General features: G+C 38.8%; 7 protein-coding genes and 1 long non-coding RNA gene across 44 annotated transcripts; 2 read left to right on the top strand and 6 right to left on the bottom strand.

The window, feature by feature from the left end:
• Positions 1-97,381: 97,381 nt before the first annotated feature.
• On the bottom strand, positions 97,382-100,010 carry RASSF10 (Ras association domain family member 10; the record flags this gene model as incomplete). The annotated part of the gene is made up of 1 exon (XM_082761769.1): positions 97,382-100,010. One exon carries the CDS (start codon positions 100,008-100,010, stop codon positions 98,667-98,669), a length of 1,344 nt encoding a protein of 447 aa, XP_082617895.1. The 3' UTR covers positions 97,382-98,666.
• Positions 100,011-146,171: 46,161 nt separating this feature from the next.
• TEAD1 (TEA domain transcription factor 1) lies at positions 146,172-306,680 on the bottom strand. 7 transcript variants are annotated; one of them, XM_082761491.1, is made up of 15 exons: positions 306,379-306,680; positions 305,626-305,760; positions 250,782-251,035; positions 194,366-194,430; positions 191,523-191,585; positions 191,372-191,434; positions 183,536-183,547; positions 182,216-182,350; positions 181,978-182,024; positions 181,036-181,097; positions 178,912-179,036; positions 166,789-166,962; positions 154,575-154,715; positions 153,011-153,163; positions 146,172-151,964 (listed from the first exon to the last, which is right to left on the bottom strand). In XM_082761491.1, exons 3-15 carry the CDS (start codon positions 250,927-250,929, stop codon positions 151,851-151,853), a joined length of 1,302 nt encoding a protein of 433 aa, XP_082617617.1. In that variant the 5' UTR covers positions 250,930-251,035; positions 305,626-305,760; positions 306,379-306,680; the 3' UTR covers positions 146,172-151,850. The 7 variants fall into 7 exon arrangements, with proteins under 7 accessions (XP_082617617.1, XP_082617618.1, XP_082617620.1 ...); XM_082761492.1 differs by lacking the exon at positions 183,536-183,547; XM_082761494.1 differs by lacking the exon at positions 191,372-191,434.
• A 30,054-nt stretch (positions 306,681-336,734) lies between these two features.
• On the bottom strand, positions 336,735-406,228 carry PARVA (parvin alpha). Its single transcript, XM_082761708.1, has 13 exons — positions 405,190-406,228; positions 363,906-363,995; positions 363,736-363,806; positions 362,999-363,101; positions 360,609-360,749; positions 358,521-358,636; positions 350,945-351,003; positions 349,879-349,898; positions 348,435-348,496; positions 347,654-347,722; positions 345,751-345,852; positions 344,906-344,978; positions 336,735-341,759 (listed from the first exon to the last, which is right to left on the bottom strand). Exons 1-13 carry the CDS (start codon positions 405,323-405,325, stop codon positions 341,683-341,685), a joined length of 1,119 nt encoding a protein of 372 aa, XP_082617834.1. The 5' UTR covers positions 405,326-406,228; the 3' UTR covers positions 336,735-341,682.
• A 4,288-nt stretch (positions 406,229-410,516) lies between these two features.
• On the bottom strand, positions 410,517-572,586 carry MICAL2 (microtubule associated monooxygenase, calponin and LIM domain containing 2). Of its 22 annotated transcripts, XM_082760776.1 has the most exons (39): positions 572,478-572,586; positions 571,601-571,918; positions 544,560-544,733; positions 533,736-533,817; positions 512,236-512,592; positions 493,094-493,301; positions 492,310-492,426; positions 490,984-491,085; positions 489,181-489,336; positions 488,195-488,295; positions 486,305-486,562; positions 485,374-485,489; positions 484,013-484,139; positions 483,704-483,794; positions 483,465-483,612; positions 481,096-481,295; positions 480,590-480,702; positions 476,369-476,440; positions 475,643-475,792; positions 474,369-474,473; positions 472,690-472,908; positions 472,334-472,435; positions 471,031-471,162; positions 464,439-464,546; positions 463,922-464,002; positions 462,302-462,488; positions 461,093-461,181; positions 460,751-460,850; positions 443,891-444,077; positions 441,266-441,438; positions 439,210-439,284; positions 434,297-434,394; positions 430,734-432,099; positions 425,125-425,219; positions 422,608-422,700; positions 420,639-420,732; positions 415,791-415,893; positions 414,829-414,902; positions 410,517-413,798 (listed from the first exon to the last, which is right to left on the bottom strand). In XM_082760776.1, the coding sequence occupies exons 5-39, from the start codon at positions 512,497-512,499 to the stop codon at positions 413,614-413,616; spliced, it is 5,889 nt and encodes a 1,962-aa protein (XP_082616902.1). In that variant the 5' UTR covers positions 512,500-512,592; positions 533,736-533,817; positions 544,560-544,733; positions 571,601-571,918; positions 572,478-572,586; the 3' UTR covers positions 410,517-413,613. The 22 variants fall into 22 exon arrangements, 21 of the variants coding, with proteins under 21 accessions (XP_082616902.1, XP_082616890.1, XP_082616892.1 ...); XM_082760764.1 differs by lacking the exons at positions 544,560-544,733; positions 571,601-571,918; positions 572,478-572,586 and adding an exon at positions 535,072-535,221 and having other exon boundaries at positions 430,734-431,519; positions 431,814-432,099; XM_082760766.1 differs by lacking the exons at positions 544,560-544,733; positions 571,601-571,918; positions 572,478-572,586 and adding an exon at positions 535,072-535,221 and having other exon boundaries at positions 430,734-431,519; positions 431,868-432,099.
• DKK3 (dickkopf WNT signaling pathway inhibitor 3) lies at positions 572,088-600,646 on the top strand. Its single transcript, XM_082760791.1, has 7 exons — positions 572,088-572,379; positions 574,478-574,615; positions 575,111-575,194; positions 594,490-594,582; positions 596,269-596,413; positions 598,846-599,002; positions 600,288-600,646. The coding sequence occupies exons 1-7, from the start codon at positions 572,155-572,157 to the stop codon at positions 600,529-600,531; spliced, it is 1,086 nt and encodes a 361-aa protein (XP_082616917.1). The 5' UTR covers positions 572,088-572,154; the 3' UTR covers positions 600,532-600,646.
• Positions 600,647-600,797: 151 nt separating this feature from the next.
• Positions 600,798-655,184, bottom strand: USP47 (ubiquitin specific peptidase 47). 4 transcript variants are annotated; one of them, XM_082760787.1, is made up of 29 exons: positions 655,053-655,184; positions 642,547-642,606; positions 639,313-639,516; positions 638,339-638,452; positions 637,076-637,214; positions 634,704-634,800; positions 633,816-633,961; positions 632,913-632,992; positions 631,945-632,094; positions 627,870-627,965; positions 627,622-627,774; positions 626,759-626,926; positions 624,403-624,534; positions 623,179-623,255; positions 622,844-622,899; positions 620,283-620,395; positions 619,224-619,328; positions 618,005-618,212; positions 617,466-617,581; positions 616,343-616,462; positions 614,176-614,953; positions 612,347-612,522; positions 612,090-612,170; positions 610,921-611,036; positions 609,741-609,859; positions 607,859-607,989; positions 606,019-606,066; positions 605,809-605,939; positions 600,798-604,810 (listed from the first exon to the last, which is right to left on the bottom strand). In XM_082760787.1, exons 1-29 carry the CDS (start codon positions 655,089-655,091, stop codon positions 604,636-604,638), a joined length of 4,128 nt encoding a protein of 1,375 aa, XP_082616913.1. In that variant the 5' UTR covers positions 655,092-655,184; the 3' UTR covers positions 600,798-604,635. The 4 variants fall into 4 exon arrangements, with proteins under 4 accessions (XP_082616913.1, XP_082616914.1, XP_082616915.1 ...); XM_082760788.1 differs by lacking the exon at positions 655,053-655,184 and adding an exon at positions 654,363-654,480; XM_082760789.1 differs by lacking the exon at positions 655,053-655,184 and adding an exon at positions 642,970-642,989.
• Positions 655,185-656,009: 825 nt separating this feature from the next.
• Positions 656,010-1,001,500, top strand: GALNT18 (polypeptide N-acetylgalactosaminyltransferase 18). Of its 7 annotated transcripts, none has more exons than XM_082760495.1 (13): positions 656,010-656,033; positions 672,169-672,206; positions 748,221-748,486; positions 853,762-853,954; positions 863,641-863,807; positions 892,177-892,360; positions 893,559-893,756; positions 897,028-897,142; positions 911,372-911,557; positions 915,272-915,409; positions 920,268-920,363; positions 946,622-946,786; positions 965,015-965,602. In XM_082760495.1, exons 3-13 carry the CDS (start codon positions 748,252-748,254, stop codon positions 965,159-965,161), a joined length of 1,824 nt encoding a protein of 607 aa, XP_082616621.1. In that variant the 5' UTR covers positions 656,010-656,033; positions 672,169-672,206; positions 748,221-748,251; the 3' UTR covers positions 965,162-965,602. The 7 variants fall into 7 exon arrangements, with proteins under 7 accessions (XP_082616621.1, XP_082616617.1, XP_082616619.1 ...); XM_082760491.1 differs by lacking the exons at positions 656,010-656,033; positions 672,169-672,206; positions 965,015-965,602 and adding exons at positions 747,801-748,080; positions 955,528-955,600; positions 1,001,234-1,001,500; XM_082760493.1 differs by lacking the exons at positions 656,010-656,033; positions 672,169-672,206 and adding exons at positions 747,801-748,080; positions 946,912-946,961 and having other exon boundaries at positions 965,015-965,092.
• Positions 951,970-961,480, bottom strand: LOC309878221. Its single transcript, XR_014317511.1, has 3 exons — positions 958,012-961,480; positions 955,667-955,831; positions 951,970-954,256 (listed from the first exon to the last, which is right to left on the bottom strand). It is a non-coding gene; the product is annotated as an uncharacterized lncRNA (long non-coding RNA).
• Positions 1,001,501-1,136,947: the final 135,447 nt, after the last annotated feature.

Below are 1,136,947 nucleotides of genomic sequence, written 5' to 3'. Positions count from 1 at the left end.
AGAGCCAGCAGGCTGAGGGTGGGCAAGTGATGGGGAGGGGACATTGCCAGGACAGCTGACCTAAACCGACCAAAGGGATATTCCATAACACCTGATGTCACACTCAGCAATAAAAAGGGGGCTCTTGTGGGCTAGGGGGCTGTTCCTCCTGAACAACCACTACGCGTTTTGAGGCCCTGCTTCCCAGGACGTGGCCACACATTGCTCGTTGATGGGAAGTAGAGAATAATTTTTTTTTCCCTCACTCTGTGCTTCCATGCGGACTTATTGTTTCTTTTGTTTCTTTTTCTCCCCATTCCCTTTCCCTTTAATTAAAGCTTTCTCATCTCAAACCTTGAGTTCTCTGTGTTGTATTTTCTCCTCCTTCCTCTTTGAGGGGAGTGAGAGAGCAGTTGTGGTGGAGTTCAGCTGCCCACCTGAGTAAAATCACCACACAGTGAAGCACTGACTGGAATTGCAGAAGTTGACCCTGTTAAGTAGTGGAGCAAACCTCTGTTAGGGAAAAAGAGTGACACTTTATTGTCAAATATACAGAGTTATTTCAACAAAACATGCAGCAAAGGCAGTAGAATCATCCTAACTGAGGAGGGGAAGACTTCCCCTTTCCTTTCTTTTGGGAGCTTTTGTTTTAGTTGCAGATATTAAAATTGCTGAATCACCAAATCAATAGAGGCACAAGCTGCTTCTGTGGTCATCATATCAAAGCATGAAACAATTAGTTGTTTCAATAGGAAAGCTGTAGGAGAAGGGAATATATTGATGGGTGAAATGGACCAAAAAGGAAGTATCATATGGTAATCTATCCATTTAAAAGTTAGGCAATGACACAACAATGACACAACATTCTTTACTTCAAAGTATATTTGAATGTCAATGGAGTTCAGTGTTCATAGTATCACAGTGGGATGTGTGGGGACACTAGTTAGATTCAAATATGGTGTATGAAAAGTGACATTTGTATAGTTATATAACGTATCTAAACAATTCTGAGCAGAAACATTGTCCAAGTACACATATGAAGAATTACTAAAAAATGGAATAACAAAACTCATCATAACAGATTAAATTAAACTTCAAATTTTTAACCTACCTAAGTAGCAGATATCTGAACATGTAGTTGTCTCCCAAAACTGTTTCTCATGACCTAAGAATTTATAGAAGTTACACAGAGATCTGAATAGATCTTAGATATGAATAAGCGATAAAAGTATATATTTAGGAAATATAAAATAAAGCATTAATGCTTATCTTTCTGCAAATAAAGTAATAGCAAAAATAGAATTGCAGCTTACTTTTGTTGCACAATGATATGATTGTTTCTCTTGTGTTTAGAAAGATCCTTTTCTATCCATAAATACTTGATGAGTGACAGGTCAGAATCCAGAGAAGTTATTGCAGCACAGTTCAGTGTCCTGCAACATCCATCGAACCGGTCTATGCTGAATCTGGCTATTTTGTTGTTGCTGTGCTGAGATACTCTGTAATCTCATGCATATGCTGAATCGAACAGGAGGGGGCAGAACTGCATCAGTGTAGTCACTTGCATGTAACTTACAGGCATCTATATTGTGTGGTTAATGAAAATAAGTGTAAAACTGATGTCTGCAAAAGATTTGGTGATAATAATAGTTTAACGTTCACCTAAAATCAATTACTCAAATATTCAGAAACTACTGGGCCTGTTCAGCCTGGAAAAGAGGAGGCTGAGGGGGGACCTCATTGTGGTCTACAACTTCCTCGCAAGGCTGCATGGAGAGGCAGGTGACCTATTCTCTGTAAACATCAGTGATAGGACCCACGGGAATGGTGTCAAGCTGAGGCAGGGGAAATTTAGGCTGAACATCAGGAAGAAGTTCTTCACCGAAGGGGTGGTCACACACTGGAACAGGCTCCCCAGGGACGTAGTCACTGCACCAAGCCTGTCTGGATTTAAAAAGTGATTGGACTGTGCCCTTAGTCACATGGTCTAAACTTTTGGGCAGACCTGTGTGGTGACAGGAGGTGGACTTGATGATCCTTATGGGTCCCTTCCAACTCGGGATATTCTATGATTCTATGATTCTGTGATTCTACTCATGTATTTTCTGCATGGATCTTGCATTGCTGCTATGCAATTAATGAACACTTTGGAAGGAAATGCTTTCTGAGTTTTAATAACACAGGTAGAGGAACTCAAGCATTTAACTAGATTATTCAGTGTATGCTTGAAACACAGTTGTCATTTTCACTGCTGAAGTTAACTTTGTGTCTAGTTTATTTATTTATTAATTACTTCTAAAGGTGGCCTGCTTCTCTTCAGTTTCTAAGGCATTTAGTTTAGTAGTTGTTTTTTGGTTTGGTTTGGTTTTGCCTTCTCAGGTTTAAAATAAAATGTTTTAAACTGAAGCACATATTTTTATCAATTTAGTAAAATATTAGCTCTGTTAGCTATAAAACAAATTAAAATCACTATTTGTCTTGACAACTTTATTGGAATGGAATGCCACAGTTTTTATTTCCTGCATGGATTCTGATTTAAAGGCCATTCATTGAGAGTGATTTCATTCAGTCATTGTATTTTGGGTAAACTGGGCTGTTGTGGTGAGGTTTTTTTCAGAGCAAAAGCTGAGCTTCTTCCCAAAGAGTTTGCAGCTGGAGTAAAGAGAAGGACCAACAATCACAGAGCAGGCCTGGGGGGTAGGGGAATGTGTGGGTGAAGGACAAACAGAGGAGACTGAGATTCACTGTTTGCTTTGATACTTTATTATTGTTTCTTTCTTTATTATTGTAGGCTCTTCTTAGCAATGGGGTCTAATGTTTTCATTGATATTGTTGATATTTGATTTTTTTTTCCCAGTAATTTAATTGAAACATATAATCAAAGAATATTTATGCTCCAGTAAAAAATATTCATGTTAACGGTAAGTAGCTTCTGATGTAATAAACCTTATTTTATAAAAAATCTGCAACTATTGTTTTTAAGTCTTTTGGAAACTTTAAAAAAATGGTAGGAGTGTGGTTAGGTAAGATCTTGAGGTCTGCAGAGTAACATAGTTGGCTTAATTTATCATCAAACTGAAATAACTGAAACTGTCATCTTATTCAGTCTGGAGGTGGGGTAGGCAGAAGGATTCTAGAGATATTTAAACAACTAACATTAAAAGCAAAATGACCTTTTGGAGACTAATAATATTCTGCTGTGTTGCAGAAGTGATATTTTAGGCAATATATGTAGTCAATACTGACCTCTGTCTACACTAAGAGAATTATTTATTTTTTGTTTGAAATTGTATGTCAGGAATGCGATCTTTGATGTGGAACTTGCTTTGCAGGTCGTATAAGGTCTGTCTGAACCTAACAGCTGCCTCTTCAACAAGTTGGAAGAAAGTTTGTTTAATCAGAATTTCTGTTCTAAAAACCTTGTCGGTGCAGATCCTTGTGTCTCACATTTTTGAACCAGTTTATGTCAAATATATGGGCAATATTGACTGCTTTGCTGTTTTACTAGACAAAATTTACTAAGTTAGAATGATATGACTGCCATAATTCCTTCCAGTTATTATGTTTTTCAATAGAAATAAAAATATTGCTAACATTGTGACTTATATCCTTCTAATAGCAAATTACTTTTTAGGGACTCTGTGTTAATCTCTGCTCTTGAGATTCATACAATAAGGATGGCTGACAAAGTCCAAGAACTAAGGGTATTTTTTTCTGAAATTAAAAAAATAATAATGGATGAATTGGTTAAATGCAAGCCTAGATTACAAAGAATGAAAGAAAAGAACCTTCACAAATTGTGGCACAGAATTCAAAACTGATTCAGTTGTACAGTGTTTTGATATGAGTCCCATTACAATACATATGAATCTGTGAGATGCGAACCCAGCCCCTATATGATGTGAAACAAATAAGATCCTTAATATACTGCAGGCACAGAACCAAATTTTCCTGTAGAACTGTGCAACAGGATCCAGCTGATCACTTCAACAGTGTTATTATGTGGGAAGACAAATCTTGAAAACTGTGTAAACTGATGGAATTTGTTTTCCTGCAAGTGCAAGCCAAACATTTTGAAAGGGCATATTCTTTTGGTCCGCAAGATATGTCATTTGTGACTCAAACCTGAGAATTCTTATGCAAACGTTGATTTTTACTTCACATCACATTAGCAAAAGCATCCAGCTAAAGTTTAAAAACACTTCTAATATCAACTCTGTTCTTTGGCAAATTGACCTGTCAAAACTTCCAGCTTCCTATTTTACAATGGGGAGTTGCATTCTGAAGGCCAAAATAGCACTGTACTAAAACCTGTATGCATGGATCCAAATAAATATAGCATCTTGAGCTAATTTATAGTTTTAAATGCTAATAAACACAAGGTTTATTCATCAGTGTAAACTTGCTGCATAATTCAGATGAACAGATAAAGCTGTGGCTGTAATTCTCTGAAAACAATTTTGAGAATTGAATCTGATACATTTTCAAAATCCTTTTCTTGTACAGACTTAATACAGTAATTGTTTATTTGTTGTGTATTCACTGCAAAGGTCTTCAAAGGTTTAGATACAAAGTGTACTATTAAAGCTTTTGGAGTAAAAAAACTTGCTAATACTAATGCTAACAAAAGCCAAAAGCTTATGCATATGGTTTAGTCACATTCATTCAATGCTCTTGATACTAGTATAATATTGGTTCCTTTTTCAGTAATGTGTGGTTGCATGGAAGAAAGTAAAACATACCATAACTGGCAATTATGAAGGTTTGCATTTTCCCCTTCAATTAAAATAGTTTATTTTGCAAGTCATTTATATAGTGAAAGAGTACATACTTAGATTTACAAAAATGGTGGTTTCCTATCAGGAATTCTGTATTGAATAATTACAGAATAACGATTTCTGCTCAGTTTTCTCTGCTTCCAGAATCTTAGTCTGCTTACTTATTAGGTGCCAGAAGTTTCTTAAGTGACTATACAGTTATTACTCAATATTTTCTTATGATAGATGTGATTGATATTATCAGAATGATAGTAAGAAGGTGAGTTGAGCAAATCTTTAACAAGCTGGAGGAATTGGATGGCTCCTTAAGAACTGGGGATTTTTTTAGAGGAATAAGATCATTCTTGCCCTCACTGGACTTCATGTAGCCTCAGAATGATGAAAGTACCTTTTCCATTACTAGCTTTCTTACCTATCTTCTTAATCTTAGAAATTCTGTGACAGTAAAAAGTACTCATTATCTCAGACAAGATGGTCGTTATTCCTACCCTGTTTCAGCAAAAGCAGATTTTCTTTCTTCAGAGAAAATTACAAGTCATGCTCTTTACTGTTTAGCTTTCCTCCTCCAGCCTGACTGTAATGTTAGTTGCATAGTAAATAAAGATATCCCTATGTATTTTTTTTTCTTTTTGGTTTCTGACTTATAGTTCAAAATGTTTTAATATAAACTGTAAATGAATGAATAATGTTTGAAGCCATGAATAATTATGGTTGATTTATTCAACTTACTTTTGCCTCTAATCTGGCATACTTTTATTACCTGTATGGAATTTCAAACCATATGAATTGCCTCGAGCATTTCCTCTCATGTTCTCTTTCTCTGTCAGATAGATTGCCATATAACCTAATGAACTTTATAGCAATTAGCTTGCTGAGACCCTGTTTCTTTTACAATTCCCAAGATTTGTACTACAATGACTTCTATAATTCATTGGTCTCTCCACCAGAGCAAAAACTTCATTACTAGCAACAATTGATGGCCCAGCCAATTTTCAGTAACTTCTTCAAATTAACTTATCCTGGAAATGCTTCTTAAATAAATTGAAATTGCAGGGTTTATTCGTGAATACAGCAATTTCACTTTGTACTGCATTAAACCAAATACAAGCTATACTAACAGTGGATTTTTCTTGAATTTATATCACCGATTTCTCAAGTGTTGATTTAAAGACATGATAGAATATGGGTTAGTCCTTAGTCATAGGAAAATGTCAATTATTCTTGTGAAAGTTGCAAATATTTCTATAATAGGACTCTCTGTACATGCATGTTGAAAACTAGTAATGTCCCTGCTAATAAAATTGCATCTCCCTGTTCTAGAGCTTCTTGCATTTTCAAGAAAGATCAGTAATTTGTCTACATATTTCTGCTATTTCTATAAGCAATAATTTGTTCCCTTGAGGGTATAAAACATATTAGTTTTATTCTGTATCTAGACAAAGAATATAAATCTACTATACCTAAAGAAGTTTTATCTAAGTGCTTTTTTTCTGGCTGGCAAGCTGGCTTTTACTTGAGTTAAACATTTGAAGCTGTGCAATCCATGTAATTTCATACTTTACTTCAAGTCTTATGTATCTTCTTTCTTTTTGACATAACATGGGAATTAATTTTCATCTTACTTGTGCAATACACATACTATTCAGATGCCAAACTCATGTTTTCATAAGTGTCCCTTTGAATGCATTGAATTCAGCAGTTTTTACAAGTTTCATTGAGGTTTATTTATAGTTCCATCAGAAGAATATCATTTTCTCTGTAAAACTACATCATAGTGTTCATTATATTTATCCTCTTGGATTCTTTGTTGGTAGACTCCAACCCTCAGTAGAACATGGCAAGCAGATGTGTTCTTGGGCTGTATAGGGTACTGCTGACTTCTTGTAGTCACCACTCAGTCTTGCCTTATAAAAGGCAAGGTGCAAGATGCCCTGTTCAGCTTCTTACTTTCTAAGGGTTTAAATGAACTGGAAAATCCTTAGGTTCTTGGAATATCATCTTCAGTTATCCTTTGTGCATGACTATCTGTAATTTTTGCTCCTGAAGTATCTTCTCACACAATTTTTACTCAGCCACACCTTCTGTCAGTTTAAGAATATGTTTATTCTTTAAATAGTGGTAAGTGGAATTTTCATTTTTGCTTCCCAATTTGGCATCGCTTTCAGCTTGTGACAGAATTCCTGGTGTCCATTTTTGAGTGGTAAGTTGCTTAGAGATTTGTTGTTTTACAGAAGTCTCCATTTCATGTATGTTCATGAACAAATACAATGTTTTTGTAGAGAAATACTGTGATATTGGATACTATGATTTTTGGTTTTTGAAATAAAGGCAAACAATTACGTCCAACTGGCAATTCTTTACCAGCTGACAAAATAAAATAAAATAAAATAAAATACAATACAATAAAATAAAATAAAATACAATACAATAAAATAAAATAAAATAAAATAAAATAAAATAAAATAAAATAAAATAAAATAAAATAAAATAAAATGTGTGTGTACTCTCCTCTGTTTGGTAGTACTTTCACATTTCTGGGCAAGTCCATCAGATTCTGCTGTACCATAGTTTATGAATAGGATGAGCTGTCAATCTAAAATGGACCAATTCTGTTAAGATGCACTCTCTACAATTGGTGGAATAAAAGGTGAAGTTCATGTTGGTCAATTCTACTTTGACATTCTTTCTTCTGCTGTTGCTTCAGCATCATAGGGATATTGCATGGAACGAGAGAATAAAATAGCTAATGACAAAGTGAACTTTGTGTGAGATAAATGAAAGTTAATATGAAGAATGTTGCCTTAAGTGAGATATTCCTGTGTTAGGGAAAAGGATTGGCAACTTGAATAATCCTGTTGTTTATTCACTGAAGGAGTAACTTTTAAAACTTTTAAAACTTTTTGGTTTTAGTCTGGTTATTTCTGTGATTAGTATTTATGCTATCTGTTTACTAGCAGTATGTCTTATTTTGGCCTCTGTCCACCTGAATACTGGCTAGTTATTTTGGCTTTCAAAGGTGCATCAATGCTAAAATCTATCTGCAATTGGTGCTATAACATTGTATATTAATCTGTCTTGTGCTGAATCATTTTTTCTGTCTTCATTTCCTTTTGGTCTTCTCATTTCTGTACTTTTAAATTACAGTGATTAACTTTTTCAATTTCCTTTCTTTGTGATTGAAACTACCCATTGGTGTCTGTGTGTGCATGTATTTGTATATGTACACGCTGCATTTAGTGGGGAAAAAAATTATAGTATTAGAAACTGTGAATCATACAGTTAATATTTACTCTAAAATCTGAGTATACTATTGAAGGCACTGAAGAGTAGAAAAGCTGGAACTCAGTTATATATACTATACAATATATAACCCATTTATCCTATAAATAGGAAATATGTTTTATCAATTAAATTTTTTTGATAAAGAAAAGTAATTTCATTAATTTTATGAATAATTTTTTGTCTGGGTAGCCTAACATTATTATTCCAACTGATGCCTATTTTTAAGAAAGCCAAATATGAGCATTTTATGACTTTCCTGTTGTATGGATGCAGGGTTCCAAACCACTGAAGATGTTTCCATGTCTCCAATTTTACGTATTCACACATGGATTGAAAATGGATAGCCTGATGTGCTTTTTGATATTTTTTATTAAACGAAAAAGAAAAAGAAAAAAAGATAAAAAGATTATTCTTATTTCCATAGTAACTTTTATATATGATCTTGAAATACTTTTTTTCTGCCTGTGACAGTCAGAATAACATGAATTATTTTTAACCATTCGGGATTGGCCAAGTCTTTTATTCTGAGGTTTAGAGGGAAACCTTTGTTTACTTTTAATAGTTTCTGAATGTGACTTATGTGAAACTTTGTCATGCTGAAGTATCTGTTTGCATTTACAATTTTTAAAGATTTCATATATATAAATATTTAATATATATATTATATATAAAAATATTTTATCTATTTATATATTGAATAAAAGCTTATGCTTTGCATTTGTGAAAGCAGAAGTTTTCTAGTCGGCTTATATATGTGACTACCATCAGATGTATTCTTTTTAAAGGCAGAAAATTTGCCAAGTCTAGAACTATATATTTCATCCTGTGATACCACTACCACATATATATTGATTACTGCCACAAAACAAACAAACAAACAAACAAACAAGTCAGATCTTCACTATTGGAACACACGTTTGAGATTAATTATAGTTACTGAAAAAATATTGACTTGAAATTGTTTTAAAGAATTTCTCTAGAAATGTATTATTCCAGATATTTTTACTGAAAGTTAAAAATAAGAATTGTAATAAATCATCTGGGCTTTGCCACCATAATGATTTAAAGATCAAAGCCGAATTTCCTTAAGTGGTATATTCTTTATTGCAGCGCTGGATGCACGGGGGATCCTTCTGCCTATCATGCATGTTTGAAGTGACAAACTATCTCGTATTTATATAGCGAAACAATGAATATTCAATTAGCACCTATACATATTCATTATCCAACCCCGCCTACCCTCGCTTCGTATGCTAATCAGGTTATCAGTCCTTGCGCTTGCGCAAAGCCTTCCAAGAATTGTGGGCCAGGGTCTCCAGGATGTGGGCAGTGGTCTTTGGGAGGAAGGCCGCAGGTCTTCCTCGTAATGCACTTTCTTAATCAGTTGTTTTCCAGGCTGTAAAAATGCTGAGTTGTCTTTCGGTTTAACTGGGGGTCGGCGGATAACAGGATGTCTCAGTTAACAAGACATAACAGACAGTTGACTCAAGTTATCTCAAGTCTTAGCCTGACTGAGTGTTAACGGATAAAGGGGTGTTTTCAAATGACAAAATGCTTAAACGTAACAGAAGGTCTACAGATAACAAGATGTTGTTTACTTTGTCCTTGCTAACTTTTAATCACAAGTTCTATTCTATCCTAAAGTAAGTTTATACAATATCAAACCACAAGCTTTATTCTATCCTAAAGTGAGTTTATACTATATCATTCCCCCCTTTTCTGGAAAATCTAGTAAATTCTTTTACTTAATACGAAAATTTTCTTCCCAGTCTTTATGATATGTACCCCTCAATACCTTACCATGCACATTTGTCAAGGAGGTTAACATGGACATTCGTTGTAACAATTTCCAATTCCAAACAAGTAACACAAAAGACAATATTAAACTTATACCAACTAATATCAATAAAACAATAATTGGGTGACTCAATGTGTTCAAAATTCCAGTTACAGTTGGCGACCATCCAAAAAGTGTATCCCACCAGTTGTGACTTGTGTCTCGTTTTACCCTTTGCAAAACTCTGCTTATTTCCTTTGTATCATGATGGACAGTAATTAGAGTCTTCTCTCCACTTTCCTGAATGCCTTTTAAAATTTTAATCAGGTCTTGGTGTTTAACTAGTTGCTTCACTAGTGTGAGGTTCATCCCAATAGGTGTAGGTAGTAACTTATGATACATTGTGTTGTTAGACTTGATCAGCTGGTGGGATACCACTGGTGCCAAATATAGAAAATCACACCCGACGATTCTAACAAAGTTACAAACACAAAAATTAGAATGATTTCTGTTATCGAGAGTTATATTCTCCTTGTCTATTTCTACAAAATCACAAGCAGTTCTTAAATACACGCACCCTTGACCAACATATACAAGCACAGTCTTTTGACTAGTATTTGGATGAATTTCAATAATTATATTTGTATATAATTATATATATTTTTATATTTTTTAATATATTTTGAAATACATTTTACCACATTCTCAGGTTATATGTGCATGCAAGCCTGAAATTATAAAGCACATCTTGACTTGTGCTTCAGTTCCAAATATACTTTACAATCATGGGGCCCTTTTTCCTTTTTCTGTTTCTGAGCACTAGGACTTTCTAGGTACCAGGCATGGCTCAGCTGCAGCACATCATTATGGAAATTTAAGGCTTAGAACGATCTTTATAAATGATTTGTTATGTACATTTATATAGTTTACAGTTCTGTTTCCTATTTTATTTTTAAGAGGTAACTCCCTCGTGAGCATCCCAGAAATGGCATGTGTCCTGTGGCTTCCTCATACTTTCAAGGAACACTTTTTTTTTTTCAGACAATTATATCCTTAATTTAATGGCTAGTGATAATAAACTATTTTGAAACCTGTTTCACAATGGGTAGAAAAACATTTTGTTTTTCAAGTGCTAGGCTATCTGCTGTGCCAAGAAATTGTCTGGCAAACAACTAATTATGTCCACAGATAGAGTCTGACAAAAAAATGTGCTTCAAGCCACAAGTCAGAGGCTTAACCATTGTTTGTGTCAAGTTACTTCATGGCTTGTGATTTTGGTTAGTTGGGTGGGAATGTGGCTGTGAAGCAGTCTTCTTTGTTTGAGATACAGGCACCCGCTTTAGACAGCTTATAGAGCTGTATGTAAAATGGCCTCTTTGCTTTCACTTAACAGGATGTCGTTCACCTTTCTGCTCTGCTGAGCACCATTGCATGACTTCACAGCCCAGGAATTAAACTCAACGCACAAAGCAGCTTTACCAGTAATTGTCTGCAGATTAAATTAAATGCCTGTTCTCATGCAGTGTTTCTGAATTGTACCAGACCCACTTCTCAGTTTACACACTTGTTTCTGTCATTAAGAGGCAGCTACTGAAAAATACTGCAGTCCTTGGGAGTCTGTCTCTCTCGCGGATTGGATGAAATGGGATTTGGGATTTTGTGTGTTCAATATGATGTTAATTCTATTGTGTTTCATAATGAAACAAATAGCTTAGTCCTCTAGTAGAACATCAGTGTATTTTATTGATGTAGCTACTGTCAATTGCTCTGCTTTACGATGTAACTTTTAAATTCCTATTGTCACAACATTTGGCAGTGTGAAATTTTGGTTTCATTTTTGTGTAGTTTGGAGGGATGGGTATAATTCCGGTAGTCTTTTTTAATTGGCATAAAATAATCTTGACTATTTTAAGTAAGTCATGCCTTTTTCTTTTAAATTTTGTGCATTGGATTTTCATATGTGGAGAGTATAAAGCTGTTAATTTTATGAAGAAAACTTTTAAATATAATGATATTAAAGAGCCAGACAGTTTCTGTTGAGGTGGATTGGTGTGTGCATTTCCTTTATTTTCATTTTCTCATGATTGTTTACTGTACCACTGGATTGCATAACTTTTCCAGAAAATCTTGATGTGCTGCAGCCTGCTTTTTGCTTGAAAAGTATATCTCATCACTGACTGTCCAGCTGGTGTAGCTTATGAATAAGAGTTTGGGGCTTGTCATATTTTTTTTTAAATTTCACAACCTCAAATTTCTCATTAACAGTATGCCCCATGGTTGCTAAACTTTTCCCACCAATCTTTCAATGATCTTGAAGACCAGCTTATTATCATGTTACTCAACATGATCTTTGCATAATTCCTATAATCAGGTTAGATGTGAAAGTCATCTCAAAACTTGAGTTTGGTGCAGTATTCTGTACAGAAGCAAAGAGAATATGGAATTATCTTCACATTTCTTAATGCAGGGAAGTCAGGTTAAAATCTGACATGAATTCATTCAGCCTCAGACAGATTTTACAAATATCCCTGAATTGCGATGGTTTTATTTATGAAAAACACTAAAGATCACTCCTTTTTGAAGAACAGTGTAGTTTTCAATGACAAGGCAGCCTTTAGAGTTGTTTGTTTGTTTGTTTTAACAATAAGGTTTTAATTCCTCCAACTTCTAACATGTTCTTATGAAACAGTTAAATCCATGGGACAACATTGAGTCATTTTAATAGTTGGTCAAGAATTAAGGTACTTTTCTGAATTGCATGCTGCTTCCTGGTCAGAAAAGGAGATAGAATAAACTTTTGAAAATGATACACAGGTTAATCCTTTCTATTAATCCTTTCAAGTTTTATACAAAGGGATTAATTTTTTGTTGTTTTATAGAGTATGAAACTGTTTGCTGAAGGAAGAAGATTACAATTTTTTTTCTTTTAAAATTAGTTGAAAAGATGTCATACATATTGTGTCAGGCACCTTGTGTATTAGCATTAGAAAGAAGATTTATAGTAAATGAAGTACGTTATTTATTACTTCACAGTTATCTTCAGACATCTTGCCTTTATTTTAACTGATACTTCTGGAAGCGACTGGTGAATAGGTGGGAACGTAGTATACTCTCTGAGGTCTTCTGTACTTAAATATTTTGGCAGAAGGACTTCCTTTCATTCCAAAATGGAAAGTTTTTACAAAATGGTTCTAAAGTCAGATTGAACAAAGTACCAAGAACTAAGTACCAAGATCTATTGGATGATTATCAACATACATTGAAGTTCTGGCTAAGTCAGAATTTTAGGAGAATTTTGCATCACAGCACTGGAGGTCTTCATCAGTGTAATGATGGATATTTTTTTTGTCAGCAACATGGGAAGGAGTTCAAGAAAGGAAAGATAAATATGAAGACCATATTTCTACCAATCCTGAGACATCAAAGTGTTTCCTTAGGAAACATCTGTGTGTATGGTGCAGATTCAGCTGTATAGCCTCCTTCCAGCTCTTCATTTGTATTCTCATTTTGGCTTTGCCTAAGGTTCTCATTAGGAAGCTGAAAGTACCAGGAAAATGAGAACCCACTGCAAAATGTTCATACCTTAAATGCCATGCTATCAGGACAGTATGTACATGATCATACATGTTATTCCATGCTAGACTTCACTTCATTGCCTTTTAATTTTTTTGTTTGTTTGTTTATTTAGCAATTGCTAATATGGTAGACATAATTCTTCCTACTCAGTCTCAGTCTGATTCAGACTTTCTTCATTGTTCACATGACCATAACTCTCACCCAGGCCCTTATCATTTCATGTCTTGACAACTCCAGTCATTTTCATTCTAGTCGCAACAAATACTGCCTTGCAACATTTAAATATTCTTAAATATTTTTCTTCTTGTTATTTTGATGTTTCATTGTTTGCTTTCTTGTACTGTGGGATTATTTGCTTTAACTTTCTAGACCACGCCTTACCATCTTTTATATGTTTGAACTGGTGACTGTATGGCATCTGTAATGCCTGTCTTTAATGCCCTTTTAAGTGTTTCCAACAAGTATTTTTAAATTTCCCTCTATCCTATTTAATGTGTAGTATTAACTAAAATTCTTCAGCACTATCTCATTGTCCTTTCATTCCTTCCTAATTGGATCTCTAAATTCTACTGTAAATATATATTAAATAGTCAAACTACATCTGACTGTATAATAACAGTACAAACCTATCATAATACTTTACAAAGCATGTGGGAATTCTTGGCTACCACCAAATGAAGCTCTGGCACTAATTCAACCAATACTAAAGTAAATACGATTGTTGTTAAAAGTACAACTTGTTCATTACAATATTACTTTTATTAAAGCTTACCGGGACAGTGTTGTCCTTACCAGGACAGGTGTGTTTTCTTTGTTTTCTTGACAGTAAGTTGATGGTAAGAATCTATTGGAAATTCTTTTATTATTATTATTATTATTATTTTTATTTTTGTGGTTAGAATAACAAGGAAGTTTTTTTTTTTCAGATGCGTCTGCATGGCTACAGTCTTTCTCCTTAGGCATGCCAGTATGGCATCAGCATCTACTTGCTACTTGGGTACCTCATGCTAACATTAGATTCCTGAGATCCTCAAAACTGTTGCTTAGCAACACCTTAAAAAAAGCAGACACCCCAAAACTCTAACCATTATGTTTGCTTTTTTTTTTTTTTTTTTTTTTTTATACATACATATATATATATATATATATGATGTTAGCTAAAAAGTTTTGTATGCACAATAAGTTTCTGAGCACTATACTGACATGCAGCTTGGCAGCTAAGCCCTGTATGGGTTTTAACATATTGCACATCCATCTCCCTCCCTCCTGGTCGATTTTTCTCTACCAGCACAAAGGATAGAGACTTGTGGGGCTGACATGCCTACATGCACTCCTTGCTCTGCTCGGGTTTTGCTTTGTGTTTTGTTTCTGTGAGGAAAAGTTTGGCTTGGCTTAGGCTCCTGGTGCCAAGAGAGTGGATTTTCATTTCAGATGCAAGGCATGGAGCTAGATATGAAGTATCAAGTTATCCTCTGCTATATTTTTTTGAATGACTGGTGTAGGTAGCTACTTTTCTCTATTTCCTGTCCTTAGTGATCTCTTCGTAAGATGTTTCATCTTCATAAGATGGTCCTGGATGCCTGTCTCAGAATGTCAATTTCCATTATGTTACAGAACCTTAATACCTTAAAATTAGGTTTTGCAATGCTGAATGGAGAAATAGCAAAGCCCTTTTGTGGATTCTGGCATAAACCTCTTCTGAAAAATGAGTGTTAGGGTCATATTTACAAAGATCTAGAGGTGCCTGGTAATGAAGATAGCCAACTAATGGTGTTCCCAAAGAAGTATAAGCAGCCTATATTGTTTGTCTGTAATTTGCTAATTTCATAATTTTCTATGTCTCTCCCCCCAGTTTCTGCCTGCCTGTGAAATCCCATTGTTTTGTAAGAGGCAAAATATCTGGGTGATGAGCAAGTGGAAGGGAAACTTATATACAGTTATCTACTTAACGGATCACAGTGGCTTTGAACTACTTCATTACATGCTCATTAGTTCATGTTACAGTTGATACCAACCTAATCCTATTAGTATTTAGCATGTTGTACAGCTATGGGAGTGATAATATGGAAAGCTTTTGTAAGGAAGTACTCATAGCCTTAGATTGCTGCTTAGATAGCCTTCTTACTTCTTATAAGCTGGGAGAAGGAAATTGCTTGCATACTCTTAGGGATAACAAGGGAGGTTACATTTTTACAGAAAACAATGATATTTTGTCAAAAATGACTGTACCAATTGCTACCACAAAATAACAGTTTATAAAACTACTGCAAATAAATTACCCAGGCAGGGTAATGACAACTTCGTAAGTACTTATTTCTATTTCTAATCAATGATAGCATGATCCAAGAAACTACTGCCCTGATGCAGGAAATCTTAGCTTTCACCTTTGATATAATTTTGAAGACCCAATTGTATTCAAATTATCTTTAGAAATTTAGCCAAGATTTCTGTTTCTGAGAAACATTCCTTAAAATATATTCAGGATTGAAAACTACCTTCGTAGACAGTACGATAAATGCAAGAGGGAGCTCTTATGAAATTGACCTTTATTGAGCTTGATCACCACAAAATAAAAATCCAATTAAGGTATTGAAAAGATAAAGAAGACCATCTGCGAGGGAATTTGCAACAGATCTAATTGTAAGCTAATTTTTTAGATAAAGAGGGTATTGTACTTTGCAAGAGATAAAATAAAGAAGTTAGAAATAATTTTAAGTTATGGTATAAGATATTAAGACTATTTGCCATGAATATGAGCAAATTGAATGAAAGTAAAGAACCAGTGCTTCTTGGTCAGTTAAGCATGAGGTTATATGCACATTCTTTTTTTCATGAGAGGATGATACTGCATTCCACTGGAAATGCTTGGGGCAGTGTTGTGAGAAACACATTTCTTACCCTGAGACATCTTACCTGATTTCTAAACTTCAGCAGTGGCCATATGCACTAAACTTTAGTTTGTTCCACAGGAGATGGTAGGGGGCATGAGATAATGAGTTCCAGGTGATGGAGGAGAGGCAGCTTTTTGTACTGCTTAACTGAAGACTGTTTGGCACAAAGAATGATTAACTGCTACTTGGTTGATTTTTGTACTAACATGGGAATATAACGTTTGTTTTCTTCATCTTTTACAGGTAACTTTTCAGGTTCTTGTTAACAAATACCTTAAAAAAAAAAAAAAAAGAGAGAGAGAGAAAAAGAGAGAAAAAAAAAGATTGTGCATGATTAAATTCATTGAGAATGAATTAGGAAGCAAAGTTTTTGGGGTGACTAAAAGTGATTCACAAAGCTTTGTTAAGGTTAGTAAAGTAATAAAATACTGCTCTAGCTATAGAAATGATGTTGCTGATTTAAAAACAAAACAAAACAAAAAACTGAGACATTTGCTTAAAGCTTAGCCTAGAATAGATGAAGGTAATGCAATCACTTTATCAACTGCTGAACTTTGACTGTGCAGGTTGATAAGTTATGTAAATAAGAGTTAGATCTATAAATTAAAAACTTCCAAAATTGTCCTATTAGTAAAGGTAGGAGACTTTCTCATTACAGTACCTACCAAAGAATCAGTGATCTTCTGCAGTGTAGACTTAAATTTAGGAATAGAGAGAAATTTAATACTCAGCAATTGTGTTTCAAAGTCAAAACACTATATAAATACTTTTTAATCTGCTAAATAAGGTGGAATAGTCTACACAGAAACCTTTGATACTGTATATCTCACATGAGCACTTGTAGTCAGCATGATTGGGACCAGTAACTCTCCTGAAATGTTATTTAGATCTTGTCTGTCTGGAGGTGATCAGGAGCATTAAACATATTAGGACAATGTGCTTGGTTGAGGAATTTTAAATCCCACCTCTTTCTTGCATTATATCCCTCTCCTTTCATTAAGCTTTCTTAAAGATCTTTAACTGCTTAGCTCACATAAATACTGTGTATTTCTGTAGCTAAGACCTCACTATATATATTTTCTAATTAAGATAAAAAGACTTAAAGAATGAGTAGAAGGACCCTGTTATGGGATATATGAAGATGAAATATATTCTAAAAGGAACTTATATATGATAATATACACTGGGATGTATGTTTAATCTCTATGTAAAATCCATATCATTCTGATCACATTATTTTTTAATAATTTTAAGCCTACATATATCTTTAGTACTTCTGTAGTGGTAATATTATTTCAAAGATGGCTCTAAATACGGCCCAGACTTTATAATTGACTTCTTTATTTTCTAAGCTTTTCAGATATAGTTGAACATGTTTTCTATGACAGTCAAACTTACAAGTGCCACTTCTCATGGCAGGACTCATAGTTAATCCAATATTTGTTCATCAAGTGGAAAAAAAAAAATGGTATTACTGTAATCTGCTTAATTACTTTATTGTATCCATCTGCTCTCTTTTTTTTTTTTCTTCTTCTTCTTTTTTTTTTTTTTTCTTTTTAAAATACAGGTGCATCCAGCCCACAGCTACTTTTGACCCTACCAGCTATTTTTCATGTTTTATATTGAGAGAGGTATGTTGCATGAATAACAACTGAAGCCTGATTTCATTAGGGAGAGTATATCTGTTTGTTGTTTTTTTTTTTTTTCAAGTTTCTCTTACCTTCTAGATACCATGGGAGTAATTGTATGACAAAGTATTGTAGAATGTCTGTACCTAAGTTAGTGAAATCAAGAAGCAGTGCAGGAGAGTCATTCATTCAAATAAAGCATGTAGAACATGTCTCTGAAGCTTTTGCTGCCCAAATGTTTTGCTTGAAGCTGTTTTTATGTATCTCAGTTGTGACCTTTGTAAGGAAATAATGAATGATAGTCTGGTAAATGCCAAATGCCAACCATATTTACTACCTTTTGCAGTACTGCTTAAGTAAATTAAGTCAGTTAGAGCCCTAAAAGAGCACTTAATCCAGAGGTAGTTGTGTACAGAAATTGCACCATCTTTCATAGCAATCTTGGTTTGTGTTTGGCTGATCTATGAGCCACATTAGTCAAACTGAATCCAGAAGAGTTATGGCGGGTTATGTTGATGTCACTAAGTCCGAGTCTGGACCTAAAGAACATATATGCATGTATTTTCGTTCTTTGTGCATGATGTATTGAATACATGATCTATTGAATAGCCAAGCAAATCCTTTTCTTTATAATTAGTTGTCTTAGACACAAGAAATGAGATATATTTTTCAGTCTGGACACAAGTACTTAGTTGTTGAAGAGAAAAATGGAGGGGATTTACTCATTACTAGTACTATAAAGAGAAAAATGGGAAATATATGGATCACATTTCTGCACTGATAGAAACTGCCATAGGACCTGGTTTGTCTTGTTAAAGAAACCTCTGAATTTTATGTTGATCTCAAAGGTGCAAGTTCCATATTTGATGTCAGTAAGTCTACTGGCATTTTACAAGGAAAGATGATCCCTACCAATTTCAGATAATGCGCTTAAATCTATGTTTCTAAAGAAAGCCTTGTTTTTTAATAGTAGTAATCCTTTAATTGACTGGGTGTGGAAACACCACAGGGCCTCTTCTGTGTTCCCTGGCAAGAGGCTTTTTGCGTATAATCTGTTGCAGATGTTCTAAAAAAACACCTCAGTGATATATGTAAAGTTCATCGTGTTTTTAATCTTTTTCTTTGAAAATTTGTAAAGCCATAATGTTCAATACATTTACTGACACAAATAATGGTACAATGATACTTTGTGAAATGAGTAGAGTAAGTATTAGAAGAAATCAAAAAACTTAAACAGAAGCTAGCATAAAGTGGTATCTGTTTGGAGAAACAGTGCTTTAGAACTGTACGTAAATAAAATATAAATTTGAAAAGGGGTATAGTAGATAATGATATAGGCTTCTTTATTTTTATTTACATTCACCACCTAAGAAAAAGTTTAGCTAAAGAGTATAGCTGCAGTGTTTTTGTCTTTACGACAATAATATCCCATCCTTTCACTGGGCTCTGAAATAGTTTCAGGTGTCCTGCAAGCAAATGTGACATATTAGTAAAATGAAAACATTTACTAACAATGTTATAATGTTGTAATATTTTTCAGCACCTTAGAATTAAAATAGTGTAGGCATAACCAGCAACATTTTTTTGACACACATGAGGTTGAACCAACAGAATAGTAATGTTTTCTTAGCTATCAGGAGTTGGAAACTTCATATTCACTTAGGAAATCTTACTCAGTATCTGCCAAGTGTGTGGTCAGTACATAAAAATGAACTAAACTTTATGTTGAGAATAAAGTACACCAAATACTTTAGAACTTTTTTGCAATATAAGATATGTAAACATAGTGAAAATATTCTTTCTTCATACTCCTGCAATATTAAAGCTCATTTTACTTGACAATTGCTTACTTCAATTGGCATAGCAGGTTTGTTGTAGGATAGACTAGAGCTAATTTTAAAAGTGAAAGTGAGTACTTTAAACATAGAAAAGATTATTGGTAAAATAAAGCAATCTTTTAAAATGACAAGCTACCATTGTAGTTTTGACTGTAGTTACTTTCGTAACTAAATTCCTGTATTGAATTATAAAAAAAAAAAAAAAAAAAAAAAAAAAAAAAAAAAAGTAAAAATATTGGTTTCTCTTTCTTTCTGTTGGTCTTTTCAAATAAATTTGACATAAATAAGATACCGTAATTTCTGTAAATGTAAAGCAAGAAAAAGTAGATATGTTCAAAAGCCTCAAACTTTTGAAGCTGCTTACTTCTCTCCCTATTCACTCACTTAGGTCCTTTTTCTTCCTAGCCTCAAAATTTTATGTAGTCATTTAATTTTTTTCTTTGTTTGTCCCATTTTGAAGACTATTTGTTCATTTCCAAAGCAAGGAACAAATCAGAAAATATAGATTAAAATCAAACTTACTGTAGATTGATGGCTGAGTTAAAGTCATTAATACCATAGAATAACTTCTAAAAACTGAAATCTTTAACATAATTAGTAACTTCTTCATAGTTACCTGTTGTGGTATTCAAAGATCTTTTTGTCAAATACTATATACATGTCAAATACTATATATAGAGAGAGATTTTATGGAATTAGAGATTAATTCGCTGTTTAACATTCCCTGTTTCAATGCACTTCTGCCAAGACATTTTAAGAGAGGAGAGAATACAATTTCATTTTCAGTTTTTTATACTATACTGTTGTCAGTAGGTAAGGCTTTTATACAGTAATGAATGCGTGAAAGATGTCTCTGTTTCAGAAGGCATTGTTTCTATATGAATATACTGGATTTAGAGGTCTGATTTTGGAAAAAGGTAAATTCTAATTATGTCAAAAAACTAGCAGGAAAATCCCTGTGTGATTCTTTACACACAGTAATTCATTTAATTTCAAACAACTTTATTTACTAACTATCACTGAAGTTGGTGTTAGCAAAGATTAACAGCTTGGAACGTGATGGAAGAAAAGATAAAATACAATTTATTGCAGTATACCAATATTCAGTGTTATAGTAAGCATGCAAAATACATTGAGGGCTGTCCAGAATAGCACTCTGCTTCCAGAACTGTGGGAATAGAAATGTTGTTTTTGCAGAGTTACATTGTTTAGAAGGAGGGAATGTGGTACTGAGATATGCTTACAGTGATAAGAAAGTTTAGCAGGTGACCTTGTAAAATGCAGACAACCAGACTCCTTAGGACAATTAGGTGAAAATCATGGTGCCAAGTCAAGTCAGATAAGTGAAGAAACATTACCACTTCAAACAGGAAAAATGGCAAAAGGAAATTGAACTTTGACAGCCCAGCTACTGAAGGCCATGCATTGTTTGTGAAGCATCAGATAGATTGTGAACCTGGATTACCCACTCAGTGGGGAAACAGGGGAGGGTCCTGCCATCAAAAGGTATATAAACTGTGTTTTGGAACTAGTAGGTGCGCTCTCCTGCTTGTGGGGCGCCTGCCATTGCAATCGTGAATAAATTACTACTTCACTGAGATCCTTGCCTGAGCCTAAGTTATTGGCTACAGAGTGTTTCTCACAAAAACTAAAAACTTTGACGCACAGTATTTTGAATCCTGCTTACAGCTATAGTAATGACTTTCTAATTCCTCTGGAAATGATTAAAGATACCAGTAAACAAATTTTTCATGAAACAAAATGGCTTATTACAGTTTTATTAAAGCTAGCACTGCAAGTTCCCTGATGATATCCAATAACGTAACTTGCAATGTCTAGGAGTTCCATGCTATATTCTTTCCTGTTGCATTTTTGAGAAGCTGGGTCACCTTGGAACATGAATGATGTAGAATTTAAGCAGAAGACTGGGATTATTATCTTTTTTTTTTTGCTGCTCAGTGAACATAAAATCTGTGGATGTCCTTATTCTGCTTCCTGATCAGTAGAATGGTAATAATAGCATTCTGGAATTATTTTTACAGTTGAAGTTTTTAAGAAGCTTTAAAGATTAAGCACAAAGAATTATTCATTGGATTGAAAACTAATCTGTGAGTAAAAAAGAGGAGTAAGACATGCCTGAGGGAGAACATGTTTGTGTCAGGGGTACACATGATACAAACTGCTCTGTATGTACAGAGGTGGGGCATTGTTCCTGATGGTATTATAGAGAATATCCAGGACTTAATGACAGTTACAAGTGCTTGCCTTCCCTTATGGAGCAAAGACAACCGGAAATGTTCTAAAATTGTCAGCCACCATTTATTTTAGAGCTGAGAAAATACTAGAAATATTTCTGAATGCTTAAATTACCTTGTTCTGTTAGGTAGGATACTAGTTTTCTAGACTATTGTTCTATACTCTGCTTTGTTAGGGTAATAAAACTCAAAATACTTATTTCTGTTTATGGAGGAAGAGACAGTAATCTCCTGCACATACAAACAAATATACAAATAATTACATCTGCCTGTATGCTTCTGTAATTTAAGTTGAAGACAATCTGAAATACAGATACACATAGAAATTAATAAAGTCAAAGTTATTTTCTACCAAAAGTTATAAAGAAAAATATAATTCTATGTGCATCAAGAGCAGCCATTCCCTTTATATGCTGCCTTAGTGTAACAATTTCAGAAGTCTAGGCAAATGGGGACCTTCTAGTTTTGATTTCTCATTCCTACCAACTGTTGTTTGTTTTTTCTTTTAATACCATATAAATCAACATTTTAATGAAATTGTTAAGGTAAATCTGTCTTATATAAGCATAGCTGATGTAATAGAGATGCATATCTTATGCATGCATTTTCAGATTAATCATAAATTTATTTTCTGAAAGTTGTAATTCTACATGTTGAAGCATGAACTTTTGAGTGCCAGAAAAATGAATTTTTGAACTGTGCTGCTGTTTGTAGCTGTTAGAGAAGTGAAGTTGCAATGTAGACAAATGCTTGTTTATGAAGGTAATACATACTGCTTTGAAGAAATGCCTGTATGCATTTCAAATTGTGAGATATTTCTGTGATTGGCACTGTGGATCTACTTATAAATACTTAGTTCCTTTGGTCATGTTTTTTTTTTTTTTTTATTAAGCATTGAAAACTGTAAGAACTAGCTATACAAATAGTAAAACTAATTTTCTTTTACCAGATGTTTGACTTTGCTCTGTGTAATTTTAAAACAGAACAATGTGGTAGCATAGATTCACTTCACAAGATACACCAGATGTGCAGCAGAGTCTAGTTTAGATATTGTAATGACATTTCTTAGTCTCAGGAAAAGAGAATGCATATGCTTAACACAAGAAGGCTGTATCTTATCTCACCTTTCTAAACAAAGCATTATTTGTCCTCTTCCCATTTTTTTGCTTTAGTTTTGATTTTTCTCATTAATGATTCAAATTCCACTTTGACATTTGGTCAGTCAGAAAAGAATCTCCTTTTATATTTTTCATAGAAGTTTTTCTTCACCTCTAGTTTAGTGAAGCCTTGCTTCTCTAGAGTCTCAGTAACTGCCCTTACTCCCATCAGCACTGTATATCTTCCCTCTTCTTTTTACCACCTCCATGCTCTCAGTATGTCATGGTTGTGGTTTTTTGTTGTTGTTTTTGTTTTGTTTTGTTTTGTTTTGTTTTTGTGTTTTTGTTTGTTTGTTTGTTTGTTTTGTTGGTTTTTTGTTTGTTTGTTTGTTTTTCTGTTGCTCAGCCCCTTCTGCTGACTTGGTCTAATGCTTTCAGTGTTATCTCTTGTGTCTGTGACTTCTTGACTTACTGCTCTGCTAGGCCTTCAGCTCTAGGTTTCTTCCCAGCTTCCTATCCAGGTAAGGCTTCACATAAATACACAGCTTCTGTGCCAACCTGTGTGTTCCTTTATCATCTATTTGCCACATTTCACGCCTACCTTTGGCTTGAGTCACAAAACTACATTATTTTTCTCACAGTGTAGATAGGCATGGTCAAGGATTATCATCTTCCTTTCTGTCTGTGGTTTTGTTCTGCTCCCCAACAAACAGCTCACAGAGATCAGTCAGGTATGGAAGCAGATAACTGAGTGAAAAAAATCAGTTTTCTGCTTCCATACCTGACTAATCTCTCTCCTGCCTGGCCTCTCCTGTTCCCTTCGTTCCATCTTAACTCTTCATCTGTCTCTATTTCCATGTCTTCCTATCATTAGGCACATATTCTTGCTACTAGTTACTTGTCCATTGCCAACCAGTCTCCCTTATTTCTCACAGTTCTAAATATTTTCTGACCAAATACAACTGCCCTTTTTCTTTCCTCCTTTTGTTGATCATGTTGACTTGATTTACTGGGTTGAAGGATCAGACATTTGGAACCAATTTGAAATACCATTTTTGGTTAGCACATTGTTCATGCAACATGAGTATGACCTGGATTGTGTTCTCTTTCAGTCAGTGGTAAATTATCTGCTGCTATGAATAGGAGCAATTGTATACTTTGTATCACCTGGGTGCATGTACTTACTTTATCAGGCACTGCTCAGCTGTGAGACTTCCTTTGTGTTAAACATAGACAAACAAGCGAGACTTGGTTTGCAGTCCTAGATCTTGAGAAACACACATCTGCACAGATGTTTTATAACTTTTAACTGTTCTATTATTTATCTTCTGTAAATGTTTTCCAAGATATGAACCCATCACCTTACAGATATTAATAGATTACATAATAGGTATTGCTGTGCATCCTTGACATTCTGAAAAGGCATGTATAACCAGTAAAACTGCTATGTGTTGCTCAAAATGTTAAGGCAAAATGTATAATTCTGACTGTAAGTTTACATTTACTTTGAAATACATCAGAAGTGGCAGCAAGTGAAGCTGTTCTGCGAACACCTACAAAAACCCTCGATTTGATCCTGTGCTCTCAGGTTATAATTATCATTATGCATGCCATGGAATAAAAGCAGCAGATAGCTGATATGTTGTTGTTTATTTGCATGCATATACCTCTTGCAGTGCTTTTGTGACTCATGACCTTGTGGTAGGGTAAGTTTCCATTGGACCATTCAATTCCTTTTTGTAAAAAGTTGTTCATCCAGATTTTGTTTTAGAAAATTGACTTTTTTAAAGGTCCTGTATCAATGTGGCATGTTGATTTCAGATAACAATTTTCAAGTGGAAGTACCTTATCTGCCAGCTCTGCAAACTTGTTCTGGTTACTTGCAGTCAAGGTTGTGCAAGCTTCAATTGCCCAGCTACATCAGACAGAACGCAGGTACCAGTTGCAGAAATTGCTTCACATTGCTTGCAGGGTTTGGATACTAATGAACAGTTCTGCTAATGATACATGAGACAAAGGAGCCATGTAAATGGGTAAGATTAACTGCATGCACTGCAGAAGTTTATGATAGAAAAATACAACTTTTATAGAAACACTTCTCTGACAACATTTCCATTTCTGTCTTGTTAGTTTTATTAAGAACAACAAATTTTCCATTTTAAATTATGCCATACAGAGAATGAACAGGAGTAGGAAGAACCCTATGAAGGGAAAGGACAGGGGAAAGGCAGAGCAGGGATACAGGTACTCCCTAGCAGATGGGGTTTTGTACACATGATGTGAGTCAATACCAACGGGGGCCTTAATTCTCTTGAATCCCTCCACTGCTTGTAATTCCATGCCTGAAGTGTGTGGGCAGCAGCATGTTAAGAAAACATTTCCTTTTGAAGAAGAGAAGAGAAAAATCTACTGTGTTTTACTCAGAGCCACATTAAAAGAAGGAGAGCTTGTTTCCTCATGACATTACTGGTCGCTAGGAGCATTATGCTTGGGATATGCTAAATCATTTGTTTTCTGTGTGTCATGGCTCCAGAGCATGGGAAATAATATTAAGACTGGTATTACAGTCTTAACATATGAGGTAGGTTTCTGATTACTACCTGAAGTGGCCCAATTTCTACTAGCCTAAAGCATCAATTAATGGTCTGAAAATACTTAGGAAAAACAGGATCACAGCTTATTTTTCTCACAGGTTTGTAATACATGTAGCTTTGTTGCTGGCATTTCATTAGATCAATGTATTTTGGGAGAAGCTTTCGTGCCTTATGTAGGCTGTGTCATATGGGATCCCAGCTACTCTGATTTTAGAAAATGCATCAAAGTCTTGCATGTCAAAAGACTCTGTATATAGTTGTAAACGGTATAACAGACACATCTATCTTGTTTACTTGTGCTCAGAAATTCAATATAACATTTCCCAAAATATTTCTGTACTGTTGGAGAAGTATAATGCCCACTTGAAACATTAATGATGTTTTCAAATATGCCTACTGTTTACATCACAACCAGTTAGAGAAGTATCCCTGTATGTCAGCCATACTTTTCTCCAAACAGGATAATCTGTTTTGTACCTGGTATTCTTATTAACACTGCAGGCAGCAAACCTTGCAGATGGGGCAGAGAACAGGAATAGGACTGATGTTCTGATCCTTACTCTGATGGTGTTTTATGTGTTGGGAATTGGCACAAAGGGCGTGGACATGAGTCCGTGGAACAATTGCTCGATCTGAGCTTGCTTTAAGCAACCAGGAGTAGGCCTTAGCAAATCCCATGGCCTGCTGTAGCTGAGCAAACCAAGCTACCAGAATAACTATGAGAAGCTCCCATGACAATGATTCCCACATCGCCCAATTGAGGAATTCAGAAAAATATTGTTACCAGCAGCTGGCTTCAAGGACAAGATCTACGTGACTGCTAATCACAAGCGGGTTGTTTTTTTGACTGCTAATCACAAGGGGGGTTGTTTTCTTGCAGGTGGGGTTGTTTTCTTCTAGTTGTTTGTATGAGTGCTTTTGACCAATAATCTTGTGTGAAACACTGTCCGCCCCTGTTAAGTTAACTATAAAAGTTAGGCCATTCGGGCAATAAAATGGAGCATGATCTGACACTGCTGGTGTCTGTCGTGTTTTCAGCCGTGCGTCCTCTAACATTTATGCAACCTCGGGAAAATGACTTAAGCTGTTTGGCCTACTGGCTTCTTATATTGTGAAATCAGAACCACTTTCTACTGTTTTCTCATTTTTTGGTGGGAAAAAAAAGCTATGTGTCTTTATTTAGAACATGCTGTGATGAAGAGCTACCAATGATCTGAAATTATTAATGCTCTTGTAGAAAAATTCAACTGCATCTTTCAAACTTTAAAATAAAATGAGCCCTGATTATGATAAGGGAAGAAATAAGGGAATCTTGATGATATTTTTTTTTTCTCTCTAGTTTCTATCATAATTAACAACACTTATGGTGATCATCAGCCTGCATTAATGGTCAGTATCACTGAGCTTTATAAACTGGCAGAGAGGGGGGGAAAAAAACAAAACAAAACAAAACACCACAAACACCAAAGTCCAATAACCTTTTTAACAGTCCTTCTCAAATAGTAATGCTTTCCTACAGAAATTTGCAGAGAGCAGAGAATTACTTTAGACTAGTTAGTATTTACACTGCATTACAAGCCTTTGAGTTTTTTCACCTAGATGATATCTCCTCGTAGCTCATTAAGCTCTGGAACCAAAATGAAACATGCCAAAGGAGTGTCTATAAAGAACACACACTTCTTGCTGTGGTGGTATGGTGCACTTACTGCTGTGCAGTTATCTTGATTGATAACAAATTTGGCAGCAAGAAGAAAACATTTTTGTGGAGATAATGGAGTGTCGTGTTTTTTTTTTTTTTTTTTTATTTAGCATGAACTCATGTCACCTTTCTTTTTGTAGATTATTGTCTGTTGATGAATTTTAAAGAAGCCCTTAAGGATTTGGCACAGAATAAAAGCATTGTGCTAGTTTCTCAAGTCAAAATATCCCTTAACCTTACTGCACACCCAACCCTGGTTTGCGTTGCTTGTTTTTCCTCTCAGCTGGACTGAAGAAAGAACTTGCATAAAGAAGAGTGAACTTGATATCATTAGTATCATTCTGTCAGTCACTTTTTTCTGACATTCTGATTTAATATATAACTCTCTCCACAGTGTGAGAAACGCTCCGTAGCCAATAACTTAGGCTCAGGCAAGGATCTCAGTGAAGTAGTAATTTATTCGCAATTGCAATGGCAGGCGCCCCACAAGCAGGAGAGCGCATCTACTAGTTCCAAAACACAGTTTATATACTTTTTGATGACAGGACCCTCCCCTGTTTCCCCACTGAGTGGGTAATCCAGGTTCACAATCTATCTGATGCTTCACAAACAATGCATGGCCTTCAGTAGCTGGGCTGTCAAAGTTCAATTTCCTTTTGCCATTTTTCCTGTTTGAAGTGGTAATGTTTCTTCACTTATCTGACTTGACTTAACACCGTGATTTTCACCTAATTGTCCTAAGGAGTCTGGTTGTCTGCATTTTACAAGGTCACCTGCTTAAGCTTTCTTATCACTAAGCATATCTCAGTACCACATTCCTACCCTCTAAACAATGTAACTCTGCAAAAATAACATTTCTATTCCTACAATTTCCCCCTTTTCTTTTTTTTTTTTATAAACTGTTGATTTTTGCAAAACCTTTCTCTAAGGTGTAATTTGGTAGATTTCTTCTTCTTCTTCACTTTCTTTGCTTTTCATCTCCTCATTATCACTTTATCTGAATAAGGTGGTGGCTCCATGGTCATTTGTTTCAGTTGTGCTGATTCAGTTAACCACTGTACTAGTCCTCTTACACAGGGGATAATGCAGCAACCAATGGCTGTCAAAACTCCTACAGCTACGATCAAGGATGTAAATATGCCTACTTTTTCTGCCAATTCATTGGCAAGGGTGGTAAGCCCTTGCAATGCTCTAGTTACTGAGCCATCTGGGACAGTATTGTTGGGTATAAGAGTGCAACCATGGTTGCTCAGTATCACACACACATACACACACCTCCTTCCTCTGCAAGCATCATATCTAATGATGTTCTGTTTTCCCAAGCCATTTTGCTGGTGGTATCTAGTTGTTCAGCGATTCCTCTCATAGCATCCCTGGTATATTTGATGAATCTCTGCTGATTATAATAGATATAATTAATCCAATCCACATTTTTATTGATTGTTACCCACAAGAACAGTGACTCAAACCCTGCAGCAATTTGATTTCTGGCTTTATGTTCATCCGGAACTCCTCTAGGTACCCCAATAGAATCTACGTATACTCTATCATCAAATGATATTCCTAAGCCTCTTTTACTTCTTCTGGGTATTTGTGATGTTTGTCTTTCATATGCCAGGGTGAAGGGTATAGCTAATTGAACAAGTGCACAAGTGCCTCCCCAATTAGATGGTAGGGTGGACCGTAAGATCTTCCCTCCACCGTACCACCAGAGATCTGCCTTGGGGATCTCAAGTCTTGAGCAGTTTCCCATCAAGTCCTTGGTAACACAAGGCAAATTCTCCCAGACACTGGGTAGCACTCACACCCTGCCATGAGAGGCAAGCTGTATGGTTACCTATAGCTGTGGAGAATACAGGGGGAGCTCTGATATTGCTATCATGTAAGGAAGGGAATAGCAAAGAGAGAGACTTACAGGCCTCACTTCCCCAGGCAGTCTTTTCTTGGTACAATGCAATCATACATCGCATCCCTTGGGAGTCTTCGGTCCACCTCCATGGGAAGGGCACTATCTGGGCAATCGGTCATCCCAAGGCACAAGCATAGCAGTAGCTACGGTTGAGACTCTGGACGGTATATTTGACCCATTCTATCCAGGCATTCACATCCCCATATCCTGTTTGAATCTCAAATGTTTGAACTTCCACATTTCAGAGGGCCTCCTGTTTACTCTCTTGTTTTCTCCTTGAGTTTCTCCCTTTCTCTGATGGCAATAGAGGATTGTTTCCATACAGCTATTCTCAATCTGGCTGTTGGGTCTCTCCCAGTTATTTGTTCTCTCTGCTCAATTGTCGTTGGGCATTTAAATCTCCACAAGCTAACACCTCACAAGCATCAAACATGATGGATTGTGGTACATAACCCTCTGTCAGTCACTCATATTTTGATGGGGTATCCCGTTTTTGCTATTATCTGGTCATGCCTTTTCCAAATTGCCAATTAACCGAGGCCTTCTCTGAGGCCTAGAATCACTAAAAACAAAATTAGTAATTGATTTTTCCCTGTCATTATTTTTAAACCTTAGGTTTCCAAATAATTATCAATACAGAGAATAAGATGTACACTACTACTATAACAACCCCCTCCCCTTGGGAGCACTGCAATTCGCTATAGGTCTGTCCTTTCTCTCAATCACAAGTCACACTCGTTAGTTACCTGTGAAAATAAAAGGTTAGTTTACAATTGTAAGCTTTTATCCTGCTCAGAGTCCACTATGAGATTTTTCTCTTTGATTTCAACTTCCAACAAGTCTTTTGTAGGAACAGCTTCCCAGGTACTAGCGTCGACGGATGCCTTCACTCGAGTATAGTGAGTCCAAACTTTTTCCGCAGTTCTTATGGCTTTTTCAGTGGTCAGTAATTGTCCTTCCCATTCAGGCCAGAGTTGACCCTTTCCAGGTCTGAATCAGGACCCGGTTTCCTGGGTGATGGTGGTGAATGGGGAATTCCAAAGGTGGGGTTTGAGCCAACAACCCACAGGTCCTGAGAGATGACGAAGAAGAGGACAACCCCAGAATACAGTTCTTAAGAAAACTCTCTTGTTTTGAATTGTAGTATCTCATCCCTTCTGCCCAAATAGGGCAATAAGAACAGCATCTCATATGGTGAAATTCCTATATCCTTTCTTAGTGCTGTTTGAACCTGTAGGAGTAAGCATTTTACCCAAAGAAGTTGGGTTTCTAACACTAATTTAGTTAATTGCTTCTTTAATGTCTGGTTCATTTGCTCCACCTTCCCAAAAGAGGAGGGGTGCCAGGGGCTGTGAAAATCCCACTCAATCTCTAAGGCCTGCTTTAACCCTTGCAGTAAAGCTTTATACCCACCCAGTCATGTGGTCAATTAGGACAAACAAGTAACTCAGTAAAGTTTACCTGTATACTTTGGAAAGGTCAAAGCCCTGGCTCCTGTCCCCCTCTAGATGGGTTACAGAAGACCTTTTAATTTACCTTTTGACATATGGCACATCCTCTGCATATGTGCTTCGCTACAGTGTATATTCCTACACAGACATACTTTCTTAGCACAACATCACACATTGCTTGCACCTCCCAATGACTCTTTTGATGTAAAACAGTTAATATTTGCCTCATTATCACTTTATTCAGCATTTCTCTCCCATCAGGGAGTATCGATTTTCCTTCAGACTTCATGGCTCGTGATTCCTTAAAAAAGAAATCTTTCTTTTAAAACTTTTTAGTTCTTTCTTAATTTTCAACAATTCCCTGAATCCTCTCTGCGTTTATTCTTTGTTTTCCTTTAGACATTAGATGCCTTAAATACCTGACTTCTCTTTCTACATATTGTAATTTATTTTTCAATACTCCCAAGCCCTGCTTTCCCAGAAAGTTGAATAGCTTGTTAGTAGCTTTCTTCACAACTCTTTTCTCCTGTCCTGACAATAGAAAACGATCCACATATTTGTTAACATTAATACCTCCTTGGGAGGTTGTAATCGCTCCAAAATCTTTTTTAGAACTTACCCAAATAGATAGGTGGCCCTGTATACCCCTGAGGTAAAATTGTCCACCTATATTGTTGCTTCTGCTCCCATTTCAGGGTCTTTCCAGTCAGTGGTGAATATATGTTTGCTCTCAGGGCCTGAGAGCACTCCATTAATAACACTGTTATTCCAGTCTAACAATTTACTAGTTGAATGCCCAATTTAATCATCAAATCCCTTCCCAACAAGTTAGTCCCTGCCTTGGGTACATACAATAATTAGCCAGTGACCATTTTATCCCGTAGTCTCAGTTTTGTATCCCCCAAAAGTGTCACTGTTATCCCGGCCCCTTCTACCCCCATCACTTTTTAGGGTTTCATTAGTTAATTTAATCCCTGATACTTTACAAATCACTAATGACCTAGCTGCCCCAATGTATTGGGTTTGATGGCAACGTTCGCATGGGTGGAGGGGGGGGTGGGGAAGAGAAGATTCTTCTTCACGAGGAGAATTCAGAAGCCTCCCTGTGGCAGATAAGGGACAATTTCATCAGCCCCAAAGGGGCCCACCACTGCCCAGAGCCAAGCCATGAGCAACACAGTCGGTGCCTCTGTGAGAACACATCCACAAAGACAAACAAACAAAGAAACAAACAAAAACCTGCTGCTCAACAGCAGCTGGGAGAGCAAGGAGTGAGAAACCTCCCCACAGACACACTTAAAACATCTTATCAAAGCCTGTCCCTGCTAGGATGCAGGCTACAACACAGGCAGCCTTCTTTGCCTGCCATTCCTTCATCTCTCTTCCTCTCCTTTCCATCCTGGCCCTGACTCCAGCTTAAGATTTTCTTCCTCCAACCCTCTGCCTCACTACCTGCTGCACTGTCAATACCATTAGTTTTGCTCTCTGCTTTTCCTTCTCATCTCCCCTCCGGACACACACCTCCAAGACCTCCCGCAGGAGGGTCCCTCAGTGACTGTTCACTACATCCCCCCACCTTCTGGAGCATTTTCTGTGTATCTTGCCAGGCTTTAATCACACAGTGACCTTTCAAGAGCCCTTGGGATACCGGGTCCTCAGGACTCATCCCCGAGGACTTTCTCATTCTGACCCCAAGTCTCTCATATGATTTCTGTGATGCACACTATTATTATTCCAGCCAGGATTGGCAAGTGGGTATTTTTGCTCTGCCGGTATTACCCCTGGTCCTGGAGGATTAGCTCTTTCCCATTCTTGTATAGCAGCTCTCCTCCTGATAATTGCCATTTCTTTCCTTGTAAACAACATACTTATAGACATAATTCCCTTCCCCAAGAGTATAAGTCAGGTCGTAGGAACTGGTCTAATTGTTCAGCTAGGCTGTTGGGGTCCTTGAATAAAGACTTCCTCTCCTTCTTAAAAGTCCTAACCTCTCTGCTGGTAAGGAGGGAGTAGTTCACCTAAGAGGATACACAGTTAGTGTTAGTACTGTTAGTATCAGGGAAGGCAAAATTCTCAATATATCTTCTACCTTGTTCTAATTCTTGCCAGAGCCTAGAGTACGATCCTTCTTTAGGGACAGTGTTAATTACAATCCCTGTCTCCCTTCCTGGAGTGACTGCTGCTGCCATGGGTACAGTATTAGGATTATAGGGAGCATAATTTGGCTCCTTCTCCAAAAAAGGAATCTTATTGTTTACACATAAATTTAAAGCCTGAAATTTCATCAGACCCGTATTTTGGCCAAAATACTGCTGTTTCCTTAATTGGTTCTTTTGTACAGACTGATACACAATATTTGACCCCCTTTTTTATTATTATTATTTTTCTTTTACAATCCCTCTAATTTTGGGATTACGTTTTCAATTTCTTATCATTCTTCAGGAAGAACTATTGGTAGGCACTCCCCCAGGGATATCTCCCTGTCCCCTGGAACTCATATTTCCCATTTTTTGTAGCCCTCGTCAGTATGTTGCTACAGAAATTTCCCTTCTGCAGTGTACCACACACTAATGTTCCGATTCTGGAAAATGGGGGTGTACTGCCAGGCACTTCCCTGTGCAAGGGTTACCGCACACCTATGAGTTTACCAGATTCCCTGGTGTACTTCCAAGCACTTCCCCGTGCAAGGATTACCATACACCAGATTTCCCTGGTGTACTACCCAGCACTTTCCCGTGCAAGGGTTACTTTACACCAGATTTCCCGAGACTCTTCACACCCGACCCCCAAGGCAATACTTAATATTTCTTACCTTGGTCTGTGCACAGAGTTACCGGATCGATTCTTAAAAACCCGGAGTGCCTACCTTCTTCCTTTCCCCACTACTTCACAGATCCTGCCTCTTTAACCAGTCTCGGGCCCTCTGTCAGCTTTCCGCAGAACCGCCACCGTCGATGCACAGGACCGCTGAAATCAGTGGGGCATGCCTTTCTGCTGCTGCGGCGGTGGGGCTCCCCAGTAGGTGACTGGATCTCGGACGAGCCCCCAGATTGTGAGAAACACTCCGTAGCCAATAACTTAGGCTCAGGCAAGGATCTCAGTGAAGTAGTAATTTATTCGCAATTGCAATGGCAGGCGCCCCACAAGCAGGAGAGCGCATCTACTAGTTCCAAAACACAGTTTATATACTTTTTGATGACAGGACCCTCCCCTGTTTCCCCACTGAGTGGGTAATCCAGGTTCACAATCTATCTGATGCTTCACAAACAATGCATGGCCTTCAGTAGCTGGGCTGTCAAAGTTCAATTTCCTTTTGCCATTTTTCCTGTTTGAAGTGGTAATGTTTCTTCACTTATCTGACTTGACTTAACACCGTGATTTTCACCTAATTGTCCTAAGGAGTCTGGTTGTCTGCATTTTACAAGGTCACCTGCTTAAGCTTTCTTATCACTGTAAGCATATCTCAGTACCACATTCCTACCCTCTAAACAATGTAACTCTGCAAAAACAACATTTCTATTTCTACAACAGGTAACTAATATTTTGTAGTAATTGCTATAAGTTACATGTGGCTTAAATGGTTATCCAGCATTATAGTATGCCATGCTGACTGATTTTCAGAAGTAATTGCTTTGTCCTAGTGGAATTAGACATAACTAGGATGAGTAGGATGCAGGTTTGATGTAGCCGCTATTTTCAGTCAAGCAGTGCTCTAGCTTTCTTGTAAATGTGACAATGTTCTGCCTCTTCTCCATGTAACATGTTTAATAAGTACATAATCTGTATCAAGAGCATATAGTTATTTGAAATCAATATTTAATTTATATTATTAAATTTTAAGCGTTTTTTTAATCTGTTTTAACTCCTCATACAGCAAAGGCTTGCCCTTCAATATATAATCCTGCAAGTACCTAAGGCCTGCCTAATTTGCTTTTCCAGAGCCGGTAACTTTACACTAATTACACTTCATTTTTGTCAGAAAAACCTAGTGTAAGAGGTATTCACTAGCCATTTAACAACCATATGAACTGTAGTTTTGGCAGTGGTATCAATACATTTTCATGTTTTTAGCATATATTAAATCCTTGATAGCTAGCTGCCTTTGATACTTCTGTCATAGGGTATTACGTGATAGAGAGGGGTAAGAACAACTAGAGCAAGGGGGATGAGTGGAATTGCTGCTTTGGGCAGATACCTCTCACTGTATGTTCTAGCACTATTACCAAAGACTTAGGGTTTTTATTGCAGACAATCCAGTAACCAAACAGCCCAGTAACACTACTTCTACTTATTCAAGCATCTTCCTTTCAAATTTTCTTTTCAATTTCCTTTAAATTTCTACTTTTCAAGCGTCCTACTCCATATCCCTCTGAGCTCTTACAATGCCCTGGCTCAAGGAGAACCCCATCCCCTCTTCCCCTCCCAAACTCACACAGCTGAAGCTGCTAATTACAGCTGATTATCAATACAAAGCAGGTGGGAAGCCACAGGAACTTCAGTCTCGTGTCTTTTCTATGCAGTGGCTGATCTCTGGTGTTACAGATCTCTAGTGATATTTATTGGATTTCACAGAGCTCTTATGTTTTAGGTGAGGCCTGATGTTTTCTGCTTTTTTTATTTATTTAGTTGGTAAAGAATGCAGATAGAAAAGGCTTGAAATGGTAGGATTTTTACTTTTCCTAAATATGAGTTGATAACTAGATACTTTTGGTATCTTAAATACATATATTCAACTTTTCAGGGTTGTTTAACATTCGAAGTTCTTTCTGCCTGCCCGTGAAAAGATATGAAGGTATCGTAGGGGAGCTGAGGAGGAATTCTAGAGCTACCAGTAATGCTTGTCTATCTCACTTCACTATATTAAAATAGCCTTCTTACTGCTATAGATTATGTAGCTTATGTACAAGCACAGACATGCTGTTGTTAACTGTTAATGAATCAATAAGGCTCTTCAGATCCATCTATACTAGATATTGTTATATATGGAGCAGTAATTCGTGTCAAGAAAATGGTTGATATTAATAAGGAAGGGGGAGATTTGGGAATGTGGCCATGGGGGTTGGAAAGCCCCGTGGTTGAGATAACATTAGACTCTTAACGACGAGGCCATCAGGAATACAGAAGAGTTTAGAGGGAACAAAGAAAGGTGATTCAGGAGACTCCATGCAGTCTCCAGTTTCTCGTTCTCCAGATGGTTTCTTGTTCTACAGCCGTTAAGGCACGGATGTTTCTGGGTGTTTGCTGCTGTTGTTAAATGCGAAGTTGTCTGACCAATGAAAAGTTGTTTTGAAAAGAACTGCTGTGGAGAGAAGGGTAGAAGAGGGGAGCCTGCCCTCAAGATAAAAAAGGAAGGCAACACGATGTGATGAAGTTATGAAAGAAGCAGGAAAAAGGAGTGAAGAGGAACAGGCTGGCAGAACGGAGACCAGGACGGGAACAGGCACTATGATTGCCTTATGAAGATAAGTTCAGCCAAACTCAGGAAACTGCTTGGAGACGCTCGTGCTGAAAGTCACTGGAAGCAGGCGCGCTGGAGCTCAAGCTGAGAGAAGCGGACCTATGCAGACAACTGCCTCTTGCTGGTATGCAGTTGCGCATTATGGGGGATCATACGTCCTTAAGAACAAAGACTGTCCTGGTAACCTTACAGCTTATTCTTATTAGCAATCGGACAGTTTATGATCCTGAAATATTGGACTAAACTGAGGTCAAGGTGTGGGACTCTGCAACTAAAAACGACAAGGTTGCAGTGGGATTGCTTAGCACCTGGCGAGCAATCTCTGAGGCCTTAAAGAGCCATGTGGAGCCACAATCACAAATGTGTGGCTTGCCAGATAGTGAGGGAGCTGCGGGCTCCTTTACTGATCTGACTGCTATGCTGTCGGCCCTTCTGCTGCTACAGCCATCGAAGGCTTTTGCTGTTATGCCCCCTGTTGACCTGAACGTGCCTTTTGACCCAGGCCTCATTGGCCTTGAGAAGGAGATGGATATGCTTTTCTTCGATCTGGGAAGAACGGGATACATAAGGCCTGAAGACCGAGTTGCCTGACAACTTAAAGCGAGACATTGTTCAAAAGGAATGGAAAATGGAGACTGTTAAGTCATGGAACTTAAAGGATTGTTTGTTACCTTTTCTGATTGTATGTATAGGCACACTCGGCTTTAGTATGTAAAGCAATGTTCTATATATTTAGAATGTTTGATGTTCATGTGTGCATGTTGGTGGAGCATAGACTCCCTGCACACCCAGTACTGTTTACTTGCCTTTTATACCTTTTAGAAATATCTGTTTTATAAATATTACAAAACTCAGATTGAGTTGAGACCTCATTTATAACAATACTCTTAAGAATTATTACTCATGCTGTGTTAAAATCTGTAATGGACTGGAAAAACAAATAGTTCATGGAACTTAATTCATAGCATGGAAACCTAGTAGCTGATGTCTAACAGCTGTGACTGTTCAGGTGGATTTCCCAATAATTTCTGGGCTCTAATGACTTCAAAACAAGCTTTAAAAGCTGCTGTGCAGGAAATAGTAGTGCTAAAAAGCACTATGTGTTAATATGTGTTAACCAGTCCTGAGCTTGCTTCAGAGTTCTGCAGGATTTCATTAATGTGTAAATGAAGTATTAATCTCTGGAGAAGTTACCTGCTTAGGTTGTTACACCTCTTCAGTTTCCTACATGTGCTAGGGTTCTTGATGTTTCTATTTGCAGTGGTTGCTAGAATCTGGGGACCTCTTTGTGTTGGTGTTGCAGCTTTGTTTTGTAACCAATAGCCCTACTGCTAGATTTTGGAAGTAGCACGGCTTTCTGAAGGGCTGACCTCTCCTTGTAGTACATCCATATAAAACTCTCTACTCATTTTTTCACACCCTTTGGATTTAGAGACCTACTTACAACTTGGAAGGTGTGAATTGCATGCTTGCTTAATCTTGTTCAAATATAATGCAGGCATTATGATGGTGGGAAAACTGCACTGATAGGCTTGTGACTCAAGTCTAGGTTTTGTGATTTATAACTGGTATCTGTATTACTTCTTGAGCTATGTTTACGTCCTGAGGTTTGTTTCAAGCATGATAAAATTTACCATTGGTCAAGTCTTGTATCAAACCTTATTGGAAGAATTCTGGGAGGAAAATCTCTCACAAAGGAGAAGTTTACTGAAATACCAATACTATACTAATTCTCTTAGAACGTGACAATTATTGCTTTGACATCACATAGATTTTGAGTATGTTCGCAAAGGATTAACATCCCTTCCTCCTTCTCCCTTCTTGTAGGGGAGGAGCAAACAAAATTACCATTAGCTATTGAGGAGCCAGAATAAAGTGGAATTCTGCCCTTCATCTTGCAGCAGTGGCTGGTAGCAGGGAGTGGGGGGGGAAAAAAAGGTAATGGTGCTGGGTTGGGCTGGCTGCTACTTCCCAGGAAAGCAGAGTTGTGAATTCAACAGGACGCTCTAATACTACCTTTATGCAGTCCTCCCATATCACTTGAAACTGGAGAGGTCTGGAACGTATTTCAAATGGGGTTTAAAAACAAAACAAGACCTGAAAACCATTTTACTTGAAAAACTTTCTGTAATGAATTGTGTTGTGTTGTTAACCCTGTTATTATTTTGTTTGAAGGGGCGATAAAGCCATAAGACTTCCCCTGTATGCACTTCTTATTGAACAGGATTTAATGTGAAATTCAGTTTGTTTTACCCTTTGATAGTCTGAGTGACTTTTTTTTTTTTTTTTTTTTAAAAAAAAAAAAAAACTCTTACAGAGGCACCACCATCTTTGATGCTTTGTTGGGAAGCCAAATCCCTCCAGGTGGCTTAGACAGATGCTAGCACCTTGACTACGCCCTAGTTTGTATACTGTTTTAATAGTTACTAATTACCTATTCAATGTCATTACCATGTTTCTGTTTTGGCACAAAATTACAGAGCAAGTTACAACAGTCACACAGATAACTAGGTATTCTGCCAACAGCGGAATATAAGAATTGTTAGGGTGCTTGCAAGGTATGTTGAGAAGCTAGTATGTGTACTTAGCTCTTAGAATTTATGTTTGTTTACGACTTTCTGCAGTCTTTCTGACTTTGTTAGTTGACTGGTACTGACAGCCTGTAGAGCTACTACTTGTTAAATGCTAGAGAGCTGTTTCGGAGAAACAGCATATTTCTTACAGTTTGAGATCAGTCAGCAGACCAAATTAAATCTCCTTGGACATTCTTTAGAAATATGTGGGGTGTTGTTGTTGTTTGTTTGTTTTTGAAGTTGTAGTGCTAATACTATTATTCCAATATAAACTTACTAAGGCAAAAACCCCGCAATGACTTATTGTTAAAAGCTTCCATGTAGTAATTTAAGTCTCCCTTTACTGTAAAGGAAATATTCTGTATCAAGAAAGAATACTATTTCTTTTCTCATTCTTGCTGACTTGCTCTGTAAATGATACCTATTTCATAGCAGGAGTTTTAAACCCTGTTAATTCCCTTACTTATATCCTTTTTCTGGAAAGTGTTTCCTAGTGAATGTCCTGTAGAGGGAGATGGCTTCAGCAGGGCTAATTATTTTGGACAGAGTACTGTGTTAATGCAGATGTAGTTTTAGCGCTATCTTCTTTGACACTGCTTTGTAGGTAGGTATATACTGTGCTGCACAGGACAACCACGTATGAAATGCATTTGAAGTTGAATAGGATTTTCTGCTCTTTGTAACTGTATGTCTACAGTGGGAAGATTTCCTGGCATAACTAAGATGATTAGTGGTGTGATTTGTTCTGGGAGCACTGCTGTGCTGATAACAGAGTGGTATATATTTATAATACGTGATAGTGGAAACACCAAGAGCATTTTGGCTGGCTCAGTTAAACAGGGGAAAAAATTATAGTGAGGAATCAACCAACCCCCCTCTAGTAAGATCTTATCTATAGTGGAATACTTAATTTTTACATTTAAATTGCTGTTTAGTTTTCAGAGTTCACTTCCACATGAAAGGCACAATTAATAATTACCAAAGCTATTGTCTGGACTGTCTTTGCAGAAATCCCTGTGCTCGAATTTATCACATCACAGCCAACTCACATTTTGAAATGTAGTTTTTTGTGTCCATGTAATCTATTGACTCTTTAACTCCAACATTCTTTTTGGTTTACAAATAATTCCTGGGAGAATAAGAGAAGTGCTCAGTGAATGGATTAAAGAATTGAGCACATCACCTACAGAAGACAGTGTAGGTTCTGGATCACAGGACATGAACAGAGGTCTTTTCCTTTACAGCTGTCAGTGTTGATGAATGGGTTTCAGTCAATTCTGAGGCTGGAGGAAACTTTCCCATATGAAGACTTCTGTTATCCATTGTGTTGTTCATTTTTATAAAGTTGTTGCTCCTTATTTTTCTTTAGTGCTTTGTCTGAATTTTCAATAGTTAAAAGCTTGCAAAAAATGGGATGGACATTTTGCATTACTGTTGCTGTCAGTATCTGAAGGTATGTTTACACTGCAGTCTTTCAATTTGAGATAGAGCCAGTCAGAAGTTTGTGGTTTTTTTTGTTTTGGTGGTGAGTGTGCATTAAAAGTCTGTTAGCTATTCTCACAAATGCATTGCTTTTCATTTTCCCCTATCAGTTTTGGACCTGTTTAATGAAGCTACCTTGACAGCTGTAGCAGTGCAATAATTACCTTTGCAAGCAAGTGCAGGCCATGCAGCTCTGGGAGGGGGTGAGTGGAGAACTTCAGTTGAATATCGTATTGCAAAATGTGTGGGAGACACAAGGGTGACTTAAACTGGCTTCTCTACCAGGAAGGAGACGTGGAGCTGCACCTTTCAGAATTAATTGCCAGGGTAGTTTAATCCTGTGCCTTAATCATCACGTTGCAGCCACTTGTTTAAATTATTGTATCATCAGTTGTGATCCTGTGTTTATCACTGGTACTTCTGGAAATGCAGCTCTTCCTTTTTTTTTTTTTTTTTTTTTGTACAGGAGGAAAAAAAATCAAAGCTCCTTCATGGTTCTTTCACAGTGAATTGTGGGGCAAATTTGTCTCCTTGTGAATTTGTTGGGGAAATTATATGGGAGGTTAAGTAACAACAATGTTTAGCCTTAAGCTTACAGTCCTTTTAAATATGAAAGGAAGATTTTTATTTTAATTTTCTCAGTGAGAAAGAGCAGCAGTCAAATAGGAGGAGCCTAGTGTAACTCTGTAGTGAAAGGCTGTCCTCAGAGTGTCGATGCTTCCAGGAACGTGGGGGATTCTGCTCTACTGGGCTTATTTTCAGATGGTGTCTTCTGATTTATGGACTGATATTCAGTATAGTGCTGAATCAGAATTGCTAAAGTATTCTGAAATGGAAATATGTGAAATCCTACTTGCAGACAAAATAAGAGTACTGACAGTTCAGAAAAATAAAGTTCTCTTTTTTTCTGACTTCTCTTAGAATAAAATTGTCTGCTTGAATTTTAACATGAAATCTTTTATATTTTTATAGTTCAAGCAGTGTCAATTTCTTAACTAAGTTAAAGCCATGCAGACTTTGTTAGAATGTTCCATGGCTTTAGTGGAAGTAGGAAGCGAGAAAATACTTGAATCTGGTATGTTTGTTTTCCAGTTAAAGAAGCTGGCAAATGATGTTACAGATCTTTTGGAAGAATTGTGGTTTTACAGACAATGAAAGCGGGACTTAGAGCAATACAATATCTAGATAATATTGCTGAGAATATAATTATGATTGGTATTCTGTTGCATAACTGATAGGTAATATGAAAACCTCAAATAAATTATAATTGTAGGATGGTACAACAAATAGCCCTGAAGTTTGACATTTGCAAGATCAAAAAAGCTATCTGAGTTATAAGGCTTTCTGGTGATGTAAATATATGTGCATAGGTAATGGTCTTTAAAGAATAATCACAAGTGACTTCATACTAAGGCATCTGGGATTTCTTTATTAAATAAAATCTGCTGGCTTTGTTTTACATCTATATTGAAGGAAAGTATTTTGGTTTAAAATGTTCGTTTCCAATAATATTGATTTATAAGCTATTATTTGCAGTCTTTTCCTTGTACATTTGGTTTTTATTTTGATAGTTGGAAGTTAGTTCTCTCAAGTGAAACAATTCTCATTTAAAGTTGTTATACCTAGTAAGTACTTCTTAAGCAGAAAGTTGATATGCTTTCTGATATTTGTTTAAACAACATAATAGCTTCTAGGACTTCTTTTTTTTTTTTTTTTTTTTTTAAGAAGGCACATGACAACTCAGAAGGCCACAGTGCAGGCAACCAGTATTTGAGTTTCCAAGGCTAGATAATAGCTCTGAGGGAACTGTGGTCTTGTGTATTGTTAGTGGCTGTTGGTCAAAAAATGACTATTTGTGCCTGCAAAGCTTCTGAAATACTCTGATAGAAGCATTATTATCTTTAATCTATTTGCTACCCTAGATTTTAAGCGTAGTTTTTAGATAATAAAATTAATCTGCCTTTTAGTTCATGGTGGAAGATGCGAGTGGCATACAAATATGAACTAGGTGTATTATTGATTAAAAAAAAAAAAATGAATGCAGAAACATCTATACTGAATCTTGGTATTGAAAGCAGATCATTTAATCCTTGAACATGGACTGGCTAATTTGAGAGAGTTTCTGCTGAGAAATTTTATGCTGTCTGGTGGAGAAGGACCTGGGAGTATTGGTTGATAGTTGGATGAATATGAGCCAGCAGTGTGCTCAGATAGCCAAGAAGGCCAACAGCATCCTAGCTTGTATAAGAAGCAGTGTGGCCAGCAGGGCTAGGGAGGTGATTGTCCCCCTGTACTCGGCTCTGGTGAGGCCGCACCTCGAGTATGTGGAGGTGCTTGAGCGAGTCTAGAGAAGAGCGACAAAGCTGGTGAGGGGTCTGGAGAACAAGCCTTATGAGGAGCAGCTGAGGGAGCTGGGGTTGTTCTTCCTGGAGAAGAGGAGGCTCAGGGGTGACCTTATCGCACCCCACAGGTACCTTAAAGGAGGCTGTAGCAAGGTGGAGGTTGGTCTATTCTCCCACGTGCCTGGTGACAGGATGAAGGGGAATGGGCTAAAGTTGCACCAGGGGAGGTTTAGATTAGATATTAGGAAGAACTTCTTTACAGAAAGGGTTGTGAGGCATTGGAATGGTCTTCCCAGGGAAGTGGTGGAGTTGCCATCCCTGGAGGCCTTTAAAAGACTAAGATGTAGAGCTTAGTGATATGGTTTAGTGGAGGGCTGGTTAGTGTTAGGTCAGAGGTTGGACTCGATGATCTTGAGGTCTCTTCCAATGTAGAAATCCTGTGATTCTGTAGGTGAATCATTAAAGATTGCAATCTCTCTTTCATTAGCTACTGCTAATGCATTATTTTCTTGAATGTGAAGCATACTAGGGTGTGACTCTATTATAGACAGTAGATTTTAGTATAAGGATACAAATACCAGAAATTTCTTATCTTGTGAACTTATTTTGTCCAAGCAAACTCTATCTGCTAGCATATTGAAGTGTCTCCAGGTAGTGTTTTTGTGAAACAATTAGTGACATGTCTGCTTCCTTACCTTTTGTTATTCACTTCATATTGTAAAATAGATATGTGTCCAAGATATGAAAAACTGGGCCAAACTGCCAAAGGTGTGATAGCATGCTGAGGTAGGCAGATAAAATACTGTTCTCCAACGAAGCAAAGGAAGATGAACTAACAATGAAACTTCAGTTTTTGGCCAACCTGGAAAAATGCACAAGGTTATAAATAGAAGAAAATGCTTAGAAATTGTTCTTATGGATATTGTTTATTTATTTTTAAGGGAGCGTTATATCATTTACATGGTGATGTAAGTGCTGCTACTCCTTTGTAGAAGCCTCTCCTAATACAGTTAAGAGAGTTGGACATCCCACTGTATGCTTTAAGGTTTTTAACTAGAATAGTTTTTGAAAGAAGGTAGTGACTACAGGAAGCAGAGTCCTGCTCCTGATCTTGGTTTGATTCTTTTGTTGGTCATATTTTGTCCAGCTGGCTTGTAGCTATTGAGCACACAAAAGCTGTTAACAGCAGTAGTGATCAAGTAACAATGCAGTTGCTCTGCAACTGTTTGTCAGTTGCACAACTTGCTGACACCTCTGCTACCCTATAGGTAGTATTTTTTCAAAAGGGCTTGAGAAAAGTATGGTGTGTTCTGTATTGAACAAGAAATTGGCTTCCATTGGATGTTGTTGAGACCTCTGTTACTCAGGAGGGACTTGAGTGTGACTGAAGAGAACCACAGTATCTTTTTCTTTCTTACTTCACCTGGGGACTTTAATGCTGCTTTTTTGATTCAATTACTTGTACCAATTAGAAGCCAGAGATGGGAGAAGTCATAATCTCCATTAAAACACTGGGCAATGCTGAGGGACATCCTAGCAGGCAATGATCTTTACAGTCTTCTTGAGATCGGTATTTATTTTGTGTTAGTTAGACTTGTTTCCTTCTAATAATTCTTGGTTTGCATATATACAGACCTCAGTTTACAGCAGCTCTGATGCGATGTGTCCCCCTTAATGACTGTAAGCAAACACCTACTTGTTGCAAAGCATGCAACCACAATGTAGGCTGCTATGTCGTAGGGAAAACTTACAGCTGATGATGTGTGTTTTAGTATGGGAGGGGTTAGTTCATGACAGGAATACCTTTTTAAATTAAAGGAATAAATAAAGGTAACAGATAGGTCGTAACAGCTGGCCAAGAGCACTCAAAGACTTACAAGCTCTTAGAGCAATTAATCCAGATCAAGAGAGGATTAACTTTTGAAGTTTAAAATATCCTCCCTGCCTGAGGAGGGACCAGTTTAAAGTGCTTATGAATGGGGTAGATAAATGATTTGTAAGAGTGGCAGTTAATTTATGGATATGAAATCTGCTTTTTTGACATTGCAATCTTGACTTTTAGATCTTGATCTTTTGTAGAAGATCAGTAGCCTTGATCAGTATGGAGTGAAAAATATCATAGATCATCTTAGATTAATACAAACCCTAAGAAATATAAATTACTTGGCTTGCTATATCTGTTACCAGGGCCAGGAGTTCTAGGAAACCTGATTAGCAAAAATTGGAAAACTCTTTAAGTAGAACAACAGTAAATCTGGAAAAAATTGATTGCTTTTTTATGGTTTTATTTTATCTTGAAAAATCTTTTTTTTTTTTTTTTTTAAGGAACTTTTTGGGGAGGGGTTATGTCAAAAGTTGCTCTTCTGCTCATTATAGAGTAAATCTTGTAAGTTTGCCAGTAAGTGTATTAGTAAACTTAATACCAATTTCTGATTTTCTTTTTCTTGGAAATAAAACTACAATAAGTTTTTTTTTTTTTCTTTTGTCAAAAAGCTCACTGAGATAATCATTGCATGTTATTACATCAACGAGTGTAAATGACAGGTTAAATGCAGAAGGCCATAGTTTTCAGTTGACTAGTTTCAGTTGAAAATTACATAGATTTTCACACTTGGAGCAGAAAGTTTTCCCTGATGTTCCCTGTTATGGCTTTGTATTTTGATAGGAATATACTGTTCAGTCTTTGCCAGTATTTGTAAAAGGGTCTTCAACTCTTCTATGATTGCTTTCTGTCTTAAAACAATGAAATGCCTCCTACTGTCTCCATTCTCTTTACTATCTTCTAACAAAAGCAGAAAGTGAAACTACTAAGAAACAGCAGTCTCATAAGCATATGGAACCGAATCATGACAGCTTCTCCAACTAGACGAAGTTTTCCAATTTTATATTCCCATGCAAACGCCAGGTGTGTTGGTTTTTTTTTGTTTTTTTTGACACAAACTTATCCTTGTGTAGAAACTTCTTTCAAGCACCTTGAAGAAACTATGTTTGCTTATGACTGACACCAAGAGCTTCTAATGCCAGTAGAAAGTTAAGAAAAGGTAGTGTGTGTACTCTATTATTATGACTTCACGATCTTGGTGTAGAACTGAAGATGACCTTAATACTGGGGGCACGATGGCAAGTTTCTAGAATGACTGCTGCTCACCCTGTGTAACATAAAGTACTGTAGCAGTCATGAAAATGTTTTAAACATCTATTCACCAGACAGCCACAGATGTATCATTACATTAGGCACATTGTACCTTAGTACATTGGAAGGGGAATGGGTTAGGCATTTAACTTTAGGTAATGCGGGAAGAAGTGGAAGATAGGAATAGAGAAGGAGGTGTGGTCATCACAACCACATTGAGTGAAGAGTTCTATGTCATCAAACTATGTTCTTAACAAATCGGGTAACAAGAACACCAACAAAATGAGACATTAACTTTGAAGCTTTTTTTGTCAAGATGAAGAGGAAGGTGGAGAAGAAAAGATTCATCTTGCACAAAAGGACAGAGGGTAATAGGTTCAAAAAAATCCTTGTAAATGGAACTAGATAGCCAAGAGCTTAGGCTAAAAAATCTTGGAGAAAAAAGAGTTTTATTCTAAAGTATGATCTGTTATTACTGTTTTCACTTTTTTTGTAGGTTGTCATTTGGAGTTTAAAATTTTGTCATGACTTAGTTTTCTTGTTTGAGCATCTCTTTCAAGTGTGATTTTTGGGTAAAGCTTATAAGTTTTTATTACTATTGCTTGAGTCTAGACTTATCTTTAGATATATGCTATGACATGCTTTAGAATCTGGTCTGTTTGTTCTTCAAAATATTCCTGCTCAGAGTATGCCAAGGCTATTGGGGTCAGGACCCAGCTGTCTGTGCTTGTGAAGCAGAATGGGAAAGGAGGAGCTGATGCACGCTTCATGTCTTATGCTGACTTGTAATGCAGGTAGGTTGCACATCCAGATCAACAATTAGGCTGTACTCCTGGAAAGTGTTAACAAAACCAATGTAGTTGCACTGAATTGTTGCCTCTGGGTATGTATGCTAATGTGTGCAGTCAAGCAGACACAAGAGCAAACTGTAATGAAGTCAGGAATTTGACACATCTGGGAGGGTAGGGATCTGAGATTCTTCAGAGCTGGTATTCCTCTGCTCAGCCAGAGAAGTTAGGATGAGGGCTGAGCTTTGATCAGGTCTGCTGCTCAGTGTATTTGTGGAGTTAGACTCACCATTCTGTATTTCATTGTAGGTTTAGGACTAGGGAAGCAAGGTCTTTTGAGCAGGACTTCCATCAAAGCCCTGCTCCTCCTAGAAAACAAGGGTGGGAGCTTGGCTTCGGACAGGGCTGAAGGTCAACATGTGTCCAGAGCTTCAAATGGAGACACGTGGTATGCTCCCCTCTAGGATAATGGGTGAGGTCTTTCAGAGCTGGAATCACATTGGAGTCCTGCCCAGCCTGGAGAGCTGATGGTGCAATGTGGAATGTAAGGGCTATTATTGTTGGGAATCGTGCCATAGGAAAAATCTCCCTGTACATTTATTTGTAAGTGGATGCTCTTATGTAAGAGCAGGAGCACACAGTTCATGCTTGTGGCAAGATCCAAATTCACACTCAAAATGAGAAACACTAATAACTGTCTAAAGTATTTTTGTTTGAGATAAGATGAATTAAAAGCTTCGTGCAACTCCAGGACTCTTTTGTCAACTGTTCATGTGTTGATTGATATCACCTTCTGAAATTCTGCACTGATTTTTTCATGTTATTTATTTTGGAAAAAGAGTAAAATGCTCTTCTCTTGCTGGTTTAAATACAGAAGAACAACTTGGCTATTTGTAGTAATCAAAATGACTGACTTAAAGTGGAATAGCAATTCATTCAGCACAAGCTAAAACCAGGTAACTTAAAAAAAAAAATAAATAAAAAAAGAATGCCAATTCATGATTTTTTTAAAGAAATCTCTGCAAAACTTGGCCTGTTTCTCGGATTAGCCCCTGGCTGATTTAATTTGTCTGGCACATGCTCAATTCTGACACTAGCCGATCATATTACTTGAAAGAAAAAAAAAATGGGAGAAGTGTATCTTCTGCACTTTGTTTTTTATATGCATACCACTTCTGTGTCATAGAACAACATGCTGACAGAAGGTACTTGGTCACCTCCTATACCTTTTGATTATCCTTTGATCTGAAATTTATTTTGCTCTTCTTGGCAGCTGAACTCTTTTAATCCATTGATAAAGCCTACTTAATGAGCACTTACAAAGACACTGACAACACCAGAAGATGATTCTGTTGGTGAAATCATGACATGATGCCTGTGAACCCACAAGAAGACTTCAGTCTAAGGCTTCATGCAAAGTGCCTCTTTTTGAGGAATATGTTAGCTTTATTCTTGCTTTGCCTCATTCAGCATGATGCTTCCTTGTATTTGTTTCAGTGTATCAACAGAGGACACTTCCAATAGCCTTAACACATAGAAAAGGAAATTTCCAGCACAGCAAGCAGATTATAATTTCCTCATAATGTTTAAGATAGCTGCTTTCTTATTTGATTCTTCCTAATTGTTTACAAATACAGGTTTGCTGTAATGGTAGCTGATAGTTTGCCCTGTGAACTGTAGGTAGCTAGAGAATGGCCTTTCATTGTTTGTCTCCCTTCCCATTTCCCTCCTGGGATAAAACTTTTTGGGTAGGGGGTGTCATGTCACTCATTAAATTCCTTTCATAATGACAGCATGAGTAATAAGAACCCATTACAGTAAGATTATGAATGCATGGCCCTTGGTGGGGGAGTTACAAGTTTTAGGTATCTGTAGGGGACTTCCTAGCTGTAGCATTTTAGCAAGATCAGGCTTTTTGCACTAATCTGTGCATGACCATCTCTGGGCACCTCATACTGTCCCTAAGATTATCTCAGAGGGTCACACAGTACAGTCTCACCTGCCATCAGCTGGCTGGCAAGTCCCTTCATCTAATTATGAAGGCATATTTTGTCAGCAGATAGGCAGTGTCTTCTGACAGCTTTGGGAGCTTTCCAGTCTTTGAGGCCTGCTGTGCCACAGTGTAGGGCAATTACCGTGTTTAGCATTCTCTTTGCCTGGACACTTTGCCCTTTGGAGGGGCCTATCTTCATTAGAAACAGTTTAGGTAATTGGATTAGGTAGGTAGAGCTAAATTATGTGATACCATAAGAGATTATCTTCTCTTAAATGATTTGCCCTCAAACAAAATATTGAAGCTATACCATGAGAGCTGTTAGATTCTCTTCAGGGCAAGATGTTTATTTTAAAGCAAGAAATGCAAATTAATGGAGAAAAAGATTGTGAAGGGAATTCTGGAACTCTTCCAGAATCTGACCATGACAAAACATTGAGTGTTACTGTGTAGATTTTTGTTCAGAATACCTCTGCTGCCCTTTAAGCTAAAGTGGTAAGAAAGTAACTTTTTTACTTTTTTTTTTTTTTATTGCTCCTGTGACTGTTCACTTGTGAAATAGGAGCAAAGTATTTTATAAAGTTTGCTCTACGTGATTCAGGAGTCTAGAATTTAAGTAAATCAAGTACTTAGATATATGTGGTTCTTGTGACTTCCCAACACATCACTCCCATAAAAAAGTATCTCTTCATTTTCACATCTGCTTAGGAATTAGTTCAGATTTTTTCAAATGATCCATACTAAAAATGCTTTTTTTTTTTTTTTAAATACTGAATGATGGGTTTGTGTAACTGCCTCTTCTTTTGACTTGGCACAGGAGAGCCTGAATGTAAAATACAGGTTAGAGAACTGCTAGTTAAACTGAAATATTGAGAAGCATGTGAAGGCATGACAATGTTGCACAGTTAGCAATCATTCTTTTTTTTTTTTTTTTTTTTGGCTTGTTGCCTCTGGAGACGTACTTTTTTCATTTAAAAAAATAAAAAATAAAGGGGGTGGGGGGTGTGAAGCAAGCGTTTTAGAGCTTATGCTTCACTCTACCAAAGTAAAAACAAATATGGTTTTATATGAAAAAAGTCCATAAAAAAAAAAAGTACTCCCCAAACACAAAACGATGTTCCTCGTGAGATGTTGCCTGCCTTTCTAAGGGACATGTAAACTGCCAGACGTGCCATCTGTCATGCAGCCATTTTGGTGTTTGGCACTGCCAGGGGTATTTGTATGGCTTGGAGAGGGTGCAGAAAGGGGTGAATGAATGCTAGTGTGGAATATTAATTGCTTGGAACTTGTTTTGCTTTCTCTTGGGAGAAGAAAGTGGCTTTTGTATGTGTTAGGGAACAAGGTAACACGTACTTCATATTAGTAAGCTCTTGATTGAAGAGGGTGGATTTTGTGGGGTTTCTGCTTCCTTTTTTGGAAGGCTGTGGGCTTCCATGTGAGCTGATGTGTGATGAATATGACAAGGGAAAAAAAAAACACACACAATAAACACAATTCAAAGGTACACTTTAAGAATTCTTAAAGTGATTAATATCAATTAGTTTGACTATCAAAAAGAATCTGAAACCTAACTTTTATCTGAGGAATAAAAAAAAAAACACTTAAGTGCTATTTAAAAAAGGGAATATATCAGGAAAGCATTTAATAGTTTCATTCACTTCCCCCACCCCCTTAATTTAATCTTGATTTAATCCCACAAAACAATAGTCTAGAGGAAGAGGAAACTTTTTCCTTCTTCCCTGTCCTATGGAGCTTCCACCAACCTTCCTACTATTATTCTTTCTGACCAATTTCTGTTGGGAGCCTTCTTTTCAACATCTCTTCAATTTTCTGTTCATGTGAAGCTCTGCTTCATACTGCTGGTAGTGTGACACTGAATTTTGCCTCCCTGAATTTAGGTTGCAAAATTAAATTTTGTCTATATTAATGTTACTCAGTTCCAGGTGCAGCAGAACACACCTCAACTCATCTTTGGTGTTGTTATTCCTTAGTGCCTGTGAAGCTGATGTTCTCATTTAAAAGCCATTGTAGAGAAGGCTCCCCAGTGAGCTAACATTCAGGTCACAGGTAAAAAATTACCAGCTGTCATGGTTTCAAATGAAGCCAACCATACAGCAGTCTTACATCTTTGTATCTTCTCATTAAGATATGTTATAAGCAAAGCAATCAATGTAAAAATTCTATATAATCTAAAAATGTTTTTCCTTCATGATCATATGGTTGTGGAGTTTTTAAATTGTTTTAATGTTCTGTAAATAATAATCTGTCATGGTTGACATTCAAGATGGAAATATGTTGAGATGATCTGAACTAGATTATTAGCTAAATGTTACTGTGAGCATTTTTATACTTTGACACTGAAGTTATAATCTTGGGCTCTACCAATAAGTCTGGTCAGATGACTAAGCCAATTCATTTTCTTTAGTGTCTTCAGACTTAAAAATAGAGTAACTTTTCTACTGATATATTCTGATCAGAAAAGATTACAGCTGTAAAGAAAAACTTCTTAAATTCAGATTGGAAAAATCTTCTTCTGAAGAGAATACTAGGATAAATTTAACAGCTGTAGATTTACAGAATACTTAGGAGTAAGACAATGAAAATTTAGTCTTCCTGTTATATTTTCTTCTAACAATTCTGTATAGGTAAGCTAAGGAGCTCCTAAATGTGTTTTGTGCCGCCCCCCCCAACACACACACACATAGTAGTGATAAATATGACATGCTAGCAGGAAAACTGCAATGTGTGCACTGAAGATAGGCCTAGGACTATTCCACATCAGTCTGCAAGATTAAAATGTTTGTAGTGTAGCAGTTTACAGTTTTTATTGGAGTCTATCCAGATATTTGTATGCAGACAATTATTGCTCAATGACAAATTGTGATGATACAATCTAGTATGTTGGGAAACTTCCAATCTAGTATGGTCATGTGCCAAGGATAATACCTTTTGGGAATAATATGAGACATGATGCGTTCTGACCTCAAAAGATAAATGGACAGCAACAGCAATTTTCTATGATTTTGGAAACTTGACAGTTTCTGTACTCTATCAGAGAATATTAGCATTTTCACTAGTTTGTAATACTAAATGCTGGCACCATCCTTCGGTGCATGTAAAACACTCGTCTTGGGACAAAGTGCTGTGGTATAGATGCACATTTGGGCTGTGTCAATTAGCACTTTCTCCATGAGCAGTTTAGATAGCATCATGAAATTTGCTTTGTGAATGTTGTCTGCAATATTGGGGTCTAGCCACATGAAAGACTACTGTGAAACCTAGGGACTGAATTGTTTCACTATATTCATCACCTGTGTATGCTGGAACTGGTTTCTTTTCAGAGCTGGGACTATTTTTTATCCTTCATGTTCAGGAACTACCATATGTACACAGATTGTACTCAGCTGAAAACTGAGTAAATCCTGATTTGTCCAATATTTCCTGGAGTATTCTAACATACCCTTGTGGTGATACTCAGAGGTGTACTATGTCTGAGTAGTTCCTTTGGTAACTAACAACAACCTTCATTAGTTACAGGTATTGTTTTCTCTTGTTTATGCAGGGACTAGTGTGCTCTGGTAGCTAACAGCATCCATTTTTATATCTGCTCTGCACCCATTTTATCTTGTTATTCTGTGATGTTTTCTACTCTAAATACTATTTCAGAGTTTGTTAGTGGGCTCTCACTTCTCAGTCTCATTCATCTCACAGCTCTCTGTTTATAACCATGTATAAGCTATTCAAACTTTTCAGAGACAGTAACCTATTCCTACAGTAAGTGCAGCATGTCTGGTAACACAGCAAGGTTATTTTGCAAGGCTTTGCCTATACCTTTGGGCAAACCACAATATTATATAGTTCTTATGCTGAAGTATGTATGTATAATTTTCTGCTTTACAAAGTCAGCTTACTTGGTTGACATATATTTGACAAAAAATGTGTGAAGGAATGCAAATCTGATTCCAAGACTGGTGCAGCTATGGAAACCTTTTAAATTCAGTGGATGCTAGGTTAGGTCTCTTCATTTGAGTCCTTCCTGCTGCTGAGGTTTTTCAGGTAAGGCTGAGGCTCTACCGCACATGCTGTTGGCAATGAGAACTTGAAATTTCTGCATCCTGTACCTTTGAACCAGGCACTGAAAATCACATACTATGCAAGATCAGAGTTTCTGCATCAGCTGATTAATAACTTTTCAATGAGCTAGCCTTAGAGGTGGTAGTAGATTTCCTATAGTTTTTCTCTGGCTGCCTTTGTATGGGAACCTGGAATAAAATAAGCTTGAAAGAGATGTGAAACTCATCTAGGGTATACAAAAAAGTATATTTGTTGTACTTAACACTTGTGTTCTATTGCCTTTTGGATAATATAGGTAAACATTTCAATGTTGCAAAACACTAATTTTTAAGCTAATTAGGAGAGGAGGGATCTAAGTCTTGAAACTGAAAATCGTAAGTGGGAATTGTCTTCTTGAATAACTGGATATGTCATATGTGGAATTTCCCTGTAAACTTCATTAGGGAGCCCTATGATCATCTAGCTCACTTATACTCTTTGAAAATATGTTGTTTGTTTTTATTTGTGTGTGTTTGTTTTTTTTGGTAGTAAAACAACTGCAGGAACAATGATTAGTTTGTGTGTTTTGTGAAGAGATGCTTACCATTTATTGCATTTCATGTTTATGTCGGAATGCTACTGACATTATGAAATAAATATAAAACGCCTTAGCGTACCATGACAGCCAGAGACTTACTACTGAAAGCTCTTTGATTAGAAGAAATCTTTCTTCTTGAAGAAGAGTGATGGGGGGGGGGGGGAAGTGTTAGTGGAATGCAGTTCTTTGTCAACATTTTAGTTATGCAGCTTAGTGGTTTTAGTCATAGTAGTTAAGTCTTGCTTTGTGCATAGCTTTTGTTTACTTCCATTACGTTACTTTGCAGTCATTATATACTGACCACTGGGCAAGGTCACACTAATATAGTAAGTAATGTTAGTACTATTTAAAAATAGTATGGTTTGTGGGTTATGTTTTGCTTTTTTTATTTCTGACACAGTGAAGGAAAAATTTTTAAGGTATATTGTCTAGCAGTTGGCAGGCATATGATAAAAAGTGTTGTCAAATCCTTTGATGCTGATGTTAATGCATTCTTAAGTTATCCATTGCCTTTCTTAAAATGACCCATCTGGAGGCAGAGCCACCCCAAAAGTAATGCTTGCTGCCCAACACTTGCCATCTGGGTAACAATTTGTTTTGCTCAATGTTGTTCTCAATTCTCTTTCCTCTTCCTGTTCCTGCCAGAAGAGCAGCTGGTCCCAGTCCCTTGTTCTCATGGAGGCTTGCTCCAGCCGCAGAGAAGCCTTGACATGATCCTGTTTGTGTTGGTTGCTCAGTACTTGATGTGAAGTGGGTTACTAACCTTTCTGATTCCTTTGAGGCAGCGATTACTTCACAGCTGACATGGTGTAAATAGCATAGCTGAGAGCTGTAGAAACTTTATGAGCAAGCAGGAAAACGGTGCTTTACAATCGGCACAGAACGACAGAGTGTGGGAGCAGTTCTTTTACCTTTTATTCTCTTCAGTGCTAGCAGAGGAGCTCTGCTGTTGGGATGAGAAGCCTTGTGCCTTTTACTCCAGAGCATGCATTCAATCAAGCAGTCAGTGAAAATGTAGCATGCAACCTCCTTGGTCTGTAGATGGTATCATACAATATTGGCACCAGTAAGGACGTCTACACGTGGTATTTCATAGCCTTTGTTGCAGGATATTTCAATAAGGTGGATAGTCATTGTTTTGGGCTGACAGTTTTAATGTGCGTTTCTGTTATGGCATGAATGACCAGCTACAATTTCCTGTCATTACCTGTAGCTTCTATTGGACTTAGGTAATTTTTTTTAATTAGCCAGCTTTTTGTTAGGAAACAAACTTGTATGCCTCCATCTGTACTTAAGGTGTAAAAAAAAAAAAAAAAAAAAACCAACAACAACAACAACAAACTTTAAACTTGGTTATTTTTCAATAGTATATCTCATTTTTCTTGGCAGTCACATTCATCCTCTTTTTTCAGATCACTCTTGTCTTTAGGCAAATATCTTTGCTGCTTCAACATAGCTATTTATCAAGAGTGTGCTCTTTTAGTAGGTATTAGCATTTCTTGCTGTAGAAGTTGGCAACATTATTAAAACTTCCCTCAATTACTTGCTCTTATGAAAAAGTGTTGCTCTAATTTTCTTCCTACTTTGAGGTTTTTGGTGATTCATTTCTCTTTGGAAGAATTGTTTGGTTTGATCTCATACTTAAATTGCTCTGCATTTCTCATAAGATGTCAGTATGCTGAAAGCTTGCTGGTTCCAGCAATATGCCAATGTTAATTTTGCATTTGAACTGGTTGCTGTGTGCAAGCCAAACATTAACAGGGGTGGTTGCAAATGTCACAATCTTTTTGCAAAGAATGTTGACTTTTTTTTAATGGTGTTGTTTATGGATACAGTAATAGGAAACTTATTTGTGCACACAATGGAGGCTACACCTGTGATACAATACAAGGCCTTATGACTCCATAGAGGCCTTTCAGAAAGGCTTCCAGCTCCTTGCAGGCCTTGAAGAAGTTGCTTACCTGTGAAAGCTTTGCCAGTAGAAACTTGTTTGAAGGAAAGCAGATCCAGATGGCTCTTGTGTAAGTGTGGGGAGACCTTGTCTGAAAGGTTGTTAAAGGGAAAGAAAATTAGAAGAGGGAAAGTAAATGTTTTAGCTTCTCCTCAGTTCTGGGATTGTTCATACATATGAGAGTTGTCTGTGAGAAATTGAATACTGATGCAATTTCACACTTGTGACTAAATGAATTTAATTAAAATTATTTATTGCTCTTTCTCCCTGCTCCCACACTTACTCAGTATCTGTATGTGGCTGTTAAAGGGTCATTAGTGTAGAAAAGAAAGCAAGCATTTTACACCCCTGACTACTGAGAAAGCTGAACTTAATAATAATAATAAAAACATACCAGGTTTCTGATGTGTCCCTAGACACCTGAAATGTGTAAGTGAACACTGCTGTGTGACTACAGCTACAGCTATCTGTTGGCTACAGTCCTCACTATCAGTTTATTTAGGTCATAGTTTTTCTGAAGGAACTCCTTATCACTAAATCTTTCTGACATGCAAATGCATTCTGAACGTCAGTGTGTTCAGAAGAGTTATGAAAAAAACCCTGCTCCCAATTTCTTTGCATGAAAATCAATATCAAAAGGAATTTCAGGGAGGAAAAAAAGCCTAATCTCAGCCTGCATATGCAACACTTTAAATTGACTTCAGACAGGCAAATGCAGAGGCACTATCCTATTCCTGCATTATTTTTTCTTTTCTGTTAATTTATTTAAAATGCTTTTCCAGATTTAATACATCATATCTGAAATAGGCACTGACTTTTTAGTCAGTTAAAAATTGCTTTAGTTCAATACTTATCCTGGAAGGGAAAGTGTTTTTTTTTATTATTTTTTTTTATTTTTGAATGTGAAGATCTTTTTTTCCAAACTTTCAGAAGTTGTCACAGAGCTCTTAGAACCAGGACAGAACCTCTTCCTCATGTTGGGGCTTTGACTTTTTCCCAAAATGTCATGGGAAGTTTTTAATCCACTCTTCCAGTATGTGTGTTGTATGGTTTTTTGTTTTTGGATGAGGTTGATTCACCATCTTTTACCATGGAAGTCACAAATAGGCTAGTTAGTTTTGTAAAACAAAACTATTTTTCCGTACTATTTTCTCAAATAGTAAATTATATCTGTGTAGACATTCATATTATCCTTCCTGGTGTTTGTCAGTGTATGAGAAAAAGAGCTCCATAAATTGATAATTGACAAAGTTGTACCCCATCCTTTATTTTGGAAAGTGGATAAAGAATTACATGATTTTTCTTGTAAAACTTGGCAGTTCTGTGACTTAAGTGCTGTCTTGGAGCAGCTCACACTACTTTAAGAAGTGGGAACTTGAAAGTAGATTTTGCAGTGACAAAAGTGATTTTCATCAACATAAGCAAACAAACATTTGATAATAAGATAATTAACATGATGGTCAAATGTAATTCTGTCACCACAAATGCTAATCTTGTCTATCATTTGTACTCGGATATGTTAATTTTTATAAAAATACTGAAATCTTTTTAAAACCCTGAATGACTCTGATTTAGGTTATTTAATTTCTGAAAGCAAGATGTAACGTGTTATTTAATATCCTTTTTCATGACAACACCAACCATAATAGTTTGGAAGTAATCAAAATTGTGTTGCTCACATCATACTCTTCTTCTTTTTCATACTTTTCTGGGTTTCGCTATTCTGTCTTTGTTTAGTATTCCTACTTGGTAAGGTGTTTTTTCCTAAACTGAATGCTGTAATACAATCTGAAATATCTTCTATATTTGAATTGGGGGGGTTGAAGCCTACATTTGCCATGTGCCTTGCAGTGACAGTGGTCATTTCACTGTTCTCATCAAATATCAGAATGATTTTCCTTGCATGGTCTTGAATGAAGAAGCTATAGAGTTGCAGGTTCGCATAGCTATTCATTTACTACTAGCATTATTTCTCTATAGCTTTATTTTGATACTGTGTTCCAAATAAGGGAAAAAAATAATGCAAGTTAAGAAATCAACTGAATGAAACTTAGGTCAGTTTTTAAAACAAAACATGTTTTGGACAGGCTGGAAAGTAAAAGTATGTGCATGGTGCTTTTTTTGCCGTTTTGTTTTACTGTGGTGTTTTGTGCTCTGGCTCTTTGTCGTTCACCATAAACTCTGGATTTAAGCATTAGTTATGTTTATCCTTTAATCCTACTGTCTGGGTTTGTTTATGTAAGATATAGCCTATAGCGAGGGTGGGTGGTCATGTTATAAACAAAGCTGACCCTCGGCTGGTGCAAGAATATCCAAGAACAGATTGCTTTACATACACAAGCTAAACTTATTCTCAATTCATTATGTGAAAGTTAGGTTCCCTGTTCCCCATACTGTTGAGCAGATACAACTTGCAGTAATTTCTATCTGTTTTGCTCTTTGTTTTCTAATGTACGAACAGCAGAACGATGAGGAAGGACAGCTAAGTATTACGTTAAGATAGGAACTCATGACCACGTTTCATTGTTCAGTTAACTAAAACACTTATTATAGAGTGCATTTACTACTGGTTGTGTACAAACCTGGCCCAGTAAGGTTCTTGTTGGTCCCTGATAACCTTTACTTTACAGAAAATAATTAATAGATACCAGAAACAGACAGCCTGGGTAAACAAATGTGAAAACCATAATGTCAAGAGTGCTCCCACCTTTCTTTGCACATGAAGCCAATTTTTAAGAGTACAGATTATATTAGAGGTTTAATTATTTGTTTTCCTTAATTGTTGATATTACAGCTTCCATTAAGAAAATGCCCTGCTAGGGTGCTGCAGTTTGAGGCTGGGTTTCTTATGTTTTATGGCTTTCTTTCCTTTATTTGATGAATGTGTTGGAACAGACTGGAAATAACCAGATAAACTAGTTGTCTGGACAGTGAAGTAATAGCTGTGGAAATAACAGATGCTTTCACTCACTGTACATTTTATATTTCTGTACTCAGAGGGAAAGTGTAGAAAAAATGTGGTGGGCTTGTTCTGATATGCTGCTGGGAACTAGAGATTAAATTTAGCCTGGTTTAAAAGACCCACATAAGTCCTCTTGGTCACTAAAATCCAGCTTAAATCCTGTTTTAATGTCTTAAGTAGGATTTAAATGATGCTTAGTTTAGGCCTTTAGACAGGGGAAAGAATGACCCTAGAGATTACTTAAAACATAATATTTTGCAATTTCATGAAGGCATATGTAATAAAATTTCAGGGCGTCTGATGGCCTCTATCCTTTCAGTGAAATCCTAACTCAAGTATTCTATGAAGAAATACCGTTTCCACTCTGTTCACAAAAACAAACAAACAAACTAGCCTAAGATCTTAAATAGAGGATAATGTCAGTATTCTGACTGTTCCCTGCACATGTATTTGATTTTAAAATAAGTTCTAATTTAAAAATAAAACTTTGTAGTTTTTTATTCCACTGCTGATTGTGAAACACCCATGTAAGTGAAAGGCAAAATAAATTCGAAAATGCTGGAGCAGAAACGCTGAAATCAAGGCTGTATGAAGTAACTCAGGTAAAATAGTTCTGCATCCCCACCACCCCCAGCAGCTCATTTGCTCTGGTGTCTCCATTATTGCCTGCATGTTCAAATGTAGTAGGTAGTTAAATATCTGAATGGAAAAGTCGATTTCCAGTTATTTCATCTTTAGCAATAATGCAAAGAGCCTAAAAATTGTAGTCACAACTCTTAATCTGACAGCAAAAAATTTAATGGAGTTCTGCAGCTGTTCTGGGCTGTGGTATTTATTCTTCAAATGGGGAGACATGAGCTTATTCTGAAAATGTTTTTATTAAAATCATGTTTTCTGACTGCAGCAGGTTTATGGGGTGATAAGGGTGTGTGGTCCTGTGGTTAGAACAGGAGAGTACAAGTACTCCAAGAACACTGAGTATGCACCAGTGCTGCCATCAGCTCTGTGTGATCTTGGGCAAACCACTAAACCTCTGGAGCTTATTTTACCTATTCAAGCTGGCTAAAATGCTGATTTCAGAATGGGCTGAGAAACATAATTAGACATTTGATTTGCCTGAGATTCTTGGAGGAGAGATCCACATGCATAATTATTCACCTACACTGAAAAGCTTTACTAAGTGCTGCTATGAAGTGAAAGATACTGTATTCTCTTGCTGTGTCAATAGAAGGTGCTTTTGACTTTTCAAAGGCTGGAGTAGTGTTTAATTTACAGATCGAAAAAAGAAGTCACAGCTCTACATTGTAGTGTTGTTATTATTATAAGCTATATAGATGATGATGCTGAGTATTTTTTGTCATCTCACAGCTCGTTTTTTACAAAGCAAGTCTAAATCTAATTCATTGTTGTCACAAACTAAGGTGTGGTATGAGTGACAAATTTTGCAGATTTTTCTTTTATGCTTTAGGCAAAATATTTGTACTACTTATGTGTGATAACTTTCTACCATTTTGCTTATCATGTTGGGAGTGCTAACAAATAAATCAGAACATATGTTTGTCAGAAGCATGGACTGACAGGGGGGAAAAAAAAACATGCGGGAAATGTTCTTCTAAGGCTTTGTGCTCAGATTTGAATTGCAAGATTCTCTTTCTGCACCTGAAAACATTGCCAAGACGATGAGTCAAGCTTGAGGCCTCATTTAAGGGAGGGTAGTTCTACATGATGCAACAAGCCTACTAGGAAATGGAGGGGGTTTGGGTCTCCAAAAAAAATAAAAATCTAAGTAGGCGGTCTTTTTTCCCCTCCATGTATTATTCTGATAAAGGATAAAAATACACTTAACCAAATAGTCACTTAAATATTTAGATTAGGGCAGAAGAGGAGAGTGAAGTCATTCTATTAGTGTAGTGGATAAAATGTATTTGATCTGTGCTAGATAGAAATGATTTGTGCATGGAAGAAGTGTTGCTGGTGCAGTGCAGATTTTTTTTAAAGTGCAATACATATTCTCTATTTCTGCTTCAGTTTACTTAATTAACAAGAAGTTGCTGATTCCTTATAAAATTGTGCTCCAAAGCATTTGTTTCAAATTCATAGGAACTAGCTTCTGTATGGGCTTACAACTTGTAATAGTTGTTTGTTCTATGTGTAGCAAATGAAAGCAACTTGGATGTAGATGGATTGTACTACATTACTTCCGTGATAACAGGAAGCTACAGCTTCAATTAGTGGTCAAGCCACTATAGGAGCCATAGTACATGATTGTAAGAAAACAAGATACTCCACTGCTTTGCCTTGAGGAGCTTAAAACTGTAAGATGAACTGACAAAGTGTGGGCAAGATTACAGGGTGCTGTAGGCAGCATGTTGATTAAAAGTAGGGATATGTGAATGAGAATAAAAGTGTTTTCTGTTTTTGCTTTATCATTTCGGGGCAGTCATTCTGTTGACACTCAGGAGTTGCAGAAGAGGACAAGAGGAGGATGAGAGTGGGGATGCCTCAAAAAGCAAATACTGAAAGAGGTAAGTGTTTCATAAGCTCTTCTTGCCTGACATAGATAACAGGGATAGTTATTTATAGTTATTCTTTAGGGGAAAAAACTTGTTTAAAAATGTTGCTAAGGCTTCTGGTGGATACAAATGATGGTCAATGTGTTTTTTTTTTTTTTTTTCTTCTAAAAAATAAAATACAAATGGGGATGGTTAAGTTGATGTATCCTTTGTAGCAGAAGTAAAGTAATCCACTCCATCCAAGGCTCTTAGTTTCATCTGACCCACTGTGATTTCCTTTGAGCAATGAATTTTGGGAAAGATTGTTTAGAATACAGCATAAAAAATAAAATGTGACCTTTGAAAGAAAAAGGAGACTGTTTGAGTGAACAAAATGCAGAGGGGAGATGCAATCAACCTCCACACTTATGCAGAAGTTTTGAAGAAATAAAAAATTATTAATTACTTGGTGTTTATTAGGTCTAAGGGGCTAAAACAGTAGGAGGGGAGCTCTTGGTTAACCTTCATTACAAAGCTTTTCCTAATGCCAGGAGTAGTAAGGTACTGGAATAAATGCTGGGTTGTGAAGCTTCTACGGGAGATCTTCAGGAACCTGTTAGATATTCATTATTCATGTGAGAGTTGACTGCGCCTGAAAGGAAAGCTGGGTGCAGCACAATCAAAATGCTCAAGTCTCTTTCAATCCCGTTTTCTGTGATTCTGTATGTCATTCATCTGTGTGCAAAAAAGAAATTCTTTTGAGCTGTATTATCCATTGTGCATGTTTAGCCCAGTGACTTGTGATTTTTAGTGGAATTTAAAAAAAAAAAAAAGAACTATGTTGCCAGAAGACACTAATATTTTGATGTTTCCATTCTGCAATATCGTCTGAGAATCTTTTGAGGAGTGGATTAACTACACACTTTGAACAGCCTGTAAATGTATTGACTTTGCATCTTACAAGCTGGATGTATTTAATACAAGGCTGAGTTGTGAGGTCACTGTGTACAGGTTCATTAATAAGTTCTATTGAATGTGAGAACTTACTAAGGGGCTCTTTCATGGCTCAAGTCTACTGATGATCACAGTTTTGCTAGTGTGTGATGTTTGTTTGGGAGAGGATGGAATTGAATGAAAATTAAGTCTAAAGTAGAGATTCTTGTTAATACAGTGAAATATATTCCAGATAACTAAATATTACTGCACTTTGAGGAGGGGATATTTTTGTATCTAATTCTATGGAAATGGAAAGGAAAGTCTTTGTCATCTCAAATCTATATTTCTATGTTTTTGAGCAAGTATAGTCAAATAGCTTTAAGTTGTTATTTTGTGCCTTCTGGATCATGTAGATCACCCTGGAAAATGTCAAAGAGCTGCTTTCTATAGGAAGCTTTCAAGATCTCTTTTAGACTAGAGTTTGATTTTCTTGGTTGACTTTATTGATTAGAGCTCTGTAGAGTAAGAATAGAAGAAAGGTCCAGATGTGAAGAACTAATTAAATGATAGCTGAACTATATCTCTAGAGCTCTGTATTGGGCCAATGAAAGGCTAAGAAATTGTTCAACAACAAGTGGAAAATTTTTCTCTAGTTGTGTGTCATGCTTTTAGGTGGAGTTGCATGAACCAGTTTGTCATTGGATCTCCACTGTACTCTCCCAACCTTCTATATAATCCATGGTATGATTAGAGTATTTTACAGCTATTGTTTTAACTGCTTGTCTCATAACAATTACCTGCAAGCTTGCTGATGCATATCAAGCTTTTTCCTTTTTTAAAAAAAGGATATGACCTAAAGAAAGCAGACCTTTGGAATGCTTCCATACAGGTTACACAAGGTAATATTTTGTTGTGTTATGTCATGTCTGTTCAAATTGTTAGGAAGTTTAGGATTACACCATTTCCTAGGGTTTATATAATTAATTAGAAGCTCAGGTTGAGCTATAAAAATTAAATACTTGTATTGGTATGGTCAGCTTTAATTTTGCTAACTGAAACCATAGTGGACTGTTAGATAAGGCCAGAAACTCCTGCCTCTAGCAGAAGTAGAAATGCAAGTAGCATACAGTCCTTAAAGAAATAAAACTTAATTGCTTGAATCATGCTTAAGTTATAGTTGCAGAATATCTTTAGATGACTGGACTATTTTCCTTGTCAATTATGCTGTCGGCTTTGAAGATTTATGGGGTGTTTTTGGTCCCTTTTATGTGTTAGATGTTATAAATGTAAATGGATATTAAAAACATCAAATTTCATCTTTTCTGTCATCAGGTTTTGCAACTTTATTCACTCCGTGCCTATTCAGATCTACTAAAGTTGCCTTTTGATCCAAGCTGTCATTATCTGTGTCCACTGGGTGTTAAAGATAAACAAAATTTGCAGATTGAACCCTGATACAGGAAGAAATATTTAGCCCAAGACTTTCCTGTTGCTGCCCAAAAATTAGTAGATAAAAGCACCTCCTAATGTTTTTGTGGTTTCTCCCCTTCATGCTCATATTCCTTTAATTCTGGGACTAGTATGAATTTGGTAGTGTGTTGATCAGTGCATTGGCAGTGCTTGCGTGTTCTTGCTTGCAGTGTGTCGCGTTAAGGGATGTAGCTGATTAACCGTTACAGGCCTGGTCAGATTCAGAGTACTGAACCAGTCGGACATTCACCAAAAATGCGTTAACCGTCTGGGGGTCTGGTTGGATTCAGAACACTGAACAATCACGGTTAACCACCCTCACCCTAGTTGTACTTAATGAGAGCTATCACAATGCAATAAAGTATGGTTTATTACAGCAACAGATAATCAGGTTCTTTTGGATTGCCAGTGATAGGGACTGTCTGCAAAAGCAAGCTAGTATGCATGAAATACACAGGTGTTACAGGTGTTACAGATGTTACAGGTGTTATAGATGTCACAGGTACACAGCCTAGAAATAAACACCTTAAAAGGATCAAGGACTCTATAGAGATTTATAAGCAAGTATTCAGATCTCACCCAAAGGCGTCCCAATGGGAGGGGGGAAGAGAGGCTCAGCCCGTCGACTGATCCCAGGAGTCAGGAGGTCCTAAGGATGTTGTATTTCCTCGGGATGGTATCTCCCCTGACGGTGGTATCTTCCCTAACATCCCCTCTTAGGCCAATTTATATTATTTTCTATCTTTTAGATGGAGCTTGAGTGGCTCTAGTCAAGCATATCTTAGTTATGATTGGTGTAAAGTTTTCCCGTCTCAGTTTAAAGTAATAGGCTGCGAGAAATTCAGGGCTCATGCTCAGTGAGGGGTGGTCGCACCTTGGAGGCGGGTAGCTTTTGGGATGGAGGTGTGTTTTGGTATTATAATGATATTATAATGAGCAAAAAGTACACTAGGGTACAGCATTTGTCAAAACATGACAGGTCTTTGGCTCAGGGTGGCAAAAAGAGGCAGCTTTGTGCACAAGAACAATTGAGGCCCCACCTGATTACAGAGCCTAGCCGTGGTGTCTCCACTCCACTCTACGCTCCATGCTGTTCCTTAGAGCTAGCACACCAAGTTTCCCCAGCGCAATAGCATCTAAGGTTTGGAGCCTAGGAAACGCTCAGGTAATGCAGTTGTGCCCTATCCTGAAAGCCTCTTCAATGCTGTACCTTTTCCTTAAAAATGTGAATGTTAGTTTTATTTTCCTAGTTACTGCAGGCATTTACACCACACAGTGGTACCTGCAGTCTCAGGCACATACCTAAATGGCAATGGTAGGAGGAACCCTCACAGCTGTGATTTCCCTTTGCTGCCTATGAGCCATTAGTGGCCTCTTAATAGAAAGGCAGGTTTTTGTGGGGTCAAAAACCTAGGCTTAGGACTCTTGTTGCATATGATCAGATTTAATATGTTCTCCCATTAGACTACAGGCTGCTGTAGAGCTGTGTGGGCGGAGCAGGACCATGGGATCCTGAGATCATACCCAGGATGGTGCAGCAGTAGCTGCAATTTCCAGTATGGAAGGCCAAAGAAAAGCTAAGCAGAAGAAAATTGATGAAAAAACTTCTCATAGCTGATTGAGGCAAAGGGTGCAAACCACAGGAGCCTTCTGTCATTTCCCTGGGTGGTTCATTCCTGATGGGGGGAGGGACGGGGGACAACAAAAGTTAACAGATGTGGTTTTTGAGTAAGTTTTCTTTTTTTCCCACTTGGCTGGCAAAAACTTCTGAATAAGGAAATATAACTTCCAAAGTAAGTGTTCTACTGATTGATTATTGATTTTACTTATTAATACAGAATCAGAGCAGAATGGTCATGGATTTTAGAGATGACCTGTCCAAACAAAGTCTTAGACATGTGAATAAGCATATGCAGAGAAGCTGGATGAAAGAAATATCTTTGAGCAAGTCAGAGGCAGCAAAAATCAAAGCTAGACTACTGAAATAATAGTTTACAACCTCAGGGAGCTGATCTTACACTGAGAGAGGATCGCGTGCTACTAGTGAATGTTGTATGAGGAACAGCCTTTATGAGAGGTGGGGCTTCGCAGAGCTCTGTACCAAAATCTCTGCCTCTGAAACTTCTATGCCCTTATCTCAGCTTTGGGCTTTCTTTCAACTTGCTTATAGTCTTGACAGTAACAGTGTAACTTGGATGTTGTATGTAACATCTCCATGCTTTCAATTTTTGGGGTGTTAGAATAACACACTTCTCCAATAAAACATGGCTAGTTTTGGAAGCTGTTTTGGAAGATTCACCGCCAGTGTCCAAAGTTCTTTATAATTACTATTTTTTTCAGTGTTAAAAGCTAGCTTGAAATTCCAAGCAGATATAATTCAAATATGATATTAAATCATATTAGAGTATCTGTTCTGGGGCACAACATACATGTAGTACAGTTTTAACAACTACCCAGGTAATATACCAGAAAGTCAACACTGCAGAAGGAGTGCTGATTTTCAACAATAGTACTGGACTTGGCTGAATAGTTTTTTGGGTATTTTAAAAACAAACTGGAAGAGAAATTATTAACAATTAGAATAACAATACCTCATAACAGCAGAGATTTTCAAGTACCAGAAAGTTAGTTAACTATCAATTTTGCTTCATTAAGTGAATCTTGATCAATTCATTAACTAAATTAAGCATCATTAAGTGCATTTTGCAGTATCTCTCAGAAATGCTCTAATTGCTCCTGTTTTAAATACAAGCAAAATGAGGCAGAGAACTCAGGAACTCAGGTGGTTTGCTAATGGCCAAGTACAACACTTACCCTCTGATCATAATTGAGGGCTAGGTTCTCAGGGCTTCTGTTCTAATATTAAAACCATTAGCCTCAGTTTGATACATATATATATATATATATATTTTTTTTAAGTAAATATAAAACAACTTCATTCCTCCCTTGCAAAATTTTCAATTTGACTGCGCAAGCTACCCTAACTGTCTGAATCTTTTTAAATACGTTTTAGAATGGGGTTTGACATCTGATAGAAATTATAAATGAGAAATTTTTTATTCTTCAGACCAAGTCATGGTTTTGCCATTTGTAAGCTCTATGGTATAGGTATACATTTTACAACTGTTTCTCAGGGTAGAAAAGCAACTTTTTTTTTCCTCTTCCCCCTTGTCAGGAACATTTCTGTAAATCGTGAATTGCAAAAGGTCAAAACACATCACAGTAACTTACACAATTTATTTAAAGATTTTTTTTTTCCCAAATCCCAGTGGCTCAGCACAGAATTCACCTCTAGTGTAGCTGACTTACACAACTGGTAGTATAAAATAGCTGAGAAAAAACATCCTAAACTTGATGTTCTCCCCACATCCTTTTCTGTTTCTCAACTCTCTGAAAAACAGCAGGACTGAACTTGTGCAAACAGGCTGCTGTCCTTCTGAGTATGACTGCGATGTGCAAGGAAGAGGGTGAATAAGGTACTTCTCTAGCTCTTGTCTAAGTGCATCAGACCCACTGGTATGCGCTTCTCCCAGTCCCTAAGCATTTCCAAAACAGGGACTGTTTCAAGCCAAGTGTTAGCATTTCCTTTTAGTACATGGCTTTCTCTGTCTTCCAGCACAAAGAAATGTGCCTCTTGCTGAGACTGTATTTAAAAGCAGAATTCAACCCGTAAATGAAGACTGATCATGTCTCTTATCTAGTGACCATTGTTTTTCTCAGGCGGAGGAACCAACCTATTGAAGCAAAATAGTTTAATCCCAAATTATTCAAAAGTGTATAGGAATCTGGTTCTTACTATTGTCTAATTATGTTTTAGAGGACAGCACAATTGCAAGCAATTGAGTGCTAGCTCATGCTAGCTTGTCTTTGGGCTTTTCTTCCTGATGCCAGTGAGTTTCATTGCTGCTATTTACTTAGTTTGGTATGCTGCAGTGAGTGTATAGAACAGCTACATGATGCAGCCAACAAATTATTATGCATGCAAATATTTAACGTGTTATCATGTTTAAGAAATAATCTAGAATATGATTGTGATGCAGGGCAAGTGGACAAATAAGAGGGTCAGAGCTTACTTAACTTTTCAACTAATCTAAGGCTGTGGTGTTCTTCCTGTTCAGATAGTATATATCCGGGGTTTACCTTTTGAGGCAGAGAAAGATAGTAGTTGATTAACAGTTTAAGGAAATATGTTCTAAGTAATTTACTGCACATCTGATAATATAATGCACTGTACAAGTTCTGCTCTTCTACACTACACAGGCAGGTTCAACCCTGCGTTCCTTCATATCCTGAAATGATCAAGAGAATACAAGATACAGCTTCCTCTCTAGTGTGTTACAATTTGGTTGCAGTTTTCTTGACACACAAGGATGCCTTCTCTGAGCATTCTGGCACATGTATATTCCACTGCATGCTGGCAGAGTGTATGCTGAATGCTTCTTAACTGGTGACTTCTGGAGTAGCCCATGTGAAGGGGTGGTGGTGCTCCACCCTTCCTCTTATCCTCGTGACCAGTTGAATCTTCCCATGTTACCTGAAGCTGAAGTTGTTCTTGCACCAATTGTTTACATGTAAATAATGCATATACTTTGTTAATTAATGAAGTTGGTATGGGGGGAGGGGAATAAAACTCTTGTTTTCTTCTGAGTGGGAAGGTATTCAATTTTTCTTGGAGCCCTGGGGTATTTTATTTGATAGTCTGTGATGACATCTCCAGACTTCAAACATTGCCCTTCTTGCCAGGATGTTTTATTTCAACATTGGTAAAGGTCTATAAAGGTAAAGTACAAGTGGAAAAGTATATCACTTTGAAAAGTAGATAACTGAAAGAAAATGAAATATTGGCAGGCTTTTCAGGAAGATTGCTGAATTGGTGGAAGACTGGAATTGCTGAGGCCCATGCTGCAAAGTGGCCGTAAGAATTCCATATTTATTATTCCATAAGAATCTCATCTTTTCTTACTCTGATATGTTGATCTCCTTTCTGCTTGGGTCTTTAGGCTGTCTGGTATGGTAGTTCCTAAACAAGGCTTGAATATGAAAGCTTGTATTTCATATTTCATAAGCTTGTGGGATGGGGAGGAAACTGAAAAATCAACCTAGAAGCTCTCAAATGATGAATCAAAAGCTACACTTCACAGAGCCACCTCAAGAGCTGGTAGCATCTGTACCTTAAGGTGCAACTCATGGCAGGGTGACTGGTGTCACAGTAGGAGGAGACTGGGTGCCCCGGTGCCTCCCCCAAGTTACAGTGTCTGGGTGATGGTTGTGGTCCCCACAGCCTTCTACTGCATTTGGATCCCAGCAGGCATTCATATTGTATTAAGCCACATCTTGAGATTTTCATCTTTTATTTCTGCGCTCAATCAATATGACTAAATCAAGGGACTCGGATTCTAGGTTTAAGTATTTGTGTGGAGCTATGTAGCCTCAGGTCCTATTAGAGATGCTTCTTGTTCCATCACCTTTTTGTCAGCCCTCATTTTCAGTGAAGGTAAGGCTGAGCTGAAGGAATAGAGAAAAGAAATGTAAATGACTAGTATTCTTCTGTATGATGATACTCCAGGTGTAATGCTTGTGTATTGACAAGATGGCTTTGAAACTAGCTAAAATGCCTTTAGCAGACCTCAGCTTCTCTGGCTTTATAGCCAAAACTGAATGCAATACTAAAGATTTGAGATTGCTTCCTCACACCCAGTAACAACCATTTTAATTAATATTGTAGCAACAAAAATCTAAGATGTGTGCAAGTTTCCTATTTCAAAGGAGCAAGAGATTTCCAGATGCAACTGGCAAGGATTTATACTTCATTAAGAATTCCAGAATAATACTCTGTGCTCTAGGAAGCATAATGTACTCCTAGAAAGGTAATGCAAGCTTCAGCAACAGAGCAAGCCACAAGTACTGAAATTTATCAGAGGTGTCAAAGTTCAATGGGGAAAGAGGGAAATCAAACTGTGCTTATTCAGCCACACTGCTGCTTTGTATAGCAATCCAAAGTAGCCTAACAAACTGCAGATTAATAATTAACTGTATTTGTTTGCTATGATTCCACAGTGTCTGAATCTTGAACTTCAAAGACCATTGGAAGTCAAGCACTCTGTTAGCTGAAATCATAACATTTCCATCTTTTCTTTTTCCGTGATGGGTGGGGGATCCCTCTTATACTCAAGTCATTTACACCATACAGTCTTATGCTTTAAATGGAAGCCATGAAAAATGTTTTTTGCAATTCAAGGAGAGGGTGCTTTGCCTCCAAGAGAACAACCGATTCCTTAACCCTGTTACCAGAAACATCTTAGCATCTAGACATCTAAATGTTAATTTTAAGTTGTTGTCTCTTCCTAGCATCTTTTCCTTGAGTCAGTGATGTCAAATAAGAGTTACATTACTGAACAAATAAGCTGGTAGAACACTACAGAGAAAACTTGGCAGAGATCCTGATTTTTAACTATTTATTTCCCTTTCCATTTTAGAGTTAAGCAGATCATTTTCCTTTTGACTAAAGCCTTATGCATGTTTTTACAGTGTAATTTTCCTTTTATAAAAAGGGAACAAATTTTTGGTATGATTCTGGCATATGCTATTAAAGCTAGGTTTGCAGGACCAAACTGAATCTAAGCTTTTATTTTAAATAGCTGTCTGAAAGTTCAGATTATGAAATATATGAATGTAGTATCATTTAAGTGTCCCAGAAACACTTGGAGATGTCTCCAGAGCTGATTTGGATGTCCTCAAGTCTGACTGGATGACTTTACTGTATTGGAGGCCTCGTCAGTTTGGCTGGATTGACTTCGAAGGCTGTGAAGATCATCCTTAAAAGGGAAATAAGCATAAAATATACTTGAACTCTAAGGATTAATTACTTTAACAGATCAAATTGCAGATGGTGGTTGAATCTTCAAAAGTAATGGAGGAAAAAATGATGTTTGAGTACTTAGACAAAGAGCAAAGCCTGTATTTTTCTCATGAATGGCCACAGATACTTTTATAGATCATGTATTACTGCTGAGCTGTATTTCTCAAAGATTTGAGAGTAATGTTGGAGGATGCTGCTTACAGAAACTGTAACTGATCTAGTTAGCACTACAGGTTTTGTGGATAGGAGTTTCTTCAGTGTCTTAATTTCTAAGGAGCTGCCAGCAGTAAAGCTGGGATAATAAATGATGACTGTTCAAAGTTGCTTTAAGTATTTATTAAAAAGAAAGAGTAATTAAGCTGGAGAGGAATTACCAAGTACAGAGGGCTGTTCCCTTAAAAACGGGCATTAGGCATTGGAATAGGCTGCCCAGGGAAGTGGTTGAGTCACTATCCCTGGAGGTCTTTAAAAGATGTTAAGATGTAGAGCTTAGTGATATGGTTTAGTGGAGGACTTGTTAGTATTAGGTCAGAGGTAGGACTAGGTGATCTTGGAGGTCTTTTCCAACCTAGATGATTCTGTGATTCTGTAAAACGTGCTGGAGGCAGAAGTGTGTGACACTTTAAAACCTCTTTCAGAAGAAAAGGAAGGCTTTGCAGCTGGTTACACAGTGGGACATTGCTATGTGCTCTCCATTTAAGCATTAGCTCCCCACTTACAAAATAATGTCATAAGGCCTCTGCCCCTCTGAATGTGGAGGTTTCATTATCTTATTACATGACTTTTAAGGAAATGGAAGACAGAAGAATGTGTGAAAGCCACCTTGGAACGTCTCTAATGATCTTTTGTAGCTTCACAATTTTTCAAGGACAGGCAAACAAAGGTGTCCCCTCCTGACATTGTGCCTGTGCTGTGCTAGAATGTCTGCCACCCCTGGGGAGAGAGAGAGATCTGGAGGCCTCAGGAGCCAGGAGGAAGGTGGAGAGGTGAAGCACCTGAAATGTCAGGCTGGGAAAAGTGATTGCCACCTCTCCACAAAGAGCTGTGCATGCATGTGCACCTGTGAGTGTTGGACACTACCGGGTGCAAACTTGGCTTTGGCATCACTAAATCTATCTCAGTTGATTTAAATATTGTCTACATATCTTAAAAGTGTATTTTAGACCTTAGTATTTAAACTATTTTGCATATTTATTATATTTTGTTTTACTTTTTCTTACTATCTTAGTGTTTTTAATTTTTTTAATGAAGCCAGAGATGTTTTGGTGTGTACACAAAACACCTTGCAGATACTAGCACTTTGTACCTGGAGTTTTGATCCAGTAGATAAGAGCAAGAAAGTGAAAATGCTTGTCTTGTTGTCTAAACTGGATGAAGTACAAAAGGGTAGGGAAGACTGGAGGGGTGTTATCAAGACGATATTTTAATCGTCTAATACTAGATCAATATCTATTGTGAAACTCAGTCTAGGACTGTTGCTTATGCCTGACAGTACAAATGTGATGTAGTATCAAAGCATCTTTTATCAGCAAAAATTGGCATAGTCATGGCAACCCAGGCAGGCCTTAGCAAACACATGCACCTGCATTTCTTGTTTCTCTTTTATAGAAAGGTGCAGCATTAGATAGGTGTGTTCATTGAACTAGGAGTGTCAGATAGAGGCTATGCATCTTAAAAGCAATCTCTTCAAGTAGGCTGTTAGTTCATCACCACCATGGTATTCATGTTAGAATGATAAAAGCTAACCAATCCTTACTCCTACATTCTGCCTTCAGAGTGTTTTGTCTTGCAGCTTCTCAAAGTTAGTGGAAGTACATGCATGTGAGGGGGAGGAGTTAGTAAAGGAAACCTATTTTTGGTTTCTTCTGGTTCTTCAGTTGGGTTTCAGGCAATTGCTGTCCTGTCAAGAGGTAAATTGGGATCTGCTCCTTCTTGGGGCAGCTGCAGTCAGTGCAGCCTCGGGTGCTGGGCAAAGGATGGAAAACAGTGCTAGGTACTTCCCTGTCCTGCTGCTTCCAGTAACAATATGGGAGAAAGTATCTGATGCTGGTAGACTCTGCTATGGCTTTGAGCTGAAAGGAGCTGAGAAGAATCATAAGAAGGATCATAACTTGCAGAGTGGTGATGGTTAGAAGTAGCCACCAGAGGTCCTGTGGCCCAACCCCTTGCTCAAGCAGGGCCACCTACAGCAGGTTTCCCAGGGCCTTGTCCAAATGACTTTTAGATATTTCCAAGGAGGGAGACCCCACAACCTCTCTGGGCAACCCATGCCAGTACTCTGTCACCCATGCAATAAAGTGCTTCCTGACGTTCAAAGGGAACCTCCTGTTTTTCACTCTCTGCCCATTGCCTCTTGCCCTGTCACTGGGGACCACCGAAAAGAGCCTGACTATCATCTTTGCTCCCTCCCTCAGGTATTTATATACATTGATAAGATTCCCCACTGCCCTGAGCCACCCTTTCTCCAGGCTCAATAGTCCCAGCTGTCTCAGCTGTTCTTCACAAGTGATGCTCCACTCCCTTAACTCTCATGGCACTTCATTGGGCTGTCTCTAGTAGCTCTGTGTCTCTCTTGTACTGGGAAACCCAGAACTGGACCCAGTATTTCAGGTGTGGCCTCACCACTGCTGAGTGTTACTTTACTGACCTTTGGGCAGGAATGCATTTGATGTTCACCTGTGAACAGGACCTGAGATACCGAGGAGTGTCTTTGAATAGTATATCCATGTGATGTTATGTACCATACATATTATGTATCATATCCATGTGACTGATGTACCATGATATATTCTGAAATGCGAATAGTAGTGTTAGGCTACAAGCCACATGAACACGTAGAGGAATAAATTGGAAACAAATCCCCTGTCTTCCAGCTGGCTGTGTTATTGACGCCATCTTTCTTCTGGATGAAGTGCTACAGCAGATGATGCTGCATCTGTGGCTGCTTCTCCACAGGCAAGAGTTGACCAGAGGTGGGGTGGGAGGTGGGGGTTACCTTCACAGCTTAGTATGAGTTGGAGGTTAGTGCTGGACAGAAGGCAGGCTGCAAATAGATACAGTGTGTGGGGGAGGGGGATCTAGAGTTTTCACTGCAAAATTCTGCTCTTATGAAGCTCAGCTCATTTCCTGAGCTTTTGCTTCAGCGGTAGGGCTCTAAGCCCTTGCTACCTGGAGATGTATTTAGGAATACACTTACTTTCATACTGCTCTTTGCAGTATTGCCACGAAAACTCTATGGAGTATGAAAAACCTGTACAAGGTCTGAGTTATCTTCATTCTGATGTGTCAGTCAAAATGCCTGGTTTTAACATTAATATATTGAGTTTTAAACATTCTCTTCCATAGTCTACATCACAAAAGGATATGTATAAATAGTACCTACTGATTTATTTTATTATTGCTTTATTTATTTTTTACTGTATATGACTTCTAATATTTGTGGCAGAGTTGCTTTTTGTTTTCATCCCTTCCTACCGACAAGTTAGGCAGGTTGTTGCCAGTCATCCTTTCTAATAACTAAGAAAATCTCTGTGCTAATTCATTATTGATCTGCATGCAGAGATTTTGCAACAGCTTCTCTTCTGTTCTTGATTCCCAGAGTTATACAATGTGAAACAAACCTGCTAGTTAGCTGTGGATGTCAAGCAGAAATATTCTGCTACAGAAACACTGATTAGAGTCTGAAGTATGGTGGTTGTTGGTTTTATTGTTTAGCTTGAACTATTGTTTGCTGGTGGATGACACATTATGACCTTCCTTATGTAGAATCAACAAGTACTTCATGCTACTGTGTATTAAATCTTCATTGGTCTGCAACAAATGTGCTATTCATTCTCATCAGTTATTCACAGACAGCTTGACAGTGGAGGGTTTTCACTCACGTTTGTATGTCCATCCCATGTATAAATGGTTAAACAATGGTGCACCAACTGCAGTAAACAGTGTGGTAAACTCGTAGCTTCAGAGCCACATACGAATATATAATTTTTAGCAAAATACTGAACTTCAAATGTTCATTGTGTTAATGAACACTTGGTCTGTTAGTGAAGTTGGTGTGAAGATAACACATAGCTCCTAGTTTCTCTTACTTATACTAAAGAAGATTTTTTTAATGTGTAAAAATAACTGTTATTATGAAGGATGAATAAATTAACGTTTTTAGTGTCTGAAATTCAGTTTCCTGTTTCACATTGAACTTTTGGTGAATCTCTCTTTTAGTGTCATTTAATGCTCTATTAAGCAATATTAAAATATCAGAATCATCTAAATACAAATCATTCATCAGGAACATTCCCTGTCCATTAATAGTTTGCTAAAATCAGGCATTTTCAGGCTTATTTTTTTTGCCAGCTGTATATGATTTTTTTCAGCTCCTTGATTATGCTTACTGTCGCTTGTACTCATGTGAAACCTAAAAGGATGCTGCATTTAGCAAAACATGTAGAAAATTTCCAGAAAATTAGCAATGAAAAATCTTTCATATCTTCTAGTTCTTGAGGTGATTACATGTTTCTTTGTTCTTGCTTATTGCCTTTTTCCGTGTTCTTTCACCTTCATAAGGTTTATTTCATACTGAACCACTAAGATTAAAATATCAAAATGAGCCACTACTTTTGGTTTTATTATTGTTTCTAAGGAGCAGATCGTTAAACAAATGAAGGCTTTATTAATCTTCTTTACAGTTGTTGACCCCTAAAGGATATTAGTTTATATAGGAAATACTTGTTCTCTGAGTATTTGAGTTAAGTGCTTGGGAACAGTCTATGAAAATGTCTCACAGCAATCAAAATGACTCATGACCTAATTACATGATTTCCTATTTCATTTCACATAGTTGTGACCTTCATGACATCTCCAACTGTGACATTTCCATCACTATTTCCATTTAAACCTAGCCAATAATTTGGGACGTTTATTGTAATGGAATAGCTAAAGCAGATGTTATCTGCATGATTCTTGCCGTCATCAGATCCATTAGTATCATGCTGCTGGTATGGCTAAAGCCACTTAGTGTAAAGTGGATGTTTTACAATAATTAGGGCAGCAGAAGAACAATATGCATATTGTGGTCTTATAAAGACCCCTTTCATTGGACAGTTAAGCTGTACACTTTGCTATGCCGGAAGGGTTAAAAGTAGCTGGTTTCTCCCTGAAGACCAAATAATTTCTTAGCAAGAAATTTCATATAGATCTGTGTCAGTGTGAAAGTGCTTCTTGTCTAGTTTTTCAAGCACGGTGTTTTTATCAGACTTCACAAAATCAAAGAACTAATGGTTCAGAATGTGCATTCATATTTTACATATAAAAGGCTTTTTCTTTATTTTGCATACTTTCTATTATTCCTTCCTTTTGTTTTATCCAATTTCTTGTACTACAGTTACAGCCATTTGTCTCCTGCTTCTTTCCAGAATCTGAAGCAATTCAAAGCCAAAATGTTATCTATCACCTTTTTTAGTGTCTATGTATTGCACAGCATTTAGATTGGAAAAGACCTCTAAGATGCAACCTTTAACCCAGTCCACCATTAAACCCTCTCACTAAGCTCTACGTCTACACATTTTTAGAGACCTCCAAGAATGATGACTCAACTACTTCCCTGGGCAGCCTGTTCCCCTATTTCACAACTCTTTCCATGAAGAAATTTTTCCAAATATCTAACCTAAACTTCCCTAGGTGCAATTTAAAGCTATTTCCTCATCTTAACAGTTGGTGCTTGGGAGAAGAGTTAGATCCCCACCTCACTATAGCCTCCCTTAAGGTAATTGTAGGGTGTGATAAGGTCTCACCAAGCCTTCTTTTATCCAGGCTTTAAAAAAACAAAACAAAAAAAAACACCTCAGTTCCCTCAGCTGCTCCTCATGAGACTTGTTCTCTAGACACCAGCTTCATTTCCCTTCCTTGGACGTGTTCTAGCATCTGGGTGTCCCTCTTGTATTGAGGAGCCCGAAACTGAATCACAGAATCACAGAATTTCTAGGTTGGAAGAGACCTCAAGACCATCGAGTCCAACCTCTGACCTAACGCTAGCAGTCCCCACTAAACCATATCCCTAAGCTCTACATCTAAACATCTTTTAAAGACTTCCAGGGATGGTGACTCCACCACTTCTCTGGACAGCCTGTTCCAGTGTCTAACAACCCTTTCAGTAAAGTTCTTCCTAACATCTAACCTAAAATTCCCCTGGAGCAACTTAAGCCCATTCCCCCTCATCCTGTCACCAGGCACGTGGGAGAACAAGCCAACCCCCACCTCGCTACAGCCTCCCTTGAGGTACCTATACAGAGTGATAAGGTCGCCCCTGAGCCTCCTCTTCTCCAGGCTGAACAAGCCCAGCTCCCTCAGCCGCTCCTCATAGGACTTGTTCTCCAGGCCCCTCACCAGCTTTGTCGCCCTTCTCTGGACCCGCTCAAGCACCTCGATGTCTTTTCTTGTAGCGAGGAGCCCAAAACTGAACACAGTATTCGAGTGTCTCGTTAGAGTTGAGTACAGAGGGATGACCACTTTCCTAGTACTGCTAGCCACACTATTCCTGATACAAGCCAGGATGCTGCTTGCCTTCGTGGCCACCTGAGCCCACTGCTGGCTCATATTGAGCCACCTAGGGATCAACATCCTCAGGTCCCTTTCTGCCAGGCAGCTTTACAGCAACTCTTCCCTCAGCCTATAGCACTGCACGGGGGGTGGTTGTGTCCCAAGCACAGGGCCCAGCACTTGGCCTTGTTGAACCTTGTACAGGTGGCCTCAGCACATCAGTCCAGCCTACCCAGATCCTATTCAGAGCCCTCCTACCCTGAGCAGATCAACACTCACACCTACCTTGTGTCATCTGCAAAATTACTGAGGGTGCACTTAATCCCCTTGTCCAAGTCATTGATAAAGAAATGGAAGATATCAGTACAAAAATAATTTTATACTTTTGGCTGGATGCTCTAACATTAAAATGTGTTTCCATTGAAGGGTGTAGGGTTGCATTTTTTCTCCTGGTGCCCTCAACGCTTCATGGGGAGAGACTACATCACTGAATGAATTAATCTTGCAAGATTTTGGAAGTCTTACGCTGAAATTTGGGGATGCTCTTAGAGAATGTTTCTCTTGAGTTCTGGTGAGCTGCCTTCATTGTTTCTTTTTGACAGCTGACAACATGCCTTAGGAGTGTGTGTGTGTGTATTCTATTCTCTGAGAGTGTACCCCTGTGTAATACGTTCTTTCTCAAACTTTGAAACTTTCTTTTCCCTCTCCCTACCTTGATGTGTCAGAGACTTGTTTTACAGCTTTTCTCTCAAATCACACAGTTTGATTTTTTTATTTTTTTTTGCTATTGTACTACACTGTCAGTTTACTTGCAATGTGCTTTGTGGGTTGGTTTGTTTGTTTGTTTTTATAGAGGAAAGTATATTACTCTAGTGAAGTTCATTTTCTGTTTGCTGGGATGTCTTTCCGTTAGTACAGAGTGTTTTAATTGGGAGAACATTGACTTTGTACCTGTTAATCCTGCAAATGTAAACACCTGAAGACAGTTTTTTGTGTGTGTTTTGTTTAATTTGTTTTTTACTTGGCATTGGAATGATTTGGTGGGAAGACGTTCATTTCCTGTGTGAGCAGGGATTTATTCATTACAGAGAAGAAATTGTTGTTGTCATTCTTCTATAAGCATAGAAAGACTGACTAATTCGGGGAAATCTATGGATTCAGGAAGGAATCTGTGACACTGTCTGCTGGTCTTACATTACCTCAGCAGACTCTCTCCCTTCTTCTTCATTCTGCTCTCCCTATTAACAGCTCCCTGATCATTTGAGAAACTACAGTGACTGCACCCCATTAACTTCTTGTATCCTCTATTTTTTACAAGGTTTCTTTTCCCTGAAGGCATCTTAAATAGGTGAGAAATATGATTATAAGCAAGACGTCATTTGAGAGTGGTTGGACATGAACTGACTTAATATACTGCACTTCAGTGTCAGAGGTTGTGTCAATGATTTCTGAGGCATTACAAATAAGCATCTGCACGGTAACGTTGTAAATGAACATAAATACATCCTTCAGGGTCAGAGAAGAGCAATGCTTTGGTCTTGTCCCTTCAGGACATTCTGCACCTTTCTTTTCCCCTAACATTTTGGTTACATGGTTATATCTTGCAAGGCTTGCAGAGACCAGGAGGTGTGCAACACAGTATGATCTCTGCATAGAAACAGCCGCCTACCTCTACGTGGATATGAGTTCTCTCCTTCTGAAAGGGAACTGGGTGCTTAGGGGTGTTTTGAAACATTTGCTTTGTATTTTGAAGCCTGTGCATACAACTTGCTGTGTATTGGAAGAGCAGGTATATTAAGTCTGGACATGTAATATGTAAAAGGCTTTGTAGTTAATGCTCAATGATATAATTAATCAAAGCAGTTTGAAAGCAAGATAAAATTCAAACACTATGACAAACCAGTGATTTCTAGATGAGAATTATCTCACTCTCGTAGTTTCATAAGCTTTGAAAGGGAGCTGAGGGTTTTTTAAAAGAAATTTACATCTGTTAACATTTATAAACCTTTTCCAGGAGTAAGATTTTCAAATGAGCTTGTAGTGCTCAGTTTTTGAATGCTAAATACTGGAAGTTGATCTTCATTATACTGCTCCTTTGTTACACAGATTGTTCTAGGAATTGAATGTCAACTTACTGTCCTGTGCAAGACATTTCTCTGTCTCTGTACCAGTATTATTGTAGTAACTGAAAGGCTGGTTGTCTGTTTTAAATACTTTCCACTGCTCCTCTATTCAGAATCATCTTGTTCTTCTGCCATGTCAGATGGTAAGATTACAGTACCTGGCCATTAACGAATGAAAGTTATTCAGACAAGTTGTGGACAGTCACCAAACAGAGGAACAATAAAATGTCTGTTCCTGCGGTGGGAGCAAAGGAATCAATCCTCTTTCTTTTGTTAACTTGTGGAATACACTAAGCTATTGCAATTCAAAATTTTTTCTTCTTTGTCACTAATCTTTTAAGTGTAGCAAGAAAGGAGCTTGATAGAAAGTTTATATACTGACCCTGCATTTTAGGAGGGACTAACAAATCTTTTCAGCTTGTTCATGTATTTGTTTGTGAGCATTAACAATAAATAAATATATAAATCATATTAAAAACACTTAAACACTTCTAACTTCTAGAATACAAATATTTGAAAGGAAGGGTACTGAAGCTACTGTAAGAAATTAGTTAAACGGAGAATGGGATTTACCTTGCGTTATTCAAAATGTGATTTTTGGGGGTCTTTTTATATTGAAAACAATATCTTTTTTTTTTTCCATTGGGTTAAGTGGGATCATATTAGTTCCAATGAATGTTAGATAAGTTATACCATCAGCAAAATAAAAATTCAGTAAGTGAAATATATTTCTAAAGTATTTGGAAGCTTTAAAAACTTCAATTTTTAATGTCCCAAAATAACATATATTGTATTAATACTATTAAGCTGAGCTAAAAAATAAGCAATGAATCCATTAGCAGTACTTCACCAGAATTTTTTCCAAACAGAACTAATTGGAGAAACGGAACATCATATATTCCAAACAAAAGCTTTTCTGTTTTAAGTAGAACACTTTCTTCTGAGCAGTTTGTGAGCTTCTTCATTGTAGTCATATTGCTTGAATAGGTTGTCGAATGTAGCACTGAATTTACGCTAATTAACCATCTTAATCTTATATTCAGCAAAGCTTATTGACAGAGAATAATTAACCTGTGCAATTCAGTGCCCTTGGAGATGCTCCCAGCAACCTTAACGTAACCCGAGATGCTTTTCTTTTCCCCCTACAGGAGCTATATAAGCCTTAATGCAATTAACTGTGGGCTCAGGGCCCTCTGAGAAGCTCCAAGACTCCCCCTTTAATGTGTGGGCATACCTCTGCATGGAGCCAGGATGTGGTTCAGAGGGTCACAGGAGGTGCTCGGGGCTCGTGTCTCTCTTCAGGCTGTTAGTCTTACAAATGTTTTCTGTATTTGTCCTCTGTCAGCTTAGTTTTTAATGTGTTTCATCTTCACCGCAATGAGTTAATGAAGTGCTATTTCCTCTCAGCCATGGGGAACTGAGGCACAGAGAAAGAGCCACTGAAGTGAGAAGGGAGTTACAGAGTCCTGAAGGAAGCTCCCTGCATAGTGCATGGGGCCAGCTGGGGCTCAGTGCAAGAAGCAGCCAGGCAACTGCTCAGTCAGGGTGCGCACCCCTCCAGAAAGCCATTAAGAAGCGCTGTGCGAGGGGTGTGTGTAAAACCACACCTCAGGGTGTGTGAGTGGGAAGCGAGTAGTCCCAGCTTTGAAGTCTCATCCAGAAAGCAGGTTACCCAGGTTTAGGTTCCTCCTTTGCCTAAGGGGATCCAAACCCACTTCTCCCACCTCCTTCTGCAGCTCCTTTATCTTTGTGCTATGGGGCCACTCTTGGGTGGCACTGATCCCCACCCTTCGTGCTGAAGCTGTGCTCACGCAAGATCATCATAAAAGCATCCTGACCTTTCCCTTATCCCATTCCTTCAGTGAGTACCAGAAGCTGCCTTGTGAACCCACTCCTTGCTGCAGGCTGACCATGTGTAACGAAGACAACGGTTAAAATTGGCCTGAGCGAGGGCTACCAGCCTGTGGCTAAGAGCTTCCATGAGGGAATGTACTGTCACATCTAGGCAGATACATGTTGGAAAAAAGCTGATCACTAGCAGCACAATACCGAGGGGGGTCTTTGAAACATCTTCTTGCACTGGAAAGGATGTGAAACAAATGGAACTTATTGTTTCTTCTCTGAGATCTCATAAGATTAAACACTTCTTGGTAAGCATTCATGACTTTTGACTGTTGCCATATTTATGCATATATGGATATGGCTTTGATTACTGTGTTTCTTATTTTTCAAGTGGAACCCTACAATCTAAGGCTAATTAATGCCAGTATGAGAAAGAAACAGCATCTAGGACTTTGTTGTTCTGATCACAAAGTCAATGCATTCGTAATACATATTTCTTTGGATTGGACACCAGATGAAAATTGATGCCAGTATGGTTTGCTAAACCATACATAATGTTACAGCTGTTCTGGCTGATATTACGCATTTACTAGCTTTTTATCTGGAGATGTAATTTCTATACAAACTAATTTATCTGAACTTTCCCCTGTCCTGACAATTTTCATATTGCAGCTTTTTAATGAGTAAATGGAAAAGTAGTTTGGACATCTAATCTTAATGATACCCTAACTAAGTTCTATTTTTGTTCATATTGAAAGTATTAAATATACAAAAGCAATGCATAATTAGGAAAAGGGCTTTTCTTTCTTTGCAACCATCCTCTTGAAATCAGAAGTTAACAGTTAATTACAGAATACTCCGATTTGTATTGGCAAGAGCCCCATATTTTTCATACAAGTTGCATCTAATTAACACTGGGCATATGAACATGTATCCCAGCCTTTTCCCTGAGGTTGTAGGGGTGCAGAGTATTGCAATAAATTGCTTAATAAAAGTTGTCAGACCTTGAGCTTTTCTCGTAGTTACTTTTCTCACACTTCTAGGAACTATGGTTTAAAGCTCAGTGGTATTTTGCATAGCCCTATGAGCACAGCCTATATTCATGACGAAAGCTTGTAGGTGTACAGCACAGATGCAAATGTTCAAGATGAAAATACATTTTGATCATAAGATCAAATGTATCTGGTGTAGAGCAACTAAAATAGTTAGTATGTAAGTTTACTGTTGTGCACATCTCAGCTAATGGTCAAAAACTGTTTCAGATGCTCAGGGAGGGGAAAGGCAGGGTTTGTTTTTATAGAAAACAGTGGAGGAAAAGAGAGGCTTTTCTTTTCTCAGAACTGAGCTTGTTGATACTCTCATGTGGGGAAAAAGGATGTAAAAACATCTTGAAATTAATTGCTAAATTGGATTAGGCTGGAATACTCTGAAAAGATGTAAACCTGTGCAACCAGCTTGCGCATCCAGCTGTTTTTTTCAGCTCTGCTTTTCATACGTTGCAAAATAGCATGCCCCAAAGATACCAGTTCAAGCTCTATTAGATCATAGAATCATAGAATATTCTGAGTTGGAAGGAACCCATAAGGATCATCAAGTCCAAATCCTGGCACCACACAGGTCTGCTCAAAAGTTTAGACCATGGGACTAAGGGCACAGACCAATCTCTTCTAAATTCAGACAGGCTTGGTGCAGTGACTACTTCACTGGGGAGCCTGTTCCAGTGTGCGACCACCCTCTCAGTGAAGAACCTCTTCCTGATGTCCAGCCTAAACTTCCCCTGCCTCAGCTTGACACCATTCCTGTGGGTCCTATCACTGGTGTTTACAGAGAGTATGTCACCTGCCTCTCCATTCAGCCTTGCGAGGAAGTTGTAGACTGCGATGAGGTCCCCCCTTAGCCTTCTCTTTTCCAGGCTGAAAGATGAAGGAAGGAAGCTAGTTGCAGACTCCAGAATATATCTCACCACCGGTCACTTTATTTTATATAACAGAAATATCTAATTATAACCAACTGTGCACAATCAAACCGAATTAGAATTAGAGCTTGCTCTTGTGGACCGCAAGTTCTACCTTATATATATGTATGTATCCAAGTGATTGACTTAGAGTAGAGCTAGTGACTTTGCTATTAAGTTCTTTTTGTTTATTTGTTTTTGAGGTGAATCTTCATTATTGTTTTCAGTGTCACCTTGGTATCATATGTTACAGTAATCCATTGTTCATCATATGAAAGAATCACAATTTTGCAGTACTAGAGGGGGAATTTTTTTTGCTAATACCGTAATTTGAACATCTGGAATCATTAGAATATTCAATAAGAATCTTAAGTTTTGCTTTTCCCAAGGTGGTGCATTTGGGAAATATTTGTCTTGCTCACCCAGACCTGTCATCCTCATGGTTTCCTGTGGTTTCCTTCTTTCTTTCATAGCCCTTGTAGGAATGAAGTTTTGAGACTAAGTTGCAGACAGGCCTGCTTTGGGTGGGGTAGCTCAGTTCAGTGCCTGGCAAGTTGTTCAGTTCTGCAGTGTTGTGCTGGGTTTAAAAGCAACAGAGTGTGGAACTAAAACGCACCTAGAAAAACAATTATCATAACTCCCTTATATTAGAAATCTTCTAGGGAGCGTCCCAATTTGGAAGAACAAATGCTGGTCCCAGTTGTTGCTTATGGTGCTTGCACTGTGCTGTTCAAAGGTGTTGCATTCCTGAAGAAGCCTGATGTTTCACCCAAAGGAGTTCCCCCTCCTACTGCTCGCCTGCCCAGGAGCTAGTGGCTGGCCCCCTTCCCTTCTTCCACGGGGTCACTGGTGCCCAGCACAGGCTGAGCATGAGGTGTGATGTCTTGTGCCAAGGCTGGTGCCTTGTTCTGAGGTTTGAAAAAGCAGGGGGCAAAGAGAGAAACGGTATAAGCAGCACGGAGGGAGAAAGCAGATGAATACAGTTGTGTGGGTAAGTTGCAGCCACGTGAAGGCAGCAGATGTTATCACTGCTGGCATGGGTACTGGGTGAGCAGATTGACTTGTTAAGTATAGATTTTATCTCATAGTAATTCTCATGACACGTAAAACACAACTCAGTTGCCTGCCTAACAGTGGGTGATTTATACAGATTTTGTTTGCCTAACAAGAGCCCTTGCCAAGACACTGCATATGCAAGAAAGAAAAAAAAAAAAAAAAAAAAAAAAAAGCATTCAACTTATACCTAGAATGATTACTCGCAAAATCTGCAAATGGAAAATATAAGTATTGCTTCAATGACCTAGAATGTCATAGAAATATGGTAGCTGAAGCGTCTTCTGATAGATGTCTTTGGAAATGATTTTTCTTTAACAGGTGATCTGTGCCTTTTTTAATTTCAAGGTTTAATTCCTTCCTTTAAAGACACTTCTATTGGAAATTTAATACGTAGCTAGCCATCTTATTCTGTTAAAATTCAGGGGATTTCAAACAAGCTTTGAAGTAAGATGTGTTGTAAACTGCTTAAGGAAATGTAGTAGTTGACACAATGGAAACTTTTGTTCTCAACTGAGAGGCAAAACAAACTTTACAGAACTATACTGCTAATACTTACCCAGCTCTTCTTTTCAGCTTGCTCTCTCTGCCAACAGGTTCATGAGATCTGTTCTTAAAACTGCACTATTCAGGATTTTCCTGGACTAGGTGGTGCATGTGTGCTCTTTTAGGAAGATACGTTCCCATGGATGTGACATGAATGTTTGGTGCCTCATGGCTCCAGTGTCTGACACCAAAGAGCACCTTATAAAGCAGTGGACAGAGCGCTTCAGTTGCATCACTCTGCACAGCTGCACAAAAAGCCACGCTCAGAAGCAGAACAAGTAATTTCTGTGCAGCTTCTCTTTGTCTTATTTTGGCTTGTCTCCTGAAATAAGATGAGCAGGGTAACTGTCACTGTCATTTCATCACATTCCTGTGACGAAATGGTTGGCCCGTTCTGCTGCTCTGTGCTGGGAGGGGAGGAGACAGAGTCCTTGGGCAAGCTGTGCTGGGCACTAGTTGCCAGCTGCTCTCTGTTGGAAAAGACACAACTGTTCTCAAGCACTGGAACAATTAGCTGATTAGTTGCCTAATAAGGAATGAATATTTTGAAGCACATTAACACTGCTGCTGCAAGTCCTATTCTGTAGTGTTCCTTCTGTGTTTCTTTCCCTGAATGCAGGCTCGAAGTTCCATAGAAAAAGAGCAACAAATGCCACAGCTACTGGCTTTGTCTGCTTTGCCACAGGTCTTGTTTTTTATTCAAACCCATTTCTTGCCTCACTGGTTTTCTTTGGAGTAATAGGGCTTCAGCTTGCTTTCCAGAAAAAGGTTATTTCTCCACTCAGCTTCCATTCACTCAGCCAGAGGGAAAGAAATGCTGTCTGGATCCAGGCATGTCTGCAGTATAGTTTCGCCTTAATTGTTTGCTGTTTACAAAGGCTAGTCTGGACACTCCCTGAATGTTTGTTTCCAGGCTATAAATGTTTGCAGTTCATGCTGAAGATGAGTATGTATGAATTTTCTGTATATACAAATTTGACTAGACTTATATATAGGAACGTGGGGTGATATGGTCTTGCCTCCTTTAACTTACATAAAATTTTGGCTGTTTTTTTTTTTTTTTTTTTTTTTTTTTTTTTTTTTTTTCTGTGAAACACTTACTGGGCTAAGAAGATTTTTTTATGTTTGTAGCAATCGGTTTTGGCTAGAAGTCTATACAACAATAATGACTGAGATCCTTCTCTTGCCCTTTGCCAAATGATAGAAAAAAATGGAGGTTTATATCAATGCCTTACTATATGCAAATTTAAGTGGATTCTCTCTCTCCTCCCCCCATTGCTTTATCAGTATAAGATTATTATTGAGTCTTTCTGTAAACATTTGTTTTCATGTGATTTTACTCCATAACCATCTTGAAACTATCAGTGTAACACTACCTAAGGATCTGTGTATGCCTCTCTCCTTCTCCCTTTTATGCAGTGTAAGAAAGTCAGGACAAGAATGATGGTAGAGGAAAAAACGGCATACTACATGGCATGATTATCCAAAGTCAGATTACCTTTCAAGTTCGTTCTTTGCATGGATGAGCTTTTTCTCACAGTCATGAAAACCAAATCCCTTGAAGTTGTTGGAGTTAAGGGTTCTATCTCTTTGGCTGGGTAGGTTTATAGCATGAAATAATAAATACACAATAATTATTCACTCCTTTAGCCACTATTTGAAGTATGAACCTCAGATATGAGTTTGGTCTAGCTTGTATTGCAGTTACTGGTGGATTATTTTTATTCTGTGAGATCATACTTGGTTGGTGTATGCTGGTAGGAAAAGACTGGATGAGACAGCTGAACAGCAGCCTGTATGAGCCTATCGAATCGGGAGGTTGGACCCACCAACAGGGGTCTGTTAGTTAGCCTTAGGAGCGTGTCCTGAGATCTGTGGGTGACCTCACCTGCTGGAGACGGATGGATCTGCGTACACTGCCAGAACGATTCTCCTACCAGCACTGGCTTTCTGGAGCACCCTGATGGCAGGCCAAGCACTTGCAAACCTGAATGCACGATTGAAGTGCAGAGCTTTTTTCCTGATCAAAAGCATTGCTAGGTTTCCAGAGTTTTTACACACTGAACTGGGAATTAAGCATTCAATCGCAGTGTTGTTTCTTCCAGCTACCTTCAGATATGTCTTACATTCTTAACATCCTGGTGGAGTATTAGAGCTAAGCTGATGTCTTTACTAGTGGCAGCTCTCAACCTGGATTTCCTTCTGTGAAAGAAAATAGGGTGTGAGAGCACTTGTTAGAAAGAGGTCAAGGAGCTGGGCCGTTTTGTTGTTTGTTTGTTTGCTTGTTTTTCCTTTCTGCAAGTTTAATATCATCAGCTGAGCATCAGCAAAGGCAGGAAGTTGGATTTGTGAAAACCTAGGCTTTCACAACAAATCTTCATGATTTTTTCACTCAGTCAGTTCTGGCAATGAGATGGATATGCTCAGCAAGGAGAATACTGCTATGTTACGAATGTGAGCATTTAAAAAAAAAAACATAGTTCACTGGGACAGCGCTGGCTTAATTCACTTCCTAGCCATGTGTTACTGTGACCTAGAAAACCTGGGCTTAGGGAAGATTCGGAATATTTTTGTTTGTCCTCAGTCCATACTTCAGTAAGACCTAGACCCAATTCTTTAGAATATCAAGAAAGCTGCCAGTGGTACCTTCAGACAGGTTTAACTATATGAAACTGGAAAAACTCTCTATGCAAAAATTTTCTCCTCATCTAGAACAACATGCTTCCCTCCTTATTGACTTACAGCTTTAAGTATCAAAGGCATAGTATTTGAATTACATATTAGGATTACAATTTTCAAAAAGTTTGAGTGATTTTGGACTGTTTTCGTATGAGATTTTCAAAAGCAACAAGCTTTTGGAGGACAAGTCTCACTGGAGGTTGACCACACTTAAACCTGTACCTTTTCTGAAAGTGAGACTTGGGTTCCCAAATGGAGAGGTTGTTTTTGGTGTCTGATCCATACCTTCTCTCCCCTCAGCAAATCTTGCAAAGAAAGGCCCTGGGGGCATACTTTGGGGTGGAGATGATGTTTGATTTGAAGTCAGTGACTGTCAGTCCTGCCAGACTGGTTGGCTTGTGCTAATCCTTTTTAAGAAATAGGGCCAAGCTTAGGCATGATACTCAAAATGGCGTGATGTTTTCTTAGCATCAGGAAAGATGTTTGAATGCAGTCACTTGGGGACTACTGTTCTATTATTTTTTTTTGAAATGAGTAATTGCTTCAGAGTGGGGGGTATAAAGAGTAATGCTCTTTGTTGAAAAGAAAATTGGACAAGGGTGTGCCCAAGTAACGAATGAGCAACAGACTTCTCAAATAATATTGGAGAATGTCTTGTTGTGTACTTATATTTGTTTATGGATAGACAGCACTCAGATCTGAATGTATGACACTCATGGATGTCATGGAAATTTCTACTTTGTGCTGGAATTTGACCTTTATTACTCCTAGTGAAACATGTAATAGATTGTTCAGCTGCATTTCATACCCTTGAGGATTTAAAAAAAATTAAAATGGGGGGGGCAAAAATACACTTTTGATCAATGTTAATGTACTAAAACATCTTTATTTTTGAATGCTGAATGCAGCTGGAATCATTTCACTTCTGCACTTGCACATGTTTAGGTTTGATTTTTCCAGTGAAGATAATAATGGATTATTTAATTAAGAGTCATTTAAGCTAAGGACTGATTACACACTGCTTACAAACATTCCACACTGAAATTAATTTTTCTCCTTAGTACTTTGAATTTGTACTTGTCCTTCATTGACATACTTTTTATCTGCTAATGTCTAAATTATTTTCATACTTGAAATATGGGACCAGGAAGAAAAAAAGAACCGTAGTCACCTTGCATTTAATTGAGTAGCTTATGAAAATGAGTTCTGAATTTCTACAAACACTACAGTAATGGAAATAATTTGCCAGGAATTGTGAGATGTTTTTGAAGCTTCTTTCTTCGGTTTGAAGTGTATGTCAACTGTAAAGAATTTCTTCACTTTTTCTAGAGAAGTACTGGTTAACTTTAAAATGAGATAAAACATCATGAGATCTCATATTTTCATGACTGAGCAGGATTTTAGTTATTTTGTTCAATAATTTGACTACATCATGAATAACTGGCATAGTTAAATCAGTGATAATGATCAGTTAACGTTCATATATGTTTATCGTATTTTCACTTTAAATAAAATTGCAAGACTCATCTGTTTTAGCCAGTATCTCTGCCTTAAGAAACAATGAAAAACACAAAGCAATAGGAAAAGCTCATATGCATGCCATATTCTAAATATAAAGCCATATAAAGTGTTGAAAGCAAGTTCTACTTGCACCATTTTCTCATGACTTCCATTATTTGCATTTTTCCATCTAGTAAATAACTGTTAAAGGCTTGTTCTTATTAAGGTTCATAATTCAGTATCTAAAATACTCACAAATTTAAACACTGAGTTTGGTACTTTACAGTCTTGTCTTAGATGTTGCTCTGTTCATTAGATACTTGAATAAAAATTTGTCAGATTAATTACATACTGTGTATCATGACTACCTTCCCACATACAAGGTTTTAGTGAGGGACCAAACTGGAACTTGGAGAGTACTAATCACTGTGGGTTCCTAGACAACAGAACTAGCCATAACATTCATTGATGTTATGTAATAACTAGGACTTTCATCTAGACAGATCAAAAGATATATGATAAAATGCTTGGAGTTGCTCCTTTTGCACCTAGTGCAAGATACAACCTTCATACAAAATATTTGTGTAACAAAGCCTGTTGTGGCAATACAGATCTCCATAGCAGTGTCCTTCGGTCACTTAAAAATACTGTGCTTACATTTTTTTTTTTTTTTTTTTTTTTTTTTTTTAAGTGAAGTTGAGAACCTCAGACGTGAGCTCAGTACAAATGTTTGGCCTGGCAATAGTTTGAAGGAAATAATTGTGTCTTAGGTCCTATAGCCATCAATACTTATTCTGATATTCCTCTTCAGCTGAATTTGCCATGAATGGGTGATGGAAAGGGAGAAACTTTTCACGTTGGCAGACACAACCCAAACAGAACAGCAATAGGAGGAGAGTTCATCAGAGAACAAGTCAGGCAGGCTTCTGAGTGATACCCACTCATGTTTGTCAGTGCTGCTCTTCGTGAAGTGTTTTGCTTTTGCTGGTTTGGTAATTTGAAATATGGCAGTCTTGTGTGAACTTTACCAAGTAGTTCTTTTCTCCACTGTATATCATGTGAAAAAGAATTTCATGGTTCATTATGAGGTATGTTTTAGTGCATTGATTTGGCCATTCTGGAGAACAGTATGAATATCCCAATGATCAGATATCCCGATAGGTATCTCAGATGTAAGGCCAAAATTCAGTTTCTGTTTCCATGGAGCTACTGAAAATTTGTTGGTGTCACTTGAAGTAACAGCAAAGCTTGGACCTTCATGATCAACAGATCTGAGAGTATTCTGACTTTGCTCAGGTACATGGTAGTGTGCAACAAGAATACATGACAGTAGCACATAGATAGAAAAGCAGGTGTTAGAGCTGAGGCCCTGAGTGAATTACAAACACATTTTTTTATTAAGAGTACAAAACTACAGGTTTGCTAAGTATATTTTGCTAACAAAGTTGAAGAGCTGGAAAATTTGTCCATGGATAGATCTTTGCAGTATGTGTGATTCTCTTTGTTGCAGAAAGAAGTACAGATATTCAGAAGATGGAAAATGAAACACATTTATAATACATAGCAGCTATTTATGCCACTAACATTCAGATGAATCAAGAATCTTCCCCAAACCATAAATTCTTGGAGTACAAAATAGTAGGCTTGAGACTTTTTATGAAACATGGTTATGAAATGCAGTAGTCTAGTACAATGCTTTCCTAATACTCTTTGACCTCCCCTATTTCTTCAGTAGCTTGAGTAAGTCTCCACGTTACCTGGAATACATCTCCTGTGGCAGTAAGGGGTGGAGATGAATTTATAAATTGCCTTTTGTCTGTACCACATTACAGGCTGGAAGTGTGGGTTTAGCATAGAGGAAAGTGGATTGGGATTTCAGAGAGTTGGCATCAGTTCCTGTCTCTGCTACTAACTTACCACGCACCCAAGTCAAGTCACAGCAGCTCCTATGCCATCATCTTAAGGGACATCTGGCTGCACTGTGATCTCTTCAAAACAGGGACTGCTTTGTCCTGTGTCTTTTAAAAACAGCTAGTATAAAAGGATTCTATCTCATGTGGTCCTATTGCTATACAAATGCCAGTAAGAATGATGTTATTTAGCTCTAGCTGAAAATGTTACCAAAGTTAATCCCTGGGTTAAATGGGTTTGTCTTCAGGGTCTCAAACTTCTCTCCTTTCATAAAGAGGTTCCTATATCCCGGTCCAAGCAGTGGAGCTTGTGACCTTTCACGTAAGCTGGTTGTCTGGTTACTTGTCTTTGAACTAGGAAAAATACCTCTTCTTCAGTTTTATAAATAAAAGAAATCCAAAAACACTGGTGTGAAAGAAGTTCAACTGGAATGACTGTGACTTAGCAGCTATGAGCCTTGAGTTAAAAGTGTGCGGCAGATGAATTCTGGTATCTTTCACCATTGGTACTTGGAAAGAGGAAACCCAATTGCTAAAGACTAGAGGAAAAGAAAAAGGCCTGGAAATTTTGTAGGGAGGAATGTTGGAGGAAGGGGAGCAGTGAGAGAGAAGTGAAATACGTGTTCTGTAAAGGTAAACTATTCCTTTAGGCATGCTGTAGCCATAGGAGTTGGTAATTATGGAGGTGGTTATGAAGGTGAAATTAAGAAAGGAGTGTAAGTACAGGTCCAATTAATATTGTCAAAACATGGTAATTGTGTTCATTAACTGGAATAATTGAACTCCATGTGACTCACTTCTGTGACATTTGATGAGACTTTAAGCAACTGAAATGTAAATCTGTTTGTAAAACTGTTGTGTTAAGGGGTGTAGCCAATTAACCATTATGGGCCCGGTCAGATTCAGAGCACTGAACTACCACAGTCACGGATTCACCAATAATATATAACCAGCCTTACTCTAGTCACGTTTAATGAGAACTATCACAACTAGGAACAATAACATCAAGTGCAATTTATTACAGCAACAGGTACTCAGGTTCTTTGGATTGCCAGCAATAGTGACTGTCTGCAAAAGCAAGCTAACATGTATGAAATACACAGGTGACACAGATGCTTAGCCTGGAAATTAACCCAGGAGTCCCAGGAGTCAGGAGGTCCTCAGGATGTTGTATTTCCTCGGGATGGTATCTCCCCTAATGGTGGTATCTTCCCTAACATCCCCTCTCTCTTAGGCCAATTTATATTATTTTCTAACTTTTAGGTAGAGCTTGAGTGACTCTAGTCAAGCACATCTTAGTTATGATTGGTAAAAAGTTCTCCTGTCTCCATTTAAAGTAATAGGCTCTGAGAAATTCAGAGCGCATGCTCAGTGAGGGGTGGTCGCACCTTGGAGGTGGGTAGTTTTTGGGATGGAGGTGTGTTTTGGTATTATAATGATATTATAATAAGCAAAAGTACATTAGGGTATAGCATATATCAAAACATGACAGGTCCTTGGCTCAGAGTAGCAAAAAGTGCAGCTTATTGGTCTCAGTGTGCACAAGAACAATCGAGTCCCCACCTGGTACAGAGCCTAGCCATGGTGTCTCCACTCCACTCTATGCTCTGTACTGGTCCTTAGAGCTAGCACGCCAGGTTCCCTCAGCATGATAGCATCTAAGGTTGGAAGCCTAGGGAACACTCAGGTAATGCAGCTACATCCTACCCTGAAAGCCTCTTCAATGTTGTATATTTTCTTTAAAATGTGAATGTTAGTTTTATTTTCCTAGTTACTTCAGGCAATTGCACCACAAAAACATACTTAGAAATACCATTGCATGTGCTTTGCAAGCCAGTTTATGTAAGCTGGAATAATAAGTTTTGATCTGCTTTTACCTTAAACTTGAATATTAAATTAAACTCAATACCCTGTTTACTTTGCATCACTGCTTTTGGAAAAACAAGGAGGTAAACACTTAAAGCAACATGGCAGCTGCATCCAGATGATAAACAGTGTATCAGGCTTGATATTCTAGGGAAAGAGTGCATTAAGGAGAAACCTTGATGATATAAACGTATCATCTAGGGAAACACTCTTTCCTCCAGGTTTACAAAGTATGAGTTAAAAGTGAAAGAAAAAAGCAGCTTGAGAATAACATTTCCTCCTTAAATATTCAACACACTATGCTACTGCAAACTCTGCAGCCACAGGACTTTATAGCTGAGTTAACAGAACCTCAGGAAATTCACAAGATTTTCCTGGTTACCTGGCTACAGTACTGCTAAGCCATGAAGATACTGTGACATTGGTTCCCATTCTTCCCAGGTTGTTGTTTGTTTGCTGTAGTGAAGCAGTTTGAAGCACGCATGTGTGGCGGTTACTGCAGACTCTGAGTTTTATCTTCTTGCTACAATGCAGAAGTTAATTCCTGCTGCCTGCTACTTTCCTATTGTCCAGGCTTCTTGCTGGTTTTTGTCCTTTCTTATTCATTCCCTTCAGCTGCTTGCTCAGCTCCATTCTCTCATGGCATGGTTTCATTCTCCACTCTCTTGTTCCCTTCCATTCCCAATTCATTTAGACTGTGCAGAGGCAGGAAAGTATTTCCTTCCATACCAGAAAAGAAAGAAGGAAGGTATATGCTATTTACTGCCCTGACTGGTTTGTAAATCCCTCTGAGACAGAATGCCATCTTCTTACCTAAGCCTATTCCTGACAGGTAGAGAGCAGGGGATATTGTTTTTAAAAATCCACACCCTGAAGTCAGTAAATATGTAAAAATGAACTCAAAATGATTGGATGATCAGGTTATTCTATTTCACATCGGAACAAGGACCAGTGTTTTCAACAGGTAATTAATGTCTCTCTGTCTCTCCATTTCCAAAGTCACTTTTTGTCTGTTTTTAAGAAATATCTCTCAATCAGAGATTCAGTGAAAAGTGGGGAAAGCAAAACAAAACAACAGGAAAAACAACAACAACAACAAAAAAAAACAAAACAAAAAAAACCACCTCTGATTTATTAGGCTACTCTGATTATTAAATGCATAAACTAATAGCCTGATTACATTAAAAAAAAAAAAAACACACACACACACAAAAAAAAACACTGTAAGAGATTAAAAGAAGGGGGATTACATTAAATTGAAGAATTGAAGCAGGGATTAAATATTTTTTTCCTAAAGGCTTTTAACACATTTTCCAAAGACCTGCTTATGAGCATAATTTGACTGATGAAAAGTATTTCTTTTAGAGATAATAGACTAAATAATCATGTAATTAAGCCATGTTAAGTATGGTGCTAGTAAGCCGATGATAGCATGTTACAGATATGTAAGAGCTCCTTCTATGAGTCACAGGTGATTTTTTTTTTTTTTTCTGTCCTTCAGTAAACTCTATAAAATTCCAAGACTGACTTAGCAGAGATGTGTTCTGTGGTCACACTGCAGTGGTTTCACTGAGCTGTTAAATGGGAAAGATGATTTAAAACCATTTTAACAGGGAAGAACACACACTTCAGTGTTTGGGAAGCCGAAGCACAAAAGAGAGAAATTTGTTTGACGTTTTCATTACAACAGTACCTAAAAGGCCACAATTGGATGAAGCCTCCTTCTGCCAGATGGCATGCAATTACATGGTAAATATCTTCATCGAATGCTTGTGCTCCAAGGGAAAGAAGATACCACTTGTTCTTCAAGTTACTCTTAGAGCTGGGAATAGAAACTGTCTCCTTATCTCAGTGCTCTGCAGTAGCCTTCCCCCCGGACGTGGTTTGAGATGTGCCCCCTCCTCCTGTGAGAACTGCTTTCCTCTCAAATTAGGAGGTATTGGAAGGTAATTTGGAGACACGTTTAAAAAATAATACTTTTTTAAATGGCAACAAGCAACAGTGGCAAAAAACAACTGGTGAGAGCATGTCCTTAAACTGTATGACATGTCATTACATAAAGAGCTGTAAAAAACATCTGAGATTGCCAAGTGCTGCACAAAACAATGAATTTTTGCCGTGATATGGAAAAAACTTTTTCTTCATGTTTCTTACCAAGCAGGATCCTAATGCTAATCTGTAGACTCGCACCAATTTGGCTGAGACTATACATGAAATTCAGAGTAAATAATGAGTAGAGGAGTAGTAGGTTCACAGGAAGGAGGAAAAATGTTATTGGGAGGGAAATTATATTTTTGGGGGACCAGCAGTGGGTTCATGGATCATTTTCAAAACAGTGAGGAGGGGGACTTCAAAAAAACTTTCCAAATAAGAAAAGCTTAAAACATAAACAAATGGACAGGTAGGCAATGCATAAAGCCTGCAGAATTTATATTTTAAGAGCATGCTCTAATGTCTTGATTAATACTGTATGCTAAAAAATGGGCAGCAAACTCAGTGGTGTTATTCAATGTGTGAAGGGGTGTGAGAATCTGCCCTGCATGAAAGGCTCTGCTCTGATGCTTTTACACAAGTATTTCATTATGCAAGTAATATTTTAAAAAAATACTATTTGACAATTGTGCTTGAAGATATTTGGCTAATTTGCATACGGAGTCCAATTTTGCTTTGAGCTTATTAAATTTTCCCTTTTTGTTAAGCTTCCAAGTTCATTTAGCAATGTGAATTTGTATAAAAGAAGTAACATCTGTGTAGACACCCTGCACTTTGCCATGCTCATTTCTTTGAACTTTGTATGCCAGCTCAGGAGCAATAATATCAAGTGACTTCAAAGGACATCTGCTTCCAACAATCCGCAATGGCTTGTATTTCAACTTGGTAAGCAGCAGAGCTCACCAGACCTGTTATTTCATTTGATGGCCTGTGCTGCTCTTTTCATGTATTGAACTCCAGACCAACTCAGTGCAAACGAAAGCCCAAACTAGTGTAGAATTCACTGGGGTTGAGGGAAAGAAAGTTCGGTGTGCATGTCTGTCAAGACTTAGACACAGAGCATATTTTTAAAGTAAACCTGGAAGATATGTTTCACACAAGCAGTCAGTAATAAAGCTTGATGACATTTCCTTCTGTCATGCCCACTTACTTGCTTCCCTCCTTCTTTCATATCTTGTCTGAAACTAAGACTCTTGGAAAAGGATCTGTCACTGTAAGTCAACCGAACTCCAATTTGTCTGGCTGTGTACTGCATAAATGAATGGCAATAATTAGCAGGTCATTCATTTTGCATTTCAGTAGTGTTCATTACAGTAAATATATCCCCCACCACCGCACACAATCATTTAAGGCATCAAATGATATCCCTACAAAGTGGTTATTCAAATTGGCAGATCTCTCTCATGTGCTAAAGGCTAGAAATACATCAAATTTGACATAGAGTCTTCATATTGCTTGCCAGTGGATTTCTGAAACAATATCAAGGATAAAAGGTGGACTAGTTGGCTCACTTCAGGTTTAGTATAGGTGAGCTTCAGCTCCTGCCATAGTCTTCCACTGGAAGTTTTCTCTTCACGCTCTGAGTGGGGAGATATATGCAATCAGAACCAAGCTTTTGCCAACATGTAAATTAGCATAGGATGATGCATATTGCCAATTGAAAGAGTCAATTTCACCTTTCCAGGTGCCTTCTATTTCTCATTTTTTATTATTATACCTTGTCACTGGTTCAAGCTGTTGTGTGACTGTACATTGAGCTGCATCAGAGGTCTCACCTGAGTTAAAGCCTATCAGCTTTTTTTCTGATCTGGTTCACCAGCTGGTCCCACAAACTCTTGTGTAGGAGGAAACGAAAGTGCCATGAGCAGACAGAAAAACATGGCCAAGGGAAGCAAACAGAAAGGACTTGGGTTGCAGTGCTTGATTATACTTGTTTAAAGGGTGCGTGAAACTTAAGGCTTGATTCTGCTCTGATTGTGTCTTCCAAAAAAATCCTCCCTTTGATTTCTGTAGGTACTGCATCTGAGAAAGGCCTCCTGCCCTTAGTCCTTGACTCTTGCTTTGGGGTATCAAATAAATAGCACAATGCAGTGCTATATGCTGACCTACATTAAATAGTTCATAATGCTGTTAGTCTTTTTTATTCCATTCAGAAAATGGTCGTCTGGGGAATGGTACATAGAATAAAAAACAGGTGTTGGTCCCAGAGCTTTCACCTCTCTCTCAGCAGTTCCAGGAGGTAGATTTATTTCTGTCATGGTGTTGGTCAAGTTTTTTCTCCTGTTCTCTCTCTCTTCCATTCTCTCATAGCAGAAAAAGAGATAAAATCCAGCCCTTCTACCTGCAATTCAGAATCAGCTCTCTTAACCCTTGGCTAAGAGCCAGGCTAAACCCTGGGGCCAAATTCCCTGTCAAAGCCAAGCGTTCTGTGACTTGTCTCTATTCGTTAAGGATGGGAAGGAAGACTTACCTGGTCCAATGCAAACAGTGATTTCCTCTTCTATACTGTTTTAATAATGGCTGGAGAGAGAGGAATTTGTGAAGATGTTTGAATTCAATCTGGGTGCAAGGACAAAACCCGATCCCATTGCACTTGTATTGTAACTCTGTTCAAGTATCAAGTAAATATACCCAACTCCAAGTGCACAGCATAGGAGCACATTTGAATGCGTGCTTGTAAGAAATCTCCACAGCCCACATCAGATCCTTCAGCATACAGTGCCAGCTGCAGTGTTCTACAGTCCTGCCCTCACAGGGCAGAGGCCAGCAGATCAGCAGGGTTGCGAGCCACCCCATCATCTCTGGGGTGCTGAGCGGCCGAGAGCAAGCGCTACAAGGCACCCTACCAGCATGTCCCTCAGCAAGCTAGAACAAAAGTGACTTTTGTCCTGGTTAAGGCTTTTCCTAGCTAAGGATGAGTAGGCAGACTTCGCTTTGCAATTTTGAATTTCCTGGCTTCCTTCACCTTGTGTTTCACAAAATACCTGATGCCTATACCAATAGCATAATGACGTATGGCCTGTTGCAGCTTATTTCTATAATGTTCTTGCTTTTTATTTGCTTGGTGTGGCTAATAGGATAACTTACGTAAAACAATTTCAGGTTTATTGCCTACATCAGTCACTGCAGAAGCTATCAACAGATACTTGCATCACCCACCCATTACAGCCATGCTGGTTAAAATAATGCAGTGTGACAGTGTGACTCCCCACCCCCACAACTTATTCTTCAGCTTTACTGCCATGTTTTTTGCAGAGTAAGGTGAAATTCCTAATGCACATGTGCCAACAGTTATAAACGCTACTACACTGCACCTGCAATGTTTAGATGTGAGCAGTGCATGCTCTGGTGCTTGGACCTAAGGGAGCACTAAGTGCCATCAGGAAGCGAGGGGACTGCACTGTCATGAAACGTCCTGGGGAAGTCTGGCTTGCTTTGTCCTTCTTCTCACTCCAGAGAACGATAAATGACACCACAAGATAACAGGAAGCAAAATCCCAGACCTGATATATTATTTTTATTTGCACTAAATTGGGAACAGCCATTTAGTCTTATTAAGAATTTTATTAGGTCTAAAAATAGGTTCTTAAATATTTTTCAAATTTGGCTAAAATATGCAAAACAATTATATAATCAGTGTTTAAAATAAATCACCGTTTTTTATAACTGAAGCCCATTCAGTGGAATAACACTTTTCAAGAACGATAGCACATGGGGAGTTTTACAGCCTCAGCAGATCCCCAGACAATATTTCTCCTATGGCTTTCCAGCTTCCTGGCCACAGCCTGTTCCTCACTGTCCTGCAGAATCCTACCAGTGAGCACACCGCTGGGGAGTGGGACCCAGGCTTCGGGAGAGGCAGCTGCAAGGTTTTTGTACAAAGTAAATAATTGGTCTGTTGATGTATCCCTTTTCATACTTTCTTATCATTAAATGAAAATTTTCATAAATAGCCTTACATAAATAATAATCTCAGAAGTTCTAACAAGTTCACACCGTCAGCCAGGACTGACTAAACGTTCTCTGGTCTCTCACTGCTTAAACCATCTTTGTAATTATTCAGAAATACAACAATCCTAATCTCTCTTATTGTAAGAGCAGATCATGTACTTTCCGTAAGAGTTAAGCTGCAGAAGAAGATTTGGCAGTTAAGTGAAATGCATGTTACAGCTGATGCCCTTTTTTTTTTATTAGAATAACTGAAAAGATTAAGCTTCAGTGCAGCTAGGGCTTGACTCATGCTTTTATCATTGTAATCTCTTGGCCTGATACAAACTATATTATTAAAAATGGTAGCTCAAGCTGATTCTGTACTTTGTTTACCTACAGCCAAACTCAGCCAAGTATCAGCTAGCCTCGTGAAAAAAACTTAGTCGAAGGCTGTGTACGTACAGGCTCTGCTAATTGCTTTCACAGACTGTCAAAGGAACGCTGATACTAATAGATTTCTTAGTACGCCTTTAAACAAAGCACTCATATCTATGCATAGGGAAAAGCGCTCCGCAGAGCTGGTTCAGACGGCACGTTCATCTCCATTTTGCCTTAGTTTGCCCTTTTGGGAGAAATGATTGATCACCCCTTTTCGTTGCCAGAAGGAACTGTAGCGCGTTCCCTGGTGCTCGGCGTTGGCACCTCAGCAGCAGGGACACCTCTCTCCCCCGCTGGCTCGCAGACGATCAGCAGCTTTCGGATGCCGGGGGCCCGCTGCGCGGGGCCGGGCGTGGTTCGGGGCCGCCCCAGAGACGGGGGCTTGGCCGCGGCCGGGCCGGGCAGCCGCGCACCCGACGGGCGGCGGCCGCCCTGCATCCCCGGCCCGGCGGCGGGCGCTAGACGAGGGACTCGCAGACGGGCAGCGAGTCCGAGTCCTGGCTGTGCATGGAGCTCAGCCCTGTGTCCGAGTCCTCGTCGTTGTCGGCGCCGTCCTTGTGCAGCGCCCGCGCCTGCTCCAGCCAGCCGCCCGTCGCCGCCCGCCGCCCTCCGGCCGCCCCGCGCGGCTCCGCCGCCGCCTCCGCCACGTCCAGGGTGCCCAGCGTCTCCAGCAGGCGCTGCAGCTCCCGCTCCCTGTCCTCCCACGCCCGCTGCGTGTAGTCCAGGTCGGTCTTGACGGCCTCCAGGTCCGTGCTGAGCTTGAGGCCGATGTAGAGGCTGGTGCTTAGCTGCGTCCTGACCCGCTCGTGCTCCAGCTGCAGCTCGCCCTCGCCGCCACCGCTCAGCTCGGTGGTGTCGCAGTCCGTCTCGGCCAGGCCGGGCCCTGCGGCCAGCTCCAGCCCCTCCCGCCGCCGCTTCATCCAGCGCTCGTTGAGCTCCTGCTGGATCTCGGCGGCCAGGTGCTCGAGCAGCTCCTCCTGCTGCGCCCGCTGCTCCTGCAGCTGCAGCACCGCCTCGCACTTCCTGGCGTAGTCCTCCTCGGGGCGGCCGGCGGCGGGCGGCGCCTCCCGGCTCGGCTCGGGCTCGGGCTCGGGCTCCCCGCCGCCGGCGCCCACCAGGTAGGTGTCCTGCACGTAGTTGACGCCGTGCCGCTTCATGCGGTCCAGGTGGATCTTGGCCTCGTACTTGTCGATCTCCCGGTCCAGCTCGCGCAGCCGCTGGATCTGCTGGCGGATGGTGTGGTCCTGCGAGAGCACCAGGTGCACCAGCGTCTCCATCCTCTCCGCCGCCGAGGCTTCCCGGGCCAACGGCTGCTGCCGCTTCTTGTTGATCTTGGCCAGCTTGCGGAAGGCTTTCCGCACTGCCCGCCGCTGCCGCTCCTGCGTGAGCGCCAGGCTGCCGCGGGCCGCCCCCAAGCCGTGGCCGGGGCGCTCCTTGCTGAGCACCACCCGCGCCTCGGCGCTGCGCGGCCCCGCGTTGGGCAGCGAGGCCTCGCTGCGCACCAGCACGAAGCGCACGTTCTCCTGCTCGTCCCCCCACGCCACCCAGAGCCGCAGGATCTTCGTCTTGTTGGGCAGGATCCGCTCGAAGCCTCGCCACTTCTCCACGATGCAGTATGAGTGCGGCGGCCCCGACAGCATTCCGCCGCCGGGCTCGGGCGGCGCCGGTCGCTGCCGCCGGTGGTGGCTGTCCTCCAGCAGCACCCGCACCACGTCCGAGCAGGTGGTCCGCCGGGAGAGCCCGGAGATCAGCTTCTCCTCCTGGCAGATCCACACCGAGATCTTCCGCTCCTCGGGCTCCATCGGGAGCGGCCGCGAGCGGCCGGCCGGGGCCGCGGGCTCAGCGGGGCCGGCCGGGCTGCCGCTCGACGCGGGCGCTCCGGGAAGCTGCGGCGCCGGCCGGCCTCGGCATGGCCGGGCCACCTCTCTCGCCGCCCGCCCGGCTCCGGCGCTGTCCTCCTGCCTCCCCGCCGAGCCCTCTGCCGGCCGCTCCACCCCTTCCTGCCCCGCGCCGCGTGCCGCCGGGAGGGACCGGCGCGGAGCGAAGCGGAGTCCGGCGCGGAGCCCGCCTGGCCGCCGCCGCCCGCGCTCTGGCGGGGCCCAGCGCCGCCGCCGCCGGGTTTTCCTCTGTCCCCACGTGGGCGCCCCCCGCGGCTCCCGCCCCGGCGGCGGCCGCCGGCCCGCGGGCAGCACCGCCCCGTCGCTCCGCGCCGCGATCCGCCGGCTGGGAGCTGGGAGGCGCGGCGCCGCCGCCCGCTCCACTCCGCTCCCCCCTGCCCTGCCTCTTGCAAACGAGCGGCGTCGAGGGATCTTCCAAAGTGCCGAGGGACAGAGCGAGTCCCGCAGCTTCAAAGCTAAAGGCAGAACCGGCGAGGAATTTCCAGTTTTAGTGAATCGGCCGCCTGTAATTAGGAAAGTCGGGTTTGCGAAGCGCTTCGCAGATGAAATATGCGAAGGACGGGAATGTCTGAGGGTTATTAAAATACTAGCCGAGCCAGATTTTAATGGGAGTTTTCTGCGTACTTTGATGGGAACAGGATCGGTCTCCGAGTGTGGATTAACATGAGGAGATGTACAAAGTGGGAATAAAAGGCAGGGCTGTGGCACGGGTTTTCGTGTTGTGATGCAGCACGGGGATTCGCGGACCTGTGCTTCTTTTCTGTGTGGCCAGAAAGTATTATAACGAGTAAAGGGGGAAAACTCTCTTACTTGGAGGTTGATCCATACCTTTTTGGGAGGTTTTCACAGCCAATAAAATCGGTGTCGCATGGGGATGATTCTCGCATGGGGATGATTCTCGTGTGGATGCAGCCTGTGCTCGGGTCAGTGGAACAGGACAGGGCGGTGGCATTCCAACCTAACTGCTGCAATTCAGCAGCTTGAAATAGTGAGTTAACAACCCTGCAGCCTGACGCCCTGCTTTCTCCTCTAGTGCACTATTCAACATGGGCGGCTGCTGTGCTCCCGTACTTGCCTGGAAGACACAGTCCTGGGGAAGAGCCTGCCCTCTGCTCTGGCTGCTTAACGCAGCTATTTACAGTGATGGTTTTTGCCATGCAGACTCCTACCCAGTGAGGAAGTGGGCTGAGAGACCACCGGATTCCTGCATTCCTGGAGCTGAAGATCACAAGGATCATGTACCAGCTGCTGACATTCCTTTCCTGTATTATTCCAGGTTAAACAATTCCATGGCCACTGCATGTTGCAATGAGGGCATGCAAGATAGGAGTGTCAGAACCAGGCTGAATTTTGCTTCCTGACCATGGTCACCTCACAGTAATGTTACATTTTCCTGTCTGATGGTAAAGTACATGTACGTCGCTGCTGATTTCAGGAGCTAGTCGTTTTGCTTTCGCAATGTGTCAGAGGTGCTAGACACTTCCTTTGTGTAGAAGGAAGTGTTTGCTGCTGGACGGTTATTCCTAAGGTGTGCAGTCTTTTTGTTCTGTGCACGGATTGTGCTGAAAAGCATAATTCATTCCAGGTTGACAGAGAGGGTCATAACCACTTTGGGACAAAACCAGGAGCTCACACTGCCCCAAGATGGTAGGGTGTTGAACAGGAAGGGGGTGTCTGATGGGACCATATGACAGCCTCTGAAAGGCTCGAGATGAAAAAGCTCCCAGGAGCATAGGAAAAGAAAAGCCTTGCTGCTCTCATCAGGCTGGCAGAAACTTACTTGTAAGGACAGACCATTCCTTGTTGTGTGCTGCAGTCAGGTTCCACAAGAGAAAGGGTTAACTAGGCAGTGAGAAATTGTCTGATCCCTTTACCGGTGATTCCTTGCCTTTCCCATTTCATTTTGATCTCATTTTACATGTATTTCCTATGGGAATGTCTGTACCTACTTAGTTCTGGCACAGGACAATACAGGAAGAGCAGGGTGTGATGTGAAGAAATACCGTATTCTTCGCACAGGTCAAGCTGCTCCAACTTGTCTGACTGCCTGTATCTATCCAGCATCCAAGCCTGGCTTTGTATGATGGAATTGGAAGGTGATTGCTCCATCTTCCCCTGACCACATCTCTGTGTACAGAAAACTGTCTCTGCCTTCCTGGTAGAGCTCCCAAGGCAGCACTGCCAGAGACAGAATAAAGGTGCTGGCAATTTGATTGGAGGCAGTGAGATTAAGGAGGCAAACACTTGACTTCGGTAGGATAAGCCTATCAGATGAGTATTTATATAATCCGTGGTTAAAAGGTTGGCATCAGAAATTTGCATTGTTAGATCTCAAGTTTAACCCTTAGGAATTTTGTTTTAGTCTGTCTGCAGACTCAGGAAAATACCACCAAAGCTTCAAAAGTTTTGAGACCTTAAGCACTTAAGCACCTATCTGAAGCAAGGTTTGGGCCCTGCTGGGCTGAATCCCAAAAGGCAACTGAGCACAGGCAGCCCTTTGCCTCCAGGGATCTCAAAGGATCCTACAGAGGAAGGTAGCATTGTTACCTCATTTTTGCAGATAAGAATGCTGTGGTATAGAGGAGTCAAGTGCCTCACCTAAGGATATATAGCAAGGCAGTAGCAATGTCATGAAGCACATGGGGTTTCTTTAGTCTGGTGACATTAGTCACTAAACTAGACTGTCTAGTGCTCTGCCTCCTTCCTCTCCTCCTCTCCTTCTTTTAATTATTCTATGAGAAAGGCGGATGAGGAAGTTCCGCATTAGTTCCACAACTACAGACTGATAACATGGAAGTGCAAGCTCAGCAGACAATATATTCTGCATCGCAAAGGCAGTGGAGTACAGGCTTCTTCAAACGTCTCCCACCTGGCAAAGTCAAACCGCTCCTGCAGTTGACAGTGTGTGCAAGCCTTGAGAGCGTAGGGTATGAAGAGGTGATGTCATCCCAACATCAAACGGCAGGGAAGGACAGATGTTCAAACACCCCCCCCCCAAACAGAAGAATGATAAAAAATATGTAGATCTCCTATAATTTCTGAAACAAACATATCACAGAGTTTAAACCGTAAAAGGTAATAAACATGATCTCCTGTAACCCAGAGGCTTTGTGTACTGCTGTATCAATGCACAGCTGTCAGCAGCCTCTGCATCTGAAGCACAACCTCCTGTGACAGAATGCTGTCCAGAACATTGCTGCATGGCATGCATTTTTTTTTATTTGTTTTATTTATTACAAAAATTTAAAGTTGATTATACCCTTAGCAGCCACCTGACCTCACAAAAGGAGACTTCTGAGCTTAACTTTTCAGGCCGTATTGAAAAGTCTAAGCTCAGGCTTATTATTACCTGCTGCAGAAGAATTACAAGGCAGAGTGATGGGAAATAAGCTATATTCTGGTATTTCACATGGAGTTCTTTCTCTTCCTTCCTTTTCTTTGAGGTGTGCAACTACATTACCGAGTCTTTTGTGATAAGAACAGCATTTCCCATTATAGGGTCGGATAGTGAGGAGTCCAATCATTTATTTTCTGGTTTTTGTTGTTTGTTTGCTTTGGGGGACGTCTTTTGAAGTTGAGCTGACAGAAAGAAATTGCAGCCCTGATATTTTCAATAAGTAAAATGATTCTCTTCAATAGCTGGAACCTATAATAAATAGATAAAAATGCATTTCCTGCTTCCTTATTTTATATAGCAAGAAAGAGGGGGGAGTCTTAGAAATCTGTATTTGAGACACAGAATTCACTTCTTTCAAAAGTGTTTAGATGGAGGAAAGTGTACAGATTCGGATTCAGGGTATTTTTATTTTTTTTATTCCACATTGAAGCTGCTTTTACTTTTTAGATCATTCTCAGGACAATTTACTCGTTTTTCCTGAGGTTACAGTTCAAAAGAACACAATCTAAGTGAAATGAGTAAAGGCAGGCTGCAACTGGTAATCTGTTGAGCCATCGCTGTCTGGTGAAGTTACTCTTTGTTGTGATCCTGAGCAGCAATACTGCTTTCCCGGCTCCCCTTTGTATGTTCCTCTTAATCTTATTTTGCGAGGTTTACCTGTTGGTTCCTTATACTTGTTGCTTTCTAACATTTTTGTCTCAACCAATAAGGGCATGCTTTGCCTGTTAATAAAATATATTACAGCTTTCCTACTTTGTCAGATATGTGAATAGTGGAAGGGGCTACCTGCACTTACAGGCCACTCTCTCAGAGATGCTTTTTTCTTTTGTACCTCATTTTCCCTGAAAGTATAAAGCTGGATAACCAAATTGTATTGTGAATAACCAAATCATCCCTAGTAAGCATGCATGCAATGAAGTGCTCAAACAACTACCTCTATTAGTAGGAATATTCAAACTTTAGTCAAAACAGTGTGTAGACTTAGACTTTCTTCTGAGAGAAAGCTGTTCATTTTGTATCTGAACAACTTTAGACAGGACAGAAAGCTTGTTTATTTTGGGTTTTCTCTTGAAGCCACTGAAGGAACTGGCACTTGAGAAAGATAACTTTGAAGAGTAATGAATTCCTCATCTGTTTCTGTATGCTATGAACTCTCAACACACTTTTTAACACACTTCTTTCAGTTTCTTGCATCTGATATGTACTTTCTTGTTTCAGAATACCCTGTATGCAACCAGTACAGTTTACAAACACAACATGCAATAACTCTTTGCTTCACAACACTAATAATACATGCTTGTGTGATCCATTTGGGAAGACTGTAGTGTGGTCTGTTTGAATAATAGCTCTGATGCTGGATTATACTGCTTTGACTACTTTATCCAACTTTGGGTTTTGTTTGTTTTAATGCTCACACACACAAACTACAAAAAGGTATGTCAGGAGGAACTGTCTTCCAGTGAAATCAGTGGGGGCTGCATGGGTAAATTCCTCTGCAGTGCTTTGAAAATGCAGGTATGTGTATAGACTACCATTAAAGAAAATTATGATGATGTATATTTATATTACAGTACAGCCTGGAAGTCTTGATGTGCTAGATGTAATGTAAATGCATGGGAAGAGACCATCCCTACCTTGAAGGCTTAACCAATGTCACATGGCAGGTTAGGGAGACAGCAAAGATCAGAACCAAGAAAATATTTTCAGCTTCTAATCGTTTAACCAAATATTTAAAAACCTGCTTTTGTTTGTTTGTGCCTATAACTCTTAGAATGGAAAGGAATCCCTCTCCTTTTACACCTTATGTTTCAGATTTTCTTTTCTTGCTAAATGCTATTTAGCATTAAAAAAAAAAAAAAGAAAAGAAATAATTGAACAGAGCAGATTTTTTTTTTCCTTCTAGTGTTCATAATAAATATATGAAATTTTGATTCTAAGTAATCCAGTTGCACTAGTATGCTTTGAGGGAAAATATGAAAAAGACCTGACTCAAATAATGGTTACACTTTTCTTCTCCAAAAAGAATATTAAATGTATTTGAGGATGGGTTAGTACTGCTATAACTTAGTCTTAGCTTGATTACTTGGTCTTCGTTGGTCAAAAAATGAATCAGATATTAGGTATAGTGGCATTCTTTTCCTTGGCAGCCATTCTCAGTGCAAATATGACAATTTCAATTATTTAGCACTTGTAGTGTCTTTGCTTTTACATTAAATGATTCTTGCAACCCTTGAGAAAATATCTCAGGATCTCACAGAAACTTTTTTTTTCAGTTTTGGCCATTAAGCTCAAAGCAGATGCACTAGGTCATATATTATCTTACTGAGCTTTATCAAGAAGACTTTTAACTACTTCAGGACCAAAATAATCCTGATGAGTATGTTTTAGCTGCTAACTTGTGAATATCCTTTCAAATATACCTTCTCTTCTTTCCGAATAAGCAAGCACTGTAGCCTCAGTAATGCAGATGACATAGTTCCCTTTATGGGCACAAGATAACTCTTTTGCAGGCCGGGTTTATATGCACAGAAGGGACCTGAGCTTTCTCGCCGTAACGGGGCAATGGTAATGAAAAGTTCTGTTGTTTTTTTTTCTGTGCAGAACAGGCAGAGAAGCTGTGATTAATTCTCATTAATCCCTCTGCTGGGATTAATGACAAAACTGTGAGAAGTTTTGCTGGGAGCTGGCCCTAGGGTGTTGATAGCTGGAAATGGTTAGGTGTGAAGTGAACATCTCTCTTTATGCTGGCAATGTGAGTAATACGGTTCCATCACATAACTGCTGTGAAGAAAGAGACCCAGATCAACCTTGGCATTGCATTTTGGTAAACATATCTGGATCGCGTGTGCTCGCAGGTATACTGTACGCACTACAGTTCTGTAAAGCAGTTCTTCCAGGTACAAAGAAAGGATTTGAATTTAATTATATATCTTTTGAGATGGAGAACAGTTAGTGACGTATGTTCCTGTCTGTGACTATGCAGTGCGTAGTCTCATTCTACCATCCTACAAGTGCATTCACTCCAAAATCTGTAAGAACCAAGAGTTTTGTGTACAGAGGCATTGTCTGTCTATTGTATTAGGAAATCTCTTAAGTTTAGATGAAGTGATGTTCTTTTCCCCAGCAAAATACATTGCAGGGAGCTTGTTAAAAGTGTCAGAAACCACCCTAAAGTGAGAAATGGTAAAATCAGGACGTATTATTGCAGTAAGATGTTTTGGTAGATTAGTATGAAGACACAGGGATGCTTAGTGTTGGAATAAATGGAACTTTCAGTGTTTCCAGCATTACCATAAATTATCTGATTTCCTCTAAGTGTACTTAGCAGGCAGTCTATCTTTCTGTCCTGTTTGTAGGGTCAGAGGTTAATTTCAGCTGTAACAGTATAGGCCTATGTTTGGGTTGTAAGGGTTTAAGTATGTAGCTATGAAACGTTATGTAAGAAGTATAATTTCCTTCTCAAGTATAATGAAATCCTTACTAAACTAAGAATGAGAGATTATTACATTCGCCAGCCTCATTCTGTTTAGTTGTGATCTCTCTAACCCTTTGCATTTCTGCATTTTCATATTTCCAAAACCTTACTTCTGAACTTTTGTCTTATTACAACAATACATTTGACTCTTTGACACATTGTTAAACATTTTTTTCTGTATTCCTGGTAGATTATTATAATACTAACCTATCACAGAATCACAGAATTTCTAGGTTGGAAGAGACCTCAAGACCATCGAGTCCAACCTCTGACCTAATGCTAACAGTCCCCACTAAACCATATCCCTAAGCTCTACATCTAAACGTCTTTTAAAGACTTCCAGGGATGGTGACTCCACCACTTCCCTGGGCAGCCTGTTCCAATGTCTCACAACCCTTTCGGTAAAGAAGTTCTTCCTAACATCCAACCTAAAACTCCCCTGGAGCAACTTAAGCCCATTCCCCCTCGTCCTGTCACCAGGCATGTGGGAGAATAGACCAATCCCCACCTCGCTACAGCCTCCTTTAAGGTATCTGTAAAGAGCAATAAGGTCACCCCTGAGCCTCCTTTTCTCCAGGCTGAACAAGCCCAGCTCCCTCAGCCGCTCCTCGTAGGACTTGTTCTCCAGGCCCCTCACCAGCTTCGTCGCCCTTCTCTGGACCCGCTCAAGCACCTCCATGTCCTTCTTGTAGTGAGGGGCCCAAAACTGAACACAGTACTCGAGGTGCGGCCTCACCAGAGCCGAGTACAGGGGGACGATCACCTCCCTAGCCCTGCTGGCCACACTGCTTCTTATACAAGCCAGGATGCTGTTGGCCTTCTTGGCCACCTGAGCACACTGCTGGCTCATATTCAGCTGACTATCCACCATCACTCCCAGGTCCTTCTCTGCCTGGCAGTTCTCCAACCATTCCTCTCCCAGCCTGTAGCTCTGCTTAGGGTTATTGCGCCCCAGGTGCAGGACCCGGCACTTGGCCTTGTTGAACTTCATGCAGTTGACCTCAGCCCATCGGTGCAGCCTATCCAGATCTTCCTGCAGAGCCTTCCTACCCTTGAGCAGATCGACACACGCGCATAGCTTGTTGTCATCTGCAAACTTACTGAGGGTGCCCTCAATGCCCTCGTCCAGATCATCGATGAAGATATTAAAGAGGACCGGCCCCAGCACCGAGCCCTGGGGAACGCCAGTAGTGACTGGCCTCCAACTGGACTTGACTCCATTCACCACGACTCTTTGGGCCCGGCTATCCAGCCAGTTTCTAACCCAGCGAAGCGTGCGCCAGTCCAAGCCAAGAGCAGCCAGTTTCTTGAGGAGAATGCTGTGGGAAACTGTGTCAAAAGCCTTGCTGAAGTCAAGGTAGACCACATCCACAGCCTTTCCCTCATCCACCCAGCGCGTCACTTTGTCATAGAAGGAGATCAGGTTCATCAAGCAGGACCTGCCTTTCATAAACCCATGCTGACTGGGCCTTATCGCCTGCTTGCCCTGCAAGTGCTGCATGGTGACTGTCAAGAGGATCTGCTCCATGAGCTTCCCTGGCACTGAGGTCAAACTGACAGGCCTGTAGTTTCCCGGGTCTGCCCTCCGGCCCTTCTTGTAGATGGGCGTCACGTTTGCTAGCCACCAGTCAACTGGGACCTCCCCTGATAGCCAGGACTGCTGATAAATGATGGACAGTGGCTTGGCCAGCTCCTCTGCCAGTTCTCTCAGTACCCTTGGGTGGATCCCATCTGGCCCCATCGACTTGTGCACATCCAAGTGCCGTAGCAGGTCACCAACCAGTTCTTCGTGGATAGTGAGGGCCACATCCTGCTCCCCATCCCCTTCCACCAGCTGAGGGTACTGGGTATCCAGAGAACAACCGGTATTGCCGCTAAAGACTGAGGCAAAGAAGGCATTAAGCACCTCCGCCTTTTCCTCATCTCTTGTAACTAAGTTTTCCCCCGCATCCAGTAAAGGGTGGAGATTCTCCTTAGTCCTCCTTTTTGTGTTGATGTATTTATAGAAAGGTTTTTTTGTTATCTTTAACGGCAGTAGCCAGATTGAGCTCCAGATGAGCTTTGGCCTTCCTAATTTTGTCCCTGCACAGCCTCGCAACATCCTTATAGTCCTCCCTAGTGGCCTGCCCACTTTTCCAAAGATTATAAACCCTCTTTTTTCTCCTAAGATCAAGCCACAATTCTCTGTTGAGCCAGGCTGGTCTTCTTCCCCACCTAGCTTGAGCCAAGCCTTTGTGAGAAGTTCAAGTAAGTAAGTTAAATTCATAGATGAATAAATAAGGAGGTTTTACAAATCATTTCAACAAAAAATAATGCAGAAAGACTTAAAGAGAATACGAAGCCGAATATAGTCTACATATATTTGCATGGACCCTGACCCCGTTCTGACATTAACAGTGGCAACTGGATGAGGTTCAGAGGCCAGAGGTTACCTGAGAAAGCAAGATGATTTCAGTGATGCTGTTCTTTCCCTTGAGCAGATATTGCCTGGATGGCTTCCATGGACAGAAAATAAAATGAGATGCAACCTTACTTAAGCTAATGGAGAAAACTGAGTGATATATGCGATGTGAGAAAGGGAGCTGGGCTAAATTAATGTGAAAAAAACCCTGGAGTTGGGTGCGTGTAGCAGGGAGATAGGGTGATCTGTGATGTGTGGCTTTTCTGAGAGCCCCAGAAACATGGTGGGATCTGAAGAAATGCTTGGTCCCATCAGGATGGCCCAGCACAGGCCTGAAAAAAAAAAAAAAAAAAAAAAAAAAAAGGTGTAGGAGACACCTGGATTGTCTAGCACTCATTGTATTCCTATAAAAAAAATGTTTTGCTTTATCCTTTTCTCCACCTTGGTGAGATATCATGATCCCTAACTAAGCCATAAGCATTAAATAGAAATGAAAGCAATGGAGAGACAACAGAGAAAGCAATGTGAGGAAAATAAGAAAAGAAAAATTGAGAGGAACATCAAGAAAATCTGTAGGATCTGGCAGCTTCTGGAGTTTTGTTTTAAAGGAAGTGACAGAAACATTAATAAAAACAAGAATTGGCACAGCACAGTCAAATATAGTGTATGATCCTGGCAGAAATAGGGACTGTAGCTAGCACCTGCTGGTGTAGTAGCAACCGGGATTTTGGAAGGCCTAAATCCTCACAAACCTTTGCAGGCATTACACACAACAAATGAAAAGACTGATTATTAGTGTGCTCGCACCTCTGTATAATGATGTGCCTTTCACACAAAAGAATTTTCAGGTTAGTTTACAAATTGACAACTATATAAAAAGTGAGATTGTATCTGCTTCATTTACTTGTCACTCAGGAAAAAATTATACTCCATCCATCATCAGCTCCTTGTGCTTCAGTGGGCTGCTGCATTGCAATTCTCTTGTTGCTGAAAAGAGCCTCCAGTTTTATTCTTTACTTTATAAGCAATCCTCAGGGAGTCTCATGGGGCTTCTGGGCTGGGTGTAAATTCTACTGGCAGCTGACAACTCTGGATGCCTTGCATGCACTTCTTCTGTGTGCTTGTAAAGTCAGTTGTCAAAAGCTGACTATTCAGTGGGGAAAAAAAAAAAAAAAGCAGTTCGAGGAGGCCTTTCTTCCAACTGAAAAGGCTGCTGTTGTAATGGAGCATATATACTTTACATCTAGCGAGGTCTTCAGACCTATGTATCAGTAATTAGTTCATATGATGATAAAGTTTTATGTATATATATGCTGAAAATAAGCTAATATGTTGCTTCTACTAGGGATATTCATCATAAACCAGATTTTTGGTAGCTTAAAGTCAGTTAAGGCCTCAAAGCTATGCTGACTTGCATCAGCCTTGAATTTAGTCCAGACACTTTTCTGGTTTCCAGACACCCTACAGTTCCTTGTTGTTCTTCCTCTGACTCCTACATACTTTGTTTTAGTAAGGAAACAAAACTTGATTTCATTTATGATGATAAAATGGGCTTTTAACTCTAAAACTTTGTTGGCAACTTGTTTTTAAGCAGAGGACAGTGTATAAACTGATACCATTTGAGCTGAAGAACTTCTTATCTACAGAATTTAAACCCACATTTGTTATGACAAATCATCTATTCTTTTCAGCCTTCTACTCCTCCACTTCATCTCTACCTTGCTTGTAGCAGCATCAGTGATTCTTTCTGATGGTTTTCCTTAACATAGACATGAGGAAGGAAGGAGAGCCTTTGAGGATGTAGTTACGGGACTATTCTCCACTCTGAATCTCTCCAGAGTTTTATCACTGGACACCCTGAGGTCTGTTTTTCTGAAGGAACTTGCCAGTATTCAATGTACTCATCGTAGACAGCCTCAGCCTCACCAAGTAGCTTACTGGTCCATGCTTGGGGTACCCATTCTCCTATCAGCCTTCTTGGCAATGCATGGTCTAGCTCCACAGAACCACTCTTACTCTGGACTTTGAAAGGTGCTGTATAAAAATAACAAAGCAAATGAAACAATTTTTGAAGGTTGGGGGCCTTCAAATTTTTGAAGGTTCTTTAAAAAAAGAGAGAGAGAGAAACAGAGAAAAGAGAACAGGAAGGGAAGCCTCACAAATTTGGCAGAAACTCTAACACTAGTAGCGTGGAAGCAGTGTCAGAGGTGAAATAAAGGACCTCATTGAAAGTCCCTGGAGAATTACCTTCTGAATGAGTGATGGCTTGATCCAGAGAGATCTTGGGTTGCTGCCACAACCTTCAGGGGGATCCGGAGACGCTCAGAGCTATATGGCACAGTCCTTCAATCTTCCTAGCCTAGAAGTTCAGCCCTCATTTTCCCCTTATTAGAGTACATGCTTACTCATATTGCAGCCCCAGCTAGTGGTAGCCTTTTGGCTAAAAGTTGAAAGGACGCCAAAATCCTGGATCAAAATGTTTGACAGTGAGGTTCTTAGAATACACCAGGCTACATCCTGAGAAGCAGAGCCTACCTGCAGCTTGGTGCCCTGGTATAACACACCCTTTGGTGTGGTAGAAATGTCTGGATATCCACAGAGCTCTCCCTGACTTTAATGATAGGTGGAAGTAGTCCAGGATTTGGCTTTTATATAAGCGTATTTATATGAAAAATTTTGAACTAAGGTTTGGAATAAAACTCGAATGCAGAATTGGTTGAGTAATTTCCCCAAACTTTCTGTTACAGATAGCTTTCTTTATTCTTAGGACTACCTGTGGTTTCCAGATAGTGTATTGGAGGCCTCCAAGTGGAGGTCCAGAAAGGTCACAGCTGAGGCAGGGGGCTGGCAGGCTGCTGACTGCATAGGCGCATAGAGAGGGATACCTGGCAGGACTGTGACTAGCTAAGGGTATGGTGGGGGAAGAGAGCAATTAAAGTTTTGTTTTACAGAGGGAGAAAAATGATACAGAAACAGACCAGGGAAGTTTGAAAATGTACTGTCTCTGTACTGTAAGTCTCACTTGCATCTCTGAAAGCCAGTCTTTAAGTGGGGGCCTTGCCTGAGCTGGGAGTGTTAAGCTGGCAGCCCCAGCCTGGGGCACAGAGGGTCACAGAATCACAGAATTGTAGGGTGTCCTGGTTTCAGTTAGAACAGAATTAATTTTCTTCCTAGTAGCTGGTGGAATGCTGTGTTTTGGCTTAGGATGAGAAGAGTGCTGATAACACCCCGATGTTTTAATTGTTGCAGAGCAGTGCTTATACCAAGCCAAGGACATCTCAGCCTTTCGCTCTGTCCTGCCAAGAGGCAGGCTGGGGGTGCAGTAAGAGCTGGGAGGGGACAGACCCAGGACAGGTGACCCAAACTAGCCAAAGGGGTATTCCATACCATCTGACGTCATGCTAAACAATACATAGGGGTGGCTAGCCAGGGGGAGGGGGCCGGACTGCTCGGGGTTAGGCTGGGCATCGGTCAGCGGGTGGTGAGCAATTGCATTGTGCATCACTTGTTTGTACATATTATTATTACTTTCCTATTATCACCATTGTATCATTATTATTATTATTATTATTTTGTTATTATTATTTTCCTGTCTTATTAAACTGTCTTTATCTCAACTCACGGGCTTCACTTTCCATTTCTCTCCCCCGTCCCAGAGAGGGAGGGGGGAGGGTGAGCGAACGGCTGCGTGGTGTTTAGCTGCCGGCCGGGTTAAACCACGACAGTCTTTTTGGCGCCCAACGTGGGGCTCGAAAGGTTGAGATAACGGCAGATCTGACCAGAGTGTGTTAAACTAAAATTGGTGTAAGTATTAGACCTGCTTAATAGTCACTTGTCATAATGCTGATTGCTTTAATCTCAACTCTGCTGCGCCTGTTTTCCAAATTGAGTATTATAGTACATTATTTTCCGTATTTGCTCTCTGTCATGTTGTTTATCCTCTCCGGGCCCTGGTTTCAGATCATTATGGTACTGAGTGTTGTAGCAATGGCTTATGAGACGATGAGATATCTGGTCATGACTCTAACTTGGTATTTGTACTCAGTAACATCATCGACTCTGTATTTTGGAAACTGTATCTTGGAAACTATTAGCAATTATACCTATTGTTTTTTTCCATTAGGGAGTCAATCTGTGGAGGGGAAAGGGGAAGATATTTTTTCTTACTTGATTACTCTCCCTTTCTCCTTCACCACCCCTGTATCCTCCTGGATCACTATGCCTTCCTCCTTCACCACCCTCTTACCCTCCGAGCTTGCTACAATAGCTCTCCAAGATATTGAATATCCTTGGGATACTCAGACCAGCATAGTCTTGTTGTTCTGCCTCCTGAATGCACTTCAGGTTCTGCTTAAAATTAAACAACTACTTAGGAAGCTCATCTGGAGATCTGCCCGGAGGCAGTATAGTTGTGGGTGGCAGGGAGTATGGGAGGATATGGGCAGGCATCTAGAGCAGTTGGCACCCCCAGTGTTTTGGAAATTCACCCCTGAATAACTGCAAAATCCTCAAAAACTGGCAGAATGCTTGAGAAAAAGGTGTCATGATTCTGGCAGTTCCAAAGTAACACAAATCATTGTAACATGCTGGGGCCTGGCTCATGCCTATCAAGCTGCCATTGATACTGCTATCAACTTAGTGACAGACCCTGCGGCCACTCCAAGCCCTGTGACAGATCCAATGGCCACTGTGACCCCTACGGTGGACTCTGCAGCCGCTCCAGTCCCAGCTCCTGCAGCCGCTCCAGTCCCAGCTCCTGCAGCCGCTCCAGTTCCAGCTCCTGCAGCCGCTCCAGTTCCAGCTCCTGCTGCTACTCCAGTCCCAGCTCCTGCAACTGCTCCAACTCCAGTTCCTGCAGCCACTCCAGCTCCGGTTCCTGCAGCTGCTCCAGCTCCTGCAGCCACTCTAGCTCCTGTGGCTGGGTCAGAGAAACGAGCTGTAGCAGTGCAAGTTGACCCTGCAGAGGGTATTCCAACCTCTGTGGCAGACCCTGTAACAAGGTCAGAGAAACGAGCAGTAGCAGTGCAAGCTGCCCCTGTAGAGAAGGTGAAAAAATGGTATAGAGATTCAGGTTGAGATAGGGGTTGGAAGGGACCTCAAGAGATCATTGGGTCCAACCCCCTGCCAAAGCAGGTTCCGTAGAGCAGGCTGACAAGGTAGGTGTCCAGACAGACCTTGAATACCTCCAGAGAAGGAGACTCCACAACCTCCCTGGGCAGCCTGTTCCAGTGCTCTGTCACCCTCACCATGAAGAAGTTCTTTTGCATGTTGGTACAGAACTTCCTGTGATCCATTTTCTGGCTATTGCCCCTTGTCCTGTCCCCACAAACCACTGAAAAGAAGTTGGTCAAATCCCTCTGTCTACCTCACTTCAGGTATTTATAAACATTGATAAGATCTCCTCTCAGTCTTCTTTTCTCCAGGCTGAACAGACACAGGTCTCTCAGCCATTCACAGAATCACAGAATCACAGAATTTCTAGGTTGGAAGAGACCTCAAGACCATCGAGTCCAACCTCTGACCTAACGCTAACAGTCCCCACTAAACCATATCCCTAAGCTCTACATCTAAACGTCTTTTAAAGACTTCCAGGGATGGTGACTCCACCACTTCCCTGGGCAGTCTGTTCCAATGTCTCACAACCCTTTCGGTAAAGAAGTTCTTCCTAACATCCAACCTAAAACTCCCCTGGAGCAACTTAAGCCCATTCCCCCTCGTCCTGTCACCAGGCATGTGGGAGAATAGACCAATCCCCACCTCGCTACAGCCTCCTTTAAGGTATCTGTAAAGAGCAATAAGGTCACCCCTGAGCCTCCTTTTCTCCAGGCTGAACAAGCCCAGCTCCCTCAGCCGCTCCTCGTAGGACTTGTTCTCCAGGCCCCTCACCAGCTTCGTCGCCCTTCTCTGGACCCGCTCAAGCACCTCCATGTCCTTCTTGTAGTGAGGGGCCCAAAACTGAACACAGTACTCGAGGTGCGGCCTCACCAGAGCCGAGTACAGGGGGACAATCACCTCCCTAGCCCTGCTGGCCACACTGCTTCTTATACAAGTCAGGATGCTGTTGGCCTTCTTGGCCACCTGAGCACACTGCTGGCTCATATTCAACCGACTATCCACCAATACTCCCAGGTCCTTCTCTGCCTGGCAGCTTTCTCATCACACACCTCCCAGCCTGTAGCTCTGCTTGGGGTTGTTGTCCCCAGGTGCAGGACCCGACACTTGGCCTTGTTGAACTTCATACAGTTGGCCTCTGCCCATCGGTGCAGCCTATCCAGATCTTCCTGCAGAGCCTTCCTACCCTTGAGCAGATTGACGTACGCAGCTAACTTAGTGTCATCTACAGACTTACTGAGGGTGCACTCGATCCCCTCATCTAAATCATTGATAAAGATATTAAAGAGAACTGGGCTTAGGACTGAGCCCTGGGGGACTCCACTAGTGACCGGCCTCAAACTGGATTTAACTCCATTCACCACAACTCTTTGGGCCTGACTACCCGGCTGGATTCTAACCCAATGAAGCATACGCCAGTCCAAGCCAAGAACAGCCAGTTTCTCGAGGAGAATGCTGTGGGAAATGGTGTCGAAAGCCTTACCGAAGTCAAGGTAGACCACATCCACAGCCTTTCCCTCATCCACCAAGCACATCACTTTGTCACGCCTCCCAGCTTTGTGTCATCGGCGTACTTGCTGAGGGTGGACACTATTCCCTCATCAAGGTTGTCGGTGAAGATGTTGAACAGGACCAGATACAGCACCGACCCCTGGGGAACACCACTAGTCACAGGCCTCCAGCCAGACTCTGCTCCTCCAATCACCACCATCTGAGCTTGGCCAGTCAGCCAGTTATCAACCTTACTGTCCACTCATCTATCCCACACTTTCTCAACTTTGCTAGCAGGATGTCATGGAAGACAGTATTGAAAGCCTTGCTGAAGTCAAGGTAGATGACATCCGCTGCTCTCCCCCCATCTACCCAACTGGTGATGCCATCACAGAAGGCAACGAGGTTGGTCAAGCACGATTTCCCCTTGGTGAATCCATGCTGACTACTCCTCATAACCTTATTCTCTTCCAATTGCTTGGAGATGGCATCCAGAACAAGCTGTTCCAACACCTTTCCAGGGACAGAGGTGAGACTGACTGGCCTGTAGTTTTCCAAGATCCTCTTTCTTGCCCTTCTTGAAGACTGGAGTCAGCTTTGTGCCCTGAAGCCGGGAGCCTACTGGTCCCCCCACTGCACCTCTGCTAGCTGTGACAAGCTGCTGAGGACCAGCAGATGATGAGGCAGTAACTCCTGCAACTATTCCTTTGGGATTTGTTACCATTTGGTGGCCTATTTCCATGATACTGTAGCATCTTCCATAGCTGATGCACTGCAGTTGTCCAGCAGGCAGCCAGGTGTGGCTGGCTGTGTTTGAACCCTGAGTTTGTTTGATAAGCAGAGGGTGACATGAGCAGGATGTTTAATGGAACTGACTTGAATTATCAGTAGCATTACTTGGCTTCTGCCTCTCTTTTCCTTTCCAATCAGTACAGTAGAAAATTCTTTTGAAGGGAGATTGTTTTGCAAAATGCTGAGTTCAGTGATCCAGAGCCTCTGGCATTCAGTAAGAGACTTGCAAGCTTTTAACCTATCTTTTAATCTATCTCCTGTGTTCCTATATTAAAGGAAATGTTTTCAAAGTGATTTGAGCAAGTTACTTGTGTGAAACCTGTTAACAAATAATAGGATATATGCGTATAACAGTTATTTTTCTTTCAAAGTTTGCCTTGGGAGCAGAAAAGGTTTCTCCTTGCTAAAGATATATATATATATTTCTTTAAAAAGGGAAAAGAAAGAATGAAGAAGAAAAGAAAGGCTCTTGTATGTGCCTCCTTTAAGGTACCTATAGAGTGCAATAAGGTCGTCCCTGAGCCTCCTTTTCTCCAGGCTGAACAAGCCCAGCTCCCTCAGCTGCTCCTTGTAAGGCTTGTTCTCCAGGCCCCTCACCAGCTTTGTTGCCCTTCTCTGGACTCGCTCGAGCACCTCCATGTCCTTCTTGAATATCTACTGAAAATGGACAAAATTCCAGCTATTACAAATCGTAAAACAAACTGCTACTTTTTAAAAAGATTCTAGCAGTGATATTTTGGCTCAGGGATGGCTTACCAGCTCTCCTTCCTTTCCCTTCCTCATCCAAACAGGTGTTGAAAACTATAGTGGATAGAGTATATATCTTGTTCCTGCCACATTGGCTAGTAATAGTGGGTTTTCAAGCACACCAGAATAGGCCTTTTTTCTTTCTTTCTTTCTTTTTAGATTTCTATTTTTGTCATCAACTCAGTGCCGTCTGCCGTTGGTATGAATACCCATCATGTGTGCCTTGTTTTCAAATGTATCTCAGGTGTGAGGATAGCATGGTGCTTGTGTACACTTTAAAAACAATATACTCACATCCCTCTGCTTTTAAAGTAGAGGAAGTAAATGGAAGAAATGTGTGTCATGCTTGGAGCAAGAATGGAATACCTTCTTTTGTGATGACTCTGCTGCTTTGCTCTCCAAAGTCTCAAGTCAGTGTCTGTTGAGTTGATATTTGTTGTAAACCAAATAATTCCAGGCTGGTATCTGAAACCCTGGTCTTCTGTGCTCATTTGGTGTGTTTTTAGGGATGAAGTGCCTGAGAACTTTCCAGGTAGTCCTAGCTTTGAGATAAGACTTTACTCATACTCAGTACTTACCAGAACCTCATTTGCTCTGTGCAGGACCACAGTCAATCTTAAATTTGCAGGACCACAGTCAATCTTAAAGCACTTCAAAGTTTGATTCCCTTTTAGTTTCCTTAAGCTAGTGGAAACCTATCTTGAGATACAACAGCAGGGAGCAATTGTAATCAAGTGCTTGCTATTTAGCCTTACTTTTCTGTTCTGAGAAACTCCCTCTGCTTCCCTTATCTGCCTGTACTTAGCAGCATGCTCTGCTTTGGGCTTGTCTCACAATACAGCAGGGGGAACTGAAGTCAGAAATCTGGCTGTAACACGAGCAATGTGATGGGCCTTAGAAGAGTTGCATGTGGAAGAGCCAGGCAGTAAACAGTTTGCTATCTGCTCAGCCACGCTGTGACCCCGTTTCCGTGATTTTGGTAAGAGAAAAGTGAAGAGCCCACAAAGGAAAAAAAAAAAAAAAAGGGTGGGTGAGGAGGAGAAAAAGAGATTGCTAATAGCATTGCTACTTCTTGGGAGTTCAAACTACAGTCTTTTGCTGAGCAGTGTGTATGCACTGTTGTTTAACAAGCTGCCCTCCCTGCAGACGCGCTTTCCTCCGCTGCTCCCCCTCGCGTCGCGCCCCTCCCGCCCGGTCTCTGCCGCCCCCTGGTGGCGCGCGATGCCGACCGCTACGGAGGGCCATTGGCGCGGGCGCCGCGCCGCGCTCTCCTCAGGGTTCGTCCCGGGTGTTCCCGCAGGCAACGAGGCGCAGGTGGCTTTCTTGGCACCCCGCAGGCATGCACGGCAAGCACGGGCTGTTCCGCAACCAGCGGAATAAAACGCTTCCTGACGTGACGTTCTTCCCCCCGCGAACTTTTCCGTTTGCCCGAGTCTGCTTGGGACGCTGGGTCCTGGGCTCGGTTTTCAGCGCCAGAGGAAAGCACAAAGCCAGCTGCCGGGCTTGGGATTGGCGGCCCCGCCGTGTGCCGCGGGGTGGCGGCCGAGCTCGGGGAGCCGGTTAGCAGGCTCCTCATTCCGGCGTCCCCGGAGCCACCGCAGCAGCGTGCCAGGGTCCAGACCCTCCGGAGAGCACTGCGGTAGAGGGAGGCTCCGCTCTGTCTTCAGGGGGTCTCTGCTGGAAAGCACAACCCGCAGCATCTCCCCTCTGCAGGTGGTAGTTCAGTAAGCTAACGCTTAACGATTAACTGAGAAGGCGCAGTCTGCAGTCCGTTTTGATCTGAACTCAAACAGGTAAATGTTGAGAACTGCGTTTCAAGAAGTAACATTAAAAGTGCACTAGAAATAATTAGTGAAAACCTCCCGAGCAGAAGAGCAGTAAGATTGTCTTGCATCCATGTCATGAATACTCCCCAGGTGAAATTCACATATGCAGCATCCAGACACCACTGAAATCTCATTTAAAATGATCATTGAAGACTTAAATAAGACTTGAATAGCACCTTGCCTCCAAGCCTATGCTCCAGAAAAGGGAGAACTTCTTCAACAAGACATAGATAATTTATTTCAGTAGGAATTATAACTAGCTTTTGCTGGTAATAATAGTGTTCTTACAACATTTTGAATCCCATTATAGAGCAAAAGTCTTGTCACGCAAGATAAACTACTAGGTCCATGCAGCATTAGGTGTGATATTTTAATCACAGAAAGATCAAAGCAGGTGCTGCAATACATGAGCCCAGCCCTGCCAGATCTCAGCACTGAGGTCTTCCCACACACAGCAAATCAGCCACAGGTTCTCACAGCACCACAACACACCACACGCTGGCAGTAGATAGACTTGCATAAATTTTACTGGTAATGAAATGAAATTAAATGGAATGTAAAAAGAGGAAAACTAATTAAGTGTGGTAAATATGATTGCAAGGAAGAATTCATTTGTGAAAGTACTAAGAAGTGAATCTAATTCATTTCTCATTCGCAATAATTTACCTTGTGTTTTGCTACGAAGATAAGTTCAGTTGCAGGCTGATGGTAAACTGATTCTCATTTGGCAAGGTGTCACTTTTATATCAAAGTAGTCTCTTGAAAGTAGTGAATTATGTATTTAAAATTAAGGATGTAAACAAATATTTTGACATGAAACTTTTTTTTTTTTTTTTTTTTTTTTTAGTTTTCCGTTCAGGATCCATGGGCATTTTCTGTGTGTTGAAACTGAATTCTACACTTCATATAGTTCTTGATAGTGAAAGGAAGTTATTTTACTCTCCTAATCAAATCTATAACTCCTGAAAGTGATTTGTTAGTTTTCCTGTATTAGCCATCAAATCCCTTCTTGCCGGGAGCTGGTCATCTTGCAGTTGACATTCATGTTTTTGCAAAGAATGAGTGCCTAAAAAGGTATTATTTTGGGGTGGGCCCAGGATCCAGAAAGTTTCTTTCACAGTAAAATTTGGACTTGAAGGCTGTTAGTGCAGAAACCACTATCTGTTTGGTTTTCTCCTCTCCACAGCCATCCTTAAACGTTGATCACAATAGCTTATTAATGCCAGAAATGGACTCTGGCTATTGTAGCAATCAGCAGCTCTAGCACCAGAATGTGAAGGAACACTATTATTCATACTTCATAGCCTCTTTGACATCTAGCATGGGGGCAGTTGTTATTGTATAGCTCCAAGTCCAGTGTCTTTAGGGAGTCTTCTATAATGGCATTCAAAAGAACTTTTAAGATTATTTTTCCCTGATACAGTATTTCTGTGTTAAGAGTTGGTATAGAAAAATGCTATTAGGATGCCTCTTAGAAGTTTTTAATGGAGAAGAATTAGAAAAATTTTTCTTCTGCAAGAGCAGGTGAGGTTTTCCACCATTCCTTGCTCTTCTTCAAATCAAATGCAACTTTCTAAATTTAGAAGATTTAGAGTCTTAGCTCAAAAAATGACATGTATCCAGACCAGCAATGAGTTATCAACTGACTTCCTGTCTGCAGTCAAAGACTTGTACTCTAGTATCTCTCCTGAATAGTCCCAAATACTTAATTTTTTCTTTCACATTCATTATCTGTGATTTAGGTTACTTCCTTCACGCACATAGACTTCCATCTACCTCCAAATCCATCTGAATTTCTGGCAGCATATAACACTTGCCAGTGGACTCACTCAAAATTTATTCCCTGTATTTCATATGTTGTTGTGGAGAAACACAGAGAACTGAGCAAGTTTTGTGGTGACTATTTACGTGTAGTACTCCGCATGGTTAGGGAGTGCTTTATCCTTTAACTAGCCCATTAGCCCATACTTTTTTTTTTTTTTTTTTTTACTTTTCACCCTAGCGACAGCATCAGACCTGGTACTTCTATTAATTTTATTTAGTTTTTCTAAATGAAACATGCACTAGCAGTCCCTGTAGTGCTCCATTAGACTCTCTCACCTCCTCTAACACTTTGCTGGTGATCATTATCCTTCGTTTATGTAACTTCTGCCAATTTTCCATCTAGTGACTACTTACGTCTGAAGCAGTTTGAGCTGAAACATGGGAAGGAGGTGCTGTAGGAAATGCCATAATAAAATCCTCAAAACACAAACCTATCATCCTCCTTGCATCCACTAATTTTGCAATCCTATTAGAAGTGAAGCTTGTACAACAAGATTTCTTCACAGTACATGTTGTTTATTGCTCAGAGCTGCAGTCTTTGCTAGATGATTTGTAAATTTTGGCTCTAGGTTTTTGTTGATATTTTACAAGTGTCTGAAGTAATTGCAATGACTACTGGTGCTATACTTGCTTTATTCCTGTTGCACGTACTGCAGTGCTGGTAATTTCTTTAGTGAATATTCCAATGAGATTCAGAGTGGAGCAGTGTTATTCAGGACTGATGGAGTTTTTAGGAACAGACATTAACATGATGTCAGAATTTCATCCCCTGATGCATGAGTGTTAATTTCCCGTGTATTTTACAGTGTGGTTGACCTGAGGGAGATTTATATTTGTGGCAGAACTCCCATGCTGTTGTGCTCATGGTCTTAGCAGCAGTTCTGATTCACTGGTTTTGTTGGATGTTTTTTCGTGACTATTTCACAAATGGTCAGATATAAGCAAAACAAGCTTAACAGTCAGACACTCATACAACAAAAGTCCCTGCTGTTAATTCATGATCCCCCCACTCAGTGAGCTTCCATTATTTAATAGTATTTGGGCTCATGTACTGCTTTTCATTTCAAAATGTTTTATAAACATTAACTAATTCATTTCCATTACTGGTAAGCAATCTATTTTTTCCCCATTTCTAACCCCTTCTCACAGCCCCATTTGCATGTCCAGACCTATCAGTAGACCCTTCATTAGAACTGGGGTGACTAAGCGGTCAAAATATTTTCATCAAAGGTTTACAGAACTGCTCTGCCAAAAACGCCACCCACCCTTTTCTCAGCATTCAAGGAAAAAAAGGTTACAAGACTGAGCATAAATTGCATTGTCTCTGTGTCAGTAGAGAAAAGTGTAATAAGCACAGCCATGAAGGGCAGGTTCTCTCCCTTTCATGACAAAGCAGCAGAGATTTCAGCATGAGTTTTGAAAGTTGCAGCTGCCATTAAGAATATGTGCATTTTAAAATATTGAAAGATGCATCGGTCAAGAAGGTACATGGAGGTATCTTGTAAAAGGCCAGTCTTTTTCTGATAGGTTGATTATTTTGGTTGATTTGTTAGATTGATTATTTTGGTTGGTTTGGGTGTTCGTTTTGGAAAGACTGATATTTTGAATATATTCCATCTTCACAGCAAATACTCCTATATCAAATACACATGCGCCATCTCCTCAGCTGCATGCATTAGGTAGTACAAAAGCAGAACTTCCCCTTTCAAAGCAGTCGCATTTTTGGTTTCAATTCAGATAGCAGCAAATGGCAGGATCATCAGCAGCAGGAGGAGAAGTAACCAAGGGCACAGACTTCAGGTACCAGCCTGGTGTCTCTGGTCTCAGGGCAGTGCCTGTACATGGGTCCTCATTCCATATAAATAGCGTACTAGGTAAGAGCAGCAGCAGACAGAATGTAGCAGGGTGTTAAGAGCTGTACAGTGCTACACAGTGCACGTCTATGTCTTCTTACTATGCACCATGTATTTGATCATGCTGAGTAAATTATACAGAGGAAAGTAGAATGAGCTTAAGCTTTATGTTACCTTAAAAGTCTTAATGCAGTGAAATGGTAACTTGAGAACGAAATTCTGCCTTCATGCAGGCAACTATAATTCCTTGCAAGTGAATGGCTCTGGTTCCCTTAAGGAAGCTGCAATTTCCTCACATCTGAATTGATAGCACTACACATCAACATAGATTTTCCTTTACTGCATTTAGTTTTTGTAGTTGTTATTCATTTGTTTTGTTTTTAAGTAGATAGTTGCCATTGCCACATCAAACTTCTCCTTTCTTCCAAAAAGCTATTGTTTTTTTTCATAAAAAAAGCTAGCTATCCTAGAAGAAAAATATTTCATACGCATTTGCTCTGACATTTTACCTTACCAGAGCTGTTTCCTGCCCTCTCTGCTCTTTGTAAGATGACATCATCAGCATTATGTCATAGCGAGAGATGCATGTGATCCAGCTGCTTCCCTGCACTGTGGGCAGGAGAGGGGTGCATTGTGAGCAATGTAAATCATGTGGGCATCACAGGTTAGGGAAGAGGATGGGAGCACAGTTGCTGTAAGATGTGACAGAAATATTCACTACCTGCAGAATTTCAGAATATTTGTGTTTTTTTTTTCCCACCAAACCAAAAGATCTAACTTTTTAATTATGCCAACATTTACTTTAAATAAAACATTTCTTAATCAGTTCTGCCTAAAAACCCTTCTAATATCCCAATTTTCAAGCTCCATAATGCAGCAATATTTTTGCATGTCCCTTCCTGTATGTTAGGAAGCATTTGGGACTTTGAAGAATGAGCAGCCAGCTGCCATAGATAATTCAGTGTCAAGACCGGAATAAATAGGATTGCCTCCCCTCTCACTCATTCAGCAGTGACAATATGCTAAGTATTTGTTCGACAGCAGGGTGATTTTGTGTCATTTAAACGTTCAGGATGGCAGTGACCAGAGTTTAACTAGTTCCCATGTGCTCAGCATTCCCCTAACATACAGAGCAGGGCTGAGGCCAAGAGCTGAGTAGAAAGGATGGGGAAATTTCAGTCGTTCCCTTGCAGTTTCTCACGCATAGGTGTGAAAATCAATGAGGGAGGTGATCTTTTTATCCTTTCATTCAAAACTATCCTGCCAGCAAAAGATGCCAAAGAGGCTGTGTGGATTTCAGCATCCTAAGGACCCTTCAGAAGTGACTTGGGTAGTGAGAGCAGCAGAAGTGGGCAGTTACCAAGCCTGCTCTGGATTTTTGAACCCCTTCTTGTAGTTCCCTTCATAGTATGGATGGGGGCCCTTGAGTGAGGAGGCATCCTTGCCCGTCACACAAGCAGCTTCTGCTGTCCCTCCAGCTTCCTTGCAGCCACTCAGCTTCTGACCAGCTTGCCCTTTCCACCAGCATTTGCAGCTGAGCTCATAGACCTTGCAGATTCTCTGAGCATATCACCAGTTTTCACCCTTCTCTTGAGATACATACAGATCTTATGGTAGTCTTCAATGCTGTCACAGTTCAAGTGAGAAATCAGACTAGTGAGATCAATCCAGTTGGGCAGACTGGAATAACTTAAGTAGGACATCAGCTAGCTGGAAAAATTAACGAGGCTGAAGGAGGGATTAAAGGGATAGTGAATAGTTATTTTTTTGTCGAGAGGTATCACTTCTAATCTCTGTTATTTTGAAATGAAATTTTCTTCCTTAGGAGGTGAATATTGGAAGAAGTTAGTGTTTTTGAGTTTGATTTGTTTTTGAGCAAAAATTTAATAGTTCCAACTGAAAATTTAGAGACTCATTTTGTGTGCATCTGAAAAATGTATTAGGAAAGGAGAATTCAAAACCAGCCAAAAGTGTGAAAAAACTGTGTTCATACATCAGGCCAGAAGGCATCATTTTCTGTAGATTTCAGCTTCCCACTTTAAGCTGATCTTCAAGGTCCACTCTTTTGTGGACCTTTGTGATCTTTTGTGTCCTCTGTAGTTCACTCATTTGAACTAGAGCATCTTTTAGAAAATGCAAACAAATTTGAATTTAAATATTTTAATGAGGCAAAATCCATTTTAAATCTTGGTATGCATTTCCAAACAGTTGCACTTTCTTTTGAAAAATGTGAATATTGTAGGTTTTTGGTTCCAATTGCTGTATCTCTTTCTATTTCTGGTTATCTTCTCCTGAGAGGCATTTTTTTCTCAATTCCTCTAATCCTTCTCACAGCTCTCCACTGTCTTTTCTTCAATATGCTGACTGAGCTGTGTTCACTTCTCAGGACTGGACCTGAGTACCATAGAGTTGCTGTAGTAGTAGCAAATGTAGTAATTATGTACTTCTAGGCAAGGTTCCTCCACCAACATGCATTGCATTCGTTCTTTTGTTCCATTGTGATAGCTTGTATTCAACTAATAGCCTGTCACACTGCAAGTTACCTTCAATTTCACTGCTTGTTAGAATGAAATCTTTTGTATTGGACTCAATCAGTAAAGACTTGGGTGGTGCAACCATGTTCTAACACTTAGTATTAACTCAGATTTAACCCTGAGCCCAAATTTTCTCTGTAATACCTCAGACGTGCTGCCTGCAAAGGAGTTAGAAGCTCTGGGTGCAGTGCCTCTGTGGTACCAGGCAGGCAAATTGCTCATGACCATGTCACCTGTGCAGTGCTGTTCAGATGAGCCCAAAGCCCCAGACAGGCATCATCTGATGTCTGATTTTGGTCTATTCTCCCATGTGCCTGGTGACAAGAGGAGGGGGAATGGGCTAAAATTGCATCAGTGGTATTTTAGGTTAGATATTAGGAAGAACTTCTTTATCGAGAGGGTTGTTAGGCATTGGAATGGGCTTCCCAGGGAAGTGGTTGAGTCACCATCCCTGGAGGTCTTTAAAAGACGTTTAGATATAGTGATATGGTTTAGTGGAGGACTTCCTAGTGTTAGGTCAGAGGTTGGACTTGATGATCTTGAGGTCTCTTACAACCTAGACAGTTCTGTGATTCTGTGACCACAGGAAGACCAGTCTGTCAGTGCACTTTATCCTTGTATACATGTATGTGTGTATGCAGTGGCCACTTTGCCAGATGCCTGGCAAGCCAAGAAACAGAGTATTCAGAGAAGCAGATGGATGCTATGAAAATGAAAGGAAAATAAGTCCTGTTTGATGTTTCAGGTCAGATTTAGGATGTCACATTGTAGTACAAAAATGCAATATTATACAAGATATCTGGCAAACCATACCATGGACCATCCAGTCCTTTTAAACTGATCATCCAGTGTGTAGGAATATGCTTGTCATGCTCACTGCTTTCCGCTATCAACTCTTATTGTTAACACCTCAGAAAATAATAGCACTACATCACACGCATGAAGCAAGAACTCCTTCTGACATGTTTTTTACTATTAAATCTAGGAACAGCACAATGACTAGTTAATGCATTCTTTCAACGCCCCCACTTGACAAAGAGGAATAATTTCCATTTTAGAAACAAAGACACTGATGTTAATAGGCTACAGCATGTAACTCAGATTTGGTTCCAATTGCTGTATCTCTTTCTATTTCTGGTTATCTTCTCCTGATGGCACCCATTGAAAATATGCAACATCTCAGGGTTAGAAAACAGGAATGTCCTTTTAACGCTTCTCTTTATGTTCTCCCCAGTCAATTTGCAGAAGGGCCAAGGTACTTTACTGTGAGGCTCAAATCTAAGGAGTTAATTGCACCTAAGCAGACATATGAAATTAATGTGCTGAAGTGTGTTGTTGGAAAGATCTGAGTGGATAGTAATGGAGCGGAGCTGCACAGGGCTGAGTATAGTGTTGCACAGAGCTTTGATAGTACTTTGTTAGGCTTTCTGTTCCCAACGTGATTGACTCCTGCGTGTATAAGCAGTGGAAAGACAGACAGACCTCAAGCATTTGGAGAGTTTAGTAAAGTAAATTCTTAGCTTTTTTGCTTTTTTAGCATTAGGAGTATCTGTACATGGGTATTGGGAGCTTTTCATGACTTCTTTACTCCTCTGCAGTTTTTGCGTCAGTACATTTTGGTCAGCTCAGAGAACTTCCTGTCAGCACAGGAAAAACAGTAGAAAACTTTTCTCAAAAACAAACAAACAAACAAACAAATAAGAACATTAAAATACCATCTTGGGATGGTGCCTCCATCAAGTTCTGAAGTGTCCAAGGGGTTCAGTTGAATTCTCTTCCCCTATACGTCCAAGGTTTTCACAGCCTCCTCTGTATCAGAAATATTGCTGGAGGTGGGAGTGGAGAACTGTCCATTCTAGCACTTTGACTGAAGAACATCCAAAGAGTTTTCAGAGGATGACAGCTAATAAGCCAAACTTTGAACCTAAATGCAAACATTTACCACACAGCTCCTGCTGAGAACAGACAGTGGAATTTGGCATTGCTGCCTTGGGCTCTCCAGGATTTCAGCAGATGTAGTGCATTGATTTAATGTTTAAAAGGGAACCCTGCTGTGGCTTCCACAGCTTGTTTCATCGCTTTAGAAATCAGGCAGTAACATTCAAACAATACAAGCAATTTTGTGTTATAAACAACATCCAATGTTTAGGGAATTGGGATTAAAATAAAAAGTCTTCAAGACTTCTGGCATTCCCCTGCCCTCCATCTGGAGATCACTTTCTTTTTCCAGACTCTTCCCATTTTTGTCTATTTCTGAAATTTCTGCATTTTTCTTGTGTCTTTAAAATATCTACAATTAGCACTTTTTTAACTGCGCATTTACCTTGATGGAGCTTGTGTTGTTTGCCTCAAATGATTCAGAGCTACAAAAAAGGCTAACTTCACATATGTGACAGTACGTACAGTGTTTGTGCATTGAGCGTTCTACAATGCTCACTGCATTGTACAATACTCATATTCACTAAAACACAGAGCCCAGAAGAAGAACATTTTTGAGTTTCCAACTCAGCTGTTTTGTTTGTTTGTTTCCTATAATTTTATCTCTCTTCAGGTTTTCCATCTTTGAAGGTGTGTTTTTTTGCCATATCTACTACATCTGCTATTTTCTGTCTTTTTTTTTTTTTTTTCATTGTTCTTTAGAGATTAACTTGTTTGTACGCCAGTAGATCTTACACCTTGAAGCCTAGGAAGACCTAGAAAAGAGTTGAGCAGTTTGACACCCATCTACATTTTCTGGAGTTACTAGTGATTTGGGAGTCTAAAAATGACATTCCTCAAAGAACATTGCTGGGATATTTACTCTCTGAAAAAGTAGGACTGTGGAAGGAGACTCATTGTCTCCTGATTGTCAAAGAATTGGAATATGTGAGAATTTGGTTGTTGTTGCTGTTTTATTTGTTCACATGCTTGTTAATTTTTACGCCTTTAGTGGAGGGGTGATTGTTGGGGCTTAACCTGGCAGGCAGCTAAGCACCACAAAGCCATTCACTCCCTCCCATTGCCTCGTGGTGGAAAGGGGAAGACAATCAGAAACAAAAGGTAGAACTCAAGGGTTGCAATAAAGACAGTTTAATTGGACTGAAAAGAAGGAAAAATAATAATAATTCTGATAAAAGAACATACAAAACAAGTGATGCACAATGCAATTGCCCACCACCCACTGACTGATGCCCAGCCAGTCCCTGAGCAGCATCGCCTCCCCACCCCAGTTTACCATTCAGCACAGTGCCATATGGTTTGGGACATCCCTCTGGCCAGCTGGGGTCAGCTGTCCTGGCTCTGTCCCCTCCTGGCTCCTTGTGCACCCCCAGCCTTCTCATGGGCAGGGCAGCACCAGAAGCTGAAACGGCCTTGGCTCTGTGCAAGCTCTGCTCTGCAGCAGCTGAAACACCGGTGTATTATCAGAGTTATTCTCATCCTGAATCCAAAACACAGCACCATTGCAGCTGCTAGGAAGAAAATTAACTCTATCCCAGCCAAAACCAGGACAGTGATTTTTAAAATGTGAGGCATTGTGACTGCAATATTGGGCACAGTGGGGGTCATGAAAAATGCCAGATGGAACAAAATTATTCTGATTTTTGATCCACAAAGAGCCTAACTGTCAGTCATGCTGAGCATCCAGCAGCTCCCATTGAAATCCGTGGCCGCAGGCCAATTCTGCTAGAACTGCTTAGTTTAGTTCACTGGATTGACATTACTGCTAAAGCTGCCTTGCACCACAGATGAGCTTTAAGAAGATAGAAAGAGATGATAGCTTCAGTGAGACAAGGAGATGCAAAGAAGCCCTGGGGAAAGACAAGAGACTGATGCCCTACTGTTCCTTCCTTTTTCTTTTAAAGCTCTTTTACATTTTTCATTCTACTGCTGAATCTCCTTTATGTTTATCATTGCTCTACTGTCACCTCTATTTTGATCTAGTAGGACCTGGCAGGAAATATAAATGATTCAGAAATATAAATTTGTGTTCCAGGTAGCAGTCTGAACTCCTACTTGCTGAAATATTCAGCTGCTTTGTAGAATATTTTTACGTCACATTATGAGGGGAAAATCCTTGTAATCACTCTTGGTGATTATACACCGGAAGGCATGGCTACAGGCAGCTGAGCACTTCCTTAAAACAAATACAGGATTCACTCATGAAGGTTTATTCAAAAGGTTGTTTAGCCTTCTGTTTTGCTGTAGGGGATTTTTCAGCCAGCAGTTCAGTTCTATTCTGGAGCACATCAAAGCTCCAAATCAAAACACACCTGAAATTGAAATAGCAAACTTCAGACCCAAATGTAAGTTTATTTGGATGCTTCTACCCATGTCTGATTTAGTTCACTCTTGAAAACAGTTAAGCTGTGATACAGAGTGTCCTGGTTTCAGTTAGAACAGAGTTAAACCACAACACAGAGCCAAAGTCCAAATCTAATAGTTTTATCTGAATCTATCTCAGTATTAAAATAGCAAAATAATTACTGATGTTTTTAGGTAAAGAAAGTATTTGTACTCTTTTGAAGGTGTATACCATTCTATCTGCATGAAGATAAACGTTTTGCACAACAGAAAGATCCTTTCAAAAGGTTCATGAGAAATACTGGATGCATAAACTTCAAAGAATGAGACTGGGACTGTAAAAAGGAAGGAAACAAGGATGATAAAAAAGGACCTGAGAACATTGGTCACTGCTTCTCCTGGATGTAATTTTTCTTCTATTTCATGGATACTCTCCAACACATTGACTGTTTCAGCTTCCTCTTTAACAGAAATGTAATCATACATGTACACTCACCTGCGAACAGGGAGGGCCATAAGCCCATGATACTTTTTTAGCACATCAGGAACAGAATACTTTCTTTGAAAGCTGATCTTTTAACATAAACTGGTTTAAACTCTGCCATTTGCATGATAAAACCCTTAGCTGAGATCATACCTTAATCCCATGAAAATCCCACAAAAGCATCAAAGTGGTGGGTTACTTTTTCGTAGTATTAGGTTGTGCCTTTCCATATTTACATTGCATACAACCATGCTGTTGAAGCTTTTGGCTATACCTTTCAGTCTGGACCATAGTGCATGTAGGTTTATGACATAATAGTCTCCTATTTTGTGTAGAATGATGATTGCAGGGATAAAATCAAAATAGTAGCAGAAGGAAAGTGGGAAGGGAGTGCTAGGAGCATTGCAGGTATTTTCCCATGTGCTGTTTATCCATTGATGGGAGAGGCCTGGACAGTTGGTAGTGGCTGCGCACAGTTGTTACTGTCAAATATAGGCAGTATAGCTGCTTAAACCACCCAGTGTGTCAGCCCCATTTATGCACAGCATTTGGAGCTCCAAGTAGCTTGATGGCTGCTTCGCATGCTGTCCACAAATGTCAGTTACACACCTCCTGCCGCACAGCAGAGAGCATGGCAGCACACTCTTTAAGAGTTACAAGTGCTCCAGTGCATGTTTTCTGTGTGCTAGAGAAGAGGCAGTCATGGCAGGAGAAGGCTGGCCACCAAAGCTAGCAGATGGGCTTGTCCTTGGAGCAAATCAAGCAATGAAGCCAGGTGGCTGGGAACCCCCAGCTGGCCTCCTGTAGCTAGGGATGGCCAGTCTGAGGAAGCCAAACTTGAAGGTTTATCCCTACGTTTTTGGAGGCTCATATGCAGCTCTGTGAGAGAGAGGAAAAAAAAAAAGAGGGGGGGGGGGGGGGCGGGGGAGGGGGAGAAGGGGGAATTGGCATGATAGGCTAGTATTTTGCCAAACTGTACACTTTTCAATGTCACGTAACATGATGAACAGTTTGTACAGATGGTCAGGCCTCCTTCCAGTTGTCCTTTGAGGGTGGACTACAGGAGAATGGGATATTCTGGCAAGCAGTTGCAAAGTAAGAAGCCTATGTTGGAATCTCCCAAATGTTCATTTGCAGTTTTTAACTGACAGAAGTGGCTAGACTACTTTGAGTTTGCTTGTACCAATTTGCATCTTGGTGGCCAAATTCATCTTGGACTCTAAGCCAATGGTTACCCCAGGGCAACTGTTTGCCTCATACTTTTGTCAGCTTTCCTCTGTTTTTGGTGTGCTTGGAAAACGTAGTCTGTGCAAATTATTGTTGCAGTGTTTTTAATGAGCTTTTCCTCCAGTGAGAGGCATTGAAAAGGTGTTTTCACTTAGTTTTAATGTGTGTGTCTACTGCTGAAATGCATGTTGGAGGAAATCTGAGTGAGAGACTGAGGTGTGTCTGCTTAAGCCAAGTTACATTACTGATTACTGGCAGCGGATAGGAGACAACATGCATTCAGGACTAGTCTTCGTATTTCAGCAAGTTTGTATCTTGTTTTTCTAAAGCACACAAGCAATTTATGGTACCAGGTAATTGTTGCTTTTGTGGAAGATATGATGTAGCTTTTTCAGTAGGTGGACTCTGCTTTGAACAATTGGAACAATTACTCTTTTTTCTTCCCTTTTATTTTTTTCCTTGTTTCTAAGCTAGCTGAAGGTTTCTATATATAATAACTATTCATCCCTCCAGCCTCCAGGAGTGGCTGTTAAAATAGCCAGATACAAATCCTGAAGAGAATAAAGAAAGTAGAAAAAAACAAGTTCTCTGTATTGTATTCATATAGCAGCCCTGAACTTTGCAAGCATTGTGAACTCTTCATGCCGTCAAAGAAATGTGCTATATTTTCTTTTAAAAGCCATTGGCAATGTAGCTGTACTAGTTGCATAGACATACTGTATTTTGACCATGGCTCTGTGCTGCTGCTTGCTCTGGCTCTCAACACTGAGTCTAGAGCACTGGAGAGGCACTCGCCAACAAGCTGGCTGCTGTCCAGTGGAGAAAGGGGGGTTGCTGGTGTCTGCCTGCATGAGGTTGTTTGTTTCTGCAATTGTGCACCCTAGTCAGTGCTGACACTTCCCCCAGTTTTATGATTCAGCTCAGTGTTTAGTATTGGCCTAAGAGCCAGACCTGGAGGACTGCATGTGATGTAGAGACCTTATGATTATAAATATTAAAGGGGATGTTTTCCATTCTCTTGAGTACAGCAGATTGGAAACACCAAAAAGCAAAGCAAAATTCCTTGAAATCATTCTTTTAAAAATTCCTATCATATGATTTTTGGATGCATGGCATAGTTTCTGGCTGGTTGAAGTTGACAATACCGCATTCATCTGTTTTCAGTTCAGCCTTGTTAAAGTCAGTCTGCTTTGGCACTGCCTGCCTCTCTGAGCTCCCTCGTGTGCCGATGCAGCGCAGATGTAGCAGCAAAATGTTACTTCATGGTGCTTTTTGCTCACTGGCTTGGCAAATCGCTTGCACTAACCCAATTGCATATTGGCGATGGGTTGTGTTCAATGCAGACGATGCATCTGGATGTGGTGGCTTTTGGGGAGAAAAGCCCTGGTACAGGGAGATGCCTCCTACCTGTTGACCTGGCTGATGAAGCATGAGCACACTGCTGGAGATTTTGTTAGCTCTCTCTTGCAGCGCTGTGATTTGTACCGGGTACCAGGCAGATGGGAACAGAGAAAGGTGGTCAGTGGGTACAGTGTCTTGCGTAATAAAGATAGCGAGCACTCAGAAGCAGGTCTTTGAGCCATCCAGGGTGGAGAGGTAGAGGAGCTACTGATTCACCATCAGATTCACAGTTGTCAGCCCTGAAGGATACACTGTGATAATCTAATCTGATCTCCTATGTGGTATAAATTGTGGAATTTCCCTGGCTTCTTTTCTGCTCCGCACTCGCCCTGCTGTCCTGATTTCAGCTAGGATAGAGTTAATTTTTCTCCTAGTAGCTAGGGTGTTATGTTTTGGGTTAGGATGAGAAGAGTGCTGATAACACGCTGATGTTTTAATTGTTGCAGAGCAGTGCTTACACCAAGCCAAGGACGTTTCAGCTTCTTGCTCTGTCCTGCCAGCGGGCGGGCTGGGGGTGCAGCAGGCACTGGGAGGGGACAGACCCAGGACAGCTGACCCAAACTGGCCAAAGGGGTATTCCATACATCTGGGATCATGCTGAACAACAGATAGGGGTGGCTGGCCGGGGTGGGGGGCCAGCTGCTTGGGGTTAGGCTGGGCATCAGTCAGTGGGTGGTGAGCAATTGCATTGTGCATCACTTGTTTCATACACATTATTATTAGTAGTACTATTATCAGCATTATTGTTATTGTTATTATTATTATTATTGTTGTTGTTGTTATTATTTTCCTGTCTTAATAAACTGTCTTTATCTCAACTGACAGGCTTCACTTTCCCGCTTCTCTCCCCCAATCCCAGAGAGGGAGGGGGGAGGGTGAGCGAACGGCTGTGTGGTGCTTAGCTGCCGGCTTGTTAAACCACAACACCTGCGCACCAGTGCGATCCCACCGCAGGCCAAAAGCTTTGAGCTGGCAGCCCCAGCGCAGCGCCGGGCCCCGCCGGCGGCCACCAGCCCTCGGACGCGCCGCGTAGGGAGAGCGCCCCGGAGAGTAGCCCCGAGGCCGGGGCCGCTGGGTGTCGCTGCGGGGCTGCGGAAAGCCGGGCCGAGGTGCTCCGCTCCGCCTCTGCCGCCGCGCTGGGGCCGTGCCGGGCAGGACTTGGCCCGCCGGAGGCGAGGGGTGGGAAACGCTGCAGGGCGTTTGCATGGTCCGGGTGTTGGGGCCAGCTTCTGCGCTCGGTTATTCCGGGAAATTCATAAGTTACGTCCTTGTAACCAGCTTTTGATGTCATCTTCCTTCCAGAGGCGTTTTAAATCAAAAGATGGACTGCTTTTCAGTCTGGATCACTGTGGTCATTTTGCATCATCCCTGTGATATTGGAAAACACGAGACAAGTTAATACCCCTCTCCCTCCCCCTGACAAGAAGGGGGAGCACAGGTTTCCCAGACTGATTCCACTCATTCCCAGGTTTATCCAGCTGTGAGTAGCAGTCAAACAAAGGTTTGTCTAAAGACTGGGCATGAGGAACCCCTTTACCGTGAAGGTGGTCAAACACAGGAACAAGCATCCTAGGTTGATGCCCCAGGCCTGCTACTGTTTAGGAGGCACTTGGATAATGCCCTCATTAATGTGCTTGAACTTACATTTAGCCCTGAGGTGGTCAGGCAGTTGGACTTAGTGATCTTTGAAGGGCCCTTCCAACTGAACTCTTCTATTCTGTCCTGTCCTGTCCTGTCCTGTCCTATCCTATCCTATCCTATCCTAAAAAAGATGTACAGTGTTCCCATGTTCTGGGTGATGAAAATCAGGCTGCAGAGGGAGCTAGTCTCAAGGTAAAACTCTTCTGCTGTATGCCCTTTTCCCGTCAGTTGATGTGATCTGATCAGGCTCTCAATGCCACAGAGACAGGACTACTGCAAATTCAGTTTTCCCAAATGCACATTGTGTTGTTCCCCACTTCTACAATTTTCCAGGCCAAATTTGAGGGCTGAAGCTGTGTTTCTAGGATTTCGTCACAACAGAGCATGTGAAACTGGTTTTGAGTGATGAGGCAGTCAGCCAGAGATATGGTCTGAGCTCTGTAAATGTGTGCATCAACACCACAGTACAGGTCCAGTGGGTCTGATGCAGCCTGGATGTATCAGACAGTTGCTGCATAGATGGTTGGTGCTTGCAGAGTAAATATGATGCAGTCAGAACTAATCAGACTTACTGCACATGTGTTCTTATTTCTGCATGGAAATACAGAAACCCATGGAAACTCACCACAGTGACAAATTACTTTGAGGATTCTGGAGCCAGCATAGTTCAGCCCTCTGGTGATCTCTGTGCAATCTGAATGCAGCAGAGATTTGTAACTGTAAAGCTAGTTGTACTCAAAGCAGTCTCAGCACTTACAGCTGTCATTTTTCCTCTTGCTCCCACACAGCTTGTCAGTAGCAACTCATGTTAGCCCCTTAACTTATGCTATGGCTACTCCATGGCCCCAGTTTGAAGCAACACATTTCCTTCAGTAGCTCTTAGAAAACAAAAGGAGCATAAAACAAAGAAAACTGCTCTCAGCTGGGCAGTCTCAAGCTGCTTACTTGTGGGACATGGCAGCACCTGCCAACACCATGTCTTAGCCTGGCTCTACAATCTCACAGTCTGGCCAAGCAGAAATCTGGAGAAGACAGAACGTGTATCAACTTCCATCCCATTGCAGGAGAGGGCACTTAATTATCATCTGGCTTTGATTGCTTGGCCCCCTGTGTGCCTGTAAACAAAGTGCTTTAAATCTATGTAGATTTGGATTCTTCTTCACCATGGAAACAAGTGAGCAAAGATCGATAATGACAGAAATAAGGAATAAGATTTTGACCCCAGAGTCATGGATGAGAGTTGAGGGATGCTGTTACTGGCCCATGAGTTTTCTGTCGTCTCATGGCTCTATGCAGGTGAATGTAGCTACAAAACATACCAGGATCTCAAAATCTTCCTCCATGTTTTTCCAGCGTGAGCAAGCTGATAGAACTCCTTTCCATTTGTTTCTGTCCCATTGCCAGGAAGCCATCATTTTGCATTGCCAATTTTCACTTCCATTTAAATATTTGCTTACTGGAGTTGAAGAAATAATCTATTGGTCACTATAATAATCCAGTTATCTGTTTGTATTGTTAATAGAGAGAAACTATTGGAAACAAAGGTTCTAATGAAAAAGTAAACGTGTTTAGAAGTAGTTTGTTTCAGGCCATGGTACTGTAAAATTGTATAGAAACCCAAAGGAGAAGGGGCAAAGGAGCTGAAGAGGGAGTTCACTCAGCCATGTGTTTAAACTAGCTGTATTTCTCAGCGTACCCAGGCTTCAGCTGGTGGCTAGGGTTTTGGAAACAGAAAGCCCACACATTGCAGCGAGAAGCATTCGCAGCACTAGGAATCTGCAGTGCCTGAAAGTGTGGACGAGTGCTGCTGGCACTCACGCTGTCCCCCGCTGAAGGGGGAAACGATGTGCTGGATCTGCACCACACTGGAGCGAAACAAAGCCTTTCAGCATCTGTGGCAGGAAAGTCACCAATTGCCATATGTCACTCTGCTGCGCATATGTTAAATGGGCCAACCAATTGCTTTTGCACATTCCCTGTGACTTGTTGTTCCACACAATGAGTGCCCTGTTGTCACCAGTGCTAATGCTATGCAATCTGCTTTGCCGTAGTGCAGCAGGCAGCTCTCCTCTTCGTAGTGCAGCATATTTTGCCACATACACGTGGCCCTGGTATTGCCGGATGCTTTGCAATCTGTTGCTCTGCCGAGTGCAAGCCCTTCAGTCACGGCTGCTGCAGCCTGTTGGGCCACAAAGGAGCAGGCGGGCTGCGGGCAGGGACGCGCTCTGCTCAGCTGCTGTCTTGGAGCACGCGGCCCCTGTCCTGTGGCCTGGGCTACTCAGCTGGAAGCAATAACAGGACTGACTGGCACTGGTGAGAAGCTTCACGGCTCTATTGTCTATAATTAACTATTCCCATTCCTGAGTGATTTTTACTTGTGTTTATTTCATGAATAACAACTGTGAGTCAGGCTGACGTGCACAAATGGAAGAAACTAGATTCTTTTTTACATTATGTGAAGAACTTCTCATACAAACAGCTGCTATAAGCAAGGTAGGGTACTGGCCCAGTACTTTGCTAAGAAACTGAGCTCACTGCAAGAGTTTATTCAGAAACTTTTCATATACCACCTTTTCATTCAAGTCTTGGGGACACATAAGGCTTGAGCACTTTCAACCTTACTGAAACAAACTTTTAATGGCGCAGCATTGCTGAGGACTGTATGCCAAGCTTCTGCTCAGAGTAGCCCCAGGAAAATAAAAACATGCTTCTGAAGTATTCCAATACCATAAAGGTCACCTCCAGGCTACATTTAATGATGCTAGAAAACATGTGTTGATGAGTGAAGATGTGACAAAGTATTGAAAAGCTTGCGCATGCAGTGCCTGCTGAGTCAGATGTCCCACCAAACCCACTAACATCAATTTGGATATTGTACACCACAGAATAAGGTGCGTATATGAAGAAATTAAATTAGGGCTGGGAGGGCAGTTTTAATTCAGGCATGCCCTAAGAGTAGGTGCTTGATTCTTAGCCTGCGATTTCTTACTGTATCTTTTCTCAATGCAGAACAGTTGGCCCTCCTGCCTGTAGTGTCTTTTGACATACAACTTGTATAAAGCTGGAAAACAGCCCTGATTTAGCAATATAATTTTATAACACTCACACATCTGTTTCTACTGAGGGCTTTGGAGCCCAGTAAAAATTGATAAGATGGAAAAGAAAAAAGAGAGAAAAAGAAGAGAACTGCCTCTAGAAATATGACTAATGCCCAGACCTGTCTGTACTTGTTAAAATGTGCTACAATGAAAATGTTAACAGCTTGGCCAAACATCAGAAAATCACTACTTCGTCTGATGCTATTAGCTGAGTTATTCAGTAAAGGCAGGGCTGAAGAAATAGTGATGCCTCCTTGGGCCTCAGGGTGGAGCAGCAGCGATCTTGCAGCCCTGACTAAGAGACTCTAATGAGAGTCTGGCCCCTTACGCAAGCTGTTCCATGCTGCTGCCATGCTGCCCTTGGTGGTGCTACCACTGGACCCAGAAAGCTTTCTGTATCTAAGCAAGCATTTGTTGGGAAGATGTGTAGCCCAAGGGGCCCTTCCCGGATGACACTTCAGAGAGACAAAAATACCATTTTATGTTTTGATTGTAAGACTGGGTTCAGGCATACCTGAAACAGACAGAGTGAGCTTCCAGGCACTCATGAATGAGCAGCATGCCTGGTCATCTCCTTTAAAGGTCCCACTTTGCCCTGGATGGGATTTTTGAACAGAGAGAAGGACAAATCCTGCTGTCAGCTACTGCAGTATAACTTGGACAGTTATACGGCAGCATTATTCTACAGCATTGACACCAACAGCAGGATCTGTTTCTTTGGTGTTGATTGTTGCCTGTTTAAAGACACACCTTTGGCAGGTGAAGGAATTGGCCTTTGGATTTGAGCCTTGCACTCCTCCTGAAATGCTGTGTGCTGCCTTCAGGTTACAGGCCCAGTCATGTCTCCCTTCCAGTGAGGCACGACTCTCTCCTGCGTGGCTCAGAGACAGGCAGACTCCGCGCTGTGTTTGCGCTAAATACTGTTTATTCAACTGTCATATCCTGGGTGAAAAGTGACGCAGAAGAGGGAGTCTGTGATAATTCCAGGGGTGTTTTATTCTGCAGCTTTGCATCTCCTGGAAATGTTTCTAGGAACAAAGGACAGTGCTTTAAACAGCACTTGCCGTAGGCTTGTGTTTCATTATGTTCTTCATGCAAGGACATATTGAAATTCAATTCAAAGAGAGAAGGAAAACCATTTTGCAGTTGCCTGAGATCAGATTATTCAGTAAGCACAAACACCTTTTGAGTAATAACTTTTCCATGGAGAGTCAGATGATTTCTATATGCTTAGTAGTCTCAGTTTCCCTTGAACTGTATAATTCAGTTGAGATGCCCCACTCAGCTTTTAAAGCATCTGATGCCAATGTACCACAGCACAGTTGTATTCCTGTCTTTGGAAGGGAATGGGAAAGTCAGTGTATTACATTTGCTTGTACATTAGTAGTTCCCTAAAAATACATAGATTAAGGTGATTCATATGAGCTATTCTGTGATATCAAACTGTGTTTCTAAACCAAACCATAGTGAGAAAAGGGAGGAGGAAGAACAAGTATTTATTTGTAGTAGCTCTTCAGGTGGATCAAATCTTTCCAACTTTGGTGTCTAATTTATGTTGATGGATAAATGTCTACATTATCTATTCAGACAGTGTGCTAGAGAAGACTGTGATAAAAGATAAAATCAAATATCTCACCAAACCAGCTCACCCTGTGCTGAGGGTCCCACTCAGTCTTGAGTTAATTAGGCAGGAAGGGTTTGGCCCATCTCCATAGGAGTTTCAGAAGCAGTTATTATTCATAGTTATTTACAAAGAATACTGTTGCTGGTCTTTCTGAACACAGGTCCAGAAAATAAAAGGGAGACAGCCTTCAAAATCTATAGCAAATCAAAGGAAGGTCAGTGGCTGGCAGGAATATGGGAGGGGAGAAGATAGGTGAGAAGTTAGCATTAAAAAACAAGTGACCCATTCTGCCTGCAAGTCACCAACACCTTTAAATTGGTAGTTATTTTCTTTAGTGCTAATTAGGAGGGGCTACAGTGGAAGTGTATATGCTGTCAATTTAGATTCAGTAAGTCAAGGAGGTAGACTGTGCCTTTTAGGTATTCTTTTAGGATAAACTCTTCCTAATAGGCACAATGTATTATCTAGCAACCCATCCTTCACTTGAGATGGTGGAAAATTTCCTGCATCCCAGCTGGGATCACAAGTGCACCCAGAAAGATGAAGAACAGAGACCTATTGCTTTTGAGGATATCCCAGCACTGAGTGCACACATAAACAGAGCACACTGGACAGATGCATCATGATTTGTTTGTATTACCTATATGTCCTATATATCTTTATGTTTCTTATTTATCTTTATATATATTTATTAATTCAAAGACCATTTAAACTGATTCCCTTTATTTAAACATCCTCTAGATTCTATCTGCTTGTTTATGCCTCCAGGAAAATCGATCTGGGTAGGGTACTGAGCACAACTATAATAAGGGAGAAAGAAATAAAATAGACAGTGAAATATGATGTGCTCTCTCCAGAAGGGAAAGTAGAAGCCTCAAGCCAAAGTCCAAAGGTCACGTACCGTGGTAATGGGCTTATCTAAACGGATTATACCTAGTACTTGCAGGTAAATAGATTGGGACATGCTGCAGTCATTTCATGACTGCAGGAAAGCCTGGTGAGACTCATGGTCACCCCACACTCTGCATTAGGCTGTAGCAACTGGCACCAGAATATAGATCTAGCTATTGTCTTAGGGCTGTATTTTTCTTTTGTGCATCTCCAAAGATTTGATCTGCTTTAGGTCTGAGCTGCAAATTTGGAACGTGTGAGCCTCCTTGGCTTCTGGTTGAGGGACTTTGTCAGATGTTCAGATCACAAAATTATCCTTCATATAAGGACAAAGGCCAACTTCTTTATCACATGGAGGTTTAAATCCAGTTATTGCAGGGATTGATACTCTTGAAATAAAGTGGAGTAAGAATGTGTTTCTTCTGGAAACATTTTGGGTTGTATTTTGGTCAGAATTTCAATTTGTTGTTGTTGTTCATTTTCTGGCAAAGAAGTTTCTGCTGTTTTTCCTCCTACCGTGGCCTCTCTATGTCTGTAGGCATTTCCTATACAATGTGGGACTGAACTGTGGGGCTATGCACACTCAGCACTGAGGCTGTTTCCTAGTGTTCAGTCTTCAGCTGATTTGCTAACAGCTGAACAGAGTCTTCTTGCTTAACCTTTCAACAGGAAGCTTAAATATACAGATTTTGCCTTGTTCTGGTTGTTAGAGAAACTGACACTCCCCTCTTCCCTCCTCTCAGCCCCATTACAAGGGGTAATTATGTGCTTGTCATTTGGGGACCACGAGGTTAACAATCCATCCACACCACACAAATTTCTAAATTATGTTGCACAGGTATCAATGCCGATAGATCTCCTTTATAATCATGACTGCTTCTTATGCATCACCACTTGTCTGTCCTGTCAACAGGCAGCCAAAAACAAGCATCAGAGGACATGTTTGTCAATCCATGAGCGTGTCTGTAGGGCTGAGTCTCCCCACTTCCCAGGTCCCACACCCACTACTCACACCACAATGCCTGCTATCACCACACACTCTCCTGGTAAGGAAGAGCTGGTTGCTCAAGCTGACAGACAGCTTCACAGGTCTGTATTGCATAGCTCTTATCTTCAGGGCCTTTATCTCCTTGCTCTCCTGACCTCCCATCTACCTCCCTCACAGTGAAGCTGTGGGGAGCCCTGATCTTGAACTCTCCACTCCTTCCCATATCTGTCTTGTCTGTAAATCTATCTACTGCTGCATCCACAGTTTTCCCATGTGTTTCACAGGCACACCCAAGAAAACAGTAACTTCTGGCATTGGCAGTGGTCACTCCCAGCTTTCTAGCCACCTCTGCAACTGTTTTTTTTCAGTATTTCAGGGACTGTTTGATGGTTCTGTCCCCTTACACCCTTCAGCAGCTCCCTACCAGTTTATTGGCTGTGTTAATGAGCATCATGTATGCTTTCCTCGGGCTGATTCTCTGGGTTCATTTCTCTTTCTTTGATACTTTTCCAGCTGCCTCCAGTTGAGTGCTGACTTTTGTCTGTGTCTTTTTACATGTCTGACCAAAGGTAATGGAAAAAGACTCTACACCTATCTTCTGCTTCATCATCTTCATCTTCAAATGATTGCTAATCCCCATGCCTTCTTTTCCGTTAGTATTCAAGTATCTTCAGACTAACTTTCTTCACCGTGCCTGTACCTATCCCCAGGTGCAGCAGTCTGTAGGCATCAAGAATTCTCTTCCCCCCTTTTCCAAAGCTCAGAAATCAGAGCTTTCCCACCTTTGCCTGCCCTGTTTGTCTCCTGTCTGTTACTCTCAAGTCCTTAGACTTGCTCTCTTGGAGTGGTCATTATCTTTACACCACTTCCAGCATTGATATTCTTAATGGGAAGACATTTGTTTTGCATGGAAAAAATGATAAGCCAATACCATAGTTGTGTATGTGTGCTCTGCAAGTCCTGCCTCACCCAGCATGAAGAGGAATTGGTGATCCTGTTTTCGTGATCTCTTGTGGCCTTTCAGAGAATGGGGCAGTTGGAGAAAAAATCTGTAAAAATGAAGTCTCTTGGATCTCAAGCCCCTCCCTTCACATGTTTGTTTGCTGAGCACATGTCATCCTGTCCTTTGGCCAACTGGGAGACGAGGTGACAGTAGGCATGGAAGTTGACCTGTCATCCTGTGCTGCAACAGGTAGCTCCCCTCCTGAAGGCTTGGAGCGTGCTTGTCACTGCGCCCTGGCTACCTGCCCCCCTGCACTTATCCAGAGCCTGTTGCGAGAGTCTCGGGGCAGCTCCTGGGTGTTGCTCACCACCACCTCCTGGGTGTTGCTCACCACCACCTCCCAAAAAGCAGAAGATTGTTGGCAGAGATAGGGGAACAGCAGCTCTGCTGCCATGAGTGTTGTGGCTGCCACCTTATTGCTGGAAACTGGGGGGGTGAACGGCACTGCCGAGTTTCCACCCATCGTGGTGTAATGATGATAACGCTTATATTAAAACCTGTTAGAAATATCATATAGTGATAGTAAAACTACTATAAACATTTAACAATTGTCATCATATTCTCTGTGCTGTGGAATACATGTAGTGTGCAACATGTTGATTCTTGTATGTCATTGCCTGAATTTTCCATACGTGAGTTCAATTTAAAAGTAATGGAAAGGCCAAACATGATGGAGGCACAGGTATCCCCACCCCACAGTTGATGTAGAGTTGCATCAGAAAAGATGTGTTCTCATAGTGTAATGAAAGGAATGGCTACAAGTCTGAATAATGTTCTTGCACATTTTGCAAAGTGTAATATTTGATCTGAAGTTCAACATCACAGGTGAGACAATAAGAAAAGACAAGTACCTTAGAAAAAAAAATCTCTTATAATGTGATCTTAGCAGAAAGGAATTTTTAAAAGTCTGGAAAATTTTTTCTTTGGCCTCTGCCAATAAAAAAAATAAAAAAGAGAGAGAGAGAAGGATCTTAAGGATCTTTTTATATGCCTAATAAACTTAGACTTGGGGCAGGAAAATAAACAGTTTGTAGTTTGTCAACATACTGGCAAAGTCAGCTGCACATACAACTCAGCACTCCATTCAAACAGCAAGTCTCTGAAATCTGCTGCCATAGTCTGCCTTTGCTGGCGGTCTGGCGGTCCGGAAAGCAAAGCATTAAGGTACATGGCAAGGTATGCACAAGTAGTAGACTAATCTGCTCTTTGAACTGTGTGAGAAGAATGACAAGGGACATTTATCATGGCTCCTGCACCATTTGCTCTGATGGTCCCAGCCACTATCTTAACTTGCACATTGACTTTACCAGAGGTAGAGAAGGGGAAAAGCTGTAATGCCAAAGGCTCCAAAACTACTACCTGTGTGTGGATATCTGTAATAGTTGACCAAGACATTTGGAAGCAGACCTCTGAAAACTCTCTTTGTTTGACTTTCTGCTCCAATTTAACAACATCGAGGCTGCTTTTTTATGCTCGTACCTCTCAGACAGGGTGAGGGGCACAGAAAGCAACATTTTCTTAAATTCATCAACCTAAACAAATAATGTTCTCTGTGCATCATGTGCACATGCATGTGCGTGTGCATACCTCCCAGCCCACTCCATCTCCTCCCAAGCATGCATTTGCGGAAGGAAGGTGATTTGAAAGATCACCACAGCTGGATGAATCGAGATCAGTTACTTGTGCTCAAGTGTCTTTGCTCAGCTGATTGTTTCGGATAATGTTCTGGATATTGCTCTCTCACTGTTTTCCAACTGAAACCAAACTGACAACTCTTCATCTATCAGGGAGGCTATACGGTGCTTTGCTGATGAGATTTTTGGGCTTTCTGTTATGGCCCAGTGAGGCATGCAGCACCTCCAGTATAAAGAGAGGCCTTCAATAGCCCTTCCTTTCCCATTAAGCTTAAAGAGAATCCTTGAAGTGTCCCAATTATGTCCCAATAATGGGAAGTACAAATAAGAAGCAATACAGGAGCAAAAAAATCAATTCTATTCACTGACCTAGAAAGTGAATGTTTGTTGTAGCCTTTTTCTTAGTTTTAGATCTCCCCCTTTCTTCTGATGGAACTTTTATTGTTGTTGGCCTTGAAAGTATCTTTTTCGTCCTCTCATAGTATTTTCTCCCTTGCCTCCTTTGCTCAGATTTTAATTTTCTTTGGAAAGTAATATTCTGTTCATTTTTCTTCACTTGCACTCTATGTTTCTAGTTTTCATTTTCAATCTTCTCATAGTACATTCTCTATCTGCTCCCTCCTGCCCTTCCCACCTTCACCAAGTCTTGAGTGTCTCCAGCACAGCTCTAGCTCTCACAAAACAGCAGCAATCATAATAACAGCTTATAACCATTAACCAATTGAGTGTCACCTCTCTACAAGGTAGGTAATCATTTATGAACACTGCTAAGCTGCTACTGTTTGGTGCGACAGATTGTTCAGCTGTTTCTGCTATAAGTATCCCAGACAACAATAGTAAGGCTGTGAAAGCTCAGGGTTGGGATAAATAGCTACAGCAGTATGTGGGATCTATAGACATCCGCTAACACACTGCTGAGCTCTGAACTGTCCTCTTACTTCTGTTTTTATGAGCATTAAATGCGTTCAGTATTTGTACTGACAAATAGGCTGCATCTTTAAAAAAAATAAATCCACAGAAAAAAAGTCCATAGACCACCTATAGCTCTTCATGCCACACTTTGTAAAACAGCATGGAGTAATTGGTCTGCCTTCTTCATCCTGTGACCGTGATGCAGTAATAATGTAAACCAGACTGTGCTTAGGTAGGCAGAGGCTGTTGTGTCTGCTGAAGACAGCTGGTTAATGCACGAATGGTGTGATGTTACACTGGGACTGCCAACCTGAAGAAAAATGCATGGCATTTTTCCCAAAGACAGAAGGTTTATGGTTTTTAACCTAAATTAATAAAGATGCAGAACCTTAATTAAGAAACAGGTTGCTTCTGAAACGGCTAACCCACTTCAAAGTGCTGAAGCCATATACTTAATGAGGAACAAAGAGAAAACAGGGCCAAAATGTCTGTGTTGTTCTCAGCCCATTCACCTCACACATGGAAGGGTGCTCTGGTGGCATTTTAAAAATGGTAGTGGAACATCTGCCACCCAAAAGGAGAATTGGAGTGTGTGGGAGGGGACATGTCATTTATTCAAAAGCCACTGCTCTCCTTTTGAAGCAGAAGATGAGCCAGATATACGTTTGTTCTTTTTTCTCTGCCAAGTCCTGGTCATGTTCCCATTGACTCCAATTGATGCAGGATATCCCCTTTGCTCTCTTTTTTTCCTTTCCTTTTTTTTTTTCCTAGGTGGGTGGTTTCACTTCATAAATGCAGCAGGCAAGTTAAGCCTATTTCATCCTCTCATGATACGAGGTAACAGCTGCTAGCTGCAGGGGGAAGTGGTTGTAATAAGAAAAATAAGAAATTAGTCTCTTGAGAAGTGGAACAGCATTTTTAGGACCTCAACTCTCACAAAGCTCAAGTGTCCTTCTGGAAGAAACACCTCAACCCGAGTTAACTACTGTGTTCCTCAGTAAGCTCTAGTTGTCACGTTAGTGATGTATTTGATGCTTTTCATTATGTATGATTTTAAATAGCTCATTCCTGCTTCTAGCATAAAGGGGGATGGGTGGCTTTTCCCATTTAGACAGTATGGTTTAAATGATGCTTAAAAAAAAAAACAACACACCACCATTTCTTTAGGAAGACATACAAGATAGAGGTTTTGTTGATGTAATGCTAGAACACATACAGATTCATTGCTGAACACAGCTTCCAGATGTGCCAGCCACGGGTGCCATCTCTACAAGTTTTTGTGAATCCTGCTAGATGTCATTGGCAGTTTTAGGTAAACACATAGGTATTTCTGCAAATCTGGCCTTGTACTACTTTGGCAAATGCTTTTGAAAGTTGCACCCAACATTAAAAAGAGATCGATGTAGGAGATTAATCTAAATGCACAAAACACTTTCATTTTCTTTATTTTCAATCGATACTGTATGAATACAAAGTTTCTAGAAAGCTACAAAAATTCTACCACTTTATCAAGAAGGCATCAAAATGTGTCACTTTGCAAAGACATGAAAACACCTGCAGTAACCGACACAAAAATAGCATTTTTAGAGTGATGAAATAATTGCACTTAACTGTCATGGATATTAAAGTTATCACACATATGTACCGCGAAAGCTAGAATACATTTTTTTTTTTTTACAAAGCACTTTATAAAAAAATTCTCTGCACACAAAACCTATAATTTTCATATTACTATCATACTAAAGATAAATTCACTTTAAAGCCAACACTTAAAACATTTGAAACAAAAAAGGTACCAGTACCTACACACAGACAATAACAAATACAAGAATACTGTACTGCCAAGAGGTTTGACTGAAACTCCTTTTGAAAGCTTCTGCAAATATGTTAAGAAAACATTGGAGAACATTCACTTTTTTCAAAGAGCCTTCCCTCCCTGTCTAACCTAGAGGTACTTTATCATCAAAAGGCAAGTTCTACATCAAAAGTTACCAGCAGCAGTACAATATTAAAGTAACCACTGACCATATATGAATATGCTTAAGTCACAAACCCATTTTATACACATTACACAAATAAACATAAAGTGAGAATTCCATTAAGTCATTTACAAATGTGAACAAATGCACATGGCAAAACAAGACAAAACAAAACAAAACCCCAACCTGTTTTACATAAAATGTACTGAAGAATTAAAGGCTATTCAGGTTTTCAATGTTATAAAATTCTTTTGTCTTTCTTTTTCAGGCACATATTGTATTTTTTTGTCTGCAGTCATGAGCCTGAACCAAAGAGGCCCATAAAACAAAACAAAAACATATATTCTGTAAGGAGGTAACAGGGATCTGTCTCCTTTTTGTCAACTGAGTGCATTTAAGATTTAATTTACACACTAAAACTAATTACATGATCTCAGCAAGAATGACCCAAAAAGTTAAAGATGAAGATCTCCAACATGTTTCTTGTACTTTACATTATCCAGCCTTTTTTTTTTTTTTTTTTTTTTAAGGGGGCTAAGCATCTTGTTATAAGATAGGGAAATGAGATCATCCTGAGAAAGTACAAAACTGGACTCTATTGTCACATCTGCTGTTTAACTGGGTATCTGAATCAGTACGGGTCAAGTAAAGAGTAGACAAAACATTTATCAGTATCAGTATATCCAGGAAAACTGTAAGGGGAACTACTTCAGAAGCTAGTATGCCCTAGGAGTTGCAGTGGAAAAATAAATAGGTATGGATGAGTATGTCAAATGTTGTATCTGCCTTGAACTGGCCAGTTACTTACATTCAACAGTAATGTACACCCTTCATTATTTAAAATAGCCTATGTTGTGGAGGTTTTAACAGAAGAAGCTACTGCCAAACTTAGTGAGCTGTAGCTGCAGTAGAAAGAGAAAGCGAGAAACAGGCATTATATCTGCAATTCCTTCAAAATAGTGGTGCAGTACCTACATAAAATAATTTTGGAATTCAAGTAAGTACAACTACATTTGTTTGTAGCAATTTTCAACAGCCCCAAATGGTACCATTATGCTTGTTTTAATGAGACAGGGGTGTACTTTACCACAAATATGCACTAGTACAGATGAAATGTTTGGTAAAAACTGAAAATATATGCTTTACTTGTGGGGCGAAATTGACTTTGCCCTATCTCAGTCTCAGTGAATTCAACAGGATTACTTGTCTTACAGAGGTAAGTGAGATTTAGACCTTGAAGGAATAAGAAAAATAATATTTTAGAGACAGGGAAATTGAATTATCACAATATTTACCACACAGTGTCACAATATTTCTATATATAAAAAGTTAATCTTAGTTTTCATCAAATACTTTAAAAATCAAGTTAAAATTGTATTCACAACTATATAATCCCTCTGACAGCTTTTGGTTTTGCTGATATTTGTTCTAACATGTTTTTTTTTCTTAAAATCTTGCTCCTCTTCCCATTGATTTTAGTTGTAGTGTATACAGTATGGCCCCCGTTCACAGAAGGTAACAAATACAAACATATATTTTTAGGAGGAGCTACATTTTTCCTAGCATGACATCATGTGGGACAAAAACGAAACAAAACAACCTTGTGTTTTGAACAGTGCCGGCCAGAGTTTCTCTAACAGCACCTTCATCCACAATGCCCACACTTAATTCAGTGTTTAAAAACACACAATTGCATTTACCCTAGCTATTGTCTGTTTTCCATTTTCATCTCATTTTATGCATCTGACCTTCAGTATGCACAATTTTGTAAACAAAATCTTCTGTCTTAAAAAATCTTCACAGATAATGAAGTATTATTAGAGGAGAACAATAGTCTTATTTGTCCACTGTCTGAAATTCTGCAGTGTATGGATCTCATTATGCAGATAGATACATGACTGGATGAAGAGAATATAAATGTGAATCATTTTTATATCATAGGCAAATCAGTTGCTGGTTTGCTATGCTGTCAGAAATGGTAAACAGTACGTTATTCTCCAGCAGGTTGATCATTAGCAAAATTACATTGCTATAAATGGTGCTCTTTTGTGAATGGAGGCCTGTAGTTTCAACTTATTCCAATAAACCAAAGGCATTACGGTGATAACTAAATATTTTTGGTCTTTCTACAAATTGTCATTATTATGGCAGCACTTTTCTAAGCTGGAATTTCAAACCAAAGGCACTTTCATGCTAGAGTGCAGAAGAGTCACAATTAATTATTTGGTCATGAAATTTAGAAAGGCAGCATTATTAGTACAATTCACTTTTCATGGAGAACTATGAATCTGTAACCTTTCCTTTTGGTATAGACACTTAACTGCGTAGCAATGGGATTGACTTGTATTGAAGGTTCATTTAGACCAAGCAGTCAAAGAGCTTTTCTGTGGGAAAAAATATAGATATTTAAAAAAATGGAACCAATTGATAAAACAATATATGAAATTTGTGTTAAGAGGCTAAAGGTACTTCTACTATAATGCTAAGGCACTGCATATTGTAATGCTTTGGCAGCTCTCAATTAAAAGGTTCCTACAAAAAATAACAGTAACAAGATAAGTACTTCCAGCTTACAAAAGAGCTCACAGTTTACAGGCAGCCTGTTGGACTACACACCCCACACTGAACAGTTGAAGGATTAAGGCTTTTAAGAATTAACATATACAGGGTATGGATCATTTACAGAAGTGTAAAGAAAAGACAATGGAAATAGTTTCCCTAATATTACATAAGTGAACACCAATAAACATTGTGATTTTTATACCCTATAGTTATGACATATGTAGTGTGCCAGATTCTGTTAAAAAAACTGTACCTGGTTTTGCAAATTGACTTACACACTTTATACGCCTCAAAGAGTTTGCTTGTTATTAAAAAAAAATCACCAAAACCACAATTCAAACCCTAAACAAAAGACAAACTTCAGAACAAAATAAAACAAAAAAGTAGTTTTTGACTTGTAACACCAAGTGCTTAGAATAAAGGGCTACCGTTAGGCTGTTACAATGCAGTGCTTTTCCTGATGTGATTGTTAGTGTAAAAATGAGTGTTAAAAGAGACCTTACCATGGACATATTTCTCTGTTCAGTTCACAGACTATAAACTGAAAGATCATCAGCCCTAATACCCACAAGCAGATAACAACTAGACATCACAACAATCATCCACCTACTAGCGTTAGATCAGCAGCCAGATAAGGACTTTAATCAGTCTCTCTTCCCCTCATAGATGTTTGTCTTCCTCTAATGTGAGTCCTCAGCAGTGTTAAATGTGAATATGGTCTGCCGCAGGTGTACGGCAACCTGCTACCATGTCTAGGCTATATTCTAGTCTAGACAATTCAATCATGGGCAATTCTAACAGAGGGCACTAAACAAATGTAAAATAACCCAAAATTAAGTGTTTTTTTGAAGACTAGAGCACTGTTGCCTGGGAATAAATTCTAGAGTTAAATTGTGCATGGGCACATATCAGTAAATGGCAGTGAGGAGGAAGCTGTTAAATGTTAACTTCTTTGATTCAGAGCTGCAAAGTACCTTCCCAAGAACACCCTTTGCTGATACTTCATGACTGATCTTTAAGGTTGGCCAGGCGGTCCTGAGCCTTTCTGACAAATGTTTTTCATGAGAAGCCACTGTTGAACCAGCACCTGCTGAAACAACTGCTGCCTGGGCAACTGAAGGGCAGTGCTGGGTGTGCAGCAGAAGAAAAGAAACTGAACAACACTCTGGCTTAGCCAGAAAGAATGAGAATACTTATCTCACATGTGCGTACCTTGGATAATCACTCACATCCACATCTATGTTTTGAATCTTTACAGTATTAAAATATCTCCAGCTGCACTTCACTTCCTGGAGTCTTCCCTGATATATCAGAAGGATGAACACTACCACATCCAGATGCAAAAGGACATTAAACCCCATGTGGTATGTACATGTTTGCTTCATATAAGGTCTTTGCCAGTAGGAACTGGAGAGAGAACTGGGGAGAGGTGTATGAGCATCATGATAAAGAGGAAAAGGAGAAAAAAAATCTCCACTTTCCAATCTTCTTTGCCTGATGTTGGTTGTGACTTTCTAGCATCTCATAGATATTAAAGCTGTTGATCCTTTCTGATGTGTATGCATTCTTCTCTTACTTTAGTGTTTTGCTTTCAGGTTATGAATTACTCAATGCTGTTGCCATGTCCGTTGTTTCCATTCATCTGTTTTTTCAGAATTGCAAGATTTCCAATCAACTTATTAGAAAACATACCTGTCCATATAAAATATAACTGCACACACAAGACTACATATAATGCAAGTCTAAATCTTCAGTATTTACCTACTTATTGCAAAATGAGCCATCTTTTTCATTAAATAATCAAATTTTCTTATTAGTACAATACAACTTTATACTCTTAAAATACACTAGATATGTTAGGGATAAGGGATGATGTTTTCTTTCTCTGTGATACCTGTTTGAAAGTTTAATGGATTAGAAGATTAGTTTTAGTATTGAGAAAAAAATACAAAATTTGCCTAATTTTAGGACCTGTCTGTTTATTATCAGGCATTTCTTAAGGCTATGTTTTTTCATTTGGTTTCAAACAGAAAAATGTTTCATTTTAAAAAATAATTTAGTGAATTACATTTGTCCATATCTTCCACCCTAATTAGTTACAAAGATAATTCTATAAAGATTATTAACTTTGTGTACTCATTTACAGTTATAGCTAAAGATTCATTTCAATTTCACTTGAATTGTAAAACAAGTATTTTGTGTTGGAAAAAAGAATCTTACAAATGCTGTCATTTTTTCCCCATGGCAAATGCTCTGTCATACATTTTTCTATCAGAATTAAAAATAGGCCTCCACAGACAGAGGCATTAGGTTCTTAAATACAGTCTTCCCAAAGAACTGTGGTTTAGAAATTTGAAGAACACTTAAGTTTTAGAAATAATTTTTTACAACTGTACCAGAATTTCACAGCTACAATTATATATGAACACATTAAAAATGACTTCACTAAAACAGGATTTAGAAAAATGTGGGTGAAAGTTGGGCCAGAGGCACTGCCACTTAGTGTTGAGGTTTACAGTCTGTGTTTTGATAAAGAAGTGAAATGAAGTGTATATATAAATAACTGCTCAGTCCTTTACAAGCCTGTAGATATGATGCTGTGCTCCATGTTCACTGTTTGACACTTCAAATACACAAGCCATGCAGAGTAGGGTTTCTTGTGTATCCCTGTTTGTTACGACCTATGAGGGGAAGGAAAAGGTAGACAATATATTAAAAACTTGAAAACATCAGAGCCAAACAAAGGAATGACTGGTTTAATTTAGGCAATGTTTAGATGTTGCTGTTTGAAATGTCCTCTCTCTCTCTTTCTCTCTCTCCCTCCCTCCCTCTCTCTATTTCTCTGGCAATTTAAATTGACCTCCATGACTAAGCTCACACAGTGTGCTCTGGGGCAGAGCTGTGGGGCAGTTGCTCCTAAAACAGGGGCACTGAGATTCATCCCACCCAGGGTGCCACCCATGAGCCATCAGCTCAGCATTCCTCAACCTACACTAACTTCAGTAAAGGGAAATCAGTGCATCTTTGTCCCCCTGTGTTTGTCTGCCAAAAGGCAGCTGAGCTGAGTGCACCCCTCACTCATCTCCTCCACACTGCATGACCCTGAGCTCACTGCCCTACCTCTTGACTGCTTGTCATGCCATCAACCTTCAGTCCTGCCCAATTCCTACGGTGGCAGCAGCATCACATGGCTCTAAGTGCTTGGCCAGGTGACACTGCAATGCCACAGTGCAATAAGAAGGTAGCTGGATGACAGTGGCTTCGACGCTACTACGCAGACCATTCCTCATGCTTTAGGTCACCTGTTGGGTGCATCCTCACCATTACTTAATGCTTTCCTGGTCCAAGAACTAATTAATTAACACACTGACATTTGCAGTATTGTAACTGGCACGTCAGTAAGAACACATTAGATGAATGGGATGGTTCAAAGTTACTGCCTCAGGCTCTTTACAAACACCAAATAGACTTGCATTAAAAATAAGAGAAGTAAGCTGAATATCTGCGAAGTAACAGAGACGTTTGTTCATGTTCTCAGTCAGCTTTTTCTTCTCATCCTTGGCTTCCATAGTGCATGATTCCAAGACTATTAGTCTGAAGTCAATGGGATGATTTGTTTAGTAAGCACAATGACTAAGGGATTTGGAAACTGGTTCTAAATATTGCACGCTAAGCAAGCCATATAAAGCTGAGAGTATTTTAGACATGAAAAAGAGTGAGTCCATACCAATAAAATTGTAAAATTTTCCAACACGCTGTTCATCATGTATTTCTCTGGTAAATGCTTCAGCTTGTGTATGAAGTTGATCATATATTCACACATTGGAGAGCGATTTATTCTGTACACAAATCGGCCATTCTCAAACCTTGCATATTCAGTCTTAAAAAAAAATAAATATTTAGAACAAGATACTTTAAAAAGACTAAAAGCATTAATGCTGTATCTATTTTTTTCTTTGTGTAGACAGAAGAAAGAGAAAGTGGGTCTCAGCCACACAAACACCCATATTCCTCCTACCTGCTAACTCCCTGCCTGAGCTATACCGTGCCTTGCTAAAAATTCAAAGGCCATTCACTATTAAAAGTTTTACCACAACTTATTCTCTAACCTGTGAATTAAAAACTGAAAAGATAAAGATTACACAAAGTAATCTTTACACAAAGTAAAGTCCAAATCCATTAAAAATGGATTAAGCAGAAAACTTGCGATAAGCTTGATAAGATTTGACAGTACTTTTGGGACAATCAGCTGCAAAGGGAAGAACAGAAATAAATTTATATATTTGTGTATAAATATATATATGAACATAGCTAAATATTATTGCATGATTTAATATGTAATTTATTAATACAAGAATACAGGCAGAAGAAAACAGACTGATTTATATTGCAGGGGTTCACAAGGGGTTGCAGGAAGGTGCCTGTGATACTTGGACTCCAGCTGTCTAGATACCAGCTGCTCAGATGATCTCCTCAGTGGCTTTGGGGATTTCTTAGCTTTTCCTAAGCTTGGTGTAATAGGAATGATGGAAAACCTTTTATGGTCACTCTGCACTGGAACCATATTTAGTATAAGGAGGACATGAACAGTGACCAAGATATCTACTAAATGCTCAACCTGCAGCTGTAGGCTAAACTGTGCATATAAAAACTATTTTACATGTAACAGATGTGAGTGTGGGGCTTAGAACGCAGAAGACAAGTTAAAAAGCTACAGTATTGTTGTATAGTAAACCAAATACCTACCTGGCCAGTCCATATGTTTTTTCTGCTTAGAAAATAAAAGGTAAACAATAAAGGCCCTTGCATGTTAAAAAACATAGCATACCATCCATGTCTTAACATGAAATTGTTTAACATTAAATGTTTAAAAAAAAAAAAAAGATGACAAAAGGTAGCTTGTCACTGTAGCATGGTTCCAAGGCTACATGGCTGGCCAAGCATTTGGTAATGGGAGCAAAAGCAGTTTTGCTTTAGTACTTTTCTGCTGGGATGGAGGAGGCTGCACTGATGTCAGCTGCAGGTTCCCCACTGAAAGTTGCCACAGGCAGGATGGAGGAGGGGCTCTGAAGCAGTGGTTAACCTAGGATTTTATTTACTGTAGCATCATCGGCCACACAATGATATAAAATAAAAACCTCAAACACTGCTGGGAAGGAAAATACTCTTTCAGGAAGGATTAGAGGAGGGAAGGAAAAGACAGGTAAGGGTAAAGTAAAGACAGGAGAGAGGAAAGCTTAAGTGAAATCAGAAGGAACAGAAGAATCAGCCCAGCCCAGCCCAACACCCACCTCTACTTTTTCTACTACTTGCTTTCCGAAAGAGCAGACTTTGGTGGAACACGTGATTGTCATGTTTTCTGAGCTCTCATACTGACTGGTGACTCCATAAAATGCTCCTGTATCATCTTGAATGTTGCAGTTTAAGTCAGCCTGTTGGGAAAAGCAACAGATGTTGAATATTTTATTTTTCATTTGACAATATCATAGTATAACCTGCAATTACCTCACCATTTTTGATTTCAGAAATCAGGGAGTGAGAAGGATTTGATAGTGACAACAGTAGAAGCGGAAAACCTCAAAGAAAGTACTTGCATAATTGGTGATGTAAAAACCTTAGGAAGGCTACAGTTTCTTCAAACTTTAAACACAAAAGAGAACCCAGTATTTCTCTCAGCTACAGGTGGCCTTGTTGTCTGGCAGAAAGATGAAGTCCTTTTTCCTTTTTTAAAACAATGAAATCATCGCTACAAAGGAAGATGGCTGTGCAACACAGGAATTGAGCTCTAACAAACTCTGTCAGGCCATATGGCCCTGATTCAGCAAACCATTTAACTTCACTGAGCTGTATGACGCAGTTCACAGGCTTCACGTTATCAGGCTTACTGAGCCGTGTCTACTGGACCAATAAAATATTACTGAAGTATATGATTTCTTTCAGTATTTCTCCACAGTCTGAATAATGACCCAGCTGCCTTTGATATCTAGCACCAGAGACCGAGAGTTGTAGGATCAAGTGAGAAACAGCACTACCTTTAATTATTTATATCCAAAATCCAAGTCTTGTGCGCAGCATGATTAATTTGGTTACAAAGAACAGCACAGGTCACATGCTGAATCCTGCCTCCCCAGGCCTCCAGTAGCACTAAAGTCTTTCTGCCACTGTGCTCTTTGTCATCATGAAACCATTTTCACAAGCCCTCAACTTAAAAGAACACTAATATGGATGTAGGCAGAGGCTAGAGATATCTGCAGCTGGATTTGTTGATTCAGGCATTAGCTCTGCTGACATCTTTGGTGCCCAAGGAGAGAGTGGGCAGGGATTTCTTTTTATGTGGAAATAGCCAATCAGCTACTGCAGTGTAACATCTAGGAATCATCTGAGTTTTTAACCTACTCTGAGATGAGCATTTTAACAGGGAAATACACTTTCACAGCTGTTTCACTTGCAGTTCTAGCTTAACTTGTTTTTATTGCTAACATAGAAGTGTAACACAGAAGTGTTGACAAATGCCTTCTTGTCTACATGGAGACTTTATAAAAATGCAGTTTACAGATATGTTTATTTGCTAGTTATTGTGGAACAATTGTAATCCTGCCTTCACTATAGTGTAGGTCATTTGTAACTGCTATTTAATGTTTAACTGGGCAATAAGTCATTAATTCTACTTAGTGTCTACAATCCATATTTGTGGTACAACTTTCTGAGGCAATATGCTGATAATAGCAATACTGAGCTAGTTTGTGGTATGGAGAAGACATAGGTCTAATACTACTTCAGGCTGGCTTTGGTAAATTAATCAGTGGAAAAATCTCAAGAGGTTTACACACAGTAACGCAAAAAGTCTTATAGTCACGTATTTTGCATAACAGAAAGAAATCCTATTGCTATTACACCTTGCTTCTTGCACGTTTTGCATGATGTCAGCAGTTAATGTTTAACATACAGCTAAAGCAGTGTGTTCACAGTGATTTGTAAGAAATTGTTCTGAGCTAATATTAAATAAGTAATTTGCCATCACAGCTGGTTTTCAATTACATCTAAATATGAAAAACTGTAGCAGCCATCAGCCATGTCTCAGCTGCTCCACTGGAATTTCTAAAAAATAGTTATTTCTGATAAAACAATTATACCGTTTTGAATGATAACTTTTTTTTTCCTTTCAGATACAGAGAAGATATTTAATAAATTGTAAGTAAAATGCTCCTTGTGATTTCATGTTGTTGAAAGGGGTCAACTGCATAGACCTTGTATCTCAAGCTGCAATAACAACTGCTTATAGATATTAAAAAATAACTTTTTTTTTCTCGTTTTGAAGCCCACTGAAAATATATACTTGACATTTAACCTGGAAAAGTATCACATGTGGCCATCTGGCACCCTGTTGCTCACTCCCACAGTGCTTTCAACTCTTGCTGAAATCACCAGGAATCCTGTGTACACAAAAAATACAGGCTGGGGCCCTGATGTTTGAATGAGGAACACTTGAAATTATCATTCAACTGTTATGATTTACTCTTATGCAGTCACAATGCTGTTGCTATAAAGTACCCATGATTGCAAAATAGAAATGAATTACCTGTATTTGCTCTTTGATTTTATTATTATTATTATTATTATTATTATTATTATTATTATTATTATTATTATTATTATTGAGTAGCATGCAATAGAGGTGTTTCAAGGAAAGGAAGAGTTCTCCTTTTAAACAAGAGTTTTAATGTTCAACTAACTACAACATGCTGAGTGCTGAACCTCTAAGACTCCTCCAGAAAGTATGAAAATATGAAATATGAAAATCCTAAGAATTTGCAACAGTAACACTTTTGAATGAAGGCTACAGCAAAGCTTCTTTTAATAATGGAAGAATTTTCTCCAGTCTCACATACTAAAGGATCTTGTCCCTTAACCTGGGTTAAAATCTTTTCACTAGAAGATGAGTACATGAACACTAAGGAAGGACCACACATCATTGTGAAGAGAGGAATGTCACCTCAAGGAAGTAGTCTTGATCTAGAATTTGATTTTTATTTTTTTTTTCATGCTGACTACATTTATAAAAGAAGGAAAGATGATCACTTTGGTAAAATACAAAGCTTTGGTTAAATGATAAGAAATGATGGTGAAGGAGTTGTCAAGTATATTGGTATGGCTTACATAGCAAGGAGTTCATTTAAATGCACACAATATGCAAAAAGATCTCTCTCAAACTGAATAAAGCAAGTCACATTTTAAATTTGGGGGATTTTTTTTTTCCCAAAAGGTAATGATGATACCAAAAAAATAAGTTATTGGAAAAATTGTAATCTGATGTGGCTATGAGGGTTGCAGATGAAATTTTGAGCAGAAGAACAGTGATGTGTTGTTACCTCTGAATTCAGTTTAAGCAGGATCCTTACTACAATATTGACTCCAGTTTTTGTAGTCCATATTTTAGAAAAGATGTTGGAAAATTGGAAAGGGTTCAGAAAAGAGTTACAAGAATGATTTCAGGTCTGGAAAACATCCTTTGTAGTGAATGACTAATGAAACTCCATATACTTAGTTTTTCCAAGGGAAGTTTTTCCACGACTTTGTCATAGTCTACAAGTTGCTACATGGGAAAGAGTCTTTTGATAGATTAAATCTTGAAGGAAAGGACATTAAAAGACAAAAAGCTAACGCTACACAAAAGATAAATGAGAAACAAAGCAGACGTTGATATCCCTGATGGCAATGAAATGCTGGAATAATTCTGAATATGGTGAAGTCACCATTACTTAGGGTCTTTTGTAACCAACCTATTTAGGTTGTAAGTAACAGGGATGCTCACGTAGGCTTATTGCCTGGATGAAAAAATTACTTAGCGAGGCTCACTACCTATATTACAGGAGAGGTAAGACTAAATAAATATAATAATTCCAAAATCGACATCTAAGACTTCATTTTATTAACCTCAGTTAACCTTCATAATGATACCAGTGAAAAATTTGACAAGTAAAGCTTCTGGAGCACTGTGCAAGCAGCCTCTAGCGAGACTCAGCTTTGTCTCTGTTTCCTTGGTGTGCTCAGTCTGTCTCTATCTAGCTGTTCACCTGGATTTTAGACTTCGACTGCAAGACTTCCTGGACTGTAAACCATCTTTCCCTTCTGTACAGCTTCTGCCGCAGCTATGCTGTTGATCCGTGATTCCAGGAATTAGGTTTGGTGAACACTACCGTAGCTAAATGAATACCCTTTAGAATGGAAACATGATTACATATAGTGAACAAGAGTCATTTTGAATCATTTTTCAAAGAGTCATTTTCAATACTCATTAAAAGATTCGCATTTGAAGATCAATGTAATTTAGCACAAAAGGAAAACCCAACAACTTAACAAATTTTGTGGGGTTTTGTTGGGGGGTTCATTTTCAAACATAAAACTAATCTTGATTCACTTTGAAAAGCTGAACTATGCATTAGCTGAATGCATTTGGAGGGGAGAGAAAGACCCTCAGCTTTCTCGCACCCTTTCTACATGATTGTATAAGAACATGATTAATTCATGACTACAACATAGCTTGTCAAAGGGTAGCACTGAAAATATTACATATTAAGAGTACCAAGTGTTTCACATGCTGCATGGCAAAGCCCCTGCCAGTGTGCCAGAGCAAGGACTAAAACAGAGCTGTCTGCAACCAAAATAAAGAGGAAAAATATTTAAAAACAAACAAACAACAAAACCTTCCATATTCACTTCCCAAGCACGCTCAGGCTCTGTGTTAAAGGCAGGGGGCATAGGGTAGAGCGTTTGTGTAATAATAACAGCTTTGGCTAACAAACAAGCAACTCTAGCAAAAACTACTGAGAAGAATCTGAATTCTTTCTGCTGAGTAGAAGGAAAACAGCACCTATTTGAAACCGTGGGATCTGGGGAGGGCCAAAACAATTTATGTTGGCATTCAGTAGTTAACATTAAGCACATAAGGCCAATGGCATACAGGTTTTAACAACTGCTGACTGCAAGGAGGTGTGTTACTCATGACTGCATCATGCCTCCCCTCCTCCTCTCCAAAGAGTGATCAAAGAGCAGAGGTTCCAAATTGTGAAGCAATTTTTTCCAACAGGAGCATCTGGGTTGCTGGCACGTTACACTGCAGCTCAGGAATTGTGTCCAGGTCTGCCACATGGTTGGGCTTGTGATGGACAGGCCAAGCTGCTCTGGCTTCCCAGCTGCTCAGTACCTTCCACTCATTATCCAGGCTGAAGCACTAATGCCCTCGCATCAATTGGTAAAGGGGTCCTCCACGAGCATCACATGAACGCCCTGTGCTGAGAGGGTTGTGATGCAGGAAAGAAAATGGATGGCTGCTTTCTTCCACATCTAATTTGTTTTGCATACATTTGCATGTTGGCCATAGCCCCATTCACATTACAGCTCCCATTTGCGAGCTGCAGATCGTTTGCCAGTCAAAGCTGGTGAGTGTGCATGTGTGTGTCTGTGTGTGTGTGGAGGGAAATCCAAGAGTCGGGATTGTGCAATAGAACTTGCATGTAAGAACAGAAAGAAAACAAAAAGGCAGTAGCCACAATTGTGTGTGTGTAAATGAAGGGCACAAAGAATCTCTGCACCTTTTAAGACTGCTGGAGGCACATGGAGATAAATTCGGGGTGGGGAGGAGGAGACCACAGGCGCAAGCCATTTCTGAACACTGATTACATGGGTAAATTGTTTGTTCTAGTGTATCACAAAGAGAAGGAGCATTATTTTTCATGCTACAGCTGTTTTGAATAAGAATAGGAATAAACTTAACCATCCTCCTCATGTTACTTACCACTAATTATGGCATATATTTACATCTATAAAACAGTGAAATTTTGGGGGACATAATTTAATGCCCCTTTATTGTGTAGATTCCTTTATTTCCAACCCACATTTGAAATTCAAAAATGTTTAGGACTTCAAAGCATCTTTAAAAGCTTTCCCTAATTATAATATGCATTACTTTCTAAAACTCCTAGTTTGCATTGCTGATTCCTGCAAATAGAGGCATTCATTTTAAACATCAATTAATATCATCCATGCATCTTCTCAGATGAGTTTTGGCCTTTATTTTAGAGTTGCACTGGGTTGCACTAAGCATTCCTCAGTTTGGAGACTAGTTCAAGCTCCTGCAAACACACACACAAAAAAAAAAGCCAGCAGCTCAGATCAGTGGAAAGCCTGAAAGCCCAATATTAATTTGTATCAACTGCCTTTTTTTTTTTTTTCCCCTACCATTTCACTAGTTAGAAAACATCCTTCCTCCTTTTAGATGTATTTGCTGCCCATGTCTCTTTCTGTAGCTACAGAAGTCAGAGTTCAGGTGTGGCACAGAGCATGTGTCAGTGTCAAGATACACAAAATCCACAGCCACACTATGGAAAGGTGTGTCCACACCAGCACTAAGGATGCCAACAGAGGCATGGAGCCTGCTGTGTGGGTACTGAAGCTGACAGAGAAGTCAAGCAGAAACAGAATCTTGCCTCAGAACTTGCAATCAGAGCACAAAGCAAAACATGAGAGAAAAATAATTAGCTAAAACAGAAGATGAATTTAGTCTAGGCTGTATCAGACAGCTACTCATTGCTGAATTAATGTTAAAAGTGCTCTTAGTAGCAAAAAGTAGTTGCCAAGCTACGATAGACAGGGGTAAGTTACGAGGAGTCCTAGAAGTCCTAGAGCAATTCCCTTGCTGGAGTTGACGGAGATGTGTGCCCTAATAACAGCTGAGTCAAATGTCTTTATTGGAGATGTGTACCACAACTTTCATGCAAGAGAAAACAGAGAGCTGGGGGGTAGAGAGCTGGGCAGTTGGCATCTGGGGCCAAGAAGGCAAGGCCAGCAATAATGTTTTATTTTGGGATAAGGCTGGAGGTGTGATCCAGCATTGACTTTTTTACTCTTTCAAGAGTGTAAGTATAATAGTGCTAGATAATTTATGGATAGTAGCAGATAAGCATTAGAAACAGAATAAGCATTAGAAACAGCACTAGAAAGTGGTATGAGTGGAAGGTTAACCATTGAAAGAAACCAACAGAGGCAATGTGTTGATTTAGCTTTTAGATAGGCTGATGAGAAAGTCAAAGACCAGAAAACTTTGAGGGCTTTTCACAAGCCACACAAAACAGTTCAGGCACAAACTAACCAACAGGTACGTTGACCTCACTCAGATTAAGATCAGATGGCACAAATCACACCTATTTGTTTTACATAGATTGGGATTATTTTGTTAGTGACAATGTTAATGAAGCAGGATTGTGCATTCAACCTGCACCCAGACAAAGGTTTCATCTCCAGATACTCTGAAACCTTGTCTGAATTCCTTGTCAGTGTTCTAGGAGATAACTTCTACATTTATTTAAGAGCACTTATTTTGATTTTAGTTTTATACCTCTGTAATCTCCAGTTTCATATCATCGTGTCACATAAATTTCCTGTGCCATATTGTAGCTATGTTGTTGCTTGTTTAATCATTGTACTGAGTGCATAAAATGGTAAGTAAAAGCCCGTCTCTCAGGTGACGTCCTTCCCTGCACTGGTTCCTAGTGACTGCCTGGGATAAACAGAAGACGATTTACTGCACTCAAGGTACAAGACAAGGACCTGAAAATTGCTTAGCAGGGCTGTGTGGTTGGTTATGGGATAGTGTAAATAGAGAAGACTCTTCCTTTTATACCTTCTGCACAGGTAGGTAGGAGGAGGTCCCAAGTGTGGGATGAAGCATACCCACTTCCAGCACCCGGCTGTATCTCACAGGAGATACAACTGGAATGAATCATTAAACCTTTGCAAAGCTGAAGAGCTTTGCTCTGTATTCAATACCTGTAATACTTTGCAAAGTCAACTCCACAGTTGCCAAATGTCTTCTTGCAAGATCTCAGACCTTTCACTTTGTAAAAGGTGTGAACCTTTTTACCTTTATCACAAGGAGAACTGAAAGGCACATGTGCTGCTGAGAAGCCTTGAGTAGAATTACATGGGAAAGAGCAAGAAGAATATTCTTTCCAGTTACCAGAGCTAAACTACTTTCTGCCTTGGTCATCCTCAGTGCGAGTGTTCCTTTCTGGTCTTTCTGTTTCCCAGCCTTCTTTTGCACACTAGATTTCATGACAAAACAGAATATCCTTTTTGCCATCTCCAAGGACATGCCAACTTCTCTTTAAATCTGTTTACAGGCTCACCATCCCTTCTGGCATCAAACCCTCACCTTTGCTTTTACATTTCCATATGCAGCAACATCTGACTGCTTCCTGCTGTAACCTTCAACTCCTTTTACTCAGTCCCTGGTTTTCTTTGCTGAGTCCCCTTGCAGTGCTTTCCCACTGTAGTGGGTTTACGTGGCAAGGTTTTGGTAGCAGGGGGCCATAGGGGTGGTTTCTGTGAGAAAGATCTAGAAGCTGCCCCATGTTTGGGAAGGGCCCCATTGTTTTCCAGAGCTGAGCCAATAAGCGATGTTGTTTTGCGCCTCTGTGAGAGCATATTTAAGACAGAAAAAAACGCTGTGCCACACAGCAGCTGGGAGAGTGAAGGGAGTGAGGAACGGCACCAAGGTCAGTGTAGAAGGAGGGGGAGAGGTGCTCCAGGCGCCGGAGCAGAAGTCCCCTGCGGCCTGTGGTGAGGACCATGGTGAAGCAGGATGTCCCCCTGCAGCCCATGGAGTACCGCGGTGGAGCAGGGTTCCACGCTGCAGCCCGTGGAGGAGACCACGGTGGAGCAGGTGGCCCTGCACCGACGGAGGCTGCCGCCTGTGGAAGACCCCTGCCGGAGCAGATTCCGGGCCGGACCTGTAGCCCGTGGAGAGGAGGCCACGCAGGAGCAGGTGACCTGGCAGGAGCTGCTGCCCGTGGGGGAGCCAGGTTGGAGCAGTTTTCTCCTGAGGGATGGACCCCGTGGTATGGACCCATATCTGGAGCAGTTCTGGAAGAGCTGCTGCCTGTGGGAAGCCCACGCTGGATCAGTTCATCAAGGACTGCATCCCGTGGGTGGGACCCCACAGCACAGGGGATGAGAGTGACTGAGAAGGAGCGGCAGAGAAGAAGTGCTGTAGACTGACCATAACCCCCAGTCCCCCGTTCCCCTGCGCCACTCGGGGGGAGGAGGTGGAAGAGAGTGGATGGGGGGGGAGGTGCTTTTGGTTTCTTTCCTTTGTTTCTCACTTCTCTAGCTTGTTAGTAATGAGCAATAAATCTTACTATCTTCTTATGCTGCGTCTGTTTTGCCTGTTACAATAATTATTGCGTGATTTTCTTGTCCTTATCTCATCCCTTGAGCCCTTTTCACGTATTTTCTCCCCATTCCTCTTTGAGGAGGGGGAGTGAGAGAGCAGCTGTGGTGGAGCTCGGCTGCCCACTCAAGCGGAACCATGACACCCACCTGTACTTATTTACCCAACACAAATTCCTATTCCTCTTTTACTCACATTACAATCAAATTCCACCAAAACCTGGAGTGTCACTGGACACTGATTGCTAGGGTGCACTCAGTAGCTTACAGTGCTGAGCAAACTACCAATGGTTAAATGGTAATAAAGGGAGGAGACAATAAACATGATGGAAAGGAAGACACAGTTAAATACAGGGTGAGGGAGGATATTGTGAAGAAGTAAAGCAATGAACAGAACCTGGGAGAAGTTGAATGTTCATAGTAAGAGGAGGTAGTGTATGGTACAGAGGGAGTGGATACTGCTTCAGAAGTGGATACTGAATTTAAAAGAAAGGACAAACTCTGTAAGTTTAACCTGTTTTCTCATTAATAAACTGGAAGTTACTAAAAGGATCAAAAAGACTGCCAACAACCTTTGCCAGCTTTACACTGGTAATAGACTGTTTTAGAACAGTTTCTCAAGGCTTCCCAGAAAAATGGCAAGTGTCCTTTTTTTTTTTTTTTTCTTGAATAAATGTCCCATTGGGATGAAAGAAATTAAGAGAAGGACAGTGAGCTGACAGTTTGGGATCTAATTCTCATGACTAATTAGAGAGCCATTTTCTATTTTTCCTATATATATATATATATTTCTAGCTGTGTGGGCAACTGGTGTGAAGTCTATTTCTAGAGAAGCATTCATCATGACTCTTGCTGCTCCCAAACACTGCCTCTGTCACGCTCCCTCTGCTTGTGCATGCTCAAAGAGAAAGAAAATCCACTAGCCTATTTTAAGGCCATGGCTTAGGAAGGCATTCCTACCACATTTCTAATGTGTATGTCAGAAGGATGTTAGCACTGTATGTTTTTTAATCTCTAAGTTAACACAACACAAAATTGTATTAAAAGACCATTAAGTTGGAAGGCACGGTGAGATTAGGAAATGTTAGATTGAAGTTGTCTGCACATCCTGACTGCTGAACTGTATCATGATGTAGTCTTTAGCTACACAACTGCACACTCGCCCACTGAGCAACTATGCACTATTTCGCTTTATTTGCATCATTCAGTGTAGCCCAGTCTCTGTTTCCTGCACACTACTCAAAAATCTGTGCTGAACACAGAATTATTAATTTGATAAAGGTTTTCTTCATGGCGTTATCTTTTTTCTTAAGAAATGTCAGTGAGCTTCATTTTTCAATGACCACCTGAAGTGAAGGGATGGCATCATCCCCAGATTACAGCTGGGGAACTGAGGCAAGAGGGTTAAAGAGGTGCACTGCTTGTAGGATATCAAGTAAAGAAGGCTAGTACTTAAATAAAGTCATAAGCACATCACAGACATTAATGATCCAAAGAAGCTCTCTGCTGGCTTTGGACACATCTCTTTGGGCATTCAGCACAGCTGAAAATCAGTTTCCACACGGCAAAGAAGCAGAACATAAAATACATCAGTGAATGCAACACAGATCTCTGCTGTTTCTGTATCTAATGTAGTCTACAGCTTGTCATTCTCTGTGAGCTGAGAACAGGCAGGCAAGGTGAGGTTCATTTTGCCAGTGGGTTTCACAAGTACTTATTATGCAAAGTGTATTGGTGAGGGTCCTTGGTTCAAGCCCAAGAATTTCAAGGAAAGGTACTATGTGGTTATAGACACTTACCTCCAAGCTCTGTTTCTCTGCAGCCAGATTTCTTGTGCCCTTATGCTTGTCCAATTCCCAGCTCTTGCATACTTGTCTCTGTGCCTTCAGTCCTACATTCTCCCAGAGGCTTCTTATCCCAAATGCTCCCTCTTCCTACTCCCTACCTCTTTTTGACCCTATGTTCTCACCTGCCTTGGCTTCTGGTTTCTGTTGTGCTTGTTTCTAGTTCTCCACTGTGTGCTGTTTCTGGTCTCTTTGTTCAGCCAGCCCTCAAGCACTCATTCTACAGCTCCCATTCCCAATTTTAAGCCCCATGAATTTCTCAGTAGATTTCTTTCACAGTCCAGCACAGCTCCTGCTCAGTGGTTTATCTCTTCTGCATCCAGATTTGAGAAAAGAGAAACTCATTCTCAGTTCCCATATCTGGTGCCACAGAAACTTGGCAAGATGTGAAGTCTGGGATATGTACAAGTTGGACCACACAGATAAACTTTCACTGAAAACGATAAACACCAGGAAACCTAATCATAACCAGTGCTTCCAGATCAACCTTTTCTGGTTTCAGCATCAACCTCTCCACTCTGTAATTAGTCCCTACATATTACCCCTCTCACTGAGGCTTTAAAAGTTAAATTTAAAATATTTAGCTGATAACTGCCAGTATGAAAAAGAGTATATCACAAAAAGGTCCCTAGCAAATCCATGAGTAGAAAAAGTTTCAGTGGAAACATAAGGTCCAGCTTGGAGATTTGACAATCCTCTTGGATGAACCTGTAACATCACCACCGTGTGGTTTTGCAAGTGCAACAAAGGAGATCTGATGTATAGATGAAAATCATCAGAACTGCATCACATATTGTCCAACATCTCAGCCTTCCATTCAATTTTTTTTCTGCTCCTGGTTGCAACTCATATGAATAGATAATAACTTTTGGAGCAGAGTCCCATGGCTCACTAACAAATAGGCAAGGGGAAAACAGATGTGCTCCAGCAACCAAAAAAAAATTGCTAAAAAAAATCGTGGAACCCTCCCAAGCATGTGATCCTACTGCACATTTGGTTCAATTCCTACTTGGTCCTGTTTGTGAAAGTGTGGGCTGATCTCAGGTCTGATACTTGTATTATTTGCATTTGGCAAGAGTTCAACATTTGAAACACTAAAAAGCAGTCTTGCTTCCGCTGCTTCTCTGGTTGGTCTTGGACCACTAGATGGCAGCTCCCCATTTACAAACAAGGGCTCTCTTTACCTGTTTGTTCCTGCCCAGCAGCTGTGTCAAGCACAGTTGAGGCACGCATCTGCCCTTGCATGTTTTCTGCAACACAGATGTCTTGTGGAGCTGCCAACCAGAGTGGCTTTGGGCCAGTGACCTACCAGGATATACAGCTTTGCACTTTTAAATGACAACAGAAGAAATTTTCATGAGCACCCCTACGGGTGCTACATACTAAACCCAGACCTTATTGATAAGAGAGGTTCTCCATGTTACATCTTACTCACCCAGAATTTTACAAGGAAGAAAGCATTTTGGGGCCCCTTCCCAAACAATTCCTTTAGACCGCCTTTCTTTTCAGGAAATTTGTCATAAATCTGACGAATGTCCACCGATTCAAGCAATGGATCACTGTAAGAATGGTTGGCGTGTCCAATGTGTACGAAGAGGTGTTTATTGTACTGCAAGAAAGAAACAGGAAAATCAGTGCTGTACAAAGAGAACAGAGGTTTATTAAGCCACGGGTCTGCGTGTGTTCCTGCAGAAGGTAGCATGCTTTGATGGATTAAATGACTTGCACATTACCTCTGAGATTATGATTTTCTGCAATATGATTTCCACGAACAACTGTAGTGACTGTGGAATAGCCCCTTGTGAGCAAGGGTCAACATCAAAAAACTTGTGTCTCTACTGCAAACCACAGAACATAGATAACTTCAAGGGAGTAATTTACAATGAGAGACCCAGCGGCAGCAAGGCGATAAAGTGCCCTTTCGCAGAGTGTAGTAAGATGGATATGCTTTAGAGGAAGCCTGTTTCTGCCTCTTCAAGCCATGCCTTTTAATTTCCCGTATCCTGAGCCTAGATTTCTGGTAGTGCCACATATCCTGCACCTATACCTTACCTGTTTGTCTACTAAAAAAAACCAACAAACCTCTATCTATAGCATATGCTAACAGCACTTAACAAAAAAGGGAAGGGAGTTTCTTTTAACCCAAGAATGACAGTAATGAGAAGGCCAGTCAGTCTGTGTTGCTGTTACTATAGAAGTGGACGTTCCTGTATGCCCTCCAGTATTTTCACCCATGTAATATTAAAGAGCCAACCTTTACTTCCCTCAGGAGTGAGCTCCACTGACAACTATCTGTGCCAAAATGCATTCCGCTTCCATTTCCCTATTTCTTAGCTTCATCCCACTGCACCTCATTATAATCACAGGAATCACCTCAGCACCTTTTCCTGTTTGGGGGCAAATCCTTGGCCTAGTGGAGTCCAACACGGTTGTAGGGGCTGCCATTTCCCCAAGATGAGAGCACCTTTTAGCACCTAAAATGCAAATGGGAGATGAACCACGAAGCCCCTCCACATGTCAACCAGCAGCTCCCAGCATCACACAAGCAGATTGAAAAAGCTCGAGAAAGCCATGACTAAACATTGGAGCTTTTACCCATGCAGATCACAAAACATTTTGCTAACTCAATTAAAGGAAAACTGATATGCAGTCAATGAACACTAGAAAACCCTGTCATATTGAACAGATGCTATATATAAGGGACAACTCCCAACTGGTAAGCACAAATAAAATATTTAAAACCCCAAAGCAGACCTCATTTAAGCTATTTTGTTTATAATATACCTGCTGAATGAACAAATTGAAATGACAAATCTAAATTAATTGGACATCCACTTAGGGTCTTCCTTTGGTGTAAGCAGAGTCTTCCCTAGCAGATGTCCAAAACTCTGGGGACAACAAATAGACTAGTAAGATTTCTGTACTTAGGAAATTAAATTGAAATCTATTTAAAAATAATCTAGCACAGTGAAAGAATCAGGGAACACTCGACCCTGTTTGTAGCCAATGATGAGATACGGTCTGTGCTTTTTACATGGTTGTATTTATTTTTTCATTTTGTGGAAGGAAAAAAGAAAGTATAACACTGTGTAAAGGTGTTTGCAAAAGCAAGCCTCAAGTTCAATTCATCACATATGTGAACACCAGTTGCACGGACTTTCCTCTTTCAAAATAATGTCATCCAAGCTTCTTCTGTGCACAAGCAGAAAACTAAGCCTGTACTTAGGGCATGTTGAGCCTAAAAGGGACAGAACTAGTCCAAAGAAGCTTCTACCATGAGAAGGAAAGTGTGTATGGCAGAGAAATAAATATATGGGCAGGACTGAATATGCCCATGAATGCGGGAACAAGTCTAGCTTGTGAACCGATCATTTATACAGGGATACTGGAAATCATTGACCTGGTTGCTAACCACGAATGATTATGATAACAGTGACTGTGGTCAGATTTAGCATTTTAGCTTACGCAGTAGTGGCAAAAATGGATTTAGGAGACATTTTAACTTGGGAAAAAAAAAAAAAGCAAACATATGAAAAGTATCATGGCTACAACTTTTTTTTTTTTTTTTTTTGACACCATTGTCACATATTTAGCTTGCAGTACTGTGACTAAATGATGAAAAGTCATGCTGGACGCTTCTTATGTTTCTTGCTGCCTACTGACAAACTTAGATCTCAGTAAAATGCATTGGTATCCCATATACCTGGGAGCTGCCACGAAACCACAAAACAGACTCCAGGAACCTGCTCGTGTTGTTCGTCTAGGCTAGCCAAGAGCAAAATGCAGGCAAACAGGGCATGCCCTGAGTCACATGACATGGTCATTGATGGAAGCCTTGGTGTGGTCAGGTGAACATCTCTCAGCTTCCCAAGGAGAATGATGAGAATTCTCCTGGTGGGGGTAAGCAATTCAGCCTTCCCTCATAAAAATTAAACCAAAACATTTTCCTTCCCCTGCAAACCTTTAATGTGCCTCAGAGTGCTCCCTCTGGGGATGTGAGATGCTCCAGACCATCTCTGCTCTCCCTTGTTCAGAGCAAGGGCTGAAAAAACATCCCCACAACAAACTACCAGGTTATTACTTATTTTGAGATTGTTTTCTCTCAGTCTTCTCTGCTGGAGTTGCTCCAGCTTGTACAAATAAAGCCGTTTTTATTGGAACAGAACTGAGATCTCAGGTTCTCCTGTGCCCAGGCAAGTGTCCTCCCCCGGAAGGTGTCTCTCTCTCTCTCTCAGGCCCGAATGTCGCTGCAGAGTGAATCAGGAAGGGCAAGCAGCATTGGCAAGTATAAATTCCCAAGGTAATTCACATGTTGTACCTTATGCCGTACACCAGGAAAATGTATGATTTTCTCGGTATCCAAACTCCAGTAAAAGCAATCACGTTTATAGGAACACAGAGCATATCAAGAAGTCTTTATGCTGTTTTAATATAAAAGCAGCATAAAAAAAATCAGCTGTAAAGCTACCACAGTTGTCTGCTGAGCTTACCAAAGTACCAGATGCTGCTGCAGCAAAATTTCTGAACAGGTACAGTAGGACAGGGGGTATGACATCACCTGACAACATTCTTAGGATGGAAATGTTTATTTTGATATCGCTATGTGTGATTATTTTCTCCTTACGTTGCTACAATTCCTATACTAAGTACAATCATTACTAACCTAATTAGATATAGCACATCTCTACAAACTAATAAATGATAATATATTAAGAGCAGGGTAAAAGGGTACTGAAATGATCCTTATAGTTCTCATACAAACTCATTTCATGACAGATATTTATGTGAAAACAGAAGCAAATAAGCTAAGCTGTATGCCTATATTTTTGAGCCCATTTGTGTTTGAAAATCTTAAAAACTCATTATTGTCAGAATTCACTGTTGTTTTAGACTGTGTATTGCCATCACTGAAGTATATTAGGTGCTGAGGAATTTACTCATGCCATAGCATTTTAAGGATTTCTGTTGGGCATTGGGGCAATAATGTGCTTTAGCCGCTGTAAACCACCATAGGTCAAATCCTGTATTTTCTGAAGATAAAAACTACATTAAAATGTACAAAGAACATTTCCAGCTACTTTGTCTTCAGTGTCTGCATTACACAACATGCCCTGGAGATGGCCGCCTCTTACTGAGCTCCCTTCCTTAAAAAATTCTAACTATCCAAAGAATGCAGTAAAGCCATGAAATATGACTGTTTTCAAATAATACCACAAAAAAAGTCCACTTAGGAATTTAAAAGAACCAAGACAAATTGCCAATGGCAGGGGATGCATGCATTTAAGCTGGAGCAGAACAAAGACAAATCACCTACATTTGTTTTATTAGCCCGTGTATATTTCTGTAACAGCTCCTCGCAAATTTTGCACTTATATTCTAAGGCAACAGCCATTCTGGTCTGTGAAATGAAGATTTGCAAATTGCTACAGCTATCTCCTCTGCTGCATCCTGCGCTTCCCTACCCACATGGAGCTAATGCCAAACCCGTAGAGGAACAAGTTTTATTAAACTGTGACTGAGGTGCAGACAGCAGTGAAGACAACTCTTCCATGCCCTGGCACAGGTGAGCTGGGCACGCAGAGGTGCTGGGACGCTCACTCCCTTGCTGCTCCTGTCTCTTGGGGCTATGAGGCCCTACAAAACCACCGTGAGCAGCATACATAGGGCAAGTTGCTCCCCGAGCCCCGCTGAGGCTGGGTGCCAGGGATGAGGAGCAGGGTGGAAGGCAGGTGGCCTAAGGTGGACCAAGTCCCTCAGTGAGGACTCCTGCTGGGCTGACCCATTCATGAGCACAGGACGCCTGCTGCACCCAGGGGCACAGCATTACTTACCCACAACGCACAGGCGCGTTCCTGGGACTCATACCTGCAGCAGCTGGCTGCTGTGACCACCCCTGTGCTCACCCTGTTGCAGCATGCGCTCGTGGGGTGGTCGAGTGGGATGGGGACATGGCTGCCATGCCCACCCCACGTGGCCTAACAGCACCTTGCTCACTGGGCTATGCTGCAGCTCAGCCCAGATACCCAGGGGAGGGCAGATGGGCAGCTTGAGCTGAGAGAAAATGACACTGCTCAAGTGCCAGGCCCTGGGCAGTGGTTCTGGTCCATTTCTGTAAAAGCATGCTGCTGCCTGTGAAGCAACTGTACTTTTGGAGGAAGAAGGAACCAGGTGGGACAGACTGATTAAAAAACAGTCACCGGTACATCAGCAGTCTATGTGCTACTGTATAACTTATACCCTACCCAGACACAGCACTGCTGTCTGTCTGAATCGTGTAAACTTCCTGCTGATGGAAGAAAATCACAGTTGTTCTGCCAACAATTTTTCTTATTTCTACCAGAACACTAGTAACTGACTATTTCATTGCCATTGCTGTTGTCCTCCACTGAAGCAGACTGGGACTTACATTTATAATACTCTACTACTGTACCTGAAATCCTTACCAATTCTGTTGTAAAGGTTTCAACATTTCCATGAGAAATGTCAGTTGACCACCCTGTGCTTGTATGTGAAGATACAACTGCACAGTCTCCCTAGTTTTTCAGAGACATCCACCCATTCAGTCGCCTGTCTAGATCTGCTCTGGGATAGATTTAGGAATGTGCTGTGAAAGATCTTGGACAATTTTATAGTTGCAGAAAAGGGGAGGTAGGAGCTGAGTGAGGCAGAAAGCTGCAGAAGAGGCAGGGCACTCCCCAGCCCTAACAGATTAATGTTGTCCAGCAGTTCCCAGCCACTGCCACTGGAGTCCCAGTGTGGAACTGGGACTTGCTGGTTGGGCAAGGTGCTCGTGTTTTCGTCAGCTTTCCTGCAGCAGTAGAGATGCATCCTTCAGTTCTGGCCTGCTTGATTTGAGACCCCATGGTCCCAATTGCAGAAGTGCTGAGTGCTCAGATGGGAAAATTATGCCTGAATATAGGAAGCTCTCAATAACGCTATTGGAAAAATCAGGCTCATGACAAAGCAAAGTGGACCCTCAAAATCAGTGGCCCATTCATTCTTTTGCACCTGAACTTCTTGGTTTGTCAGATGTAAGCAATAGTACGCCTTCGTCTAAAAATTACTGCACTAATACAGCTGTGAAACGCAAATGGGGGAAATTATTAATTCTGTTTGGAGGAGTTCAGACAGTGCTCAGCAAGCAGGGCACAGGGCCACACATTTCAACAGAAGAAAACAAACCGCTGAATAGATGCATATCAAAGAAGGGCCATTACATCTGCACTGAATGAAGGAGGAAAAAACCAACATGGGAACATGTAATTAAATTCTGCACTGCAGAGCAGCCGCATGAGGACACTTCCCAACTTCTTTTCAATTTTGGGGAACTGCTAGGGAAGGAGCAGGGAGCAGGGTGGACACCAATGCAGCCAGGTGCAATGCCAGGGCAAGTGCAAGGGTGGAGGTGAGGGGCTCAGCGTGCAGGCAGGGCAGCCTGTGGGAATGCTGTGCCCTCCTGCAGGGCACATTCGTGCAACCTTAAAGTTCCCTGGACCAGCCCAGGGCCCAGGCAGCCTCGTGCAGTTAATGTCTCAGCTCCTTTCACCTCCCAGGCTTGGGGCAAGTGTGGTGGGCAGGGCTGGGGAGTGGCCATGGCGTGGGGCCCGGCAGAGAGTGCTCACAGCACAGCTGCCACTGCTCCTCTGCGCTTCTTCCTAACCAGCAATTTTTATTTTGCTGGGAAGTTTTCAGCAGCAGCAGTGGTGGATTTTGAGAAAGGAAGTGAATACAGTCAGGCTCCCACACTCCTTCCACACATCCTCAGTGCTTAATGCGAGCAGACTTCAGTCCCTCCGCCCACTGCATGCATTTTCAACCTAGCACCCTCCCTTGGAGCACTGGGGTTGGTGAGCTGGCCTGGGCCACCCAGCACTTCTCCGTGAGGTCCTCTGGGAATGGCACCAGCGGAGAGCGCTGCTGCAATGCTGCAGTTTCGAGTCTGGAGTCTCTGTCAGTACTGGACCCCCCTAAAGTGGTTTACTGGCACTTCTAAACATACACACCTAAGGATGAACGCTTTCCAGGGTTTGACATTCACTACCCAGGGACACTGTGCAGTTCCCCAGCACTGCAAAAGAAATGACCCTTGCATTTTTTTAAAATTCTTTTCAGATTTTAGATTTAAATGACCTACAATCTTGAATCTGCCACTCCAAGTCATTCATGCAAGTGTGGCTTTGCTTCCTCTTCCTTTGCAGCACAAAGATGCTAACCAAGGCTTCCTTATGGCTGAAAAGCTGAATTGCTCATGGGGAATAAAGAAGGGATAAACAATGCTTTTAACAATTGATACTGTTAAAAAATGGAGGATTTCTTTTGAAAAGATAGTTTTTGAAAATATCACTTTTGAAAAGATCACTTTTCGTCACTTAGGTGGTTTGATTAACTTTGGTGAATTTTACTGCATTTGGCTAATAATGGCAGGCTGTTTTTATGGCCCTTTCACAATTGCTTTCACTTTCTGGTTCTCAGGCACAATTCTCTCTGGACTCACAAAGCCATTTTACAACAACAATAAAACCTGAATTAAAACATAAAGAATATTTTATTTCTTTACCACTTTTCAAAACACATTTTGAAATTTGGACTTAACACAATGTGAAAGCATGGTTAGGTAGGTTAATACTGAAAAGGCCCATCAGCTGTGTTCTTTACAGGACTAAGATGTTTAAGATATAAAGCTGTCTGAAATGCTTGTACTCAAATGCAGCAGTAAGAGTGTGAAACCTCTAAGAGGGAGAGAGAAAAAGGGCTTTTTTTTGTTGTTGGGTGGTGGCAAGGTTGTGTTTGTTTGTTTGTTTGTTTTTTTCCTGATGGAAAAGCAGGATTTAAGGCATTTAGAAGAAATTGGAGTTATTATCTTTTCAGTGTTAGTCTTTGAACGTTGTAGCTACTTGTGTAACAGGTAATTGCCTAGATCCCTTCTAATCTGCTTGCATGCTCAGTTTGTATTTGTTGGGGAACATGGGAATATTTCTTTTAAGCATTTGTCCTGAAATTTCACAGTACTAATGCAGTAAAAATGGGAAGCCCCTATTAAATAAAGCCTGCCTTGAAAGTAACAGATTGGTATATAAATTTGTTAATTGATTGAAAATATAGTTATATAGGATTGGCAATAATGAAAGGTAACTAAAAGGAAGGAACACTGGTGCTTGGATGTAGAAGGGCAGCTTCTAAGCACCATTTAAGAACTGTGATTGAGCACTAAATGCCACAAATGGAAAATACAGCTTGACATTTGTAAATTGAATTGATTTTCATGTAAGAGGAGCAGTAATTTTACCCATCCTTTACTGCAGAATCAGTATTCCAAGATTTTGCAACTGTGCCATCTTATGTCTTTCCAGATCCACTGCCATGCAGAGTTACAGTGAGGGGTGCTTATTATTTCCTTTCTGTATTTTTTTCTTTTGTAAATGGAGCAATTTTGTGGCTAGGCAAGGGAAAGAAGTCAACAGCCCTCAAAAAGTGAGAGGACTCTACAGAACACATTTCTGACCCACCAGAATGCCCACTCTAAATTAACATAACTGCCTGACATTGAGGGGCTTTTTGTACTTTTAAACACCAATTGCCATTGGAAGAACCCCAGAAATGTTTAATGTCCCACTCCTACAATGAATTCTCTGTCGGTGGACCTTTATGTCCATGCACAGCCCCATTGAATTTGCAGGGAGTCAGCACGTGCAGACAGACCTCAATTTCTAATCGCTGTACAGGAATCTAAGCTGCAAGGGGCCTCCCAGGGTCATTGAGTCCTGGCCCTAGGTACCATGTCAAAAGTAACCTCTTTCAATGAACTTCCAGGTTACATTTTAAAGTGGAATCGGTCTTTTTGCCCTCACTACTATCAGGCTTTCTGGCCTGACTGTGGGTTAGAGAAAGGAGGAATTGTCTTTTTCTTAATAAAATGTTGGAAATGCATTTGATCAAAATAATACTTTGTGTCACTTCCTGTTTAAAGTCAGAAGTGTAATGAACATATGTCCATCTTTCTTCAGAAGACAAATGAGAATGCTTTTTTCATGTTCATGTCAGCAAAGGCACAAAGGTGTACAGGAGATGCAGTGACCACAGCATGTATAAACAGCTTCGTACACACATTGTGTGAAACATGCTTCTTGCTTGGCTTGCTGATTTTATTATTTAAAAAGTAATGGAAAAAATCCATTCTACGCTGTGCAAAACTTCCATGCAATAAAATGTTTCACTGACACAAAGATGTGTAGAACTACAATCAGAATTCGTATTTTCTGCAACAGTGCTAAACAAGCCTGGGGCTGGCTCTCATAGCTGCGGAAGGCTTTTGGTGGCTGCTGGAAAAGTCCCTGGCTGAGGAAGGGGCAGGCTGAAGGGAGGCAGGGCCACCTGGGGCAGTCCTGCAGACAGGAGCAGAGGTGCTCCTGCGCCTCTGCCCAGTGCCTCTCCCGCCAGCACCATTCTATGTTTGCCTGGGAACCATTTGTGTTGCCTTGTTGTGTTTTTCCTATGTCCTTGTTTAGAACCATATCTAAATAATCAAACTTATTCAACTGGAACTAAACAATTAAGCTGAAGAGTGCAGCATGGGGTAACCAGAAGCCAGGGAATATGTCTGCAGTGTCGCAGCATGGTCAGTGGGAAGGTGGCACTGCAGGGACGTCTCTCCTTCCTGGCCCTGGGTGCCCCCGTCCCCACCCTGCGCCTCCCCTTCCCCAGGCAGTGACAGTGATGCACTGCCCAAGGGGAGTTCAGTCCTCAGCTCCCCCTGGTGCCTACAGCGCAGGGATAGAAAACGACCTACATGGGGCTTCATACATGATGGGAAATTGACTCTTCTTTGTGCCTTATTTTTGCAGTGTTACAGCATTTAAGACTCTGAGTTTTTAAAAAATGAGTGTGTGTAGTTTCACCCTTCTGCTTCTTTAGTAAACCTCCCACATTTACAAAATGGGTTTTGCAGCAGTTATGTTTGCAAGCTGAGACAAGTGCCGGTGGACCTCCCTGCACCCTCAGGAATTCCAAATAGTATTAGTTTACTCCAAAAATGGCTTTACAGCATTTATGGGGGCATGCTGGGTTTTCTTTTCTGGCCCCCACACCTCCTTTGCCATGCATGTGGAAGTGCTGCCTTCCCCGCAGTCTGCACCTGCCTGAGAAACGAGAACCTCAACATGTCCCTAGTTGCCAGTCCCATGCACTGCGCACAAGCACCAGCTCAGTGGCACCTCCTGTTTCCCAACAGCATCATCCTCTCACTGCTGGTCAGTCCTGTTGCCAATCTACCTGGGCCATTCAGTTGTTTTCATGTCACAGACACCCGCAGAGCCACTGGTCATCATACATTATCTGGTGGGAGAGTACTTGTTTTGAGGGAGATCCTTCTCAGAGGTAAGATGTAAACGTTAATTGTTCACTGAATTCCTTCATTCGCTCTCTTTTGTTATGAAGACACAAAGAGGACCTACACTATGTAAGCCCATACATTTTGTAAACAGCATTACATTACAAAAACCTACAGAAAAAGGATTGTTAGGTGGCATACTTAGGCCCTGGCAAAACCTTCAGTCAAAATACAGTGAACTGCTTTTCCATTCACATGCAGTGCAGTAACAGGGAGTATTGCATGGCTACATCCTACCTTACCAATACACTGGAGGCACACATGTAGTGTCCTGGCATGTGGCAATGTGGGTATGGCAGCATCCATAAATCAGTGGGCATGTTACATGGGCCACTGAGGCATGGGCTCTGAAAACCGCATTTCAATAAGGCTGCCCGTTGAGAAAACCTGGATGTTATGTTCACAAGAAGCACAAACCACTGTCTGGATGAAACTGGGGCTCAGGTGGAGAAGGTGTTCCAGCTGTGGCTTAGCCTGGAGGACACTAAGCTGAAACTAACAGGACAGAGGGAGGTGGGTGGTGCAGGTCCTGCTTGAACTTCTGCCAAGGCCACCCACAATGCTGTGGCCACGGGTGATGCCACAGGGCTTTGCAGTCAGGGAGTGTGGGGAAGTCTGGCCAATGACACAGTAGGAAGAAGGGATGTGCATAATGTACATGAGAAACACTCGGTGCGGTAAATTTGCACGCTAGAAGAAACAACTGTGATGAGAATAGAGGCCGTGTGGGTGCAGGTCCCTTCACCTCTGGGAAGGCACTTGACCCAGGGGTGACTGCAGCAGCAGTCTGCTTGGAGCGGCCCACAGGAGTCAGGGCTGCTGGGGGAGTGTGTGCATGGGGGCCCCAGGAGCTGCCTGGTGGCAGCAGAGACTCAGGGAAACCATGCAGCACTGAACCTCTGGGCAGGAACTGAGGAAATGGTACCTTCTGCCAAACACCTCCTTCCTCAAAGTTAATTGAACCTGGCAAAATGGGACATTCAGCAACCCAGCACACCACCACATATTTAGTATATGAATAGTGGAGATATGGTGTATTTTTGTTGGGTTGTTTCTCTGCCAGGAGCATTCCCCTGTTGCAAGGTTTCTGGGCTATGTCTCTGGTCTCCATTATGCAGGGTAAACAGTTGCTGGATAACACCTCTGGCCAGAGCCCATAAATGCTATGGTTTCCAGTACTTAATTATAAAGAGCAAGCGATAGCTTCTCTCTGCTCCAAGCTACTGTATTTTACCAGAAATCTGAACAAGAATGGCCTGTCTATATCACCCATTCATGCCATTATTTGCTTTTCAGAAATTATCTCAATAAAAATCCAGGTTCGAGCTGAAAGAAGCTCTTCTTATTTTTTTTTGTGACACTGTAGAAACAGTGCTAGGCTACTCTCAAATGTCTATGGTAAACATATCATGATTAATATCAAGGTTCAAGGCTAGCTAGAGTAGAAAAAAAAATTACAGCCAACTTCACAAACTGCCCTTGCAGGTACAGTATGAAGACTGAAAAACAAATCAAAACCAAAACCTTCCTCAAAAAAGCACGAAAGAAAACAAAAAATAAAAACAAACAACCAAACAAAAAGAAAACAAAATAAAGCAAAAAACAAACAACCAAACTAAACTAAACTTAAACACCAAAACATTGGATTGGGCCTTAAGACACAAGATCAAGACTCAATGACTGGACATTTAGACGGGTAACCTTAAAAAAAAAAAAAAGTGATACAGATGAATGGTATATGCTTGGAAGGCTTGAACCAAAAAGGACTGTCCTAAAGATACCCAGAGGATAACCCTAAGGTCAGGTTTTTAAAAGGCCATGTATATTTTCTATGCAAGCCCTTAATTTTGTTTGTTAGGAAACAGATTAAGTTGTAACTTATAGTTTAGTTATTGAATTATTACCAAAAACATGATGTAATTTGGTACAACTGCTGAAGTAGATTAACAATAAGGCATAGTGAACCATGTCTGCTTTCAGAGAGGCCTCTTCCTTCAGCAAATGGAGTAAGAGTGAGAAAGGAAAACGTGGTATCACAGTGAAAGGAATATTACACCAAACAATGATGAACACAGAAATACCAGGTGTATTCCATCAGGCTTAGCCCTAGAAAACATAATGGGAAGCAAGTGAGGAAAGCTGAAGCTGAGTGGACGCAAGAGGAACACTTACTGATTCAGGATCCCTCTGCTGTTCAAGGAAGGCTGAAAACTCCACCAGCCTGAGCTTGGTCGTACCAATCGATCGGCCTTGCCATGCAGGGACCGAGGGAGCTGGAGCTGACGTAGGCTCAAATCCTAAAGCAAAGAAACCATTTTCATGAAGAAGTTGGTTGTTCCTCAGTTTAAAATGTCTGAATTAAATATTATCAGGAATCACCCATGTAGCCCATTGGTCATTCATATTAATTTTAACAAGAATTCAGAGACTTAAAATAAGAAAAACAAAAAGCAATGTGTAGAAAACAAGGTCCCAACAGAGTAAGCTAATGTTTGTTTAATTAAAAGATCTGCTGCTTTGTTTGCTTGGGCTTGTAACTAACCATAGAACTTTTGTTTAAATTATATACTAGATTGCAGAGATTTCTAGAAACTTCACACGGACTTACAGCTGACCCTTCCTTGGAAACAGGCAGCAAGACTCAGAGGAGATATTACTGCCTTGGGAGTCAGGAGAACGGGCTTCCATTTCTGGCTCCTAATGTGTCACATTACAAGTAAATCACCTCTTTTTTTTTACCTGTTTCTCCTGCCACTCTCAAATCCTCTCTCTGCTATTTAGAGTACAAGCTTCCCAGTGCAGGGACTGTCTCTTACTATGTATTTGCACATTGGGTTCTTGACTTCTTTGGGAGCTTTTAGGCATCATTATATTACAGATAATAATACATAATTACTGTAGAGAGCTGAATCATACTCTAAAAAGAAAAAGAAAATTTTAAATTGATAATAAAGAGGGAATGACATGATCTAGAGAGAGAAGGGATGTTGGCCACCATTTCTAATTCACTTCAAGAGAATAAATAAATGCTATCTCTTGCTTCTCATTGTGGAAAGTTAAATGAGAAGGAAACAAAACAGTAAAGAAAAAAGAGAAAGGCTGTGTCTGAAAGGCAGAAACTGATCTTGGGAGAGACACAGGCACAAGAAAGGTTAGAAAACCAAGATGAACCTTAACTGGTTTGAGAAGCAGGGAGAGGTCACAGATAGCGGATATGCTCATATCTCACAGCAGGAGTTTGGGAGCTGGCTCCAAACCTCATATTTAGGCAATGAAGATTTGAGGCTTGTGTGAAACAGGGAATTACAAAAGTGACTGGTTAGACGTGAACAGGAATTCTGATGAACAAAAAACTATGTATGATTTCTGGCTGATTTTGAAAGACTAACAATCCTATTTTGAAAGAAAACATAGAATAAAAGAAGATGATTCTGAATGTGTGACTTAGAGAACAATTTAATAAATAAGGAATATCAAAAGAAAGGAAATAATCAAGGATGCAGAAAGATAGTTATAACTATTGTACGGTATTATATAGCAGGAAGTTAAAAAATAAACAAAAAGTATGAAAGTGTCAGAAAACTGCAGGTCAGAGTCAGAAGTATGTGTAGTTTTGGCATGGGAGATGTAAAGTTAATGGTCATTTACAAAGAAATAATACACTTTCCTGAAATTATGCATGAAACAAACATGGGAAAAGGAGTATGGAAGTAGCCGTAGAAAGGGCTTGATTGGTTTGAGCAAAGGAAGTCACAACAAACATTAAGCACTTATCAAAGCGGTACCAGGCAGATCTGAACCTTTTTGTGGAGGGGTGGGGGGGTGGGAGGGTGGGTGTAAACAGTTATCAACAACCAGATGCATAGATGTGTCTTGTACTTAAGGTTAAACATAAATGGTTCTGGACTACTTTTTAGCCTCAATTTAAAATAATGAAAGCTTATTCTTGTTACAGATGGAAGTGAGATTTAGCTATTAAAATATAAACAAGCATCCTACTATTCTTGCTTTACCGTAGCATTTTCCTACAATATGAAATGCTGACTAGAGATCATATATCACTTATGTACAAGTGCTTCCCATCTAAAATGTAAACACAAAATATCCCAGACCCACTGATTTTCCCTCATACATAGCCAGGTACTAGGACATTGGTATTTGTTTGGGACTCGTCTTTGGCTTGGCTACTGGGGCCATAGATATGGAGTAGTGGCTCTGTCCATGTCAGGAATGGATACATCACATCCAGGACACAACTCGCATATTTTAAAAGGTGACTATAAATGAATGAATTACCTGAAATGGGAGCTGTGACTGATGGCTGTATAGGATAGGCCTGCTGAACGAATGGCTTTACACTGGAATAAATAGTTACACAAAAATCATACACCATGCCATCTACAGTAAATTCCATTACAGTCACATACACAGTTAATGAGCTCTACCCACAAACGTATCTCTTCCTTACATAGAATATTTAACGAACAATAAATAGTCAATAGCAAGAGACGGGGCATGAGAATTACACCCAACATGTTGAAGTGAGAAACTTGTCCACACTCGGTCATACAGTGGGAAACCTAACCTGCAGGCTGCAATTATTGCAGCAGACACGGATGGAGACTGCTTTACCTCCCAATAAATCCAGAGGACACTGAAGTACTGGGGCACAAAGACTCCTTCCCACGGACCTCAAGGAAATAAGGTGGGGACAACTTGAAAAACAAGGCTAGGAGTTGTTGCTTCAGAGACTGCTTCAGGGCTAAAAATGTGACACGATGATCGCCCGAAGGCTTCCCCTGTAAAGTGCTGTTGCTACCAAGGGGCAGTGACCCCATTGACCATTAACAGGTCGTCATCCGCCCTGCAGGAAAGTAAGTCCCCCTTCTCTCCAGTACTGCTTAGATATTTAAATGAGGGTGGAGGTATCTGTGCTGGAAACCTATTCACAGGCAAAACCTTATTAGTTGCTTCCCTGGCATCATCATTGCATGTGAAGAGAGAAAAAGGAGTGTGAGCATTAGGGATTTAGCCTCAGTTGTGAGGACTGCGATCCCCTACAACTTTTCAAATGTGAGTTCACATCACTGTAAGGCTCTTCCTTTCCCTGCAACTACTTTTCCCTTCTTTTTAGAAAAAAATCATAAATTATTGCCTCATTAATATCCTCTGGCAGCAAAGTGCACAAGCCAGCCCCATGTTGCATACAGAAAAAAATATTTTAATTTCGAGACTTACTCTTGCGAGGATCCAGGCTGCCCCGTTTGAATCATGCCCGGCCAAAACTGGAAGAGGAAAAACAAACAAACAGACTCACAATTGTTTTCTCTGTTGAAAGATTTTTGCTGTTTCTGAACAAGCATGATTCCTTTTGCAAAGGCAAGTGAAAGCATTAATCTATTCATTCAACCTTAGTTTTCTACTGAATAGTGTTAGAGAATATAGGGATTTTTTTGGGACTCAGCTAACAACTTACCCCAGGTGCCCCAGGAAATGTAGGACGGGGAATTCCTGGCAGGCCCAGCTTGTTGTGAATAGCAGTAGCTGAGACTATCTGAGCTGATGACATTGCTGCCATGTGCTGGAGTGCTTTGTCCTTTGCTGTCTGATCCTTTAATATGACAATTACATGGAGTCTTAAAACATTTGGCACAACAAACGATGTTAAATAACTGCAGCTACAAGCACACAACTAAAAACTTAAAAAGCCACACGGAAAATGCAAAAATAACAAACCATGCAGGAAAAAAAAATACAGCACAGAGGCTAACACTCAAACTACCTCAAGGCAAAACCTCCTCTCAGACATGCATGGTAGACCTGAATTCTCACAGTCTGCTCTGCCAACGTGCAGGAGGCTCTGGGAGAGCAAACTGCTGCCCACTTATTTTTTTGGGCAAATTCTGCTGATTTTAAATCACACTGGAGTAAACACAGTCTGCTGCTAAGGCTCTGCCTGCAGGACAGGGATCACTGAGATTTGAGCTCTATCATTTAGATCTAAGAGAAGTTTGCCTTTAGTATTACGTGGTAAAATGAGAACACAGAACTGCAACTGACTGTAAACAATGACAGACTTATCTTAATGCTTACAGGTTTAGACACATTTCAGAGTCTGTTTTACAACAAATATTTTAAGCATTAGATCACAAAAATTCAAATTATGTTTTAAATTTCGAATTGTGGTGCTTCACTAATATAAAGTGTTCCCAAAGAAAAACAGCCATAAAATTTCTGCTGTTTTCAAGCATATAGGAACAAGTTTAGGAAAAGATGGGTTGTTATTGATTACTTGTAATAGAGCTGCGCTCGGAGTCCTAGTCACTACCAATCATGTATGATCACAGAATAGAAAAGGAAAGCCTCTTAATGCAACAGGGTTAATTAAGTGGGTATTTTAGGTCAGGTAAAATAAGTAAACAACGGACTGTTACTATCTGGTAAAGTGCAGTTCCTCTTCTGGAAGTACTGGATTAATACGTGCTAATATTTAGGTACGTGACTTAGAATGAAGGAACACAAGCAATATTAAGCAAGGATTTTTTGGTTGTCTTGTTTTATTTTACAAGCAAAGTAGCAAGCATGCTGGCAAAAGATGCATGCTCTTATATACAGTATATGACTTTGAACATATGCTCCCTCTAAAGCTTATATGTAGTAGTACTATAGGTGAGCAGTTTTTCCTTTGAATAGCTCCTTTAGAAACAGCACAGGCTGAAAGTACAAGAAAAGCTAGCCAAAAATTCTGCCAAGCACAGCTAAGGTACGTAATACTTGGTGTAGTTAAAATACTTACCATGCTTGTTACCTGGATACAACAACAAACAGTTTATTAAAATGCTTGTGTAGAAAAGCAAATTTTTAGCAAAATAAGAACAAAATAGTAAAACACAAAGGAAGAGCAGCTTGCTCAACATTAAATACTAGGTTTAAACAAATGCATTATTTTTACCTAGGGACTGATTCATTAAAAGGAAAAAATAAAAAATCTACAAAACTCTGGGCGTAAATGATACCACCTCCCCGTGTGAAAATTGCAGACAGTGAGTGCGGGGGATCACTGCTGTGCTTGTTTCCCCGAGCTGGGACACAGGGGCCTCCATGGGCTTCAGCCTGGCGCCCGCTCACCCAGGAGAGCAGCAGGTGGAGCAGGGGAGCAGCTGCTGCCAGCAGTGTGCCCTCTGCACGTCACAAGGGGAGAGCCTCAAGCGCGATCTGCTTACAGCAGTAGTAAGATTGGCGGGCCCATGGGAGCTTCCTGCACAGCAGGGCAGGATGCTGCTTTCTGCCCTGTCTAAACCTCGGGAGCACCACGCTTCAGCTGATGATACATCTACGGAGCAACTTCTGTCCCGTTGCTATGTGTGATCAAAACATGGCGGCTTCGCCAACCTGTAGCCTCCCCTTCTATCACCGTCTCACTTGGTAAGGGCTGCATGTCAGCTCTGACCCTGCCTGCTGCTGGCACCCACCCCTGCCTGCCCCAGGATGGGAGGGTGTGCAGCAGAGGTTTGGCACAGGATGCTTTACCGACTGTCTTCAGATGCCTGCAGACCACGGGGCAATTTTTAGGTAGGCGTTAAGAGGTGGCAATGCCCTGAGATCCATGCAGCACTCCAAGGAAGCCAACCTCGCTACCATCCTGCATGGGCAGAAGGACCCTCTGTCATGAACACATGAGAAAGGGATGATAAAGGGCTTAAGGGATGTCGTTAAGCACTAACTGGCACAGACTATGGAGATACTAGCTCCATCAGGCCTTTCTGTATCTTTTCCCCTGTATTTTGTCATGTGAACTCCACACTTTCTTTTCACAGGAGCTGCAATGCTTAAACTGTCCTGTGAAGCTCTTATCCTCTAACTGCAGTAAGTCTGATGTGCCTTGACTTCAGAAACAGTGACACTGATTTGGGGAGGGAGGAAATATCTGCTGTTTTGTGATGTGAGAAGGGATGTTTCTCTCTTGGCAATTGCTGCTTTTCATCTAAGAATATTCTGCATTTTGTGATGGCCACTCATTCAGTCTTTTGATTACATTTTAGGAGGATGGAGAAAAATCAAAAATAGATAGGTGACTGCTTAGCAACACACCCCTTGCAGGAGGGCTAGTCTTCAGGAGTCTCACAGACTATTATAGAACTTCCCAGTGGTGACAAATCTGCCAGCTCTGCTGAACATCAAGATACTCAGTCAACATACATCAAAGGGAAGTTTCACCTTTCGTAGGCTTAGGAACCTATGCATAGTCAGAAGACCATTTTTCTAAAAGTAGTTTTAACTTACACTAAAATGTGGAAGAAATCAGTTCAAAATCAAATGCAAATGCTTAAAAGGTACTGACTTCTACTAGCACAAAGCACTTTCAGCTCCAGGAATGTTTTGTAGAGCTGGAAGGTGGTGGCCTGTGCTTGTATAATAAGGCAGACTTCACAGGCTTCAGAAAGAAATGGGAAAACCACATTTTGAAGCTGTTTATTTGAACTGAAATATCAGCTTGTCTGTGACTTAAAAAAACAAATATACCGGGCTTTTTTTTATGCTCTAGTGGAGAGTGCAAGTAACCAGCAGGGAATGACTTTCCACCTATCACTGCAATGTGCCGCTTCTGGAATGAAACTTGGTAACTGATTAATAACACACAATGGTATTACATCACAGTTTAGGCGGCAAGAGAAGTAATATATCCAATTAAAACGGCAGGGGTAATTTAAACAGGCAGATTACAGTAATTACCCAGGTTGGAATTTGGCCAGGACAAATGGGTTAACACCCCTACTCTAGACAGGAACGTTGTGGGATTTTCAATGACCGCAAATAGTTAAGACTTTGATTTCCTATCTTGTCCGAGACAGAAAGGATTTGGTTTTGCTCGCTTGTGCTGCTGTGTGAAGCTGGAATTAATCTTTTCTGGTCAGTGAGTTTTATTCTGCTGTACGTAAAATAAGGTTGGTCCCATGTGCTGCAGAGTACCATGATGATGTTTGGCAGGGGCTGTGACGGGACAATATCTCCCATTGAATTATTAAATCTTGCTGGGGCTTAAGGTATTCCTTGGATAGGTCCCATCTGGCCCTGCCCTGGCTTGACCCTACTTAATTTATGAGCTCTGATGGGATTGCTGCTGCCCAGGAATGACGCTGTAGTAAGTAACAGGCTGCACTCTTCAACTGCTGTCTTCCTCTCTCCTTATAAAAGTCTTCTGTGCTGTGGTACGTAACTGGTGATGTTACTGAGACGGATTTACAGTGCAATCAATGAAAATCTGGAGTAGTTTCACTAAATCCCTAAAAGTCATCACTGTAATGGAGATCAGGATCTGCCTCTTGTTTTAGCCAACTGCTTCTGGCTACAGTTGCAAACGCTTTGTTTTTGCAAGGGGTAAGCGCTAAGAACCTAATGGAAGAAGACTATATAACTTTTAATGAATCAGGCCCTTGAGTTTTACTTTTCACCCATTAGTTTTGGAATGTAAAATACATAGTTAAATTAGGTAGAAATAATACTCCAGTATCATCCAATTATAATTCTTAATATCCATAACAGCCCCATGTGAAACAAGAGTTCTACATGACAAGCACAAAGGGATTTATGCTTGACTTTCCTTTAATCCAACATAAACAGTAGAATAATTCAATCAATCAGTTCAAACTAGTTCCGCAGCAAAAAATAAAAACTGTTAGCCTAGAAGGATAAATAGGGCTTTGAATACCATGTTGTCTATGGCTTTGGAAAAAAAATTAAGACAGTCTGAGGAAAATTATGCACAACAGAACACAATTCAAGCAGGCCTAAAACCTGTATGAATATTTAAAATAAAAAACTTTTGTAAGGAGAAAAATATGACATAAGAGAAGAAAAAACAATTGGCTCACAAAATTGATATTACAGTAACACTAACATAAAATAGTTTCCTAGTAAGCAATTTTGCAGATGTTATTTCTGCTCAGATCTTGTATTGATTCAAATAACCTTTGCAATAATTAGCTGTAGCTCAAAAAAAAAATAAACAAATCATGAAAATATACAATTGTTCTGGACAAAAGATAGAGAGCACTTCAGTGTTTCTAGCCCTGATCTCCAATTTGCTTATTATTAGAGAAGACAGGAGTAAATACAAAAGCTGGCTATTTCAGCCAGGCAATAGCTAATGCCAAGAAGAGAATGCGCATTCAAAGCTGTCCCAACTTGCTGCCTAATGAGTAGCAATTAATCCATCTTATTGTATTTCAAAATGCTGAAGACTCCATTCACATCAAAGGGAATTTTTCAAGGCTTTTATCATTGTTCATTTAAAAAGTATAGAGCTATCTTTAGCATTTTATAATTGACAACAATATTTTCTTTTTATCCCTCAATGTGGAATGTAGAATAATGGATTTTAAAACAGGTAATATGTGTGAACTGCAGGCATTTTAATGTTTCTTTTTGTCTCTGTCTAATTAATCTTGCACTATGAAAAAAAATATCTGAAATGAAAGTCTAAGATAGTTGTATATCCTGCTGTGAAGACCTTTACTCTTTGTTTAGGCACAACTTCCAATACATCTTTTCTCCTGAAGGTAATTTTGGCACCCTGTCAGTGCAGAGGTGGGAAATGCTGCAACCTAACACTACAGACTGGTGTATTTGACATGGAAAAACATTAGAAAGTAAAAATTCTGCCTTGCCTTCTCCAGTCTCCACATGAGAGGAAATGTCATGAAGAGGAGTTGCCTTTCAGGTCTGTCTCTTAAGACTGCTTTATCCCAGCCTCTCTTTCCTTTTTCATGAAGTGAAATTTCTCTAACCTCAGGAAGATTTTAATAACCTCAGAAAATCAAGATAAAATCTTTAAAGCAGGAGTGTTTTGCTGTTGTAAAAGAAATTAAAATGTACAACATCCCTGGAAGGGCTGATGAGACATTCTCAATTGGTGGTCCTGAAATGCAACAACAGCATTTACTTGTAAAACTTCTCTTTCTTGCAGGCTAAGGATCTATCCACCTGGAGCACCTCTAGGCACTTGTCCTCAAAGAAAAGGGACTTCAATGGACCAAGCAAACTTGATAACATACAGGCAAGTTTTCAACTGTTAGTTAAGCTTCAGTCATATTCTACCCAATGACATGGATAGATAAATTCAATGCCATGAAGATAGCTCTGAAATCTTTCCACCCATTTGGATTTTTGCAGAATATAACCACAAGAAAATTTGCCAAGTCTTCTCCTTTCCATGAGCAGGGTTCAGATCAATGCAGGAAAGAAAGATTTCTTGGCCTAAACTAAACCCAGCAGGTATTTGGAAAAAAAGACTTAACTAGTTATATCCTTCGTCAAAGTAAAAGACCAGGGACTGTGGTCAATGAGATGGATTGGCTGTATCCAGAAAGATCAATAAGAAATGGTATTACAAGGAAAACTGCTAGCAAATGACATCAGCTGGGGAACAAGGGACTCTGAGCCATGCCCCTGCAAACCTCAAATCCCTGATCATAATTATTTCAGCAAAAGCAGCACCAGCACCCAGGGAACCTTCTCTGCAGTAACCTTCCCTGTGTACATGTGGGAGGTGTACAGAGGTGGGAGGTCTGGTGGCAAGAGAAAGAAACACAGAAGATAGAGATGTCCTCAGCTCAGAGCTGACTGAACTCATAGTTACTGGCATGAAGAATCTCTAGATTTTGTCCACAGGGTGCTTTCCCCTCATGCTGTAGGTGGGAAATCTGACAATCTGACATCAAGTGCATATGTTATTTTCAGTAGTAGTTGTTTTCCTGGAAGCCACCAATCAAGGGTTTTACAGAGTAATTGTAAGAGATAGCTCACTGCTAAAATGGTGAGAGTGGCCCAGGTCAGAAGCAGTTGTTCCCCTTGGCTATCTTCTTCCTGGTTTTCCCTTTGCTAGGAAATGCTGGCAGCACTACTCCAGGAGGATGAGAGCCCATCACCTTCCAGGGGGAGGGGTTGATGGGGCAGTCTGGGCTGCTGTCAAAGTGGTCCCCGATGAAACAGTGAGAATATGCAGATGCCAACATGTATTCACCTTGACTTCATTTCACATCAGTGATGTCCTTCTCAGGCAGTTTTCAAAGGACTTCGGAAAATATGGATAGTTCAATACAGGAATAATGAGAAAACTATAGGCAGTGGTGCTATATAAAATGTTTGGAGTAATGAGGTTCCTTCTCAAGTCCAAAACTAGCAGCTTCTCCCAATTACAGTGAGTACTTGCGGCTCCTAGGAAGAAAAAAGTGAGGGCTATCTTCCTGATAAGGTAGCTCCTTTACAGCACCTTCTTGCATGTAAGTTTCAGTTCTTCCATTTAGGGAAAAAATGGAGGAGGCTGCAACTTCTCTGGAAGTGTCCCATGCAAGAGGGTAGATGCCATGCCATGGCACCTCATTCATTGAGACCAAGAACAGCAAGAAAAAGAGTAAGGAGATGGGGAGAACCTGTCTCCCTTGCCATTTCTGGGCACTTCTCAGGCCAAGGATCCTAGAGGAGTTGCATGGGCTGTGTTGGGACTCCTGGGGCAGCTAAATTGCGGGGGCAGGATGACTACCTGGAGGCAGCAGGGACAGGATGAACTGCCTAAGACCCACTGGACAGAAGGATGGGCTGAAGGACATGGCAGTGTTTGCCACTGGTGATTCCTGAAGAGCGGCAAGTTCAGGGGCTGGCAAACCTCTCACTAGCATGCTCTCCGTACCCACGGAGCAGCTGTTGAAGCAAACACCTTCTGTAGAGTAGCAGGGACGTGGATATGGGAGACTCTTGATGAATCAATACATTTTTTGCATCAAATCGGCGGCTTCCCTATTCTCTGCTCAGCTTTGGGAGCACTGCAACCCACTGAGGGGTGGGAAGTGGCAGCAGCATTGGAATGTCTTATGAAATACCTTGTTGCCCTAACATATCTTTCCTTCTTCAGGCAACTCCTCAAAATGAAAAATCCCTCTGGATCGTTATTTACTCCAAATGCCATCTAGGCTAGATGTCTCAAATATAACCTAACAAGAGGTTAGCTAGCTGCTTTCTCCTTTGGAAAGCTTCAGTAAAAGTCGGATAGCAGGTGCAGCAATTAAGAATTTTGTTTATTTATTTTTTGCTTTAAAAATGTCTTCATATTTTATTTTTGGCATTGAGAAAAGGAAATATTTTAAACGAGCAAATCCAAAAATTTTGTTAGGCTTCTAAGCCTGCATTTTGGTATCTAGGTGGGTTTCCTGATTTTTGTAGCCGTGAGTGCTCAACAGTCCTATAAAACGCCCTGAGAGCTGCTGGTGCTGAGCACGTCTGAAAGTAAGGCAGCTTACTCACGTACTTAATTTTAGGCATCAAGGATTGACAATTTAAGCTTAAAATGCTACATATCTCTGTAGTATTGCACCCTTGGTTAAAAAGCAGTATGTTTAGGTTGTCTTAGTTGTTCTTTACAAACCCCAACTGCTCAGCCAGTGCAGCTAAAAAGCCAGCCACCAACAGCCATACAAGCTTGCCAGCATGCTGCCCACTGCGGACAAAAAACCCAGTGCTTCTGTCAAGAAGGCCTATTACACAGCCAGGCTGTTATTTATACACTGCAGTTTCAGGATTGTGGTAAGCATCTGCAGTGCTCACCACTTAGCATTGTGAAATTACTTTCTGAAACATTTTTCCTTTTCAGCTAGAACAAAAACATGATTTGTTCTCATCTGAGGAAAAAAAATCAAAAAAAGAAAAAAGGAGGGAAGTAAAAGATTTACAAGTTCCTTTGCTTTTTAATAAAAAGAAAAAAAAATCTACAGCAAAAATTGCAAAACACCCTCTTCCACTTTTAAGTAGTATGAAAACAAAATGAGTCCCAGGGTCTCCACTGGAAAACTTGAAAAAACAAGCAATCCAAGAAATCCCCATTAAACATTTCCAAGAGTTTCTTTATAGTCTTAGAATATACTTCATGGAAACCAGGAAAAATGGGGACGTGTACATTTCATTATGTCAGATTAAGTAAACACACTTAGTTGTCCCTGAACAGGGCTCTGACTGAGGCTCTCCAAGGATTAGATGCCAATATTTTACTTTAAAAAAAAAATTAAAAGAAAATCAGAGAATCTTGTAAATAGTATGTAACTTCAGGTAATACTAGATTGTACTCCAGTAACACCTTGTAGCTAGAGCAATCGGGATAAGCTGTGCTCTCTGGTACAGTGTATTTAAGTATTCTTGATAGTATTTCAAAAGCAGAGAAAAAACATTTGGGAATGGAAAAAAATTACCCCAATTATCTCTCAGGAAAAAAAAAAAAAAAAAAAAGAAAAAAGGAAAAAGCATCTACACAACTGCTTAAAAACCATGTGTATTTAAATACACCCCTAGCACTCAACTGTTAAAAAACAAAACCAAAAAATAAACTAACAGGTTAAAAATCAGGTTTAGGTGCTGAGGTGTTACAAAGAGTAGCTCACTTTGCATCTGGACAGTGTTAAAACAATGTTTTTAATGTGAATGCTAGTGCAGAAATTGGAGATTAAACACAAAGAGACACAGACAGCTACCACATGCAGGAAAACGAGGTTACAGGCACGGCAGCACCAGGCGCTCGTCCATCACCGCGGGGAGGAGGAAGGGACAGGCATAGCAACCACAAGCCCAAAAGCAGAAAAGCGCATACCTTCAGCTTGGAATGAAAATCACGAGATTTCCTTCTGGCAAGAACCTGAATGTGACTAGACACCTGCAGGGTAGGGGAAGGGAGGAAACAAAGGAAAAGCCTGTAACCATGGAGATGAAAAGCCCCCTACAACTGGGCAAGCCAAACGTACCTTAATGGCGGCTTGAATTTCTCGAACTTTCTTTCTTGCTAAGACCTGTATGTGACTAGACACCTACATTGTTCAGGTTTATAGGGAAAAAAAAAGAAAAAAGAAAAAAGAAAAAACAAAAAGCAAATCAAATTTAAAATATCTATTTTTGTCTTTAAAAAAAAAAAAAAAAAAAAAAAAAAAAAAAAAAAAAAAAAGCTTTTCTGAGGGGATTCAGTTATTTGCATCTTTGCATCTTCAGTAAGCTTAAAGATACCACATTCCCAGCCAGATACCAAGCTCTTAGTACCGAGGCTTAACAGTACAGGTCATCACTGCAGTGATTTCATTAAGGGAAAAAAAAAGTGGAACCCACCAGGTTGTGCACTCAGCTACAAGAGAGAAGACACAGTTTGCAGCTGGCTGCAGCCCACATGCTTTGGGACTGACCCCATCCACAGCCCGGTCCTGCATTCTGGTGCAGGGAGCCCACAGGGTTTCCCCCCATCTGCCAGGGCTGCAGACACCCACCCTGACCTCCTGACACTAGGCTGGAGACATTAGGGCAGTGAGAAGTCTCATCCGTTAGTTAAGCTGGTGCTCTGCAGTTCCAACAAGGAGCCTCAGGCTGTGTTTTGGCCCCACTGCTGTGCCCCAAGTTCTGGACCAAATGGTAAAATATTGACACAATACAGGTCCCAGAATCTGTTCTGCCTTTCTCTGCAATCTCAGCATCAAGTCCACCTGCAAAACACTCACGTAAGCAGAGACCAGTAACTTGGCACCAGTTCAAGCAATGTCCAGGTTTGGCCCACTGTCATTACGCTTTGCGTTTTGATAAGAAATGTGTACAAAGTCAGTCCTGCACAAGATGTTATGGGCCAGAAGTTATTGCCTGTGCAGTGAAGGGTCTGGGCCCTGACTGACATTACTGTTTACTCAGGCACGTGCTGAAATCCATGATATTGATGCTGAGGGTTTAATGATGCTGTCCAGCATTGCTCAATACTGCTCAGCATCCTGCAGACCTGTGTGAAGGTTTAAAAACTGCTAAAGAGAAATCTTTTATTCTTATTTGTCCCAGGGCATACCATACCAGGTGGTGTGCAATTTTCCTAAGTTACAATTCCTGTCTGGGAAAGAACACAAGCAAAAGAAAAGGAGAAACAAAGCTTCATTTCCTCCCTCTGTAAGTCTATTCCATGACAATAGCACACAAACACACACAAAAAAAAAAAGCCTGTATTTTTAGTAGAGAAGCAAATAATAATACATAAATGAGCATGGCTCCTGAAGGACACTTTCAGGGACTTCTTCAGGAAACAGCTCAGGAACCACTCTGCAGTAATTCAGTGTTATACTATTACTTAATAAGCAATTTTGTAGTCAAACACGTAGACCAAGTTTTGACACGTGTTCGCTTGTTTTGCTTTCAGTGGGATATTAGTGGTGTTAAAGGTTATACAGGAAGCACAATCATAACATTTAATTGCTCAGTTGAAACTCAGATATAATGACAACTGAACTTTTCTAGACAATTGTCAAAAGTGATTTATGAAAAATTACAGAGGGACATATAAGTATGGAGGCAGAACATCACTATATGTAAGCCATCACAACCCTCTTGGCTTCACTGTGGCTCTACCAGCATATACTGGCCAAACATCTAGCCCACATAGTATGTGTTTCTACTTCTGATGCAATTTTAAGATCTCCAGTGTAGCCCCCGACCAGCAGAGTTCACATGGGCTTAACAGGGTAGAACTTGCAACTTTTGTCTTTTGTTTCAGATTTCTTTGCCAATCTTTTGTTTATTCCCTCTCCACGCACTACAGTTTCTCTCTTTTCTCATGGCTTTCTTCATCCCTCGTACATGTTTTCTTCCCAATTTACAAAGGACACCACCCAGGGCAAAATATCACCCAGCTCAAAATGCTTTGAATACGAGCGTTGGCAGCAGGCCATCCTTATGTGTGCTGACTCAGCGTCACCTTTCTCTGCATTACAAAACACGTGTAGCATGCAAGCATATGAGTCTCTGCCTTCCCCTTCATCACTCACATGGAGGTGGAGGAGGGGAATCTCGCACTTCACATTAGAGAAAGCAAGGGGACTCTGCAATTTGCGAAGCATTTTGAAACAGCGCAAGGGTTTAGTAACCACCACCAGAGCATGTGCCTTCTGTAAGGCTGCTGATCACCATGGATATTATAAATTAAAGGATTTAGTCATATAAGTTAATGGTTATGTGATAATCATCTGAAGAAGACTTAAGACTGGTTAGAGGTTTATTCTGAATTGTTGAATGAAATCTTACCATGGTCACAGACCAGGAGCCTGAAGGCTCTTAGGGTATTTTTTTTTTAATTATTATTTCATCCTTTAGCAAGTACTGTCCATGAGCTGAGAGTATGATTAGGATCAGTCCTCCTACTTTTTATTCATTTGCCTTTCATATCCAAGAATCATAAATGTTAAAATATGGGTGAATTGGCTGAACATTTAGAAGCTCCATTATTCACCACCTCACAATAATGATTCCATTGTGTAATTGTCCATATAGAGAAATAAGGCACAATGCTTTATGCTTCTACTTTTACTTTTGATTTTTTTTCCCCAAATACAGGGGATAATATCTTCATGTACACATAGACTAATAAAAAATGCACCTCCAACTGTCAAGGAAATGATGCACAACACAGAAATTTGGAGTTTTAAATATATGTCTTAAAAGCATATATTAAATCAGAACAGTGAAGTCAACACATCATCTCATCAGAGCTGAAGCACAGACAGCCACTGCAGCCAAAATGCCATGTTTTGTCATTCACTGACATGCATACTTCCCCACCGGGTTATTTTACCTGCTTCCTGGTTCGTGTCTTCCCTGTTCTAAGTTTGATGTATCTGGCTATCAATTCATTCCTACCTGAAACAAAGAAAAATGCATGGTAAGAGACAAGCAGCACCACACCATCAAAATATTGGTATTGAAGTCCTGCAGCTGTTCACAGGCAGAGAGGCAACACCTTGGCCAGTGTCCAGGCTGGTCTCAGGCTGGAGACACTCCCATCCTGGGGGCTGACAAGATGTTTGGGCTCCCCTAGTTTAGCTTCTGACTACACCAGGTGTATGATTCTTCAATCATACATTATGCTACTTAATACAAACTAACATTTTCTTTACAAGTAATTTCCTTCCTCTATACTGCTGACATGGAAGATAACAGTTTTATGTGGTGCCCTGTTTATTTTCACTGCATATTATGTTACTTCTCCATATGTTGTAATAACTTAAATATACTTGTTCAACAAGTCCTAAGTTATGAAGCTATTTATGAAGCATTCAGCACAGGGGAGAAGCATCAAAAATGAGAAAACTGATTTAGCAGCAAGCTGAAAATGGGAAGGCTAAGAAAATAACTTGTTACCCACCAAGTTATTTTGAAGTGGATGAGTACATAGCTGGGGACTGCAGAAAGACACTAGACCAGCCAGAGGCTCAAACTCGAAAGGGTCTGATGTTGTGAGGGACTAACATGAAGTTTTAATGAAGCATGCCTGCTTCTGAATGGTATATTGTTGACTGGAAGACTGAACACAATTTGTTTAACTAGACCGTCATTTTCCTTTTTTCTTCCATTTCATTTTGTCTCCCTCTCTGAACTTTATTTTACACCCTTCGTATAACGTCCAATGGCTCTTGTCTCTTCTACATATTCTTTGTAAAATGTGTACTAGAATAAGAAAGATCAATGTGTCTCAGATCTGAGCTGTGTTTCCTCCAAGTCCCTTTTTGTTTGCCTGGATCGTGTGTCAGGCTTCTCACAATGTGCCATGGTAATGGTGGTGTGAGGCTGTTCAGCAGGCCTCTTCAGGACAAAATTCAAGAGGTACATTTTGCACGAGCACACTAATAAACAACCAACATTTCTGCACACAAATGAGGGTTTTCTGCATGCAAAAGGAGCAGCTAGTTGCCTAGCTTCACAAAAAGACCTTGTCTTCTGCCTGGACAACAGTCCTGCAGTGTGTGGTGCCAAGAAGGTACCTGTCCCCACATGGAGTCATGGGCTTCATGTTCATGAGGTGAAACTCACGTAATACTCAGCTTCTGTATCTCAGTATTCTCAAACTTTCATTATCATCATCATCCAAATAGTTCACTTCAAACAAGGAAGAACAAATCTGTAGAGAATTGAAACACTGCTTTACCCTTTACAACAAATCCCTGCAAAAGCGGGAACAGCAGCACTTCTAGGACCAACAACTGAGTACAGACAACTGATAACAACTACACTTATTTCATGGAGGTATTAGGATGAGACCGATTTTGACTCCTGCTGCTTCTGAGGCCTAATGTCCACTGTGAGTGAATTTTCATACATATGGCTATCCCCCTGCGTTCCTGTGCAATAACAGCAGCTACCCCATAGTGGCACGACTGCATTTTCACTTGCAGGTGAGCACATGAACAAATGAAACTGCTTTACCCTTCATCAGTATTAAATGGGAAAGTAGAACTTTCCCATTTAATGGGAAAGTGTCAGACAGTTCGGAAAATGGAACTGAGGGAGACATTGAGAGCCTGAGAACTCAGCACAAGACAGAAGAGGAAACAACAAGCCATGATGACACATAATACTAAACAAGCTTTGGGCAAGAGTTTTACAAAATCTTTTGGCAGAGGCTTGGTATTTTTCATGACTCTATACTGTCCCTTAAGGTCATCCTTATCAGCAGCTGGTGACTTTGAAAGGCCAGTGACTCTAAAAGGTGATGTAAAGAATGTGTTGGCATCTCCATCCCCCAGTCTGCACTGACCATGTTTGGGATACAGTCACAGCACAGGTCACTCCAGCCATCCCTACCCGTTAAGGCAGGCCTGTGCAGCCCTCAGCTGCAGCCAAGGCAGGAAGAGTTAAACCTTCTCATGGCTTCACAGTGTTCTTCCAAGTCAAGAGAGCTAAAAAATCTGTTTTTAAAAGAAGGCTCAGAATCTCAGGAAGCCACTTAACAGGAAAACAGTTTTATAAAAAACACCAAGCACTGAAAGTCTAGACTGTATTATTCAAAATATCAGTCAAGTGCTGTCTCCAGTTGAGCCCCCAGTCCATCCATGAAGTGCTCTCACTTGAATTGAGAGGGGTTTTTACCAGCCACTCTCCAGCCTGGCAGGGGTATGACTAACAAGATTATGGTTTTGCAAAATGATGTCTTCCCTTAAGGTGAGGTCTAGCTGGAGCTCAGCTCAAGAAGAGTCAACATGGCATGGAATAATGTGTCAAGGAGGAGGAGCTCTACAAGAAACCATGCAAAGTGACCAAGGCAACAGCTTTGTTTTCCTTACAGCCATGTTTGCAACACAGAAAAGAAATATGCACCCAGCATAGCCAGAGCAGAAGATATTCAGGCCTCACAAGGCTCAATAAATATCTTCTGCCTAGCCAGAATGATCTGAAAAGACAAAATACCTGTTCTGGACCACCAAAAAGCCATAAACACAAACATAAGACACTAATATAAGCACTGCCTGAGATATACAAGGTAGAGATGTCCCCTGCTAAAAGCTTACAGCCTTTATCTTATCTACCAAACACTGATGCTCTTCTTTACCAGCTGGGACAGATACTAACAGGAAAGATCTTATCTCCAGACCTACCAAGACATAGAGAGGATTTTAGAGAAAGGAATCATGGAATCACAGAATTGTAGGGGTTGGAAGGAACCTCGAGAGATCATCAGGTCCAACCCCCTGCCAAAGCCGGTTCCGTAGAGCAGGTTGCCCAGGTAGGCGTCCAGACAAGCCTTGATTATCTCCAGAGAAGGAGACCCCACAACCTCCCTGGACAGCCTGTCCCAGTGCTCCGTCACCCTTACCATGAAGAAGTTCTTTTGCACGTTGGTGCAGGAACTTCCTGTGATCCTGTGATTTTGTGGCCATTGCCCCTTGGTCTGTCCCCACAAACCACTTAAAAGAGGTTGGCCAAATCCCTCTGTCTCCCACACCTCAGGTATTTATACACATTGATGAGATCTCCTCTCAGTCTTCTTTTCTCCAGGCTGAACAGACCCAGGTCTCTCAGCCGTTCCTCACAGGGAAGATGCTCCTGGCCCCATATTATCTTTGTGGCAATCCACAGGACTCTTTCCAGTAGATCCCTGTCTTTTTTATACTGGGGAGCCCAGAACTGGACACAGAAAGGAAGGCTGAATAATCCTAAAAACACTCTCCTTTTCTTGGCAATGAGAATTGTCTGAAACAAAAGAGGTACAAGGAACTTCTTTAATTGGCCTCTAGAAACATTAGGGTGAAAAATGCCCATTAAAAAACAGATCTGCGTTTTTCTAGGAAGAGCTCAGCTGTGGAAATACTTTCCATACACACCCTTCCTTTCTCTCCCTGTCACAGATATATCTGGGAAATTGCCTGGTAGAAGAGGAGAGGTCAGGCTTATGAACTGTAAATGTTCAGCTCCTTCTTCTTGTCATCTGCTATGACAGTTTCCTACTTTGAATGTTTTGGTTCAGGTATGAAAGAGAGGTGTGGGAAAGGTGCCCAGTCAGATGAAATATCTTCACAGCAGAGCAATCTTTTCCAAAGATCTTGAAAGGATCAGGAGAGGACCACAACTAGTATTTTATATGGGCTTCTCTTAGTTTGTTTTTTCTTTTAAATTCAGGCTTTATCTGTCATACCCTTCTGTACCACAAGTGCAATTGCAAAACACGTTTTTTCTCTGTGCATTGATGGTAGGGAGATCCATTTTAAACAACAGAACATCTTTTTCAGTCACGGCAAAAAGCAAAACAGGGTTTAGCTGCCGAACAGTGCCAGGCTTTGTCCACAAGGCAATGTGGTGCGAATCCCACCTGGGCCCCTCGGGGAAATGGCTGGGCCCACTGGGCTCCCTTTATCTGCCCCAGTGTGTGCCCATCACTCTGAAGGAGGGAGAGGACCGTGATCCCAGACACCTCACAGGCAGCAAGGAGGACTGACATTTCTGCTCTTCTAGTCCTAAATATGGAGAAGCAGCTGCAGAGTGGGGTGGCTGCCGCCCACCCCCCCGGGAGGCAGTTGTTGCTCTAACAGAGGGTCCTTGTGTGGGGAAACCTCCCCCACTAACGCTATTTCCAACAACACTTTAAAGAAGCTCACCATCAGCCCCCACAAAAAAGTCTGCAAGGCTCCTAAGTGCCCCCTTCAGTGCACCGCTAGGCCACCACAGGCAGCTCTGCTGGGACCTGTGTGAGCTGTGGATGTGGCCCCAGCCACGCCAGGACCTCTCCTCTGGGTGCAGGCCCCAGCCAGCAGCTGGACAGACAGGCAGGGGCATCATGGCCCTGCAGGGACAGCAGCTTGTGTGGCAGGCGGATGGCTTTATTTAGAACATTAATAATACAAATTAAACCACTGCCCCCCTCGCCCCAGACTCCCAGTAATAAGCACCATCCAAATGTGATAAAAATAGACAAGGACAGAAAATTAACTTGGTTAGTAAATTGAAAGTGAACAGCTAATTTTAAACAGTTTCCATACTCAACAAAAAAATCTAGTAATGACTAAGCAGAAAAGCCTATTTTTTTCAAATATAGGTGAATTTCTCCAAATTCTGTGAGACTGTGGCTTGAAATGGGTATATTTATTATGCTTCGCACAAAGCCTGGATACAGACCTGTATGCCGAATTTCTTATAAAACATCTTGTAAAACTTCTCCCAGGTCATCTTTGTGATGTTATTTTCACCACGGCAAAGCTTGGCAGCTTTGGTAAACTCCATCTCCAGTCGCCTCTGCCTGAAGCTGGCCACCAAGTGCTGCCCACATTCCTGGATGCCCAACCTGAGAGCTGGTGGAAGTTTGGCTCCTTTAGGAGCCCACTGGCGAGTTTGCCATGCTTGGGGCAAGTGGCTGGGCAGCCCATGTGCACACCACGAGTGGCACCAAGTCCCTCTTGTCTCAGCTGTTCAGCACAGGCTGGACGGACATCCTAGCTAGTCACAGGGTCTGTGTATGGGTGCCATCAGTGGGACGTGGGCTGATTTGGAGTTTTTCCTGCATTGGGAGGCGGCTGCAGGGCCCCCAGTGTGGCCAAGCTGCTCTGCTGCCATCCTTGGCCCTGGTGCCTTCCTGCTCCACTTTGCCAGCAGAATAGCCACCTTGGGAGAGCTCGCCCAAAATTTGCCAGTGCCGCTTTCTGAAGATGCTTGAAAGCTAAATAGGCTAACAAAAAGCCTCTTGTAGATTAAAGAGCTCTGTAAGTCAACAACTGGCTAAGCAGTTTAAACCCCTAAGTAAGGCATCCTCTATTTAAACGTTATAGGCAAATCTAATTTAAGCTTTTAAAAATATTATGGGCAGGTGTTTAAGTCGCCCGCACCCTGGGTTTCACCAGGGCTTCGGAGGGGGCTGGGTGGTGCTTCCCAGGCGGGCAGCATTTTGTTCAGACAAGTTTTCTGCACAAGGCCACGTGACACAGGCCAAATAAACAGCATCTGGGGATTTTCAATTACAGACCTTCACCCAGCATGCCTGCACTGTAATCTCTACCAGATGAGGCTCAGGCCTCACTATTTTCAATAATTCACACACTGTGTACACATAACATGACAATAAGGGCATTCATGCAACCGCCTGATTCGCACATCAAAGCTCCCAAATGGCCAGCTGTAAGCATGCTTACTGCTGAATAATTCATTCTTTTCACAGGCTTGAAAAAACGCTCAGCGGGAGTTGGCAAGCTTGTGTTCTTTCCTGTGTGGTATGCTAAACTCAAATTTTGAAAGAGGTACAGCCCCACTAAAAAGAGTCAGAGATTCAACTATTTAAATGTGCATTTGCGAGTTTTTGGATGGTTCCTTAAAAAAAAAAAAAAAAAAAAAAAAAAAAAAAAAAAAAAAAAAGCCATCAGCTAAATGAGCTACATTTCCAAGTGGGTTGAGGAGATAAGATGAAATAGCCTGCATGTTTTCTGGGGCAGGTGTTTAATAAAAATAAAATGATTACAATGTTTTCCTGATGCTAGCATTTGTTTTACACATATTATTCCTTTATTCCTTGCCAAGTATCTTAGATATAGCAGATGCATAAATAATCAACAAGTTTGGTGAACTTGAAATTTCCACTTACTTAGCATAAATTTTCTACTAAACGACAAAGGGGGGTTTTAGTTAAGATTAATACGGATGAAAAAGGCAAACAGAAACACCAGAGCTAATTTTCTGTAACTCCTGTTTAGTGTCCTTACAGCTCTGGGTTGAATACTCATTTCTAGATGACATTTCAACAACTCATGTTTGCAGCTGTGTCTCTGAACATTTTAACTTGCAACCTGTGAGCATTCCAGATTTTGAAAATACTTCAGCTTTACACAACAGACACAACATTTATTTAAGGGGAAAAAAAAAAAAAAAAAAAAAAAAAAAGGAGAAGAAAAGGAGAAGAAAAAAGAAGGGTCTGCTTCATAATATCAAGTTTTCTTTACTGTCAATCAATGCCAGAACCAGCAGGATCAACTAGTCGTGACCTCTCCTTATAGCAAACACATGCTGCTTACCAGCTGTGAACTGTGTTTTTTACACCCTTTTCTCTATCATTCAGAATGGCTTCCTCCTAATCACAATAATCCCAAAAGTGCTAAAACATATCAATCGTCCTCTAAGCCCTGCCTACAAAAGGCCAGCCATCCTGCCTTTATGGGCTCATCCCACAGCAGCTGATACTTCATTCAACTACAAATCCAATTTAGCAGTTACAAGAGGTTTAGCATCACTGGAAAAATATTGGTGTTGATCCTGCACTCTTAAGTCAGCAAATATTCCTTTGCCATATTGTTTAGCTTTTTCTGCCATATTTACACTTCTGCTGGATTTCCCTGAGTGACTTCAACAACAGTATTTAACCTCTGAACTGGTAATATTTACAGTTAATCAAACAGCAATCTTTAAAATATGTTTACCACAATTACAGAAACATAAGCCTATTTGCATTCCAACTGTTATATTTCTAAAAAAAAAAAAAAAAAAAAAAAAAAAAAAGCAACAACCAACAACCCTAAAAACAAACACAGTCATTTCATTCAAAACCATAAAGCACATTTATGTACTAGTTATGCAGGACGTTATTTATTATAGCCCTTTGGGCAAGTTCACAGCAATTCTTTCACTTATGTATTTTTAATTGCCAAATGAGCCAACGCAAACCATTCCTTGATCCCTCTCTGCCTTTTTTTTTTTTTTTTTTTTTTTTTTTTTTTCTTTCTCTTTAAGCAGCAGTGTAAGTATATGCAATGCCTCAAAGTAAAGATGAGACACCTTTTTAGGGAATTTACCATTCACTAGCCCAAATCTGCAAATCTGTGGGACCTCTCAGTTTAGACAGCCTTCGGTAATGGGAATGTAAGGCAGGAGTCAGCTCCTCTGGCCCTGTGGGAGAGAATGGGAGCTGTATCTCTTGGTTTGCAGCACAAACCTTTGGCCCCAGACCCGCATCAAACACTGGCTTCTGCCTCTCTGCATGGGCACTTGCTGGAGAGCTGACGACACAGGCAGGTCCCCACAGTCCCCCAGTGCTGCAGGAGTAGGGCTGGGGCCAATGAAAACTGACCAAGTGCCTGTTACCTGCTTGAGCTCATTGCTTAACTCCTGCACTGAGACCTTCCCACTTGAAGGCTCTGGCTCTCCATTTGGATAGGGACCACAAAGGAAAGCAGTCATCTCCAGATTGGACTGGGATGAGACAAAGACCTTAGGTTCCAAAAAGAGGTTACAAGGGCTGCCCGAGTGGTGGGTGTGCATGGAGACACACATGCACCAGATTACAATAAGCTACTTAAGTAGTATTATACACAAATTAACTGCTTGCAAAGTGTACTGTAACCAGGTTGCCCAAGAGGATGGGGAAAAGAAAAGATCCAAGAAGAAAATAACCAAAATAATCCTTTTGGATGCTAATAAGCTAACAATTACAATGACTCATTGAAGTTACATCATAATGATACTCCCAAAGAAAAGAACTTTTTGTGTATTGTAATAAAAACAACAACAACAAAAGGATCCCAGACTGAAGCAATACCACAACTTAAATTACACAGCAAAAGGGAAATGACCTAATGGTAGCATGGAATGATACTCTTATCATGTTGAGTCCTAACCTTTTGGTTTTATCTCAGCCTCAGTTTTAAACAAAACAATAAAAGTGAGCCATATACACATCTGCTTCAAAACTCTTCCCTGACACTAATGCAATGCATTGGATTCTGTTTGGCAGGTCTTCACACTGGGAAATATTCCATAAAAACTATGTTTATTAATTTTCTTCTTCTGAGTTTTTCAAACCACAGGCAAACCATATTTCAAAGAGAAAGAAGAGTGATCCAGAGATCTCTCTGAATATTCATTAATTAATATATTGTCAGTGTCGGTTGTCACAAAAGAAGGTTTTATAATTTACTCTAAGCCTTGTTTAATTAAAATGCTACAAAAATATATGGAAATATTTTGCTACTTTATAATTATATTATTTTCTACTTGCTGTAAACAGTATTTAACTGCAATCAAAAATGCATTTCAAAACAAACAGCAATTTTAGGCTGTTTCTTTACCAAGAAATCCCCACATGAAAAAAATCTCCAAACTTGACCTTTGCCATCTATCTGGATCAGCTACAGATGTTTAGTAGATTACATAAAAACCTAGATGTCCTTAATCTGACATTCTTTTTTTTTTTTTTTTCCCTTGCTATGATAGGAACTCTCAATAACCTATCTGTGAAGACCCTGTACCTTGTTTTCCAAGGTAGCCACAGTTTTTCAGTGACATAAGTTCAGAAACAAGAAGATTTTTGCCCAGCACTACTGACAAAAAGTCTGATTTGGACAGGAATCCTTCAAACACACAGACAATGAGCTGGCTGACCTGTCATGCATGATGGATGAGTTAAGGGGATTAAAACCACTATTTGCATTAGAATAGATAAAAATTAGCAAAATAGAATTTCTCAGTAGGTGGTTTCATTTCTGTTTGTTCTCATAGGCAAAATTAAGTTCATTTTTAAAGGAATTATGACTGTTTAAGTAATGCTCATTTGCAGAAGAAAAATTCTGGATGACAGTTTGCTTTCTATTGTTTATTTTTTAAGGAAACAGTTTTAACTACGACTACAACAGTATTTTTTTCCCCTCATGTTTAATATTAAAGCATTGCATAACTACAATGTTCAAACCTCTTTAAACTGTACGTGTATTTTGATGCTTACATGTGTCTAACTTGGATATATTGGTAGTCTTTTGAATTCAGAGAGGAATGATCCAAAAGACCACAAAATTACTTTAAATTGTATATTGATATTGTTGTGGTTCTGAGTATGAGCTTGCAACTCAAGAACTGTACAAAGCAGCTGCTTTAAATACAGCATGTTTCTTTTTACTAAACTCATATTGCACACAATGATGGTACTTAAAAGACGGAAAAATGGCTGCACAAAACAACATAATGAAAGACTCACCTTAAAGAATAGCATTATATAACATTATATTGTTTATACAATGCAACTTCGAAAGAAATCTGTATGAACAACCATACAAGATGGAAAATACATATAGAAACTCTGAAAATATCCACGGACTGTCTCCCCTCACTCCTGATAAAGCAATTGAGATTTATCTGTCAAACAAGGATGCAGACCTGTAACATGAATGGAGGTCCCCCTCTTTTTACGGCACATGCATAAAATCTGTGGAAAGCAAGCAGCCTCTGGAAAATCCAGTACATTTTTAAAAAACATCTCCATGTACTGCCAAATATGTCTTTGAACTCGTCTCCTGTTGTAATGACAGACTACAGTTGCACCGTGGATATATTCCTCTATGCTCCAGCAGAGCATTAGGAGAGAGCAAAGCAAAGGCATTAAGCAGGTAAATTTCTCCTACCGATGACATTACAAATGGGAAAAGCTGTGACATGATTTCTCAACTCAGCATTTACTCTAATGAGATTTTAAGAGAGCAGGTCACTTCCTCGCTCAGCAATTGGGATTCTGGCCAAATCCAGAGGTTGTCTAAAATAGGTCAATGCCGAGGATGGCTCCCGGGGTGGGGGTGTTCATCTGCAGGGGAGGGAGGACCATGCGAGCTGCCTTCATTTGCAGCTCCACAGACTCTGTGCTGGCATTTCCTACAGCTCTTCACAAAAACTGTTTATTTAGCTTATGAATTATTTGGTGTCTGTCCTATGCAGTTAAGATGCTTTATTTTCACAGCAGGTGCAAAAAGGTATTTAAATTTGCATTATATCCAGGGTATTTGCACTCAATTTGTGTTAGATGACAGTTTCTGACAGCAGATGGGCCAAGTGGAGAAACGTTTGACCAGCATATGGAAGAGCCTGGGATACATTCAACACTAACCTTGGTTTCCAAGTTATTTCACAAGCAAAAAGTAACATTTTGTGGAGATTTTATAGCTAACAATGTAGCCCTAGCTACAGAACAAAAAGTATTTTGCTCCAATTGTGAACCTACAGGAGAGACCCATAACATACTTGAGCTAGAGCATAACTCTTGCAAACCTGGCCTCAAAACATGCTTAAAATTGGGAATACTTACACTCTTTTTAGCCTGAAGAAAGAACAGTTGGATCTGTCCATGCTTCCAGGTATGATATGAACCTATCTCATCAGCTGCCCATTCCTGCCTCCCTCCTGGGCCTGCCTGTGCCACTGACTTTTGAGCTAGTGTGACAGGGAAGTTCAATATCCCCGCGCTCCTGAAGGATCCGTGTGACATCAGCCCAAGGAGATAAAGAAACCTTAATGCCATCATGAACCCAGGTATGAGACTACAACAAGCTGTTACAAAAGACACCACTGCCTCTTTTGAAGCACAGCCATGACAGACCGCAATGAAGAGATAAGTATTCAACTGATACAATAACAATTCATTTTGTTTAAATTTCAAAGTGTTGCTTATAGCCTGCTCATTCATCAGCATGAAAAATGCCTGCTTGGCTTCTCTTGTCCCCCTTCCTCCAGGCTCTGCCACCTCCAGCAAGTTGAGCAGCCCACAGCCTGCTCCAAGCAGTGTAACCACTGCGCTGCCGATTTCATTATCACTGAAAACACCCATTGGTGCCTTTCAAAATCTGCATGGAATATCCTGGAGAGTCAGAAGGAAGTTTTGTATAGTGTATCTGCCAAGTGCATTACAGTCATAACATTTGTAATTTTCTTTTCAAATTATTATACTTAAAGTGGCTACTTCAGATGATAGGGGGGCTTTATTAAAAAAATTTAAGGAGTATAACATGCCAGAGAACTAGAAGAAAATTACAATTATTTATAATCTTTTCACCACTTATTTATTTCTGTAGTAAATCACAATTTTCTTTCACTCCCCAACTCATGCCTTTACATAGCATTTATCCAAAAAGCATGCATTTGGAAACCTTCTCTTTGTTTGTTTTGGATAAATAAGCAACCGACTGTGACATGGCTTCAGTGTAGTTCTTAATCCTGCTTTCTTTTAGGCATGATGTGTTAGGAGCCACTGCTTCAGCCAGGTTGCTTTGTGGCCAAGTGCCACTGATGTGGGGCTGGGAGATGAGACCCAGCTTCTAGCAGCAGCTCTGCCACGTTACTTTGTTGAGCCCCTTATCTCTCTTCACAGTTTTCCCCCTTTTACAGAGGTTAGGTCTCTAAAAAAGGTAGTAGAAAAGCTGCATGAAAGCTGAATCCCCCTTTCTACCTGATGTGCCTCCCCAACAGCACAACTACCATTACCCTCCAGTCCCACCAGCAACAAAGGACATTTCAGGAGGGGCAGCAACACGTTACTCCTCAGCTTCAACTCGCCTTGCTGGCAGTGGTGGGTCCAGGGCCACCACTGGGTCATGGCAGGGCAGTCCCCAAAGCTAAGATCACTAGACACACAATGGATGCCCTAGTGGAAGCTGTGAGCATGGCAAACTCATGCAGCAGAGAAGTAAAGCTCAAATACACAGAGAGAGAGAGATGGAATTGTATTCAACATTGTTAATGCCAGTTGCAGATTTCTACTCCACCAAGCTCTCAGTTTTCTCGTGTGACTTTACCATCTGTCTGTGTAGCCTAACCTGATATGGTAACGTGTCGTCTCCAGCACATAACAGGATTTCACTTCTCCTTTGAATAATGGCTCTATATGTACTTTTCTGTCCCCTCTTTCCATATAATCCCTCTCGCTCAAAATCAGATATTTACTCAAGACAGTAAGGAGAAGTAATACTAATCCTTCCCTTTCCTCAGTTCTTTCCAGGATAGCCATGCATCCCATATTGGTTCGGCTCTAAAGATCACGACCCTCCCAGCCAGCCCACAGTGTATGGGCCTACCTAATGAACTCACGGGCTATCATGCACCATGGTAAGGTTATTTTGCAGGCACTGCCAACTAATAGGCAAAGCCCTGAACAAGACTCCTGCATCTTACTTCTGACTTGGCCAGGGGCCAGATGGATGCACCCTGACACGTGGAGAACTGTGCTGTTGAGTCAAGGAGTGGTTGTGTACTTCACTGGTGAGCAGCAAAGACCAATAAATGAAACAAGTTTGTAAAAGTGTTATAGCTGGTTTCATCCTGCTGACACTCATACTAATTCAGACGAATCCTCTTGGTAAAAGGGTACTTCAGATCACTGGCTATGCAATCAGCATCCTCTTCCTAATCCACGTGTTTCTGCCTTGCAAGCACACAAATAACTATCCTGTCCTGTGCTAAAACACAGGCAACACAGAGAGTGCAATACCTAAATTTCTGTCAAGTTCACTTGGCACCAGATCTCTCACTTTTACGAATTTCCAAACACTCTGCTATATTTCAATCTTTTTCAGTACATGTATTGGTCTGGAAAGCTTTTTCACCAAGGCAATTGGCAAGTCCATTCTCAGCCCAGAAATTGCACCAGTATCAACATTTTAGCACACTAGGTTTTTGCAATTCAAAGCCATAAAGAAATGGTCATTGCATTGGCCAAAGAAGGTCCACCTGACACTGGGCAAAGCTATGATAATATATGCATGAAGAGATTAAAGTAGTACTGCAGAGACTTATCAGGAGCGCTTGCATAGTAACGTCCTTTCATCTTTTGTTAAACACATATGAATATATCAGTACTCACCCCTCCAGACACTAAATTGAACCACAGGCTGATTTTCCATAAGCCCAAGAAGTAAAAATACACTGAGTTACCTCTGAGGCTCACAAACATTTATATGAAGCTATAAAAAAGCTGAGATTTAAAATAACAGATTAATTTAAAAGAAAATGAAAGGTTGTTTCTGGTATGGCCAACGCAGTTACATGTTTTCTGTCGGGGTGAATTTATAGCTACATTATGGCTGTCAAGGAGGGTAGTGAGCCACAAGGATTTCCAGATGCCATGTGTGAAGTTTCTCATTTCCCCAACTATACTAAAGTACATTATCACCCAAATGCAAACAAGCTTTAAAAAGTATCTATCATTAAAACTTGTGTGGCTGCCTTGCCTGGACTTAAAAAGATTTTTTATTTTTTTTTCCCTTCTTTTTAAGCCATATGAGAGACCATACTGCAGCACTCCCCAGGGGCCTAATGCTGATCTTACTGATGTCAGCAGTAATACCTCAAGCTGCGTCCCTGCAGCATGCTGCACCGTGTCAGTCAGAAAACCTGCCTCTGTCAAGCAGTGATGTCTCACTTTTAGAAAGTTAGTCAAAGTTGGGGGGGAAGAATTGCTGCCACAGCTCTAACGGTAAAAACAGAGATCTGAAAGGAACACATGAACCTGCTTTTCCTTTTATCTTCCGTTTCTCCTGTAGCTGTAAATGCAACTTGCTGCACCAGAAGATGGCTGTGAGGGACCTTTCCCACTGTACCAGCATCCACAAACAGCAGAACCAGCTTCTTGCACAGGGACTGACCTAACACCCAGCAGTACATTTGAAAAATGCAAGCCCACGACAAAAGGCACACAAATGCAAAGCCCACCTCACAGATACCTTCTGCAAAGCTGAAGCAGGAGGATCTCTCTTCTGGCTGCTTGGGATTGCTGTGCTCTCAGGCATGAGGCCCTGAGGTGCGCATGGGTGCAGAAAAACACCTTGCAATTAATTAATGACCTATCCAGGTCTTACTAGGACAGTAGGAGAATTAAAGCTAGAAAACCTCATGCAAGGGAGTGAATTTTTGTTCTGAAGTTAATTTGTTGTTAAAAAAGGAAACAGAATTTATGCAAAGATCAAACAAAATGGTGATGAAATAAAGAGGGATAAAACCATCATAAAGCTCATGCTGAGTAGTCCCCACTGATTTGTATTCATTTACAGTGAAAGCCATGCTCTCAGAGCAGGTGTTTTGTTAAGTGATGTTAACCTGAACGTTTTGCTGAAGATGAAAACTGAATGGGAGATACGGAGTCCAAAGCAGAACCGTCCCCTTTATCCCGTATCTGGAAGAACATCAGCAGCAGGATGTTGGGTGGGAGCAAGGAGAACAGGTTTGCTCAAAATCCAGAACCAACCAGAGTATCTGTTAAGGAATTGGGCGTGACAGTATCTCTCACTCTAGCTAGAGAACTTTTTCCCCAGTTTTATAAAGTAAAACCGCAGGAAGGCCAGATGCACAGCAGTACCACTTCTGAGTTATACTTAGCAAAATCAAAATGAAGGCTGAGCAAAAGCCCTGCGTCAACCACAGCAATGGCAACAGAAATGACTGTATGGCAGTTCTAACATAAAAACTTTTGTCCACTGTCTCAAGAAATGGTTTCTGTGTCTTTATGTCTTCCTTATGGTCCTTCCAAAGGGGGTATATACAACATATGCCTCAGATATTAAAAGGACAGTCTTAGAAACATTCTAGCAAGTCCCAGAAACTGTTTTCTTAATCACATCAGATCAAGTTGGCTTGCAGTTATGCTATAGCAGTTTCTGAAAAAAGCATAAATCTGAGCAATAAAATGGTCCCTCGGAAATTGTCATGCTGTATATTCATACTTCAGAAGAGAGGAATTGAATTGCTGGTACAGCAACAGCTGCAAATAGCTGCAGACTCAAAATGCAGTGCATGCAGTCTTGAAGAAACAGAAAATAGCCAATGCAAATATTTCCAGAAATTTAGGACAAGTCAATATGGACAAACACCTGTAGAAATCTATACAGGGCAAATCATTGCCTTGCTGCAGTATCATGACTGAAACTGAACCGCCTGAGTATTCAACCTCTTCTAGCTAAAGAAACTCATCCAGAGTGCCTGCAGCACCTGTCAGTGCTTGATACTCCAGTCTCATTAAACACCTCAGTTAATACATGGAAAACAAAAGTGACATCACAGTGCTTTGAAAACAATCACTCTGGCTTCTCCTTCATCTTTTCGTTTCCATTGGATTAAAGACATCAACTAAAATGTAAGCCAATTTAGAAAAGTTTTTAAAATTCAGTAAACCAGATCTTTCCATCCCGGTGTTTATTTCCTGTTGCTAACAGCTCCCATTATAGCAGGCATTTATTTGCAACTTTTCCCATTCTTACCTGGACAAAGGGCTCTCTTTCATTCCCCAGATTATAATACAAAAAAAATGTTAAGATGGCAGATATAAGTATGAATATGAGCTAAACAGCATTAGCAGCTCTCAAAATTTAATTCGCAAACACATACACCAGAATTATTGGCTTATTCTCCAAGCACTGGAAATACTTTGACATGTGTCTGAGAAAGTGGATCTCCACAGAAAACAGGTACCAGTCTGCCTTCTTTCTGTGCCTTCCCTAAAGGCTCCTGCCTGCCTAGGGAGAGGTGTGAATGTTGGGGTGTTAGCACAAGAGAGAAAGCACTGACACACCCACAGCCACCAGGCAGGCACCTGGCAGAGTACATACAGACACAGGAACTGTGCTGTGGCAGGATCCAGGTCTCTTGAAAATGCCTTTGCTTGGTCTCCACCTTTGCCAAAGAGCTGTGGAATGCTATCCTCCATCCACAGTCCACCCTGTCAATGTTCTCTCTTAATTTAAGAGTTATCCTTGCATTGCTGTCAATGTACTTCTGTGAGCAGCAAGCAGGACCAACGAGAGCTGGCTTCGTAAGGCTCTGGGTACCAGCAACGAGAGCTTTTGCAAGGATCCTGGTTTCTCCTGAGGGCTATGTTCAGCCTTTCTCCAGCAAGATGTTCCTAGGGTTTCTTTCCCATCTAACTACGTCTCTTTTCCAGGAACTTAAAACAACATGTGCTAAAGAACATCACTTCACTCCAGTTTGATTAACACCAAGAAAGGATTGGCAGACGTTAGTGTGGAGAACTGAGACAGAGAGACATATACTTGTGGACCACTCTGGAGCTGTTGACAAAAGAGAAATTCAAGAAGAGTCCTGTTTCAATGTAGTATTCAAATCTGAATTTGAAACCGAGCTGCTTATGACATTTGATTGCAAACTGTGGGTGAAGAAAACTCATCTCTGCTAGGTTTGCCATCTAGATCCTCTATCCTTTTAGTAAGAAGCTGTAAAGATGACAAGAAAAGAACAACAGAGACCAAACGGGATCAAGAACTTTACCTCTTCTAAAAGATGTTCTCCTCTAAACTCAGTTTTACGTGCTTGAGCACAGAAGGTAGCAGAAACCTGGCCTTATGATTTTTTTTTATTTTTTTTTAAAGATCTTAATGTTTGATACCTTAGTGGACAAAAATAACAAATTCAGTCCCAGTTCCTTCATCTGCTCTGTTATATAGCTTATGGTTCACATACTTCACATACCCTCTTACTAAAATTGGATTAAAATGTTTTAAGATTGGATAGAAAGAACTAATATTTTAATATGCCAAAATGTTTATGGGTGAAAAGATTGAGACAGTAAAACTGTTGAACTTGAAGTAAATGTTTATCTGGCTTTAGGAATGAATAAATTCTATTAACTAATGTACATTAACTATTATAAAGCACTCTAATTTGAGAAGCTTAAAACCAGTTCAAATTACATAAATTAGGCATGCTTAATATCCATGCTTAAGGTCAGTCTTGTTCCTTGGAATTTGAAAGGTTACATTCAAGTTGTCGTCAGTGGCATCTTAAGGTGTGTCAATCAAGAGCTTGATTTTAAATACTTTTTTCTTTTAAATTTTGTCATGAAAAACATTTTTTATAATCCTCTTTTTTTCTCATATAAATGTGTATGTGTGTTTTGTTTGTTTGTTTTTCCTGAAATGTGGGAAGCAAAACCATCTAGCATTCAATACTGGGATCAGCAAAAATCATTGGCCTGAAAGTTCAGGCTGCTTTCTACAGCACAAATGCCAATACATCCAATAAGGGATTACATGAAATTTGACCTAACCAGTAGGCACGGTTCTTTATCCAGAAATAATATCCTTTTGCACAAAACCAGTATTTTGAAGGATCATATCTTAAAGTGACATGGAATATAAGACCTCTTGTATTCCCAGGAAGATTACACTAAACCGAGTGATGTTACACACTTATATCCAGTAAGACAAATGCACCGAGTGATGTAGAAACAGACCTCAAGCATTAGCACCCAATACTTTTTTCAGTGACAAAGAAACTCTACCACTTCATCTAGGAAAAAACTCACACAAAAATAGTTTAGCCTGTGGGAAGAACAAAGAAATGAACACATTTCACTGGAAATAGACACATTTCCAGAAGACCTTCTTCAAGATTTTACTTTTTTTTTTTTTATCACCCCCCCCAAAAAAAAAACAAGAACAAAACAAAACCAAACAAACAAACAAACAAACAAACAAAAAACAGCATGCTGAAGGCATCTGGAAGCGCAGTAAATTACAAGTAGATTGGAAAGATTGATTTGTGAAGAAGTTACAATGAAGAGAAGACACTGCAATCAGCATGTACATGGTATAAAGACCAAGTCTCCCAGCAACCTCTGAATGTCCTCAATTCCCACTGACAAACTGAAGCCAGTGGGAGTTCAGGACATTCAACAATTGATAAAAATTAAACCAGGGCAACTGTATTTATTGTTTGGTCTTGGCAGTACCTTCTACAGCTAGATATTGAAGGAATGTATGATCGATGCTGTGATTAGAAAGACTTAAGCAAAAAGGATAGGGCAGCAAAAAGGGGCATAACAAGTAAATAAAGTGATCAAAGCTGATGATAGCTGGCTTTCTCCATTAATACAGCAATCTCTGTATTGTGAACAGAGACTATTCCCAAAGCAGTTCAACCTACCTGTTATCGACATAATCATTTCCGACAAATCATGGAACAAGTACTTCTCGCTTGCTTCAGAAAGCTGTAATCTAGAGAACTGTGGGCATTGCATGTGGAGAGGTTTGTGGGCCAGCCCTGGCCACACATCACACTTATGGGGGGAATGCGTGGCAGGACGCCTCCACTGCTGGTGGAATGGAAGGGGCTCATAAACAGGTGAGCAGGGCAGGGGGCCAGGGGCTGCACTGTGGCTGCTGGAAAAGGGTCTGAAGTCACAGCATGAAGGAAGACGTGAATTGCATAAAAATAAAAGTTAAGCAGAAGGAGATTTTCTTTATTTTAACTGAACATGTGAAAATACACATGGTGAGATGATCTTAATAAAGAAAAGTTTAGATATTAGGCAAGAAGATACCTTCCAGACTTAAAACAAGCTCCAAGGAATGCCCCCATGTTGAGACACTAAAAATTATATTGGGCAATGTACTGGAAAATACACCGAGATGAATAACCTTCCACCGGTTCTTTCTTTTTTCAAGTTGATGTAATTTACATTTTCTTCCTGTATGACCCAAAAATCTGTACCTACAGCACAGCCTCTGATGACAGGCACACTATACACCTCGGAACAGGCCAGTAACACAAATATCCCTCAAACTGCCCCAACTCAAAAACTCAAAAGTACCAGTTACAGTTCTCTAAAACTGCAAGTCCAATAGCCACACCCACAAGCCCCTCCTTGCTTATCTTTCTGTTTTTCTAAAACAGAACAGAATAAGAAAAAGTAAGAGTTGATAAATCACTGGATGATTCCTTTTCCAGAAAGACTGCAGCAAGCCAGTATTGTATTGACTGAGCATTTCTTGTTTCTCTCTTTTTCTAACAAATTACACTTATTATTAATCCCTAAACTCTGCATTTCTTATGCACACAGAATATGCCATATTCTTCTTTTCTCTGTAGAAAAGAATGAAATAAAATAAGGGCCTACTGTAAATGCAGGGAGCTGCCACGCCTTTAACTTCCTTCTAACGCTTAACACCAGACTTAAAACTGTATCATAGAAACACAGAGAAGCTGAAACAGCACTAGCAGCCCTTCCTTCCATCTACTTTGCTTTACACATTAAACCACGATTCAAACAGAGTCCATTAAGGCATCTAAATGTGACTTACCACATGTGTTAATTGGGTGCTGGGGGAAGGGGGGAGGAGGAGAAAGAAGAAAATACAACCCTCAAATGTGGACATTTATGTATTCCCATTATTCAGACCCTTTTGATGCCACAATCTCCCACTTCTATAGTTTATAAATGTTTGATTTAAAATATAGCCATTTTATCATTTGTACCACATTTACCTCATCTTACCACTGTTCTGACTGGATGAGAAGCTAATGTAGCCTACGCTGTCTGGTCAATTATTGCATGGACACCAGGGACCAATTAATGCCATCCATAAAAGCCTGAATCATTCTGTCAATTAACTAGAACTAACTATGTCATCAGATATATTACTGGTGAGCAAGTCTATTTGGTTGCAATATGTCTTGAAGGAGAGCAGTATCAAATGAATCACAATTGACTTGGACAACTGCTAGCATAATTTCAGAAGATGAAAAGACAAATGTGGTAGTTATTAGTGGTCCCCTGAGGGATTACGGCCAAGCAATTGTGATGTGCTAAGACTGTACTAGCAGGTGCCCACAGCACAAATCAGGCAGAGGGTTAAATCAATATTTTCAATTTCTTAGGATCAATCCAGTGTTTGAACAAGATGGAAACTTGTTAGCAATTGGCAGAATGTGTAAATGAAAAGTCAAACTTCTTATTATTTGTTAAAAAGGAATCAGTGCTCTGCATCATGCCCTTGGCACAAGGTAATGCTTTCATGATCCAGTTGCTTGGGCATTCACTAAAAATCTAGCAGTTCTTACATTTTAATAGAGTGCAAAAGGTTACTCCAATACACACCAAACATTCAAGATCTTTAAAAATTATTGAAGTGTCAATAGGAAAGTTTTTGAGCTGTGACAACAGCATAGTTATTAATGATTAGTGCAAGAAGCAGAAAAGCCTTGATAGCTTTAGGAAAGTGTCTCACCAGGAATGCAGCTTGACATCTTTGGTACGACTTCACATTAATTCTGTTTCATATGGAAGAACCTTAGGATTATTAAGTGGTTCTTCACCAATTAAACATGAAAGAAAGAAGCGACCTTACAGATCGATTTCATTTAGCACTGCTGGGTTTAAAGATGCCTACAGCAAGACTTCAGAGTTGGCATCAAGTTCTTTAGTTTTAACACAAAGGTATCAAATGCACCTTTAAGTCTTATTATTGTTTTACAAAAGGAAGTCTCCAGCTACTCTGACAATCAGATGAGGTCTGGATAATACATTCAAATTTGAGTTAGGGAGACATACCCTTAAAATGACACCTTAGATGAAGTACAGTCAAAACTCAGATTCAGAAGAAGAAAACTGGCAAATAACATTACATTATCTGGAGAAAAAACAGATGACAAGGAAAGCTCTTTCCAGGATGCACACACTACTCTTAAAATCCATTATTGGAAATGGATCAAAAACATGAACCTTCGTTTATCATGTTATAAAACTGAAACCATTTTTGTTAGGATAACAAAAAGAACCCCCTAACGGTTAATTTAAAGATAAGAAATTTAACAAAAAAAACAGTTTTGAAACACATATGCTTAGGAAAAGTACCTATGCTGCCAACACATGAATACGTTTCTCTGTATGTTTGGCTAGTATAGGAATTCTTTATATTGTCTTCAGTATTTTGGACTTTAACTTAAAGGCACAGACAAAGGAGGAGGTAGTTGAGCTCCTCTTTCACAGGTATCAGGAACAGAAATATTGTTTTTGATGTTCTTTGTTGGCTGTTCTTTAACTGTGAAGATAATGATAATTATGATACTGGAAAAATGGTTCATCTGACCGGAGTGCTTTAATCCAAAGGATCTCAGAGCACTCTCAGCACCAGAGCAAGGAAATGATCTCTCTCACTCAGCATATGGCCCGCTCGTGAATCCAGTGTTGCAGAAATTTACTAGCACCACCTCTATGGCTGCTGTTTTTAAATTACAGTTGCAGCCTTCAGTGACACAGGCCGAATTAATAAAGAGCACTTGAACTTCACGAAGCAGAAAAATCTTTAAAGCTTTACATTAGATACTGCAGATGAAGTAGAGGATACTTCTTCCTCAGCCTTTCCATGGGAAAAAAGTATGCTGAATCAAATGAAATAAAAAAATTCAGCAAAATAGATTTCCCTATTTCAGTGTTGGCTCAGCTAATCTATTATCAGTGTCTAACCCACTGCAGCTTTGTCTGATTTGTGTAATACATTTTTCACGACCTTTTTCTCTGTATGCATTTAACACAATACAGGGGGTGCTCCACATTGCAGAGCATTGGGTCCAAAGTACACAGATATGCTATCAGTGTAAGACAAGTATGATAAACCTACGGGAACGTAAAACATGGCAGTATTTCCTACTAAATTGCCCCCTATTAATTACAAAAAAAATAAGAGAAAGAACTCATTATAGTAATGATATAGTTATTCTTTGAAGAATAATGCAGGGAAGATAAGCCCTGTAATCCAAGACATCCCGCCAATAGATTTTTGCTTGCCTAACCCCTCTATCTATGCACCATGTATCATTAACAACGTGTGTTTTTGGCTCCCTGTACACACCCCCAGGTGAAAGCCATTAGCTGGCTTCATGGAGGATGCAGCCAGCGTACATGTACTTCCTTGTGCTGGGCTGGGAGAGCTCGAAGAACCTACACCTTTAAGGAGCACAGCAAATGAGCACAATCATTTAAAACCAAGGTTCAGCAAATAGAAGACAATAAAGTATGGAGTAACTTGAAACCAGCCCACGCACTACTGAAGAGAAATCTCCAGCTTGTCTCACTCTCAGACACACCCTTGCAGCTCTTCTGGAAAGCTGTGCCCTGCTCACAAGACAAGGAGCTAATTGATTCAATCATCTTCTGTGCGCGCAACTATAAAATAAAGCGCATAAAGAACAGTGCGGACATAAAGCTCAGCTGACTGCATTAAAAGACTTGGCTGTCTAACAGTGTGCTGAGCACAGAACAAGCACCGCAATTGTTCCAGCCAGACGCCATGGGACCAAGAATGCATAATTTCACTACTAGTGTGTCCAACAGTCGGATACATTGGCGGTAGAATAGCAAACCAGACTTGAGTTCAGCTATCGTTAACACGTTCCTCTGCCATCCCCGGCACTACCAAGGCAGCACAGATGGGCCACTCCGTCCCCCTCCACCCGCTTACGCACCTGCAGAGGCCTCCTGCCACTGCGCAGAGCAGCATGTCCTCAGCCTGCAGAGCGGCCTGTTGGTTCTGTCCACAAAGTGAATGCTGTCACTTCCTCCGAGCAGGGGATTACACAGCCAGCAGAGAAAACAAAGTAAATCTTTTCCGACTGAACTGGTAGACTACCCAGTGCCTCAGTCTGACTTGGCTTACTTTACAGCACAATTTATTGCAGAGACTTTCTGGTTCTGACATAGTGAGGCTCACTGGGCCGGGGGGAATGCTGCCATGGCACCTATGTGACAGCTCCAGACACTGCGAGGGGAGGGTCGTCTGTGATACAAACAGCAGAGTACCTCTGCGCACACTGCCCAAGACGAGGGAAGCAAGGGCTGTGCCGGTTCAATTCTTCTGAATTGTATGCTTAGAAGTAAAATGGGATGAGATGCATATCAAAATGAGCAAGAAACATGCTATCTTTGTATTCATACAGCTGTCTTTCTGCTAAGTAAAATTATCAGAATCTATTCTGCAAACTCTGAACTCAAAGGATGCTCTTGGATCTCAAACGTAACAAAGCTAGCTACTAATTAAGTATGACTTATATTAAGCTGAATATTGAAGCAGTCTAAAAACACAAGGCTTAAGGTATTTCCAAAATGTTTTTTTTTTTTTTTTCCAGAAATAACAGGAAAAATACTTGGAATATGTGTTTGTACTCTATGCAGAAGCGTGCTGAAAAATTGTAAGATTTAAGAAAAAAACATATGGCAGGAAAATAATTCTAAGCAAGTTTCCATGCCGTCACTGAGTTTCTGACATCAGTTCTTGTGGTCTAGGCACAGAGTAATTTCACCAAACAGGGTGGCAAGTCCCACTGCTGTAAAACTGGTCCATACCTGAGGTGAATCAGCTCAAACATTATTTATCAGATTGCACAGATTTAGACACATTAACTGATAACCCCAATGCATGCAAGTTTTCTATCAGGTACAGAGGAGCTACAATTGTGGTCAAGCTAGAAATTAATTTCTAAGTCTTGGCTAGATAAATTGAGCAAATCAGAAAGATAAAAGACTAGTGAGCCCATGAGACTTATGCCCTCCACTTTCTGACAAAATCAACAAGAAGCCAGATATCTCCACAGACTCCAAGACACGATTTCACCTCATGGCCTCAGTTCTCATTGCTGTACAAAGGAGTGACTTCTGAAGTTGCCAGAAACTGCCATGAGTGGAGTGTGGCACTCAAGCATGACTCAATTCAGAAAATTCTTCCTGGAATAAAGATAGGATTACCTTTGTCTAAGGATTACATTACTCGAGGAAATATTTGCATGTTTCATCTGTTTTCACATTGGTTTAAATCCACAGAATTCAAAGGACTTAGTGACAATTTGCTCACAAGAAACAAGGGACCTGTATTTTTCCTTTTCTTACCTCCTTGCTCAAGTCCTAAGCCTGATGAACGATACAACCCATATGGTTGGCTGTACAGTTGAGACATTAATTTGATCTGGTATTACTACGCAGATCCTTAGCTTGTCTTTAGTGTTCACTAATCTCCAACATGCCTGAGGTCTGACTCTCCACCCATCCCCAATTTTATGACTCTGTAACTTTGTGATGACTCAGAATGCCCATAACAGACTTCTCTTTCCTTTTCAATCAGTTTTACAGACTGACTTCTTTTTAGCTCCTCCGATATCAACATGATCCATCTTGACCTTACTACATCATCCCAGTAGGGTGTTTATAATATAATGAGTCTACAGGACAGAAAAGGCAGGCAGCAGGATTCCTCTCCAAGGCAGGAGCACAGCACATGTACCAGACCTCACCCACGCCTCACGAGGGGATGATGCCAGCACCCCTCACCCCTCAGGGGAGCTGAGAGTGCAACTCCCCTAATCATCAACACCCAAAAGAACATTTGCAAAGAAAATGAGTCTGTTACTACACAACCTGTTAATTCTCATTTATTATTATTGGGGTTTCTATCTCACCAACATTACATTTAAGCCACATTAAAAAAAAAATACTCAAATAAAAAGATTTAAATCTTTTCTTTCCAGAATGTGCTTTGAAAAGCAGACATTCTTTCTTCCACTGGAATTTCTCTCCCAGAGTGCTGTTAAGTAGATAACAGGATGTTATCACAATCTGTTAATGCTTTGCTTGGATGTGATGCTATTAGCCAAAATGACGGGCCATAATAATTTTGACTGATCATCACTCCAGAAAGGACACCAAAACCAGAAAAATCATTTTAGCTAAGTAACAATATGGAAATAATTGAAATCACTTTGTGATGAATTTTATGTCACCTGTTTACTATGATAGGCATAAAAACATACCTGATTATTTACAATCAAACTCTAGTACGCAAGGCTAAAGTAGAACCTAGTACATCCTAAACTCTGCTTAACTTTTGTTTTCTTTTGAAAAGGAGAGTAGGAATAAAGAAATCTGTAGTTTTTAATCCAGTTAAGAAATTACTCACCCTCTTGCACAGCTGATCCTGAACCCTGCATATTTTTGTTCAAGCAGATATACTGAACACATTTGGTACACTTAATGCAGGTTAATACTTATTTTATTCACAAGGCAGTGTCAGATGTAAAAACGTGTTGCAAATTATTCCACGATGCTGATGATGAAGTTGAATTGCTGCATCATGGTGATGATGTTCTGTGTGACAGATGTGTATAGCTTGCCTAATTTAGGCTTAGCATAATAAACAGTACATTTTTGTGTTAGATTGGAGTAAATCAGTGAAATCCATTCTAAATCTTACTAAAGCAACAACATTGTCTCCCTAAATTTACATTCCAGGTTAAATACATATATATACATATATACATATACATATATATATATATATATATATAAAAATATATCTGTAATTACAGGTGCAAAATTGTTTGCTGAAGAACAGCTTTTCAAATGTAATTATAAAATCTAAATGTACTTAGCTAATCAGATCAATTGCAAGTCACTAGCAAAACACATTCTGATTTTCAAGGCAGGTGAAATTTTGCCACCTCTCAGCTGATGCAAGATCCAAAGTCAGGTGAAAAGCAAGATAAACCAGACAAATATAATTTCCAAGCACTGCATTACAGCAATCTTTTGTTATGTTTGCAGAGATGTTCCCTGCAGATCCTTGATTTACTAAGCTTTTATCTTACTATGCCTCTGCAGAGTGGCAACCACCCTTTTGAGGCAGCAACAACCCCTTTTAGACAGGTCCCACAGTCCTCTCTTGACCCAGGAGTGCAGCAGGCCAGGTCTCAAAAGCTCCTTCATGAATTTATGGGAGCAAAACTGAATTTCTGCATATACAAACATAGGTGAAATCTCTAAATATTCTTATTATAATCTCAAAATATTCTAGGAGCTCCTAACAGCTCCTGCTCCAGATCATAATCCCTGAGTTTACTCTAACAGACCTGGAGCAGAGACTGAAGTAAAGTCTCTCCTCAGACACTTGCTCCAGCAAACATGATTTTGCCGCTGTTTTTCTTCCACCACTGAGTTTTGGAGATTGCAGTGACAGTGTAGCACTGCACAATTTCCTCTGAATAAGCAGCCCGTCGCAACTGGAAGGTGGCCAGCCCATTGTGACTCTGGATCACCAAACCCCTCAAGGCTTCCTCTTTTTTCTGTAAGATCTCCACATTCTGTGTTCTGCCACGGTGAAGTCTTTTAGATGGAGAACACCTCCTCCTCATGACTGTGGTTACTGTAATGAAACAGAAAGCTTAGAGCACTGCCTGATGATCAGATTTGCAGTGCTCTAGCAAGGTAACGTAACTGGACTGTGTGGTATAAAGCACTTCTCACAGGCCTCTGGCAATTCTGCCTTGATTACACATACTGCCATTCATGCGAATAGATATGAATTTCAGAAAGGCAAAACTGAGCCTCAAACAAATGCTTTGCAAATCTTAAGATCAATACTACAGTCTGTCTACTGTAAAAAGAAAACAAAAATTGGCATATACAATAACTGCCCATTTATTTTATGGTTGCGTTTCCTTTTCCTGTAAACATCTTCCTGAAAGCTCCTGATGACAAAGCAGTTGCAAAATGAACTGCTCTCATACCATAATATTTATGCAATATATAATCACAGCACACTCTGAGGTTGACACAAAGGCACTTCTAAAAGGAATCAGTATCACATTATAATTACATAGCTATAATATTATTTATTAGTCACAATATTTGCAGGTCTCAATTCCATGGTACTTGCTGTTTGAAAACAGTTCCTCAAAGAGCTTGCTTAGCATAGACAATCAGAGACAACAGGTAGATGTAATGGGCAGGTGAAAGGCACAGCAGAGAGGTAAGAATAGCCTGACAGCTGTGCCAGATAAAGTAACCAGTATTTTCCTCTTTTAAAATAAATTTTGGCACACATAGGTGCAAGCAAATCAAAGCAATTCAAATGCTGCCAGAGCCCTGTTGACATCTAAACAGTGTGCTGCTTCTCTATGAAAAAACAAATTTCCTCTAAAACACTCCACAAACTCTAGGGACAGGGAACGTGCCCCAGCATCACCCTCTCTAATATCTAGCAAACATAGGATGTCTGGGCTAGGAGGAAAGCACCAGGAGGCACAAGGATCCCAACATACAGCTGGAAGATCAGGAGTGAAATAACAAGGAGACCACAGGCCATACAAGAAAAAAAACTGAAGATCAATACGGCCCCAGATGGCCAGCCAGGCCAGGCCAAAGCCACCCCAGAGCCACCAAGGACAAATGTGGGGACAACTCAAGAGAGTTCTCTCAGAATCAAGCAACTTGCAGCTCAAAGTTCTGAGCCAGCAGCAGTGCCTCTGGATGTAACATGGGATTTTTCTCCTGTTTCCTTTCCGACCTTATGTAAGCATATAGCTTCCCCTTTATCTTTCAAGAATTTCATAGCTGAACTAGATCTTGTATGAAGAATTATTTTTTATTTATTTATTTATTTATTTTTCCCCATTTTGACCCTCTGACCTGAAGTTTAAATTACTGCAGAAGAAACAGTGAGCTGCTGCTCCTTACTCACCTTCATTGTGCAACTTGATTTTAAAGACTTTAACCCTATCCACCTTGAGTCACCTCTTCTGGTCTACTGAGTCACTGCATGTGCTGAAGCTGTTTGTAGGGAAGTTCTTTGGTCCTCATTACCCTCTTTGAACCTTTTCCAGGCCTCCTTTTTGAGAGGCACAACAGAAGTATGTGAGTATGGGTATGCAAGGCTGCTTTGACTTACAGGCAGAGCCACCTCCCTCAACCTGGCAGCACCAAGGAAAAGCCAGGCTTCTTGAAAATAATCCAGAAGCTACTTCTGCAGTGCTCGCACAATGTCTCACTTCTATCACCTAATGCAGTTTAGGCTAAATATCAAATAATCACCTGTCACTTTTATTTCCTCACATTTTTTGCTTACTTGCAAGTGTCGGAACATTAGCATGGACTGTATTATTTCTGTTTTTGAAACGTGTAATCCTCTCACAGTATCTTGATATTTTATGGACTTCCAGACATCCATAGACCACATGCTGAGAACACTGCTGCTCAGTGCTTAACAAACAGCCCAATGGGAGTTATGGGGACAAACAAGTTTGACTCAAACTGCCCTCTACAGAACAACTAAGTGCTCAGGAATTCTCTGTATATATTCAAAACCACTTAGACATAATCTGATGTGCATTTCCCATGCAATAAATTCACACATGTACACTTGAGTGTGGTTCACTGTTTAGGACCTGAGGCCTGACAAAGATTAATGTTTACTTGTGAGGAGGCATCTTACCATGGAGGTAAGCCCTAGAACCACGGGGAGTAGAACCTCTAAGTACAGCAGGAAGAATATAGCCAAAACCCATGCGAAAGACATCGTGCCTGTATTTTTAGGGCAAATACTACCAAACGCCAACTGCTTTTTTCTCATGATAGAGTACAATTTTTATGACTCACTGAAAGCTTGGAACAGCCGTAAGAAATGGTCAGTATAGTCAATTTAAGCAAGGCCAGAGTGATCAGATCGTGGGATCAGCAATTGTACTGAAAAAGAATGCTAACAAACCAGAGTGATAAAGTTCATGAGATGCCCATAATGGAAGGCTTGAGGCTGTTGTTGCAAAGGATCACCTATGAAGACCAATTCATTGGCCAGATCACAAAGCCCATGTTCCTACAGCTTTACTCATTTACTCCTTTTATTGCTTCCAACCAGCCCTGCCTAACTTCATAGATCACATGCTGGATAAATTCTGATTGAAAGAATATGCTATACCAGCTGAAAAAAAAGTCACATTTGCTTGAATTTATTACTAACTGACATCACAATTCCAGCAATTCATATATTTCCACACTGGTCAGCAAGCTATGACCTACAGGGAAAATGTTATGCTGACCTTACTACAATAGCAGTGCTAAAAACTGAAAGACAGAGTTATCGGTACTTTAGCAATGGTGTTTAGATGGATTCAACAAAAAGATAAAGAACTCATTAGGCTCCACAAAAAGGTTGTAAAACTAGTATGATACTCAAAGGTAAATGTTGGGAGTTGTGGAAAAGAATACAACTGACTCCATATATAGTGGAAAAATACATGGAATAACAACAGCTTGGAAGAAAGACTGCAAAGACTAAATATGATACTTAAAATCTACATTATATAAAGATTATAATTATTTACTTTATATGGTTTAGACTTGTCAGTAGATCTAAGGAAGCCATATAAAAAAAAAAAAGTTTATACTGAGAGAAAGTCTAATGAAAGAAAACAAACCAAGCAAAATCCAAACTCTGCAATGAAGTAATATGGTAACATTTTAGCATTTGGTATCAAGTAGTCCCTTGAAAACATACCTACTCTTATTCTGGCTCAGTAAGAAGATCACCTAGTTTAATACCCTGTTTCTGTCAGGTATGAGTTTTAGATGTTCCAAAAAAGGTTCAAAACCATGACAGAATAACTTGCCCCAGCTTATTCCCAGTCTGCAACCTAAAGAATGTAAATTAATATTCCCTATTAAATGTTTATTTCCACTAACATAGTTGCAAGCTCTTCCTATCCACAGAAATATCTAATCTTCCTTTATATCTCACATGCTGCTTTCACTCTACAGAGAAAGAACCTGCATTTCTCAGATTACTCAAAATATTTCTGTGTATATACAACGTTTTCATTAATCACCCAGGTATTTCATTGTGTAGTTCCATTTTGCACACACTGATCCAGTTTTACTAACAAAGTAGCTATCCCAAATGACAATTAATTAAATGCCACCATAAGCGTTGCCTTTGGAGACTGGGGGACAGCATCAACCTCCTGAGCTCTTGGATGTACGCTGAGGAAGGAAACATGGCCTAGTTGCTCCTGGGGAGTAAACCCCTGAGGAGCAGCAAGCAGGAGCACCCTGCCCACACCCTGGCAGTGCTGCCCATCCCCATCAGCACAGCTGGCCCCAACACCTGTGGCAGGGCTGACCACCCTACTCTCCTTTCAGGAAGGTCTAATGTGTGTTTAATTATACATGTGCCCAGAGAGCGCTCAGCATTGAGGTTCTCCCTTTCTTACATTGTTATATTTGTAATACTTAATGTTCCATAATTGATTATATGTAATCTGTACCAGTTGTGGCTACAATATACTGCAGATAGAGTTTGGATGGAGGGGCAGTAAAATTGGAAATGCTCAGGTCACCAGTGCAATTCAGTGAATACTTTTGGCAAGACAAAATCAAGAAATAGTGCACTGAAGACTAACCTTTCAGGAACAAGATAGGTTTACTCTGAGCATTAATTCTGAAAGGAACAGGGTTGTGGTTTCAGTTTGGTCTTCAATAGTCTTGATAATAAAAGCACTACAGATAGTACCCCATAATCAGTGATTTCTGATCAGGAGAGTCCAATAAGCAATTTTCCAGCGCATACTGGAACTAATCTACTGCTGTAATCTGAAAAAAATAAAAAAAACAGTGCTCCAATATACATGTATCAACATAAAACACAGGCAAAACAATTTAAATATCTTGGCTGTCTAGCCATTTGAGGATCTGGCCACATCTCCCATTAAAATTGGCAGCCACATACTCCAGTTCTGTGCTTTGGAGTACTCACATTTGGAGTTTTCTTAGGACGTACAAAACATCATCTTTTATTGTTGCTTAGCAGTGGTGACTCCCTCACTTTCCAGCACTGAAATACTTCTACTTTTCTAGACCAACTGAATGCAAATTAGCTTTTTTATCTGTTTTGTTGGAAAAACTGTTGTGAAAAACAATCTGAATTATAATCAGTTCATCAGGAAAGTTCAATTTTACACCCCCTCTTTAAAATTAGGGTATGTGGTTATGATTAATTGCTGAATCACACATGTGCCCTTTTCTACAATAACTGCTAACTGAAGTCAAAAGCAGTACTGCCATATATTTTAATGGGTTAGGATCACACCACAAGACACAAAATAAAGACACTTCTTGCTTCAAAACGCTTAGTATCAAAACAAGAAAAACACAAGAGACACACTGGGAAACCCAGAGGGATGAATGACTAGGAATTTAATTTCTCATTTATTGCTAATATTATTGTTGACTTGCTTGTTAATGTAATGTAGCACTTACATTAAGGGATCTGTGTCAGAGTGACCCACTAATGATGATTTCTGTCTGCTGCCAGGATAGGCGGACATAGAAGAGACTATTTCGGTGGTGTTCAGGGGCTATTTCCCTGTCATTTAGGGGATTTAAAGCTCTTAAACCATTGCAAGCTTGTTTATTTTTTAATAATTAGAGCTGGCTGAATTGTAACTCAAGATAGGGGCCTCTGCTATCTATAGTGCAATCACAGTACAAGGGAGAAAGCAGGAGCTACGGTGCTGGTTTTGCTCCCCTTCTCACCAGGTGGGGAGGGTGGAAGAACCCGTAATTTCTCCTGTGCAATGCTGCTACCAGCACAGCTACATCCCCTGCAGGTGAAACAAAGGACAGGATCTCCTAAACCACAGCTCCCCCCTTACAAACACTATCTTTTTTGTGCCGCGCTGACGTATCATCTTAGTTTCCAGGTTAGCCCAGCCAGCCCTGTGAGGCCCTGTGAGGGGAGCAAAGGGAGAAACCTCAACCTTGCCTAACTAAACCAGATCCAAAATTGGATCTAGTTAAGCCATAACTATCCAGCCAAAAAAAAAGCCCTACAGCTAATGCACCTGGTCTAAAGAAGAAGCATAAGGCAGTGGCAAATGCCCTCTTTGTGCCAGAAAAACATACATTCCCCACAGAACGCTACCAGCACAGGTGTATTAGCAAATCTCTCCTCACGCATGCAGGCCTTTGAGTAGCAGGGATACACCTCCAGCCTAAGCTTCTCAAAATGCCTTCTACTGAATTTGTTCTTTATTTGGGGTCACTGATCAGGATTGCATAATGAAAAGCACAAGGGGAATGCATACTTAGAAACTTCAATTTGTAAGACAAGATTTAAAGCAGCTCCTTGTAATGGCAGGCATGGACAGAGACTACTCATGGAAGAGACTGTTTCGTTCTGTTTTGTCAGGTTGTTTTCCAAAATGGTACACTTACTAATCCACCTAGGAGACTAGTATCACTCACCAATGAAATCTGTAACCCTTTACTATAGTGCACAGTCATGGACGCAATTGTCCAAGCAGAATAGGCTGATTCATATAGGCAAAACACAACTAAAAATATTTGAGTGTCAAGTAAACAACTGCTGCTTTGAATTATGGGTGACATTTATATCCATACAAGAGGGTGTAAAATTCCTCTGTTCTTAAGGCATAGCAGTGGGAAACCAAGCCTGTGGCTCACACTGCAGTGGCAATCACATCCCACCACTATGACTATAAGAACCAACACCAGCAATAAAAAACTATTCTTCACATCTGTGCGCTCACTTGTTTTAAATCAGGATCATACAGAAGCCCTCACGTATCTACAGCAAACACTGGAAGGTGAACTGGACAACAGAGATTTCCCAGGCCCTTGCAAAGCTGATGCAAACCAACAGTGTTTTCTGCCATCCCCTCTTTAACTGTGCTAGGGTGCTTTATCCCCCAAATCCACGACTATTTAGACTGCAGGCCCTTTGGGCCAGGGACCACCTACTGTTTGCTTCTTTCGACAGTCTCCAGAACAAGGCTTCCATTTTTGCTGGTTCTCCCTAGGCTAGACCATAATAAATATGATTATTTTAACAATAACACACATTAATAGTTGATAATGCATTGCTTGAATTTTCCTTTGAAATGTAATCTGTGCTCTCCTCCCTCTCAGCAGCTTAATTGCTGGCTGAACTTTTCTCAGTTAACCGAAAGTGCCACAGGTAAGATTTCTTCCATTATCAGCACTTTTAATCTTTGAATAACATAAAGCAAATACATCTTTCACTGTGATTGCAAATGAGCCCAACTGTTGGGTTTTCTGTTTTGTTGTTGTTGTTTTTTGTTTTTGATTTTTTTTCTTCCTTCTTTCTTTTGCTGAACTTTTAAGTTATTTTCAAACAGCAACCTGTTCTGGCAGCTGTAGCACAGACTTGACAAAGCTGACTGTGGCTACCTAGCCCTGATTGTCAGCTTTCCCCCTCACTTGGATGAGTAAATCCCCATTTCGATGATGGCTCTCAGGACCTGCTGTGCCCAACAAACTCATTTTATTTGTGGGCTGGGGAGCAACATGGGCCTGTATGTACCCCATTTAAAGAGCAGACAGACTTAATAGGCATCTTCACGTTCCCAGGGCTGTGGGAGGCCACGCCATGATCAGCTCCCGGCAGTGGGTCCGTGCCAGTGCAGATGAGGAGCATGCAGGGGCACTGAGGGGGGGCTGGGGAGCGGCTGCCTTGTGCAGAGCAATTACCTTTCCAGCCATCCGGCCACTGGCCAGAGAAATCTGCCTAAATGCTACATACTTCGCTGGCAGGCAGAGGAAAGGAGAGTCACCCAATGCCATGCTGGCCCTAGAAATAACTGTGGTGCCATGGCTGCCTGCTGGCAGTGCAGCCCCCACGCACTGCGGAAGCACAGCGGTGCTTGGGACTGGCTCCGGCCTGCCCCTGCTTCCCGTAGCGACCACACGTGCACTGCACGAGGTTCTGCCATGCCCCCCACGCAATAAAGAGTACAGAGGGTCTGCTCAAGGAGAAAAAAAAAAAAAAAAAAAAAGCTCGTTGGTTTAGTTTTAAAGAACATTTTTCCTCGCCTGACAAATTCCTCTTAGCTTACTCTAAATCAAATACAATTATTTATGGGTGGTGTGTATGACAGAGGGACCGGGGGCCCCATCACAGACCAAAACCCCACTGTGCTAAATACTGTACAAAGACACAGCAAAGAGATGATCCTTTCCCCAAAGAGCTTACATCTAAGCATAAAATGGAAAAATCTCATTATTGACAGATTAAAGACATCTGTCGGAGTAACCATTCCTATTGTGTCTTGTGCAGAAAACTAGTACAGAGGCCCTTATAATTAGCTAAGGATAGCTAATCCAATGCAAAAATGTGCAGTTAAAATTAAGGACTCACCTTCATGGCAACATTATATTAAAAATCGTGACTGATTATGGGTACACAGAAACATTTTAAACAGAACATCAGACAGGCAACTCAAAGGTATGATGCCAATGGATGGGTTTCTTTTGTGAACTTCATAAAAACATACAACATTTACATCCTTAGAATTGGCATTTTTAAATAACATCTGTGGATTTTCTTCTTCCAGCCCTGTTTACTGAAATATTTTTAGTACTGCTACAAAAATAAATGAATCACTCGCTAAGGGTTAGATTTTTTTTTTTTTTTTTTTTTGTGTTCGGTATTTATTTTTTGCTTCTTATTGCTGCCTCACATATATTTGTGAAATTAAGATTTTCCTCAGATTAGTTCTTCTTTTGCTTGATCATCTATAATTCAGTTATCAAATGCTGGCTAAACACTGCTAAACTTCCTGAGTCACAGAGCTTTTATAATTACAAGAAGCTAGAACAAAAAAGGTTGAGTATTTGTTCTGCATGTACAAATTGCTTCCACACAGAGCCTTCAACAGCCTAAGGATAATTTCACACCACGCTTGTCCAGTCTTCTCAGCTGCCATCTGAGATGGAGAAGCCTTTTGATATTCAATACAGTACTTGACAGTGTCGGCACTTAGATGATATCTAAGTATATGTCAAGAAATACAACTAGAAGGAGCTTGAGGAAAAAGGATCTTACATCCTCATGTGGTGTAAATGGGCATGCACACACTCATGCATGCCAGTGAAAATCACACTGATTTATACAATGTGAGCATCTGGCTCTTTTCCATGGGTAAGAACTTTGCGCCCAAGGGCAAGAAACAGCCCATGACATTATTTTACGTGGGCATGTGATTTTCCTTGCATTACTACTATGTAACTCCCACGTGGCTGCTCCCACACTCTGGAAGAAAAGATTCTGATTTCAGCTTCTAATAGAATTATTCAGACCAAAATTACTTGGTCATAAAATGCTCAGACTCCTAGATCAGGCCCAAAGAAGAGTTACTGCTGTACCATCAATGTCTAATATGAGTATTAGCACCTCTGAATTTTCACACATTTATTTCAACTGGTATTGATGTTTGCCAGTCAATCAGCAGGATATAAACATAGTGTTTAGAGATAATCCTGCAGCCCTTGTATTAAAAAAAAAAAAAAAAAAAGCCAACCATCCAAAATTCAGTTCCAATACTACATTAAGCCCTTCATTACAGACTTGTCAAAGGTGTCTGAAACCAAGCATCACAGCAACAAGCAAAATCCTTCGTTACTGAAATGCAAGACATACACGTTTTTAGTAGTTTAATAAAAAGAAGGCAAGCATTCCAACGGGTTTGCTGATCAATGGGATGAAATGAGTGTGCTCAATATGAAAAGAAAGAGCTCAGAGTTGCTTGAAAACATATGGCAGAACACAAATGGGGGAGTTCCACTTCTCTAAAAATTAAGATCTATTAAAAGTTTGAAACGACAGCTATGGGTACCTAAAGAAATCTATTTATGGCATATGTACAGCTTGTGAAACATACAAAGATGAACAAGAAATTGTTCCAGATTTCACATAGTTAATGTATTATAGCAGAAAATGCCTATTTTTGATGTTTTTAATTGACACATACTGATATACATTATGTCACTTCAACAAATGGCAGCTTTGTCTGTACTTAATAACTACAAGGCGTGGGTAAGAAACAGCTAAAGCATAAAACCCTAAGGACAAGGCTTCATTGTGAGCATTAAATAATTGTTACAATGCAAAATTAGTCAGAGTAATATCTCTGTTTTACTTCAAACAATGTGAGGTCTGATCCAAAGCTGAATTTATTGTCAATTCCAGTTGCAATGGCATTTCACACTGTATTTTTTGCTAATAATTCAAGGGATAAAATCCATTTTATTCTTCAACCAACCAATTTCATTTATTAAACCCAATTTCTGATAATAATTAGATTTATACTCCAAAGTATTTGCCCTAGTTTTATTTGGAAGTGCTTCTGAAGTGTATCTAATTGTGTTTCTTCTCATGACAAAATGTTTTTACCACAAAAAATGGACAATGGCGGGGAAAAGCACTGGGGCTTCTGTGTTCCCCCCAAACTGTCAAGCAAATATTATTAAGAATTTTGAAATTAATAACTCAGAGGAAAATAATGTTCTTTTAACTATCGATATTACACATCGCAAGGTCTTACAGCTGGTAGCATACTTTCCAATAACACTCATTTAAATTCAGTCAGCTTCCATATTTATCAAAAGAAACCTGACACATGAATTCTCCTTGGTAGAGGAGCTATGGAAATGGTCCATAAAAATTGCTGCTTTAAACTGAATGCTAACATTAAGAAATGTGTTACATACCTATCTAAATATTATTTATATTGAGTAGAAACCTCTCTTTCAAATCCAAGAGCAGAACCTTGCTGTGCGAAATTAAAAAATGAATGGATAAATAAATACACTGCAGTAGATCCAGTTGATAGGGTGAGCAGAGGTATTTTCCTCCTACTTCTGCCATGGCTATATAACAACAACAAAAAGCAAGCAAACAAACCAAGAACAGACCTGCAAACAAACCAAAAAACTCCTGTTGGGGTCTGTCACGTGTGGCCCACCCAAGCCTATACTTTCCATCCTGCAGAGCAGGCCTTTTTCCTCGAGAAGAGGAAATGTCTTTTTCCTGGAGTGTATGCAGATCCAAACTGATGACAGCTGAAATATATGTCATTGTAATGGGTTCTGTCATAACTGGGCAAAACATAGCAATGTTAGAAAGCATTTATCAAAGATATGACAGGGCTTTCAAATTATGCTGCCTTTCAACCCACTGCTTAATAAAAATCTGCAAAGTGATAGAACACTTTACCTCGTCAACATCACTAGCAGCAATAGACTTATTTTCTTTGGGAGCAGTTATTCAGAAATATCTTCACTGAACTTCAGTGTCATAATTACAGGAACTGTGGTTGAGGGATTAAAAAAAAAACAACCTGTGTGACAAAATAATTATATAAACCTATTATCTTTAAGCAAACGTTTCAGCTCTCACTTGCTTTCCTTTATCAAGATCAGCAAAAATTCCCTTATTCCTGCCAGCCCTCCTGCAGCTCACCTGAAAGAGGTCTCGCCTGAGCATGGGCTGCAGCACTGAGTCCTCACGCCTCCACTGCGCTACTGGCATTTGAAAAAAATGATTCAGCTGAACAGCCTTGGATGGCAAGCTCTCCTGAGCTTTCTGCTCTACGTAGTATTTCTTACATACTACATTAATACAAATAACAGTAAAAAACCTATTACTATGAGCTTTAATAAGCCCAAGATGGGGACTACACCTTATACTGGAAATCAAGTGGAGCATTGGCATTGTAAGCAGGAGCAGCTGGAGCAGTTCATGTCCCATTGAAGGTACTGATGAGCTTCCACCAACCTCAGCTACAAGAACAAGCCCCCATCCTCCATCACCCTTCAAGCACAAACCAGATCATCACTCAGTTTTTACACATACAGAAGAAACCCCCTATAAAGTCTGCGGACTTCAATGAAACCAGGATGTCACCAAGCATTTAATTTTGATATATTGCAGTTCAGCAAAGTATGCAAGAACATGCCTAGTGTTAGCTGCTCAGAAGTTTTCTGGCTGGCTTTTGGGATGTGGAGTGTCCTCAGTTACAACCTCTTACATGACTTCTAAAGCTCCAGTTACTGCAATGGAACAGCAGCTCACTGTGAGCATTTCTGAGAGAAAGCACCCCATTCTTGCCTGGTTTTGGATTTCAGGGTCTAAACTCAAGCAGTCAGCACTGAATATTGTGCCTTTTGGATCTGAATCTGGCTGTTATCACAAATACTTGCTGTGATGTAAGGTGTTGAGAAACGCAGTGCATGAGAAATCTGCTTATAGTGTAGCATTAATACATGAAGGACTCTGCTGCTTACAAATACATTTCATTACCCACTGAACTTTGTAGGTAGTGGACATCTTTCCCACTGCCTGCTTAGTACCTACCTAGAGTTAAGAACCTCAACACCAAATTCCCATTGCTTAACCTGCAAATGTTTTATATTTCTCTGACATTTAACTGTGTTTTCTACATACAGCACAGAAAATAAATGAAAATTCAAATTCCCCTCTGTTTCTGAAATTTCCTCCTCCAGCTTGTCAGGGCTTTATTTTGACATTTTGACACTGATTCTTTTCAATTTGTTCCTATGATCCACACCTGAGAAAGCAGCTGTTCCTGTCTAGCCTGCCCTGACTGTTTCTGTTCAACCCCTGCCAGCTCCTCACTGGACAGAAGTGAGATGCAGCCTGCCGGTTGCTGCAGGACATTCAGCAGGCACTGTGTCACCTCACTGTGGTTGCTGCAGGTGCCAATACACTCAGCCACCCAGCGTGGACATCCCCCTGTGGACAGTGGTGACCTCCCTGCTACCACAGGTACCTTGGGAGCTAAACAGGACAGCATTGTTTTGAAAGGGCAAAATCTTCCATCTGAACAGTCCTACGAAAAACCCTCAAAAAATCCCAACAACAACCCAGAAGACTGTGAAGCTACCCATACCATGAAGAACTGAACTCAGGTATGTAAATGGATACCAATTTTGCAAGTTTTAACTGGACTAGTCCTAAATGATATACAGTCTTGCTCTGTTTCTGCACAACGGCTTAAATTTCACTCGAAGTGAGGCACCAGTGCGGGAAATCCAGACACAAAAACTGCATCTCTCCTAGGCTTTCATTCCTCCCCTGAGGCACAAGTCCCTCCTGTCCCTGGCTCACCATGTTCACAGAGCTGGGAATTTGCTTTTTGTCTCACTATACCACTGCATTGCAGCCTCCGCCAGAGTCTTTGGTGTCTTAGATCATGAATGAAGAGGGCAATGCTGTAAAATAAACTCACTGGTCACATGCCTCTTCCTTGCCGATTTCTCCCAGATCTCCTAATAAGACCCATTATGTTAAAACACACACAAAGTGGTCAGACGCATACATGCACACACTCCTATTTATCAGACACAGCAGCTTTGTATTTAACGTAGCGTATCAAAGCCCTGAACAGAATTTTTAACTTACATAGTAAGCAGTTGTTTCTTTGGCAAGAAATTAATTTGAGCCTATTTACAAGTTAGCGATCTTGTATGTGTTCTCCAGGGGTATTCAGACTAAACCATGCATGGGCACAGGTGTTCGACCCCAGCTGCCTGCAGGAACCTCTAGCAGAGCAGCAGCTACACAGACAACAGGACCATGGGGTAAATTGTGTAGAGCAGGCTGGTTTTCTCATGCATGCATCACCCTCATACACACAACCCTTATTTGGAGGGAATGCCAGAAAAAATAAACTGTGGCCTCAGTTCAGCCTTCCACGACCACACAGTTCTGCTTGCAAGTGGGCTTCTACTTAGATTCAATAAGTGAAATTAAGGAACCACCCTGCCAAGTTTCAGTACAAAGTGAAATCCTACCTTGCAATGTCCCAAAATGGGACAGAAAGAATATATGCAAAAAATATATCCTTGTCAGCACACTCCCAACTGCAAAGGCTGAGAGCCAGATTTTTCATGATGTAATTTCCCAGAGGAGCTGGTTTTCAGGCCAGAATCTCACCTCATCTGTGCTGAAGAAACTCCAGTGGAGCTGCACTGGTGAATCTGGCCTTTTATGTGTAACCTGCTATCACCTACTATAACATTTTTGTCTATTTTGTTCTGTATTTTAGCATCACTCTTCTTAACAACCTGCAAGACAATTTTCTTCAAAGAAAGCTCTTATTAGGCTTTATATCTATGACCTTAGGTTATCTTTCACAGTTTAATCTACACAAGCTTAGAAATCTAGTTTTGCCTCTGGTTGACAGCCCATCGATTCATTCGATTGTCCAGTACAACTTCCAATTCTCACAAGCAATTTGACAATTGTGGAGTATTTTCACACTGCATGTTATAGTCTAGTGCTGTAAAAATAACGAGACCTGGAATTACATACTGTATTGCAAATCTACTCATTTAACCATGAATTTTCAGATAATTTGGGTGTTTCAATAACGGGCATACTATAGGGCAGCCTGTCATGTTACTGTTAACACTAAAATGTCACATGCCCGTCTCCAGGCTTGCACACATGTTGACTCCCATCAGCTTGCTCTGGTTCCTTCCTTAATTTACAGGATACGTATTATAAATACATTATTTTTAATGGATGGTTTCCAAAATAGCAGAGCCCTCCAACTTCTGAAGAGCACTCTGGAGGCATTTACTAAGGTTGGTAATTCATTAGTAGGGGATATATGAATCTTCCTTGATGGGAAAGACAGAAGAAACATTGCCTGCTAGAGGCACAGCGCTGGACTCTGCTCCCAGTGAGTTGTGTTGCGAGCAGGCACGGAGAGGGGTGTCCTGCATTTCATGTAAAGCTGCCCATGGCCACCCTCAGCGGCTTGTGACAAGCAGACTGGCCACACCATGGTATTGTGCATGTCTGCTGCTAAAAAAACAACTTTCCAAGAGCAAAGGTGGCAGCAGGGGGCAGCGACTCTGGGAATGGCTGGGGCATTACTCATGGTGCTGGGACCAGGAGCTGGGGAGGAGTCATTGCCTCAGCTGCTGGGACAGCTGACCATGGCAAGACTGAGGCTTCCTGAGGCAATGATGCTTGCAGGTAGTGGCTTCACAGATTAAATAAACCATATTAGATCAGAAATCGCATGATTTATCTAATGTAACGGGTTTATGAAACACGTGATTATACAAAATCAAAATAAATCACAGATAAAAAATTAAAAAGGCTTTAAAAATTAAAAAGCACCTGCCTGGTGCTAGCAGACTGGAGTATGGTCTGGTCTCACGCAGCAACTGCTGGCCGCTTCACATCACCAGACAACTTCTCTCTCTTTCGTTCTCCTACCGGCTAAATCTGCACAGCCCCTGGCAGGTGGGAGCACAGATAGGCTATAGGCTGTCCCTGCATAGCTCAGAGCCTGCTCTAGAAATGTGAAATGTTTGCATGGCCCAAGTTTGGCAAACTGTAACAGTATCTCAAATCCTTTTATTGCTCTTAAATAGATATTAGTTTTACTGCTTACTGCTTTGCTTCTGCAGTTGATACACAGATTGTAGCCACTGAACTTTGAAGCCTTACAACATGCTATAGCATGGGGTTAACCTGCAGTATCTTCTTAAATTACATGGATGGTTTAATTCAAAGAAAAATGATCAGGTACAGAAAAGCCAGCCTGAAAACAGATTGTAAACACTGCTTTGCTTTTATCAAGTTCAAGTCACTTCCAATTCTGATCCAATATTTTTATGGATTTAATGAATCTGTCAGGTTGATACCATGTAATGGGATAAGTGAGCAGTCAGCTTTGTTGTTCAGGCTTTGTTTTCATGTTTCCAAATAAAAACAAGCAATTAATGGGAAACATTAAAATGTAAGAAGACAATGACTTTTAAACATATGGGAGCTTTCATCTGAGCAAGAATTTTCCCTGGAAAAGATTTAGGTGAGCTCACAACTTTCAATCAAAGATCTCTCTTTCTTTAAAAAAAAAAAAAAAAAAAAAAAAAAGTTGAGGTTGGTTAAGGTTATCACTTAGCAGGTGAATTTTCACAACTTTAGAGACTGGCTTTACTGGAATGAATTATTGATGTCTTACTTTCATAACTGAGTGACTTGCAAAAAACACCTTACAGTACATTTCACTGCTGTAAGCTTTTCAGACTTAATGCAGCTCTGGGAAAGCAAGGTGAATTCTTTCTCTGAATTGCATGTCAACAAAAACAAGACTGTAAAGGATACAGTCACTTTGGAAATGGATTGCTCTTAAAAATGTTATTTTCTGTACCTGAACCTCATTCCTAGCTTATGTGGCCTTATAACTCATTTCCTGTTTTCAGAAAGTTTTCCTTTTCCTTGCTAATTGACAGAAGCTGAACATCAATTTCAGTGGAGATCTGCCAGTTAATACAAGCTGAGGATGTGTCCCATATTTTCAAAAAGGGAGGTCCTTTCCACTGTTTTGACATCTGCCAAGCTCTACTTTAAGCTAATTAAATAATATTGAGTTCTGGCAGGCATTTTCAGGCCATTACAGTTTTCCATTTCTGGACCCTAGAGACAACTAGCAGGTCCAGCTTCAGGAGAGCTGAGCCATAGATGCAAAGGTGCTGACAACACTAAACGCCTTTTTAAAATTTGAAAAATACCCTAACATTTTGGACACTCTCTGTGGTTTCCACTCAAAGCGAGTTTGTATAAGACCTGTGAACATAACCAAACAGTCTGACACATTTGGAGTTACTTGGGGATTGCCTTCAAGTATTGTTTTAGCTGTGTCAGTCACTAAGCCAAAGAGCCCAGGAAACAAACTTGTGTGATGCCCTGCGAGGGACTGAAGGGTGCAGACAGCTTGCTCCTGATAAACAGTGCAGCTATTGATCACGTTGAATTGTTCCCCTCTTCAGCAAGCCTCACACTGCCAGTCTTTCCCACCCTTTGCTCCAGGCCTCCATAAGTTGCTCGCCCTGCTGCCTCCTCTGGCCCCAAGCCCCCAGTTCTCCCACAGCACCCCATGGCAATGCCTGCAGGGTACCACTGGCTGCCTGGGCACACCAGAATGAGCAGCAGTGCCTGCCCACTGGGAAAAAGAAAGCATTTTATTTACTTTAGAGAGAAATGTAACAAACGTTGAATATCTGAAAGATACCTAAAAGAACAGTTATTCCATGTAACCATGGATTTCCTATCATTTTTACAATTTTCTCTCCATCTCTGCTATTCATATGATAAACCCACTTAAAACAGACTGTAAACAGCCAGAGCAGAGATTGTCTCATCTTGTATGCACAAGACCTACTACAATGGAGCCTTTATCCTGCCTGCAGACTTTCAGCACTGCTATAATTCAAATACTACTAATAATGATAGTGAACGTGGAATAGTGTGAACGAGACATTAACGTGAACAAAGAATAACCCTCTCTCAAGCAGATGCTCTATAGGAATAATGGAGAACACCAGCAACACTGGCAGGGTTTGCACACATCCTGCTTTTTTATCCCCAGAGAACCCCAAACACCTTTGTAAATGTTTCTAATACATGATACCAAAAATGAAGCCTTTCGATGAAGATGCAGCAGCCCACACGCTATTTTGGGCTACAAGGGAGAGCAAGGTTTGCCAGCTGAAACTGCCCCTGCAAAATGGAAGGCAGCACAGTGCTTACCGGCATGGCTGGCTGACAAACTGGCTCTTGTTCTGCCTCAGATGAAATGGGAACTACCCTGGGCTAAATCAGCCTCTCATCCATGACACTGCCCCATTACAAGCAAACAACCAAAAAAAACACAAACAAGCATGAATGAGCAAAACGTCCATCAAACAAGAAAATGGTGGTACTTTTCATGAGATTTCTCATGCCAGGAGCATGGTTTCAGGCCAGACACCAATGTCAGGCCAGAGCACCAGAGAGACTTCACCGTTAGTTCAGTGACATACTCACACCTTCAAGTAAGCCTCTATAGAGGTGTGTGCGTATGTGGACTCCTCTCTGCGTGAACTTTGAACATGATTTTGTATCCCATCCCATACTGACAGTTGTGTTAATACATATTTGTGCCTACTGTTACTATCTCAATATAAAGGTCTGTGCCTGTGAGGCTCACAGGTTTGAGCATGCGATGGACAAGGGAACAGCACAGGGAGCAGTCTGCAGTACAGTAAAGAAGGCACAGAAGTAAAGCTGCATTTCAAAACGCGTGGTGTTTCTGGCAAGTCACATGCTTTAAAACCGGACTTAAATCATTGCAACCTTCAACTTCTGTTTCCACAGAACTTTTAGAATGTTTTTGCTTTCACACACAGAGCCCTGTTCAGCATCTTGCTGCCATGGTGTTTTTCTATCTTGACAATCCACTTCCGTAGCAGGCATACAGCCAACTCAAATGAGACTCAACGCAGTGAAAAGCCCTTCAGGTAAACAGTGTGATAAGCTAAACTGCAAAAACGAGACAATGTTTTTGGACTATGAGGCAGTTGCTATGGAGACGGTTGCTAATTAACTGCATTCAGCCAAGAGAACAAAGGGTTTAAGGGCAGACAGGACTCTGTATCTTAGAGCGAGCAATGCATAACGTCTTATGCAATCTGCACATCTATCATATCTGGAATACCTGAGCCTTTGCTTAGGTTGCAAAATACCTCAAGAAATGACAACAGGGTGGTTTATTCACTTATATTTGGACTAATTTTTAGGTATTTAATGACCTACCAGTATTTAAAAACCAAACAAGATTCATACTTAGGAGTCACACATATCACTAATCACTGCATCAAGCCAGGATTATATTAAACATTGAAATGATTTATGATCATTCAGAGTTACGGCTTTCACAGCTAAAAAAAATGCCATTGAAAAATCACTTTTAAGAAAATATAATGTACCTAATCTATTATTCTCTCTTACTTCTTAAAAATTATTACTTCCAATGCTCAGAAAGCTCAGAAAAATTAATTCTTCGATTCCTTCCTAAAGTAAGGCCTCAGACCTTAATAATGTATTTACATTAGAATCAGCTATTCCGATAAGGTATTGGTCTACATTATTTTAAAAGGGTTATATTTCTGGATAGCTATGTATTATGACTCTTTATTATTTCTATAATTCATTGTAGGCCTCCAGTACTCTGTGGGAAAAAAAATAAAATTATCACAAGTGACATAAAACCCTGACCAGCATCGCTCCAGCCTACAGAGTTGCTGTGTGCCTCTGAGTAAAGTGCCCAGGTGCACAGCAGCCCCAAGCGAACCCAAGGTTCTCGCAGGCATGCTAGGCCTCTCCCTGCCTCGATGCAGGGGAACACAGACACCACCAGCACACTCAGCCCCCACACGAGGTTGAGCCCATCACCTTTGCTGCCTCCCATGAGGTGACACTTGGGTGGAGGAGGCAGCAAGGCAACCCTCTGCCCTGCGGTGGATCCAGGAAGCAGGTGCCCCAAGGAACTGGGGTTTAATGCAGTCCTGACTGATGCATTGATGCCTGACACTCGTGACTTCCAAGTACAGATTTGGTTGTTTTTTTTTCAATACCAACAGACTGTTGGGAAGGGGCAGCCCAGCAGCTGCGGGTCACAGTACAACTGCGATAGCTGCGCAGGCTGTGCTTAGGCTGACCAGGCACCTCCATACAGTGTATATAGACATACCCTAACTCATTTTTCAGAGGCTTCAAATGTTGAACTCTTTTCCTAAGTGAAAGCTGAGAAAACCAATAAAGAGCCAGTTGCTTATTAGAAAGTCCCTTCCATTAAAGTTGAAAAGCCAATGGATAAAATACATCTGTGCTAACACAAGATTTCTTAAGATCTGGCTATATAAGGCAACATTTTTCCTTTTTAAGTTATTAAAGATGTAATTTATATAAAATCAAAAGAGAGATTTTTAAAAAATGATTTAGATACTGTTAGGATTTAAAGGGTCACAATCAATTTTGAAGTTAAGTCCCTACTACGGGGAATGGGATGAGTTCACACCTCATATGAGGCTATTACTTAAGTAAAGCTTGCTGCACACTGAACTAGCAATGTATTAATTTGCTACATGAAGGCCTAAGGTTTTGGGCTTTTTTTGACATTAAATTATGGGGCATCTGCAAACAGATCCTAAATCAGAATTGCACATGGATTTTCCACACCAGCCAATTCAGCTTGCCCCTAGACATCCCTTCCAGCATTAATCACTCAACCACGCTGCTGTACTTCATATTTCTTTTACAGAAACAGAGGTCTGCAAGATTCTTAAACTCTTGCCTAGAAAACAGAAATTATTACTTATGTGGCTAACTAAGTTTTAAACATAAGGGTCCCAATTCTGCCTTCAGTTACACTGCCTTAAATCTTTAACAACTCCATTAGATTTATAACAGTGTAACTGAGGAGGAAATTGAGCCCAAGATATTTTCTAAATCTGTAATTAAATAGCAGAATTTTAGCTTGGCACAGAGTAAAAACCTCTTAGATTATGTCTCTGGATAAACTACATACTTTTTTATTCCTTGAATAATGATGTTATGAACAAATTAAATCATCTTATTTTCACCAGCTTCTATATCATTCTGTGGATAGGACACATTCCACATTATCTCATGGAGCATCAACATAGAGCTAAATACTGCCTCACGCTCCCCTTCACTTTCTCACTCTTCTCCATATAGATGTGAGACCTTTCATAGATATCTGTTATTTGTATGTCGTATATAGCACCACAAGGATCTTTTTGTGTTTGGTTTCAAGGAGCTACTATATTAAACAAATGCCTAATAATAATAAAATGGCACTTAGCCAACTCCCTTATTAGAGGTGCAAGGCATCCTGTGGTCAAATTATGCAGAGATTGTACTTTTAAGAAGATGCAGCCTGCTCTCCTAGTGCACAGGATGTGGTGCAGGAAACATGGTTTTGCCACAGTTGTCCTAAGCCCCCCAAGGATCACTGGATAAACTGTGAAAGAGGCCCCTTCAGCATTAAACCATAGATGGCACTGGTGGGGAGAGGGCTCAGTTCCCAGCTCTGCTATAAAGCTCTTGATGACGTTGGACAAGTTATTTAATCTCTCTATACTTCTTTTCTTTACTGGGGTAGAGGCAGCTTGTAAAACTTCCTGTCTCATAATTTTAATATAAGTGGTCTTTTCATTGCATTTTTACCTCACTTTTATCTTTGCTCAGTATTGCCAGTTCTAATGCATCTTTCCTGCTGTTTCCTCGTTTGCTAACCTCGCACACCAGAGCCCCATGCCAGCACTGCACGTTCCAGGCCCGCAGAGGCCAGCAGGAACTCAGCACAGCTGCTACCAAACAGGGGCTGCAACAGATCTACCATCTTTGGGGCAACCAGGCCAAGCCAAAGGGTTTTCTGAGCTGTCCCATCTGCTAATGACACTCCTCTGGCAACCCTGTCACATAGTCCCTGTACTCTTTTGTCACTGCCACGCAAGATGGAAAATTCTGCACGTGGCTCCTCAGTACGCTTTCCCTTAAGGTAACTCTCCTCAGCACTTTCACAGCCTCTGGTGGTTAGACCTCCTCTAGCTAAAATTACATCATACTCTCTAAACATATAACATACAATAAAAGCTTACATACCTCACTTATCTAAACATACACCAACATACATACCTATTTAATAACTACTATGAGTGTGAATTACGGTATTTCTTTGCAGACAGCTCACCCAGTGGGATGCATACAGTAACCAAAGCACAGAAGGAAGGGTGCCAGCCAAGCAGTAGACAGTTTGTTGTGTGTATATCCCCTTGTTGAGGTCTTTTAAATCCATTTTAATTTGCTGAAAGAGGAATAAACTATATATACACACACACTTATTCACACATGTGTGTGCATGTACGTATATACCTATCAGTAAGCATTTCTTTTGTAAGTAATTGTGCTAGAAGATTTGACAACAATCTGACTAAGAACTAAACAATTGAAAATGCAATTCCTGTTTTATGAATTAAAATTTAAAGTCACCAGATCACATGAAGGCATCTGTTAATATAATTCAAAGACTACTTTTCCTACAGATAATTATTTTATTACTTATCTACAGTTGTCAACAATATCCACAAATAACAGTAAGCCTGCTGTCCCCAACCAAATGGAACTGGAACCACTCAGGTTAACATTTCATTTTTCTTGATACCTAAGATGATACAGTTACCTGTTAGTTTAGGGGTAAAACTCTGATGCTGAATACAAGTGGCTGAAGTTGCTTTTTTCATCTGTGCTCCCTACCCACTGGCATTGCTAATATGACATAAAACACAAATTAAGCTACAATTTCTATTTAAACAATGCTTTCTTTTTTCATGCTAACCAAACACCTCTTAACATTAAGGTAGAAGCAAGCAAAAGTGAAGCAACTTCAGGCAAATAAGTTTAAAATGCAAATGCAGTATAATCTAGATCACTTACTTCCACACAGATTGCTGGAATATGCTTCCTAACACCCTGCTTCCTAATACCCACAGGCATATATTCTGTGCTGCTCTCCCCAAAACTGCCAGGCATCAAGCTCGCAACCTTTGCCTGCAAACAAACCAACGTTAGGCCCAAGCTAATTCCATTTTTGCCCACTTGAGCCCAATCTTATTTCTTCTGAGGAAGACGACCAAACAAAGAATTGGCTTGATATTCTGATCTGTTTTGATGGTTTATACACAGGATAACCTCAAGCAAGCTTAGTGCCCCCTTACAAATGTAGGCCAAATTTTGTGCTAACAAAACTCTGTGGCAAGTTCCTAAATTCTATCAGATTGTATGGGTGCAAGACAGCCTGATCTCTGGATTTCTCTCTCATTTTTGAATGAGCTAGAAAGAATACCTCAATAAAAGCATAAAATCTGCCAATATCCAGGAAAATCCTCAAGAGGCTTGACCTAGTTGGAGATAGCTGTTGTAGGAAGGCTGTAATTAAGCAGTTGCAATAGCACTGACTTTTCACACTAGCAAATGTACATGTTGACCGCAGTTTCTATTAACAGTGCTTATTTGAGGTAACATTGTTCTGGTATTTGACTGACATCCCCAGCAACAAACATGGTGCTCAAGGATCCCTCAGTATTTCGATTTCCTCGTGCATCTGGGATGCACTGTTGTCCCTTGTACAATGGGTTCAAGAAGCCATGATACTTCCCTACATTTAAAAGAGTATTCATGACATGGTATTAGCACATTTATGTTCATCTCTCTCCATCTTCCCCTAATTTGTATTATTTTTGCTTTCAGAAACATGTCCTTAATCATGCAATGTAAAAATTCTAGTCTGCCTAGAACAAAAACAAAAAAGCTTAAGAGAAAGCTTTTTCTTTTAGCTAAATCATTACTTCCACTGAAAGTCTGTAAACTGTTAATCCATTAGTGTCCAGTTCTTTAAACTATATGGTCAGACTGAAATCATCTGGAAGCCCAGATGCTGAGGTGTTTCTCTCTGATGTTCCAGGCCAAGTGTCCCACATTAAACTGTAGGATAGGAAAATATTCATATAATGGTATGAACTTCTCAAGGGCATCACAAAAAAATCCTGCGTGCATCTGTGAGGAAATCCCTGTAAGACACAGTTACAATACATATTAATTTTGAATAGCATGGCCCTCTGGGAATTGTGTAAGACTCATGTCATAACCACTGCATTTACTCTCCAACAGTTAGCCTGAGCTCACTCTAGGTGAGGTGTGAGGCAGGATATCAGCCCATTTCTCTGGGAAACTGCACATCTCCAGAAAGCCAAAAATGCTGTAAGTAGTTCTTTGTGCTGCCACTGTCCCTTGTTCCCTGTCCTGTTATTTGTAACCACACCCACATTGTGCAAATCTACTAGGGGAGAAGAGGAATGTTGGGATGAAGTTTCCCTCTCAACATGGTTTGGATGCCTGGCTTTCACCACTCATCTCACTGGCCCCAGATCTGCCTGGCTTGAACAGCTGGCCAGGAGTCTCCAGTTCCAGCAGCTCTTGGATGCTGATGTGAGCCACCATGGTGGTGCTGCTGTGGTGGTTGTGCTGGGGTCAGTTTTTGACCAGTTTTTCTCTGCTTCCTGGCCAAATAAGTTGCACTCTGCATTGTCCAAGTCTCTCCATAAAATAACAATTTATACATTTTCCTCTCCTGTTTCCATAATGATGCCCAGGATAGTGATGCCTAACATAAATATAACTCCCCTTCCACACACCCTCAAGCACGTCACTGGGGATATGGATCAGTGGGATCCTGCTAGGATTGTAAGAGATAATTCAGCTGGTATTTGAAGCTGGTAAGAGCGGAGACACTTCTACAGTAATCTCATACTGGTCTCATGAAAAAGAGCGCAAACCTGACAGACCATCACAACTCCTAAGTGAGAGTGGGTCTTATTTGTCTATGTCAAGTTGTCTCTACGTTGCCTGAACCGAAAGATGTTCACCCTGACATGCTTTAAAGAGGGATCATCGTTCTGCAAGGGAACAGATTGAGTAAATAAGTACATTTTCTTTTATGCTACCTATAACTCTTAAACTCTCAAGTACAGCACAACCAACTAACATACTACAACAGCCTGATCAAGCCTGTTTTAACTAACTCCTAGTGGAAGAGAAGCCTGTTCCTTAGGGCTTAAAAACTGTGCCTCCGCAATTACAGTATCACAAGTTCATCTTGTGAAATCAGAGTTGGAAGAAAAATGAACTAGTATAAATCACACTAGACAATCTCCTAAACATATCCTGGATGTTCTAGGGAGGTTGCATCACTTCTGCGCTCTCATTCTAATATGCATAATTTCTAAACAAGGGATTTACTAAAGAAACAATGTCATAAAGGAAAAACATCCTCTTATTCAATTTAGTACAGATATTTGAGTAGGAATAGCCATTAAATAACTGTTAAGTAGTTAAATACCTGATCTGTACCTACCCTTGTAGATTCCACTTAGTTCCAGGCAAGAACTAATGCTGCTACGAACTCCTCTAAACAAGGGTAACTAACTGTTTACCTGATGTTGTTTCCCATGAGCAGGATATGAACAACTTTCTACAAGTCCTTCTTTATAAAGATGACTAAAGACAAGATACTTGTTACAGAGGACAAAAGTGCTAAAAAGCACTTCCAAAGGATATTCTGCTCTTTTTAGTACAAAATTTTTCAGCAAAACTTGTTAGTATTACTTACCCTTTCCTTTGGAATATATTATTCTCCTGACCCAACATAGCCAAAGGGAGTACTTATTACATTGCCGTGCTATGGCTAACCTCGAACATCACTCACACTTTCAGACACTGTGCTTTCCACAGACTGCTCTCTTCTGCCTGCTCCCCAGGTAGGAGTTGATACCCTTATCACGCGCAGCTCTTACAATCCCACTTAAATTTTCTCTTGAGGACAGCAACTTATGGCAGAGGGGAGGGAGAAAAAACAAAAACAAATGAAACAAACCCCACCTCCATCTTGTGAAGACTAACACTTTATCCCAAATTGTTGACAATTTACTCTTGAAAGCCCACATGGAAAGATTAAACCCTGATCTCACACATTCCAGAAATGCTGGACAACAAGTAAGCCCCATACTCTTCATTTCTAATGACAGCAGAGCCTAACGCTCAGCTCACAAAAGCAGGCGGCCTTCTTGCAAGCACTGCATCGTGATGTTACAAGGATGTTACAGGATTTCAAAAATGTTGATAGGCAAAAATGTTGATTGATTGTTCATAAGCTGAGCAATTTAAGTAGTAACTTATCAAAAAAACTCTGTATCTTTGAGCCTTCATTTTCTTTACCTTTAACTGACTGCCAAGCGCTCTGCACACGCTTGCAACCACCTTCATGCATGCATTGTGCCCTGACGTAATGCAGTGTGCAATCACAGGACTGCAAGAACGTTTCTAGACAGACTTGTTTACAATCTAAGAAACCCAAACAGTAACTTTCATAATACAAGTCTAATCTCCAGTGCATTTTGTGTATGTTGCTGTGAGACACAAAAAAAAAAAAAAAAAAAAAAAAAAAAAAAAAAAAAAAGAGAAGAAAAAAAAGAACATATCTTTGTAAAATGATTGCAATAACAGATGAATAAACATGCAACCTGATACTTCACATCTGGTATTTCATCACTCCAAATACCTTATTCACATTCAAATATATTTAATACTGTGGAAACTTTATAAGGTACTGATGCCTTTATGGAGGCAGTAACTTACATGGAACTTTTAAAATTAAAAACAATGGTAAAAATAAGTTACAGCAATTTACTGTATCCTGCATAAAGCTAGTTAGCTCACAATTTCCTAACAGAAATCCAGAAAGACACCTAGAGATAGCAGTTACCTACAGAATCACATAAGCCTAGAGAAAGGTGCTTTGGAAATGAAGACTCTTACTACTCACTGTACAAAAATCCTATCATCTGAACAGAAATTTCTATGGAAGTATCATTTTTCCTTTACTATCATTATAACTCAGGCCAAGAGGTTTTATGCATGACCTAATAAATGTATACAACAGTTCTGAAAGGCTGCTACGCACCTTCTCACATTAAATCGTAGTTAGTCCTCTTTGTAAAGCAACCAAAAACGTCCTTCGTAAGTACTCATTAATGCACTCTTTTGTAGTTTTGATGTACAGATGAATACCTCCAAAGTAAATCACGATGACTAATTTCATTTGCAATTTAAGAGCTGATCACATGTTGCAGAAATTAAGATCAAATTATTTTTAAGTCTTACAGGCAAAAGCCACCTTTGCTACCTTAAGGCTGCGTTAGCAATGCTGGTGGTAACACATCTATAAGCATTATTACACTTGCAGAAATTTATGTTGCTGTGGTATTGTCCCTGGAGCTGCACTAAAGCTGCATCTCAGTGTAGCTAAATTTCAAAAAAAGACAAAAACATACACACAGGGCCAAATCCATTCCCGTGGTAACTCCAGTGACTTCAGTGTTACACCAGGAATAAAAGTAGGGCTGCATTTCACAGCAGCTTTCATTCTTCTAATCTTTTCCAAAACACTCTCCCAGGAGCAAAGACAAGCACAGGCAGATATCCTGCCAATAAGTGAGTTCACAGGAATTGCTAAGAGTAACTAAACTGTCAGCAGTGAAAGACCAACAATCTGAACAAAGTACAAATGCAGGACAGCCAATGCCCTCTAATGGGCTAGTGTTTACTATGTACTGGAGATGCAGGGGCACAGAAATTCATTTGAATTAATCTCTTAAAGGGAAATAAATGATAGGGTGTCCCACCTCAAGCTAGTGGCTGATATTTGCTATTTATCAATTCATCTCTTGATGCTGTACAGATGAAAGAAATTCTTACCAATACACCAATACCTTGGAAGACAAAGAAAAATGGGTCTAGCTGAGTCTTCCATGGGCTTTGCTCAACTACTTCCACAGAGGGAGAGCTTCAAGTTATGGATGTGTTCCTTTACCCTGCCACTCTGCTCAAAGATTTGATATTTACTCCTCCCTCACCTTCCCCCCTTCCACACTCCCCATTTGCTAGTCAATACCGTAGAAGTTAGTAGCAAAGCCAAAACTGTAAGATCATCTTGAGTGCACAAGCATATGCACACAGCAGGGGGAAGAGGAATGACATTCAGCACTTTCCTGCAGAAACCTTATCACTTGTCCCTTGGCCTTAGTGCGCACTCCCTTTCTCTCAAGAATTTCCAAACCAGGGTTCTTGGAATTTGCCCCCTCTGAACCAAAACAAGTGTCTTTGCTTCTTACCCAGTCATTTCCTATAAACTCAAAAACAAGAGTTTTATTAAGTTTTTATTTTGTTTTCTGTGGCCTTCTTCAAGGAGCCATAATCCAGGACTGCTGGCAGGCTGAAATGCTCACAGCCTCACACAGGTCATGACTGTCCTTACGACCAAGGATGCCCCAGGGCCACAAAGCACCATGGCATCCCCCTCCTTCCTCCCCAGCCATAGGGCCCCAAAACACCCCTCTGTGGGAGCAGGATTTAAAGAAAGTCTTCAGGTTCTCGCCCCATCTGGTGCCGTAAATTACTTTTTAGGGAGGCAAGGGGAGAGGGAAACACCCTCCCCTCCCCTTCCCAGTCCAAGATCACAGCTGTAGTGGAACAGCTGAAGCGATCTGGGCTGCCAGGAGAGGTCATGGCAGTCCCTCGGTGCTGCCGGGGTGGCTGTGCCAGCATCGGTCATGCTGCGACAGCCCTGGCAGCATGGCAGGCAGGGGCCCCGCAGTCCCTCTGTGCCCAGTGCACAGCCCCCTTCAGAAAGCTCACTTTCAATGGCCATTTCAGACCACCGCAGAGAACAGTGAAGAAACTCCGGCTTCTGGTTACATGGAAGTTGCGAAGCTCTCATTAAATCAAAGGCAGACTTAGAATGCTTCGTCAAGCAAAATCTCTGCTCATCTCCAAAGAAAAAAACTACAATTGCTTAACTTAATCCACACAGAGTGATCATTATATTTGCCACCACAAAGATCGTATTTGTTCTAGTGCCTATATCTAAAGGTAATTTCAGTCAGAAAATGAAACGGTGCTCTCCTGACCTTTTGTCATACATGGTTCACGAATTACAATATCCCCAACACTATGGAAGCTTAGAGATATTGCAATGTCTCTCTTGTAAGTGAAATAAACTTGGTACGCCACTAAAAGGCATTAAATTATTTTCATTATGCCACACAGAATCTAAAACACTTACACTGTTTTGATTTCAAAATCCTTGGAGAACAATTATGCTCTCAGGGCCATAAGACTCTATGATGAAGGCCTCAGAAACATGGCATGGTTTCAATAAATCCTCAAACACTACAAGGCAGTTACTCAGCTTAAAGAATGAAAACATGAGTTCATCCACTGCAAAGTCAGGATGTAAATTCTACTAATATAGTATCCTGCACTTCCTAACACATTTTTTCTTCCCAATCAGGATAACACTTTAAGTCAAGTTTTCAGCATAATGCACATACATCCTTTTTCTGGTTGAAAGGTTTTTTTAGGATGAACATTAATACATATGACATGCATATATGCTTATGGTATCATTAGCTAGCAGTAATAATCAGCAACTAGATACGCAAATGTGTATGAATGTATACGAATGTTTTCTATGTACATATAATTTAAAAAAAGGTAACATTCAGTATCAAAGCACCATTAAATTAAATCAGCGATTGTCAAAATGAGTGGATAAATATGTTAATTTCTTTAATTTATACTATATCACAAAGAACGCTTTTAAACAGTATAAATCAGATTTCAGGGGTGATTGCTGTGGATTCTGATTTCAAAAAAATGCAGCCACCCTTATTTTGGTTGATGAGGCTATTCCAGCCTAAGTAGAACTTTTAAGCATAAATACACAATACACTTGTTTGGATAGACATGCTCATGTCCTCCTAGAAAGAGCACAACCTTCCAATTAAGCAAATCATCTCCCCCTTTCCAAAGGGTAATAACAACAACAAGATGCAATCAAAACAGGCAGAAAATAGCAAGAAAAAGGGGAAAAGAGAAATTATGTTCCCCTGTATGGGGTGGGGAGGGGTAGAAAAAGAGAGTGAGATAAAAAGAGAGCAAGCAAACACCCGGGCAGGAAACCGGGGCCCAGCAACTTTCTGCCAAGGGCTGCTGAGATGCTTCACCACAGGTCGGTTTTTCCAGACACCACACTTCATGTGGCCGCTGGGGTCACCTGGCAGCTGGCAGCTGGGGGGCCTCCCAAAACGCCAGCAGCAGCAGTGTCCGTTTCCATGACCTCGGGGGGGGGGGGGAGGGGGGCCGCGGGGGCACAGCTGGTGGCAGCTGCAGCACCATCTGCTCGGGGCTGTGCTCTGGCCTGGCCACCCCCTCCTCTGCCTGGGGACAGCCCCAGCAGGTAGGGCGGCAGGGCTGCCTTCCCCTGCCTCCCCCAAAGGCATGGCCACTGCTGCCTGCCCACGGCCGCCCACAGATCGACGAGTGGGAGTAACAGCTCCGTAGGCCGCAAAGCAAAGTTTGCAAAATGGAAACAAAAAAAGCAACCATGCCTTGGGAGCAAGAGAGCTTGGATGAGTGGGACGGATGCAACAGAGGCCCGGACAGTGTGAGCAGATGTCAGCATCCCTCGATGGAGCATGTATTTATGGAATGCTGTCAGCACGTCATCTGATTTATAGCAGTCTGCACTGAGAAAACGAAAAAAAAAAAAAAAAAAAAAAAACCGAAAAAAAAAAAAAAAAGCAAAGAAAAAGAAAGGCACAAAAGCACCCCCTAACTTGCATCTTTTGTTGAGAGGATTTTTGAACACAAGAACTTTAGAGCTTCCCAATTCAATATTGTATGTTCTGCCATGCGGTCCTGCCACTGCATTTCCCGTTTCTCTTTCTGCACCATGTATTGCAAAAATAAGGAAAATGCTTACGTATTTTCTATGCTCAAGGAGCGACACATTTAAAAGCTTCTTTTAAACATTCCCCTTTAGGCAAATTATAGCATTCAGTAAGGACACAATTATGCATCAATATTGCTTCCAACTGCCAGCAGTGAAAAGACCGGTTGAGACCATCCTGAGCAACACATCAGCCCAGCAGAGCTCCCTGAACTTCACAGATTTATTCGAGATTTACTCCATAATTACTAAAATCAGAGCCAGAAATTGTGTAGAAAAACAAGCTGTCCTTTACAGCTCGCACTGGGACAATTATTTCCAAAGGCTAAATGTGCACCACTTACCATACATTTTGCCTTCATCTGATAAGATGATTTTCCTCCTCCCACATGGTGGATAGATAGCTAGAGCCTCCTGAAAGCTCTGTTCAATATCAGGGCTCCAGACACCTTCTGCATCATTGTCAATAGGTTTATCTGCAGAATCGCTCATTCTTTCAATATCTTCGGCAGGGCTCTCGCTGCCGCTCCAGCTGCTGGACTCAATGGTGATGGCTGGGGTCTCCAAGCTTAAGCTTGGAGTCGTAAAGGAAATAAACCTACAAAACAAACAAACAAGCCCACAGGGCATTAAGGACATGGAGCTTCAGGCACACATTTCTGGTTACTTCTGACTCTAAGTTAACAGCAGCTGAGCAGTAATGGGAACAACGCGAGCATTGGAAGCACCCAGGAAAAGTAAAATATTAACAATAACAGTTCTAACCTAAATCAGTAGAGGCAGAATGATAAGGTTGTCAGAAGAGGAACTCTACCACACATTTTCTACATCCAATTACATGAAGGCACATAGCATCAGGTTATATTTCACAGATTGACAAAATAGGTCTTAATACTGGGGAAAACTCTAAAACACATAACGTATTTAATCTGGCGTAAGACTGGCATCTGTAAAATAACAAACCAGACCCTCGACCAGGGGTAAATCAGTTTCCTTTCCACTGGCTGGAAAGGAAGTACCACCGTTTACATCACAGTGACCACCTAAAATAACTTAAACCTAAAACCCAAAATAAAAACTATCGTTCACATTCATCTGGATGTTGGATGTCATGGAGTAAATTGAATTACACTAGCAACAACATAGCTCAATGTGATTAACTGGGAAAGGTTCTACTTTTCAGATCTTACCCAAATATATAATACAATCAGAATCTGAGCTACGTACAAATGGAAATTGATCAAATGGTAATATAAAGTTGATAAAACGATAATACCAGAGAAAGGAATTACATGAAGAGATATATATTTTACCTGTTTTAAAAGGTCCCTGTCACAGAACCATAGCAGAACAAAAATTATAATCTTCAAGTCACTGAATCTATTTAATAAGAAATAATTTAATATAGCTGCACCTGCTCACACCACCAGAGCTACAGATCCATCAGTGTTCCTTTTATATTTTTGAGAGAAATACAACTCTGCTATAAAGATTTGCTCCAGGCAAAAAAGCTGCTATACCAGACCAAATTAATCTCTGGTGTAATTCTTTGTGAAGTCAGTGAAATAACACCAGGAACAGATTTGGCTCAACATGTCTAGGCATAATGCAGTTTTATTTTGAAAAAAAAAAAAAAAAAAAAAGAAGTTTGGTGACTCTAACTGATCTAAATGGATAGGAGTGTTCAAACATGCATGCATGTGCTGCACACGCTCTTAAAAATCCAGTTAGCTGCCTGAACACGGAAAAAAAAAAAAAAAAGTATGTATTAAACACTTAATCAGGGGAGATGAGAGCAGGTCCCTTCTATGTGCAGAAGAAGGGGATGTCCCCACCAGTCCCTCTCCAGCTTAACGCCAACACCTTTCAGCAGACTCTCAGTACATCCTAAACAGGTGAGAAGTGGCACACTGGCAAACAGCTGATGGAAACGAAGGGGACGTAAGTAAGTTGGAGGCTACAGCAGCTCTGGAAAAGCACCTTTTTGAGCTGGAGAACTCCCTGAAAGGAAAAGTATTTACAGCTCTCCTCACCTGAGCTAACCAATGAGACGATCACTAGATCCCAAACCTGACAGTCCAGTCCATCAGAGGCTAGGGAGCCTTGAAAAAAAAAACTGAGCTGAAATGGGGAATCTGGGAGTGGTCTTGCAGTCTCACTAACCAAAGTTACTGGTCTGACACCTAAAGTATGAGGTATTTCCACTACTCTGGGCTTTACAAGGCACTTTGATAGATCAGCACACATGAAATGGACTCTCAAGAACTTTAGTTTCCCTACTTGAATGTCTTTTTCTACAGAGAGGCATCTCTTAACTTAGCATTGGTTTTAGCATTTCAGCACAGCTTAAGTTAGTGCCTACCCACCGGAAATCTCAAGGCTAACAGCATCTCGAATGCCTTTTAATAACTGATAATGAGGCAGGGGATGGATTCCCAGGGAAATACACACAAATGAGGAGCAGGAGCAAAGTCTGCCCAAATACACCACTTATTGTCTGAGAAATGCAAAATGTGCCAAATTTTTTGAAGCCTCATCACAGAGAGGGATATGTAAACATTTGTAAAATAGTGAACACAATCCTTCAAAATTTTCAGAAGGCTGAAGGCTTGATTCAGCTCTCAAGACTAGAATCTTACACTCAAGGTTTAGTGGAACAAACACAGCAATATTGGGAAAGAACTGACAAAAATGATCATTTGCATTTAAGCCTTCAAATAGAGGTGGAATTTTAGGTAAATGAGGTAATTAAACCGTGACTGGGATAATTAGCAGGGTTTCAGTTTTACTGCCACAGTGCACAGAAAAATGGCTACAGGAGATTTTACTGGCCTCACGTGATCAAGACCACAGTTCAGCATTTCACCAAAAGACAGCACAGAGCAGGACTGTTTACTAGGTCAGTTCTTCAAATGTGACTTGGGAAGGAAATCCTTCCCCTCCTCGATCACAGGGACCACATCCTGCAACACACAGCACAGCCACCGGCATCTTTCCCTGCAGCCCAACCACACTCTGCTTACAAAAATCTGCCACAGTCATAGCCTCAAGTCTTATTATCGTCCTATAAACCAGTCCTTGTTATTGCATTATGCTGAAATAATAACTGAAATGCACACAAGGAAAACAGAGAGGCTCTAAAGTAATTAATGTTACTTGATATTCATGTTAGATCTTGCATTGTGTTTACAAGTGAATTTTCACTAATGTGCTATCTCCCTTCCCATTCCTTTTTACCTGTTTGGCTATAATCTTGAGGCATTAGTAGCTACCATAGAAGCCTCTAAAATATAAGACAAGCAAGTGTTTCTTCTAGAATCTGTATGATGGGGTATGGAGCAACCTCCTGGAAAAAAACCCTCTCATGTACTAAAGGTTGTTATTAGTGATTTCCATTTTGGTGAACGCTGACACTGCAGATCAAGCTAGAAGACCAAGGAGCGAGGAAACCTTGTACTGCAACCACTAAATGGCTCCCTATTATTTCACAAAAATAATGAGCTACTCTCTTAATCAGTTCCAGCCCAGCTCTATGTATCAAAAGGCAATTCTACCTCGTCTTTAACTTGAATTCTAAGGATCCAACTATGATTAAAAAATTCAGACCTATTATGTTTGAGTTGAACATGATTATCAAAAAATAATACAACTTGTCAATAGATGAGCTTTGTTGCACATTTCTAATGAGCAATAAACCTCATGTGAGAAATATGGTCTTCCAGTCCATTTCTGTAAAAAAAAAAAAAAAAAAAAAAAAAAAGCCTTCCATTTATTAATAAACTCGAAATGTCCTAATACAAACTTTTAGTGGAGGAAGCGTTAATTTCCTGGAGGCAATTAACAAAAACAACCAAAAAGGATCCATTTGCACGTGAAGTTAGAGAGCACATCAAGTTGAAAAGTTCTATATTTGCTTTTTATCATGTTAATTTTTACAGAACCGATTTCATGCTTGTATTTTATGCTAACAAATTAAAATACCTCCATGCTTCCCAGAAAAACAACCAAATAAACCTTACCAGATTTTGGCTATCCTTTTTGTACCTTCTAAAATTGCTTAAAACATACTGCTGCAGTTTTGGAGTTCCCTCTTTAGAGTTTTCCTTTTAATACCAGTCTCTCTGACATATACTTCAAGACAGTTTCCCTTGTGCCTAAGGTCCTTTAGTTACCACTCTGAACGGTGAACTCTTGCAGCTGATTTCTATTCCCTCTATTTAAGCCAATTCTAAGTATGACTGGCTTTCTCTGTAGTTTTTGCAGGACATGTAGGCTGTGCATAATGGAGGTATGTTCCCCTCTCAAACAACATGATATTTTCCATTTAGCAATGGAGAAACTAGCAAGGACAATATTAGATTTAAAAAATATGTTTTATAGAAAATACCCATTTATTACAGCTTCATGAGGTGCAAGAAATTACTCATCTTCATGATGTTCACTTGTTTGAAAAGTTACTTTAAAAACTCAGAAGAACAAGGAAAGCAGATCAAACCAATGAATTTAAGCAAAGCCAAATGGCAGTCTGGAACATCTTATCAAGGGAACAGTTTATTTGGTTGCATAAAGCATTCTCTTATGCCTTCACTACATGAGCAATACAAACCTGGACTTGCCCAAGAAAGTTGCTGCTCCCAGACCAACAGCTGAGATCAATAGCTCTTCACGGGAGTGTAGGACAAGTGCAGATTTAAGGCCTTGATATGTTTCATATCCTTCAGTACTTCTACAATGAACTAACATGCAAACATTGTTTTCCAAGAGTCATGTAAGCTGAATCTTTCTTTTTAATGTCCTGCAAAAGCTCAATCATTTTATCTGCTTGTTCCTTAAACTTACTTTCTTGAATTTCAGTGTACAGGTGCTGAAGGGTGCCTGCACTGAGGTATCACTTGCATACATGCATAGCCACTGGAAGAGGTTTAATATTCTGCAGGTACTGGTGCAGGAATATAAGACTGAAAACATGCCTTGGCTCTGAGAGGTGCCGGGGCGGGAGGGGGAGGAATTACATCTCCCTGGTTTTCTAAATTCTGTCTACATGAAAGAGATCAAGTGCAGATATTTTTTAGATATCCTGCAGTGGCATCTGCAAGAACTTCCAGCTATGAATTTCTAAGCTAAGAATTTCTGGCTATGAATTGCTACAGAAGGTTACCAGATAATTTTCACAACTAGCCCAGTATTTCTAAACCAGCTCTTTCATAAAGATCTTAATTATTGATGTAAAAATGTCAAGAGTTGAAGTGATTAATTACACTTTTAAGAATATATTTTTAGATTGTGAACAACTTCATCTTAGCTTTGGTTCTATAAAAACAATGGGATCAGGAATCCAACAAGCTTTTTATAAACACCAAGATGATAATGAGCAGATGAGTAAAAACCAACTAATTCTAAATTTGCAGATGGCAAATTTTCTCTCAAAGCTTGAAAAGTTGCAGGCCCATGGGATTTGCCTTGTGCTTTGTGCTGCAGTGCAAATCCACAGCTGGAGTGCTAAGACTTCAGGAAAGTACTGCTGGAGATAATCCAGAGGAAGAAAGTTATCAGATCTAGAAAACATGACCTACCAGGAAAGGAATTGGGTTTGTTTAAATTTGGAGAAGACCGATGTGAGAAGATAACCACTTTCAAATAAGGAAAAGGTAACAGCAAAGTAGAGACAAAGCTCTGACATTTCTGCCAGGGAAAGGACAAGAAGCAAAGACTAAGTTGCAGTAAGAAAAACCTACGTTAGGTGTTTGGAAGACCGTTCTGACTTCACAATCAGCCACACAGCAGAAGTGATCAGTGTAGGACACTGGGAAAGTGTAGGGGAGGACAGGGGTTGTTGAGAACAGGCGACATGAACAGTTCTCGGGAGTTATGCAGCTCTGCTTAACCCTGTCTGAGGAAGATGAACACACTATATGATCCCATGAGACTCAGCAGCCAAAAGAGAACATAAACTGCCCCAACAGAGGGAAAGTTGGAGCAGTGGGAGCGTATCCTTGCTCAGGCAGGGGAAAACCCAGGTGAGACTCAAGAGACTCCCCAGACATGCTGGCAACAAGCCAGCTCAGTCAGCAGCAGAGCAGAAACCCAGGGGAAAGCAGGCTTCTTACTGCTGGTGCCCACGGAGCTATGTGCTGCTCTACTCTGCACAGTTCCCTCACCCAGCTGCTGGGCAGTTTGCTATGTGAACATCACTTGTGAAAGCCTCCCGTGAAGCAGTTCATCAAGACAGGCAAGACAGGGAGAAGGCAAAGCACCAGGCAGAGAAGAGGGCTCCTCCTGTGGTTTCTCTGCATGGGGGCTGTAGGAGGCAAGGCTGCTCCAACCCTCCCTTCATATGACATCTGTCAAAACGCCTGACTCTCCACATCACACCCAGGTTTCTGAAGTTCTTCTGCATCAACTACAATAAATCCAGAATGGGTATAAAGTGTGGATTTCATTAAGATTTGTTTTGCTAGTCCAAAGTCAGCTAACTCACAGCAACAGTATGAACAGTGCTGCTATCACTGCCAGTGCCAAATTCTTCAGCAGGTCTCCATGGCAGGCCAATTTCTTACTGAAGGAGGAACTCAGCAGGGGAAGAATCACAGCATCTCCACGGCATACAGAGAACCACCTCTGACTCTCTAACAAAGCACACCTGAAAAAAAATCCTAGGTAGGAGCCGTCTCCCAATCTAAGGAAGCATATGGCATTTCAAGGTATTAAAAGTGAAGCTTTTGTTAAACTTTATTTTTTCCAACTAAAAACAAGCTGAAATTTCTACCTTGCCAGTAAAAATATATTTGCAGTATTTATGCAAGTCAAGAAATACGATCAACATTTTTTGGAATAAAAAAGATTAATTTTTTTATTCAAAACAAATGCATACTCTGGATTTTGTACGTGTGATATTTAAGCATGCATGGATTTTTCTGACTCTTTGAGGTGCAAATGGCATTACTTTCAAGAAAACACAAATATATTTAAGCAATTTTATATTTAATTTACCTTTACGAAGAAAAAACAGTATGAAGGATAAAAATATAAATCATTTACAGAGCATCCAGTGGTAAAATCATTAGCTTAAAATGTCTTTATTGTATTTTTGTTACAAGGTCTACTTATCATCAATTATTCCCTCTAAGAAGAGAGAGCACCAGGAGAGAAAAGAAGCCCATTTCTAGGACAAAGTATTCCTTTAAAACTCAGCCAGACTAATTCAGCCATTCATTTCTGCCACTGAAATGAAATAAAGAGTTTTAATCTGTCTGCATGAACACTTAAGAAAAAAAATAAAAATCTGATGCTGTGCTTTGTCTGGCCATCAAATAGTTGCAAGCAATGATGCTTCCATACATTTCCTATCTCAAGACTTAATCCTACTAGAGACCAGAACTAGTTTAAGTTACCATTTCTCACTTGGCATTCAACCTGTTTACTAACTGCAAGCTACCAGCTTCAGGTTTGTCTTTGGGACCTGTGGAGGACTAACACATTCAGTTCATCTACAGCTACAAAGCACCTGGGAAAAGCAGCACGACTATTTTTTCTGAAGCGATTGTATTAGTCAGTTAGTGAAATCAGGTGTTACTTTCCTCCCCTCCACTACAGCACTCAGTTACACATAAAAGCAGTGGGAAAACAGACAGTGCCATGCCAGTGCGCAAAATAACAAAACCATGCAACTTAACATCAATAAAGTGATAGTTTCCTTTAGTCTGCAGCCAGCTCATCTGAGAAGATTTACACATGTAGCTTCATGAACTGTGAGGAAACTGTGCTGCTGAACAAAGCATTACTTAGATCTGCAAGAGTAGATACAGACATACAGACATAAACATGAAATTCGGATTATATGAACTACTTCTGAAAAGAAACAATGCACTCTCCTTGAATTGCTCATTTTTCACTTACAGAAACAGATTACTCAGCAAAGAGTGGGCTGATGTTAATACATGGGAATTCTTCCCTTTGCATACAGCTTTCATCTCTCTGCACTCTTTATGCAACTGAAAAGAGTATTTCTTACCACTCTGAAGGCCTTTTTTTTTTTTTTTTCCCCAAACGATGCTCTTGTTAATGTATAATTATTGCTGTAAGGATGCTGAATCATTGACTCCAGCCCAATTTTCTTTTCCATTATTTTTAATTTCATAGAAATTACTAAAACGATTCACCTTCTATGTGGGGAAACAGCCAGATTCTGACTGTGACTTCAACACACTCACTTGGTTTGTGCTAGCTCACCAGGACCCCTCCTGCAGACAGCTACAGCTTAAAACGGCCCGCAACATCTAGCCAGTGCCCAGCAATCCAACACACACAGTGCTTTGTAAGGGGCTACACATGGCTCATGGTCCATGATGGGCACTGATTACCAAGTTATCACTGAGTAGGTGAATCTTAACATATCAGTTGTGAATCCCTCTCTCATTACGATCACAGCTGTTCAAGAAACAATTCCTTCCCTATGTGATACTGAAGCAGTCACATTCATCCTAGGTGCTAGTGCTCATTTACACCCAGCTGTTTTCAATTATAAGAGTGTTCCTGGGATTTATCCCAGCTCAAATACTGCATTATGGTAGTAACCAACAAAGATTATTCTAAATATGACTTGGCACTCATAGGAATGAAGAACAGCAAGCACCATGTCTGACTTGCTTTCGTTAATTGCCAACATGAAGCAAAGAAAAGGATAAAATATTTACCAGCTCTTAGAAGGAGAAATCATCCTTTCTGCAACTGCAGGAGGCAACTGTGACACACGCCAGCTGCTGCACTCTGCAGCAGGCACAGATTGGGCACCTACCATCACTGGACAGGGATGGCTTGTGAATGGCAGCGGCAACATCTATTGCCAGCCGAACACCATGGCATGCCTACCCCAGCTGTATCGCAGCTCAGGATTTTCTATGGTAAAAGCTGTAAGACTGTGAAATGGGGATTATTAATATGTCACCCATTTGCCAATTATCCAGCTTTCAGAAGAATGCTCTGTGACTGAGGGGAGTCTGCCTGCACCTGGCAGGTGGGCTCCAGTCCGAGGGCCGTCCAGGTGAAAGGGCTTGGGCTGGCCCAAGGACAACTATTCACCACGGAAAACACCAGGCCCCAAACTGCCCTGTAGCAGCTCTGTAAGGAACACTCCCCAGCCCTGAGACCTGTACATAGAGGCCACAGTACAGTCCCTCAGGGCAAGGGCAAAGCCACTGCTTTACTTGGGGTGTGTTTACAGAGCGTATGTTTGGCAGTTCACTATAATTCATCACACTGTCAGTGCATGTAAACAGAAAAAAAGAAAATTAGCATATGTATCTACCAGGACAATAGGTTTTAATATATACAAGGCTAGAAAAAAGGACACAAAAGTAGATGTAATTCTTGCATAAACCTAACAACAGCCTACTCCTCGAATGCCTCGGCTCAGACACCCCAAGGAGGCTCAGGCAGGGATTCAGTCTTCACAGGGGCTCTGTGCCTTCCAAGTGACTCTACAACTTATGAATTACAGTAGAAAAGCCCAAAGAAAACAGACACTGGTCCTCCTTCAGTGTTAAGTGGTGTTCATCTCTCCCTATCCTTCCATACACATAACCTTGGCATCTGGACCTGGATACAGACAAAAATGCCCTGCATACCTTTGGAGCTAGCCATTTTGTACACTTAATGGTGTTTTTGCCACTGCTCCAATCCCATCTACCTGGGAGGAGGCGAATGATGTAAACACAGTCAATGGCTTTCATATGTGCAAACAATCTTTTCTTTGCAGTTTGTTGTAACTGACTTCCCACAGCATCCTTGGGCATGACCAGTTATTTTTTACCCCAAAAGCCAAACTGGATCTATTAATAACACATAACAAGTATTATAAATATTAGACTTAGGTAAATCCTTGATCTCTGGTGTGTTTCTACCTTCCTGCTGGGACCACATATGATCCATTGCTCACACGTATGACAGACCTGGCACTGAGTTGTTCTGTCTAGACCTAGCCCCGAAACCATTCGTTCCCCCCAATTCCCCAAGCCTCCCCAGTTTTATTGGTGTTCCCATGTCACACAGACATGTGCAAAATGAGCTCCAATCATTCATGTTCACAGCTCTCTTATTTTACTCCAAACATATGAGTAACTGGTTTCCTGCTCCAATATCAGATTTTTCTTTTTTTTGATTAATTTGTTTTCAGGATGAAAGGTGTGTTTTGTTTTTTTTTGTTTTGTTTTTTCCACAATGGCTGCAAAAACATGAATGTTCACTCTAACAGCTCTGAGTGAGGTGGGAAAAGGGACAGAAAGCCACCTGCCTGAACAACTTTATGTATGTTCAGTCAGGAAGGGGAAAGCCAAAGCTATTTGAAGGGTGGTCCAATGTCTGACTGGTTCATATGTAACCTAAAACTTTCATCTACATAAAAAATATTTTATATAATGATTTAAGTATTCTGTTAAAAAGTTACAAAAAAGGCACAGTAAAGTAAAAGGTTCATTCATTTACTCAGGTGCGTTTGTTTAAACAAGAAATAGCCACAAGATTAACCCTTTTTCTATACAAAGCTGAAGAAGGACCCTTCTTTTATGAAGCAGGAGAAAGGCAAGTTTTGCGACTTAGGCCTGCAACATCTCATTGGCCAAATACACCTCTGGAATCCCACAGCTGGCACCTTTCATCCCTCAAGTCTACTTATTCTCTGCTTTGCAGATGTTATACAAACACTCCTTTATGTAAGTGCAAACACACGCTTTCTCAAACATACATTGAAAGACCTAACTTTTAGCGAAAATTCATTTTACAAATTAAGAAACTGTCAAACATTATCTGTAAGCTGCAGACTCATTAAAGTAGCTACCTGTATCTGGTCTTTAGAAAACAGGACACTATAGATACCTCATGCTCACCTGAATGTGCCGATATGGTACATGGTAGAACCAAGAGAAAATAGTTTTATTCTGCTTTGGTGTTACTACTTGAATGCAGCCCTGGGCTCTGATCCTGCCAACACAGAGCCATTTTGTACATATGAATAATCACTCCAAGTTTAATGAAGCTCTTTGCGTCTCCATTAGCAATTGTTTTGGCTGGAATAAGACACTGCCTATCAGCCCTGGAGGAGCCTGGAAGGAGAGGAGAGATAACACTGGGAGGCTCACTTTGGGAAAGGCTGTGGTTTTCTGGTGATAGAACACAGAATCACAAGACATTTAAAAAAAAAAAAAAAAAAAAAGTGAAATCACAGCACCACAGCCTTCAGCAGAGCTAGGATTTAATCCTAGTTTCCTAGCCTTGTTCTAACCAACTCTGAACAAGAAATTTCACAAACCAGCATGTAAGATAGGACTTGGGGTCCTATCTGGGATGCTGGCTAGTCCCAACTTGCCTAGTGGCTTGTCTTCATCACAAGCCAATACTGCAAATCCCACCTTGTGCTTTTGTGTACAGAATAAAATCAAAGTAATAATTTTGTTTGCAAGTGCAGGAGCTGTCAAATAAAAGTATTTTAACTGTTTTTGTTTTCCAACTGCTAGCAGTAGTGTTATGAGCAAATTACCTGCCACATTGAATTTTAATTCTGAGTTGTTTAACTATGTGGTACAAAGGAAGCCTCCCATGTAAGGAAATGAGCAATTCTACATTCCAACTACTTTTTTCCATTTCACACTTGCCTTCAACACCTAGCCTTCACCAGGCAGCAAATGCATTGGAATCAGCTTCACTTCATCAGCATGACTGCCTCCTATGGGTAATGACAGATCTATAGCTTTCATTTTGTCCATTATGGAAAATTTATTTCTGATATTTCAAATCCTCCTGAGAAGTAAGGATGCTTTTATGTGGCAGGACTTGCACCTTCTACAAAGGAGCAGAAAACACTCCCCTGCTGAGATACTGAAACAATCCCAAACTGTGGCAATCTTTAATTGCTAAACATAAGTAAGACCTACAATGACCAGCAATAGCATTTTCAAAATCCAATATAATAGTTATGTAGTTATTCTGCACTTCTCTTACAGTTATCACCTGTTGAGGAAGCAATTTCTATCTTAAGCTCTGACTTATATTTTCAGTCTATTTCAACTCCTTGTTCACTGTAGCTTAATCCTACTTCAGGAGGTGTCAATTTTCCACAAAAATAACTTTGCTGGCAACCATTACAATTGTGATTTCACTGGATGATGGCAGAGTTAAAGGCAAGATGGTGCAGTCCAGGCAGCAGAAAACAAAACATACATATAAAGACATAAACAAAAAGTACAAGCCTGCGAACTAATGCTTATAATTCTACTGGACTTGAAAAATCTTGAATTTAACAGAAATACCAATTTTACATCACACTGGCATTTCTCCCACAGCGCCCCCTCCACTCACTGCTCAGTTTCATGGGCTATCATCACCAGCCTCTTTTTCTGCCTGGCGAATGCCTTGCATGTCCAAAACCTCACTCATTAGTTTTGTCAGTAGACCCAAGTGCCTCTCACAAGCTGTCCTGACAAAAGCATGTGTGCCTTTTGAAGAGGCAGAGCCATGACTCCAGGGTTTCCCTTGGTTGGCTGAGTGTGGAGTTGCAGGCCTGTCTCATGTCAAACCTTAGCAGACCTCTGCCATTTTTCCCAACCTGAGTCACGCTTCGGCCACGTTGCAGCTGGTGCTGCTCTTGAAAAGGGAGCACCGAACTCATATGAACCAGCACAGAAACCTGTGCTGTCGATTTGCACTGCTGTCTGCTTGTCCATGACTGGGCCTGGCATGCTACCACATGTAGAAGACAGGGATAAGAAATAAACACGTGGGATTTTCAGAGGAGACTGTCCAAAGCAATGTGAGAAACACATGGCACATTAGAGAAAAAGAAAACACACGGATGTGTGTTGCCCTGTACTGCTCTTCCATCAGGACCACCATCAGTCCTCCTCCATTTGGTGGGAGGGACACGAAAGGGGAGCATACCCTTGCAAAGCTTGTTCTAGTTCTCTGTGTGGGTTATCATTCCAACAGTTGGTCATGTTTTCTCCTTTTTCCAGTGCCAGAGCTGCTGTTGTGCCCTCAGATGCCTGCATGCTGCAGGCCCAAGGGCTGCCCTGTCACTCACTCATGACAGCCATGTGCCTGTTCAGGCTCCTTCAGCCAAAGCATGCCTCGGCACCTGCTCCTATGTGCAGAGGCAGCAACAAGCTGAGGTGTTCTCTGAGCACATCTAATCTGGAGGCCTAGTGCTGTCACCAGGGTGATGTAAACTGCCTACTGTAGCTGATTTCAGTGTATGTTTTCTTGATAAGACTGATCAGGTTCAAGAAGACCTGAAGCAGTTGCATTGACCATACATTGCCTGTGCTGCTCATGGAATGGCACCAGCACTACAGCATCCAGTTCAGTCTTCTGACCAGCATGGGCAGAAATACCTTGCCAGGAGCAATGTTGAGTATTGGAGCTGCAAGGTCTCTGAAGGCGACAGAACAAAGTTTCTCAATGTTTTTGATATAGTTTTATCATTCTAATTGGGGTCTTCAGGAGATAGTTTTGCAGCAAATGTGAAAATATATTAAATTCTATAGGTTATCCAGAGAAAGAAGAAACACAATATAATTCCCATAATGTTTTCAATGACAAAGAAGTATCTCTGCACACCATGGTCAAGAATACCTGCTAAAACTAGCTGATTGTTTCACGGTCTGGTATAAATAGCATGCTTCTAACTCTTGCATTTTTTAGTTTCTAAAGGTTAGATAATATCAAAATGTTTATGAAGAGCAGTTAATGTTCATTGCATGCAGTTACCATTTATCGCATGCACTCAATTCTGTATGGAAAAGTTTTGTCAAGCTGAGAAAAATACAAATAGACTCAATTATTCATACTTTTAAATTACAGTAAATTACATTTGCTCTTTAAAATTACCTCTGTTTCTCATAATGTTGTCTAAACACAAAAGTTCCATTAACTCAATAGATGCTTTTGTCATTGGGAAAACCAAACACCTTCAGTATGGCTTCTCCAGTATGTTTCAAATTAGAGGCGGTTTTGTGTTGATAGCCGAGACTTTAAGCTTCACTATTCAATTCTCCACCACAAAACACCATTAAACTCCTTTTTTTTTTTTTTTCTCTCTCCTTTTTGGAAATTCAAGATCACAGGCTTTCCATTTCCAGTCCTTGATGGGTAGACCTATTTAAACCAGAACAATTTCTGGCCTTACACAGTAAGCAAATGTCAAAATGGCAAGTCTCAGAGATGTGGCTGTCAATCCTGAACTGTCTAGTGGTATTTCAAGTGAATCTAAGTATTAGTCTTCTTGATTCTTCTCCTACTTAAGACACTGACTAGCTGCATGATTATTTAAGCCTTTCTGTGCTTTACCATAGCCATTTGCAATATCCCTTGAGATGAGAAGCTCGATCAGGCTGTGATACACTGCCTTCAAAACCAAGCAGGCCTTTTTCTACTTACTGACAGTAAAATCCTTGGAAATCATAGGCAAATGTATTTCATTTGAGTATTTTTATTATTAAATGAGTATGAAGAAGAGGGAAAGAGTGACCCAGGTAAAAAAGAATGACCCAGAAAGGGAATGAGCCAGGAAATGACCCAGAAAAAAAGAAAGTATTTTGGCTTTCTTCAGACAAGTAGTTGGTTTCATCAGATTAAATTTTCATTTTATTTTATTTGAAAGTATAACAAAAAAAGAATTGCTGATGAACATTACAATAGAAGTAAGTTTGGCTCTTAGTGGAGAAACATTATGACTTAGAGCCAAGGACATTTATTTTTCCCATTTGAATTACTTTTTGAACAGCACTTCCTGGCTCAATGTCACTGCACCACAGATAGATATGATAGTAGATAAATGTGAGATTTTAGACCAACACGAATGTTGCTTTTATGATGAGTACATTTGTTGTCAGAGCTCAAAGGTGGTTTTATTTCTGATATGCACAGAAGATGTATAAAATACTGTTTTACTAATACATTTTTCTTTTTTAAAATAGAACACAATTTATATTTTTGGGCACTGTAGCTGCAATTTGATAGTTGGATTTACTAACCATGTGGATTTACGGTAAGAAACTCTTCCATTTTCTTTCCCTCTCTAACTCACCTTTCTGCCACCTTGATTTATTTCTGTTCCACAGCTGTGCCCACCAAATGATTCTTACTCTCACTCTGCACTTTTCCACCTCTTCTTGCAGCAGCTGACGCAAACTAAAACAATTTTTCTGGGAATGTGAAATTAATGAATTCTGTGAATTCTCACAGCAAGAATTCAATGTCCAGAATGAAAAGGAACAATTTACTAAGTGGAAAAAAAACAAACAAACAAACAAACAAAAAAAAAATCTGAAGGATAGAAATTAAAATTTAGAAAAGTTAAGAAATTCTTAGTTTCTGTTCTACCATTAGTAGTCAAGACAGCACACCAGTAAACTCTCCATGTAGATGTTCTCTCACAGATTCTACCAAGTTTACCCACCTCATGTATTTACAGCACTAGCCACCATGGGTAATAATTGCTTGAGTTACATAAATATAGTAGTCATGAACCCCAAATATCCTGCTTTCAAAATTGGCATTGCTGCTTCTAAAACTGACAACACAAAACCTAAGCACAAATATTATCTAAAATGTGAACCAATCCAAACAAATAATCAAAACCAGATCAAAACAAAACAGAGAACAAGCAAACAGTGAAGACCGATGACATCAAATTAGTAGGTAAAACATGAAGAAAAACCTGCAGGAGCCTGCTGTAGCTCCAGCCCCTGTGTGAGCACTCCGCAGCAGCATAGTCACCCTGGCACCCTACAGGCTTGTTCAGCCCCATGCCTGTCCAGCAGGGAGCTTCCCCTGCAGAACATTACACGGGGATTCAAAAAGGCAGAGCCCAGGGAGAAACTGTAGCCCCGTGTTTACAAGTTAATTACTGAAAAGTTACTTAACCCCAGGCCATATACTGATGTAATGAGCTTGGGCATCCTTAAGTCTCTCAGAGAGGGAGCTAAAGGCAAACTGCCTGGCTTGCCTTTACTTCTGAGCAGCCTTGTCCCAGTGGTCTTCTGTGTGTATACGCTAGACAACACCCCTCCGAGGCAAGCTCTGATGGACCAGTAGAACGAGCAAATGCCAATTACAGGGACTCTCTGGAAGTGCAAGCCAGCTGCCAGTCACACAGAGATTTCCAGCGATAACAATTATACTTAAAAGCGTCACTACATGTTTGAATGCATTTACACATTCTCCTATTACTCTCTATTTATTATTAATGGCAACTCAACTAACATCAAGGCCCCAGCGTGTTCAGCACTGTAGGTGTACAGAGGGACAGAAAGCTCTTGCTCCGAGGAGTTTATGGTCTAGTTATAAATGACAGCAGATGGAGGGCAAATATTATGAACTGTTCTGCTTTTCATCAGGAAATGTAACTCAAACAGGTAACAATTTTTAACCATATAGAAACAATTGAACATAAATCAAGTATCACAGGTTAGGCTGCAGGAACATCCTTGTCAATCTTGTATGCCGTGGTGACAGTGGCCACTTCCAAGACAGACAACCAGGCCCCGAATGGTTTAGAGCCATATAGATAGTTTCCTGTACAGAGATTTTGCAGGAAGCAAATGTGAAATTTAATTTAGCTTTCTCAAATCAGTCACAGTCATGTTTATATGCAAATGTGTATTTGAATTCACGTTGATTCACCAAAGGACTTTACACGTAAGCCCAGCACAAGCACCCAATAGCATTTGGCACTTCCTCGCAAATTTAGATGTCATTCAAAGGCCACCATAAATAAACTGCCTATATAGCCCAATATTAATCTAGCTGGGAGTTGAAAGTCACAGATGACTGTTACAGATACAGATAAAAGGACTTTGAAGCCCAAAGTGATAAAGTTTGCCCACCTGAAGACCATACCAGCCATTTGCCATGAAGCTGTGGCCTTATCTGTTTTTCCTCACGCTGAAATGCTGCACCCACCCCTGCCATGGTGGCACAGCTAGCAGACCTGTCTGAGAGGCACCAGCTGCAGACTGTCATTTGAGGACTCCCTCAAGAGCCATCAGGTAGGAAAGCACTGGGAGCTGGGCTAGAGATAACCACAGTACAAAGGCAGCAGCTCCTGTGGAAAGCCCAAAGGTTAGGGCCATAGCCTACTGCCATGCAGAGAGGCCTTTGTGACTGCAGCTTCAGAGTGAGCCCAAGTGAGCAAGGACCATGAGTGCCTTCAAGCTACAACTGTCCCCATGTATCTCCTGGACTGCAACTGAACCTTGCTTCCCAGGTGGCAAGCACACCTCTTATCTCACTGAGATGACTGGATTCAGCCCTCTGGGAGGCCAGAGCTCAGTACCGAAAACCAGAGAGTTACACGCTGTGCTTTAGATACAAGAGATTAATGTCACACTGAGTCTTCATCTGCTGTATTTCCTACTGATTTACAAGAAGACTTGGACCTCGTCTCTGCAGACCATCCTGCAGGACTAGAGGCTTGCTGAGCCCCTCCCGAGGCCCTGGGAGAAACAGAGCCACGTGCTCAGCTTTGTTTCCAACCACAACTGATGGACGAGTGCAGGAGGTGCCAAGTGCCACATGATCCACTGCAGCCAACTGGTATCACAGGAGACTTGGCACCCCTCCAGGACAAGAACTACATTTGTTGATGTGAGGTATCACAGGCACCACTTCCAGGATTTTATAGAAAATGGGTACGTAAAGTTCTCATTGCCACACGTGTGTGTTGCTGCTTTAGAAAGATGGAAGAACCTAGCAAAATCCTGATTATTAGCCACTGATGTCCATGTGGTAGAAGGGTTGTTTATTGCACCACACTTTGGGAATAACTGCATCTGCTGAGAGTCCTGGGCTTAAGATTTATTCTGTTCCCTCTAGAAATTCACAAACAACTCACAGAACAAGAGTAAAGGTCTTTATGGCTCCCTAATTTCCAAGGCCTGCCCAGGCCACCTTCACCCACTTTTCAGTCAAGACACCTAAGGCTACTCTGACCCTTCCTTATGCAACAAGAGCACTGTATGTCACAAGTTGCCAGGAGATATCTTTTTTTCCTGGAGAATTATAGCCACAACTCACGTACGCTGGCAACAGATACTGCAAGGACAGAACTCTTTCTGGCTCTAACACTCTCAAATATGTGAAAGTTCAGACAGGAAGATCTGCAGAGCACTCCAGAAGGCCCTGTCTGCCTCATCCTGCTTCTGGCACTGCAGATGCAGGCAGGGGGGAGCCCAGTGTCCATGCACACTGATGCACTCCACCCTCCTGTGCTCAACCTACCCAGTGTACGGATGGCCAGTGTTCGTATGCAGGCCCCCGGTCTTGAAGCCCTGACAGGGAAGAGAGCTATTGTTCCAGAGTAACAGGATAAATAGGGAATGGCTTTCACAGCACAAAAGGGTCAGAAAACCATTTTGCTATCAAAAAAAAAAACAACAAACAAACAAAAACAAAACAAACAAACAAAAAAAAAAACTAACTTATGGCAGAGTTGAGCAATTAATCCTACAGGATTCAATCTAGTTGAAAATACCCTCTGTGCCTGAAAGAGGTTCTCCAACCTTCTTTACTCCTCAGCCACAAAAAAATTGTAACTCAGGGGAAAACGCTCTGTACTTCTTTGAGGAAGGCTTCCCCTTCCTCAAAAGCAAAGTCCTTGCCAGGAGGACTGTTGTCCCAGCCAGATTTGTGAGAAGGATTTTCAGGGACTGAAGAAACTTTGATTGTCTCAGTGCCTAAATAAGGCATGATCTTCCCTCAAAGAAAACACTATGGATTAGATAAAGAATAAACTCAAGGATACAGATGAATTTCAAGACTACACACCTTCCTAGGTGTCATGCAGAGACATAAGTTTAAACAGCATAACAACTGGAATCACAGCTCCATCCTCCCAGGTAACATCAGGATTAAACAACTGATGCAGAAGCAGAACTAAGAATGTCTTGAGGATTTACTACAGTAAATTTACAGTAATTAAAAAAAAAAATCCTCAAGCCATCCTTGAATCTTTTCCTGCTTTCTTCAAATGACTTTGGACATTTAAACAGGTCAAGGGAGATGGCAGTGTGTGTATGGGCACTGGTGACACCAAAGTTGGCCACAGAGCAAATAAGCACGAGAACCAGAGGGTGAAATCTCAAAGACAAGAAGGGTATTTTTCAGCTCCTACACTGCATTTGCTAACGGGACTTTCTAGGAGGCTCCTGCCTCTGCCACAACACACAAACCAGCTCAAGGCAGCCCAGCTCATCACCAGGACTGATCCAGATGCAGTGCATTACTTCACTTTAGCAACTATGAGCTAAGAGGGATTTCACACCAAAGCCATACAGCAGAGCTGCATACTGGGACCATGTGATGCAGAATAAGGAAGCCACAAGCGGCTTATTGTTGCCCTGCACCCTCCACTACACTTCGTAGGAACTGGCAGAAAATCTTCCCCTCAGGCCTTCTTAGGTTTGTCAGTGTACTCCAAATAGGGGAAGGGCACCTTGGCTTGCAGTATCACATGCCTGGCCTACTCTCTCTTCTCATTCAGGTAACAAAGCCTGCAAATTGGTGGTAACTCAGGGCTAACTGGGCATAAACTCTGTAACAGAACAATTTGGACATCGGATGTCTATTACAAGGCATGGTGGGACAGGAAGAGTCAATCCTGAATAGTTCTTACCAGTTTCAGTGTGAATTCAACAGATTATACAACACTTGAAAAGCAGCCTAAGACACGTAATACCTCATACATAGCCTTCATATCAGACATACCACAGCTCTGCTTAGCCCAAGAAATGGCTATCAAGGCACACAGTGTTGGCAACACAAAGATTTTGCTTAATGTGAACTGATTTCACAGAAATATTAAGTAACAAAAGAAAAACAAATACATACACACATTCATACACAAAGGCACAGCTGGAAAATATGTTAAGTTTAATTCCACAAAGTGAAGATGTCAGATCTTGTCAGTGACCTCATACTCACTGCAGAGCACAAATATTTAATTTCTACATCTTATTCCAACAAAGTTACTCTGATTTTCAGGGAGTTTGGCTTTTACAATTGGACGAATGTGATTATGAATGATTTGCATGAGGGACTTTCCCAGGCGTGCTTTATAAGCTCACTAAGACTTCTGAAATTGTATCAGTCTTCTCTGCCTCAAAGTAAAATGTTAAGATTTCTTTCCCAGGGACTCGGAACTGTGTGCGCAATAGTTAGTTAGTAAGTGAAAACCTTTTCTATTAAAAAAAAAAATAAAAATCCAAAATCTGAGCATTTGTAACCCTATATGTTCTCCTGTCTCATCTTTCTAGTGTCTTTCTCTCACAATTTTAAGGTTGTAAGTCCTGCAAACAACCATTCTTAGGGCAAAAATTAGGAAATGTTCTTTCCAGGCATTTAGTACTGAATCTTTATCTGTGTCTATGAGCCCACTGAGAGTTTCACATAAATTCCAATTGCTTTTCCACTCTACTCTTTTTTCCATTCTTGAAGACGGCTGTTACATAAAGGACTGTAGGATTCTATTTTATATTTACTTTTTCTGCTACATAAATTATCCGTTCCTATCTGGTACTCTTTTCCCTTTCAATGATTTCTTTCCTGGGAGGGGGGAGGAAAGAAAAAGCAAGCTTTTAATATGCAAGTAAATACACAAATGACTGCAGTAAATGTCCAGTAACTACACACCGAGAGATGGGAATCAGAAGTAAAAAGAACAGTATGCAGATAATAAAACCTGTCTCGTTAGATGCATCAGGAGGCTGCTGTGACCTCAGACCTGTGGCCACAGAAGCCAACATCAGTTAAAACCTGGAGAAAACACTGTAGATCCTATTTGAGATTTGCAGCAAGTTCCCCACATTAGAAACTCTGCTATTATTTTCATTCTTGATTGATGTTTTAATGTTTAACTTAATTTTGTTTTTTGCTTTTTTCAAAAATGAACGCTAACTAATGGTTTCATTACAATCTTGAGGATGCCTTTGTTTCATGTGCAAAGCAAACATTCAATGAAGGGTGTGATTAAAGCACAACAAGTAAATGTTTTACAGAGATAGCTTAGAAGCTCCAGCACAACAAAACTAGTAGTTATTTAAATGCTGCAAATCTAACCTGCATGCATAGATGCCCATCTTGACCTCCCCCCATCTCCATTTTTCTTTTTTTTGTTTTACTCTTTTGGTTGTAATTTTATTCAAACCCACAAATAAGTATTTTGTGAGCAAAGCAATGTTTTCAGTGCCAAAGCAGGTTCTCGTGCCCAGTTTCTCAACAGGATGTTGCTTGTAGTGAGCAGGCTAAACATGGCTCACTCTAACTGCCTTCAGCAAGCATGGCAGAGTGCAAAATCAAGGTGAGGGGAAAAAAAAAAAAAAATCAGTACCTTAGGCTCTCAGCAGTCACTGAAACAGCAGAGCATACATTTACCTCAAGTGTTTACCCAGTAATTCACCAGAAAGTAAATGGAAGTTAAAGAGTAGGTTTAACCTAACGTTTAGACTTCTGCCTAATACGATACTCAGACAGCAAACTACTAGAGAAAGGGAAGATTTCTAATCCACTTTGTAGAGGACTATACACACACCAGCCAAGGTGCAAAGCAATGGAGCCGAAACAGAGAGACAAGCTCAATCCGCACTCCTCTCTGGCCATTTTGGTCTGTGCCAAAGCAGGGGGGCATGCTGCCAGCGCCGCACATCACGCAGCACAGGGTGCACCCCTTGAGCCCAGCCCACTGCCCCAGAGAGGGCCCCGGGGATGTCAGGGCTCTGTGCGGGGAATGCTCCCTGCTATGCTAGTGGCAGTGGCTGAGCTCAGGGCCAGGTACCAGCCCCCAGCTGAGCCATCTGTGTGGGGAGGATACGCCCATTGTATGAGGTGCGAGTCAGGCATGATCTTTCTCTGTAGGAAAACTACCCTTGAGATAAAAGGGTGGTTTTCTGCTGAACACTGCAAGTAGTTACTGGGAGCGAAACCTTACAAAGCTATTTACAGAGCTTTCAAATCTAGGGGGTTTCCCTGTCTCCCCAAAAAAGTTTAGGGAAACTCTTCCCCATTCCTATCTGTAAGTGATAGTTTACGGAGAGGACAGCAAACACAAGATTTCCAATAAATCAGCCTATCAACTGATCCAGAGTCCATTATTAACTGTTTTTCATTACAAGTATGGCTTCACTAATTTTTGCAATGCATAATAGGCTATTTCTGGAAGCTTTAAAAATGTACCATGCTTCTGCATTTCAATGCTTCACAGTATAGTTATTTCAGTTTATTAAAAAACAGAAGAGGAATCTGCTTAACTGCAACAGACTTTCATGTCACAAAAGGACTAAGCCAGTGCAAAAGCAGCCAAGCAGGAACCATATTTAAGTCCAGCATGAAGAAAACCTTTCTAACCTCTTATACCAATTAGGATAATCTGTGTCTTTTGATGTTAAAATCCCCAAGAATCATATGGAAATCATAAAAAGCACAGTATTTAAAACAGATTCAGAATGCAGATAAAATCTTTTTTCCTTCATAATATTTCCACCAGAGCTGGGGGCACCATCAGCTAGCAAATCCTTTGTACAGCTTGTATCACTTGTACTGCAGTGTTTGCTTTTGGCTGGCGGAGATGGAGGCAGACGTCTCTAAAAGTTGCCACTCGTAAAACAACAGAGCACCTGGGAGGGGAAGCAGGGACATAGGCTCAAGCTGCACCTGGCGGGCACCAGGGCGTGCGGTGAGGCCAGCCCCAGCCCCTGTACATGAGCTGCTCCCAGCCAGGGGAAAGGAGACCAAACAAGTACTCGACGTGATCCACTGGTCAGCCTCTGGCATCAAAGCCCTGGGATGCTTTGGTGGACCTTGTACAGACTTCCCTATAACTGCATCCTTTATGAACATAAAAACCCCATAAACAGAAGCTACAGACATTAAAATAACATGCTTGAGTCTGTGTAGTGACTCGTCTAAGTGAAAAGCACTTGCGCCTTGCATTTCTTTTTTATATTGGACTATTTCCAAAGCTTCCAAATTTTGAAGTTTTCTGCCTCCAAGGAAAATCAGGGCAAAAATTCTGTTTGCCTTGACCATGGCAAAAGACTGCAGGCAAAAAAAGACCATGGGCAAGAAAGTGAGGGATATTGTGCTGGATGCATAATGGCAAAGCTGAAGGGACAGTTTATTTTCCTTTAATAAAATCCCAATCAACTATATTCTTCTATGAAATCTGACACAGCAATGAACCTCTGCCAGAAAAAAAAGAGACAGACAGAGAAGGAAATTTTACAGTGTTCTTCCAGACCATAACATGGTATTTTGTGTAATGGGAGACATTAAACACACCTTCTTGGGCAATACAAAGCATCAATATAGCCTCCCTATGGAACTAGTTACACACTCCTATTACATATGTGTAAGATGCTGTACAACACGGTTCCTTAGAGGCAAGGGGCTGAAGAGGTGAAATGATGCCAGGGGGTAGGAGCAGGGGGTAAGGGGAGTCAAAGACACAACCCAAGAACCTTACATTTACATTTGAATAAATTGAAAAGTAAGCAAAACTGTTCGTGTTTATACAAGCAACTTGACTGTACTCTAACAGAGGACATGGGTATGAAACTATGTCCTTATAAAGTAACACTCATCTTTTACTTATCTAACAGAGAGAAACACAGGAGGGGGTCAGAGGCTGCTGAAAGAAAAACTATCCAAGTGTTAAGGCCAGAGAAATGGAAAACAAAGTTTAACAAAGATACAAGTATTTGCAGGTAAAGCCCAAAGAACATTTAAATGATACTTATTTTCTATAAAAATAAACACTTAGTATTGTTGTTAATGGTATGTACACCTCTGTAAGAACCTGATATTTAAATTGTCAGTTTGACAGCTGATAAAACCGATGTTAAATAAAGATTGGCATCACAGACCTAATACAGTTATACAAAGAAAACTGGCAGTACTGTTACACATGAATGTGAAATCAGTCTTTCCAACTAATTAGCCTGTTTTTCAGTTATGGCTTATGAAATTCTCATACGGATTTTGACTTTCCTTTTATGTTTTACAGTAATACTACAACTATAATTAATATATTAATTACAACTTCCATAAGTTCACACTGCCTGAATTGCTTGCTATTCCTAGCATTTGTATGAAACAAGCTGTGCAGTTCCTGAAACAAATATTATTCCTTATTAGTTTTGCAGCTGAATAATATTCAGCCTGTAACAGAATCCTCTTAGGACTGAAAAGTACTCTTGTGCACACAGATACATGCACAAAAACAACAACTAAAAGCTAAAAGCAAACTCACCCAGAACTTCTGGGTCAGCTTTTGACATCACCCATAGGAATGAAATCAGACACCAACCAATCAGGCACCATGAGACTGGCAGCACAAAATAAACAAAAGCTGGGCCCATGGCTCACAATGAGGGAGGGAAGTGGAAGAGACTATTGTTCCAAAAGCTTTTAAATGATGATGCTTTATTTATTTCTTTTGACAATGCCTGAACTGAATCTCTAAAAAGGGAAAGGACCCTCCCCCCACAGGATCTGTAAAAACAGAGTTGGGGGTTTCTCTTCTCCATTGCTATTTGTTCTCTCTAACAATGTTTTGCAAGCCCTCTAAAGCGAACAGCACTATCCCAGCACGGCATGTGGGAAGGCAGCATTCTTCCCAGCATCGCCAGAGAGGCTCAGTACCGGCACTCGGTGCCAGATTTTCTGAAAAGCGGGGCAGTCTGGGTGCTCAGCTCTTTTCTGAGTCTGACCCCTATTTAGGTGCCTCCCAGGAAGCTGAGGTCTTTAGAAATCTGGCACCCAGCATAGGTACTGGATGCTTCAGTAAGGGGGAGTCAAGAGCCGTGAAAAAGAAACCACGTATGTGTCTGTTCTCTCCAGAAGAAAAGCATCAGCTCTTTCAGTCCCCTTGCACTGTGCACAGCTGAACCTGCACAAGCCGAAACGCTTGCGTGAGACCGCACTTACTGACACAAGCAGGCCGAGGAGGACAATACCTCGTGCAGCGTCATTGCTGCAGCGAACGTACAGCCGATGATTCACTTCTTGGACACTCTAGCCTGTCACCGAACTCAAAAGATTTAGGATTAGGCCCAGAGTTCACTAAAAGCACACATGGTGTGTTTTTTCAAAGTTCAGCTCAGCTGAACAAAGCTCGCTGAATGACTTCAATCCTCTCAGTGCTTCCCCAAGGAAAAAGAAAGGCAGCATATGTCTGCAGTTCAGAGCAGACTTGCTGCCCCTTTCCCATTCCTAACTGTGCTGACAGATACAAGTGTATAGGGACAAGTAAATGCATTCCAGAAGTAGCAGATATGCACAGGTCCTAGAGTTGTACAGGTAAAGAATATCACTCATTCTCACGTCTTTAATAAAATAGACTTTTTTCTACTCTTGCCAGAAAAATTAGTCCTAAGGCGCAGTGCACACAAATAATTACATCTTGTGGAACAGTGAATTACAACAAATGCCACAGAATTCAAGCAGCTCCAAGTCTGAGCCATATTTTCAAATGTTTTACAGATGTTTATGGTTTGCTGCAAAACTTTTGTCAAGTTACCCACACAACACAGCATTTACTGAATGATTTTGGCACATGGTAATTCATTTTTTTTGTGCAGGTGTTGCATTCCAGAAATAGTTTGTCTTCTTATAGAAGATTGCTGCAATTCTCCTTAAAAAAAAGGATCATGAAAAAAAACAGATCCTCTCATCTGGGAGAGAAAAAAATGTACCCCCTAAACTCAGTTCATTTGCCTTTTCCTTGTTTTCAGGTACAAGAAAAGTCTCTCACGGGTAAATATATATATATATATATATATATATATATATATATATATATATATATATATAATATATTTTATTATAATATATATTATAATAAAAATATATATTATTATAATATATATCTTTATTATAATATATTATAATAAAAACATATATATATATTTTATTATTTTTTTTCAAAATATTTTGCAGGTGTGAGGTATTCCTGCAAAACGCACAAACTGGGAAGCATGGTCCTTCAAAGCACAAAGGCCCATGCTGTCTCTGACAAAGATACTGGGGTAGCAAGTCCCAGTGAGTGTTTCAGTACTTAATTTTACTTAATGGAAGTTCATGATTGGTGGGACAGCTAAAACCTAACCTTTGATTGCAGTAGAAAGCCTCAGAAGGAAACTTTGTCCAGCTGCTCCTAGGCAGAGCTGCAGCAGGACCCTTGCAGGCACACAGGCAGAGCTGGCAAAGGCAGCATCCGTGTCCCTGCATGCATCCATCATCGTCCCCCTCAGGCTCAGCACAAAGGCACTGCTTTCACCCGCAATGCTCCCTTTTGTCGCGAGCTTTTATTCCACACTGCGTGGGGCAGGAAGCAAATCACAAAACAGGGGATGTGCAGCACTTCGGACCATTCCCTGACTGGTAACTTTCATGGAGGCAAAGCAGAATGAAACATTTGGGATTTAATAACTACCACGTTCAAGCATATGGAAAATAAACATTAAATTTAAAATTTTCCAGGAGCAGATATGAATCCAGGTATAATATCTTTTTGTAGATATGGAAAAATACAAACAGCTATCTTTGACTTCCTAGACATGCAAGCCACTAACTTTTCCTTCAGGGTAGGAAAGCAAAGATGAAAATGCCAAAGGACTGTTAACCTTTACAGACACATTTTAACAGATACCTCGACTGAACTCAGATAAATCAGAATAAAATGTAATCAGCCTCCCATTCCCCAGCTACAATTACCAGAGGAAAAAAAAAGTTACAATTAGGAAAGAAACAGTAAGAAATTCACACATATTAAACTGAGCAAGCTCCCATCTCTGCTGTTCAAGTTTGTTGGTGATACTAAACACTGCATTTTCCAAGTGCCTCATTACAGACTTGCTGTCTTAATAGTCCTTTTATGAGTAATCAGTGGAAAAGAACATTTAAATAATGTTTTGAAGTGTGTGTTATCTAGACTTGGCTGTTGTTTTCTAATTCAGGGCAAAATGAACACATTTACAATTTACATGCTTGAACTGAAATCCTTCAATCGCCCTTCTTATTCCGTGAATGGAGATGCTACCGTCTATGTGGTAGCTATGACCCACTCACTATGTGCCCCAATGTAGTGGCTAAGAATATATAACCCTTCAGTCTTTCATTCAGCAACTCCACCTACATCTCCCTGGGGCTACCTTAAGAATACAGACCACAAGGATTTGAATGAACAAAACATAAAATAAAACTGACTGTCACAGTCAGCAATCTGTTGCCAAAACTGATGTGAAAGTTACATAGGTGCAAAGGTGAATACAACAGGAAAACTAATTTTTAAATGACAGATGAGGGGTGTTCCAGCATGAATATAGAAGCTTCTATTAAAAAGAAGTTTAAATACAAATCGTTAAAATACAAACTCTTCTGTTAAGTCTGCCTTCATCTCAACCTAATATTTAAAGAAAAATGTTTATGTGATTTTACCTTACTTGCAAGCTGCATGTGTGTCACCATTTAATCTGTTACTTTTTCTGAGAAAGCTAAACCATTGAAAGGATAGCTGTCACTGCCTACGCATTTAAAACAACTTGTCAATTCCTTACTATTTTTTCCTGTCAGTATTTTTTTTCTGTAGATATGGCAAGAGTTTATTTTCAGCTAGTTCAATTATAATTAGTTCATCGAGTTAAGAAAACAGGAATTCAGAAAGCAGGAAGGATTGTTTTCTTCTTTTCCTTAAGGAATAAAAACTGAGATGTGCAATAGCAGACTTAAGTACTTCAAAAAAAAAAACCTTGAAGGACATGGTGTCCAGAAACAATCATTACTACACAAAAGATACTAGTTTTGTAAAACTGTTCTTTTTTTGTGTCTGTTTTTGTAAAACTGATCTTTTAAAACAGATTAGTTTTAAAAGCACAACATGCTCCAGTATTTTTTCCCTTGTATGCCAGAACATCAAACATAGTTAAACTGCTTTAGGAGTTTAAAGCAGTTCTGAAATGTTGCTATTGTACATTGCAATTCAATTCAAAGTATATAATTTTGCTATGCATGAGTCACAAGATTTAAAAACCTACTATTTTTGTTAAGAAATGTGATTTGTTATTTTCTAGCATAATAAGAATATACAAATGTAGAATATGAATAAATGTGTGGCAAATCGTATACGAGTGTTTAGAGAAACCCAATTTTGTACAACAAACAGATCTGGTTAGCACATTATATTGACCAATAAAATCGAGCTTTTGTTTAGGAAAGTAACTGGAAAGCAAAAATGCAAAACAAGATTACACTTAATTATTTAAATCATAGAGTTCTGCTTGTTGATTTAAATTGTGATTAAAATCAGGGATTTAAATAAATCCACTCTGGATTGCATAAACATCATCTTAATAAAAGGGAGCAGTAGCTTCATCACCCAAGAAGTCATTCAGGAAAAGAATTGTGATAGAGCATAACAACGGGATGCAGGAGTTCATTAATGGATAGCCCTCCACTACCTAAAATCTCCAGTTTCTTTCATGTAGAGAGAGAAGATAAAAGTATGAGTGGGAGAAAGTCATTACAGGGGTGTGCATGCAAAAAAATACATACAGATACTATGACATATGGTGTAAAATAATTGTGTAATTTTTCACAAAAAGCAGGATTGTACTCCTCAAACCTAAACACAGTAAATTACTCATACATTCCAATTAGCCTTATATATAGTCATTTAGTGACAAATTAAATAACTATAATAGTCCATGCTCTTTCTTTTTTTTGCCATTAGCAGGAACTTACAGCATATTCCCCATTTATCTGATACTGGCATTAACTAATGTGTTATTTAAATGGAAATTGATTCTAAATTTTATATGGAAATGGATTTAACTCTGTACTCAGATACTCACACCTAAACCCCGTTCCAGCCTCCACTAAATCCTGGAATCTGTATTTCTTCCTAGATAGCAAGGAGATGAACAGAACAAACAAAACAGTACAAATTACTGTTGAAGGAGATTGCTCAAACCTCACTAGAAATCCACTGCATTGCCAACAAGGCCATCAAAATACCAGAATAGTGAGAATGAGCCATAAACTAAGGTATCTGACAACACAGCCTACAGTGTATTTACTCCAAAGGTGCTTTAATACCTTGTATGATGACATCCTCTCAAATAATATTATTTATTTTACAGCAGAGGTCCGATTACAAATAAAATAAAAACAGGTAAGCCTTTTTTCTTTCTGTTTCACAGCTTTATTGTGAAGGACACAAACTATTCTGGTTGAGCCCGCTTCTAATAGAAACTACTTTTCTTTTCTGATTTTACAAGAAAGCGTTTTACAATCCAGAGAGGATGAGTCATCAGAAAATCCTTGTCTAGTTGCCAAAAACCTGCCCCTCTTCATTATGAACATAAAGATAAAAGCTCTTACAGTACATTAGCTGGCATACGCCTACACAGATAGTACAAATAAATTAATTGTGTCTAGCCTCAAACATCCAAAGAGGTGTAGTAGGAGCTCAGTCCATCTTGTTTCATTAACAAATTAAACTGTAATAGAGCATCAACAGTTCTCTTATGTACATAAGCTTGACTGTTAAACAGCAAGGTTTAGTAGGTATCACTCTCTTACAAACATATTTTGTAGTTCTTCTAGTATTTACATTACTTTGCATATACCACATAAATTCCAACAAAAATAGTATATGCTGGGAAAAAATAATGAATATTGGAGTAAGTCCATTTGCTGTCCTACAAAACTATTCAGAAATGTCATAGGTCCTTGGAACCCAAGACTGGGGTAGTGATGTTTAGTAAAAAGGGAATTTTTGGTATGACAGTATTTCACAAGGAAAAGTTACAAATTATTTTGCATCTGACGAGAAAGGAAAGTATATTTGGAAGTGTGATCAGACTATGCAAATGGGTATGTTCAGGTTCATTTGAAAACTACAATATTTGCAAACATCAGGGCTCTTTTGTAAAAATATATATATGTGTATTTTACAACTCAGCTGATGAGAACGCAGATCAAAAGGAAAGTCACTGCATAAAGAACAGTACATGGATCAGGGGCCAAAATTACTGGAAATAATCAACATTTACCATCAAACTCATGCTACAGACGAAACTGTTTTCCTTCTGGAATGCTCACAATCTTTAGCATGAGAAAGTTATACACAACTAACTTGAAAAACAAGTTTAACTCAGTCACAAGCTAAGATTACACCCTCAAACACACCTTTCTAAGATTTCTTATGAGAGGTTTGTTTGTGCAATCCAGTTAAGGCAATTTGTTAAAATTGCTCTGTGATTTTCTTTATCCTTTAACTGCATAATTTAAGTAACCTGCATTTTATAAGGTTAAAGATTATTTTTTTTTTTTTAATTACATAGTTCTGTCTGTTCTTACCTCCCAAGAAATGAAAACAGTTGTGGAGAAAGAAAACAGAAAAAGAGAATGGAAGAGAGCTACTGAGCTCAACCTATCACAGAAAGCAACTTCTTAATTAATGAGAACAAATAGCAAGCTGACATAAAGTATGCCTGTTCAGAATCTGCAGAGACTCTGCATTACTGCTGCTTTACCTTTCTGACCTCTAACCACAGGGCTAGGAGAAGCCAGAACAAAAAACAGTGCCCTAGCTCCTCCAAAAGCTCAGTACCACCAAAAGTCAGCAGTTCCCACCTGCTCAAAGCCTCAGCAGTCCCTCCACAGAGCATTCTACCCTTCACATTTCAGGCAAACATGAGGTCAGGCTGCCAGTAAGACCCCTTCCCAGGTGCCGCAGGGCATTACAATGGCTGGGATGTTCTGGCTAGCTTTCAGCCAGGGCTTCCTTCCAGCTTCATCCCTCCTCAAGTTTCATCTTGTATCTCAAACTGGAGACAGGATTTTTCTTCCCTTTGTGACTCAGGAAGGCATACTGCTGCTATCAGATGCTAGGAACTGTTGTGTGGTATTGCGGAGGTGGACACAGTCTCAGTGGCTCCCAGCCAAGCTCCAAACCATGCTTCCAAGGCCACTGTTTTTCCCTAGGAGCAGAGCAGCGTGACCACAGGATATGGATGTGCACCTTACAGCAGCGTGGAGCTCACTACTCCCACTGCACACCTATTTTTTTTTTCCCAAGAAACGTATTTGGACAGGCACACAGGCCAGGGCCAACATACTGGCACAGACTTCTGACTTCACCTTATTAACCAGTCCAAGGGAGATTTGGCAGCATTGGCTACAGGCAGCAGTGGCAGCTCCCCCCTGACAGGGAGGTGACAGGGCACGGTACGCAGCCCCTGCTCCGCAGCCAGATGCACAGAAGCCTTGCTGAGTCCCCTCTGTGGTGCTGGAGCCTGGCCAGGCTTGCAGCCTTCAAGCACGAGGTCGCTATGGGTCCCGTTTTATTTTTCTTCACTTTACAAAACAGTGGCTCATTATTGCAGAATGATGCCAGTGCTTAATTAGCGCTATGGGTTAATCACTCCGCCTGAAGAGTTTCTCTCTCTTTCATGACTAAAGGAAACCAGCCCAGCTTCCCGTTATGCAGCTACCAGCATCGGCTCCAATAAAGCACCGTCTTCGGTGGAAGTCAACCACAGCCATCACACAGATACATAATGGCTGATGTGTAACTGTAGATATCCTTTCTTTTATGGGGTTAATACTTGCCCTTGGGGATAATTGTGCAGGACTTCAGATGAGAGATTTCCATACAAGGCAATAAGAGTCACCTGGCTAAAACCACACATAACTCAAGCTAGTTTACCCCTTTGCATTATTTAAATGTCTTCCTTTAATGTGAATGCATCAATTTAAAGGTACAGTGCAGCCAGTGCTCCAGGCAGGCAGCTCTTCTCTTGCAACCAAATGTGTCTCCTCAAAACTTAAATTTGCATGCATTTCTAAACTGCATCTATCTGTAGGTATCCTGTTGGAAAGCCAAGGTATAAATCTGTATTTCCCGTTGCTGTCAGCAAAACTGCAGTGCCAGATTTACTGCACCCCTTTTACTGGCACCAGCCCGGCAGCAGACGTGTGGCAGGCAGGGGATGTTGCCCTCTCTCTGAACCAGATGTGTGTACTGAAATCCAACATACTGGCATTTTGAACCACTGGCAATTCTCCCAACACCCGATGAGCACCTGGCCATCTTGCAAAGATGGCCCAGAGACAGAGGAGAAACAACTGGCCACTCCGCCTCCCCATCCCCAGAGCACAGACGCTGGTTCCTGCCCTCCTTACAAGAACTTCTGCTAGATCAAAGGCTTACCCAGGTACACACAGCTAGACAGAGACCGAGTCACATTACTCAGGTCTTTTCCAAACACCTATAGCTTGGCCTTCCATTTTAAGAGAACAATACAATTTTTCCAGGTTCCTTTCAGTCCCTTCTAGTGTACCAGAAAGAATACCAGCAAGGTTCAAGTTATAGCAATTAATACGTTTAACTACATTTAACTACACACTATTAGGGAGAGAGCCTTTTTTAAAACAACTTTGGTTTTAAACATTTAAAAAATGCAAACAGTAATAAGAGTGAGGTATAAATAGTTTCATTTGATCATATGTGCCGTTTTCCAGCTCCATGTGTGAACTTGTTTCTTGGTTAAGAAGAATTTTTGTAGGTAGGAAAAAGTAATTCCACCATCCATTCAGTCCCTGACTATCTTTTTTAGTAAAGCACATAGGTTTACAGAGCACAGTCAGGTTACCTAGAAGTGAATGTCTCATAATCTGTAATTTTGTTGCCCATTACACACCATCCGGTGACATAGTTGAAGATAATCTGATTTTTGTCTTTTATCTTTTGTTTTTTATAAACATCATATAGCCATATCATATGGTGCATGCAATATGATAAATTACTTATTTAAATAGGTAATTTAAATAGGGTGCTTATTTACTTATTTAAATAGGGTGCTTCTGTGTAGTTTACAAATCCATGGTCACTCTCAGTTAACTTGAAAACAGTTTTAGGCAGGGTGTTTTGTTTGTTAGTTCGTAGTTGAGGTTTCTATCTATTTACGGTTACACCTAAAATAGTACAAGTAAGTGGCTAACATCTAACCTATCCAACTTTTAAAAACTTGTTCTTGGAATTCAAAGCTTGGCACCTAAATTAGAACAAATATGACAATAATGCACTTTCATGTCCCAAAAGCAATGACATCTTTTTGCTCTATCTTTACAAGAAAGGACCTGACATAATTTAGTTATAGGCTATGTGTTCAACGTGATGCAGGATTTCTCAAGTATTTCAAGCGGATTCTGGGAGCCTACCCATAAAGAGCTCCTTGCAAGATAGTGGTCCATCAATATATCTGCAGGTTTGCTGCAGATTTGCTTTTGTCACTTTATTTTCAGTCTCCAAAAGTAATCAAAACAGTTAGTGGGTTGCCAAAAGTTGCAACCTCACAAAATAAATTAAAAAAAAAAAAAAGAAAAAAAGAAAAAAAAAAAAAATAATCCATCATGCTGGGCAAAAGAAAGCTCTTACACAATTAACCTGGGGAACGGAAATAGGCCATTTACTGTTGCTCAAGTTCTTTGCCAAACTGTTTCAGTGGCCCTAATGTCCTCCAAGGCCAAAGAATAATTTCACCCCCTTCTGATGCACAAGACACACCCAAAAAATTTTCAAGAGGGGTGGAAAGTAGTAAAAGAAGATGTCTGTGATTTGCAGTCAGGTTATTCTGGGAAGATTACATATTTCTAAGAGACTATAATATACACGTATATCTGTACTTCTGATATAATCACATGATCACATGTTCAAATCTGGATAGCTATTTTTCCATGCAGATTTTTATTGCTTTCTTTTCCTTTAATAATTAACCACTTTCAGGATATATATATATATATATATATATATATCTCATATGTATTAAACTTACGAGAAGACTTATCACCTAACTCTTCAAGATCATTTCATAACAGTTCCATTTTTCTTGTATGCCAGCCTTAAAACAGTCTCATAGATTGCTGTGTACTTTTGCACTGGCAGGTTTCATTCCCACCAGAGCGTCTAGACAAGCTAAAGCACATCCCTACAGTAATTTCATTTATTGATACACCTGCATCACTCAGCAGAAGTTTCAATTATCTCAGGCCTTTTTTGGTGAGGGGAGGCAGTAGTACTCTGAACAAAGACAACTTCCCATGAAGCTTCCAGGTGCTGAATGCCAGACCATGCACCACAGTGAGGCATGGTACATTTCCCAAACCTGATGAGTGCAGGGATGGTGCATGAGCCCAGGGGCAAGGTCACAGGTGTCCCTGCTGCTGCTGCTCTCTCACATGCACTTGTGGAGCCCTAAAGGCAACAGACCTCATCCCCAAAGTGAAGAAGGTTTGTCTCGTTTCCTCTGACCTCTACATGTGATTGTCCTACTCTTCTTCATTTCTGACCAGGCTGTCCATCTCCCTGTGTCTATCAGGTACGCTCTGCTACTAGAAGGGATTTGAATAAAGCACTTGATTATCTGGCAAGCATTTTCTTCAATGAAGACATACTATGAACCAGGCAATCATACTTTCAACTGTGCTGCCTGCCAGAAAAGCACACAAACTTCCAATAGCAAAGTAGTGAGGTCATTTTGGTCAACTGCCAAAATCAGCACATTTCCTCTTTTGGTTCTGGATGCTGCACCTACACATTCCACGATGTCTGACAAGTTGTGAGAGAGATGCAGTCTCTCAGAAGAGGAAAAAAATTAAACCAATGAAGGTTATTTAAAATAAAGGGGGGGGGGGGGAACATGTGAAGGATGGGAAACAAGAAAAAAAATGAAGCATCATGATGTCCAATGACCTCTTCCTGAAGATCTATTTAACTGGAGTCCAGTGTAACATTTCTTAAAAAGCATCAACACTTTCTCTTGATATTGCAGAAACATGAAACCTTGACAAATTTAAAAGACCCACGTGAAGGTTGCAGCTTTTTGTGAGAAGGCTGCACTCAAATCGAGCAGATCAAGTTTGAACTCTGGTCTTCCACAAGTCCCTAGAGTGCTTGAGCAATGCTCTTAAACCTCCCTTGCTTAAGACTCTATCTTCTGTCTGTCTTGTCTATTTAAAAAGTAAGTTTTCCTGAGCTAGGAATATGTCTTTATATCAGAGAAGAGTCTGGAACAGTGGATTTTGGATACTCATTTGTGCCTCTTAATGCTAATGTGGCACAAACAGAAATGACAGTAGTAGTAGTAGTAATAATAATAATAATAGTAATCATCTCCTAGTCTTTATTTTCAAGTTAACATCTGCCAAAAGCGTTAGGAAAAGTTTCTCATTGTGGCAACAACTATATTTATGTGTGCAATTTACAAGCAACTCATCTGAATGATTTTAATTTTTTATTAAGATTATTTTCTCATTTTCTATTGAGAAGCCTTCTTAGATACTGACTCACATTCAGCCTTGGAGGGAAAAGTGCCAAGCATTTCTTTTCTTATGTCTCCAGTAGTAATTTGACTCCTGCATTAAACTCAACAAAGCCAAAACTGAAGAGGAACAAACTTAATTTAATTATTAAACGCATTTCAAACTTCACTGTGATTTAAAAAAAATAAATCATGTGGGATAGTGGAAATGTACCAGGGAAATCTAAAAAACAAAACAAAACAAAAAAAACCACTAATCTTTCCACACCCCTTCTTTCCTTCTGCCCTTCTCAAAAGGAGGGTAGGTAAGCTCAAATTTATTGAGACAGTGAGCTAGTTTCACTTCAGGTTTGCTACAGGAAAGCTAACAGGGCATCATGCCAAGCCTCCCACTTTTGAAATAAATATGACTTCCTTCAGGGCAGTTTTATGAGTGGCACAGCACAAGTCTCATATACTATGACAATTCAACTGCAGATTTTACTCCACAGCAGCTGCCACTGCTTCATTATAAACCACAGTTCACCCTGAAGCTCTCTTAAGAAAGTAAGAAATACACTGTATGTATCTGACATCTGCTGTAGTGGTGCAGGCCTCTGACTCTCACCTTCTGCACAATACAGAGCTAAACCTGGTTCTACAGAAAGGGTTTAGCCCTTAAATTTGCCTGTTCTTTTCCTGATGACACGCCCCTTGTCCATTTGACAATCAGAGTTGAAGAGCCAGCTTACTTTCCTTGGGAGGGTCAGATTGGCAGATAAACTATAGTGAGGAAAGGAAACATGTTCATTAAGTATGAAAACTTTCTCATAAGCTCTTACAGGAAGAGGATGTAGCTAACAATAAAAGAGAATACTGCATTTCTCTGCCAAACGTTATCATACAAGATTATGCACTCCCAAAACTTACATTTATACCAGTTAAATATTGGCAATGCTACATCTACAGGAGGTATATTCTGAAATACCCCTCCTCTATTCCCCATGTTGTGTCAGCTCTGAAGGTTTCTTTCTGAGGTTAGCTTAGCTAGATGTGTCACCACCTCACTTGACTCAGGATATTCCAAGTGTGCTGGGACTTACAAGGTGAAGCACTTCACCACTGTCTGACAAGTCTTATGACTGATCCACCAGGGAACATCTCCAAGAGCCACTCAGGCAAGGCTGTAAAACTTCTTGCAAGCAAGCTTGATTCACCAGATCCTCATGCATAATATTGACAGCCTGGCCTCCTGTCAGGCACAAACACAGTTTGCTGTGGAGTTGGAAGACTAATTACTTAAGGTTTCTCCTTCCTCCTCTGAGCTTGTTCCCTTCACTTCTTCAGTTCTGCAAAGCTGGTACAGTAAAGCCAACAAGCTGATAAAGTATGGTGTGGGCCATTCTGGCCAACTTCCCCGGTTTTCTGTACCTTTCCAGGGAGCAATCAGAAGGAGCTTTTTGATAGCCTGCCCCTGGTCCAAACATTCCCAGAAATGCAACAGCCAACAGAGACTGATTGAACTTCCCCACTTGGTACTCCTGCAGACACGTCTGCCAAACTGCTGGCTAGGCAGCACAGGAGATTCTTCCTCTACACAGGCTGCTGGAAGACATTCATATGCAGCCCTCGGTTTACATTCACCATCTAATCAATGGAGCAAATGCTCAGGTACTTAATTTTATAAATGCACAAGGGGCAAGAATTGCTGCAGGCAGGTCGTTCTCAAAAAGGGATCCAGGGGGCTCTGTTAAAGTGCTTTATTCTCATGGATGGGGACGTACTGCACACAATGAAAGTCTATTAAAAGTTCATCATAAAACATGCTCAGAGATTCTTTGTCCTAAATTATGTACGTTTGTTTTGCTTGTTTGGTGACTGTTAATTTAGTGGGAAACCATCTAAATCACTGTTATCACACATCTAAGTAAGGATTTCTTAACTGTTATTTAAATTAGAAAAAGGAAAAAGACAAGTCCACAGAAGAATATTTCACAAAGCTGTGATCATTCTGTGAACCTTAAATACTGACTTGGTATTTCTTCTGGTCCTGGGATACACCAGTTTCAGCATGTTGCTTCAAAGGACAAACAGCTTTTCTGCAAGGACTGAGACCTATGCATCAGTTTCACTGATTAAAAATGGTTCTTTACATACATTTTCATAATAAAAGCACTTTATAACTATTACCCAATTATTGCTCACAGCATTAAGTAACAAGGTATTATTATTCCAATTTTACAGAAGGGAACAAATCCTGAAATGTGAAATACTTTGTGTTTACGTAGGCTTTCTCATATTAATTAATTATGAGACTTAATTACACTCAATCTCACCACTCTAAGCCAATTACAGAAAATTGTGTAAACCAAAGTAGGGAAATCTCTATCTCAGAGACAATCATTTATACTGACAGTCCTTTCCACATAGGTATATAAAGAGGATTTCACAAACATTAACTTACACATACAATGCAATGGGATGGATTTTTCTCTGATTTTTCCCCAACTGCTCCAACATTACTAAATCTAAGAAAGGAGTAAATCTCCCAGTTTCTCCTCTCAACTCTGCCCTATAAACCAAATGACAACCTCTGCCCCTTGATTTGTACCTTAATCAGATGATTACCTTTCTTCCAAGAAGCAGTAAAACAAAACAAAAAAACAGGCATGTTAAAAACACCAAATTAGAAGAGCTCTAATCCAATGATTTAAAATATGGGTTGGTAAGAATTAGCATATACATACATACTGCAAAATATTTTTAATGTTTTTATTTGGAATTTACAGTAATTTTATGAACTTCAGTCCACAAGGGGAAGAGTAAACCATCTTTAAAAGTCTTTATTCCACAGAAGCATTTATGAACAATTCCACATCTTATGTTGAAATGTTAATTCATGATTTCCCACAGCATATACCCGCAGAGAATCACAACACATTTCAGGGCCTTCAACAGTAATAGCATTCCATGGGGAACTGTTCTTCTTTTTCCAAATCATGGTTCTTACAAGAACGGATTAAGCCAAAGCAAACTAGGTTTTTTATATTGACACCAATTCATCCTCTCATAAAATGTGCTCTTTTGAAATCAAGGGAGAAACAAGAAAAATTATCATCTTTGGAATTTTGTCTAAAAACATCTATGAGTTCAAGTAAACCTACTTGATTAAAATTGGACAGAGTGAACTTACAAACATTAATCTGAATCTTCCTTCGTTATATTAACCAGGTTGCCAGTAAGTGGAGGCTGCTCTAAAAGACTCTTTGTGAATAAAGGTATACATGAACGTAGAAGAGATTCCATTCATTTATAATTTTGACTTCTTCAGTGCCAAGATTTCCACCCAGTCTTTACAGCTGTGACATTCTGTGTTCAATCTGTCCTATTCCAGAAGAATATTTAGTCTGTGCTCCTTGCAGTTATGCCTTGTTTGAATCACACCATAAGAACTGTGCTATGAGAGTTTCACATACCTGAGTCTACCACACAGCTTATTTTAAACTCTCTCCAGTTGTTTAGGTCAGTTATGTTGCACTGCAGCAGAATTAAGCAACAATAGGATCTAACAGGCTGCATGCAGAAGACCACATCGTAAGAAGGGGAAAAATAAACAATATTTTGGCTGTTTCTTCCAATTTTTCTAAATATTCTACATAGAGCAGGAAATACCTCACCAAGCAAAAAAGATTGAAGGTATTGTGAGATCAGATACCTTTTAAATATACATTCTTCCTTATCCAGAGAAGCTTTGCCATCTTCTTTGACAGGTAATAAATAATACTTCTGTCAGGCCATGATAGGGTAGCTACAGAACACTAGAGGCAGAGATGCCTAGGCATTCAGCAGAGCAACTTAGTCTGATCCATGCCTCAATTTTCATACCTAATGACAGCTTTTCCCCAACCAAAGAAAACTTCTACTTTCTCCTATTCAGACAAAGGAGATGCCACCCACTTATCAGGCAGCGTGTAGATGGCCAAGATCTCCCCCTGGAAGCCTTCACAGGCACACAGCTCTCTCCTCTGTATATTCAGAGAACTAGAAACTTTCTTTGGTGAGACCGGCTTAACAAGCACTAAAAATCTAGAGACAAATTCAGTATCCAGCCCTCCTCATTTGGACCCCTTCCTCCAAGCTTCATAGCAGACACTTCCCTTGAACATGCAAATAATAAATAGCAAGCATGAACCTACATCTATTATAGTATTGTTAAACCAAATATCAACACAAATTTGGTGTTAACGACAGAGTCACGTGTCTTCTATTCTTTTAATACTAACCCCCTGAGCTTAATCATTACATTTAGTGTCTAGAGCAGCAACACTTCCTACACAGCACCCATCATCAGTTCAGCAATTAACTGCATACCATTGACCTTCATAGAACACCTTGGAAATTTTATTACTACAACTCAATGGCATTTCATATAAAACTCTGCTCCATAATCACGTTGTACTATTAAAAAAAGAACACGTGCTTACAAAAGGGATAGTTTAGCCAACTGAACTATTTATAATTTGCAAGAATAAAAAACATTTCATAGGGTTTACAACATGCACAAAAAAAACTTTGCAGCTTTAATACAAGACAAATGTTACTAAGATTCACATTTTAGACAAATGTGGAATGGAAAATATTCCCTGAAGACATAATGGCAGGGTTATGCAGTATGCTATTTAAAAGCTATTCACCAACAACATCCTTTCCCTTTTAGCCAGAACCCTATGGTAGAAATTCAACTAAAAAAAAAGTCAATTAATTGAAATTGTGATTGTACAACTGAGGAATTGGATGTGTAAGATGAAGCAGCTGCAGGATAAGACTAGGCACTTCCATTTACTATTTAGTAGCAGAAGAGAGGGCTAGCAGTCACAGCTTAGGCCTTCTGCCTTAGAGTTACCTCTCTACGTGTCTGCTACTTTGAGAGGAGTTATGTCCAGCCTTATTCTCTTCACCCCTTTTCAATACTCAGCATGTTTCTCCTACATTCAAGAGTCTCCCCGCTGCTTTCCAAGTCAAAAGGTGTACAAAATAAATACTTATTGTATGACTATTCTAATTTCAAATTGGCATGCTAATGTAAGTCACGGCACAAAGACTCTCTCCCCAGATTCAAGGGCTGCAACCAGGATGAAATAACTTGTCACACCCAGGATTTCAGTGCTAGCTTCCAAGTTCCCAGACTCCAGTGACCCAGCAACCCCACAGCCACAAGCCTCTGCACTAACGCATCTATTTGCACCACCCGCAGACCCCAGAGCAGGAAAGGGGCTAGTGCAGCAGGTGGCACAGGCATTTAGGAGGTGTATATGTGTGCACCGAAGGGCTCTAGTTCTGGTATTTTCTACTGTCCTTATGCACTTCTCAGTTCTCTTCCAAATTTCTTTCTGGAGCCATTATTAGGCAGCAGGTTGGCAACATGCACACAGGCACTGTGAGGTCAATCATCCATTCTCTAAAGTCAAAAACCAGTGAATGTCTAAAGATAACTGTAGAGTAAACTGGAGGCCACCACCAAGTACCCTAGCAAGTCAAATGAGTAACATTTTACATGGATTTTAAAATCACATCTTCCAAACACCTTACTCAATTTTCCATAAGCAACGAAAGCTTTCTATCATGCCAAACTCCACATTTCAGGCAATACATTTAATTTTGCCAAAGGTAAATTAAATTGGATTTATTGTGTCAGTCCTGTTTCAAACCTTCTTTGGTTAAAGACTTGTAACCTTTACTGTCAATGATAGATTATCTAATAAATTAAATTCATCAACACTGCTTTGCTTTCAAAAATTACCAACACATTGAATGAATGATGTCTGAGGCAATTCATAGCTATGCAATAGTAAGTTTTCTTGTTTGTGTTGTTGTTTAATGAAGTTAACTAAAAAATTCAGTTAGTATCAATTTATTATTGCCTTTTTTAATTAAAAAAAAAAGTAGTTTCTTCCATTTCTGCAATACAGCAGAAGAAATCTGAAGTGAAACCAGCTTCAATGAAAAAAGGTGTCTTGCAACTGATTTCAGTTTGTTCCCTAATCACAAATTTACCAAGAGCATGAGCTAGGAAAGAAATACATAAAGTGATCCTACATTAAAAGCATGCCCAGTTTAAAATCTCCTTTGCTGCAGAAGCCTGGGTTACAAATCAGATTGGAGAATACACGCATTACTGACATTACTGAAAAGTTGTGGGTAAGGCTATGATTTGGAGGTAACAGCCCTGCTATTTGAAACCAGATTCAAAATTTCCACGGATTTTGCTGAGACCTTGGCTTGGGTATTCTTTGAGGCCTGGTCACAGAATATAAATATATGTATAGCAAGCCATTCCAGGCAGCTATGTATCTTGATGTAAAACGAAGCTACAAAGCAAATGCAAAGAGGACAGACAAGCCTCCCATCTCACAGCCAGGAAGGTTTTTATTGCCATCTATTCAGCACTTTCACTTCTGCCAGAGCTCCCCTCTGCCCACACAGCCCCTCCAGCTGTCCAAAGCGTCTCCTCCAACAGTACTGCTGAGCACGCAGAGCATGGATTAAACAGTATTAGACATTCTTCCTGTCATTTTGTTTTCAATAATTTAGAAAATGATTTTTCTTGTTGGATTTTTCTTGTGGATTTTTTTTTTAATGTGGTGGGGGAGATGTTAAAGAAAAAATAAAAATCTCAAAGATCGGAATATATCAGAAGCCCAGCAATGTTTAACCCTGTCTATGGTAACTCTCTAACCATGAATATGTACACAAGCACGTGCACATGCATGCACACACACATTAATATTAAAGTCAAGTCTTTTGGAGGAGGCTCACAAAAAAAAAATGAAAGAAAAAGAAAATCATGTTCAACAGGAAGAGTCTGTTTAATGCAGGATTTAAGCAAGGCTCTTTCATTTGCATAGATAACTTACAGCAAGAACAATTCATTAAATTATCCCATGAAAATGGTGCTATATTTTTTCTAAAGCAACACATTCCTTGCAGATCTCAGTGCCTTTCTCATGCTGTTAATAAGATAATCAGTTACATAAGGCTTAGAAATCCATTTAAATTGATTTTAATTAATGAATCAATCACTAGCCACTGATGACTTGGTCTACGGACAGCAAGCAATTCTGCTTGCCTCCAGGCCTCTAATTCCAAACCAAAGTCCACATTAGAACAACAGGACATCTCTCTGATCAATAGTAACAGAAAGATATTCAGTTCATACACGTTTTGAGTATATGAACTTGATAAAAATGTATCTCTATATCTTATGCATCACAGTACCCATGTTCAGGACTGCTCAACTAGGAAAAAAAAATTAAAACATTTACATCTCTTTACAAGTGAAATAAATGAAAGCAAGCATGACTCTAGCCTACTGAACTTTTAGATGCTTATTCCACTTGACTTTTTTTTGTTCTTAAACAATCAGTTAACATTAATAGAAAATTGCACTTTGCACAATCACAAGTACAAGCAATGTTTTTTATACGTGCTTTGATCCTGTGAAAATTCACTGCTACTCTGCTACAAGCTACAATACACTGCTACAAGCTACACTGCTTCCAAAAGCAACATGCAGAAGCGGCATGAAGAATGTATTTGTTATTTCAGTAAGTTAATTATTGTAATTATTGTTATTACAGGAAGTTAATTGCAATGCAGTAAGTTAAATCTACCATAGGTGGTGTGACGCTGAGCACTGCAATCCCTAAAGCAGCAGCATCTGGCTCCCCACAGCAGAGAAGACACACCTAAGTGAGACTTCTGTGTACATAAACAGCTGGTGCTCTACCACAGCATCTGTGAATAAAGCACCACTTACACTAGCTAGGAGGAAGGAAGAAAAGATGCATGCCTCCCTGGGAGCTTCCTTCCTGAAGGCAAGTGTTGAACCCTCCTTTCAAAGGCCACTCCTTTTTCTTTGAGTGCAACCAAAGGAAGAGAGAGCCAAGTCAGCTTGCCTCCAAAACAGTCTAGCTGTTGATATAGCTACCCTACACTAAGCCCAAGCCACTCTACTCACATAATGCTCTGCAGTGAGCTAGCTTGATGTCACAGATCTCCCACTTGCCTGGGACATGACTCTGTACTGAGTTCCCTCGCCTGATAAAGGCTTGTCTCCATAAACAGACCACCAGGTACTTGGAGTGGTTTAATATCAAAAACTTTCATCTCCACCAACTTCGTGTACCAGAGGAGTTGGTGCTGTGAGAACTGTAGTTTTGGACCAGTTATCCTATTTACACTTTTTTTTTTTTTTAAATGTTACTTGCACATTGATGGCTCAATAACATCCCATTAAATATCCTCAGAGAAATCCTGATTAACCACACTTAATCAACTAAGCAGTTTGCTTTGATGCTTGTTGCAGCACAGAAGGTCTGGCAACCCAGATCCCTTATGTCAAAACAAGTCCTGTGGCCTGTCCTGGACTTGTGATGGACACTTGTGTCTCTGATGGACACTATGAGCCACTGGGGTCATATGTGCCAGTACTGAGGGGAAAAATGAGCGGTTGGAATTGCCCACTGAAAAAGTACCCATGAACAGCAGACATAAACTTGCCAAAGCAGGGAAGGGTCTCTCCCTCTCCCTTGAGGGCAACTTCACCCCAAACTGAAAACAGTCCCTCTAAGGCTTCAGTGTCATTGTCAGAGCAAGGGATTGACCCTCTCCAGATCTCCCCCATGAGCATGGAGTTGTATAGACAAAGGAAGGTGGTGGGAAGTCTCTTATGGCTATGGGTCTCCTCCTTTTTCCCCCAACCCAATCCTCCTCAGTACTGCCTAAAACACAACTCAAGAAGCACTACAGTGGCCATCAGCACAGGATCTCCAGGATCAGACATTTGGCTCCATCCCTCTGTAAGTGGCCATTAGTTACACTGAGGTCAATCTACCAACTTGCACCAGCTAAGAAAAACTCCAACTGGTAGCTTGCTTTATAAAATCAATTTCACGCATTATCTAATATAAAAAGTGTTGCCTGATGTGCAAAAAACACTGTGCCCATTTAAATGAAGAGCTCTGTATTTGTTTTTAATCAATATACTACTTATACAATTTAAGCAACATTGTCAAAACTTGCTTTCTAACGCATCATCTAACTAGTTCATTGCTCTCAATACTTGTGTTCCCAGTTTGTGAACAGACAATCTTTTGGAGGAACAATGAAAAGAATAGTTAAAGAAGATAAGTTTGACTTTTAGGTACTGCTAGTTAATTAGAGAGTTAAATTTACCAAATAGTAAGTACAAGATACCAAACTATATTTCACAATGTTTAAGAAAAACATAAAGGACTGAATACTTTCCAGATGTAACGCATTAAGATCAACCAAACCTGAATCTGGCCTAGTTAGAACAAGAAGGTAAATAGTACATCCTCTTGAGCAGATGTCGTAGAGCACAGGCACTCCACATTTAAAGAAACAGATTCTGCAGCCAACAATGCTTCACCGACATAGAGACAATCAATGTGTCCTTGATTACGAGGAGGCAAACAGTTTTCACTACAAAAAAGGAGACTGAAAAACAAATCATGTGTTTTTATTTTACAAGTTCCAAGTTTGGGTTGGTTTTTTTTCAAGCCTTTTGGAGCGCTGAAACAGAATAAAAATAGTTTGTTTCACAAGCATAAAACAAAGTAGCTGCTAAATAAACATTTAAAATTTACTCCTATGTGTTCAGTTTTCATTGTCAGTGCTATTCATGAGTTGGATTATATCACTAAGATAACGTCACTTTTTCTGGTAAACTGGTTAGATGGGTATTGTCAAAAAATTGTGTGACAGAGTGTTCCCTCTATTTCATATTCTGAATATCACTGCTGGAAACTGTATTGCAGCGCAGAATGTAGTATATGGCAATATATCCTGACATTCAAATCAAGACCACAAATTATAAACAGTTTCAGCAAATTGACTTGAGTGCCTTTGTTCCTCAGACATACATCTTCCTATTGCTTACAAAAGCAGCATATACTAACCACTAACACTGCTATAGCCAGTACTGGGAAAGGAAGTTATTGAAGCCTGGATTTCCTGCTTTCAGTTGTAGCCAAGAACTGTGAGGCTTGTAGTGGTTTCAGGAACTGACTCATCTAATGATTCATGGAGAAGATAGTGGTTTTAATATGTTTCTGATCATGAGACTCAAACTTCAAAAATGTTGATGCTTAATTTTTATTTTAAAACTTAAAAGTACATAAATCAAGCAAACAAATATTGTCATGAGACACACTGGCTAAAATAAATGCATTTTACTATGCACTTAAAAAAAAAAAAAAAAAAAGATGTTAAAATTCCTGGAAATTCATTTCAAGAGAATGTTGACAATGAATTCAACCCACCAACAAAACAATAAGTACTCCTGTTACAATCCTGATACATCTAAATTTTAAGTGGGAGACAGGTGAAATATCAATTGCATTTTTAGTTATATCTTTTGGTACATACGTATCTACTGCTATGTACTCATCAAGGAATCCTACAGCTGCTATTGTTAATGCACCTGGTTTCTTTAACTATGTTAAAAAAAAAAAAAAGTATCATTAGAAGATCAGCTGCTAAGAATACATTTGGATGTTTGAAACAAGAAAGTTTTGTTTCAGTGTGACTGGAGCTGCAGGGGTCAAGCTTAATGCAATGCCTAAGACACTGGATCTTAAGCAGTCAAACACCAGTGTTATTTTCTCATTCCGAATTCACAACTAGCCATTTTTACACATCTAGTTTTTCCAGAAGGAAGCATGTCCTCCAGTGCATCAAAACACTTTTTGCCCACAACACAAATCTCATCAGTGTGCTGTAACTTCAACTGCCAAGCTCTTGTGCCTAAAAACATGGCTTGAGATGGAAGCTTAATTCTGCTAAACTAACGTATGGAAAAGTACTGGTTTACTTTTTAATTTTTGAACTGCAATGTGCAGCTACTCACATGATATGTGCAGTTTGCATGCCGGGGGGAGGGGGGGTGAAACATTAGCACTTCTATATTTCACCATGTGCACAACTAGTAAAAAAAAAAAAAAAAAAAGAAAGGAAAAAAAAGAAAAGAAAGAAGTAAAGAAAGAAAACAAAATGCATGTTGCTTGGAAAAAATAAAAAAAAAATAAAAAAGAAGCAAAAAAGCAGTTAAAACAGTTGACAAGAAAAGGCCAAAGTGCGCTCAGTGGCTGGCAGTCATTTTATGGCTATAGTCCTACAGCAGATTTACTTAGATGACGTCAGTGGCTCCAATCCAGCTTTTCTTTGGTAGCATTTACCACTTGCCTCTTGAAGCCTCCACTATGCTACAGAGCAGCAGACCATAATCAAAATTCCCTTTGTGAAATAGAGTTTACCTCAGGGCACAGAGGCATTGCTAGCTGAATTGCAGGCTCTTCACCCTGTACTGCATGCCCAGAAATAAATAACCTACAATACTGTACTTTCCTTAATACAGAAGGACCATTAAAAGCAGCTTGCTACCTAAAAAAGGGTTCTTTAATTTGTTTCCTAAATCTCAGAGGCCAGAATATTAGTTGATTTTCCAAGCAACCAAAAACTATGATAATTCTATTACACTTTGGACTTCTTTGTATTCTTTGTATTGTTTTTGGAGATTTTAGAAGATCAAGGTTTTTATGGGTCATTGTTTCACCAGCAAAAAATATTACAAACATTAAAATCTAAATTGAATTGCTATAGGAAGCTGCTTATTTTAAATTTGTTTTTATAAATATGCCCCTTCAACTGCTTATCTACAAGTGCTCAGTAAGCATACAGTAAATATGCCAAGAAGCAAAGAAAGTACTATGCATAAATAACAGTACATGTAAAGAAAAAAAAAAGCACATTATTTGGAGCTACGGATTTCCAGTCAAAAAATGACAGGAACCAATGAAAGGCTAGGAAATCAGCAAAAAACTTCACAGGCTCTGGAGTTTAACAAATATATATATATATATATAAATATATAGAAAACCATATGAAAGATGCACTTTACTTTCAAACAGGTATAGATTTGTTATGTTTTAATGGCCCCATCAGTCCAAAGATCTCCATACTCAGTAAGTATAGGTGATAACTAGATAATCTAGTGGGCTGAAAATTGCCTCTTAAGGTTAAAACATTTAGGAATAACTTACATGGAAGATGTGCAAATGCCTCACAGAAAACTGTAAGTCTCAGTACCTCTCCTTTCCCTGCCTCTTTGCTTTCTCCCTCACCACCACCACCCAAACACATTGAAGTGAAAAATCACAGGTCTAATCTGAAATAAGCCAAAGGACAAAAAATGCTATTATCAGCCAACTGCCCCTGTGTATAAGACACACTGTGGACCTGAACTCTAAACCTGAATTTAAGACAGATTTAAAATGAGAGGTGATCCCCAAACCAACTCTGAGTAGACAAATGCTAGCACATCCTGTTCCTGCAGAGAAACTACAAACCTGTTAGCAGCCTGAGATGCCAAGCCACAGGCAGAAAAGCTTTCTTGTTTTCTGCAGGTGAACATGGTGGTCGGGCAGGGACATAACCTCTTGCTTCATCACCCATCGGGTTAGCCTCTGGGTGCTGTGCCAGTTCCTGGCAGCTTCAGTGCAATTCACCTGTAGCTGGATGGACTTCAGTATGGCATTAACAAACAGCCACGTTTCCGGACTGTCAAATTACTTGCTTCCAAAAGGATGGGAGAAAAATTTTCTTCTCTTTGACCTCCTTTCATTACTAAAAAGTGGTGTCAGCAAACAGAGTCAGAAGATGACTGTAAACTTCTTTGAGAGACAGTCTGGCCCTCTTATTGGTCACCAAAGACCCTGGACATGAAAGTCATTATACAAGCACAAGTGGCTTTTTCTTTCTAATAGCCAGGGTGAGAAAGCAGCCTGGAGACTGGTATAGCCAAAGAGATGTGACAGCAAGACCATGTCCATGAGCAACAGCAGGATGAGGAGCTGGCAAGATGGCTAGCAAAAGGAGGAGAACAAAGCTACCACAACCTGAAAGAAGGCAAGCCTAATCTAGGGATGTACAAAAGCATACTAACTAATATAACTAACTGCATACCCAAGGAAAGAGGAAAGTCCAGGCAACCAAAGACGTATGTGGTGCCCTGTAAGGAACAGCAAGATGGAGCCTGCAGAGCAGACAAAGAAGAATGTGCAGCAAGGTCAGAGAGCAACGCAGACAGACCCAACATCGCTGTGGCATTGAACAGAAGACTGTATTTATGTTTTGAGATTTTTGTTGTAACAAAATAATTATGGCCAAAGGGAGGGGAGAAGAGGAAAGAAAAAAAAAAAAAAAAAAAAGAGGAGCGCCCATTCAGTCTTTGAGTTTTAGAAAAGGCTTTCAGTTGATTGCAGAATAAATAGAAAAAAAAATTAGCTGGCAACAGATACAGGTATACAATTCTTCTTAAAGGCTAATTTGTTGAAAGAATAAAGTAAAATTTTGGATGTGGAAAATGAAACTGTTTACAGAGTTTTGCCTTTTATCTTAAACTGTAAAGCAGCTCTAGGACAAGAAGTGCATATTCATATTTAATCTACCACCATGCATAAGATTTCCTTTGTCATTAATAAATGTTTGTCTCCAAACACTATATATTTTAATTGAGATACACATAACAGAGGCTTTAATCCATTAAACCTTTATGAATTTGCCTTTTCTTCCAAAGCCTGTTCTGACATTTTCTCCCCTCAAAACCAAAATGTCATTCCTGAATTAAAATCTCCCAACAGAAAGACAACCATGTAAAAAAAAAAAAACAAAAAACATGCCAGCTAATTGCAGAAATAAGCACTATTGTTCAGAGTACCATGTAGTGAATGAAAGGAAAGAGATTCCACCAAGGGAATAACTGTGATGTCTATAATGTAAAGGAATAATTTGGCACCAAAAATACCCAAGGCCATACTGGTTGGTGATTCAAACACAAAGCATATCAAAATGCTACTGATAAGCTAAATTAACAGATAGCTTATCTGAAGCATATACTAGCCATATGGTGCCACAACTTCTGTTGCCTGTTGCTGGCATAACAATAGGCTACTGCAGTCTTAGACTGGAAGCACTATTTGACAAACTGTCAACAGCATTTTTTTTTTTTTTTTTTTTTTTTGCAGAGCTCTAGGGCAATGGCGCACTCGTCTATTTGCATTTTTTTTAAACAGGTGAACAAAGAGTAAACCAGATGTCAACTTTAGAAATCAAGCTGTCTGGTTTGGGAGATTTAACAGAAGCAGGCATACTACTACAGCTCAAATCTAGACAATGAGCTTTTCTAAAACGCTCTGGCCTAGGGGAGTGGCTATTTAAAACACTTGGCTTCTTTTATTTCAGTACTATGGAAGTGAATTCTGCTCTTAAGTGCCAGCTCAAATGAAGTCATTTTGTTTCACTGGGGCTTTCTTTGCATTTTAGAAATGTAGCGTGTACTGTAGTAAAAGAAAAAACAAGTATGAAAAAAAATCTGATTCTTTTTCAGCTAGAAGCTGGGTAACACAGGAAAGAAAAAAATAACTAACAATTTGAGAATACACCAAAAAAAACGTGAAAGGATAATTCAAGTGGAAGTTATTTTCCCTTCATTTAAAAATAGAAATAAAAACAACTTTCAAAAGCTTTAGAAAGAATGTGTATTCACATCCCCCTCAAGCTCCATGAAGACAAGGTGTGAATACTGACAGATAAGGAAGATTTACAGCAGAGCTTTAATACCTTACAGAAACACAATTAACCAATACCAAAGGAATCATGAGAATTTTCTTCTTGTTTTATTTTAGAAAAAATGAAATCTTGGTTACTTACATAGTATTTGTGGAAAAGTCTTTTCATAACAATCCAGTAATCTACTCAATTAATCTTCTCAAAATTTGACAAAATACAAACTTCTGTCAATGGCTATATAGTAGATCTTTCTATGATACTCAATTTTGCAAATGTGTTTTTAGTTGTGTTCTGTAGGAGTGTGAAAGACATAATGAGAAAAAATAGATAGTTCTAATAATCTGTTCTGCTTTGATAGGCAGTTATGGGAACATATTTATTTTCTGACTTATACCCAGCTAAGTATGTAGCATTTTTAGATTATCTTTTCAAATTGTTCTTGAACGTTCTCAGTTAAAAAAAAAAAAAAAAAAAAATCCTTTCATGTTAAGTTGAGATTGCACTTGAACTCCTTCCAAAAGCCAGAGCTGTACTGAATTATGATAATTAGAAAGCTGTGCGCATAAAAGGCAGCACAGTCGATGCATTTAAAAAAGTTCATGCCAGAGAATATAAGTTCAATATGTTCTCACATAATTAACATTTCCCATCATTAGCAGCAGTTTTTCAGTTTATGTATCTGTAAAAACAACAGCACTCGTCATTGTTTTAGATTCCCAGTCAATAGCATTTTAATAGTTTTACACATAATCCTAAACTTGCCTTCCTTTCCCCCTCCCAGCACACTGTGATTTCACATTCTACCTTCTGACCTGCTAGCAAGTAAACTTGCATTTTGTGCTCATATGCTTCTGCTGCCATGCAGGCTGATTCAAAAGTTCGGCGTAGAACTAAAACAAGCTAGAAATCTAAGAAGGCCATTTGGAAAGGTACAACAGGATGCAGAGGGAGTAATCATGCTGTTCGAGTAAACAATTACTAGAAGACAAAGAACAAAAAGTTGCAGGTGATACCTTCTACTGGACAGGCGCCAAATTAAAATGGGCTTCCTCTGAGGAACCCAGACACAAGCTGGAGACTGGGAAATGGGACTGCAGCCCTGCACCAACCAGGCGAGCATCTACAAACCCTTTACACACTCTGCAGTTTTTCATCGTGTTCTTGATGCTTGTACAAAAATTCATCTAACAAATAAGGGCATGTAGCACATAACGGGTTGCTTTCTGAGACATTCACAGACTTCCTGTGCAAAATGCCTCAAACTAGTTGTTCAGAACCAGATTTTGACACTGGCTTGTTACCTCCTTTCTCTCCCCTCCACTCTCTCATTCCCTGTGTTTTAAAATTAATATAATTCATTTGGAACTTTACTAACCAGATTCAGCATAGAAGTTGCTGAATCCACATTAGCGGAGAGAGGGATTTTGACTGTACCAGCAATACGACAAAACTCACAAGAGCATCAGGATTTCACACACAAAATAAAAATAATAATAAAAAAAAGATGTTTGGGCTATTAAATTAGAGAAGTCCTAGTTGAATTTTATGCGACAAATCTAAGCAGATTTGGAGTTGGTGCTTCAAAGGATTTAAGTCTGCAACTTTTCACTAGCTTACGTTTTGGAAATGACTGATCTTTAAAACCAAACAAAATTATTCCAGGAAATACTATTCCATCCTTGTTCCACTTGCAAAAATCAAAAGTTTTGTGCAAGAACAGAGAGCAAGATATGGTCATAAAGTGGGAATTTATTGCAGAGATTTTTCTTCTAAAAATGTGTCTTCAGGGTGGCAGCTTAGAGCCGGTTGGCTCTATAATAAATAATGCCATTAATCCGTTCATATATCACAGGATACAATTTAAATTATACCGTGTTTGTATAAACTGCCACAAAACCTCTAACAGCAGTTTCTTTCAGAGAGATGATTTACCTCTTGTATGTTTTAAGATTTTGTTGAGAGCCAATTTTATTTTATTTTTTATTAGTAAATGACTAGTTTAGGAATATAAAGCATTCCTACCTGAGGCAAGCACTAATGGCAAGGTGATTCACAGTGACAAAATGGTAATTAAATCTCAAATCCCAGAAATAAGTAGCTACTATTTCTCTCATGGCTAAAGCAGGTCACTCTGATGAGGGATGAAGATTTCAAAATCGTATTGAAGGCAGCAATCTGCACACTCATTACAGCCAACTTCATACAGAAAGACTCTATGAAGTCAATGGAATTAACCTGAACCTACAACGCATTTAGAAAAAAGAAGTCAGCAGTCAGAATAAGAGCCCAAAAGTGGAATGAGTGATCAACTTTTAACAGAAATTTGCCTGCAAGTTTTAGATAGATCATAAGCAAAGCAGAAAAAAAGTCCCCTTACAAAAAAAAATTTGAAAAAGCATGCATATCAAATATAATATTCTTTATAATCAAAGATGCAGAATAGTACCCACGTACTTCTTTGGACACGAAATGTCGTACTAAACATATACACAAAGCATATGCTGTAAATACCTTTGTATTCAATCCAGCAATGTTTATTCATATGAGTCATCCCAGTCACTTTAAACTGAGTAAGGATTGGATCTAGCAAATCTTTTCTTCTTCAGTGAAATCACTTCAGAAAGACAAGGTGAAGTTTTAAACCATCAGTATATGGGAAGATAAAATAAATATCAATTTCAAGAAAAAAAAAATAGATTAAAAATAGTGATATGCACTTGTGCATATGCAGTCAGAAACCATGCATTCAAAATGCAATGTTTGAAGATAATCTCACAGAAAAACATCCAGAACTGTACACAAGATCTTCAGTTTTGGAAAGAAGATTAGGCACTTTCCAATAAAGTCAGATTACTTCTATGAAAATTCTTCAAACAGTGTAACCATCATACTATATGGATTGCAAACTGACAGCTATGTCATGATACACAACGTTTTCACCTTTCACTTTTTATAAAGTAAAATGTGCCAGAATTTCTCTGTAGTTCAAGAAGTCTTTATCACACTAGTGTCTGTACTGTATCTTTAAAGTTTGCTTACAATATTATCTACAAGGTTAGTTTAAAAAGAAAGAAGGAAGAATTCTTTATTCCTCTGCATGTGACTTCACTGAGCTTAACTTTTTCAGGCATGGACAAACAAAGCCTAAAAACCACTTCAGCAATATACAAAACCACTACACCATCCAGCAACAACAACAACAACACGATAGTTACAAATTACACTAAACATGTTACACACATGCTCACAGGTCTCCACACATAACAATACACTATCATTTCTCAGCTGGAAACTCACAGCGGGTCTAGTTCCTAATTAAGTTTCTGTTGTTCTTTTTTATCTGTTTAATTAAACTCCTTTAAGCAGAGTCTGTCTTTACTAAGACTCGTGTCAAATCAAAATTTTTCCTCTGCTTCACTGCTCGCGTACATCCCTCGCACAGCACTAAGAAACTGTACAGAATATAAAACCGTAATTCAAATCTCAAGAGCTATTGCTACACTCTCCTGGGTGCAGAAGCTAATGATATTTACTTCACCAAAGCAGCCTATGTAAAATTGATGCTCAAAATACACCTAACACATGTTTAGCAATGAAGTATTTTCCAAAGGTATTTTTAGATTACTACAAAGAAAAACAGAAATAAGTCATTCACATCCCAATTTTCTGCTGGGTCAACTGATAAAATCCTGCTTTTCTTTGCAGTAGATTTATGCTATGGGTACAGAAAACACATCATGACCCAAGTAAAAAAATCAGTGTAGCGTGAAAAAAAATGTTTTAGCACCAATATAAAAAATAAATACATCTCAAAGAAGTTTGCTTTTAATCAAAAATATTTCTATAAGTTGATTTTAAAAAATCACGAGTTTAAAATGTGACCCACTTATAAAACCATCAGTTTCATGATTTAAGAACATTCACTGGATTTATCCCTGCCTTTCTTTTCCCAAATAAAGTATGTGCACACATATATATATAGATACACTCACACACAAACATGCAAGCTCCCCTCTACCCCCCAAGAAGTAATTTAATACACAGGTCTATGTCATTTTTGATAGCACCATCTTACCATCTACAATCTAATATCCCTGTAATGGTATTCCCCAACTATTTATAGAGACAGAATACATCATACATTACAGACACACATTCCCACTCTAGGGTCATATGAAGAATCCTACATAATTTTAAATTAAGTCCTAATGTAATTATAATCACTTTTGTTTTCATATTCAATTGCAGGTAGCACTTTGTTATTTATATGAATTTTCCCATAAGAGGCGTTCCCACAGAGATTTCCATATTAGATGTGCTGCATAATAACTGAACATTCGGCTAGAGAAAACAGGATTTTAATCGTATGGCTCCCAACTTTGCCATTATCTAGTTTAGATATCTCTGGAAAACCGCTATCTAGCAATACTGTGTTTCCAAACTTTATCAGCATTGAGGGAAAGCAAACAGGCTTCTGTTAGACAGGAATACAGCTGCATAGCTACTTTTTTTTCCCTGAGGCTCTGCCAATTCGGCTTACGTTTCTTACATATATAACATTTTACGTCAGAAAATGCCAGTACAACCTGACATTTCTTGGCCTTTCTTTCCCAGATAGTGTTCAACAACGAACAGTTAAAAAATATTGGGAGCCATTTACGTTAAGGAAACGCAGACAGAACTGCTCCCTAACTTTCCAGCACTTCTGGAGGTCACTTTTCATATCTCCGTATCAAAGGCAGGCACTCGTTTCGAATAAGTTAACAACTCTCCCGAGAAGCACGGGTGGCTGACATTTCATTGTTTCATAAATATTTTTATACTGTAACACCGTTCAACCTAAAACAGATTTCGAGAGGAGAAAAATCCTGACTAGGATTATGCCTAACTGAGGCAGAAACACAAACTTTTCTACTTGGTGAGAACAGAGGTTTTCTCTCTCTCTTGTTTCATCTCTTTTCGTCGTTTTTTCTCAGCTGTTTGGAGGGGACTGTTTTGTTTAATTTTTGCTACAAAAGCTGCCCTGTCTAACTTTTCCCTCCCCCTTGGAAGTGTACTTCCTTTGAAACCGCTCCTTCTGCGAACAAAGGCTGCCACGGGCCCTCTGCATCAGCACTGTGAACATCTGTAGATTAGATCTCTGTAAAACGCTACGGAAAAAGAAAAAGAAAAAAAAAAATAAAAATACAGTTCCTACCGGATGGAAGTTTTCCACGGACAATCTCCTCGGTGGTGGTGTAACTGCGACTTTGTCTTTTTTGGATACAATGTTTCTGCTGACTCCCGAAAATTTTCCACTTGAATGTGCAATTAACCAGCAGCAGCGGCAGCTCTGGAGAAGGAGAAGAAGCAGCGAAAAAGGACATTCCTTCCTTCATCTTTCAGCGGGAAACCCGAGGGGGGAGGCAAGCGGGGCCCGAGGCAGCGCCAGGCGCGGGGCACAGGCAGGCCGGGCCGCTCGGCAGCGCGCACCGCCGGGGGACGGCCCCGCGGGGCTGCGAGCGGCTCCGGCGAGCCCGGGGCTGCTCCCGACTTCGCGCTTCCCCGTGGCAAAAATGCGAAAAACGTCAAGGCTCGGCGCGTGTGCGCGCGGGTGTGTGTGTGCGGGCGGGCGTGAGGAGTGCGCGTGTGAGTGTGTGCGCGCCGGTGTGTGCGCGCCCGGCCGCGGCGCCGTGACTCAGGCAACTAAGTGCGAACGGCGGCGGCCAGAGGCAGCGGAGCGGCGCGGGGCGGGCAGCGGCCGCCTGTTGCGGCTCCGGCCGCGGCCCCGCAGCGGCAGCAACTCCGCCGAGCAACTTCTCCCCCCGCCTCGGCCCCTCGCCGGCCGGCCCCAGCACCTGCGGGGGCGCCGGCCCCTCGGGCCGACCCCTGCCGGGACCGGCCCCCGGCCCCCGGCCCCCCGCCCCGCCGCACAAGGCGCCGCCGTGCGCGCCCGGCGGCCGCCTCTTACCTCCGCGCCGCGGCCCCCACTCCGCGCACCGCCGGCGCGCCGCGCTCCGACGGCAAACTTCGCCCGCCGCCCCCGGGCCGCCTCGGCTATCGGCGGCCCCGCGCCTATTTTTAATCGGCCGCCCAACTATTTATACCGCGCCGCGAGCTCGCCGCGGGCCGGCGGACGGAGCCCTCGGAGGATGAGTTGCTGCCCGGCCGGCGGCGGGGCGGGCCGGGCTCCCGGCCGGGCTGCGCGGCGCCAGCGATGCCAGGAATGCGCGGAATGAGGGGAGGAATGAAATGAACGCGGGAGCGGGGCGGCCGCGGGGCGGAGCGCGGCCCGCCGCCCCCTGCGGCCGCGGGCGGGCGGGCGGGGCGGCGGGCGGGGCCTCCGCGCCGCGCTGACCTCATAGGGGAGCCCGCGGCGGGAGGGGGCCCGCGGCAGCGGCCGGTCTGGAGAGCGCAGGCCTGCCCGGGGGGTGCGCGGCCCCTGCGGGGGAGGCTCCTACGCGCAGCTACGGCCTCGCGCGGCCAAACCCCTGTCGAGCCCTGGCATGGCAGGCCTGTGCCAGGCGGCCACCTGCAGCACCCCCGGGCCCACCAGAGCCCCGAGCAGGGGGAGCACAGGAGAGCTTTGTCCGCATCACAGCCCAAATCGATGTGGACACAGCGTGGCCCAGGAGCCCAAAGGGCTTGACCTTTCTCACAAAACTGGCTCCAGCTTCGGGTTTCATGCTGCAAGTTTTGCACTGCTCAAGTTGTGAGCCTAAGTGCTGTTAGCTTACTTTACCCTTCTTGCATCTGACAAACCATTCCCCAGAAATGCTCCTGAGCATTATTACAGGGCACATCTCCCTCAGCTAACAATTTCTTACCTTATGGAAATAATCACAGTGCAGGCACAGCTGTTGTGCTTGTGAAAACTTGTATTTGCATAAGCAAAAAGGATAACTGGACACCTCGGTGCCTGTTTGTCAAATAAATTGCCTATTTTGATGTGGAAACATACATTTCTATCCACCTTTGAAAGTCTGACCAGCAGGACTCCCACTTTTGGAGATGTCAGGAAAATCACATTACAACCTCAGAAGCACCCTATGTTGGTGTTGTCTGATAACATCATACATCATGTGTAACCTCACGACACACTCAGATGGGGGCTGGCAGAATTCACAATAAGTACCCTGTATATTGTTTGTGTGTGACATTACAAAAAGATGTCAAGTTTCTCTTCGAAAATACTTGAAACATGCCCTTCTTCGTGCTTTCCCAGTACGGATCTTGTAGGGTAGCCATGCTGATAACAGTTGCTATTCTAGCCCATGACTGACTCTTGAAAACACGTTGCTTAAAGCTGACGTTGCAGTTCACATAGAGGCTGCAATTTTTTTTTGTTGTTTGTTTGTTTTTTTTTGTTTGTTTGGTTGGTTGGTTGGTTGATTGGTTGTTTTTTTTGTCATTGTTTGTTTGTTTGTTTGTTTGTTTTTTTCATCTTTGTGGACCAGGCACTGAGTGTGTGTGATGGGCATCACACTAATGCTATCTAATCTGTTCAAACTCAACCCTACAGAAACAGTGTGAAACAATTAATAATACCAAATTGAGTAAAAATTTGAGAAAGCATTGGCCAAAGGATTGGAAAAATGGGAGAAGGAATATATTTTAGGATATTTTTCCCTCCACCATTCCACACTGGCTGAAAAACTTTCTTTTTGAAAGCAGGTTACAAGGAACCCCCCCACTCACACACACAAATTTGTTTTTTTCTTCCCCTTCTCCTCTTCAAACTGCTCCAATACTACTGTCTAGTAAGTGTCTAAGTGCCTGCATAACTTGTGAAATTCAACCACTGCGCAGATGTCTATACTAATGACATAATCGTTTTGAGTGCACACAAAGTTTACCAACTCTTTTCCAATACTAGAGCAGAAAAACAGGGAAAAACATTGCCTCCTGAGCCGTATACCATTGATTTTTAACTATGTCAGTAGACTTAAACTAGAGATTAAACTAATTCTACTATGTTCATTGTATGTACAGAAATGTGGAACCCCTTTATGTGAATGGGGCATTTTTTTTTTCCATGAGGCTTGTAGAGAAAGTGCCAAGAATACTGACTCTAACTTTTATGCCTGTGCAGGGCCCAAAAAGTATCATAGCTCTGTGCACAGGGAGGAAGAATGGCAACTTTTTGGACAATAAATAAACAGTTTGAAAACTTCTTACCTCTAATAGCTTTCACAAATGACAGATGAAAAAATTGTGGGATTATGCTCACCTAATGGAAAAGAATAATTACATTTACCCGCTGCCTGCACATTTTGTTAACTGCAAGCAGCAGGGAAAGCTCACAAAATTCTGATTATGTCTCAGACTCAAATTCTGTACACTGATATTCTTCACAGTCAGGGAGGTGCTCAGGGAAGACTAGGGATCTTCCATTAACACAATGTTCATCCACCATCCAGTTTTCAACTCAAGGCAGAAATCCTGTCCTGACAGCATTTTGCTCACAGTAACTAAAGTGATTAAACTACAAAAACTGAGGCCAAGATGGACAGCAAAGTAATATGGTGACTAAATCATGACATTTGTTGAGCCTGGCCTGTAGGCCAGTGAGCCCCAGGGGAAAAAAAAAAAAAAAAAAAAAAAAAAAAAAAAAAAAACACCTTCTGAAAACTGAGAAAGGGAAACTGACAAGTATTGATCTTTCTTGCAAGAGGCTCATAGGCTCATATATCCTATGGGCTGTGATGTGATACATTATCACATCAGACCGACAAACTTAAAAAAATACATACCTGGAATCACAGTGAATTTCCAACAGAAAGAAATTGTGTACTGGGGAGATGGAGTTCTGCGTATTTTGACAGGTGAGGACTGTGGGAAGACAGCATCAGTATCGTCCAGCCCCTGCCTTTGTGCAAGCATAGGCTTCTTTGGAGGCTCTGTGGATGAAGGAGGAAGGGACACTGGAGGCACATTCACACATAGTGAGCTTGCTCTGATGAGCTGCCTGCTTGGTGTTTATTGATGAATGGCTTTATCAGACACACAGGTGCGCTGAGAATTAGAAAAGCTGAAGTAAGCGAAGGGACATGGGGACAAGTCTGGACAGGGGCTTTTCCTAGGGACAAATGCTTATCTCAGCTAGAAAGGAGAATTACAAGTGTGGAATAGGGGAGCATAGAGTAAGACAGAGAAAGCATGAGATTCAAGAGGACACCAATCAAAGAGAGGCTGAATAAAGAGAAGAGACACAGAAAAGATGAGAGAAGGGAGTGGGAAAGAAACATTTGTTATTACTGAAGGAAGGCAGGAAGGATAAAAAGAAAGTAAAAATAAAAAGAATAAAATGGAGGAAGGGAAACCTGCAGAAATAAAGGAATAAATAGGACAGAAAGAACAGCTGAGGGGAAAGCCCTTGGAGAACAGGGGTGACTGTAGTTAGGAGACAAAAAATAAGTATCAGAAATAGGAGATGGCAGTGAGGAAATGGGAGTAGTTTAACAATGAATGGAATAAGGTAAGGAAGGGTAGAATATGCAATTAGAGAACAAAGGTCTGTAATACTACCAAGTTTTGCACTTGTCAGTGAAATACTTGAGAGTGAGCCCTATTGAGAGTTGGGAGGAGACAAGTGTGAACATACATGTACTTAGAGATAAGATGGATGCTGTATTGCGGCATACATATAGGAACTGCTTTTACCTTCATTAATGAGACCACCGATAGTGGAGCCGAACGGAAGAGTTGTAGTTTGCTTCCTCCTTGCCATTAGGTGTGCTGGGTTCAGGACATATAACTTACATTTCTCATCCCAGCCACCCAGATGATGCTTTTAAGTCTCCAAGAGATGAAATAGTATCCAAAGTTACAGGGTTAACAGAATAATTTACTTATTCCTGGAGTAATTAACTGGCAGGTGAAAACAAGATGGACTTTGCAAACATTAGATCCAGAGCCTCTTTTGGACTCGGAATGAATGTCAAATTTCGACAATGCTTGGATACAGCATTTTGGTTACGAGCACTGAAATTATTTTAAAACTTTGTATTTGGATTGCAGTTCAGGTTAGGAAAACTGCTAATCTCAGGAAATGCTTAAAAGCAGCACATAGATTTGGGTTAATCTATAGTGTGCAAGGAATTAAATACCCAAATCAGTGCATTGTTGAACATGCCAACAAAAATGCTATGGGTGAGCTGTAATGTAATGAAAAATAGCTCTCCATATTATAAATCTAGCTGCTGAGCTTTGTAAAGCAGCAGACAGTGCAAAGAATGAAAACAAATAACAGTTTAATAATGAATTACAATAATTGAGTCAAGAGGAAGCCAGGACATTGACTACCGTTTCAGAGCCCAACTGAGTTAAAATAGTACAGAGAGTGGAAATATGTAATTTCAGACAATTCTGGTTGCTTATTTCTAAAGGTGATCTGAGAGCTTTTTAAAATTGCATGACCAGAGTCCAGGGTTGTCTATTTCTTTCACTGATGAAATCACTAACATCAAAATGGTGTGGCTCTTGTCCTGCTTTAGAGCAAACAATATAAGCACAGCAGCCTATTCCTTCTACTGATAGCAATAATTCTTAGCACCACTGATTGAAACAAATTACTGTGAGTACCAGTTGGGTGGCTGGGCTTTTAAAAAATAATTTGCACTACAAATTTTGTAGTGTTACAGGTATTTCCTGGTGGGGAAAAAAAAGGAGAAAAATCCTATTCAAATTCCCATGGAATCTCTTTCTTGATTCATCAAAATTTCAGGTTTCTGAGCACTTCTTAGCCTACTTAATATGTAAATGGCCTATTTTATTCCTTCTCTTCACCTTGCCCCTGGTTTCTAATGGTATTTAGATGCCTAAAGATAGGCATAGGTGGTTTTTATCCTTCACTGTAACTAAGTGTCTAATTCCCTTTGATTTCAATGTTTTTAGGTAGGTAAATAGTCTGGGAAATCTCAATACTTATCCAGACAACCTAAATAATACTAGTAATAGTAATAACATAATAATAATAATAATAATAATAATAATAATAATAATAATAATAATAATAATAATGGTAATAACAATAAGAATAAAAGGCACCTTAATATTTATCCTAACCACCTAAGTGCTTTTATAGGTTTCCTTTGGATGGTGCTCAAAATCTACATCTAAGGAATATTTCAAAATACTTAAAAGCACCACCTGCCGTGAGATCTGTTGCACAAGGCTATTCACAAACATTCATTCATCTCACCAAAATGACTCCACAGGTGATTTCTACAGGGAGAGGAGGGAGCCAGACTTCTTTCATTCAAAAATGAATGATTTCTAGGTAGGACTTCTGCTGTCACCAAGATAGACACACAAACACCATTCATGACATCAGTTTGTCCCAGCACACCCCGTAGCAGCCCAACCAGACCTTCCCTACCTGTGTGTGGCTTGGAAGCTCCTTTCACAGACAGGCCTTGCCCTTGTCCCCTGTGATGTTACTGCTTCCAAATTATCTCGTGGCCATCTTGTCATCAATTCAAAGGGTCACAGAATCACAGAATCACAGAATTTCTAGGTTGGAAGAGACCTCAAGATCATCGAGTCCAACCTCTGACCTAACGCTAGCAGTCCCCACTGAACCATATCCCTAAGCTCTACATCTAAACGTCTTTTGAAGACTTCCAGGGATGGTGACTCCACTACTTCCCCGGGCAGCCTGTTCCAACGCCTCACAACCCTTTCAGTAAAGAAGTTCTTCCTAACATCTAACCTAAAACTCCCCTGGCTCAACTTAAGCCCATTCCCCCTCGTCCTGTCACCAGGCACGTGGGAGAACAGACCAACCCCCACCTCACTACAGCCTCCTTTAATGTACTTATAAAGAGCGATAAGGTCGCCCCTGAGCCTCCTTTTCTCCAGGCTGAACAAGCCCAGCTCCCTCAGCCACTCCTCGTAGGACTTGTTCTCCAGGCCCCTCACCAGCTTCGTCGCCCTTCTCTGCACCCGCTCAAGCACCTCGATGTCCTTCTTGTAGTGAGGGGCCCAAAACTGAACACAGTACTCGAGGTGCGGCCTCACCAGAGCCGAGTACAGGGGGACAATCACCTCCCTAGCCCTGCTGGTCACACTGTTTCTGATGCAAGCCAGGATGCTGTTGGCCTTCTTGGCCACCTGAGCACACTGCTGGCTCATATTCAGCTGACTATCCACCATCACTCCCAGGTCCTTCTCTGCCTGGCAGCTCTCCAACCATTCCTCTCCCAGCCTGTAGCTCTGCTTGGGGTTATTGCGCCCCAGGTGCAGGACCCGGCACTTGGCCTTGTTGAACTTCATGCAGTTGACCTCAGCCCATCGGTGCAGCCTATCCAGGTCCTCCTGCAGAGCCTTCCTACCCTCAAGCAGATCAACACACCACAGCTCTAGCTCCCATAGGCCTGGCCTGGACATCTGTCCACACTATTTGCATGGAAAGAAGCATGTCGTGTGATGGTATAGTTATTAGTTAACCTGACATTTCCTATTATACTCATTTGAGTATAAGGTAATGCATTTCTTCTTGCAACTTATGCTTGAAGGCCAAGCTCACATGGCTTTTCAGTGAAAATTTTACAGAGTAATTCGTAGTTGGTTGGGTAATGAAAAAAAAAATTACCTAAAGCTGCTGGGATATCATAAATTGTGCATGGGTACATAGTTGGATGAGAACTACTGAATGATGTTTCTGGAATGATCATTACAGAATTTGTAGTAGTAAATATCACCATGTAAATCCCGACCTTTTTTCATCCTTCCCGGGGGAACTACAAATACTTTTTATCTAGCCTGTATTTAGGAAGACAGTTTTGGAAACAGGAGAAGGAAAAGTCATCTGGAGATGAAGAGCCGCTGAGGCTAGTGAGTGCTCTAGTCTGGTCAGAATAGCAACCCCATTGTTAATTTTAACAAAGGACAGTCTTTTCTCTCACTGCTTTTTCTCTACCGTGTTTCAGCAATGGCAAACAGTAACTGAACTGACTGTTAGTTATTTGAAATTAAAACAACTGTTTAACACTCTTAAAATTCAGAGTTCTGCAGCTTTGCAAGGTCCATCAGATGGACTGGCTGCTGTGAAGCTTAATCCTGATTGCAAATGCTCTCTTTGTTCTGGGTTTTCTGCTCATATGCCCATGACGCATTATGCCCCACAGAGAGCCAGTCAGGAAGCATTGCCAGTGTCTGAAGTGCTCTGTGGAAATGACAGACCACCTCACACAGCTGTGCTGCAAGACAAGAAATGCCTTCCAAAGGTGGGGAAAAAGAAATGCACTAGTTTCATTTCATAACTGCACAGACTTAATAAATAGACAGTGACAATGGCAAGTCAGCCTAGTCAGTGAATGCACAGCTCAGGGCTGTGTGCTGTACAACACGCAGGACACACACTCTGCCCACGGTGTATGTGACTGGTAAGGAGGACACGCAAGTAAATCTGAAATGCAGGTCCTCTAAATGGCCACTAAATAATTGTGTAGAAGCATGTCAAACAATGAGATGATGTAATAGACAAATGCTTATCATCAATGTAGAGAATCCTAACCTCATTTCACATGTGATTTCATCTTAGGTGACTTCACAAATACAATTACTCTACCACCTGCACAGCTTTGTATGTTTTATGTGCCTCTTTTACCCCCCAAATCCTGAAGAAATTAGCTAATTTGTTATTCTTCTTGATCAGTCCCAGATGGATAGTGTCTGTCAGCATTTCCTGATTTAGATAACACTTATCATGTTCAAGTCACTTTATAAACACAAAGCAGTTGATCTTCACACCACCCCTGTGTCCTAAGCATTAGTACTTCCTTTTTACTGACTGGAAATTGTTACAGGAAGTCAAAGCAATACTCACAGTAGCTAAAGTAACACTAGAACTCAGTACCATTCATTATTTTAACTACTCCTTACATCTCTAGCACATCACACTTTCCTGATGCAAACACATCTACCACGCTACCCTTCACTATTTCTTTTTTTCTGTCCCAATGCATGAGAAAAGGCACGTACCTGAGATTAAGATTTCACCACAGGAAAATTTGGGATGCGTAGAACTAGATAAAAGTGAGAGTTAGAGGTCTGCCCCATCAGCATGAAGACACTTTGTTTGGCATAGCAGGAGGTATCCTTCTCCTGCAATTCAAGCCCCGGCTACCACCACTGAGGGTACTTCTGCTGCTGCTTTTCAAAGTTGCAGCTGGCCTCCCTGCTTTACAGTGACTAGAGGAGGAAGGTAGCACTGCTGTTCACTGCCCTTCCCTATCATAAAGGTATATAAGCTTTAGTGCTTCTCATCAAGGCTGAAGGAATTTGTGTTTAATGTCCTCCTCTGAGATAAACACACTCCTCCAAGCCCCACAGAGAAAGCACTGCCTAGCAGGAGGTGTCTCTGATGCAGAGAAGGGGGTTCTCCATTCGTTGCATTTTACTGTACTCCTTGCAGAAAAAAGCATTGGGTCAGTTCTAGCTTTTCTGGGCAAGATGCTACTGGAGGTAGCCCCCAGAACTGGGAACTGAAACAGCACACAATCTCTCCTTCCCTCAAGACCAGGAGCATGGACACCAGTACATCTTTTCAAAATGAAAAGAGAAATGAGATTCATCATTTTTGTGGCCTAAGTGTAGCCCAAGCAAAAATTTTTTATTGGCTTCATCTGAACTAGAATTAGCCATTAAGGCCTCCCTACCTTACACTTCCTGCTCATTCTGCTCCTTTTTGCAATAAAAGAAATGAAAGCTGAAAATGGGCCAAAGAAAAAGGGAAATACCTAAAGCCAGTTGGTAGGGCCACCTGCTCAGGAGTGTTACCTGACTTTACATTTTGTATCAGGCATGCAGGTTCCTTCTGACTATGCATTATAGCAAAAAGTTAGGGAAAATAAACTTGTGTAGAATCAAGTTTTTATTAACATGCAAATATTAACAACCTACATATATTAAATATTGTCCCTACCTTTTCGGTTTTCTCTTTGAGTGACTGTTGACTAACCTGTAGGTGTTTGAAGGAATCAGGTCAGTGGAAAACCACAAGTAAAAATGTTTGAGACATGGGTTTGTTCTGTTACCCACGTTTGAAGGGAATGAGATATTAGCTACATTTCATTCAATAATTAGCTCAGACGCACAAGCCAGATACAGTGGCATAGCAAGGCAATGCATATCAGCAGAGCTATGACTGTTCAGTTACGTCAGAGCTCTTCATAGCATATATGTGAATCCTACATAAAGAAATTAGGCATCTAGGCTGCACTACTGAGAAGGAAGTTTACTCCTGCCTACAAAGTTTTAATCTCCAAAAACATGAAAGGAAACATTATAATGTGACAAAGGAATGACTGGGTGGCACGTGTTGTGCTTCTATGGCACCACCATTAACAACTAATGGCTTAAGTTATTGGTCAGGAGAGTTAAACTATTAAAAGACTAATTTACATCTCTTTCTTCACTGTGTGACTCAAACCAGTTTTGCAATCTGTTACAGGTTAACTAGCCAGGGTTAGGCAGGGTGGGGCCTGTAGCAGATTGTGAAACTGGTTTATTCAATTTATAGAGTGAGAAAAAAATCCCTAAAATAGGCATTCTAGAAGAAGACTGGATACCTTCCTGTCAATTATGGCACATCATGCAACAAAACAGATTTTCAGGCCCCTCAGCTTTTGCTGCTGCACAGAGTGAGACACCACATGCAGGTCACATGCAGTCAAAGGCCACCCAGCACTGTGCTGCAGCTGAAGAGCATGCCTTTCTTTTAGCCTGGGGCAACGCTCAGAGGCATACCCTCACCTGCAGCCTCTCTCTTCACCTCCATAATTCTGTGCCAAGTGCAGCTGGTTAATAGATCACAGATCAGGCCAACCAGCTGCTTCAAACATATGGGGTTGTGGAGGAGGGGAGCCTGGAGGGCTGCTCTCCAAATGGGTGATACGCAGGCCTGGAGCTGTCTGGAGATCAACAAGTGATTTCAAGTCGGGAAGCAAAGGAAAAGAGCTGTACTGTTTTCAGCAAGAGAGAAAGGGAATGCTGTCTCCTGCAGAGCTTTGCTCTCTCTGAGATGGTAGGATGAAATGCAGATGATGAGAGTTGCAGGCAATCCTCGTGGGGTAGGGCTTGTACAAATTCACCATGGACATGTCACTACCACACAAGGTGGTGACACGGGTGTATTTGAAAGCTCTCTTTAGATTGTGAGCTGTGGAAGGTGGAATACAGAAAGCACTGGAAAGAACTATTAAATTCTGTCAAAAGACTATTGTATTAAAGTGTTAAAACTTGACAGATGGTTTCAGAATCTTGTACCCTCTCTTGGCATCAGTGCACAATTCTTTTTATTGCAGACAATTCATATTTTGGCACTGTGCAACACAATCAGAGAAGGGATGGAACATATCTACTTTTCTTTATGCAGCCTTTATCATCATTGTCCTTGGGAGTTTTCCTAGACTACAGCCACAGAAAGATCATCAGAAACCAAGTGCCTCACTTTAGCTTACATTAGTGGACCTTTCATATTGCTCTGGCAATATAAAAAGGTCTTAAAATTTACATTAAACCTAATGGGAATCTCACTTTAGAAACCCTTTATGTTGTCATGGCAGTGTAAATTTGTCCCTATATAAATGTAACAGAGCCATGTTCTGAATCTTTATGTTATTTTGCATTATATTGATGAGACCAACTGGGGAGACACAGGAGCTTCCCTTCAGTGGAAGTTTTTGAGAAGCTAAGATAGACATGTCAGGGTGGTCTGGGAGTATTTGATCCTGCCTCAGTGAAGGGTTAGACTGAATGATCTTCTGAAAGCTCTCACAGTTCTGCAGTTCTAAAGGGCTATGTTTCCTAAAAAGACAATTTCTTTGTGTGTCAGTCAGTGTAGTCTAGCCTTATCCCCAGAACATTACTCCAGATTTTTGCAAAAGTTATCAGTTTACCCATCATTGTAGTGAAAATTAAAAAACTACATTCCTGAAATTGGCCTGTTTCCCAACAACATACCAAAGAAAAGCAAACAGAAAAGGTATCACGGATGATTTAGTTAAGTTTGCTTCTTTTGTGTTTGCTACAATGTAAAAATAAATATATTCCCTCCTTGCTCTCCCAAACTAGATTGTTAACTGTGACTCAAAGGACATTCAACTATTATGCTTTTTAAAAACATAACTAAAATTGCCCCCTTTCATTTTTAAGTTCCCCCAAACTGTTTCATGTCCTGCTCTCTCTAGAAGGAAGGCTATTTTTCCCCCCTCAAATACATCAATTTTAAAATGAAGCTGCTACCCTGGTAGACCCTACTTGTTTCTCAGCAACAACAGTTGGGAAGGGACCTTCATGATTCCTCTCCCCGAACCTCCAGATTTAAGAGTTATAACATCTAGAACCAAAAGTAATGTTCATGTCAAGTGTTCATCCACAGCCCTCCTGTCCCCTTCTCCATGGAAGTGGCTAGTTTCAACCCCAAATTCTTTGAATTTCTTCATTCTGCTCTACAGAACAGGCATGTGAATACCTCCACGGCAACCTACAGTGCAGCAGAGAGCCAAGAAAGCAATTTGGCTTGGGTAACAAGAGTCACTTCACTGTTGTTCCACAAAGCTGCTGCACTGTAGGATAACTGGCCCATGTGGTATTTTGGATTGCTGTGGCTGGGCTACCTGTGGTACTCAAACAAGCTCTGTCATCCCCTGCAAGCTTGGGTACCTCTACAGTGCCAATGTAACCCTGCTACCAAGTTTGAGTGATGAAAAAGAAACTTCAGTTTGCGTGTGCATTAATGGCACGCTTTTGTAGTGTCACATTCATGACAAGGACAACAGCCCCAAAGGAACTGGACTAGAGCTAGTATTTCCCTTTCCCAGAGTCAATGAAGCAGCTGTTGGTCAGAGCTGCGGTCTGGCTGACTGGTGTAACGAGGGCCTGCAGTCCATAATTTTGCACTGCGTTTTTCCTCCCTAAGGAGTCACATGGCTGGTTTATTGAAATCACACACAAAGAGGTCTTAGTGAATTTCTTAGTAGTTTATATCAGAAGAAAACTCAGATAGCCTAATTGTGAAATATGCTACTGTGACCTGCAGAAACCTGGGCTTTATTTCTGGGTTTTGACCAGTCTGAGGACTGACTTCAAACAAATCTTTTAACCCCTTTGTGTTTCAATTCCCCTCACCTGTAGAAGAGGGATGCACACCCCTCCTTGGTAACACTATGTGCTGGTGTGGGCTGAGCACATTCTGGGAGCAAGGTTGGGCAAGCCTGTCCTGCTGCTGACCTCCAGCACCTGTTCTCTGGATAACTCCAGAGCTTCAGCTCCTGTGGCAGCCAACTAAGGACCTTTACCAGCACTCTACTCACTAAACAAACATGTCTTTTTATTATGTTGTTATTACTGCAGTTGGTTGACAGAAACCCCATAAAACTTGATGTTGTGAAAAATAATAAAAGCATTTAACATTACAGAAAAGTGATTTTGATACTAAGCACCAAGTTGGCCTGACTAACAGCATAGCATCAGACATGACAAAGCTACCAATGCTTCTTCCATTCAACAACAGGCTTAGGCCACTCTGGCCAGACTTCTTGGATCCCAACATCCCCTCACCACACACTGTCCAGGAGAAACCCTCAGCAGACCATTCACCTGCTTTCACTGGAGCTACTTCAGTAGTGGCTCTGGGCTGTGCTGCTCGACTCATGCTCTGGACCATGAGAATACCTAGCGGCAACACGGATGTCCCCAGCCTCTGTCCCTGTAATGGCTCTGTCTGTTTAAACAGTGCAAGCCATTTTGCACGCTGAGCTCCTAACTTTTAAAATGTAGCGCTGCATTTGATCTGCAGTTATTTCTTACCTTGGGAAAATCTGTTATAGCATGTAAAATATTTTGAAAATGAGCAATTTTGTGGGGCAATACAAATTTGCATTTGAGATACTTTAAAGTAAATACTTAAGAAAAATATAAATGTTATGTAAAGTTTAATTTATCTTAACTTTTATGATTCTGGATGTCAGGACAGCTGTGTTAACTGAATAAAATATATTTTTCAGGGTTAGAAATACATAGCCATCTGTTCAGTTCATAACATGTGTTAATGGGTATCTCAAATTTCAATTCAAGAAATAACCGTCTTAATAAATAACATAACAGCAGGAAACCTGGGTTAACTAATGGAGACTTAGCCATAATGGTACTACATCTGTGTAACTTAGTCATTACAGAAATATCTAAGTACAAAGTACTTGGTTTAAATGGGATCTTTAGCTAAAAAAAAAATAATAATCAGAAAACCGCATTTCCTGGAAGTTTGGGACTACGACTAGGAAGACACCTTAGCCAAAAGATTTCCAGCTTTATGCTGACACTCTCATACATTTTACAGAGATGAGATCTTTACTAACAATGTACACACCCAAGTCTCATAAATTTCTCCTAAGGACTTGGTGTGCCAGAGATGACCCTTACAGGTAACTTCAGACCTGCCTGGATTTGAAGTTCAGACAGCTAGCTCTAGAGAAGGAAAACCACCCATGCAAAATGCCTTAGTTAAGACCACCACTAAATTAATCTCCAGCTGTGCAGCCCTTGTAGAACAGCATCCTACTTAAACAGTCTCACTCTAGATAATGGTCAGCTCTGAATTTAATCTGAAAGGTGAGTTACTACCGGACAATAGTACCTTATATTTGCATGTGTATCCATAAAGAAAGACAAATTACAAAATAAAGTAAAAGTTTGATCTTTTCATTTCCTTTCTGCTCCAAAATAACAGGCAGCATAAAAGGCTGTAACTCTACATCTTTGATTGCCAAGATGATGAAAATGTCACCCTCAAGCAGATGGTACTCCTGATGCAGAAGGTCACAGACTTGGAAATTCATTTATACAGCCCAAAACAAAACCAAGGGAATGATAGGGATAGTCCATTATTATCTTTGAACATTTAAAGGAAGGATGAAGATGCTCAGCAAAGAAAAAAAAAAAAAAAAAAAAAAAAAAAAAAAAGAAAAAGTTTTTCCTTGGGTTATGTATAGAAAACACGTGTTTTTTTTTTGTTTTTTTTTTTTTTTTAAATAAAAGAACTAGAGGGAAACATAAGCCACTACATGAAATCATGGTCAGATCCTTGGAATGGAAGAAGATGAGGATCTTATTTGAGCATGAGAGACCACAGAGGATGAAGCATTGCCATAATCAATGATCCTTCTGTCATTTCTCACTGTAGGGACACATTCCACTCCCCCACCAACTAACTGGATGCTGGAGCATTATAGTTGATGCTGTTACTGGTTCAGTCCTGAATTTAAAGACTGAGAAGCACAGACAACACTTCACGACCTCCTCTCCCATCTCCAGTTATCTTTCAACTGAAGGCTTTTAGCAGAATATTTAGAATACTGGCTCTTCCAGCTCAGCAGACTAGTGAAATCTGATCCTTTGTGGCTAGAAAGGGGCAGATGTCATATGCAGAAATTATAAGAGAAGGTTTTAGTGTGTGTGTGTGTGTGTGTGTGTGAAAAGTTATACTTCTCAGGAGTTGGAGGACTAACACTGCAGAAGTTATAAGAATATGACTGATTTCAAGAACATTCACAGGAACTAACTAGGGGGTAACTTATTAATCAAGAAACCTCCATGTTATGAATGAAATGTCAGTTGCTGTGCCAAGTGACTTGCATCAACAATTATAGTCATAAATGTTCCAGTTAAGAGCACATTTAATAGGACCCTTTCACAGACTGTGCAGTCTCTGTCACAGGAACAATTTAGTGTTTACTTTGTTTGTGCCAGCTACAGAAGGGCCTGGAAGATCTGTGATCTCTATTCAACTGTGACATGAACATGCACACACACAATCTTTGCTATTCATTAATCAATCCCCTCCCCAACATTTTAGCTCTTATGGCTGCGGACAAAATCTAAGTCAAGCATATTTTGAAGCAGCAAGACCTGAGTTTTTGGAGAGCCTAATAAAATGCTTGTGAAGCGCCCTATTCATATTAATCAGTACCTTCATGGGTCTCACAGTCATGGAACTGATAATTTTTCAACAACATATTAAAATTCATTGAATTCTTCATTTGGGCTTTGCCACAGTCAGAAGATATTTTACTTTGTCTCTGTGCTCTGATGGAATCTCTCAGCAGCTATTTCTATCCCAGCACCCTTCCCTACAAGCAGGAAATCTGCGGGATTATGGTACATCACTCCCACTCTTTCCACTCAGTTAGGCAGGTGCGTAACTCATCTTTGGCTCAGCCCATGGTAGTGTGGCCATGCTGAAATTACACCAATAATCTGGATCCCACACCAAAGCTACATCCCCCAGCACCCACATTATGCCTCTGTGTCTTTAAGCTTGCTTATGTATTGGTATTATCACATGATAAATTGATAAACCATTTACCTATGAAAGGAAAAATCAATCCGCATGTTGTATTTTTTCATGAACTCCTTATCACTAGCACAACTCACAAATATCTAAGCAGCTTTAAACAGCTGCACACAAGAGCATGCAAATCTCAAACACTTTCAAAAATGCACAGCCCCAAACACAGACATGATTCCTGCACAAATAGTCTTGCGTAGATCATCAGCAGGATTTGATAATTCTTGCAGACAATAAAAATCATGGAATTGGACCAGAAAGAACAGCTTTCCACCTTAATTTTAAAATACAGTAAAAAGCATTTTTATTTTCCATTCTTGGCTCTCTCTCAAAGACTGCATGGGAAGGGAAGGAAAGGGGGAAGGGAAGGGGGAAGGGAAGGGGGAAGGGAAGGGGGAAGGGAAGGGGGAAGGGAAGGGGGAAGGGAAGGGGGAAGGGAAGGGGGAAGGGAAGGGGGAAGGGAAGGGGGAAGGGAAGGGGGAAGGGAAGGGGGAAGGGAAGGGGGAAGGGAAGGGGGAAGGGAAGGGGGAAGGGAAGGGAAGGGAAGGGAAGGGAAGGGAAGGGAAGGGAAGGGAAGGGAAGGGAAGGGAAGGGAAGGGAAGGGAAGGGAAGGGAAGGGAAGGGAAGGGAAGGGAAGGGGCATACACTCACCTTACAGCTTCCTAAAAAAATAAACTAGCTATTCGTGTGATATTTCCTACACGGTAATATTCAAGAACATCCAAAATATGATTAAAATATTATGAACTGCTTTTATGAGAGCTGAAGTCATGCAAGGAGATTTATACAGGCCATTGCAACCTTCCTATCAGCTGTAACTTTGCTTAAGGCTACTGTTTATCCTTTCAGAAAATACTGGAGATATCTAAGGTCTACGGCACCAGAGAAAAAGCAAAGGGAGACAAGCATCTGTCATGGTACATAGAAAATGAATCCTTCTGGCAACTCCTGCCCAGCCCCAGATTAATATGGATTTACAATTAACATCATCAGTGAATCAAGTAGCATTATAATTGTTTTTGCAGCTATTCCAAAACTTTCTTTTGCACAGACATAACCTAATTCTAACTTTGTAAGACAGAACAGCTTGACACATTTGTTATCTAAAGTCCACTTCAGCCAAAGAACATACTGAAAAAGCATGGGAACTTGACTCAGAAGCAAAGGCTCTTCTTTAATACTTGTTCCAAAAATAAATAATAAAAAAAAAAAGCCTCTCCCCACTACATCCCTCATTATTTTTTATTCTTGAAACTCTAATTTTGCCCCAAGGACTGCTTCAAAAATACATTCTCTTTGATAGGATTGCTTAATACTGCCCTGTCAAGTAGGATTAGAGCCTTCTGAAGGAAAGAACATATTTCTTATTCATTTTTATGGCTAATTAGTAAAAATGACTTTTGGAAACCTCCATTGTAGAAGTATCACTCACCTCTTCTTAACAGTGGGGGGGGATTAATAAGCAGCATGCATTCTGCTTGATGCCCAATAGCAGTTCCGCAGACGCCAGCCCGGAGCCTCATGGAGCGGGCAGGGGGGTGGCTATTGCTGATGTCTTCATGCAGTAGCTCAGGTCCCACACGTGGCAGGAGCAAAGCTGGTAGACTCCTACTCAGTCCAATATGACAGTATCAAAGGCCTACTACAGTGAGTAGCCTGCTACAGGAGAATAACCAAGAGTAACCCTGTTCTGGAGTCATTCTTCCAAGTAGTCTTTAGCGAGAGAGATTTGAGTGAATGTTCTGCTTATGTACCACTTGAGGGTAGGGAATAAATCTGTGCCCCGACTTCTGGAAGTAAAATGACAGGAAGATGAGTGGGTACAGAGTAGACATGGCGAAGATTCATGTTACAAAGCAAATCTCATGTTCTTCTTTCTCCATGCTATGGCCAGGCAGAGCCAGTCTTATAAATATTCCGCTAAAAGCCTTTAAGTGTCTTCCCTTAAGCTGAATGAATTTGCAGAGACACACAAAGTAAACAGAACGTCCCTGAATCACAATAAGCACTTGGAAGCTGCTTCCATAGTTTGTTCAGCTATGGAGTTTAAGAAAAAACAACAACTATCACTAAGTGTGGTGCAACATTCTCACCGTGTAGTACACCATCAATACACAATGGTATTGCTGCTTGTAACCATTTCCAGTAAGGGTGACACAAGATTAAAGCATAACCAAGGATCTAAAGAGCTCACTAATCAAAAGCATGATTGTTGTTGACATGCAAACAAAATAATAATTCAGACCTTAAAAATCCCAGATGTTGCTACATTTTATATATATGTGTATATATATATATATATATATATATATATATATTTAAACACTATTTAGAATTCTTTACATGGGTCCAAGAGTATGGATGGGACATTGCATTTGCTACAGTTGATTTGCTTGAGTGTTTTTATGGTCTGGTACCTAAAACTGTCTTCTCTTCTACATGATGTAGAAAAAACTGGCTTTGGGAAAGAGCATAAGATCAAACTGAAATGAACTTCCCAGCAAAGGCACAAGGGGGTTTTCTGCCAGCTGAGCCCTGCTGGAATGGTTGGGCTTCAAACAGCCTCCCAGATGTCTCACTGAGCCAAGAGGCCACAGACCTTCTCCTGACTTCCTCTGAAAACTGTATCTCTAACTTCACAGTAGAGCAGTTAATAAAATCTACTCCTCTATGGCAAAATGGGACCTGATCATATATTTTTATTGTTTATTTCTCTTTTCTGAAGCTCTGTCCTGAAAAACGTCTTCTGAGCTTGATAATAATGTTGGTTCTGCTTGATAATATTTCAGTACTTTTGCAAAAACCCCTCAACTAGAGCTGAGCTGTGAAAATTATAATTTTTCCAAAAACGCAGCAGAGTATGATGTATTGCCATGTCCACCAACTGTGAACATGATTTTTCACCAGCTATACGGATTGATTTAATATTGCTGCAACTATGAGACTGAAAAGTACAATGGGACCTTCAGGACTCTGCAAGCCTCCATGATGCTTCAAGAGAAGCACCCTATGTCCAGATTTCTCTCTTAGTACTAAATCAACAGGCCAAAAGGGATCTGTGACAGCTTCAGAGCAATTCTGTTCCTGAACCAAAGTGCTGGCTCCAAAAAGGTGAGAGGAACAGGAGTTATTCTCTGATTTCAACATGCACAGCCATGACCACATCTGCAGAACAAGCATAGGGCAGAGCACCAGGCATAGATGCTACACATACCCCATACCCAACATGTTCAGCAGACAAGTCCCTTAGCCTGTCTGGCTTCACCAATGGTTTGGAACAGCAGTGAGGTGAGAAACACTGAGCTTGGGAGAGAGGTGGCTTTAAGGATATTTCTAGACAGGTCTCTAAAGCCCTTTTCTTAGACATGCCTCCATGGAAGTCAGTGAAGACTACTCTGAACAGTCAGTCATAATCATCCATCCATCCTAGGGGGCTGTTGGCAGGCCCTGGTTCTTCATGTGTGTATTAGACTAACTCAGGTGCATGTGGAGGGTGATGAAAGGGCAAGGATTTTGCAGAACACCTTATGAACATCATGAGGAGTTAAATGTTAGTGTGTGGAAATTCAGAGGGCTTGAAGCCCATAGATGCTAAAGGGACAATCTAGAGGGCTATGAAGGAATGAAGGCTTAGTCCTCCCCAATATTTGGGCACCTACATACTTATTAGCAGGCATTAGGCCTTTGAGGATGTACGACAACAGTTCAGATTCACTTAGTCCAGTGCCCACGACAGTCTTAATGCTTCAAGTTTCTGGTTGACTAAGCCCCAGAACAAGGCAATAAGGAATGCCTTGCATTGGCAATCAGGTGGACGTACCTGACAAGTCCAAGTAAATTAACCATGGTCATTGTAGAAACAGAGTGATAATTTAAAGAAAAAAGTCATCTTATTGCCAGTGACATGGTTCCATGTCTTCACTATCAGCTGTGTTTCATTTCTGAAGTCACAAGTGGTGCTAACTGATGGACATAACCAATGCAATACTTCTCAGAATATTTCACTGATAATAATGTATCTATCTGGTTTGTTGCTGCAGCCAGAAGCAGACCTGTATAAGACTAATAATACGATGAATGGGTGGTACAAAATAAAGTTACAGTGGTAATTAAACACACAGATAGATTTAGCCGTGCAGGTTTGGTTATTAATCTTCCAGGTAAGAGGCAGTTAAACTTCTGTATTTTGAATTTGATCTTGGTTTGCAATGGAATGAATTTGAAAGTTCCATTGGTGGTGTTTATCAAAAAACTTCCAGTCTGAATTACATGATTAGCATAGGGCAAATGTTCTACATTGATATGCATTTGTGATTGCACCAAAGATTTTCTTTAAATCAAGATGCATTTATGCCCACACATTCTCTGTCTAGCCAATGAGAACCAGTCCTGTGGAGTCAGGTAAGCCACTTTGAGCTATCACATAGCAGAACAGTTTAATCTGTATTACAGCAAACTGCCAGGCTTTAGCGAAAAGCGGTTCTACCATGATGCATCCTGCACTACAGATATGCCTCAAATGATCTCTACAGATGTCAAAGCATGAGTAGCCTGATTCGGATATCCCGTCTGTCCAAAAGTCTACAACATTTCTTCAGATCTTTGTGTCCATTTAAAAACATCTCTTTTGTTGCCTCTTTTCCCCTCCTCATCCTTCTCCTCCAACATATCTTCTTTGGCATGTAATGCCCACAAGTGAGTTCAGGACAGCTTTTACGAAGGAATCCAATACTGAATGCTGTTCTGACTCACCATAGAAATAATATTTCTCTCCCCTCCTTGCATGGTAGTTTGCACTCTTTATTTTGTAATGCAAAAGTCCTGAGCCAAATCCATCCCTAATGTAACTCTGCTGAAATAGATGAAATGATTCCAATGATTGGTTTGTCTCTCAGTTTGAATATCCAAAAAGCTCCTCATCTAGCATAAAGTAGAAACTTGGTACACACTTCAGTGTGTTAGGCAGCCTAGTTATTGCAGCACTGTATTTGCTTTTGAATAGATTTATTAACCATATCTGTGTTACCTCAAATCTGGATATTGTGTTTGCTATGCCAAGAAAATTAATTTTACTACTCGAGACAGTGAGTGCTGAGACAGCTGAGTTTCAGCATATGATAATAGTATGACTGTCCTCATTTAAAGAGATAGTCAAACCTCTAATCATTTTTTTGTTTTTAAAAATTTCCTCTACTAAAATACATGTAACTACCATGTACCATTGCCATCTAGTGGAAAGGTAAGTAAGAACACAGGTTTCCTTCTATGTAATAGTTCAGACTTGCTACCCATGATGATCATTGATGATTATTTTAGGTAACTTGTAAAACCTCTAGAAGGCATACTGTAAAGTCCATACATCTCTCAATTCCCTGCTCTCAGGGAAATCAACAGCTTCCCATCTAATTTATCTCTTGGTATGGTAAAAAGAAGTGTTTGATTTCTGTTAACAATCTTACTGATACAGTATGTTTCTTCAGAAAGAGAGGAAACTTAGTTTGTCTTCTTATCTTTGACTAAATACAACATTCACTAAATTTTAATATAGCATGATATAGCATGTTGGTGGATCGTATAATCATAAACTTGTATTTCAGAGACATTTGCTGTGAAAGGGCAATACAGCAGAAACAGAAATAGTTCTGTATTAATGCATCTTCTCCTTGCCTTGTCTAAAATATAAAATTAACACAGCTTTTTGCAATTAAAAGCATATGCAAGATTTGGGCAGGCTGACGGATTAAGCATTAAATTGAGGAGCTTCTACACAAAAAACTCTGGTCAGGCTAAAAGACCTATTTCTTGTAGCCATTTGTTTAATGAGCTTACATCTGCTGTAACATCCAAAGAAGTCAGTAGAGCTCAAGTGTTTGACAGCAGCTGCTCTTAAAAAAAAAAAAAAAAAAAAAAAAAAAAAGAGGATGTGCTTTGCTCATCTTCCTCACAGATTTTAGATATGAGTGAGAAATGTTGCAGAGATTCCCTGAAAAGCCTCAAAGGCAAAATATATGATACCTAGTTTTACTAGATTCTTGATCATTTACAGTTCACCCTAAAACTCCCACACATTTGTTTCTTAATGTCCCTCATGCTCCGTTAAACCTCACTGCAGCAATGTTCCCATAGGAATGTGGCCACTTGCCAGACTCTCTCATGAACATTTCATTAATCTTCTTGGCTCTCATACAAACTACAAAACATTATTTGTTAGCAATTTAACTGTTTTGCTCCCAAATGTGCCAGAAATGTGATCTTTGCTATGCTTTCATTCAAGAAAACATGTGGATAATTATATAGTAAATGAAATGATTTTATTATTATTAGTAATAATAATAATAATAATTTATTTATTATATAATAAATAATAATAATAAATTAATAAAAATTAAATTAATTAATTTAATTTAATTAATAAAAATAAATAATAATAATAAAAATAAATAATTTATTATTTATTATTATTATATTTAGCAAGACACAATACCAAGAAAGGTAAGCAGATTATATCTTGTTCCTGGAATTAATTCTTATGCTATCCTAACCTCCAAATCATTCTGAAATGTTAAGATCTAACTCACGTTTAGTAAAATACATTTTATGTACAGGTTTATTTTAATATATTATACTATGATCTCTGAATTCTTTAATTATCCAGACCACATAATCTGCGTACTTCAGATAATAATTTAAGAGAAAATGCCAAACATTTCTATTTTCTGGAAGTCTGGCCTGATCCAGGTCCAGTGATGTTGAGATAACACTATCACTAGCTTTGCAATAAATATGAAGAGTCAGCATGTAATGCTTTGAAATCACACAAGTTACTAGAGAGGAGGAAAACAATGATTTATAGAAACACAACTTCATCCTCTGCAAAGCAGAGAGGACTTCATTCTAAATATACTGATACACGACTTTCTTTTCACAAGAGGAAGCTTCTGAGTGGTGTCAGTGCCTAAAGCCGTCCTCAGGTACATACAGCACTAATAGTAAAGAAGCAGATTTTATCAATCCATTTCATTTGGGCTTCCAAGAAAACAGCAGCATATGGAGAGACATGCAGATGCAACTCAGCTTCATGTGAGAAGTGCAATCTCTTCATTTTCCAATTTTGCAGCATATGCAAATAATAACCATAATTAATATATACCAACTCCATGTTGGTGGGTTTTGGCATCTAATCTTTAAATTCAGTTAATTCCTCAAATCACATTTTCACATCGCAACAATGCGATTATTTTCAACAATGTGCTTCCATGGCACATGCAAAGTGGTATGCATGTGCAACTCTGGGCTGAAATGAAAAGTAAAGAGTGAATAAAGACTGTAACAATTTAAAACGAGAGGATCACAGAACTAAAGGGAGAGAAATGAACAATAGCACATTTAGAGGTCTTTCTGTTTTCTCTTCTGACTTCTGTAAACGCACAGAAGAAACGAAAACCCTTGGGATGTATCCAAACTCAGACACTTTTGAGGTTTTCCCAGCACTCTTCTGACTTAATACTGTTCTGCAATGTAACAGGCAGAGAAATGTTCTCCATACTGTGCAGTCACTAAATTGCAGTCTGGGTGAACAGACACATATTTGACCAGCAATGAATGAAGCAATGGCCACAGGCTGTTTGCTGGGACAAAATTTGTATTTTTTTTTCTTATAACAACCCTTAGAGGAGAAGAAAAGGCTTTGTAAATTTATATTGCAGAATATGCTGGATTATGGCAAAACCTGACTGATAAAACCTCACCAACCGTGGCAAAACCTGACCTGATTCATTCAGTCCTACCTTTTAAAATCATAGCAGAGAAAGAGTGGGTCTGTGTTTCAAGTGTGTTCACAGAACATGAGGTTGAGAACTTGGATGCTGGGTTGATCAAAAACATAACCAGGAGGATGGAGCACCTTAAAGATGAGGTAGGTCATAAGGTACGGTCAGATGACAGAAGGTTTGGGAGCTGGGCATTTCTGGCAGGTTAAAGTAGGTAGGAAAAATTTGGTGGAAAGGCTCATATAAAATTTCATGACAGTCAGTGAAGGAGGAAATAACCAATGGAGGGGGTAAGACACCCAGGAAAGTATCTGTTGTTCTTTGACAGAGATGAGAGCTGATGCAGCTCTTCTAGCATTGGGCTGCACGCACTCAACTACAGTGTTTCAAGAGTTAAAACCAGTTCAGAGACAAGCACATATGTAATTTGCCATTTGGAATGAGCATTCCCAATTTAGCTTTCAACTGGTAGCAAATCCGTGTCATAGAGTGAGATGCCAAATATTAATTTAGGCAAAGCTACACTACTATACAGTCTTGGAAGCTGTATGATTAGATGTCAATAGAGTATAACTGACCTAATTTCTTATTTTCATTTCATAACTAAAAACAACTCAAGGGAACCCTGAACACAGAAACTTGCTCAACCCACACCATAATTGGACTGGTCGACTGAACTAGCTGGTTGGCTAAAATTGAATCCTAGTTAAAATGTAAGACTTCTTTTCCAAATGGCAAAGCTCATCTCCCTGTAATTCTTGAGTCCCGTCCGAGAATTACAGTGTATAGAGAATACCAGACTGTGCACAGTATCAGATAGCCTCTGCTGTTCCCCCCAAGTTATAAATAAATATAGGATACTTACAATGCTCTGTACTAGACAAAGCCAAGATCAAGGCCAAGTGTCACAGTCCTCCCTGAAAAGAATTGCAGCATGCAATGTAATCCTACATACTCTAGCAATATGTAGTCTAAATAGAAACAAACAGGACAGCACTGGATTGCGGGTGGTAGAACTGTACCAGACACTGGGAATTTTATGTTAATTAAGAAACACTGATTAATAGAGAATGGGAAGTTTTAACAAGCCAGCAATAAAAGAGAGATTGTGTTTAAATTATAGGCGTGTCTTGATTCCCTGGAACAAATCTTATGATTTTTAATCAGGGGAATTCACCTAATGGAAAATTTTGCCAGACTTAAGCCAGCATGTTTTCTGTTGGTGTTACTCACTGTGGTTTAATTCCCAATTCCTGAGGTCTGCCTGGGTAGCTGGGCCATTGGGAAAGGGGACTAAAAAGTAGCAGAAGTTACAGTCTCAATGCCAAAACTACTGGGTAAAGTTGAGTCCTACTAGAGGACAGAAGAGAAGATCAGAAGACTTCTGGACCTTAAGTGTCAAGGTATGTGCGAAAGACCTAGCAACACAAGATAGTCAAGCTTATTTCCTGAAAATGCTCAGAAGGACAGCCAAGGGTCTGCTAGCAAAGGGAATACTACAGGGGCTGGGACTACGGTGCCCAAGTGAGATCCATCCTGTTTCTTGCATCAGGGTACAATTGCATTCAGCTTCTTCCTGCTTCCAGTAGTACAACTACACATAATTTCCGTAACCACAAAGTGAGAGAGAGTCCTGGATCTTTTCTGTTACTGAGTGCACACAGCAACAAGGATATCCTGAGATTTTCATGCAGGTTCCCTTGTGGGTATATTACCCAAAGGAGGTATATCTGACTGAGAGAAACTTGGCCATTATTATCCTATATTCACATTGTGCTCTGCATCCTGGTTGATCATACAAGACTTTGTCTACAGATTACATAAAGCAGCTCTGTTCAATGGGGGAATGTAATTGTATGCATAAAACAGCTATCCATCCAGTTTTGGTAACCGGACCTCAAACAATATGGGCATAGAGAAACTACCATCTCAAATGAAGAATGAAAAGCAAAGTCTAGCTATCAGCAATGGAATTAAAAAAAAATTAACACTCAAAACTTTCAACTGAGGAATATGTATGTTCTGAAAAGCAGGGTAACTGTTTAAAACATCAGTAGCTAAGTCTGTGCCCTAAATCTGCCTACTACCAACTTGTTAATTTCCCATAGTGATCTGAAAATGTGTACTGTAGCAAATTTACTGCCAGACTGTCTTTCTTGCACAGGGTGATAACATCCTTCCAAGACAGAAAAATCTCTGATCTGGACATAGAGCTCTAGCTAAATGAAACTGAGTCTGATACGTGCCTCAAATTTCTTTGCTTTGATGGAAGTCCTAATGTCACCACTTAGGCAATGAGAAGCCCAGTTAGGGCTTTATCAGGACTAACTGGCGGCAGGCAGAGTTGAAGGCATATCTTGATTAAGTGCTCTAAGCAACTGGAATTAAACTGTGGGACTGCAGAGTCTAGGAAGTAGTGGTCCACATGCAAGTTTTCATTTCAGAGCCACTCGAACTAAGCCCCTTTTAAAAATCTGACCTTTTCCCTCCAGCTCTTTTCTTCATGCTACAAGTAAACCCATGGAACCTGCCAAAGTAGAAAACTAACTTATTAGTCACAGGACAGTTGGTAGCACATGGAGCATACTCCTGATTAATTTACCTGTCTAGGTTATCTAGGTTATTTTATGGTCACCTGGCCCACCCTTACTGTGTTATATGAGGATTCTGCAAACTATAAAGTATTTGTGCAAAGATATTTCTTTCTCTTCCCCTTACCCTCTGCTTTTATTCTGAGTTTATTTCTTTAGAGATAGATAGTGTTCTTGTGGGAAGGCTCCACCAAGTACCTGTGTGCCTGCTTCTCGTTTGCATTAAGAGTTCCTACAATGACACGAAGAAGTTAAGATTTAAGTTAAACAAGATTCAGGCCTTGATTTCTGTGAAGGTCAGACAGGCGTGGGCTGTTGTTAATGTGTGTTTTTTTTTTTTTTTTTAATTGTTGCTTTAAAATTGCATAAATGCAGTTTGTACTGCTTCTGTTTTGAAAGGCTGTACTCAGTAATGGCTCAGATTACCCTCTCTGCAATTTACACATGAGAAGTTTATTTGGGTTTGGTATTGCTCTGTTAAGAGAGGGCACAGTGATTCAAATACAAGTACTGATAGGGATCCTGAGCTATTCAACCTTTACATTTGAGAGATAGAGGATAAAAGTTCCCAGATAGCAGAATTATGAAAATCACAAAGGGAAATGCCATCTAATATTGCACTTCTGGGCTCCTCTGCTGAAAATACAACAACTATAAACATCTTTTCCACTCATCAGAATCAAGACTAGGTCTAATTTTTCAATGTGTTAAATTTGTGCATTTCTTTTTTTGTTTGTTCTCTTATAGTTTACATGGTAAACAAACAAGATTAATTACAATATTTTAACAGTCTGTGAAATAAGGCACTTCTGTTGCTTATTTATTAAGGTAATGCATTCATGGGGATCTCTTTCTGTAGCATTATCTCATAAAAATACACATGTAAGTTTAGTACAAACCATAAAAATGTATCATATACTTCAGCTAATCTGGTATCATTCATTTACAAGGAGGATTTGGGTGGAGGCCAAGTTAATTAGAACCAGAATAGAAATGTGTTCTATTCATGAGTCATATACCTCTGACTCACAATAGAGTCTGTGCAGCTAATGGGTTAATTTGTCCTGATAACACACAAAAAAATAAAACTAAAGGTTATGACACTGTTTGAACTAAGTGCTGGTTTCAGGCAGTAGATGTAAAAGGTTTTTATGCAATTAAGGATACAGATCTGCTCCAATGATATTGTTTCTGTCTATTCAAGTGCCACTGTAAACAGTTCAGAAAGATCTGGAGGTCCGGAAGGCTTAGAAATCCAGGACTGACACCTTCAGTACTCTATTATTGTAACAATATACATGTTAAAGTGTTTGAGCTACTACCACATACGCAAAAGTCTAACTCACACATATGGACCTTGTAATGCTGTAAATTACCTCCTAGGTGATGGCCCTGCAGTATTTTCACGGGCAAAATTCCTCCCAAAGCAACCTAACAAACGCACATACTTATTTGCTTCAGTGGCTTGATGCTGAGCACCTAGATATCTTTACCACAAGCAGTGTGGTAATCTTTTAAGCCTTTGTAACACCTCTCGTTCCTTCTTTCCTAAGGACTGGCATTCTACACAAGCCTCATTAGTAACTTTCTAGCTCCATTTTACACCACAACATAAAGACACACACTGGGTACTGAAAGAGCAACTCGATTCCTAATCCATACCTATCATAATCTTCTGTGTAAAGTACATTTATAGCTTTCCTCCTCCCACATTCCTGCAAGTCTGTGAGCTTTTCAAGTTGAGGACTGTATCATAACATACATTCACAGAACTGCTAGTGCAACAGACCCTGAAGGCATGGATATGAAACAAACAGCAAGCACACCTGAGTTATGTCTGCCTAAAACTTAGTGCCAAGGTTGAAAGCAGACAGCAGCATTCTGCTACTCTGCAACAGATTTAGTTATCTGATCTCCAAGGGCCTCACAAGACAAGACATAAATTATCCTAGTTTTTCAACCCTCATGCAGGTGAATATCTTAATGAATACAAGAGTGGACAAGAAGCATATATCTTTTATGAGCTAATTTACAAAGCGGCTGTCAGGGGTCCTTTGAGAAAAGCAGGCCTTGAAGGTAATGGTTTTGAAGGGGTAATTACATAGGATAGTGCTTAGATATGAAGACAATATAATGCAGGCCTCGGTGTAAATGAGACTGGGGCCTCCTACAGTGATATGGATATTTACCCATTTCTAGGTAAAACAGACTCCAAGAAACCACAGAGGACTTTTTTCACATATTTGGAGTAAATTTGGTATTTTCCTGAACTGAGGCTACAGCCTTCAGCACTTCCCAAATTTCAGACTGTGCACAGGAATATAACATATTCACCCCTTACCTAGGTACTGTCATCCAATACAAATAGATAAATGTAAATAAAAACAAATAAAAAAGGTTCTGGACACAGTGATTTCACCCTACCCTTACCCCTTGGACATAATTTAATAGTTCTCACCTGTACAACTAATATAACAGTTATAAGTTTGGCATGTGATCCAATTGACTAATCATTCAGAGACATAACTACAGTCAGTACCATTAATTCTTCCCAGTATCACAAGTCCTAAGCAGTGAATGGTGCTGATTAGTCACAGCTGAAGACTTTAGAGCCCCAACATGCTTGTTTAGTATTAATTTTCACTGACTTGGAATAGTGCAAACATCCAGGAGAGGGAGAAATAGTCAAAAGATGTTTTCAGGCTTGTACCCTATAAAATTAAACTGAACCAAGTGGGAAACAGTCTGTGCAGTCTGCCACAACATGGAGATCTCAGAAGGAAAGCAGAAGATGCTCTCCCTTGTTTCCCCAGTTCTCCCTTGTGTCCCCAGTTCATGTAAGTGGTGTGGCCCTAGGCAGATTTTCAGCTCCTCACACAGAATACAGGCACTAAAGTTGCGATTCTGGAAAATCTGTTCAAACACCACCTTCCCCTGAAGGCGTCTAAATTTGTATTTGAAAATTTCCTAGAATTTTATGCGTTCACATGTTCAGAGCTGACCCAGTCTCAACGGGTCAGCTGAGTAGTTCTAGTTTTAATCTACCTGGAATCCAAAAATGAGATGCAGCACTCAATACAATACTTGCATTCAGAGAAGGCCCAAGAAACCTTAACTGACTTGACAGACAAAATGCAGTCATGTCTGTCAACTTCCTTAAACACAGCCTGTGGATGAGGGAAGCAGTGGATGAAACTACTTGCTTTGGTGAGGAAATGCACACCTACCTCAGGCTGCAGGTTGTGCGCGGTAGCAATATCTTCTTGGGGCTGTTTTGCACTCAACGTAACAGCAGAATCTTGTATGAAAACTCAGCAGTAACTTTCCATTGAAATAGACATGACGTTAGTTCTGGTCCCTCTTCAAAATATTTCACTATTCTAGCACCCTTTAATAGTTTAAAATACAGGGGTAAGCTTTAGAGGAGGCTCTGAAGGTATGTTCTTCCCTCAAAACCATTTCCACCTTTTCAACATAACCACCAGTTATACTCCCTCTTCTGCTCTTTTTCCCTTTCAGTTAATGTGGAATTATTTTATATATAAAGGTGCAACTGCAGCTTGGAAGTGAACAATGCCCTGCTAACAACATTAAAAAAAATGTATCACCTTAAATTCATATTGCAGGTTACAGTACTCTTCTAAAGAGGAGAAATGACTCCTGTGGGTGCAGAAAGGCATTGAAATCCATGTCTTTCACTTTCTAGGTGATTAACAATGAAGAAACTGAGGTACCTAGACCATCACCTTTTTATTGTACTGCAATATATGACTGCAAGTCTACTTGCTCTTCAGGACAAAACCCATAAAATTTGGGACAAAATCTGGAAGTGCATATGGTGGGGCTTAAGACCGTGGATCCAAAGCAGATATACTTCTTTCCAGCTCTGAGTAATAGTGCTGGGATTGAAGAATGGCATTAAAACTCACCCTGTCAGTGCTCCCTGTTGATTGGGCAGCTCTGCTTGGTAGTTTCAGCTTTACAAGCAGACTAAAGATCAAACACCTGCTTCTGGATTCATTCCAGTAATTCAGTGGCTAAAATTGTTGATCTGTGCCACTTTAGATGCCTATAGTTTTGACTGGTTCCAAGTTCTGCAATGAAGCTCCTGCATTAAAGGATCACAACAAAAACAAGTTTATATAAAAAAAATAATATGTAAAATCTTCCTAAATGCAGTTATTTTTTGAAATGGGCAGTTTAATTTTGATAATTTTAACATTTCACTAACATTTTGTTAAATTTTAAATAACAAAATTACCCTGAAGAAAATTGCATTATAACCAGCTGAAAAATCTTCCCAAAGGAGCTCAACATAGCAATATTAAAGCAAAGGCATGCTTTGCCATTTTGAGTCAAATACAAAATTTTCCTGACCTGCTGCTGTTAATCATTTTGAGCATATGCTTACATGTCTGTTTCTGCCAACCCACTTTCAGCTGTCACCAGCCTCCACAGAAAATAATAATAAACACCAAGTACACCCACAAGGAGGTAACTGAGAATGGCTTAGATAGAGAGGTCTGGAACTTCTGAGAACATAAAACCATACAGCCTTCCTAGCTTTTTTCATATATGTCATATTTTGGCCCAACAACAACATACAATGTTGAATTTCAGGTGCAAATTTTATTGTGGATCATAACAAAAGTTTCAGAAGAAAAAACACAGGAAAAATCAGCAGTGGAGTGTCACTTACAGAGTACATAAAAGAGATTCTGTGAAAGATACTAACACTGTAGTTGAAAACAACACAGCTTAATTTAAACTAAGCATTATTTTCAGATACACACCTTAAGAAGTGAATTTTGCAAATATTTTTTTTTCTTGAATTTGATCTTAAGATTTGGAAGCAAGTATTTAAATGACACTAACTGCTGCTGTGTAGCACTAAACTATTAAACAGAAAAAAATAAATCATTATTACTAAAAGAAATAGGCAGACAGAAAATATTGTCAAAATATGTAACATTAGCCCTAGTAAATGTCAAATGACTCAAAAAAATCTTTGGAATATCTGTGGTTGTTGAGATATGCAGATTTTTTTTGAATTTTCACACTACTATCTCAATTTGTCCTCTGATACAATAAAAATCATACTTAAAACTAATTATAACTTCCTACAATGGATTTCTTCTGCCCTTACTTGTACTTCAAAGAGAAAATCCACATTCATTCTCATAGTAAAATGGCAAAGGTAACAGTACAGAAAATCCTGCAAGAGGTCTTCCAAGGCACTGTTCTCTTTTTGGGTGTTTGGCATACACACAGGCCATGCATGATGGCTGTTATGCTGGGAAGACAAGAGCAAATGAAACTAGACCTAAAGCTAGTATATAGTGTATTAAATATCGTAGATATTTTTCTCTAATGAAATGAAACCCATCACTTCTATAAGCCATTCTGTTTTATACTATCGTGAATTGCAGTAAGGTATCTGCAAAATTAAACTAAGATAGGAATTTTAAAACATACTTCATGAAAATGAGTAAGGAAAAAGGTCAACCAGATATCATTTATGTCAATCAATATAGTTTGCCTGAATGCAAAACATTCTCAGATACTGTAACCCTCTGTAAAAAGAGAAAGGACCAAATGCTCTGTTCATCTAATGGCACTGATTTATGTGCCAACAAGTACTGTCAACAGAAATAGATGAGGACCTTTTCCAGCACTTGCTGGTCCTGAACTATGTAGCTGCAAGGGCTACTGCTCCCCCTGTAATAGGGAAATATCTACTGACTAAGAGATGTGAAGAACTACATATCCTGCAGTCAGCTCATTCAGTAGGAGACTCAGTGAGTCAATACTTCATCAGAAACACAGAGGACTACAATTGGGCCTGATGTGTGTGTCTCAGTTAAAATCATGCAAGGATTTCTTTGATACCTTCTACTAAGGCCTGTTCTTTATGGCACATAAAAGCCAGTCAGCTTAGAAAGAAACATGGAAGGAGCTGATCTTAAGATTTTGACATCTTTTTGATATACTCTAAGAATCTGCAGCTCCTCTTTGAAAAACTAATTTCTGTGTGGTTGACAGAGCATAAAAGAATCCATCAATAGGGAGATGTTGCCTGTCTCTAAACACAAAATAAACCCGGCTACCATACTACTGCAATGGCAAATAGATGGATTAGAAGTAAGGGAAGCACAGAAAAATGTTCTTTTTGCAGTTCCATAATGCCCCATGAACAGAAATGTTTACTGTCTTTCAGTTCCTCACATCAGGCTAACAACTTCTTGGTTTTCAAGGGTCTCAGCAACCTGTGGGCCTTCAGATGACAAGACACTACAGACATAATGGTTAGGTGCATGAGACCCAGATACCATGAGATCTTAAGGCAGCCCAAAGTGCTGATATAGCACCCTCAAGATCAGAGGCTTCCTCTGGAGTCAGGGAAACAGGCTTCTCCAGGTGACTGTTGATATCTTACATGGGCTAAATCCATTGATTTGGATCTATTTAAGCATTTAAAGTCATTATAAATAAGACCAGGACTGACCTAAAACTTAAACAACTTCTATCCTAACATAAATTGTGAAAGCAATTCTGTAGTCATTTGTACATTGACATATACATACTGTGTAACGAGAATACCAAGCATCATATGTGTGAGCAGAATTTGGCCCAACTAATGTAATGTTTTAGTTCCCTGCAGGAAGGTGCTGGCCTACACTGATTGCTGAAGAGCCAACTACCTACAGTAGTATTCTATATTTCTATAATATTCTGTATCAAAGTAATAATATATTAGATATAATCTGTATATTAGATTTTATATTTATTTTATAGCTATTTAAATCTATACTGTCAAAATAAAAGCTGTGAGCCACTCCTACCTGGCAGCATACACTATTTGTGTGAATGTGTTAAAATTATCACATGGGCCTATATTTACATAGGTCACTCTTGATTATATAGCACTTATAATTTACAGAAATTCTTAACATAGGACAGACCTTTGTGTAGAGGTTGGATGTTGTTTAAATGTTTCCATGGTTCTGCATAATTGCATTTCAGCATAAGGATCTCACAATTCTGTGTCAGTTTTATGTTTTTTACAGGTGGAAAATTGAGTCTAAGAGACTTCAAAATCTCCAATACTGTTACACCAATATAACACAGAAATACATGTTTTCAAGTCCAAGTGAAAAACAGTTTCACTGTTCCTAACTTTTTTCTTTTGCATACATAAATCTTCTCTTTAAACAAAGTGCACTCCTGAAAACAATGACAATCAAAATATTTTGGCATTGCTAAGACTTTAAAGAGCATTTCAGCTCAGCAGGATTTGCAGAAAACAAATATCACACATTTGTTAATGAACTACTACAATTACCATAATCTAAGTCTGCAAATGGAAAACTTACATGTCAGACATTGAAATAAGCTGAAATTGCTGCTGTTATACATGAGAAGCTCCATCTTGTTTTGCTCAAAAAATGTTTGGTTAATTCCTATTGTGCAGCTTCTCAGAAAGATAAGTAATATTAAAGATATAACTCAAACGTTCATTTTGACAAAGGTCCAGTTATTTACCTATAGTAAAAGGCAAATAATCATTATTTTCTGTACCTCTAATTCAGAAACGCAGTTAAAAAAACATAGAGGTAAACAAACATTTTAATGAAAATATTTAGAACATATGTGACAGTAACATATCAACTTCTGAGTTCAGAGAATATCCGGATATTATCCTTTGAATTAAATAATGAATTTTCTTTGCAAAAGTTGGTATTTCCTTATTGAGATTTATTTATTACAGAATAATTTCTGTAGCCCCCCAGCAGAAGTCAATATCATCTCGATATTTACGATAGTTGATGTTCACTGAAGACGAATGCAATTGCTTCTTTTCCCTTTATGCTAGTGTTGCACTGGAAAGCACTAATTAAAAATAGAAGCCCTAAAAACTGAAAAATATGTTATGCTTTGTATAATAAGTAGCATACAGCTGTTATGTAGTGTTCTTGCCAGCACTACATTTCTTCAGACCAACAGTCTTAAGAGCTGACTGACAGACTTCCTTTCCCTTTCACCTATACCAGTTTTGCCATAATTGGATGACTATTCAAAAGTCTCTCTCCTACACTAAGCAGTCCAAAGACTTCTAAACAGTAGGCCAATAATTTCTGACTAAGGATTTTTTTCCTTACTGTGTAACCCAGGATTCCAAGAATCTGTGATTGCACTGAAACACTTCTATTAGAAAGGTATCTAAAACTAACATCAAGACTTCTAACAAATGATTAATTTACTCTTCAGCTTGTACCAGTGCAGTTTTTAACGATTTGTACTCATGCCAGGCAGTCTCTACAGATTCTTTATGGAAACATAACTGGTGCTTGACAGCAGTCTAAGGGAAGAATCAATTCCCATTTCTCTTTTATGTCTGTTAAAAATAAAAATAAAATTAAAAGGTAACGGCTTACGTTTGGTCATGATTAGAAAAAAATATTCTTTATAGCCATATAAAATGACCAAAGAATCTTACACTGTAACAGAATCTTTGCAGATGGGCGTAGTTTTAACCTAAAAACAGTGCTTTTGTATCTGAAAGGCTACAGGAATGTTTCTGGAAAATATATATTATTCTTTACGTTGGACATCATGCAGCAAAATACATTAAACATAATTTCAATCAAAGGAACAGATTCTAAATCTTATTTAGCAATAAATTTAAATTTAAAACCTGGAAATCCTGTGTTCCAACAACTAAAAGAAAAACAAGTCATTCTTTTACTTTTTAATACTATGCTAATACAAATAATACGGGGAAACTATTATACAGGTGTGCTATCCTGAAATGTGTACTTTAGGAAAAAAAAAAAAAAAAAAAAAAGAGAGGACGAGGAAGATATCTTCCTTGAACAAAATTAAGTGAACAAGCTGCAAAGTGTATTTGGTGGAATGTTCAATAATACATATTTAAAGCAGAGTATCACATTATAGTAAGACTGAAAGAATAAGTAGCAACATCAGTTTGTACCCATAAAATTCAAACCTAACTAAATAAATTAATCAGATTAAGTGCTTGAATAAGTCTGTTCTTTTTAGCTGTGATGTGAACAGTATTTAACTGTTTCTCCCCATGCATATTTCTCATAATTAGAATGCAACCATCTTACCATGGACAGTAAATATTCTTCCCCTCCCCAGATTAGAAAAGATATACATAAAAACGTTAAAATAGGAAGTTTCTGTATGAAGCATCTATGTTTGACTTCAAAGTCTAACTTGAACTACAGTTACTAAATCTTTTTTCATTGCTGTTCCACCTATTACAAAACAGTGTGATGATGCTGTTATTATTCAGACATGGATCCTCTGAGAAGATAACCAAGTACCTTCCTTGAAACTTTTTTTTTTTTCATAATATGTATTAGTGTTACATAGCCTTAGCTTTAAACCTTCTATGAAAATAGATGTGTGTGAATAGTCAATTAAAGATTCTTCAGATAAATGGTTTAGCTCCTTTTAGGACAAAGATGCAGAGGAATACTGATGAAAAATATGCTAGTTATGATGCTTTCTTTGTTAAGACGTCCCAAATTAATTCTTCACTCCACGTTCCTGTATTTGGTAAACAAGTTGTATAGTACTCTTAGTGTAGATTTCAAGTCACAATTTACAATATCTAGAAAAAAAAACAAGGAAAAAACTATTAGTAACTTCATAAGCCAAAACATTTTCAGATGAAGTGCCCCTTCTCTATTTCCTCTCTTTGCTCAGATTTATATCCATAAACATTAGAATCACAAAAATAGTAAAAAAGAGTAGAAATATAAGCAAATAACATGTAAACTGTCAACTCAAACATAATTTTCTCAACCACTTTCAGTTAGGAAAATAAATGGCTAATGCTGATGATGTAGAAATGCAACCAAATTGTAAAGGCCCATGAGACAACTTGTACATAGTATCACATATACTGACAGGACTGAATCTTCAGTTGGTTGTGGCCAAAAAGTAACAACCTCAAAAATAAATAAATAAATAAATAAATACAATAAATACAATAAATAAAAAAAAAAAACAGACAAGAACAAATTGAACTTTTCTGTAGGGATTTTGCAGGTCTTGGCCCATATCAGGCTGCAACTTCCTTTATTAGGCCTAATTTTGGCAAGATAATCAGATGCAAGGTTAAAATCTGAAAATTTCCAAAGGATCTAAAAAGCTAGGTATACAAGTGCCCCTTGAAAACTTTTCTGAAAACGCTTTAGGTTAGCTGATGTGCATGGCTGAATCAGTTGTTATACACTCAACATCTAAGGTAAATGATTTATGTGAAACAAAAAGCTAATGAATACCTGCTGTTTCCAAGGGAAGTTGTTGAGAAAGTCAATATTATTATACAAGAAATCTATAAAACAAACTGACATGTACTACTATAGCAGCCTACATTAGTGCTTCAAGAAATATTCAGTCTCAAATAGGGACTTAGAATTGCCCATCAGAAAGGCCCCATCTCTTTCTGTTGACTGTATAGGAACTCAGCCTCCTAACTTTGGTCCTTGGAATTGGCCACGAAGGCAGAGGGCAGATGGTGTGCATACTCCCACTGTTCTCAAAGCCTCCAAGTAAACCTAGTAAATTGTGTATGTAATCACCAGGTGGTTTTGTCGGTTTTGCCATTATATTTATCTATACTGATGCTTCTCACAGATTGCAAAGGGGTTGTACTTTGAACTATACATCCAGTCAGAGCTATGCATGGTGTCCTAAAGTATGCTAATTGAAGGGCTAAAGATATTAGCCACATGGCACACTGACACCTGTGGACAAAATGAAAACAATCAAACCTAGATGTCATGATTAAATTATGCATGAAACCATGGTTTTGTGACTTTTAATAAACCAGATCAAAAATGCTTACTATAAAATGGAGAAAAAATGCTAAAAGCTACAGGAAGGGCATGTTGCCCTACAACATCATGTTACACTCTGTATGGAACACTGTATATATCTCAGGAAGTTTCCTCTTTGATGCCAACAGCAAGCTGCATAACACCTTCATTTCCTAATACAGAACTTCAAATGAATGAAGAGATAAATTGACAGGTATTTGCCAAGTCACCATAAAATTCCACCACCACAACAGAATTCCACAGAAAGGTCCACACTAAAAAGCAGTGTGCTCACAGAGGAAGATGAGTTATTTCCATTGCTAATTGTGTTTGACTAACATAAAGCATTTTACTGGTTGAAATTTTCAAAAAGAGAAACTTAAGTTTGGCTTTTCAAGAAGCAATCTGAAAAAGCTCAAACTGCAAATGAATTTGTTATAGACTCAGTAGATTAATGTTCTGGCAATTTTTAAAGTAAGAGGTCATGGAAAGCTTTTTAAAACCCTTTCAATTATATTGCAAACAAGCCAAATAAACTGTTGACCCCATAAAAATCATTGGTTTTCATACTCACTTACTTAACCACATTCTTTTTTCCACTAAATATGTTTTTCATATTCTGAAGCACTTTTCAGCATTTTTTTTTCCCCAAGAACCTCAAAGAAACAGTGCAGGAATTTAAAGAGTATTTAGTATATACTTCTGGGGTAAGATCCTTTTCAATACTCTTTAGCTCTCTGGAAATTTTAAGTATGGGCACTGTGCCCAATGTAACAACACATAAAACAGATGTGTTTTTCCATTCACATTGGGCAGGAAGTTTCATATTAAGTATTTCAATAATTGCACAAGAAATGTCTTATATATGCTGAAATATCCTTATGGCTTGATTTATACTGGAAAAATTAGCTGTCCCCTAGAGCAATAAATACCTGAAAAATTAAATGCCATAAGAATTTTAAACCTCCATGGGGAGTAAGGGATCACAGGTACTCTGTTTTACTTGGATCCATGGATTTCACTATTTCCCCCTTTTCTTTTTGATGATCTTGGAGGTCTCTTCCAACCTAGATGAATCTGTGGTTCTATCTGTGGTTCTATGACTTTTTCAAACATAAAAATTTGTGACACAGTCACCACTGGTGTAGTTATGCATGATTGTGGATAAGAGTTCAAGCAACCAATGAAAGTGAAAAAATGGGCTGAGTAAATCCAGATTAAATGCACAAGCAGCATAGGCTTAATCCTGAGACAATTTTTGTGTGTGCATGCCTACTGCTGTTAAGATGGAACACATACAGCAAATCAAGGGTCTTATATCCAGCCTGAAAAGTTGGATTTAAACCTTGCATTTATGTGACTGAGGAAGCGTGGAATCCTGGTCCTGCTAATGTCAGCAACAAAACCTTCACTGAAGACATGCTTTACTTTCAGTTTCTAGCTCTAAATCTGATTTAAAATATGCATGATTAGGTCCTGCACTCCAAGACAGTTAAGTGAACATTTTAATATTTTTTTTCCACGACACCTACATCTTTTAAGAAAATCGTGTACGTTACACTGGAATACATGTACTTGAGGTTTAGCATAAAGATGTGGAACGGGAAAATGGAGCAATTAGAGCAATTCATATTTGCAAGTGACACCGTTCACAATTACTTTCTTCTACTTTCATTGGATATCTGAATATTACTGCATGTGATTGGTCACACAAATATTACTCCGGTCATTCAAGAAATCAAGCCTTGCAACATTTGAACAAGGGTATCTATTAGTCACATAAATTGCAGCACTACCTGAGCACTTCAAAATGCATCTTGCCTTTCTTGTATTACCATTTTAACCTTAATTTATTCATATCACAACCCCATGAGAAAAGGTCTGGATCCAACACAAAGTTCTAGAGAAATACCAGGAAAAGTGGAATAGATACCTTCTGGTCTTGGCTTTGGTTTTTCCAATCCACTATCTTGCATTAGCTCAAATGCAAAGGATACATTGAGGACCTAGTAATGTAATATAAGAAATCATTAGGATGATCTATAAACAGTATACTATAAATGTTCGAAAAAAAAAAACGCTTGGAAGGGAAAAAAAATAAATATCAGGGCTCCACATATCAATTTAGACAATCCATTGTTGTTGTGTTTTTTTTTTTCTGTGTGGTGATGGTGGTTTCAAAAATAGAGAAATAATTGAAAACTAACATCTGAACTAATATTTCACAGAGAAAAAAAATACTTAACAATAAGAATAACCCAACTCCCCCAAGTTTAAAAACTGGAATGTGATGGCTCATGATGTGCTTGTCTTGAACAGACATTGGAATTGCTTGGATAGCAACAGACACTGCAGTAACGGTTGGTCTTAAAATGATGCATAGTACATATATGCCTTCATGCTTCCAAAAAACATTAAACCTTTGAAATGTCAAATTCTTTGATTTTTAGACTTAAAAAATCAGTTCTGTCATCAATTCATGTGTATGGTTCTTTACACAATTAATGGACAGTAAGTCTGGCTCAATGACAGCATCACACAATGGTTGCCAAAATCAGTTAATATTTGCTAGACACCCCGTCATTAATATAATTCTCCCTTTTATTCTGAATAACCAGTAACACAGAGATCTGAAAAATGCCTGGAAATGGTTATGAGTATAGCCCTCTTCTGATTTCAGCTACTTACATGAAGCCTATGCTGGAAAGTTCGTATCATCCTTGTACTACTAGACATTTTTGTTTCTTTGTTTTTAACAGGAAAAAAAAATATAATTACCTTTTGTTCAAAACTATCAGGAGTCAAAAAAAAGCTGTGGAGAGGAACAAAATAGCCTTCTAGGAGACCCATTAGCAGGACTAAATACACACCATCTGCAAACTGTAGAAAAGATATTTCTCAATATATTTTCTGAATATACAATAAAGTTCCTGGAGAGAGCAGTGGTCAGTGGCTTTGATCTATGCTTTTGCTTTTTATTCTGCTGGTTGCAGGCAATCAGAAAAGACACCTCTCAATATATCAAATGGCATGCACTCCCTGAGCAGAAGGAAGCAGAATGAATGTGCAATCTCATGACCACACGGAAATTCAATATGTTGAAGGAAATAAAGGAACAAATAATCATCTTCTATGTTTTACAAGTTTGTGTGAATCTAATTTTCAGTGTATGCAATGACGTATAGAAGGTAACTAATTGCTATGATACATGTTCATCTCAATCTAAAAATTAGAAACATCTGTAAGACTTTGTTAAAGGCACTATTAACCTTGTAGCATCAGGTCTATCGATGCACTGAGATATTCTCCTAATCAAAGAGAAAAAAAAAAGCACCTTTAAAAAAAAAAAAAGATGGAGAGCAACATTTTGCTCAGTCAGATAATGACAGGACGAGGGGGAATGGTTTTTGCTCCATCAGATAATGACAGGACAAGAGGGGTGATTTAGATTAGAGGTTAGGAGGAAATTCTTCACCCAGCATGTGGTGAGGCACCGGAACAAGTTGCCCAGAGAAGCTGTGGATGCCCCATCCCTGGAGTTCAAGGCCAGGTTGGATGGGGCCCTGGGCAACCTGATTTAGTGGGTGGCATCCCTGCCTTTAAGGTCCCTTCCAACATGAGTCATTCTGTGATTTGATAATTAGTGATGGACTTGGTGGTGTTATGCTGACAGTTGAACTTGATGATCTCAAGGGTCTTTTCCAACCTAAATGATTCTATGATTCGGCCTTCCTGAGGTAGCTCATTTTCTCTCAATTGATAGAAATACAGTCTCTCATCTTAGAGAATGCTGTTTTGGATACACACTTAAGGTGTTTCTCAGCACATTTAAATAATACATTTTTTTCCAAAGGTAAACAATGCAATGTACAGTCACAGTGACATCTTTCTGAAAGCCCTTACACATTCTTTCCATCTAAATCTCAATTTTACCTTTGAATAATCTCTACTGGAGTGATAGTTATTCAAATTAACCCTGTTCATAACAACATGAAACATGACATAAAATAAACTGTCTTGAAAACACCATTTTTTTTCTGATAGTGTGGATGGCATCCTTCCTGTCTGACCTTGTAATTTTCTTATGGTAACTGCTGCAATTGTTCATATAGCGATTTATTAAAACCACAGAATAAACTTTTCTTTTAGCTTCTTTCCACCCAATTTAGCAACTTAGAACAAGAAAGAAGACTGTATACCACATTATTTCTGTGGTGCAATCTAGCCTGCAGACCAGCTGTACAGCTGCCTATACACTTGAGCAGGTTTAATCTCACTAAATAGTCATTGCAATCCCACGGGATTACTGGCATGTGTAAAGGTAGGCAGGAAACAACTGTTCAGATTGAAATTGTATCAAACCAAGCAGACAAAGGCTGACCAAAACAAACACAGGTTCTCCCAACAGCATTTACCAGCACCCAAGAGGTAGCATCTGTTAAATACATTTTATGCTAATGAAAGTAAAAAACTGCTCTAAGAGAAATTTGGCTGCCCTTATGATTTCTATGCTTAATTGTTGAGGGTTTTACTCATACGAACATATTTAAAATTGAAGGGCTTTCCAGTGAAGTAACATCTTAGAATCCTATCAATAAAAGGTCAAAGGAATTTGTCAATAAAGATGGAGTCATAACAGTGCAGGTATCCCTCCCCTTCAACATAGGCTATAAAATCCTACCTGGGTCTCCAGTTCAGTGACCTCCAAATTCAATTTATTGAGATGCTTGTTCACAAATGTGATGAGAGTCTGAAATGTGAAAATAGTTTAGTGAAGGTCTATTCAATAGGGCAGAAGTTCCATGCATGCCATGCATGGAATGAACTCCACTCAGAACAGAACTTGCACGAGCAAAGAGACTGCAATACAATATTTTTTTAAGTTTTAAAACTGAAATACTACATTAAAAAATCTTTTGTTGTTTTTTTCTTGTTTTTTTTTTTTTTTTTTTTTTAAGAATGATGAACAGAAATAAAGTGAACATGATGTATATAAATACAAATTTCACTGTTTCGTAAAAGAGATAATAATTCAAAAAAAACTTGTGGCAGAGTGTAGGGAAGTGGGTAATTGGACTCCACTCAAATTAGACAGCAACCAAAATAAAATACTCTAGGTCAACCACTGGCAGTGATAAACTGTGTAACTCTTTGGCATCAGTGAACTTAATCAACCCAGTTGAGTTTTAATCAACATATACTTTGTGAGAACTCCTTTTTGATGAAAACTTTGATGATAACTGTATCTTTTTCTGCGTTCCAAAGTTAATTTCAGGCTGCTAAATATTTACAAAAACTGACATTATATTCATGAATTTGTATTTTTCTTTCCAGCATAAAGCTTAGTGGTATTTAATGTATACAAACTATGCCAATGTTATATTACGTACACACACACACAACGTATACTCACACAAGCATGTAGATACATATTATGTATTTTAAAAATAAATACTTCTAACCTTTTTTACTACATTGAGCTTGTCTGGAGCATGGTCAAATAAAGTGTCAAATGCATCTCTTTCTGAAAAAAATCAGAGATGTTAATGTACCTATCAGCAGTTGTCTAGATGCAGGATAAACACTTATTAAAGCACACGCTTATTTGAGACAAGACTCAGCAAAATGTTTCAATATAGTCTCTTTGTATTCCAAGTACCATGTATTTTGCATATTTCTCTCTTGCCCTATGTTGCTATTATTTAGGGAAAGCATCGTTTTCAAGTATGACTCAAATTACCTAATTACCTAGGTAATTAGAGGTAACTATTGTTACCTAGAGGTAACTAGAGTTACCTAGGTAATTTCCTAGGGTGGAATACTTATGCATAAAACCCTGAACAGCCAGATACAGGGAGTTAGGTAACCTGCTTACTTTGTTAAGAAGAACATGAGTTTACTTCTGGAGTCACATCTACAGACGAAAATTTTCCACAAGGGCCACAATATGTGGGTATCACCCAGTGGATTGCATTGTGGAGTGCTACACTGTATTAACCTCAGGCAAGCTTACAATTATACAGCTGCAAAACAATCTTTCTTATAGATGTTTTTCGACCATTCTGATAATGCAATTTCGTACATGAGTAGTAGGACAGGCAACATCAGGCAGAATTACTGCAACAGTACTGTGGTTACCTTCTGAAGGTGAAAAAAGAAAAAAAAAAAAGAAAAAAGAAAACTTTTCAGAGAACTGAGTGATAGAGAACGACTCAGAAAAAGCTACGTTCATATTCCTGAATGAAAACTGCTAAAGTACATCCAAAGGTTATTTGTAGAAGTGTGACTTTAAAGGAAGTAAGACTGCACTGCGATATCATGGGAAAAAGGTCATGCATGTAGCTTTTTAACTCAGCAGTAAAGCAATTGTTGAAACAATGTAAGAAGCAAATGCTAAATTCTTGGTGGAACTCCATCTAAACTCCTCATAGATGTTTTCTGTTGGCCAGGCGTTTGGCCAGTCTCAACACTAATCATGAAACATTCTAGGTACAGGAACCTGGTGAATAACAACCCAAAGTCAGTAAAGCGTAAGTAGGTAACATATGCAAGAATGCCAACAAGTACAGCAGCTGGTTTACCATAAGACATCATTTCATATTATGCTGTGAACTTATGACCATTAATACCATTACAGTAATGCTCTGGATGTTAAACCATAAAGCATCTGCAAATTAACATGTGCTGAAAAGTACTGAAATGCGTTTTAAAGATGGTCAGACTGACTTTAATGCTTTTCTCCCTTTGTTAACTGTCACAACAGTCTGTGGCACATACATTCATATATTTGCCAGGTCAATTATAAATCCTCTACTTCCTTGCAGGTTGATCAAAATGACCACCCATTGCAAAACCAATGTCTACTCTGGATGCCTTAAGAAAAAGTAAACAATCAAATGAACTTACCGTGCCTTCCTGAAAATGCCCTAAGGAAAAAAAAAAAAGTTTACATGTATGATTCTCTTGCACACGTTGTCCTGCAAAATAAAACAGCATTATGCGGCCAGATCTTCAGCTTGGTGAAAACTGGAGGAGATTCATGGAATTAAGAAAACCTTCATTAAATTACTCCAGATGAGACTCCGGATTAGTCTGGAGACTAATCAGCATAATATCTCCTGGCTTCAGAAAAGTTTCATGGAAAGGCCAGATCTCATGTTTCCTACTGCTGAACCAAATCAACACACCTTGCCAGTGAAGAATGCTTTTTCATGTTAATTTTCTGAAAACTTTCCCTTTGCTTTAAAGATGCATTTGTCACATGAGCTGCAATACAAATTGCAGCCAGAACAATACTTGGACTACCTTATTAAGAAGTACAGCATTTTGCTCTAGTTGATCCCTCATATAAATATTACACAAATAAATCCATAAAGGTTAATAAAAAAGTTATTAGTCTGGATTCTCTCCAATCTATTAGAAACTAGGATATTCTATGATTGTTTCCTATTGGTTTGGAATAACTTTTCTGTTACAAATGGCTTGATGAGATTACATGTACAGGGCTTACTACTGTCACTTTACATCCCCAAAGTCCAAACAACTAAAAAATAGTCACATTGTACTCCTTTTTGACAGAATCAAGTTGTTCTTTATCAAATAAATACCAACATAAAAGAGATATATCTTTCTAGTTTGTTTGATGGCATTCTGAATAAAATAATAAGAAATGCAATAAATGCAGAACTAAATAATAATAAATATAAAATACAGAGATTTTGAATATCTTCACCCTGTCTTCTCTTTTATCCTGGTCTACTGCTTTTAATTCCCTAGCTCTGAATTTCCACATCCTTTTGTATTTTTAGATGCATATTTGTAGCTCTTGCAAGGACTGAAATACAATCACTGGCTGATGCATCATCTTCCTTGGAACCCCAATACCAAAATCTAAATATCAGCAAATGGTTGAATTTCTGAGACACATCTGTGTTCAATTACTAAATTACTGGTAGAAGTGGTGTTGACATACTCAGTGTTACCGGTTATTTCCTCTTGGATTTGACGAGACTGGAGGATTCCTTCTCGTTTCTGGAAAAAAAAAAAAAAAGTAATATTTTTCTCAGTAAAGTTTAATGTTTAGGGTACAGTAAAATATATTTGTGATGTGTTTGATTTGTATAAACATAATTAGATATGAAATCTACAAAATAAGAACTTTTTTAAACAAACTTACAGTAATGTATTATTTCTCCTTTCAGGTATTTCAAAAAACTCTCTTGTACAGTAACAAGAAACTTGAAACTCAACCTGTAGAAGGAAGTATTTCTTTTCCTTTTTTCATTGTTCTTAACTCACTTTTCTTTTAAAGGCCCCAATTCAGCAAGATATTTGAAACACCTAAACACATACGCAAGTCTTTTAGTAGATGTGTATCCTGGTGAGATGAATTAAACCTTGTATTTCAATCAATATTGTGGCAGAGGGTGCCATCATCTTTCTTCATCTTTGGTGAAATCTTGCCCCTAGGCTACCCGTTCTTTCTGCCCTGTTCATACACTTTTTTCTTTCTTTTTTTTTTTTTTTTTTTAACCTTAGCATTTTTCTTTTGTGACTTCTCTCAACACAAAGGGCTCTATTTGCTTGTGATGGAAAACCAAAATGTAGGATAATCCTTTCACTGCATGCTCCAAAGCCTGGCCATCTTTATGTTAACATATGCATTAGCTCCAATGCTCTTCCAATGCAAGAAGCCCTTTGTATATGGTGGTTAGCAGCCTGTGCATAGAAGTTGTGCACAAAATGGCAGAAGCCAACTCAAATGGTTGCAGTTTGTCACAAAACGAAGGAGTTGAAAAATGTGACATTGTTTCCAGGATGAAGATTATAGTCATATGGTGGTGGTATACATACCACACATGTGTTTTGCCTCACTTCATGTTCTTTCTGTTAATTCTGTTCACTGGAATTAGTAAAATTTTGCAATACAGAAAGAAATGCCAAGCAAATGCTGACGGCTGCATATAAAGTCTAGACATTAGGCAATGAATCACGATTCTTCACTCCGCGTCACACAAGGAAATGAGAAAAATAATTTTATTGTGGTCCTAGATTTGTATTCTTTGTAGAAAAGAGAAAAGCAGAATAGCATTTTGAAAAAGTCCTTCATGGCATGTGAACTGGAGCTACTGTTCTTACCTACTTTGAAGAAGAGGTGTGAGGGATGTATGTGAGGGTGTATGAAGCGCTGAGAATTTGGCCAGGCTTGTCTCAATTACTTCAAAAATGCATTAATAAAATATATATATATGGATATAATATATATATAAATAATATATATATTATTATTATAAATATATATAATATCTATAATATATATTATAGATATAATATAAATAATATAATATATATATATATATATAATATATATATAAATATATATATATGGAATGACCGGCAGCACAGCCCCGAGCGCAGCGCGCAGCGCAGCGCAGCACAAGTGATTTTACGCGCAGGGCCGGTGCGCGGAGGGTTGCACGCAGGAAGGGCTGCTCGGAGTTTTTCGTGCACGGGGCCGCGGATGCGGAGAGCCGGGCGGCCGCCGCGCCGCCATGGGCCCTAAACCGCGCAGCGCAGCGCGTGGGCGCGCGCAAGCCGAGCACGCAATTTGCGCCCTGACCATGTCCGGAGGGGCGAGCCCGGCCCCGGCCCCTGGGAGCCGTCGCTTCGTCTGTGTTGGTGTCCCAATTAATGGATTCTGACATGGATTATGAGAGGCCAAATTATTTTTTTTATGGGGCCGGATGGGATCCACCCAAGGGTACTGAGAGAACTGGCAGAGGAGCTGGCCAAGCCACTGTCCATCATTTATCAGCAGTCCTGGCTATCAGGGAAGGTCCCAGTTGACTGGTGGCTAGCAAATGTGACACCCATCTACAAGAAGGGCCGGAGGGCAGACCCGGGAAACTATCACCCTGTCAGTTTGACCTCAGTGCCAGGGAAGCTCATGGAGCAGATCCTCCTGAGAGTCATCACGCAGCACTTGCAGGGCAAGCAGGCAATCAGGCCCAGTCAGCATGGGTTTATGAAAGGCAGGTCCTGCTTGACGAACCTGATCTCCTTCTATGACAAAGTGACGCGCTGGGTGGATGAGGGAAAGGCTGTGGATGTGGTCTACCTTGACTTCAGCAAGGCTTTTGACAGCGTTTCCCACAGCATTCTCCTCAAGAAACTGGCTGCTCTTGGCTTGGACTGGCGCACGCTTTGTTGGGTTAGAAACTGGCTGGATAGCCGGGCCCAAAGAGTCGTGGTGAATGGAGTTAAATCCAGTTGGAGGCCGGTCACTAGTGGCATTCTCCAGGGCTCGGTGCTGGGGCTGGTCCTCTTTAATATCTTCATTGATGATCTGGATGAGGGCATCGAATGCACCCTCAGTAAGTTCGCAGATGACACCAAGTTAGGTGCGTGTGTCGATCTGCTTGAGGGTAGGAAGGCTCTGCAGGAGGATCTGGATAGGCTGCACCGATGGGCTGAGGTCAACTGCATGAAGTTCAACAAGGCCAAGTGCCGGGTCCTGCACCTGGGGCGCAATAACCCCAAGCAGAGCTACAGGCTGGGAGAGGAATGGTTGGAGAGCTGCCAGGCAGAGAAGGACCTGGGAGTGATGGTGGATAGTCGGCTGAATATGAGCCAGCAGTGGGCTCAGGTGGCCAAGAAGGCCAACAGCATCCTGGCTTGCATCAGAAACAGTGTGACCAGCAGGGCTAGGGAGGTGATCGTCCCCCTGTACTCAGCTCTGGTGAGGCCGCACCTCGAGTACTGTGTTCAGTTTTGGGCCCCTCGCTACAAGAAGGACATGGAGGTGCTTGAGCGGGTGCAGAGAAGGGCGACGAAGCTGGTGAGGGGCCTGGAGAACAAGTCCTACGAGGAGCGGCTGAGGGAGCTGGGCTTGTTCAGCCTGGAGAAGAGGAGGCTCAGGGGCGACCTTATCGCTCTCTATGGGTACCTCAAGGGAGGCTGTAGCGAGGTGGGGGTTGGTCTGTTCTCCCACGTGCCTGGTGACAGGACGAGGGGGAATGGGCTTAAGTTGAGCCAGGGGAGTTTTAGGCTGGATGTTAGGAAGAACTTCTTTACTGAAAGGGTTGTTAGACATTGGAACAGGCTGCCCAGGGAAGTGGTGGAGTCACCATCCCTGGAAGTCTTTAAAAGACGTTTAGATGTAGAGCTTAGGGATATGGTTTAGTGGGGACTGTTAGTGTTAGGTCAGAGGTTGGACTCGATGATCTTGAGGTCTCTTCCAACCTAGAAATTCTGTGATTCTGTGGATATATAAGGATCACGCTTACTTTCAGCAAGGAACTCACACTTAGCATCCTCTCATTTACTTCAGAGTGGCACTTAGAACAATCTGAACTGTCCTTTTAGACAGATGACAGTTTCAGGTGGGTTTCTTAATATTTTTTAAGCCCTGTTACTAAATATCTTGCATATAGTTAAAACACTTTCAAGGAGGAGCTCTAAACATAAAGACAGAGAGGTGTCCTGTGTGTTACATACTGAACGGAGCATAGATCAGCTGCTAATGCCCCTTCTGTCATACATCTTGAAAGTCTGAAGAAAATTTGCATCATTTAGGGCTGTCTTCATCTTCAGGTTGTGCAGACAACAAATAAGCATTTGTACTTGAAGTTACAGTCTAGTTCAAGTTAAAATTACACTCTGGCTTCTTTGTTTGTTTGCTTTTGTTTTTCTCTTAGCTGCAGGGTGAAGGGAAGATTTTATTCCTTGATGGTGATTCTGATGTGCCAATAACGGATTCTGGAGCAAAAGCCCTATCACTCTGCTCTCTTAGAGGGGGTGAGCATCACAGCAATGGCAATTTTATTTCTCAGTGCTCAGTCTGCTGATACTAGGGAAGAAAAAGGCTTCTAAAACTCTACCTTCACTCTGCAAATGCCCAACATGGCCTAAAACATTCTCTAGTATCAACATAAAACATATTTCACTTTTTGATAAACTGATATTAATATGAACAGGAATTCTGAACCTCTATCCTACTGTCAACAAAAATGGAATTTCCACATTACCCAAACACAACATGCATCTGCTGGACACCAGCATGTGTCAAGACAGACTTTCCTATGCTTTGTACTTGTAAGATGACTGGTGAAAATGTCCCAACAACGTGAATCAACCTCAGAAATACTAGTCTAAGTACATTCTCTACGCAGGCTGCTTCCCATATATCTTTTTCACTTTTAAAAACTCTCAAATTCAAAAGTGACCCTAACACTGATATCACTTGTTGTGAAGTTGTTTAAAACTTGACAGAGAATTACACAATAGTCCCCAAAATAAAAAGAAATGCTAGTGAGGAGTGAAAGGCTGTTCAGCAAAGTTCCATAAAGATAAAAGGGGCTAGAACTAAAATAACAAACAAAAATGAACAAATACTATTTGAAACATACTGAGAAATAAGGCATGAATTCAAAGATTCCCTGTAAAATGGAAAACCTGGACTCACATTCCAGTGACCACAGAAGACTTTATTTGGATAGGCTTAACATTTTGCTCCCTCATAGCTGAAAGACTGCACACTAAAGGCCAAGATCTTCCTGATTACTTATCATTTTAATTTGGCAACTACTCCTAGAATGACAAAAGGAAAAATCTGAAAGCTGGGTAGCATGTCTAGACATGGAAAGGATCTCTTCACCTCTATTTGCATCAACTGCACACCATCAGTTTTCTGTAACTGAGGGCCAACTGCTTAGTTTCTCTCACAAAGTCCCACTTGGAAAATCTTCCTGATGTTTGAATGGGTTTTCCCTCTGTACTGTTGCTACATATTTAATCTGGTGGACCGTGTTTTGTAACTGCCCCACCAAGACGAAGTGCAGAACCATTCTGGAGCTTGACACCATTTGTCATAGGTTCAAAAAAAGATTTCCTGGGAACCTGCAGGCAATGCTGCTCAGAAACAATTCAGACTCGATTTCAGAGAGGCTGTGGGATCAATGCTATCAGACCAAGCTCGTAAAATAGACCTTCCTCTGCTCCCATTATTTTCCTAGCTTTCCTTTACAGTGGTTTGTGCACCCAAGAACTGATTTCCCCAATATTCAGAATATATTGAAGCTACCCTGACTGCTCCACCATTGCAACTTTACACTCTCTGACTTCAGCTCTTGGACAAAATCTGTCATTTAACCATTTGAGGATGGCAAAATAGAAAATCAAGAATAAAAGAGACAAAAATGAAAGCAAGATCCAGCTCTCCACAAAATCCCTCTCTTGTTTTAGTAGAGAAGTCCAAAGAAAGCCTGGACTTTGCTCAAAGTTATTCATTCTATCAGTATGGAAGGCAAGAAAAGCAATGTAGCAAAACAGCTACAAAAGGTCCAAGTATCACGGTTTTTCATAAACAGCTTAACACACAGATTTCATAGTACTCTCATCACTAACAGCTTTTGTACAAAACAGCCAAAGAAAATAAGCTTTCATAAGAAGTGTGCTGATTACCTGTTGGGCATCAACACATTTTTTATTTCAGAAATATCTTTGTATTTCAGTAAACTATGCTCAGCCAACACAGCAAACATTTTTGGCATTTCTAGACCTAACAAAATCATAATATAAATTAAGGCAGACTTCCTGAAAGAATTCCTCAAAATTATTTCTTCTGTTACTTTTCTTTCTCTACCACTCCCTTTCTTAACTGTATAGGACTTAAAAGCAGCTACCAGAGTCTGTTGAGCTTCCCTAGGCATGACCTTACTTTACAGAATTGCGTGAGGGTTTATAACATCAAGTGTGAAAGTTTGAACACTAAATTAGGCTTTAGGTTTTTGATTAAAAGTTTCATTGAGATCAAAGGGTATACATGATGAATAATAAAGAACCAATCCCACAGGATATGAAAGACAGATTTTAAAAAATAAAAATAAAAAACCACCCTCCATTAAAAAAATGAAAAATGTCTTAAGCACAATTATAGCGAGAATACTAGCTCCCATCCTCTGTTAATGGGAATCAGTATAGCCTTGGAGTCCCACTGATTGGCTTTCATCAAGGACTGGGTGAAATCTTCAACAACATAACTTGGATTTTATTCTGGTGCAACTGCTTTCTCTGCAATCCACTGGCGCCTGAGCTACAGCTGTGTAGCTAAGAGGCAAAGCACTGAGCCAGATTCTCCCACTACTTATCGTTTTTAAATTGGTTTCTCTCTACTGACTTCAGTGGATTTGCTGTTGAACTACATTAGCTTATTAAACAAGAGGAGAATTACGTCCATTGATTTCAATGGGAATTTTGTCTGGACATGTGGACAGAGAGCAGAATGCAAGATCTGTTTTTTTATTTAAGGACTATGTTGTTGTTCTTTTTTAGTTTCTTATTCCAAAGATGCCCTGACTGGTGCACCCTTTCTTCCTTAAGCTGGTTTTGGTAGAACTTTGACATAAACCAGTGTAATTAATATATTTAAAATATCTAAAGGAAACTGTTTGAGAATTATGTTCCTCTAAAGTCTTAGACACATAACTGCAGATTTTCTGGGGTTGGGGTTATCTCTCATGCCTTGAAAACCACCAAGTAGAATATGACAGTCAGTAAACTGATTTTCAGATGTCACTGATACGTGTACCAGAAACTCCTTCAAATTTCTCCCCAAAATCCAAAACTCGTCTGCTGTGATTGCAGTAAGAAGTGGTTACTTTCTCAGATCTTGCCCACATTTTCAGTCACACAAAATTTGAGTAACAGCTCTTTTCACAAGATACTTACGGATAACATCAGTTAAAAATATAAATAATGACAGTTACAGGGTGAAACAGAAAAGCAAAATTAGTTGGAGAAAAAGAAAAGCAAATTAATTGGGAACAGGCCAAACAAGATAGAGAAAGCACAAATCCAACAAAGTAATATAATAAACAGAATAAATGAAGAGTTTGGATGGACATGGCTCTAATAAGGAGACTCACTGACAAAAAAATTTAGTTGTAGGGGTTTTTTTTTGCATGCTTATGAGAAAGCTAACACTGTAATCAGAATAAATTAGCATGCACAAGGCTAAAAAAAAATATTTAGTCACCTAACCTGAATCTGAACGTAATAAACAGTGACAATTCATCGTTCGGTGCCAAGAATGATTTGAACCTCTACACAAGTGAGAAGACCGTCAAAAATGGGAAAAATAGTAATTCAAGATATGTATTGGGTGATAAGAAAATGCATTCCAACAATAATAATGCTTCATATATTTTTCATGTCACAGTCTGGACACTTCACAATCAAAATATGATATCCTGAACCACAGTTCAATTTGCCAAAGCATTTCTGCCTTTTTCTGGTTGTAGCATTGTCAGCAGAGAAGACGTATGTGTGTTTCTTGTCAGCCATGGAGAGAGACACATGCATGTCCAAGCAGAAACTCTAGTCTTTTTTTAAAAAACAAAACAAAACAAAACAAACAAACAAACAAAAAAAACACAACAAAACAACAACAAAAACAACACCAACACCCAAAACAAACAAACAAACCAAACAAACAAAAAACCTCAGTCAATTTCTCAACGCTGCCAGAAGCTGTTTAATATCTCTCTTACCTGCACAACAACAACCTGAATGGACACGTGATCTGGGAGTCTGATTGGTGCTCGAAAATACTGTGATAATGCAACCAGAAGATGAAGTATTGCTACAAGACTTTTAGCATGAACAGCTGAAATAGATATTAAAAGTACAAGTTACAAACTGCAAGCAACTAGTGCACATATTTTTACTTTTTAGATTGTAGGGATTATACAACTCTCCTCTTGCCACCTGGAGCCAGGGGCACTTTTAAGGCACCTCTCCTTTATTTGTCTCCTCCTGTTCAACAGGCCATGTGATAGCTGCCCCGTCAGTAATATACATCAGCACCAAAGCACTAGTTTTCACAGTATGTCTGGATGCCATAGGCTTCATGGAAACCTTCAGTTAAACCAAAAGCCAGATTTCATGTACGACAGCTTAAGTGATCTCTATGCATTTTCCTTGCCTTTCTTTTTATTCCATTTATTTCAATAAGGATTTATGGACTATCAGAAAGATATTTTTGTATTCATAGCATGCACTTATTCATTTTTAAGTGTCACAAAGTCTGCAGGATGATAAATGAGTCTGTTCTGGCAGAAGCCTTAAGCAATAACTTACTAAACTCAATGACTCAAACATTCCTTATGAAGTTGTTATAGTTCTTGTTATTGAAGCCTTTTCACAGCAGGTTTCATATGGGTAGTTAACACTAACATGACTTACAAGATATCAAAAGCCGTACTGTAGGAAATTTTTAATCAAGTATCAAACTACTGGTATCAAAATGAATCCTAATTCTAATTCTTATTACGTTTTTTCTTTTTTTTTTTTTTTTTTATTTTGCACTCACAGCCTTCCACAGAGTAGTATTCCAAAACAATCTTTGATAGCTACAGTACAGTGAATTTTACATATGAACTAACCAATAACTACCTTACTTCAATGTACAGCATGATCAGATTCACTAACATATCCTTCCTTCCTCGTTATCGTCCACTGCAAGCCTCAACTACACAGTAGAGATTTCTCCACCTATCCATACATATAAAATGTGACATCACTGTCAAATTTTTCTGGGGTGCCACTGGTAGGAAAGGAGGTGCCTTAGCAGAATGCTAAAAAGATGTCTGTCTGCCTAGCATCAATGTGTGCTCCAGCTGGCTCCAGCTGCTGCAGCCTATCCTTACTTTAGCTTTAAAAAACATGCAAAACATTAAAAGAAAACTAGAAGTTAAATTATCAGGCTGCTCCAAACACCCTGCATCCAGCTGTGTAACAGAAAATACAAAAAATGAAGGGGGGGAGGGGAGGAGGTTGGAGAGAGAAGGATGCAGGAAACTCAGTGGGACCACACAGAAGCAAATGTCAGTGATGCCTAACATTCATTCTCCCTCCCTGGAACTACTTTTATCCCTATCGTAGATTTCTTGTGGACAGAACATAAGACACAAAACAGCTCAGCTAAGGACAGGTATGGGGACTGCTATATACTATTCCAGGTATTCACCAGGGCGAAATGATTCCAGATACCAAACTTAAAACAGATCAAGAGGCCTAATTTTCTATAACTGTTGATAACCTGCTTTCTGCAACACATATCCATTAAAATGCCTTGTGTTGGTCATTTCTATGTAGATATTATGATGTTCATTTCTAATAAAATAGAACAGGAAGGGGACAGTCCTAAACTTGATGGGGGTTTTGTAACCAAAATCAGTGGCTCAGATTTAGTCTTAAACAATCAGAAATATTAATAATATCTATGTTGTACATCTTAAACAAATGCAGAGTCTGTAAATCTAACTTTCCTTCAGCTTAGTTACTACATTTACGTATGTTCTTACCCCTTTCAGGAAACCAATTTATTAACAGAAAAATTAAGCAGTTATGCATATGGACTTAGAAGTTTATTTAAATTGGAGATTAAGCAGCAGGAAAAAGGGCAGAGTGTACTGTATGTGTTCACCCTTTTCTTTACCTCCTACTGAAGAGCAGCTCCTACCATAAATACTAGGTTTCAGCTCTCCCATAGCATTGGATATTTACATATTCCAGATTGCAACCACAAACTCTCAGCTACCAACTAACAGGGACAGCATACAAAACAAGCAACTTACAGTCAACGTTCCACTTAATGCTTCTTGGCGGGAGTTTAAGGGTTTCATTGATCTTCTCAAGCACTGTCTGTAGCTTCTGTTTTTGAGCAATTTCAGATTGAGTAACTTCAGCAACATTCAACTTCTCACTTTCAAGTTTCTCTGAAGTGATAATAGAAGTAAAAACAGCTAGTTCATGGGGGACATCCATGAGGAACACAAAAACATTGCATGCAGCCAGATGTACACTCAAGAGTTATCAGACTTCCTAGTTTTAAAATTAGCTGCTTTTGCTTCCAAAACCACTTTCCTGAGCTCTTCTGAACTTCTAAAGACACAGTCCTTTATTTCCCCATTGCCAAGGGGAAGGCCAAATACTAATTAAGTCCACAGTACAGGCTAATAGGAGTTTTTTGCAAATCCCTTTACGGAACATCAGACTGAGAGGTAAGACCCATTGCTTTTATTAATACTGGAAAAAGAGTATTCTATGTGTAACTGACTTGCACAGAAGACAATCAAACCTAGGAGAGACAGATACCAACTTTAAGAAGATCTGTGTCATCAGTCCAAGCCTCATTGGATTTTCGAGATGTAAAAAATTTACCTGGCTCACTTGTGATAGAATTGAACTGGCACCATATTCACACAGGTGAAAGAAGCAACCAAGAAATCTGAAGAAATATTTCTGGAGGAACAAAAGCAACTAAAACCTTGGGCAATTGATTTCTATGTAATCATAGCCCTTTTCTGCACTCAAAATTTGCAGTAGGTTTTAAATTATTTTACCGATTTTTTGTTAATAATTAGTAGAGATTGCTAGGCTTATATAAACTCAGCCTAGATTGCTTTAACCAGATTTCAGAAAAATTTATAAATGTCTGGCACAAACTGTATCTACACAGTAGCATGTAATGGTTTAGATAGATCAATTGAGAAGTAGTATCTTTTTTAAACTACAGAAAATGCGAGCATGAAAAAGGTTTCAGTTAACTGAAGACAGATTCAGATGTGCAACAAGAAAACCTGTAACCTATTTGCACATGAAAAGGGAAGGATGTGATGTTTGCAATGACTCAGGAGGACACACCCTGCTCCATGGATTTAATGGAAGTATAAGAAGAGAAACAAGCTCCATTATAAAGAGTATAAAAGACATTGCCACTGTTCTGTAAAACTGTCAGGTAACTCATAACCATTAATTAGGAAATAATGAAAATTTGGTGGTAAAAGTTTCCTCACAACAACACAGAGACAAAATGCTTGGTCACCTATCAATTTTCTTCTAGAAAATAATATTTTATCAGGTTTGGTAAAAGTTGACCTTGCTCTCACTGAAGTCAATTGAATACCTTCCCAAAGACAATGACTCTGGGCTATCAGCCTATGTATCTTGCCTAAAAAGCTGTTATTACTATGGATTTCTTGTGTCTCCACAGGAATCAGTCTGTGCAGTCTCACAAAACCAAAGCCTTACATATCATAGACCCAATCCATAAGAAATTAAGGATAATTGAAAAGATTCCACTGAAATCAGTAAGTGCTGGATCAGTATATACACATTTAGAGTCAGGCTGTATCAGCTACGCATTTGGGGGGGGGGGGGGGGGTGGAGGTGTTAGGTGAAGCCACTGAAGGTCTGCCTATGAGAATCAAATTGCTTCATTCTACCACCTTATATCCAATAGCTTAACCATTCATAAAAGGGGATAGTCTACGTAGTCTTTATTAGAAGTGCTCACGTGATGTTTCAAGATTCATTTAAGATACTGAAAAGAAATTTACTAGAGACTTTACGAGCTGTTATAACTAAGAAAGTGGCTTCCAAGCCAACAGTTAAAAAAGCACATGCCAGCTCTGCATTAGTAGTTTCTTTTCTCTGTTTCTCAACTGAAGTTCAGTCTGCAGTCCGTTGGGTATCATTACCTCAGTAATGTTAAGAGACAGACATCAAATCAGAAAGCAATTCCAACTTTCCAGAGGAACTCCAAGATGTGAATAAACTACAGTATGGAACCAGTACATATTAAAAACATCCACCATTGTACTGTTGTACTGAAAATACCCTTGCTTTTAAGCTTACTTTCCACTTGTAACATGGCTAAGTTTTGTACAGCACATATGCAGATAATAAAATCAGAGTGAATGTTGTTGCCAAGACAAGAACTCCAGCACTCTCTAGCACCCCAGGTAGGCTTTATGCTGTTCTCATCAACTACAGCACCACACATTGCATTGTGGCTATGAGGACTGTGCATACAGCCTATTGCTCTAGGGTCTCATAATACAATGCTATTTTTATATCACTTAGTGGCATAACTGTAAGATGATACCAAGGCTCCTAAGTAGGAACAAGTGAACCACTTATTGACAAAGTATCCCGACACCATGCATATATATTTTTTTCTTACCAAATAATTTCTGCAATACTTGTCCATCATACAGGTCTTCAGCCAAGTCTTTCACAATAATCCTCTCTCCTACCAACACATCATTAATCCAGTCAATTAATACCTATACAGGAAACATAAATTTGGCAGAATTATACACTATTCATTTGCAATTTAAAACACATGTCATTTTGTACAATGGTGAAAATATTTAGCAGAATGACCAAAGCTGCAATGCCTCAAAATACAATCAGTCTGAAATGCCATCAGAAGAAAATAAGGAGGACTCAGGAAGGACTTGTCCTGAGGTGCCTACATCTATGTACCACACGGTCTAGACAAATTTAAGATTGAAGCATTGCTTTCTGAGGTGAAATCTGTCATTTGATTCCAGTAGTATTTTAACATTTTATTGTGTAGCTAAAGGTTTTGAAGCTGTACCTAATGAAGCTTCCTCCTGTAAGTTGTAACCCCAAGAATTACAAAGACAATGAGGGAGGTCGATGTGATTTTACACTGCAGGGTGGAATAAGAGTAAGAATCAGAACTCAGGATTTTAATTCAAATCATTAGGTTTTTTGTGCCATGTTTAGAGAAAGAGACCCCCAAAACTTACCTGCATTCACTGGGATATATGCACCACGTGGTTTCATTTAATTAATATCTAAACAAAGCTCTGAAGCACTTAAATGAAAGAGGCAGGGACAGCATTAAAAATAGTTTCACTTTCAATAAAGTGTTTATGTGCTTTTCATTACCTTCATTAGTTCTTGTAATTTTGGGTCATTTCTTGAATTTGGATCAACCATTGTTCGGACTTCATTTTCCTCTGGAAGGTTTAAAAGGAAGATATTAGAAGCTATTACAGACATGACACTTTATTTTACATCAAGCTTTTATGTTGAGATGTAAAATTGTTGTGAATTACCTAGCATAGTGTCCTCAGGGTCTAGTTCGAATGGAATCGGACTGAGAGGTAAGTTAATGGCATTTATTCCTTCTTCCTGTAATTCAGATACTAGAAAATAAAAAAGAAGAGCTTGGTCAAATTTCAATTCGATTTTACTTTTCTATTTCACTCTCACTAAAAGTAGTATTAATTGTATTAATTTCTTTATGAGAACACGAGTCTATTAGATAAGCCACTGGGTGTAATTACAGCAATAAAATACAACTAACAAAAATGGGAGGCCCAGACAACAAAACTTCTCTTGTTCAAGCAGCATGGATAATGGTACTGGAATCAACATAATTTCCTCAAAGCTTTTTAAGGCCCATTGTCCTCAAATTTTAAATGGCTCACTCACATTTTAATGACCCTGACATTTTAACACTAACGAATCATTTTAGCTGAGGGAAATGATTATTGCTCTCAGCTATGTCACCCTTGCTCTGAAGGTGCTTCAAGTTTAGATACTTAAGAAGAGCCAGGTCTGGCTATATATCCACATGTGAGCTGCCAGGCTGAGTAACTATTTAGGACTGAAGGTGCAGTCGCAGTTCGCTGTTTTAGGAACACAACTCCCTCCATTGCTCAGGTCAGAGACTAGAGCAGACTTGTGTCCGCAGGCTTTCTTTTGCAGAAACCACAGCAGCAGGACACAGGGGGAAGATGATGAACCCTCAACAGTACTGCCTTAGCGTGGAGTCCAGACACAGGCTGGGAAAGAAGCTGGACATGGGAACGAGGAGGTAAACCAAAATCCCACAGTTTGGACACCCCCCACAACTGCCAGGAAATATGGACAAGTTCTTACACAGCCAAACTCCCCTAATGCTGCAAAAATCAATGCCTTCATGATGAATGCTCTGAAGACAAAGGAACAGAGAGATCCAGAGAAGAAGTAATCCTGCCATTAGTTCTTTACTGTAATCCGTTTTGGACCTGGTACAGTTCAGAGCAACTTCACTCATGCCTCTGGGTAACCCAGTCTTTAATGGGTTTCAAAAAACCTACTCCTTTGCTACCCAAAATGTCTCTAGAACAGAAGATAATAAAATCAAACAAGTCAATACTTGTTTTCTTCCATAGCTGTCAATCCTACAGCTATGGAAGGATGCATAGCACCATGCATGGAGGGTGCCCACTTTGGTGATCAGTCAAGTTTGCATCTACTTTGTAACCAAGGAGTCAGTGCAAATTTGACTTACAGAACCAGGAGAGAGGTTCACTGTCTTCTGAATGACACATAACTCAAGTTGCTTTGACCACTCATTTTGCAGTATACAGGTCTCTTCAATAGAACTGGTTGCTAGTATAGCTGATTCAGTCTGAATTTGAACTTCCTACACGTGTCCTAAAGATTCAAGTGACTGTACAACAGCCTCTTGACATGAACTGAAATTCATTGTTAATGTGCAGATGCAGATTCACTATCTAACATTTCAGTTTTGAAAATGACACACACGCACACACCGGTTTGGAGAAAACAGAAAAGTAGAAAATAACAGTAGAGATCCGATGTTTTGTTCCTAGCCCTAAGACTGCCTAATAAGTAAGCTTTTGGAAAATTGATTTACCTCTCTGCCTTAACATCTTGTGTGCAAGAAGTATAGATAAATTTCACATGAACATTGCAATAATTAGTTAGGTGGTGTGATAACAGTACTTAAAACTTTCCCAATATTTCCTATACTTTGTGAAATGTTTTGTGCTCTGCCAGATGAAAGCCCTATGTGCATTTCAGGAGTCTCTGTAGCTGTATTCAAGCATCTGTGTAAGATTCATAGCAGTAATGGCTGTTAGAATGCTTATTACTTTTAATAATATGAAAATAACAGAAAAATCCACTATCTTCAAAACTAAAACAGTTGCTTCACACACTCACCCTGCTTGTGCATTTCTAAAATGCAAATACTGAGCAGCTCTAAGGACTAATAAAACAATGTTGACAATAATCGTTCCCTAGATTGTTATATATCCTCTAAAACTGAAGGCTGAGAGCAATGGACCAAATTAATCCCTCGTGTAACTCCATAGAGTTCCAAAGAGTTATATCATGGTTGAATTTAGTCTAACATGTACAATCTCAGAACTGTTTACACTTAATGGCATTTTTTTTTTTAAGTACTAGCACTCCTTGGAGAAAATCATGATTGGTTTTATTAACTACTTTGATTTTTTTTTTCATTTTGGTTCAAAATCATTAGGTACATATGAGCATCAGTAGATAGAAAACCTCCAGGGGGAGGTCTTTCTGTTCTGAAATGTTTAGTTCATGAAGGACGTCTGCACAAAGGTTCCCTAGGCAGAAAGCTTTTTTTTACATTGATCCTCAGAGGAAGCATAGTAAATAAAAGCCTCTCAAGCCAGCTGGCTCCACAGAGTTCTCCTATCCCAAATGGCTGGATGCTCTCCTTGGGCAAGAGCCTGGAGGAAGGAGACAACACATTTTCCTGGTGCAGGACCGTGGATGAAGCTTGTAGCTCCTCTCTCAAGGAGAAGAACCACTGGCACTTCTCCAAGGAGACTGAGCAGACCTTTCAGGGCTGAATGTTTTGTAAGGCATTCTTTACAATGTGGTCACCCATGGAAAGCCCCTATTTTTGTCCTCCAACATGTACAACTACTACATTCTACTTCTAGTAATGTGACCATCATATTATCAGAGTTTCTGATAAAAAACTAAAAACCCCACGTCTTTGCATGAAAAGGGAATATAAAATACAAGTAAAATTGTCATAAATACATAGGGGACCCTAATACATTGATCTGTTCTAGAATGCATTGCAAGTGCTGCACATATGGTACATACGTGTACTGCTTTGCAGTACACAGGGATGCACAATTGGTGGACTTGTTCCCCTGAAATGCTCACCCTGATTGCAAATGTTTCTCGTGCCTGCCTGTGCTATATGCAGAACCTACCCAACCCAGTGGCAGATGATGAAAGATCCCAGGTAGATTGTTTAACAAACAGGACAGTGATACTCCCAGCTCTTCTCAGACACTGCCTTCTGCAGTGCACAACACATGCCTGAAGCTACCATTAGTCCTGCAAGAAAGACCCCTCCTGCCCTCCGACCCTCTGCAAGCAGAAAACATGATGGAGAAACTCCAACCCCAAGAGCATCTTTTTCATTTCTTTCCCAATACTGAAAACACTTACCACAGATTAAGAGCGCTACTAAAAGAAGCAGGTAAGAACACGTGTATTATATTAAGTTGTACATAATGGGAGAGAAAAAATATTATGTAATGCAACCTTGCTTTCTAAGAATTTCCATCAAAAAATTTCCATGACAAACCACTATTATACACTTAGGTGTTTATAGAGGAACCACAAAAATGCAACTAAGGTTAAAAGCTTGCATAACACAGTTTCAGTAGAAGAATCACATTTTCAACTGTTTTTCATTAATTTAATTATTTTTCATCAAAATCACTGAATTTACTATTTTAATTATCTCATTTTTTGAAATACTTTGAAGAGTGACTTAGAGCATCAGCAAAACTTCCTCTCTGAGTCTTACAGCATAAAGACTCAGACCCAGAAGGGAGAAGGGGACACAGCTACAGTGGTTCATCTCGACCACACCAGTCACCAGGAGCCAAACCAGCACAGGGGGACGTGCGTGGGGCAGCTCTTCTGGAGGAGAGCATCTACAGGGCTGTCCACTTGCCATCAGGTCTGCTTGGCCACCACATGACCCCAGCAATCAGAGGTGAGAGTGCTCTTCTGTTCTCACTGGCCCTGCAGCCCACATGCAGCCCAGTGCATCAGCTACCTTGGGACTAGTTGTGCTACTCAGACTGGCATGATTAGGGGCTTTATATTTGTGGACCTGAGAGCAAAATCCACTTTTTTTTTCTTTTTTTTTCTTTTTTTTTTTAAATGACAATGCTCAGTGGTTGCACTTTTAAAGCAAGACCCTTAAAAGCAAGGGATTACTCAAGGCTCAGACAAATCTCTGCAGACTGGCAATGGTGAAGGTCCGAGTTTTAACTCTGGATAAGGAATGGACACTTTTCTTCTAAGCCTTCTGATTAACTTCCACGTGCCAAATCTGTTATGATGTAATCAAGCACGACTCCACTGCTATCAGCTGTCAACAGACTTCCTCATGTCATGTCAGCACCAAATTTGGCCCCAGAGCTGGGGAGCCCACAAGCTTGTATCAACAGCAACTATGGCAACTATTTTAAGCTGGATAGAGTTCTTACTGTTTTAGATGCTCTAGGATTACAAGGTCATAAACCTATGCTATCAAATCCACACAGTTGCTCTGAGCCAGACTTTGCCTTTTGATGCATGCATCCAACTGCCATTGAGACCCTTGGAAGCTGAGCACATCTGAAAGTGGAGTACTGCCCATACGGTTTAAATTGGCTTAATTCCTCTAGTACATGCAGCCTGTTGATCCACATTGTATTTATTAGACGGTTTCATTTGGGTTTTTTACTTGTTTATTTTGTGTGCTGAAGGCTTTTTGCTGCCCTGTTTAGTATTCAGGGCTTAATGTTATTCTGATTTGAATAAAAAACATCTTATTATTTAACTGAGCGCAGAAATGCCACATCACCCAACGCACTCTGTGGTTTACATGTATTTTAGCATATCTGCCCAAAGAATCATAAAATAAATACAGCAAGATGCAGTGTTAAATGGCTGAAGCACTCGGAGGAGAGACCATGTCTTTCTCGTTAATTGATTCCATACTTGTAAAACTAAAATTACTCAAGTTCTGCAACACTAACAGATTCTGAAAGTTTGTGATTACCTAGAATTGAACACTAATGTTGAAGGAGCCCAGTGCCATAAGACTTCTAACCTCAATCTTTAAAAATAACAAAAAAAGAGATTTAAATATATGCACCACATAACTAATTAATATATGCATATACACCACATAACTAATTAATCCCCACTTCTGCAGATCTTTAACTGCCTTATTTTTTTTTGATATAAAGGTTTTCCATTCAAGATCTTGTCTGCCATTTTTAGGATTGTAAATAGTTTTTTGGTTTGTTTTTTTTTGGGGCAGGGGGGAGCTGAGGTTTGTTGGTATTCGCATTACTCCAGGAATATAAGTTTCATATAAAAAGTCAAAGCACAAACTATCTGATATCATAAACTACTATGGCAGACTAACTTTAAGTGCAGTGTCTCTATCTTAAGCTACTTTTTCCTGGAACAAGCACAACTTGGAAGGCCAGCTACAGACATCACATTGCCAGAGTAACACCAGATATTTGTATATATACCCACATTCAAACATGCATGCACATGCTACATACATTTATGTGTCCAGAAATAACAGCCAGTTTAGAAACATGCTGATTTCCAATAGGAAGTATCTTTACTGCTCTTGTTCAGAGGGATCTGCTCAATTATAGTTGAGCGAAATTTAGATGAATTGGTTTTGGTTTCATATTCTCTTCACTGGGTACAAGTTTCTGATAAATGTTCATGACCTTGATGCCCTGCTTTTGTAACCACTTGTGCAGAAGAGCAGATTTTCTACTGACTTGAGAGTCTGCAACACACACCTGTGTAAAAAAGTTTATGTGCACAAATTTCTGTGGATTTACCCTTTTTACACTAACTCACTGGCTCAGTGTGATTCCTATTCCCCCACAACATACTCCAGTTTTATACCCCGATATAATTCCAACAGAGTAATTCTGACTCTGTACAGGCAAATATGAGAAGAGATCCAAATTACCTAAGATGGTCAGAGAGAGAAAAAAAGACAGTGACAACATTTTCAAAAAGTCCAAGTTTAAGCTTTTACAGAATGATACTGTTTTTTTCAAGCAAACTTATGCAATTGCTTTCTGGGCCATCTGAAATGATATTTTCTAATGTTTGTGTGTGTGCATCTTATAAATCCACAAAGGGAAAAGAAAATATTAATCTAAAATGGTACTGCCTAATTTTCTTGAATACATAATTCATCCAATATGGATTTTGGCAGCTCAGCTTTAACTCTGAAACAAAAGAAATCCACACAAAAGACAATAAATCTGCATAACACATGGTACTAAAATGATCCAATGGATTTATAGATGTTTACAAGTTTGCAGAGTGTGACACAACGTCCACCAGAAATTCAATATTCACAGCACAAAACATCATAAACATATGTCTGCAACTACAAAGGAACCTTTTTATGTGGGGATCATTGTTAAAATTGTCTTCAGAACATAAACCTTAAGTTGTAAATGCTACTCCCCATTTATTCTCCAAGACATAACAAATGAGGAAAGAAAAGCAGAGATATGTTTGTAATTGAAAATGTTTCTCAGGAAATGATCTGTACAGGAACATCATTCTCATTCCATTAACTGCTGATTCCAAGCCAACCATTTGTAAAAGTAAATAAATATGCAAACTGGCTGACAACAATGTGCCTGCCTTTAATGTTACTGCATTAGTACCCCAACTCCACAAAAGAATCTATTTTCTTTTCTCATTTCTCCATTAAACCAAACACAGCATATACACAAAAAGAATGGGATAAATGCTCTTCACAAAAAAGAATGGGAAAAATGATCCAATTTAATTTTCATTTGTGCAACACAAATTAAATGCTTATTGCCCTGAACTTCCTTGAAAGTCCAAATCAGCTCCAAAGTACTTCAGTGCCTACTTTGCTTCACCTTCCTTTTAACCAATTATCAGGAAAAGCATCCTCCATAGACTGACAGATCTCTGGCCTGAGTAGGTAAAAAACAACAGAATAGGGAGTTAACCCAATCCTTTTAAAGAGTGCATGTGATTTTCTGTGCTTCGTCTCAAGTAGCTTCCTTAAGCCTTACATGCTTTCATATTTCATTTAGGATGAAAGAATTTTCCTGCAGTTTCTAACAAGTGGTGTGGTGTCAAGCTAAAGCAGATGCCAGTCATTCCATTCATTCCTTCAACACATCCTCACAAAACATATTTTAAAATACATAAGCAGCATCTGCAGATGTTTTGTAGCAACTCTCACCCTATAGAAGTTTTTTTAAATACAACTGAAAAAAAAACACAAGACTGCACTGTGAACAAAGGCAGACAGGAGTTCAAATGACTCTGCTTTTCCCCCACTGAAGAATACATGTAAGCCATGCCTATGAGAAATGCTATGACAGTTCCAAGCTCTTAGCAGTACATGCTGTGCTAGATCTGATCTCTACCTGAGAACTCCTAAAACAGTCTCAGATACATTTGTAGGGTCCTTGATTCCTGCAAGTTGTTACCTGGTCTGCACCCTGTAACCCTAAATACATTTTTTTTTTTAAATTGAAACAAGTCCTTTGACACCTATGACTTCCAATTTATTGAGATACTACACATCGCAAAACTATACATGGTGGTTGGGGTTATATAGAGACAGAAGGGAGCATGTTTGTACCCTCCACACTAACTCTAGTCATTGATCTATCTGGAGTTATAATAAATCTGCAGCTAGCAACATCCAGAAAAGAGTCAGAGTCCCCTTAACCAAGGGGACGGGATTGTTCACCAGCTTGCTGCAACAGTTTTTTCAAACTATGGTGGAGCAGAGAAGCTGATTTTATAGGACTGACTGTTGCCTCATGTTCTCTCAATCATCAACCAGCTAATAGCAGCTCTTCCAACATCAACAAGAGGCGCTCATGCAGAAAAGACACAACCAAAGATCTGTTCCAAGAAGTCTTTCCCAGCTCGACAAGTTCTAGCTATTCCTAAGAGAAAACCCAAAAATAGTCCTTCGGAATGTAAGGGCACACTAGTAGCACGCTGAGGATTTCCTGAATTTCTTCTCTTTTCTTTTTGTGTGTGTAAGCCTCGTTTTTGAGGGAGAAAAATGTATCAGACCCATTGCATCTCACTAACCTAGATGACTCCTTTTTCTTGGAAGAATTAAAAAAAAAAGACTACATTCACTGAAAAGTTGAAGTTCCTTTCCAAGGACTTTTATAAAAGTTCCAAGGACTTTTATATTCATAAAAAATGGACTGGATTTGGTGGAGTGCAGAAAAATGAAACCTTAAAATGAAAACTTAAAATGACAGAATTATATCTGATAGCATATACTGAAGAGTGTAGTGTCTCTTGGGGTTCTCGCGACCAGTGTGAAGGTTGGTGTGTATTGACAGCAGAAAAACTTTAGTCGTAGGCTGCTACAGAAAAGACTACAGAAAAGGTAAAGTTGTTTCTGCATCCTTATTTCATTTCAGTGTACATCATCAAGATTGGATCCTTCAGGTGATCCCTTTGACATGCAGAAGCTCTGACATCTGACAATCCTTGAGAAGACGGAAGTCCTTTGATGACCTTGGTCAGCTTGCCGAGCATTTCACCTGACTGCAATTTAAGAAAATACCACAACCAACACTGGTGTGATCAATAGCATAGTTCATAGTTGTGGCATTCTCCTAAAATGTAGATACACAAAAGTGTGAGATAATCATGCAAGACAAGATTTTGGTAGCACAAACAGGAAATTACATTACATGGCTTAGGAAAGCACAGGTAGGTAGTTCTCCATTTGCATAGGAAATCAACCAACTCCCACAGCCTAGGTTCAAGACCCATACTCTGAATTAATCAGCTGAATATCCCACCAACAGAAGAAAATAGCCTTATTCCTACTGTACAGCGTGGAAAGCAATGCACTTCTAGATTAAGGGATACACGTCTCCTTTCTAAAGGCACAAATTGCACTTGTAAAATGGAAGCTAGGCACTTCAAAATACAGCCTTAAAAACCCGTTTATAATGTTACAGGAGGCCTGAAGCAGAATGGACACTAATACCCTCTCTCTTGAGATTTCTCTCTACTACTCTTGATTCCCAAAGCCATGCTGTAGCAATGAAGTCACCCTTCCTTTCATAAAACCAGTGGTAATGATTTTCATCCAGCCTTGCCCTTGCCCTTCAAGGGCACTGCCTAGTACCCTCCTGTGCATTCCTGATGCTGCTCATTTCCTTATAAAACTCAAACAGCTGCTCCAACTTCCAAAAGCTCTGCCTTTAAAAACAAACAAACAAACAAACAAAAACCTTACTGACCTACTCATCTAATTATGGTGTTCACATGTTTCTTATCACAAAAGGAGATGCAAGAGATGTAAGCACCAGCACTGCAAAGGTAAACACACAGCTCTGAACTGCACATGCATTGAAATCATCTACTTGCTACCACCTGTCAAGCCTGGCAGACAAGAGAAACACATCTATATAGTGCTCCTACCTATGAAATGTATTGCATGGATCCTTGGCATGACCAGGTTATCGATTTCAACATGCAAAACGTTCATACCAGTAGTAGCTCTGGCACAGCATTTCCCACTTCGCATGTGAACACCCCAAAAAATGCAATTCAGGTACCCAAATAACCTTCTATGGGTTTTCCTTTATAGTACCAACACATTTCCCATAAATACCATGCAGCCTTCAGTTGTTGATGTAATAAATGATATAATGTTACTATTCCCAATAAAAAGTGTTTATTATTACAAAATTTTCATTTTATTAAGCATGAGTATTAAACTCACCTAGTGCATGGCACAGCCCACTTGAAAATTCCTATCTCAAACATGCTTTCGACTACAAATGACAATTTTCCCTGGGTGGAAATTCAGCTGATAAAAATCGCTATTTTCACACTGAATCCAGTAATACTTAAGGACTGAATTTGTACCAAACTGAATAGAAAGGCATATTCACATGAAATACCACTAGGCTGAAAGAGTTAATTAAATTACTCTCATATTGCAGAAATATTTTCAGAGAATAGGATTCAAAATGAACAAAATACTATTTTCTTCCTATACTACCCAGGAAAAGTGAAGTCTGACAAGAGCAAGAAGACGATAAACTCACAGTCTTCTATTCAAAATATTATAAAACATAAACAACTATCATTAGCAAAAATACAAAGTCAGAAGTAATTCTCCCTAGGTATCACGGAAACAAAGAAAAAATAGTTCACTGAGTCAGATCTAGTCTCCTACCTTTAGGGCAAAATGCTCCACAGCCCATCATAGGGTTGCCAGGCCACCCTCATAGTGCATCAGAGGGAGAACTGCAGTCTTTCAGGTGCTTGAAGCCACTTACTTGTTCTGCAGGCCCCTTTGCTGCTGCTCTTCAGAGAATCTGTTTTAGCTTCAGAGCCTGTTTTCTAACGGAATGGTCCAAGCAAATCACAACTCTCAGCTCAGAGCATCGCTTCAAAACAAGTGGCTGACTGCCTATATAATTTAATATGATGCCACATGAGACTCATAGACCATCTGCAAAAGAAGCTAAATCTGCTTTTTGCAGTGTGGTAAGTTGCATTCTGAGTGCTGGGATGCAGCTTTGTGTGCTTTTGTTATCTGTCATATAACTGAACAAAGTGATCAAATGGCATGTATCAAGCACACTTTTTTACTGATGTTGTACTCAGCTTCTGCTGTAGATAACTTGTTATTTACAATTCCCCTTAAAGCACAGGAAAGGTCTGGGCACATAGATGATAATATTGGAAGTGATTTTTTTTTATTATTTTTATTTTTATTTTTTTGAAACAAAGGCTGGTTGAAGACTGAATTCAACAAGAGGTACAGAATCCCTGAATCCTGTTGTTAGAATTGAGATGCGTACATGAGGTGAGCAAATTCAGGTCCTGATCACGGTACTCTTTTCTCTATAATTACTTCCCTACTAAATACCAAATGATTAGGAGAACTCAGATGGAAGGAGATTAAGCTCTAAAATGGACAAAAACATATGAAAGAAGTGGAGGAAAAGATAGTCACAAGTTATTGAAAGAATAATAAACTACTGGTAAGACATGAACTAGTTTATGGGCTATGAATCCTTCCAAAGAGGAACAGCAATCAAAAGATAATCTAGAGCAATTACTTACTGAGGATAAAAATCAAATTGCTATGAAGTGGTTTACAAACTAAAACTTTTTGGAAGTTGTGAAACGGTTAAGTGTCTCCTTCAAACTAGAGCCTAGATGAGGAAAGTGACACATCCTAGCTCACTTCTCAGCAGAAAGTGGTTACTTTTCTAGTTGCCAGCATCACTTAAAATACCAGTTGCAAAAGGCAAGTATGGAGAATCATAATATACTTAATCATCCAGGGTTATTCAGCTGTGCTAGACAACAATGCTTCCCCTGGTTTCATTTCACACATGATCCCCTGAAAAAAATAAAAATAGATACTGAGCTCTCATCAGGGTCTTGAAACCCCACTGACTGCCGGTTTTGGAGAGTCTCCGATACACACTGATCTGCAGTTACCAGGTCACTCCTAAAAGCGACTTTCCCTCGCCAACAGCCCTATTTTATGTTGCAGTAGTTATGTACTACTCACAAGTAGTAATGGGGCTCCCCACTCCTACTCCTGTAATCCCATTGCTTTTCAGCATTGGGAAACTGGACTGCTGAACTGCTGAATAACAACAGCATTCAATTACAGGACAATACAGAGCTGGCAGTTCTTTACCAAGCTTTTCTTTTCCTAATTTCTGAATAGAATCCTAAGTCTCCCACATGCCTCCCAGGCAGAATTGCCATAATAAAGCAAGTACAGTAAGGAAAAGCAAGTTCCACTTGAAACCATCAAGAAGGATGCTGAAGATATAAATATCTGTGTAAGAAATTTCACAGACTCTGAACCAACAGCAGTTTAGTGACTATATAAAGTGCCACTTTTTTGCATCAACAAAAATAGCTATTCTTTGAAAAATAGTAAATGGAAGTTGTCTTTTTTACAAAGAGTTTTTGTACCTACAGTAGTAGCCAAAATACCATGCCCATGTAACTCGTTTTAATAGGTATAGTTTCAATAGGGTAAGAAAGTTCTGAATTAGCTAAAGGAAAGCTGCTTTCTCGAAGGTCATAACCTGGTGAGAAGTCAACAATAGCAGGTCTGAAGCGCATAGCTTGGGGACACAAACACTGAGGAGAGGAATTTCTGGTCACACTCTCTACAATCCATTTTCACTTGCCACAAACATAGATCCAAGTGGGACTTAATTTCTAACTCCTGTAATCTAACAACAACAGCAGCAACACAATCATCATTCCCAAAGTCTGTGCCTCCCCATTCCCTCAGCAGAGATCACTGCAGAGAAAAACAGCACATTGGTAAGTTGCTTTGGGCCTAGCATTTCCCAAACTGCTTCCTAAGGGTTTACTTTCAACCCCACAATTTTCAGCCTTGTAAAACCAGAAGTATAGCCAGGGAGGACTGAAGTCTTTTTCAAGTGGTTTTGGCCATCAATACAGGAAACAATTCAAAGGCAACATGACACTGATAGCTTAATTTGTGAAAATGGATAAATACCATATCTGCCACATAGCACATTAACCCATGTAACAAATAAATACAGAAATAGCACTGCAATGCTTGGTTAAAAGGTTTTGGTTCACAGAGGAGGAAATTTAATTAAAGCATGTAATGTCAATTACTGTCATTTGTAATTTTATTTTGCTTCCCTAGAAACAGTACAGATGCAGGATTCTAAAGCTACCTGCATGTTTGATGCAAATGGGATAAAATTATCTAGCTTCTGAGAAAATCCAGATAGTAGTAGGAAAAAAAATGCATTTTTACCTAACCTCATTCATGGATCTTCTTCAAAGTGTTGATTACATGAGGACTGACATGCCTCCAATTTAAACGTATAAGCAAACAACCCAGACTGAAACAAGAATTTTATGTTTAAAAAATTGTGTTAAGTCATCAGAAAGGTTGGGAGGAAAGCAGTGGCCTAATTCTCAGCTCCTGTAAATGGGCACAGCCTTACTGAAGACAACAGAAGAGCATTGATTGATATCAGAAGAGAATTTGTCTTACTGTTTTTACTGACTGATTTTAATAGGAAATTACAAGAACAGATCCTTAATGCTTCTGTCTCTTTCACTCTGCTCTATGCAAAAGTGACAGAGACCTAGGAGCTACGCAGAAGACTCCAAGTACCTCACCACCACAGTAATAAACATTGCCAAACCTCTTCTCAGTCCCTTTTCTCCTTTGCCATATGCAATGTGCTGAAGTGTCAGCATCCATTTCTGCTTTTATACAAGCTGTTTTTCAGCAGTAAAGCGCAGGGCTACACAGCAGTATGTTACCTATACCATATTCTCTTGAAGTTAGGAAAAAGTACCAGAAAAGGATGAATGAAACTTACTGTCGGTGAAACATTAGATTTATTTTGACCTTGCAGAATATCATCTGAGCTACCACTAGCATCAGCATAGTATCCACTGTAGAGACCTCCAAGTCATTTTCCTTTAAGTAGGACCACATCTAAATATGGCAAGCATACCACCATTCAAAATCCTACTTTCCTCAATAGCGTAGTACTACAGTAAAATGGTGATTAGAATTACAGGAAAGAGCTAACAAAAGAAAGAGGAAAACAATCAGATACTTTAATATGTCTCCAAATGATACACATAAATTGTGTCTATCAGGTTTCCCCAGGCTATTTTAGGAGTACGCAGAACACAAAATGATGCAGATTTATTACACAAGTCTAAATCTAATCTACTTGAATTTAAAATGCCAGGAATCACGTACATGAAGGATGAGAAGGCAGAACTCATATGTATAACAACATAAGCAGAAAGAAGAGTCCTACAAACTGGGCATCACATAAAGCACTCACTTACTGAGAAATTATGGTTCAGATCTGTTGCAGTGACAAACTCTATCATTGTGTAACTCCAGAGAGGGAAATGATATCTCCAAACAGGTTGTCTGCCTTCCCCAGTCCTCACTAAGATGATATGAGACTGACATCTGGGACTTCAGGGGTGGCTTTGGGATATGAGTGACACCATTTTGTCATTGAAGGTCTCAAAGGTCTGCTACAATGTTTGAAATCCAGCTATTGAACTCTCTGAAATATTCTTTGATTTTCACAGTCCACTTACATGAGGACACGTATGACATAAAATTTCTTGCATGCTGGGTCCATGTTTCACTATGCTGAGGAAATCCTCTGCTGTTCCAGCAGGCCTGGTTTAAGGCCTGTCCACATCACTTTCACAACCAGCACAAAATGCTACAAAATGAAGCCAAGAAGCTGCCCTAGGACAAACAGCCCTCTTTACCAGGGCTAAAATCCAGAAATGATTCACTCCAAAACAGACTGTGTAATGCAGAGGGATGTGGAGGGTGAGGGGTCAAATATCTGAGTTGTATCTTTAGATGTGCAAATTATCAAACTGTGTTCCTCCCAGATAACATATGGGAACACCGGCAAATGTCTTTCAAAAGGGCCAAATCCAGACAGACCCAGGTGACAACTGCAAAAAATTAGACTATTGATAAAAATAAAATACCATTGACATGACGCAGTTCAACTATATTATGACTGATAAACAGATTAAAATATTCTGACAAGCTCCCAGTGGGATAACAGCTCCCCCAGTATGTTACCATTATTTATAATGTACCTTGCAAGGTGTGAGTGTTATTAAGATTTTTTCCTTAAAAACACAGGAAAAAGAGAATGATGTTATAGCTATAAATATACACATTTCTTTATACCTTGTATCATAAACAGAACTCCTACTACAAACATGTGTGCAAAGAAAATCTTATTATTTGGAAGGCCCAAGTAAGACAGCCTCTCTCTCTAAGAGGTTTCATTCCCTGCCATCAGATCAGGTTTTACTCAGGTCTAAAACTTTCACCTGGAGGCAGACTCACTAACTGTTATACGCTCACATTTTAAACCAAATGCAGGAATTATTTTCCTTTCATTTTCTGTGTAAATTATGATGGATTGAAATTTGAAGAAAACAATGCTACTGAAAACAGAGAAAAGACTTCAAAGTCAGCAAAATTTCAGCACACAAAGCTTTTATGTAAATCATAACTCCTGCTGATTTCTCTCATGACACAAAAATATTACACAACAAGAGTAATGGCAGCAGAATTAGCTACTGAATAGTTTGCTCAGTGTTATGACGTAGTATTCCCAGCGAAAAACTAGTGAACTGATTTACAAGGATGTCCAAAATCAGCTCAAAACTTGTGCCAGAGCAAGGAAAAAAATCCTTATTTATAGACCTGCATATTAACAAACCACTTTCTTTCTCTTGTCTCTGCCTTCCATTTAAGTCTTCACATTACTTGAGTTGGATTTCCTTTAGGTCTCGGTCCTGTTCACTAAACTGCATTAATACACCAATTCCATCTTGTGATCTCCTTTTCTAGACCATTGCCAAGCTGGCAATATGGTTCCTGCGAGACTACTTTCCCTGACATGCAGTAAGCTATTTATTGACACACCACTGTTCCCAAGCCGTTCTGCACCTAAGCAGTGAACTGGATAGAAGTTCCATATGTTGGAGCTGTTACATTTCTGTGGAAAATTGTATTACTTTGGGTAAATAAAAAGGTAGAAGCAGCAGGAAAAATATCGTAAAAATGCAGCTGAATTTGTTTCATCCTGCCTCCATCAGCAGTTTTGGTCTATGACCTCTGCATATGAGTCATGCAAGCACTTTAAAACTTGCAGTGATTTTTCTTTTCAGGATAGGAAGTTCAAGGCTTACATTTCAATTCCCCAACCATACATTATTTTTCTCCATACACAATTTCTTGATAATTATCTATGAACTAAAATACATAGGCATCTTTTTTTGCCTAAGTTGTGGTGCAAATTAACCCAAACCATTCATCTCAATAACCAGTCTCTGTGTTCTTGGCAGAATATAGCTGATGTGTAGGTTATTCCTGGAACCATACTAGGTAAATGCTCTCATCATAGTTTTAGTCATGGAAACAGGCTTCTACCAGGCACTGTTTGTGAAAAAGGAATTTCCCAGCATATCTGTCAGAAACAAGTAGTAGTACAGTACACCACTTTATAAATAAAAATTTTATGCAGCACTCATAATTTTTAATGCAGACTACGGTGTGTTCTACAAATCAAGTAACACTTGTTTGAGCACAGGACTCTTGTCCCACTGCGAAAGCACGTTCTCTATTCACAGTCCCTCTGCAGCATGGCTCCACTCCTCCAGTCCTACATTCATAAACAGATGAAGAGCAATAAGTCAAAATACCATATAGGCACCAGCAAAACAAATATCTCCTCATCCATCACATGCATACAAACTACTGGATTTCACTCACAGTACCCTAACTTTCAATTAGCTTTGCAGATGAGTGTATCTTGTTAGCATATACCCCACCATTTGGTGCTGTCCTGGCAGTAAGCACCACTGACTCACTTCACTGAGACAATCCCAAATCAAGCAGGATTGTTTCTGGACTTCTGCAGGCCATTACAGAACTGCATGAAGGCGTTTGTGAGATGTCTCCAAGAATTCACAGTGCTTCCATTATGTGGGCATACTCTGGAACGGCGAGATAAAAGGTAACTCTACAGCCCACTGTCAGAACTTGGTACTTCTTATATGTATTTGAAATCTGAATTTTAATCCAAGAATGTTAGTGTCAGTGTTCAAAGCACACGGTCCATTTGAGGACAATGTGACAGCACTTGGGAGACCTAACGCTTCACTGCATGGTCTCATTGGGCTCCTACTTGGATTCACAGTCTGCTTTGAAGAGACTACTTTTCAGTTTCTCTACACGTTATCAGTTGGGGTGTCAGGTCCACAAACCTGTGTTTTCTGTGTTCTATTTGAGCTCTACCACAACACTTGAAAAACAAAATTAAGAGGAAGACCTCATAGTAAAGGATAAAAATCAAGCTACTACATCAAGATCTGTCATGTTGACTTTGACCCCTTCTTTTAGATTACCCTCTAGGGACTATGTTAGGAATTACTATAGTGGCTATGGCTGCAACTAAGCACTCATTGCTTCCTGAAAAATCTAACAAATAATCCCTTCAGTGAGAGAAGATATTAAAAATAAATAAATAAAATATATCACTACAGCTAAATTCTATAGGGCCTGCATGTCCTCAGCATATTCCCCTAGGATATTTTATAACAAAATCAAACTGTCTAGCATCTAAGTCCTGACTGTATGGGGTGCCACTGTTCTTCCCTTGATCTCTCTTCAGCTGGCCCTGCCTATATAACAAGAACGTTTCCCATCTTACTTCTCTAGAGTACTAACAGCAGTCAATATTTCTAGTTTATCTAACGGGCAGACTCTGGGCTCTTCCAAACCACTTGTTTGCAGCTTAATCTAGATGGAAATCTGCGTTCATCCTTAGAAAGCCTTGCTTTAAAATTCCTTTCTGAAATGTACAGACAACCATCTGAGTATTTCTTTCTAGTCTGAAGGAGTTAAAATGCAGGTGAGAATCCCCTGCTGAATCAATGATCAGCTCAAGCACAAAACCTAATCCCTCTGACAGATCTGGACTCAGTTTTAGAACTCTCCTACATCTGTGAACAAATTAATCTTTGTTTTTTTTCCTGTTAGCTCTCCGGATATAACCAGGGACCTGAAAGCTTCTGTTTTTCTTCAAATATGTCCATTTTCATTAGTACTACAGAGTATGTCAGGCAAATGCTGCCCTTCGTTACTTGTGCAGACCAACTGCAATTACCAAGTATCTTATAGTAGCCAGGATGGTGTCTAAAGCCTTTTTCCATAGCTGTGCTTGCTCTGTAGCATTAACAGGAAGAAGGTAAAACCTTGCATTTGTCACAGAGGTAAGCGCATCTGTTGACTCCAGGCATAAACAAGGGTCAACAAATCTCTGCTGTTAAAGAACTACAGTGGCATTACAAGCCTCATGACATCACTTTGATGTAGATAATGGTCATTATCACTGTTTTATGGATAACAAAACAGGCAGGAACGAGAATTTGCCTGCACCCTCAGAACAGAACCAGGATCAGCACTCCAGGGCTGCTGGCTCCCAAACACAAGCTTAGCCCACTTCAGCATCAGTCAGCTCCCACCCCTGCCTGAATAAGCTTCACCAACATGCCATGGCACTGCTTTCATCTCACCTCCTTTATCCTGATGCAAGCTGGATGCCTCCTGAACACGCCTGTCACCTTGTCCATCTGTCCGTTGACCCCACCCCTTGTTTGTTGTCACCTTTCCACTCTCCCACCCCAGTGCTGCTGCTGCCAATTCCTCCCCACCTGTGCTTTTGTGGCTCCCCCTTCTCCACCATACAACTGAAGGCACAGAGCCAGGGCTGATATATCCAACAAATCTCCTTTTCCAGAAGGTTCTACAGGGAGCAGAACCAGAAACTAAACAACAAAAAACAGTGCCCCGTGCTGCCAATTCAGTTGATCAGATTTTGAATGTAGGTATTAAAAAATATTAAAAGGGCTGTTAAGTCCCTCATGCCCCACTTAGTGGCACCTTAAATTGACAAACTTTCTGCCCCAGAAGCCTATTTACTCCTCAAACGGAAGACACGCTGACCGCTGACTTTACATTAGCAATGACACAGGTTGTGTGGTCCTCAGCGTAATCTCAAGCCTCCCATGATTCCTGTAAAATATCTTTTTCTGACCATTTTTTAAAAAGTATTAAAAAAAAAAAGTATTCAAAAGACAACTTGCTTAGTCTTTGCTTCTAGAAACCAATGCTGTCAGAATTAGGTTCAAAAGTACTGCACTGGCAAGAGAAATACACTTAGATTGATCAAGGCTTGAATGAAGGCTTCTCGTAATAAAGTGAAGATGTCACCTTTAACAGTAAGAGGAATCTACAATTTTGTTGAAGAGTACCCCCAGTTAGCCCATTTTCATGAACAAACATGAGATTTCCAGTTTCTGGGCCCTCATACAGTAAACCTGTTGGTTTATAATTACTACTCTCTTTGCTTTGCCAGGGCAGGGGGAAAAGGGCAGGCAAGATATTGTGCGCTACCACAGCAGCACCTGCATGCAAATGCAGAGATATCAGCTTAGGGGCTCTGAAGGGAGCCACTTGCTCTAAGTAAATGCTGTTTGACAGCAGCTCCTAATAAGAGGAAGGAAATGAGGGAGAGAAAGACAAGTGATAGGAGACAAAAGGACTTTGCAAAACAGGGCTTTATGGCTTTTTGTTTGTAGCATTTTCTCTTTGCTCTGTTTAAGCACAGCACCTTCCAATTCCAGATAGTGCACAAAAGAGATACCTGTCTAAGAAAGTTTATTTCAATCTGGAACTGTCTTGCAAGATGCCTCACAGACTCAGCAGTCCATTATTAGGAGTAACAATGAACTACCTCTAATTAATTTGGCACAGCCTTTGCTTCTGATACCAGTCAAATCAATATTAATGGGGACTTTGTGCTCTCTCATTACAGCACAAAATGGGTACCAATCTTCTCAGGAAGATTTTTGGACAGTAAACTGTGTTTGAGGTCAGTGTAGTTGGCTTCTTCCCACCCACCCCCTATTTTTTAAACAGGATGGAAAAAATATATAATGATGTGCTATTTAGTACCTGGATAAAAATCTACATTCAGGCTGCCTACAGTGAAAAACCGAAAACAGTTCAATAGGAAGAAATCTCAGGCTAAGAAAATAAAGATTTTAGTAGCTCACAGGGCTCAAATTAAACACTTAAATAGGTAACGCTAGATATTTCTCGTGCTGCCTCACATTTCTCTATTTATTTTTATCTGCAGGATCAGGCGTGTTAGAGAGAGAGGCCTGGTAAGAATTGCCTCAGCCATCATTCTTGGTTACTTACATCTGTGGTCAATTTTCCACACTTTCTTCCATAAAAGGTAAACGAGGCACTGTACTTGCAACAGGATAATCTAAACAATATGAACAATGTTACTGTTAAAGACCATCTGGCTCATCAAGCGCAGCTCCAGACTTTTAACTCCTTGAATAAAGTGTGGAACCCTGCAGTGTATTTTTCTTTTTTTTTTTTTTAATCTAAAAATCATTTTTAAAACGATAAAAGTAGAGCTCCTGCAGACACATGGGATCCGGAGCGCAGGGAAAATTTATTTTCTTTTTTTATCCCTCTTGTATCCTACATATGCTGCAATCCAGGCTAGAGACAAACATTCAGACGTCACATTTTTCTACAAGAAAAGCTCTCAAGTTTTCTGCAAGAAACTTCTGTGTCTAGCTGGTATGTGTGGGGTTGCATTTCAGAGGGGAGACAAGAGGGTTAAGTATTTCATAATTCATTTCAACTTAATGGCCTGATCCTGCCACTTCTTAAAAGGTAACCAAAGTCAAAGAAGGGTCACCAGAAATTAAAAGAAAGAAAAAAAAAATGTGGGAGGGATAAGGGCGAATGCAACCAAAGAAGGCTTTTAATTGTGCACAATTTCTTATATGGTAGATAAATTAACAAGTGGCTGGTCCCTGGGGGAAAAAAAAAAAAAAAAAAAAAAAAAAAAGTTAAAGCAACACAGGAAAAAAATATCCTCGAAGAAGGCAAGCTGGCAGAGAGAAAACTTAGGTCCTCCACGAAGACCAAAGCACAGAGAAAGCCGGGGCAAGGAAGTGCTGCAGCTGACTGTACACAGGATACCGGGAAGCTGGTCCATGGCTGTGTGCCTCAGTTTCCCCCAGCCCAGGAGGGCACTGCCAAGACTCACTCAGCTCTGGGAAGCATCCTGAAACACCAAGAAGCCACGTACCTGGTGCCTTGGAGCAGAACAGCTCCACAGATATGTAGGAGTTAAATATCCATACACATTTAAAAGTCTACACACTTCAAAATGCACTCTTTCAAACTGAACAACAGCTGGAATTAAATCTTGTCATCAGTCTTTGTTCAGGTTTCTCTCAGCTCTAGCTCTGTAATTACTGTGCATGGGGTGGGTTAAACAGCTCTGCAGCCCCACATTGCTGGGCTCTAACAGAGGGTAGGGCTTTGGTCCTCAAGAGATTTTTTCCCCATCCAAAGAAGTTTTAGTGGCTTTATTAAAATGTAACTGTTTTCTTGAAATACTTTAATGCTTTTTATTTATTTCTAAAAATATTTTTAGAAGGCAAAGAAAATGAAATAGATCATAGTTGTTTTTCTTTTAGGGTAAACAACACACAAATTAATTTTCATATTCATTGGTTCCTTACTTTAAATTCTGCATCTTGCTTTAACCAGAAACATCACCCTATCTGGTTTCTAGGTAAAGCGCCCATATGACTGAACCTTCCCCTACAGTCAAAGTTCTTCCAGCCACTCCCAGAAACATGTGCCCACAACCTTTTTTCAAAGTCAGAGTACTCTAATTTGAATCTAATTTTCACTGAAGCTATTTTATCATAAGCCCCCTGCAATATGTACTAAAATACATATGCTAAATTCTTTGCCTAAAAATGTTTTTAAAATGCAGTCAGGGCTTTTTTTTTTTTTTTTTATTTTTATTTTTAAAGAAAACGTATTTAAAATATGATCATGACTCATCAGTTAAAAAAAAATTGTTACAGTAAGCAAGATAGGTCAGGCAGTTTTACGATTAATAGGGTCAAAAAGCTAGAATTCATATTTAAAACTTCAGCTGCTCATACTGAAAAAAGTAACAGTCTAGTAAGCACCAACTACACACCAGCCAAAAGAAAAAAGAAGTAAAATTTCAGTGAGAAGCAGTTCTATACAGCAGAACAGTTACTCTGGTTACCTCCCCCCCCCCCCAAAAAAAAAAAAAAAACAAAAAAAAAAAACACAACGTAAGTCTAGATTTCTAGATCGAGAGGTTTTCTGGGCATAATTTTTCCAAAATAAACCTTGCTATTAAGCACGGTATGTTAGAGTGCAACATGGATATAAGACATCTTAATGGTTACTTTGCTGCAAAACTGCCTCTTCTCTTTTGTACCAACTCTAAAAACCCTTTCCCGCTACTAAAGCTAATACTAGGATTTCAAAAAAAGAAAACAGAACTCATTTGATCAAAAAGGAATCTCTTGTGAAAACCTCCGTATGTCAGTGATAACATCAGTTACAAAAGCATCTACCAATTATACAGTACTTATGAGGAAAAAAAAATCTTATTTTAAATTTCTTTTTCTGCTAACTTGACTGAGAGCTCATGATAGTAAGCATGAAAGGCACTGTAAGTAACTACTGGACTTTAATAAGGAGCATTCCACAGGAACACTACTAACACGTGCTGCGTGTGTATGTGCTAACACTGTTCTGCAAAGCCTTAAATTACACACTTCAATGCATTAGATTTAAATCTAGTATATATTGGCACCAATTAATGGGATTATAACTCTCAACTAAATCTAGAAGTAGATTACTGGATTTCAAACCATTTCTTTAAAGCACACCTGTCCGCTAATCCTCCCACCACATTCACACTCAACCCTTTCAATTTTTCATCTAGAACGCTCAAATGGACTTTCAAATGGAATTCTCAGCATCACTTCTTTTCACCTATCTGGAAACTGAGGCACACCACAATCAAGCATCCAAATCTAATGCAGGAACTTGTGCCATTAAATCACCACTGTTTTGAAAGAGGTAATCGTACCTTGTTCCCAAACTTATTGCTCATTCTTACTCCCACATGCTCATCATTTCTTGCACAAGCATTCGCAGGTCCTTACGGCAAATTACATCAGGAAAGACTTTCAGATTAAAACTAATCAACCAATCAAGAAAAAAAGTTACTTTTAACTTACATCAGTTCCCTGATCCCAATCATTCCAGTCACACAAACACTTGAGTTGGAGCAAGGCAGGGGACATCTCAGGATTTACAATCAGACAGGGAGACTCTGTGTGAGTGTAACACTAATGTAACTGTAACAGGATGAAAGTGGTCCTGCTTTCTGATGTCTTGCTGTGCACATGAAATCACACATCCTCAGGACCCTCAGAATTCTTCAGTAGAGAAGGTGAACAGGGAATAAATCACTTGAAAAACAATATTCAAAAAGATTACAACCAACATCAACAGATGGATCTTCAAAAAGAAGTAAAACTGAGAAACTCCTTATGCAGCCCACTGAAGGTGTCAAAAACTTCATGCAGTTAAATGCCAGTTGGGAAAATTCACCCAAAAAAAGTATTTGGAGAGAGTTTTAGTAAATGTACATACAAAGAGTTGCCAATGACAAATTGTTGGAGGCTGCCGAAGCATTCTGAAGAGCTGTCACGTGTTCCCCCTCTGCTCATACTCCTCTCCAGCTGTACCTCTCTGAACAGTAAGTGCTGAGCTACTTTGGCCTTTGTTAACCCATTTTTATGTTAACTAGAGAAAGATAGTTGTTATTTTTTTTAAATGCCAATTACGTGAAATATTAAATTAACAAAAGGAATCAAAATCTAACATTTCTATTTAGATGACAGCCATCAGAAAAGCACCAGATAATTATACTCATTGGTGTAATTCAGCTTTTCTTTCAAGACCTGGAACAGTAAGATTTTTCTGGAGCCTTTTCCTTCTCTAATGGAATACCCAGGCATTGTACCTGCCTTCAGGTCAGAGGGAACAGAAACCATTCTGGGTCAATACATGTGAATTAATACAGCTGAGTCTGTAGCCATTATTTAGGAGCATGCTCTAGGTGGGCACATCTCAGGTAGGGATTTTCAGAGCCAAATAGTATACTTAGCAGCAGAATGTTTAAGTGCAGCAAAATTCTCTAGTTGGCTTTGAAAATATTTGTCATAATGTTTGCATCTAATTGAAGAAAAAAGAAAGAAGAAAAAAACAACAACAACAAAAAAAACCAACACACAAACAAACAAACAAAAAACAGAAATTGTTTCCTCCACATCCAGGTCTATTCTCTAGTTGAAAAAGTGGTTAATTGCTGTTCTAAATTATGTTAAGCTTACTCATACTAAATCTCACCAAGAAACATCTGACCAACTTTGTATGAATTTCATATGGTAGTATATGCAAGTTTTCGTAAAACCTCATTCCCATGCTCCAGGCCAAGTCAGAGCTGAACAGCTGCATGACTGCTCTGCAAGGTGGAAATGCAGTGGAGACAAAGGGAGATCTTAGACGTGCGCTTTTACACCTGGAGTACTGTGTCCTGTCCTGGGCCTCCCAGTGCAAGAGAGAGCCGTGTAAAGGGCCACTAAGATGAAGAATAGCCTGGAGCACCTCTCATATGAAGAAAGGCTGAGGGAGCTGGGACTGTTTAGCCTAGAAAAGAGATGGCTCAGAGGAAACATCTGAAGGCATACTGTAATAAGGTTTGAGCCAAACTCTTCTCAGTGGTGTTTACTGGCAGGACAAGAAGCAGTGGGTGCAAACACAGAAGGTGTTCTGTCTGAACATAACAAAATGCTTGTCTACTGTGAGGGTGACCAAGCACTGGCATAGGTTGTCCAGAGAAGTTGTGAGGGCTCTATCAAAAGCCATGGAGACCTGACCCTGGACAGCTGGCTCTAGGTGACCTCCAGAGGTCACTTCCAACCTCACCCATTCTGTGTTTCTGTGACTTCAAGTACACAGTAGCTCAGCAGGGATGCTGGCATGAACAATTGTGAATGAATGGAGACATCACCTGCCCCCTGTTACACTGCCTGTATAAGCCCAAAGACCCAAGGCCCACAGTGATTCTACAACTCTGAAATGCTCATGTGGTTCATCTCCTGATAGAAATTGGAGAGCAGTACAGTCACTGCAGGAACAAAGAACTGAGCAAAGAATTCACCAGGATATCCATGCCCTCAGCCATTATTTACATGAACAGACATCAAGTAAAATATCTCACATTAAGGAAATCTAAGCCATATACAAGAACACCTTTTTTTTTTTTTTTTTTCTTGAATTCCTACAAAGAGTTAGATTCATTTAGAATCCTGTTACTAAGTAAGAGTGGTGTTGCACAAATATGCTCTAGGCATATTTGTTACATGGTGACAAAATACAGAGCACAATAATATGGAGCACAAATATGCTCTGGGTATATGATTTGTTAAAAATAGAAACTATTAAAAATTATTTCTTTTTCTCTTTCCTCTTACCTAATGTTTGATATCTTTCATTAAGCATGTGAAAATCCTTATACACACCACAAAGCAAATGACATGGCTCCTTTAAGAAGAAAGCATGAAGCTAACATAGATCACTTCCAAATAAGAAGCAATCCTCTCCTTTTCTGGAGATTGAAGTTACAAAAACGAGTGGCCCACACTCTGTAGTAACTGCTGTGAAGCAAAAAATAAAAATGCTCACGTTGCTGTTTCCTCTGCAAAAGTGTCAATGATGGTTATGACAATGCACACGACACTTCTAAAGCCTGGTAAACTAAAAGACAAGGAGGGCTCTGCTAAACATAGAATCCACTGTAGTGTCTGGATGAAACAAATGAAAAAAACTTCTGTAGCTGATTGTGCTGTCTGTAGATTTTGTCATTCATTATTTAAGTTCAATGGAAACAGTTCAGCCTTGATGTAGACTGACTCATCCACTTTAACTTCCAATTTCCTGAAAATGATCCATTAGTTTTTGGCAAGTTTAGCACTGCACAGTACTTCCACGAAAATGGCAGTTCTCAAACTCCTCTGTTTTCTACAATGCCTTTTGTAGAGGCAGAATTTGAAGATACTCATGTCCTTACAAAACTGAATGTAATTCTTACCTGAAGATGTCCAGCACACTATTACCAAGGGCAAATGAATGACTTTGTTCCTAAATGTTCTCTTCAAATGTACTTGTTGGGACAAATCCTACTGGGCTATGCTATACTCTGTGTAAGAAACAGCAGGCATTTATTAAAGATCAGAAGCTGGGTTTAGATGTGTTAAGTTTTATCTGTCCAAGAAAACACAAAAATATTCGCTTACCTTCACTTCTTCAAAAAGTGCAGTGTGTACTCTTGCCCTTCTCTGGGTTTACAATGGCTGAAGTGAGCCACATAATCAGTAAATGTTACTTCTGTCATATGCAACTTCAATTGTTTTTAAGTTTACCATTCCCTCCAAGAATTTTGTCACCAAGTGGTATCTGAAATATGTCAGTAATTCAAAATGGAAAATAACTGTGGCATCTCTAATACCACCACTTGGTAATCATAGATGAATGTGGTCTAGTAAATGGTGACTAGTAAAATTTTTCTTCTTCTATCCCCAGGATATAATTATTTAAAAATGAGAAAGGAGAGCAAATCATTAATGTACATATGTGAAAGCAGCTTTCAAAGTACTCAGTAGTATTCCAAATCCATAGGTGCTCTACTTCAGCTGATATAGTAGAAAAGCTTTTCCTCCTAAAATTGTTTTACTTAATTTGTACACCTTGCAGAGTGTGGGGCTGGAATCTTGTGTTTATCCGTGCTCTAAGGATGCTACAGCAAACAGCAGCACAGATTTCCTCACTTCAGCATATCGTATCTTGATCTACACATGGCAATCATGAACAGGTTGCAGTTTCACGTTTGTTCAGCTCCCTAGCCCTCTCTCCTGGGACTGTCAGCAAGCGCAGATAATTAACTGATATTTGCAAGATAGTGTCTTCATAAGAACTATCCTGATCTCATGCAAAAAATTTTACTTGATACATGTACAGCCATCACATATGAATGGATTTTTGGCTGCTATGGGAATATTCAGATGTGACAAACCAGGTGCCTGTATCTCAGCTCATAAAGTCCACCAGACATCTAATTCTCTAGTGCTGGATGTGAAGACGGCTGCTGAATTCAGACAGACAAACCTGTTTCAGAAAACAGGTGTTTGTTTGCTGGCCTTCTATCTCAAGCCAGTCTTTGCACAAGTATTTCTACTGTAAACAAGGCATGCAAAGAAGATGATAGACCAAAATTAAAATAATTACTACCTACTGGAGGTTTCCTTACTTTCTGCACAAGCAAGGCGGTACTGGATATTTCAGAGCAATGCTAGTTTTCCTTATTTTCCTAGTATGTAGGTTACTATTGTTCAGTTCAGAAAGACCTCTCTATCTTGCTGAAATCACTGGGAAGCATCCCCAAAGACTTTTTAAATACTCAAACAACTAACATAACCTAACTCCTTCCTTCGTTTTGGGGCGTGGTGGAGGTAGATTCTAATTTACATATTTTGAAAACGTCTCATTTCTTGCAGCTACGCTTAAGGTTCACTGTATCTGACGGATCACCTTCACTCTTTGTACGACATTTTCAAGCCTTAATATAGTATGTACCTGTCCTTAAGCTCTGTGCTCTCTGGGTTGATCCATATATGCACCTCGTTAAGCACATGAATAGTTTCTTATCTACTTGACTTGTCTACTTGAACACTTACTATTAAGCAAGGAATTAAGTGGTTTGTCAGACTGATCCCAAGTGCTTAACAACTGAACAGCATGAATTTTTACTCGGTTGGGTAAGAAAACTTTTCCCAGAGCTTCATCTCTATCCATGCTAGCTGCCTACACAGCAATCTACTTTCCTGACAAAAGAATAAAACACAGACTTTCTTATCTCTCTGATAACTCTTTTTGTTAATGATACTGGAGACCACTGGTTTGAACCGGGGATCAAAATGAAGCAGAGCTGGTATACTAGTCATCTAGGAGTTAAGCTAATTTGTTAATGCCCTTGCTGTTTCTTGCCATCAGCCACTGTGCATCCACTCTTCAAATTCTGAAAAGAACACCAACCTTTAATCGGTGGTATTAGTTCCTTTGACAAAATGGAAGATTATGTCTTTTTCCCACAAGCCTTCTTGCAAAGCTTAGCCAGCTTCCATCTGGTCTGGCTAATTAAATGTAAGTTAACATTAAGTTAAGAGCCAGCTCCAGCCCACAGACCTTCTATTCTGCGACTGCAGATTTATTAATTGGCCAAACTATCTGAGTATTTAATTCCAATTTTTGATTGCTTCTATTTTCTTTACTCTCTCATGAAAACAGGGAAATGTTTTTAAAGCCATATTTGCATAATTTCAACTAGAAACACAAAACATAAAGACATGTTAATAAGATTCTGAGCAGCCATAAAATTGTCATTATTTTCTCCTCTATTTGACATGTTAAAAAAGCACTGTCATAACAGTGTGAAGGATCTGCCTATTATGCACAAGACCTGGAATCACTGGAGCTGTACACTTTTAAGCTGGCTGTGACCCACAGTCTGGCCCTATATGTACTAAAACTAGGGCTAGTTGTTGTATTCCTTATTCAGTCAAAGCCTTCTTTGACCTTACAGGGCGTTCTGACTGAATGAAGAACAAGGGTTTAGATCTAGTACGGGGAGTTACTAATTGTATTCATGCCCACAGTTAACTTTTGGTAAAATTAATTTGGAAAATTGAAAACACAGAGAAACTAGTAATTCAAAATGATGTTTTGCACTTATTTTTAATATTAGTAAAACTAGTAAAAGTAATTCTAGGTAACCTCTGTTGGTGTATTTAACATCAGGTTTTAGAGAAGAAAACTACAAGCTTTAAAATTTTTAAAATAAATAATACAGCAATTTGTTAGATACACAAATTTGTTTTAACATCTGACATTACTTCAAGAAAGATTGTTATTAAGTAAAACAGCTTAAACCTCTTAACCAAATCCTTCTCCTTTTTAATAGAGGAAAGAAGCTAATTATAAAGCAACATTTTTTAATATATTAATCTAATATAATGCCTGCTGCAGCACTATATAAAGCAAATTAATATATATATAACCCAGAAATCTCCTGCCTAGTTCACATACAAAAAAAATTAAACACCAGATGAGCTTGTTTTAAAAAATAAAAAGATACACTTAAAATTTCAGTTTTGTATAAAACTCTAAACCATATCAAGACATGCAATTGAGACTTAAAGAACAACACTATAAAAACAAACAAACTAAAACTAACCACTGAAACTGGGAAATGGGAAGACTGCTCTGTTTCCATTTCTTAACCTGCAGAATATCACATAAGCAAATTGACTCATTTAATCTTTTCCTGCCTCAGTTTCTCCATGCAGACAAGTAGAGATAAAACAAGCACTTCCTCCTTCCTGTTGTCATTCAAAAATTCTCCAGTGTTTAGAAAGGCTCAGACAAAAACATTCTATATAAGTAGACTGTCAGGAGACTATCATGCTGGAAACAGCAATGGCAAAATAATTCACTTCTAAGAGACTTTGAAACAAAAAATGCTGTTGTTACATAATGCAAGACCAACAAGGGACATAAGATATTTTTTATTAAGTTTGGTCACAATATGGGATTTCTAATCAACTTATTCTGCTCTCTCCCTCACCCATCAGATTTTAATGACCTGCTTGCTAAGAACCTCTCTCATGAAGCTTTGAATCTCTGCTTTATCCTCTGCCTACCTTATTTCTGTTCCACAACTGTACACACCAGCTCTCATTTCTCTGTAGTTCAGCCCTGGAACGATGGTCTTTACATCATCGTTGTTACCTTTTACTTGGACAAAAGCAACTTAGCTCAGAACATCTGATAAAGTCCACTGGGATAACTAGTTCAAAAATGAAATATGAGAAGGAAAATGCAATCTAAATTCAGTAGTCCTACCCTAGGGCTAGACACGGCCTTCTTCCAAAGACCCGTTAAGATTCAAATCGTATACAAAACAGCAGACCTGCAGTACAGCGAAATGCTGAGCTCGGTCCTGCCCCTTGAAGCTGGCTGCTATGAGCCATTCGCAGCAGTTCCTCGCTCGCGCCAGCTTTCCTCGTGAACTGGAGCCACCTTGTGCCCTGCAGCGCACCTGCACCCTGACGGCCGCCTAGTAACAGGATCATGGAATCATCGAATACCCCGAGCTGGAAGGGACCCGTAAGGGTCATCAAGTCCAACTCCTGGCACCGCACAGGTCTGCCCAAAAGTTTAGACCATGTGCCTAAGGGCACAGTCCAGTCGCTTCTTAAATTCAGACAGGCTGCTTATTTACAAAACATGCTGGCATCCTGTGCATGAGACAACTCTCCAAGAATTCAGATTCTATATAAATTGTTTCATTTGGGGGTACCTGCTTCAAGTCAGTTAAACATCAACAAAATAATAAAGCTGTAAAGCAGCTGGATGCTATTTTTTTTTCCAATCCAATGCTGCAATAAGTTTTTAAGAAGTCTGCAAGACAGTAAGTCACTTTAAATACCCATGGTATAAAGAGGACCATCATCACTATTTTCCAGTTTATTATCAGTTTTTACCTATAATTCAGAATGACAACAAAGCAGTGAGAAGAATCTGAGACCTTGAACTGTTTTGTTGCGTGTTTTATTTTGCAGTAGAACTATAAACTCTCATCCTCCACAGTAATGAATTTGAGTATTTGAGTGCACAGCATACAGCCTTTAAATGCTTACAAGTACTACTGTTCAGATTTGGCCTCTAGCCAGAAAATTCAAATCCAGCTTTGAAATATCCCCAAAACTCACAGTTGATTTTTTTTTTTATTATTATTTTTTTTAATCTACAAAATAAGGATCCCATGCATCAAATAGATCTGGCCTTATTTACAGAGGCTACAGGGACTGCATTCTGACTCAAGGCCAAATCTACCATATTCACATTCTTATATGCTACTTCTAATAGGATCAATATCAAAAATGTTGAGGGTATGAGAGTACTAAGATGATACTTATTTCCTTCCCTTCTTAAAGTGAGGATAAATTTTCCTATTCCAAGTGGGGAGGACGGATGTGATCACACCTTCTTGTAAAATTAATACACATCATTTAAACGCCTGAGACCTGACATTTCTTCTTAAGCCTGAAAGCAAAGGCCACACAAAAACCTGAACTACATAGTTGCAACAAAAACTGTTCTGTCTTTTACCATTCTTCTTCTTCATGCACTCTGACGACAAGTTAGGCATATCATCTTTTGAATCCCGTACTGCAATACATTATACTGCATTTACGCTGAGCACTCTGACATTATCATTATCTTCTTTTGTGCCCAACAGCAACTGCAGCTTCTGTAATGCCATTATTGTAATTAAGAACAATCTGAACCATTGACAGCATTGCCTCGTTTGCTCTAGAATCCCCTGCGCATTAGTGTTCTTCTAAACCAATATTTCACTATTAAGAGTTTGCTGCTTTAGAACCGCCTACGGTTACAAGAAAAAAAAAATTATTAGGCCTTAGCCTAACTCAATGGTTGAAGAAGAAACTTGTTAAAAAAAATAAAATAAATGAAAGGCTATACGCTGGCAAACCGTTACGCTTTTCTTTACACACATTGAAAATAGATTCACACCCTGCCAACCTATTCAGGCCGTTACCCAGGTGAGGAAGCTTATTTTGGCTTGCTTCAAAAGGGCCACCTGTACAGATACAAAAGAAAACATCTCTCTCTTCTCCTGCTAAATGTACCCAAAGTACTTCTCTGCCTAAACTCTCCCTTTCATTAATCCAGCTCACAGTTAGGTAAGTAGGGCACAGCAATTTAGACATTCTTGTCTGAGTAATTCCGCCCTTAACACCCACATTTGCTGCATACGCAGTCTCCAGGCTGCCTGTACTCTTGTCCACTTATTGGCCAAGTATGATGCCTGCTTATTTGCTGAGTCCTGAGGTGGTCAACCAGAGCCCTCTGATTGTTCAGTACTCAATTCTTAGCCTGTTTGCAATTCCAGGGAAACAATCAGTCATGAGCTCAAGTAGTGCAGACATAATTGGCAGCACCACACTGGCACAACAACATGCAACTGTTAGGAGCTAGGGTCGGGAAGCCTATGGCCAGGCAAGAAGAAGCACCTCACATTGCTCCTCTGGGGTAAACGAGAAGCTAGAGCGTGAAGTCCTTGCATAAAAGAAACCAGCAGTCATGACCTGCACGCTATCTAAAGAGGTCTGTGTTGAAGTCTACATTAAACATCAATGGCAACATCGAGCCCCACAGATTTTTATTAGACCTGAACACAGAAAAGCACTAGCTGCTATCTCCAAAGGAGAAAAACACACACAAAAGTATTTCACAGCTCCCTTTCTCCATCCCTTTCCTAGCATAATTAACTCCACCTGTATTAAGTGTTTGCTTGTGCACTGGTGCAGACATGGAAGCCAGGAGGCCAGCTCTAATTAGAGCACTTAAAAGTTTCTTACTCCCCCGGCAGGCAAAAGAGATTCAAGTACTACATGCTGCTTCAGTACAAATATCAGAGCTGTGGGGAAGAATTTTTCAGATTGTTAGTATGCATTCTATTAACAAGCAAAAGCACCCTGTACTAAAGAAATATTCAAGAAACTATAATATTTAGAATACATTTAGGATTTGGGATGCTTTCAAAGCTTTTGCAGCACCAGATTCTCTTTTCATGTCTGGGAAATCTTTACCGGTCAGGAGATGGGCAGCTACTCTTCACTCTGCACTCCGTTCAGTTTCTGTTCAGAGCCTTTGAGGGGAAGCACCGATCACTGATAGTTTCTGCACCCCCTCTCAATTCCCTTTATCCAAGTGGAACTTCACAGGTTTCACTACAAGGGAAGGTTAATCTCACCCACCCGTGTGTCAGTGCTACAGACCGTTCTGCCACGCCACACAAAGGGAAGAAGACAGAACCAGCTCTAAGCTAAGCAGAAATCAGAGAAGCCAAAAGGACTTAAATATGGCTACAACTACCAAGAATGACCTGCAGCAATATTATAGGAATTTTCCTTTGCACAAATTATCTAAAAAAACAGTATCAGCAAGATATTTGTCAATAATATGTTGGTTAATACAAACAGCAATTATAAATTGTAAAGAGAAATGCAAAGACTAAAAGAAAAGCAATATTGCTAGCTTATAACCACCATGTTCTCCTGAATTTTATATTAATTCCACATGCATGACAAGAATGTTTTACAGCACCACGTGAAATTATTTCACATGGACTACTACAAAACTAGAAGGAAAGCAGAACGTTTGGGAGACTATAGAGCCTTCTTACTAACCCTGCAAATCTTTAATATTTTGAGTAAGATCATCACTTGGTTGACCAGTGGCACAGCCTAGAGCCAGGTGCAGGATTGGGGTGAACAGATGGTGGCTAATCTTCCTAATACAGCTCACTCTTGCCAATACAACTCACTCTTGACCAGTCACATCCCTGTTTTTCTTTTTTTGTTTTTCTTTTTTTTTTTTTTTTCTCTGGTTTCTTGGTTTTCTCTGGCCTGAGCACAGGTTGTCAAAGGATAGTTGCATGGTAGGCTAAGGATTTGCATAAGGCTGTTGATTTGATTTTGCTGTTTGTCTAAGACATCTTTTGTTTGTATTTCAGTCTGGTCACCAATGTGAATTAACTCACTGGCTCACTCAACACAACATACATACCCAATCCCATGAGGGCTAAGGATATTAAAACCAAGCAATGTTATCTATAAAGAAGAATTAGCACAGCAAACATAAAATGTAAGACAATACCTATAAAGAGAAGGGCTCCAAGAGTCCTTTCATAGAGCTGCATAATGAAGAGCAGCAGGTTGGAAGTCTTCCACTCCCTTATGCAGTGATATACTCAAAGAAGCACGGGAGCTTATATGAGCTGGAGAAGGCACAAGGAATATACAGCGAGCACTCAGCCACACCCCATCCTGCATTTAGAAGAACCGTGTGTGAAGCTGGGAAGTACTGCAAAATAGCTTGCCTTCCAGCTCATCCTCTCTCATGCAAAATGGCATCACACTGCTTCCAGCACAAGGGAAAGCAACAGTGCTTTAGCTACACCTCAAACACTGCTTTTTTAAAGCTCCACTTTATAAGGAACTGCACCCCTACATCTACTGACTCCATGTTCAGCAACAGCAGAATTTTGCTGAAGACTGCAGAACTCTATGGATTAAGTTAATAGGAAGCACTTATCTCCGTTGCAGTGAAGTAACAAAAGAATCAACTCCGTAACTTAATCTCAGTGAGAAAAGCAGAAAGCCTATGATAGTTTATGATGGCATAAACTATTCAGCCTCCATAGAGGACATAGTTTAATTGTTGCAGAAGGCATAAAAAGAAAGAAAAAAGAAAAAAACACATATCCCAGAGATTCTGTCTAAGGGACGCTCACAGAAGTACAGGCCTGCAGTCACAGGAAGCTGGCTTTAGGCTGGAGGGTTTCAAGATGTAGAACCCCACACAGTAGTGATCAAAGCCAGTAAGGACTTTTGTCTTGGTCAGCCTTGGTCTCATCTATCTCTTACCGTCAAGGACAGATTCCCTAAATGCTAAGGAAAATGCTGCCATTTTAAAACTACAGATTTTCTTAACAGCATGGTCGCTTCACTGAGGATGAAAATGAGAATTTTACTGTCTTCTACTGCTTCGCTGTGTTATAGCCATATTCTTGTTGAAGACAGAATACATGTTTTTTGTGTGTGTATGCCTGGTATCAGGGTTAGTACATTTCAAATCTGAAGATGTAAACAAAAAACTAACATTGACATAAAGGCACATCAGGCTCAGCTGGTCTTTAGCCTGCTCTCTTTTCATGGTTCTGCTCTGTAATTTGGAAGCACTGGAAGCTCTTCACCCAGTTGCTTAATGTTGATTTTACTTCACCACTTTAATCTTTTTTACCTTTCATCTAGATAATTGACATGCATCTAGTCAACTACAGCAGAGACTGAAAAGAACTGACAGAGGATGCTGTCACCATGCCTTCGCCACACCTGGCCAGTCAGAGGCACCAGCTTGGTGAACCAGACCAGTCCCGCTTTGCTCAGGTTAGATCCTGAACCATCCAATACCTGAATCTTTAGACGATCTCCAGAGGTCCCTTCCAGCCTCAACCATTTAGTGAGGCTGCAGCCTCTATGCTAGCATGGTCCAACTGGCAGCTCGTGGCCCACCACTCCTTCCCCACAGATGGGAAGCAGCTGCTGCAGCAATAAGCACTGCCGACACACTGAGCACCCCCAACCATACCTGCTCACAGCATCCTGAAGAGCTCAGCAATGACCACTGCTGCGACCAGGGCAGTACAAGGCGAAGGGGGTGCCAAAGAGAGGAGGGGAATGGAGAAGCACAGCCACAGGGGCAGATCCACTCCCACCCCTGCTCTGTGGCCCCATCCCTCTTCTCAGTCCCGCATCAGCCTCGTGCTCCCAGCAGAGAGCAGCTGCTTTCCTCGGCCAGTCCCTGCTCTGATCCTCTCAACAACCCCCATCCTCTAACCTGTTTAGTGCAGATTTAGTTTTATCCTGTACAAAACCTACAGAATTGCAGAGAATTAAGAAACTGCTGAAATGGAGAAAATAATGGAAACACAAGGTGTATTTCTGTAGCGGCTAACTCACCCACATAATCTAAGTCAAACGCAAATAGAGAGTTCAGCAGCTGAATGCCCACGTGCAGGTATTCCAAGAACAACTCAATTAGTGGCCATCACAGCAGATCAAAGCCCAGGGTCCTGGTCCCTGGCAGTTGTCAGAAAGAGATTCTAAACAACACAAACAGGAAAAGGCAAACCAACAGACCTTTCTGTTGGTATACCTTCCTGATATTCATGGATTTCATGATAGGTTGTAACGATTTCTGAATCTGAAAATGTCTACTATGGCCCATGTGATTTGCACGTAGGCCAGTGCAGACATTTTTTTCTTTTGTTTAGAATCCACCTAACACCATTTCTGTCCCTCCCTACCCCCCCCCCCCCCCAAAAAAAAAAAAAAAAAAAATATATACAGACATTTCTGGCATCCAAACCATCCTGACACAGTGAGTTCAAGAGTCACACATGGTGTAAGCAAAAATCCTGTGTCACTTTAGATATTTCAAAAGCAGCTGGCACAACTTAATGATTGAGGGTGCAACAGGCAGGACAGCCAGGCTCTGCATCCTCTTCACACACACACACTCACATCACCTGCTGCATGCGCAGATCCTCCCAGCTCCAGCCAGACACTGCCAGGTTGGTGGTGCTGTGTCAGTCTCAACACTGTCAGTGCATTTTACGTAGCCGATGTTTTGCAGACATTTGCGATCTAACCCCTTCCTTCACTGATGTTTGCACCTGCTAGGGAATACTTGCCTACAAATAAGTTCAGTCCTGCCAGGATAGCAATGCCTCTGGACATAGACTCAATAACCTCTCTGGCAAAAATGCAGATATCTGGGGGACACAAATTCATACTTTGATAGCTGTAGGTGATGCACATGGATCAAGCATAATTGGATTGGGCCCTACATGAATATCTGGTTAAAGCAATGACATTTTTTAGAACAACTCAGGGATTATCTGTCACTTCTGCATGCATTTCTGAATCTCAGAGGTAATATTTCCACATCTTTCTCTGAACCTCCCAAAGCCTATTAAAAAAAAAAAAAAAAAAAAAAAAAAGAAATCTGAGTCTCTCAAAACCAAACCCAAAGAAAATGCACTAGATAAAACAAAATTCCCAGTGAAATCATGACGAGTCCTTGCGCAACTGAAATGCCAGAACTGTTGAGATGCAAATTATAAGAGGAAAAAAGCTAGTAAAATATGCAAGATATAGAGATAAAGAACTCTAGGTCGTAAATTATTGTGCATAGGGGCTCTTTCCACTGTTTGTGGAAGTACACTGCCTGAAGTAAGACCTGGCCCTCAATTTAGCCACGTACGAACAGTAACAAATGCTTGACAGTGTCTTACAGATAACAGCTAACTGTGCTGACTAGTTTCTGTTTCTTGCAGAGTGCAGTGCTTGTGGAAAGAGGAGGCCTAAGAGGCAGGAAGGCAAGAGAGAGGCAGACCCAAAAGGTACCAGAGGCTACTGCAGCTGCTCTCGCTCCTGCACAAACCCAGCAGAGCCCAGTGTGGCTGGTGACACATATAAGCCCATCTGGAGGGCTACTGCTATGGCAGCACAAGCAACAGTCGGCTTTTCTGTCTACACTGACAGAGGTGTTTCAGAGGTCGGGATCTTTCTTTCTACTGGGCAAGCCCTTCAACCATCAGAGCAGAGGCCTCCCAGATAGCCCCTGATAATTTGGTTTCAAAAGATGGAAACAAACACCCAGTGCTCTCCTCCTGAGCAGTTTCTTCCTTTCTTTCCTTTTCTTTCTGAGTACTGCGGATGTGCTTCGAAACGCTCATAGCAATAGAATGACAACCAATAAGCAGGTCAGTCTTCTCTCTATTTTTCTTTCTGCTCCCTACGTTCCTCCCACTTATTAAAAATATTTCATCAGCTTTACAAAATTTGCTCCAAGGCAATAATTATTTCAAGGGCGGTACTAATAGGTTTGTCCAGAATCAGCTATAGGCTACCACGACTGTGGCAGTACAGCCACGGACGCAGGAATATGTAGCACAGTGTAAGGGGAAAGAAGATTATAAGCACATTTCAGTTGCTATGCACTAAGGTTGGAAGTAAAAGCACATTATGTCAGACATCAAAAACAACAGCTATTCTGGTGGCACAAGAAAGACTAGGGTTGGTGTACTGATATGCTGCAGTAAAAATGGAAAGTTCAAAATTACTGATAGAAGAGTGATGATAAAGCCTTCCCCGTGCCATTTCTTCCTCAAAGAAAATACTACATGCCTCTCTGAAGCAGCAGGATGAAATTAGCACACAGTAGTCCATTTTCTTTATTTGTGCTACATTTATCAATTAATATTGATATTAACAAGCATGACAGTACAACATATCATCTCTTCCAATCTGCAATTTAAATGCAGAATCAAATGAAAGCAGCAGCAAAGAAACACCTAAAAAGCACTTAAACTCTCTTTCAAAGCACTTAGAATCTCTCACACAAGAGACAGATGAGCAAAAGTCTACTGATATAAAAGTACCAGTACTACTCAAAAAGAAGTTGCTGAAACAGGTCCAAAGAAAATAATTCAAATATCTCCATTAAAATTCTGCAGAATACTTCTTGTGTGCTAGGAAATAGATTTGATATTTAAGCACCCACAGCCAGATCAAGGCATGACCTCTTTGTTAGCAAGTCCCAAGGCATTTTAATCATAGATTCCAGAAAGACAAAATTTTTACTTTAAGTACCTTAAAAGCTCTAACACCCTATGCCTAGTCTTAATTTGCATGTTTAATTTGTTCAAATTTTGTATTATTATTTAAACCAAAGATTAAGAAATTGAAGAATACTATCAAGAAATAGTGAAGTCTACAGTATTTTTACACCGTTAACATACTTGTCCCTTGGGCACACAGAAAAACACAGACTACTGTGACCTCACATACCAAAATGAAATCAAAACAGAACATACAAAAGAAGAACTATCCTGAGTGGAAGCTAGAAGAAAATTCATTCCTTCTCCTGCCCATCAACGCCAAATAAACTAGGAAGAAGACCAGTAAAATTACTGAAATTGATGTCACATCAATTGGAAAATTGACTGAGCCCATACAATAAGCAGTAATTGCTCTCTACTCAATTCATGGGCCCAAGCTGTCTGTTTCCCATCTGCTCTCCTATGCAATTTAAGCAATTCTGAACTTTGCTCTCCATTCCTGAATGTATCACAGATTTATTATCATGTCAGGGGCCAATTCTTAAGATTCTCTACTAACGTAAGCTATTATAATGAGTGAAATTTTCTGCGCCTGCAATTGCCAAGCCAGGAAAATTCAGGGAGGACAATCACACATGACCTCACTGAACCTGTCATGTAAAATTCATAAGATAACATAACACACATCTCCACATCTAAAAAATTAGATCTTTCTGTTCTCTCCTTGCAATTGCACAAAGATATGCTTAATACACAACACAAACTACTATAAGGAGCTTACAAAAACTTGTAATTTGTGGTTGGTTCTGGCTAACACAGTGAGCTCCATCTCACACCTTACCTCCTGCTAGGTAAGGACTGGGATCCTTCAGAGGTACATACGATGTGGCTCAGTCTTTGAATGTTTTTCAGGAATGAAAGGGACCAGAATCTCACTATAAACTACAAACCATTTCTGCATACAACAGTTCAGCTATAAACAGGTCATCAAATATTGCAGTAGTATTTCAACAATTTTTCGTAAGACAAAAATCATTAAAATTCCAAACACAGTTAATCATTTGTAATTTTCATTACTTAAACAAAATTTAAATACTTTCTATAGTTGCAGCTGCTCACACTCCTACAGGAAAGACTAAGCTACAATGTTCTCATTCTTGAATTACAGCAGTGAAGATGAGATACTGTAAACGAAAGCCAAGCTAAGACCTTACAAGGCAAGATGATTTGAGCAAATGTAACCCCCAAATTTTAGATTTTATTAAATATTCTATAATGTTTAATTAAAATGCACTTTAATTTACATCTTAATGTACAACTAATGTCTGCTTACATCATCTGTGGTATCTCAAGTAGTGGTAGCTCAGGTTTTGGTCAACAACGTGTACTGCATTATCAAAGAATTTATTCTACTTGTCTAGAATATTCTCATCCCTTATATTGGTGAAATATTTATTGCTTCCAAGAACTTTGAAGTTCATAAGGAAATGCTTGCTATATAAAGAAATACTACTACAGAAAATCCTTTTTATATTGCATTATTAACTACTTTTGCTGCATTTGAAACTATGCAGACTTTATAGCCTGCATTACTCTTCACCATGTCACTTCAGATCTTAATGGATTTGATTCAGTGAAGCATTTCAGGCTCTATCTCTGTTGTTGCAAAACATAAAAAATATGGTTTTGACAGTGATTAAAAAGCCTGTTGATGGCACAAATGCAAAAACTATATACCTATCATATATCATCTACAACAATTAGCTATTTATATAGCACAGATAGTGCTAAAATGCATTAGTATACTCCTTACAACAGATAAAACATTTTTTCATTTTTTTCCAAATGTCTATGACTTTAACATTTTTTTAATACATTATGTGTGTTAACAGCTTAATAACCACATTTGTGCCTACGACCAAGACCTGCCTCTGTGGTGGGCAGTCACTAGAAAGTTCAATTAAAACAGGAAAACCAAAGAACGTAGTCTAGATCAACAAGCAATCTGACCTCCTATATGAAGTCCATGGTTTGACTTCAAAGGCACCCAAAGCCCTACAAACTGTGGCAGTACAACTTAGAATGGAACCCATGTGTGTCATAGCCTACAAGAAACAAGGGGTCTCATGAACAGCTTGCAAATCCGTTATTTAATTCTAGTGGAGGAAAAGTTAGGAAGCATGAAGAGGACAAGCTTCCCAGGAAGGATTCAAAGCCATGTGAATCTACTAAAAGCAAACAAAAAAAAAAAAAAAAAAAAAAAGGAAGATAGCATAGTATTGATCTTACTAGTACACGTATACATGTATATACATGTATATGTATATACATGTATATACATATACATGTATATGTATATACATGTATATGTCTCTAAAAATACCTACAATATGGCCTCAACACAGATTTTTTTCTATTTCAGTGCCACTAATATTATCAACACTAAAAAGATAACATAAGAAAGTGGACAACTAATGTAGTTTGCCACCATTTACCATTTTATCAACTTAGTCCATCCGCAAAAAAACAGAAAAAGCCAAATAATGTGAACAGTCATGCAAAATGCATCTCAGAGAGAAGACATGGTAGTTGCTGAGTAAGGGGCTGTACTGTCCAAAGAGGTATTATCCTTGTCTGTAGCATAGGTGCTGCTCTGAAATACTGTGCCTGAAGCAAGGATCTGTTGAGCATAACGCCTTTCTCATTTGCAAGCGTGGAACTTGCAAACTTAAATAACTGTTTAGAAGTGACTACTACTTTGGTATCTTATTTAAATTAACATCAGCTGTGAAAATGATGGATGAGTAACACTAAATTCCAATTCTCTGTCTCATGGGATTTTAAAGAGGCAGACTCAGAAGGGAGTGGAGATTAATTCACATGTATGGACAAATAACCAGACTAGTCACTCAGTTTTCTTCGGACCTCCATGATGGTAAGGCAGAGATTTTCAGCACAGCATAATAATAATAATCAGCCCTAATTTTAGCCTTTAAAGGAATGAGCACTATTACATTCTGCGTGTGTTATGCTGTTTTCAGAGCAGCATGTTAGAGCATGCTGTATGCCACCATAAACCAACGCCTTAGAAGTCACTGATGCTACACACATCAAGCTTTGCGCGTTTCTTGCACAACTCCTGGTGGGCTCCGAGGCGCGCAGCGTCCACGATCAGGTCAAGCCCAAGGCCCGCAGGCCCTGCAGGCCGCCGCGGCGGGGAAACGCTCCGCTCCGCTCCGCTCCTCCAGCCTGGGCAGCCCCGGCCGCTCTGCCCCGCGCTCCGAGCTGGGCGCTGCCGACGCTCGCTGGGACCGAGCCCCGCAGCCCCCCAGGCCCGCAGCGGGAGGGAGGGAGGGAGGCGTCTCCCGCGGCTCCCCTCCGGGACGCGCTGGCACCGGGACGCGGCCCCGGGGCCTCCGCCCGGTGGCGGCGGAGCCGGGGGCCCCAGCGCGCTCCTCCCTTCAGCGCCCTCCCCGAGTCGGCCCCTTCCTCCCGCTGCCCCGAGCCCTTTCCTCTCCCCGAGCCTCCTCCCCCCCACCCACCATTTTAAGGTAACTCCGAGGACACGCGCGCCCCTGATTTTTACCTTCTTTAGCTTTTTTCCTCCTCGCCAGCGTGCCGCCGAGCTTGCCCAGGAAGGAGTCATCTTTCTTTCGGGACGGGGGCGATTTCGGGGTGGGGGACTTAGGGGAAGAAGGGGACTTCTGGGGGGAAGTTGCCATGACGGCCGGGCCGGCGCTGGGGAATGAAGGAGACGGGTCCGAGGCCCCGATGCCGTGGAAGGCTGCTCCCGGCTCTGAACGGAAGCGGAATTATTTCAAGCATTTGAGGCAGCTCCTGCTTCGCTCTCCCACTCCTGCCCTGCCTCCCGCCCGCCCTCCCTCTCGCTCGCTCGGCGCCCGCCGGGGAGGGCCCGCTCCCCTCACACGGCCTCCGCCGGCACCTGCCTCAGCCCGACGGCCGCTCCCGCCCGAGGACCCTTGGCGCCCAACGGCCGCTCGCGCCCAGCGATGCCCCCCAGGCACCTCATTTTATCAGCCTTTTGGGGAGGGCCACTCCCGACAGTCCAAACTGTCCTCACACCACCTCGCAGACGGGTTAGTCACCACCTCAGGGTGCTCTGTCAAACGCACCCATGTATGTGACATCACAGGTGAAACCATGAGTTAGCATGGATGTCAGAAGTTTCCACACTGCTCCGAGAAGAACTCATGAAGGAATCAAGTGCCACCACATGGCTTTGTGCAACTTGAGGCTAATACATGCAGTTCAGTCTTGAGCACATGCTGCAAAGCAGCCTGGAGGTTACCACTACATCTGTCATCGGAGGAAGAAGACACGGTGATGTCCATTTCTACACAGAAAAACAACGACAACAACAAACAGTTGTAGTAAGACCATTAAAAAAGCAGTGGGAAAGAAAGATGACCTAGCACAATAGATTGGCTATACCAATCCTTTTATTTGCAGATGGGTAGCTTAAGAGAGAGGCATCTTTAAAACAGCTAATTTGCTCCAACTGGTAGCTAGTTCATGAGGCATCCAGGACTGGAACAGCATTAATGTCATCTGGATGCACTACTTTCACTTACCACTTAATCACTCGATTAACAATTCAGGCAAAAAGCCACACACACTTTATGCAAATATCTAGCTATCCATTAGGCATAATAAGTGAAATGAAATTAACGTGAGGATATTTCTAAATCAGTTAGTAATTGTTGTGTTTTTACAAGCTGGTAACATTGGTAAGCTGATGAGGAGTACACAACAATGAATATTTGTTGTATGCAGTTAGTATATGCCTTGGGGAAAAACTTTATTTGTCTTTACAGACATCAGTTAAAAGCAGGAATGAACCCAAGCCACTACACCACTCTCATGCTTCCTTGCATTTGCACTGGCTCAGAGCAACGACTGCATCTCTGGACTGTTGTCTCTAGGACACGCACTGAATTTCACACATTAGTACTACTCACATACTGCATGGATTAGGATATGAACAGTTTTGAACATTTTTCAAGAAAATAATATAATATGAATAAAAACATTTTTAAGAATATGTTAAAAGAAAAAGAAACCAACACGTCAAGTAATTTGTTAGATGCAGGTGAATCTGTCACATTTACAAATAGAGAAAAAAAACAACAACTGAATCTCCATTTGGACCCAAATGAATACACACAAATGTCAATATAGGGTTTTGTGGGCACAGCAGGAGAGAGAGCATTTTGGCAAGCATGCGTATGCTTGCTTTTGTACCACTAAATTTTGTGTTAAAGACAGAAAGAACAAACCAGACACACATGAATAGGAATGGGAGCTGGGCTGCACAGCAAAATCAGAATTCAACGTGCACTTGCCAGGTCTCACACAAAATAAATAAAAAGACCTAACATCTTCCTTTTACTGTTTCCTATTTCATTACTCTCAGCATATGTAAATTAGATGTCAAATGCAATACTACTTATTTAATAGCCCCATGAGCTATGGGTAAATGCTCATCACAAGGAGAAAGTACATTTCGAATCAAATTTAATGTTTAAAATCATCTCTATCAGATCTGGAAACATGGACACTGCGTGCCTTAAGTAATAATGCTAAGGAATCAGAAAAAGAGACAGACCTAAGTTTACCTTTTTTTTTTTTTTTTTAATGGGTTCCTTTCTGATTTTATTTGTAGTTCTCTTAGATGTAATATTGCAAGGTTTTTCTACTTATGATGATTCTACTTACGATGATTGTCTTTGAGGGCAGTTACAACATTTTTTTTTTCTGTATCTTATATTTAGAACTACATATGCTACTTTTTCTTTTGATCTGGAAATATATGTGGACATATAATCTTCATTTAATATTGCATTCAGCACAAAGGTTCTTATAGATATGCACAAAGTCTAACTTATGGCAGACATGGGAATGTTGATTTTAAATATCTGACTCATCTTTAAATAGTATTTTAACCACAAATAAAAGCTGCAGTAATATGAATTTAGTGGGGATTTTCATTTGGCTAGACTTTTGTTCTGCTTCCCATTTGACAGTTGGATACTTTCATAATCATGCTCTATGATCCCATGCACAGGACGCAACAGCATGAGGCTGCCATTCAGGCTGGCCCTGCTGTATCTGGCACATAGGAATCTGGAGCAGACCACAAGGGCTCTCACTGTGCTCCCTGTCAGCACCTTGTTCCTAAAGATGAGCCAGCCAGTAGCACATACTTATTGGCATGTATGTGATCAGGATACAATTAATTGTATCCAGACAATAAAAGAAGGCTAAATCGCTATACTTCAAATGCATTTTTATTCACCTGCATATCTGTCTATGCACACGTGTTTTTTATTTCTTTCACTGCAGGACTCAGAATGATCAGGAACAGAATCTTGTTTCTGACTGAGGTGGAAGAGATAGGATATATAATAAGTATACCCACGATGGGCAAGGTCGCTAGGGCAAGAAAAAGCACTGTGTCAGCTGAAAGGATATTATACAATCATCATCTGAGAAGGCTGTCTCACAGGAGAGAGGTCAGCACTGATGTTGTATGTGGTTTTTAAAAGTACTCTTTTTATTTTATTTTATTTTAAAATAATGAACACACAAGCCAAGCTGGTTAAGGCCATGCAGTAAATTGTTTGTTTGTCTTGGAGTTCAACATTTGTCTCCTAAGTGTACATTGTGTACGTCCGCACTAGCCTTTTAACTGCTTGGTCATTTTTGGTCATTTCAACAGTGGAAGTGGTATTTTCAAAAATGCTCTAGTGACCTAATGCTCTTCCTCTAATTGCTTACAGCCAAACTCTTCACTGACTTCAGGAAGAACAGAACTAGACCAAGGTCTACCCTTTTTATTTTTTTACATAGTAAAACACGGCTATCTACTGACCTGCCAATTCTACATAGTTAACTACTGAACATGCCCACCTTGGCCCTGCGTAATAGTTAACAGCATTTTAAAAGAGGCTGCTTAGAAGCATAACAAAGATAATGTACTATATACAACTATGGAGATTAATTATTTGTAAGGTTTCAAAGGAAATAAAGTGGTTTTGAAACTTAGTGAGATAAGAATATCATCCTGGCATTTAATACTTCTGGCAACCTGTGGTTCTGTCAATCAGTTACCTATAAATACAAGTCCAAGTTTATATGCACTTACACCTGACCTTGTTGAGACAGTTTTAGAAAAAATCGGTATCGAATTTTTCTTTATGAGCATCCCTTGTACCACACGCTTGTGCCTGTAATTTTGTACATCTGTTACACAAATATTCCAGCAAGAACATTGCTGGCATGCAGGACCACCACATCTCTTTCAGTAGTTGATTGGAACCAGCAGAAGAAACTACCTGGAAAAAATAAAATTTAAAAAAAAAAAAAAAGTTCATAAATTCTGGGGGCAAAAAGAAATCCAGTCAATATCCTATACATAAGGTATTTGCAAAGATGTAGGTTCATGAGATGCAGCTGCTGTGAAGACTAAGGGGATAGCACTCCCCAGCTAACATGATAAACCCATTGTGCTGGACTATGTAAATAACTGTATGATCCATGCAGTACTCAGCAGAGAAAGCCTTAGGCCTTCTTAACAGTAACAAAACTTTAAAAGATATACAGAATCTCCAATCTACTAAACCACATCCTGGTATGTGCTTAAGCAGAAAATAAAACAGTATTTCTCTCTGGAAAAAGACTGCTAAACTAAAGTGAAAATTTTATTAGAAATCACATAATCCTTAAGCTAAGAATCAAAGATTTCAAGGCACAGGTCCTCAAAGTTTGTTGTGTGGACCCAGAGAAAGCTGTCCAAATAGCCCAAAAATGTGAGGCATTTGTTTATCTTGAGAGCGACCAGATTGATCTTGAGGCAAATAATGGCTTACAAAATCATTTCCCTGAACTTCCTGTTCAATTGGCTTTCTTTAGACCTATGATCTTTTGAAGAGGGGACATAGGGAGATGAATAGCAGTAAATTCCTTTACTGAGGGCATTTCTACCCACTTCCTGCTCTGCGCCAGCAAGGCCCCCCCCCAACTGATGACCTGCTGACTATAAAGTCAATGTGTCTGTAAGGTTTTAAACACAGATAAAAGTTTCATGTATTATTTCCAATAACCCAGCAAGTAGGTAATTTCTGTGCAGTCCTGAGAACTTAGAAGTGGTATCATCAGAGAAGTCACTGCCATACCTGTCTGCCTCTCAGGCACACAGGATTGAAGGGAAAGGTTGCAACAAAAGAAGAAAAACCTCAGTTCAAATGTGCCAAAAATTACCTTGAGCTCTGAAGAGAAGCTGCCATCTGTCTGTCATCTGATGAGGAGAGAACTATCAATCAGTTCAGAGTCACTGAGCAGAGGACAACAGCGCAGGTGCCCATATAGGCTGAAATCTTGCCTATCTGCTTCTCTCATCTCAAGCAACACACTGTCTTGCTCTGTAAGGCTCTTCCACTGGCAGAAAGTAACAGAACAACAAGTCCTAACATAAGTAAAGTTAAGATTTAAGTTAAGATTTTGATCATCAATTCTCAGTGATCCAGTCAGGGACACTTTTCCTTCAAGTCTTCATAGGCTGTTATTGTTTGTATGTCATATCTTAAGAAATTATGTTCTTACACAGGAATTGACAACCTAAGGAAGTCATTGATCTTATGGATTTCACACCTCATGTGTTAAGAGTTGAATACTGTCTAGCTTCAGGGTGTCATTATTTCTAAACTATAGAACGCATCTGTGAACTGCAAGACAGTGTAATTTACTTACCAGTATATGAATTAAGGAACTGATACTTCTTACCAACAGATTTTTCTTAGACGCACATTATTACACTATAAATACCAAGGGAGGGAAATTACTATGGAAATGACTGGGACTTCAGAGAGAGAGACACAATTTTATTTCTTCAAATACAAAATTGCTCACATCTAGTCCATTTAGATATGGCCCATACGTTCCAGCACATCACATTATACCCAACAATGACAGTGCCAAGGACTGAAAAAAAAAAATCCGTAAATCCATTATATGTTAGTGAGTCAATTTACAGAAAAGATTGAGCAGCAAGAACACTCATAACCAAATACTCTTAAATACATTTGTAATAAAGTCAGCCATATTAAATTGACCTATGAACAGTGCACATAACTTTTCTTTTTCCTCCTCTACTCTCGCAATACATGAAGATCTTTAAATTGCAGGTGATTATTTATTTATTTATTTATTTATTTTTAAATCACCTGCATAGTTCATTTTTGGATCTAATCTTGTGAGGTACACAGTATCAGTCAGGATAATGGTAGCCCAACAGGTTTTTACATGCAGGAGCAGACACACAAGACTTGCAGTTGTGGGTGGAGTGTGTTATGGCACACAGAAAAGTATCTTTTTAGTAAATAATATTTTTGAGGTCCATAAAATGCTGATGGCTCTCAGCTCCTGTTGACTTTAATATTCTCAACTCTCAATGGCCAAACAAGGATCTGCTATAAGGTGAAGTCTCAGGGCCTGTCTACAATGTGGAGTGACCTGAACCTGGGCATTTGCAGCGTGGCACCTTACCTGGGCAAGAGGATCAGACTTTGGCAGAGTATCTGCCCCTCAGGACAAGATGCTTCATGTTCTTCTGAGGCTGCCCTTCCTCCCGCTCTTTGTACAGCAGCAAAAGGAGGATGAATGGGCTTTTCTGAGAGTAGCAGTAAGGTGAAAAAAACAATCCTTAATTGATATAACTGAGGGCTTCTGTGCTGAATTACCATCCTGTGCAAAGCACTAAGAAAAATGGTTGCTTTAAAACTTTAAAAAATTATGTTGAAAGTACTATGACTCTCAGTTTTCTACAGAGAACAACGATGGATGATCTAGACAGTATTAATCTACTGGACTACATGAGGCTTCTGGGAACAGTGATAAAATCCAGAAATTTTCTCCACAAAACTGGAAATGCCAGATGATTTCAACAGAGAAAATTTAAACATTTATTGCTGTCCTGCTTGCTTCTACTTTGTGTCAATCTTAAGTAATAGAGTTGGTTTAAAAAACCACTCACTGCAATCCATCTCAACAAAAAAATGTAAACTGAAGATCAAAGTATGCTCAGCATATGAATGACAGCAGGAAAAAAAAACACCAAACCGATAGTAATTTTGACATATATTCAGGGATTCTGCTATTTCTTTCCAAGATGAAATACAAATTATATTGCTAAGGTCCTATATGTTATATTGAAGGGTATCCCACTAAGATATTGCTGTTTAAATCTTAATTCATATTTTATACTAATAATTACCAAATTGATAAAGCTATCTAGTCTACTATGCAGGCCCTTACCTATAAATAACTGTTAGAAATACACTTTTATTTATGGAAATTGCAGACAACATCAAAACTAGAAAATATGTGACACTTATCCTCTTTAAACCGGCTAATAAATAAGTATAAATACATAAATATTGCAGAACACTAGTATGTTCCTTGCACCAATAGAGGTATATTGTAAATCTGTGGTGAATAGTAAATCTTGCTTTTAATTTTAAAAAGGATATTTTACATTTCTTACAATACAGAAAAAAAACATTCGTAAATTATTGTGGCAGGATTCAGTGTGTCCATTACCCTACAAGTAGCTACCAAGAGTTTTTTTTAGCCTTTTTTTTTTTTTTTTTTTTTTGGTAACAAGAATGCTTGTAGCTTTGGCTGCAAGACAGAAAACTCTTGCAAATAAGCACTGTTTTTGAAATAATGAGAACATCAAATCTTAGTCAAAGCATGAGGTAAAATGATATTCAAGAATAAACAGGCTTTCAGTTTCTCTTTGTTTTTTTTTTTTCCGGTTTGAAAATGTAGTGCATCATACATACCGTTGGGAATGTTAGCAATCTTAAATGGCACAATTATCTCAGATTTAAGAAAGTACTTAAAAGTATGCTGAATACTAATGAGAATTTCTGCACATCTGCTATACCAATGTCTGTGTGTACAATGCATGTACAAAAAAAGATAGCAGATACCTCCTTTAAGCAAAAAAATCTCCATATATACTTTTGAGCAGCAATATGAACGTAATTTAAGTATACTCACAACATTTTCTATTAAATGTTCCCATTACAAAACAATATTTTTGCAAATGTTTTGATAAATTATTCTAAGGGAGATTTGTAACTGCTACACTACTCATGACACCCTATGATAATATTTGTGATATATTTTATGAAACAACTGTAAAATCTACCCTATAGATGCTAATCAAGTCTGGGTTTTAAAATTATCATTCAGCAGATTTTAGAAAAGATCTTTATCTGTGCCATACAATAGCTATTTTGAGCCTATAACAGTTTTAAGGATAAGTCACCCATTTGATGATCCCTTACAAAATGCAGGGATTTAATATTGTTTCAACATCTTGTTCAAAAATACACAGTATTCTAAAACTTAGAAATACCTGGAAAATTAATTTCTGACATTGCATTTACAATAGCTTTAATGAGTGCTTATACATAGTTATTAGTCAAAAGACCCTTCCTCCACCAGAAATAAAAACTAATTATTTATTATTAAACAATTTTATACAAGAAACTTGCTTTTTGACCTTTAAATAGTTCATCATTGCTTGGCTGTGCCAAAATATCCCCCAAACCACATACAGAGTCAGACAAACAGATGGAAAGTAATGCCATCTCAAAAATACTGGATGATGTCATCATGTTTCTCAGGAACTCTATTCTCAGCATTAAAATAAAATTCCAAGAAAACATCAGAGCTCCGATTTCCCTTTTACAGACCATGACGCCCATCACACAGGTAAATCCAGTCCCATTCTTTATTCTTGTGACCCTTGAAGCTGACTGTGAATTGACTCACTCGGGTGTAAGCAAAGAAACTGCTTAAGATAACAAGATGACCTTTCCCAAATAAGCTGACTTCAAATTTGAATTCCCTCATATTTCACAAGATAGTACCTCTGTGATTATGAATATTGCTGAAATCATGTTTATTTACATATGGCTGTTTAAATCCCACTCAGCTGATAGCCTCTAGATAAGATAATACTTTCAAAGTGCTGATCTTCTGCTTTTTCTTTCACTCTCTGCTCCTCTAAGGCAGACACAAGTTTGTCCCTTTCTTCAACCGTTTTCATCATCTCAGTAAAAATTTCATCCTCCTCATTTAGATCCATCTCATCTTTAAGGGTGTCTAAAAGACCATAAAACAAGGGGTTAGAATCTAGATCACTATATTGTTATGCTTTGCATTTTAACTGTTGATGTGCAGCATGAATTAATATTAGTCATCAAGAAATGAAGACAATGGCAGTTAATATTTTCTATGTTTGTGTTCAGGGAAAATTTATCCTGCATTTGGGCCATTTAAGGTTGCCCATTAAGGCCCCTAAATTCTATATTAGGACTTTTAGCAAAGCTTAGGCTGTGGAATTAGTAGTAAGAGCACTACATATTTACAAAAACATTTATAAATGTTGCCTAAACATCACTCCATAATTAAAATGTTATATAGCAGAAAGCACTTTACTATATCAGGAAATAATCTATAAGGTAACAACATTTATGTTGGATTTTAAATTGAATTTCTAAAATTTTAAAAGCTCAGATGCAAAATGCAGAATCTAAGTAAATTTATAGTTTTTTGTTTGTTTGTTTGTTTTTCCCAGAAAAAAAATATTGAAAATAGCAGTAGTTTGCAATCCAGGTGGTTAGAACACAACAGGATATTTTGGCATATTCAGTGCTATGCATCTCCCCCCCCTTCTGCCTGCATTCCTACTCCCCACACTCCATTTTCAAATAGTGAATGAAAGGACAAACCCAAACTGTAATCCAAAGTACATAAAAATAGTTCCAAAATACTGCGGCAACTGGTAGCATCAGAGTTAACTGAATCTCTCTTGCATTATGTAGTTGAAGAAATCACTTCCTGTAGCTGCCCATCATCATGTTAGGTGGATGCTGCTGCAGGCACAGCACAATCAGGGGCATTAGGTGTGCTTCTGATCTAATCCAGTTTAAAAATTGGGCAGGTTAGCTCAGCTTTCTTCATTTCAAGTCAGGTGAAAAGATCTTACAAGTTGGATGTTGTTGGCTGAGCTGCACTCACAGAAGAGCACAGGAGGAAGAACATCAGCCCCTCTGCTCCTCAGAGCAAGGAGGGACTCACATGGACACAGTCTATGACTGCAGGCTGGAACATGCTCCCTGCTTTGACTTACCATCAACAGCCATCTTCTCTCTCAGCTTCTGTTCCAACCTGCTTTGGTGGTCTTCCAGTTCTAGTTCTTGGGCTCTGGATACAATAAAAAGCACATTAAATAGTATATATATATTTAGTAAAGACATACATATATTAGTATTATTTCAACCAAGACTTTGTGTATTGTTTATCCTCCTAATGGGCAGTAAAAGCTAAAAGCTTAGTTTCTGCACAGCAATGCCAGAACCACCAATACCACCTTTTGTATTATGTATTGGATTATGCTCTCTCTTACGTCACAACAGTTGGGGCTTTAACCAGCTGTGCCTTGTTGGTGGCACTCAGAACAAGATTCTGGACCCTCCCATAAACTAAGAGCCCTGCCAGAAGTGAGTAACGACTGCTGCAGCTCTATTCACCTTCCCACATTGACCAGAGATAGTGGAAAAAATATCTGGGAGTCACCAATGCCTATCTGCTGAACCTGTTTCAAACAAAGCACGGTGAGGCAACTACAACCAATGTTGTTTCCATCAACCACAAACAGTGGCACTTGAGACAACTCTTTACTGTCTTGGTGTATGTACTTTTTCATCTCTGTAGGAGAAAAGATCAAGGAATTCACTATGTCCAATTAAAACTGAGATAAGCTTGTCAGACTATTTTTCTTCCACAGGACAAAGTGCCCAAGTGTTCATTACACCTACATAATTAGACCCACACTACATAAAGGCAGAACACCTGTATGCTGTAGTTGTTTAGAGTATCCTATAGGATTGAAATAATTGAGCCACTGTGTGAGGGAAAGATGAGGAGGGCTCAGCTGAAAATCTGTGATCAAAGCAGACTGCAGCTACTGCGGATACATTTATTCTACAACAGTTTCAAACTCCATCACACAGAAGGGTGGGTAGATGTCATGTGAGTACAAGTTCTTGTCTCCCCTTTGCTTCTTTAGTACTAATGCTCATTCTTACTTACACAATCAAAAGCTCAGACTCGTAACGCATTAATTTATTCTTCTCCAGGACCAGCTCAAACCACTCATGTAGCATCTGAGTTTCATCTTGCGTACCTGAATCTGCTTAAAATAGGAGAGTTGAATATGCATTACTGAGTTTCCTTCCAATGCTTTTGCCACTTAAGGTCACTTTAAATAGTCCTCATTTATAACGCTAGGTGAGCTCAAATGCAGATTTTTTTTATTCTTTGTGCAACTAAAAACAGTAACATCAAACATAACACATAACATTCCTGTTTATGCTGTTATGCTGTATTTTATTGCAGTTAAAGATGCATTAGCTTTAAAAGCACTATTGCTTTGGAAGTTAGCTTTTTTTGTTGTTTCATATATATATAAATATATACTTTAAATATAGTCACTCACTTTTAGTTCTGCCTTTGATAACATAGTTTCTTTGTTGACAGTGGACTCCAAAACTATATTTAGAAATGGATATCCCACTAACACAGTCAGATTTGGGATGTACTTGCTGGCAGATATCAGCCTAATCCCTGCTTCCAGTGGGCGTCACATGCACAATCTAATCCAGTAGAGATGTTCATTCCTTTGCCAACTGGCCTCTAAATCTGTATTTGCTTTAATCGGCAGGAAAGGTTGTGGTACACAAAAAATCTATTATTCTAGGGTAGCTTTGGAACAACTGGGGTTAGGGCATCACTGGTAGACATTGTACAGATATATAATGAGATGGTTTCTCTCCCAAAAAGTTCACAGTCTGAGTCTATTTTGCTAAAGAGGATGAATTCCTCTTTCACCAGGTAAAGGCTTTTATTGCTCTAAAACAGAGCAATAAAGAACCCCTGGGTGTTTTTCAATGACACGTCAGAGGGTGTTAAAGGGTTTGCGCCCTTTCACATGACCCTCCCCAAACATCCTTGTTCAGGTCTGTCCCATATGCTTGCAGTGTTTGTTGCATCAACAGGATGTAGTTACTGGAGGAGATAGTGACTTCCCTACCTATATTAATCAAAAATGGATTATTGATTACATATTTCTCTACTTTTCTTTTGCAAACCTATCTGTGAATGTGTAAGTTCATTTTACCAGCTGTATCTCAATCAAGCCAGTCAAGAGAATATCTAAGCCCAATGATATTCATAAACAAGTTGAAGCTGTCCACCTTCCAAAGTGGACACAGTTACGGAGTTTTCTCGCAGTTTTTAACATGCAACTTACTTCATGCTTTCCATCTTTTTTTTTTTTTTTTTTTTTTTTTAAACAAAACAAAAGCACTCAGCCACCCTTCAATGTGACTCCAGTACTGATGCAGAATTACAATCAGGCACTGTCATCTCAGAGAGCCCAGGTCTCCTCATGCCAGCAATAGAATTGTGTAGGCCCCTGTGCCGAGGACAGGAGTCATGGTGGCTTGTACACTGTTTGGTGATTTCCCATTGGGATTTGCTTTTTTACTGTGAAACAGGATGGTAAAGCAGCAGGAGAGAAAAAAAGCAAAGAAATCTTGCTCTTATTTCTGAATGATTCCAATAAAGCTTGGCCGTAAGGGATGTGTTCCTAAAGGATCTTCCAGCTCAGCAAGTGGTGATAAAAACGTCTTCTCAAAGTGACTGCCAGAGCACATCTGGCTGGGACGTGTCAATGGTAGCTTGTCACAGATTCAGCACAGGGATATAGCGGTAGTATTCGGAGCCTTTGGTCTTCATGTGTCATCATCAGAAATTATCATCTGGAACTGATTGTCATAGAGTCATTAAAAATATTGCTATTGCAGGAATGTGTATGTCCTGCACATACAGAGATGACTATTCCCTGTTTGCTGTTTTCTTGATTAGGCAAAAATATATAATTTTTAAACATTTCCTCTTTACACTTTAAAACCTCTCTCTCTAACAACAGTGTATTGTAGCTTGACTGAGGTACACAAACAGAAATGTGCTTTGCAAAAACGTCACTCGGTGGAAGCCGAAATAAAAATAGCCTTTGTTTTCTTACTTGTTCATCTCACAAAACACCCCCCTAGTGTTCCCAGGGGCATTTTTCCTTGAGCTTTTCAAATGTTTCGTAATAACACTGTTAATAGTTGAGTCTGATGGACTGCTTTATGCCTTCCAAGGGCAAAACAAGCCACTGAAGCATTTGGCGTAAGGTAGTAAGACAAATATTTTTAAAATGTTAAAGGAAAAAACATTTGAGAGTCTGTTTTGTGAGCTATGCTGGCTTTTTGTTACAGCATTACTAAAGCAAAACTTTCCTTCTGGTTTGCCCAAATCTCTTGTAACCAAAATCCCACTTGAAAGTTCAATGCTCTAATTACATCATAGCCATTTCTATATTAATCGCTTCTGAGGGAAAGAGGCTGTAATGAGCTTTCACTGTCAAACTTTCATTCCACAGAGCAATACTATGCTGTCCCTATGTACAGCAGTTACACAGTAAGGGGGACCCTGAGAATTTGCACCGCCTTGGGAACTTCTAGACCTCATATTCCTTATTCATCGAAGTTGTCAGCTGATCTCTTTGGACTCTGTTAGAAGTTCTGGGAAACCCTGTTCACCTTCCAAAACACATACATGCACACACACATACATTTATTTTGTTTGCTCAACACAGAGTTTCTTCTTCACCACTATTCTTCATGATTTGTTTAGTCAACTGATAGGTTATGTCAGTTTCAGTGGAAAACATGTTAGGAGATTTTTATTTCTGTATCTTCCTGCAGGCAGATCATCTCTATAAGCCTCCACAAATGTCAATGTAAAACAAAGCAGTTGTACATTAATGATTTATTATTTGGTATTTAGAATCAAACTAAAGGGAGTAAGGGCCATGAAAAAATACTCATAGAACTGATATTCTTTTTTTTTTTTTTTTTTTTTTTTTTTTTTTTTTTTAATGCATGAATTGTTGTCACTACAATTAGAAGATCATCAAAGCCTCATTTTGCTCAACAGTCTTCATGGGAGTTGTTTCACACCCATGCATGTTCTCTTCTAATTCAGCTGAGGAGCTAATGAATAACTCCCCCTAACAAAGGGGCCATTCATCCCCTGCTTACAGAATTATTAGAGAGTTGCGCAAATGTCACTGAAGACTAGTGTTTGCAGACCTGTCTCTAAATTTGGTTATTCACAACCTTTCCAGCTCAATATTATTGCTGAACCGTGATCGTTTTCTAATTACCTTAATAATACCTATTAAACCACTTGAATTACATAAGCACAGACCTACTTAAATACAACTTAACCTAATAAACAGTGGTCATTCATTAAACAATAATGCCCATTATTTTTAAGAAGATTGAATGGAACATTATACTCACTGATTCTTGCATCATTACATGTGTGTTGTTACAAGCAACAAAGCACTCATGTTTTGTTTGGGAAACTTACAGAAACTTCATGCTTTTGCACCAGAAGAGTTATTGAGACACAGTAACATCCTATATTTCAGTAGCTGCCCTATTTGTAACTGGCCACCTACACGCAAACAATCAACAGGGAGAAAAAATAGTACTTTCACCTTAATGAGGGCAATCCAATTACTAAGGATGGGAAGAGAATGAGAAGCATCAATCTCTTGGCAGACAGCCTTCTTTAGGAAATGCGATTGTCAAAACAGTAAAACCAAGAAGTAGCTCTAGACCATTTATCCTGGTATTCTGCATCTATCCCATGAGCTAGAAATCTCTTGCCCCCCATATTTTTGATGTCTCCATAAACCACTCACCTGTAAAGAAAAAAGCTAAAACCTCAGTCTCTTTAGGACACTTTCTCATAGGTGGTAAAGTGGGTGTTATTTGATAAATTATGTTTTCATTTAAGGGAAAAAAGATAATGCTAGCTTTTAAAATAACATTTGAAATACATTACCACTATTAGTTATAGGAAATCTGTTAATAAACTTAGAAGGTTGCACAAACACTCTGTTGTTAAACTGGTTAGCTTGGTGTTAGAATAAGAGTGATAACTGCTAAGAAATATGGCATTAAAACAGTCAGCATGTAGAGATTTTGCTGGGTTGTCTAGCTAAGATGACAAGATCAGGTGCCAAAACATACCTATGTTTGCAGTGTTGTGCAACTGCCTGTCTCAAAAGCACAAGGTTCAGCTTTCTAAAGCAGAGGTAAATAAAGAGACATTTGCAATAGGTCTGTTGGCTCCCCAGAACCCTTTTGGCACAGAAACATACGCTCCTCTGAAGTCCCTCACACACACAGGCCTTTCCCTCACCCCCTTTGTCCTGTTCCATCCTCCTGCAGGAGGTCTCCCCAGCTTCACCCCACCAGCATTGGGAGGATGCTGTGGACCAGTGTGTTGGCACAGTTGGTTCAGGTGAGTGAAAGCTTTGTCCCAGTCTGCAGCCAGGACAACGTCCCTGCTCCATTCCACCCATCCAGGCAGTGGGACTGCAGGCTGCTATTGCTATATCATAGCCATTGCCCTCATCAGAGTAATGACATTTCACACACTGGGAGAAGTCATTAAGGACTCTGTTACCAGGCATGGTAACTGAAACACAGCTCCTGGGAACAGTATTGGTTCCCTCCCAAAGATGAAATTAAGCTCAATTTTTAAAAAATGGGGCGGGGGGGGGGGAGAGAAATGCAGATTCAGTAGCATGGCAACTACTTCAAAATACATGACAATCAACAGAATTTTATAATGTTCAGCCTAACGGTTCTTGAACTAACAGAGTTTGAGGAAAAGGGTAAACAAGGATTTTTGTCGTTCCAATCACTGTTTCATTTCAAATTTTGCACTAGCACTGAACTCTTTCTATGACAATGATAAAACTCCTCTTATTAAAAAACAAAAACCACTACCAACAAGAACTGTGTCATTTACCTGATTCTCCTCTGAGTTCTCTCTCCAGTTTAACACCAAAAATCTCCAGTGCTCTCTGTCTTTCCTCCAGTTCTTCTAGTTGCCGCTGGACTGCCTGAAAAATTATAAGGTTATAAAAGCTGCAGACATAGCTTAAAAATTCAGAGACAAAAGATGGCCTCAGTGGTTAGAGAAAGAGCTTGAAAAGGTCTCTGAGGAGTTAAGAGATCTGCAAACTCACTGATTGTATTAGACACATAAGCAATTTAATTATTCTACTAGGTATCTATCCACATTTTTGTGTGGATAAGATCTCCGGTACAAAAAGAACGTCAGTTCTGAACTCTAGTTTTCCCACTATTGAATGGGAGATGATGATACAATTTCTGTATCTTGCAAGGTGTGAAAACTGAACTCCTTACACATCCTCTGGATGTGTAAGGATCCTTTTAAGATGCTACAAGAATAAACCTCACATAAATATTCAAGGCTTACAGCTAGAAATCTTTGCTAGCTATTTTTTTTGCCCATGGTTTTTTGCTGTTTGTTTTGCTCTTATATTTCACAAGCTTTTGACACAGGCAGGAAAAGGTCCAGTAACTAAGAAGTGATAATCCAGTGGCACAGAAATGACATCTAGATTCAGTGACCCATTCCCTTTGGCATAAGATTTTTTTAGAAGTGCCTTATGGATAATGGGCATGAAATGCCTTTAGAAGATTGAATCATCAAGTAAGTGTAGATGCTCAGCAGTTTCCACTTCAGGCTGTGATAGGGCATTCCAAACCATACCTTCAGAACAGCCTAACAGACAAGAAAGATTGTTCAAAAAGTCTGGATTTGATTGTTTCCATAAAGCAGTAAAAGAAGAGAATTTTACATCATTTACAGTGCTCGGAATAAAAAACAAAAATGTTAAGTTTTTTTTTTTTTTTTTCCTTTGGATTAGGTACATGGATTTTTTTTCCTGTCACTGATTTTATAGAAATTGCTAGATATTAGCATTTCTACTGTCTGGTTCAAACAAATAAGTTATATCCTTTTCAGTAATACATTTTGCCAAAGGAGTGATGTCTACATAAACAGATATTTCAATTTCACATCTGAAAAACAACTCAATAGCTTTCTTTTTTAAATTTAGTATTAGTACAGAAATAGCAAGTAGAAGCTCCATAGCTCTTACTGTCCACCTGGCATAATAATAAAACAGAGGATGGTGGACAACTTCGCCTTCAAAAAACATTTATTAGACAAAATGCCCTTGCTATTTATTTTACTGCATGGGAAAACACACACACACACAAGTTAAACATCACATTGGAAACAGTGCAGACAACCCAAAGTCATCAGCTGATTTCTTTGGAAAGACAAAACTCTACTCTGCAGTCCCTATGGCATCCATGCTGCAATGCAGAGACTGAGCTAGTTCTGATCACATTAGCTCAGGTATTATTAGCAGCTGAGAAGGAACAAGACAGAAATCAGTGTGGGGTAAATTTTTTCTTGGGTACAGATCAGGGCCCTACATGAAGTGAAGTGACTTTGCAACATTGAAAAACAAAATGGTTCACTTTCACATTTACGGCAGAGAGGACAAAAGCCATCATTCTATTTTGCCAGTGTCCTGTAGTACACTGGAGTGATAGCACAGCTTCTTGCATTCTCAGGGGATGATATTTCCCCTTTCTCTCTCTTTCCCTAATGATCAATGTGTTCTACTGCTACTGTCAGTCATTACTATTCTTGGTCTTGCATTAATGCATAATTACAAAATTGTGACTATCAACTGGGGCACACTTGGATTTGTCACAGACAGAGATACAAGACCCTGCCACTAGCATCTTACTGCACCTGACATTTTGGGTGGATTTTAATGAAGAAGTCAGTGAGTCCCAGTGAGGAATGAGAGTGCGTGGGCCACATTCACTACCCCTCTCCTCACCAGGCACTCCTGGGAAACAAATGGGGTATTTGCAAGCTACATTGTCACCTGTGCTTTGTGAAGCCTCTTCAGCTCCTCTTGTTTAATCAGTTGCTTTGTCTCCTTCTCCAGCTTCCTTCTCCTTCTAAGAGACATTTTTGCCTACCAAAAATATTAGAAAAGGAAAAAAAACAGCAATCAATGTACACGTATGATATTAAATGTTTCCACAAGTCTTCCCCAGAATCACAGAATCATTCAGGTTGGAACAGATCTGCAGAGACTGTTTAATCCAAGTCCCCTGCACAAAGCAAGGTGAGCTGCTGCATGCTGCTTTGGGCAACCTCACTGAAATAAAAATATTGATGTAGGAAAGTTTTCACACATTAACCTGTGTTGACTTTGAATCATTACAAGGTCTACTGAAATACTAAGTATACGTCAGTAAACTGTAAAGTGGTCATCAAACCAGTTTAGGAAAACTTAACTCATTACTATTGCTGTAGCTGCTGGAGTAAAATAAAATTGCTTGAATTGTGAATAATTTCTTTGATGTTTAAAATGGGTATTATCCATAGAAATTTGTCTTACAAAAACTAGTTGGTTTGATCATAACACACACCTGCACAGTAAGGCTGAGGGCAGGAAGGAAGAGCAGCTGGCATCAGCTGTGGTTCCAGTTCAGCACCGCCCGGCCTGGCTTTGGGAGAGACCTTCTTCCATTCTGCCTGCTCCAGTTGAGGTCCACCCCCACTTCCAGCAGCAGCTCATCTGGGCTGCTTGTATTATGGGAAAAGGGATGTATCTGAAAGAAATGGCCACCAAGCACCACTGCCATGAACAGCAAGGAGCATGTGCTGTGGGGGCTGACTGGGGAATATTTTCATCTAGCTCTTGACCTAAACTCTCTAGAAGTGTTGCAAGGCTGTGGTTTTTCGACTCATGAAGAGACAGATTATATGAGTACAGGAGACAAGATGATTGAAAACCGACAAGCCAGGAAGCCATTAGATTTTTTTCCCACCCAGTTTTGCCAGTGAAAAACAGTGGTAATGGCAAAAAAAGAGGTACTCAGAGATATCCAAGAGAGAGACAAGGAGGATGAATGTATCAAAAAATGAGCCACTGTAGACACCATGTGTGTCAGCCACTTGCCCACCCTTTTTCTCACCCCTATCCCAGCAGCGCTGCCTGGGCTGCACAATGGGCAGTTGCTCCTCTTCAGCTTTCTCCTGTCTCTCATCTCTCCCTTTTCTGTCTTTTTTTTTTTTTTTTAAATTTAATTCACTGTAATATTAACTTATTATAGACCACCTTTCCTGTAACACTTCCCCGGTTAACAAAAAGTCTGTTGTTTTCTTGAATCTTTTGAGATTGAAAGGACCTAAATACTGATTACTCTATTTTCTCCCACAATTTCAAGCAACTGTATTTCAAACAATACATTTATTTAAAGCATATTATTTGTAGGGTACTGTTCAAAATGGCTAAGCAAATGTAAGACTTACATTTGGCTATGTGGTGGATAGAAGAGAACTAAAAATGCCAATGTGTGATGAAAACTTTCTTCTCTGGAGACCTTTTCTTAAAAATAAACTAAAAATGCTCTCGGGTAACAAAAAGACCCACACTTGTTGATAACTTTTCCAAAAATGCTACAGCTGCTCTGCTTCAAAAGGCTTCAGCAACTTCAGCATGTCCTTACCCAGCAGGGCTGGCAGGACATGCAGCCACATGTTCCTGCACTTCCCCCTCTTGGTGCTTCACTTGGTCTGGAGCTGCACAACTGCACTTCCATTCGAAGCCCCACTTAGATCTCAGCTTGGCTTTTTATAGTGTACTGGGCAGCCTCTTGCCTCCCCCCCCCCCAGCCTCCCAAAGCAACAAATCAAAAGGCCACCTTGTACTATTAATTCCACTTACTGATATTCCCTTTATGGGAAAAAGGTAAACATATTTCTGTTGAGCTATTCAGGCAATAAAAGCTCTTCAATTCTCTTCAAATCAGATGGGTATCGAGAGTTCACTGGTGATTTAAACCCACTGCTCCAGTGAGACACAAGAGCTGAGTTAGGGCTTAGAGATGTCGGTGTGCAGCAGGCCCTTCCAATGTATGTGATCTGGGTGTGAATTCATAGCTCATGCAGCCATGCTGATTAGGGTAAACACAGCGTTTTCCATGCAATCTGCTTGTAGTACCTCACAAATGAAGTTGTATTTCCGTATGGGAAATCTGCATCTGTTTGGTTTAATTTTTTCAATGGTTTGCTTGTTGGACTACATATTAAATCCACTTATGAATGCTGCTTCAGAGTGGTTTCTGTAAAACATGTCTATTTGTCCAATTAAGACCTCCTCTGTCAACACTGGTACAATCAGGGGGAATTACAGATCCAAAGAGGAAAAAGAAATTTTGATATCCATCTGTCATAGTTTTAATCTATTTTTCTATCCACTTAACCTCTACTAAAAAAAGTTCCAGTCCCCACTTTGAGAAATCATGGTGTGTTTTAGATCTAAGTTTATGATGAATCTTAAATATAGTCCAACTGTGAAAATGTCTTTTTGCTTCAGACTAAAGGTTACCTTATGTGTTAATGACGGTTTCAATTCAAATTCATCCTCGGAGGAAGAAGTAGAATACTCAGCAGCCTCTTTTCTGACAGTTGGATGTTCACATCCTAAAATGAAGGAACAAAACTATCAGAGGTAAAAAACCAAAACACAAAACTGTTCTTTAACATATACAGACTCTTTGCACCTGCCCTGAGTTCCACTTTGCAGCACCCAGAGCAATTTGGAAATTTGGTCAACTGTGATAATTAAATTTTGGTCACTGTCAAAAACTCTGCTTGCATATAATTGATTTTTTTTTTCAGGTATTATGGACAAATAAATTAATTCCTTGAGCCCTCTTCATGTAGCATGGTGTTCTGAATGCATTCAACATTCATTAAAATGTATATCTGAAGTTAGCCATATTACCCTAATGATTGTATAAGGCTCACTATACAGTGTAATTGAATGCAAAAAGTCTGAGCCAGCTCTTAAACAAATTACCCTTATGTGGCTTGTAGCATCTGGCACCCATTTTTACTACATGACATCTGCTCAGTGTAAAATAGTTGGCGTCAGAATGTCTGGTCATATAAAAAAATCACAAATGTAATCAGAAGCAAATGGACTAAAAGAACAAGGCTTTATCACACAGCCTCATGCAATATAAATATTTCATTAATTATGTCTAAACAAACGTCACTTATTTTTCTGCTTTAGGAATATTATCACATCATTGAACTGTTGATTAAAATGCCATAATAAGTCAGAAAAATCCATACATCACAACAATGCACTCCATAAGGAAAACTCAAAGGCCGCCTTTGGAAGAAACATGTTTTCAGAATTATAAATTAAATTACATTTAATTGCAGCAATTTCCATCATGCCTGTTTTCCCAGCATCTTGTTTCAACTGTGTGTAAATATTTGAATTTCTTCTTAATTTGTCTAATTCATAGATTCATTCTCTCTATTTAAGAAAATAAAACTGCCTATGCCACATCTGTCTCTATACTTCAACCTGCTACAGGGTTAATGATTAACAGCTGGGCAACATCTTGGAATTGTACATTATTTACAGCTAACAATGCCATTTTTCTTTGTAACTGCTAGGTAATGTTTGGATTTCTATGTGCAAGTTGTATTCAGATTAAAATCACTTCCCATTCTTTCATTTTAAATGTTTCTTCGTTTCCTTGTACTGGATTGCAGCCCTGAAACAGGACTTCTGTCTTAAATTCTAATTTAAAACCTGAATCCAGGAAACACGTTTATTCCAGGGGGTAAAGCAATGAAAGCAAAATGGAAGTAATTTGTGGTAAGAAAAATATCTGGTTTTAGAAGCACCCAGTCCTCATGCTCAGTGAAGCTGCAAGCTCAAAGGGTCTTTTTGCGGGATAAGCAGGGACAGCCAGACTCAAAAGCCTTTGCCAGTGCACAAGATGGAGGAAGGCATAGGGGGGTATCACAGTCACTATTTCTTTTGAGGAGTAAACTTACCTGCCTTGTTTCTCCCCATGTAACCAAACATTTGCAGTAAGTACCCTGCAGTCACACCACTGGTGAAATCAAATTCCATAATATGCAATCTGCAAACCTTCCAGGGAGCCCCAGCAGGGCTAGCCACACAAGCAATTACACAATCCCGTTTTTCTCTCAGATCTGGGAATAAGCAATTGCTTTCCTGTGTCCTCCTCTTTGAGCAATATCAATAATTTAAAGAGCATTACAAGGTCTAGAGGAAAAGCAGCCTTCTGTAACACGAGGGCACCTGCCTCCTCCTTGGGACTGCAACTCAGGAGCTGCGTTCCTTTTTGTTACCGAGAGAGGGCCACTGACTTCTCTAAGGACTTTCAACAAGACCCATCTCGCAAGCATGAGGAAGCCAATGTCAGGGCATGGAATTGAGTTATGTCCACAGACCTGCCAGCACCTATTGGTTATGGAGAACTAAGCATTAGCAACTTGCTCTGAAGAGAAAAGCCCTTTAAATTGCTCCAAAACAGACGGTTAAGGGATGCTGCACACACATTTCCAGCATACCTGACTCACGGCTGTCAAATCACAGGGAACTGAGCATTGGTATTGAATCTGACAGCATTACAGAATACATTTCAAAGTAGAAAATTGTAAGAAACATCCAATTCTTGATATTGGGGTTTGATATCTTCACATATATATGTCACGTAAGATAAATTGCATCTGTAAATTACAGTTCCTCACACCTTGGTAATCTGAGGGTGGGTCTCAAAGACACTTTGCCTTGGTCTAATAGCCCTGGCACTGAATGCCATCAGCAGTAAAACCCTAGCTGCATTCTGTAGGAACAACTGAACCAAAGTCCAGTGCTTTTGCAAATCCTTTTCAACATATAAATCCAGGCTACTGGTTTTCCTAGGAAACTTGAGATCCTCTGAACAGAGAGGGAGGTGTCGTAAGGAAAGGTTTAAAAGGTTACAGCTTCTGTTGGAGGGAAATGCACTCCTGATTGTTCTGGAGATTTATAGGAAAAAACACCACTGGTGAAATGCTGTACATCACAGCTCACCTCTGCTTCCTGGAGTGGTTTTGTGTCACAGTAATGACTGCAGTCTAAATACACAGAAATTCTTGGAACGGGAACTATTTTTATAACAGCATTTTTATAACATGATGTTACATTAATCTGCTGGCTTTTTCTGTAAGTGTCCAGGATTGCATATTTTTTATAAGGTTGTTGGAGTTAATCATTGCCTCTCTAAGTACTTCAGTGTTTTACAGAAAAGAAAGGTTAAAGGACACATCTCTTAGGGCATTGGTGTCCCAAAACAGACGGGAATTTGCATGAAGTAGGAGATGAAAAGAAAGGCCTGTAGAAATCAGTTGTCTATTTGGTTCCACATCTCCGCTTTTCCACAGGTTGTTCATGTGGTCTTAGGCATGCAATTTAATCTTGTAGTGTTTCAGATCCCTAAAATATAAAATCACTGAAATAAGAGTGTCCTAGGTGACATGAATACTGCAGTCATGAAGACTTTCAATAGTACAAAGGCAGTAATGGGAACCAGGTACAAACCTAAAATATTTGCAAGTAATCCCTAAAAGTGCACAAAACCAGCAAAGTGAGATCATAGAACATCTGATTTTCTTATCATCTAAACTGGTAATTCTGCTTAATAAAATGAGCCACGTAAACATTCCAGTCATAAATCCAGTAAACATTGCAGTCATAAATCGTCATAACAACTCTCATCTACTCTAAGGAACAATTCTAAAAATGTATTCATATGACTTCAGCTCAGTCAGTGACAAAAAAATATTCCCTCTGTTTCTTCATGAGTGACAAAAAGCAAACCCTGGGTCACAAACAACTACCAATAAATCACAAGCTTTGTGAAACCACCACCTTCAGAAGGTCTGTCTGTGAGTCAAAGCTAACCTAAACCCTGGATCTACTACTGAGGCTTGTTGCAGATGTTACAGCTGGCTACCACGTACACAGAACACTAAGAGAAGGCAGACACTAAGCTGACTGCAACTCTCTCATACAACCTGGTTTGGTTCTCTTTAAACCGTCCCCCCCCCCCCCCCCCTTGTGGTATTAAAGATTTTTAATACTTCTAAGTAAGACAGCTCTTTGGCATTTTTATTTTTTTAATTTCAAAAGGGCAAGATGGCTTAAGTGAGATCAGTTAGTCATCCAATTGATCAATTTTATTGATCTTTTTTTAGATTCCACCCAAATTTAGATTTAGATTAATCTTTTTTTAGATTTCACCCAAAGGTGGAAACAAGCAACATCAATAAAGCCGCAATGATATTTCTGCAGCAAACCAAAAAACCAGTATTGCACCTACAAACCTCTGTATTGCTGTTTGGGAACACCCGTGTATTCTACAGGCAAACTTACCTAGGATTTTTTTCAAATTAATCTCTCACTGAAATCAGTGCATGAACCCTCACTGCTTCAGTAAGAGTTGTCCTAGGTCCCGGATGCACAGGCAGTCTGTATAGGCAGATCTCTGCACAGCCCCAAATTTCTAAGCAGCACTGAGCAAAAGCCAAGCATGGGCAAATGGCTAAATCAAAGTTGTATTTTTTAATTTTGCACAGACTTTGCAATGCCCGTATTCAATAACTATAATAACTTAATTCCTCTTTTGGCTTGCACAGCAGAGGAATGCAGCACATTATTAAATCATCCTTTGTTCAATTTTTTTTTTTTAAATCTAAATAAAGTATAGTATTATTCAAACCTAAGAACATCTTCCACTTTAGTAGGAACAAAACATATCAGTTATTATAATACATTTACTTAAGAGCAAGTCAACTTGGCTTGGTCTATGGGTGATGACTTTTATAGGCTCAGAAAAAGCCTTTCGTTTGAGACCACAGTGTGAAAAGCGTGAACACTAGCAACTCCCTGTGGCTTCAGAGCAGTCCTTTGCATCCTCTGGCTCAACAGGAAGGCCTGGTTTTGCAAGTTGTTAGATAAAGAAGGCTCCAAGAACCTGATCCAAAAGCTCAGGAATGATAGTGGGAGTTATTCTATTTATTTCAATGAGTTTCACATCAAGTTCTGAAGCAGAAAGGTTACAAAAAGGATCTGGCAGCTCAATGTAAGCACTTCAGCAACTTCGCTTATACTCCATTCCTTGTACATGCATTATTTTACACACAAATTGTTATTTTAATGCTGAGTTTGGGTCATAATCTAATAAAGTAAGGCATAAACAGGTATGCCAATAAAATTCAATAGGTTATTGAGTTAAAAAGCTGTGACTTTCTGTAGTGGGCTTTTGGAAAGATAGATTATAGAGAAAGACAGGTGGGTGTCTCTCTCATACCTCATATTTTATACCTTAAACTGTGCTGCACTTAATTCTTTCTGAGCCCATGCTCAGATTAATTTGGTTGCTCTTTGTATGACATCAATATTTCTGAAACTCATCTGCAACTTTAATATTAAGCTTGCTCTTGCAAACAAACATGAAAATCAATACCTTTTAATCACTGCCCAAACAGACTCTCAAATTGGTTAGAGCAGGTCGGTAAGGTGCTAATTCCTTACAAACTTAAGAACAAGGGGATATCAGTGACACCACATAGCTCCCAAAAGCATGCCTATATTTCAGTCACTACGGCAGCAGGCAGAACTGAAGAGACACCTGCTGAGAAAGCAGATACACAAAGCAAAGCTTCTTCCTACTGCAGCTTTATTGCTACAATATCTGAACTGGTCATGGATAGGATAGCAAACATACTCCACATGGCACTGAAGCTTCCAGTGCTCATCCTTCCACTTGCCTGCTTTTCTCCCCTTTTCACAATGCACTCAGAGTCACAGAAGCAACTGCTCTGTATCCCTTTCTGCCCCATTGCTCCTTCTACCTCAGCAAGTATGTTTTTCCTGTCCCGAACACATTTGAATACTAGTAAACAGCAGACCAAATTTGTGTCCAACATGCTGTCTGTGCTCTGCTCTGACAACACCTTTAACTTCTAATTCTTAACCAAAGATACATTTATTAAATCTTCATATGTAGACAGCAACTCTGAGTTAAACATGAAATACAACAGAAATGGGATTCGCATGATGGCACATCAATCTTTTAAATGTTAAATGCTTGCAATAAATAATTCCATTCAGGTCCTCACCTGCAAAAGGAAAATGTAGCCTGTCTTCTGCAGAATGGTCCCTCATGAAAGGCAGAGATGACACAAGGAAATTCCCTTCTCTTTCATGAACCTTACTTTTCAGTCTATCAAAAAGTGACCCAAGACTACTCTTCTGTGTGGAATCATCCAGATTGCCCTTGGGAGCGTTCTTGGGTTCCCGAGATGAAGCAAGGAGGTACTTCTTGTTACAGGTAAATATATCATCCCTGGAAGCCACTGGAGGAGTTTCTTTAAACGTAAACTTTTCTAGGAGTCCTGGGACATCCTCCATCCTAGTGCAAGGTGATTTCTGAGGTATACCAGTGGTCTTGGAAGGCCTGCTTTGTGGACTGTAGACTGGGAAGAACAGCTCCTTGGTGTATTCACTTGGAGATATCTCTTCAGAGCTGACAGAAAAATTAGATGGAGTTGAGAGAGAATTGCAAGTTATTCCTAAATATTCTCCAGCCTGCTTCCCAATTTTAAGCTCCTGTGGCTGACTGTTATTTGCTCTGTTGTTATTACTGATCCTTTGGCTTAGGGAATAGCCAGGAGTACTGGGGAAGCTGAAGTAAGTTTTTTCTGAAGAGGCTTTGAATTTGCTGTCTGAGTCCTGCTTTTGTCCTTCTGTAGATGAGGTTAGAGGCTCCAAAATGGACCTCTTGATTGCATTGGCAATGAGCCTCAGTGGTGATTTTGGCTGGCTGGCTGTAGGCTCCTTGGCAGCTCTATCCGGATTCTTCAGAGCACCTTTCATGTCAACTGACAAAGCCGGTGGTACATCATCTGCAAATAAGAGAGGCAAATGATGAGATTGTTTGAACACACCTTTTCTCCAGTCAGTATTCTTATCCTTCTCTGAAATCTCCAGCACTCCTTTGTTTTGATTCTGCAGCCTGGTTCCACCTAAGTCTACCCCATTTGAATCATACAACATAGGTTGCTGTTCCGTGCAAAGCACCAGCCTCTTTTTTGCCTCCTTTAATTCTTGCTCAAACTTTTCTCCTGGGTGCCTTGTATTTTTCTCATCTTTTTCTTTCAAACACAGACATGGCAGCACTTTGGCATTCCTGTTAAAACCTTGTGATTCAGAGGTGTAATTCTGTTTGTTTTCATTCCAGCTCTGGCCCATACATGTTCCAGTGTGACAATCTATATCTTCAGGCTCCAAAAAATCATCGGTCAGCGTCCCATTTCCACGAGGGATCCGTGGAGAACCTCTGGCCCTGCTCTGAAATGGATAATGAGGCACGTAGAGATGGACATCTTCATGCATCTCTCTGACTTTTTCTTTTCTTTGAGATACTGGGCTGCAGCGTTGGACATGTCCTCTTGTAACTTTTGGTGGATTCTTGTAAGAAGTCAACTGTCAAGTGTAAGGGAAAAAAGTTAACTGGTGTTAGAAAAATATAGTTTACTGTATCTTTTATTCTATATAATATTTTAATCAATTTAAATATTAACATGATACTAGTAATCATAATTTTTTATATATAGATACACACACATACATAGATGACAATACAATAAGAAAAAAAAAGAAAGCTTTTCTCCCTAAAGGGATAATATTTACCTAGGAGAGGAGATCTAATATTCTACGGGAAGTTTTAATAGTCTGCAAATAACGTAATTCATACTAAGAATCTGTCATATCTTTATGAATCATCTTCAACGTTTTCCTTGGAAAGAAAGAGTCCTATCTACAGGAAAATACACAAAGTCGATCTGCTCTATTCTCCTGCATACATTTCAGTTGCATCACATTACAGTTTACAGCAAGCACAGGAGGCCATAATCCATCCTCTCCAACCACTTTTATAATATTGTATGCTCACATGGTGCAGGTACAAATGAATGAAGTAACCCAGAAATAATTGTAAAATGCAAGATGGTAGTTTAAACAATTCAATTAGTTCTCTTTTATTATTATTTTTCCTTTGGTGAAGATTTAAATTAATTACTCCAACCACTAAAACATTCTGCTGTAGACAGTAACAAGAATAAATGCTCACATTACGTAGCCAACAGACCAAAAATACAGTTTTTTTTTTTTCTTTTTAAAAGGAGGGGCATTTTATCCTCAATGCTATGAGATAATGGATGGCTAGAAGATTTAATTCCTGTTTCCACTTCTATGCCAGATTCCCAAATTCACATGGGTAAAGCCATTAATCTAACTTCTCATTTCCTAGATGCATAGGAAGTCGCATAGGAAGTAAGGTAATAATGATTACTTTCTGCTTCGTAGCTGTATTTGATGACTGAAATTAACACTGGCCAGGATCTCAGATAAAAACATGAGAAACACCAATAATCGAATAAACACCCACTTAATGTCTCTTTAGAGTAAGAGAAATGCTGCCAAGCGATATGTGTCAAGTGGAAATCGCAGCATGGCGATCATCCGTCCTTGTGTGCAGCATGGCCAGGCAGCATTGTGCTGCTCTGCCCTCCAGGGACGCTCCCTTCCTGGACCTATTGTGCTGGACCGGATTTCAGCTAGCACCATGGATGTTGAAGACTCGATTTTTTTGGAACGCAGACCCTGAGGTCAAGCAATTTTAATCACTTTAACCCAAGGGTGAGGACAACAGGCTAGGACACAGAGGACTTGGCCTGGCTCTTAGTCAGGGGGACAGATTGTGCTCTGCTCATGACTGTTCGTCATGACTTCTGCTACAGTGTCATGCTTGCAACAGGCCCACCCTTCCTCATCCTTAAAAAGCAGAAACTACAAAAGGAAGCCTAGGACTTGTAGGAACCTGAAGATGCTCATGAGCTGGGGGAGGTGTAGAGTCAAGAGCTTGCTGTGAATTAGGAAAAAAAAGTCTTCTGCCCATTGAATGCTAGTGGTAAACATCAGACATGGGCACATGTACATCTAAGGGCACTAGCAGCCTAAAGTCTCCCCGTCTCCTTTGCTAGGTTTCCTCTGGCCAGTGCTATGCAACTGCTTGACACCTCACCTCAGCTCTCAGATCTACTCTCTAAGACCAGTGCTGGCACTTGCCTCTCATCCCATAGCACAGCAACAGAGGGAGCATTTAAGCCATCTGGATGTGATACCCTCTTACTGCCCCAGTACTGACATGTGTCCTTTTGTCCAACACACACCACCTGAAGACCCACTTCCCATCCAGACCTATGAGCATGTGGCTAGACCAACAGCTAGCTCAGGAGCACCAAGAGCCAGAGATCTGGGGTTTGCTCTCCTTTGAGAAAAAACTGTGGCACAAAGCAAATGCCAGTGGCAACTAAGCCCTGTGCTGTGAAGGAAGCTTACATATTGGCTGACACAAGAGGTTAGTGTCCAAATCTCAGCATGATCAAAGTCTTAGTCTCACAGAAAGCAAATGTGACTTAGCCATGTGATTTGGGAATGGTTATACCAATCAGAGCAAAATCTCTTCCCTATGTATAACAGCATAACTCCAACTTTTGCTGGTTACTGAGAGTACCAAAACTATGTAAAAGAGCAAAGGATGCTCAGACAATCCTGCTGCAAGCAGGCATGTCCCAACAGTAGTAGTGCTAGTGCTACTCTGATCAATTCTCTTTCATACCTGTGTTTGGAACTGATCCTCTCTGAGATCACTTTGACAGCTGGCTGAGCTCTCCTTCCAGTGTAGGCCAGGTTTCTTGTTAGAAAGCAGAGAGAAATCTGCCAAAAAACACCACCACCACATTTTTACTATCATATTCACATTATTACCTTAAATAAAATTCACAATTAAAGAACGACAATAAAAAGTTAAAGAGTCATCTGGATACACTTTTACCCTGAAGAGCTGACCTACAGTAATGAAGTTTATAGCCCCACTTGCATATGTATGCACACTATACAAAACACATGCTGACATTTTCAGCAGTGAAGCTGAATTTATTCTACTTTTTGTCTAAATGAAGTGAAGCATCTTGTGAGTTACAGGAAACTTCCTGGAAAAAAAGAAGTCAGCCTCTTTAAAGCACTTTTAGACCTTAAAAATAGAAGCAATAAAAACAACCATATATTTCTGAAGCCTTAGTTCTGAAAAATGAAGAAAAGTGGATGGGTTCTGAGAGGGCTGGCTAAAGAGAAAGAAATGAGAAACGTAACCATCTACATGCAGTAAAAACAGAATTAATTCCCTTCTCATAAATTGGGCTAAGGGACAGCATGCTGTAGAATCTTCAAGGATGAGGCAAGGTAATTCATTACTGTAGGCCTTAAACCAAAACTTAGTTGCTGGAAGAAAATACAGGTGAATAACTTGCACCTGAATGGAATCAGCAGAACTCTAATATTTGTGAGAGAGTTGGATATAATAAATAGTCTTTGGATGAAAGAAAAGTACACCTCAGCCAAGACATTACCGCATCAAGTTTTGACATGAGAAGTCTACTTATAGCTGAATTATCAACTCCAAATCCCAATTAACAGTTCTGAAACCCACAACAGTTCCCAGTGCAAACTATGCTTCTTCTATTCAGAGATAAAAGCTCCAACGGACAAAAAAAGCTCCAACAAAAGCTTCGACAGACAAAAGCAACACACCAGAAAGATAGAATTCAGCTCCTGCACATGGACTTCAGAAAAGGGAAGCCAGGGAGAGAGTCCCGTTTTCCTTTCCTCTCACCCTTTTGTTCCCAATCTTGGTGCAATTTGTTACTCTCAGTCAAGACTTGAGGGAAACGATGAGCTGGAGTTCATTAAGGTACTCCTGTAGGAACCAGCATTGAGGGGTTGAACTGAGAAAAACCCAGCTTTGTCACTCGATTAAAAAGGACGCCACAACTCTGATTTGCTGCTGGTCTTGCTTTCTTTATCTTTTGGCAATGAGTTTTCAGGGAGAGAGCAAGAAAGAGAGCGTGAAAGTAAAAGCACCCTTCATATCATTTCAGACACATTGAGAAAGTCCAGTAATGGTCCTCTAAGAAAACATCATCAAACTTAAGCTCCTCCTTCTTCACTTTCACAGCCTACCTCACCCTCCCCCGGTTCTCACTTCCAGTACCAACACAACTCCTCCCCCTCCCCGCCCCCCCCAGGCTCCTGGTAGTGAGAGTGGGGGGAGAAGCAGCATCCCAGCGTGGCCTTTCCATTACCATGCATAACAGAGGAAATTACTTTTTTCCTCTGTGCAGCCCCAGGGGTCTGTGGGACAGCAGCACACAGGGGTGCATTGCTGCACGAGGACAGGGCAGCACAAGTGAGAGCAGCACTTAGCACAACGTCCCAGCTTGTTGCCTTGCACAGAGATTATTGACTTATTCCACTTGAGGCTCTGAAGCTATATTTGCAGCTTCATGTTAAAAACATGTTACTATGAAAAACAAAACAAAAAACAAAAACAAAAAAATCCTTAGGGCATTACCAAAATCTGCTTGGCCTTGGAGCTACTCGTGGTGACCAAGACAACAAATAAGAGTGTGGCGCTGTCTGTGGCTGCAAAACAGGAATTACAGATTTTGAAAGGCAATATCCTGCCCTGAACCTTTCAGCCAATATAGAAATGACACCAATTTCCTTTCTCTGGCTGCATACCTCGTGCTGTTTATGAAACATATGTGTTTTGGGAAATAAGTTTGAAAAGGAGACAGATTTTTCTTTAATGTGACTGATGATCATATGAATTCTTGTAACTAAGTATTAAGTGGATTAAATACAGAAACTAAGACTTACAGTGTTCCTCCAGAGAGTAAAAAATGCCTTTATTCTGTTCCCAGTATATGCTGAATATACTTTACACATCATTTAAGAGTATACTTGAGGTTCAGACACATTCATATAGCATGTTGCTTTCCTCTCAAAGACTTCTAGCTCCCTCTAGAGCCCTTCGAAGGCACAAGGAAGGCTTTAATAAAATGATGAGAAAATTAATTGGCAAACAATTAAGTAATACACTTGCTGAGAACAAGCTGAAAATTAATCAAAATTATGAGTTATCCCTGGTCTTTCCTTCTTTCCTTCCACAGTCTGTCTTTTTTCCCCTCATATCTGGAATAAGCACTATTTTTATTTGATTTTTTTTAAGAACTGAGATCAACTAAGGAACAATTTTAAAACCACCCTTTCAGTAAATCCAACACTTGATGTATAAGCCAATCCCCACAGTGTTTCACGGCACTCAAATACAGCACTGAGGCAGACAGACGCCACAAGATTTTTTGAGAGCACCCTGACTAGCTAGGCCATCTTGGGCAGAGGCATCCTCTGGGGTAGGATGCCCACCTGGCTGCTCCAGGGAGGTTCTGCAGAGAGCAGCGGGTCCTTCTCTGCACCTTGGAGGTACAGCCAGTCCCAGGGAATGCCACCACAACGAGGCCTTTCTGCCTGCCCATCTGCCACAGCTGCCTCTCCAAGGACACATGTACATCTAAGGGCAATAGCAGGGTGTGATGGTTTGATGAAGTCCAGCTTGGTGGGAACATCTTCTACAGACCATGAAATAGCCCCATGTATCCTCTACTGATATTTAGTGAGTTATCCCAGACGTGGCAACAGAAGCCTTCAAAGGACCATGAAGTCCGTAGTGAAAGTGCTAGTGTGCAGCTAAGGGCATCTGACATAGTTGTAAGGCTGGTGCCAAGACAGAGATGCATCTTGCCCCCTTTTGTGAGACATAAAAAAAAATCTTCCTGTAATGGATACTTGCAAATAATCTTGAAGCTTCTTTTTGCAGTCAAACCAAGCAAGCCAACATACCTCTGCTTGAACATTGGTCCCATAATTAACACAGGTGGCCTATGAGCTCTGTTTCCACAACAAGAAACTTCTCCAAAGGCAGCTGAGACTGAGGCAGCTGCAGAAATCCCCCACAGATGGCAGAGTTGCAGAGGGAAGCTGAGGGCTGAGGTGGAGCAACTCTCACCACCAGTTCCCAAAAGCCAGCTGTCTGCATGCTTGGAGACTGTAGTACTCAGTCACATGTACAAACCCCTTCTTTCCACCGTTATGTATTTATGCTTCATACTTATGGGCTATCAACAGCTCAGTCTAACAAATACAACTGTTTCTAAACAAGTTTTGGGAGGACTTGAGGTGCTGGTAAATGCATCCAGCTCCACACTGATATCAACAATCCTGCAGGTACCAGTGAGTCCCAGGGGACTCAGGAGAGGTGCAGCATATAATTGCGGAGGGGCTGTGCTGAGGCAGGCAGGCAGCCCTGCTAAAAGCAACAGAGATGTGACTGGGAACACATCTGGCTCATCTCAGGGACACAGCTCAGGAGGAAGATCACTTTGACATCGCCCTGGCTGTGAGGAGTGACCACCCTGCGTTTTGCAAGTGAATCACACACAGACCTGATTGCTATTAAGCTCAGTACATTCCTGTTTGAATCCCTTGGGCAGAGATGGGTCAGCCTAAATCAAGTGAAACTGTCAGAGGAGAAGAACCAGTAATGCTCATGTTGGGAGGGCTGTTAGTATTCTTTCCTCTTCAGCAAACAGAAACATCACCTGTTTTTTCAGCAAACAGTAGAGGATATACAAATAGACACCTCCAGGAGCATGTCTGGTATGCAGTGCTCAAAATATTAGACCTATTGATACACTGAACCAAAAGCAATCAGTGCACATAGGTCTAAGGGCAGAATACATGCTCTGTGATATAGGCACACCTTATTGGCTGATAAATTAGAGCTTAGCATACACAATTACGGCAGACATAACTTGCCAGCACTACTCCTTTTGCAGATGCCTATGCAGGACCATGACCAAGAGCACGTTCACACAAGGCCCGAGCTGCTGACTTTCACAGCTCCCATTGTGGGAAATATAATTGAAATGCCACTTCTGAAACCCCACCAGTGCTGAGCTCATCCAACACACACACACAGACTGCACCCACACTGGAGAGGGAACAGGAGCACTCGGCACCCCTAGCTCCTGCAGCCCCAGGCTCCATCCTTCTGGAGGACAGCTGCTGGGGATGAGGTGCCTCCACTCGCCACCTGCCTTTCCTCACCCACTCCATGTGGCCCAAAAGCTTCAGACTGGTTTGGGGCAGGTGTGTTGAAATGGCAGTGTTTGCATAAAAGCGCGTATGGACATGTATACAGTATTGTGAGGTTTTGTCTCTCCTGTACAAAAGCCTGGATTACATAGAGTTGTTAACTTGTCATAGAGTCATTGGTAGATTTACTTAATGGTTTATTCTCTGGGAGCTATGGTGGTAAAAGAGTAGGAGATATAATAGGAATTAGATATGGACAGATAGATGATGTATGGATTACCTTATTAGTCACAAAAATAGGTAATAACCTATCATGTGACTAATAAGCAATCACGTGAAAAAGGAATTTGATCCTTTCAGGACAAGAAAATGAAAAAAAAAAAGAGAAAGATTTGTTGTGTTTTAGCTCTCTTGTCTCCTTACCTCATGAGTCAAAATCACAAAAAATGTTAAAGGAAAGGACAGGAAGAATTTGAAAGAAAAAAAACAGGAGACAGTGCAAGTGGAAGATGCAATCTCTTCTTGGGCTGTACTCACTTGTTTGGATTTTTCTTCTCCAATTCTGATACTTAGTTAATGCAGTGGAGTGAAAGCTGTTGGCTCTCTGTAGTGCTAAACAGAAACAGGAGAGGGACATCGTTAGCTAGCACAGCACAAGCCAGAGAACAAAACCATAGCTCCCCATTCCCTGCCAGGCTTTGCAGTGCCCGAGCAACATGACAGCACCAGAGCAGCCAGCCCCAGGAGAGGCTCCCCTCATGCTGGTGCTGTTTTCCAACATGCCTGCCCGCTGCACCTCATGTCAGCAAAAGCAGGACAGGAGAAAGCCAGGGCTGGATTGTGGCGGTTCAAAAGTAGCACTCCAGACAGATGTTCCAAAGGGAAGCCTGGCTCTGCCTTTGAAACAAGGCCTCTTTATTCAGAAGTCCATTTAAATCACCTTGTAAAACCCCCCTCTTTTCTGTTCCGATTAGAATGCATATATGGGCTTGGGGTTGGTGGAGGACTGGAAGAAATGAATGCTGATGGCTCTTTATTGCAGCAAAATAATTTCTCAGCTCTTCCATCACTGCGGCACAGCCTGGCAGAAGGCTCCTTGTGCAAGGAAAGAAGCCAGATCCTTACAGCAGCCCTTTCAGTGCTGCCCAAACCTCATGCCAAGGCACTTTGGGTGATGATGAATCAAAGGACTTGGACATTTTAGCACCACCTAAAACCTCTTTTATAAAAATCTGCCAGGAATGCCTAGAACATTGTGGTGTTGAACGTTGCCCTTTATTTTAAATATGAGATTAAGTCAGTATACCACATTGAAATCCAAGAACTCTATTCATGTCTGACAGTCTTTGGAAACTCACCCCTGTTCAGGCACCAGTGAGATCTGAAATAAAAGCTGGTTTCAACAAAGCCTTTTCCACACAGAGAGGAGTGATAACACCAAATGTAATTAACAAATGCAAAATACCATGAAGTTTCTCAGGGTCCAGCCATAAGCTGTCAGTGCGTGGGAGGATCTGAGAATGCAGACATAAATCAATGCTGCATGTAAGGCTGCAGGCAAAGAGCTTTTTTGGGGAGAACCCCAAAAAACAGTTTTGCACATCTGCACACACTGTCCAAACAGCTGCTCCCTTGCTCCACCCACATTTTGTATGAACATGACTGCTCTTGCCCAAAAAGCAGAGAGCAGCTTTAGTGCAGGTCCATGCCTGTAGCACCACAGCTGCCAGCTCAGGAGGTGCATGCAGGCCCACGCTGCTCTGCCCAGGGGAGAAACCCAGCAGACCATGAGCCTGGCAAAGTTTTGTGGATGCTTTCTAAAGCAGAAGGTTCACCATAGCTTCAACATGTTACCATATAGTCCTAAAACATGGCAGTCCTCACTTCCTGCAGATGCACGTCTTTGGTTGTTTTTAGTCCACCTTTTAGGCCTGACCTCCAGCTCCAGAAAGGAGTTTTCAGTTGGAGGCAGACTGCTCCTAACCCTCTTGCTGCCTCCCTACTAGCTATATCCTTTCCTCAGTATGCTTTCTGTAGACACGAATAGCTCAAGCAGCTACTGATATAAATATAAACTGATCAAAGTAGAGCACTCCAGTGCTTCCAAAAATCACCTGTAGCCAACGTCACAGATATTGCACAGGCTGCTAATAACATCCCAGTGTTTTACTGGTGGGAAAGCACCCACCTGGCACTGCAAGCTGGGCAGGAAGCACAGCTCCTCCAGGTTCCCGTGCACCATGACACCGCTGCATCAGCCAAGGTGGGCAGAGCAAGGCACTGCTCCGGCAGCTGCCCGTGTCACAGGAGCAAACCACCCAGTGGTGCCTCTGAGCAAACTTTCACTCTGAGCATTTTAGTGCCACCTGCTGCGTAAGCGTTTAAGATTCAACCAGTGAGTAAAGAAGAAAGGAGCCTGTAAAATACTGTTATGTCACCCAAAAGGCAGAAATCCCCCCAAATGAAGACACTTAAGAGGTAAAACCTAGCCATATTGCTGACAGCTGCCTCCAGTTCAAAACCTCCCCCTCAACGCTGACTTCAGCCCCCAGGAGAGGCCACTGGCATTCCCCCAGGCAGGGATACCGCTTACCATCAGCAACTTTGGATGCTTTGTGGCTTTCCTCTGGCACCACAGGGCTCCTGGAGAGTGATGCCCACCACCGGGGGGGGCTTGGACAGGCAGGGAGCTCCAGCAGCGAGGTCTCTCCTTCACCCACCCCAGAGTTGGAGGAATCACCGTTAAAATCAGACTCCAGCTCAGAGCTACAGGGAAAAGAAGGAGAGATGGGAAGAAAGTGGGACATTTCAGAAGGCACACATTCCTGTAAAATTTCTGCTACCCAGATTCATACCCATGTTCAGCACAAAACCTGAAGTCAACCTGCCACAAAGAGAGCCCTGGCTTGAAATACAGCAGTGAGCCACTGGGACAACTCCTTGCACAGCAAGTACAAGGAGGGACCATAGATCACCACAGAGGCAAGTTTTGGACTCTCCTTCCTTAAATGTAATTAAAAGCATGTCACACAAACACATACTCAGAGTAACACACATTTTGACCTTGCCTCTGGGTGGGACTAATAACCACCTGCAAAGGTTATTCTCCTTATTCTCCTATTCTGCTAAACCAATTCATAGATTTATTGTGATGATTAATAGCTCTACTTTGAAAAGAGGAGCTTATGCTCTGAGTAGTCCTGTTTGTGTGACAGGAGAAAGCTGTGTCACATTTACATAGTGCTGCCTTGTAGAAAGTAAAGATTCATTGTAACAGCCACAAGACAGAGACAGAACAGGAGGAAAAAGCGCTAAAGGAAAGGCAGTGGTTGGGTACCACTGCCCACCAGCAGAGGCTGAAATAAAATCTCTCAGGTTAGGCAACAAGTTTCTGATGGTTTGATTTTGTGCCTGAAGCAGGGAGTATCTGCAGATACTGGCAAGGAGCCAGTATCTGCAGATCAGATACTGGCTGCAGACAGTATAAAGCTAGTGCACATGCCATACACGTAGCACTGACCAGTCCTGTACCTCTGCCTTACCCAGATCAAACTGGTACTGGGAGACCTTGGACTTAGTCTTCTGGTTGTGGCATGTATGTATATGTGTACACATACACACACACATATATATGAATCCTTTGATAGTTGAGATCACTTCTGGATTGTGAGATATCACACTGAGGTTGGGCAGAGTGCCACACAAAAGAAAAATACATTCCATTAGTACTGATAGACACATTTCTGTTTTAAAAGAGCAAATGTTTATTTCCCTTGGTTGGCAAGGATGTAAGTGCTCTAGGTTGAGGCTTGTCCTCTGATCGCTGCTTGATAGGCAGTCATTATTCACAAGTACCTAAAGCATGAATTGAAAAGCTATTTTACCGAGCTAGTCATTTTTCCTGCCCTGTGCTCACTCAGACCTTGCAATATCATTTGTCACTTGCTATTTCACTCATCCCCCCCTTGTTAGGCAATGGCTCACCCACAGGAGCAGCGCAAGCACATAGTCCCCAAAAGAAGGCAGTGAGAGAGGCTGGCACATGCTATCCTGGTGACAGCGGCAACGTCAGCTTGGATAGGAACCAGGGGCCTCTCTGTGAAGAACACAAGACTGTCACAGCTGGAGGGAATGGATCTGATCCCTCAGATCAGGGGGATTAGCTGGCTCCCATCTCTGCACGCTGCCCAAGTGCAATGGGCATGAAGAGCCTCAGGGTATTAGTGTGGGTAGGAGCAGGCACTATGCAGCAAGTCACTATATGGCAGCGAGATCTCTCCAACAGGCAGTAAACATTTCCCCAAGCTCTCCTTTCCTTGCAGGGGAGGAGTCCCAGCAAAGAGTTATCCTTTCCCCAAAGAATATCCAAACATGTTGTGGAGCACTAATGTTATTTAAAAACTCCCACAGGGAACAGCATAAAGTTTAATTTCCAAAAATGTTACCTTCCACAACCTATACACAACACCATGAATAGGTGTTTGAAGGGCTTCCAGAGTCTATGTGAGTTTCCTCACAGAGTAATAGCTCTCTGTTTCTCTGTTTGCAACAGCTGACTTTGGGATATCTTTTTTTTTTTTTTTTTTTTTTTTTTTTTAAATTCTCAGTAAGGAAAACTACTGTACTTGAAAGACACCGATCTAATCATTATTATGGCTGGAGTGAACTCCCACAGAATCCCACCCAGAAAACTAATATATTCTAAATTTGCACAGAAATCAGACTTCCTCAGACAGCTCTCCAAGAGTCACAGGATTTTGGATGTCTTTGGGATGGGCAGGCCATCAAACGTCCAGAGTGGCACTCAGGTTGTGGAGCTGCCCCATGGTACCCAGGTAGCAGGCAACCACACCGCAGGATGCACCTTTGCCACAACACACCCAGTGCCCTAATCCCTGAACTGACATTTTTTGGAAAACAAATAGCTGAACCTGGGTTGATTGGGGTAAACGTTTTTTTCTCTGACTCAGGCCCCTGCGTGGGATGTAAATGTTTGAAGATTTCCTGCAAAATGAGTCATATGTCTTGGGGGATTTATGATTGTGGTAAAGAACAATTGTTGTTTTGTTTGTTTTTTTTTTTTCTGAGAGGTTTTCCTTTTTTCTCTTCCCTCCCTCAGCTTTATGTGCTATACTTTTCATCAGTGCTGCAGAGAAAAAAAAAATTAAAAAAAATCAGGCTTTTTGGTTTTTAAAGGCCTGTTAGTATTTTCAACTACCTGCTTGCATCACTGGTAACCATGACTCGAACAGCAAGGAGGTTGTGCTCTGTCATTTCCTCCTCAGGGATGACCCTCACGGTGGTCCACTCTGGAGAAGGTGACCAGTTCTCCAAGTTGTGGTGCTCCAGGATACTCTTTGCCTTCTTCGGAGAGGTGGGCTCATTGGCCACGGGCTGGCAGCAGCCTAGGAAAAGTACAAGGGTGACAGCAGCACGTTAGGGGTAAGCCAAACTCAGGAAGCCCATGGGGAAAGACCTTGGCCTCTCCTTTGGGTGGTCCTCAGCCACTGGCAGTGGTTTCTGGGAGCATCAGCAGCCCTGCAGAGTGAAACCAGGTCTGAAAGTTGGGTTTTGTGGTACGACCCTGCTGGTGTTCACCAACTGGGACACAGATAGAAATGGAAGCAGCACAGGAAGCTTGGAGCAGCAATTCCCCACGCATCACTGCAGCTCTCCCTGGGCTGCCTCGGGGCAGATGCATTGCAACCACACATCCAGCACTGCACCCACTTTGACCCTGGCCAGGTCGCTTGGCCTGTCCCTCACTGTCCCCTCTCTCTGCTGAGCTGTGACACCAGGTTTCCAAAACAGGCTGTGGCAGCAGGGCTACACTTCGACTTTGCACAATTCAAGCAGCCACCACTCTGTCCTGCCTCCCCCCACCCTCAGAAAGAAAACTGAGGTAATTAGCTTCTGTTTTGTTTGTGTTTTTTTGTTTGTTTTTTTTTTTGGTGCTAGCTCCCTTCTATGTACAAAAATAACCACCAGCGCCAGAAGCCCAGCTGCTGATGGTGTGGATGTCTGCTGTACAAGTACAGGTCTTGTTGTGGCTGGCTGAAATTCCCTTGCTTGTGCTCACAGGATGAGCAAAATGGCTTTGCAGTGTTGTTTTTTTATTTATTTATTATTTATATTACTGTTTTATTGACTATGCTTCTCCCAAGCGCCACAGAGCACTGCACTTTTCAAAAGGCTGTGGTGAGCTCTGGGTTTTCCTGCTTCATAAGAGCCAATGTACTTTCTTGGCTTGAAAACTCCTCAAGACTTCACTGCTCACAGGAGGCTCTCTTTAATTCTCCTACTGCTGCATGGGAGCAGCTGGGCAGGCAGGAGGAGCAGCTCACTGTTGCAACATGACGAGAGGCTCCTGTGCCAAGCCCCCGGGGTGCAGGGGAGCTGCCCCAGAGCTGCTCTCCAGGAAGAGATCCTGCCAGGCAATTTGTAAAATACAGGCCTCCGCACGGCTCAGGGTAACCTTCTCCCTGAAAGCTGCTGCATTAATGTGAATATCAGAGCAAACAAAACCTAACAAAAGCTTGCCAGCTGTACCCACAATGGCAATAAGCAATGCCCAAGGTCACAGCAAGCGGCAATGGAGAGGTTTCTCTGTTCCTTCAGCAACCATAGCCTGTTCCATTAATCTCCTGCCAAGAAACCTCTTGCCATTTGCTTGTAGGCTCAGTGTGTGTTCCCTCCCCATCCCCTATATTAACAGTTTTCCCCCACCACAGTACCAGGAAAGAGGATAAAAACATTTTTATGACTAATGCACACAGCTGTAGAACACTAAAACCCATGGACAGACAGACAGACTACCCAAACCCACTACCAGCACAGTTCCTGAATACGTACACATTCCAAGTTAACCAGTCCCTTTGCAACAGCCTGCCACACACCCACATTTTAAGTGACAAGTGCAACAGACAGCTGGTGGAGGACCTCAGGCACCGTCACCTCTGCTGAGGGAGGCACATTTCTGTGCCACCTCTTCTAAGGCACCGCAGTGCTCTCCAGTTTGAATTGTGCAGCAGAAGCTGGCTTTCTCAGGCATCTGCTAAATGGCTGAGTCCTTTGTGAACACAATCATCTTGCATTTGTAGCTGTACTAATCAGATTTAAGATTAGTCTTAAGAACAAAAAACACTCCTTACTAATTTATTTAGTCAATGTTTGCACTGTGACATATGAAGCTGAATAAGCTAGGTTGCAGTCAACCCCATAAACCTGGGCTGTGTCTCAGTGCTTCCATGAACAGGACATCCACTCATGCGCGTTAACCCAAACGCTGGGTTACAAACCCCATGGGACATTTGAAGCAATGAGAGCTGCTGCTGCAGTTTCACATAGCAGGACTGCTCCTTGGGTAACCGGTTGTATGAAGGCAAAGGGGCTTCAAATGTCCAAGGGTCAGGGTTCTGTAGGTTCTGATGGCACTACACAATTTTACTGGGCTCTCCTAAAAAGTAGAGCTTGGGCCCTGAACCTTGCCATGAGAAAATGCAACCACATGGAGTGCTTGGAGCTCTTGCACAGGGCAGATTTCAGTCCCAGAGAACAAAAAGGAACCGAGTACAAGCGCCAGCAACAAGCTGTTGGTGGATTCGTGTAAACACCATGGAGGGAGCGCAGGGGCCAATTCAAACAAAAGCCTGGACGCTGCACAGACCCAAACCCACATGTTAATTATTACCAGCACTGCCACAGCAACACAAACAAATCAAATGGCCATCAGCTCCACCACTGAGGAGCTGTTGCTGTCATTAATTTTAAAGGAGTATCATAAAGAAGATGAAAATTATCTGAGATAGATGAGAAATTTGAAAATAAATCTGGAACTTCTTTAATGCTTTTTTTTTTTTTTTTTTTTAGGGGGGTGGGGGGAGAGGTGGAAGACGGTCTGCGTGAACAAATTTCTCCCAAGTCAGTGCTAAGGCTGAGTATCTACACGAAGGTGAGGCACACACTTGTGTTCCTGAGCAGATGCAAGGTTAGCAGCAGCAGCCCTCCTTGCGGAGCCTCATGGGAGGTTAGCTGTGCTCACTCGGGAGATCAACTGAATTGTTCAGCACTTCTGGGCCTGCAGCAGCCCACCTTGTGCTCTGGGGAAATGCAAGCTCTTGCAGAAGGACTGAGGTGGACATTCAGCTCCCAATTCCAAAGTGAAAATTCCCACATACGGCCCTGGATACTTGAATTTGCTAGTACTTAAAGTCCTCCCAGAGACCCGCACCTGTACACGCCACGCTATCCCGCTTCTTCACTAGAAGAGATGAAAATGGCCTTACTGCCATTCCCAAATGGGAAGGGGCATGGGGGCAGACTAAGCCCTGTGCCTGGGGCAACTGGTGGGGCTGTGGGACCCCGGGGGCTGCCAGTGCTCCTGCTCAGGGCAGACTTCCTCCCCAGGACAGGAGACTTTCTACCAGCAGCTAAAAAATTGAGTCAGAAAAATTGAACTTTATAAGATAAACACATGCAATGCAAAAGCAACAGGGGCATCCAGTCTCCAGGATGGAAAAGGACACAGCCCCCACTTTCCTGCCAATGTCAACTGGTGCCTCAACTGGTGCTGTGCCACTGACCTGCATTGGCTGCACCAGATGTTATCAGAGAGACAAGTCATGAGGAAACAGACTCTCAAAATAGCATTCACATCAGATCTGACTTCACTTCTATCACACTTACTTCAGATTTCCCAACATCCTTCCTACTATCGTCTGTTTCAGTGTAGCAAAGACCTCTAGCAGTGAGCATGCATTCTCCACAGTCACAGTTTAAGCTGTAGCCCTTACTAATGCTTTGTCAAAACGTTTAAATTTATCCAGGGGGTTACAGGCAAGCTATGCACATGGAAGATGTTACTTGTGCTAGCAGACACCAAAGCAAATGCATCACATGCAGGGACAGACAGGGCACACCACAACCGGCCAGTTACAAGTGGAATTGTCCTACTGACTTATGTTATGTACTTAAGAGTACTTTAGGTGATCAAATTCCCTAAACTAGCCAGTGCAAGCAAGCCAAGGAGCTAATGTGCTATTCTCCAGCCCCTCACATGCCCTTTGGTGTTTTTCTGTGAAGGGGCACAGGCAGGCAAGCAAGCGGGGCAGTGCTCCTGCCTCCACTCAGTGAGCAGCAGCAGGTGCTCTGCAGCATGCACAGCTGGACTGTTTGATGCCCTTGCACAACAGTAACTTGCTGCCTGAAGGGCTGCTGGCATTGAGAGAATTTAAGTTTTCCATTCCTTATGCTACTGTCATCCAGGCAGCATTGTCCTGGCACTCTGTTTTGTGACACCACCATCCTTGTCATTAACGAGGGGAATAGTACTCAGCTGTGCAGTTTTGGAGGCCAGGGACACCTTGGTGGCTTGACAGCCAGTGGTACAGCAGGGACCTGGCCCAAAGCAAGGGTTTAGAAGGGCTTTGCTTGCCACAGCAGTGAGAGCAGCTCTGTGGTATCATGAAACCAGCCCACTCACACTTTCCTTTTTTTTAAACAGCAAGATGAAACCATATGCCACAAATCGAGTGGAGCCAGGCTTGGCTGAAGCACTCAGGCTGATGGCTGCAGTTTGCCACCAGCTCACAACAAACACAGAAGATGAGGCTGTTCTCACCATTTACTGAGAGAATCAACTACTCTGTGTGCTGTGGATGGCCATCTATTGGGAAATGTGTTGCCCACCCGGGCAAAGACTGGAATGGATTTATTCCCTTCAGTACCAAACTGAAGCCCAGCAGAACAAAAGCAATCTTTTTCCCACTTCAGGAAAAACCTGATGCTATGCTCAGGTGATGTGGATTCAGTTTCTCAGTTTTAAATTTTAGAGGAATTTTCCAAAAGATACAGAAGCCTGAGTCTAACTCAAAACAGTAAAACATCTATTTTAACTTCTCTATCCACTGCTGTCCCTGTTCACTACAACAATCCTTCTTTCCCTGCTTTTCCATAATTGCCAGCACAGAAGGCAGCTGGAGGCTTTGGGAAGTAGTCTTTTATGCTGAGTTACAGCTAGAAGAAACAATGCATTGATCTAAAGCCTGTCTATATGCAAAAGATTTTGCAATGCATTTTATAATGCAGAACAGCACTCAAAACACTGGTATATTAACTTCAGCAGTAAGAGCTCCATTCAGATAATAATCCCCACACAGAGATGGCCAATTTTAGCAGCTTTGTGTCCTGGGAGCAGCAGCATCTCCACACACAAGCTCTACCGTTAGTGTCCTAAGTCAAAGCTTTTCTGATCAGAGTTCCTGACTGACTTGCATTGAGAGTAAATAACATGGCTGTAAGGCTGTTGTTGTTTTAAATACAAATGATACAATTTAAATTTTAAATACAAATGGAGACTAGCTGCCTTCAGTTATTTAAACAATAGTAATACAGTCAGCAACTGAAACAGACTAATTCTGCATTCATCTGACCCTCCCACTCCAACAGGATGAAAAAATTGGATCAACAATTTCTCCTTTGTCTGTACTTCAAAACCTACCTCATCATCCCCACACTTGGAGAGAAACAAGTGTTTTCCTTACGGTGAAAGGATTTAGCTAAATTGCATGTCCCCACAGCTTGCTCTGAGGGCTCACAGCCAGACCAGTGCTCACTGGAAGGTCAGGGGTGTTAAAAACAGGCTTGGCCAAACAGTCCATGCAGACCCTATGGACAGATTCAATCTCTTTCCAGAAAACAAAAAAACACTTCTACTCTCCATTAAGTGTCATGCCAGGTTTTCTCAATTCCATGTTCTTCCAGGCAGCCAAAGGACCAGATCACTCTTGCATTTGAAACAGCCCCATCAGTCTCAAATGAGTCTGAAGTAGAGCTGGTGAAGGACGAAGACATCACAGCATCTCTGCAACATTGGAAGGTTTACAAAACGTGGATAGAGGCTTAACTTTAGCTCCACAGGAGTCAAAGGATCAAGGAGTACAAATACTTGTTATTTCCTCACAGCACCAGTAATCCAAACACCACAATCATTTAATAAATGAGGGTAAATTAGTGATAACATTGTGACAGTATGAGTGACCTTCAGAGCTAGTTCAGCCAGCTACTGGCTCCAGGGTGGTGGATTTGCAAGAATTCACCTTTCAGACCAGTGACTGTGGCTGAGCAGTCAGCAGGGCTGGTTCTTTGGTAGTGGCCTGTTTCTAGCTGGTTATCAAATCTGAGGAACAAACTGCAGCTTGCTTATTGCTCAGCAATAATTATGTTCCTCTAATCAGGAACATAACGAAGCTTTCGGAGCTCCCCATATGCAGCAGCACTGAGAAGAGCCATCCCACATGCCATGCCACAGGAGCAACCTCCCTGCATGCAAGTGCAGCATCACCACAAGATCACTTTGACTGTGATTCTCCCCACTACAGGCCTAAAATATTCAGACGCTTACAGAACATCCAGCGATGATGCCAGCACCACATCCTAAGAAACATTTGTGCCTTTTTCAGTTGCTTTTTGTAACAGCCTTCCCAGTGGCCTGGAGGGCTTTTGAAAACTCAAATTTCAGAGCTGTTTACTGGTATTCTGTGACCAACAGAAAAACTAAGAGGTCCAAACTCAGGCAATCTCCCCTCTGCTACCGTAAAGCAAGTGAACAAGTCACTCTGTTTCTCTTTCCAGTCACAAAGGCTGTGCCAACACAGCAGTGATTTCCATGTGGTAAGGGTACTGAGTTACGTGCTGGTGTCTCAACAATGTTGCGTCGGTTCAGCTCTGCAGAGAGGCACAGACAACTGTTGCCATTTTATGCCAGCTAATGGTGCAACTGCAGTCTTGCTTCGCTGAGGGAAACACATCAGCCCTGTGACAGGCCCACATATGGAGCCCCTGTAGAAACCTATTGGGAACTATGTGCCACCACACACGGGGCAGAGGAGAGGCCCCTTCCAGAGGGGCCATCCGCACCCTCTGTGACTATCATTTATTAAGGTGTCAATCACTCCAGCATCTGAGTGTCCCCACCAATAAAGCCAGGGCCAATAGACCGGCAGCAGCAGCAGTTACAGTAGCATGTCCCATCTGACAGGGCAGCCTAGCTCTCTGCATGAGCTGTTGCTCCTGAGCCACCCGTCAAACTAGCACCAGGCAGAACATGTTACTGCAACCTGACAAGGAGATAACAGGGGCTCAGGGTCCAGCCAAATTTGGGCAGAGCCAAGTACCCGCTGTGGGTAGCTGGGCTGGACAGGCCATTCCCTCTCCCTAAGGACAGGGGGCACATAAATGTGCCACTCACAGCAGCACAAAGCCCAAATAACAACCTCCTCCCCACAGACAGCACGGGATTCCTCAGCCACCAGCTGGCTGCTAAGTTTTATTAGCTTTGCTTCAGAGCTGCTGCTTTGCATGTGCCTCTGCCTGTGTTGGACAAAAATGGTCAGATGTCCCACCGAACCCATCTGAAAAAAAAATCCAAACCAAGCCAGCTGCAGCAGCCAGCAAATCGAGTCAATGCTTTTGTGTCATAAACAACTGAAAGTGTTTGTGTTTACCCGCCCTCCTCACCTTCATTTGGTCTTAAATTGTGAGAGGGAAATTCATTTTTAAGCAAGATATGATGGTATTTCTCAGCTAAAACAAGCCAGACCAAATGAGAGTCATGCACAAGCAGAAAGGGGAAGTAAGCCTTGCTGAGCTAACCAAAGTATAAATATGTCAACTTATACAAACTTGGGAAACACCCCTGAAGGCAGATAAAAAAACAAAATACAGAAACAGAGACAGAAAAACTTTTAAATGGTATCAACCTCTCCTCTGGGGGCACAGAACTCCCAGTTTGCTGGCAACCAGCAAAAAAGCTTCTACAGGGAGCCTGGTCCAGAAAACACCTCGTGATTGCCCTGACTGCTCACATCCAGAGCAGTGATATCTTAGAACCCTGCCCATGTTGTGAATCTGCATGAGAACCTTGTTTGGGGGGAGGAAGGAGGAAACCTACCGGAATCAGGCGTCACAACCTGCATTTGGGATATGATGTATTGGCACCTCTGTCACATCACGCATTTGTGACTCACTGAAGCCAGTGGAACAGGAGCAGTACTTACCCAGAGCTGTCACAGCAATTCAGTAATGGCAAAGGGCTTTCAAACCTTCATATGAAAGGCACCAAAATCTCAGGTGCTGCTGCTGTTATTGTGCCCAAAAGCACGAGCTACTGCTGCACTCCTGTGACAGGGACAAGGTTTGGGCAAGCTCAGCTGCATCACCTTGCCACCTGGTTGCCAGCCCTCCCAAATCCAGGGCAGTAGTGCTCAGGGAAGAGTCCTTTCTCTCATTGAAGCACAAAGCTAACAGATAAAACCCTTCACTGAAGAAGTAACCTGCATTTGCCCACCCCTCCTGCAAAAAGCACCCCATCTCAGCTTGCTCAGTGCTCCCCCTCCCTCCCCCCCTTAGGACCTCAGCCTAGCTTGCTGGCAATCCTGAGGCTTTTAGCCTGCCATTAAACTATGTCACCCTATAATTCATCCACAGGATGTGAGGACTCTGCCTGGCCTTGTATGGAGCTGCTGACTAAGGCAATGACATGAATAAATACTTTTGAAGTGGAGTTACTCATAAAAGTAGGCAGCTCCAATGGTGAAAGCAAATACCAGTTGGCACCAAAAACTGACATTAAGAAATTCAGTCACCAGACCACAAATTGATTTGTAGCACACCCAGCACACATTACTGCCTCTCTAGCTTCTTACTGTATAATATACCCCCCAAAATTATTTATGGATCCTGCTTAGAATACATCAGTGCTTTAAGCAAGCTGCAGGGGCAGAAGGAAGGTGTCTTCAGTACTGTGGAAGCACAATTGAAATGAACTAAGCAAGCACAGGGATGAGATAGAGAAAAAAAATAGTCACCAGGGAAGCCCAGCCCATGTGGGACTTTGAGATGAGAACACAACAAACTATGACACCTTCAGCTTGCTTAGGCCTTCATCTTGCTGTAATATGCTGGCTACCAGCCCACACTGGGGCAAAACGCCAGCTCAAACCTATTATAACCTCAGCTGAGCCCTGTTGCCTCTGCTTCAAAACATGCAAGGCTGAATGAGAGCATTGCCCGCATTAGAGCTCAAAACCAGACACATCCAATTGAGGTATTTCAGATCCACCCTAGAGGGCTATAGGGGTTCTAACAGCACTCCCAAACTCATGTCCTCTATTTATCAAACTTTGATTTTTCATCACACCCAAGAAACCACCACCTAGACTGCTGTCCTTGAAAAAGGACTTCAGTAAGAGACATGTCTGACATTTCACAGGTTTCAGTTCTTCCCACCTGTCTATTCCTTTTTACTTGAGCTTGTTTCATTTGTCTATAGAATTCAATTCCATGTTATGGAATCTAACAAATGGCAAAAAACAAAGCCAGCCTGCTTTCCTGTTTCTGTGGAGGTGTACACTGCTCTCAGCAGAAGTGGGGCCAGATTACCTCACTGGCTTCCAATCACTGTTACCTGCAAATGCTTTTGTGCTGCCCCTTCTTCCCCAGGGCCTAGGGATGGGCTTTTCCACCACCCTCTCCTCCTGTCCCCACACCAGCACCGCATCTTCTCCTCTCCCCCTGTGAGCCCAGCCCAGAACCTACACACGTTCTTCAACAGCAAAGCACTTTTTCAAAGCATCCATTACTTACTTGATGAACAGACACTTCTGAATTCAGGAACAAAATATAACCAGGGAGCTTGAAGAACAAAGCAAGACAGAGCCCAAAGAACACAACTTTTTGAATGCATCCAGGATGGTGTGTGTTAACACTAATACAAACTATGCAAAAATGAATACAGAGATAACGGAAAAGGCAACTAACTGAAAACCTATTACATATACTGAATTTTTATATTTATGGAAATTTGCTTCAAAAAAAAAAAACAACAACAACAAAACACAGCAACACTACTGTGATAAGATTGTCTATAAATTTTAGATCAATTGTATATTTTATCAGAACAATCTGTGTTAGTCTGGTATATTAATGCATGTAATAATTGCAAATTCAGAGTGCAGCCTCAATGGTGTAAGTCTCTGTAGTGATCAGCAATTTAATGCCTGCTAAAATAATACTTTTCTTTACACAAAGATTCCAAACACCAAAAACCTTAGAATAAAATATGAATTAATTCCTGCAGAACAAATACTGAAAAAGCAAATGCAAGAACATAGTAGCATGCAAATTTCTTTGTAATTTCACATTTCAGAAGAACATATTGGAAATTCCAGTCATTTCAAATGAGTTTGGAGCCCACCACCTGATGAGATGAGATCAAAGCTTCTGTTCTTTTTATGTTAACACAGATCATGAAGAAAAGGAAAGAGGCTTGCGGAAATATTTATGACTAATATGTATACTTGGCTCAAGCCTTAATACATAATGTCTTCTGATCTTCAGTGATATGATCTTCGAGAAAAAAAAAAAAATCAACTCATCTGCAAACATGTCATACTTCTAAAATCATAAATATTGATGCAGAATTCAGGGCATTTCAGAACGCATTGTCTTGATTGAAATGTGAGGACTGAGTGATCAAGAAGTGAATTAAAGCCAATTACAGTAACTAATTGCTATAATGTTGTGGGGAAACACAGATTGTAGCCCTTCCTTGAGGTTGGAATACATAAAGAAGCAGCTTTCACTGGCCTTTTATTGCTGCAGCAGTCTATAAGAAGCTGAGAGGAACAGAAATTATTCTTCTTGGTAGAGTTAATGAAAGACTGACATTTGAGTCCAAGTCATTTTAAGAAGGTTTGTCTGTACTTTTTCTCAAATAAAGTATGCTTAAAAATAGCAAGATCTTTTTCATTACAAAGTATTAGTATAATTATAAGAAAGCATAGTTACCTTTACATAACTCTGGCACGTTTGCTTTTCATTAACTGATACCTAGGCAGGTAATGCTGTGATACTCTACGAATGATTAGTCTAGCTTTTCAAAAAAAGAAAAAAGCACTGCTGTGCATTTATTTCCAAACCAAATGGCCCTAGTGTCAACAGAGAAGTTCAGAACTGATTTGAACCAGTGTAAAGAGGAAAAAAAGTGCAGAATTCCCGAACCTGCCAAATAGAGCAAACGTCATCTCTGCAGTTTTAGCACTACAACAGTATCTATAACAAGTAGCTGTAAAATCTTCAAAAGCATTGACTATGTCAAGAGGCATCAGCATCACCTGTTCCAGACCCATGGTTTTTGGAAAGGACACAGTTCAGTTGCAGCTCGAGATCAGAGGAGCAACCTGTTTGCCCTTCCATCAGGCACAGCTGCCACTTTCAGCTACACACCAGGGCACAGCATTACTGCATTGGGGGTGTGTCTACAACAGCATGTGCTTGCTGGAGACTGGAAGCACCAGAGCTTTCAGAGAGCTCAGCAGAGGGGCAGTAGGAGGAACCAACCCTCCCATTCACGGGGATGAATGGCTGGAGGAGCCATTCCTCCATAAAAACCTCTTCTGATGTTTCCATGCCACTGCCTCTGCCCAAGATTATCAAGGTGGAAAAAAACATCCTGCCGTGAGACTAATTTGTATGAATAGTACATTTACTTTTATCTGAATTGCTTTGTCCATTGCAATTAAGGAAGTGCCAAGTACTGCCTTAAATTACATTTCCTGCACTATGTTTTCATTATGCAAATAATCTCCCCCTGGGACAGCAAACTTTCTACTGTGCATCATGTTTTTTGCTTTGGCAGAACAGACAGAATAGTTCATTGAGAATAACATTTGTTGTTCTTTTGTAATGTTGTCTCTACCAACTCTTTCAAAAAAAATCATTCCTATTATTCAAACAACTCTAGTGAGGCTCAGTTTAAATCGACTTTAAAAAAAAAAAAAAAAAACATGACACAATCTTTCCATTAAATAATTGGGACTATCTGTCATTTATTTCTCTTTTGATACAAAGGCAGAAATGCTAACTTAAGAACTGCAGGGTGAGCAAAAGAAAGATGATGATGGGGAGCAAAAGCTTAGAAAAGCTGTTTTGGAGAACCTGCTGTTTAAGAAGTAGAACACCAGATTTAAAAACTATAAAATTAAAAAAAAAAATTCATGACAGAACAAAGGAAAGAAAACTAAGTAAATTAAATAAAGCAGGGCCACTGTTACCAAATAATAAGTCACCATTAGCTGCAGCTTCCAGGGCTCCAGAAGATAAAGGGAACTTGCAAGCAGCACTCCAGAGTCAGTAACAAATATGGAGTTTTTACCCCCCAATTGTTAATTGCTTTTCCTGTATGTGATGCAAGATTCCAAATGATTTTAACTTATTAACAAATGTCATAAAAGTCATGCTATGTAAAAAAAAAAAAAAAAAAAAAAGGGAAAAGTAACATAAGGAAAAGTAATAGAAGTCAAAGAGAAGAGGACTAATGTTGTTCATGTATGCAATACAAGCAGCCTCCACACTCAGCAACACTGATTTATCATTCCCGGGAAGGATAAACCCCAGTACCAGGGGTACAACTCCCGGTCTCAAGTAGAATAACTAGTGCAGAATATCATAGTCAAGGAACCCAGTGTGAAGGAACACACTCCTGACTGTAATATCACAGTGAGACCCCCTGGCCTTTTGGTCAGACCAATACAAAGGTACCACAACAGCATCCACCAGAAGAGGAATTTGTAAAACAAGCATGAAGTTACCAGTAAGTATTTTTAAAAGGAAGAGATGAAACAAAGAGACTTACAAAGAACTACATTTATTTTTGTTTACAACAAATACCATAAATAAAGCTAAAACAATTTTCACTGTGTGCAAAATACAGGATTTCCATGTGAAAAATTAAACACAGCATTAAAAACTATTTAATAAAAATATTCCATTAAGATTGTAAAGTGAAGTCAAGACAGAAAATTTAGGAGAAGGACAGAATCCTCACTGGCCAGGAAGAGCTAGGAAGACTCTGCAACAGACGGTAAAAAAACACAGCAATGGAAAGTGATTTGAAATGGCAGACCTCTACATTACGACCTTCATCTCAAAGCATGCTGAGCTTAGCAAAAAAACATATTAAATCTGTAGGAAGCCATGTCCTAACCATTTTTCCAGGTTGTGATGCTTAGAATAGAGATGCTTCTGTGTGGGCACAGCAAGGAGACTTTCAAAGTCATCAAGACATTTTAGGCTACCCACACGAAGAGATGCTTTAGTTGTGCAAGCATACAGGTCAGCAAGATAAGGAGCGCTGGGCTCTTGACCTTGCAGCTCTTCTGCATTCCTGACTGAGGTGTTTGAAATAGGACAAGTGACACAGGATGTCTGGCCCTTCCTGCAAGTTGCTACTTAGGACAGTTCCCAATCACCCTTCCCTTTGAAGGGCATCCTCATCAGGAAAGGCTGCCATGGGTCATGACCATATCAAACAAAACCACAGAGCACTTGCTTTTCAGACTAAGCTCTTGGTTCTTCTTTGGATGCATTTCTCCTTTCAGATTATCATGTAGTTACACATACTGGATCTTACATGCAAAAATACATACAAAATAGCTGCATAAATTTATCATGGAGAGTATTGGCAGCCTCTCATGCAGCAAGACAAATACATTAATCAAAGGGCAAATGGGGCCTCATTAGAGCTGATACTAATCAACAAAGCAGCTCAAACCAAAACACTTTGGTTATGTAAACTTGGCATTTTGACACTGAGGACTAAAAATAGCATCTATTTCTGTTAGCCCTGCCCAGTATGTTATCTGGGATGGGGGAATGGAACTTGTGTTGCTCTGGCTGCTTTGTTCAACAGAACCTTTTTATATCATAATTTTCCTTTATGAAAGCAAAGGAGTACTTAGAGCCACCCTACTTAAACATTGCTTGCTCACTGAATATTTGAGCTCAATGGAAATTTGCTCATTGAGTATTTGAGCACAATGGAAGAAAGTGTTCATGCTAACCAGGAGAATCAACTAGCTCTTCTCCTGACCTTATTTAAATCTTTCCTTGAAAGAAATAAGGCTTTAACTGTTTCTTTCAAGAATTAATTTACTTGCCTAAGTCGCCTGAAAGGCACAAGAAAGTGTACATGCACAGACACAGAGAGGAAAAACATTCTCTACAGAGAGAGCAGACATTAAGTTTTTTAGAACTATGAACTCAGCAACAGCTTAAATGATCATGCCAAAGCTCACATCCATTAATATACCAGACACACACAGTTTGCTCTAAAATGGTCTTAAAATAATACAACAAAACCCAACACAATGAAATGCTGTCAAACAACAGTGTTAGTTGCACAGTTTGTGAACTGGCAAGCGGAAAAATCACCTGAGAGCAGAAGGGCTTCAGCCAGTGAGTGGGTGCAACACCGGAATGATGAATTGGACTGAAAGTAATGAGGGAGATTGGCAGAGAGCAGAAAAAAACAATACATAACTTAGCTTGGTTATACAGAAAAGCATCAGAAAGATTACAAAGAAGAATTAGCCAAAATGAAAATGCTTTTTTCATTAAATCATGAATAAGGACAAATAGCTATGAATCTTTCTAACAGAATATTAAGATAAAGAGATTACAAACACATCTAACAATTAGATTGTTATATTCAAAAATCACCTGCAAAATTCCAGTGGAATATGTAATATAATTAAGATCCTTCAGGAAAATGGTTTCATTTTGCATATCTCTTTCTGAATTCTGCTGTGGGAATTTAGTGTTTTGGTTTTTTTCTTCCTCTCCCCATTATATAAATCTATATATAACCATTGCTATCTTTAAAAAAGAAAAAAGAAAAATTTCCTGTAGTGAACAGCAGGAGAAAATTTCAGGAAAAAATGTTCCATGAGACTGCGCTATTGACAAGCTGAAATTAAAATTGATGGTGAGTCTAACTTTATCAGTTAGCAGTTTATTGTGTTGCAGGAGTAACACAGAAAATCACACTGCATTTTTTTTTCCTTTTTAGAGTGAAACAACTACTGTGTCCAGTCTAGAAAAGGTTTTTTTTTTTTTTTTTTTTTTTTTTTTTAACATGTTTGAGCATTAATGGCAAGTGATTTCAAACAAATGCTACCTTAAAACTAAACAATTCTTTCAAGCTTTTTTTTTTTTTTTTCCAAGTTCTGTGCACATACTTCACAATTTTTCCCCAGACAATATAAGGACTATAAAAAGTGAAAAGCTTTATCCTTGTAGTTGAAAAAAATTAAGTCAAAGTATCTAGAGGAAAAATCCAGTTGTCATTTATTTTAAACAGAACACACATTTCTTTTTAAAACTTATGGAAGAAAAATAAAAACAACCTGCCAGCTCATAAGTAGCACAGTTACTTAAGACCACTAAAAGGTCATCCTCAAACTTTGGTACAAACTCAATGTAAAATTATTTCCTATTATTTAAGCCATATTATTTCAGCTAAAGTACATGCTACAGATATTTTTCATTTTAGGCTATTCATATTGTCATATTTATGTTTTTTATCAATTTTCTGGTTAACATCTGAACTTTAAAGGACTTGTTAGTGTTAGGTCAGAGGTTGGACTAGGTGATCTTAGAGATCTATTCCAACCTAGATGATTCTGTGACTCTGTAAACATTCAAGTATTTTTGAGGCATGGAGCCTGCTTACATCATTGGCTAACCAGGCTGAGAAAGCAAGCAGAATTTGGGATGTTCTCAGTGTCTCCTTGCTGTTAAATAGGTGTACTTAACCTGCCCCTGACATCTTTTGATGAAGGAAGACCTTGATGAGAGATACCTGAAAAACTTATTAACAACTGCTCCAGATAACAGACTTTAATCTTTTTTGCCATCAGCTTTACACATTGAAATGAATTAAATAGTTGATTAAGAAGTAATATCCTTAAAATAAATTTGTAGGTTTTTGTAGTTTGTTCAAAACTTGTTTTGGAATTCTTTCAGAATACAACAGGACCAGTGCCTGTCTGGAGGCACGATAACCATAATTTCAGTAACATATGAGTATTCCACAACTCGATATTCCTCAAATCAGCTACCTAATGAGGAAGCCTTAAATTGAGGAATAAGTCATGTCTAGTTATACTACCAGTTTCTTTGGCATGCAGTTTCAATCAAGCTTTCACTCAACTGAGATTTGCTCTTTAGATTTATTTCAAAACGTTAAATAAATTAGTATTACAGATTATACCCACTATCAACAAGGGGTATCTATCATGTGAGAAATGTAAAAGGCATGACTAGGAGCAATATGAATTAAGGAATTAAGTACAGTTTTCTTTTTTTTTTTTTTTTTTTTTTTTTTTTTGAAACATTCATGCAAGTTATAAACCTCATAACCCAGAGGAAAGATGAAAACAAGAAGAAAAGGGATGTGCCGTATTCAGGTTTCAAAACCCAGTCATTTTTTTCCCATAAATATTCCCCAAACATCTGAAAGAACAAAAATTCTTTCTTAGTCCAAAAAAGAAAAAAAAAAAAAGTGGGGAAAGCAGGGAGAAGTGGACAAGAAAGGTTTTAAAATGTACCCACCCCCAATGGTCTTATCACAAACAGGACAAAACAGGAAAAGAAAATCTACAAAATATCCTTCATCCATCTCTGAGTTCTGGAAATGTATCTGGACACTGCCCTTCATGCAGTACATACTACATATGTACTCATGCAGTACATAGTACATACATCTAACATACAGTACATTTTATATTGAAAACTTTAATTGCACCTAGCTTGTATCAGAAGGAATCTATTGTTTGTTTTAGTTGCACATTAAATTGCAAGAAAAGTAAGAAAAAAAAATCTTCGGGAAAATAGTGAGGCTGTTAATTTTGAAAATCTGAAAGGCACAACCTGAGCAAGACACACAGAAAAATTTAAACCCTATAGAATTTTTTTGCCCATTCAAGCACATTTTCAAGTGATAGCTCTGCTTCCCGGTACATATGAGTAAGTACCTCTAGAAGAGCATAGAGGAATGGCACACCAAGGCTCAAGAGTTCATACAAGTAGGTATAGTTATATGCATTGTCCCTGAAATGAAGATTGGTAGCGTGCAGAAAACCATGCATCCAGTTAGACAGGCGTCTGGGAATGTCAAGCAGATCCCTTGTCACCCGAAGGGGCCAACTTAGAGTGCCCCTAAAGAAGGAAGTCAGGATACCTGGGGACCTGTCCTCTGGATTGCTAGCAGTAGTTAAAGTGCTTTCTGTGGTGGTCTCTGTAGATTTGGGTTCTTCTTTCTTCCATGCTTCTGTTGCCTCCTTATAGAAAGCATTAAAAAATATATTAAACATACTTCTAAAAAAAAAGTGGAAAATTCAGTTTCTGTTATTGTCTTCAAGTTTATATATATATTTTCATTTCCATTTATTCTCAAGTTCAACTTTATTTTACAAAGGAAGACCTTGTTTCATTTGAAAACCAGATTACACATGTATTGCACCCTGCTCCAGATAAAGCTGCCCCCAGTATTTCTTGCATTAGTAACATAACCCATACATACCTTTCCCTGAACCTGTAATGTCGCTCTTCTCTTTCTGTGTTTATTACTGATTTTGCAGTGTGTAAAATGAGGTTTACAGTAAAATTTACCTAAAAGAAAAAAAGTAAATGATGTAACTTTTTACAGGTGCGTTTTCAATGCACTATTGAAAATTATGCACTATTGAAAATTATTTTCAATAGTGCATTGAAAACGCACTATTATGTCTATTAAATGCACTATTATGTCTATTAAAGAAAGGAATAGAAAACTGGCCACTGGCTCTGCACATTGCCTACAGCTTTGAAAGGGTTTATTTTACAGCATGCAGATTTGCACATTTGTTAAATAAGATAAGGCCTTTTATTCATCTATCAAACAGGTTTAGGATTAATATATAACACGAGCAAAATTCAATGAATACCAAGCCATAAACCAATGAAAGACATTAAGCAGCGAAGTCATATAACCAGTTCAAGAAAGTCTTTGCTGAAGACTCTCTGGACTGCAAAAGAACAATCTTTGGCCTTGAGATGTTAATCCTTCTGTGGAGGGAGATCAGGTTGATACTCAGATATACTCAAATCATTTGGAAATAGCAAGGGAATTTAGGTACAGTAATATTTTCCCTCTAAATAAATAAAAGAAGCAACCAAACAAAACTAAATAATCCCCCGTCCACAAGCCCTAGGCTGTAGGTGGCATCAGGAGCCCAAGATCTGAACCTCCTGTCCTACAGCTGACTGGAATAAATGGCACTGCTGCTTGGCCACTACTACCGACTTTCACCTCCTGAGCCAGAACACCTTGAAAGAAAGAATATTCACCTGTCTAAGTTTGATACTGCTCTGACTTCTCTTTATCAAGTCACTTTATTTAATGGACAGTAATAAGTGAGAGATAAGGATAGCCCTTTATTGTTGGCAGTCAGAGAAAAAACACCTTTCCACCCTACCCCCTGATTTTGACCTGTAATTGGACAAACTGTATTTTTGTCCCTTGACTTATTTTCCACTTCTGATTTCTTTAAATAAGCTCAGGTCTGTCCCAGCCGGCTTCTTTTGAAAGACTAGAACTGCAAGTACAAGGCCTCAAAGATCGGCATGGACACAAACAACATACTTGGCAGACCACCTCCTGAGCTACTTGGCCAGGCCTTTTGCCTCCAGTTCCATTAGAAGTATCAATACTCAGACATTTTAAAATATTCTTAAATAGCTCCTGTATTACCTTCTTCAACATCAAAGGCATAAATTCCTAAACGGAGTGTTGTAGAACATATTTCACACTTAAAGCACTCCCTGTGAAAGAAGTAGCCTTCTGCGCTCAGACGCTCCATAACATATACTCTTTTTTTGCAGAAATAACAAATGTCACTCCCCCCAATAGACTGAGGGAATTCTTTTCGCAGAGATCCCTGTTAAAAGATAAAAATAGAAATGCATATGAAGCCATTGCACAACACCCAGATAGAAATTCTTATTAAAGTGGGCAGCTGCTATAGATGCTTGAAGTTTTATGCAGCCCCCCACCACATACACAATTAAAATAAGCATCAGTCAGTTTTTTATTTTTTTATTACTTTCTGGCTGCAATTCCATAGGTTTATACAGCAACTCATAAATCAGACATCACAAGGACTTGAAGGGGTGAGCTTGCAACTGGAATTGCACCTCATGTTTGCTCAGGTCCAAGAGCAGCATCAGCCCCACACGCTCACCCAGCAACCTGTGCCACACCGTCCCAGGTACTTCCACTCATGGCTGCAGGCAGCAGTGCTTCTCAAACAAAGGCAAAGGCAGACCTCGCTGGTCTTGAACAGAGATTCGTTGAAGCTAAGGAAGCCCTGAAGACTCAGTTCAGCTCAGTAGTACTGAGCTCATACCCCTGATGAAAATGTAGGCTTGTGCTTTAAAGTCAAGAACGAAATATACGACAGTCTTTGATGCTGGGGTCTGAACCACCACGTCCATCACCTGCAGATGTACTTCCCCCCCTCAGCCACGCTTCTTCTGAGACAACAGCCCAAGCTAGGGATTGGTTTATTTTAAAAATCAGCTTCATTACTACCATGGACTTTCAGCATACTATAAATACATTGGATTTTAAAATATGACCCATATCAACAACATGAAATATTTTCAAAGTTTGTGTTGGATTTGGTCAGTTAACTTGATTTTTTTTTTTTTATTGCCACAAACCTTATCTTTTGTGGATAATAATACATGCAAAAGACACAGAAAAATGAATTAAATAGACTAGACACCATTGGGCTTCCCCTTTCTTATTAGAGACAGGTATGAAGAAGTTACTTTACATTATGCATTCTACTTGTGTATAGGTCAGTACAGATGAGCATCCTGGCTCTACCACAGCTGCCACCACCTCCCCTTCCTGTCCTCACCTCGTGAGGGGTGCCACACTTGGGACAGTGGAGGTGCAAGCTTGGCAGAGCCCACTCACATACAGACACCAGCATGCAGTCCACACAACTCATCTTCAATCTGTCAGTGAAAGAAGGCCTCAGAACAATTTTTTAATATTAAGTTTAAGTCACAATTATCAATATCATGAGTCACACTCTTGTGCTTAAAAACTCAGAATCCTAAACCAAACCTACCTTTAGTAATCTCATTTTGGTGTGCTGGATGATTCTGGAGCATGAACTACACAAAACTTTCCAAATCAACAACCATGCAAGTGAAAAAGCATAGAAATGCATTTTTCAAAATATGATGTTAACAGAACAGGTCAGATAGTTACAGTAAAGTGGAAGCAATCAGAGTTCAGTGCTGGCTAATAAGTAATTATCATCACTGCAACACACCACCTTACTTAGCTTCCCAATACCTGATGTCTCTGAGCAGTGGAGGCAGGAGATGGAGAATAGGGAATGGGGCAAGAATCTGAGGCTCTGTCCAGAGACTGGTTCTGAATTCAACACAGGATAGTGTCAGAGTATAAAAATAGCTTTCTTCAAAATGAAGCATGGTGATTCAGCATTTGTATGTTAAAAATGATTGCATAAACATGCACTGTATAAAACTTTCTTTTAGAAGCCACCTTGATTAATAGCTACCATCTATTATTAATTGTACCAGTAATTACATTTAATAAAAGTCTCCTGAAGTTTTATTTCATACAGGCAAGTAATAAAAATATAAATAGACTATATTCAGAGCAACAATTCCAGCATATCCGCATATGCATCAGCATGTTTTGTCAATATGCACTTGATTTCTTAATAAGTGTTAGACTAAGATATAACACTTGAGGTGCTCCACAACCAGGGTCTTAAGTCAGGATGACACTCTCGAAAACACTGTTTTTAAGTCAAGTTGTTGTTTCTTTGTGGGTTTAGCCTTACCAGTTCAAGGGGGGGAATTTGTGGCTTAGGTCTGTGATCATTCACATATAGATTGACAAGAACTTCTGCCATAGCTCCAATTGCACATGAGACCTTTCCTACAGTCATCTAATCGGAAAAAGGAAGAAGATGAAGAATTGAAGGAAGAGCTTGGTTATTCAAGAATTTAATGAGAAAAAGATGAGAATGAGTTGAAAACATGCAAATGAATACAAGCAATGATAGAGACAGGCTCTCAGAAAGAGCAGAGGCAAGTCCAGCAGAGCACAAGCACATTCATGCACGATCAGCACGGTCGAGCTAGTGGCCACAGGAGACTTCTAGGCAGTCCATACACACTTCTCCTTTCAGATGACGGAGAAATAGCTGCTAGGAGCCACTGCTGCTCCCACAGCACAAGGCTTCCTGCTGCGTCTGCAAAAGGCACACAGCAGCTGAGCTGGGAGCTACTGCCTGGCTATCAGGGATGGACTATTGTGTTAAATTAAAAAACAAATGAAACCACCACCACCACTTTGAATTTTTAAACCTTTGGTGTTATAATTCAGAAAGTTGAGGTGGGCTCAACTTCGTAATGACAGACTTCAAACTGGCATTTCAGGAAACATTCTACAAACACCTACTAGAAGTCCCTCGCAGAAACAGTTTGCTGATGCTCAGAGAGGAATCTTTCTTCTCTCCAGTGACTCCTCTTAGCGCTGAGGAAAACTTCAGAAACCGTACTCATGCAGGGAAGACACCTCTTTTAACCTGTTTAGTCATACCATTACAGCCACTACTAAGTTAGGCTGTTTCTAACAAAATTTAACAAACAGGTCTGCAGGAAGATAGCAGTTCCTTATGCTGTTGCTCCAAACACTTCTCAGACAGGCCACTGACTGTATGGGCCAGGTTTTCTAGCCACAAATATGCCTGGGGGTGGAAAAGGAGAAAGCTACATATATGTGTGTGTGTGGCAGGTGGGTACTCTAGTTCTCTTTTCATGAAGAAGAGACTGTGAAGATCTCATAGATTTACATTAAGATTTGCTACCCTAATTCAAGTTTCCTGTAGTGATTTTATTTTTTTAATCAATATCCCACAATCCCTCTGGAAACCCAAAAGCAGCAAGAGCCATCCTGGTATGGCCAGGTATCTGATACTCTGCTTCTAAAGCCAGGACATTTTCCTTCCTACAGGACCCATGATCTCACATCTTACTCTCTATTCGCCTCCCACTGAGCCAAACTTTAAAGTCTCATGCTTCTCAGTGAAATGAGTTTTCTTCTGCCACCACAGTCTTGCTAATGGAGCGTTTTTAAAATATCATAAAGTCACTCTGAAGAAAGGAAAAAAATATAAAATGCAAAAAAAATGTAAATGCAACTGTGGGTGTTTTTTCAAAAATTATGGTTAATAAAAATATTCATACTAATAAAGAATATAAGTGCAGAGACTTGAAAACATGTCCAGCCCCTTACAGCTCCCCTTATCTTTTGAGTGTTGTATCATAATAGATTTGTCTTTATATCCAGGCAGATACAAAGGATGTACGTGAAGACAACAAAAGCCATTTAAAGGACAAATTTCTGTACTGTTTGGTTTTGCTTAATATAAAAAACTATTAAAATATTACTTAATACCTGCACAACTTGTAGGAAAGTGGCAGAAAAGTAAATTGTTAAGTATATACCCCAACTCTGTCTTAAGTGGTATATTAATTTAGAAACAGAGAGTAAAAGTGACATTACTTGCTACTATAGGAAAACTAAGTTCTTTTTTATTATTTAAGATCATAGAAGACAAAAATTTCCTCTCTAAAATATGCACCTCTGAACAACTTTTAGGCCACATACAATTTATTACCACAAGCTCCTAGGAAAAATAAACCATTCAAAGTCTGTTGAAGCAGAAAGATTCCCTTGAGGTAGTGAAATGCTGCAGCATTCATCAGTTAAACAGTAGGACTACGCTTAAAGTGCAAGTACTTGAATGTCAGGGAAAGTATCCTGGAGCCTGAACTATACCTTACAATTCGTCAGGTTGGTTAATTTCTGTTCTCCACCCATTGGAGCAATCTGTGTCAACATTAAGGCAGTCAAAACAAGAAAATTGCATGTCTATATATACTTCTAAAAACGTTTTTAAAAGGAAATGTTCATGTAATGACTGTGAATTCACATTCCATGTAAAAGCAAATGGGATTTTAGTTCAATCTAGCAACCAAAAAGATTGCTGTCTGCTCTTGTCTCCTAATCAACAACCACCAACACGAATATTGTTGGTGCTGACCAGGAGGAAGGGAAGGAAACAAATAGACTTGAGGACTGATTACATTTTACTTTAGAGAAAATGGTTAATAAGGATACATTACTGGGAGAAGATTGCTACTGGTTTTCCTTAATGGAAAACCAGTAGCAATGGTTAGTAGTAGGTAGTATGGTTAGTAGTGGGTAGACAAGAGAAGGTAATTTACAACAGTTGCAGCACTGCACCTTTTAAGTAGCATTCAATCAGGAAATAAAAATAGCAGGGCAAGGCAAGAAACTATAGGGGCAGCCCTGTGAGCACCTGCCATGAGCAGAAACCCACTGAGAAGCAGAGGGTCAGGGAGCACCAGAGCAGTTCTGTCTTGCAAGGCTCATCATCAGCCCTGGTATGACAACAGCATCACCACCAAGCCACCCCGTGTCTTCTCTCAACCTCATCCAGCTTATGGACAATTATGGACAAGGGCTTTGATGACATCCTCTCCCCTTCAATCTCCCAAGCGTAAGAACTCCAGTTGCAGAAGAGAAAGTCTGACCTCACATCTACACACCAGGGGCACATTCCTTTAGAGAACTTGTCAACTCTTACACAGCTTAGCTTTCTTCAACTTTCCCTGTTAACTCATAATTTTATACAAAATATGACAGCTGATTAAACTTAGAAGGGAGCTTTGATTATTACTGACTTGCATATACTGCTGTACAGAACTTAATTCTTAATAAGTTCAAAAGACTGTATGTTATGGTGCATATATTTAAAAGAAACTGGAAGAAACAGCATGCATCCATAGAATCACTTTCAAATGCTCCTTTCAGGATTGAGGCTTAACAACATGTTTCTGTAATAAGACAGTAAGTCTCCTCAGACACCATACTTAATACTACGCCAATAAAAATTCAGCAGATACAAAGGATTGTCTTGTCTGATAACATATCATATAACATATCAGTACTGAAATCATCTCAGTACTCACTTGAGATTGAAATGACACTACTATTTAAATGACAGGAAGGTGCTGATATTTACAGGTCATATCTTATGAAGTCTTACTAAAATAAAACTTCTATCATCTTCTGTTCTTCTGCTGGGAAAAATAGGACACACAGCAACACATGGGAACTCTTCCTGTTGTTTTACCAGTCCTGAGGTCCCTTTCCATACTGAAGTCTACACTTAGCTAGTGGTATCTCTCAGAAGAGATCAAGTACAAATTCATAGTCCTACAAACCCATCCTCAAGGTAACATGAACACAGACCATTACTAACATATAGTCACATCACAAAGGTCCAAACACATTATTAAACTAGCATGCACACTATTTGAAAGTGCAGGCTGTGCACCTGAAATATTATCTTTTATATACATAGTTTTATATATACACACATATCTATGTATATATAATACTGCACATTTAGCTATTGTTTTAAAAAGCACAACAAAACTTTAATGCTCTGAAAACTGTGCATTCTTAACACACAAAATGCAGTAACATCAACTTAATCATGGAAGAGTACATATAGATTGCCTATTATGAAATCAAGACAGCAGCAGGCATTCCTTGAAGATTTCATACTCTTACAGGAAAAATAACAGTAATAAATCTGCTTCTTCAAAATATTTTGCTTTAGAATTAACAAAAGGTAGCCAAAATGTGGCCTGTGTAACTCAAAGAGACACAGAGCTGAAGTTAAGTTGCCAAAGAGGTAAAACTAAAGTAATGGGGTATCATAGGACTGAATTAGTTTCAATAACAAAGAGGATGAAGAACAACAGCTGGACACATCCATAAACATCATCAGCAACACATCACTAACACAAAACCAGTCGTGGACATAGACCCAAAGGGCTACTGAGTCCCTCCCCCGTCCTCATGGCAGGATCAACTTTTACTTGTGTAGTGCGAATGCACATTGGCATAACTTGCTCTGAAAGTTGTCCCCCAGCACCCTGCTCCTTACCATTCAAAGGTCCCTTATCTGAACACCCAAGCCTGACCCCAATCTCCCTTTTCATGGTGACCCTTTATCATACCTGGCACAGACACGAAGCACAGGTACCCGCTCCTTACCTGCAGCAGCCTTGCCCAGCATCAGGGCTGACTGATCCTGAGCACCCTTCCCACCCCTTTAGTAACCCCTGTAGCAAGGACAAGACCAGCAACATCACTTGCGTTCACTGGCAACCTTGGAAAAAAAAAAATCTCAAGGATTGGTGTTTTGTTGTTGCTGCTGTTAAATTACTACTTTTCCCACTAAAATATTTACAGTAATCCATCATCAGTTGGGGTTCATTTGGATCAGTTTTCTATTATCACATCTGCCTCAGAGTGGGGGAAAGTAAGTGCTAGCCTGTTAATTACCAGGCTACTTGAAAATTCTCAACTATGCTGTGCTGAATGCGCTATATTTAAACATGTGCGGAGCATACAGTATACAGGAGGACCTGAGACTGTACAAGCCTGTGGAGCAATATACTAAGCATCAGCATGCCCACATGCGTAGGAATACTAAAGAATAAACGCAGTCCTACCTAACCAAGCAACAATGTACCAAATAAGATGAAGGTACATGTACTGTGCTGGTGACAGAACAAGCTTTTCTAGCCTCATATGTGCTTCACCCTGCCAAAAGCAGGGTTATAAGCAAAAACATTGCTTATAATGAGATTAAGAGCCTAGTTCTCATTTGCTAAAGCCTAGTTCACATTGATTTTTACTCTTTTTGTAGTGCCACAATTTTACTCGAGAACAGAAGAGCAACAGACCCCAATATTTTGAAAAACATTACTTTAAGTCCATCAAATGTTATACCTCCTAGATCATAAAAAGTAAGAGGTGAATCTAGGCAAAGGAATGATTTTAAGGCTGAAGGGGATTAGAGGATTATAGTAGTTAGGCACCTGCTGGGCTTGCAATGTCCTTGAAGGGCTCGTAGCCTATATTTTCCTGGGGAATGAGAGATGAAGAGAGTTTTTTCAATATACCTCCATCTAATCCAAGGAACATACTTTTGCAAACCACAGATCAGCTTAATAGCTACCTGCTCATTTACTGTTGCATCGGTGAGCCCCATTTCCGACTAGCATCAACAATATGGTAGAAGACAACCAAACCAACACAGCAAACACAAAAAACAAAATCCTAAAGTGATCTAGACTAATTTCACTAAATAATCCTGCTGAACACCCATCAGATAGGAAATCATTTTCAGCCTTGACTTACCTGAAATTTGATAATACTCATGAATATTTCATAAAACTACTGTCATTTAAACACAAGAGCAGGCAGAATGCTTTGGCCTTTGTCCCAGTAAATGGAGACAGTACCTGATTTTGCTGAACAGCACTTCTGTGTGCCAGACAGCAGGGCCACCAGCTCCAGCACTGCCTACGTTGGGTCACAGCAGCCACCTCCAATGCTTCTAGAAACTTGACGTTTCCACCCTGATGTCCACTCCAAGCCTAATCAATACTGCGGTGTTACCAGCCTGCTGCTACATAATCTGGGTGAAGTAAAAGGAATCTGGGCCTTTACTGTCCCTGAAAAGCTGTGAATTATCCAACTTCCCTCAATTAAAATCCTGAAACAGAGGAGTTAGAAGCCAACTCATAGATGCCATCTCATCTTTCACAGATAAAAGCAACACTGTGTAAGTAGTAAGAGCTGAATACCTCTGATTTAAGTATTATCTAATTGCTTTCATTTCATGCACATTTCCTCTGTGTGAAGCCTGCTGTTACAAAGAACTATGTTCTGCCAATTAATCCTCAGAATAAAATTTAAAGTACAAATAAGCAAACAAAGAAAACAACATTAAAGTCTGCCCATGCCAACAAATGCTCATACAATTCTAACACACATCCTCTATTTAAAATAAGCAGTATGATCCATGTTCTTCCCTGCAGGCCCAAGTGATAGTATTATGAAAAAGAAAAATAACCCACAGCACAATTAACCAATCCCATAACATGGAGTTATATACACAACATGGAACACATTCTCTCCTACGCGTATCTGTGGTATTATCCAACAACAGATAATTATTGTTTATAATTTTAACATTGAAATAAGCAGTGATGCAAAAAACTCTGAATTTAGGTAAAAGTTTTCTCAAGTATTTACTCTGTTCTTCAGCTTTATACCCAAACTACTTTTAGTGTTGACTTTCGTCTTACAAACATGCAAAATTAGCAACAGCAAAGAAAGTGAAGTTTAATTTGTATGTGAAATACAAACTATCCAATAGATCCACCATGCAAAGGCAGTACCTTCCATCCAAGCTATTTCTCAAGCAACTTTAGCACAAGTTTGGATTTTACAGGAAAAATCTGTTAATAGAGTACCTGTCTAGAAGGAAGCGCAGGGGAAGTTGAACCTACAGATGACGGAGGACAGGCAGCAGCTGAATCATGAGATGGAAGGCAAGAGGGAGTTGGGGGCTGAGAATGGGATAAGCCTTTAGTAGGTAGCTTACTCTGTGTAGAGCAGAAACAGAGAAGAGTTATGTAACAGAGAGTGACATTAGCACAGGTTAAGACAGTAATTTCACAGTCATGCACCAAAAAAAAATAAAAATAAAAAAAATAGATAATGACGACAATTTTCCACTGTTCTTTACTTCTTCATAGTGAGGAGCCATGGAAATCATCATGGCAAAACTTTCACATCAAATAGAATTACTGTACTCAATTTTCTTGCAGGCAGCAAGGTAATGTAGTGCTGGGAGAAAGCACAACAAAACTAAATGCCAAATTTTGCTGACTGAGAACTACTGCTTACCAGTTCCTTAGAAACTGCAAGCTACTTACACTTACACGCAACACGAGGCCTCACCAGAGCTCGTCCCCCTGTACTCAGCTCTGGTGAGGCTGCACCTCGAGTACTGTGTTCAGTTTTGGGCCCCTCGCTACAAGAAGGACATCGAGGTGCTTGAGCAGGTGCAGAGAAGGGCAACGAAGCTGGTGAGGGGCCTGGAGAACAAATCCTAGGAGGAGCGGCTGAGGGAGCTGGGCTTGTTCAGCCTGGAGAAGAGGAGGCTCAGGGGCGACCTTATCGCTCTCTATAGGTACCTCAAGGGAGGCTGTAGCGAGGTGGGGGTTGGCCTGTTCTCCCACGTGCCTGGTGACAGGACGAGGGGGAATGGGCTTAAGTTGAGCCAGGGGAGTTTTAGGTTAGATGTTAGGAAGAACTTCCTTACTGAAAGGGTTGTGAGGCACTGGAACAGGCTGCCCAGGGAAGTGGTGGAGTCACCATCCCTGGAAGTCTTCAAAAGACATTTAGATGTAGAGCTTAGGGATATGGTTTAGTGGGGACTGCTAGCGTTAGGTCAGAGGTTGGACTCGATGATCTTGAGGTCTCTTCCAACCTAGAAATTCTGTGATTCTATGTGGTGTATTTTAAGACATTTCCCTTATACAGAAGTACTCTGACTAGTTTTATGATTTAGATTGTGTTTTACCTCAATTAAATTATGCAATAATATTTAAAAGCTTTTTAGCAGTTTTCAGTGGAATCCAAATTACTCTTCAGATCTACCCAGAATGAAAGGAAAATTAAAAACAAAACCATGGCAATCATTTTCCCCCAAGGATTCTCAAATATATCTTCTAACTCAGCAATTCTGCAGGTGCAAAACCTAATATTCACCTTTGGAAACTCCATGCATCCAAACATTGAGGCAAGATGTGCCGCTTTCTCTTTAATGTTCTTTTTATGGAATTCTCTACTTGCTATGGTCTGAGCTCTTTTCTGCAGTAAGAGAGCAGGAAAGAGAGCAGGAAAGAGAGCAGGAAAGAGAGCAGGAAAGAGAGCAGGAAAGAGAGGGAGATTTCAGTCAATGTTATACATCTCACCAGAATACAGCAAGTATGCAAGAAGCATTTTTATTGTCTTAATATAACCTAAAAATCAACAGAGAAAATGCCAGCATATGCAGGGCAAATACAGTATACAGATTAATATATGTGGTTAAGAGAGAGAAAGGAAAAGAATTTGCTTGTCACCTGTTTCATTTTTTCCTCCAGGTTCTGAAGACGCTCAAGCACTCCAGAGAGTACAAATGCAGCGGAACAGGCAGATGCAAGATTTTCAGAGGTTTCTGACAGACTGGGCTGGGTATCTGTTTTTTCTACAGTCTTTGGTCTCCTGGCCATATGATGAGAACCATTTAAAGACTGTTTGGGTTCCCTGACCTCGTGTTCAGTTCTAGCTACCACCTGAAACTGGGAAACACTTGAAGTGAAAAAAATAATCTGCTTTCTGCACTACCATGCAGTATATTCAGCTTTTAAGGAAGCTTCCAAAAGCGCAGCACAGTCATGCACGGAACAAGAAATGAAATGTTCTCCTGGATCTCATAGCACTCTCTCCACACTATCTACTGCAAGTGTACTACTCATGTCCATGCACTGAAATACATTGGTGCTACATAAATTATGAAGGTCTTCACATCCTTCTTGAGTTTTGCCTCAGTTTTTAATGAATAACTCCAGACAGCATTAGTGGAGAAGAACGTGACAACATCTTATTCTAGCGTTTTGTTTGTTTTTAAAGCAAAGTTCTGTTTTAGCATCATATCTACCTGAAACTGGTCAATCAAATTGTAAAAATACCAACAGTAGTCCCTGGCATAATCCTTGATCTAGTGTAGCATGAGTCAAGATATAATGCTTTTCAGATTTGAAGCACTTTCTGAGGAGCTCAGAATGGGTCTCTGAATTTTTATCTTTATATGATATATTTTTTGAAGTAAATAAAACAGCCAAACCAGTTCAGCTTTGTTAAATTCAGTCTTAAAAATAACCTTCCAGTTGTTTTTTTCATGACAGTTTTCTACTTCATCCCATCGGTCCAAAATCTTCGGAATTAAAATTAAGAAAAACTAATTCTAATCAACTTGCAGTGTGCTCTTGACATTACAGAACAGCACATCTGCCTTTAAAATAATTCTCAAACAGTTCACAAATATGCAGTTTTCATCAAGCTGACCTGGAGATTTCTACATACAATACAAATGCAAGAGTGGTCTGTGGCAAAATTAGAAGACCACTACAGAATATTTACAGTAATTCAAAAATTGTAGTTTAAGGTGAATATCAATATTATTTGATATAAAGATTGCTTGCTTTAGAAATGCTAAGAGAAAAATTAAAGTTCTCAAAAATTTTGCCCCGGGTATATGATGCTGCACAATGAAGTAGAAAACCTGGGCATTAATATGAGATTTTCCAATGCTCAAGCCTTTAGCTTAGCCATTTTTCCAGTTTTCTTAGAGTGGAAAACTCCCTTTGCCTTATCATTCATTACAACAGCACAAAGCATCAAGTACACACACAGAAAATTGTCAGCTATTGCTGTACTTTTCTTGCACACTAAACGCAACTTGGATACTAGATGTGATAACATGGAGATCAACACCTCTAGGTTTTTATGGTTCTTTCTATGCACCTACTGATTCTTGCAAATATTTTTCTCACCTGGTTAAGCAGGTATAAAAATCTTTAATGGTTTTTAAGCCTAAACTTTAATGCAGTTTTCACAATTCTCAGCTAAATGTATCTGTTAACTCTGCAGATCATATCCAATTATCATTTTATAGATTCTGTAATTACACAATAACATTGGGTTCCCAGCAGTAAGAGGAATGATATGATTGTGAGGTGTTATCTACATGAGTTCCTACCTGCCTTTTTGGTTGAGGTGAAAGAAGACTTGGATCCTTAGGTTTAGCAAAGCGAGGATTAACAGGAGAATCAGAAGAGACCAGGGCTGGTCTATCTATTTGCTCCTTGTAAAGCATTTTTAAATTATGAAGACAGAGTGGAGAAAAAAGAAAGACGGTAAATAGGATTCTAAGATCTTCTGAGGCAGAAAGAAATAAAAGCTGCTTTTAAAGAAACAGTATTATAGAACTCAATCAACATGCTTTGCAGATTTTTGTCCCCTACTCATTTTTATTAACCCTTTTACCATCAAAGATATACTTAAAATTCAAAAAATTCAGTGTTCATAGAGAGGCTATGATCAAAAGGTAATAATGCAACAAGGTTTCCTTGAACAAGCAAAGTTCTACTCAGTTATGACATGCACAAATCTCAGAGCAAAGAGAAGTAGCTGGAAAGAGTGCAAACAGCAATGGTTCCTAGACTGGGAAAGTCACTTGACATCTGTAAAGCCTACACCTTTTGAGGACTTAAGAATGTAAACAAAGAAAATCATACAAGCACAAAGAATTAAGAAAGCCACCACCTTTGACAAAACTTTGACACCTTGCAAATCCTTCCTTCAGATCTTTCAGGTGAGAGATCTGAATTCGTTTGATTTACCAAGCCATCTCACTGGCTAAAGTGTGATTTGGGGATTACCATTGTTACCATGACAGCACAGGATGATTTTAAAACACCGCCAGCATTAACAACAAACTATGAAAGTGCTGTGAAATATTCAGACATATTCTACTATGCCTTCCTTAGGAATGGAAATAAAAGCTGTACATATCTTCCAAAAGATTAGGCTCCCTTCCTATGCTTTCTTTAAATGTTCTACAGAGAAAGAGTCTGCAGGGTATTTGGTTACCTTTACTCACAAAGCACAGAAAGAAAAAAAATGTTATTCTGTAATATCACATACAGCCAACAGACTCCTACACCAAGGAGAAATTCTACAGACTGGTTTACAAGAGATTTCCAGTCTCTGCAATTCCACATGATATTACTATGCACTATAATATAGCATATTGAAATGCAATGATCTATATATTAGTTATATTTGTTCCCACAAAATTAAGAGGAATACCCTTTAATTAGCATAAAGAATTAAAAACAAGGAAAGAAAACCCTATCCAAACATCTAACAGATCCACTTCCCTCCACCCCACCCCCCCGAGATCTGCATCCCATTCACAAGGAGAGACTACAGCATAATTTCAGAAATGACTTATTTTCATCTATGACCTACCTGCCTCCGAAAAATTGTATTTGGAGCATTCTCTTCAAACTTGGCCAACAGCTGAGTTGCCATTGATTTAACCTTATTCTGGTTCATTCCTTCTTTACTATCATTCTGTTCTTTCCCAGCACTTGTCGCTTGGCTTGAAAAGCCTGAAGCCTGCAAGAAAAATGTTTTTCCTCAGGTTTACCTATGACACTCGTAAAGAGAGAAAATGACATCCTTATAAGCCAATGATGAGAGGAAATATAGTCCATAGCATATTAAAAATGACACTGCTTAGCATGCAAAATTCACTGAAAAAATATTTTCTTTGGCCCCAGAGCACAGTAAAAAGGGAACACGCATCAGTACTAGGGATGACAAAGCAGAGAGTCAAAAAGGTAACTAAATCAGAGAGAGTGGACAGAAAATACAAACTCTTTAAACAGAAATTGTTCAAATAATTGAGTTGGGAGGAATAAAACAAACACACCTATACCTTAAACATTCTTGGGTCAGAAAGAAAACTGGTGTGACTGACATAATGCTCTTATCTCTGCGAAATGACTTCAGTAAGTTTAGCTTGTTTTCCACACAGAGAACAGTGCATTCAAAGTTTGAAGGTGACAGACTTTTTGTTCCTACCAAGCACAAGAGACCAAGCCCCAGTTCCCCAACTTCTGCTGCCTCCTCAGCACTGGTGCTTATCAAAGAACTGGATATGTGTTGACACGGCTCAGGCTCAGCACTAACCTCCTCAAAGGCACCAAAATGACCTTTTCGACGTCTTTTGTTAGTCTCATTTTCTTCTGTTTTCCCTTCAACCTGAAACAGTAAAGCACAACTAAGTATATGCATTACTATAACAGCTACCAAATTTATTCAATCCTTTCTTTCCCAGGCATTAGCTCCACAAGCAGGCAAGTGTGGTCTTGTGGTCTGGCCTCTGTTAAATACCATGACCATGGGTAAGCAGTGCCAGTGCACCCCTCATTAGGTCCCCCAGCTCAGGAGGATTGCTCCTTGCACAAGAAGCCCTGCTCGCAGTAGTCATGTATGTAACAGCAGCCCTGACTGGGAGCTCCTATTGGGCTCTGCTAGGGAAAATCTTACACATTGTTCAACAGAGGACCTGCAAACCTATTTTTGCCTATTCCTCCTGCAAGCCTATGTTTGCCTATTCCTCCTTAAGTACTGATGACTTTGTAACTCATAAAGCATTAGCACACACTTGAAGAAAAAGGCATTTGAGCATCAGTTATTCTGTGAATTTTAATCTACACTACATTGGTTTCCAGATAAATATGGCAATCCAAGACGACTCACTCTTCCACTATAGCTCTGCATCTTTTTCAACTGCATGCAGACCATGTTTTCATAGTGCAAATGTGTCCCTTTTTTTGGAGCAATTGTTGTCTGCCTCAAACATCTATCTCCCTTGCAGGGTTCTCCTTCCCAACTCTGGTTTTACACAGTAGTACTTAAGCAAGCAAACAGCCTATTTTGTGCTCAAGCTATGCATGAAGCTATGCATGTATGCTGTCATTTTACTGGAAATTACACAAACAAACAATATTTCACACTCAGTTTGCATGAACTTGCAAAATAGTCAATACTTAAAAATTTGTGTCTTTTCTCATTAAATTCAGTCTTTAAGGGACAGCACAATTTATGTAGTTATGACATGGGGGCTTTTTGTCTTGTAAATGTCATGTTAGTTTATATTTTATGAACAATAAACACATTCCGCTTATTTGAATTTGCCCACATTGCAGCTCAATGATTGCTCAGCGAATTAAAACAAACAAACAAAAAAAGAATAAGGAGACAAAGAGCAAAGAATACAGGCTTTCTTTTTACATATACACATTTATAATAAATCATTATGCAGTGAATAGAAGTAATCTCAAACCTATTTTGGGCAAGCACTGAAAGAATCAAAGGACAATATTTTGACTACTTCGTATGCTTTGGTATACTGCCTTTCAAGCACCAGCTCTCAGTAATCCAGTTTTACACTACCTATAATCATTAGTCTACCAAGAAAAAGTGAACAGCAGAACAGCACAATGTATTCTGCATAATAATCTGTACCACATAAAAGCAGAGTTTGTCTAAGTGAATGAAGTAAACCAGATGTTGCCTTTCAGAAGCAACATAAAAAGACTTTTATTAACTTACTTACAAAGAAGTGAAAAACAAAGCAATTTAATTGCCTAGCAGAACTCCAAGAAAGAGGATCGTGCCCTTTGTTGTGTAAACACCTTGATTCATTTCTTAGTCTGGAGCACAGGAAATCTCAGTTCCTTGCAAACTCTGCTGACACTGGTAGGAAAATGGAAAACATCAACGAGACCTTCAGAGGCTGCCAGGAGCTGCTACTGCCACACCAGCTCCAGCCTCTGCTTCCTGGTCTTTCACCAGCCGCACGCAGATAAGGATCCCCTGTCTAGCCAGATAAAAGAACGAACTGTATGGTGCAGAGAGTTCAGTAAGTGACACACGACACTATGTTACCCCATGTGGGTTTGGACTTTTCACAATACACAAATGCTCTCCTACTATCATACCTGGACAGCGCTCAACACCACTCTCTGCAGGGCAAAGAACCACAACACCACAGCCACACTTTAACTCAAGCAGTTGCTTTCCAAGGAGCCTCATTTCCCAGATAGTTTATGACGGTTATCTCCTTTGCAAATCTCTGTCCCAACTTGAGCAGTGTACTTCTTGCCAAGCTTCATGTCCCGCCCATGACGAGGCTGCAAATCCTCATATAAAGTAAGCGGCCTTGATAGTCTCACTCCCCAAGCTGATTTGCAAAATATTGCTTCCCCTTCTCCTTTCAAGCCCATCAGGCAAATCACATCATGCTTTCATGTAGTGCCAAGAACTATACCTCCTGTTATGAGACAAGGCATATTTCATGACAGGAGGTTAGTCAGAGGGCTGTATGCCTTAGTAATGGAAAGCTTTCCCCATTACCAGAAGTCTATTTACTTCTGCAAATAACTGAGAGAAAAATAACAATATTGTGGTCACAAAAAAAAAAAAAAAGTTTTTCTTCTAAAGAAGTCACCCACAAGAAAATGCAATGTTTATTTTGCCTATTTAGTTTCTCACTGCTTGGTTAGCTGGGAAACATGTCACTTTGTTTTGTGTGTATGTGGGTGGCAGGGAAAAGTTATTTCCTCACAAGGATATATGAGGTTACTGGGCAGCTGACTGTCCACTGGTTTTGAAAATATGTTTGGGGATGGAAAAAATTTGAGATGTAAATTAACTCTAGGAAATATCTGGAAATTCTCAAGTAGTTTTTCAGACGATTGAGAAGAACAAAAAAAAACAACAAAAAAAATCAATCCACATTTCTACTACAACTGAAAAGGTAGGATAGCAACAAATTTAAAAAGCAACATATTAAAAACATTGAGACATGTAGTACATACATGTACACCTGTAAGGACACCAAACACAAAGACAAGTAGGAAAATTGTATTTCTGCAGGCAAAAATTAAGAGTATTTGCACTGGCAAATACTGAGTGAAGGAAACAAAAAAAAAAGACAACCACCACCAACCAACCAACCAACCACCACCACCAAAACCAACTAATTTAATTTCTACATATCCCAGGAAACTCGAAACCTGGAACAGTTTTGCATTAAGTTGTATTTCAGAAAACATGGAAGTTAAATTCATTCTGGTGGAGGAGTATGGGCTGCTGTCTAACTCGTGTTGGTTAATCTGCATCAGTTGGATTAGAGCAGTCTCAGAGAGACACTGCTGCCTCAGAGCCAAGTTTTGCAGACACTCCCCATTTAAAATGAAGTTAAAATGAAGGTAGGTTTGGCTGTGAAAGCGAAGTCCCTCCTTAAGGTCTCCCTTCAGCAGAGGCCCAAGTTAATGAATAGACAGAGGGTGAAAGTTTGTTACTGAATAATTTCATTACAGTAACTTTTAAATTAAATCATACAAAACTTTTGAAGTTATAATCCATTCAGAAATACAAAAACAATACTCCCACTGCACGCAATCCTATGTCAGACAGTATTAATTCCAGTCTCCATACCCCTTCAAAGCCCTGTAGTCTTTAATTACAACATGTACAGGCATGGATGTGTTTCATACAGGGACATAAACAGGGCATGTCAATAAGTTTTCATTAATATATGACAAGGAGAGAAAAGTATATGGGTATGTATGAATAGATCATTATCTTGGTCATGTTAGTCAGTCTTGCCCACTGTTTGTCACTCTCGCAGGCTTTACATTTATATGAAGGGTTTGAAGGGCTCTATTTATATAGAGGGGTTTGAAGGGCTCTCAATAGCCATACCCAGGGAACTTGCAGACCTTCTTCCAAAACGACCAAAAACAAAAATCCAACCATCCACACAACAAAATATAAAACTTAGCATCTAGCATTACACAAAACCTCCCAAAATGCCTTTTGAAAAAATTCCAGAAAGAAAATACAAGAGACAATACAGGTAAGAGAGCCAAGATCTCCAACATTTTAAATTGAAAACTGCAATTTATAAACACACCAAATAAAACATCCTCCTCCCCTTCCTTTCATTTTTGCTGAAGAAAATTAACATGGAGAATTAATATGATTTCTCCCCAAGTACACACAAATTCTCACTGAGATTAAGAAACTTGCATTTACAGAGAATGCTTAACTGTGTTTATTATTAATGCTTCAGCAGTTTGACACTGACAATAATTCAGTTCTATCATTACAAACACCATAATGACTGAGTATTCGTGTGTTACTTTAGATTACTCTGGAATCTTATTTTACTTTTTTTTTTTTTTTTTTTTTTTTTTTTTTAATATGAGCACAAAATCTCCTTCTACGGGTCTTTTAATACTAGGATATATAATCACCCCTTGTTTCTGAACCTGAAAGTTTATTTTCATCTCTTAAAAAGACAGAAAGATATAGGGCAAGTCTTTCTTCACAGCTTACCTTTGGTACTCGTTTTCTTGGTAAAGTTAAATTGATGTAATTATTAAAGATGAAGTTTGATGATTTTGCTGAACAAAGATCATTATTTTCTCCATTTTGCTTGTCACCGGCTTCTGTTCAGAAAAAAAAAATCATACAAGGTGTGGGGTGACTTTTTAAAAGAGGAAGAGAAATGCCAAGGAATGGGCATGACTTAGGCAGTCATCCTTACAAGAGGAGGACTCTTAATGACCTGATATATTAACTTAATGATTTCAAGCAAGAGTTATCTAACTGCTTCTGTTCTCTGAAACCACCAACAGCCTCCAAAACCCTGTTCTCCCATCAAGTTTTTCCCCTCTTTCCTTTTCTAAGGGCAAGGTAACTATTGCAGACACATTCACGTGCCAGAATCACTCGGCTGGGAAGGGGCTCTTGGCTCAGAAGCAGTGCCTGTGAGCAGCCTGTATGAAGTGCTCCCATTCCCCGTACCTGGGAGAACTCAGAGCTATCTGGATTCAGCTTACCTACTGCCCGCAGAGGTGTGCCCCTGAACAGCTCGTAAAACTTGGAGAGGTACATGACCATACTGAGCTTGTCAGGCTCCCCGGCTGATCCCACTTCCTTCCCTGTAGTCACAGGGGGGATCCCAAACTCCCGCTCAGCAACATCAAATGCCAGTTGGTTGTTTTTGACAACGTCTTCTTCGTTCAGAGCATCAAAGTCTCTGTAGGGAGAACACACTTGCATCAGTGGCCGTTTGCTGCCTGCTGCCCTTAGAAACACAAAGCACTTCCTTGTGTGTTGGAGGGGTGCAGGACAGCACCACAGGAGAGGGCATGGTCATTTCACCAGGTCAAAGCTACAGAGTCTAAAAGTAACAGAATCAATATGAGTTTTCTAATGAAAACGCCTAGCTTTGCCAGAAGTGTCATTTAAAGGCTATTTCACAGGACAGGATTTTGACGTAGTCTCAGAAAAAAAAGGACTCCTTTATTTATGAAAAAACGCAATTCTTCCTCCGAAGTGCTAATAAACCTCTTTACTCTCCAAATACAGCTGTGCTACTACAGATTTCACCTGTTAGCAATTGGTTCTTCAGTTTTTATTAGTTTTATGAAGCACCAAAAGCCACGAGTAGTAAATTTACTCCAGCATTTTAGAAAACAAACGTGATATACACTTGTGCATGCACACAAACACAGGCACTACATTTCTTTTTAAGGCGTTACACACACAGTTTGAACGAGGAGCTCCTGTCTACGTCAACCAGATTTATTAGTGCACTAAATAAGTGTATCACACATCTGGAACTGCACTACCCATTCTCGAATACATTTTCTATGGGACTTATTCTCAGACTCCAATCCCTTGAATGACTTCCAAAATTCATGATTAAAATACACACGTGAATAAAGTACAAAGCTCCAGGCAGGGTAGTTTCTCTCTCCTCATAAGGAGTGTGAGCTTTTGAACCCCCCAAAGAATCTGTCTTCCTACCACCCCTCAAGGCCTGCTTCTGGAGCCAGGGAGTGCAGGCAGCCCTCTGCCCCAGCGCTGCCTCCTGCAGAGCCAGCCTGGCTCTCATCTGGCCATGTCCTTCAGCAGTCCTGTCTAAAACAAAAAGCCAATGAGACCAGACACAATGTTAATAAAACAGCAGGTTGTCTGTTAGCTCAGGAAGATAAATCTATCATCTTTCTAGAGAGCAGTGCTTAAAAGGCATACTTTCCACACACAAAGATCAGTTTGCTTTCTACACTCTGTCTTCTGTGGCAACAAAACCATTCATAATCCTCATTTTTTAAAAATAACCTGAGGCAAAACAAAAACAACCAAGAAAATTTTCTTACAAGGCTAGCACGTCCTCTGGCAAAGCTATACAAAGAAGTACCCTGGGCATCATTCCTTTTTTTTTTTTTTCCACCCATCCCACACACTATCACACCTCATAAAAAGAGTTCAATAATTTCTTTCATTTATCCACTGTAAAGGGAGGCTGACAGTAACTCATCCACAAGTTCTAAATCTGTGGGTGACTAACCCACATAGGAAAGCAAGAAAATGCATCCAGTGAATTTTGGAGACCCAGGACAGGACAGAAGAGTGACCTCACTATAGATACCATCAAGCAGGCCCAGTAACCCACTGCCAGCAATGGCCATTCCTGCCATCTGTTACACACCAACCCTCTTGTATCTAACTGAAAAGCCTTGTAAAATATTCATATACATGAAGTCAGACCTTGTAGAGTGAGACCCCCTGAATCACAGTAAAAAGGCAGATGCTAGCACAGGTTCAATCCCTAAAACAGGGAATTTTCAAGGGCCTGCACAGTACTCTTCTGGACAGAGCTGTGCAAAGCTGCCATCTCCCACAACACCTCTGTGGCCCAGGGTTTGCCTACACTACTATTGTTGCAACCACTACAGCTTCTTGAGGACAACTCATTTAAGACTCATCCAGGTATTTTTCTAAGTCCTGACAGTGCCATTATGGCTGTGGTTTTAAGCATACCCTAAAAACCAGTCTTCAGGGACCTAGGAATACAATTCTCACATTCTGCAAGCGTTGCAATTTTTGTTTTAAATAGCCATGTAACTCCCACAAACATGATCAAAAGCCATAAGGTTCAAAGCCTTCCTGTTTTTTTAAAAGCATGTATATTTCATTTTAAATGGCATGAAAGGACATGCACAGAAAAAAAAAAGGCAAAACAAAGCCAACCCCATTTTGCTGTCCCCCAACACTAGTCACGGTGTGCATTCCCTTGCAAAAAAAACAAGCAACAGAAGGAAACGGTAGACTGTCATTGTTGTTCTGGCTGCTCTTACACTATACTTCTTTGAATACTTAATATACGCTACACTTAGCAAAATCTACAGATGCCACTTACATGAGGTCAGGTCTGAAACGATGGATAATTGCACACAGTGCAAGGCCACTTTTCCAGGAGGCAGTCAGGTCTGTGACGTTAACATTACGATACCCTTCTGTCTGTTTCTGACACCAGGTCAACAGCTTGTTAGGCCGAACATCCGACTCTGCAGTTAGTCAAGACGAAACAATTCAATCATTTTTTTATGCTCAGAAAACTCCAAATATTAAGCCACACAAACATGAGATGTCACATACCACGTCTTGAGAGATTCACAGATCTTCTAATGGAGCTTACTCTTTCAAAAGGACATTGCTGTAACTCACTGGTAACAAATAACTGTCTCACCTACAAATAGAAGTGATTTGTAACACAACATCAGAATTGCTGGAGGAAAAAAAGATAATTTATTTCTAGGTTAACTTTATCAACAGATGGATCTGAACTAAGGAGTCTCCCAAAAATCTTGTTTATGCACTACTTGTGGCTTTATATCTCCTGGGAAAAACAAAAACAAACAAACAAAGGCATCTGTGATTTCACAAACAAGCCTTTTAAGCACTGACCTGGTGAGGTCGAACACAGCTTGAGTTCAAGTTTGGGTATCTTGTTCCTGGGTCAATGGTATACTGATCAAAGTTCTTGTTAATATTTTCAGGTGTAGTCTGAGGCAAGAGTCGATAAATGCTTTCTCTTATAAAGAAAAAATATGCAAAAGATAGTGATTATAACATATTTATTATGTTACGAGTATCTTATTTTTTTGCAGTTACCTGAACCTTTATTTTGATTCTGCCAGGACAAGTGCCATGCACTACACATACATGTATAATGCATCCACATCATTTCTTATCCCTGCTCAGCAAGAGAAGGATGCCAGACAGAAAAAGGACAACAAAAAGACGGACTTAGAACTTATACCCATATTTTCCTGAGACAGGAAGAGAGCAAGAAGACCAGAAAGAAAAAAAAAAATTAAAAGGAGGTTACATCATACAGACATCTGCTTTTGCTTTAACCTCCACCCAAGGAGTAACTTCTTTACCACATAACAGCACTAAATCCCATCATTCTGCAACTCCTATAACCACCACAGCCTTTTTTATTATGCTGTTCAATTTTCCATTTGGGACTACACCGTGTTTGAGTCATCCCACAGGATTTTATCTTAAAACTCCTTAAAGAACTGTACTTAGTAATGCTCCTACTTGCATTACCACAACCATGACTTTCTACTCTGTATCTGCCCCTAAAACAGCCTGGGTAGCTACAGGAGAGCAGGGCAGCTGCCATAAGGACTTAAGTCAGCAACTTCAACATCTGACCATGGCCACACCAGGATTACTGGTGTAATTAACAACAGGATTTTGCTCTGTTCAAAATAACATTACACAGAGAAGCTTATGATTTGGCATTACAGCAATTCATCTTTGCCATGTATTTATCAGTCAAAATAAAGAGGGTGCCAATTGCTAAAATGTAAAGTTAAAATCACAGATACCATTTATGAAGGCCATTGGTTTTAAAGTATTTGTTTATACATGTTTCAGGAAAAAACATTTTTTTCTAATTACAAATACAGATGCTGAGATGGTTGACGGATTAGTGCTTGACAAAAAATAGCTTTGATTTTTTCCAGTCAAGTATTGTACTTAATTCTAGTCATTCACAGTTTAAATTAGTGATTTAGGCCCACATCACACACACTGCTCAATCTCTGTATCAGTGTTCAGGAGCTTACAAAACAACAGCCTAGAGCCAATGTAAATTGTTAGTAACCTAAAAGAAAAGATAATTTCAACCCAATGCCATTGCAGGGAAGCAAAATATTTCTCCTATTGGCATTTCATCTTCCACTGCCTTCTACCAACACTACAACTCCTTAAAATGCTATGAAAGCAATAGAGAAGACAAAAGCAGTACTCACCGTTCAGCAAGGATTTCTAACGGGGGTTTTCCTTGAGCCCAGCTCCGCACCATCCATACGGTATCAAAAGCAGCTAAGAAGCCTCTTGCACAGCCAGTACCCATTGGCCAGAAGGGCTGTAAGAAGCATTTACATTTTAATTCCTTATATTTCTTGAGGTCCTATTACAAAAGTAACTTGCCATGTGAATTTGGAGCCTAGGGTTTCATACTGTCTTAGAAAAGCAGCTCAGAAAGAGTTAAAATAAAATCTAATCAACTGTTTTAGTTTTTAGAGGTTTCTCTCCATGTCTTATTTAAGAAAATACTTTAAAAAATATGCTATATTTAAAAACAAATTTCTTTACTTCATAAGGTAAAGGCTGGGAAAAAAAAGACTTGGAATAATCAAAAATCAGTTAAGCTTAAAAAAAAAAAAAGGGGGGGGGAAGGAAGGGAGAATGCCTTTCTTTTCATCTCCTAATTTCGATTTTAATTGATCTTTTCAAACACTTCAGGCTGTCAATGTTAGTAAAAGAAAAAAATAACTATATATATACACACACACATTAGCTGTAACATACACTTTTCACTTCAGAAAGAGAACATATTGAGGCAAAAAGACTGCAGTAAAATTTGGATTAAGTTTTTCCCTCTGATTAACGTCAGGAGAATTATGCCATGCACCCAAGCTGAGGACACACAGCTCATAGTTTTCAGACAGAAATAAAACTTGCATAAAGCAAAAAAGAATCTCAGCCAGAGACTGCCAGCCAAACATTAGTTATGACATGAACTACGGCAAAGAGAAGAGAAAGCCTATTCCAAAGAAGGTACCATTGTTTCAGAACATGTAAGAGAAAATAAAGTTTATTTTGGAAGAAAGACAGAATGGCTAGATTTTAAAAACAGATAAAGGAAAAACACTATTTGGAAGATATCCCTAAATATACCTCAAGTAAACTATCTCCAACAAGCGCCACCAGGAGCTGATGTCTGTGCCTCTCTCTCACCAGTGCAGCATTCTCAGATGCGTACATACAGGTAAAATCAAACATTGCCACATCTGGTTGCCCATAGTGATTAATTGCAAAATCCAAGGATGGCAGCTGGTAGTTGGTTGCAAAGTCAGCAGCTTCTCGGGCATAGGACAGCAAATTGCTCTGGTTCACATTTTCTCCACAGAGGAGCAATTCAGTATCAATATAGTCCTGCAAAACAGAGGCATGCTGAATTAGATACTCCAACTATCCTCTCTGAATTGCAGCACTGAAGTCTCATAGCATAAAAGTGGCAACTGTACATCTCCTGGTATAGAGAACCATGGGAAATTTGTTACCATCTCTGAGAAGTCAGTACACAAACACAGGTTATTGTACTACCCCGAACAGGAACTCTCTATGCCAACATTCAAAAGCACCTTTATTTACAATAAAAGACTATAGAACCTCCCAGCTCCTTGACTACAGGTTATTTTCACAACTTCCATGCTATCAAGAGATGTTATCACCATCACCACAGTGCTTTTTCCTGTGTGTGTGCACCCCATGTATGAAACCACATGGGAGCAGAAATACCTACATACTGATGTAATAACATGCTGGTCTCAGCCTGAAGGCTTGACTTGATGTTTCAGTAACAACAAATTTTAACATGGACTATGGAAGTTTTTCTGCTCTTCTATTTGGGGCTGTTTTTTTTTGTTTGTTTGTTTTTGTTTATTATTTTTTTCCTGACAGTGTGGTAAAGGACCCTGCCTTTACAGGTCATTCTACTTAAAGCCAACAATTATTAATAAGGCAGTTTCTATTACAGCTTAATTGTGGACAAGACCTTAATCACAGGGGTGATGCCACAGAATTGCTATTAGCCCAACTGTCTTTAGGCAGATTGTTTTCTTCACTCACACATGAGTGACTCATGGAAACAACTTGCCAGGCCACAGCCCTTCCTCTCCAAACTCCTCACAACTCTTGTGAAGCTATGCCTACAAGCACCAGCCCCTCAACCCCAAAGGCCACTAACTGCTCTCCCATCACCTCTGGGGTGTCCACCCTTCATCTCCCCCAGCCTGGCTGCTCTATCCTGGAAGCTGGCATCCTCCAAAAATAATGAAAATTGTGGCAACCAAGTTAAGTGGTCCCAACAGAAAGAAACATTTTGATAGCTCCCTACAAGCACTTCCTTTGGGAAATTATACTAGACTGTTTTGGCAACATCTAACTTTGCAAGAAAAATTGACTACTACTACATTTCCTGGAAGAGAAATTTAAACAGTGCCAAAACACTTTCTAGAAACAAAAGAAAACAACCTCCCCATCTTAGAGAAGGGGAAAAAAAAAAAAGGAAAAAAAAATGCTTTTCAAAAGGCCTCAAATTCTCAAGTACTTTTGAAAGTTCAGAACATTATATTTATGGACTCTTTTTATGATGTTTCATCAACTTTGGAATTGGCATTTTAGCCTTGGGTAGATCTTAATGCTTCCTTGTTTGCCTCATGAAAACTGGACACAGCTGTGCGAGGTTAACCTTTAAATAAATTATTTTTTTATTTTCTGGTGTGATGAACACACCATGCATTTCCAAGATCCCATTTTGGTAAGTTTCAGAACTAATAAATTTAGGAAGTATCATTTTCATTTCTCTACAGAAACTTCGTGCTGCCTGAGGGGAAAAAAAAAAAAACGTCATTCAGAGTAAGATCTAAGTGATCTGAGCTTTAATTAAGTGACCTAGTAAGTCTATAAACACTTTCTACAACATGGAGCAACATTTATGCATATGTTCACACTTAGTCTGTGCCAAGTAACTAAAGGAAGATTTTACCCAGAATTTTTACATACGTTCATAATCACTCCTTTGTCCAGAAGACTCTGTTTTTTTGCTGTCATCACAAAATAATGAGTGCTATCTTTGTAGTAAACAATATTCTCTAGGTCAATTCCTGAAATATAACACATTTATTATGAAGTACAATGCATTTTCTGTGACATTTACTAACAACGTGACTGATGCCCACAAATTCCTTCTTGGGATACATTCATTTTACCAAGGATATTGGTCTTAACTGCCAGGAGTTTGCTCCCACATAATTTAAAGGTATCTGGCATCCTACTAAGAAATAGCCAGTTAACTGCAACCTTACTAATCTTCTGAGGTAGAAAAGGGAAGTAAAGGGAACAAAATGCTTTGTAGGTTGCTAGAGCTTTGGCTCTAACTAGGAGTTTGAGTGTCGGTTATAACAACAAAACTAACAAACAGTTGTAAATCAAGAATGGAGTTGCTTGTACTGCAAGTAGGTACATCTATTCTGAAACCCCTTTTCATACAGCTGTATTTCACAGTTTATATTTTAAGTATTTATGGCAGACTCCCATCTAGTTCTTTCCAGTTTATCAGACTTACACATCAAAAAACAAGAACAAACTCCTCCCAGAAGGGCAAAGCCCTTTTCACAGGATTTAAGCTGTTCAGCATGTAAACAGATACAAACAAAACAAACTATGTCTTAAGGGAAAACTGTGGTCACTGAAAACACTCTTATAAAGTTGGACATAGCTGACATTTTTACAGTTGAGAAGAATTTAAACATTATAACAAGCTATGATGTGGCAATACCCAAGCTAAAAAAAATGCTACTGTACCATAAATTGACACCTCCCTTAGCAGCATTCTGACACCATTAGCATTTTATCACTTGCTTTTAAATAAAATATATCCAAATTAATGTTAATAGGAATGGGAGGGTGGCCCTGCAGATAAAGACTTCCTCTACTGTCTCTTGTATTTATTTGTCAAAAAAAAAAAAAAAAAAAGAGGATCCACCCACCCGTTTCCTCTTTAAGGTCCTGAAAGAACTTCTGATTGAAGATGAAAGCAACACCACTAATTTCTTCTACCTTGGCTTCTGCAGTTGTATTTCTGTTTATAAAATTGGCAGTGATAGCTATAGCCAGCTTTCCACGAAACTCCTTTCTCCTAAAACCTGGTAAGAAAAGAAAATAATTAAAAACACTGGAAACTTCACATCAGACTTTGAGGCAGTGTCAGTTGAAGGCAACTCAGTCTACTCCAACACTTGAACAGCATACAGTCAGCACATTTTGTTTTATTTCCAAATTCCCTTGAATGCAGAGTCTTTTCTCCCCAACCCCAGCTGCAAAAGTAGAGCTGTACCATATTGAAGATAGTCTCATTTAAAAAACAAACAAACGAAAAAAAACAACCACTAAGGTTGGGAGGGGAACTATGGGAAGAAGTTGAACATGAGAAGTTAAGTACAAATGATGACTAAAAAAAAACAAACTAGAAATAGTGAAGTAAATTTAATAAGGGGAACATATTTACATGCTAAATAACAAGTAGATTTTTGTTAGATGGGTGGTAAACAGTTTATGAAAAAACATGCAAGAAAACAGTAGTTAAAAGCAGCAGAGAAAAATCGGAAAAAACAGAAACCTCTGTAACAGTGCTTAGCTGCAACATGCTACTAATTAATGTGGCTTTTCAAAGACTGAGGGTTGAAAATTATTCAGTGCCTTAACTTTTATTTCTTATGCAAGCAGTTCAATGTGAAATTACGTGCATTCTCACTCCATCCTAGTTAGCTTCCCTTCCCAAAAATGCCTGGTAAGCAGTAATCTTGCAATTTCACATTCAGTTTTTCCCTCTGTGTATTCTCCTTATCCTTAAGTAAATTGTGAAGTAGATCAGGTCTTTAGAGTATTTTTAGCCAATTGCAAATGGCTTTTCAGAGAATATGTACATTGTCTAATATGAAATCAATTACCTATAAAAATTTCTTTGTGCTTTTTTGGTAGGTTTTTATTATTTCATTCGGATAAATTTAACATGAAAATACTGGCTTCTGTATGTAAAAAATCTTTAGTGCACCAAATAGGATACTGTGTTTGGCAGACATAAGAATAAACAGACAAACTATGAAACTAACAAAAAAGGGAAATGGTGTATTTAGTGACCTGAAACTAACATGGATATAATTAAAGCTACAAGGAAGGTATATAATTAGATAAACAGGTTTGTTCATGTGATACAAGAGCAGTTTAACCAGTATCTCACTAACAAAGACAGCTTAGGCGGTCCAAATTCTCAGCAATGTCTCAAGCTTATGGGGGACATGTGTTCGTTTTGTTTTGTTTTTTCCCGCTTACAGTAATTTATTATCTTTGCAAATTGTTTCCAAAGTAGCTGTTTCTGAGATTAAATCATCTTTACACAAGACTAATACCTCTGATGCCTTCATTAAATACCCAGTTGTCACCTTTTGGTCTTTAGATCAAACATGTAGTGGAAATTTATGGCACAATAGTAAAGATAATGCATTTTGTCAGCCCCCTTCAAGTTAAATCATCATGTAATTACTTAACATCGAAGCAAGCCCAATGGTATCATGATATATTTTCAAGGCAATGCAGATACAGACGGTTCTGAGGATCAGTAATGATATTTAGGTGATTATTCTGAAGAGAAGGTAGCACATTAAAAACTAGTTTTCATAGATATTGGTGTATTGAAAGGCAGCCTGTTACTTTTCATTCTCCTCTGACTTTCAGGTCTTCCAATGTACCCTACAAGAAAAAATTAGTATGGCTAAAAGCACACATTCACATACCCTCTAATGTGTTCCTGCGGCCATCTGCACCAATAACAACATCAAATTCATACTCTGACAAAGGGTGATCCACAGGGAGAAATTCAGCCCTCCAACCTATCTCTAAAAACACAAAGAATAATATTTATTCATTCTTCGGGAATACAGTAGAGAAGTGTTTTCAGAGTTTGAAGAATAGGCATCGGGATAAATGGTCCATTTCTATTCAAACGGACTTGTATTCTGCCTCAGATCAGTGCAGAGAAGTTCTGCTGCACTCAAAGCTATGTTCATGCTGTATTAAGCAAGGTGTAGAGCTTAGGGATATGGTTCAGTGGGGACTGTTAGCGTTAGGTCAGAGGTTGGACTCGATGATCTTGAGGTCTCTTCCAACCTAGAAAATTCTGTGATTCTGTGTCAAGCTCATAAGCTGACAACAAAAAAAAAGAAGCCCTTATTTGGATCACCTAATGCACTAAACTTCCTTTAAGACTGACATTACGAGACTATACATAAAATACTTCTCACAGAATGACCCCCACAATGACCCTATTAGGACTGTAAACATGTATAAACAACAGGAAGAACTGGGCTTTAAAAGAAGAAAAAGAGCATCCTATTCTTAATACTTTTAATTCTGTCTTCTAAACGCAAATTAACAAAAACATACCAATGCAGCTAAATTTAATCTTTGCATTAACACAAAACATTGTCTGAAAATGTTTGTATTGCCCTATTTTTTAAAAAAAGCTATATAATATGCTTTAACTCCTTATAACATTGTTTGTTCTACCATTGCTACATGAACATTTACAGAGAAATAGCAGAGTATTTTAATGAATTAATTAAAAAATAAATCTGTTGCTACTACTCCCTAAGTTCTAATTGAGAGAGATTTTTCTTTATTTCATAAAAAAATCTGCATAAGATGGCTCATATGACTGTGCTCCAGTGGGACTAGATTGAATGTGAAAGCAAAATGAGGCCCTGAAAGCTTAATCCATTTTCAACAATTATATTATCAATCAAGAATAGTTTTTGCAAGAAGATACCAGAAAACCACACCAGACTCCCTACAAAGCCTCAAACACTTGCCACCTCAAACACTTGCCAGAAGGCATAATGCAAAACCTCAACTTTTCAAGCTGGATCGTTTTTTAAGAATTATCAGAGCACGGTCACAATGATACTTATCACGCCTACAATTGCACGTAGCAAACTTTGCTAAATAAGAAGGGCAAAAGACTCCCATTTCTTTAAGCAGAATTCAACTATCTTGAGTGACTTCACATGAGACCTGACATAAAAAGAAGTTACTGTGTACAGAATCACATTATTAATCAATACTTTGATTTTCTTGATCTTCAGGAGGTTCCAGGACTTTCACAAATTCTAGATTCACGTGAATTTCAACTCCTAAAATAAGTGCAACTTTGAAGAGGATAAGTTGAAGTTGTCGAATACCTGCAGACAGTGAGAAGCAAAGACGTATTTAATATATAAGCAAGCACAGCTCATCAAGTTGATACTCATTAAGAAAAGTATATAGCATTATTATTTTCTATATTGTGATGAATTCAAGTATAGCGATTGCCACAAGATGTTCTCTTCTGTCTCAGTTTCCTCTTCCAACACAGTCTTATAGGTAATAAAACACTTCTGTGATTTTCATAAGCTTTTTTTGTTTAGAGCTTGCCTTCTTAATGATACTTAGAGGATCTGCATACCCAATACATTGGCCATTTTAAGACTGAAAATTTTTACAGCACATAAAAATATTTCCCTGTAAAATATCACACTTCTTTCCTCATTAGATTAAGGGGTGCATCTATCTTTAACATACTAGAATGAATATCAAGATTCTTCATACAGTGATAAAAAAAAAAACTATTGCTTAGCAATTCCAGTCTAACAAGCTGCTCCGTAAGATTGTCATTTGTCCTACTGCCATTTTGCTTGAGACTTTTTTACTTTAACGAGTAAAAAAAGTCTCCTTTTTTTTTCCTCCTCTTTTTTCAATGTGCATACATGTTTAAGGCAGATGAGCTTTCTGCCAAGTCATGAAAGTTTCCATTAATCTGATCTCTGTGCTCATCTTATCTGAATGGGGTCCATACTCTCAAATACTTACTGATGTGATCAATAGATCCTGCACAGAATTTCCCATAAAATTTCTTTGCTCCCAGTCCCCGGAGGTCATGGATTGTAAATGGCCAGAGATGCAACACATTGTTTCTTGAAAAAGTGTCCCGCTTCTCCACGACGACAACTTTGGCTCCAAGGAAGGCAAGTTCTATGGCAGTCCGCAAGCCACATGGGCCACCTCCAATAATTAAACACTACCAAAGAAAAGAGGGAGTTTTACACAAAGTTTAGTACTGATTTCCAAATAACTTCTCACTTACTTTATTCGTATGACTTGGTATTCAATCAGACTCATGCTACCAAGAGTGTCTTCAAGTCAACTATTTAAATCAATAAACATCCAAATTTGTTCAATAAAAAGATGTAACAAACAACACTACAGAAAGCCAAACATCTTTTAGAATCTGCTTGTACATTTCTAACTCAGTTTTAGCATTTCAGAAGTGCTTGCAGTAAACAGGATTACATCTACATATAAGGGAACGGAAATAAGTGATCTTGGTGCAGGCTTTATTTATTTGTTTTAAAGAGGGAATTGGTGCACAGTTGCTAGAGTTGCTAGATAAGCCAGCAGTTTTATGGCATTGGTTACTCTCTCCTTAGAGCGAGGGAGCATCCTGAATTTAAGAGCCTAGTTCAGCCACTGCTGTAAGGCACGGCATGTCAAGAGAAGTAAGTAGACTTCACCAGAAGCGAAGAACTCAGCATGCCATTTCACACAGTGGCTCTTTACCTTCAGGAAGATCATGTTTGTTTTATAAGCTTAAATCTACGTTTGGGCATCCTCAGAAGAACAACTTAAACTACTACAGAGAATTCTCACTTAAGTTTTAGCTGAGAACTGTGACTTTTCATTGATTAATAAGCAAATGATTTCCAGAAAGCAACTAATTTAAATTGAAACATATATAATGTTTACATTTTCCTGACTGATCACTAAAAATTTAGTAGAAATAGTCTTAAAAGATGGACAACACCCGCTCCCTCTCCCCGTTCCCCATAAAGCACACAGGCTACACAAAACCTACACCCATTCCAGTAACAGGCTTGGGCCAGGGAGAGACGAGGTAGGCACAAGCTGAGGGGTGAGCTCTGGCTACGAGGTTAAGCCATGCTGCATTACAAATCTGAGGCCGTTATCTCAGAGCCCAGACATGCTTCTGCACACCCCGCACACAAAGCCAGACAACAATTACAGTTTCCAAGCAAGCACTGACTGTATCTGGAGGCTCGTTAGATACAAGTCTGGTTCCCACTGCATTTCTTTCATAAAATGGGATCATTTATTTATATTGGTTTGTTCATTTGTTTTCAAGTTTAATACCTTAAAAATTATCTGGTACTGACTTTTGTCCAACCAAATTGTAAAAGCCTTGAATTAAAAATGTTTTTTTAATTCAATAATGTAAAGAACTCAGGAACTTTCAAGTTCCTGATGAAAGAAAAGCTTCTGCAAGGTGCTTTTGTTGTGCTTTAAGCAAGTGTTTCATTAACTAGTTATGAAATAAGTCAAAGCCAGGTTGTCACATTAGCTATGTCCTTGGCTTTCTTCCTCTTAAACGAGCATATTTGATTCATAATTCCAGAAGACTTCTCACTGCATGCTAAGTAGTAAGGAAACATCAACAGATACAATTATATACAGGAAGAAAATAGAGTGCAGATGTTACCCTGACTGAAGAAGAGGATTGCTGGTGGAGCCTGGGTAAGCTCCTTCTAAACATACTTACCATGATTAACATGGGAACTTCGAGTTCTGACAAGTGACTGCCTTCACAGCTACACAAATTTCCAGCAATGTTTAGCAAGCACTTGGAAACATTTTAAAAATAAAAATCATACATGGTTTGATAAGGGCTTTTTTTTTTTTTTTTTTTTTTTTTTTGCCAACAAAGTGTATTACATATAAATAAATGCAACTTTTTTTCTTTAAAGCAATCTTTTGAGATTTAGTCATAGTGGATCTTGCCAAGTAATAAAACCCACACAGGAAGTATTGCTCGGTCCTCCTGGTAATCTACATCATGGTATGTTAAAATTTAAGGAGGATTCTGCCCTCTCCCCTCATCCTATCATCATTGACAAAATACCATCCTAATTGCCTAGAAACACTGTGAAAAATGGTTGTATATTTGCTGCCACATCTATGGTTACCTACCATAAACATCTTTATCTATATCTCAGAAGCATTTGTTCTTTATTAAGGATGCTTCCTGCTGATGTAGAGCTTATATTTGGCACTTTGTGATTTTTCTTGAAGCTTTTGGGGTCAAAGCCAGAAGAAAACTGTTGCAAAGGTAATGCCTACTGTGCTCGTGCACCTACCTTTATTGCAAAGGGGCCATACCACCAGCCAGTCCCTGCCCTTCCTCCCCAGCTCTCCATTTGCAAATGAAGTCACAGGACTGAGAAACCATCTTGTAATCAGCCTAGAATGAGCCTTGAATAGCTTTGTATTTTCAGCTCCTGTTTCCCCAGCCTCCAGTTCATCAGGGGCTGCTTTTGAAATTAAATTCTTGCAATTTAACACAGAGCAATCTCCTTCCTGACAAGTGACATCACATAAGCAAGTCTGGAATGATCAATCCTGACATCTAACAAACACAATGAAACAAACGCCAAGTTTCTTGACATTCCTATCACCATTTGCAGGTCAGTTGTCTTTTAATGGTGCCAGATCACCTCCTAAAAAGGTAAAGGTTAACTTGACCTTTCAAACTGTCTTCTGCAAATTAATCACAGTAACAGTGGATGATGGGAACTGATGAGGAGCTTTTGTATATTTCATGTTCATACTAGAAACAAAGAGAGAAAGACTTGTATAGATTACAGGGCATCTTTTCCCAGAATGAGATGACAACCAGACTTCTGTGACCTGCCTGAAAAAATCAGTATCACGTTGGATGTTAAATACTGCTATGCTACTGAGAGTACGTCATGTAGTACAAGGTAACAGTAGTGGCAGAAGACCGATATACTATGAAGTTTCAGGGAGAAAACTGTTGATTTTCTGCTTGCAAATGTATGGAAATACTCCCTATCAAATGAGAAGCTTCATTAAATTTAATATCTTCCCCAAGAACAGGGCTTACATTAGAAGACAAGAGCAGGTAAAGGTGCAGAAAGAATAAATGAGAAGGGAGAAAACAATATGGTTACCCATTGTGCAACAGATTAAAGAACTGATTTAAAAATGCCTAGTTTCCTCCTTTATCCTGTATGAAAATAATGTATCCTCTGCACGTATTTCTCTCAAAGATCTGATAAATGCTTAAAATATTGAACACAGCCTCTTGAAGAGGAAATGCATGCACTGAGAAAGGGAGCCAGCTGCAACAAGGACCCCAGCTTTGCCACAGCCCAACACCGTGCCCAGGGGTTCCCAGCCCAAGGAAGGAAAGGTAGGCACCACACACACCCTGCGCACGCTGTGGCAATGGCTCCCCCTGTTCAGTCACCCCAGCATCTTGCCCGCAGCAGGAGTGGGTAGAGTTACGTGTATTGGATTCCCTGCACCAGCTGGCTAGCCCAGACACACAGTAGCTGTCTGCATGGAACAGACTACCCATAAGCACTAACTCCGGAAGTCAACCACCAACACGATTGCTTTTCATGACAATTTGATGCGAGCTAAACTCACCTACAGTTCTTACAGATATCCTGGGTATTAATTATACAGATTACTGATATGACAAATGCAACAATTCATATCATAATCATAAAATGTTCGTTATCAAAACAGCATGCCCATTTACTTATGAGTTAAATTTCTACTAGAGCATTTTTAGAGTACTGGTTACAAAATTTCCTCTGAAGAGCTTTAATACAAATTTACAGACCAGTAACAGCTGCTTGGTGACAAACTTCGGCCTATTTCAGTTTAAAATTATAAATTTTAAGTAAGCCATGGAGATTCTTGTATTTAATAATAAAACACTAGTAAGCACATGTTTATTTTATAAAACTTGACTACGTAAGTTGCTGAGTTTCTATAGTACTGTTAAAAAGTACTGCAGTTTTCTGTAAAGCATAAAGCATGGATTGTTTTCCAGGCTCCGTTAAAAGATATCAGAAAGTTTCCCATATAATAGAAACACATACAGGATGTATAATCAAGTCTGATTCTCCTCAAAGAAGGTCAGTCTGACAATTAGGGATGCTGCTTGCTCTGTGTGTTTTAGGATGACGGTACCTGGAAAGTCTCCAACAGATGTTTCAACACTGTGTAAGAACACACAGTGCTAAGCCTAATGACAGCATGAGTTACCTCTTCAAAGGCAGAATGACTTGTGTGCCAGGCACAGGTTTTCAGTTGTCAGTATGATCTCCCATATATTACGTACAAAATAATGACTTAGGAAATGGGAGGGGAAGAAGGGGAAAGAGGAAGGATGAGGAGTAGGGGCCTTTTGCAGCCCCTCCCATCCCCCACTACTAAATCCTCAGCCTGAGAATCCAGGCACCTATATCCCATTCTGGAAAAACCATATGCAGCTCAACAGCTGAGAATTTGCAGAATGCCTCCCTCCATCAGTTTTTGTGCTGTTGTGGTTTAACCCGGCCGGCAGCTAAACACCACACAGCCATTCGCTCACCCTCCCCCCTCCCTCTTTGGGATGGGGGAGAGAAACAGGAAAGTGAAGCCTGGGAGTTGAGATAAAGACAGTTTGTTAAGACAGAAAAATAATAACAACAACAATAATGATGATAATAGTACTACTACTAATAACGTGTATGAAACAAGTGATGCACAATGCAATTGCTCGCCACCCACTGACTGATGCCCAGCCTAACCCTAAGCAGCTGGCCAGCCCCACCCCAGCCAGCCACCCCTATATATTGTTCAGCATGACCCCAGATAGGATGGAATACCCCTTTGGCCAGTTTGGGTCAGCTCTCCTGGGTCTGTTCCCTCCCAGCTCCTGCTGCACCACCAGCCTGCCTGCTGGCAGGACAGAGCGAGAAGCTGAGACGTCCTTGGCTTGGTGTAAGCACTGCTCTGCAACAATTAAAACATCAGCATGTTATCAGCACTCTTCTCATCCTAATCCAAAACATAGCACCCTACCAGCTACTAGGAGGAAAATTAGCTCTGTCCTAACTGAAACCAGGACACACGCAGTAAAGCGAGCTTAAAGAAACAATGTAGATTTTGAGAGAAAGGAGGGAGAGAGCAAGAATAGTAATGTTATGTTCAAAAACAAAAACTACACCAACACTATCTATCCAGTCACAAAAATCTCCCCCACATCAATCTATGAAGTTCAATCAAGGAATCTACCAGTTGGTAGCAGTATGTGGATGGGGGAACACAACCAAACAGCATCTCTTTACACAGTTAAGAACAGACAGAACCCATTGTAGCTCAATACATTACATTCATATTGTCCAATTCCAAATCCCTCATTCCTCTCCTGCCTGAGGTACCCGAACATTAAATCAGTTCTGGAAAATAAACCAGTGTTTCATTATAACCCCTCTCCCACCCTTCCTAAATGTATTCCTGAGAAGAAGATGGAAGTTATAGTCACCCCAGGAACTCAGGATTTTCTCATTTCTACCTTTCAGCTGGTCAGAGGTGAAAAATAGGAGATTAAATTGGGCATGAGTTCAACTGCAGCTTGATAGACACAGAGAGTCCTTTTGTTCCAAGGTACAACAGTCAGAAGCACCACTTCCACTCTTCAGTAGAAGTGTACACATATGCTAGTGAGAAACTAGTGAAAATCTTCCACCTAACTTATTTAACTTCTTATAACTTATCTGTAATATTTACCCAAATCACCATTTGGAAAGCAAAACCTGTAGGGAAAGACCTTGCTGCTAGAAATGGGCACCAAGGGGGACCTTTCCCCACACACGTTGAAGCCGCTGGCTGGTGCCACAGGTGCCCCCAGCATCCATGGCCCCCACGCAGTTAATGGAGGCTCTACCCGCACCCCAGTGGGGTCTCAGGTGCATTCATTGCTGCCGAGAGCAGGTCTGGGACCTCACATGGCCTTGGCCTTCACGCAACATCAACGGTGCCAGGGATGCATCGAGGATTACTTTGACTGACTCCCCAGGATTACATGCTACATGGATTTGAACAAGTGTTTATTCATGATAGAGCTAAATGGGATGTAACACGAGATAGACATGAAATTTAATGAAACAACACATTTTCTGGATCAGCAATGACTGTTTCCCTGGAAAGGCTCCAAAGAAAAACAGCTGCATAAGCATCTAAGGCAGTCGGCTACCAGAAGCTGCAGCAGGAAGCTCTCTCCACCACAACACTTTTCACTTCGCCCCCTTCACTAGATAGAAAAATGCTTCAGGCAAAAATAGGCCTGCTCAGTAGGACATTCCTGACTTACAGTTCATCTCACATTTGTAGTCTCAGATTTTATCACATAAATTTGTTGACAGACACTGGATACAAAAGTGCAGTCAAACATACCCTGAATCTACTGAATAGTCAATAGAGTTCTTAAAATTTGAGACATTATAATTCAAGTCACTTAAAATTTTATATGCTACTTCAGACAATGTTAAGAGTCGAGGACTAAAGCTTTATGAAAAACAAACAGGTTAAGCTCACTTAGGTATGATGCATATATGCATGATGTGTTTTTTCAGTCTAAACCATTGAGCCTAGTCTCAACTGCAGCCCTGGCCAACCAAAGCATTTCAAAATATGGTTGCTTCCCTAAATCCAACAACCCTATTCAATTCCTCACTGTTTCTCTAGACAAAGACCCCCACACAAAATGCTTGCCATCTCCCCTTCTACATGCCAGCCCAGACACCGGCACCAACAAAGGCCACGCTGCTGTAGAGGCTCAGGTACCAGGTGCATTACAGCAATGCAAGTGTGGAGCTCTCAGCATTCCCATGCCCTGCATTGCATGAGATGCTTGCACTTGTTGCCTGTTGCTCAACTTGTGGAACACTGCCATACCTATACAACTGGTTTTACTAAAAGGTAACAGAACATGACCCTATCAATAACAGCAATGGTAACTGTAGATAAAGATGACTGATTTGGAATGCGTAGATTGGACTAGATATATAGCCTATAGTCCTATGTATATATATATATAGAGAGAGAGCGTGCTATATATATAGATGACGACAGTGCAAGGATAATTATTTTCTTTGTTTTTGGTGTTTGTTTTTTTTTGAGAAACAGACAGATATCAAACCCCAAAATTCTGTGATTTACAGATCTATACTACACGCAAACATTAAAGGAAAAAAAAAATAAATCACTCTTCCATCAAAGCAAATGGGGGGAAGAAGTGTAGGAGCTAATTCAACCTGCCCTACAAAAATTAACGTTAACCTTACTAATGTTATAAGGAACTTATAAAACGTAGCATGATAAAGGAAAATATGCTTTTAAAGACTTTTTCATTTTACAAAAATAATATTTAGTTACATGTACTTTAATGACAGGTCCTAATTCTCCAAAGGGTTATGTGAACGCTATATTTAAATGCACTACGGATATTTCCAAAATCTACCTTAAAATACTGTTGAGACTAGCTGGATCTTGCGGAATAGACATTTCTAGACACCACAGAAATACCACTGTTGGGCAAGTTCAAAGGCAGCTGGGAACAGCAACCAACCCCAGCAACAAAACCCCTGCCTGGCCCAGGAAGCCCAACATGACTATCCATTTCTGCTTTTGATCCCCCCAGTATTTTATTCTCTTTAACCTTAGCTGAGCACTCCATAAATACACAGTTTTGTCTACTCCTGCCAAAAGCACTTGTATCAGTCAGTAACTGGCAAAAATGGAGATGCTGCTATCTTTTTCCTTAAAAGACTGCGATGTGGATTGGAAGCTACCTGATCAAGGCTGATTTGGGGCAGAGCTCTTTCCCTCAGCACTGCGCCCTGCAGTTGCTGCACTTGCAGTTGGACACAGTGCAGCCCAGGGGATCAGAAGAACTATCTTGATTGCTCAACTTTTTTCTTTGTACAAAATGCCAGACATGAAACATTAGAACATTTATTGCATTCATTTGGCTCATCTTTACTAGGATTTTTGAAAGATAAGCTTCTGCATGGAAAAAAAAACACATGCCTTCATTTTTCCTGGACAAATTCTGACATGCTTGTCCATCCACCCTGTCTCTAGGATGTATGTACTAATATTAGATTTGTGCATAAAAACCTTTTCATAGTTTGAAATTAAAACAATGGCATGAAAAACATCTGAAACTTATAGCCTGCTATGCAACGCACTACTGAGAGTCTACATGTATTCAGTTTACTGGAATTTCAAAAGTTGCTTCACTGATGCATCGAAGCTGACAGGACTTTGTTTTATGGAGCTATTCTGAAGAGCTCTCTCAGAAGGCCTTGTTTGTATTTAAGTATGTTGACTTTATCTCAGAGATTTTATATCAATTTACAAAAAATAAATTAAAAAACAAATGCAGCTGTTGACATGACACAAAAAAGTATCTCTAGAAACTTTCACTTCCCCACCAAGACACTTGGAGTTTCAGAAGAAAACCTGCATAGCATCTGACAAGAAACCTTATACTGTTTTTAATAAAAGGATTGCATACCAGAAGTCAGGCAAGTGTTTTAATATGAAAATCTCCTCAGAATTTTGCATAAAATAAACCCCTAACATCCTTCGGAATTAAGAGTGTATTTGCTGTTTTCTCACCTGTATTTCTCTGTAATCAAAACAGGGGAAAAAAAAGGGAAAAAAAATAAAAGGAGGAAGAGGTTGCTTTCCTTTCTTTTCTGGCAACTTTGGCTATTTGCTTAAGCAATTAAAATGAAAACAAGATAAACCTTGCAGAAAGAACGTTGCCTGACTATCCTGGACGCAAATACAGTTCACAGCATTTACATGCCTTGCCATTTTTGTAGGCTTACGCCTGTAACATTGAGATAATACTTTAAGGCTATCTTTAAAAATGTCAGAAAAAAAAATATGAATCCAGAAACAGAGAACTGGAGAACACAGATAAGAAGTGGAGGCACTAACAGCCGCACTCCTGTGCTCAGCAAAGACTTCAGCAGAGACCAATGCTTCGAGTCCTGCGAGCCTTGTGGACACAGACACTAGTGAGATTGATAGCAAAAGAATAAAATGAATCCTTTACATGGTTTCAGAGTTGGGGCTTAATGACCAGCCACTAGATGACTTGTCTACAGACCCAGAGGAATGAACTTCTCATGCTTGATGGCATCCAAAGCATACACACAAGTTGGTCAGCAACCATGTAGCTTTACTGCAGGATGTGCAATACACTTAACAGACAAGCACACAGACAAGCACTACAGTCTCATTTGTCTACAGAGCTGATATATATATATATATATATATATATGTATATATATAGGTTCAGTGCAATTTTATTTTATTTTATTTTATTTTTAACTAAACAACAACTGCAACAATCTATGAAATCAGCTAAGCTTCAGCTTCAAAAATGGCTTCTTGATGCAAGTGGTAAGCCAAGTTATTTCACAGAATATTTTAAAATATGTTCTAAAATGCATTTTTATATTAGGCAAGTTATTAACCAAAACCCAATTAAGACCTGGCTTTCAGAAGCCAGGACTGGGTAAATAAGCTCACAAATGAACCATTAGGTCTGGGTCAGAATCCACATTTGCATTTATTTACTTATTTTTAAAGGTCTGAATCATTTCATTCCATCATTTCTAAATTTTGTAAGCAGAATGACTGTACAGCACTGTACGGCAGCTCCAGGCAAGCACAAAATGTAAAGCTCTAAAAGTAGCCAGCAATTCTGGGTTCCTAGAGCCTATTTTCTTTCAAGTCATCATCATGCAGTCTTCAAAGACCTTCATTTTCCAGTGCTAGCACTCACAGCCACTTAATTAGTAAAGCTAAATGCTGCTTTAACCAGTCACTTGCACATGTCAATTTATCATAGGTAGACAATGCTTTTATTTTTTACGTTTTTATTTACAATTCGCAAACACTAGGAATTTATCAACCACCAGCAATGCTTAGCACTATCTTATCTGATGGTGTCGACAAGGCAGATGAACTGGAACAGTTTGCGGAATTAGAAAATCCATCCTTAGCATAACAACTTTTAGGAGAGTTTCCAATAGCACAGAACATTGACAGCACTTACACAGAAGCTACTAACCACCCTGGTGGCAGGATATACAACACTAAAATTAGGTTTTGCCACCCCTGGTTCTTATTTCCAGAACGTCTTCAGCTGAAACCAAAGGCCCATAACAGGGCTTATTAGTGAAGGAAGGAGCCCTGAAATATAAAATATTAAAAAGGTGAAAAAATATGAACAGGTATAGGCCTTGAAGCAAGGGGCAGAGTTGAAGATACAACAATTGGCAGCAAAAGTCTGTTTTACACCAGCAGCCAGTACAACAGAAGGGGGATCAACACACAGAGCAGACTGGTGTTTGCTTACATGGCTACTTATTAATAACTGTTTTCATACCTGAGCCTGGATGATATGCAGACAGCAGCACCTTTCTGACCAGCACCAGCTTCGCTTGTTCCGCCGCTCCCTGGTGCTGCCCAGCCACGGCCTGCCTGCACCAGCCACCACGACCCTGCCATCACAGCAGCCCACACTTGTTGGGAAAGGCTTCCCGCCACCCGCAGCTATTTCCCATACCACTGGGAACAGAAAAAACAAAAATGACCTGCAAGAAACGCCTTTGCCTTCTACCCAGCACTCGCTGATCAGCATCACTTGTTATGAATTGTTTGGGTGTGGAGCCCTGGGCAAAAAGTTCAGTGCCATCCCCTGGCATGTTTTCTAATCTCAGCTCAGTTTCCTGCGGGGCTTTGTTTTATCTGCACTGTAAATCCTGCAGGGGCGGCAGGGAGCACAGGCAGGAAGGACAGTGGGCACTGCCCACAGAGGGGAGCATTTGCTGTTGCATAGGTCCTTTTAGAGCTGCTCTTGTAACCCATTCAGAGAGGCAGTTGAAGTCAGCAACGTGACACTAATTCTAAGTGTGGCATAACCATGTTCCCTTCTAAATTTGGATCTTAGTCAAATGAACAAATCCAGAGAGTAATGCAAGATGAGCCAGGCAGTATCTCTTGGTCGGTTTCTTTGGCAGAAACAGGCATAACCCTGGGAAATACAAACTGTTCTCCAGTACTGAAATAGGAGCAGCAAACATCCAGGGCAAAAAGCAAGTTTTGCAAAACCAGTCTGAATTGATCTAGAAGCATTAACTGTACTACTAGAGAAGGTGAGTCACATAACACTTCAGTTGTGCCCTAAGTAACTGTAGCAGCATGCTTCAGGTCTTCTTTAACATAGGTAAGTGAAGGTAGCTAAGCTCCCCAGGCCACGTCCTCTAAGCCCGAACTGTTACTGCTCTAGTTTATCTGCCTCTTACCTACAACACATACTCCAAATTGGGCAAAATATTTTAGCTGGGGGTTGACCTGCACCACTTAGAGGGGAAGGAAACCAGCCTAGCTCCTGACATACCACTGGCACCCAAGGTCAGCTCTCAGTGTGTTGGCACTACCCAACGGACCAACCTCAGTGTGGTACTGTAAGCAGCAGGTCCTTTTCTGCCCCATACACCCACCTTTAGCTGGCTGTTCCGTTCCTTTCCTAGTAGGGTCACAGTTCTACAATGGCTTTTAGAAATTGTATCCACCTGATCACAGATAATTTCAACTTTCCAAACTCTTAAAATTTTGATCCTGACTTTCAAAGCACCTACAGCTCATTCCATCTTGGCCACATCAGCACCCCCTCAATTCAGCACTGAAATTTTTATTAAGTAAGACTAATACTAATCAAAAATAGGAATCACTGAAATGACCCTTAATGCATTTCCCCAGTCTGACAGCAAACTCTTGCTAGCATCGGTGTAAAACTGGTTCTCTAAACAGACATGGGAACCTCAGAAAGGACCTGAGCCGCAGGAGACAGGAAATTGCTTTATTGTCTGAGCTCTGGGTTTTAGCAGCCAAGTGTTTAATCACTTCTTGGTAGCAAAAGTTATGCATTTCCTCACTTATCAGTACACAAACATTGCCAGAGCAGAGCTGGAAGCGTCGCTAACAACAAACCCGTAACAACCAAATCTGGCACCTGGGGCCCTCTCCAGAGCCAGGAGCTTCTGGGACCTGACCCAGCACGGAGGGGCTTGGGGGGCTGTGTGGGAGTACCCCTCGCCCAGCACACAGCCCTACCTGGTGGGCGCACATGGTACGGCTGTTTCACACATGCAGATCCAAAAGCACTACAAAGCCCCAGCTGTGGGAACACGCCCTGCCATCTTGCCATAACCTTTTGTTTCATTTAAACTTAATTAAGCCACTTGCAGTGACAACTGCTGTGTTTTGTGTGAAAGTAACTGGGTGCCACTCCCAGTGGGAATTTTTACAAAAATATCTAGGAAATCAGGTCAGGGTGGGACAATTCCCTTCTGTCGGTTCCTTTCAAAACCATTAGCAAGCGACAGAGGACTAGCATGCTGCTGTTAAGGGACAGATGTAAAGCTACTGTTATCCTGCAAGCAAAAAATCTTTAAATTCCCAAATGCCAGAAAAAATCTTATTTAGGCTGTCTGACTATGTTACTTTGGCCAGAGTTCACTGTTTTTCATGACTGATTAAGCTGAAAAACAGTGCATTTGTGGAAGCGTCTGTAGGATAATAAAGTGATTTCATTACCAAATCACATGCCAAACATTTGCCTTTGCTGACGCAATTTGGCCCAATCTGACAGTTTAAAACACTGTTCAAGGAGTCAAATATTTTGGTTTGTTTTCAAAGAACGCTGTCTGCTGTGTCCTGTCATCACCCGAGCTTCCACTTCTGCTCTCTAAAAATCCTGAGAAACAAAGAATGTGTAGACAGTGTTCAACAACTGGTTTTGCTGAACAGCCAAAGGTGGTTTTCTGATTTTAGCCCCCACCTCAAACCAATCTTCCTTACCTCTTATATTCACATTACTCCCATACCTTCCACTACTTTGAAATATCTATAAAAGTTGCTTGTTAAAATTTCTAAAAATAAATTTACACTGGAGATCCAGTGCTAAACTTAGGTGTCCTGTCCTAAAAGCCAAAAAGCAAAGAAGCACAATTACCAAAATAAGTAGCTTATCTTAGTATACCAAACACCCGAGTGCCACTTCAAGGCAGCAGAATACATGGCACTTAATATCCCCAACTGCTCAATAGTCCTGGATTCTAGTCTCTAAGCACTATGCATTTATATCCTGGTAAGGTTTAATACAGAAAAATCAAAATAACAACTGCCAGAAGACATAAGGCATAAAGGTGAGGAGGTTGCAGCTGAATGTGGTTTTGTGATAAATCACAAACTTTCATTCACTAAACTTCCTATAAGTATGGTACTCAACTTCTAGTTTCAAGTTCTATGACCTTCAGAGGAATGCATTTTTATTATGATAAGGGAGTTAGCGATGCTACCTAATAAATCTTAGATAAGTTTGGTGTGTTCATTATGAACCCTAATTATCAGGTTTGGAAATCTCCCCATTTAAATTATTATTCTGAAGAGACTAGTATGTACAGCAAAAGGGATGTACCATCTGGATCTTTGTTCTTTAAAAGAATAAACAGGTTAATGTTTTCATTATAAGGATATTGTTGAGTTGAAGCACAGCTGGCACTCCCTTCTTTCATCTTACAGTTCAACTATGCTTTTCAGAAAAAAAACAAAAAACAAAAAACAGTATTTGTTGCAAGGGCCACAATCACAATGTTTGAGCACACAACCTCATTGGATTCTCTACCACTATGTACAGCACAGGAGAAACCTGGCTGAAAATACGAGTTACTGCTGAAGGATTAACAAATGCCCATGCTTCAGGAAAAAATGTAGGAAGCCACACTACCAGCAGCTTTACACATGCTGGGTGATTTGATTAATGAAGAGAAGAGTATTTGTTTGGCACTTCAGAAGAAGTTGGAGAGAGGGGAGAGGAAGACATCCAGAAGCCAACCTAGTTCATTCACTACCAGGAACAAGACTACCAATTAGGATGTTTGTAAACTGAGGACTTACAGGAAGCCAACTTCTACTTAATAACAAGGAGAGAACCTGGTATCCACTCCTCATTCTGCTGCTTAGCCTACAGCTATGTAACATGGCAGCACCCAGCACAGCTTGGACTTACCTTTTGTTTTCTCAACTCTGTGGGAAGGAAAAAAACAGATGAAGAATGCTTTGAGAGTTAATAAAACCTACATTTGACAGTCTTTGGAAATGAGAACAATATGAAAAAGAACGGAAGGGGTTTGGCAGATAAAGACAATCCCATTTTATCATTTGCGCGTGTACCAGTGTGGTTAGTACAGGGAGACAAGGCTCTGAGCTAGTGCTGAGTAATGCACAAAACCTCCGGTCTCCATCCCCATTTCTGTCCCAAGCTCCTTCTCAGCTGACTCACACCCTGGCCCCCAACTCCCCTCAAGCCACAGGCTCTCCTTTCTTACACCTCCTCACTAAACCATCACCCCACCAGAGGAGCCCACAAAACCTTCCCACACAGCAGAGCTGCCAACACCACACCAAGGCTGGGAAGGATGGACAGCACATGGCACTACCTGAGAAGAACTACTGTGGTTTTATGCAAACCCTGGAAATGTAGTCATAAATAATTTTTAAGTCATTCTCTTGCAGTTAGTGTCCCAACAACAGTTTTTGGACAGGACCATAATCTATTATAAATCAAGATTTGAAAGACCACATCCAGGAACAAGGGAAACTACTGAAGCCACCAGGGACAGAGTTCAAGACTGTTCCATCTGCTTTGCAGGAATCTGCATGCTATCTAAACACATATCCACACGTATACTTTTAAATGTACGTGCATATATATTTACACACACAACACTTAAAAGTTTCTAGCTCAGTTTTATTTACTTGCTTTATGCTAACATTACCTACTTAGGCCTTAAAACCAGCAGCTCGAATTGTACCATCCTCTGCCCAGATAGTGCCAAACATGGGGTCTGCAGCACTCAGGAGCCCAAAGCCCACAGGAGGCTGCTGCTACCCCATCCACATCCACCACCACCCAAAGCCAGGTTCACACAGAGACAAATGCTACAAGCTACCGAGCCAACTGATAATTACAGAATAGCTCCTTAAACAAGCCTTAGTTCTTCTCGAGTGCAAGCATCTGTTTTGAAAAACAAAACAAAACAAAATAAAAAAAAACAGCATATGTACTTGGAGTGGAGGAAAAAGACACCACCACATCTACATGCTTTAGAGAATCAACACCTCCCTTCAGTGCAAGTCTGGGATGTTTTCACATGCAGTAATCTCGGCTCTTCTCAAGCACAAATCTGCAGTCATGGGAGAGCCAGAATTTCAGGCGTACAGCATAAACCAAGTCCTGCCCTCCAATACATATGCATACATATCTCAAACATCAATTGAGGGCCTGCTTTATATGCACGTGTTCATATCTGTATCATTTACACAGGTAAACTGACAGTATATCAAGTGTTTGAAGTAAAGAACCTCCTCCATACCGAGAGGTTCAAAACCAATGTTTAGAGCCCAAGTTAAATGTCATATGACTTGAAAAGGCTAGTGAATACACTCTGCAACTAGCTGGATGAACTTTTGCTTCTTACCATATCACTTCTTACCGTATCATGTTGTGTACATTAAAAAATTTAGAGACATTCGAACTGCTAGCACAGTGAACAATATTTTTTTCCAATTGTCTAGCTATGTTCTACTTCACAAAGAAAGAAATAATAATTACAGATTCTGAATGCATTCCTCTGAATTTGCTAGTAAAAGGTGAAAATCATGGAGAAACTTTACCTGGAGAATAAATTTTTGCTCTTTTTCCAGATAAATGTGAAAAATCACAGAAGGATTTCTAGTTTTGGCTACCTAGCACAGATTTCTCTTTTCCAGTAATATTGGTGAACTGTGCAAATGCCAAGTCCAGAAACAGCAATTCAGAATAGTATCAATTCCCATTCTACATGTTTGTCATGGAAGGAAGTAGATCTATGTATGTTAAATGTTCATCAAACAGAAGGATTCCTACAGCCTCAAAAAAAAAAGTTGCTTTTTGCCACAATTTTCAGCATGCTTTTCTGCATTGTTTTGCTTTTATTTTGGCTTCTTCTACAAAGAAAGAAAGGAAAAATTAAAGTCCACAATAAGTCAGCTCTGAAATAGCAGTGGGTTTGAACTTCTTGAAAATGGTTCAACTGTTTTTACTCATCCAGCTCAAAATCATATCACTGTAGAAACTCTGAAAACTGTATTTGGCAGTGTTCTTCAAGAGCAGTTAAGACAATGGGTTCTTGTTATTTAGTTGGAGTGGAACATTCTGTACGTAGGAAACTTGTGTATATTGTTACTCCAGTGAGAGTAACCTAAGTGTAGCTGAAGAGTTTACAAGCACCAACAATCAGGAAGTACAGCATTTTGCTCTTCAATACTGTGCAAAAAGTAACAAGCTACTGGGTGAGGCAGCAGGTTCTTGTTTTCTGATTTAAAACTAACAAAAAAAAACAACAAAAAAACAGCAGACACACACCACAAGGAGTAGTTTACATTCCGATTGCATTCTGATGTCTCCTTCAAAGATGGGGAAGATTGTAAGAAGTCAGACTGCAAAACCATAGCTGAGAAGAACTGTGAGCTGCTGAATCAGCTACAGCACTCATGGCCCAACCTCACACAAAGCCTTAAAGTATTTTTTTTATTTTTAAATGATGACGATTAGCTTGGCTCTGTTTACAGAACTGCAATTACAAAGAGCTTATTTTGTGATGCTGCTTTAACAATAAAAATTTTTTACTCCAACTCATCGCTTCAGCCAGGTCCGGCAACTCCACTGGTGAGGTGAGCACTGGGCCCAACTGTCAGGATTTTATCTGCTAAATTTCTGTTTGCCTGCTCCTCTACTAAAAATGGTAGCTGGCATAAAATGCAAGGAAAAAAAACTGAAAATCACCAGCTGCAAAGGAAAATCATTCTGTGCATACTGTAGCCTGATGTCTTTGCGCTGCTTTTTTGGTTGGGTCTACCAGCATTTCTGAGAATTCCTTATCTGCAAGTGGGGCTGCCAGTGCAATGTTCACAGCAATGTTCAGGGAGTCTGCTGCCTTGCAACGTGTCTCCTCTCATTCATGTTACATAGATAGGCTTTCACAGCAGACTGATTCACGTGTGAGGAATGTTTGCTAGATATCCCCACAGGGCCCACAGACTGTGGTTACTGCTTTCATTTGCAGCAATCTGAAGATTCATGTTTCTCTCATTAAATCAGTGATGACACATTGAATTGCAGGTCCAGGCATAGACCATGTTCACCATGAACATCTATATGCATACTGTTCATACATGGACATTTTATATTCGTTTGCAATTTGATCATACGTACAGCATAGATATGTCTGTTAATTTCTACAAATATTTACACCATGTCATTAAAAACAAATCTTTACTCTCAAAGGGCAGAAATACCATACTTTCAACACTGCTGGACGTGTTGATTAGCCTCTTACCTGACAACCTTGTAAAGCTTTACACAAGCTGTATTTTATGCACTATGACTTCATGAGTCTTCTCACCATATATAGAAATTAATCACTTGGCTGAAGGACTTTGCAGAACCAGGCCCTGGCTTTGTGATGTTACACTTGATTGAGCAGGGTTTCATTTTATACTTCATGTGGATCTTAAAACCTCTTTGTGTTGCAAATATTTCCTCAAGCTAACCACGGAAATTTGGACTTGGGACTGTATATGCAGGTGAGGTGTATGTGGATTATCTCCTATAATTTGTTAAACGCCATACACATTTTCATTCCTCCCCTTTCCTGTTTTTATCACACAGATGCTCAATGACATGTTTAAGCCTTTTCAAGAGGTCAGAAAGGGAGGGAGGAAGCACAGGTCAAAAAGGGAAGTGATGGGTAAAAGGAAAGGAAAAAACAGAGGCAGTCAGGAAAGCAGTGCAAACAGATGTAATGGCATTCTTTGTTTTCTAAAGAAACATGCTGTACACGTATTACATTATAAAAAGTTAATAATAGAGAGATTATTAAAAATGAAACATTTCAATGACTCAAACAAGAGAAATCGTCATCACTGTCTACTGATTCCAGAAAATAATACTTCAGTGATAGTTCAAACTAAAAAGTCCTCCACTGGTTGGTGTCTAGGTACCCCCAAGGGTGTCCTTCCTTTCTCTTCTACTGCAATACAGTCACGTAACTTCTTAAAACCAGACCTTCTTGGAGCAACTTGTAGCTATCATTAGATAGTAAATAAGTGAATTGCTCTCAGACAAAGCTATTAAGAATGATCAGTCACAGCATAGTTGGAGTAAGATAGCATGAGCTAAAGTATTTTGTTCAGTTTTAACAAGAGTTATACCAACTTTCAGTGGTCCCCTCTATCAAAATACAGTATTTTCATGCTCTGCTGAAGAGAAGATCATTTCCTGTCCTTCTTTAGTCTCCTAGTGCTCTTTTCACCACCAAGCAGACCACCTCTTTCAGTAACTACCAAGTACCAATCATCCACATTGTGTTTGCTAAAAAGCATTTACATGCAAGTGTTTAAATCCTTAAATAATGCAGGATTTTCTTTTCCTGTTATTTAGCAACTAGAACCAATGCTAGGTGACAAAGATAGATCTCCCCATACTCCACGAAGCAGTTTCCAAAGAACAGTTTAGTGCTGTTGAAACACATTTGACCAGCTCTGGTGTCTTACAGCATGCACCAAACAGCAAATGGGGGAGCCTGCTGACTATGTCATGACTGGCACCTTGCAAAACTCTGTTTAAATGATACAAGTAATTCTTGTGAGCCTGAAATGAATGTACGCTACTGACTTATGAGCTTACATCTCATGGCTGATCGACACTGATGTCTAAAGAGGCACAGAAAACTTGTCTGCTGTGATTGAGGTAGACTATAAAATAGGGTGCTTTTTAAGATTGCTCTGACATGCTGTACGCTTCCAGAATAAAAATATCCGAAAGTCTGACAAAATTGTTTGGTATCGGTCACAGTTTCAACAAGTATATTAAGGGGAAACCTTGCTTTTGTAGATAATCAAGTTTAAAAGGTTCTAAATTATGAAATCCAGAAATGACCTTTTCCACTTACCTTAGTGTTCATACAAGATTTTCCACGTTTGTACTCTTTGTGACTTGCTCTTTTATCAAGCTTGTTCCACAAAGCTTTGGCCTTCCATGTGGTTACTCTTGACTTCAGTTTGGTGTAAAAGTTTCTGCTGTCCAAAGGATCTAATTCAAGTTGGCGAGTGAGAATATTAAAAGCCTGAATGGTACCTTTGCATGTTGATGCTTGGACAAAGTTTTCAAATATCTGTCCAGCATGACTGTATTTTTCATCATTGTTTTCCTCCATGTTCTGGAAGAAGTGTTCAAAAGGATTAAGCTGGAGCTCTCGTGCTAGGGTACAGGTAACCAACACTAGCAGGTACTTCCAAGCATGTTATTCCTAGAAAATACAAACATAGGTTATGTTAAAGCAGGTTCTGTGAAAATTAAGCCCATGAATTGCATATCCAATGCAAATATAACAACACAACATATGACTGTTGGACGACAAGGGTATTTAAGATGTGCTAGAAATAAACCTACTTGCACTGTTATGACAAGTACTTCGTGAAGACTGTTACAAAACTCCTACACACAAGTCTATTTCAAAATCAGCCTGCTTCACCTGAAGTCTGAGAATTTTCTTAATTTTTATTCAGTGATAAATGCTAACCATCGGATTAAGAAAAAACAAATGATCAGATGCTTTTCCTAACCAGGATTTAAGTCACAGCAAGTACATCTCTAGCAACATTTTGGTCTTTAGAATCCTTAGAAATCTGCAGCCAAATGTCAACGCTATTCTAGGGAATTTTCTCCTGTTGTACAAGCTAGGGGCAAGAGCACAGCTTATCCAGAGCAATTCAGAACTGGCCCCATCACTTACCACAAGCAAATGCACACAACAGGCTAAGCAGAAACATTATCACAAGGTACACCAGAACTGATGAAACAGTATACAAGTAACCACAGAGAACTCTCCTTTTTCTAACTCTTGCCAAAATGAGAAATGGTTTGGTGCTGTACTGCATGGAAAGGAATTTCATCTCCACACACTAAAAACTGAAGTTACGTGTTTGGAGTCTTACCCTGTCATGTGCTAATGATATAAAGTAATGATGTTTGTCCCACTAAGCTCCGCTGTCTTTTCCTAGTAATGTGATCACTGTTGAACTGTGCCTCATAGTCCAGATAAATACCCTCACACTTTGTAAAAGCAAAGCTATTCTAAATTAACATAAGTTTGCAAGAACTAAAATACTTTCATTGGGGTACTCCCTTATCCTTCCTTAACCTTTCTCTCAAGTCTCTAATGGGGAGTGTCACAGAGTCAGACAAGGTCTGAAAGAAAATATCCAAGTGGATTTCACATTTTCCAAGAGAATTATTATAGGTTATGTGTAAACTTGTTCTCAGAAGTGGGTCTACCTGAACTCAAGTCCTGAGATTTGTCATATATTCGTTTTCTTGCTATTAAAGAATTATCTACCAGCCCAAACAATTAAAAAAACTAAATCAATGCTTGGCTAACCTTCCACATAATTAGTTATTTTGCTAGGAACATCATCTGTTGGCTGACAGTTTTAGAACAAATAGTTAAAGTGCCTTTGAAGTTACACTTTTTAATTTAACACTGTTCACAAACTATTCATTCTCTGCTCACATTTCCTTCACAGAAGAAAAGAGAAAACATAACCACTATATTTAAGTAACGAAGAGACCTACCGTGTCTATCTTACAATCCTCTAATACAGAAAAATATTATGCAACATATTAAAGAGATCCCATGGGGAGATATAAGGAAGCATTTGGAACACTAAAATTCCCTGGCTATGCTCAAAATAAATAACTTTTGTGCACACATCAGTTTGCTGTTGGTTTGTGGGTAAAATAAATTGGCAATGTGAAGAGTTTGTACATTTTCTTATAACAAATGTCATGATTAAATATGTAGTGCCAAGAATAAGTCAGGAAATTTTTGTTTTCCCCTCTGAATACTTCATTTATCAAATGTTCCGTGCCCTTTTCTGAAGAGTTTCATGAAGTACAAACATTTTATATGCCCCAACTTCCAGAAGGTTTAATTTTTCAATAAACTGAGTGCTATGAACTCCCGTTGACTTGAGAGAAGTTGAGGATGTCCAGCACCTCTCCAGGTTCAAGGCCTTGATTAATGAGCACAATTGCATGCTGGCAGGAGACAGCCTGGCTACCAGGACACATGGGCATGGGGGTCCAGGTGTGACACTCACCAGTCCTTGGGAAGGCAGAGATACACAGTGACTTCTGGGTATATAGGCACCCCAGGATTTGAGACCAAATAAAAGAAAAAAAAGATAAAACACTTATGTAACTTCCATATCTGCTGGAGAGATTTTTAACAAAAAGCCAAAGCATTTTTGATTTCACTTCAAGTAATTACAAATAGCTTCTTGGTGACTGTGGAAGTGTCAGTGAAATGCTGCACTATGGCCAGTTCAGCCAAGCGTGTGGTAGCCAGATTAGGTTTTCTTCATGGCTTTACACTTGCATCATTATTGCCGCAGCACCACAAGACTTTGACCTAACAGCCATAAAACAATACTTCCTCCCCACTCTTTTCAATAGCTCACCACAAGATTGTTATCATGCTCATGTAACACAAATATCTTTAAAACTCCAGCATAATTCATAAGAGTTCAATCACAAACTCTCAAATTTAATTTATTTTCTGCACACAGAAAGGAGACTTACAGCCTCAGCTGTTTCCACCCAGCAAGGAAAGGGCCAGGGGGAGCAGGAAGAGAAAAAGCTAAAAAAGCAGAACCATACCTGAAGCAACCTAAAAGGAAAATCAGCAAGTGCCAGGGCTGATATGGTAAAGAGGACAGAGCCAGCAGGAGTCACTGTGGGCAAAGTGAAGGGCAGGGAAACATTTCTAGCTCGATGCAAGCTAGTGGAACCATGTGTTGCATAAGCACACAAACGCACACAGCAGGCCTGGGCTTCCCCTGCCTTTCCTCTGGGGGAAGAGAGCAGCCAAAAGACCTTCCCCAGGCTTAAAACTTTCCTCCTTCAACACTGCAAAGCCGCGACTGAGGCTGTTTTTTATGGGCATGAGATTTTCTCCACATGAATTTCCAAAAGGCTCCCATCTTGTCCATACTGAGAAGCAGCATCTCAGCAGACATTTGCTCATCAGCTGAGCATTTCTCCTTGCTGCGTCACAGTTCATGTTCTCCAAAAAAAGCCAGTCTGCGGTCAGAAAGGCCAGATGACACAGGAGACTCTAGTTACTGGAGTTTCTGGTTTGCTGGAAATACCACTTTTTTTTTTTTTTTTTTTTTTTGCATTAAGACTGTGTTGACAGCAGAGAGGAAAATGGTGCTGTAAGGATATGCAACTCATGGAAAAGTATATGCTTTCTTCTGAGGAGTCAGCAGTATTTCACTGCAGTGTTGTGCATAACTCACTAAAAATAATGCAATGAGGACCAGAAGTTGAATGGAGTAATTAACTACAATAAGTTTTGTGTTCTGTAATCAATTCAAAAACTTAAGATGTAATACATAAGCTGTTTACCTGTAGTGCGAAAAAGGCCAAACAAAAGCATTTGAGGAAAACACAGGAATTCTTAGAGGACCATCATTCACCCTTTTTCCTCCCTCACCATGTAGATCACTAATGTGATGAAATACAGGTCTGAAAATCTCATCAAGGTGAGTATTGAGGCTGAAACCACAACTTATGCTTGTCAAAATGTCTGTTGAACTTCTTCTGGAAACACAAACCGAAAAATATAGTGAAGTTAATTTGAAATTTTACTCAAGTACTGCAATAAAAAATTAGACCACAGAAAAGAAGAGAATTAGCAGGAAAAAGAACTGTTTGTTCAGACTATTAAGTCAGAACTGAAACATACACAGGTTTTGGTAGTTTTGGGCTAAATTCATAGATAACAATACATGTAGGTCCCATGCATGATGCATTAAGTGCATATGAGAACTTGGCTTTCTACAGAGTTTCCCATGCTATTAGGAAGCTCTGGAAGGCTCCCAGACACAAGCTGCAGACACTGGGAAGCAGAAAGGTTGCATTTTTATGCTAAGTTATCCCTTTCTGCCTCCAATCAGGGAGGAAACAGGAATGTCACATGAGAGAACTTGACAACTACTGTTCATCCCTGGTGTCTACCCAAGGAGAAAGTTTAAAAAATTGGAGAAAGGACAGAAAGAAAGTGGAAATTAAAGCAATGGTGCATGTACAGACATACCTATGAAAGCAAATGCCTGAAGTCTTGGCTAATGCTTCCTTTTTGTGGAACAAGCTCTATTGCTACAGAGAATTTTGAGAGTAGCAAAAGTGTTAGGATAATTTCATGAATTATCACTCCCTAAATTGATGTACAGAGCAAGGTTCACATCCGCACATGAAACCCTTCAGCATAATACAGCAAACAAAGTTGACGTACAGGAGTCATTAAATGAAAACGACTAACTTTTGACAATAATAACATGGTGAAGCACTTGCCAACAGTGTTTTGAGGCAGTATGTTCTCAAAATTATTATTTTTTTGGAGGCTTAGTTGCCCTATTGGAGAGATAATGACCACTAATTTTAAACTTCCAGCACATTCAAGTCCTAGTGCTCTTTTTCTAATGCTTGAGAACAAGTTCCTCAGGGAGATTGGAAAGGAATTAAATTCCTAGCATTTCAATACTACTAATCCCAATTCTGTTTTCAATACAGCCCTAATTCTGCTATGTTTACCGAGAGCAAATTCTTTTAAGACTTTAGTTTGGCATGCAGGCTACAATACATTTACTGTTTGCTTAAGGTTAAAAACATCATCAGAAATGAAAAAGTAGATTCTGCAGCATCTGTAGTACTTGTTTACTTTGGCGCTTCTTCATCATCAGTAAAAACTGCAGTATTTCTGCTCTCTTCCCTAATACAATTGTCTAAAATCTCAGCATCATTATGGTAAGTGACATTTGCACATGAAACTGACTGTATTATGGACCACATAGGCTTTTCCACTTAGTTTCTACTCACACTAGACACTTTGCTCTCATGGTGGTCATTTTAAATACAAATATTTCTATCTGGAAGAAACACAGCTTTTTGGTGGTTTGGTTTCTTTGCATGTTTTCCTGGAATTGACATTATGTGATTCTAGTAACAACTGAATCTCTCCCTTGTTTTGCTTATAAAACCAGTTAAAACACCAAAGTACATTTGCCTAAAATACTTGCTTTTTTATTGGTAACAAAGAGAAAACGCATTTCTTGAGACACACAACCCTCACAGAAACATCAATGAACAGAAATCGCTTCTGAACTAAGCCTCATGAACAGACTTTCTATAGAAACAGCTAAATTCTTTTTCTGTATTTTTTATAAAGAGCTGAATTCCACAGAACTACTGCAAAATAACTTCTCAGGCCAAGTGTGGAATTCAAAACAGTTCCTACCGAGACTCTGTGCCTGTGAACTTACAAGGTTACCGTACATGCTATCAGCTTGTTTTACCGAAGTCATACGAGACATTTCAAACAGCCTTCCAAACGTGTGCTGCTGTGCTGATTTAACCTGCTAGATCTGGCACCAGTCTAGAATAAAATAGAGCTGGAAGCATGGGCACGAGCTGTGAATATTTCTGATGCATACACAGGAAGAATAAAACTAAATGATCTACCAGTAGGATTTGATCTGCCACACAGATTAAGTCACACTGCACACATTTTAAAGTTGAAGACTTTAAAAATAGTCCGATTTGTTTCTTGATGTTACTGGTCTGACGTTTCCAGTTTTACAGTGAGAATATGCTAAATCATTGACAGAAAAATGAGATCAATCCCTTGAGCCTGCAGTTTGCATGTGCCTCCATTCATGCAAACATACAACGTTGGCATGGACAAGGCGTGTGGTGCTGCCTGAGGCCTGCATGTGTAATCCCAGAGACGGAAGCTCAAACATCTGCACCTGCACCTCCACCACTTTTGGTGGCCACCCTGCATTTGCTCTGTCATACGGCCACTCTTGCAATGCAGAATTCAGACAAAATTAAACAGAAAATTTGCAATTGTGTGGGTTGCACCATTCTGCCACCTGCACGAGAAGTCCTGTCCTGGATGCATCACTGAAACCCCCAGGCACTCATTTTGCAGAACATGGGCACAAGTATTTCAAATGAACAACAACACATATTTTTTCAGGTATCTATATGCAGCATGTACTCAAACTACTGATCAGAAATACAGATATATGTAAAACCCATTTCTCAGAAAATAATTATTTTTTTCCTAGCAATGGTGTTATACTACATATACCATCAGAAACTGCAACTCTAAACTTTTAAGTTAAATGGTTTTGAGGGAAAAAGATTCTCTAACCCAATTATTATTCTTTGGTGTTAGCACAACAAAGATAGTATATTTGTTTTACGCAGATTCTGACTTAAATACATTTAAGTGCTGCTTATATCTTTATTATCTGGTTTTAATTCATGTTTTACTCAAAATACAGAACAAAACTATGCAATGTAAGTTTTTACTGTTACAGTTACTTTATACAAATGTTTTATGATCAATTCTGTTTCCCTGATATCAATTACTGTTTCATATGGTAAACACCTGCAAAACAGGTTCTGTCCTTCAGCATCTGTTTCATAAACCTTCTTTTTAACTAGAAAAAGAGGCATGTTGAAGCACAACGAAAACTCAGCATATGTAGACAGATCATCTTAAGGCTATTTCAGGCATGCTGCCCATATACAAATACTGAGATCTGAACCAAACAATAACCTAAGGAGGGTAAAGAATCCTAAAGAATAGACTAAGGAAGCTTAAAGAATCTAAATTTCCTCAAGTAGGAAAGATGTGTGTCCCAGCTGCAAGCTGCATAGTAACAGTCATTAGCACAAACCTGCTAAAACAAAGGCTGGCTTCTTCCATGGAACTCCAGAAACACCAAGCTTTTGTAACAACCTTACAGGGACCATCAGAAATTACAACAGAGCCTAAAACATGATTATGGGAACACTGTTGCTGCTCTTTGGGCACCATTATGGGGCAAAGGTTAAGGTGAGGCCCCCACTGTACAAGCTAGTAGGTGCTCTTTGCTGTAGCAATTTGTTATTTTGATTTGCCCAGGTTTGCCCAGAGCTTGTTTGTCTGACATAGGTTCACAGGCTATACCCTGAGGTAGGAAAGCAGAAATTCACATCTTACATCATTTTGGGAAGGATTTAAAAACAAACAACAAAGCAGAACAAAAAAACCCTTGAACCTGGGTGCATTAAACCTTGGATGTATTTTTATCTAGCAAGAGCATCCCCATGCATGTGCACAATGGAGTGCATTCAGATATACTCAAGGTTTTTACATATCATTACAGCTGAAATCAGCTGTAAACTTAAGCCTGACAGTCATCTGGGCTTGCCACATACCCTAACGCCTTCAGGCAGGAGGGTGGTCTGAAAAAAAATGTGAACAAGTTCACAGTGATGATACTTATCATGAGCAATAATTTACTGCTGATTCCTTATGATGAGTCATTTCCCGTTAAACTATGCGTGTGCAAGAAATAAATTCAATGGCTAGTAAACCAGGACCATACACGCAGGTCACTTCATGTACGCATGAGCTGCACTCGAACATGCAACTTCAGTCATTGACTTAGTTTCTTTGCCCAAAAATTATGCTTTCCTAAATAGAGTTAGTAAGCAGGATGGACAGATAATATTTCATGAAACAAAAGTACTAATACAGGACAGGCTGATTTTGCAAGAATTGTTCATTGATCAGAATCAGGTAAAAACCTAATGCTCAGGATCTGGTTCTCTTTTCTTCATACCATCCCCTGCATATTTTCATATGCACCAGTCTCCTTTGTAAGGCACAGTGGAGATGATCAGAATTTTAACAGTCACAGAGAACCATAACATTTGGATGAATATAAATTTCAGAGAATTTAGAATTTAGTTGGCCAAGATTAATGCACACCTAAGGGTCTAATTGCTTCGTGAGTTTTCTAGATATACATTTAAACAGAAAAAAGTATTCAACTTGGTGGGTTGTGGTTGTTACTGTTTTGTTTGCTTGTTTTTGAGACAGCAACTTATAGTGAGTATTTAAAAACTGTTATTTCTAATGGAGTCATAAAAGGTTTATTAAAGGGTCCCAAGTTTCCATATAGTAAATATATTCGCAGAAAACTTTAGGTGATTAAGCCACATTCATTAGGGGGTTAATGTTATACATAAACAAGATACTAAAACCTCACTCTTGTTTAGACTGGTTACAAGAAAACATTTTTCAGTGCTGCTGTAGTAGATTAGAAACACAATATAAACAACAGTAGAAAGTTTATGCTGATGTTTTTCCTAGGTCGGGATCACAAGAGAGAAAGAAGAAGTATGCCATAAGGAATTTAACATCAGCCAGCAAGTAAGCACACCTCTCAAGAAAAGACACCTGTTATTCAAGTTAAATGATGTTATGAGAGAACTGTCAGTGAAAACAGTTAAGTGGACAAACCTTAAGCTCTTTGCAAATCCTGCCTTGTTTTTCCTGTGATGACATGATTTCAAGATCACACACTAGAACAGCTGAGGTATAACAACTTAGCACAGAACAGGCGGTGGGTTGGATGGTTAATCAGCACAAGATTTTTTACTTTTGGTATGATGCTAGGAGTCTGACAGCTTCAGACAGCAAGTAACTTTACAGTTCAGCTACTATAGTCACATTCAGAAGGGAGGCGGCAGATCCAGGTGTGCTGAGCAGGGGTGCAGGGGACGCAGAGACCATGCCACTCGGTGCTGCACAGCCCCAGCACCGCACTCCCACTCGCAGCCCCACGTCCTCCTCTCTGCTCCTTACCTCCAAGCCACAGGGAAAACTGATAGCACAACTGTGTCTAAGAAGCATGAAAAAATGCATACCCACCAGCTGACAGAGTCAGGTCAGCAAAATCCCTTGTGTTGATGCATCTATACCAACAAAATTGAGCCACATTTAGAGGCAGTGGTTCCTCTAATAGAGCTGTCCCTTTGTATGCAAGGAGACATAATTATGGAGGTAAATACACCGTGAATAAAAGAACAAACGCATAGACCAGGAAAAAGCAGACTCTTAGTCAGCAGTCATGGAAATCATCTCACTTTGAGAACAGGGATAATCCAGAAGACTGGGCAGTGAGATGGGCTGTGAGCTTACACAGCAGTGCCCGGGGAGGTGCTGACACATGTCCAGCACTTCTCCCAAGCAGAGAGCGTGAGGCAAAGAGGCCACCAGCCTCCACAACTTACTACTTGCTCCTGTGGGAGCCCCATGTACCCAGACACAGCTGTCCCCTTCCTGGGGCCACTCAGCCCAGGGGGCTACAGGGTAGACAACAGCAATCAGCACTGCTGCTCAGACTAAATTGCCCAAAGACATTCTCTGGAGAGACCATAAAGTGCCTTGCAGTGAGGGAGCAGCGGATACCAAAGTGAGACTGTCTTTTGTTTCCCCTTGGGATTTCTGTGAGAAAGGACAGAGAAACTGGTTGTTTTATTATTTTTTTTTAAACCAAAACCATGAAGTGATAGCTATGCTGAAGCAAACTGCCCAGGGTTTGTCTGAGGGAAAAGAGGGAGGAAAAAGAAAGGCACCAACAGAATACCTTCAAAAAGTTCTCAGGAGTACATTGCAGAGTGTGGATCTCTGGTTCATGTATCTTCTCTCTAATACATTTCCCTCTCGTTACTGGGGCTGTGGCAATTACCCAGGAGCTGAACAGGGGGAAGAAACAGTGCAAGAGCTCCAAGACACCAAGGGCTGCAGGCCTCAGTAATTCATTTGGCAGAGCTGCCTTCATCTGTAGACATCAGACTTTCAGATCAGTAACCAGGATTAATCCACTGAAAACACAGACAGTACTACACTGCCAATAATAAAAGAAATAAAACATTCTGAGCAATATTTTCATATGTATATATACACCCACTTTTAGGAACCATGTTCAGCTGTTATCATTTGAAAATGCGAGCTAGAACACACTACTTCCTATGGCTTATAAAGGTATTAAGATTATCTGTTGCTCTGAAATATATGGGAACTGCAATTAAGCTAGAGAAAGCAAAAACAAAAACAGCAAAGTAGTTTTGAGTTACAGCTGATAGGCTCCTTGGCTAGAATACTGTCAGATCACCACCAAATACCAGCCACTGATCAACACTGGAAACTGTGAGGAAGCACCCAGAGAAGTCAGCCAGAGGGTGGTGGAAAACCAGAAAACTTAGGTTGAACACCAAACTATGCTCTAGGGGACGTTTACATGAGAAGACAAAAAAGAAAATTTACTTGGATTGCTTAATTAACGTTTTCTTTTTCTGGTCCTTGTAAGATGGACCCATAGTTACCAGAATAGATTAGAAAAGACACTGCTTCTCAAAGTAGAAGCAGATATTTTTGGAAGAAAATATAAAGTACAATTTCTACCATCTCCCAAAAACTGGGGAAAAACAAAGTACAAACAGACAACAACAACAACAAAAACAAAACAAAAAAAAATCCCAAGAGTTAAAAAAACATCATCCATTTCTGCTGCAGAAAAACCTCAAAACAACAAAATACATCTCAAAACATTATTTGGGAGGAAATCAGAAAAAAAATAATAGTGGTAATAAAATGTTAGGAAGCAATCCCTTCAAAAAAGCTTTGAGGGCAGAATATAATTAAGCAGTATCAGAAATGATGACGAATATATCATTGCTTTCACAAGGCAAGCTGAGAAATGGTCAGTTAGAATTAAATTAGGATTCATCTTCTCCAGTACAGAGAAGTATTACTAGAACATGTGAAACACCAAGAGAGCATTTAGTAGTAATTGTTCATCATATACATTTCAAAGACCTGTTCCAAAGGCCTGGGGTTTAAACTCTGTCCTGTGAACAGTAGTGAAGATCAACAACAGTGGATGCATCTTCTTAGGCTTAAGCATGTAAAAGATGACTAATGAAGAGTCTGACGATAACATTTGTTATTACAGTTCTTTCATATATAGCTCAAACTACTTTAATATTGCTCAACTTTTAGCAACTAATCAAGAAGAGAGAGAACTGACTGTCAGATAAAAGAGGCAGAGAAACAATTTTGGATATAACATACTCACAAAAGAAATATGGTGAAGTTCTTAGCTTTACAAATATGATTAAAACACACACACACACACACACACATATTCAGTACTGAGACTGCAACATTACATTGGCTTGGACTTGTACCTGGTTACACATCAGCATAGATTTCTCCCTCTCTCCTGCATACAGGTAAGCAGTATGACTTTTATTTCACCGAAATACGCAAACAGATCTTTATCTAACTAACTGCAAGGTATCATGCTTTAGTTCACTGGGAATAGAGCTAACTAATGCCCTGATACAGTGGGTGCCTTACTATTGGGGTTGAGTATTAACATAACCAGTGCCCCAAGAGCAACGTTGCACAAACCAGCATAGACTTTGTAGCAGCATCTTTCAAAAGAACATCACTACACAGGGTTCCGAGTGCTCATAAACCCAGGAGAACAGCACAGACAGCCTTGACTTGTGCTGCACTTTCTTCGCCTTTTAATTACAGACTGCAGTGATCAGTGTTTGGCATCTCACTCTGCCACTGCCATACCAAGCCTACCTTCTGGACTCAGCATCAGCATGCAGGTGGCTGATGATGGAGAGGTGCAGACAGAACAGGGTGGATCCACGTTCGGAGCAGCCCCAATTCTGTTATCCCTCCCTTCACAGCACAACAATGGATGCTGGTGAGGATGGGCAGCTGAAGGACCCCCATTTAACACTACTGACTTCACTACTCTGCTGCAAAGAAAACCCACATTGACAGAAATGCCCCTAAAGATCATTTACCACTTCGTGAAGCGTTGATGGACTGGGGGGGATGATATATATAAATAACGAGGAAACTTTAGAGGTACCGTCAGACACTTTTTGCTTTCTAGCTTAGACTTTAAAAAAAAAACAAAAAAACAAACAACAAAACACAGATACACAAAATGTTTTGCTCCAAACAGTTGCTTGGCACTGCTGCTTGGATTACTAAAGGCAATGAGCAAGTGATAAACAGCGTGAAGATGCCCTCTGAAATAAAAGCTGAACCATGACAAAATGTAAAATTGCAGCATTTCCCCTTTCAGTTTTGAACTTTAGTTAAAAACAGGTTTTTCAGTATACACTGCACCCAAAGGCATGTGATCACAATTCTGGTTCAGGTATTGTGCTCTTACTGCATGGGAAGGGGGGGAGCACACACAGTTGGCACACCAGGACCAAATGATATAATTTGCACAGTATGAGCTCACTCCCCTCAAAAAAGAGAGTAAACATACAACCTAAACCTCAAATTAAATTATCTCTGAGGAAGAAGCATAGGACAAGTTTAAAATGAGCTTATATCAGCTCTGAAAGCAGTATGTTCAGGGAATGGTGCTTCCTTTTCCATCTAAGTCACACTACAGTGGAATACTATCTGAACAAAAACTCTCAAACCAGTAGCCAAAGGAGAAAAATAAAATTTGAAAAGCACAGTAGTATGAAAAAAGCTTGTATAGGAGTCAAGAGATTTCCATAACGCATTTCTACATCAGAAACCCTTGCAAAAAGCAGCCAGGAAGTGACTGCAACAGTCACAAATCCATTTCTTTAAGGTATAGCATGCAAGTTTTCACCCCTGCCCTCCTTCCTGCCCAGCACAGATCAGCATCAACTACATTAAGTTCAAATACTCCAGAACCTCCCCTCTGCACAGATTAACACAGCAAAGGCTTTGAACTTCAGTGCCTCTTTGGTGGTGTTTCCAGCAGCCAGGAGGATGAGAGGGTTTTCAGACCTCATGTTTCTATCAAAGCTAAACTGAGCTCAAATTCTTCACTGATGCTATCAACTTCAGGGAGCTCCTTTCAAACGAGGTCCATCAGACATACTGCCATCTGCATCAAAGGAAAACTGGCTCCTTTCTGGCCAGATTAACCTGCTACCTTTAACTGCCACATTTAAAACTACATACACGCACACCCAAGGATATATTACAGTGCTTGTGCTTGCGAATGCACATCCCAGGGTTCCTGCTGCTACTAATGATGTGAAGCTTTTCAGGAAACTTGTTTGTCGTATTTCGCACAACGGTTTGTATGTGTTCTGTGACCCAAAGTCCTCCCACCCCATCACCTGTAGTCAGGGCTTTCTCATCTCTGCCTGTTGCTGACCACCAGTCCTGGCTGTGACCCATGCACTGCTTCTGGGGGAGCAGCACAAGTACTCCAAGAAAAAATTCAAAACAACCAAGTATTTGCTTATCAGATGCCCTAAAGCTGCAAGTCAGTTTGTGCAGAACAGTTTATTCCTAGTTTTTCATGATGGATATTGAGAACTTCTCAGTTATTTGTATCAGTGGGAAAAATAAGCTTAAGATGCTATACATTTGCATTAAGTAAGGAGACTAAAGGAAACTGTAAAGAAGTTACAGATGCTAAACTACTTCTGTGGCCACTACAATCTCTCCTCTTGTTGCCCATAGAATGTGCACATGAAACACTGCTTTGAATACATAAAGCTGGTCTAAGAGATTACTGGGGGGAAAAAAGTGCAGAAGGCACTTCATTGGCTTCCTAACATCCAGTGTATCAAATAATTGTGAATCAACTTCTACAGAATACATTTCTCCGAGGCATCTTGGCAGCGTACAGCAAGGCACAGACAATTCACCTTGGTGTTTTCAGATCAGATTGTGTTCTACATAGGTCAGTACATGAACTGGGCAAAAAGCACCCTTTCTTCCTAAAACCAGAAGTTTTGTGCAGGACCCCAGCAGCCATCTTCCAGCAGCTGGGGCAGCTGTGCTTACCTGATTACCCCTTTACCTTTGGACAGATCTGTACCAGCAGGGCTGCTCCAGAGCTGCCATGTCTCACAGCGCTGTGGCAATGGTCTATTAATTAAAGGTCTTTTAACCAGCAGGTTAAAAGGTCAGGTTTGAGGACTGGTAAATCTGCTTACAGCACACACCCAACAGGCAAGGCCAGCAATCTTAACCAAACACCTTCAGCACAGCCACTACTAACCTACCTCCAGTTCTCTGGACCTACAAAATGCCCGAGCAGGTGGGAGAAGTGCACCATGCTTGCAGCTGCTACTTTTACAGAGGAGTCCCTCAGCCCCTGACAGCCTGCCATATCCTAATAGGCACAAATACTTCCCATGATAAGAGGCACAATAAACCCAGTATGCTTCCAGTTCCCCACAGAAAACCCAGATTGCTAGCAACAGGTACCAACACAACTACAACAGGAGTTCCCAAATGAATTTCACCACATTTTTGCCTGCAAACTATTTTTTGATCCCTACATGGTTGCTCACTCACATATCTCATGGCATAAGGCTGAAATTTTACTGCTGGAATTTTTATCCCAAGAGGTAGGAATATAATCTAGAATATAGACTTAGAGGAGAAAAAAATAATGGGAAGAGGAACAGGTAAAGGCAAAAGATCTGAATGAGCAAGTAAAATACAATTTTGGTGGAAGAAAAATATCTTTGGTGCAAGTCTTGCTGCCACTTCCTTGCTTACAGAAAGTTACAGCTGCTGTAACTGACACTGACAAAAACCTTCAGGTCAAAGCACCTTGAGTGAAATTTTTAAACATGTTCTAAAAGAAGAAAGTTCAGCTGTTTCCACCTTCCCTTAGCATTGAGAAAAGGTTATCATTACACTGCCACTGCTATAAAATGAATGCAGTCATCTACAATTGCACCACAGAGATGGCTCTGCTGAGAACAGGGGAGGGACTGCACCTGCTGGGGTGTGCCAGGTGAAACTCATTGGCATCACAGCATATGACTAAGCAGGTATTCTGGTACATCAGTACTCAACCACTGATGTAAAAATAAAAGGTAATTTCTTCCTATTTCACCCCCGCCCCTAAAATACAACAAAAAAAGTTACCTGTATGAAAAGAGACAGAACATTGGAAATGATGTTTAAGAAAACTTAATAGGAAAAAAAAAAAAAAAACAAAAAACAAAAAAACAACCACCACCACTCTACTTTGTAGAAGTTCCAGTAATTCTCTCTTTCTCACATGCATTTTCAATAAATTTTGCATGGGGGTTAACATACTGGCTATAGGACAGACAGGTAGATAGATAGAAAAGGAAGGCCTTCACATTCTTTGTTTATCCATATATTACTTCAGCAGAGCCAATAAAACTGAAAAGAAGTCATCCACAGGCTTTGTGATCTAGGAGAGTGAGAAGTTAGTCACAGACCAATATTTACTTCTTGTATGCAAATACAGACCTGCTGCACTATATATGACATTTATTTATTTACCTTAGAAATCAGTGAACTAACAGTGACACTTAAATCATTATATAGCTATTTTCCAGATTATATTGGTAGCTATATTAGCTTGAGGTTTCAAATGAGCCAGAGCACCTTAGGCACAGGTATCCTCTTAAGTCTACGTCAGTCATCTCCCGCTGAACATTTTACTTGTCGAAGAACCCACATCTTTACCTTAAAGAGCAAAAGAGTTTCATATCTACATAATTTTGTAGAACTACCTGCTTTACCTGGCCACCTGAAGGATGCATGTAAACCCATTAGAAAAAGCTGAGTCAAGAAGCTGTCAACAAACAGTGCTAATTCATTTGTGTACTTTGCTGCCAGGTTGAATGTTGGAGGCACCTTACATAACAACACACAGAACTGTCTCACCCTCCTCTGAAATAGCTGTGCAACTCCTTTTGTTCCATCCTAATGCATGACGAATACAGTAAATGAGAGACAAACATTTTGACTCCATAACTGAGACTGAAGATGCTCCCACACACGAGTTATTGATCATTAAGTCAGGTAGCAGCCAAAGAAGCAGCTATACATAGATTCAGTGGTGTGAATTAAAAGGAAGCATAAAAAAGCCTTAAGATATGACCAAGTTTCTGCATTTGTCATGAAAAACATTAAATACATTACTGGATCCTCTACACTCACGTACTAAGGAAACAATCACAGCTCCTTCCTCAGCATAAAAGAAAATGCAAAGAAAATAATACTCCACTTTGCATTTTTACATAGGTAAGTATAAGCTGAAGACCTTGCAGATCTCCTTTCCAACAAAAATACTGAGAGGAAAACTCTTCATTGTAGAGTTCCATCCCCAGAAGTAAACCCTGACAGCAGCCTTCTGTCCCAAGCAAGGGGCCAGCACCCACCTCTGCTGCCCACACCCAGGCCTCTGCCAAGCTTTTGGGTACACCACGGCTCCCCTCTCCCATTCCAGTACCTGCTGCTTCACATCTCCCACAGCCCCCTTCCTCTTAGGACTGCCATCAGGCTCAGGACACCATAATCCAGCGTCAAAGAGTGCCCAACTGCCTGCGGTCAGCATCCTGCTGAGTCCACCTGCAGGGGAGAAGCGGTGCTCCTGACAGCACAAAGCCACCCCCCTCTGAGTGCTATTCCATGTTTATATTCACAACTGGGATGTGAAGTAGTCATTAAAATCACTCCCCAGAGAATATTAAAGGTGATTCTCCACTCAGCAGGCACAAAGGCAAGTTGGCCTAGAGCATGTTAACCTATTTTCCTGTCTCCTTATCTAAGTATCAAAGTCACAAACAAAATGCAACTGAGCTGTAGCACTCGTTGTGTCTTACTGTGCTGTGTGGAGCAGCTCCGTAGTATGTGTGGGGGATATTACTCACCACCCTACTGCTGCAGTTTCATCTCAGATACCTACTCCTAAATATATACCAGGTACATGGGACAAGACCCAGCACTTCATTAAATATTTGGCACATTGTCTCAAATTACCTTTGACACACAGGGTTATTTATACATCACGGCACACTGCATGCCTCTGTGACAAGATAGCATCACATAATACTGTATGTCAGGAATGCAGGCAACAGATTTAAGCCAATCCCTGCTTCAAGACACTTTTACTAGGAAGGCCGTCACAAACTGAGTAATATCCGTTTTATACTCTGAAAAACGTACTCTATTCTTTTCCAGGAAATAAAGTCAACCACCCTAATCCTTCCCCCCTCTTATATACATCCCTATCAGAACAACAGAAAGATGTTTCTTCCGTCTTAATAGGCTCGTTATTGGGACATACTGAGTCCTTTACACAAGTCCTAATGCATTTGCTAGGACACCTAATGTTGACTTGGTGCAAGGGCAATGTTTCGAAGAGTAATTACAGCAAGAGGTATTTGGTTACACATGCTGACTATTGGCTTTGAACATGCACCAATAGTTCATATTTACAGAGCTTATTTCCAAGCCTTAAACACGTGCACATTTCTGATATTCATTCAACCACATTAATGTTCTGAATACAAATACCAGAGAAGTGTCATCTGTTTTTATTTTTTTTTTTTTAATCCATAGATAGAAATGGAAGGAGCCTACATTTTGCATTCATCTTATGAAGCAACACCATGCAATCTGAAAAATGGCTCCATAATTCAGTATCTGCTATCCCTACAGCTGTGCAATTATCTAAACAATTTTCTGAAGTGATAGCAATAAAGCACATGTGACAACCACAGGAATTCATAGCACTCTCTGGAAGGGGAAAACCTAACACTGAGAGAAGGCCATGAGTTTGGATTTGAGAGAACTCATTCACATATATTCACAAATCTTCTCCTAGTCTGTTCAGAATGCAACTTAAAATTATTCTCCATCTCAGCACAAGGTGACACAGCATGAAGAAAATCCATAATAAAAAGCCTGACAACAAGCACATAGAATAAATACAATAAATGACCCTCTACAAAAGGAAGCCGATATCATGAGTAAGCAGAAAACAAAAACTACCTACTATCTTGTAAAGTTAATTAAGGGTAACGTTTAACAAGAGGAGCTTTTTTTTCAGCTGCAAAGAGTGTCAGCAGAAAAGACTGCATTACACAGCATGATGAACTTCTCGCTTGCATTTAGCAACTGCCTTCAGAGACCACATTTGTTTCTCTAAATCCATCTGTGCTGATCCCTGTGCACAAAGGTATAAAGGACAAGGCTATCGCACATCGCTACCACTATCTGCCAAACACAAGTCTTCTCAAAGATAGGGGAGAAAACAAGCATCTCCTGCTCCAGCTTTTGTTATTAATATTATTTTTGAATGGTTAATGATTTGTAGCTGGACTCCTTCATAGTTGATTTGAAGATGGTGGATTACAAAGGAACATCTTGGAAGATCTAAAAACCTTCTAACTGGCTACTGGAATTGACTATTCAAGTAAGACAACAGCAAAATATGTTATCTACACTAAGGAGCATTTTGATGCACTCAGTCTTTCAAAAGTAACACAATACTTAAAAACAACCCTCTCTCTTCTGCACATTTTATGGATATGTGATACAATTATAGTAAGACTATTTAAAGTTAGTTAAAAACATACCCTTGTATTCCCAACCAAAAAAAAAAAAAAAAAAAAAAAAATCACATGGCTTTGGAAATTCTATTTTGATGCTTGGCTATGTCAGTCACACAGAAGGATAAACTGTAACACTCCCCTAGTTATTACTGCAGTCTGCACAGGCAATAAGCTGCAAGCTTAAAAGGTCTGAGAAGGGTTTATCATGGACTAACAGATCTGAAGAACCTGCTTTTTAAGAAGCCAAAACCCTGTAACACACATTTAGAGTCATTTTAAAATCTGCATCGATGAAAGCCACTTGACTGAATGTAGCAAGTAAAGTAACCACTAGAATTGGTTTGGACAAAAAATGCCAATGTTGGTGATAGGAACAAAAATTTAAATCTAATCCTAATATTCCCAACACAATACAATTAAACCATCTGTCTGAAGGAGTCAGACCCCAAATAGCAAGCTTTTGAAGACCAATTAACAAAATGTAGCAAGGTTCCAGGTGGAGGAAAAGTGTAGCAAAGAGCCAGGCAGGTCATCTCTGAAGACATGGGTTGTCTTCAGAATGATTCCTTTCTCAAAAAGTCTTACCATTACATCTCTAAGACAGGGAAAAATAAATAAATAAATAAATAAATAAATAAAAACAAGTTCAGACTTTCCTCCAACATCTGAGTTACTTGGACACTGAAATAAACACAATCAGAACTTGAACTGAACATGAGCTAGGGCAGTAACATCCATCATAATTTGTGTCGTGGTAGGATCCACCTTTCTGACAAGGAACTGGGCTTCCTCCCCCGTCTCACATGTTAGATGGCCCCCAAACACTCAGAGGGGAAAACAAAACAAAATCCCTCACTGAACAGCAGTCTGGAGCAGGAAAAGGGCTTGACAGCATACACAGCTCAGATTTAAACCCAAGGCAGAATTTTTTTCCTTTCATGGAACTAAGAGTCTAAATATGACTAAAGATCATTTTAGGGATGTTTTCACTTGCTTGTAAATGCAACTATGCATAGATGAAAGAGTTATTCTTAGTCATCTTCTCTACGTCAAAAATAAACCCAGCAATTTCCAGAATGTGTCACAGTACAATATTAACTGGGTATCTGCAGTCACTGAACCAGTGGATACTTAAAAGCTTTAATTTAGAATATCTCTATTTTCTGGAAACAGGCTAGTGTATGGTGCTGGAATACCCCGAACTACTAATACCACTTCTGAAGGAGTCAATCTGGCAGCATAAACACCTCTAAAACTGGTTCTAGTGACAAGCACACCAAACAGCATGCCCTCCCTTAGCAGCCAGGGTGCCAGACACAGAGCAGAGGCTGCATTTTTCAAATTTATGGCAAGTACACAAGGACTCTTCAAACAGAAAGCTTGAAAAGGTGCATCAAAGAAACAATTTGCTCACATATGCTGTAAATGTATATTATACAAGTACACATGTATTATACATATATATGCGTGCCAGGCTGCCTGTACAGACACACAGAGTGACCCCTCAGCCTTCCTGTAGCTCACTCACCCTGGATGCAAGACACAAGCAAGCTGAGAAAAGAGAAGTACCATACAGGAAGGCAGACCTCAATTTCAGTCATCTGACATTGGTATCATTTTTAAGGGAAACAAAATACACCTTTCTCCTCAGAAGCAAAGCCTCTTCACTAGAAAGCTAGTTTTCCTGCTGACACCAGGGGAGTCAAACTGAGAGGAAGGACTCCTGAGGAACAGATACACGTTACCAAGGGCTCACAACAAATGTTACAGCCACATGGAAGAGTCCCAGTGGGAAATATATGGCATTTGAAAGTTTTCCCTTGAGTTTTCAAGATACTAATTATAAAATACCAGAGCAGTGAGACAGCTGGAGCAGATACAAGGTACATGCTAAAAGAGGTGAAAGACTTAGAGCATATTCGCAGAGAAACCAGATAGCAACCACCTCTCATTTTATGGTTTCTTACACTTAAATAAAAATAAAATAAAATCTTTTCACACAACACCTACTTCTAGATCCTTCACAAAACTGAAGAAAATCTGAAAACTCACAAACAGCAGTGCAACCACCACCCAGCACTGAGCTTACCACACTGCTGTACAACTTTAGGGCAACAGTAAGGCAATGAAGAACAACAACAACAACAAAAAAGAATCAGTTTAAAACAAAGATGACTTCTCATTTCCAAACACTTACAAGCCAGTAAAGAACTTGCCCACTTTCACAGATAAACCAGAAGTCAGGCCACTTGCTGCCAGCCACATAGAAAAAGGAATTTTACTGCAGCATCCTTCAGTTTTCTACTGGAATTTCATTTCTCAGCTGCACATTATAAGCCACAATTTCAATACCTTCTTCACATAATATGAAGATAAGAGCAGCAGCCAATATCAAGCAGCATTTTACAGCCTTCATGCATCAGGTATTAACTTGATAGGTTTATCTAATGTGGGGAATAATACATGTTTTGCTGAAAAAGCAGGACTGAATAAAATGCACCAGTTGAATGTTACAGAACAGCCTGCCAGGATGCAGTCTTGCTGTGTGAAAAAATGAAGATGCAGGAAAAAGCCCCAAAATTTCTAAACCTGAGCCTTTAGGTGAAAAGAGGCCGTTACACACGTGCGACACAAAGGTGCACACTCACAACACTCACGGGTGACACAACAGTTGATTCAGAGAATATTCATGTCCTGTGGCATGTGCTGCTGGTGACCCCAGCTCTGCATTACTTCCACTGCAGGCTCTGCTATCTGCCCAATGGGGGAGGCAGCAGCGATAAGGAGGAGGTGGGGTAAGATTCCAGTCAGGGGAGTAAGTGGCTCATTACTACTCCAGGCAGCAAGTAAAATGGTTACAGAGATAAAAACAACACTTGTATTTTTAAAGACAACTTCCATTTTCAAACAGAGAATGGTAAATTTATTGTACTTTTTTTTCAGATTTTAAAGTGAAACATGACAAAAAACAAGACTGAACATAAGATTTCGTCTAGGTAAGACTCAGATCAAGGATATGTGGAGGGTGAAGTAAGTGAGTATAATTTCAATTCTCAAAGCTTTAAGTAGCCTCATAATATGCGGGGGGGGGTAACAAACAAAAAAACAACTTACACTATCTCCAGAGCCAGGAGAAAAAGTCTGCTGATAGTTCAGTACAATTCTTTACAACTGAAGTTTCCATACGATCCGTTCCCTGGAAGTGATAAAAAATGCTGTGTTTAGTGAAATAGCCAGATCCTTCAAAGTAATCATACATGGACAAACACTTATACACAAGAGTGCTTGTGTAAATGAGAAGAGACATGAATTCCAGTTTGGTCGTTGGATAATCTGTTTTCCACCCATGTAATATGGACAGATTGTAATAAAAAAAGCAACCAACAAAGAATGGTGAAATGAGGGAAGCAAGATGCCCTCTTTTCTCCCACACGAAGGTACTTCGTGAACATCAATTAGATGTTAGTATCCCTGGGAGGCAAGTGTGACAAGCCCTATTAGGCCAGTTTGAAGATCAGGACAATGAGTCACATAGTGAGATTAAGAACTTCCTCAAAACCAACAGCAGAGCCAGAAAGGGGGCAACTACACCCCAGCTGGGCATTGCAGCAGGAGGCTGCTGTGCTGTGCATTATTACAAGACCTGGAGTCTTTAGAGAGAAAAGAAAAAAAGGGAAATGAAAAGAAAAAAACTGCTTATATGAAGTTTTCTGGCCATGCCGACGTGCCTCAGTTTTGACCTGCAGGGACCATCCTTAGATGCAAGAATGCAGTTCGGTTTCCATGCTCGGATCACATTTTGGCTGAAAGTGCCAGCAAGGTTGCCAATTGTAAACGGTTTTTAAAGTCGGCAGAGACCTCCAGATCTTTCCCGATAAGCTAGTTAAAGAGAGAACTGAAAGCTTTTTGACACAGGTTCAACCGTGTAAGCCTAGGGGCAAATAAATCTACATTCGCCAGTCTTCAAACTAGCCCTTTGCCAGCTATCTGCATTTAAGTCACATGTTGAATTTGCACACACAAAAAAAACGGAGCGAATACGACAATTACTCTCGTAGGTTAAGACATACTTCAAAGCCCAAAGAAAAGCCCAGCAGATGCCACGTCCAATTAGCCCGGAAGGTGAGCAGAGCAGGGTGTCACACTCATTAACGCGCTCATTAAGACGCGTCTAACCTAATGGCCCCCTTCGGTGTCGCAGGGCGCTCTCCCGGGGCGCTAGCAGGGTCCCCCGACACCGAGGGCTCCCGCTCCTTTTCCTACCTCGCCCCAAGCCCCCCGCCCGGCCACGGCCCCGGGCCGGCACCGCTGGGGGAGCGCCGCGGCCCCGGTCGGTGAGCACAGCGGCCCCGGCCCGCGCAACGCCGCCCTCGCCCACAGTCCCCGCCGAGGGACGGGGACGGGGACAGCCCCGGCCCCGGCCCCGGCCCCGGCCCCGCTCCTGCCGCACCTGCTCCGCCCGCAGCAACGCGACCCTACCGACGGCGGCGGCGGCGCTCCGCGTGCTGCCCACGGCTCGGCTCGGCGCGGCGCGGCTCGGGGCGGGGCCGGCGGCCGGGGCGGGCCGGGGCGGGCGGCCCGGCCGCCCCAGCCCCGTGCGGGCCGCCCCGGGCGCCCGCGGGCTGGCAGCAAGGTGCGCGGCCCCGCCGAGCGGCTCTTCGCTGCGCCCCCTCGCGGCCCGGGGGCGCCGCGGGGGGTCCCGGCGGTGCTCCCCGAAGCTCCCCCGGCGGCGCTGCCCCCCCTCAGAGGCAGCGGTGCAGCACCGGGCAGCGGCCCGTCCGTCACCGCGTCTGTCACGGAGCGAAACGGGCAACGCGGACACGGCTGCGGCTGGCTTAGGTGGGGTACATGGGGAAGCTGAGAGTTGTCGTGTGCGCGGAAAGGTTAGGGCGGCGGGTAAGTAGAAGGCTACCGAGAAGAAAGTTCAAGAGCGGCAACAGAGCTGTGCTCGCACTAGGCTGCTTGGCTTCTATCAGCAACAACGCCTCGCTGTTGGTGGAGGCAAGGTTTTACTGAAAAGAAAACACAAACAAGTAGTACTCGCTTGAACTGCTGCAACAGGAGGATAAAATGCTCTGTGGCCAAAGCATCTACGTATCTACTATCCTAACACTTTTTAAAAACCTCAGCAGGCTTACCATTTCTTTAAGTGACTGAAAACAGTCAAATATTTTGACGTGCCACACGCACTATACCTTAAGTGACCTTGAAAAAGCCTGTGGGAGCAGAACCCTTGTTTCCCATGCCATGAGCTACCTGACCTTTTTCACACTTGCCTGCTCTGAGCCAAATTTGAAGCTGCTTTGGAGAGAAAGCAAGTGTGAATGCAGCCCTACTTACCCACACGCAGATGAATGTAACACAGTCTCTGAGGAGCCAAGCATTTCACCACCTCTGAAATAATATGTCAATGTCAACAACAATAATGTGTCAACAATTGTCCACATTTAATTGCGGACAATACCTCTCATTTGGGTTGAAATTTGTCTTCTAGCTTCTTGGGTCTTGCTTAGCTGAACCTTTTATTTGGTCATTAACTTTTGAATTGCAGTATGTTTATCTGCTTGCTTAACTTTGGGAGAGTAAGAGTACTTTTTCCTCAAAGTGATAAAAGCTAGAATAAAAAAAAAAAAAAAAAAAAGGCGCATACCATCTTCCTACTGTCAAAAAGATAATGCAGCCTTGAGGAACACAAGAATGAGGAAACTCTCTTAGCAAAAGTAATCTGGAGTTAGCAAAGGGGCAAGTGCATAGTAAAGAAATAATATCAATGTGACTTGAACAAAGTCTTGCTTGTTTCAGTCCAGTATTAAAAGTCCCATGAAAGCAAGATTCTTCCACAGATGGCCCAGAAAATACAAACACAAAATTAATTGAACCTTTCCTGGGAAATATTCTCTAACTTCCTCCTTTAGGAAAGATGCTTACAACTTTACCAGGTGTCCTCTTCCCTTCGCTCCTCTCAGAAAAAGTTATTAAGTCTCTAAAAAGAACCCTCTCCTGCCAAATCCTTCTAGAATTTTAAAGCACTCCCTGTAAAAAGGGAGGCGTGTCAAGGGCTGCAGAAAGACCACCAGGGACCTTGCTATTCTAATGACTCCGATTAGTATGTTTACTGATTGTCCCTAAATACATGACCTTTGCAAATGGTCAGAAGATAAATGTATATTTCACACTCTCTAATCTTAACTCTTATCATAATCATCTTTTAAAATTATGTCTCATTAGATGTTACTTAACCGGAATTAAGAAATTCTTTATCACAGTCACACCTATCTCTTTCCAAAGGAAAACATGGCTTAGACACGATCTAATCTCTCTGGGGTAAAGTGAATACACTTCACTAAAGATTAGTTTGATAAATACTAATCAAGAACTACAAATTTGGCATTACATGTAGTTCTGTTGGCTACTGTAGCCCACCCTCCCTTATGTCAAGTGTGGGACACAACCATGAAATAAAACAGTGACTTCCCTCAGTGCTGCAAAGCTTCCTCTTCCATAACCCATTATTTTTGACAGTGCCACTGCTTGTAATTTATTTATTTATTTTGTCAGTCTTAGGCTGTTCTCCCCCTTTTAAAGGACTTGAGAAAGGAATAAGAATAGACCTTATGAAAAATAGTCCAGCCCTAACAACTCGCATGAAGTCACGCCTGTAATGCTGCTGTAGGGTGTTCATCCCCTCACTGTGGCTGACAATATAAAGCACTCTCCTTCCTGACATGTGCAAGCCTGTTTATTCAAATTTTGGTAAACCTAATACTATCTACAAATCCAGCATAATAAAAGACCTTCTTATGGTATTTAAATGATCTGTCTGATCTTTTCTTATTAATTGTGGATATCTTCAAAGTTAACTCGACTTTTTTATACAAGAGATACTCTGGTTGTTAGTGTTGCAGCCTGGGTCTCAGGAGACCAGGCTGGACTCCCTCCTCCACCACTCACTTCCTTTATGCCTTTGGGCAAGTCATACATATATCGAATGTATTGGTTTATGATCTATAGGGTGAATTAAGTAAATCTGCTCTTCCTCATGAGGTCTTATGAGGGTGAAATCTTTGTATGAAGGTAAGAACCTTGGCATTGTACTACATCACATGATAGGCCACAGGTATTTTCTTGCTTATGGTTTGAAGTTTGTCATCATATTAATGTCTGCTGACAATCAGTTAAATACAATTTTGTTATTCTTTTTAATGAGCAATAAGCCATTAGAGAGGTTCTTTTAAAGGAATTTTGCTTTATAAATTGTGGGAAGGAAAATAAATCAAAGGAAAGGAAGCTGATTTCTTGATGTGGGAACGTGTAATTTTCCAGGAGTCTGGAATAGCTGGACTTTCTTACCACATGTTCAGGAAATATCCCTTCCTACCTGATCCTGAATGTATCAGATAATACCCTTGGCATTTAATGGAATTACTCTAGTGTGAGACACCTTATAAGAAATATTTCTGTTCAAGTTTCTAAATACATTAACGAATTTATATATGTCTGCTGAGGAACAGTTCAAAACATTTTGGTTCTCTGGTAAACAACAAATATTTGTTTCTTGATTAAAGAAAACAGAGAAGTATCAACAAAACACACCTACCTTAGAGAAAATATAGTGATCTGTGATAAAGATTTGGGGGAATATGAAAACAAGCAAACAAGCAAACAAACAAAAATATAGAAGGCCTGAGTGTTTGGCACACACCCACATGAAAATAGTTCCTAGAATGTGACTGTCAGTGAATAAAAGGAATCTCTGTAAACACACATTTAACCGTTCTGTATGTCATCAGCAAGTATCTGAGATTATTTCTTGTCTGTGGAAAATCTGTCAGAGACAAAAATTACTTTCTGGATGCTTTGATGCTAGCATATTAAATCTTAACAGATACTTTATTTTTTAATTAAATGTTATTTATGTTTTGTGGGTGTTACTGAACAATGTCTTCCCTGAGTGTCATTAATGGAAGAAAGAAAAAGTGTGAACTGGTGAGGACCATCGTGTTAAGTCTGAGTACTGAGATAGTCTGTGGTGATATTTCTGGGAAATTTAATGTTTATCAGGCAACTGAACTCAAGGATGAAACTACATTTCTAATTGTCATGCTTCCAGTTTCACAGACAAGATTCTCATTCTTCATTTTTGAATTAAACACTTCTAGTTAGTCTGTCCTATGGTAAGTGTTTCTTTAACGAGTATGAGTTCATCTTTGTGAGCATACCCATGTTAGAATTTTAATGGTGAATCTCTTTTTTTTCTCATTCTCAGGGAAAGAGGTACTTTCTTTGGTAATTCCAGAATGTACTTCAGGAGTTTCTAGAGACTGATCATTTACTGTGTTGCCTTATGCTATATTAGAGAAGAGATGAACTCACTTCTCATGCTTAGCCAGGGAGGAATGGCTAGGAAGAAGATCTGTTCATTTTTTAAAATTATCTTATGCAAATGTTTTTAACTCACTCTATGGAGATAAAAGAAAACAATCGGCAAATGTTGGCGATCGGTTTTATCTGTTGTACGTTATTGTCTGTTTTGACAGAATAAAATAAATAAATTATATGCATTCAAACCCTCTTTGTTTAAAAAATAAAGTTGCTAAGAAACAAGAGTCATGCATCATTAATGCCCTTTACAAGTAGCATTTATATAATAACATGAAACTTAGCCATGGTGCACTTGGAGACTGCTAAAGTGCAACCAAAAAGCAGATCTGTGAACTGTGTATACACAAAAGAGACTCCTGTTTTAAGGTTTTGAGTTATACGTCTCTAATCACTACTTCAACCTTGGGAAAATTATCCTTGAAAGACTGAACTTCTCGTGTTTCTCCGTAAAAAATAAAACAGTGCTCTCAAACTGCTACTCAGGAATATGTTCTTGAAAGTTTAATTGCTGTTTAACTACCCAGTGCAACTTATGTTTTTCTATTTTATATCCAGCTACAGCAGCACTGATAGTTTCTCTTTCTTATCTGATCACAGCAAAAATGCAGCTTATTCTCTTTTCCGTGTTTTCGTCTCCAGTTTCTTAAACAGGGCCTAAAGTCATTTACCTCTTTAATATTAAGCTTGAAGAACCTAATTATCACTTCTGGCCCCTTTCCAGCACTGTCAGGTTTCCATAAACCTATACAGAACAGCTGTGCTTTACACAATGCCTCTGCTCCCAGAGGAGCTCAGCATTGCCATGTGGACACAAGCCACGTGCAAACATCAGTGCTACCAAAACCCATATGCCAAATTCCAAGTGCCTCAGGAAGACATAACCCCCTTCAGCACTGCTTAGAAGAGGGACGGAAGACAAGTGCTACAGTCCATGTGGTAGAGCAAGAGAAGTTCTACAGCAAGCATTTGACACATGGAGACTACATGTGAAATAAGGCCATGGTCATTCTTCTTTCTGCCATAAGCTTTGGAGATTCCAAAGATGTTGCAGGTAATTCAACCCCTACTGTTGCCTCCCCATGAGATAACAGACTCTGCAGTGCCATGCTTCCTAGCACCGCTTGGCTATTGGCTTAGCACTCAACAGAGAAGTGCCACCTCATGTAATGCCACCAGCTGCCAACGTAACACTTGGAGGCTTGTTGGACAGCCTCCTTTCTGTTGTTTGGTTTTTCATAGCTCATATGATCTCACTGGATCATAGCACAAGCAATATTTTTATTGAAAACCTGTAAAATATTTTTATGAACTCCATGATTTAGTATTTAAACATGTTGTGTTAGCAACTTAAACAAAGGTAGCTTAAAGAGAGACCTTTTTAGAGTTGCACTGCCTGCCACTAGCTTTTCAGTCCCAGTGCCAGCATAAAAAAAATATATATATATATTTAATTAAAAAAAAAAAAAAAGGTCCTGTGCATTTGCAAATTTGTCAATAGGGCAGTTGGCATTTTTCCACCCTTCCTGCTAATGTATAGTCAGAGTTTGAAATATCAGATTTCAGCTGGTAAAGGAGGAGCCTGAATGCATGGAGAGCAAAACCACTTTGAATTCTCTGGAATGGTAACAGCAGCACTTGGGGAGAAAACAAAGCCCGGGCACAAATGCATTTTCATAACAGCTGAAATGAAGACATTTAACAACTGCCACATTCCCAGAGGAAATCCTGTTGAGCAGGAACTTAGCTCATCAACTTGTATGATGGCTCTATGTTTTTCACAGAACTGGCATTTCTTTCAAATGCCCCTTAACAGGTTACTTATAATTCATACATGAGATTGACCCATGAAACTCAGCACAACTGAAGTCTTCTTTTGCCACTCAACCCTCCTGACGTGAAAGCATTTCTTTCTTTATGCATGCAAAGTGCTTCTTTGCTGTATTGCATCCTTGCAATTTCTTACTGAGCAGCAATTATGCTGCTGTTTCAACACAAGCATCTGGCATCACACATTCAACAACATACTGTTTAAGAAAGTATAAGCTAAATACTAAAAGGTATGTCAGTATTTTAAAAAATCATTTTGAAATAACTTCACAGGATTCAAATTGTTTCTCTGTTTATAGTGGTACAAAACTTCCTGGTGACCTAGAGATCACAGTCTGGCCTTTCACTTTCACTCACACTGCCAAATATTTATTGTTGGACAACAAAAATAATTTTAGATATACCTAGGTAATTCATTATTACATTTCAATAGAACTCAGCCCCTATCTAACAGACTATTTCAGAGAATGGTTTACTGTCAAACGTTAGAGATGAAACTTATTACAAAAAGTTCTAGATTTCAGCCAGATCTCCATCTTTAAATAACTGAGTTAAATGAGTTGATTCCTTCATGAGCTCTGCCTCTTCTCTTATCATTTACTCCAGATAGTGGAATTCCAGTAGGAATTCTTTTAGTGTACAAGACTAGTACTTTCAGCAAACATGTAGATTTCACTGTGTACTCATGGAGAGAAAGCTTATGTGTAATTTTCTATTTCACAATATACCCAGATTTTGAATACATGCCCACTTGTGCCTTCTGTTTTCCTTAAAACATTAGTCATATGAAGCCTCAATAAGCATCTCAAACTAAACTGATGTCTGCATGTCACTATTTACAAATAGTGCCTGGAGGCAACAGAACCTATACATTACTACCATTTACTGTTACTTATGTTTATTTTTTTCTTTCTTAGTAAGGGTTTTCCTACAGCATTTTCTGGTTTCAAGTTTCAGTTCAGCCTGCCCTTGGTACTGTACATAGTACCATTTTCACCCTAGCAGTTCTGCACTCCAGCCAAGGAAAGTCAGCTGAGAACAAGGGGTTGGAGCGTCTCCCAGGGCCTGGCTGGGTTGTATTGCTAGCACTTCTGTAGACAAATATGCTAAGTTTAATGAAGTCAGTGGAAAGACTCCTGCTGGCTTTTGTTAGCTTTGGATCTGTCTGTAAATTAGGAAAGTTTGATTTTAATTCCATTACTTGTCCACAGTTTTGTTGTTATTGTTTTCCTGTGTTAACAACATACCCCCCCCCTAAACAATGACAGAACTGGCCTTTTCAGTCAAATGATCAGTTCCTCAGTGAGTTACGCTGTAATACGACTGGACAGGGATCCTAAGATTGCTGCTAACTGAAGAGGGAACAAAACATCTCCTTTCTGGTTTTGTGGTCAAAGTTGCTGACTTCAAGTGAATTGTATAATTTCCTACCATATTTTGTAACTCAGCATGTGTTAAAATGCCATTCTGAAATGAGAGATTACCTGCTATCCTACCTTTACAGAATACCAGTCTGAAGACAAGTCATAGTCCTAGAATAACTAAGAAAATGACATGGAAACTTGTCTAAGGCAACTCATTAATTTAACAATGATAGAAATAGTATTAACTGAGGAATCCTGGCTTCTGTGTTCTGTTCCTTGTTCCCTCCATGTGTATGACATATACACACCATAACACAGAGAAAAGCACATTGGAAATGCACAGTAAATCAGGATTTTGACAGTTTAGCAAGGGTAACATTAAATAAATATGTATTCTTGGAATTAAAAACATAGACCTTCAAAGCAAGAAGGCAGCTATCAAGACAGTTTATTTTGAAGTTTAAAATCGGTTAATGTCCCTGTACACATTTGTCTGAGTAAGAAAAAGATGTAAAGAAAGTACTAAGTAATTTAATGTGTTTTCTAGTTTAAAAAAAAATCATTAAAAATACTGGCCTTTTAAAAAGACAACATCGATGCAGTCATGTATCAATAGAATTTGCTTTCTGAGTAATGATTTTCCCTCCAAACATTTTCTATTTATAAACCCCCTTAAGCCTTTTGCAATGTTTCCTGTGCAGACATACCACTTAATCATCAGAAAATGACTCAGCCAATCAGTCCAGGAGCTTCCTGGCCTCCAAACAAACTGAGGATTCAAAACTAGGGAGAAAATCACAAACATGCTCAAAACTTGACTGATTAGTCAAAATACTGATGCTTAAGACATTTTTAATAGATCAGGAATATGTTACAAGTTGTTCACCTGGTAGCACTAAAACACTTCTTCAGCAAGAATAAAAATAACTTGCTCATTCAAAATGCTTTACAGTTCTGTAATTGCTCCACCACAATATTATAGTTCAAAAGCAAACAAACAGGCTTTTGACAGAGATTTGTAATATGGATAACCCTCCTGCTGCTCTTAGGTCTGGGGTGCACATTGTTTTGAAGAAATGCTTGATCATTTTTGCTTAAATAAAAAATCACCCAAGAAACACAATTAAAGACATATTTTCATTTTCAACTTGCTTATTTACTACCACATTGCTAGTTTTTCAGCTCTAGGGTATCAGGATCTATCTAGGATATATCTTGCTATATTTTCTAAGCACAAAATGAATGCTGGCAAATGTTTGTCCATATATGTCATCCAGCATATTTGTCTGAAAAAAAGATTAGAGGTGGAGCTGTGATACAAAGCGCAAGCAACCTCAATTCTCCTTTCAAGAGCAGAAGCATTAACAAAAAATTAAGAACAGAATTTCATCCTAAAACATTAAATAGTCCACTACTATCTGCATGATTCATCATGGAAACAACTACGGAATTTCTTCCATGCTCTACAGTACAAGAAGAGCAGTAGAAATATTTCCTTTTACCCAGATGTTGAAGCACCATATTTCCGGCATTTCAACCAGGTTTGAAGCCAGCCTCACCTACATGCATTGTCATAACCTGTATGTACCAACAAAGTAATAAAACATTGCTGAGTCTGTAATCTCCTGAGGGACCCAATCTGCAAATAAATTTCAAATCTCTACCACCTCCATAAAAATAATAGTATTTACTATACTATTTACTTGCATTACTAAGGGCAGTTTTTCGTTTTGAGGACTTGAAAGCTGCTCTGTTTTGTAGCTGTGGATGCTGAGGCCCAGAGAAATAATTTGCTCATAGTAATAGCACAAACCAAGAGCCAGGCTGAGAATGTAGCTGAGATGTTTTTACACCTAGTCCGTTTTGACCTTCATAGTTTATCTAATAACCACTTGTCTCCATCATTTTCAATTGCAGATAGAGAAAACAAAGTTATGGAGATAACATCATTTACTCAAAATCTACCTTTTAGATAGCAGCTTCGTTTCTGCTACTGTTCAGATACTTCTCAAATCTGAGGCAAGAAGGAATAATCACATACAGTTTATGAAACCTTGATCTATTAAGCAAGAGAATACCTGTGATCAATAGCAAGAAAATTATATTGATTTGATTTTTATATTTTTTATTGTTATTAGAAAGAATAACTGGTCTTTAATTATAGTGCTTTCTTTCAGGCAAACTTTTCAAACATGATGGAATTTACAGAGGGACAAAGTAAATATCAACATACAAGGGAGGGCTATTGAAATGAAACCTATTTCATATTAACTCAAGTAGCTTCATATTAAAAGTCTTAACAAAGGATATACCATTTATGGCTGCATGCAACGCATGGCAATACATGCCCCCATCCTGAACTGACCTGATTGCAGTCCAAAAGTGATTGGAAAAATAAGAATGCTGTATCATCTGACAGCCAGTGTTGTTCTGATAAATGTCCAAGGTCACATTCCAGTGCTATCATTGCTGGCCTTTCATCTGCAGAAGCTGTTCTCTCGCTTTCACAGCCAGTAGTATAGCAGCAATTTGAAAGCAGCTGAAAAATATATAAGAATAACTCCCATCAAGAAAAAAAAATATCAAAAGACTAGGATATTTGCAGCTAGAATTGTAGCCTCAAATGTGTTAACATCTATTTCTACTCCAAGGTTTGTTTAAAGTATCTTCCCTTCTACATGACTTGTCTTACTGTGGGTTCTGTATGGAAAATTAACAGAAGGTGTGAACAATGAACTAGTGCTTACCAAAGCTTTGTATGTCTCAGTATCAACACAATGCCATTATTTATCCTGTCTCTGGCAATACAGGTTCCACATTGCTCTGCTTCTCATATTAAGTGATGTTATTATGGTAATAATGAAGCTGCCAGTCAACACTGCAAAATCTAGATATGTTTTTGCTAAGTCTTCATTGTTAATCGTGTAAAAATAATTAAGGACACAGGCAGATTCTTAGGTGAGATATGTCTCCCTCTGTTTTGTGAGCCAAAGTTCTTTCAGCAGGTCCTATATGGGACAAGGCAACCTAGACTTCTGAAAAACAAAAATCTTTATAGCTCTACGTTATGAATATAATTGCTCGAAGGGAAAAGAGAGATGTGTCTTCAATGTCATCCCAGGTTGTACTGCTGACCCAGGGAAGGTACATGAAACCCTTGCCCTATAGCTGCAAGAAGCTTTGATTTAAAATGTTTTTTTAAAATAGATTTGGACAAGTGCCTAAGTCTGAATGCCCAAGGCTTTACTCTGCAATAGAAGGGAAGGAAAGAAGGAAAAAAAAGGAAAGAAGGAAGGAAGGAAATTGGATCAAAAAAGAAAACTCCCCAAATAAATATAGGTTAACTAATTGTGCTGAGACCTTGGCAAATTCCATCTCCTTTCAACTTAATAGGAAATAAGGATTTGAAAATTTGTGCAAGCCATCCATGGTATAATTTAGCAGTTTAACAATGTACCTTTAGCAAAAAATCATTATGTAAATGCAGTTTTTGAACTAGATGGAGTGGAATGAGATGTATACAGTGTAGAAGAAAAGCAAATATAGGGCATCACTGTTACTTCAAAGGCCCCTATTTGTATTGTGTTCTTAAATAACCTCCTCATCCACTTCCACAGAAGGTTACTTGCCTAGTTTCTCCTTTCCAGCTTCACCCTTACTCTGATACAGTAAGATCAGAATGGATGCAGAGCAAACCAGCTCAATTCCAGTTCAACTTGTTCACATCCCATCCATAGATGATCCAATGTACCTCTTCTGGGAGGTTCTTCCTTAACTTGGCCCTTGAAAAAGTCTCACTGCCCCGAAGAGGCAACTCTGTCTCGTCCAAACCTGAATAGACAAAGCATGAACACTTTTTTGCATACACAAAAAGTGCAGAAGACTAACACCCATTCAGCTTCATCCCACTGCTACCAACTCAGTGGTGCAGCATCTGATCTGTATCTGGGTGATAAGAACTTAATTTCTTACAAATTATATATTCTGAATTATTTTATGTTCTTTCAAGGAAGTGCTCAAATAAAACAAAATGGTAAGGCTGTAGTTATGTAGTTAGAACAGGATAAGTGATCTCTGAACTCAGTTATGTAACTTGTCTCAACATTCTGTGTCTATGTAACCAACACAGATGTAAGAATTAAAGGATGTCATGGAAACAGGATACAATACAACAGTCACATGCAACTAAATTAGCTGATTTGGGTCTAGTGAGAGAAGTCTAAGAAGTGACTGTCTTGGCAGGTAGGAGTTACTGCTCCCTCAGATGCAGCACCTCATCTGGCAATAATGCCGTTGTTGTGCAAATTAAATGGATAATCTTAAGTCATGTAAAATTGAACATTAAGGCATTCAGAAAATATAGGCTCATTTTACTTTCACTACATTCACTGTTTTTGATAACTTCTGTGTGAATTGTTGTATGTGGTGGTGGAAAATAACAGAGAAAAGGAACCATGTCTTCTACTGTTTTGACACACCTTGAATATACCTTTGATAGCAGAGGTTACTAAAAAACAATAGGAAACTAGGTTTCAAAGGAAAACCAATGCATAGATTATCATCATTTAATTTGACTTCCTATCCAACATGGGCTAAAGAATCTCACTCATTATTTTCAAACATACACTTTCTGCTTGCATTATTTTACCCATCTGAGAAATAACTTTGTTGTTATTTGAACAGCTTAAATATTAGAGAACCTTCTGCATACCAAAGAAAATTGCACCAAGAACTAGCTTGCCTCAGAATAAAAAAAAAACTGCTGCAGTTTATTTGTGGTTTGAATTTATCTAGTTTCTGCTTCCAAATTTAGGGCGTTTCTTCAGCTTGGTTATAGAGCTGACAGCCATCTTTCCTTTACTAGTGGGTTGTGATAAATCCTGTCTCTTGGAATAAACAAATAAATTAGCCTTTGTTGGGCTCTTCCTCTGTAAGAACCAATTGTTAATATTCAAACACATTACACAAGTGATCATGCCTTATCGAGTTATTCCGGTCAGGTTTTATAAGTGATTTGGAGTCCCTAGCATTTGCCATCTTGACTGATAAAAACACTGTATTTCAACAGAGCAAGAAAAAAATCTTGGGGGTAACTTAGAAATGGTTAAAGCTAACTACTCTTATTACCACTTCTTCAGCTTGTCATTTAACTAGCTATTTAATACAACATTTCTATGGTTTTTGTTTTTGTTTTAAATTAGAACATACAATGTTCTTACAATGACTGAATCATATATTAGATCAACACAGGTATCTTTATTAGCCACATTTACAAATGCATATTACATAGCCACTGTCAAGCTCTATCACTCATACAACTATGTCAAGTGGTATCAATTGTTACCATCAGGTTTTTTATTTTCTTATTGCAACTCACCTCAGACTTTGTCTAATTTTGCTTCTCAGGGTAACTGGTCTGAAGTTCATGATCAGTGCCTTTTCCCTGTTTAAATTTTGTTACATTATCTATTTTTAAGTCCCTGGTATCCTGCAATTTGGTAAAAATGCTACAGGACTAAAAAGTTCTTTAAACATCCCATCTATATCCTTTGAATTCTTGGTGTACAAAGTTGTAAACATATCTTTGTACATACAATAATTTAAAAGTAGGAATTTGAAATCAAGAAGGACATATGCCATTACTCAATGCAAAGAATCCATAACAGAATAATGTGACTAGTAAGTTTTAAGATTATGAAGTGCTGTTATCAACATATTGACTCTATCAAAACCTTTTAATAGTGGTGCCTAAGCAGGAAGTGAGGGAGGAATCACAGTTATCCAGTCTTCAGTGAATAAGGGTGTGGACAAGTGTTAAGACATCCAGAGTGGTGACAGGGTCAAAGCCTAGTGCTCTTCCACAAATAGTTGAAAGAAAATGTTCAAATGCTTGGAATACTGTTCTCAAACAAGATTCAAAAATAACCCAAGAGTCTCAATCTGAAAGGATACAGTAGCTGAAAAATAATTCCATATAAAGAAAAAATAAAATCAGTAAATTCAGCAAGTGGTTATATTTAGAAGACCTTTGTGCCAGTGGTTTTTTTTTTTTTTTTTTTTTTTTTTTGTGTGTGTGTGTGTGTGTGTGTGTGTGTGTGTGTTTGTGTGTGTGCCTTTTTTTTTTTTTTTTCCTTCCTGGTAATGAATTTTTGCCAATCTTTCTTCTTCTAAAGATAAATAGAGTAAAACAGGCAGTTTCTCGGTCATGAGAAACAAGTAAAAGACTGCCCAGACTTAACAGAAAAAATTAAAGGCTGCTCTGGATCATGCACAGTAGCTACATAAAGGAGCAAAACTTGTTATTGTGGATTTCCACGCCAGAGTAAGGTCACTCAGAAGAAATAATTTCCTGTTTCATTCATAGAGTTGATACCTATGACTCTGGAACAGCCAGTCCAGGTTTATACTGTCCCTAAACTCACTGACCAAAGAAGAAACAAACATGACCATAAAACAAACAAAAGCTGAACACAAAGCATGACAAATAATGTTTAACAAGTCACAGCAATATTTTGTCTTTTACAAAGAATTTAAATCTTTTAGAACTTGCAGTTAATATATATATATTATTTTTTTTTCTGAATTAAGCTCTGTTCTTGTCCCATTGATAGATTCAGTTTCTATACATTCTCTATACAAAGAGACTCATTTAATTAGATTCCGCTACATTTATTCCTATGGGAGAAGACTATTCATCTGGGGAAGTGTTCTTGTCTCAATCACTGCTGACCAATATGCCAGAATAGGCTGTGCACGTTGAACAAAATCCAGCTTGTGAAGAAAGCCATTTTTAAACAAACAAAACAACTATGATTGCACATGACATGACAGATTTTTTTCGTTAAGAAGCAACACAACAGATCCATGTCAGCTGGAGATCCTAAATTTAAACCAAGCAGTATCAGGTTTCTGACATGCACTAAAAACACCTATACCTCAGTATTTGTTAGGACTTTTACATCTGTAGTTGCATTTGAAAGTAAAAGAGGGAATCTGAAGGGGAAAGCGAGAAGACTCCAGAATATTTCTGCATCAGAAGTGGGAAAAGGGTTCCAATGTTTTCTTCCTTAATTTTTGACAAAAACCTAGCACATAGGAGCTTCTGAAGAGATATAAATTGCAATTCTACTTCTGAAATCCTGCCTTCTCTAAAGGAAGGGTTGGTCTTGGGATAGTGCTGTGGCAGCCTGCCTAACTCCTCCACTCTGCTACAGCAAGTAACCCACTCATCTCAGAGAGGCAGCAGCAAAATTTTATGTTTCTCCATGACATAACCTCACACATTATATAAGTAAATATATATCTGTATGTATAGGCACACAGAGAACATATTTATACTGCTAAACATTTGGATTATGAATGCATAAATAAAATGAAGGCTACTGGAGCCACCATAAACTATCAGAGTTATACTAGTTTAAGTATAACGAGACTTATTATACAATGTGCAAACTTACACCACTTGCTCTAGCTGTGTCAATACCAGAAGACTGAACTGTGCTTTTGGGAAAACGGTATCTTCAGTAAGTACCAGCAGCATCTTAATCCTTTTAGTATGGCTCTGATACACTGATCACCAAAATCTAGGGCAGGCCTCTGAAGTTGTTGGATCAGGCTCTAATACTCCTTTAGATCATAATCCTGCAAAGATTTAACATTTACAAATAACTTTATCATGTGAGTAGTTAAATGGGATGTTGGAGGATCAGGGTCAGAACTGGAACATTCAACAGATTCCAGCTTGGGCTATATCTATCAAGGATACAACAGAAAGGTAAGAGTTAAAGTGGCTTCTAATCAAACCTCATTCTTTGGAACATGCAGTATTGGAGGACTTGGTTAAGCTTAAGTTCAGACACAACTATTCAGTCCTATCAGCTTCAAAGGGTTTTAATCAGCGTGCAAAGCTAAGTACATCTGTGAGAGATAGAGACCTGGGTCATGGCAGTCTTACTTCTGACACAAGTATTCTGCTGTGACACAATGCCTGTTTTAACATTTTCCCCCTCTGTTTCTAGGTCTCCCTTTTTTTAAATCTTCATCCTCCAAATCATCAAGCAGGAGACATCAGCTGACACACTTTTCTTCTCTTTTGGCTTTGAAATCCCCTCTTGATACCTCAAAGTGCAAATACTGTGAGGATTTTACCTGCAGCAACAATTAAGAAGATGTTAGAAACAGGAGAGCTGAAAGATAGAAACTACTCTTTAATTTAAAAGTTAAGCAATGGGTGTTTATAGCCCTCAGCTGAGCTAGACTACCCTGCCCTTGACATCTCAAAATTTTTAGTTCTGGCTTTGGCCTCTTACATTCTGTGTAAAGCACTGGAAGTTTAATTTGAGGGAAAAGAGTTGTATTTCTTGAACAAGTTTTGTATGACTTTGCAGGGGGAAGAAGAAACTGAGTAGTAGAAGAGGTGTCCAAATAAAATAAATTCTAAAAACACAGGCAGGCTATAGGTGTGTTAGGTGAGAATATTTTCTTGGTTGCTGCTACGTTTGATGTTACATAATTAAAAAAGATTATCTAATTCTCTATGGGCGTATCCAACTAGGGATCTGCTACAGCTCTACTGTGTTTAGTTTGGCTTTTGTCATTAGAAAGTCTTTGTTCTGTAGCTTTCATGTCCTCCTTCACGGAGGTAAAATAAGGTAACATTTTAGGAATAAACATGTACAGAAAAGTGAAAAATGTCCAAGAAATCTAAGAGGAGAAAATCAACTATTTGAACCTGGCATCTGGTTTGCTCAGTTTATACATGAGAAACGAAGGCTAGTTATTGCATACATTTTTACTTTTTGATTATGAAGAAAACAAGACCAGAAAACAAAACAAAGCACTGAAATAGCATTTAGTGCTATTTTTGTAGGTCAATGTACAATGAAAATTGAGATACAGTTGGAAGAAACACCAGGCAAGACTGGAGTGTGATTTTTTTTTGTTGTTGTTGTTCATAAATTCCTACCTATACAAAAATTAAGTGTAAATATTAAGTGTAAAAATTAAGTGTAAAAATTGTTCATTTTTAACTGTTGCATAATGGTAAACTCCTTTTTTATAGGCTGCAGTGATTTGAAGCCTGTAAAAGTGACATTGGGAAATGCAAACCACTTTACAACAGCATGTCCCTGTAATCAGAGTGTAGCTTCTGCAGCAAATTCACAGCTAGAACTGTCTTCTATGTTTGTATATTGATTTCACCACTGGTAAATAAAAAGAAGTTGTCCATCATCCCCCCCCCCCCCCCCCAGATGTATGCTTCAAAATTCAAGGTTTTGAAGAAACCTTCACTTGAAAGCCATTTTAAATATTAAGCATCAATAACATTAATCTTGAAAAAAATAATAAATTAACAATCATGATACTCATGATATTGTGAAATCTAGTGTTAAGATCTAGAGAAAAATGAAGTGATACATGACATTTTAAAAGTTTCTGTATTTACACACACTGCTTATTTAATTTAATCATGGCATGTCAACTAGGCCCATCCAACAATTTTAGTATGCATGATAAAAGGGATCTTTTATCAAAAGGAATTAAGGTAAGACAAGCAGGCTAAAAAGCAGACTCCTGACAGATCAAAAGGAAAAAGAAAGCAATTTGCTTGCCTGAAGGACAGGGAAAGCCCCATTTAACTAAACTCCCAGAAGGAAAGGTAGCATGCACATAGCCTGAGAAATTCCATCAACAGCACAATTTATCCTCTTGATGTCATTGAATGGTTAATGACTGTAGATACACGTAAGAATGATCAGCCACATTCTGTTCTTAGCTGTAGTCATGCAACCCAGATGTGAGCAACCAGAGCTTAACTGGTGGTTGTTTTTTTAGATCATTTACTTCACATGTTCATTTATGTGCATATAAATGATGGTGGTTTGTGTCCCATATTTCTTCTGCTGCTGCATCCCAAGCCGTTCTTGTAAGGCAGATTCAAGGTACAGTGGAGATGAAAACGATGGGTACAGTGGGGATTTTAAATGGACTCCCTGCTTCCCTGAAGACATGCTGCAAACACAAGCCGTAACTGCCCACCCGGGTTGAACAGGCTGTGGTCCAGACCTGTCCTCACACATAGCCTCCATTCACTGCAGCTGGATTTCACAAGAGCGACTAAGGGCAGAGCGCAGCCGTTGTGTTTCAAAACATTTGCAGAATGATTGGACATAATTCTTTGAAGAGGATTTAATTTTCTTAATGGGTTTGAGTAAATCATCAGCCTCCACAGCTGCATGGGGAATACTTCAGGAGACTTCACGCAGCATACTTCAGCAAAGCAAAAGTGCACAAAGTCATACCTGTTGGACACAACATCTCAGAACAGAGCTGTTCCTCTCAGATTTCTACTGCACGGTATATTTTAAAAATATTGAACTAACCAATCTCAATGGCTGATTTTACTGTACTAGAGACTAGAATTTTTTCCTCAACAGTATAGTTAATATTCCTTCTCACATGAGCATTTTAATATAAATATACATATGAAAGTGCCTTCATCCCTGAAGCCAAATGAAGGTGTTCTTCTGAAAGTGGAAAAGCGGAAACTGTAAGCAGATGTCTCTGAAGCCAGCTTGGTTTCAGTGCTCATTCAGCAAATACCTTCTACTTGCTTGCTTTCAGTGGCCAAAGATCTGACTTCTGTGCTCTGAAAAATGCCCGTCATGGTGCCTGGGTGATTTGCAATGGTCACGAGTCCATCAGTTCTGGAGGCCAAGCAGAGGAAGCTTGAGTTAGCCGTGCCATTCCCCACGTGCCTCTCTCTGCCTGACTCACCTTTCTGACACTTTTCCTGCCCTGACTGGACTGGTCGTACTTGCACTCTGCCCTCTGCTCAGCCTATCTCAGCAAAACCCATGTGTTAAGCAAGCAGCTGTCTGTTGCAATCTCTCAGTGAGAAGCAGGAGGCCCATGGAGACCAAGGGCACTCTCTAGAACAGAGCAAAAAATCTTCCTAAAATGACCAAACCTGTGACCTTGTTATAAAATCTGACTGTCCTGAAAGGATAAGGTTTATTCCTCACTGCCTCCTGTCTGCCAACAAAGAACCTGACCCCTTCAAATCAGCACCAACTTACATGGCAGGGAGCCACGGGAAAGCTAGCACTTCAGGTTAGCATTCCCTTTCCCCTGCTTTAACCTTTATAATCAAATATCAAAAAGAATGAAAACAAACCATGGCTGCAGTCATTGGCACATTACATTTTCTGTTCTCACCAGCACATTTTATAGGTCACTGTTAGGCCAAGGAAACATAACACGGTGTTCCTTCCCCCCCCCTCCCCCCCCTCCCCAAGCCCCCCCCCCCTTTTTTTAAATTTGAAAGCAGGTATCTTCTTCCAAGCTAAATACTTTTAACTACTGGACTTCACAGAAAAAGAAGGTCATAAGCTGACTCATCAATAGCCGTAATAAATGTGTAAAAGATCATGGACATCGGATCATGTAAGTTATATGAATGGCAGGTATGAAAGATGGTCACCACCCAAGAAAACAGATGTATGTGTTCTTAAGGTTTACCATGATTTATGAAGTAATAAACATCTTACAGCAGAGCAAAATGTCCTGGGCCTGATCATCTCACATATTATCATCTACATGTATCTATATACATCTTTTATGTACTTGTCTTACACCTCATGCACAGAATGATCTCTCAACTAAATAAAAGTGGATAAGGGAGTCACTTTTATGCCACTTTGTGTGAGGCATAAACATACAACAGATTACTTTTACAAGGTGACTTGCTATTTTCACTGAAAGAGAGGACAGTAGTTAAAAAATCTAAGAAATAACTGTAAAGATGCCTTCATCCAAACATTTTATATTCCAAGCATTTAAAATACTGAAAAAGTGTGCTTTGTATTTAATGTCTAGCACCACCACCTGGATGCTCTAAGGAACTAAGACCTAGATTTTTACCGCTTAAAGATGGAAATACTAGCAAAATGATCTTATGGTCCTGTACACGATTCTTCTCTTGCTGGTAAAGTATCAGCTGTAAATACCTGGCACCAATGGCACGACAGGATGACCTGGCTGAATTTTATTCATTTTGTTCAGCAGCAGCTGTCAAGTGAAACCTTGGATATACCAAAGGATGCCCATCTGTATGTTTTGTGCCTCTGGTGGTATCTCATGCCAGTGAATACAACACTTGCCACGATCCTGCATGGAAAGAACCTGTCCATCCCACCTACTCGCGCACCCCTATGGGTGCGATCATTCATGCAGATTTTGCTCAGCCTCATCTCTCCCAGCCATACTAGCAGTGTGCTCTGAGCAAGCAGCCAGGCACTGTGTGTCAGGTGTGCCAGCACAAGAACAATGGTTCACTTGGGTAGGTTGCTGTAGCACACTGTAATTTCCTGCAGGGCTGTTTCTAACATCTGGGCTACCAGAGGATGCTAACAACCTTTCCACACAGGAAAGTAAAGGAAAAAGTTTCAGATATCTAGATAGCACCTCATAGGATTTTTTTTTTGTGAACCCCATTCCAGTCCAGTTGGAGTCTGGCAAACTAGCACTTAATTATAGTGATAAGTACTTGGCATATATCACCCCTTATGTGGAGGACACAAAGTGAGCTAAGCAGAAGCTAAACGTGTCATTTCATTTTACCCATTGGCAGAGAAGTGGGTGTGGGTAACGGAATATACTAGAAGTGGGTAACATAAGATATGCAAAAACATTACTGCTTATCACAAAGCAGCACAAACATATCAATCACACAGCAGGCTACTGCTGTCATTATTCCTCTGCCAGCTATGATGAATGGCATGAAAGGGAATAAAAATGACCTCCCGTGGATTCAGAATAGGTGTGGTGGTGGCAGGAGACTGGATCTTTACTCCAATCCTGGAGGCAAAACCGCTGTGTACAGATGTCCTTTTTGTCTGAAACTGGATACTCCTCTGTACTTAAAAGACAAAGTAGCTCTGTTGCAAGCCCAGAATAGAAAGGGTGAGTAAATGCCTGAGATATGATGTTTTATGTCCAGTGAGCTCAAAGGCATCATCCCTTCCTCCTGTGAGTTTTGGTCCAAGCAGAGTCAACACCTAAAGCTTTGCAAGAATCATTTTTGCTTCCCAGACTGGATTTCTTGTGCAACACATGCTGAGGGTACATAATCCAGCTCTGAAGAAGCAGGTCAAGTGGCACAGTGACATGGACTGAAAACAGAAAAGGATTAGTGAGGCTGAGTCTTGTCATAGTAAGCAGTGATTAACTTTGGGGTTCTTTGCTTTTGGCATTCAGATCATGTAAAATCATGGCATTATTTCAGTGCCAGCCAGACTCAAGTCTGAGCCCTTGCCTTCATAACAGACACATGACAGACGAAGCAGATTGTACCAGCTGAGTAAAAAGCAGAAGTTGAAAATTAGTAAAAGGTAGTCATAAGAACTTCTGCTTTGATGGAAACTTTGCTATACCTGCAGATAAATAAACTACAAAATTTGGCACAAGAGGAGCCCAGGACTGGAATAGCAGGAATGTTGCAGATCAAAATTAATGTGCATTGGCAGAGCTACACGGAGAAATATGCATGGCACCTGTCTCCATGGTGCCTGTCTTGAGCTAATGACATTAATCTCCTGGTTTCATAACCACAGTATTCAATCTCACATTTTAAAACAATACTTTGTAGATTTTAATGTAAACTACATTGAGGGAAAATTTGCTGAGGAAAAGCACCATGCATACACATAACAGCTGAATAAGGAAGCAACGCATATCCAGAACTGTGTTCATACATAAAGGATTTTACCTATTCTTAAGGATATATATCCATGCATGCATATGTGTAAAAATATCTGTTTTCTATGTGCTGATAATAGGATAAGCATAAAAATGCTTAAAAGGGAGATGATGTTTTATAGTCCCAATCAGCTGAGGTGCTGCACAGTTCCTTTCAGAAAACCAAAAATTCTAGAATGTCTGCAACCTGGATTTTAAACAGACATTCCTAGCCTTGGTGGGATGCTGGAGAATCTGAAGCCCCGCTTACAAATGTCTGCAACAGGCATCTGATTAGTTAGATGCCATTATCTTATTGAACCATCCTTAAATAACTATTACAGCCACTAATCACTTCTAAGAAAGAGAAGTGAGAAGGCATTAATTGGGGGACCATTACATGAGTACTATATTTTCTTTAGGACTGAATGTACTGCAGGTTTTACTATGCTGTATTCCTTCCTCAAGTATTCCTCACTAAGCCCTAACTCTATTCATGTTAAAACTCCTACAAATTTTAGTTGATCTAGGAACAAATAGAATCATAGAATCATAGAATATCCTGAGTTGGAAGGGACCCTTAAGGATCATCAAGTCCAACTCTTGACACTGCACAGGTCTACCCAAAAGTTCAGACCATGTGACTAAGTGCACAGTCCAATCTCTTCTTAAATTCAGACAGGTTTTTTCTTTTTTTTTTTTTTCTTTTTTTTTTCTTTTTTTATATAGTGGTCACTGCACCGAGCCTGTCTGAAATTTTCTTTTTCATCAGCTAAGAACAATTCCGTCAAAAAGACAGGCAGGAGAGTAGAGGATTTTGTAGCCAGGTCTCAAATAAGGATAACAATGTATTTTTCACATTGCCCTTACAAGTTATGTCTTGAAGACAATAATGAATATTTATAAACATACCAGCTTTCAAATCCCAGTGAACCGCTTCTCCTTATTTAAAATATATTCTGAGATAAGCAGTACCTTTAACTGTGGGAAGAGTATGTCAAGCCTGAAAACTTTTCAGTGCTTTTTATTTCTTTTAAAACTCATTCAGGAAATGTGTAGACAAACCATCAGAGATATTCTTGCTAATTTAGGCATAATGGACTGGGTAAACACTTCAGTGAGAAAAGAATAATCTATCATTGAAAGACCACATTAAATATTGGATGTATTTCTATAATACTTTTAAAATCTTAAATAATTTCACAGATAGTAGGAGGTTCCTATGTTTGCTGTTTTCTTTCTGAAAAACAACAGATACACAACTGCTGTTAAACAGTGGACAGACAGCGTCCTGGTAACTCGGAGGAATGTCCTCAGCTCAGTCACACCCACTAGATGGAGATATTTCCACAGCACATTGCTCGCTAGCGCTAGCCTCCCAAGTGTTCATCCAGCGCAGTGCAAATGTAACAGCTCCAGCTCATATTCACATTTCAGATTCCCAAGTTTTGCACAGAAATAGAGTTAATATGTTATTAATACAGAGAAATAACATGAAGTTCAAAACAGACTGGAATTTTCCCCTTTAAAAAGCAACATATCCAAATCAGTTTTTTAGGTTAGAAACAACAGATGACCACGTCTGTGTATGCATACGCGCACAAATGCACACAGATTTGCACTCACAGAAGTATTCAAGAGCCTAAACAGAGCAGAGATCCTACTGCTGCTTATGTGGAGTAAGTGTTCCTACAGTCTTTAACAGATTGGCAATTCTTAAATGTGCAAGATTTTGTGTACAGACTAATTTTTCAATGGCATTTATGTTTGGTTTCAATTAAACTCAGAACTCCAAAAAAGAATATTCCAGGATTGCTTGAAAATTAGACAATTAGACACCTTCATTTCACATGTGTATTCTTAAATGCATGTGGTGCACAAAAGACTGTACAATGAGTCAGAGAGCAGTGTATTAAGAAAGCAATGTATTAAGCAGTCATCAATTACACTACAAAAGGCAGCAGAATGCATTAATGCTACTTGCTTTATTTATTTTCAGTGGTCTAATTTCTCAGGACTCCTTAATACAAGCTACAGAAATCAACTAGCTATGTTGATTAACCAGCTGCAAGAAGTGCGGCCTTTTCTATCTAGTACTCATAGTTTTTTGAAAAGAATATTCATCCCCAGTTTAAATCCCCCGTGGCTCACTTTCTACTGTGTGTGTTCAGACAAGGCTGATTTGACCATGTGTAAGAGCCCAGCACTTCTTTCAGTCTGTAAAAATCTGGTCAGTACTTATTGTGCCATGGGGTCCACAAGAATGGGGAGTTATGGAAATGCTGACCTTTAAGAGGTGTTATTTTATGTATAGCTGTTGACTTCAAAATTGACTTATTTCCACCCTAGTGATATGTTACACAAGCTTGAGGAGCTTTGGGGATCTGCTAGATCCACTCACTTCCTGTGTGCAAGAACACTGCATGACAATGATTTTGAAAGATTTCTGCATTCTATTTTACAACATTTCATCTGTTATCTCTCCGCCTCTCAACCTCTCTGTGTCCATAATGTGTCATACCCAAAATAACTTAGGAACTAGTTGTTTGATATTTTTTGAAATCACAATTTGATTCTGCGAGCTACAGGGAAACCAGGCTCTACATGAATTCCACAGGTGCCGTGTGAATTTTATATACTCCATGGCACAAAAGAGGTTCCAGATGCCTAGGAAACCATCACACATACCACTGAGCTTACTAATTGTATAAATGTTATCTTCTTTAACTATTTATTCTCTCATGTCTACTAGATGAGATCACAGGAACCTACGCCTCACTATCAACAGGGCCACATTGCTCTTTTTTTGCCTCACCCCTTTTCCATTGCACTGATAACTGTGGATTTTTGCCAGCTGCAAGTAGTTCTTGGCTGGCATTTGAGAAATAGCTTGGCTGCTGACTAGGAAAAGTATGAAGGGATGATCTACCAGAACAGATTAACTCCTTGGTCTCTGCTTTATTTCTGTGACACAACCAGTTTTCCTTAAGATTTCCTAATCACTCATTCAAATTCTCTGAAGTGCCTTCCTTTCACCCTCTCCTAATTTGTTTATTATGAAGTATTTCAAATGGCAATGTAGAAGCATGCATTAGAGTCTAAAATACAGAAAAATAAATTAATAAGTAATAATTAGAGTCTAAAATACAGGAAAAAAAATAGAACCCCGTCCCATTGTTTGTATACATCATGAGTAAGAAAAATGGCAATTTGTCATAGGCTGAAGTTTTTCTGACACAAACCATCACTCAGCAGTTGGTACAAGGTCAATTCTGGACAATTTTCTAGCATTAGTGATATAACACAATGAAACTGCCAGAAAGAGGTGTCTCAGACAAGATTTTTGGCCAACTAAATCAATTTTTTACTATAAGGCAAAATGGTCTTTATAAAATCACATTTTCAGATAAATTCAGCCAGTCTTTTTGTTTATTAGCAAGCGGTCACTTCTTCATACAGTAACATCCCATTAACTTAAAAAAACACTAGTGCCTTCAAAGTATTGTGGGGAGCATGGTTCATGCTGTTCAACAAGAATTCTCATTTTCACAGCTCCTTATCACACAAACACATCTTTATGCCTCCATATCATTCCCACCACAGGGGGAGGGGGGAGGGTTGGTTTTAATCAAACAAGTGCAGAGCCTACAACAATTGTTTAGAGTGTCATTTGAAAGCCAGCCTCACCAGCTCAACAGATGTAGAGACACCAATCATATCGGATCAGTCAGACCCAGTTCTGACCCAGGCTTAGCTCCAGGAACGAGCTCAGTGTGCTGAGCTGATATGTCCTTAGCCCATCCTTCTCCTAACGCTATCCAAATTTCAGAGACATCTCTCCATGCCAGCCTGAGCCCTGAAAGAGGTTCAGAAAAGAAACAAGAGGCAGGCTATAATTGAAATCAGTTCTTCAGCTGATACATACATATATATATATATACATTTATTTATTTATTTATTTATTTATTTTAGCTTTCACATCATCTCCAGAATATCCCTGGTAAAGATCTGTATGCCACACAGGTGAAAATTAATTATCAGGGGAGTAGTATAGGTGTGCTACATTCATACTATGGTTTCTAGTTTAATGGTACACTTTCTGTGTCCAGTCACAGTCTCAAAAGTAGAGCAGCCTAGAGAAAGAAAGGAGAGGTCATTCAAAATACAAACATACAGGAACGACAGAGTAGTCCATGGAAATACCTGTATGCTAGAGCTGGCAAAAATGTATAGAGTAGTAACAGCTAAAAAAAAAACAATCAAAATGGGTGAAATAACATAGTCACAAAAGTAGATAAACTGTGGTATAATCCTGTTCCTTCAAAGACTGACAGATGCATAAGCTTGCAGCAAATACATACAAATCCATCCACCTGTGTGACTTATGCTGGGAAGATATATATGCATGTGAAAAAGTCATAAGAAAAACTTTGCTATAGATAGTGTGTAACTTTAGTAAAGTATTTTAAAACCTTGAAATAGATAGCTTATTAACCAATCTTTTGCCCTAGACAGTGGCAATACTGGAGCCTTCTGGGAAATGAGACACGGGGTGTGTCTGTTCATTGCTGCAGCTGTATCACATATATAATATACAATATATAAAGGATGAAGGATATAGCATGATCAGAACTTTTACTTTGCTTTTGCAGAACTTAACAAATTAATAACACCTTGAAGGTATTTGTCTGACTGAAGCCTTGGGAGCAGTCAATCAGAAATAAGAAAGGATGAAATCTTGTGGAAGATAGAACCTGAAGTATAAATGCTTTACTCCAGCTAAGTTACAGTGACACCTTCCTAGTCAGCTCCCAGCCACAGGACTGCATGCCTTATGCTGTGTGAGTCCAGAAAAACAGTGAAAACTCAACTCACAAATCACAAGGCGGTTGCCTGGAAATATGTAGGGATAAGATTTAAAAACTATTGTCATTGTTGTAAATCTGAGCAAAATTCTTTGTACGTTCATTGGATCTTTTGTTCTGACAAGGAGAAAACTGAAACTTCTTCCCAGGACATTTACTTTATTAAGTGATTTATTTCAGTAAGTACCTAAAGCAAGATGTGTTTTCAGGACATAGATAAAATTATCAGGTAACATGGTCCAGTTAAAAAGTTAGCAAAAACAAATAAATCAGATTTTTTTTTATATATCCTTTTTTTTTTTTTTTTTTCCCTATTTACTTTGAAACACAATTTTGTTCCAAAGTAGAGATGTCAGCAAAAAATGAGTACTGAACAGAAAACAGAATGTTCCTACAGGGCTTTATTTCAGCTCTGCAGGAATTGCTTTCTGCCATCATTAGCTTACAGGTGAGTAAGCTTATAGAGAGTCTTGGAGCTGTCAGTCTTTGCAGATACTAAACTCCTTGTCTGGAGGGGCTCCTTGTATGGAGCCTTTCCAGAAGGCTCCATACAGTCCTTCTGGAAAGGCTCCATACAGTCCTTAGCTTGAAGTACAATTGGAAGGACATTAAAACCTGAGGTATTCACTCTATCAAAAAAAAAAAAAAAATCCTTGTAGTAAGTACAGCAGTTCATGTAGGAAACTGTTCTACCATCAGATGAAGCTGCATTGAAACAGAAATCACCTTTTAATTTGCTGGATTATAATAGTGAAGAACTGCTGTTATATACCACATTTCAACATCAGGAGGCATTGTTCACAACAAACACATCCAGCATAGTGCAAATATATGAAATGGTATACCAGCAGAAGCACAGATGTAAGAAAACAAAGCAATTACTTTAATTCATTATTTATCATAAGACACATAATGAATTTCCTCAGCATGCCTTATTTATCATAAGACACATAAGGCGTGCTGAGGAAATTTATTAAGACTATATTCATTTTGTTGGAGGACTAATCCCTCATGCTTTAAATATGTTAAAAAAATGATTGTGCTCTCAGCATATACACGCACACACACACAGATGCATATATACATACGTGTATATCCACTACTACACCCACAGAATTACAGTTCTATGTTCCTCATTGCCTTGTAAAATAAAAATGGTCAAAAGTGAAATATAACAGGAAAATTACATCAGTCTCAAATTTCCAGGATGCAAGAAGGATGGAAACTACAAGCTGAATTTAATGCAAGTCATAAACAGAAGGCTAAGAACCAGGCCTTTGGAAGGCATGTTAACCGATGTCAGCAGAGATCTCCACCAGGGGCAGCAAAGAGAATAAAAGCAGAGACTTGCACAGGGTATTATGGTGGGTACAACAAACAAGCTTTCAAAGAGGACCATCTGTCCCTTGCGCAATTTGCCTCCTAGGTGCTGGGCAGTCTGTGTGACCTCAGCCTGTGTGACAACATCCTGAGGAATACAGGTATCATGTGAAACCTGGCTTGTACCAGATTGCATTGGCACGGCCCTAAAAAGAGTTTCAACAACCCTGTCATTAAAAAGGTTGACTCCTAGCCCCAAAATAAGGCACACAGATCAAAGATCCTCAGCAACTGATGCTCTTCATAAGGGACAAGGAAATAACCTGTAGCCAATTTGTAGAAAGACATGCCAAGGTGCTAAAATATAAGGTATGCTCTTGGAAGACAAGCACACTTCCATAAGGCACAGAAGTCACATTATTCAGAAATTCAAGAGCATCATAGGTGAAAAGTATGAGATTGGAAGTACTGATCTAGTAAATGATTCACTCATCCTGGGAAAATCCACAAGACAGACAAGTCCTTCATTGCACTGTCTCCATGTAGCCGTCTCACATCTGCTCTGTCCCCATTATCTCATTAGAGCATGACCTAGAAAGTTAACATGGCTTGTTTTAATGCAGACTAACAACCATACTGAGTCATCAGTTTATTCCAAAATATGACTGGTAATTGTATGTCAGTGTTCAAATCAGTCACTGATTGCCTGGCTCTGTTGGGCATGTCATTAATGTTCCCTCAGTTCCCCAAAATTTTGTCTTTGGCACTTCGCACCAACGGTCATTTCTTTTACTCATGCAATTATTTGGGGAAAATTATGGGTGTTTATTCCTTTCTCACATAAATGATAAAATGGACATTATTAATGCTTCTGAGAAATTCTCATTTAATTTTATTTGAGATCAGTATATTCTCTCCTTTCACTAATTCTCTCTTTTCACAGCTTGTATTTTTAGTTCCAGTTGTCCCCTACAGCTAACAAACATGTTGCTTCTCTGCAGGCATCATGATTTTATTATTTTTCTTTGTTTAAAGATGAATTACATCATCCGTCTTTTTTTTTTTTTTTTTTAGTTTTCTGAGATCCTCTTTCTAAATGATACATTCATTGTACTTCTTGCAACTATTCTTCCTTTTCCTATCTTTGCACAATATAAGATAAGCAACAGGAATGTATCCTCAGGGCTTGCAGCTCCCTGGCAAGTCAAATTTTTTCATCTTTCATACTCAGTGCAAAAACTATAGGCTTGTCAATAATGCTGTTTAACAGCCTGTGATCCTCTTCGTCTGTTGCTGTGCAGCCACACATATACAGTTTACAATAACATTATAAATGTTTACAGTAACATTTATGGCACCTGGCAACAATGGCAAATCATTCCTTCTCCGTTTAAGCTTCTTTGGCGTCACCACCAAGGCACTCTGTCCAGCTGCAGTGCTGCACCATCTGCTGTTTGTAAAGCATCTCATTTTAGTGCTTATTTGTAGTTTCTGATTATTGGTTTTATCAGTGTTTCAAGAACAATGACAACCTTCATGTCCTGGAAGTTTTTTGTCCCAGCTGTTTTCATGGGACCACTTCTACTTTCACAGTTTTTGTAACAATACAGCAAATCTTGAAGCCATTGCTATTCATACACCACTCTTCTAGCACCTTTTATCATTCCTTTAGGTCATTTGTGGTGTTAATGCCACCTAGATTTGATTTTGTACAGGGCTGATGGATCCTGTTCCTAAGATGTGACCACAATAATTTATTTTCTCATTATAGCACAGTAGTATTCTTGAGTATTCTGTTTTTAATACTTAAAAATAGTTGCAAAACAAAGTGCTTGCTGTAATTTTGGTAGTTTGGCCTTTGCTCCCAGTTCTGAATTTTAAATAATATAAGATTTGTGCCTTCATCAAAAGTAGAATGTTTTCTTGTATTAAAGTATGCAGAAGTATTCTTTTTTTTTTTTTTTAAATCAAGGTGCTTATAAAAACTTTCCCATGTAGATGACTCAATCCCAGTTTTGTTATTTTAGTAGGTTTGTTTTTGTTAAAGAAACAATAAAAATTTAGATTCAAAATCTGCAAAATATAGTGCAGTCCATTGCCTTAAATTTTAAAATACCTTGTATCTAAAAGAAAACTATTTACAAATATTTTTGTGTGCATAAGTTTGTATTAAAGCTAATTAGTCATAACAACCTAAATAGATAACAGATAATGTGCATTTACAGAGTGATATCCAGTAATACTTTTTGTTTCAAATGATATTTCGTATGGATTATCAACTTTGACGTTCATATTTCAATAGAAATTTAAGTAAGCATCTTGCCAGAAGTACAGTGGGAAAAAGGCTAGAAGATATCAGCTGAATACACATTCGACACAGCATGCTGTTTTGAATTCTTTCATCTTATCTCAGAAAATACGTCTCAGAATATTTATGAGACTCTTGCCAGCTCTTGTGATTATTTGTTGCTGTTTTTGCAAGGGGGTTGGAGCCAGTGAGGCCAGAACTGATGCATGCTACCAAAACCAAATGCCACTTTTTAGTGGAATTTTGATCTGATATCTCCCACACTTGGGGGTGAGCAGCAACTGGCATGCTGAAGGAAAGAGGGTGCACTGGGACACATGGAGAGCAGCACCAGGAGAGCCTCTCCCAAGTCTTGATGGGTCTGTGAAGAGGCTACCAGGAGCCATGACCTTCTCTTTTCCCTGAGCCCTTCCTGTTTCCTCAAACTTAACTAAGACCTTGAGTCACCAGTGATCATTTCTCACCAGAAAAGAAAAACTGCATAAGAAATAGAGAGAATTGGTTTCCACAGTCAGTTCTTGTTCTGCTGGCTTCAACAACAACCTGGAAAAGCAGGTGACATGGGGAAATAGTGCGCTAAAGTAAAATATATATAACTGTGAAAAAAATTGATCCTGTAGTGATTCACAAACTCAAAGACAGCAAGATGAAGGGAGCACCTGTTATTTCTTTATGAAATACTTTTCTTTGTTCTGAGTCATTCAACATTTTTTTCTTGTGTTCTTTAACAAAGACCATATGCAAGTTAAATATCAGTGTATTAATGTCTTCATAGTTGCACTAGCTATTTGGATGATAGTCAGCTGAGAAAACTGGATAGTCCTAGGTTTAGCACATGGATTAGAGAATTCTTAATTTATGAATTTTAAAAGTAATATCTTTCCAAATGAAGGACTCATATGTTTTTGTAGCCTTGGGGAAACAGCCAGCTGTGAATGGCTAACCTTTATTGTGGGATTTCTGTTTTCTGCTATTTAATACACAAACCTATTCACCATAGCAACCACTAAAAATGTGGCATGAAACAGGAAAAAAAAAAGGCAATACCCATCCTTGAAGAAATACTAATTCAAACAAAATTCATTTCCATAATGGAAAAATGTACAAAATACCATAATTCAGAATGACATGTAATTTAAAAACAGGAAATATTGGAGCTGTTCCTCTTACATGGATATAAATCATTACAAATCTGTTAAAATCTGTGAAAGGAAAGTACAATACCTGGTATCAGCTTAAACCCTGTTCTGTCTTCTGTGAATTTAATAAATTTATAGTGCTTTATGATGTTAGATACACAAACCACAGGTTGAATTACTTTCATAAGTCTTAAGATACGGTTAGAACAGGAAATAGAAAATCAGAATATAGGAATGACTCATTTTCGTATCAGATTTTATCAGTGTTTGCATTCTTTTTTATTTTGAAACTGCAATGACATTAAACTAAGCTTTGACTAAGCTAGACTAGAAAAATTAAATAATGATGCTCAGTTATAACGTACTGTGTAGAGACATTGGAAATCTGGTAGAGAAAGACAACACACCTGAAGACTACATACATTATATCTCCTGACATCATAAATGTTTAAGATATGTGGTGAGATGGGAATTGAAGTAGCTTCATTAAATGTACAAGATGGAAGGTTGTATTGCTTCTATGATTAGGCAAATGCATGCACAAACTACTGGCTAGTGAGTCATCTATGAAATTGTTGTTGCCAAGCAGCTAACTTTGCATGTATTTTGTCATTGTTTACATGCTTATCATTTTGAGAAAGGCTTGAGGAATAAATGGCTGTGACAACTTTGGGGGATTTATTGAATGCCTAGAATCTGCAAAGTTCTAAGTGGATAGCTGATACCTGATCTTTAACATTTTCCTAACACATCTGTTATCTTTGTGGTTATTGGTAGCAAGTACAATTTATAGCATCAAAGAGGGAAAAACATGGCCAGCATGACACACATTCTCTTCCAAGGGATGAGTAAATTTCACCTTCATAAACAACCAAAACACTACTATACATTATATTCCCTATATTTTGTTTAAAAAAAAAAAAAAAAAAAGAAGCAAATAAATCAACTTTTTCTTCAAATTAGATGTCTCTTTTTGTGTATTATATATATGATAAAAGTCTTCTGTTTCTCACAGTGCATTTGGTTCTTTCTTCTTCTATGTCCTTTATTTCATACAAGCACATTGTATGTTTTCATATTGCTTTAAACTAGCTTCAGGATTCACTTCCCTTAAGTCATTTGCTTTTCTGAACCAGCCTTTTTTATTTCCCTGCTTTTAGCTTTGCTGTTTTGTCCATGTGACTTTCTCTTTCATGTGGTCTCTTTCAAGTACTTTTTCTCTGCAACTCCTTTGCACTGCTTCTCTCTTCCTGTGTTTCAAGCCAATCTTCTCACCACCCCTTTCAAAAAAAATCCCTACTGCTCTAGTTGTTATCTTTCTAATTTTCCTTATGTGAGTTCCTGTTTATCTTACTTCAGCCCATTTAATCTCTTAATTTATTTAGTTCCTTCTCTTCCAGGTACCTTCTTCATGGCTGTTGACCCAATTTCACAGCAGTTCGTAGAATGCCCATTCCTTGATTCTCTTGTCCCAACTCCCACATATACATGTTGTGTCTGCTTATAATACAGTTTCAAGGGGGAGAATAGCAACTGTAGCAAGGTAATGAGATCTGTAGTAAGATTTAGATCATATCTAACTTGATGTTGCAAAGTGCTGAAGTGAACAGGAATTATTGTGAAGTGAACAACTATTAATGCCATGGAACAGACAACAGAATTTGGCTCTAGGATGTCTTTTCTCTACACATATCACCCCTACACAAAAAGGGACGTGTTTCTCTCAACTTCCGTATTAAAACCTTAATTGGATCAGTAACTGGCAAAGGAATACTAAGTGGAAAGACTTGGTCCATCAACTTACTCTTATTAATTTTGCTTACTATCTTACCTGCAGCCAACTGAGAATTTTATAGAGTGGGTGGCTGCATTAGGGAAAAAGGTACAAATATAGTCTGGAAAAAATGTTCTCAGAGTCACATAAGAAAAATTTTCATACAACTTACAGCTACAAAACAACCACCCTTAAGAACAATGAGAAGGGAAAACAGAGGCACTCAGAATGAGCGATAAGCCTGCCAGAGATCTCAGGAGACCTATACTATCAGCTCAGCAGCCCAAGCTATATCACTTCTTACTACAATAGGGAAATGCAGTTACCAAGCAGTCTCTGTCTTCATGACGAAGCCCCAGAATGGAAGCACCATTTGAATGCATGCAAATTGCATTAAGGACAAACACTACAGAAAGTCAAAAAGAAGTGATTTGTCCAACAAGCCTGAGAAATTCTACTTTAAAGAAAAATGCACTATTTGTGACAGACCGCAAAAAGACTTATGTCTTCTAGCTTCAAAAGATACAGCTGGGATATCACAGGTCAAGGTTGCCTACAAGAATGAGGCAATACAACTCAACCCTGGCCTAGAAGAATGCTCTCTGATAATGATAGAATAGCTTAATATTTGTTAATATCCAGCCTTCCAGCTCTTGGGAGCTGATATGAATGAAACTATCAACTATCTACAACAAATTAGCACACCAAAAACTTTCAAGCATTACTTTCTGATCTGAAACGCACTCTAAGATCTGAATACAGAGATTCTGCATTTCACTCCCAATTATCTTAACTACGAAGTCTTAAAAACATTAAATGCTACAATAGTGCTCGTGATAGTGTTTGCACCTACGTACTGTCAGTTTATACTACTCCCCAAAAAACACACATGTACATTTCTGTAAAAAAGAATTACACTAACTTTTTCATTTATGAGACAATATTGCACTTCATAAGTAGCTGGAATAATCTGGCATGTGAAAGTTTGGAAATGTAATTTGACTGTATGAATACACAAAGCAATACATTTGAGTAACAATAAGATTGCCACCCACTGCGATGGACTTGTGCATCACAAATACAAAATAATACTTTATAAAAACTTTCAGAAACTTAGTGCCTAAGGTCACTTTTTTTAAATGAAGACAATGGCTTGCAGTGGCATTTAAACTATCACTGGGCGTGTGCTAGAATACAGCAGTTTGTCTATGCATGTAATTTGGATTTGTGGTTGTTCAAAACTTCTCTATACTGGAAAACTCCTAGGGGTAGAAAAGAGTCCTTACCAGGCTCTGCAATTTGCATAAGTCAAAGCAAATTCAATATGCTGCATTTCCATGGTCTGGAAAGCAGATAGAGTTTAGAGGTTTCATCTGGTTTCATGTTGTCACAGCTCTAATAATGTCTGGTGGGTGACTCACTGCTCAATCCGTTCTGGTCACAAGTAACTGAGAAGATAACAAGGCACACCATAAAAATAGGCATTGTTGATTAGTCAGGCCTTCACCAGTTAAAACTGGGAACATATCAAAAGGAAAATACAGTCCACAGAGCAATACAAAATGAGATCAAAACATGTTCATATTTCAAATGTATAGCTGCTGTCTTGCTAAATAATGTGCCTTCAAATGCAAACAATATTCCTGTTTGCATAATTCTATTTTTTCTGAGTAAATTCCAGCTGTCCCATAATGACTGTATTTGAAAAAGCTGACAAGGATTACTGTATGCTGTGAGGTTAATATTTCACAGGTCCTATAACAAACTAACCTCCAGAAAATTTTATGGTCATGCACAAGAAGGCCAAAAGAAGATAATAGAACTCCAGTCTAACTTCTGCAACAAAGAAGATAAAAATTTCTTTCTTATCTAAGAAAATAAAACTAAACAGACTACAAAACTTGCCTTCTATCTATTAAATAAAGGCCTGCAAGGTGGTCACCTACATCTGAAACTTATTCTGGTTCTGACAAGATGCGGAGTTGACTACGATAATGGTTCAAAATCAACTCTATGTGTGATCCTCTTATAATCTTCAACAAAGTCTTACTGTTTTGCAATGTAAACTACTTACAGAACAAAATAAACTAAACTAGAATGTAGCACAATTACTCCAGAACAGTATTAAATTAAGAATTTTCAGGAACAGTAATTCCAGGAAAACTCTGTTGATAATCCTCTCATTGCAGTCAGGTTTATCCCAAATGTGTTAGCATTTCAGTGTCCTTAATGCCTATTTATTTCAGCAAAACCTGGGAAAAAAATATGACCATTTAATGGTTCTGCTCTAATAGCGACAAAATCCCTAATTCTTTCCTATATTTTCCTAAAACTCCTAGATCTCAGACTGAGCTTAAAATTTTGATATATGTTTAATGTATGAAGATGGTCAGAAAGTTAAACACTGAGCTGATCCAGCAAAATAACTCTGTTTTTTTTTTATACTAGAGTTATTCAGTCCTGACATTTACAAGTTTCCATATTGTAAAACCTCATGTGAGTAGAAAAAAAATTTACTACAACTCAGAGCTTTATAAATCCAAGCATTCTTAAAAAATAGAAGAGCAGTAAAAAGAGTAGCCATTTAATAGTGTTATCACATTTTTATCTGTCTGGATAGCCTCTCCCATAGAAAACCATTAACTGCTCTTGTACTAATAAAAAAAATCAGAGGGTGACAGCTGTGGGTACACACCATTTGCTCCACAGGTGATGGAGTCAGCCCAGCAGCTGGGTGACCCCTCGGCAGCACCAGCTTGGCACCCCAGCTTGACTGCAGCCACACAGCACAGCCTCTTCAGGGGAAATTCAAAGGAACTGCCAAGACTACCAATTCAAAGGAACTGCCATAGGGCTTAAGATGGAAGAAACTGCTTATGTCACTTGTTAGTTCCCTCTCCTAACTCTGCTCAGCAGGGAATTCTGGCTTTCATTTTGGGGGATTTTTGCCTGCTGGTGATAGATTTTGTCTTTGCTGTATTGTTATCTGCATCTGATGTTGTTCATACATCCTTCAGAAGGATGCCTTTTCTTTACATAGATTAGCCAGACATCTTGCTACTCTTTTTTTTTTTTTTTCTGATTGACTGTTCACAGTACAATTGTTGCAAAGGGAAAAGAACTCAATTAAATGGTAAATGAACATTCAAAATAACAGATGTTTGAAACACTGAACACAATGTAATGTATGTCCTTTAAATGAATAAACAATGTGCGTGGGAAAAAAAAAGAAAATTGAACATGCAGATTCCCTACCCTACTGATTTCAGGAATGTGCTCTTTTGTCGCAAAACTCATCCAAACAGGAAGTGGTTTCTATTCTCCAGAATCACCAGTTCAGATGATAGCTGTCTTTGACAGGAGTGCATTCGGCATGGCAAGGGAGCATTTTTGCCTCAAATTCATGTTAAGGTTCTTGTACTGAGGCTGACCAAAGTCTTTCAAACTCTTTTTGTGTAGTATCTCTGGGATTTGTTTTTCCCAACTACATTTCCAGTTAGAATTATGCCAGCGTATTTTATCTTCCCTGAATTTGTTGCTTAATGTTTAAGAATAAATTGTCTTGACAAAAGATCATATGTGCTTTTGTGTAATACATTTTTTATTTTTTTTTTAGTATAATATACCTTTCAGGAGATGTTCTCAAAATCTTCAGTTACTCCACAAGGAATATTAAACCTCTTAATGCTAATTAAGTGTCACCTGTACATTGTCACTGGCAATATTAATAAGCTGGCTTAAGACAGTGAACTGGAAATCTAACTATAAAGACTGGAAAGAGGAGTATGTTATCTAAATTGCAGAATTGTTTTATATGCTGCATTTCATGCAATGTGATGGAATAAAGTTAATTTGTTTCAGATAATTCCCAACACACTTTATTACTTAAATTGTGTAGTCCAAGAAGTTAATATTTTAAAAATATCAAACTACTGTAATAAATTGAGATTTATGGTGTGTCCAAAAGGAAACCTTCTGTGGCACTGAAAAAAAAGCATGAGCTTCAGAATCATTTAGGTTGGAAAAACCCCTACAATAGTACGTTTCTATGATATGCAGGAGCTGGAAGACTGGAGGAAAGGTTTCCCTCTGTGGACAGAGGGGGCCTAACAATCTCCACTCCTCTCTACTGCCTTTCTGCTAGAGCTGCATGAAGCTTCTTCAGTCTGCCAATAACCATGGAATTTATATTGGTGATTATCGTAATTTGCAGGAAATGTTCAGGACACATATGTTCTGCAGAAATACTTTACTCACGATTACCTCTCATCCAGGCTCCAAAATAAAATGAGTTTTCTCTTGGCACGACATTGTTGCCTCAGAGCAGCCGGCCGACTGCAGCTAAAACCACCTACGGAATTCTTGAGGTGCAGCACGGACAGGAAGAGTAACGTGGAGGCCGGGGAAGATGAACACAGATAAAAAATGATGACGTTGTCTGAAATTTTGGGGAAAAAGATTTGGAAGGAAGTCATCAGAGAGAGCGGGGTGCTGGCCAGCCAGAGGCTGGAAGTATCGACTCTCAGGGAACTAGCTGGTCCTCCAGAGCCGACCACATCTATTGACGAGCCTCGCTGGAGACTGGAAAGCAAAACACAGAACGGAGATATTGTGAGGCAGCTATCACCATCCACCCGGGGCCGCGGGGGCCGGGCCGGGCCAGGCCAGGCCAGGGCGGGCCGGCGAGGGGCTGCGGGGGGCTGCGGGGCTGGCGCTGCACTGCGGAGCCGCCCGCTGCCGCTCCGCCCCGCTCCGCCCCACCTCCGCGCTGCCAGCCCGCAACCGGCACGGGGAGCGGCGGGAGCAGCGCCACCGGGATGGGGCGGGCACGGGGAACGGCACCGGCTCCGGCTGCGGGGCCGGGACCGCGGCGGCTGCTGCCGCTGCTGCTGCTGCTGCTGGCGGCCGCGCTGGCAGCTCCGTGCTGCGCCGCGGCGGGGGCCGGCGGGCGGCGGCGGGCCGCCAGCCTGGGCGAGATGCTGCGGGAGGTGGAGGCGCTGATGGAGGACACGCAGCACAAGCTGCGCAACGCCGTGCAGGAGGTGAGGGGGCGGCGAGGCGAGGGGAGGTAGGGTGGGGCCGGCGCTGCTCGCTCGCAAAAGAACGACAGAACCGAAAGAACAAGGAGAAAAAAACCTACCGCCCGGCTCTCCCGCTCTGCCCCCGACCGAGCCTCCCCGCCGCCGCTGCCCCGCGCTGTGCCGTGGTGGAAAGGCAGCCTCACCGTGTGGGGGCAGGTCGTGAGGCAGCCGTGCGGGCAGACATCTGCCCGGATCCTAAAGCAGTAGCAAAAAAGGACGTGGGGAGGGGAGGAGCGAAGGGAAAGCTTACTTTAATGTTGTGCAGCAGCGCCTGAAACGCCAGAGGTGATCGCACAAATCGCAGAATCACACAGGACATGTTTCAAAGCCAGGAACTGAATTGAATCTAAGACCCCAAGCCATTGTCTCACATACCAAAGCACGTATTCCTGCATTCCTCTCACTTCTGGGTTTTTTCCCTGTTGTGGGAATAAAAACGTTTTTGCAGAGTTACATTGTTTAAAGGTAAGAAATGTGGTATTGAGATATGCTTGCAGTGGTAAGAAAACTTAGCAGATGGCCTTATAAAATGCAGACAACCAGACTCCTTAGAGCAATTAGGTGAAAATCACGGTGTCAAGTCAGGTAAGTGAAGAAACATTACCACTTTAACAGTAACAAAGTCAAAGAAATTTGAAATTTAACAGGCCGGCAACTAAAGGCCATGCATTGTCTGTGAAGCATTGGATAGGTTGTGAACCTGGATTAGCCAGTCAATGGGGAAGCAGGGGAGGATCCCAGTCATCGAGGAAATAAAGTATATAAACAGTACTGTGTGACTAGTAGGCGTGCTCCTGCTTGTGGGATGCCCACCATTGCAATTGTGAATAAATTACTACTTCACTGAGATCCTCGCCTGAGCCTAAGTTATTGGCTACAGAGTGTTTCTCACACTGTCATGTTCAAAATCTTCCTTCCAAGTTCTCTCTTTCACTTAAAATTAAGTTATGTAGTCCAAAAATCCTTTTACTCGCAGGCCACGAGGGACACAGACCTTTGTTTACAGTAATTAGATCATTTCTAACTTTTACTGTTATCCAGATGGTTGCTGAATTCTGCTTGTCATCCATTTCATTTAAGCTGTAAACACATTGAGACAAAATATTAAAAAAAAACTTGCTTTACAATAAATAAAATATGCTTAGTTGTAAATAAGAATGTAGTTAAAATATCTGCCTATTTTACTGCTTCTGTTAAAAATGTTTATTCGGGATTGAGGAATGGCCTGTATACAGCACAACAGACGGATTCTCTGAGCGGCATGGGAGCAGATAAATGCTTTGCTCTTAAAAAGGTTTGCATTTGTCAGTTAAAGTAGATACATCAAAAAGAGAGACTTTTGTCTTGGGAAAAATTCTGTTGTTCACCCTGGCTGAACTTGTGGCCTCCTAGCTCTGTCATGGTGACTGCAAGTAACAGACATGAAACAACTTGCTCCAAATTTGTATTGTTTACAAGGCTCATGCCCTTTTGCCATGCTTGCTCTGTTTTCTGATTCAGAGAACACTTATCATGTCTTCTGTACCAAGTCTTCATCTGGCAAACAAAGAAATGGGAATTGAAATAGAGAATGAAATTTTGGATCTGTGCACCCTAACATACAGGACTTCTGCTGCCTTCAAGGGGCTTTTGCCTGTGACTCCCTCCTGCCTGAATATTTTCTCCCCTTTGTCAGGTGGGAAAGTGTGTCTGAAGCGGTTAGTGCTTTTCTGGGAAAAAGAGACAGACAGACTCTTAACCAGTGTTGGCCTGTACAGATACCAAATTGTCTCTTGTCTCAGCACACTTTTTCCTCACAGAAACTGACTTCAGCTCATTATTTAAATTGTCCAGAACTCAAGGGCTTAGCTCTCCAGTGTTTCTATAGTTAATTAAAAGAGCTGCTGTGATTGCTATGTGAAATAGCTAAGTGAGTGCTCCCATACAGAGGGATCTATATTAACAGCATCATACAATTAAACAGGGCATTACTGAAGGATGGAAAAGATATGTTGCTTGTTCTCTTTTGTGTAATCATTTCAGCTTGCTAATTTTCAGTTGGTTTATTTAAATTTGGCAGATGGAAGCTGAAGAGGAAGGGGCAAAAAAACTATCAGAAGTAAACTTTGAAAACTTGCCTCCCAGCTACCATAACGAGTCCAACACAGAAACCAGAATTGGTAATAAAACTGTTCAGACTCATCAAGAAATTGATAAGGTATGAGAAAACTTACATACCAAGCTGTTCATTCTCACTTGACCTTTTCTTCAAAAGTAAAAACAATTTTGCGTGTTTTGCAGAGAAGCATGAGAATTTGAAGCATAAGCTTTCCTGATGATAATTACTTCTGGATTTTATTGTATCTTATTTTTGCCTGATAGGTTTAGGGGTGTATAATATAAAAGTTTAATGTAAAATAATTATTTTGAAAATAAATGAATACTATGTGTAGAACCCAGGTATGGCAATTGCATAGGTAATGAAAGAATGATCATTTCTCACTCTGTTAGCTTCATTACAGTGATGTTTCAAATAGTTAAGGAGTTAACCTTGTCATCTACTTTTTTCCTCCAAATAAGGATTTTGCCTGAGTGCCAGGAAGATGGGAAATAGCAGGGTGGGAATTAATTATAGCAGAATAGGACTGAGAGTAACAAAGGACTATAATTTAAAAATGTATTTTGATTTATTGTTGTTCTTTTGCCATATCAGGTTACAAATAACAAAACCGGATCAACAATTTATTCTGAGACAGTTATTACATCTATAAAAGATGGAGAAAACAAAAGAAATCATGTAAGTGAGCACATTTATTACTCTTGAAAGTTAAACAAATACTTTAAATTTACCTTTCTGAAGAAAACAATATAGTTCGTAGTTTGGCATAGCCAAATTTCTGAATGTTTTAAAACACAAAACTATTAATGTAAGCAGTCGTAATGTTTTGTTGTTGTTGTTCTTGTAGTTTTTGTTTGTTTGATTTTAATTAGTTTAACTTAGGAAAACTATATTACAAATTTGTGGGGGAGTTTCAATGTTGCAGTTAACTGAGGTGGTTGATCTTGATCTGAATATTGAATTTGTCAATCAAATGTAAGTGTTGTACTCACACAGCAAAGATAGCTATACAGCCCTTTCCAAAGACTCTGAATAAACCCTCAGTATAACAGTGCTCCATGGATGCCCTCCCTGTCTGCGCTTTTGGTTTTCATAGCGGAATTGTTTTGTAGACTTTTAACTCTAGAAAACAATCCCTATTTGTCTGTCTTGAGGAGACAGTAGAATCAGTGGAACAATATATGGCTCCATTTGCTTATCAGCCTTGCCTGGTGGTGAGAACTGGTTCTGAAATGTCACTTTGGGGAGGGGGAAAGTGGAGGACAACTCCCTTTACCTCTGGAAACAGGATTGTTCAAAGATTCAAAAAGAAGTTTAAAAGATTAAGAATATTCTTTACTCAAGTCTTGCAAATACAGGTACATTTGCTAAATGACAGTAGACAGTAGTCTCATTAGAAGTTCCTGTCCTGAATGCACGCTCAAGATGTTTCTGAGAAAGACAGGTGGTGAAGTGGATGTATCAGATGATATCGTATTTTTCTGTGAAAATAACATAATTACCCTTGGAATTAATGAGAAAATGATTCTGCATGTAGAGAATTTTTCCTGACAGATCTTTTGCTTGGTAAAGAATCACAATGAAAAGCAGAGTGTAGTGTAAATACCATCTACTAGCTCATCCTATGTCTATCACCGAATGTCTAGTGGCAGCATGGCCTTTTGGCTAGTGGATTCTGAGTATTTAAATGATCTTTTCTAATACTGATCACATTGGTTTAGTATTTCTGCCAGACTAATTCTGCATGTTCCATGGATCAAGTTGTTTTTATATCCTACTGCAAGAACCTGTACCCCTGTGTTTTCTAAGTTCCCTTTTGCTGTTGATGCAAGTGAAGGTTTTGTTTGTTTGTTTGTTTGTTTGTTTGTTTTTTGCTTATGACTGAAAGGAATACTTATCTCCATTAACCTCCCTTGTGCTGCAGATGTAAGGGCAGATAGTCATCTGGTTTTAGTCATCTGTTTTTTACTGAAATTTATTACTGCAGAAGACACTACATTTATACGTGTATTTTCTTTATACTTATGAGCATCTAAATTCCTAGATATGAGCACTTAAGCTTATACATTCATCATGAAAAATCTAATTGTCGTGTTTAGGTAATAACTAGAAAATCAACTTTTGCCTGGTGGGTGTTTTATATTCTACCTGAAACTGATCCTGGGCACTCCCCCCAGCTCTCTCTACACCACTCCAATTCACAACAGATTGTTGCACTTTTTAGTTTGGCGTATCATTTTCCTTTCACTCCAAAGTCAGAAGGCAGACTAGATTAGAAAACTAAACGGTCCAGCAATTCTAGCAAATCTCAGGTACACTGCTGCAGCAACAACCAGATGTTAAGCCTTGCAAAGCCTCTGCCATTGAGTGTGATGGTCAGCATGTACTAAGTTAGAACAACTGTTAGGTTTTCTTCAGATACTTTCATGCTCTTACTAGGACAGGACTTGCCAGTGTTTCCTCTGGTAGCTGGCTTTGTCTAACTAATAGTTTATGATTTAATTTAGTTTAACTTGTCCTGGCTTATTTTAGTCTAACTTTCTTCCAGTTCTCTCTTGGAAGTTTTCCTACTATTTTATAAGACATTAGAAAAAGAAAAAAATGGTAGTAGTTCCTATTTTATTAGGTGTAAATCCTGAAATGTGAGCATCTTCTCTGCTGTCATCCAGTGACTAAGTTTTCCGTCTTTCAGCTCATGTTTTTATACTGATATTAAAGCTGGGAATGGCAAATAACAAAATTAAGTTGCTTGTGCTTTCTTTTTAACTGTTTGACAAAGGTTATAGATTTAATGGTAAGACAAGATACAAAACAAATTGCAAGTATACTGAGGTACAAGTTGGTTTTATAGAAAATGCTAACATATTCCAAGATGCTTTTTAATAATTAAATATGTGTAATGAAGGCAACTTAAATATCTTTTTTTTTTTTTTTTTTTTAAACAAGTATGGTCATCATCTTCAAAACCAGTGTACAGAAGCAAATCTTTCAACTGACTGGGACACAACACTAATGTATTCTTAATGTATTTCGCTTACTCGTTGTATCTATTTGTTCTTCACAGCTATAAAAATATTTCTAATTTAGTTTTCTCCAATGATCATACAAAGTTCCTTATAAGCTTCTTATAACTAGTGAAAGATATCTGTGTTCTCCTTATGGGAAAGTTGCCTCACTTAATAAGGTAGTGCTGTGTCCAGAACCAATATAGCGATTAGTCTTCCAGATAAATACAACTAGCTGAATAATTTTTCTTTCTTATACTTCATGGTGGAAAACCTCATTGAACTGATTGCATTAACTTCTAATCGTTTAGATCCTGGGGAGCTTTTTTCAACGATCTTTCTGCAGCAGCTACTGAAACAAAACATTTGTTAATGTTTATTTGTCTCTCACACTCTTTTGACCTTTGAGCATGCCCATGGTACAAACACTTAATTTAAAGGTTGCCAAGTTAGAGAAAACACTAAATGGGAAAAGCAACCAACAGTCATATTTGATTCTTGTTTAAGGGACCAGGCAGATCTACATATATTAATGTATCTAAGAAATACCTAACAGAATCAAATCCAAAACTACTTGAAAACTTTAAACATTAAGGAAGAATATACTTAGGGTACTGCTAGGCTGCAGAACTATTTTAGGAGTAATTCCAAGACACTGAGAATTGGAAAATTTGGTGTAATCCAAAAAAGTTTTTCCACTGGAAAAACTGTAAAAAAAAAAAAAAAAAAAAAAAAAGTTGAAAAAAATGCTGCCAAGGAGAGCTCTACCAAATGGAAGAAAAAAGTACAAATTAAAAAGTACCATTGTTCAGATCTGTCAACTTAAGAAAACAATATTGGGAAAATGAGTCAAAGGAGTTGCCAAAAACGTTGCACTGTCTCCTTAGGTCATTCTTATATACGTTAATTTTCATATGTGAGGTGTCAAGTGACATTGTAGGATGCCTCAGTCACTTTCCAGGCAGCAGGTTTTCCAGACCACTGGAATATGGAAGAGTTACTCTACTTCCTGGCTGCTTATTTTAAATGTTAGCAGCAAAGTAATACATGTATAGCTATTGTATTCTGTGGGCAGTTTGAAAGGAAAACCTTTCTGTGGGCCTCTAAATACAGCTAGCATATGCTGTTCTGTAATACACATCCTTGATACCCATCAGTGATTCATCCTGCTGTGTAGTGTAACACAAGTGGTTTAGTATATTTGTAGCTACAAGTATTGATGATCATCTGAAAAGGGGCAGATAGCGACGTTTTGTTCTGAGGATGGAGATGCTGGTAGTAGAGGCTGTGAGGAGCCAGCCACTGGGAACTGGCCCACTGTTCTAATGCTATTCAATCACAGAATCACAGAATCACAGAATTTCTAGGTTGGAAGAGACCTCAAGATCATCGAGTCCAACCTCTGACCTAACGCTAACAGTCCCCACTAAACCATATCCCTAAGCTCTACATCTAAATGTCTTTTGAAGACTTCCAGGGATGGTGACTCCACCACTTCCCTGGGCAGCCTGTTCCAATGCCTAACAACCCTTTCGGTAAAGAAATTCTTCCTAACATCTAACCTAAAACTCCCCTGGCTCAACTTAAGCCCATTCCCTCTTGTCCTGTCACCAGGCACGTGGGAGAACAGACCAACCCCCACCTCGCTACAGCCTCCCTTGAGGTACCTATAGAGAGCAATAAGGTCGCCCCTGAGCCTCCTCTTCTCCAGGCTGAACAAGCCCAGCTCCCTCAGCCGCTCCTCGTAGGACTTGTTCTCCAGACCCCTCACCAGCTTCGTCGCCCTTCTCTGCACCCGCTCAAGCACCTCGATGTCCTTCTTGTAGCGAGGGGCCCAAAACTGAACACAGTACTCGAGGTGCGGCCTCACCAGAGCCGAGTACAGGGGGACAATCACCTCCCTAGCCCTGCTGGTCACACTGTTCCTGATACAAGCCAGGATGCCGTTGGCCTTCTTGGCCACCTGAGCCCACTGCTGGCTCATATTCAGCTGACTATCCACCATCACTCCCAGGTCCTTCTCTGCCTGGCAGCTCTCCAACCATTCCTCTCCCAGCCTGTAGCTCTGCTTGGGGTTATTGCACCCCAGGTGGAGGACCCGGCACTTGGCCTTGTTGAACTTCATGCAGTTGACCTCAGCCCATCAGTACAGCCTATCCAGATCCTCCTGCAGAGCCTTCCTACCCTCAAGCAGATCGACACACGCACCTAACTTGGTGTCATCTGCGAACTTACTGAGGGTGCACTCGATGCCCTCGTCCAGATCATTGATGAAGATATTAAAGAGGACTGGCTCCAGCACCGAGCCCTGGGGAATGCCACTAGTGACTGGCCTCCAACTGGACTTGACTCCATTTACCACAACTCTTTGGGCCCGGCTATCCAGCCAGTTTCTAACCCAACGAAGTGTGCGCCAGTCCAAGCCAAGAGCAGCCAGTTTCTTGAGGAGAATGCTGTGGGAGACACTGTCAAAAGCCTTGCTGAAGTCAAGGTAGACCACATCCACAGCCTTTCCCTCGTCCACCCAGCGCGTCACTTTGTCATAGAAGGAGATCAGGTTCGTCAAGCAGGACCTGCCTTTCATAAACCCATGCTGACTGGGCCTGATCGCCTGCTTCCCCTGCAAGTGCTGTGTGATGACTCTCAGGAGGATCTGCTCCATGAGCTTCCCTGGCACTGAGGTCAAACTGACAGGCCTGTAGTTTCCCGGGTCTGCCCTCCGGCCCTTCTTGTAGATGGGCATCACGTTTGCTAGCCACCAGTCAACTGAGACCTCCCCCGATCACCAGGACTGCTGATAAATGATGGTAAGCGGCTTGGCCAGCTCCTCTGCCAGTTCTCTCAGTACCCTTGGGTGGATCCCTTCCGGCCCCATCAACTTGTGCACATCCAAGTGCTGTAGCAGGTCACCAACCAGTTCTTCATGGATAGTGAGGGCCACATCCTGCTCCCCATCCCCTTCCACCAGCTCAGGGTACTGAGTATCCAGAGAACAACCGGTATTGCCGCTGAAGACTGAGGCAAAGAAGGCATTGAGCACCTCCGCCTTTTTCTCATCTCTTGTAACTAAGTTTCCCCCCGCATCCAGTAAAGGATGGAGATTCTCCTTAGTCCTCCTTTTTGTGTTGATGTATTTATAGAAACGTTTTTTGTTATCTTTAACGGCAGTAGCCAGATTGAGCTCCAGATGAGCTTTGGCCTTCCTAATTTTGTCCCTGCACAGCCTCTCTACATCCTTAAAGTCCTCCCTAGTGGCCTGCCCACTTTTCCAAAGATTATAAACCCTCTTTTTTCTCCTAAGCTCAAGCCACAATTCTCTGTTGAGCCAGGCTGGTCTTCTTCCCCGCCAGCTCATCTTTGGGCATGTGGGGACAGACCGTTCCTGTGCCATTAAGATTTCCCTCTTGAAGAGCGCCCAGCCTTCCTGGACCCCTCTGCCCTTCAGAACCGCCTCCCAAGGGACTCCACCAACTAGTGTCCTGAGCAGCTCAAAGTCAGCCCTCCGAAAGTCCAATACAGCGGTTGTACTGGTCCCCTTCCTGGCCTCGCCAAGAATAGTGAACTCCACCATTTCGTGGTCACTCTGCCAGAGACAGCTCCCGACAATCACATCCTCCACCAGTCCTTCTCTGTTTGTGAAGAGAAGGTCTAGCGGGACACCACCCCTGGTAGGCTCACTAACCAGGTGCGTCAGGAAGCTATCTTCCACGCTCTCCAGAAACCTCCTAGACTGCTTCCTCTGGGCTGTGTATCTGGGCTGTGTTCAGGTATCCTTCAGATTGGTGCCTCTTTAGAACAGCACTTCTGTTTATTTTCGCTCTGCCAAGTAAAAGAAATAGGCACACACTATCACACAAACTCAACTTTTATGCTTGTAGGGAAACTGAATGCTGAAAGCCAAACTTGCCTTATAGGTTCAGTTTATAGGCTTGGCTTGTAAAAGTCAAGGATTTGCACAGCTCCTGCTCTTTAGGTATATAATTGGGTGGTAAATATGAGAATTCATCAAACACCTCAGCAAACCATCTACTCTAAAATGTACAGTATATATAATTTATCACAGTAGTAATTAATAATAATCACAACTCCACAACCCTCATTTCTCATTTATTCTCTGAGCTGAGTTAGAAACCACTGAAATCATTGAAAGTTTTTTTCAGTGATACTTTTGTGCTTTGAATCTTGAGGTGAAAGCTGCACAGGTAGGGAAGGATGTGCCTATCTGTCTTGCAGTAATAGATCTGCATTCTAACCAGAATCAAATCCAGCACTGGAAAAGCAGTTTCATGGAAAATAAATTGTGCCTACTTTTTAAATCACGATGCCTCTGCTACCCTGTGTCCTCCCACAACAGGTAGAAATATATCTATAATACATATAAATGGTGTATCTGTACACTATGTACATGTGTATATATATACATACATATATTACAGAAACATTAGACATAATCCCCTACACATGCATATTCCTCTCTCAGACATTATTTCTTTTTGGCTTTGCATCACAAAAGTATTCTCTTTAGACTATATTCTTTGTTACTGAATGGCTCAGTTGATAGTATTTTGATAGCCAGAAGAGTATCGGTATTTTAAACCTCCAGAAGAGGAACTAGACTGTTTGCCATTTCTGGCACGGAGACCTCATTCTCAAGAGGTGCTGCATTATTTGGAGGCGCCATTTACATTCCCAGACTAACATTCATTTTATCGGATGTCAGTGAGGACTGACAAGTTACCAACATAGATGTCAGGCTTTGATCCATCAGTCTTGCATCACCACAGACACCAAATACAAGCAATAGGTAGTTGTGCATGTTTTTCTGCCTGTATAGGGTTTTACATCCACTTGCTTTTAAGGTTTAAGGTCCAAATATTCTGTAACTTATTTTCCTGGGAATGTAGCCTAGCATGCAAGTTAACAGAGTAACTCCAGTAGAAAGCTCAGTATAGAGTACAGAACATAAAGTAACAGCGCTTTTTATTACCATGTGAAAGTCAAAATGTTTTCTAGTTTGTTGACTAGTTCTATTTCAATCGTGGTACACTAGCCTAGTCAATGAAAAGCAAGCATGAACAATGAAAACTCAAGGAGACAAAATTGATACTGGTAAGATTTACTGCAATAAGATTAGTTGCTTTTCTTAGTTGCATTTGTAGTAGTATTTTATGTAAGGTCTAACTCAAAGCTACTGTACCTAAGATTTTTTTTCTTGTCTGTATTCATCTGTTAAATAAAACTAGCAACTTCTATAGCAAGTAAACTCTAATAGAGGTATATCTGGTTGCTCTCAGTTCTCTTCCTTGCAACTGTGTTTTGAAGATGCTAATGTTTCAGGAAGGTGTACTGGGGAACTGGAGGAGTATCATGCATTTCTCAATTAGCTTTGGCACTATTGAAAACATTACTTTCTTTTGCCTGACCTTGTTGATAGAAACACTTCAGAGCACAACTGTACCTTCTCATTAGTTAGAAGGTACAGGTCACGTTTCTTTGTGGGAGAGTAGAGAGGTGCCTCCAGTGTGATACTGTGCAAGGTGCTTGCTTTCTCTGTGAACAGGTGGATGTGTGCTTTTATACACGTGAGTATTTAGCACCAGCCTTCTGCAAATACAGCAGCTGATTAGTAATTTCGAATACTCTGGTGCTTAGGAAAGAGAACCTGTGATACCAGGCCAGGTTAGAGTGCTGACTGGATCCCTGCAGCTCTGGACAGGGAGTACTGTACCACTGTGGAACTGCTTTTTCAAGCTGACTTGACCTGTTCTGGAAATGACTGTCAGATTTTTTATTTTTTATTTTTTTACAGATTATATGTGAGTTTGACCCTAATGTGTAAATTTAAGAAAGTGACTGGAGAACAAAAGCTCCAGAGTCCTAAAGGTTTGTCTGTAGAGATAGAATAGATAGCAACCCCATTTTAATGGCCTTACAACATTTTTAAGCCTTTAAGTAAGAGATTTCTTTTTACTCTGTTAGTAAGTTAGTAAAAAGAAATAGAAATTAAACATTAACTTCTGGGGTTCTATTTCCCTCTCCAACTTGTAAGACAAGATTTTCTAGAGAAAAATCTACTATAAATGGCCAAGCTCTAGCACATCTTAACCAAACTTGCAGTTCTCTGTGATTATCCAGAACTGCTAAAGTTACTGCTTGATTCCTATTTGAGCAACTTATATGATTTCTCTAAGCATGTTCTCAGCCATATGCAAGAGTTCCACTCTTTGAGATCTGTACTGCTCCAAGGAGAGGAGTTCCTACCAGTGCTGAAGTGAAAATGAACTTTGAAAATTGAGAAGGAAACATTTGTGGAGTGAAAATTGCAATTTGTCCATCAGCAGCACTGCAGGAGAGCAGCTGATGGCAAAAATTTGAACATCCAGGATCTTGGTGCTGATGTCTGCTCCCTTTGGTATGTTAGTATCTCAGGGAAGATGCTCGTTTTAGGAATCCCAGGTTTACATTTGGGTCCCATTTTTTTGTTTCATTTTTTACAGAACTTCTAGTCTCCGGTTACTTGCAGTTGACAACCTTAAGCTATCAATAGACACACTAAGTGCATTGTTGGATTGAAATCCTGGTCTGTCTGTAGCCAAAAATCCCATAATATCTAAAACTGGTAGATTTTGTATACTCAATCATAAAATTCATTAGCACTTTTAGTGTTCTTTTCTGTTAACTGCCCAGTCTGCTCTGTTGGCATCACTTGTTACACAAATCTTGTCTTGACTAGTGCAGTTCTTTTGAAATCACTCCACCCTTTAGGTAGTTCTTAGTGTAGGAGTAGATAAAGGCAATCTTTACTTCCTAGCTAATGCATTTGATTAATGAATGAGCTGTGTCAGTTTTTCAAGTTTATATATTAAACAGTAACTTGAATACATTATTTTACTATTAGTTATAATGTAAGCTGAAGCTTTTTGCAAAAAATGAATGTATAGCTTACAGTGGCAGTCATTTAAAATAGAGAACTTGAGTTTCTCAAGTCCTTTGTAAGCAGAAAATCTGCATGTTATTTCACTCTGTTTTGCTAATTGCTGATTTTTAAGTAGTACGTCTCAACTGCTTGCAAGTCGTAGCTTGCATTTTAAAACAGGACACCTCTTGTAGGCAAGGTCTGCAAGTCCCAAACCACCTAAATTCCTGCAGCAGAACTACTGAACAACAAGGTACAGACATTCTGAACATTTGGCTGAACCCCCTTTTTTTCTTCTTTTCAGTTTCAGTCCTGACAATGTAATGTGTGAAGCTGAAGGGGAGGTGCACATAGCTCATGGGGGCAAGTAGCTTGGGTTAGAGTGGGAAAGGATGTGGAGGTGGATACAAAGGGAGTGAAGATAAAGCCTACGATAAGAAAAAATATGCAATTAGTATTTTGAATTGCTCTTACTCATATATGTTTCTGGAGTACGTAGGATATGCATCTTGTTTGTAGAGCAAGGGACATAGTCTTCTTGTTTTGAAAAGTGTGATGGAGTGTGGATGTAACCATTGGTGTTCATATATAACACTGTAAGCACCAGATACTTCTTACTGATGCAAAAGCTATGAAGAGGTTTAATTTGCTCATGGATGATAGAATGGCCTTACTGTGAGTCACAGCATATCCCTAAGACCAAAAGTTTTACTGGTCATGTGATATTTGCAGGACTATTGCCAAAAAATCTGAATCTTAGCCTCCATGAATGGAAAGATGTGTCATTAAGTAGTTTGAAACCCTTGTGTGTCGCCTCTGCTCCTACAAGAAGAAAATTCTCCAAGGTGGGAAAGCTCTGTAATAGCCAGCTGAGGTGTATGTCAGAGGCTGTGTCCACATCTTTGTTTACTGATGTGAGTCCATTCTGATCTGGCTTGTTTTCTCAGAGAAAACACTGTGTAGAAAGTTATGGGTCTGTGCAGAGAATCCACACAAGAATGGATATTGTGTGCAAACAAGATGGTTTTGTAATACTATAGGGCTGCAATGATGCAGAGAAAAGTGAGACCTCAGTTTCCATGGACTCAGATATCATGCTTGGTGACCCCGAACAAACAAGCAGGTGTAAACAGCTGCTAGATCTTGTCAGAGTGAAGAGAAGCAAAGTGCCTTTTGCTGAGAGATGGGACAAACCAGGCAGGTGTTTGAGCTGAAAACATGACAACCAAAGGTCAGAACATAGATCTTTATCACATTTTTTGCCTTAAATAGCGGCTCAGATTTACAGGCCAAGAACTGATGCAACAACAAATGGGTTATTCCTAATTAAAGGCATCAAATCTTGTTCCCATTTGTGTCAGTGAGAGTCTGAAGTAATTTGGATAACTTTAGTAAATTTACTTTACTAGTAAAAAAAATAGTAGCTAGGATTTCTTTCACATTTTGCTGTTGTGCTAGCTTAGTGTAAGTTTTCTCCTGTCAAGTTTGGCAAAGAAAGTTGTGTTGTGCTAATTAATATTCTGAAAGTAACATTCTTCATTAGTAATTCAGGTCAATGCCTGTGTCTGGGGATGTTTCAAACTTTGCCAGACCCTTGTGTTACAATGTAGTATTTCGTTTCCAGTTCACCTCCAAAAAACAAACAAAATAGAATATTTTTATGCAAAATCATATTTGCTGAAGAACTGCTTCACCATTTTTTTTCTGTCTGAACTCTTACCCTTCGAGTAGCTAAATGATGAAGGGAGAAAGATTTTCTTGGAATAAACTTCTCGTTACCTAAAATAAACTATTACTGTAACACAATCACAATGCCTAGAATTGGTTCAGTGTTCTAGGTGATTGTGTTAGTAAAAACACAACAGCAAATCAGGAAGTTTACCCCTAGAAAGCTACAAAACAAGCTTTCTCTAGAAGAATCAATGTCCATCTGCATTCCTCAGTATCCATCTGACAGTCATACACTATTTCTACAACTTACAGTAATCTTGTTAGTGGTGGAAATCATCTGATTTGTCTGAAACTTTCCATCTGTGGGGAGGTATATATCATGTTTAGTCATCTACTTCTTCCTTGTTTTCATACGGGTTGAAAGAACTCTTCTGCAAAAAAAGCCACAGCAAGGGAGTAGTTAGAGTAAAAAGAGCAACTGTTTACTTGGTTTTAGCACAGCCTTCTTACACCTCATGTGTTGAGTTTAGGGAACCAAGGCTGTCAAAATGTTTCTTACAGGTCTTGTCCAAGTTATAGGTAAATATAAAACAAATCAGGAAAGTTTTTACTTTCCAGCTCTACTTGATCTACCTATTTAAACTAAGAGAAATTAAATATTTTTTCATCTCTGTGAGGTAACAGAGAGAGTCAGGAGAATAAATCTTTTATGTGGGCTGGTGACAATTCTGTAAGCTGCTGACAGCTCTTAAGAGATCATAGTACGGACTGTCTTAAGACAGAAGTCAGAGTTCATCACCAATATTTCCTTTGGCCAGACAAGTAGCAAAACAAATCACATTGTCGGAACAGCTTTAAAGCAAAAGAGATTTTATTTTTTTTTTTCCCAGTGGTTTTGCTTTATATAGTTTTAATGTGCTGGCTGCAGCAGGTGCTTATTTGATTTTAAACTGAAACCACATTATCTAATTAACCAGTAAACTTTATCTGGTAGGGTACCAACATGTAACAAAGATTTTAGGAAATGAATGTAAAGCATAACTCTTTTTTTTTTTTATCTGATATGATCTCAGAATAATTGAGATATAAAGAATACAGATAAATGTGCCAAACGTGCAGCCAGTTTACATCTGTATTATACATATGTAAGGTGGCTGGGAGGTGGGCCCAGAAACACAGAGTTCCATATACAATGAGCCTAAGCTTTTTCTAATCTTTCCCTGAATTGTAGGAGGGGACGACTAATTAAAATCATTAGAATTACACTTGTTTTACACAAATGTGAGTAGGAGGAGAACAAATGAATGTGCTCTGTGATTGCTTGGTCTTCTGTACAGTTCACAGAATCACACAGAATCACAGAATTTCTAGGTTGGAAGAGACCTCAAGATCATCGAGTCCAACCTCTGACCTAACGCTAACAGTCCCCACTAAACCATATCCCTAAGCTCTACATCTAAACGTCTTTTGAAGACTTCCAGGGATGGTGACTCCACCACTTCCCTGGACAGCCTGTTCCAATGCCTCACAACCCTTTCAGTGAAGAAGTTCTTCCTAACATCTAACCTAAAACTCCCCTGGCTCAACTTAAGCCCATTCCCCCTTGTCCTGTCACCAGACACATGGGAGAACAGGCCAACCCCCACCTCGCTACAGCCAAAAGATGTGCAAGATGCTGCTAGTCCAGCTTGATGATGTTTTGTACTATGATTTACTGAGTTAAACCATGACAGTTGGAGGAAGGTGGTGATTTGATCTGTTTCTGTTTAGTTTAATTTCATCAAAAATTTGGCAAATATGAGGAAAAAAAAGCTCTGTAGAGTGGTGTCTTCAAATGTATTCTCTTGATAAATACATTTATATGTCAGCTGAATAAGTCTCATTCTTTCCTTTCTCCTATCTAATTCAAAACTAGCATTTTGGCATCTTTTGCAGAGAGTGTGTCTGTCTGGCCTAACGAGGGACTAGGCCACTTTGATAATTAGTGCTGAGGAATACCATACCAGTGAATGTGAGCTATTCAGTCATGGTGGTTTACTACTGCAGTTAAAGAGAGAACCCCCCTCCATCTTTTCTGCCTGTCTGAATTCTTTATAACAAGTCCATAACTTCTGTTCAGTAGGTAACATACTCTAATATATATTATTATATATATTGGTGAAAAGATATATGGGATGGGAGTTTCAGATTTGTTTACTTATAATTCTATCTGGAACTGAGTCAGAGCCTGTTATGTGAATTTACATCACATGAGGAATCCCTGAAAATTGTTCCCTTAGAAAGCCCACTTCTCCCAGGGAAAGGAAGAAGCATCTCACAGCATGTAGATAGTTCACATCATGGTATCAGTCAAAGGAAAACCTTCACGGTCTGAGTCCAAGATTTTTCAGAGCCATCAGCAAGGGAACTCCATCTTTACGCAGACATTCAGCTCATCTGTTTTCAAAATCCTCCAGTGCTGGTGGCAGTTTATTCCAATGCTTTCCTATACTCACTATAAGATCTCTGATGATGTAATTTAAACCCTTTCTTTTATCTACAACTCATAGAAAATAAATTATTCCCTTTTCGCTAGAGTATCAGCAGTCATCCACACAGTCAACTCTGCTATAGGCAAAATCCATTGTAGATGAATTCTTACCATGTATTTCTGTTTGAGTATTATCTTTGGCTGACACCTGAAACACAGTAAGTCTGTTGAAACTGTAAGCTACCAAGAGTGTGTATCACATAAGAACAAAGCACCTAAGATTCAGGGTTTGAAGTAAGTTCTGTAATGGATTGGGTACAGATTGGCATCAGCAAGGAGCTATTAAGTACATAAATCCTGCTTTGTACTGCTTTTCTTTTTGCACAGATGTTTCACATCCTTGCTGTGCAGAGCTATTCTGAACTGTTTTGTTTTTATAAATTTTCAAAATGTACATAGTTTGGTAGTGAATCATGGAAACTTTGTAGCTGCCAATTGTAGAGAGAAAAGATGCCTGCATTGAAACTCAGCCTCAGGGCACACCATTTCATGAGGGCTGTATCTTTGTATGGTTACTGACTATTTAGAAATAATGGCACTTTAGAACTTTGTGGCACAGTTGTACAGTGTTTCTCTAGCTGTTAATTAGCTCAAGACATTTAGACTAGAAACCAAGAGTTTCTAGCAGGGTTTTAGACACACCTTTTAGTCACCAAAACTGGAAGAACTGTTCTTCAATTAATAGATCTAAAGGTAGATGCATTTTTCTTTTAAGACAGTTTATTACAAAATCATTAGGAAAATTTTGTTTAGATACATAAATTAATATTTTCACCTCCTTTGATAATCTCAAACTATGGAAAAAAAAAAAACTTTTCTTAACATGGAGCAATTAAAAATGGAGCATAGGGCTATTGGTTTTGGGTCCCAAACTGTCTAATTCTTCAACTTCTAACTCTATTCTTCAAAATATTCCTTCCCTAACTATAGATTTTAGTGTCCCTATGTATTTAAAAAAGTCAAGTTAGTATATAGCATGACACTGAGTTGCAGGAAGGCCTGAAGGAAGATTTTGCTGGAATTTCTACCGTCCTGCCCTGCCTATGGTACACCTGACAAACATGAGAAAAGCTGGACAAACATGCTATAACCTGTCCTGCCTCCTCTAGGGCAAGCGTGTGGGATGAGAAGAGAGTTCTGGTGCTGCAGACAGCTCCAACAATATGTAGCCCCATACATACAAATGCATATTTCCCACACAGTACTGGGACGTGACTAGTACCATAGTTTGCAACTCACATTTGATCTTTTTACTGTCTTTTTTTATAACGCTAGTCCTTATTTTTGAGTGCTATGTACTTGGCAGGACAGCAGTAAGACTTTTGCTCTGCTAGAAAGTATTACAGAGGTTTTGAGATATTTAAAGGCAAATTAATTCGTATCTCATTAAAAATGAATGCATTATGTGCCCTGTCTAGACAACTGAGAGAGTAGGAGTTGGAACACTACCGCAATTCAGACTGGTAGTAGTTTCCATAGGATGGTATTGCATTCTGTGTACTTCTATCATTTTTCTAATATGTGTAATGCACATAGGATACAGAACTTTTTTTCTTTTTTCTTTTTTTTTTTTTTCTTTTTTCTTTTTTTGCTTACTACTCAGCAGCTTTTGTCATCTGTTGGAGTCATTTTCTAATTGCCACACCATCTTTTTAGCATTGCTTCCTTTGTTGTGTATCTCCTGGCAAAACTTCATTACCTCTCTGACGTCAGTGAATTTTGTCTCGTCACTTTATGGCTTGTGAACCTGAAAGCCATAGAAGGATAGGAATGATAACTTTGCTCCTTTCTCTGCTTTCTTGGGTTCTAAGCTAAGGTGTAAAGAGCCTGGAAGGAAAGGATAGCCCACGCCAGGCAGTCATTTGGCTGTCCCAGACAAATATAATTTGAAGATACGAGAGGAGTGAAGAGAGAATTTGGTTTAAAATTATCTTTTAGAACGTGGGAGGGAGGATGAGTGGGAAAAGGGAATAGACCAGCTAAATGTCACCATTTTATTTAAAATCAATGGTTCTATTTTGAAAGTCACACAATATAAAAATAGTCTTGAGCGTATTTTCTTGACTACACTTAGGGTGTTAAATACATGCAGTTAATTAGGAGCTAAGGGGGAAAAAAGAAGGGAGTGAAATGAACATGATTTCAGTACGTAATATATAACCAGCAAAAGGGAATGTTAAGGTTATTACCATAGTGAGGTACAGAAACCAGAAGAACACTGCAAATGAAAAGTTTCTTCAAGAAAGTAGATTAACCCATTCTGCTTAGTTCTGCTTTTGTAATTTCGAATGGGACGCTCTTTGCTTCTCCCTCTTTATCCTTAGTGCGTTACATGAGCCGAAGATAACAGGATCCACACTGTAGTTGTCTACACTCACCAGTCAAGGACAGTCTGTCAGAATAGCCCATAGTGCCTTCTAGTTCAAAGGCTTGTTACTGGTGAAGTGTAAAGGTCGTTGTATCACACTGAAAGAAAACATTTTAGTTCTGTGCCTTTTCACACACATATAAACATTCAAACAGAAGGAAAGTACCCTTGTCAAAACCTGTTAATGCTTACACCATGTCTTACTTGAACATTCTTAAGCTGTCTCACACAGACATCTGTTTCAGATTTCTGGTAGTTGTGTTAGAAGCATACTTAACCATCAGTACTGTCAGTCATTTTTTTAATCTCACATAAGGCGCGTAATCATTCCTTAAGAAAGCAAATTACAACTTTGGCATAATGTGCCAAAGACAACAAAACTGAAGTTTCAGCAGTAGTTGTTTTAATAGCCTAACTCAAACTACAGAGAATCTTTTCCACAAATTCCAATATTTTGTTCTTGCCTCTTTATTTTTTTTTTTTCCCTCAAGGGTTTTGGAACAAATTTCAACCCCCAAATCACTTTCACGTGTTGCAGGATATTCACTGTAGGGTACAATATTATAATAAAAGTCTACAGGATGTGAAGTATGTGCTTACAGGTACTACACTCATCTCCATCATGCTTTCTATTGTGTGTGGGTCCTAGTATACTCATTAATAAACAGGCAGTCCTGCTTTTGCTCTGTATTATTCTTTAGCACTTCTCAAACAGTGTATTTCTTAGCTGCCAGGTAAAATTATGCGGGCATGTCAGAAGCCTGCACTGCCTCTCCCCAGTTTACACACCGTTGACCCTGCAAAAACAAAGCATTCTGAAAAATAACATACTTTACAGGATCCCACAAAGAATATGGATTGTTCAGAATCCATTGCAGCTGATGAAGATGCTTAGTTTTGTTCCTTGTTTAGCAAGTGTTGTGTCTCAAGGTAGCCTGATTAGAAAAGGTCTGGAAAGAAAGAAAGAAAGAAAAAAAAAAAAAAAAGAAAAAAGAAAAAAAAAGGAGAAATGGTCATGCATCTGCATGTGTAAGAATTATTGGGTTTTGCATTGACTGTGGATTATAAACATTGACTGGTTTGGAGCATGGCACAAAATTTCACAGCTTTAAGAAAGCTTATGAAAAGAAGTTTATTCCATGCCAGGAAAGAGAACTGTAAAAGAACTTTTTTTTCCCCAGCTGAAAACCTCATAATACTTGGGGTCTTAATTGGTGGGACACAATTCAATAAGAGGGGAAAGGCAGGGGACTCATTAGTGCAAGAGAAACCGGTGACTGGAGAATTGCAACTTAGATGTTAGGTGGTTTTAGAGCTAGAGAGAGGGTTATTCCACGAGCTTAAAAATGATTATGGCAAGATTTCTCCTCTGTGGAAAGAGACAATTGGAAAAACTGACTACACTGAGACCTGGCTATTTGCCTGAAAGTGGATGGAACAGGAATGAAACAGTATAGTTTATTCGAAATATGGTTTATACAAGAATATGGTTTATAAAAGAAGCTGACAAAGCTATGGGTAGAAACTTGGCCAGAAAGAGCATGGCGGCTAAGGAGAAGTGGCTAACTACTAACTTGAAACCACAAAAACTCAAAGGTACTGTAGAACACTTGCATTTTGACCCACCTGATTATGTAGCAGCACAAAAGCAAACAGGAAGAACATATACGGGATAATGAAGCTGCAAAAGCATTATGACAATAGATAACGGCCTAGACCCAACAATGATCATCTCCTAAAATAGCTGAAAGGACTGCTTAATTATAAACACATAACCCACATATAACTTCACTGACTTGAAAAGAATCAGGCTTTGGCTTCTGTTCTATGTCCTGGATAATCAAACTCTTTGAAAACATCTCAGATGGCCAAAATGGTTAACTTAAACAAAGAACTGCTCTTCATGCAGAGCAGCCTTGTCTCATACCACACAAGAAGCTTTTATAATGTTAAATATGGAGACCTGAAGACAGTATAGCTGCTTTGTCTTTCAGTGATTATAGCAATTTAAGAGCTTCATTTAAACTTCTTGATGAGTTAATTTTCAGCCCAGCTGATCATACAGAAACAAAACCCAGCTGGGATGGCATGGAAAAAGTCAGTTTGGGGAAAATCATCAAAAAAAAAAAAAACAAAAAACAAAACAAACAAAAAAAAAACTTGGTAAAAACTTTCAATAAAGATTGCATAAATGACAGTTAGGCTGCACCAAGAAGTGAGATTAGTATCTACCAAGGAGCAGTCAAGTTCTTTCTTCAGAGAATTCAGGGATTTTTAATTCCTTATTGTGTACTGACTAACACAAAGATAGCATCAGCCTTGTGATGGTACAAACCAGTGATGAAATAAAAGTGACTTAGACAGGAATAGTGCTAAGATTTATTCTTTTGTTGGCTTGATAGTTACCTGGAGAAGACAATTTTAGAATAGGATTAATCACTTGTTTTTTTGAGAGGTAATCGTTAGATGTGAAGAAAAAAGATGTCCTCCCTGTGAACCAGAAACTTCAGGGTTACACAAACTATACACTGACTCTCTGTATTGCAGATTCTTCCTCAATGCCATATCTAAACAGCGTGCAGAGTTGTTTTGTACTTTAATTATGCTCACCCCCCAAATAAAAATCCCTGGCAAAGAATTTCTGGTCAGTATTTGTATGTTAGCCCTGTGCAGCACGAACAAAAAGCAAGCAATCTCTACCTCGGTGCTGGTGGGACCTCTGGGCAAAGAAACATCAGTTGGAGTCTGTGATTGAGATGGGAACTCAGGTGTCCCTCTCACAGGAACAGTTTTGCTAAGGCCATAAAACGCTTCCAGGCTTGAAAAGCATGCCCAAGCAACTTGCTAGCCTGAAGCCTGTTGGAACACCTTAGCTGAGTAGCAAAGGCTGATGCATTAGGGAACCATCTCCCTTTGGGCTGTCATTGCTTGCTTGAGGAAGCTGGCCAAGCTGCTGAGTTTTGGAGGTCAGCACTGATGTTGCTGGGGAGGAGGAAGGAGGACAGCATAAAGCTACCTGGCCTGGGATTAAGAAAGCTGTTCCAGAATGATCTCCCACAGAGCATAAAGATGCTCTTGGCTGCTGCAGCTCCTGTATCGTAGACTCTTTCTTTCAGTCTTGTCCCATTCTAAAAAACAGCAAATAAGTCAATTGTGATTGAACTCTAATACAAGTAAAATAGCTTTAACGGAAGTGTCTTCAGGTTGCTTGTTTTTCCTCAAGAGAGCAGAACAAAGAGAATTCATTTTCTCAAGGTTGTTGGTATTAATATTTACAGGAGATGTGAAGCCACCTAATTGTTTGCAGCCACATCGTTCTATTACAAAACTGTGGTTGTGTGAAAAAACTAAGAGAGCTTTTTTCCCTTGAGTCCCAAATAAGAGATACAATCAATCAAGACCTTCTTTCTGGTGTTTCAAGGAGAAGTATGGATTTCCATCATAGTGGCAAACTACACTTTTTATTTATTTATTTATTTATAGGAGTGTATCATTGATGAAGACTGTGAAACAGGGAAATATTGCCAGTTCTCCACTTTTGAATACAAGTGTCAGCTCTGTAAAACCCAACATAAAGTAAGTTCTGAAGTGATTCGTGATTTTATGTAGTCTTTAAACACTTACTATGTAAATTCTTGATGTTAACGTAAATAAATTAAAATCATTACCTAAGAAGATGCACAGCTTTGTGTATTAGTAGATACATAGCATTTTTTCCCCCTGCCTGTTATCACAACTAAGGTATAAGGTTACATTATTTGAATATGTGAACCTTAGGAAGCAGTAAATTCCTGTCTTTTGAGATAACAGAAGTGTTTTTGGCAATAGTTATGCTTAGGTTATCTTGTGTAGGTGACAGGTACTTGAAAAGCTCAGGCTTCTTCGCAGTGAAAAAACAATTTAAGAGCAATCAGCTGAAAACGGCCTTCATCTAGCTGTCCCTTTTCACCTACATTCTGCTGATGGCCTCTTGTGAAACAGTTGTTGTTCAAAGCATTTACAGGCCATTAAGTTGAAAAATCCTGGCATTGCAGTAAAATCCTGTAATCGATACGATTAACATCTTTTCCTGAAACGATGTAAATGATTTAAATGCTTTAAATTCTCGATAATTTCAGGAAGCTGTATTGACTTTAGTAGATTGAATGGAAGTCCTGAATTATCAATCTTTTGTCATTAGGAAAGCTCATTCATACTTTAGAAAGTGTTAAAACGGATCATTTTTCTTGTTAACATGGAGTCATTAAAAATCAATTGGGATGTAACTGAAACCTAAAAGCCCTATTTCTCCATACAGTGTTCAGTAGAGCATTCATAGAAAAAAAATAAAAATTTGGTCATGGCTACATTCCTGTTGCACAGTGAGTTCAGTGAAGTGAACTGACTGTGAAGTGTGAAAGTGAAGGTGGCTGGATCAACTTCCTGACCTAGACCCCTCACAATTACAAGATATTTGTCTTTATAATTAGCAGCGTAGACCTACTACTTACCCAGTGTTAAGTACCTCCTGTGGGATCCACTGTGAAAGAAATTGATTTTGTATGGGTGCCCAGAAAGGGCTTTACACTGACAAAAAAAAAAAAAAAAAAAAAAGTCACAGTGCTTTCGCTGGGTTGATTTATTAGCTGTGTGTATTAGCTGAAACACAGGGACAGTTGTCATACAAAGCTATCCTCAGGTAGAGATTTACACTTCTGATTTTCTGATTTTTTTTCCAGAGATTTTTTTTGTATCTTGGTTACAAATGAAATCTGATTCTTATTACAACTAAAAATTGGAGTTTAAGATTTTGTTTTGCTTTGCTCTTTGAAAGCAATCCTTCTTAACAAATTGTAAATTATGGACTGCATTTAACATCGGAAAAATCAGAAATGGTTTCCATTGATAATGTTTCATTTATTTTTTCTCCTTGATTGCAAAAGTCTGCCCTGAAGTACACATTACACTGCAGGATGTCTGGCTGCTGACTAATTTTCATATAAGAGCTAAAAAACAATTTAGATTTTGTAAGATTGAAAGAATAATAGTATAGAAGGGGTGCCATTATTCTACTGTAGATGTGCCTGTCCAGTAAATACTTTGGTGTATGCTAGAAGTTGAGAACCTAAGCAATTCTGTTTAAACAATAGAAATGTTACATTATTTAAGCCACATCCATGCAGCTGCCTTCAAGAACAAGGTCTAAATCCACGTTTAGCTGTCTACTGATACAGGCAATTAGTACTAGAGCGACAGCTGTCACATGTTTTTTCCATTTGCAAGCATTGCTCACGGGATGTTGAATGCTGTGGAGACCAGCTTTGTGTTTGGGGCGAGTGCAAGAAAGCCACCTCAAAAGGAGAAAACGGCACCATTTGTGAGAACCAACAAGACTGCAACCCAGGAATGTGCTGTGCTTTTCAGAAAGGTACAGTGGTTTTGCTTTTTATCCTATTAATTTCATAATACAGGAGTGTTAATATTTAGCTCTTTTGCTCAGGTGAAGCAGATAGACCTCTATGGAACCAGTAGGTCATTATGCCTTAGCCTGGGGCATGCACTGTGTTAACTTCATTAGAAAAGCTTTAATAGAATTAGGAGTGAGAAACAGCCTGATAGGAGTGCACAACAGCAAAAGAAAAGCACACTGTACATTAGAGAGAAGAACAGAACAAGTAGCACAAAAATCTGATGTCTTAAAAGTATCATTTAAAAGAAGCAGAGATCTATGTCAAATTTTCATTCAGCATAGTAAAAACAGAATTTAAAATGTGTTAAATTAGTAGACCATCAGCGTCAGGCTACAGATAGTCTTCATACTTGAGAGTTTTATATGAGGCGTCTCAGGGTACTGCGCTCTATGCAATACTGACTGGACAGGCAAATGGAACAATGTTCCAGACTATGCTGTCAGTCCACATTGGAACATGAAACTCGATTTACAAGGGAAAGGAAGGAGAGGAGAACAAGATATGAGAAAAAGATACCAGACCTGATATCAATCCTAAATCCTGCCTGGTCAGGGTCCAGCTTGTTACTGTTTACTACCCACTGGTTCTTCACAGCTTTTACACTAGTTCACCATAATTTAGTAGTAACAGAATACAAGTCTAACCCTCTTAGCACTCCACATAGATACTTTTCTATATTGCTGTTTTTCTAGTTCTTGCTATGAGCAGCAGATGACTTTGTCCATTCACCAATAGTTGGGGTGCCTGTCCCACCCTCAGCTTGCTAGTGGATCAGGCTGGAAGGGCACTTCAGAAGGAAAAAGCTCATTTCAAGCACCAAATCTAAAGGCAAGTAGGTCTGTTCAGCTTTTCCTTGTTAATTCAGAGCATTACAGCACAGACCTTCCAAGTTAAATTAGTTTGCTTTCAGCAAGCTTTGTTTAGAGCAGTTGTGGCTTATTTTCCCCTTCATGAGGTACCTTCTTAACACATCTATGTTTTGCTAAGCTTTACTAGAGATTTCTCTGTAAATTCTGATCCTGAAATGAGACAAAGACCACTTCTATAAATGCCTATTACTTTCCTCATATAGGTCTTCAAACCTCTGCTGGTGTTGTAAAGTTGAGTAAATCAGGAATACACATCCATTAGTGTCTTTAGTACTAGGCTTGGCTATTGTGAAGGTAATAATGGCTGTTGTAGTTCTGATCTCCTATGGAATTTGAACAAGATGTCTTCATGATTATTATATACGTTCACAGTAATTTTGAGTATAAGTTACTGCTTGGCTTGAAATGAAATTCAGTACAAACATGTAACTCAGGAAGGAACAACACAATAGGTAAGAAGATTGACTAAACTTAATGGATCACAATCATTAAAACTTATCAGAATTGTCAATTAACAGCAAATAATTTTTCTTCTTTACAGTTGCCTGCTTCAGCAGTTCTTTAGGTTCTCAGGTTAGGTGTGAGTGGAAGTAAGGCCTAACCTGAAGGCCTTTCTCCATCAGTAAAACATTGGAGAAGGTTGTCCTAATACAGACTGGACTGTATCTACTTTTTTATTATTATTATTATTTAAAAACTGTAGTAAGCCATGGAACATTCACTATTCAAGATAGAATCTGTTTTGGAATTAGCAACCAATGAATCATACACATTAGAAGCGTGTATATATTTTGCATGTATACATATATTGATGACTCATTACAGAAAAATTCAGAGCTCCCCCATTTTATTGTACCATACCACAAAAAGTGAGGTGAATGAAGACCAGAAAACAGAGATTTGAAAGGAACATCTGGGAGAGCAGAATTCAAAATAGACACTAAGTTAGTAGCATCAGGAAACCCAAAACCATGTGTTATTCTATATAATTCCTTATACAGGTTGAAATGTACAGAAAAGAAGGATGCCAAGCCCCTACTTACTGTAGAATTCTTATAACAAATTAAATGGCTGAGTTGTAGGTTTTGTAACCTGCCTGCTTTAGTCTGAACAATTGCATTTGAAACCTCTGAGAAAAAAATAAATAGTTCTGCCATAGAGATTTCTACGTTCAGATTTTAAACAGTATGCATTGCAAAGGATTCACTGTAATGTCAGTAGTTGCCTTGGGTTTAGAATAGTATTTGAAATCTCCAGTGGAAGGAGTTGTATGGTACCACTGTATTGACAGTAGTCTCTTTGTGATGAGGCAGGAATGGATCTTACTCATTAAGCATAAACAAAGCGTCTTACTCCCACCTAGTGGAAAGAACATTAAGTTATGGCTCCCTAATATATAAGGGGACTTAAAAAACAAGCCCATCTTTTTTATTTCTTGTATATGGACATACATACTAAGTCATCTCAGTTTAGCTGACAGTTAATGACTTCTCATAAAATTAATGTACTCTGGCATGCAGAACTGCTATTTCCTGTGTGCACTCCATTACCTCAAGAAGGTGAACCTTGCCATGATCCTTCAAACAGACTTCTCAACCTGATCACCTGGGAACTAGAACCTGATGGAGTACTTGAGCAGTGTCCGTGTGCAAGTGGCTTGGTCTGCCAATCTCACAGGTAAAGATCAAAACTGAGCCAGAAAATTGCTTATATAGTTTTCTTTAAGATATAAAACTTGCAGATTCTTTCACACAGTTTTGATGGCTTTTCTCATCAGTAGCTTTGAAATTTTCTCAAACTTACTGCTTTTTCCCACACACATGTGCCTAATTGAGTTTGGCAAAGCCTTATTTCTAGTATGTATGAAGTTTGTATCAGGCTGGTACTGCTTTTTAATCAAAGTAGTAGTAACAGCTGTTTAGAAGCAACATTCTGATTTCATTCTCCATTGTACAGCTCTTGTCCACCAATTTTCTGGTAGATTGGGCTTCTGTTCAATGTTTTGTTTGCTTACATAACAGAAACATGCAGCAGGTATGAACAGGCATGTTTCTGTACTAATGATTAGCTTTACAGGTCATTTCTAATGTAGCAAAAACAGGTAGCTTTGCTTATATTTTCCTTCAGTTTCAAACTAGCCAGAGAAACCAGTTTCCCTACTTAAGATTTGCTGTTCAGACTTAAGACACTTCATACTGTAACAGACCTTTTCAGTATTATTGTGAGTTTCATGGAACATTCAGCAGATTGACCCCATATTTTTCTGCTAGAAGCTAAAACATTAATATGTCATGGCTTTAATCATTCTTTAAAAGAACAGTTATTTGCATTATTAACAGTTCCATTAGGAAAAAGTGAGATCTCTTCAGTTTTGCACTACAAGCATTCTTGGAACACCTGTGTGGTACCTGTGTAATAAACTCCCCAAGTTTGTTACTCCACTGTTATTTTCATTGCTTTAACTTCTAATAAGACAGCTAAGCTGTGATAGAGATGTAAATTATATGTAGATTAAAGTCTCTCTCCTTCTGTGCCCAGTTCGTTCTACTTCAATGACAAACACTGACTTTTTTTGCATACCTTTTAAGGTACAGAATCTTAACTTGGTATTATGACTAACAGAAAGGATTAGTCAAGATTGCTTGTGGCAGAAGGGACAGATTGTGCTGCAGTCCACTGCCATCTTGTGTCCCAATATCAAACATATGCTGTTAAGAATTTGGCTCCAACTGTATGTAGAAATCTCATTTTAACTCTCCAGCTGTTAAGCTGAAGAGTTAAAATAATCAGATTATAAAATTGTCAGACCCACCATAGATGAATTTATGCACCTAGCACCCAATGAACTTATGCACCTAGCATGCTTTCATGTGTGGAGAAAAAGAAAAATCTTAATAAGGAACTAACAAAAATAACATGAAAAATGTACTGTATGACCAGGTATTTTTCTTTTTTTCAACAGCCACAGTACTACATCTGTGTGTGAACTGTCCTCCAATGAAACCAGAAACAATGAAAAAGAAGATCCCTCGATCATGGATGAGATGCCATTTCTGAGTTTGATACCCAGAGATATTCTATCTGATTATGAAGAGAGCAGTGTCATTCAGGAAGTACGTAAAGAATTAGAAAGTCTGGAGGACCAAGTGGGTTTGAAGTCTGAGCCTGACTCAGCTCATGACCCATTTCTGGGAGATGAGATATAAAGTCCAAACTCCAGTTTAGTTATTTCTAGAATTTTTTTTTGTCTAGTGTCTTGCTTATATGAACAATACATACTGCTGGATAGAAGTGCAATAAACATCATCTTCATTAAGCATCTTTTTCTGTGCAAACCCCCATGTACAAATTCTTGTTCAATTAATTCCATCTTTGGACCAAACCTTCCAAAGACAAATAAGATATCAGTGTTTCTTTTGGATTAGTACTTTTCCCTAGTACAGTAGAAATAAATATATCAGAACTTGTACTCACTAAAAGACACAAACAAACATACATAATCTTAAATTAATAGGGACTTTACAAGCTACCTTTGAGTATTTCCTGCACATATATTTGGAATTATTTTTCTGGAACAAGAACATCTATTTTACGCTGTTTCAGTGTTGTTTTTTTTTTTTTTTTTTCTGTAGGAAATGTGATAGGTGAAGCTGCAACATACAGATTTTATATTCCCCACCACCACCACACACATCTTGGGAGGAAGGATGGAAAGAAAGGCTGCTTACCTTTTTAGATGAATATACCTACATGTTTTCAGCTGTGTACAATGGAAGTTATCTGTTCTGTAGCAAACTTCAGTATGACTGAGAAATGGTGTTCCATAGCTACAGAGTATATCCCTTGAGTTTTTTACTTACATAGGGAAGTATGACCCCACTGCATTAGAAAAAGTCTGCATATAAGTGCACGCTTATACGGAAAAATGTATACAAGAACAAATTGCTTTCTGTATAGAAGCTTTAAACTTGACTGCCCAGGGCTTTATCTCTCAAGGGCAAAATCTATTATTTAAAATTGCAGAACAAACAGCTAAATGGGCTGAATACAAGGAATATAGATTCCCATTGTACACTAAATATATAAATATCAATATATAGAAGAATAGCTCAGCTGTAGTTACAAGGCTATTCCTAAGTTAGAGCTAAATGCAGTGCCATGTATGGCAGCTCTCTGCGCTACAAACACACCTTCTTGCGTAAGATCAATTGAGGGTTCTGTAAACTGCACTCTGTTTTCACTTAGTCTTCTTGAGAGAAAAAGGCAGCAAACAAACTGATTACTCTGAGCAGTGAGTCAACCTAGATTGCTTCTTGTTCATGTTCAGAGATTTATACTTCTCCCACTTGACTATCTACATTCAGAGAAGATTCTTAAAGTGTTTCATGCTTTTAATACACTTCATAGGTATTACAATCTGTGTGTAACAAAATATGAATATCATCATTACCATGTTGACAGGTCATTGATTTAAGAAATCAGTATCAAGCTAAGAGCAAAATCAAATCCATCAAACGCCCTGGCTCCCAGCTATCTCAGCCATTTGCTATGATGGCTTTTACACCATTAATGATTTTTGGATGTACAGATTTCACTATTATTGGATATGTTGAAAGATGTCATGAGGCTCCAGACAAATAATTTTTCATGGAGCTTCTTCCCAAATACCATCCCCTGCTGCTTAAGTCTAATCTGAACTGCTGAGCATCAATAACTTCACGAAAAGAGTTGCAGACTGCACTACTAGCCTTCAAGTCTTTCACCACTTCAGGTCTGTGAAAGCTTTTCAATAAATTCCTTGTGTGGCAGAATTAATGTGAACAATTATCATTATGAACAAGAAGGTTATTTCATCAGAACAGCCTGGCTTTTAGTTTAAGGATTCTTTCCTACCACCAAGTCTCAATCCAACACATACACATGTTCTCTGACATGGTACCATGAATTTACCTTTCCTTCTATCCCAAGCAAAATTCCAGTGCTTTAGAGACAACCCTTCTATACAATCAGAAGGCATTAAATTTCATTGCGATTTTACTGTTAAAAACAGTACTTCAAGAAAGCAAGGACTGTCCATAAATACTACCCTATATAAGGATACCATTATAGTCCCTTCAAGTTTCCTGATGCCTCAGTCCCTGACTTTATCAGAAATCAGATTAACTCTGCAGAAATCTTACTAATTAGAAACTCAAGGGATTTTCATTTCTTTTAAATGCACAAATTCATAATTATCAGAATGTAAAGCTGATGCTGCTAAGTATCTCCCCAGATAACCCAGAATATATTCCAATACAAATACATAGAAGGAACTGTACCACTGGAGAGGTAATCATTATAAAGATGCCTCTCTGTCCTCTGTCCAGATTTCAATCAAGACTTACAGGGTTAAAATTTATTTAAAAAGGTGTTTAACTAAAGTTTCCTAAAAAGGGGCTAAAGATGAAGCAATTTTTTGGTATTCTTTAGTTACTACTACTTCTACCTCTTCCAGCAACTCTAGGATTCCTCAGCAGCCTATACACACATAAGTGGCAGTTCAATGAAGCTATTCTACCTACTGGGTGGTACTCACACCATGTTTCCTTCTGCTTCCATCTCATTTGTGTGGGACATGAAGTGTCACAGCTTAAACAGAAAAGGAAGAACGAGGGAATTCCTCTGTGCAGCAGTGCCTGGCTCTCAGGCTGTTTGATTCCTCAGGCTTTTTAGGTTACTGTGTATCAGCAAGCAGAAAACCAGAAGTTCCGTTCTTCAGACTCTTTTTTTTTCCTCTCTGGACCAAAACTTAGCTGCCAATCATATCCCAAGCCTAGCAGTTTCACTGGTATGGAATTAAATTCTGAAAAGAAAACAACTGAAAAAAATGCAGTGCGTATATAAATCCGGGGGAACAGCAGACAGGCTACAAAATAATTCCCATAATACTCTGTGCATGGCATGTCCACATATATACACAAATATACAGACTTAAAATTCTGGAATTGCCTTGGAAAAGCCTATTTCCATGAAATAACTGCCATTTTTCAAATAAAAACCACAACATTTAATGATTAAAATGCAACAGAATGAACAAATGTTTTATTGGCATGTTCATTGTTGTAAACAGCATCTGGCATGAAAAAGTTTACCAAAATCTTTTGATTGTTATAAATTAGGTGTTTTTTCAAAAACTAAGGAGAATTGTTCTCTATTGATCTTTATGGACCAAAGCAAAAAAAATGCTGTTCCTAGGCTTTGCGATGAAATCATGTTGACTGCATAAGTCTTTGCACCACAACCTGAAATACCAAGTTTATATGTTGAGGTGTTAGAGATTGCCCCCATATTTGACTATGAATAGCTATGGAATCAACTCCAGGAAAAATTAAGATGACTTTCAGCAGGTGGAGAAGATGTGAACTTGTAATAGTCTCAAAAACAAAATGTACAAAAGAGTAGCTGAACAAAACAAAAAACTTCATTAACAAGGGGAATATAACCCTAAAGTACCCAGCATTATCAAACAAAAGGAATACAAATTTAAATAGGTAACTACACTTTCAAATGTACACAATGAATGTTGATATGTGAAAAGAAATACCATGGTAAATAGCTGAACTGCAGTTCTGTTAAATGGATAGGGCAAGTTTTATTTACACATTGGATGCAATATAATAGAGCTGCTCATCGGGCTTCTGTAACCTGTTAAAAACCAAGTTTACCTTTCAACAGCATTTCTGCAAAAACAAAATAACCCTGGCTGGCAGCTTTCTACAGACCTCTCAGACCACCCGTTTTATGGGAAAACATTCTCAAGACTTGTACACTTGTAGCACTTCCATTACATTTTTAAACCCTTTTTTGCTGCTTTTCCATAACCAATGTGTTAACATTTACTTCAGACTGTCTGATGAGGTAATGTGTGTATCAGTGAAACAAACAAAAGGATTCTTTCATGGCCTTTGCACAGCTTTTATTATTAAGCTATGAGTAGCCTGTTTGAGGCTAGTTTCACTAGCTACTATGTGCACACTGTCCTCAAAAAGAATTTCCACTCATTTCCCTCCCCACCCACTTTTTAGTTCTAATCTTTTATTTGCACATCCCTTTTAGCTTTACAGTACATTTGACTATAGTGCACAACATGATTCCAAGTCAAACAGTGACCCAACAGGGCACTGCACTTCTGATTGGTAACACAGCCCAATCAGTGCTGGTGTCAGCGCTTTACACCTAATGAGTGTCCTGCCGTAATGGCACTACACAGTAGTAGTGAACCTTCTTATTTTGAACAAAAAAATTCCCCAGGGAAAATGCTATAGCGAGTATCAGTCTTGAGTCAAATCTTTATTTGGTGCTCCATCCAGATATATTTTTAGTGCTTTCTCTTTACGAGGAGAGTAGGTTACGCGGTGTCCAGTTTTCTGGAGCCTGCTGCTTTCTTTTTTCATCAGTTCATTTCTCTGTTCATCTGTTAATTCCATTAATTCTTCAGTTTTATCCCTAAAAATAAAAATACGTTAAAAAGCTGTTAAATTTAATACAATGACAATCAGATTTCTGTATTTTCTCTCCTGTTAGAGCAGCCTAGTAAAGTAACAAAACTAAGCGTAATATTCCATGCAAATACTTTTCCTCTTCTCCATTGACTAACATTAATCCAAAACTGCTTTTCTAACAGCAACATTCAGTATTTTAACTGACAGCATACTCAACAGAAAGCAGCAAGAAACAAGCCTTTGTTCAATCTACCTGATTACTCCTATTCTTTGTAAACAACTACAAGTGACTGTTCTTTATCCTGTCACAGCCCCAGCAGTAGAAGCAGCATGTCAGCCAGCCATTACTAGAAACTACCAGCTATTCTCCCAATTTCCTTCACTAAGGCCAGTATGTTATCAACCAGCGTTTCCTCAAATTCACGTTATGAGTAGTACTGTAGAAGGAACATATTAATTACATTCCACTGTCACTCTCCAAGTCTAGCAGAAATTACAATATTAAAGCTCTTGGTCTTCAAAAACTGCCTCTGGGCTACTACTGTCAGCTAATTAATGTTTTTCATGTTAAAATTTTTAATCCTGGTAGCCTCTTTTCTAAAGAAACCACGCTGATTTCACATACACAGAACATAAATTTGTTGCTCTCTAATGCTTATCATGACTCTCAGACTCCAGTAAGGATATGGTTCCACTTCAAGAGATTAAATCCAGATACACACTCAAGCATAGCAACTATCTTTTGTATTCTGTATTATTTTCAATGATTTGTGAGGAAGAAGTGAGTAAAAGGGAACAGTGTTTGTTTTCTTAAAACAGTTGATATCTGGTTTTGTAGGAAATAGAGACGCATACATATTCCAGTTCAATGGTTTCAACCATCTACCAGAAGCATTTTTCCTTCAAGAAAAAGGAAGGATATTTTTAAGCTTCTATTGATTACATCACCCCTCAAATCTTAAACGGATTTTTTGCATTATTATACTGTAATAAAATACATACCTATAAAATATTACTGCACCATCATCACAAATGTACAGAGGCCAGACATTCAATGTTGATACTTTAGGATTCCAGTCCAAATCCTGGTGAATCTCTAGTATGGAAATGTCACAAGGAAACGTTCCTCTACCCTGAGAAGAAGCAATTATTTACTGAGTAAAATATACAGTCACACATTCACGCCAATAAAGTGTTAAAAAAAATACTTACCTTTGCAAACTCTATATTCTCCAAGGGTATTCCACTTACTTCACTCAGCTGTGAAGTGGAAAAAAAAAAGATTGATTTATTATTCGAAATCAGTGTTAGCCAAATCTACATTAAGTCAATAGACCTGTCAAATCTAGAAGTAGGTATTTTTCAAATTACAATGTCACACAAGTGACACTTGCTGTGACAGAGTTTCATCAAGTTTGTCTCTTTACAGGGAGGTGACAAAAATTAAAATAGAAACAATAACATCCAAGTTCCATGATACAAAGTGACCAGCTGCCTCACTTTAAACCTCTATACCCAGGTCTAGGTCTTTGTCAGTTTCACTGTATCCACGGAAAGCTACTACAATCAGGTGGATCTGAAAGCAAGTGAATTCAAAATTTGTATGCCTAAATTCCATCTACATACACCTGCACTCCCTACCATGATACCCACCCACCCCTTACCCAACAAGCACTTTTAACTGCTCTCCTCCCTGCATGCATCTCTGAGTGCACAGGGTGCATCATCCCTCCTGTCTCCCCCTCCTACTGCCCTGCCCTAGTACCCTCCACAGGATCACACAGCTCTGCCTCAAGTGGCTGCAGTGATGTCACCTTTGCTGAGCAGTTGCATGATGCACACAGGCTTATCGCTGCCTGGCCCTTAACTGAAGTACAGGCCGCAGTCTTGTGCCCATGGCAATGCACACACTAAATTAGATAGATTTTTATCCTTGGCTTCTTAGTCCCCCAAAATTTGTGGATCTCCTTTCTAAGATTCTTGCCTCCATAAACTCTGCTGTCAAAACAGATGTGTTCGTTCTCATCATGAAATCAATGAAAAAAGACTAACAGCCAGTAAAATTTTCCAACTCCCCTTTCCTTAGGAAACTAGGCTAAATAAAAAAATACTAACAAAATATAGAAAAAATCCTGAAACACATTAGCCTTACTCTGCTAACAGAATTTGGCTGAATGGAGAGAGCTGACTGTTACCACAGATGTGTCAAATTCAAATTACTGATGTGAGCAAAAATTAGCAGCATTCCTTCCAAGAGGCTTTAAAGTTGCTCCCTGCAAGAAAGGAAAAGCCAACTCTCACTTCTGCTAAAAATGAAGACAAAAGCTGAATGATGTTCCTTTTCCCAGCATATATACAAACCCCTATCTTATAAATGATGAATAGGATTTCTGCTGTCATCACCATCCACGGTGGGTTTCTTTCATCTTGGTATCACTACGTATAAACAACCATTTTTAAGAAGCCTGCAACAAACTAGACTAATAAAAATTCTCAATGAGATACTCTGCTAGCATAGCACATCTGCTTGCCTATTAGAAGGTTCTGATCTTAAGAGAAAAACGCATACTAAACCCATATTTATTTGTAATTCAAATATAGTTCAATTTACCTGCTACAATTACACTGTCTCTGAACAACAGGTCAAATTCAAATATGATGAGGCACAAAGGTTTAGTATTTTGGAATAACTTTGGAATAGCTTGGAAAAAAACAGGATGACAATAGTTTAATTTTTCTTTCATATGTTTTTCAAGGATGAGACAGAGGTTGAGTTCAATATTATGCTTCCTAAAGTTCAAGATATGACTTTTTTTTGCATGTGTTCACCTGAATACTCTGACAAATGCCTATTACATGAAACTAAGTAGTAAAGGTGCTGATTCATATGTTTTTGCTGACAGAAATGGACATTCTCAGTTCCTGAAAAAAAAATAATACAACAACCAAGGAACAAGTTTATGTAGCTACGATACTTCTGTGCTTCCCAACAGAAGACATCAAAAAGGCTTTCAGAAATCACAATAAACTTGCATCGTGTTAGACATTTTACCTTCTCTTTCAATTCCTCAACACTGCTACTTTCTAGCACGACTTCCTGGAAAGAATCTAGTTTCATCTCTGATGGTCTCCATCGTCTTGATAAAACTGCAAGCTGTGACATGGATTTCATCTTTTCTACTCCTAAGAAAGAGAAAGAAATATATTATATTAACATCACAAAATAGCTTATTTAAAATTAAGGGTTTTCCCCTTATATATATATATATATAAGGGGAGTATAGGCATATTCAAATACGGAAGACTGCACTACATATATACATATATATATATATATACACACACACACACATATACATATCCATTAAATATTAAATAACCCATCCAAGTATGTTGAAAGAAGCCTACCAAAAAGAGGTTGGAGAGAACTGGGAGGAAGGACCAGGAATTCATTATACTATTCACTGTTATCTCCTCATTTCAAAGATTTTTTCATAAGCACCATCTCTTGAATAATGTCATTTATTCCTCTTCAGGATGCACTCTATTGCACCCACTTTGTTACACAGAAAATAGCTAACCGTCCAACCAGAGGCTGACCTCCAGACATTTGCATGACTTTCCTCTGAAATCTGGTATTTATTCAAGTGCTTCACTTTTCTTTATCACAATAAAAACTTTCCACATTTCACTTCTAGATTATACAAATTATAGAAAACAGCGGGATACAGCTGAATTTTCTACAACTAGATCAAAGTAGCATGCTGTTCGGAAAGCCTTAGTTACACAAAATACTACAGAATACTTGGAAGCCCTGTAGTCTATAAAATAATATTAACTATAATATTCTGTGAACTAAGTGAGTTGCACTAGGCTAAAAAGTAATTACCTCAAGACCCAACTCACCACGCAAAGAGCAGAACAATTAACCTGAAACTAATAAAAAATTAAACTGAAATTTTAATTCAGGTGTGAGCTGATAGATATTTCCCTAGGAATAATCTACAGGACAGTTGAACCTCCCACGTTCATTTCAATTTCTTATATTTGATTTGACACAATTTTCTTAAAGATGTACAATACCATGACTGACTATAGCTGTCCAAAAAAGCTTATGGCACTGGAATAACAGTTCTATTAGACTTCCTTAAGGCAGGTATGCTTGTGAAAGTTTCTGAGCAAACGGAATACACGTTCCACATCTATCCCTCAACAGACATGTAAAAGGGAAAACAGGTTGGCCTATTTTTTTCCCCTTAAATTATGCTTTTGCATACAGAATCCAAAATTTAAGGGTATATACAAAGGTAACATAAATGCTGTATTTTTAGTAATATTTAAGCAAATGTTGAAGAAAATCTGCTCTCTAAAATTTAAGTCCAAAATTATTTTGATGAGTGATGTTTGTTCAAAAAGTTATCAATTTATAACAGAAGACGTGTTTTTATTCCACTTTTGTCTGAAAAATAAATTACTGAACAATTGTGCTGCCTTATAGAATTTATATACGTACATGCATACATTTACAAATGTCACCAATAATAGTTCAAAAATTAAATACAAATAAAAGCATAAGGTATAGGCAAACATACAGCTACCTTTAAGTGCAATGAAAACACAATACTGCATACTGTGTTACAGTATGTCCACAAGTTTCCAAACAACTACATAAGATAACATTGTTAGACCTTCAGTGCATCACAGCCAAAGGAAAACTACACTTACACAACCCCCATAACTTCATGCTAAGCTTTTATTTTGAGTTCTTTTGCTTCTTCTTTTTTTTTTTATTTCCTAAGGAACTGCTATTACAATTTCAGTATTATTTGACTTAAAAATATGGAGAAAAGGAAGCATATTTTCCAATATTCTCTACGTAAAAAGAAAACTCTAACATGATCTTTACTTTCCGCTTCATAGTATATAATTATTACCATCAAGTATTTCTAGGAAGACCTCCCAATTGCTTGAAATATTGATATCTTCTTCATAGATATGATAATCCAGAAACACAGTGCCTGGGTTCTTCCAGGTTTTCTTTCGTAGACGAAACCTGCAAATAAATGAAGGAGAAAATAGTAAATTTTTATCTGCTCAAAACCACTTTGCACTGCCACAGAATTAAAACTTGATTTTTATTATTATTTTTTTTTTTGACTAGGTTTATCAGGTAAGATTTTAACATTCTGAAATAATCCTGACAGCAAGGTATCACCATTGGCTGGTAGTGCTGCATCAATCAAAGAAAACAAACCCGTATATGCTTGTTCAGTGCAAGAAATATATAAGGACCACCTGGAAGAAGATAACAGTTTCTCATGCAGCATAAGCAGAATATTCCCAAAGGCTTCCTACAGTTACCCCTGCCTTTTTTTTTTTTTTTTGGATGTGATTGTGGAAGAAGTGGAGAGGAGGAGGGTAAGAGCACTGGTATCTGGTTTATGTACTTAGTTCTACTGCATCAATACAGTCACAAGCTAAAATAAATAAGCTTTGAATACTGGTAAATAATGACATAACTAAAATGAGATTAAACAAAGTAAAAAGTTAATTGCAGTGATTTTCCTGCACAGAAGTGGTCATATTTTGTCACGTGCCCTATAATTATAGGGCATTAGACAACATAACTCTGGCATGGCAGACAAAAATCCTTTGGCCAAGTCATGGTGTGGTAAGGAGAAATACCTGGTCCACATCTAGGTTTCTATTTGTTATCTCAGCAGGAAAGGACCACTTTGTCATCCAGGGTTCACTGCAGCCTGACTTCACGCATATGTTAAGGCCCCACCAGCTTGCCTACCAGATCCTACTGCTTTCACAAGTTTTTCTTAATTCCAATTAATACAGCATGTCAGGTAATACACAGTACATGCGACATAACTTGAAATTGACAGCAAGGAGTACGTGGAATCAAGACCTCAAAATGAGTTCAACCTCGTTCTACATGAGATGAAAACCAAGAATTGCTAAATTGATGCTTGCAATTCACAGATCCAAATACCATAGTAACTTGCTTCTGCTCCTTTCCTAATATCCTCTCTCTCACCAGAGAAGAAATAAACTTTAAAGTTATATTTAATCAATTAACTTCAACCCTGACTGCAGTCTCTTTACCTGTCAATCGTTAAGTCCAGGCCACACTGTTCTCGAAGCTGAGGAAGCAGCTCCTCTTTTGACTGTCGGACAGTCATTCCTTTAGCAAAAACCGCATCTAGAAGAAACTTGCATGGCTATAAACAAATAGCAAATGATTAAAGAATTTATTAGAAGAGGAAAAAAAAATACATAAATTTGCCTTCTGATCATGTTTTGAAACCAGTCCCATTTACCTAGCTAAATGATCATTACAATGCCTTTTTGTAAACAAGGTAGTCTGATTAAAATTAGGATCAAATTGTGTATCAACCATGTTTTGACAGTCAAAATCCGAAGGCAAGCCACTGCAGAAGTAGTGTCTGGTCTCTGAATTACTAATTGCTACCATTATATTAACATTTTAAACAATTTGAAAAGAACTTTTAGATTTTCAAATGAGCAGATTTATGGTAATAAATATGCCACTTTCTTGGGTTTCATTGGTAAGATAGACCAGAACACCATGATCGGAAATAATTTTTAAATTACTCTTATTGCCTGCTATTACCAGTACAGATTCAGTCTCTTATGATTTACTAATCTATAATTTTTAGTTTTATCCAAACTGTAAAATCAGAATTTAAGGGCTCAATAAGTTGAAGACTGCAGTAGAGTAAAATCAACTTCTATACTTTTCATGTCCCAAAAGATGCTACAAGTGAGCTGCGTTATGACAAGAGAAACAATATTGTTTCCAGCACTCCTTCAGGATTGTCTTATACAGAAAGAGGAGTATCTAGCTAACCTACCACATCTACCAATAAGCACTGCCTGCCAACCAAGATTTTAACATTTGTACTTTATTATTGAAAACTGCAAAAACAAACAAAAACAGTTTTTGATTTGGAAAGAATAACACACGACTTTCATAAGTTTAACGAAAGTTACTTGCATTTGTCCTCTATATACATTGTAGAAATAAAAACATCTGAGAGGCATACTATAGATCACATTCCAGCTGCATACATTGAGTAACATGAACAAAGACAGCCTCTAATTCCCTTACTTAATCAAGAAAAAATTATAGTAAAGTAGAGAGAAAATAGGGTTCTTTGTTTCCTCTCCAAGATCTCTGAGAAAGTCTTGGCTAAAGCACTTAATAAAACTTTCATGAATTGCTATTCATCTTGAAATTATCAACGCCTTACCTCTGGTTCATTTACCAAAAGCTGATAGACTTTGACTCTGTATTCACCCTTCTTAAGGGCTCTTCCAAGTCTAATAGTTATCTATAAAGAGGAAGGAGTATCTGTTAGTAACTACAAATAAAATTACATTTTGTATCACTATCAAGACTAATGTAGTGATTTAACCTTGCAAGTAATTAAAAGTTGTAAATTAAATTATTTAATTGGGAATATTGTACCAATGTATTTTTAATTATTCAAAATAACTTCTGAATAACCTTATTGTCATCAGAAAACGATGAAAGGGTCTCATTGAGCCGAACACTCTCAAACTCTTGATTGCTGGCGTAGACCCTAAAGACTTTGAAGTGAGAGGATGGTACTCCAACAAAGGGCTCCAAATGTTGCTTGAAGGCAGACAGTGTAATTCTTTTATCAACATGTACCATCAACCCTAAGTAAAAATGGAGATGAAAATGGCATAAAACAGATACAAAAAAACAAAAGCATTCTAGAATATGACTTCCATATATTCAGTCATTACTTGAAGCAAAACAGTACAGAGAAGTTGAAATTCTAGTTAATGGCCACATTTACATTTCATCTGATGAAGGTTTTACTGTAATCCTTACAAGCTTTGCTGTATTTCACATGTTCACAAGCTGACAGTCTTGAAAGGACTAAGCAGTCCCAAAACTGCTCTGGTTTTCAATCGGTGAATGAAGAATACATAACTTCGCTTCACTAAGACTACAGAGTCAGTCACACAGAGCATTTGCAGATAACTCCCTACAGGCTTCCACTGTCTTGAGAGATACACAGAATCAGCACATCTAACTCAGCACATCTAAGTTTGGGCTGGCTAGGCACAAGCCACAAATTCTTCTCTTGTTTTCAGGATTAAAAAGTTTGGTTCCCTGTTCTGGAAGGCCACGTGGTACCACAAGGGAAGCTCAAGTTTACATTAAGGAATTTTTTCACTGAGTCTTTTTTTTTTTTTTTATTATTATTAACATACGAAAGAAACATTCTGGTTATGTGAAACTTTGAAACAAAGTAAGTGATTTATCTTTACAAAATGTGTTTCTTAATATTTGCAATATAGACTTCACCACAAAGTACACTATGATCATTAGGAATTAGAAATACAGCATGACATAGCTTGCTATATGAGCAATTAACTAAATTATAAACCTGTTCATATTTAAGTAGCTCAAGATTAGCCACAAAGAAAAGTCCTTCCATCAGACATTTTGTTCAAACTCTTTAAGTAGTTGCTATCAAATCTCTCAACCTAACTTGAAAAATGAAAATGTTTCTTTACAAAGAAAATGACAAAAATATTCCTCATCAATTGTTACATCAGGATTTCTGGATTGAGACGAAAACCTTTGCCTTTCAAAATATTTATCTTATATCCTGTTGTTCTTTAATTACTCTTATGTTAATTATAAAACATACATAGCTACTGAGCATTGTTTTAAAATTTTATCTTTTTAATGAAAATTAAAGTACTTAGGGTTTTACACTGAACTTATACTATCACAGTCTCAATTTGCCATAGGTTTCATTGTACCTATCGTGTTTAAATCAATGTAAAAGCAACAGTCTACTGAATTATATGATCAATATCAAGTACATCAGTATTGATTACATTTGAATTCTCAGTTTTGAGTTTTCAGTTTTTTAGATCTAAATGTTAACAGAATTATTGCTCTGTGAACCACAGTAGTTAACTTGATTCTGAAACGGGCAAATCATCCCCAGAAAATGCAATCATTTTTCCTCTCACTAGGAGACAACTCAGCTTGTTCTTCAGAAAATACCTTCTATAGAAGGAAACAGATGTATCTTAGATAGATGCAACTTAAATTCTTAAGAACAAAAAGACATACAGTTTAAGTACAAATCACTGACGGAAAGACCAAAATTAAGCTAGATTTTAACTGACTGTGACACCACACTTCATCCTTGCACTTTAATGGAAGTTAATTTTACATATTAAAAATAAAACTTCAAAGCTTTCATTAGACTTTTTAAACAAAGCATATTAAAGTAATCTAGACTTTACTATCATTTAAAGCATTTAATAATAAAAAATACATACATTTTTGCCCTTCTCCTGAACCTTCATCTGCAGTGTACGGTTCTGACTTAAAGTACATATATTGTGCTTCTCCTCTACTCTTGCCACTTTCATCATATTCACTGTCTGTTCCAGAATCTTCTTCTGCTGTGTCCCAGGTTTCTTTCTTCCCTTGATTTGCTTTTGATCTCCTACTACTTGTGATACTATGAGAATCAAGTCCATTAGCCAAGGGAATTGGGGCATTGTCCACATTGCATAAAGTATCACTACTATGACTAGAGCTAAGGATATCACTGTCTACTGAACTTGTACTCCTATCGTTATTTACATCCGAATCTGACCTTTCCTCTGACTGAAGATTTTCTGGATCAGAAATCTGAATTTGGTTTTCAAGTTCTCTGTTTTCTGCTGATGCTGATGAGTCTATTTCATTTGAAGGTGATTCAATATTTTCAAAATCACTGGCTTCTGTACTTTTGCTGCTGTCTCCATTATCACCCTCTTGCTGCTGCTGCAGGGACAAACTTTTAAGCTTTTCAGTGCTTTCTTCCAGAATTGCTTCAACAGATTTCATGTTGCCTACAGGTCCTTTTACTCTTTCAGAAGCTTCATCCAAGTTGCCTGAATCTCCACTAGGCTTCTGATAAACTGAACGTCTAAACTGAGATCCAGGAGACTGCTCTGGTAATGAAACATATAATTTGATTGTATTTGCATGACGATCCAAAAGTTTCCATAAATGAGAATCTGTATATGCCACATGATGATCTAATGACTCCGAGCTTTCAATAAATACCTGAACACAAAACAGCAGTGTTTTTATCATGTAGTACTACATTAAAAGCTACAAAAGCAAACAGATAGGATTGAGCGCACATTAGAAATAATGTCAATAAGCAACATCATCTTTTAGCAACAATTTTAAAATAGATTTTTAGAGACAGAAACTAAGAAGTTCATAGCTTAGTTTTCCTTACTTTCATGGTCATGTTAAGATTGGAGTGACTTGTAACCAAACCGACCATCTACAATAAGCACTATTTGGAAATTGAAGCTTTATGTTTTGAAGTGTACTTGGGTATCACTTCCATGTACACCCTTCATATGTACAGTAACACTAATTACAATAGTAGTGACGCCAACAACTACAGATAGTCTTTATTTTCTAGTATAGCATCATAAAAAAGAAATATTTAAATGCATACATGGGTAAACAACAGGGCAACTTAGAAAACAAGGGACCAAATTTCTCTTTTTTCTTTCCAAAGACCACCACGTGAAAGCGAAAAGTTTTGATTTTTTTTTTTTTTTTTTTGAAGTTTTTGAAGTTTTTGAACTGAATAACAAGTCAATGACACTGTTTTGCTGAATTATAAACTATGGCTTTCACTAATTTTTGCTCATCCAGGATACTGTGATCTTCAGCCTTAATTTCAAACCCAAATGATATTCAAAACTGCTAGATGTGCTATTGCTATTATAGTGAAGAGACCAACACTACAGACGCCATTTAATGACAAATATTATTTAAGCACCAAGTTACTCTTCTTCTGAATGCAGCCCCTCAATATGCTGTAACTTCTGGTTAGCCCTGAAGTTCTCAGGCAGTTGGACTAGATCTTGAAGGTCCCGTCCAACAGAAGAATTCTATTATACAACTTGAATCGGAAGCATTTACTCAAAAGATTTTTAGAAAGTATAGATTTGGCTAGGGGGATTTACACAGTAAAAATTACTGAATTTAAGATGAAGACCCACAACAAACTTGCTCTTAGCTTTGAAATTTGCCTATTAAAAACTTTAGCTCTGAGAGCAGGCATAGCTGTTAAGAACATTTAAAAACAATTTGGGTTTCATAGTAATATGCAAACCCTTTTGCCCTAAGAGTTGACTTTTAAATCTCCATTGTAAAGTTTTTAGCCATTACTCTAGCCACAAAGTATCACACAGATTTCTGATTTTGAACATGTGCTACCTTGTTATGTACACTAGGTTTTATATACAGCCTACAGAATTCATTGGCACCACAGTATTTGCTCATTATCAAAAAAAATACAGTACTTTGTACTTCAGAGGAAAGTAAAAAGTGACTTTTCCTATGAATTCCATACAGACATTCCTACCTGTTACAACACAACACTGAAGTCTATAAATACATGAACAGTTTAAAAACTGCAGCACCTACCTTGTTGCTTCTAAAAAAGCCTTCAGCTTTCAGCGTTTTGCTGGAAACATTCAGAAGACGCAAGTCATTGTAGCAACGTTCTAATACTACCCGCATTGTTTCAGCAGGCAGGTGCGTAGCCTAAAATAAGACATTCAGCGTAAAGTAATGTGCATTATTATAGATGTTCCAGTATTTGAAGATTAATCATATGGAAAGGGTAAGGTTTGTTTATTGACTTAAGACTTGCAAAGACCAGGAAGGGGTGTGTGTGTGGGAGGTGGAAATACATCCCAACATCCTGAACCTGTTCAGTCCCAGTTCCTTTCCTCCATCCTTTGACACATAAGGGTTAGTTTTTCCATAGGATGAGAAGACTAAAATGGCTCAGAGAACTGGCGTAATGTGAGTGACTAGTAATAAAGGAATCAGTCCTATTCTTTAGGGTGTAAACCAAGTTTTGTGTACTGTTTGCTTAATAGTTAGCCAGTTTGAATTCAAAGACAGAAACCACATTTCATAATGAGTATCATTAAGTTATACCCACCACCGAACAAATTTACACAGAACAGATATGTAAAATGGTTGCCTTTTTCCTGTTCAATGGAAGCAGCGTTGGACTAAGATGGATTCCATGGCCTACAACCATCTAAAAATAATTCTACATCTTAAGTAGCTGCTGGGATGAAGAGGAGGGCTTGCAGGGACACTATGAACAGCTTTAGATGTCAAATTTAATTATTGAAGCCAATAAGGAAAGTTGCACATTGTTTCAGTTATATGGTAACAATTCACTATTTCTGCTGCTGATTGCATAAATCAGGGAGGTGATTGAACTTACTAATCCAAATGAGTATCAACTTCACTCTTTAGCTTCTCCAAAAAGCAGATTATCTGGTAAATTAGTAAGAAACAGGGCCAGGAAGTAGCTAAGCTTGTGCAAAAGCCAGGGTAGAACTATGGGCAGAAGAAGCAGATTGCTCCTTTTGGCAGACAGGCTCAACTGTAACTAACCAAACCCTGTGACAGGATACACAGCATAAATGACCTGTAAAGGGTGCAAAATTTCATTGTATACATATGACATTTTCAATCAGAATGATTTAAAACTCTGCAATAAGATTCCCAAACAATTGTAAATTACCTTTGAAATTAGCTGTTTAAATTCTGAAACGGTTTGATTCAAATATGCTCGTACACTTATTGGAGGAGCAACAGATTCAGCCTTTAGGTCGACTACATGAACCTTTACCATGACCTCTGTAGGGAAGAGAAGAAAAACAAACCTACAGATATATGAAGAAAATTCACAAGGCAAAGGAAACACATATAGTTGTCTGATATACTAGCTAAGGGGTTTCATTAAATACATACAAATAGTAAAGAATTTAAAAAGGTGTCCAATTTCAGAAGTTTAATTATCAGATTAACTTTAATGCCAGAAGCAAAAGTGTTCCAAAGTTTGACACATTTTAGTTTACTTTAGACCAACTTCAGTAAGAAGCACGATAGCAACACAGCACAGCATGTGCTTTGAGTACTGTACTAAATTTTATGAAATCAAAGTTTTTCATCTCTCACATATCATAATGAAGTCCTACATTACACAAGCTTTATTTTCACGCCACCATGCGATATATAATTTTTTGCCTATTTTTGTCTATATATAATTACATGACTTACCACCAGGTTTATAGCACTGGAAAATTTGGTCAGGTCTTCTTGTTTCCAACAGTAAGTCAAACATGTATGTTGATTTGACACCTCCAAGTAATAAACCCATTGGTGTATCCTCTTCTCCTTCGTACGATCGTTCCAAGTAGTCATGGAACTCATCATATTTGACAAGACGACAGCAATCTAAAGGGACAGCCTCTTCTAAATCCATTAGCTAAACAAACAAACAAAAAATAATGGCTTACTTGTGAACTTAGTTTTTCCTCAGTATGTGCACATCCAAGAATCCATGAATCACAGAATTGTCTAGGTTGGAAGAGACCTCAAGATCAAGTCCAACCTCTGAGCTAACACTAACCAGCCCTCCACTAAACCATATCACTAAGCTCTACATCTAAATGTCTTTGAAAGACCTCCAGGGATGGTGACTCAACCACTCCCCTGGGCAGCCCATTCCAATGCCTCACAATCCTTTCAGTAAAGAAGTTCTTCCTAATATCGAACCTAAAACACCCCTGGTGCAACTTCAGCCTGTTCCCCCTCATCCTGTCACCAAGTTCAACTGTGTTTAAAACACAACATGTACATATACAGTATGTTACATACACGTGACTTTAATTATATACACAGAAACTTGAATGAAAATCCAAAGAGGGAAATGTAAAAACAGGCTCCAGAAATACATTGAGAAGTATCAGTTATACCAAAGAGCATCTTAGAGGGCTGATGAAGTCATGTGCACTGATTATCTTCCACTCAAAATCCTTGCCTGCACTCTGAGTCAAAGATGCATAAGGCAAAAACTAAAGAGTACAGGTAGGTAAGCAAAAATACATGCCTTCAACTTTTACCTCCTTGCGGAAGGCAAAAATTAAGTGACACTTTGGTGCTAACTGGTGCTATTGTATTAGCTATGGTGGAAGCTTCTTGAAATTTCTCTTATTACAAATCTAATGCAAAATTCTTAGGACAATACAAATGAACAGAATTCTCTCAACTCACTGAAGCTACAGAGAGTCTACCAGCAGCTCTTAATGTAATTTTACAATAAGGGTCATATTGTCTAACTCAAGTCAGTAATTCCAACCCCTCTTCAAAAAGTGAAGACAAACCCAAACCCACAAACACCGCCACAGCATTAAAAATTCAAAGACTGAAGATACAACAGCAGAAAATGTGTGTGAAAATATTACATCTCACAATTTTAATATTTTGTTATGCATACCTTGTAAGCTATTTCCACAGCTTCCTTCAGTGTCCTGTCCTTATGAACCTCTAATTTGTTCTCCATCATTATTTGTTTTGTAGGATGCATACAGAACAATTTAATCTACGAAACAAAATACAGAAATTAGCTTTCAGCTGTAGGAGAGTTTCCTTTCATCTAGTTATATAACTGCAGATAGGAAACACGAAAGGTGCAGTAGGTAGCACTAATGTGCATGTGTGTATATATATATATATATATATATATATATATATATATATATATATATATATATATATAAGCATATACACATATATTTTTGGCTACATGTGTAGATATATAAATACATTTAATGTATATTAAATATATATATGGATATACATATATTTAACATATATTATAATATCTACAGAAGTCTAACGTTTTGCAATCTGGGATATGATGTCAATGATCAGAATACCTTTAAACTGCAGACAGCATACAAATTAAAATACTCCCTCCAAAACAAAATGCACACAGGGACAATGAGTGTTAAATTCCGTTTTTACGTAACACACTAAGTTATTTTACAGATGTAGAAAACCTAACAGTCAATTGATTCTTAGGAAAACTAGCTGACAGATATGCTTATATGTCTTAAGTGTCTTCTTCTGTTCTTATCTAATCTGTGGTCAAAAACATCTTTTCCCTCTTTCTGCCAAAGAAGTAGTTTAAGTCAGTTTATGAAAAAGTTCATAACACAAAGGGTCACAATATGAAAAGATCTAAGTATGAAACGCTTTACATAAAGCACTACATTTGGGAATTTTGATTTACTTATTTTTTTTGAAATTAAGTGATCCCAGGCCAGAGGTTTTTTTTTTTTTTTTTTTTTTTTCACATGGGAAATAACTCAAAAATCTCTAATTACTTCTAGCAGGTTCCTCTACTCTGTAGAAGATTCCAGTAGGTGTACATTTCATTTTAATACACATATATTTAACACAAAAAAGTCCTTGCACTGTAGTAAGAATTTATAATTTTAGTAGAAACAATACATAGAAACATATTGTTACTTTATTCAGCGGAAACTCTAACCTTGCAAGTGTTGCGCTCAATTTCCCGTTGCCTCTTTTCTTGTTCTTCCAATTCTCTCTCTTTCTGTACTAATTGTTTAATGTGGTCTGGATACTCATGTGCCTCAAGAAACTCTGTCAGGAATAAAAAAAGGAAAAATTTCCACTGTAGGGTAACATCTTAGGAATTATGGACACATTAATTAACCGTATTGGTTTCTTCCTTCTTCACCTAAACTTCCCACTCAACCATGTCCTGTTCCCTTTTTAATGATTTAAATGGAACTGAAGTCAACCCTTTCCCTTGGGGATTATAAATCAGCTATAGCAGAAAATGCTATTAGCACAAGAAAGTTAATATTCCAGTATCAGTAAGGTAAGTTTTACTGTTGTAAAGAAATAGTCTAATAATCATGACTGCTCACAAGACTGCTTTTATAATAAAAGTCTGTTGTAGAAAGTGAAAGAGCTTAAAACCAAAATATTATCTGTATTGTGATAAAATACAGCAGTTAATACAGCTCAGTGTACTTCATGATAATTTGTTACATGAAAGAACATGCAATACTTCAAACTGAAAAAGAACAGTTGTCTCACAATACTGGTTCTATGCTTATCACAAGCAACTTAGCAAACAAGTTTTCAAAATTAAAAAAGGTTTTGGCATATACAAGAAATCTGAAATAATGAATTTAGTTTTTTCGTTTGCTTGTTAGGCAATTATCAGTCTCAAAATATATGGGAAAATCTATTTCCAAAGACAGCTCTTGACTTAAAGATTTTCTTTACTGGCATTAAAATAAGTTTTATTTATTTTTAATCTTTACACAACTTGAAGTCACTCTTGTTCAGAATAAATATTGTTTCAATCATTTAAACACTGAAACAATTTTATTATTTTTCTTAATACTTACTATTTTATTAGTTGATATAAAGCTTTAACAGTATCCTCCTTGTACTAAATCCACTTCAAACCTATAGAGAGTATCTACTTCAGATACTGCTACTTTAAATATATTTTTAGAAGTCATCAAAATTGAGTTTAGGGGATACTTAGCTTTTTTTCCCTTCATACTTCCTCAAAGAAAATACCATGGTTCAACTTTATGGAGAAAACAGTGAAAGAGAAATATTTCTAACAACATGTCTCAAAGTACTCTGTCTTATGAAATAGATTTCTGCAAAAAATAGACGTTGTTTGTGTTTATTATGATGCTGGCATGAAATGACATTTACTCAAAGAGATTTAAAAATATACTGATATAGAAGCAGTTACAGCTCTTGTTAGTTTTATTTTTTCAATAGATTCAGCTTAAGCTTTGATTTTTAGTTTGTATTAAAAAAAAGTCATTAAAACTAATTTAATTATCCTTGCACTTCTAAATTTTTTCCTTATATTCACTAGTAGTCACCCTCAGCATCATGGTTCAATTCAAAATTTTATTAAAAAATGAATGGAAACATAACCATTCATGTCCGCTTTAAAATATTTACAGCAGCAAGATAAGATAAACAAAATGCTATTTTCAAGGATATTTTTTACTCCCTCCTCTACTGGACATAAAATTTTGCATATATGTGTATATATATATATACACACACATATATATATGTGCACGAGTAGATCATGTGATCAATTCATCAAATGCTGGAATTCAACCTCAGCTCAAAACCAAAAGCTCTATTATACCAAGCTTTCACTTCCAACTGCAACATTTAGGTATGCTCAGATTTTAAATGAGAAACATGGATTTTTTTTTAAGGAAAAACATTTTTTAAAAACATCCACGAAAGACAAACACATTCTGAAAAATTATGGTTATTAGTAGTATAAGCAACCTAGCCCTACAAAATTAATCTAACCCTATTAAATTCATTATCTTGAAATTAGGCCTCCAAAGAGATATTCCAGTTTTGAAACCAAATAGAGTTCTCCTTTTCTGTTGGGACATACTTGAAAAAATAAACAGCCTGCCCACTATCCCACTATTATATGGGGTTAGTCATCCTCTAAAACTTGGTGTACTAAATTAGGGCATAAAAATAAGTGGCATAATTTAAAAAATTAAATAAGTGGCACAAAAAACATGAAATCCCAAATCTGTTTTTCACTGTGTAGTTTATAGTATCTTCCCTTACCTCCTAACAAACAAAAAAATAAGGTCTGGTTATAAAATGTTAACCTGCCATTATTACATTCTCATTTAAAATTTTAAAATTTAAGAAGTTCTCATTATTGACTCATTTTAAAGTCAGTATTTTTATTCTATTATTAAGCAGGCACTAGTACAGCATTACAGTTGTAGTTTGTGTCACCCAGCATGTTTGTCTTTCAAATCCACAATATATAAAATACTAAAAAAAATTAGAAAGTTTAGTTTGTGGTGACCTCCTAATGATCACAAGGGCTTGCTATTAAAAGAGTAATTAAAAGCTGTAATAGAAGGCTCCCTATATGAAAACTACTTTAACTTACCCTAAAAATACCAATACCACCATCCTCAAAAAAATTAGGGAGACACTATGTTAGTGTCTATTCCTGAAGTAGGATCTTATTAGTTAAGAACTGCAAAGCATACTTACTTGCATTTCTTGCTGGATCCTTCAGTCTATATATTAGCATGTACGCATTTGTGGAGCTGGTAAAGAAAAAAAAAAGTTACCTGAATTTATCAGATAGAAGGACAACATTCATTTCAAAAGCCGGTTTGGTCCCCCTGCCCACCCTGTAAAGAACTATGCTGTATGTATCTTAGTAACATGCTAAGCAAAAATGATTTTCAAAAACACTATATTATTTTAATCATCTTTTATTCTATCCATTTTTGTTTTTTAGCTAACATGTTAAGCACATGCATGTTGGTCAATCATTCGATTATGCTAAACACCAGAAAAGAATTCAATATTGCAGTACTAACCTGGCAAAAGCACTGGAATAATAGCCTCTGCTTCCAGAAGATCCACCATATGTTTTCTTAATATCTTCCTGAGTTATCTAACAGAAAATCAGATTATTATTATTAGAGAGACTAGCAATAATCAATATGCATTTATTCTCATTAGAAAAAATGTCATTACTTATCAATAAAATATTAATCATTTTTTTTAAAAAAGGTATTTCAGATCTGTTTATTTGCTGAGTGAAAAAAAAATCCAATTCAAAGTGACCTGCCTCTTTATTTTACTATGAATTTAACAGATCTACAAATACACTTCTCTAAGCAAGGAAGTATTTTTAGCATATATAGGAAAGCCCAATTTTAAATCCAGCAGTGTGTGTGTGAATAAAGGCTTCTTTATAAATCATCCCTCCCTCAGTATCAACATCTTATGGCACGTCATGAGAATTCACCATAAGGCCTGGTATGTTGGAGCCTATTTCTTACAAAGTTTCTCTTACAATAGAGGGAGAACTACACTTAAATTGTCATGGAAAGAATATCCTATGTTACACTTACAGAAAAAACAAGGCAACACAAGGAAACTGAATAAACAGGAGAACAATCAAAGGTTGAAGACCAACTAACTGTTCCCCTTATATGGGGAATATTCCCCTTATAGGGTCTCAACTGAACCAGGTAGACTCAGCTGTAATACCATCCAGACACCTCTTATTACGTTCTGGTTTTACTGCATGATTTCTGACTGAAATAGATCATGGCTCAGACAAAAGGACTAAAATTAAATCTGACTTGCAACTACAGACCACACAGAAGGGGCTTCACTGAAAACTGGTGTCACAGTGTAATTCACAACTAGTAAATGACATTGGCATGCTGATATACATTGCTACCTGCAAGTGGGAACTGTTCTTTGACTTACACCACAATGCTAAAATTCGGGGTGGAGGTTGTTAGGAAGAGAACTGAAAAGCCCCCAACCTCAAAAAGATAGAGGCTAAAATCTGTAACCAGCACTGACAGTGGATGGAAGCAGAACTGAAAGGGCAGGGAGAGAAAATTAAAGGAAGTAATTCTACCTAATACCTACCCTTCACTACAATGTACAAAAAAAAACAACACAGAAAATTTACAGATCATTTAAGATAATGAAACAACTGTTAAACACAAGTGAAAAATCATATGAAAAATACAAGCTCATTGGTTCATTTATGTTACTTAAGATAACAAAATTGTTTCTACCTTGCTAACATGCTGATCATTAAAACTGTACCATTGGTCATCACTAAATGATTTTATACAGGCATAGTAATGGCCACCAGCAGCACTTCCAGAATGAACCATAACAGAAAAGAGCTCATACAGTAGAGAATTCTGAGGAGAAAAGAAAAAGTTATGATAAAATATATTAAGAAAAGGTAACCAAATGATTTTACTAAAACAATTACATGAACCCAAGTATATAAATAGTTGTATATTAAAAAACAAATCTGTGTAACAGAAATACATTACTGCAATACAAACTTAAAATTTGAGCTACAATATGCTAAATACTATACAGGAGTATATAATAGAAATGAAGAGAAATTTCCCCTTTGTACTGCGGAGAGAGACAAGAAAGACCAAGTAACTTAAGTCATGGATGCATGTTTTTCTTCCTGAGATACATTCCTTTTTTTCAAGAACCAGCTTAATGCATTAGTGTTATTTCTTTTCTGAACAAGCTCTGACTGTGAAGATATACAAGAACAGAAACATACCAATTTATTTCATTTCCATACCCAGGAGGAAATAGCAAAATAACACAACAGGATATGAACTTGCATTAAGCATTGCTGAAAATAATCCTCAGGCTAAAAAACAAACCCTGAAAATGCATACTACATATGTTTAAAAAAAATCAGTAACACCAAAGAGCAACCACCAAAACAATTACCAGTGCCTTAAAAAAAAAAAAAAAAAAAAAAAAAGGCTATTCCTAAACCATAGAACAGTAAGTTTTACAGCAAGTACTCAGTTGAAGGATGAACATTTTCATTAGGATGGCAAGCAGACTCAGAACTATATTGGTTCATTCCAACTATACATGCATCTACTATGTTTTTGTAATTCTTAGAATTTGTTACTTCTTTACCATACTGCTATGTACTGCTTTTTGCCCCTTAACGTATAATGCAAAACAGTAACAGCTTTCAGTATTCACTCTTCATTAACTTCCCTCACAACACCCTGAACATGCTAAGAACCGTTTTCATCAATGAAAAGATAGGTATTAAAAGACATACCACATTGCTGTGTACACATTAAAAAACGCTGAACAATACTGACTCACATAGGTGTTACAAGAAATAAGTATTTTTAGATTACATAGAAGAAATACTTTAAATTATACTGCATCCATTAAGATACCTTAACCCAAAAAGTTGGCAAGGTAACTGTTAAGCCTGTTTTGTCTTGACAAGCAGCTAAACTTACTGTAGTTGGCCAAAGCTACTGTCAGAAGTAGGCCTTGACATTTGCATCAGATACATTACAATACTCTGTCCTTGTTCTAATCAAGCGACTATCAAGTAATTTTTTTTCAGCTAGTGGACAGTAGTCAGAACACTCAAAAAACCCTCTCAAATAGTTTAAGGTAAACGTAAAGACGAACAGACGTACAGTTTAAAATCCAAGTCTTTCAGTATCAATGAAAATTAACAGTCATGGCCAATCAGCTTTCTAACAAATCAGAATAAAAATTATTGGCCAAATTTCCAATGTGTTCACTGAATGAGGGTACCTGAGGTATCCATTGCATACATTAACATAAAACTTAAGATTCAAAGAATTTTCTACTGGCAAGAAAACTCAATTAAATTTCTCTAGGACCTTCAGCAACTATGTCCCACAAAAATATGACTGCTAGCCTAGGCTGACTGGCAGCCTGATTTCTTTATATTAACTCCGGATGAGATTGTTTAACAGTTCCCTGGCCTCATCTGTATCATTTTGCAATCAGTTGCATGCTTTCCTTTGCCATTGTGTCAATTTTTGAAATTTGAATAAAAATGCAGGCTTCTCTTTTGTTAAGTAACAATTATTTATATTTATAATTATTTATATTTGTGGTGGACTGACTCCTTTCAGCAACTAAGCAACCACCCAATCACTCTCTCCTCTCCCTGAGTGGAATGTTGGAATTAACCAGAAGAGCAGAAGTGAGAAAACTTGTCAGTGGAGATGAAGGAAGTTTAGTAAGCAAAGGAAAAGAAGTGATGCAAAGGCATTCACTCACCGTCATGCGATCATCAGATCACCAGCTTTAACTTACTGAAGATGACATTACATGGCATGGGATACAGCTCAGCATATTTTTCTCATCAGTTTGGGTTACCTGTCCCAGCTATGTGACCCTCCCAGCTTCTTGCCCACCTCTAGCCATATCATAGCAGGGGCAGAGCAAGAAAGCAAGTCTTGTCACTGCACAAGCACTATTCAACAAGAGCTAAAATACTGGTGTTTTCAGTTTTAGTAACAATTCCAAAATTTGGCATCATACAGGCTGCTGTGAAGTTAATTCCATACCAACCAGACCCAGAACATTTTTTAAACATACCTTTTCACTGCCAACTTTAGATATTCTTTCTGCTGCACTGTTGCTTTCAAGGCAGATTCCTTCATCGACTCCATCATCATTAGAAAAATCATTGCTCATCTGATCACTGTGACAACTGCCTTCATTTTCTGCTCCACTATCAGTGCAACTTTCAGTCTGAGGAGATTTCTTAAAAAAAAGACAAACACTACTGTTATACAACATTTAAAGTTGCATGGAACAAGAAATGAAAATATTTGCAAAATGGCAAGCTTATATCAGATACTAGCCTATTCCATTTACGAAGTTCATTCAAATACTCGTAGGTCTAATAAGTCCTATTAAAACATACCCCGTTGATCAGAACTGATTTGACCAGAAGTATTTTCATCCACAGTAAAAAGATGTCTTCCATTTTAACTCACTGGACAGGGTCAAGGTATTACAGTAAAAATGACTAGTGTTTTATTAATTATTAATGTTTTATGGACTAACTTCAGCATTTGAAGTTACAAAATATTTTCATTATCACTTGTAAGCAAGACAGATTTAAACACAAATTTAAGTATGCTGCACGCTGGATTTGCAGGATGTGGAAAAGCCTAGCAATTTGTGCTTTTAAGTTTCTCGTGAAGATAAGAAATCAGAAACAACTTCTTTATGGGAAGCATGGAAATCCTGTATCAATTAGAGAACATGCCTCCTTTTCAAAAAGGAAGGAAAATCCAGATATATATTGAAATTTCAAATTAAAACACTATCATAGCTAAAAGAAATTTTATGAAGATGAATGTTTAAATAGCTTTATTAGACTGACAGTTTGATTTCCTTAATAAGGAGCTTCAAGAAAGTCAAAGACTTTTCTCCAAAACTAAAATCTTTACCTCATCTTCGACATCGATGAAAATACTCATGTCTAACTCCTCTGGAAACGTCATACGATCATTGAGTTTAATTCTGTGCATAGTGGTATAATCAAAGTCAAATCTCTTCAGCTGTAATGTCAACAGATATGGAAAATGCAAGAACCGCAGGCCCTAAACAAAGTAAAGACAATTATTATGTTACTACCACTGTCAGGATCAGTATCTAGCAAAAATAGTTTTCCACAAACGATCTGGAAAGTGCTTACCTTCCTTGCATCACATTTCTTCTTACACCTCTCACAAAAATACTGATTGGGGCCATCAAGAATCTCAGGCTGAATGAAAGCATGCAGTGCTTCTTCCTAATAAGAAAAAGATGTTACCTGATTTTTTAAAGAATGTTTACGGTGCAGGTATAAATCAGAACGTATGTACGGTGATACAAACAAAAATTATTTCAGTCACTGAAAACTACAAAACTTGAATGACAGATTTTGATAGTTCCTTTAGACCCCTCAAAAACTGAATGAAATATCATTACACGACATTATATTAGTGGTTTCACTGCTTACCACATATAGTAAGCTGTACTTTAAAAAACGTTATTAAAGCTCTTGAGAACTTCATTATTTTGGAGCTGTATAAATATCCGTATGTTTTTCGATCATTTTATGAGAAACATAATATTCCTCAGGTTTTCTGACTTATATCTCTTCCAATTTTCTCCTAAGTAATCTTTACACCAAAGTTAGTTTTTATTAGGACATTTCTTAATACAATTCCTATTCTAATACATTTCACAATCTTCTATTCTTATTACTGATAGTTTTCTCAACAAAATCAGTGATAAAACTTTTATGCTGTGCTGCCCCCCAAACTGTAAGACTCTACTTTTAGAGTAACTATTACCTTCAAGAGGTAATTGCCAGGTAGTCTCAGAGCTACTGAATATTTCTAACATTCTTAACATACACACTTCAAACCATACCATAGGGGATGAATCATTAGATAAGTATGTTTTCATTTAATCTTTCAGTTTAATCCTTTTTGTAAGTCACAGAATCAAGAGAACACAGGTTGGAAGGAACTTCTAGACTATCTCTAGTTCTTAATGTTTGAACACTTAGCATAGTAAGATGCCATAGCAAACAGTTCAAACTAATTATCGTGAGGCATCGATAGGCACTTAAGATATAGTTTTCTCCATAAAGAGGCATTCAAATATAGCCAGTAGTTCCACAGATATCTTACTGCAAGCATTTGTTTAAATGTGAACAGGTGGAGTAGAATCTTTATGAAATGCTACACAATGAATGAATAGCCATTAGGTAAAACTTACTGGAAAAAACTATGAACAAATTTCCATCTCAGATTTTCAGAGTTCATCTAGTTTTTCCATGTCCAAAGAATAAACACAATTAAAAATATAAGACCTTGTTACCAACCTAAGTTAGATTTCTAAGACATATTTCCTTTTTTTAAGTCACCTATTTTCAAATTACCCTTAATAGTTTGGCAATGACACTACACTGAAAGCAAGTTCATGCAGTTGTCATCATAATTCTACTTAAATCCACTCTTACACCCTCAGTAAAAAAGCTAACAAAAGATGATGAACACTCAAAACACTTAAAACAAATGTATTTGCCACACCTCCAGACTACTGGAATTAGCACTAGTTGTCTGGTGTTATAAAGCATTTCTGCTTCTTTCTAGCATAAATTTCAGCATGCCAGCTAATTTCTCAGCGCAACCACTCCTCTCAGCTGTTATCTGTCAATACTTTTATGACTTAGAGTAAAAGAAAAAAAAATTGAGCTTCTGTCTAATACTGTTAAATTCAGGCATACCAGTATCAACAAAATCCATGTGAATTGCTGCTCCTGTTTACCCACATCTAATTAGAAGCTATATATTATGTCTGTATCTCTACTGACCTCCAGGAGACCACCTAAGGTTTTTTAAAGCATGCCCTCTAACTCTGCAGTTACTGAAAAAAATTATTAAATCTTGAGATACATACTGACAAGATCTCAGTGCCTGAACAAGGTTATAGCTAAGCAGTTCTATTATATGACACGAACTTGGGAAATAAAGAATCAAAAAATCAAAATGCAAACCTTAAGAACGTACTGAGTATTTTTATAGTTGCTTCATATTAGGAAATAAAACATAACATTATCCTTCCAAGAAGTTCTTCAGTGCTGCCATTTAAGAAGTAATACATGTATATTTATAGATAAATGCGACATCTCAGGTATCTACATTTTTTGGTAGTACACAATGTCGAACAGTGGGATAATACACTTTACGTGGCATTCTACGGATTAACCTTAAAGTTCATACATCGATTCTCTCTTATAAGAAAGTAATGGAAAATCACTTACCTCTAACTAGAGTTCTTTGAAGGTAGTATCCTCCTTAGATCCCCTATCTTGGGTTGTGTCGCCTGCTGCAAGTTCCCTCAGGAGCTGACTAGCAAGGTCTAAAAAGTTTTATATTCCCTTCTATAAGCCCTATTAGCGCATGTGTGAAGTTTTTGATCTCTCACAAATACCCTTTTACCTACACCTACTAAATCACCATCTACGGATCAATGGAGGATACTACCTTCAGAGAATTCCATTTAGAAACAGGCGATCTTTCCCTTCTCCAAAAGCAAGTATCCTCCATATCTCCCCACTGCTGAAGACTAAAAACTAAAAATTACATCTGCTATAAATAAGACAAATGCAGGGGGGAGAATCAACTGAATATAATCAGAGTAGGAATTTAAAAAAAAAAAAAAGCTCAAAAATTGAAGCATCAGTACAAATTGAAACCATGTAACTCAGTAACAAGTCTTAGAAGTATTTTCGTCACTGTAGAGTAAACCCAGTAATTGCTGATTTACAGGAGAATTGTCAAATGCTACCAAAAAGTAATCTGTATTTTAAATTCTTGATTGTTCAAGCTTCCGTCATTTTCACAAATATACAAAGAACTTTTTTTTTTTTTTACAGCATTCTGCTATATACTTCTTCCTTCTCTAGTGAAGAAAATTTCAAGCTGAGACATGTACAATGTATTGTTAAATGCAGAATGCAATTATAAAGTAAGGATTTCATTATTTTCTTGAATAGATCAGAAAAAACTCCACTGAATAAAAATTACAATAAAAACCTCGTTTTGGGAAATATTTGTAGAAACATGTTAAAATATGAAAAGGGAAGCAATCTATACAAAAGGTCACAATCACTGGAATTACAGCTCAAAACACGGTTTTGAATAGCTGGATATTTCTGGGTATGAAAAAAAATTACTGCAGTCCTAAAAAAAATTCAAAAGATTTCACTAACATGAATTCTTTTGTGAGATAGATGTCCTTCATATCTTTACTGCTACTCAAGATTAGTATTTAAAGCACTAAGTATCTTGAACCTACATTGCAGTTTAACCTAATTCTGATAGTTTTTTTTAACAGTATTCTGTTAAGAACTACACACTTGTGCTTAAAAAATGCTAACATGCTAAAAACAAAAGGCAAAAATAATTTGTCTATAATAAATAACCTTGGTAAGCCAATTATGCAACAAGTGATTGTTTAAAACAACCTTTACCCAAAGGCTTCAATTCATTCTAACTCTTTCTCACAACTCCACCAATATTACAGATATTTTGAACCACAACAGTGGAATTTCAGTTTGTAATGAAATTCCTTTTCAGGGGCTAGGAAAAAATAAAAAGCTTTCTCAGATTTACTAATATATATGCTTGCCAACATCAGTAATGCTGGAGCAAAAGTGATCAAGAATATCAATATACAATAGGATTTTTTTTTTCATTATTTAATTTCTTGCTAAAAACATATGGTATTTCAGATGTGAACTTTAAAAAGCACAGCAACAACACTGCAAGTTAACTAAAAAATTCTAAGTCAATCTTCTCTTCCTCCACTAAGATTTTCAACAATGCTATTAAAATTTAGCAGCTTTCTCAATAAAGAGAACAACCCAAAGAAAACTTAGTGATTTCAAAAATATCTCAGGTCAATGATGAAAATTTTATCAGGAAGAAAATAATTGATTACTGAAGCCCTAAGGCAATAAAGTTGCATTTCCCCTCCCCTTATACATGCACCAGTAGGACTCATTGAAGGGTAAAAGAAAAAACAAAACAAAAAATAAACCAAAAAGCCAAAAAAAATCTTCTAGAACTTGCTAGCTGGTTCACTGCACAAAGACGAACACCCCAAGATGGAGTATCTAGGATGATACTTACCATGTAAAAAATTATACCACTGTCGCATTATGTATTCTATGTGTGTATGGATGCACTATTAGTCAGCATAATAGTACACACCACGCTAGCAAATGCCTGGTTGGAGCCATACGGGCGGATGACCAAAGGAATATCCAAGTAAGTGTCGATTCTCCATCCTTCATAGCCACATTCTAGACACCTTACATAGTCTTTCAGTTTGCCTTGATACAGCTGATTTATAAGATCGGCCTGAAACAGACAAATATTTAACAGTGCTTTAAACAAGTGTAAAATAATGTTTCTTTAGCTTTACAAGATTTTTTAAAAATTATTATTTTAAGTCTTAACTGCATAACTATGAAGTTAGAATTGTCACTTCCTAGCAGGAAGCATCTCTTGATCCTCTCCCCTATTCCTCTACCCCACCACTGCAGAACACACGCGTAAAAACAGCTTCTCAAAGCACTTTACATTAAGCTTCAAGGTATCCTTTATGGACACATCTTAAGAATGACTAGAAAACTATCAAAATTAAGTCTGTTTTTTAAAAAAGAATGCCTGATCGTGCAGACATTTTTAACACTGATATTACACTCTTTCCCTGCATCTCTGGAGGGAGGTGGAGAAAGATAGAGATATTTGCCAATCTACAAATATGGAAGCTGGCTGTATGACAACTTAGCTACTCATCAGAATGTAGAATGTGTTATGAATATACTGTCTTCTGTGTTAGAAGAGAGGGCTTGAGCTGCAAGAGCCCACAATATAGCTAAAAAATACTGATAGCAAGGAAGTTATCACAAAAGGAGTTACATAAGCACTTTCAGTGCTTCAGATAAAGAATATCCAGAGTTCAGAATATTCCACTTTTAATTGGAGATGAAAATAGAATTAACATGCAAAAATATGTTTTAGTAGCACAGATACCATACAAACAAGAAAATTAGTAACTGCTGTAGACCACCAATAATCTTGTACTTAGAATTTAGAGTTCACATTTTTCACAATCATCCTTAAAAAAAAAAAAAAACACACCGCTGAATGAGTGAAAGTTTTGATACAATTACCTGTTCTGTTTGCTTCCATTTCTGCTCCAAAGCATCAAACATGACTCTACAAAGCTCCTGTACATCATGTTGCTGCCATGCTGTTAGAAATTGAGTTTTATTTTAAAACAAGAGAAGTTATTTACCCAATACTAACTGTAGTCTCAGAATGCTTCCTAAAGCTATCAATTTGTTTTCAAGCCTCTTCCAAGGTGTTTACAACATTAATCACTATTGGGACAGCATTCAATTCTACAAGCAGTTAGCTTTCAAATTAAATTAGAAAAAAAAGAAGACAACCAAGTTGTTCAGTGTGTATAAACAAGAATTCTGTATATAACAATAAATAAGTATACAGAAGTGCTAACATGCACCATTCGAAATTATAAAATAAACTGGTTCTGACTTATTTCATGGTGATTCTCCAGAATCCAATAATGTGTTTTCCCCTCACTCCCCATTAAGTGTAAGAACACCGGTTGTGTAATTACTCCATGGAAAATTAACAGGTTATGGAGAAAAATTATATTATGTGCAAAAGAGTTTGATTTTATGGAATTTTCAATATAATTTTCTACTTCACTGGAATGCATTCATTTGACACTCATGATTCAAAACAGATGCAAGTTTCTCCTGAAGAGATTTTTTTTTTTTTTTTTTTTAAGAAACAGTTAATATTTATAACTGCAATGACAGGTTAATTACAAAACTAAGGTATTTTACTTTAATGACCTAAACCTCTCAGATATTTATTTTAAAAAACAAAACAAATCACAACCAAACAACAACTTAGGCCATTTTGCTTCCATCCGAAGTGGATTCTAATTTTTAATTATTTAGGTATTTTTCCCCATCAGCAGCAGTTTAGGCCCCTAAGAGGGGACTACTGAAGTAAATCACACAAGCTTAATAGCTGCATATTACCCTCACTGCTGTCCCATCCAAAACTCCGTGTAACATCTGTTGTTTCAATTGCTCTTTTTTTGCTGGTCTGCAGTAAAACAAACAGCCTTTGAAGCTGGTATGGGATACTTGTCACAGGATCCTCTTCAGATTCTTCAAATTCCCATCTATTCACAACATTAGATATTTAACAATTAACAACGACTTGAAAATATTACTGAAAAAGACATTTAAATCAGTACTTATTGCATTTCAAGAGGTCTGCCAGATTAGATGTCAACTGAAGCTCTGTTACTGGGAGCAAGTCAAAAATTCTCCTTAAACAAAATTGCTTTCCATTTCTTCAGTGAATGACAATGCTATTCTTTAAAAGTACAAACATAAAACAAACAAGTAAAATACTTCTGAAGCCATTCACTGCCCAAATACAGACATGAACTCCAATTAGTATCACACTCCTTTTGAAGTTTGATCTTTCCAGGATGTGGAAAAAAAAAATAAATATATATATATGTTGTAGCATAGTCTAGCTTTAAAAAGCTAGTCTATGCCACAACAATAGACTAGCTTTAAAAAGCTAGTCTATGCCACAACAATAATATTCTAGTATTTCAGCAAAATCTGAAGATGTTAAACAGGTAACATGTACTAGCCTATCCAGTTTGGTATCAAGTATTAAAAGAAATCTTCCTCCTTTCCCCTTAGGATAACTTCTCTACTCACTTTTCTGCATCCTTGCATGTTATCCAAACTATTCTATCCACTTTGGAATCAAGGTTTTCTATTAACATTCAGATACATTTCAATATGCAAAAGAGAAGGCATTTAAAAGGTTTTTCTACCACAATGTGTCAGGACAGATAGTACATACTGTGACATTAGGAATGTATTTTGATCATGTATACTCACTTATATAATGCATTTCTAAACTCAGGAGTCATGAAAAGCGTTTGTAAAAGGCTGTTCAAGTAGCAAGTCATTGCTTGATTTACTAGACCCACATAGCCTATAAATACAAAAAGAATGATATGGAAATAATGTAAAAAGATGCCACATCACATAAAATATGTTGACAATAAGACAACTGTGATCATGTTTACTCAAGAACTACATCCAGCTGTTGTCATTTGTACTACATAAATTGAGGCAATTTACAATTGCTTACTTCAGTAAGCATTAAAAAACCAGTTTTTAACACAGATGTTTTCTCTGAATTACACAGAGCTACTTTAATCATCACGAATCACATTTCACAGCAATAAACAATATTTAATGTTGACTTCTCCACCAATGGAGACACAGATAACACTAAATAGTTTTAATAGGTATTTTTATGAACAAATTCTAGACTTCTGTAAAATTTTGTAAAGTAGCTTACTTACTGCCTAGCTATCAACTACAAAATATCCTAGTTATAATGTAGTTACAATTTGTATCAGTATTGGTTTGTATTAAAGCCTGAGAGCTATAAACCGAACATCTTAAGTGCCAATGCACATACATCTCTCTAAATCTTCCACAGTAACTAGAAAAGCTACTAAAAATTAGTGGGTTTTGTTAGCTGAAAAGGGAGATATCTGTATTAACCTTACTGTCATTTTAAGATTTTCTCCGAAGTATATAACATTAATAACAGCTGATAAGCAAGCAACATATACTGAAGCACCATGTAATAAAGCAAATACACTTATTCATACACTGAAGCTGTATTAAATACATCTCAGTTTCATATTAGTAATGAAGAGGCAGCTACTCCATGCCAAACAGGCAATTTTTCTGAAGAGGCTAACTTTGGAAGTGTGTATTTTATTTATTACTCTGTACACAACTAATCTTCTTAGTTTTGTCACACGCAAAAAGTTATGCGGCAGATAAACATTCCTATCTCAAAAAAATCTCAAGCAAGAATGAACTGGTGTAATATGTCAGCTTTGTATCTGCTCAAAAAAGCTTAGAACCAGGAATTAGTCTTATTACTGAGCTACAACTTTATGGACACATAATAGCATATATAAAAATAAAAAGCAAATGCTAATGCATGTTGCAGGGCTTGGATTAACAGCTCAGCAAAGCTGGATTAAGAACACCTGCCTTGAACAGGGGTGTTGGACCAGGTGACCTCCAGAGGTCCCTTCCAACCTCACTATTCTAGTGCTTCTCCGAAAAAAAAAAATACGAGCTGAGTGTTTGTAGAGAAGATGGGTAAGAACATGAAGTAAGACTCTAGAATAGATTCTTAGGCTGCCCAGGGAAGTGGTGGAGTCACCATCCCTGGAAGTCTTCAAAAGACGTTTAGATGTAGAGCTTAGGGATATGGTTTAGTGGGGACTGCTAGTGTTAGGTCAGAGGTTGGACTCGATGATCTTGAGGTCTCTTCCAACCTAGAAATTCTGTGATTCTGTAATAGTATGAAATTTGACAGGGATACTCCCAAATATTTCATGCCTGTGATGTTACAAGAATTTAGTATCTGTCAATCTTCATACACAACTGGGGAGTGCATATCTTGATAGCAAAACAGAGCTATGACCATGAAAAATATGAGATTCCAGGCAGCTTCTTTTACTCTTCCCTTCTGGCAACCACTTCAACTGTGCAACATTTCCTTTCAGCCAACAGAGAGGGAAGGGCTGCAACACACAGACTGTGGGAGGTGGCAGCAGCTGCTGGCTGGCTGGGCAGAAGCTGCCTTGTCCTCCCCTCTCTGTACAGCAAAGAGGGATCTGCCCTGGCACTGAGCTGCGTTCCCCCTTCCAGAGGGAGTCTCTGCTCACTGGTGAGGTGCCAGGCAGTGGACAGAATCTCTTGGCAATCACAGTGTAAGCAGGGAAACCAGAACTGAGGGGCTGCAGGAGAAAGACAATAGCTAACATCTGGATTGCAAAGATTTGGGAACAGCCCCTCTTACAAAATGGCATCAAGTACTCATTGAGCTGCAACTGAAAACACAGCTTGGGATGAATACTTTTTGGTAATACAGTCACAACTTCTCAGCCAGGGACACAGCAGTGGATTAATATGGAAATTGAGGGTCCCTGACAGTTTGAATTGCACTGATTGCACTGTCAATAGATATGGATGAGATAGAGCTCTTCTTCTTCCATAGTGCAAGGATGTCATAGAAAATGTGATGGAAAATACATCAGCATGGTGGTTCCTCCTCCTGCCCTCCCCTCCCAATAGATTGGGATTTCTTTTGAGAATTCTGAAGATGCTGCTATTTCAAAGTATACTAAAATAGTAACAAATTAGTAATGCCTTTACAAGAGAGAACATTATACCTGTCTCTGATTTGCTCAGGACTGAAGAATATGAGTAGCTTTGACTGACATAATCACTGGTACAGCCAACAGAGCCTTCTCTTGGAAGTGGGCCTATAAATCTGTCTTGCACACTGTCATCTGTTGTACCTGATTCCTCCTAAAACAGAAATGCAATTATTTTATGCAAAAATTATACTTTTTTTTTTTTTTTTTTTTTTTTACTGAAGTACCTAGAAAATTTCTCTCACAGCTAAGAAATCAGCTTAAAATACCATACTTTTTTTCACTTTTAACACAGCAGATTTACAGTTGTTTGGGTAATAAATATTCAATTCTGCCCTCCAAATTCCCAGCTCCTTCAGAAAGCATTATTTATGCTAGTGGAAGGAAATACCCTTTACAATTCTGTATAATCAAATAAAGTATTCTAATACATACAACAAGCAAGCTTGCAATTTATCATCTCTTATGTCTCAAGTTCAGAGTGCTAAAATGCAAAATACAATTCTCGTTCCTTTTTTTGGTATGAAAACTACAATTCAGTATTCCTTCAAAATCATCCTCAAATTCTGACCTTGGGTTTCATTTCTTTTCCAGATAATGAAGTCCATAAAAGGCTAAGTAGGCCTTATGCTGACATCAGAGCTGAGTAATAAACATCCATATATCACTGGTCTACCTGATCCCCAATTTAAATAAACTCTACCTATGTTTATCTTTTACTACATCGCATATTTGAGGAACAGCAATCTTACAATATTTTGTTACAGCAGACAATTGCTTGCAGAAACACTGATCTTTTTTTTTATTATTATTTTTAAATAAGGTAAAATTGGGAGCAAATAATTCTACTGTTGATACAGCGCTATCTTTTCTGAAAATTCCATGAGTGGCCTAACATTGCTTTCAAACAATCACAGGAAAAGGAACAAGTATAATTAAACCTATATTATTAAAACTTATCTCTAAACATGTCGGATTAATTATATAATCTTACAAAATTATCCATAGCAAAGCATTACATACATGTAAATACTCAACAAGTATGAATAAAAAGTAAAAATAAGTCATTATTAGTGGAATTGGTCTTAATTCAGGATAAACCTAGAAGCATTACATAGCAGTCTAAAAGCCCGTTGAGGTTCCTGAGGTAGTAGCTTATATGAAACATATAGCCCAATTTAGTTTCATTTTCTGACATTATGAGAAGAGCAATACACATAGCATACATCTATCCTCCGAGCACTATAGCTTACGTAGCTGAGCAAAGATTTTACCTACCGATCTTATATGAGGTTGCTCACCATCTTTGTCTGTCAAATGTAGAAAATTTTTCTTCCCTGGCTCAAAACCAGCATCAAGAATAGTTTTGTCACTGTTCTGATCTATTGGAGTCTGTTAAAAAAATAAAGCGCTTTATTTTTTTAAACAGATTTATATGCAATTAACAGATTCTGTCCAAGTATATTGCTTGAAGTAGCTTCTGGCACACTAAGACAAGATGAAACAAAACATACTCATTAACACTGGAAGAACTTGGGGGCAGTTTAAAAGACAGTTTAAATTAAGTACTATAGTACAGTTTAATACTCAGAAGATGGACAATCTACTCAGGAGCCAAGACATTGGTCTGCAAAATTCCTGCAGAACAGTAAATCCTACAAAGCCTACGTGCACTTTTGTTAAAAAAAAAAAAAAAAGTTCAGCAAGCACAAGCATGTCTTGAAATAAGCTATTTCTTGAAAAAAAATCTTGTAAAGTTTTCTAAATGCATCTCTGAGAATCATATTAACCAAAAACAACACTGATTTACAATAAAGCAAAGAAATAATGTTAGTCTTTTTTCGGTACAGTACATTCAGACAGGTATAAGAAACATGGAAAGTTTCTCAAATACGACCAAAGGAAACTGACAAAGGGGGTTAATTATCACATGAACTATTACTGAAAATACATACTGAAAATGAAAACTAGCATTAAGTTTGAATGATCTTAAGTTTTGTTTACTGATTAAGTACACGTATCAATAAAAAGCACATTTTGACATTAAAATGTGGATGTAGAACAGTGACATTCAGCCAAATCAAAATAGCAGTGTCAGCCTGCTCTGGTGCACATACTAGAAGCTTTTATTAGGATTAATGAAAAAAATTAACTATGAAATATGCACTAGGCAATATGGCTGACATTTTTTCTGTAATGTGAAGCCTCAAATGTTTGTTATTAACAGGAAATGAAAAGCACTTTTGCCATACCGTATCAGTTACATTATCTCCATTTCCCCACACTAAATCAAAGGTCCCATTCACATAGCCCACTTTTGAAGCCACATCTTCAAACAGCTTTTTAAGCAGAGTGGAAGCTGGAAGGTTCAAAGTAACACGTTCATTCACTGTCTTTGAATTTGTGGTATCTTGTATTATACACAGCACTCTGGGCTCCTCAGCAGCACTTTCTACCTAAAATGACAGCAGACAACAATTCAGTCAGTAAAGCTAACAACAATTTGTATCTTAAATAAAAAAAATAATGAAAACAAGATTTCACTAATTAAATGCATTATATTTTATGACCTAAGGATCCTAAAAGAGGACCTAGGTCTCTTATGTCTGCTTTCATAAGTAAAGAACCATCAAGTTTTGGAAAACATGTCAAAATATGCTTCATTTTCATAGAACAAGAAGGAATCTGGATGAGTGGATCAACATGTGGTGAAATAAACTGCTCAAGTTCAACACACAACTTTAGCCTTTAAGCACACAGAAGATTCTTGAATCAGGAAGAGAATTTCAAATCATCACTTCAAGCTGGTTTAGCTCTGACATGGTCCTAAATGCTGTTGAGATAGAAATACACCTCTTGTTATTTCTCAAAATGCAAACCGCAGCTTCCAAGATTATTTGGAAGCTTGGAGACATCCATTAAAACAAAAAGTCTCTTCATCAAGCCACTATCAATTTTCTTTTACCACATCCGCTGCTGGGTGAGTCGCAGAAGTTCTTCTGCTTAAACACAGTAAGAAAATTAACATTGAGCAATGGCAACCATGTAGTTCTCAAAGCACAACAAAGTAAAGAAAGCTAAAACAGCAACTTCAATATATCTGAAATCAGAAAAGTAACAATCTTGAGTGAAGAATGCAATGGAATAGAGGTAAAATTTTATAGAGCCAGATAAGCCAGGAAAATGGCATTTTCATCACTGAAAAAAAAAACAGGAAGCCAAAGATCTAGTGAAATACAATCAATTATCTCAGTTATCGAAAGGACTTGCGCTTCTAAAACAAAGAATAACTAATATTTAAGTACAGGTCACACAAGAAAGCACGAGGTCAGTAAAAGGAAGAATTAGTCCGCAAGGAGTCAGCCTTTTCAACTTGTGACACAGGAAGTATTAGTAATGCATGTCAGACCACCCAAATCTCACTTCATGGCTAAAGAGCAGATCATCAAGAAAGGCAAACAGATACATGCAGCACTATCGCCACTTTCAGTGGATAAAACATTAATATACAGCAAGAACTGTGTTCATGCTAAAACCGTCGGCCATGTCAAACAACTATAGAATAAACAACTACAAAGAACTAAACAACTTTAATGGTCCGTGTATTTCTACATAATCAAACTCAACACAGATGACCAAAGTGGTACAGTCCCTTATGGTCTTAAACACTGAATCTCTTAAATTAAGAGGAACAAGCATTTTAGCTGATCCCTTTATTCTCCACAATTTCAAGATCAGCCAATAGTCTTCATGCAACTCAAAAATGAAACATTAGGTAATGGCAGCATCTATTCCTATCACCAGGAGGAAGAAGTTGACAGAGACAGGCAAATACAGCCACTTCTTCCCTGTCCTAATCCATATTATGTTACCTTGCTTTAGACTGATTTTTCTTGATTTAAAGCCCAACTTCCCTTAAGAATTTCAAGTACAATAAGTTTATGAAGGACACCGAAGAGTTCAACACAGGACATTAGCTGCATGCTTAAAAATATGCAACGTACCACTTCCAGCAAATCGGCAACTTGTCAGCTTCATACATAACCTTGACTGCAGAATGCAAGGTTTATGAACTACTTTCCAAGAAGACATACAAAACTATCTCTGAAACATTAGCTACACCTTAAGGAAATATAGTTCAAGAGTAAAAGTAGTTTGATGTATGTAGACTAAAGTTAAATTTCACTAGTGATTACTCCTCAGGATGGATTCTTTCCCTTTGTTTTCAAGCACAGAGCACCCCCCACCTTTTTTTTGATCAAACAATAGGTATACAATTTGAATCTTTCATGGTATGGTTACGAAAGAGAAATTTATGGCCCAGTTCAGTAGTCCACTTTCCTGATTATTCTGTAGAAAATCATCAGGAGCTAAAAATCAATAAACTCATAAAAGCACCTCCCATTCCAACCTACAGACCTTGGATTGCTCTGGGTCCAACAGTGCAGAGCTTAGAGGCATCTGGTACTACTCATACAGTTCCATCTAGAAAAAAAATGTTAACTCTAGTTTATATAGTTCCCACACTAATTTTGTACTGACCCTATATGACTACAGCAGGAAGAAAAGTTCTCTAATTGGAGTCTCAATTCCTTTTTGTTCTGCCTTCTCATAATCAACGCCACCATTCCCTTTCTCTCTGCAGAAGATCCCTATGAATTCAAATCCTCCTACTCAAGCTTTCTCCATTGCTTTTGATAACAAATCAGTTCTGACTCATACAGAAAATAATTATACTCATCGTATCTGATGGACGGAGAACTCCATAAAGGAAATAACATTAAGAGAACAAATTATAGAAGATTACAGAGATTTGCTGGTTGGGTTGCTGGATGTTCCATGCCAGACAAATCCTCTCTTCCTCGTTCAGACGTAATTCTGACAGAGTGAACTGGTTTAACTCAGGGATAGTATTGCAAAAGATGTTAAGCCATCATTTGAGCTTTCACTGTTTCATGTTCACAGTAAATAGGTGAAGCAAAGACAACCTCAGTTCAACTCTGTTCATATCTACCTTTCACATACACCATCTGAATTATCAGTCTACACAAACATCTTATTTGGGATTTCTTAACAATAAAAATACTGTAAAAGGAAATACTGGCCAGTGATCAACCTCTGAACTACTTTGCCTGACCATTATCGAATCAAGTCCACAGGGTAAACAAAAAAAAATAAATAAATAAATCACCACATAATTTGGTATACAATTGATAATACACAATTATATTTTTTGATGAAAAACTAGAAGGCTACAGAAACACAATGTAAAAGCATATGAACATAACAGCAGAAGCTTCAAACTAAGTAAGACTGCATTTAATATGTACATAATCTCGGTATTCAAGAACATGCAAAAGAATTCAACAGCTCATGCTCTGGCTTAGAATGCTCATTTCTCAGCTCATGCTTAGAAATCAGTGCTACAGCCTCATGCTGTTACTATGTATCTTAGTTATTAAATAAAGTTGATTTCATCTGTCTACCTGTGAAAATTTCTTCTTCATTTCAGCAAAGATACTCTGTCTGCAACTCCAAAACATATCCTATAGTATATAAAAACAAAATTAACAAGTCATAATTCTTTAAAATAGTAACTTTTTTTTTCCCCATGAAATCAGTTTTATAGTGTAAATAAAAGAATTACTAAATTCCAAACCACCACATGCAGAGTAACTTGAAAAGGAACACCCTCCAACCATTGTAACAACAGAACAAGTTCTCGATTAACATGTTAACATTTAAATCATTACTGAGTCATCACAAGATGTTAGTAAGTTGGGATGTAACCACAGACCACATTTCATGAAGTAAAAAAAGCAAGTGTATAAAAAACAGTTCAGGAAGTAAATTCATACTATACATTCCTTTGTTATATTAAAAAGGCCCTGCAAAGGTAAATATTTTACCTGAAATGGCTTTAGTGCAAGATTAACATATAATCCTGTAATTCAGTTTGGCATTGCATTTATAAATTACGAAGGTAGCCAGTTCTGTATGAAGCTGTTCCTTCTTGGCTCAATTACTTTCTGTAGGAAAGTTTATATTAGTATGAACCCATTTTGAAGCATTCAACTGGAAATAATAAAGGGATAAAATTACTGACTTCACTTATTCCTTAAACTCTTAAAAGTAAAACTCTCTTCTATAAGAGAGTTTTCCTCAGTACCTATCACACCACCAAAATGCACCAATGAGCATTATGCATACAAATGTTTTCCAACTACAGACATCAAATTAATTGGTTTCTGAATCTGAAGCACTGAGGTTTTTTTATTTATCCATAAAAGAAGAGAAAATGAAGAAATTTGGAAGTACGCATGATAGTAGCTTAATAACTTGAGTTGCAGGCCCTCCACTGCATAAACAGAAAAGCAAATGGATACTTAAGGCTGCAGTTTGGGAAACCATTCTATGATTATTTACCACAGAATTCTTCTCAAGTTAGTCTTTTGGTCAAATCGTTGGGATACTCAAAGTATGTTCTATATTATATTAAAAAATTGCAATTTTAAATGTTAGCCTTCTAAAATATTAAAACACTGACACTTTCATCCCATGTCACTCCATATATCCCACACTCCCATTTGTATAGATGAGATTCTGAAACCTACATTCCTGAATTCCTACCGTGGTAGGAATTTTCCGACTACGTTTTAGACCAGACTTGGAAAACAGTTTTTATAATACTAACATATAAATAACAAACAGGTTGGATATTTGCAGACATTCCAGAGAGCTGTTCTACATAAGCATTTTCCTCATGTACCTTAAACAAAACATATCAAATTGGTGATCTATATAGATACATGTTGATGCAATATTGTCATGCAAAAGCACATACATCTTAACACTGCTTTTAGATGTGGCTTGCCATTTTTCAGCTTTGAACCACTAAGTTCATTAAAATTTCACAGCAGGCATTTTACTAGCCTTAAGAGGACAAAGTGAAAGAAACATTTTGTTTTCAAACGAGGGAAGACTCTCCCAAAATTTAACTCCTGTTTCAGTCTTTGTAAAGCTTTCAGAGATTGAAACTTAAAGCTAAGCTCAAACTTCATGTATACTGTACTTGAAGTTTTCGAATTCCATTATTGCAAACGGAGAAGAAAGAAAACAACAGCACGAATCAGTAAGCAAAAATTACAAATTTCAAGTCAAGAGTTTAAATAACAGATGTGCAAACTTTGGCTGCCAAGCACAGTTAACAGCTTATCGAGACTTAAAACAATCACTAGTAGTTTCTAATGTCCACGCTCTATAAATAATTCTCACAAATCATGTAACAGAGGAAACGCAAAGAGATCAGCAGCAAGTAGCAATAGTAAACATGTTCACATTCACAAAATGACTTGGATGATTAAGCCTAAAGCTGCAATTCTCAAACTTCATGTAGCATCAGCAATTTAAGACTATACAAAATGCACACAAGTGACTACTGTCTATCACATTACTGCTATGCAAACTTTGGAGTGTGCATTCCAAGTCTGTGTAACTGATTGGGTATAAGTTTTCACCAATTGAAAATATAGTTAAATTTGGTAGCTTAAGTCACAAAAAGTAGTCTGATTTTATCTCTGAAGTACCACAGTATAGAAACACTCAGACACTATAGTTCAACTGACCGGAAGTTTCAATTTTTTCAATGATAACAAATTATTGCAGATCTGCCCCTTGAGAAACCACAACTACATTCCAGCAGTTTCTTCACCTGCTCCAAGATGTCCAGTCCACTGATCTAGGCAAGGCATATTGGCAGCACTATGTTTAACAAAGAACAGGAAGGCCAAAAACTTTTACACAGCAAGCAAAGAGAGAAATCACAGAGCTACGTTACCATCTCCAGTCTAAAAGCTCCCTTCACCTTACGCATTCTGAACAGTGGATCTCAGAGCCCTTACAGCTTGCAACTCACTCATCCCCCCAGCTGGGCTAGTCATGTTCCATGCTTTTGCCAGGCCTGCAAAAATTCTTCTTCAAGGGCCAGTTTCTCTGATACAGCCAGGTAAGCAGGTACATGCTCCTGGAAAGCAACACAGTGGCTAAAAATATCTTTGGAATGAGCAAAGCACCAAACAGAAGTCCTCCACCGCTTCGGACATTGCTGCAATTACTAACCTACAAAAGAGAACAAATCTGACATGTACTTGACTGCATTTTGGAGGAAGAAAGCAACTGTTTGAAAGAGAGTTTACTTAGTTAACTCTGTCAGAGCATCATGAGCTGTTACTCAACACAGGTACCTCTGCAGCTGTATTGTAGTTAATTAGGGAAAAGAAGCACCTAGAATTCATTATGAATGCCTGAACCAAAAAATATGTTTATAAGAAAGCATTTTACAGTACAGTTGTGGTAAAAAAAAAAAAAAAACAAAAAAAAAAAAAAACACTTTCTAAGCACTAATATAATGAGCAGAATAATTTTGAGCTCTTAACTTGAGGCATCTCCTACTACAACTTTTTCTGAAGAAAAAAATAATTTTAGGCTTGTCTTTTTGCTAGGAACACGAAGAAGACAGGAAAATAAGAAGGAAAATTACCAAGTCAATTAAAAAAGTATTTTAAGTGATACAATTGTTTTAATTTTAAATAAACATGTTCTTAAGCCCACTGTTTATCAGCTTTTAATCCAGCACAGGTAAATGGATATTAAAAGTTCTAAGCAACTTCTCCACCCCCACAATTACACTTAGAGATTTCAAAGGCATTGTGCAAGGAGATCCATAGAATCATAGAATATCCCAAGTTGGAAGGGACCCATAAGGATCATCAGTCCAACTCCTGGCACCGCACAGGTCTACCCAAAGTTTTAGATCATGTGACTAAGGGCACAGTCCAATCGCTTCTTATACTCCGACAGGCTGGGTGCAGTGACTACTTCCCTGTGGAGCCTGTTCCAGTGTGCGACAACCCTCTCCGATTAGAATTTGCAAAAATACTTTAGAAAACTGTCAATAGAGTCAAAATGTTAGGCTCAAAATCCACACAGGCTGACCCAATTATATCCCCCATTACAAAGCTTTAAGTCTGATTTCAACCTTGTGAACCTGGTGCTAACTCTAACATCACAAACTGGTCCACTATTTCAATTCAAATGTTTGCAGTACTAGATCCTTGGTCATATTGTTCCTCTCTGCTTCAACCTATAGCGTTAAGCTATGTTTTCATCTCATGGCTTTTGATATACTTCAACAATAATCGATAATTAAATCGATACCTAAATTAAATACTTAAAATAATTCCAATTACACAATAATTATGATACACTTATTCAGTAATATGAACATGTATTTTGAAAACTCAATACGTAAGACTGATGAGTTTACAACACACTAAAAACACTCCACACATATGAGGCAGCTTGAAGACTGAACGCAGCAATGCATCACCTATACAAGGAGTTAAGGCCCCCAGAAGGTCCCCTTCCTTGTGCTGGTACAAATGGTCATGCACCTACATGTTAAGTTACCTCAGAATAACTAATCCTTCTTAAAATTAATCATATCTGTTTAGTTTTTCATAGAATCATTCAGGTTGGAAAAGATCTCTAAAATCATCTAATCCAACCTTTAACCTAGCCCTGCCAAATCCACCACTGAACCCTGTCACTAAGCACTATATCAACATGCTTTTTGAAGGGATGGTGACTCAACTACTTTTCTGGGCAGTCTGTTCCAATACTTCACAACCCTTCCAGTGAATATATTTTTTCCCTAATATCCAACCTAAACCACCCTCTTTTCAGTAGGTTAGCTTTAATCTGAGTCAGTCTTCTTGTTTCTCAACTGAATGCTTAATTCTCCTTAAAAAGCATCAAGCGATATGCCAGTACCACAGAATAGTAGCAGCATTTTAAATATGTATATTACACGTAGTATACTTAAATTACTAAATACTAAAACCACTACAACTTTTTTTTTTGTTGTTGACCTAAAGACTGAAATTATACCCTCCATCTTTTGGTGTGAGTCTCTGTAAAGGTCGCAGCTGCTTTACAGGAAAAGATGAATATTTCCCCCTTCTGCTTTGAACGGCCTGGAAAAGCAAGAATTGTCATTATTGCAGCAATCACATTGCTTTCACCCTCACCCTGTATCTTCCAGCCTACTGTAGACGGAGGATAACTGCTGGAAAGCATGGAAGAAGGCTGGAGCCATAATAGAGACGGATGGCCCTGGCCAGATGAACACCAAGAATGCTTTTCTCTGGCGGATGACCTGATGCAGGCAGGAAAAGAGGAATGACAAGGAATTCTGTAGCAGAGTCACTACATTCTTGTTTGTTTTGGAAAATAAGTTTGTGTTTTCCTCTCTTCTGTCTCACGTAGGTTTTGGATTGATTAGTTATTTTCAAAGACCAACTCCACAGAAATGCTTCTCTAGTAACAAAGTTTAAATTTTATAAGTTACTGTTTGTTCCCTCATTGAAACAGAGCTTGCTTATAAACAGTCATTCATGGAATGGCCAAATTACTATTTTCTATTTATGTTTCCTAACATAAGTCTAACATAACTTTCTGAACATGTCCAAAACCACACTGTCTTAAAAATAGTGTGTTATTAGGGTAGCATTTACCTTTGAGAGTTTGTTCCTACTTTTGTGGATCACTCACTCATTAAAAAAAAAAAAAAAAAAAAAAAAAAAAAGCATTTATAAAAGTAGAAATGACAACCAGAAAAAGTTGGTACAGGGCCAGAGTAGTACATTTATCCAGGGTGTTTAAAGCACCCTGAAGGATACAGAGGACATGTCTGATGACAGCTGAATTACAGTCAAAACCTTTGTTTTTCCTTTATTACAAAGGCTACATTCGACCTTTAAATTCTGCATTTTAAGAGACCTTAAATATATCGTTCTTAAGAACATACTGAAGAACCTGTCTTTTTACTTTTACGCTCTACTGTTCCTTTAAATCTGGTAAATTAAAGGTGATTCAAGATTAATTACTTCTCTTAAAAATTAGATGCAGCAACTGTCAATAAAGAAAGACTACAAATGTTTCCTGGTCACCCTACAGGTGACACAAAGACAAGAATGAAAAGAACAGATAATTAATGGATAAAGAACACATCTTCCATAATAATGGATCAAGTTTTAACATCTAAACCAGATAAACACTGGACATTTTGATAACTTCAGTCTTGAGTCAGTTCATTTCTGGTGTGTTTTGTACCCAGACTAAAACAATGAGAATTAAATGTAAATGAAGTTTTACATATTTGCAAACTGTCTGCCAGCCTCTATACATCCCCCCTTACAGTACAAGCTTCACATTTGGACCTGAAACAGCCCCATCTTTCTACCACTCCCATTTGTTTACATCCTGTCTGTACCTCACTTTATCACCATGCTCATTTCTCTTGCATCTGTAAAATCCAAGAACACCATTGAGATACATATAACACTTTCATCCATCGTATTGTAATCACATCATTTATTTCCCATGTAGAGTCCCAAAAGCAGTGGGCATGCTTTCACACTTGCTCACCATTCCATAAAGCCCAGGCATACCACAGACTTTATTGAAACATTTTGCTACCATGACAATAATCTAAAGGACATTTTTCTGGATTAAGATTTACAAATACAATGTTAGCATGAAAACAAATCAGAGTGAGAGGAAAAAAGGATTTCTCTGTTTGGGTAATTTTGAAATGCAATTTGCTTTACTAAAAAATTACTGGAAAATATGCATACTTTTTTTTTTTTTTGGGGGGGGGGGGGGGAGGTTGGGGGGGCGGAGCGACACAACAGACAGACAGACATTTGAGATTAAAAGACAGGAATCCATAGGTATTTTTTAATTCTTTCTGTCAATCTGATGCTGGTGAAGGAAGAGGAGAATCTGAAATAGCAAGGTGGACCAGCACAGATTCCTTGTGCAGTTGTCTAGCAGTATGGCATGGAGCAGTTACAGTTCAGAACATAAGCACCCACAAAGCCTGGCCATAAACCGTATTTGCTATCAGCACCACAAAGGATTCCAGGTAGAACATGGAACACTAAAGCAGAGTAACTCCACAGAAAGCATACCTACGATTATGTATAAGAACCTAGATGTTTTCTCCATATAGTAATCTAATCAATCAAAATACTTTACTATAAACAAGAGAGGTACTACCATTAAGTTTTACCTGCTTTATTTTTTCTCTAATTTCAGTTATTATTCTTGATCTCAACACAATACTTCTACAAATCAGTAAACTTAGCTGCCTTGGGTTCCTTTAGCTCCTGCAGTATTGCACCAGACTTCTTCAAAAATGCAAAAAAGCTCAAAAGCTCTTCAAAAGCTCAAAGTGAATCTGTTTTCAGACATAATCTACTGTAAATACTTTTATGGTATATCAAGTACATTTCTTACACATCTTCTAGAACTAAAATTCACTAATCCTACAGAATTCATACACATCTCCTCATTTACTTGAAAGGCTTTCATTACATCTTATTGAGAAGACACACAACATTCAGGTTCTGCTCCAACACCACTCTCCTTTTGCCACGCAACGACATCCTGAACAACTGAATATACCTTTTTTAAAGGGGTCTGGTTGTGCACCTACAGAGGAATTTAACTCAGATGAAGCATTCTGAGGAACTAGGGTACAATAAGGAGTGCTTAACTATTTTACATAACTGCCCATCTAAAACTCTGTCATTTTTCAGAAGCACTTAAAGTAGCCTTATGGCCACACAAAGAGTGCAGTCACAATCCTCACGGACTGAATTCAGTAGAGTGATTTTTACCAGTTTTATCCCTTAATTCTTTGAGAACACAGACACATCCTTTTCAGAAGTTATTTCAAGTGCCAGTGCTGAGCAACATCATTTGTTTGACGCAAGCTGACTGCATGCCAAACACTGCAAAAACATGAACAAAGAATACACTACACACTTTCACAGTGCCTAAAACTGTGATCAAGTTGGATACCATTCTACCTGAAAGCTTACAAGAAAAGCGTAAAGACGTACTAGTATTTCCAGGTACCAATACTTCAGTTATACTGCAACAGCATTGTTTTGAGAATATTGTTTTATTCAAGACAAGAAATATACAGTAAAATGTTAAATAAGCAGTTCACTTGAAAGTATACCATATTCACTTTCAAAAGGGTAAAGTGTAAAATAACAGCTTGAAGCGTTTGCAAAATGAACAAAAGACATTTCTGAACCGAATTAAAAGGCTGAACATGTAACTCAATCGCTCAGTTTTCTAGCAACATATCTTTCATGCTTAAATTTCTTATGCAAACCCCAAAATATTTCCAAATAAAACAGGAGCAGAGCTGGATATATGAGTCACTACACATTTTTGGGCACTACTGTATCCATTAAAACATACTGGGAGAAAGTTTTAAAATAAGACTGATGATTTAATTCACACAAGACTAAAACCTATAAGTCAAAGGTAACAAAGTCAAGGTGTGGGTCTGCTTAAGTTCCTTATGTTAGTAACAATATCAGCAAAAGGAAGTTGAATGACTTATTGTCATTTATCAGTGATACTTCCTACCCCACTTATTAATCTGTGGAATAGGAAGATTCTTATTTTAAAGAAAATTATCTACACTGATCTAAATCCACAGGTACTTCAGTTTTAAAAACAGAAAAACGGAATTATCGGACTTAACCTATTTAAGAATGACAGCTAACAAAGCATTTAAAGTTTTTTTCTTGTATACTGAAATTCTGAGCTGAAGACCGTTTAGAATTTAATACTGGCAGACATTTATTCTCTGCCCCCACGTAATTACTTCACAGCTCAGAAGGAAGTCTATTACTTGTTTGATAAGCAGTGTATAACTGCACAAAAAATGATGGTACTACTCAACTGATTTAGCAACTTTAATCACTGGTGACCCACACTAGCCAGCAGCACTTACAGACTGAGGTTTCAGTATCGAGTAGCTACCTCTTAGGCAAAAACTTATCATGATCTCAAAGTACCATTAGATAATCATCCTGATAAGTTCTCTTGTACTACAGATTACATACCCAGATGTATACAGCAAGGAGAAGTAATGTGTGACTCCGAGAAGCTCAGTGATTGAACTAAGCATGGAAAGACCTTGCATGCTACTTTCACATCTTATTCACCAATCTACAGTACTGAGTATTACACAGATAGTGTCTGTTTGCAAGGAACAAATGACTCAATGGACTTCTGTTTGGATTTTGTTTCCTAAATTTCATTTCCCAATTTGCTTGGCCAATGAAGTAGTCAGATTTTCACAATCATACCTTCATACTTTACGTCCAAAGCACACAAAAAAGAAAGTAAGGACAAACTGATAAGCTACCCAAGCGGTAGTTACTTGCAGAGTATCTTAACACAGCGGAATTAAAGAACCCAGGTGTCATCAACACTGAAAAGAACGTCCCTTCACTAAAAGAAGCGCAAAATATCTTACTCTGATTCCTGTTCTTCTAATAAAGTTAATGTGATACCCAACAAGAAACATCTTTTATTTGTTCAATGTGGGAGATAAAAATGGATTAATTAGTGTAGGGATGAAAAGACTCACATTAGTTAGCTGAAAAATTTCACACTATCTTTGAATAAATGGCAGCAAGTAAAAACCATATATTCTTATTTTGACGGGTTTACTCTGGATAGTTCATGCTGGAACCTGCTGAGAAAGAATCTGCATAGCATTTAACTAGTGGCACAGACATTTCAGAAAGCTCACAACAGAACCCACTTTTTATATTGACTGATCCTATGAGCCTGGGCAATACTCTGTAAGTTGATACATCTTACAGAAACTACATCAACAGTAGTTTCTGTAAGTCAGTAAACAAACCTGTGTTGCTACCTTTCTTGCCAACTGTGTTGATAAGAATATTCCATTTCTCTCTATTTGAGGTAGATTTGCCAAATGTAAGTTTCAGGTCTACTTCTCAAACACAGAAAGTCATTAAAGTGTTTACCCTTCTAATAGCACCATTTTCTTGCTTCCATACCTATCTTTATATGCCTCTTCCTCCCTGGATAACTGTTTCACTAAACTAATGGGGGGGAAATTTACACCAAATAGCAAAGCAATTCTTAAAGAATGTTTAGCATTTACTACTAGGGTGCCCTGTATGTGACCCAATGACTTCAGTTTTAATGAATATAAAACACTCAATTTAGTGTTTTTTCAGATGAAGAGAGAAAAGGAACTGAGTATTGAAAGGAAAGGGATCATGGAACAGTTTGTACAGAACCCTGGTCTCAAGAAGAGGAATACTTATTTCCCCCATCATAAGGAATCATTGGTCACACAACTATTGAAACAATTGTGAAAGTGTTAACAGTGAGTGGCAGGAATGCAAGAACTAATTTACTAAATGCCTGTATAGCGTGGACAAAAATCTTAATATAAACATTACAACACTCAGCTATTAGAAAGTACATTAGTACAGCTGTTCCAAATGAAGAACTTTATGCCAAAGTTATGAGCAAGAGAAAATTGAGCCCTGATTACCTGTACCTTAGCATTGCAGGCTGAATCTATGCAATGCCCAGAAGAAAATTTTTCTTATGCTACTATAAGATATTCAAAGGGCAGTAGTGGAACTACAAGCATTTTGTATCCATGAAAACACAATATTACTCCTTAAAAAAGCTAATGAAAACATTTACTATACTTTAAAAACAACCATCTGAGCTCCTATAAGCACAGATATACAAAAGACTTCGGAACAACCTAATACTTCTCTTCCTATTCTTCCAACAAAGGCTGTTAACATTACAGATTCCTCCTATTACCAGATCTACTGTGGCCTCACAGAAGCCTTAGACAAGAACCAAATCCTTTTTCCCATCCACTCCTTTAATTGATTAGTCATTCCCCAGATCAGCATAAAGCAAACATCAGATTTTTCTTGCTCCTTTACACTGGAATGTAAAGGAAAAACATGGTTGTGTACTCATCTTTGGCAGACGTTGGTTCACATCCCACCTGAATCTTTGAAACTGGACAAGATAACCAGCTATACAAGCGATAATTACTCATCCCTTTGGGAAGGGACAAAAACATGGAACTGTAATCCTTTATCCACTCCCAAAGGGTAGAACTGAAACTCCAAAAGACCTGCCTTGCCTCCAGCTGCTGCTAATGGCATAATAGGAATATTTAGAAGGTGGCTGTTGAGAACTCAGACCTGAAGAATTCTGTTTATCTGTAACTCAGCATTCTCTGCTTTGAGATTATTAGTGAATCTCAAAAGGACTTAACATGAATTCTGTAGCATAATATTTCTTAAACTTCTATCACTGAAATAAAATGAGTACATACTGAAAAACACTGGAAAAGTTGAAGAAAGTTCTCTTACAATGTATATCATCAGGGGGGCTTAACACAAATAATCTGGTTTTCTCCTCAATTTGATTTCTTATATTCTCAGAGAAAATACCATCAGCTTCTAGAAATTCCAAAGTCTCACAGAACTAACATTGCTCCATTCCAGTTACTTACAAAATGCATAGGGGCCCAATAAAGAACATGAAAAAACACACTAAGTAGCTCATAGTAGCACTATCTAAGAAGTTTATCGATTTCATATTTAAGATATCCATATTTGTAATCATATATTTTAAGTATTCATCTTCTTTTACCCATATTTCCCCTCTCTGCAGAGAGAAGTGCATGCAAAATCCCAGTCCAATGAGTCGGTTAAAAATACCCATCTGAATCATACGTACATTCTGAAAACAGCTTTAAAGCCAACAGGGATACTATTAATACATATAACTAAGGAAACAGCCTCAGCTAAATTCTTCTATTAATCACCTTGCTGTTCCAGTTAGCTACAATTGCCACAAGGTTTTTCCTGCCAGTCTCCTTTGCTTTTACATTTTTTTTTTTTTAAATAACTTAAGTACACTAGCTCCTGTTTTCTATCCCTTTTCCTAAATTTTTGGATTTTTTTTTAATGAAATATTTAGGCATACTAGCTACTACATTCCATCCCTTACATTTCTGGAGATCTTTTATCAGGAAAAAGGCTTAATATAGTCCTTTGAATCTCAGGATGTAAAAAAAAAAACAAACAAAAAAAAAAACTCGAGAGGTACATTTGCCCTGACTTACCTGTACAATTCTGTTTGCGTCTGAAATTCAGAATTTTATTTCACGGTTGTTCCCAAGAATACCATTTAATGATCACCACTTTGTTTTTCTAAACACTGTAAAACTGAAGCCCTTACCCCTGACACAAAGCCTCCCAGACCAGTGACACTCGGTGTTCAACAGCAAGAAGGGCTTGAATAATTTAACAGAAAAGTAAAACCGAAAAGTCAGATAAATACGGAGGCCTACCTGCACGTGAACAAAAGTTTCTGTTAACGCTCCCCTGTGCACTACTCCTTCCCCCCCGTGTCACAGCACGGCTCGCGGAGTCCTTTCCCCGAGCAGTATCTCTCCTACTTGACACGCGTCATTCGCCTATCGCTGCAGGACAGAGGCTTAGCCTTCCTCTTCCACGCAGGCTCTTATCTTTAGCCTCTGACCAAACACAAACCTTCTCCCTTCCTCCCCGCTACAAGGCGGCGGCGAGGGGCCTACCCTGCCGCAAACACCAGCCGGGGCTGACTCGGGCCTCAGCTCCCTCCGCCCGGCTGCCATCGAGCACTTCGGTCCCTTTTTTCCCTTCCTTTCCCCTTCCCTTCCCTCCCCTCCCTCGGGCACCCGGCAGCCAGGCCCTGGGACGGGGACAGATCTCGACCCCGGGGGCAGCCCAAGCCGTGGCCGGGCGCAGGCGCCGCCATCCCGCCGGGCCGGGCCTTCTCCCCTTCCCCCCCGCCTCCGCGCTACCCCCGGGCGCAGGACCTCCCGCCCCCTCACAAAGACGGGCCCTCCTCCCCTCCCTCCTCCGCACACAGAGCCGAGCCGAGCCGGGCCGGGCCGGGCCAGGCCTCCCCCCCGGCCCCAGGCCCCCCAGACGCCGCAGAGGCCGCCGCCGCCGCCTCCCGCTGCCCGCCCTGCCCGCGGCCCCCCCGCCTCACTCACCTCTTTGGGGACGAGCTGGTTCTCCTCGCTGGGCACCATGGCCGGTGGCGCGGCGCGGCGCTGGGCCCGCAGCAGGCAGAGCCGAGCGTCGTCGCCGCCGTCGTCAGCAGCGGGAGGCGTGGGGATGCGGGCGGCTCATCCTCCTCCTCCTCCTCCTCCTCCTCCTCCGCCGCCCCAGCCAGCGAGGGCAGCGCCGCGGCCCCCGCCCCCTCCGCCAGCGCCAATCAATGAGAAAATGGCCGACGGCGGCGCTCTCGCGAGAGCCACCCGGCCCTGCCCCAGCCCCAGGGGCGGTCATGGCTGCCCGCACCCCCTGGCGGAGCAGAAGGAAGAGCAGAAGAGATTAGGCCTGAGTCTGCTAATACGCGTGCCCTATTCTTGGTGCCGAGAAGTTATTCGTGGAGTCATGCTGTGAAACCAAGTGTGTGTTCACTTTAAGCAGTGTCAATCCAGGGATAATGGAACACTTTCAAAAGGAAGAAGAGGGTATTTCTGTGGTATCAGTTAACTGTTGCTTTTTTTTTGTCTGTAGCAGGTCTAAATATATCTGGTTTTCACGCATAGGCACGTGAAAAGTCAAATATTAATCTTTAGAATAAATAAAATGTGCATTAAAAGAGAAATAATTATACTTTAATGTCTACTTGATTGTGAAATAGTTGAGGTAGAAAACAGTTAACTAATGAAGAAGACTTGTACGTGATAGTTGGACTTTTTTTTTGAGAAATACTTTATTCTCATTATTTTAGTGTCCTCTTGTGGAAATGTACAGAATTGAGTTTTTTTTTTTTTTTTTTTTTTTTTTTTTATCTTTTTGCAAAGAAACTTTACATTTGGGGCTAATTTTTGGATCTTACTGTATTGGAGACTGATGGAATTTTGTTGTAAAAAACACAATTAAGTGACCTCTTCTCCTTTTTCATTTTTAGTCTGCAGTGTGTAACTTCTTGGCTTCCTTTCTGTCATCCTGCCTTCCAGAAGGTGAGCTAAGTAGCATGTTTTGCAGTCAATATGTAGTTGGGGACACTTAAAAAAATAATAATTAAAAAAAAAAAAAAAAAGCCCTTCAAAGAGATCATTTCTGACAATAGCAATGTCAGTAGTTTTATTTTTATGTTAGAAGCGTGCTGTAATAGATGCTATGTTTCATAGTTTCCATGAATTCTGCTCCTGGAAATAAGTGCAAAAATCCCTTTGGTGAAAATTTACATTTAATAATTTTTCAATGTGCTTTTGTTTATATAACTTAATGGGGTCAAGTTATTTATACAGTAAAGGCCAGTAGGCCCTTTGGAGAGGAACTCTTGCCCTCTGGTTTTAAAACATGTAGCACCTTAAAGCCCCTCATCCTTCTGAGACATTTGAGCACTACTACAATGAAATCCAGTATCAGTATGGGAAGAATGTGAGTCCCTTGCTTTTATGGATACTTTGTTAGCACAGGGTTGCATAGACAGCATTAACCATTTAAAAGAGGGGAAACTGTGATTTTTTTTATAGGAAAGCAAGTATAGAATTAATGAACTCATCTTCTAGAGAAGAGGATTTTTTTTTATTAATTCAGCTGTATCGCTGATTAAAATGATTTAACTTTCTTTTAAGGGGGATTCTTGCATTTATCTTGATAGAAGAAAAGGTAGAATTGCAGAAAAAAATATTATCAATGTTTGTAGGTATTTGGCGAAGCACAGCCTTTCTGGTGATCTTCTGTTGTCCAGTGGTATCCAAAGATCCATGAAATTAGCAAGCAGGTACTTGAGTTGAAAAGCCAGACCAGAGGCATAAACTTGAAATAGAAGGTAATAAAATCATCAGAGTACTGGGTGGCACCAGCAATGGTATTGGACCATCATCTGAATGTTGAGTTTAGTGTTACTTTTTTGGCATGTGTCTCTTTTAAGGGATGAAAAATTCCGAAGCTTGAGGGATTCTTCCTTTTGCATTAGGTATTCAAAAGCTTTCAGAAATGGTATATTTAAAAGTTCTTTTTCTGAAGTGTTATGATTTTTTTTTCCCTGTCATTTGAGCTTAATAAGGGGCGAAGCCATGGGACTCAATGACTTTAAAATACATTGCTCTGTTGGGATAATGAGATAGCAACCACAAATGCATGTCTACTGGGTAAGAGTCAGGATTTCTTTTTTTTTTTTAAAGAAATGCTCTTGCCAACCTTATACAAACATCTAATGTAGGATGTGTACATGAAACATCTTGAATGAAGTAATAATCTCTAGTTAATAATTAAATTTCCAGAAGCTCTTGTAATTTGTGCATGTTAGAGTGTTTAATCTCTTTACATGGGCCTAATTAAAGAGCAATATTCAGAACTCAGGTTTCATGAAGGGAATCTCCTAGTCCTTTATAAAGACTGATTTAGCATACCACAGGTTATTATTAATACAAAAAAAAATCAATATATCATACTAAAAAGCATGCTGGATTTGTGATTACAGGTCAATTTTTTTAGGCTATCAATTGTCAAACTATTGTTCAGAGATGCATTAATGAGAGTCACAAGTGCTGAAGTGTCAGATTTCAGCTGGTGACACTTCACTAGTTTTAGTCAATACAGACCTTATCACAGTAATGCATGCATCACGTTTATGGAAATATAGTTACAAAAACTCAATACTAAATAGCAGGTCTTTATTATAAGTGATGGTGAACTTAAATTAGCCTGTGGGAATTGGTTACCTCCCACCTCCACAGCCTCTTCAAAGTTTATGCTTTAATCATTTCTCCTTCTCTGTAAGAATGCACATGCTCATGTCTCAACACTCAAGTCCAAGACTTGATAAGTAATGAAAGAAGTTTCAAAAATTAAATGGAGGGAGTATTGCTACCTTACTCTGATACATCTGGTGGTGTGCCAAAAATGCTGGGGATGTAAAATATTAAGAAAACAAGCAGATGTTGGAATACAAACTGATGTTGTCTTTCCCCAGATAATGTTATCCTACCTTTTTCAAATAGAACATCTATGTAAAGAGGCTTGTGTAAATGGTTTTCTTTGACATCTGCTCTGAAATGCTTCACATTTGATTTTTCACATAGGCTGTCGGTGGAAGATCATTTCCTATTTCAGAGGTTGCTGGCCTTATTTGCAGTATTCTTGTGTTAAAAAATAAAAAAAAGTCCCAACAACAACAAACTGAAGTTTTCAAATCTTCACAAGTTGCTAATGAATATCAGAATGACATAGATGTATGTGCTAGCACAAGAAATGTGGCCAATGTTGATACAGTGTTCTTTTAGACCTCTTCCGCAGTCTCAGCACTTTATGGAAAACTGGCTGAAAGCCTCTCCTCTTTTCAATCTTTGGCAAGTCTGCCTTTACTGATAGAAAGAGATGTGTGAATGTTCAGGATATCAACCCAGCCATTAATTGCACTGCTTGTTACTTGGCTGTTGCAGAACATGAAAATAGTGAGGAATTTCTCTGAAAATCTTAGGGTATTATTTTGCCCACTGCCTGCCCAATCCAGTCCTTTCAATTAGAAAAAAATTAAATCATCCTTTGGATTGATGAGGGGAGAACAAGAAGGAGTTAAGGTGAACAAGTAGAATTAATGCAAGGTAAAGAAGACACAATTACAGAATTCTGTGCCTTTAAAAGTGCTTTTTGCTGGATTTTTATTTCTTGGATCTTAGCTCCCTAAATATGAAACAGGCAAGTAAAAGGCTAAAGAACAAATGGAGATATTTAAAAAAGGAACACTTGTTACTTTTAATTCTCTCGCAATTGTTGTTAGAAAGGGGGTTTTATATTCTAGCATTTTGGATTGTTTCTTGAATATTTTGAGGCTCAAGAGTGGGAGTCAAAGTACTTAAATATAAGGCATCTTTAATTTTCTGTGATCTGTAGTTTTCCACGTTGAAAGAACTGTATACACAGTTCTGGGAAATAAAAAAAAATCTATTTCTACGAGTGGAGAGTGCTAGGGAAAATGTAAGCCTTAAATGGGAGATATGCTATGGAAAAAGTGTACTTTGCCTTCAGAAAGACAGGTACTCCTGAGTCTAGTAGGTTGGTAGGCAAGCAGCTTTCTGAAATTAAACTTCACAACATTAAGAAAAAACACTCAGTTTTAAATTGAATGATAAACACTGTGTTCTGCTGTTCTTAAATTGTGTATTCTGCTTTAATCTTTATGAGCATACATGTACATTTCTGTTCTCTAACATTAGCTTGTGCCAAGATCTTCTTAATCAAAACCAGTAGAGAATTATTTTAATTTTATATATATATATAATATTATATATATATATAAATTATTTTTATTATATATATATATATATTATATATATAAATATATATATATATAAATTATTTTTATTATATATATATTATTTTAATTATTCAGCAGCCAATGTTCACGGATATTTTGTTAAATATTATTTTCTTACTTTGGTTTCAAGACAGAGTTTTCAGATATTAGCTTAGGATATTAGTTTTCTGTGATAGCATTAATCTTGTTTGTGAATTCTCACCTGGGTTCGAAAATGAAATGGCAGTTCTTAAGAGAAATAAAAATCCTGCACAGAATTTTGCAGGACCATGAATTCCTTCATTAATTTACATCAGCTTAACTTTTCAACATGTACTTAAAACTACAGGGTAGTTTTGAACACCAGTAGCCTGAACAAAACACAGTTCCAGGGGTTAGAGCTCTTCATGTACTTGTCAAAATGTTTCTGGTGTTATTGGGAGTAAAATATGCACTAGCAGGTTGATTTCCACTTTGTGGTGTGAGTCTGGAAACAGATGTGGGCTGGAATCGTGGTATTTGAGGGAACCCAACAAATCTCACACTGACTTTATTGGCTTAGGCTCACAGCCAGGCTGCAACTTTTCTGTCTAAAATGTGTTCAGTAGCTGGGAAATCTGCAGTCTCTCTGTACGTGCAAGACAGTAGAGATTACTTCATATATTCTTTCTGGAATCTGGGCTGGTATGGTATCTAACCCCCCGCCCCCTCTATGGCTGGGGATGGCAGGGGGAAGGCATCTCCATGATCAGCAACATAGCAAAGGCTTATGTGTAGGAAAAGAAAGAGTTGCCTTGAACGCATACCATGCTGGTAATGTCAGTCACTGAAATGGTCCTGTTACGTCAGAAGTTCAGAAAGAGCTTAGAGTGACATGGGTGGTATATTTTAAAACACTTACGCACATGAGGAGAGTTACCCTAAGAGTGCAAAGGCAGCACTAAATAGGACAATGCAAAGTGCAAAAATCAGAACAGCTTAGCTTCATATGGAGCTGCCCTCAGTGTAGACACTCACAGTATTTGTAGTTGCCCTTGGGTCCAGGGGAGTTGAATAGTTCAGTTTTGCTTCAGGGGTTCCCAGTGACCATTTAGATTAATTCAGGTGGCATTTAATATTACTTAATATTTAATATTACAAGTAATATGAATATTACTTGTTTTAACAAGTGATATTAAAACCTGTGGCTGGCTCTGTGGTCCTCCCAGCTCAGCCTCATCCTCATTTTACAGTCATCTGTCCTCTAAACATCTTTAGCTTTCTGAGGCTGTAAGGCACAGTCTGCTCTGGGGGTTGCTGAACTTCCTTGCGTGAATTAATGTAGCTTTTTACCTTTGGCAACAGCAGAGGGAGCCGCCAGAGGTCTTGCATAGTATTTCAAATGTCAGCTGCCAGTATTGAGCAGCTGCCAGCACTGTATCTCTGGCAGGGGGAGTGTTAGTGTGGACACAGGGTGAGTCAGGCTGGGCAGGAACTTGTGTACATAGTATCTTGAGACTGGTAAAAATCTCCCAGCAAGTTGTCTCCTGTGTTGCTTGGGTCATATATGAGGAAATACTACTGGCTTTTGACTGAATCAGAATCATGGGTGTTTTGCATTCAGAGCTGAAAGTAAGTAGTTTGTCAGAATGTGGAGTCTACATCAATAAAATTATCCTGTGGAATTAGTAGCCTCTAGAAGTGAAAGGTTAAAGCAAAGCAGTAGGTAGTGAGTCTTAAGAATGTAGTCTCTTAAAAACAATGTCATGTTTGCATGTATTTCAATTTTAATGTTTTTATTGACTTTTTCTTTTAAATGCATGCAATACATCTGTTAGGTGGACTGAGTTAACATGAGAAAACAGTAAAAAAGAATTGTAACTGCTGCCCCTGTTTGTTGTCACTGCCTTTTTAAGAATATGCCTTTGGAGAGCAGATGTGTTTCTTCAACATTCTGATCAGAACTGGCTCTGAAATGTGTGTTAATTTCAGTCTCCTAGTTGCTGCTAGCATGGGATGTTAATTTCTTTCTGTACTGTTACTTCTTTGCAATGAATTGTGCCAACTCTTACAGGTTACATGCACAGATGCTTGCCTATCAGCTGTGATTTGAGCCTTGTTTGTTAAGTGGGCCTGATAGATGTAAGCATATGTCCAGATAGAGACAAATTCCAGGTTGTTTGGATTCGGTTCAAATCCATTCATGGGGCTTGGCTCTTCAGCAAAGGGTTATTTTATGTGGTGCTGTTAAAGGAAGAGGGTTCATTGGACTTTTTGTTTGTCTGGTTAGTGCAGTGGGGTGCATCTGTGGAATGCAGGGGTGTGTGAGTTACAAAGGTGTCTATGCTACTATGGATACAAGATGCTGGATACTGCAGTATTTGCTACATTTTTTTTTTTTTCTTACATAGTGAATCCATGACTGTCTTGGCACAGGAAATGTGCATCTTTCATTCCCTATGACTTTGCATGTATGCTGGTTTTGTACTCTTTAAGGTAACAAAGATTTATACTAAGATGCCCAAATCAGTTTTACAATACTAAAAGCTATGTAGAACTGAATTTGGATAGTACCAGTAATGGCAACATTTACTGGAAATCGAATTCCAAGTCTGCCGGTAGGAATACTGTCTACTATGGCAAGAGTAAGTCAAAGCATGCATGAAGTTTTTGATGTCCTAGGTTTACCAAGTACGGGAGAACTTGCATTTTGTGAAGCCCACTTTCTATTCTGCATCCAAGATCTAAGACGTATTGTGAATTTAGGATTTTTTTTTTTGTCTAGGAGCATTTTCTGAAGTGGATAAAGATCATCAGAAGGTTATCTCATCAAAACTGCTCAAGTTATAAATAAAGATAATAGGATAATACTAATTTCTTCTACTTTTTTTCTTCCTGACTGCTGATTTCTAGGAAAAATAAAGGCCTGACCGTTACATGCTTTTTTCTGATAATACCCCAACCATTCTTTTTTTCTGTTCTTCCTTATTTTATTGATGCTACTTCAGCCTCTTCCTGTGCTTGCTAGTCCTGGATTTTTCCAAAGACAGGCTGAAACTATAATGACCTGGTTTTTGTTAATCTTCTCTTTGTATTCTCATGTTATTTATTTTAATGTCTTTGAATTTATTCAGAATGACTAATATACTACATGTTTCAGGAATGAAGCGGTTAATTAATGAAGCTTTTACTACCTCATAAAAACATTCACATTCTTGGCAGCCTTGGGATGGTAGTTATTGCCTGCAATCACAAAGGCTTGGTTGCCACATTTCTATAGAGCTAAAGTAGATTAAATGACCTTTAGAGTCCGTTTGTACGTTCCTCAGCAGTAACAGCAATTTTACAGTGCCTCTTTTGAAAATTGACATGGCAACTCTTAACAAATAATCAAAATCTTCTACGCTAAAATGAACAAAAATGTTCACTGAAAAATGTTTTGAAGCTGTTTTCATGATTTAATATTTGTAAGTAAGAAATTCATAGCATAAGATAATTCTCAAAGCCAGACTGCTAGGTAGATTTTTGTTCTTTGGTTGCTCAGGCCATGGCTTTTCCTTAGGATGAAGTAATGAGCTGCTTTGTTTTAATTTTAGGAAGCGGAAGGAATGAAAGCAGTAACAATTTAAGCAGGATGGCTTTTTTCATCTCCAACAAAAGATGAATTTTGGGAAACTTCAGAGTAATTACTAGTCACTTTTGATGTTGTGCTGGCTATTTCAAATATGTCATGGGTCTGAGAATAATGCCATTCATTGCACGAGAATTGCCTAATGACTTTTTTTTTTTTCTAGGCAATGTTAAGTTGTAAAGCAGAAGTTATGTAAGATGCCACTTCAACCACAGAGTTAGTTTGGTACTGGTGTACAGTATGAAGAAGTCTTGTTAAAACTGTAATACCTGTGGGACATTCACAGGCAGAACTAAAGAGCTAGACATTAAATAAAACAGTAGACAGCATTTCTTATACAATACTTACTTTAGCTGTATAAAGTCTGGAGCTGTGAGAAGTATGATTTCAAATATGTGGTTATGTTGTTAGGTCATGTTCTTTCCCTAACTGTCATTGTTAAATACTTAGAATGTTTCATGTACCTGAGTGTTGCTGCAGCCTTATATCTTCTAAGTAGATGAGATGTGTAGTTTTGAACTATCCACTTACATTCCATTAGCTATCTTGCATTTTCATACATTTGCGGTGGGGAAGGAAATACTTTTACTTACACACTTCTTTTTAATGAAGTTATCTAGTACTTCTGAGCAAACATTTTGTCATAGCCGAAGTATTTGAACTTAGATTTGTATCAGGTATGCTAGTCCTGAGGCAGGGTAGAGATGAATGCTGCCATTTTGAACACAGAGAAGGAAACCTTTATTTTTTAAAGACTGAAAGTAGGTCGGGCAATCTTTTCTATTGCAATCTAGATGTATGTATAGAATAAAAGAAGTTAGATGTTAAAATCCTGCAGTGAAATATCCTCATGTCCTTTTGCTTCTTTAAATTTATAACATAACTTTGTCTTGTAAGAATAAACAAACCACCTTATGACTTGAATGACTTAATGACCTTTTCTTGACAGCAGATTTAGACCCTCCTGTATCACTATCCAAAGAGGTTCAGTGTGAGTAGATTAACATCTCTACACGCAGAGAGGCTATTTCTATTTTAATACTATGCTCTTAACATCATGTTAGCAAGGTTTCCTTGTTCGTAATGAACATTGTAGCATTATCAGAAAATCCATTTCCATTATAATGGAAAGAATATTTCAAATTTCAGGTATGGGAACAGCAAATCATAGCTGTATATGAACACTGGAATTACAGTGTGTGATATAATTCACAATGTTTTAAATACTGCATTTTCATTTTAACTTAATGTCTTTCCTCTTTTCTGAACTTTCCCAGTTCAAGCAAGAAGAAGGAATTAAATTTATTTATTTTATGTAAATTTGAAGCTTAGCTTGATGATAGAGAACTGTACAGAAAATGGCATGGCAAAATGAAAAGCAAATACAAAAAGTTTGCAAAAGAATGGGAGCAATGCATGTGAGCAAAAACCCTTCTGTTCATGACATTGATCATAAAACAAACATCTTTAAAAGGTATAGACTACCTAATTTTTCTTTTGTTTCAGTATGTAAAGAAATTTTTGGAAGTTACAAAACACTTCTATTTTATAGGAGAGAAGCTAGAAGCAATAAGGCTTGGTACTGAAGTAGATAATGTGATAATCAAGACAGCTTTTGATAAGAAAATCTTATAAAAATGCCAAAACGTTAATGTTAAATTGAAGCAAAGCCACTTCTGCTGCATTTCTTCATCACAATAGTCTTGTTGCTGAGAAAATTGAACATAATGTACTGAATCGCATAGGCAGCTCTGGGTGTCAGACACCTTGCAAGCAGGAGGTTCTTGATTCTGCTGTGAGCTGTTTTGGTGCTGGAATCAGAGTGAGTTTTGACAAGAACAGGAAATTGCATAAGGGTGTCTCAGGCTGTTTACTAGTAGCTAAATGCCACTGGAATAAATATCTATACTGGCAGTACAGAGTCTCTTTTGTCATCTAGTGTAGCAACACTGTAAATGAAAACTTAAGGCCTGAGACATGAATTCAGAGAGGGAAGCCTAAGGAATAAGGGAGCTTCTAATATCAACTTGGAAACTGAAGCAATATGCAATAATTATGTTCACAGATAAAAGCTTTCTGAATCCAGTAGTTCTTTCTGCAAGTATTGCCCTATGATCAGTATTTCCATAGACAAAGAAATGTTGAAATCCTCGTCCCACTGCACCCCTCAAGAAAACCTTCCCACTTCTCCTCTCCAATGCTGTATAGGTATTTTACAGTTTTCTTGGGGGTCTTTGGACAGAGAAACCTGTGATGAAAAGAGCCAGTTGTCTCAGCATAATATGACATCAAGATGGAGATAAAAGTTTCTCAGCATGTGTGTATGTCATACAGACAGAGCACTTTTTCAGTTCTGGCCTTAGTCACTTCTTTATTAGGTAGCGAAAGATTGCAGACTGCCTTGAACAGTGACTAAACCTCTGTGTGTCTTGCAGAATTAGAACAAGCGATGATAACACAGGAGTGCTTTCTGCATTATAACCTACTGGTGATGGTTTTGCATTTGTTCAAGGCATATGTAAACAGTTGGATCCTCTAAACAGCGTCTTAGTGCAGGGCTAATGTTTTCCCAGGAAAGGGAAAACAGTGTTTTCACCAAGTCAGATATTTAATGTCCTAAACTACATTCGTATGCTGCTTAATTCACCTTGTTTCTTTACAGTGAAAGCTGGTTCAGATGCTGAGTTTTCCAGAACACACGTATGAATCCAGTGCCAGCAATCAGGAGGAAAAAACACACCAGGAAGTTAATAAGACAAAAACATCCTTGTTGTTTCACTGCTGAGCAAACTAAAAGGAATGTATTTACATGCATTTACTGGAGGTTAAGACTAACTTGTTATTTAAGAATACTAGAATGTAGTGAGTGGGTTGGAAAGAAATATGCTGCTATATTGAAATTAGTACAGTTCTAACAGATAAAGGATGCTTGATTACCTCACTGAGATCTCTATTATCCACAAGCCTTCTGCACATCTCTGTGCTATATTCTGTCTGCATCATCAGCCAGTTAAGAGGTATTGTTAAGAATATACCTTTTCATAACTTCTGATATGGGAATGGTTTAATTAGATTCTTAGTTGAATAACTGGAGTTCAGTGACTGCGTTTTAGTTTACACTAATGTTAAGTTCTGTAATTGGAAAGGAAGGTCAAGTCAGTAGGGAAAGATTTTGTCAACAGTAAAAACTTTAATGCTGATCATCTATGATACTGTAGGAATTGTCCTTGGTTTTATGTCATGTGTATGTCTTAGATATGTTGAAGTTCTTTAATAACTTAATACAAGTTAAACCCTTTTTTATTGTATTTTTATTTTCAAGGTCTACCTGTCAGGTCTTCATTTCTGTGTAGCTAGAAGAATTTTGACTTTATTCTTGGGAAAGAGAAGCAAAGTTGAGCTGAAGTAAGCTTAGATGGATTTAGATCAACCAACATTAAAAGAGTTTAATCTTTAAAGTAAAGGTACTTCCATGTTTTCTTGCTATTTTAGAAATCAATTTAGCACTAGTTCAAAAATAACAAAGGTAATATGAAAGTATTATACTTGCCTTCTTTATCTTACGTTTTTGTGACAAGTACATTTTTTCATTAAAAGAATTAGCTTTTGATTTAAACATTTCAGCTATTTAAGTAAAGCTCTTATTTACTATTACTTGTATGTTTTCTCCAGAGGGGTGTTTTTCTACAAAGTTGTCTACAAATTTGAAATTCAGTATTTTACTGCAGAGAACACAATTATTCTTCATCTAGCAATCTGTACCACCCCTATTTTTTAAAATCTTAAGATATAATCTTAAATACTTAAGGCATTGCTCCAACAGAACAGTGAGAAGCTGCTCTTCTGTTAACTTTGCATTCTGTTTTCTCTAGGTCTTAGTGAAATACTAATGGTTCTTTACTTTTCATCGTCTGAAGATCTTGTTTTTCAGATAAGGCACTTGTACTTCCTAGTTTCTGACTTGCTACCAGTTTTGAAAGTGCCAAATAATCAAGAAAGGATAAGGTATAAAAACACACTTTGTTCAATTTGTAAAATACAATAACTTCAGATTACTATATATATAGGTATGTCAAATTCAGTGTTGCTGGTGAAAAAGAAATCATGCACTTACAGGTTCAGAACAGACAGGAAGGCAACAAAGAGCTTCAGATAAAGGAGCAATGGAAGAGTGCAGTTTCACAGCTCTGTTTTTGTGATGTCAATCAGTTTTTGTGTGCCTATTCCATTCATGGTATCAGTGCAAGTAACCTGTTCTGTAAGCTATCACTGATTTGTGCATGATGTCTGTAGAATACCTGAGCTAGCATAGTCACCAAGGTCAAAGTACAAACTTTTGTAATGATAAACTATTACAAGCTTGCTATCTACAGTCAATTTTTATTTATTTATTTATTTATTTTTGTGAACAGATGTGTGATAAGCCTTTTACTATTTAAAATAGGGTAAGAGTAGCTGAAATGGCAAGGCCGTATTGAAAGGGACAAGATCCCTTTCCTGAGGAACATCCTTCATGGACAAGAGTTTAAGTGAGAAGGAACAGTCAGAAGGATGAGATCTCTGTTAAAACAGGAGCATTTAGATGGTCTCTTCTATATAAAGCAGAGTTAAGTAGCCCAGGTTGTAACAGTTGTGTGGTGCTTCTAGGAGGCTGTTTTCTCAGGGCTGACGGTGAACCAAAGGTTGCAAAGGGAATGGAGGGGAGGTGGGATGTCAGTGTGGGGGTGAAATGACAGCAATTACCCTTCCTTTGAAGGGATTCTGCAGATCCTGACCATTTCTAAAGACAAAATTCTCAGTAAAAAAAAAAAAATAAAAAATTAATTGGTCTACTCAGACGTGAGTTTGTGTAGTGGAACAGAAATCTTACTCTTCATAAAACATCTACTTGTCCATGCAGACATGTCTTCTGTACTCCACAGTTCTAATGCTTCTGAATTTTTTGAATTGGTCCAAGAAAACAAAGTAAGCTCAGGTGTGTAGGAGAGGCAAAACAAATGAGGCTAACGCTCAGAGGTGAGATATACAGATAAATCACATTAAAGACAAAAACCTTTAACTTTAAAGGGAGGTTCTCAATGTTGACAGTGTAAGGCTGCTTTGCAATTAAAATACATCTCCCTAGTCTTTTTTTCTAAAAGCTTTGACTGCAACAAAGATAAAAAATCTCAGTTTCTCAGCTGGATAACCAGTATCACAAAACATAATAAGCATATTTTATTTGCAAATGTAGGTAAGCTGACGCATGCATGCCACTTCTTCCCTCCTCTCTCCCCATACCTTCTCTATTCCTAGGCCAGAAGCATTCATATTTACAAGAATTACAGTGGTGATTCAGAGCATCAAAAGATTCAGAGACCCATGGATCCAGGGTAATAGGGGGAAGAGAAATATATTCTAATCTCTCCTCAAACATGATTTATTTTAGGTGGTGCTTTCAGATTGAATAAATGCATACAGCTATTTGGAGACTCTAGACACTTCAAGTATATTGAATTCAAAAAATCAGGTGGCATTGTGTAGTGAATAGAATGCCATGTGCTTTAAAGAAGTGAGTAGAATGTCTCCTGGCTCAGTATGTTTCCAAGTAATTACTAAGAGCAGATCCTGCTGCAAATTTAAACAGAATATAATTCAAACAACAAAAACGTTGTCTAACTATACAGGGCCAGATTTTCTGGTTTAGTTTCCTAGCAAAGAGCTCTTCTTTGAGAAGCCTAGGATAGGATTTTCCCTCTTCTGCCTGTCCTGCAGGATCTGGGAAGAAGAAAAAGATGTTCTTGGCTCACACAATGCATGCTGGTGTTATATATGGAGTGGTAATTCGTGTCGAGAAAATGGTTGATATTAATAAAGAAGGGGGAGATTTGGGAATGTGGCCATGGGGGTTGGAAAGCCCCGTGGTTGAGATAACATTAGACTCTTAACGACGAGGCCATCAGGAATATAAAAGAGTTTAGAGGGAACAAAAAAGGGTGATTCAGGAGACTCCATGCAGTCTCCGGTTTCTTGTTCTCCAGGTGGTTCTCTTGTTCTCCAGCCGCTAAAGCATGGATGTTTCTGGGTGTTTGCTGTTGTTACATTCAAAGTTGTTTGACCAATGAAAAGTTGTTTTGAAAAGAACTGCTGTGGAGAGAAGGGTATAAGAGGGGAAACTGCCCTCAAGATGGAAAAAAAAAAAAAAAAAAGGTAACACGATGAAGTTACATCAATAAAGAAGCAGGAAAAAGGAGTGAAGAGGAACAGGCTGGCAGAACGGAGACCAGGACGGGAACAGGCACTTTGATTGCCTCATGAAGATAGGTTCGGCCAAACTCAGCAAACTGTCCAAAGAAGCTCGTACAGAGAGTCGCTGGAAACAGGCGCACTGGAGCTGGAGAGAAGCTCAAGCTGAGAGAAGCGGAGCCGTGCAGACAACTGCCTCTCGCTGGTCAGCAGTTGTGCATTATGGGGAATCATACGTCCTTAGGAACAAAGACTTTACAGCTTATTCTCCTTGTTAACAATTGGACAGTTTATGAACCTGAAATACGGGACCAAACTGAGGTCAAGGTGTGGGACTCTGCAACTAAAAGCGACAAGGTTGCAATGGGATTGCTCGGCACCTGGCGAGCAATCTCTGAAGCCTTAAAGAGACATCTCTGAGGCCTTAAAGAGCCATGTGCGACCACAGTCAGAAGCATGTGGTTTGCCAGATAGTGAGGGAGCTGCAGGCTCCTTTACTGATCCCGACTGCTACGCCATCGGCCCCTCTGCTGCTACAGCCATCGAAGGCTTTTGCTGTTACGCCCCCTGTTGACCTGGACGTGCCTTTTGACCCAGGCCTACTGGCCTTGAAAAGGAGATGGATATGCTTTTCATCGATCCGGGAAGAACGGGATACATAAGGCCCGAAAAATGGAAAATGGAGACTGTTAAGTCATGGAACTTAAAGGATTGTTTGTTACCTTCTGTGTATAGGCGTACTCAATTTTACTAAGTTATGGAACTTAAAGGATTGTTTGCTACCTTTCCTGATAGTACATATGTATAGGCACACTCGGCTTTAGTATGTAAAGCAATGTTCTGTATATTTAGAATGTTTGATGTTCGTGTGTGCGTGTTGGTGGAGCGTAGACTCCCCGCACACCCAGCGCTGTTTACTTGCCTTTTATACATTTTAGAAATATTTGTTTTATAAATATTACAAAATTCAGATTGAATTGAGACCTCATTTATAACACTGGGGTAGTGATGCAAGCTAATGTGTCATGCCTAGTCTTCAACTAGTAAGTGCCAAAGTGTCTTATAATTGAGTTTGTGCTGCTTTTTGTTCAAAGATAGCAAAACATTTTACATTTGTATAAATACTAAAATTACTGAATTACTGACTATGAAGACCCAGAGCTGTAAGACTAACACAGCAGGAGTGAAATCTAACACAGTGTGGTAATGATGTGGAAACCAGTGGTCCTCTGTCTACTAGCCATTTACTGTAACTGGACAGTAACAGCTTAATTTTAGCAACACCTGCAAGGAGTTATTTTTCACTCCTTGTGATATAACAAATTTCCATATTGGGTTAGAGGAGAGGTCTGTAGCTGCCATTGTAAACCCAAATAACATGAAGCTGTTTCTGATGTGAGGGTGTTTGCAGGAAGATGTGGATTTTTGTATCCAGGAAGAACAAGCAATTTTTTTCTAGTAATTCAAGAAATCTTTAGACATAATAATAAAATTGATTTTAGGAGATTTTCAGTATTCCCAGGTGAAAGTTGAATATGCATGCAGGCTCTATGGCATATGTTCATTGCAATACTATAAATTTTCTTCTTACTTCCACTTTGACATCATTAAATATTTATAATTTTGATTTTATGTGTCACAAATTTTAAATGTGGAAATAGAAAACTGAACTATTCTATTCACACAAGTGAAGTCAGAATATTTTGATCTTATTAAAGCTACTTTATTTGTTTTGAAAAGAGATTCCTGCTGAAGATGTGTAACATTTCTTGAGGTGACATTTCCAGCTGGAAAAATATGGATGGAAAATTTCACTCTAGATGTAGTTACTGTTGGCATTTCTTTAGTCCATGTAATTAAATTCAATCCCACTGTAGGTGGTCATAGTTGGTCTTAAAGTCTGTGTGTGCATGTGAATTAGGGACAAAACATAAAGGAATTGTGTTAAAACATATGCTTGGCTTTGTGGTGAGAAAAAAACACGTGAAAATATTGCTCTGTATTGAATGGTCCCAATTTTGTCTGGTCCATGAACATTTCAAATGTCACTAAAAGGGATTAATAATAAATTTACTTAATCATGATTTGTTCCCTTAACCTTGCTCCCATTATCCTCAGTGTCAAGGATGGATGTAAGTAATTTTGAGAACTGAGTTAAATGCCTGATCATACAAAATCCTTTACATCGTGAAAAGAGATGGGAATCACTGATGTTTAATATGGGCAGTATGTAGTAGTTCTGCTCTCATTCGTACCTGAAAGGCAAGTTGACATAGTTTTGAATTTACTTCTGCAATATTGAATGTTCTGTTTGCTTCTGAATTAATCAAAGACAGCTTACTTTTAAGAATTCTTAGTTCTTGGACAGTATTGCACATCTCTTCTGTGTTTTCAGAAAGAACCTAGTTATGTGGTGGAAAAGTGAATGTCCTTTGGGCTCAGACTGTTTTCCAGTTCACATCTGTGTTAATTCCTTACCTCTTTGTCTCAAACTCCCAATCACTTCGGATAAATCTAGAAAACTACAACTTTGTTTTTTAAACGTTTCTCTCACAAGATGGCAGCATTGCTTCAGGGAATAAAATTGCTTACGCTGTTTAGGATGTCTTGCAGTTTTTAATATTTCCCATTTATACCATACGTGGGAGAAACTGTGACAGGTGAGTTCATCTGTGGTAACTGAATTGACATAGCAACATTGGTCACGAGGTTGGATGAGTTTCATTCCCTTGCTGCTATATTTCCAGGCTTTGTGGTGAAAGTAAGTTATTGGAGGACTATAATAGGTTTTGGTTTTTATTGAAACTGTATCATTTTGATTCTTTGTCATTGTTAAAGTGTCTCTAGTTAAGACTGTTGTTACATTTCTGAGACTATAGCTCTACATTAACCTGGAATTCAATTATTTCAATTGCACTAAGCAGAAATATTTTACAGGAATTCTGACTTTGGATTCACATATCCAAATATTCACATATCTCTTCTTGTCCACTGATTGCCTTTATTCTTTCAGGACTTGCTCCTACTCTTGGATGTCAGTGGCTCAATAGGGTAAGTCCTGTAAAGGATGCTGAATTCTGTTGTTTTTTTTCCTTCATGCCTCAGCATAGAGTCTAAGTAAATAGAAGAAATACATGATAGTATCATTTACTGAGGGAGGCTGGTGTCTTTACTTTACAACATCTCAGAAGATATGCTAGTTACGCTGAACTGGAACACATGGACAATAAGGCATGTGACAGCTTCTGAAAAGTAGGTTCAAACACTGGAAGTTGTTTTGGCTCCTCTGGGTCAGCACATCTCCATCATTCCAGCTCTACTTCTTTGAAGAGAACATGAATCTAACCTTCTGGTCACATGAAGTCTGTGATACTCTCCACCATGAGCACTCTGCTGCTTGCTCCCTCACTCATCCTGGCAGTGGAACAAGTCTGGCCTTAACTGCTTACAAAGGAAATTGAAAGGCATTCTGCTTTAAAGAGGAAGATCACTCTAGGGGTAGTCTGTAGCAGATAATTGAGAAATTTTGTTGAAGGAAACTAAGTAACTGAGGTTATTGGTGACGCAGTGCACTATTGATCACAAATTCAAATCTAACCCACACTGTTACAAGTTAGTGTAATTTGGTATTCTGTGTGAGATTAGTTTCTCCACTTCTGAGTGGATGAAAATTCTCCTTATAAATGGGTCTCACTGATCTAATCAGCAGTCATCATATGTGTGGTCCTTTCTTTTAGAATTATTTATGAACATGTTTAAGTTAGTTTATTTTTACAGAAAGCATTTAAAATGTGTTTAGCTTTTACTGTGTGTTTCAGAGCTACTTAAACACACTCGTGAAATACACTAGTGAATGAGTACTTTTAACCTTTACAGTGATACTTGTAAAACAAAAACAAAACACTTCTATGAGTTAGCTTTTATCACCTGTGTTAATCCCATAAGCATTTGTTTACCTGACCAACAAACAAATAGAAGATTTAATTTTTAAGGTCTCTAAGGTCAGTACTTTTCACACCTGCTAATGCAAAGCACAAAGACAAAATAGATCATGTTCCCTACAAGTCTTATCAGCACATAATAGAAAAGCATGTAGGAGAAGGCAATGTACATCTCAAATGGATTATTGAAGTGCTGACAAATTTATTCTCACTTTAGTGTGGCCTGTTTATTTGCAGTCCTAGAATAAAATTCATCCAGGTCTGTATTATACATTCTTCATAGTGTAGTTTTGTATTTTACCACTCTTGAAAGCCTTGTTGATTGACTAAAAAATATTAGAAGTAACATACAGAGGATGACAGTCATCCCTGTTTTCAGTACCTCACTTCAGTCCTGAAGGAACTTACAATGATGCTGTTGAATATAACCAGACTACTCTTCCTACTCAGTATTAGAGATGATAAAATATTCTGCTTCAAATTCACATCCTATTTTACTTCTCTGTGATTTAAGGATTTATGTTGACACTACAGAGATAAGCAGAGATGAACATTTAAATAAGATTGGTTCATATCCTAACAAAGGTTCATCAGTAGAAAATAGTTTCTTGAAAAGCATGCATTATGTTGTAATGTTCATAAAAATGCTTTTCACTATCCGAGTATTGCTCAAAATCACTGGATGGATCTGCATTTGGCTTCTGTTTTATTGCAAATAAGATGTAATAAAATCCTAACTCATGTTCAAAGCTCCTGACCATTACATAATGTGAATGTCTCAAAAGAGATCTTATTCAAAAATGGGTAACTAGATATTTGGCCAAAATGTCATTAATATTTTTTGTCAAAAACCTAATGAGAGGAACATATGTATTGTGAGTTACAATGTTTCTGTTAATAAAGGAAAGGATTTATTATTACCTTTGAGTCAGATTCTATTTTCTGCTACAGTAGATGTGGAGTAAATTTAAAGCAAGAAAGGAAGAGTAAACATGAGGTATTGGAAAGATTTCATATTGGCATGTTTGAAATTAGCATTCAATTTCATTTGGTGTGTGTATAAATTTGTAAGTGGTATATGTAGTAACTACAATGCATATTAACTAGTCCTAGGCATTACCTTTTATATTGGCTTACCTGGAAAGTAGCAAGATAAATAATTTTAATGCTTCCTGCGCTACTGCTGACAAAAATTTGGTAATTTTCTGTCATTTGGATGGACGTGTCAACTTGACAGGTGAAAGACTGTAGATGGGTTCAGTTGCATAGTTGAAGATGTATAATAGAAGGAAAAGTATTAACTGTGAATAACAGTAAATTGGGAGATACTGGAGAAAAAGCTGAAGGGCCTTAGAATGTGAAAAACAAAATGAAAAATCATAAAGAAGTTTGCAGATAAAAATGAAACCAGGAGAAAGGACGAAGGCTTCATGATATCTACATGAATCATGAATAATGACTGGATAGAATATTTAGGGATATATGGAAAAAAAAGTTCTTTAAGAACATTGGGAGGCTGTCACATACATGGCAGAGGAATAAAACAGGAGGATTTAAGCAGTTTTCAGTCTTTAAAATGGAAACTTAACTGAGAAAAGTCTTAACAGCCCAGAATTCATATAGGCCATATAGGTAGGACTACATACTCCTAGCAAGCAGCAGATCATTTTGCTCAGTTTATCTGCAGGCCTATGTGGAAATAACACATTTAGGAATCACAGGAGCTTTTTCAGCAGATTTGAGGCAGGAATAGAAGTTGGACATTTGAATGCAATGGTTTAATTGTTTATGGTAGGGTTTGCAGAAATCCTAGATTATAAATACCTGATACTGAAAGATACTTGCAGTGAATTTTCTTGTCAATGTTAAAATTAAAATAATGCATCTGACAGTATTGTAATGCTTAAGATGAATTAGGCTGAAGAAAAGAATGTCTTACAATATTCTGGGAGCAGTTATTTTTGTTTCTCTCCAAATTTTATCCCTGTGCAGTAATAAAAGCTGAAAAGCAGAAATGACTTGGGGTATTTGCACCAGAAGTAGTGAGTGGAAGGTGCACATAGAAGGAACTGTCGGAATAGAGAAGGCTATTTGCTTCCTGCCCTGGGTGGAAGCTAACTAATATAGCCTTCCATACTATTATTAATAACGAGCTTAAATGGACTGATTAGTGTAAAATGAAGGGCAAAAGGGCAGCTATTCAGAGGTAAAGAGAGTATCAGAAATAAAGGCTGGAGGGAAATGAGGAGAACAGTTTGGAATAGAAGAAATGGTAGCTACGTGGCACGTGAACTGTTCAGGAATGCTAAAATAGAAAATAGGGATAAGATGCAAGATGATGGGAATGGGAATCAGAAAATTGGTGGGCATGGAAAGAATAAAAACAGAATGGTCATGGAACAGTGAGTGTCAATGAAAGGTAAATATAAGGGAGTTAAAGAATGAAAGGAAGAGAATAAAGAATCTCTTATGTAAGAATAAACGATGTTATGCTCTGTGTGATCCCCAAAAGGATTATCATAGTGTATGGTCTGTGGTGTCTCAAGAAAATCCATCCTTACTGCCTGCTCAAAGGAAAGCCCACTAGGATTTCGCATAAGACATCTCCAGCTAAAGTAGAAAAAGTCAGATAAATCCAAATTGCCAATGGATTAAGAGAAGCACCTATAATAACATGCTGTCAAACAGTTCCAGACTATTCTTTCCTGTGTATGTTTGTAGATACCACTTCTGCTTCCAGCATCTTCCCCTGCTGTATTTTGATTTCCAGGGAACCTGTTCCTGCAGGGTATCTGTAGGAGGGCCCCTATTTTTCTCTAGCACTTGCCTTGGTTTAGTTATGGTTAGCTCCTCTGGTCTGCTGTCCTAGCTCACATCCTCATCTGTTTTGGGACTGACCTGCTGGCAGGTGTGCCCCAAGTACCCAACCACATGGCTGTGTGTGCTTGGAAAGGGAGAGAAGGGTTTGGGTGGTTTTTAATGCAGAGTGGAATTGGCATAGAGAGCAGCAGCTCTGACACAAACAAAACATGTCCTTCTGTTTCAGTTTTTCAACTACTATTAGCATATTTAAGGTAATGTTATTAAATTATTAGAACTAAAGCAAGAAGTGCATTCTGAAGGCTTCTTTGCTCTGCTGCAGGTGCAGGGACAGCCTTTGTAGTGCCAGTGGCAGAGTGGGAAGAAATGGAGCTGTGTACAGCTGATGGATGTTGATGCGTGACCTTGATACTTGCATTGCCAACAATAAAAGATTGCAGGCAGCATATTGTGTGGAGAATGTTTGAAGTAAGGTTGGAAGAATAATCTACTGAGAAACAGAAAACTCGGCTGTATTGTAATATAAACAAGTGCTAACACCTGCTGTAAGACTAAAGACTGTAGGTTTTTTTTGTTTGTTTTCGTTTTTTGTTTGTTTGTTTGTTTTTTAAAGATAAACTCTCCCCAAACATCCACTATCTGAAATAACTTTTGGTAAAATAGATCACAGTAGGCAAATGCTCTGTCTTTTGTTTACATTTTTGAGAGACATTGCTTAAAAGTATTAGGCGTATAAAACAATATAGGTTTGTAGCAATCTATTTAATATGAAATCCCTTGCCCAAAAATGAAGTGTTGTAAGACCATAGTATCTATTATAATATCTCTTGAATGAGTAACATGTAGTGGTGCAAGTTGTATGTGGCTTACAGAGGAAATCTGCAATACTTTATGTCATGATATATGCATATAATAAACTGAAATTCTGTCTTAATGCTGATATATAGAGTTGAGTAACAATGAGGGTCCTGGCATAAGACATCTGATATTTATATTAAATATAAAGTAATATTTTAACCATTTAATATTTCTGAAGACAGTTTCCATGAGTGTTCAATGTTACTCTGTTACTTGAGCTCTGAAACATGCTATTTATGTGGTATGCAGTTCAGATTTGTGCCATTTTTGGAAATATACCTTCTAATTGACCAACCAGAAACTGAGTGCTGAAATCAAAATTAAAACTAGTTATTTCTAACTTGTCATGAAAAATAAGGACTTTGCAGGCTGTATTCTGTCTTCGTGGTAAGTATTTGAAATAAACATTGAAGGTGTAGTAAAGGCAATGCCATGTGGATTACATAAAGAATTTAGGTTCCTGACTGTGGAAATGGTAACTTAAAACACAGATCATGTGAATAGTTTTGTTTCGGCTCAGACCAGCTGCAGATGTAACATTAAATATTGCATTGTTTAAACAGGATAAAACAAGAGCTTTGCTAATTATGAGTTGTGATGATTCTGGTGCACTTGCTGAAATAAGTTATTCTTGGCAGGAAAGAAAGAAGATAGGATTTGGGATCTTTACTGAGAATCTATTTTTGTTTGTTTAGGGAATAGGAAATCAAAAGCAATGCTGCAACTCAGGATAAATCTAGCGTAGAAGAGCAAAAATAAAAACTGAGATAAAACTGACCTCTCTTCAGGAGAAGAAATTGGGCTGATGGAAGAGATTATTTTGTTTGAAAGAGATTATAGCAATGCTTGCTTTTGTTTTTGATTGGATTGTAATCTAGAAAAGGCAACCTCGGGGGAAGTTTTGTTTAGTTCTCAAGTATAACTTCTTGTACATTCTGAGGTCACTTCTTAAAGCACTGTTCCAGGTCACATTTACAGCCATGTCACCTGGTTTTTGAAGCAGTGTGTGAATTTTTTATAGTAATGAAATGTCTGTTGTTAATTTAAAATACAGTGGTAATTTGTATAGATTTCTGGTATTCTTTGCTATTGACTGATCTTAAACCAATCCATTAGTAAGGAGGAAGTAAGCTGTGATTTTATGTGATGCTATTTCAACGTTGGTACCAAATATGTAACCAGTGGAGGACTGAAGTTATGAAATGAACTTTCGTAAGTATGCAGAGCAAAAGGCTTGGAAATGTATCATTTGAAAGTGGATCTTGACAAATTCAAGGAAAGATATGTATTGTTGGCTAGGATGTTCTTGAATATTGTAAATGGTTTGGAAAGAGTTGTTAGACTAAATGTCTTTTGTTTCTAATCAATTATCTGTTAATAGAGGATTGCCACTGCTTATGTGGAGGGTTGAAGAAGTATTCTTTCCCCTGTCTCCCCCTCATGCATTTTTATTTTTGCATAATTATGTTTAATTTCTTTGCTTCATCTTCACTGGGAACTAAAGAGGGGAGACTGAACAACTCTGCTGTTGTTCCTAGATGACATTGTCAGGATGCTGTTTGTTTTCCTTCCAGGCTTGGCAATGCCATCTGGCTTGCAGTCCTCAGATTTGAGGGGCGTAAGGAAATCTCTTCCCATTCTCTTTTCTTGTTGAGACTGGCAGAGAATGTTTTGTTATTTTTCTGTGTTGTTTTGTTTTAAGTTCAGTTCCTGGGCTCAGTTCATCTGTTTCACTGTAACTCCTTGACAGTGCACAACCTCTAGTAGTGCTAAATGTCCTTGCTCCTTATTTCTGTTTTATGTCTGAAAGTATTTTTTCATCTTTTATGCTAAAGATATACATTCTAAACTGAGTTTCTTTCAGCTGTTACGGATGAATGGGTAGAATTGACGTTAGTGTTAAATATCTTTTTATTTAATATCCACTATATGTGTTTAGGACTTGACGGAAAACTCAACTCAGTGATCGAGGTAGTCCCTTTCATCATTAACACACATTTTCTGCTAGGAGATCTCTCTCCTGCAGTCATACAAGCAGCAAAACCAATATTGTGCTTTAATCCTGGATGCTTTAAAAATCTGGCTTCCAAATTTTTGAGTAATTTCTATGTTGTGCAAGAGTTCAGACTGTACACCCTCAATCTGATTTATATGACTGCACCAGTGATAGCACCAGACTGTTTAAAGCCAGATGTCTCAGCAAAGGAACTACAGTTCCAGGGAGAAAATATATGAGGATCAGTGATCTTGAAACTATTGCAAAAAGGCATTCAAAATCTAATAATCCTAACACTTATACTCTTCAGGAAGATCAAAGCCCTCCTAGCATTTCAAATACCTTTCACTCTAGAAAGTGAAGATTAATATGTAAATGTGAAGGAATTGAGCTAATTGAATATGATTTACTTTCTGAATATTCTAATGTTAGGTGTTTGAACATTAAAGACATTGAACTTTCCATTATTGATTAAAAATTGGTTCACTAATTAAAAATAGATATTGCATGACTATTGATGAATGCAGTATGTTTCTAGATGCACAAAAGGATGCAATGTTTGAACCTGTTTTATTGCTTTCATTTTTGATGGTGTGGTATAGAAATATGTGGTATCTCAGAAATGTTTTCCTTGTAATAAATGACTGCATCAAAACTACAAGGTAAAGCTGAAAGATAAATATGGATTCAGAGCAAGAAGAAGCTTGTCTGAGAAAACGTGTGGCAGATGTTTAATGGATGCTGTGATGTGACAGCTGTTTTTCTTAATTTTTCAGTATATACAAATACTATAACATATGTTGTATCAGGTAGGGATAAAATGCTTGTGCTGTACAGCTGTCCTTGCTGAAGGATAGCCTTTATCTCATATAATTGTATTTATATTTGTATTACAATAGAGCTATATACTAATGGGATGATTTGGTCATAAATCCAAAAGCCATACTGAGGCTAGTACAATGCTGAGGGTGTCTTGTGTAAGTCTGCCCTGGTGCACTTCATGGTCACCACCTGAAAAGATGCTAGCTAGACGAAAACCAGCTTTTGTGGGAATAAACCTAATTTGCACAGGGTTCACACTCCAATATGAAATACATATGGATGTATCATTGAGAATCATTACCAATGTACCTTATTGCTTCTTGTGCCTCATTGTGTGTACTAGCTAAAGTGGAAAATCAAGTGACAGATTAATGCTATGCATTTACAAAACCCCTGTGAAAGGAACAGACGCTGTTGCCCATAAATTTAAACCTTGGAAGGGGCTAACATGGGTGAAGGTGAAACAAATATTATGTTTATCAGCGTATTACCAGAATCTACAGGGCCTGATTCTTCCCTGCAACCTGCATTTAATTTTAAAAGCATACTGCTGAAATCTGTTTTTGAATTATAAGAGGGCTTGGGAATAGTATTAGTATTAGTATTTTTATTCCTGCAGAATAAGTCATCTAGTGGGAGGAATGAGGTCTGATAGCTAGCTTCAGTGCACTGTTACCATGGCAAGTTTCAAACAGTTCCTGTGTGGATTCTAGTGGTTTTGTGTACTTGCTAGATATTAATACTGTTAGTGAGTGTATTATTTAATTCAAATTTCCTGGCTTATAACTTGTTAGTTGCAACTTCAGGGTTAAATTTCATTCTAACTCTGGCACTAAAGTTTGTCTCTGAATGCGTGGCTTCTGATAAAGCTCTTTGAGCTGTACAGTGGTATCCTATACTTAAATAAAGACACCTGAAAAGTGTGAAATGAACCCAACTTGGTAGCCTCTGGCATGCCATGAGATTTTTGAGAGCTGCCGACTGATGGTTTGCCAAGACTCACTCAAGGTAAATTAGATGGGTTACATTCATGGGCTTTGACCCATATAAGAAAAAAAAAATAAGAAATTATTGATTCTTGGTTTAAAATGTAAACACTTCACTTGCATTACTTACATTTAAGAACTTTTGGAAAGAGATATGCTATAAGCAGATTACTAAGCACCTTGCAAGTAGATACCTACTTCTGTTGGTGAACTGATTGTGGTGGGACAGACCAACCTGGCAAGAAGGTTTAAGCTGGAAAATGTCATATGGAACATGTAGATAGCCAGGTAGATAAGGCTAAAATTTGTTTGGTCCTGCATTTTTGCCACCTAACCCTACCCATAAAAGTGGCCTAGAAGAAAGCTGGAGAGGGACTCTATCAGGGAGTGTAGCTGTGGAATGAGGAATAATGGCTTTGAACAAATGGAGGAGAGATTTAGATGAGATGTGATGTGAGGAAGAAATTCTTCACTCAGAGCACAGAATGTACATGGGAATTAGGGCTGGAGATGCACCTTGCTTCTGTTCTTTTCTGTAAAGAATAGAATGAAATTACCTAAACCAGTGTTAAAAATAAACTCAGGGCACAGAATAGGAGGTGCAGGGCAGTCCCTGTGGCCGAGGAGCAGCCTTTCTCTCTGGCAAGCCAAATGGCCCAGGGCATCCAGCCCCAGAAATGGGGGCCTCAGCCCCCCAACCCTCCTCCTCCTTCCACGTGAGGGCATCTTCCAAGCCATTCCCAACATAGCCGCCTTTGGCCACGCATGGGTCACTCCATTGCAGATGCTTGCTGAGGTCACTGTGGCCATCACTGCCCTACCTTTGCTGCGGGCCCTATAAAACAGGCCCCCTGCAGCTGGCCCAGCATTCACTGAGCTTCTAGGCCCTCTGACTGCCAGCTTGTGTGGCAGGAAGAAGATGAGAATAGCAAGGCAAGCAGCAGGCCTCCTTGGTGTGCGAGGACAGCCATGCAGTTCTGTGAAGCACTAAGAAAGAATGCACCTGACCAGAAGGAGACGTGTCATGGGTGGAGAGATAGCACTGGTGCCACAAGAGACATCAGTGCCCAAAGGACCTCTGGCACCCAGCCCACAGACAGATGTCACTTGGACTTCCAGAAGTCGTGTATTAGTGACAGATCTGTGGCAGGGCACATTTTTGTCTTGCTGCTGTGTTCCCTGTGGTCCCACCCGCCTCCATGGCAGTGTGAAAAAGAAGAGCTCTGACTCCAATATTCTTATGGCTCAGGTTGACAATGGACCAATAACAAGTTACAATCATTGTATGGGCTTTTCAGGACTTTTTGAAAGTTAGAGGAAAACAAATGTTTGTCGCTGAAGTCCATAGATTGATGGATTCTTAATATGGGGAGGAAGCACACGTTGCATGGTGATGTATTATCTCACATTCCCTCAATGGAGTGCTCTTTTACTGCATGTCCTATGATATTGTATGGAAGGAAGTCCTAAATTTTCAATTCTGTTATAGAAAGAATACTGTTGCCTTTTTTTTTTTTTTTTTTTTTTTTTTTGGCAACAGTGCATGTGTTCCTAGAGTAAAATACTTAAAATATTACAAATAACTTCTGAGCAATGCATAGCTGTTTGCATTAAAATGGAACTACATGAGTAATGAATGTTGACTTGGAATTACAGCCAGTATGGTAATGAAATAAAGCCCCATTAGATGCAGGTAATTTGCAAATCGGGGTTCTTTTCATTTAAATGATCTCCCTGTCTGATCTGAGGAAAAAGGCATATCAGTCAATCAATTAAGAAGGACTTTTAGACAAATATAAACTAATATAAATGTTAAATAATAGATTAATTCCATACAAACATAGGAGTGAATTCCCATTAGTTGACAGCTGTCAAGGCTATTTTGAAAAATTTGGTTATAAGAACATCTAGATGTTCAATTTCTGTCATACTTTTTTTTTTCCTGTGACCACATTTATTAAAAAAAAAAAAAAAAAAAAAAAAACATAAAACAACAACTATTCTCCTGCTCTTGTATTTTGGGGAAATGCTACAAGTAGTTCTGCTTGCAGAAATTCCAATAATGCATCAGTATATCACTATGCTTATGTTAACCAAATACATTCTTAATTAACTACAAATTATTCACATGGTAAATAGCCACATGTATTGCGCAAATTGTAGATCAGTTTTGACTTTCTATACCCTTAAGAAAGTGTAGGCACAAGTTATATTTGAAAGGAGATTAATCTGATGTATCATTAGAGTTTAAGTAAATGAATAATTTTTACCTGAAGTAGTAGGAGAACCAAAACGTGTCACAAGCTGCTCTGAACTAAGAATGCTTCTCACATCTGTATAATCCTGGCTGTGCTCTACTGATGAATTCAAACCAATGTTTTTCTGCCATTGGGTTTGCTCTGACAGAAAATTTGATCAGGAATCTGGGTAACTATACAGCATCTGATCTATTTCTTTACCTTCCTTAATTAAAATTAGATTTTTTTTTTTTCTTTTCTTTTAAATAAAATGTTGTGGAAAACCTAGAGAGACTGAATGGGAGCCTTGAAGACAAAACCTCATCACTCTGCAAGCTTTGAAACTCAGAACAATAAAAAATCTCTGCAGGCATGGTGAAGCAGAGTATCAAAGAATAGCAAGTCACTTTGACAGGAGGTCAGTCATTTGCAGCTAGATATAAATGGAACCTGAAATCTTACTGTGCCAACTGGGTCCAGTAAGTGTTTTATTTTCCAAATAGAAATTTTTCCTATGATGTGGATAATCAAATATACCCATTAAGAAGCCACTCAAGCAAGCACTTAGCCATTTTTCTTTCAGTAACTGGCTTTTGCAAAATTTTTGTCTACATTTTTTCTCAAGTATGACTTCATATTACCAATAAAAAACATTGTTTGAATGACAGAGTTACAAAACTGACTATACATTATGGGTGCCATAAAGCACTAGTGAACAGAACATAAATTTGTCTTCCTGACAAAATATACCAGACTCTCCATAAATGCCCATATAGGCTTGTTGCCCATGGCTTCTCACTGTCTCACTATTTATGGAGTTACTTATGCCTGCAAATGGTGTTTCAAATGCTACTAAATCAGTACAGCAGTTCAGCCACACCAGTGCTAACATGGGGGCAAGTAACTTTATAGGTGTGATAGTGAAGTATTGGGCTGCAATCCTTTTTTTAGTAAGGATATTATATTGTACAATTGCCTGTGACTTAAAGAGGTATTGTTAGGCCACCTTGTTTCCCCCTTTCCCCCCCCCCCGTGCTCCCCCCCCCCCCCCAATATCAGGTGTAACTCACAAACCTCTTGCTCTGGCTTGATGTCCTCTGCAAGGCTGTTGTCTATTGCTCTTTGCAACTGGGAATAAATGGGATGTGGTATGTGGTGTGTAGTCACACACCATTTCTCTTGACATTGAACACTATAGTTGAGAAGTGCAAGTGGAAGAGGAATTCCCTGACTGCCAGAGGGAACTCCAAAATGGAAGAAGGCTGAGCAAGGTGATTCACAGATTTTTGTTCTGTGGCTTTCTTTGTTGTGTTGTTTTTGCTCTAGACTATAAATCCTGTGCACACTATTAAAAGGGGTCAGAATCTAATTTACAGGTTTGATTCAAAGCTTGCTGAGGTTAGTGGAAATCTCTATTAAGTCTAACAGGGTTTGGATTACATCTTAAAAGATAAAGTGCTCGAGCACTCAGAAAGAAAGGGGGAAGTAGAAGTTTTCTCAGGATACAGTCACTTATCATATATCTGTCACTGAAATAGGAAAAAAAAAAAAAAGGTGGTTATAAGTGTGATTGTCCATCTCTTACCATCTCTTGCTCCATGTTAATGTTATTTCAAAATACCATGAGCCTAAGGAGTGATCATGTGTGATTATACTTTACCTGCTGTTATACAATAAATGGAGGCACTTGTTTGCAACACGGATATTCATAAACAAGAGATCTGGGAGAATGTCGCCTGCAAGAATGTCCTTTCTAGTATAGAATGAACCAGAAACACTACTGGAATTATGTAGCTCATTGAATATACAATCCTTTTGCCTATCCTATGGCTAAAAACACTGGTATGTGTTTTCTGCTGATGAAAATACATGCTGCACCACTGACACTACTGAGCTGTATCATCACATTCTGAAAAGAACCTGCTCTGTTTTTATTTGCAGCTGGTATTTAGTTGTAAAGGTTCCACCTGGAACTTGGGCTCATTTGTCATACATGCAGAAGAAATCAACTGGTAAGATGAATGCAATGAAAGACAGTGTACCAAAGAATCGTTAATGCTAGTCTGCATCAGCTTGCCCTACAAAAGGAAAGTGCTCCTTAAATCAAGCATTAGAATAAAGGTCCTTTTAAAATGAGGAAAGAAAAAAAAAAAAAAAAGAAAAAAGGTAAGTTTTAAGCTTGCTCTTTAAAAAAAAAAAAAAAAAAAAAAAAATTACGTTCTTATAATCTGAGTCCAGGACAGACTTCGGTAAGTATAATGGGGCATAAGTACATTTAGTTCTGCTGTTAGTGAGAGTAAATTGTATAGCTGTCATGTTGTGGCATATAAATGAAGTTCTGAGTAAAACCATTGCTGGGAGTGATGAAATTAGTATGCCAAAGTAGGTGAAAGACTGCAGATCCATCAAGTGAACCTGTTAAAATTCTGAAGCAAGTTTAAAACAGTACAGATGCCTTGACCATCTGCTAAGAAATGTGTGTGGACATAATTGCATGGAACAACTGTCATTTCATTAAAAAAAAAAAAAAAAAAAAAAAAAATAAAATAAAATAAAATAAAATAAAATAAAATAAAATAAAATAAAATAAAATTAAAAAACATCAATAACAAAAAGAGAAAGGAAGTATGTAGCCAAAGGAAGCAGCTAATTGCTACTTCCAAAGTCCATAGCCTTGAAATAGCTGCATATTCGTTGTTCACCACTTGGTTCCAAATGATGTGATCTCTTATTGCTCTCCTTTTGTGTGTAAGGATTTATGTCCAGCCTGTTCTTTTAGAAGTTGGAGCCTCTTACAGTTTAGGATGCCTGAACCATACATAAGAGTTTATCGCAGAAGTACTGAGATACTCTTAACTGTAATGTTGCTTCCAGGGCTTTGTTTCTGTTTCTTATATTACTAGAAACTTTGGCAGAATTATCTCGTTGCATTATGTGTCTGTTTGTCCATTATTCTTTTTACAGAGAGTGTGAGATGATGGGAGTATTGCTATCCCTCTAAAGTGCATGTCAGAGTTGTAGAAGCTGCAAAGATATATTTGTAAATAGATAAGATGTAACAGAACCTAATGAAGGCAGCAAATATTTTCTTACACTCAGGCACACCTTAACTGATAATACTAGGTATTAAATTCACAAGTGGCTGCAGTAAATTTCAACCCCCATTTTAATGGCGGGATTGTTTCCTCCAGGTTTCAAAGCACAGCCACACTTTTCATTACAGGCTCAATTTTATGTGGTAGAAACAAAAAGTAAACATTCACTGACTGTCCTCCATCAAGTGATTAAAAGTTCAAGCGTGAAGCATTTGCTGTGAATTGTTCCCAGTTGCTGGGTTTGTCATAGTGCCTTTGCTTATTTGTGATTGTATAGTGAAAAACTTGGAGATATCTAGGTAAGTAGGTAAAATAGGATTGCTTCACAGACATTTTTGTGTTTGTCTTTTATGTTTCTGTTACGGAGGTGATGACTTTTGATCTCTTTATTTTTATTTTTTGGAATCAAACATATTTGCAGAGGCTGGATTTTCAAAAGTAAGATCCATTGTAAGCAAAGTAAATTGAGAAAACAACAAAACCATTTACAGAAAAAAAAATGGTACAGCTGGAGAGAATGTCTGGGCTCACTCACTCTGAGAGGGATGTTTAGAGTTTTTTTATTTTATTTTACTGTTTAAGCAATTTTTGCTAGTGTTACGTTAGCTTAAATTCATAAGCTTATCAATTTGACTCTAGCTTACTAAAACAGATATATAGACAGATACATTCTAAAGTGATCCAACTGCTCCTTCGATTCCAAAGTGTATGTAGTTAAGAGGCCAGTGACCTAAAGTTCTGTTTTTTTCCCCATTGTTTTCTTTTCCTTCTGTTCTTATGTAGTCATTGTCTTATTGAAGCTGTCATTTAAAAAGTTGAACTTGAATTCCTTTTGAAGCATAAAACTGCTGTAAGTATTGTATATATGTTATTATATTATTATTGTTTTTTTTTGGTCTTATTGAAGTAACATTTTCTGTAACATTGTAAAGGAAGTGAATGCAGGAAAAAAAAAATATTGTCAGGCCTGTTTTCCACACAGATGTCTTATAATACCAGTGACATGGGCCATTGTAGCACACACGTTTAATGGCTTCAAGAGCTAATTTGAATACCTGGTTCAGTATTTGAACTGAATATGAATATGTTCACGTTTTCTGTAAATAGTGGCACTCTTTCAGGAAGGAAAGGTAGGATGTTTGCTTGTTCTACAACATATTTGTGGCTGCATTGCCAATATAAACAAGCCATAGCATGTAGTGAGTTCTTCTGGAATTTGTCCTCAGATCTATGGAATGCAACAGGTAAACTGCACAGAGCAGACTGGAAACATTTAAAGGGTTTCTGTGGGATGACCCATGTCATGTTTCCTCTGTGAACTTTTTCAGGAAATCAAATGAATATGAAACCGTTGGGGGAGGGGCATAAATTTAACATTCATCATCCTTACAGATCAATAAAACAGAAAACCTTGACTGTAGTGTCTGCTGCATCATACTTAAGCAGAGTAATGTGTTTCATATAGCTAGAAAGAATCTACAAAGATGATGGCTGTGACAGACATTTATTCTTATTTAGCATTTAAGGACAATTAAAGAAGAAAGTGCAAAAATCTTATTAATCTTGAGGCAAGTCTGTTTGCATATATAAACAGTCTTTGGGGTCTTATATCTCTCTTCTATTTGTATTTACTCCTTCCTCAAAGATAACATGTATGCCAAACTGGTTGTTTAAAACTGGTTGTTTGGATGCAGGTGCACTGCTGTAGTACAGGGATGTTTTAAATTTATGTTGAACATTGAAAGAGACTCGATACAGATCTTGACTTATTTATGCTGTCGATATTTTGTGAAAATTAGAAGTTTCAACAGATTTTACTAAAAACAATTTCCCAGTTTTTGAACATCTCTAAATACCACGTTTGTAGTTCACAACTTACCTAAGGTTATAGGAAAGTGTATTTCATGCTTGAAATACAGTGTCACCATGTGCAGAGCCAGATGCTGCCACAGTCTAGATGGGAAAATATGTACTCCACAATATAGCACAGGCTGCACTTCTTGACAAGAAGGAAGAAGGAAAGTTTGCCTCTAACAACTGCTGGTAAGTTTTTGCCTGCTCATACTGATCATAGGCCAGGTTAGGGATGGTTATGGATACATCTTCATTTCTGACTTCCAGAACTTTTGGTGTTCTCCCCCTCACCCCCAGGAGTTAGGCACACATTATTTTGGTATCATATAGCTTTTTTTTTTCTTTTTTGCTTTTTTTTCTTTTTTCTGGAAACCCTTTCCAATGCCAATATGTACTCACTAATGCTTTCAGTTCTCATTCTTCAGATTTCTGGAGTACAACTTTTATTAAAAACTAGAAAATATACTCCAGAAAGGTCTCCTCTGATTCTTAGCTGCAAAGATTTCTTTCAGATTGTATGTTAATTGCTTAATAAAGGCTTTTTATATAATCTCCAAAACATTATTTGCTGCTCACCCTTGAAGGTACTGCATCAACTGGACTGTTGTTCAGATCTCAGATACTTGAATTACGTTTCTGGTTCTAAGATACATCTTGTTAATTCTCCCATTCCCAGTACAGAAGCAGAGAGAGAGCTTTTATGATCCAACATAATCATTTTAAAACAACTTTTTGACTAGTAACTATCTACAATGATTTCAGTTTTCTTTGTACTAATCCCAGTGACCAAGATCTGTGCTAAGAGTTGCCTTTTTGTTTCCTTTTGCTTAAAAGTGTTTTTAAAGACCATGTCTTATATTTCAGTGTTCTGTACTTATAACTATTAACTACGGTATTATTCCAAGTTCTGTTTTAGGACATCTGTTGTCCACTTTGTGGGGTAATCTATTTTTTTTCCAGTGTGATGATGGGGGCTGCCGGTATTATAAGTATTATTTTAAGCTTTCTGTAAAAACTCAGGTTTGTCTTCATCATTACAGTGTTTATCTGACATGGTCAAATAACTGCATCACTTAACATTTAGAAACTAAAGCTGATCATCAGGCTTTTGGTCTAACAAACCCTTCCTTTTTGATGTTGATCTTTTGAGAAATACCTTGTTTCTCCCATTGTTTCTAATATTTTGGTATTTCACCAAAAAGTTTTCTTTTCTTTCTTTTCCTCTCTGATTTCCCAGGAGGTAAAGATGGCATATTTTTATATAAATTATATATCAGAAATTTGCTGATGAGATTGTGGTATGTATGTTTGTGCCTTCCCAGAGGGATTATTTTTGAGCTAGATGTTTCTGGATCAAGTTACAGGATAGGCACCAGATGGTCTGGAATTATTCTTTGACAGTCTATAGATAACTAAACATTCAGCAAAAGCTACTCTGTTTTTAAAACCAAGCACAGTCTTTCACAAAAGCAACATATAGAGTTTTAGCTTTCTTTCCATAATTTATATATTTGCTTTTGTTACCTTACTTAGTATTTTTCCTTGCTGGTTCTTGCATCTATTTTAGTAGCCTCTTTTCTCCTGTGATACAGGGGCTGGTAGGTGCCTGGTATGCTACCTTTCAGTCAAGAAAAGAACTAATAATATTTTTGTGGCCTATAGTTGTTTTTTTTTTTTTTTTTTCAGTCTTTTTTTTTTTTTCTTTTTTTTCTTTTTCTAAATTACTGTGAAGGGAGTAATAGTAGTATAGTGATGTGGCCTGCATCTTAAACAATCTCTACTTGCCAGTAAGTATCATGGGACAAAGAGAGAGATGGATCTGTGCCCCAGCACCATGCTACAGAAGGTGAAACAGATTGCAAAAACTGTACTAATTTACTTTTATGGGACTGATTTTAGGTTAAAATATAATTCAGTTACGTTCTGGCTCAGACTAAGCAGTGCCTTGAAAACAATATTCTCCTTTTTTGTTTCTGAATGTGAACCACTGAAGTTGCTACCTCTGCAGAGTAGAACTTTATAATCCTGTTTGAACCTGTAATTCAGCCTGACAGTTCTGACTACCTGTAGTCAGAGACACATATCAAGGAATAAGCATTTGCAGTCATCTCTTAGGGGAGCAGGTTCTGGTCATTAAGAGATAGAATCAAATCAGAATTCTCAATGATATTTTTCTCTGTCACACAGATAAATCAGTATTAAGTAATACCCACTATCTATTAAACAGTGGATGTTATTAAACAATATCATTTATTCAAATCTGGAAGCATTCTTTTAGAAGTTCTGTCAGTCTCGAATTTAATGGCCACAGTGCTGTCGACATATTTTTGTAACACAAAAATGAGGAAATACTAGCAAAAAATAAGAAACATTCTTTCTGCTTCTTAGACATGTCCAAAGATTGTTCATAGTATTGTCATACTCCTTAAACAAAGTTTGACTTAGATTGTTAACTCAAGATCTGATTCAATAAACATTAGTCTTCTACAGAGTTAAGACCATGCTTATTATACATTTTGCTGATCACCAACCAGCACGTTCTTCAGTTCTTAGGATTAAGCTTCAGAAGCAGATATTGGATCCATATCATCCTGTGGTTTTTGCACAGAAATGGCCAGGTAAGTTAAGAAAATAATTATCAAACCTCATAACAATGAAGTACAAATATCCAAAAGCCTGTGTAGTGATTGGCATCTAGCATGCTGCTTCTGAAATCTCAGGTCTCTTCATGGTATTTTGCTGAACTTTGAAATATGTGTGCACTGGGAATAACACCATCACTTTGGAACTTGGTGAGTGCGTGATCATCCTTCAAATACTACCTTAAGTTTTTTTTACTAGTATTCAGAAATTTTCTTACTACTAACATATTTATTTTAATGTCACACTTCTTTGTCTGCTGAGTGTCTTTATACCTGTATGAATTATGTTTGCTGAACCAGCAGCAGTTGTTGTTACAGAGCTAGAGAATGGTACAGAAGAATGCTCCCAGCATGTCCAGAAGACCTTTGAAACTAAGACAGTTTTAAGTGACTGCTGCTGATGTTAATGGTGATATCAGCAGGGATGCAGCTGTAAATTAAAATAAAGGAAAGAGGAATTTTGGGGTTTATCTCGTTTGGAATGTAACTTTCCAGAGACATTCAAGTAGCTCCTAGAAATATGAATAGGGTACTGCTGGGTTTATCTTTTTGGACAAGTGCTTAAATATGTATTGAATTCTGAATGCAATGTTACCACCAACTTCCCTTAGACTTCCTGTCTTACTGAAGCTAGGCATCTGTCTCTCTTTAAAAGAAGTGAGGCTTAAAGAAAAATTCCTTTGTGAGTCGTGGAGATGGTTAGGTGCTGCCTTGAAAATATTTTTTCATTTGCAGTTGATGATTGGACATAAATTGACCATATTAGTCAAGGACACAAAGATTTCACTTTGTTGCACGTATATTTACTCAGTTATCAAGATCAAGTTACTCACATTTTAAATATTTATAAATGACTTTAAAAGTGCCTTAATATATTAAAAAAAAAAATACACCTTGTAAGTGAAAGTTACTTTTTGTAGTACTTTAGTTCTGGAGGCCTTTGGGGCCGCACTATAGCAAAGGAAAGTTAGCTTTCAACAGTTTTTTCTAAACTATGATTTAAAGCATATTCAAGTCACTGAGAGACCTCCTGCTGACTTGGGAGTCCAGAGGCTACATGCTGTACTAGGAGTTCTTTCAGGTTTGACTGAGCGAGTATTTAACTGGAAGAAAAGTGAAGTTTGGCAGCAACTAGAAGCAAATTCAGACTTACAGAAATATGCAATACATTGTTTTCAGTGTAGTTGAACAGAAGCTGGACTTCTTAAGCTTTCTGGACTGCTCAAGGTGTTTTGTTCAAGTTGCCTGTTAATAAAATATCACATACATAACATCTTGGAAAAGCTAGTTGGGCAAGATCTGAAAATTTATGATTCTTTCGCCTAAAGCATATTTTAATCACTGATCTTTGGAACAAATTCTGTTGTAAATAAAATATAGCAGTGATGTATTATGAAGGCAAAAAAAATTCAGTAGTACAGTGCTAAAGCAAAAAGTTAAATAAGCTTTTGTTTTCAGTAAAATAGATTTTCTCCCCGCTGAATGGGGAGAAATGTGTGAAAGAGCTTTCTGTTGGATCACAGAGTATGGTCAGTAAATGGCTTTAAGCAATATGAAGCACTGAAAAAAGCATTCTTCTGGATACAGGCAAGCAAGGCAGGATTTTCAGCTAATCTTTGGATGTTAGGAGCCAGTGCCCAGGATTTGCTGTATCAAATACATGGTAAGCATTGGCAAAAGACGGAAAAAATCAAAACCACAGCAGTACAGTGTATTGAGTTTTATTATAACTCTTTATCTTTAGGAACCAGAATGGGGACTTAATGGCAGGCAGGAAAGAGGAATGTCACTTTTTAATCAGTTCACTTCCTGTCATGGCCACGCATGTCAAGAAAGAAGTATGATATTCAAATGATTTGTGAGAAGAGAACAGAAAGTGTCTGTCTCCAGGTCTCAGATAGTTCAGAGAGAAAGCTAGGAAAGCTAGAACAGCTTTTTAAGGGGATGGGGGAGGGATAGGGGTGAAGGTAGGTTAGAAAATAAAATTCTGAAACTGCCATTGCCAGGTCTGGTTCAATATGCTGCATCACTTATCTAGTCCAGACCTTGTTTATTTGTATTGATTGTAAAATCAGCGTCCTGTATTTATAATAACTGATTTCCAAAAAAAAGTTTGCTCTTTTTGGTACAAATGCCCTGTAGGTCTATGATGATAGCTGCTGTCCCAATTTACAAGTGACATGTCTCCAGTACATATTTTTAACTGTTAGTCTCACAGTTGAACCCCACAGCAATACTGCCAATTGCATCATTGCAGGTAAAAATGGTTGGCTGTGCCTGCAATGCAAGTGCTTAGCTGTAAGGTTAATGGTTGTAAGAATTGTAAGATTCTTACTTTTTTTTTTTTTTTTTTTTTAATTGTTAAGAATAGTAAGCTTTAAGTACTGTGAAGCTGTAAGTGTTCTGGATTTGAGAAGTTCTACTGTAGTATGAGTAAGTGTAATATACAATAAATGTTTGTTCATTGTCTTTTGTATTATAAGGACAAGGAGTCCTGCTTGAAGAAGTGGGGGTAGTAAAGGTCTCCTGCTGAGATAAGAAACTGTAAAATGCCTGAAATTCCTTTACTTAATGTAACAAGATAGGGCCCTTAAACCGGTAAGGGGGAGGGAGTTTTCTCCCCTTCTCCCCCCTTGCATCCTAGTTCCATCTTTTGTTTAAAGTCACTGTTGCAAAGCTCCTGTAATCATTCCTGATAAGCTGCTGAACCAGCATGATAATGTTCTGCCTTCCTGCTTCATGCTGGGTCAACATGACCTAGTGAGGAAAGGGAGTCGAGCCACAACGCAGAGGAAGACTACAGCCTTCATCTTCATGACCACCAGAGAGACTGGGACGACCGCCTAGCAACAGTGCGCGCAGCTGCAGAACATACCTGGATATGCTACGCAATCCCGGAATTACCAAGATATAAAAAAGGGACCCTGGTGGGGGTGAGGTGTGCGCCGTTGGTGGAGCAGAGACTCCCCGGCCGCCCAGCACTGTTTTGCTTGCTGTTGGCTTACTCAATAAATTATTTTATATGATTAATACAATGCCCTCTAAAAATTAATTAAGGGGCAACTTATAACAGTAAGTAGAACATATTTCTTCAAAATACGATGAATTTGTTATGCAGACATGTCTACAGCTGTAACTCAGGTGAATTTTAGTAAGGGAAGTACGCTCAAAAGGAAATATTCTTGGATAAGCATTTAAATTAGTTATTCAGGAGTCAGTAATGGAGTTTATTATCAGGCAGTCCACACTTGCTTCAAGCTTATATTTGTACCATACGTACAACTGAAAAGGCCTTACTATTAGATTTGGAACGTGTAATGCTATTGAGTCTTATGAAAAAATGCTACAAATTTATATCATGTTAGTTAACATGATTTAAAAGGGAGAAAAAGGTCTCAGGAGTTACTAGTTAAAAAAAAAGAAAAATGCAGAAAGGGATGTTTTAGTAAAACTGCACTTCCTGTGGGTGTTAAAATATTACTGTATTGGCTAGGGTATTCCAGTAAATCTTAGTGAGGCTAGAAGTCAGAAGCTTACTGTTATGTGGTGCACTTGCAGTGAATCTTGTCAACTGTAAATCCAAGTTCTATTTTTTTAAAGGTCAGTACTGCCAGGAATCATCAGTACACATGTTAATAACTTTCATTATTTCCATTGACATTGAAAAAAAAAAGATACAAATCATGGAGTGTTTCCAAAATTAGATATAGTATTACTGTCTCATAGGTCCTTGAGTCTCTCCTATGAGTCATTTATATTTGTGTGTGGAGTCATTTATATTTGTGCGTGTCTGTTCGCATCAGTACAAATAGAACCTCTACTTGCATTCCATTGCAGATGAGATTGAGGAATTGAATTAAGCAGGAAGGGTGTGTTTTAGTCCATGCACCACTGTCATTTTAGCCTTGTTGTTAGGGGAGTGGTGGCTGTGCAAAACATCCTCTGAAAGATAATTGGATAAATACTTCTCATCCCTGGTGGGGCTGAGCTTTTTAACTCAGCTGTAACTTCATCCTACTGATTAAATTTATGTCCTCCTCACTGAGCAGAAAAAGGCTTAATAACAGGGTAGTTTAAAACATTGTCCAGATACAATGTACAAAACCAACAGAAATGAGAAATAAAATGAATGAGAGATGTTTTCTGCTCCTCCCATCTTTGCACTTGAGTTTCTTTAATCATGGTGTGGAAGTCTCTGCCCAGGGTTGTCCAGCACTCCAATTTGTGGGAACAGTCACACAAGTAAATCTGTCAAACCTGTATGGACGATGGACAATGTTTTAACTGAGGAGGTTAAAGCGAGATCTCTACCCAAAGACCTCTGAGCCACAGTTGTCAACTAGGTCATGAACTGCCCATCTGGATTTTCTAAAAATGATTGGTTTACTGCTCTGAGCTGGACTGATAAGAGCTGTCAGCCAAAATCAGGGTAAAGTGGAGGTACATAATGGCCTTCATAATGTTGCTGGTTTAAGAAGGCATAAGCATCTTGCTATTGATCCATGAACATTTAAATGGTGATTGTGTTTGTGGGCCGCAAGGTACTTTGAGGGTTGGTAGAAAACATCAGGGAAATATTACTGTAGGGTATTGGAATAGCAGCTTATGAGTGGGTTGTCCTTTAACACTGGCAGTGTGATTCTGAAAGATGTATAAAATACTCTTGTGAACCTCAGGAGGGGGGAGAAAAAAAAAAAAAAAAAAAAAAGCTAATCTACTTCGAACTACTTATATAACCATTAGAACTAGAATAGTGTTCTCTGAGTTGTCTTAGACATCCAGAGTTTGTAGATGCACTATCTCTGTTTCTGGAAATTGTAACTCTACCATTTATGCCTTGAAAAGCTTTATAGTAAATGAACAATAAGCCCAGAAGTTTTCATTCTCAAATGATGAAGAGCATGGTATCATAACTATAATGTGTATGTGCTATGGATGTCCAGGATCTCTGAGGCATGTGCCCTTCATGAAGTATACTTACTGTATAGCACTATCCGATCAACAGTATAGCCTCATCTGTTTAGAAAGGTAGCAAAATACAGTAATTTCCTTCACTTGGCCTGGATAGGACTAGGGAAAAAAACATGTCTACAGTAGCTAGAAACAAACAAAAAAGCTGTCTTTACCGTAGTTTCATGTAACTCAATTCTATACTTATTTTTTTCCTTATGGTTTAAGCTTTAGCTTTTATGAACCGAATAGTTAAACATAAAACTGATCTAAAGTTGCTGTGCTCTGCCTGCCATAAATCTGACTTCAGTGATGACCATTGAGCTGAATGTCAGAATGGGAAGCTAGTTCCAACCTTGCCCATACAAGGCTTGTTGGGAGTGTCACAGGTATTTCAGCCTGGCTTTTTCTTTCAAATTATGTTTAGCAAAATACATCTAAATGTGTTTGCCTGCAAACTGGAAAAAATCATGTGTTTGCAAAGGTGGAGCTTTATACACACTGCTAGGCTGAATCTCATGAGCTAACTTTCTGATTGTTTTGAAGTATCGTATAATTTTGTTCTGAACGTGCATCTGTATGCACAGCACTTTTCTCAACTCTTTTCTCGAGATTGTTTCTCTTTATGTATTCAGTTCTTAATAATTTCATAGTCTTTGAGATCACCAGCTCCTGTTAAAGTCATCTAGCTTGACTTGTAATGCAGGCTGGAGATCCGTGAAGATTATTTTCTCTGTCAGGTATTCAACTTCTCTACAAGCGCTGGGTCACCTCTTTATAAAGAACAAAATCTTTACTCACAAGAAAATCTAAGCAAGTTGTTTCGACAGTTGATTAACATTTCTGAAAACTTTTCATTTTATCTATAATTCAAGTATGATTGGTGTTGTCTCTGATCATATTTTTTAGTACTTCACATACCTTTTAAAACTAATCCTTTTGTAGGGTATGAAGTTCATGGGAAACGATGGCTCTTAAAATTGTGTTCTCACACGTTCTCTTAAAAATCTAAAACTTTGTCCAACTAAAGCATAGTTCTGGTATTTGCATACTGAAAATCTGGGTTAATTTTCTCTTCCTTGCAGTTTTTAGTGGATAAATAAGCCTCTGACACTGGTAAAATTTTACAGTGGAAGGAGATTTTTTTTAAAAATGCCTACAATAGCTAAAAAAAAAAGTAGATAAAAGTTGTGATGAAAAAACTACCCTTTAGCAGAGACCTTTTTATACTGAGCCTTAGCCTGGAGCACATTTTTATAGCTAAGTTACAAACCTGTACAACAGTGTTTCTCATAAAGCAGAGCCAATGATCTACAATAGCTGAAAGCAGACTTTATGGCCTAAAACATCCTAGAATTGGTTTGAATTGCCTCATGCATATTTCCAGCACATAAATTCTAGAGTTATGTGAAGTTTCCCTGTCTGTTTGATTCTCTGGGGGATGTATTTTGAGTGACTGATGACTACATTGTTGAATTCAGCAAAATTAATTCCATTCATAAACACATTTCAGGTGAGGAACTCTGGAATCATCTTTAAGAAGCATTATTCTTTAAACAGAAAGGGAGCCTGTTTTATTTAAAATACTCTCTAGTCATGTAAGTCACTATCCTGATATCACATCACAAAAACTGTAGATACGGAGAGGACCTTGTTTGTCATACACTGCTCATTTTCTTCTTCATTCAGATGTTCTCTGTTATTGCTTTGCTACTGACTTACTTATTTAAAAGCTTCTGATATTTAAACCACTGTTAAATTATGAAAAGGTAGATTTAAATAAATAGGATGCATAAAATGGGGGCTCATTCAACTTCAGCTTAGACAGCTAATTGTTCACTCAGGCAGAATTTCCACTAAAATCAGTTCAGCTGAGCAGTGTTTAGCTCAAAAATCAGGTTATCTTAAGTAGCAAGTGAAAAACCATGCCCTGCCCTAGGAAAGCTGTTACTGTGCTCATGCCATTGACATGCAAAGAAAACAAAGCCAAAATCCTATTTCTGTTTTAGCTGGGGAACAAAAAAAACAAAAACAACAAAAAAAAACAAACAAACAAACAAAAAAAAAAAAAAAAGGAACAGGGAACATTTCCTACTCTTTGCCTTCCCAAAACAAGAAGGAACATCAAGGGACATCTCTTCCCATTGAATTTCATAGCCTTTGTTCAGTTTCCCATCTCAGGCCTCTGGGGATGGGAGAAAACAGGCCAAGCCATACCAAAACAAGTCTGGACAATTGCCTGGATGCCCAGAGAGTGCTCTGCCAGCTGTTGCCTGTGTCTTGCTGGTGGGATGAGCCGGAGGGCAGATCCTGCCAGAGCACAGCCGGGAGCTGTGGGGCTGCTGGGCTGGCCATGAAGCGAGCCCATGCATAGTACCCCTGCTATAGCCCCTCATTGGGACCTAGGCAAGCAGGGCTTGGGCACTTTTTTTTTTTTTTTAATTTATTTTTTTTCCATGAGGAAAAAAATCTATTCCAAGTTGGATGATTTCAATATGTCTGTAATCGACTGGGATTCAGGCTAAGATGGTGACAAGGAAGGGAGTGGTATTGTCAGTTACTTTTAATGAAACTTTTTCTGTGGCAGATTAGAGATATGAAACCACAAATGAGACTGCCATCTGACAAGGCTTTGCCTGCAAATGCAACGTTATGAAGCTAAGCTTTCAGTGACACTCTCTACCTCAGGCTACTGGCAGATTAAGCAATCATTTCTATTGCTATTGACATTGATGCAGTGTTGTCTCTTTTTCATATCTTCTATATGCCTTGTCAGTAAAAATATAATTCCCTTCAGAATCGCCCAAGGTGGTTCTATGAGGTATCGAAGGGATGGTGAGTCACTTCCCTTGCAGCAGAGTGGCCACTTGTGGCTGGACTAGCCAGTGTCCAGGGCTGATGTTCTGCATTGATGACATGAAGAGCTGTTAGTCATCTACTTCAGACGCATATAGCTAAGACAATCAATAATAGCAGGTAATTTTTTTTTTCCTTCTAGGTTCTTTACATTCAGTATACTGGTTAAATTGCCTCAAACTTCTGTGACATTCAGTTTTTAAAATGCTTTTTTCAAATTCGATATATGAAGAGAAGCTTGAGTGGAGAAGATTTTAAGCACTTCTGTAGAAGTTTTAGCACACAGTAGGGGAAAAATGGGATCTGTACATAATCAATGCCAAGGAACGTTTTCTAGAAATGAAATGAGAAGGATTTGTATGCAAAATTGCCAGCTTTGATATAAACTGGATCTAAAGGCAGAGAGGAAATAGCTTAAGAAATATCCTTGCCTGTGGCTATTTTTTAAATGGTGGAGTGGATAACTAATGTAATAGCTCACACCAACCCTACTTCCAGCCCTGACATAAGGAACATATGGCAGCGTATGAGAAATAGCACAAGTGTGAGACAGGGATGTAGCTGACATAAAGTGTGATACAGCTGTTTCCTAGGACCTGCAAGGGGTTATGAGAAGCAAAGTGCTAAGGTGGTTTGAACAAAGCCTGTACCAGGTTGTAGAAAGAAGCCTCATCCGGTGCCTGAGGAACAAAGAGGAGTTGGGGGGGGAGGGGAGGGGGACGAACCTCTTTTCTCCTGCTCTATTTCTGTCCTGAGCACCTTACTCAGAATGGAAACAACTTTACATCTAACTCAAACTGCAAAGCAAATTGCTAGAAGGCTATCAGTGTGAGGGGTAAACCTGAAGACTAATGGACGTATGAAAATGAACTTCGCACATTACTATGGGGGAAGAAAATAGGCTGGATAAAGTATGTATAGATAATACCTTTTTTATATGTGTTTTGAGACTTCTAGTTTTCTCCATGTTCTAGTGCTGCAGTCACTGCACTCTTCAGAGAAAACTTGGGAAAATAAATCATGACATGACACAACTAGACCTGCGACATCTGTTTGAACATTATTTTCCAGCAATGAGAAACAACGCATTAAAGAAGTTAATGTTGTATACTAGTCGCTCCCTGACAGCCTCCCTTTTAGTTCATAAAGAGACTGTTAGGGGTGATAATGAACCATGCTAGTCCATTTACTAGCATAACAGGAATTATTTACTCTAATAAATATATTATTATGCAGCTATTAGGAATCAGTTATAAAACTGCTTAATGCCTGCATGATTACTTGTAAATGGATTTGGAAGGGACCTAAATTGGTTATTTATTGACCATACTGAACAGCATTATTTATTAGCTTGGCTCAGTACGGTTTTTTTTGTTTTGTTTTGTTTTGTTTTGTTTTGTTTTGTTTTGTTTTTTGGCTGAAATTAGATTCTAAATTCTTAATGGTCTAGCCAGTGTGTATGTTGATTTAGGAAAGTGACTTTTTTTCTTCTGAAAAACTGCTAAATTTACAGTAAATTGGTTCTAGACTGAACTGAGTTTCTTTCCTTTCAAGTTCATTAACTAATTACTCTTAATCATGGTACTGAGACAAAAGTGTTAGAAACCTGAGAAGTTGATGCCAGATGCATTGAAATACTGCTTCCAAGTAGCATGTGGTTCTGTGAGTCAGCAGTAGATGAGGTTATCAGGCGTATGCAGACTGTATTACTGTGAAGCTGGGGCACACATCACTTCCGTCTGTCAGCTCTGCTTGGTAGATCATTTGCTGTCTCAGGTGGCTACAATAATTTAGAGACTGAAGCAATTAAACAAGTTTAGTTTAATGGAATATAGTCTTCTCATTGAAAACTAAATTTGTCTTTCTTTTCAGGAAGAGAAAGGCTGAGGGCACAGCCTGCTGATACAATTGTAAAAGAGAAAGGAAAGGCAAGGAAAATTGAAAAATTGTAAATTTTCAGAGTTGAGTGTTTGCTTCTTCAGTAACATTTAATGCGTGTTAAACATGTAGTGCATTTAATTCAGTAGACATCGCACACGCATATGCTCCTAGAGTATCAGAAGAGTGAAGCATTTCCATGTCAATAACACTAGCACTCCTCAATTGGATTGCTTTCAAATACAGAAGACTGCTGACTTTGAACATAGTAGTCTTTGACAAGCTCTTGCATTTTGGGGACTTCTTGATTATTATTATTTTTTCAGTAGTAAAAACAAGTTCTTCTTGAACTTGAGGCAGATTGGCATTACTTGCCTTCTACTTTTGGTAAGTGCAGAGCTCGGAATTATGATTAAATATTGTGTAAAAGTTTCTATAGACTGTGGTAGGAAGGGTTAGATAGTTGACATCATATTGAAAAGACAGAATTTGATAAAGTTAAGCATGTTAAAGACCTTGAAGAGGTCAGAGTATTCAAGAACTACTGAAGGTCAATCTTTAAAAGGTGTTCCAGAGTTTAAACAAGCTGTCGGATGTGATGTGCTGATGGTGTAAATCCAATTTCTCCTCACTGTTCTTGTGTTTCCTTTCTGTTTTCTTGCTCTTGCCTTGCAGCAGGAGACAGGGCAAAGACCACACTGGGGTGAGTTCGTGACTATTACAACAGATAGGGCTATCACTGCTTTAAAAACAAAAGCGATGACAGGAACAAAGGATGAATATTATGTGGTCAGTTCTGGAAGATTCATGTCACTTTCCCCTGAACTAAAGACAAGCTTGTGGAAGATGTGACTGATTTTTTTCTGAAGTAACAGCTCCTGAGAAAGGATTTGAAGACCTACAGAATCTTCACTTGTGACAGAGATATTGCAGGATCATGGTGAGCATTGGGCCTTTTCCTTACTGCATTGTTAGCATTTAGCGAAAGACGAAATGCAGGTCTGGTGTTCCAGTTGTGGAAGGCTTAGAAATACTTGGTAATATTTCAGGTAAATGCTTATTCTTTTCAAATAAAGACTGAACTTTTTAGTTGACAAAATAGTTGCAACCACAAAAAAAGGAGACATATTTTAATGATATTTCAGTGTTGGAATCTCCTTCACCTCCTTTTCAATGAAAACCTATACATTTCAATAAAAAACATATTTGCTTCAATGTTGAAGCAAACGTGGAACAAAACAAAGCAAACAAACAAACAAAAAATCCAAGCCAAATATTTTCAAGTAACTGAAGCAGAATACTGGAGTAAACTGAAACCCTCCTCAGCCCAACTTTTGTCTCCAAAATGCCTTGAGTTGTCCAGTTCTAATAACTCCTAAAAATAAAATCTCATATAATGGATGAAGTTTTGAGGGCTTACTGAGGAACTTGTTTCACAAAAATATAAGAATAAGAGAATCTATCTCTTGAAAACCTTTATTTTATCTTAGACATATCCAGGCTCAAGCCTGTGTGCAACTGGCAATTGTCTTCTGCAGGCTGCTAGGTAACATTCTATCCTATTCAGTGTAGCTTGCTTTCTGTATTTCGCAGTATAGAGGAGTTAACTACCAATGTCCTGTTAAATTGGCAAGAGTAATAAGACTAAAGGAGAAACTCTAGACAGAAATGTCCATGATATGCCAGAAATAGAGCCTTAAAAAAAAAAAAAAAAAGAAAAAAAAAAAAAAAAAAAAAGAAAGCAAGCAGGTAGTATGATAATGATGTACTTAGAAGGAGGAAAAAGAGTGCGAAAGGAATTTTCTGGGAAATGCAGAAGAATTAAATATATTAACAGCATTTTATCTCTTTCAAACAGTTATAGACATTAGTAACTTTCTGAATACAAGTGCATGTAGAAACACCAAGTAATTATCTGTAGGGGTCTCCTGACTGTGCAAAGAATTTCATTTTAGTTATAAGGCTGGAGGATTCTTTCTTGTTTTAATGCATTGTAGTGCTGTTTTTAGCTTCTTTGTACTGGCTCCTTTCTGTTTTAAATAGAACAAAATATAATGAATACCACATGGGTACTCCCTAGAGACTAAAGCAAAGGCACCCCACGTTAATGTTACAAGGCTCTGTCACCAGGACTGAAGGATTGTGTCATGTAGCTGGAAATCATAGTGGTCAGATTCTCCATGGGCTGCTGACAGAAAGGAAAATGTAACATATGCTGCATTTCACAAGTATTTATATTTTCAATTCTGCATCAGCGCTTGTTACCTATTATTTGCTTGTAGTTCACTGTTAAGGTTTGGGGAACATTTTTCTCAATTTACAGCTCTATTAAACTGATAAATCAATCGCTTGTGTGAGGGGAGGCGGTCTGTTGGCATTTGCTTTGCCAACACACTTCTACCCACAATAGGTTTCATAGATCCTCAATGATATAGTAAGAGGGAGGAAGCTCTCCCTGTAACTTAATTTTTAAAACAGAAAACCTTCTTTCTGGTGCTCTGAGCAAATTTAATGAGAATATTTCTGAACAGCTGTCATCTGTTAATCTAATATTAAACTTGCTTTGTTTTTTACACTGCTGTTTAACAAGATAGCCGCACTATAGTTTGAGTAAAACATTTTAAAATAAAAGTCCATGATAGGCTTTATAAATTGTAATTTAAATGGTAATTTAAAAACTGGAGAAATCAAATGTTCTTGGGAGCTACCCAGGATATTTTTCCCAGACTGGGTAAATTGCCTTACCACCACTGTACTTTGAGGATTTTCATGTCTGTTCCTTAGCTGTATGCTTACCTCTGGAACAGAAGTGCCATTGCTCTTAGAAATATCTTGAGTTTTTTGTCTGATGCGATGCTTAAGTTGCTCTACTATACAACCATTGATTTAAGCAGTGGCAGTTAACTTTTTCTTTTTTTTTTTTTTTAAACATAGGCAGAGAGATAATCTGAATGAAGGTGTTAGAGTTGACCATACTGTGCAGACTTACAAGCTCTGCTTATGAGCTGCACAAGAACAGTGCCAGAGTATGAAGCAGAGCAGAGGGGTGACTCTGGGAAAGCAAAGTTCTTGTTGGATCTTGCTTTCTAACAGGTACAGAAAAGGAAAGGTCTCTTGATGTTAACTTAAACTAACGAACACAGCCAAACTTCTTCTGTTCACACAAGTAATTTTGCACAGCCAAGTAGAAATAATCATTTGTACATTTCTGTTTTCTGTTCTAAAGCTAGTAGTCTTTTCCCTACACAATACAAAGAACTTCAGTGGTGTTAAATTTTGTTGTTCTGATCTAGTAGTTTTGTCAAAATTAGTTTACTATTACATATTGCCACGTAGAATAATGAATTTGCACAGGCTTTATGAAAGTTGTTTTTTTTTTTTTCTTCATGGGTGTAACTTATGGGAGACCTGGCTGAGCATCTTGGAAAGAGAATGCAAAAACAAAATGTAGAGAAATGTAGTCAGACAGCAGGATTTCACACACAAATAATGTCAGGACGAATCCTTTTGTGCTTACATAAGATTAAAAAAATATAGTGAGAACTTTTGTATAACTTCTGCAATAGCACTTTGAAAGGGAACAATTGAGTGTAAAGTGCTTATTTGTTTTCCTGTGATTGCAGAGAGAGACTCAGTGGTCCTTTCCTTGCATTTGACAGAATTCAGTTCTCTAATATTCGGCTGTGCCATTGCTTCCAGTGTTCTGCTAGACAAATCTGCACCATCAAGTGCCATTTTCATTAGTGCAACTAGGATGTTGCAGAGAGCAAGCAGGAATCTCTCTTGATCTTGTGGTAGACTGAGTTGTGCCAGTATTGTCGGTTATGAAACACTTAAGACTGCTAGGAAAAAATGAGCTTAGTGTCTGCAGTTTTGTTATCCAGGCAGCCATTGAAAACATTGGGATTGAGTCTGTTGTGTAATATTAAAGTAGAATATGGAGGAAAAAAAGTTGGTTCAAAATGTATTTTGTATATACACTGATGAATGATGCAAAGATGGAAGTGAAGAAAAATACCTCAAAAGGGAAAATTCAGGTCTGGGTGTAATAAAGTTTTGTTTCATACCCCTAGACTTATTCACAAGTCTCACTTGACTTCTGTATCCGAATCAGTCTTCCAGTCCTTATTTAGAGAAAATCTTTGAGGGATGGCAGTAAGATTCTCTGCACTTTTGAAAGCCAGGAGCATAAACAAAATTGTGTTTAACTTTCAATGCCAGATATGAACAATTTGTACTCTGTGGTAATATTCTAAGGTATTCTGAATTCTGAGTGTCTCATTTCATACATCAAAATACATCTTTAGAAAGTGTTGTTTTTAAATCCTCTTCTGTTCTGCCTCCTCACTTGGCTGCTCTGTAACTGTCTGTCCTAAACTGGCTCTTTTCACAACTTGCAGTGAATTATATAATCATTCCTTTTCACTGAAGATCAAACAAGAAACCCTCATCTGATTATTTTAAAAAGTCTGCCTGGTTCTAATGTGCCTTTGTAACTGCATCACCAGTGAAATTGTCAGAAGACCTAATTAGAGAGTCATTATACTTGGTACATTGTGTATGAAGACCTATATGGGCTGCATCTTTTGCCATCTAATCTGCTATTAAAATATTTCAATTTTTTGTCATGGCTAAAGATACCATTTCTGCAGGTTGGAACTCGGAAAGTGAGGTCTTGTTATTGGGCAATGTTATTTACTCTGAAACATTTAGGTAGTGGTGACCTATCACTTTAATGTAGCTTATTTCTGGGCTCTTGCTGAAAGGAGAGAATTTGGCCTTCACCACTTCATACTGTTGCTTTCTTTGTGCTGGCATTAGCTTATCTGTAAATACAGCAGCTCTGCAGAGTAAGCTGCAATCTCAGAAAATTGAGGTGCTTCCCTTTCATGTGGCTCACTTCCCAGCCATATGAATACTAGAGCTTACAGAGATGAGTTGATGGGATCTTGCTGCTGGAGAATTCAGTGTAGCATGAGAAACTTGATATTCTGCTGGACAAAGAAAGGTGTGAGGAAAAAATATGTGAAAATGGCCAGTATATTGAATTATCAATGTTTCTTAGTAACAGAAAGTTTCAGGACAAACAGCATGCAAACTTTGAGGGGTATATGAGAGTGCTAAAGATTTAATTCTGAGTCAGAGATGCTTATTGTGGATAAAATGAATTTTACATAAGGACTGAAAACTTTGCTGAAACTTCCAACTCAGGAAACTCCTCAAGAGAGTAGTTGCATTATTTGAAATCAATGTGCATATATCATAGAAAATCCTTCCTACCTAATCCCTTAAACAATTCAGGCACTTTCTTGTAAAACTTTTTCTAATTATCCTTGGCCCATAAAAGCAAACTGTGGCACTAAGACAAAGACTTGCTTTCAAAGTCGTAAATATCGTAGTTCTTATTGTCATGGAATCAGTGGCGTATTCTTATAAGGAGTAATGTGCTTGTCACACCAGACTGTACAATCTGTGTTTTGTTCACCCTTTCCCCAGTCATCTTCTTAGCTGATGGCATTGCCTAGTCCAGGTGTGATGCAGGCTTTTTGACATTCCTCTGACATGAGGACAATGAGACAATTAACTTGCATTGTCTTTCATAACTTGTTAGGCAGCTCTGGATTCTTTTGCTTCTTTTCACTGATCTGATCTGACTGCTATGGAAATCATTTTTATGTTGCAGCAGATATTCCAAAACACAAATTGAGCAAATCTAGAGCATGAATTTTCTCATTCCTAGTGTTTATCTAGCCCCTGTGTCGTGGTTTAACCCGACCGGCAGCTAAACACCACGCAGCCGTTCGCTCACCCTCCCCCCTCCCCCTCTGGGACGGGGGAGAGAAATGGAAAGTGAAGCCCGTGAGTTGAGATAAAGACAGTTTAATAAGACAGGAAAAACAAAATAACAAAAATAATAATAACAATAATAATAATGATGATACAATGGTGATAATACGAAAGTAATAATAGTATGTACAAACAAGTGATGCACAATGCAATTGCTCACCACCCGCTGACCGATGCCCAGCCTAACCCCGAGCAGTCCGGCCCCCTCCCCCCCGGCTAGCCACCCCTATATATTGTTTAGCATGACGTCAGATGGTATGGAATACCCCTTTGGCTAGTTTGGGTCACCTGTCCTGGGTCTGTCCCCTCCCAGCTCTTACTGCACCCCCCAGCCTGCCCGTTGGCAGGACAGAGCAAAGGCTGAGATGTCCTTGGCTTAGTATAAGCACTGCTCTGCAACAATTAAAGCATCGGGGTGTTATCAGCACTCTTCTCATTCTAAGCCAAAACACAGCATTCCACCAGCTACTAGGAAGAAAATTAATTCTGTGCTAACTGAAACCAGGACACCCTGACACTTAACATGCTGCTGTGACTGAGCAGCTCTGGGAGTTGATGGGACATGTTCAAACTGTGTACTTTCTGTTGAGTTAAGGTTTTTTACCATATACCTATATATCTTTCACATTGTAAATCACATGTGCCATGTATATGGTCTGATGAACAACTCCAAGTCAAACTAAAGGGGAAAACTGAAGAAGGGCAAAATAACTTGCCTATTCTAGTAATAAGAACAGCATTTTTTCTTAAGAGATGCAGAGATAGGATTTTCTGTTTTGAAGTTGAACTGCTGTTGCCTACAAGTTGTTACTGTTTGTGGTACGCCTTTGTGTAGATGCTCTATCTTTAATAGTCATTCCTCTGTCTGCTGTAAGTGCCTGCAATTTCAGAAAGCTAGCGTCCAAATGAGAACACAGCTGTGCAGCAGATAAAATATATTTGCTCTTCTCTTAAGGAACTTTCTGGGATGCTCACTTTTATATTACCTGTACCTTCCACACATGTGCTGAGGGTAAAGAACCAGTGAATGTGTTTTTTGTCTGGTATTTATCTGAACTTTGTAAACAGGAGCTGTTTGTTTAACACCCTGTTTTTCTGCAGCTTCTGTATGCTTCCACACATACTTTTCTCCCTCTCAGAATCATCTGGAACAACTTGGCATGAGTGAGCTTTCATGGGACTGATTACAATCCCTTCTCCCTATTGGACTTTCTCCTGAGTATGATGGAAATAAATGATAGTTGTATGGGAAGAACTTGCATTGAACTGTTGATATTGTTACTGTCTGTTGATAAATAGAATACTTTAGTTGCCTGCTAATAATGTGTCAGCTGCCTGTTAGTAATCTTTTACAATATTTGAACATTTTAGAAATTCTGGGCTGTGGTAGCAGTCTAATCTGTAATAGTCTGGGAGTTTAAGATGATCAGTTGTTACTCATGAATGAAAATTAATATAACATCCAGTTATAAGTTGTTTGGTTTAGGTATTGGGATAAGAGATATACACACATTAGGAACTGGGGAATGTTTTCAGAAGAAGAGGAACAGGAAGGAAGGTTTGAAATCTTGATTCAAAAGAGGCCAGGCTGCTGGCCTTGAAAACTTGAAAAGTGCTAAAAATGGGAAGGATACTGACAAAAGTGGAGGAGCATCAAGGTCAGGTGGCTGTGACTCACAAAACAGCCATGGCTAATGGTCAGTACATTGCTGAAAAGGCTTGTAAGAAAACAGCTTTACAGCAATAAGTGGGGAAAACAAATTAGACTCCTTTTGATGTCATTTGACAGTGTGTCCAATATACTTAGCAACAGAGGAAGGGCAAAACTTAGTGCACTCTGCCAGTGCTAGAAGCCTGAGAAATGAGAGGGGAGAGCTGGAATGCTTGGTTTCAGCTGACAAACCTGACAGCTGGTCAGCTGAGGGACCTTGCAGAAAGAGGTAAATAGTGGATGAGGCTATCAATGTTACTACACAAGTCTGCTGAATGAGATATGCAACTGGCAGCAGGACATTGTTTATGGAGACTGAAGTGAAATGTAACAGAATAAAGTTATTGTTGGAAAAGAGAAGACAATATGAAAATCCTGTGGGTGGAAATATCACACTAATAATAGAAAGGTAGCATTAGCATTGTGTTACTGTACCCGCCCCCAGTCAGGATGTAGATACAGGATAGTGATCAGTGATGTTAAGTAAGACACCTGCAAATTTAGGACAGGTAGTGATAGTGGGATGTTGCAGTTACACAGAATTAATGCTTTATCTATGACAGTACATAAGAGTAAGGAGGTAGTAAATAACAGATACCCAGAACAACTAGTTTACAATTTCAGAAGAAAAGATACTGTTCTTGCTCTGGTCCTGATTAGTGCACAGGGCCAGCTCAAGAACTATGTGGGCGAGCTGATCTGTATTATCAATTACAAGGCAATTAGGTTTAATACTGCAGCAGGAGAGTCTAAACAAAATAAATCCAGAATACAAGTGTTCGATTTAAAGGAAGGGAACTGCATACCAATGAGGCAACAGGTCAAAAGGAAGAAAAAGCATTAGAGGAGGAGCTAAAAGGCAAGAAGTCTAGAGGCAGCCCAGATAATTCTCAGATGTACTGTATTAGAAGTCAAGACAAAATCTGCATTGAAATTTGGAAAAAATAAAAAATAGAAAAAAAAAAAGGTGGTCTGATTAAAAACCTTATGGCTCAATATAAAATCAAGGTAATTGTCATGTAAAAAGTAATGGCATTTATAAAGGAAAGTTTGTCCTCCAGAAAATAACAGGAAATCCATAAACCATGCCAGATCAAATGTAAACAGGAAATCAAGAAGGTTAAGAAAGAATTTGAAGAGCACCTTGTAAAGAATGTTTGAATCTGTAATTAGGTTATTTAAATATAACAAAAGCAAGAAGATTGCCAAAGTCAGTCCTACCTACAAAAATGTCTCTAGAAAGGATGCTGGGAATGGTAGACCATGAACCTGGATTCCATCCCTCAAAAGATGGTAAACTTGAAAATAAAGGTTGAAATTACTGAGCACATAGATAAGCTGTTAGTGTAAAGATCTCCCCTAGAACTGGAGAAACATATGAGAAATAAGAAAATGCTGGGTTTCCCAGTTACTCTTTCAGTTATCAGAAGTAGTTCAAGGTGACTGCAGTTTCTATACCAGTTATTTGCACCTGCTCTGCAATCTCACCCACAGTGACTTTTGTCTGTCTTGCTTTCTCTAGTCTATAACAAGAGAAAAATTGTGGTTTTGGGAGTCATTAGGGAAGTAAATTATGATTGTGTTTCTCGCTGGAATCAGGTCAGGTAAGGGAGCAAATGGCCAGCTGTCTGAAATGATGTAGAGTGTGCAAGCTTGGTTTGTGAGGAGGGACAGGATGGCTCATAAACCAGATGGCAAAGCAATTTTGGAAAAGGTCTCCCATACATAGGAGGTGGCAAGGTGGATGGATGGATGGATGGAAGGATGGAGACAGAGTCCATAAGTATATGAAACGTCTGTAGCATATGCAGGAGCAAGAAGTATGTGTAACATATGAAGGAAATCAGTTCCTTAGATGGGCATTTTCATGTCTGTTCCTCCTACAAGGAACTGACTGCCTGACCTCCTAGGCTGTTACTTGCTTACTCCATGCCTTTTGCTTTCCCATTTGGTCTAATTCTACATCTGTGTCTATCGTTATTGCATGCGTAAATGAGCCATGGATGAAGAGCAAAAGGAGTGGTGAACATAAAGCAGAGACTGAAGCTGGCTTCAAACGTATGGATGATAAGGACCCTTCTGTTCTTGGATCTTGCCTGTTTTGGACTTATTTGCAAGCTTACACAACACTGAGCACTGTCTCGAGAGAATATATTTACCTTTGTAACTGCAGAGGCTGCTTTGGTAGCTAAATAAACAATGAAGTCAAAAGGTCTAAATAGAGCTCAGGATCTTAGTAAAGTCAATAAATATAAAGGAGGCATATTTGTAAAGTATTTGGACAAATAAAACAAATACGTGTTGTGATTATTATGGAATTGTGAAAGCTAGCATCTCTGGGGTTTTAAAATGTGCTCTTCAAATATGGCATTTATTACCCAGGGGAGGGTTAAACAGTGAATTCATTTGTGACTAATACCATAGACCCATTGAGGAAACATATATGTTTCTGAATTGTATGAATTATCATCCTTATCTAAACTGATTATTGATCATTAACGATCTAGAAACCCTTAGGGCATGGCAGACGAGTGAGAAAAATCCAATAAGCTCTCCAGCACTGCAGAATACCAAGAAGCTAAAAAGCTAATATAAGAAGCCTGTGAAACACCGTGTGAATTAGTAAATGATCTGGGTGCTACAGGCTGACCTTGAGTTCACTCAGCATATGCAGAGATCTACTGAATACAGCCTTTCTTTTGCAGTTCCTATTTTAATTTATAATATATTGTCTGAAAACAGTTGTGATACTAATTGAATAACACATACAAAAATACTAATCATGATTTAGGACCTTACAAATATATTAAACACGAATGCGACATTCCCTACACTACATTTTTTTTTTTTTTTAAAAACAAACTCAAACATTTTTAATAACTGGGTATGTTCACTCATGAAATACAGACATTGCTAGTAAAGATATGACTCTCATAGTTTCCATGCCTGATTGAGTTAAAATCCTGGTGTGTGGCCCCTACAATTTGACACTGAATGGAATGAGAAAAAGCTAATCTGAGTCTTCTGTCACATGTCCAAAAAGATCATAATTTACTTTTGGCTGTCAGATACATGTGTCTGTTTATTAGGAGGCAAGGAAGGAATGTTTGAAGGAACTACATTAATAAGAGAACATCTTAGATTTACCAGTAAAAAATATATATATATATATATCTGAATTTATACTATACGTCATTATATCAAGAGTGATTGCTGATCAAGGGTATCTGGGACTTCATTCAGACAGGATCATATCCACTGTCCAGTGTCTATCCAACTCTTTCGGTGTTCTAAACTAAGAAAAGTCTCTCTACTCCTACAGCTTTCTTGAAGAATCTTACCCCTTCTAGTAGAAATGCCATTTGGGTTAAACCATTTCTTTAATTAAAGCATATTGATTTTGATGTAAATTCTACTACTCCTTAAATAATGCTTTTGTCTAAAATGTTTTGTTTTGTAGATGTCAGTGGTATCAAAATTATGTGTCATCAAAGAGTTTAAATGCATAACATTTTCTGTAGATCTCATCCTCCTTGTAATAACCAGGCTTGAAACCAAGCGCCCATCAGCCCTCTCGTTATCAATGCAGCACCATGAAGGAATCTTGGCCATGTTGGCACTGTAAGCAGGACAGCATGTCAGCTCTGATTAGCTGTTCTGGGTGTCCAGTGTTTCAGCAGGGTTGCGGTGCTGTTCTAGCCTGTCTTTGGTTAGTTTATCCTCTTATGTGGGCTATGTTTATGGTCAAGTTGCTGGAATGGTGGAGTTAACTCCTGTTATGATTGACTGCATGGTACAGATATGGCCTATCTCTGCTACAAAAATAATTTGTATGTAAGAGGAGAAGGAGGACGATTCATATCCACTGAAGTCCAATACTTCTCCCTTAAAGCAGTACTGGAATAGTGTGTGCTGACTACAGTACTGGCTTTTGTCCAATGAACAAATAAGATCAAAATCAAATACTGGACAGCATCTCAGTAAGAGAGCAATCTGTCTTAACTCTGAATAAGGAATGGATCACGTAAAAGAAATAGTGTATGTACTTGTAATAAAGGTGTATATTATAATATGCACAGTCTTGATCCTGGTATTTCTTCATTAATTATCAGCTACAGTTTCCATAGCCTTGTAAATTATTTTTGAGTAACATATAAACATGTATTAAAAAATTTGTAGTTCAGTAATACTGTATTATTTCTGCTTCATAACATTTTGCTAATTTTCTTCATTTTGGAATGGTGATTTGTATTTTTTTAAACTTATCTACATATATGTATAAATACATATACTATACAGAATAGTAAATGAAATAAAGCTTCCTGAAAACCTTTCAGATACAAATGCGTGCTTTGTGTTACTTACTATTTTGTCCAGCATAAACAATCCTTTCAGGATGAGATGCCCCAAATAAACTTGCCACATACCTTATAGAAAACATACTAGAAAGAAGACCTGACCCTGTGAATACAAATCAACTGTGTTTTAATAATCTAACCTTCTTTTAATTTGAGTAGAATAAAGCAGTTTAAAAATGTGCCAGGAATAGAACAAAGCAGGAAAAATAAACCAACAACAACAACAACAACAAAAAAAAAGACAGGCACAAGAAGCCACAAATAAGGCTTGATGCCAAGGTGGATGTGATAGAGTTCTTCACTGGAGAAAGGAAATGGGTTCTGCATGGTAACTGGGGACTTTGAAGGAGTGAACAATGATCCTCATCAGGAAACACTCAAGAACTTGGTCTTCCCTGCATGGTCTTCCCTTCATAGTTGTAGTAGCAGTTAAATAAATTTGGTATACCTTGTATTTTCAATAATTGTGTAATGCAGTAAGTGACACCTTACTCATTTTGTGCTTTTGGGGCTCTGATAAGCCATGTCAGTTGTGAGAAATCCTGTGCTTGCCATCTCTAAGAATGAGTTGGTGACTGGACCAAAAACGTTCCCTCCCTTGAGTGTTCTGGCAGGTGAGTATCCCTTCCTTCAGCTTTCCAGACTTGTGGGAGGTCATGCTAACTAGCTGGCATGCAACACAAGTCTAAAGAGGCCTTTTGTTTAATTTGGGGTAGTACTGAAACTTTCTTTTTGATTAATGCAGATGACTAATCCACATACACTTGTGTATTTTAATGAGTCTTACATAGAGATATCTACTTAGTGATTTTATTATTATTATTATTACCTGTCAAATGAATTAAAATAGTATTTTGCTATCTTTGTTGTTGCTGGAATCAGATTCTATGTGTTCCTTAGAACATTTTTTTCCTGCTTACTCCCAAAAATATGATAGATGTGCGGCATTTGGAGAAATCTTTCTGCAAGTATCTCTCACTGTAGCATTATGCATTATTCTGTTCTTAAAAATTTAAGATAAATAACAGACTGGGTATTACAATGAACCTTTGGGATTTAAGGATGTAAGTTGAGGTTGGTGTAGTACTATGGGAAAAGATGTGTTTTAAGTGGAATTATCAGGCTAGAGGAAGTTTGCCACTAGAGATCTTCAAGGAATTTTCTTAGGGTCAAATGTATGTGATATTCTTTTAACCTTTGTGCAATATTGAAGAGTTTGGTAATGAAACCTGCTGTTGGTATACAGCTGGGAAACATTGTTACTGTGCAAGAGAATTATGGTATAATAAAGAGGAAATGAATAACCTTGAGGACAGGCAGAAGATAAGAGGTGAAACTGAGTAGCTGGAAGAACAAGTTCATGCACTTCAGAGACTGAAAGAGCCTTCCCCTTTGAGACAGTAGCTTTCGCCTAACTGAGTCAAGGTTAGGATTTAGCAAGTTTCAGGTATTGTTCATATGAAAAATTGCTTGTGGCTTGAACATCATGACACCTTAACCAAATCAAAGCTTTTGTACATTTTACAAATTACATATTTTCCTGTTTGTCTTACTTGCATGGCCCTTTGGAAATATGAGGGAGGTGGCAACACCCAATCTGCGCTCATTAGCACAAGCTTGTTTCACCTGCTTAGCACAAGAATAAAAGACAGGCTCTATTCACTTGCCAGTCCAAATTGGAGACAAAAGTGGAGTCTCAGGAGAGCATATTAGGAAGTCAAATTAAGAATATTCTGTTGCAAGTTTTCTATAGTTTCCAGTTGACATAAGTTTCACTATATACAAAGTAACTTAATACTAATTGCAGTATAAACTGCACTTGGAGTCGTACAAACAAATCATCCAAGTACTAAGCTGTGTGGTCATTTCCACTTTCTTTCTGGCAAAAAGAATTATCCAAGTTTTTGGTTGGTTGATGGGTAAGTGCCTTTCTCAGTGTTATACAGGCCATCTCTGACAAATCTATTCCTCAGCAGATAGGTATCTTGAAGGAGGGCTCGAGGGTTTGAAACTGTTAGTTTTTTTTTTTTTTTTCCCTAGCCACGTTTAGTCTAGTACAAGGTTTGGCTGCCTCAACAAATGTTCCTTCCTATTCTCCAGACATGAGAAAAGGCAGTTTCACAGCTGCCTTTTACTGCTAAAAGGGCCTAGTTCCCACTCTTCCTCCATATGCTGTTTCTATTATTCATAGAATCATAGAATATCCTGAGTTGGAAGGGACCCTTAAGGATCATCAAGTCCAACTCTTGACACTGCACAGGTCTACCCAAAAGTTCAGACCATGTGACTAAGTGCACAGTCCAATCTCTTCTTAAATTCAGACAGGCTTGGTGCAGTGACCACTTCCCTGGGGAGCCTGTTCCAGTGTGCAACCACCCTCTCTGTGAAGAACCCCCTCCTGACGTCCAGCCTAAATTTCCCCTGCCTCAGATTAACCCCGTTCCCGCGGGTCCTGTCACTAGTGTTAATGGAGAAAAGGTCTCCTGCCTCTCGACACCCCCTTACGAGGAAGTTGTAGACTGTGATGAGGTCTCCCCTCAGCCTCCTCTTCTCCAGGCTGAACAGGCCCAGTGACCTCAGCCGTTCTTCGTACGTCTTCCCCTCAAGGCCTTTCACCATCTTCGTAGCCCTCCTCTGGACACTCTCCAACAGTTTCATGTCTTTTTTATACCGTGGTGCCCAGAACTGCACACAGTACTCGAGGTGAGGCCGCACCAGCGCAGAGTAGAGTGGGACAATCACCTCCCTTGACCTACTAGCGATGCCGTGCTTGATGCACCCCAGGACACGGTTGGCCCTCCTGGCTGCCAGGGCACACTGCTGGCTCATATTCAACTTGCTGTCTGCCACGACCCCCAGATCCCTCTCTTCTAGGCTGCTCTCCAGCGTCTCATCGCCCAGTCTGTACATGCAGCCAGGGTTTCCCCGTCCCAGGTGCAGGACCCGGCACTTGCTCTTATTGAACTTCATGCGGTTGTTGATCGCCCAGCTCTCCAACCTGTCCAGATCCCTCTGCAAGGCCTTTACGCCCTCATTCGAGTCCACAACTCCTCCAAGTTTGGTGTCATCAGCAAACTTGCTCAAAATACCTTCTATTCCTACATCCAGATCGTTTATAAAAATATTGAAAAGTACCGGCCCTAAAATGGAGCCTTGAGGGATCCCACTGGTGACCGCCCGCCAGCCTGACGCAGCCCCATTTACCATAACCCTTTGGGCCCTGCCCATTAGCCAATTGCTCACCCATCGTACAATGTTTTTATTTAGCTGTATGGTGGACATTTTGTCCAGTAGGATCCTATGGGAAACTGTGTCAAAAGCCTTGCTGAAGTCCAAAAAAATCACATCAGCTGGTTTCCCTTGGTCCACCATATGGGTGATCTTATCATAAAAGGAAATCAGGTTAGTTAGGCAGGACCTACCCTTCACAAACCCATGCTGGCTGGGACCAATGACTGCTTTGTCCCCCAGGTGCGCCTCAATAAGTTCGAGAACCAACTTCTCCATGATTTTACCAGGCACTGACGTGAGACTGACAGGCCTGTAATTGCTAGGGTCTTCTTTCTGACCCTTCTTGAAAATTGGCACAACATTTGCCAGCTTCCAGTCTACCGGGACCTCTCCAAATTCCCAGGATCGTTGAAAAATAATTGAAAGAGGTACCGCGATGACGTCCGCCAGCTCTTTCAGCAGCCGGGGATGAATCCCATCCGGACCCATGGACTTGTAGGGATCCAGGTGGAGTAGCAAATCCCGCACACGTTCAGGGTCAGTTGGGAGTTTGTCATCCCCACTGTCCCGGTCCTCCAGCTCAGGGCACCCTGGGTCCCGAAGCCCATCATCGGCACTGAAGACAGAGGCAAAGAAGGCGTTAAGCGTCTCTGCTTTGCCTATGTCATTGTCTGTGAGGAGACCTTCCCTATCAAGGAGTGGCCCTATGTATTCTTTAGTTCTCCTTTTTCCATTCACATATCTAAAAAAACCCTTTTTATTTTCTCTCACAGACACAGCCAACTTCAACTCTAGCTGTGCTTTGGCCACACGAACTTTCTCCCTACAAACACGAACAGCATCCCTGTATTCTTTCCATGACACCTGGCCCTCCTTCCAGTAGCGAAACACTCTCTGTTTCCGCCTAATCTCCATTAGAACGTTCCTGGTCATCCACGCCGGCCTCCTGCCCCGCCTGCCTGACTTGCGATATTTAGGAATTGCCTGATCTTGTGCTTCTAGGAGGCATCGCTTAAAGAGTGACCAGCACTGGTGGACATCGAGGCCTTCAAGAGCAGTTTCCCAGGGGACCTTTTCACAGCTGCCTTTTACTGTTAAAAGTGCCTAGTTCCCACTCTTCCTCCATATGCTGTTTCTATTATTGGTATTGTTTCTCGGTGAAACTTGACAGATTCTAATGCTAGAACCAAAGAAGGGATGCAAATGCCAACTGGGTAGGGTGGGAATTCCCCTTAGGCCAGCACTGACCTCCTGGACATAATGAAGCCCATGTTCATAATTAATGTGTTGGAAATGCATAGCACTGTGCTGCTTATGTCTGTTTTCAACTCAGACCACAGTCTTTGCACACCAATTTTAATTTAGAAGAAAAGACCGAAGAAAATGCATTTGATATCCATTGTAACTGCAACAGCAGTAACTCATAATCTGTGCTAACAGTAAGTACTATATCGATCCACAAGGATGGAACCCTGGGAGTGAAATGCTTCCGAAAAGCTGGCTACTTATCTTTTCTGATTCTTTCTTAAATATCTTTCAGCAGTAGTCCTGCAGTGGCATCTTTATTTGTTATTACTTTTCACAATTGAAAGGCTTTCTCCCCTTCTTATGTTGTCTTTTGTGCTGTAAAATAGGTCTTAGGTTTACTGTTGTTTCAAATTCCCTTGTGCATTTTTTTTTCCTTTTCAGAGAGTTAAAAGTAATAATTTTTTACTGATCTTGAGCAATCACTAAAATATTGGAGAGTATACAGACTGTGACAAAAAAAAATTAAGATGATTCCCAGCTGAGGGTGATATGGCCCTGTATGGCTATCACCTGTGTTCAGGTGTTAGCAAATGAACCTCCTTGTTAAGGTAATGGAGTTGTGTCTGGCTGTTGCAAGGACATACAGCACTTCCCCTCATTAAATGAGGATTTAATTTTTGGGGTGCAGACAGTCCTGTTGCCACTGCAGAGCGGTGACTTCGGGGTTTCATTTGCAGTGACCATTCCGTCATGTCCAGCCCTTGGATGTTGTGCACCTCTCTTGCTAGCTTTGTGCTTGGAAGGTGCCGTTTTTTAAAGGGACACATTATCTGGTGGTGAAAGGTGGAACTGCTTCATAAATCCAGTGATAATAGGTGTGAAGCTGGGTCTTTGTTCTAGTTCTTTAGTTACTTTTCTTAGAGCTTTATTTTGTGCTTGTATGGCATTCTTATTCAAGGGTAGTGGACTTCTGGAAGTGAGTGCAGTGGAAATTGTGACCTGAAGAAACTCCAGGAGGAAAGCACCGACACTGCTGTGGAAGGAAGGGAGTGCCGTGAAAGGTAGGGAGTGGGAACAAGCTTATCCCTCTTTTAACTCCTAGAGCAAAAGTGGAGTGTTTTGCTTTTACGTTTTGATACTGTGTCTGTGGTGGGGGCTTTTCGGTTCGTCGAAAGCAGGCTGAGGCTCTTCCCCGGGGCTGGCCCGAGCTCCGCGGGGGAGGGGGGGGGGGGGGGGTGTCTCTGTGCACGCCGGGCAGCTCCGGCTGCTGCGGATTCCCTGGCGCTGTGCGTCTCCGGGCTGCCTTCAGAGGGGACTGGGAGCCGCTGCCGGGGTCCGGGTGCCGTGGCCCTGCTGGGCGGTAGCTCTGCGGGGACCGGGCCCCTCGTAAGGGCCCGCCGAACCGGAGCTGGGGGATCCGGACACCGACCACAAGATGGCGCCGGCGGGTGATGACCGCCACTCTCAGCCCCGCCCCGCGCCGCCGCTTCAGGGTGAGGCAGCACCTGCTGTAATTTAGCTCTGAGTTTGGAGTCTCGTTGGTCTCTGAACACTCGAAATAATGTTTTTGCACAGTGTAAGAACATAGCCCACTTTAAACTTAAGATGCAGTGTGCGACTTTCTAGTCTGGGACTCTGCGTTCGGTTTCCATTTGCAATGCCACTTTGCCTTAAGGGTGCAAGCAAGAGGCTATAAACAAGCTCCGTTTGGAAGTGTGAGAATAGAAATGTTGTTTTTGCAGAGTTACATTGTTTAGAAGGAGGGAACGTGGTACTGAGATATGCTTACAGTGATAAGAAAGGTTAGCAGGCGACCTTGTAAAATGCAGACAATCAGACTCATTAGGACAATTAGGTGAAAATCACGGTGTCAAGTCAGATAAGTGAAGAAACATTACCACTTCAAGCAGTAGAAATGTCAAAAAAAAAAATTGAAATTTAACAGGCCGGCAACTGAAGGCCATGCATTGTTTGTGAAGCATCAGATAGATTGTGAACCTGGATTACCCACTCAGTGGGGAAACAGGGGAGGGTCCTGTCATCAAAAGGTATATAAACTGTGTTTTGGAACTAGTAGATGCGCTCTCTCCTGCTTGTGGGGCGCCCGCCATTGCAATCACGAATAAATTACTACTTCACTGAGATCCTCACCTGAGCCTAGGTTATTGGCTACGGAGTGTTTCTCACAAAAGGACTGACAACATAAACACCTCAGTTTCTGATAGTAATGAAAAACACTTGATCACAAATTTAAAGCAAAGCTTTCCTGTGTTGTCTTTTTCCTTATACAAAGGCATGTTAATGTCAACATCCTTACAGTGTTATTTGGAGTATCTCATATTTGTCTGAGAGCAGTATGTGTAAAAAAGCATTTTCTGGGGGAGAAAAGAACTATCTTCCTTTTACTTCTTTAGCAGGCTTGAGATAGGGGAGACCTGGGTATGGAATGTTAGGTTATTGCCCCTCGCTCCAGAAAAGGCTTATCATCATAAAGACAAGAAACCCTTGGTGGATTTTGAATTAGAAGTTTAGCCTGAGCCGTGAGTGTATGAGGAATTGACTTAATTCAGCATCTGTCAAGGATACTACAAAGGAGGTTCTCCAGCCATGCTACTTTTATTCCTGCCTTTGTTCTATTTTCATTAACATAGAGAGGGTCTAAAAGGCATGTTAATATTCAGCCTTAGGTCTTTACAAGGAATCTCGCTTTCAAATGGAGGGGCCAACAGCCTTGTGGATACAAGGTTATGAAATTATTACACCTGAAATAAATTCAGAGCTGGATGATGGTGCTGGAGAGGAGGCTTGAAGAGTTCTTTCAAGCCTGGTAGGAGAAACTGGTCTATAGTGAGAATTTTAAAAAAAAAAAAAAAAAAAAAGTCTTCAGTTATGTCTATTAAAGGAATATCTAAAGAAGCTATCTGATTTGAGGAAAATGTCAAATAAAATAAAAATATGCAACTATCTAATAGCACACAGTCCATTTTTGAAAGTAATCTGAGTGGCTGTGTTTGAACCAAGTTCCCTGTGTGCCCTAGAGAAGCTATTCCAACTCTATCTTCCTCCCCTCCCTCCTCCCCCTCCCCCTTTTTAAAAGAATTAACCCTAACCTTTCAAAACACGCTGTTGGAATTTCAGGGGTGCTGCAATTAGCCATGTGCTATTTTTCTAATTCGAGTTACATTTGAATAAATCTGGCTCACAGTTACAGCAGTATGTTCTAGGACTCATGTTCTGTCACTGCATGATCTTGTTGGTTTTATTTATAGATTGCGTGGGTACTTGGAGGTGGGATCTCAGAACTGAAAAGGCTTCTGAGGTCTGCTCTTACTCTTCTCTTTTTCCAAATTTAAGAAATGGTTTTAAATAGCACATTTTATTATTCTGAAAGGGAAGCGGGAGGAGAATCAGTCATGGTTATCTCTGATTTTGTGTAGCTTTTGGTGATTTGACTTCGAGAAAGAGTACACTGCTATCATAAACACTTATACTGCTCTGAATAAAAGGATATACTTGGGGTTTTCTTCCTCTCTCTTTTTAGCTGTTGTTGTTAGGAAAGCATGAACTACATAACTGATGGGCAGATTTCCAAACTCTGTGATTGCTTAGCAAAGTTCACATTCCAGAGGAATAACAATATAGAGTACATCTTGATTCTAGTTAAGCCAGCAGTTGTCAAGGGTTGGGTGTTCTAGGTTACTTCAGTTATTTCCTGTGCTTCTGGGAGATATGCAAATAACATTTTAAAGTTTGTTTTTCCTGTTACCATATCCTATTAGATATGAGTGGATGTTGTAATATTTGCATAGAAGTTTGGGTCAGGGTTTTTATCTGACTTGTTATGCCCAGTCCTCTGGCATCTAGGCCTGTGTGACTTCTGTCACCTATCTTTTTGGATCACCTGCACTTAGTGTAAGTCTGTCATAATACTGTTTACACTTACCTTAGAGACTGCTTCATGAAATGATGCACGAACTTTCACTCTCTTATGGGCAGAAGACCTAATCTTGTTTCCAGTCACAACAGCTAATGAATGTACTTTAGGCTGCCTGAGAACTGAATCACACCCGTAAGAGAGCCAGAGAAAGATCTGTGTTTTAACTGTTGTGCTGGTTAAACACTAGGTACATTGTGTAAATGCTATTAATAGTGGGGAAAAAAAAAAAAAGCCAACTTAATGCTAGGCTTTATTGTACAATGAGGCAAAACAAACATGTTGTTTCCTCCCCCTCCTCAAAACCAAAGCTGACTAGCTGGAGATTTACAAAATGAACTGTTACTAGGGAGCTCCTTGAAGAAAAATTAAATGTGGTATAACAAGTAAAGTTTATTTAAAATTGGAAAATTATATTGCCTGTTTCCAAACACAGTAAGCTGTAGTACATAGTCCATAAGACAGCACTGAGAAATACTTGACTGTTAGAGATTGATGCAGTAAATCTTGTACATTATGTGTGTACTTCTTGTTTTTGCTGTATACCTGTAGCTGACACTGTAGTTGTAAAAACAAGCAGGTTTACACTGACAAAGGTCAACCATAGCTTTATTTGTAGGCTAGCACCTGAGATTGCCATGTGTCTTTACAATGACCACCCAGTGCAGGGAGCTTGTTTACCTTGTGTCAGGTAAATCAAGCAGTAGCCAGGTTACAGAGCAATCAGGTCTGCACAGTCCTACAGAAGCTGAGCTCTCTACTGCTACTGCTGTGTATTTCATTGCTGCTTATCACCATACAGTCTTGCCCTTTCCTTTTCAATGGCTCAAATGTATGTCTGACTATGGCAAGTAAATTCAGAGAGCTGAACTGTCTGCCAGAAACACTCCTGGGCTCGCTTCTTGTTGAGTCAGACAGTGCCAGTTCAAGAAAAAGAGCTGATGCACACAGCCTGGGGTAGGCAGATCCTGCATTCAGACATGTGTATATGCCCTAAATATTGTCTTTTGAACAAGGAATAATCATCCTGAGATGGAAAAGATGTGGCTGAAATTTAATCCTCAGTGGAGTGAGGTGGTCTCAGGGAGGGAACGTGCACAGTCTTCTAATACATCTGGATGGATCAGCTGGATCCATCACAACTGGATGGAGGTTCAGGCTAGACATCAGGAAGAGGTTCTTCACTGAGAGGGTTGTTGCGCACTGGAACAGGCTCCCTGTAAGTAGTCACGGCACCGAGCCTGGTGGAGTTTAAGAAGCATTTGGACTGTGCCCTTAGTCACATGGTCTGAATTTTTGGGTAGACCTGTGTGATGCCAGGAGTTGGACTCGATGATCCTTATGGGTTCCTTCCAACTCAGGATATTCTATGATTCTATCAAATGGTGGAAGGCTGGGAGAAGTAAACAACAGAGACAGGAAGCCGCTCTGTGCAAGTGCATTGAACTCTTTGCTATAGAAGTTTAGCCATGGCTCTAGGATGCCTGAGCACCACCTTTGGCTCAGGAACTCTGCCTACCATAAATCTCTGGAGGGTGGAAGAATGTTCTGAAGAAAAATTGCTCTGTTTTGACCTCTCTGTGTGCTTTTTTTTTTTTTTTTCCCTGGGCTGTTTGCTGCTGTAGAGGATGGGTGCTAAGTCAAACAAAGCCATGGTCTTTCAGACAGCAGGCTTAGGAAAGTAGCTAGACTCAGGAATTCTGCTGCCTTAGAAACAGTTGATCTCCTGTAGTAGATTGGCTATAGACAGCTATAATGCAAGGGGCCCATCTTATGCCCTGCAGTTATATACTCTTATATGCAGCACTTAACACCTGCTGGGTTTTAATCCTCTGAAGTGCTGATTGCTCTTTACCCAGGGATAAGTAATCTCTGTACTTCAGCATCTAAAATAAAGTAGATGGCAGTAGCTGCTATGAAGGAAGCAAACCTTGCCTGGAAGAAGAAAATGGATTCAGTCTTTTTTTTTTTTTTTTTTTCCCCCACTTCCCAGTGCTGTCATATCTAGCACAAAGTCTGTGCTTCATATATGGATATGGATGTAGACATGCATATGATCTCTGTGGGTGGAGAGATGCAGGGTAAAGCTGGAATGCTTACCCAATTGGAGTACTGAACAAAATATCCAAGTGGAAAACTTTGGGACATAAATGAAGATCAAAACATGAAATAAGAAGAGCAGCCTGCCAAATGCTGCTAAATTGTTCTCTTTGGCAAGGTAATTTCTGTAAGTGTTGATCATCCAGAAGCAGTTTTGAAAGAAGACAGCATTTTGCTTAGCACTAGTACTAGCAGTCAGCAAAAGGTTTATGGTGTCAGGATACTATAGAGATTAGCAAAGAATTCAGTGCTACTTGTATTACTTCTCATTTTTGAATTTTCAAGTGCCTTGCATCATTTAAGTTCAGGTATTGCCAGATATTGAATATTTTCAGCTCCTGCTGAACTTGCTAGGATGTGAGGTCAATTAGGACGTAATGGGGTACTGAGCAGATCGTAAGGTCAGCCCTATTCTGACTCTTCAAGAAGTAATTTTGCTAAAATGTTATTTTCCTCCTCAACTTCTCCCATATTTGTCAGGGGGAAAAAAAAATTACTATCTAAACAGAGAAAATCTGTATAGGTAGGTGTTAAACAAAGAATACTTATTAAGAGCGATTATTTTTAGCATTCTCATGGACACCCCTGCAGTCTGGATTAGCATAGTCATGTTGTGATTAATGGCCTTATCAAAACTCAGAAACATTGTGAAACTTTCACAAAGCAATGCAATATCTACTACCACCATAGAACCTAGTAACAAGGCAAAGCATGAAACAGTCTTTGATGTCCTTAATAAAAACTATCAAGGGATCTTTGCAACTGCATCAGTCTTTGAGGAAAAATAACAAACAACAGATACACTGATGATGGTGATAGAATAGATAGTGTATTAAAGAAAAATTAACATATATTTGGGGATCTTTTTAGCAGTAGGTGCAGGGAAACTTTTCTTCATGAGAAACTTCCATTGTCTCAGAGCATGGAGAACACTAGGGTTAGAAATCTTAGCTCTTAAAGCCAGCGTATTTTTTTAAGGGCTTTTAAGGTCCTTAATGGCTAAGGGCCTTTTCAATATTGTATTGCTTTAATATTTTTTTTTTCATACTTCTATCCTTGCTTTTCATGTACCTTTATCATACAGTAATATGATATTTATGTATCCTTTTAGGTCTCCCTGGTTGGGTCCAGTAGCTTTAGCAGAACCTGAGAATAGAAATTGCCTTGCTTTACCCTAGCTTTGATAGTTATAGTTATGCTTGAAAATTTCCCTTAGATAATAGCACTTCTTGTAGCTGCTTTAAAGAAGCATCATTTGAGCATCAGTGAATACGAATTTGCATCCAACACTTCTGGAAAATGGTTGGGAAGTTGGTTTCCAGCATTGCAGACTCTTTTGTAGATCCTGCTGCTTTATCTTTCAGTAGATTTGCTGAGGTAAATTGTCTTTCCTTGCCCAGAAAAGCACTATCTTGTTTTTCAGAACAAATAATTTGGTTCTGAAGAGTCAGAGGGTTTTGTGGAACTGATCAAAAGTGTTACTTAAAGGTCTTTCCATATGCTTCTCCACCTCTTCCTGCCCAACAAAAAAAAAAAAAAAAAAGGAAAAAACCTGTGACCTGGTAGGAAGGATGCTAGCACTTTTTTCTAGTTATCTGGTCACCTCAGTGTGCTCCTAAGGTTGTATTGTAGTTCCCAAGCTAAAAATAATACAACCTAGAGAGAAAAGCAAAACCAGAGAAACTGAGGTAAAGTATATAACTAGTTTGACACACAAATGGGGTACTTGTACATACGCTTTATTGACATAGCCAAATGTTCTCTCTGTTGTAATCTGCTTTCTGGACACTGGTAGCATCCTCTGCTGCTTGTTCAGTACTTAGAATATTCTTGCATTTATGCTTGAATTAAGTCAGGATTCTTTGCTACTATTTTTGGATAATTTAATCTGGGTAACTTCTTCTAGTGAAGATTGCTCATACACCTCTTCAGTAGATCTTGTGTATCTTCATTGGTTCTCTTCATATTCTCTTGAGAAATGCAGATATGGGAAATGTAAAGCACAGCAGGAAAAGGAGTGTTTGGGAGAACATTTCTTTATTCACTGCTTCAATAATAGTTTGGGCTGTCAATGACACCAAGGGATGTGCTAATTGATAGTGTCCAGACAGCAGATCTGATATAAAGATTTTTTTTTATAATGAATTTTTGCATGAAAACAGAGCAGTGAACCATTTCACCTTTATTGCTGCTGTTCTTATAAACAAACTCAAAGAAACTGAACGTTTTAACTTGTGAAGTTTTAGCTTTGTTATGGTTGAAGGTCTTCCCTGGAGTACCTATTATTATAGAGTGAGAATTGCTTGGACAAGGCTTTTGGCTTTTCAGGTTTTGTTTTTTAATCAATTTTTCTTGTAGCTGTATAGTAGACATTTGAAATAATTAGGAATAATAAATAACATAGACAATAATAGCCAGAGTTTCCAGGAATGTAAAACTGAAATGACAATAGCAAACAATTTCTGATTAATGGAACGCTTGTGCCTTCCATCATTTGAGGGACTGGCTAAGAGTTATAGCTCTCTGTCATAGCTAAAAGTTTCTCTATCTTTTATTTCCCTTTCTTTTGACTACTCTGTCAGATCTAATAAGCTCACCAGTTCCTTGGTTTTCCCAGCCCTTGATTAGTAACAATGGCAAAGGTAGGTGTGACTAAAGTCTGTAAAATTTGGGGATAAGAACCAATTTATAATGTCCTCTGATTGGAATGATGAGACTGTAAGGTGTGTTCAGACAAAGGGTGGGGTTTCCTAGAGTAACCTGTAGGTTACAGCAGAAGCAAGAGCGTTAATCAAGCCTGATCAAACATTTGCTTTTTAAAAAGGACTTTAGATCAAGCCTCTACATTATTTGTTTGCTGTTTTATGAGCTTCTTCTGTGATCTATAGCACTTCAGAAATAATAAAACATCATAAATTAGGTTTATATCCTCTAATGAAGACCATAAAATAAAATAAAGTTAATTAAAAATGCAGTTGGTTTACTGCTTAAGTTAGCATCTGCTAGTCTAAGGCAAGACTTGCTCTGAGTAATTTGACTTCATAAGTGGAACTTTACTTAGACACATGGCAGATGTTGCTGGTATATTCTGTGAACTTCTAATTTGTGGAAAATCTGGTCAGTTATTTGTTGTCTACACATGGGCTTAGGGTCCATGTTTTTAAAACAGTTGTGTATAAGGACACTTATGGAAAATTGTGTGACTTTCAAAGAAATTGTAGTGTGGTATTTTAAATCATTTTGTCTGTGTATTATGAATGGCACAAAGCTGGACATGAGGAAAAATGTCTTTACCATGAGAGTGGTCAAACGCTGGGAAAGGCTTCCTATGGGGACAGTTGATGCCCCAGGCCTGTCAGTATTCAAGAGGCAGTTGGATAATGCCCTCATTAATGTGCTTTAACATTTGGTTAGTCCTGAGGTGGTCAGGCAGTTGCATTTGGTGATTTTTGTAGGGCCCTTCTCTTCTATAGAATCACAGAATTTCTAGGTTAGAAGAGACCTCAAGATCATCGAGTCCAACCTCTGACCTAACACTAACAGTCCCCACTAAACCATATCCCTAAGCTCTACATCTAAATGTCTTTTGAAGACTTCCAGGGATGGTGACTCCACCACTTCCCTGGGCAGCCTGTTCCAATGCCTAACAACCCTTTCAGTGAAGAAGTTCTTCCTAACATCCAACCTAAAACGCCCCTGGCGCAACTTTAGCCCATTTACCCTCGTCCTGTCACCAGGCACGTGGGAGAACAGACCAACCCCCACCTCGCTACAGCCTCCCTTGAGGTACCCATAGAGAGCAATAAGGTCGCCCCTGAGCCTCCTCTTCTCCAGGCTGAACAAGCCCAGCTCCCTCAGCCGCTCCTCGTAGGACTTGTTCTCCAGGCCCCTCACCAGCTTCGTTGCCCTTCTCTGGACCCGCTCAAGCACCTCCATCTCCTTCTTGTAGTGAGGGGCCCAAAACTGAACACAGTACTCGAGGTGCGGCCTCACCAGAGCCGAGTACAGGGGGACGATCACCTCCCTAGCCCTGCTGGCCACACTGCTTCTTATACAAGCCAGGATGCTGTTGGCCTTCTTGGCCACCTGAGCACACTGCTGGCTCATATTCAGCCGACTATCCACCATCACTCCCAGGTCCTTCTCTGCCTGGCAGCTCTCCAACCATTCCTCTCCCAGCCTGTAGCTCTGCTTGGGGTTATTGCACCCCAGGTGGAGGACCGGGCACTTGGCCTTGTTGAACTTCATGCAGTTGATCTCAGCCCATCGGTGCAGCCTATCCAGATCCTCCTGCAGAGCCTTCCTACCCTCAAACAGATCAACACACGTGCCTAGCTTGGTGTCATCTGCAAACTTACTGAGGGTGCACTCGATGCCCTCGTCCAGATCATCGATGAAGATATTAAAGAGGACCGGCCCCAGCACCGAGCCCTGGAGAATGCCACTAGTGACTGGCCTCCAACTGGACTTGGCTCCATTCACCACGACTCTTTGGGCCCGGCTATCCAGCCAGTTTCTAACCCAACAAAGCGTGCGCCAGTCCAAGCCAAGAGCAGCCAGTTTCTTGAGGAGAATGCTGTGGGAAACGGTGTCAAAAGCCTTGCTGAAGTCAAGGTAGACCACATCCACAGCCTTTCCCTCATCCACCCAGCGCGTCACTTTGTCATAGAAGGAGATCAGGTTTGTCAAGCAGGACCTGCTTTTCATAAACCCATGCTGACTGGGCCTGATCGCCTGCTTGCCCTGCAAGTGCTGCGTGATGACTCTCAGGAGGATCTGCTCCGTGAGCTTCCCTGGCACTGAGGTCAAACTGACAGGCCTGTAGTTTCCCGGGTCAGTCCTCCAGCCCTTCTTGTAGATGGGCGTCACATTTGCTAGCCACCAGTCAACTGAGACCTCCCCCGATAGCCAGGACTGCCGATAAATGATGGAAAGTAGCTTGGCCAGCTCCTCCGCCAGTTCTCTCAGTACCCTTGGGTGGATCCCATCTGGCCCCATCGACTTGTGCACATTCAAGTGCCGTAGCAGGTCACCAAACATTTCTTCATGGATAGTGAGGGCCACATCCTGCTCCCCATCCCCTTCCACCAGCTCAGGGTACTGAGTATCCAGAGAGCAACCGGTATTGCCGCTGAAGACTGAGGCGAAGAAGGCATTAAGCACCTCCACATCTTCCTCATCTCTTGTAACTAGGTTTTCCCCCGCATCCAGTAAAGGATGGAGATTCTCCTTAGTCCTCCTTTTTGTGTTGATGTATTTATAAAAACGTTTTTTTGTTATTTTTAACGGCAGTAGCCAGATTGAGCTCCAGATGAGCTTTGGCCTTCCTAATTTTGTCCCTGCACAGCCTCGCAACATCCTTATAGTCCTCCCTAGTGGCCTGCCCACTTTTCCAAAGATTATAAACCCTCTTTTTCCTCCTAAGATCAAGCCACAATTCTCTGTTGAGCCAGGCTGGTCTTCTTCCCCGCCAGCTCATCTTTGGGCACATGGGGACAGACCGTTCCTGCGCCATTAAGATTTCCCTCTTGAAGAGCGCCCAGCCTTCCTGGACCCCTCCGCCCTTCAGAACCGCCTCCCAAGGGACTCCACCAACCAGTGTCCTGAGCAGCTCAAAGTCAGCCCTCTGGAAGTCCAATACAGCAGTTTTACTAGTCCCCTTCCTGGCCTCGCCAAGAATAGTGAACTCCACCATTTTGTGGTCACTCTGCCCAGGACAGCTCCTGACAATCACATCCTCCACCAGTCCTTCTCTGTTTGAGAAGAGAAGGTCTAGCGGGGCGCCACCCCTGGTAGGTTCACTAACCAGCTGCGTCAGGAAGCTATCTTCCACGCTCTCCAGAAACCTCCTAGACTGCTTTCTCTGGGCTGTGTTGTGCTTCCAGGATATGTCAGGGAAGTTGAAGTCCCCCACGAGAAGAAGTGCTGAAGATTTCGCAACTTCTGTCAGCTGCCTGTAGAATTCCTCATCCGTCTCCTCATGCTGGTTCGGCGGTCTATAGCAGACCCCGACCAGGACACTAGCCTTGTTGGCCCTGCCAATCGTAACCCAAAGGGGGGACTCAACCTTGTCATTCCCAGCCTCGAGTTCTACAACCTCGACTCTCTAATATAGAGAGCCACACCACCACCCCTTCTGTGCTGCCTGTCCCTTCTGAAGAGCTTATAGCCAGGCATTGCAGCACTCCAGTCATGAGACTGGTCCCACCCCGTCTCCGTGATGGCAACCAAGTTGTAGCCTGCCTGCTGCACGATGGCTTCCAGCTCCTCCTGTTTGTTACCCATGCTGCGTGCGTTGGTGTGGATGCACTTCAGCTGGGCCATTGCCTTATCCCCTGGCCTTGCCATTGTTCCCCCTGGCACAGTTCCAACAATCCTTGCTTCAGCCCCATCCCCCTTCCTACCTAGTTTAAAGCCCTCTCAATGAGCCCTGCCAACTCCTGGCCCAGGATCCTTTTTCCCCTAAAAGATAGGGACCCATCTGTGGCCATCAGGCTGGGTGCTGAGTAAAGTGCCCCATGGTCAAAAAACCCAAGATTTCTGCGTTGGCACCAGCCCCGGAGCCACGTGTTTAACAGGTGGGCTTTCCTTGTTCTCTCTGTACCCCTCCCTGCCACCGTGGGGATGGACGAAAACACCACCTGCACTCCTGCTCCATCCACTAACCGTCCCAGCCCCCTGAAGTCTCGTTTGATAGCCTACAGGCTTCTCTCTTCAATGCCATCACTACCTGCCTGGACTATCAAAAGAGGATAATAATCAGAGGGGCATACCAGGTTGGGAAGCCTCCTGGCAACGTCCCTGACCCTGGCCCCAGGGAGGCAGCACACTTCCCTACGGGTAGGGTCAGGCTGACAAATAGGGCCCTCTGTTCCCCTAAGAAGAGAGTCTATATTTCTGGCTTTGACTTTTGCAATTACTCCAAGTATCTTAGGATACCTTCAAGGGTTGAATTTGAATGAAGAACTTGTGTTTTATATATGTATCCTGTAAATCAAAATAAAGTGGGGGTGAGAGAGATTTACTGAGATGGGGTGTGAAGGTTTTCCTTATGTTTTGAATTTTTAATACATAAATGTGAAACCTTGATGTAGCAAACTTTTATGCTATCAATTTGCTTGTCTATGTCCACATTCTTTCTTACTGTGGGGTTTTAAATTTATTTTTAGAGCACGAATTTTGTGATGTATTTTTCAAGGATGTATGCTTTCCACTAGATTAGCAAATATGGTGGCTATAATACCTAGACCAATTCTCTGCTAATGTGCAAGTACTGAGCACGTACTTGTATAAGGAGCTGTAAAGGTGAAACTATGGATGTGACTTATACTTTCCAGGATAGAGAGGTGATTCTAATTTCAAAGATCTTGAAGCAGTTTTTAGTTAATAGAAGCAGTAATGGTTCAGTTAAATAATAAAGTAAAAATCTGTACTTGTCACATTAGGCTTTTTTTTATTATTATTATTCATTATGAATGGTTTAATTTCTTCCATGGGCAAACGACACAAAATATGCTGGGAATATTGTATGCATTGCACATCTGCATAATAATAAAGAACTTTGTTATACTCTGTGTATGCTTGTTCTTAAATCCACAGGCTTTATTGTGATACACATACAGAAATATTCTTAAAATAGACCTCATTATAGCTGCCTCTGTGTTTTGCATAGCCAGTGCTAATTGTTTGAATAGCAGTTACAGCTGCAGTTGGGTTTTTACCTTTGTGTCAGCTAATGATTCCATATAAAGAATGCATCCACTATTATTCTCCCCAGCTTCTGCTAGTAAAATCCTCTAATAATAAACATGTGGAGAGTGTTCAGGTCATTAGTTCTTGGCTTTAGATAAACAAAACCATAAAACTTCTTAAATCTTCAGAACTTTGAATCAGTGTGTTTGTGTCTTGCCTAGGTAGTTGTCTGGCTTTTCCTTTGCTTGAGCACTGAAACATGTAAGTTTTTGTGACGTTCTGTGTTGGCTTCATCCCCTCAAAAGATGTTTTTATGATTACAAGATTGCATACACCTGTGAAATAGTAGGAGTCACTAATAAAGCCATGTAAGTCATGAAGCACAGGTGCCAAACATTATATATATCTTGGGATAGCTTAACATCTCAGGAAGGAGGCTAATTTTAAGATCCTGTTGCTACAATCACCAGGTGAGTTATGCCCAAACTTGCAGAGAAAGAAGTCCATGCTGCTGTTGGAATCAAACTAGCACATACATACAGCACTAGCATAGAAGCACACCTTTCAGTTGCTTGCAATCTGACACAAAATAGGTTTATAGGGAGAGGTTGTAGAAAAGACACAAAGGTTGTCTTGTAGGGGTAGACAGTTTGAAGTTGAGAAAAGCAGGGAGATATACAGCATGCAAAAAGTCTACAGATTTTAACCGCCAGCTGCGTTACAAAATATTGAGCATTAAAGAATTTCAGGATTCATTGTGAGAAGTTCCTGCTGTTGCCAGAATTCTTAATAACCTGTACTAGTGCTGCTGCTTCCCATGGCCACCATGCGTATAGTGCCCTTGTTTTGAAGGGGGAATCCACTCCTCTCATCTTAATAAGTAAATGTTTTTTAGCCCAAATATTCTTGTAAGCATGCCATCTGTTCAGTCTCACGGCTTTGGGCATTGGTAAGATCATCTTGATTGTGTTCAAAGGAAAGCAGAGGTTGAATTCCGATGTTTCTTCTGTCAGCAAATTGATGATATTCTGTAATTCTAACACTGTAAACTGGCGCTTAAACATATAATTCTTATCTTATTAATGAGGAGGTATTATTTTTGCTGTAACTGAATGACTTAAAATAATTGAGAGCTCACTGGGCAAGTGGCCAAAGCTCTGAGCTAGTAAAAATCTCTGAGCTAGAAAAAAAATCAAATCGTTTATGGAATTTTTTTCCTTACTCAGCCTACTTGAGCCAACTGCTGATGCAAGGCCTAGAGGTCACAGATTGTCATAAAGTTGAATGTGAGCTTATTTGAAATGAATCTCATCAAATCGGCTTGGATTCATATAAAACTGCTATATTATCTTACCACAGCTAAGGTAATCTTTCTGCAGCACTTTTGTCAGTCTGAACCCTCTGGTTGCAGAGAACTTGCAAAAGGAATCGTGCAGTGAGTTTTATTTTGAGCAAGAAACCTCCCTATCCTAACTGATATCACTCAAGTATGCTCTGTCAGTATGTGGGATACATCTGTTGCTTGCTTCTTCAAAGATTCATCTGGCTGGGATCTGTTCACTGAGATGCTTGCCAGAAAAAATGCCAGATCCCGGAGAGAGAAAGGAATACGGAACCTTTATATGCAAATGATAGTGCTTGCTTCTAAGATCCCAAAGAATGTGCATTTATTGCCTGCAATAAGATCATTTTAATTGCATGCCTGAAGGAGGAACATCTGTGTGATGGTAACTGTGTTTCTCTGAGAAGATATATAATCAGGTGCTTCCCTTGATCCAGAAGCTGGGTTCTAGCTGGAGTGGTGAAGGGTACCAAGGATGCTTCAACTCTTAGACTGTGCACAAAAATACAAGAAATAGCAGTGTATGGGTGCTGTGTGCTGACCTGAAAATCAGATGTGTGGATGTTCTCTCTTGACTTGCTTACTCTGTTATACCTATGATCTTAATACTATTTTTTTTTTTTTTTTTTTAGTATGGTGTCGTCCTTGGGCACTGCTAAACATAGTGCCATATGCCCATCACCATAATTCTAACTCATTCTGTTCCAAATCTGCTGATTATTTTTCAGGAAGTTATTAAAAATATTCTGGAAGGAAAACACACCTGCTAGATATAGACACATTATTCAAATGCCAGGAGAAAACCTTCTCTGTATGTACAGTAATGAAAGCACAGAATCTTAAAATAGACTTCTGTGAGTTGCATAATAATTCAAACACTGTTTACTGGGAAGACAGCAAGAATGTAACTCAGGAACCTTCCTTGGCTGAGGGTCTTGGATGAACAAATAGTATATCAAGGTGCTTTAGTTGCTGCATGAAGAGTATATTTTGTGTCTGTCAGATGGACTCTCTCGCCATCTGCCTAACAATCACTTGAACTTAATCTACATGTTATTGAAAAGCCTGCCTTCAGTAACTGGAGAAGGTGACCTTTATCTCATTTAATATCTACTGAAGAAAATGTCTGTTAATAAAAGGGTGCCGGGTTTAGCCCTGAAATAACAATAGAGAAGTTCTTTGGGCTTCTGCCTTCATTTTGTATAAAACTTTCAATAAAATGCCATCTTGGTTGTCAATGCGTAGTTGTCTTTTAATTATTGGCTGCTAAGCAGTCACTTATTTTTTTGCTGTTTTTGAAGGCAAAATCTCTCATGAGACTTCCAGGTGTTCCAGGAAAAACCCAGAAGAAGTGAAACTGTTTGACTCTTAAACTGTAGATATATCTTGCATGTGTCTTATGCCCACCTTAGCAAATTAATTATGTGTTGTATGACAATGAATGAAGGTACATGAGAGTCTTCTGGGCTGTTTTGCTTATGATGCCTGTTAAAACAGAACTTTGGGGGAAAGGGGAAGGCAGAGTCTTAAAACCAATACTAAGAGAAATCTAACTTGAGTGAATCTTGAGTTCTTACTGTGTGTGTAAAACTATTTAAAGGAGCGAATAGCTGGATCCATTGTATCCTTATTCTACAGAATAACATTGAAACTCAAAACACATATTCTTCATGGTAAATAAAAGTACAAACAAGTACTATTTTGCCTGAACATGTAGAATACCAAATACAATCATACTTCCAGTTTTGTAAGCAGCTTTGATGTAGTTAGATGCTTTTTTTGATCTAATTTCTTGCAAGTTTTTAAATCCTTATTTTTGAGGGGGAGTAATAGCCACAGAATGGGGTGCTTTAGTGTCACCAAAGAAATATAATATATAAAAAGGTAAGAGTCATTGTTTCAATCTATAACTCTATAGGCTTGATCTGAAAGGGAACATTCTATTAAAATAGCTTCTTGGTTTTTCTGAGCAATCAGGTTTAACAGTATTATAATTCTCTAACTGTCAGACAATCCTATTAGTCTCAAGAAAACTTTCTATCTGCAGCTGCAACTCGGAGAGAAAAGAAGCAATTTTTACCACCAGGATTTAATGTTTATACGTGGGTAGTGGAAACTGCCCTCCAGGAAAGATAGTGCTATAAGATGAAGACTTTTCTTGTAACCAGTGAAGGACAAAGATACAACTTCAGACTTCCGAATAGTGCTTTTTAGGTAAGTGGTAGTAGATTCCCTTTTTTCATACTTGAGCTGTCTGTTAAATGTTTGGAAAAAGTCTTGACTTGAACAGACATAAAATTTACTGTCCAATAAGTTCCTTTAATGAATGAACACTGCCTCAGTCATTCTTCACTAACAGAGAACACTGTGTAAATATACAGCCTCTAATTTAGTCTTGCCAAATCTTTGATGTTCCAATCCAACCAGCTTCAATCAGTTAATGAAATTATTGGTCTCTGATTTAGATTCATTGTGTTAGCCTACTGGAAAGAAAGCAACCTAATGAAATGTTCAGCAAAGCCCAGCAGCAGTGATGCATGAATCAGTGGTGTTAAGCCTCCTTTAGCCTCCATCTGTGTTCTACTTCAGCTCTGCTAGATACTTATATTGCAGGAAGAATGCAGCTTTTGGCAATGGCACCTAGCAAAATTTCAGTTCTAGATTTCTGCTGCCAGTGACACAAAACGTATTTTTAGCAATTTCAGCGGTTCTTAAATTTCATGAATAAAAACAGAGAGAGAATTGCAGTTGCAGAATTGTTATTTTTATTTACCTCCAACTCAGCGTAGTAGCTGCTAGTTAGGTTTTACCTGATTTGGGTGTCTAGCTGGAACTCATCAAAACCTTTAAAACATTGAGGGAATACTTATGCGGTGGGGCGTGGACAAAGGGAATGAGAGGGAAGATATAAAAGATTTTAAGGGAAATCCTTTGCTTTTTGAAGGCAATCTGAAAACAGAGACTCTAATCATGATTTATTTGCCAATTCTACAACTTCAGATAAGATTTTAGGTGCCAGACCTCTCCTCTGCAGAAAAAGAAAGTATGCAATCTTGTCAGGCTTCACAGGGAGATTATAGAGCTGTAGTTCATATCTGCAGGGAGAAAACAAGAAAAGCCAAAGCTCAGTTTGAGTTGACAATGGCCACTGTGGGGTTAGACAATAAAAAGGACTTTTTCAAGTATTTCAACACCCAGTAGAGGTCTAAGGAAAACATGAGACTGATATCTGATGAAGATGGTCACCTAACAAGTAAGGGTGAGGAAAGGCAGAGGCCTTTAATATTAAAAACAAGCAAAGGTGTCATTAATGTTAGATGTTTAAGGAGGATCCTGTTTAAGGAGGGTTTTATATATTTTGAATCAAACTTCAGTGCTCCCTAGATTCCTTTCTAAAATCTGGAGAAGTTGTCTGCTCTTTTTCTTTCTACTAGTTGTAAGCTCAGTCTTATTCTTGTGCCCTGATGCCACTTTAATGCTCTTTCTCTAAGTCAAACAGCAGAAATCAAAGTGATCTGTTCGAGTCTCTGGTGCCTGAGGGAGAGGAGCCAGCTTTGTTGATCAAAGCAGCAAGCAGGATCATTAACCTGTCTGCAAGGCAGTGCTGTCATTAGAGGAGGACAGAATGACACAGACTAGCAAGGGTTATGATTTTGTCATGCAACCCAGATGCCTTGCTTGGCAACCAAGTACTGCCATATACATATACATAGCGAGGAGTTCCTACTGTCCCTTCTGTCAATTCTGGGCAGCATTATTGCTGTAAGCATAGTCATAATTCTGCTCCATGTCCAATAAATTAAAAACTACCAAACTTTATTTAAAATAATTGAACTCCAGCTGCAGAACAAAATTTCTGAGTTTATGATGTTCTCCAACACAGAAACAGTGCAAGAGCTTTATATCCAATCTGGTATGAAAGGTATTCTATTTCCAGTTCATAAAGATGAATATAAAGCATGTGACATCTCGTGTCTTGATTTAGGATATCCATTAAAGATGGATTAAAACTTGCAAGTAAATGTTTCAGATGCTTTCTAAAGGCTTGTGTTTTGAGATACAACAGTGTTATTTTCTCTTTCTCTCTCTCTCTTTTTTTTTTAAAGCCTGGTAGAGGTACTATGGTTTCAAAAAGTCTTAATGTCCTACAGGATTGTAAACCTGCTCTTGGATCAGTTTCTCTCTAAAATATTCCATGGTTTCTTTTCTCTTAAAGGACACATTTGTTATCAATAAACCAATAGACCTTTCTTTTTATTTCATGGTAGGAATATCAAGCAGTTTAGTACTAATGCAGCATACATATGCAGCATTAAAACTTTTGCTTAGTAAGAAAAGAATTCTAAGTTAGCGTGGTTTGTAATCAAACCTTACATTGGTTTAAAAAAAAAAAAAAGCAAAACAAAGCTTTTAATTAAAATGCTTTTTCCCACAAAAAAGCATTCATTCTATGTAAAAGCTTGAAAGAAACAAACTAGCAAGATTTTAGGCAAAAGTTTTAAAATCAGACTTGAGAGTGATGCTTGCCCTCTTTGTGAAAATTATCCCAAGGAAGAAATGAATATTTCTCAATTCATTGTATTAGTGCTGCGTGTTGCCTAAAGTTAATGCCTTTAAAGAAATAATGTAGTTATTTTAGTCATTGGGAGTTGTTTTCTCCTTTTTTTAAACTGATCGGAATAAATGAGTATCTTCTTAACAGTAGACATGAATTAGTTTTAAATATTTCCTGCTTGTTGTCTATAGTAATACTATTCTCTAGCCTTTGATCAACAAAGTGATATTTTATCTCACTATGGCAGTAGTAATGATGAAATTTTGATCTCAGCCAAGATGTAAGCTATTTCATTGCCTATATCCACACATCAGAGGAAAAAGAGGATTCTTTCTTTCTTGCTGTTGAATTGATGTATGTTGCCTCATTTAAGCAAAACAAAAATAATGAAGCAGCCTTGGAATAGTACAGATTTTCTCCTAGGTTCTTTTTCTAGACACGGAGAACTGGAAAACATGCCTTAATGAAGGGGACTTGCGGCAGTTTGCTTTTACTCCTTTTGTGTTTTTCACAGCTGTTAAGATATTTTCCTTAAAGCAAAATAACCTCCCAAACAAAACAAGAAACTGTGAATAGTCTTCTTTCTCCTCCTGGAGGACTGTAGTGTGGTGTTTTTTGTTTTTTTGTTTTTTTTTTTTCCCCCAGAATTTTCTGAGAAGCTTAGTATTTGTACTACCCTTCAAGATTTAAGGGAATTTAACTTCTGTGTTCAGGCCTTGTAAAAAAACTTCCAACTGAAGTTTCAAGATGGTGATAGAGGTATAGGATGATGTCAGTTTGACTCTTCAAGAAATTACAACAAACCTAAGCTGTTAGCACCACAGAAGAAATGTTGTCCATCTTATTAGTTCTTTACCACAAACTGACTTGAAAACATTTTACCAATAGATACACTAATACAAAACACCAAAGTTACAAAATTGCTGTATGCTGAATGTTTTAAATACCATTTTACTGGAGTGGAACCAAACGCACTTGTATAAAAACAAATTACTAAGAGAAATGAATGCAATGAACTTGTATTCAGATCCTGAATAGCAAACAGAAGGCACTGGTAAAAAACAAACAACAACAACAACAAAAAACACTATGATGACAACTCCATAGTTATGGCTACCTGTTTTTCCTATCATCTGAAAGGGCAACTGCAGCTATTACTGCTCTTAACAGCTAGCTGTGTGTTCTGCATCCTGCTATCACTTAGTTCTGTGGATACTTTACAGAAATATTATTTGACTATATATTTATATATTTGATTATTTGAGTAATCCTCAGAACACAGCATTTTAATGAAATAATGCTTGGCTTGGGGTAGTTTAAGTGAAAACTGGTGGAAATTGCTTGAGCTGGGGAAAAAAATACATTGGAACATTTTTGTACTTCAAGTCTTTTAGAACAGGGAGTAAAATAAATGAGTATCACTAGAAAATGAACCAAAAATTTGATGCTTCTCTTTAGCTGGTCCAGGGGTCCTTTTCTTCAGAGAAAAAACACAGCTTTATATCTTGTGTTACTGGATGAAGAAGCAATTTTGCTAAATACAATTTTTTGGGTACCTTCTTTTTTTCTGTTTCCTAAAGGTTGAGTTGTTTTCCTATATTTTCTCATAATCTTCCACCCCGTCTACCCTTTGGTCTTTACTTTCCACTGGAAGAACCTAAAATACTATTTGTATGGACTGTTTACTATGCAAAACAGTATGTGAATCTTCATTCTATATTGTCTTTTTCCTAGGGGACTTGACTTGAGAAATGCAGATACAGGAGGAGGAAGGACTGTCATCAGGGAGTTACTAGTAGTGACACTTTACCCTACTTTTCTTTAGGAGTAATGACCCACCAAGAATACATATTAATTCTCAGAGTTAAAATTTTTATTTCTGAAGGACTTTCAATCAAACCATTGTAACACTTCGGTGAAAGTACTGAATTTGCTGAGGCAAGCCCTGTGTAGAAAGCATGAGACTGTAGTAAATAGCACCTTGAGCCTTAGGCAGAATTTCCGTGGCTAAAAGAACTACGTTATGTCCAAGCTACAGAGAAAGCAAATTCTGTAGCAAACTCCACACAGAACAAATCTGCTATGGCCTATATTGCACTTTCTTCTTAACATCATATTCTCCTAACATATTGCCACAGGCCATCTATACCAACGTCAGTGTAAAGTAGATGATGTTATGTTAACTTGTTAGTCTTTCCCTGTGATTTATAATTTCCCTTCGGATATATATGCTGAGTGACCTCTGAAACAGTAGCAAACATTTTGGTAGGTAGAAACACTGCAAGCCTCAGTAAATTGTCAGTTGGAAATACAGCTAGGTTGGACACCTTGCATTCACTACAGACTTGTGTAAATTGTAAACTTCATCCTGTAACAATAACTACAACAAATTAGAAGGTCCTTCAATGAACAAGATATGAAATAAAGGAACTCAGATGTTTAGCTGATACAAGCTGATGTTCTTTTATGGTTTCAACAGAACTATGCTGATTTATTTCAGATGAATTCTTTCCCCTTCTCCCTATTGCGTTGAAAAAAGGTGTTTTGGTTCGCAGGATTTTATGGCTGTGCTTAACCTGAGTTGCTGCTGTGAAGATGGCACAACAGTTCTGGCCTATGTATATTGCTAATATAACAATATGTAAGTCTGAACATGAGGTGATGTTAAAGATAAATAAAATTTGTGTTTTAGCACAGTGCTGTCTGTAGATGCCACACTGCAATTGCCTGAAGACATGTCAGCTACATTATTCTAGTTGATGGTTGAAAATTTTAACTTCCAGCTCCAGTTGGAATATTTTTAGCAAGAAGCTGTTGCAGCTGAATCACAAGAAAGGGTCTAAGGAAATCCGCATCATTAGACTGGATAGTTTTAAACACACAGCTGGATGTTCTAAGGAGGGAGAGAGGTGATATGATTTAAACAGATTGTACTTCACTCTTAAGCCCAAATTGTCTTGTAGTTTTTTGAAAGTCAGCTGCTTGCTTTTCTAAAAGATCTTGTATTGCTGATTGGTGGTGTTTCCTTGACTGGAAACACTATGAAGTGTCATTAGGAGAGGCAAGTTGAAATTCACACCCTTCTTTGCCTTAAGCCTTATGAAAGTAGGTGATTTTGTTAAACAAGGTGATCATTCTTAATGTGCAGGCTATTTAAGACTAGCAAAGGAATAAATTTGCCAGGGGAGGTTTAGGTTGGTTATTAGGAAAAATTTCTTCACTGAAAGGGTTGTGAAGCATTGGGTCAGGCTGCCTGGGGAAGTAGCTGAGTCACCATCCCTGGAAGTATTCAAAAGATGTGTGGATGTGGTGCTTAGGGATGTGGGTTAGTGGTAGACTTGGAAGTGCTAGGTTAATGGTTAGACTTAATGATCTTTGTGTTTTCCAACCTAAATGATTCTATGAATGTGTTTTTCTGACACACAGTGTGAATTTGGCAAAGGAGAAAGGACAAAACAGTGGCCATAATGACAATAGAATCCTGTTTAGTTTTGAAGTTGACAAGAAAAGACAATACAAGGAAGGGTGAAACCATTTCAGTACATAAAAGTAAATAAATAAAAATGTGTTCTGATTGTAGTCCTCCAGTTTAAAAAACAAAAACAAACAACAACAAAAAAACAACAAACACAATAACAACAACAAACAAATAAAAACATGGGGGAGAGAGGGGAAGAAAAAAAGCCTGAGCATTTTTGCAGTCTGGCATAGGACCATTACAGTAAAAGCTAGACTAGTGAAGTGCTATGTATCTGCTAACAAAATACATTGTGTAGCTCTTACATGGTCTGAAGAAGCTGCAGTTCATGTGTGTGTGTTGTGCTGATAAAAATTCAAGCTGTAAATTAAGCTGTAAATAATTTTATAATTCACAACAGGTGTAACTCTGTAGGCCCAGAATTAACTGTATCTGAAGCCAGTTTCCAGACTGGAAATCTTCCAGATTATGTAACAGCATTTTATTTCAACCTGCTGTACCATCAACCCACAGAAATACAACAGAACAATATTTTCCCTTGCTTCACATAACTCACAATCACCTAAACTTGTCATCTAGACTTTCTGCACAGTTCTAGTAATATTTCCAGCTGCACAATTGCTTTTTCCTCTAAAGTCCTCATTTTTTTTTTTTGCTTTCACTCCAGCTTTTCATGCTTACACCTTCAGTAGCCCAGTCCTCTTAAAGTAAGTCAAATCTCAGTGAAACTTGTGCTCTGTTTCCTCATGTTACAAGTATGATGTTATTTTACTTTTTATTTTTTTGACCAGTTTAATTCTTTGGGTTCCAATACATATGGTAAGCCTCTGTAAAAATTAATGCACTTTATGCTTCCAGGTTGCTTAGATTTTTTTTTAAATCCCATTGCTAGTCCCCACTTGGTTTTGATTAACTTAGTAACAGAACTTGTTCATTTATACAGACCATTCAGAGATTTGGTCAAGCATAGGTCAATCAGTCCTCTCTTCAGTTACACAAATAGCTCTCATTTATGCTGTGTGGTTTTCTCTCCCTCTTCTTCTCCATTTCTTTTCTGTAACTGGTATCTGATGGGGCTGGGGTTATTCTTTTGATGTAAGATCTCCAAATTACATTGCAGACTTCAGGAAGCTTTTCAGTAGGTATTTACTTTTTCTTCAGCCAGTGTTGAAAGGCGGTTTTTCATTTGGCATATGAGAGCTCTCCACTGCTAATTGTGCCAGGTATGATGCAGAATGGACAAGATGATTTTTCAAGACATCTAATTTTTAAAAGTAAATGCTAAGATATTTATCTAGGTTGGATCCATGTAACCGTTCAGATCCGTTGAATCAGAATAGTTCACATTCATGAACTATTCATGCTTCATCATCTCAACATGTTGAAGCATGTCTGCAGCCTGTATTGAACTTTGTCTGACCTGTGTCAAGCACTGACATCCATTAATTTGTAGCTCCACAAAAATGTGACAAGTATTTGCTGTCTGTTCTCAAAGGGGTGTTGTAAGTTTTATCTAATGGCATTTTAAAAATGCTTTGAGAGCCACTGATTCAGAAAATATGAACGAGAAACTTCCAGTCTTTCAGCAAGCATACTGACCCAATAGTTATGTGGATGCCAGTTGTTCTGATAGTATAATCATGAGTCATTTTCTGACCTTCTTGTGGAGGATGCAACTAATATAAGACCACCCCAGGATGGGCTGAGATAAGGGACTGTCTTAAAAATGAAATTTACTGCTATGTTCTAATTCCATACTGTAGTGCTGTTGAACATTTAAAAGATGGAAGGGGGTGAGCTTGATTTGTTATGCCAAAGGCCATAGGGCATATGTATTCCACTCAAAAAAAAAAAAAAAAAAAAAAAAAAAGCAGAGAATGTGATTGTTGTACATCAAAAGAGTGTGCCTGTATGACTCAAATATATACCATCTGGAATATTGTTATTTAGTAAGGAAAGAATCTGGTTGGAACTGCATATGAGATTCCTGAAGTGTCTTTTTTTTTTTTTTTTTTTAAATGGATACCACCCTTTATTAAAAAAAAAATAATAATTTTTTTTTTATATATACTCTTTTGCAGGTCTAAAATCAGGAGTGCCATGTGAAGTACTAAAGACTCTTTATATATAAATTTCTGAATCATATACCAAGTGAGCTGTACAGGCTGGTGGTTCTGTAACGACTGTTGAAATAAGTCTTAATTTTAACTGATTTTTATCTTTGCAGGCTTCCTCTTGGCTTTCTCTCCCCCCCCCCCCCCCCCCCATTTTTGTAGTTGTCTCTTTTTAAAACAAAAAGAGAAGTCTTACAGAAATATTAATACGTTGCTTACTTTTATTTGATGTTCTTGCAGCACAGACCAGTGTGACATTCCAGGCCCAATGAAATTAAAATTTTAATTTCTTCTCAAACTGCAAGAGGTGTTATAATACCAAAGTAGACTGAAACCTTTCTTGCTGTGGAGTCATTTTTTTTTTAAAGTAGTACAAAGTTGTTGGTTTGGGGTGTGGTTTTGTTTGTTTTCATTATTTATTTATTAATACAGTGAATGGATTGGAGATTAGCTTACTCCTGGACATAGTCATGCTTTATAAAAAAACAAAAACAAATAAAGTAAAAAAAAAAAAAAAAAAAAAACACCCATAATTTCCCAAACTGAAGACTTTTTCAATTCCTTAAAAAACCAAACAAATAAAATTAAAAACAACAAACAAACAAAAAACACAATAAATTTCTAATGTGTTCTAGGTATATGCATATGTTGGTTTGCTTAGGCTGTGGCTGCTAAACCCGATGAAATAATGTGTTAGAAAAGTGTCTCAAGTCTCAAGGTATAGAATCCATATTTCACCTGAATCACATGCTTGGACATGACTTTGGCAAAATAACATGAACAGAGGGTCATGTTATCTGAATGACAGCTCACCGAAACTGTTCTTTAAAAAGACTGGAATAATGTTGATTGGAAAATGGATCAATTAAAACAACTGCTTTCTCCAGGATTATTCTTCTGTAGTCTGTCCTCCCTAGCAGTAAAGCAGAACCATCTGGGTTCCTTATAATTTCTGGATGAATAATTAACTGATCCTACAGAAGTCATCCATTTTTTTCTAACCATCTATAATTTAATGTAATATTAAGACAGAGTAATTGAAGTATGGAGTTCCTTTCATGTGAGAAGGGGCTGTGTATACAAGACTCAGGTTGGGCAAGAGTTATTTTAGAAGGATTATGGTAGGTCTGAAAAATAACAGGTGAAAAGGTGACTACTTTTTCTTGGAATAAGAGAGAGTACAGATTCAAAAAGGGATTACATCAACTTGTGAAGTAAAGACAAAGCCATGGCTAGTGTAAGCAGTTGCTTGGCTGCAACCTCTGACACAGAAAGTCTTTAAGCCATCAAACGTGTTAATGCTTTACCAGGCAAAGCCTGACAAAAGAACTGTTCTTGTCTTTAAATGTTGAGAGCTAGACATTGTTTGGAAATAGGATATTTAGTTATGTCAGTTTTTGGTTGACACATTGCAAAGATGTGTGTGCTTATAGTTAAAGACAGAAGAAACAGCACTGACAACAGGGTTGAGAAAGCAGAGATTTTTAGTTACTACAAATGATTTCATATTTCCTAACTTTTTTTGCTTCTGAACATGAAGAGATTCAGAGATTGAGTGGCCCACAACCTCTGGAAATCTGCTTCAAGTATATCTGAGGTTTAACACCTAAAAATGAATACACTTGAGGGTGCTTAGGGACATGGTTGTTTTATTAGGGGGCAGAGGGTGGACACACAGCAACTTTGAAAAGAACAGAACTTAGTGCCTCCCTTGACCAACTGTAATTGGCCACTTGCAAAAGGCCATATGTTGCATCTTTTACTCATATTGGTGAGTTGCTGGTCATACAGTTCACTTGAGATGAATTAACTGAGAGTTTTGTGGCAAATAAGTAGTGCAATGTGAGCTGCTAGAAGACAGTAGATCATATCAGTGCATAAAAGTAACCGACAAAAACAGCATAGCAGAGATCAATTTACTTTTAAAATTATTTTAGATGTTTTGGATGGAAAACCATCTTGGAAGGACAAATGGACAAGATAAGCCTCACAATCAGTGAGAAAGGAAATTACCATCTGGAGAAAAACAACAGCAAACAACAAAACTTAAAAGCTATAGACAAATTTCATAGGAACCGTATAAGAGGGATGACAAATATCTTCTAAAGCATGAATCTGAAAATAAAGGAGAGGAAGATGTGCACTAATCTACCCCTATCACTTGCAGGTTGCTTTTGTACATAAGATGTTTTAATGTTTCTGCTAACTCTGTTCTGTTTCTTTTGCATGTGGTATGTTTTCACATGGCTTTACGTGCACTGATAGTGCACTCAGTCCAGGAGACAAGATCCATTTCTATTTTCAACTTGAAATAGCTCTCTCTGTCTTGTTCCTGTATCTTCTGGTTTGCTTTATTTCCTTCTTCAGCACTAGGTGAATGGTTTTGAAATGGTACTTCATGGATGTTAGCCATCCAAATGTCATTGAGTGTCCGTGAGTTGGATGGCACCTTACCTTTCCTCCTTGAGAGAGTGCAGTTTGGCAATATGAGATTACAGTAGTTGTTGCTTCGCTGGGTAGTCTTTTCTAAGCAGTGAAAAATAAAAGCCCTGTGTAACCTAAATGAACCGATGATTCATAACAATGTCAGAAAAGGGTGAAGTGTAACAGAACTGGTGTAAACTTAAAGGTAGTTATTTTTAAATGGGGAAGGGGAAAGATGGCAGGGAACAAAAGAAAAGAAAGAGAGCAGATATGGACACTAAAAAGCATGAAAAAAAGAAAGAGTATAGGGAGGAGTTAAAAATGGCATAGGAATAAAGATCATAATAACACATCCCAGGATAACAAAGAAGCAGCATTTTTACCTTATCTTCCTCCACCCCACTTTTCATCCGTTCAGCTTCTTTCCTATTTTCCATTCCTTTTTTTTTTTTTTTTTTATTATTAGTTCATGTTCATTATCTACAACATTCATGCAACAAATCTGCTACTTCAAAACACAACTCTAATATGCAAAGGCATCTCTGCAATGCCTGCATGTGTCTTTATATAATTTAAAGTAAGTTGGTTTAAATTTAGTGAGAGAGATGACTAGGGACAACATATACCAAAAATCACCAGATAACTTACCTGGGGGCTGAGCTCATGGCCTTTATCTTCAAAATACAGGAAGCTCTATCTTTTCAAGAGCTAAAGAAACAGCTTTGTTGCTTGAGCTGTTGGAAAGAGCTCATCTTCAGAAGGGGTAAATACATACTGAAGAGCCAGATAGTTTTTGATTTGTGTGCACACAGACTTGGACATCATAGTTTCAAAAAAAAACAAACAAACAAAAAACAAACAACCCTAGAGAAAAATGCCTGCACAGATTAATTCAGAATTTTCTATATGTATTTGGTTGTCTCTTTCCACAGTGTAAAATTCAGCATTACTTCTTGAATGCCTTTGGAATTTTGTACCATCTTTCCAAATTATATGATCATCATGGGGGAGAGGGAAGGAGTAATGCAAGAGCATCTGCTCAGACTAGATAATAACAAAGATTTTATCTCCATAAACTAATTGTATTTCAGCTAAGAATCTGAATAGAATGCAGTCAAAATAATGCTAAAACTTGAGCTTTTCCATTGTTCTCTTACAAGGTGTAAGAAACCTGTTCTTGTAAAATGGGATGTAAATAATGTTGGTTGTGATGCTTCACTACTTTTTTCTTCAAGGACCCTCTTACTAAAAATGCTTTAGCTTGCATCAAAATTCACCAATAAAAATGTAGTTCTTAAACATATCTTTCTTTCCATCCTTTCACTTCCCTGTAACTGTAATGCTAGGTAACAAATAGTAATTGAATTGTCTTTCTTACAGAACACTCTAACGTATAATAAGTGGTGGTTGTATTTACTATCTTATAAGGTTAATGTCTCCTTAGCACTGTTTGAAATGATATCTTATTACAGTTGTGAGGTTTGGGGCTATTCGTATTGAAGCCTGTGATGTATACAAATTCTAAGATATTTTTTTCTGCTATCTAAAGTGAAACAGAAGTGAAATAATTTGCATAGCATGACATAGCAGATCAATACCAGGACATGGATGAAATCAGACATGTAGTTTAATGACCTGCACAGTAGATTTCACTGCCTCAAGTTTAAATACCTGAACTAGAAATTTCAAAAACACCATGGAGATCTAAGAGACCAAGTTTCTTAGACCTTGTTCTTTCCTCATAATTTGTACTTTTTTGTTTTAATTACCCAATCTACCTGCAGTTTTCTCCCTGACTATAATGTGAGGCTGGCACCATATCTTTTTCTCCTGTTGGTACTTTTCCTGGTTTTGTTCCAATTAGATTATAAAAGTAGACTGATTATGTATTTGTATCGTACCTTGCACAAGTGAGTCTCAAGTCTGGATTGTGATACTACATAATAAATCAAAATTAGAAAAAAGACCAACTTCTGAACAGCAGACACTTAAATAAACTTGGAAAAACAAAAAGCAAACAAACGAAAACATGCACACAAGAAAAGGAACAAAAATATAGAAGTTTTAAAAAGACCAGTCCAGAATATTATTAGCAGGGATGTGAAAGCCAGTGTAATGTATTAAAGCAACTGGAGGTTTTGCTATGAAGTCAAACAGTTTTAACACTAGCTTCAGTGAAACATAGGCTCAAACGAGGAGACAGGGAATTGCTGTTCTACTGTTGAAGAGTGCGGCTTTGGTGGTAGGAGAATGTAGCCATATATAAAACTATATTTTAAATGTGATCAGAAAACTATTGGGAGCAGAGGGCTAATGAACTATTAATAGTTACTAGAATAATAAGGTAATCAATTATGTGCTGTTATAAGCAGTTGATTAGGCCTGTGAGACATGTTAACCATCTTTTTTGAAACCTCCACGGCACTTATGGATTTGCTGACAGTCATTAGTAACAACACCCACTCATGTTTGTTCATAAAAGCTGTCAGTTGTTTGTTAACATTTTATATACCTCCATGGAAAATACGACTTTTAATGAGCATTACGTGTCCCTTATCTGGACTGATTTTAGGTAAGTTTTGCTTTAAATTGGGAAGCCCAAAGCTAAGTCCCGATTCTGCCTAAATAGCCAGGGCTGAAGAATTTATATTTTCTCACTGCAGGCAGAATTCACAAAGATTAAAGCAAGTCTAGATAACACTGTTATTAAAGGCATCAGTGACATGCACTAACTGCTTCTGGTTTGCTACCAGATGTGGAGCTGCAACATTGAAGAATAAAGACAGGAAATGGGAAAATAAATGATACTATAGGCAAACGATCATCACAGACCAGCAGGACAATTGACTTGTGCGATGGGGCTGGATTAGCGTATTCTATCATTATTTTGTATTTATAAAGCTTAAAATTGTTTGTTGACTGGTTTATCTAGTAAACTTGCCTGTAGTACTAAAATGTTTTTTTTCTTAAAATGTAAACGTATGCTCTTTTTTCACATTCTAGTGCCTTGAGTTATAGTATCTAATTTCCAAAGGAGTTCTGTCATGATGGTCTCCTTTAGAGTATCACTGGGGAAATGCTTGCCATTTGCCCCAAATTTCAGCTAGTTTTCAGAGAGGCTTAGGAGACTGAGGAGTAACTCCTGGAAGCTGCTGTGCTTTCCACACGCAAGCAGGGGTGATGTCAGTTGAGGGGTGCGACTAATGAAGCAGAAGAGACTCATATTTACTGCATATGTAAAATTACAGCGTGAGACAAAGCATTTGCTGCTCCTAGCTTTTGCTGGATAGTATTTAAAATAGTTTTTAGTGTGTTAACAGCTGCCTCCTTGTTCCTGTTACTGGTCACATTCACGCTAAATTTCTGTCTTGAGACTATGTTTAAAAAAAAAAAACAGTCATAAGGTCACCTTTTTGCTACCATAGGTTTTATCTAATAGGAATGGAAAAGATTCTTCTACTGTGCACCATCCCTCAAATCAGCGTGGTTTCCTATTGAGAGGAATTTTGCCTTTATGTGCCTTTCCAAGCCTGTGTGTCTGCGTGTGCACGCGGGATCAGGTGGGCCCCGCCGTAACCCCGCCCCGCTGGGCCCCCGCCGGCCGTGCGGTGATGGCAGCAAGCTCGGCGCCAGGGCGGGCTCCGTATTGGAGGCGGGGGCTGTCAATCCGCGGCCGAGCGAGCCCCGCTCTCCGGCGAGCCGCTTCCCGGCGCTGATCGTGGAGCTGGGGCTGGCTGCGATGGGAAGCGGCGGCGGAGGGAACAAAGTTTGCAGCGCTCGGCCGCTGGGCTGCTCGCCGCCGTGATGCCCGGTGCTTAAAAGCCGCGGGCAGCCCGCCGGTCGGCGCGCCTTGCGGGCTGCTGTCGCCACCGCTATCGCAAAGTTTTAGCTCTTTGCATGTGCTAAAATCCAGGATTTTAATGATCAGCCCTCCCCACCCCCACCTCTCCTTCTAGGTAGGCGACAAATATTTCTGTTCTGTGGATCGGAGAACTTTTTGCATGGAAATTTACTGACTTCTGAGTGGCCTCCGCTTCGGGGAGGGGGGAGAAAGGATTTATTTTCATCGCGGTTTTTGTTTTTTTTTGGATCGCAGGATTTTTGGAGCTATATGGAGCGATCTCAGGATGGTGTGCACCAGGAAAACCAAAACTTTAGTGTCCACTTGCGTGATTTTGAGTGGAATGACTAACATCGTTTGCCTGCTGTACGTGGGCTGGGTCACCAACTACATTGCCAGTGTTTATGTGAAAGTGCAGGAGCCGATCTCGGAAAAAAAGTTAGAGGAAGACAAAGGGGACACTTTAAGGATTATAGAAAGGCTGGACCATTTGGAAAATGTCATCAAGCAGCACATACAAGGTACCTTCCCCCCGCTTGCTTTCCCCCTCACCCACCCGAAGCTTTCCGTGTGCCGCCCTCCATCCCCTCTCGCCGCGTTTGGCTTGTGTGTGTGTGTGTTTGTGTGTGTCTTGTTCTCGTCATTGTTTCGTATTTGTTGCTTGCTTTTGCCAAAATGGGTTGCCGCGAGGGGAATTCTTGTTCTCCTCCCCCTGTAAGCCTGACTCTGCTAGTCCGTGTGGAGAGCGTGTGCGTCCGGGTGTGCTCAAGGTTTTCCCTCAGTGTTGCTGTAGTGGCGGGAGCCACTTGGGATTTTAGCTGGGACAGTCTCTCATTGGTGTCTTTGCTTTGCTGAGTGATCCCTAACTAGCATCTTCCTTTATATTTTCAACATCTGCATGGTGCCATACAGTCACTCCCTCTGTCTGCTAAGTGGGTTGGATAGTAAGGAGGGTGGCGGGTAAATGAGAGATCTAGAGGAACCATCTTTTTCTGCTTCCGCATAACCTCTACTGAAGGTTCAAATCCCAGTTCGAGTTTCTCCTAAATCTGCAAAGGCAGAGCAAAGCATACCTATCACCAGTGCACCAAAGCTCCCCTCCTTCTAGGCAGCTTTGGCCAACTGCTCTTCTGGCAGTCTAAAGAGGGGTGGAGTGGGCAGGGTGGTTAATCCTGTATGAATTGGGCTTCCCCCGCTTAGCAATGCTCACAAGTTTGCAGCACTATTAAAGCCCAGTTGCTTTTCTGTGGCTTGTATTATTTCTTAATATGTGACACATCACTGTACAGATTGCACGTACCTCCATTTGTCAGACAGTCTTGTCAGCTTGGGTAAACGAGTAAAATACTCCCCCCCCCGTTTTGTTTTGGAGGATGAGTTACAGCAGCTCCTGCAAGTTTTAACTTCTCTCATGCAGTCCTTGAGATTTTCCTGACTACTGAAAAATAAATGAAAAAATATTTTGTTTTTCCTGTGTGCCAGTGGAGTGCACTGTGGAAGCATGTATGAAAGCAGCAGTTTTTCAAAAGATGCTATTAAGAGTTAGATACAGGAAATTCATCCAAATAGGGCTAGAGCATACCTCCAGTTTTGTAGGTGTGAAGTTCTGATAGTCTTCTTTTCAAGGAAAGTAATAGTGACCATATGGTCTTGTTACTTTGGGCAGTGATTCTTCTCAGTCATAGAGAAAGGGATGGATTTGCATGGATTAAAGCATAAAAATAATTTGTGACAACTTGTGACTATACAAAAAACAAACCAAAAAATATTTTTCTTAAATAACATTTGTATGAAAGTTGAAGAGAATATTCCAAAAATAAGCAAGCAGTTTGGTAATAAGTACTATTAGTATATAGTACTATTACTTGATAGTAACTGAGTTTCACAAGGAATATCTGTGGCAGGGATTGCAGAATAAGATGTTATTTTAATCAGATCTTGCTTTAGTACTGTGAGATGTTATGAATTCTGGGTCATGTTGCAGAACTCACAGAAGACATTGGAAGGAATAGTCCAAACTTGACTGGGGTTTGGGTTAGCTTCAAGTTTATCAATTTGAAGGTCAGCTTTAAGAAATTATAAGTTTGGGTTTCATTACCATAAATTGAATAAACCAGCTGCCAAATAGCTGGGCTAGATAATAATTATCTGTAGTTTGCTGTAAAGTTTTTGCTTGAGCTACTCCTTTTTTTGTTGGAGAAAGGTGTCAATAACTCAGATGTTCTGCAGTGCTGAACAGGCATGAAATTAGCAAGGGTAATAGAATTACATTCAACAGGATACCCTGCGAATACCAGAAAGCTCTAACTGCAGCATTTTACACATGGGGTTACTCTAATATTTCATTTTAATTTGTTTTCTGATTGAATTGTTTAATTAGATGCCATCAGAGAATTCCTTTAGCATATAAATTACTATCTTGCAATATTATATCAAATGCTGTGGAAATGAGAAGGAAGAAGAGGTGCCTTCATTTAAAAAAAAAAAATCACTTTTTGAAGTATGAACTTTTAGAAACACTTTTCTTGCCTTGAAAATGTCTTAGATTGAAAAGAGGTAAAAGAAATTCTGAGAGAATGAAAGTATGCATGCCTTCTTTCCAGAAAGAACAGTGTGGAAAAGGAAATATTGGTAGTGGTATTGGCCAAGAATAGAAAAGTTGGAATGCACAATTATGTACCTGTTATACTGCTATTCTACAAAGTTAATACTTAACTATTTTTCCTATAGGTTTAGTAGGAGTCATGTTTTATTCTAGCAAGCAGGCTACTCAGAGAAACTTTGTTTCCAGTTCCTGTGAAGTTTGCAAACAAGACAGGGTGGTTATTGAGATGATTTGTGTATGCACATTTGTGAAGGAAAATGAGGAAGAGAGCAGATGGATAGCTTTATGCAAAATGCAGTCTTTTTTGTGTCTAAAAAAGGAGTGTGGCAAATGTATCATCTATTACTCTTGAGTTTTATTACCAGAGAGAATGCTATAAAGAACTAATGTTAATAAATATTGTATTAAATAAAATGTCTGTCTTTCCAACATAAGGTTCAAAATATTTTTTTCTTAATTTTATTTGAAAACAGTATGTTCTGTCAAGTTCAGAAGGAACATACTGGTTAAATAGAACTCCAAAGACTCATTTTATTAAAATCAATACGGGAGTGCATCAGACAGATCAGAACACATCATTCATCTGAATAATGCAACATGCATTGGTTCTGTCACTAAAGAATTGTCGTAAGTTGTGTGTGTGTGGTTGGAAGATCATGTGAGCAGGCAGGATGCTCTTGATCAGATAGTCTGTAACAACGACAAGAGGCACAACACTATCAATAAGGTAGCGATTTATTTTCTGCAGCCTAGCTTTAGGCTGTCGCAGATGATAAGCTGAACATTTTTATTGGAAAGCTATGCTGTGGTTAAGCAGGGATCCCTTATGACATACACACTCTGCTATTTGTCATATTATGCGGTGCCATTTTATATTTTTCAACTTTGTAGTTTTAATCAGAAGATATTTGCATCCTAGCATTATTTTGAAAAATTCTGGTCTGTGAAATGAAGTTACTTTTTTTTGCCACCTAACAGGAACTTAAACAGAATTGATTAATTGCATACTATTAATATGTACAGTAGATCCAAGTTAAAGTTGCAAACACACAGTTAATTTCTGGTGCAGTTGAATTCTTATCTAAGACCAATAGATGGTTACTAAGACATCTGTTTTGTGCTAGGAATTTTATCACTCATCTTTGCATGCTGCAGCATCTGTTGGCATAAATAAATGACATGTCAAGCGCTCTGTAGACTTATTTGGGAAATTTTGGTGTGTTATCTCTCAACCTGCTGCTTAGAAGGATTTGCTCTGTGGGTTTACTTCAGCTGTTAGCTATCCCATAGTTGGATATCTAATCACCCTTTTGTGGTCAGCTGGGGAAGGAGAGATCTCCATTGTGAGACTCATTCCCTGTGTCTTGGACAGGTATTAGGATGGAATGAATTACTTTCAGAAATTGGGTATTTTGAACTTGGGAACCATGTCGATCCAAACTCTTTATTTTAGCCATCTACAAGTTTGGATAAGTAAATCCTATCCTTGATATCTACCTTTTATTTATTTATTGATCTCAAACATGAAGAAAGAATGTAGTATGTAAACATCTGTTTGTGATAGCTGTCCTTTGCAGCCTGGCTACCTGCATGAATTTATACAGTCAGACTTGTTTGGATTTGCCAGACTCCACCATGCCTCTTACTCTTGTGGTAGTTTCCTTTTGGGAATTGTTAGGCTGGGGGAATTTTACAACTATTTCCCTCAAGCACAAAGGCAGTTAGACATGTTTGGAACTCACTGCATTGTATTTATTCTGAGAAACAAATCAGCAACAGACAGTAGCCCTGGGAACACAGCTCTTGCTCCACTACAGAGGACGCTGTATTCACAAGTATGTAAACAAGCAAGGAGACCTACTGTCCCAATGTAACTAATTGCAAAAGGACGAACTACTTGGATATGTGAGACACGCAGGATTAATCCCATTATTTTTTCTCTTTAGGCTGTGACTTCTCAAGTCATTCTAGATTGCTGCATGTCAGTGCAGATTAATTTGAATTTAACTTTAATGTTCTTCCATGCTTAGGAATGGCTGTACTAAAGAAAATTTTAATAGAGTGTTTTCAGTTAGAAGTCTGATTCAAAATGTTGTAAATTTTCAAGGCTTGCTTGGATGTACAGGTATTTGAAGGACCATCTACTTAAGACTTAATTACGTTGATCAATATAACTGCAACTTGATAATTTGTTATTAGTATTACTGCAGCTAACTTTTTTGTGCTCTTAATATAATTAGAAGGCAATTAAAGATATTCTTTCATGGTGATTCTTGCACCAAGGATTTATTTTGCCATGGTTAGAACACAGTAGCCAAAACTGAGGCGGTCTAAGCTCACTTTTAATAAAGTAGCTGCATTTTATTAGTAGTGATTGAGTAATTCATTTCTTGATTACAGTTGTTTATTATTATTTTTTCCTTATGGTGATATCAGCTAGATTGCTGTATTAATTAATTAATTAGGTTTATATCATGTGAATGTTGTGATAGTTACTTAGTTACTTTTTTTTTTTGTTGTGATTGTGCATGTTGAGCAAGAAAAAGCTTTGTAGTTGGGAAGGGAATTGACCTGGATTCTGTTTCTTTCAATGTAGGTAATTTCTGTAGTTCATATGAAATTCTTCAACAATAGGTTAAAAAATGTATTGAGAGTCAAGGTTGGAAATTGAAAATTTTATGCCCTCCTTGAGTTCTCTTATTTCTATGCTGGACAATTTTGTCTTTTCTATATGAAAAAGATTATTTTTGTAGCTGTTTGTTATCTCTGCATAATGGCACAGCTTCAGTGGAAAGAGCGGATTGTGTGCTACAGTCTTTGAGCAGGTGATTTATGGGCTGTGCAGAAATGGTGATAGCTATTCTGCTTGAGGTTCTGGAATCAGTGTTTTGTTTATGCTGGGTAGGTATCACTTCGGAAAATGTTGCTCAGGTTGACACAAGAAGCCTGTAGCAGTGCTGAGATACAGATTGAGCTCTTTTGAGTTTCTGCTAAGCTGTTGCTCCCTTTTTAGTACTAATAAGTGATCTTATCTACATGACCAATATATAGATGAACATGTATAAAAAGAAATGTAAAGCAAGACCTACATGTAGTTGTTGGGAATTGTGTATTGTGTGTGAGATGAACTTGGCCCCATTATCACATTCTCTCATGGCAATACCTGGATTAGCAGTCCAGCGTAACAACTGTTCTTCCACTTGGGCATTCTGTGGCCTGGGGTTGATTGTGATCTGCCAATTAGCTGTTATTGCATGCAAGGACATGCAAGGAGAGTGGAAGGAGGATTGACTTCTATCAGGACCTAAAACGTAAAGGAGCTTGGTGTTGAGGCAGTCATATGATGTGATACATGTATTCTTGTTCACTGGCTCGGGAAAAGATGGCTATATCTATATGCCAGGTATGCTCTCTGTGCTTCAGAAACAAATGCAGGACTGTTATTGTATACTGAGTTCAAGACTGTTTTGAGATTTGGCTCTTACGTGCTGATGGTATTTATTCCTTCCATTTAAGGAACAGGCCAAAACTCTAGAATCACAATGTGCATTGTTTGTGTGGCTGACTATTTTTTTGTGTGGCTATTTTTTTTTTTCCTGTTACAAGAGCGGAATGCTCATGAAACAGTCTCGGCGTCTGTATCCTGAAATACAGGATCTGTAAGTGCATGTGTGCAAAGTATAAGGGTTTCTATTATATTGTAAACTTAGAGGCTAAAACCACTTGTTTATCACTGAACCTGGCATGACCTAAGTTTCTTCATTGCCTCTAGGGCCAGAAAGACTAAGTTGTTGCCTGCCCAACCTTGCTCCTTTGCCTGTGACAGACCACAAAAGGAGTTAACTTTAGTTCTGTGTTCAACAGAAAGGTCTTGTCATCAGCATTATACTATGAAAGCATACATAAGATTCAGTATGATGGGATAAGTTACTACTAGCAATCTGAACGTTAGAGACAAGCTACATAAAGAAAACCTATGGGGATTTAAAAAAGTGAACATTAGGCTCAGATATTAAGGTATATGTGGCAGTTGTGAAGATGGTTTAGCTACCTTCCCAAGGATGATGGAAAATCTTTGGTTGCCATTAGAACAGCCCAGGAACTTGTTCGTCAGCTGCTAATATATGTATACGGTTTGACAAGGGATGTAACAGGACACGAATCAGCTCTAGCTGGTTAACAGCTGCCCTCATTTAATGAAGCCATAAGATATTGTTGTTAGATATGCTTGTCTCAGAGGTTGGAGATTGGACCTACTACAGAGGGCTGTAATGTTTTAGGATTGCCTCCAAGCCCTGAGCAGATACTGTGTGATTGCTGAGAATAGCTGAAGTAATTTACTGGTCCACAACTGGCAAATCTACTAGTTTAATGAAATGAAATTTCATTCAAATACAACAGTGAAATCTCAGTTCATATCTTGTCATGCCTCCTCTGAAACAAATTCATTTGTCTGACAGACTATTTTTACTCTTAATTTTCCTCATCAGTTTGTATTTAAAATCATCTTTATGTCTTCTTGCCTTGTTTGCTAAGCCGTATTATGGGCAGAGACCAATAGCACTGCTGTCACCTGTTGAGGAATCTTTCTGTGCTGCCCTTGGCATTCTAGTGGTACCTCTGGAGTCTCTCTTTAAAAACTTCTGGGATCCTTTTCTTTTGGGGACATGAGAAGTAGCTCAATAACAGGCTCTGGTAGGACAGTATGGACAGATACTCTGAACAAACATTGAAATTGCCAGGTACACAAAACTTAGGGTTTTCTCTTCATGCTGCTATTACTGTTAAATCTATTCTGACTACGGTTATACAATTCTGCTGTGCACGTATGTTTTTTGTGCAGTAGCATTGTTTGTTTTCTTCATAAATTTTCTCTGCTTAACTGGTGCTTTGTAATCCAGGTGCTGTTTTTTAACATGATATCCCAAGTTTCTTGAGCAAAGGCAGGGATGTTCAGGAGCCAAGACATTGTCTGCAATTATTATAGCTCGCCAGCAGTTCCTTTACTTAGCTTTTAAAATGAGCAAATAAGAATATTCTGTCATTCTGTCTGTCCGTCTTAATACGGAGATGGAACATCTAAGTTGCTATCTTGAAATTCTCAGCCTTTAAAGTGTGAGACTTTGTTTTTTCAAATCCATAATGGATTCTTACTATTTTCTCTATTGACATTACATGAAATTTTAATATATTATTTCTATCACAATAGCACCGTGGCAGATAGCTGAAATCCCAGTTGTCTTGCAGTCTTCACTGTGCACAAATATGTAGTGGAACAGTAGCCTTGAAGAGATCCTAGTCTCTATGGAAAGGTCAACGGAAGGTGGGCAGAGGAGATGGCCATAGGAACTAGTATGGCCAAATTTATACACATTAGCAGACAGTCAGACCTGCTACCAACAGAGTTGCTTGAATGAATTGGAAAAAAGGTCTTCTCTTGTCCCAGTAATAACAGCTTAGAGAGAGCGTGCAAATCCTGCTGAAGGCAACCATGGCAGTACTGGGTGGTAGCCACATCTGCTCTCCCACCATAGGTCTGGGCCTGATTGATATTGAGACTGACATGATCTCTGAAGTATGAGGTAAATGCCTCTCTCAACATGCAAGTTATAATTAGCACATCTAAAATACCACATAATTGCATAATTTTCTGCTTGGATCTTTTGGAAATTTGAGATCTCAAATAATGTGGGACGGGGGATGGAAATCTTAGGTTTTTTTTTCTTTTCTCATTTCCTCCAAATCAAAATTCTTATTTAAAATGTGAGTGTTTGGATTTTCGTTTTATTAGAACTGTCACAGGTGATCTCTGAGAAAAGAGGATTTCTATAAGCAGTTTCCTGGACAATGTAAGAAAAAGAGATAGCATTTCTATTTTTTCATAGATAATACAGATCATATTTGTAGATAAATGGCAATTCTAGCCTTCACTTTAGGAAGATAATACAGATTTATTTTTTTTTTATTTTAGTCTGGGAAAACATATCTGTTACTTGCCTGTCTGAAATCTGGATCTACATACAGATCTGTTTCATGAATCATCCAACTAATGCAGTGAATTATCAGTCCCCACTTTCATGGTGGATTCATGTTCCTTTGAAGCTTTTCTTTCTGTATCAAGTCATGACTTGCCACAGGCTCTGCAAGAAACTTTGGCATGCTGTAGGTAAAAGAAAAACTGACAGATAAACTTTTCTAGCACAGCAGACCCAGTAAATCTGTACCTATCCATTACAGGATTATCATTGCAATAAGGTTATTGTTAGAGAAAATGCCTTACAGGATTTCCGTGTGCACAGAATAAATAGGACTTGCGAAACAGTGCACAGCATAATTATTAAAATCACTTTTTTCTGTTTGTTTTTCTCTGAGGTATTTGCAATTTAGCAGCTGTATATCGCATGATCACACAACACGTGATTACAATAACAGCAATAACTCTACTTGTGCTAACGAGAATATTTTAAGCAGCTTAAATGAAGGGTGGGGGAGTATTATGCTGTAACTTCTGTGGTATTTCTTACTAGAAGATGAGTTTACTTCATGTGTAACGATGAGGAGGGTCCAGGAGGAGAGAAGTAGAGAAAAAGCTAAAGGCTGTGAAAGAGTCTGTGAATGTTTTATGCAGTTTTAGTTAATGTGGAACTACAGTTATTAAGTGGAAACTCTATAGTTTCCACTAGTGTTATTGAAGCAGATGAAGCAAGGCATATTGAGTTTCTGTGGAGTAGGAAGAAACAATGCACCATTTCTGGTTCAGTTCTGAAAGCCTTTTGCTTTCTTGTTGCTTTCAAAACCAGTTTAGCATTTAGGAGATTATTATAAATATTTTCTTGCACTAATTAATCTGAAATATAGTATTCAGAAATACAAGTCTTAAATCCATTAGATCTAATTTATGCTCGTATTTTAAAACAGACTATTTAATCTTAAGCATGTGTATTTTCTGTAATGAAAGAAGAAATATTCAGATTGCATATGTTCAGAAATTCAGAAGTAAGATACCAATATTTACATGAAAATTGTATCCCTATTCATCTCAGAATCACAGAATCACAGAATTTCTAGGTTGGAAGAGACCTCAAGATCATCGAGTCCAACCTCTGACCTAACGCTAACAGTCCCCACTAAACCATATCCCTAAGCTCTACATCTGAACGTCTTTTAAAGACTTCCAGGGATGGTGATTCCACCACTTCCCTGGGCAGCCTGTTCCAATGTCTAACAACCCTTTCGGTAAAGAAGTTCTTCCTAACATCCAACATAAAACTCCCCTGGTGCAACTTTAGCCCATTCCCCCTCATCCTGTCACCAGGCACGTGGGAGAACAGGCCAACCCCCACCTCGCTACAGCCTCCCTTGAGGTACCTAAAAAGAGCGATAAGGTCACCCCTGAGCCTCCTCTTCTCCAGGCTGAACAAGCCCAGCTCCCTCAGCCGCTCCTCGTAGGACTTGTTCTCCAGACCCCTCACCAGCTTCGTCGCCCTTCTCTGCACCCGCTCAAGCACCTCGATGTCCTTCTTGTAGCGAGGGGCCCAAAACTGAACACAGTACTTGAGGTGCGGCCTCACCAGAGCCAAGTACAGGGGGACGATCACCTCCCTAGCCCTGCTGGTCACACTGTTTCTTATGCAAGCCAGAATGCTGTTGGCCTTCTTGGCCACCTGAGCACACTGCTGGCTCATATTCAGCCGACTATCCACCATCACTCCCAGGTCCTTCTCTGCCTGGCAGCTCTTCAACCACTCCTCTCCCAGCCTGTAGCTCTGCTTGGGGTTATTGCACCCCAGGTGCAGGTGCAGGACCCGGCACTTGGCCTTGTTGAACTTCATGCAGTTGACCTCAGCCTATTGGTGCAGCCTATCCAGATCCTCCTGCAGAGCTTTCCTACCCTCAAGCAGATCGACACATGCGCATAGCTTGGTGTCATCTGCAAACTTACTGAGGGTGCACTCGATGCCCTCGTCCAGATCATCGATGAAGATATTAAAGAGGACCGGCCCCAGCACCAAGCCCTGGGGAACGCCACTAGTGACTTGGCTCCATTCACCACGACTCTTTGGGCCCGGCTATCCAGCCAGTTTCTAACCTAATGAAGCATGCGCCAGTCCAAGCCACGAGCAGCCAGTTTCTTGAGGAGAATGCTGTGGGAGACGGTGTCAAAAGCCTTGCTGAAGTCAAGGTAGACCACATCCACAGCCTTTCCCTCATCCACCCAGCGCGTCACTTTGTCATAGAAGGAGATCAGGTTCGTCAGGCATGACCTGCCTTTCATAAAGCCATGCTGACTGGGCCTGATCGCCTGCTTGCCCTGCAAGTGCTGTGTGATGACTCTCAAGATAATCTGCTACATGAGCTTCCCTGGCACTGAGGTCAAACTGACAGGCCTGTAGTTTCCCGGGTCTGCCCTCCGGCCCTTCTTGTAGATGGGCGTCACGTTTGCTAGCCGCCAGTCAACTGAGACCTCCCCTGATAGCCAGGACTGTTGATAAATGATGGATAGTGGCTTGGCCAGCTCCTCTGCCGGTTCCCTCAGTACCCTTGGGTGGATCCCATCCGGCCCCATCGACTTGTGCACATCCAAGTGCCGTAGCAGGTCACCAACCATTTCTTCATGGATAGTGAGGGCCACATCCTGCTCCCCATCCCCTTCCACCAGCTCAGGGTACTGGGTGTCCAGAGAGCAACCGGTATTGCCGCTAAAGACTGAGGCGAAGAAGGCATTAAGCACCTCCACCTTTTCCTCATCTCTTGTAACTAGGTTTTCCCCTGCATCCAGTAAAGGATGGAGATTCTCCTTAGTCCTCCTTTTTGTGTTGATGTATTTATAAAAATGTTTTTTTGTTATTTTTAACGGCAGTAGGCAGATTGAGCTCCAGATGAGCTTTGGCCTTTCTAATTTTGTCCCTGCACAGGCTTGCAACATCCTTATAGTCCTCCCTAGTGGCCTGCCCACTTTTCCAAAGATTATAAACCCTCTTTTTCCTCCTAAGATCAAGCCACAATTCTCTGTTGAGCCAGGCTGGTCTTCTTCCCCGCCAGCTCATCTTTGGGCACGTGGGGACAGACCGTTCCTTCGCCATTAAGATTTCCCTCTTGAAGAGTGCCCATGTTACAATCAGTTATTGTTGTTTTGATGTCCTCCTCTTTCAAGAGGCTGCAAAGTTAGAACTCTGTGACGTTAAGCGTCAGCCATAACTGGTTATGACATCATTAAACTGGAATGTAACAGATTTTAAGCTCGTCTTTAACTGATATTTTATTGTGGTTGTAAAGCTCTCTTAAGTTTAAAATGAATTTCAAATTATTAAACATTAAACACAAACACACATCAAACAACCAAACCCAACAACAACAGAAGTTCCAAAGAGATGTACAAAGCTTCATAGAATGCCAGGAAAACTTTTGAATTGATGCACTTAAAGAACCAAGGCCAGAAAAAAGCAGTAGCAAAATGGTGACCGAAGACTTGCATTTGGATAGATTCCCACTTGCAGCTTTCTTTTCCATAAATGCAGGCTGTGTAACATGCTTTTGGTGTAGAAGCATTTCCATTTCACTGATTTATTGTTATATTTCATATAAAGAGAAATCTATCAACATAAATGAGTTTATCAGCACAGCTTTTTTCTTATATGAAAGTAGTTATAAAAAGCACCTTTATAGTGTTCATTCTATTCCCCTTAATTTCATTTGAGAAAAAAAATTATGCAAGAGAATGTGGAGGTGTATATACAAATATTTAATGTATGTGCTATATTCTATATATAATATCTCTCTATATAAATATGTGGGGAGTGGAGGAGGCATTTGTAATTGCTATACTGATGATCCGTATACCCTGTCTTAAGGATAGGAAGTATCTTCACCATTGCCTGATTTGGGCTAACGTGGATGATAATAGAGGCACTGAAGCAAGAACTTGATTAGGCCAAGTGGCAGCATGTTTGCATAATATCTCAGTATGGTGGCAATATGAACAGATTCCTGTAGTCTGTGAATGCAAATGACAGGTATTGCCTGAAGTGTGTTAGAGTTGGGTTTTCAGTTGTTAATGCTCTCTGCAGTAACTGAGAAATTAGCTGATGGATAGAGTGAACCCTGCACGTTTCACTACTTATTAGTGGAGACCTGTTTCAGGATGATTGACTGCTGTAGAAGCAGGTAGAATACTGGGTCATGGACTGAGTGGGGAGCCATGACATTGATTTCTTATTTCAAGAAGGAAGCAAAGGTAGAGCTTTCTGTGTTGCAAATTGTAGCTCTTGAGAGTAAATTTTTAATCCTTCAGCCCTAGATTCTATTCTCATAATTAAGAAATAAGCTAGTGGTGGAGAATTTTTAAATTTATGAAACAGGAAAACTCCTTGTTATGAGGAAGTCTGGAGACTTGAAAACACATAAAAGGAAATTTAAGGTAGTTGTAATGTGTGAGACAATTCCTTGGCTGCTTGCAGTAACAACATGTCAATATGTTTTTGTCTGCTTGACAATATGTAGGAAATGCCTTTGATTTTTATTTTTTTAAATTGCATGTAATTTCTCCACATTTCTTTTGATTCTATTGATTAAAGCTTTTCTGCCTTGCCTAGAGTTATTAAATAGCAAACCATCTGCTAAAAACAGATTGGCAACATTCCTGAAAATTAACATTTAAAAAAAAAAAAACAAACAACAGTTTAGTCTAAATATATTTCAAAGAATATTTCTGTTTGTCTTCTGAAATGAGGAGGGAAATAAAAGCTTCTGCTACAGTCTTGCAAAAATTTGCAGTACCTGGACAAGTACTGGTAACTCTTAGTAACATGGAGAAAGAGACATTGACCTCTGCAAAAAAGCATGCAGGGTCAGCCAATGTAGTGTGAAAGTTTCATTACAAACTCTGTCACATGTGGCTGTGTATCTAGCACCTGTACAGGAATTGATGGATAATCAGCCATTTAGCCCAAAATATTCTTTGCATGGCAACCAGTGGTGAAATACTGATGATAGTCAGTAGCTCTGTGGACTAAAGCATAAGTTAGGTAACACCTCTGGTGTTACTGATTTATATAATGAGGTGGTAAATATAAAAGTGGCATGATCTCAACTGAGTGTAATTTTTTTCATTACACTGTTATTATCTTTGTGTTGGACAGCTTTTAGGCTGTGATAGGCTGTGCTGAAGCTAGGAAATATGAATAGCAACTGTCAGCATGTTGCAGGTGTGGGACAAAAATAGAATCACAGAATCACAGAATCACAGAATTTTCTAGGTTGGAAGAGACCTCAAGGTCATCGAGTCCAACCTCTGACCTAACGCTAACAGCCCTCCACTAAACCATATCCCTAAGCTCTACATCTAAACGTCTTTTGAAGACTTCCAGGGATGGTGAATCCACCACTTCCCTGGGCAGCCTGTTCCAGTGCCTCACAACCCTTTCAGTGAAGAAGTTCTTCCTAACATCTAACCTAAAACTCCCCTGGCTCAACTTAAGCCCATTCCCCCTCGTCCTGTCACCAGGCACGTGGGAGAACAGGCCAACCCCCACCTCGCTACAGCCTCCCTTGAGGTACCTAAAAAGAGCGATAAGGTCACCCCTGAGCCTCCTCTTCTCCAGGCTGAACAAGCCCAGCTCCCTCAGCCGCTCCTCGTAGGACTTGTTCTCCAGACCCCTCACCAGCTTCGTCGCCCTTCTCTGCACCCGCTCAAGCACCTCGATGTCCTTCTTGTAGCGAGGGGCCCAAAACTGAACACAGTACTTGAGGTGCGGCCTCACCAGAGCCAAGTACAGGGGGACGATCACCTCCCTAGCCCTGCTGGTCACACTGTTCCTGATACAAGCCAGGATGCCGTTGGCCTTCTTGGCCACCTGAGCACACTGCTGGCTCATATTCAGCCGACTATCCACCATCACTCCCAGGTCCTTCTCTGCCTGGCAGCTCTTCAACCACTCCTCTCCCAGCCTGTAGCTCTGCTTGGGGTTATTGCACCCCAGGTGCAGGACCCGGCACTTGGCCTTGTTGAACTTCATGCAGTTGACCTCAGCCCATCAGTACAGCCTATCCAGATCCTCCTGCAGAGCTTTCCTACCCTCAAGCAGATCGACACATGCGCATAGCTTGGTGTCATCTGCAAACTTACTGAGGGTGCACTCGATGCCCTCGTCCAGATCATCGATGAAGATATTAAAGAGGACCGGCCCCAGCACCGAGCCCTGGGGGACGCCACTAGTGACTGGCCTCCAACTGGACTTGGCTCCATTCACCACGACTCTTTGGGCCCGGCTATCCAGCCAGTTTCTAACCCAACGAAGCGTGCGCCAGTCCAAGCCAAGAGCAGCCAGTTTCTTGAGGAGAATGCTGTGGGAGACGGTGTCAAAAGCCTTGCTGAAGTCAAGGTAGACCACATCCACAGCCTTTCCCTCATCCACCCAGCGCGTCACTTTGTCATAGAAGGAGATCAGGTTCGTCAGGCATGACCTGCCTTTCATAAAGCCATGCTGACTGGGCCTGATCGCCTGCTTGCCCTGCAAGTGCTGTGTGATGACTCTCAGGAGGATCTGCTCCATGAGCTTTCCTGGCACTGAGGTCAAACTGACAGGCCTGTAGTTTCCCGGGTCTGCCCTCCGGCCCTTCTTGTAGATGGGCGTCACGTTTGCTAGCCGCCAGTCAACTGAGACCTCCCCTGATAGCCAGGACTGTTGATAAATGATGGATAGTGGCTTGGCCAGCTCCTCTGCCGGTTCCCTCAGTACCCTTGGGTGGATCCCATCCGGCCCCATCGACTTGTGCACATCTAAGTGCCGTAGCAGGTCACCAACCAGTTCTTCATGGATAATGAGGGCAATAGGAAGCATGCTAGGTTAAGACAAAGAGCTTGTGCATTTAAACTAGCTTTTGTGGGTGGATTTGCCAGGTAGGAATGCCATGCAAGCTTCCAGAAGGTTGTCTAACAGTCTTGGGAGAGGAAGGTACAGGAAGGCAGCCTTACTCTATATCTATACCTTGTGTTTCCACAGATTCAGTGGAAGACAAGTCTAAATATCTGCATCTTCAGCAATTGAGTTAAGGTTTTGACTCTCCAGTTAAGATAAACTTTAAACTGTAAAGCTGTCTACACAGGTACTGTGTGTTTACAGCCTTTTTGATACTAAAAAGATATGAAGTCTTCATACGAAAGTAAAAACTTGAAAATCCTAGTAGGGACTGTTCTTTTTAAATATTTTTCCATATATTAAAAACCTTCAGCTGTTGTTAAAGATTAATTTTTTTTTTTTTTTTTTTTTTGTGTGTTTGTGTATTACATTATTTCCACATAACAGAAGGTCCCTGGACTGAGTTCTTAGTGTGAATATACTTGAAGTTCTCGCTCTAAATTCGTTCCTCTGCTGGGCTTACATAAATAGCTATCACTGCCATGCCACAGTAATGCAGTAATTCATTCATCTGAGGTATTGTGAGGTTTGAAGGTGGGAGGGATGATCTGTGCAGAACCTTTTTTTTTTTTTTTTTTTTTTTTTTTTTTTTTTTTAATAGTCTATTGATTTCCCCTGTCCTTTTCTTCTGGTGTCCCAGAATTCTGCCCTGCGTATCCAGGGGCTAGGTTGGTTCAAGAAGAGCAAGTCTTGCTTGTCTCATGTGTATGGAGTTACTTTTCTCTTATCACCATGTAAGCAACTGGGTCTGAAGCACAAAGAAGAGGATGGGATGAAAGAATCAAAGTATCCTCAAGTATAAAAGATAATGTAATTATTACATGGGTTATATAAAATACTGTGTCAAATTACAGGCAACGGCAAATACTTAGAAGTGCGCTCTGCGTCTATCTTGTGTCTATTTTTAAAACTTGTGCTTAGGCATCTAGCTAGCCAGGCTGTTCTTGCGTGTGTCAGTGTGTAGCTGCATAATTGTCCGGGTGTTTTGACAAGGAACATGGTGCAGAGAATGTAAGAATTTTAGCCACAATGGCAAGCTATGACAGAGCAAGTATGGTACAAAAAAAAAAAAAAAGATAAAGTAAGATGTAGGAGCATATCTTTCCTAAATTACGTTAATAAAATAATATATTTTTACTTAAAAAATATATTTTTAGTGTATCTCTTTTACTCTTTATTTAATGTTCATGCTCCAGATTTATTAAGAGTGACTTGTAATTCGCTTTTCTGCTGTTTGATGAGAACAGATGTTATTTTCTCCTAACTCTCAGGCACCTGGAACTGGTAAAATTCCCCAAGCTCATTCAATTATCATCCAACAAGCAGAGCTTATTCAAGCAGTTTACCTACAAGGGCCAATTCAACACAAGGTGGAAAACGTACCCTTTTCACTGAGTTTATTTTAAACTTGAGAAATCCTGCTTGCTTCACTGGAATAAGTGATCATGTCTTTAAATTAAAAACAAAAACAAAACAACAAAAAAAAAGGAAAAAAGAAAAAAGGGCAATTTTATGAAGTTGTACTTCTTCAATATGTGAAGTGTATGTTGCTGTATAATTTTCTTGAGATTCAAATTTAAACGTGATAAACCACGAGTTTCTGTTGCCTCTCAGGAAGGTAAACCAAAGCTCCTTCTAGCAGGGAGTTTCTTCTCACTGAACTGCACACCTGTATAAATACAGTGCTTGAATCATTCCTGGTTAACACCAGAGAACAGAGAAAGCAGTGTGACAGGAATTAGCCCCCTTGATGTAAGCAGACAACTCTGGCATAGCTTCAGTGTTGTTGGCACAATCTGTCCTTTTTATGCAGTGTGTTTGGAACTCTCAGTGGTCAGACAACGCAGGTAACACTGGGAGCAGAAGTGCCTGCTGGAGGAAAATTGCACATTTACAATTACTTGTTATTCTGTTCAGACTTCGCAAGTGGAAATCTCATACTCTCCTTAAGTGGTCAAATGAAACTACCAATCCCAATATTTACATTTGGGAAAATCGAGACCTGAGCATGCTGCTTTGGCCACACAACTTTTCACATGACTCCGGGGGATATCTGTTTTCAGGACAGCTCATGTCAATTTGTATTTTTGTTAGAACCTGCATTAGCACATTAGCAGCTCCAAAAATGAAAGATAAACTAAAATTCCTTTGTCCCAATGAAAGGCACGATGACTGGTTTTTTGCTTTTTTGCATTTCACTAAGCTCAGCTAAGCTAGATTTACCAGACTTTAGATACAATCTTTTAATCTCAGATTTGAAAGTTGTAATTATACTATACTGCCATGCTGTGTAGCTCTTCCTATTAAGCGAACTATAGGTAAAAGGCAAACTATGAGGAATCCACACAATAAAATTTGGTTATGATAAAATGGCTTCAAATCATTACTAGGAGTATTGACATTAAAAGGAAAAAACAATTACCTGATTGGTTTAGTAATCAAGTTTTCATCTTTTACTTCTGAATCTGAATTAATAAGAAAACTGTTCCGTTCAGCAGTCTACCTTTCTAGTAATTTTGGAACCTAACAGACAAATTGCTGGGTATCAGAAGTTAAAAATCTTAGAAACAATTATATCCATATGGTTTTCCCCACAGATGATGGAGGCTATTAAATTCTCTCCTTGTGCCAGTTGAAGAGTTGCATTTATTAATACTAACCATCAGAATATGCCCCCAGTCATTTCCTAGACGTTGGGAAATCTTCAAAGGAGCTCACAGGCACAGAGGCAAGTCCACAGGAAAACTGGCATTGTCAATTCTTCTGCTCAGTAACCTGATATAATTGTGTCCTGATGTCCTTTCTAAGCTTCTTGAAAATAACTCCTATGCAGAAAAGGAACTATTCACTCTTCTACTAAGACTCCAACTTCCTGGTTTGTACTGCAGCACGTTTGCTTTTTATCAGCTAAACTGAATTCTGATTGCAGGTGGCTGAAAAACTGAGACACAGCAAAATTAGCAGCAGTAATGAATGAGACAGAAGGTATATTTGCTATCTTCATATATTGAGTGTCTTCTGAGCTGGGCATCCATTTACCTCAGTTTCAGGATTTCCTGTGACAATGAAGATCTAAGATCCTTTGGTCTTTTGAATGTGCTGATTCAGAAGCACAGTGGTGGTTGAATTCAAGCATCTCTGGGAGTGAGGAAAGCAAAATGTTAAGCTGGCTTTTCACGTCAGTCTTTGTTTCAGGAGCCTGCTGCGCCATTCACAAGGGTAAGAATGTAAAAAGTGAAATCTAGATGGGAAATTTCCAGGCTGCAAGTGCGTATTTGCAGAGCTTGGGAAGGTCAGTCAGGGAACGGGGGTGTGCTTAAAGTATTGGGCTTAATTATTGTAAGCTTGGAAATGTGAAAACATACATTGCCCTATGAACTGATTTCCTTCAAATTTCTTGGTCCTCTGTGTCACCATGCTGGCTTTAGGCTGTGAGATACCCATTGCTGCAGAATCTCACAGGGATTTGATAATCAGGTGAGAGTTCTTTAGTCCATGTATGGTATACAAGTGTACAGTCTGGAGGGAGGTGGGTTTCCTAAATAGAAGTGAGGATGTTGAAAACAATCATCCTATGAAGAAACTGTTGTGAAGCCCTCGTGGATATTTATGTGTACGTATAAATGTAATAACCATGTAAAAATGTATGTGTACGTCTGGCAGATGTGAAACATTCGAAGAACTAGTTTGGAAAAAATCTTCAGATAGGTCAGGCAGTGATCTGCAGGGTATTTTAGAAAACATCTGTGTAGCTGTGGGAATGTTCAGATGTATTACTTTAGAAGGAAGAACAGCTACTATCACATGTAATTCTTTCAGTTGTTGCTTGTAAAGCATCATGTTGTGGTCCCAGATATATATGACAGATTAAAGTTTCAGTGTTTAAGCTGATGGAGAGTAATTTTTTTCACTACCTGAGTGACTTTCATGTTTGCTTAGGATGTATCATTACCTTCCCATAATAGATAAGCCTTTTTCAGCTGAGGACAGCATTTTGGCTTGCTTCAGAGCATTAGTTTACCACTTAAATTTACCAGTTGATTTTTGCATAATCATTTGCCATTCTATAGGAACTTGAAGTTGAGAACAGGTATTCAGTAATGTTCTTACCTTCCTCTGCCCAGTGGTAGTTAAGAAAGTGAATAAAGCTTGCTGATGGCCAAGATGCAGTTAAGGAGTTTAATATGTTATTCCCTGATACCTATGTTTCTTAATTATTCTTAAATTAAGTCCAGCTTTATAGGACATACAGATGTTTTCAGTGCGGTCTACGCTTTCTTCACTTGGTATGTTAAGGTGCAAACGCAAGGTTCCTGGACCAGACTGGAGGGAAATTATAAGTTTTATCTGGATTTGCCGTTCTTAGTTTACAGAAAGCCATTCCAGGTTTCCGTTTGGATGTTTTGGATTTTCACAGCCATTCGGGCAGGATCATTATTACTAATAGAGTGATCAGTTACAGGAAAGATGAGTGTCTGGTGAAAGTCTGCCACTCTGAATATCTGGGATCTGGATTAAATCTCTCAATTAATGGTTCTCCCTTTTGGTATTACTGGTATTTGTTCTATCAGCAGGTGGGGATGATTTTTCTTTCATTCTGGCACAGGTGACACATTTGGCTTCCTGAGCTGATTAATGTCCCTAAACAAAAGCTTCAGTGCTTACTGTTCTAGGAGGAGGCTTGTCAAATCCAATCAATCATTATATTTACGTGGCAAATTGTGTTTGAGATACATTGTAATCAGCCTGTGTATGAATATTTTTATGAGACAAAGCACAGAAAATTGACACTGTTTTGGAGCCCTTTGCAGTGAAGGGAATTGCTAAAGGAATGTTTACAGCAAGGAGATAAGTGTTGTTGTATCTTTAATGAGTGTTTTTTTTTTTTTTTAATTATTTTTACTTTCATCATGTAATTTCCTTATTTTTGTTAGGAGTCTTCTTTGTCAGAGAACATATTTGTCGCCTCTTTTTTAGGGTCAAATTGTAGGCTAACTGCTCTGGTAAAATGCTGAAGGAGCTCATGACAGTTTGGTAAATAGACACTGGGACTGGTCGTTGAGACTCCGGTCCTACTGTTTTTCTGTTTTGCTATTAGCTTGGATGAGGTTACATTTCTTGTCTTTGCATTAGACAATCCTTATCCTTTTAAAATAATAACTAAGAAATATGCCAGATTTGCCAGAAAGCTGTTGCACTTGTTTTTGAGAGCAGATTTATAGGGAATTAGAAAGGAAATCTGACATAGCACGGGAAACTCTGATAGGCCATCAGTTTCTGGTGTTGTCAACTCTGCTGCTTTGCATTATGTAAGCAAAAGTTCAGCCAGAAAACTTTTGTAGAGTTGTGAATTGTTTTGGCAATGACTGAAGATTCTTAAAAATCTTACTCCATTTGCTGACTATGGTATGGTTGCTTTCTAAAGCATATATTTTCTAGGATTTTCTGTAGTTTAATTTAGTGCTATAGCAGAAGTTTTATATCTTACCAGGATACCTTCCTCAAATGAAGTGCAAAGAATCACTGTAAAGTGAACAGAGGTTTTAGGAATTGTAGTGGTACTCTATGTGAGCAAGAATTCCTGTTTTTCAGACAAGCTGATACTTAACATAGTAGAGTCCACTTTAATTCATGACTTACTAAGAATTTCCTAGCAACTTTGTGACAGAAGGCAATTGTTTTTCTTTTAAAATTTCATTTTCATTAAAAGCTTTACATGCTTTACACCAAAATAAAAAAAGCCCTTAAATCTTTGACTAGAGAAACACTAAAGGAAATTACTGGAGGCAACTAATAATGTTTTATAAATGAATTCAGGCTTATAACACTGTAAGGAATTATAGTCTGAAAAGAGTCAAGGTTATGATTAATTTGATATAGTAATGACAGATATTAGGGGTGTAAATAGAAATTCTTGTGTATGAATACATAACCTGCATTTGCGTTTTTTTTTTAAGGAATGCCCAATCTTAATGTATATTATTGATTTGTTTTTTCAACCCACAAGCTCTGTTTAATTATTAATATCTCTCTCTGCAAGAATTGCCAATTTCCTAATGCAGGTTTAAAAGCAAAACTCTTTCCTTTCTCCCACTCTCCCTCTTCACCTCAGAAATCCCCAAAATACTGACCCTTATTTCTTTATCTGATTAAGATTGCATTTACTCAGACTGCAGTATAACTTAGAGGGGAGCTGGGTTGCCATTTATTCTGTTAATATCTTAATTCTATTACACTTATGTTACTGGCCTCAGTTTCTTGAACGTTTTCCTCCTAGCGGAATGATTCAAGCTGCTGACGTTTCAGCTGGCTTTACTGCACGCCTCAACTTATGAACAAGGGTTTCAGCTCTTTGTTTTGCAGATTTACACCAGAAGTACTTCCAAATCAAAGGGGTCTACCCCCAAGCTTCACTTAGGTTTATATCCTGGGTTTTAGTTGTTACAGACTTTTTAGGTGAGGTAGAACAACAATATGTAAGCTGTGTTGTTGAAATATATACAGTCCCAAGATGTTTGTGTCAGTGTTTTAGCATGATTATTATTGTTAGTTGTAGACATGAAAGTATGAGAGAGAACAAGTGTCTTCCTTGCAAGAAGAAGTACAGTCTACTGTTGAAGCCGTACTGTGCTATGTTCTGAGAAAACTTTTATTGTTTATATATTCCCTGTGATGTGGGAAAAGTCATTAAAAATTTCTGGAAATTGTAAGAAAATTTCTTTTGATTATTAAACACCTGCCCTGACTAATTGTTGCTTCTACAAAACTTGTGTGTAAATGCATGTACATAACGGCTCTGTATTGTAGTTGCATCTATAATAATCCACCAATTGTCTACATCTTAATGAGCTTTTTACTTGGAACACTAAGGCTGATTAAATAAATCCCTCTTAAACATTAGACTTGTGATGCGGTATGTGCAGTTGTCATAATGCTGCAGACTCTAGGCCAGCACATAATGCGTAATACAAACCAGGAGGCTAGTAAGCAAACAAAATGTTTCTATGCAGTTTGGATGTGTTAATTGATATAATAGAAGAACTACAGCAAGTGATTTCTGTTGCCATTTGGGAATTTTGAGCAGTAAGTCATTATGAGTACTAGGAAGCAGATACTTTGGTTCTAGCTTTTTATACGGGCTGCTGGTTCTGCTGGGTACTGGAATAGTAAATTGAGTTCATTTATTTTGTGCAATTTCAGTGCAGCATCACAGAAACAATGCATCATGCATGTGGCACAATTTTTTCCTCTTCCTCTTTTTGAATCCTAAAGCTCTTGTGCTTTTCGGCATGTGATTTGTGTATAATTAGGTGCATACAGCTTTATGGTGAGTATTATCACTTGAAACCTAAGGAGCTTCCAGGTAAAACAGCAACAGCTTGACAGCTCCCGACTTAATGCAAGAAGAGAGATGGAAAAGGGAGTTAACAAATGTATTGTGGTAGTCTCAGGGTCAACTCAGCATTATTGTGTTACAAGCTTACTGTGAGTTTACAGCTTATTTTAAAAAAGCAAAGAAAAATGAAAAAAAAAAAAAGCTATAAAGAACTAGTAATGGACAGGAAGGATTTGTTGTGTTTTGTTCTGTGACTTTGGAAGCTATGAAAACTGGGAAATCTTTTGTCTGTGGTATAGCAGGGACAGGGGCAGTGTGTCCTGCTGCAGTGTAACAGTGGGAGCTTCTGGCTTGTAGCATAGGGCTTGAAGCGCTTCCCTTACCAAGGCTAAAGATCACTTCTGCAAGGACGAGTTGGGTGCATGAGTTATCATGTTGTTCCTTCTCTGATACTGTGGGAAAAGCAAAAATGAAAAGCACGAGGAATCAGGACCCTCGACTTCAACGGGAAGCAGATTTTGGCTGTTATGGGTACCCTTAATGCAGTTTGGGTGGTTGCCATCATCTGTTTACATAATGGCAGGATAAAAAGGAAGTTGCTCTGAAAACAGCTTAATTGGACTTGAGTTTCTAGGGCTACTGCTCTGGTGCCTTTCACAAACACAAAATGGTTTGTCCATTCTATTAAGTAGGAAAAAAAATAAAAATGGAAGGAAAAAGAAAGCATTTAAGTGCTGCTACTAAGGAGTTTGTAATGTAAAGATAATGGGATTATTTGATTATTTTTTTAAATGTTTTATCCAAATGTCCAAAATGGGACAAAAATCTTGAAGTATGAACTGACCTCTCTTAAGGTTGTTTTGGGTATTGTGTGTGTTCGCTCTTAACCACTGGGGATTAAGAGGGCAGCTGTTCTTCAACCCAGTACCATATGCTAGCATTTTAATGTGCATATTGTTTTTAAGGAGGAAAAAACCCACAGAACAAAGATGAAGTAGAAGCAGCTGATATGCTGTAATTAACATATATAAACGTTCTTTAAATAGCCTCCAGCTGTCTTGAGATCAAGTGAAAAATAAATTTTAGTCTACATAGTGAAGAATATGTTATGCTGGGTGTAAATCCATCCGCCTTTTTAATTATCAGGATTTTATATTACAGTAATCTCAGTGGTGGTAAATTGAAGTTGTAACTGGGTCAGGCCTCATTCTTGGAGAAATGCAAAACTCACACAGTCGGTACCTGCTCCCAGAGAATTCAGGCTGTGCTCGCAGCATGCAGGGCAATGCCAGAAGGAGAGTGACTGCTGTGTTGCTGTACACCTGGACTGACCAGGCTACTCTGGGGGAAGCTTTCCAAACAGGGACTGGCCCTGCCATTGGGGATCCAGCCTTGCCCTGTGCTGCACCAGCAGTCCACCCTGCTAGTTTGGGCTTCTCTTTGTTGGGTTATAAACAGTCGCTTAAAATCAATGTGGTCTGAGGACAGTAGTTATAAGAACAACAGTGTTACCTTGCAATTTAGAAAACCTGGATTTAATGAAGTTCTGTAGGGGTGTGTGTGTATATATATATATATATATATAATTTTTAATCTTAAAATAGAACAGTCTAATGGACTGTACTGGTAATGGTAAGATGAATGTGAATAGGCCTGTGCTTAGAATAGCATAATGTTATGCATAGTTGCCAGTTGGTTGTCACAACTTGTTACCTGCTTGGCAATGTCAGATTACAATATTTGTTATGTTTATGAAATGAAAGTCTGAAGGTCAGGAAAGTCTCACCTCAGTGCCTTTTTATTAAATACTTATATTTCTTTTTTTTTTTATTATTTCCCTGAAGATCCTTTTTTTTTTTTTTTTTTTTTTTTTTCTGTGTCAGATTAATTTTATACATTTATTTAATTCCAGAATGTCTCCACATAAAATTGGGAAGATTCAAGGGGGGGGGGGGGGAAAAAGAAAGCAAAACATAGAAACAAGTTTCTTGCACATCATGTGTCTTCAAGTTAAGTGGATAGATAGAGACATTTAGGCAAATGAAAGCTGGCTGGTCCCATCCACAGAACTGTGATCATATACAAACAGTTAACCAGCCACTGCTTGTTGTTATACAAGATAGTAATTAGGGATGTGTAAACTGGTGGGTAAAATAATAGGGGTATTTAACTCATAAAACAATTATTTCTTGTCATAAGATTAATTTACTATTTAAAAAGAACATTCAATTTATGGATGACATAGAATGAATTGATTGAAACTAAACTTAAGATTCTTCTGTGAGCTTATTGTATGTGGGTGCAACACAGGTGGTTTTCCTTAGGTTGCCAGAATTTTAGTCTGAAAGCTTTTGACCATGTAGCCCTTGAAGTATTTTTTTCTTCAGGAATTCTTCAGTACAGAATTAGTTGAATGTGTTAGGAGCTTGAAACAGCATTAAAAGCATTAACTGGAGAACAAAATCATCATGCATGTGATTGTTTGCTGGTGTGAAATTAAGGGCATCCAAGAAACTTGTAACCAGTCCCATAGAGAACAAGTACTCTGTCTGTTTTTCAGGGACAGATGGTTCTGTGACATCATGGCTTCATTTAATTTCAAAAAATTTGTTGATTAGGTCAGATTATTAAATTTAAGCCTTTTAAATGTGTTCCCCAATTGAGTTTTCCTGCCTTGCTAGTTGGAAATGAGAGGGGGAGAAAAATATGTCTGTGCACTAACTGTAGGCCACCGGACTTTTTTTTTTTTTTTTTTTTTTTTTTATATTTCTTTTGGGCTGCCTGTTCCCAAAAGATACAGTGAGATACTGTGTTAGGGATCTTGATGGATAGGGATATCTATGTTGTTTAAACTCTGCTTTTGATAAGGAGGTATTGCTAAATTTCTTGGTTTGGTGGGGCTGAAGAAATGCATGCTTGTTTTGAGCTCTGGGTCTCAGGGAAAGGTATTGTATTGGGCTTTTGGTGCTTTTAGTCCAGAAACAGGCTACGCTCTTTAGATGTGACATTAAGGAAGAACAGCAACTCTTCATGTCTGTAGCCACACATGAAGGAATAAAAATATCCCCAAGTACAATGCTGAGTTCTGAGAACATTGTCATACAAATAAACAATTTGTGTCAAGAAATTAGTTCTGCACAGTTAGGGCTTTTTAATAAAAATCTCGTGAAATCACCAAATTTTGTCAGAGTTTTAAGGCAACAAACTATCCCTGGTTGTTTCAAGGCTGGCAGTTGCAGGTGTGAGACTTTCCAAGAGCTCTTATCACAAAGTGTTTTATGTTGTGCCAACCATAAAAGTCGTTCTTGAAATGAGATGTTGCAGAGATTCATCAGGAGATTTGCAAAAAGCTATCCTCTGACTTTATTGAATTTCGCACCTCAGACAGACAATGACTGATACACTGACCTTGTCAAGTGGGATTTTCTCTAGATTAATGTCTTCTGCAGTTTTTCTTCTTTCATCTTTCATCTTTCCTTTAAGTCGTACTAGCTAACTGTCAGGGCATAGAGATACTCATGGATGGTAAACCCTTGAGATTTTTATTCCAGCAATACCCAAACAAGTATAAGTTGAGAAAACTGTAGTGAGTACCCCAATAGACAAAGTAAAAACAATGCTGTAGGATTGCATAAGGATTTCTTTTGTTTGCTTTTTTTCTGTTTGCTGTATGTTAATACTCTCCTCCCTGCTGCTGTGTTAGCTTAGGCAATTGGGCAGAGTTGGCTCATAGCACCTGCCATTTCAAGACCCCTGACTTGATTAAACAGCCTGCAGTCACCTGCAAGAAGGTATGAATTCTCTAAGAAAATGAGTTTTGTTTTGATCTTATAATTTTGGCAAACTGAAAAATCAGCTCTCAAGCCCTTTTGTAGAATGGGCTTGGGAAGGTGTACTGGGTCTGGCTGGGATGTTAACTTTCCTTGCAGCAGCCCACACAGTGCTGTGCTCTGCACTTGTAGCTAGAACAGCAGTGGGATCACACCAGTGTCGTGTCTGCTGCTGAGACTGTATCAGTGCTGGCACAGCATCAGGACTCTCCCTAACCCTCCTAGGGGGTGGGCAAAAAAGTAAGAAAAGAAACATCACCAGGGCAGCTGACCTAAACCAACCAAAGGGATATTCCATATCATATGATGTCACACTCATTAATAAAAGGTGGAAAAAGGAAGAAGAGGGGAGGGGTGGGCTCTTGTGAAAATGTTGGTCCTCCTCCCAAACACCAGCTACGTGTATTTAGTCCCTGCTTCAAGGATGTGGTCAAGCATCGCTCATTTGTGGGAAGTAGAGAGTAATTTCTTTCCTCTGCACTTCCACATAGCCTTTATTTGTTCATTTTTTTTTTTTTTTTCTTCTCCCTTTCCCCCTCCCTTTTCCCCTTTCCTTTTTTTTTCCCCTTTAGTTAAATTGTTTAATTAATAATAATCTTTCCTTAATAATTATTTCTTTCTTCCTTTAATTAAATTATCCTTGTCTCAACCCGTGAGTTGTTCTTTCCTTTACTTCTCCTCATCTAAGGAGAGGGAGTGAGAGAGCAGTTGTGGTGTTTAGCTGCCTCACACGGTAAAACCACCACAGAAGGAAGTGGCTTCTTTAAGGAAATCAGTCAAAGCCTGGGAGAGGTTACTTTTTCTATGCTATTAATTATTAATAAATTCAAGGAAGGAAAAAACATGAGTACATCTATTTTTCAAATAAAGGTGTTTTTTTTTTTTTTTTTCCAAAATGTTGCCATTATTTTTAACACAGGTGGTACTATCCTGGCAGCTAAAGCTATCTGCACATAAAATAAGAACTGGGTTCTCATCATGTGTGTAATAAAACAAACATCCCCTCTTAGTGTCTGACAATCTTTGGTATGTATAGAGTGCAAATCAGTGGAATCTATACAGTAAGATCTAGGTTAGCAGATATTACTAGTAGACAGTAATAGTATCTAAAGCCACAGGTTCTTGTTTAATAACAGTGAAAACTTTGCAAAGATGATTTTCTTTAAACCCTGCCTCTTCCTTGTTTTCACACATGGTCTTCTTAGTCTAATTTTGCAAGTCGTGTAATTAAAGTACCACCGTCATTTGCACTGGAAGTTGTACACACAAAGAGAATGAGAGATTGATCCTTAAGTTCATGGTATCAGAGCAGTCTGAATTCCATTTATTTCAGAGTAAAAGAAAAATACACGCAAACATGAACAACTTTTTGTGTAGCTGGGATATTTTATACAACAAGAAAGACTTCCTGTTATATAGAATATACCAATGTCTTATGAACAACAAATTGAATGATCTTGATTTTATGAAACAGTCGACAGTGAAGAAAAAAATAAAGTGAAATACCAGATTAAATATAGGTGATTTGAACTGTAAAATGGAAGAGGAGAGAAATTCAAGGTAGTATCAAGTCTGAAGGTATTGTAAAGTCAAAAATCTTTTACAAAGCTTCTCGAAGTTATCATGGAGACTGTTTTCATACTAGCCATTGATGACAGAACAGTTCTCCTTGAAGGCAGCATCAAGAAAAATTAACTGGAAAATAAATTATAAGCCAAATCAAAATTAAGGAGAATAATAATGTTTTTTAATATCTAGTCCATCAGTCAAAATTTCTATTTAGTAATCTTTATGTTATTGTGACATTGGCTTTCCTAAGCTTTGTATGGTAGCACCACCACATTACATACAGAAACAAAATTAAGAACAGCATCCTGTACTGAATGTATAATGAAACTATTTGTTGGAAAAATAGCTTCTAGGAACATCCTTTATTCTATATCTACTTAATATATGTTATGGATGTATATAAGAAATATGTAAATATTTACTGATAGTTATTATGTCATTAATAATCCTGTGTTGATCCCAAATCAGTTTACTACTCTGCCATTAGTAGGGTGCTACATGCTCTTCTGGCTACAATACAGCACTTTAGTATTGGTGTACTTGAGAAGGAAGTTTTGCAACTCAATTTATGGATGTCTGTAAAGAACCTGAGTTGTTTAGAAACAGAATGTTGAAGAATAAATAGAAATCTTAAAAGTGGACTAGAAATTGATTAATTTTTGTTGTTTTATTTTTTAAATCTCATATGGGAAAGCTTTTTTGAACATTTTCATAATTCAGTTTCGTAAAGAAGTACAAATTGGTTAGTATCAAAGGCAGCAAGTTTGTGTGGACCTAATTTTTTACAAAGTAGTCTACTGATAAATAGCAAAAGGTGGTGAATATCAGAGCACAGGTAACCTGGAAGAAATTATTTATAACACGGGTAGAGGTTGTTTAAATATTAAAAAGACACTGCCTGAATTCAATACGCGATGTTCAGATGTGTTCATGTGTTCACTCATGAATGTACAGGTAAGATGCTGCAGTTGTTCCATGTTCCTTGAGACCACATTATCCTGTGAGGGTCTCAGGCTTCAGCAAAGTTGCACTAGTTCAGTCTGTGATGACCTCAAGTTGAGCTTTCAAACATTTTCTTTTCCTGAAGAGCTGCTTTTCCTCCATGATCTCTAACTCATTCTGTTCACATGCTGTAGAAAGTACTAGACCTTTCTGGTCTGCTGCCCAAGGTGGCTGTGCTATTGCACTGCTGTCCGCATTTTTCCATTTTTTTTTTTTTTTCCATATGTGGAAGCTTAGATTGAAAATGTTTGCATTGTGCTCAACAGCTGTGAAAGTGTTGGTATTCTAGAACTGGTCAACATAATTATTTCTGTGTACTGTATTGATGGATTGAGCTTTGAATGATAATGTCTTTCCTGTTCATTTGTACTCTTCCTCTTGTATATGTGCATTGAATTTAAGAGCATACATTCGTATTCTCTTACACGTAAATTAAAGCTGACATTATGCTGTCCTATTTGGCACCTCTGAATAATTAATGGAAGAAAAAAAGGGAATTGTACACTGGAACCTTGTTTGGAGTCTCCTAAATTTTAATCTCTACATCTGAACTTATTGCTGTACATCCAGCTTCATCTAAGTCTTTAAACAAATCCTTTTACTTCTGATTGTCACCACATAAAATCAGTATTTTCATGTAACCCTATTCTAAAGCCAGTAAGAGTGAAATTCTCTTAAATGCTTAGGAAATAATTGTTCCAACTGGGAACCATAAATTAAATTGAAGGGACAAATTAGAGTAACATCATAGAATCATAGGTTGGTTTGGGTTGGAAAGGGACCATAAAGGCCATCTAGTTCCAACTCCTCTGCCATGGGCAGGGATGCCTCCCACCAGCCCAGGCTGCCCAAAGCCCCATCTAGCCTGGCCTTGAACACCTCCAGGGCTGGGGCATCCACAGCTTCTCTGGGCAGCCTGTTCCAGGGCCTTACCACATGATGAGTACATAATTTCTTCTTTATATCTGATCTAAATCACCCCTCTATGTGTTTATAGCCATTACCCCTTGTCCTATCTCTATACACCCTTGTAAACAGTATTTCTCTAGCTTTCTTGTAGCTCCCCTTTAGGTACTGGAAGGCTGCTATTAGGTCTTCCTGGAGCCTTCTCTTCTCCAGGCTGAACTCTCTCAGCCTGCCTTCACAGGAGAGGTGCCCCTGCCCGCTGATCATCCTTGTGGCCCTCCTCTGGGCCTGCTTGAACATCTCCATGTCTTTTTATACTGAGGGTCCCAGAGCTGAACACAGCACTCCAGGTTGGTCACTCCTCTCATGACAGCAGAGCAGAAAGGGAGAATCCACTCCCTTGCCCTGCTGGCCACACTGCTTTTGATGCAGCCCACGATATGGTTGACTCACTGGGCTGCAAGCATATATTGCTGGCTCATGTTGAGCATCTCATCAACATATTGGATGGCTGAGGAGAGAGGAGGGGTTGTCAAGGAAGGAAGGAACTGCTTTTGCCTTTTTTTTTTTTTTTTTTTTTTTTTTTTTGTCTGTTTCAGACTATTTTGTTTTGGTCCCTTTTTGATTTGTTTTCAGCACCTCATGAGCTAAAAGATTCTTGTGGCATTTTGGTCACGAAACATCTAATCTATGACCTGTTTTACTGAATGATTAAAAATAAAATCAAGCAAGCTCTGTAACTTTTCCTGGTTCAGGTTTCACTTCACTGCTACTTTGTGCCAGAATGAGCAGTACATTTAATTACTTGGTGTTCCAAATCTTTCCAAAATAAAAACTGAATATTTAGGTCTCCTGGTTTAGTTCTGCCACTTTTTCCAGTCCAGAACAACAGGTATGTGAATGAAGGGATGCACTAATGTTGCCAAGTAGGAGCTTAGGATGGTGCTTTTTCTTTCTGGTGGGGAGTGCTCTCTCCACACAGCTCTTTGCTAGTGGCAGGTGAGACCCTTCTGGAAGTGGCTGAGCCTAGCTGCTCCTCAGTCACGTGGAATGAGAGGGTGGGAAAAATGGACCTTGTGATGTGACCATCTTCCCTGATGCGGTTCTTGTAGTAGACAGCATCACAACTGTGTGCTTCCTGTCTAGGGCTTCAGAGAGCCATGGTTCAAACCTTCAAGCCTAATCCAGCTCTTAGGGAGAGATTTTCCTCTGCTGTAGTCTAGCTTCTGTTCTTATTATATGAAAAGTAAACTCAGAATCTCAACAAAAGACATTCTAAAGTAGAGCAGACATCGTCTCTGGTCTCGGGGAACAAAACTGGAATACTAATTTGGACAAAATCTACAGTGAACAGGAAATGTAGAGCATCGCTGTTACTGCATGTGCATTCCATGTTCTTTAAATAAACAATACTTTATTTTTAAAAGGTCTCTTAATTTGGCTAAGACAAGGTATATTACATAAGGACAACTAATGAAAGAACTAGGACTTGACAAACTTCTATAGTGCACTACCAGTTTTTACTTGCACTAATACTGCTATGCATCATGGAAGTAGCTGCTGACAGATGTAGTTTCAAGCATTTTAGTGGTTCTGCATTCAAATTTATTTGAATTTTATACTTAGTGAAAAATAATATTTCAGATTTAGACTTCAGCTCTCAATCTGGGATGAAAACAAATATCATAAATCAAGTATTTCCTGTGTGACCAAGATAATAATATCTGTTGTTTTACTAAATGCATTATATAGCTCCAGGGTCTTCAGTGAATTTTTTAAGTATGAATGATGTTTACAGTATAGTAGTTATAGTGTGTGTGTGTATTTATAGTACCTATGTGTTTATATATGTTTAGCTCTTGGTTCCAACCCCATCATATGAAATGATGAAAAATGCAGATTAGGTGAGAAACCTGCTGTTTGAAAGAAATTTAATTTACTTATTCATGGGATTTGGGGATTAGTTTCTTGTGATAGGTCTTCCTAATAACCTGCAGGTTTTGTCTATGAGAGATATGAAACAGTTTTACGAAAAAAATCTTCTGGAGACAGCAACACAGAGGCTTGGAACAAAGCTTTAGCATAATGATTACTTGGATGAAGGATATTACCTTTATATGGTATTTATTAGTTAAAACAGATGGTGTATTACTTAATTAGTTTGTATTCAGCCATCAGTCAATTTTACAGATTCAGATGGCTTTAAAAAGTGTTAATTCAATGTTATTTGTCAAAAATATGTACTGTTCCATTTTTTCAGGCCTGTCTTTGAATTTTGCTAAGACATTAGACACACATTTTGAGGGCAAATTAAAATAAGGTTGAGAAGACTGTAGTTCATTTTATGTATTTGGAATTCATTTAGGCTTCTTCATTCATTCAGAAGGTATATCTCTGCAGAGCACTGTCTTAGCAAAGTACCTGTTTAATCATCAAAATGTCTACTCCTTACAAATTGAACGCATTTGGACTTTAAAAAGAAAACTTTTTCTGAACTGCTGAATATTCTCTATGCAAGTTTTTTCTCTATGCACAATTGCTGTATTCTTCTCAAAATTGCTTTTAAAGGTTTTCACATAGATTGAATTTAAATATTTAAGAACTTCTTTTCATGATCCTCAGAGATGCTTACATGTATTTCCTAGGGGTGGCATTGAGAAACTGGCAGAAAACTTGCAGTATTAAAATACAGATAGAGACACCTGAAAATAATGTTAGATGTTATGTAAAATAATACTGGAAATATATTTTTCCCCTTTTAAATCTTGATAGTCTCTCATTACATAATCATTTCACACCAGCAATGAATTTGTGGGGTGGAGACTTGTCAAAGCCAGATATGCTTTATTGGTATGTAAGACAGAATCCTTTGACTGTTTCTGTTAGGTAACTCCTAGAAGATACCGACAAGTACTAAGTGTTCTCTCCGGTAAGCTTGCAGATCAGCTGAAAGGAATATACTTAGAGTTCAGTATCACTTCTGAATGATAGTTTTCTTTGCATCTGTCAGCAATAAAGGCCACCATGCTTGCTATATGAAGTGTGAGTTAGCCTAAGGAAGACAGGGACTGTATTTTTGAAGAGCATATTTAGGTGGGATTGGTTGAAACAGTAATGGTCCTAGCCTGCTATAGAAACGGCTATACTTTTAAAGGGGCTGGTGGGAGAAAAGTTTTATCCAGTCCTGAGAAAACAAAGGTTCCTTGGGGATAGCAGGCTCTGGGAGGGGGACCCCAAGAACAGGCGCTCTAGCCGCCTCAGCCATTGCTGAAATAGTCATTGGTTTGCTTGGGGTATGTTGTTCTGTAGTGAGCCTGCCAAAATGAATTCAAGTGATATTGGAAACTTGGACAATGGAGAATTGTGCCCTATTTTTAGAGAGAGAGCATTTGTTCGAAACATACTTAGACATTTAGAAGTGTGGGAAGGGAAACAGGCTATGTACATACAAGTATAACACCAGTTCTGCCTTAGGGATGTGATTACTCCTGTTATTATGATGTCCAAATGCTTCTCAGTTTTCTAATGCATTTATGCTCACACTGTTCCTTCTGAAACAGGAAGACACTTAATTGCTATTTTTCTCTTAAGGAGCAGAGACATATGGGTGTGGGTGTCATATGCCTGAGGATGTCCATAAAAGTGCTGTGAATTGAATCCAAGGCTCCAGACTGGGAGGTAGATGCACGTAATTGCTGTCACAGTTCTCTGCCTTTGAGCTATCCTGTGTTGTTGTGAAACCATAATCATGCTGAAGTGGGATTGTTTTTCCATTGCTTTGTAAACCTTCTGCATGTATCTGAGTATTGCTAAAGTACTTACAGTCAAAGAGATGAGTTATGCCATGTTATGTTATCTGATGTTCAATTTTTTCCCCTTAGATTTTTTTTGAGAACCTTACCTTGAAATGCATGTTGTGCACTGAGCTGAAAAATTTTCTTTATTGAACTTAATAGATTTCTACCAAACTATAGAACTTCTCTAAATGATGAAATTCCATTTTGTTAGGATGTAACTTAGTCTTTACTAGTTTTATTTTCCAAGCTGTCAATTTATTATTATTATTTTTTTATATATATATACTACCTTAAAACAGGTTTTATTTTTGTTTAATGAGGGCGCTAGCTTGCTACCAAGCTATAAATGGAGAAAGCTTCAGAAAGTGAATCACATTAGTGACTGAGCAACCAATCTTCTGCTTGGATGTGTGAGGCTACTTCCATATTACAGAAATAAAAATATTTCCATAGCAACCTATTAAAAGCACAGAATACTTCTGCTGTGTAGGGTTTTCTGTTGTTACATCCTTACTGTGGAGATCTTTGACCACTGTAACTGAGCCACTGAAAATAGCTTGTAAGAGCAAAACAACATCCGTTTGTTTAATTAGGAGTTTATACTGCATATCTATTCTTTCTTGTAAGTGACTGTACGTAGTTATTAATTAAATTAATTCAGGTTTCTAAAACATTGCATTTCAAAATGGATACCTTTTTTTTTTTTTTTTTTTTTTTTCCCCACGTTATCCAGCATTTCTTTTGTGTCTTGATATTCCAGAATCATCAGACTGGTGGAGCAAAAGATGGTAAAAGAAAAGAATGTCTCAGCTGACACTTAGATGTGTTCAAACAGCTGGTGGAGCTACTCTGTGGTTTACCATAGCAGAAAGGTGCATCAGTGTTTATTTTCACGTAGGGGTGGATGTTTCTGTGAGGGCGTTTATCAGGATTGTGGAAAAAACATAAATATTCAGGTTCTGCTTCAGTGATGGAAGGTGCGGGTACGTACACATTCAAGGCATTCCTAGCCTTATCTTTCGTGGTGTTCCAAGTAATTTGTTACAGCAATTGTTATGGGTTGGCAATAACAACAATTAAGACTCTTGACTTTTCCTGTCATACGGAATTCTTTGATACATTTGATACATTCTTTGATACTAGATTAAATAAAACTGAGCAACAAAATTGCATTCGACTGCATAAGCAAATTGAAAAACCTGGCATTGTTCATGAGTGGCTTCTTGTTCATCACCTTGTAGATCAGGTTTCCCTGTTGCAAGATAAGAAATTTCTGTTACTTACCTGGTGGGATTTTCAGTTCTGTGCCATTTGTGCTTAGCCTTTTTATTACTTTTTGCTTCTAGACTTAATAAGTAATAATTAACATAATAATAAGTAATAATTAACATAATAATAAGTAATAATTAACATCTAAGTTTATTTATTTAAATATCAGAATGCAAGAAAGCTCTTTGATTTTTTTTAAACTTGAGAAATTCTGTGTCCGCTATGCATTGTCTCTTGCTTTGTTACAGTACTACCCAGTCCATTGCTTCCTGTCTTACACCTCTTTACAGTATCCCAGCCACAATATCACTGCTCTGACTGCATTTAAATTTGTTTGTATTCATGTGGTGGAATAATAAGGAAAGATAGAGAAGGTGATATGTAATTTGTTTTAGAAGTGATATAAAATAATATTGATTTGGCTGAAAGAAATTTTTCATTGTGTGTTCAGCTTATTTTGATAGTAATAACAGAAATAAATGAATCTTGTTCCAAAGAGTCTTGCGGTTGACTCCTTTACTGCAGTCTTACCCGTTTGCCATTGCAAAACCTAATAGCCTGACATAAGTTTTTAGGTAGAGGTCTCTCGGAATAGAGTTGATTGAAGTGTGACCTCATTTGACATGCGATGTAGTAACTGTGATTAACAAAGAACATGAAATGGCAGGGAGTGCTATGCTAATCCTTTCATTTCACTGTTATACTTATGTGGAGTACTTGCTGTTTTAGTTCAAAGTGATAAAAATATTTTTTATTGGAATTTATTTATTGAAATAAAAAATGTTAAGAGAAAGTCCAGAAAAGTTGGGTTCACTGAATGAGTGTAATCAATTTGCAGCAAATTACTCAGTATAACTGGATGATACTATTAATTTTGATTTTTCACTTCATGGGCTGGTATATTTTGAGATTAACATAGAAAATGCGTACTTGTCAGTGCTCAACTCAGCCATAATATCAAACCACTGGTATCAATCAAATGATACCACGTTATATTCATGTTTCTATTTGGTTTAGGAATGGTGATTGTTAAGGCTGCTTACATAGCAATAACATTTTGTTATATGCATACTTGACTGGTGTTTGTATATTGATATGATTGATAAACCAACGTGTATGCATAAATTAAATTTAAGACATGTTTTGTAGATTCTTGCTGAGTAATTAGTTTATGTAAAAAAATATTTGCAAACTGCAGGAAGTGGAATCTAATTTGCTTTCCTGAACCTTGTTGGCAGTCAGACTTTAAGCTGAGAAAAACATCTGTCTGTATGTGTTGGACCCATTTGTGAACCTCCAGCCTATCTCAGCTGCCATTAGCTCTTTTGGGGTTGGTGTCCAGAGGCATCTTTGAAGAGCCGTCAGTGCATCTGACAGGTGTTCATGCTGCAGTGGCATTATCACTGTGCAGTGCAGATACCTATTTTAAAATAGCTGTGACACCAGTAAGCCCTCAGGCTAAAAATTCTGAGAATAAATTCAAATAGCTTATCTTTAAGGCTGCATGCAGTATATCAAGGGAAAACTTGGCCTCTGGAAATCAACTGTTAGCTTAGTTAATGGCTAACATGTCCCAGTTTGATGTGTGCTTGGACTGAAACTCCATCCATATTTCAGTTGTCTTCTCTCACTTACTTGTTAAGGCGTTTTCCACGGGAATCCTGATGCACTACTACCTCCATTCACATTGTGGGGGTTCTGAGAAATGTGTTTCCTCATTGCTGAAAGAGCTTACTATTTTTTCTTTTTATGCCATTTCTCTTTCTTTCCAACACTTTTGTCATATTTATTTACCATTAATGGATCTCCTTTCTTTTTCATTCTAGCATTAAGAGTGTTTTTCAATTAATTATCTGTGTTTTTTACCAGGAAAAAATCACAAAATCACAGTGTGTAGGAAAGTCATGTTATACTAAAATAATTGGATTTCAGAGAACAAATACAGGCATATTTAAAATAAGAATGCAGTCACAGCTTTGTCCTTCTTGAAAGATAATTTTATTCATAGTGTTCTAAGCACATAAGTATTTCAGGTTGATATTCTCCTTTTCTACTAGCTTTCAAACTTGTGAAATTACATTGAATTGTAATAGACAATGCTTTTGGCAGTACGTACATAATTCCAAACAGTGTCTTTGCTTTGTAAAATAAGCAGCTGAACTTCATCCCATGGCAAAATGCATGTTTAGTACGATTTGGTGTGAATAGACACCAAGTTTCATGGCTCTATAGTGGATTTAGCAAACTGAAGGCATTCTACTGCAGTGACCAGGAGCCCTTAGCCTGCTTTCTTCTGAGTGAAATCCCAACTTTTCTGAGGCTCAAAGTAATACGTACTTTTTTGTTTGTTTTATTTTTACTCTCTGAATCTGCTAATATTCCTGCAGCTGTCTAATATGTCAGTCTACTTGTCTCAGTAATTTCCAGGCAATTCCATATTTTTTCTTTAAAATTCTTTAAAGAGAAGATGTAAAAGCAGAAACCGAAAGATTTATTCAGTTGATGGCAGAAATGTGTTCAGGTTGCATCATTTCTGTGTTCTGTCATAGACTTTTAAGGTTCACGGTCTCCTTGCCTGAACTCCGTGCATGTAAAATTTTTGCTTTTTTTATGAAAGAATAAAATTCTTGTATGGTATCCTACTAGGACTCGCTGGTGTGCCTTTACCAATGTCAGTTGCTGGCTCTTCTCAGCTTTGTGTTTTTACTTTGCCATTCAGACCCCTTAAGTCTGCTGACTGATTATCAGCAGTCTATTACACATGGTTTAGATTGGAAAAGCATAGTAACGATGTGGGAATGTAATGACTAAACAGGAGATAGATTTAGGTGTGTTACACATGAATCTCTTTTGTAGTCATTAAGAGCTGTGCTATGACCAGTACTGGGGAGCAAAAATAGTAATCGATTTTTAATTATAAATGTATTGAAGTGAAAATTGGAAAGTGTCTCCTATGTATTGAGAAAGAATACTCAAAAGACCCATCGTTAATATGCTGATGTGTTTTGTAAGAGTAAGTGTGCTCCTGGAGCTCATTCTGGGCTCCAAAGAAGAGGCATGACAGGCACTTACGCATGCGTGACAATTACTTGAATACGGCAGATGTGAAACTTCAAGGCCAACTGCCATGAAGCAACTTCTTTGTTCTAACTACTGATGTGTTAACTGATAATGCCTGTGTCTTCTGTACATGTATAAATGTATAGACAATCAGTAGCACTTGGATTTATTGACAATATTAACAATACAGTGTATCAAATATATGAAAGGTTGGAGGTAGAGGGATTCTGATTCATTCCATTATAGCTGGGATTGATGTATGTGATTTTTCAAGTATAGATTTTTTTTCACAGACCCTTCTCAAAATATTGTGTTCCAGAGCACTCTTACTTCAAGCAGACCTTTCATGTATGAGTCAATTATATGTTTCTGTAAAACAGTACATCAACTCCTCTTTTAGTCAAAATAGCTTTTAAATAATATGTGTATATATGAGAGGACAGCATTATAGATTTGAGTATTAAATGTGTTCAATGTCATTGTTACTTGGCTTGATATTCTATTTTACCTAATTCTGAAAGATCTAACCAAAGCTCTTGCCCGCTTTCCTGTCTGTGTAACCTGAGGCAGGCAGGGTCCAGCTCCATCTTGCTGTGGAGTAGACTGAACCTTGAACAAGTGAAAGATGGAGAATCTAGGGGGCGTTTAGTTTTACTTGTTAAGTCCAGTCACATGTGATGAAGTTGTGATCAATATGTTCTTTACTCACAGCTGATCAGGCAGGATTTCTGTCAGTGAGCATACCTTAGGGCATTATGTACGTGAATGGTGGAGAAGGTATGCTGGCTAGCAGATCATACTGTGCGAGAGAGTCATTGGATTTTTCTTCAATGCCTTTTGCTTGCACACCTCCTGAGGTATTCAGGCCAATGAAAGCTGAGAATGGCAAAGCTTTCTTGTACTTTGTGCCTTTTCTGATAAATTAGTTAGTCTGCTTAAAAGACCTCTATGGCAAATGGCCATTTACTCTACTTTTTCTTAGCAACTTTAACTAAAAAGTTTTGTTTCATAACCCCTGCATTTCAGACAACAGAGTAAATAACAGACCTTAAGGAGGGAAAAAAGAAGTTTTCTTTTTCCCACTGTAAATTTAGTAGCATCCACCTCCTCTTCATTCTTGTTGTGTCTGTGTGAACACAAGCTCCTCTGCATCTCTGTGGGTTGTTTTTTTTTTTTTTTTTTTAACTTTTCCTGTACAAGAGACATCATTTTTCTCTGTCCTAATTCCCTTCTGACTTAAAATGCAACAGGAACATTTGCAAAGAATAAATCTTTTCAGTGTATTGACAAAGCTACTTCAGTAATTGTGTTAGCTGAACTAGACAATGAGGCTGAAATCCTTCTTGAATTAGGGTTTATGTAACTCTAACCCAATTCCCAGCTAAGCCTCGCAGACTAAGCCAGAACAGTGAGCGCATATGTTTTGCTGCATTTTGAAATGTGTGGCTTAATGGACTAAGCTTGAGATTTTTCAACCTGCTTTCACTGGTTTGATTCTACCTCACTTCACAGTCCTTTCCCTGTGACAGTGTTACCTGGAGAAGGAGAAAAGGTTTAGTTGGACCTGTGTGGTCATTTCCACGTGTAACAGTTCCTGATGAGGAGGGGAGGCTAGAGGAGTGTGCTATTGACTGCTGCAGCAACTTAGTTATTCTTCTGCTTTCAGAAACTCTTCCTGGATAGAGCAGAACTGTCATAGAAAAGTCTAGTGTGCTCATATAGGATTTTATTATCTCTTAAATCAGGTCGACCACTAACAGAGAAGTTGTGGTGCAGAGTGAGTAGCGTGTGTGTGGGAGAAGTCTAACCCATCAGTGAGTAGATGGATCATTGAGATTCAACTTAAAAGAGCAAATATGTGATTAACCCAACCTAGACAAGTAGACGGATACATTGGTGGAATAGAAAGAGGAGAAGGATGTTTGTAATATTTGCATGTCTGTGTCCCTTCTTACGTTCTTTTTTAAATAAGCTGGGAAGTTCAGTTCTGTAACACTGGTAATATATGAGTGTCCAGATTTGAAACCTCTCTTATTCTCCAGCATTACCAGAACTCTGGACGTTTGTTCAGGACAGGAATGAAGGCAGGGCGTCATTTCGATACCCTGTCCTCTCAAGATATGAGAGGAGAGCACTTTTACCAAGCAATTCAAAATGACACCCAGCACAAGAACAAGGAAGTGTCAAAGCTAAGGAAAGAACAGAACTAGAATTGCTCTCTGTAATAAGAATGTGCTAATAGAAGCTGTTTTAAAATACTACCTTTTAACTTAACCAATTTTTTCATCTGAAAACAAGCAAAATGATTATTTACAAACTTAAGGAGTAAAGGCCTTTAATTAAATTCCTACTGTTAATTTTCTTGACTGTAGTATTATTTGGAAAATGTTGGTGGAGTAAAAGAGTAACCAGTGAGGTAAAAATTTGCACGTTCTTTAACTTACCAAAGGTGTAGTCATGAGTGAATGTTACACAAACAATACAAGTTGAATGATTGGTAGATATTTAAAAAAAAAAAAAATTGGAGAGAAAAAAAAAAATTATAAAAGAAAATCCCAATGGTCTATGCAGCTTCTCTAAAAAAATTTATTACATATGCAGTGACATTTAGTTTTGGACAAGTTTTTTGGTAGGAAATTAGTAAGAACAGAATCAACTTGCTTTTTCACTGAAGTTTACAGTTTGAATCTCTACTTGGTAGTCACAAATCATAATAAAAATTTCTGAAAATTAGAGAACTCCCAAGCCTTCCATAGTCTGTCTTTGAATACTAATAAATTCTCTTTTAGGTTGTAAGTGGTGATTTTCAGCTTCTGAGGACAGAAAAGATTAATTGCAAAAGTCCAGTTGTTTTTTATGGGGGAAGTCTGCTTCCAGAGTTTCAGAGATGAGAATCTTTCCAGATATGATGAATATAAATTTGTTGCTGTGTTGAAATTGATTGTTGAGGCTTACATACATAAAAGATTTTCTCAGAAATCATTAGAAGATCTGCGAAGTTGCATGGGATTCTCATGGGAGTTAAACTGGTAAGTGCCAGGCAGCACCTAGTGTCGCGTTAAGGGGTGTAGCTGATTAACCGTTACGGGCCCGGTCAGATTCAGGGTACTGAACCAGTCGGACATTCACCAAAAACACATTAACCGTCTGGGGGTCCAGTCAGACATTCACCATCAACGCATTAACAGCCTGGGGGTCCATTCAGACATTCACCAAAAACGCATTAACCATCTGGGGGTCTGTGCGGACATTCACCAAAAATGCATTAACCGCCTGGGGGTCTGGTTAGATTCAGAACACTGAACTATCACGGATAACCACCCTCACCCTTGTTGCACTTAATGAGAGTTATCACAATGCAATCAAGTATGGTTTATTACAGCAACAGATAATCAGGTTCTTTTGGATTGCCGGCGATAGTGACTGTCTGCAAAAGCAAGCTAGTATGCATAAAATACACAGGTGTTATAGGTGTTTACAGGTGTTATAGATGTTGCAGGTGTTGCAGGTGTTGCAGGTGTTGCAGGTGTTACAGATGTTACAGATGTTACAGATGTTACAGATGTTACAGGTGCGCAGCCTAGAAATAAACGCGTTAAAAGGATCAAAGACTCTATAGAGATTTATAAGCAAGTATTCAGATCTCACCCAAAGGCGTCCCAATGGGGGGGGAAGAGAGGCTCAGCCCGTCGACTGATCCCAAGAGTCAGGAGGTCCTAAGGATGTTGTCCTCGGGATGGTATCTCCCCTGACGGTGGTATCTTCCCTAACATCCCCTTTCTCTTGGGCCAATTTATATTATTTTCTATCTTTTAGGTGGAGCTTGAGTGGCTCTAGTCAAGCATATCTTAGTTATGATTGGTGTAAAGTTTTCCCGTCTCCGTTTAAAGTAATAGGCTCTGAGAAATTCAGGGCTCATGCTCAGTGAGGGGTGGTCGCACCTTGGAGGCGGGTAGCTTTTGGGATGGAGGTGTGTTTTGGTATTATAATGATATTATAATGAGCAAAAAGTACACTAGGGTACAGCATTTGTCAAAACATGACAGGTCTTTGGCTTAGGATGGCAAAAAGTGCAGCTTTGTGCACAAGAACAATTGAGGCCCCATCTGATTACAGAGCCTAGCCGTGGTGTCTCCACTCCACTCTACGCTCCATGCTGTTCCTTAGAGCTAGCACACCAAGTTTCCCCAGCGCGATAGCATCTAAGGCTGGGAGCCTAGGGAACGCTCAGATAAAGCAGTTATGCCCTACCCTGAAAGCCTCTTCAATGCTGTACCTTTTCCTTAAAAATGTCAATGTTAGTTTTATTTTCCTAGTTACTTCAGGCATTTACACCACACCTAGTGTCAGGATACTGCTCCAAAAGAAAAAGGAATAGAAAACCCCATCTGGCATCATGAATAAGTTAACCACATGGTAGCTGGATTTGCAGTTTGAAGAGGAAGCTGATGATGGTTTTTATGGTCAATATTAACAAAATTTTAGGAAATTCACATTATAGATTTACATGAGGGATAAGTAGGATGTTTTGTTATACTTAACATTTATTAAATATTTCAATGAATTATTTTGTCACTGTTACAACTTACTAAAAAACCGACTTTCTCAGATTTTGAGTTACTAACAGAAATGCTGCAAGCCAGTTTCCCAAAGGGCAACAATGGTGGTAGGCAAAATACAGCCAATCTTTGACAGTGCTGAAGAAAACAAGTCAATCCTTGTTTTCAGTGTCACTGGACACTGACAGCAGCATGTCTGAATTAATATACAGAGCTTCAGCTGCATTACGTAAGCCTTATAGTTTCTTCTTACTGTTTTGTCTGAGAATATTGATTTCCACATTCAACCTTTTCCATACTTACAGTTGTTCACACTACTAATCTAATGTGATGGTGTGAAAAAATATACTAGAGCTTTTCTATAAACTTTCTTGTGTCTTATTGTCTTTTACCTCTTGGTCTTTTGTCTAGAAAAGGACTCCTTCTTGTACTGCAGTTTTGTTTCACTTTTCGTCACCTTATACTATATCCTACATGTGTGTGCATATAAATTTACTATAATTTACTATATAGTGTGTAACTTGCCGAGACTTGATTACACAAATACTTAAGTTGCTGGATAAACCCCTTATTTTTTGTAAATAATGTTTTTTCATTGCTCTAAAAAAAAATAAAAATTGTCAAGGTCAGTATTTAGTTCTTTCCTCACTTAATACCAATCTCCTTCTGGTATGACACCTGAAAGCAAATTTCTTTCCTTTGGTTAGATAAGTATCTCCTAATTACTGCACTACTTCAGCTCAGTCAGGGTACTGGTTGCCCTTATCCAGACAAAATAAAAAACTTTCTGTGGTGAAGCAAAAAAAAAAAAAAAAAAAAAAAAAAAAAAAAAAGAGGCATTTTTTCATTTGGAAGTATCTTCCTGCTTCTCATTACAAGCTCCCTTTTCATATTTAGGGCCAGAATCTGGTGGCATTAGGATGGGAATTATGTTACAGAATCACTAATTGAAGGGTAACACTTTTTCCATGCCTGTTCTTTTCATTGACTGTATTTTGTGTGTGTGTGTATATCTATATATAAATAAATAAATAGAAGCCACCACAAAACCCCAAAGCACTGTACAGACAGATCTGAAAAAACGTTTCTGGTGTGCTTTAGCCACATGTCCTTTTTTTAAGTTCCCTGTCCTCACAGTAATGGATTGAGTCCAGTCTGGAATGCAATTATAAATGTATCCACTCAGATATTTACTGTCAAGACTTAAATACTCATGTATGCAGTCCTGTCAAGGCTCAGAAGTAAGGCTCAGACAGTGATTTATCTAACCAATTATTACTTTTTCAGTAACTATCAGCATGAACTGTAACAGTCAGTCCATAGCACTGTAAAAGTTAACAAATATTTCTCATTGTTTCCTGAATTCTTGTGTGTCTACACACAGTTCCTAGTTGTGTCTATAGATGCATTGGATCTGAAGTTTGAGTCCTGTGGCAGCAATCAGCTGGAGACAGAAAGATCGGTAGTTGAGGAACATATATCCATGTCCAAAACCTGAACACTTCAGCCACATGCAATTTTTGCTTTGGAGCTGCAATAGAAATGTCTACAATATGAGACTTGATGAAATACAAGGCTAAGGAAAGTTACTTTCTTCTAATATTTTAGAATAGCAAAATACATTGAATAATCTTGTTTAAGAATATGCTGTAGGCAACAATTTTAAAGTTACCTGATTTTAGAATAAACATTCTCCTTCCTGAGTTCCATAATCATTTTCTTTATCAGTTTTTAATTTTAAATTGAGGAGGTTGACATCAGCTGTAACAAGTAGATGCAGGTAGTGAGATTTTTACATTTTCTTGTGGGTTTGTTATATTCTGGATTCCTGCCTTGACTTCTGTATTATCATGAGGGCTATGTAAAATACAGTGTTTTCTGTGCAGCCACCTATAGAACAACTGGATTCTGACTGTGAATTTGCAACTATAATACGTGTACAGTTCCTTTATGTAAAAGTGGTTTGCACTACTTAAGTAATGTATAAATGCTAAGAGATTTTTTTATTTCTCTATATGAATTTTTGTCAAGCGTATGACATCCTGTCAGATCACTGGATTATTGTGACTGGTGACAGACCAGACTGGCTATATAGTGTTTGACAAGCAGTGCATTTTAGTTGTTAGACTTTTCATTAGATATCATCAGCATGAAGCCTACTGCATGGCATGAGGGCAGCAGAAATCACTAGTGCAAAACAGAAACTCTTCTCAGCTCATGCACATGATAAGTACCTAAATGAGGTGAACTGTAATACTTTACAAATCAGTATGGATTCAGCTCCCTGCTGCAATGCTTTCCTGGTGCTCTGACTGGACTTTTCATCTAAGATACTCACGCTTCGGAATTATAGGACAGATGGTGCCTGTTGTTTCCTGTCCCCCCAGGCAGAGAAGAAAAGCTGTATTGTCAGCTAAGCTTCTCCAGACTGCACAGTGAAATAGGTGCAAATTCCATACCAGTTCTGACAGGCTGTGCTCATTTAGGGCATCTAGCCCAAGTTTCTACCACCATAAGGAAGCAAATCCATGACAGTATTTTGCCTGAGGCTTCAGAAATAAACTGCCACTATGACAAGGCTGGGGAGGGAGCCAGAGCTCTGCCTTTTGTAAAAAGGGAGGGTGAGAGAGGAAGAATGAGGTTAGTGCAAAGTTGTTTTTTTTTATTTAGTACTTTTAGTTGTGGGTGGCACTCAATCAAGTGAGAGGATACATTTTATTTTGTAAATATCAATAGCTTTCAAGTTATCAGTGTCAATGTGAACTATAATCCACTTTTTTCACTTTTTTTTTTTTTTTCTTCCAAGCTTCTCTTGCTGTCATTTTGTTTCTGATAGCATGAAGTATTACGTAGCTTTACAAAGTCTGCTCTAAAAGCTTTATCTTTGTCGTTCTGTAAACTTCACAATCGTTTAGTTGTTCATAAATTAATGTTTTATATTTAGAGCTATAAATCTAAGAATTTATAGAATTCTTATAATAGAATTAATTTTTGTATTTATTTAAAGTGCTATAGAAAGACTGTATAGCATTGGAAAAGACTTGAGATCTGACAAGAATTTTTTTTTTTTTTTTTTTTTTTTTACTTCTGTCTGTGGTTGTTGAGAGGTCTTCCATTGATTTTAGAGTGGTGTATTGAAAATTCCTATTCTGAAGATCACAGGAATACAGAGAGATTAAAACCTGCTAATATCCAATAGGACATTTAATATTCCCTTTTTTGCTCACTTTATTATTTAAAGGTATGCTAAAAAAAAAAAAAAAAGAAGCTATATCAAATTCTCTGCCACTTTAAAGAAGGAGCTTTGTATGAAACTAGAGTAGGAGTGAAAAAAATTATAGTACGTCACATTTGGGAGACAAAGTAGACGAGTTCTTATGAGCCAGGTTATTTCAGACCTCATATGCTAGAGGATTTGAAGAATGTTTTTCTGAAGGATCTTCTCTAACAGATTAATTTTATACAAATCTCAGAGTTTAGAAAGGGAGGAAGATGAGATTTTGGTTCTTGTTCAACTGGGACTCGTACGACTGTCATACAACTCTTGTTTGATTGTACTTGAAGAATAGGGTCTGTAACTCCAATTTCAAGAATTTTTTGTGAGGTTACCATAACATGAAGCTATTGGAAGCTACTACTATTTGATAAAATATAAGTGATTTATACAGGTAGGGTTTGAAGAGTAATGAGGACCAGTAACGTGATCAAATTTTGATAATGTTCTTAAGGAAAGCTTAAGAAATTTGCAGAAATTTCAGAGCTGTATAAGAAAGCAGTGTTTAGTTATAAGCCAAACTTAGAGCTAATGTGATTTGGTGTAATTTCACAAACAGATGAAATTATGTCAGTACTTAATTTCTGCATGTTTATATGATGATTTAAGTACATCAACAACATCTCTGACTTTCTAAGAATATCAGCAAAAAGGAGTACAGGTGCAACATTTGATAGTGTTATCAAAGTAGCTGAGATGAGGAGTATGTTATTTTGACTTCTTATGATATTATGATGGAAATTAAGATGTGCCGCAATAGATTTTTTTTTTCCCTTAAACACTGAAAACACTGTTTTCCTGTGATATGCTTTAAAGAGAGGCCATGGTGTGTCTTTGATCATTCTGATTAGAGACAAAACAGGGTTCTCTGGTTAATTTTTGTACTCACTTCTTGAGATTTCAGCGTGTTAAACCAAACTAAAATCTGAAGGAACACTAAACCTGGACTTTTCTATGAGCAGTAAAGAAAACTGACAGTTATTGAAGTTAGAAATGCTGTGAACGCGAAACCGAAAAAAAAATCTTAATTTGAAGTCAGTGGCAGCAAAACTCGTTGTGAGGCCCTATTACTGTGTCAGTTTTTTTTGCCTTCTGTGCATTAACATGAATTAATGAATTAATGCAATGGCTTAGGTCCCAAGTTTATCTTATGGGCAGAAATAGAAGAGCCCTTTTTTATGGATTTACTGTATTCAGTTAAACTGAAGATGAAATACTGAGGATGAAAATTTTGGAGCAACAAGAAATAGAAGAGAAGCAGGAGAGAAACAGGGATGCTGCTGTAGAGAATGAACATTTAATTAACAAACTGTCAGTTTAAAAATGAAACTTAGACTTTATTATGCACCTGTTTTTGGTAGCATAGAACAAGTGAGACTGTAGAGCACAAATAAATTGACATTTCAGAAAAAAATGTTGTAAGGAAGGGCTAAAATGTGAGCCATATAGCCATGTGTCAGAGGTGAAATGTCTTCTGCATTACCATACTTACCACTGCTTGCTTCATGTCTAATATTGCTTTCGGTGAATTAAGAATAGCAACATCCTTTCTTCTCAGGCCTTGGTGGCAGTGACCAAGGCCTGCTGAGCTTTGTCAGATGACTACCAACTTTCATTAGATTTGAAATCGAGTTTGAATCAAGTGCTGTTTGGCAACTGATTCTGAAAATTTTGTTGGAGTCTTCCATCTGGATTGTATCTTTTCTATATTGTACAGTGATAGAGTACTCTTTGTAGTATTTCTATCCAATCTGTTCTCCTCTTATACCTCACTTTTCATTACCTAAAAGCGTCAAAAAGGCCATACAGGATCAGACAAAAGATGCATCTTTTCCTTTATCCTCTTCTGAGCAGCAGCTGGGGAGAACAAGAAGAAAGAACACGAACAGTGCAAGGATGCATAATGCTTTCCATTTCCTTCTGAGACTTCAATCATTTTCTTGTTACGGATTTACTGAGACAAATGTGGTCTCCATGTCTAATAGCTGCCTGTGGATTTCTGTGCCCTGAGCTTCTGCAGCCACCTCTTGAATCTGTGTAAACTACTGCTCCATTAGGCACTGTAGAACCACATTGGATAGCCACCTCTAAAGCTAACCTAGAGGGTAACATTTCTTCTGCAATGTCTTTTATCACAATCAGTTATGGGTGATATTTTGTACAAACTTGGTAGTCTGACTAACAGACAATAAAACGTACTTCACTGATCTTATTGAAGTACATTAACTTCTGAAATATCTAACATACTAATCATTTTTATCACTGTTTTCATGCCTATGTTATATAAATCTGACCTGTGCCTATTCTTATTTTTCTCTAATTTTCTCTTCTTTCTAATTTAAATAAATTTTTAATACTGCATTTTTCTTCATACAGCTTATGCTAGCATTGACAGCTGAGGATGGCACGCAAAAGAGATGACTCATGCTCAGGTGTGGCTTTCTTGATGATGTTTCATATTAAATAAAAATGATTTGCTGTTACTCTTGAATTTGTTCTGACTCTTGAACATCACTAGGTACTTTGATTTTTTCCTCAGTCAGAGATGTGTCTCAAACATCTCTAAAGTTTAGGAACGAAGAGTAAATGAAGTTAAGCTGCAGAATCTCTCCTAGATGTTACTTTTATTTCAAATGGCTTTGATTTTTATTATTTTTTGCTTTTCAAAATTGTATTTCTTCATACATTCTTTTCATATAACCTGATCTCTGCTGAAAAGAATGAAAATATATTTACTAAAAAGATTCGCCAGAAAATTTAACAACAAAAAACACTCAGAGGGAGAGGGAGATTTACTACAACTAAACCTGTGCACCCCTAAAAGACTTCCTGTGGAGAAGGCGAAAGCTTACACAGACACACAGCCTGCTAGAAGTTTTTCTGTGTACTGCCCTTGTACATACATGTATTTTATCTAAATGCACATTACATTTTACTAAAGATGACAAAAAAAAAGCTGAGGTTAAGTAGTGGTTTGGGAAGACAAAGATTGTCTGCAGGAGAACACTGCTGAAGTTATTTAGTTTGCCTTTGGCTGTTATTGATAATGTGCTGTTCTTTGTTCCTGGAAGAAATGTAGAAGCCTCATTGCACTGAATATTTAAGTCTGGGGCCAACAGGTTGCAGTGCATGCTTTGCATTCAGAGATAGCATCAAAACAAGAGCAGGGAGACACTATATCTTCTCCCAAGCAACATGCTGGGGCTCCATTTTTTATTAAGTATGGGAACCTATGAAGGAAGACCATGCTAACTGTTTATCTATATAGTTTTGTGAGCTTGAGAGGAAAAGGTGTCACAATTCTTTGAAAAAGTAAAAAATTATTGTGGCGTTCTGATGCTAGTCATTTGCTGTCCCAAGTGAAATAAACAAAATACTGGGAAACATTTAAAATTATAAAACATATAAAACAGTATCTTGAACATACAGACAGTGGGGATTGAGTGCACTCAGCAGTTTTGTGGATGACATCAAGCTGAATGGTGGAGTTGATAAGATGGAGGGAAGGGATGCCCTCCAGGTGGACCTGGACAGGTTTGAGAGGTGGGCCCACATGAACCTCATGTAGTTCAACAAGGCTGAGTACAAGGTGATGCATCTGGATTGGGGCAACCCAAACATCAGTACAGACTGGAGGATTAAGGCATGGAGTTGTAGTGGGTTTATATGGCAAGGTTTTGGTAGCAGGGGGCCATAGGGGTAGCTTCTGTGAGAAGAATCAAGAAGCTGCCCCATGTTAGGTAAGGGCCCTACTGCTGACCAGAGCCGAGCCAATAAGTGGTGTTGTTTGCACCTCTGTGAGAGCATGTTTAAGATGCGGGGCGGGGGGGGGCGACATGACGACTGTGCACCACACAGTAACTGGGAGAGTGAGAGGAGTGAGGAACAGCCTTGCAGGCACCAAGATAGTGAAGAAGGAGGGGGAGAGGTGATCCAGGTGCCAGAGCAGAAGTCCCCTGTGGCCTGTGGTAAGGACCATGGTGAAGCAGGCTGTCCCCCCACAGCCCGTGGAGGAGACCATGGTGGAGCAGGCGGACCAGCACTGATGGATGCTGCCGCCTGTGGAGAACCCCTGCTGGAGCAGATTCCAGAGCAGACCTGTAGCCCGTGGAGAGGAGACCATGCAGAAGCAGGTGACCTGGCAGGAGCTGCAGCCTGTGGGGAACCCAGGTTGGAACAGTTTGCTCCTGAGGGATGGACCCCGTGGTATGGACCCATATCTGGAACAGTTCTTGAAGAGCTGCTGCCTGTGTGAAGCCCATACTGGATCAGTTCAGCAAGGACTGCATCCCGTGGGAGGGACCCCACAGCACAGGGGACGAGAGTGATTGAGAAGGAGCGGTGGAAAAGAAGCACTATAGACTGGCCATAACCCCATTCCCCTGCGCTACTCGGGGGGAGGAGGTGGAAGAGGGTGGATGGGGTGGAAGGTGCTTTTTGGTTTCTTTCCTTTGTTTCTCACTTCTCTAGCTTGTTAGTAATAGGTAATCTTACTGTCTCCCTATGCTGAGTCTGTTTTGCCCATCATGATAAATACTGTGAGATCTCTTCCTCCTTATCTCAACCCTTTGGCCCTTTTCATTGTATTTTCTCCCTGTTTGTCTTTGAGGCCATCAGGTCAAGGGCAATTTTCTCCCTCTGCTCTTTTGAGACCACACCCGGAGCACTGTGTCTAGCTCAGTGGTCATCTCCATAAGGACATGGAGCTGTGAGAGCAGGTCCAAAGGAGGACTATGAGGATGATCAGAGGGCTGGAGCACCTCTCCTGTGAAGAAAGGCTGAGAGAGCTAGGGTTGTTCAGCCTGGAGAAGAGAAGGCTCTGGGGAGACCTTACAGTGTCCTTCCAGTACCTAAAGGGAGCCTACAGGAAAGCTGGGGAGTAAAATAGTAAAATAATGATTAAACTAATCTCAAACACCAAGAAAAAAATAGCCTAAGTATTATGAGGCAGAATTAACTTTTCAAGTATGAATGTATACTTTTTCTCCTTATTCTTATTCTGAAATGTCAAATGTTGGCAACTAACTAAATATTCTTTTGGATCATAATCCGCTTTCTGGCTTCTGTTCATTTGTTCAAGTAACACATTGGTTTGTCACCTGTTAACTGCTACTCTCTGAGAGTGTTAGTAGGTACATTCCTGTGGAAGTTTACTTGATACTATATTGAAAGAAATAGGGAATGATTTATTAGCATGAAAAGGACCCATATTCTTAGTGAAGTCTCTTACCATTGCTGAAAGAGATGTTAAAGCCAACAAAGAGAGAACAGTATGTTGGGCGGGCTCATACCAGACTAGAAGTAGAGGTAAGCAGCCTAAGAAGGATTTATGAAGAAAATGGTGCTAGGGAGGTGCAAAGAAGAAGGATGCTTTCCATCCAGGTGTTAAGAACCTTCTCCGAATATAGAGGATATCAGGAAAAAAGTCAGAGGAAGAACTTTATGGAAGTACTAAGAGATTGGATTCAGAGGTGTCCAGGAAGCAAAAGCAACAGAGTTTAAAAGTACATGTCAACAGGCTTTTCTATTCACATTGAGCATCTCTTACATATGTAGAAAATTCAGTCATTACTCAGGATGGCACCTTGGTTACCTCAGGTGACCAGCTACTTATAATTTAAAAACTTGTAAACATTTGATTGAAAAAAATGATTGTAGGCATATGTATTCTTCTCAGCATCACTGATCACAGCGAGGTGACTCTCCAATAAATTGAAGAGGATGTGAGCAGCAGAGAATCTGTTCTTCCATCTGTAACAGCAGCACAGTATAATCTTAAATGGGATCACTTTTAATGAAGGTGCTTAGTTAATTACTCAGCTTGTTGGTATTTGATGTGATTCTGTATCGTTAGGCATTTACTTGCTGTTCCCTGGATATGTTGCATGTCCAGAGGTACTCTGCTGTGATTAGCGCTTATTGGTGTACCCATGTGAAGATATCTTTCTCACCAAATTGGCAAGTAAGGCCTAAAAAATTATACTGATATTTTATTAGACTGTGGTATGAAGACCACAGATAAACAGGAATTGAAAATGAGAGAGAAATGGTAATCTAGCAGTGGCGTGGCAACTCAGACTACTAGTGCAACTGTAGCAGTATTGTAGGAATACTTAAAGGATTGCACTGATTATACAAAAAAAAAAAAAAAGGTGATTTGGGTGTTCTGTGTTGGTTTCTTTTATGATTTATTCAGAGAAGTTCTGTCTGGTAAGTAGAAACACTGACCTTGTGACTTTAATCAGGCAGCAATGCCAGTCTTACTCGGTTTGAGACAACCTTTGCAGGGGCAAGTATTTCACCTCTTAGAGTTTGAAGCTAAAACTAATATTGTAACCAATCCTACAACCGGTTGCGGTTTCTTGTTGCTTTTTACTTTTATTCATAAATTGATTTAAAATAGCTTACATATATAATATTTTAGAATGTTTTTTCGAAATCTAAGTGATACCTGAATTCCTTCTCATCTGCTACCCCATTCAGCTATTCCCTAATTCTGCAGCTTTTCTTGGTTAAATAAGCGTCCTAAGTCTCATTCAAACCTTAAAATTTCATCTCACTTTAGTCTTCCACAATAATAAACTAACAGTGTTAATCTGCAGATGTGCCTATAGGGTCCACACCTTTGCTTTAAAGATTGACTGAATTTATTTGAATCATTTTCTGCTTCCCCTGCCAGACAGTTTTCCTTCCTATTTGTGTTTTCCTTTCCCTTTGTACCTTGCCAAGAAGAACCTGAGGCAGGATGGCTTTCTTGTGTGTTACTGCTACTGTCAGCAGAGGAGCTGGCTGCCTCTGAGGCAGTTACAGTGATTGAAGGGGCCAGCTTTTATAGGAATGTGGTATAAAATCCTGCTCCCTTCTGTGTGACTTGCAGGCTCCTGGATACAGAGAAAAAGCAGGCTGATGTGAGTAATAGTGCTAGTATGATATGACAGTGTTGTGCCTTCTGATGTGGGTGATGACGTGATACCAGTGATGTATCGTGCTGCTGCTGCAGTACCAGCAGATCTATGATGTTGTGCTTCAGCCTAGGCCCTGGGCCCCAGCCATGCCTCTTAGCCCACTCGCAGCTATTTGCCACAGAGGCTGGAGGTGCAGCCATACTTAGTCAGGCTGCTGGGGAGCTGAGCAGTTTCCCCAACACATACTAGTCCATGTCCATGTTGCCATTTAAATGGCTTTTGCACTTACTGGAAATAATGACACAGCATTAATGGCATTTCAATACTTTTGCTGGTACTTGTGAAAGATCAGAAGGTATTTTCTATCACTGCTGTCTACAGATTGGGTTGCTGATCTGGAGCACTGAAGCAGTAGAGATAATCTGAGACTAAATTTATTGAGGTGTTTCTTGAAGTCCATTGTTGCAGCTGAACACATTGCATGTCTTCAGGTACAGAAACTTTGTGTCTTCAAGTTTTTAGCTTTTGTTTTGGTTCATATTTTCTTTGTGGAAAGCTGATTTGTTTTGTATTTCCGAGTGCAGATCATCATTGTTTAGAATCTGTTTTTTGTTTGCTTCATAGATAGAGTTTAAGGAATGACAAAATATATGAGCTACCTGCTTTCACACTGGGAGGCTAAATGTTTGGGAGTCGTGGTGTTTTTCAGTGTCTACTATGTTTGCAGTTGACACTCCTGGGTTTCCAAGGGTTGTTTTTGCAATGTTCAATGCATGTGTTACCAGTGGTGAGAAGGCTGGAAATGAGAGCCAGCGGCACAGACAGCTCGTTACGGATAAGACTCAGGATGTCTGAACATGAATCAGATCTCTCTGCTGAATGGCTCGTTATTTTCTGCAGGTTCGACTGCAAATGGCAGTCTTGTGGGCTGTTTTTTTCCTTCAAGTTTGACTTGCTGTTCTTACCTTGGTCTCAACACCTTTTTATCCCTTTGTTAACCAATTGTATACACTAGGGAAATGGAGAATGCTATTGGCATAGTTGGTAGAGGATGTGAGAGGGAAGAAAAGACATTTTATTTAACCTTCAGTTGTGATCTTAAATATTTTTTCTTCAAATTCAGTTACCAAGTACCTTAAGGTGTCCTGTTTCAAGAGTGGCTGCTCTGATCTGCTTTTTAAGAAGAGGATAGAGCCATTCTAACCCCTCCCCCCTGACTTGATTTATACTTCACAGTTTAAGAAGTACAGAATATCCTATCTGTTTTCATTAAATCAGTCTGCAAAGATGATATTGCTGTAATTACAAAACACATTATACAATGGGAAATGAGTTCGTTTTAAAAGATGGAGAGTTTTCTATTTTTCATCGTCATGGAATGGTAAAGTGCAGTGCAGTGTCCTGAAGAAATAAGGTTGCTTGTGGGAATGAGACTATGTGTTCATATGCAGGAACTCTTGAACCTGGCTGGTTGATTTGGGCTAAACCAAGCAGGGGGGGGAGTTGACCTCAAAGACCATAAATTCATACTGCTTTTTGGAAAACAGTTGGCTGGGAAAAGAAAGGCCTCCTAATGTTGCCCTAGTGTAGAAAGTTGTGTTGCAGTGCAAGCTCACACTGAGAACATGCATTTGTGTACACATCCACTCTCTACCAGTGCCTTAACTGATATGTAGGCTTAGCTAGAGAATCAAACAGAAGGTGATTGAAAATACCAAACAGAAGGTGATGGAAAGCTAAACCTCATTAGTTCTGTGCATTATAGACCCATTGTTTATACTGCATTTTCCTGCTCTTTGCCCTTTATTTGTCTCATCTTCCAAATTGCTGAGACAGAATCAAGTTTTCTGTTGTGTCCACTTCTCAAGACAGTGTTGAATATGAAACTGGTCCATAACACTTGGCTTTTTATTTTATTTAGTGCCCCATGTTTGTGTGTTATTTTTGGCATTTAGTATGAAACAAGCAAGCCTTTCCTTGAAATGCCTTTAAAAACATCTTTTCACTAAGAATCCTGTAGCAGCCCACAGAGAGAACAGATCTCAGGGAAAGTCATAAGCTGATAGCAGAGTATAGAGGGCAACAGGTCTGGGATTGTATTACTAAGGATTTCTAAAAACTGCTCCTCAGCAATGCCCCTCACTTTGTTTTTTGTTTATTTGTTTGTGTGTGACTGTTTCAGTTCTGTCTCTTTTGTAATAAATTGTAAATAGTCTTGGATTTAGGTTGTACCCAGTGCATACAAGAGCTATCTTTGTACACACACAGCTGATGAATTTAAGGTGCACCTAGGTTTACTCATTAAATATTGAAACCTCAATTGCCCTTTCATAGATAGACATAAAAACAGACAGTGATTAAATATGTCAAGTCAAGCTGTCTGCATTTTTTTTTAACCTGTTTTAAACACACGTGCATGCGTACACACACACTTTCATTTTCTTTGTCATTATTACAGCAATAATCTGTACAGAGGCTCCAATGGATTCCCAACTGCAGTTGTACAGACTGCCTGCTTTGGATTTAAGCTAGTACCAAACAGCCTTTTAAAAGTCAGAAAAAATTCCTGTCACTGGTGGGCGTATAACTTTCCTTTTCCTCTGGGCTATTTGTATCTTGACTTCAGCAAATGAGTTTGCTTCCTTTTGTACTTTACAGGGAGGGAGAAATTGACTTCCTGATTTTCTGACAGTTTTGTGTTCTCGATATGCTATTGTCAGCCCTGTGGCTGAGATGTTCAGTTTGCCACGTAGGGTCCCAGACATAGAGTCCTCACTTACACTGCACTGGTGAGGCTAACAGAAAACCTGTTTTGTTAGAAGATGACGGGGCACATGTAGGGGAAACTGCATCACATCATCATTAGTTCTCCGATATGCAGCGAGACCAGTACAATCTTAATAGTTGTACTGACCTGAAAAGTTACTCATATTTAGTTAAAACCTAAGTCAAAGTGCTAGAGCTTTTAACTTTTTCTCATCTTGCTTTCCAAAGCAAAAGATGTGCTGCTAATGAGCACATTTCATTGTCTTAATCATGTGCTTACTTGTCTTTGAGGTTTCTGATGTCAGTGGGGTCATTCACATAGTGAGCATTGTGCACACGTCTGAAAGCTGTCTGTCAAGGTTGCAACAGAAAAACAAAATAATCTGAGAAGATAATGTTATTCCTTTTGAAATGCATATCATCAAAACAGTTCTTTAAAATCAGTTCCTCTTGCTTGCTCTTTACATGAAATAATTTATCTTGAGATTTTTATGCACTTAACCAAGTTCTAGTATGATTATTCCCATGTTAAACCGGTGACATGAATATGATTGCACAGATACAACTTAAATCAAAATTTGTCTCTGTGTTTTTGGTTCAGAGCTGAGGAAAGTGAGGGCAATTCAGTTGACCTGAGGAGGTTTATGCACAGTCTGAATCTGGTCTGTGATGCTCATTTTCTGTTGCTGTGTGAAACAGTTTTAAAACCAAATTCATTTATGGCAGCAACAAATGAGTAGACTAGAATTCTTAAGGTTTGCTCATGAGAACCCATAGGGCTTTTCTTTGCCAGTTCACCCCCAAACACAATAAATAAAATCCTAAAATGAAGACCGTAAGATGGGCAGCCTTTTAGGATGCATCAGATTTTAAGCTCTAGTATCCCTGATGTCTGACAGCAGAGCAACATCATGCCATGTGGCTCATGGTGCTGACAACAGCTGTAGGGAGGCTATAGAAACCGCCTGTCCTTCACATGCCCCTAAAATACTGAATTATTTTTCTACTTTGAAGGCATCTCTGATAGTTATAGAAGGTCTCATAAGACTTACTGAAGTCTAATTATTAATTCACAGCATCTTCTCCCCTCCTGGAGAAGTGCATGCACATACACACACCCATGTAGCTCATGGATGTGAGCATTTGCTGTGTTGTTTCCAGCTGTTTGACACACATGATACCATTGTGGATTTGTGTGTGGTTTACAGTCACTGTTCTCATTTGTACTGGTGAGTGTTCTCTGTATAAGAGGTAGACATTAAAAATCTGTCTTTTTATTTTTAAAGAATGTTTTCCAGCATTCGTTAAACAATCTATAAGTTGTTCCCACCAAGAAGAATTAGTACAGTCTCCACCTTGTTTGATTTTTTTGCATGCAAGAGATTTAAATAGGATCATGGGCATTGCTGAATTCCTTTTGAATGCATGCCTCTGGTAGGCTGATAGAATACAAGTCTGGGTTGCTGCCAAAAGGAAAATGGAAATAAAGGTAACTCCCTTGTCCATTCTTACTGTTTTTATTTTGAATACGGGAAACAAATGGCACTTCTCAATTAGTCTTTATACTGCCTCACTTTGTATGCAGCTGCTGGAAAGAATCTCCCTCTATTTTAAGACATGCAAACGGGTAGAAGGTGGTTATAGCTCATATTACATACAGCTGATCTTTATAGAGGTTCCCCAGGCACTTTCTATTGGAAAGAGATGCTGCAGAAAGTATAGTATTTATGAAGCAGTTTCAGGGGGTTCATTAAATTCCATAGGATGCATGAACTTCAGGTAGAATAAACATTTAAAGGGCAGCCTTGCATTTGAAGGGACAGGTAGCGAGAGTAATTTCTATCGGCAGTTACATTTATAAACATGGCATTTAAGAAACATCAGAAGCTGTAGAAAAGTTTGTTGTCGCTGTGTGGCTGCTTACTAAACAAGAAGAAAAACTGCTGCTAAGGAAATTACATGGAAATAAGAGAGATGCAAAGCCAAACAGAAGGAGTAGAAGCAGTTTGTTCCCAAGGCTGCATTATCAACAGCAGCAAATCAACATTTTACTTTCCTTCCTTTGGTTTTGATTTTAAATTTCTCACATCTGGAGTAGAAAATGCTGCAAGCAAAATGGTATATTTTTGAATTATTAGGGAGAGATTTTGATGGGTCTCATTACCACTGCTAGGCAGTTTTATAGGGAAAGCGAAGCTACTTTTTGTGAAAATAACCATATTCATGCAAACAGAATAGCAAATAGTGGTGAAGCGTTGTTTGTTTTTCCATCCTTTAGCTGTTCCTGCGTTGTTACATTTGTGACTTGATGACAAATACTGGGTTAATACCTTACCAGGTGCTGCATTTTTTTTCTTCCTGTAGGAAGAGAAAGTGTCTTTTCTTAAACTGATGTCATTAATTAAAATTAGCAAATGGCTAATGGAAAAGTCCTCTGATAACAAGTGCATAGCAGCTGACTGCAGGAAATCTTTTGACCAGTAAAGAACTTGCATGTGTGCTGGTTATCAACTACGTGAGTAAAAATCTTGAGGTTTCTTGTTTAATATGCTGTGAAATACCAAAGAGTGGCCTGAAGGCTAATAGCTATTGCATTTTTTTAATATACTTTTATTACTTCTGGTAATGGTACACCTGGTATGTCTCAGTGGGAGAAGGAGTGAGCCTTATCATGCTGGTAGTGTTGCATACAGCTCCTGATGAGGATGCTTGTAGAGTACACTGAGTGCTGTGTGCTTTGGGCATGCTGGCAGGAAGGTCTGTATGCAAAGCACACAAAGAGGGCTTTTTTTCCTGAATGTGTTCAATAATATTCACAAGACCTTTTTTGTGGAGCAAAAATGTGTTGTCAAGGTATATATGTCATTGTTTGATTAATGAGCATTTTTTGTGAAAACTGCTAGGCACAGTAAAGTTTTGGAAGTGTTTAGATTTGGAAGCAGCCATCAGTTTCTGTCCCTGCATGTGAAGTTCTTCCCACTACCAGCAAACACTGAAAAGCAGGGGTGACTTGTGTCCTATTTTCTGCAATGGTACCTGCAAGGAACAATCATCTGAAGAGCGATGAAAGTCTTTGCTTACCCTGAGTTAGGAATTACAGTTTTGAACCACAGAACCTTAGGAGGCCTCAGCCTCAACATCTCCCAGTATTTCATCTGCAGTATGGATCCAGCAAAGGTTACGTCTAATGCTGTGAATACAGAGATTTGAGGATTTTTAAACATGGAATAAAAACAAACATTTTTTTCCCGCGTCTGTCCCAGGCACTTCCAGACCCAAATTTGTATGGTTCAGAAGTAAGAAATGTGGTTTATTATAACAACAGTATTGTACAATGCCAACAATCTGATTTGGCAAGTGAGGTTGTTCTTCATTTCTGGCTTGCATGTCCCCTGTAGTAAATGTTCAGCGATCAAAATCCAGTTAACGATTTTGTTGAAGATGTATTGGTTAGTAGAGAATTCAGCTTGTTTTTTATTTATTTTTTTAAATTATTTTTTTATTCTTTTCTTTCCAACACTGGCATTGGCTTTGAAATGCTACTAGGACAAATAAATCAAAGTCAGACTTTCATCTATTCTTATTTTCTCTTCATACATACTGTCAGGTCTGTGGAATAAGAATGACCAGATACTTGCTGTGCAAGGTATTGTTTATGAAGTGTTTTTCTTCAGGGTGAAGCTGTAATAACAAGGTTGATTTTTGCTGTGTTAATGTAACAGATTACCAAAGACCTGGGTACCAAGACTAGCAACGTGTCTTAAAGTGAGAGACTTGGAGTGCTGCCTATTTGTTTGCTAAAAAATGGGTTAAAGGATGACCTTATCGTCCTTCACCAGAGTGAGAGGTAATGGTGCGTTCATTAGACGAAAAGCATAGCAAGATGCAAAGATTTGAAGCTTAGACTAGGTAAATTCATATTAGAGACCGATTTTTAATGATCAAAGTAAATGACAGGAATCATTTTTGTTTTAATTTAATTCCAGTCCTCAATGCTTTTTGCCTTTAAGTAAATACTACTCTAGTTGAAAGTGTAAGTTCAATGCACAATGTACAGCCTAAAAGCTGCTCTGGGTTAAGCTTTGGAAAGATAGTTTAAAATATGTTGCAAGTTAGTGGGGACAGTGCAAACCTGGGTGAAACTAGAGAGCTGTTATGCAGGAGGCATAACTTAATGGTTAGGGTCGCATTGAGGACTTACTGTGTAAATATAAGTGACTTTTAGAGAATTCCTATGTGCATGAAATTGAAGTATGGTGTTTTGCAGGTAGAAGGGTTCTCAAGTCAATATAAGAACATAGGTTGCATTGTTCCAAATGAGTTAAATGGTAAAACACCATAAATTCAAGGCACTGCTTTGCTTTCCTTGCAATGAAAGAAGCTGAGTGAACTGTTGTTACCTGTGGTGAAGTTTACGTAGTCATTAGAGTGGTTCTAGTGCTGTTACTTTTGTAGGTCATAACAGTCTTTAAAAGTAAATAGCTTATACAGACAAAAAGCTTTAAGTAAATTACAGAAGATAGTATTTTTTGTTGTTGTTTTTTTTTGAGATGCATGGCATCCAGCTATGCATCTTTTTTTTTTTTTTTTTTTCTTAATCCAATAAAATTACGCTGGACTGTTAATTATTTCTGCATTTTTTTCCTCGTGGAATCCAAGAACTTGAAAGTGCATGTTAGTCCCTTCAAGGGCAGCAGCAGCCGTTGATAATACATCTGAAACACTATTTCCTAGTTCCCGATCATTTTACCTAGAAACAGATGAACAGCTCTTTTCACTGGCTTTTTGATAAAATTTCTAAAACATAAGGCTGAGGAAATTGAGACAGACTTTTCTTGGGTTTGGAGTAGAGAAATGGAAACCAGTCATGCCTTACTTTTACTGCAGGACTGCACAAGCCACTTCCCATTTCTGCCCCACTACCATTCCCAGCTTCTTAATCTGTAAATTTAGTTGGTAATAGCTCTTAGTTTGTAAGGAGCTGGAAACATTTTTATAGAAGCATGTGGTAAAGGTTACGTTAACCAAATTTTTGGTTTTCTGATGAGGTGACCCATAGAAGTTCTGACTGCAAAAAGACTTTTCTCATCAGAGACAGTAGAAGTTCAGACTTGCAAACTGGAAATTCCTTGATACAATACAATCTCTTTAACCTCACCCCACAAGTGGTGTTGTAAAAACATAATAATAATCCAATAAAATATGTGTACAAATAAACCATTGTGCACTTAAAGTTGCCTTTGAAATGTAATTAAAATTTGAAATAAAATGGAGAGCTTTGAATAAATGAGAAGACCATGACTTAGTAAATTAGCTGAAGGGCCCTGCTCTTGTCATTCTTGAAGTCAGAATACTTGGTGCCTTTGTCCACAGGCCATGACATGGGGCAGGCTGTGACACAGGGTAAAGGTAGCACGTACTTGTCATAGAATTAGATGCAGGGAGTTACAGTTGCAGAAGATTTTCCTGAAGCCAATGTTTGAGGTCGTCTCCAAGTTCTTTTTCCCCTGTGTGCCCTCATGTTCCTTCCTGCAATATAATGATTTATATCTCACATTTCTCTCAACCACCACCTTGTGTGCTCATGGCCTGTGTTTACCACTTGATGTTCCATGCTCCTTTTCCTCTTCCCCACATGCTCAGAGTTCTCTCAGCTTTCGTCTTACCCAATGAATCTCACTATCTGAAGTAGAATCTTTTGTTTCCTCTCTTTTAAGGAGAAGGTTATTCAGGCAACTAATATGTCAAGCACCTTTGGAAGACTGGGAAAGCTGAGACAACTGCTCTTACTTGTAAACAATTCAGATGTCTGAAGTCACAGCTATCCATCATTTCTCATAGAGATGCTATGTAAGCTTGGCAAAAGAAAATAATTTAATTTGTGCTATTTCTAAGCAAATAATTTTTTTTTGTGCAGAAAAAGAAATTGGAATGTAAGGATCATTAACCATATATCTGATCATTTCAAACTTTTAATTTCATACAGGATATTTTTTTCCATTCTCTTTGTAGCTGGAAAGTAAATGTCCTCTCCCTGGAGCTTAGGGAATTGTAGAAGAATGTACACAAATCCATTGCTGAAATAACATGTATCCAGGGCAGCCATAGGAGTGTCTTTTGAGGCACAACAGCTTCCTGTGAGATGTACAAGAGGATACCAAAGCATAGTGTTATATGTAGTTGAGCGCTTCAGCCATTCTCACTTTCTAGGCCTTTTGTGTTTTTCAAGAAAAGGACTCCCACTGGGTTTCTTGCTCAGGCTGCTGGTTCTGGAAAATGAAGAGAAAGCAGTTCCCTTTGGACTCTTGATGTAGTCCTTTTGGTTCATTAAAGTGCTTAGAATGGGCCACAATTCTCACATAGATCATGGCGAATTTTGCTGCGCTAACCTTTCTGCAGGTTTGTCCCAATTTTGTGTCTGAGAGAGCAGTGTGGCACTAAGTGCAAGAGTGTTATGTACCTCTGCTCCTTCAAGAATTCATAGTTTGTACCTTATTTTCAGTAGTGCAGTGTCTGATGCTTGTGCTTTGCAGCACTAGGCTAAGGGCATTTGCTGACCCACTGGCATATGAAATGAACGTCAGACTTTTGAATTACTGCACTTGTTTTTTTGATCTGTTCTTACTCTTGTTTGAACATTATGAAGTGAATAATGTGTTTAATGTTTTTTGATGTAAAGAAGGGGAAAGGCACATAAAAATATACTCTACACGAAGGAAAAAAAAGAGTGCAAGATTTCAAGGATATTTGCCGTATGTATGGAGTTGGTCTTGGGGAATTCACTCTATCTCATCAAGAGACTGAAGCAGTCTCTTGTTCCTGCAGAGGGAGAATGGTCAACGTTTGTTGTCTCAGGCAGGGTTGATAAGAAGCCAGATGCTTCACATCTTCAGTGTTTTTCAAGGGTGTCCTTGACTTTTCCTAAGAATCTGTTTCTAAACTGTGACCTCCACCAGTCTAGACTGATGGATTACCCATACTCCATCAAGCAGCTGGGGAGAACAAAGCCAGGAAGCACTTCTTCTTTTTTTAGCACTGGTAAGTGCTGAATCCTTGCTTAGATTCCTTGTCACGTAGGGGACAGATTCTGATCTCAGCTGTAGTAGTAACTATTTATATTAACTTACAACATTGACAAAGTAAGTCTGGGTTTATGTTAGTTTGTGACACTGTATTATAAATAGTTTTATATCTTTACTGAATCCCAGTTCCTTTCTGTGAGATGAGTAGTGGGAGGGAGGAGTTCGAACAATTTCTGATTCTTTTTCTGTAAGTTTTCTCCCTATCCACTTTCTCTATTAGGTCGATTTCTGTCTATTCAATTGGCTTGTGTGGGAAACATCTCAAGATATAATTCCCTTAGGTCAAGTTCTACACAATTTTTATTTTCAAGTATTTTATAAGATAGAAAAGTTGATTTTCTTTTTTAAATGCATACTCAATTAGAAGATGTTCTTGACTATATTAAGATTTTTCATTTTGAAGCTTTTGGCAATTATGATTGTGGAGCTTTACAAAAAGACCACAGTTAATTTCTTGAAAAGTCTAGTTAAAAGTCTTCAGTGATTCATTTTTTTTGAAGGACGTAGTATTATAATCAATAAGGATATATGTACTATAGTTTAACTTAGGAAAAGCTATGTTATTCCTGGAGTTAAAAGGGCAGTTCATCTTCAAAAGGGCTAATTTGTCAAGTTTAAGACTTCGTAATTTCATAATGGAGAAGTTTTAGAATCCAGTATCCTTAAGGCGTGCCAAGAATTGAATGCATTTTCAGGATTATGGCCAAGTTAATGTTTGAAAATATTGTCATTTGCATGAAATTGCAATGCAAGAGCAGTGTTAAAATAGTTAGAGTATGTTCTGAAGTAGCTAATGAATGTAGTGTAACTTGATGTATTGTAACTAATGGTGTAACTTGAAAATTCAAATTTAAATCAGATGCATTAATAGCAAAAACAAACAACTGCCATCCCTACAGGTCTGAGGGTTGGAGAAAGAGTTGTTTTCATTGGATAGGATCTCCTACAGAGATCATTTTTGTTGTTCTTTTAAATGCAGAGGGATTTTGAAAATGATAGAATAGAATGAATAGTTTGTTCTTAGACTGCTGACATAGTGTTTGTAATTAAGAATGTTAAGTGTGTCTGTTTTTTCCTACTAGGTAAACATGCAGTATTTCCTGTAGGCATAGAATCGCAGAATCATTGAGGTTGCAAAACACCGCAAAGATCATCTAGTCCAATTGTTAACCTAGCACTGTCAAGCCCACCTACTACAGTATTTCTAAGTAATGAGTTAGATAACCAAAAAGATTTTTTTTTAAAATCTTACAGCCAACAGTCCACTTTTATCAGCTTAAATCTGTCACAATCCTATGTACAAGGTCATTAAATATCACTGCAACCAAATTTCAGATGGTTAGGCAGAGTTGTGTCTCTGTTACAGCCATGAAGTTTGGAGAAGTTCTACTTAACACCTGCCAAAGTAGACCTTCAGCCCTCTTCCATGCAAAAATAGCTTTTTCTGTAAGCAAATGAAAATCTATAATCCTAAAACAGATGAACCACTTAACATTGTTTTCTCTTCAGTCAGCACACAGTTGTATTTAAAACCACACTACTCTGCAGCCTTTTTTCTAGATATAGATGAAAACAAAGTAAATGCATGTTTATTCAGAGCATGAACAATATAAAGAGGTCATGTAGAAGTAGAGAAACATTTCTTAAGTGATTTTAACTTTGACAAAGTAGTGAGAAATGGATTTGTGCATAGGACAGGAAATTCTTTGGGATCTGTTCAGGTTTATAAATTTGCAACTGTTCTGGCATTGAAAATCCATATTAATACATGCTTAGGAAATTACAAATGAATGATGAGACACAGGACTCCCACCTTGGCAGCACACAGAATTCTTCAATAGCTTTTTCAGTAGAAAGCAAAGCAAACAGCTGCTGGAAGACTCTTGCTTTTCTCTGTTGTGCTTTGTTGGTCTGAGGTTTTTCTGGCTTAATTTAGCATGCTGAGAATCTGTTGCTGGATTTGTCTGAGATATTTGTTTATGTGCCTGCCCCCAGCCCATTGCAAAGACCAACTGCCTTTGAAAGAGAGTGCAAGTCAGTCAGAACCCTCTGGTAAAGTTGATAATTTCACCATTCGTTCCCAATGCTTTAGTTGCTCATTCATGCAGGTGTCATTTCTGTTGCTAGACAAGCACAGCAACACTGGACAGCTTAGGACATTCAGTCTGCTGTCTCAAAAGTTACTGAACACCCTGTGTCTTCCAGCTGGTAGTATGAGCATCTTCTCAGCCTGTGATCACTCACCATTTGGCAGATGTACCAGGGATGTGCAAGAGAGAGAGCAAGGTAGTCCAGTCCTCCCCGCTGCTTGCCCGATTTCCATTCTCGTTCCTTTGGATTCCGTTGTTTTTGTTTCTTGGTACAGACTGACTCCCATTAGCAGTAATTCATTTACTGTAGGAGTTACTTACAGGCCAGCTGTGCCACTTTGATGATGCCATCTGCCATCCATGAGTAAAAGCCAGCTTCCTGCAGCCAGTATGTGCAAGAGAAACTTTTCCTAAGATACCCAAACACTCACACATAGGGTGTGCGTGCATCATAAAGCACAAGAGCAAGGTAAACTGGTGAGCTATTGGGAATCACTTGAGATCTGTATCTTCAGTCGGGGTACTAGAATCTGGAATAATTATGTCTAATTGATTAATTCAGCTTTGTAAGGTACAGCCAGCAGCATCTGTCTGGGCATAGCTGGAAGAATGAAATTATTATTCACTAGCTAAATATATCATCCTCTTAATTGCAGCAGGCCTTAATTCATATTTGATGGGTGGTTTTTACATTATTACTTAATCAGTAGGAACAAAATATTTTTGTGAATATTTCTGTGTCTCGGATCTCTCCTGGTGTTTGGTATATGGCCTGCATCAAATAAGGCTTCCCAATACTGTTAAATGGCTGCTTTCCTGCCAGGGCCCACTATTTGAATAATAACATATGTGCTGCATGGGCAAAGTTGTAGTATTATTTGCCATGTCCTAGGCCAGGTGAAGCTGATTAAGTGAAAAGACCCCACTGGTTAGTTCAGCCAGTCAGCTTATGCTACCATGTGCACTGAGTAGTGTTAATCTTATTAGGACCAAAGGGCAATGCCAGTCAGATTCATACATTACATCAGTTACAGGTTAAAGCAGTTGATTGTTACTTGCTTGTTTTTCTGTATAATGGAGAATTGTGTTCCAGAGGTTAGACCTCAAAGGCCTCTTGATCTATACAACTTGAGGAAGGAGATTAGCCATAACCTAATATATAACAGACACTTAAAATTTGTTGGTCTAATAAATAAAAATGTAAGTTTTGACCTTGTCTGTGACCTTCAGTGAAAGCTAATGAATACTTAATAATACTTAATAATGAATACTGTTTGTAAGGTTTTGCTTCAATTAATTCCTTATATGAAAAGAAAATAAATTTTAGAAAGTCATATCTCCTTTTCCACAGGTATTGAGGGTACTGATAATTTTCCTCATAGTTTAGCAATGCTTATGTTTCATGTCAGCTAGTGCTTGCTGAGCAGAATTAAAATAGAAAAGTTCTGTCAGAGAAGAGCTGATTCATGAGTTTTTCTCTAAATACTGTTTATTTGAATGCAATTTTAGCTTCTTAGGAATACAATTGGCCACTGCCCTCTTGGAGTTAGTCTGTTCCATCCACAGCATGCAGAAGGACCACACTACCTGGACTGAGGAAAGACTGTATGTTGCTGCACTGTATTTCCCTTTCAGTGTGTTGCAGTTGCAGAGTTCTCCCAGTGGAATGAGGCTCTGTTTGTGGAAAGACTTCAGCAAGTGAGTGGTGGTTCAACTGGAGGCTGATTGGGTACTTCACAGAAATTGTTCTTCTTCCAAAGCCTAAGTTTCTTTGCTATTGCTGGAGGCAGCATGTTGGAGCTGATTAAGCAAAAATATTGTCTGATACAGTAACTCCTTCGGCTTTTGTTTAAAATATTGAATAGTAGTTGACACGTGTGTGAGAGCAGTGTCCGTTTACAGCGATGATTTATGCTGTTAACATATGGAGGCTGTTTCCCATCTGCCGTTTATATCAGTCTAGAACCAGCATGCAACTTAGAAGTGGTTGGGTAGACTAATTTGTTCTTAGTATTTTTGCAATAACAAGCAAACTGTTTGTCCCATTTCAGCTCCAGGCTTTTTACTGTAGATGTTATTGTCACTTCTGTGAGAAAAAAGGAAAACACAGAAAAGGTAGACACTGCTGTTGTGAGCTGTGTTGATGACTTCTGTGGGCCTGTTCTTATGAAGCTTAAGGAAATGCCTGTGTCTCACCATGGGGTGAAGAAGGGGCCAAATTAAGCTCCTGTTTCTGGCAGTCAGGCAGCTGGAGAGCTGTTAAGTCCTGTTTACCATTCCAACTAATTCCTACAAAATTCCTGTTGGACGGGCACTGTTGAGGTCCTTGGCAACAGGGTGATTCCAGGATGGCAACTCAGCTGTTACAGAGCAGCTGTTTCAATCTGAAAACAGCTTAAGGATGTCAGATCATTAATTTCCATAGATTTTTTTGAGTTCAGCTTATATTCAGAGCATACCTATTTATGAGTAACTCTGTCATGGTTATTACAAGCCAACCTACTCTTCCAGGATTTTTACAACATTTGCTGAGCTAATTAGTCTCTCCATCTCAGTAATGCGATTACAGTGGCTCAGGTTTAAGGGGAAGAGCATAGCTGAGTCCTTGTCCGCATTCATTTCACGGTATACTGGTCTTTGATGGTTACCTGATAACAATCTTCAAATATAAACAGCAGTCCAGCTTAACTCAAAGTACAGTTTCATGTCATTGGCAATGTACTGGATACATGAAGACTATTGATTTTAGATAGATATTTAATTTTTAAGACTAATGATTTTTACATAAATGGAAGTAAGAACTAATCAAGATAATTGGGAGTTACATTTAACCAGAATGCCCCAAATTAAGGTATGGCTGTATTTATGCATGGAAAGTTTTTAATGAGTAAAGTATTATTCAGTCTTCAAGGTATTCAGCCTGTACTGCTAGTGTTAGCTATTCTTCATTTGCCTAAACTTGGCACTTCTTAATGTCTGGTGATCTCTATTTGAGTACCATCAACTAAAATAAAATTGCTGTGCTGGGTAACTTTTAAAATAGATTTATGTGAGAAATAGGAAGGAACAAACACTCTAAACAAAAAACTTGCTTAATTGCATAAACATAAGGGACAAAGTACTGTGTTTAACACAAAAGGAAATTCTGTTATGTCAGCATGTTGGCACTGATGGTGAATAAGTTATTTAACATACACATGCCAGAAATAGAAAATAAGCTAAAATATGTCATTTCAGGCGTGGAACCTCTCATAGATACGCAAGAAAGGCACAAAATAGTACCGTGTAGTTAGAACTTTGTGTTCTAATGGGTGAAGTAAATAAAAAACGATAGTGGACTCTTTCTTCAGTTAACTAAATAATTTTTCAAACACTTGAAAAATGTTTAGCAAAAAAACTAAGACCAACACACTGCAGTTGTAATGTTGACTTTATGTTCCAGGCATTGATCCGCTTTAATGGTGTTTCTGTGGGTGTTGTTGCACTAACTGCCTTCATTAATGATGTTTCATAGCTAAGTGAGGGCATTATTACAGAAGTTAAATCATATTCTAAAAAGCACAAAGGCAAGAGGAAGGAGTTCTCAGTTTTGGGGGTCTGTACCGTTGGTGTATTTGGGCAGCAGCTTTGTAGAGAGCCAAACTGTGCAAGTTCTTGGATATGCGTCTGACATGTCCCATTTCTACTGTGCCTGACTGCTTTTCAAGTGTAGGTTTATTTTGTTATCATCCTTGTTGGAAGCAGGAGACTTAAAGCTATTGTTTGAATTATTACTGTTCTATTTGGATCGTATAGTAGTGCTTCTGAGGAAGAAAGTAATAACTAGAGAAAGTGGCCCAAATCTATCTCATGATTTTTTTAAAAGTCATTTTACAAAAGAAAAGCTGCAAGTATTTTTTTTTTTTTTTTTAATTATTATTACCATTTTATAATTCTTAGTCCCCTGTGTAAAGTGAGAGACCTCCATTTCCTCCCTCACCTTGAGTATAGCACCAGCAATCTGTGCAGCTGGCCTTTGGCCCATCCTTAGTCTATTGAGATATGAAGTACATGTATTTAGCTGGAAGTGACTAATTATGTGCCAAGTAACATGGCCCATGTAATATTGCATGGAGGAAAGGCTAACCTTGCAAAGTGGCCACAATTCAACTGAATTGGGACAAGGCACAAAGAATGCCCAGAGCCTGGTCATTGCTCATCACAGAAATGAAGCAACACTGTCGGAGGTGGTGATAAGTAGGTGGTCTCACAGCTGCGTACCTCCCAGCTCTGGACTCCATCTCTTGCACTACGTGTACACAGTTTCTGACTTATGAAATGTGGTATTGGTTCTGTAACAGCTACAATGCTGCTGATAGTATCAAGCTATTAGTCTTAGAATCATAGAATCGTTTAGGTTGGAAAAGACCTTCAAAATCTTAATACCTTAATACATGGCAAAATAGTAGGGAGAGGACTATTCTTTTCCTTGGATCTTGTATGTTGTATTTAATTATGCTTTGGGGGTTAGATCAGGATAGGGTTTGACACCCCGTAAATGCACATGAATTTGATCAAAGAATGAGCTTCTTGGGAAGCTGGATTAATTAGCCCATGGACAACAACATCTTTGATTTTTTTTCCAAGTAATTTAGCACTCCTCTTTGACTGCCATTCACAAATGGACTTAGCCAACAAAGTATTCCTGCTTTTTTAACAAACGTAGTCTTTAGGCTGTGTTTGAGAAATACAGAGTAAAAGGCAAATTTAAAAGCATGAAAATGTAGGTCACTGCTGTGACAGGAAACGGTTAGACCTGTTTTATGGATTATAGTGAAATTAATAAAGCAAGGATGTCATTTAAAAAAAAAAAAAGATTCTCCATTTTGATGAGAATACATACTCTGTTATTCTTGCTTTGGATGGCATAGAACTATATTGTTGTTTAATAGGAAATGCAAAACTGTTGGAATATTTATGCTATGTCTCAAATCCCTTGTGTTTTTGGTGAATAAAACCTCAGAAAATTTCCTGAAGAGCTTCAAGAGCGACATTAGGCCTTGTTGAAGGAAATGATGTGGTTGTAAATGCTGAAATTGTGAAATGCCCAAGGAATGGAAAACAAAGCAATTTGAATTGTTTTCTTTCACGTAAAAAAATTGCCCCTGAAATACAATAATATGGCATTTTTACTATAGTTAGTCTTGTATTTTAGCTAATACTACAGATACTTTCTAATGGGCTTAGTGCATATCATTCAGTCTTCTCAGGCACAATTAAATGACAGCACATGACTACACTTAAAGCCAATCAGCAGAGTTACTAACCTGATACTGCAACCACATTTAATTAATGGCATTGTAAGACTGAGGCCTTACTCTATTAGTCTAGTGACTTTTATACCTTGAGAGTATACCTTGAGTTTGACATGAGTTTTTATAAGGCATTAATAAATTTGAGCTATGTAACTCCATTAATTTTGAATCTCTAAACTGATATCTTGGGAAAGTTTGAAGGGATTGTTACCAGCTAGCTTTTTGGTGTAATAGAGTATCTTATTGGGTTACCTCCTGTTCTGGTAGTGTTACAGAGACATCTGACTTTAAAGAGGTTTGCTTATTGAGTATGCATCTTAACAGATTATAAACTGCTAATGTCATAAGAAAATACATGTTTTTATACGTGTCTTTTGTCAGAGTAGTAATAATTTTAAAGCAGTCCATGAAGTGTCGATTTATTTCAAGAGTGTTTTTTTTTGGTTCTAGAAGAAGGAAATGCAGTAAGCAGTACTTCAGCATGATTGGAATTGTCAGGTCTACTGTTTAGTCCCTTTTCCTTTTGTTTGTTTGTTTTTCTTTGCCTGAAATGTTATCTCAAGCCACATGTTTTGTGCTGAGTATCATTCCTGGTGGATCTCAGAATCATCTACCAAAACAGCATTCTACATGTCTGCTGCATCCAAGAATAAATATTATAATTGCATTGCACCCCACACACACCTGCCCTCAAAGCTGTTTCAATTCCAAAGGTAGTTGGTCAATTTAAGAGTCAGAATTCCAAGTCAGAGTGAAAATTATTTTAGAAAGAAATAAAAATGAATAGAAGTCAATTCAGAGATGAGGTATTTTTAAAATGATTGTTGTTAGTATAAGCACATGCCATGAACAATTTTACTGTACCATAGCTGAACATTCTTAATAAATACCAGGAAGGTGAGCATTGCCAGATGAAACTGCTATGCTGAAATTTGCAGTAGGAATTTGCTTAGGTTTTACTTAAATTACAGAGAGAGTTTCAGCTTTAAAGTTGCTTTTCAATTCGTACTAGATATATTTATGTAGATGGAATCAATCCTGTCTTCCTGAAATAGAATTATTAAAAAATGAATGTGTTAATAATGTAAATTCATTATGGTTTTTAATTTTAGAATCTTGAATTGCAAATGTCTCTAATTAAAAAAAGAGCAAACTCCATGTGGTATGTTTATAGTTTGCAAAGAATTCAGAATCAGAATTAAGTATAGCTCTTGAGCACAATCTATGGGAGCAAAATGTATGAAAAAAGTACAATAGAAATACAATGCATTTTTATGGAGAAGACAGAAAATCTAAGAAATCTGGAAATCTTTTAATTAAAATTTTGCAAAATGTTTTATTAAAATGTGTAAGTGCTTAACTAAATAAAACCTTAATTGGAAGTGTAATATGTGATCCATAGCTGCATTACAATTTTCATATTCATGCATCATTTCTTTTACCATGTAGTTGGACAACAAACACTACTTATCAGACCTACTTGGTTTGGTTTCTTTGTGCTCTTTGAGAATAACTAACATAGACTTGAACAGGAAAAGATGTGAACTTATTCGCTACTTCTTTTCTAGATGAAAAACAGTGTTCTGAACAGATGGCCCAGGACATTTTCTTGGAAGCAAAGGGATTTATTGCATGTGTACTTTTTTTTTTTTTTTTTTTTTTTTAATGTGTGAGTCTGATTTATCTGATTTTTCTGCAGCAGGTGAGAAATGGGTATATCTAACTCTTCTAGCAACAGCTTTGTTAAATCCAAGTGACTTTAGTAAAATGAATGATACAAAAAAATCCTTAACTTGCATACATAAAGATAAAAATCTAATCAGCCTCTAATTAATTTTATCCAGTATATCCTACTATTCTCATATAGGTTTTGTGTATAGCATAAACATTTATCTATAAACATATGAATATATACATATTTTTGTTGGGTGTGCTACTCACCTTGTGAATTTACCAAACAAGAATCAGTTATCAAGCCCATTTTGAATAAATACCTATAACACCTGTATGCTGTGGTACCCCGCAATTTATTCTACTACTTAGACAGAAAAAGTTCTCACAAGGCTCTCATCCATGTAGTTCTACAGAATTAGGTGGAATTATTCTGCTTTACAGCTAGGAATCAAGGCACACATTAAAATCAGTCATATATTTCAAAGAAATAGCCTTTTTATTTTTTTTTCCCTGAGAAATCCCAGTTTAGAGAATTAAAAGAAACTGGTCGTCTCTTAGTGTGCTTGTGCAGAGAAGGTGTGTTGGATAGTAATGGCCCTTTTCATATGTTTTAATGTGAGAAACTCTTAAATAATACAGTTTATTTAATACATTCTTGGGACCTTCCAAACCATGGCACCTTCATTGGAATTATGGATATATCTTGGTATACCTATGGGCATATGTAAATGTCTTACAACCTATGGCAACACCATGAGAAACTTTGTTTTTTGCAATTTCTAATGGAATGAAAGTGTTTGTGCACTTTGGAAGCTGTCAGATGAGTTTTCCCTCTGCTTGCCTTTTGTGATCATTTTTCACACATGCACAAAAAACTTCCTGGCTTCTTCTGCACCAAGAGATAAAGAATGAATTTTGAAAATTATAACTATGAGAAACAAGGCTAGCAGGAAAGTTTCTACTATGCTCTTATGCTGGAAAGTATGGAAATTGTAGGTTTGAACCTGGATGCAATTAGCATGAATTTTGACCCTAGTGGTTCATCAGGTATCTGTTCTCACAAATAAATGCAATTATTGTATTCCTGCTGTATTAAGGCTTAATACAGTGGAAAAATGTAGAAATCAATTTTTTTTTTTTTTTTGCCAGATCCAGTACAGATGTCTGATAAATGTCAAGTCCTTGTATAGGAAGCAATTGTGCATTGTCCACAGAAGTGGTCCAATACCAAGCATGTTCCTTAACTATATGGTTTGCAGTGAAATAATACTAAATATAGTAAATGTTAGCTCAAGGTCTCTTTGCATATTGTGACTTTTGGAACAAATCTCATCTGCCCTAAAAATAGATCCCAGCTGGAGCATGGGGTCCAAGGATTTTGGATCCTAGGGAAGACTGAATATGGAAAAATATTGTATGGTTGGACCTGTTTCAGATGGGGGTTGTTGAGTACTAAAAATGAAAGCTAAAAATTACTCATAATCTCCTACTGCGACATGAAGCTGCATGTAATAAGGTTCCTGGATTGTAGAGAGTTTGGTGTGTGGAGTTCCACCAAGAAGCTGATAGTCATCTCGTTTGCCTACGAGCAATAAAACATTTTAGGTATAAACCAAGCTTACATTGGGAATTGAAACAGATTGCTGCAATAAAAGCTGCTTTTATGGCTGTTTTTAATGGTACTTAATAGTAAAACTGTTTATACATACCAAATAGCACACTTGTTTGTATGGTTTCCACCCTGGCAGCTTTGGCTGTGTATGTTTCTCTGTGCATGGAAACAGGAAGGGTTTGCTGACATACCACCTCTGAAAGGTGCTTACTATTCATTCAGCAATGGCCTTGGGATTTTCAGAACAAAATTTATTCAGGAAAGTCCTTCAGTGAGCCTCTACTCAACAAGGAAGTGAGAGTTCCCTTTGAAATCAAGCAATTTTACATTTTCACCTTTAAATGGCTGTTACAAAACTTGTCGTTAGAACCAAGGAACGTTGTACAGAGAAGGACATAAAAGCAAGTCATTGTTGGCTTGCATTTGTATGCAAGCATACCCAAGTGACGCGTAAATTCAGTAAGATGTACTTTACTTGGAAATTGATCTTATTTATGCTGTCAGTTCCACTTCTGAATAGGTGATAAGTTGTGCTGAGTGCCTCTCCCCATCCCCTTCTGTGAAAGCATTAATCTGCAGGAGTTGGAAGACATATTTTGGCAACTTGCAGCTCTATTTTCTGTGTCACATGGTAAGAGTCAACTGCAGGCAGGTCACACAGATTAATGTAATCCATGTTGATCTGAAACACCACAGCACATACTACAGATTAGTTCCTCATTGCTGATTATAGCTGGCCTCTTTTTCTGACATGCCCTTATAAAGAATGTAAGGCACAATCAAACATTATATTAATTACCTCTTTAATACCTGTCATGCTTTGACCTTCTGGCACAGCCTCACTAAGAAAGTACAGTGCAGAAATTCAAAAGGATGTCTTATTCAAAGCTGGCAGGAGATCATGTAATGCTCTGCTTGGGTAGTAAGACTCTTGTCAATGAATTCTTCTCTGTTATGAATAGTTAATAAGTTCCATCTCAATAAAGTACAGAGTAACACAAATACAGCTAAATATTACCTCACTACTGTAACAAAGCACACTGATATCCCTTCCAAGACAAATTGAAAGTGTTTGCCTTTTTATTTTGCCTCTTTTGGGCCAGTACACAAGATTAGTTGTGTGTTTTTTTGTTTGTTTGTTTTGTTTTTTTATATAGTTGTTATTTTTTTTTCCTTTTTTTTTTTTTTTTTTCCCCTGAAATGAGTCCATCTAAATATTTAAAACTAATGCTTTATGTGTATTTAGTTTGTGCATTACAAGTGTTGCATAAAAAAATAAAGAGTCTTGCATTTCTCTGTCCAAATCTTCTGTTGATGAAAATACAGTTCTGGGACTTCAGCTACAGTTTTTGCATGTCCGACTCAGTGTCAGAAACCAAGACAAACAACCATGCGCATTGATTACCAAGCAGAAGCAGATCAAGCTTCTTGTAAAACGCTGCAAAAAGCTGCAAGGGTTAGCACCTTTGGCATAATCTGTACTATAATAAATTTTTTTCTTTTAACTTTTTACCTTTTTTCAAAAAAATAAAAAATAAAAATTACTTGCTTCTGAAATTGTCAATGTATAGGATAATATATGCCTTGTGTAATGCGCACGCAATACACTGTATGATGTATGTGTTTTATAATGAAAACACAGCTAATCAGACTAAGGTTTTTCTAGTCTATTGCACTGTCTCTGACAGCAGTCAGTGCTTATGGAGGAAAGAAAAAAATCTATTAAGTGATAATTTCCCTGGAATATTCTTAGGGCTTTTGGCAATTGGTACTTTAGGGAATTGCTGAGGCAGATGCCACATGCACTGGAAATAAGCATTCAATGAACCTGAAAGTATCTGCTCTTCTTTTGAATTTGTGTATGCTATTTGTCTAAAACAGCTTGTGATACTGAGCTGTAGGACATAGGTTACACTGTTGTAGCACTGACAGAGTTATTTTGGAGGTCAAGGTAACAATACGTAGTTAAAGCAGAAATACTAGTTTCTTTATAGAGTTACCCAATAGTGAAATACTATCATATCATATACTTTCAGCATGTACTTAATGTCATAAATACTATTCAGAATAATGAAGAAAGTTAAACTTGCATGTCTTCAATTCTTACAAATTACAGGAAAAAAAGGAAAGTCGAAAAGATTTCTCATCCTTGCCAAATTTCAAGTTCTAATTTTGAAATGCAAATAAGCAAGCTTTACTGTAGATTACTGCACCAATTACTAATAAATGTGACATCCATGCTAGCTCTTATACAATGCCGTCTCATTTTGTTTTTGAAATCTCTGGCCTAGGCATTTTAGGAGGAGAAGGAAAAAAAGGAAGAAGGTGCAATATCAGAAAATAAATAAATAAAATAATGAAAAATATGTTTGTTTTTGCAGAGAAAAAAATGTATAGAAAATAAAATAGCTTATGAATATAGCTGACTCTTAGGAAATAGCTGCTTTATCACAAAAGTAGTGTTTTGAAAATCTTCCCCAAAAACCTGGTGGGTTTTTGTTTTTGGGGAGCTTAAGTATTCAGATCTTGCATTGCTTTCAGTACTCAGCACCTCCTAAGAATTTTACTGTTACTGTCAGTGGGATTTGCATCCAGTCATTCTCTTTGATTCAATGCAGTGATGTCCAGATCAGTGACAGTCTGACATCTGTGATGTTTTAGTAAGACAAAGGAATAAACAGTACATATCTAATATAAATTTTAAATAATGTCATCCATTGAAATAGATAATCTTTAAAGTTGTATTACAGAGAAACCATAAACCCACAGTGGTATGCCTAGACTAGTTTTCATGTAACTTTCAAGGAAGGATATGTTTCAGAATACATAATTGATTTATACTGTATAGCATACGCTGGCTCTGATGCTAACTCCAGTTGGCAGGTGCTGGCCTGCCACCCAGTAGTTAGTTGAAAATTTGCAAATTGCTTTTCCATTACTGATCTTAATGTGTGAGAGTTCATGATTTAATTTGGGCTAGAGGATGAGGATGTTAGTATTTTCTCAGTAACTGAGAAATATATGATATCACAGTGTCAAGATTTATATTCATTTTGCATACACCGCTTTGTTTATTTCTTTAGCGGTTGGTTGCATTTATGAAAAGTGGACATGTTTGGTCTGGATAACTTTCTTTGAGATTCATTCCCTTGAAAAATCCACAAGATAGTTAAGTTGGATCTTTACATACATGTAAGCACAGAGCACATTAGTGTTTCTGCTACATAATAGGAAAGATCCTACGGTTTTACAGACGTTCTAAATTAATTTATGCTGTTCTTGTGTACCCTGCAGGAGTGTTTTCAGTACTTTGGAAAGTACATAATCATCTCCAAATTGACACAGTCTATCATAATATAAGTGCTGAGATCAGATTTTGTGTAATCCAAAAATTTACTGAAACTTTGCTTTGGATATTTTGAGGTTAGAAGACAAGTAGGCTCTGAACAAGAGTTTTGTGAAACCACTATGATTTGCCTTTGGTAACGATCTCATAAAGTTAGATAATTCCCTCTCCTCAAGCAATTGTAACTTAATTTCTTTATATTAATTTTGATTCTTATTCAGAGTTTTATCTCTTCATTACAACTCTAGCTGTAATTTAGCTTTTAAAGCATTACTGATTACGAAGAGATTTATTTCGCTGAGTTCAACATTATTTAAAATGGATATGTAGACATATTCTAACACATCTCCTTTTTAATATTTTTCACTGTATGAGTAGAGCTATTCAGAAGTCAATTCTGACATTACCAGATGCTTTCAGGGATTTCAGAAATTTTCCCTTGATGTATTTCATGAGTTTTTGTAGTTGATCCTTGAAAAGGGCTTGAGAATAGGTTGATTCTTCAAGTAGTAATCAACCGGTAATCAGGGTGGTCATTTAAAATCATATGATTTTAAATCTGTTCTTTTTTTCTACTGGGGAGGAATTTTAACTTCAGTTTAAAACTACTCAAATTAACGCTTTCCAGTTCAGGATTTAAACATCCATTTTTGGGCACTGATCAAAAGTTAGCTTCTAGAGTTCAAAGATCACTCTTGATGGAAGATCATAACTGTATACATTTCAGCAAAAGTTTTAGTTCTTTCTGGTGACTCACGATATTCTGGCAACAACTTTTTTTTTTTTTTTTTTTTTTAATGAAGGTTTTCTGATAGGTTATACTTACAGGTAAAATAGCAACTTATTTATATGTTAGACTGCTTTCTATGTTTCATGAAAAAGGAAACTCCCTAGATGTGGGTTTTGCTTTAGGAAAATCAACGTATTACTTTGCAAATTTTTGTGAGGTGGCCAAAGGGCCTTAGTGCATCACATTCATGTTTTAGATGAGCCTCAGTGTATGTGTGAAAGTGACAATCAAAATCATCAAAGACTATGAATTTAGAAAAGGAAAACAACAGCAAAATATATGTGGCCAGAGGAAGGTTTCTTTTGCTTATGTAGTCCTTGGGAAAAATAGTCTAATCAGAAAAATCAATCCAAACTGTACATTCTGAAAAAAAAAATAAAAAAAATAAAAAGAAAAATACAGGAATTCTGTATTTCCATACCTTGAAAACTGGGTATGCAATATAAAATTTAGCACTTGAATATGCTCCCATAGAGGGTATCAAAATTGAGTTAAAATGATATCTGAACTGCATGGGTATGTAGCTGAACTCCCTGCTAGACTTTTGTAGGCAAGCTTTTTGATTACTTGAATATACCTAGTAGCTTGCTCTTTTGATAAAATGTCAAATTTTAGCATTAAGAAATCTATTTGAATGATAGAAGATGAAACTGTCAAATAAGTAGTGTTATTATCCAAGAGGAGTATGAATCAATAGGCATCCATTTCTGTGCTTTGTCTCCATTATTAGTGTGCTTCAGAGTTAAAGTCTAGCACAATGCCTTTGTTATGTGTACTGCAAAATTTGTAATCCATGTAAAATTTTATCAAATTAAAAATCACTTTCTCTTGCTGAAAGATACGTCTACAGAATATTCATTTTATAAGGTAAAATTAAAGGTAATTAAAATTAATGCTTCCCTTAGTATGCTATCATACTCATTTAGTATCTTCTCTTGTGTTTTAGGGTCAGTTCTGTCTTTGAAATTATAGAACACATTCTCTCCTTAGAGTATATTTTTCTGTCTGTTAATCAAAACGATTGATATTATAGAATAACGAGTTAAGTTATTGGCACTAATATTGACCAATACATTTGCTACCCACATCTCTGGAAAGTAGAGGTACAGAGCCAGGTAGATACTTATTTTATACTGTGTTGCATGCTGCAGACAATTATTACAAATAGTGCAGGACAGTGTAATTACTAGTACAGGGCTGAATTACTACAAATAGAACCGTCCCCACAACTTTCAGATAATTTTTGTTGCAATGCACTTTTTTGGCTGAAAAGTAGAGAAGGCTTTATTTAATGAATTTGCTGGTGATTGTGTCATGACAGCTTGCTTGCACACAATAACATTTTTCTTTTACACTGTTGTGTAAATCATACAATAATCATATTCCTTATATACTAGGTGGATTATCTTTGGATGTGAAGTGTTGCTAAATGCAGGGATAATATAATTGTATTTGTAAGGAGGTTGCGAAAATTAATTGAAAGAAATGAAAGAATGCATTGAAAGCAGCAACACAAGGGTGGTGTAAACAGGCAGTAAATCTGCCTCAAGGCCTGTTGCAGCAAATATAGTTTTAAACGTAAACAGTACTTAGTGCTTGTGGTGGAAGAGGGTGTGCTGAAACAAATAAAGAGCTTCTCATATGGTCAACAATCAGGCCTGTTGAACATTGTCCCACAATGATTGCTATGTGGGCTTGGGTTCGTTTATGAGCCCTCTCCAGGAACACATTTTGAAATGGTTTTAGCTCTGTTTGACAAGCTGCTTGTCCTGCTGCACCATAAATAACAAATAAATAGCAATGCAGAAAGTCAGTGTGCAGTTGCCCAATCTGCTGTGAACTGCATACGCATGCATTGCAAAAAAAAAAAAAGATTTGCAATGGTCTTGCCTGGCACAGGATGCCCTAAGTGTTCCTCTTGAGGTAATAGGTATGGCTAAGAGAGACTGGACGAGAGCAGAGAATGGGAAGGTACAGAAAGGTACTGCTGTGATGGGAGCAGGAAGAATGATGTATCTGAAGACATATGAAAGTTGGGAACCTTTAAAGAACTCTGGCAAGGATGAATGAGTAAAGATGACACTAACCAGTATGCAAAACTTCTCAGTTACATTCATGCTCTTGTTTCAGAGAATGGATTATAGAATCTCCCTGAGGCAGAAAGTGGTTTTACACATCCCATTAATGGCATATTAATGCCATGTAATGTACTAAAAGCTAAAAATGGCTTCTGGAGGGAGTAATGCTAAATTTAATTTCTTTACATTCTAGACCCAAATTTAGTGCTAAAATGTAAGCAAGTTGCATGCCAAACTGTAATATTGTGATTAGTATGTATAGCATTACCAATTCTAAGCACTTTTAAGTCAAATACGTGAATCACGAAATTGATCCAAAAAGAGACAATTTCAAATCATTGAGACGACATGCATTTTTCATTTGTGAGATCCCTCCATTATTTGTCTTAAGATCTGCAGATTTGCTTTGCAATCAGACTGCTAGATGTTTTGTTTTCTTAAGGAAAGCTGGAGTTGTGATGATTTTAGGTATTTGTGACTAAAAGTATTGCTAAGTAATAGAAAGCTCACAATAAAATAACAGAAGTTGGTTTCTCAAACACTGCATGCATGAAGCACTGCATATGCTCCATTTCTGAGTTGGAAGGAAGCTAACCCCAAGGAATTCATCAACTGTCACATTTCACTCTTCATTCAGTGTTGTCCTGTATGTGAAGGGGTCAAATCATCTGCAGTCCTAGTGAGAATTGGGCTGTTTTTGTTGCTGGAGCCATGCCAGTTTCCAACAGCTGAGAATCCAGACGTGTGGTTTTCAGATTCCCAACTGATAGAGAAGATGAAAGGCTGAAGCTTCTTTCAAATAGGCTATTGGTTCAGAGACAGCAGTAGAACTTTTACTACAGTCTATTAAAAAAAAAAAAAGTCTCTGTATTGTGTAATCAATGGAAATGAAGATTTAAATCCCTTCTTCCCTTCTCCTGTATCATGGAATAATGACTGCATTTTGGTATGGTGTCATCCAGCCCTGTTTGACTCTGCAGGCTAGCAATAAAGTTCTGTTACTCTAGTAACTCACACCTCTTTGAGGAAGCTGGCTCCCTACCCTATCCTCCTCTGATTACACACTTGGACTTTTTCTTAATTTCACTACAATTCTCTTTCTGCTTGGGGCTCTTTTTTATTTTTTTTTTAATTTAATTTTTTTTTTTTTGGAGGGGGTCATTGTTCTAGTTAGACCTGGAGATCCTGGCTTTGACATTGTTAATCTCTGCTCTGTGTGGTTTGCCACCCCTGTTCCAAATCCTAACCACCTGGGGGAAGTAATCCTTAAGCAGCTTCCATTGCTCATCCCTCAGTGGTCTCATTTCTCTTGCAGTGCATTCCTTTCTAAATTAATGAAAATCCTACTGCTTTGTGCTCTGTGAGGAGCAGCACACACCTTCCACCACCATTGTGTCTCTTGACCTTTTGTATGCCTGTCTTAAAAAAGGAGAGAAGGGATCGTTTGACTACCCCCTGAAAGGGACAGACCCTTTGTTTCATGCCCTTATTCTCTTTGGCCTCTCTAAAAATCTAGTGTAGCTCAAATTAACTGTATGTAACTTATTTTTTGCATCTAGAAGAAAATGAAAAAAACATGGGAGGAAATTGCCTCTGTGGCTTAATTCTGTTAACAGTTGTCAGTAACTTAATTAGGTGTTGAATAAAAAGCCTGCTGGAATCATTTGTGTGCTCCCACCTTAAGAGAGCCAAGTTCTCCTCTTTTATCTGAGTGAATTCAAAGTACTTAGCTCCTTTGTAGTGCTCTGCTTGAGGGAGCTCTGTTGACAGTTGAAAGTCATTTGGGCATTATCCCTTGGGGTAAAAGGATTCTGAGTCTGAGTGTAAAAGTCATCTCTCTCAGAACCCTTCTAACCACTATGCACTGATGCTCTGCCTTCTGGGCAATACAGTATTGCTTTTGTGCAGCAATCCTTGCTTCAGAAATTATTATGTCACCCCATTTGGGAGAGAGACAGCTGTCAATCAGTAGCATCCCCTGACCCTTCCCTGTCAGTACTCATGGTGAACTTACACCAGAAAATCTGGCTGGGACTGCTGTCAGTCTTCTCCCCTCAGTTCATAAGGACTGTTAACGGTGAGGTTACAAACTACAGCTAAATGGAATGGCATGCAATTTAATTGCATAGAATCATAGAATATCTGAGTTGGAAGGGACCCATAAGGATCATCGAATCCAGCTCTGGTCCCCAGAGGACCACCCAAAAATACAATAAAATCAGATCATGTGTCTGAGAGCATTGTCCAAACACTTCTTGAACTCTGGATGGCTCGGTGCTGTGTCCACTGCCCTGGGGAGCCTGTTCCAGTGCCCAACCACCCTCTTGGTCCAAAACCTTTTCCTGATATCCAGCCTGAACCTCCCATTTTGGGGGGGATTTTGTGTGTTAAGAGCTGCAAAATTTTTTGAAAGGTAAAAAAATTTTACCTTTCTTCTTTATTCGTCTTGAAAGTGGCTTGCATGTTAATGATGTGCCAGATATGGAACTCCTGCTCCTGGAAAATCTCAGCAAATATTAAAAGAAAAGGAAGAATCTGGAGTTTATCTGTAAAGCAGAGCTTCATGAAATGGCTGCAGATTTATTGAGTGTTAAATGTCAGTATCAATGTAATAAAAACGGTACACAGTAAGTAATAAGCACTTTGCTGAAGAAGAACCATTTTCAATAAGTTGTCAACCTGTCTGGAATCATGAATTATTCTTAAAAAAAAAAAAAAAAAAAAAAAAAAAAGTTTGGGAAGAGAATGGATGCATACTCAGCCTCTGAGCTGTTCAGCTTTCAGAGGTGTTTCTGCAAGTTTATTCCAATGTCTATAACTATGGAGTGTTGATCTGTATTGATCTACTGGGTTGGGAAGGGATATATCACAAATCTGTCATGTTTCTCAAGTGTTTGTTTTCTTGATGAGAGAGGCATGGGTAAAGCGCAGCTGGAGTAGAACTAGCTGTATGTATCATGTGGTCTTTGTACAGCAAAACTACCTTGTCTTGGTGTGCTCCTCTGTGCACTTCTAGGGATGGGGAAGTGATTTGTTGTTGGTTTGTTTTTTAACCAAACAACAAGAAAAAAAATCCACATCTATATGTATAATAATTAAGAAGGTGTTTTAAGAACAGGGGTGCACAGTTGTGCTGACTGGAATCCCAGGTCGTCCTAATAAACTCCACTGTGTGATGTTTCATGAGGCTGACCTAGTGTAGATTTTCAGGGGTGTAGGGCCTAGCTGAGTGTTTGCTGGTTGAGGTAGGGGAATGTGGGACAGGATGGAGCTGGCACATGCCATTGGATTCCTGGAAAGACATGCTGCAATGGGGCTGTCCGTTACTGTCTGTGGCTGTCAAGAAGCAGAGCCAGAGTTTCTGTTACAGGCAAGCAAGAAGTCTGATTGAGGTTATTCTTCAGCATGTGAAATCAAGAAACACTGTATAATTCATAACCTCCTCTACTCGCAACTCATTTTCCATTTTGTAAACACTCTGAGCTGATGATAATCTTTTGAATTGTGTGTTACTCCATTTGATCTTCTTAAAACTGCAGATTACAATGCTTTAAACAAGCTCAGCACCTACAAAACTGTATGAATACGCACGTCGGCCCAGCTAGCAGTTTGATTTCCAAGTATGGAGGGAACCGTTGGAGTTTTCTTAGATGTTCAGTTTTGATTTGATAGCCTTGCAGTGTCCAACAGATTGTGGAGAGAGCTGCTAGGTAGGTGCAGCTGCATTGTGCTTGAGGCTCTTTCATTCCAGTTGCTGTATCTCATTTACTTTTTCAGCATTTCTTCTCTGTTTCTGGTGAAGGCTAGTTTTTCAACATAAATACCAGGAGAAAGAAAAGCTAAACTAGAAAAATCCTTCTTCCAGACCATATTAAAAACATTATTTATTTAAAGGGTTTCAGCTCTTTTTAAATATACTGCTTTATCATGCTAATTATTGCCAAGTGCTAATTATTAGTCAGCTAAGCAGAAACTGCAGGCTTCATTTTTGGAACGTTTTGTCTACAGTTTGAGGCTGAAGACATTTATGTGCTTTGATCACTTAAAATATGTGAATTACATGCCAAATTTACCTGTAGTTTTAGAAAATAGATCTTGAATAGAACAATTTTTTTCTTTACCTGAACACATGATGGATGATATTTTACCACTAAAGGACAAGCTAAGAATTAGATAACTAGTTTATTTTTCATTTTTAATAGAAAGTTGTGTAATATTTAATGTCATGGAGTGATGAGGTTAGTAGCTGTAAAGATGCAAGCACTCATGTTTTGCTAAAGATGAAATTGGATAGGAAACTGAGGCAACCTTCTGTTTTAGCTTCAACTGGAAAATCAATGTCTTAGGTTTTTTTTTTTTTTTTGCTGGAGGGAATACTGGATGAGATTGTGCGTTTCTTGCTCCCAGTGGATGTCATTAGGAGCACAAGTACAGCTGAGCTGTATAGAGATAGCTAGCATGTATGTTTGATGAAGAGAAACTAAGCAAGTCTGTCCTGGTACTTGTGACTGTAAAGAGGGTGTTGGAATCTCTGAGCTCCTCTGAGCACTTGTTGCCAAAATGCATTTCCTAAACAAGTCACTGAACAGTGAGGATTTAATAATGCTGCAGTTAATAAGTGAATTCAGCCTAGTGTGTTGAAGTGCAAATGTTCTAGCACAGCACTGCACTTGTTTTGTTGTTATGGATAGATTATGGGTAGAAAGGATCAAAACTGAATCCAGTCCAGCAAGTTTGACATACACAAAGTCACACAAATGTCAATTAGTGTTCTTCTCTGAAAACAGGATTGCTTGTTAAATGCTTGTGTCATTGCTGTGATCGCTTCTGTTGCTGTTATACCAGCTCCCTGCAGAAGGGTTACCTAGCTATCGAAATCATCTCAAAATCACTCTCGGTGTTTGGTTGACCTCTAAGATGCATTGGAAGAGTTAATAGATTCCGATCTGCATCAGTTTCTTCTGCCTCCCTAGCAAATTGATGTTTATTTGTGACACAGCTTCACAAGCAGGAATGTATTGTGGAAGGTGAGTAAATTCATTCTGCTGAATTTTTTTCTCAGTTTGTCAGTCTTCTGATTGGCCTGTAGCTTCTTGGAAGCTATTTGTTTTCTAGCAAGAGTGTAGGCTATGCAAGTAAGCAGATAATAAAGCATGAATCATCTCCCATGTTCTTAATCAGTAGAGGTAATACATTTAAAAAAAAAGTATGGCAGTGAAGAACTGGTCCTCTAGCAAGCATCCCAGTGCTCTTTCCTACTGTATTTGGTCCAGCATGTCGTGTGGAATTTGGTAAGTTGTTTTAGCAAGCTGCATGGGATTTTCATATTGGTGCCCCAAAAGTTCTGTTTGTGTGTGAAGGCAAGGTGTTCTGGCAATTTGGACAGAACTGGTATCCTAATCACCTTACACCTCACCTTGTTCCTGTGGTATAGTGGAAATAAAGGCAATGTTGTGTATGTAAGGAGGGACTACAGATGGCAGGAATCAGCACAAGAGCTTGAAGAAAACAGGGCTTTTTTTTTTTCTTTTTTTTTTTCTTCTGGTGGTTCCTTTAGGGGATAGAGCAGTCACAGGAGACAGAGCCTGAAGGGAAAGCGGAAGCCACTGTGTCTTCTTTGTGTGATTTACACACTGAGCCTGGGCTTTTCTGAAGTGATTTCTTTAAGCTGGAGGGAGTAGTGTGAGAGTCCCTTTGTACTTGGTAGAGAGGATTTATCATCTTCCTGTGTTGTTTTTGTGCCACTGGAAATCTCAGACCCTTTCCAAATCCAGTATAGGTACTGTGTGGTGTACAAAGCAAGTGTAGTTATCAAAGTAAGATCCTGATCCCTTAGAGGGGGAACAGGCAGTACTCCAAAGGAGATGGGACACCTGGCAAGAGAATCAAGGAAAGAACCGTGAAAAGGGCCGCAGAACTGCAGCAGAGACCAGTAACTGTAAAGAGGTAAGCTTCAGGTGGAGGAATGAAGTTCAGGTTAGTGAGCAAGGAAATTTGTAAACAAATATTTCATCTGTGAAGTAGAACTGGAAACTGCAGAGTAGGTGGAATAATGATGGGATGATGGAGCATCCTCGTAACATATTCAGAGGTGGAAATTAAAAATAGAACAGGCAAAACTTTTCACTGAAATGCCTGAAGGACAATAAAAGCAGCTTCCCTTCTCTTTGGGGGAAAATGTAATTGTTTCAACTTCTATAGGAAAGTACCAGAATACATCATGTGTTTAATGGAGCTTTGCTTTCTTAATTACCATATCATATCTTTAAAACTATGAAACTTTTCCACAGTAGGTGTCAATGTAATGAGTAATGTAAATTAACAATAATACTGTGTGGGAAAACTAGTCGTAAAAGACTTTAAAAGTCTTTTAAGAGCTAATGAACATAGGAAGGAAGGGAAGGGAAGGGAAGAGAATGGATTGGACTGTAAGGCAATGAGAGTTCACTTGGATAGAGTCCTTCAAAGATGACCAAGTCCAACTGCCTGACCACCTCAGGGCTAACCAAAAGTCCAAGCCCATTAATGAGGGCATTATCCAAGTGCCTCCTGAACACTGGCAGGCCTGGGGCATCAACTGCTTCTCTAAGAAGCCTGTTAATGTTTTAACTGCAGGTGGAGAACAGCATAGGGGTATCTTAGGTATTTCTATTTCACAAAGACATTTAAAAAGAAACAAAACATAGCTGCAGTTGCAGAGTAGGTGCTAATTAGTAAGCTTATGTGTCAGCATCATCACCAAGTTGCTCAGTATGGGAGACATGGTTTCACAAGTTGCTTTACAAGCTCTTAAAAAGCATAAATGGCATCATCGAATTCATGGAAAATGCTTTTCATACTGTTTTTGTTGTTGTTGTTGTTGTTGTTTGTTTTTGTTTTTAATAGATCACTTCAATTTTTGCAAGGTACAGAATAGATAATTGCACTCAGTAACTACTAAAATCAAGTTATCTTTTCCTTTGTATTCTGGGGAGTACTGTATACATCTGATATTGTGCCCTTGCAGATAGATCTTTGGCTTGTGCATGTTTTGCATCTCTGTAGCCACTGACATGAAAACCATCATCAGTAGTGTGTCACCAGAGAGCATTCTTGATGTAAAAGCTAGTTCTTCTGAGTTACCAGTCAGTTTTACTGCCTAGACCGCCCTTATTAAGTCATGAGTTTCATCTTTCTGCTGGCTATTAGGAATGTGAACTGCTTTCCAAATTTGGAGGCAGAATTATAAAACCTAATCTAAATCCTCAGTAATTTCTCACTGGCTTTTCTTGAAGTCTTCCATTTATTAAGAGAACAATCTGATATTTAATTTCACAGAAAGAGTAAAGATTTTTCTAGAAGCTTTTGAATTTTCATCCAAATAATCAGTCCTTTCTGTGTGTCATCTAAATGCTTGCTTAATGTATTTGCTTCAGTGATTTTAGACTGATTAGAAAAATGTTTTATTTGTAGAAATTTTAGGAATGCTCCAGTTATACCTTACTTTATCTGCTCCAAATTACATTTTCTAAATTTAGGAAGGAACAACTTTCTTAAATAGTAGACTGTTGTAATAGATTATGATACACCTAATCACTCAAGCATAAATTTATGTGTAGTTAAATTGGCATATAATAGGCCACCAATATATGTTGCTTTAAAAAATGAGTGGTTTTGGTTTTGTTTCAAATAATAAAACCGATTATTTTCCTGTGGCTCTCATCTGATCTTTTTTCCCCAGTGTCTCTGGTTACAGTAGTTTCCTTGCTTAGACTAAGGTCTCTAATACCTTTCTACCTGATGTCCCCTATTTCCCACATTGAGACGTAACTGCATTTCAGCATTGATGGAAATGTGCATCACCAAGAAACTAACATTCAGCAAGGTTGTTGGTCGTAACAGTGCATAGGAAGTAGTAATGGCAACTTGATAGTCACTTTTTTCTACATATTACAGATTCAGACACATGTAGAATTACAAGCTGCATTTTTGCAAAATCACTTTCTGTAAACTAAGTAGTCTTCAAAAAACAAATTTATGCTAGGGCTGCAATAGGAAAACATAAGTCAATACAAATCATTAGCATTAAAAACTGAGTGCAGAATAAGCTGCAAAAAGGGAAAGTTCAAGTATCAAAGAATATTTGTCTGAATGGAAACTGGGGACCAGTCTGGATGGTGCCCTGGGCAACCTGGTCTAATGGAAGGTGTCCCTGCCAATAGCAGGGGGTTAGAACTGCATGGGCTTTAAGGTCCCTTCCGAGCCAAACCTTTCTTTGAGTCCATGATCCAGTGGTTCTATGATTCTGTGACCCACCAATCCCTGACAAAAAATTTCATTTTTTGCTGTTAAAATAAAGACTGGGGATCAGGTCTGCATATGTGGTTACACACAAATTACAGACAGAAAGTACAGACAGGGTTTTTTTTCTTTTATTCTGCTGCAGAGTCATTAGTTTTCTTGATCTGTAATCCACAGATATGACTTTGCGTAATTATGTATTGATCTTTAATAGTAACGCAGACTGCCCCCCTGACCTTGGAAGCAATTCTGATTTTGCTTGAATGTATCATAGAGAATCAAGAGCAGTTATGATGAAATAGCAGCTGTCTTTGTGGGGCCTTAACATCTCTGGAGCTAGTTTTCCATGCTAGTAGCATGGAAGAAACATTTCTGTGTATTGTAGCAACCAGTATGGAAGTTACTCTGAGGAAAAACTGGTGAAAAATGAGATTGGGGCAGAGCAGAGGAATCCAAGTGTTTTTTTCAAGCTCAACTGGCTATGTTTATGTGCTTGACTTTATATAGAGGCTGTTTTGATTTAGTATGTAGAGTACAGATTAGTTACTATCTGACATCAAAGAAATACTAATATTTTAGATCCAGAGCTAATTCCCTTCAGGGAAAGTCATTCTTTTAAATAATTGGAAAGATGAAAGAGATGGGAGGGAGGACCTGACCTGTATGATTATTTTTAAGCAATACACGTGGAGTCTAAGATAAATTTTTACCAAAAGATACACAGCCATCTATTTGGTATGGTTGGAAACATCTACCTGAATGTTTGGCATATTGGATGATTTGATGCTGGTTTTCTGCCCTGCAATTGTAGTACTATTGATACCTTCCCCCCTCCATGGACTAGCTGGAAGTAGCTCAGGTGGAAGGTGGGAAGAAAAGAACTGTAACAAATGGATGCTTACAGGTTTCGAAATATGGTCATTACCAGCTATTTGAGATGCAGTGGCTGTAATATAATAATGAACTATTAAATTTTGCAGATTGAAATCCCTGCAAGAGGAGTGACATTGAATATAATTATATGACAAATAAGATAAAATCTAATTTCCTCATTCTCCTGCTATTTGCCATTCTCTAATGGCAAATATTAAATAAGAAATTTGAATTCTATGTTTACAAATGGAAATTCTGTGAAGAAGCTAACATAAATCCAAACTACTTAATTTTATTTGTCAAGTATGACTAGAGGACAAACAGCTGATCATGTTAAAGGTTTTTTCATGTCTGGAAATCTAGTTGAGCATCAGGAAGATGGGATCATAGTAGGAAATGAACCAAAGTTTTGGGAAACTGTTTCATAGTAGTTGTTTCACTATAGTTTTAAGTCATATTTTCTTCTGTCAGTATGTCTTATTACCACTGAGGAATGTATATTTTATCTCATTGTCAGAGTTGTACTCTGAAAATACTTTATGTAAAGCTGTTCATTTAACTGGTATTCTTGAAATAACCAGTCCTTTTTAAGTATAAAAAGAATGTAGGAATTCCAACATCCTTTTATATTTTATCTTCTTTATTAAGTGCTGTTTTCTTCAAAGGTGTGGTTTTAAATTAGTACTTATTTAAAGATTAGCAAGAGCTGAAAGAAGCAAGGGCACTTACTGATCTGCAATAAGTGGCTCTGAGTAGTCATTTCTGAAAACCGAAGAAGAAATGACACTGGTAGGCAGAGTGTACTTTTACTCCAAGAGAAAAGAGATTTATACAGAATTTTGCTGGCTAGTCTATGCCAGGGAATGTAATGAAAGCTCTTTTTCTTATTGTTCTTACCTGTCTTCTGTTTCTTACTTTCCCTATGCTGGCAAAAATATGTTATAAGAGATACACTAAGCGATATCCAGATACTTCAGGTTAAACTGGGATTAATGTTATTAATAGGAAATGCAAGTGCAATAGAAGTTATCATCAGGTTTTATTCAACATGGCTTTTCTTAAGGGTAGGAAGCTGTGAATGCTAACAGGTGAATGTGAGTGCTAACAGGTGAAATTAGGTTCCTCTGAATCGGTTGAGTACGTTTAAATTAGATGACTTCCTTTCCCTCCCTCTTCCACTCCCTCCCTTTCATTTGTATTTAAAAACATAATTTTTAAAAACAGATTCCCAACACATAATCTGAGAGAAAACAGTGTAGAAAGGTAAATCAGGACAGATATTTTCAGAGGTTCTATAAATGTGCTTTTAATTTTTTGTTTGTTTGTGGCCTGAGGTTTTATTTGCTTGACTATGGAATGTCCCTCTTTGAGGTGGGGAGCAGAAATCCCCTGGAATTTCTTTCATTATCCTGAATAGTTTATCTTATAAAAGAAGCAATAAAACTAAGCATATGTTTTTATATTATGCAAGTCTCATGAATATAAAATATAAGCAGCTTGTCAGTAAACGTTCAGGAAAGCTTTATTGACCTAGCATTGTAAGAACGCATGATAACACTTTTATTAGCCTTTTTGAGATGATGATTTTTCCTTTTATCCCTAAAGGAAAATAATTAAAAATCAGATATGAGCAAAGTGCCAAAGGGCAGCATATATAGAAAATAAATGTACTGGACAGAATGTTGAGAGTAAGTGCCAATGTTTGCATTTAAAATAGGCTTTATTAAAGACAGTGGAAAGAAAATCTTAAAAAGTTCTCTCCACATGAGTCTGATGTCTACTGGTCAGTCTTTCAAAGAAATGAGAGACTGAGTTAACTATTGGAAATATTGGCATTTAAATTCAAACACTATCCTATGGTATTTTAAAATAAACAAACAAACAGGTATGTTTGACCTGAGCAGAAGTATGGGACTTGTGGAGTCTTAAGATATTTTTGTATATTGTCTGCTTATCAGGCCAGGAAGCAAGCAAATCACAGAGGCCCTGTTGTGTGCAAGCCTGCACTCCAGCAAGCAGCTGGTAATATTTGGCCTTCCAGCTTTGGTAATGTCACTTTCAGGGGAACAGATCTGCAGATAGTTATTAGACCATATTAGATGCACAGATGGTTTGCATACCTCTGAGCAAAGAAACAACAAAAATGGGGAATGGGAAATGAGAGGAGTAAAGCAGGCTGTGTAATTAAGCAAAGACAACATTTTGTTACTGCTAAAAGGTGTAAGTTAAAGTAAGAATTTTGCCTGACCAAAATGATTTGAGCGCGATATATTCTAAATGGAAAATTAGCCTTTCTGCTTCTTAACATGCTGTATGATTAGGTCAGTTGGGAATGGATATCCTCCTGATGACACTTGAACATTTTCTGTTCATAGAACCAAATTTTTATCAAGCTGTAAGACAATGAATATCTAAGTCTACATGTCTCCTTGCAGGGAAAATTGTTCTACTGAAATACTAAATAGTCCTTGTGTTCCGTGCTCTAAAGAGGCTGGAAAATCTAGTTAATCTCCTTATACACAAAACAAATCTACTGCTACTGGTTAAAGAAATAGAACTGTAGTAAACATCTGCTCCATGTAATACAAAGTGTGTTAGAGACAGGTGGCTTGGAAATAGTGAAGTGAACATCTTCAGTGTTAACTTCTTGTGGCAGAGAGAACAAGTAATTGAACACGTTGGTGACGCAAACTGTCTGCTGATGTAGGAGAATTTGTGAAAAATGGCTGCACTTAATGTCTTCACTAGTGAGAGGAGAAAGGATTTTTGTGTTTTTAAAGGCATTTCAGTGATGGGTGGTACTGAATATTTCAGAAGTGTAACTGTATTATTATAATAGTCATGGAGGGCAGGGAAAGTAGTACTATCCTTGTCTGGGGGAAGATGAGATCCACAGGGAAAATATTCTGCCTTTTCTGTAACTTGCACAAAGGTAACGAAGGAATTGTTTTAGTCAGAAAATTAAATCTTCTTCTGCCTTTACTACTGTTGAAAGATACTATCAGGAGCAACAGGAGAAAATTACCCTCAGTGTTAGTTTCCAGTGCAATGCAATACTGAAGACGAGAGTAACAGGCTATCTTGGATATACCTTGTTACATTGAGGTCTAGGCACTTCTTTAATCTTACGGAGATTTTTTGATAGCTAAGCAACTTTGCACTCTCTGTGTGAAGGTTAGAATAGGTTAGAATAAAATAACACAGAAAATGCATCATGAACACAATGGAAAATTCTACTTACAAAAAAAAAAAAAAAAAAAAAAAGCTCCATCGACTGTAGATGGAGCTGAGGAGCTAAATAATTAGAGATCTGGTATCTACAGTTGCTCCATAACTTACTAGGTCTTCGGCTGAGCAGTTGATAAGAAAGTTTCATAAGAGCACAAATCTACAAGGGAGGGATGGAGACTTCTGTAACAAGATTCACTGGAGAAGAAACCACACAAGACCGTGCTGTTTTCTGATTCTGGTTAAACTACTCTTATGCGAGTTCTATGAAAGAGGTCTGTCAGTATTCCTTGCTTGTGTTTTTCAACTCCTCCATTGACAGAAGGACACTGCAGAGAGGGGCTAATACCAGTCAAAAGCACTCCTTTGCTGAACCTTTTAGCAGGCCACTGTTCGGAAACTAAGGTAGATGACAGTAAAGGAGTTTTCTTAGTATCAGTTTCTGTCTCTTCTCAGTAGTATTTGGGTAACCATTGGCCAGGTGACTGGCCCTGAATAACATAGCACAGAACTTGCAGTCTAGGAGCATTAAGCTGCTAAAAGGGAGACGTTTTTTTCTTTTAGTTATCTTACAATGCAGAAGTGACCCTGAGCTAAATGTCCAGCTCCCTCATATGCCTGCTAACCACTTTCAGACAATGGCCACTGGCTAAATATTAGTATGGGACAGAGAAACAGTTTTGACATAACTTTTGCTGTTAAGATCACACTGAGAAAGTTTGAGTTAACAGTGTGAAGACATGAATCCCACGTGCGCATTCTAAAGTCAGATAGAAATAGAGATGGATAACAGTGTTCCCAGCTGAACTGGAACTCAGCTCAAGGAGAAAGCCATGCCTCCTCAGCTGGTTTGCAGGATCACTCTCCCCCAGTGAAAAATGAAATTTCTACAATGAAAAGCACTGTGTTGGGCTTTTCTTTCTCCATTTAAGATTTGGAGGTGATGATTAGGACTAACACAGTGAGCTTTAGTTCTCCTTCCAGGGAAATTACCTTCTGCTTTCTAATTGGCTTCAATTTATCTCATAATTATTCAATTTTCAGAGATTGTACTTAGAAAACAGCTCTAGTAAAACAAAACACTGAACTAAAATATCTAATTTCTAATATTCTGTTTTCCAGGTAATAAATTAATTCTCTGATGTTGCCACAAGCTAGTATTTGTTTCCAAAATTCCTGGAGCCTTTACAGATTTTTGTCAGTCTAAACTGTGTTTAAGCCTTGACACTTTATTAAAAGGCAACTTTTTCCCGAAAGAGAAGACTAATTAGAAGCAAACTGTTAAGATTCTTCATTTACTATTAAAAGAAATTATGTCCGCTGTGGATGTGGAAAATCTTTGGTTTCATTGATGAATAGTTATTCCAGAGTAACATCAGATGCTCTCAAAGTCTTCTTTTCAGAGTTAGCTGCTTCTCCCTTGCTACTACACTGCAGCTAATATGCTGCCTGTTGGTGAAATGATTTGTTCATTTTTCTCTTTTTCAAATAGAGTTTAATTAGCCCATCCCACCCTAAAGATTAATCAGTAATTAACCTGCAAGCACTGTAGATTTCAAACACCTGCTGGGCAAGTGGAACAAATGAACAAGAAAACAAATGAACAAGAAAACAGCATTGTGTTTCATTTTGGACATAACTTCAAGATTAACAAAATCTGTTATCATGCATAGCAATTCCTAAAAGGAATGTGTAAATTCAAAATTAAATGTCGTACAGCTCTCTGGTGTTTTATCAGACTATATTTGTCTGGTATCTATCCTAGTAGTCTAGATAATTATAAAGTGTCTGTTTCTCCATTATTAAAGGTACGCCACAAATTTGGTGTAAATCTGCTTTCAAACCTCAGTTTTTTAATCATTTTGCTGTTGTTTGCAAATGCTCCTGTATGATTCTGTTTCTATTTAGGATAGCTAGGATTAGAAATTACCTGTCTAGGATTGAACGCACTCCTGTGTTTAATACATAAACTGTAGGATCCAGGTTTGAATTTGCCAATTTTCACAGTGGAATAGAAGAATCAGTAGAAAAGCCTCTTGTGAAACTGCATGAAATATACATGTAACTGTGGTATCTTTTGGCAGCTTTTAAAATTTAACCAGATTCTACTCCTATCCATTTTTATGTAACTGAGATGAGAATTTATCCTGTAATAGACTATTTAAAATATTCTTCTAGATCTTTATCCAGTACAAATCAGCAGCAGGACTTGTGCTCTCATTCGCTTAAGCAGCTTTGTCATGAGTCCCAGTACAGCTTTGATGTGCATTCAGATCGCTTTATGCATGAGAGAGAAGTAAACCAGGATGGTTTGTATCATACAGAGATGCTCTTAATGCATAATACTGGATAAAGAGGAAGATGTTGTGCCAATTTTCAAGAAGGGTAAGAAAGAAGATCCTAGCAATTACAGGCCTGTCAGTCTCATGTCAGTGCCTGGTAAAATTATGGAGAAGATGATTCTTGAAGTCATTGAAGTGTACCTGGGGGACAATGCGGTCATTGGTCCCAGCCAACATGGGTTCATGAGGGGTAGGTCCTGCCTAACAAATTTGATTTCCTCTTATGATTAGATCACCCATTTAGTCAACCAAGGGAAATAGCTGATGTGATCTTTTTGACTTCAGCAATGGTTTTTGACACGGTTTCCCATAGGATCGTACTGGACAAAATGTCCAGCATACAACTTAACAAAAACATCATACGATGGGTGAGCAGTTGGCTGATGGGCAGGGTTCAAAGGGTTGTGGTTAATGGAGCCACATCTGGCTGGCGAATGGTCACCAGTGGAGTCCCTCAAGGCTCCATTTCAGGGCCAGTCCTCTTCAATGTCTTTATAAATTATTTGGATGTAGGACTAGAACATGTTTTGAGCAAATTTGTTTTGAGCAACACCAAACTTGGAGGAGTTGTGGACACGGATGAAGGTGGAAAGGCCTCGTGGAGAGACCTTGACAGGTTGGAGAGCTGGGCGATCACCAACCGCATGAAGTTCAATAACAGCAAGTGCCGGGTCCTGCACCTGAGACGGGGCAACCCTGGCTATACGTACAGACTGGGCGACGAGACGCTGGAGAGCAGCCCCACAGAGAGGGGTCTGGGGGTTGTGGTTGACAGGAGGTTGAATATGAGCCAGCAGTGTGCCCAGGCAGCCAGGAGGGCCAACCGTGTCCTGGGGTGCATCAAGCACGGCATCGCCAGTCGGTCGAGGGAGGTGATTGTCCCGCTCTGCTCTGCGCTGGTGCAGCCTCACCTCGAGTACTGTGTGCAGTTCTGGGCACCACAGTACAAGAAGGACATTAAACTGTTGGAGAGTGTCCAGAGGAGGGCGATGCAGATGATGAAGGGCCTAGAGCGGAAGACGTATAAGGAGCAGCTGAGGGCGCTGGGCCTGTTCAGCCTGGAGGCTGAGGGGGATCTCATTGCGGTCTACAGCTTCCTCATGAGGTGGAGTGGAGAGGCAGGTGACCTATTCTCTGTAAACACCAGTGATGGGACCTGCGGGAATGGTGTTAAGCTGAGGTAGGGGAAGTTGAGGCTTGACATCAGGAAGAGGTTCTTCACCGAGAGGGTGGTTGCACTGGAACAGGCTCCCCAGGGACGTAGTCACAGCACCAAGCCTGTCTGAATTTAAGAAGCGACTGGACTGTGCCCTTAGTCACATGGTCTAAACTTTTGGGTAGACCTGTGTGGTGGCAGGAGTTGGACTTGATGATCCTTAAGGGTCCCTTCCAACTCAGGATATTCTATGATTCCGTACTTCTATGTTCTTCGAAATTGCTTAGAAAGGGAGGTCAGGCCTAGGGGACAGTTTTAAAGAGAATGCCTGGTCACATAAATCCAGGAGAGTGGTCAGAGCTGTGATTTGCAAGTGAAGAAGGTGTTTCCTTGCAGCAGGAAGCATGTGAGTCATTGTGAGATAGGATTCAAGACAAACCTCTCTGCCCTTAGCATTTTCTCATGGCTGCCTGAGTGGCTTCATAACAAGCAGCTGACGTGTGTGTGTCCTACGTGAGTTATACACATTGGGTAAGAATCTTTCCAGGGAAGCAAAAATGGGAGAGCAAAGATCCAATTAATGCTGGGTACAGTCCTCTCCTTTGTAAAGATTACTGCAAATGCAGTTAAGTTACAGTAAGCATAACAGAGGTGCACTTCTTCAGTAACATGTCTAGATCTGATTTTGTCAGCATTTCCCCACTGAGTAGGTTTGACCATATTGGTGATAGGCATAACTTGAAGACCAGGCTTTCTGACGAAGCACTGTGGCTAACTCAGTGGTTGACGTTATTTCTCGGTAACTCAGGAAGAAGTTGATGTATTTGGAGAGGCTGTGCAGTGGGTTCAGCACTCCTTTGCCTTGGCTTAAGTTGTAGGATAGTACTGTTGAGCATCATTAAAAGGACTGGAATAACTCTTTTCGAAGAGGCTTGGTTTTCGTCTTGGACAAAATGAACTGTTAAATCTTTAAACAATAAGCATCCCTTCAGGATGTATGGCACACCCTGTTGTTAGAAGGAAACAGAAGTAGAAAATTCTTGTGCTCTTGGATCATTTCAGAATTGATTCTCCACTATTTGTTTTGTTTTGTTTTGCTTGTGCTTTTTGTGGGATTACCATAAGATGATCCCCAGATGTGGAAAGAAGACAGGAAGAAAACACAATATGGCTGAATTGTAACAAATTATAGCTTATTATAGCTTTGAGTTTTATATTGCAAGGAAGATAACAAATTAAAAATCAGGGAAGTTGTTCCACTTTTGTTTGTCTGTATGGATTTAGCACATTTGCAAGAAGTTCATTTGTGAATTTCTGCCCTTTTCAATACTGCTTCTCATGTTGAAGTCATAGAAGATCTACAGCAATTGTAGTTTTTTTTAGCTTCATCATCTTTTTCTCCTGCATTTTATTTCAGTTTAAAATTGAATTTCTAGTTATAAATTTAATTAATTCCCTAATCTAGCTGTATTTTATGTTTAAAATGATTGCTTTAAAAAACAAAACAAAGAAAACCTTCCTTTGTAAGGCTCTAACTTTTAGTGTAAATGATAGTGGAATCCAGCTGTCATTTTGTAGCAATCAGCACATGTTTAACAAACTCTTCGTATGTTCTAAACTTTTACATCTTTTTTAACAAAAATGATCATGTCACTGTTTCTTTTTCCCCTGATATGATCGTTCATGGCTTCATAACTCCCCTATCCATAAAACTGCACAATGTCTCTTCTGAGGCCATTAGGCCTGTGAATAGGTCTGCACTTAAAATCCTGAAATAATTCCAAAAGTATGAGCAGAGACAATCTAACACACAGAGTTGCTGTTCGCTTCCTCACAATTGTTTTGAGAATCTGAAGGCTGCTGATGTCACGAGCAAAGTCAGTTCTTTTAGTTTCTCCAAAACCACAGTATTCTTTCTTAAAAGTATTTAGAAGTTTATCCCTTGTTTCAAAAAATGTAGTTGCTGAATATTCTGCCTAAATCCTGACGTCATTTCTAACTCATTTTTTTTTTTCTGTAAGCAACCTATTACACCTATGTTTAGCTTTGCTCAATTATTGATGTCTGCTTGTCTTTAGCTGACACGGATATTTTTGCAGATCGGGTTATTTTTGCTGACTTACTCTCTATCCCTTCTTGTTACTGGCACTTACTCAAATCAGATATAAGGTTACATGGTACATTTTGTAAAGCCATTCAGATACGTGGAAGACATTTTATAATGGCAAAGCTTTGATGTGAAGTTCCTACTTTTGTGGGAAGATCTGCAGTAGAATGAGGGGTAGAACCACAACAAATCTTACAGTCTAGTAAAAATAAAAATTATGTTTGAAACTTTATCTGTAACTATTTTTGCAGCCATTTTCTGGCTTGATACTTTTTCTGAATTGTAAAGCTGTTCACAGTAACCTTTTTTTAGGAAGAAAAGTAGAAATCTGAATGAAGTGAGAAAAACGAGTGCTTCTTAATAAGCTTGAGAGGTTATCGGAATATAGGTAACAATGTCAGCATGCCTTTATATTGCAAGCTTGTTAATCCTGTTTGTTGTTCTCAGCAATGCTAGTCTGAAGAAAGACTTCGCTTTTTAAGGTATGCAATATCTATATAAGTGTTTTTTGTTGTTGTTGTTTGTTTTTGTTTTGTTTTGGTTTACAAAACTTACTAGTTCATTATGCAGAACCGTATTCATGTGGTTGCTGTAGCATATGGCATTACACCGGAATTCCCAATTGTCGTTAGGGATGGACCTTTCTGCTGCCATTTTCTGTTATATATTTTGATCTGGGTTCTTTACTTCTAGGCCTTGTGGTAGCAGAAATTGTTAGTAATAGATAGAATGTTTCTATATAGTGGAAATGCAGGGAAATGTGGTCATGAGAAATTATGAAAAAATATATCACCACAAAGAGACAATGTAGCATTGATCATAAACTGGAGAAAACTTACGCAATATACAGCTTAGGAAAATAAGTAAGAAGGGGAAAAAGGAAAATAAGTGTATTACTGACAGCAACTGATAATCCAAATTATCCGCAGATAGATCATGATACAATGCAAACAGCCATAGTGCCAATTATAGATTTAGATGCTAATTTGATTTAAAAATCTAGAAGATTTATAGATGCTTTATTATCATTGTGCCTTAGCTACGACTGAAATTAGATATGAATAGTGATATCCCTTAGCTTTTTAATCTACTAAGTCCCAGCTGTTAATGTTATTACTTGGCCTATTATTAAATAACCAGTTAAGGCCATCAGAACTTTGAAGCAGACACTGAAGTTCTGATGATCTTTTGTAAATCTTGATAAGGAAACGTAAATGCACAGGAACAGCATTTACGTGTCAGATATACAGGAAATATGTTGCATCAACATAAAATTATACTGGTAATAAAACTGAAGGAAGTCTTTCAAGGAAAGTCATTGCTGTAAACCACTGCATAATGGATGCATCAGTGCTGTTAGAGATGGCATTTGTAGTTCTGAGGCTAAGATACACATTTTTTTTGGGGGAAAAAACCCTAGGTAATTAAATAAATACATGATGCAAATGGTAATTATATAATTATATTTTGCCAAGGTGCTTAAAAACTTCTACCATCACAGCTGGATAAAATAGTCTTCATTTCTTTCCTTTGATGACTTAAGAATTCTGTTGTAAGTTAAGTGGTTGTCCCGTATCACCCTGGAAATAATTGCATTTTCATGGTGGGGAGCATGATTCCTTTGCCCTGATTAGCTGTTATCAAATGATGCCATAAATACGCTTGGTGATAATGAAGAAAAGCCTTTCCTGAATTCCTTGTCACCTGATCAGATTTTTTGTTATCTTGTTCTCTGAGTACCAGTTGTATTAGTTGCCTTATGAAAACTGCCAGAGAAAAATGTGTATTGAGGGAAAACTAACAAAATAAACATAGCTTATAAATAGGTAACAAAGGAATGGAGAGGAGGGAAAGGGATGAAGTAGTACACTATAGTAATTGAGATCAGTAAGTTAAATGTGTAGCTAAGGTGTGTCTTGTCTTTTGTGGCTTCTAACAATTGCTTGCCCACAGTTCCTTGGTAATAGTAATGGATAAGCATTTCTGTTTTCTGTTTGTTCATTGTACACTGCCTGAAGAAAGCATTATTTTACTGCCAATTGACATAAACATTTAATTACTGACCTGAGTATTGGGAAACAAAGACCACAAACATTTAAACAACTGGGAGAAGGCAACTTTTCTCCTCCTTTTCCCAGACTCAGGATCACTTCAGACTCCTCACCAGTCCCCTTGTTACTGCTGTCAAACTCATTCAATCCCTTCAGCGAGGCAGCAGATGGCAAAGGAGGTCAGGATCAGTGCACAGCAGTTTCTCTCAGCTGCAACTTGTTTCTCACCCTTCTCTTCCACTGCTCCTTCCCTCTTCTGTGTTTGCTATGGTCTGGCATGAGCTTATTCATGGGCTCCAGGCCCTCTGGGGGTGTACCTGCTCCGCTGTGGAGCACCTCCTACTGCTCTGATCTTGGTCTTTCCTCATTCCCTTGTTTCCATCATTGTTTTCTTTGTTGTTCCCTTGTACCCTTGTTCCCCCACCCTTGTTGTTTTCTGCCTTTTCTTAAATAAGTTTTCACAGAGGTGCTGCCAATTCACTGAATAGCATAACTCTGGTCAGTGGTGGGGCTGCTGGGGAGCCATGTGTGCCTGGCACAGGGCAGCACCTGACCTCTTCCACCTCCTGCAACCCCCCACCAAAAAATTTTGCTGTTTGTACCCAATACGCCAGCAAAGGCTTTAGAGTATGGGTATGCGTTTCATTACAAGGATAGGGTTAATGCAAGTTCATTCTTTCTTCCATTGCTAATAAAAGTGTATTTTGTTACTAGGAGAGAATTGGTTTCATGTCACATTTTCATCAGTATCTTCTGATTCCATGTCTCTGACATATGATGTAATGAGTGATAGAAAGAGGACAATGAGTACTCATGTTGGTTACTGCCATCAGTGAGGTCAAATGAAGCAATACATTTTGTATTAAGATTAATGGAGTAACTAGTAAATATGATCCATAAAGTATGAGCTAAAGACACACAGATACTTATGGAAAACAAGCTATGAGGTTTCTGGACTTGTTAAACAGTGTGTGACCAAACCCCTACTGGTCCCATGACCAGCTTTGGGAAGGAGAAGCTTCGGGAAGGAGACATCCACAGCTCAGGTATCCAGCTATCTGACATCTGTGTAATTCATTAAATCAATTGAATTAGGGGCAAAGTGTCAGCCTGCCAAGAGTTAATACTGGCCTTATGTCTGTGTATACTGCTCTTCTTTGCATGATGTGGAAAGTCAATGTAGCGAAGAAAGACCCAATGTTAACATATACAGCAATATGCTGTGGATGATAAGCTTTCTTCCCACAGGAAAAATGGAACTGATCTTTCCTTCTTAGTAATAACTGAGCAGATAAATGTGCCTACCTTAGTATTGCTTCAGGCAGTACTACTTACTGGCTTACCTTTGAGCCTTAGCTTCCCATCATCATTCTGTAATGGTAGAAATGAGTGGTAAGAAGAACTGGCTGTGAGACTGTCGTGGTTCTGCTCAAGTGGGCAGCCGAGCTCCACCACAGCTGCTCTCTCACTCCCCCTCCTCAAAGAGGAATGGGGAGAAAATATGTGAAAAGGGATCAAGGGTTGAGATAAGGATGAGAAAATCACTCAGTAATTATTGTAACGGGCAAAACAGCCTCGGCATAAGAAGATAGTAAGATATATCGCTCATTACTAACAAGCTAGAGAAGTGAGAAACAAAGGAAAGAAACCAAAAGCACCTTCCCCCCCCATCCACCCTCTTCCACTTCCTCCCCCCAAGCGGCACAGGGGAACAGGAGACTGGGGGTTATGGTCAGTCTACAGCGCTTCTCTGCCGCTCCTTCTCGGTCACTCTCATCCCCTGTGCTGTGGGGTCCCACCCACGGGATGCAGTCCTTGGTGAACTGATCCAGCGTGGGCTTCCCACAGGCAGCAGCTCTTCCAGAACTGCTCCAGATATGGGTCCGTACCACGGGGTCCATCCCTCAGGAGAAAACTGCTCCAACCTGGCTCCCCTACGGGCAGCAGCTCCTGCCAGGTCACCTGCTCCTGTGTGGGCTCCTCTCCACGGGCTACAGGTCCGGCCCGGAATCTGCTCCGGCAGGGGTCTTCCACAGGCGGCAGCCTCCGTCGGTGCAGGGCCACCTGCTCCACTGTGGTCTCCTCCACGGGCTGCAGCGTGGAACCCTGCTCCACCGTGGTACTCCATGGGCTGCAGGGGGACATCCTGCTTCACCATGGTCCTCACCACAGGCCGCAGGGGACTTCTGCTCTGGCACCTGGAGCACCTCTCCCCCTCCCTCTACACTGACCTTGGTGCCTGCAAGGCCATTCCTCACTCCCTTCACTCTCCCAGCTGCTGTGTGGCACAGCGTTTTTTCCCCTGTCTTAAATATGCTCTCACAGAGGCGCAAAACAACATCGCTTATTGGCTCAGCTCTGGAAAACAATGGGGCCCTTCCCAAACATGGGGCAGCTTCTAGATCTTTCTCACAGAAACCACCCCTATGGCCCCCTGCTACCAAAACCTTGCCACGTAAACTCACTACAGAGACTGCGGTTACTTTCTGTTTTCACAGACTAAGATATAAAATATGCTAGTGGAGTAGTCGAAAGGCAGCTCATGGCCTTATAATAATTGTTTTTATTTCTTGTGAGAGACTGACTGAATAAAGGCACTTCCCCAAGGGTTTTCAGCCAAATAAAGGAAAGAAAGGTTTTGTCATCAGAGATGCATGCTTAATTCCATTGATTGAAATTCTAATTGAAGGTTCTTGGTAATGCTTTTTTCCTGTAGTAGAATATATTGAAATAATGTTTACTTAGCATACAAAAAGTGGCTGTGTTTAACAAGGTATTTTTTAGACCTTGTAAAACTACATTCACAGATATCCATCACTTGAAAATCTTATTCTTGCAGATACAACCTGGATTTTACTGAATGCTTTTTCAAACAGAAAGCAGCAAGAATTAGGAGATACTCTCAGCCACAAAATTATTAGATAAAATCAAGCAGATGTGTGAGTACAGTTCTGTGAAGACAGTTGTTGCTGGGATGGCCATCCATCCATGGAAAATTATCATTGTATCTCCCCTTTATCTGCAGATACAAATGCATATGCCATGCACTGCTCTTACAGTGAGTCTCAGTTTTCTTTAGACCTCTTTTGGGGCATAGCTGTGCGGTTGGCATGTGGGTGTATCCTACATCAGGCAGTTGTCTGCCGTAGGTATAACTATAAATATAGATGTTAAAGACTTCAGAAAAATTGTGCTTGACTTGGAGAAATCCAGATTAATGGCACTTTTCCTTTAGAATCATAGAATCACTAAGGTTGGAAAAGACCTTAAAGATTATCTGGTCGAACCATTACCTGGGAGGAGGTGAGGAGTGGTTCCTGACCTTAGCATGGGCAGCCTGGCAGCGAGTGGCTGCTCCTGTTGTACCTGCTCATGAAGAACCACCCTCACAGTAACGTCAAGGTTTTTTTCTGCCTCAAATGTGTTAATTCGATATGGACATTAGAAAAAAAGTGTCACTCCTGTACGTTAATCTTTTAATAGATGAAAAATAAATACCAGGATTGTTTGTGGGAGTAACATTTTGTTAGCAGGAGTCAGGGACTAATCAGAATAGAAAGTCCAGGAAAAAGGGAAGATGGCATGTGGAGCTTAAAGCTTTCCACCTGTTAAGTGGCAGCACAGGTTTGTGGGCTTGTCTTGCAGAACCTTTATCCTCTGGATGTGTCCTGTTCGTTTGTTTGATTGTGTTTTTTGTTTTGTTTTGTTTTGCTTGTTTCTTTAACTTTTTCTTATTAAAATCAATGTTATTTCACCATACCATTCTCTGTGTCCCCCAAACCCAGGTTGTTCATCCTTCCTACCCTTTGGAAAAGCTCATTCTATAGAATTCATGTCTAGTAGTGCTTATGTGACTGTAAATCTGTAAATGTGACCATACCTTGAATCCTGTTTGCTGTAAAGTCTCTGTTTCAGTAGAAAACTTAGGTGTGTGTTTAACACACAAGCTAAATACTTGCATAGTTTTTTTGACTAGCATGTATGCATATGCTTTTGAAAAGTGCTGAGCAACAGTAACTTCTACTGGCTGCACCTGATCTAAGCATCTCTTAAGATGTAAAGATAGTTTGTGACATTATTTGTGTAAATTCAAGTTGGTTTTGTGGAAGTCACTTAGTAGTCAGCAGAGGTGTCTGTGGCTTTCCCAGTGCTATGATTTCTGGACTGGTATTTAAAAGCTGTTCTGCATTTCTCAAGTTAGGATCTTCTATAAAAGATCTGAATTTATGAAGTTTTCTTAATTTCCATTGCAGACTTTGATTCAAACCGCAATCTCTACTCTGTAGCATTTATGTGGCCTGACAGAGTAGTTTCCCTATTTGACTGAGGATTTAGCATGTATTTCATCTTTGAAGAAATGGAGCTGATTCCAGGATTCAGGTTGTACAACAGTACTTGACAAGTAAAGAAACATTCTATATTTACAGAAATTGGAATGTAATGCAGGAAAACAACTGTCATTAGTTTCCTGCCAGTACTGTTTGGGCAAAAAGGAAAATATCTTGAATGATTCAAACATCTAACTTAATCTCAATTTATGATTTTCTATTTTGTGTTCTACTTAGTAAGAGATCAAAGAATGTGGTTCTTGGCATACTTCAGAAGTCATGATTCTAGTGGTGTATACTGTTACTATATAAACTGTTCTCTTTAGATGTTTTTATGTAGCTAGATTTAAGCCAACTGGTCAGGTCTGTAGGTGACTGTGAGTGCCGAGAATGATATACTACTGGCTCTGGACACGGTGTCAGTGAAGCTTCTGCCTCTTGGACACATTTGACAGTTATCTGAAGATTCACTTTTATTGTCCTAAGTCTCTGTGTGACCAGTATTAGTGGGTTATGATTTGTGAATACAGCTTGAGAAATAAGAGTTTTTATTTAGTTGGTTAGTGGATATGGAGACTATTTATAGTTCAGACATCCAGAAAAGGAAGACGTTTTTTCTTTGTGAGACACTATTTACAATGACAAATCAGGGTCCAGTGAGGCATTTGATATTTCTTTAATAGAGTACTGTATATTATAAACTGTTTACAGAGACACATAGTTCTTTTGGTTTGATTGTATGGTCACCTGAATAAAAACTGGTGGGTTGTCTGTCTGGATGAAATGGTGTTGTTATAAGTCACCTTGAATTAGACCTCTTGGGCAATTATATATACTGAGAAGGCATGCTGTGATTTCATTGTACCAGAAGTTAAGATCTGGGCATATCACTTCCTGTCTTCTCTTCTGGTATAGTAGCCAGAGATGTAGCCTTTTGGAACAAAAGCATTTTTATAATTACATAACTGTTGCTGAGTAAAGATTCTAGTACCATCATTGCACACATCGAAGTACAGACCAAAAATTTGTATAGACTATAAACCGGACTATAAAAATAAAAAATAATGTATAAAAAAATATGGTGTGACTGAAACTGTTTTGCTATTTAAACATGGATGCTAAGTGCAGTGATTTTTTTCTCTATGCTGACTCTGTAGTTTCAAATAACTTACCTAATACAGATTTCAGCAGCTATGTTGTGTATCCTGCACACACTCTCTCTTTCTTTGTATTTCCCTTCAAAATTTTACCCTTAGCATGATAATTCAGGCTGAAATTAAATAATTCACCTTTGCATGTGAAACCAACCAGCCAAAAACAAAACCAAAAAATCTCATTGTCTGATAAGAATTCTTTTGGATTAATTTAGAGATTTTTATTTTAATTTTTAAGTCATTTAGAGTTGTCAGTTTTACTGTGATGGAAAATAATTGTTTTTAACTTAGCTGTATTTTGAATATTAAATTTTGAGCCTCAACTACTAACAGTTATACTGCCCCTAGAGATTTGTGAGGGCATGGTACGTGAAGACTTACAGGCTGCAATAAGCTGGCAGTGTTTGCTGTTCTGTGTGGTGTTCTCCCAAAAGTTATACCTTTTAAAGTAATGTGCACTATAGCCTGTTGGAATGAAAGTCTAAAACTGTTTGTTTTTGTCTTTGTCTTTTGTAGAAGCTCCACCAAAACTGGAAGAAAATCCTGCTGAGGCATTTACCGACTCGTCTCTCTTTGCTCACTGGGGCCAGGATCTCAGTCCTGAAAACAGACGTATTGCACTTAAACAATTTCAGTATTATGGCTACAATGCTTACCTGAGTGATCGCCTGCCACTGGACAGGCCCCTGCCTGACCTTAGACCTAATGGGTAAGTGCTGTAGTTAACCCCAGCATTGTGGATCCCTGAGTTCAAATCTTAACTCTTCTTCACCTGATAGTCTTATGTTGTATGATCACATAGAAGTTACATAGGATGGCCATAATGAGTCATTTATATGAAATATAAGAAGATTGGAAGTTTCAAATGTCCCCTGAAATGATGAAATACCCATATTAAGTCCTATTAAAATCCCACTAAGTACTCTCTAAGTTCCCCAAGTTCTTTTGGAATCTTAATGTCATCTATAATTCACTTTAAATAGTGTTTTATTGCTAAAAGAGTAACATTTCTTATGTTAAATTTCAGTTTTATCACAAGATCTGACTAGAATAGGAAAAGCATAAGAAATTCTATTTTAGAAAGCCCAGGACTGTATGATAAAGATCAGAAAGCAGATGAAATTGGTGAGCTCTGATGGTGCAATATGCAGTTTAGTCAAGCAGTGTGTACCAGCTGAAAGCCCAAGGAGCCTCCAGCTTTCACTGAGCTCTTCTCTGCTAGGAAGTGTGCATGCCAGGCAGGGTAAACATGTCCATTGTTATTCCATGATGCTTTGTTGACGTGGATTGGACCAGGGGAATGAACAGCCTTCCCTTTAAGGCATTTGAGTCCTGGTCTGGTAGAACCATTACAGAGACAGTTAGCATTCAACTGTTTTTCAGCCTTGGTGATACATTTTTTCATTTGAAAAAACCTAGCATCTCTGGGGATGGGGATGTGGGTGGAAGGAAGACTGCTTTTTTTGCAGCTTATTAAAAAAAAGAATATAATTAAAATAAACTTAATGGGTACTCACTGAATTGAACCAGTAACCAAGATGTGAAAGGTGTTTTAGCTCCTTGCCAATCCCAAGCGCAATCCAGCTGTGATCTTATTTACTACTTTTAACCAAATGTTTTAATAACTAGTGCAATAAACAGTACGTTTTACCGTGTATTGAGTTGTTGGATATTAGTGAAAAGATATGAAAGCCATTCCAGACTACAGTTTAGCAATTTAAAGTATATCTATAATTTATATTACAAAATATCACATTTTAGAAATATGTATGTTGTAGATTTGCTGAAATATAACAACCTTAAGGAAATCAAGGTCCAAGAAATTATATTTTGATTAAATTAGTTTAACACTGTCTGTATGGACAATCTCTCTTTTTTTTAATTGTAAACTAATTTAGAGGAAAAATAAATCTTCTGTGACTAACAAGACACAGTAACAGAAGTGTGTCTGTTCTTATATCTCTTTTGAAATGATTCTCCTGAATGATTTCAGCCTAAATTTTTTATAACTGTGGGTATAAAAAATTAAAAAGACATGGTAAAGGAATGTTACTGTAGCTGAAAGAAATAAATTAGGGTTGGGATTTTAGAAGAAACTCCAGTTTGAAATGAACCATGATCCTAATTTCTGTGAAAATTTTGATTCTTAGTTAACTATCTGCAAAAAACGTTAGACTTTACAATATGTTTATAGAGTCATGCACACAAAATAATGGCTTGGTAATGATATCTCAGGAAGACTTCTTTTTCCCCACCTTTTATCATGGTTCAGGCATGAGTGGGTAATCTGATGCTAAAAGCATCAAATGATAAATTCTAATATTGAGGGAAATGAAGCATATTGTCAGGTAGTATGTACACTGCTTGCTGCACATACAGCACCCTGTGGAGTACACTGCTACAGGGTATTCCAAACGTCGCATTTCTGAAGAAAAGAATTCCCAATCGTCTTATGCAAATTCTCTTTTGTTTGAGAACATGCACATGGCTATTGGAAGAAAAATGTTACCCTGTAAGAGTATGTTTTCTGCTGTAATCATCCATTTTTAGTGTTCGTAGCACCTATTTTCAAAGACGATTGTATTAGTCACTTCTGGAAGCTGTATGAATATATTTAAATTATCCATGAGCAGACACTAGGCTCAAGAAGCATACCATGAAAGCATGAATAGCTTGCTCTGAAGAGAGCACAAAGCAAGTGGTGTGGAGGATGAGTTAATCAACTTCGTGACTGGAAAAGCAAGAAAACATAAGTATTGCAGCAGTACCACAATTGCTCAGGGAGGAGTTAGCCTAGAACTAACAAAGTTCATTAGCCTGGATTTAACGGTGCTTTTGAAAGAGTCAGTATGGCATAGGGATCCCAGCAATGGCTTGCAGGGAGGTAGCTGAAGGAAATGGAGTTCGTATAGATATGTCCAGGCTTGGTTGTGGTCTATCGTTTGTATTAATAGCATACCACATGAAGTATAGGATGACGGTAAGAGAACAGAAACAGAAATATAACAAGTCTAGTGTAATTCACATCTAATCAGCCCCAGTTGAGACTGGGAGAATAAAATGATCTGCCAAGGGTTTGTGTTGACAGTAAGCTGGCAGGCTAAGAACAGAAGAATATTCCTTAAGTCCCCAGATTACTCAGACTTAACTGTACCTCTGCTAATTAGGGTTGAACTAGAAGGTTATATTCCTGAGGAATCTACACAAACCTTAGGATGTCAAAGTGCTCTGCTTCTTACAGGCTGCAAATCCAAGCTTAAAAGTCCATGTAGCCTACTCTTCATGTCCTGCAGGGTCTGTGCTTGAACACGACTGTGAGAATAGAAAAGCATGAGGACAGTATTCCTCATGTGACAACGTGAGTGACTCCTAGGTTCACTGCCTGAGCCTTCAGTGATGTATTTTTCCTTCATCTGAGGGTGCTGGTGTTTATTTCCAAGATCAGATGGAAGGGCAACTGCAGTAGTAGTAACAACTGTGTAAGTGGCCAACATCTGCCTAACCTGCACACAGGAGAGCAAGCTTCCACCAGATGAAGCTGAGGAGGCAGCTATTTTACTGACTTTTCTCAGCTGTGTATGTTTTAAATCTTGGATGCTTGCGGTCAAGAAGATGAGTAAGGATTGAACATTGAGGAAAAGGCAAACAGTAGCAGAGAAATCAGAGAAGTTGTATTAAAGAAAGGTTTGGATTGGGAAAGAGGAGAGGGTAGTAAAACAAGGGCTGTCTTGAGTACCAAGGATCTCTGCAGTTCGCTGTGCCAGCTATGTGGGACTGAGCATCTGCATTGTATTCCTCAGGTACCAGGTTATCTGGGTGTTATGTCTGTCCACATTATTGAAGCTTCTTATTCACTAGTCACCCAGATTAGGGAGAATTGACCATACTTGCCTTATTTACTAGGTTATTAAGTTCTTATGAAATGAGCACCATAACCTAGTTCAACTTTATACTCAGTGTTATGTTCGTTTTAACAAGGCAGTCCAGAATTGTGTGATTGTGGATGGTGGGAATGAACAATGACAAGAAAATACTGCTATGTTCTTTTTTCTGCTGGATGTTTGCATCTGACATTTTTTTTCTCCTAAAAAGACAGGGAACAACCACCTGGGCAGCATGCAGTGCCCTAACTACTAAATTTGGTCTCCCATCTCTGCATGCCACCCGCACTGGAGGGCTGGGCAGGGTTGAATGAATCCTTCATGTGTGTTGTAGCTCAGCAATCTCTAATTGTACCTGTTTTTCTCACTCTATTAAAAGTTGACAGCATTGACCCTAGAAACTCCTCTATGCTATAATATGGGGTTATGAGAAGTGGCATCTCTCATTGCAGGACCTTACAAAGAGATGCTTAGCTCCTCTGCTGAGGTACTTTGATGTGAATTCTCAGAGCACTGTTGGCAAAAAAGGTTAAAACTGAGTCATACCAGTATAATATAAAAGGGGCTACTGTATTTCTCAGTACCAAGAGACTTTGCAGGAACACATGCACATAATTTTGAGAAGAAAACAGTGATTCATAACTGCTACCTGGCATTTGAGTTATCAGTAAAGCCCAAAGACAGATATGTCAAACATTCAGTGTCTCCACTACATTTTTTCTTAATATCCTTTGATGACTGCTCCCTTCTTCAACCTGTTTCTACGTTGGTTTCCATCATGTGTTTGCTTCCTCAATTTGATGGTGCGGTGTGTGAAGAAGAAGGATTTTTTCTTAAAACTCCCAATTGATCATTTTATTAGGACAAGACAAGTATTCTGGAATATTCTATATATTCTATGTTTTTACATTGACAAAACCATATTAATTTCACTTAATTGCCTGCTTCCCTCCTCCAACCTCCCCAAAAATACATGGCTACACACAGGCACCTGGATGCTGCTGGAGTTTTGTCTACACTATCCCAGTGGTGTCCCCAGAACAAATAATGACTCCCAAACCTGTTATAATACACATTATTATGAATAACTCCCCTGGATATCCCAGCTTCCTAAAATAATCATCACATACGGATGCAGTCTCAGTTTTTGCAATGCTTAGCAGATGGTACATGCTGTATTGTGGAGTACTGGTTATGCTGTCTCTTACAAGGCATCCATTTATGTCCTGGTGCTGCAACTGGGTGCTCTACTGTTTACCACCCTTATAGCCATCTGTTAGTCCATAATGTGTCTCTGTCACAGAGTAACAAATAACTACTTACTCTAATGAGCTTGGAAGCGTTGAGGAAGGCAGTGTTGGCCTTACTGAGTGCAGGAATAGGATAATGCTTGTGTTAGTTATAATTCTGTTGTGCTCGTTGCTTTAAGTAGGGCAGGCAGCACCCACAAAGCTTGTCGTGAGTGAAATGTTGAAAAAGCTCACACAGAAAAGCATTAAAAGCTAGGTTGTTTAGGAATCCCAAAGCTGTGTACCAAATCTCTTTTTGAGTGGATGCACTTAGGATTCTACTCTGTTGGCTTGTAAATTTTTTGTTGCCTGATACAGTCTGCTGAAGCACGTGTGAAAGAGAGATAACATTGTGCTTTGCTTATGTGATGAGAGAGTGAGGGATAGTGGGGAAAAAAAAAGTCTGTAACAGAACCCCAGCAGAGGAATTATGTTGCAGAATTCTGTTCCTGGAGAGCACATGTGATATGAAGGAGCTGACTGATGGGCATAAGGCATTTTTTAATCAGTGCTAACTGCGGTCAGCCAAACTTCTTTTGCATTGGTAAAAACAGTATTTGTATGAAGAAGTGAAGGCAGGAAGGCTGGAGGGAGGAAAGAAGTGCTTGAAGCTCAGTTTAGTTTTCCTCCTTGAAGATTTTAAATAGTATGGTATAGCATTTGACTTGCAGAGGCTCGCACTTTTCCCAGCTGAGTCAGTGCTGTCTGGCATCTAGTAAAGTGCAGAGAAGATGCTGTTTCCTGTGCAGAGAAAGGCTTGGGTCGTTTTGTAAGTGCTTCTTGTTTTGAGCAGTTCACCAATCCCAAACTTTGTTACTTTGAGGCTCAGTTCAGCAAGAGACAATGGTAGATGCCTTGAAGAGCAACAGTTAGCTGCAAAAGCAGAACAGGTAGTATATCCACTGAATGCAGGTACAAATGCAAGGTAGAAAATTTAAGCATCCACTTCTTGAGGAGATTGATGTGTTTTAGGACAAAAGCTGTTCGTGTGTGTATGTCTGTCCAATGTCAACATTACCACCAGTGTTATGTTCTATATGCAGTCCTGGATATAGTGTGCAAGACAGCATCACATTTTTATAAACCTGTAGGTTTTCCTTTATTAAAAGTGATACATAAAAAACACGATCCCAAATTGTGAGTTTCAAATTAGATGTTTGCAAGTTAGTTTGGCTTCTCAAAAGGTAGCTCCTAAGGATTTGCATTCCATAAGCTTTTGCTTCATCTGAATATTCATGAAATAGTTCTATTTTGTTGGATTTATATTAGTGATATATATGGCTCCATGTTTGTTTTACACCAAGTTTTTTTCCTACTCATAAAAGACAGTGTAAATACCGCATGTGGTATCTGATGTTTCAAAAGATTCCTTTAAAAGAGCACAAAAGTCCGGTCCTGTTAGATTATTTTGGATAGAAGTCCTAAAATTCCAAATTAGTAGCATTCTTGTCAGATATCTGGCTTGTTCCCTGCTCTCTTTTACTCAGCTCTCTACCATTGGTTCTTCCGTTTTCTTGTCTCCAAACTGTGACTCATAGCAGTGGTGTGTGCTGAGTGGCTACCTTCTGTGATTCTGATTTGTGCTTCAGTTTGTCCTGTCTGAATGTATCTGCCTAAATGCATTCTCTAAAAGTATTTAATTTCACTAGCAATGATATCAAATTAGCTGCAGTCTCCAAGTTGTTATAATAACCTAATAATGCTGTACCTTTGTTTCTGATCTTCCCCCTTGTCTCCTTTAACTGAAATGTGATGCTGTAATCCACGTGTGTACTGGCTCTCCCTCTCTCGTGTCATAACGTGAATGTTCTTTGCTTGGCATACATTTACACATACTCAGAGTAATCCCTGGCTAATACTGTAAGAGACTAACCATTTTTGTCCAAATAGCTACATAGAATTCTCCTCATGTTCATATAAAAATTAATTTTATTGAGATCATCAACTCCCAGCTTTACTGTTCTAATTACTTTTTTCAGAGAAAAGTATTGATTTTAAGTACCTAGGAAAAAAAAACAAAAACCAAAAAACTTTAATGTCACTAAAATTATACAATAATGTCTTTAATAAAAGGACTGGGGACACAATTTGTTACAATTATATCTATGCTGTAAGATGCTTTGGAGATTAAGATTTTTTTTTCTCTCCTGACACCAATCCCTAAAAAATGTTGGCCATATTTGATTATAGTTAAATGGAAGCTCTATGTAAATTCCTCACACAATTGTATGCCTGCTTTTTTTCTCCAGTAATAGACTTTGGCCACATATAAAGTTTTCTAGATTTGCAGCAGAAATAACTTACTGTCTTTTTGGCTTCAGTTCCATAGTAATAGACAGTAATCCTCATAGAGCAGGAGAAAAGGAAAATTGTATGTATTGTATAATTTTATAATATGTTTCATTGTATCCTATAAAAAAAAAAAGTGGAACATATAACATAATGTAGTGATTAAGACACAAAACATGTTCTGTTGCTGTTGTTGGCTGTGATACCGATGTAACTATTAGGTGAAAAGTTCTTAAAATTGCAGAAAATCTTTTTTTTTTTTTTTTTCATAATGTAAATATTTGTTGAAGGTCTGATAGATAAGTTACTAACACAGGAAATCATTCTTGTGTATTGTTCTTACTGCATAGTTCTGCTAAACTAATTTTAACGTGACTAGCCAAGTTGCTGTATCACAATGTATATATTCTAGATGAACATGGACAAATATTTCAAAGAAGATTCGTAATGTATGCTGTCCTACAGTTGCCTGAGTTGTGCTTGAAATAGAACACCAGGAGTTTCTCTAAATTTCTGGTAACCATGACAACTGTTTCTTTAGTGTTATTAGCCCAATGTAATTTAGCAGATTTGGTTGTGAGAGGAAATTTTTAGCTACATTGTGATGATACTCATTATTGTAATTCTAAATTATATGTAGAATTTATATTTATTAAAAAAAACAAAAAACAATCCTAATACTGAAGTATGCTCAATATTTTGTGAATTTGTGCTTTTTTGGGGGGAGGGAGGAATACCTGAGACCTAGGCAGGGTAGGGGCTTGCCCAAGGCCCCAGAATTAGGCAGAGGCAGAGCTGTCATTAAAACCTGGATGTTGCTGGTTGCTGCGCAACCCTTCAGTTCTTAGGGCTTAATGGATCTCAGAATTTGAGCCATACAATGTCCTCCCTTTTTAGCCATTCAGCATATGTTCTATATACCCACACTCACACCCCTTCCTTATAGCTATTTCTTTTTCATTCCTAGATGTATGGAATTTTATTCCTCATGAAACTTAGCACAAAGAAGAAGATAGATGCTCTTGTGAAACAGTACAAATTGTCTGCATTCTGTGTATGAACCAAGTTGGGTGTGTTTCATTCCAATTTGTTTAAATTAAAAAAAAAAAAAAGTAGGTATTTTTTATTGTCACTTTCTATATAAAAAACAACATAGGAAAATGCAGGTTTTTTTTTAGACTCTACACACATTGAATTTAAGCTGTTAGTAAAGATGATATATAGGTCTGAATGGAAAAAAGAAAGTATGAATTCAATTTAGGAATGTACCCTCATTGAAAAAGAATCAATTTGTAAAGCACTAAAAAAATTGGACATGACAGGAGCCTAATTCTGTTCTGTGGTATCATATGCAGATATTTCTTAGCATATACAGGGGCAAAATAGGAGTCAAACGACATTCATATCACAAATGCTGCTTTTGTTTAGCACAAGGTGCCAGACAACAGAAAATCCTATCCAGTGTGATCTAATTTGAAAAAAAAGAAATACAAATGAATGCAGGTAGGAAAAATAACACAAAACATTTCATTTAAACAGATGGAAGATATGTCACAAGCAGAGATTCTGTTACATTTCAGTTTATGCATGGATTTGTGGTAGTGCACCAGTGTTTTGGGGGTTGGTTTTGTCATCTGGAACATTTTTTTTTTAAATATAGTTTGTCACTATTTTCTCACAAAAGTATATTTGACATATATTTCAATAATGGCTTAATTGACAGAGGACAAAAAATCAGCTTTTAAGGAAGTAATTTCTTTGCACTTCAGTGTGTTTTCATTGTTATTTATTTATTTATTATTTATTTTCCCAAATGACTGCATTGCTCTTTATCTGGTAGATGACATATTTTACCACTTTTACTAGAGTTTCATTTTTATCTTCTTTGTACATCAGTATTGCTGAGGATAACAGATGTCTAAGCTATACAGGTAAAAGATTGGTTGTAGCTTTGTTTGCTGTACCATTATATATCTATGTGTTTGGGCTGCAGCGGAATCACTGAAATAACAGGCTTTGTCGATTCTCTCTAAGCTAATGCTGAAAATTGTTTTGGTATGCTTGAGCCTGTCGAGTAGTTTGTAGTGCTCCCCATGTGAATCCTAATTTTCAAAACTTGAATGAAATTTCAATTGCATTTACCAAACAGAAATCTGCAAGTGTTATGAACATGTAAAGGACTGTAAATGCTACACTTTCTCTTCTACTTGAACATCAAATTTACTTAAGGAGTCATATTGTAGCATGATTTATAAATTCTGTGGCCAAATTACATATTTATTAAAAGAATAAATAAAGAAACACAGGAAAATCTACCAGGTTACTAGAGTGGTCTTCATTCTGTTTAAAATTCCTGACTGAGCTTGCATACGTGTACATTTCTTTTCTGTCTTTGCTGTTTTAGCTTATTTAGCAAGATGTTGTTTGGAGCTGGATCTTTTACTGTTTTGTTGTTGTTGCTGAGTTGAGAAGGAATACCCTGTTCTTGACTGAAATAGCTGGTAGCTTCTGCAGCAAAAGTAATTAATTTAGCTATTAATAATACGCTTTTCAAAAGGGCAAACTCAGTTTAATTCTGTCTATACTGTCCAAGAAAAAAATATCATGACAAACTGCAGTTGGGAACTGCAGTTAAAGAGCTTACATTTGGTTTGCAAACCATTTTTTCAGTGTTTTGGACCTTGGGTCGAAAAGTGAGCTCATTCTCGGCCTTGGCTGCACAGGGAGTTTCAGGAAGTTGTTTCCAAGGATTCCTTTTTTAGATAGTAATTCATTTGATTCTTGCCTGTAAGTGCCCTGAACAGTTTATGGGGACCTTCTGATCAACGTTTACAAAAGTTATTCTTTTGTCTGGGGATAGATTTCTCAGAAAAAGTTTGTGTTGACATTGTGACTTCCAACAGTTTACATCTTTGGTTTTTTACCTTTCTCTTCAGGTGCAGAAACCTAACATTTCCTGACAGACTTCCAGAAGTCAGCATTGTATTCATATTTGTTAATGAAGCGCTCTCAGTGATTCTGCGCTCTATTCATTCTGCCATTGACCGGACTCCTGCTCACCTGCTCAAAGAGATTATTTTAGTTGATGATAACAGTAATAATGGTAAGAGATTTTTGGTCTTTTAAAAATAAAACAAAATAAAAAAAAAATTGTTTTCCTCCTACAGGGGATGGATCATACATGAGAATCCTTGAATTCTGGCTCCTATTCATGCCATTAGCATTTCAGATGTTTTCAGCATATTTTTTCCCTTTCTCATACCACAATCTTGCTGGGCTTTGTCTTCAAATATACACTAGTTGGTAGGTTAAAGAAAACAATGTACAAAGATAAAATGACGTTTCTATTTGTTTAAGGTGGCTGTTAAGCAGAATTTGGGGTATAACAATAGATTGCAGACCTAAGATGTTTTGTGCTTCTTAGTACTTTGGTATGCTTTCAAGATTATATGCTTTTTGTGCTCTTCCTGTTTTAGTTGTCAGATTTCATGTGCTTACTCACTTTCTCTTTTGTACAAAACACCTTCTTGTGCTTCTTAGACATTCCCTTTACATTGCTAGTACCTTTTCTCTCTCCCTCTTCTTCTCTCCTCTCCTTTTGTCTGTTCTTAGGTATTTATTGGCAATGTTTACCTTGCTGCTTTTCTACTGTGTGTATTAAGATTTTGTCCCATGATCTGAAGGACTGCTCATTTCTGATTGCCAAGGTTTTGCTCAATGCTTGCCTAGTTTATTGACAATGAGGCCATACTGGGCATTATTTACAAGGCAACTTTACCAATGACATTTTAATAAACACAGGATGCTGATTTTTAAAATTCATCTCTGATGGAGGGTTAATTCTGAACTCCTAAAATATAAGGAGAATCTGAATTTTATCCCATTGAAAGAAAATGCTAAACAAAGGGCTTCTTCCAACCTTGCCATTATTACAGCTATGTGATTGATCCCTGTAGCTAGATCCTGAGGCTTCCTGCTGATTGTAGATGTGTATCACATTTGTACAGAAGAGAAACTTACTGGTAAGCAATTAAATAAGTTCCCCCTCCCCAGGCTATACATTTCATCATCTCTTCTTCAGGTGATTCTCAGTGAAGGAAAATGCAACATCCTGATTCTTTAAGTGCACACAAAACCCAACAACTTGATTTAAGTTTGTATTAAATCTAATTTCAGTCCCAGTGAATAATGCTATGTTTAGACTTACCTAAGGCTGACCAAGCTTTTCTTGAAACACCTACTCAGGGAACAGTGTGGGCAAATTGGCATGCAGGATTTATGAGTTGTTATTCTTAGCTTATAGCACAGTTTATGATGTAGCAGTGTGATGAAGTAAAAGAAAAAATAGCATGAAACAGAAAACTACAAGCAAAGTCAAACAAAACAATACAAAAACAACACATGAAATGAATGTCTGCACATGCACATGTATATGTGATTCAGAAACATCTTGTGAGCTGAGGTAGACTTTTATTTACCTTTGGTCTGTAGTTCAGTCATTTGATATAGTTTTAATGATGTACTCTTGCTGGCCTTGACTTTCCCCATTTTCCCTCATGCAGTACGCAGGAGTTTGTTATGAAAAAAGCTTTGAAATGCAACATTAATATGGGGACTCGGATTCTGGAATGTGTTTGTAAAAATTAATTCCTGCAATTTTTCAAACAGCTCCAGCTAATGCGATGCCAGGAGCTCAATGATTTTGATTGGCTATTTGTGCTGCAGTGTCTGAGGCCTCTTGCACAGAGGGACTGGCCACAAGATGGTCACAGAAGAAGAAAAATAATTTGTCTGAAAAAATGAGGTTTCTAGAGTTTGAGTCTCATTTTCTAGAATTGACAGGTATTTATTCCAGTGGGCACATTGCAGAGAAATGTGAGAAACATCAGTGTTTCTGAGGGCCTGTCATTATAGAGGCCTAACAAATGTACTTCTTGCACTCTCTGCTCTGTGGGCTTGTCAAAATTATCGTTTGTTATTTCTTACCTGAAACAGATAAGAAACCGCAGGAACCACTTAGTCTCTCAGGAAGACATTCAGCCACGTCTTGTGTTAATACTAGTATAGCTACTGTACAGTATGTTATTTTTATGGTTGGTTGTGCCCTTTATTCAGGCTTACCTTTCCCGCACTCCAGTGCCTCAAATCCTGACCCCAAACAGCAAGACAGTAACTGAGAGGAAGGTAACCGTTGGTTTGGCTGCCTTGGCTTGATGTGGTATGTCATTGTGTACAGAATCACACTGTGTAGGTACATACGTGTAGTCCCCTGGAAAAATTCTTCAGGATTTTCTGCTGCTCCTTTAAACCTTTCTCTGGTGTCTCTTCCCTGTGGTAGTAAACTAGATTCCTACAATTCTCTTTATCCCATAGTATATGCTGAAGACCTGGTAATAGGCATCCATTTGGAGAAGATGGATATTTGGTAGGAAAGGGAGTGATTGTAAATATGATTTATGGGCTTTTCTATTACTAGTTTGAATCCTGAAATATTTATTTTACAATTTACTTTTGCTTTTACAATATTCTATTTTTTCTCCCTTCTAGCATCTTTGAAACTAATCCTTTATATTTAGTGTCATTCTGAGTTTTTGTTAGTGCTCTACAGCTCATGAATGCTGCTGCTTGTAAGATCAGTGCGTTACTCGGTTTCCCTGTAATGGAATCTTAGCAAGCAAAAGCTGGGTTTGTGCTTACATCTGGTTCCAGGTTACTCACATGTCTGAAGCCTCATTATAAGCAGTATGTTTGCTCTGAGGTTTTCACCAAGGATCCCACTTTAGTAATTTGTTGTAAGATTTTTTCAGTGATGCCACAGCCATGGACTGCACAGTCAAGAAGCATCACAGTATGGGAAGTGACTAGAACAGCTAGAACACGTGAGCATGCTTTTTTATTTTGAGTCTCTTGCACTATTTGGTTGGATTCACATAGAGCAATGGTTTAAAACAAAAGTAGATATAAAAGCAGTTTGCACTAGAAAAGGGCACCAGAATTTCCTGCTTCTTGAGGGGAAGTGGTATACTGGTTAAGTGGTCTAAATTCTTGTTCCAGGCCAAATTCTGAATCTAGTAATGAGAACCTGAATTATTGCTCAATTTCAGTAAATCGACGAGTTTCAGAAATGAGCAGTGGATTGCTTGCTTTTTAAAATGCTGGAAGGCTGATTTCAGAAACCATATATTCAAGAGTATGGCCAAAGTCTGTACATTTGTCTTGAGCAATAGTATTTTATTTCATGCACTTTAGGGTATGTCAAGCAAATTATCTATGACTTTTTCTAGTTTTTCAAGTTCTCAATTATGTTTCAGGAGACCTCAATTAATCTTTGTAAAGCTTCCTCTTTTTTTTTTTTTTTTTTTTTTGTTAACATAAATGTTTCAAGTTAGCTAACTGTGAAAATGCCAGTGTGTGCCATTTAAAAGTAAAAAATAGATTGAATAGGTCCAAAATTTTTGATCCTTTATTTTAATAAAGCAGTTTGCATGGCTTAGTGCATGTATTTTGCCATACCTTTTCTGGTGAGAATGTGATAAACATAGCATTGAAATGGTCCATATATGCTGCCAAGTAAGTTGATAGAAGGTTTAAAAATGCATTTCAGTGATTGCTTGTATAATGACAACAAAAGATTTATTAAAACAAATCTGGATCTTGTTCAGATCTCAGTTACATTGGTGTGAAATTGATTAAGTGCACTGATTTTAACTGTTACTGTAGTTTAGTTGCTCTATGTCAGATCAGAATCTTTCCCATTCTCCTCAGGAATGTTGTTTGCCTTTCAGAGATAATGTGCTCATTAGTTTATAACTTCACAATAAAATCATTTGTTCATTTTAGCCTTCAGAAGAACCAGAGACTTCCAGCTGGCTCCATGCAATTAAGGAAAGGGATTTGCAAAGAAACAGCTTTAAAACACCTTTAAGTGCCCCTGCCCCAGACTGCTGACAGTTAATTAGATGTCAGAAATGTACTTAGAAAAAGCATTGCCTGAGCTGCAGACTACTAGAATAGCACAGGGTGATGACCTTCTGTGTCAGTGGATTCCTGGCTTGGCTTTTGAGTCTTTCTTGCAGGCTTTGAGCCCCTCTACATTATGAAGCACCTCTTGAAGATATTTAATATCATATATATACATATATATATATATATATACACACACATACACACCATATATATATATATATAAAATATTTATATAAGATATGAAGTTTAACAAAAGCAAGTGCCGGGTCCTGCACCTGAGACGGGGCAACCCTGGCTATACGTACAGACTGGGCGACGAGACGCTGGAGAGCAGCCCCACAGAGAGGGGTCTGGGGGTTGTGGTTGACAGGAGGTTGAATATGAGCCAGCAGTGTGCCCTGGCAGCCAGGAGGGCCAACCATGTCCTGGGGTGCATCAAGCACGGCATCGCCAGTCGGTCGAGGGAGGTGATTGTCCCGCTCTGCTCTGCGCTGGTGCAGCCTCACCTCGAGTACTGTGTGCAGTTCTGGGCACCACAGTACAAGAAGGACATTAAACTGTTGGAGAGTGTCCAGAGGGGGGCGATGCAGATGATGAAGGGCCTAGAGCGGAAGACGTATAAGGAGCAGCTGAGGGCGCTGGGCCTGTTCAGCCTGGAGGCTGAGGGGGATCTCATTGCGGTCTACAGCTTCCTCATGAGGTGGAGTGGAGAGGCAGGTGACCTATTCTCTGTAAACACCAGTGATGGGACCTGCGGGAATGGTGTTAAGCTGAGGTAGGGGAAGTTTAGGCTTGACATCAGGAAGAGGTTCTTCACCGAGAGGGTGGTTGCACTGGAACAGGCTCCCCAGGGACGTAGTCACAGCACCGAGCCTGTCTGAATTTAAGAAGCGACTGGACTGTGCCCTTAGTCACATGGTCTAAACTTTTGGGTAGACCTGTGTGGTGGCAGGAGTTGGACTTGATGATCCTTACAGGTCCCTTCCAACTCTGGACATTCTATGATTCTATGATTACAGAAACTCAGATTTCATAAAGTTTCTTCCTTTTTCTTGAAATCATTGCTTATGAATGAACTATTCTAACATATCCTGGTTAACAATTTATCATTCTGTGTCACAATATTTTCTTGAACACAGCTATTGAATTGCAGCAATAATGCTGGATATCACAGGATGGTAATTTTATGACTTGCAGTGTCAAAGAGAATTAGTGGTGGAAAGTGGGTCTTACGCAGTGTATCACGTTTGAGAGCTTTGCAACACTGTTCTCAAAACACTGAAAAAAAGAAGCTTTTCAAAAAGTATCCAGAGCCAACCTTTTAATTAGAAACATATTTCTTCTTCAGTTATTTTAAGGAGGGGGATAGGAAATCGTCTAAGTTATTTTCTTCACAAAAGTAGTAATGAATAAACCTGACAAGTATGGTTCAGACGCTCTCTAGATTTCCTGCTACAGCATAATCTGAAGATGGCATACCTGCAGACCAGACGACTAGGCAGGAGTGTTGATTTAAAACAAAACAAAACAACAACAACAAGAACAAAACACCTATTAATGACAATCTCCTGGGCTTGCTGTACTGTTTGGCTTCTGGTTCTCCTCTTATCTCAATACCAGCAAAATTCAAAGATGATTAAAAAGAAGGAGAAAGACAAAATTTCTTCAGAAGTGTATTCACTTTTGGGCCATGGATTATACCTTGTGAAGGCTTTGCTTTATCAGCATAGATGAGTTCCTTCCCATTAGTTAAAGGTTGTAAATCTGGAATTCTTATTTCAGAGTCTTTACCTGAGCAAACTTTCAGTTGTGTTGGCATGAAAGAGGGCTGTTTAATGATAGTAAGGAAACAGATGCTAAAAAGTATGTATTTTATATATAGACCGAGAAGTTGGTCTCCTTTTTAGCTATGTTTTGTTGCTTTTACAAACTATACATTTTACTTGCGTAGTAACATTTAGCACTAAGGCTTGAATAAATGTATTAGGACAATTCTTTGAGTATATATTTATGGCTACATGTACCATGCTGATGCTAGGACTGCAATGAGGTGTATCTGGCTTGTTTGCCAGCTGCTGTGAATGTATCTGAAAATACATAAGAAGAAAACAACCAGAAGCAAAACATAGTCCACTGGTCATCTGTTTCAGCAGTCAGCAGAAGTTAGGAGAAAGAGCAATGTTGTTCTGATTTCGATAGTGGAATATGTGAACACTTCTTTTCTCCTTATCTTATCATGTTCTCTTATCTCTGAAAGCCATACGGCATCAGACTCAAATGTCAGTCACACATGGGAAGGGGGTGGTAGCAAGCCTTGCTGGAGGGATGACTGACTTCTAGCACTGTAATTATAGTTGTATGGATGTTGTGTGGCTCTTCTGGTGCAACTTGTGTCTGTTGCACTTGCCTCTGTGGAAGTGGCCTTTCAAAAGAACAGTTATTTTAATAATCTGCAATATAGTATAGTTCAGTCTGTTTATATGGTTGGATAAGCAAAGTCTAAATGTGTTTGCAAGCTGATAGTGTAAACTCTGCCCACATAAAGGGTCAGCAGCAGGCAGCAGAGCTTTTATTGCATTCTCCTGACATCAGAGTTTTTGATATAATACAATGAACTGAATCTTCCCCGGGCAGCAGTTGTTGAAAATTAATATGTGGTCATCTTATATTTTATTCTGTCCCCAAAGTAATTTAACTCATTCAGTTCTAATGCACTTGCAGTCTAATAAATACGTTTTCCTATATGTCAGGTTGAGTATAGCAAGTTCAAGGGGACAGAGCAGCCGCTTCTAAAACCAGCATTTTCCATCCTTGCAGTTTAATGTAGGCAGCAGAATAGAGAAAAAGTTATTTTATGTAACTCCAAACCTTGTCACCAGATAATAATTATTTTTTTGTAGTAAGACAAGTCCATTGCCATGAAACTTAGCTTTAAGATTGGAATAATGATGTATCTGATTTCAGTGTGGGAAGGAATAATTTAAGTGTCATCTCAGCAGTATCTGCATACCATATTTAATCCTAATAGCCGATAGTTAAGTGCAGCATTGAGCCACTATATGCGGGAAATGCTGAAAAACTGGACTTGGGAAACAAAATCTGTGGGTAATTTCAGCTGCAGTTTCATAGCTTTCTTGTATCTTCTCTCTTGTTTTTTTCTCCCCACATAGGCAGTGTACACCATATATATAAAGTAAAACAATGCACAGTGAGTATTTTCTTGTTTTTCAACCTGTGTTTGTTTTGCCATCCTATAATGACACAATCCTTAGTGTGAGCACAGTCATACATGCTGTCAGTTTACTGATCGTATCAAAGCTCAAGGACAAAACAGCTGAAGTTTCTATGTGATAAATAGGAGCACATTGGTACTCTGAAATCATTTGGAAGAATAATGTGGGCCAACTTAAAGGTAATATCAACTATGACAGGTGTGATTGAGAAACAATATGTGGCCCAGACTGTTAAAGGCTGAAGTCCAATTCAGTAAGAACAAGCTAGTTCTGAGCTCTGCTAATAGCAATGAGGAAATCACCCCATGTGTATGGGAGATCAAGCGCTGTAGAATGGTGGCATCCTGGCTGTGAGAATGCCAGAGTGTAAATGCTGCCATGGTCCTCTTCTCAGTACCATCACTGTGATTTTAGGCTTACAGTGAGTTACTAGAGATCTCTCAGAGTGTGTGATTGGAAAAACTTTTAATTTTTCTCCTATTTTTTCCTTTTTCAAGAACTCTTTCATCTTAATGGGATTATATAGCCTTCATGAATGCTTGGACAATTTCTATTATTAACATTCTCAAACAGGCCTCACTGAATTTAGCTTGAAGGTGTGTGTATAGATTGGGTACTAGTGACAAACTGTCATGTAGACCTTGGGAGAGAAGTGCTAGTATATGTTAATGTCAGTAAGGTGACTCTGGTTTGATCACAGATTATTTCCTTTTGACATCTTTTCCCATAAGGTGTCTGGTGGTCTCTTTACATGCAGGAGATCTTGTATTTTGTATAGTTGCTCCCATTTGTCAGCAGGGGAAGTCTTAATGGAATTAGGAACTGCTATCAGTTCCATCAAGATAGCTGACTGTCAGCTGCTTCATTTTTCCTTTGCTCCTAAAAGATGCAGTCCTTTGGCCCAATGCTCATCTAATCATTGTTTGATTTTATTTTTTTTTAAAAGATGCCACCTTCTATTTGAGGCAGCCTTTTCAAGCAGTAAAAGAAGCAATAGCATACAGTAGAAATAATTTGGAAAATAAAATCAATGCTGTTTGCACCTCATTTTTTGTAGTGCTATGTGAAGATGTAAGAGATACCATATACCCAATCATAGTAAAGTTTTAGGAAACTTAAAGGTATTTCTATGGCTAAACACAGTTCTATCAGCTTTACATGCTGTAGAATGTTTACTCCTCCTGACCTATTGCCCCTAGTCTCAATACTCGGTCATGTGCAGAAAGTAGAAAGATTGAGGTCTTCTAAAATGGAGAACAAGTTGACAGCTCCTTTGCCAGACATAAACAAGTTTTCTATTTTTTTATTACTGTAAACAAGTACAATGTATTTATGCTGGCATCTAGATTTTTTGAAATAAAATTTCCATCAGCATGTTAAAAATATACTTCCATCCCCATGTCAAATAAATACATATGTGTACCTGCCTTGTAGTTTTACAATAAATTCTTGTATGAGCAAGCTTAAAGCATTTCCCTGTAGCCTGAATCTTATATGAATTGTCCAGCCTTAATTGTTAATGATATTTGTGCCCTTTAAACTTCTTTTGTGCCTTTGATGTTTGCTTTTGAAAATCGACGTGAGACTGTGCAGCACTAGTTCTGATTTTGTGTTCTGTCATCTCACAATTTTCAGAGGAATATCTTCTATTTACCCATTTCCCACATGTATAAATATAAAAGTGTAAGGAATGTGGTGGCACTAACATTGTGTGTCTGTGTGTATGATTTGTATCTCACACACAGGATCTTGTGCGCTGAGACTCGCCCAGATGCATACAGCATATGGAACACACTGCACAGATAGCATTAATACAATTCTGTGCTGCTCAGCATTGTATGTAAGGACAAGAAGTGAATGAGAGTGTGCCCTGCCAGCTCATGGAATGCTTTGTGACCAAGATGGATTCTTGCTGAGGCCATCAAATTGTCATCTCAGTGAACACTGTCTCCCAGATGTGGGCAGCTGGAGAACTGCTGGACAGTGAAGGTTCCTATTCAACTAGAAACAAATCTGGGAACTTAACTTAGAGCATTATTCCAACATTAGGAAAGGGATTTGAGGAAAGCTTTCTCACCAGAAGTTGAGCAGAGTGGTCAGGAATTTATAACTGTAATTTGCTAGCTTCTCTAGTACACTGGAGGAATTGAGAGAGACAAGGAGGCAGTAGGCAGAAGTGATGGAACATGCCATCATATCAGAGGTGAATGATTTAACTGCAGCATAGCCAAGAAAAAAGAAAGTCTGTGTAAAAGCAAGTGAGATTTTTTGACTGAGAAATAACATCTTGTCCAGAATTCCCTTCTCCTGGGAACCCCAAAGACAAGTTTATCTTTTTTTTTTTTTTTTTTTTTTTTCCTAACACATTGAACACAGATAACACATTGCTAATGTTATCTGAAATAAGTAGTGATCGAATTTTGAAATTTTCATCTGCTCTGTCCATTTGTGTCAGCAATTACATCTTCCAGAAGAGAAGAACAGCAGAAAATAGTGAAGTTGCAGGAAGCTTTAATGGCATGGTAAAAGTATCATCACATGTGAACTTAAATGGCATTCCAGTAGCATGAGCACATAGGTCACAGGGAAAAGAGGGTGTCAGATGAAAAAAGAGAATTTATGTTTTTAGTTCTATTCTACAAACCTAAAAAGATGTTGTTATACAGTGGTACAGCGCAGCTTTAAAGGATGCCTGATATTCAGTGACTCTGAATCATTCCTGCACTTTGTGCAACTTTTCACTGACTTCTCTTGACTTCACATATGAAATATGAATAACTAACTCAATTATTATATGTTCCGGTAGGAGCTCTGGAACGGATTTGATGTCAGGAAAGATAGGAAGTTTTTATCCTTGAAAATACATTGTTTAGCATGTGAAGTACTTTGTGTTTCTCTCGTAGATGGTTGTACAGCAGCCTGGAATACTCTGCAAAGCTGCAGGCATCTTGCTGGCATGGGTAGTTCAGCAGAAGACAGATCATTAAATCCAGTTTAAGGCAGTCGAAATTATCATTTTACTGCACACTGTAGAATTGGATTTTCTGTTGGTTTTGCAAATGTACTTTCATAGTCCCTGAGGTGAGAATAGTATAATAATTGCAGTGTTTGAGCTTCCATCACAAACAGCTCTTTTTAGGTTGTAGTGTGTTGGTTTTCTCAAAATGATGCTGAAATTAAACTAGGCATGATATCAAATATAAAGAACACGAAAGCTTCCAGTTTAAGCAGTTGAAAATTATTCTTAATAACAGAAGGGAGAAAAAAATTCCTTTACCTAACAAGATTTTGGATTTTTTTTTTTCTTCTATAGGAAGAGCTTTTTTCTTTTCCTTTTTTTTCTTCTCTTTTTTTTTTTTTTTTTTTCTTCCCTCCCCTCCCCCCCCCCTTTTTTTTCCCTTTGCTTATGATTTATGTTGTGACAATTTTTTTGGTTTGGTTTTAGTTTAAGGGCTAATCTAAATGGTGTTGATTGCCTCCTAGAATTTTCTTTTTCGTTAATAGGTTACATTCTATGGTGTGATGTAGGTTTTCTTGCATAAAAATATAAGTCATATAACTAGTCCAGAGAGTATTACTGCAAAATGAAAGAAACCCTTTGGTAATGTTAGGTCAGTATAGAAGCTCATGTATCCTACTTCTTGAATTAGAAACAGTTTGTAATTAAAAGAAAGAACTGTATTCCCAAAGAGATGTAACTGGAAACTCTCTGATCATGTTAGCTTCTATCAGATGTTTCAGTTCCTTGGAGCTCCTATCTGACCTGCAGAGACTTCCAGGAAAATGAGTACAAAGCCTAACTCACTTTCTAAGTTGTAATTCTGAGTGCATGCTCAATGTAGGTTAGCCATGTCTAATGTTTGTTCTTTTTAGCACATTTTTAGTAAGTCACCAAATGAGGAAGTTGCTGTTATTTTTGTTGTTGTTGTTGTTGTTTGTTTGTTTTTTATTTATTTAAAAAGAAAAAGGTTCAGGGGAAGTAAGTTAATAAAATGGTCGGTTAAACTAACCTTCATTTTATGGCCCTAACCTGGGAGTATTGACAGAGATGACTTAGTTACAGTAAAATTGAAAAAAAAAAAAAAATCTAATGAGCTTTCCTTACAAAGGAAAGTGCCCTAGAAAAATTGTTGCATCAAGATACCTCAAAATAAGTTTAAGTGTGGATTACTGCACAATAGATCAATTAGCTTTGGGTCAGGAAGAAAGAAAGCAGAATTATTTAGTCAACTGTAGAAGACAATGTACGTTCTGTAGTTAATTTGATGCTTTAGGACTGGATTATTGAAGTTCACGAAATCACATGAAAAGCACCACTCTATGATTTGATTTGCATCTTAAAAAATAAAATCAACAAAAAGCATTATTATGTGTTTTTTTCAGTTCTGCATAGTGCTGTATATTCATATAGTGTTTAGAGTTCTTATAGGGTTATTTTCATGAAAAAGTGCAAAGCTCTAGGGATGCACTATTCCTGGCTATATTGCTAGTCTAGCTGATTTTTCGTCTGTATTCTAGCAGTAATGGGAACAATCTTTTAATCCAAAACAGTAATCACATAATTTATACCAGATGTCTGACTTCACAAATCTTTATACTGGAGATGGATTTTGTTTCAAAGAAATTTCAATCCCCACTCAAAAACTTATGTACATTATCTGTCTAATTTTCTGCTGGCTTAATTTAAAGACTGCTACAGCCCTTATGATCTGAATGGGTCTATTTCTCAGTGCATGGATGAAGGGAAAAGATGATCAAGATGATCTTGTGTTCATTAAGGTTTGAACATGATGTCACCCTAATCATAAAACCTAATTGATTACAGCCAATTGTTTAGAATAGATTATAACCAATTTTAAGACATATTTAGTTGCATGATTTGTATTATTTTATGAGAGATCACTTGGGAACAATGAGGCACTCTTTGGGTTAGGTACTGTTTAGTAGTTAGACTCTGTGTGAGCAATAATGGATCCCATCCTCCTTAATGCCATTGTGTTCAGTGAGAATGTTGATATTATTTGGTACCTTAGTCATGAATAGGAGCATTGATGCCTTGGTTTCCATAAACCAGCTGCTAGTTTACTACATATTTGGTATACTCCTTAAAAATAAAAGCTAATAAGAATCCAAGGGAATGTAAGTACTTTGACAACAGCCTATAATGCCTATACTCATTATACAAGCCACAAATTTATGTAACCCTATTGTTTTTAAGGAAGTTGAGAATAATGAAAATAACCAAATGATTATTTTATCTGAAAGGAAAATCATTGCAAATAGTTGTAGACTTACTGTCTGATATGGTAGATCAGTTTCATTCTTAGCTGATTTTTGTAGATTTTTATGGGCTGTAAAGTATCTTTCTCTGAATCATTTATGTTTGTGTGTGGTTTGGTGTATTTTAATTTTTTCTCTTAAGACTTAAACCAGGATTTTCTTCCTCTTTTGTTGAAAATGTTAGCTTTGTATCCTAACACTTTCCCTCTATTTCTCCTGCAGCCGAGTATTTGAAATATTTTCTCTCTAACTAGTGCTTTGCTTTTTGGTTGTGTTCAAGTGATTTGGCAGTGAGTAAATTTGGACAGTTCTTCTGTGTTCTGTATAAAAGCTGTTTTTTAAATGTTACTGATGTAATGCTTAGTGCCATCTTGCCAAATAGTTAAAGCTGTCATCCCCTTACATGTTGCTGGTGTAACTATTCAGCATTGCTCGTGGGAGAATACTGCATCTTCCACTGAACTTCTGTTCAAAAAAAAGATCTTGCAGCTTAGTAATGGGAGATAATACTGGCTGTCAATGCAGTTCCCCGTGGAAGGGTGATTGTGAAATACCACCCCTAAGTGCAAATTTAATACAATGAATTGTCCTTCTGAAATATGTTATTATTTATGAATGCTAAAAAGTGCTTGTTCCAAGAGTTCCTCTTGGTCTTTAGGTTTATCAGAAATAAATGTTCTTTTCAGTGAAAGGGTTGCAGCAATAGTTCTGTATCTTTTATTGCAATTCCTTTATTTTATGGCTCATTGTTCTTGTGTGTAGTTAGTCTGAGGCAAGTTACTTTCAGGTTTTCAAATAGATATTTAGATTTAATTGCCATATAGGTGATTGTGATTTATAACTGTGTTAGACAACATACTAATGTGAACTACTAATCTGTTTGTCTTTACTGTGTGCCTTGTTTCATCCATCTATAGAGAGCATGTAACAATATTTATGGAGTAACCTAAGAAGAGATGAGACAAGCATCTGTCAGGATTATTTTAAATATAGTTCCCTGTGTGTTGGGGCAGGAAGAAGGACCAGGCAATTTCTTGAAGCCCCAGTTTTTTGGCCTTTAAATGGAAGAGATCTAAGGTGTCAATTATAAACACTCAGTGACTGGTCAGCATGTGGATATTCAGGACAGAGATTTCATATTCAAGCAAGCCTTGTTATAGTTTCTGGCCCTCATAAAAATATCTCAGAAACTGTAATTTCTGTTGAAGAGAAGGTGGAGAAGTTGCAACCAATAGTAGAAGGCTTCCTGTGTATCTGGTGGATTTATTTTTGTTTTAATATAAATAGTTTCTGACCTCAAAATTTGGGACTTCAACAAGTATGGAAAAATTAGATCCTCTGGAAGCCCTTAAACAGTGCTTTGGATGTTACTGTGCCAATAGGCAGAATAAGAGAAGTCTTTAGTGTCCTGTATGTTTTAATATTCAAAATGGTTGGTAAACATTGACTGTATCCGCACTCGCAGATTTTTCCGAGACTTGGTTTTAAACAGAGATTGCTTTATGTAGTAAGGCTCTGCAGTTCATTTGCTTTGTGTATGGAGAATATATGTAAAATTGTTCATGTCTTGTTCTTTGCATAATAGCCTCTCTCTCTGAAAAGACCACCATGATCCTTCTCGTTTATGCTTTCTCAGTTACTATTAGCAAACAAGTAATTGCAAAGCTCAATTTCTTTAGCAAACAGTTGCTGTTGGAAGACTTTTGTGATAGAGAACAATTTCAGCCTGATTGGTATTTGTTAACTTATGTATGTAGTTTTAAAATGGAAGGGCTTTATAATTTTACTTAGTTACTGTTATGCAGATTTGCATAAACATTAGTGAAGCATAGGTTCTGTCCCATTGTCTCACTACTGGTGAAACCGTTCATTCTGCTGATGGATAATGTAGCCTTTCAGACAGAGAGGTTTAATGGTGATAGGTCAAACAGTAATGAAATAAAAAGGGGTTGTGAAGAGAAAGAATAATGAGGAACCTTTTAAGGAGTATGTCCTGGTACTGTTGCTGGTTTTGTTCAGCACACTGTAAATCATTGAGCCAAGAGATCAATGAGTTCCAAAAATGAAGTAGCAGAAGGGTGGGAGAAAACAATGTATTGCTTAATAAGTATCAGCATTATATGTAGATACAGACAGAAGAAATGGAGACATAGATAACAAATTTTGCTTTTATTTGGTGCCAGGTGTTTTCAGAGGGATTTGTAAGTGCTAGTACTTAGCAAACATCAGGACCGCTTCACATCATTAGGGAAGGATAGACTTGATGAGAGCAACAGGACAGGGAACACTACCTTTCATTCATTAGGAAATGACTGCATGGAAGCAGCGGTGGCATAGGTTAGTATTTGGAGGATGTACAAAACTGATTTGTTTTGAGATGGAGAATAAAAGATGACATTAACGGAGCATTTCCAGAACTGCCAGCTATGTCTGAGATGGCTGATCACAGGTAGCACCAGCTTGTTTCCAAACCAAGACAGACCCTCTCATGCGGCTTCTGGCAGGCATTGATCCCTTTCCAGATGTGATGTTGCATGACTGTCTTCCCCAGGAATATTCTTTCTCAATGCTTATCTGTTATCTGTTTGATTAAGACGTCTGTGTATCTGGGAATAATTTGTACCAAGCCTTTAGGTTTAACTGTAAAAGAAGTACTCTGACTAGAAGAAAATCACTGCTCCCTCTCTTTGTTAAAATGAGGACTCACATGTTTTTTGTTTATCTACCTGAAGGGATTAAACCAAGTATGTACTAGACAAATCTTCTTTAGGGTTTGTTACAAAAACCCTATATTTTCTGAAACGTGTGTGCGGTACAATACTCAGTTTTCATAAATGCTTCCAGTTAACACCCCTAGTGTTTACTTTTTAGCAACTGAGAAGATTAACTCACATAGAAAATAATATTAAAAAAAAAAAACCACACAACCTGACAGGAGTTTTCACATGTAGTTTAGCAAAAGACTGAGTAACTTCTTGCAAGTTGGTGATCTTTCTTAGGCTTCAGCAAGGCTATTTGCTTTTGCTGTATAGTAATGTTTTTGTTGTTGTTCTGGATGATTTTACGGAAAGAAACTGGATGCTGGGTTTTTAAAAGAGAGATTATGAAACCTACTACCTCTGTGTTTTAATTATTTTAATCACCACTGTTTTGTCAGTGGTAAAAGGCAGAAATATTGACTGGTCTCCAGTTAGCAGTATTTGAACTATGGCTGTCTGTGTCTCATTTAACAAGCTCTGATGTGGTCCTGTAGCACTGAAAACCTATTGGAACTGTAGAACCTCTCAGAACATATGGAATGCAATCATTTCTTTACTTCTTTAAGCATTTTGTCCTTCTGTATGACATGTACTGGAGATTCTTATTTTCATAATTTCAATTCTCTAATTGGAACTGCAGCATAGGCTTCAAGTTCCCATTCTTTACGTGATCTGCGAAGGGAGCAGTCCCATTGAGTTCCTTTGACAACAGCTTTGCAAATAGCTATTCCAGGTAGCACATAAATTTATTCAGTGGAAAGATTGCACAGAGTGTAGGTTGTCAAGAACTGTACAAAGCTGGGCCATTTTGCAGTCCAAAGGCAATGAGGAGTTAGGCGTAATTATACCCCAACTTTAGTAAGCAGAGGTGTTACAGAATAGACTTCTTTCTTGTGTGTGCTTTATAGATTGAAGTAGTTTGGCATTTCTAGAGGGCAGTGAACATTGAGGCAGCACCCTCCTTTTGTCCAGTCAGATGAAATGTAGCCTGCTGGTTTGGGACATGGATGAGGTGATGGTCTTGGAATCAAGGCGCGGTCCAAAATGTCCATGTCATTTTGCCTTTTCCCAGTGTGGCAGAGTGACTGTAATTGTAATCTCCAATATTACTGACAGAGTGAGAATTAGGAAAAAATGTATCAGGCTGGCTATGTGGGTGACCTGTACTTACATTTATTAGTGTGACTCACAAAATGTCAGAAAAGGGTCATCTTGACTTACAGTTTAGGCCACTTCACTCTTTCTAATGGGTAGCATGACAGTGTTTGTTATGTAGAGTATGATTTACAAAATTGTCAATTGTCATATAAGGGAATATTTAGGAAGAGGGTTGCTGTGAGGCCGTTGAAGCCATGTGACTGGAGGAGTATTTCACTATTCAGACTTCCAAGAGATACCCATGTCTTCCAAGGCTTCTTGAGCTTTGAAAAGATTGCAGAAAATTCTGTAGAATAAATACTGCTCAGGATTTTCAAGATTTGGATATTAATTGTAACTGAATTTACCATCTTCTGGAGCAGGCTTATGTCTCCTGTGACGTAAGAATAACCCTCTAAGTTTAACCAAGACCAATGTCATATAGGAAAATGAGATCATTACCCAGTCTGAAGATGAGTGAAGTGGTTTTCAAGCCAACATATTGCAACTTGCAGACAAAGTAGAAATTTAATGCTTATAGGTGATGAGGATTCAGTTGTGGAATTTCATTATGAAATTCAGCTGTGCAAGAAGCATTCTTTCAAAGATGCTAAAATGTTTAAATCTGAGAGGTCAAGCAGTAACTATTGTGAAAAATGTGTATATATTGCAAATCAGATTGCAAATCACTGCAAATCAAGGTCCTGACCAAGGAAATTAGCCTGCATCTGTGCAAAATCATTATTCACAAAGGTCAGTCGGTATAGTGGAAGAATTAGAGATGGGAGGTGATAGTTTCAAGTCTTTGAATCTCTATAAAATAGAGTCTGATAGGTTTTCAGTGCCACAGGACCACATCAGGGCTGGTTAGTGAGACACAGGCAGTATTTAGTGCTAACAGTCCTTCATAAGAAGATTTCCTTTTTAAGGAAAGTCCTTAAAATTTCCATACATATATATGGGATATATAACATAACATATAACATAATATAACATATTTGGGATATGTTATATATCAGGAAAATGCTATGTCAGGAAAAAATCTGCCAAACACAATGGATTTCATTGCACAGCCATCAGAGTCTGCTAACCTGGAATAAAAAGCAGCAGCAGGACCTAATCCCATCTCCCAACTAGCAAACGTAGATGGGCCTTCAGTGTGCACTTCTGCCAGAATCGTGGGAGGAATATCACAGGCTTAACTTCACATGATTTGAGTAACCTGGGAGTTACACTTTCTCTTTCGTGAAACTTCCTACAAAGGACAAAATCCAAATAACTCTTACTCCTGTAAAACATCAATTCAAGTCAGAAGTGATTTAATTTTGATATAAGGCATAAGAGCTGCAGGATTTGGCTTTATCTAAATCAGCTGTGCTGTTTTTTTGGGGGGAATGATCAACTATGTACATTTTCAAATTAAAGCAACAAATTCTGGCTTGCTTCTTTCCCTTCACATTTGATTACTTTGGTTTAACGCAGCACTGGGACCATGCCATTTGGTAGCTGTAGAAAACCTCTAAATCTGGTGTACACTATCTCCAAGTAAGGAACAAGTGAAATAGTATCTTGTCCACAACTTCCCAAACTCCAAGCCTGAAGAGAACACAATAGCATCCAATATGCATCTTTAGATGAAATATATCAGCATGTAACTGTAGTTTTACCCAGAACAAAAAAAAATAATCTTTAACCAGCTATCATAAAAAATCTCTCTATCCAATAGTTCTAATGAAATGCCTAGGCTTTAATTGCCGTATAACAATGTTACTCATGCCCTGCCTTTTTGGATCAGAAAAACATGAGGGACAATAGCAGCAACTCTTAGGTTTTCTAAAAAAGGGAAGACATTAAAATAACCTGGACTGTAACTTGAAACTAAAATGTATAATACCTTTTCAATTCAGAATACAGGACCAGCATTGTTATTAGCATCCTGTGGAAGTCTGGGACAGATTTGGTTAAATCCTGCTTAAGCTAGAGTAAAATGTATTTTAAAAGTAAAGTATGTTAATCTGGCTATTAGTGTATCTCCCAGCAGGGTGGAAGAAGCCTTGCTCATGTAAAACTTGAACACAGAGGAACACAAGTCTTTTTTCTTTCCTGCTTCCCATAAACAACTGTCAGTTGTATTAACATTGTATAATATAATGGCACGTGAAAGCTGGCTTTCATACCGGGCTAGTTATAGTATGTGTACTTGCTGTCATGTTGATGCTGTATTGTAGTGTTGATGTAGTGTATTGTAGTGTTGACATTGTATGTGATGTTGTATTCAGGGCCTGGACACGCAACAATTTTTTTTCTGAAAACCTCTTGTTGACTTCCACGATACCAGTGTTTCACTCAGTACAATTGTTACTTGCAAGTGGTATTATCTGATCTATTCTGGTTTGCATTGGCCGTTAGAATAAAGAAAGAAAAAAAGCTCTTCCACCTATAATTTTCTTTTTTTTTTTTTTTTTTTGCCCCTGTATGTTTTCCCTTTCTTCACTGAAAGGGTTGTGAGGCATTGGGGCAGACAGCCTAGGGAATTAGTTGAGTAACCATCCCTGGAGGTATTCAAAAGATTAAAAAAACTGCAAAACTAAAAGACAAAAGTGTAGATGTGGTGCTTAGGGACATAGTTCAGTGGTAGACTTGGCAGTGCTAGGTTGATGGTTGGACTTGATCTTGGAGGTCTTTTCCAAACTAAGTGATTCTATAATTCTGTAACTGAAGCATCTTGTGTGAATGTGGCTCTGCCGATGTAAAAGAAGTCCTTTTTGTGAACTGATCCCATCATCCCATCTTTCCCACTATAGAAAGGAGCCCTTCTGCCCAGATGGATTGTATTTCTCTTTTATTGGGCAAAATGTATTGGGTGCTTTATTACTCTTACTGTGGTGAACTACAATATTCTGCAAGTTGCAGTCCTTCTTTGAAAAGAGAAGATAGTACTGAGTCACGCACAACACAGTCACAGGTAGTCAAAATATTACTCTTGGTGGCCTGGAATATAGATGGAGCATTTTGCATCAGATGTGTAAGTAGTGTCCAAAGGAGTAAGAGTCATTCATTCAAAAGCAGAAGAGCTGGCAACTCTACATTTGGACCAGGATCAAAAAAATAAATAAATAAAAATACACTATAGAAGGATTTATTTTTTCTTAACTGCATTTTGATTTGTAGAGTGAGATCTCAATGGGAGAAATAGTATTATTGCTGTCCTGGTCCTCAGGGATGCTCTTGTAGTATCATCAGTTTCGCTGCCTGCTAGCTACTGTTTTGCTCCCAAGTACCTTGTTCTATGCAGTGTATATAAGGTTGGATTGTAATTTCTGATTTTAAATACCATTTTCATAAAATCCAATGGCTAGTTCCCATTTATTTCAACAAACAAACAAAAACCACTGTCTTTTAATGCTATCTGTCATTCTTATAAGTGTTTCTTTAATAGCAAATGATATTTAGTATTGCTTAATTGGACCTGCTTTGAGTGAAGGGTTGGATTGCAGAGGTCCTTTCCAACCAGAAACATTCTGTGATTACTTTTTGCTTAATCTTCCTTTCAGAGTTCTGTTCTCAGATTCCTTGCTGGTAGAGGGAGGTCTGATCCAGAGAGGAATATAAGCAGCTCTGTTCCTTACATTTCTAACTGCGTGTTTGCTTATTATGTTTTTAATGCTGCTTATGTGATTGATTTGCTCTTGAATAATAAAGTAGTTACACTTGGACTACTGTGCTTTAATTGGTAGTTTTCTTTTCCATATGAATCTGTTATCATAACATGAATTGCCACGCTGGTTTTTGGAGTCATGATGATTTATCAAGTTCACAATACAGCAGGCAGCTTGCTGAGTCTTATGGTTATAGAAGTACAGAGTATTTCTAATATGTTCTTCAAGTTGCATTTTTCTAGATTTATGTAGTCTGCCCTGGCTTTGTTCAGGTATTTTGATTCTTTTTCTGAATAGTGATTTTTCTGCTCCGTACAAGTCCAAGAAATAGATTAGAATTAAATACTATATGTATATATTTAAAGTAAATTAGATTACTCAAAACAGCTGCTATCCAAGTGGAATTAGAATGCATTTCCCAGGCACTTCTCTCTAACATTTAAAGGTCATTTTACAAATGAATCAAGGAACATGAAGAAATGAAATTATGAGCTCTCAGAATTTTGGCAGCAGTTATTTCAGCAGAGTACTGTATCCACTGTAACACTTCCAATGCGTGCTTCTGCTGCTTGTGTACTTCTCACTTTATGGTGCCTTTCTAAAACTGTTGTATTCAAATGCACATCAGAAGCTGCTCTTGTATCAGATACAGTGTGAATATCTCCATTTCAGTGGCAGTGCTTTTTACAGTGTTCTAATCACATTATTGTAGCCATAATATACTCAGTAACATTCCCTAAATGGGAAATAGGTGTACATAATAAACCTTAGTGGAATAACATTCGTGCTAAAATAATTCAAGCATCCAGAAATCAGCAAATTAGTGGAACAATTATGATTATGTAATTATAGGTCTGTGCTTAAATGTATTTTTAGGATTTTAACACCTTCCTGTTGAAGAGTTTGAAGTATTGCCTTGAAGAGGCGTGGTGCAACCGCTGTGCTCTTGCTTTGTTATTTGTATGGCAGCAGTACTATTTGTGGTGCTTGGAAAATTCCAATTCTACTTCTATCTTTTGTTTGCATATTTGCTGGTTTAAGTACACACAATTGGCTTTGATTGTCAGTTGTAAACTTTCTAATTTGGGAATTCTGTAATCTAAGAAAATAAACTGTGCTTTCATTGTTAGACCTGCCTTGCAACATGCAGTTGTATTCACAGAAGAGCTAGAAAGGATGTTCACCTGAGAGCAGATTTATTTTCCTTGTCTCTCTTTATGTTAATGCTTACCTTTAGTAAGGTCTACTTGGTACTCAGACATAAGCATGTGAGTCTCTCATGTTGAGAGGAGAACAGAAGGGCCATGTTTAATTCTTTTGATGTAATGCATTTCTGTTGACATTAACAAGACCCCTGGATGTCAGCCAGCTCTCAATCCTGATCCAGTGATGTGGATGAGCTCTTGTAGCTACACAGATTTCCCTGGGCTCTCCATAAGGGCCATGCCTCAGACTGCAGAATCACAGGTTGAAAGAAGCCACGCAGTGCTAATGTGCTACCTTGGGATTTGGGAGACCGAGGCCCAAATACCTCCCCTGCTGCACCTTCTGGTATGACCTTGCAGATTGATCTGGCATCTCAGTTTATATTTCAGTCTTGCAAAGTGGTGTGAGACACTATGCTGCTGGAATGTGGGCTTGGTGATACGTATGACAGGATCCAACAGGACAGAAATGAGGTAAAAAGCAGTGTGTGCTTCACACTGATCCGATCTAGATTATCCTGGGCAAAGGAAAGTTTGTATGTGCATGTGTGTGTAGGGGCTCGGAGGGGAAACATGCATGTTTTACTGCCTTTCTTGTGGTAGAATGGTGCTTGCCGTTCATGTGCTAGACTGAAAAATCCCTGGATTGTAGTCCAAGGTCTGAGCTGGAATAGGTTGGTGTAGGCCCCATTTATCTCAATAGAACAGTGGAGGTTTGACAGCAACTGAGACTCTGGATTGCTGAATACAAAGGCTGGGACTGTGAAAGCTCATTACCCTATCTGGCTTTACATGTGGATAGCATGGACTTCTGAGATTAGATTATGTGTCACTGTCAATGATACAAGTTAGTTATAGTAATGCAGGAAAAGGACTGTACTGCTTTTTTGTTCTTGAGCTCTGTCCTAATCAAATCCTTGCATCGTGTTGGTAATTTCCCTTGGGTGGTTTATCTGTTACCAGATAACATGAGATTACGTGTGCAAAGCAGGCCCTCTTATCCCTTTCTGCATTGTAGCCCTTTGTTGCAAACATTCTAAATATACAGGTGTATTACAAATGGCATGTTTATATCTGGTTATAAATATTTTCCATTTGAAATTATCTGCTTCTGCTACAGAGATGAGAGGTGATCGCTTGAGCATGAAAGATAAGGGGCCAGAGAAAAGGAAAGCAAAAATCAAACCCAACCAACCAACCAACTGAACAAACAAACAAAAAAGCAACAAAGCACTGAGCTGCATGCAGAATGACACTATCCAATGTACAGGCCTATTAAAGTGCACCAAACAATTCTTCCTACATGCCTAGCTGAATTCAACATGAATTCAAGATATTACATGAATTCAGGTTATAAGTCTACAGAGTGACTGAGAGGGAAGAGAGGTTTGTTTTGCAGCATACGTGGTATAAAAGGCTTGCTTTATTTGCCAGTAGGGAAGCTAGCCACGTTAGTACATTTTGTTTTTCCAAAGGCTATGAAATCATTAGTGGAAAAGTCAAAAAGCAGATCTTGATGGTGCTAAGACTCTGGGCTATAAATAACCAGACAAATTATATAGAAAATTTAGGTTTAAAATAAAGTGCTTCTAGAGAATTTTGTCTTTTTGCTCATTTATCTGCCTTTCGTGCAGAAGCAAGATGTACCTGCTAAGATGCTCCCTGTATGGCAGCAGCTCTCATGGTGAACTGACTTTTGCCTGCAGAAGTGGAGTAGGTGCCTTGTGCTCTGCCAGTTGGCTCTTTTGCCTTGATGAAAGGTGGTGGAGCTGACCTACTGCCCAAGGGTTTCAGCAAGGCCCAGGGGACCTTGCAGGTGCAAACCAGCCAGTGGTCTCTTGCCTCCAACAGAGGCAGTAGCTCCGTTGTATTCCTGCAGCTGCTGTAAGAATTCTAAAGGCCTTTAGAAACGGCCTTTATGATTCATGAAAAAATCCACCATGGTTCTTTACCTGGAGTCTGAGGACCACAGTATGTCTTCTGGGCAGCTCAATGAACACACAAAGCTGGTGTAAAAAACAATAATAATGAATTTCAGGCACAGGGAAGACAGTTGTTATGTTAAACCTCATTCTGTATTCAAGAATAATTTTCTTCCCTTCACAGTAGAAGTAGCTACATTTGTGCCAAGAGCTAAGGTTAAAGAGGGACATGGTAATCCTGGACCTTTGACACAGAAATAGATTCTATGCTCAAGGTAAAGGCACAGGGCTTGTAGAGATGGCCATAACATCCAGTAGGCATTCTGCTGTACTGAAGTCAAACAGTACTTTCAGCCTTCAGAAAATGTAGTACTGCATAGAGTTACGTGAGAGCTTTTATCTATTTATCTATCTATATATCTAGAAAAAAAAAATTATTAAGCTTTCTTGGCAAGCTTGCCGCGAAGAACAATTTTCAAATGTCACTAAAATGCACCTGTCTCAGGAAAGCATGAGTGTCAGACTTCACAAACGTAATTGTTCTGAGAGTTGTGAGGACTCATTTAAGCACTCAGAATGGGATTACATTAAAACATGAAAGCTATAGAAAATGAAGCTTAATTGACTGTTCTTTAAGCTACTTATCTATGAATGTGAAGCAGTAATTTATTATTTATGACAACACTTTGTATCAATAACGTAAAAATTTGAAGTCTGGGGACAGATCCACAGCTGCTATAGGACATGGGAGTCCCATGGGGCTAAGGCACTTTAGATCATCTGAGCATCTAGCCCAATAACTTCCTGCTAGAGGGAAGGTGGAGGCATTCAAACCAGAGGCCACTTACATGCAACTTGACAAAGAACAAGATCTGGTTTTCCTTCTGAGAAACTCTCTGGAGCAGCTGTGAGATATCTCTTCTGTATTGTGGAGCCTGGCACAATCCCTCAGCATCCAACGAGGAGGCAGGACTGTGGTCCAGAATGCCCCTCTGGGCCTGGACTGGCCACTCACACAAGCAGAGCAAGCATTGCTAGGGCCTGTCTCAAGCCCATTATTCTCTCTTCCTATCATTTACTGAAACAAAGATCGCCTCATGAAGGGATTTCCATGAACTAGGTGATCCCTTCATGTTCACCTGTGAAGGGATCACAGCTGTGGGATGATTAATGTCTTCTGGCTCCTTATGCTCCCTGCCTCAATTGTGCTCTGCTCCTGCCCCTTCCTAAAAAGGCAAGGTAGCATGAAACAGTTCTTTAGCACTGCTTTGTAATGCTGAATAGGGGAAACTTGACAAACAAAATCTTTGTGGATTTGTTAAAAGCAAACAACCAACCTGTGACAAATATTAAAACTTAATTATGTTAATATTAAACATTATTATGTTGCATAATTATGACTTCTGTGTTTGTGAGGGGAGTTCTGATGTGCTCTACAGACATCTGTACCATATAGAGACAGGTGGTAGGGTGCATGATTTCCAAGCAGTAGATCTACACCATGTTCCCATTCCATCTGTGGCTGTTCTTTCTCTCCAACTGCAGTTACCAAGTCAGCTTAGTCATATGGAGTCCTTATTTGAAAAATTCTGCGCTGAAAGGCAAATGCATCTATCTTTATAAGCCTGTTTGTTTCCATAATTAGAAATTGAATCAACAGTGTATTGAAGATGACACATTTGCTCATTCCCTTTCTTCTCCCTATGGTGGCATAAAGCAGCGAAGCACAATAATTAATGAAAAAGACTGTTTATTATTCATGCAATGTATCTGAAGTGGAAAAAAACAGAGCACGGGTTAAAAATACATTACTGAAGACTATCAGTGCCATCACAAACTGTATGATCAGTTCTAGGGGGAGAGTCCCATCATTCAATCCAGTTGGGCACTGTGCTCTGAAACTGTCAAAGACAATTGAACTCAGATTCCTCATGTACCACTCAGAAAAACGTAGACTGCTTGAAGAAAACAAAACAAAACAAAAAAAAAATGACTTAAGTATCCAGCTAGGGCATCTTTAAAGTTCTGCAATACTGACTTTTTAAGCTTCGTTTGCATGTCTGCTGTGTCTTGTGGTTGAATCAAAAAGGTATGTTTTTTTTAGTGAACTATCTTTTCTTCATGGGGAATCTGCTTGATAGGTTTTGTAAGATAAAGGGTGTGCATAATGCTCTGTTCAGCCCTCCGCCTTTGCAAAGCAAGGCTATGCTGTTTTAAATAACAATGACCAGGAAATGCCTGGCTGCAAAATACTGCTTTCTCTCCTGTGGACACACTACACTAACGGCTGGCAGGTAGTATTGAAGATTAGGTGAAATGCAGCACTCTTCTCTGCCTCCTGGGGCTGATACTGAAGTCCAGAGAAGGATTCCTTGATAAAACTGACCATGGGTAAGCCTGTAAGGTTCCCCCAGGACTCTCTCTGGCAAAAAGCTGCAGTGTGTATTAAAAGTGCATAGTGCCTAGTAAATGTCACAGCTATAACGTGCAGCTGAAGTTGCACTGGTGGCAAGCCAAGATTTGGGTTCTGTTCCATTTCCACTTATTTCCATACTACACCTAGCTATGGAAAAGATTTTGTGTTTACTCTATGCAGAGTTCGTTTCTGTCAAGGTACATGGTATGCACAGCCCTGCAACACCAGTACAACCAGCTGCAAGAGCATCATGCCTGGTGGCTCTCTGGGAGTCTCTCAAAAAGGGGTGAATTTAAGGAATTGTTTCACTTTTCCCTTCCTCCATACCCTGAGAAGCAAACCCATTCAGGTCATATGGGCTGCAGCAGTCTTTAAGCTAGAGGACGCCTTGTGCAACAGCTCGGCTCCTCTTTAGCAGACTAAGAGAGGACACATCCATCTACTTTCCAAGGATGAACGTTTAATGTGGCTAAAATAAGTGTGTTTGCTTTTAACTTTCTCTTGCATTAATCATTCTAGTGTGCATACTGTCCAGTTCTCATTGAGATGACCAGTTCCTAGAGTGTTTGGCTTATCCTGGTGAGGAGTTACTGGGCTGAGTGCAGAAATCTTCCCCTGGCTTGCAGCTATGAGCAGATTGCACAGCTAACACCTGCTTAAACAATGAGAATCATTGGTTATGTTTAAAACCCAAACAAACAAACTGTTGCATTTTAGTATCTTCACATTGATTGGTCACCTCTTGTTCCCCAAACACAACCAGCTATTGAGTTTATTTGAACAATAGAGGGCCTATATTTGGTTTTGCATGTTCAAGAGGTTTGCTGTTGTACACCTGTTGATCATGTGTGTTATACCCAAAATACGCAGACTGCAAAGTTGCTGGATAGACAGAAGAGTTACGTGAAATTGTGCCTGTGCCTTCTGTTAGCATTGTCCTGGGGTTTGTGTTTTCAGATGGTTGAAAGTCAGTTTGAAATGGGCAGATTAACATTAGACTGCCTAGCAGATTTAATGAGATGTAAAATTCCCTGAAAGCAATCAATACGTACATTGGTTATTATATATATTACACATGTGTAATCCAAATTAAAGAATGAATGAAATAAGAATGTGGTGAAGAACAAATGTTAGAAACTACAGGAGAAAACCCATGGTTTGTTTTTCATGCAAGTGCATTAAGACCAGAAATATGACATTGATGGGAGTACTTTGTGAATATTGTTATTACTACACTGGGCCTTTATGAAATGTCACAGACTTCCTGAAGCTTATGGGGATGCTAAATACCTTGTAAGTTGGTTAATAGTATTAATTCTTTGATGAAAACTTTATTTCACGTTAGCGAGAGCATTGGAAGCTACAACCAAGGGATAGCTTGGCACTGAACGTCTGAGCAAAAAAAACCCAAGGGTTTTTTTCTCCGGGAAATAGGAAAAACAATGGCATGACCAACTTATCTGGTGTGTATGGATGGATCAGGGGCTAAAATCAGCAAGAGAGGAAAACTGTGGAAATGGCAGATGGCACACACACAAGGCTCAGAGGAGCAGAGCTCTATGGGAAGCAAACAGATTTCTGAGTAAGAAACCTATTTCATATGTTTTGATGGAAGCAATGTGTTCACTTTTTTGTGAACCTTCAGGACTGCAGACAAGCGTACCTGACTTGTATAAACAACTAGCTCTTGAACAGAAGCTCACTGAAAATACATGTGCTCGTGCTTGGTCCAGCCAGCATGGCAGAAGCTAAGGTACTCCCTTCCCACTGCAGACTCCAGGGTGCTGCTCCCTCCGGGGCTGTGCTGGGAGCCACCAGTTGCCTGATGCCCCCTATTCCATTGTGCTAGGTACTGTGCAAATGCATGAAAAAAGCAAAGTGTGGTCTCTAGAGCTTCAAGTCTAAATAGACCAAAAAGAAGAAACAAGTGTGGTGATGACATTTCACAGGTGTGGAATTGATTTATGAAGATGTCAAGTGGCTTGCCAAAGATTTCACAGGAAGGGCTAGGCAGAATGGAACTCTTAATGCAGATCTGACAATTTCCAGTTAATCATCATAACCGCAGGAGCAATATTCTGCCTTGCAGCAAAGACATTTCAGGATTTGTGGAGAGATTGTGAAGAAAGGAAATTTAATAATGCCAAGGGAATTCTTAGTGCTACCATAACATAAAAAGAACATCGCAATGCTAATAAACAATAACTGTGAACACTGTATTTCAGGTCTTCGTATGGAGTTTTCTCATGCAGTGGTCTTAAAGTCAGAGATGCAATAACTGTCGATGAAGTAGGTTATCATGTTTTAATTAGGAGTAATTCTCCTCCAGTGCTTTTACTGGTCTTTGTTCTGCTGAAAAAAAGAGACGAAGTCATAGAACTTCTTAGTTAAGATAGAAGGGTATTGTCCAAGTTCAGGGAAAAAAAATATGGAAAAAGTATAAATACTTAATTTTATTAATTTCTTTCACTTCTTGAAATATTAGTAAAGGAAGTTAATGGAAAATACTTTGCCTTATTTTTTTCTGGAAATATAAGTTAGTTAACTTATTTGTTGCTACAGTAACATAATATGTACTGTAGCTATGGTACTTTATGACCTAGTGCTTTATTTTGTGGCATGTTAATGTTAAACAGCGACAGGATTTTGGCAATCACGTAGGCTGAATTGTTGCACTTCAGTTTTTTATTACTATATAATTTGCATTCCTTCTCTTTCCTTCTCTCTCTCTCTCTCTCTTTTTTTTTTTTTTTTTTTTTTTTTTGTAAGAAGTCTTAATAGTTAAATCAACATGAAGTATTCCCCTGTGAGAAGACTCCTGTTTTGCTGAAAGAGCAGGTTTTTATGTCTTGGCGAGCTGCTATTTCTTAACATCCAATTCTTTCCTTTGCACAGAAGAACTCAAGGAGAAACTAAAGAAGTATGTTGATGAAGTGAATGCTCGGAAGCCTGGTTTCATCAAGGTTGTTCGACACAGCAAACAAGAGGGGCTGATTCGATCTCGAGTCAGTGGATGGAGAGTAGCCACAGCACCAGTAGTTGCTCTCTTTGATGCCCATGTAGAATTCAATGTGGGATGGTATGTGTCTCCTTGTATTTATCTGATAAAGGGGCCTTTTCTAAGCACTGTTTATAAATTACTAAATGCTGTTTCTCTTGCATATAGATGATGAATTAATATTCTGATCTTTTTAATAAGGATTCAGAGATGGACACAATCACCAAAAATGTATTTGTGCTATGTAACAGTCTGTATATATTTTTCTAGTGTGAGTTATCTCCTGGTTGCAATTACAATGTATTTAACTATACTGGAAAACTGTGCATAAAGTGAGTTCCCACTTGCTGTCAAAATGTATCTAAAATATCTGAATCTATTGTGTATTATCGTTTTTCATTCAAGTAAATGGTAATTTTGACATAAAGAAGCTGAGTAAGGTAGACTAGTTACAGATACTAGGTAAGGGCTTGCAGTTAGGGGCAGCACACTTATGATACAGGTTTTGCTTCTTTGAGTTGCTTGAGTTCTCTTCAAATCTCAGGACAATATTGTAAATTGTTCTCAGGAAACAGAAAATGCTTCACATTTATGTAGCTTCCAAATACCTTATATTCCTGATAAAGGACAAACTGCTGAGAAAAAATTCTATTTTCTATGCTCATATTTTTCAGAGATGAGCTCCCTCCAGTAATGCTCCTTATAGGCAAATGGCTGAAGCAAATTGACCTTCTTTTAATAATACTAGAGAAAGTTTCTTTTATGTTTTACAGTATAAACAAAGAAGTGTCATTTTGTCTCTGAGGTTGCTGCTCTTTGCAAAAGTAGCGCATACCTAAAAACATGTATTTGAACTGGTTTGGTCTAGATTTAATATCTCTGTTTCTTGAGTAAAAAAGATTGTAAAAAGGCAGGAGGTGCTGTCTGCAGGATAAATCTAATATTAACTCTGATCTTGATGCCCTTGATGATATTGAGAGCCTGAAGTTATCGTTACTTGGTAGCAGGGGTGTAAATGCTCTGTGATAATGCACATAGTAATTTCTTCCATTTCCAGCTAACATCAAGGATAATAACAGAGAGTCATTGATAAAATATTGCACTGCATTATTTTGGGGCAGGTCCTGCTCCGTCAAATCTCTGTCTCAAAGCAAAGGAAGCTCTGAATAGCTAACACCTATAGACATCGCTCCTTCTGAAATATACAGTGTAAGCTATTTCCATCATTGCTATCCTACTACATAGTCTTAATTTTTTATTTTTTTATATATTTTTTTAGGGCTGAACCAGTGCTCACTAGGATAAAGGAAAACAGAAAAAGGGTCATTTCTCCATCATTTGATAACATTAAGTATGATAATTTCGAAATAGAAGAATATCCCCTTTCAGCACAAGGGTTTGACTGGGAGCTATGGTGCCGCTATCTGAACCCTCCTAGGTCATGGTGGAAACTGGAGAACACAACTGCTCCAATAAGGTAACATGCAACTGTGACCCAGATTAGTGTATCGCAGGAAATGCTCATCTAGATGTGACAGATGGTGAGTGGTCTCAGCTACATAATAGGTCTTACTGACTTCAATGTTAAATTAGATGTTAAATTAGTTAAATGTCCTTGATCTGTGTCCTTGCTCCCCCTACATATATCAAGAAAACCTTTATCAGTAGGTTTTTTAATATTATGTTTTTTAATAGGTTTCATTGTTATTAGCATGGGAAAAAATAGCTAAAATGGAACAGTAGACTTGAATGCTCAGCAGCGCTCTTTCTCCAAATGTTGTCTGATAATTTAGTGGTAATGGGCCAGAAACAGAATTTTCTTTACAAATTCATTATATAACATAACTAATGTAACAGTTGTATTCTTCGTAATACTGCCATATAGCTTTATAGCTGTATTGTGTCATCAGAGTTAATGCTGGTCCACCAAAAGTATGTTAGCAACAACTGTAATAAATTCTTGCTTTAGTACAATCTAGCTGTGTTTTTTGTTATCACAGCTAGAGCATTGTTGGGCTGGCCCAGAACAATACCCTTACCTCTGGGAGGGAGATAGAGGCTTCTGAATCCCTCTGCAGCTCTCCTGGGTTTCCAGTCCTTTTTTTTTGTGTAGGCATTCATACTAAGGGGGTCATGGGTACCTGTTTTCTAGCTCTGCAGAAAGCAAGTGTGTAGACTGTTTTCACCAGCTGCAAAGCAGAACCTTAAATAGCAGCAGCAGCATGGGGGGGGTTCATCAGTAGCACTCAGTTACTTGTTTCCATGCAGTCAGTGAAAGAGGGGTATCTCATCCAGTGGTTTTTTCTTTCCAGGCAGACATCTCTTCTGGGGAGTTATCAGCTTAGACATGTGACTGCTCTGATCCACGTGCTGATCGTTAGAACAGGATTCAGAATTGGGAAGTAGTAGCTAAAAATTCACAGGTTTGCCACGGACATAAAAAGGGGTGGTAATTTCCACATCATTAGAAGGGTTTCATAGCATTAATGAACTGTGTTATTATTATGAAAATGCCTTGAAATATTCTACTAATTCCTGGAGAGGCAAACCTTCTATATTAATTATGGTTACTTTTTAAGTTAAAGGTACCTAAGCTCATAATGACGAGCAAATCTTCTGTTCTGAATTATATAAAAACTATGCGCTTTGTGAGTACTGTGGAGCAAATACCCTTTAAGAATATTGGATGTTTACATTTTTCCCTAGCCATTTCTCTGGAGCCTTTTATTCAGTGAGATATGCTGTGCACATGTGATGGATAATTAAAAAAAAGAAACAAACAAAAAAAAACAAACACCACATGTATTGATGGTGTCTGTCATGCCTCCAAATATGACTCTAGAATTATAAAAAAGGGAAGCAGATGCTCTGAAAAATACTTCTAAAAGAATGTCAGAAGCAACAGTTAACTTGTTTTCTGTCAGAAGCAACAGTTAACTTGTTTTCTTCATTCATAAATATATCAGAAATGATTGTTCACTGTTGTGAAGTAGGGAGTATAGCACTTCAAGGAACAAATGTATAGAATTATGTAGAATTTTACAGCTTGTGATTAAGACGTCCTATAATCTGTTTGAAAGCAGATGTCTACACGTACTGCAGCTTGAATGTTTCCAGAACCACAGAATCATATAGGTTGGAAGAGACCTTGTATCATCTGCAAACTTACTGAGGGTGCACTTGATCCCCTCACTCAGATCATTGATAAAGGTATTAAAGAGAACTGGGCCTAGTACTGAGCTGTGGGGGACGCCACTAGTGACCGGCCTCCAACTGGATTTAACTCCATTCACCATGACTCTTTGGGCCCGGCTATCCAGCCAGTTTCTAACCCAATGAAGTGTGCGCCAGTCCAAGCCAAGAGCAGCCAGTTTCTTGAGGAGAATGCTGTGGGAAACGGTGTCAAAAGCTGTACTGAAGTCAAGGTAGACCACATCCACAGCCTTTCCATCATCCATCAAGCATCACTTTATCATAGAAGGAGATCAGGTTCGTCAAGCAGGACCTGCCTTTCATAAACCCATGTTGACTGGGCCTGATCGCCTGCTTGCCCTGCAAGTGCCACGTGATGACTCTCAGGAGGATCTGCTCCATGAGCTTCCCTGGCACTGAGGTCAAACTGACAGGCCTATAGTTTCCTGGGTCTACCCGCCAGCCATCCTTGTAGATGGGCATCACGTTTGCTAGCTGCCAGTCAACTGGGACCTCCCCTGATAGCCAGGACTGTTGATAAATGATGGAAAGGGGCTTGGCCTTTTCTTCCACCAGTTCTCTCAGCACCCTTGGGTGGATCCCATCTGGCCCCATTGACTTGCGTACATCCAAGTGCTGTAGCAGGTCGCCAACCATTTCCTTGTGGATTGTGAGGGCCACAGTGTGCTCCCCATCCCCTTCCACCAGCTCAGGGTACTGGGTATCCAGAGAACAACCGGTCTTGCCACTAAAGACTAAGGCAAAGAAGGCATTAAGCACCTCAGCCTTTTCCTCATCTCTCATCACTAAGTTTCCCCCTGCATCCAGTAAAGGGTGGAGATTCTCCTTAGTCCTCCTTTTCGTGTTAATGTATTTACAAAAACATTTTCTGTTGTCTTTAACGGCAGTAGCCAGATTGAGCTCCAGATGAGCTTTGTCCTTTCTAATTTTCTCCCTACACATACTTACAACATCCTTATAATCCTTCTGAGTGGTCTGCTGTCTTTTCCATAGCTCATAAACCCTCTTTTTTTCCTAAGGTGTAGGCACAACTCCCTGTGCAGCCAGACAGGTCTTCTTCCACACCAGCTCATCTTTGGGCACATGGGGACAGACCGCTCCTGAGCCATTAAGATGACCCTAGCTTCTAGCTAAACTTAGAAAACCATGCATCATTGGGTATCCCTTTTAATTATCACAGACACCTGAGAACTTAGTAGGGATAGACTACTCCACGTTTTGGCTACAATGGCTGGTGCCTCAGAATCGAAGTTGCAGCTGTTGGGTCTACTCTTTTTTAATCCTTATGTCCTGCCTGTTGTGGTGAATGTGTTTGTCCAGTCATTTTGAGTCTCTTTTCTTCCAGTGCTTTCTTCACTACAGAATCAAGAACATTAGAAAACAAAGCTGAATAAATCTATTTGAGGACTACCTTCTTAAGAATCCGTCTTGACACACTGTTTGACCCAGCAATGATAAATATAGTCAATTTTGGAATAATAAAATTGTTTGTATTCTGTCTGTTAATTTTGCTTGCTCCTGTTTTTTTCTTCCAGAAGTCCTGCATTGATTGGGTGCTTCATAGTAGACAGAGAATATTTCCAAGAGATTGGCTTACTAGATGAAGGCATGGAAGTGTATGGAGGGGAGAACGTGGAGCTTGGGATCAGGGTAAGGAATGTAAACAAACATCAGTGGTGGCTTGCATTAAAAAGTACGACATGGTCTTTATTATAGGGGAAAAAAAGGAGTCACATATGTATGGGTGACAGCATGCAAATAACATGCATGCTACTGCTATGTAGTTGTAAGGATTGTTGTATTTGAGAAGGGGAAAAATATATCTTAAAAAAATCTCTTAAAAATATAAATATATCTACAATATTATATTATGTTGTGTTTTGTTATATTATATATAAAATATATATAAATATATCTTAAATAATATCCCATATCTTTTTTTTTAAGAACTTATATGGAAAAATAATATAAATACAGAATTTGGTATTATTCTGCAGAGATGATACCTAAAAATCCCTGTGTACCTATGATCCTGAGCTCAGTAAGGAGGATAGTTTCTCATAGATGTAATGGGAAAAGCCTTTCTAGATTAATTTGTTTATTTAAATTAGGAAAATCACTATGGAGCAAGCTGAAATATACAGGCATTTATGCTGCCTTCCCTCTGCAAGGGTATTAAGGTATTTATAAAGTACTGAAGTTGCACAAGTGCACGTATTTTCTTCTTCCATCTGTTTACTATGTGTAGTATTTCGTGTGTTTTGTGTACCTCTTTGCATCTCTCATCACAACTAAATGCCATCCAGAAATAAAGTGTTGCTCATTTTGAGAATCTTTCATTTTTTTTGATACGAGAGAAATTTCTAGATTGATAGGTGGTAATGAAAAATGGAATGATGTGTGTTATAAGAATTAAATTCTAAACCTTGCTATTGAAATGTTAGTGGAAGATAGTATTTTGTGCTTTTTGGTTGCCAGATTAAAAATATAGTTATATAAAAGCAAAGTAAAAAAAAAAAAAAAAAACACATCAAAAAATAAATAATTCTCTGATGAGACTGTGAGATATAACCAAAAAATACTTCTGGGTTTCTGCAATTATTTTCCTCCTATCTCTCAGAGATAAACTATTATTGCAGGAAGACTGAAAGGCAGGTACCCTCTCAGTTACATTAGAGCACAATTGTAAGGATAAGGACAGCGAAAACCAAGTCTGCTTCTTTTAGTAACACCATTCTCTTCACTGGGAGGGACAGAGAGCCTTATTCTGCTCCTGAAACAGAATTTTGCAGCTCAGTGTTTCAATGAGTTGAAAATTAGTGTCACTTTGATTTTACTCTTCTTTCCACAACTGACAAAACTGTAGTCTCCCTGTGAACATAAAGAGTTTTATCTAGTTCTGTATCACGAGATATATGCTATCCAGTCCGTTAGACTTAGCCTTGCAGAAGTTGATCATGATGAGTACTTTGATAGACAAGACCAGAGAGACAGAAATCTCTGTTTAACTGAAACTTTGGAGTAGACTGGATCACTGGAATAAGACCCAACACTGCTCTGATTTCCTTATGGCCTTTTTTTTTTCCCGTCTCCAGTGAAGCAGTGCCTGACCTACATAAAATACTTTCATCTGCAGCAGATTGTCATGTGCAAGGTAGTGTAATGTATGCTGCCTCATCTAACTTTATCCTGACTTAGATCTGTGTTCCTAGCTGTATCAAAACAAATCACTGAGCAGAATTTTCAACAGTTTATTACTAACTCTTTTCACAATCCTCAGCATATCCCAGATGATACCAGAATGAATATAAATGTACAGTGCAATATTAGAGCTTCTGGAAATTATAGTATTTTTTCTATAGTTGTTAAGCTTCATGAGCAAGCTCCTTTCCTCAGCCATCTGCTGCGGGTGCACACCTGTGACCATACAGTTTCTTGACAAAGTACATGTGGCTGCTAAAAATGTGCTGTCACAATGCGGGCAGCTGTGCCATCATCCAGTTGCATCCTAAGCACTCATCCTTAGTGGTTTTCTTTTAGATAGGGCTATGCAGAAGACTATGGTCAGAAGGTGATTGCATGCCAGATGGTCTGTCTTTGATGCTGAAATATACCTTGTCTCTGCAGCACAAAAATATTTACCTCTAGATTACCCATGTTGCTTTCAACTGCAGCGCTTATGATCAATCAATACGGATTTTTCTCCAAAAGCTACATTATAATTACAGAGTCGGTGCAATAAATAATGTTTCCATTTTAAAATGATGCTCTCCAGTCCATGACTACAGATTGCTCACTATGCTTCATCTTTTATCACTGTTCTCCTTTTTTAAGAAGCATCAAGCTTCATCTAGTATTCTGCTGTGTTATGCATTATCATGTAGGGATGGAGAAGCAGACACCAAGTGTGCTCAAACTGGCCTAGTGTCCAGGCTGTCCAAGAAGCAGGAACATAGCCTGTTCCCTTTGCAGTATTTACGTACCGGAAGTCAATTCTTTCATTGAGAAAATTCATGTAATAAGCATGTAAGAACAAATATTTACAGGATGAGAACAGTTAAACATTCAACTACAGAAAGACCAGTAATAGAAATGATCATTTGAGCTACTTGTTTATCTTAAACACGTTAAGTAGAACAAGGTCCTGCACCTTATATTACTGTTTTGTTCCAGAGGATATAAAACTGTTAGCCAAACTCACGCATATCAGCTACAACATCGTATAATGATGTAGATAAACTGGTATCAGGGTGAACTTGGTACCTCTATGCCTATGCACAGTCAAAGACTTATTCTCCATTTGCTTTGTTAGCAGCTGCTTCTTCAATGATGTGAAATGAGATTTAATTTCCTAGCTGAAGTGCTCCTGAGAAGCAAAGTATACCTACTTAGGATTTCTTCTCATTATAAAGGAGAAAACACCTGTCTTCTGAATTCTTGAAATGGTGTGTTTTAAAGTAAACTAATGGAGTTCTTACTGTGTACAGCCAGGAATTAGATCCTGAGGCAATGGAATCTTACCCCAGAATCCTCTCCTAGGAGGTATTTTTGTCACCTCATTATCTGCACAAATGTCTAGTTTTTTGTGTTACATGAGTATATGAAAATCTCAACTATTGGAAACTGTAGCTGAAGCCCCCATTGTTGGTAAATTGTATCAAACCACAGAAAACAGGTCTTTGAATGGAGGTTTATTCTCTTCACTCTGATGAATTAGTTTATTTACTCAGCACTATTTGTCTCAAATTTGTGGTATTATTTTAACTTCTAAGATTTTTACCTTGTCTATGGCTTTGTAAGAATATTTGTGAAACCTTAAACATATATTATCAAATACATATTAATAGAATTCTGTTTCCATGAGCTAGAAGTTGACAGATGAGTTCAAAGTAGGAATACATTTTAAAATCTTAGAAGCAATGCTGTATTTTCACCTCAAGCAAATATTTTCTTGCAAAGCTATTCGTGTGACCTGTAACAAAATAAAGACTGGCTGGTTGATGCAAGACTTGGCAGCACCCTTTTGTGCAGCTCAGTCTCTTAGTCTGGGATTGCTGAAAGATTCACTTACTTTGTCCCAGAATCATATTCTTAAATTCACATTGGGATGAGTAATGATTCCTTTTGGATTATTTTTGATCATTCCCAATTAGATGGACCTGTGTGCTTTGAAGGGACCAGATTATATTTGAAGGGCAAACTGGAATCACACTGCTTATCCAAGAGACCAATTACAAACTCATAGTTTGTATAAATGTGAGTATAAGGCTGGGATTTTTCACCTTTATTTAGACTCTCCTTTCTGGGCTGTGTTTGGACAAGCTATACATGCAGTTACAGAAACCCCTACAAATACATTGCAGTAAATTAGGTACAATCAATTAGATCCTGTACTAGATGGTTCAAGACTAGTTTTCAGTAGGCTTCCTAGAAGCATCTTCCAATTTCTACTGATGTCGGCAGAAGATTTTCTATCAAGAGCAAGCCTGTAGCAATCATTTTGTCTTTTAAAGCAGCCTACATGTTTGATGAAGCTTCCAAATACTGTGTTACAACAAAGTTGTTTGTACTACTTTTAGAGATGCATGAACAAATATTCAGTGATTTGCCTCAGGTCACAAACTGAGTCATCATCAGAGTCAAGGGAATGTAAACCCAGGCTTTGACTTAGAGTAATTATGTGTGTCACAAAGACTTTGTGCTTGCAGATGAATTTATGTTCACAGAGATATAATGGATCTGTTAAAAGGGTAAAATAAACTTTTGTTAGAAGGTAATAGCTCTTTAATGGAAAAGGAATGGGTCTTGCTCCCACTAAAACATATATTGGACTCTACTTTTATAAAGTATATTGCCATAGTGAAATTAGTTGTATTTGCAATTAAATTGCATAAAAAATACATTATCTTCCTTTCCCAGTAGTCTAAAGGTTTGTTTGTAGAGTTTAAGCAAAACTGATCCTGATGCTTTTTTTTTTTTTGTTGACAGAGAACTAGAGGGTGGTTTATGAACAGAGAAGTAGGAATGAGTAACATGATCAGAAAATGTTCCAATGTTCTTGGGGGTATTGTCTATATGATGTTTTTATGGCAGTGCAAGCAGATTTGAAGTCTATCATGCCCTTCTTTGATTTTATTTTTTCCCTAAATGCCAGGGCTGACTTCCTTTTTCTGTATTTTTATTTTTATTATTTTCACAGAATCACAGAACCATCTAGGTTGGAAGAGACCTCCAAGATCACCTAGTCCAACCTCTGACCTAACACTAACCAGTACTCCACTAAACCATATCACTAAACTCTACATCTAAATGTCTTTTAAAGACCTCCAGGGATGGTGACTCAACCACTCCCCTGGGCAGCCCATTCCAATGCCTCACAACCCTTTCAGTAAAGAAGTTCTTCCTAATATCCATCCTAAATCTCCAAGTGATTTGGCTCTAGCTTGATTTATCTTTTTTGTTTGTTTGTTTGTTTGTTTTTGTTTTTAAATAGCTCTCTGCCCCAGCATTTGGGATCATAATTGTTGATTGCTGGCTAGTTTACCCACTCTCTGTCATATGGTGCCTAAAAGCCTATCGATGGCTTACATGTCCTATCATTTCTGATCGAAAGTATTTGTGCATCCCTAGGGTTTCTCACCAGAGATTTCTTTCTGCTAATATGCCCTTATAAAAGTGTTCCTTTGATAATCGCAAGCAAGTGCAACTGTTTGCATTTGCTCCCAAATCTCCATGTTTATCTGAAAACTTTTTGGGCTTTTTCCTTTTTACATAGAAGTTTCCAGCAATTTTACCTGTCAGTGTTTTTAATATCAGCCGTGAATAACATGAAATCATTTATATTACATGTCAAAAGACATCAAGGAAAACTTTGTAACACTGTACAAGTTAGGCTGTAGTTTCACAATACATCAGTCTCAAACAGCTGTCTGGTTTGTATTTTCTCCTCCTTCTTCTTGCCCTCCTTTGTTCACAGGCTTGCATTCTGCCCGTGCTTTCACTGTGCCAGCATAGCTGTCTTAATGGCTGCTCTGTATGCTGTGTCTGTAACACCTCCAGTTCAGATATAAACTATACATTTTAACTTTTTTTTTTTTTCTTTTTAACTGCAGGATTTTTTACGTTAATCAAGTTGTGATTTACCATGGTGCCACACAAACTGTTGTGTGAGGAAAATTGAGAGGTCAGTGTGCCAAAAGGTAGAAATAACTGTGAGGGAACAAAAAAAAAGTTGAAGAAGTTTTTCACCCAGCTGCTGTGTGAAGCTGTTTGCATGGAGAGAGCACTGGGATGTGTCATGTTTGCATAACATCCCTTTTTGTCCTTGCTGCTGGGTCGCCTTTCATGGCACTCCACAGAGCAATATGGATGTTTCCCTAAATTCCCTTCAGAAAAATGAATCTAGATGTTTCCCATTCTTGCACTATCAGCCATCATAACTTGCTGTGGTCTTAAAGCCATATTGTAATATAGATTTTAATAAGTAGGCCCTAACCCTTCCCACTGGGGAATGATTTGCTTTATAGAAAAAGTCCTTAATGTAAGATCTCGGGTACTGTTGAACAGTATTGGGCTGGTGATGTGCAGAAGAAGAGAACTCAGAAGTACAGGAGTAACAGTCAAGTTGCTACTTTGAGATACCACTTTTTAACATTGTGATATCTATTTAACTCCATTTTGTGAATTAAAAAGAGAACATTACTAGACCGAACTCTTCAAGAAAAATTTCTAAAGATTGACCAAACCTTACTTCTTAAAGGGATGATCAAATGCTCTCATAGCCCACACTTTCACCAACATTAAATAAAATAAATAAATAAATAAATAAATAAATAAATAAAGTGTTTAACAATGCAAATAGGGTTGAAGAATTTGCCTAGCACTCTGTGTAACCAGATTTTGTTTTGGAAATTACTTCAACTTTTCCAAAATTTTGTTTTGGAAATTACCTCACTGTATTAATATCCTCAATATCAAGATGACACATACTAAAATTCCCTCTTATCAAGGCTGCCATTTTTTTCAGAAAAATAAGCAGCCTCTATTTAGTATAAAAGAAGCAATTGGCTTTAAATTGTCATGCCTCTAAATGGGTGCCAGTCATGACATAACAAACTGGCTTTCAGTGTCTTGTTCTGTTTTTGTGTCAAGTCTCCAGTAGAATAATTGTTGTTTTTTTTTTTTCCCCCATTTTGCCCATGAATGCCTCAAGAGGTAACCTGCAGCTACAGCATGTCTAATTATACACACAGACAGCATTACCAGTTTTCCAGTGAATCATTTTTGCATTTTTGCTCTTTCTGGAGATTAACAGTTCCCACAGGAAAGTAAGTGATTGATACTGCACCAGCAGTACGTGGCATCACTCTACCCTTCAAGGAAGGAAGAGGCTCTTGGAGGTTTCTCACAAATGTTTTTTCACTGCTTACACCTGTGTGGTTGCACATTACCAGCTGGGCATTAATATAGACATGTGGATGCTTTAAGAAAGGCAACTGTTTTTTGCAGTGGTTCAGAAAGGAGTAAAACTATTATAAGTCAATATGCACTTAAAAGTCTGTGGACTTAGGTCAGATGGAAATTAATTAGTGCATTATTATAAGCTAGCCTGATGTTTAATATCCCTGCTTTTTATGTCATAGCATGGTGGAAATGACAGTCTAGCTACTGGTATTACGATCCTTCATGGATTAATCTGAGAAGGTTCCATGTTCTTACTAGTTTTAAGTTGATATGTGTCTGGAATTTAAACTTACAGAGAGTTTTTAGTTCTGCAAGGCTGTTTGAGTTTGATTGAGTAATCTAACAAAGATCAGAGAAAGACCTATGTGAGAAGGCAAGGGATTGTTGTGTTGTAACAGAACTGATTAGGTGACCAAGATGGATTCTGCCAGGATCAAGTATGTTTGGGTCAAAGCTGCAAAAGCTAAATACCATCACATGTCACAGCGCTTTTAGCTTGGTGTTGTGGTTTAACCCGGCCAGCAGCTAAGCACCACACAGCCATTCACTCACTCTTCCCCCTCCCTCTCTGGGATGGGGGAAGAGAATCAGGAAAATGAAGCCTGTGGGTTGAGATAGAGACAGTTTATTGGGAAAGGGAAAGGGAAGGGGAAAGGGAAGGGGGAAAGGAAGGGAAGGGAAGGAAAATGACAGTAGTACTGCTACTAATAATGTGTACAAAACAAGTGATGCACAATGCAATTGCTCACCACCCGCTGACCAACGCCCAGCCTATCCCCGAGGAGCTGGTCCCCCCACCCCAGCCAGCCACCCTTGTATATTCCATACCATGACCCCAGATGGTATGGAATACCCCTTTGGCCAGTTTGGGTCAGCTGTCTGTTCCCTCCCAGCTCTTGCTGCACCCCCAGCCTGCCCTCTGGCAGGACAGAGCGAGAAGCTGAGACGTCCTTGGCTTGGTGTAAGCACTGCTCTGCAACAATTAAAACATCAGCGTGTTATCAGCACTCTTCTCATCCTAATCCAAAACATAGCACCCTATCAGCTACTAGGAGGAAAATTAACTCTGTCCTAGCTGAAACCAGGACACTTGGTCTTCTGGTACCAATGAAGTCTTCAGGATTAGTGCAAGATTAACAAGGTTGATCAAGCTGAGTGCACCTGCAGCAGAGGAGAGGGAGGCAAAAACATCAATGAAGGGCAATGCAGTATGTTGCTCTGTGAGTACTTAACCAATGTTGATCTGGTAATTCAGTTTACTTCATTTTAACCTTTTAGGGTAACAAGTGATTTATTTGACTTCCTACTCTTGACTTTTACTTGGCAATGTAGCAGTGATTTATGTCAGTTACTTGCTGTGCCTAGCAATGAGATAGACACATTTGAAAAAGAACAGGATGAAGCCTTACACCCTAGTGATCCTTGAAGTGTGTTATCTCCTGGTAACACAAGGCATAGTGTAGTTTCCTGCAATTATGGAACAGCAACACAACATACGTGGTTTAACAATACATTGTAAAAGTTTTACAGCTCATGAAGGTAAGTGCAAAATTAATCCCTGCAGAACAAAACAATTTTAAAAGTACACAATGAAGCAATTAACTAAAAGGGGAAGAAAACTACTGACAATTAAATATGGGAGGAATCTTTACATGTATTGCTTTTTCAATTATGATGTTTTATAAAGGCACAATTAATGTTAAATGAGGCCTGTGAGACAGTTAATGATGAATTCAAAAGCAAGATTTAAGGGAAAATTTACATTTTAAAAATCAAGAGGACTTCTAGTTATGTTAAAGCCTTTTTATTTTCTTCTAAAAATTCTTCTAGATTGTGTGTGGGGTGTTTTTGTAGGCTGTTTACAGTTCCATATTATCAGCTTGGTTCTGGAGAAAGGCTGTCATCACACATGAATAGATAAGTTTACCTGAAAGCATGAAAGGCTGGTATGATGATGAGAAGTAGAATAGTCTTCAGAAACCTCATAGGGCTTCAGTAAAACAGATGAAGTAATTTTAAAAATCTCTTTCCAGTCTCTGATATACAACAGAATGCATGCTGTTCTGAGCTCTGACTGTTGGTAGTCAATTGAAATCGTTACACCCCAATTTCCCACTCTGCAGGAGTATACACAGGGTCATGATTTTCTTCTCCAGCCCATTCAGCATCTAGAAGCAGGGAGTAAAACAGAGCTTCAGTAAGCAGTGTTTTGTTTGTTTGTTTGTTTGTTTTTTCTCTTCCTGGCTTGCCTGTATTCTGATTTTTCAAATTCTGCATTTACATGACTCAGGCCAGGACTCTGCGGTTAATTCTAATGTTATGGCAGACTTCTTCAATGGGAGGAACCTGTTCAGGAACACTGCAATAAGAATAACTGCACAGGGATTCTTGGTGAATTTGGGGAAGGTTAGCCAAACCCAACAGTACTTACTGTAACTATTACAATTATTTGGTGAACGTTATCTGACTTCAGTGGAGATACACCTAAATAAAGATTCATGTGTTTCATCTAGTGACTATAGTTTTTAGGATTACAGAGCCAGATATACAAATATACATGACAACCCCAAAACCCTCAGGGTCCAATCCAAAACCCACCATATGCTACTGCAAACATGAACGTGGATTTCAGTGGGTTTTGTATGTGACCATCCTCCCTATCCTTTCTTCAGTCAGTTGTCAAAACACCAAAATAAAAATGCAGACTCAAAATCATCGCAGACCCTGCTCATGGTATGGAATAACAATAGCTTTTTTCAATTTGTCTGTAAAGCATCAAGCTTATTATTGGCTAATGCTAAATGGTTATTGATAATGTCAACGGTAAACATGATTCAGAATTTTTTTTTTTGCATTAAATTGTTACCCAAAATATATGTTTAAGATAATTGGTTCCTATTTGTTTGTATCCATAGTAGTAATTAATTCACACTGACTTTTTGTTTGTTTGTATTTTTCTTCAGGGTATATCTTTAATGAGTTCTTCTAATTTCATCTTTAGCAAACTTCACAGAAGCTAGATATTGCTTCAGCTTTTTGAGAAATCCCAACAAACCACTTAATTATTAAAAAGTTTTGTTTGCAGTCCAAATGAAATGACGGTTTCAAACAAGGTCACATAAGTTCTCAGAGAAACTGCATGATCTGTGTAAATATAATGAGTGCAGTACATGCTAATAAACTGCTCAACATCGTGTAGGCTTTTTTTTATTAGATTAAGCTTCCACAACATGAAAAGAACACTCAGTGATTAAAGAGATAAAAAGAAACACTATTAATGAGGAAGTGTTATATCATTTTATAATGAAGTATAAATTAAATATTCAAGAGAGACATCAGCTTCAGAATTGTAATTGTTTTGATTAAACATGCAAATTCAAATATGGTTAAATGCAATTGAAAATAATTTACTAGAGGATGTGCATTTAAAAACACATAAATAGAACTGGAGATTTTTTGTCTACTAAAACATTTTCCAGAAGTGAATGGAATTTGCTTTGAGAAGTTATGACAAGATGAATGTAGACATTTGTAAGGATGTCACCCATCTGTGGTCCACACTGCAGGCTGTGCAACTGCTGTCATTACTGCCCTTATTTTGATGGGAATGAGTGATGGATGAACACAGTGATATTAGGGCTTATACCTTTAAAAATGCTTATGGAATCCATTTGGTGTGTTACTGCTTCTGCATCTGTCCTGTTTGTGCTGTCCCACTGGTCTGCCACCTGTGGTGGTCCTTTACTCCTTTAGCAGACTGTTGTGTTGGGCCATGACTTAGTTCTCTCTGCAGTGCTTCCACTTTCCTACTTTCAGTGTGAAGAATGTGTTTCTTGTTTGCTCTATGGCGCTACTTTACCCTCGCTGCACATAAATTCATGCAGATCTAAGGTCACAGTTATATTGTACATGTAATGTACTTTAGTAAATTAATAGTAAGCAGTGCTTAGGGCTGGGACAAATTATCCATATATGCTACAACAACTAAGATTTAAAAGGAAGGTCATTTCCTACCTCCCTTTTTCAAATAGATTCTCTGTATTCACTTAATGTTCCTATTGTCTGCTACTTGCTGTACTTAGTTTAGGTCACAGGCTCTGCTGATTTTATTTTTTCAGCTTCATGTCAGTTGTCTTGGCACTGCAACTGTCCCTTTACACCGGTCTACAAGAGTTTTAATAGATGAATATCAGACCATTGTGAAAGTCTTTGCTCTGAGCTGAGTCTGTAAGAAAATATATTTCTTAACATTATTTTTTTTTTAATTAAAACTGTCCTTCCCCAAAAGGTGTAGGGTTCAGAGTATTTAATGATTCTGTCCTATACACTTTTGATGTGAGATTTATACCTTATCTGCATGTCTTTAAAAATCATAGTGTGTTGGATGGCTCCAACCATCTCCACAAATAAAGGTGGCAGGGGTGGGATGGGAGAGGTCAGACTGAAGTGTGCAGTTGGTCTAAGGAAAGAAAGAAAGAATGAATAGGTGTTCTTGGCCTAGCTGCAAGATTCCCTTATTTCACACATAATCAGGGAAGAATCAAGAAAAACTAATGCTTTCTGTAGCAGTCAGTTTTCATGTTACAGTGTAATATTCATATATCCTGCTCAGTGTAGTGTTTAGTATTTAGTGTAGTAGGGCTAGCAAAACCCTTTGTTCCTTGCCTGGAGATTCTGCATGTGTGTTTGAGTCAGGATTCCATAGTCCATCAAGATTCCAGGAGAGTTTCATGCCATTTGAAAATCCCACTCTTGTAACACACTGGAGGTGTTCAAGGCCAGGTTGGATGGGGCTTTGGGTAATGTGGTCTGATGGGAGGTGTCTCTGCCCTTGGCAGGGAGGTTGGAACCAGATGATCTTTAAAGTCCTTTAACCCCAAGCCATTCTATGATTTTATGATATACTGCTAGTCCAGTTTTGGTTTATGTGAATCACATTTTGATGGATTGCACGAGTTTTTTGCTCAGAAATGATAGGATTTGCATTTGAAGCTGTTCAATGCAACATGTGTGTTCTGTCAGCATCTGTATTGACAGCGCCTTCTTAGCATTAAATTTTTAAGTTAATCCACAGTTATTGTAGAGTAATTAATTAGTCTTTAGAAATAGAACAAAGATTGTCAGTGTCTGATACAAGGGTGTGGCCACCAGATTTGGTTTATTAGAGTTTATTCAGGTACTAGGTAGTTCTTATTTACAAGCTGTATGGAAGACTTGGTCAACTCGGGGTGTTTTATGAAAGCACATATGACTTCATTATAAAGTCAAATTAGATTTTACTGATTAGTGAATCTGTACTAAAATTACACAGGAATGCACTCTTTGAATTTTCAGATTCTGGAAAAAAGAATCAGATATGTGGAAATACAGCTTCTTATAGACAGTGAACTGGCTGAGCTTGTTGTTAAGATGGCATTCAGTTCAGACTTAACCGAAAATCCCACAAAAGATTTCGTGTTAACATGTTGTACTTAGAGAGAGGCCATCCCTATTTAAAATGAGCAAAGGCTAGGCAGAGTAGGCAGGGCATGTAGTAAGTGAATTGTGTTGACATAGGCTAAGTTATGACCATCTCCACGTCTTTCTTGTCTTTTATTAAACTAATTTAAACAGTGTACAGTGAGTAACTTTGAAAATTTATAGTTGGATGTCAATGCTGTACTGAGAAATAGCTTGGATCGCAAGTAGGCATTGAGTGAGCAAAGACTGATGATACTTCACACTTAAACTTTATTACGAAATATAACTGAACCATTTAGAATTAAACCATTGAGAAACTAGTACTTTTGTTAACTTGGTAAACTGGATTGCCCACTTTATATGAAAATTTAAAAGAACACAAATGCTATTTCAAGATTATTACTTATTCCTGTGCCAGATCAATGGCCTATTTCTTTTTAAATATTTATGAACATCTCAGTTTCACTTTGATGTTGGTAGTGATTAAATTTTTGTATTCTTACAGTTTTCCAAGTTAGGGACACAAGACATGCTGAAGTCTTTTCAGCTCCCTTCTTGACTGTACCATAGGTCCATGGGATAGCTGATCTTCCAGAGAGCTTTGAAAATCAACGCTCTATCTCTTCTCCCAGCATATGCCGAATGCAATTAGGCACCGGTTCAGAAAAGGCTTTGTAAACATTCTGAATCCATGCCACATTTTCTGGTCTCAGGTGCTGCCAAATATCTAAATGCTGTATTCAAGCCAGATGTCTAAATATATAAAATGAATGACTGAACAAAGTGCCTCCTTAGTAGAGCATATGCCTATAGGGCAGACACACCTGAAGGGTCTGAGACCAGCTCCAGATTGTGAATTTCTGCCAACCCACATCCCTGAGCACTGGCATGGACACCAGATTATACACTCTTGGATGAGCTGGACAGGGAAAGGAGCACCTCGCTTTCATTTTTTGCTATTTTGGTATACGACACCAAACCTCAGGAATCTCTGCTAGCAGTATCATAAGACAAACTCCTTCATTCTCATAAGGCAAATATCAAAAGGCAAACTCCTTCATGCTTTCTTTTCAGTGCAGTATGCCTATCTCTGGAACACTGAGGGACTTGTTCGGTAGGATCAAACAGTTTGAGTACATACAGGCTTTCATGTGAACAGCATCCACTAAGCCATTAAGAATCTGCTGTCTTGATCTTTTTGGGAAATTCACATAATACAAGATGCACAGGAAAAGAACTTATATGTAAAATATTTCAGCTACATTACTGACTGTTAAGGCTTCGGATGTTGTTTTCTCTTGAAGTGAAAGCAAAGAAGGAAATCAGAAATTAATATAATACTCATGATAAATGTTATGCGCATTAGCTCAACTGTGATACTGGTCAAATCTGAAACACGCTTGAGCAGGTATACTAACCTACATTATAAGTGTATTATCATTTGTAAGAATAATGTGTGTTGAAATTGTTCACAGAACATTTTCACTAGATAATCTTCCTAATCTTTTGCACTCCCCAAAAGAAATAAACTTGATCCTTTCTATGTTTACAGAAAAAGCATAAGATGAATATATATGATCTTAAAAATTCCATTGGTTTAGTTTCTCTGTAATGTAAGGCTGGCTAGCCCCAGATTCTGAACATTGCATGTATGTGTTGAGAGGGACTGTGCAATCTAAGAGAAATACCTGCAAGGCTTTAAAACTTGAACCCAGATGCTATTGTATTTAGATGCCTTATAAATAATTTTATTAATAATCTTGAGGGTAGCTAAATTCATCCCAGAAAATTGTAATGGGTGGCTAATGGTAATATGCAAATTCTGTAGGAAGGTAAGTAGTGGTAACAATTCATGGTAAGGGAAGGTAATAATTTTCTCCTCCCACAACTGTCTAAAAACGCCACTGGCAGTGGTATAGAGAGCTGTCACTAGCAGGCTGTATTTTCTCTTTCTAGGTGTGGCAGTGTGGAGGGAGTGTTGAAGTTCTACCTTGCTCAAGGATTGCCCACATTGAAAGAGCACATAAACCATACACAGAAGATCTAACTGCTCATGTCCGGAGAAACGCACTAAGGGTGGCTGAAGTCTGGATGGATGAATTTAAGAGCCATGTCTATATGGCATGGAACATACCTCAAGAGGTAAGTCACAAAAGCCCGTGTTTGCAAGCTTTGGGTTTACAGCATTTGGGATTTGGTTCCTACTCTGAATTTTGATTTTCTGCTAGGAATTTTTTTGTTGTTATTTGTATACATGTATAAATATATCTCTTAGGTATAGACATAAAATATTTCTCTACATATATTCTTAAATATAGACATACATTCATAAATATGTATGTAGCTGTATCATATTCTAGAAGTAATTCCTTTGTCTGCAGGTTCCTTAAAAATGAATTTCTTGACAACCTCACTGACAATTCTGCATGGAGACTAAATTTAAGCTAGTAGTTATAGAAGAAAAAAAAAAAAAAAAAAAAAAAAAGACTAAATTTAAACTAGTAGTTGTAGAAAAAAAAAAGAGAAGCATCAAATCCATATTACACATCTTATTTTGAATTTTTGTCTCGTACAATCATACAGTTACAATTCTACCAGATTTTGAAGGGAAGGTACTAAAGGGTAAGGAGTGTTAACATCTATCGGTACAAAAGTGGTTGTATCAGTTGTTATTATTTATTAAATGGAAGTGTCCTGACTGCACCAATATATCAGGAAATAAGCCTTTTATACTAAATTTTAGAACTAATTTGTTAAATAAATGAAATATAAATGTAGTTTGTGGGTTGAATTGATTTCTTCAGGTCACCAAGTCTGTCAAGATGTTTGCAGGCTAGATCTTGTACTGGCAAAACTGATTTTGTTTATAGTTTCAAAGAGGAAAAAAAAAAAGTATTCTTACTTTTTTCTTCCATGTCCATTATTTTTCAACCACAATTGCACTAATCATTGCACAAAACTGCTTAAATAGCTTGTAATGCAGATTATATTCTCTTTTCATTTTCACAAAGGCTATTGCTGTCAAACAGCAGTGCAGACTTAAAAGCTGGAGACGGCAAGTGCTAAATCAGTTTTTAATAGTACTAGCCTCTTCTACAATGTAAGGAGTTGTCTTTGTTGTAGGGTAATATCTATTAATTTTACCCTACAGAACCAAGCATAAACAGCCAGTATCTACAGAACCAAGCATAAACAACCTTCATTTTTATTTCTTACCACTGTCAAAAACTAAATAAGCACATACATAGCCACATATTTATTCAAAATACACTGGGAAATGTCTTATTTTTCACAACTGAAATAGGCCTTTAAAGCCTGAGAATACTCATTACCTAGTAATTGCTACAGGATGTTTGGAGACAATATGGGACCCTTATGACCATCAGAGGTTTTCCCTGTCAGATGGGGTCTGCACCTTAGAGGTGAGCCCATTCAAGTGATGTTCATCCAGCTTCCGTCTTTTGCCATATGGAAAATTGTGAAGGAATTAAACAAGCACTGGGACTTTGTTTTGTTCTGACAGTCTGATGTGTGCTCAAGTACCCCAAGTCAGTTGTATAATTCAAAGCTGTTTTAATCATCTTTGTGTTCACTGTGCGAGTCCTGGTGCCAGAATCAGGTTATAAGCTCTTAGGAGCTTTGGGACTTTCTTTTCCTTTCCCATGCTAAATTTTGCTAGTACTGAACAGATTCTAGAGCAGTAGGAATCGGGCATGTGTTTAAGAAAGGCTTCTGACCTTTTACAAGGAAGAGGAAAATAGCACAAAACTATACTTACAAGCACTGTAATTGAATCAGTCAGTATATAAAGAAAATCTACGTCATTAGTGTGAGACTGCTTTTGTATATCAAAGGGTTAGGAGCAATGCAGTCTCCAGCTGGTATAAAAACATCATGAGAAAGGGGTATTCAGTGTAAAGTTATATAAAAAATAACTTACATCTTGTGGGACACTTTTAATACAGACTTCCATTAGGCAGGGTGCAAAGATGCACTCTATGAAAGGCTGGATGGGGATGAACTAGGTCAAATTCAGATATCAGACTGGGTAGCAATATTTTTGTTTCATCTTTGCTTATCTCAAGATTAAAGGTGAAATGCAGAAGAGAGAAAATCTTCAAAACAAATATAGCATAAGCTGAGCCAAAAGATGTCAATACCTGATCGTGAGAGACGTGCAGAGGACAGATGGATAGCATGACTAAGTACAGTTTTACAAGAGGATAACTACAGCAGTAATTGTCTACCCAGAAGCAGATGAAATAGTGCACTGGTAATGGACAGAGTGGGTCATTGAAATGTAGTTATAATAGTTGGGACTTTCCATAAAATATGTTATTCCAAGGTGTTAACCACATGGCCTGTTTTTTCCATGGAAGAGTTCCCAAATCTGTGGAAAGCCCCACGATCCAATGTTTCCAAAGATTTTTGTCTTTGAAAACTAATAATAATAAAGGGAGTTTGACTCATTTGGCAGTGTGAAATGACTGCCCTCTTGGGATCTCTGTGTGTGGCTCTGAAGTACTGAAGGCTTCTAATGGGGATCTCAGATACCATGGTGATTTCTGTATCATAACTGTGTAGATAAATAGATTTGGAAAAGCACTTAAAACCCCAAGGAAAGATTTTTCAAGTGTCAGAAACAAGCTATACTCTGCATGTGTCCTCTCCTATGTTTTTTTTTTTTTTTTTTTTTTTTTTTCCCTCCCTTCCCATTACATTCTCCACTTTGAAGGAACACACTCAGTTGTTCCTGGTGTTAAAGCCAGTGTGCCATGTGTAAGCTGTTTTCCATTTCCAGCTGCATGGAAGTATGTGATTACTGAGGCCCCAGATGCCCTTTCTTACCTCATACAATAAAATGTGAAGAAACAAACTTTGCTTCATGCAAAGTTGCATGAGAAAGGAGCAGGGATGTGATAGACCAATTTAGAGGGGAGGGTGTTTTTTTTTAATAAATATCTTGTGGCTAACAAAATTTTTGGGATATTTATTGCCCAGAAAAGTCTGCTATTTAAAAGAAAGATTATTTATCCTGCATTTTGTTCTGAGGCAGAAGTGGTAGAGAACAACATAGAGCAAAATGTCTCACTTTACTTCCTGTCAAACATCAGCCATTGATTTGCACTTAGATCTCTCTCTAAAAATTTCTGTTGCATGATTTTAGTGTGATAAAGTATTGATTTTTATATACAAGGACTTTATGAAACTCACGTTTTATGATCTACAAAGAAGTATGTCACATGAAATTAGGTTAGCCAGAAACGTAAAGGGGAATAAAAACTGGGGGAGAGAACATTCTGCTATTGCTTCTAACAAAAATATCAACTTCTCTTTTTACATTACCACAGAAATGTAATAAGTGATATTTCAGAAAGGTGAGCAGAGCTTCTGCTCTTTCCAGTGAAGCAATAAACCCAGACTTCAGAAATGGCCAGAAAGTGTAATATACTAATGATTAAACAGTGGGATGCCAGCAATAAAGTTGTTTCCAGGGCAACTTGCTTCCTGCTGCCAGTTGCTTTTGGATTTGGAAAGTGCCAGGAAATTAGAGAACAACAGTTATATTCATTGAAAACTAGATCTAAACCCCACTGATTTCAGTAAGAGTGTTTCCATTGACCAGAGCAGACTTTGAAAGAGACTCCACCATGGTGACCTATATTATATTTGTTAAGGGCACTTACAGAATGTGTGGGTAACACAAACACTCTGTGGCCAGCAGGTGGTGATTATCATAAGTCCTGGTCATCTTTGCAATGAGGAGAGACTCTGGGTGATCAATTTGTACAGAAGAAAGTGTATCACTTTTTCTACTTTTCTACTTTTCCTACTTTTTCTGTTCTTTATGTGCAGGACTCTGGAATTGATATTGGTGATATTTCTGAGAGGAAGGCCCTGCGGAAGAAGCTCCAGTGCAAGACCTTTAGGTGGTATCTTGTCAGTGTGTATCCAGAAATGAGAATGTACTCAGATACTGTTGCCTATGGGGTGGTAAGGATCTTGTTTACATTTCCTATTTTAAAAAGGTGTTGGGGAAAAAGGGAGTAATCGTGGAAGTAATTCATGAAGACAATGCCTGCCTCCAAGTAAAATAATAAGATAAACTTTAAGTCACTAAATTATTCATTAGACTGGTTAGTTGACAGAGATTGCTGCTCTGCTGTAGTTCATGCTGAGATACTCTGTACACTGTCTTCATCCCAGATATTTTTTTTTTCATTTTGTTCCATGGCTTGCATTCCATTCGATATTGAAAGCACGATTTTTTAAGCATATTGGAGATGTCAGTTGGAAGGATTGTAATCAGCAGGTGAATTAACAAAACAGGCTCAAGATCTCAACTGCAGGCTACTTAATATTGTAGCCAGCGCCTCAAATGTTTCTATTTTGGGATTATCATTGTCATTACTTGTGTGACACTAGTACCCTTGTCTGTGTGAAATCATGCTTGAGTTGCACTGTGCTAATTAAAGCAGAGACAATTCTTGCCCCTAGAAAACCGACAATCTAAACAGAGAGGATAGGTGTGCATGACATGGAAGATGAACATAGTAAGTTAATATGGGCACATAATAAGCTACTAGAGTGAGGATGTCCTTTTCACATTCTCTATCCAGTATTATATTCACAAGAAATTTATTTCCGTGAATTCAATTTGTTGTTTTTTGTTTGTTTTTTTGCATGCATGTAACAGTTAGTAAATGTAACCACTAAGAGTTGTAGTTACATTTCATACAAGTGAAAGATTTTGTTTGAGACATTTCTCTCCAAAAAGAAGTCTGAGTTCTGCAGTTTGCCAATGTGTCTCTGAGAAGACTGTGAATGTCCCCTAGAGCAGCAGCTCTTTTACAGCAATTAAAGTGATTATACATGTATGCCCCACAAAGTTCCATGACCCCTTTGATGATCAACTGAAATGATTGTGCTGGCTTTTCGTACAACCCACAAAGAAAACACTTCCAACAAAGATTTAGGCCGTTGTTAAATGTGTGACATGATGGTTAACTTCCAAAATAGCTCAAAACAATGCCAAAATCAGACCTGTGTGCAAGGAGCCTCTTCCATTGACTCAGCGGTACCATGATCATTATTAGATGGTGGTGCAGAGTTGCCTGAGGAGAAGGAAGTATAGCTGCTGATAGATGCATGATTCTGCTTGCAGGTACAGATTAGATAAGGTACTTGTTGCATAGTCTTAGTATTAACTCAGCATCATGTAAAACAAAATGAAAGACAGTGAACAGTCACCTATGATTTTATATTCTGCTAAGACTTTTTCATTGGCCTTTGAAAGCTTTTGCTGGCTATATGAAAAACAAAAAGAATAAGGAGAGTTCATTACAGAAATACTGAACTCACTGGTCAGCAGAACATGCACATTTAGGTACTGCATAATAAAGCACATGATCCAGTCTTTTGTCTGCAGAACATTTGTAGCCTCATCAGCTAAATGAGATGTGAGGAGTGATTTCATTATTTGTACTACCACAAAAGGAGTGGTGGACAGCTGTGGCCAAGTATCTGTACTTGGGAGACTATTTTATGAAATACACAGGCTGTTGTTTTATGAAATGCTTGTATGAAATAAAAAGGTACAGTGCCCCAATCTTTACACTAAGGGTTCCTGTGATCTCTAGTCTTCCTTCACGTCCGCTTTCCTGTTCTCTTGCAAGGAGAAAGGTCTGATATTTCAAAGAAAGTCAGCTGCTTGCTGATTCTCGTAAGTGCTTCTATTCATGAACTGTTTTAATTTATTTTTGTAGAAATACTAGCATTATCATTCATTTAAAAAATAAAAATTACAGAAGCGATCTGAATAGGCATTGTTTGAACATCCAGAAATGAAAAGCTAAGAATGGAGACATTTTCCTCTTGTGTTGTTCGAAAGGACTGAAGTTAGGTATTGCGATATCCTAGCAAGGTATTAGATTACATGTGCAGTAATTAATTTTGCCAAATATAGTAGAATGAAATTATGCACAGAAAACTATATATATAGTTTAAATGTAGCCTTTCATTTAAAAACATTGTGGGATGACTTGGTTTGGTGGGGGTTGTTTTCTCTTTTTTAAGATGATGCATGTGCATTTCCATTGTTTTCAACTATTTCTCTTGAAATATCCATTGAATACCAATTCCAGAGTCCACAGAAGTAATTATTTGGGTTACTTTCAAAAGTTAACAGCACGCCGTGTCCATAGAGAAAAATGATTTGTTTACTTTAAACCTGCAGATTTGTCTCTCTGTCGTTTCAGAAGTTGGGACTAGGTTTGGGGAAATAAAAGTTTCCAGAGCTCTTTTTCTTCCTAGGTACTTCAGGTGTGACATAATTAGAAAAATGACTATTGGTCCTGACAATTCTAGAACTTCCAGATCCCTCTGTCAGGAAGAGAATATAATACAGTAGCACTGGCAAAGTACTGGTCTGAGAATCAAAGATTTGAGGATTTATGAATTCTGCAGTACATTCAGAATTAGGAGAAAGCAACATAAGTGGGGCCAGAAGTATTTTGTGTAGGACTAGTTCCCTGATTCTAGCTCCATGTTTGAGAAAATTTTGCAAATACAAAATTTCAGTAGTATATCTCTGTATACTGTAAGGCTGTTAAGTTTAAAAGGGAGCAAGTGGTAGTACTAATTATTTCTTTGGGGTTTTTATTTGTTTGCTTGTTTGTTTTCAGTGGGGGGACTGACAACCTGGTTATATTTTGGGTTATAATTAAGTCTTGATAGTCTAAAACTGCATTATCGACTTAATTTTGGGTTGCCACGTAGCCATTAGATTTTGGAAAGGGATAGTTCCTAAGAATCTTGTGACTTTGTACAAGATGCTAGTATGTGGTAGCTTCTACATGGGCCTCAGATTTTGAAACAAGTCTTGTAGTCATCGGGCCAATGTCTTTTATTCCCAGTTTTCTGTAGTATTTATTTCTCTAGGAATATTTTATCTTAATTGTAGAGTTGTTTGGGAAAAGAGTTTGAGCAATTCAGTCTGGAAAGCTCCTGTTATATCTCTGTTTTCAAAGGGGTCTAGCATTTTGTTTCTTTTTTCTGTAGTGCCTGATCACGGATACTGCTGTTGTTAGGGCTAAGGTCATGGTTCTTTTTACAGCTTGGGAACCTACAGTTTCTGAATCTGTTTTACTGCTGGGCCAGCCCTTTAAGATAAGTCATACGCTGATGTTGGCCAAGGCAGGTGTGTTTTGCTTCCTTTATCATGGGAATTATTTTGGGAAAGGTTATAATACTCAGGTTAGGACAAGTGGTAGAGTTTGAGTTTGTGGAAGAGGTTTTAAAAAGCTGAAGTCAGTTATGGATGCAGGCTTGAATAAATAAGGCTTGTATTTATCACTGATCTAGATAAAGTGCTGCCTAATATCTGATTACAATTAGAGTCATGGTTGTGGTTATGCTTAAGGCTAATGGATATAAAGATTAGAGAGAGGAAACTTCACTTAATTCTTGAAGCTTGCACCTAAGAATAAGGCCAATATTATCATAGAATCATAGACTGGTTTGGATTGGAAGGGACCTTAAAGATTTGATTTGCCCTTGGTGAAGCCATGTTGGCTGTCACAAATCACCTTGCATTCTTCCAAGTTCCTTAGTGTAGTTTCCAAGAGGATGATCTATGATCTATGATCTTCCCAGGTGCAGAGGTAAGGCTGACCAGTTGGTAGTTCCTAGTGTCTTCCTTTCTACCCTTTTTAAAAAATGGGTGTGATCTTTCCCTTTTTCCAGTCACACATTGATATTGAGCATGTATTTTTCTCTCTGATATAGAGATTTGTCATGTCTGTTACCAAAGTTAATTAGGTTTGGAGTTAAGGTTTGGAAACTTTGTGAAGATGAGTTTATGTTGATTTTATTCACTGCCTGACTTCAGTCTCTGTCTTGTTCAGTTCTTACATACCACTGCACTTTTGGATTTCCTTTCTAAGCATATCTATTTATTTTTCTCAAAGGAGGTCCCTGTACACAGCTGACAGGACTGCTCAGTCTCTGATGGTTGCAAACTACATTGCCTCTTCACTCACTCCATCAGACAGTTCTCTGAACCAGTCTTATACCACTGAACACCTTTGTACATGCCCATGGTATGCAACCCACATCTTTGGCATTACACTCTACAAAGACCTTTTAGCCACCTGTGCTCATTAATTTAGCACTTCACTTACAGAAAATTCTGTCTCAGCATTGCATAGGTAACATATAGGGATTAGTGAAGAACCACGCCAAGTGCTTTGCAGTCCTTTCATGGTTGGATTGCTCTAGAAGGGTTAGTCCTGAATAATGCGAAGCAGAGCTAATGCATACCAATTGGCTAGAAGTCTCTAAGTGTCAGCAGAAAGGATTTTTTGAATTACTTCCAGAAATCAAACGAATCTCCTGAGCGATTCTGAAAAACAGTTTTATTAGAGGACTTTCTCTGTGTTTAAAACTCCATCCATACTCCTCAGCTACCTTCACACTGTTTAAATATATATATATAATAAAATAAATAAAAAAACTAACTCTTTTATATATAGTGTGTACCTTAGAAGCATAGATTTTTCTATAAAAATATTTAAAAACATATTTATAGAAAAAAAATATTGCTCTCTGAAGGCTTTTTGATATCTACCCTCCCTGAAATCTTGTGCAACATTATTGAAATCAGTAGTGTTAGATTATCTACAAGGAAGTATTTAGTCCAGGTGCTTCACATATCTTCACTTCAACAAGTATTTTTACTTCTGCATATTTCAAGTACATATGATTTTATTGAAAAAAAAAAAAGAAGAATGTAATCATACTTTTTTTTTCTGATCTAAGACCTGCTTGATCTCTTTCTTTTTGTTTATTTTAGCTGCAGAATTCCTTGAAAAGTGATTTGTGCCTTGATCAAGGGCCAGACACAGAGAATATCCCAATCATGTATATCTGCCATGGAATGACACCACAGGTTAGTTTGGCTAATGATGTCGCGTATATTGCTGCTGCTTTTTCTAGACTGATTAAGAGGAACCGTCATGTACCTGTCACTGTTTTCCTGCAACAAAACCTCCTTATGCTGTTTAGTATCTCTATTACAGAAAGCTAGAAAATTAATTCTGCCCTAAGTTAGGAATTACTGACATAGTAGCACTTTGACAATGAAGTTTGTTCGTTCATTTTGAAAGAATTTAAGAAATATGAGAGTCAGCACTGACACAGTTTTGTTGATAAAAATTTTTCATTTCTGATGTGTGTGTGGTGTGTGAATGACAATGCATTTTAAAATACTTTATGCACATACGTGAGTATATTCATAGTTTATACATTATCTGAAACATCTTTACTTGATATGTTTACTGTCTCATTTTCAAAAATCTGAAATGTACAGCCCCCTTCTTCACTAATGTACAACTCCCATCTGTGTCAAAAACCAAAACCCAATCATCAAATCTCTTTTTTTTAAAGCTCCTTTTTTTCTTTTTCTGCTGTTGTCCTGTTACTCTAGTATGTGCCAAAGACTAAAATTACCAAAGTCCTTCTATTTTCTTACATAACATTAGTATTTATTAACTTGGCAAACAAGAGGATAAAAGCTCCCTGAGTAGCCAAGCATCTGGGCATAGGTGAAAGCGTTTCTAGGCAAATCCTGACAGTAATAGTTACATTTTGCATCATCTAGAACATGCTTGTTAAAGTCAGATGTGCAAATTATGTAACACTGAAAAGTAACATATGCAAAAGTGGCATAAAGAAAATGTATGTATTTGTGAAAGTGATTGGAGCCTCTGAAAAATCCCTCTAGTTTGAATTATTTTTTTCTTTGACAACCTCATTTATTTTCTCAGAAGGGGCCCTATTGTGCTCTACTTAAATAATGTAGTTTTAGCAATGAAATTGTCAGTTATGTGAATTGACAAAACAGTAAACAAATTATCCTAATATTTTAGATATAAACTTTGAGCAAAAAAGTAATCTTGTCCTCTGTACCTGGATATCTTATCTGGAAGCATGAATTTGGTAAAATGCAGATGAGATTCTGTACTTCCTTGCCAAGTTACACATGCTATAACTGTGTTTTGTAGTGACTTCCTTTGTGAGGGCCTTTAATATTGATCACTAGTGACATCATGTTTGAGTAAGTTATGAATGATAAGGACAAAAATATCTGAATATCCCATCCATCAGACCCATTCATTGCAGGGGCTGTAGCTTGTCACATAATTACGTAGTACCCACTGTTTGCCTCCAGGATGTTTTTAAGCTAGTCCTTAGCGTTAGCTAAGGAACTGTGTAATTCACTCAGAAGCCAGAGCCATTTACTAAATCTTTTGGGATGGTTCTCTAACTCTATTCTGGCATATCATCTGTGATGGTAACACACTACTGTCATAGTTGTGAAATCCAACTAGAAATTTTAATTATAGTTAAGAGGCAAACAACAATAACAACAAAAAGTTGCTTCAGTAAGCACAGTTTAGTATTCACCAGATAAAGAACTACCTTTGAATGTCAGCTGAAGTTCAGGATAAGTGAGATAGTGATGAATAAATGACAGAGGGAAAAGGGAAAATTCTGTTGACAAGATTCTGATCCTTTCATAATTACAATATGGACTGTGTCTCCTTCCCGTTACTATATATATTTTGTAACAAATGGTGATTAAAAACAACAACAACAACAAAAACATGAATATGGCACATATACAAGCAAGATCCTGGTAACGAGTGAAAACTGTAAGAGCACAGTCTTTTCTCTGTGTTACAATTACTTTAGAAACAGGGAAAGCTCTAACAAAAAATATTTCTCATACTTCTAAGAGATATCCATTGCACATACAGAATCTCTTGTTAAAGCAGAAATACAGCCACATGCATTTCCTCTAGCATATCAGAAATATTTGAATAAATATTCCATTTAATCTTCGTGAACCTGCTAGTAAGTACAAAAGACACAGGTAAGATGTTTGTTGTATTCTAGTAGTGGTGAAATGTTGTATAAAGGGGATTACTTTGCTCACTTGTCAGTCCTTATAGAAACAAGTTAGTCAAAAAGTTTAGTCTTACAGTTCAGGAGTGTTTGTATGACTGAAGGTTTTGGTGAAGCTGGTACTAGTTCTGGTGCAAAGCTTTGCTGTCACAGAGCTAGATCTGGCTGCCAAGATCTATTCCCTCCAATGCAGTTTAATCTGTTGTTTGTAGTTATTGCTATAGCCTCTCTTCTAAGCTGAGTAACTTTTTTTTTTTTTTTTTTACTTTTTTTTTCCCCCAATACCGTCTTTCAAATGTTTTTGGATTCTTAGCTTTCTGTGTGGGAAATAGCTTAGATGAGCTATTTGACATCAACTAATCATTTCTGGATTGTATATGTGGATAGTTTTCCTTCAGCATGTTTCATTCAAGAAAGAAATCACTGAAGAAAAAAGGTAACTGTGTACCTGCCATAAAGAACGTACTTCGTCTTTTGCAGACAATATTGAAAACAGAGAAATATTGTTTACCAGCAGTAGTTAAAACAGGTTCCTACTATACAGCAGTGGTGGTGAAAAATGTTGCTTTAGTTGCATGAAAATAGCTCAGAGGCTAAGCACAGTAGCCTGCAGTTCTTGGCCAAAGAGGGTGCACTGGATACAGACAGCCTGGGGGGATGTGAAGAAGCAGATCCCCTTCCATGTGATGATAGAGGGAAACTGGAAAACTGGGAGATGTGGTAGACTGGGAAGGGAGAAGGTGACAGGAGAAGGTGACAGTTCAATTCTTGAACTTTAAGGAGCAAAGCCACTCTTCAGTCATACGTTTAGACCTTAAAGAGCTCCATTTCCAGCAGTGCCCGTTTTGCATGCAGAAGTTGATTGCTTGTAGCTGCAGTAAGAACATGCCCCAGGCTCAAGTGAGTTCTCTTCCTAATTCTGGGAACTGTCTGGGCCTGAATGTTTGGTGTTGTTTAAGACCACTGTTTAGTCAGGCCTGCAATCTTAAAGGCAGACTGGTGACAGTATGTCACTTGCATTAAATCTTCTCCTGAGTATTTGGAAGATTCTTTGCTTAAATGAAAAACCACATTATTAGAATCTTTATGACTGTTGGATAATAAACAAGTACCATCAGTCAATGATGTGGTAAGTTTTAAGTCCAGATTTACATTGAAAAGTGCTTGGGACTGAGGGGAAAATGAGCACTTCTGTGTCTTCCCTTGTTCAGTTGCTTCTGGCTCATATCTTTCTTAATTGATAAGCAGTTAAACCAGGAATCCCATCCAAGGATGTGAAAGTCAATATAAAACAGTTAGATTGCGAGGAACTCAAGTTGAAGACCAGTGTCAGAAGACTAGATTGGGTGGGAGAAGTACTAGAAAAGAAATACAGGTGAGAAGGGACACCCACCCATTCATATTCGTTCATGTTCTTGCAATAGATTGCAGAACTGACACTCAGAAACATATGAGTACAGCCCTATCCTATGAATTATTGCTTCTCTACTGAAAGCAATGGAAGAAAGCCATGCCAATAAGCAGAGTTGTGCCAGCTTACACTGCATGAGGCTCTGACCTGAAAGCTTCATGTTGCATTCTAAGCACAGCGTGTGAAGTACTGGAAGCAGCAGTTACAAGAACTCTCTTGAGCTTCTAAAAGCTCTTTGTATGATTTATGAGTGCTCCTTTTTAAATGTTATTCATGTATATTTTCATAAAAACTAATTTTTCTTCAGTGTAATTTTTTAGCATGGTGGTTGTTTGTAGACAGATACTTGTTAATTTGTAAACGAGAACATAGTAAAAATAGCTATCACTGAAGGCATTTTTAGTCAGTAAAAAAGTACAGGATTGGTCACAAACAGCAGTTATTTGGTGAACACCAATTTGTAAACTCCTGGAGAGGGAACCATTCGTAGATATTCATCAAGTAATTACCAAAATAATTAAAATCTCTTGGCAAGTATCTTGGAGGGGAAAAAAAAAAAAAAAAAAAAAAAGTGAAAGAAAGAAAGAGAAAGAAATCTGATAGTTTATTTTCAATGAGTAATGTAGACATCTCCAGAGCAAAACTAATGTGATCTTCAGGTTATTGAGACATTACAAATATAAATATCTCAAAATTGAGTTTTAATAGAGCCTTGTACTAAGTCTGTTAGTGTGGAAATTTTTCTTCAGATCCCCGTGTCTAGTAAGATTTGCATTGTATTGGACAATCATCTCTGCTAGGAATGCTGGGAGAATGACCATGTACTTTGTTAGAATGAGCATTAAGAGAATTTGGAAGCAGAAGCACTAGCCCTCTTAGGAGTGCCTTTCTGTGTATCTGAAGTACTCTGACCAAGAACCATTATAAACCATACTATAATGAGAAATTAACAGATAAAATATGAGTATATCCTTCCCTACAGTTCAGTCTTCCCATGGCACCTTTCCGTTTGCTTTAAAAATAAAATCATGGAAGTACTGATGCTGCTTTCCCCTGACAGTCTTGATTCTGCTGCCAACAGTGCACCACAATACTGCTGTCAAGAAAAGTATTAGATAAGGGAATTTCTGAAGTTTGAGAACAGCATATAGCTGTGATGAGTCAGATCTCTAGATGGCTTATGGATGAATACCTGTTCTTTTTCTCCTGCAGTTGCAAATTAGAGAAATAATAATTATTCCAGACCCAAAATACAGCATTCTTAGAAACTATAATGACATACTTGCACTTCATATATATATATATATATATATATATTTTTTTTTTTTTTTTTACTTTTTTTTTTTTTTTGCTATGTGGAAGTAGGGCCGTGTTTTTATGCGAGTGTGTGAAACATGTAAGTGTTGCACAGCAAGGCTCTTGTGTAAGAATATCATGAACCAGATGGCCCCACGTCTAGCAGCCACTGATACTAGCACGTTTCACGAAATAATGAAGAGAAAAAAGCCTGCTGATTTAGATCAATGATTGACCCTTCAAACTTGAAAAATCACTGCCCTGAAGATGAAACATCTACAATAAACACTTTCAGGGAGCTTTTTCTAAGAAAGAAAAAGCACCAGAGCAGCTGCTTTAACAGCTGTCAGTCACTTGCTACCTAAGGATGGCTGCTTATGTTTGTCTTCAAGGTAAAAGTTAGATATATGCAACATCTGTGTACAAGACAATTGATCTCGCATCTGCACTGTATAGTACCTTTCCTTTTTAAGGACCTGCTAATATGTTGATTTGAATTTAGCAATTATGTGGTTTATGATAATTATTTTGTTAATAACTATGTGTGCAGAAATACAGAGTGCTGTACAAAAACTGAACTGTGCAAAGAATCCAATTACATCATGGCCCAAATACTTTGCAGTGAAAAGTCACGTTGTGCAGTAGAGAGTAGGTTTTTTTCTCTCTTCATACAGCCAGAGTACATCAGTATTCATACAAACTGAAGCAGCTGCATCAAGACAGTGGCAGCTTAGCAGGTCAGCCTGATTCTTTCAGGAGGACAGACATGAGGACTGGGATTCAGCGAACAGGTGACACTGCTGGGCACGGAGTTAAGCCCTATGTACTTTGTAGCATGGCCACCTGAGATTCTCACAGCTGTGCAGCCTTTTTTCTTCTAGTCTCTCTCTGCAGACTCTACAGATCAAATGTCCCTGCATTTGATCTGTGCTTAGTGTTCCTCCTGAGACTGCATTTGACAGAGCACAAACTTAGGCTCATTTTCCTTTAACTTGTTCACTAAGGCTTGTGGAATGATCTAAGTGCTGGTGCTAACACTACTTCATGCACATGCGACGTGCTTCCTGGGAACAAGGGTATCTGTGCAGTAAATGTTAGTGGAACTAGAATAGCTGTTTTTTAATCTAAGGTTTTTCAGCTTAGTAAAAATACAATTAATGGAAGATAAGGTGACTTGTAGATTTCGTGAAACTGCCTAGCAAGGATGATTATAAGCATTTATGGACTCTAATTTTTATTTAAAATATGTTATGTAAAAGGCCTAATTGCTCTGACAATTAATATCTTATATAATGTACTCCTGCTGAGTAGTCTACTGAGACTATTTATATTTCTCTTGATTTCTTTCAGTGCATAAATCCTGGTTTGATCATAGTAAAGTTAATAGAAACTGTGACCTTGATAGCAATGGAAGCAAAATTTGGTGTTTTGCATTTTTTCTGATGTGTGCCTGAGAAGCTAAACCCATGGAAGACTTTTTCAAAGCTGCAGCCTCTTTAGATTATTGAACAGGTGCATTTCCTATTGTATGTTTTAAGTTTGATTCTGGCAAAATTCTCATTCACTTCAGTGCATAGTTTCAGAAAGAGAATCTGTTAATTTTGAACCATTTGCCATGAGTAAATTATTTTTGTGCTAGCAATGGTTTGATTCAAGAGGCTTTCTGTTGATACAGATTATGTGACCCATTACCCAGTCTTCTGTATTGCCTGTCTCATTCAAATGCAGTATCTATTTCCATGTAGAGGAGATTCTCTTAAACTGAAGAGAGTTGTCCATTTGCAGGTGAGGATCACTAGTATTGCATTATTAGCTTGTAAACTACACGTATGGCTCTGATAACTATGTTCGTTGTCTCAGCAAATAGACTGTGAGTGATTTGTAGACCGCGTTTTTCAGCTTGCCAACTAAACTTGTCTTTATAGTGATAGGACCAGAGTCAAACCTGTCTCATCATTTTACTAATTTATCAAACATAATGAATATGGACTGTGCCATAGATGATGCGTGTTTCAAAAATCAAATAATTTTAATTTTTGTACTTCTTAGCCCTAGGGTTATCCTCTTCTATGTTGAATTCTGTTGCCTTTCTATACGACTAAATCCTACGTTAGCATTATTGATATAGGAGGAGATGGACATACAGTTACTGTCTCTATAGTTTAACTGGAAAGAACTTAGTATTTTATAAAATGGGTGAGGCTGATGCAGGAAAAAGAGGGTAAGCAGAATATCAAAGGAATTGGTTTTCAAGGTGTTTAATATCTTGTCAAAACATTGCATTTTATAGAATTCAAATCATACTTACTGAACTTGTTGTGGTCACTCTAAGAACTTTCCTCTCTAGTTTACAGTTTCCTCAAATATCTATACTAGAAAACCCACACTGAAAATGTCATTGAACAAACTGTTGTGAACAGGTGCAGTGCTCAAGGATTTTAAATTATCAGAGCATTTCAAACTCTCATGTATGGTTTTAATTTATGAGAGATTATAGTTGTTAGCCTAGATATTATACAAGAGATCAAAACTGTTCTTGTTTGGGATGTAAAAACGTACATGCATTTTCAAGCAATTTTTTTTCTTGTGTTGTAGCATATATATATATATATTTTTTTTATTTTTTATTTTTTTTTGTATGGATACTTTTGGCTGAGAGAATTTCAACAAGTTAAAGCATCAAAATATTTGAAAACATGGAATATCGCTGAGCTCCTAGATGATAAATCTGGCACTGGATTTTGGATTCATATTCTGTGCTTTTCATGTTGAACACTAAGCCGGTGAAAGCTAACACTGCTTTTCATACTTGGTTTGGTTCAGGTGTATAGGATTACAATCGTTTATTACATATACCCAGTGAGCTGATATCAAAAAGCTTAGAGCTAACATCCCCTGAATATACTGGCTGTTGTGTTTTTGAAGCTGCTGCTGACTTCTGCAATGGTTGGCTAATATCCTGATGTAGGAGCCTGAAGTTGGTCCAGTCAGAGATCTCACTTTGGCTCTTAGCAAATAAGCACTCTATGTACAGAGCACCATGGTTTCTCCATGGTGGGTACTAAACCTGCTGAAAGCAATGGAGAACTGCCACAGAGGGACAAAGTATCTTCAGAAAGGAATACAGCTGGTAGCTCAGCAGCAGTGAAGTGGTATTTACTTGCTTGATGCCATCAACCATGGTTATAAACACCTTGCGGTCTCTGCAACAGCTGCATATAGACCAGCTGTGCTATGCAGCATGGCACTCGCACTCAGTGCTGCCTTGCAGAATAACCCCAAGCTGGGCACAAGATACCAGGCTCTAGGTGTATCCTGCCTTCCCTGGAGTGGAGCTTGCTGTCTCTGGCCTTGGACACGGTGTGACCCATGAGGTAAGAAGTCAGAATCTTTATTATTTCAGCAGTACCTCACAAATGCCCAAGCTTTTTTTTTTTTCTTTTAACAAAGACTTAGGCTTCTGAGGCTGCATATCTGCAGTATGTGGATATTCCATATGTTGCTTTAGTACTGAGTTGAAATATTTTTTAAAAATGAAATTAACTTCCAATTTCCTATTAACATTTTCCCTACAGGGTGGAATAGGTTTAAAAATGTCCAAAGTTCAGTTAATTTTAATTTCAAAAATACACAGGCCAGTCAAAAAAGAAGGATAAGTCTTTTGCTTGCTAAAGTGTAAATGTTTTTAATTAATGGCATTTGGAGAAAGAAAACAGCCATGTTGGGTTTCTGCAGTGTCTCAAACTGATGCAATTTGAGTATTTCATATTTTATAAGTCCATTAATTTTAAATAGATCAGAATTGTAGGTCTGCTTATTATGGAGCAATTACTGGAGTTATCCATGTTTTAAAGATGTCTCTTCTAGTTGGAAATCGGCATTTCAATCTGCAGTTTTAAGAACCAATTGTTGCTTATGCTATAAATTCAGCATAAAACCAATATAGTTATTATAACACATGTAGAGCACTTGGAGATTGATGTTTTAGTAATTGTCAGATGGTTGTCAATTTTAACATTCGTTACTTTAAAGTTCTGAAGGTCAGATTTTTGTTTCTCCAATTCTTGACAGAATGTGATTAACTGTTAAGAGAGGGTAGTTAATACAGTTGATGGAAGTTCCACTTTAAAATTTCTTCAGTTTTATTGATAATTCTATTATGTCATTCTATTAATTGAAGTCATCCACTGGCTCATTTGGAATTCATGAACCAAATTCAGTCCCCATGAAAGCATATGTAACTCCCTCAGTAATTACATGAGCCATATTACTTTCACAGCATTCATTCACATTCTGATCAGCTCTTCAATTTCAGCTAGTTTCTCTCTTGTATTGTTCACCATTTGCAGAGTAGGGTGTTTTGCAAAAATGCTTATGGAATGATTGTTTCTAGTGTTTTTCTGTGAACCAGGGATTTTTCTCCTGTTCATTAGCCATCTTTGTCCAATCAGGAAGCAGAAGAAATATCAGAAATTATTTCTTCACATAAAACCATGATTGAATATTCATGAATAACTCTGAAAAAAAAAATAAAAAATCAGCATTGATTTGTAAGCCAAGAAAAGAGCTATGTTTGTCAGACAATTTATTTGGAAATCAGCAATCCAACTAGCCCTTACCGAGAGCTGAGTTCAGTCTAAACCTGGTCATATTTACAGAGTAGAAGTACGTTTCCAAGAAGGAAGTATGACACTTTAATAAGTACAGACTTTAATTTAGCACTGTTTCAAGAACCAGTGGCTAACAATAACAGCCAGTTAGATACAAATTAGTAATGTGGTGAATAGTCATGTAAAAGCAGATGATAAGCTATCATAAGCATTGACAGATCAAGGCTGATACCATTATGGAAAACTGTAATTTAATGAATTGCCAGTTACAGGACTTAGAGGTAAGTACATGGAAATATACAGCCGGTAGCATATTGAAGATTACAGTAAAAAAAAAACCTCTAATCGTCTTCTTTGGTTCTTAAATCTATAGATCTATTAACATGTCAAATAAGCAGCGATCACAGTTAGTGGTTCTTTGAATTTTGGTTCAGTTTCTGAATTTTCAGTTAAATATTCAGATTAAACATTGATTAAACAAATTAGATGGGGATAACTCTGTTATGCCAAGCATATCTGCTCAGCTGGCTGTCCATAAAGGCTTATAGCAATCAAGCAACAAAACCGATGAATGCATTTAAAGCATTCAGATGTTACTACAGTCTTAACTTTGTATTTGTTTTGCACTGATTGCGAACATTTGCTTTGTTTCTCTTGCTATGCTAAAGACGTAGTGATTTGTTCAGCATGCATATTCCTTTCATCTTATATTTTTAGTCCTTTCAAATTCTGAAATTAGCCTTAAAATGTTGAGGTCAAAATGACTCACTTGCTGATGGCATCAATTTTGGAAGGAAAAAATAGCAGTACAACTTAACAACACAGATTTGTTACAATAACATGTCATTTAAGGTTCTTAAAACCTCAGAAGAAGTGACATAGGTTACCACATTAAACCTGGAACTTCTATTGATTGTGCTGCTTTCTTTTCAGAATAGAACTCTGTGACTAGAAGGGCAGGGACAGAACTCAGTAGGAAAGAGAGAACATGCCTAGGATGATAAATCAGAGTTGTGAATTTCAGATCAGTTTTGGGTGTTCATCAGATCCTCTATTTGATATTACCATAGGACCAAATCCTCAAATATTTAATTTATTCAAGGGAGAACATCACATGCTGTTCAAATAGAAATTTACAGATACCATTGCATTAATGTAGCAGAATGTAATAAAAAGGTTCCCTTTTTCATACTGTGCCTGCAACGAATTCTCAGGATATGATCATACAATGGGTACAACTGACTTCAGCATATTCTATTATGTCAATGCTCCATAAACATCATATAATTACTTAGTGTTGCTGGGTAGAATTATGAAAATGATTGACTAATCATGTTCTTATTTACTTGTTTCCAGTGTAGTCATGACATTAAGTCCTCTCACATACTGAACTGATATAACCATCAAACTTATACTCTCTTTTGTCACTATGAATTTGGTGGTTTTAGGAATTTCTGAAGTAATCAGATTGCTTTTTTCCTAGACTAATTTTTTAAATTCAATATTGTAAGTCACGGGAGTAATTGTAAGTGTTTGCATAATGATGCATTGTGAGAATTGGGACCTTCCTGAGCACTCTAGGCAAACTTAAGTGTGAATTGTCAAGTGAGGTAAATGTTATTCTGCCAGATGTGTGACACACATAGTTAATATTATGAAGTACCTAATTTCCCACTTTCAGTAGGAGGCATACTGAATAATTATGGTTTAACTGTTTGCTACAGAATGCCCATTTCTGGCTTCGAAATGTAGGTTTGGAAAGTTCCCATCAGGAAAAACACTTGGTCCATGGTCTCAGGTAACCATGACTTCCCCAAAAGGCTAAAAGTTCCCCAGGAACTGAGATGGATATAAAAGACACTGATATTTCTGACACCTGCTAAGGTACATCTTAAGGAAATTAGTTAACTTTTTGAGTTAATGAGGAAATGAGTTAACTCATGAGAAGAGAAGGCTCTAGGGACACCTTACAGTGGCCTTCCAGTACTTAAGGGGGCCTACAGAAAAGCTGGAGAGGGACTCTTTGTCAGGTAGTGTAGTGATAGGACAAGGGTTAATGGCTTTAAACTAAAAATGGGGAGATTTACCATTAGATATAAGGAAGAAATTCTTTCCTACCAGGGTGGTGAAGCACTGGAACAGGTTGCCCAGAGAAGCTGTGGATGCCCCACCCCTGGCAGTGTTGAAGGCCAGGTTGGATGGGGCTTTGAGCAATGTGCTCTGGCGGTAGGTGTCCCAACCCATGGCAGAGGGGTTGGAATTAGATGGTCTTTAAGGTCCCTTCCAACCAAAACTGTTCTATGATCCTGTGAACTTTAGCCAAGTGAAGTAACCCATAGAAGTGTTTCATCTTCATTCCAAATCAGTAGCAGCTATTTGGGATGAAGCTTCCACACTCATAGTGAAGGACAAACGCTGAGTCTTTAGGCTCAGTGACAATGACTAAAGCTTTAATCAAAGTAAGGCTGGCCTGAGGATTGCAGTCCATGCCTAAGGAAAGGCTACTGAGCTAATACCTATGAAATGTGGATCAGGCTTTAAATGCAGAGCAGCTTTAGAGAAGTGAGATACTTTATACAACCAGGAAACTGAGTGTGGTGAGCCATGTACTGTAGAGAATGTGTAGACAGTAATAGTTTTATTAAGAGATAACACATTTCATACACTTATTTCGAGATATTGAAATCCAAGGAAGTGTGAGTTCATTAGCATTAAGTTGATTGTTGAGTGAAGAAAGTATCAAAAAATGTAAATAAAGACCAGTCTCCCCTGAAAAGGTAACATTTTGTATTACAAGTGAAGATGGATGGAAGTCATCAAAGAAATGGCCAAGGACCTGGGAGTATTGGTTGATAGTCAGCTGAATATGAGCCGGCAGTGTGCTCAGGTGGCCAAGAAGGCCAACAGCATCCTGGCTTGTATAAGAAGCAGTGTGGCCAGCAGGGCTAGGAAAGTGATTGTCCCCCTGTACTTGGCTCTGGTGAGGCCGCACCTCGAGTACTGTGTTCAGTTTTGGGCCCCTTGCTACAAGAAGGACATCGAGGTGCTCGAGCGAGTCCAGAGAAGGGCGATGAAGCTGGTGAGGGGCCTGGAGAACAAGTCCTACGAGGAGCAGCTGAGGGAGCTGGGCTTGTTCAGCCTGGAGAAGAGGAGGCTCAGGGGCGACCTTATTGCTCTCTACAGGTACCTTAAAGGAGGCTGTAGTGAGGTGGGGGTTGGTCTATTCTCCCAGGTGCCTGGTGACAGGACGAGGGGGAATGGGCTTAAGTTGAGCCAGGGGAGTTTTAGGATGGATATTAGGAAGAACTTCTTTACTGAGAGGGTTGTGAGGCATTGGAACGGGCTGCCCAAGGAAGTGGTGGAGTCACCATCCCTGGAGGTCTTTAAAAGATGTTAAGATGTAGAGCTTAGGGATATGGTTTAGTGGAGGGCTTGTTAGTGTTAGGTCAGAGGTTGGACTGGGTGATTTTGGAGGTCTCTTCCAACCTAGATGATTCTGTGATTCTCTGAATCCCTTAGAAAAACGCGCATTGAAAAGACAGAAAGATTTAAGAGAAGTGCTTAGAGACAGATGTCAGTTTGACCTCTTCTTGTCTAAAGGTAGAACAACCAAGTGAAAAACCTACATGAATATATATGTAAAGGGTGTTTAGGAGCAGTTCTGCATGCATGAAGTTTTAATCTTACAAAATGCAAAAACTTACCCAGGTTTGTAAAATAAAAGCTGGAAAGCTGGTTCAGTTATGGGAACATACCTTGCATTTCCCTTTGATGCCAAAACAGAGTCTACATGGGCTCAGATCGTTTTTCTGCCCTAGCTTCAAAACATTTTTCTTCTCTTCGATGAAGCACAGAATTACAATAAAACTCTACATACAGATCATAACAGGTCAGACTGTGCTCAATGCTGTATTAGATATGTTAGTCTGATTCAGTATCTCAGATGAGGATGTAGCCTGTCATCTCAGCTCTCCCAATTATCTCCCAAATTCTTCGTTTTTAAATTAAAATTTTCTGGTACCTGATTTTAGGACTAGCATGGTTTAGTTCAGAAGGAAAGGGTTATGCTGGCTTGAAGCAGACCCTGAGATTTCATCTGGAATTTCCAAGAAGCTAGTAGTGTAATTTGTAACTTGCCAAATTGCTTCCCCTCTGTGAATGTGACATATAAATCATAGAGTGAGTTGTGCTGTAGTTTCTCTGACAAATTGTTCCCCTGTGATTCTGCTTATGACGATGACAACAGTGTTTTTTGAAAGGAGCATGCAGGAGGAAAAAAACTTTTAAATTCAAAATGGAAAGGAAATTGTAGTTCTGTTCTCCAGATGCATACCAAGGAAGGATCTGGACAAGCAGTTTGTTTACTGATCACAGAATCACAGAATCACAGAATTTCTAGGTTGGAAGAGACCTCAAGATCATCGAGTCCAACCTCTGACCTAACGCTAGCAGTCCCCACTAAACCATATCCCTAAGCTCTACATCTAAACGTTGTTTGAAGACTTCCAGGGATGGTGACTCCACCACTTCCCTGGGCAGCCTGTTCCAGTGCCTCACAACCCTTTCAGTGAAGAAGTTCTTCCTAACATCTAACCTAAAACTCTCCTGGCTCAACTTAAGCCCATTCCCCCTCGTCCTGTCACCAGGCACGTGGGAGAACAGGCCAACCCCCACCTCGCTACAGCCTCCCTTGAGGTACCTAAAAAGAGCGATAAGGTCACCCCTGAGCCTCCTCTTCTCCAGGCTGAACAAGCCCAGCTCCCTCAGCCGCTCCTCATAGGACTTGTTCTCCAGACCCCTCACCAGCTTCGTCGCCCTTCTCTGCACCCGCTCAAGCACCTCGGTGTCCTTCTTGTAGCGAGGGGCCCAAAACTGAACACAGTACTCGAGGTGCGGCCTCACCAGAGCTGAGTACAGGGGGACGATCACCTCCCTAGCCCTGCTGGTCACGCTGTTCCTGATACAAGCCAGGATGCCATTGGCCTTCTTGGCCACCTGAGCACACTGCTGGCTCATATTCAGCTGACTATCCACCATCACTCCCAGGTCCTTCTCTGCCTGGCAGCTCTCCAACCATTCCTCTCCCAGCCTATAGCTCTGCTTGGGGTTATTGCGCCCCAGGTGCAGGACCCGGCACTTGGCCTTGTTGAACTTCATGTAGTTGACCTCAGCCCATCGCTGCAGCCTATCCAGATCCTCCTGCAGAGCTTTCCTACCCTCAAGCAGATCGACACATGCGCATAGCTTGGTGTCATCTGCGAACTTACTGAGGGTGCACTCAATGCCCTCGTCCAGATCATCGATGAAGATATTAAAGAGGACCGGCCCCAGCACCGAGCCCTGGGGGACGCCACTAGTGACTGGCCTCCAACTGGACTTGGCTCCATTCACCAGGACTCTTTGGGCCCGGCTATCCAGCCAGTTTCTAACCCAACGAAGTGTGCGCCAGTCCAAGCCAAGAGCAGCCAGTTTCTTGAGGAGAATGCTGTGGGAGACGGTGTCAAAAGCCTTGCTGAAGTCAAGGTAGACCACATCCACAGCCTTTCCCTCATCCACCCAGCGCGTCACTTTGTCATAGAAGGAGATCAGGTTCGTCAAGCAGGACCTGCCTTTCATAAACCCATGCTGACTGGGTCTGATTGCCTGCTTGCCCTGCAAGTGCTGCGTGATGACTCTCAGGAGGATCTGCTCCATGAGCTTTCCTGGCACTGAGGTCAAACTGACAGGCCTGTAGTTTCCCGGGTCTGCCCTCCGGCCCTTCTTGTAGATGGGCGTCACATTTGCTAGCTGCCAGTCAACTGGGACCTCCCCCGATAGCCAGGACTGCTGATAAATGATGGATAGTGGCTTGGCCAGCTCCTCTGCCAGTTCTCTCAGTACCCTTGGGTGGATCCCATCCGGCCCCATCGACTTGTGCACATCTAAGTACCGTAGCAGGTCACCAACCAGTTCTTCATGGATAGTGAGGGCCACATCCTGCTCCCCATCCCCTTCCACCAGCTCAGGGTACTGAGTATCCAGAGAACAACCGGTATTGCCGCTGAAGACTGAGGCAAAGAAGGCATTGAGCACCTCCGCCTTTTCCTCATCTCTTGTAACTAAGTTTCCCCCCGCATCCAGTAAAGGATGGAGATTCTCCTTAGTCCTCCTTTTTGTGTTGATGTATTTATAGAAACGTTTTTTGTTATCTTTAACGGCAGATATTTTACTCCACTCTGGGCTTGTTTTTAAGGAAAAAATAGGTAAAATTCGTGTAGCTTAGTTAAATTTAGCTCTGCAAATGCTCTTTCATGTTTTTGCTATATTTAATTCATGAGTTACTTAGGTAACTTAGGCGCAGACCAACATAGTATGTACAATAGAGGGAAACCTACTTAGCGAAATAGCTTCTTCCATGTAGTTATCTCACTCTAAGCATAAATTCAGTGTAGCAGGACTCTCCCTTCTGCTGAGAAATCCAATAGCCTCAAAAAGGCCAGCACCTGTTTACCACAGAAAGGGGAGGTTTCCAAAACCTACAGAAGGAGATTGCAAACCCCACAACCTACTGTCACCTGTTACATTGGTTACCCAAGACAAGTTGCTGGTTCCATGACTTAGACTAGTTTTCTGCTAGCTGTGGAGAGGATGCAAGTATTGAATTGTCTCTTTGATTAGCTTCTGCACGGCCTGCGTGGGCATTGTAGCCAGGTATCTGGGAATTAGGAGGGTAGCTCCCCTTCTTCCTGATGGTCTGGAGTGGGTGCATGGGTAAGGATTGTGGCATTGTGTCTCCCCTTCACTATGTCTAAGCACGGCAATTCCTTCTGTCACGAGTGTGGACCATTGTCCCCTGGGAAGGAGAACACTCTGGTCCTAGAGTGCCCATGAACTGACACGTGTTTGAGCTCTGGGAAGAATCAGCTGTGCAAAATAATACAAATCACTAAACAGTGTATTGCACAATAGGCAAATGTAATCATCTTAGTGTTTTTATTCATATGCAAATCAGGAAGTTGTTAAAAGAAGTAACTGTTGTTGATTCAGAACAATCAAAATGATGTTGTAAAATTAATTGACTTTTAATTGAGTCCTGAAATAACTGTATTATTGTGAATATCTACTGACTTTTGATTATGGGGGACTGATGTGCCTAGTGTTATTATTAGTCTAAATAGCACAACAGAATGAGTTTTCTTTATGTCTGTATCCTGCAGATACCTTTACAGGATAATCTACTTTAGATAAAATGCAGGCTCCTAAAACAGGCAGAAAATGCAAGGGAAAATCTGTGACATAATCTACCTTTTGTGATGACGATGGCTTATCCTCATAGCCTAGTCATACCTTAGCAGCCTGAAGCTTAGCACAGCTCTTTTAGCTATTCGCTGGAGGTTTCTCTATTGTACTTGAAGGTCATTCAAACAACATGGATTTAGAGTTGTTGGGTTTACTTTGCTGCCTCATCCACATGAGAAGCAGTTGCTCAGAAAAAACGAGTCTCTTCTACTTGGCCTGTGGAGACCTGTAAGGCCCAAGTCTATATGTGAGCCTTCACAGTAGAACTGAAAGCCCCAGAAAGCAAGCCCTCATGAATGAAAGCAGTGGGAGAGGTATCTTACCGTTTGAACAATCAAGCAATGCACCTCCATGTATTGTAATATTTACTGTTTCATTTCTTGCCAAGGTTTACAGCATGATTTGTGAAAGGGGCCCAATACAGAGTTGGCAGTGTTCTTAGTCACAGGAGAGTCAAAACTCACTAGGCAAATCACTGTAAGCCTTCCCACACAGCTAGGACAGTTGAATTTACATTAATGTCCCGTGTGACATGAAGCCAATTTTCTGCCTTTTAAACAGCATTATTTATTTAGTTGTTCCTACTCTGGAAAGTCTTCATAATAACTGTTAAGCACTCATGGTAAGAAATCTTTATGTATGCTAATGTCCACCTCCCAATTTCTACCTTTCCTTTAAAAAATATAATTAGCACTGCAAGTACATTAAATGGTGAAAATGTAAGAAAGGAGCAATGTCTAGCGTGTGAGCACCGTATTCTGGTGTGAGACATGTTTGCAGAACTTTGCAGAACTTTGTGAACTTTGAAATTTATTCATGAACACAGACAGGACTGATGCTACAATTTTTGCATGAGGTCATACACACTCTTCATATAAATTCTAGATGCTGCCTTCTTTCTGTCTGATATTATTTACTGTCACCCTTCAAACAGAGGAGCCACTACTTAGAGATATTTGGTGTCAGGAAAGTGTCATTTTTCAAGAATCAGATGTACCTGAGTTAAGCTACATGTATTTCTCCATTTAACTTTGGAAGGTTTAAAAATGTTTCAGGAAAGAAATTTCGTTTTTAGAACATAGCTGGGTTAGATAAAATTCCATGAGCTTCTGTCAGTCTCTACACAGTGACCAACAACATAGAAACAAATCAGTTGAAGTGATAGCCTTTGTTACTTGAAATACATCTTCTACAGCTAAGGAAAGTTTTTACTTTCTGTAGGCTAGTTTATTTCAGGATTTTGATGCTGTCCACTTAAAACATCAGAAATTCTTTTCTTCAGTTTAATGGGCTTAACTTGGTTCAAAAGGGGGAAATACTACCACATGCCCCAGGGTGGGAACACAAGAGTAACTTTCCTTTTTTTCTCCAAGGGATCAAAAGTTGCAAAGTCCAACCTATTTCTCTTACCCCATCCACTGAATAACCATGCAAAAGGTCCTCATCTGTTAAACCAATTAAACACAAACTCAGAGTGAAATGTAAATAAAAGCCTGACTTTTATAAAAAGAGAAAAACTCACCTGTCAATGACAGAAATGACCAGTGCAAAATGATGCAAGGTGGTCTCTGTTTTCCTTTGGTTGTTATCACTTGTGTCTGCACCATGAGCATTTGAACCAACTCATCCTCCATTAACATGTTGTAAGCTTGGCTGTTAAGTCATGATTCAGTTTAAAAAAAAAAAAAAAAAAAGAAATCACAGCATAGACATGTGGTGTCTGTAATTGTATTCATATTATGAAAAAGCAACTCTGGTGCTTTTAAATACTAAATGCATGGTTACCGAAACTGTCAGAGATTTCATTTACTATAGTGTAGTTTATTAAAAATAATGTTACTGACCGTGAAAACATCATGCCTCAAGACTGCCTCCACCAAGAAAGACAGAAGGGTAATCACTGTAGGCAACTCCCTTCTCAGGCGGGAAAAGGATGAGGTTGAGGGTCTGGACAGTAGTCTGAACCCAGGAAGCAAACCTGCAAAACGTGTCAAGATTGGAGGAAGTACTAAGCATACAGATCGGGGCCAGGCAGAGCACTGCATCACAACCAGTGCCACAAAAAAAGAATGGAGAGTCTTAGTGATCAGAGACTCCTTGCTGAGGGGCACTGAGGCTCCCGTTTGTCACCCAGATAACCTATCCAGAGAGGTGTGCTGTCTTCCTGGGGCATGTGTCAGAGACATAAGGAAGGCTCTGCCACAGCTCATTAAACCGGAGGACTACTATCCTCTTGTTGTCATTCAGGTTGGATCCTGGGAAGCTGCAACTAGAAAAATGAGGAATATTAAAAAGGACTTTGCATCCCTGGGAAGGTTGTTGAAGGGATCAGGGGCACAGGTAGTGTTCTCCTCTGTCCTCCCTCTGGGTGACCGGGACCCAGAAAGAAGGAGAACGGGACAGGTGAATGACTGGCTGAGCGGATGGTGTCTGGACCAAGGATTTGGGTGTTTCGATCTTGGGCAGCCCTTTGAGAAGCTGGGTATGTGGGCTGCTGACCAACTTCAACTCCATAAGTAGGGCACAAGTGTGTTGGGGAGCAAGCTCTCTGGGCTGATCACCAGGGCTTTAAACTAGGTTTGACAGGGAAAGGGAGGGGAGCTAAAAGTGACAGAAGGGCTGGGTGAAGTTGTCGCTGCGTTCACCATTGAAGATAGTAGGGAAAAACCTCTGAGCTGTCCCATAGGATCATCTGAGGGCTCCTCGGAGAAGGTGATGATCCTGATCCATCATCCAGATCTTTCTTCTTGCATCCCTCCAGGGGTAACTGCGCCTGCTGCTTCCCTCATGTGCCTGTATACCAATGCATGGAGCATGGGAAATAAACAGGGTGAGCTCGAGATCTGTGTTTGGTCACAGGGCCACGATCTCGTTGCAATCACAGAGATGTGGTGGGACAGCTCGCGTGACTGAATGCTGTCAGGGAGGACTACATCCTTGTTAGGAAAGACAGGCTAGGGAAGCGAGGGGATGGGGTTGCCCTTTATGTGAGGGAGCAATTAGAGGGTACCCAGCTCCAGCTGGGGGAGGGTGATGGACAAGTGGAGAGCTTGCGGGTGAGAATTAAGGGGTGGGCTGGTATAGGGGACTCTGTTGTGGAGGTATACTACAGGTCACCAGCTCAGGAGGAGGAAGAGGAGGAGGTTGATGAGGCCTTCTACAAGCAGCTGGTAGTAGCCTCATGATCACGGGTGCTGGTTCTCATGGGAGATTTCAATTTTCTGGACATCTGTTGGGTAAGCAACTCAGCCTGGCACACACAGTCCAAACAGTTCCTACAATGTGTTGAAGATAATTTTCTGATGCAGGTGGTGGAGGAGCTGATGAGGAGGGGGGTGCTCCTGGACCTTGTCCTTACCAACAGGGATGGGCTTGTTAGGGATGTGAAGGTCAAGGGCAGTTGGGGATGCAGCAACCATGAAATGGTGGAGTTCAAGATGGAACTCGGTGGAAGAAGTAAGGCTAAATGCAGAAATGCAACCCTGGACTTTCGGAGAGCCAACTTTGACCTCTTCCAGGACCTGCTTGGGAGTATCTCATGGGCTAGGTTGCTAGAAGGCAAGGGAGCATGTGAGAGCTGGGCTACATTTAAACAGCACTTCTTCCAAGATAAAATGTTCTTCTAATGTTAAAATACCTTAACTTTTTTTGTGTCTTTATGCCTGTATTTATAGCATCAAATTGTATTATTTAAAGTTTCTGAGCCCCTTGGCTTTACTGTAACCAAATATCAGTTGTTGCTTAGAGTTTAGAAGTTAATTAGTGTACACACATGAAGAGCAAATATGTCAAACAACCAGTACACTTGTGGATTAACTCATTAGATGTGAATCTAAGGACTGAGGTGAAATAGTGAGTAGTTTCCTTCTTACATACTTTATAATTTAAACCTAATTTAGCATGTGGCTACCCTTGGTATACTAGCTGTTTGTCAGTTGATCAGTAAGAAAATTTCAGAGTGAACTGAACATGGACATGAATAAAACATGGTCATAATTATTTCAAAGTTGTAACATCAGGCTGCACCAGCCTAAAACCTACCTCAAAAAATTAACACATCTTCTAAGTGTTAATATATAGCTTAAGGATGAAAAATTCTGACTTATTTATTTTTAATTCTCAATCTGTGCTCTTATGTTTGTACTCCTTCAGCAGTAAGTTTTTTAGGGCAGCACAAGATGCGGTGATGCTGCTGATTGTTGCTAGAGGATAGCACAGCCTCTCTCCTGTCACATCACATGAAGTGTGTATGCAACTGCAAGGATAATTCTTCGGTTTTCTGAGACTCAGAGTGGCTCATATATTAGTGTGTGTGTATGTCAGGGAATTTATACACAATTGTTGGACTAAAGTGTCAAGGTCACTGTCATTTAAGATGGTTGGTAGAATTAGGTAAACAAGGATGTTTTTTATATACACTCAGTAACAAGGGCATAACAAAGTGTTTAAGAGTATGTTTCAATGCATAATTTTGCACAACAGCTTCATGTTTGTAGTACCATGCCAGATATGTCTAGAAAAATCTATGTGATTCTGCTCCATGTGAAATTACTAGCTTATAGAAATAGCAGCTGCTGCTGGATGCTATTCCTCAGTTGCTCATTGATTTTTATAGCAGGGTTTCCGCAAGAAGGCTCTTTCTACTTGAATATCAAATGGGAAAACACTTTATTTTGATCTTAGTGATATATTTGTGTTAGCCACAATGAACTTGGATTCCGAGGAGAGTTTTCTTATCAGGGTAACAAGGTTCTTTCATTGAGATGTGCTTATGTAACACGAACTGCTGGAAGAGAAATCAGGAACAGCATAAATATCCAAGCAGCAACATTAACCAACTCTGGATTTACTGAAATCCACCAGGCTGCTTTTTAGCTGCAGTTGTACTCAAGTATGAATCTGCTGTGAGACTTTGGATCTAGTATGTCAATATGTTACTCCTGACAATAAATGACTTCATGGACTCACTTGGAAAAAAAAATATTGTTCAAAGATGGAATAAAGTAGTGGTGGATCAGACTTCTTACCCCTCTTAGTTATTATGCCAACAGCAGGGTAACAAATAAATACTGCTGTTGGTGAGCATTAAGTTTGCTCATTATAAATGCACAGTCATGTACCATTCTCCAGAGTGATTTCATCTGGGAACACTGCCATAAGGATTACAAATGGCTTTCAGCCTGAAAATTAGTGTGTATTGCTTTAAACTTCCAGTGGGGAGTTGGCAATTTATCCTTCAGATAATTATCTTGTGTTAAGTTGAACATCTTACTGTAACTTTCTGCTACATGGTAAACCAGCTCCTATGAATAATTTACTGCAACTGGCAACTCAGTGCAGCTCTGAGTTCTTTATCAACTCTGGTGGCTTCTACAAGTTTAATAATAAACCTGGAGCCAAAAATCTCATTGCACTTAAAGTCAGTGGAATTTCAGTGTTAATTGCAGTGGGAATAATGATTTGACCTTGTAGGGCAAAATTCTCATGAACAAAAATTCTACATCGTTGTGAGGCCAAAACGATGTATTTGTGTCCAAATAAGGAAAGAATACCTTCCTTGTATTCAAAGACATCATGTTGGTTTTTGTTTGGTTTTGTGCAAATTTTATATTGTATAGGTATTTGAAGTATTTTTACTGTGCAAAAAAGTTTGCTGAATGAGCCTTCATTGCTTGCATGGCAGTTTTAGGAGGTGTTCTGTATGGCGGCACTACATCAAAGCACCTATGATGTGAGTATCCCACAAAAATTATTGTTCTAGCTCTAGAGGAAATCTGCAATGGAAATCCAGCTGGCCTTTTTCTAGAAAGGACAGCAACAACTGCCAGTTTGCAAAGTCCTGACTGACTGACTGATCTGTACCATTGAGGTCTGTCCCAAGCTTTTAGCCTGCTCCGTCTGGCTCAGCTGAGCCTCACTGCCTTCATGAGGCAACTACAGTATGAACTGGGGATGTGTGCTTCATATGGTACCCCCAGTATAAACAAAAGTAGCCAAATCTACCCAGATGAGCTCCAACACCAGGGAAGACGTATGTATCTGCTAGATGCATATGCTAGATTCAGTATGCATTATCTCAGCTATAACTTTTGTAAATCACAAACTATTTTTTTTTTCTGATTTTGAGCCTTCTTATGCAGATCTCTTTTTGCTATGCCTACTTTATGCTTCTGGCACTAGCATGGATGTGCACTTGTGTTTCCCAGTGAGCAGTAACTTAGCAGAGGGTGAATTTTTTGGCAGTTAGGTGGCTGGCTATACAAGTGAAATTTCAAGATTACAGCTGAAAGCAGAGTTTGTCTAGGAGGTGATTAAGTGGAATAGAAAGGCAAAAGCACCCTTTACTCCGAACATAATAATTAAGAATTAGGGAAGCCTGTGACTCCTGGCGTGAACTCTCCTTTTCCCCTTCCATGCTGACTTGATACATGAGATTGCATCAAAAGGGAGGGAGTCATTGAATTCCCCAAAAATGAGCAAGGCTAGGCTTGGTCCAGTGGTAAATGAAGGGCGGTGTTGCTTCTCCTTTATTCTGGAGTTGGTCTGAGTCATAGCTGTGTATGCAGCTATTTTATTTTCATTACAATATTGTACTATGAATTTTCCTGATATTCAAGAAAATTCTGTTTTCAGAAAAAGTGAGACTTAGAATAGTAAATAGAAAAAAAAAATGTAGAGCAGTCAGTTTGCCTGAAATGGAAGTGGGAAAAATATTTTGGACAGCAAATTTTCTCTAATATTTCACAGTCATTATGAAGATTTCTTGAGAATCCTAGGCTATGCAGCTGTTAACTACCACTCATTTGTGTGTTCATCTTTCAGCTGTCTTTTTAGAGTAAATAGCTGTCCTTTTTCTTTTCTTTTTTTTTTTTTTTTAACAGAAAAAGCTGTTTAGAACAGATAACAAGTATGTTGCGACTAAACCTCACTCTTTCATCTTAGAAAGATCTTGAGAAACATTCTACTAGTACTATTAATGAGATAACAATCACAGTTTGTTTTATATTTCATCTTAATGTGAATAATCAGAGAGATTAGCAGGTAATAGAAACGGGAAATTAAGTAGTGACCTTAAATAGAACACATCTAGGAAAATAAATTCAAGAAAATTAGTTAAGAAATAATTGTTCTGTTAATTGGAAGATGCAGTATTTAAGGCACAAGGAAATCTGCAAGCAAAGTTTCTCAGAAAAAAAAAAGTTATAAACAGTTTAAAAACACAGACAAACAAACAAAAACGTGCACCAATTCAAACTTGCCAGGGGAAGATTAGTTATGAATGTGATCAGTCATGAAGCTGTTCTTTAAAAGCATAAAAAACAAAAACTTTGTGGTAGAGATGTATGTCAAGCTTTGAAGGCAAGGCAATTGCTTTTCTTCAGATGCAGGTATTGCAAGCTTGCTTGCTGTGGACCTTTAGATTAGTAACACCAGATTTTTGTTTTTAACAGATCATTTTGCGTTACTTTGCAGCAGATTAGCTGCCTGCCCCTGGTGTCCAGAGGAAATTTCTTGGGGACACTGAATGCAGCTGGACCTGTAGAATGGGCAGGGAACACAGGTGGCAAGTGTCAGCCTCCAGAGCCAGCCTGTCAGCGTGCAAACTGCGCTCATCCACCCTTGAGAAGCACCTGGCAAGACTGTAGTTGCAGACATGCCTAAGGCTCAAGCTGTACGTTGACTGACACTTTGCTAGTCACAAATCCTGTGAGATTCTGACTGTAATATTGAATCCTTGCAATTTCACCTTTTCAAGAGGCAAGTGCCTTTTCTCCAACCTAACTGACTTCCCGAACAAAGGTGTTCTTTTCCCGTTGCCCAGGAGACACAGCAGTATATTAATAATATTGCAGCGAAAAAAAAAAAAACACACAGATGGTGAAGTGCTGTGGGCTAGAGCAGACTAATGAAATGTAAGAAGGCTCATTTTCTTACAGAAAAAGGGAGGTTGTTTTTGTTTTTTTGTTTCTTTTTTTTTTTTTTTTTTTTTTTTTATATCATCCACTTTGGTACCAGTATCCAAACAGGGTTCTTTCTGTGGAAATTCAGCAGCTCTTCAGGGAATGTGTGTGTGCTGCTGGTGTGAAAATGTGTGGCTGTGTTTTGCTGAGACTGAGTCTCTTCTTCAGTGAAAGTATAAAGGAACTTGTATGAATGCTCTACATCAGCAGCTAGCCAGTGTCTTAACTTCAGCGGAACTAAGTACATTTTTGGCTATGAGTTTCCAGTCACTTGAATAAAGACTACTGACACATTTGTTGTTTTAGCAGAAACAAAGATTCAAGGTCTGAGTCAAAATTTGGGCTTCCAAGAAAGTACTGGAGTGATTGTTCAAGAATTATTTTCCTAAATTCCTGCAAAATTTCAATCCTATGTTGTGTTAGTTGATGGTGATGTCACAATACTGTAGAGGAGATATGCTGGAAAAATGTGTTTTGCCTCTATTTTCTGAAGTGTTTTAAACAAAAGTGCTTCTAGTTGTCCATTATGTGCTAAAGTATACTGCAGAACAGCTAGCATATTTATTGATACTTGTTAAAAACATCCTCTTGAAGAAACTACTGCTGTGGGTACTCATACATTCATCTTTATAGTAACTTATTTAAATATCACAAGTACAAACTTCTTCTTATAGGGTTACGTAGAAGATGATAAAACGTAAACCTGGTTTTAACATGTAAGACATTATTTTGCCTGCAGGTCACTTTAAAAGATGATCAATAAACTGTTGCATGTGCATACTTAACGAGTGCATTATAAGATGTTACCACGGGGACTCTTTTTCTGGGGCTTGGGTAAAGGAGCCAGGGACTGTCCATAGGTTTTTCAGAAAAGTTGTCTGGCCGTGAGCAAACCAAACCAGTAGCTCACTGTTCATTAGCAGTTGAAGCAACACTCGTATAGGGTATGTGTTTTTAAAGTAAGACTGCCATTAGATAAAACATTGTAGTGAAATCATCAGGTTGTACATTATGAGTTCAATTCTGAAATAAGATGTGATATCATTGGATGAGATTCTATAATATACAGAATATCCATAATAATAGAGTAATAGTCATATTATTGGATAAGCAAAGCAGCATCCTGAAAGAGACAGACTAGCCATCACAGTTTTCTTCAGCTGGAGCTTAGTTTTACATGCTGATTATGAACTGGTTATTGGCCAGTCCTGATAGCAGGCAAGGATGCAAGATTTCAGATCTCTTTTTCTAAATTGTTCCACACCGAAAAGTGATGTTAGCAGGTAGGGTGAGCTCTCTAAAGGTAAGTGACAACCTGCTAATTATCTCTGTTAAGCATAATTATATTTGACTCTTATTTCTGTACAGTTTTGCCAGTAGACAGAATAAGGGAGTTCCTCCAACCAGAGCCATTGTTTTGCTTCTGCCCAGAAGGGTGCTCAGACTGAACCAGACTGAGTAGGGGACTGATTTCTGTTAATCAGCAAACATCAACTTGTAGGTAACAATTAATTTAGACCAACTTTTAAAATGTTATGTTACTTCCTGCATAAACAGAAATAATTTAAAAGCCACCATGGGGTCAGCCTACTGCTATTCAGCTCAATTATATTTGCCATTTGGTTTTTGGTATAAAGTGCTTCTGCCTAGAGGCCACAAATCTTGTCTGTGCTTCCTGTTGCAGAATGTTTATTACACAAGCAATCAGCAGCTCCATGTGGGTGTTCTGAGTCCCACTATTGACGATGATGACAACAGATGCCTGGTGGATGTGAACAGCAGGCCCAGGCTCATTGAATGCAATTATGCCAAAGCCAAGAGAATGAAGCTTTACTGGCAGTTTACTCAGGTAAGTCTTACTCATTTCAATGAAGGTTCAAAAAAAAGCTCTGTTTCTATATCTGAAGTGTGAGTAAGTTGTTTAATAACAGGACAGAACCAGATTTATCCTTTTTTTTTTTTTTTTTTGCACAGTTCCAGTAAGCTATGTCTACATTTGATCCCAATGTCAGCTATCTCAGAAGGTTATAAAACTTTTATTATATTCTTACAAGTTCAAAATAGATGATTTACTATTTACTAACAAGCTGCTAAGACAAAGTTACTGTTACAGAATGATCCTTAGTAGAGTCAAATGCAAACTAACCTACTTAGGAACAAGAAAAGTGAATTATTTATTTATTTATTTTTTTAAGTAGCAGCTCAGAAAAGTGGTTATTGGTTCATGGATGATAACATCCTCATAATGAGCTAGTTTTGCAATTCCTTACTTAAAAAGGTTACTGCATTTTTTTTGGCCTGATGTAAGAAGTGCAAGTAAACACTTAGAAGTAATTTCACAGCGATGAGAATGCTGATAAGACATTGAATCCAGTCTTGGTGTCCACACTTCATAAATGATTTAAAAATACAAGGGAGAACTGCAAAAAAGCCACAGAAGTTCTGAGGCTAGAACACATTTCATGATATAATGCTTACAGAGAGCATGCTACTCAATCTAGCTAAGAGGATGTGGCAGGGTGAGTCAGAAACATATCAGCATTTCCACAAAGGGAGACAGGTTATCCTGAAGACAAAACAGGTTCCAGAGGTTAGAAGCTGAAGATAGTCAAATTTCTTCTTTCAAAAGAAGATGAGGTTTTGAGGTTTTTCCAAAGGTAAAAAATAAGATATTTAGCATATCAGGTACTGACACATCTATATCTTAGGACAAATAAAATGAGATTACAATGCATTCTAAACAAGTACCTGATTTAGCTTCTGGGGAAAATTTAATAGTTTGTGTGAGTTTGAATGGTCCCAGTTGCTCCTCTGCAGTTTTGAGTATATGAAGTACACTTAGTTGTGTACTCCATTTCCGTGAAATACGGTGCAGCTAGCCTTTCTTACTGAAAACCTACATTAGTGGTATATAAGCCCATGAGCTGAGGCTCAGCCTTATGGGGATTTTTATCCCTGTGTTTAGTTTCTTCTATAATATCCACCAAGGGTTTGCAACTGTATTTTCTGGCCACTAGTAAGTTGTTTTGTTTTTGCTTTTTTTGCTTTGTCTTCAACAGCCAAAGGTTAGTTAGTAAGGTATATTAAGACATTGGTATTGCAGTTTAACCTCTTCCTTAGTGCAGAGACCATTCAGACAGTGATCAGTAAAGCATACTATTAACATAATTTGTATTTATACTTGACTGTAATCCAGATCTTTGTCTTTAAATGGGAGCTCTAAAGCAGCAGACTTCAACTACCTAATTGGGAAGGACATTCCAGCTTTCACTTTCAGTTCTTTAAGGGCAGAATTTTAATTAAGTCTTCTATCAAATTTTAACAATGATCTTGTCATGCAGTGTGGTTGTTTCATAATAGATGCCACCTCTGCACCTGATTTTTTGTATCATTTCTAAAATGTAGAATTAATATATCAATGTATTTCTTTAAATAGCCTTTTGGTAACTTTTTATTACTGTCCAACTATTGCTGAATAGCAGTAACCAATCCTTCAGTAGACAACCCAACCCTTTGGTGACAATTAATGATTTCTACTCCAGGATATTGCTGCCATTTTGTCATACTTACTACGTTAGAGCTCATTTGGGGTTGCAGCAATAGAATGCAATAATTTAAGTAATTAAAAAAACAAAAAACAAAAAACAAACACTTCTGAAATTGTATTTGACTACTTTAGGATTGTATTTCTAATATGGAATAGAGTGACAGAAAACAATCTCCCACAGAAGGTACGGCGCTGCTAGACTAAACCCTATAGATTTTACTTAAGGCTTCTATTTAAAAAAAAAATGCTCAGGAGAAGTGAAAGCTAATTAGTTGTTTCCTTATGATAAATTAAGAGACAAATGAAATAATTAAAAGTTTTATGTTCAAATAGGATTTTATTAATATCCAGTGCAATCAAAATGTCGTTATTTCTCATCATACAGCACAGTACATAGCCTCTTGTGCATGCTGTAAGCTAGAGAAAAACTAATGAGAGTCTAAAGCTAATCAGGGCTTTCCAACATCAACCAATGAACTCTGTTTGAATGTTCTCATTTAGTGTGTGGGTAAGGCATGAGTTTCTGTGAATGAACTGGAAGCTGTCTATCTGAGAAAGATCTTTTTTATTATGTTTGAAAGCTCTGGAATTTCTTTTCCGTATTATGCAGTCAGCAGGACTACTGAAAATTAGCAGGACTGTAAGGATTGATGCTTACGTAGTCTTGAAGTTTTTGAAGTATTCAGATGTAGGTAAGTTTGGACCTGGTGCATAGGGGCATGGTTTAGTGGGTGGCAGTGGTAGTATGTTGATAGTGGGACCAGATGATCCTGAAGGGCTTTTCCAACCTTAATGATTCTATGAAATGGCTATAGCTTTATAGGTGCTATAAATTCTTTTGACTGCAAGGATGCTTTGACTTCTATAGATTCCTAGGTCAGACAGATATTCTATTAAGAATGATGCTATAGGTAAGGAAAAGGAAATGGGAAAATGACAAGACTTACAAGCCAGAGTAGGGTAAACCAACTCAGCTAGATTTCCCTGATTAAAAATAAATAAATAAATAAATTTGCCCTACTTACCAAACATGTATCTTGTATCTTAATATTTGAATGAAGACACTTTCTCATTCCTCTGCAAAACATACTCTGTATTCTGAAGGACCATGATAGTCTATAATCTATAATGGGGCAGTGGACTTCAGAAAGCTGACAGAAGACTGCACAGGTTTTTGAAAAGTGCATTTTTCAGATAGCTTTCTTCCTTCTCACTTGCGTTGTTTGAATGTAAAGATGATAAAAATCCTTACGACAAAAGTAGAAAATTGGTGTCATCCTCACCTATTCTCCTTGAGTCTGTAGATGTATTGCAGAATTATTGTCCAACTTCATTTACATCTTTGTATGACTAGAACTCCGTGTATATATACAAACATATATATAACTTGATTAAAATAAAACATGATTTACTTCAGTGGTTTTTTGTTTTGTTTTGTTTTGTTTTTGTTTTGTTTTGTTTTCTGTTATATAGTTACCTTTAGTTGTAGGAAGCTCAAGTCACATGTTCAGGAAATCCATGCTATTCTTTCAGGAAATGCTATCCTTTGGACAGAATAGCAGTTTGTCAGGCGTTAACAGGGAAGGAACCACCACCAGTACCTCAGAAGTTTTCGTTGTATTTTGTGGGGGTTGACTAGATAGAGGCCTTAGGACACTTTGTGGTAGCTTTTCTGTACAGGACAAAATTGTATTGAGCATTCAAAGCTTGTGCTATGTTTGTATAATCAGGATCCGTCTGAGCAAATTTCCATGCTCCACAGCTTTATACAGCTGCCAAATGCAATGAGACCTAATAAAATGTAGGTTTCAGTGACATTTTTGCTTCCAAGGCTTTTTGGAAGCGTTTATAACTGTAGTTATGTCAAATTATGTAAATTAGCCCTGAACAGACTCCCATCAACTGGATAGTGTTCAAGAATTTTGTTGTTGGGGTTATCTGTCAAGTCTTCTCTCCTAGGGATATGCTTATTTTGGGAATGCGTTAATGCTGTAAAGTCTTAGAGGTGTTTGACAATTCACCTAGTTCACTATGTCTCTTTTTCATTTAATCAGAACAAAACTAGATATTTTAGCAAAAAGGTAAGTGATCACAAGAAATGACACAAAGAAGAAAGGATTAGGACAAGAAATACATGGTAGCAAAGTGGTGAGAATTCTACTAAAACATTAATTTATACATGGTATGAAGAAACCTGCTCTGGCATCGAGAGCCATTAGGAAAGCAAAAAATAACAGTTGCCACTCTGTGCCTGTAATTTAGAACTTATTCCCCATGATAATTTTTAGATTTACTTACCATAGTTACTGCAGTTGTTCTGGGGTAAGACATACTTTGAAGGCCTTCATGTGATATAATACTGGCACTAAACAATTAATCCTGCTCGTAGCCTGTGAGATCTTTATGGCAAGGTGCAGGTGCACATGCAGTGTGCTGGCAGCAGCAGTCTGCTCCCTGCTGTAACTGAATGTTTGCGGGAAATATCATGTCTGCAGCACTTGCCTATGACAGTTGCTGTCCACACACGCAGTAAATCTGCTACCCTTGGCGCTGCTGCACTGATTGTCTTAACATAATCTGTTTTGTGACAGACAAGGTGCTCTGAGAGGTAGGTGATGGAGATTGCTGTCCCTGGACTTTAACCTCCTTGGGACATCTTTCAATGCAGCATATGGCCAAAACCATGCTCTTCTGAAGTGCCTATCTGATACTCTTAACTTTGTTTTGTGTGGTAAGAGTGAGTATATTTTAAATGCTGCAGTCAGTCAGTCATTTTTAAGAAGATCCTTAGTTTCCAGTCTTATTTTTCAGGTTTACTGCTGATAGAAAGGTAGTTGTGACATAATTGCTGCCCTTTGAGTGAAATTTATCTCTATATACATCACCTGGCCGACAGCAGTTCTATACGTAGGCGATTTAGAAAGTATGCTTATGGCACACTAGGGCCCCTCTGACAGCACAACAAAGGCGCAAGGAATAAGTTTTTCCACAGTTACTCTCTGTCTTGTAGTGTCTTAATGAATTGCATGTTCATATCTAGTTGGATAGGGATATGACTGTTTCTTATGCTTTTGACCAGGTTAGCTATGCTGTCATTACTAGTTGCTGTTGTGAGATACGTATCAGGTAAGGGTTCTGCAAAAAAAAACTATGAGAAAGGACATGATGCAGAAGGAAAAACCTAAGAGGTGAATCATTTTAAGGCTGTTCCATGGTGATTTTTTTTCAGTACATCAGGCTCTGTTAATTTAATTTAGCTTCCAGTATGGTTGCCACAAAAACGTAAGCAGAGAATGTATCTATATGGAAGAGCACTCACCTTAGACCTCATCAGAGGGAGAACCTGTGCACAGCACTTGCTCAGCACTGTCTTGTATCTGTATCCACTAGCCTAGGAGTTGCACCTGCCTGGGATGTTAACACTGCTTTTATGTGTTATGGAGAAGTGTAATGCTAGTCAGTGATGGAGGATTCTTCCCATTTGGAAGTGTTCAGAGGCAGTAGTTTATGCTGTCTTGAGAAGCTGTAAATGAAATTTGTTGCTGACAACTGTGGTTACTGTATGTGTCATTTCCCACATATCATAGTAGGAATTGCTTTGGAAGGTAAGTTGGAGACAGAAGGGAGCAAATGAATTTACTCAATTGTTATAACGTTCCACAGATAAAGCATGGTCATTTGTATCATATTTAAATAGATAATAAAAAGATAATAGATATTATATAGCTTAAATAGATACTCTCTGTAGCTGTATAAAGAAAGAATGTATCTGAAAATTACTGAACATGTTTACATTATGTTCATCCCACAGATTTTTGGCTTTTGCCAGGTAGCCGTTCTGAATTATTCTCACATCCCTTTATGTCACAAAATTTAAAGATGTGCGATACTATTGCTAGCTAGAACCATTACCCACAGCCATATCCCAAACAATGCAGAATACAGATGGTGTGGCAGGATTAAACTGGAGGCTTGGGAACCCAGTAGAGATTCTCTGTACCACTTTCATATGCCCCTTGCTGAGTGCACATAGTTCAGAACCAGGGGTTAGCACCATTAAACAACAGACAGTTTCTTTGTAATGTCCACTCCCAATCCATACATTAGCCAAGGACATCTGTGTACAGCAAGTTAACTTCAGTAGGAGCTGTGTCTAAGGGAACAATTATCCCTATGAACTTCTTCCATTTTTTCCATTATGAGAACCATGGGATAGAAAAACAGCATCATTAATTTATCAAGAATTTGAATTTATTCTGAACCTCAAAGGATGCAAATACGCTCAGTTTGTATTTGCAGTATAAGACATGTTGTATTGCCATACAGCTATACAATTACACAGTGCTATCTGCCTGGCAGATCAGAACAAAAAGTGACTGTGATCCTATTTAAAAAAAAAAAATAAAACAGATTTTGATACTGCAGGAGAAACAAAGAAAAACAGAACCTAATTATTCAGTCAATTGAGCCAACAAACTATGTTAAACCCTGTATTTTTATTGAGGCTGTCTGATTTTAAAAAAACCACTGTTTTCAAGTGCTCAAATTTAAACCTCAGCCGCAGAAGAGCACTTCCATATGTCCAGTGCTGTGTTAGTTTATGGGACCAGTACAACTGCACTTTTTTTCTACTCTTAGCTGCTCTTTGCCTGTCTTCAAATATTACCCTAGCTCACCTCCATGTAATACTTTACTTAATACTTAAACTGGGTAACATGAAAGCGTTACCATCTGTACAAGGTGTTACAGCTGAAGGACAAGGTACCTCTACTGTTGCGCTGTTTAGACATGAGAAAATGGTATTAAATGTTTTTATGTTCTTTTTGCTTTAGCTCAAATTCATGTGCAACTTAACCAATATTATTTTCATACTAAATACTTCCTTTTAAAAACAAGTATATTAAAATATTTGGTTTTTAGACTGCTTGAACTATGTCTTGTTATAAGCCTACAAACTCTTTTAGTCCCATTTATGCAGAATGGATTTGGAAACATAAAAATCTGAAAGAATTCTCTATTTTGAGTACTTGACTTCAACTTAAAATACAGAAATGTATAAGCAAATAATTCACATACAGAAAAAAAAACCCTCTATACATGTATTACTATATAGTATTGCATTTGAAAAATGGTGTTAAATTTGCTTGCAGTTATTGATGTAGTTAATGGCAACCCAAATGTTTTCTTGCATAAGTTTAGTCTTCTATTTGGAGTAATTTTCCATTAGCAAGTTTTACTCATTGCAAATCAGGTGCAGAACTTGCCAGCTAGTTTTTGTGTGACTACAGCAGTAAAAGGAGCTTTTAGCGGGTGCATTTCAAGCCTTTTTCAGTATATCGTATTATGCAGTATTTACTCTCCTGAGGACTGCATTTGAACTCTAAAGACACTTTTGCTGAATTAATTTAAAAGGAAGTTAATGCATACCACGTTTTTCCTTGAAAATATATACCATATTTGCATATCTTAGCATATTAAGTTTTCAACACCACCTTTATTTACAGATAAATTACTTGTTCTAGTTCTACCCGATATTCCAAAATTTCTGATGTGCAGATAGGATTTCTCTAAAAATTGCCAAAGACAGCTGCTGCCAACAAGGTACATAACAGACATACAAAAGAATGGTCAGACCCATTATGCTTTCTATAATTTAACGGATAACTAACACTTACCATATGAAGTGGCTGGATTTCAGGAGATCTGAGCACTGATCTTGGTTCTTCCTTTGTTTTACTGAGCCAATCACTTCTTGGGTTCTGCTTTTGTCAGCTTTCAGATAGATGGATGAAGTTTTTTACCTTTAGCATACATCTATTTTTCAAATTTCTCAGTTAGGAAGAAAAAAAACCTGACAGAACAAAAGAACCCCAACTCTGCCCTGATCAAATGAGTAGAAGTTGCATCTTTAATTCCAAAAGAAGCAAGAGAACTATGTACATAAACAATATTTGGTTACCAAATAACATCCTACAATCCAATTAAAGATGAAAATATAGAAAATATTTTAGAAGAATTTTCACTTGGAAGGCAATTAAATTAGGATGAAATGACGATGTATGTGACAAGAATATATTGCTTGTTACTTTGTGAGATGATCAGGCCACCAAGTCTGGTACCGTGAATCTGACAGTGACAATACCTAATACAACACACAAAATAGTTTATTTTCATTATTGTCTGAGTATACTGTGCAAGATCTGCACTGCAGCTGCAAGGAAATTCCTTTCCCAATATCAGTTCTTATCACCTTACAGCTTTCTGTGGGCACTAAGAAAAAAGTTATTTTCAATACCCAGGTATTGTGACCAGAGTTCCAAAGAGCCCAACCTAAACTTCCTTGTTAGAATACGTGCATCAATGGAAATACTAGTGAAAGTTTATTTCTTATTTTTCATCAGTTGGCACTCAATTTATTTCTTGGTTTCTAGCCATTGGTTTAATTGTAAGCATATAATGACAATGCAAATCATTCTGTTCCTGGGTAAAAATAGGTTAGTAAGCCCTCATATTGAGCATTCAGATTACAAAACCTTGGTTAGTAAAAACACACCTCTTCCACCCCCCAAGAAAATAAAACATCGTTCAGTATTTTTGTTTTCTAGAAGAGTTACATTTTATTAAGAATTACATCTCATAAAGCAATAGGAATGCATATTTGTTCTAGTTTAAAAACCCTAAAACACTGGCAATCTGTTAAAATGTCCAAGGATAATTATCTTCTCTTAGGAAAAAGATAAAAATCTTGGGGTTTCTAATAGTGTTGAAAGGAGTTTCTCATTAGGTTGAATATGAGTAACTAGATATCTCCCTCTGCTAAGGTTGGCAGTAATAATGTGCACTTTTCATCTGGAAATTCATTTTTGGTATGCTACGTTAGAACAATATTTTCATTCATAAGGAGAAAAAGAGAAGGAACCAGGCTCTTACACATGACCTTCAGTTGCATGCTGTGAAAGGATTTTCATTAGCATTTCTCATACTGCATCTCATGCATACTCAAAAATGGGGAGGAAAGGGATGTTAACAAACGCTTTCCACAGATTAGCGATGGAGAAAGAACCTTAGAAAGCAACACGTACACAAGTGATGAATTCTTCAAAACCAATCAAAAAGGTAAGACCTAGGAATATGCAATTTGCCATATTGCATACTGTAAAAATAAGTAACTAGATTAATTACCTTGTCTAGTAGACTGCCTTCAACAGTGGTAAATGCTTGCTGTTTCACAAACTATTCAGAGTCATCAGTTCACTGTAACACCATGAGGAGTCACTTCCTGACCCCTAATGCACTCCCTTTGTGAAGGCCAAGATGTATTTTGTCCAAATGATCAGCTCAGCATGCCTATAAAACGTTCTTTCATCAGTATGCTTAAAAGTAACCCAGCCCATTAAAAAAAAAATCTTGTCAGTAACTGAACACCAACAATTAATTCAATAGATTTCCTGTACCTAGAGAAATCACAGCAGTTGTTGCATATTACTAACTCTAGCAATCAGTTTCCCTTAGAAAAGCATTCATTTACCAGTTTCCCACAGATATTCATACTTCCATCACATAAGTCAGATCCCACTATTTTTTGTTTACATACAGAATCCTATTTTTATTTCATTTTAGTATATTTTTAATTCCTTACCAGTCAGTAGCTGTCAATTTGTGAATCATCTATCTCACCATCATGCATTCCTGGAACTTACAGAGTTCGACTTTTATGACTGTTAGTTCTCAAAAGGTATCCAATTTATTGCTAAATTAATTTTAACTTGTTACACAGGACAGCAGCTGAATTCAGAAAAGTGATGCTCATCATTATCAACTGCATAGCGTAAAGCTAGCTTTTCCTTTTCTCCACTCTTATTAGGTAATCCTAGCTATCAGAAGATCATCAATGCAAGTACATCATCGTCTGGATTTACTGCCAATATTTTCAGACAACATTTTCATCTACAAATTCTACATCTAGCTGTAATTGTCAGGCTTAGATATGGATGAAAGATTCTCATTTTAAATTCCTCATTTTTATTTTTTAAACGGGAACATATTGATTAATCAATGATAACCTATATTATCTGTTTCTGCCAATGTTTTTCCTGGAATGTCAGAAACATTTTCCCTCTACTACTGATACAAAAAGGATTCATTTTTACTTTCTGAAAAATCCCTAATGGTCTTTTCAGTCTGTATAATATATTCTACTCCAACACCTGCTTCAATTTTCTTAGTTTTATCACCATTTTCTGTAGTGAAATGCATTTTGAGTTATCATATCCTAAAGAGCTTCTTTGCATTTCAGTCAAGGTGTGGATGTATTTATCTGTGAGTTATTATTTTCTTAATCTTTTTATTAACAATGGATCTTTGTAATCTGGTGTGATGAAGCTAGATATATGCATGCAAAATATTACTGACAGGCTTAAATCCATACATTCTGTTTCTGATTTTTATGCTGTTATTCTGTAATTTGTTTTCCATTCCAATTACATTCTCTGTAAGACACTGTAAGACATTTCCTACTGCCAGATTTAATTGCTCTTATTTAAATACTTTAATTAACAGGATTGTGCATTTCCACATCCTGTAGATTTAATACACGTTTAAATAGCTGATCTAGAGTGTTTTATGTTCATGTAGCCTATCTAGATTAAACAAAAACAATAAATGATTGCACAGTCCATTGGTTACTAAAAACCAGTTTGGATGTGCAGATAAAGCTGCATCATTTGATGTGTTACAACTGCAGTAGTAAAGATTTATTACAGCAGTATGAAAATTTAGCATTTATCACAGAATCACAGAATTTTCTAGGTTGGAAGAGACCTCAAGGTCATCGAGTCCAACCTCCAACCTAACGCTAACAGCCCTCCACTAAACCATATCCCTAAGCTCTACATCTAAACGTCTTTTGAAGACTTCCAGGGATGGTGACTCCACCACTTCCCTGGGCAGCCTGTTCCAGTGCCTCACAACCCTTTCAGTGAAGAAGTTCTTCCTAACATCTAGCCTAAAACTCCCCTGGCTCAACTTAAACCCATTCCCCCTCGTCCTGTCACCAGGCACGTGGGAGAACAGGCCAACCCCCACCTCGCTACAGCCTCCCTTGAGGTACCTAAAAAGAGCGATAAGGTCGCCCCTGAGCCTCCTCTTCTCCAGGCTGAACAAGCCCAGCTCCCTCAGCCGCTCCTCGTAGGACTTTTTCTCCAGGCCCCTCACCAGCTTCGTCGCCCTTCTCTGCACCCGCTCAAGCACCTCGATGTCCTTCTTGTAGCGAGGGGCCCAAAACTGAACACAGTACTCGAGGTGCGGCCTCACCAGAGCCGAGTACAGGGGGACAATCACCTCCCTAGCCCTGCTGGTCACACTGTTCCTAATACAAGCCAGGATGCCATTGGCCTTCTTGGCCACCTGAGCACACTGCTGGCTCATATTCAGCCGACTGTCCACCATCACTCCCAGGTCCTGAACAGCTAGAAGTCTCAGTAGTAAAATGTGACAAAATGTGATGTAAATCGATTAAATTGTTGTACCTGTTGAATGATGCATCTAATTCCATTGTCAGAGGATACTTCACAGTATTTACTCCTTGGGTACCAATAAGGAGATCTAAGATCAGTGCTTGGATGGCTGCCTGAGTATGAGGAGAGTGGTACACAAAGCCTGAGTGCTGGAGGAGGAGGAAAAAAATATTTTTCATTTAAAAATTGCTTGGACAATCCCTGTTACAACTCCACCTAAATTTATGAGATTATATGCAACAATAATTTTGATTAGGACTGAAAAAATAAATTCACATTTAAAAACAGTACCTGGTAAAGATTCTCATTTGCCTAATTGTAAATAGTGACATAAATAGCTGACAGACAATACCTTTGTAATATGTAACATTTCTGTATACAGTATTTCATACACATAATAGCAGTTAAGCACACCTTATTTTCACAGTAGTCATGGCAAATGTAAATGAAACCAAGTCTCTTTGAAGAAGAGCAACAGCTAACAGTATTCTTTGCTAAGGAATATTTTAATTTAAATAGTTAAAATTAATTTTGAAAGACCTGAACAAGAAACAGTATAGCATCTTATTAGAGCATTTGCTTTACTTACAGAGCACCTGCTGCCAAAGAATTGAAAACTTTGTCATACTGCTTTAGATTCAGAAGGAATTAAGCTTTACCTTTATATTAGCATTATATATACACTTATACTCTATATGTAACTGTAAATAAGAATTTATAAGCTCACTATCATCATCCAGTATTTCCATTAGATTGGCAATAGATTGGCAAAATCAAGTGCTGCATGGAATCAATTACTGACATTCTCCTATGACATTCTCTTTCTTACTTCAGCATGATCCATACTGAAGTGACCATAAAAAAGATGAATGACTTCTAAAGATCCAGCAGTTTTTTTTGAGGGGATTGTATTTGGCACACAGTCACTGAAAATTTACCCCAATGTTCCGGGGAAGCAAATGATAAGATGATGTGTTGTGAAGGTCTATTTTATATACACCTCATCACTGAATCATTCTTTGATTCAAATGTATCAAAGTAGTAGTAAAGATCACAGTTTCCACCTCAAAGGTAGAATGAACATGTAAATATCTGAGGAAGCTGATTAAGGTACAAGTAGAGAACTAGAGACTAATGAATACAATTATCTGTATGGAATATATGATCCAAGACTGAATATACCTTGTAAATACCTATGCATGTACATGGACACACACATCCCTTATTAACTTTCTAACACTTTTTTTTCAGAAATAGACATGGTTAGGCAAGCTGGTAAGAGCAGAGATTTTTTTTTTTTTTTTAAGTACAATACTATGAGCTTTAATGTGATGAACAAAAAAGAAATGGGTATAACCTTATAGTAAATTGGTAAAAAGAGCTATCAGTTCATTTTCAGGACTGCTGACAACCTGCAGCATTCATTTAATACCCCTCATTTCTACAGGTAACGAAATCCTGTATAAGTTGCATGCCCAAGAGTATTTCTAGGCTATAGAACCCTGTTTCAGTTTAAAGCAACACCGTCACTTCCCTGTTTTCCCTCACTTCCCTGTTTTCCCTGTCAATTTTTTTTTTCCTGAAAATTTGAAACCCAATACAGCAACTTGCGGCTTACAGAACCCATCACACCTACTTTAACAACCTGAGCAGCATAGGTCACGTCTGGCAGCTGGCAGCTGTGCCAAGTACAAACATTGACTGAATTGACAAAGTCAATTAGCTGCTGTGAATTACTTATTCCACTTTAATGATGCCACATATCCACATTCAAATCCTTCCTTTAAAAATATTCAAACCATGACACAGGATCTCTGGCCTTTTCTGCCATGCGTTTTGCTGTTCATACATCAAAACACAGCTTTGGCAAACTGACTTCAGAGAAACAGAAAATTATTTGGTCCTGACGGTGGAGAATTCTTACTGAAGCAATTTAGTTAATAGAATGGTAAACTATTAAATACAGCCAGAAATCAGAACAATTTTACACTGATCAGTAAAAACGTCACCTGATTAAAGGAGCCTGTTGTGTAGTATGAACAATAAATAAGCATAAGGGGAGCTTTTAGGCCAAATAACTAGTGTGAGCTATCAGTACTTTTTGACAAGGGATATGTTACAGAAATTTCCTAATGCAACCTTTTTTTTTGTTGTTGGTGTTATAAAGTCAGAGAAGGGTTTCTCTGCTTTTGAAGGAAGTTTAAGGACTGTGACATGGTACATAGCACCAATTCTGCAGTAGCAATAGTATGATGGGGCAGGAGTTCCCAGTTAGATGGTACATGTACACTGTACAGATGTTTCCAGTAAAGAAACTGCATTTAACATAACTAGTATTTGCAAAGCAAGCTGTACTGATGTTCTGTCCCATTTGTAGCCCTCTGGATAGCAAGCCTGTTAGTGAAACTTTATGAAAGCTTTCAACTAAGCTTGGTTCTGCAAGGACCAACACTCCAGAGAGACTTGTCCCACCCTGCTGTTCTGCAGAACAAGTATGGGAAGGGGAAGGTTTGGGAATGCTGCATCCATGACCACACAAGAAACCAAAACAAAACCCACAGTACAGTTCAATAAAGAATAATTACTTTGTACAGGTTGTTATCACTCCAGTTGTAACCAAGAATATAAAAGCATATACTTGCAACATGATGCTCTTTCTAAAAGCATGTTAGTAGTTGCATAGTAGTACACATGAGACTGCCTACCAAACATCCTTGTACTGCACAATGTTAGAGTTTGCAAGTACATCACAAGTCATTGTTAGATGCTGTAGTATTGGCTAAATTCTGCTTCAGTGAAAGACTTAAAAGGAAATCACTTAGGTATGGCAGACCTGCAGAAAGTACAATAATTTGAAAGGAAGTCAGAAGTATTACTGTGTGCCACTGTTCTGTGAGCCTGAGTTACCACATATTCTAATAGCTATTGCCCATAAAAAGATGGATGACTTGAAATAGCATATACAAGTACGCTTATAAACCACTAAATCATTTTTATAAAGTCTAATGGTACCAGGAGTTAAGAGCATTTGTACTTCTCAAATTGTTTCAACCCGCACCACAACACCCATCAAATTTTCAGTCAGACTTAGTAATGCTGTCACACTCAGTATGTTTTTATAAAATAGTTGACCTGAATTTATTTATTCACTTGAAACTTCTACTGCTTTTGTGCTGTCCCTCATCATCAATGATGCTAATCCTAATTCTGTTCAACTGGGAAGAATTCCTCTGTAATTTGTTTCAGCCTATAGAATCATATGCTATGAATCATTGTAAAATACATTACCCTAGGCTACCAAATTTTTGCCTTTAAATTGGAAAATAGAAGTCTTAACTAGGATGGTAAGAGGGAACCAGACAGGCAGACAATTCACCTTTCACATTCAGTTAGCCTGAAGTGTAGTATTACAATAGACTGTTTTGCTGAGCAGTAAATACGACTGTCAAGTTTTACATGCATTTTACTAAAATAGCTATAAATAAAGAATTAAAGAACACCTTTATCTATATATGGTTCTAGGATTCTAAATGCACATGATGCTGACAGACTGCAGAAACTATTCAGTGATGCTGTAATTTGGAGGCTAAGCCAGAGCTGCAAAATGTAGTATTAGCTTTCAGTGAGTATCGCATGTTACTTGCTTTGAAGTGGAGTTATTCCATTCTTGTGCTTTAATGAATTATACAGCTAATTCAGGCCTTGCAACATATAGTGAGTGCACTGTCATCACCCTAGAAATACTAAAATAATACCACTACAACAGACTTGCATTAAGCATATGAAGGAAAAAATGAACACAAGAAAATTAAATAATCTAACGTTTGTATGTGCTATACAAACCCTTCTCCCTGTACTTCAGAGCAATTATTTCATTTATATGCTTACTGAAAGGAACCAAAGCTGTGTAGACTGCACCCTCTCTGTGGGATTAAGCCGTGGTTCTTGCACAGACCTCACATCTCTCCTAAGCTGAGTTGTTCCACTTCTAACGGGACTGTAGCTTTTATGTTTCTCTTTCGTAAAAAAAGAAAATAATAATCATCTTCCTAAAAGCATCTCTGCTGTCTCCACTACTTAACGTTGGTGTCTCTTTTGTGTTCCATGCAGAAGCCTTCAATGTACTCAGCAGAGTGATTTTCAGTAGGCACTACAGAGTGCTTTACAGTTTATCAAAAAGAGCTTTCTCTGCCTTTTTTCTGTTCTAAGTCACTTGTTTCTGTTAAAAAGAAGCTGAATCAGGAAAAGGAAGGGGTGTCCTTGGGAGTGGTTTATACTCTGTAGCTGCCACTAGTTCTTCACATGTATGCATTCACTGTAATAGCAAGGTGTGCTCTCCATGATTTAGAACAGAGGAAAAAACATCTGTCTCCACTGTGAGCATTCTTCCTATCTCCTGAAAGCCTCAACAGGTGTGGAAGCCATTTGGGCCTGTTCAAGTAACAGAAACCCTTGACCATTGAAACAAGTAGGATTTAGCTAGAAGGACTGAAAGACATTTCAACTCAGCAAGGCATTATTTAAGACTGTGCTACAGTTTGCTCTAGGTAGCAGAGCAGTAATTAGGTGACCAAGTCCCACAAACAGTCCTTGGTGAGAAAAGAAATAGGTACCACAGAACAGGATTCACAAAATGCAGCCAACAAACTAAGCAGATGCCCCAGTCCAGCTGCTGAAGAGACAAATAACTCCACAGGCCAGACCTGAGCATCTAGTAATCTCTTGTCATAAGCATAAAATTCTCAGGATGGACACCACAGAGTTCATTTCACAGCATTTGGGCAGACAGGAGAAGCAAGAAGAGGTCTACCAAGGAACACTTGCATTTTAGCTGTCATGCTTTCCATAAAATGGAGAGAATGAATTCTGATCCTTCACTTAATGCAAATGAGTTAGAAAGGACAGGCAAGGCCTAGAAGTACCACACCTACATTCATATCTCAGATGCAAAAATTGGGCAAAGAAGGGCCTGAACTACACTCTCGCATAGCTGGTTGGTTTTCTGGGCCAACCTTTTTCCTCTTGCTTTTTCTGTTCAAGATCTAAACTGAAGATGTCCTAGACACCAACACTGAAAAAAATGCCTAACTGATACATGCAAATGCTCGAGACAGATACAGAACTAATTAAGTTCAATGACAGAAACACGAGCAACTCCAGCACCAGTTGGAAGATCAAGAAGTTGATCTGAAAAAGTTTATTTTTGTCAAATAGAAAATATTCATTATGTTGAGTTTTGTATTCATAGGCCCTCATTCAAAGCTCACTGATTTTGTTTAAAAAAAACTCTCACCAACTTCAGTGAGCTTTAGCAGGCCACAGTAACTTGGGGGGGAGGATAAGTGAACAAATAGCATATAATAAAGCTTTGACTAATTTCCTGTCATAGCTACTTCAAATGAATTTTCTGTGTGTCAGACAGTTACAGTTCTTATAGATAGCTTAGAGTTTATGCTGTCACCATACACCCACATTTAAGTACCATTATTAATATGGATATCAATAATACTTATACAGCAGTGGAAAAATACAGTTCACTCAGCATTTTGTTGGAGAGGTATATTAAAATGCCTAGTGTATGCCTGGCTGTCTAGTAAAGTAATTGGTGAAAATCATATCTAGTAGGCCTACCAAGGAGAATTTATGTGAGCCTCATGTTTTGAATTCTGTGGATTATTCTGGAAACAGTCTCCTATCCAAAGAGATATTTAAACCTTACAGTTTTCAAACCTAATTCAGTGTTTCATTAGCTAGTCAAATCCCAAAATGTTTCTAGATGTCACTTCTCAAAAAAAGTACTTACTAAGTATGACTGGGTGACAGGAGGAGAGGAGAGACTCCCCCTTGTCACCTGGCTGAATGAAGCAGAGGCTGTGCTGAATGGAATGAGGTACCCTTGCCTGAAAAACAGCCTTCTCTGAAGAGCAAACTCAGCACTTCTGTGAGATTTATGCAAATATCCTTGTGATTATGATAGCCATCTGTCACACTTCTGACTTTCTGTAACACGGACCTGAAACAAACTGGTAAGCTATCGTGGTTTTGGGAGGATTTTTTTTTTTTTGATAGCAACTATTACTCCCCATTGTACAAATACGCAATTTAAATGTGTGGTTGCTCTTTCTATACTCCGGCTGTACTAATGTGGTTGTGCTGACTTAGACTCCATTCTCTGATGTGCAGATTAAGCCAGTAATTCTCTATTATGGACATCCAACATCCTCTAGAGACAGACAGCCTTTCAGACTACTGTGTAAATTATTCTATGCTGTGTACCTTGGAAGAAGGTTCCCAGACAATGTGTACAAGTTATCATTCTTACATAGGAGAGAGGATTAAACTCTCAATAAAAAGCCAGAATTAAAAGGAAAAAATGTAATTTAGTCATCTATCTGATTATTTAATTGTTCTTTAGGTCTATAGTTAATCGTGTGATAACCTCAATGATTTAGGATTTGCTGCAGTGAAGATACAGAAGGGCCTTCAGCACGGCAGTATTAAGCTGATGGCTGAATGAAGCGTATATATTGAGGATTAACAACGTCAGATTACAGAATGTTCGTTTCAGAATTCAAGGAATAAATTATTTTTTGCATTTTATCCTATATATGGGACATCCCTGGCCAAGGTATTCATTCTGTTTTGTATTTCTTTTTCCCGTGTTTCAGAGGTGCAGCATAGCCTCTAAGCTACGTAAGTGAAACAACGAGGAAAGCTATGGCCTATGTTAAAGAGCACAGCCAGAAACGCAGCTTGATTCTAGACACCCCACTTGCTGAAATGCTAACCAAGCAATTGAAACTATTCTAAACTGCATTAAGGATTAAACCAGCCTGTGACAGAAGGAACCTTCACTACAAATCCAACCTAGTGCCTATCATGTCTCTAACAGTACTTTTTCACAGTAATGGTGAACTTCAATAGATGGACACTGGAACGTTCTCTATATTATTATATGGTAGCAATGCTATGCCATCACAATCTAAACATTTATTTTTTCTCTCCATCTTTAAAGGGAGGTCCAATCCAGAACCGAAAATCCAAGCGTTGCCTGGAATTGCAGGAAAACAATGAAAATGAATTTGGATTTCAACTTGTCCTACAGAAATGCACTGGACAGCGCTGGTCTATAACAAATGTCTTGAAAAGCTTGTCATCATAGCAGACTAAATTTTTTTACCCATTTCTCTTGCTACTGTGTAGCAAATACTGCATTGTTGCCTGCTGTACTGTATTTCCTATCTCCCTCTCCTTCCCAGTTCCTTCTCTCCCCTCCTTTCTGTCCCTTTGATTTTATTTTGTGAGTGTGTGGAAATTGGGTTTGTGGGCTGAAAATAGACATTTTTATTTTACAATTATGTTTTCATGGCATTTATAGAGGTGTTGAATGATAGGTGATGGGTAGGCTATCCTAAAATATTTTACAACTGTAAATAGAAAACAAATGGAGAATATTTATAACTCAAACTTTTATTGAATAAAAAAGTCCAAACACTATTACTGTCTAGCTGTCTCCAGGGAAATCAGCTTAGAAATTAAGTAGTAGTTTCACTGTTCTCATTAACCCAGGCCTGATCTTTCCAAGTGTCTGCCAAGTACCAATCTTCCCCAGACTTGTTAAAAGCCCTTCCGCAGCCAAAGCACATGGGAGGAAAGGGGGGGCAGTGCTATGCAGTTCTGCATGCATCATGCCCAGCAATCCAGAGCTGATGCCAGTTCCTTGGGTATTAACAATACAAGCTGCACAAGTTCCATGACTTTGGTTCACGGCTTCCCTAGAGAAGCCAAGTACTGGCTTACACACTATCGGCATGTTCTCCTTTACAAACTGAGTGACAAATCAAACAGCAAATTAAAAGTTAAGCAACAGGTCTACAGTCCAGCATTGTCTTGCTATGTCCTCCCCACCCCCTTCCCCAGTCAGGAGCATGAACATATAAACAAGATAGAAAGCACTCACAAAGAGGGAGTTAGTAATTTTCGTTTTCCATAATCTGAAAGGTGAACACAGAAATGTATGCTGGCTCTGCAACCAACTGGAAGTAAGGTCATTCAGTTCTATAGCTTCTGAACTTTGGCACTGACCTGCCTGCACTAGAAATGAGAACAGAGTCAGGGCTATGAAAAATTCCAGCTGGGGCGTGTACTTCCATGGAGGTACAGCCATCTTGGAGGTTTATCACACAGGAAAAGAATGCCAGTTTCAAAATACAGACAATCACCATAGAGCTGTGCTGTTAATAATGCTCACTTACTCCCCTGTTTATGTTTTCTCAAAATGTAAGGATCAAAAAAACCAATGCGTATCACATACAGCCTGGTACCAGATACTAGTGTTCCTAATTCTGTATGTGCAAATTACAGCTGAGCAGCCAGTGCTTCAGACTCATTTGGCTAGCACTGATGGTAAAAAAGGCTTTGTGGTGGTCTGAAAAAGTTGTATAATGCTGTTCTGCACGGGAGAATGCCTGCTACTCCTGCCACCTCTGACAGACAAGCAGCAACAACATTACTGCTGGTATCTTGAGATGAAGACCTTAGACACCAGCAGACTGCTTCAGAGAGCTGTGCCAACACCAGTACTGCTCAGGCAGCTTTCCCAGCAGCAGCTGTTGGGCTGATCCACCCCAAGTTCCAGTTCCCTCAGGAACTGGCTACCACACACCCCACAGATGTGGGCTGTGTCTATGCCAAATCCTGCCAAGGCAAGCAGAATAAAGCATGGAGCACAACCTACTTCCTGGCACTCCTTCCACCACAGGTAAAAAGAAAGCAGCAGTAGGTTAGCTTCTTAAAATCAACTATTACATTTCATCCCTTATCACTCCCTATTTTCATATTTTTAACATTCTCTGGACAAAAGTATTTGCCTTTTTGCTCAATCTATGTCAACACCAAGATTTCCAAGTAGTTTTCCCCTCTTCTGATAGGAGAACAGACAAGAAATCCTGCCATGTTGGGTTTGGTTCAATGAGTGCACCTTCATTCTGGTTGTTTCTAGTTCTTACAACTTTTCTTTTTTTTTTTTTTTTTTCACTGCACTGTTCCCTGGTTACCACAGACTTAGATAAAATGGCTTCAGCCAAAGGTAGCAGCAAAAAGTAAGAACTCACTCTGCCTTCACTCCCTACCTTTAAGGAGGTTTGAATACAATGCCATATCACTTCATGTCAGCTAAGATTGGGATGCAGAAAGGAAGAAACAGTCTGATGAGAGAAATCAGAACACTAGGATTACTGTCCTCTTTATTTCGAGCTGCTTTACTTGCACGTAAATTCCACCTCTTTTATTATTCGTTTGGACTTTTACATCTGTTTGTTAGTTTAAGAAACAGTCATAAACTCCTTTGGAGCCAGTTGTGTGTCAAATCATCTATTGCAGACTGGCTTCACATTCAGGACCAGCTGACAGTATTGTTCTTAATGACTGGTTAATGTCATGTGGCATGTTAATTATATGTGTGCAACCTTCTGCTATATGTAGTTATACTAGCTTACTAGCTTCTCAAAGAAAATGCACAGCCAACAACAGAAGCAGCTACAGCCAATAAAGACCAACTTTACACCTGCACTCTGACTGCCTTCAGAGGTCCCTCAGGCCTGTTTGGCTACAGACTCACACTAAAATTAGAACACTTAAAGAATGTCAGTAATGAGTGTCAAGGTACCACAGCTGGGCAAAACTTCATGCTGTGGAGAAAACAGGAGGTTTCCCACAAGGAGGCATTTTGCTATACATGCGAGCCAATCCTCCTGCATGCTGGAACATGTTAAGCATCCCAATGGGAGAAGGCTCAGTACACAGCATGCTTAACCTCTATAATCATTCCCAAGTTTAGCCACTGACCAACTTGAGTTCTTTTTCACAGGCAAGTAAGAATCTCCTGAAGACCAGATGAATAAGGAGGAAACTGCACGATGAGACAGAAAAAACACAGAACTCGTACAGAGTATCATGATAAGCCTCCTTTCAGTAAAGACACCAAGGCTTCAGGGCATGGAGATGCAGCCATATGGTCTCAAAACACATTTTCTTCTGCATGCCTCTTCTCTTGGAAGAGAAAAACAAAACAAAACAAAACAAACAAACAAACAAACAAACAAAACAGTTGAATGAGCATAACTGAAGGACACAACCATCTCTTGCTACATATGGCACTATGTTATGAACTGCCTCATTGTCACTTTCTTTTTAGCTACACAGAAATTACATACATAGAGCAGCGATGCCTCACACTGAAAAGGACAAATAATCACTGTAGTGAGTGAAAAAGAACAACCTATCTTCACTTTTCAGAATGTTTTAAAGCATTATTCAGTCATCAGTTGCCTCAAAGAATAAAAACATTCCCAGATCTGCCTTTGCAATAGTTTATACGAAAAAAAATAGTTTCAAAGATGGAAAGCTAGCACTTAAGGGGAAAAAAAAAAAAAAAAAAAAGAATATTCCCCAAACCATTTGGAAAGCAGTGGTGATTTATTCCTCTTCACTTATGTATGGTCAGATACCAAAATACCAGAAAGATCAACCAAGTCAGCCCCCTCTTCCTCCAGCTGCCACAGAACTGCTCCCAATATATTTTGATGACTTTTTCTTTTCAGTTACCTGTAACCTATCTACTATCTGCTAAGGATATACTGACAAATAACAGATAAAGAAAATTTCAAGGAACCCTAAGCAATCCTCCTACTGTACTTCTTAAAATATTTATGGACAATATGCATTTATTTTCCTCTATCTCCTCAGCTATAATTCATCACTGTTCACAAGGGTATCCCCTACTGTGGTTTCTAAAGGCTAAAGAAATTCCACTGTGTGTCTTCTCACAACAGCTGCACATGGGGCAAGACAACAGCAACACAGAGGAAGGGAGCTGTGGTGCCCACAAGAGCACACATGTGCAGTAGAACACCTGGATGTCTGTGGAGAGAAGATAATAGGGTCTAGTCTGTGTCAGAGATTCCCTAGGTCCCTCTGGAACTAGGCTGTACAGTCTTCAGAAGAGATCCAGGTTCTACAGCTTCATTCATTTATTTGTTTATATATTTTCACAAGGATAGAAGTATTCAAGAGCCTGGAGTACCAAGACCACACCTGTTCATTCCCGGCTACAACTTGAACAAGAGGACTCAGGAGTCCTCTTGGAGTCTCCTCACCTGCCTGGTCCTTCCTGTGCTTCTCTGGGCTTCTCTTTTGTAGAATATTGTCCTCTTTTGCTATGAGGGAGATAAGTATTTTGGTTTCATCTTTTTGTAACACCTGAAATTTAAACTGAGGCATTTAGTCCACCAACATCAGGTCTTAGTTGTACTGCCCTCATCGTCTTTACTAAAAAGAAGTTAATCAGTCAACAGCCATGACTGAGTCTTTTATATACATTGACCAAGAGGCAGTTGCAAAAGTGGAAATAAAGTAGCTGTTGCTACTCTACTGAGTAGCACTGGATACTCAGCTGGAGATACAGAGCAAGGGATTCATTCAGATTTCAAGGTTACACATCCAGAGAATGCACCACATTTTTGCTTATAACTTTAATTTATACACATACACACACAAAGGTATATTTTATCTATATCTATATATAGATATAATGTGTGTGTATATGCACAGGCATACTGACCCAAACAGACTGTTCACTGGCAGAAAGAAGATCACATTAAAGTGCACTTCATCCAACCACAGTCTTAAAGGCCTGTCAACAAGACACTGAACTGAAAGGCTTCGAACATAGTTTTATCACTGTGCTACCCAGAATACCTTCAATGCTGCTTCTGTTTTTAACACAGACCAAAAAGCAGAATGTAGCTTCTCACATTTAATCTATTGTTCAAATAACCATCAAATATTTTACACAGACTCAAGTCAGAATAACTTTTTAAAAATGGAATACAAAATAGTTGTGCTAATACAATAGCTCAGGAGGTGATCATTAAGGTTTTTGAATAACTGTATTCTCTACTGATTTGCTGGAGTGTTTCTTGAATTCTCTTCCTATGCACCCCACTTTTATCATGAACATACTTAAAAGCATAGAACATGAGGCTTGGCAATGTCATTGATAGCTACATTCTGAAACAGCAAAGCAATGTATTTTTTGTTTATTGATTAAAGTTAGCTTTGCAGTGTCAGTTGGAAGTAACTACTTCACCAGAGTTCAGTCTCATTATGCATAGTCTCAGAAGGGGATCTTTGTTGATAGAGCACCTGTAAACTTCTCATAACCTCACAGAAGTACATTTTTCATCATAGCATATTACTTCCAATTAAATACATCTATTTGAAGCACATATCTGATAGGACAGAACTTTCCAGTTAAATATATATATTTCCCCTCTTACAATATGAAAACAACATATACCTAGTACTTACAAAAAGACAGATGTAAGTGGATGTTTTTGGCTTTTAAAAGAAAGAGTGATTCTAAGGAAACAAACCCACTGCTTAGAAGGTGTTGACTTTGGTCAGATCTGAAGACAGAAATAGGAGATTAAATCCATCCTTTAAACTCTACTGACATCCTTGGTCGGCTGTATTCATGTTGGAGGTACTGACTTTCTGTAAGTAGTAGTACACAAAGTTTTTAAAATACTGAAACTTTCTTACCACCACTTCTTCTGACAGTTAAGCCTGGGTGCCCTATAACCCAAGTCCATAGCTATCCAGCAATCTCTTGTTCCCTCATTTATCCACAAAAGGTAAGTCTGATTGTTCATCTAAATTCAAAGGGCTCTTCATGCCTCAGCCTTTTGGGACATAAAAATGCTTGGCTAAAGACAATAACTTGGTTAAGTCTACAGTTGAGTAAATCCGGTCCCCAAACCACAAGCACAAAATCAAGCACAATGGCTGCAGGTTTGCCACCTCTCAGCCAGGCAGGAGCATGAAAACTCTTGTCAGCACACACAAACAATACAGTAAGCCTCAGCCTGTAATTTTGTCTAATGTAGTTCCCTAAAACTTCCCTAAACTTCTCTCATTGTTACAGTCAAAGTCTCAGTGTCTTATTTTCCCGTATCTTCAATGCTTCCTCCAGAGCTGCCATGCTAACAATTAACCTCAAGAAGACCTGTTTGTTTTCTGAAAACAGATAGATCGTCTGTTTTCATATATGACAGTGATTCTCATACCAGCTGTGAATGTTTTGCAATGTCAAATGACATTGACAAAATAGTGCTCATTTCAATTCAAAACAATCCACCAAAAATTATATTTGTATCGTCAGCATTATTAACGGTTCTCTGTGTATCATATTTTTGCTATTTACCATTAATGTATCATTTCCTATATTCTCCTAGACACTGTTTAGCTGTAGAGTGAAATGTAAGACTTTATCACTTAAACTCTGAATTCTATGGAAATGCTCACTAAGAGGAGATACTAAAAATAGTTCCAAATACGTCTCCTAATCATCTTGAATAACCAGTGACAAACCACAGTTGAAAGCTCCTGCTGCTTCCCCGAGTCTGAAGATCAGTGTGTGCAGTTCTTACTCCAGAGCCAAATCCAGAGCCAAATGCTTCCATGAAAATACTGGAATAATGTGCAAACTTGCGTGCCAATGCCTGCTACTAACGGACATCAGTTCTCACCTAGTCTAAGTCAGCATACACACATTGACTTTGAAGAATAGCATTAATTTCATGCTATGAGGAATCAGTCTGGATCCCCAAAACACTCCACAAGTACAACTGATACACAACCTCACAAATAGCCTGTTCATGCATTCATTCGTTTAAGTAGCGCTCAGAACTCACACATGCACTGTAAACATATGTTATCTTACCACCCAAACTGGATGCTGAAAGTGCCTTTCTAAATAGCTGAAAAGTATTAATCAAGCATTGCAAATACAAGATTTCCTATGGGCAGCAACTTGCCAAAGAAGATCTTGTGGTAGAAGTATTTATGCTGAACATACCTAGTCAGATTCAGCAGCCACTTGGAACCAGCTTGTTTTAATTAAGAGATCAAGAAAGAAAGATAATCATCATGCAAGCAAAATGAATCACCTGAATTTTTACTTTCCTCTACATGATACTGTATTCATATGCTTTGCTATAGAGATCACACAGGGAAGGAAAAAAAAAAAAAAACATACTACAAAAACAGTATCAGTAAATCATTTCAAATTCCCAGCATTTATCTTTTCTCATCACTCTTACTTCCCTATTCTAAAAAAGTAAAGTCCAAATTATATCAAATTACTTTGACTTCACATTCTCCCTTTTTCCAATCTGTGTATATTGTGCCTAGGCAAGCAGGCCATCCTACTGTTTTGATCTATTAAGTATTACTGTTTTGTCTATTTAGTATTCAACAAAGCTGATGGAAAGGGTTCCCTACTCTCATTGCCATAGCTTTTCTCCTTTTCATTAGGGGAAATGTTACCATGGGATAACAAGGGGGTTTGTTTGCAGTCCAGAGCTCATTTCTGCCTTCCAAAACCTTCAAGAAACTGGGTTTAATGAGTGTTAATTTGCTAAAAATTTTGCGTATCACTCCCAAATTAGTTTATGTTACCAGCTCTCTCTTTAGTTCTTTGATCTAACAGAAAAGTTTGAGTATCTTACAGCATATGGCAAAAGAGAGACTATGGTGTCAGAGTCAATGTTTTATCATCTTTGTATGAAGTGGTATTAACATGATGGATGCATCTTTGAAGTGATCTAGAGTTTTCTCTTCTATGGAGAAAGAGACTATAAGACTTGGAAGTCAGAGAACAAACAAGATTATTTTTTCTCTGCTATCACAAATATTCCTTGGAGCTTGAAGCTGAAAGAGCAAAGCACAATGGTAAATATTGATGTTTTAACATTTGCTCTAGGAGAGGGGCAGTTACCCAGTTGGAATGGAGGTGCAAAAAATATGAAAAAGAAGATGAAGAAAAAGTTGATCAGCCAGATTATACTTGCTAAGTCTAGTTTATGTTTGTATGTTTTATTTTTTATGTTATGTTTTATGTTATGTTTTATCAGGCATGTGCTGATATTCATATAGCTGTTGAACCTCTGCAACTTGTGCATTTTCCTTCCTTTCCTCCTACCTCCAGTCAAAGGCTGAACACCTGATGCTACAACTACAATCCATCATAAAACAGATGCTGTCCCTATCTCTTTTCTCCCATTGCACATTACAAGTGTCCAGTGTTCAACCCTGAAATAGCACTGGTATTACCTTTGCTTTTAAAAAATGAGCAGAAATCCCTCTGGAATAATATGCCAGCAGTTGCCTATGAAAAGAACAGTGGTATTCTTCACAGGTTTATACAGCACCTTCCCCACTTCCCCAGGTGCTCTATTGTAAGAGTAATAACCCCCACAAAAATAGTGTAAAATAAACTCGACAACTGTAAAAGTAAACAAGCAAACTGAAACAAAAAATAGAGAAAAGCAGTAGTCCAAGTCAAACCTTGAAGCCAAACAAGCAAACACAAGATTGCAGGCAAATAACCATTTCACAACTGGAAGGTTGAATGGACTTGAAGGACTATCCAAAGAGGTAATACAAACATTGCTGCAAAGTATTCTTAAATTACTCATTAAGCACACATTTGAACAGGCAACAGTTTTTACCTGGTTCTCCTCAGGTGCCTGGAGAGGACCTCCCGACACTCCATAAGCAGCAGTATCACACTTCCCTGGGAGCAGCACATAGAGAGATCTGGTTACCAAGACTGATGTGACTAACCCCAGTTAACTGTTACTAAAATACTCACCGTAGGAGTCTTGAGGAATAAACAGAAATAAGGAATTAAAAAAGCATTGCAAAATTGGCAGGAGGATGAAAAAAGGAAAACAAGTTCTAGGAACCCAAATCACTTAAGAAGTAAGGGCGAAGATTTGGGGAGAAAAATAAATTTATTTATAATAGTATCACAACTAAGATCACAAATCCAAGTAAACACAACTTAATCTAAAATTACCCAAATCATTCAATTTGAAAATAAAAATCTCAACATATATGTTAACTTTATATGCATATTTACAGCTGCTTTTCTTTACTTACTTAATGAGGTCTTTATTTTCAAGGCAGCCACAGTTTTATTATATAGGCAGATTTAGAATATAGAAAATGAAGTTTTCATAACTACTTGCATCCATCCTTATACAGTTCTTTAGTTTATTACAGTCCTTCTTTATTTACCCTAAGGTACTTGCTGCCATCTGCTACCCTTTGCTCTTGTGTAGATTATGGGTGTACAATCAGTTAATATCAAGGCTTTTAAAACAATGCATTCGCGATTTTCATTCAAAGTACATCCCAAATGTTGTTCTCCCAATACAGTTGTAAGACGAGTAATAACCTTACCAGCTACTTAGTTCTTTTGGATATTATCAATGACTATATCTATCTAGTAAGTTTTCTTCAGTTACTGCCAGCAAAATACCCCCAAGTGCAATCCTTAGAAAATTTCCTGTAGAATTAAGTTGAATGTGCTGTGTTATTTTTTTCCTCACTTTTCCTTCTCTTGATAGGAATATTTAGACAGCTTTGAATCCATGTTTGTTCTAAGTTCAGGATTCATTTACAGTGTTCCTCAGGCACTAAACACTTTTTCTCAAATCCATTTAAGATTTCAAATCCGTGGTGGAAAAAAAAAAATTACATGAAAAATGTCCAACAGAAAAAAAAAGAACACACTGCACTGTACTGCCAAAACAGACAAAAAGGAAGAAAAAAATACAATAATGGAAGAGAAAGAAGATGCATAAAATGCATAGCTCAGCTTTCTACATCCTTTATCAAGACCTTAAACATAGTATTTCTTGCTACATTGCAACTGGCAAGAATGATAAGAAGGTGAACTCTACCCTGTAACAGAAGTCCTTGTGCTCTTCTGACTATAAAAATGAGTTGCTGGGAGCTGCCCCTGGAGTAGCAAGTAACCAAAATGATACTAAAACAAATTAAACAAAGCATTTACTGACTGCCCTCTATTTGCTTAGTTACACTCATCAATCATGAAAAGAACAGACTGCATTTATCTGGTGACGCTAACGAACAAGCTGTACATACAAGCCTCCTGCTGTGCTATCACATTTTTTCATCCAATGGGAGCACCCTTCCCTTATCCTTTAAGGCCAGGAGAGAGAAGGACAGGGGCTTCCAAGCGCAGAATTACACCTCATTTGAAAAAGAGCCTCCATTGCAGCAGCTTGCTTTTTGGCTGTGAAATCTGAAGGCCATTCTGACAGCAATGAGGACAGACGACTAGCACACAGTCCCTGAACTGTCCTGACAAACAAAGCTTATATGCTACATTGGAAGTGAGGGGTGTAACATCCCTTACCAGAGAAAGGCACTGTCTAAGGTATTGGCACAGAGCTATGGTGAAAGAAACCATAGACCCTCCTATAAAGTCTGAAAAATTTATCTATAAATAATTCTACAGTAATCTAGAAAGAGGCTGTGATGTTACCTACGGGTTTAGTGAATATACTATTAACATTATGGTAACTAAAATGGAGATACAAAGCATGCCTAGCTGTGCTGTTCCCGTGTTATCCATCTCCTGCAGCTTAACATCAAAATGCTACAAGGCAAATCCAATGTAGCCAGCCATTTAGACATTTCTCATGATCCTTACATACTCGGATATTGTCACACACCAAAAAACTACACAGAAGCATCACTTGCCTGACTGCTGAAACCTTGCTTTTGAAGCTCACATAATTTGTAACACACCTATGTTCTGCCTCGGCACAAACGCACAGAATTTCAAACTGACGCGTCACTGTGAGTACCCCTGGCATGTGAAAACATCTACGTACTTTCAGCCAGGCCTTCTGGGTACAGTACTGAGGGATTTGGAAATATTGTTCTGATCCTATGTCTATCTGTGTGCAGTGTGTCTGCACTTACAGGCAGCCCTTGCTGTCCTTTGCACATCACTGACAACAGAACAACCTCCTACCCTTAATCCAGTTGCCAGGTGCTGAATTGCCGTTCCAGCCAGAACTAAATCAAGCTAAACCACAAGGAAATCATATGTCAGTAGAAGCAGTTTCCCAGAAAAGATGAAAGCCTTTTCACAACAGCTGCCTATTCTTTGAGGACAGTCTTCCATCTTCCCCTCCTCCTGTACTATAGAATACTGCCAAACATAGACAGGTATCTCCAAAACATCACTCTTACAAACAACGGGTAAGGCTCACACTTAAAAATGAGGAAGCATAACCGCATTCACGGCTATAACATCTTATCGAGAACCAGACTGTTTATTTCAGATTTATGTTGTCCTTATTACCAAAGCATTGATGCTTTGGTACATGGGTAATTTAATCACATTTAATCACAATGCAATATCATAACTGTTACATCTTCTAGACTTCAATCCCTGACATTTTGATGCCTATTTACTTTACCTATGTATAGTCAGGGCAAGTTATACAGGGCATCTGTCAACTGGGACTGTTTCTTCTTATCCTTATAGTTAAAAAAGGCACAAGTAACATTGAGGAACTAGTTCGAATAAGACCTCTGGCTATCTGGTACACTATTACTACACTAACTACACTGTTACCCATGCACTGCTTGTCATTTTAGCACCACATTCTCTTGTGAAGTACTGCCCTGATTTTGTGTGAAAGAATGAAATGCAAAAGAAATCAGTAGTTTTTCTAGGATTGCCATTATGTATATCTGAAATGGAACTGAACCAAAATTTGCCAATTCTTGGCATCCCGAGTCATAAGATTCTCTCCAGCCCCTAGGGAAGGAGGAGATTAACTTAAAACACATTACCAGAATCCACATCATTCTACTGGGCAATGGGAAGTGTCCCAGTTCCCCATTCTAGCTGCCACATGCAGTTGAGTAAGAGATTTTTACCCCTCCCAAAGAGTACAGTAGAAATACTAATAAAGATACTGCAGTAGTTACCATAACAACTGCTTCCAACTGCATTTGTTGTAAGGAATACAATTTATTTTTGTCCACAAAGCAACAATATCTTTATTATTATTGCTAAATGAATGTTTTTCCAAGAGCTGAATTCTTTCAAAGCTACTACCCTTGAGCACATATTTTAGATTTGCAAAAATAAAAGAGGTGTGAAGGTGGGGTTTCTGTAGTTCTGTACAGTAACAATTCTAATTAATACCTCTGGTCCTGGTACATGGTTCTCCAACATTCAGTTCACATACTTATATAGAAAACAAGAGGTTTACAGAAAACGAAATTTGGTTCTACTGGAGCAGAGATGACATCCATCAGCTTGTTGGTAGAACATTCTTTGTACTTCACAGGTGGCTAGAGTTCATTTATGTCTTCTATATAAGTTCCAGTGATGAGTGACAGCACACAGTGACACTGACTGCTACTGGGGTCAAAATATTTTCCATCATCTCTTTATTCACCAGACATTAAAAGGTGACAGGGACTGAACTTTGCTTCATGTTCTCATTTAAAACTTTTCAGACATTCAGTTGTTCCAGTGATTCTAACCCAAAAAGAGAATGTTCCTTTTGCACCCAATTTGGCCTGAACGAGTTGCTACAGAACAGAAAGGGAGAATCATGTACAGTCATGGCTGTAGACACTCATTCCTCCTACCTAGAGATAAGAGAGAGAAAAAGAGGAGAGATTTGCTGACAACGGATCCAAGACACACTGGTAACAAATTTGTCCTCTGAATTGCAACATCTTGCAGAAAAACATGGAGTGACAGCTTCATACACCACAACACACAAAATGATTCAGTCTTTAATAGTAGGAGGATTCTCAGATCATCCAGCCATATCTCCTGCCTGACAAAGGCTGTGCCACACACAGGTGCTGAGGGAGCTAAGTGTTAGGTGCACAATGGATACAAAGCACATAAGAGACAAAGTCTGTTTTAAGGTGACTGAAAAACTTCCAGAATGTGGGAATGAGTACAGTGGAGGGAGGGTCTGCACACAGATTTTTGCAAGGTCTTGGAAGAATGTAATGTGTGTGATTTCTGGTCACTGAGAGAATTAGCTAACACAGCATTCTGGATATTTATTATTTTGTTTTAAGTCCCAAAGGCAAGGGCTTTGAAAATGTGCATCTAACGCAGCTTGATTAGAAAAGAAATAATCTAATTATATTGTAGATTCTTTTTATTACTACATTCCAACTGTCTCATTGTAGCACCTTAGAAAACCAGTATTTCCACATCCCTTAGAAACTGCAAGTACTGTAGCCATTAGCTATATAATGTGGGAATCTAGTTTTTTTTTTGTTTGTTTGTTTGTTTGTTTGTTTTTTTTTTGTTTTTTGTTTTTTGTTTTTTGTTTTTTTTTCTTTCCAGCTGTTCATAGGAGTAACTAACATCACAGTTCTGCAAATAACCATTCTGACAACTTGATGATTTAGGGCCAGCCCTGCTGTCCTCACTCAGGCGGATACTCAGACAGCTTCACAGACAGTGCTGTCATTTTGCATGCAACAAAAGAGATTTTAGGTTTTTAATATATTCTGCAAAGTGGTGATTTAACACAGCCTATAAATTTAAGTATGACTTCCACTGGAAGAGACTCCCCAACAAATTATCCCAACAAATTGTTTCCTGGGATATATTAAATCTTCTCTCTCTCATTAAGCAATTAACAATTCCCGTAAACAGAGAAGCATTCACAAGTGCCTTTGAAGAGACGGTAATAAACTATGTATGAACTATTGTTTCCTACAAAAAACTCTTTTCCCAGTAGCCAATCTAACCAACACTGATGATCCAATAAAAGGTCCCATGCTTTGTCTGAATGCTTTCCAATGTGCAGTGACTTGCCAATAGATGCTACTGCTTTCTACATCACAAGTGCTTCAGAACTGCTCTTCTGTGTACTATAACTACCAAACACCAAAATTACCTACTTCCAAATACTCCTCTGTAGTGACACATTCAGACCAGTTAAGTCAGTACACCCAATTCCAGCTATTTGCTATTAAGCAAATACACAGATAGCTGTTTAGGGTCTTACTAAAGACTAATTGGGCAAGAGCCCAGGACAGATATGAGGATTCAGTCTCCAATGATGTTAAATAATTATAAGATCCTGACCATGCACTATAGCAATTTGGATTAGCACTCATTTACAGTTTTCAAAGTGCTACCTTATAATTGCTGACCATTTTGGTGCAGCTGCAATTCCACAGAAATACTGAAGTTAATTTTGTGTTTTTATAATGAAACATCTACACTTACCATAAAATAAATGATAGAAATGATACCAGTGTCTCCACCCCAGACTCAAAAGACTGCATATAATAAGTAAGGGAAATAATTAAATAAAAGCTTTTTATCTTTTTGCCAAAATTCAGACTGCAGCTGGGGAAAGTTCTCTGGTCATCTTCTCTGAAAACAGAATTTTGGCCAGGAAAATAAAAGTTCACACTGAGGCATGTTCTCCTTTTAGTTACACTGCTACTAATTTTGTCTCTTTTTTATTGACTCCTAGCATTTTGGATTCTGATCATTTGGACTTTTCTAAAGCGTTTTGGAAACCTGACCTGTCAGTGCTTGTCAACCATTCCATTTAATTTTAGTCACGGTTGGCAGCTGGTCAACGTCTGTATGGCTACTATGTCATCCATATGATGCATGTTAAATGACTGTTAAATAAATCATTTTTCCTTCCCATTCCAATAAAATGTTTGGCTTGGTTTTCTCATCTGATCATCTTGAAACAATGGTACCACAATGCCTGACCTTGCAGTTGCTTTACCATCCAGTGGGCAGATGTCACGTAAGAAGAATGTGAAGAATGTCACATTTAAAGCAAGCATGGCTTGTATGCCCAGTACACTTCCCATTCTCTCACAAGAAACTTCAGAGCACAGCATAGGATATGTTAATGAATTCCTAACAATCAATGTTTGGAACGGAAAGCATCCCTGTCATGGAAGATGAAGCACAGGGTGGAACGTTTTCAAGAACTCTCACGTGACTTACAACTCTAATAAGCTAACTGGTAGTGCCCCTCTCATCTGAGGATTTCAAAGCTCATTGCAGATTAAATGCCTTTGAGTACATCATTAGTCTTTCCATTTGGCAAAGAATTTAAATGGCTTCCCCCTGCTCCCATGGTACAGCAAACCACTAGCACCAATAGCCAGGGGAAATTTTTCAGAGGCAGAAATGGCTGTTAAGTGTCCAAGTGTCGTTTGTGCATCTGAGTATCTTCACCATTAATACTCATCACTTACTTATAAAAGTGCTCTAAAGTGCTGCCTAAATAATTTATTAGTCTTTATAACATCCCCATGAAATAGGTAACTAATTTATCTCCACTGCATAACGACTAAAATGAGGCACAGAGAAGTTAAGTACTTTGTTCAGACCATTCAGCAATATATGAACTAATCCAGAGTAAGAACTGAATAGATCATGATTTTTCACGTATACATTCAGTTTGCACCATCATAAAGACCCTAGTCTATTTTTTTTTTAATATTTCCTACAATATATTGATGCTGAGTTTTGTCTACAAGCAATGAGCAAGGAGTTTTTAGAAAACGTCAGATAATTCATGTGACTATTGAAATAAATGCGTGACACACTATGCATACAGAAATATAAATAAAATTATACTTTGCTAAGTTAAGAAACTGAGGAGGTCATCTAAATGTCTTTTAACAAAGAAATGTGAAGCCAAATGGAGTGACTTTGTAATTCAATATTAATGGGAATTACAATCAGAAAGGATTAGAGCACTAAAATTTGGCAATTCTTACCCTAAGCACCTGTATATAACCGACTTCACAGGCCTTCTGGCTGTGGTATTTCAGCAAGAAATCCAGAACTGGGGAGTTCCAAAACCTTCCAGGGATTACAATAGTGCATTGTTCATTGAATTGTCTCCTCTCAAGGAGCTCTGTCTCAGGCGAAATGCTTCTAATACACATTATTGTAACAGCACTTACAATATGCCCACTGATCTACAAATGTATGAGGATTCATGATCCTTGCTCTGGAGAATTTACTGGGTGAAAGACATGAAAACAGAGAGGGAAAGATTGCCACATGCACAAAGAATGTGCTGGTGCATACAGGGGCAGGTGTGTTCTTTGCAAGCAGGCAGACACAGGCATACACAGAAATTATCATTTGGGCAATGAAACAGAAACAGAAGGACATATCCAGCCAGGATTGTAACAAAGACAGAAATGGCATACGAACCTTTGAGAAGATGTTTCGTGTTTGAAAGAAAGCAATGGTGACCAGAGTAGCCTGTCAAGATCTGTATCAAACGGAAATAGTGATTGGTCTACTGAATGCAAGCAGGAACAGCAGAGAAAAAGCTGACAGCACCAGCCTGACAGTCTAGAAGTATTCGTAATGCATGAACCTTTACTCTGAGAAATCTAGGCTCAAATAGAAAGACACTACCTAGTATTAAACTACCTAGTATTAAACTAACACAAGCAATTCAGGCACCTGTAGGATAAAGAGAAAATGCTTGGCACAAGCCCTTTGAAGAAAAGGGTTGCTTATGTCTGCTGAAATAGGATGACAAGACAGACAGTGAAGTGAAAGAGAAGGTTCTGAGAGAGAGAATGGCTGTCCTGGTACAGGGAACCTATATAATAAACAACACACAAAAATGCCCATTAAAAAAAAAAAAGCAACTTACTACAGAATATAGTGTAAAACCTAGTTTATACCACTGTCCAATTCTGAGAGTTAGAATAGAAAACTTCATGCTTCCCAAGTAAATAGAAGTGCTTGACTTTTTTTTTTTTTTTTTTTTTTTGACTGTACACCACTGCTGACATACAAAGGTATCTTAAGACTGAAGGCAAAAGAAAGTATAAATCAAAAGCATAACTAGGGTGCCATGGTCCACTTGTTATCTCCCATATCTGTGGTTTCTTAATAAATCACAAAAACAAGCACACACAATCTGAAAACCTATTGGTCTCATCTTAAATGCTCAACTTCATTGTACCACAAAGGCAGCTGTTTCTTATCCTGCATACCAAAATGTGTGGTGTATCAGGTAACTAAGGAACACTACATTCTGATATAGAATGTAGCATGGCATAATACAAAGCCTTGAGCACCATCAAATGTCTGCTGAGATAAAAACATTAAACTAATAAATTTAAACTATAATTTTTCTTTATGGTTTTAAACCATACAGTATTTTTATGACTTGAATAAAAACAAATAACACAAAGTATAATATATTTATCTGGTGGATTTTGTTTTCCTAGTTACTTTAAAATACACCAAGTAAGGTCCATAGGCCAACCTCTGTAATAAATCCCTATTTTCATGCAGTTTTATTTTCCTAAACTAAACCTTGAATCCCAGCACTAGTAATATACAAAGTTACGAGGGGTTTCAGTGTTCTTTGTTCTTGGTTTCTGCTGTTGCCCACCCCAGAAAGTCAGAGAAGCAGAGTTTACAAGCACCACACATTCTCATTTGTTACGCTATTCTGCACAGCCGCAGAACACTGCTACAAGACATGAATTCCACATTACAGTTCTACAGTTAGTCCATTGCCTTCACATTCCCTTTTGGAAAAGGTCTGCTAAGCCCTCCAGGACCCAAAGTGGGTATCAGAAAAAGATGAAAGGGAGAGTAGGGAGAAACAAACAGACAATTCAGTCATTTCTCAGCCCTGCCTGATGTAGACAATAATATTAACAGATTTTTTGCCAGAATATTTTATTGCTTATGCCCCACCATAAAATCCTCTAACGTGCCTAGTGTGCCTACTGCTGTTTTATTGCTAGAGTAGTAATGCAGTTGCAAGTTTATGGCAAGAGGAGAAAGTATCTTGCCAAAAACTTCTGCCAAAGACTGCATGTGACCTCAAGCAAGGTACACAGCTTATCCTGATTAAAAAGATTTCCTTCATGGTGTTTGAAAATTAACTCAGAGTTCATATAGTGTTAGTGGATGACTGATTACCGTTATTTTAAAATCCTTCAGGGATAACAGAGGGGACCATCAGAAGAGAATACAAGTTTACTGACTGAGTTAATGGACACTTTCTATTGCTAGAATCTTTAAAAGATTCATAATCCCATGACTAAACCCTATACGTCAGTATAAACTACAGCTCTAGCACTTTATTCTGGCTACTAACTGGAGAGGAACATAAATAAGGCAGCGACAGAAGAACTGATAGGGAACGTACACTGTCTGATTTTTCATTCATTGTTATGAGATGATGACAATCTCTCTATGGAATTAATTCTGTCTTTTCCCATCTCCCAAGTAGCGTGATCTTCCAGTTATCGCCACTCCAAAGTATTCTTTTTATGTGCAGAAATACACATTCCCCCATCTGTAAAATCTGCAGTCTTCAAAGAATCATCCTTATCAGTACTTGTCAGTCTGTCTATTCAAACCCAAGTTGGCCTGTCTGGATTTACAAGGAACTTTTTGCAGAGAAATGGTTTACTCTTGTTTTCCTCCACTGTAGAAGGAAATGGGAATCTCATTCATAAATAGCGCTATTGATCCTTCAGCTGCAACTTTTCACAGCTCCCTGGACTCACAAGATAGACCAAAGCTTTCTTCCTCCCCTGAAGAACTCCGCTTCTGTCACCCACTACATTCCTGTCTACGACAAGTATCAACAGCACAGACACAATGCAAACCTGTACAGCATTACAATCCTCCAAAGAAACAAGTATTTATGATTTATGGATGTGACATGAGAATTGCCGTGTTTTACTCTAAGACTGCTCATAAACAACTTTACCTAGCACTTAAAAACCTCGTTACGCCCAACCTGTACATGCTGCCAAACTGTTTTGTCCTTCTATAAGGATAGATAGAATCACAGAATCACAGAATTTCTAGGTTGGAAGAGACCTCAAGGTCATCGAGTCCAACCTCTGACCTAACGCTAACAGTCCCCACTAAACCATTTCCCTAAGCTAATTTAGCTATAAGTACCTCAATGTATTCTCATTTCACAGAATCATCTAGGTTGGAAGAGACCTCCAAGATCACCTAGTCCAACCTCTGACCTAACCCTAACCAGCCCTCCACTAAACCATATCCCTAAGCTCTACATCTAAACGTCTTTTAAAGACTTCCAGGGATGGTGACTCCACCACTTCCCTGGGCAGCCTGTTCCAATGCCTCACAACCCTTTCAGTAAAGAAGTTCTTCCTAATATCCAGCCTAAAACTCCCCTGGCACAACTTTAGCCCGTTCACCCTCATCCTGTCACCAGGCACATGGGAGAAAAGACCAACCCCCACCTCACTACAGCCTCTGTTAAGGTACCTATAGAGAGCGATAAGGTCGCCCCTGAGCCTCCTCTTCTCCAGGCTGAACAAGCCCAGCTCCCTCAGCCGCTCCTCGTAGGACTTGTTCTCCAGGCCCCTCACCAGCTTCGTTGCCCTTCTCTGGACTCGCTCGAGCACCTCCATGTCCTTCTTGTAGCGAGGGGCCCAAAACTGAACACAGTACTCGAGGTGCGGCCTCACCAGAGCCGAGTACAGGGGGACGATCACCTCCCTAGCCCTGCTGGCCACACTGCTTCTTATACAAGCCAGGATGCTGTTGGCCTTCTTGGCCACCTGAACACACTGCTGGCTCATATTGAGCAGCCTATCAATCAATACTGCCAGGTCCTTCTCCACCAGGCAGCTTTCCAACCACTCATCTCCCCGTCTGTAGCTCTGCTTGGGGTTGTTGTGCCCCAGGTGGAGGACTTATTGAACTTGGCCTTATTGAACTTCATGCAGTTGACCTCAGCCCATGAGTCCAGCCTACCCAGATCCTCCTGCAGAGCCTTCCTACCCTCGAGCAGATCAACACACACACCTGCAAACTTGCTGAGGGTGCCCTCAATGCCCTCATCCAGATCATCAATAAAGATATTAAAAAGGACTGGCCCCAGCAATGAGCCCTGGGGGACTCCACTAGTGACCGGCCTCCAACTGGATTTAACTCCATTCACCACAACTCTTTGGGCCTGGCTATCCAGCCAGTTTCTAACCCAATGAAGCGTAACCCAATGATGGAAAGGGGCTTAGCCAGCTTTTCTGCCAGTTCTCTCAGCACCCTTGGGTGGACCCCATCCAACCCCACATACTTGCGTACATCCAAGTGCTGTAGCAGGTCGCCAACCATTTCCTTGTGGACTGTGAGGGCCACAATCTGCTCCCCGTCCCCTTCTACCAGCTCAGGGTACCGGGTATCCAGAGAACAACCAGTCTTGCCACTAAAGACTGAGGCAAAGAAGGCATTAAGCACCTCAAGCATTTTCCTCATCTCTAGGAAGAATGTAACATAACAGTATATAACCCTAAGTACTTCTAAGTGGCTTGTTATGATAAATGAGCTAGCAAACAAAAAAATAAATAACAGGTGGAAGAGGTTAACTGAACAGAAAGGAGTGCAAAAAATGAATAGCACCTCAAAAACTGGATGGAGCCTTATTCTCTAGCTTACAGCAGCTCAAGAACAAAGTTTGTCAGCAGGGCACAGACAAAGATTTCACCCCGGAATTTCCTGTCTGGCTGTAATGGAGCAGGTCTTCAGCTCTGACCCAGTGGCACTGGCAGAACAGAAGCTGACTCAGCAAGCTGTTAATTAGGCGTTGTCAGACACAAAATTGTCCCTCTAACACAGTTCTGTCAAAAGTAATACCAAATTAAACAAAGAAAGGTGGGAGAACAAGCTTCCATTCCCAACTCTTCTACAGTGAACAACCTGTCATTAGACATCGCTTTCCTTCAGAATGTCAATTGCAGAAATGAAGGGACACAAAATAGAATCTGAAGATACCTGCTAAGTTTTATCAAAATGAATACAGTTACTGAGACTACACGAGCTGTCGAACTCCCTGACTAAAAGGAATCAAAGATGAACATATCTGAACTACAGTGCAGTATATGGACAAATCATATGGCTCTGGATAAAGCTTGCTTGTACCTGACAAATTGTGTGTTCCCTATTTCCTTCCCCTCCCCCTCCGACCCCCTATCCAAAATACATAATTTAAAATCTTAAAAATGAATGCTTTGGCTGTCAGAGAACTTTGTTCTACTGTTATCTCAGCAACAGTTTCCTATGTGTAATCAGACTGTTGAGGATAAAAACCAAGGACACCTGAATAAATGTTCCACACAAAAAATAATAAGACAGCATGAAGGCTGAGAAATAGAGCACTTAAAACCTAGAAAATTACTAGTATTAAAGTGCCCATTGGATACATCAACCATGTCACAGTATAGAGAGATATAATACACATTTTAAGGAAAGAGTTGATTCAAACAAAAACAGTGGCACAGGTAGATCTTACCTACATTACTTAATCCCAGATAAAGAATGCTTATATGAACAGATTTTACAGATATCTCACATAAAACCCAAAGGTCACATATGGACTGGGAACCAAAACTGAATGTACAGAGCTATTTAGGGAAGTCTGGTGCTGTAGATGCCAGCTGTCAGGTTAACAGTAGGTGAGAATTAAACAACTCAGAGTTCATCCACGTGTCCTGAGCTAGGACTTTTTGTTCAGACTTCGTTTCTGGGCACATACAGGTTTTTTAACTGCACTTACCTCCATGGAGTTGCTACATTTTTGGTGAATCTAGAACACAGTGTTAATGGAGTATCAGCACTAATACAAAACACGAACTAAAGGAACGAGCATCTAAGAACCGCATTCTCATTTTGTGTACCAGTGAAACCCCACTGAAATCCATGGAAATACTCAGATTTTTTGCCGAGGCGATCGGCTCCGGGGCAGACGCGTTCTGCAGCGGAGCGGGGGATTGGGCCAGGCAGGGCTAATTTTTCCGGCATCGAGCCTACTGGAGGGAGCCGCCAGGACCCGGCAGCCCTCGTGAGGGAGGCTGACGAGGCGTAGGCGGAGCCAGCAGCGCCCCCTCCCCGGCCGTTCAAGAGCTGCCCCTAGGGAGCGCGACGAACAGGACGGGCAAACAGGGCAGAGCGCTCCCCCCGCCCATACGAACACCTTCACGACAGCCCTTAGCTAGGTGATAATGGTCTCCACCAGGCACGGTGCGCTCTCCAGGAAGTCGGTGCACACCCAGACCGACTGCCCGTTAAAAAATGCCGCAGTTCAGGTCACCGGGTGCAGGGAGTGTCTGAGCCTGATGCTGCCATCGGCGAGAGGCGGAGAAGCTGCTCGTGTGAGGTGCGAGCAGGTGGATGACCTGGTCCGCATGGTGGCGGAGCTCAAGGAGGAGGTGGAGAGGTTGAGGGATATCAGGGAGTGTGAGCGGGAGATAGACTGGTGGAGCTACTCCCTGCAGGGCCTCAAGGAGAGGTATCGAGGTGAGACACCCCAAATGGGGGCGGACCCCCTGCCCTGTCGCTGTCGGGCAGAGGGAGGGGATCTGGGAGCTGAGGAGGAATGGAAACAGGTCCCTGCTCGACATCGCAGGCGATGCCCTCCCTTTCCGGCCCCGCCTTCCCAGGTGCCCTTACACAACAGGTTTGAGGCCCTGGAGATTGAGAGGCCGGTGGGTGAGGAAGAGGCAGCAAGTGTACCCAGGAGGATGCCTAGGGCGAGGAGGTCGACTCCGCGCCTCAGGACTGCCTCCACCTAGAAAGACAGAAGGGTAATTGTTGTGGGAGACTCTCTTCTCAGAGGAACAGAGGGCCCTATTTGTCAGCCTGACCCTACCCGTAGGGAAGTGTGCTGCCTCCCTGGGGCCAGGGTCAGGGACGTTGCCAGGAGGCTTCCCAACCTGGTATGCCCCTCTGATTATTATCCTCTTTTGATAGTCCAGGCAGGTAGTGATGGCATTGAAGAGAGAAGCCTGTAGGCTATCAAACGAGACTTCAGGGGGCTGGGACGGTTAGTGGATGGAGCAGGAGTGCAGGTGGTGTTTTCGTCCATCCCCACGGTGGCAGGGAGGGGTACAGAGAGGACACGGAAAGCCCACCTGTTAAACACGTGGCTCCGGGGCTGGTGCCAACGCAGAAATCTTGGGTTTTTCGACCATGGGGCACTTTACTCTGCACCCGGCCTGATGGCCGCAGATGGGTCCCTGTCTTTTAGGGGAAAAAGGATCCTGGGCCAGGAGCTGGCAGGGCTCATTGAGAGGGCTTTAAACTAGGTAAGAAGGGGGATGGGGCTGAAGCAAGGATTGTTGGAGCTGTGCCAGGGGGAACAATAGCAAGGCCAGGGGATAAGGCAATGGTCCAGCTGAAGTGCATCCACACCAACGCACACAGCATGGGTAACAAACAGGAGGAGCTGGAAGCCATCATGCAGCAGGCAGGCTATGACTAGGTTGCCATCACGGAGACGTGGTGGGACCAGTCTCATGACTGGAGTGCTGCAATGCCTGGCTATAAGCTCTTCAGAAGGGACAGGCAGCACAGGAGGGGTGGTGGTGTGGCTCTCTATATTAGAGAGTCTTTCGAGGTTGTAGAACTTGAGGCTGGGAATGACAAGGTCGAGTCCCTTTGGGTTAGGATCGGTGGGGCCAACAAGGCTAGCGTCCTGGTCGGGGTCTGCTATAGACCGCCAAACCAGGATGAGGAGACTGATGAGGAGTTCTACAGGCAGCTGACAGAAGTTGTGAAATCTTCAGCACTTCTTCTCGTGGGGGACTTCAACTTCCTTGACATATCCTGGAAGCACAACACAGCCCAGAGAAAGCAGTCTAGGAGGTTTCTGGAGAGCGTGGAAGATAGCTTCCTGACGCAGCTGGTTAGTGAGCCTACCAGGGGTGGTGCCCCGCTAGACCTTCTCTTCACAAACAGAGAAGGACTGGTGGAGGATGTGATTGTCAGGAGCTGTCCTGGGCAGAGTGACCACCAAATGGTGGAGTTCACTATTCTTGGCGAGGCCAGGAAGGGGACCAGTAAAACTGCTGTATTGGACTTTCGGAGGGCTGACTTTGAGCTGCTCAGGACACTGGTTGGTGGAGTCCCTTGGGAGGCGGTTCTGAAGGGCGGAGGGGTCCAGGAAGGCTGGGCGCTCTTCAAGAGGGAAATCTTAATGGCGCAGGAACGGTCTGTCCCCACGTGCCCAAAGACGAGCTGGTGGGGAAGAAGACCAGCCTGGCGCAACAGAGAATTGTGGCTTGATCTTAGGAGGAAAAAGAGGGTTTATAATCTTTGGAAAAGTGGGCAGGCCACTAGGGAGGACTATAAGGATGTTGCGAGGCTGTGCAGGGACAAAATTAGGAAGGCCAAAGCTCATCTGGAGCTCAATCTGGCTACTGCCGTTAAAAATAACAAAAAAACGTTTTTATAAATACATCAACACAAAAAGGAGGACTAAGGAGAATCTCAATCCTTTACTGGATGCGGGGGGAAACCTAGTTACAAGAGATGAGGAAGATGTGGAGGTGCTTAATGCCTTCTTCGCCTCAGTCTTTAGCGGCAATACCGGTTGCTCTCTGGATACCCAGTACCCTGAGCTGGTGGAAGGGGATGGGGAGCAGGATGTGGCCCTCACTATCCATGAAGAAATGTTTGGTGACCTGCTACGGCACTTGGATGTGCACAAGTCGATGGGGCCAGATGGGATCCACCCAAGGGTACTGAGAGAACTGGCGGAGGAGCTGGCCAAGCTGCTTACCATCATTTATCGTCAGTCCTGGCTATCGGGGGAGGTCCCAGTTGACTGGCGGCTAGCAAACGTGATGCCCATCTACAAGAAGGGCCAAAGGACTGACCCAGGAAACTACAGGCCTGTCAGTTTGACCTCAGAGCCAGGGAAGCTCATGGAGCAGATTATCTTGAGAGACATCATGCAGCACTTGCAGGGCAAGCAGGCAATCAGGCCCAGTCAGCATGGGTTTATGAAAGGCAGGTCCTGCTTGACGAACCTGATCTACTTCTATGACAAAGTGACGCGCTGGGTGGATGAGGGAAAGGCTGTGGATGTGGTCTACCTTGACTTCAGCAAGGCTTTTGACAGTGTCTCCCACAGCATTCTCCTCAAGAAACTGGCTGCTCTTGGCTTGGACTGGCGCACGCTTCATTGGGTTAGAAACTGGCTGGATAGCCGGGCCCAAAGAGTCGTGGTGAATGGAGCCAAGTCCAGTTGGAGGCCAGTCACTAGTGGCGTCCCCCAGGGCTCGGTGCTGGGGCCGGTCCTCTTTAATATCTTCATCAATGATCTGGACGAGGGCATTGAGTGCACCCTCAGTAAGTTGGCAGATGACACCAAGTTAGGTGCGTGTGTCGATCTGCTTGAGGGTAGGAAAGCTCTGCAGGAGGATCTGGATAGGCTGCACCGATGGGCTGAGGTCAACTGCATGAAGTTCAACAAGGCCAAGTGCCGGGTCCTACACCTGGGGCGCAATAACCCCAAGCAGAGCTACAGGCTGGGAGAGGAATCGTTGGAGAGCTGCCAGGCAGAGAAGGACCTGGGAGTGATGGTGGATAGTCGGCTGAATATGAGCCAGCAGTGTGCTCAGGTGGCCAAGAAGGCCAATGGCATCCTGGCTTGTATCAGGAACAGTGTGACCAGCAGGGCTAGGGAGGTGATCGTCCCCCTGTACTCGGCTCTGGTGAGGCCGCACCTCGAGTACTGTGTCCAGTTTTGGGCCCCTCGCTACAAGAAGGACATCGAGGTGCTCAGGCGAGTCCAGAGAAGGGCAACGAAGCTGGTGAGGGGCCTGGAGAACAAGTCCTACGAGGAGCAGCTGAGGGAGCTGGGCTTGTTCAGCCTGGAGAAGAGGAGGCTCAGGGGTGACCTTATCGCTCTTTACAGATACCTCAAAGGAGGCTGTAGTGAGGTGGGGGTTGGTCTGTTCTCCCACATGCCTGGTGACAGGATGAGGGGGAATGGGCTTAAGTTGTGCCAGGGGCGTTTTAGGTTGGATGTTAGGAAGACCTTCTTTACTGAGAGGGTTGTTAGGCATTGGAACAGGCTGCCCAGGGAAGTGATGGAGTCACCATCCCTGGAAGTCTTTAAAAGATGTTTAGATGTAGAGCTTAGGGATATGGTTTAGTGGGGACTGTTAGTGTTAGGTCAGAGGTTGGACTCAATGATCCTCAGGTCTCTTCCAACCTAGAAATTCTGTGATTCTGTGATAACTATTTACAAGAGATGGCATGTTGATACACCTTTTGTTTGATTTCACCTCACTGAAAAGGTTTTCAACCCAAAGCAACTGGAAGTCTGCCATCTGTCCTATCATGTCTGTACTTGCTAAGGTTTTAAGCATAACAGTTTCTCCTAGAATGTATTCATTTATGACTTTCAGAGAAACCTGGCTCACTACAGCCACAGAACAAGTCCAGAATTTTAGAAGTTATCAAGAATGAAAGGGAGCAGTATGCATCTGACAATGATGTCTACAGGATTACTCATGTAAGTACAAAAGCTCAGGGTCTGTGCATTGTATCTATATGGAATGTCTCTGCCAGTTGCTCGAGTTACCTGTTAGGGAGAAATCCTTAACAATGCAGGTTTGCTTCAGTCTTTTGCCCTACGATTCATCTTATTTTCCTCCTGTTGAGAAAGTCTTGTTCATCACACAATATTTTAAAATGCTGTGGCACAGAGATGCTGAAGAACTCCATGTGTGTATTTCAGAGATTGCAGGCAGTCATTTGAATATTCTGGAGTTGAGAAAACCGAGGTAAAGGATGAAAGTTAAGTGTCAGTTCTGGGTTTCCCATCGTAATCAGCTCATAAAACATTTCTATTTGAACCAACTACAGAAAAACACTCTTCAAAGCTGGTTTCCTCATTTATAGCTGTGAACTTGGAGTGAAATCTCCAGCACCACTGTTATTTGCTTTTTGAACACAAATGCTGGTGATTTTTTTTTTCCCCTTTTAAGTGAAGTTTCAGAGAGAAAAGAGTTGGGCATGACAAATGCATGAGAAGCTTATCAGCATTAGCAGTTCTTTGAAAGTTATTCCACTTACGCTGGAAAATCATCTGATGTCTTTTCCCTTTGAGATGCACCGATGCTAGAACTATGCAGAGTATAGCCCTGTAGCATGAAATAATGAACTTCCTAATTCCACTTCAGAAATAGGTTTCAGTGTCAATATGTACCATTTGGGTAACCTTCATTAATGAGAAAAAATATAAAGTGTGGGACAATACAAATCTAATTAACCCAAATGCCTAAATGGAAAAAAAAATCTCATTATAAAACAACAGCAACTAGATTTGGGGAGAAGACATTATAGATTATCTTAGTGTTATAGCTTCCTTGCATTAGGAAAATTATTGGCAACAGGACACACAGCGATGCAGACAAGCTACTACCTGGTACCAAATTTTCAAGTTCAGCATCAGAGCCAGTCTGAGCAGGGTCAGGGAATATGAAAGCTGGGACTGCTGTCTGAATATCTAACATACTCAAAGTCCTTGTACCATGCAGCTGGACTAATGACAGTTAAAATCAATGGATTAATCATAGGAAAGCTTCACACCTCTCTTCTGTTATACCATACATTTTTTTTAGCTCCTCGGTTAGCATAAATATGGCACCGATTAGCTACTTTCATCCATGTCTGGACTTTCTAATTTCAAATATTGAGTAAACAAGGATTCTGTACAGATACAGTCATAAATATTTGGTTATCAATTGTTTTCTCTTTAGTTTTGAGATAAAGAATAACAGGTGTAGTGTCAAAGTAATTTGACAGGATTCATTAACAACAAATGTTAATTCATGTAAAGCAAGCATAGCTTTTTTGTAGTTCTTCCCCTAATAATGAGCAATTTAAAAGATATATATATTAAATGAGACAGCCTTGAACTTCATTCAGATTTCACTAAATACAATCGAATTTCAGTAGTTTATAGATACTGCTGCTCCATAAACTCCACTCTCTATCTTTGAAATCTCAAGCCTTTCTTTCAGGGAATCTATTTAAAGGGGAAAAAAAAGGAAGAAAAAAAAAAAAAAAAGACAATTTAGATAATACTCATCCCCAGTCAAGTAAAAAGTTGTGAATATATCAATATCCACTGAACTTAAGCACACACACTGGTGTATCCCACTGAAAGCTACATGGCATATTTAAGCATAGATACACAGGTGATAAGCATTACCTGGCCTTAAAATATCTGATAATCTTTTATGCAGACAAAAATCAGTGCTAGGACTTCATCCATGAAGCTACATATAGCTTAAGAAGAAAAAAAAAAAAAAAAAAAAGGTTATTTAATTAAGCTGGTTCCAGAGCCTTTCAGAAGCATTCATAATTCAATGAGCATCAAACCTGTAGTTTTTAATTGTATTTATCTGTTCACAACATGACTGAATGCGTGCAGTAATTTAAGAGAAAGTCTTTTTACTGTCAATACTCCAAGACAGTATTTGTGGCACAACTGTTTCCAGACTGTCTATTAAGCTCTTTACAAACAGAAAATAATTCTTCCACTGTGTACTGACCAACCAGAAAATTCTGACTGCCAAAAATCCTAAAGGCTACAGCAGAACTAAGGTATCATCCTGGCATCCATTATACTGGCTTACTGCATGCTATTATATTGTGTATGCCTGTAATCATCCTTAGAAATTATATGCCACTGAACAGAAAGGTATTGAGCCTATGCAACGTTATAGAAAGTTCTATCCATTTATTTAGGAAAACAAAGCTAAGTGAAGACTTATATCCACTAAAAGCTAAAGAATGACACTGTAGAAAGCAGAAATAGGCAGCTGTGCTACAGGGTTAGAAATCCATGGTGCTATAGCTCCAGCATTTTTGTTACTCTGGAGGCTACAGTAGCAGAGAATAACACTGTGGTAAAGGGAGAGAGTAAAGAACAATTAGACCCAGTAAAAGAGAGACCAACACTACTGCCATCCTCATCTGAAAATTTTCTAAATCATAACATTAGTTTAAAATGTGATATGAAAAGCTATTCAATTCTCTATATTCAATATAGAAAATTCTATATATTCAGTTGAGATTTTTCAGTCCTCCTTTAGCTTTTTTTAATTTATAAATAGATATAAATAAGACCACATTCTCATGACAGTTTGTGACATCTGAGCTTAGACTAAAACAAAGCCTTTCTTATTGCAGGAAATAATGGCATTTGAAATGTTAAGGGAAAGCTACAGATGGAAAGCATTCAAGGCTTCTGTCTGCTCTTTGCATGCTTCAGCAACAGCTACTTTAACTAAAGGGTAGTAAAAGGTAGCTTGTGAAGAACTTGATACACAAAAAGGTAGCAAAACCCCAAGAACATCTACCCATCCAGAAAACTGAAGTTAAGAAATCAATATTCATTTTCATGATAATGTCTCAATGTATATATGTATATATATAGGCTATGTACACACATTTTCAGTGTATGTTTCTAAATGAGATTAAAAAAAGAAAGGCATAAAATACATTTGTTAATTTTTGCTTACGTAAAGTAACAAAATGTTAAGGGGATTTTTACGCAAGTTTCTTTCACTGACATTCTTAATGTCTGCTCTTTAATTTTTAATATGATATACCTTGTTCCTACTCATTCTTCAGGCTGACCTTCCTAAACATGACCAAGTTGTTATTGTGATTAATGAGCCAGTTATTTTCATCTGAGACATGAAACAAAACAAATAGCCCATTCTCCTTCAATCTACTGTTTTTCAAAATAGTATCCCCCCCCCCCCCCTTTTTTTAAACCACTGTTTTTATACCTGAAAGTTTGACTGATTTCCTACATTTCCTACACAATTCACTCCCTAAATTACTAGGATCTGAACAGGGCAGGCTAGAAGAAATACAGGGTTTTACTTGCCTTTGGCAATAAAGCAAAATGTAAATGCAGCTTTGCTATTCTTATCATGAAACACTTGAAAGATGAGGTTGACAGGAGTGGAAAAAGAAAAAAAAAATTCTCAAAGACAGTCACCCTCTATAAAAGAAGTTATGAAGATACCCAGCTTTCTTTCCCATGTTCCTGTTGGGTATGTCCATAATTTATTCCAAGAAGTTCTTGAAGATTTTAGGAAAGATACAGTCACAACAATCCTTACAAATTAACTGTAAAAATCAATTCTAAGCCAAATGGTTGGATGTTGTATGTTTAAAGAAGGAAAGAAAATGAGAAAGAAGAAGAAAAAAAGAAATCTGGGAAAAGATTTCATCCCAGGGGCACTGCAGTTAGGCAAATAAATATGTTGGAATACCATCAAGGAAAATACAGTATATTATACTCTTGGGAGAAGATTTAATAGAAACAACGCAAACTGTACAAGGACCATGACTTCTAAATTACAGGTCTTGAGAATCTCATGTACTCTCAAGCAGCTGCAGAACACCAGTTCCTCCTTCCTCGTTTGGCTGTAAAGCCTTTGGCACCTAACATGATTTGTGGAAAGAGTATTTACAGCAGGAAGAACAAGCAATTGGCATTTGCCAGTATTTCTTGTAGAAGAGCTAGGCTCATTTGCAACTTTTGATCTGCACAGACAGAGACATCATTGAGTCTACATGTGATAATAAATTGTTTGATATGCATGGTAAACGCATTGCATTTCTTTATCATTTCCATTTGTTTTGGTATTAGTCCAATTTCTTTTTGGGAACTTGCAAAACAAGGGAGAGAGGGGCACCTGCTAGGAAGCTGAGGAAATAATGGTGACTCCAAGTTCATCTGAAAAATTAATCATTATACTTTATGTATTGCTGAGTACCAGGTCCTCAGCAATACACAACAGATGATAAAAACTGTGAATCCTTGCTCTGAAGTGCAGAATTTGAGGATCCTACTTCTATGCTTCAATGGTGCTTTCTATTGGAAGATTTCACTTTCCTCTAGAAACTACTATGAGCTAATTTCCAATACGTTTGCCAGGCTGACAGTTACCAGCTCAAGAGATGTCCTGGTTTTGGCTAGGATAGAGTTCATTTTCTTCCCAGCAGCTGCGATGGTGCTGTGTTTTGGATTCAGGATGAGAATAACGCTGATAACACAACAGTGTTTCAGCTGCTGCAGAGCAAGGCTCTCACGGAGCCAAGGCCGTTTCAGCTTCTGGTGCTGCCCTGCCCACAAGGTGGTTGAGGGTGCACAAGAAGCTGGGAGGGAAAAGAGCCAGGACAGCTGACCCCAATTGGCCAAGGGAATATTCCATACCATATGACATATGCTCAGTAATAAAAGCTGTGCATAAAAAAAAAGAAGAAGCAGGAGATGTTTGGGGGTATATTTGTCTTCCCAATAAACTGCTATGCATGATGGAGCCCTGTTTTCCTGGAAATGGCTGTACATCTGCCTGATGAAGGGAGGAAGTGAGCAAATTCCTTATTTTATTTTGATTGCACTCACAATTTTTGCTTTACCTATTAAACTGTCTTTGTCTCAACCCACAGGTTTTATCACTTTTACCTTTCTGATCCTCTCCCCATCCCATATGGGGAGAGTGAGCAAGCAGCTTTGTGGTGCTAAGCTCCCTGCCAGGGTTAAACTACAACAGGAAAAAAAAATCCAAAGCACAGACTGGGGGAAATAACTTGCCCAACATCACTCATCAAAGTATGTCAAAGTACAAAAATCAGGCTCAGTGTGACCTTCAGAGAGCCACTAATTTTCTTTTCTTCTTGAATTGTCATCAGTTCAAATCAAATGACATATCTGTTTGTGAAGGTGGTGTCATTGTTCATACAGGGTGCAGTGGGAAACCACTGTTTCCAGTAACACCAGGTAGCTCATTATAGTGGATGCGAAATATTAAAGGTACAAGCTTTAGGGTTCAGATTTAGAAATACCTTTGAAAACAAAGGAAAAATGTATTGCTTGCCCCATCTATTTCAGAATCCAACAAATAACCTATCCCTACTCAGTGCTCCAGATATCCTGGATAATAAATTAAAATATTCATCACCTTTCTGTGAGCCCCTGAACTATGCCCTTTCCATCTCAGGGAGGGATATAGTTGCAGGGCAGAGCAGACAATCACTTCCTTCTCTAAATGAACAAATATATGAAAAAACAAAAACAAAAACAAACAAACAAACAAACAAAACCCAACAAAACCAAACAACAACAAACACAAATCTTTTTCTATCCACTAAACATAGATCCTAGAAAGTACTGAACATTATAAGCCTTCCGGTTCATAATTAGATCTTGGATTGTGCATCAGCCTATGAAGTGTAAAGAATGCAAAGTTACTGAAATAATGCGTTTTAGCAAAAACATGTACCTTGCAGGAAATTTTTTATTACTAATAGATAGATTTAATCTACTCATATTCTTAGCACCTAAATGTAGTCTGTTATCCTCAGATTCTGATTTCATACCAGTGACTACATAATGCCTAAGCATAGCTTCATAACGCATGTTTGAGGAATTCTGTTAATTAAGAGTTTTCCTTGTCAATTAATAATTAAGACATTCTACTTGCTACAGGAGAGCCTGTCTTGTTAACATGAACATTTGTCAGTTTATTAGTAGTCATATGTCTACATAGTCATATGTCTACATTAAAACTCGAGATGTAAAATTTTTTTACAGAGATAGAAAATGGTAAAGAATAAAAGCACACACACAGGATCAATATGAGGATATTCTAGTAGATCCAGGGCTGAGTATGACAGACGAGAACTTTCTATAGAATATTATCAAATAAAGGAAAAAATTGGAAAAATTTAAGCAGAATTCCTGTGTGATCTTCAGTGGAAAATCCATTCAGCTATTCTTTCTGATGAACTGCAAAATCCTACAGCTGAATTAAGCAAATACTTAAACACATTCATCAGGAAACGAGTAAAGAAACAGTTTGAACATCAGAACTTCATACACAAATTAGTAGAAAAAATCATCTTAAGGGGAAAGCTACTTTTCAGGATGATTCTGTGCCCTAAATTAACACCTATTTTTAAAGAATCCTGGAGAAACCTGTACCGTCTCAGCAACCAATAATCAGTATCTACAGAGTGCCACCAGGTGGGTTGAGGCACTATTTCAAACAGAAGTCTGACAGATAACCTGAAGGTTGAAAAAGCCTTCTGTTCAGCGGCTCTTTCTTGGTGCATGTGACGTTAAGGCTCTGAAATTGTTCACTTCAAGAACTACATAACTAAGAAAAATATTAGTAGCTGTCTGTGTCACCTACAACAGTGAAAAATTCCTGTTTTAGAAGAAACAGCAAGACAGTCTGCATTATGTAGTCACAGACCACCTTTCTGTGTGGTCTGCATACTCAAAGTGTCCAGCATACTCAATCAGGTAGGAGAAGTCTTTCCCTAAAACCTTAGAGATTACAATTTATCGCAAACATGGAAACCAAAGTGATCCATTTTCAAAGGTGATGGAAATTCTTAAGTCATTGGCATCACTGAAAATTTTGACCACAGACTTCAAATAAAAAATAAAAATTACAAACTCACCTTTTTAGGACATTCAATTACAATTTGCTGAAATGCTGAAGCAGCTCTTCTCTTCATCCTTCTCCCTCTCTTCCTCCACTACTTGAAATAAACTACCTGAACTAGTATTTGTTAAACCGTTTATTTTCTGTTTTCAGCACCTTATCACTCTTCCAGTATTCAGAGGAGAGCAATCATTAGGATATAAGAACAAAATATTTTTCTAATATCCTAACAGCAACACACAGCTTTTATTTAAAACAAACGAACACAAACCATTAACACCAAGAAAAAGACCACCACCACTACAATAAAAAATAATAATTAAAAAAAAAATCTGAATCTCCATTCTCAATGACAAATGGAAAACCTATGCATACACTCTGGTGACACGGATAGAATTTTAACACGCAGTATGGTTAGAGAAAGAAGAGAAGATAAAGGACTGATGTTCAAGTCTGAGCTACATTAAAAGAACGATCTACAAAACAGACATGCTGGTTTAGCTTATTCTGAGAGGACATCACAAAATGAAGTTTGACTGATTCAACTGTCATGTGTTCATAACTAGTTCTATGCCTATGTCCCATCGCAGGACAAAAATGCTTTGAAGTTTAAAAATGAAATCAATTGCTGCTGTACTCTAAAACCAAGGAAGGTATGTGTAGAATGGTTAAGAGGCTTGCTTACATGACTGCTCACACCATTTGCTTTTTAGCTGTTATGTACCTTTAAAAAAATAATATACTCCCTTAGATAAATGTTGAGAGTAAGTTAGGTAAATAAATCTACAATTACTGGGATAAATTTGAAACATACTTGTTGCAAACTATCCTTCTGTAATCTTATCAACACCACTTAAAGAAAAAGACTCTAAAACATAGCAAGTAAGAACAAGTTGGGATGACAGGTGTTCATAAACAATGCAGGGACATCCCAGCAACAGATTTGGTTAACAACTGCCTTTGAATCCAGTGTCCCTGCTCCCCCACAAAGGCAGCAGATTTAAATGAGATATGCAAGCACTTAAAGATGGGAAAGCAAACTTTTCCAACACTTGGTAATTTTTAGGATGAATATTAGCAGCTGCTTCATAGCCCTAACAGTCTAAAATAAAAGCTCTACTCTTGTATTTAAAAAACAAACAAACAAACAAACAACAAAACCCACAGGCACAACACACAGCCTAAAGCCCACAGCTCTTTGCTGTGATTCAGTGCAGGATTTTCTTCCTAATTTGCCTTTCCATACTATAAGAGATAAAAACATGGAAACTTGAATATATGGCAGAAAACTGATAGGCAGAGACAACTGCAGTTTTTGAACTGAATTCCCCAAAAATGCAAAAGTTACTTCTACTATAAGGTAGCACAAAGTATTTCTTTTCTTATGAAACAGGTTCTTTACCATGCCAGTTTATCATCTGAGATGTTGCAGCAATCATTGCAGTCCAGCCTTCCCAGGGGTTCAAGCTACAAGCTCAGATATTCAAAACATGCTACATTCCTTATTTATGAATTGATACACTTTGATCAACTGTCCCAGTTACTCTTTCCTCCTCCCCATCTTCGTCTTTCATCAGTCCCTTGCCAAAATTCTGTTTCAGACAAAGATACAGAACCACAGTACATTTAGGGCAATACACTGAAGATTATCTGAAGATTATTTTCTATGTTAATTTCAGAAACAGATAAAAATCAAATAGACTCTATGACCATTTTTTTCCCCTGTCAGTCCCTTCTCCGTACAAAAAAGCCCAACCAGAGTTAAGAATACCAAACTCAAAAAGACAGCCTCATACCCACTTGGGGAAAACATTCCCCATCTCTGAAGAGACTAAGAGTACATAGCAAATGACAAAAGCAAATCCAATACATGCTGAACAGACAAACTGAGTTGCACATTTAGATAGGCTTCTTAAAGAGTGGTAAAAGGCTTTTGTAAGCAGTTAGCAGATTTTCTGTTTAATTTACCATTTCAGTAGCGATAGGGTTAACTAACAGTGTGACTGAGGCTTTGATCAGTGGAAGTCAATACTGCAATCAAAACTAAAATATAAAAAATACAGAAGTATAAATCCAGATGCAATCATTGTGAGTTCACAGCATAATCCTCTGCATCAAGCATGAAGGAAACAGAGCACTCGAAGGCTCTGGAGATTTTTGTTGTTGTTGTTGTTTTTCTTCTGTTTTATAATACAAGTTCCCTAGAGAAAGAAAATGAGAAGCTAAGGAATTAAGTGCTTTTCAGAGGCATGGGGCTAAAAGAAATTCTTGTTTCCTAAAACCTTCCCCTGTTAAGGGCATCAGCTGTGGATACGTTGGTCTGAAAGACTGAAAAGCTTTCTGTGATCGTGCTTTTCTGAATAACAGCACTGAAGTCCAGTTTTAACTTAACCATTTGAAAAATCTGCTCATTTATTCCACTGGTATTCAGAGGTAAGAAGGCACAGAACAGATGTGAAACATAGTTGCTTCTGTCTTTTTTTGCTGGGGCTGCTAGAGTCCAACACAGATTTCAGTGTCCAAAATAAATTAATAAGCTTTGCAATTTTGAGAAGAGATGTTGTGCATCTCTGCTGTGAATTTTTAAGCCTTCCATATTTTCTCATTGTTCAAAAAATGAAGTCCTATTTTTACCTCCTGAAATGAGAAGACCATTTTTTTACCAGCTGTATGTACAAATCAATAAACAAGTTATAGACGTTTTGTTCTCTTTACCTTAGTATAACTTCTGGAAGAACAGGCACTAGTCTAAGAAAAAAACATGGTAGGACCAGACCATACAGAAAGGCCTTCTTACATGCCTCATTTCCCCCTAAGTGTCATAAAAATAAGTATCAAAAGCCCATAGCTCCATAAGAAAACTATACCTATACTGCCATAGACAGCAACTTGACTGCCACAGAATATGAATGTTATTGCAATACTGACAATGCGTGACCCTCTTCATTATTTAGGTTGGCAGTTTTCTTATATTGTCAGAATTTAAAGTATGTCCATTTTCCATTTACAGATGATCGTCCTGTCAAAATCTTCAATGAAGGTTCAGTTGTTACAGTCCTACCAGAGTTAAGCAGCGTGGGAGAGAGGAGAATAATGACACCATTCCTTAACTGCTTTATTTTACCCTGAAGCATCATAAGGAGTCCTCTAGTTCCATGATATAGCTATGAAATAATGGGACAATCAATGTCACACTGGCTGGGGAAATCAGATACATCAGCAGCCACTGTTCAGTTTTAGAAAGAGTAAGCTTACTTCTACCGCATGCCTGCTTTTGTGATTCTCTTCCCATGTTCACACACAGTAATTACAATTAAAATCTAGGTTTTGCACATCACAATTAACAAACATCACTGAAATAAAGGAAATTATATTTTGTGGCATCCCTTCTCTCTTGCTTAGTAAATAACTGTAAAACACTGAAGAAAAAAACAGGTATTGAAACAGGCAATGAAAATATAATGCAAAAACTTCCACATGACAAAATGCACTACTAAGACTCTCCCTTATTCATGCCTGGACAGACTGTTTGCAGATTTAAAAATGAAGCAAGCAAGCATGGAGTCAGCTCCTTACTGTGGAAAAGTAAAAGCTGGGGACTAGGCAGGAGCCTAGCTGCTTACAACTGCAAGATGTTTGCATCAGCCAGCTCATGATGTGAGAAGAGCCTCTGATCTCTGAAAACAAAACCTCCTATTTATCACAGTAAATTATATTTCTACATTTAAGATTTCATTCAGATGCTGTTAGGCCAGAAATATGCAGCGTGTCTAATGAAAGCATTACAATAACTGAAATGGAATACCTATGTTTATTTAAGTAAATGTTTTGACCATAGCCTACAGGCACGTCAGTGTACAAGGCAATTATTTGTAGAGAGATGGGCATATCAGTTCCCACAGTAAACCCAAACTGTAACTCTTTGATGTTAAAATATAAGCTACAGTTTACAACACTTTTTGAAGCTTCAGTATTTGCAAAGAAAGCATTGCTGTTTTTTTCTGTAAAGAATCTTCTCAGTTTAAAAACATGTTTGTTTAAAGAAGGTATTTGCTAGATCCAGGCAGTATTACATTTGTCTAGAACACTTGACACTGCTTATTTGCTCAATATATAAATATTGGAAGAGATAGTACTAATCTGAACAGATGAAGACTCCCAAGAAAGTCCTTAAAATATCAACTATAGATAATTATATCTGTCTCTATTTTCCAATAAAAAGCCTACGCTCTTAACCATCAATCTCTTAGCCTTTTATGTATATATTTATACATATCATATATAAACTTACATAAAAAATAAAAACAAACCCCAGCCTTAGCTGCCTGGAGTCGTTCCAGCTATAAAAAGTGAAGTTCATTACTAATGTACTGCATGAGAATAAGTCAATAGACCATTCACTTCAGTATCTCATTTCCATATTTCAGATGCTCCACAGAAAGTGAGCTTGCTTTCTGTCACACCCATGTAAATATACACTGCTGTTGCACAGGAATTTTTTCATTAGACCAATTAGATGTACTAACACTCAGTGACAGGCTTACATCAGGCCAGCAGCCAGTCACTGGTTGGGTACTGCAGAGCTCCATTTTAGGGCCAGTTCTCATTACTGTTTTTATAAACAATCTGGATGAAACTCAAATGCATACTAAATAAATTTGCAGATAACACTACATTAGGAGGAGCTATTGACTCCCTCAAGGGTAGAGAGGCCTTGAAGAGAATATTTTTTTAATGTCTCATCATGGAATTTATTAAAAAAAAAAACAAAAACAAAAACAAAACAATTAAGTATACACCACCATGTAAAACAAGATAGAGATTCAAAGCTGTAAAAACAGAATATGAAGCAAGCTGCTTTCCCAAACTGTAACTGAGAGAAGCCTTAGCAAAAGACTATGTTTCACTGGAACAATGACAACCCACTGAACTCATTTAATCTTTGCCATCACCAATACAACTCCATATGACAAAGTTGGACTTCAGGTGGGACAAATGGTGTTCTGCCACTGACTGTCTTGCATAGGTCACAAAAGGAAAACAGCAATATCCTTCTGAAGTAGCTTGGAATACTAATATCTCCCAACAAAAATATATTGTTTTGGTTGTGTCACTTTTTCTGTGTGTTTTTTATTTTTTTTGGTTGTTTGATTTTAAAAGAGATTTTCTCTCTCTTTCTGAATACCCACATACACTACACTGAACCTGGAAAATAACTAAGAAAACAAAATTGCTTATGCTTAGATTCTAAAAAAATATGTGGTTTTAGAGGTGTTATGAAGTATTTACAATTAATATGTTCCTGTTACCTTATTGACCCCTTTGAAAAGAACAGTCATTCATTGAACTTCTTTATTTCCTTTTCTATACATATGTTAGAAGAGCTGTAGATTCCACAGATGAATTCCTCCTAATCAGAACACTAGGACTCAGGAATTGGTAGTTCATAGGAATCAGTTTACAGCTGCTCAAAAGCATTCAAAAACACTTCCTCTAGCCTTCCACCCCACAAACAAACAGACATACTCAAAATTGCTTCAGTAGAATCTTAATGTTTTCTGAAAGCTCCAATTTGAAGAAAAACACTGTGCACAAGGTTCAGGATGGCATTTCTAAACAAAATGAGATGAGAAAAACAGTTATCTGTGAATTTTGTGTCAAATGGAACATAAGACAATTCTGAAAATCTTTGTTTTGTTCTAAGGCAGTTTCAAACATTTATTAAAATAGATATGACAGCCCACCTCATTTGAGCCTTGCTTAGAAATTTAGACCTATTTGGTAGACTTGTACGATTGCAGAAATAGGCTCCAGGGAGAAATGCCGAGTTTAATACTATCTTTAGCAGTTCTTTTATTTTCACCCTGACTACTAGTAAAACTTGCAGCTGCTGATAGTGGGAGCATCATTTGCTCCCCTGAATACACTGTGAAGTTTAGAACAGCAACAGCCCAGTTGAACTGGCTGTAGCCACCAAAAAAATAAAAGAAGAAAATTCCTGTGGCAGCACTAAAATCCAAGGGCAAATTTATTTGCATCTAGGTGTCATGGGGAAACAAGAAAGATAAGGCAGAGCTTTGGATCCATTCACTTTCAGAAAAAAAGAAAAAAAAACAAAAAACAAAAAACTTTTTTTCAAGTGACTGAGAGACTATACCTTAAATATTATTTAGAAACTAGTGAAAGAAACAAGGAAGGGAGAAAAAGTGATATGGGGTACGCAAAGCAGCTTATTTTAGTTCTTCCTTTTTACATTCTCACATCAAACAAAAGCAATCTTCTAACTGCTTGGACCCAAATCTCTGATGTCATTCCTTTTCAAAGTTTTCTGATAATCTCTCAGTGGCAACTTAGAGCAAAGTCAGGTCCCAATACCTACGTTGCCAATCAAACTGAACAGAAAACTGATTTTCCTTAGCATCTTCCCCTTTGTGCTTAAGTACTCTTCGCACATTCTCACAAAGAGTTAAACTGTGCAGGCTTCACAATCTTCAGCTCTTTTGACACGTAAGTGGAAAAATAGATCTAGTAAAGCTCACAAAAAAAAAAAAAAAAAAAAAAAAAAAAGCATTCTTTCAAAAAATGAAAGCATATTCACTTCAAGTTTGACAATGTGTTCTACTTCTTAAATCCCAGCCCCCAATGAAAGATGACATTGGGATGATGAAGGCACTGAGCACACATTGTTTTTTAATTAAGGCTACCTCTAACTTTAACTACAGTAGAAGAGTGGCATTTTCACTGTATGTCTCATGCAAAACTAACCTCTAGACAGTGGCATCTAAATGCATCATAACAAATACAGACCATGTAGAAATTCTGATATATTTAGAGAAGTTTCTGTAATGAACAGAATTCTGCAATTTTACTATGAGCTTTGGTCTTAAAAGATTAAAAGTACATCCTTTTACCAGCAATAGCGCTCACCCTTGTTTGGATATCAATATTTCCCAATTTTATTTCCTATTGGTATCCCTTATTCCAAACTACGCTTTCCTGACCAAAAACGGAGGGCTTATTTTCTGTGTATGGAAAACACAAAGCAGACTGTTCTCCAGACATTAACAAGACAGAATAATAATATGAATCAAGAGTATTGCCTGATCCCCAGCAGATGGCCAGATGCAAAGTTACCTGATTTCCCTCTGTCAGTTTATGCTCATAAAAAACACAATTTGCTGCTAACTGTAGAATTCATCAGTGAAATATTTGTCCAGTCTGGTGACAAAGAAAACTCATATATGAGATACTACTAATGAAAGCACTAACAAAGATATGTTTTATTGCATCCAAGCAATAAAACAACTGGGTGTAAAAACAAAAACAAAAACAAAAACAAACAAACAAAAAACGTAATGGCTTGCTGGATTATTTTAGCTCATTATTATTAGCTCATTATTTAGTTCATATCTGGAAAACAGTGAAGGGAAGCTTAGGCTCTTGCTACCACTTCAGCTCTAAAAGCATCTAATACTAATTTAAAAGTAAAGGAGCCCAGTCTTTAAAACAATAAAGAGTACAAAATTAAAGTATTATGTCTCCTCTGTTTAATATTTTGTGCAGTAGGTACATGCACATATTAACTAAAACATTTAAAGTTATCCTTCATAAGTCACTGTTTAGAGCATATGTTCTTTCAGAAATAATCCGAGATGCTATTTTGCATGGTGAAAAGTCTGACTCGTTGAATTAAAAGAAAGGAATACTGTTGAGTAATTGGGATGTTATCTGAAATAAAGCCCTTGATTATTTCAATGTCATCTCTGATGAAGGAAAAAGGATTTCAAAGGAAAAAGTAAGATATTGGTTAAGAAATACAGGTTTTTCTTTTACACAATTTCCCTAGCAATACAAAATGCAAAAGCATACATGAGAAGAAAAAAAAAAAAAAGATTACATAAACTGCAAATCTATAAACAGAAAATGTATAGAAATGGAGTGGTACTCAAGTATTTCATATATTATATATTATCATATATTATATTTTATCGTATATATGTATGATATATATATGTTATATTAATATATTATATTATATATTACTATAATATATAAATATATAAATTATATAATATATAATTAATAATAATATACTAATATTATATAATATATAATATATAATATATTATATATTGTATATATTATATTGTATATTAATATATTATATAAATATATATTAATATATATCATATATTACAGATAACTATAGTTCTTTGAGCATAGATCAAGTAATGACAGTGGTACTTTTCAGTATCAAATATGCTACTTATTTAGCAAGCTATACAGAGATATAATTTTTGTCTTCATTACTGTAATCACGTTACTTTTGTTACTCAACTGGGCTTATAAATGTTCCAGAGAAATGCATGCCAGAGAAATGCATGCCACAATTTGAGGACATACTTGGTTTAGAACTATAGTCAGCACTACCTCAAAGAAGGAAGGGGCAAGCGAAGATAGAGGGAGGGAGAGAGAAAGAGCAATCTACCTGTACTTGCTGACATCTGCTTTGCCCATATTCCATCTACCTTCACTGCATAGTAATACCAATCCTTACTCTGAGTTATCAGGTGTTTTGGAATACTTTTAACAGAGAATTACCTCAATAATCTGCTACAGCTTCAAAAGAAGTAAAAGAACAAATGATTGTTTATTGATTTCAAAACTGAAAATTCCAACTAAGATTTAAACTTCAAGTCCATCTTATAGTCACCCCCCACAAATATGAGAAATATTATAAATTAAAAATATTGCTAGACAGTTAAAGGCTTAGCAACAAAGAACCCAAGGAGGGCTGATTCACTTTTTTTTTTTTTTTTTTTTTTTTTTTTAATTTATCTGGAATTTTTCATGAAGAACTGTAGTTTTCTAATAAAATACATCTGTACTTCAGCAGCTTTACTGTTTCCAGAGCACTAATCTTTTTTGCTGTGGCAAGTTTCTTCCTGATTCTTCCACTTCTCATTTTTTTCCTTCCCAAATGATCATAGATGGGTCTTTGTCCCAACACCTTCCCCGCCCACCCAAAAGAAAGGGAAAAAGGGGGACGAAACTATTAATTCAAAGGTCAGGAGAAGGAACACCGGAAGACAAATTCTTGTCCACCAAAACCCAGAAATAAAGGCCATTGGAGACTATATGCTTCACTACCTGGATAATGGAGAAGAGAATTCATGGTATTAACAAGCTCTGCCTTGTTATGCAGAGCAACACAGGAAAGCAAGGTGAGGTGACACAGGAAAGCAAGGTGACAACTAGCTAAACCCTCCCTCAGCCATTGGAGAATGATGACAAGGATTCACAGTTGCAGTTTTCCTTTCGAGTGTATCATACACAGTGTGAAAAAGTAAAATCAGGCACTAAAGGGGATATTAAAGAAAGCTTTGGCATTTCAGCAGTAACAAAGCCATTAAATGTATTTGCCAGTGCAGAACTTATACTTAGAAGTGTTCTGGAGTGGAAGGACAATTAGCTGAAGGATCAGCTGATAAAGATATTTCAGTCTTTCCACTCTAAGCCAACAACTCACTAACACTGAAGGATGGGTCCTTCTACAGCTTTAGAATTACAGTGGTGTCTACATCATCATAATACAGCATGCTTGTAGCATGAAGGGTAGATAGGAAAATTAACTACATGGAAGTAATCCTGTCAAAATAAAATGGGCTAGGCTTGATATTTGAACCACTTACAAACTGACATAGGTAAGTACAAGCATTCTTCCCTTAATCCTCTTTACCTTCACTTTTCTGTGGCTATTTGAAAGATAGCAGACTAGAAAACAAACAAACAAAAAACACACCTCTACCAGCCACTTCTGTGCTCAGATCTACACTGGAAGTATTTATTATCAGTAAGTCATGTCAGTTTAATTTTGATTGCAAAATCTAAGGGGCAAGGGTAGTACCTTTTATCACTTTTGTAAGGACCACTCTCTTATATTATTCATCCTTCTTATGTTATTACTCATAAAATTTTTACAGCTGCATGACTTAGATGATCTGAACTTACCTGAACTTCAAAAGAATTTGGCACTGAAAGCTTATTTCTCCATTTAAACAAGAAAGCCACTCTCCAAATTTAGATCCAGAGCTTAATTCAGCTAAAGGACACATTTTTTGTTTGAATTTTTGAATGGCTCTTTCAATGCCACTTACTGATATTTACATTTCATCCAACTATTTCACAGCTTCAGACTTGCACATATGAACAGAGACTTGCTGAACTATGCAAGAACAGGGTCACCTCTCAATTCTATTAGCAAGAGGTCTAACAAAGTATGTCAAAAACACACTTTTGAGAAACATTTTTCCTTCAGGAGTACTGCATCAGGTGAAACACAGTACTTTTCCATTATTCCCTTATAGCTTTGAACGTATCAATTTTTTCCTTACTCTTCCAGGAGGACTAATCTGTGTTCTTCACCCACTTTAATTCCAACTACTTCTCTATTATTGTGCTACCACAGAACTATTTCCATTTGCAGTTCCATACTGTGTTTAATGACACTTTTATGCCATAATACATAGACCTTCTAAAGAAATCCCTAGATGCTGTTTTTAATTGATTTATCAGCATTTCTTTATTTATTTCCCTGTTGAAAGATTTAATCCTTTTCACATCAACACAAATTTAAGGACTTTGAAGGACATAAGTAGCTGTTCTACTACACACAATGTAAAAATTAGTCTTTAAAAGATGATTCTTGCATTCAACCTGTAACATTTAGGCAAACAAAATTATGCCTTCCAGAAGACTGCATTTTTCTAACACTTAAGAAAAAAGGCAAAGCTAATCTACAGTGAGTTTGTGACATGCACGAATGGATGAGTCACCTTCTGCCTTCTTACTTCCTCCACTTTAATTCAGATGCAAAATCTCTGCTTCCCTTGAGGGATGTATTTTCTGATTGGTTCTCAAGTATTTTTCAGGCATATAAAAAGACAAACCAAGAATTTAAAAGACATTGAGTCAGCATATTTTCAAGAAACCTGCTTGTACTCTGCTCTACAGATTTATCCATCTACTTGCTTTCTGATACAGGAAATTCCCTAAGGGAAATCCCCCTTGAGTATCACAAAAAAATCTCTGATGTCATTATCCAAGGAAGGAGAAGTGAAGTCACACAAGGCAATTACTGACATTGTTGTTTTGTTTTGTTTTTAAACTCAGAGAGGACCATAACTTATATTCAATAAAATGAATTTTGGAATGCCTTTTAAGTATTGCATAAACTGCAACACTTCAACAGTGAGGCCCACCCCAGCAATTAGCCATATTCTTTGTTTTGGAAAATACATTTCAGGTTTAGTAAAAATGTTTTATATTCGCAAGGAAAGTTACAAAGATGGCAGCCCTGAATTTAAACTCATGTTTTTAAACTTAAAGTGAAATTTAAATTCCTTTAAATCTCTTTCAAGGATTTAAAGGAATATATTGAAGTAACAAGAATTAAAAAGTATCATCTGACATTGAAAAAGTTGTGTGCGGTTGTTTTTTTTTTTGGTGGTGTTCTTTTTTTCCAATTTAACCTAAAGGATTTGTGAATCTAGAAGAGTGCTCATAGTGGTTATGTGATTTGAAGACTGTTGAGAGTTTGTGTTAACATTTAACATGAATTAATACTGATTTCTTTAATGAACACATTCACTATCAGAACATAATTCAATTTCTGATTGAGGATGGGGAAAAAGATACAAGAAGTGCTTTAGTAGTTTTCCAAATTAAAGCACATGAACCATTGTTTATTGTCCAGCTGGTAAAGTGACATGCAAGCAAATAAAACTACTGTATAGGTAGGAATCTCTAACCAAAAAAAAAAAAAAAAAAAAAAAAAAAAAAAAAAAAGCAGTAGAGAAATCCAGTATGTAGCTAGCATCTGCTTATAAGCAAGCTTTCATGAAGTCCAGAATTTTACCTCTGCTATTTTACCTCTACTACGGACATTTACCTCTATTACACTTTTTAAATTTTTTTATCTCTGCTGTGGACATACTGGAAAGAGTCCAGCTCAAGGATCAAGGTGATGATCAAGGGACTGGAACACCTCTCCTATGAGGGCAGGCTAAGGGAACCAGGACTTTTCATCCTGATGAAAGTGAGGCTCAGGGGCGATCTCATAAATATGTATAAATCCCTACAGGGAATGTGCAAAGACAACAGACAGACTCTTTTCAGTGCCAGGACAAGAGGTAATGGGCACAAACTGGAATGCAAGCTCTAAGTATCAGGAGGTACTTTAACGTGGGGTAACAGAGTATTGGCACAGGATGCTCAGAAACACCGTAGAGTTTCCCTCTTTGGAGATCTTCAAAAGCCACATGGACATGGACATGAGCAACCTGCTGTGGGTGTCTTTGCTTGAGCAGGGGGGTTGGAGCAAATGACCTCCAGAGGTCTCTTTCAACCTTAACCATTCTTGATTCTGTGATTTGTATTCTACACTCTGTGCTGCCAGTGATGCTAGGCCCAGTCTATCAACTACTTGGTCAAAACAATCATGTATCATTACTACTCTGCTTTCTAATTAAAAAATGGCTTTGGACATCAAATAATGCTGCAGCATCCCTCTCTCAGAATTCATACACTACTCGGCATGGAATACTGCCGTCATCTCACACATCACTGCACTTAACAGAATTAATGAGTCCTAACTTCATGAAAAATGACCTATTCCTATAACACAGTTACATAAAATGACAGTTTAGGATGCAAAGAGAGCTATTCAAAGGTCAGGAAATTAAAAGATTAAATTCCTTGCTCAACAGTAACTGTGTGTATATATCAGAACTCCTCTCACAGGACCTTGAACCCTTAGTTTCACAGACTGGACAAAACATGAGGCAGAGGCTATGCAGTGCAATTCTCTAGGTCCATTATCAACTTCTGCATTATTTTATGTGTAAAATACAAAAAATCCCCCATATGAGAACAGCAGTCTACTATAACGACCTATACAGAGATCTCTTAGTTTTAATGAACCTCACAGTATTACTCAAAAATATCTCTGAATTGTTGAGGCTGGACCTTGAATTGTCTAGAGAAATAACAGAGCAACATTTTCTCTTTCTATAATATTCAGCTCTGATACAAAGAAAGTTAGAAACCCTAGCTCAGCATCAACAAAGATGTTTCATTGTAACTTCACCTTTTCATTGTTACAGCAGGTAAGATTTCAGGTTCATGTACTCAAGAATGAGATTACAATTCTCATATGACTCAGTATTAATTTCATGATAAACATAAATGTTTTGTATTATCCAGAACATATGGCAAAGCAGACATATTTAAGCATGGAAAAGACAACAGAAGCCTGTGAAAAAATGAGAATAAAAGTATATAAAAGGGCACATACCAAAACAGAGTAAACAGAAAATCATACACCTTGTAACAGCCACCTAGAAATAGAATGCCAAGTGTGTTCAGTCTTGGTCTCCAGAAAGCAATGACTGCCTGATTAGAGAAAAGGAGGAAAAAAAAAAAAAAAAAAAAAAAAGTGCTAATGAAACCTGTACCCTCGTATATGACCAGTGTCAATGAGAAGCCTATAAACAGCTTCATAAGCTACGACATCAGGAGATAGTAGCATAACATAATTGGCCAAATCATGCCTGTTTTCACTGTGCCTGCACAGTAAGATCCATTACACCATGCTGGAATATCTTTGCTTTACCAAAGCCAGAAATTTTGAAAATCTGCAATAATTGTCTGATATAGATACACTGCTAGGTTGTTTCAAAGAAACACTACATTTCTAATACATCTTCACTTCCACAAAAACATCTATTTATAACAAGTAATTGCTGTATAGGACCCCTATACTAATAGTCATAAAATGAAGAAACTACAATAATTTTTTAGTCTTCTACAATCAGGCCAAGAAGTTGTTCTTTTTTAACTACTATGTCAAGAAAATGTATTACTATGATTTCTAAGTCTATTTACAGAGCAGCATAAAAAAAAAAAAAAAAAAAAAAAAAAAAAGGTTCCTGTTTACATGCTTTTATGACCACATATGTGACCCTTGTTCAGCTGAGGCAAAATACAAAAACAAATGATTTAGAACATGTTTTGTGAAGTAAGATAAATCCTGCAAAATGTGAGCAACATGTTTAACTCTTTTCTTATACATTTACACTCAGCAGAGTAAATCATGTAAGCCATGAAAACCCATACTGTGATAAAGTCTACATTCAGTTTCTCAGTTCAAAACCTTAGGCAGGCACCCTAAAGGCAAGTTAGTAAAAGGTTAATTGCACATGTAGCAACTGTATGAAGTATCACTCATCACCAAGAAAGGTTCTAATCTTATTTATTTACCTGAATAATAGCACTTTCTGGTTTCAAAGTTTATTGTATCATAAAGAAAACAACACAGAAGCAACAGTATAGAATTGTGACACAGTTTTACACACACATTAAATTTTATACAGCTTAAATCTCTATGTTCTACTGCAGCAGTATTTCATTACTTCTAAATTAATTGTTCAATGAGGCAGTGGTAGATTCTAAACTAAGCTTTCTCAACAAGTACAAAACAAGTGTCAACATGACAAGGCAACTAGTGATAACCAGCTGTGTGTATCTAAAAGATTAAAGAATCCTTGCACTTGAACCTTTTCCTTAGAAATGGTCATCATCACAGACTTAAAAGACAAAGACTTCAGAGAGCTTAAAAAAAAAAAAAAAAGGGCATTCTGAGGAAAACAAAGTAAGAAAACAAAAAAAGTTCTCTCTCACAATAGGGTAGCTAAATTGGACACACTGATTTATCTACAAGAACTTAAATTCATCTCATACTTCCATACTCATCAGAAACTCAGGAAACAGCCTGAAGGCCAACATCTCGTTCTCTCATCTGGACTGAGAAAACTACAACCAAAAAGAAGAGGCTCACCACACTATTACTATCATGAGCAAAATTTTACACAACTTAGTTATCTGGACAGTAATATAATAGGTTACCAAGTGGGAAAGAATTATAATAAAGAAAAGAAAAAAAAAAGTAAAAATTTGTGATAATTTTGTTTGGTCTCTTTGTGCATGTAACAGATAGACTTTTAATTTTTTTTTAGTTTGATAAAATAGCAACTTTCACAGAATCACAGAATTTTCTAGGTTGGAAGAGACCTTAAGATCATCGAGTCCAACCTCTGACCTAACACTAACAGTCCCCACTAAACCATATCCCTAAGCTCTACATCTAAACGTCTTTTGAAGACTTCCAGGGATGGTGACTCCACCACTTCCCTGGGCAGCCTGTTCCAATGCCTAACAACCCTTTTGGTAAAGAAGTTCTTCCTAACATCCAACCTAAAACTCCCCTGGCTCAACTTAAGCCCATTCCCCCTCGTCCTGTCACCAGGCATGTGGGAGAACAGACCAACCCCCACCTCGCTACAGCCTCCCTTGAGGTACCCGTAGAGAGCGATAAGGTCACCCCTGAGCCTCCTCTTCTCCAGGCTGAACTATCCCAGCCCCCTCAGCCACTCCTCGTAGGACTTGTTCTCCAGGCCCCTCACCAGCTTCGTCGCCCTTCTCTGGACTCTCTCGAGCACCTCCATGTCCTTCTTGTAGCGAGGGGCCCAAAACTGAACACAGTACTCGAGGTGTGGCCTCACCAGAGCCGAGTACAGGGGGACGATCACCTCCCTAGCCCTGCTGGCCACAGTTTCTTATACAAGCCAGGATGCTGTTGGCCTTCTTGGCCACCTGAGCACACTGCTGGCTCATATTCAGCCGACTATCCACCATCACTCCCAGGTCCTTCTCTGCCTGGCAGCTCTCCAACCACTCCTCTCCCAGCCTGTAGCTCTGCTTGGGGTTATTGCGTCCCAGGTGCAGGACCCGGCACTTGGCCTTGTTGAACTTCATGCAGTTGACCTCAGCCCATCGGTGCAGCCTATCCAGATCCTCCTGCAGAGCCTTCCTACCCTCAAGCAGATCAACACACGCACCTAGTTTGGTGTCATCTGCAAACTTACTGAGGGTGCACTTGATGCCCTCGTCCAGATCATCGATTAAGATATTAAAGAGGACCGGCACCAGCACTGAGCCCTGGGGAACGCCACTAGTGACTGGCCTCCAGCTGGATTTAACTCCATTCACCATGACTCTTTGGGCCCGGCTATCCAGCCAGTTTCTAACCCAATGAAGCGTGCGCCAGTCCAAGTCAAGAGCAGCCAGTTTCTTGAGGAGAATGCTGTGGGAAACGCTGTCAAAAGCCTTGCTGAAGTCAAGGTAGACCACATCCACAGCCTTTCCCTCATCCACCCAGCGCGTCACTTTGTCATAGAAGGAGATCAGGTTCGTCAAGCAGGACCTGCCTTTCATAAACCCATGCTGACTGGGCCTGATCGCCTGCTTGCCCTGCAAGTGCTGCATGATGTCTCTCAAGATAATCTGCTCCATGAGCTTTCCTGGCACTGAGGTCAAACTGACAGGCCTGTAGTTTCCTGGGTCAGTCCTCCGGCCCTTCTTGTAGATGGGCGTCACGTTTGCTAGCCGCCAGTCGATTGGGACCTCCCCCGATCGCCAGGACTGCTGATAAATGATGGAAAGCGGCTTGGCCAGCTTTTTTTTTTTTTTTTATCCTGTACTTCCAGGTTTTCTAAATCACCTCAGCGTATTTTGATTTTTAGTGTGAATGCTATCATACTATCAGTTGTGACATTACACAGGAAATGAAGTTCAGTCATTCTGCATGCTGAAGCTCTCAAAACTATAAAGGCAACACTTGCAAAACACAGTGAAACATAGTGTTAAAAAAAAAAAAAAAAGATACTGATCAAGTCACTAACCTTGTTGCCTCTCTCCCATCTTCTCATACAGTAAGGACTTCTGAGTAACTTATCAGGGTTCTAACTTGCAAGAATGGAAAAAAATCTAATGCAACCAGCAGGACCTACAAACAAAATGACCACCACTTAGTACTTATTAAAAATGTTACTTTTAAAGGCCAAACAAAGGAAACAAAAAAGTGAATCAATGCAAGCAGAAAAGTACATACAATCATAATATCAGACACTTTAAAAAAGGACTCCTTAGTAACGACTAGCTCATCACCCTTCAGTCCTTTTCGTATATGTCTCAGTTTAGGAGCAGGCTGAACTAGAAAGCGTTAATAACTACACAAATTCTGCTGCCTTGCTCACAGAGCAGGAGGGTTTAGTTGTAGTCACGAGCACTGGTGTGGTGACTTGCTTTCCAGAAGTCAGCCAGTCCATTTTCTTTCCAGGACAGCTAGGATTTGGAGTAACTCAAACTAGAAGGTATCCGCTACTATGTCACCCTAGTAGTGCTGAGGACAAAAAAGTTATTCACCAATCACTAGGTAATACTTTGTTTTTCCCTCTCACACTACACCTTTTTTGTTCAAGTACTTGTTTTGTACAAGCTGCACCATTCTCCAGCCCCAAACAAGCTCTAGCTCCTGCAGCTGTGCCATCATATCTAACTCTTTACACCTGATACACTTCACAAATGTGTTTCTTTGGGGAGAATGACTTTTTGCTTGTTTGCTTCAGCAAAAATCTTATTGCTTTTAAGAATCTGACATCTTCTTAATTTAAGTGAGTAGCTCAGTACAGTAAACCAGTTAGTAATTTATTTTCACTTTTGCTAGATTTACTCAAAGGAAAAAAATGAAGTATGATGGCTGTACTCATTAGAGTCAGGAGCTATAAGGGAGTGTAAAGCAAGGATATGCTCTATGTGGACACAATTGCTCTGGCTCCTAATTACTATTGCTTTTCCTGAAATCCTTAAAAACCATGTAAAAATGAAAGCTCTTATTTTAAGACTGAAATCAAAATATAGTGGTGTAACTGATTATAAAAAAAATTTACTGAACAGAACCTTTTTCTGTTTTGTGTCCATATTTGATATTTTTCCTGGAAAACTATTATTTCAAGATTACATAGTATTTTCTGATACCTGTAGTTTGGTAAAGATTCAGAAGGTGGCACTAATTTGTGTGTGGTATTTTAGCTGTATTTCTTCAAGTACTTGCACTGTTTACCAGCATTACTTATGTCAGGACTCCCACAGAAATAAACAGTAGATACTGATTTGAGGATGGTTAAATGTGAGTGATCTGTCCTTCTTTTGGAACAGAAACTCTAGCTTTGCTTTTGCCCCTATGTTTTTATGAGGCCAAAATACCAGAAATATAATACCACAATAGTGTAATTAACTTTCAGGCTGACAATGAACTACGAGATGAAGTGCTGCTTAGCTGACAAAATGACCAGCTGATGATCTACTGGTGTGAATTCAGTGTGTAGGACAACAAAGATTTAGTGTAATGTAAGACTAAAGCAATATAAATGTGTTACAGTATTTAGAGAGACATATGTTGTTTGTTACCGTAAGATTGATGGATGATTTTCAAAATGAAAACATTCTACATATCATGTGTTTTCTTCAGAATATCAAGCAGTTCATGAGATGAAAAGCAATTACATGTGGACCTGCAAGTGGAAGCAAGTTTCCATATATGTATATTTTAATCCTGGCTGAACAGAATCTTTGAAAAAAAAAATAAAATACAAAAATACCGTTAAATCCATTCATGTAATAAATTTGAGGAGATTCATTCAGCACTAGTAGTATAATTTCCTGATTGAATAATGTATTTTTTTCACTGTTAATTTTGATGACATGGCAACAAATTAATGCTGGGAGTGAGAGCCAAAAGCATCTACATGACCTTCTCTGTTGTGCTGACATCAACTTTATGTACGTATTTTCCCTAGCTCAACCAGTACATTAAAAGAAAGTTAAGGAGGATATGCATGTTTAAGTTGCATAAAACATTACTTGAAAAAACAACATTAATTAAACAGAAATGCTGTGAGGATAGATAGTGGCTCAAATGATCTTATAAAATTGCCTGAGAAAGAAGGATGGATAGTACTGAAGATCAAATTTATTTTTTATTACTGTTCTGTATTTGTGGTCTTCCAGTGTTTCAGGAAATTCATTACGTCTGTTGTTTAAAGTAACAGAAGTGTTTGTTACATCCATATGAAAGATATTTTCTCTGTCTTTGCAGGTGGACTCAAGTGTCAACTCACCTGGTCCGATTGCTTCTAAATGAGCTACCATTTTGTATTCAAGGCAAGAGAAAAAAGATCCTGTTCAATACTTGCCACTTATTTCTTCAGAAGAAATTGTTAGCAGGGTGCTCGCTTTTTTGATTTAGCATAACTTCATTCATTGCAGAAGCTGAAGAACTTCACTACCCAATTGTGAATTCTTTTGCTGAATGTAAGCTTCTCAGTAACCTTTTGTCTAATGCAGCAGTAAGCTCTCCATTAGCACTTATCTATGTATATTACATACTAGAGAGCAAAAATCAACTCAGTTATAAAAAAAAATTCTATTGATAGAATTATCCATATGCTAGGTTTTCTGCCTAATAGTTCGCTATCATACTAGTCAGCAGAATTTGCCATCTAATAAGGCTGACTACAGGTTCTCATTTATTTTTGCATGTGTGGTGGTTGTTTTTTTATTTTATTTCTTCTTATCGATCTTCGTCAAATGCCTCAGAACAATCAGTTTATTTCTTGTTATTAGCTTTTATCACATGTCTCAAAACAATCATATGAGAGGTTACATGGGCATGTTAGACCGTGCTGCTGGCTTTGGGAAAGGTGTTTATGCACTGTGTTTAGATTCTATTATTATGCTATTTGTTATTATGTTAGCCTATTAAAAGAGGAAAGAAAGAACCTAATAAGACATTTACAATAAATCATATTCTTCCCTGGGACATTTGTCATACCACAAAGTTGTCCATAAGGACTAAAGCACCCATGACTGCCTTTGACTAGAGCAAATACTAGTTTAGATTAGCTTTGCTGCTGACAGAACATCTGGACTGTACAGACTCTTCATTTGCTTTTCAAGACTGAACAGACTGGAAAAAAACAAAAACAAAAACAAAAAACGAGGACAAATCATGGAGTTAGGAAACAAAGGTGGGGAAAATAATTAAAATTCAGTTAATAAATCCAGTATCTCTAGTGTTTCAAGGCTACAGCAAGAACTCAGAAGTTTTAATGTTTTATGGTGTTTTGACATTTTGCACCCAAGATGTCATCTTGTTCTTGTATGTTCTGACAAATTAAATACTTTGCAACATTTTTTTTATTATTATTTTTTTCCAAGCTAAGTGTAATACAGAGCAGCAGGATGGCTTGCTTTGAATGCTTATAGTACATAAATTTCATATACAGAAAAAACATTCACATTACAACTAAAATTTATTTGCAGTCTTCCAAAGATCACCATTCTTTCTCAGGCCTGAAACAGCATTAATTTGAAAGTTAGTGGTTTCGTTTTTTTTTTTTTTGTGTGTGTGTGTGTGGTTTTTTTTTTATGTTTTGTTTTTTGTTTTTCATGCTCACTTGTTCTCACAGTAATCACAGTCAATGTTAATATTGAGTAAGAAAGGCCATTCACTGGTACCAAGCACAAGATGTTATACAACTTGGCACATATTCTAACAATTTGGATGTTAGTCCCATCAGGCAACTCCTTTTAAAAGAAAAAAATAATGCAGCAGCCTGTGAGGCCCCCCAGTGCTGTTATATGCTCTGAGAATTCTTACTGCAGCAGACTTTTCACGGGATTTAAGGAAAAGGAACTTGAGCAAAGTTCCTGGATTACATTCAGGCATATGCAGGACATACAGCTGTTGTGGTCAAAATGAAATAACTGAGTTTCTTAAACTTCTGCATGCGTACAGCAGAGAACTATATGTATATAAACAGAAACCGCAAGCTTGCTATTTGTACATAAAGAACTTACAAATTTTACTGGACAATACCCATATACCCTATGGTATATGCAAAATACTTACTACTTGAGGAAATTAAACTTGTCTGTTTAAATAGTAGTATCTTATTTTTTTAAACTATGTGAATCTTTTTGCTTCTATTCATTGTCTTCATGGCTACCTACAATGACCTGTTTTCTCAGAGATGACTTTTAAGATTTTTTAGGATGTCCTTTGTATGTGAAGTGAGATGCAGTTTTTATCCACTGACTTAAGATACTGGACTGAAAAAAAAATAATTTGACACACTGAATATACACTGTCATTAGTTCCCTGACTTTAATCATTGAAGTTATTTTGAAAAATATTCCATTGTATTCAATTATGTGAAAAACGCACAGATGACAGTATATTAGTTCTTTAACTTCATTCTCATTTCAGTGAATTTAGAAAGTGCATGGCTATGTAATGCCATTATAAATAAGGAAATTGCAAGGAACTTTAAGACTGTACTATGCTATCAAAAATAGTATTGATATAAACAATTTATGTCACTGTTAAAAACACATTGCTATTTCAAACCTGAGTGTTAATGGTAGTTCTGTTACACCTTGTGTAGCTAATTTTAGTCTCAAATAAATTGGACTCCTCAACAATCTATTATTTGTAGAGTGACAGCCACAGATATCAAGTTCTTCATTGTTTTTGATGCAGTTTTCACATATTTTATCCAATTTCACAGAGAATTTTTTTTCCTTTTCCAATACCTAGATGTCTGGTATTAAATATAATCAACTTTGATTTTTGTTAAAATCTTCAGTGCTGCTTAATGTCCCTTATGTGTCACAGAAAATACTACTATGGATACTACATCCAAGTTATCCAACCATTTTACCTGATTATGTGTAAATCTACAACTGTGAACATAATTCTGATCTGGCAGCTCTTTTAAAAGAATATTATTCTACTTCTATATGAAACATAATCATGAAATGTTGGTTGATATATAATTTGTTAGCTGCTAGCTTACTAGTTACCTTCACCTATAAAACCTGATTGGTATGGGAATTGGTTCACAATGCTATGTATTAAAAAGACTTCTCAACTACCTGATGCTCACATCTCAATCTAATTTGTCCTCCCTAATAATACTTCTCTTAAAAAAAAAAAAAAAAAAAGGAAAAAAAGAACACATAAAATACACCTCGTAATGTCACAGTTTGGTCACAGACTACTTAGATACAGAGATGAAAAGGAGTGTCTCTTTACACAGCTTTAATGTTGTATCTCTACAGAAGCCAACTTCAAGACTGAGTTGTAAAGGGCTAGTAAGCAAGTTTACTCGTTTGTTCCCAAGAATATTCCACTGATGTGCACAGATGTTTTCTAGTGTAATTAGGGTTATGCACATGTTTCTGAGGCTAGGTTTAGGATTCTAATTTAGAACTAGTTGTCTGGCAAAAGAAAGAAGATGTCTGTGGTTAAATGACCCTACTAATGTAATGTCAGTATAAAAATAATTCAATACTGGTCTGGCAAAGTGAAGTTAATGTTAATTAGTTATGTTTAATGTTAATTAATGGATTAATTTCATTTCCCCTGCCAGTATCTTTTCAGTGGTGGTGTCACAGGATTATGACTGCAACAATACAATATCTGTTATGTAGATACAAATTCATACCTTGCTTATCTCCACTGCCAATGTGGTATAAATAAGAATCACGTATTACTACCTGGTGTATATTCAGCTTCTCTCTGTGGCTCTAATACTACGTCCGTCCGTCCATCTGTGTGTTGTGTCGTCCCCCCCCCAAACTTGCTACATGACTTGTTTATTCAGGTACAATAAATGATCTCAGATGTTTATAAATACCTGAAGTGTGGCAGACAAAGGGATGTGGCCAACTTATCTTCAGTGGTCTGTGGGGACAGGACAAGGGGCAATGGCAGGAAGGATCACAGGAAGTTCTGCACCAACATGCGAAAGAAGTTCTTCACAGTGAGGGTGACGGAGCACTGGGACAGGCTGCCCAGGGAGGTTGTGGAGTCTCCCTTCTCTGGAAACATTCAAGACCTGTCTGGATTCCTAGGTGGGCAACCTGCATTAGGGAAACTGCTTTGGTAAGTGGGTTGTACCCGATGATCTCTGGAGGTCCCTTCCAACCCCTACAATTCTGTGATTCTGTTACACTTTGCTTAAAGATAAGAGCATTAACAATGAGCTTCAAAGCCAAAAAGTTACTTCAGCTTTCAGAACTTGAAATAACCTGCTTAGCATGTTATTTCTATGCATGGTTCTACTTATTGCTAGTAAATGAGTATTAAAATGTATAATATCCCAGAATTGATATACTAATACAAATAAAAGCCTGGCCCTTACCTAGCATGATGCAGTGTGTGTTTTGAATTACAGACTGGTTGATCTTTGTGATTAAGAAGCAGAGGACAGTTTGCTACATCAGCGCTTGGTCCCTGGGATAACGGTACGATGGTTGAGTAGAAGAGCAGAAATTCTCCACACCTGGTGAAACTTCTCACTTCAGAAACCAAGGCAAGAAAGATCTTACCATCAAACATCTGGAAAACAGGCAATGTGAGATTTCATATTGCTTTGCTTACAGCTGCAACTGTGGTCGTACGGTGCATCTTCTTGTTTTTGCTATCTTAAAAGAAATAAATCTCCTTCCCTTCTAACTGCCTTTCAAAGGAAAGGGCATGGGATTTTTCTTCTACCAGATTTAATCATAAAGACATTGAGGGATACAGCAAACTGGTGTGACACTTGTCAATAACATAATACTGAAAATGCCTTCTATGTGGATTATTGGATTGAGGATGCATAAATGAAATTTCTTAAACCTTTCGTGCAGATGGGCAAGGTCTTTTGATCAAAGTCTATTCAGTAATTGTACCCCAGAGAACAAGATGACTTCCTCTTTCTGCTTATTGCCTTTTCCACACAGTGAAAATTTAAACAGAGATAGTGACATAAACCAGTTGCTCAATCAAAACAGGGGCACAACAGGATGTTTTGTGTACCTTCTGATGACAGAGGAGGCAGTGTATCCTCAAGCTGTTAGTTAAGGAGCAACCCTAGAAGTTACTGTTTGTTACATCCTTACATTTTCTTCAGGCTCCTGCATGCTGCCAAGTCACTGCAAAGAAGTTGGAAAACTACATCTGAGGAGTCCTCTCTGGTGAAGTGAGGCACCGAGGACAAAAAGAGAAGTTATAAATATAAACTAAAACCTATCCTCTGCTCCATCATGAGTGTTAGGCTACAAAGTGTGAGACTGGTCTCTGAGAGCAACTTAGTGTAGTTGGCTTCTGAATGCCTTGAAAGTCAAAAATTTCATTTGGGAACATTCAACACATGTCTCAGTTCTTACAGAGTTCTGAGTAAGAAAACTGAGTACTTACAGAAATACTAAGCATGAGCCATCTGAACTGAAGATTACTTTCCCCTAAGTGAAGAATGAAAACTTTTTTTTTTTTTTTTTTTTATTTCTTGCCACATGTTTGTCAAGTTTTACAGACAAGACATTCCAGCTCTAGGAACAGAAATGGTTTCACCTTTGTCATTCATTATAGTTTAATCAGGCACTTGCCATGTACCCCTCTCCAGTGAGTTAAATATGATTTCTCAGCTGAGTTCCTAAGTTCCAATCACACACACACACTTTGGCAAGGCAGATGAGAATAAGAATTTGTTATTATTTTGTCTTCAGCTGCATTGCTTTTATGCAGTAAGACAACATTGCCATGAGCTAAAAGCACAGTAAATGTTTCCTTCTGAGATCGTTGAAAAATTATTTAGATTTTTCTACTGGACAATCAGTTATAATCTCCTATAAATATGGAACAAATGAAGAAATAATTATTTAAATCTGTTTGCCATTTACAGCATCTATTTATCTAGTTTGTAACAGCCCTGTGCATTTTTAGGGAATCCTGAGTCTTTCATTCATACATTTATTCTTTTTCCTTTTACCATTTTTCTGCCTTGCTGTGTTCTCTAATGAGTGTCTCTAAGAAATGGCTATTACTGCTGTTAGGTAATGGAAAAACTTTTTGCTCTTGAGCACAGTTGCTTCTGCATCCTATTACCATTTTTCCTTTTCCAGGCAATGAACGCCACATGAGCTTCATTTTCTAATCCAGAGAAAGATGCTGCAGCCAAATTACTCTGGATTAGAAACACTGAGAAGATTTCCTTTTTCATCACAGTCTCTACACATAGCAGGGAAACAGACTTTACTTAACATTGAGAACAGATTTCATTGCATAACTGTGTAACAGGCCTAATTAGTCTTATCCTTGCAACTACAGAAACAGAAATACATTCTCAAAGCTTAGACATATGCTTTCTATTTAGTACTGATTCACTTGAAAAGAAATCCCTCCTATCATATTTGCATATATTTAGATGTTCTATTTGTTTAAAAATTATGCCCAATGCTTCCTGTCTTAGTTCATAACACTAAAAAAATAAAAAGTGCCCAGTCACCAAAACAAATCGCTAGAATTATTCATGTGTTAAACAACATCAATTAGGATGAATATTTTTTCACAGAGTCAAAATTCATATAAGGTTGCCAAAGTAAATGGCTTCATTTTCAAAGTTTCTCAGTTCAGTTTTCTTCAGAAGGACCTGGAGTTGTTAAGAAAATTCTGACAACAAACAGCTAATTTTGGCCCCGAACTTCACATACATTAACTGAAACCCAGTCTACTAAAGGAATGACCCTGATGAGTTCCCCATGTTCCATCAGTTCTCTTGGAAATTCCTACAACTACAAACTAAGAAAATTGCATTAGCTTCACAGCCCTGCCTGTAGCCAGTGTTAACTGTGTTTCTTTTGGATTCGAGTGACCTGACATTCAAAACTGCCAGTGATGTGCACATCCATTCAAAATTACTATGATTAGCAGCACTTATGCCTTACAGAAATTCAAACCAAAATTAAACATGTAACTATATAAACTCTGGAATCTGCCTGCAACCTAGTTATCAGTAACCAAATGTATTTCATATCCACATTCATCTTCATATTCATATTGTCACATCAAGAATAACAGGAATTTTGGTAATTTATATCCTGGTATTTTTTGTTTTCCCTCAGTTGCAATATTTATAGCATTCAGAACAATTTTTTCATTATTTATTTCATTTATGAATATTACATTATCATTTAACTGTCATTATCAGTATGAACTGCAAATAAGTCATCATCTACATAGTGATCCTTGCAGAATACAATTAAAAGTACAAATCGTTATAGAGTAGCTTGAAACTCTTGAGGTGATACAACAGACCTAAGTAAACTGAGATTAAGGTGGAGAAACTATATTTCTAGTGTAGATAAGACATATGCAAAGCAGTAATCCTGTTTTCTGACATGTCTGTTTTTCTGCAGTTGCAGGACTTTCTTGCTAGCACTGAGATTAAACAGAAATACTTAATAAGCAAATCTTACTATGCATTCAAATGCAAGAACCACTCTCCCCCTTTTTAAACCAAGATCTCTTTTTTTCTTGTTTTCTGCTTTTGATAGGAACAAGTTAATTCACAAGCACAATTCACCACTTCCAGTGCATAACAATGTCAGTATGTGAACAGGCTTGATAAATCCAAGTGGTTCTCTTTGATTTGAGTGTGACGGGAATTTCTGAGATTTTCTGTATTATGTAGCATGCAACTCCTATATTTTGTGCTGCAAAGTCTTATAGCCCAGGAACGGTTTTCTGCAGCATTTTGGAAAAGTACTAATAGTATTCAAGTTGATATTTAAAACAGAGTTAAGAGAGAATAAAACTAGTAATTGCCACACTTACATAGAGCTGTCAAACACAAACAGTGATCACTGGGGGTATTTGTATTTGTATCAGTAATTCTTTTTGGAAGCATTTAAACTTGGTGTTGCTATCATCACCGAATATGTTTATGTCAACTACTGCAATAGTTTTTCGGAAGCCATACATTACTTCATTTATTTATTAACAAATTGGCATAATTAATGGGTCCTACTAATAATATACCATCTCAGGTATGTGAATGATATCCAGTTACTAGCAGTGATGCAGTTCAATTAATGGTGGCAAATACTAGAAACTTTTTAATTCCAAAAGGCATACTAGCATTCCTAGAAAAGGAGGTACCTTCAGTATTGAAACAAAGCAAGAGTGCACTGTGTTGAGATAAAATAGTGCAATCACGTTAACTTTAAGCAACTCTGAACTTACACAGCATAACAGAAAAAAACATTTGAGCAGTCTTTCCAGTTCATTCTCGGAAATAAACAAGCTAAACTGCAGATTATTCTAGATCTGCTTATCACATCTCTTCTGCTGTTTAGTGTACCAAAATTACTTGGAAATCAGACTGGCCTTTTCCCTTTAGAAGATGATGACTTTATGTCCAAGTCCTTGCAATGATAAACTGTCACATTTGCCTTCTCATACATACATTTACTCTAGTAGGCCTGTAACCAGTAACATTTTTGGATACCCAAATAGATTTATTTCTCCCTGCTTTCAAGTTATTATGAAAAGCAAAGTAATTCCAAGCAGTACCAAAGCTTGGTATTCTTGGAGGGCTGGCTATGTGTTTACAGTTATAAATGTAGTAAAAAATTAGCAATGGTCAGTAATTTGCAAAGAACAAAATGAAATCAAGTGACTTTGCAAGGCACCCAGGCTGCAATTGATCATCGCTCTGTCTTTACAAAGGAGTAAACATCATCAGTAGTCTTGTGCATCATATACCACAGAGCCACTCTGTGTGTGGAAGGCACCTTGAAGGCACCACTTAGCAAATGGAACAATGTGCGAAGGAAAACGCCTTGAACCCCTTCTTCCAAAGAATCCATGCTGGCACCAACCCCACGTCAGCCTGCCAGGCTCAGCTCCCACTAGCATGCCTGTTACACTGTAGTCTTCTATTGCACTTAGGAGCCCCAGAAATAATGCAAACTACTTACAGCTGTTTCGATGGGGCATCCTACTGAACAGATCTTGTTGTGCTAACAAATTCGACTACAAATGCAGAACTTTTACACCATCAGTAACTTTTATTGTATTTTCTGTCTTGAGAGAGCTGAATAGATGACCCAGCACGTGTCTTCCACTTTTAATTTCTCTATTTGTACCTCTCACTGGATATAGTGGGATCAAAACTAAACTTCTATGAACTAAGTCAACCTTGAATATTTCTAATCCCGAACAGCACTGTAAGGTCTCTGACTTTTGTCTCTGTAAGGGTCACTGCAGAGAGGAGTTTTCTAAAATGTCTGGATCTAAGTTTCAGTGACAAAGGTAATGTATTTAGAGGCTTAAGAGCCAGTGGGTTCTGATAAGTAACAGCCCATACAATTCTTGCTTTACAAAAACTTGCTTTAAAAGCACTTAGTGTTTTCTCCAATTGGAACAAAAATTGTACAAAAATTTCATTCTGTCCCAGCATTCTTAAAAGCCAAGTTCCTTATAAGCCTCAGAGATTTTCTGCCACAGATGGGTGTGAGCCACATACATTCATCCTTATTCTCACCTGTTCTCAGTTTAGAAAATTTCAAGGTTTTTAGCAGATGAGACTGTTAACTTTTCTTTGTCCTCCACTATCAATTATCAAGCTAATTGTTCGCACAGAAAGGTATCTAACCTTCAGGTTTTGAGTGCCCAGGTCTGGAGCTGGAGCCCTTGTGCACTGATTTATTTCTCTGTTACAGATCAGATACTGCTGGTGTCATTTATTAATGAAGTCCATATGAATAATAGCTGCTTTCCTCACCTTTTTAAAATTACAGACGTGACCCAGAACATCTCTTATATTTATCCTAAGAATTGAGAACTTTTTTACTTAAAAAAGTAATAAAAAAGAGAGCATTGGAGGCTGTGCACCCTTACACAACATTTTCTTCTATTACTACACTTGAATCTAACCTCAGCTTTAGGTCTGGTCATGTCAGTTAGGCAAGCAGTATCAAACTATGCTTTATTTTGAAACAAACATTGTTCTCCAGTCTTCTTTTACTTTGCACCGATTTCATGTTCCTCTTGCCTCACCTACTTCACAGCTAAATTTATTCTGTTTCTCATAAACTGTGCTGTTCTTTGTCATCTCATGAGATTCAGCTGAACCATAAGAACTGTTACATCAACAGAACTGCTAATAAATAAGGCAGCCTGTACATCAAATGAAGCACAAATCATGTCAGTAGTGCTAAGGAGATACAACAGCAGTATGACATTACCGAGAATGTTCCATGCTTTCTTCACTTAAATACAGACTAATTTGGGCAGAGTTTATGAATAGCTACGTCTCCCACTTCCCACTGTGAGAAACTAAGTTTTGTTTTTGCAGTAGAAAACTTCTGTATTCAAAGGTAGTTGTGTAGTCATAACAAAGAGAAATGCCAAGTAGATAAGTGGACCGTAAAAGGCCTCACTGTTCCAAAATAAGATAGACGACTGAGAAAACCAGGATGATCAGTGCAAAAACAGAAAAAAAAAAAAAAAAAAAAAAAAAAAAAAAAAAAAAGATCACAAGCAAAAATGAGAAATTAAAAGGTTGGTTGAAAAATTGTACATATATGGTATAGAGGAACGTCGAGTAGCTTGTGAACCTGTAGTACTCAGCCACTGAGGAAACAGGGAAGGTGATCAGGTGTCAGGGAATAGGGAATAAAAGGTTATGACATGTATATGATATGATATAAAGGTTGTGATATCCTAATTGGCAGGATGCCCGCCATTGCAATTGCAAATAAAATAGCTTCACAGAAGATCCTGTCTGAATAAAATTATTGAGATTTTTCTCACACTACCATCAACAATTAGGTAACAGGTAATATATACTGAGGAGGAAGTCCTTTCAAGAACAAAAGTACCAGCAAGAAGGTGTTTGATATTAGGTTTAATTTAAACAAGAAACAAGACTCAGTTCACTATCTATTCATAATTTCTGATTTAGGGATTTTAGAGTGCCAATAGAAGTATATTATGAGTGCTGCAGAACATCTACTGACTCTGCTTAATTTCAGTGCATTGCACAGTACTACAGCCTCCATCAATGATGCCAAAGACTACAAACTGACATTTGAAATATAGTGTCACCATGTCATATCCCTTTACATATTTTGATCTAAGCCAGAAGAGCCTTCTGCAGAATGTCTTGCACAGTATTAGTTTCTAATACAAACTTTTAACTGAGAGATTTTTTGAATCATTATGAAACTACACTTCATATAATACTCTATGGCTGCACTTACTATGAAGAAAAGTATCATACAATCACGATAATTGGAAACCATCACAATACATTTCAATTAGAATTTAAGAACAGAAAATGCTAGTTTTTTTTATTAAGCAACCAAGATGCAGCTTCTACAATTGGAAAATCTTCCAGAGCTCAGTATCTGGGTAATGCAGATGCCAAGTTAGCCTTCTAAGTTGCAACACTGATGGAAAGCAGTTGAAAGGGATTTGTATTTACAATTCTCACCATAGCGAATAAGAACAGGCACTGCAAATTTTGTTTAAGCAGCTGTATTTGTGGCTGCAGTGCTACAGTGATAGCTATTTTTATTTTTCTAAACTTTAAGTAATGGTCTGAAAAGACTAGCTAGGTAAGAATTTTGAATGCACTTTAAAAATGTATAAAGCAATATAATGGTTGTCAGCTACTTTGACAGCACAGAGACCAAAATGTTACTGAACAACTAGAGATATCAAACACTGAGACAGCAGATTGTAACTCCACTAGTCATCTGATCTTTCAAGAGGGACTACAATTTTATTGTCACTGGCAATTGTGGCATGAAATGGATCGTTAGAGTCAAGTGGCTTTCTCATCTAGTTCCTACACAGTAAGAATTTACTTCAAGTGATGATAATCATCAAGTGGCGACCAAGACAGGAATTTAATTTTTAAGTCTGTTAATACTGAAGTTCAAACCAAAGATCTAATAAAAAAATGCCTCAAGCCTTCTCATCACAGAGACTCACTGCAGATACATTTGTTCATATGTGTTTATTAAATAAAATTCCTTCTTTAGTTGCAATGATTACAGATACTGGATACCAATTTAGGGCTTACAGTATCTTGCTCTTGGACCTAATCCCTTCATTATTATGACAAGCAAATTGAGAAGTATCACTGTGAATGTCATGGTGCTGGTAGAGAGCCAGTAAAAAATGGCAATCTGTACCTCCACACAGTACAAAAAACAGACAAATACGTGTGATGAAATGTGGTGTTACACACAGTCCATGATACACAATTCTACTTTGCAAAAGTAATGTCATAAGTCAATAAGCATTTTCTTTTTGCTTATTATCTACATGAAATCTCAAATTACTGATGTCATTCATAGATCTCAAGTTTTATACTATAGGCATACTTCTCATCAGGTAAGTTCTGAGAACCTGGCCATAATCTTAAGGCAACTTGGCCGCTTCTGCAGCTTTACCAATAACTGCATTCATATAACAACAGGCATTTTCTGTTGTACAGTTTTTTTCGGTGGATCAATGATTTTTGAAATAACTGCTCTAATTCTTCTTGACATTAAAGACGAAAGCATCTTACTCAGCATTTTGACAAATCTTCTTCCTTCAAACTAATATGGCATACGCTTAGGGATATGGTTTAGTGGGGATTGTTAGCGTTAGGTAGAGGTTGGACTCGATGATCTTGAGGTCTCTTCCAACCTAGAAATTCTGTGATTCTGTGATTCTGTGATACAGTGAAAAGTAGTACCAGTCCATTCAGCCAGTGTGAAAATGTACTCAAACTTCATAGAAGCTTTTGATGGTGGAACTTTACATTTTGTTATACCGAGAGTACTTGAGCTTTTATACTAAATATTTGATCACATAAGACATAAGATGATTAAAGCACTTCACTGGAAGGGTATTTCAGAAAAAGCTTTTCATCCAGTAATCATTTATGACTGTCCATTTATAACTTTGTTCCTTCCGGAATTACTTACACCCAGAGTACTTTCTCAATAATTTATTTCCATTTGTTTTTCTGTTGAAGAGAGGACATGACCTTGACAGAAAATAAGGTTCTCAGCTATCCCATCAGAATGGTATACTCTAAGTATGGTAAACACTATTTGTTCCCTGGTCTGATCCTGTTGAGAGTTTCATTACTATGTAATTCCTCCTTTCACTCTTACTGTATACAGGAGATATTTTGGACTTTCTCAGTTAATAAACAGGATGTTCAAACAAGATGGAGTAGTTTGGTGACTGCAGGTCCTCAGGAACCTTTTGTGCAATATCACATTTCTTGGGTTGATCTGGAAGCAGATGAGGTGCACAGGACCTCTATCAGACTAAAGGCTAGGTAGTAAGTAGTTCTGGGCCACCTGAGACTGTGGAACAGATACTCAGATCTTTAGGTCTCCTCTGCACCTTCTTTCTGTGGTCAGGTAACAGACTTTTAAATCATTTTGGACTGTATGTTTGTATTCCTGAGCTAACACAAAAGATTAAGAAGTAATAATTTCAACTTGCACTTGGGATGTCCAGATAAGCAAAGTTAATCCTTTTTCCCACCTCTCTTCCACTCTCTGTTCATTAGGCTGCTGTTATAAATGTTTAAAACCCCAATATCCACTTCCAATTCTGTTGCCTTTTTTTAGATTAAATTATTTACAGATCCTCTTCACCAAGAGAAGTCCTCCCATTCTCTTGTTTCATCCATTTCAATAGCTGTGCACCATAAATGATGACCAAGACTCATGCTTTGTTTTTTTAGTAGCAAGGAATAAAAACCATGGTAGTCCCATAGTTTTCTGCTAGACAACTGGAGAAGTATAGGACTAATTATTGTAAGAATGTTAAAAATTAACAAAAGGAAACATTTAGAAATGACTTTGTGTATGTAAAAAGGTGATCACAATAATATACATTAAATGTATGCCTTAATAAAATTCTTTATCAACAATTAAAGTTTTTGCAGTGTAAATAACATCCTCAAGAAAATAGTTTACTAATTAATGTGAATCTTTTGGGATCCATTCATGTAAGCTGGTCTGTTCAGTGATGCAACATATTTGGATTTTAAACACCTGAACAGAAAAGGAGAATCGTTCACTTACTTGCCCTTCATCTACTTTTTGTGTAATGACGCCATCAGTTGACACATTTCTGGCATCTCAGCTGCGTCTGGAGCTTGGAGTCCAGCAATAAGAAAGATGTCACTCCTCAGAGTAGTCTGCTGCTTGGACCACAGCCTCTTGTTGTGGCCCCTCACCCTCATGTGGTCCTACAGGGCAGAGAAGATGTGAAACACCCTCTGGTAACTCAATGTGCCATGCTTAAACTTTAAAAAGTTGAAATCAGTCTTCAATGTGTGAAAATTGCTTTTATCATCAAACACAAGGTAAAGGCAGACCTACCAAATAACAGATTCTAGTCACATCTCACAAAGTGTTTCTGAGTAAGGAAGGGCCTCAAAGAAAGTCTTTTATTTAGCTGTTGTACTGGTGGCTCAAAGGGATGAGGCAAGATTCAATCTAAGCCTGCCCTAAAACTGTCTCCCTGATTCCCTCAGGTCTACATCTTGTTAGATACTTGCACAGTTCACAGCCTGGCACAGTGCCATAGCACTTCTCACAAAACAGCAATACCTCCAATGTCAAGAAAATGTCCTACAAAGGTCAAGAAACTGCCAAACCCTGTATACAATTACTCACTTATCCTTATAAACACAATTTCCTGTTAATAGGTCAAGGTAGTTTTGTAGACATATCCATGCGTACCTTAGGCATGCCTAAATTCAGGTTTTCTCGCTCACACACTTTTAACTTATTCCAAATGTTGTAACATACAGACTGTGACATCAGGGCAGGGATGAGAAAGCAAAGAAAAGAGAGCACAGCTATACTGTAGGTAACTGCATAGAGTAACAACAGTCAGAAGCTTAAAAACCCTTCAGTATGAGTAATTGATTATTAAGTAAATGATTATTCTGAAGATGTAAATAACATTAAGTCAAGACATGTTACTAACACAAATCACGTGCAGAGTTTAGTAATGAACAACACTCTTCCTTGTGGAAGGCATCTCTTGTGAGTCAGATGTATTTGCAAGCACTGGGAAAAAAAGAAAAAAAAAAAAGGATGAGAAATAGCACACCTGCTTACTTTGTGTGATCTCTCCCAAAAGGACTACCACCTATTTTTTTCTAATTTTTTTCTTCCATCACCAATTATTTAGAAATTTCAAAGCTGTTAGTGAATGACAGTTTGAAAAATATTACTTTGATAACACTAAATAATTTATTTCAACCTTTCCAATGAAAACTAATCTTCCAGCAAGTGATCTGCTTATTTGATTGTGATCCAGTTAGCTGTTAAACTGCATATTCTAGATGTAATGTATTACAACTGGATACTTAGTAAATTTCTTGTGTCCTTTCTCTATATAGGCCAGGTTTCAAGGACAGCTTATCTATCTCACGATTAAAATATGCTACACCTAACTAATTTGAATCATATGACAGACTGCAGAAAACAAGGACACACAAATCAGAGGATCCTTGCAACAGCTCAAGTTTGAGGGACGTAAACTTGAACTGAAAGGGAGTATTCCCACAGGGATCGTCTTATTAATCTGTTATTTAACAGATTTGAAATTAAACATTTCAAGGCACTTTCACAAAATGTAGTATTCAGATATGCCAGTAGGAAAACAACAACAAAAAAAAAACAACAAACAAACAAACAAACAAAAAACTGCTTGTTTTGTTTTGCTAAAAAAAATCACAGAGACAATTCTGATAATGACAGAGTCAGTTAACTCTCAAAGCGCTCACTAGCATTCAATTGCCTTTAAGCATACTGCTTCCCCTTCCTATTCAGTTACTTTAGTTATTCAGAGGTAGAGCTCACTTCTCTGGACACAGACTGCTGTCTGAATAGGGGCTACCACCATCGTCTTGCAAGTGCTGCCAGATCAGCCTTAGTAAAAAAACTGTAGAAACATACTATAAATGATTCTCCCTTATATTAACAGTTCGTGACAACAACAAATGGCTTGTTTATGTCTTGCTTTACAAATGGGATAATCACACAGAAAGAAAACAGGAATTGCCTTTTTCTTACAGAAAATCTTTAACAGCTGGGAAAGTTAGCCATTTATCCCAGCCTTGTGCCTTAACAACATCACTACCTTTATTCAGTGGCAAACATGGTTTATGTTAGAAGTAAAGCTTGGTTCTACAGTAGAAAAATGTAAAACTTGTAAAGGTGAATGCTTCTCTCCTTATTTTCATCAACCAGAACAAATCCATACCCCTATTTTGTTAATCTGTCACCTACCCATTATCATTTTAACAGCCTCTTCGAAGACACTGTTCTATTCTTGAACAGATTAGTTCCTTTTCTTTACTGTACATTCAACAAACTTTAATTTACTTATTACCTAAGTAAGGATTTCAACTCGGATCACAACTCAGTAAGATAATCAAAACCTTAAAATTAAGAAAAAAATTAAAATCTTTCACAGCATAAGATTTCTGCAAGATAAGTATGATAAAAAGAAAAAATATATTCAGGCAGTAGATGGTTTGGATTTTTTTATCTAAATACCTTTCAATTTAAGAAAAAAATGTTCTAACGCGTGTCAAAGATATACATTTTACCCCTTCATAATGTTTCACATACATGCTCTTCTGCACACAGAAATCCTGAAAGTTTCCTGTGCATAATTTAAAAATATAAAATATTTATAAAGAAATACATGCAACAGAAAGGCCTCTGTGTTATGGAAAGAATTTGAAGTGCAGTTGAAGAATACAGACTCGGGTGCTCCTGCAAATTCTCACTGTACATACACATGACAAGTGTCAAGTGGAAGTCTACTCACCATCCTATGTGTAATGTGACACAAAGACAGGCCTAATGACTCAGGTGAAACTAGGAAAATGAATAAAGTAAGGCTTCAGTAAGGCAAAACACATACAAGGGTATAGTACCTCGGTAAGCATCTAAACAGAACACAAAATCACTGCCAGGATAAGCAGGAAAAAATAGGAAGGAAAATCTCTACACTAAATTAAAAACAAGTCTATAGGTGCAGATTTCACACCATTTTCTGGGACCAACTCATTACAAAAAATTCAGTCATGAAATTCAGATTTGAATTTTATTGTGTGAGCTCAAATACAGCATTCAGGCCTTTTCCAGTGATATTCCAGAACCTTGTACAATATCATAGCTAACTGAAACAACAAGTCATATAGCATGCATCTAACTTTTAGACTACCAAAAACAATTCTTCAACAATGTATAGGATTTGTCAGCTCATCCAATACTCATCACAATTTGAATCCATCACAGCCAGCCACGAAAGCTACTTCACATACAGCTACATGAAAGTGCAAAGTGAAGTAAGAACAAACATAGGTTTCTGCTCCCCTGTCTGGACGAAGTAGCTAAACAGAGACAAAATGACTTCACAGGCTACCATTCAGATTGTTAGTGAAACTGGACAGCTCATGCAACTAACTTAGAGGGTGAAGGCCCTCCACAAAAGGTCAGTAGTAGCAATGAAAAGACACTTTGCCTCAGCCATACCTGCCACTGAACAGCTACTTCCTCTACCCTGCTCTGCTGGTTGTGCACACATGGAGTTGTTTTTTCTCAATTTTGTAGAATATGGCTGCTCTGACATTTCAGTCCCATCTGCTTCAAGGGCAGCAAACTCAGGTTGATGCTATGTGCTTTGGAAAAGCTCAATTCTGTATGAGATGACCAGTACAGAAATCATATACAGGGTTGGACCTTCTCATCTCATGTAGATGATTGTGAAAAATTGTTATTGATAAGATGTAAACAATTATGCAAACTGCTTGACTTACTTGTTGGTAGAGAAGGTTAAGTCATCTTAAACACTTCTCTAAGCATAACCTGAGCCTAAATAGTACAATAATATAAATTAAAAATGACAATCACAGTAGCCACACTTCAGGAAACACTGTTTTATTCCCAGCCCACAATAGCAAAAGCTTCCCATTATTTGGAACAAGTAAACAAATGAATATCAGTGGATCTTAATCTGTTCTAATTCTCACCATATTAGATTTGATGACTCAGCAAAGTTTAGCACTTTAAACACTTCTATATTAATGTAATACAGATGACAGTTCAGTAGACTCACTGCACTACAAAAACTTAAAAACTGAATGCATCAACAATACTCATGATTCTGATCCAAGATTTAGTGCTCCATTGCTGAGGAAAAGCAATGGGATTTGGTTGTACCAAGATCACAACTTTATGATATTAGGGCTGTGAGAACACAAGGAAAATCCTCCCCAGCATTCCAGCTGGCCCTTTGACTGCAGCGGCCAAACTCCATGGAAGACATCATGAAAATATCTGGGTAAAATTCACCAAGGTCACCTCAACAGGAATACATCAGTAAATCTCAGAATACGTTACAGGACGGTTATCATTCATGCTTCCAGTGAGAGAAACAGCCCTAAGAGCTAGTTTCCAAGCCGTAAGAATCATTGCAGCAAGTCAAAGGAAAAAGTCAGAATCAAACTTGCATCCTCTTCAATTGTGCTTACAGTACTTGACCAAGACTCTACACAGCTCTAACACAAAGCTCGTTGAAATAAACTACAAAATGTCACAGGCAGTGAGATTCTTTGCAGTAAATCTTATACACAGATCCTGAAAAAGCACTCCTTGAATCAAGCACAAAACAAGAATAGAGCTAATGTTAGAAATAAAGCTCTCTATTCTGACAGAAAATCCTAAAATCCATTTGATGTCTGTCAACTACCTATCTAAAAAAGGTTCATCCCCTGTAAATGCTAAAACATAAGCATTTCAGAAACACCAGCTATGAGCCTCTTGGAGAAAAATTATTTAGTTAAAGCAAATGTAAATCAGTGAAACATTTCTGATTTTACCACACATCTGTTCACATTGCCACCTGAGTACAGTCTCTGGTCTCTCTGTTGACTTCCATCTTACAAGATCCTGGGTGCATTACATTCCTGCTGAAGTCTGAGAGTGTTGAGAGAGGGTTTCTCTCCCAAGAACATGTTCTAATTTGATTAGCAAAAGCTGTGTATACCCTCTAAATAATAAAGGATGCACATACACTAGTCTATTAGCATTATTTCACGTGCCCAAAGATGAGCCAGCGTGGAAGAAGACTGGCCTGGATCAACAGAGAGTTGCAGCTTGAGTTTAGGAGAAAAAAGAGGGTTTATAATCTTTGGAAAAAAGGGCGGGCCACTGAAGAGTACTATAAGGATGTTACAAGGCTGTGCAGGGACAAAATTAGGAAGGCCAAAGCTCATCTGGAGCTCAATCTGGCTACTGCTGTTAAAGACAACAAAAAATCTTTTTACAAATACATCAGCGCAAAAAGGAGGACTAAGGAGAATCTCAATCCTTTACTGGATGCGGGGGGAAACTTAGTTACAACAGATGAGGAAAAGGTGGAGGTGCTTAATGCCTTCTTCGCCTCAGTCTTTAGCGGCAATACCGGTTGCTCTCTGGATACCCAGTACCCTGAGCTGGTGGAAGGGGATGGGGAGCAGGATGTGGCCCTCACTATCCATGAAGAACTGGTTGGTGACCTGCTACGGCACTTGGATTTGTGCAAGTCGATGGGGCTGGATGGGATCCACTCAAGGGTACTGAGAGAACTGGCAGAGGAGCTGGCCAAGCTGCTTACCATCATTTATCAACAGTCCTGGCTATCGGGGAAGGTCCCGGTTGACTGGCGGCTAGCAAACGTGACGCCCATCTATAAGAAGGGCCGGAGGGGAGACCCGGGGAACTACAGGCCTGTCAGTTTGACCTCAGTGCCAGGAAAGCTCATGGAGCTTTTGAATGTCACTCCAATATGTGCTAACTCATGAAACTGTGGGTACACAGCCTGGTTGGAATGGAACTAATTTTCTTCATAGCAGCCCATAAGGTGTTGTGTTTTGGATTTGTTACTAAACTAGTGCTGGTAGCACACCAGTATTTTGTTTATCTGTAAGCAGTATTTGCACAGCATCAAGGCTTTCTCTTTTTCCCAGTCTCTCCCCTCTATGAGTAGGCCAGAGGCAGGCAAGAAGCTGGAAAGGAATGCAACCAGGACAGCTAACCCAAACTGATCGACAGGATACTGTGACACACAAGGTCATGCTCAGCAATACAAACTGAGGAAATGGGGTTTGGGGGAGGCACACATTGCTTGGAGACTGGCCAGGCCTGCTAGTCTACTTTGTAGGAGATGGTGAGCGATAGCCTTTCCATCACTGGTTTTGAATTTATGTATTTCTTCCTATTTTCTTTCTTTATTAAACTGTTTTTATGTCAAACCACAAGTTTTCTGTTTTGGGGGGAGGGTGGAGGAGGGGGACAGTGAGTGAGCAGCTGTGGGGTTCTTAGCTGCTGGCTGGGATTAACCCACCTAACGAGATAAAAAAGATTCACATCTCCCAGATGGAGCCTCCCATACCGTATCAGTCTCATGTAGCTCCTGCTTTTGCAGGACCCATTTCTGCCAATGCTTAAGCTCTCTCTTTCCCTCCTCTGACCAGTTTGGAATACTGAGATATTCTGATACCTAGGAAACAGGTGAGTCTCAGAGCTGTATTAGGAACATCATTGCCTTAGGTGAGATCATAAAACAAACAAGATCCAAAGTTCTCTTTAAAGCTTTTAGAGATATTTAAATATATATTTAAAATGACAGCTATGGGCAAGCAAGTTGGCATTGTTCCTTCTCAAGTGTGTTAAGATGAGATTCACTGAAGGGCACCAGAAAGCTTAATGGAACATGAACAGACTACAAACAAGTTTCAGGTCTGCAATCCTTTTTCACACTGCCATTCCTCGTATGAACACTCTATCCAAAGGAACTGTTCACACAAGGCTTTAAGGAAGATGTCGCAGTGGTGCTAAGAAATAGCATGATTTTCAGTTTAACCTTTTCAGAATGTCTCTGTAGTTTTCCAAGGTGTTAGCCCAAGATTTTCTCTTTCTACTAAGAAAACTGTATCATTTTGCTGTGTAGGTTTTACTAGATCAAGCTAGACACACTGCATCATTTCCTGAACATAAAGACAATTTCAAAAAATAATTATTTACTTGTCCATGTTTTTAAATGACCAAAAGTAGTCAAGAATTTCATTATCTAGTTTGTCATTTGAACACTGTAATATTTAACTGCTGAGGAAAGTAATAAGTCAAATCCGCCACCAAGAGAATGCCACAGAAATCAAGGTCTCAAAGCTAGTGACACTGAGGTAGTTAAAATGCTGCTGTTGCTCACCACTGGAAAAGGTATTGCTCAAATTTTTAGTAGATCAGGTTTTTTTACAGATATTTAAAATCCGTTATTCATACATTGAAATACAAATTGCAGCATGTAACTGTTGCTGCCAGGTTACAATAATCTTCTCAAAAGCCCACACTGCAAATTACAAGTATTTGTTCCAAATTTGAGGAACCAGCTATTTATCAGCCATGGATTTTGTAAGCTGCAGTTCAGCTTTCCTGCTACTAGAAGTCCTTAAAAGGTTTGCAAATATTTGTGACTTGTTGATTTTTTACTTATTCAGCACCAAAGAACTCTGAATGCTTTGCAGATAAAATAAACACAGGCATTCCCATGTGAGCTTATAACTTAAATGTGGAGCAATAAATGAAAAGATCGAATGATAGATCACAGAAAATATTAGTATTCCTATTGCATTAGCACTAAGGTCAAAATAATGGGCACATATTGACTAAAGTGTCTTTGAAGTAGACAACGTATTTTGCAGTACTAGGAAATATACTATGCAAGACAAGAAGTACCTTAGAGAGTTCAACGATGAGAAAGAGAGAAAGGGACAATAGTTAATCACACATTTTGGTTAACCAAATTCAAAATTTGTTCCACCTATCTTTTATTTTAGTTCAGTTTACCATTCTTTGAAAAATTGATCAAAACCACCAAATGCAGAAAGCTCTCAAAAACGCTCATAAGCCCAAAATTACATTTTTCATTACATTCTTCTTTTAATTTCCTCTGATTTAAACCAAAAATTTTGAACATACCTCTACGGAGAAAAAAAAAGTCACATGCCCCGAAGTTTACTTATCCTTCTGAAACAACACAGACCGCACTCTTAGACTTCCTCTTCAGTTTTCTGTGAACATTTTATTGCAAAATTATAGAAAGTGGACAGTTCTTTCCTGAAGCAGATCAGTTATTACTTTTCTCAGAGCAAATCTATGACTTCATCTTCATGCCAGTGGTGCCCTCAACAACACCACGTTGTCTGTTTGTCCGTTGCTTTATAAATATCAGGTTTGTTTCACAGCTGGATGATTTCATACCTCAGAAAAGCACTCAAGTAGGCAACAGATTTCACTTATGCTCCAGACTGTCAGGTATTCAGGGTGACTAAAAAATATACTGCACCCAACAGTAAACACCTAATACCCATTGAAAGCAACCCACACAGAACACTCCAGTAATATCACTAGGATTTACTAATCTAAGTGACATGATGATAATTTTTCTATTTGTGTTTTTTCTAAAACAGAAATACTAATTCTTCCATTTTCTCAATTTCAATTCGATTTATGTATTTACACAATATTTCTGGGTAAAGACTTTGTGTGTATCAAATCTATGTGCAGTCACTGATACAATTATTCTTGATCCAGCTGTGTTCAAGCATGACTGTAAAGCAAATACATAAAAAAGAGAACTATCAGTTTTGCCACCAAAAAAAAAAAAATAAATCCCATACATCTGTTCACAAATCTTGCAGAAAAGTAGCTTCATTTATAATAAATTAATGCCAGTTATTGAATTCCTTTGGTTCAAATATTTGGTGTAAATTTACTAGTAAAATGCTTAATATATACTGCTGTTAATTGGTTAAATGCAATGATATTCACATCAACAGGTATCATGCATTAACTACTGTGGCTTTTCAGATTCATACAGGGATGGTAATATTAGCCTTCAAGATTTTGGTGTGTATTCTTCAGGGTTTAAACTAATCCTCTTGCTCATCAAAGTATATGGCTGGTTTATCTGTTTACTCTCCTTGAAGTAAATCGGTCAATACTGCAACTGCTAACAACTCTAAAAGAACTAACAGGTGGTATTCTACGAAAATCAGAACAAAGATATGCCAGCTTCTGTATTGAACTACTGCAACATTCAGGACCATCTGTGGGAATATTAACAAATATTAAACTCAATAATTTAGGTTACTGCAAAACATGTTTAGTTTGTTTTCCAACTTAAACACAACTGGAGACTTATTATTCCAGATAACATATTGATCAAATCTGTCCAAAATGCCACGACCTCATACGCAATTTACAGATGCTACAACTATCTGCTAAGAACAGTTACAAATGGGACTTCAGTCATCCAGACCAATGTATACTGGTCATTCAGCAACTGAAATAGCTGCGTGTTTGTTGAAACTCACTGTTAAAATGGTAATCCTAGTAAGTATGGGCCTATACCCTCCTATTCTGGATACTGACAAACAGCATCACAGCCTCTCAGTTCTACAATGTGTTTTCTTTCCAAAGATATTTTCAGCTGGCTATCACTTCTACTGAAAAATGTAATTAAAAAGTCACTTTGGGAGTAGTTCAAAAATAGCTTGAAGAGACTTGTAAGCTTTTGTTTCACCTTCTTTCAGGTGAAATAATATGACAAAATCATACTCTTGGTTATCAAAAAATTAAACATCCAATGACTTCTGATAGGTCTATGACTGCAAATGCTATTAACTTCAGCAACTCACATGCATACTGCACTACATTGTAACTCTGCAAAGGAGATTATTATCATTTTCATCTCAAGAGCAATTTTGAAGGAGTATTTCTGTAATTTTAGTGTCAATCTTAAACCCACTTTTAAACTTCGAAACCTTCTCTATACCTCATTTACTCACAATTTCCTTCTAATCTGCTTCTGAACTCACAACTGATTATTAACAAAAAGGACTAGTAGTTTTTTATTTATTTGTTTTTATGCTGCTTGTATCACTGTAGGTGTAGTTATCAGTTACACAGAAAGAATAAGACTTTTCTTTTTAAGTAGAGAAGCAGAAGTTAACACCAATTGTAAAATAAAATAAAATAAATAAATATAATATATGTATACAGAACATTCAGATAATTCCCTACAGGTAGAGAGGAGGGTATGAGGAAGATCACAAGATGCAGCAGTAGAACTAGTATAAGTACTCACATAATTCCTATACCAGTAAAACAAATCCAAGTGCCAATCCTCAGAAATGCAGTGCACTGCTACAGGAGTCTTACAACTGCATGGACAGAGCCTATGCAAGACTGTCTAAAGGATTCAGAGACTTTTTTTTTTTACTGTATATAACTGCAGAAATTAGTAACGTACACATTTGTATTCAAGTTCAAATAAATAAAAGTTATGGACTGAAATACTTCATCCTACCAAGACTTCTGTCCAGAATGCCTTCCGTCTGTGAAAACCAGTCTCCAAGGAATAGCTCTTAGAATTTATTCTAATGAGAGTTCCAAGAAAGAAAATGTCTTCTGGCTTCTTGTACAGTCCACTTCCAAAAAATACAATTCTGTAGTACAGAATCTTGGCATAGCAAAACTAACAGCAGCACGGATTGTCCCAGGGCTGTACTTTGCTCTTGACACTAAAGAAAGTAGCTAAAACATTGTAGAGAAATAGTATTTTTGTGTAATAAAATGAAATATAATAAAGTATATCAAGGTTTCCACCACTGTTAAATTTACTATAGTGGCAGATAATAAGAGATCAAAAGGAAACAGATGCTAAAACCTAACTTGGAACACAACAGAAAATCCAACTCTATGTATTGTATGCGTGGGAACAAAAATGTTTTTGCACAGAGTTACAGTGTTTAAAGGTAAGGAATGTGGTATTGAAATATGCTTGCAGTGATAAGAAGGCTTAGCAGATGACCTTGTAAAATGCAGACAACCAGACTCCTTAGAGCAATTAGGTGAAAATCAAGGTGTCAAGTCAGGTAAGTGAAGAAACATTACCACTTTAACAGTAACAAAGTCAAAAGAAATTTGAAAGATAACAGGCCAGCAACTGAAGGCCATGCATTGTCTGTGAAGCATTGGATAGGTTGTGAACCTGGACTACCCAGTCAATGGGGAAACAGGGGAGGGTCACGGCCGTTGAGAAAGAAAGTATATAAACTGTACTATGTGACTAGTAGGCACGTTCCTGCTTGTGGGACACCTGCCATTGCAATTGCGAATAAAACTGCTACTTCACTGAGATCCTCACCTGAACCTATGTTATTGGCTACGGAGTGTTTCTCACATATGTAATACAAGAGCATGTATACCACACGAAAACATCTTCAGGCAACATTAAAGCCACATGTCTGAACTCTCAGATAAAAAGATATAATTGTTGTATTGCTGCACTCAAAACCCTGTCTTGCCTGCACACTTATCATTGCACTATCACATACAATTCACGACATATAATTCAACATCTTCAGTGGGTTACCTTGCAAAGCAGTGATATTATAATTTGCGTAACTACCCACTATTTTCCTGTTTCTATACTGTAATAACTATCATTCTATATTGTAATAATCAAATTGGTCTCAATATCTACTGTGCATTTAAAAACTATATAAAATGCACTTCTGTTGTATTTTGAAGGACTTTCGTCACCAAACCAGTACAAAAGCTACAAATGCAGACAGAAGAGCTTGATAGTGGCATATTGCAGTAATTGGATTCATCTTCTGTCACTGTCTGTTCAATATCTGAATGGTAAAAATCATATTCATCCCAGACGATTGCTGTGGCTTTCTAACAATGTGTAAGACTTTGTATAGGTCACATAGCTGAGAGAGCTGACTTCTTCAAACTTAGAGCAAGCAAGGAAGATTTCCTTTGATGTATTAAATAATCAGGTCATATCAAACCAATTACCACAGAATCTAAAATGGAACATTGTATTCCTGCTTCACAATTATCTTTCAAAGCATATTGCTTTACTTTGTGAACCTTACTTTTCCACTGGATTTTTAATGGTCTGAATAACAGTATTGTAAAATGCTAAATATAAGAAATACTAAAACAATTGAAATAGCATTGGAAAGCTCCTTCAAGTTTGTAAAAACATAAATTTTGTTGTTTTCTGCATCTTACTGTAACCTCCAGCAGCAGTTACGTATTTCCCACACATATATTTATTAGGTAAAAGGATGTCATTCTCAGAAAAGGAATAGTGTCCTTTTGCAGACAGTTTGTCAAAGACAAGGATATACATGTATAAGCATCAGCATAATGGGGACTGGGTGGGGTAGAAAAGAGAGAGGTGGAAGAAATCTCCTGAACAGAGAGAATAATGAAAATAAACAGTAAGTAGTTACATCTCCTAAACAGTGTAAGCATAGTATTCATGCCATCCAGAAACAATATATTATTCAACTATTACTACTGTTAATAGTAGTTGCAGTGTTCTTCAGCCAACAAAGTCCAATCCCAAATCACTATCTCTGCCCTAATTATGTGTTTATTCCTTGATGAGAAAAAAAAAATAGTCATAATAGTACCTACGTACAGGCTTTATTTCAAGTGCTTAAGAATACAGTTCATTTTAAATTTTGCTTACCTTCTACTGAATAAATGTTTTAAAGCAAAAAATTATTTGCCTACTAGAAATCAGCATTTATCTCTTTCTTGGGGGAATTGTAGGTATAATAAATGGTGAAGGAATACTGAAAATCAAAGAGGAGAAAAAAAACGAGAGTTGGCTCCAAACGAAACCTCTGATGAGACATTTTTGATGTTCAATTCCAGGCTTCATTTTTGAGCTTTTTAGAGAGAGAAATACATCTGACATAAAAGCTCAAATGTGGATCTGAACTTGCCAATAACTGGATTTGATGGTCTACAGCTATGGTTTTGTGATGTTTCTCACAATTTTACATTTGGACACTTGAAGGCCAACAAGCACATATACTTGCATTGTCCATATGGTTCTGCTCTGTCCCTGTCATAATTTTCTCTGTTCTTGTGTCTTTTTCTGTTTCTTTCCTCGTGTTCATCTTTGATCCTTAGCTCCATATTTTGCTAGATACTTTCTTCACTCTGGTAGTTCCTAAAATACCCTACCTGTGGTCTTAAATCTGATCCCAGCATTTAAGGTTAATAGCAATAAAATTATTAATGGCATCAAAACATGAATTTTTCAGAGGACAATACCTATCTCATTCTTTTTACCTTAAGAATGTCCTGTCCTTTTTGAACTTTCAATTCAGGATGTATAAATAATCATATATTTAGTTCATAGATGGAAGAGAAAAATTGGCAGAGCTGGAAGATCATTTATCTAAAAAACTACTAAAAGATTAGGTTTACTTGTGCACATGGAAGACAGCATAGATAACTAACTACTACCTGTGTGGTTATCTCTGGACAGAAATAAGCTCAACCATAATTTCATCAGTGCGAACAACTTCCTTTCTTCATGTTAAAATCACATGAACAGTAACACTAAAGCAACAATGATTCTAAGAGATATGTGGCACAGAATTAGATCTTGGATAAAATTGTGAGCTCAGACCTCAAGTTCAGCTCCTGTTCTGATATACTGGCAGTACTTTACACAGTGCTCACCCTGTTTTTGCTACACTATTCAGCTAGGCGAATAGATTCACTCAGTTTATTCCACTATTCTCTTTGGCATCATAAAAATATTTAAAGAAATCCAAACAGTTTATGCACCATAAAACCACTGATTAAGCTCAAAAAATTATTTTGGGAGAGAAGGGTTTTATATTGGGAGAAAAAGTGAAGGGCTTTTTGATATAGGTAGGGTTTAGTGCGTGAGGGGGGTGGACATGGAATAGGATTTAGAAGCAAAATGTGACTCCCACTTCACTGTCTGCCAACTTCAATAGCTTTCCCTGTAGCTTTGGGATTTCTCTAGTAGTTGAAATCACTATTTATTTGCTTTTTTGTTGTTGTTTCTTGTGTGTGCGTATAAAATAAGTAATAATCAGAAGTGTCTGACAAAGTGTTATCTTTTCACCCTAAGCATTAATAAACTTTGAAATTCAACACACGCATAGAAAGAAGATATAATTTTTTTTACAGAGACATATTGGTACAGGAAATGTTTTAGATCTGTTTTTTCCCCATTTTCCTATATTATTTATTTATTTATTTATTTCTCTAGAAGCATCTATATCTATACCTCTTCTGGTATTCTCTGCAGACTATTCAGAAGTAAAAGGGTACTGTCCAAGATGATACAATTCAGTTGATAATTTGGCTAACATCTGAGAAATCAATGAACAGTTAATAATTAGCATTAGGAAATAAGGCAATTTTATTCCAAAAATTATCATGTATTCAAGCCAGAATTCACCACTACATCTGACATTTTTTTTTGCCCCACAATTAAACTGGGAGATGTACTTCAGAAGGTCACCTAGCTTACTATAGAAGAAAATGGACATTCAGCTACTGGAACCAGAATAGAGTTGCTGGATGTAGAAGTACCCTGCAATTTGTATGGTAGTGTGTCAGGTCCTCAGTGAAGTTTTGCTCTAAAAATCTGCTTCTTTTGGTTGAGACTGCTTGCTAGTGTATACAAATACAGAGAATAGAGAACAGGCATCCAGTTGCCATTAGGATTCTGCTCATTAAACAACTAGCAGTTATGACTCATCATTTCTTCCACCTATTTCTTTCTGGGTTCATTCTTTAAGAAGAAAGTCCACAAATCCAAGCCCAAAAATTACACAAATGGAGAACGGAAATACAAATAGCTCAAGAATTTTCATTCCCCACTGTACTGTCTTCCCTCCTCATGAGTTCTATAATTAAGAGTTGTTTTATTTCTAAAAAGGTGAGCTTTATTTTCTCAAATGAAAGAAAACAGTAAGAGCATTCCAAGGCTGCAAGCAAAGACAGTACAAAAGCACTCAGAAAAATGAAATACATGAATGCAATACATTTACGATACCTGAGAATAAAACTTTGCAGAGTTGCAAAGAATAAAATTACATATTCTAGATATATGTAGGAATTCTATGACGGTGACTGGCTCATGACATTAAACCACAAAATTTTTATTGTTTGAAAATGGGTTACATAGTCAAATACAAATTGGAAAACTGCCTAGTAGATTCCAGTTTCAATATATATTAGCTAAAACTCAGACTCCTAAAGGAATAGGAAGCATCAGTGTAAGTGAAGGAGGACATTAACATGTTAATAAAAAATGACGTATATAAGTTACCAACTTCATTGGAGAATTTGGATTAAGGTTACAGACAGAATGGTGGAAAAAATGAAATGGAAATGGTTGTAGACCACTAGGACATGATGAAAAAAGTAATCTGCCAATTCTTATATAGCTAACAGAGGCTTTTAGAGAGACTGTATCATTGATCATATAATATTTCAATTACCCTGAACTGACATTACAGAGAACTGTGGAATAACTTAGGCAGGTTCATGTTTCTGAAGGCAAAAAAACTGTTTTCCTGCACAGTCTGTTGAGCAGTCAAAATTATCAGATGCTATTATGATTTCAGTTCTGGTGAAAGAATATGGCATACTAAGGAAGACATATGTTAGTGAAGATCAGGGGTCCAGTCAGTATTCAGATGATCACACTGTAATTTACTTGCTTACAAAGAATGGAATTCTTTTACCTTTCAAAAGGCAATCAGAGGAAAAATAATTGAAAAACAGACACCGAACTGTGAGAAACCTTCCAAAAGAAAAGAGGAACACGGGTGAGAGAAGTGTGATGTTATCTCCATGAGGAATACTCATTAGCAGCAAAGAAAAAGTTCTGCGTTTTGATATTTTGCTCAAGGTCTATTCTTCTGGGAAGAAACAAGTTCCTGCTTCCTGACTTTAGATATGCTACCTCTCCTGACTTAATGAGATGCATCTCCCATAAAGGAAGAATTTTGCAGCAAAAAAGTAAGCAGACAATATTACAGATTATTAAAAGCATTTTTTTCCCTCATACTTCAAAGTGATCTCACTTTAAATACACATTTCTTTGGCAACTTTTGGTACTTGTCTATCTTATGACCAGGATATCCAATCCTGGGAGATGTTCAGCACGTCTCAGGTCCTGAACCATTATTCCAATTCCTATCTGTACTGATTTAGAATAGTACAGCTTCTCTAGAAAACACAATGGATTCAGAATCTTGTATTCCAGGTGTCCCTTGCAAACTAACAAAATGCCTGAAGTAAACCTGAAGGGTCAAGTGGATACAGAAGCTTTCCATGGGTCTCCTCACAGCACTTCTATTGTTACAGTGCTTCCAACATCCTTCCCTGCACCAACAAAATTCAATAAAATTGCAAGAAACTGTTAATGCTTTTTTTTTTTTTTTTTTCTTTTTTCCCCCCTCCTCTCTGTTACTTTTCGCCCTGTGCAATGAAGGAAACCACATCACCAGTTGTGAGTTCTATCAGTCCAGGAATGGGACCTGGAACTCCAGAGCTGGCACAAGGGAAGTACTAGTAGCATAGAGTGAGAAATGCTTAGGTATTGGGAAAAGAAACAGTACAGACAAATTAGGCCTTCCCTTTTCATGTCAATGAACTGTTATGTCAGTGGAACTGGTGTTACCACCTGGTGGAATTACACTTAAGAGTTAATCCAGAAAGATTGTGAAAATGAAAACCATAGGCAACACTTGAAGCAGTACATTGTGTTAGAAAATGCCTGTGAAATGAGAAGAACGGCACTTTTGGATCAGAGAGGGATCATTTGGTCCTAACGGGCCATAATACAAATGTGCAAGTGCTTCTATTGCTGCCCTGCTTTTTTTTTTTTTTTTTTTTTTTTTTTTTTTTGCAAGCGCTGGTTAGAGATTTTACTTCCTAGACTTTAAAGGCACTTTGTTTATCTTCCTTAAAGACTGACACTTTGAGACACTTTGATTTGAGAAATTGAGAAATTTCTGAGACTTGCTATTTTTGCAAATTGTGATCCATCTGATAGAATTGTCTATCCTTTACTGATTACCTGTGTAAGTACATTCAGGACTTCACCTGTCTAGTTCCTTTTCCTGTTTGGATATGTTTCAAGAAAGAAAACCAACACTCTTAGGAGGAACAAAGCAAATACCGATACAACAGAATTGCTATTTCCTCTCTTTAGATTCAGCACAAACCACCATACTGAAGATATGCAAGTACTAGTCAATTCTGTCTCATCCTTTATTACTCTGCAAATAAGTTATGTCAGAAATACATGTACACTGGTATTCCTGCAGGCTGACTTGAAACAAACTCTTTATTTAATCCAAAAATAGGTTCAAGTAAAAATATTTTTTTTAAGAGTATACTGCTATTAAGCCAGTAACATACGTTAAGAATACTGTGGTAATCAGACCTCATTAATATGTTAGAGAGGTTTATATAATGCTGACACAGAACTGTCTGAAGAAATCTTTCACATGGTATACATTAGCTTTTGCTGCGCATATGGATGTATTTAACAGTTTATATGCTTTAAATAAGGAATGAGATTCTGTTTCATATCATATTCCACAGAGGTTCCTCTACATTACGAAAAGCCTGTTTCTGCAGTGATATAAGCCTATGAGCAATTTAAAGACAGTTCTCAGATACGCTGTGATAATTCTCAGATATTAAATATGGCATCTTCAAGAATCATACTGACATAAAGAATACCTAGAGATTGGGAAAATATTAAGAATCAATATTTTATTTTCAGGATCTGTAACATTTAACCTGGTAAAATACTGCTTGAAGTTAAATGTGACCTTTGTAATATGGTAACAAGTGACAGAGAGAACTCTTAATGAATGTTACCATTTGAAGTCAATTGTATTGCAAGCACACTGCAGTTTTTTATGATGATCCTGTACCTGGGATCTGTAAGTCAAAGTCTACAAATGCTGTTGCACATGAAGATAGCGTCATGGTACCAAAAGAACATGCCATGTCTAAAATCACTGACATCATAGAAGCTCTTAAAACTCTGTGGCAAGTTATTGGATACCTGCTATGAAAATCTAGACTTCCTGAAACATCTTTTACTGCAATCTAGTAGACACATTGTTATCTTTATTCATGTGACTTCTTGGTGTTTCCAGTTCAAAAACAACTTCTGTCCTCTCTTCCAACTACGTAAAAAGAGTTACATGGAGCAGCTCTTGGGCACATAGTGGCATATTTGAGATTTAAGAGCATAAGTGCTGAATAACCAAATGACAACCAATAAAGCAGTGTGTCCTTGTCAGCAAGGACTCATGATTTTGGATTACTAACTTAAAATACCCTTACAAGGTCTTGATTTTCAAGGGTAGATCTGTCAAATAAGAAATACAGCTTTGTCCTATTTTTCAGTATGAACGAACTAGAAGAAATCATTTCTGAAAACTGAAGTCTTGAACAAACTGTAAAAATACAGGCCTCAGAAACATACTCTGTTTAAAACTTGTTGCCTTTCTTCCTAGTAAATGACCACTCTGTAGAGAGGCTTTATTCATATAACACTTGACCAACCGCATGAAGTTTAACAAGAGTTTAACAGCCCTGTCTATACGTACAGACTGGGCGACAAGATGCTGGAGAGCAGCCTCACAGAGAGGGATCTGGGGGTTGTGGTTGACAGGAGGTTGAATATGAGCCAGCAGTGTGCCCTGGCAGCCAGGAGGGCCAACCGTACCCTGGGGTGCATCAGTGGATGGTTAGAAGCAGTCTTGATCCCTTCAAGAAAGCATCATCTCATGAATACCTGACTGATTCATCTGAGTTTATCTACCCAGTATCAATTTAGGCTTGAAAAGACTTGTTTTATAAGACAATTTTCAAAATTATTTTCTTGAACGTAGCATAGATGCATGGAAGATACATATTAAAAAAAAAAAAAAAAAAAGGGGGTCCTGCTTCACTTTGTTAATGCAGAAAAAAATAAAATTAAATGGCTGTACAACATGTACGACAAGGAGAGAAAAATACTGCAGTTCTTCTGGCTGCTCTCTTACTGACAAGAAATAAAAGACCAGTTCTAGGTGCCCCTTGGGTCTTGGTGGCTTTAGGCAGGAGTATGTGGAGGACACAGCTCTCTGGCCTAAATTCAGCCAGTAGCTCTTCACACCATTTTGCAGCCTCAGTTTTTGCAGTAAAAAGATCTCCTCTAGGAACCTGGCCTCAGGATGGTTCATTAGCGTAAAATTCATCCCCTTAAAGGTCATTTGGAAAGAGCAGATATATGTTGTATGTGTCTCAGAGTTACTGTAAAAATGACTGAAGAATATTGTCTCACTGAGACAGCAATTTAGTCACAAAATTAACTGCAATAGTTTGAGGGAAATCAATTCACACCAAGGACATTGGACTACTAACTGCAGTGGGGACCTACTCCACACTTCTTTTTTTTTTCTTTTTTTTTTTTTTTAATCACTGTGATGGCATTAACGGCATCTTAGCCATCTTGGTAAGCAGGCTACCACTGATACAATACTACTAATAGGTCTTTATAGTTGAGTGAGTTTGAATGCCACAACAATATAGAATACTAAAACCCTGATGCTGATTTCCTTCTGGTGAAACTACAGTTAAGAAGGCAGGGGTTGAAAATGATTGTGGTTCTTTCAAATATCCCATAATTACTGCTCATTTGATCTTGCTTCCTGATAATTCCTTCCTGGGATTTTGCAACTGCAGTAAGGCAATGCACCTATATCATTAAAGACATACCAAGCACGAAAGTGAAATCTCTCTCGGCTCAGAACAGAGACCAAAGGTGAGGAACAACTTAACAAGCAACAAGGTGCATGTGTGTGGTCTGCATATGTTTTGAAATTCTATGGATAAGCTTGAGTCTGTCTTGAAAAATAAGTTCAACAAGACTCATGCTGGCAATCAGGCATTAACTGATATTGTTACCCGAATCTCCTGCACTGTCAAAGACTTCTCTTTCTCCACGTATGAAGAATAAATACAGGCTAAAACAACTGGTTGAAGAAAGACAACTCAGAAGATTGTAACAGGCTACAATAACTTAACATAAATACTGTTCACTTTCATTATCAGAAGAGTTCTTAAAAGCCTACATGAAAACAAAGTTAACTTAGTTTCATTCCTGCCCACACATCAGTAGGTCAAATTCATAAATGAATAATGAAGTACACACAATTTCTCTCATTTAGTGACTTTAATGTCCCTTGTCAAAACTGCAACAGCTATTAGGTATGTACCATTGTCAGCTTTGTATATTTTAGCTTTTATTTCCCCAGATGTAGTATTTTAATGTCCAAATGGTGTCCCAGTGAGAGTATCCTAAACAGCATGTAAACAAAATAAATATTTTTATATACATATATTTTTAAATACAGCAGAATATAGGAGCTCCTGTGAATATTTACTTACAAGAACGTCTCCCATATGTACAGTAGCATTAACTGCCAAGCCACTTGACAAATGAAGAGGAATATTTAGTTAGTGCAATGCATAGAAATAAGCAATAAACAAATCATAAGAATACGAGGCATATGTAGAGTATGATTGAAAGTGAATGGTTAGCTGATATCAGATGAATTAAAGGTTTTCAGCTGTAAGGCATAACTGAAGGCATAAGTTTAATGAAATGTGTGTGATTCTCAGAAAATAAACAATTCTTGCCTACCAGATTTCAGCACTGTATGTAGCTTGCTATCTTTGGGCATAGTCCTCAGTACCACTTTGCTTCGTTTGGTACAAAATCAGAAGCCCAAAAAGCTGAAAAATGGTGTAACTAATATTCCACAAAATACTATCCTATTAGCCTGTAATGCTGCCACCCCTTCAAACAGGCAATAAAAAGAAAGTAGTGCGAAATCTTATCTGTACTATGTGTCTCACTCTCCAGAGCAGCAGGTATACAGAAGATTCATAGGAGTCTCAGCCAGGATTTGTGAATTAAGTAGCGAGCCAGCTGAACAATGGCCCCAGCATTTGTGAATCTGAATAGACCAGACAGTTGTCTGCAGCACTGATGCATACAACAGTGTAAGGGACACATGAATTTGCCATCGGGGTAACCTTCTTGAATCAGTGCTGTTTCTCTTACTCTTCCCTTAACTCACAGAGACAAAATTCTACATCCTAATTGCCTTGCTATGCATTTTTAAAGGCCTGCACATCTCTCCCTCCTTTCCTCCTGTCTGCTACTATGCATACTTCAGAAAATTTTAACACGGCAATATAGAATTCATAAAGAATGTTCTTATATGCCTTAAAAAGAACTGAAAGTTTCAACATTGCCCCTTTTGCCATACTGACACTGAGCAGCTGAATTAGCACACAAGAGAGGAGGGGGGAAAAATGAAAAAGAGAAGAAAATTAAAAAAAAAAAAAAGGAAAAAAAAGATTTAAACCCAGGAAAGACTACCGCTATTTCTGACCAATATCCTTGGCTTTATCATTACCTTGCCTCCTTCTTCACTTGACAAAAAACTGTCTGGCATCCAGTTTCAAAGATGGAAAAAGAGGTCTGATTCTGATAGTATGTAACCTGATACTCTTAAGAAAACATTATGTGAGGAAAAGAGAAAGATGATAAAAAAGACTGGCAGCTACAGCTTCCGTTGCTCATGCTTTGTGGTCACATTCTGGCAGATTACAGATGTACTCTAGCCAAAGCCCTCATTCTCTATGTATTTGTTCTACTCCACTGAAGTTCCTAAAATGCTCAAATGATGTATAAACTCACTTCAGACCTCAAGCTCTTAGGAAACAGGTCCAAGATATATCGATAGATAGATAGATAGATAGATAATTTTTTTTTTTAATTACATTTTGGTTTTGGTTTTGTTCGTTTTTCTATATAACAACATCTTTACCTTTGCATGCAAGTTTCAATCCTCCAAAACCCTTTGAGTGGATTAAAATGTTAGTCTTCTAAGCCCAACAGCAGGAAAATTTCAGAGGTAAGGAACTTCAAAAACTCAAATACATTCACAAACACAGTAAGCTGGATAGACTTTGACTGCAGCCTACTACTATGTAAACTGACAGTTGTATATGATAGGAAGTGTGAAGTATATGAAGAATGTAGCCTTAAAATATAGTTTTTCTGCCTGTTTTTTATCTCTATTTGAGAAAATCTCACCAAATTCACTGTTGGCAACAACTTTATTTTTCCTCCTCATGTTCATTTTGATTAAGAAGAAAGCACTGAAATTAAGTATCATGCCACACATAACTATCTGCTGGATGTCACAGCCCAGTCAAACAAGAGTTTGTCAGATTGCATTCTGATGAAAAATAAAAATGCTCAATCCAACAGTGATCCCTTCGTGGTACATTAGCATCCCACAGCAGAGGCCAAGCTCAGGATCCTGCTGTACCTCTGCAAATCTGGTGACTATCATACATAACAGGCCATTAGGATTAGACTAGATTTCTGTTTAAATTAGGATGACCTGTTCTCTCCTGCTTTACCAGCACCCTTCCTCTGCTATTTCTCTTGGCCTTTACTACACAATACATTTTCCACTTCCTAACATTGGCATTTATCTCTTGCATCTTGTTCCCATCATCCTCCTAGTCTGCCCTTGATTGCATTTCAACCTCATTTGCTACTCATTACTACTTCTTAAAGTGTTCAACATAGTAAAGTACCAAATAGTAATGCCAGTTATTTTGTAATTTAAATATTTTATTATGATTGCCCAGTGAATAGTTTTCCATTTCCTTTTTAAAGCTTTTAAGACATACTTTCTGTGAGAAAGAGAGAGGGGGGAAAAAGACTACCCAGTCTTCAGGTTTCCTGATAATTGCTCCCCATCACATTGAAAGACATTCACTTCATTGTAACTGTTGTGTCTTCCTGCTCTCTTCTCAGCTATCTCAGAAATAAAATTCACATTCAAGAGAATTAAGAGTCTAAAGTAGCTCATAAAGAAATGTGCACTCATTTCTCACTTTTACACATCTATTTTGAAGAAGCTGTTTTTGCCACAAGCAAATGACTTGTTCAGAAGGGGCAGGTTCCAGCTTGTAAAGCATTGTTTAGTCAGCTGAGAGCAAGGCCATTTGTAGGAAATCCCATAGTCTTTCCCCAGAAAGACTTGGAAATCCCATAGTCTTTCCCCAGATTAAAGAATATTTCAGTAAACTGCTGTTTTCCTCTCCCAAACTAGACATCATGATTATCAGCAACAACTTTCACTGACCTCACAACTCTCAATTCCTATCCTGTTTGTACTGACTCTCCGACATCTTCCAAGATTCTCTTTCCTAAATAATTTTCCTTGGCACCCTGCAACAAGTTACCAAATTTCTTCACATACTGGGGATGTGTAGAATCTTATTCCTGTCTCCAGCTACAGTACCAGCACCCTTGAACTACAATTATCCAGCTACCTCACTGTGTTTGGTAAACCTACTATATTAACATTAATATGTTTGCCAGTTGTCTGGATGCTATAAGCCTAGTACCACCTCTTCACATTCAAATGCTTTACAACCAAGTCCATATAATCTTCATTCAACACTGCTGTAATGTAATCTTTCTGGATTTGCACTGGCATTGTAAAACTGGGCAAACGACTTGCTATTAATGTATAGCTACAACATTGTAGTGGTACAAACCCACATAAAACTGGTTTTGAATACAGAAAATTTAAGCACTTACTAATAACCTCATTCATTCAGGTCCCTTCCAGTTTTAAAGAACACTAATATTCCTGAGGTGACAGAAATTGCTGTTATTTTGTCTTATCTTGAGAGCTAGTTAATTGACTTTGTACTGGCAGATAAGTGTCATTAGCTTAGGATGAGGATGCACTAATTGTCCAAAGTAGTCAATTGCTGTAAGTAGCTTTGGCTTTCTGAAGTATTTAAAAGCCATTCAGAGATTTATTCTTGTTAATGGCAGTAATATTTGTGTGCTAAGAGTAGAATTCGAGTATACCTCTGTCTGTTTGATATTGTAATTAGATCAGGTAGGCTGTGGTGAGTCACAGTTTATGAACCAACCTCAACCATACCATTATGGTATAGTAAACATTAACCTCCAAAGGCTAATTTCTGTGTACCTGTACTCAGCATTAAAGGTTGACCAAACAACTGTAATACCAGGCAAAGTTAATTTATCCTAGTATTTATGCTTTATGAACTATCTGACTATGGAAAACTAACATTTATCAACATGCAAAAAAGCAGCAGATAAACCACAAAAATTCTGATCTTACTTCAGCAGTAGGTTTTTTTTTGTTTTGGTTTGGTTTGGTTTTGGACTTGACAAGCCTTTCATAGATAGCAATCCAGCATCCAGTGCATTATATGTGCTCATTACTCAACGGGCAATGCCACCAGTTTGAGTAAAGTCAAAGCAAAGATCTTTAATTCAGGTCAAGGGAATTCCTCTGATCCTGACTTTACTACCTATGATCTCTATAGAAAACTGTGAAATAAATTAGTAAAACCTAGTACAAGGACTGCAAAGTATTCAAAACCAGTAAGCCTCAAAATGAAAAGCTCCTGAGTAAAAGTTCTTAAGAGCCAAGTGTGCAAATAAAAACTGCAGGTGATTTTTCAAGAATTTAAGAGACCAACCTCAAAGTAAAACTTTTTATTGGAAAGGATTTGGGGAGGGTGTATAAGTGAACTTTACTTTTTTCTGTGTTCATTCTAAAATGTATTGTTTATACTGGGATTTGGATTCCAAGATGGGAAGAGCACTAGAAAAAGCATACACTTTGTTATAAGTTTTGTTTGTTAAAAGTCCCATGGAAGAATTAAGTTGGTTTCCAGGACAATATAACTGGCTGTCACTTGGGCCAGTTCAGCTGAAGGACTGGGTAAAAAACATGCTGGCAAAAATACTAAATAAAAGGGAGAATGGGCTATGTTTGAATTTAATTTTTTAAAACAAACTCCTCTGTACTGAAAAAAAAACGACAACAACAACAAAAAAACTGATTGTAAAATATGGCCCCAGATACTTTCCTTTATATGAAATATATAACATGAAAGGAAAACATATAATTTTCCTTTATATGAAAATAAAAGCCAGTATAAAACATTTTTAGGAAAAAGAATTCAATGATTTATAATGAATATTTTGGTTGTTTTTTCTTTTTTACATCTGAAATTTGCTGAGAATTAAAATCTGCATCAATCCTCATTAGTTTGCAATTAAAATATCTGCTGACATGACAGAGTAAAGTTTGAAGGAATTTACTCATTATATTCACAATTAAGAGGATTTTGAAAATTTCTCTATGGAAAGCTATGAATCATAAGCACATATGATTTACAATTCAGGCAAAATGCTCTGAATGTAGTTTCTAAAAAGCTCATTTAAAAAAAATAAGGAAAAAAGAAAAAAATAGATTTCTGCCCTAAGGATTAGAAAAACATCAGGAAAATTCTCCTGTGTTAACTTTCTAGTATTGTTTTTTTGTTTATAAGTTACATAACTGGACCTAGTTATTCTTTTTCCACTTAATGTTCACAATAAAACATTGGAGAACAATCAAGTCAGAAACCACTCACAGCATCAATTTTATAAACACTAAAAATAGAATCTTCAATGAATAGTTTGATTTCATAAAAAAGTTATTTAGGCCTTTCCTGTCCTTAGACTTTTTTCCTTTTCAGTTTCAATGCAAAAACAAATTTTGCACTTTTCTCTCTAGACAATCTGTATCTTTCCTCCCATACTAACTCGGTATGTGCCAAAGTAAACAAGGTGACATCCCCTTAATTCTCTGCTCTTAACAGTTTAATCTAAGTATTACAGATGACCTTCCACAAAGAAAGGAATTCTGATTTGAGTCTTCATGAAGAGCTACCTAGTTTCATCCAGAAATTATGTTTATTACCAAGGAAATTCCTTTGCAGCATCAGTGGCTCAAGTCAAGAAATTTAACTGATCACAAATCAGGCCAGGCCATTCCTTGAAACTTCCTTCAACTCACATTTAAGAACAACAGAGACTGAAGTATTAACAGAAGACAAGTTAGGTAAAACTACTTCAACGCTTGGTGTAAGGGGCTTTAGGCTACACATGACCCCTCCTGGCCTGACACACATATACTAGTCTAGCAATGGTGCAGTATCTTCCTGGAAGAAAATGGCCAGTACTTTCAAATAATGGCAAACACATACTGATGCAGGGCTCAGTTGTGCTTTAAGCAGCAAAAGGAGCAGAGAGTTTGCCAGTAGTCAGCATGCCCAGAAGTGGTAACATTTTTGTACCACTTTGAAACAGAGGACAGCATGCACATTGTCCTTCACTTCAAGTGGTGTAAAGTGGGTCACCATCATAGTGACATTTCATCTTGTGTCCAGTTAACCAAGCTCTGCCACAGCAGTCAGCTGGAGAAATCAAGAAGGGGAAGCATAAATGGAAGGGAGGGCATCTCTTAAATTTGTATGGAAGTATGGGAAGCTAGCTGTAACCCTTTCATATCAAAAGTTTCCTGCATCGGTTCCTGCAAATAGAAGAGCCCAATCTGGTGTCCTGCTGGCAAGAAGCAGCAGTTTACCAAGTACTATTTGTACAACTACCTGCTTACAAATGTAGTAGGTAACACTTCATTATTTGATGAATCCACTTTGAAAAAGCCTGGTCAAGGAGCTCAATCAAACAGCCACAGTGTCAATAGGCTGTGAATCCATTTTGGGCTTTACTGCATACCCACTAGGCATCCATACACAAGTTATTTTAATTCTTTAACTTGCTTTCCAAAATAAATAAAAATCTATTTTTAGATTGTAGTCTCCTTCAGCCAGGGACTACCTCCAATGTCATCACCCAAGACTCACACCGTCTCAAGATATTGAAGAAAGTAACCTGAATCTGGAACTACACGTACGTTGAAGTCCAACAGGGGGTTCTGATTTGAGGGCATCTAGGTGCAACGGCAAACTAACACATAGGTAATAGATATTGTTCAGTTCTGCAGTAATACTATAGTCCTGTTTTGTTCCATGTTAGACAATCACTTTGTCAGTGTGTGTGAAAGAAAAGTTGACCAGTTTGAATGAAGGCATTAGTCTTTATGATTCACATAAGTCAATTGTTTCTGCAAAGAGCTCACTACATCCTGACCATACCTTGAATCATATCAAACCCACCTACCAGAACATCACATGCACACTCCACGTTTCTTTTGAACCTCCCTGCTATCAAAGACCATGTTTAAATTAAAAAACAACAAACAAACAAAAAACACCTTTAAGATTCCAGAGTAATTACGTTAAAAGCATTTATGCTAAAGAAAGTACTATTGATTGTTGCTCATCAGCTTTCAGCACCTGTACTGTACAACAAAAGGAGAATTAAATTGACCTGTCTAATTACTAGGGATGCACTAAACTACCAGAAAACAGTTCAGCAGCCCATTCTAAGAGGAGATATTGCAGACATGGCATTTGGCAGCTGAAGTTCAAATTGGATGCATATCAATAAGGGGTCTGTACTCATCTTCAGATAGTTTACTTTTCACATGTCATAAGAAGTACAGCAAGCTACTGCTAAAAGCAAAAAACTAGGACTTTTATATGTAACTGCCTAATTTAAGTGTAACTAAATATACTACATTGCTTAAAACTTGATTGTATTCTGGAATTCTAAGATTAAAGACTTTTATTAAGAAGGTAAATTCTTTCTGGAAAAAAAAAAAAAAAAAAGAACAACAACAACAACAAAAATCAAAACTGAAAAGTGAACAGAATATCACCAAAATTCTAATCAATTGATACTTGGAAGGGGATTAAAAATATATATATACTCATATATTTCAAGCGTGATGTATTTGAAACCATGTCCAAGTCTCTTAATCCAGTTCCATTAAAGCTTGCTACACCTAGTAAGCTTATAGACAAATTTCAAAAAGCTAAATAAAACATGACCATAGAAATAATTATATGTAGTTTAGCAACAACAACCAAAATAATAGTAGCAAATGTCAAGATTAATCACAGAAGTACAGACCTTCATCTACCAAATCATCCTGAAAAGAAAAGATTTTGAACACATTGAGAAAGAAGCCATCTGTCACGCAAAGCTTATCTTTGGGTAGGCAGAGGAACGTGCATAGGAGTCTGATTAAAATAATTCCCCCAGTAAACAATATATAGAGACTGAAAATTTACAGGACCTAAGAAAAGAGAAGACAGAAGGAATAGCTAGCAACAGACTGGTATAGTATCCTTGTTTATGCCATGAACAGCACATCTTGTGCCTCAGAAACATCTTATTTTAGTAACTTTTATATATATTTTTTTTTTTATTATTATTATTTTTTTGTTGTTGTTGTTAATAACCATGCCTGTATTGCCAGAATAACTATAAAACACTTACAGATGCAGACTGAACAAGCTCAGCACAAACTGAAAACGAAAGTGATGACACAGATACATACCCTGGGGATATCAAAAATGGTGAGAGATTTAAAGAGACATATTGAGAAGGCCCTTTCTCAGTGTGTTTATTTGATTAGTTCAGAAATACAAGAATCCACAAATTTGAGTATGTATTGAGAATCAATTGACACAAAGACAAACTCATTTACTTTCCATCCTTCCACACAAGTTTGGGATGGAAAGTCAGGCAGATGACAAAATATTTTCTGCTTGAAATATTAATCATATTAGCCTCCATTTCTTCAGCATGGCAAAGTATTTGCAAGGAAATAAAGAAGGAACAATAAAAAATCCACAAGTATTGTTGGGAGATTTTCATCCCATTTCATTGTGGTTGGACATTGGACTACCACTTTGCAAGAGTGTTGTGCTAGCATAAATGAGAGAACTCCGGTTCGCATACTTTAGCAGCTATCAGTTTTCATGTTTACTGTCATCAAACCAACATTTTCTGCGGTAGCTAGCTCATTCTGATCCACAGCATTTTTGCAGTTGACTAGTCTGATATCTGCTAGTGACAACTTCGCAAGTGATCCATGAAGTCAGCAGGTGGGCACTTGGAAGATTTATACTCACTGTTGTTGCAACAGCCAGAAAAAAAATCAAAGCAAGGAACAAGTAACAGAGTTATGAGACTTTTAAAAATGTGTATAAGCAATTCCACAGAAATTAAAATATTTTTCTCTATTAGCAATATTGGTCAAACAGAACAAAAATTAAGCTCAGCTTTTAGAATTAACATTATATATACATTGTTCAGTTTGCATTACAATATGGTTCCATCAGATTCAAGATTCCACGTCAATTGCTTGTTAAGAGTATTATGGCATAGCTTAATGATAGTGTACACCACTATCTGGGATTGCTTGAGTTGGAAATATAAAATCAGGACTAGAAGAGAGTGTGTTAAGTCAGAAGGTCAGATGTATTAGCCTAAAAAAGAGTGTACATTAGATTATCTAACCATCTCCTACAGCATGCTGCATTTCAGGTTGCACTCCATACACATGGATTTGAAGCAGCTGACCGCCAATAGCACATGGGAACATTCTATAGTAGAAGATCAGTTTAAATGCACTGTTTAGATAGAAACTTACAACCTTTCTGTAAACACTCCAGCAGTAACTTGCATCTTGTAATTGAAGATCAGTAAGCTGTCACACTGGCCAAGCTTCCCCCTTTTGTCAAGATACACTGGATGACATTGTACTGCTTCCACAGCCGAACCTTGCATGGTGGTAAAAAAAGCTTTGCTGCGTTTGAGTAGCATAGGGCTGATAAAAAGGTAACAATAAATATCAAGAGCTTATACTAAAGTAATCACACTCTCAATCCATTTCTCCTACTGTTTCTGTGTACGAAAACAGAGAAATGTTTTTGCATACTCAATGGGCACATCTGTTACAAAATGAGTTACCTGTTTCAAATCTGCTGTAATACCAACATCAAAGCAAAAAAGCAATCTCTGAAGCAGTAGCAAAATACATTTACCAGAATCTTGGAAATGCCTCTTAAGCAGAGGCGCTATAGATTTTTTTGATTTTTTCTTTCCCTTAATTCTACATTTAAATATATCTGAAAAATCTAGCATTTACCAAGATTAGAACTAACTTGATGTTAATGGTTAGGATTCCACTATCAGTACTTTAAAAAACAAAACAAAACAAAAACAACTTTGTTTCAAAACTGTTCTTATCCAATGAATATGCTACATCTATGCCCCAATATTATAATATCCCATTACACATTATACAGCTAGATTTCAGAATTAATAGAGAAACTGGCCCTCAATTTTGCCACAGGCTTGCAATTTCAGAGTCTCAAATCAAAACTTCACATCATACCTTCTTAAGTGAAATGCCATTTTTCTTGTTTGTCCCCTCACAATGCAGGAAGTAATTATTGTAAGACACTGAAGTTGTGAAAACTTACATCATGTCGACTTTCTCTCACTTTGCAGGCATTTAGGTTCATAATTTACTCATTATTGATGCTTTTCAAGTAGATTGATAAGGAATAAAACAGAACATAACATGAAGAATGGCCACCCACACACCAGATTCTCTGAGAAAAACTGAAAGAACTAGTACCATTTAGCCTATGGAAAATAGGTTTAGAAGACTCTGGAGATATTCAAGGCCTGTCTGGATGCCTACCTGGGTAGCCTGCTCTGAGGAACCTGCTTTGGCAGGGGGGTTGGACCCAATGATCTTTCGAGGTCCCTTCCAACCCCTACAGTTCTGTGATTCTGTCACATAACTATCTTCAAGTATTTAAAAAAATGCTGCAAAAAGAACTCTTTTTCCAGCTGTACAGTGGGTATGACAAAAAATAATGAGATGAAATTTCTACATGAATGATTGATTTTGGACTTTGGGAGAAGTTTTCTAATGGTGAAACTGCAGAAGAGCTTCTCTGTTTCCTGCGGAAACTCTGGGATGTCTATAGGTCATCTCAGAAAAGATGATAAATTCCTGTATGGAATGACACTAATCTGGCTGAATTATGCAACTGGTTTTGAGCTTTTCCAAATCAGTCGATCTGTAAGATAACTGACAAACTGCTTGTGACAAAACAGATACATGTATATCTTTCATCAAAATGAAGTTCAGATTCCAGATGTTTTTTACATGTTCTTTTATTATTCATCCTTGCTTCCCTTTTGACTTGATTTCATGTATAGAAATTAATGTGTAAGAGTTAAAAACAAAACAAAGCAAAACAACCAATAATAGTTATACAGCACAACCAGTTTTAAAGAACAGACTAAATTATCTTTTGAATTCTCCACAATCTTTCAGCTGTCTCTAATTACAACCTGTTTACAGATTCAGAAGCAAGAAAAAAAATCCGAAATTCATTAGCTAAATTATTCCCTTTGGGTAATTCATTTAGCATAAGCATAAAAACATGCTTTTTAAATTGAAAGAAAACTAAAGTTTTAGAATATGTAGATGACAAAAAGTTACCAAATACCTCTATTTCTTGACAAGCTGGATTCTAAACCAGATCGCTTGGATTTATTCCACTTTCTATTGGGCCTGTGTGGATAACAGCACGCCTTATGGACAAAGATTTAATCTCTTTTATAAAAAGAAAGAGAAAACAAAACAAAGTAATAGCTTTTGTCCCCATTACCATCACTCCTTATATGTCCATGAGCTTTCCAAGTGACATTAGAGAAGGTACCATGGCATCAGACAGCAACTGCTAAGCCTTGACCTAAGGGCTGGCTCATGACCAAGCCCTCTGACCTTCACTAGAGTCTGGGTAATCCTACGCACCCCTCTGACTGCCAGAACCAGTTGTTCCCTCTTCAAAACTAATTTGATAATAAGGCTTTATGTACCTTCTTGATTTGGGAAAAAACAAACAAATAAACAGACAAAAACACTATCACACTAGTAGCAGGTAAATTTAACAGCATAATTCAGTTTTATGCATGAGTCATACACCCTATTTCAATGGGGTTTCTCTAACCACCCTCACTGTAGGAATACGGAGGCACTGACAATGTGAGAAAATATCTGAGATGTCTAACCTTCCTGTACAAGTAGAAAGCTTTGACACATGGTATTACCTTTCTCTTAGGCTGGAAACAATTCATCTTTCAGTTATTTTAGGTGTAAATGAATACAATGAGAGGACTTAGCAGTAAAATTAACTAACATGCAAGATAATGCTGGATTTTTTTAAACTTCCAGTAATAATTAAAGTATTTTGATGGCTACACTTGACTGCTAATTTATAATTAACTTCAGGTGCTTCTTTGATCTTGCTGATACATTTTTTCCATTTTCTTATCAAGAGTCTCCATACAGTCTGTAATTACACTTCTTAGTGTGGCAATGACTTTGAATAAGTGGATGCATTACTACGTGCTTTGGGAAAATATCATTTGAGCTAAAGCAAGCTCTTACCACTGAGCTGGAGTATCATCTGAAGCACTGCTGATTAAAAACATAATATTATATAAGCTCATAATAGGTTTGCCATAAAAATAAAACAACGATTCTCAAGGTAATAAATGACAAGAACAGTAAAGTTAGAACCTTCCCAACAAATATTAAGGCATTCAGAGAATTAGCATCACAAAACTACAAAATACAAGTATCATTTTTTATATTTGTTTAGGCCTCTTTCTCTAAAGAGGAAGATAGTGCATTTTTTTCTAAATAATGAAATAGTGAACTAAAACATTTTTTTAAGTGTTAAAAGCTCTTATAATACAGCGATACAGTCTAACCTACCTGAAGCAACAAATACATACATAATGCAACAGTGCAGGGCAGTATAACTCATTTCCTCAACTAAAGGAACAATCTGTAATTCTCAGAAGACAAACTCTTATCTCATATTTTTAACACATAAATAAGACATGCACCAGCAACAAGATAATTGAGATCCTCATGTTAACCACTTTTTGCCTGTGAAATGTTGGACAAAAACTGCCATGGAGGTGCTAGGGGCAGTTCTGTGAACACAGCAGTCTACACCTACAAATTGGGACTGGTATGACTTCTCCAGTCAGGACATGTGTTTTTCACCAATACACTGCTACAAAGCTCAATAATGACCACAATGATAATGACTGATATAAAATATACTTTACACAACATTTCTTTCTACAAGCAAAGTCTGACTGCTACAGAACAGTTCCTGCAACCTCAACAGCTCACAACACAGATGACTACGCACACACAAACATGACTGGCTAGTCAGAAAGGATAAGAACAGGGAGGTTAGTATTACTGTAACTATACAGTTACCGTGGTACAACCTTCTCATGAATAAAGATTAAGATGATTAAATTGTCACATGTGTTTTGTGGTATAATTTCACAAACTCATCTTTTTTAATTCATTGCTAAACAACTTAGCAGCATGGCTACATGCAAATCCTGACCTACTGCCCAATTATTTTCTCAACTTAAACAACCTCCCTGCTTTAGGGCTTCTTTCATTCAAACCAACAAGTGTGACAGCACTTGAAAAACCCACAAACCTCTGGGCTCTGAAAAACGGGTAACATCAAGATGCATGTCATTTGTATGTTCATACTGAACAATATCAGTATCCATCCTGCCCAACCTCTCCTACCAGGTTCTGAGAGACACTGCAGAGACAAGACTTCACAGCATTAGCTGTCAAGTTCCTTTCTGAAAGGAAGAAACACATCTGATACACTAGCACTAGCTCCCTTCCACTTCTGCCTCCTTCACAGTAAAAATAGAAGTAAACTAAAAAACAAGGAAGGAGTCAGAGCGAAACAGTTCAATTTTGACTGCTTAATCGTTGTCTGGATTGCTCCCATTTATTGTGGCTCCCCAAAATAGTCACAGAATTGTGGTCAAGAAGTACTACTTGATGAAAATGAAACACCAATAAACCTACTTTGCAAAAGAAGCAATACTTTTTGTAAAAACAAAAGCTTCCCATAAGAGTAAGAGGTGAAGAAAAAAAGATTTAAGAATTTGTGAAATTCATAAGTTGAAGCTAAGATTGATGGGTAACTAAACATGAAGCCACATCTTTCGTTTTATTATTTTTTTTTCCTTCTGCACAGCTGAGATAAAACCAAAGTAGCACAACATTTTCTAACATTACAGATACAGCAGTCTTCCCATCATACATCATGAGATGAAAGAAAATATGTTTATTTTACTGCAGATCCATTCATTATGCTATCTGGCAGCAACCTGGGTTTTGTTGTTGCTGTTTTTAAATAAATATCCCTGCTACAGCCTTATAGTCATGCTTCAGAGCACAAAATGGAGATCTGCCAAGTACAAATGGAGTGGTATGAGGAACTTTTCCCCTGTGCTGACAGAGCAGCTGTCCAGCCCCATAAAAATCTACGTAGGCTATTATATTTTTCTGCATAAGACCCAGAATTTCGATGTGTGCCTTTCAGTTTGAAGGTTGAATGTTATCTGCAATGGAGCTCCTACTTCTGCAGAGCAGTACTCAAGTATCCCCGTAAGAACACCTGGAAGGACCTTGCCAAAGATGTTTTGGGAGAAAGAAATTTTTCACCTATTAAAAAAAATAAATGCATTTGTCACTTCCTAAAGCGCTCTCAAACTGTTTCTTTCCATTCAAACAGATTCCAGCCCTTCCTGTACTGTCAAAGCTTGCATTTCAACATATTATCATATACAGCTTTTAGTAAGTAAAAACAAATGACAAGGGTTGTGTTTCAAACTATTCCAACAATTATTTTGATAGGGTTTAAACAAACAGACACACATAAACATGGGGACCATTAGTCCCAGAAGCCAACAGAATTTGGGGACCAATACAGAAAGAGAGAGAAAGAAGGACATGTTTTGGCTTAACTAACTTAAAAAAAATCCAATAAATAAAAATATAGCTATCAATAATTCAATAATTGAAGCTAAGACAAATTCAAATAGGTATCATTCTCAAAGTAGTAACAATGTATTCATACTTCCTTACCCTTTCTTGTCTACTAAGCACTCTAGGTTTAAATCAAGGTTAAAATCTAGTTGGTTGTTAGTTTTTGTTTTTGTTTTCATTGTTTTGTTTTGTTTTAACAAATAGCTTCTTTTTCACAGTTTTTTCATTAGTTATTTGCTCTGAAAAATGTGCAGTTACTGTCCATCACAAACATTTTTGATTAAGTCAGTCACATGAAGAAAACAATGTTCAAGCAGGATTTGCACAAAGTGCTGCATACCAATATAGATGAAAACCCACAGCACTAAAGAGATTACCCAGAGTTAGAATGGCCTTTGGGAATTACAGAAGAGTCTTTTAAAAATAGAAAATCTCAGCTCCCAGTCCCAGTCAGCTACCAAAATAAATGTTGTTTTTCTTAAATGTGTTCAGTACTACAATGTACAAATCAAGAAGAACCAGAATGAAAGCAAAATAATAATAATTGAATGGTTTAGTTTCAGTACTAAAAGTGATGGTATGATTGAGTAAGGGTACGGTCACCTTAAAAAAGTTATCATAAACTAAGCAAAGGTGTAACATACAGTCCCTCAGCTAGTTACTCTTAGACATGCTGCTACTCTGCAGTACAAAGTTTCGTTGTGTGATAGGAAACCTCACATTAATCACGAGGGCAAGCCAAGCACTTAAGTAGTTACCAATGAATATAAACACACTGGAAATCTACACTGCATTTAACTCTGACATCTGGCTTATGTACTAATAACTTACAACACATTTTGGAAGCCAACGCCCCTAATTAAAGCAACTTTCTTCTCAAAAGTAATGGTAGTTCTGGATGCATGAACACATCACCATAATGAACCTTTGCCTCCTCTGAGGAAAGAGGCATACAAATAACTGATTAGGCAGTTGGTGACAAAAACCCATGCATGTTCTTTGCATGTTCCTACTGGCAAAATACATCAACACTGCACAGATCCCTTTACACATTTCTGCAACTTGTTAAGAGAACAGACCAAACACCTCAGAACAAATTTTACACCGTCATAAGAAGGAGAAAAGCAAATGAACCCTTGTGACTAAATGAATTGCTTCAATATAGACATATTCAAGTTGATATAGAGACAGACACATGATGTACACAAGCAGATTTACACTGACATCAAGGGCCAAGTATGAACATACAAAATAGAAGGCCAGAACTGACCCACCATCAGTTTAAAAGCTTGGGGAAGGAAATTACTACATAAATACACTTAACTTTACACTTGTTTCCATTGCAGTAAGTGGTGAATTGCTTAAGGCTGTGCTGATAAACCTTGCAGTTTCCTTTATTCAGCAGAACCATGGGAACTAACCTGTTAACCAACTACGTGGTAACAGTTCAACACTTAGCACTTCTAGGAAAACAAATGGACTAGAGAAACAAGCAATGTGATGTGAAATGTTACAAAACATATATATTTCTCTGTAAAGGAAGACAGAAAATCCCAGCCCTCCATCATCTCTTATTTTCATCACCAACCTTTTTCCCAATACCCATAAAACCCTTACTGGCAACAAATTGTAGTCCAACCAAAAAGCAGTATATATAGCTGTTTCTGCAGCTTTTCATCGTCTCCAGGTGAGCAGGCCAGAAGGAACAACCACTGTTGCAAAGGGAGACCTTGGTCTACAGTGACTGTTTCCCTGCACAGCTAGAGCAATACGATGTTGCTATCTTTATTCTGTTTTAATGCTGCAGATAAAATGGAGATAGCTCTCATGAAGAGAAAGACATTCAAATCACATCTCAAATATGAGGTTAAATATTTATTCCAGATTAAAAAAAAATATATTTTTAGTAACTCTACAGACAATGATATTGTAACAATTACAAGAAAATTTGTTACTGCTCTAGTTCTTTATAAAAGGCTCCCTCTCTCCCTATCACAGGCACACCCACAGGGGCAGCTCAGCTTCTCACCACCCTCCTCCTTGCAGGCTGTTCAACTCCACACCATGCAATGTGCACATATCTTGAGCCTTGAATCCCAGCATGGCAGCAGATTACAATGGATGTCCTGAACTCCACCATGTCTTTCCAAAGACATAAAACTGCTACCAGAGATATAACCAAGCAGCACTACTATATTTCATATATATAATTCCAATAGCATTAATTAAAATAACAAGCAATCTGGCTACTAGATACATGCAGTTGATGTCAGATTGTATGGTGCAAAAGAGGAACGCAGACTAAGTAATAGCCTTAGCTATTGTGATAAATTAGTGGGGGGTTTGTTCATTGTCTTTGAGGAATTTGGAGAAACTGCTGAAGAGATAAGGTTGTACAAATTAACGGCCTTGGTAAAGGGGAGGATTAAAGCAAGCAGATAACAGGAGGGAGTATTGGATACACATCCTTGAGTGAAACCAGACATCCTGTCTGCCGCTTCATTACCCCCACCTGAATACGAGCACAACGTGTGAACACCAGCAGAGGAACAACGACCCCCCCTCTCAACAATAAACTGCGCAGCCTCAGCCAGTTCAATAGGTCTCGATAAGCTGGAACTCGACTGCTATAAAATAGCTACCCTGGAAAGGGAAGGTGCGTGCTGTTGCGGAGCGGAGACTCCCCAGCCGCCCAGCGCTGTTTTGCTTGTGTCTGCTTACTTGATTAATAAAATAATTACAATAGACCTGTAAATTGTGTGGTCTAATTTATAACAGCTATGAAGGCTAACTAAAAGGTTTTGTATACCAAAGGAACTTGCCTTTTCCAAGAAAAATACACTGGGGAGGAAAGCACAGTATGGTGCAAAAGAGGAACGCAGACTAAGTAATAGCCTTAGCTATGAAGGCTAACTAAAAGGTTTTGTATACCAAAGGAACTTGCCTTTTCCAAGAAAAATACACTGGGGAGGAAAGCACAGAGCCCAACATTTCCACCCCAGGCAGAGTGCAGAAGGCAGCCCACAGAGTGCAGCAGCAAGACTGCTGGCTGCAGGGCTCTGCAAGAGGACACAACCATCAGAGGTTGGACTCGATGATCTTGAGGTCTCTTCCAACCTAGAAATTCTGTGATTCTGTGATTCTGTGAAGGTCTCACAGGTATGCCTCCCCGCTACAGCCAGAAGAGCTTAGGGAGAGAGCAAGATAAGAGAATACAACAAAAGAATTTACTAACTTTTTAGAAAAGGGGGGACTGAGAGAGAGAGTTAGGAGAATCTTATCAAGTATTGATAGAGCGCTGACGGCATTAAACTAGGATGCTACTTAGTGTCTTTGCTAACTATGGTGCATTGTGCAAATTAACTAGAGCAAGAAGCCATGGGCCCCTTTCCAAGGTCAGTCTCCTAATGAGAGTGTGAGCCTATCTTAAGAAACTGGTAGAAACTGGTCCTGCAGATGGACAAGAGCCAAGGAGCAACTGAGTCTGTGCAAAGACAGGAGGTCAAGGAGCGGTGATGAGGAAGAGTCATCAATCTTCATCCCTACGACCCCCAACAACCACCACCAGAATACACTGCGCAAACCCAGATGGGAGGAGTTTATGGAAATGACTCCTTGGAACTAATTTTAATACGAAGCGGGGACAGGTTATGAATATGTATACGCATATTGTGAAACTCCATGAGTATGTAACTCTTTGCTGCATATAACCAAGGCAAGTTGCTGTGTCAGGTGCACATGACTTTGGTGGGACTACCCCCCGTGTTGCCCAGTGCTGAATAAACATACCTACTGTACAATCCTACTGATTGGGGAGCCCGTTTTCTGCATGTCATTAGGAGTGGGCAATTACCAACAAATTTTGAAACACAGCCTACCTCTAGCTTCCAGTAATCAGGGAGCAGGGAGGAAGCAGTGTAAAACAGGTGGCACACTGTTATCTTTTTTTCAGCAAGGATCTATTAACAGGACACGTTGCAGACCCAGAGCACGCACAGTAATTACAACAACTCATGGCACCTCAGGGCGTGCAGAAAGCTGCCTCGCCCAGCCACCTGCATCCCACTTCAATGCACAGTCACACTATTTCCTAAACCGTTCCTCTGGTGAATTCCCAATCACTCTGAATACATAAGCCTCCGTTACATACCGGTTCAGGAAGCCTGCTAGCCTGACTCTAGGCCAAAAAAGCCGCCAGGTTTGATGCCCGCTCCCGGACTTGCTGCCGCCCCAGGAAGGGGTGCACGTCAGGGCGGCACCACCTCAGGCAAGCACGGGCCAGGCACAGCCCCTGCAGCTGCCACTGCCAGAACGTTCCAGAAGGGCCGCCTGGAGGCAGGGCCCCACCCTGGCAGTGCATCACAAAGTCACTACTGAGCAAAAATTCTGTTTGGTGATTCTACTGTTTCAGTTGTGTTGAGAAACCACAGTTTTATGTGCACCCACTGAGGATATTTGGATTCAGAGCTGTTCTCTGCTGCCTGACGGAGAGCTTTCAGCAGCCTGTTGGTTATGAATTGGCCAAAATGTCTCCTGACCTGAAGAACTATTTCTTCTAGACACCAATTTGGAGATTAAGACATTTCAATTTGAAGGCTTTTTATTCCAATACTTTCAACCTAAAGCCTTTCATTCAGCAATAAGTTTTGATACTTGGACTTCTTTCTTTAGTTCAGGTTGAAATCAATGTTGAAATTATCTTCCCTTAGGAAAGATAATGCTCTGCACTCCTTTCTAGTTATTATTTTAATCATGGCTCCTTTAAAAAAAAAAAAAAAAAAAAAAAAAAAAAAAAAAAAAGTTAAATAGAAATGGCTTGGCTAAGCATCAAACTGAGAATTGTTAGAGAAAGTATGCCATTTCTCTATTTCTCAAAAATCTATTTAACAGGGTTGCAAAGGTATTTGCTTTTATAGGCAGCCATTGTTTTTTTCTGCTCCCAAAGCAATTTTTCTCTATATCTGAACTAGCACTTTAGCAAAAAGAAAATAGAAATATTATTTTATTTTTTTTTTTACCCTTAGAATTACTTTTTAACTTTGAAATGTTCTCCATCTTCTGTTTATAAACAAGAAATGGTACTTGGTTCTTTATGACCTACTGTCATTCCACTGAGAATACCTTGTGTTCCTTTCAACATGGTCTTCACTAAGAAAAGGTCCCTGAAATGCTTTCATAAGAAAATGTGTTATAGTTCAGATTCTACAAAACAGTTAACCTCCTATCCCTTTTAATATCAACGCAAAGCTATAACCTAAACAGAAACTCCAAGCAAAAATACTTCAATGAACCTGGGCTCAGTTCAGCAAAACACTCCAGGATACGCTTTTTGCTCACTGAGGACAATGGGTATCAAACACATACCTGAAGTACTATATGTATGGATATACATAGCTCCTCATAGCATGTAGCTAACTGCATTTTCCTGTGAGCTGCACTGGCTCATTTACTCTTCTTATCCAACACAGTCATTCTCTGAAATCGGAAAGAAAAGTTGGTCCTTGAATCTACCTAATTTATAGTTTGAATAAGTGCACTTCCTGTTCTTTTGGGTGAATAGACCTAATAAAAATGGTTATCTTTATATATCTATTAATAAGGTATCTGTAAAGAAATACCACTTACAAAAAGAACTGATACAAACTTTCCTCTATCCCAATGACTCCAGATCAAAACTATACAGAGAAAAAGAGAAAAAGATCAAGTCTAAACCTGTTAGGCAAATGAAACCAGCCAATAGGAAAATGATAAAATACTGGAAGAACTATTATAAAAATACATCTCAAACTCCCAGCTAGATGAATACGTATTTTAATACTGCTTGATGAAGTGTGCTGTCTCTCATTTCTCTTCTATTACTTAGTATGTATAATGAAATTATTTTCAGGAATAAATCTGTTCACCCAAGTGTTCATTTTTCATTGGCATGCACATCCTAACAGTTCATCTTTGTTGTATGAAGGAAATTTGTTTTATTCACCAAAGTTTGGAGCTGGAACCTCGTGCTTTATTTAATGCCATATTATACATGTAGAAGCAGTTTCCCCATCATTCTTATATACTGGCCCCTAGTCACTTTACCAAAGAAGGTACTGGTGATGGTAGACAGCAGCCCTCTTTGCTGCATCCTACCATTTGCTTGTCCCATAACTTTTAATCTTTGGAAACTTTTATCTGTTCCCTAGCAGAAAGTATGCAGCCCAAGAAAACCTGCTATTAGAAATGCCCTTTTTCCAGAGTCTAATCAGGAATATCCTTTATCAAGTTGTGTGTGACCATTACCTCAATATAAAATAATTGTAGTAATACCTTAAGTTTATAATATTTCAATACTGATAGTTTAATAAATATACATTTTATTATAGTAATTTTAATAATTTAATCATTTTAAATTGTGTTAATTTTTCTTTTATTTCCGTAAAATATGTTGATTCCTTATCAAATGCAAACAGGTATGATTTAGCAGTTAATGACCTAGGCCATAGTCATTCTTCACGATTAGGCCTTATATTTTAAAGAGCAAAGGAGTGTGATCCTCATGGGCATGTATTTTTAACACAACCCTTAGGAAAATTAGGCCCATTAAACCAATGTATAATGTCTAAGTTAATAATGTAATGCATACATGTAATGCATACAAGTCTTTTGTAAAAAAAAAAAAAAAAAAAAAAAAAAAAAGTACATGAAGAACAAGCACATGCATATCTGCTATTTGCAAATCACCTACTTATTTCATGTGTTTTGTTTTTGTTTTTGTTTGTCTGTCTGTTTTTTCTTATTATTACTACTGTTATTCTACTGCTATTCTCATGCTCCTTGTATCACCTAAATAAACTGCCTCTACCAGGAAAACTTTATCCAATTATGTCTGCTGGCCCCAGCAGAAAAACATCTCACTTCCATGGAGTGGAAAGATCAAGCAATCAGTTCTACTTACTAAAACATCATCCCTCCCACCTTCATCCATCACTAGCCTTACAGTAACTTTCCTGGCAGTGGGCCAACCAACATTGGGAGCTTTCATTATCATAAACACATACCATGCTTTGCATAAATATTGCCAACCACAGACCTAGTTTCCTAGTAACTTATTAGGCATGTCATGTTAGCTAATCTGCCATAAAATATTATCCCCTACAGGGATTAAAAGAAAGACATGTTTCTGCTGTGAAAGTATGAACAAGAAAAGTAGTGATTCCCTGACAGGCCTGAATGGCTTTTGTACGTTCAGCAACAATAATGTATGGAAAGCAGAGCCTCTATGCACTACTTGAGCTAGAATATGGCAGTCTATCACATTAAAAATGTCTATGTCTCTAGACAGCAAATGTAAGTATTTTACCCTCCTGCTTCCAATCTCAAAGCCAAGCAAAAGGCTTGGTTGTAAAACACTGGACTTCATTTGGGGAAAGACTGGACACAAAATTGAATAAGCACAAAATTATTCAGAAACACTTCTGGATTTCTATGTCTTGTATTTCTTCTACTGACATTAGTAAATCCCTTGTCTGTGTCAGCTATCTAAATATATTTTAATCTATAAAATTCTCTGAACACCATGGCATTTCCATTTCTTATCTATTAATAAGGATAGTAGAAGAATTGATGTATACAGGGCAAGTTCTTCTTCTGGCAGACTCTGGCTATTAGGGAAAGTAACACTTATTTAATGATATGGCTATATGAACTACTAGCTATTTTCACATTTTAGCTGCCAGAATGAGTAAACCAGATACTTTTGAAGAAGGAATTAAAGGTCCATTTGCTGAGCTGAAGGCACTTAGTATTCCTGTCATATAATATCTTATTAGAAAGACCGGTAAAGGATAACAATTGTTAGACACTGTTCTTATTTCAAAGTTTGATCTGTTATAAATACTTCAAGTTACTTTTCTGTCTCAAAAGACTTTGAAGTTACAAAGATTCTGTCAGAGACAATAATGATATATCTTCCGAATACCAAAGTCACTTATGAACCTGAAAGGTAGAAGGTTATGTGACATGGGAGACTGACATCACAAGTGTTTCCTGTATGAAATACGGTTCCATTTGGGATGGATCTTTTAGTCAAACAGGGCAATCAGAGTGATAGTGCTGTTACCACATCACCCCAATGTTTGAATAATTTCTAACAACGTAAAATTTCTGCCCCCCAGTGTTATCACCCAGCAAGGCTTGGAATAACTTGAACATCTACTGACACTATTTTCTCAATTATAATAACCTCAGTGAGGATCCCTCAGAATTGTTTCATTTGTTTGGTTGATTTTTAATCTACTAGTGAGGTTACCCATTCATTCCAATCATTTCAGCCATTTAACTGAGGCATGCAAGTTGAGGATGCAGCCCAAGCTAGAGTATCCTTCTACAAGATAAGTTTGCAGTGCTACAGGCTACAAAAATGCTGATAAAAAATGTATCTGTATTCTGCTTGGTGATGTACATTTACACCTCTCATTGAAACCAAACATTTCAGATAAGGCATGCAATATACCAAGCAGTTTCTTCCTACCCTTTGAATATACTACTACTACTACTAATAATAATAATAATAATAATAAATTACTATTGTCATTTTGTAGGGCTTGCTTTTGAATCTTCTTCCTTGCAAGCAGGGCAGGTGTGCAGAATGCCTGAGGGAATGCAGAGGTCCTCTCTGCACATTACGTTATTTCTGGAGGTAAAAAATACGATTTTGCCTTAGGGTATCCATGCATAACTCAGCCTCCTCTGTGCTTCTACCACGCCTCCTCACATGTCTAACTCCTACACATTTCTGGAATCTGCTTGGTTTGAGTGAGCTCCTTTTTGGTCCTCTCTAACAGATCACAGAGAGCAGAGATAATGCATCACTCTTGTAAATTAATTACATTAACAGATAAAGAGTGGAATGATATCAAGAAGCATGCATGTACCTAACTCTGAAATCACCTAAGCCAAGAGACGCTTTCCTTGCACAAACGGAGTCTCTGTTCCTGAAAAAGCCTTAGGCAAAGCCTGCTCAGACTGCTGGGTCCCCTTGTATGTACTCAGTGGCTGCCTTATTCATGAAGTCAGTTGGCAAACAGTGGCAGCTCAGCAGCACTGGGAATGCTCCATGCAGTCACTTTTTTTCACCCTGTAGCCTCTGGTTCCACTCAGTGTTAGCATTGCTATTCTGTGTTCCTGCTTCCTTATGATTGCCTCTCTACCCACACCACCAAATCAGCACGTGCCAGATCACAGAATTTATTTTTAAAATCCTTTCAAAACTACACTCACCTTGCAAGAAATAATCCTGCTCTGGTCATTGAATATCCAGACTGATCTTTGTACACACGTGGCCAGGCAAGAGAACCTGATTACTTCAACCAGGAGATACTCACATGCCCTAAAGCTGTGAGACCACATCTGGTCAGTCTGCTTCTGCCAAACCAACCATTTGTTACATGTAACTACTGTTTTAAGGGGCACTCTACAACCTTGCTTCTGAAATTTAGCATTTTACCTTTTCCAGATAAGAATTCATGTTATAAAATGTAACATCGAAAATGCACTTTCCTTTCAGGCCAGATTCCTGCATTTAGTGCATAATTTACCACTGTAATAGCACTACTTAGTTTTCCTGAGGGCCAGGAAAAGAAAGCAGAAATGGTAAGAATGCTAGTGTAGCTAGTAAAACAATTAACAATAAACAATAGTGTGGCACAATTTATCTACTTTAGTAGGAGAAAGCATGGGCGGGGGGGAGGGGGGGATGATTATGAATTAATTCTTGCCAAATGGTGACTCTTTTGGTTTTTATCCTAAGGCTTTTCTTACATTGCAAGAGACTTTTACAAGGTGAGACCGGATCTTTAGTCAAACTTTAACTACAGGACATCAAACTACAAGCTGAGGAAAACAGAGAAATTACATGACAACACTACCAATTCTTTTTGCAAAAGACCTGCAGAATCTCATTTCAAATGAGATGTCAATCCTGTAATTAACAATTCAGTCAGCATTAATTGTGTGTATGTTACTTCACATCAATCACTGTCATTTTCATGTACTCAGGATGTTTTATAGAACCTAATTTGTAAACAATACACAAATGCTTAATCCACTTTAAATTAAAATTGTCAAACATCTAGCATAATCTGGTCAATAGAGATAACTGTGTGAGATTGTGTTTTGGTTCCTAAGTAGGAAAAGGAATGTTTTGCTAATTGTTTCTGTACGTAGACTTTTAAAATTCTAGTAGGTCCTATGGGAAAACAAGCGTGTATTAATTGCCAAAACATTGTAACCAACCTGTAACACTTACTTATTTGTCAAGAATAAAAAAAAAAAAAAATTGGAAAAACAGGAGTATCAATTTGAATCAAAGTCAAAACTCATTCAAGCAATTCATACTTTATGAAGCAGTATCTATTCTTGATTTAAGGTGTTTCCAGGGAAGCATAATCCATGCCAATCCTTGGTAAATGTGGGTCCAATTAGTAAAAATATTTAATCTTCTGATTCTCAATTTGTCAGTTTGAAACGTCACAACTTTATTTTTGTCTAACAGACTTTGGGAAGCCCTCCATAGGAAAATTTTATTTCTTATATATTATGAGACTATTATATTTTTCATACAATTATAATAGAACCACCCTTTTACCTTTCATTGGGTAGGTTAAGTAAATGGAGCTCCTGGAACTCTTCCTCTTCAGTACTTTTTTTTCCAAAGCTTTAAATAATCTGCTGGCTCTTCTCACTGATGATCAACAATCTTGTTGAATTGTGAACATTAGTCTTCCACTGGGAGACCTCTGAAAGTGCCAAATAGAACTCCTACTTAATATTCTCAGGATGACATGAAAACCTTTGCTGCAAATTATATTCTCTCTCTCCTATAGACTAACTACTACTGAATCAAAATTAATTGTTCAGATACTGCTTGTGTGCCAGTTAAATATTACACTTAATATGGGCAGAAGGTTCCTTAGGTATGTCTCTCACTGTGAGGTTAAGGAACACTGCAGCACAATGAACATCAGATTTTTTTCCATGTGGCTAAAAAAATGTCATGAAACTAAATAAATCACAAAACGTGACCCTGCCTTCCGTCTGTCTCCTCTGGAGAACTCAGCCCAGACCACGTTCTGTAACTCTTATATGAAGCTGCCAAAATGCAAATTCCAAACTGGCTGCTGGCTTTCCTTTCACTTGAAATCATATTTAATCTAAAAAGCATATACATTGTACAGCTTAGACACTGGTTTGCGTAGATTTCAGGATTACAAGTCAATTAAGAGTTTTTAATAATCTTTCTTTTGTGATAAAAAATGATATTTAGATATAAAAGTTGCCAGAAACAGAGGGGCATCTTTTCCTTTTAATATGTGTTATCATTTTTCAATATCTTTCCTTACCCTGAGTCTGGGACTTGCAGTCCACCAGATCGGAAACTGCTGAGTACTCAAAGATCATTGGCCTCAAAGACAGTATGAAGCTAACGCCCTTCATTGGTCCATTAAGCCTCGAGACTCGTATTTTAGTAGGTATATGTTTTCTTTTGAAAATCTAGCAGATATGCAAAGACTAAAAGCTTTACTGTGGTTCTGTGATTCTGTGATTATACCTGCTGAAAGCATGAGGAATGTACAGTATTATTGAACACCATTGTTATTGCAGTGGTTCATAAAATGAAGAGGACGCTCCCCACAGAGTCCATGTCTAGAATTTTTCAGCACAGTCCAAAACTCTGTAGTCTTTACATGCATATAAAATTTTCTCTCGATGAAATGGTCAGTACAGTACAAATGAAATTAACTTAAGTGGGAGACTAGGAAACAGATCAAAGCATGTGACACAAAATTAGAACAAAAATGCACATTCACACACACACACACACACACAAACAAAACAAAACAAAACAAAACAAAACGACAAAAAAAAAACAACACACTAAGATTTGAAAGGAAATGGCTACAGCCAAAAGTATCAAGCTTCTGCTAAGCCTGACAACTTAAAGACTTTTTGTCTTACCTGCATCTGCAAAGCATGTTTCACATCAACATGAGTGGTTCTGTGGTATTTCTCCAAAGAGTCTGTTCTTTGCAGAGCAATCTCCTCTACCATGCACAGAGATAGAAGATTAAAAAGAATAGGAGAGATCAGAAGATTCCTCTACAAAAGGATACAAACTATCCACACTGACATCTTACGTTAAATTCACATATATTCTGTGGCAAAAGTTATGGAAAATATACCTTTGAATGAGTAAAAAGTTTATTTATCTTCCCAACTAACGGATAGAAACACATTCATTTTACTTGTATGTGCATATCAGAATGCACAGGATATACCTTACACTGGTTTCTACTATAACCTATAAATAATGCTTTATCTACAAAATTCACTACAAGCTTGGAAATTAATTTTAAAATATAGAAAAAATAATGGAGGAGATTGCTGTGTTGAGGAACAAAATCCAAAAGGCAAATGAAATTTTGGTATTTTGAGAACTTATGGTTGACATTCATGGGAAATAAGATTTACCAGAATTAGTAATTTACTGTGCGTATTTTTTTCTATTGGAGGTAATATGGCCAAACAAAATGGCTCAGGCTTCCTTGGGGCCCCTGTTGTACTAAATTTTGCAGTCACTGTTTAGGAACATATTTAAGAATGTGCTTGGCTTCCAGCATGGTTAATCTTATTACTTTCAATGGAACTATTCACATAGTTCAATTAGGCTTGCTGAATGAAAGTATGTTTACACAAAGTAATAGGAGAGAAAATCAGTGCCTTCCAGAGCATCAATTGTTCACAAAACAGACTCATTAAATTAGTATTTTGCTGATACTGCTTTTGCAATTGGCTGATCTCAAAGAGCCATACAACAATCTACCCACCAGTGCTTAAAGCTACCTATCATCATTTATTTATTTATTTATTTGTTTATTTGCAAAAGAACACTTTTTGCTCAGTTACAGTATGACTGGATACCCAGCATATAACCTATTTCTCACGTTGGCTTCTTTCATGTAGAGGAATTAGCTCTCTCATGTTTTGTGTGCAATAGAAAACATTCTGCAGTGACACAGGACAGCTTTTTCAGGAAAGAGAGTACTTACTAACTACTTAGAATACAAAATCTCAAGGTCCCTAGTTTGGGATAGGTAAGCAAACAGTATACCATAGTATATGGTATCTGGAAACATTGTTCTCTTCCAATCAAATCAACTCCAGAAGAGCAGGCTGAAATGCAGAGTTTTTCTGTGTTCTGCAACCCTTAAGAAAAAATGCTCACCCAGTCATGGTATGCCTGTTGTATGGCCATGGTAACACTGCTCATCTTGGAATCTGCTCATCAGCTTCAATTTCTTGGAAGTTCATTTGGAATCACCTTTCTGACAAACAGCTTGAAAGAAATAACTACCTTTGGTCCTATTAAGACACAAAGCAAAAGTAAATGAAGAACAGTATAAGTTACATTTTACATAAAAAATAATGCAGGGATTGACTGCTTCCTCTACAGCTGTCATCCCCTCATCAGTAATTTCTATTTCTTTGAGAGTATTATAGTGAAATTCTGTCCTTCTGAAATTAATGGCACTTTAAAGGAGTGAAGACTTAACACAGTCATTCCCTCCACCCCCACAGACTGATGTCTGGCCATGCATGTTACTGAATGAAAAGTCTGGAACATGCGTTTTTTGCACTGACATGCCAGGATCCACCAGTACTACTGTGTTGCCACCTCCAGCTAGGCTTCAACCCAACCCCTCCAAAATTAGAAAAGCAGATTTTGTTCTGATTTGGGTTAGAAAACATACTATTCCAAAAATGGCAAAAATAGTGTCTTTACATTGCTCATCTCAGATGTCTGACTTCTGTATATCTTGAGTCACAGTTTAGAGTTTATCTGGGACGAGATACCCCACTTCTTTTTAAGATATTTTTCCTCATCTTCAGACAGTCTAGGATCTTACCCTGCAGTCAAAAATGCCAGAACATAGCTAGAAATTTCTTCAACATCACTATGAGATTCCTGTATGTTACTGTCCATCTTTAAGACAAGAAAGATTGCATTCTCATACAGAAATTAGTAGAAGGCGTGTAAATTAATTTACCTACAATATAATGCGAAAGTGTATTTTGGGGTATGCACAGAACATGCAGATATCCAAGACTTCACCACAGCATACCGAAATATCTAATTTTTCATCATGAAAGGAATTATAGAAATCCACTTAGCCAAATTCTTCCTTAAGTTCAGATTGAATTCCAAGAGAAAAATATTGATGTTGTGCTTTAAGTTTAAAGACTGCTTCCCAAGGAACTAGAAGATTCACCTAAAAAATTAAAGTGGACAACAAGCAATGAAAATATCTATATATTTTTTTTTAAATATCTAATTTCTAGCAACTAGTTTACATGGATGCTGCAATATTAATAACCCAGTCTTGCAAATACCATTGAACCATGTTCCACACTGCTTTGCAACACTTCTGCTTCAACAACCTTGTCTATATAAACTAATGTTGAAATGGGAGCTCACAAAAAAAACCCTCTTTTAAAGTAGTTTGTGATTAGCTTTTGTTTTCGGCTTTACAAACAACTACAATAGCAGATGGAAGATTACTAAAGAGTAGAAAAGAATGAATTTTCCATGTCATTATCTTTCAGAGATGAGAAGTAAAAAACAACACCTATTCCATTACATGTCTGGCACAAGGGGCTCCTGTCTTTGGGCCAGATGTGATCTGCTTTTTAAAGAAAAGTGGAAATTTAATTAGTACATACTGTGGAGAGACTGACCTTACATTCAAGTGAGTTTTCATTAAAGTTGCTATATAAAGCACTTGATACGTTGCAGGCTGCAGCTGTCAGCTTCAAGAGCTACTTTTGAAAGCCCTAAAAAAGAATTAATTGCACAGTAATGTTTGCAGCACTATGATTAGCACAGCTTGCAGTTCCACTGCAAAAATAACCATTTAATTACCAGCAGGCAAAAGAGGCAGTTCACACAGACTCTGGGTCAAATTCTACAAAGTGTTAAGTATTAATTTTGGAGAATCTTGCCAGAATTTATCACCTCCCAGGATCTTACCCAGTAAAAGTAATTAACAAACTACAAATACGTTCTCCTGAAGTTTCAGATACTCAGCCATACCTGTGGTGGGGCACTTTGATTAGGTCATTTCATTAAAAAAAAAAAATAAAAAATTGTGTACTTAAAAAAAAAAAAAAGTTTACTTTTTAAAAGTAAAATGTTTAAAAAAAATGTTTACCTGCAGACTAGAGTCTGCAGGTCTCTAGTTACAAATGCACTATTATTTTTCAGCAATGACACTGACATATATGTTGTTTATGTCCTTCATTATGCAAAATGACTCAAGAGGATTTAAAAAAAAAAAGAACTGGGTACAGAGCATTTACCAGTTCATCTCCTGTTACAATTAAATTCATAGCTTTAAAAATAGAGAACTATTTCTTGATCTGACAGGTAGCAGAACAAAGCACCTGTATTTTAGGTGTTGTCTGTCATGTTTTATCTGAGGTAGACATTTACATACTTCAACAATGCCAAGAACAAAAGCTTCCAAATTCACATAGAAAATGGAAGCTTTCATTAATCATTGATTAACTAGGAAACAATCCAGAATAGCAGCTTGCTCTAAGAGCTTGATACCAACTGAACATCCCTCAATAGACCTCTAATATATCTGAGAACACTGTGTACTTCCATTAAAAAAATTCAGAAGCAGAAATTAAAAAAAAAAAAGAGATTGCAATAATGAATAATTATTTGCTATTACTGCCTATGAGTTAATATATTAATGGATCTCTGCTCATTCCACACTTGTAAGCTAACTGACTGTTAATGCATGTTTTTATGTGGTAACATTACTCAAACTCCAGAACACGACATTACTCTGAGCAAGCAGGCTCTGATACTTTGCTCAGTAAAAATACTGAAGTGTAGAATAAATGCTACCTCATTGTTTAGTTAGGTCAGAGGTTGGACTCGATGATCTTGAGGTCTCTTCCAACCTAGACAATTCTGTGATTCTGTGAACACTGCAGTTCTAGTGAAAGCTGTAGTAAAAGCTGCTGTCTCTTGAACACTGAATTTCTAAATTAGTATGTATACTGTAATTGAATGCAGAAACATGAAAAAAACAACAACAACAAACAACAACATGCAACTAGATTAATTTATTTTATTCCCCACACAAAAAGTCTCACAAGAGATGGAATAATCACTATTGTCACTGTAAGTCCTTTAGCCTCATGTATAGTGGTCCAGAATGGTGGCAGATGAGCACAACTCCAGTATATAAGACTGTCTGTACAGGCACAACTGGTACGTACCTTTTACTAGATGCAAAGTGATATTCACCTCTTGAGCAGGTCTGTGGCTTCATTCTAATCCAAAGCCTCTTGGACAAACTAAACCACTGCCATTGAAAAAGGTTTACAATGGTATCTCTCAACACCGGCACTTCACTACTGCCTATTGGTAGCTATGAGCACAAAATGTTAATCTAAAGTTTACCTTCAACCAGAATAGCCTTCAGTATTATCCTTGAAGAACTCTTTTTGTTAACTGGGCTGTCTCCTTTCCATATCCATAAACCAAGAGCTGCTTGCACCTCTATGTGCTAGCATATTTTTCTGTACTACATTCTTCTGCACTGCTACTTCACACTCTTCACTTGCATCTACCCAAGTAATAATCTTCAACTACCTGAAGTACAAAACAAGCAAAACTGTAGCAGCATTCATGTCTCGCAGACCAATTATAAAAAATATTTCCAAGTAGACACCAATCCAACCAGTATGGCTAGTTTGGCTGATGGATCCAGGTCTGGATTAATGACGATGAGAAACACCTTACAAAATTTGCACAGAAGTTCTATAAAACAAAGAAGGAATGAGTAAATACAAGCTTATCTGGTACAGCCTATAGCAGGAATTCTAGGGACACTATTTCACTCAGGTGGTAATTTTCACCATTAAAAATGGGTAAATTATATTTGCAAATCACTTTGATTCTGATTATAATGTGGATTATCTCTTGATGTAAAAAAAAGATATGTACACACACACACATATCTATATTAATAAAGTTTTCCATATGTGGAGTTTGTGTATCACTCTGCAGGAATAGTTAGATATGAATTGTTGCTTAACTCTTTCCCTAGAACAGACTAGTAGTCTGAAAAAGGAAAGACTAGAGTCCTGTCTTCATCTTCCCATTGCATGGCCTAGTACAGACATGTCCTAATTTCCTGATGTTACAGTCCAAGAATGAATGGGTCATATAGGGAGCCAGGAATGGCTCTGCAGAGAACATGCAGTTTGTCCAGCAGAACTGCTGTTAGTACAGCTTGTGCATCACACACACCTTGTGCTTTAGTTCAAGCCTCACAGGGCAATCTAGCCTATAAAATAGGGAGGAAAACCAACTTCTCCAGTGAGCAGCAAAAATTATTCCAACTGCCAGCAAAATACACCAGTAAGTTTTTCAGCCTTGCTGCACTTTCCTAATGAAATAACAGTCAGCTCTGCAGGGGCAACTTTGTTCTTCAAAGCTTTTTAGAAATATTGAAAAATCTTTATATTCCTCCTGTGGGCAGGAAAGTATTAGTATCTGCCAATTAAAACCATTACAGAAATAAAGATGCAGAGAAGCTTAAGAGCACAGTTCAGATACTGTGAGTGAAAAAGACAGCCCATGCATTCCTGAGCTACAGAACATTTTGTTTCATTCTAACTTCTGCTTTTTTCTTTGCTTTGCTAAGAGCCAGTGCATCTGGTATAAAGACAGGGTTCTCTTCATCTCTTCCCAGTGAAGTCAATGGTAATAAATAGGTAGGGAGATAAAACAAAAGGCTCTAAGCAGCAGCTGGAGCATCAGCTCTGTTTTGCCCATTTTTAAAATTCACAGTCACTTATTTTTATAATTATTACAATAATGATGACAGGCAACATAAAGATACAATATTAAACTATTTCCTCAGCATTTCTACTCAATCATTTGTGGGCTTTATGTCTCAAGCCAGAGACTCTAAAATAACATTCTCCTCTCTGGTCTCTCCATTTTCCTTCTCTGCATGTTTATTTTAAGAATGAAGGTACATTTGAGTACCTATATTATACACGTCATCAGCCATCAGAATGATACACTTTTAAAAAACAGAAGCCAGGATGGTTCAACAATCTGCAAGTCAAAATTATAACTTAGACTTCAGTGCTTATCACTCTTATTGTACCTTAAGCGTTGCATCTACACTAATCAGAACATGGATGGTCTCCCGAGTTTTGCAGCATGATAATGACCAGAAGTAACAGCATTAATTGGTGACCCTCTACTTTAACTACCTGGTAAATTGACTGATTAATTGATTATTGTCTATTTTATTGCATTACGGTCACAACAATGATGAGCATTGCTCTGTAGATGGTATGTAGTACATTAACACCTAGCAGAAAATACTCCTCACTCTCCTTAATTAGCAAAAACAGGCATAATGTAAACAACAGAAGAGAATAGATTTACTGATGCCAAAGAGTGGATAATAATTAAGAAGATTCCAAGACTGATAAACACCAATTCATCAGTGCAGTCTCAGACTACAAGGTTCTCAAGGTATTCTTCTGTTACAATAAGCTACCATCTCCAATCTCACTATCAACAATAATCAGTTAAAAAAAATATCATCCTAGAAATAAATTCTGAAAATGCATTGGGGAAATCTAGCAACATTTATTTACATGCAGCCAAAGTAAATGGTTTATTTCAATCTGCAGTGAGATTGTGTTGTCTTTTTCTGCATAATAGGTTGCACAGCTACAATAACACTTACATTTCAAACATGAATTGCCTATCTATATTTAGGCTGATTTATGCTGAGAAATGTGCGCTCTGCTTACTCTGAGTGCCATGTTATTGTTTGTATTGCCAAACATATTTCTTCTCAGGGAAATGGTTTTGTTTGGCTAACAGATATATCCTCATCCTGTTTCTTTGTGTGTGATAGATGACAATGTAATTAATGGATAAACACATAGTGAAGTTTGTGGACCTGTCCCAGGATGCCATAATGTGGAGATACCAAAAGTTTTACTGTATAAATACTTTGAATGCTACTGGAATTCTAGAAATACACTTCACAAATCCTCTCTTTGACCCTCCCTGAAAGGATAAACTGTTACAATTATCTAAACAGTAAAAAAAAATAATAATAACAAAATAAAATAAAATAAAAAAACACCTTTGAAATGGGTTTGTTTTCCTTCCTTAACATGGGGAGGATCCCTCTGAAATGATCCCAATATATTTAATGGGGCTTGACTCCTCTAGTGATTCTCATTTGAATACCTGCAGCTTTGACAACCACATGAAGAAACAGAGGCATCTGTCAAAATTTTTTCAAACTCCAGTTTCGTAGCTTGTCGTAAGGCACAATGATCTCAGAAATCTCAACATCTACCCTCAATATCACACAGCAGTATCTAAGATAACATAGAATGAGAGATACTACTGTGTACCTACCAGCTGCAATTACAGCAGGTTTTTTATGGTGATAGAGAAAAATCCCTATAAGAAAATCTGTATGAGGAAGAAAAACAGAAGATGCAAGAGAAAAAGATCAAAAGATTTAAAAAAAAAAAAAAAAAAAAAAAAAAAAAAAGTAGAGAAAATGGGAACTAGAATATCTGTCTTGGAATGACAGGAGTAAGATAAAAAGCCAAATATAGCAAAAAGAAATAAGGGGATTTTGGAAGCTGAAGAACTGTAAAAAGAGGCAGACAGAGGTTTAAGGGCCAATGCACAGCTGGAATATGCTACAGGCTGTAGGGTTTCTGTAACCATACCTATAAAGTCATTAACAACAGGTTTGGAGAGGTAAGCTCCCTAATGCGTGTCAAGCTCCGCTGACTTAAAACAAACAAACAAAAAACAAAAAAAACAAAACATTATATATAAGAGCTATAGAGCTATAGAATGGTAGCTGGGGTAGCTTCTTCTCTTTCCTGGATGACAGTAACCCAATTCAGGAAAAGAATATTTATACTGTCTGCAAGGAGAGTGATAGGACTGTAAAGCTTTTGAGGCAGTACAACACTTTGTGTGCCATTTATATCATACTGATAGAGCTAAGGAATCACAGTCCCTTCAGAGGAAAATCTAAATGTTGATCTTCCAGAGGTGAAAAGGCATCAGTAGAAGTGTTTTCACTAGATGTGAACTTCTGTGGGTCCCCAACGGTACATTTGTATTTACCATTGTTTATTTCTTCTTTTAAGCAAGCAAGTGCTACAAAAAAAAAAAAAAAAAAAAAAAAAAAAAAAAAAAAAAATCACTGTTACACAATATTCTTATACCTAGAAAACTGATTACAAACATATTTTTAGCTCTGGAGTAGCAACTCATACAGTCTCCATAACCATTTTTTGCAGTTACCATATTTGAATGTTTCTTCATACTGTCAACACCCGGTTGTCCTGCTCCTTCTCTCTTTCTCTCTCTCTCATTCTGTACTGACAAATTCATTACACAAAGCGCCACTCAAAACAACAGAGGGCAGACCTCCTCTACTATCTCCCACTAAATATCTAGACAATTGACTCTGACCAGTCAAGTTTCGGACTTGAAACTGAGATGTTAGTAGCAATTTTAGGCATGTTGAATGTAGTCACTTCTCTCAAAAATACATAAACTCCATAGTAGCTTATTGTGTTTATTGTAGGCTTTTAATCATTTTTTTTTTATTATTATTTTTATTTTTATTTTTTACCATTACCTTCTGAAAACTGCAGAACACATAGAATCATTACATTATTTGGTAACTCCACATTCAGAACAGAGATACTAAGTGGGATTAGACACAAAGTGTCTATTTAAAAAATGTTAGAAATCTTGGAGGAGTGTCAGTTTCCTTCAAAAAAGAACAAACATGTTCTATTTTTGTGAAGAAAATGTAAATACTTTCCTGCAGGTCAAGCCCCTTTCTGTTCTAGTGCATGGGGTTATTCCTCCACAAGTTCAGGACCACGCACTTGCCTTTGTTGAATTTCAAGAGGTTCCTCTCTGCTCCTCTCTTCAGCATGCTGAGATCCTCCTGAATGGCAGCACTCTAGGGTATCAGCCACTCACACAGTTTTGTATCATCAGAAAAATTGCTGAGGAGGTACTCTTCATGGTGGACAACAATTTAACCATGAGCCAGGGCTGTGCCCTTGTGGCCAGGAAGGCCAATGTGGTCCTGGCCTGCATCAGAAGGAGTGTGGACAGCAGGTGGAGAGAAGTGATCCTTGCCCTCTACTCAGCTCTGGTGAGGACACACCTGGCATCTTGTTTGTAGTTCTGGGCTCCCCTGTACAAAAGGGACATAGAACTTGTAGAGAGGGTCCAGCGCAGAGCCACAAAGATGATTATGGGATTGGAGCATCTGTCTTATGAGAAAAGACTAAGCAATCTGGGCCTGTTTAGCCCAGAGAAGAGGAGTTCTTCCTTCTGACTAGCTTTTGGACACACATATTAATTATTAATGTGGGGTTCAGTAAGGACTTCTGGAAGAGTCCAGTACATTTCAGAACATAACATTTTCTATAGGGTACATATTAGTAATATATATTCATTACTTTCTTTCAGCCTATATCTGATGTTCTGATCTTTTTCAGAAAATATAAAGGGTATATTTTGCACACACACACGCACACATGCACACACACACTCATATATGAAATACAAGAACATATCAAATTTTCTTTACCTTCTACCACAAAAAAAAAAAAAAAAAAAAAAAAAAAAAAAAGTTTGAATACCAAATGTTACAAAACAGTTAATTTAGTACTGGCAATTATTTCTAAATTGCCTTATGCCATTTGGAAATAAATTGCTTATTATCACCTGACATTGAGCCTTTCACAAATATCATTCAAGGCATTCTTGCTGTAGCCACTGTCTAATCCCAAAAGATGATGAAGAATTCCATTTGTACAAATACTTATCCTTTAGACAACATGACCCTTGAAGAAAGTGGAATTTTGGAAGCACGTCAACCATATGAACAACATAAAATTCTTCGAAGAATGCTAGTGTTACGGGCAATCATCTAACACAAGTTTCAGACTCCCTGAAATATCTAATACTGATCAGTACACACAGGTATATATACTTCATATACATAATATATGAGCTCTACAGTCATAACCTGAGGAAGATCTAGCATTGTTTCTTTCACTGCAGACAGGCAGTCTGAAGGATGATTTATTTCATGCTACATGATGACTTCTGTGTGGCCTCTATTCTTCTCCATACATTAACATTCTGAAATTGTGAAGTAAAATTTCCACAAAGGAAACAGAAAAAGTTTAAAAGCATCAAAAGCTTTATCCACCTGATGGATAAAGCATTAAAAGCAAACCCAAAATTTGGAATAAAGATTGATCAACTATTTTCTAATCATGTAGCAGAGCAAGATTTTTATTAATTATTATGGCAACGTACTCTATTTAGGTGATTATGGCCTGAATGCCTTATGTAGAAAAAAATAAATCACTCAAATTTATATAGACAGTCAAGTCATTCCTTTGAAATTAACGGGGACATTCTTTGCAGCTAACAAAACTACTGTGTGCATCTTATTTTGAGGAATTTGCTCTTTATCTCATATTTTATTCATAAAAAGAAAGAAAAAAATGTTTTTGAGCACTAATTGATGCAACACTTCCTGTTTAAATTTCCCAACATCTTCTTGTTCCACCTACTAGCTTGTCAACCAAAAAGTGTGGAAAATGCATTTGTACAATCTCTGATATACTCTGTAAGCCATAACAGCTGCATTACGAAAGAGGTGAGAAGTATAAAAGTACTATGGCATATTACCATTCTGAAAGTTATATTATACTGTTTATGCTGTTTGTAATTCGAGTTTGATTTTGTCTGTGACTCTTTTTTTTGCAAGTCAGAAAACAACAACATTCATTTGGTCTCCTACTCGAAGCACACTGATTTGTACAGCTCTGTTTTCAAACACTTCTGCTTTACGATTTTATTATTGTCACCATACTAGAAGAATATTAATTTTGTGACCTCGTTTCAAATTAATACTATCTCTTTTTTTCAGAGATCTTTTAGTGATAACAAGTAACGAGTGACAGTTTTGAATAACTGAGGCTTCAGTTTAAGCATAGTGCAAAGAAGTGACCGTTCATTTTTTATCTTTAATATGCCTGAACAGTAAGTTACTGAACAAAAGGCCAGATGGTAGCAGACTCCGTAGCAGACTCTTTGTTCTAGGCAGCTGTCTTTTGTTACTACAATGACAACATCAATTTACATGAGCATCCAAATGATTACTAAACCACTTCTGTGGAACCGTTTTCTGTGGCAGACATGTACCTGTTTCAGTAATTTACAAGCTAGTGGCCTGTCACTGCTTTTTCAGACAATGCCATGTAGACATACATGCATGACACAGCAAGACAAATTTTAGCATAAACAACTCCACTGCCCAAATTTACTCTGAGTCTTGTGCTGTTCTACCCTATTTTTATTACTTCCATATAAGCATATTTATTTTTAGTAAGAACGTTTTTATTGTAAGCTTGCCTCACTGTCATCTTTTATTCCTGTGAACAATGCAATTTACATATACTAATCACTAAAACAAAAATGATAGAATATAGTGTTTGTCTTTCTTGAACAATTAGTCACAGATTGAGAAGGCTGTGTTCACATTTAGGAATGAACAATGAAGCTCAGCAAGGCACAATCTTTCAGAAGGCATTCTCCATGTTGTGATAATGGAGATAAGTAGAAATGCAGATTGCATATACAGAGAGTAGAATAACACAAGCAAAATTAAGAAATGGAAGTTATCAAACATAATAAATTTTTGCTGTATGTATCAAGGAAACTGTCAGTTCTCTGTGAGGATTGTTTCTTCTCCCTGGCAATGACAATTCAGAAGTCTTTGAGGGTGTGCAGCACCTAAGAATTGGCACTAAAAGCATGCAAGATCAGACAGTACCAGCGTAGTCAGCTGTGTTTTAAATCATGCACCATATTTTTGTGCTACCATTCTCAATTTTATACTTCTGTGTATACGGCTGGTGCATTTTAAAAGTTAGTATTATTTTAGATTAACTATCCTGGGTAAACAAAATATGAAATCAAAAATCTGTTTTCGGACTTGTAACACTCTGAAATACAATCACCTGAATGGAACCCACATCACTAGAAGAAGGTGTGGTCTATGCCACAAAAAGGCTCCTATATCATTTAAGTGATACCTCAGATTTGGTGTAAGTGTACCTGAGAATCCTTTTCTTTACTTTTTGAGGGTTACTGAAGATCCACTCTATGAGATTTTGACATACAGTGGAACAATACAGCAAAAAAAGCTTTTTCCTCTACTGCAGTAGAGAAAAAGTCATAGATGTTTGTAATCCTGATCCATCTTTTTACCCCTAATATGCTCCAATAATGGCTGAGTCCATAGTAGCAATACTGCCAACAAGTCAGCATAAAATCATCTCTGTGGAAAGAGATGATTTGCTGACCTATTATTCTTTTGTTAACATGATTCATGTTACTGGTGTTGCACACATTATCTTTGGGTAAGCAATATTTCAGTGTTTATAATACCTTTGCCAAAAGTGTTATTTATTTATTAGAATACCTGTAATGTTAGGCTAAATTTATTAGAAGAGGCAGTATATTTTCTTTTATCAGGTGATAACTACCGGAAAAAAAAGATGTCAGATCTTCAGATACACACACCCTTTCTCAGATTTGCTTCCTCATTATCTGTTTTATCATGACAGTTAGAAAAGGATGTTACAAGCCTCAATTTCTCAAAGACATTCAAGCTTCAAGTTATTCATTCCTTAATACCAATGACTTTAGTAAAACTTAGAAACCGTATGGTTTATGACACTTTCAAAAAAGCAAAGAGTATGGAAATAATAGTTGTTAGCTTGCATGCATCTCTTTTACATAAAATATATATTGAGGAAATTATTTCCATGAAATTTAACAGAAAGATTATTTGACATTGAAGCATTTAATTAGCAGTACCATTTGCCATCTTGCACAAAACAGAACTAATAAAGCATGATTTCTGTAAAATTAGGTTCTCCCTATTCATTTTGAAACCACATGATAATTTCTGTGTATTAACTGGATACATTTTCATGTTAAGTAAAAAACAAAAACAAAACAAACAAACAAACAAAAAAGTTACACTGTTCTCTTATAGATAAAACTAATTATGTGGAAAATTCATTCAACTTCAAGTTTGCGCTGCTTGACTTGATTCAGAAGTAGAAAGAATTGGTTTTATGTTTAGTTTTCTAACTTAAGGAAGGAAGATATGCACACAAAATTTTTCTCTAAACACCTGAACAGAAGAGCTTTCTTGAGCTTGAGACTGCTGCTATTTAATACGCAAAGGATCTCCATGAACTCAGTGAATCTTAGCATAGACATAAAGATGTCTGTGTGAAGAAATGACAGCAGAAATGGGGCATTACTTCTCCATCCTAGCTTTTACTTATGTGGCTATATTTCTAATTGAATTCTAACATTTTTATGTGGTCCTAATTAAGAGCATATCAGTTTTTGGAAGCCATGTCAACAGACAGAAACCCCTGAAAATGAAATATTTTCACTGTCCTTCAGTGTACTCCTGATATTGTATGCATGAAAACCAGTATACATTGGCATTTTACAAAGGATTTGTGACCTTGTAATTGCACAAATGCACGTTTGTGACTCCAAAGTCTAAGCTGTATTTTCAAAAAGTCGTATTTATTTATGAACATGGTTCAAGAGGTATTTAAGGCACACAAATATGCTGGATACTTGGCAAGACTTTCAAGACTAAACAGTCTATTTCATTCTGTATCATTCAAAAGAACTTGAGAATCTGGTTTGTAACCTTTTATACAGCCTGCTACCTAAAATTAGGCATTTAAAGATAGCTGAGGTAGGAGTTTTAATGGCACGCTGATCAAAATAAATCAGTATCAGAGGAAAGAATGAGGAGGATAAGTGAAGTGGTTAGAAAAAAGCACTCTATGTACCTAACTGCATACCTTTCTTTTAATATATTATGATTACAGTCTTGCTGTTAAGCTATTGATCTAGCAGACATTAAAGGGGATATTAGATGTTTCATTACTTTATTTATCTATTTATTAATATCATTGTAATGCCATACACCTCCTTAGATTAAAGAACAAGACAATTAGAGGATTCTATGTGCATTTCAACAGAAATAGAAAACTTCAAGAAACATAATGGAAACATATTCTTAATGTCATAGAATCATAGAATGGTTTCAGTTGGAAGGGACCTTAAAGATCATCTAATTCCACCCACCACCACCACCATGGGTAGGGACACCTCCCACCAGAGCAAGTTGCTCTGTCAAAGCCCCATCCAACCTGGCCCTGAGCACTTCCAGGGATGGGGCATCTACAGCTTCTCTGGGCAACCTGTTCCAGTGTCTCACCACGCTCTGAGTACAGAATTTCTTCCTTACATCCAATGTCATAACTCCTATTCTGAAAGGATGAGATGTTGCTTTGTTCATTTGGAAATTTCAGTCTCAACAGTTCAAAGATATCAGAGAGCCAGAAGAAGAACAGCATGTATCACATTGCTACAAAGATGTGCTTAGAAGTTGTGATGTTGCTTTAATCACTGTATTGTACACTACCCATTCTTCCTCTCCCTTCCTCTTTTGATAACTGTTTTAAATAGACCCTTCTCTTTGTTTGCTCTTTAAGCCAATTTAGTCAGTGTGTATCTAGCTCATATCTCCTTGATAAAATTTTCACATATCATAATCCTTCTGAAAACCTTAAATTCTTAATAAACAAAAATCTCAACAAACATCTGAGCATCCAATATATTTAAAAGTTCGCCTATTTTTTACTGTTTTTTTTTTTTAAACCTATTATTCCAAAATCTAGACATAAGAGAATGTACAACACAGTGCTGCCAGCCAAACAGAGTCTGACCCATGAAGATGGAGTTTCTAAAAAGGAAAAAATGAACTGAAAGAGACACCTTTCTTTCATGTCCACTTGCACCCATAGCTTCCCACAAAGGCTTAGGAAGAATAACTAGCCTCTGATGCAAGCTATTTTTAATGCAGCATCTACTCTGAAAAGAAAAATACTATTTGTGAGCATAATTAAAAAATACTAGCTCAAAAGATGAGGATGAAAAACTTAGAAAGGTCAGACTAAATGAAAATGGGCTGAATATTAACAGAGGCGAATTTAACAGATTAAAGAAAACCAGAAACACGTCACTTTCTTATTCCTCATTTTTATGCCACTAGATTTTTATTAACACAATACTTCCATTTTCTTTCTGTTGAAACATTCCTATCTTTTCCATGCATGTGAGATTCATGTCTGCCCAGGACTCTCTTGTAATTAACTTTGGCACAACTAACCAACTACTTCTATGATTAGAGTACTACTTAAAATTTTTATTTTGTTATCACCCATGAAGAATTATTATTTTTATTTGTACATTTATAATAGCCATATCTATTGGATTTTGAATTTAAGATCTGTAAAAAGAATTTGTAAAGAACAGATCCATCTTCTCATTTTTCCTGCTTGCAGGCCTCCAAACTACTTATTAGAACAACAAAATCAAGTAATACAAAGCCACTTTTCATGCAAAATTATTTCAGCCTATAAATTTTAAGAGCTGTACTTCCTACATATATTGTGTGCTTTATACTGAGGTTAAATTACATGATTCATCTGATGCTACTGTTAACTGACAACACATTAACTATAACTTAAAAGGCATCCTCTGATCAACTCATTATTCCTCAGATTCAATGAGAGAAATGTCCAGATTAGTTGATAGACTTAGAAGAAGACAAAATCTTAGAGATAACATTTTTAAAACAGTCTGGGCAACTGAGTAAAGACCAGTTCTACTCACTTATGCTGTGGCTACTTCTGAAACAGCCATGTGCCTCTTGCAAAAACTGCAAAACCAAACAACAAAACACACATGCTGCTCTCGAAATTAAGAGCTTGTAAACAAGAGTATCAGCTTCCTGAATGAGTTTATATTCTTCATGGTTTGAGAGAAAAGCATAAAAGACTAAACTCTGAAATACCTGCTTGGACTTTTTTTCTTCAGACAGAGCATATAAAGCAATCACAGAATATCTAAGGATTTTACACTTTTTGCTTCATTAATCTTTAATAGTTGAAATGAAAGAACATCTAGAACTGGCTTCAGCTGAACTCATAAACTGAATTGAAGTGAGGGATTCATTTGAGCAGTCTTTTGACACCTACAATGTGGACGTTTAGCTGGATGCTCCTGCTTAGGGAGGCAGAGCTCCCTCTCTAAGCAAAAAGAAGAAAACTTCCAGAGCAAGTCTAATGCCAGTTTTCTCTGACACTACCATATTCTCAGAAAGAATAATAAGGCTACAGGCAAGTGAAAACTAGCTGCTATATATAAGCATGGTATGTTTATCAAACACTGTGCCTATCCACTTTCTCTTCCATCAGAACAGTATTCCCTATCTCTAGAATTTCTTGGATGCAATCTCTTCATATGTTGTTTTGTTTCATGTTGTTACAATACACTGACACAACGCTGAAATATCTGTCATTCTAAAGAGTTCCTATTTATCAGACAATATGATTTACAGCTCTTTCACCATTTAGATACTAAGAACATATTCAATAACTATTGTCATTAGTTCAGATTTTTTTTCTTTTTGAAGATACCCTTAACTTTATCGAGAATCCAGCCTCTTGTGACAGTATCTTATTACACTGAAAGCAGAACTGCAAATTCAGCTGGAAATAGACACAGTCAAGTTGCCTTCCTGAATGCAAGTTGACATTTTCAAGTAAATCAAAAGCTAATCTTAAAAATGTTCACAATCATTACCTTTTATATTGGAAAGTTTTATATTGGAAAGTCGGCAACTTGTGTTGGCACTGGGGACAGAGCAGTGTTTCAAAATATAAAACTGAAAGATGCTAATCAGTGAGAAATGTCACATGAACTTTGGTTTGGTAGCTGAAGAGATGCTAACTACTTACATTGAACATGCAGTACTACAGTAGTCATTGACAAAGAAGATATGTGATACATGAAGAAAAGTGAAAAAAAGCAAAAAAAAAAAAAAAAAGTGAAGAAAAATAGTGAATCCTATTTGTTTATGTTAAAATATGCAGCTATTTCTGTTACTTGTTCTCTTCCCACACTTCCTTCCATCTGTTGGTTTCTTTTACATTCTCTGCCTAGTCACATTTAGATTGTATATACTCAAGTGTGGAAACTCTTTCTTATGTATGTCTAGCACTCAACTATACAGGCCCCTCACATGGACAGAGGTCTGAGACATCTAGCTAAAAAAAAATTACATAAATAAATCATTAATCATACCGCTTAAAGGGTTAAAGAAATTAATTCGTGCAGCCTCTCTTTAGTCTTTGGAGCCAACTGGCATGTGCAGCTCTTGACATGGGCTGCTTTAAAGAGAACCATTTTTCTCTCTTCAGGACCATTGTTCTTAACTATACTCCTATAATATTTAGTCTTTTAAATATATAAATAACTTGAATATGAAATATCTTGAACCAAGAAGCTCTTAATTTTTGAATCAAACCAGCCAATATGTTCAGCTGATATAGCATGTAAAAAACTGTTTAACTAAGGAGCAAACAGCATGCCAGAAACATTTAATACAGTACTTACACAACAGCCATGGAAATTTAAATGAAGTCAAAATAGATGTGTGTCCTGGTTTTGACTGGAACGGAGTTTACTTTCTTCCCAGTAGCTGGTATGGTGCTGTGTTTTGGATTCAGGATGAGAATAATGCTGATAACGCACCAGTGTTTCAGCTGCTACAGAGCAGAGCTTGCACAGAGCCAAGGCCCTTTCAGCTTTTGGTGCTGCCCTGCCCACAAGGAGGCTCTGGGTGCACAAGGAGCCAGGAGGGGACAGAGCCAGGACAGCTGACCCCAGCTGGCCAGAGGGATGTCCCAAACCATATGGCACTGTGCTGGAGGATACAATGGGGAGAAGGGGTTTGGCTGGGAGGTACTGCTGCTCAAGGTCAACCTGGGCATCAGTCAGCGGGGGGTGAGCAATTGCATTGTTCATCACATATTTTGTATATTCTTTTAACATCATTATTATTATTTTCCCTTCAGCTTCTGTCCTTTTAAACTGTCATTATCTCAACCCACTAGTTTGTGGTTTTTTTTTTTTTACAGAATCACAGAATCACAGAATTTTCTAGGTTGGAAGAGACCTCAAGGTCATCGAGTCCAACCTCCAACCTAACGCTAACAGCCCTCCACTAAACCATATCCCTAAGCTCTACATCTAAACGTCTTTTAAAGACTTCCAGGGATGGTGACTCCACCACTTCCCTGGGCAGCCTGTTCCAATGCCTCACAACCCTTTCAGTGAAGAAGTTCTTCCTAACATCTAACCTAAAACTCCCCTGGCTCAACTTAAGCCCATTCCCCCTCGTCCTGTCACCAGGCACGTGGGAGAACAGGCCAACCCCCACCTCGCTACAGCCTCCCTTGAGGTACCTAAAAAGAGCGATAAGGTCACCCCTGAGCCTCCTCTTCTCCAGGCTGAACAAGCCCAGCTCCCTCAGCCGCTCCTCGTAGGACTTGTTCTCCAGGCCCCTCACCAGCTTCGTTGCCCTTCTCTGCACCCGCTCGAGCACCTCCATGTCCTTCTTGTAGCAAGGGGCCCAAAACTGAACACAGTACTCGAGGTGCGGCCTCACCAGAGCTGAGTACAGGGGGACGATCACCTCCCTAGCCCTGCTGGCCACACTGTTTCTGCTGTTGGCCTTCTTGGCCACCTGAGCACACTGCTGGCTCATATTCAGCCGACTATCCACCATCACTCCCAGGTCCTTCTCTGCCTGGCAGCTCTCCAACCACTCCTCTCCCAGCCTGTAGCTCTGCTTGGGGTTATTGCACCCCAGGTGCAGGACCCGGCACTTGGCCTTGTTGAACTTCATGCAGTTGACCTCAGCCCATCGGTGCAGCCTATCCAGATCCTCCTGCAGAGCTTTCCTACCCTCAAGCAGATCGACACACGCACCTAACTCGGTGTCATCTGCGAACTTACTGAGGGTGCACTCGATGCCCTCGTCCAGATCATCGATGAAGATATTATTACATTTTTTTCTTTTGATTCTCTCCCATCATCCCACTGGGGGGGTGGGATCAAGGGAACGGCTGCGTAATGCCTGCCAGGTTAAACCACAACGATGTGAAAATGCATGGTTATCTGGCTTATTTAAGCACTCATGAGGATTTTAAATGGAGCAATGGAATGCTTCTGTCCATGCTAGTAAATCCAACAAACATATTTCTTTCCGTTAGAACCTTTAGATTCTATTTCTACGGTGTCTTTAATTTAATATTAAATTAAATATTACAAATATCTCTTCCTCATCTAAAAGACCTTAGCAGAAGGTGACCCGTATCATCCACTTCTGAAGTAAGCCTAAATACGTACTACCTTTAAAAACTGCAGTGTTACTTTATTCTCTGAAAGACACATACATGCTTCTATGAATGAAAGACAACTTTCAATTATCTAGAGGTGTGGGTTAACAAAGAAAATATATTTTATTAAGCTTCTGGTGGACATAAGTTACTATGAAGTCTATTCTTTCTGTTGATCAATAGAGACCTGACTCTTGGAAATAAATAAAACGGATAAACAACTGTATAAGTGCATATGTCCAGAAGTACCTCTATTTTATTGGATTAACAACTATAAAAAGAAATCCAAGAGCAGGCAAAACATGATTAAGTGTCTGATAATTTAAAGTGAATAATTACTGCTTTATATGATTTTTTTTGCTTTAAAACACATTAAGTCACCTTGATGATATAATACATAAAGTAGGAATAAACATTTCTTCGTAACATAGCCTGTCTTTGGTGTTAGAACTCAATGTGCTACTAATCAAGATAAACAAGACTATTTCACAGTGAAGCAGAGAAGGAATTCCTCAAGTATCTACTCTGTACCTCTTTTGTTAGTTCTGTCATTCACATAAATTCAGCAATATTTGACACCTCCATAAGTATCTACTGAAGAATCAAAGGAAAATGAGGAGTAAAATAATACAAACAAGGAGACACATTTCACATCCACCTTGTTCCAGTCTGTCAACATTTCCAGTTTTCCTTTAATTCCAGAGTGACTGAAACAAAGCTTAAAAATCAAGGAGTGAAGAAAACGTAGTTCCCACCTTCTGAAAATGTGCAATTTCTGAAATGCTATTTAACAGAAACATCTCCCCCTTCCACTTGAAGTTTGTTTTTCATGAACTCCAGTTCATGAAAGTTTCCCTTGGAAGTAGCAAAGTATTCAGAGGTGAAAGCATTAGTACAGAATGCTTGGCTTCTTTTTTGAAACAGTTAAAGACAAAGTCAAAAGAAAATATACCCATCTGCTGGTCTCTGAATGGGAGGGTCATTTTGTTTCTTTCTCACTGTTCTGTTGTAAGAAAAGAGTAAAGAGCTGGAGTGTAGCTGGCTGTTGGAAAACACATCCTTTGAACATCATCCAGCATGCAATGCAGACAGACCTATGGAAGCAACAGGCTGAAGTAATTCTTGACACAACTGTTTGCTCTTGTACCAGATAACATGGCTTGTAGATTCTACTGTGATTTTTGCCCATGTAAATATTAATAAAGAGCTCTTCATTTTGTTATAGCACTGCCACCAAGATAGAGAGTGCATGTATGCCCTGAATAATGAGATGGCAGAAAATGCTTTTGCATTTTACAAAAAACTAATGAAGACACCAGACATTCATCTCATTGTTTCTGCATATTGTCAGAACTGTATGGAACAGTAACTTTATATAAGGTGCTTTTTTTTTTTTTTTTTTTTTTTTTTCCAGTGATATCAATCTTCAAGCCTTATTTAGGATTTGGAGGGGGGGAGGGTACCTGCTTTGATGTATGATATTTGTCAAACACTTCAACACATTTGCATTTTTTCCCCCAGGTAACCTCAGAAATTTACTTGTTAAGCTCAAATCAGGGAAAAAGCAAATATATTCCAGCAAGATTTTATGAAACAAGTATGAAAGCTTAATAGAGGTATAGTAGCTGTGAAGCACTGGGAAGATCTACAGAATCAATTTTTAATATCAAATACTCTGGTTGCAGAGATGCATACAGTAACTCACACAAAAAAAGGATGCTTCCGTCTATTTGGGAACAAGAGTATGAGAGATTCACAGGGACCAGAATGAAAATTTATTTTAACACAAAGAACAAGGAGTTCTACATATTTGTTCTAAAGGAGTTCTAAATATAAAACAATCTAAGTGTTTGTTAAAAATTTAAGACGTATTCAAATATCCCCCCAAACTTCACTTTTTAAAAGTAAGAATTTCAAAACAAGAAGCAACAAAATAGTTGAATGCATGGAAAAGAATCCAATAAGGAATATTGCCATTTCAGACACACTTTATTCATTAATCATTGCCCCAGCTATCGAATATACTCCACTAAATGTAATTTTAAGCTGACCTTTTTTTTGGAACACTAACCAGCTAAAACCAGGGAGCTAGGGGCAGCTAAATCCAGGAAGATGTTCACAGTAAGGTGTCACATTTGGACAACCAGACATTAAGAAAAAAAAAAGTAAAGAAATGGATGGGAGCACCGGAATTCTAAGAGGCCTGCAATGATGACACACATGGAAAGACTGAATGTATTGGGCTTTTTACAGTCTAGACAGGAAAGAACAAGGGAACACAATACTTGACTCTTCAAATTCAGCAAAAAGAAATTTAAAAAATCCATGTTCTCCTTAGGCAGTAAAGAATGGGAAAGAATGTGTATCAAAAGGGGAATTGCAGGGTGGGGGGCAGGGGATGGTATTTCAAATCAGACTAAACAAAAAACTTAGTAAGAATAGAAGCTAATTGAAAGAATAGATGGGTATAAGATGAGACTACCCAGCAAGGTTGTGATTCTCCATAGCCACAGACTTTCACAGAACAGACCACACAGATTTCTGTCACAAATTCTGTAAGAATAGCTGATCCTGCACTAGAGTATAGAGGTATGATATATGATTTCTAGATGTCATTTCTAGACACATAGAAGCTAAGACGATACGACACTGGCAATTTTACTATCTTTTACTACCATTTTGTTTATCTTTCAGAAAACAGGGTCTGACAGATTCTGCCAACACAGAGCCTGAGCCCAGCATTAAGGCTGCATTAAAATATCTAAAATATTGAATGAATTACCTAATTCTCCTCTTTCAGCCCCTCTGTAAAGGATATGATCAAGTTCTCCCTTTAGCCCAAGGGGCATAGGCTAGATTACAGAATCCTTTGTAAAACAAAGGATTCTGTACACAATTATGTACACAGACATACTGCCCCTATTCAGTATTTACAATTTCCTTTTGATTCAGACAAGTGTAAAAACAAGATCAGCCCAACCAAAATATAGTCTCTCTTTAGGTTCTTAAGAAACATAAACACTTCTTGCTACTTCTCATTATATTAAAATTTATAAGTGGCATTTTTACAGACGATGCTTAGGAGTTTGGTGTAGCCACACGTTTTAAATACATGAGATGGCACCAAATGTGCCAGCTCTGTATAATGCTCCATCTCAATGCATACTCTTGATTATGGCAAATGAGTGTCCAAACTATGTCTAATGCTTTCCTCCTCCTAGTGAGTGTTCCACTGATAAATTTTGGTTGCTCGAGTCTGTCAATAGTATATTAGTTTTCCCATTAGAACATCATTTTACTTCATCAAATCAGCTGGAAGATTTTTTTTTTTCAAATCCTACTTATTCTAACCTTTATCTTTTCTATCCTATACAAATGTTTCCTCAGTACCACAGTGTACGGCAGTGGGATTCAAGCTTGTTGTTAGCTTAATCTTTGTAATGACTTTGGCATTCATCTAATCCACCTAGAAATGCCTGAACATTTGTGCATAACAAAAATCACATGTGGAGAGTAATACTGTTGTTTCACTGAGAGTATAAAAAATTGAGCTAGTTTAATTATATCCAGATTTGACTATGGCACTTGTATTGTCATTTTTGATGCAGTTAAATTCAGCATCATTTAATTCAGGTCAAGTTGAATGAAATATGGGAAATATGACTCACTGTAGTGCAGCACTAAGCAGCATAAACTATTAATTTTGCAACCAGAGAGATGAGAAAAATTAAGAGACCTAAGGTTGGTTCTGTGAATGTTCACATTTGGAGCCAGTCCTACTGAATCCAGTATTTCACATGCTCCTCCGGCCCTCAGTGTTCTAGATGCAAATGAGGCTTTTGCAGCCTCCTCACTGTATGCATGTATACTCCTTGTCGGAGTAGAAAGAATACCATTTCTTCTACAGTGCAGATTCAGGGCAAATTTTTAAAATGCAGACCATTATATCTCTTGGTGTCCCAAGAAATTTAGTCTCCTCCCCATTTTTTAAAAATCTATGTTGAGAGTATATGTCCACTAATTTCAATGAGAACCACATGCAAAGACTTCATTGAGGACTGATCCAAGTCCTGCAAAGACTTTTACATAAATCAAATGCTCCCATCCTAGCAAACAGATCTACTTAAACAAATGAAGTTGTATATGAGCACAGTGACTTGCAGGATTGCATATGCTTCTACTAGTACACACTGAATGTACCAACTATTATGGTAAGACCAAAAAATTAGGTACATATCAGTATTTTTCATCTTAAGCCTTTGTCACACATTGCTTAAAAAACTGTTCAGCATATTTGCTAGAAGTAAGGAATAAACTAAGGAATGTTTCCAACAACTAATAGATTTAGAAAATCTAGACATTTATAACTACAAAGAATGTTTTAAAAAACAAATCAATAATGGCTGTGATTTCAGATGACTCTGAAGCTAAAATGACAGAACTGAAAAGCAGAACTCAGTTCTGAAAGCAACTTTTTCCAAAAAGAAGTTCCTTCAAACATTTAGGATAAACTCTTTTTGACTTCATGAGACTGAAAGTTGTTTTACTGCTGAAGTCTTCTAATACTCAGTTAAGAATGCCAAATTTACACTAGCAACTTGAGTGAAACTGCAAGCTACAAAAAAGTATAATTAAGCAAGCATGCACAAAACACCATTGAAGCCTTATTGTTAGCCAGGGAACATTATTATTACTTCTGTGCTACTTCATCTGCGTAAGTGTCATAATTCTCCCTCGGACCAAGACAGAATATTTCAAGATTTGAATTAAAACCATTGACATTGAGAAATCCCATTGGATGTTTACTTCTGCTCCTCCTTACAAGAACATTTTCTCCCCCAAAAAAGTCTTTAAGTTCAAAGACTTTTCACCCTTCTAAAATAGATTGCACAAAGTATTTTGAAGCAAAAAGGGAAAAGTAAAAATATCTTTGCTTTTATATCTATGCATGCTGTTCTGAAATCAATTTGGCATATTCCTTGTGAACATCCTGGAACAGCAGAGTTTTCTCCTCACTTGCAGTCTGAGATCTATGTTTAATAAGAAATTTAATATGAAATTGATCTGCTTCAAGAATGGCAGCCAAGAACCATGGAATGCTGCTGCAAAGTACAAGAAAAGAAAATCAATGTGCAGCTGTGCACGCTTGGCCATGGCCTTCCTGCACGTGGAAGGCAGTAATGATGAGATGGCAATTTTCCAGAGCTTTGTCCTCCTCAGCAACAGAATGCAACTCCAAATTATAATCATAAGCTCTTTCTATTCAACTGTAAAGGTTGTCTTAAGTATAGATGCCTACACAAATGCCACAGAGGACATATATCCAGGATGAGTGATATTTTACACCTTGAGCAATAAAACAGCATTTTGATTTACAGGAAAGCCAGGTTCTAACCACAGTTCACGTCAAGGAATTAAACAAATATAATATTATGTGGTGTAATTGCCTAAAGTAACTAGGAAAATAGAAGTAATATTCACATTTTAAAGAAAACGTACAGCATTGAAGAGGCTTTCAGGGTAGGGTGTAGATGCATTACCTGAGTGTTCCCCAGGCTTCCAACCTTAGATGCTATCATGCTGAGGGAACCTGGTGTGCTAACTCTAAGGAACAGTACAAAGCGTAGAGTGGAGTGGAGACACCATGGCTAGGCTCTGTACCAGGTGGGAACTCGATTGTTCTTGTGCACACCGAGACCGATAAGCCATACTTTTTGCTACCCCGAGCCAAGGACCTGTCATGTTTTGACAAATGCTGTACCCCAGTGTACTTTTGCTCATTATAATATCATTATAATACCAAAACACACCTCCATGCCAAAAGCTACCCGCCTCCAAGGTGCGACCACCCCTCACCGAGCATGCGCTCTGAATTTCGTGGAGCCCATTCCTTTAAACAGAGACGGGAAAACTTTTCACCAATCATAATTAAGATATGCTTGACTAGAGTAACTCTAGCTCCACCTAAAAGATAGAAAACAATATAAATTGACCTAAGAGAGAGGGGATGTTAGAAAAGATACCACTGTCAAGGGAGATACCATCACAAGGGAATACATCATCCCGAGGACCTCCTGACCCCTGGGATCAGTCGACAGGCTGAGCCTCCCTTCAAACCCCATTGGGATGCCTTTGGGTAAGATTTGAACACTTGATTATACTGTGTGTGTCCACGGAAACTTAGAAATCACTATAGAGTCTTTGTGCCTTTTAACGTGTTAATTTCCAGGCTGCACGCCTGTGTCACCTGTGTATTTCATGCATGCTAGTTTGCTTTTGCAGACAGTAAACTATCGCCGGCAATCCAAAGAACCTGGGTACCTGTTGCTGTAATAAATTGCACTTAACTGCATTGTTCCTAGCCGTGATAGTTCTCACTGAACACAACTAGAATAAGGATGGTTATATGTTATTGGTGAATCCGTGACTGTGGTAGTTCAGTGCTCTGAATTCGACCAGACCCACATCGGTTAATGCATTATTGGTGAACCTGTGATTGTGATAGTGCAGTACCCTGAATCTGACCAGACACGTAATGGTTAATTGGCTACACCCCTTAATGCGACACATGAACATAATGCACAGGACTCTAGTTGCATTAAAAACACTATTTCACCACAAATCTTTGAAGCTGATACCAGACAGTACGTGAAAATTTTCTCCCACTGTCAAATTGACCGTTCAGACAGACAAATTGAAAATAAAATCCTGCCTTATATCATTTCCTTTCTCTCATCTGAAAAAAATTCCAGCATAAAATGCAATACTAGAGTGGCTAATAATGCAGGACATTTCTACCAGCTTTTATACAGACAACAGAAGACAGAGACACCTTATTCCCCTACAGTTTATAAATGCATTGTAAAAGATTCAGCCAAAGTGTAACTGAGGGGCTATTTCTGTCTTAATTCTCTGAAGGTGCACGCAACATGATGCTGCAGTTTCATAAAAGTACTAAAGATGTGTGGATCTAGAGATAAGTAAGGATTTGTTTTATATTGTATCTTGCCATGCACTGACTTCACCTGTTAGTTACAGTATCTTTCATGCTGTAAGCACTTGTAAAGGGAAAAGAAAACACTCTGTTAATGGTGTTTTCAATCTCAACATACATAATCTGCCAAATAACCATGGTGGTAAAAGTTTTTCATGCACAAAGCACCAGATTGAAACTAAGAATATGTATGCATATGAACATACCTACTGCCTCAGTTGCTTGCACAAACTTTAGAAACTATGGTGTTATGTCACATACTAAAACTATTTGCTTGAAATACAGTACGTTGTTTATTGTTACTTTGTCCATTCCAAACCTTCCAGCCCTATGACAAAGAGATCAATTCAAATGATTTAATATATCAATCTCTTTGTAAGAAAAAGAAAGAAACCACTTTGATGAAATCAACTGAAACTCTACCAAGAACTGTACAAGAACAGTCACTTAGGTAAAGATTCAACTTCAGAAGATGACAATGAAGGCTGCATTGGGTACATGTGTCTGTATGGTGGTGACTTGAAAGATTCAGTCTCTTTAGAGAACAGGAAGAGTAAAGACAAGTACCCACAGTAATTTTTCCTCTGATATTTATATAGCTAGTACATTTTTGTTATGCCAAAGACCTCACTCACTCTTCCTCTGCTAAGCCCCACCACAAACAAAGCTCCAGAGTTATTGGATAATTTGCACAGCACCAAATCTTGATCCTTTTAAGTGAATAGCAAAACCTTCTCTCATTTTAACAGGGACACAATTTGTTTGGTCCATTACTAAGCTAAAACTGTAAGCAAACCTTTGACAGCACGTTGCTGATGGTGACAGCCCTATCCCAGCTCAAGTCAGATCAGTTCTCAACTACTTTTAACCTAGTATCAGTATGGGTGTGGGTTCCAAACATATAGTGGACTTGAGGCCCTAGGGAAAGCCAGGATGTCAAAAGGCAGCATACAAGCCACTTGACTGTAACAGTCTGTGTACAGTATTCTAGTACCACAGAAAATGTGAAGTGACTCAACCACAGAGACAGTGACACCAGTGGTCAGAGTATGTGCATAGTTATCATTGATTAATTGATGCAGTATAAATGTATCTGTTTTATTGAAAGCTAATATCCATTCCTGTGCATGTAAATGATCTGGTCTTAAATACTGAGGGAAACACTTAGAGAAAGTCCTTATCAGCCCATCTCCTTCCAGTCTCAAAGTCAGAATACCTGCTATTTATCAAATTCGACCCAAATATACAGATGGTAGACTTACAGAAAATAGATTACTTCCTCCAACAAAGGAAAGATAAAACAAAATGTACAGAATATAGTCCTAGAACAGCAAGACTGAATGAAATGAACTTCAGCCCATCCTGTTTTAACTTACCTGACCTGATATTTGAAACTTCTTTAAGTTCTTGGCACAAGAATGAGGAGTTACAACAGCCCCTGAACCCTTATTTCAGCAAGATCTTGCTTTTGTAAATACTTCCTCAGTGCTGACAAACATCTGTTGGCTGCCTAGGGTGGCCTTAGTGGGTCCATTTCTGGATGGCATAAAGGTGATTCAGTGCTTCTCTACAGCAAGTAATGAGTTCATAAAGAGAGTAAAATGGCATAAAGGAAATCTGAATACTGAAACAATTCATCATTAAAAATGGCACTGGATCCTCTGTTGATAATCAGATATCTAAATGTCATAACAGTCTACAGTAAATTTCTAAAAGTTAGAACAGGCTTATGATTAAAAGATATAAAGACCAGCAGACTAAATTATCTGATACACGTATCTCAAAATAATATCAGCTTTGCACAGATTTCACTGCAAAAACTATTTCAGAAATTTTATATAATCTGCAACAGCATGTTGTGCCAGTATGCAGAGCAGTTTAAGGAAAATAAGCACAGATTTGTTTAAAGTGATGTCCTTAGTTTGGTTACGTTTAGATCATTTTCAAGATATATTCTTCATATTTGAGTATGCTATGTTGTCAGCTCATCCATGGAGAAGGCAAGCAAATATGGAGCAATTTTTAAAGCTTTCTCTCCCAGAGAGCTTTCTTCAACCTCTTACAGTACACACACACACACACACACACACAAAAAAAAAAAAAGCAATTTTTGGAATAAATTGCAAGGGTGTTATAATGCCTCTTCCACAATTCTTTGGGAAATAATTTCTGTTAGTCATTTCACACTGTACTGATTTGTCATGTGTGAGCATTCAGAATGTAAACTAATAAAATGTTTATTTTGGCCCATCAAGTATCATAGGGTGCTTGCTCTACTGAAAAAAAGAATAAAATGCAGTTGTGCTGAAAGCCTGATGGTTGATTAGGCTTACAATTTGCAATTTATGGAAACAAATATAATCAGAAGGAAAATATAAAAAGATTAATTTTACCTCTAAGGCCAACAAGTCTTTACTGATAAAGCAATAAAACTATGGTAATATTAATAGCATAATTAAACTACAATTGCAAAGTCTGATATTATTTTAAATTATTTGAAGGTATACCGTGCCTGGAATAGAGGCTTTGATTTTGATAAGCTTTGATACCAGTTATTTTCATTAATTATTCAATAACAAGCTTCATCAGGCTTTCTAGGAAGTTCACCACTGTATGTCTCTCATTTTAAGAATGACCTGAAAGGAAAGAAAAAAGGAGAGGAGGAAGGGCGTTTACACTCATCAAAATCTCCTTTTTGGAGTGTGATAGCTACTTTGTCTTACTCCCTCTTTCTGTCTTTTGTGGTGACTCAATCCTGCATTTAAAGTCATTAAACTTTGTCAGTATTTTTCACTGGGCTTGGGACAGAACTTTAATTCCCAAAGCAGCAAACCCTGAAGCTCTTCACAGTCAAGAATGAAATTTGCAAGGATGGGACTGATCTTCCATAACAGCAGTCCTTGAAATTCTTTACCAGAGGACAGCCACAAGCCTTAATGCATTCACAACAAGATGAAAGATACATGTGAATTAAAAAATAATAATAATAATAATAATAAAAAGCAAAACAAAGAAAGCAGGAAGCAGAAAGGAAAATGAAATAATGGGCATATAGAAAGATGAAGAGAAAAAGAGATGGACAAATGAAAAAGAAGGAGAAAAATGAAATCTTAAGTGTCCCGTGAAAAAGCTAAGAGTGGAACTATACCACAAATTCAGCGTATACTTGGGCACTGTTGCTTAGGGTACTCATGAAACCATGCTGACAGATTGACTTTTCACAGAATGGTTGAGGTTGACTCTTGAGGTCTCCTTGTCACACCTCTGCTCAAAGTCACCTAGAGCCAGTTGCCCAGGACCCTATCTAGATGCATCTCCAAGGATGCAGACTGCACAACCATTGTGGGCAATCTGTTTCAGTGCTCAGTAAGTCACCTATTGTCTCTTCAAAAGAAAGGTTTCTTTTCAAATCTAAATGTAGGGGTCTTCCTTAATGGAGTGGAATGGAGGGGAATATTCCGTAAAGTATTGTAATATTGTTTAAATTGCTTCATATGAACCAACAAGAAATGTTTGTTTTCAAAAGAGATTAAAAAATAGACATTTTGAAACATTTCCTCTGTAATTACATTGCATTTTCAAATGAAAATTCATTTCATAGTTATGACATGAATTATTACTAAGTCAAAAATGACATTGAAAAAGAAATGCCTTGACTGTCACTAAATCACAGTCCCAGACTGTTGAGGCAATGACTATGAATGCATTTTCAACTAATATTACATGAAAAAAAAGAAAACAGTTAAAATTTTAAATACTAACATTTTTCACAAAAAGGCCACTGACAAAGAAAACATTCACATGAAACATTCTGATCACTTCTACAGACAGTCAAGGGTGCACTGTCTTTACAACACAGGTCCACACTGATCATTTTCAGCCTAAAATATACCTCTTCTTGATGACTTGCACTACTATATTCATGTTCTACAAAAGCAATTTTTCAAGGTGTGAGAATTGGAGAATTGCCATGTACACAGTCGGGTTTGGTTTGTTTCCTTGTTTATCACGGTCACAGAATCACTTCCACCATTCCAGCCTTTACTGCCAGGGAGGGAAATCTAGGCTGGGTGAAACAGGAGCTCAGGGAGGAGGTTGGATAGAAAGACAGACTTCTTCCACCAGCAAAAGCTACCCCTCCTATCATCCCATGCCTCAGCACTAACATGAATATGTCAGGTGCTATCTTTCCCCTTGTCCCTTTGATTCCCTTGGGACAGCCAGAAAAACAAACAAACAAACCACTTTAAAAAAGCCTTGGGCTACCTTAGAGCAATCCCCCTCGAAGTGGAGTTCAAATCCCCATCACGACACTTTCTGGCTATCCTCTCTCAATCTCACCTGGAAAGTCTCAGCCTGATGCAGAACAAGATATATTTTAACATCTCGAAAATATTCACGGAATATTAAAAACATTTGTCCGCTTTAATTTACCAGTGGTCCTAAATTATTTCTCTCTCATTTCATTGCTCATTTAATATAACGCAGGAAAACATGTTACAGGCTGGAATACAGTAGTTATTGCAAACATTCAGTTACTTAAGCTAAGGATTGCTAATTTTCTATTTAAGATTAAGCATTTGCATGTTTCTTAATTCAAAATATGTTCAATCTCAAATACATGTAATTTTGGAGGGAAAAAATAAAGCTGACTCCCTGCCTTCTCCAACTGTGGTACGGAGTAACTTCAAAAAAGTAAATTTTAAAAGCTTTAGTGTCTTTCTCACTATCTCTCTGGCCTGCTTCTCAAATTCATAGTAACTGTCAAAATTTATTTCACTACATGCAAAATCCCACTGAAGTTGCAGGTATCATCTCACTTCAACTGTACTGCTTATCACTTTACCTGCTGTTAAAGAAAGGTTTGTTTAACCTCATCTTTGAATCATGACAGAATATCAAGCCTCAAATCAGTCAGCTGAAAAACTGGAATAATTTGTAATTGGAAAAGCTTCTCTGCATATATTATTTTCTCCTCAGAGCTCAAAGAAAGATGAGCAGAATACTAGCCTTGTTTCTAAACACTTATACGCAAACTAATAGAAATCAAATGATTTCTCTGCAGAGCACATAGGTAGCTCTGCTGGGTTCCTTATACACATTTATGGAGTAGAGTCAACAAAAGATTGGGTAACAAGGTACCTAGTATTTCATAAAACGTTGGTGCATGTTTCTGCAAACTAAGAAAATGATGTAAGGATATCAACAGAAACTTCATTTGTTAAAACAAGCTTATATTCACTCGTCATGCTACTTTCTAAGAACAGGTAAGCTCAAAATAACTGAAGTTAAACATTGTAGCAGAAATCAAATGGGTAATGTGAATGGGAAGGCATTTATGAGATATTTTTCCATAAAATTAGAATTTTTATAACCTGGATTATTAAAATTACATTTAACATTTCCCAAATATCTTTCATCCTAGATAAATGTTTTCCTTGATCTGTTACATTTCACAGAGTCTCCAGAGAAGATTAGGTTCTCAATTTGTTCTAAGCACACAGTGAAACAAAGTCCTTCTCTAAGGAGATTATGGTTTGTAGGAGAAAGGACAGGATATGGGTCATCGCCTGCCCCTCTTGCATGTATCAAGGATAGAGATGTAGTGCCAAACCAAGTGACATACAAACCATCACAGCTGTAGTATCTTCACATGTTGATTCCAGTGTTTGGACTTTGGATTACCAAACCCTGGATTGTGGGAAAGGAATTCGCAGGTGGCTTTGCACTGTTTCACATGTCCCTGAATTAGAGATTATGAGGAAATAGGCAGTAGAAACAAAAACTTGAGCAAAGTCAAGATAAATTAATTTGGCTACAGTGTTAAAGATGAGCTTTGGGGAGTGGCCAAATGCTGGCTGGCTCAAGGCGTGTTTCTGAGGGTCTCTAACCAATTGTATGCCACATTCGGGCATGTGGACAGAGCATGGGGCTACGGGGAAAGCTTTATGTAGTGGTGAAAAATGGCAATAAAGGTCTCCTGTTCAAGGTCCATCAGGATTCCGTGTCTTTCATCCCTTCACTGGATTTTCCTGTGCCTGAGCACTCACTTCTCCCTTTGCATTTCAGTTCCCTCCTCTTCAGTAGCACTGACACATGAGGCCATATCGTAAATCAGACGATCAAAGTAATCCAGACTAAATATACTCTAGTTTGTGTTTGGGAAAGGTCAGAAAGGTATAGTTTTAATGGTAGTAGAAGAGGAAGAAAAAGTAGGAGAGGGAATTTTCCTATCTTAATAGGAAAATCCTATTTTACGTACCTCTCTTCCTAACCTGGGGATTATTTCATAGCCTCCTGCTTCACTGGGTTTAAGATTCCCTTGGCTGTGAAGATTTCTCTAAATTGCTTCACTTTATCTACAGCAGGTTAGAATAATTTCACTGCAGTATTTTCCTACCAAGAGGGTCTGCAAACTGATTTATGTGGTTTATGTGATTTATCCCTTTAGTTGTTCAAATTCAAAACCAGCAATCCGGACTGTCACTGAGCATACGTAGCTCTTATTCCTCAAGATGCTTTATAACAAGGTAACATAAATAAAGTGTTAGACTTGTATTGGTAATAAAATCTACATGAAGAACACACAGAAGCATTGGATGGTTTCATGATGTTTCAAATAAAAACACTCAGTGAAAGCAAACAAACAAACAAACAAAAAGAAAACACAATTTGACTAAATTGGGAAACACAAGAAGATGGAAAGTATTTCCTCCCTGTTAAACTACAGGAAGGAATTAGATGTCTTGCTCTGTGGGAATCCCAAACAACAAAACATTACACTGTAATATTTGAAATATTTTTACAGATCCACTTGTGCTAGATATTCTCCATACTCATAATAATACAACCTGACACTATACAATAGGAAAGAAAGCAATCTCAGAGTAAACTAGGACTCAAACTATTCAAACATTTAATACATTTAAAGCAATTTCTTGAATGGCACCTTGAAAGAAAGTGCATAGTTGGAGTATGTTCCCTCAAGAAAAAGTACCTATAACTGTCAGTTGCATTATGCTGAACTTCCTGACTGCAGCCTGGAGAGTTGATAAAATCTGTTAATAAAATGCATGTTTTCAAGCTAAGCAGCTATGACAACAAAATGCTTGGAGATATTTTCAATATACATGACAACTTTCTTCACAAATAGACCAATTCATACTCAAAAGCAAAAACCCATCTTTTACTGGATGACTTTGCATCAGATACTTTCTTATTTTTAAGAAAATTTAAAATGTAAAATAAATTTCTACATTGTTATGCATAGGATTTTTATGGACTAAAATACATCGCAATTTTATAAAGCTGAGCATCAATCTAGAGAGAGCAAACTGAAAATTCACACTCTGCTACTGTCCACTGACACAAGATCTTACTGTAATTTTGGCCAACTTATTCTACCTTATTCTCTCTTGAAAAGGGACTAAACCTTCATACTTGTAAAAATGAGATTATAATAAATAAATGTGTCACATCACAGAGAATTGATGTGATTTAATGTAACATTCAGAAAGCAGTTTGTAGTTTGATAGCACTAGCAAATGCTAAATTCTATTATTTTCTTACACAGAATATGAGGTAGTGACATGCAGTACTTAAGTAAGAGAAACATAAGGCCACAGCTGCAGGCATCCACTGTTTCAAGAATATTGTATACCATGAATACCTGACACTTTGCATTTTTATGACCTCCTTTATTTCACCTGTTATACAGAACATTTCTTAACCTCAAAAAGAGTGCCCTACATTAGAACTGAGAGCTCTCTGAGCAGCAAGCTCTCAGTCCTTTGATACACAACGATGTAGTCTCTTCACCATCTGAACTGCAGCAACAAAACTGAGGACTTTTCTGAGATTATTCCTTCACCTTCTAATTTTGAAATTAGAAACTTATTTCAGAATTTGCTTAGATTTAATTTCATCATTCCTCAGTGAAGCCTACAAACATTTCATTATGCAAATGCTGATTTTGCTTGATATTTCACTTGAAATATCTCTCCCAGTAAAGCCCAAAGTCTCAGAGCCATTCTATATTAATAATATTTTAAGTTTTTTGTTTGTTTGTTTGTTTGTTTCACTATTAATTAGGGAAAGTATTGTAACTGTAGCAGCTGTTAAAAGAAAATTCCATATCTGGATGTAGATATATAGCTATATCCTTCCCAGTGTATCCCATCTTATTCTGGACTCAGTACTGCAAAGGCATTCCATCCAAGCTCTCTTAAGGACACAGGTCTGTGCATCCATTTTTGCCACACAGGAAAGCAAATACTTCAGCACTGGAAGCTATGTTTGTCAAGAAACTTTGGCTATTTTTCTTAATACATTCAGCTGTAGAGTCTTAAGCCTGCTCCCAGACCAGAATGAACAGGAGTCAAATCTGAATTTAACAGTATTACTAAACTGCAGACCATCGGACAAAGCTGACTCTTGCCTGCATTTATACACTGGGAAATTCAAGTATGCTTGTACACATGATCTTGTTGGCACAGATTTAACACTAGTTTGTTATACTAAGAGTTTTATTCAATGAGGAGAGCCAGAATCCATGAAAAGATGACTATGCTGTGTTTTGGGTTAGTTTAAAAAGATGGTCCATTCCTCTACCTAGATTACTTCTGAAATAAATAAATAAATATTTTCAAGGTGAAAAGGTTGCACAGTTCTTGTTTCATGCAATATCAACATAAGACTGAGAAATTAACACCCTGTTATTGAACGGTCTAACACCAAATTCTATTTTGATATATTTCCTGGTTATGAAAATCTTGCAGATAATCCAGATAGTAACAAGACTACACTTTGGTGATAAATACAAATAATCCAAATTCCTGCTACTGCTTTCAGATGTTTGAAGACTGTACCACACTGCTAGGTGTTTCTGAAAAGGCTGTCAATTTTTACATTTCAAGTCTCCTAGAAACAGGAATAAAATCCTTTTCAATATTTAGTATTTTTTCAGTTTTGTCCCAAGGTTCTGAAATGTTTAGTGAACACGGATGTGGAAGGGCCTTTCACATGTGACATTTTTCTAATGAACTGTCTCATTTAAATTTGTCCTTTATTGACAAGTCCCAGTAGTCAACCCTATGCCCTATTAATAATTTTGCTGCAGTTTCTGCAATGTCATTAGATATCAATAATTGCCCAATTTATAGCAGCAGATCCCCTAAAATATTGTGAACCTTACAGGCACCTAATTGTTTATCTCAAGCCAAATTCTACCATGGTACTCATCAAAACATTTCTTCAAGTACTACTTCTTACTGTAAATGTTTGCTATGGTCAATAACCAAGCTGCTGATCTTTAATCCCATTATTAATTATTTTGACCCCCCCTGGGACATCAAGGCCTGTGATTTAGAGGCAGGGGAAGCATATTAAATATATGCAGGAAACAAGTCTTTAAAGAGTGTATTCACATCAGTACCCTGCACCCGAGGATTATTTGAATCAGTTGAGAAAAATGAGAGGAGGTTTGTGGTGCCATTTAGAACTAACCAACACTAGTCAAATATTGAATGAGTAATATTTACTATGCACTGAAAAGCTTGCAAACCCAAACTTATTCCTAGATATCGGTAATCACTATTGAAAGACAGCTAATTTCAAAAGAATGCTGTGTTCTTACACAGACCGCAAAAAAAAAAAAAAAAAAAAAAAAAAAAAAAAAAAAAAAGATATTGAATTAGTTACCTATAGGACAAGATATGAATTATTTACTAAGGTTGACTCATGTGCATAATTCCTCACAGTCAAGCATGCAAACCAAATCAGGTAATTCCGCACAATCATGCAATTACTAATTTCATATGCAATTACTTCAGCAGTACCTGTAGTTGCAGCATTTAGAAGTACAAATTTGAAATATGCTTGTTTATATATTTTATGCTTATAGCTAATACATTTGCAGAGTCCATGTAGATACCTAATATAGTGGTTTAATACTTAATCTTTACACTTTGGTGATAAATAGAAGACATCAAGATAAGACCATATGCTCATTACAGAAGTTTTTATCTAATTGCAGAAGAGTTTTTTGCAAATCCAAAATTCCAATTGCAAATTGGATTTTTGTCTCATTTGTAAGTTATAAATGGTTGAGTGTTACAAATCAGAGTTATTTTTACTAATTTCACATATTGTATTTCAATATATATTTGAAAGATGATGGACAACAACACAGAGTACCCTTTTCATTAATTCCTATCATTTGCTACCCTGTTGCCCAGATATTTTTGGTAGTTTGCTAACCAAGTTTTCTTCTGAAATTTTCTTTTTTACCTTCCTACATAAGTTGAAACTTAAGAAAACTGTATTCAATATTCAGAATTTCTGCAGGTGGTTATACTCAGTCTGTTCTTTGCTGTTTCTATGACTGCTGGAGCAGCACTAATTTCTTCAAATTGAATGGAAATATAATCCAATTTGTATATTGAAACAAGAACATGCACAATTTTCGTTGAAAGTTATTCCAGCAAGAAAGAGCACATGTCTATAACCTATGTTCTGTCTCTCTCTATATATGTACACACACTCTTTCATGTAAACCACAAACATGTATGTTCAATTTCAAAGATTTAACAAAGCAGAGCAAAGCACAATCAGTTAGAACTATGTATTTTGTATGCAGCATTAGGAGACTTTAGGCTGAGAATTTTATTTTTTTTCCTTTCCCAGATTTTACTACAAGCCATGTGCACTTTTAGTGGTACAAAACAAAAGAAAAATATCAAATACCATCAATCTTTCTCAAAGGCTTTCATTTCTATCTTGTAGGCTTTCAGCTTACAAATCTTGGGATCATGTTTTCCCCCATGACAGTTAAACATGTCTTTTCATTTGAGTTCTATGAATGTAACTCTGATGAAGCACTGATACACGTATGCAGATTATCAAAACTCCTGCATTGATTTCAATGATACTAATCATACATATGAGCAATGTGTTTTCTAGTAATCCCAGTTCATTTAGATATAATATTATGGTCTTAGTCACAAGAAGCCTAGTGACACCAGAAAGGTACACTGAATCTAACTAGACTTCCTGGCTAACAGTGACCATTGAAAGATACTTTCTTTACTAACCCCTAAATTATCAATTTCACATGTAAATCAGGTAGCTATGTGGAGATAGCTTTGCTTACCATTCAGATGTCCTGAGGAAGAGAAACGTGAGAGCCAGCCATCTCAAGAAAATATAGTCACACTGTTAGCATCAATTCCTGAAGGAGTGGAACACTTCAGGTTCAATCAGTTGTTCTGAAATCACTCTAAACACAGTCCAGGCTAAGCTAGAAGCAAATAAAGTATTTTTTAAAATTTAGGAACAGATAAGAATTACCATATTAGTTGGGAAACACAATGAAAGGAAAACAAAAAACAAAAAACACACATTTTACAAGAACTTATATGTGTACTTAAGTTACATCAGTAGGCTTCTCTTTGCCTAAAAAATTTTGTTACTATGGTAACAGAAACTTCATAACATTCCTAGCTGAAGGCTGTGACATTCATTCAGACTATGTCTTTAGGCTACATTCAAGGAAAACAGGTCAGGCCAAGGTGCCTAAAGTTTACCTATTTTTGGTAGAACTAAAATCAAAGCTCTCTGCCTTCCACTTTTCTCCCTCTCCAATCTTCCCACAATATAGCATCCAAAAAATCAGAGCAGGCTTTATGTGGTCCATCTTTCCCTTTCATGTGCCACCTTCCATTTTGGGAACACTCATATAATGATGGTCTGAACTATTTTTTTCCTCTGTCTGGTCTGATGGACAGAAAACTCAGTGAGTACATGGGAGAAAACTGTGTTCTCTTCTTTATTATGTCCATCCATCACTTTTATTATAACTAAGATGGAAAAGTTGTAGTTGGAAAGAACTGTCCACGCAGATAGTTTGATCACTTCTGTAAGTACTCAGAGAAGAAACTCTATAGCTGACATTTGTAATCTCAGTATAGTTCACTATAACCCAATTTCTTTCCTGATGAAAACAGAAAATTTCTTTCCTGATGAAAACAGAAATAAAAGCTTAAGCAAGGAGATGTCTTATTTTTATAAACTAATTAGCAATATACTGTTATAATGTTAACAAGAATAATCAAAATATGTAAGTTTAATATATAATTAAATTAATAAGAGGGCCAAGTTAATAAGGTCACTTCCATCTTTTCCCCTGATAGAAGCATTTCATCCTTATGTAAATGGGAAGTAAAATCCATGTCTTTCCAAAATACTTAGCTTAAGCTTTTAGACCTCAATCCAGTTTACAATATAGGAATCATCTCATTTATTTTATTTATACATGTTAAACATTTTTTGTTGGTTTGGTGACTTGAACTTGTAATTTACTTTTGTCATCAAGATCTTCTTCTCTGGTTATCAAATCTGACAATTCTTTGGAGCATCAATCAGAAAACCATTTGCTTTGGGGAGGAATAAGGCTACTAGATTTACTTCTATCACATGTAGTTAGCACAGTTAACACATCACAGTTAATACCATTCTGATATTACGTTTTCAGGATACAAAGAAACATTTTGCTGGCACAGACTTATCTCTGGCTCAAGGCCTAAATGTAATTACATGTATGTCTCTGAGGTGTAGAAGAGATTTCTTTAAGCACTGCAATGGTAACAGAGGCTGCCACTGAAAAGGAAGGTAGGAATCTTGATATATGAAATACAAGAAGTTATCAGTCTTTAATGACATATTTAATGCCACACAGCTTGATTGTATAACAGCTAATAGATTTGTTTTGATTTTTTGGGGGGTGTGTGTGGCTGTTTTCTTTACTTTTTTTTGACTCCATCAAGAGTATATAACTGACTGACCAGGAATTACTATTTTACTTAGAAATCTAATGTCAAACACATAAATTATGCCATTAATTTCAGTTTTTAAAAACAACTAAGCATGTGTTTTGCTTTTGAGATACATCTAGTTAATGTACCATTATGGTTTTCTCTTGAAAACTTTACAGTTCTCCCTATTTTATTGAAAAAAAACTTTGTATTAAAATTTCATAGGTTGGGAAATCTTTGTACACATGAAGCAAAGGAATTAAATGCAAAGAAAGAAGCAGTAAAAGAACCTGCACAAGTAATCAGGAAGCACACTGACAAATGGTTTATGTTATGATAAACATTTTTGCTGGATGTGGACTCAAAATGGCAAATGACTTTGGTTGACACAAACATCATTCTAAATGTATTTCTGCAGACTTAGGTGTTTCCTGTGAATCTTTTTTTCCACTTGGCAGAACTTACTCCATTCTAAAGCACAGCATTGTGGGCAACTACACTGTGCTCCTTACTCCCCCTGCTGAACCACATTTCCCATATAATTTTTCCTGCAGTATACTGCGAAGTAAATGCAATAAACAATTGCACTCCCTGGTCTTCACATCCTTCAAATATGTAGTACTTTTTTTTTCTGTCACTGCCTGACCCACTTCTCTGAAAAAGATATCAGCAAGGGGATTTCACAGAGCTTTGCACCACAATGCTGACTGCTCTAGACCTACAGATTAATCTATGAAAATTCAACACTTGACCATATACAGCTTTATAAGTTAGCCACCACATAGCTTTCTACACAGCTGCACATGAGTTCTGAGTCTCTGAAAGACAATGGGTACAATGTCACCTGCAAAAAAATGAAATTTAAACCAGGTAATTTCAACATAACACCTGACAGTCACAGGGTTCGTAATGCATACAAAGATTAAAGCACTATTTCTTAGTGCAAGAGAGAAGAGTAATTCTAGAGACAGACCTTGTCTGTGGCTCCATTACAGATGGGAGACTGGCAAACTGCCTCGCCCAAAAAGAATATGAGGATCACTGTTCGCTACTTCCAGGTAGCTACCTAGGACTCCTTAGTATTCTTGGTAAACATGGTACTTAAAACTAAATTAAAACAGAGATCCAAACAGATATCTGCAACAATTTCTTGATAATTTGTTTTACTCTATCTCAGAAGAATTTCTGAGCTTTACTTGATTTTCTGTACAATTAATCGCAAAACAAAGAGTTCCAGATTTGTCAACATACCAGGTCCAGAGCATGTAATTTACAGAAAGATTACATCAGGTGCCAGATATGGCCTTCTCAAGTGAAAGTAACTATTTTGATTGATCTCTGTTTATACCCCATCCTTTTATGAACACCGAAGAAAGCTTATTATTTATGTAAGGGGGTGCAGTACTTAAATGAAAACGTAATCTTTTTCATTTATACCATCAGCCTCAGATAATGGCCAACAATTAGCAAACATACTGCACATTACAGGTTCAGAACAAGGTTTCCATAAGATTAGACAAATTCCTGAAATGGAACACAACTGAAGATTACTGAAATTATCTAAGTCTGGTCAAATTGCCGGAGACAGGGAGAGTAGTCAGAGATGGTATTATTACAGCTTTTCTTTATTCTTACATCCCTCCTCTGGTCATGGATGGACACACGCAACAGAGCCATTCTTATTTTCTTAAACAATGTGTGAAAAGAATGAACATATTGCTCTCTTATTATTGTAAGAGTGTCGTGGTTCAGCTCGAGTGAGCAGCCGAGCTCCACCGCAGCCGCTCTCTCACTCCCCCTCCTCAAAGAGGAATGGGGAGAAAATATGTGAAAAGGGGCTCAAGGGTTGAGATAAGGATGAGAAAATCACTCAGTAATTATTGTAACGGGCAAAACAGACTCAGCATAAGAAGATAGTAAGATTTATTGCCTATTACTAACAAGCGAGAGAAGCGAGAAACAAAGGAAAGAAACCAAAAGCACCTTCCCCCCCATCCACCCTCTTCCACCTCCTCCCCCCGAGCGGCGCAGGGGAACGGGGGAATGGGGGTTATGGTCAGTCTACAGCGCTTCTCTGCCGCTCCTTCTCGGTCACTCTCGTCCCCTGTGCTGTGGGGTCCCACCCACGGGATGCAGTCCTTGATGAACTGATCCAGCATGGGCTTCCCACAGGCAGCAGCTCTTCCAGAACTGCTCCAGATATGGGTCCATACCACGGGGTCCATCCCTCAGGAGAAAACTGCTCCAACCTGGCTCCCCTACGGGCAGCAGCTCCTGCCAGGTCACCTGCTCCTGCGTGGGCTCCTCTCCACAAGCTACGGGTCTGGCCTGGAATCTGCTCCGGCAGGGGTCTTCCACAGGCGGCAGCCTCCGTCGGTGCAGGGCCACCTGCTCCACCGTGGTCTCCACCACGGGCTGCAGCGTGGAACCCTGCTCCACCGTGGTACTCCATGGGCTGCAGGGGGACATCCTGCTTCACCATGGTCCTCACCACAGGCCGCAGGGGACTTCTGCTCCGGCGCCTGGAGCACCTCTCCCCCTCCCTCTACACTGACCTTGGCACCTGCAAGGCTGTTCTCTCACTCCCAGCTGCTGTCTGGCGCAGCGTTTTTTTCCCTGTCTTAAATATGCTCTCACAGAGGTGCAAAACAACATCACTTATTGGCTCGGATCTGGAAAACAATGGGGCCCTTCCCAAACATGGGGCAGCTTCTAGATCTTTCTCACAGAAACCACCCCTATGGCTCCCTGCTACCAAAACCTTGCCACGTAAACCCACTACAAAGAGTCATCACAGAACCTCTGATTGAGTAATCTTCATGTGCCTTACTCCCTGAATTCCCAAAATTCTAGTTTCAGCTCAATTTTTAAAAGGTTGACATTTTCAATGAGATGATAGAGAGTCAATGATTTTACCACTTAAGCTTAAAGAATTTCAAGTGTGTTGCTTTCCATGCTTTACTTTTATGTGATGACCACTTGTAACAAAAATATTCAGATCTATTGTGATCAAGTTAAATAGCATTATTTTCAAAGTACTGGTGGTTGCAGAGTACACAGCAAATTTTTTTTAATTTTTAATATCAAATTAGATTTCTTAGTATGATTCATGTTTGTAGAATCAGAAAAGGAAGCACTTAAAAAGACTGCATTCTTCAGACTCCTTCTCCCCAAAGAAGCTACGTGTCTAGGGATGAAGCTACAAATCTGCCTACTTCCTAAATATTTCCTGTAGTTCTCACTGGCAAGTTCAGTTGGAAAGTGTCTGCAGGAAACAAAAAAAAAATGTGTTTACTACAAAGAAATGTTCAAATTATTTATTTTAAGAATCTGCAGCTCAGTAGGTTGTGCTTTTAAAATCCCTGGCTGACAGTCCATAGATGTTTCTAAGAGTATTAACATTTTTTTCCTTGTCTTGCTAATTGGTATATTTTCTCTTTGTACAGAAATGCTTGAAATAGTGATGTTATTGTTAAGAGTAAGGAGATAGTTTCCAGAAAAAGCGGTATTTACTGAGGAAAATGCATATTACCAAAACCCAGGGAAGAATAAATGAATTTCATTGTTGAGATCTATTTATCAGCACTCCAAAATATTATTGTCTGCAATTCTCAGATTATTTCAGGAAGTGTGCCAACGTCATAAAATACAGGAAACAATAATGAGAAGCTCCCTTGCCTCTGTCATGGCACCTTAAATTATTTTTGATGAACTAGGCAGGCTTCCAAGATTTACTTTTCAGAAATCTACGACAACACTCAGACTGAATGAAATCAAGCTTGGCTCAGTAGCAGGCAGCTGCAGTCTTGGGAAAAGACCCTTCAGTTTCCCTTTCCTTTCCCAGAACTCTTTTGCTTAATAGCACAAATCCACAGGACCCAGACTGTTAGCTCATAAAGCCATATGCTTTTTAATAATCTGCAGGAGCCATAAGAATATTTAACTAAGTGTTAGTTTCCTTTAGTCAACTTCCTAGTCCCAGATTTCTTTAGCTTTTCCTTCATGAATAAATTTTAATCTAAGCAGCTTTCCCTTGTCTTTCTTGTCTTAGCAGTTTCACAGCTTGAAGGACAGAAAAATGATTTTTTTTTTTAACTAAAGTTTTCTTTTTAAAAAGCCACTGATAAGTACATGATTAGAAGGCGAGAATGAACTAAGTTTGTGTTGTTCACATTAAATGCGAACAAGAAAAGGCACATCCTGCACTTGTTTCTGTCTTTGCCACAAGGAAGAGGAGCCAGTGTTTTAATACCTCATTTACCTCTGAAGAATGGCAGTAAACTTTATTACCATGACCTTTTGCATGATCCTTCACTTGAATTGCTGGGTCATTCCCTGTTCTCCCCATTTACAATATCACTAATCAGCACAAGGGCATGCAAACCAAAGAGATTTGAAATATCTACTCACTTTAAAACATAGAAATCTAATTTTTTAAAACTTGTATTTACAGTTCCTGAAAGCTTCATCTCTTTTCACTGGCTTTGGTAGACAGTAGCTTTCCTCTAAATCATTTTTGAAGCAAGTAACCAGAAACTATACAGTATTTGAGCTATTTTGCTATACCACTGCCTGCAGGAGCTGACATTCTGTTCAGAGACACAGGTTGCTGATCCACATCAACAGGAAAGCAGAGGGGGTATATTTTGCAACATGTGCTTGGAACAAACATGATTTCCTTCAAATTAAAAATGATTTCATTCAATCCTTATCATTCCTCTACTGTTGTGGCCTTGTTGTGATCATTAGATATTGAATTACATTGCATGCACTTTGTCTTGCACCTTGCTATCTGGTGACATTCAAATAAATTATATTTTTCCATCATTCCAATTAATCTCAAAGATTATACTGCTCTTACCCTTTCTTCCACACACTGGCAAACTTTTAACATATTTAGAAACAGAGCTAATGTGCTTAGCCCTTCATCCCTCTAAAATTATGACTAAAAACTCTGAGAACACAGACACTTAAAAAAAACACACATGGCTTTACCTCAAAATAAGCATATATTGACTATCTATAGTCATTTACATAAAAAATAAGAAGCTGATAGTACTCTTCTCAGAAGTGCATCAGGATAAATGATTCTGAAATCAATGGAAGATATTTGCAGCTCTTTAAAACGTATAAACTGGCTCCGTTCAGATACAGTTTTAGTTATAATCCATTCTATTGATCTGATCACTAAGTAGAGATGGATCAATTTTCAAGAGTTTAGGAAAAAGCAGGAAAAAATATCTTAGAAGTATTAGAAGGATCACTTCATGAAGAAGAAAAGTGTCAAGCTGAACTGCTTTCTTGGGTAAAGGAAAGCAGCTACCAAGCTGTAGCATGAGCAAGGTTTAAACACAAAAAGTAAGTTATTGTGAATATATACTGAGTTACAGCAAGCAGTGGCAAATGGCAGTACTGACTCTTCCAGAACTCTCCAGATGTGCCCTCCACACACCCACATTTCTACCCCGCCTCCCTTGTTATTCTCAGTATTCAGGCAGACCTTTGGGCTGTATCCTAAGATGTCAGCAACACAAAGGTAACTAAGCTCACACATCAAATATGAGTATTTGCATTTCTCAGCACTGTCAGGGGCAAAATGAAAGGTTCAGGATTAGAGTAATAAAGTGAAACCACAACAAGGGAAGATAGAAATTGACATATGCCATACAAGCAAGATGGCATAATCATCAAAATGGCACATACCCAGGTAATTCCTCTACATTTCCAAAACAATACTGAATGCCCTAGTAGAAATGTTACAATGAGTTCCTGCTGTTATGTCTGTGAAGGGAACACATGCTTTCTGGATCATATTCAGACTTTGGGACAGAAGTATGTGAATTTCTTAAGTGAACAGAAGGCTGAAGATGCACATTATTTTTAAACATATCACAGAAACTAGGAATGGCCTAGAATAAAATGGCCTTCACAAAAGCTTGTCCACAACTCTGTAGTTCCCCTGTACAAATTTACTTCATATAGAATGATATTCAAGACCTATCATATCATTATAATTTTCATCCCTTAGCAAACAAGGAGTAGATTACAATTCTTGAAAATGGTGAGAAACAGTGTTTCTCTTGGCCAGCTAGCTGTCCTCAAATACAATTAGCACGGAAAAAAAAAATAAATCAAGTTTGTTATCAGTAAATCATGTATTATAAAACCTTATATACTCCCACAGACTAAGTTCATCAACAATTGCATTTGATCCTCATCCAAATCACTATGATTTCTCTAGAGGCATTTAAAAGAAGTATAATTATGACTTCAGGATTAGCTACAAATCATAAGCAGAGAAGGGAAAGACAATTCATGTTACCATGAAATAAAATGGAAATGGTATATCAACAAAACAAATGAGTTAGAAACAATGCAGATGGAAAAGTGGCATGTGTTTTTCCATTCTTCTCTAGTAACTGGTTATAAATATTCATTTCATTCATGATAATTATTCTCAAATTCCTGCTGCTATTACTGGCCATGACAAGGATCTTGTGGGTCAGACTGCCAACAGCTCATAAAAGCAAGTTTCTAGAAAGTAGTTTCCAATTCCTAATTTGACTCTGGCTACTGGCTACAGTTGGACAAAGAAATCCTTCCGCTTACCTTGTTCTTATTTCATCCTCTCCAAGGAGCTAGTCCTGTGAGTCTTTCTGAGCCTCGCATCTTCTTTAATAAGGAGTAAGTCTCCATGGGGGAAGAAAGAACACGAATTAGACAGGGACAGGGATGGGAAGAAATAAAGGCTACTAGAAATTTGAAATTCAGAATAAAAATCCCTCAGTCTGCACAGCTATATATCAGAAGTGTACATTGTATAATTTGAAAGCTCATCATTAGATCAGTATCATGCAATGAAGCATGGACTCATTTTTGTAAACCACAGGGTTTTGGATGTTTTGCTCACAGATCACCAGAACTGGAAGATGTCTGGTTCAATTTTTTTTTTTTTTTTTTTTTGACAATTTTTGCAGATATTTCATAACCCATAAATGTCACTTATCAACATGCACTCAACATATCACCTCTTTGCCAACATCAGCATTTGTCCTTAACAGCATTCCAGTCTCTGTCTTGACCCAATCTTTTCCCCCACTCCAATTCTTCTCTCTTTTATTCTTTATTAACCCACAAGACAGCAATAGTGAAAACACAAGGAACACTATGATATAGTTACTTCAAAAAACATTTTGCAAAGTTTTTCCAACAAAATAACTGATGTGGGTAAGTATCACTTTCAAAGGACATTAGGTTCCTAGCTGTCCATCTCACTCCTTTGCAGGAAATTACTGCCCCCACTCCAGAGCATAGCAACATACATGCATGCAACCCTACTATTCAAGTTCACAGCTTACGTATCAGTAGCAATTTAAATACTAAGCTGTGAATGAGATTGGCAGAAGTGCTGACACACAACTCACTGTTCTGGGGCAGAACCTTCTAGCAAAGGACTGGGATGCAGAAGAGTGACAGCAAAATTCAAAACTATTCCCACTAATTTACTCAATCCATCTGTCAAAGTACCCCAACTTCCTGGTATGCTTCCAAAATACTTTGCCAGGTTTTAGAAGCAGAAGAGCCAACAACCATGGCACCCAAAGGAAGTTTCTCTTTAGGACAGTTTGCTCAAATGCTGACATACAAACACCACAACTACTATCAGTAGAAAAGAGAGCTTTGAGTTAACTCTGGTACCTTTACAGGACACTGCACTAACAGCCTAAATGCCATTGCTCATTGAGACTTCAGTTCCTCACTGCCTATCTGAAAAACAAAGCAAGTTCCTAAAATCACTGCATATCTTTGGAAAAAGAAAACAGCTCTTGTGCATTAGGAAAGACAAACTCAGCAGACAACATTTCTCAATGATTAAACAACCTAATGGGCATCATGAGGGTGAAGGGGGGTCAGACTGATGGGAACAGAGCTATAGATTGTTAATCCCTTTTTCCTGTCTCTCTACCAGTTTTGGATTGCCCTCACTGCCTTCCCCTCACACATCCTTTGGGACAGGCAACACTACACTACTTCAGAAACAAGTCATGTAGAGACCACATGCCTGCAGGCTGGTGGAGGTAAGGTGCAAGGTGAGAAAATATCTAGTTCAGTAGGACAGGGAAAGATACCAAGAATTTCAGGAGACAGGCTCATACCAAAATGTGTGCTCTTTCTATACAAACACCTTTGAATTTCTACAGAGCAGAAAAAATTATTTCAAGCAGCAACGATCAGTTTAGCTTTCAGTATAGACAGTTCCTTCATATTCCAGAAGAATATGCTGATCTAAACAATCTTTTAAGTATTTTTAGATTTCATTACAGATACAGTAGGTATAGACAAACTATGCCATTAAGATATTTTTATTATGCAATAAAATCTAAGTAATTAATTAGAATTAGTACATATTCTGTAGCTGACTGACTGAATAAAATCTTTCTCAATTTTACTCTAATGCAGCTCCAATGAAGAGATGTTTCTAAAATATTCAAAAGCAACATTAATCCACATCAATAACAGAAGCTTTTATAACAGACTTAGTTCCCAAGAGTGCACAAAACAGATGTTTGTAGAAAAGTTCAGGTCTCGGGTCTGCATCCTAGCAGTCTCATATAATAAATAATAAATAAATAAATAATAATAAATAATAATACTTATGTGTACTCAACTGCCCATAAAAATGAAGCAGAAAAGATGGAGAGCACTAGCTGGATATTGGAAATGCTGGTGTTCTGTCAGTATGGGAAAAGTAGTTCTCAATATAGATCAAGTACAAGAAGATACTCAGAACAGCTGCTCTACATTTACAATCTATAATTAATCTCACTTGTATAAACCTAAATATTTATAGACATTTATTTTTCCTCCACAATACTAACCCGGTTTTATTGAATGAAGACAGATAATCTTCCAAGTACTTTAAAAAATGCAGCTAAAAAAATCTGATCTTATGCTGCAGCTATGTTAGATATGACTTTATACCTTAATAAAGCCATAGAAAATACTAACATTTTACTTTCTTGAAAACCTATAATCAAATGTGTAACTTTCATTAGTACAGAGCTAGCATTTTCTACCATTTTATGAAGGATGAACTACTTGAAAAGACGTACTTAAATCTGAAATCGCAATTAATTGGCACCACAGAAAACTGTACATACAAATACACATTTCCATCCATCAGTCCCCAAAATATAACTAAAAACAGAAGATAAATCTACCTGCCTAAAAGCCCCTTTGAAATACTCAAAAAATATAATATGAACCATTTTGAGGCATTTTAAATGTAATCAAATGAAAATATTTTGACACTTTATTCTTTAATGCCATTTAATTTTATAATACCTTGCTTTTGAATTGCAGCAGATGCTGTGATTTTTATAGGTGTACAGCTATAAAAATACTTCCTCTTAGAACAGCTCTGACTGAAAGCATGACCAATATACAAGATCTGTTCCATATTAACGGGTTGTCTAGAAAGCCCCATTTGTTTCTCTTTCTTGAATGTTATCAGTCAAGCATTTTGTAATTGAGGCCTCTAAAGGGCACCTCAGAAATGATTCCCAAGCTATTTGGTACCCAAAAACCTCCAATCTCTCAGTAATCCTGGCGCACTAGAGAAGAGCCCACAGGTCCAGGGCAAAAGAAATAGTTTCTACCCTCCCAGGATTCAGCAACATTGCTAGCCATCCAAGCAGATATACTGGAAATACTACCCTTTTCCACCTTCTTGTTTCATTGATAGAATTTGTTTATGGGCAAACACCGGAAACAAGTTGGAATTCTTATTTATTCATTTTTAATATTATTAATTTCATTCTTTTGGATCTTTTATCTTTCTTGCACAGTTTACTTGACTGCTTTAATTCTAGTCTCAGCTGTCCTGATAAGTAATCAACATTAATGATCCATTAGGTGAGTTATTCTTAATAATCCTTCTTAATTCAAATGCTTCATTGCAGAATTTCTTCTAAGGCTTGTGTAGCACTCAAAATCCCTACTACAAGAGAAAAAGCTAGCAAATCTAGATAGGGAATGGTGTTCAAAAGGATCCTATCAGCTTACAGTTAGTACTGAGCCTCATCCATGATGCACAAGTTATCTCCTCTGAGAGCATACAAAAAAAACAGAAGTAGGAAATTAAAAGAGGACCACAGATGAAATCTGAGGCAGAGTACCAGATCATAGTGCAGCAGAATTGTAGAAGACATTAGAAAAAAAAAAATCTGAATTTGGAATGTGGAAACATTAGACAATAATAAAGAATATTTCCTCACATTGCTGGTTGGTTGCAAGTGGAATGATTTTTTGTTTGATGAACATTCTGTAAGCAGGACAGAGCTAGGGGCATTCCTTGCTTGTTCTTCAGAAATCATGCGTACTATACAATAGGAAAGATTTTATTAGATTCCATTACCTTTCTCACATCCTAGCAGGCCTTTGAATCCACTGACCCTTCTCTTTTTTCTCAGAGCTCCTAAAACTACACTGGATGGTCTACAACAAGAAAATGCTCTGGCAAATCACAGCATGACAGTTCAGGCAAACGCGTCTGATGCCAAGCGGTACTATCTCACTTCTCTGATGGTCACATATCTTTACCTACTGTGAAGTTCACACCACTTGCCAATCCTATGCACAAGCTGTGCCTGCACAAAGAGTTTGCTGCCTTCATTCAACCCTACAAGCAGGGTAGCCTGAACAGCACACCAGCAACCGGACTTCAGACTTGCTTCTAGCAGAAGGGAAAACAATGATATGTTCCAGTGTATACAGCAGGTCTGGTGGAGGCAACAACGCAAATCTGCAACCCAACAACCCCTCCAGCTCACATCACTCCCCCTAACAACCTGCAGTTCTCCCCCCCCAGCTCTCATCATCATAGACATCACTATCAAAGACAGAGGCCATGACATTTTGGCATGCTGAGCACAATTTCCAGTGTGATTTCTGTGAGGAGAGGTGGCACCTATCAATCCAAATGACAAAACATCCAAAATTTTAAGCATTGTTCTGACACCAATCCGTTCTACAAGGTATAATGAATAAATGTTTCAGCCTTCTCCTGGTAAAACAGAAGTAATTACCCCATAAGAAGGGATATCGGCCAGTAGGAAGTACATGCAGATTAATTGTTACTTGATAGGTCTTGAGAAAACAATGACTCTCTTCTAAGTAGATACATAATTTTTCACACACTCAGAGGTCTTCTCAATATGCAGAAGGACCTAGAAACATCACTGCTTGTAGTACTTTCTTGCGGTGGCAAAAAATACATGCACAGCAACCATGAAGGATTTAAAGTGAGATAAATGTAGGTTACATTGGAACTTTAACAAATTGGGACCCAAAGATACACCAGCCAGTGAGAGTTAGAGGCATCTGAGGGTCATGAGCCTCAAAGCTAAATGAAGGTCTAAGCCCTGCTGTTACACGTTCTGAAGATTTCCTAGAAAAAGCGTTTGGTTGGTTTTCTGCCTCTGTTTTTCAGTGCATACTGCAAGATGATAAATGCATATGCAACTCAGATGAGCTACCTTCTTTGTTTTCCCTCTGGTACTATTAAGGATGTGCCAGTGGCTACGAAATAAGAAGAAAGTTACTTGACAAATTTCAAGTAAATTCATGGTGAAATGTTAAGCTTCATTCATCTTTTCTGTGGCCCTTAAGTAAAACAGGGTTCTGTAAAAAATTTTTGGGAGGCATAATAAAGACCATGCAAGCAATAATGCAGCTGATAAATCATTTATGAAGAAAGTAAAGGGAGAACATTCCCAAATACCAGTGCACAAAGTATTTCCACTAACATCTTAGGCCTAATATACTCCATTTTAAAACAGACAATTAGATAACTGCTATAACATGCACCACTGGGGGAAGATGTGAACTACGACTGGCAGAAGGCAAACAATCCAGTGTTCATTCATCCTGTTACCTTGAGAGGCAAGCTTCTCCATGAGAAAAGATTCAGTGGATGAATTAAAGCTCCTTGAGAATCAGCCTCAAGACTTCTTGAAAGAGACTATTGTGCTTTATTAAGTAATAAAGTATGCACTTCCTTGTCTTCTTTCACCAAAAGAGTAGACTGATGTTCATCTATTAATACTGTCAACCCACAGCAATCAAGAGACATGGTTCCTTATTCTTGTTTTCAAAAATTTCCTTCATCAATAAAGCATTTTTTTCTATAGGGAGTAAACAGAGTAATGACAGTGTCATATGCGTCTTATTCTTATGAAGCACAGGTCCTATAGTGTCAGATGGCAAGCCTTAGCATCCTAGCACCAATTTCAGCAGTCTTGCCAGGTCACTCCTATAAAAGATCCAGCCCATGATGTTATGAGTTCATATTAATTCCAGACACAAACAAGTGACCTTTAAAAACTTTTGGTTACTTTCAAATACAAAAGTAAGCTTTCAGGGTTAAGAAGTCACCACCGAAATTGATGTGTGGTTGCCATATTTGAAATTGCTTATGCTAAATGGCTGTTCAGGAACTAATTATATGCAGCCTCAGCATAAATTCCTGTCATCCAATAAAAGACTTAATATTAATAATGTTGGCAATGAGTTATAACAGTCACTTGATTTCTATGAACAATGTTATATGAATGAAACTCTTCTTGTCTTTATGTATATGATTAATGGCAATTTGAGCAGAACCTTTGTTAGGTACTTTTAGGTCTTTGTGTTTAGAAATTATTAAAATTCACACAATTAGTCATGACGTAGCACAATTATTTGCCCTTTGTCTTATTCATGGTCACCCACTCTGTTTTTGCACATACTAAAACCTTCAAATAGGTCAAAAGCATATACATAAACCTAAAGAACTTGAAGGGATTTAGTTCAGCGTTCAATATTTCATGAGTAAAACAATTTAACTCATCTATCCACATCATTCAGATAACAGTCTGAAATTGGGATTAATACATCGCTCATGTGTTCAAATTCTCAGGTTTGATAGTAACAAGCCTGATCTCAGATCTGCTTAAACCAGTGAAGAATATGCCTTCTTCCTTTCAAACCATTTTGAATCTGTCTCTATTTTCTCTGTGAAGAAAAAACAAGTCCTTCTCTTACTGTAGGAAAAAACAAACAAACAAACAAACAATAACTCTAAGTAGAACAAAATAGGGCAGTCCTCTAAGTGTAGCACTGAGAATTAGTTTGACAGAAAGACATTAATGAAGCACTAAAATCATCAATGAAGCAATAAAACAAAACAATAACTGTGATAGCATGCTGCAACCAATCATAGGGCTAGAATTCTTCATACAATTTCTCCCTGTTATGTGAATATCTGTACAAGCACTGTTCAAACATATGGTCTGTAGACTTTGAATTATTTAAAATTGATGGAGCCTTTCTCCAGAAGGTTTCCCAAAAACACTAAAAGAGAATCAAGGACCAAATCATGCAAACAGACTTGACCTCTTTCCTGCTTACAGCTCATAACCTAACTACACCAACAAACAGCAAACTAGACTTAAATATTCTTCTGGTGAGAACTAAATAAATGAATACATATGATTAGTAAAACTATAAAACTATAATTACCAGTGCAATGTTCTCGTTATTGCAATAAAAAGAGTGCGCCTTCCTTCCAGGATAATCAAACATTGGAGTAAAAAACAAAAAAAAAAAAAAAAAAACAAAAAAAAAAAAACAGAGAGAGAGAGAGAGAAAACCATGAATAATTCAGGATTTGACTTGCTTTATTCAAAAAAGGGCCCTGCATGTAAATTTCAGATGAATCCCATATTCACTGAAAAACAACTAATTTACTTTCAGAATAGTAAATGGAGAAAATATTTTCCATTTAGGCTACTGCACTGCATACCTGTTTGGCACCCTGTTGAACACTCAATGAAGGATTAACTGACATAAGCATCTCAGCCCCTTATCCCAAACATGTGAATCACACTGCTAAAAGCCTTCTTCATCACTGACTTTGCTTTTTTGTTATTAAGTAAGCATACTTGCATAGGCAAGATTGTCAAAAAACAGACAGCAGAACATATTAAACAATAAACAAGGATAATTAGATCACATTTGAATACCACTTTTTATAACTCCAGTGAGGGAAAAGGAATGGTAACAAGTTCTCTGATGCTTTTGTTCCTAAATTTAATGTTATCAAGTCATTTACTCACTTTCAAAGAGCTAAAAAGAAGTAAAATGGAAGAGCATTCTATGTAATGCAAGATTAGCATTGTTTTAAACCTGTCCCAAAACAGAGTTTTACAGCATTCACCAGGGAAAGCCACAGAGAACTTAGCACCACACCAGACATCCTGGTGTGCTTTCACAGCAATCACCAAACTGGATGAAGTGTTAGAGTGAGCTACTCCACATCTCTTCCAGTGATCTGGCCAGAAACATCAGAGGCAAGAGCAGGAGCCCAGCCAGTCACGATACAATTAACTGACATTTTCTTCAGTTTACATTTCTCAGTAGGATTTTACATTAAAAGCAGGCATCCTGTGATGTGCCATACCTACTAGATTAAAGCAAAAAGTGGATGAGGTTGTCATTTTAAGAGGCTGCGCAAGATTTAGTGTCATCAGTGCAGTCCCCCAAGGAGTTAGCCCTTACCTAAGCACAGAAAGCCTTTCAGGATTTCTTAGGATTGAGGAAAGCCTCTTACTTCTCTTGGTCACAGTGGAGATTTGTCTCTTCATCTCTACAACTCAAGGTAATTCTATCTATGCACAACAGCCTTTACTTCTGTCTATAAACATGCTTCCAAATGAATGAGTCTTCTCAGTTTTATTATTTCAAAGTGTATTGAGGACTATGAACTTATTCACAAGCAGCCTGAATCACTCGCAGAAACTCTGACACCTAAGTGTTTCCCAACATTGTACATTGGTAATAACGTAATGTCTGCCACTATAGCATTGGGATACGCACAGGAGCCAAGATATCATGCATTTTAGCAGCATGGGAAATGAGGAGTGTTAGCAGAGTTATATTTGATTTTACTTTGGTTATAAACATTGCAGTTTAATATTTTCTTTAGAGCATGTTAAAATTTAAGAATTTTGGATAGAACTTCTGTATTCACAATTATGATTTTAACCTGCTTTGCAAATATTTGTGCTCTTGTGAACATAAGAAGAGTCATTAAATATCTGAAAGTTTCCCTATCAAAGGACTTCTTCATATAATGGCTATTGTCTGCATCTTGAGACAAAATCACATACAAATTAATTCATGGGAGAGCATTGGAGAAAGCAATCCCATCAACATGTTTTAACACAGGTCTGTAGTTGAGAATGAATAAAACTTGACATATATTTACATGTTCCTTTATTCTGCACAAGGACATACCACTCTGGAATGTAAATCTGCAGGTAGTATCTCAAAGTGAGTACTTTGCTGATTGCAAATTAACCACAATGACTGTTATGACAAAGAGCTAAGTCAGGTGAATGGTAAGTTGTAACAGTAATCAACAGTGCTTTTAAAGTTTCTATTTATTGTTTAAAAGCAAACGGAACAAAATCTGTCTTCTGGCTGAGGATAAGGTCACTTGAGAGAAGGTCAAAGTATACTTTCAGGAATGAAGATTAAGGGGCTGTCATCCGTAACAGTGTGCTTATTGACCTTTTAGGTGTGACAATTGAATTATAGGAATCTACATGTGTAGTAGTTTCTTATTTATCATAATGCATTCTATAAGGAGAAGTGTCACACATAGGAAGGAATGACACAGGATTCCAGTATGTATCAAGTGGCAGCTCTTTACGGCAGGCAGTACACAACCCATTTCACAGTCATTATTTTATCTGCATCACACAATGCTTAGAAATTCTACCGTACAAATAACAAAGAAATGGAGGCTGCCTCAGAGCTTCCTGTTGTAAACTGTCTGCAGCTGCCCCCTTGTGTACCATCTGCTACTCACTGCCAAATGCTAATAGCCTCCATCACTTGAGCTGTAAATAAAACATAACAACAGAGAGAAAAGGTTCTAGATGCCCCAAAATACAGAAAAAGAACACTTCAGGAAAAAAGAAAAGGGGAAAAAATAAATCCAAATTCCATGACCTGGTTTCAGTCATTTTTCCTTGTATGTGCTTAGAAGAAGAAAAAGTAATTGAGAGACACACTGGATATTTTTTTCCTATAAACACATAAGGCAGTCTCCAGAGCTTAAATGGACTGTTATTCCATTTCACCCGTAGAGCAAACCAAAAAGGCCAGCTGCTTATGAATTTAACTCACTGAACTCAAAAAGCTGCAGTGAGTCATATGTTTCCTATGCTCACTGTGGGGTTGTCATAGTAATGATTTCTCCCTGTCATTTTTCACTTTACTGCACGACTCCATGGGATCAATTGCACTTAGCTCAGCATGGACAAGTATATATATAGTAGGCAAGGGAATGGAATTGCAACTTTGCTTTTCCCCTAACTCCATTGGAAGGCATCCCTCCATTCAAACAACAGCCGGTTACGATAGCATTAGAGTTCCTAAAAGGAAGGAGCTAGAATGTTTCTATCAGCCAACAGAGCTGGCCCAAAGCAAAACAAAAAATATGTTTACAGGGCCATAATCATTTCATAAAACCCCACAAAGAAAACAGAATACCTAATTTATACTCAGGTATATGTTGGAGTTCATAAGAACATAAGTGACTTGCTTCTTGCCTTTAGGCAGAAGCTCATAGTTATCTTCAGTTTTTGTAGGAGGCACAGTAACTTCACAAACTGCTGAGGATGGTGGTGGCTGGTACAGCTGCACCTTCACAGGGGTTCAACTAGTTCTCCTGTTAACTGAAAGAACAGCGATGCAGAGTCAAGATATTTTCTAGCACCGTGCTTTTGTTTACTCTGAACAGAAAGAATCAAAGCACGTGCATGAACAACTCCTTGAAGAAACAGCAGTTAAGATGTTAGCCCTTTCAGCAGATTAATATTCTGGCACTGACAGACTTTCCCTGCCTTAGCCCCAGGCATTCTCATCTTGGAATTGCCTAAACCAAAGTTACTCATCTCAACGTATACACCCTAGGTATAATTCTTCAGGAAAAAAAAAAGGAACTTCAGGTAGCCTTGCCTGGAGCCAGTTTTTGACCACTTAACCAATGCAAATTCTCTCCATGATCATCAGCATATAATTATTTTGTGCGTTCCCTCACGTGAAGCTCTGTTTAAAACTAGTTCCACAGGGCTTGCTGTTTTGCTCTTTGCTTGTTTGTTTGTTTCATTTTTAATACTCCAAAGAGACAGCATCTCATCAAATCACCCATGATAAATTCCTCTTTGCCCAGTTAATTTACTGCAAGGCTCGAAATAATTTCTCAATCTCTACAAACCTCCCCTTCACTTACAATGTTACCTGTAATCTAAATGAAACTCTTTTCTTTTCTTCCCATAGATATTAATTGTGAAGTATATTCTGACTGACTTTGTGAGAAACACTCCGTAGCCAATAACTTAGGCTCAGGCGAGGATCTCAGTGAAGTAGTAATTTATTCGCGATTGCAATGGCGGGCGCCCCACAAGCAGGAGAGAGCGCATCTACTAGTTCCAAAACACAGTTTATATACCTTTTGATGGCAGGACCCTCCCCTGTTTCCCCACTGAGTGGGTAATCCAGATTCACAATCTATCTGATGCTTCACAAACAATGCATGGCCTTCAGTCGCCGGCCTGTTAAATTTCAAATTTCTTTTGACATTTTTACTGCTTGAAGTGGTAATGTTTCTTCACTTATCTGACTTGACTTGACACCGTGACTTTCACCTAATTGTCCTAAGGAGTCTGATTGTCTGCATTTTACAAGGTCGCCTGCTAAACTTTCTTATCACTGTAAACATATCTCAGTACCACATTCCCTCCTTCTAAACAGTGTAACTCTGCAAAAACAACATTTCTATTCCCACAACTTCAACACTACATTTGAAGGCACAGCAAGTAGCTTATGCATTTCTCACATGAGAGTATTTGTGATCTGGAATTCATGAACCATGGTGTAGTTTGATACAATAAACAGTACTTTGGCACATTCTGTCCAGAAAGACAAGCAATCACGGACACACATTCAAGCATATTACTGGCCAAATTCATCCCAAAGTTACTAATTTAATTACACATAACCATTTACATAATAGCAGTTTGGATTTTTCCTGTCATCCTCATAATAAAAATAAAAATAAAAAAATCCCTAACTACTGAATATTGCAGATGAGCAAAATTGAAGACTCTAAAGGCTGAACCCAAAGCAAGACGTTTTCAGACAGCTATTCCAGATTTACAAGCTGCACATAGGAAATATACTTCACTGGTAATCTCTGGCTCAAACTATAATCTGCAGTTTCATACTCACCTGCAGTCAGCAATTAATCCAGACATCTATATATTATATTACTGTTACCTAAAGAAAATAAATCAGGTTTTATATTCCATCAGTATTTAAAATCAGCTATTAAAAACAAATAAAAGCAGAAAAATTATACTGCAGTCATATTGCAGCATTCCCAAACACACTTGGTGATCCCAATGCAGAGAAAAGAACAAGGTGTCCTAAACCCCTTCTAGTGAGATACCACCCACGCAGTGAATTCCCAATTACACAGCAATGTAATGTGAACTCCAGATCAAAATACAAACAGGTAGGAAACACCAGTTCCACTTCTGAGACTGAGAAACCCTGTGCGAGAAGGAAAATTACTGGCAGACTGCTTTTTTCCTGAGATGCACTTAGAGCAGATAGCAGTGTCTGAAGCAAGTGGTTTACATTAGATGCTCACATTTTTGCTTACAAGGACTTCGTCATTTTAGCCGCATATTTCAAGCATTACAGTAATATCAGTACCTGAAAAACGCACAAGCCTTATACACAAATGGTCTCAGAAAAATTCATACAGAATTAGAGGAAAAAAACAACTTGCAAGTATGGATTTATTCTATTTGAGCATGCCAGTCTCATTGGTTTCTTTAATTGCTTGTTTGCATAAGCAACTTTCACCCAGTTTTGGAAATGTAACCTATTTCTGTTTAGCAGGCTTCATGGTACATATTGTAATTAGCATGTTTGTAGCCCCCAGTGCAAAGTGTTCCTTCACTGTTGACTGAAAATATAATACAAATGGAATCATTACTTTTCTTTTGCTTCCTACATCATTCAAATATCATAACTGAAAGATCACAAAACTTGGCACGCTATTAGACTCAGACACAATAAACGATGACCCAACATGTTTTTGAGACAATCCCCTGAAGGTAAGTATTTCACATAAAGCCCCACAGTCCAAATTTCAGAATTAATTATTTTTGTCACTTGTGACAGGCATTATGAATCTGAGTTAATTAAATTAGGAAGGACTGTAAACAGAGTAACAGCTCAAAAGAAATGCATCTTTTTGAGAAAATGTGCCATGGATTTTTGATGCTGAAATACAGGGTCTGGTTGGGGAACAAAGCTAAACCTACTGAGAAGATGAATTATATAATATGGATATATTGCTTCTGCTAGTTAACATGATTAAAAGACTATGTTAGAAGAGACTGTCAGGCAAAAACTGATCGTTCTGATTGACAATGGCAGTACAACCAATACCAGTATTTTAATGAGCATACGGCCACCAGTCCCAGAGGAATGCAAAAAAAAGCATTGCAAGTGTTTACCAGTTTTGAAGCTAGTAAAACAACACAGTTTCTCTTTGAGAAAGGATGCAAGTCCCCAAAGTCTACCAGATCAAAAGCAGAACAATCACAGAGAATATAATTTCCATAGTAAAAGCATATGACGGGCTAAGACCATTCAAATACACACACACAGTGATTTCAGAAATTTGTCATCGTCTCAAGACATGCCATCAGCACATA

This window comes from Aythya marila, assembly GCF_965140915.1.
Source record: "Aythya marila genome assembly, chromosome: 5".
In the NCBI taxonomy this organism is placed as follows: Eukaryota; Metazoa; Chordata; class Aves; order Anseriformes; family Anatidae; genus Aythya; species Aythya marila.
The sequence above is the reverse complement of the archived record's forward strand: the minus strand, read 5'-3'. Positions and strand labels throughout refer to the sequence as shown.

Excerpts from the sequence above, each read along its gene's own strand:
- MICAL2 (XM_082760776.1), bottom strand. The coding sequence starts at position 512,499 with ATGGAGGAAAACAATGATGAAAAATACAGTCATGCTGGACAGATATTT. Across the intron at positions 486,563-488,194 it reads ACAAAGGAGTGATTATGAAC|GACTATATTGATACTGAATT; the intron begins GTATGTAAAAAT and ends TCTGTTTTGCAG. Across the intron at positions 485,490-486,304 it reads TTGGAGATAGTTTACTTGAG|CCCTTCTGGCCAATGGGTAC; the intron begins GTATATTTAGGG and ends TGCTTCTTACAG.
- PARVA (XM_082761708.1), bottom strand. The coding sequence starts at position 405,325 with ATGGCAACTTCCCCCCAGAAGTCCCCTTCTTCCCCTAAGTCCCCCACC. Across the intron at positions 363,102-363,735 it reads AATTACAAGAACTAATGAAG|GTATTAATTGACTGGATTAA; the intron begins GTAATGAAAAGC and ends TTTCCTGTATAG. Across the intron at positions 348,497-349,878 it reads GGCATTTTCAGGAAGGCACG|AAAGAGATGCATTTGACACT; the intron begins GTAAGTTCATTT and ends GATTTTTTTCAG.
- USP47 (XM_082760787.1), bottom strand. The coding sequence starts at position 655,091 with ATGGTGCCCAGCGAGGAGAACCAGCTCGTCCCCAAAGAG. Across the intron at positions 642,607-655,052 it reads ACCAGCTCGTCCCCAAAGAG|GATATGTTTTGGAGTTGCAG; the intron begins GTGAGTGAGGCG and ends TATATACTATAG. Across the intron at positions 637,215-638,338 it reads AGCAACCTCATATAAGATCG|GAGGAATCAGGTACAACAGA; the intron begins GTAGGTAAAATC and ends TTTCTGTTTTAG.
- TEAD1 (XM_082761491.1), bottom strand. The coding sequence starts at position 250,929 with ATGAGCGATTCTGCAGATAAACCTATTGACAATGATGCAGAAGGTGTC. Across the intron at positions 179,037-181,035 it reads AGTCACAGCTCCCATTTCAG|GATTTGAGCCTACGTCAGCT; the intron begins GTAATTCATTCA and ends TCTTTGCTTTAG. Across the intron at positions 166,963-178,911 it reads AGCAGAGGGATCCTGAATCA|TACAATAAACACCTCTTCGT; the intron begins GTAAGTGTTCCT and ends TCTTTCTTGCAG.
- GALNT18 (XM_082760489.1), top strand. The coding sequence starts at position 748,252 with ATGGTGTGCACCAGGAAAACCAAAACTTTAGTGTCCACTTGCGTGATT. Across the intron at positions 748,487-853,761 it reads CATCAAGCAGCACATACAAG|AAGCTCCACCAAAACTGGAA; the intron begins GTACCTTCCCCC and ends TGTCTTTTGTAG. Across the intron at positions 897,143-911,371 it reads ACGTGGAGCTTGGGATCAGG|GTGTGGCAGTGTGGAGGGAG; the intron begins GTAAGGAATGTA and ends TTCTCTTTCTAG.
- DKK3 (XM_082760791.1), top strand. The coding sequence starts at position 572,155 with ATGGGGCGGGCACGGGGAACGGCACCGGCTCCGGCTGCGGGGCCGGGA. Across the intron at positions 574,616-575,110 it reads CTCATCAAGAAATTGATAAG|GTTACAAATAACAAAACCGG; the intron begins GTATGAGAAAAC and ends TTGCCATATCAG. Across the intron at positions 599,003-600,287 it reads TTGGTCTGCCAATCTCACAG|CCACAGTACTACATCTGTGT; the intron begins GTAAAGATCAAA and ends TTTTTTCAACAG.